The 1153433-nt window shown below is 40.4% G+C and overlaps 55 protein-coding genes and 13 long non-coding RNA genes across 86 annotated transcripts; 30 read left to right on the top strand and 38 right to left on the bottom strand.

Annotated features, from left to right (window-relative positions):
• Positions 1–15361: 15361 nt before the first annotated feature.
• LOC145453600 (uncharacterized) lies at positions 15362–18848 on the bottom strand. Its single transcript, XR_013919838.1, has 3 exons — positions 18684–18848; positions 17939–18049; positions 15362–16338 (listed from the first exon to the last, which is right to left on the bottom strand). It is a non-coding gene; the product is annotated as an uncharacterized LOC145453600 (long non-coding RNA).
• A 5631-nt stretch (positions 18849–24479) lies between these two features.
• Positions 24480–30842, bottom strand: LOC145453983 (uncharacterized). Its single transcript, XR_013919992.1, has 3 exons — positions 27030–30842; positions 26670–26780; positions 24480–25796 (listed from the first exon to the last, which is right to left on the bottom strand). It is a non-coding gene; the product is annotated as an uncharacterized LOC145453983 (long non-coding RNA).
• Positions 30843–47467: 16625 nt separating this feature from the next.
• LOC145453510 (uncharacterized) lies at positions 47468–63685 on the bottom strand. Of its 2 annotated transcripts, none has more exons than XM_080331484.1 (3): positions 62250–63685; positions 59928–60035; positions 47468–55848 (listed from the first exon to the last, which is right to left on the bottom strand). In XM_080331484.1, exons 1-3 carry the CDS (start codon positions 62300–62302, stop codon positions 55716–55718), a joined length of 294 nt encoding a protein of 97 aa, XP_080187610.1. In that variant the 5' UTR covers positions 62303–63685; the 3' UTR covers positions 47468–55715. The 2 variants fall into 2 exon arrangements, with proteins under 2 accessions (XP_080187610.1, XP_080187609.1); XM_080331483.1 differs by lacking the exon at positions 62250–63685 and adding an exon at positions 61354–62237.
• A 5147-nt stretch (positions 63686–68832) lies between these two features.
• Positions 68833–91757, bottom strand: LOC145453512 (uncharacterized). Of its 3 annotated transcripts, XM_080331486.1 has the most exons (4): positions 87085–91757; positions 86227–86334; positions 70286–70396; positions 68833–69130 (listed from the first exon to the last, which is right to left on the bottom strand). In XM_080331486.1, exons 1-4 carry the CDS (start codon positions 87179–87181, stop codon positions 69057–69059), a joined length of 390 nt encoding a protein of 129 aa, XP_080187612.1. In that variant the 5' UTR covers positions 87182–91757; the 3' UTR covers positions 68833–69056. The 3 variants fall into 3 exon arrangements, with proteins under 3 accessions (XP_080187612.1, XP_080187614.1, XP_080187613.1); XM_080331488.1 differs by lacking the exons at positions 86227–86334; positions 87085–91757 and adding an exon at positions 71138–73417 and having other exon boundaries at positions 68835–69130; XM_080331487.1 differs by lacking the exons at positions 68833–69130; positions 70286–70396 and adding an exon at positions 81349–83460 and having other exon boundaries at positions 87085–91739.
• Positions 91758–98116: 6359 nt separating this feature from the next.
• On the bottom strand, positions 98117–104273 carry LOC145454624 (uncharacterized). Its single transcript, XR_013920186.1, has 4 exons — positions 104055–104273; positions 103798–103999; positions 103117–103227; positions 98117–99210 (listed from the first exon to the last, which is right to left on the bottom strand). It is a non-coding gene; the product is annotated as an uncharacterized LOC145454624 (long non-coding RNA).
• An 11426-nt stretch (positions 104274–115699) lies between these two features.
• LOC145453534 (kynurenine formamidase-like) lies at positions 115700–126836 on the bottom strand. Its single transcript, XM_080331500.1, has 6 exons — positions 126676–126836; positions 125069–125206; positions 124421–124524; positions 122865–123000; positions 118133–118361; positions 115700–116251 (listed from the first exon to the last, which is right to left on the bottom strand). Exons 1-6 carry the CDS (start codon positions 126740–126742, stop codon positions 116080–116082), a joined length of 846 nt encoding a protein of 281 aa, XP_080187626.1. The 5' UTR covers positions 126743–126836; the 3' UTR covers positions 115700–116079.
• A 7704-nt stretch (positions 126837–134540) lies between these two features.
• On the bottom strand, positions 134541–152325 carry LOC145453536 (isatin hydrolase-like). Its single transcript, XM_080331501.1, has 7 exons — positions 152199–152325; positions 150337–150457; positions 144101–144238; positions 143790–143896; positions 142808–142943; positions 134892–135120; positions 134541–134823 (listed from the first exon to the last, which is right to left on the bottom strand). The coding sequence occupies exons 2-7, from the start codon at positions 150401–150403 to the stop codon at positions 134655–134657; spliced, it is 846 nt and encodes a 281-aa protein (XP_080187627.1). The 5' UTR covers positions 150404–150457; positions 152199–152325; the 3' UTR covers positions 134541–134654.
• Positions 152326–153512: 1187 nt separating this feature from the next.
• LOC145454256 (isatin hydrolase-like) lies at positions 153513–160754 on the bottom strand. Its single transcript, XM_080332256.1, has 4 exons — positions 160589–160754; positions 155602–155736; positions 154519–154786; positions 153513–154459 (listed from the first exon to the last, which is right to left on the bottom strand). Exons 1-4 carry the CDS (start codon positions 160752–160754, stop codon positions 154291–154293), a joined length of 738 nt encoding a protein of 245 aa, XP_080188382.1. The 3' UTR covers positions 153513–154290.
• On the bottom strand, positions 154874–164785 carry LOC145454106 (uncharacterized). Its single transcript, XM_080332126.1, has 3 exons — positions 160589–164785; positions 158687–158793; positions 154874–155736 (listed from the first exon to the last, which is right to left on the bottom strand). Exon 1 carries the CDS (start codon positions 164178–164180, stop codon positions 162549–162551), a length of 1632 nt encoding a protein of 543 aa, XP_080188252.1. The 5' UTR covers positions 164181–164785; the 3' UTR covers positions 154874–155736; positions 158687–158793; positions 160589–162548.
• Positions 164786–181118: 16333 nt separating this feature from the next.
• On the top strand, positions 181119–181998 carry LOC145453521 (uncharacterized). Its single transcript, XR_013919805.1, has 2 exons — positions 181119–181438; positions 181500–181998. It is a non-coding gene; the product is annotated as an uncharacterized LOC145453521 (long non-coding RNA).
• Positions 181999–188982: 6984 nt separating this feature from the next.
• On the bottom strand, positions 188983–196430 carry LOC145453520 (uncharacterized). Of its 2 annotated transcripts, none has more exons than XR_013919804.1 (3): positions 195745–196430; positions 194694–194761; positions 188983–189140 (listed from the first exon to the last, which is right to left on the bottom strand). It is a non-coding gene; the product is annotated as an uncharacterized LOC145453520 (long non-coding RNA). The 2 variants fall into 2 exon arrangements; XR_013919803.1 differs by lacking the exon at positions 188983–189140 and adding an exon at positions 194442–194622 and having other exon boundaries at positions 195745–195896.
• A 12448-nt stretch (positions 196431–208878) lies between these two features.
• On the bottom strand, positions 208879–210881 carry LOC145453517 (uncharacterized). Its single transcript, XR_013919802.1, has 3 exons — positions 210755–210881; positions 209107–209174; positions 208879–209040 (listed from the first exon to the last, which is right to left on the bottom strand). It is a non-coding gene; the product is annotated as an uncharacterized LOC145453517 (long non-coding RNA).
• Positions 210882–227049: 16168 nt separating this feature from the next.
• LOC145454553 (uncharacterized) lies at positions 227050–233830 on the top strand. Of its 2 annotated transcripts, XR_013920166.1 has the most exons (4): positions 227050–227244; positions 227811–228035; positions 233522–233589; positions 233656–233830. It is a non-coding gene; the product is annotated as an uncharacterized LOC145454553 (long non-coding RNA). The 2 variants fall into 2 exon arrangements; XR_013920167.1 differs by lacking the exons at positions 227050–227244; positions 227811–228035 and adding an exon at positions 231736–232315.
• Positions 233831–279417: 45587 nt separating this feature from the next.
• Positions 279418–280905, bottom strand: LOC145453516 (uncharacterized). Its single transcript, XR_013919801.1, has 3 exons — positions 280772–280905; positions 279629–279711; positions 279418–279564 (listed from the first exon to the last, which is right to left on the bottom strand). It is a non-coding gene; the product is annotated as an uncharacterized LOC145453516 (long non-coding RNA).
• Positions 280906–316854: 35949 nt separating this feature from the next.
• LOC145453574 (uncharacterized) lies at positions 316855–320108 on the bottom strand. Its single transcript, XR_013919829.1, has 3 exons — positions 319975–320108; positions 317066–317148; positions 316855–317001 (listed from the first exon to the last, which is right to left on the bottom strand). It is a non-coding gene; the product is annotated as an uncharacterized LOC145453574 (long non-coding RNA).
• A 14771-nt stretch (positions 320109–334879) lies between these two features.
• On the bottom strand, positions 334880–335676 carry LOC145454839 (uncharacterized). The gene is made up of 3 exons (XR_013920237.1): positions 335446–335676; positions 335121–335170; positions 334880–335057 (listed from the first exon to the last, which is right to left on the bottom strand). It is a non-coding gene; the product is annotated as an uncharacterized LOC145454839 (long non-coding RNA).
• A 6780-nt stretch (positions 335677–342456) lies between these two features.
• On the top strand, positions 342457–377347 carry LOC145453489 (uncharacterized). The gene is made up of 12 exons (XM_080331464.1): positions 342457–342653; positions 342716–342926; positions 342998–343104; positions 347319–347388; positions 347451–347583; positions 347641–347803; positions 352490–352658; positions 355000–355100; positions 355165–355236; positions 361784–361939; positions 376058–376220; positions 376286–377347. The coding sequence occupies exons 1-12, from the start codon at positions 342558–342560 to the stop codon at positions 376402–376404; spliced, it is 1560 nt and encodes a 519-aa protein (XP_080187590.1). The 5' UTR covers positions 342457–342557; the 3' UTR covers positions 376405–377347.
• On the bottom strand, positions 356697–357626 carry LOC145453522 (uncharacterized). Its single transcript, XR_013919806.1, has 2 exons — positions 357184–357626; positions 356697–357118 (listed from the first exon to the last, which is right to left on the bottom strand). It is a non-coding gene; the product is annotated as an uncharacterized LOC145453522 (long non-coding RNA).
• On the top strand, positions 364394–822000 carry LOC145453504 (B-cell receptor-associated protein 31-like). 2 transcript variants are annotated; one of them, XM_080331478.1, is made up of 7 exons: positions 364394–364404; positions 817505–817624; positions 817746–817846; positions 818796–818946; positions 819009–819111; positions 820269–820380; positions 821123–822000. In XM_080331478.1, the coding sequence occupies exons 2-7, from the start codon at positions 817533–817535 to the stop codon at positions 821260–821262; spliced, it is 699 nt and encodes a 232-aa protein (XP_080187604.1). In that variant the 5' UTR covers positions 364394–364404; positions 817505–817532; the 3' UTR covers positions 821263–822000. The 2 variants fall into 2 exon arrangements, with proteins under 2 accessions (XP_080187604.1, XP_080187603.1); XM_080331477.1 differs by lacking the exon at positions 364394–364404 and adding an exon at positions 701608–701617.
• Positions 379267–440464, top strand: LOC145453484 (sushi, von Willebrand factor type A, EGF and pentraxin domain-containing protein 1-like). 2 transcript variants are annotated; one of them, XM_080331459.1, is made up of 9 exons: positions 379546–380147; positions 380495–380566; positions 380622–380756; positions 380825–380895; positions 413214–413324; positions 424815–424899; positions 433432–434952; positions 438197–438360; positions 440201–440464. In XM_080331459.1, the coding sequence occupies exons 3-9, from the start codon at positions 380702–380704 to the stop codon at positions 440396–440398; spliced, it is 2205 nt and encodes a 734-aa protein (XP_080187585.1). In that variant the 5' UTR covers positions 379546–380147; positions 380495–380566; positions 380622–380701; the 3' UTR covers positions 440399–440464. The 2 variants fall into 2 exon arrangements, with proteins under 2 accessions (XP_080187584.1, XP_080187585.1); XM_080331458.1 differs by adding an exon at positions 379267–379406 and having other exon boundaries at positions 380010–380756.
• On the bottom strand, positions 385964–389007 carry LOC145453509 (uncharacterized). The gene is made up of 4 exons (XM_080331482.1): positions 388540–389007; positions 387963–388089; positions 387741–387903; positions 385964–387678 (listed from the first exon to the last, which is right to left on the bottom strand). The coding sequence occupies exons 1-4, from the start codon at positions 388584–388586 to the stop codon at positions 387527–387529; spliced, it is 489 nt and encodes a 162-aa protein (XP_080187608.1). The 5' UTR covers positions 388587–389007; the 3' UTR covers positions 385964–387526.
• Positions 447407–452063, bottom strand: LOC145453514 (uncharacterized). Of its 2 annotated transcripts, XM_080331489.1 has the most exons (4): positions 451826–452061; positions 449357–449455; positions 448589–448719; positions 447407–447688 (listed from the first exon to the last, which is right to left on the bottom strand). In XM_080331489.1, the coding sequence occupies exons 1-4, from the start codon at positions 451958–451960 to the stop codon at positions 447667–447669; spliced, it is 387 nt and encodes a 128-aa protein (XP_080187615.1). In that variant the 5' UTR covers positions 451961–452061; the 3' UTR covers positions 447407–447666. The 2 variants fall into 2 exon arrangements, with proteins under 2 accessions (XP_080187615.1, XP_080187616.1); XM_080331490.1 differs by lacking the exon at positions 448589–448719 and having other exon boundaries at positions 451826–452063.
• LOC145453507 (uncharacterized) lies at positions 463653–468810 on the bottom strand. Its single transcript, XM_080331480.1, has 3 exons — positions 467927–468810; positions 465009–465113; positions 463653–464370 (listed from the first exon to the last, which is right to left on the bottom strand). Exons 1-3 carry the CDS (start codon positions 468194–468196, stop codon positions 464224–464226), a joined length of 522 nt encoding a protein of 173 aa, XP_080187606.1. The 5' UTR covers positions 468197–468810; the 3' UTR covers positions 463653–464223.
• LOC145453508 (uncharacterized) lies at positions 470478–481706 on the bottom strand. The gene is made up of 3 exons (XM_080331481.1): positions 481374–481706; positions 474437–474538; positions 470478–470752 (listed from the first exon to the last, which is right to left on the bottom strand). Exons 1-3 carry the CDS (start codon positions 481629–481631, stop codon positions 470621–470623), a joined length of 492 nt encoding a protein of 163 aa, XP_080187607.1. The 5' UTR covers positions 481632–481706; the 3' UTR covers positions 470478–470620.
• LOC145454149 (complement component receptor 1-like protein) lies at positions 497899–518446 on the top strand. Its single transcript, XM_080332170.1, has 7 exons — positions 497899–498138; positions 498207–498280; positions 502772–502882; positions 509320–509404; positions 512721–514238; positions 517226–517389; positions 518138–518446. Exons 1-7 carry the CDS (start codon positions 498084–498086, stop codon positions 518333–518335), a joined length of 2205 nt encoding a protein of 734 aa, XP_080188296.1. The 5' UTR covers positions 497899–498083; the 3' UTR covers positions 518336–518446.
• On the bottom strand, positions 522449–578720 carry LOC145453482 (uncharacterized). Its single transcript, XM_080331456.1, has 26 exons — positions 578449–578720; positions 576255–578134; positions 567195–567360; positions 565107–565202; positions 559758–560074; positions 558627–558749; positions 558442–558564; positions 558258–558380; positions 553304–553423; positions 553101–553241; positions 552917–553039; positions 552739–552861; positions 551987–552109; positions 551296–551418; positions 551118–551240; positions 548715–548837; positions 543390–543512; positions 538195–538300; positions 537997–538123; positions 531298–531483; positions 529744–529951; positions 528997–529162; positions 528331–528423; positions 525790–525911; positions 524554–524763; positions 522449–522858 (listed from the first exon to the last, which is right to left on the bottom strand). Exons 2-26 carry the CDS (start codon positions 576322–576324, stop codon positions 522779–522781), a joined length of 3438 nt encoding a protein of 1145 aa, XP_080187582.1. The 5' UTR covers positions 576325–578134; positions 578449–578720; the 3' UTR covers positions 522449–522778.
• Positions 588588–591246, top strand: LOC145453515 (uncharacterized). The gene is made up of 2 exons (XM_080331491.1): positions 588588–588834; positions 591018–591246. Exons 1-2 carry the CDS (start codon positions 588608–588610, stop codon positions 591157–591159), a joined length of 369 nt encoding a protein of 122 aa, XP_080187617.1. The 5' UTR covers positions 588588–588607; the 3' UTR covers positions 591160–591246.
• LOC145453495 (sphingosine 1-phosphate receptor 2-like) lies at positions 635161–652104 on the top strand. The gene is made up of 6 exons (XM_080331469.1): positions 635161–636114; positions 639856–640078; positions 640357–640565; positions 644280–644409; positions 644841–644976; positions 651523–652104. The coding sequence occupies exons 1-6, from the start codon at positions 635782–635784 to the stop codon at positions 651689–651691; spliced, it is 1200 nt and encodes a 399-aa protein (XP_080187595.1). The 5' UTR covers positions 635161–635781; the 3' UTR covers positions 651692–652104.
• On the bottom strand, positions 698522–709030 carry LOC145453493 (uridine 5'-monophosphate synthase-like). Its single transcript, XM_080331467.1, has 10 exons — positions 708832–709030; positions 706514–706736; positions 705408–705536; positions 705228–705340; positions 704729–704803; positions 704050–704215; positions 702403–702564; positions 699779–699921; positions 699592–699721; positions 698522–699240 (listed from the first exon to the last, which is right to left on the bottom strand). Exons 1-10 carry the CDS (start codon positions 708940–708942, stop codon positions 699050–699052), a joined length of 1443 nt encoding a protein of 480 aa, XP_080187593.1. The 5' UTR covers positions 708943–709030; the 3' UTR covers positions 698522–699049.
• Positions 724151–743349, bottom strand: LOC145453537 (cullin-associated NEDD8-dissociated protein 1-like). Its single transcript, XM_080331502.1, has 25 exons — positions 743200–743349; positions 742989–743132; positions 741655–741762; positions 741423–741571; positions 741232–741362; positions 740197–740397; positions 740029–740138; positions 738016–738154; positions 737591–737698; positions 736855–737032; positions 735773–735996; positions 734496–734606; positions 733695–733843; positions 733385–733627; positions 732212–732429; positions 731200–731430; positions 729897–730075; positions 729713–729841; positions 729518–729647; positions 728622–728833; positions 728336–728478; positions 727451–727619; positions 726936–727043; positions 726304–726438; positions 724151–724431 (listed from the first exon to the last, which is right to left on the bottom strand). The coding sequence occupies exons 1-25, from the start codon at positions 743265–743267 to the stop codon at positions 724327–724329; spliced, it is 3822 nt and encodes a 1273-aa protein (XP_080187628.1). The 5' UTR covers positions 743268–743349; the 3' UTR covers positions 724151–724326.
• On the top strand, positions 756490–758550 carry LOC145453544 (bolA-like protein 2). Its single transcript, XM_080331511.1, has one exon. The coding sequence runs from the start codon at positions 757477–757479 to the stop codon at positions 757732–757734; it is 258 nt and encodes an 85-aa protein (XP_080187637.1). The 5' UTR covers positions 756490–757476; the 3' UTR covers positions 757735–758550.
• LOC145453543 (tRNA (guanine(27)-N(2))-dimethyltransferase-like) lies at positions 758595–760057 on the top strand. Its single transcript, XM_080331510.1, has one exon. The coding sequence runs from the start codon at positions 758595–758597 to the stop codon at positions 759966–759968; it is 1374 nt and encodes a 457-aa protein (XP_080187636.1). The 3' UTR covers positions 759969–760057.
• Positions 760013–778397, top strand: LOC145453542 (DNA repair protein complementing XP-C cells-like). Of its 3 annotated transcripts, none has more exons than XM_080331508.1 (14): positions 760013–760148; positions 763890–764021; positions 764715–764860; positions 765830–765980; positions 768893–768988; positions 769049–769387; positions 770094–770207; positions 771171–771318; positions 771438–771541; positions 773519–773992; positions 775165–775320; positions 776049–776218; positions 777029–777218; positions 778012–778397. In XM_080331508.1, the coding sequence occupies exons 1-14, from the start codon at positions 760047–760049 to the stop codon at positions 778168–778170; spliced, it is 2481 nt and encodes an 826-aa protein (XP_080187634.1). In that variant the 5' UTR covers positions 760013–760046; the 3' UTR covers positions 778171–778397. The 3 variants fall into 3 exon arrangements, with proteins under 3 accessions (XP_080187634.1, XP_080187633.1, XP_080187635.1); XM_080331507.1 differs by having other exon boundaries at positions 777029–777227; XM_080331509.1 differs by lacking the exon at positions 773519–773992 and having other exon boundaries at positions 777029–777227.
• Positions 779561–780456, bottom strand: LOC145453452 (uncharacterized). Its single transcript, XR_013919769.1, has 2 exons — positions 780260–780456; positions 779561–779667 (listed from the first exon to the last, which is right to left on the bottom strand). It is a non-coding gene; the product is annotated as an uncharacterized LOC145453452 (long non-coding RNA).
• On the bottom strand, positions 783151–806896 carry LOC145454060 (uncharacterized). 3 transcript variants are annotated; one of them, XM_080332047.1, is made up of 21 exons: positions 806688–806896; positions 805488–805622; positions 805042–805185; positions 799190–799336; positions 798544–798585; positions 797102–797242; positions 795615–795734; positions 794694–794738; positions 794263–794382; positions 793802–793846; positions 793467–793604; positions 792720–792773; positions 791637–791756; positions 791089–791143; positions 790950–791025; positions 789556–789690; positions 786778–786980; positions 786443–786468; positions 785282–785371; positions 785079–785219; positions 783151–783312 (listed from the first exon to the last, which is right to left on the bottom strand). In XM_080332047.1, exons 1-21 carry the CDS (start codon positions 806735–806737, stop codon positions 783207–783209), a joined length of 2133 nt encoding a protein of 710 aa, XP_080188173.1. In that variant the 5' UTR covers positions 806738–806896; the 3' UTR covers positions 783151–783206. The 3 variants fall into 3 exon arrangements, with proteins under 3 accessions (XP_080188173.1, XP_080188172.1, XP_080188171.1); XM_080332046.1 differs by having other exon boundaries at positions 789565–789690; positions 791637–791789; positions 806688–806895; XM_080332045.1 differs by having other exon boundaries at positions 791637–791789; positions 806688–806894.
• LOC145453502 (tRNA (guanine-N(7)-)-methyltransferase-like) lies at positions 814366–817093 on the top strand. Its single transcript, XM_080331475.1, has one exon. It carries the CDS (start codon positions 815482–815484, stop codon positions 816211–816213), a length of 732 nt encoding a protein of 243 aa, XP_080187601.1. The 5' UTR covers positions 814366–815481; the 3' UTR covers positions 816214–817093.
• Positions 822001–824484: 2484 nt separating the features above from the next.
• On the top strand, positions 824485–825745 carry LOC145453511 (uncharacterized). The gene is made up of 3 exons (XM_080331485.1): positions 824485–824725; positions 824800–824884; positions 825172–825745. The coding sequence occupies exons 1-3, from the start codon at positions 824570–824572 to the stop codon at positions 825339–825341; spliced, it is 411 nt and encodes a 136-aa protein (XP_080187611.1). The 5' UTR covers positions 824485–824569; the 3' UTR covers positions 825342–825745.
• Positions 825746–825979: 234 nt separating this feature from the next.
• Positions 825980–834770, bottom strand: LOC145453503 (ubiquitin domain-containing protein 1-like). The gene is made up of 6 exons (XM_080331476.1): positions 834631–834770; positions 834050–834172; positions 830022–830132; positions 828665–828812; positions 827384–827486; positions 825980–827320 (listed from the first exon to the last, which is right to left on the bottom strand). Exons 1-6 carry the CDS (start codon positions 834695–834697, stop codon positions 827171–827173), a joined length of 702 nt encoding a protein of 233 aa, XP_080187602.1. The 5' UTR covers positions 834698–834770; the 3' UTR covers positions 825980–827170.
• On the bottom strand, positions 834750–843545 carry LOC145453481 (uncharacterized). Of its 2 annotated transcripts, none has more exons than XM_080331455.1 (2): positions 840475–843545; positions 834750–840363 (listed from the first exon to the last, which is right to left on the bottom strand). In XM_080331455.1, the coding sequence occupies exons 1-2, from the start codon at positions 842001–842003 to the stop codon at positions 836022–836024; spliced, it is 5871 nt and encodes a 1956-aa protein (XP_080187581.1). In that variant the 5' UTR covers positions 842004–843545; the 3' UTR covers positions 834750–836021. The 2 variants fall into 2 exon arrangements, with proteins under 2 accessions (XP_080187581.1, XP_080187580.1); XM_080331454.1 differs by having other exon boundaries at positions 834750–842030; positions 842436–843545.
• Positions 843546–848539: 4994 nt separating this feature from the next.
• LOC145454255 (ATP-dependent RNA helicase TDRD9-like) lies at positions 848540–854784 on the bottom strand. The gene is made up of 2 exons (XM_080332255.1): positions 852359–854784; positions 848540–850982 (listed from the first exon to the last, which is right to left on the bottom strand). Exons 1-2 carry the CDS (start codon positions 854468–854470, stop codon positions 849021–849023), a joined length of 4074 nt encoding a protein of 1357 aa, XP_080188381.1. The 5' UTR covers positions 854471–854784; the 3' UTR covers positions 848540–849020.
• Positions 854785–892990: 38206 nt separating this feature from the next.
• LOC145453501 (proteasome activator complex subunit 3-like) lies at positions 892991–894085 on the bottom strand. Its single transcript, XM_080331474.1, has 3 exons — positions 893610–894085; positions 893396–893542; positions 892991–893225 (listed from the first exon to the last, which is right to left on the bottom strand). Exons 1-3 carry the CDS (start codon positions 894012–894014, stop codon positions 893025–893027), a joined length of 753 nt encoding a protein of 250 aa, XP_080187600.1. The 5' UTR covers positions 894015–894085; the 3' UTR covers positions 892991–893024.
• Positions 894086–894178: 93 nt separating this feature from the next.
• LOC145453488 (interleukin-1 receptor-associated kinase 4-like) lies at positions 894179–911829 on the top strand. Its single transcript, XM_080331463.1, has 10 exons — positions 894179–895009; positions 895793–895877; positions 896818–897193; positions 897895–898016; positions 898638–898750; positions 901317–901433; positions 902820–902930; positions 903130–903319; positions 910657–910881; positions 911509–911829. The coding sequence occupies exons 1-10, from the start codon at positions 894804–894806 to the stop codon at positions 911566–911568; spliced, it is 1605 nt and encodes a 534-aa protein (XP_080187589.1). The 5' UTR covers positions 894179–894803; the 3' UTR covers positions 911569–911829.
• A 3343-nt stretch (positions 911830–915172) lies between these two features.
• LOC145453490 (tetraspanin-12-like) lies at positions 915173–920666 on the bottom strand. Its single transcript, XM_080331465.1, has 5 exons — positions 920262–920666; positions 918646–918864; positions 917707–917886; positions 917449–917631; positions 915173–916700 (listed from the first exon to the last, which is right to left on the bottom strand). The coding sequence occupies exons 1-5, from the start codon at positions 920325–920327 to the stop codon at positions 915834–915836; spliced, it is 1515 nt and encodes a 504-aa protein (XP_080187591.1). The 5' UTR covers positions 920328–920666; the 3' UTR covers positions 915173–915833.
• Positions 920667–922285: 1619 nt separating this feature from the next.
• On the bottom strand, positions 922286–926720 carry LOC145453496 (retinol dehydrogenase 12-like). The gene is made up of 6 exons (XM_080331470.1): positions 925661–926720; positions 925403–925535; positions 923735–923844; positions 923476–923653; positions 922509–922722; positions 922286–922450 (listed from the first exon to the last, which is right to left on the bottom strand). The coding sequence occupies exons 1-6, from the start codon at positions 925880–925882 to the stop codon at positions 922333–922335; spliced, it is 975 nt and encodes a 324-aa protein (XP_080187596.1). The 5' UTR covers positions 925883–926720; the 3' UTR covers positions 922286–922332.
• A 2442-nt stretch (positions 926721–929162) lies between these two features.
• LOC145454791 (uncharacterized) lies at positions 929163–948390 on the top strand. The gene is made up of 5 exons (XM_080332776.1): positions 929163–931692; positions 936734–936982; positions 941329–941508; positions 944478–944586; positions 945828–948390. Exons 1-5 carry the CDS (start codon positions 929996–929998, stop codon positions 946032–946034), a joined length of 2442 nt encoding a protein of 813 aa, XP_080188902.1. The 5' UTR covers positions 929163–929995; the 3' UTR covers positions 946035–948390.
• A 325-nt stretch (positions 948391–948715) lies between these two features.
• LOC145454792 (COMM domain-containing protein 7-like) lies at positions 948716–956370 on the bottom strand. 2 transcript variants are annotated; one of them, XM_080332777.1, is made up of 5 exons: positions 952965–953529; positions 950857–952808; positions 950642–950798; positions 949528–949763; positions 948716–948917 (listed from the first exon to the last, which is right to left on the bottom strand). In XM_080332777.1, exons 2-5 carry the CDS (start codon positions 950938–950940, stop codon positions 948786–948788), a joined length of 609 nt encoding a protein of 202 aa, XP_080188903.1. In that variant the 5' UTR covers positions 950941–952808; positions 952965–953529; the 3' UTR covers positions 948716–948785. The 2 variants fall into 2 exon arrangements, 1 of the variants encoding a protein (XP_080188903.1); XR_013920229.1 differs by lacking the exons at positions 948716–948917; positions 949528–949763; positions 950642–950798 and having other exon boundaries at positions 950977–952808; positions 952965–956370.
• A 1857-nt stretch (positions 956371–958227) lies between these two features.
• Positions 958228–984304, top strand: LOC145453486 (rho guanine nucleotide exchange factor 7-like). 2 transcript variants are annotated; one of them, XM_080331461.1, is made up of 17 exons: positions 958228–958958; positions 959919–960030; positions 960274–960368; positions 962184–962389; positions 963904–964041; positions 965049–965166; positions 965231–965290; positions 965704–965847; positions 966053–966218; positions 968410–968570; positions 968842–968929; positions 969783–969950; positions 972379–972456; positions 978244–978334; positions 978400–978454; positions 979185–979258; positions 982960–984304. In XM_080331461.1, exons 1-17 carry the CDS (start codon positions 958857–958859, stop codon positions 983072–983074), a joined length of 1971 nt encoding a protein of 656 aa, XP_080187587.1. In that variant the 5' UTR covers positions 958228–958856; the 3' UTR covers positions 983075–984304. The 2 variants fall into 2 exon arrangements, with proteins under 2 accessions (XP_080187587.1, XP_080187586.1); XM_080331460.1 differs by having other exon boundaries at positions 969783–969992.
• On the bottom strand, positions 982878–984947 carry LOC145453505 (large ribosomal subunit protein mL48-like). Its single transcript, XM_080331479.1, has 4 exons — positions 984804–984947; positions 984315–984490; positions 983757–983961; positions 982878–983186 (listed from the first exon to the last, which is right to left on the bottom strand). The coding sequence occupies exons 1-4, from the start codon at positions 984945–984947 to the stop codon at positions 983094–983096; spliced, it is 618 nt and encodes a 205-aa protein (XP_080187605.1). The 3' UTR covers positions 982878–983093.
• A 10-nt stretch (positions 984948–984957) lies between these two features.
• LOC145453494 (DNA primase small subunit-like) lies at positions 984958–986446 on the bottom strand. Its single transcript, XM_080331468.1, has one exon. It carries the CDS (start codon positions 986444–986446, stop codon positions 985175–985177), a length of 1272 nt encoding a protein of 423 aa, XP_080187594.1. The 3' UTR covers positions 984958–985174.
• Positions 986447–986492: 46 nt separating this feature from the next.
• Positions 986493–988924, bottom strand: LOC145453497 (thymidylate synthase-like). The gene has a single exon (XM_080331471.1). The coding sequence runs from the start codon at positions 988860–988862 to the stop codon at positions 987888–987890; it is 975 nt and encodes a 324-aa protein (XP_080187597.1). The 5' UTR covers positions 988863–988924; the 3' UTR covers positions 986493–987887.
• Positions 988925–990578: 1654 nt separating this feature from the next.
• On the top strand, positions 990579–992974 carry LOC145453498 (malectin-A-like). Its single transcript, XM_080331472.1, has one exon. The coding sequence runs from the start codon at positions 990704–990706 to the stop codon at positions 991550–991552; it is 849 nt and encodes a 282-aa protein (XP_080187598.1). The 5' UTR covers positions 990579–990703; the 3' UTR covers positions 991553–992974.
• Positions 992975–993017: 43 nt separating this feature from the next.
• On the top strand, positions 993018–996208 carry LOC145453487 (protein FAM227A-like). The gene has a single exon (XM_080331462.1). It carries the CDS (start codon positions 993018–993020, stop codon positions 994719–994721), a length of 1704 nt encoding a protein of 567 aa, XP_080187588.1. The 3' UTR covers positions 994722–996208.
• A 37-nt stretch (positions 996209–996245) lies between these two features.
• LOC145453500 (cell cycle checkpoint protein RAD1-like) lies at positions 996246–997407 on the top strand. The gene has a single exon (XM_080331473.1). It carries the CDS (start codon positions 996246–996248, stop codon positions 997068–997070), a length of 825 nt encoding a protein of 274 aa, XP_080187599.1. The 3' UTR covers positions 997071–997407.
• On the top strand, positions 997357–1005357 carry LOC145453492 (tyrosine--tRNA ligase, mitochondrial-like). The gene is made up of 8 exons (XM_080331466.1): positions 997357–997699; positions 998393–998686; positions 999803–999983; positions 1001441–1001608; positions 1001944–1002099; positions 1002976–1003123; positions 1003988–1004207; positions 1005105–1005357. Exons 1-7 carry the CDS (start codon positions 997357–997359, stop codon positions 1004189–1004191), a joined length of 1494 nt encoding a protein of 497 aa, XP_080187592.1. The 3' UTR covers positions 1004192–1004207; positions 1005105–1005357.
• Positions 1004812–1017663, bottom strand: LOC145453483 (F-box and leucine-rich repeat protein 13-like). The gene is made up of 16 exons (XM_080331457.1): positions 1017512–1017663; positions 1017307–1017410; positions 1015819–1015912; positions 1014915–1015057; positions 1014401–1014480; positions 1013300–1013486; positions 1012482–1012643; positions 1011586–1011748; positions 1011240–1011397; positions 1010211–1010382; positions 1009486–1009673; positions 1008304–1008519; positions 1007718–1007844; positions 1007068–1007286; positions 1005320–1005483; positions 1004812–1005252 (listed from the first exon to the last, which is right to left on the bottom strand). The coding sequence occupies exons 1-16, from the start codon at positions 1017584–1017586 to the stop codon at positions 1005087–1005089; spliced, it is 2418 nt and encodes an 805-aa protein (XP_080187583.1). The 5' UTR covers positions 1017587–1017663; the 3' UTR covers positions 1004812–1005086.
• Positions 1017664–1021247: 3584 nt separating this feature from the next.
• On the top strand, positions 1021248–1022830 carry LOC145454188 (uncharacterized). The gene has a single exon (XM_080332206.1). It carries the CDS (start codon positions 1021321–1021323, stop codon positions 1021894–1021896), a length of 576 nt encoding a protein of 191 aa, XP_080188332.1. The 5' UTR covers positions 1021248–1021320; the 3' UTR covers positions 1021897–1022830.
• A 34-nt stretch (positions 1022831–1022864) lies between these two features.
• On the top strand, positions 1022865–1023988 carry LOC145454187 (uncharacterized). Its single transcript, XM_080332205.1, has one exon. It carries the CDS (start codon positions 1022866–1022868, stop codon positions 1023394–1023396), a length of 531 nt encoding a protein of 176 aa, XP_080188331.1. The 5' UTR covers position 1022865; the 3' UTR covers positions 1023397–1023988.
• A 43-nt stretch (positions 1023989–1024031) lies between these two features.
• LOC145454185 (18S rRNA aminocarboxypropyltransferase-like) lies at positions 1024032–1025445 on the top strand. Its single transcript, XM_080332203.1, has one exon. It carries the CDS (start codon positions 1024032–1024034, stop codon positions 1024845–1024847), a length of 816 nt encoding a protein of 271 aa, XP_080188329.1. The 3' UTR covers positions 1024848–1025445.
• LOC145454186 (guanosine-3',5'-bis(diphosphate) 3'-pyrophosphohydrolase MESH1-like) lies at positions 1025117–1028926 on the top strand. Its single transcript, XM_080332204.1, has 4 exons — positions 1025117–1025581; positions 1025648–1025783; positions 1027039–1027199; positions 1028627–1028926. The coding sequence occupies exons 1-4, from the start codon at positions 1025476–1025478 to the stop codon at positions 1028767–1028769; spliced, it is 546 nt and encodes a 181-aa protein (XP_080188330.1). The 5' UTR covers positions 1025117–1025475; the 3' UTR covers positions 1028770–1028926.
• A 241-nt stretch (positions 1028927–1029167) lies between these two features.
• LOC145454189 (uncharacterized) lies at positions 1029168–1030451 on the bottom strand. The gene is made up of 2 exons (XR_013920072.1): positions 1030061–1030451; positions 1029168–1029647 (listed from the first exon to the last, which is right to left on the bottom strand). It is a non-coding gene; the product is annotated as an uncharacterized LOC145454189 (long non-coding RNA).
• A 3587-nt stretch (positions 1030452–1034038) lies between these two features.
• On the bottom strand, positions 1034039–1052279 carry LOC145453188 (ribitol-5-phosphate xylosyltransferase 1-like). 2 transcript variants are annotated; one of them, XM_080331166.1, is made up of 5 exons: positions 1051893–1052279; positions 1050919–1051111; positions 1050559–1050861; positions 1048851–1049021; positions 1034039–1034587 (listed from the first exon to the last, which is right to left on the bottom strand). In XM_080331166.1, exons 1-5 carry the CDS (start codon positions 1052026–1052028, stop codon positions 1034377–1034379), a joined length of 1014 nt encoding a protein of 337 aa, XP_080187292.1. In that variant the 5' UTR covers positions 1052029–1052279; the 3' UTR covers positions 1034039–1034376. The 2 variants fall into 2 exon arrangements, with proteins under 2 accessions (XP_080187292.1, XP_080187291.1); XM_080331165.1 differs by lacking the exon at positions 1034039–1034587 and adding an exon at positions 1047224–1048185 and having other exon boundaries at positions 1051893–1052240.
• On the top strand, positions 1036145–1046495 carry LOC145453189 (orotate phosphoribosyltransferase-like). Its single transcript, XM_080331167.1, has 6 exons — positions 1036145–1036487; positions 1039184–1039400; positions 1040827–1040955; positions 1041016–1041107; positions 1041507–1041633; positions 1043028–1046495. The coding sequence occupies exons 1-6, from the start codon at positions 1036359–1036361 to the stop codon at positions 1043267–1043269; spliced, it is 936 nt and encodes a 311-aa protein (XP_080187293.1). The 5' UTR covers positions 1036145–1036358; the 3' UTR covers positions 1043270–1046495.
• A 260-nt stretch (positions 1052280–1052539) lies between the features above and the next one.
• On the top strand, positions 1052540–1069161 carry LOC145453187 (protein PAT1 homolog 1-like). The gene is made up of 18 exons (XM_080331164.1): positions 1052540–1052729; positions 1052819–1052882; positions 1053369–1053609; positions 1054233–1054335; positions 1055854–1055991; positions 1056060–1056220; positions 1059365–1059545; positions 1060267–1060434; positions 1061044–1061243; positions 1061649–1061898; positions 1063527–1063644; positions 1063702–1063805; positions 1064597–1064659; positions 1064851–1065069; positions 1065833–1065907; positions 1066386–1066502; positions 1066952–1067043; positions 1068772–1069161. Exons 1-18 carry the CDS (start codon positions 1052691–1052693, stop codon positions 1068965–1068967), a joined length of 2529 nt encoding a protein of 842 aa, XP_080187290.1. The 5' UTR covers positions 1052540–1052690; the 3' UTR covers positions 1068968–1069161.
• A 7443-nt stretch (positions 1069162–1076604) lies between these two features.
• Positions 1076605–1085262, top strand: LOC145454329 (uncharacterized). The gene is made up of 5 exons (XM_080332320.1): positions 1076605–1080525; positions 1080587–1081859; positions 1081959–1082105; positions 1083348–1083516; positions 1083629–1085262. The coding sequence occupies exons 1-5, from the start codon at positions 1080396–1080398 to the stop codon at positions 1084961–1084963; spliced, it is 3054 nt and encodes a 1017-aa protein (XP_080188446.1). The 5' UTR covers positions 1076605–1080395; the 3' UTR covers positions 1084964–1085262.
• A 594-nt stretch (positions 1085263–1085856) lies between these two features.
• Positions 1085857–1114276, top strand: LOC145454181 (uncharacterized). Of its 2 annotated transcripts, XM_080332198.1 has the most exons (7): positions 1085858–1086149; positions 1086269–1086394; positions 1088083–1088217; positions 1092779–1094054; positions 1100668–1100808; positions 1101869–1102037; positions 1112421–1114276. In XM_080332198.1, exons 1-7 carry the CDS (start codon positions 1086077–1086079, stop codon positions 1113774–1113776), a joined length of 3276 nt encoding a protein of 1091 aa, XP_080188324.1. In that variant the 5' UTR covers positions 1085858–1086076; the 3' UTR covers positions 1113777–1114276. The 2 variants fall into 2 exon arrangements, with proteins under 2 accessions (XP_080188325.1, XP_080188324.1); XM_080332199.1 differs by lacking the exon at positions 1100668–1100808 and having other exon boundaries at positions 1085857–1086149.
• Positions 1114156–1127401, bottom strand: LOC145454183 (acetyl-coenzyme A thioesterase-like). 2 transcript variants are annotated; one of them, XM_080332202.1, is made up of 13 exons: positions 1127243–1127401; positions 1126726–1126933; positions 1124859–1124989; positions 1121783–1121881; positions 1121028–1121215; positions 1120145–1120252; positions 1119461–1119580; positions 1119232–1119367; positions 1117129–1117332; positions 1116615–1116757; positions 1116267–1116407; positions 1115531–1115663; positions 1114156–1114592 (listed from the first exon to the last, which is right to left on the bottom strand). In XM_080332202.1, exons 2-13 carry the CDS (start codon positions 1126880–1126882, stop codon positions 1114467–1114469), a joined length of 1686 nt encoding a protein of 561 aa, XP_080188328.1. In that variant the 5' UTR covers positions 1126883–1126933; positions 1127243–1127401; the 3' UTR covers positions 1114156–1114466. The 2 variants fall into 2 exon arrangements, with proteins under 2 accessions (XP_080188328.1, XP_080188327.1); XM_080332201.1 differs by having other exon boundaries at positions 1126726–1126885; positions 1127243–1127399.
• Positions 1127402–1130627: 3226 nt separating this feature from the next.
• On the top strand, positions 1130628–1132242 carry LOC145454512 (uncharacterized). Its single transcript, XM_080332501.1, has 2 exons — positions 1130628–1131429; positions 1131489–1132242. Exons 1-2 carry the CDS (start codon positions 1130919–1130921, stop codon positions 1131962–1131964), a joined length of 987 nt encoding a protein of 328 aa, XP_080188627.1. The 5' UTR covers positions 1130628–1130918; the 3' UTR covers positions 1131965–1132242.
• Positions 1132243–1135021: 2779 nt separating this feature from the next.
• Positions 1135022–1152830, top strand: LOC145454182 (uncharacterized). Its single transcript, XM_080332200.1, has 11 exons — positions 1135022–1135259; positions 1135645–1135710; positions 1135774–1135878; positions 1136828–1137616; positions 1138215–1138331; positions 1141933–1142007; positions 1142919–1143138; positions 1144038–1144149; positions 1145529–1146176; positions 1149718–1149862; positions 1152050–1152830. The coding sequence occupies exons 1-11, from the start codon at positions 1135163–1135165 to the stop codon at positions 1152574–1152576; spliced, it is 2901 nt and encodes a 966-aa protein (XP_080188326.1). The 5' UTR covers positions 1135022–1135162; the 3' UTR covers positions 1152577–1152830.
• Positions 1152831–1153433: the final 603 nt, after the last annotated feature.

Here is a 1153433-nt window from a genome sequence, read left to right as displayed (position 1 = left end):
GTAGTTCGTCAATCGAATGTGGCCCTTTGGCTGAAAAGGTTGGCCACCCCTGACCTATACCAAGGTTCGTTTGTGAACGTGAACCTCTAAATTTCTGAGGTTCACCCACAGAACGCGAACTTGAACCTCACACGTTCGCACCATCCCCACTGTATAATACACTTATTCCTCGTTCAGTCAGCATTGCTACGCGAGCCGTGGGTTTGACACCCCTAATCCATAGAACGAAAACGCATCGACATAACACCATATCAGGATATTTGCTACAAATCTTATCCAGAGGGAATCATCAATTATACTGCGACTACAAACTGGACACTGTAAATTGAACTCTCATCTCCATCGTATGAGATGTCATGGCAGTGGTCTCTGCAAAACTTGCAGCGTACCAGAAACTGTCGGACATTTCCTACTGACGTGTCCTCGATACGATCACCAGAGACGATATTTAAAAAATGTGACTGAACATAGCAGTGTAAGCTTTAACTTGGATTGTCTGTTGACTGATCCACGTATGGTTATTCCGGTCGTAGAATTTGTTGTAGTGTATCTGATTTGAAGAGCTTCGTGGAGGTACAGAACTTCAATATACAATTAAATAGTATATTCATATTGAAATGAACCCGAATATTTTCGGCTGACACTCGTCAGGGGTAATCGTCAGCAACTAGTAGAGAATTGGAAAGAACATTGTATATCAACAATCGTATCACAAAATATGACGTCACCAGCAAGAAATTTCGAATGAGAGAGCGTTCAATGTACTATTTTTAGGTGATACACGAACTCCTTTTGTTGACAGAGTTTTGGTTGGTGTATTTTGATAAAAGTTGATTCCAAGGCACACAAATGGAATTGTGAACGGCCTCGACCTACGATTCGAAATCGGTCGTCTCGATAATTATTCGCACAAATCGGATTATCCAACAGATGTTTGCCGATGGCAGAATTAATTGCCTTTGATCGATCAGCATCAATCTTAAGTGGATGAGTTAAGGGTGAGCTTTTCACATCGCGTGACGCACGTGTTCTGATAAATCTGGGGACATGTTGGTTTATGCGGTCCTGCAGACGTCTTGACGTTCTTCCCACGTAGCCACAATCACAGTGGCACCTATATTCGTACACTACATTACTTTGTTGAAGTGCAGGAAGCACGTCTTTGCGTGTTGAAGGGAGCAGTTGTGTTGTTGTAAAAATCACATTGGTTTTGACTGTATCGTAACATTTACCGACAGCAGAAATCAATTGTTTTTCAAAGCGGGTGGAAATGGGGCCAATCCAAGGTAGATGGATATAAACATCTTTTATTGTTCGTGCGGTGGGCTCTGTTCGTTTTTCTGCGTTGAATTGCGTTAATTTCCTCTCCATGCCGCGGCTGATGACGTGTTCAGGGTAACCGTTATCAAGTAAGATTTTTCGGATGTGGTCAAGTTCTAAACTCAGTTTGTTACCCGAACATATCATCAACGCTCTATGCACGAGTGTGCCTATGAGGTTAATTTTTCTGCGCCGAGGACTAAATGAATTCCAGCGAAGGTATTGGCCTGTGAATGTCGGTTTTCTGAAAACAGACGTTTCAAATTTGTTGGTATTGCGCTTTTCAACTAATACGTCCAGAAATGATAATGAGTTATTGCGTTCTTTTTCTATTGTACAAGTGATTTGTGGTACAGAACTTCAGAATAACGCGAAACAATAACTTCATATTGTTAATTTATTCGCTAAAAGCTTTTCGACTAACTCTCATCAGTAGCGAACGTTAGTGATGGGGTGAATCAAATTCGAAATGTAAGAACTATTTTGTCTGTATGACGTAATAATAACAAAAACAAACAACTAGTAGACGGGCTAGATACGGTAGTAACGGTACAAAACAAACGTTAACGAGTACATATTCGGTTACAAATAACCGAAAACACAACACATAACATTAATGAAATATTCCAAGAGTGTAGAGGCGTTCCTTCTGGCGACAGAGAATCGGCTTTCGTAGCTTTATGATCGTAGATTCCAGGACCTTTAAATGAAAAAGAGAACGGCCACGAGCGAGTATAGAAAATTGACTGTCATTGTAATGATCAGCACATTCTGGATGGGATAAGAGATGCTGTCCAATAGCCGAATTACAAGCAGTAACTTGATCATAATCACGCAGTGTGTCAACAGACTGCGATGAAGGAGTTGGAGAAACATTATTTATTCTAATTTGCCGTGGGACATGCTGGCGAATTCTTTGCTGCAAGCGCTGAGACGTGCGACCTACATACCGACTGTCACATCGGCACGTGTATTCATATATTATGTTGCTTTGATTTGTCGCAGGTAGGACATCCTTTTGCGTTGCAGGCATCAGAGATTTCGTCATGAAGATTATCTGTGGTTCTACTTGTGAAAAACAATGGCTCACTGACGATTTAATTTGTTTTTCAAACCTGTTGGACACTTTCCCAATCCAAGGAAGATGCAAATAAACAGGACATTTTCTAGGTCCAAACGGTTTAACTTTTCTGAAATCTTTGAGTTTACGATCTATGGTCATTTTAATGATATGATCGGGATAACCATTTGACTGAAAGATTGACCGAATGTTCTCCAATTCAGAATCAAGTTTGACTTTACTACAAATCATCAGAGCCCTGTGTACCAGAGTTCTTATCAAATTTACTTTACGTTTTACTGGACAGAAAGAATCCCACGAAATGTATTGCCCACTGAATGTAGGCTTACGGTAAACTGATGTAACAAAATTAGCACCCGTCTTTTCCACTACAACATCAAGGAATGCTAATGAATTATTAACCTCTTTTTCCATGGTGAATTTCAGTGATGGGTGAAGACCATTCAATTTGCTCAGAAACAAATCACACTGGGATTCATTTTCAAATATGGCGAAGGTGTCATCAACATATCTTTGATACATTAATGGTCGATCAATATCTTCGAATAACCGTTTTTCGTGATACCCCACAAAAATGTTAGCCAGAATGGGACCAAGCGGCGATCCCATTGCAACACCATCGATCTGTGTATATATGGTGTTATTGAAACTAAATTCGACATCACAAGTGATCAATCGCATTAATTTAACAAAAGAAGACCTTGAGAATGGAGGAGATGGAAGGACACCACCATAGAGTTCATTGGCACAAATCTCTATAGTCTCTTGAACTGGCACGTTCGTGAATAAACTAGATATATCAAACGAACACATAGAGATTTCGGACTCATCGAGATCAACATTACGAATGGTATCAGCAAATGTGAACGAGTCACGAATGCAGTTACCACCATAGAACAAACTCACCGGCTCAAGATATCTTGCAATCCACTTCGCGACTTTGTGATACGCTGATCCAACCATCGATAGTATCGGACGTAAGGGTACATTCGATTTATGGGTCTTCGGAAGACCATACATACGTGGTCGAATAGAGCCAGTGGGTCTGATGTCGTCGTATTCAGCAGAAGAGATTTTTCCCGCCTTCTTGAGGGTCAATAGTAGACGCTGAATACGAGCTTCTATCTTGGAGGTGTTGTCATTGTCACACGCAGGGCCAAGGATTTCAAATTTAGACTTGTCGCCGAGAATTGAATCCATTTTAGAAATGTAGTCACACTTATTCAAAATGACTACACCAGATCCTTTATCAGGTTTGGTTATGTGAATTGACTTATTGGATTTCAGGGATCTGATGCTCCTGTAACAATCGGACGTCATCGTGAAATCACTTCTGTCGATTGGAGTTCCACAAAAACCATGCGCTAAGCTACTTAGTTTGGCTTTAAGGGCCACAATTTTCTCACTGTGTTCTTTTGCTCTGCTTTCATCATCAAATTTCTGGTGATGATGTGACAATTGTCCAAGTAATACCTCAAATTCAGCAAAGACTTCCTCACGCTTGATTTCTGTCGGTGGCACAGAAAAATCAAGACCAAGGGATAGTACCAACTCATCTGTGTCACTCAGCTCATAGTCCGATAAGTTGGTAATAACCTTACTACCAGCAACTGCCTTGGTACCGTATCGTGTCTTGAGAAGCAAGTTGATGTTACGCTCATTCTGCCGTACCTTCTCATCCTCTTTACGTGCATCAATTTTGGCCATATAACGACAAAACCGTATCAGGTCAAAATAAGATAAAAACTGCACTGCCTGCTGCTTAAGCTTGGCACAACGTTGAGTTACGGTACTCATCTCTTTTACGCTGTTCTCGATCTCATCATGTAAAAATGCACTCTCAATCCTGGAGTTGATGCGAGCACGCGATTTCTCTATCCTCGTCTTCAGAAACTTTGGTACAACTCTTTTCTTTATACAAGCCTTAAGAAAGGCTACATGATACCGTAGATTTCGAATTTTCCCCCGAGTTCTTACCAACTTATTAAGGATCTCCAATTGTTGGTCACTGTACCTTTTGCGAAAGTATTTGAACAAGTGATTTGTGGTACAGAACTTCAGAATAACGCGAAACAATAACTTCATATTGTTAATTTATTCGCTAAAAGCTTTTCGACTAACTCTCATCAGTAGCGAACGTTAGTGATGGGGTGAATCAAATTCGAAATGTAAGAACTATTTTGTCTGTATGACGTAATAATAACAAAAACAAACAACTAGTAGACGGGCTAGATACGGTAGTAACGGTACAAAACAAACGTTAACGAGTACATATTCGGTTACAAATAACCGAAAACACAACACATAACATTAATGAAATATTCCAAGAGTGTAGAGGCGTTCCTTCTGGCGACAGAGAATCGGCTTTCGTAGCTTTATGATCGTAGATTCCAGGACCTTTAAATGAAAAAGAGAACGGCCACGAGCGAGTATAGAAAATTGACTGTCATTGTAATGATCAGCACATTCTGGATGGGATAAGAGATGCTGTCCAATAGCCGAATTACAAGCAGTAACTTGATCATAATCACGCAGTGTGTCAACAGACTGCGATGAAGGAGTTGGAGAAACATTATTTATTCTAATTTGCCGTGGGACATGCTGGCGAATTCTTTGCTGCAAGCGCTGAGACGTGCGACCTACATACCGACTGTCACATCGGCACGTGTATTCATATATTATGTTGCTTTGATTTGTCGCAGGTAGGACATCCTTTTGCGTTGCAGGCATCAGAGATTTCGTCATGAAGATTATCTGTGGTTCTACTTGTGAAAAACAATGGCTCACTGACGATTTAATTTGTTTTTCAAACCTGTTGGACACTTTCCCAATCCAAGGAAGATGCAAATAAACAGGACATTTTCTAGGTCCAAACGGTTTAACTTTTCTGAAATCTTTGAGTTTACGATCTATGGTCATTTTAATGATATGATCGGGATAACCATTTGACTGAAAGATTGACCGAATGTTCTCCAATTCAGAATCAAGTTTGACTTTACTACAAATCATCAGAGCCCTGTGTACCAGAGTTCTTATCAAATTTACTTTACGTTTTACTGGACAGAAAGAATCCCACGAAATGTATTGCCCACTGAATGTAGGCTTACGGTAAACTGATGTAACAAAATTAGCACCCGTCTTTTCCACTACAACATCAAGGAATGCTAATGAATTATTAACCTCTTTTTCCATGGTGAATTTCAGTGATGGGTGAAGACCATTCAATTTGCTCAGAAACAAATCACACTGGGATTCATTTTCAAATATGGCGAAGGTGTCATCAACATATCTTTGATACATTAATGGTCGATCAATATCTTCGAATAACCGTTTTTCGTGATACCCCACAAAAATGTTAGCCAGAATGGGACCAAGCGGCGATCCCATTGCAACACCATCGATCTGTGTATATATGGTGTTATTGAAACTAAATTCGACATCACAAGTGATCAATCGCATTAATTTAACAAAAGAAGACCTTGAGAATGGAGGAGATGGAAGGACACCACCATAGAGTTCATTGGCACAAATCTCTATAGTCTCTTGAACTGGCACGTTCGTGAATAAACTAGATATATCAAACGAACACATAGAGATTTCGGACTCATCGAGATCAACATTACGAATGGTATCAGCAAATGTGAACGAGTCACGAATGCAGTTACCACCATAGAACAAACTCACCGGCTCAAGATATCTTGCAATCCACTTCGCGACTTTGTGATACGCTGATCCAACCATCGATAGTATCGGACGTAAGGGTACATTCGATTTATGGGTCTTCGGAAGACCATACATACGTGGTCGAATAGAGCCAGTGGGTCTGATGTCGTCGTATTCAGCAGAAGAGATTTTTCCCGCCTTCTTGAGGGTCAATAGTAGACGCTGAATACGAGCTTCTATCTTGGAGGTGTTGTCATTGTCACACGCAGGGCCAAGGATTTCAAATTTAGACTTGTCGCCGAGAATTGAATCCATTTTAGAAATGTAGTCACACTTATTCAAAATGACTACACCAGATCCTTTATCAGGTTTGGTTATGTGAATTGACTTATTGGATTTCAGGGATCTGATGCTCCTGTAACAATCGGACGTCATCGTGAAATCACTTCTGTCGATTGGAGTTCCACAAAAACCATGCGCTAAGCTACTTAGTTTGGCTTTAAGGGCCACAATTTTCTCACTGTGTTCTTTTGCTCTGCTTTCATCATCAAATTTCTGGTGATGATGTGACAATTGTCCAAGTAATACCTCAAATTCAGCAAAGACTTCCTCACGCTTGATTTCTGTCGGTGGCACAGAAAAATCAAGACCAAGGGATAGTACCAACTCATCTGTGTCACTCAGCTCATAGTCCGATAAGTTGGTAATAACCTTACTACCAGCAACTGCCTTGGTACCGTATCGTGTCTTGAGAAGCAAGTTGATGTTACGCTCATTCTGCCGTACCTTCTCATCCTCTTTACGTGCATCAATTTTGGCCATATAACGACAAAACCGTATCAGGTCAAAATAAGATAAAAACTGCACTGCCTGCTGCTTAAGCTTGGCACAACGTTGAGTTACGGTACTCATCTCTTTTACGCTGTTCTCGATCTCATCATGTAAAAATGCACTCTCAATCCTGGAGTTGATGCGAGCACGCGATTTCTCTATCCTCGTCTTCAGAAACTTTGGTACAACTCTTTTCTTTATACAAGCCTTAAGAAAGGCTACATGATACCGTAGATTTCGAATTTTCCCCCGAGTTCTTACCAACTTATTAAGGATCTCCAATTGTTGGTCACTGTACCTTTTGCGAAAGTATTTGAACAAGTGATTTGTGGTACAGAACTTCAGAATAACGCGAAACAATAACTTCATATTGTTAATTTATTCGCTAAAAGCTTTTCGACTAACTCTCATCAGTAGCGAACGTTAGTGATGGGGTGAATCAAATTCGAAATGTAAGAACTATTTTGTCTGTATGACGTAATAATAACAAAAACAAACAACTAGTAGACGGGCTAGATACGGTAGTAACGGTACAAAACAAACGTTAACGAGTACATATTCGGTTACAAATAACCGAAAACACAACACATAACATTAATGAAATATTCCAAGAGTGTAGAGGCGTTCCTTCTGGCGACAGAGAATCGGCTTTCGTAGCTTTATGATCGTAGATTCCAGGACCTTTAAATGAAAAAGAGAACGGCCACGAGCGAGTATAGAAAATTGACTGTCATTGTAATGATCAGCACATTCTGGATGGGATAAGAGATGCTGTCCAATAGCCGAATTACAAGCAGTAACTTGATCATAATCACGCAGTGTGTCAACAGACTGCGATGAAGGAGTTGGAGAAACATTATTTATTCTAATTTGCCGTGGGACATGCTGGCGAATTCTTTGCTGCAAGCGCTGAGACGTGCGACCTACATACCGACTGTCACATCGGCACGTGTATTCATATATTATGTTGCTTTGATTTGTCGCAGGTAGGACATCCTTTTGCGTTGCAGGCATCAGAGATTTCGTCATGAAGATTATCTGTGGTTCTACTTGTGAAAAACAATGGCTCACTGACGATTTAATTTGTTTTTCAAACCTGTTGGACACTTTCCCAATCCAAGGAAGATGCAAATAAACAGGACATTTTCTAGGTCCAAACGGTTTAACTTTTCTGAAATCTTTGAGTTTACGATCTATGGTCATTTTAATGATATGATCGGGATAACCATTTGACTGAAAGATTGACCGAATGTTCTCCAATTCAGAATCAAGTTTGACTTTACTACAAATCATCAGAGCCCTGTGTACCAGAGTTCTTATCAAATTTACTTTACGTTTTACTGGACAGAAAGAATCCCACGAAATGTATTGCCCACTGAATGTAGGCTTACGGTAAACTGATGTAACAAAATTAGCACCCGTCTTTTCCACTACAACATCAAGGAATGCTAATGAATTATTAACCTCTTTTTCCATGGTGAATTTCAGTGATGGGTGAAGACCATTCAATTTGCTCAGAAACAAATCACACTGGGATTCATTTTCAAATATGGCGAAGGTGTCATCAACATATCTTTGATACATTAATGGTCGATCAATATCTTCGAATAACCGTTTTTCGTGATACCCCACAAAAATGTTAGCCAGAATGGGACCAAGCGGCGATCCCATTGCAACACCATCGATCTGTGTATATATGGTGTTATTGAAACTAAATTCGACATCACAAGTGATCAATCGCATTAATTTAACAAAAGAAGACCTTGAGAATGGAGGAGATGGAAGGACACCACCATAGAGTTCATTGGCACAAATCTCTATAGTCTCTTGAACTGGCACGTTCGTGAATAAACTAGATATATCAAACGAACACATAGAGATTTCGGACTCATCGAGATCAACATTACGAATGGTGCTAATTTTGTTACATCAGTTTACCGTAAGCCTACATTCAGTGGGCAATACATTTCGTGGGATTCTTTCTGTCCAGTAAAACGTAAAGTAAATTTGATAAGAACTCTGGTACACAGGGCTCTGATGATTTGTAGTAAAGTCAAACTTGATTCTGAATTGGAGAACATTCGGTCAATCTTTCAGTCAAATGGTTATCCCGATCATATCATTAAAATGACCATAGATCGTAAACTCAAAGATTTCAGAAAAGTTAAACCGTTTGGACCTAGAAAATGTCCTGTTTATTTGCATCTTCCTTGGATTGGGAAAGTGTCCAACAGGTTTGAAAAACAAATTAAATCGTCAGTGAGCCATTGTTTTTCACAAGTAGAACCACAGATAATCTTCATGACGAAATCTCTGATGCCTGCAACGCAAAAGGATGTCCTACCTGCGACAAATCAAAGCAACATAATATATGAATACACGTGCCGATGTGACAGTCGGTATGTAGGTCGCACGTCTCAGCGCTTGCAGCAAAGAATTCGCCAGCATGTCCCACGGCAAATTAGAATAAATAATGTTTCTCCAACTCCTTCATCGCAGTCTGTTGACACACTGCGTGATTATGATCAAGTTACTGCTTGTAATTCGGCTATTGGACAGCATCTCTTATCCCATCCAGAATGTGCTGATCATTACAATGACAGTCAATTTTCTATACTCGCTCGTGGCCGTTCTCTTTTTCATTTAAAGGTCCTGGAATCTACGATCATAAAGCTACGAAAGCCGATTCTCTGTCGCCAGAAGGAACGCCTCTACACTCTTGGAATATTTCATTAATGTTATGTGTTGTGTTTTCGGTTATTTGTAACCGAATATGTACTCGTTAACGTTTGTTTTGTACCGTTACTACCGTATCTAGCCCGTCTACTAGTTGTTTGTTTTTGTTATTATTACGTCATACAGACAAAATAGTTCTTACATTTCGAATTTGATTCACCCCATCACTAACGTTCGCTACTGATGAGAGTTAGTCGAAAAGCTTTTAGCGAATAAATTAACAATATGAAGTTATTGTTTCGCGTTTTTCTATTGTGAATTGCAAGGCCGGGTGAAGCGAGTTTAAGCGAATGAGAAATTGGTCACACTCCGATTCATTCCTGAAAATAACAAATGTATCATCTACGTATCGGCGGTACAATAGTGGTTTGGCGGACTCACGCTGGGACAGAAGCTCGCCCTCGTAATACCCTACGAAAATGTTGGCCAAAATAGGTCCCAGGGGACTTCCCATGGCTAAGCCGTCTATTTGGCGAAACATGACCTCGTTAAAGCTAAATTCCACGCAGCAAGTTGCCGCTTGTAAAAGTTCAACAAAGACGTTACGCGGGATTGATGGTGGCGGTAACTTACCACCGTACAGCGCGTTGGCACAAATATCAATAGTCTCATGCAGCGGAACGTTCGTAAAAAGACTAGAGATATCAAATGAGCTCAGAAACACGTCTGGATTCGGCAAATCCAGGTTTCGTATTTCACCAGCGAACGTGAACGAATCGCGAACACATTCCGTGCCGTACAATTCCCGAACCGGTTCCAAAATGTCAATAAGCCATTTTGCCAGCTGATGGTGAGCAGACCCGATCATGGAAAGTATAGGTCTCACTGGGACATTTATGCTGCCAGCGCCATGCATAGAATGGTGCGAAGTTGAAATGCAAAGAATTTCAAAGAAAGATGTTATAATGACGTGAAAATGGCAATCTATCAAAAAGGTTCACTGCCCAGAACCTACCAAGGTTCGTTTGTGAACGTGAACCTCTAAATTTCTGAGGTTCACACACAGAACGCGAACGTGAACCTCACGTTCACACCATCCCTAATCAATATATCATTATTTTATGACACCACGAGATTGCGATAAAATGGCCTCTTAACTATTTATTGTCCGTGGCGCAAAAGCCTTTACTTTTGATTAAAGGCACTTTTGTCACTCGTTTTATCAATGATAACTATAGAACAAGTTTTTGCAACTTTTTCAACTTTTTTTACAGCTTCCGACAGCTTCCTAGAGATGCTCAGAATATATGAAGAATGATGTTTCAAGCTGTTTAAAGGGATTTTAAAGTGCAACTCGTTGCAACTTTTCTCTATTTTTCAAATCAATTTTTACTGCAACTGTTATCGAATATTGCGTCAAAATGTAAAGGAGTGATTTAAAAAATGCTATTAACGAGTTATAGTAGGGTTCTATCCTTTTAGATTTGCATAACGAAGAGTTATATGATAGGTTAGCTGCATATTCACTGTGTTATCTATGACTCAATGGCTTGCAAGCAAGAAGTTCAACTACCCCCACCAAAGCACGACCGTGTCCGAACAACATGTAAATAGATCGCTATAGTAATTCTGTCGTTTAAATTTGAGATTGTTTCCCATTTCACGGACGCCCAGGCGAGACCGTTGAAAATTTCAATTTCAGAGGGTCATGTTATTCAGGTTATTGATTTTGTTAAAGTCGCCAGGATTAATTTTTCCGTTACACTTTGGGTCAAGTTTGCAGACCTAGGGGATTTGGGGAGAGCTATGTGATTTGTTTTAGGGGGAGGGGGTTAGCGCTATGCTGTTTGGCTTTTTTGGGGGACATTATTCCTGCATCGCGTAATTTTCTTGCTGTTTACTGGGAAAAATACAATTTTTGGGGGTCTCGCTAGAATGTCCGTGAAATGGCAAAGTAAGAAGTTTGACAGTTCTGCAGGAACTAGGTCATACAACGGAACCTTTCGGCTACGTGGGAAGAACGTCAAAGCGCTTGCAGGAAAGCATAAATGAGCATGTATCCTAGATTCAATAGAACAGGCGCATCACGCTCGGTGAAAATTGATGCGGAACAATCAAGGGCCATGAATTCTGCAATTGGCAAACACTTGTTGGATAATCCCGCCTGTGCGAAAAATATCGAGACGACCGATTTCACGTACGCGAAAAGGGTCGTTCACACTTTCACTTGTGTGCCTTGGAGTCGACTTTTATCAAACTACACCAGCCAAGGTCGTGTCAACAAAAAGAGTTCGTCTATCATCTAAAAATAGTACATTTAACGCTCTCGTATTCGACATCTCATGCTGGTGACGTCATATTTTGTGATACGATTGTTGATGTACGATATTCTTTTGAATTCTCTACTAGTTGCTTACGATTACCCCTGACGAGTGTCAACCAAAAATGTCCGGGTTCATTTCGATATGAATATACTATTCAATAGAACCTTTCGAGCATCTCACATCCTACTAATCCAGCAAAAAATATGAATGCAACTTTTTACTACAAATTTTGTCAAAATTAAGTGCAACTTTGTCCCGATTTTAGTGCAACAAAAACTTGCCTTAAATCGATAACCTACCAATCTATAGAAACTGACCGGGTGCAAGCCGGGCGCAAGCCGAAATGAAGATCTAGACCAGGGGTTCTCAGCCCTTTCTTGCCCATGGCCCATTTTCCGGTTTGAAAATGTGCTGTGGCTCACCTTTTATTTAAGTGTCATGATCCTGTTCAATTCGTGATAATCGACGGCGCCAATATGCCTATTTATCTAAAATATTTGCATTTTTCATTTAATTTACTGATGATATTTCAATGTAGACCTCCCGGGACATGAAATCGCACGAAGCTCGACGAAAATTTTCGAGTTGAATAAATATCCCCCAACAAACGACCAATGAAATAATCTCGGGCCCCTTCGAGCTCCCTCAATAGGGGCTTGGGTGCGGCAGTTACGGCCCTGCTTGATCATTGGCTAAAACACCTGTGTATATTATGATTGTCCGCTGCTCCATTCGCATCGCGAAACACAATGATCAAATCTCCGCATCCACTGTGTGATTGGGGTTTTCGTTCCACTATTGTGGGAATAATATAATCGTTCTGGGCCAGCTTCAAACAATTCATTAATGAATGGGGTGCTAGTACTACAGAAATGTGGAGAAAGAGATTTTTAATATGCATGCTGTACAAGGTACATTGCATGTTTTGCACCAAACCAACTGAAGTTGCGATGTCAGAATATTCAATCCAATGATACAATCAATTCATGCGACTCTTACTTTATGTTGAATGATTTCCAGGCCAGACATTTTAAACCGACTCCAAAGATTAATCCCCCCCGCTAAATCCTCAATCCATTACGATTCGTTGCGGTGGTGCAGTATACCTTCACCAGAAGTTGCTAATAATTCTCAATTATGGCTATTTTTGTCTTACAATAACAGGACCTGCCGAAGTACAGTAAATCTATACATCAATTACACTTCATTCCGAGTTTATTTTACACCCTTTCAACTGCATACGACATATGACCCTGCCGGAATACTTGGTTACTTCAGCATTACCTTCCAGTTATCATATAGCCTACTCTAAATTACTTTAGTTGCTGATAGCCGTAGGTTGTCGTAGCCAGTTGAAAAGGCCGTTGTTTGTCCTTTCCGTTTTAGACTTGTACATGCTGACTCCATACGTGCCACTACGTCTCATCAGAGTGGGATGAAAAGTTTATGTATTTATTTCTAGCGTTTAACACAACAAATATAACTAAACTTACATTAATGCTAAAATTTTCTAAATAGCTTTGTGACCCACCTCAAAATGCTCTGTGGCCCACCCTCCGAGAACTTCTGATCTAGACTAAAGGTCGACCGATTATCGACCTTTCAATCCGTGTTCTCAACCCCAAGAAATCGACTACCCAAAGGGGCGATACCTGACAAATTTACCCGTGCAGGACGATTTTAACTGCGTGAGCATGGAGATAATCTACGCTTCCTGCATTACAATCTACCTCTACCGGACTGATCTGCAATACTGTACGTATCACGTTTTGCGTTTCAGGTTATCCCTAATTTCAATGCACGTGTACAATGCGGCAATAATTCTTTTTAATTTCAGCTTCTCGTTTGCTGTTCAGATTTCTGTGGCATGTACAAAAGTGCCATCTTCCCTAATATATGATATTTGGGCGAAATGATTCTCTGCTCCTCCCATATTAATATCGGTTATCGGCCTTGTGAGTGTGTCAATAATCGGTATCGGTATCGGCCTGCTAAAATCAATATCGGTCGACCTCTAATCTAGACATAAGATTGGAGGATATTCTAATCGCAGTGGCCATAAATCACTGAAATGTCGATCGACAATATTTTAGTCAATGTTTATTATATAAATCATGATATAAGAACTCAAGCATTGGGAGTAGTCGACATGTGAACTGTAGCTGCGGGACCTCTTTTATCCATTAGAATAGATATTTACGAACAGCGATATCGTTTGAAGTGCTATTGACTGGGCAAACATTCTTATCAGAAACACTTGATCCGTCAATATATGTGTTTTGTTATTTTGTAACTAACTTTCCGGCAAATCGCTTCCTATCATATCATTTCAGTCTATGGAGATCAATAGACTATAATCTCTATTTCAGGGGTGGCCAACCTTTTTGCTATTCACAGTCGCATTTCGATTACTCATGTAGCCTACGGCCGCATTCCATGGCATAGTCGTAATGAATTAACTGAACTCCAAATACCCATGTTAAACTGTCCAGTGTCCATATCCCTTTCCGATGAGCTCCGGACTAATCTATTTGCTCATATCGATTCACTATAAGCATGGAAATCGCGAGTAGTCATGTTTGGAATAGTATCTGGGATACGTCATGGTCGCACGAAGCGCGAAAATCTTTCAGAATTACGTCAATAATGTTAGCGGTTTCACATATTCCTATCAAGCATTTATCCTTTCTCAGGCCATATATGATCAGATTCACCGATAGAGTTAATAATGGGGGGATTTCCTAAAATATTGGGCTAGTTATAAATGATGATGGATCTTCGGGTTGGCCAATTGTCATTAGCCACTTCGTTGCTGTTATTTCCTGACCCCATCAAAATTGTCGATATATAGGAATGATATTGGAATAGTTCAAACGTACTAGAAATAAATTTCTTTCGTGAGGAACATACGATTACAAGTTGCTATTTATATATGGGAGAATCATTTTCCTCTGCCATTCAAATCTCTGTTGTGGGGCTCAGACTGCAGTGGGTGGTACTATATTAAAATCGAAAAAAGAAGTCACATCGAATCGCGCGCAGCACGATGAAAATTCTATGATTATTTAAAATCTTCCGACAATTCGGGAGTCAATACATAAATTCAATCTTCAATTTAACGGCCGCTAATACATACTAATTGGATAACGTGTCCACGGCCGCACAAATTTCATTTAACGGTCGCAGGTTGGCAAATTTCTAATGCACGATGAAAATTCTATGATTATTTAAAATCTTCCGACAATTCGGGAATCAATACATAAATTCAATCTTCAATTTAACGGCCGCCAATACATACTAATTGGATAACGTGTCCACGGCCGCACAAATTTCCTTCATCGGTCGCAGGTTGGCAAATTTCTAATTCAACATCACCCTGAATAAGTAGCTTTACGTTTCCTTAAACATGACATGCGAGCCATGATCGACACTCAGAATTTTCCTTTAGAATGAAATAATTAAACAATTAGAAGCGGTCACAACAGTTGTTGTTGTTGTTTATTAAAAGAAAAATTTGGCGCTTATCACCTATTGGTCTTTTGCACCACGGTCAATAATGGCGCAAGAAATAAAAAGCATTCAATGATGGCGAACGTATTAGATAGACATAATATTTTAAAAATAGCATTTCAGTGAAACGAAAGAATATCAAAGCCAGAAAAAGGAAATTTCAGAGCGGTGGGAATTAAAACATTCATGGTCATCCACAAATTACGGTTGCAGGATTACACATAGTCAATAGTGAAAGGGACAATTCGATCCTCGGTGAGGAGAGAATTTAACATTCAATTGAGCACATTTAGCAATGAGGTAAGTACGATGGAAATCATATGTTGAGCAGTGAATAAAAAAATGTTCAGTGGTTTCCGGATACCGACGAAGAGAGCAAAGTGGGAATTTCACTGAACCTATTCTAAACAAATGGCTATTCAGACGACAGTGGTGGGACTGAAGACGAAAAAGGATACTTTCTCCTACCCGGTTTCTACGTGCCGGCGGTTTGTTCGCAATGGGTGGATTAAAAATTTTATAATTATGTCCGTTGTCATAGCTCACAATAGTTATAGCCTATCAGTTCAAGCAGAGGCTGGTGAATGCTTATTAAATGTAAATAATGCCGAGCACAAGTAAAATAGCATGGATCTTCACAACCTGAAGACAATAACTGGCTGATCATAAGAAATTTCCCCAGTTTATATGTAGGAAGTTGAATGGTGATGACTCAAAGTGTGAGCGTTCCAATATCTTAGCGACGACGTTTGTCGGTTTGAAGAGATTCTTGTGGATGTAATCGGACGGATGGCGTAGTCGTCGTAATTGAGCGTGTTTTTCTTCGTGCTCTTATTTCATATAAAAGCAGACGTACGTCACATCAAACTATATACCCAAACGGGGAACTCGCATGCTTCCTCAGACAGAAATTGGCAACACAGGCTCGGCAGACTGAAAAAATAGATAATTTCAATTCGTGTGGTTCGAGTCTTTTAGTTGTTCGCAAAAATATACTTCTGGGCTTGTCTGAAGTAATACCCAGGGCCGTAACAGCACTTCGTCAGCCCCCCCAAAACGTTGGTCTTGGGCCCCTATATGATGATAAACTCAACTTCTGGGGGTCTTCGCCATCTTCGTGCGTATACCCGTTGGCAGGAACGAAACAGCCCTTCGTCAGGCCCCCCAAAATAAACTTGGGTCTTGGGCTTCCATAGGGTGATAAACCTACCCTCAATCACGTTGTTTGCTTTTGCCACAAAATTAGTCGTACTATCTAGCCAGGGCCGTAACAGCACTTCGACAGCCCCCCCCCAAAACGTTGGTCTTCGGCCCCCAACATGATGATGAACTCAACCTCTGGGGGGCTCCTCTCACGCTATCCGCTGTTTACCGAGATACTTGTCCTCTACATTGGGCGCCTTTCACTGTGTCAGCTTTTCTAGACTAGACGCGCGAAGCGCGAAAAATTTCTCTAATTCATGATTGAATCGGCCAATATCATCGGGAATTGCATATATATTGCAATCAATCATTATCCTCTCACTGCTCACGTAATCAGATTTACAGGGGAGGTGTGTTGAAAAGGTAGAACCCCTCAATAATAATAATTAAACACCTTTGGAAGTATACCCGTTGACAGGAAGAAAACAGTACTTCATCACGTCCCCCCAAAAAATTTGGGTCTTGGACTACCATAGGGTGATAAACTACACCCAATCACGTTGTTCGCTTTTGACACGAAATTAGCGGTACTGTGCAGCGAGGCAGCGCGGAAATTTTCGATAAATCATGATAAAATCGGTCAAAAAGATAGGGAATTGCATATCTATCGCTATCAATTTCATGTCCTCTCTGCTCACGTAATCAGATTTACCGGTAGACTTGAGTAAGGTGTCTTGGAAACTGTAGGGCCCTTGATATGACTCCGTAACATGATGTTATTTAGCGACCTCCTGTCTGTTATACCAAAATATATAGACTCGCCCAAACGTAGGCTACTGAAGTAAAAGACGCACACGATTTCAAATTGGTATTTCTTCACTGGCATATAATTTTTCCAATTAAACCTATTTGTATTTTGTATATATAACGAAGTTTTAGGTCAACATAAGGGCGGTCGTTTTCGGCCAAGGTTTTTTCGCTGCCGATCGTCCTGGCCCACTTCTTGGAGTCACATGCTACATGGCCTAAAACTTTATTCGTCTTGGTGCATCGTGGCGCGGTAATGGCCAACGCCGATATGCCCATTTCTATAAATCTATCGTATTTTTTCTTAGGGGAAGAGTACCCCGAAATCAAGATATTTGGCAATTTGAAATCGCGCATAGCGCGAAAAAGTTTTGAAAAGGTTGCATAAATTTTGAAAAAATACTCTTTAATTTATGCTAATTCGCGAAATAATTTGGGGCCTCCTTCGAGCTCGGGCCCCCCCAATTGGGGGGTTTGGGGTGCGACAGTTACGGTCCTGGTAATACCGAACGTAATAAATAAGATATTTGTAAGTATATATATCGAGCATTGCGTAATTGAAATGTGGTATTTTGAAACTCACACTTCCGTAGATGTCGCTCATTGTAGTGAAGTTTGCATTCCCGGATATTTCTCACTTGCGGGCAGTAAACCACTTTGCACGTTCTCCGAAGTAACCGATACGCTCTGAGTGCTGACGAGAAGAAAATGTTTTATGATATAAAATAATTAATAAAATTTATAAGTAAAAACAAATTACTCATACTAATCTAATCCGAATGTAAGCCTGCTTTTTTGTTACTAAACGTGATGCCCCCATCTGTATCCAATTATCTCTGTATTGGAATATTCAGTAATTTGCTCCAATGAAGAAATCATCAGTTGAAATACTTTTCGTTCGGTATGTTACTTATGAGATAGGAATAACAGGTGACATTACGATGCACAAGTAGGAGTTTCGGAGTGTGCAAAGGCGCCTTTCGCCACCGCCGGGTTGCAAAGACAGGATCTCAACACCATACACGTCGTAATCTACAGTTATTGCATGACCTGGCATGTCCTACGACGCATGCACCCGTACTATATGTAAAGTGAAACATTCAATGTTTCTAGATCCATCTTCCACAATATATAGTACTACTGTATGTTTCCTTTTGCCATTGTTTCGCATGAGCAACGAACCGATTTAAAAAATAGTAGCCCATATATTTCAACGTGTGCGAATGCGATTCGGCAAATTAATTTCTTGGTGATAGTGACAGTGTTTTGTTGTTTGCGCACCCTATTGCGACATGTTTGAGTCATGGTCTGTTCAGAATGATACTCACCCCTTCGGCGAAACTTGTTTCGTGGAATGGCTGCATCGGATGGCATCGCGCAGATTTGGACGACCAAAATCGTGAGCATCAAACTGGCATATAAGGTCTTCATGTTGTCGGTTACGAATTTATCGTAATATGTATAGTATACTGAATTATGCAAATGTAAGTTTAGTTGTATGAAGAGATGTATAGAACTTTATACATACCTTTTTATATTCTATAAAACTTTCTATATATCCTTGGTTGTGCGGTATTTTATCGTTATACGTAAGCCCCATAGACATTCAAAGCTTAGCTACTCTAGTAATTATAGTTGAAGTGACAAAGACAATGAGTGCATTTTTATAACATAGTGCTAATATGCAAATCAACATGGAACAAACTCAGCTGTGGCTTATTTCCACTGAAATGCAAAGCGATTACATTTAATGGAAACGTTGACCGTCAATAAAATTTGAAAATTGGGCTCTGGTGTAACAAGACCAAATTTGCGATAGTGGAAAAGTTCATGATTACTTATATAAACCGATTGGATATGATGGCTATACCGCCAGTGGACATCATAACAAATATTTGGCACCTGCTAATCTTTACGTAGTCAAATTACATCGTAAATTGAATCGTAAATTTGATGACTGATCGAACGACCATGTTCAACGGTTCATTCCTCATGCTCGTAATTGGAGAAACGCTTGGTGCATGCTGGAACGTATCGATAGTTACGGTCAGAATTTTAAATGAGCTATTGCTGACTTATGTCAGTAGTTTTATCCGATGTTTCAGTCGCTAACCATTACCATACAATACATGGTATCGAAATAAATAGAGCTATAACACTTTTCAACATGTATATATACTAGTGTATCCCCCATTGATCACAATTTATGGTATTATACAGTTGGTCGTTGTTAATGCCCATGTTCCCGACATCCTACTATCCTTGTTGGAGACGCTACAGAGGTGGGGAAAGTATGGCTCGCGAGCCGCATGCGGTCTTTGAGCCTTTGGTGGCGACCCTTTAATGATTGCACCTGCACATGCGTTTTGCCATTCTGCAAGAGGTTGAACCTGATTATAAATTGACGCATTCTATCACGTATTAACAATATTCGTATTGTTTCGTGTTTCCCTGCCTTGTGGTTTACGTAAACACTTGCAAAATTTAGGGGGGTGGCACTACAGGGTTACAACTTTGCAATGGAACTCTCGAATCGAGTTCACATAAACGTTCACACAAACCCGCAATAATGGAGCATGGTCAATGACCTTTGGTCATCAATCGATGATAAACAGTGCGTTCAACAATGAACCTGATAATTGATCACGAATGCGCAGGTCACGATTATTTCCGGGCTGGCAATGGTGAATACGGTCCTCACATTTGTATTATAAAGGCTAGCAATAACTGCAGAGTTTGGCCGAGAAAATATCGTTGTGCGATAATTGCAAGAAAAAAAGCATGGACACGAAAATAGAACTTTTGAAACATAATGTGTGGAAGAGTTTGCATTCAGTGATAATGGAGGTCAGTCATTATCCTTCCTTATATTTCGATGTCCGTTTAATAACTACAAAACTAGTAACCAGAAACGTCATGTAATATTACTGAGCTGAAATCTTCCTTCAATGCTCATCCACACTTGAAGCAACTGCTCTGCACTCCTTTGATGTGACGTCATACCAGGCTAATTTCAAACACATTTCAGCCCAGGTGGAGACGCACCGTGTCCCACACAATATTAAACTCCACTTGATACTCTACACTTCATTGTGACGGACTAAGTTCGCATTTTTAAATTTTTGTGCTGTGGCTTTTTACAATATTTGATATGCGGCTCACGCATGAAGCAGGTCTGCCCCCCTATAACATAATAAAAGCTGCAGGGACGATGGAAATAGATGAGACAACTGTAAACTGTAAGCCTAATCCTTTCGAGCGATCGTAATTTAGTAGCCTGTCAACTTTTGGAAATTGACTTCATTTCACCATATAGTGCAATGACGTAACCATAATTTACTGCATGCATATTACTCACGTCACATAACTCATTCATATTAATCTATTTTACTGCATACTTATTTCATTAAAACGTGGCCCAAATAAGATTCTCTATAATGTACATCTGCGACAAAACGGTGTTTATGTTGGTGTTTGGGCGTTATGGTCTACTCTCCACTGCACTACGGCTCTGGAACACAGAAGAGACAGTTCAGGGGCCGAGGGCGATGTGGACTTAGTTATCACACCGGGAAATGTATGATTTTATCAGATTGAAATTGGAATCGGCCAAGCCGAAAAATGTCCCATTCATAAAGTGAACAGGTCTGCAGCTTGCAACGGGCACCACGAATATCGCTACTCAGTCCTCGGTAGGAGAAAACGTTGTTAGTGCGGATATTATAAAAACCTATATTCTTTTACAATAGTACTTGATAACAGTCGTACGAAAATCAGCTCAAGCATCCACGATATTCCTCTCGCGTTTAACTATCCTCATATAAAGTGCAGATATACCATTATTCCGATCTCTGACGCTCAGCAAATCCGTAGCTCACATAAATCTTTGCGTGTCTTTGTCTGCCTATGCCTATCATATATCACATTAAAGGTCGCCATCACAATTTCGTAGAATATCTGATTAGAAAACTACTTCACCTGATTCCCTGATTATTAACAGTTGCATTTGATGTGATTGTGTTCAAACACATACGGAAAACTATACTAGGTATATGCACCCATTCGAATATATATATGGCTAATGGCCCAATGTATATAAGTATGTCGATTCAGCAAACAAACATTACATAACGGATGACATAGCAAACCACAAACTTAGCAAAGAGTGCGCAGCAGCGAACAGCACCCTCAGATTTCTAATTTGCAGGTAGGTATGTTAGGCTATTCCCTGTAGCTTTATTCCTATAGCTAGATCCAATACGCACATATTGACACCGTACGACTTTGCATACATCGGGTATCTTATAGTTTTACATTCCGTTTCAAAGAACCAAATTCGCAGTGATTAGTAGATCACTATCACAAGGATCATGTGATACCCCGTAAACTGCGAGAGCGTCATGAGCATTCTTTATTCAGCTCAGGCAGTAGAAACGAGTCAAATACCAAATAGAGATAACGGTGGTGAGTATGGCGCCATGGTACGTTTCACAACCCTAAGTCCAAAGGGTTGAGAGTTCAGGTACGACCAGGGTCGCCACCAGAACCCCTAAATTCCTGTTGGGAGTTGATCTATGGCTATAGGTCAGGAGTCTGCTACACTTAACATGCGTCGCGGGAAATGTCCCCTCTAATTTATCACGAGTCTGCGCAAACTCCACCAACTCACTGCGACGTCCCTTGGACAACAGTGCCTGACGACTAAGAAAAGGTCATCGTTTCGTTTTTTGTGCGCGGCACAGATTTTGCTGTAGGCGGCAACTTTTTCAGCAGTGTGCCGCCGCGCACGCGCGCAGCTGAGAGGGAAAATTGGTCGTGGGTCGGATTCAAACCTTCGGATAGCTCGCGAGCCGGGCCAGACTAGTGATTCTAAACTGTTACCTCAAAATCCATGCGCTTGTTTTACCTGACTAGACCTACTTCTTTGTCAAGCCTATTCATAGTAGTATATTAAATCATCTTGCGAATCACAGGGGTGCTATTCCAGCAGAACCTTATAAACCACTATAACAGTGGTTCTGATGACGATTTAAGTTGGCATGTTTCTACGCTCCCTTTGTTTTATTCGTATTCTGTCATTACCGCTGCGTAGGCGTTGTCAAAAATGCAAGAGATTTAATTGTGTAAACGCGGACGTTCGAATTCGGTACATTATTATTGTTATTATATCGTGATTCGGGTTTCTCTGGAGACCAGGAACCTACTGCACCACAAGTTATACAGCAGTATGACCACTGATATATGCATGCTATATTTTTGTGTAACTATTATAGTATCCGTGTATCCTATCCTGACTATAACGCGTTCGCAAAGGCGTTTTCACTTCTTTGAATAACTGTTTTTTGGTCCATTTTCCACATAACTCTGTACTAAGCGAGAACATTTTTGGCTTCTCGGAATTTGGTGCCAATGTCAGTGACTTATTCTTAATAGTGACTAGATTGAAATCACGACACCACTATCGGATGGTTACAATCCAGCATAAGAACATACTCGAGTTATGCTGGCTAGGAGGATATTTAATGGAAGTATTTCTTACTAAAAATCTCAACATTCGAAATATCATTATCATAAATGTGCCGGATAATACAAGAATATTTCAATCTACTCAGAGTTGCTTCGCGGGCCTGATGAAATCGTCTGACGGGCCGGATGCGGCCGGCGGGATGTATATATGCTTCACACTCCTGCTCTGGGCTCTTCGCCACCCGATCTGCTGCGTAAGCTGTGTCTTACGAAAGTCTAGCTAGATCAAATGCAGGTCGTGCTTAAAGACAGTAGTTTATGAGTAAAAAGATATCGAGCCAGTCTAAAAGGACCACATATGTCGAAACATCATGAATACTACAACAACCTGACATAAACAGCATACAAGGACAGAGGAATGAATGGCTATGTTTGAAGTTTTGGACTGGCCGTTGTCAGTTTCTTACTCCACTCTTCCATGATCCCTCATTGCACTCAATATCTGCTCAAACAGTCGTTCGCACAAAACACATGTAAGTAGTAGGAATTCCTAATTCACTGCCCAGTCTGCGAATATCGCGATTAGCAACTAAGGTCTTGGACGACTTACGACTTCGAGTGAGAACTATTATTTCAGAATATATCACCAGACAAAGAAGTTCAAAATATTCAAAACCCGACAGCGTCGTCATTATTGCAATCACGCCAATAAAATTTATATGTGTCGGACAAGACACCAATCTGTCACCGGCGTAGCCAAGTTCGGGATCACCGATGCCCTTTCTCGCAATTATTGCTTTGGCATTGTGACATCTGCGATCACTATACGCGGGGTTGTAACCAAGTCACAAGGTGGTGAGACACAAATCAATTTCAGTTTGATCGTTTTGAGTCAAGTCGAGTCATTTTCAATTCACCACGGAGTCAAGCCCAGGTGAATTCAGCTATAGTAGAGGGTCGAGTCCTAGTCGTAGTGTTCAAGTCGAATCCGAGTCCAAGTCATTATTTTCACTGTTCAGTTTTCAGTTCATCTGCAATCCAATTTTTCAACTCCGCTCGAGTGATATAGACTGGCTCGCATTCGTTATATCGTAATTTACCTCGGTCTTAGCAGTTTCTGGTCCTATTTCTCAAGTATCAGGGCTGATAGACGAAATATCAATAATGTGGTCACTTTACTGTTCTTCGAAGTTAGAGTCAAATCTATGTCCATGTTAGTCCAAGTCACATGACATGGTTCGAGTCATGCAAAGTGACTCGCGTACAAGTCGCGACTCGGGTCATTACAAAATTGCAAAATTTCGCTGCGCATCAAATGTTCAAATGTGCCTCCCGAATATTCATTTTGGCGATGCCTTTACGTGCGTGCACACAGTCCAGATGGTTGTTGCGATAGCAATTTAAATTGTTCACGATCTTCGTTGAACAAAAGCTTTACAGACATCTGTGATTTTACCCTCGTCCCCGCTAGTATCTCTAACATCACTTTATAAACTGCAGGTGTCGTGTCGTGTTGTTAGTTGCTACATTTCCAGTAGCGATACACAAGACGAGTGACGCATTTTCGAATCGCCAATTTCACGATTACGATAGTAGTACCGACAAGACCTTATATGTACCACCTAGCCCTAGTCCCTCCAAAAGACTTTACCAAACAGTTTACATTGTATTGCTTCATAGCACCAGTTTCCCACGCCGCCTTTCATAAATATGATCATGATCATTCCTGCAATCGAGTAAAATGAATAGAATATGCACATGTACATTCATATATCATTGCATAAATATTAGGGATGGTGTGAACCTCTGAAAGGTTCAGGTTCGTGTGAACGCGAACCTTTTTGAAAGGTTCTGTGTGAACGCGAACGTGAACCTCATGACGTCACGTGACGTCATATTGCTCATTCCAACCTTATCTTTCAATGAAGTGATAGCCTATATTAATGTGCACGATACCTAGCGACGACTCGAGCCACATAATGCCACAATGCTGAAGTACATATTGGCGTTTTAAACGTCGCTAAATGTATCGACCGAGGTAATCAAAGGATAAAATAATACCATAAAATCGATGTATTCCGTCGCTTTGCCAACAATTTCGACGAGGACTTATCAGGGAATATAGTCTTACGCCTTACCGGTATTGACCGGACCGGACTATGAATTCGGCGTTTGAGTATTTCTACATTGATATTGAGCAGAGTGTAAAACGGGTTTATGTACTCGCTACCGATATTACCCCATTAACAAGTTTACAGCAGTAGCCAACACCGTAATCGCACGGATTTGGTTTTAAAGATACAGTAAAGATATGAAGTCAAGATTGACCCCGTACCCCTGCTAGATTTTTTGCATCAGAAAACGATATCAATGTCATTCATTGGTTGAATAAGCATCATTCGCTGACTACGTATTTCGCTCGTGATGTTGTGTGATTGAGGGTCAAGCTCACAACAGAGAGTCACTAAATATTCACAAACGGAAAGCTGGATATTTCGAGAAAATCTTTGTAACACGGCAAGTAAAACTTTTGAGATTGTCAAGGTCCATGCTCGTTTAGTGTTGATTTTTTATGCTGCCAGCGCCATGCATAGAGTGACCCGCAGTTGAAATGCAATATATTTGAACCATAGATGTTATAATGAAGTGAAAATTGTAATTCATCAAAAAGGTTCACAGTGCAGAACCTACCAAAGTTCTGTTGTGAACGCGAACCTCTAAATTACCGAGGTTCACACACAGAACGCGAACGTGAACCTCACGTTCACACCATCCCTAATAAATATGGCGATGTAAACACATTATTGTTTCAAAAGTTTCCAGTGGACATTGCAATTCGTTGTTTTGATTTTAAAACCAGACTTTGGTGGCTGCGTTTTGTCGTGCATATAGTGAAGTTTCTGCCTACAATGCATACAGAAAAGGAGAGTTCCTGCTTCTCTTTGAGCAAAACCTCTTCAAGCACATTCTGCAAACTGAAAATAGACAATGCAATTTCAAAAATCAACTCCTGCCTAATGGTGCTCTATTCGCAACAAGGGCTTGGTAAAACCGAGTAATGGAGCGTGAAAAAAGCAAAGTATCATTGTGCTAAAGCAGGGGTGTCAAACTCAAATTGCGTTGCGGGCCGGATTCAAGCCTTCCAGTCGCTTGCGGGCCGGACCAGTCAACTGATTCCAAAATGTTACCTCGTGCTCTTGCTTTTCACTTGAATACCTCAAAAGTATATATAATAGATAATACACGGATCATTGGGTTTTTAGGATAGCACACCGCAACACTTTTATTCAAGAGAAATGGATTTGACAAAAATACGATGATTGACCAGTTGAACACAGTCCTGCAAAAAAATCTCAACATTTGTTACAAATGTGCTGGAAAATATAAGGATGTTTCAATCTATACTCATATTTGCGTCTGTCGGGCCGGATGCGGCCCGCGGGCAGTATGTTTGACACCACTGTGCTAGAGTATACTAAAATGCGGGCATATGGCCAGTTTCTGAGGTATACCCGATACCCCAATTCGTTTATAACAAAATTCATCGTGCGGTCATCTTTGTAATGCTCTTATGTATTTTCTCAAGTCGAAGATTCCGATTCAACCCATGTATTAGATATTTAGTTTATGGAATTCGCGTCTTCAATAGTCTGGGAACTTAGATCTTACCAGAAGGTTTTGTCACTAACAATCGTTAAACCATGAATTTTACGAGACTGAAACAAGATTGCCCAAGAGAAAGTAATAATAGAAAACACATATGATAGTGCTACGGCGTGTTACCCGCGGACTTTCGTCTGCACCTGTCCGCAATACATTGTCTGTAATATGTTAGATGTAAGACTCACACTTTCGCTGTCTTCTTTTCCGGAATCGCGTCTTGCAGTTATGCAGATTGTAAGCCTGAGTGCAGTAAAGTGTATCACACTGATTTTTGACCAACCGGAACGCCTTGACCACTGTTAAATTGCAGATGGTTCGAATATCCTTTTGATGACATTATCGTATCGCTAGGAAATCTGATGGCGCAATTTTTTGCCATGACTTCAGCACGTTACGGAATACTTCAGGAGTCGGGAATCATGCACTAAGGGTGCAGACATTATCTCCATTGCTTTTACGGCGAAATCTTACGATTACATCAAAACCACCCAGCAAATGGTTATTGATTACGGATAAAAAGCAGTCGTGATAATTCATAAACTTACTTTTCCGCGTGGAATCCACTGGATAATTGAGGTACTGCAAGAGCAGCAAAGAGGCCATGAGACCCACTAGTTGTTTGTTCATCGTTCTTGGTCACTCCAACTTTTAGTTATGGATACGAGAATAGCCTGTATGTCTCGCATACAAAATAGCGATTGCCAAAACAGTGAGTGTCGTAATAGCGGAGCATTTAAAATAGCAAGTGCTCGATCAGTGCGTATCATAACAGCGAGATATTCAAAGTGAGAGGCATATAAAATACAGGTAGGCTACATCCAACATCTCAAATCATCCGAATAATTTCGATTTGTCATAAAATATAGGAATTAGAGCAGGGGCGGGCAACTTCTCCAGTCGGCGGACCGGATATAGGAAATTAAGTATTCGGCGGGCCGGATTGCTGAATCGATACATTATTCACCCATTTATCCACATATACAAGGAATAAATCGTATTTAATGAATCTAATGATCGTATTTATTGAATCACTTCAAAGCCATTTCTCGCCGATAATGACGAAAACAATGTGGATTTGAGAACAGCATTGTCATACAGGCGCCACCATGTCTGCTTTCTCTGACCAATCAACACACGGTGCAATCCCTAATTAAGCTTTCAAGGCGTTCGATAAGCCCGGCACCCAAATTTACCAATATATCAATTCATTAGAGTTATGTAGGTGGCGAGATAGCGTAGTGCAGGGGTGGGCAAAATACGGCCCGCGGGTCGCATGCGGCCCGCAACACCGTTCTGTTCGGCCCGCGAGAGTCTAAAGAAAGTTAGGGCGATTTTTTTTGACATGTCAAAAAAAGTCAAAATAAGGTCAAAATTTTAGCGTTAGGTCAAAAAATGTCAAAATTGTTTGCAAAGACAAAATCTTTTGCAACCTGCATTTTATTGGTATCGTTTTGTGATATGACGGTAAGGTCTTAAACAGTCTTAAAAAGTTTGAGAACCACTGTTGAGGGTAAATACTTCCTATATTATTTTTTATGTTTAATTTCTTGCGCGACTGCCTGATCTCAAGGCCAACGCTGTTTGAAATGTTTTAACTGCTAAACATCACAGAAATCCTAAACGAGATTGACATAATTCGGATCACGGGTGTGATTTCAGATTGGAAATTCCAGTTTTAATTAATTCAGTGATGTGCTTATAAAAAAATGAATCGCGCATGTCTTAGGTAGGTTCTTTCTCTGTATGAGTAGAAATAGGGTATTTATATTTTATCTACACATAGTAAAAGCGTGTTTGAAGCATCCATGGTTATGATGCTGTCAGCATTGTATGTCTTGGAACTGAACCAAAAGTGGAATAAGTAAATCTATGAACAGATTGCTGCTCACAGATTTAAATTTCAATCTTGTTCTGAGAATCGGAACAACCGACTTTCATCGCTATAGTTTTGACAAATTGGTTATTGAGGTCGACCAGCCTATGAAATCTCGCCACTATTTCTGACGCTGTACGACATCATCAAAGCAATGTTTGGTTTGTTTTAAATAAGCATATATATCATCTCCATGTCCTCACTATATAATCAATGCGTTTAGGTATATAACCCCAATTTAAAAGAGCTTCATGGAGGTGAAAAACTTTAATATACAATTGAATAGTATATTAATATTGAAATGAACCCGAATATTTTCGGCTGACACTCGGCAGGGGTAATCGTCAGCAACTAGTGGAGAATTTCAGATAACATTGTACATCAACAATCTCTCACGAAATATGATGTCACCAGCGTTCAATGTACTATTTTAAGATGGCACACGAACTCCTTCCGTAGTCAAGACTTGGGCTGATGTATTTTGATAAAGGTCGACTCCAAGGCATGCTGGTGAAAGTGTGAGCGGCCTCCCGAAGACGCGAAATCTGTCGTTTTGATAATTTTTCGCACAAGATGGATTATCCAACAGGTATTTGCCAATCATAGAATTTATGGCCTCTGAACGCTCAACCGCCAGCTTAAACGGATGAGAAAAGGGTGGGCTTTTCACCGAGCGCGATGCACGTGTTCTGATAAATCAAGGGACAATTTTATATGGTGCGCGCCGCGAATGGATTCAGATGTTGAATGCAGCCCGCGCGAGATCAAAAGTTTGCCCACCCTTGGCGTAGTGGTATAATCCACAGTTACGACGCCAATGGGTCGTGAGTTCGAGTCCTCCCCAGGTCGAGTCCAGAATTCCTGCCTAATAGTTGGAGGTTTGTAGGCTCCTCCTCGCCATCTCCAAAGCCTAGACGTGTGCTGTGCTACAAGTCGGCAGTTACGGAATCAATATCGGTTTAGTGTAAATGATCATTGTAGTCGACAAACACCATGATCACCACAAACAACTTCAAGGTTGAGTACATCGTAAATGCCGACAATGCAAGTCTTCTCGCTTCGACGAACCTGAGCGTAAGCTCCACTCTCGCGCACGATAATCACACAGGTATATAATAACATACAGTCACTTAAATTTGACGTAATAAGCAATTAAGTATAGTTGGGAATCTCAGCAGAATAGGGCGGCGGGCCACATTATCATGTAAGACGGGAAACTGTCCTCGGGCCGGACAAAATCCCGTCGCGGGCCGTACGTTGGCCGCCCCTGAATTAGAGAATTGGAACTGTACTTGTACATGTTCAAGCCCCAGTCTGTGTTTGAGCGATGAAGGTATTGCATTGCAAGAATTCTCCGGGACGTGTTCAATATTAATTGATTATTCATTAACCAATGTGTATTACATAATATACAATTATGTTGCGGTGTTGATTTTATGTTCATGGGTTACTTTCAATCAAATTCATGTAGTACAACGTACTTCAATGAATTGAAGGACAATCCAAATATTGAGAATGCTAGATATACAAAATTTACAAGTTTTACATAACATAACAATCTGTCAAATTTCTCTGAACTTACATCATCTATGTGTAAAAATGAAGCTGCATCTTTATGCATGTATACATGTGCAATGTGTACCATTGCCAATTTAGATACATTTGGAAACGCAAAGCCATTGTCACCGATCAGTCAGCACGACACTGGCTGCTGAAACAAAATGTAAAATAATCACGTCTTGGTCTCGGTGGAGATAGCTATGGCGCATCGCTATTTTTAAGCTCCAATACGCTCTTAGTTTAATTTCTCGAAACGGTACGTAGTGGTAAGTTCCACAGTTACAATATCAATGGGTTACTGTTTCACGTCCGACCGAGGTCAAGTCCGGAATTCCATTAGAACTGTTAAAGGTGAATCTAAGAACCTCCTCGCTATGCCATCCGCACAAGCGCTTAACAATCATAACAAAGAATATAGGCCTGCTGTAAAATGACAAAAGTAATCGAAGCACCGTAAATACTTGAACAACAACTACAAAGCAATCCACATATGCGCTCTGTGACCGCATTAATGCTATATAGCTGCATTCTATCAACGTTCTAATATTTACCACGAAGGGCATCGCTGTTACGGTTTTATTGGTAGTTCATAACATACCCCATGACCATTAGTGGACCGGTGCTGAAACTGTATACAATACTTACAGCCAGGGCTGTGGAGTCGGTAAATTTTACCACCGACTCCGGCTCCGACTCCGACTCCACACATTTTCAATATACCGACTCCGACTCCGACTCCGACTCCTGAGTCTTTAAACGTACCGACTCCGACTCCGACTCCGACTCCTGGGTCTTTAAACGTACCGACTCCGACTCCCGACTCCGACTCCGACTCCAGCATTATTACCAATTTACCTCGAAAATTATATGCCACATTGTCGGTTGAATGAGCATCATACAACCATTAAATATATACAAACATGTGATTAACTGAGGCATGCTGAATTGTTTCGTTGTGGCACAGATTGAATTATCCACTATGCAATTAACATGAAATAAAGATTTGGTAAATATCCTTCCTTATTCAAGTTTTTATAACATGGACTCACTAATATCCTGAAATGTATGAATCATTCAAATATGGCAGATATCCAATCCTGTATAATAAAAATGTAGATAAAAAATCCAAGTGTAGCTCTTGTGTATGACTCAGCAACTAATAAAGAAATTGAACTTACTAATTTTGTCATTACACACTATCCTGATTACAAGCACAAACACTCTTACTACTAGTAATAGACATTGGTCATAAATGGAACTTAGTTGAGTAGTCAAAGACCATAGCCTACGTCTAGTGTACATGTACTTAATCAAGTATTCAAGGATTGGGACTTGCAGTCTTTCTTAATCATTTGTTCGGCGCAAACAGCTAAGCTAAACTAAAAATATTTTTAATTTTGTCAAATGGGAAGCATCGTTTGGTCATATTTACATATTTTTACAATTTTACAAAACCAGCCGATGCATTTTCTCTGTCACAGTATCATGGTATAATTCCAAAAATTGCATCAATTTTGACTGCATCGCGAAAACGCATCTTGCGATTTTCTTCCCCTCTGCAACTGAGTTGTAATTTACAAGTAATGTCTTTTATCTACATCAGGGGTGGGCAACTTTTTCGGCGAAAAGGACACCTGAGATTTACGAACCATTGCGGGGCAACGGGAATGTTGATAACCTTTTTTTAGTCGTCGATAGGAGCGAACCGAATTATGAAACATTGCAAACAAGACTTATATTACTACGCTCTGAAATTGATAACATTATGTCATCCAACTGTGCAGTGCGCAATCAGGCCCGGTCCCGCGAAGCGCGAAATTTTTTTGCAAGATAACGACTGAATTAGGCTATAGCTATATCAATAAATATGTCGCTAACATACATTGGGGGTCGCATCTGTATACCACTGGTCTCATTTGGCAAGGACAGGATTATTCGACGTTTAGACATAGCAAAATCGACGGTATCAGTGAACATGCCTCTATCATTTTGTACAAATGTTTTGTCGACGATCTCGCTGCGAGTGCACAAGCGAAGCCGTATCTCCTAATTGCGAATATAGTTAGACTCCATTCTGTGAAGAATATGTATCTATAATTTTGAAAATGAGGCTCAAATACTGAATGCAAGAAATCTAATAACAATGAATCATGCGAAGTACCGAGAAAAATTTCAAGTCAATTAAATCTGCTATGAAATATTCTACTTCATGGTCATATACGAAGATCTGGGATAAATGTGGCTGACCCCTGGATACGTCAATGCCTCAGAACTGTTGTTTTAGTCATCATCAAATTTCTCGGTCATGCTAATCAAATTTTGGTTGGCCTTGCACTTGTACCTGATGTCATAAATAATTTCGAGAATTACCTCGCAGGCCACACCTAACCTTCTCGTGTGCCAAATTTGGCCTGCGTGCCACGGGCTAGCCGCAGCTGATCTGTATGGTTAATATAATAACATTGATTGGTGGTAGTTTATTAGAGAATATAGACTAACAATATTTAGGTTTGGTGCAAAAGGCCATAGTTGCTAAGCACCATAACCCCCCATATACAATATACATACATACATACATTGATTGGTGGTAGGCTACATAAAAATTATATTGAAAATTCTTTGAAAGCAAATGTTTTCATGATAGAGAAGTTGGAGTCGGAGTCGGAGTCGAAATCATAGTCATTCTCACAAACTCCGACTCCGACTCCAGTCAGTATTTTCCTACCGACTCCGACTCCGACTCCGACTCCAGCTATTACAGTTTTCACGACTCCGACTCCGACTCCGACTCCATCAAGCGAAAATTACCCCGACTCCGACTCCGACTCCACCGACTCCGACTCCGACTCCACAGCCCTGCTTACAGCTTCTGATAACTTGGCCCTGAATGCAGTCGATAGAGTATGATGAAAAAATAGATCAATGATCAATTGATCATGTCTCAATGAATGTGGAATATGTTGCGGCAGCGTGGTAAACTCACCGAGTTCTTGATGGATATCCTTAACCGCCCGCTCACGACGCTTAGGTCTCATAACACTTATCAGCCAAGACTCTATCAGTACCAGTCGACATCTACTTCATTTTAAAACACGACATGATGTTACGTTTGTTCGGGTACCATACTGCCATGTGCGTGTTCCGATTCACAATAACTATAAGACACTTACTCAATTTCCGCTGGAGTAGGTGATGATTAGATCTAATATGATAATAATATAATAGACTACATCAGTGTGGTTGGCAAATTATTTTCAACGTGGCCCGAATTTGAATAAATAATCCTAGTGGTAAAATATAGCGACTCAAACAATACTGTTTCATGAAGAGTCGTGGTATGAAATTTTCCGATAACGATTGCGAAGTCTGTCCTCCTAAGTCGTCATTATGCTCTGCGTTACCTCGATTAATTTACACAGACATGAGTATGCATTATGCAAACTATAAAACAATCGGGTCAGGTATGACACGTCGGGGTAAATCATGGATCACACGCTTATTTAACCTATACAAATACAATTAATTGAATGAACAGAAATAGTCCCAGAGATGGTAATAAATAGACCCGAAGTCATTTGTAAATATAGCCTAGAAAACCATTTGATATTATTTCATTGTTGTTATAAAGCCTACATAGAACGGGCACACTGTACGACCCTGTTCTTACTAACGAGGTCCGTCAGTTATAGCAGAGAGGAGATATGATTCTTTCGTTTCGATATTCACGGGGCGACAGGCCGTCAAATACGAATAGGCCTGTGAGCTTGCAAGAATCACATTAAACGCATCGCAAAATGTAACAATCAATCTTCATGCTTCGGCGATACATATTCATCACTACACAGTACACACTACACACTGAACGGAACGATAGTACAGTCACGACCAGGCTAATGCACGCTTTCTCGACAGTATAGCGACACCTGAACCAGTTCTAGACTCGACTTGGCCGACGACTTCTAATCGCACTTTTATATTGCCCTATATACTTCATTTATGTAACGAATATTTTCATTCGTCACCCTATCGCCAAGTATTTGCCATTTGCCGGAACACTTATTGCAGATATGCTATGTTTCATCCGGCATAGTTATCTCAACTGGGATAAGGATCGCGACCTAAACACCACTGCAATCAAATTCGGGATTATGTAACGTGTGACGCTTTATTAGCACATGCTGTGAGTCTACTATTGCTAGAGAGTGCTAGATGATCATATAATATACTATACTACAGCGAACATTCCATGGATTGGATAATGGTTGATAGCGAAGAGTAAAAGGCTGCTGGTGCATGGCGTCAATCAATTATGTCCGCGTGGAACCTATAGACTGCTGGTCAGCATAAACAGACTGGTCTGCTCCTGTGGCATCCATAGCCCCTTTTCAAACTCGAGATCATAACATATGCAAACACAACATTCCCGTAAGATACAAGTGCAGTGGATGCAATACTTGAGGAACATTTTAGTATGCCAAAACGCAATGACATCGCACTTTTGTTGTGATGTTCATAAATATAATGACCTCGCAATGGAATATCCAAAGCCAAAGTCTTGAGCGTCGCTAAGATACTAATTCCCCTGTCTAAATTTATATATGTTTTGTACTAGGGTTAGTTCGGATATCAATAATTTTCACTATCCGGATAACGGATATATCCGTATATTTTATTATCTGACCGGTTATCCGTATAATAACTGTTAAGTGAGACCATCGAATTCACTAGGTTTGCATAAAAATGAATCGTGAATCATTACACAGAGTTATTGAGTTATTGTAGATCTGCATGGGGGGGGGGGTATTTTTTCGAATTAGGTATCAGCGGAAATTAATTACGGCCGCACACATATGTCACGATGTCATTCAGTTTCGCGATGTGAATCTTTAATTACAATCGCTAATCAGCATACACTTAACGGCATATTGTCTACAAGCCATCGAAGACCGAAGCCAAAGCATTCTAGGCTTCGCACCAAATGTGGTTCAATTCTAACAAGTTTAAGCCTCCGCAGAGTCAATTAAAATTTTAAATTTTGAGTAGAGTGAAAGAGTAAAAATGTAAGGCGTTACTTGTGCTACTTGAGTAGTAACGCCGATCACTTCGACCAAGTCTAGTTCATAGTCAAATATCACGGCAAATCAGAAACTGCCTAAAATGTAAAGCTTTTTGTATTCAGAACTGGCGTTTAATCATGCACTAACAAAAAGCCTCGAAACCGTTTAAAAACATCACTAGAAATTAACCAATGCTCATCTCTGGCTCTGTTCAAGCACAGAACACATGGTATTTGGCGTAGGCTACAGAATGTCCCATGTCGAGACGGATCGACTGTCATAGAACCGATGCAGATTTATTTATACTATTAAGTAACACGCACTTCAGGTTTCGTGTTGAGCTGTTAGTTAGGGTTACCATATTTTGGAATCGGGAAAGGAAGACGCTTTTACCAAATCAGAAAAGTTAGTTAATCCAAACTGAAATCAGCCGATTTCGCTATCTTTGCTGAAAATATTGGATGGTTGACTAAAAAAAATAAAAAAAAGGTCATCACTTTCGTTCAACTCCTGAATTACACACTTTTTTCGTTAAATTGATGGTGTTGATAAAAAGGTCGTCGCTTTCGATCGAACCACGAATTTCCTATTTAGCGTCATTTATGCCCATGTTCACTCGAATCTATCCGTTATCTTAGCTGTAAAAGCTGTAAAAGAGGACGAATTGTCAAAAAGGTGGACATTTAGGCGTCCTTGGAGGACATTTTCAAAAACCTGAAAAAGGAAGACAAATCCTCAATGAGGACGTATGGTAACCCTATCGTTATAGATAATTTCAATAACAATATTTGATCTGTTGCTGCGAAAGTCGAAATTTGATTAATTTCTGAAAATGAAAACAATTCATACGGAAAAAATCTGACGTGATAGAGAAATTCTGATCACAGGATCGGATTCAGCAACCTTCAATTAGCCTAAATCAATCAATAAATTTTTTGGCGCAAATTATTTTTTGAAATTTGTAGGCCAATGTTATCAAGCATTCCAATACATTGTGGTCGTAGCTTATGATGAATTAATGAGTTCATACCCAAATGGGCTTTGTCGTCATTTGCAGAGGAATCCTATGCCATATTGCCCGCTCTGCAATGACTTGAAACAAATTACGTGAACCAAGCTGCCGTTTCAGCGATTGTCTTGGTGCACTCAATTGTATAGCTAATCATCGAACGGGTGGACCTTTTATCGTAAATCAAGTCGTTGAAGCACTTAGTAGGTTGAAGGAAGGTCAATCACGCTCATATGGATTCCAGGTCACGCAGGGATTCCCGAAAATGAAGTTGCCGACCGCCTAGTCAAGGAGGCGACATGCTCACCGCATGCCATCACAATTCATGATATCCCTATAGACCAGGGGTCGGGAACCTTTTTCTACCGAAGAGTCCAATTGGCCCAAAATTTTCGATTGTAACAACTAAAGAGACATGCATGTCAATAAACTGTTACGTCACAATTGAAATCCGTGTCGTGTGCGTCAGATATCGTCAGGGATGAGTGAAGGAAAATTGTGAAAACGTCAATGATTATTGGTATTTTTTATCGATGTTTATGATTGACTAGATTTTGAACATTTTTATTCCCAAAATCACGGAATTTTTATATTTATTGTTCGAAAATAAAGCGCAGGAGAGGTATAAGGCACAGATGAGGCACATGCAGCCAAGCCTAACCTGTGATAGCGCAACACATCGTAAATAGTTTAGGATTTATGATCACTGATATTAAACAAATGTAATTGTCGCGTTGATTCCGGAAATCTAAGTAGTGATCGACTTCTAAAGTATTAGGCGTAAGTAACGCTGCACTACACACCTGCATGTTTACGGCGGTGCTAGAAAGCTTCTTACCAATCAGGAACAAGGATATCTATTGCGTTGTTTTTAATTTGAATTTGTAATTGTGGATATCACGTCAAAGTTCATTTCTAGGCGTTGATCAGGATTACAATGTGTATTTGAAAATTGCATTGTCCCACAAGCGTGACCATATCTGCTATTCTCTTTGATCAATCAAGGTATCGTGCAATCCAAGAGTTCGTGGCGTGTGATGTCGGGTAGATCGAAGTCGCGAATTGAGTTAGTCGCCGGGGCGACAGCAACTTAAATTCGGGGATTTTCAACAGACGGCGACACGAACCCCTAACCCTGCATAGTGGATATCCCAGTGTCTTGACACCTCAAAGACATGTTTATGTTGCCATGAGAATAATTATTCCGGCCGTCATGAAAATTTACTAACAAGTTGTTGCAATATTGATAAATTGAGCACAAAATAAAAAAATCTAAAGAGCCATATCTTACACGCAAAAGATCCATATATTGCTCGCGAGCCATAGGTTCCCGACCGTTACAATTGACGATGCAAAGAAAATCACTGCGCAAAAATGCAAAGCTATTTGAAACCAGGAATATCTCGATTCGGAAACTGGAAACCATTACAAAAACTTTTGATTAAATCTGCAGATGAAACAAACTACCCTCGGTCCCACCACGATGAAACGTAGCTAGGCTGTTACGTCTACGCACCGGTCACTGCGGACTCAATGCCAAACAAATTCAGAGACCTTCAAAATATATCTTATCTGAGCAATGCCATTCACCTGCGTGCTCTGGGCAATATGTCATTGTGTACAATGAATGGTCGGCCTGCAACGCGCACTGTATATGAAATAGGATCTCTTCTGATTATAGAATTCAGACGGCCGATGTAGACTATTGCACCAATTATTGAGTATGAACCATGCAAGAACGGGTTAATTGGACGTTTGCACGCTATAACAACATCCTGAACAATTGTAGCGATGTATAATTGTACAATGTACATCGACAATAGCTTTGTTTTATTAAATTCTTTCGGTCGTCTTTCTATATTTGGCCAATAGTGTTAGCATTACGTTCGCACGGTTTTTTACGTTCGCTTCTGCTGGTATCCTGATGAATCTCCTATATACTTAACATGCCGTCCTCTATGATTAGGCAACCTTGGTAATCAGCTACGACCACGGGTGGCGATAGAGAGATAACATTGTGCACAGTTGCAACACAACACCTATGAGTTGCTGGTTTGTTGAGTCTGGCCGCGGTCGACTCCAGAAATCATATATGGAAGGTTTGTCTAGGCTTCTGTTCGCTATCCGATCCAGGTTAAATTACTGCACAAAGTAACTTGTAGATTCAGTGTCACGTTGTAATCATTACGCTGGATTAATACCGCATTGTTTGGCTTATTTGCGCCTGCTTGGAATGACGCCGACTTCTTATTTGAGCGCGATTTGGGAGTGGTTGAGAGGTTGGTCTGCAGTTGAGATCGCGGGTCATACCTCAACAACGTTCGCAAATACATCAAGTCGCCATTTTTGTCCATTCATCGGCCATTTTGTAATCCAACTAAGACTCTCCAACTCCAATGTTGCAGTGGGGGTGACATTTCGCAAATACGTAATTCAAAATCTTTTCTCAACCACACATTGTAATGATATCGGGTTTCCATGCTGTTTGATTGAGGTTTTTTGGGAACTTATTGAATCCCGGAAAGTAATTGGTTGTGCCCTTCATGCAAGTACCAGTCGATTGTTAGATTGCAGTTTACATTATACATATCCGCTCCCATGACTCACATAGGCTATGAATAACATCAAAGTTACGGTATACAGCAATTTCCGCTACTGTTTCTTTTACGACATAACTGATTCATTTTGAATGATTCAATTTATCAGAAGATAAACATGTTAACGAGGCAATTGGGATGATGCCGGATGTTCGCACCTGGCACGAAGCTAGTCTCAGCAAACGGAAGTCAGGAAGTCAATCACATCATTAGGATCAAGGGGTTGCCAACATATATTGAGCTATGGGTCGATATAAGTAAGCAATTACGCATGTTACAGAGCCAACTGATATCCTTCAGTTATGTTTGATAAGATATAGTTCCCAAATCCCTGTTGAAAATATGGTAATCGTACGACCACAACACACGTGTGTTGCACTTGTGCATTTTCCAAAGTGAAGAAGTCCAAAGTGACGAAGTCCTTTAAATTTGACAGCTTTAATTTTCATTAAAACTAAAAGACTTACATTGGTATTCGTTCCTTATTCACTTTTACAACGACACCTGCCGTAATGGTCAACATAAGAGACATAAAAGGTCACTATACGAGCGATAAGTGCTATCGCGTGTTGGCAGAGGGGTCACAAACCTATTTTACGGCGGAGATGCATTATGAGTTATGAATCAGATGAAAGGCCACTACTACAATTCGAAATAGCGATCTTGCTTTGCTTGCTTTCAAGTATAACAATTCGGAGGATACATCGTCGAAATTAGTGAATCGTGATACCAGTGTTCTATTGTGTGATGTTCTTGCAGCCATTGCTAGCTTTGAGCCCTTGCTTTGCTTAGAATCATCACTACTGACAATGGCATAGCCAGGAGGTGGGATTTGGGCAGGAGGGGGTAGACACCCCCCGCATTTCAGACTCGAAACCCCATCCCTTTGAAATGCAGCGCCGATTCCAGCAATGAAAAAAATATGAGTTGCTTCGTAACTGAATCTAGTTAATTGCGTTTTAGGTATTTGTGGATTTTCAAAGGTCGTTACTCCTAGTTCTAGTTTTTACTATTGAAAAGTAGGTATAGTTCTAAATGTCCAGTTTGATAATCCAGTAGTTTGTACACAATGTACAAGTTTGCCAATGTTGCCTGTGGGCCAGGGGCTAGCAGGCCACATTCGAGGCTCACTATGATCCGATCCTCATCACTATATACTAGATGTGGAGTTGTGTATTTGTATTGCTAAAGACGTAAGGGAACATATGGTCAAGTTATGGTGATAATAGGAAATTCGACTTAGAACAGGCTTCTTGGCTTTTGGCTGCTACCCAAAACCGTTTCCACAGGAGATGTGGTGACCAAGCATTATAATGTAATATTGATAAAGGAACTTTCTGGGTTTCAAGTTATTTAGTTATCGTGCTTTTTCCGTTGTGATGCAAAACAGCTCAAACTCCAGATAAAATAGTTATTTTATTGTAAATTCGTGCGTATGATATTCCTCCAAATCAGCCTAGACTTCCGCAACATGATTCGATGTCTGGGTTATGTAAATGGAACTAGCCTGCGCCCTACAATCCACTGATAACTCGATTGCTATCATTACCGATGCAGCGTCACTTGGTCAAGTGCCAAAGTCGTTGGCAGTCTAGATCAAGTAGCCTACTTCACATTTCCTCAAATATTAGAACAAGCATGCGTCATTGCGACCTATGACCGATATCCTGAGTATTGCTATAATACAGTGGCTCTTAACCATTACTGACCCGCTGAACACTTACGCTTACCTGCAAGCCTTCGCGCAACCCTGAATTTTCTCTCAGTCATAGGAAGCAAAATCCACCACAATATGCATCTAGCTACACATCTAATGGCCTACACTACTATAATTTTCTCGCGCATAAAATTAACTGTGCATCCACAATGTTTAAAGAAAATTCATTGCATTCATCTTCACGACTGCAAGGCAAGGACAGGCAAATAATAATTAGTTCTCGTTGAAATATTGAAAATTGAACTGTTGGATTTGATGACGACTCGAACCGAAAGAGTCTCAATATCGATGTGGCAGCATTAGCACTTTTGTATCTTAGACTTGACGAAATTCCGATTGGCGTAATCAGGCGGGTGTATAGTAGTCTTCGTGGATCAACGTTATTTCCTCGTGCTCCTTACCCCATTTACAAGCGGATGTACGTCACATCATGCTATATATCCAAACGGGGAATGGGCGTGTCTTCTAAGGCAGAAATGGACAGCGCATGCTCGGCAGATTGAAAATAAAATCGGTTATTTAAATTCATGTGAATAGAAAGCATTTAGTGATCAGAGGAAAGGCTTTTAGCAAGCGCAATAAGTAAGAACGACGAAAAATGCTGAGTAAATGTAAAAATGCTTGTGTCGTTATCTGTCACAAATCCATCAAAAGTTGAGATTTGTAAGAAGAAGCACTTGAACCTAAATCATCCCACAAAATAGCAAATATCGATCTTGTTCATTTGTTATATCGCAGCCTTTCGACGGAAATGTTGCGCTTTTATTCTAGTCACTGAGAATCCGTGATATCGACACCAATCTACGAGAAAAATGTCATTGCTAAACCGTTGTTTTTAAGTTACATTGTTCAAAGAATATAATGCATGGAAGATTTCGATCACTACCGCTGTCACGACGAAGGAGCGAAACCTCACTTGCAGGAAAAAGCCTGACTTATATTTGATTTCCCCCTCACGGAGAGCATATTTTGTTCATCAAAGAACATCATTAGCCCGAAAAGAGAAATCACTTCATCTAAATTCGCAGTAACAATAATCTTCAATGCAGGTGTTACATCTACATCATACAGCTACACCGTAAATGAAATGCGCAAGTATCCGAAGCGTCAACTGCGGTCACGACGTTGTCAAAGCAATTGTCTCTCGACCAATCAGCGTGAAGTTTGGCGTAAAGATGTCTTCATATCCACCACTTTCTGACGTGTGGCGAGTAGGACTTAGAAAAATCGAGTACCTGAGTGATTCGATTCTGAATCGAGCAGTTTAGTTCGAGTCGAATCGAATATTCGAGTATCTCTCATTATAAAGTCATAACAGTATAAGAGATACAGAAAATTCAAATATGTACATTTTATGCTACATCAAATAATATATTGCCCGTTATACCCCTCAAAGGTCATTTTTAGGCTTTACGATCTACCATATTGGAAAGTACTATCGAAACTAAAATTTTTATTGATAAATTAACTGTTGGTAGCATGGGGCGTATCATTTCAGTACTCGAAAATATCTTATCTTACTACTCGACTCAAATCATTAGAATTGATACTCGAGTCAAATTCGATTACTCGAATCATATTGCCCAGCCCTATAGTGGCGAGTTGGTTCACTGTGGCGTTTAATAAATTATTTTTATGCAATGAGGCAATATCATATACGTGGAAACCTGAATCGAGCGTTAATAATAATGAAGCAAATTCGAAGAGACATGAGTTTCAGTCGAACCCCATCTATGCACGACAATTCTCAGGTAGGACATGCACCGCTCTTGTAAGACCGATGTTGAATTTCCTGTCTTAGTGCCATCGCGAAGCAATCAATGGTATGGAATTGAAATCTAAGAAAAAACTGATTATACATAATGAGATTAATGAACATGACTGCTACTTAATAAAACAGTTCATCGGATAGTATCAACTAATGTTCTTTTATGTCGACGAATCGTTAAATTATCAAGGTTAGCATATCGGTCCTTCGCACCAACCCAGTGAGATATTTGTCGACATTTTGAGCATTTCGAAATTTAAATTATTCTGACGAAAAAACTCACACTTTCGTTCGTGTCGTCCGTAATAGTGAAGCCTGCATCCTCGCAAATTCCGCACTTGCGGGCAGTAGACGACTTTGCATGTTCTCCGAAGTAAGCGGCAAGCTCTAAAGTGCTGTCGAAAATATTATTTTATTATTAATTACCGATTATGAAGTTTAGACTCTGAAGAAGTTAATGGGAACGTATTATCAGCCTGACATTTTGTTACTTGACTAGCACACGCCAGGTATACTTTTTCAGATAATTAAGTTATACTCACCAGTAACGGACACGCAAAATATGTTTATTAAAATTGGGAGCAATCGTTTTGGCCATTCACTGTTTATTTTGGAACACATTAATGCGACTTGACTGAAGTGCTGCTTATACTGAGACCTACCCCGACGCCCAAACATGGTTCGAGGAACGACAGAATCGGATGACATTGTGATGATTTGGACCACGACCAGCGTTAGCATCAAACTAGTGAATACATCCTTCATGTTGTCGGTTGGCGTATGCTCAATATTCTGTACGATATATACTGAAATATACAATAGTAGGGTTTAGTATCTGCTTGATGTTGCTGCATAAACCAACCAGACATTCATAGATCCTCCATTAATTACTAAGACGATACTAATCACTATTGATATAACAGAGAGAATATATGCTAATTTTGAAAATTGAGCTCTGATATAATAAGCTATATATATATGACCGAATAAATTGTGACTCTTTTCCAATAAAAACCACAGTTATTAAGACTGCCAACCTCGGCGTTAAAAAAATTGCAAATATAGATCTCTTTTGTAATAAGACCTATTTTGCGATCGTCAAAGATTTCATGATTACCTAAGTGAACTACTAGGTCATGGCAACCGTGTCGCCATGTGTGCATTGCAACATTTATTTGGCACCTGCTAATCTCCGACAATGAAATTAGATCGTAAATGTTATAAATGACGAATAGAGCCAAATTGTTCAATCGTTCATCATTGGTCATGCTCATATAATAGGGAAATTTTCGATGCGTTTTGAAACCTATATCCTTAGATTTAGTGATAAATTGAGGAAGACTCCTGGCCGTCTTCAGTAGTTATAATCCCTCTTTCAATCGCTTAAAATACATTTATTAGAATCGAAACGAATAGTTCTACAAGTGCTGTCAAATGTGCATACATAATACATATACGAGGTGACCAGTTGACTTGATGACCTGATGGTCATGTAGCTGGCCACCATTTCACCGCTATACTTTCTTGTCTGGAAATAAGCTTCTGTCTGTCTGTCTGTCGTCCAGCGATCGCTTTTGTTATACAATAGTTGTTGTAAAATGCTGTTATGTTGATTCATTGTAAATGGTCCTCCCATCCTCCCCGTCGTACTGGATATTATGCGAAGTGTGAGCCCATTGAAAAGGAAATAGGCACGAAAGTTGAAAGCTGTAAGTGTCTTATATGACACTCTCATTTTTGAGAATCTCTCCTAATATTTTTTTGCCGTTTCAACGTCACATTGTCGGTTTCATCTTTAAATATCAGATTTTAAAATCCGCATTTAGTGATGGCCTTGCCCAATGCAAGTAATTGATTGGTAAGCTGAGATTGAACAATTGTATTTGGGAGAGTGTAAGATATGAAGAAAAATTATTTGTACCACATCTGAATACTTTAAAGCCCAAATCTTGAGGATAGAATTATACTAAAATGATCTTGTGAGAATGGCCAGAAGTTATATAGTAGTGTCACTACATATATTTGTTGTATATTCCTTGAGTACTATAACTTGCATACAACGGTTTATCCTTGACCTTCCGCCTCTAAATAACAAGATTACTGCTCGTCTTCTTCAGGTCGATATTGATTTGTTGATATTTTAGCAGTCAAATTATAGCACGACCTGGTATCGTTCTAGTATAAGTTCTGATATGCATCCGAGGCCTATTTTTAATTGCAATACATGCGCTTAATGACTGACACACAATGCGAAGTCCGCACGCCGATCTCGTGAAGAAAATGCTACACTAAAAACTACGATAGTCAGCAGGATTGACAATTGCACCAAACAACTAGTAATTAGATGGTGTGAACCTCTGAAAGGTTCAGGTTCGTGTGAACGCGAACTTTTTTGAAAGGTTCTGTGTGAACGCGAACGTGAACCTCATGACGTCAGGTGACGTCATATTGCTAATTCCAACCCTATCTTTCACTGGAGTGACAGCCTATATTAATGTACACGATACGCAGCAACGACTCGGGCCCCATAATGCCGCAATGCTTAAGTACATATTGGCGTTTTAGGTCGCTAAATGTATCAACCTATAGGCAATCAGATTATACAATACTCCCATAAAATCAATATCATCCGTCGCTTTGCCAACAATTTCGACGAGGACTTATCCAGGGAATATTAGCTTACGCCTTAACGGTCTTGGCCATACCGGACAATGTATTCGGCGTCTGAGTGTCGCTGCATTGGTATTGAGCAGAGTGTAAAACAGGTTTCTATAGTTGCTACCGATATTAGACTACCCCACAAGTTATACAGCTGTAGCCAATACCTCAATCGCACGGATTTGGTTTCAATGATACGGTTAACATATGAAGTCATGATTGACCCCGTACGCCTGCTAGGTTTGTTACATCAAAAAACGATATCAATCTCATTGATTGGTTGAATAAGCATCATTCGCTGACTACATTTAGTGTATTTTGCTCGTGATGCTGTGTGATTGCGGGTTAAGTTCACAGCAGAGAGTCACTAAATATTCACAAACGGAAAGCTGGATATTTCGAGCAAACTTTTGTAACGAAGCAAGTAAATTTTTTTGGATTGTCAAGGTGCATGCTCGCTTTGTGTTGATTTTTCTATACATAGAGTGACCCGCAGTTAAAATGCAATAAATTCGAACCAAAGATGTCATAATGAAGTGAAAATTGTAATATATGAAAAAAGTTCACAGTCCAGAACCTACGAAGGTTCTGTTGTGAACGCGAACCTCCAAATTTCCGAGGTTCACACACACAACGCGAACGTGAACCTCACATTCACACCATCCCTAGAAGCAGCAAGTGCCCGTTCATCATATTGAGTTTAGCCTAGCTACAAAGGAAAACGCAGGTGTACTATTGACTATGGCGTATATCTTTCTGAAAGAGACTCTTGGAAACTAGGGCCTAGAAATATCTAGGCATCAAGGTTGGTTCAGGTAGGCTAACTCCTACTATCATAGGCCAGCAGTGGCGAGATAGCGCAGTGGTAATCCACGGCTACAACAGCACTGGGTTGCGGGTTCTAGATCGACCAAAGTCGACCAAAGTGTTGGAGGTATATCTAGGCTCCTCTTCGCCACCTAATCCGCTTAACCGGCGTCTTACGAAAAGCCTAGAAGTGGGCTGTGCTACAAATTGGCAGATATGGAATTAAAAATGCAGAATCGGACTGGTGTAAATGACCGTTGTAGTCGACAAAACACCATCAATACCCCAAACAAACAAACAAACAAATGTAGACAGTGTTGACAAGCCACAAAACCACTTAACACAAATGAAAACAGGAGTCTTCCATGTGTCCGAGGGATTGTATTCATTACAACGGAAATGTTTTGTTGTTGTTATTGTAGATGTTGTATGTGGGGTTAATGGTGCATAATTACTGTTGTCTTGTGCACCAGACCACCACTTCGAAAATAATATATCCGCTAAATTAGATTAATCTGTTGACTAATTCGAAGTCAAAAACAGGCTGCGTTGGATATTGAACATTGGATATTATAAATTCATGACTGAAAATCGTAACTTCGTGAGAATTGCGGTAATTGTCGATCTTTTGTAGATAGTGTTACTTTTGTTAGTACCGCCGAATACATTATAGTCATTATAGTATATTGCTGGTTTAATACAAAACTGCTGGACTTCACCTCAAGCTGATATTCGCAAACTTAGACAACTAGAAAATTTTCATCGTTTCCAAATTAGATTAGAATTAGAATTAGCGCTACACAGTTTTTCCAAATTAGATTCGAATTAGAATTAGAGCTCCACAGCTTTTTCCAAATCAGATTAGAATTAGAATTAGAGCTAGGCTACACAGTTTTTCCGAGTTAGAGCAATTAGTAAGCAATGCGATGACCGCTTGGCACTGGATTTCCCTGCGCGAGACGGATATTCTCGCTACAAAACGCCCGGACAAAGGGGCATTTTCAAGAGAACCGCAAATTAGATCAGAATTACAATTAGAGCATGGGAGCACGTCAGAAATTAGATAAGGATTAGAACTAGAGCATAAGTACATTTCACACCTTAGATTAGAATTAGAATTAGAGCATACAAACATTTCACGAATTAAACTAGAATTGGATTACTGTCATATCGCTTTAATTTAGCGGCCGCAGGCTCGGAAAGTTTGGGAATTACATTATGTACGTAATCTTTGACTCTTCAAATATTTTTAAATCTTTCGTTTGCTATTCGATTACCGACTGTCATGATACTGACCGATGATTCATGACACACCAACATAAATATTATAATGCCATAATCGCTAATACGACCCATTAATCCCCCCGTGTTCAATTTTACAACGACACCTGCTGCGATGGTCAGTATGCAAGATACATCAATAGGTCACCACGAGCGATAAGTAATAAGTACTATCGGGTGTGAGCAGAGGTCACAAACCTATTTTACTATGGAAATTGTTTATAAATTGGAATTCATACGAAGGCTCACTGCTCCTACTTCAAGAAGTTGAAATGCGGCATGATTGTATTCCGCATATGTAATATATTGTATCACCGTTCTTATTTCATGTTCATGTTATGATAATTACGAAAGCAGAATATAGAAAGTGTAGCACTCGGGCGATAAAACTGAAACATGATCAATATCACCCAAGAGCCAGGCCAGCCAACAATAAACTGATTTCTATTACGTAAATATATTATATATAGTTGCAATTCTAGTCCTTTCCGAATAGTTACGCAACTATTAAATGTGCAGTCATTTGCCATTAGCAGAGAAGATACATCTTGAAGTAGAAAAGGTTATCGCGGGTTATCAATATTACGATGTCTGGGAATTATTGAGGCAAACAACTTCGCCAACCTGAGCTTTCTCACTCACTACATTTCCTCGTACACTGGATTGGCATCAGTGTTTATTGATTGGCAGCATGTTCATCAACAAACGTAACATAACAACAACAAGCATAAGCAATCGTCTATCTGATCGATGAAACATTGGCAGAGCTAATCTTTAGTACTATCGCACCCAGCCTCTGACTATAGGTAATTACCCCACATATAGCTACGCACCCCCCCGCTCGTCACGCTTGCTTGCTCAGAGGTAATAACTGCTCAGCAATCTGAAAGCAACACAATTGCTAATTCCATAGCTGACGACCCGAGCGCTCAAATTAAACAAAGTTGATGTTATTTGTAAGCTACTGTCGCACTGATTCCGAAAATATACATTAAAATCTCATCAGGGCAATAGAACCCCCCCGGACTGCATCTCAAAGTCTGAAAATCGGCATTGTTCTGAACAATCGCGCCAACGCCGCAACGGTCATTGTTGTGGTCATTGTTCTGTGTCGGTGCGATTGTTTGAAAAAATGCCGATTTTCAGACTTTGAGGTGTATTGCAATGACGATGGAACGCCAACTCGGCAGGTATATTAGCATTTGGGAAGGTGATGATTAGGAAAATACCTCGGTCGGACGCGAACCCGCAATCCCTTTTGCGTGGCAGCAGTGTAACGTACCACTACACTACTCGCCACCCATGCAGGCTACTCGGAGTGCTAGGGTGCCGCGAATCATATTTCCCTTTGAGAGGGTGTCGCGAGGTGTAAATGTTGAGAAACACTGGCCTAGCGTAGCGGTCGATATATGTGGGAAGACGAAGGAACTATAAATAACAAAACCGATCATTACACAGATACCGTCTGATAACACAAACCCTGTTAACTTGATGGGTATACACGAAACATCACTGCATCGTTAGTGCCAAGAATAGTAGATGAGGCGAGCAGTCACACAGTTTTAACATTCAGATATCGCATAACATGTTACGCAATACCACAGTTGGAAAGTCTTTGACAAAGGTGCGCCCTCGCAAGTTTGTTTGTTAATTGCTAATTTTAGGTCACTTGCGAGATCGATTGAAGCAATGATGCGGTGTCAGCAAATCATGTCACGCTGTCAGCACAATATTAGTAACTCAAAGATGAAATGCGTATGGGTCACGTACTCGATCGCAAGAATATTGGGGTTGGTTACAAAATGGCGTTAACAACTGACATACTGTCGAATTAATACATAATTATCACTTTATCAGAAATGTTTCACAATATCTTGCTCTGATACCCTGTGCCAGTTTCACGGTAATTGAATCGTAGTTGGCTATTCTTGATGTGATGCTGTTGTGCTCCATTTCATACATCTTGGAACGGCTGGTCAGATTAAGATGATAATACGAAATATGGCATAGAATAGTGTATATTAACCTCTTTTCCACGACTCAAAATCGTGTCCATGGGTCTGTTGGATGACGGTGAGAGGAATTGTTTGCAGCAAATCGCTATCATTGAGTCACAAGTCATTTTGAGTCACCGAGAATATGAATTCGCGCCAGGTCAAGATGTTTCCAAATTTTTCGAAAGCCAACTCAGGTCAGCTTGGATTTTATGATTTAGAATAATTTTAGGCCACCAAATATTTTTAGCTTGAGTCACTGGCTTTAATGCGTGGACGATCGGATATGGGTGCAGATGTATAGGCTACATCCCGCCTGGGCAATACTTGGTACATGCCATTTCTAAACTACTATGACTACAGGAGTCACGGGTTGTGTAAGTTTCTGGAAATGCTCTTCACATGCTAAATATTGTGGAGGTATATCTCAATGTAAACGACGCATACTGAAACAAATACAACATGACGGGTTGAGGTAGTACCAAGCTCATACATGTGGAGGATAAATGAAGTTTCAGAGAAGGAGGAATTTGTTAGCCGCAGATTTCGTACAAATGGTTTTAAAAGTACCAAGAATAGTTTTTAGTACAACCATCTATTAATCAGCAAGTATTCATATAAATGATGGATATTTGGGCATCATTTGTGCACGGTTTGTGTGCATGAATTACGCCAAAATCAACGTAGACCATCGATGTGGATTAAAATGCAATGGAAGACTTCTGAAACAACGCGCAAAGTACATACTGATTACAAAACCAGCGCCCATCATTGGTGCTAGTAAATCCTACTTATTTACAATCCCGGACATCGCGCATGACGGATTTAAGCATGTGTGACATGTATGCTCACCTAATTGCACAAAAACGATATTTATCGAATAAATAACTGCACGGTGGCTGTAATGATATTATAATTCCATTTTGGCTGCAGCCGTGGGCATGCCTGAGGTTATTTTTCTGAAATCTCGTTGGTGATGGAATAATAACAAGGTCGAAAACGTATATGGTAATGGCACCCAGTAAATCAAGGATAGGTATTGATGACTTGGTCGTTCCTAGTGAGGCTGAGATATTCAGAATGTTTTGTGGTTTAGAGTAGTTGATGAGCTGTAAATTTATGTGGAAAATTGTCTCCGAGTCACGAGTCAATCCACACTTCTGATACGGCGAGTCTGAGTCAAGTCATTGCAGGGCAGTGATTCGAACCAAGTAAAATCATTAAAAAATGGCAACTCAAGACTGGAGTCAACAACACTTGTGAGGGGTGAGGGCACAAGGAAGTTGCTGAGTTTCACTTATAACGGCGTGGGTCATTATTACATGTTTCATGACACATGTTGTAGCAAATGGCTGCTGCTATTGTAGCCTTATCTCACATCATGGCAATTCAAAAGCCAACCAGACTATTTTAAAGGTTGCTAAATTATGCTCCAAATATAGGCTGCTATATAGCCTACCATCATGCGCTCTGACCTAAATAAATACTCGATTAAATATGTAGACAGACTTCTGCCCCGTATTTCTAGTTAAATCAAACGGCATCCTAACTTGCATGGATATACTGCTGCTACAGTCTTTTTTGCTCACAGTATTTGTTCACTTCATCTTAACATTTTGACCATAAAGTGTATTGGCTTTGTATACACTCCGATATGTTATGAATGTAACTTATCACTACCTACAAACACAATAATCCGCAAACATATTAGTGGCACCTCTTTCTCGCCTGATTTCGTTCGAGATCCATATACTAGCCGACGAGACGAGAATGAAAATAAATTTTAAAATTAATGCATGGTCACATTGGTCAGTGTCATGATAAAATATTGACTTTATTATCTTAACATCCTCGATCTAATTGCCGGTTCAATAGATTATAACATGACAATACAAAACTCAGCTACATGTTATGCGTGCGGGATTCAGCAAGGAAGCGAAGATTTAAGACCACGTTTTCATCGTTCAGAACAAAATTGAACCCGGTTCAACTGACTATACATTGGCTGCGCGCGTTTCGAAGCAACGCCGCCATTTTGACTAATATGCGTTCACTCAGTTAACGAAAGAGAAGGAGTGTCGGAACAGTCGAGGTCAAATTCGCTTTCGTATTTGTGTGTCCAGTGTCCATTTATCAGGTCTAAACATATGCATGTACAAGTGTACATTAATGGCGTTGCGTGGCGTGTACTTGTGGAAGCGTTGCTTGAGAGAAGCATCGATTGGGACCGACACTCAGTTACTGCTGGGTGTTTCGCTGTAAGGTCAACAGCAGGCGAGCTGAGTGCGTTTTGCGTGATTACAGGCAAGCACCACCCGCTGCGACTTTTCTTCACATCCCAATGTTCTTTGACAGACACGCGAAGAACAATTGGATATGGGTGCTGTGATTCGGATGCTCAGTTCAACACACCACAAAACTTGCGATACAATAAAAACATAGGAAGGTGTCGAAACGGCTTGCAGTAGTCTTTGAAATCAGACACCCACCTTGGCCTAGGCGATGTAAAGAGGAGGCATGCACATGCACACTGAATGAAAAGTAAAAGAAGATAGTATAGAAAAAGCAAGCGACAAAAATGGGGTGGCCTGTCACGGAAGGCAAGATCGATAGGTCAGGTCTTGGTCCGGTAATCTTGAGGGCGGACTAGTATTTTCACTTGAATGTGGTCATGCTCGTCGACTGTCGGATGGCCGGCGGGATACGGTTCCACACGTCAGGTCCTGCATATTTGATAGAGCGTTGATCTTTCCGGTCGATCATATGATATTTGGACAACGTTGACCCGCATGTGTTGTGGCGAGATAGCGCAGTGGTATAATCCGCGGCTGCAACACCAATGGGTGCGGGTTCGAGTCCGACCGAAGTCGACTTCCGAATTTCGATACCTAAGTGTTGGAGTTTTACCTAGGTTCCTCCTCGCCACCTCATCCGTGTCAGCGGTGTCTTACAAAAGCCTAGTGGTGGGCCGTGCTATAAGTCGGCAGTTACGGAAAATAAGAAGAATATCGGCCTGGTGTAAATGACCATAGTAGTCGACAAACACCATGAATACCCCAAAACAAACAAACAAACAAACCAGCATGTGTTGTACTTGTGGCTTTTTAATTCTGAGGTAAAGAAGTCAATGAAATATTCGGAGAAATGACCACTCGAATCCTAATCGAGTATAGTAATTGTAATGATTCGTCTCGAGTGGTGAGAGGCGATTGTCTGAGTACTGAAATTATACGCCTCTTTTCTTTCACTAACTTCACTTTTTGTATAAGTTCGGATTGTCAATGATACGCGTCGGTGACTTGCGTAAACAACCAATCACTCAGTGATTGTGCACATTCCGAGTCTCTATTGTGATATCACATAAATTAACCGCAAACGAAGCGATCGGAGCTTACAGCTTACGTTGTAAACTAGTAATACACTAATATAATGCATTGTATCTATGTGCTATAAACTGCTCACAGTACCCAGTGTGCACTCTTGTGTGATTTAAATCGAACGAATATTGTTTATACGTTGATATTACTCATCAACAACTGGATCAGGTATAAAATCCTCTTCCCCCGTGTCGTTGCTCTCACGTCGGCAAAACATCCCAGAAAAAAAGACCGTTTAATGAAAGAAAAAGAGCTAACAATAGCTTCTAAAAAGAAGCGACGAAAAATGAATAACATCGAAGATGACTGTGGCATCAGACACTATAGGTCGAGGTGGATGTCAGTTCAAGAGACCCCAACTGGTTGGTCGTTAGGCATCTCTCTACCTGCTCATTACATCACATTGTGTTGTTTGTGTGTCTTGAGCAGATGAAAATATAATCTGCCGATTGATTGATGGCATGATTTAGCAGTTCTACGTATGCGTGAGCGATATAATGCCATTTTTTCGTGTATTTGTATTTTCAACTCGATATTCGTTCCTCGCCTGAGAATAAATCAGTACTCTAGGCGTACTTAAAACAGCTTGACTTGACTAGTGACTTGACTCTTGAAGTGTCTTGACTTGACTTGACTCGAGTCACCTTTGAAAATCGAGTGACTTGACTTGAATCGAACAGAGATTTGCGACGACTCGAGATGACTTGTGACTCGGCGGTAGCGACTTGGTTCTAAAACTGGAATTACAGTTTAGATACTTTTCCCGCTCGTCTTGAAAGCTTGATTATCGGTATCATACCATCTAAAACAGCACATGCTACAAGCGTAATTGGGAACGATAATTCTGTGAAGTTGTGGTTAACTCACAGCATTGTCACAAAGTGCAATGAAATAGACATGGTCGAAAAACACTCTTTAATGCGATGTTCAAGGGGCATTATTTTCATTGCGGTCGCATAAAAGGATCGTAATTGGACTTTTCGTATGTTACAGACTGTTCTGATGTTATAATGCATGCTAATCGAACACTTAAATTCGACTCGAAGCTGAATACTCAATTCAGATTCGGATCACTCAATGCTGGTTTTGCTACTCTTAGGAGTCCTGTTTGACATATAGTAGCCTATATGTCTTCTTATCTAAGTGTTAGAGGTTTATCTTGGCTAGGGTTGCCATACGTCCGGAATTTCCCGGACATGTCCGGAATTTCACTGAAAAATCTGCGTCCAGGAGGAATTTCAAAAATATGCCGAAATGTCCGGAATTTTGAAAGCTTGAAGTAGGCTTAAAATTTTTCGTAAATAAACATAAACAATGTTATTTTTAAGCAGATTTATGCTATTCAAAATTCTTTCTTCGCGCATCGCACGAGTTAATGCAACGTATATTGATATTATTATGGACACCAGGCACCACCCTCGCCAAATTAGCAATGAAAATAAATATAAATAACCATCATATACTGAAATAAATCTGATTGTAATCGCAATTATAAGCTAACGGTATATTATTAGGGTTGGTTAAGGCCGTTCGGATGGTTCTGTCACAGACAGTGGTTCCGAATCTTGAGGTCGTTTTCCTTTATCTGGGGATCGCGATGATGTTGGACGTATATTCAGCTTCCTATGCCGTAAGTGTGGGCAAGCTGAATTTTTTTAGTAATCAGCTTATCAAGTTTGGATCGAGCTGGGCCACGAAACATTTTGAAGTTGGAAATGAGGTCGCGACCATAAAAAGTTGGAAATCACCGGATGTGCTACCTGCTGGTGCATTTTATAGTAGCCTAATATATGGAGGAATCAATAATATTGACAGAAGCCATTCAATAAATTTAACAGCCAAATGCATATTGTAAGTGCCCAAGAAGTTACATCGACTACCCTATGGTGGGCCCAAGATCAGTGTTTTTTTCGGCGGAAGGGGGCAGAAAAAATGTTGTTTCGGATCTGATTAAAACACATAACCATATAGCCGCACCGACCTAACAGTATAGCAGGGCTACACAATCCAGACAGGCCAGATACGGCCCGCAAGACGATGTCACCCGGACCGTGAAGAAATCTATTGCAAACCCTAGCAAGTAGCAATCAGCAGAGCGCACATAACAGATCGCCCAATTCATGACCTATGTTCCACTCCATTCTTGTATAGCAGTGGTTCGTGGTTCGCAACCTTTTTTCACCCAAGTACCATTTCAAGGTTTTATGCAGTGCTCGCGTACCACCGACATAAGATAAGCGCGCCGAACGCGGTCAAAATGTTTCCACCGTATTGAGGTGCATTTTAAGGCGTAGTATATGATTTCTGTAGTGGATCCATTTGAAATTATTGTGGTCAAATATATTAAGACGGAATTTGGTTAGGTAAGAATCCCAATGCTTTACGACTAGATCTCCTTCCCGTAGGCCGTCACTGGTGGGATAGCGCCTACCAACGACGACGACCTTACCACGACGACGGCGGTTTCAAAAACTCAAAATCAACCCCACCTGAACTAATAACTTCCTTCGGTCGAAGAAACAGAATCTACTCGCGTACCACCTGGAAGACCTTCACGTACCATTACCACTGCTGTATACAGTCGAAGGGCAATGCTGCTTTGCTAGTGTAACGTCATATTGACAGACAATGTGTCACCTCATTTTTAAATCCGCCAGTGGGCGCTAAAGAGTGTCCGGAATTTGCTTCACAAAAATATGGTAACCCTAATCTTGGCTCCCTCCCGCCATACCATCCCTGAAAGCGGTGTATTATGAAAGCCTATATAAGTGGGCCGTGCTACACTACAAGTCGGCAGCTACGGAATAAAAAATGGCCTGGAGTAAATGACCATAGTAGTCGACAAACACCATGGATACCACAAACAAAAACAGTGTGTGCATGTGCAATTGTGCAGTGCTTACAACAATTTACAGAATTAGGTTTGGAATTTGGAATTTATAGGGGTCAGAGCAGGGGTCTCAAACACGTGGTCAGAGAGAAATTTGAATTTCCAAGTACTTGCCAATATTTTCACGATGCTTGTGGAATGTCAGTCTGCTAGGGCGGCTCACTATCAATTGGACCATTTCATCCCATCAAAAAAGTGTATACTTTCAGAAATATCTTGATTATCAATATTGATGCTGCGGCCTGCGGGGTAATCAGAAACTAGGAAATTGGCCCGCGAGCACATTTGAGTTTGAGTTTGGGTTAAAGGGTGGTTCCACACCCTCTATCGCTAACGCCAATGTTTCAAGTCAGTTTTGAAATTATTATATAAGTTTTCATTGTTTTGGCCGTCAATCCCGTAACTTCCGTTTGAAAGTGCTGGAATTGTATTTTCGGAGGCTCTGCTGTGTAATAAGCAAATGTAACAAGCAAATGATTTTTGCACAATAGGGGGAAGGCTAAATGAGGTATTGCCTGATTGAGGTATCGGCTGTAAAGCAATCATATCCGTAACAGAATCAATATATCCGAAAAAGGTGTAGGTGTCCACGCGGCTATTCGGACCAAAATAGCATGCGATATTTCCCGCCGAATCCACGTCTCTATACACTGTTACTGTTCCTCGGAAATGTTGAAGAGGTACAATTGTACATCACATTCAAGGCAGACGCAATCCCACCAGTGGCGATTTCACTAGTTCCGTATTGCAAAGATGTTTCAAGCAAATGCGGCAAACTGGAAATAAAAATGAATTCCTTTAGGATTATGTATACTGTATGCGAAGAAGTAGGTTCCTTTCCGGATTAGCAAACCGACTGAATGCTCATCCAGAATCACTGAATGCTATATATTCATCTAATTCTAAGAGGCATAAAGTATCGGACTATGCCATGCTCCATAGAGCAGCCATTAAAATGTTACATAACTTGGGGTGGGGACATTCGGCCTGCTTCCTATTGTCATGGAACCCGTGACGTCATTTTGTAAACGTATTGTACATAGCATAAATATTTCTGTACGAATATCCCTAGGAAATACATTAAACTTGAATGTGTACCATCTATTTATATAAGTATATCAGGGTTAACCGATCTCTTCGCCCCCATTACTCGAAATTTCATGCCGGATACTGCATATATGATTATACGATTGTTGATATACAATGTTATTTCCAGCAATTCTCTAGTAGTTGCTGACGACCACCCATTGCCGAGTGACAGCCGTTTTTTTTTTATTTCGGTTCATTTCAATATGAATATACCATTTAATGGTATATTGGAATTTTGTACCTTCAAGACGTTCTTTAAATTAAACTTGTTAGTGATTGGCAATCAATTTATTCCCATTACACTTCATGACTCCAAAACCTCGGTAGATATTGTCACATCTTAGACCACTTTCCATATTTCTGACGTAATACAAATAATCGATTGCCTGTTGTTCACATTCACATACATCACGTGGATGATATTCATTTCAACGTGGTGTTAAAGGTACGATCGGTGGTGGTGGTAGGGGTCTGGAGTCGGAGTTTCGTTAAATTATTTCTTGATGAAGGATATTCGGAGTCACGGAAATTTTTCAGCACCCTTTGTAGCCAAGTCGCAGTTGAGGCAACACCTACTGACTGGAGTCGAAGTGGCGGTTTGTTAAAATGCTTGTAACTAAGGAATTTGTCACCGTAAATACTATTTGTCCAATCCAAAATTTTCCACGTCAATAACTTTGCTTCTACGGGTTGGGATTGAGCCAAATTTCAAATGGATCGTGGGTGGGTGATGGATCCTAAGGAGAAGATAAGTGGAAAACAACAGGATGTCTATTTGCAAGAAATAGAGAATATCGAAATAGACCAAGAAGAGCAAGAACTACTAAACATGCCAATAAGACAGGAAGAAATAAAACTCACATTGCACCAGATGAACACTGACAAAACTCCGGGAAGTGATGGTCTGCCCAAAGCTTTCTATGTTACTTACTGGGAGCAATTAAAACAAAGCATGGAAGAACTATATAATAACGCTTTGTTTTGGGTGATATTTGTAACTCGTGGCATAGGGGCATCGTAAAATTGATTTATAAGAAAGGTAATGCACAAGATCTAAAAAATTGGAGGCCAATAACACTTTTAAATCAAGACCATAAGATACTTACAGCAATAATTTCAAACAGACTAAAATTGATAACGGGAAAATTGATTATAAATACACAAAAATGTGGAATAAATAACAGGCAAATATCGGATGCCCTTCGTAATATTAAGGCGGCACTAGACTACGCATACTACAAGAAAACGGATCTAATAGTAGTATCATTTGATAAAGATAAGGCATTCGATAGGGTGCACCATGGATATCTCTTCAAAATTTTTGAATCCTACGGCATACCAGAGGCCATAAGAAGATTAATAGAAAATCTGTATGGAAATTCTTATAGTCAGATCCAGATGAATGGTACCTTAACTAGGAATATACAGATAACTAGGGGGCTCCGACAAGGATGTTCCCTTAGTATGTGTCTGTACGCAATGACGACGGACCCTTTAGCGAGGAAAATAATGAATAATAATAACATAAATGGATTAAAAATAGGGAAAAATGAATTACGATTACAGCAGTATGCAGACGACCTTACTGCGATAGTGAAAGACGAGAAATCACTAAAAATCGTCTTCGAAGAATTAGACTGCTTCGGTAGAGCTACAGGACGAATTCTAAATAAATCAAAAACAGAAATCCTCATAACTAAACCAGGTATAATCCAGGAAAAGGAATATAGAGGGTATACTACACCCACTACCAAAATATTAGGCCAAAATTTCGGAAAGAACTACATAAAATTGACTTATGACAAAAGAATAGAACAAAATCAATAGACTCATTCACATGCACAAGGAAAGAAAACTAACATGGTTTGGAAAAAAAAATAACACTCAAAAGTTTGGCAGCAACAAAAATAATATACAATGCTAGAATAATAGAAGCCCCGAAGAATACAATAGATAGAATGAACAGCATGTTCTTCAAATTTATCTGGTATCCGGAACAAATGGAACCGATAAAAAGATCACGCATGATATCCTCTGAAATCATGGGAAAATTGAAGATACCGTGCATCAAAAGTAAATTCGAAGCGTGTAAAATAGAAAAATTCAAGATCCCAAAACAATGGAAGAGCCAACTGAATTTTGGCATCATGAGGCAATTTACACGCTAGGATCAACTATACTAAACATAAACCGAAAATTATATAATAACTCTTCGCCACATAGAGAAACGGTCACAAAAGAATGGGAAAATATAATAGAGGTGGCGAATAAAATAAATGGACAGATGAATCATGGGCGGAAGCCGCCCATGGAGATATATATAAAGAAATTAAGAAGACGAAAGAGTCAACAGCAAGCACGACTTTATCCGCAGGAGACCCGATTGAATGGGAATTAGTGTGGATAAAGGTTGCAATAACGAGATCACGAATCAAGAGAGAGTCATCAACAAAAGAGTAGCTCTGAAAGGATACTTCCTAGGAGATGACAAAAGAAGACTGAATTTATTCAACATAGGGACACAAGGAAAAATGAATACAAACTGCAAATTTTGTCAACAAAAAGAAGATAATTTAGATCACATCTTACTAAAATGCCAATTCACTAGAAAGCTGTATCATAATTTCAGAAGACTACTGAGAACTAAATATCTCCGAAAAGACCACATCTTTTATAACGAAGGTTTAGAGGGATCTGAAGATTGGACGGTTCTTAGTATAATCAAAAAAGAAATAATGAAACAGAAACTTACGCTGGACAAAGCCAACAAAGTCATAGCCAATTCGGCCGAGACAATCGAACAAATGACGAGAAAAATTTTGAAAGGACTAGTTAAAAATATGAAATTCTTCAGAAATACACTTGAGGAACAAGCATTCCGAAATGAGCTAGCCTTTATCGAGGATTATTATTATTATTATTATTATTGGAATAGTGGCGCTTGTAACCGATTAGGTCTTTTGCGCCACGTACGAGATGCTTAGCGTAAACAATATTTCAAAGATATTTCGCACACGACAGACTTTATCGAGGATGAAAACAAACCAACGCAATGTCAAAATGCGTTGGACTAAAGAAACATGACGAAAAGAGCGATGAAACAACAACGATGACGACGAGGATCAAAACAAAGATGACCGAATTGACGGGAATGATGATAATGATGACGGAGCCAAGAGCGAAGATGTCGGACCAGAATGAAGAAAAATTGCGATACACGACTGTGTGTGGGTATGAATGTGAGAGTGATTTGAATATTTATTGTGTCTGTTCCCTTTCATGCGTGTGTATGCTGAGAAACTGTGAGTGTGATTTTTAAATATTATATATTCTATTCTACTTTTACCTTTGTATGTATTGCAATTCTTTCTGAAATAAACTTGGGATGACTGCGGTCACCGAAAAAAAATGGAACGTTCATTTAGTTAGACAACCTAACAATTTCATGGGGTTCAAAAATATTTTCGGACAGCTCCAATCTACAACCGTAGGTGTCGAGTACAGAGCAGTGGTACATTCTACTGCTTCCACGCTAACAGATAGCAGGTTCGATTGACACCTATGAGGACTATATAATTCCGCCCAGAAAGTCATTTTTACGATTTCGCCCCCGAAATACCTGTCGTGCGTGTTTTCGTCTATTTAACATATATAGTAACGATACAGTATTAGGTGTATGGTAACTATATATTATCGTTTTTGCCGATTGTCAGAAATACGATAGTGGAATCAGTGGAATGCAATTGCTTGCAAAACCAACACTCACATTTGCGTGATTTCCTGATCCTCGAAATGCGTGTACAGTCTGACGCAGTTGATAGGTGACAGTACGCAGCTTCGCATTGGTCGGATAACAGTCGGAATGCTTTCATCACTGGTAAAAAACGAGTTAGTGTGCACAGGTATGGGTTATAATTAGAGTTTCATTTAAACAAATGGTTGTTCAGAAGATTTCGTTTAAAACATGTTTTAAACGGTGTTTTAAACAATGGCCTTTTTAATTTTTTTTAAAAGTTGCATAATTACGCCATAATTGTGTAAATACTTTCATACAAAAACTATGTGGTATGAGCCTGCGGACGAGTTACTCCCGATACAGCCGACGTATGCGATATGGAATGGTGGGAACACTCGAAATAGTCGGCTCAACCGATATAGTTCGTAGATATATATCATTGGTACGGAATCAAATGTTCCGAGAATGATGACCGTATCTGACAGGGGTTAGAAGCCTGTTTCGTCAAAGGAGCTATATTTACCATGAGCGGATTCGAGATTTCTATGTCCTAATACAAACCAAATCCAAAACTTCAATTCTTAACTCTAATCCCAATCTAGAAATTTTGTATATTCCAATCCTAATCCTAATCATAATCACATTCAAACTTAGAAATTAGAAAGCCTATATCAGTGTTTCTTAATCTTGTCGGCGATTTGTCGGCGGCGAGAACACCTCGATCAAAAATGACTTCCGCAACCTTCGATATTTTACGTTTAAATGTTAATAATCCATAAGCGACTTTATTGCCAGCGTCGAATAGCCCTCTCCTTGCAATATGAACCGTATGCACAGGCATAAAGCCTCAGAACTAGATGTTCTTCCATTTTTCTAACCTGCCGAATCATTACCTCAATCTGCAAGGTTTCGCCGAGTCACGTAATTCGCGGAGTCACAAAATAATTGACCACATTTAATAGTCATGCATTAACGAATCAATGAGACATGTGTTGTTGTATTTCGGGCATTAATAGTGAGATTCGAGTCTTGGAAACAACAACCCTCATGTCATCTTAACAGCGAAACCGGTTTCGTTTTTTTCTTTAGCCTTCATTAAAATAGAAAGCGCATGCTCGTTTAAATTAGTAGTTGCGGAGAAAAACTTCAAGGGCAACGTTTGTAATAGGCACCTCGTTTACTGACAACTTTCTTATGTTCGTCAGTGAGAACCTTTTTGCAGAAAAACAATTCGTGATTACTAGGACAAGTTTTTGTTGCACCTAAATCGTCGAAAAGTTGCACTTAATTTTAGCAAAAGTGGCAGTAAAAGTTGCATTTATAATTTTTTAGGTATATTAGGGTATGAGATACTCGAAAAGTGTAAGATTTGCAGGGTCTCTGCTTGTTTCGTTTTTTTCTTCGCTATTCGATCGATCATGCATACATTTTTATGTTCTTTAGGTTCGAAACTTACATGACAGCATTTCGCTGTCTGCTCCTGCACAGCTGTCCAATTTCGTACTTTCCCTTTTCACGGACGGCTTGGTGAGACCGCTGAAAATTACATGTTTGCCGGTACGCAGCAAAAGGATAACACAGTGCGGTATGATTTTTCCGCAAAAACCCAAACAGTAAAGCGATAACCCATAAACCATAAACCAAGTCAAATACCACACAATAAGCCCCGTAGGTCTGCAAACTTGACAAAATGCATTGCAGCAAAACTGAGTGCTGGAGACTTTAACAAAATCCATAGGCTGAAAAGGTTACCCCGCAGTGACAATGTAATTAAGGGCGGCCTCGCTCGGGCGTCTGTCAAAAGGGAAAGGTCCTCAAATTTGAACGACAGTAAATCAATCCCGCGATGTATTTATATATAGTTAGGCACTATCGCGATTGGCCGTGGTTTGTGAACTTCTAGCTTGCGAGTCACTGTGTCATAGATAACATTGAGATGCAGCGAATACATCACATAGCTCTTTGTTCAGCAAATCAAAGAGAGAACGTTACTAGAAATAGTTTTATGGCATGTTTTCTTTTTTCATCACGCCTTTGCTTTTTGCGCGATACTTGTTAAAAGTTGCAGTAAAAAGTGGCATGAATAAATGACAAAAGTTGCAAAAAGTTGCAATATAAAACTTCTTCAAACAGCTTAAAACACCATACTGCAAATTCTGAGTAGGCCTATTTATGAAGTTCCCGGAAGCTGAAAAAATTGCAAAAGTTGCAAAAAACTTCCCTTACTGATTACAATAATAGTGTTTACTGATTACATTTCCACTTCGAAATACTCGCCGCATCGTCTCAACAGCATGAAGAAGACCAATCACACGATCAAAAGAATTGATAGTCGATACTTATCATACTTACTTCTTCGGGCTGCCTGAGCGTGGTCTTGTCTTGCTTTGCCTAAGCGCACACATTGCATAGATAGCAGAATCAATATCATCAAACTAGCTCGCATCCTGACGCTTTCCACTTACAACAGATTATTCCAAGACTACTACGCAAAACCAACGACTATGCTGTAGCCTACCCGAATATAATCTACCATATGCACTTCAAGAGAACAATTGTTGAGCGTACTTGAATAGCTTGGAAGCATATGCGCTCTCGTATATCTGTTTACAGCGAACTCTACTTCTATACTTGTTTGCAAACTACCTACACGTGTATCGGCAGTTGCCCGAGTAGCCTTCGGGGGAATTTATAATTAACTTCGGTCGCATAGTTATACAATTGAAGATTGACTGTAAACATTATTTACTAAATCAGAAAATATAGCCCTAAAACTGAAGACTTCATTTATGATCATAAACAGGATATATGGCATGAGTATATATCATGATGACAATCTCTATTCTATAGCCTACCAAGTGACCTGAAAGCAATTCGTCGTTTTCCTTGTGAGAGAGGACTGAATACTCGCAAGTCATAACCGAAACTTACGAGAAACGCAATCTATTCCTTATATTTACTTCCAATCACTCTGTTATGATACGATTGGAAATCACAGATGAAATATCTGAAATACGTAAGTCTTCCATACATGGTGTCATATTACTCTATCCATTATAATTATCGTTATATTTTCTATTCCAAACTATGTTTATTGTATAGTCGAGAAATCAGCCAACATACCAATGCAATCAATAATATTTTCACGATATATTCATTTCTGCTAATGGCTCAATATTGATCAAAGCAATACAAGGCATATATACCGGTCGGGTGCATCGCAAGTATATAGGCATCGTAACATAACTATAAAATGTCGAAAGCCGCATGCTTCGCCTCATAGATTAGCAGACGGAAGGTTCATATCACGTCAAAACAACGACCTTAGTCCAGCGATGTATACGAATGGAGAATCGGAGATTGCCGATGGCCACTTTCCGCCGAAGATCACGTTGAGATAAACCTTTACAAGGGTATTTCAAATCTCTTTGATTTGCGGTAAATGTACCAAGTAAAATAAACTACTACTTCCAATGGATTTTAACATACTCGGTGTTTACACAGAAGCGGCATTTTCCCTTTCGCAGATCGTAGCTTTGTCTACATTACTAAATTATGTCATCTTATAACCCTGAATTAACTGCGCGTAAAAAGTAAAAAAGAAGAACTATACCGCTGCTATCATCGGGAGAAGGACTTTGGAGTACAAGCCACCCAAGAGCGGAATTCTATACCTATTTCCAACATTGGATAGGTAATTGTTGCGTTTCCGTGCCAGGAAAATTAAGATCAAGTAACAGAAATCGACTGAGGCCTAACAAAAAACATAGGAAATGCCATTGCTCAATCGGATAGGTTTCAGCTGATAGTGGAAATAGATCTCGGCTGGTGACTGGGAATGTTAAATCCAGAGTTTTACAAGATAGACATCGCAAATTGAGTGACCGAAGTAGCCTTTTTGAAGTCTGCGACCGGAGTTACGCACAAATGATTCGGGCTATGTTTATAACACGGCAGCTGTATTTAGAGAAAAGTAAGCCGAGAAGCAGCGCCGTGCTGATTCCAAATGTTCCTCGCTTGTACGTACATAAACAAACTCCAGTTAAGTGTGAACCACTATCTAATCACCTGTTGACAGAGAAAATGCTAAGCAGTTCACGAAATGACAGAATCCAAAATCTTCATCGCTTCCACAAAGCTTGTTGTTTGCATAAAAAGATGGCGGTTAGTCAAAAAAGAATTTATGAAACTCATAGTATTCACTTGGTAGTAGATAGCCTATAGGAAAGGAGCTCGACATATTCTTTCAATCGATATTGCATGATTCTAGTGCCATCTTTCAAGGGTAACTGATTTGACATGAGGTATAAGTACAAAGTATCCGCCAGTATGGGATGAAACATCGTGAAATTTTCCAAACCCGAAGCCAGATTTCTTGATGAAAAGTAGTTTGGGCGAACAATTCCATTTTTTTACATTCTAATGATGTAATCTATGTTGAGTACCACATTATGTAGCTACTCAGACAATAATATTGATATAGATTAGTGATTCTTCACCTTTTACCCCAGTGCCTCTTTTCAGATATTTTCATGGTCCGGCGCACCCCCATATGGTTGTACTAAAGGTAAATCCAAGCGCTTGAATCGCGTCCGATGAGCAGTCGACTAATTAACGATCTAATAATTGAATCTTTTCGAAAAGAAGGTTGTTGACAACCGTAGTGTACAGGATCATACCTATATAGTAAGCGCCTAGTGGTACACACAGGGATGGTGTAAACGTGAGGTTCACGCTCGCGTTCTGTGTGTGAACCTCAGAAATTTAGAGGTTCACGTTCAGAAACAAACCTTGGTAGGTTCTGCGCTGTGAACCTTCTTCATATATTACAATTTTCATTTCATTATAACATCTTTGGTGGAAATTTATTGCATTTTGGGCCACTGTATGCATGACGCTGGCAGCATAAAAAATCAACACCAAACGAGCATGCACCTTGACAATCTCAAAAATTTTACTTGCTTTGCTACAAAAGTTATTTAGTGACTCTCTGCTCTGAGCTTTACCAGCAATCACTCAAAATCAAGAACAAAATAAACTACATGCAGGTAGTCAGCGAATGATGCTTATTCAACCAATCTACGAACTTGATATCGTTGCCTGATGTATGAAAAATCTAGCAGGCGTAAGAGGTCAATCTTGCTTTCATATGTATATTGTATCATAAAAACCAAAGTCGTGTGATTTGGGTGTTAGCTACTGCTGTATACTGGACCGTAACTGCCGCAGCCTAACCCCCTCCTAAATTTTTCGTGAATTTTTCGCGCTATGCGCGATTTAATACTGCCCGATGTCTTGATTATTGTGTACCCTTCCCCCAACAAAAAATTACGCATGATTTATAGTAATGGGCACTTTGACGTCGGCCATTACCACGACACAACGCACCAAAACATATAAAGTTATAGGCCATGTAACTATGCGACTCCGAGAAGTGTGCCAGAACGATCAGCAGCGAGAAGACTATGGTCGAAGAGGACTGCCCTTGTGGTGACAGAAACCTTTGATATATATATACATATATGTTTAATTGTTCACAGGCGCCTTAATGGCTGGCGCCGAATGTTCCTGTCCTTACGATCTAAAACACACAAGTCAAATGAAATCCCGCAAGGAATAGTTATTTGCTGGTTAGGTTTACCAATTTAAATCGTGTGGGTCTTTTAGTTTAGTATCTTTGGGCGAGTTCAATATCTTTTGACATAACAGATAAGCATCATGTGATGAAGTCATTATATCATCAGGTCTGTCTGAAGATGTTTAAATTATTATTTAGGTGTCATACCGTTTCCTACACACTTCACTCAGGTCTTCCGGTAAATCTGATTACGTGCACAAAGAGAGGATAAAAATTGATAGCACTGTATATGCAATTCCCGATCATATTGACCGATTCAATCATGAGTCATTGGAATTTTTCGCGCTTAGCGCGTTTAGGCGTTATCAGCTATTAACTCACCCAACAGTATACCCAATATAGCATTTAGGTATCGGCCAAAAGCGTATAGCCTGAGGGGCGTCTGAGGGGTTCAACTCCCCAGAAGTTCGATTTATCACTCTATGGGGGCTCGAAACCAAAGTTTTTTGGGCGTAGGGGGGGGGGGGGCAGACGAAGTGCTGTTACGGTTCTGGCTGTATAACCCGTTTCACACTCTGCTCAACATCAACGTATAGCAATACTCAGACTCCGAATACATTGTCTGGTCTGGCCTAGACTGTTGAGGCGTAAGCTTATATCCCCTTGCAAGTCCTCGTTGAAATTGTTGACAAAGTGACGAAAGATATTGATTTTATGAGATTATTATATCATCTGATTGCGCCAGTTGATACATTTGGCGACGTTTAAAACGTCAATATGCACTTTAGCATTGTGGCATTTTTTGACCCGAGTCGTCGCTAGGTATCGTGTAGAACAGGGGTGGGCAATTATTTTCCTTCGCGGGCCAAATGAGAAGTAGAAAATACGTTAGCGGGCCGAGTGAAATTTATTAGCTATATTCTCCGTATAGTATTTCACTTTTATTTCTAAATCACATTGTTAATAAATACTGTTGAGTAAGTGTGTTGATGTTAGGTAATGAGGAAGTGGCGGTAATTGATAAAATATCTATTTGCCGTCACGATTCGAAGCAATATTAAACCCCTATCCACGTTCTTCTATTAAGACACTAAAACAGTGGTTCTCAGACTTTTTTTAGACACGCCCCCCTGTATGATAGGGACAAATTTCGAGCCAACTCCCCTATCATGATATCACAACATATTAAAAGGAACAACCAGCATGCTAGCAATTCCGACGGATAGTTTGATAGCATGTAAGGTTATGGTTGTTGATGAGAGAATTCTGTAATATCAATGTCAGTCAATACACAGAGCAATAAGCTATAAGCTGGGGTTACTCATACTTTGCCACATTGCCTTCATTTTGAATCTGGATTACGCAAGCGAGGTACGTAGGCAGCGTAAACGTGGTTATTAATGAACAGGCTTCAAAGTAAACGAATTTACTGTTTGGTTGATACAGCCAATATGGTTTTAGTCCACGCATCAACATCCGAAATGCAGGTTTAATGTTATGAATTTTAAGCAACCATTCGCGGGCCGCACAGAATGGCTTCGCGGGCCGCACTTTGCCCAGGCCTGGTGTAGAAGGTACATTAAAATAGGCTAACACTACACTGAAATGTAGGGTTGAAATTAGCAATATTACGTCACGTGACGTAATGAGGTTCGCATTCGCGTTCACTCAGAACCTTTCAAAAAGGTTCGCGTTCACACGAACCTGAACCTTTCAGAGGTCCACACCATCCATAACCTACACATACCAATTCCATCTCTTCGTTTGGCGATATGTTAAAATTGTATTAGATTTTGTTTTATCGCTTTGTACGACTTTATAGCAAATCAACTGATAATGTGGTATAGAGCTAAACTCACATTGAATTTAGTTCGGTAAAATAGAGGTAATACTGCACCAAGTGTGTAACTTTACCCTGCATGTGTGCAAGAGCGTAGCCAGGAGAGCAAAAATTTGATGACGTAGAAGACCCATCCTTTAAAGACATGAAAAATCACAGTGGAAAATGATGGTCTTGCGCCCTTATTGTGCGATTAACGCAACTGCTCGGAGGATATATTTAACCCACGGATATAATGTTATGTTACGGTATTGAAGATATGGAAAATCACCGTGTCCTTACTTCCTCGAGAAGCGCGAAAAATAATCATATAAAATGAGTGAAACTAGTTAATGCTATTGTTAATTGCATACAGCCTACATTATTGTATCAGATTTACCGATTAATCTGGAAGAAATATACCGTCAAAGTGATTCGTAGCTCTCGAATACGAGGCTATTTAGCTCATCATTTGGCCAGAAAGTTTTGAAGCATCGTAAACTATTTAAGTGTCTCTTCGCACGATGTCGCTTCGACATGTCGTGTGCTGCAAAATACAATACCTATAGTTCGAAACAATATGTTGAAATAACTTCTATCGAGATGTGGTAGAATTGCGTTAAGGGAGACTTTGTGATCTAAAATTACAACCTACAATTAAGTCTCGTGGTCCACATGATGCCGGATGATGGTCTTATGCAAGAGAGATATTTTAGTATATTGACAACGATGTCGGTCCAGGATCGACATTTTAGGGGTACCGACATAGTCTTGATTAGCGATGGTGCGAACCCAGTGACAAGCGGTCAGGGGAGGTAAGTGCGGCGATTTCAGAGCACTAGAACCCACTCAATTTCGCCAAGGAATGTGATATTCTACTTTATTAGGTACAATGACAGCGCATAGAAACAATAGCCAGGTGAAGCACAGCGAATCTGCCTCGCTCACTACTCGCTACCAATTGGAAAATCGCAGCACAGTGAAACGGGCCATCAATTTCGGACACCGACAGTGTTGTATGTGTCGGGGAGTTGCTACTGCCCATTCGTTATGCTCGCAGAGTGATCTATCAGGCTATTTATCCATATCACAAATTCTTAACGGAAAAACATAACGTTCTAAAGCAGGTGTGGGCAATTATTCTTCTGTTTACGCGAGTCAAATGAGAAGTAGAAAATACGTTGGCTGGTTGAGTCAAAAATTTTAGCTATGTTCTCCAGCTTATTACTTTTATTTCTAAATTGAAAGCAATGAATAACATTGTTAAGAAATGCTGCTCAGTGAATGTGTTGATAGTAATGAGAAATGAGAAAAATTTCAAGCTACTTTTAGCGGGCCGCTCAGAATAGCTCTGCGGGCCGAACTTCGCCCAGGTCTGTTCTAGAGCCCCGGGAGTCCACACAATGTCGAAAAATTGGAACTCGCGACTATAGCGGAAGAAATTCTTCAAGTCGTCCAAAGAGCTTGAGCAATCATTGCAATAATAAGATCGATTGCGCTGAAATTAATTATTGAGGAGCACTGTCTCAGATAATATATTGGCTATAAGTAGGCTACGCCACAGTAAACTTGTAAGGTGTACAGCTAAATCATGCCTGTCACCGATACGCCTGCATTTGATCATCAGAATATTGTAGACAGGACCACATTCATTTATTTTTTCAAATCTGTTTCATGTCGATGAAGCAGTTCGTACTCAATATAGTTGCTGTGTTTTCAAATCCACAGTAACTCGTTTGTTGTGGTGTGGACCGATCTCTTCTTACTTCCCATGCAGAAGAGGTGAGTTAAATTTCTTGTTTGCGGGGCAGAAGCTTTTCAGGCACAATCTGCAAACTGAAGAGGGTGATCTTGATTTTAGAAATAGCCAACACTTTGCGGATGATAGTGCCGTCCTTTCTCATAACTTTCTGCTTTGGTTAAAATAAATCATATCCCATATCAGCAAAACGAAGATCGAATATATACTGACGACGCGACTACTAATGGATGAAAAATTCGTTACGAAGTCATTCGTAACGATATCGAATGATTTGAGTTTGATGTACTATTACAATGAGGTTATATTGTCAATATCATACATCGCGCGTATGATAATCGTCATTTGTAATCATAACTGTAGGGAAAGATGGAGTCCTTATCATGTAGGCCTACCCTGCTTATCCACTTCGTTAGCAGAATTCACATATAGTCGATTTACACTTTTTCGTCGACCTTTATGAAAGCATAAGGGGCTGACCAGAATCCAGCTCAATTTAAAGGATAGTCACTGTTCCGACAAAGCTTATGTGTTTGTGCGTTACTACTGCAACTATACTTGATAAAAATGTGGAGAGGGGTCGACCGTGGTCGTGGTAGACGAAGTAAATCAACGTTTTAATTTCGGAGTTGCCGTTCGTAGACGCTGGACACTGGAAAGCATCAACACTGCTACATTTACACGATAAGGATCCCACTGTGTGACCTTTCAAAATGGGTTGCTCCACTTGGATTATGGATAGCTGATTTGAACATGAGGCAATGCAGTGCTTCAGCACTAAGAAAAGTACGGCTCCGTCCAACGACTCATTTCCATTTAAAATTGCGACTCACACTACATTTCAAATAGTCTATGGCAGTAGTTCCCAAATTGGGGGTACGCGAGATCATCCCAAGTGGTAGGCCTACGCGTGTAATTTCAGCAACCTATGCATTATGACTGAAAAAAAGTGTTTTGTCAGATTCTATGCATTTCTGACTTGAAAAAAAGTTCTGTGATCATGAGCTCTAATTCTGAAGTACCTTTGTCGAATCGAGGCGGTAGGCTACTATTAACTTGTAATCCAGTTAAAACACAATGGCATTCAGCACTATTGATCTCGTAACCTCTATTGCGGTCGGTATAGCGATTCGATCATGGAATGTATTAAGCAGTGAACTGCTTAATTGTGAACTGAAGTATGACCCATGCCTGGTCAATTTGGAGAACATTTCATTGCGCACAAGACTCACACTTGCGCTTCCTTCTTTCTCGGAATTTAGTCTTGCAGTCACTGCGATTGTTAGCCAGCGTGCAGTAAACTGCAGTACACCGACGCTGTATCAGCCGATACGCTTTGATCACTGGAAAATAAAACATTATTGAGGTTTTATTCCTATGCTGAATGGATTTTCGACATCTGTGGTCATTTTACATCAGGCACATATTATTTATTATCATTCCTTCCAACACTTAGGAAGGGATTCAGAAATCAAACGCGGTCAGACTCGACCCTGCAATCTGTTTGTGTTTGAAACGTATCACTACGCTTGCTGGCTAAACATATCTGAGGAAAGCGCAATGGTTCTGATCACGTGGCATTTAAAAGAACTGCATTGTAGATTCTGCACTGATATCAAACATACCTCATATTTCCAAATTGCTAGTGCCCATTATTTTAGGTACCACAATCACGACCTTTTTGCGTCAAAATCATATGCAATGGAATTGCAGTAGAAGAGTGGCTCATCAGGATTGAATATCACTAAATGCGGCAAAAGCAATCCAAAATACCTGAATATTGCCGGACTTGTGAACGACTGGATATTAACAGCAGTGGGTATGAATAGCCCACGCGCATGAAATATTTGAAAGTCTACGTAACACTCGTGAAGTATTCTCTGGTTTCTTCATATGCAATGCCGTCCACGAGACTCTCTCCTATAGCGCATGACGTCACAAACTACATTTGGAGTAGATATGTTGTGTCTAGCTTGAAGAATCAATTCACCAGCTACAAATCTATTGGGAATTTGTTTGGGATGGCGCAATATAGAGATGCAACATGCAAGCTTCATAAATCGAAATTTCAGTTCTGTACTTACTGCTTCGAGTTGAGGCACTGGCGTGAATTGGACAACTGAAGTACTGAAGAAGTACCAGAAAGGCCACTAGTACCGCTATATCTCGCATCGCTGTAATTGGTGGAGTTGAAAAATTAAGTGTAGTTGGAGATTAGTTTCAATTACACAAATAACATAGCACATAATGTAATGTTAGTATTCCGACACCAACCACCAAATTACATTAGTAGATCGGATCATCAAAATAGCATAATACCTGTCTATTGTATTTATATTACGATGCAATAACGTATACTGGCAATCGGTAATATCTACAGCAACATCCTGTGTTATCCCTCGAACATAATAGGATATAAAATATCGAGTAGAGGTGGATGTTTGCAGTTTCACTGAAAGTGTGAGTTGTATCTCGAACTCGCATCACGCAGACATCGCAAATCGAGGATTGAGATATACTGTGTCAATGCGAATTGGTCATGTATTTTAACTTTTCAAGATAACTTGCCATATCTAAGAACTATCGCCTTTATACTCGGAATCATTTGATGATCACAAACATGCTATAACCTAGGGTCGTCAAATTTTGAGATCCGCGACGCAAGACACATTTCATAGAATGGTATCCAAATTAGATCACAAATTAAAATTCGAGGCGGATTTTAAGGGGTTCCAGGAGCATGAGCAAAATAAAATTTGTATTTTCGTAATCAGTAAAGCAGCAGCTGTCCATTGATACCCATTGTTTCGAATTTAGCGCTTGGCAAGTCGGTCAAAAATGACCGCAAAGTTGCCTTTGGTAAAATGGAAAATATGACGTGACCCATATGCAGTGAGTCGTTCAATCTCGCTGTGTCCACACCATATAGGACACTTTCGTTATATCCTCCTGGAAATGTCATGTTTGAAATTTTAATTGTGACGTTACATGAATCAGAGGTTCGCGTTCACGTTCGCGTTTACAGCGAGCCTTTTGTAATGGTTCGTGTTAACACGAACCAGAACTATTTCGGAGTTCTCATCACTTCGATCGATGAGTAAAACGAGTCCGCGGGAACAGTAGTTCCTGTCATGGTAAATAGTTCTCGTGTTCCAATGATTTCCCGTTATTTAGTACTCAATCCTCATTACATAATTACAAAATAGTGGTCTGGATGTATCATAAGGCGATTACTTTTCGTTGGCGGTTACTTTAAGTTCTTCGACAAAGGAACACTAACTCGTGCTGACTACCAATTCCGAGCATATATATGGCTTCACACCCATACTTATATTAATTAGTCACATTCACACAAAGGTTCCGACTAGACCTAGCAATATGGGGCGGCGTATCGGTCCTTGTAATTGGCACTCGTCTCCCCTCTCCATACCAGTTCCTGCTTTTCCTATCACTTCTGTGTATCGACTATTGCCGTAACCCATGACTGGGATACGCAACCGATGTTGGATTGCGCCACACTGTCGCTATACATTCAAACTATGCTTAGACCCTTCTCAGCCACTCGATGTTTCCTAAGGCGTCCTTATCCCAACTAATGGATCGTTGTCATAAATATAATCAACAATGTATTTTGGTATTACATAACGTGTGACGTTTTACCAGGATGTTCAGTCTCTATATCGATCGTTTGGGATTAACACTCATATGTTGGGTGAGTACAGGCTTTCGCGTCATGACCGAAAAAGAGTCTGGAATGCGTTTTATACGAATTGATGCAAACTCAGTCGCTAGACCTTGTCAGGTTTCGCCGACAATTGCAATACAATTTCAATACCAATAATAGTCTCTAACGAAGCCATCGCATTTTAACTCCTTAACGAACCGTTTACTGATTCGTGATAGCAGCTTATCGCAGGCACTACAGTGGTATAAAAGAAGATATACCGACGAATTTTGTCATGCTAATTACTTTACATTTGTCATGAAGTACAGAATGTGTAAGTAATAATATATAAAATAGATAGAGTGATGGTTTATTCGTCAATCCAAAGAAAAAGATACCAAATACCAAATAAAGAAGCAATGTTGAGTAGGAGTGAACGAGGGGCCGTAACGCTATGAAAGAGTTGCCGAAATTTAACCCATCGGTGGTTAAGCACTCCACAATTGAGCATGTTGTACTGTCCACACCACAGCTGACCCTAAAACTAACCGTAACCCCAACCGTAACGCTTACCTTAGAAGTATCTCTAATTCAACCCGCATGCTCAGTTGACACAAGGTGAAATGTCCACGCTGTTGTAAGCTCATGTTCACAGATCATCTGGATTCGTAGATTCGACTATGCCTCTCCTCTGTATAAGTTCGTGCATTCATTCCGGTACTTCTCACTTTTTGGCAGTGCTTATTTTGTGACATAACGACTAGTTTATAAGCACGTCATCAAACAAGCAACCCACCCAAGAGTTGGATTTACGTTTTACTGGGTTGAGAGAATATAGCAATACTTTGCTTACAGGATAAATACAAGGGAGAGACATGCTAGGGACGAACGTTGTACGCTACTTGTCGTCAGATAATATATTGTTGAAGGCAGCCCAATGAAATGGATTCACCTAAAATACTCGACGACAGTAGTGTCCATCGACACGCAACAGGTACTAGCAACAGAGCATCATTTGCAGAGAAATTACCTCGACCGGGCACCTCTTAAGGATACAAAGCACCAAAGAAGGGGATACGACAAGCGGTCTTTCCCAAACGTTTTTTGCTGACGCATCCTGGACGAATAAAGCATCAACACCTCCAACCCCCAGTTGCATTTATTACAATTATTGAGACGAAGGAAGCTGATGTATTGTCACAATCCTAATTATATTGACATTCGTTTTGGATTAGAAACCTATGATATCTCGATATCTCACTACTTCAAGTCAGTTATTGTTGTGAGTCAGAAACATTGTCACGGCACTGAAGCACGCTTCACTTAATTTGATCAGGCATCTTCACGAAATTTGATCTTGGGAAGGTATTGTTGACGAGAAATTCAACCCTATCTCGATTTTTGGGAGGGTGCTTCTCTTTGATTTATTCCTGTTTCCGGATAAGACATATTGAACTTTGGTTTGAGCTCAAAATTATTCTATGCAATTTAATCATCTCCTCTCTAATTCCATACTCGAAAATTTCACAGAAGTGATTCAACATCAAGTCAGGAATTTATAATTAGAAAATTTCCTGAAATCGAATAATCATGTCGTTGTGTACATATAGCTCTTCAAGATGATTGTCGCTCTCCTCTATGTCAGGATCAGATATACTAGCGGGGCCGGTATCAAACTGAAGAGCCACGCCTCGGTAAATTTGACTCATGCAACTCAAGTTCATTACTGAATCCAGACAATGCCATATTCATCGTTAACAAATGAATAAATATATCCACCTGACTAAATGGGAGATTATGTCCTCTTATTAGCGACCATAACATCATAACTAGGGTGATTTTTTGACATGTCAAAATGAGTCAAAGTTTTGTCAAAATTGTTTGCAAAGTCATATTTTTTTACCCCTGCATTTCGGTTGTATCGTAAATTTTGCACTGTCGGTGAACTTATCATTTGATATTTCACTGATTGTAGCCTACTTTACAGGTCTACCGTTGTAGACGGCCCATTGTCTGCTCATTGTGAATCATGATCGGTCAAATGAAACAAATAGGTTCACATGGTGCTCTGGTCAACGTACCGTAATATCCTAACTGAAGCGAGACTGCTCTAACTGACAAGTGCTCTTCAACCTTTTTCGCCGTGGTACACCCTTTTAACGTTTACTCAAAACTCGTACTACCTTGACACAGATTCCGTATGAAGCCTAATTCATGGGTGTTGGGTGTTCGATGTTCATCTGTTCAACCTGTGCAATTAACGGACACATTTCGATTACATATATAACATATATGGCCGCATCTCAGCGGAGAGTCGCCATGACCCATCTTGACAACAAATAGGCTACGCATGTTTAATTGGCTACTGGGAACCTCGCATCGCAAAGACCCCTTGTAGTGTGCTGTGCTATCGCTGATTACTTGAGATATACCTCGCGTATAAAACTTTCTAATTGTAGAAGCAGAACACCCCGCACGATTACTATTATGTACCAAATTCGCGAGTATAAAACGTTAGGAAAAGTAAATGAGTCCGTTTTGCGGTCGTGCAAAGCGCGGAAATTTTTCCATCTCGTTCATGAATTTCCTCTATAATATTAGTAGTTTCACATACATATTAATGTCAAATATTTATCCGTTCTCAGCCCATGTGATCAGATTAACCTGCAGAGCTGATAGAGGGGAAGTCTTTGAAAATATTGGGCACAGAATAAGTGATGATGCAATTACGGTTTTTATTAACCACTATGTTGCATGATGTTATTTTTTGAGCTCTACCATCGGGATCGCCGGTGCAGTCAAAGTTTATTGGAATCGTCCCAACGTAAGAGAAAAACCTTCATTCGTGAGACGCACACTATTCTAACTTGGTATTTCTTTCTGGGGCGCATTATTATGCTCTGCCATTCGTATTTGTGCGATGGGTTCAGACTGCAAGGACGCTTTTATTTTAAAAACGAAAAATCCAAGTCACCCTGAATCGTGATAAGCATAAAAAATATTTAAGTTGAATTAAAATCTTCCAAATATTAGGTAACCGCACGTCGTTGATTCAAATTGTATATTGACGGCCACTATAACTTGATTATGTGTGTACGGTCGCAGAATTATTGCTTTACAGCTGCATGCGTCCGTTTGTCCACACGTTGGCCACACTTGGTCTAATCCAGTGTTTCCCAACCTTTTTCCACCCACGTACCATTTCGAGGTTTTATTCAGTGCTCGCGTACCACCTAAGTTACGCGCGCCGAAGGCGGTCAAAAATGTTTCCGCCATTTATTACGTCATAAGCACGTATTTGGCCTATGCGAGATGCAATAACAAATTCTATTAAACTAGGCATTATCAGTCAGGGCTAATGGGATGCATGGAATTGTTTTTTCACCACCAGTCACAAGAAGAACAGCCTAATGAATTAACAACAAACAACAAAAGTCGATTTATTCAAAGCGATGGCTGCATTTGTTTATTTTCTAATAGCAAGGGGCGGCCTTATCGTCCAAAGGGCACATGAGATTTGCGAACCATTGCGCGGGCCACTTGAATGTTGATGACCTTTTTTTAGCCGCCCAATAGGAGCGAACCGGATTAGGTAATCATGAAAACAAGACTTATATTACTACGCATCAAAATCGATAACAATTATGTCATGAAAAGTAAGTGCGCATAGTGCACTCATGAAGTAACCGCGCGAAACGCGAAAGCTTTACAAAGTTAGTGAATGAGGCCAATACTAATGTCACTTGCATATATTGTGGGTCACATCTGTGCTGGGCTCACTTGGCAAACACGGGATTATTCGAACATATTAATATTGTCGATTTCGGTGTGAACATGCGTCTATCATTTTGTGCAAAAGTTTCATCGCCGATCATCTTCATCTCTGCGAGTGCAGTGCAGACGCGAAGTCGGATGTTATACGGCACGTTTTCTCATAATTGCCAGTATAGTCAATTAAGTAGATTGGGAGTAGTTTTATATTCAGGAAGGGTTACATAAAGCAACAAATTGAGTGACAATAAATCGCGCGAAGTGCTAAGAATAATATCAAGTCAAATAAATCTACCACAACATATTCTACTTTATGGTCATATAGGGAGATCTACGAAATATCTTGCTGGCCCCATGCTACCACAGTACGTCGGAACTGGTATATAAGTCATCATTCGGAGTCAGACTAATCAAGTTTTAGGTTGGCCTTGGAAGTTCACAGTAAATTACCTGAGTAATTTATTATTTGATAATATAACTAATTTCGAGAATTATCTTGTGGGCCACGGGTTGGCCGTCCCTACGCTAGCTGGTCGATGCGTGGCATACGTTTACTCAAAGCGCATCGAAAGTCATGGATGGGCGCAACAAGTCGGTTTCGTTTCTTCGACTTGATGGTCGTATAGGGATGGAAATCCTTGCTCGCACTCCCACGTAGAAGGGAAAATTTACAGCTGGGGAATAGCGTGACAAGCTAGCGTCGAATACGAGGAGGCGATACTACAAAATACCTCAAAATCAACCCCAACTGCACTAATAACTCCCTTCGGTCGAAAAGAAACAGAATCTACTCGCGTACCACCTGGAAGACCTTCGCGTACCACTAGTGGTACGCGTACCACAGGTTGGGAACCACTGGCCTAATCGAAATAAAGATGAGCAAGGCTGCAACAGTGAAACGTATAGGAAATGCTGAATACTAATCAGGGCTCGAGGTTACCGGACCACGATCTAACACAGTGATTCTCAAATTGACCCCGAACTCCCTGGCTGCGCCTACGCAATAATGAAGCCTACATTGCAGAGTGAGCTATTTATTAGGGATGATGTGAACCTCTGAAAGGTTCAGGTTCGTGTGAACGCGAACCTTTTTGAAAGGTTCTGTGTGAGCGCGAACGTTAACTTGATGACGTCACGTGACGTCATAATGCTAATTCCAACCCTACATTTCAGTGAAGTGCTAGCCTATATTATTGCACACGATAGCCTACGTAACGACGACACGGTCACATATTGTCACTATACTTAAGTACATATTGACATTTTAAACGTCGCCAAATGTATTAACTGGGGAAATCAAATGATACATTAATCCTATAAAGTCAATATCTTCCGTCGCTTTGCCTACAATTTCGACGGGGACTTGCAAGGGAATATTAGCTTACGCCTTAGCGGTCCAGGTCAGACCGGACAATGTATTCGGCCTCTGAGTATTGCTACGTTGACATTGAGCAGAGCGTCAAACGGGTTTCTATACTCGCTACTGATATTACCCCATTAACAAGTTACACAGAAGTAGCCAACACCCCAATCGCACGGATTTGGTTTCCATGATACAATGAACATATGAAGTCAAGATTGACCCCGTACACCTGCTAGATTTTTTACATCAGACAGCGATATCAATTCCATTGATTGGTTGAATAAGCATCATTCGCTGACTAGTGTATTTCGCTCTTGATGTTGTTTCATTGCGGGTCAAGCTCAGAGCAGAGAGTCACTAAATATTCACAAACGGACAGCTTGGTATTTCGAGCAAACTTTTGTAACAGAGCAATTAAAATTTTTTGAGACTGTCAAGTCAAGTCAAGTCGTTTAGTGTTGATTTATTTTATGCTGCAAGCGACATGCATAGAGTGGCTCGCTGTTGAAATGCAATAAATTTCAATCCAAGATGTTATAATGAAGTGAAAATTGTAATTATGAAAAAGGTTCGCAGTGCAGAACCTACCAAGGCTCGTTTGTGAACGTCAACCTCTAAATTTCCGAGGTTCACACACAGAACGCAAACGTGAACCTCACGGTTACATCATCCTTAGTAGGTAGTTGTTTCATGTTTTCAGAGAGTTTGTATTCACAAGTTAGTTAGTATTGCCAACCTAATCTCAGACTTGCTTTGTTTTCTGTCCACCAAGTGTCCTTTCACCGCACTCAGTACTGGACACTTGGTGGCAATAACAATTCTCACTGTAAACGTATCATCATTCATCAATCCTGACGAAAGCGTTGCCACACACTTACATATTTTATATCATTATACAACCATTTGTGAAATTGACTTTCGTTTGAATGCAGAGTGCATGTATGCTATTGCTATCGTGGCCTAACCTGATTTATATAATCATATCGACTACTATTTGGCAGCGCTGCTTCACCACAGTGCCGGTTTCGGTGAAAGGATATAACATGCCAAATTATGCCTCATTATTGCTGAGAATATCAAGAAAATCAACTAGTATTAGTGTAAGTTATATCGGTATCACGAAGTATATCCCACGGTATTTGTTGGAAAATACTGCAACTTTCTTATTGTAAGTGTAGAACTTCATCGTGACCTCTTGTCGGACGCTACGCCGCCCAAAGGATATGAAAGGCGGACGTAGAATGTGATCCTTCGTAATGCAATCAATTGTGCAGAGAAATAAATAGCTGCTCATTTGAAAGAATATCATGTAAAATATAAGATGAGGATTGCGACGGAAATGTGATGCATATTGCTTCCTGCTTACAGTCTTGATCGGATTATTTCCATCACAAAGAGGCGATATTTACGCTGACATATTCCTTCGAGACTGTGTCTGAATCGGTCAATATTGTATACGAATAAGAGCTTTCAACATACAACGAGGACATGGTAAGACTATACATTTAAAGTCGAAAAAAAACAGTGATCAAGTTAGCTAGTGACTACGATGCAACATGTGATCAAGTGTCAATGACGGGAGGATTTGATTGGAAATATGACATGAATCCCCCCAATAAGGTGATCAGTTTCTATTTAACCGGACCGATGAATTCATAGCAATTTGACTTTTACTAATGATTCTGGCCCCTTGCACTAGAATAGTGGCTCTCATCTTTTTTATGATCGTGGTTCACTATCGGGTGTGAAAATATTCCGCGACCCACCTCTATCTCCACTAAATGGTTGTATGTAATCTGCGACTACAGAGATCATGTAGGCGCGGAGTTGCTTTGTGGTTATTCTAGAACCGTGGCTACAGGGACAAATGGGCGGCATATGACATATGTCTATTAAGTTCTCCATTCTGTTTAACATAGCCATTATCACTTTGCATCGACAGAATTATTCCAGTGTTTCGAATTTAGTTTCAGCTAAACAGTGGTTCCTAGGGTTGCATTTAAAATAAACGGTGTTTAAAACACAAATTGTGTTTTTTTTTCAAGTTGTAAAGTTATTATGCCATGATTGTGTACATACTTTCCAAACAACATGTTGTATGAGCCTGCGGACAATTACCACTAGATGTAGCCAACGTATATCGACAGGGGATAGTTGAAACTCACAAAATAGTCGTTTCAACAATAATAGTACAGATATTTCGTTGTAGGAGTTATATTCATCCTACATTTTTAATTGTCAAGGTCAATCCACTATTACGTCACAATTGAATATTCGTGACGTCAGGGCTTTAAAAAACAATAAAAAACATGTTTACTCTAAATTGATTTTTGTTTTAAATGCAACCCCAGTGGTTCCTGAAGCGAGCGATTTTGAGACACGGGGCTAAAACACTGTAGACTGATAAGCATTATTCATGCAAAACTACTTGAGTGAGTGGATTAAACCCACTTGAATATTACCGAAAAGTGGAAAAATATGCTTTATGGCAATTAGGAATCGGCATAATGATTCTAGTACTCGAAACTGAATCGAATTGAGATGTTTTTTTTTCAAGTACTGCAATTATAGGGTTGTATTTCAAACAAAAATCAATTTAAAACGAGCATGTTTAAAACATGGCCCTTGTTTAAAACATGTTTTTTCAGGCATTACGTCCGGGATATGTAATTCGGATGTCACGCTGGATTGACAATGACCATTGAAAATATAGAGTAAATATGCCTCCTACAAAAAAAAGGGTTTCCGATCACCGTCATAAACAGACCAAAAATATCTTTAACCAGCAGCACTACATCGTTATACATCATTTTTACGGTTGGCGGTCATCATCATCAAAACACCAATTCCGTACCATATGATCTATATCTACATGCAAAACTGTTGAACCGACGACGATTTCGAGGGTCCCAGCCACCGCCCATCGTATACGTCGACTATTTTGGGTGCAAATCGGCCGTAGGCTCATACTACATGGTTTTGCGGACGCCTTTACACAATTATGGCATAATTACACAATGTTTGAAAATAAAACTTAATTTTGGTTCTTTCAGAAAGACATTTGTTTAAAACACTGTTTAAACAGAGTGTTTTAAAACACCGCTTGTTTTAAATGCAACCCTAACTGCAATGATAGGGTACTGATCACTGGAACTTAATTTATCAAATATGCTATTTTACACTGTCGGTGCCCTGAAACCTCGATTAGCCGTATTGTATTGTACGAAACATGCAGTCAACCTACACACCTCGTTGGGTGATGGAACCGGTTGTCAACACATTGACTGAGCTATAGCACAACTGAGAAAATGTCGGCATAGTTTTGTAGTAACGATAGAAAAGTGAATGGTAATGTTTTCACCCGAAAATGCAATTGATTGATGATCCAAATTAAGGTATGGCCAGGATAATTATTATTGGCTCTGACCTCTGATGCAACAAAAGGACGCGGCATATGTTTTGTACAATTCAAAGTTTTTTGTCGCATATCATACAGGTTACAAAGTGGAAATCGAAATTACTACACGTTAGAAAGGAAATACGATTTCATGGTGTGGTTACAAGTGCATAAATGATATTCACAAATTTGAAAGAAAGCTGAAAGAAGTTGATAGTTGAGGTGTCGGCTGAAGCATGTAACCCACTATTAGTAATAATATGCGGAAATGGATCGATATTCCGAACACTAAAGATGTAGAGTGAAGTCTACACTTCTTACGGTATAGTATTCCCCGATCGAGTAACCGGAACAAAAAGTTCTTACGATGTCCCTCGCATAATCGACGTCTATGTACATTAGGGTTGTCCAAAATTTGGAAAATCTTAAAAAGTCTCCGTGATTGTGTCTCATTCTATAGATTATTGATAAAAAACAACAATTAGCCTGAAAAAAGCTTACATAAAAGCCGATAAGATTTCGGGCAAAGCGTTTGAAAGTAGCTGCTCAAGAATGGGCGTGCCACCGACCATAGAATGGCGAGAAGACTAGTAATCAAATAACCACGGCTCTTGATTGGCTAATCGGCTATGCTTCAATGATCACGGCAGCAGCAGCTTGCTGATTAGGTGTTCAAGAAGTCTGCTACCGGCGGGGACTCTGAGTGCGCATTGTTAGTAGTTTGGCAGGTGATGATTTAAGATTAATTCACGACATGTTGAGTTACGAAATACATGATGAACAAACAACACCTGCTTCACAGAAGCTTTTACAGCATGACTGCTTTATTGTGAAGGAAACGGCTGAAGCCTACATGCCGTGTTTTCATCGAGAGAACGCAATGGCGCTTATGCAAGTGTTGAGCGAATTCACCGTTTCAGTACGGATCCATCATCAGTGAATACAGATATATAAAGCTTAACATTGACACTATACTTTGTGTGATCTTATTGGGCTGAAGCTGTAGTATATAGGTGACGTTTGCAATGCTCTAGGGATCGGCGGGATCAGCCGGTTATGCTTGGCACTTATCAGATGCTTACAGCAAATTGAATGCACTTGTAGGCGTTGTTAAAGTCCTTAATGATAACGTAGAAAAGAGGTGGTAATGTACGCACACTCGCACAGGCTATGCTGGATATGGTATGTCAAAGTCCTTATTGATCCCGCAGAAAAGAGGTGTAAAGAAAAGCACAGACTATGCTGCATATAGTATCCAGCATAGTTTGGATATCATATCCAGCATAGCCTGTGCTTACCTTACACCTCTTTTCTGCAGCATCAGTAAGGACTTTGACAACTCTTATAAGTGAATTCAATTTGCTGTAAGTATAACTGCCAAGCATAACCGGCCGATTCAGTCGATCCCTAGAACCTTCAAAACTTCAACTATAGGCCTACTACAACTTGGGTCCAATAAGATCACACAAAGTATATTGTCATAGTCAAGCTTTATATTTGTATTCACTGGTGATGGGTCGCTTCTTAAACGGGGAATTCGTTCAATACTTGCATAAGCGCCTTTGCTTTTCCTCGATGAAAACACGACATGTAGGCTACAGCCGCTTCCTTCACAGTAAAGCAGTCATGCTGCAAAAGGTTTTGTGAAGCAGCTGTTGTTTGTTCATCATGTATTTCGTACCTGAACATGTTCTGAATTAATCTTGAATCATCATCTGCGAACCTACCAACAATGTGCTTGCAGAACCCCCGCCGGTAGCAGACTCCTTGAACACCTAATCAGCAAGCTGCTGCTGCCGTGATCATTGAAGCATAGCCGATTAGCCAATCAAGAGCTATGGTTATTTGATTACTAGTCTTCTCGCCGTTCTATGGTCGGTGGCACGCCCATTCTTGAGCAGCTACTTTCAAACGCTTTGCCCGAAATCTTAACGGCTTTCCTGTAAGCTTCTTTCAGGCTAATTGTTGTTTTTTATCAATAATATATAGAATGAGACACAATCACAGAGACTTTTAAAGATTTTCCAAATTTTGGACAACCCTAATGTACATGTACATTGTACAATGTACAGTGTACACCCATTTTACAGTGTACATTGTTAATGGTATTCGGAAATTTTCACACCACACCACAGTCATGAAAGAGACAATCCAGATAGCGGGGATATCCCCAGCTCCGCATGGCAAAGATGTTTCAAGCAAACGCGGCAAACTGTAAATAAAATGAATCCCATCATGGTTATGCACAATTTACGGGTTGAATTTGAGTAAATGTTGAATAACATTTTCCATGGATGAAACAGAATACGGTTACATGAAGTCATGACTGAATATATATATATGGCAGTTTGGGGATCAAGGCACTACCTTCGAGTCACGAGTCATCGCACATTTTGACTCGAGTCAAGTCAATCGACTTTCGGAAGTGACTCGAGTCAAGTCAAGTCACTTGTTTTTTGAAGGTTACTCGAGTCAAGCCAAGTCACGAGTCAAGTCATAATTCAAGTCAAATTGAATTTTCGACGTATGCGTGAAAATTGAAAGTCATTACATGTTGCTAACTGTGTTAAGGGGACTAGCAAGTCGAAAACGTAACTTTCAGATGGCTACCCCCATCACCATGACATTCTCACAGTCACTAGATGTCGCTATGCTATATACAAAAAAAACAAAATAAATTGTTCTACCCTGCAAATTGTGGATTTGAAAGAGAAAAAATTTCAAATTTCAGGTCATTTTTTCAAAAAGTTTGCTGTGAAGCTCTGTAATTCAGAGCAAGGTAGACCTAGGACAAACGACTCTTAGCATAACATAGCTATCGATGATAGCTTTTCAAAAAACCCTGAGTGAATACTAAACGACATAGGTTTCATACAAATTTTTGATTTACCGTGATAAAAGATACTGAACCGGTGTCGATGAAAATCGAAATTATGCAGTTTTTAATCATGTTTTCGGGGAGATAAGGCGATGAGTGAAGTGTATAGGTATCAGAGATGAGCATGGATTAGGATTAGGTTTTGAAAAAACAGGATTTGTGAAATTTTCTCGGATTTGGATTGGATTTGGACTAGACATTTTTTTAGAACGGATTAGGATTTGGATTGGATTTACCTATTTTCTGGGAGATTGAAATGTCGTGTGGCGAATGGCGACAAACTTTATTCAGATCAGTTATAAATGTACTTGTGGTTACTAAGTTATCTTGGATCAAGTGAATCGTTGGTTGTGAAAGAAAATTTTCGATTCCCTCCATTGCATAAATTAGTATTTTTTCTGAATTTCCAGTTGGAATCAGATTAGGATTGGACATGGACTTGAATATGAAAAAGTTATGGATTAGGATTTGGATTTGGATTTGAAGGTTCGGATTTGGATTGGATTAGGACATAGAAATTTCAAATCCGCTCATCTCTGATAGGTATACTATGTTGTTATTTCAAGCAAAGAAAAAAAATTGAAAATTTCGATCTTTTTTCTAAATTTTGACTTGCTAGTCCCCTTAAAGACAGATTAATTGGTCATTAATTTCTTAATCAAATAACGAATATAAAGTTAAATATACAAGCAAAAATGCGTTGTACCACTCACGCACACGTAGAACTGCTAAATAAATACGTCTGTAACTCTATAGCTATATCAGGGGTGTCAAACACACGACCCGCTAAATGCTTTACATCCGGCCCTCGAAGCCATTCTGAGAATAAATGGAAAAATGCGTGTATTTTATCCAGCACATCTCTCAAATTTGTAGTACGAGATACTTCTAATCAATATTCCCTCAAGATAGCAAATGTCGAGTATTTGTTCATAGGTCGCATTATAACCACCTGACAGCGAAGTGGCAGAATATAAAGCTATTTTATCAACTTACACACATATCGACATGCTGCGACCAGGATAAGCTTTATTATGTCCCACAACATCCATAAACACCTTAATTGGGACAATATCGGATGTCGAATTTGTGAAAAAATTCTTGTTACATTCGTTTACACTAATATGCGCTGGGAATATATAAAATTTTAAAGTGTCCCGATGCTCAGGCGAACTGTTGCCAGAAGGATAGAAGAATCTAGTTAAAACATTTAGCTCGGCACGCCCAATAATTTCCGACTTCTCATTTGACACTTGTCAATATAATTGCCAACACCTGCCCCTATAGGAGTATTAGTGGGCAGTATAGCGGTCTGTCTGTGTTGTGGTTCTCAAACTTTTTGACCTCGCGGACCGATAAAACATTAAACCAAATGATACGGACCGGTGAACCAAAAAAGTTCAATATTAAACCCAAATTTCATTGCGACAAATGCATGCATGTCAAACGTAATATTGGAAGCTTGACTTACTGCCGACTTTTTAATGTTAGACATTTATACGTTCTATTGATGTTTATGCAATAGAAAGCTCGCGAACATTGCTGTTAAAGACGTGTATAACTTGATTGTTATTGTTCGGTATCCTTTGATAGAAATGCTACTCTGATGTTTGCTATAGCCTCTATTATGCTGCTATGTTTCGCTTAATTCAAAGAAGTCTGTTTAAAAGTCTCTGCAGCCTTCACATATAACTTGTCGAAAACAAGTTGCATAGGCTATTTATCAGCAGTTTCGTACAGCAGTTGCACCATTATGACGCAAGCCATGCACGTATGACCTATGTCTAATACGGCACCATGCAGAAGATACGTTCCGAACTTCGAAATAAATTTAAGATTTGTTCTTTTACTTCTCTGATTAATAGACAAGAGCCCCACTTCTCGCGTATTGGAATTGAGATATGGAATGCTAATACATTTAGCGAACCGACAATAAACTTACCACGGTCAGGCACCGGTCCGCGGACCGGCGGTTGAGAACCACTGGTGTAGATAGTAGATAATTCGAAATCATTGTGTAACAGGTTTAAAAGATTCATCAATGTATCTGCTTGCCAAAGACATATAGATATCCCTGTTGCTCGCAAAACCAATACCTACATTTCCGCACTTTCCTAGCCCTTGAGATGCGCATACATTCCGACAGAGTTGATAAGTGACAATAGGCTGCTTCGCACTTGCTGGATATAAGCTGGAATGCTTTAATCACTGGAAAAGAAACGAGGCACCTAAAATATGGGTTATAAAACCAATGAAACGGGACAATTTTGCGACTGCACGTTCTTCATGTACCAGTAACTCGTAGGAATTTTCACAGTGTACTTTGTTTTATTGCTTGAGGCCAATTAAACTAGATCGGTTATCAACAACGTGATTGCATATTTTAACATCGAGCTAAATTTATCAGTGTTACTTTACCACTTGTTTACTCTTTTTATCAGGATCAGTTATGTTACCTGATCGGACGCTAAATATTAGATAATTTAGATAACCTGGATACCAAACACACGTCAGAGGTGTATTCTTATGTACGACATTACTAGCTGGGGGGTTATGTCAGTATTCGATGTGAATATTCCGAAATTGAAGGATGATTTTCGCAACAAATTTTCGCAAGGTTCGTCAGTGTGAAGCGGTTTACAGAACAAGAATATCTAGTTACGTCATTACTGAATACGACTCACTGAATTTATACTTTCAAGTGTTAGTCTTACCGTATCAGCGGCACTGAGAAGACCAATTAAACGACTAAAATAATCGTCTTGTCATAGGCACAATCAGAATCTATGCCCTATTTAAAATCATACTATAGGGCCTTGTCATTTCACGTCTACGATATACAACGTACTTTTTGCGAAGGCTTCTTTGAGACGTCGTAATTTCAGTTCATCCAATTAATCCGAGTCTCTGTTCTTGGGCTAGTTAGTATATTCGTAATCAGGTAAATTTGATACTCACTTCGCCGGGTTGCCCAAGCGCGGTCTTGTCTCGCTATGCCGAAGTGCGCAAATTCAATAGTTAGCAAAATCGATACCATTAAAATTGCTCGTACCATGATGCTTTGTCCAGGACGGTAACGGATTACTCTTGGACTGAAACGCCAAACCGTTAACGATCTTGTTACAGAATATGTTTCGATATATAGGTACACTAAATGACAGATAACAACCGTCAGTTGATCATTGATTTAATTTAATTGAGTATTGAGATACCATACAATTTCAGATACTGGCAACTGTGCCTTTGCCCACCGTGATATTTACTAATTATTTATATATACTCCACACACGCGTTGCGGCAGTTGCCCTAGTTTTCAGTGGGTGAGTTTATAATTATTCTCAGTCACATAGATTGTAGATATTCAAAAACTATTGATTGTAACTATCCTTCCTGAGTCCGAAAATATAACATGACATGGGTAGGCTATATTTGTGAGGTTTCTATGCATTACACACATCGCTCTAATTTCTACCCTTCAACCGCGATCGAACACGTCCTGTAGCGACAATAAAGGGCATTACGGGCTGGTAAGAGCTACACAGACAACGTCCAGTCACGTGAACATCAGATGGCTACCAGATGTGAGAGTCACCATACCTCCATAACGCGGTCAACAAATCGCAATAACCCCCGCAACACAACGTAGCGTCCAGAAAACCGTGCGCGTTAATGTGATGTCTTTTCCTGTAATACGGCATACGAGCCCATATTAAGTCGCGTTACAATGGCAAGCGACACGGACCATGAAGACATTTGCTCATGTCGCCAATTGACCATGCGGCTTAGAGTATGCTGAATGTCTGGCATGAGCTGTAAGTTTGGCATTATTTTAATAACACTCGACCGTTTTAAATGTTAACGCATGATAATTATGATTAAGGCTACGGATGGGCAGATGTGGTTGGTGACGTTTTTCCTTTACTTGTTATGAGTGTTGGAGTAGGACTAGTCAACTTACACCATTTACTCAAGTTGTCACGTTTTTAAACTACTTCAATTTCTATATAATTAGCAGTTTTATTATGCCGAATTGCTTACAAGTTACCTATTTGATTTTGTAAAGTAGCGAGTAGTTTCGGAATACAGTTTGGTCATTTTTAAAAACACATCTCAACAGAATCGGATTGTTGAATTTCCCAAATTGCAAAGCGTGTAATAAGGTGGACGCGTACCACATATTATATTGGACTTTGGCAGCCACGATTGTATCAAAGACGTTACTACTGTGCGCCAACCATTTCATATTTCAGCGTCTGGATATATCACTATCGAAGGTTAGTCAGAGTGCGGTGTTGTTATCGGGCCCAGGTTTCATCGCTACCGACCGTTTCGAAAGGTTACTTCGTGAGGTAGCATGTTACTTTAAACTTCACGTATCTTAGTGTGGCCTGGAGCGAATATGGTGTATGGTCGGTGCATAGTCCTGAACCTGCAGCTGGTGAACCCATACACTAAAACGAAACTAGGAATGACATTTCCTCATAATTACGAACACAGTATTTCGAGAAGTAAAGAATATCAATAAATAAATTTAACGATACCAAATCAAGCGAAAAACGAAAGTCCAGTTAACTTAAAAATGTAAAAGAAACTGACCAGTTAAATAAGTCTTCCAACGAATATTCTACTTTGTGTTTATTCACGAACTGACTTTGGGCCTGTCTCGAGTGGAAGTTTGGGTTACTGCAGTTACCGCCTTGATTAACAACATAAATACATCACAATGCACCTATACTCATTATATCATTTCCGAATGGTTGTTGACACCTTGGGCTCACACTCACCGCGACCACTGCCTGACCATGAAGGGCTTAAATTTCAATGTATTGTGACAGAAATATGTGTAGGCCTATATATGTGTAAGTGCAGGAAAGTGACTAAGTCTGTCGGACTCATGTTGGTGACAGCAAGAGACTGACTTATCAATATGAAAAATTCAGATATTTGAGCTCGCATTCACTGATTCTCAGATAGGCTAATTACTCTTGAAAATCTTATGGCGTGAGGATCATATATTTCCTTTAATCGTTGGACTGATCGATCAACAGATTTTCGGTAAATTAAGGATTTATCAACATGATTTCAACCTATTCCCAAAGATTCTGATGCAAGGTCCCCGAAACTACACCGAGGAAATCCAAGTGGCCATCTCCTCAGATCTATAAAACCAAGCGACATGGAAGCAATCCATAGTTCTACTTGTGAAAGCTGACTAAATAGCTAGCGATTTTGACAGAAGCTATGTGTCTCTGTCCTAACCATTCGCCCCCCCCCCCCATCACCCTGTCGTGATGCAAGTGGGAATATAAAATCTAACCATTGATTCATGAAAGTCAACAATCTAGGAGGGCACATTACTCAATCCATTTTAGTTGGTATCCTATTCTTCATTATACAAACTATACTTGCGGTATAATTGAAAAATCAACGAATACAAATATGATATAAGTATTGATTTTACAACATGTCTATTTCTTCTAATCGCTCATTAAAACGCAACAGTATAGGGTACATATTAGGGTTGTCCGAAATTTGGGAATGTCAAAAATGATGCGTATCCAAGTCTCATTCTATAGATTAAAAACGTCAATGAGCCTGCAATAAGCTCGCAGGAAAGTCGTTACAATTTGTCTAAAAGCGTTTCAAAGTTACTGACGAATAGTGGGCGTGCCACCGACCATAGAACGGCTGGAAGACTAGTTATCACGAAAACACATCGCTTGATGGGCTAATCGGCTATGCTACAATGTTCACGCAGGTGGCGCCTTGTTGATTAGCTGTTCAGGTACAGTCTGCTAACGGCGGTAATTTTGTAAGCGCATTGTTGGTTGGTACGCAGATAATGATTTATTAATTCAGCACATGTTGAGTTACGAAACACATGATCAACAAAGAGCAGCTGCTTCACCAAGATGTTTGAAACATGACTGGCTTATTGCGAATAGGTAACCGTTGTAGCGTGCATGTTTTGTTATTGTCGAGGAAAAGCCCACAAACACGCGAAGAAATATTGCAAAGGCGCTCATGCAAGTGGCGAACGAATTTCTAGTTGTGGAATGGAATGGAATACAAATATGAAGCTTAACAGTGACACTACCTTTTCTGATCTTGTTAGGCCCTTGTCGTTGTATACAATTGAAGTCTAAAGGCTGAATCAGCCGTTTATGTTTGGCACTTGTCAGATTACTACAGCAAAATAAATCTACTCGTAAGTGCTGTGAAAGTCCTCAATGATGCCGCAGAAAGAGGTCTAAATGTCAGCTCAGACTATGCTGCTAGGACCAGTAAAAGATAGTTCTCCTGTATAGCTTGGCATGTCCCTAATGAATCTTACATCAGTAGCAACTGCATCACGACTAGTGCTTGAATCAAACCAGAAATGGAAAAAATAGATCTGAAAGATGCATTGAATCGGTGCTGTAGGTAAACACTTCTTCAGAATTCCGATTCCAATGTAAGTTATACCTGGCTGCCAACATATTATGTCCTGAGCTTACAGGATTGTGTCCAGCACCCATCTCACATTATTGTCCGCACCAGTTTGGGATTGACCGATGACTGATATACTTATCTACACCCAAAAAAGCAGGTACATTCGGCGTCATCGCAGCATATCAGACTAGGTCTTTCTCGGAATTAAACTAAATTCTATAAGTTTACAATCATTCACTGTTTCACCACTGCTATACTTGCAATATTGTTGCTCTGGCCTAAACCTATAATAACCTACTTTTAAAACTGAATTGTTGAATGACAAGGTGGCACATTTTATTATTAAATCACCAAGCTACAATGCGCTTAGAGAATCATTGCCGTTAGCAAACTTCTTCAACAAGTGAAAGCGCCTGATCAACAAGCCGGTGCGGTTGTGCAGGGATATCTAAAACTATATATCTAGTTTTATATATCCCTGCTACTTCCGAACGCTTTTAGACAAATCTTAACGACTTTCCTGTAAGCGTATATTGAAGGCTCAGTGATCTATTTCTTTCATCAATAATCTATTGAAAGAGACATACGGATTCGGATAATTTTTGACATTTTCCAAATTATGGACAGCCCAGGTGTATATATCGGTCGGCTCCATAGCAATTATATATGCATCGCAGTATAACTTTAGTACATTGGAAACTGCATGCAAATCGCCCGAAAGGGTATAGCAAACTGAAAGCTCATTTCACGCCGCAAAATGACTTTATCCAGCGTGGTATCCGAGTGAAATATCGTACATCGCCCTGGGCGTCTTCCTTATAAAGATCACAGTGAGATAAAACTTAAATGGGTTATTTCAAATCCTATCGATTTGCGGCAAATGTACCTAGTAAAATAGACTATCCCATCACCTTCGATGTTTACACAGCGGCAGCACTTCAACACTTTACAGATAGTAGCTTTATTTGTGTTGCAGAATTATGTCATCGTCTCATCCAGAGCAGCATAATCCGGGACATCGGTATTCAAATACAACGAACAACAGCTGCTATTATCATGACAAAGTCATCGAAGTAAAACCCACTCAAGAGTGAAAATGTAGACCTATTTTAAACATCAGGTAGGGAATTGTTGAGTTTTTTTAGGGAAATAAATGTCAGGTAACAGAAATCGACGTAGGCTCTGTGAACGACGACCAAAATACCATCGGCCATCAGAAAATTCCCACATTAATAGGCGGATTTCAGCTGACAGTGGCAATATAACACAGCCGGCGAATGGAAATATTAAATCTAGAATTGCACAAGATTGATATCACCCGGTGAGTGGACGAAGCACCTTATTTGAAGCCAGATACCGAATTTTCGTCCAAGTGAAGTGGGTTATCTTTAGGGCGCAACAGCTGCATTTAAGGAAAAGTAAGCCAAGAAGCAGCGCCGTGTAACTTTGAGTGTTTCTTCGCTTATACGTAAACAAACTTCAAGTGTGAACCTCTACTCTTTGCTAAGTTGATGACAGGTGCAGTGCTTACGGGTTCACACCGTGACACAAAGATCTCGAAAGCTTGAGCAAAGTTTTATGTTTGCAGAAAAAGATGGTCGCTGCCAGGATTTGTCAGTATTACGTCTGTGTGAGTAAAATTCGGTAAGCCAGTCACATCGCAATCGTAAGCCATTCTGAAAGTATAACTGTACCAGTACCAACTTATTTGAAGTACTTAAGACGGTTTTAGCTACATACTTCAATAGTTATGTTTTTAAACTTCTTCCAATTTTACTCACACCGTTTTAGGAAACATTACCCATTTTTACCCTTCGGATTTTACAAAGTACACAGTAAATTTGGGATAGGTTGTACTGCACTGATATGTGGGAAATCGTCATATGAACCGTGCTAAATAGACATCACTGTAACTGATGAATGATGATGTATTTTGATCTACTTTTTAATATTATGCGTATTTGTAGTATCATTGACGTCAAGCGTTTGGTACGACAAGGCACGGTTGGATTATGACGAAAAGTACGGTACTGTAGGAACTCGTATCCTACTGAGTAGTTAACTAACTACGTAACTCTCATTTAATTACTGAGAACGCTGGACAAGTACAGCAACACTTAATCTTTAAACGTAACAACAACAATAATCAACATGCTCTCTGACTGGCACCTTTAGAGCGTGCAAGTCAGAGCCGTACGAATGTATCAGAATGCTAATATTCGAACGGTAGCGCGCCAGGAATATACGCAATACGTTTACGAGTCGCGATCGCTTATCGTTTGTATAGGTGTATTATGTGCAGCTACAGTACGATAATTTCACCAAGTAGGCTGCGGAAGGGCAATAGGCCTACAATATTTTTATTTTAACTTAACGCACTCTTACGACCCCATATAAACGCGGTAAGGGCACCTGTACTCGAAGTTCTCTGTATCATTTAATGACTTGAAATTCAACGAGATCATCTCACACTTCGTGTTCACGTCGGTTCTTGGTGAAAGTTGCAACGAACGGCTTTGCTGGAGACATGGGGACCGAACAACGAACAGGTACGGGCTATAGGCGAACGGATGGGGCCCACGTCGGGTGGTTGGATCATTATCGAATGATCGCGACAGAATCTAGGACGTGCTCGCTGCAGACTTGGACAACTAGAAGATTTTCAGTTTTTCCAAATGAGATTAGAATTAGAATTAGAGCTACACAGTTTTTTCAAAATGAGATTAGAATTAGAATTATACCTACACAGCTTTTTTCCAAATTAGATTAGAATTAGACATACACAGCTTTTTCCAAATGAGATTAGAATTAGAATTAGACCTACACAGCTTTTTTCCAAATTAGATTAGAATTAGACCTACACAGCTTTTTCCAAATCAGATTAGAATTAGAATTAGAGCTACACAGTTGTTTCCAAATGAGATTAGAATTAGAATTAGACCTACACAGCTTTTTTCCAAATTAGATTAGAATTAGACCTACACAGCTTTTTCCAAATCAGATTAGAATCAGAATTAGAGCTACACAGTTGTTTCCAAATGAGATTAGAATTAGAATTAGACCTACACAGCTTTTTTCCAAATTAGATTAGAATTAGACCTACATAGCTTTTTTCCAAATTAGATTAGAATTAGACCTACACAGCTTTTTCCAAATTATATTAGAATTTCTGAATTCTCGAAAACTTGGAAATTGAATGAAATTGTTAATGAAAAATAAATAGAGCAAAAATCAAGCTCGGTTCATATCAATCCACAATGGATTCCTATAAGCATGAGAATAGTTAACGTCCTGTACATCACGCTTGTCTCGTTTTGCACAGGGATCACGAACGTGTAGTCACATGCGACCGACGATCTGGTTTGTGATTTTGGAAGAATTTGATAAAGCATTTTGAATTCTGAAATCGATTTCAGTATCAAATTAGTGTAATTGTTCAAGCTATTCGCCTGTACCCAACAACACTATTCCTCACTAGCTGAAAAGACTTCGGCCATGGAAACATGGATGATGAGTAAGCTGATATGGGCATGTTGCCTAGGCGCATGGCGAATTGGCGCATGGCGAGTCGCTTGTAAAACGGCTTAGGGTTATCCTACGAGACCAATCTTTAGGATGAGATAGTCTTTCAGTTGTAGTAACATGTCTGCCTATCCCTAATATCGATTCGTTAATCACTGAAAAGTCTGGTCATCGTGCGCAGCTCATAGTTCCAAATTTAAATGTAGTTTATGATCATGTTATTTCGTGTTTTATATGTTCTCCCTTAATAGAATATTACTCCTTTTGTGGTAACCATGCCAATCGCCCATGTTAGTGAGGACGGCGTTGCACTAACGTAAAGTTTTATTAGCATGGTTGCTCAATTGTGTAGGCTATTTTGTCTCAATATTGCATGATCGCGACCCGCGAGATTTTTCGAGTTGGCGACCCCTGCAGTTCTCCTGCATAGCTGAAAATTCGTTTCGGTGGAGCTAATGTTGCAGTAATGCCTACGAGCTCTTGTGCAGATGCCGAGGAAACGGTTTCCTCTTTTCCAGTTACTCAAAACATCGCAGTCCATGCTCACGCTCACGCTCTGCTTCAATCACTTTCCACTTCATTCTCTAATATATTTTCATTGGTTATATCTAAAGCAATCATCCTCTTTTTTCTTGATGTAGTTAAGGACATGTAAGTGAACAAGCCTGTGTTAACTATTTCTTTTTCTTCGCTGCTGTTCTGTTTGTGATCGAAACTAGAATGTTGCTCGCAGACTGCACGCTACTATGCCAGCATGGCTATTATTCGTCACAAAAACTACTTTGACTATACGGTGTATTTAAATGATGCGTTGGCTACTTGGCACTGGATTTTCCTGTGCGAGACTGATATTTTTGTTACCTCGCAGCTAAATGCCGCGGACAAAGAGAAATTTTCAGGAAAACAACAAATTAGATTAGAACTAAAATTTGAACATAGGAACATTTGACAAATTAGATTAGAATTAGAATTAGAGCATAGAAAAATCTCACAAATTAGATTAAAATTAGATTACTGGCATTTCGCTTTAATTTATTGAAATTAGACAATTAGAATTTTCTGGTTGTCCAAGTCTGGCTCGCTGCGGCATGCTCGGTCTCGGTGTTGTGAGCAAAACGAGAGAAATCTATCTGACCCCACCACTAGAAATTCTATCGGTATGATTGTATGAAAGAAATGTGTTCCAATACCGACATCTACCGGAAGTCATGGTAAATATTTCGGTACGCATTGCCCAACATATGAAATATGCTGGGAAGCGAGTGGCACAGTTGGTTGAGCGCCAGCATCACGACAGCAATTGCGGTGGTTCGAATCCCAGTTAGGACCAACTTCAATGTGTCGGAGGTTATCTGTGCTCTTCATCGCTGATACCGCTGTACTAACAGTGTATTCAAAAATCAAGAAAAAGAGTAGAAGGCACGTCGCTCTTAACAAAGGCGGCAGCCGAGACTCGAAGACGGACACATGCAAGAGGATATGTCTGGAGAGTGAATGAAAGAGCGTTTGAAAGTCGTCATATGATCAAGCTGAAGATTAAGATTAAGATTCCTAATTGTACAAAGTCAATGCATCTGAACTGTACAATATCTGTATTGTGACGCAATAGGCCTTGACGGCGATAAGCGTCACTGTATTACCGCTTCCTACAAAATACTATCGTGAAAGAATTCTGAAGCAAAACATGGACGGCAAATGCAGAATGTGTCACAACCAAAATGAATCAGTAGCACATCTCATGTCCGGCTGCGGTGCACTTGCAGTTATCGAATACACATGGAGACACAATAGGATTGGTCACTACAGTCATCTTGAATTATGCAAATATTTCAACATCACCGCTTCGACAAAAAATTGGTATGGTTACAGCCCAGCACCCACGACAGAAAACGACCAAGTAAAAATTCTGCGGGATGTACCAGTTATATAACTGACCCGTCAAATCAGGGGCAATCACCCGGATATGATCATCAAACTAAAAAAGAAACGAGAATGCTTATTTATTGAACTAGCCGTCCCAGCTGATCAAAACATACTACTAAAAGAATCATATTCATATTGAAAAGAAAGAATCAGAAAAACAATCGAAATACGCAGAGCTCAAAATGGAATGTAAGAAAATGTGGCGATGCAAAATAAACATTGTAGCGATATAGTCATTGGCGCCACAGGGGTCGTAAACAAAAAACTCATGAGACATATCCAACAGAATCCAGGAAACGTTCGATTCGACACGATCCAAACGATCACGTTATTGGGCACTGTGCATATTCTTCGGAAGGCCTTGAATGCACAGCTGGACTAAAATTACACTTACACGCGTGAATCACAGCATAATTGCTGTAATTTCGATTCTTCATTTTCAATCATCTCTACCTCTGCTCTGCAATCTTTGTCAATTCTTCATCTACCGCTATCCGGTTATCTGACCTATTCATATATTGCATAGGAATAACACTTTGAATGTATTACTCAATTTTGAAAATTTACTCCAATCTCGCCATTTTCCTTTTGGGGCAGGTTGCTCCCAGGATTATGTGTGTATCGACCAGTTTTTTACTGTGAATAAAGAATATAATAATAATAAGAAGAAATATGCTATTCTAACATAAGTTACTGATCGAGCAAAAAGTAGGGATGGCGTGAACATGAGGTTCACGTTCGCGTTCTGTGTGTGGAACGCGGAAATTTAGAGGCTCACGTTCACAAACGAACCTTGGCAGGTTCTGCACTGTGAACCTTTTTCATATATTACAATTTTTACTTCATTATAACATCTTTGGTTGATATTTATTGCATTACAACTGCGGGCCACACTATGCATGGCGCTGACAGCATAAAAATATCAACACTAAACGAGCATGCACTTTGAAAATCTCAAAAATTTTACTGGCTTTGTTACAGAAGTTTGCTCGAAATATCCAACTTTCCGTTTGTGTGTATTTAGTGACTCGCTGCTGTAATCCGCAATCACACAACATCAAGGGAGAAATACACTACATGTAGATAGTCAATTAATGATGCTTGTTCAACCAATCAATGAAATTTATATCGTTGTCTGAAGTAAAAAATGTAGCAGCCGTACGGGGTCAATCTTGACTTCTTATGTTTATTGTATCATAAAAACCAAATCCGTGCGATTGGGGTGTTGACTACTGAAGTATAAATTGTTAATGGGGTAATATCGGGAGCAAGTATAGAAACCCGTTTTACACTCAGCTCAATATCAACGTGGCAATACTCAGACGCCGAATACCTTGTCCGTTGAAGCGTAAGCTTATATTCCCTTGCAAGTAGGCTACTCGATGGAAGATAGTGATTTTGCTGGATTATTATATCATTTGATTACCCCAGTTCATACATTTGTCGACGTTTAAAACGTGAACATGTACTTTATCCTTGTGGTATTATGTGACCCGAGTCGTCGCTACGTATGTCTGTGGACATTATTAGGCTATCACTTCACTGAAATGTAGGGCTGGAATTAGCAAAATGACGTCCAGTGACGTAATGAGGTTCACGTTCGCGTTCACACAGAACCTTTCAAAAATGTTCGCATTCACACGAACCTGAACCTTTCAGAGGTTCACACCATCCCTAGCAAAAAGGTCTTCACGGCTGCATTTACGGCTAACGGTCAATTTTACGGCATCACTGAATATCACTGACTAGTGGACAATTTTCCCTCTAATTTTTGACGAGTCTGCTCACGCTCACCAACTCACTGCGCAGACTCTTGGGAAACAGTGTGTAACGACTAAAAAAAAGGTCATCACTTCGGATTTCTTGTGTGCAACTTCGATTTTCTGTGCGCAGAGACCGTGAAAGCACTGCGCAGCTTTGAAGGAACATTGCTAGTGGGGTGTATATAAGTTTCTGACGTTCCCTGTGAAAGTACCGAAATCAACAATTCCAAATCTGAAATCGCCTTCCCTCTGGGTTGAGTAGCATATGACTTATGTTGAAGTCATCACTCTCGACACCACGTGGTTCCCTGGATGCATCATTCCTCTACGCATACGTCAAACGTCAGGAATCAAGAAGAAATTTTATTATGGTGCATTTGACAATGACATGCGTAAGTAATTCACAGAGCAATGCTGATGGTGTAAAACATGGACATATTACATAATCTTCTATTATCAGGCGGCAAGGTCGTGTAATCAGTTAATAAAAATTAAAGATGAACAAAAGTGAACCCCACGGAACACTAGGGGCTCAGCGAGCCAGTTCAAGGGGTTCCGCGGAGGTCAATTGACACACTCAACCCATACATATGATTTGTGATGATGTGCCCGTCTTAGAAATCACGGGTTGCAGGTAATGGGGCTTGATCAGTATAGTCAAATTGTGATGGTCGTGGTTATACCTCGTGCGCAGTGGCGTACGCAGGGAAGGTTTGGTTTCGAAATTGGAAAGGCAATTTTATACGAAATATTTCAAACCTCATTTGTAATTTTGCAATTGGTATCGACCGAACGATACGATGACATTTTCCAAAGCGTAGCCTCTCATTTCTGAACTGCGGTATCCGATTTGCAGTAAACATTCATTGAAATGCTTTCGTTTCGCGTGAAAATTATAATTTACTGGTTTTGCTATATTAACGCTCTGCTCTTGATATGCAGGTAATTTTGTGCACTGGCAATCCATGGTTATGTATCAGATGTACAGTTATTGTGGTGGTCGATTTTTGTTTTTAAGACTCAGCGAAAATTTGGTATCTTCGCATCTTCAGTTGCAGAATTCTTTACCGTCAGCGCGCTCATTCAAGGCAGCATCGCAGATCTTCTTTAACTTCCAAGCTCATTGCGTCGATGTTCAGTAGATACGCTTGATAGGAGCATTGCGATTGACCAGCATGCAGTCGCGGTTAATATTTCGTAAATATTCAAGGCTATTTGAAGTGCTCCTTGTCATATGGTGGATCAATTAACGAACAAAGCGGAAGAGACAATTTTATACTATAATATTAGACGGCATGTACATGGCCTGAATTAATAAATTTAGAACTATAAATGTAGCTTAACGAAAGAAAGCCAACAAAGGTTCTTGGTTATGTTAGCCACCCGAACGGCGAATTGCTAATCTTCCGTCGTCGACATAATTTCTTCAGGCAGATCCAGCATACTGTAAAATGAGGAAACTGATATATGGAACATTGCCCCATGCGCAGGCCGTGTTATTTTGGAATTTCAGGAGCCAGATGCCAAAACTGCCAAAAATAAAAATTTGAAAATGCCAAAAATAAGCAATTTTTGGCATATGCCAAAAATAACACGGCCTGCCAAATTGTGAAATTTCGTTTATGGTGTTGTGTTAACAGGACCGCGTTACAAGCGAGAAAAGCGTTTGTGAAAGGCAGGTTTCTTAATCTGGGTCCAGCTCACCCATTAGGGGTTTTGTTTGTTTTTGGGGTATTCATGGTGTTTGTCGACTACTATGGTCATTTACACCAGGCCGATATTATTCTTATTTTCCGTAACTGCCGACTTATAGCACGGCCCACCTCTAGGCTTTTGTAAGACACCGCTGACGCGGATGAGGTGGCGAGGAGGACCCATTAGGGGTGAAAGCATGGTGTCCTAAATGGAGTGGGCACAGCGAGATTGAACGGCTGACTGCATTTGGTTTACGTCCTACTCTCCATTTGTCCAAAGGAAATTTTACGACCATTTTTGACCGACTTGTCGAGCACTAAATTTGATAAAACGGGTATCAATGAGAAGCTGCCGCAGTACTGATTATTAAAATATAAATTATATTCTGCTCATGGAACTGTAGCCCCCAAAATCAACCACGATTTTTGCATTGCGATCAAGTTGAACATTGTGACGCAACAAACGTCTGGCTATTTCTGAGCTGCATAGTCTCGTTTTGCCAGACAGTCTTGTTGCGTCAATGTTCTTAAACAAGCTAACCTTCCCAGGACTCTTCCATGCGAGTTGGTAATATTAAAGCCACCTGAAGTGACAAAAGTCCTCCGAAAATATATCGGTAGACTGAAGGAGAAATGATATTTGGGCTACTAAATAGAATGTGTTGAAAGACAACACAGGAAACTGCTGGAAAAGGATCGGGAAGAAAATTCTTTCCGCGATGAGATCGATGGCACTGTCGAAGTGATCTCTTTTCATGATGCATGGAAGCCGGTTCGGCCCTCCAGAGATTTTGAAGCTCTGAAAACCTTTTGTGGATGACTGGCAACATTCTTTCCCTCAACGGCTACTGTTGAAGCCGATATTTCCCAGATTCGCTGGGCGAGAAATGAATTTAGGAGAAACTTAGCTGACCTGAGTTTGGAAGCACTGTTACAGTGCAAACGATTTAAGTCTATTCAACAGCTGTAACAATCAGCTGTTGAGCGTGTTTGTTAGGCTTCTCTTCCTTTTTTGCTTATTGGCACCGATTCCGATGGATACTGCACATTTTGTGGTTTCGTTTGATATTATTAACCCATGAAATCGTTAGTTTTTTTTCTTCTTCTTATTGTTTGTTGGCACTGATTATACGTGGATGCTGCACATTTTGTGGTGGCTTTTGACAAACTAGCCCAAATAAAGTGTTTTTGTGACTAATTCGAGGCTGAAACTATCTATTTAGAGGACGATACCAAAACTGCCAAAAATAAAAATCAAAAAATGCCAAAAATAGGTTATTTTTGGCAGTTTTGGCATATGCCAAAAATAACACGGCCTGCCCATGCGTAACTTCTTCGTCAGGGTAAATTTATACATTTTAATGTCACGTTTTTGTTGTCACGAATTCGTAGATATCACAATATCACAACATATTAGAAAGAGCAACCAGCATGCTAGCAATCCCGACGGATAGTTTGATGACATTTAAGGTTATGGTTGTTGGTGAGATAATTCTGTAATATCAATGTCGGTCAATACACAGAGCAGTAAACTATAAGCTGGGGTTACTCATACTTTGCCACATTGCCTTCATTTTGAATCTGGATTACGCAAGCGAGGTACGTAGGCAGCGTAAACGTGGCATATTAATGAACACTGAGTTGGATCAATTACATTATTTCAGTTCAATTACAATTACAATTACAATTACTTTCATGCATGTTTCAATTACATTACAATTACAATTACTCCATGCTAAAAATATCAAATTACAATTACAATTACAATTACTCCTTGCACGCTTCAATTACATTACAATTGCAATTACAATTGCTGCTGTTGAACATGTAATTGAAAAATCATAAATTCAACCGTGCTCCTTGACAACCGTGGTGTCGTAATTAACAACAATTCAAGTATTCATGTTTCATTCATGATACGCAAATACCCGGTAATTAATAAAAGAAAAACGTTCTCGAACTATTCCAGTATGCAGTATGTCGTTGAAAAAAGTATTATAATCATGCACGGGTTGGATTTGCGTATATAGTATATAATTAACGAAATAATATTATTTTTATCGAGGGACGTAGGAATTAGGATGAGGGGTGAAAACAAAACCGTGCTTTGTCAGATAAGACGTTATATAATATCCAGTGGTCTGGTTAGTTAGCCAGAAGAAGTAACGATGCAGCATCGTGATCTGAAATCGTATTGTAGATTGCCAACCCACGGATAGATGCGCAAGATGTGAGTCACGGATGAATGCACCGACAAACGTACTGCAGAGCCGGCTAAAAGCAACAAACTTTGTAGTCCTAGAGCTGGCGATTCAAGCGTCCAAATTTGATGCATCTGGACTTTATCGTAAGCTATTGATGCACTAATTCCGAAAATACAAATTAAAATCTCGTCAGGGCAATGTAACTGCTCCACAATAGCCGTTTAAGGCCGACTGTTCTGAAAAGTGAGAGCGCCGCAGCAGCATGACCACAACAATGGCCAATTACTCCCAGCGATTGTTCAGAACAATGCCGATTCCCAGACTTTCACGACTATTTTGGGATGGTACCATTGCCTGGAAATATACTTTTATTGCGGAATCAGTGCGACACTAGCTTTCGATTAGGACCATACATATCAAATTTCGACGCTTGGATCGTTAGCTATGGGACTATCAATTCTGCTGCTTTTAGCCGGCTCAGCAGTTCGCTTCTCGGCGTATTCAATCGTGAGTCACGTGTTGCGAATCCATTTGTTGGTTAGTAATCTAATAATTGTATACAATGGCAGCCGAGGCCAGCATAGCGGTAAAAATAAAAAACTTCGCCCGCAAGGGCGCAGTCAAGGGCTTCCGCGAATGAATCCACCAAATTCCTTGTCGACATTTAAAGAGAATGCATTATAAGTCAATTATTTTATGTTGTGCTTGTCAGGTCTCAATAGCAATTTAATGTAATTGAAATTGTAATTGAGCAAAATTTTTGTCAAATTACAATTACAATTACAATTACATAAAATAAAAATGCTTCAATTACAATTACATTACAATTACATTGAAATATGTAATTAATTACATTAAAATACATTACAAATTACAATTGATCCAACTCTGATGAACAGGCTTCAAAGTAAACGAATTTACTGTTTAGTTGATACAGCCAATATGGTTTTAGTCTACGCATCAACATCCAAAATGCACGTTTAATGTTATGAATTTTAAGCAACCCCTCGCGGGCCGCACTTTGCCCAGGCCTGGTCTAAGCGCAAATGCCGCAAAATAGTCGGAAAATCTACGTAATCCAAGACGTGTGAGATGATATGGATGCTTTATAACATATGACGGCGTTGCGACCAACAGAAAGTCTTGGCCTTTATTATTTCAAATCCTAATAGGGTGGCTGTTGATATTTTTACACTCCATAAGGATTTTCGCGCCTATATCGCTGCGTCCGGGAAATTTGTCTGAAGTTTGATACTCAGTTATCCGTGGTAAATAAGGACATTTATGTTCGACACTTAAACTCGTTCTCGGTCTGAGTTTACAACAGCAAATAACCGCTGGTCTACTATGTTCAGTGTTCACTCATCCTATCCGTATGATTATCATCCATATATTCAATTTTTGGTACGCTAATCTGGTATTTACGCGGAATATCAAACATAATATACTTACATTTACGTTCGTTCCTGTCACTCGAAACACTCGAGCACTTTCCAGGATTGAATGCTAGCGGGCAATATTTGGTTCTGCATATGGTCCATACAAACCGGAATGATATAGTCCCTTTTAAAAAGAGCATTTTTGATAGATCAACAGAGTCGGTGCGTATAAATTTCTATTACGTCAATAAAGGCACAAGACTGTAACGATTTTATCGTATTTACGAGCTGTACCAATCGCGAAAATGATATTGACAAATAGCCTACAACGGGTGTATTATTGCATTCTTACTTTATTTCACTGTTAGCTGACTCTAATTACATTGCGGTTATTCATATCATATCCTAACTCCTTACTTGTAAAGCGAATCAGTTTTGTGATACATTAGAAAACGTCAGTAAACTCTATGGGACTATATTAAGAATTTGAACTATATGGTGACTTTAATAATTTCAAGCAGGGTGGTTCTAGAATCTAGACTTTATACATATATTACGTAACTAAAATCAGTTTTTCATTCAACAAATATTTACGTGTGAATTAATTTAATGTCTTCGATTAAGATGCAACTGCGGAGCACGTATTCAATGCATCACAGCTCTAACAATACTCTCACGCCAGTATACACTAACCAGTAACCATCTCTCGCATTCTATCATTGACACTCTATGTTTTGAGTGAAATTTTACTCACGTATCCTCTTGGATTGAGTGGCGCGTCCAGAATTTTCATAAGCCAGGCCCAGCATGGCAAACATTGTAAACCACAGTATTGATTTCATTGTGGAGTTGTTGTCCTGTAACGTCTGTAAAGAAGTTCTGCAATTCCTTAGGAAGATACCACTGGTGATATATCCGGTTCAGGTATGAAAAAAGCTCTCTTCCTTTCTATTATTCTGAAATGTTAGAGTTCTTATTTATCTTTATTAATAATTTTCGTGGAAAACTTACGGATCGTATTCTTACGTCACTGTGCTGTCTCAATATCCAGGGTCATTCAATAACGAGCTTTCAATGAAGACACTGAAATCGCGGTTCGCAATCTCTCTGCATGCGGAGCCAAGATAGTTCACAAATTCATAGACCCTGCGAATTTATAGCTGTCAGATAAATGAGAATCGTACTTTGATTTACCTGGAAATATGCGGTTGTAACTGTCACGAAATTACATTTCCATTTAATCAATATTAGCAATCGCCACAACAAACACTTCCTCTAAACAACCACTTCATTAAAATACAAAATAATAATCATAGCTCCACCTCAAAAAGATAACCACCCCGTCCGGTCAGCCATAATATGTATTCATCATTAACGCTCGTAATGTTAGCCACTCTGGTTCCGGTGCCAACTACGATGCGACTGATAAGGTCATCCAAGAGTGGTGATTGCGTGTATATCTCCATGCTTCATTGTGTTTGCATTTATATAGAACCGCATTGATCACCCACGGACCGCGATTAAACTTAATTTTTCGGCGACTAGTTTATGATCACTATTTAAGCAATACAACGCAATTTATAGTTCATGACAGAACATTATGGACTAATGAGACTTAAGATATGTAACCAAGTTGGAGGCTCCTTCGAATAGTATAGCCCACCGCATATAGAGCTCCTATAATTGCCGGCCATACAATCGGTAGAATCAATCACTATGCTATCTTATCTCTTTGACCATAAGTTGCGAAAATTACAATTTTCCGTACTTCACTTCGGGGAATATAATGCCATCAACTAAACCGCAGACGGCAATTTCACGCGAAACCACCAGGATCTCAATCAAATGTGAGATATGTCCAACAAAAACAAAATTGAAATGGTAATTTAAGCAATAATATAATTCCGAGAATATACCGCTTTTTATTCTTTCTCTGGGCTTCAAAGAGTGCATCTCCTTTGTATTCGGATGCGCTCCTAGAAAATGTCATTAATTGCTTATCCTTAGAAAACTTCTCTGTGGCATACATGGTTTTCAATAGCAGGCTTATAGTGTCAGTGACGGAATCCGGATGTTTGGACTGTTGGCGGGGAGCGAAGTGATGAAGCACATCTCGTTTTTAGAATGCCCAAATATATTTACTGTCTACTTCTACTATTTAGTGGTGACGACAGATCTTGTAAACTTGCAAACATTCACCAACAAATACTCGCCATGCCCCGTCCTAATTTACTTTATTAAAATAACCATTTCTTCATTTCCCAGACCTTACGTTTGATACGTACGTAAGTAATTTTGGCATGTGAAAAAGTCAGCCCTATACACTATATAATTGAACTCATGTCGCCGTTATACAAAATAAAGGTTGGTCGTAAATTCTTAGCGGCAAGATCAACTCTCTTCGGTATGGCACATCGAGTTGCATTTACACAAGTTGGATTTAGCCGGATTTTCATCATATGAAATTAGGTATGCACCGGTAATTTCCTGTGGCTTTCGTAAAAAGGAATTTCTAACACGAAGTCGGATAGGCATTTGTACGCAACCATAAGGAACGAGCTAGGACCTTGGATTTGGATTCTGTATCAGGCTCACATATCGCTACTGCAGCGTAAGTGTATAGTAGAGATTAGGAAGGATTGGGATTATAATTTGGAGTAGGATTATAGAATTTTTTCAGAACAGATTAGGATTTGGATTGGATTTTCCGATTTTCTGGGAGATTGGTATGTCGTGTAGCGAATGGTGACAAACTTTATTCTGATCAGTTATTATTGTACTTACGGTACACAGGTGTCAATGAGCATGAGAGGTTCAGCCCTATGCAAAGTTATCTTAAATTAAGAGAATTTTCGTTGTCAAAGAAAACTTTGCAATTCCCCCTTGCATAAATGAGCATTCGTTTTCTGAATTTCAAGTTGGAATCGGATTAGGATTGGACATGGACTTGAATAGACCAAAGTTCTGGAGTAGGATTAGGATTGGGATTTGAAGCTTCGTATCTGGATTGGATTAGGACATGGACATTCAATTCGATGGTTTCTTGGAAAAAATAGATCCATTTGTTATACAATTTATACTGGACAGTAGGCCTATATATATTTACGGAGCCACATGCGCAATTACTGCTACCAGTTACCTGTTCTAGAGCAGCGGTTCCCAACCTGGGTGGCGAGAAAGCATCTGAAGGTGGGGGCAAAGAAGCGGTCAACTGAAAAAAAATTTGCGCTCTGCGCGATTTACCTCCAACTCACGCGTGTTTCTCTAAATAGACCGAATTTCATCTTTTTTAATTCTCTCATCAACAGTCATAACTAGGGTTAGTTCGGATATCAATAATTTTCACTATCCGGATAACGGATATATCCGTATATTTGGAATTTATCTAGCCGGTTAACCGGATAATAACTGCTAACTGAGACAATGGATTTCACGAGGTCTGCATGAAAAATGTATCGCAAAATCATTACACAGTGTTATGATAGGGTTATACATACGCGTGCAGTACGAGCGAATACGAGAAAAATCACACAAATTTGTGTTCACGGCTTCTGCAACGCCATCCTTATAAAGCACAATGCATGCATTCTGATATCCTGTAGCAGGGACCGGAGTTTTGTAACAAAGAGTCCAGATGCATTTAATGCTCTTTCTGCTTCCACAGAAGTGTACTGAATAGTAGGCTAAGCAGCGCTTCGTAGAGAGTCTAAAGCAGTGGTTCCTAAACGGTGGGCAATTCAATGATTTCTACTGTTTCTAGTGGGGAATAGACGCATTTCTTCAAAATTATATAGAGGACAGTCTACATATTCACGGAGACACATGCGCAATTACCGTTACCAGTTAACTGCTCTGGAATGTATGCATCGAAAATTATATTTCGTGTTGTTCACAAAACCTCATATTTAACTCTGGATGGCCAGTAATGGCGTCACAAACGCATCCAGCGCGACTAGTTTGACGTGAGATAACGGTATCGCGAAATTTCGAGCGTTAATGGTATCGGTTCACAATTAGGGCTGGGCACAATGATTCGAGTACTCGAATCTGAATCGAGTATCAATTTCAATAATTTGAGTCGAGTAGTAAAATACGATTTTTTCGAGTACTGAAATTATACGCTCCTTGCCACTGAAAGTTAATTTATCAACGAGAATTATAGTTTCGATACTAATTTTCACTGTTGAAGCCTGGCAACCTTGATTGGCCATATCGTATCATACGAAACATATAGTACAAACCTGGGAACGTTACTGGAAATGGGACATTTCCGATGTCATGATCATCCACTATATTGTCACCAAGTGCAATGAAATCGGTATGGTCGAAAAAATACCTAAGTATCTTTAATGTGATGGATAACAGGGATTATATTCTTTGTGGTCGCATAAAAGGTACTAATTGAACTTTGACATATAACATTCTGTTATGACATCATAATGAGTGATGCTCGATTACTCGACTCGATTACTCGAAACATTTTACGTGATTCAGAATCGAATCACTCAGGTACTCGATTTTGTCCAACCCTATTCACAATACGTTTCATGTTGCAGTTATAGGCGATTGTCTTTGGTACTGGTGTGGTTGAGTGTCTTGTGTAGTAAAACCAGCAAATAGCTGCTTTGTGATGACAAAAGTGCTGGGTAGTGGGGTACAGGGTCGTAACTCCCGCACCCCAAACCTCCCGCGATTTAATATTGCCGAATATCTGATTATTGGGTACCCTTCCCTTACGAAAAAACGTAGAATTTATAGAAATGGAGACTTCGGCGTCGGCCATTACTGCGCCTCGACGCACCAAAATATTTAAGTAATAGGCCATGTCACATGCAACTCCGAGAAGTCTGCCCGACCGATCAGCAGCGAGAAGACCCTGGCCGAGTAGGGATGCTCTTTTGGTGACCCATAACTTCGATATAGTCGCCCATTCATATCAGCTAGCCTTCATGGAATGCTATTACCATCGCCGAATCCGTATCAGGCTATCAGTTAGTGAGGAATAGTGTTGGACAAAGGCGAATAGCTTGTTCGGAACAACGACAACAATATTTTTAAACTACGAATTGAATTTCAACATTTCAGAATGCCTTACCAAGCGTTCTTCCGAAATGTCAAATCAGGTCGCGGGCTGTGAAATATGACCTCGCAGACCGCGTGTTGGTGTTGGTGACCCCTGATTTCGTCCGTGTAACACAAGGTTCAGGAACCTTAGGAAGCAGGAAGATCCATATTGTCCCTGTATTTTCAGCCTTAATCCCAAGGAGCCATATAACGTGTGGCATCGCAATTGGATATCCGTGACGTCATGTGGAACACAATTACTTTATGGGATTCGTCGCCTGCAGGCGCCATATGTTTATGCGTTAAAAACTAGTGTGGTGTTATAAAACCAGGAGTGACCGAGCCATGTAGTCTGATTTCTGGTAGCGCGAATAGTATATTCCGCGACCTTATTATTACAAATCGAATTTGCACTAAATACCTTACAGTCTAAATTAGCTTCTTGTGCTCTCGTAACAATGATTTCGTTGGTAATTCGTGCTTTGACTTTGATGTAATAAATCTCAATATTGAAAATACTGATTACATTAATATCTTTCATAATGAAACATAACTGTTGGGCACTGTTGATGTCGTATGTGATGTTTTTAATTCGGTTCGAGCCTATGTATGTCTGTACTGTCACCAAGCAGCTTTCCCCACTATGTTACTATTATTTTGATTCAGTGAGATGCTCCATTCAAATATATAGTTTTTGCAAACGCGAGACGCATGAAGTTGATTTCCGACGAGCTCTTTCAATAGGCCATATAGGCCAACCTCATAGGACTCGGAGCCAATTTCACTTCAAACAGAAGAACACCAATGGCTTGTTAATAAATTAGGCTCATAAAATCTGTAGGCTGTACGGGCCTACGGTGAAAATATGCGATCAGCTGAGATATCGACGAAATCGCTGTTAGTCTGGAAATGTCATGTTCAATTAGAGACGGCATTTCTGCCAGTGAAAGTGTTTATCTTATTTTAACGTCAATATATGCCCGATCGCAAAAAAAAATCCAAATTTATCGATTTACCTCAGTGTCAATGCAAGCAAGCGTGATGATCAATTTTTTATCAGCGCAGCTACCAGATCGTGAAAGCAACTTGTCAAATTTAGCGCAAAGTTGACTCAACCTATTGCGACGACTATTTATTATCAAGACAAAAATATACCGCGTATTATAATATAGATAGAAGTGCATGGCCAGGGATGCCTTATCAACCAGTAATGCGGTTCACATTCGAAATAGTTTGAACATCTCTGTCCGAGAGCTTTGGAGTAGCAACAACTCACCTGATATTTTAGTCAACAGTTGTTTGAGTGGGTAAGATGGTCTGTATTAGCCAACACTGTGCTTTTTCTTTGAGGGGGAATTATGGCTCAAATACCTGCCAAAGGGGTCCTCGCTGTTAAAAAGGTCAGTAACCACTGGCGTATAGCATCATCGCCAATGTTCGACCTCCTATGAATCGAATAACTATATAAATAATATAATTATACTAAAAAACATTAATATTAAGTACTATAAAAAATTATTAATATTTCGATACTAAATACTATAAATAAGTGGTTTTAAACGTATATTAATCCGTGGTACATTTACGCTAACCTGCGAGCCTTCGCGAAACCCCAAATTTTTGCTGAGCCATTACAATAAAAATCGACCGCAATGCACATCGTCAAAATTTGGTCAAAATTGTAGCGTTAGGTCAATAAATGTCAAAATTGTTTACAAAGTCAAAATGTTCTTGAAACCTGCATTTCGTTTGTATCGTAGATGTTTGCACTGTGGGTGAACTTATCATTGATATTCTACAGCTTGTAGTCCAATTTATCGGCCTACCGTGTGAAGACGGCCCATTGTCAATGCTCATTGTGAATCATAAACAGCCAAATGAAATAAGTAGGTTGACATGGTGTTATGCTCAACGTACCGCAATATTCTAACTGAAGCAAATCTGCGTGTGCAAAGGGCATTGGTTTTTATATCAACAAGCGTATGATGAAAAATTGTGATGCAGACGAAATTGTCAGAATGAAGCAAAACGGTGTGTCACTAGCCGCGTACTGTACACACAACTTCGGCGTTGCCAGCCAACAACTGCGACTGTTGAACGTTCCTTCTCTATTCTCGACAAGCTACTTAATAAGGACAGACACTTAAATTGTACCCGAGAATGTAGGAAAGTATCGTTCGTTGTAATACAACAAATTCTAACTAGTTCGCCCATAATGTGTGATGTAACTATACTAGAATTCTTCATAGGCCCAGATTTAGTTGAAATAGAATCATGTAAAAATTTGTCAGTTTTTAAGTCGTAAAGGTTAGCTCAGGCCTAACTACTTCGGAATGACTAACAGTTCCAACCAGACGTGAAGATAAGTAGCACAATTCTAAGATTTTGTGGGAAAACACCCAAGGTAAAAATTTGGTCAAAATTAACTTTTTGATTGTCAAATAAAGTCAAAATGTTGATTTTTTTGGTCAAAATCCTTCGTTTTAAGGTCAAAAAAATCGCCTAACTAGTAACACATCTAGCAAGTCACTACATAATACTGTTGCACTAAACCCACTGTGCATCAGCAGCGTCTCTAAAGATTAAAGCTACAAATAAACTTTTCGCTCAAAACAGAAACATTAAAATAAATATTAATTGCAAATCTGCGCGATATCTGCACTTCACCTTCAGATACCAGTTCAGAAATACGACGGTTTAGCTTGGAAAGTATCAATGTACTGTTTGGTCGAAACAAAGCAGCTTGAAACTGATTGCTTAATTGCAAATTCGCTATAGCTAATGACATCCACGACGGGCCTCTCGTACGAGTTGGGTGAGTCTCTTGATCTCGGGAGAACCGCTGAGACTGACTCCAGGAACCCCTGCGGTTCGCGCGAACCCCGATTAAAAACCATTAGGATAGCCCATATCGTCAGTCTTTGTTATCCTATGGATGCCGCGTAACGCAGAGCAGTATTTGTGCTGGGCAATGAAACTATAGCTAATGTTGTTATGCGAGAGTCCAGACATGGGGTAATCGCGATTAGTAATCGTAATCGACTACGACGATTACAGCATTTTCAAGTAATCGTAATCGCAATCGATTACATTCGAAAAAATTCCGAAGTAATCGTAATCGTAATCGTAATCGACTACTTCCCATATCTAATCGATTTCTTTGTGAAAGAACGATTACTTTTTATTTGTACAAGGACTATGAAATGAACTGAATATTCGAGAACAAGGAAAAGATGTTATACCAGTTACCAGACTTGTACAAACTACTGAATTTTCAAAAAGCGCAACTAGAACTAGAACTAAAACTACTCAATTTTTAAGACTCGCAACTAGAACTAGAACTAGAACTACCCAATTTTCAAATCCTGCAACTAGAACTAGAACTAGAACTACTCAATTTTCAAAACTCGCAACTATAACTAGAACTAGAACTAACGAAATTTAAATATCGGCAACTAACTAACTAAAACACAACTGACTAAATTTAATTCTCAATCAACTCATTCAATTTTATTTTATTCGAATTCGGCGTTCCGGCCTTCCACATGAACGTCGGTACAGCGAAATTACTGAAAAATCAGACAGACAGAACTATTCTGTAATCAGTACAGGATAAACTAAACCATTTTCTGCAGCTGTTGCTGATTGCAGCGAATCAACATGAGTCGCGAAAATGTTTTTTCGTTGAGTTTTGCCCTCTTTGGGAATACAAAATCCCAGCATACGAGAAAGCCCTTTCACTGGGCGCAGATGTCGCAGTCATCCCAAGAAAATCTTTCGCCAAGTTTCGTAATTCTGGCAAGTCGGTCATATTCCGCCAACAGTTTAGCACATTCTGACCCAGTGGGTAGTCGCTGTTCCCTGGCATACTTTTTCACCTCAGACGGGCCTGATGTAACTTCAAGCGGACGACACTGACTTTGAGGTAGAAAGTTGAAGAGTGAGAGTCTCGGTTTCTTGTGCGTTGGAGAGCCAGTAGGAGACGACCCACGCAATTTATGCAATTTTCTTTGTAAAGATCTTGGGCGAATCCAGATTGTCTTCTCGCCTGGGAAGGCGTGGTCGGCATCATCATCACGAATCAAATCTCGTAAGTTTAACAGATGAGACAGCTTAGTTCCGAGATAATACCTTAGAACACTATGATAATATTCGCCAGCGCACAGCAGTAGATCACTAGTTCACATTCCAATTAGTAAACAACCTCAGCGGGAGATCGCGTGTCGCTGCGGACTGTCGATTGTTGTAAATTTGCCGAGTTATCAGTGAACTCGGCATAATCAATGTATTAAGTATGATCCAACAATGGGCATTTGATCCTTTGTCATGATCACATCAGTTAGCCGCAGTAACCTCACTTGTCACGCGAGGAGAGTTCTCATCACGCAGGACAAACGAGTGTTTTCTAGTTGTTCGGCAACTAATATTTTTTTGAAATGCGCAACTAAAACTAGAACTAGAACTACTGAATTTTCAAAATCTGCAACTACAACTAGAACTAGAACTACGCAATTTTCAAAATCCGCAACTACAACTAGAACTAGAACTACGCAATTTTCAAAATCCGCAACTAGAACTAGAACTAGAACTACTCAAAAAACTGTTAGTTAGTTGACCGTCAACTAACTAAATGTTTAGTTTGTACAAGTCTGCCAGTTACGTGATAGCACAAACGTCTGATTTTCAAATGTCATTGCCGATTATTACGTCAGAGGTAGCCTATTAGCTTTGCTAGTCATTGCGTACCACAGTAAATAGATATTCGATGTACGTACATTAGTGTGATTGTAAGAACAGCCGCTGTGCTGTTTATCAGCTGATCAACACGTCTCACACGCCATAGTACCCCGCAGCAGGATAATTAATCATCACTTTTCCTAGTTTAAAATAGTAACTTGTGCATTAATGTTTGGTTATGCTTAGTTAAACGCAGTTTGACCGTTGTTGATTGGCGAGCAGCAGGCCTATGTAGTACGTACGTTCACCGGAGAAAGATTTAAAATTTTGTACTCGTCAAATAAAACGAAGCATTAAACATCAACAGCTGCTGATACATATCATAACCGAACCGTTTTTGCCGATTCTCGTAACGGCAGCTTGCAGTACATTATCTGTATTAAGTTCAAGGCAGAGTTTTATGTTCTCCGCATCTTATTCTCGTATGACTCTACTGCCGTCATAGCCATGGACTTATATATCATGTTAGCGTGGGATATACCTAGAATCAGAACCAAAACAACAATTCGTCCCCCAGTCCAAACGTTGGTCTTTGGCCCCCATAGGGTGGTATTTTCAAGTTGAAGACTGAATGTCGTCAATAACATTGGTAATAGCATTATATTATTAATAATTTTTAATCCTCTCTCTGCCCCCGATGGTCATATTTACGTCTGGTATCTTGTTATAATTACTTTAGTGTATGTTGTTAATGCAAGGCCTCCGGTCAGTTATATAACCAAAAGATATTGTTGTATCCCAAACGTAGCAGACTAAAAGAAAAAAAACTTTTGTGAGACGCACACACAAATTGTCATGTCTTTAATGTTCTGTGGGTGCCCGGGAGTGGCATTTGCATTGTGGATACAGATTGGAAGGACCAGACCATTAGTCACGACCACCCAGCGCGGCTATTGACAATGGGCACATACCCTAAGTTTCGGCCAAGGTCTTTCTTTAGTAGCACACTTCGTGAAGTCGCGTGTTGGTCGAAACTGCATGTGTGTCGTGGCACGGTATTGACTGGAACCTAAATGCCCATTACTATAAATTAGGGGTGCTTTTAGAACCAAATCAATTTAAAGCAAACATGTTTAAAAGAAGGCCCTTGTTTAAAACATGTTTTTTATTGATTTATTTTTTAAGCAATGGCGTCACGAATGTGGATTGACATTGACAATTGAAAATACAGGGGAAATATAGCTCCTTTGACGAAATATCTTTAATATAATTGTCGAACCGACTATTTTGAGGGGTTCCAACCCTCCTATATCGATGTATGTCGGCTACATCGGGTGGCAATTGTCCGTAGGCTCATACAACATGTTTTTTCGAAAGCATTTACACAAATATGGCATAATTTTACAACTTGAAAAAACACAATTTTTAAGTTATTCAAATCTCTCAAAAATACTCTATGATTTATGTAGCTGTACGAAATACTTTTGAGTCCCCTTCTAGCTCGCTTCCCGCCCTATTGCGAAATTTGGGATGGGCACTGGGCAGTCATGAACCTGGCAAGAATGCAAATCGTTGGGTGCGATAAATCGTCCACTCTAAAAATGAGCAATATGTACATTATGACGTAACAAGCAAATGACGCATCTTTTTAAAGGAAGTTTGTTATCTCATTAGGCGTTTTCAGCGCAATCCATATATTGTCTTCCAATAAAAATTCTAACATGCAAAATAAATGTAATCGTGAGTAATCGTGATTACTTTTCCAATGTCATCGTAATCGTAATCGACTAATTCCCGATTTTGCTGTAATCGTAATCGCGTCATTCAGAAGTAATCGTAATCGCAATCGATTACATTCATGAAGTAATCACCCCATGTCTGTACGAGACCACTTGGAATTTTAGATATACAATTATTAACTCGACCCAAACTACGAAGTTCCATATTATATGACAGGAATCGGGAACCTATGACTGTCGAGCCATATATGGCTCTTTTGATGATACGATATAGCTCTATAAGTTTTCGATTTCGATGATGAATTCCCATGAATTCTTTGAGTCTCGGAACCCCTTTTCGAACTCCAAACATATTGTCAACTATTGCCTACCGGTAGTTAGAACTAGAATTATCTAGTTGTCCAAGTCTGTCTTCAAGTCATTAAGCGGTCGACATCGAGTAAATCCAATACGTCAAGTTCGATACAAAGTTGATTTGCGAAGTTGATGTCCCGATGGCAAGCAAATATTATCATCTACGTATTCGCAGTATACGCGATAGTGCATGCCTCGGAATACATGATAGTTTGATTGATCAGCGAAGCAATGCAATTTAAAAATCCAAATTGCCTTTCTGATTATCGGTGAGAAATGAAATTTAGTGGAAGTGACATTCCCGATTACAAATTCAAGTTCCAAACATAGCCTTGTAGGCTTGTAGCTGATATATATGGGCTACCGTATACGAACTTGTGAATTGAGTAGTAAAGTGAACCTAATGATATCAATGAACAATATATTCAGTCTCTGAAGTTAATCTCCGGTTTTGAGGAACTGACAGAATCATGCGTGACTGCCGGTGGAACAATTATAGGGCTGGGGTAGAAAACTCACGGCTGGCGCGGTAATTTTCGGTATAAGTTATATTACCAAAAATGAATTGAGCACGTAATTCAATGTGAACTTACAAGCTCAGCTGGAATCTGGGATGACCAATAAAACAGTTCCGAAATAATGAGGTTTAGAGCCAGAGAAGGATAAAGGGGCCATGTCCCACAGTTTTCGTAAGTCATTGTAGGTGATCAACACTCAAATGGACAAGGCGATGGTTCAGGAAACCGCATTTGGCCCTTTGACCAAAACGGTTGATTACCCCTAAAATATGGTACGGCTATATTCTCGCTGTTGCTGCACGAATTCTTTGGAAAACCAATTTATTGTAAAATTCGTGTTACTGAAAAACAGTAGATTCACACGTGGACTGTCGTCTACAATTGTTAGTTTTGCAATCCTAATTGATTTAAATTTCGAAAAATATCAGCTGACACTCACGGAATATAATTAGAAAATATAGAGCTTGGAGAGGGTTATTGAGGATGCAGGTGTTATAACAGCAATTGCTAAATCCCATGAGGTAAGCATCGTTGGTTTTTGCCAATTGCAATTGGAAGTATAGGACCAATATGGCTCTTTTGACCAAAAAGGTTCGTGACCCCTGGTATGTGAACATCGTGAAAGACATAAGTTCCATTGTAGATGCTTGAATATGCGCTCCACATGCAGCAAAGTTGAGGATTTCATTCTTTTCGATTCATCACAGCAATGATCCTTGTCGGGGCTCCACTGCCATCGGTGATTTTCTGCGGCAACGCAATCACCTTGAATTTTTTCCCATATTCAGCAACCTTGTCAGGATGCGCCACGTTTTCAAATATAGGCACGCCGGCTCGAGACAGGTATATGTGTGACCTGTATATCAAGTGATTTGTATTAGAAGTAGACCACGGTAGGGAGCTGTGAAATTCAAGAGAAGTCCCGAAGGGCTTTCCTAGTTGTCAGAAAAAACATATAAGTTAGTATGAAAGTAAGTGACATGATGCAACAGCTTCCAAAATTCCACAGCTAATCATTAATTTTTAGGCAACAGCATCGTGGGGAGGGGGGATACTACAAAGCTTATCCAGCAATTATGAATTAGAAAAGCTCAGTCCCATTCGTCACATGTTTCGTTATTCTTTTATTCGATCAAATATATATATATATATTCATTCCACCTGACTTTTACTACTTTCAGTTCTTCGGCCAGCTGATCAATCAATCAATCAATCAAGTTTATTTTGCTTTCATAATAAGATAAATTAGATAAAGAGAACGCTAGAAAAAGCCAGTGTACAATAGGAAAGTAAGTTATGCTTGAACTAAAAGCAGGATTATTTAATAATCTAATATAATAAGTAAAAGTCAAATAATACTACGAATGCATGATATCAATGATAAGCAGTATTTCACACATTCGTGAACGTGTCATGATCGCGTCAAATAAAAAAATTCGTCAATGGCATATGAAAAACCAGAGACCATAGTTAACAACACGTAGCACAAATGCAGTTGTGAAATAGCGTGGATCATCACTCCTGTAGTGCAATATATATATCTTGGGTCATATCGTTCATAACTCTAGCTGGCCTACTTGATCATTCGATCACACTTTTACGCTGCTCAAGTGACACATATAAAATGTTGACTTCGTCCTTGACATCTGGGACAGATATCAATCGCATTGGAGATAAAACATTGAAATAACAGTTGGCGTAGTGTGAAACAACTGTATTGAGCCAGCATTACCAAAAAGTTCTAAAATATTACAGAATTTTATCACATATACGGCTGCAAAACATCAAGGATAAAAATAAAAATGGTATATCCCTATTCCTACATGCTTGTGCTATGTTAGGGCTGGGCAAAATCGAGTATCTGAGTGATTCGATTCTGAATCACTTATTATTAGGGCAAGTTTTTGTTGCACTATAATCGCGAAAAAGTTGCACTTGATTTAAACAAAAGTTGCAGTAAAAAGTTGCATTTATAATTTTTGTTGAATTCTTAGGGTATACGACGCTCGAAAGGCTCCGTTGTATAAGCTAGCTCCTGCAGAGCTGTCACATTTGAATCTGTCCTTTACAATTTTACGGATTATTCGATAAAAGTTGCGGTAAAACTTGGCATGAAAAATAAAGAAAACTTGCACTATAAGATCGCTCCAAACACCTTAAAACATCATAGTACATAGATTCGGAGTATCTAGGAAGCTGTCGGAAGCTGTAAAAAAAGTTGCAAAAGATGCAGAAACTTGTCCTACTTCGAGTCGAGTCGAGTATTCGAATATCACTCATTATGACGTCAAACAGAATGTAATATGTCAAAGTTCAAATGTGTACTTTTTTATGCCATCACAAAGACTTTAGTGCCTGTTGTCCATCACATTAAAGATAATTTGGTATTTTTTCGACCATACAAATCTCATTGCACTTTGTGACAATGTTGTGGAATGGTCAGGACTGTAAATGTTTTATTTCCTATAACGTTCGTACTAAATGTCTCGTATGCTACTATACGGCCAATCAAGGTTTCAAGGCTCCCACGGGGGAAAATTGCATGGCAACTATAATTCTCGTTGATAAATTAACTTTCAGTGGTGAGGAGCGCATATTTTCAGTACCCGAAAAGAATCGTGTTTTACAACTTGACTCAAATCATGAAGAGTAACACTCGATTCAGATTAGAGTACCCGAATCATTGTGGTCAGCCCTATTCATTGCTCAATAGCTCATTGCTCGTTTCTGGACATACCCAGCATCCGTGGCCCTTGCGTAATCGATGCTAACGGTATCGATTCCAATCGCTCCGATGCAACGGTTTGTAATCAACCAATCAGCAGCTTTCGGATCCAATCCGGGGAAATGCAGAAACGGAATTGCTTCCAAACCCGTCATGTTCGTTCCCATGTACACCTCGCGATTATAGAATTGCTCACCGTACCCAGTGTAAATCAAAACGATGCCGCCGGTGCGTATTCTACCTGCAGACACAATAATGTCCGTTGTTTCTGCGTCGATACTAGTCAGAGTACAGGATTACTGGACCACGACCCAACATATCGATCTCGTCTTCCGCCAATTGGGACGGATCTCGACTACCGCCACATACCACCTAATTTTATTGCTTGCCTTTTATATTCTCTGTTTTAATTTCCGTTCAGTGTGCACTGTGCAGTGTGCATGCCTCTTCTCTACTTCGGCTAGGCCAAGGTGGGTGTCTGATCCCAAACACTACTCCAAGTCGTTTCGACACCTTCCTATCTTTTCATTGTATCGCAGTTTGTGGTGTTTTGAAATGATGAAAATGTTTTAAACTGATACTGATACTGGTGCTATATGTTTAGATATGTGTAGTTACTTAATCTCTGGTTAAAATCCAATATGGATTGAGTGCTACGTAATATTAGTGAACATGTTCTCCGGGCGGTTTCTTGAACCCCGTGCTCCATTACCTATGGTACTATGTTGAGGAGTGACTGAGTGACTGCATGACCGAGCTGTACGTTTTGTGCGGTTCTACTAATGGTGTTTATTTTTATATAACTCTGTAGCGCATATGCCGTTATATATATATATCAACGTTGGTATCATGACTTTAATATTCTGGCCTACCTCTATGGCAGGGGTGGGCAAACTACGGCCCGCGAGTCGCATGCGGCCCGCCACGCCGTTCTGTGCGGCCCGCGAGAGTCTAAAGAAACATTTCAAAAATTTTGATAAAATGCGTACAAAAAATCGAATTGATGCAGGGACTTGATAAACTTTTTCCTGGTATATTTCACCATGATAATTCTAAGACAGTGGTTTTCAAACTGGTGGGCGTACCCCCCTTGGGGGCGTGAAAGCATCTGAAGGGGACGCGAAGCTGAGCTGAACTGAAAAAAAATTTTCCGCTCCGCGCGATTTTCATTCAATCCATAGTTTTTGCTATGTATGTAGTATGAATTACATAGTAGAAGCGTGTTTGAAGCTAACATGGTTATAATGTTGTCAGCATAATTGTGTGTCCTGGAACTGAGCCCAAAGTGGAATTACTAAATCTATGAAGAGGTCGCTGCTCACATATTTATATTTCAATCCTGTTCTAAGAATCGGGCCAACCGACTTTCATCTCTATAGTTTCGACAAGTTGGTTATTGAGGTCCGCCAGCCTATGAAATCTCGCCACTGACGCGTATACGATATCATCAAAGCAATATTTGGCTTGTTTTAAATAAGCACATATATTGTCTCCATGTACTCACTTTATAATCAAATAGCAATATTGCGTTTTGGTTTATAATCCCAATTTTATATAGTGCGGCCCGCGAATGCATTCAGATGTTGAATGCGGCCCGCGAGCTCAAAAGTTTGCTCACCCCTGCTCTATGGTCATTGGTCAGAATATCACTCATATTTAGCGCATGTAATTCGATTAAGACTAGGACTTTGATATTTTGTGCTACATAAATCAGTATTGCGAAATCTTTGCGAATTGGTGCCGGAAAATGTCAAGATCCACTTATTCAAAGTGAGCCGGGCAACCCGCATTATGAGCAATATTTCTGAATACGATGTCCACATTTCCGTTGTCTAGCGATGCAAAATGCATTTTATCAACGACCGATTATCTTGGTCGCAACTCTCTAGGGCTAGTTGCTGTTTTATTATGTATATAATAAAGTCAGACACGTGCGAAATAAGATCATTCCGCGCACAATAAAGACCATATTCGTACTGCACCTATTGGCACGCACAATTATCACCTCTAACTCCTCGGACCACAATATCTACCTCCAACTTCAACCCCCAACGGTAATGACCTATTATTGACCCTAATCAGCCAGACTGTAATCCTCACCTTTACGACCTCCACCCTAGTTACTCTCACCTCAACCCTAATGACTTAACCCCCACCGTAGGAACCTTCACCCATGAAAATTCATTCAGTGAAATTTGAAATTTGAAAGTACTCTATAAAAATAATTTAAAAAGAAATAAAAGTTAGATTTGAAACTTGGATTTGAAGTACATATAACGTAGGAACTGCTTGTGGTAAAACATCTTCAGATTTAGGATCTACATCAGGGGTTCTAAGCCATTCTTTGACTGCGGCCCATTTTCCGGTTCGAACATGTTCTGTGGCACCCCTCTTTAGAGTCATAGTTCTGTTCAATGTATGGAAATTGCCACCGCCAATATGACTATTTCTTTAAAATATAAGCATTTTTCTCCTCGCTATACTTATTCAAATTTAGACCTGTTGGGACATGAAATCGCACCTTGCGCGACGAATATTTTCAAGTTGAAAAAACTCTAACAAACAACCAACGAAACAATTTTTGGCAACTTCGAACACACCCAAATTGGGGGTTGGGGTGCGAGATCGCATAGCTCATGTGTACATCCGCTGTTCCACTCACGTCGCGAAACCCAATGATCCAATCCCCGCATCCATTGCGTGATTGGGGTTTTAGTTCCATTATGGTGGGAAATAATATAACCATTCTGGGCCGCTTCAAACAATTCTTTAATGAATGGGATACTACATAGAAGTGCAGAAAATTTTTTTTAATATGCTAGCTGTACGTACAATGTACAATGCAAAAAAGTTTTAACATTGTAAACAATTTCGATATTTTTGGACCTAATTTTGACTTTTATTGACATGTCAAAAAATCGACCCAGTTATTACATAATCGAAATTATTTTCGCTGCTGTTGGCCGTAGGTTGTCATAGCCGGAATCGGACAACAGCCGCCATTTCCCCTCCCAATACGACTTGTACTTTGTGACTCCATACGTGCCATCAAGTCTCGTCAGAGCCGGATGAAAAGCTTTATGTACCATATACCTATAATTCGATAATATAAATATATTTTAGAATATATGAATGGATATATTACTAAACTTTTACTAGTCCTACAATTTTCTAAATAGCTCTGTGGCCCACCCTTAGAGAACCCCTGATCTAGAGCTACGGTTAATTATGAAATTTCAATGTTATGGTATGAAAAAGTAAGATTCGGCATGGAAGTTAGTAAAGGAAACATAGTTTTAATTTGATTTCATAAATTTGATTACGTACGAAATAAGTTGGCTTCGAAATTTGACTTCATGTTCATACTGACCCTCACCCTAAATACACTAACCCCAACCTTAAGGACCCGAAGATGAACCCTAAGAACTCTTACCCCTACCTGAAGTACGCTAATCCCAAGCTAATGACCCTGACGCGCAACCCTAAAATTATTGTGTCTGACCTTATGTAGAATGTGAATGTAAGGGTTACCATATTTCTATGAAGCAAATTCCGGACATTCTTTAGCGCCCACTAGTGGATTTTAAAATGAGCCGTAACACATTGACCGTCAATATGACGTCACACTAGCAAAGCATTGCCCATCGACTATATACACTATACTGGAATGGACTGGACATAGGTCATGAATTGGGCCATCTGTCATGTGAGCTCTGGTGATTGCTACTTGCTACAGCTAGGGTCTGCAATAGATTCCTTCACGGGCCGGAAGAAATCATCTGACGGGCCGTGTCTGGCCTGTCAGGATTGTGTTTGACAGCCCTGCTATACTGTTAGGTCGGTGCGGCTATCTGTTTGTTTGTGTTCATCAGGTTCGAAACAACATTTTTTCTGCCCCCTTCCGCCCAAAAGAGCACTGATCTTGGGCCCACCATAGGGTAGTCGATGAAACTTGTTGGGCACTTACTAATGCATTTGGCTGTTAAATTTTTTGTTTGATTTCTGCCAGTAATATTGATTCTTCCATATATTAGGCTCCTATAAAATGCACCAGTAGTTTTCTACGTCCGGTGATTTCCAACCTTTTATGGTCGTGACCTCATTTCCCACTTGAAAATGTTCCGTCGCAAAGCTCAAAACTTGATAGGCTGATTACTAAAAAAATTCAGCTTGCCCAAACTTACTCACGGTCTAGGAAGCTGATTATAAAAAAAGCCGAACGACCCCAAGATTTGGAACCGCTGTCTGTGACTGAAGCATGCAATCGGCCTTAACCAACTCTAGGAATATAGCGTTAGCTTATAATTGCGATTAGAATCAGACTTATTTCAGTAAATGATGGGTATTTATATTTATTTTGATTGCATTTTTGGCGAGGGTGGTGTCTGGTGAGCATACTAATATCATTATATGTTGCATTAACTCGCGCGCGGCACGGAAGGCAATTTTGAATAGCATAAATCTGCTTGAAAACAATATTGTGTATGTTGATTTACGAAAAACTTTTGAGCCTGCTTCAAGCCTTTAAAATTCCGGACATTTAGTCATATTATAGAAATTCCTCCCGGACGCAGATTTTTCAGTGAAATTCCGGACATGTCCGGGAAATTCCGGACGTATGGCAACCCTAATGTAATCACACCAACCTTGTAGGAATTCCCAGCTATCATTGCAATCAGTATATAGCCCATATACAGAATTAGCCTGTATGAGATTGATACGAGTTTGTACAATTGCGTCGTACCTCGGTATTCTTTTTCAAACTTCCGAATGTCTTCAATCGTAACAAGTGAGTCGGCTCCGAGTCGTTCGCCGTTTTTCTTCATGTTGATCAGATAGCCTTCGCCAATAAGATGACCCGTGATTCTTACTTTCTGGATCTATTTATGTTCAGACAAATTTGAAAATGGCACTCACTGTTTCGCATAATGTTCTGTTTTCTTCAACGTTTGGTTTGACGAGTACTGACTGCCGTTATTTTGGTACATTGTGACAACCGTACGAAAGACCACATAGCAGTTCTCATTTGGACGCAATAGTTTATACGAGCGATATCAACACCAATCTATTGTGATTGACTCAAAATAGGGGAGATGTGGTACCGATGGATCACTGGGACCGAAAATACTTGAAAAATTCTCCATGATAATGCCATGATTACACTCTGTGACTTTGTCTACAGTTGCATGCTGGAAGAATCTTTCCTCACATGCAAAAAAATTCGACTTGCGTGAGTTATGGGGTCTGTGACGAATGATTTACGTTTTAGGGGGTGTAAAGTAAATTTGGATCGACATTTGCATTTTTCTATATCACCTTTCAGACTAACAAACCCGCCATAATTTTTGATGTGAAGTTTAGGGCTTAAATCAGGCTGTATAATGGCAGATATTTTTTTAATCAATACCATCCTTGCGTTGTCTATTTTCAAGTCAATTACAATATTTATGGGGTGAGGGACCTATGGTACCATGGCCAAATCAAGCAAAATAGATGGACCAACTAATCACTTAGCAACAGAAACTCGCCTACATATATATAGGCTGTAAATCATAGTTACCTGTGGTGTTTTATCGCTATTACGAGGTATTTGAAAGCCAAAATGTCGTTTTGTGGGTAATATGTATGTGGCAATAATTTTAGAAATTTTAGCGTAAATCAAAACAAGATTTCATGCCAACATTTGAGTTGATATAATCAATTTTATTTTTAAAGGTTGCGACGAAACATTCTTCATTGACTTGCTGTAGCTTAGCTTATAGTACACAACAAAACAAATGAACAAATTTCAGTTTTTGAGCGTACGTCTCATAGGTCCCATGGTCGTGTGCCTTTGGACCCACCGGGTGGGGACCGATGACACGTTCGAGCAACAAATTTTAAACGTTTATAAATATTTTTTGAAAAGGCGGATATTCATGTAAATGTCTGCGATAAGTAGAGCTTGTATCGAAGTGTTGAGACAGCAAAAGATCTGCTATTCTCGGCTGAAGATTTGAGGACCAGAGGTCATTTTGCAATTTTTGATCCATCGGTACCACATCTCCCCTATATTTTAGGGCAATGAGGAATAAATCAAGCAGGAGACAATGCGAAAACCACCATGAATTCATCAGGCCCACAAATTGGAGATTTTCGCAATCCTATACATATCACAGATTGATGGGTAGTCCGGAGCGCATAGATCGCAACCTGCTAAAGTATAAGCATGGCTGGCTAGAATTTTGACAAATTAATCTCGAGAATTTCAAATTCCCTATGTATGATGACTCGACTATTTTCTATAGGGAATCTACCAACCGGTACTCCATCTTTGAAGAAGTGATTTGGAGCGTCGATGTGGGTGCCAAAATGCTCGGGTTGTCGATAGTAGTTGTTGCGGAAGAACAAATTTCCCAATTTACCTGAAAAAGTACAGCATCTCGAAACTTAAAATTATGGTCGATCTGATAATGTACAAGAATGTCACATTTTGGCTGAATCAAGTTGCCACAATACTGAGTAGACCAACAACCTTAAAAAGAATTAATAATATGGTAGTAATTCGCAAATCAATCCATTGGAACACCTCGTATGAATTCTGACAATCTCATTCCCACACTATGCAGAGACGTGATGTCGATGTCACCTAAGGACGGAAAGGGGCCTTTTTGCATCGGTAAATCGGGTGATACAATACTATCTCATTACTTAGGGAAGCGAAGCATATCTACCATTATCTAGAAACGTCGAAAAGGAGTTTGAAGGTCACGAAATGACAAAATGAATCCCTGCTGGTCGAGAAACATACCGCGGAGGTGCGAATGTGAAGAGGTACACTCGTGGACAAGCTGACATATCAAACGCAGTAAATCATTGGTATTATCCCGCCGGTGCGTGGTAAATTCATACAGAATGCCTGACACTAGAGTGGAACGCTCTTTATTTACATTAGGTTAGACCAGATACCTGCTAACTTTTCCGTAAATTGAAATGGATATGGGTGGCTAGGATAGTAAGAGTTGTTCTCGTTGAATTCGTGTGTTAAATCGATCACGTTGTCCTCACGCACCACCATCGGCAGACCTGGGGCAGCTGGGCGACATTCTGAATGTAAATAAAAATATATAGTTAGAGGTGCTTACAATACATCCATTTCTGCGCAAACGTATGCGAGTATTGGACAACCTCTTCTGCTGTGATGAGATGCATGAGGGACTTTGAAAGACCGGTAATCCTTTGTTTAAATGCGAGTAATTGCTAACTGAGAAAAGGCAGATGAAATGAATATATCAAACAGGATTTACTCAATATTAGGAGGATTTGTCCTCCTTTTTCAGGTTTATGAAAATGTCCTCCTTTGGGGAATTCTTCCTCCTTTACAGCTTTTAGAGGTAAGATGGTGGAGAGATTCGAGTTAAAATAGGCTAAATTGGAAATACGTGGTTCGAACGAAAGTGACGACCATTTTTTCAGTCAACCAACGTAAAGTCTGAATGAAAAACTGTATTTCCGGAGTTGAGCCGGAAAGTTGACCTTTCTTTTAGTCAACCAACCACAAGGTCGGGACAAAATTGCCATTTTCCGGATTTTACTCCAGTACTTTAAGTTTGAGAATTTTGAAAGATTGTCCTCCTTTTCCGATTCCAAAATATGGTAACCCTACTCAATATAAAACATAATTTGATAAAATGGCTTATGTTAACGACCAAATGGTGATCGAAATACTACTATGGACTAGAAACAAAATTACCGATGATAATTAAGAAAAATACCTTCAACTCCTTCAGAACAGGCCCTATATCATTTGCATAATCCTCGTAGCAGTACTCTGTTTTACTCATGCTCAATTTCTCATACTCTCATATACCTGCAGGCCAAGTTCAGTGGTGGTGTAGCCTAACTGAGAACCAGAATGATTTAGGAAAGAAAATCTCATGACGTCGCTTTAAAAAAAATTAATATCCACACCTAAGGGGAATTGTATTGGCATATGCTCTTATTGTGTACATTTTGGATTATCTGGACATTTATTGCTGCGTTAATGTGGGTTATGAATATAGTTTACTGCAAGTCTCGATGCCTGCCGCGGATAAATTGCCTTATCTCATTTTATATTCGTGCTATATTCGGGCTAAGTTCTGTGAAGCCACGGGCATAGCTGCCAAATAAACACATGAATGTTGACGAATACGATTGTTTCAAATATTCAGAAACTCATATAGTCACTAATTAATCATAATCATAATCATAGCCAAATTTTTCAAACAAAGTAAAACAGATTCACAAAGCATTCGGTGAAAGCTTGGAACAAAATTACAAGGCATGCACTCATAACGTGCCTGAAAGACCACAAATGCACAGATATATATATTAAGCTACATTGTAATAACATGCTTGGTAATCCTAATCGCAATGCTAGATTCTGTACACGTTATAATCGACGTATCGAAAGAACGCATTGCGTTGCCGTGATTTTAAGGGTATGATGACATAACCTGCCTGGTGCTTATTATTGATGCAGGTAAATTTCTTACACACGTAAACCACAAAAAGTAATTCAAATAGTCACCCACTTGTCTTCCGTGAAGGTGCAGCAAGGGCTACAGCCGCGTGTAGAAAAACAGCAATTGCGACTTTCATAATCTTTGAACATATGATTTCAAAATTATAGTGCGTATCCTAATCGGAATATCATTGCCACTGCTCACTGCCCATTGGCAACTCGTACTTATATTATGCAGGATGTGGCGCAAGGCAAGCTTAGCGGCTTATAGCCATATGGCTGACGCATATTTTGCCACGACGACAGATGCACTTTCATATCGATGGCGCAATTAACATTCGTTTCTGCACTAACTTGCGTAGAATTTTCGCAGCAAGCTTGGTCCGAGATAGTGTATACTCATCCCCGGTCAAACAGACTATAATTTTGGCTATGAATCAAATACCTGGAAACAAATGCAATTATGTATTAACTAGGGTTACCATATTTTGGAATCGGCAAAGGTGGACACCTTGTCAAAATTTTCAAACTTAGAATGCAGGTGGAAAATTCTGCAAAATTTGTCAATTTTTCCCACTTCGTAGTCGGTTGACTAAACAAAGTCAACTCTCTCGCTCAGTTCCCAAAATACTGTTTTTACCTTCAGTTTATTAGGTAATTGACTAAAAAAAGGTCAACTTTCGCTCAGCTCCCGAAATACCCGCCAGTCCCGCCTGAGCATCAGTCCAGTGCTATTTTATGGTATCTCGGTCGAATTTTGCCCTGTGTTTAACCCCGAATTCTAAAAATGAGGACAAAATCTCAAAAAGGAGGACATTTAGGCGTTCTCGGAGGACATTTTCAAGAACCCGAAAAGGTAGGAAAAATTCTCCTAAAGGAGGACGTATCATAACCCAAGTATTAGCAATATACTAATACCAAGATGGCCAACGCGTGGTGTGGTAAATTGAGATGATTCTGAGTGGCCCGTGCAAACATTTTCGAAAATAGGTAAATTATTAAATTTATCGCCTCCATGATTTATGGTGAACTTAGAATTCGACAGATACAGCTATCTTTCTCCGTCGATATCACCATCAAGGATGAAAATTGCAAATAAGATGTGTTTGAAAATAGTACCTGTTGACTTTTTTTAGTCATCCGCTAGCTTCTAGTTTTGTGGTAACAACCGAGGCGAGTGTGGATTGGGCGAAAGCAATGACCTTTTTGTAGTATTCATTTTCTCGGAGTCATATATCTCGCAATGCAATCATTCTTAAATAGGGTTGCATTTAAAAGAAACGATGATAATGACCGCCGACTGAACGTAAAAATACTGCATAACAATGTAGTCCTGGTTCTCGGGACCCCTTTTCGTCGAAGGAGGCATATCTACCCTATATTTTCAATTGTCGATAGCAATCCACTGTGACTTCACAATTAAAGATTCATGACTTCGTGGTTGAAAAAAACAAACAATAATAGACATTTTTAAACAAAGGCTATGATTTAGACATGTTTGTTTTAAATAGACTTTTGTTTTAAACACAATCCTATTCGTTAACCACATCTTACCATATGATCAAAAAGGTTGGCCGGCTCAACATTCTCCCCCCTCCTATAACATAACGGATACAAGCGGGTGATGACTCACTACCGATTCCATCTTGCTATACTCTCAGTCATCAGTGATTTTACATATCGAAGAAAACACAGTTGGACGGAATGAGAGAGAAAGAGAGAGAGAGAGAGAGAGAGAGAGAGAGAGAGAGAGGGACAGTGAGGTAGAGAAAGAGAGGTGGAGAGAGAGAGGCAGAGAGAGAGAGTGAGAGAGAGAGAATAGAGAGAGGGAGAGAGAGAGGAAGAGAGAGAGGGAGAGAGAGAGAGTCAGACCAGTATGGACTAGAAGCCTTTAAGGACTGAGAGCCCATGGTTATCACTGTGCTAATTTCTCTACTAGTTGGTGCTAGTATAGGAAAGGCCATTGCACAGTATAACAGAGTAAACTTGACATCATGATCATACAGGGAGTTGATAGCAGATATTCGCAAATTATTCGTATGTAAATTACTGCCAGGCAATGTATTACACGTTTTTATATTGCTATATTAATAGTTGGAGAAGGACAGGACATAGGGGAGATGTGGTACCGATGGATCACAGGGACCGAAAATACTTTGAAAATTCTCTATGATAATTCCATGATTGCACTCCGTGAACTTGTCTACAATTGCATGCTGGCAAAATCTTTCCTCACATACAAAGAAATTCGACGTGCGCGAGCTATGGGGTCTCTCACAGATGATTTTTGTTTTGGGGGGTCTAAACTAAATTTAGGTCGACATATACATTTTTCTTCGTAACCTTCAACACGAACAAACCAGCAATCATTTTTATTGTGAAGTGTAGGGCTTGTATCAGGCTATATAATGGCACCTATTATTTTTTTCAGTACTTTCCTTGAGTGGACTTTTTTTCGATTCATGTATAAAATTCGTAGGGTGGGGACCGATGATACAATAGCCAAATCAAGCAAAATAATCAAGCATACTAATCATGAAACAAATGAAACATGCCTACGTACAGAAAATCTTTATCTAATAATTGCATATGATGTTTTATCGCTATAACGAGGTATTTGGAAGTCACACTGTCGATTTTCGGGCAATATGTATGTACCCACGAATTTATAAGTTCGAGCCTAAATCGAAACGTGATTTTATGACATCATTTGAGTTAATATTTATTCTATTTTTTGACAGTTGCGACCAAACATTCTTCTTTGGCTTGCTGCAGCTTAGATTATAATACTGAGCAAGAAAAGTAGTCACATTTGAGTTTTTTAGGGTTTATGTGTCATAGGTCCCCGGGTCGTGTGTCATTGGACCCACCGCGTGGGGACCGATGACACGTTCGAGCAACAAATTTTGAACGTCCCTAAATATTTTTTGAAAAGACGGATATTCATGTATATGTGCGCGATAGGTAGACCTTGTATCAAAGTGCTGAGCCAGCAAAAGATCTGCTGTTTTCGGCTGAATATTTCGGGGCTAGCGATCATTTTCCAATTTTTGATCCATCGGTACCACATCTCCCCTACTATATCGTTGTCCCTGATGTTCTGGGGCGTATACACCGACTATGATTTACATACATTGGATACGTACGTCTGTGCATATGCATATCATGAGTGCATGATGTACATCTGTCGCTGGACAAGAAAAGATGCAGATAGAGTGTTGTAAGGATTTGTAAGTCATGCAATGATGTTACGTTCATCCATCAATCTTTCCCCTTCGACCACATCTGGCATATAGGAGGCTCTTGTGCATATTTTTCGTGTGTAGGCTACTGTACAATTGTAAATGGAGAAAGTTTGTGGATGAATGACTAGGCCGCCATAGCGACAGCTCACACTGTTTGTTTGGGAATCATTCCCTCCGGAAGTACTTCAAATTGCATGTTTTAATTAGAACAGAACGGTTCTTGGAGATTATATGTTATTCACGTATGACTGAATTCCACGAAAGCATAGGCCGTCGAGTGAGTGAATGCGCAATTGCGTTGCAAATAATTGCAGCTAGAGAATTAGCAGATTTCATTTTGCAGTATTTCGCCGTGGGCGATCACGTTCACACAATGTTATTGCATGACAACGCAGTTTAGTATCCAGTCCGTGACATGCGATGCTGCCGATATCTGTCCATTGTTATTGTAGATACATACTGCTGAGTTTCGTATGCGGTAGGTAATGGCACCGTGTCATTGATATGAATTTTTCACCCACTGGCACACTAACATATCCCGGTGATATACGAGAACGGTGGTAGGCGTACATTCCATCTGAAGGTACTGGACAGGAGTTGTATGTAGTCATTCAGATCAAAATTATATCTGTTGTCATTGTCATATCTCATTTCCCCACAATCAAATAAAGTATGAACTCAAAATGACCCAATAATAGAGAGGCGACAACGGATCTGAAAGCGCGTGGATTTTATTGGCGAATGTCACGATTAGACAAGCGAACGCCTGCGATGCAATTCCTTGTAAAATTTATCACACCGCGAATTTGTTTTCAGCAGTATCATTGCCAAGGGAACAATTAGGAAGCAAGCAAAAGCGGAATCTCGCCCACTCTCACGGAAATTGTTACTGTGGACCACCCACATATGTATCATTCGCTTTGCAGTGTACCTTAAATCCAGGGTTGTAATGACTCGAGTCATGACTCGACTCGAGTCAGAATCGAGTCACGATTTTCGGATGACTCGACTCGACTCGAGTCATTTTCACAATATACGGAAATGACTCGACTCGACTCGAGTCAATCTGTGTATTGACTCGACTTGGACTCGAGTCATTGCGCATGACTCGAAGCAAGTCATTGACTCGAGATTCAGACGGCGAAGACCGACATTTCATTGTAATTTCGAAGCCAACACACTATTGGGATTTCGTTTGTTGGTACTGGTGCTTGAAAATGCGACCAGAAACTGCTAAAAGTGGGGAAAATTGATATATTATAAATGCGAACCATTCAATATCACCAAACAGAGTTTAAAAAGTGGGTTTAGGAAGACTTTAACTGGAAACTGAGCAGTCAACACAATGACTTGGACTCGGACTCGAGTCATAATACCATGACTCGGACTCGATCCTCTGTTCGCTGACTTGGACTCGGACTTGACTCGGTGGGAATTGAAAATGACTTGACTTGACTCAAGTCGAAAATATAAAAGTGAGATTGACTTGTGACTCGGAGCAATGTGACTTGGTTACAACCCTGCTTAAATCAGTGATGTCCAATGGCTTGTGGCACGCTCGAAAAATTAAAAAATACTCGCGGCACACTATCAAGAAATTGGCTTTTTGAAAAATGATTTACGTGGTAGGTGGTAATGCGATGACTAGGTCTTTTTATTGGATTGTTTACAAACATACCTTTATTTTAGTCGTTAATTACAAGCAGTCTTTCTTGCTTACAGCTTTTAATTTCAATCAAAAAAAAAACTCTGTTCACATAGGCAAGGAGATTCTCAATGTAAAATGCATGGTACTTTGCATTGCACATGGCAAAGAAATTGAATTGAGACTACTTTTGCACCTAGCATTGTATAGGGTTTGGAAGAAGACCGCTTTCAAGTATACATTTTTTCCTCAAAATTGCCAAAAGATTTTCGACATATCTGAGAATCTATGACAACACACTAATGTGCCGCGTCGCACAGTTTGACAATCACTGCGTTAAATGGACGTTGAATGATCTATAATAACTTGTGCCGACTTGAGCCCATTACTACCCATTACTTCACGACAGATTTTGTCGATATCCATCCGTTAGCGCTGATGCGTCGTTGGCCCAATTACGACCGAAGTATTATCAAACGGAAGGCGTGTTATGGTTAACATCAGATATTTTGTTCCAAACGAAAATTATCGCAAACCTGTTTAGTGAAAATGTATGTGAGTTCAATCGCGAACATTGTCAAGTGTTTTTCATCATTAAGCCACCTTATTACATAGACATAACTAAAGGTATGCGCGATACAACATGTAGGTCTATCTTTTATGTACAGAGGTCAGCACAGCATGAGTAAAGAGTTACAATATTTTAAGCTGATTGATGAATATGTTTATAGATGATGATGGATATGTAACCAAACATATATTCGCATAATCCTTCACGGGTCAAAAAGACATTTGACTGCGCCTAAGGTGTAGCAGTCATGACCTTAATCATTATGATAGCACCTTTAGCCAGTTACAAACGCTGGTATAGACATGTATCAGTCTCTGGTGGGTATGCGGCTCTTAATCTGTTATATCATCAACATGTTTATGCGAACTCTTATTGTGTGCAATCGATAAAGTCTAGTTAGGTTTTGAATTCCGCTGATAATTCTATTAACTGTGAACTAAACTATGCGAGCAAATGAATACGATATCGTCAAATGCAAGTTATATGCCTGGCGTTGACTTTTATGAATATCAGCCATTCTCATAAATTGACATAAACGGAAAATTTGGAGCAGTTGAGAACATACGTAACTGATGCAGAAATTTTTAGAAAAAGGGCTCCATGTAGCCATGCTTACATCCAAGTATAGTCGATATATTATCATCCATGTCTCCTAATTAAACTTGTTGGTTAAATCGTGTGGAAAGATATCTATGTTAAAAACAAATTTCAATAGTGGCCGGTTACTGCTGCTACGTGGAAAACATAGTTAAGACAGATTTCGTAAAACTCATTCCATAGTCACGGTTTTTATCTATCTATGGCAGTGGTTCTCAACCGGAGGCCCGCGATGCCTCGAAATAGTTGATAACCTCATTTTTCTTTTTTTAATTCGGAAAATCGAGAGGCAGTTTCGCTTCATTACTAAAATCCATTTACATAACCATTTGTTTCATAACAACTTCATGATATGTTGCTAGATCAGTGGTTCTTAACCTTTTTTTGATATCGTTACCACCAAGAAGAAAATGACGGGATGCCATTATCTCTTTTCAAAAAATAAAAAATGACAGCTTGCACTTAATTCATTTTAAAACAGCACAAATATAACGTCATAATGTACACTGAAATGACTGTTAAAATATCAAGTCAATGGGAAGGCTGATGCTGTTTTCGTGTTATCCAGTGGTAAAATCTAGACAAGGGTGGGGGGTGGGGGTTAGTAGACAGTATCTCTCATGCAGTTGTCAATCGCAAACTTATTTCGTTTTGATAGATACCGTTACAGAAAATCCTACTTCACAGCAATAAGTTGAAGGAAATTAAATCAGTAAGTTCAATGCCATTATAACAAAAATTGGTCATTCATTTTGAAGGCGAAACCAAAAGGTTTCAAAATTTTCCCCTTGTTTCTTCGAAAGCATTTTGATAATTTCAAACTTAATTTTACTGACTAGACTAGAGCACTACAACAATTTTTAATACTAACAACTAGATTTCTACGATATTGTTACTGTAATATAGGTATAAAGCTAAGTTTCGACGCCTCTTGTTGTCTTTCAATATGTCAACATGCGCAACAACACGTGATCCGCACTATATTGCAAAATAAATATGACTTCTAGCACTATACTTAACTACATTCGGCCCTGTTATTCAAAATCACTAATGCTTACTATGATACCACAGCAAGCACGGTGTGGTAATTGAAACGAAATATATACAAACTCGCAAAAATATGTTAGCGTACATTCATATTTACATCTGAAAATACTTCAGTGCAGCGTTATAAGTATATAAAAAACGTCAATTTGAATTACCCCCCGAAAATTGGTAAATTACCCCTTTGGGGGTAATTACCTTCAGGTTAAGAACCACTGTGTTGGATAGAAATGACTCGGCTTGACGTTATAATTTCATTAAAAATAGTTTGGTGCCACATTTGTTGCGATCATACCCAAATGTGTCGTCGGAAGCGTTACGCGTTATTATTACGTTTGCAACCACCTATATTAGTGGAAATGGATTTTCGGCATTCGTTCATATCAAAGCGAAGGCGCGCATTTTCAAGACACGACCAGTCGACCACGTATTTTAAGAAATGCAGTTCAAGAATTCGCTTTGAAATAATAGAAGGCAACCCAACTGCTACATGAATATTAAATGATCTTATTTTTAAGAAAAGTCATTTTGTTGCTGTTTATCACTAAGCCTACAGGTATCATTTGCACAAGACAGATGACGATTGCACGATAATTGAGCTAAATTTGAACTAAAACTTCGTGGGGGTCCGCGGGGTCCGTGAAGGCCCGAAAGGAGTCCGCGATGACAAAAAGGTTGAGAACCACTGATCTATGGTTATAAACGATCTCATCTTAAAGCTCTCGTCAGCGGCTTACAGCAACGTATCGTGTCAGAACTGACTGACTGACGCCGATAATACTAGAAAAATGCGATGCTGATCCAGTTCATACCCTGTGAATTAATACACCGCATTTCACCAACAACGTTAAAGATTTTTATTAGTTATCAGCCAATTCCGGCCGCGAATAAACGCAGTTACCGCTATGCTATACATATGTCAAATGTCCAAATGTATCGAAGTCCACCTATTTCCCGCTCATCACAGCAAGGATACGCAGTGGGGCACCAGTGCCGTCCGTGATCTTTGGAGGTAGCGCTATCACCTTGAAGCGCCTTCCAGATGCCACCAATTTATCGAGATGACCCACGTTTTCTATTATGATCACACCGGCGTTGGATAAAACAATGTGCGACCTGTTCAACCGAAGACATCTCATTAGTAATTGAGAGGCGTATAAGAACTATCATGCTCGGATAATTACGAATATTTTGCATCCGGGCCGACGTCTATGCTCACTGCGTCGATTCCAACGGTTCCGATACAACGATTGCTCACCAACCATTTGGCAGCTTCTGGATGTAACCCGGGGAAGTGGAGAAACGGCACTGCTTCTGCACCGGTTTTATTCGTTCCCAAGTAGGCAGCGCTGTCGTAAAACTTCTCCCCGTATCCCGTGTAAAAAAACACGATTCCACCAGTACGTATTCTCGCTAAAGAATGACTGCGTGGATTAACAGGCTTCGGTAAGACATGCAATGGCGTATTAACGTAGAGGTAGAAGTAGTGATTCCGTAGATTTCTACTCATGCAATAACTACCTCAGCAGAAATAGAAGGATCAAGGATAATCTGAGACTTATCATCTAAAAACTCACATAACTCCGCTTCTACTGGTCGGAATTGACTTAAATTTGTTCTGAAGCGTCTTTGAAGACAGTTCAACAATTTCACGGGGTTGGCAGAAAAATTCGAATTTTTTTTTTAATTTTCCGTAATAAATTAAAAATTTAAATTGGATCTGCGGAGTCCTATACTTGTTAGAATTGAACCAAATTTGGTGTGCAGCGTTTTTTAGGGTAACCTGACAATTTAATCAGTAAATGGCTGGAATCCGGAAAAAAGTTATTTTTGAACAGCCCTAGTGTACAGTGTACATTGGTTGGAAACTGGGTTAAGCAGGTATATATAATCCAGGTATGTCATTGGTTCACTGATGCATATTTCAAATACCGGTACATCTCGGTACACGACGTATGAAAATCTTTTTGTTGACTAGGTAGCAGCAGTGTAATTCGTGATGTTAGATTTCGTCTATTCTACTCTTTATCAGACTTCGGTACGAAATGTAGTGGCTAATATTATAACAGTCAGAAATAGACTATGCATCATTATGGAGAATGAATCAACCTGACCCACGGATCAATTCCAATGCTTGATACCTGAGCGCGAATCGAAGATTGAAAAGGAAAGAATCCCTGAGTTATATTTGAATATTGTTAAGACTTAATTCATTTACAATACAATTATAATGCATTTGAATGTTGTTCTCTATCATATCGAGAAAATAATGTATGAGTGCTTGACAGTTGATGCAGTCACTGAGGCAATGGAATACAGAAAGGCTTGGTGTGTGTAGCATAGTAGGCTACAGCTATAACTCCAGAAATTTGGGTCGGCAACCAGAAATAGCGCATTTAACTGGGTCGCCCAGATTATGCGTTTTCAGCATTGAAATACGATATTGGTTCGTTAATGGAAAAGTGTGTGCATATAAGACGTCATCTTATTCATTGACAAACCCATGTATACCCATCGAAATATTCATTTTGCCATCGATCAGGAGCTGTGCAATGTGTATCCATTTCGAGACTTCGGACAGAAACGCGCAAGAGCTGTAGTTGGCGCTTGTGGGCACTGCCGGAACCAGTGTGCATTGCTTCGCGACTTACGACTCGCAACTCGCAACGCGCAACTCGTGATGTTGCGTCGCGAGGTCAGTGTGCAGCGGGCTTAAGACTTAGCATCGTTTTGCGCGATTCACCATGTAGAACAGGGCTGGCCAACCTTTTTGGCCAAAGGGCCACATTCGATTTACGAACTTTTGCGCGGGCCAGTATCCGCGCGAAGCGCGAAAAATTTTTGAATTTCATAGATCAATAATGTTGTCATTTGATTATATTGCGGGCCTGCTGTATATCGGTCGACTAAGTTTGCGAGGACTGGGATGTTCGGCGCATGGACATATCGATATCGAAAGCTGCGACCAAGATGGGTCAAGCATTTCGTGCCTAGGTTTCATAGTCTACGGTCTTACCGCGAGCGCAAACGCAAGGTGAGCGACACTTTGTCTCGTAATCGCGAATATTGTTAGACTCAATCTGATACATTAGGTGTTCTTCCATTTTCACAAAATGGCAACAATATTAAAAACAAGCAATCGAGTGACCACATAATGCGCTAGGCTTGTAGAAATTTTTTACCTTTGATACATCTATCGCAAATTATTCTGCTTTATTGTAGCGTACGAAGATATATACCAATATGTGAATGGCTGATGGATCTGTCAATGCGTTGGAACTGATATTTTAGCCATAAAATCTCAAGTGTTGCGGCCAGACTAATCAAATTTTTGGTTGGCCTTACAAGTTCAAAATCTGTGCAATCCATTTTTGATGATATTAGAAATTTCGGAAATTACCTCGCGGGCCACTCAAAACCTACTCGCGGGTCACATGTGGCCCGCGGGCCACGGGTTGGCCGGCCCTGATGTAGAAGAATACAACGTTAAATGCACCATCCAATTGCCCAGCGACATTGTAAATATCCTATTATTCAATGAAACGTAAGAACACAACGGGGAATTGGATAACGAAGCGAGACAACATAACAAAGAAATGTATTAATTTGACAAAACTCCAATACCAATCAGATTGATGGGTTGATTTTTCGAAATTATAAACTCTTTGCCAGGAAAGGACAGGACGCAGTTTAATTTTGTCCTTGATGTTTTTGCGGCATAAACACCGACCCATGCTATACATACCCACTATCTGTGCATATGCATACCATGAGCGCGTGATGTGCAAATGCCGCTGGACAAGGGAGGTGTCGATATAGCCTTTTAGGCTTTCTAAGTCATGCACCACCCCTCCATTATATCCCAGTAATGCATGAGCGGCGAGCATGGAAGTCATGGATTCCAGTGTCACTAATCAGGTCTTTGGTCTGACCCGGCCGGGGGATCGAACCCACGACCTATCTTTACGGCGGAGGTCTTCCAATGCTTGTTGTAAGAGACAGGGGTGCTGTTTTCTGTCGTCTGCTATGTAAATTGTACATAGCGTGGTCGGTATTTAATTTTATCATACATTCTGTTAAAAATTTAAGTAGCCTACTTGCCATTTATTCACGAATTCCCGAGCACTCCTGAAATGCGGATGCCTTACCTATGCCATTCTGGAACTGGAAGATTCGTTCAATGGTGTTTTACCGCCATACAATCAATGTGAACGAAGAAGCAGTCTCAAGCAAATCAACGAACCTGGCATGGATCTCTGCCGTTTATTTGGTTTGCAGTGATTTCAGAGTAGTAAATTCAGATGGATGATCGGAAAAACATTGTGCAACTTCAAAATCACTGCTGTGGGGAGAACCAGCTGCTTGTGCAGATATAGAAGAGTTCTCTGTATATTTACTTGACCACTTGCTGCTGCGGTGAACCTCAGGCAGTTCAGTAATTTTCTTGTTGCCCTAGTTTAACTAATAATTTTTCATCGTGGCACAAATCGTTCGTAATCTGGGATCTCCGATCATGGTAAAACGCTATGTCTTCAAATTTCTTTATCATCTGCAAAAAGTTTGTTTGCATCAACTGTCCCACACCAAGCATTGTGGCAAGATCGCAAAGTGACTTTGTAGCTGTACTGCGTATGCTATGGGATATAGGAAAGGAACCGCTGAAGCAACTTCGAAAATTGATCCAAAAATCCTCATTCGGGACGATTAAAGAACTATGACGTCGCAGTGGAATCAAAGTGACTTATGTACAGTTTTCAAACTATGAAGGCCCATGTTTAAAACTTGAAAAACAAAATCAAATTTTGGAAAAAATATAAATTTGTTTCGGCCATATCTTGGCCATGGTTATGTCTGTGTCATTAATTCGAAGTTCATAACGGCCAATATATGATTAAAAGAAGATGAGAACATTGCCTAAAGTCAATTTTCTCAAATTATGTATAATGGACATAAATCACTTTGATTCCACTGTGACGATGAGGCACCTATCATGACTAGGAAGGTCCCAGATTAGGAACGATTGGCGGCAAAGATAAAGTGCTGAAAGTTAAAATCTACAATTGAAAAGTATATTCATATTGAAATGAACCCGAATATTTTCGGCTGACACTCGTCAGGGGTAATCGTCAGCAACTAGTAGAGAATTGGAAAGAACGTTGTATATCAACAATGGTATCACAAAATATGACGTCACCATCATGAAATCTCGAATGAGAGAGCGTTCAATGTACTAATTTTAGGTGGTACATGAACTCTTTTTGTTGACAGAGTTTTGGTTAGTGCATTTTGATTAAAGTCGACTCCAAGACGCCATTCACAATTCCATTTGTGTGCCTTGGAGTCGACTTTTATCAAATTACACCAACCAAAACTCTGTAAACAAAAGGAGTTCGTGTACCACCTGAAAATAGTACATTGAACGCTCTCTCATTCGAGATTTCATGCTGGTGACGTCATATTTCGTGATATGATTGTTGATATACAATGTTCTTTCCAATTCTCTACTAGTTGCTGACGATTACCCCTGACGAGTTTCAGCCGAAAATATTCGGGTTCATTTCAATATGAATATACTTTTCAATTGTATATTGAAGTTCTGTACCTCCAAGAAGTTCTTCAAAGTTGAAATCAAACAACAAGAATAATACTGAACAGAACTAGAAGACAGCCTGCAGCAGCATGAGGTAACTAAGATGAACTTATAGCTAGAGCACATCTATATCTTATTTACAAGCAGCTGACACCCCCATAGCAGGGATCTCGAATTTGGACAATATTGATCTGTTCATTCATCTACATTTGTGACTCAAAAAGATTCTGTAAATCTATTCAATTACAGAGACCTTTGTCATGATTTGAATTGTGTATTTGATTGGGACAGATTCGTGGTTCATATTTATGCTGTAGCAGTGGAACCCAATCAGGTCGAGTCTTCCAGTGTCAGAATGGCATAGCGATCCGCGTTTCACGAGTGCTCGTGAATTCGTGAATAATGATCAAGAATTTAACGATACAGCAGCGCGTATGATGAAATTAAATACCGACAAAGCTATGTATATACCTGACGACAGAAAACACAAGCCAGCCTCTTACAAGCCGTGGAAGATCACCGGCAAAGATGGGTGGCTGGGTGGCGAGATAGCACAGGCATAATCCACGGCTGCAACATCAATGGGTTGCGGGTTCGAGTCCGATCGAGGTCGACTTCTGAATTCCAATACCTAAGTGTTGTAGGTTTATCTAGGCCCTTCCTCGCCACCTCATCCGCGTAAGCGGTGTCTTACAAAAAGCCTAGATGTGGGCCGTGAAGTTGTGGAATAAAAATGAAGAATATCGGCCTGGTGTAAATGACCACAATAGTCGATAAAAACCATGAATACCTCAAAACCATCTACCATCTGATTGGTAATGGATTTTTTTCAAATTAATCAATTTCTTTGTTCCGTTGTTACGTTTCGTTATTCATTTCTCCGCAATGTTCTTACGTTTCATTGAATAATAAGATATTTGCAATGTCGCTGTGCAATTGGATGGTGCATTTGCAGTTACATTTTTTACATGGTGAATCGTGCAAAATGATGCTAATATTTCGGTGAGTCTGAGGATTTCTAAGGCAGTGTGCAATAGGAAAATGGTGTCCTGAACTCAGAAAAATATATACAGTGCGGTTTTGCATCACCTCGACCCACAGCAGCTGCTTAAACCCTGACATATATGGCACTTTAGTAGGCTAGATAAAATCTCGGCACTCAAATTTTAGGGGAATCCCACATTTTCAGTTGATATTTTTGCTGCTCAGCATGTACTCTATAGGGTTATGACTTACAACAAAAAATTGCCTGTAGCAGAAATTTAATGAGAATTTTGGTATAAATTAATAAAATTATAGTTATTTTCTTCAAATAAAAAAAAATGTCCCTCACCAACTAACTTCAATTTTTGACACTGGTCCAAATATAGATAAAAAATACAATTCGAATGTACTCTTTGCTACAAATTTAATTTTCATATATATGTCCTTTTTCGCTTCTGGTAAAGTTCATCCATAAAGTTGACTTCCCTTTCTGTTACTATGTTAGTGGCAGGGACATCTACTACGGATATATCCGACTTCCAATGGTATTTTAAGGCCCGTTATCGCTGCAGGACATGCGAGCGCAAAGATAGCAGCAAATATTCTTTTTTATATTCTAGAGCCCGACCGATATTGGATTTTTGGATCGATACCTATAAAACCGATATCTCACACCTTGACCGAGAACCCCAATATATTCAGCCAATATTCAAAAGAAGTTGGATATACATAAGCACATTTTTAAAGCTTCAGAGCATTTATTTGAACATCTTTAAGGCCATTGTCATACTTGATTATGAAATAAACTAGAAAGGCTACATCTGGACATCTGTAAAGTGCAAGCTATATGAAATATATCAATATTTTTAGTCTAGCGGTCAAAGATTATAGTTTTCCGACTACCTGCCGCCAGGTTATGACGTCATGAGAATTGCCGATAATTTTTCAGCTTCAAAGGCCGATACCGATAATTCTTTCAAAGTGTGATATCGTCTCGATATTATCGGCGAACCGATAATTGGTCGGGCTTTAGTATATTCAATCCCTAGACATCTGGTTAGAATACCAGGCTTTCTGACACGCATTTGCGATGAATAAGCATGATATCTCCAGAGTTACTCTCCATCTGGAGACTTGGAATTACGGAATTATAGCGCTTGAGCTCCATCTTGCATCAAGTAGAGATGGAATTTTATGCCATTTGATTAGCGGTTATCTACTATTTTCTTTGAAATAGCAGCATGCTCTGCACAGCACATAGATAAACCTAAAATCATCCCTCCAACCTCGCTTTTCTAATATTTACATCTGAAATTCTGGCTTGGGGATTGTACCAAGTTTTCGTAGTGTTTTACCATACCATGTCCAAATTTGTAGCTGACAGTTGGATTTGTTGAGGACGTTGGATTGAAGAACTCTGATATATGCTTTAAGAATCGATAATGTTATGTTGGCAGCCAATATATTGGGGTTTATGAAAACCCTTGCTAATCATTGCATTTTGCAGTTTCACAACAAAGCCATTCAGCCGCCAAGTATCAACATATCACAGTATCACATATGATATGACATTTTCAAATTTTCATCATATTCCACTAATCGGTTTTCTAGACCGCTGAAAATATGTTAAGTTGTTCTACTTTCGCCTTGTCGAACACCCAGTTCGATTTGTGTCAGAAAAATTGAAATTATACGATATATATAGTCTACGTTTAAAAACGAAATTAATAATTATTAAATAATGATTTCATTTTGACTGTAAGCAAGAAAACGACAGGATTAACTCAATCTGGGCAATCGCAATTTACCAAAATACTATATTAAATCTTCGAAATCATATATTAAAACTGGGAAATTTTTGTGCGGGAGGTTTTTGTTTAACCATCAGTCTCAACTTTTGTTAATTTTGAAATCAGGACACAAAAGTTCATCGTTTGTGTCTACAGGACACACAAAATTTGAATTATTTTTTCAAGTTATAACCCTAATGCACACAGATGCAAAGAATGAGGTACATAAAAAAAGTGGGTAGAATGCGTTTTTAAGGCATAAGGCATGGGAAACGGACTGAAAATCACGACTTTTTGAAAGTCGACCAATTCTTAACAACCCTCACTAATATAGTAGCAGGTGTTATCGGTAATATATTCTGTTACCGTTGCAGGTGCAATATCGCCCTGTTATTATAGCGATATCGATCACACAGGTGATGGAGGTCAGTACAACTATACTGCTATATTCGACAGACTCTGAAATGTGAAAAATTGTAATATGAGAGAGAGAGAGAGAGAGAAGGGGGAGACTAGTGAGAGACTGGACCTAGGGCCTCTTGGGTACCCAAAAAGTAGACGCTGATGTCGATAATGTAAAGACTAGATGGCTTGGGTGTGTTGTGCGAAACGTAACTTATCGAAACTTTTCGCGTGATATTACAATCAATGCTAATGAGGAATGCAGTTGGAGAATTTTACGGAGTTGTCCGTTCGGGTAGCTCGGAGAAATATATATATCGTGACCGAAAATCACCTTTGTTCTTCCGCTCATACTTTAATATATCTTGAATGGTAATCAAGTAATCGGGTCCGAATCGTTCTACCTTTTCTTTGACATTGATCAAGTATCCGGGGCCTATAAGATGGTCCATGAGGCTCACTTTGTTGATCTGGAAGAATAATTGTTGGTAGAGATACTTTGTGATCGACTGCAAGCATCGATTTGCATTTAGCTCAGGTGGAGATGATGAAGGTGGTAGTCAATCGACTATAGCTGAAAAGCTAAAACTCGTTCACTACCAGCCGTGGTGTTGGTAACTCTGTCAAGTTTATTTTCCCTCCGTCCAGGGATTAACAGGTATCATGTATTTCGAAACAGAATCATGGGTATGCTATCTTAAGCTGAGCAAATGTATCGTTATTTTTTTTCCTCATTTCATATATTTACAATTATAAATTTCCAAACAAGCTCGATGAATTTGCGTTCCCCGTAAAACTTGCTTATTCTGATCTTTTCGCTATGCTATTGTAAATTTCGAGGAAATCTTTAGCTTCGATGGACTAACCTAATTTTCGTAATCAATTCAACTGCAACATTTGTTGCAGCGTTGCACTCGTTTTGCTTCGGCACGGTGGTTATTTCACACTTGGTCGATATTCATTTTCCATGTGTCCTTAGCTGCCGATATATGGCACGGCGCACTATAGTCTGTTGAGACACCGACTATATTTGTAACACAACCTCAACGAAAGTCGCATACCTTAATGAATCATAAGGTTACTTATAGTGATCGTCCAATTATATCAAATTTGAAATTATATCTACACCCCAGCGTGATTTATATGTATATGGTTCATCTAAATATCTGCAATCAAAGTATTACTGTTGGCGCTTCCGACCCGCCTCCCTAACCATGTTCATAAGGAGTGTAATATAATATCGCGTTATCTATCCACGCGAATTAATCATAATTGTCACAGTACGAAAATGACAAAGCCACAAAAAAATATCAAACCGGTGTGGCGCCGTCGGCGAAGTGGTTTGGAGAATCCATATGAGTTCCATAATGTTCCGGTTGTCTGAAATAGTTATTGTTGACGAAGACCTTGTCACCGATATAACCTTAAAATGTATTGTTCTCAGTTAGAGACAGATTTACCGCTAAATTTACATCAATTAAACCAACATTTCGCTCTGTGCCTAACTGCATACGAGCATATCTATGGCCAACGCCATCGATTTTAGGTTGGCATGAAATCAACCATGAAATGAAATCTCTAAACATCAGTATCTCAATGTGTCCAATAATTATATATATCTTGATACCTGAAAACTTTCTGGTAAATTCAAACGGATACGGGTGTGTCGGCCAATATGTGTTGTTTTCGTTCAATTCGTGGGTCAGATCAACGATCTTGTCTTCGCGCATAACCAGCACCGTGTTCCGTGCAGCCGGGCGACATTCTGCAACAGTCACATTCTTGAAATCACGCGCAACCACATGCGTTGTAGATGGGATGAATTTACGGTCTCAGAATATTTCATCTTGGATTCATCACGACATTCATTCAGTACAAATCGGGTGACTCTTATCAAATAATTCATCTCTCACTGACAACATAGGTGCTGACATATTTTGTGACATCAACTTTCAATCGTCTCCTATAGGTAGGGTTACCATACGTCCTCTTTTAAGAGGATTTGTCCTCTTTTTTGACTTTTTTGAAAGTGTCCTCGGAGGACGTCCTTTTGTCCTCTTTTTTGAGATTTTGTCCTCATTTTTGAAAATTCAGGTCACATTCAGTGCAAATTGCGAGTGATATGCCGTAAATTAGCACAGAAGTGACGCTCCGGCGGGTATTCCGGAGTGAAAAACGGTGATTTGAGCTCTGAGCAAAAAGTTGACCTTTCCTTTAGTCAACCGATCACAAAGTGGGAAAAATTCACCGATTTTTGAGAATTCTTCTCCGGTTTTGTAAGTCTCAATTTTCTGAAATATTGTCCTCTTTTTAGATTTCCAAAATATGGCAAGCCTACCTATAGGCCTATATCCAGGGTTGCCATTGACATGGACCCAAAAATAAGGACAGTCGAAAAATTGGATTAGCATTAAAAAGTGTTTTTTTCATACTTTGTATTTACACGAGCCGTGGCATATCACATTCAACACTTTTAGCAAAAAAACAACCTTCTCCAGCAACTTCTTGGTATTAGAAAGTGCTATACGGCTCTCACGACAGCTGAGGTCTTGGTTTACCTTTACTGTCAGCCGAAACAGCACTTCGTCGCCCCCCCTAAAAACACCGTTGGTCTGGGCCTCTCAAAGGGTAATAAACCAAGCTTCTTCACTTCGTTCTGATTAGACGCGTCAACCAAGATGGAAAAAGGCTGTACACCAAGTTTGGACAAATCAATTTTTGAGCGTATGAAGCATGAACTCTAGTAACAATGATTGCAGTCTTGGTCCATGTTGGAATCGGGAAATATTCCATTTGCAATCGTAGTAGAGGAATGATTGCTGGTGTTTGACGGTGTGGAATGCCCAGGTACCCTCAGCAGCAGCTGCCCTTTGTGGTCTGTGGTCGTTGGTGCTGATCGACTAGTGAGGAAATTATTCATCGACTGGTTCGAATCTATCATGACCCTCTTCTTGTGTTTTGGGGTATCAATGTGGGTTGAAATAGCGGTCTTTCCTATGGCAATGTGTGAAACATTCGCCCTTTAAGCTTCCTTTGATACCTTTGAATTCTCTCTCATAATCGTCACGAAAAAGTTTTTACGCCTGATCATTTTAACTAATCAGATTTATCCTTATTAGTAGCTAAAACTATATGTGCGATATAATTTAGATAAATTTATTAATGATTTATAGCTTTACTACTTTGTAACCCAAGTGTCGACTGCACTGCGCCCTTTTTCAGTACCTATAGATGCTGCCTTCCCCACAGCTTATATTCTCCTGTAGGCTAAACAACAGAAACCTGGTGTTGCTGTTTACGGTTAAAATGACATCCGCTGCGATAGCTTGGTACAGCAGAAACTTTTATACTACTCACTGCCCTAGCTATCTCACCACTATGAAGTGAAATCTTGTGGTGTGTACGCCACGGTAGTTCCTTTCATTCATGATGTCATAAAAGCACGACTCGAAGGCATAATTTTAAAATATTATGCAACACTGATACCAGAGGAAAACGATCGAAGTTCTGTAGTTGTTGAAAATAAGACAAAATAAGGACGCAAGTCGAAAAGAAGGACATTTATTAGAAATAAGGACATTCGAGTTTTCTAAGACGTGGCCCTTAAAAATAAGGACAAATCTTAGAAATAAGGACGGTATGGCAACCCTGCCTATATCATTTGTAGTCAAATGCGCTGCGAAGATGTAGAACTATGCAGCTTATAGCTGGGCATTTAGATTTAAATGATAGTGGATCTTCACCAGTTGTAAAGCAGTGTATACTACTATACTTTAATACTATGCACATTGCACATCCACAGTAAATATACAACATAAATTTTCACAATTGTTGTCATGGCGTGCATAAAACTCAAGATGTTTGTGACAATTGGATGTACATTGCACAACATTCATATTTTGCAGATATGGTGTATCGTGTAGAAATGAGCCAAATAAATCCCCACAAATGAAGCAATACGTAGGGGTTTGTTGGGTCCCGTTTACATCTACCACACGAAAAGGCCTAAGAAAGTGATAAGTAAACAGGATCAATTCCGGAAAGTGTGACGCACTTGTGTTGAAAATGCGCCTGTTTGACTGTTTCGTTGACACTATACGGTGTACGTAGGACATGCACGTTGCAATAGGCAGGGCAGTGTAAGCCAGAGGTTGGTGACCTTATTAAAGTCCAACTTTTCAAAATGTATTATATTTGGTATTCTCCCATCTTTATTTTTGGCAGTTTGGGCATCTGGTTCCTCGAATACTAAAAATGAACATGCGTGCCATTTAAGATTTCATGGCTTAATATTAAACATCAAATCAATAATTCGTGTTGATAATATACGTTTTACTGGAAAGGGTCGTATAGCTCCAGTAGCCTGCCGGAAAAATAGTATCGCAATATTCGACTCGACTCATTAAAAGGCAGATGTTTTTTGACATGTCAAAAAAAGTCAAAATTAGGTCAAAATTGTAGCGTTAGGTCAAAAAATATTTAAATTGCTTACAAAGTTAAAACTATTTTGCAACATGCATTTCGTTTGTATCATAGATTTTGCACTGCCGATGAACTTATCATTAGACATTTTACAGATTGTAACCTTCTTAATAGGCCTAACGATGACGGCCTATTGTCTGCTCATTGTGAATCATAAACATTCAAATGAAACAAATAGGTTGATATGATGTTCTGCTCAACGTACCGCAATATCTCAACCTGAAGCAAGACTGTGTGGGCATTGTATGGTTCTTATATCAAGAAGCGCAATTATGAAAAATTGTGATGTAGACACCATTGCCAGAATGAAGCAACACGGTTTGTCACCAGTAGTGTACGCACAACTTCACTGTTGTCAGCCAACAACTGCTGCTGTTATATGTTCTTTATCCATTCTTGGCAAGCTACTTAGTAAGGACAGACACTTTCTACCTGAGAATGTAGGAAAGTATCTTTCGTTGTACTACAATTTTTTTAAATTATTTCTACCGCAATGCGTAATGTAGCTACTGGTATTCTCCATGGGACCAGATTTCGATAAAATAAAGTTTTTTTCATGTAAAGATTTGTCAGTTTTTAAGGCAAAAGAGTTTTTTCCAGGCCAAACCAATTTGCAAGGACAGACAGTTCAACCAGAAATGAAGATAAGTAGTACAATTCTAACATTATGTGTAAAAACACCTAATCTGCATGTCTTAGGTCACATTTGGTAAAAATTAAGATTTTTAGGGAAAAAATGTCAAAATTTTGATTTTTTAGGTCAAAAACTTCCTTTTTAGGTAAAAAAAAATCGCCCTACTCATTACATTCTCTTATTGAGTCTGTGTACGTCGTCACGCGAGAGATTGTAGCAAAATTCCTTCAGACATCGATATCCGTGATAAATTTTGACTTTTCCACTTGATTGGTATCTTGTTCATCAATATTGTCGCAAATGTGATGTACGTTCTGATAACGGCCAGAATCATTATTCTCGTGGGAGCTGACACAAGCCAATGAGAGATCAAGACAATGGCGTATATCTATGGGGACTGGGGATTTTAGGGGCCGGGAATCACACCAATTCAAAATTTCCAAATTTATGTCAAATATTGCTTGCTGATAAATACTCATTTGTCAATCCAATAAAATAGGTATAAAATTGGACAGATGCGGTACCTCCAATATATTTAGGGGTTAGCATTGGACAAATCTACGATACGAAGTTTGTATGATTGCAAAACCTATGTATGGTACTGTCGCGTGGGCAACCAATATCATGCAGTCGCGATTTCGCCGCAGGCATGGTGCGTTGACTCATGCCGACGCCTGTATGACAATGCAATTTTCAAATACTAATTGGCTTCTTGATCATTGGCAAGAAGTGGACTTTCTTGCTAGTGACATTCGTAATTACCGTCTTATTTAACCAAGAACCCGATTGTGTGGTAACTGCTAGCACAGCCGTGAAATCTATATTCGTAACTGTAAAAAGGCGTATTATTGAAAATTAATCAGTAAATTCACACTTTTATTGTTGTCTACAATTGCTGGTATTGATTTAAATGTAAATGGTAATTGCCTTGAGTTACCGACCCTGATGGAATCCAATACAAACATATATAGAGAGTAATCTTTAATCTTTACATGGTGTTCTAAGTCGTTTTACAGTCTACTCCGACTTATGTTAAAATTCTAAACCTGGCCATATCAGACCAGGAGCGTGCGTAATCTAATTTCGTCATCGTCCGACATAACTATACTCATTTCCGTTCGATACCAATATCGATGCCGGGCGAACTTTCGCTACAAACTCTCTCGCGCGCGCGTTGTGTATACCCACGGTAACTCTCGTGTGACGAGGCGCACAGACACGAAAAGAGCATTATATTACAAGCGATCCCATAATTACCTTTACCACATGCGCGAGCGGCACTATCCGCATCTTGCCCCTGGGGCGTACCGTCACCGAGTGATAAGTTACAGTACATTCATCAGGGTGCATGTTACTATTATTATGGTCGAAAGAGGAACGTCCATGTAACATATGGTTCCCGCTACCACGAAGCATATGTCAGAAATATTTTGCCGAAATATCGACGTTGGTGTCCAACTAAATGTTACCAATAGCAACTACCTTACTAACGGCTGAGTGAATAATTCACTTGAAGCGGAATTATTCCCGACCAATTGCACGTGAATAAGATCCGTAAGCTACATGGCTACACGGCGGAAATGACGTACAGTAGAGGTGTAGGCTTATATAAAGACCGAAACATTATTTCCGTTTCCTCGTTTCGAATTGATATCATGCCCTAATTATGAACTTGATGACAACTCACGAACGTTGAAAACCGCAAAAACCCATAGCTCAAATCGAAATCCTATAAATCCGTGAAATACTTAAATATTCAAACCCAGTACGGTTTTAGACAGTATTTACTAATTCTTTTGTGGTATCCATGGTGTTTATCGACTACAATGGTCATTAATATGCCAGATCAATATACTTTATTTTGAGTCCGTGTCTGTAGACCTTAATTACGGCCCACTTCCGGGCTTTTTGAGACACCGCTTACGCGGATGAGATGGCTTGGAGGAGGGTACATAACCCTCTAACACTAAGGTTGGAATTTTGAAGTCGACCTCGGTCGAACTCAACTCGCAACCCATTGGCGTTTCAGCTGTGATCATATTCCACTGCATTTCAATCATCTCGTGACAAGGTCAAATTGGTCATTTTGTCTGAGATATATTTAGGTTAGTTACTGTCTCTTTTTCAACAATCTATTAGTCGCACAGAGCCTTACTTCAGCGACAGTATCCGTGTTTCAAAGCGTCGATTTTTTTAGCAGTGGACATTTTAGTCCATGTGTAATAAGATGGCACAGGCATGTCGTCATGATATCAAGGCCAATCCTCGAAAAACTCTCCCTCTGCGGTTAATGTAAACCGAATAGATTATCCGCATTGGTAGACAGTAGACACTCGTATGACTCAAATGTCGACTTGACAAAAAACTAAATTCGTACGGATAATAGAATTTACCACGAGGACATGGCAACTGATTATGGGATAAATGAGATTGACATGCTACGGAGTACTGAGATATTCAAACGCGGCTTAGTGTCTGACGTTAAACAGTGTTATTGCGACTTCATCGACGTGAATGTCGTCCTCACACCGCTACTCAGTTGATCCTTGCGCCGTCTACTCTATATTTATAATTAGGCCTACTGCGTTTTGGATGCGAGGTGTCTTGAGCGGCTGCAATGAGGAACCTAGATATACCTTCTGCTGCCGTCTTCCTTCAGGATCGAGCATCCAACCCAATTGGGATGTGTTATGCCTATGGCATCTATTATTACCTTCGCAGAATTCTTGATATAAAACATGTCTTACTTGAGTTGCGTCCCGGAACTGCCAAAGCCGTTCCCGCAAACAGCAGTAATATAGCGACAGTCTTCATTTTTGAGCCAGCAAAGAGTCCAATCCGTTGGTATATAGAGCAGTATTTCTACGCCTATATTGATGTAGGCATAATTTCATTAATCGGAAATTAGGACGAATGTAACGTACTAAATGGTTTCGTCATTTTATCATGCGGGTATATTATCACTTTCAGTATCTTAAGTTATAATATCAATAGTCAAGGAAGCGTCATTTATTGCATAATTTCCAATTGTAGCAATTCTGACATTAAAACGTGGAGATGCAAGAAAACTAATTCTATGAGATCGTACCAGCTTCTGGAATAACTGTACGTCATTGTGCCCGTGTCAGTGACTGGCTGATCAGCATCCCGAACAGTGACTAATTAAATGCACATGACGTCCTTAGTTCTATATAACGCTGACCAAGGGTTGAGCAAACCTGCAGTAATTGGCCCTAGAAATTTCAAACTGTTGGATTCTGACCTCAGCGAGACGCCGTGACCTGACGGGAACTGATTTAAATTTGCCAACAATATTATATTTCTTGCTGGTGCGCTAATAAACCAGATAAAGCCTCACCTTCTTCGTCCGCAATTTGTATTGGTCGGCTACCGACATCGATCATATTTTAATATATGATTTACATTATACAAGTAGAAATATCGGTTTGTCTTACTCATCTTTTCTTAAGCGATAACACAGAAGCGGATTTGCAGTCAGTGGTCATTGCTAATCTTTGCAATCAGCATGTACCATACTTGTACGCATCGTGGCTCGCGGCCTCGATAGATACATTGAAGTAAATGATTGAATCATGAAACCATCGACACGCCAACACTTCAAGAATTTGATCCAGCGGGTATAGCTTAAAGCGCCTTTCTCATAAGAGTGTGTGTGTGTGTGTTGGTGTGTGTATGTGTGTGTGTGTGTGTGTGTTTGTTTGTTTGTTTGTTTGTTTTGAGATATTTATGGTGTGTGTCGCCTACTATGGTCATTTACACTAGGCCAATTTTCTTCATTTTTATTCCGTATTTGCCGACTTGTAGCACGGCCCACTTCTATGCTTTTATAAGACACCGCTTACTTCCATGGCTGATATGGCGAGGAGGAGTCTAGATAAATCTTCAACACTTGAGTAGGAATTATGAAGTCGACCTCGGTTGGACTCGAACCTGTGGCTTATACTACTGTGCAATCTCCCAATGTGTTTGTTTGTGTGTGTGTCCGCGTACAGGGACAGACGATAACGCGTCCGTATTAATATAGTAAGCTCTGCTGGCATATAACGACTCCTTTGTCAGAATTATACCTTCGAAACGTTGATGAATTAATGCAACAATGAATGTACTGTACATCAGCCCTATATCTATGCACATTGGAGTGTTATTGACCATTCGAGCATACACAATCAGGTACTGCAGCGCCGAACATATCACCAAATTCAATGTGTATACATTTCAACAATATTCGCATGCATTAACCTCGGAACAGCGTCGGAAAGGCGCTTAATATCGGCGCTTGCATCAAAATAGGAATTTTTATATTTTATCGTACACATTCCTTATATTTTCCTACGGGAGACACACCCAGAACGCTACTATAAATTCAAAATGCGTTATATGGGCATATGGTTGAATCATGGAGCACATATACGATTGAACCAGGGGATTATACCAATACCACGCTTTGCGAAAATTATGTGCCGGTTGGTACGGGCTATCAATGCCGGATCAAATTTGTCAAATGTAGTATATAGCACTGGGACATCAATTGTAGAGAGTAAAATATCATACAGAGATATACGCTATATTCGACAGGAAGCAAACTTACTTAAAACCGATCCACGATGAACGACGGAAACGGATTAATATTTACTTATTTCATGAATCAAATCCCTACAATCTCACAGATCTAGTTCGCTTGTTGAGTAACTTCAATTCCCCGATCAGCTACGTCGCGCACCACAAAGGTGCTGGTGGTGTTTTGCTGACATAAATATGCTCAAATTATGGTATAGCCTGCAGCTGATTTATATAAGTTGAATCATCAAGGTATAGATTTCTTTTTAACGCCTGTCAAATTCAGATACCTGCAAAATTTAGCAAATCTTGCCCGTGCTACAATCCAATGCAGGCCCGTTCAGTTATACCTCGGTCATGATTGCTTTACGGAAACGATATATTGATTTGGAGTGACTTGATGGCGCCCCTGGACTTGGCAAGACTAGAGAAATATTCAAGCATTGCTATAGAGAATGGTGGTCGCATGGCATTTATCCTACAGTGTGTTGCAGACCTCACTTGTAATAGGTATGCGCGAAGTATAAGGAAGAGAAATGAAGATCCAATAATGGAGCAATCTCCAGTGGCTCGCCAACAAATTATGCCATTTCAAGATCACTAAACGTAAAACACTTACACTTGACTTAAACATTCTTGACGTCCAGGACTAGAATTGTCAGGCCGGTGAGTCGGTGACGTCATATTTGGTGATACGGTTGGTGATATACAATGTTCTTTTGAATAATTATCTCCTATTTGATGACCATTACCCATTACAAGTGTCAGCCTAAAATATTCGAGTTTATTTCTATTTTATTATATACTAAAGTTCTGTACCCCAAAGAGTCTCTTTGAGGGCTTATTTCTTGCTGTTAGAATCAGTATATGGTGAAACGGGGGCTGCGAATATCTTAGGCCGTGGGTGGAATTTATAGAAATTGGATGTAAATTGACGCCTGTTGGTAGAATCGTGATCATCTACCCGCTTCACCTTAGTAGCATTGGGAAAAATTCACATATTTTAAATTCACAAGTCACATCTAATCATTGAACATTTTCTACTGGAGTCAAGCCGAGTCGGTGAATTTTTTTGAAGGTGACTCAATTTAAGATATGTCACTCGACGTTTGAAGTTGACTGCTGTGAAGTCTGATCAATTTCTCGAAGTATGAAGTTGAATTCAAGGTATTGCATTTTCAAAGAGGATTCAAGCACGGATTGAGTTGCTATTTATTCTGAATGAAGTACACCAAATACAGAGGTAGTTATTCGTGAAATATCACGTTGATGATCGACTTATTGCACTCCGTATTTGCGAATTGAACTACATTGGATAAATCATTTCAACACACTTTTATGTCGAAACACTATGGTAACCTTGCGTGCAGTGGTGGCTTTACGAACGGGGGGGGGGCTGGGCGATACTTACCGGATGGCCCCCTATAAGTATCTAACCGTAACTTCTGGGGGGCTAAGCCCCCCAGATCCCCCTTTCCCGCGGTAAGGTTGAGCTGCTGGATTAGGCTATGTCTATTATTGTATGTGTCTAAGGATAGACTACATCAAGACTAAGTAATTCTATCGCATGCAGAGACGTGATGATCATCGGGATACGGGACTTTTCTGACAAATGCAGAGATTTGATGATGATTGACACATCCGTACGGAATCATATTCTTGCTTGGTACACGGATTTCCATGTTTATTCGTTATTATCCTTAAAAAGTGCATAATCCGATTAGGGGGGGCCCTTCGACCAGGGGGGACCGGGCGACCGCCCACCTCGCCCACCCCAAAAGCCACCAATGCTTGCGTGGTCACAATACTAGAGATAAATCTAGGAATATGCAATTTGTGGTCAATAAATAGATAAGGCTGTTGGGTGTTGTAGATGTTGGGTCACAATCCTGTTGTGTGTTTGACATAAATGTGCGACCTCTCAAACCTATAATAAAAGAGCTATGCGGTGCTGATCTATTTCGTACCCCGTGTAACAATTACTCAGAATTACACCAGTAACATCTACATAATTTTATTACTTATAGGCCGATCCCAAAAGTCAATAAGTTTAGTTGCTGGTTTCCAAAATTACTCAAGTATATGAATATCCGAACGCATCGAAAACAAATCTGTTTCGGATTCTATTTCCCGCCCATCACGGCAATGACGCGCAGCGGCGCACCGGTACCGTCCGTGATTTTCGGGGGGAGCGCTATCACCTTGAAGCGTCTTCCAGATTTCGCCAATTTATCGAGATGCGCCACGTTTTCGATGATGATCATGCCAGATTTGGACAATATAACATGTGACCTGTTCAACACAAGACACCGAATTAGTACTTGGCAAGCAGATAAGACATCGTGTATTACGGATAGCGTTGGTCCTGGCCAAGGTCTATGCTCACGACGTCGATTCCAACCGTTCCGATACAGCGATGGTTGACCAGCCATTTTGCTGCTACCGGGTCTAACCCAGGGAAGTGAAGAAACGGCACGGCTTGTTCACCAGTTTTATTCGTTCCCAAGTACGCAGTGCGATCGTAAAACTTATCTCCGTATCCGATGTAAAATAGCACGATGCCACCAGTGCGTATTCTCGCTAATGGAATATTGCGCTGGATGAAAACACTTGAGAAGGCTACTTATAACGACAATCTAAAGGTAGTTAGCCGAACTCTGATATCACAATCCCGCTAATTCAAAAACATGCACAATTGTACATATATACGTCGATCGATTTTGTATCGGAAATTGTAGCATTGATAGACGCAGATTGGCTATAGTGGTATGCATTGAAATAAACTGAAAATGCATACCATTACTACAACATAATATTATAAATTACATACATTCCAGCACTTAATGCACAAGTTTGTGAAAATTCTACGCTGAGTAATATTGGACTTATTGCGATTTATATTTAACTATGAGACGTTATTTTGATAATATTAAAATTGTGTCGAAGTTTACTTTGCACAGGGACAGTATATAAAGGTATATGACCAGCAGATCTCAAGACATATCCTTGTCTGACGGGTATTCATCCACGCGTTTGACGCTAGTCTGCAAGAATTCTCTTTTCCGGTTTCAGAAGCGGCCTTAGACGGCTCTAGGCATAACTAATATCCCTCATTTTAGCATTCATATACAGACATTGATTATAACTATTCATAGAAAGAAAAAAAAAACTGTTGTCTACTATATTTTGTGGCATCTTTAGGGGTCAATCAGAGCCGCAAGAATGCTACCTTGGAGCCGCGGTTGGGAATCACCGATGTGGAGGAACTTCGTTCCTGACCACCTCTGGGATTGACAAGATTATATCCTCGAAAGTTGTCGTGTAATATTAGAATTACTGCTAATAAGTAATGTAGGATACTTTGATTTTTTTTACAATGTTACCCTGTCAGTGCTGCTCGGACGAACATGCATTTTGCGACCACATGAAGTCACCTTTGTTCGTTCGTTCAAACTCCAATATATCTTCGATCGTAATCAAGTAATCAGCTCCGAATCGTTCTACCTTTCTCTCACATTGATAAGATATCCCGGGCCAATGAGGTGGCTTGTTAGGCTTACTTTGTTGATCTGAAAGAGATAGAGTTGGCTAGTGACAACACACACCCGATGTGCGAATAAGAGCCTTCAACTCTAATGAAGATATGCAGAAGGTTGGGGCCGATCCACTGGAATTCTGAGCATATTTCTGTATAAAGGTTGGCATGCTAAATCTCGAATCACACCAGCAGTGTTTGCTTGATGAATAAGTCAATTTCATGTTCTCTCCGTCTAGAGGGGTAGAAAACTTATATTTTGCTCCAATTATTCGTGATATGTTTTCTTGTGTACTTCAAATGTAACGATGAAGTTTTTTCCTACCCACTCACTTCAGGCTACTCATAATACTATAACCCTGTGATGAATTTGCGTTTCCTACAAAGTTGGTTTGTTTTGATCTTATCTACATGCCGTACAGGATTTGAAGAAAATATTTTGGGTTCATGCATTATTGCATTCTGCATTGTGTTTCGATATAGGAGATAATTTCACAGCGGGCTGCTGACATATTCCGTTTTCACGTGTGTTTTGTGCAGGGTTGTAACCAAGTCACATGGTTCCGAGTCACGAGTCAATCTTACTTTTGTGGTTTTGACTCGAGTCAAGTCGAGTCATTTTCAGTTCATCACCGAGTCGAGTCCGAGTCCAAGTCACCATTTAAAGGGTCAAGTCCGAGTCATAGTGTTATGACTCGAGTCGAGTCCAAGTCACAGTATTGAAGTCATGTTCAACTCATGTTTTCAACCCTACTTGGGTGATATCGAATTCCGATGCTACAGATAGACAAGACAGGCCGCCAAAATGATAAGTCTACTAATCTCAATACTTAAAATCAAATATCTGTCTTGTCAGTCCGATATACATCACAAATACAAGCATTCAGTTTTTATTACGAGCACATCGACTACAGCTCACAAATAGCTGATAGAGAACCAACGAATTCACGTCTACATGCTAGCTGATAAAGAACCAACGAATTCGCGTCAGAGCTATAATAGAGAATCAACAAATGCATGTTTAGGTATGGCTTGGTATTTTCACCAGGCCAGCATGCTGTAAAAGCGTGCATGCATAGCTACGTGCACTGTGCAGTGACAAAAGAACAGATACCTTTTGATATTACTAAAGGTTTTCCCAATTGCATTACAGACTACATCGCATTTACAGCATTGGAGAAATTATTGTACAACGGAGCTGTTCAAAATCCTTTTTTCAAATTTTCCGAATACTTCTTTAAATTGTACATAGTAATAGTACATTGTGGAGTCATGCTCATGTCACATCGATAGGATTATTTATCAGCCTTATGCCTGTGCGCAATGCATCACTGATCTATATAAACACCGCACACCTGCTTGTTTCCAACCGTTTATGGTCGCGACTCCATTTCCAATATGACAATGTTCCGTGGCCTAGCTCAAAATTTGATAGGCTGATTACTAATTAAAGGTCGACACAGTTGCCCAGACTTATCCACGGCATATTTGGAAACTGATTTGATTGCATTCAACATCTTCGCGAACCCCACAATAAAGGCAAACTACCCCCAGGTTTAGAACATCCATCTTTGAATAAAGCACCGAAACGGCGTAAACCGACTCTACGAATATACCGTTATCATGTAATTGTAATTGCGATTACAATTAGACTTATATTTCTGTAAATGAATGTTATTTTTATTTATCTTTGATCGCAGTTTTTGCGAGGGTGGTAGTCCCCATACTAAAGCCGACATATGTGATACTAAATCGCGCGTAGCGCGAACAAAAATTTCACGTAGCATAAATCTACCCAAAATATGATATTGTTTATGTTGATTTAGGAAAAAAATATGAGCTTGTTTCAAAATTCCAGACATTTCGGCATATTATCGAAATTCATCCGGGACGCAGTTTTAACAGTGAAATTCCGGACATGTCCGGGAAATTCCTGACGTCTGGCAACCCTACCTTAGAATAAACCCACCTCTACTGAATACACGTTCCACTGGTGCACCAGATGCAGGAATCGACAAGCATTTTTGACCCACACTGAAGAGCATTGGATACTCATTCTTTCTAGTCGCCGAAAAATGCAAAGAATCATGGCCTTCAAATCTGCACAAGAGCTTATCAGTCTAGCTCAGTGGTTCTCAACCGGGGGGTGCGCCCCCCTTGGGGGGCGCGAAGAAGCGGTCAATTGAATTTTTTTTCGCGCTCTGTGGAATTTACCTCTAATTCACGTGTGTTTCTTTGTATATAGACCGAATTTCATATTTTTTTATTCTCTGATCAACAGCCATAACCTTCCATGACATCAAACAATCTGTCGAGGTTACTAGCATCCCGGTTGGATTTTGTCATATGACGATAAGGGGACGTGAAATTTTTCACTATCATAAAGGGGGCAAAAAAAGGTTGAGAACCGCTGAGCTCTTCCAAGCACTTGAACATCTGAATTATTGCATTGACTCTAATTGAACTTTGCTTCGATTGTTTGCTTGTATAATTGAAAAGTCTTGTAAAATTGAAAAGTCTTGGTTACTTTGATTGCGGAGGATCTATTACACTTTCATTACTGGATCATTTTGTGGAATGCATTGCTAATATGTACCATTGTCTGTTGTTTTTACGGCGGCATATCTGATATCAGACGAGTGCATCGGAAGCAGTGGTGACAAATAACGATGGCGGCAGAATTCGTCAGATGCGTTGATCTAGCCATTACGATTTGCAAAATTCTACATCTTCAAGTCATATAAAATAAGCCGAGTCAATGACTTGGGCCGAGTCATGCGTAATGACTCGAGTACAAGTCGAGTCAATCCAAATATTGACTCGAGTCGAGTCGAGTCATTTTCCCATTTCAAGAAAATGACTCGAGTCAAGTCGAATCACAAAAAAATCGTGACTCGAGTCTGACTCGAGTCGAGTCATGACTCGAGTCATTACAACCCTGGTTTTGTGACGAATATTATAACTCTGCAGAAAAAATGTCAAACCGGTATGGCGCCTTCAGAGAAGTGGTTTGGCGAATCCATATGAGTTCCGAAATGTTCCGGTTGCCTGTAAAAGTGATGGATGACGAAGACTTGTTCACCGATATAACCTGAAAAGGAACTGTTGTCAGCAAGATACGAATATACGGTTACGTTACAATGTTACAACGTTACAACGGTTACATCAACTGAACTAACATTGAAATACTGCATTTGGCGCTATGAATAGCCTATACAAGGAAAACGTCATCGATTTTACATTGGAGATTTTACATCGACATAAACTCAAGATATGAGTCGAGGAGTTGATATATCTCTGTATCAGAGTTGGATCAATTACATTATTTCAGTTCAATTACAATTACAATTACAATTACAATTACTTTCATGCATGTTTCAATTACATTACAATTACAATTACTCCATGCCAAAAATATCGAATTACAATTACAATTACAATTACTCCTTGCATGCTTCAATTACATTACAATTACAATTACAATTGCTGCTGCTGAACATGTAATTGAATAATCATAAATTCAACCGTGCTCCTTGACAACCGTAGCGTCGTATTTAACAACAATTCAAGTCAAGTTCAGATTGTGTAGTAATAAATGCGTTTATAAGCGTACATAGTATGCTATGTAAGATGTCACTGTGACGTAATATAAGCGTGTTTTGTATGCTCGGTAATTATGGCTCACGTAATTGGAAATGTAAAATGTTATTTACCTAATTTCCTATGGGTTAGGATTAAGGATAGGGTGCAGTATGTCGTTAAAAAAGATTTATAATATATGCACGTGTTGGATTTGCGTATATAGTATATAATTAAAGAAATAATATTGTTTTTATCGAGGGACGTAGGAATTAGGATGAGGAGTAAAAACAAAACCGTGCTTTGTCAGATAAGACGTTATATAATATCCAGGGGTCTGGTTAGTTAGCCAGACGAAGTAACGATGCAGCATCGTGATCTGAAATCGTATTGTAGATTGCCAACCCACGGATAGATGCGCAAGATGTGAGTCACGGATGAATGTACCGACAAACGTACTGCAGAGCCGGCTAAAAGCAGCAAACTTCGTAGTCCTAGAACTGGCGCTCCATGCGTTCAAATTTGATGCACCTGGTCTTTATCGTAAGCTATTGATGTACTAATTCCGAAAATACAAAATAAAATCTCGTCAGGGCAATGTAACTGCTCCAAAATAGCCGTTTAAGGCCGACTGTTCTGAAAAGTGAGAGCGCTGCAGCAGCATGACCACAACAATTACCAATTACGCCCAGCGATTGTTCAGAACAATGCCGATTCCCAGACTTTCACGACTATTTTGGGATGGTACCATTGCCTGGAAATATACTTTTATTGCGGAATCAGTGCGACACTAGCTTTCGATTAGGACCATACATATCAAATTTCGACGCTTCGATCGCCAGCTATGGGACTATCAATTCTGCTGCTTTTAGCCGGCTCAGCAGTTCGCTTCTCGGCGTATTCAATCGTGAGTAACGTGTTGCGAATCCATCCGTTGGTTAGTAATCTAAAAATTGTATACAATGGCAGCCGAGGCCAGCGTAGCGGTAAAAATAAAAAACTTCGCCTATAAGGGCGCAGTCAAGGGCTTCCGCGAATGGATCCACCAAATTCCTTGTCGACATTTAAAGAGAATGCATTATAAGTCAATTATTTTATGTTGTGCTTGTCAGGTCTCAATAGCAATTTAATGTAATTGAAATTGTAATTGAGCAAAATTTTTGTCAAATTACAATTACAATTACAATTACACAAAATAAAAATGCTGCAATTACAATTAAATTACAATTACATTGAAAAATGTAATTATTACATTCAATTACAATTACAAATTACAATTGATCCAACTCTGCTCTGAATATACCTACCTGTAAACGTTCTTGTAAACTCGAACGGATACGGAGGTGTCGGCCAATATGTGTTGTTTTCGTTCAATTCGTGGGTGAGATCGACGATATTGTCTTCACGTATAACAAACACAGTGCTACGTTTAGCAGGACGACATTCTGCAAGAGTCAAATCCTGCAAAATCATTAAGGTAATACGCCGTTCCGGGATAATTTATCTGTCGGTAACGACGCAGTTGCTGTCATTGGAAGAATGGTATGGTATGGAATGGAATGAAAATTTTCCATCTCCCTACCAGTGTTGGGATCAAGTCACTACCTTCGAGTCACGAGTCATTTCGAGTCATTGCACATTTTGACTCGAGTCAAGTCAAGTCAATCGATTTTAAAAGGTGACTCGAGTCAAGTCAAGTCACTCGACTCTTGGAGGTGACTCGAGTCAAGTCAAGTCAAGTCAAGTCAAGTCACAAGTCAAGTCACAATTCAAGTCAAGTTGCCTTTTCGAAGTATGAGGCATGATAAGGTCATTGCATTTTGCTAGCTGTCTGAAATACAGATTGAGTGGTCATTGATTTTGAACCGATGAGAACGAATATAGAGTTAAATATATATGCAAAAGGCGCTGTATCGCTCACATATAAGTAGAACCGGAAAACCTCAGTTTATAGTTACCAACCAAGATAGAGAATAGATACGAATTGATAAGATGCAATACAATACACATTTACAAACCGATATGATACAATGCAAGCTTGCGCCAATGCTTGAGAACTATATAAACTATATTCGAATTCAGTTTCAATATAACAATAGCTTTGGCTAAGGTAAAAACAGAACAGAATTTACTTTACTATACCAGTTTACGACAACGTAAGCCGTAAGCTACCCGTGCTGTAAGCGGGAATCACGGGAATTTTCTTGTCCGGCGAGAAAATAGCTAAAAGCGGTTTGTGGTCCGTTACGAGCGTAAATTTTCTACCATACAAGAATTGACGAAATTTAGTGACTCCGTAAATGATTGACAAAGCTTCCTTCTCTATTTGAGAGTAGGATTTTTGCGAATCCGAAAGCGTTTTCGATGCGTGTGCGATCGGTCTCTCTTCGTCATTGTGATCGATTGAGAGGACAGCGCCGATTCCAAATTGAGAAGCATCCGTTGACAAAATGAGCTGCTTGTTTACATCATAATGAGCTAACTGCGTAGCGTCGATTACGTCGTTTTTGAGAATGCGAAAAGCTGCGTCACAGTCCGTATTCCAAATGAATTTCGCGTCTTTTTGAAGAAGACGGTACAAGGCAGCGGCTTTATTCGTGAAATTAGGAATAAACGCGCGATAATAATTGACTTTGCCCAGGAATGCCTGTAGCTGGCGAACATCCTGAGGTTTAGGCAACTGTTTGATTGCTTCAACGCATTTGTTAGACGGGCGTTTGCCGTCCTTGTCAATTATGTGACCAAGATACTCGATACTACTTTTGAAAAATTCACATTTAGCGAAGTTGACGGTGAAACCGTGTTCGGTGAGGCGCTCAAAGAGTAGCGATAAGTTGCGAAAATGGTCGCGTTCATCAATGCCAGTAACGATTATGTCATCGATAAAACTAGCAACACCGGGTAAGCCGGCGATCATGGCACCAATACAGCGTTGAAAATTTGCGGGACTAGATGCGACTCCGAAACACATGCGTCGATAACGGAATAGACCGAATTGCGTGTTGATGACACACAATTTCTTCGCATCATCATCTAATTCTAGCTGAAAATAAGCATCGGCAAGATCAATTTTCGTGAAAATACAACCACCCTGTAACTTGTGAAGGATTTCATCTAAGGAGGGCAGGGGATGTTGATCTATCTGAATCTGTTGATTCAATGCTTTGAAGTCACCACAAATGCGTACTGATCCATTTGATTTAGTGACGGCAACAATTGGTGCTGCCCAATCACTGTAATTGATTGGTTCGAGAATACCTTGATTGACTAATCTATCCAATTCGGTTTGAACAGCGATTTGCCTTGCGAAAGGCAAAGGACGTGGCTTGTTAAATACGGGCTTGGCATTGGTTTCAAGTGAATTGTCACCTTTGTCTTGGTGCATCGTCCTAATACATTAGAGAAAACGGTGGGAAATTTGGACTGAAAAGATACCAATTTGTCGTTCGAATCAGAAATGTCAATAGTATTACATGATTGCGATTTGACCATCTGCGAGGAAATTGCATCCAAAGAAAACGTTCCCTTAGCGGTCATGGAGAAAGCATTGCTCCAATCGAGACCAAAAATGTTTTGCCCACGGTGTTCGTCGAGAACCACCAATTTTAAGCCAACTCGAACTTCAGAACCCACCTGCACGCTTACAGTGCAAATACCTTTCACTTTCAGTGGCTTGTCGCCATACGCTACGAAAGAGCAATGGTAGGCTGAGAGTTTCGGAGAGCATAAAGTTTTGTACCCAGTCAATCCCACCATGGCGGAGGGTGCACCAGTGTCCCACTGTGTCGGCAACAGAATGCCGTTGATGCTGGAGTTGATCCAGAGCTGGTTTCCTACGCGTCGATATAGTTGATCGATGTCGAAGGAGAGGAGTGGCACTGAGCAGAAATTGACGGATGTGACCTGTTGCGTGATACTAGGTTTGGTAGACATGCACACAGGTTTGATATGACCTTTACGACCACATTTTTGACATACTGAATGTCGATATTGACAGTCTTTTCTCTGGTGATCGATGAAACAGCGGCTGCAGGATTTCAGTCTTTCTGGGAAGTTGCCTTGGTTGGATTTGGAAGGTTTTTTCCCCTTCTGATAACTTCCCGTCATTTTGTTGACGATGGAAGTATCTTTACAGTTACTCTCGCCGTGGATAACCCTATCAGTTTCCAGCGTTCTCACGTATGTTGCGGCTACTTTGAGAACGTCGTCGAGGGATGGATTGGTTTGTGTTAGACAATGCCGTCTCACATCCGCGTGCGGCGTTTCTTTAATGATGAGATCGCGCATTAGCTCATCAACGTAGCTCTGATCACAGCCTTCTCTTGAGCATGTGAAGTTGCAATCCTTGGAGATTCCGCGTAGAGTTGCGATCCAATCGGCGTACGATTGTCCCGGCTGCATTTTGCAATTGTAAAATTCGTACCTGGCTGCTTGCACATGAATGGAGTCTTTGAAGTGTGTAGACAGCTTCTCAGTCAACGCGTCGAAGGATTGCGCACTGACATCAGCAGCACCAAACAAATTACGTAGGAGCGAGTAGGTTTCAGGTCCGACCCATGAGAGTAAACACGCTCTTTTCTTCTCCATGTTGGAAATGCCGTAAATTGCAAGGTGATGGTTGAATCGTTGTAGATATTGGACCCATTTCTCCTTTGATTTTACGAACGAATCAAACTTGGGAGCGGTAGCTTCAGATGTTAACGTACCGGGACTCAACCTCTGCGCTAATTGCGATATCGCTTCCTCGTGCTGCAGCTTTTGCTGTGCCATATCTTCTTTGTGCTGCGCCATCTCCTCATTTGTGCTGTGCGCGTTGTTGGTCCAAATCTTCTCTGTGCCGAGCATTTTGCTGCTCCAGCTCTTCTTCACGCTGTGCTTTTTGATTTGCCATTGTTTCATGTAGGCTCGCCATCATTGCCTGCTGCTTCTCGAGCAGCTTCAATATACCTGAATCCATGCTTTATCTTCGTCGCAGAAATAACTATGAATCCGACTTCTGACACCAATTGTTATGTTCTTGATCTTGTTTGAACAATAACTCAATACGACGAGGTTGCAATATGAAATCAGTATATATTAACAGCAGAATAACTTTAAGACAGGCGACACGACCCAGAGTTCAGTTAAATGAAAGACCACGAGACAACAGAACACAGGGTATAAATACGAAGCACGACACACGAAGAAATAATGATTGGCGGTAATTACTAATCCTAGACAAATAAAAGGCAAACGATACCAACGTAAAATGCACGAACATAACAGTATCATATTTTGGTTTTTGGCACATCCCAAATTTCATCGAATGTGCACAATTAAGCAGTAATTCTTTTCAATTTCAGTTTTCTCGTTTGTTGTTCAGCTTTCTGTGGCATGTACAAGTGCCATCTTGCCTAATATATAATATTTTTGGTGAAATTGTTCTCTGCTCCTTCCATATTAATATCGGCATGTGATATCGATATCGGGCTTGTGAGTGAGCCGATATATCGGTATCGGTATCGGCCTGTAAAAATCAATATCGGTCGACCTCTAGCCAGAATGCCATGTATATTTGATCTTATTGTGCTATGGCCCCATCCATCGTATTCACGCAATTCTTTACCTAATATTTGAATCTGTCGCAAGCCACCCTTTTATAGTCCATGGTTATAGCTAGAATGAATATCGTCGGAGGCCAGATATTATCATGTATATATTGTGGCGTGACAAGCCAATGACGTCATAGTGTTTGAAGTTTCTTCTCTAATGAGGCAGTATCATCGCTACCGTTAAGCTATCTTCCAATGTGGGTTCAATACTCAAGTTCAGGAAGTAAAATAAATGGAATCGTGACTAGTCGTGAATCGTGACACTTCCAAATATTGATGTTGTTGTTTGTAGTATTCATGGTGTTTGTCGACTACTACGGTCATTGACACCACGCCAATTTTCATCATTTTTATTCCGTAGCTGCCGACTCGTGGCACGGCTCAATTCTAGGCTTTTATAAGACACCGCTGACACGAATGACATGGCGAGGAGGAGCCTAGATCTAGATCAACCTCCAACACGTAGGTAGCCTGTATGAATTTTTGAGTCGACCTCGGTCAGAATCGAACCCGTAACCAATTGGTGTTGCAGCTGTGAATTATACCACTACGCAGGATTACCATATTTTGGAATCGGGAATAGGGAATAAGAGGGCAGTTTTTCAAAATTTTAAAACTTGGAATACCGGAGAGAAATCTTCAAAAATGGTAAATTAACCCACTTCGTGGTCGGTTGACTAAAAAAGAGGTCAACATTCCGGCTCAGCACCCGAAATAGCCGCCAGAGCGTTACTTTCATCTGATTTGCTGTATCTCACTCCAATTTTGCCCTATATTTAACCACAGTTCTCAAAAAAGAGGACAAAATGTCAAAAAGGAGGACACTTAGGCGTCATCGGAGGACATTTTCAAAAACCTCAGAAAGGAGGACGTATGGTGACCAGAGGTGGTCAGTAACGAAGTACTTCTACTTTTTGAAAGTACTCAAGTAGTTTTCCTCTACTTCTGGTACTTACTCAAATAGATCTGATTTTCTCTACTTCTACTTCTACTTCGTAATATTTTGTGATCTACTTACTTACGTTTCGCTATTTTCAGTTTGTCAAGTAGAAGTAGTTTAATTCCTGGATACGAGAGAGAGCATGAGCAATTTCGGGGCTTTTTTCGCGGAGTACCAACATTTAATATTCATAAAAGTCAAGTATAGCCCAGAAATTTTGTTGCGCTTCGCGCAAATTATAGTTATGGAGTGACAGATATGTTTTCACGAAAGTATCACCGAATATAACTTATGTACCAGATTGCTTATGGTTCCGTTCACACCGCATTATCGCCCACTATTTCATCACAGTAAATATGGCCCACTATAATAACGTTCGCAATCTAGCAATTACATATCCTGTCGTTTTCTAGCAGCCCATGACGTGTCCTGCTAATCTGGAAAATCCAGCTTTTTGGAACGTTACACCTTTGGTCAACTTTGGTCACCTTTGAAGCTATATTCACAAAAGACATGAAATATATTTTCCGCATTTTAGAAGTGGTATTTGTATTTCACTTTCAATTCCGAGTATGATACTTGGAGTATCATACTTTGGGATCTAAATACTTTCAGTTCTTTTATCTACAGAACATACGTGTTGAAGCATAAAAGCAAGTGCATGTAGTAATGCCTCCATTCTCGGAAAATAAAGATACACTATATGAAATTTTACAATCCACAATATTTGTCATTAACGTATACTAATCGCGAAAAGTGTTGCAACCATATCCAATACAACTTCTCCGTATTGCTCTTCGCTTAAACTAGGGGCCTTAAAATATGGGGTAATAGGGTGCCATGCCACGATGTTCTCTAAAACGGGGTCTTCTTGTAAACAAAGAGTTAGTATCGCATTTTCATATCACTACTATAATTTGCATCCCATGATGTGAAAGAATGCTTATTCTTTCGAAAATTGATACTTCCTTCCTGGGATGCATCAATACGAATCAAGTTCTCTGCACCTTCCGCATAGCTCAATTTGCAGCTTTGACAGTCCATGCGAACGAATTAGGATTGTTTTCAAAACTACTTACTTACTTGAGTAATTTTAAAGTCGGTCAATTCTACTTCTACTTAAAGTAGTTTTAGGTGACTTATGGAAAAAGTACTTCTACTCGTACTTGAGTAGATTTTTTCGTCGCTACTTCTACTTCTACTTGAGTAGCTTTCTTGACTACTTTGACCACCTCTGATGGTGACCCACCACTACGCTATCTCGCCCCCTCAAATTTTGCTCGATTTTGAAATAATTACTTTGATGTTGATGAGTTACGTTGATAGACTACTTTCACCTCTACTTGAACACATTTTGGGGCAAACTGCTTTTACAATTTTGATTTAATAAAGTGGAAAGTGGTTTATAGACAAGTTTATTTCACTTTTATGAGAGAAAGAGATAGAGAGAGAGAGAGAGAGAGAGAGAGAGAGAGTGTGAGAGAGAGAGAGTGAGAGAGAGAGAGAGAGTGAGAGAGAGAGAGAGTGAGAGTGAGAGAGAGAGAGTGAGAGAGAGAGAGAGTGATGATATTCTTTTTTGCCTGCACCATCGAGATGCTTTGACGACGTAGATGCGATACGACGGTACGGTCACCTAGTCTGCAGCCCCGTTTTTATTTTCTCCTCCATGTTATCCAAGGATGCTGAACGCCTACCAGGATAGTTGCGGATACCAGTATTCGAGTCTTTGGTCTGACCCGGCCGGAAACCGAACCTGCAACCTACCTATCGAGAATCCGAACGCATCACCATAGCAGTATCTCGCTATGAGTGAAAGTGTTATTAAAGTCGTATGAAATACCCTCTGTATTAATATAACTGCACCGATATATAGTTAATGTCAGTCGTGAAGATTCGTCATGCAATTTCGAAAGTAGCCACATTAGACTAGCTGCTAAAACTATGCGTTCGTGCGGCCGAATGCACTTCTGGATACAATTTACTTGAATACAGTTTAGACTTTTTGTTTGCTGCTTATACTTGAAGCAGTTTGACAGGCCTTAGTAATCGCTACTTCTATACTTCTATACTTGTACCTGAGTAGAAATTTTAGATGTTACACCTCCTCCTCCCTGCGTAACAACACATTTTATCTCGATCGCCTCTAGTGATAACATAGTAAAGGAAGCATACCATTGATTACATAATTTCCCATTGTAGCAATTCAGCACATGCACGTACATTCTGATAGTGATACGTGTACGTCAGTCATCATTAGCCAAATAGTACAATCCGAAGTGGTCGCACGACATTGCTTACATTGCAGTCAAAGCAGTTGTCTTCCGCAAGCCAACGTTGCAGTCGGTTAAGACATGTATATTCGCACGAGAACAAAGTCTACTAATATGTGTCTTCCATTGCGCCAGTGTCAGTGACTATTAACAAATACCAACGTTCCTAATGTGAGTAATTGAATGCATACCACGACTAGTTTTATGAGCCATGACCAAAGATTGGGTATAGAATTGGCGACAAGTAATTACAAACTGTTCGATTCTGTTCTCAGCGAAACGCCGTGACCTGACGGTAACTGATTGAACATGGGCGGGAAGTTTATATTTCGTGAGATACTTCCCAAAATCTGATAACGACCTAATGCCTTCGTCATATGCATTCGGTATTTTAAGCCACCGATTTTCATCTTTTCCCTATAGCTGAAAGGGTTTATATTATTTAGATAGAAATATTGGCAGGCCTATCTTCTCTTAGGCAATAGCACTAGAGATTGCGAATCTACGGATAGATACGCAACTCCGTCGTCACTCTTGAATATGAAGTGAGGCCTATTGCTGAGCCGGCGAATAGCAGTATAATTGGTAGTCCGGTAGCTGGCGACGCGAGCGCTCAATTTTAACAATACTGGTCTTAATCGAAAGCTAGTGCATAGGGCTTTGCTCACGGTTCAGGCAAGTGTTTGTTCCCACAACATAACCCAAACCTGGTGTACACATCAACACATCGGAAGAGCGGCAGACAGTCCGATCGCCGAGGCCGTCCATCGTGAAAAAGCCAGAGTACGGTACAGGATGGGTTACAACTAGAGATGGTGTGAATGGTGTGAAGTGAGATTCATGTTCGAGTTCTGTGTGTGAGCCTCAGAAATTTAGAGGTTCACGTTCACAAACGAACCTTGGTAGGTTCTGCGTTGTGAAACTTTTCCATATGTTACAATTGTCACTTCATTATAACATCTTTGGTTGAAATTTATTGCTTTTCAACTGCGGGTCACTATATGCATGACGCAGCATAAAAAATCAACACTAAACGAGCATGCACCTAGACAATCGCAAAATTTTTACTTGCTTTGTTGCAAAAGTTCACTCGAAATATCCAGCTTTCCGTTTGTGAATATTTAGTGACTCTCTGCTGCGAGCTTGAACCACAATCACACAACATCAAGAGCGAAATACGAAACATGCAGTTAGCGAATGATACTTATCCAACCAATCAATGAGATTGATATCGTTGTCTGATGTAAATATCTTGCAGGCGTACGTGGTCAATCTTGACTTCACGTGTTTACTAGGTATCATAAAACCAAATCCGTGCGATTAGGGTGTTGACTACTTCTGTATAACTTGTTAATAGGGTGATATCGGTAGCAAGTACAGAAACCCGTTTTACGCTCTGCTCAATATTATCGTAACAATTCTATTACTCAGACGCCGAATACATTGTTCGGTCTGGCCTAAACCGTTCAGACATAATGCTTATATTCCCTTGCAAGTCCTCGTCCAAATTGTTGGCAAAGCGACGGAAGATATTGATTGTATGGGGTTATTATGTCATTTGATTGCCCAGTTGATACATTTAGCGACGTTTAAAACGTCAATATGTACTTCAGCATTGTGGTAATATGTGGTCCAAGTCGTCGCTAGATATCGTGTACATTTAATATAGGTTATCACTTCACTGAAATATAGAGTTGGAATTGGCAATATGACGTCGCGTGACGACATAGGTTCACGTTCGCGTTTATACAGAACCTTTCAAAAAGGTTCGCGTTCACACCATCCCTAGTTACAACGATAATATTGGACACCCGCGGCAGTAGCAAGCATGGCTGATGCACTAGTGCTCATCAGCTCATGTCGCCAACTACAGGACAGTCAATTATACTGCTATAGTTGCTGCTAGTTTACATTCAAATTAGCATGCACTAAACGTCTATACAATGTTAATCGTGTGTTGAAAGCATCGGGTAATGTATTGGTTCTGCATTACGAATTTACCGTCGCAACTCCACAATTCATATAACACTGTCGGTTTCCGAAATCAATAGCGCGTTCCACTTTGCTGCTTGGAATGTCCAATCGTTAGCGATATGGAGTTAGGCAGATTCATCTGTGCCTCACCTGGCCATTGTTTCTTGGAGCTGTCATTGTAGGTGTTATGTAGCCTATTTTCCATTCATACCTAGTCAAAATTGTGGTTTGTTGTTGTAGTTATTGGCATTTATGATGTTTTTCGACCGCAATGGTCCTTTATACGAGGCTGACATCTTACATTATGATTCCATATCGGACGACTTGTTATAAGGAAAGCTGCATCCACAATCTTGAATCTAATCCTGATTTTCTAGAGTCTGAATGATCTCTTCAATCATTTAGGCTTGATTTCAGTGAGTGAAATGTTTAGTTTTGCTGATACAGTGTCCATTTCAATCTTGTAAAAAATGAAATTGGACGAGTAATGGACAAAATAATATACAGAACTGAAATTAGGAGATGAAATATAATTTTGATTTGGTTTTCCCTTCATCCTTCTCGTTGGACGATCAGTATTAAATCGATTAAAATAACAGAATATTTACATAAAGAAATTAAATGATATATGAATTGAAGAATGTAAAATTGAAACTTCTAACCGGGGGGAGAGAAAATGTGCTCGTCGATCCGCCTTTTCTTGCCGATTTGTGTTATTCATATCTTTGAATTTATTTATCAGATAGCCTACCTTACGTGTGTGTTTAGGGGGCAGTACCAGTGCCAACATCCATGCACCCCGCTACTCATCATTGCCCCCACGTATAGTGTAATATTAAATTTACAAGGTTCATATTAGTTTAGCGCTGATTTTCCTTCTATTTTGCAAGCGCCATGTCGCGACCGTTGCGAATTTGGTATGGAAATAATTGCTACCAAAGATGTTGGGATTTCGGATAACTTAATGGCAATTTCTAGAAAAGGTTTGCAGTTAGAAAATATCAGGGTTTGTTTGCGAACGCTTACCGCCAAAATTCTGAGGTTCGCACAGGGAACCTGAATGTGACGAACATCGCCTTCGTACCATCCCAAGTCGTATCCCGAATCCCTAGCTAAAATTAGAGGTTTGTCTCGGTTCCTTATCGCCATGCGATCAACGGAAGCGGTGTCTAACAATAGTCTATAGCAGGAGTGTCAAACATACGGCCACTGGGCAGCATCCGGCCATTGACGTGACCATATGGCCATTGACGATATGATCATTGACATGGGTCATTTGTATTTTGATAGCTTCACATCAATTGACACTTCCGAGTTCCGAGAATTCATGGAGTGACATTCCCTCTATTTTTGCAAAATAACAATTCCGTATAGAGTAAATGCAGCCACGAAGAGTGTTGTATGGCATGGTATGTTCATTGTTAAATTTCATACGGATGCATGGCCCGTTGCGATCTTCGACTGTTTAATTCAAAAGAGTAAACTTGCAAGTTACTTATTGTAAGTACTTGCATATTGGAAGCATACTTTTCAAACGCCGGAGATATTATGGCTATATGGTTCGAGTCCGACAAGCACAGTTCAAGATCATTAAAAGTCAGTAAATACTGTTTGGCCAAGTAACCTACACAAGTATATTAATTACTCGAGTGGCTTTGGTGTGATATCATTGCTAATTTAGAAGTATTTTAGTTCAAGTTTTGTATAGCGAATAGGAGTACAATTAAAGACTGATTTTCATCTTTCATTATATAAGTCGCCTAATTTCGGAATTGAAACCATCTGCATAGCAACCCCATCAGCCATAGTTTACCCGCCGATATTAATGAAACAATTATGGTCTTCGTCGGGAGCTATTCACAGATAAAAGACTTGGCGTGCTAACAAATAAATAATAGCGTGGTTTCAATCTCGCTTTTGAACAACGAATCTATTCGAATCAATTCGAGGATGCGACAATTGTAGTTCACTGATCACTCAATGTTTTCATACATAAAGAATATCAATTTCTCGTTATCAAATATACATAGGATTGCATTCTGCTGATCCTATGGAATGTGCGTATGTATACGTCCATTCTCTTCATAGATTTCAAACAGTGTCTTCGATATGAATTTATAACTGGTTTCGCTCTGCGTATGCGTCTATGATAGAAAACATGAGAAGTATAGGCCTACATTTTATTGAAGCGCTATCTCACACAATAAGATAACCCTGCAATTCTACAGACCCATCCCATTATGTAATAGAATACGGTTGCTCTTATTCGGACTCAAATTTATGTGTTGTACAATGGCGGCAATGCACTTGTACAGCTTGTTTATACAATGGCCTTTGGGTTGTATGCAAAACAAAAAATCAATTTAAAACAAACATGTTTTAAACATGGTACTTTGTTCAAACACGTTTTTCATTGTTTTTATGCGTGTTCAGCTCTGACGTCACGAATATTTAAGTGTAACGTCATTGTGGATTGACATTGACAAAAAGTATCTTTAATGTGGACTACATCGTTATGCAGCAATTTTACGGTCGACGGTCATCATCATCGGAACATCTATTCCATGCAGATGATTTATATATACGTACTATATAGTTGTGTGTTTACACGACGACGATTTGTAGGGCTCCAGCCATTCCACATTCTATGCATTTACTATATCGGATGCAAACCGTCTGTGGGCTCATCCGACATGTTTTGTCGAGGTAGTTTCACAGTTATGGCATAATTATACAACTTCTCAGAAAAAAAGTTGTTTATTATAAAATGGCATTTTTTAAAACACTGTTTAAATCACCATTTGTTTTAAATGCAACCTTATATGCCCTCCTCCGAAATAGGGGTCTATTAAGGGCGGCTCTCCCTGGGCATATGCCCTGAAAATCTTCTGAAATTATCGCAAACGTGAGAGAAGTTTGTCCGCATGCGGTCATTGTGACGATATATATCAATGTACAATTGAATTCGAATTAAAGTTAGTCGAAAAACGTGCTCAATGGGGCCTTCTTCACAACAGAGATGGAAGTTGTGCCAGTCAAGTTTTGAATTTATTTTGCCTTGATTCAGGCCGAATCGCCACACGACCATTCAGCTCTACAGCAGCGTTATATTTTGGTAATTATTGGGATCGCATCAGGGAGCAACATTCCGATTTGGGCCTAACGTTCACAAATATAGAAGGCAGATATTTTGATGTCGCATCACGATGCGTTACCGTCATCGTGGAAGTTACCTATACCTGCCTGGCACCCATTCTGATAACGAAAAAAAAACTGTCCATATACCTGTATTCATTCGATATTCTGTACCGCGATATATGTAGAATTGCAAACTTATTAACATGACAATCTCGTGAATAAAAATTCGTATAATTCCTCGCTCTTTCAATACGACTTTGAGGCTATGAATATCGAGCCGGTGACATATAACACATGTCTACACATATATATAGGCTGACAAAGTGAAAGTGGTTTTGGGGGTTCTGAAGAGCACTGATTTCGAATATGGCCAAACTTTTTTTCCTCAAATTGGCTCTGCTTTTGGAGATAAGCCATGGGGATATTTCACCTAAAATCTCAAATTTTTGCTGTATGGGCGAGACAAAGTGTTCTAAAGTTTATAAATTCAATTTAATTGTTATTTTTACACACTGAAGACTCTTTCAAATCCAAATACAGCAACATCATAGCACATTTTGACTCGAATCAAGTCAAGTGAATCGATTTTCTCAGGTTACTCGAGTCGAGTCAAGTCACTCGTTTTTTGGGGGGTAAATCGAGTAAATTCAAGTCACAATTCAAGTCAAATTGAATTTTCGTAGTAGGAGTGATCATTCAAACTCATTGCATTTTGATAGCTGTGCGAAAGACTCATTAGTTGGCCATTTATCTTGATTGAAATAATCAATAAAAAGTTAAATATAGGCTACATGCCAAATGCGTTGTATCGCTCAGGCACACGAAGAACTCAGGGATATCACTGGTAGAACTGCTGAGAATCCATCTCAGTAACTGTATAGCTACTTGCTACATTCTGTTATTATCAAATATTATCAAAATAGAGAATCGAAAACGAAACCCCGAGAAGTTGAAACAAACTGATATGGCACAACACACAATACCCATCTACGCATCCGTGAGAATATAAACTCATAAACTGTATTCGCGCGATTTAAAATTTAAATCATACAGGAGGATTGGTAACGGTGAGCGCTGCGCAATGTAAGCACATAATCGCTTAAGAAGCAGAGATACGGTGCTATTAGAATAATCCACTACTACTACTACGACGACAACGTAAGCTGTGATCATTTCATATGCAGTCAATATATTTGTGATGCAACATTAGAGGATCGGTTAAACATACAATCAGTTAATGACTGCATGCGGTTGCTCTCACAAGTGACGATGGCGTATCGCGAACAATCCGAACATATGCAAGATATAGTGGCTTAATCGACACCGCTTATTTAATGACTTGAGATTGACTCGCAAGATTTTCTCTGAGGCACGAGTCAATCCACATTTCTGAAGCGCCGAGTCAAGTCTACTCAAGTCATTTTTGAATAGTGACTGGAGTCAAGTCAAGTCATACAAAAAGTTGACTAGAGTCTTTACTTGACTTGACTTGACTTGACTTGACTCGTGTGACCTCCAAAAATCGATTGACTTGACTTGACTCGAGTCAAAATGTGCAATGACTCGTGACTCGAAGACAGTGACTTGATCCCAACCCTATTCGAATCTGTCCGACAGGTTGAGTGTCTGCGAAACTCATCCAACTATCCGACTATATCCGAAAATCTCGTCCAAGAATCCAAAAAGTTCGTATCGAAAAACGTTGTAGCAGAGAGTAGGCTATCAATTCTACAACTTCCGAGATGAGCTACAGTCCTGCACTACAAGATCACTAATACTATCAATATAACGAGTAAAAGTAAAAATTTGACTTTTAATTATCGGAAGGTTAACACAAAAAGACGGTGCTACTGATTTGAAGCAGTGTACGGATGAAAGTTGTACCCCGAAGCGAATGAAAAAGGATATAAATTTGTAGGCAATGAACATAAAACAACCTAGAATTGAACCATATTACCCAATACCCAACAACAAGTAATAGAAGCTAATTCTTACCGAGGAATTTTACAATTATGAGAGGTCAACGTTGGATGCAGATAATCCGCATTTGCCAACAATTGCTGTAAGACGTGAAAGCTTGTTAACTAGCGACTTGCTGATGCTTGGTCAATCAGTTCAAACTTGGGACACAATGCTTATAGTCGAGACGCACAAAATGTCACTATACATAAATCTAGAGCAAATAGTTTAATTATATTTGCTTGGGCCATTGACAAACATATCAGAGTGCTATCAGGCCTATCACAAGGTATCATCTGTCTGTGTTTGGTTATCGAATTGATGACTTCTTTTCGTGGGCATGTAATCAAAAGTACCTTCTGTTTTTTTTACAACTATCCGGAAATATCCGTATGAAAAGTTACAACCATCCGACAATATCCGATGGAAACACGATGATATCCGAATCCTATCCGACTGCCACATAACTGACCAATATACGGTCCGAATGCGATCCGAGTCCGTCCGATGCTCATCACTGATCGGCTCTACCGCTCAGATCACATAGACTGGGAGAGGATGAATATTTGATAATAATTAGGGCCGGTCAAAATCGACTATACCTTAGTAATTCGATTCTGGATCGAATATTCGACTGCGAGTCAGGTGGAGTGTCACTCCTGGTGACGTCAATATAGTATAAATGGGCGGGCCGGATTCGGACCTTCAACCTGGTCGAGGGCCCGACCAGTCACATTATTCCAAAATGTTACCATGAAACCGTGCCGGTGTTGTCCACTGGAATACTCAATCATACATTCTATGGATCATAAGGTTCTAATCCAGTGGTTCCCAACGTGGGCGATTTGGTGGCCCAGGGGGGCGCAAATAGCGAAGGGGGAGATAGGGGGCGAAAACGGACGAAGGGGGCGATAGGGGGCGATGACGCGTTAAAACGGCTATATTGGAGTCTAGGATCGTAACTGTCGCGCCCCAAACCCCGATTGGAATGGGAGGCCCGAGCTCGAAGGGGGCCCAAAATTTTTGCACGAATTAACCTGAATTAGAGAGTATTATTTTGGAAATATATGCAACTTTTTCAAAAAGTTTTAATGCTGTAAAAATGTTCGCTTATCGGATAACCTTCCCCAAGAAATTTTACGCATGAGTTATAAAGATGAGCATCACGGCGTCAGCCATTACCACACCATGACGCAGCAAGACATGAAAATTCAGGCCATATAACATGCTGTTATGTTCGTGCATTTTACGTTGGTATCGTTTGTTTCTTTAATGTCTAGGATTAGTAATTACCGCCAATCATTACTTCCTCGTGTGTCGTGCTTTGTATTTATACCCTGTGTTCTGTTGTCTACGGGTCTTCCGTTTAACTGAACTCTTGATGGTGTCGCCTGTCTTAACGTTATTCCGCTGTAAATATACTGATTTCATATTGCAACCTCGTCGTATTGAGTTATCGTTCAAACAAGATCAAGAACATAACACATGCGACTCCGAGAAGTGTGCCAAAACGAGAAAACTTTGGCGGAAAAGGACTGCCTTTATGCTGACCGACTTCGATATATATACGATATACGTATGTGTTTAATTGTCCATAGGCGCATAAATGGCTGGCGCCAAATGTTCCTGTCCTGGCAATCTGAACCCCACAAGATAATGCCATCCCACAGAGAAAAATTAATTGCCAGTGCAAAAATAGTAATTTGAAATCATGTGCGTGTTTTAGTTTAGTGCGTATGGGCGATTTGAATATTTTTTGACATAGCAAACATGCCACGAAATGCCATCACGTAACGAAGTCATTATACCCAAGGGCCTGCCCGAATATATTTAATTATTATTTTGGGGCTCTACATTTTCCAAGACGCCTCATTCAACTCTACCGGTAAATCTGAATAAATGAGCAGAGGATAAAAAATTGAGAGCAATGTCTATGCATTTCCCGATCATATTGACCGATTCAATCATGAATGACAGACATTTTTCGCGCTTCACGCTAGCCGACTAACTAAAGAGTCCAACAATTTTTGCTTAGAAGTAGCGGTAAAGTGGTATCGGGGGAAAGGGTCTGAGGGACGAAGCCCCCCAGAAGTTTGGTTTATCACCATATGGGGGCCTAAGACCAACGTTTTGGGGGGAGAAATGACCTTTTTTCGTCGAATGGCCAGTGATTACAGTTTGTATGCCCATTTTTCGGTTCCCAAAATTTGGGGGGCGATGATCGGAGTGGAGCTTGAAAAGGGGGCGATGAGTCGAAAAAGGTTGGGAACCACTCTTCTAATCCATCAACACCTTTATTCGCAGGAGATGGAATTGACAAAATGACGATGATTGGTCGGTTGAAGTTATATAAATTACTAAAACAGTGACTTTAACAACGATACACGTCAGTATATTGTTGTGATGGCTATGAATGCAGTGCCACCCCAGATATTTTAAATATATTTTCATGTAACCATTATGTTTTCCATGTAACCTGCATATACTGGTTTAGTATTGGGATTTTCAATTCTGTGAATAACTCTGAGGTCAGTCGACAGTGTGTACGTTTTATTCTCGGAATTTTATGCAACCACATATAATATTATGCCAGTTATAAACAGGGCTTTGGAGCCGGAGCCATGCTATTATATATGCAACAACCATATCTGCTGATTTCACATCATTCAACAGCAGACCTTCGGGAATTAAAAATATTTTTCTCTTTGTTGCTACCTTTTCCGACTAAACATGTTCCTGGGGATTTAACAGCAGATCAGTCGCGGTATGCGAAATATGCCTGTGAATATTGAGGGTATTCGGCATACCCGCAATTTCATCATCAGCACTACCTTGTTCGCCAATTGTACGATTCGAAAATAATGATCACTATGTATTACGCGAAATGGGAGAGGATAAAAACGTGATTTCGTTGTACATGTCGATATGACGAGCACGAACCGAGAAATTCCATCTCATCGTTGCTATGAATCGGATGAGCAAATTCTCGCTCTTTCGTGTTAGTCCTTTAATCGGGCCGCGAAATTGGACAGTGTTATTGAGTATGCAATTATGCATGCTAATTGGAATTCATTGCTGCGCATGATCGTCATTCAATCCAGTAAGGATTTTCGAGCGTAAATAGGGGATGGCAGAAGAGTAGCTCAAAAACGACGTTACACTCTGCAAACAATTGTCGCGGTGCGAGCTAGTCAATGCGATGTCAGAAGTCAGGACCACATGGTATTTTATGTTGGAGACAAATTACTGATTTGATACGCGATTTCCAATTTGTAATCATCTGCTTCGGAAATTCATTCTTGATGTCTGCTTGATACTCTAGTATTCCAGGATTATCGCGCACTGTGACTTGTAAATGTGCAATGCGCATTGTGCATACCGCATAGTTTAATTCGTTATGGGCATGGCGCAATGTGCATGGCACAGTGTTTCATTCGATTATTCGACTCGTTTCAACGGGAAAATATTATATTCCGATAAACCTGATCGACACCGGATGGACTGGTAACGAGTGCACCAATATCGAACGTCAAACCATTGGCCATTTGGTACAAATCGAATTTCTATTGATCACGTCGTGATATTCGCCCATATTGCTCTTACTACAGTTACAGTTGTATAATAGTCACAATAGCACAGTATCAAATATGGTATGGAAGAATGTTGCTATGGTATGGAAAATTTCCATTCCTTTCCATACCATACCTTATGTTCTGGCTACCAGTACTAGTACAAGTACTATTACCAGCATAAGTGTTTAAGGATGGCTGCACCAATAGTAGTCAGTGACGTAACATTGAACTATATTATCCTCATTATCTATATAAACGCAAAAATACACGTGGAGTTCTTCTTTGACTTCGAAGTTACGATGGAGGCGAAATTGTACAATCTTTTACGCGATGAAACCCGTTTGCGGGATTTCTTGGTTGCCAAAGGACTGATTCGCTCGCCTGATTCATTCCAGAAATGCCCGAACAGGAGATGCAGGAGGAGGGGAAGATTGCGTTGGAGTGCAAGACCTCGAAATCTGAAAGCGCTATCTGCCCGAGATCGATGGGAGCAATGATATATATACAATGATTGGAAACTCCAGTGAGCTCTGCGTTTGAGCGCGTCGCGAGTCATGCTTCACTACAGGAATGAAATCGATGTAAACAAACGGTTCGCCAGCAATCTTTCTTCTGGAACTGGCGTTAATGTAGTGAAAAGTTTTTTAACGAGACCTATTTTGCACGTGAAATGTGTGCATACTGTACAGGTTTTGGCCAATACCAGTAGCATGGCTTAATATTCAGACGAAACTGATGTACCAGTGTGCCTACGTGATGAACACTATGATCGGAGGTGGTCTCGCAGTATCAAATAAAGGTGGATACTTCATAGTACGAGCTAGAGTTGGGATCAGGTCACTATCTTCAAGTCATTGCAAATTTTTAATCAAGTCACGAAGTCATTTCTAATTTTTTCAAGTCAATTCAGGCAGGTTCTAAAACTGACTCTGAAGTCAGGCCTTCTGAAGTTGTGAAAGTAGGCAAAACCTACTTGAGGATATCGCAAAAAGCATCACGTTTTTGAAGTAATAATAGTCATTATTCCTTTGTTACGGAGATTCATCTTGTGATCCGAATGCTCATATATACAATTGAATAAAAATAAACATATTTTTGTTTGATACATATCAGGAGTAATCGTCAGCAGCTTGTAGATACAGTATACAATTGACTAACAGATGTATACAAAGTAAAGTCTAACTCATTTCTTCATACTACTCGAGTACTTTTCAGACCGTTCATTTTCTGCTTCAACAAGTAGATTTCAATATCCAATTGACTAAGAAACGTCTGCAAAACCTGGTCTTAACCTACTTTTTCAAACTACGGTACAATTTACCATGATATGATGGTATATCTTATAAGTGTATGTGTGCGCAAGAGCGACCCACAATAGGTAGAAAGTTCCTGCCACTGTCCATGTCAGGTTTGATAGACTTGTGCACAGCCAATGATCTATAAATGATTGTTCACAGCATATACTTTGTATAGTCATTAAATTGTGATGTTGTCCATGTCCAGTCCAGTTTGTCAACTCTTACAGTCATAGTTGACTTGCAAGATGGTGACTTCGAAGAATGGGACGGGATAGAGACTATCCAACAATCCCCTTCACTCAACAAATCTCCATCTCCACATCACCATCTATGCCCTCAACGGTCGAGGTGATCATGGAAGAAGTTGATCGAATCCGAGCATCATAACAATGTGTCATCGCATGGGTATTACAGAAGCAGGATTTTGAACAGCTTAAATACCTCACCTCTTCATGGACTCCTAAATGCTCTGATACTAGTCGTGTCTAAATTTCAATGAGGATACCAACACCATAATATCATTGAAAATTTTATACAGGGTATGGATATTTCATTTACTATAACACTTAAAAACTGCATAAACAACTTTTGTTATCATGTCAGACTTGTTGTCATCTAAATTCAGAATAACAAGAACCAAAATCCTAGTCAACGGAAAGCATTTAAGTCAAGTGAATATGTAGCAAAAAGGGATTTTCTTGTTTATGCAAATTACAATATCAGATATACCTATGTTTAAGCCAGGGCCGGCCAACCCGTGGCCCGCGGGCCACATGTGGCCCGCGAGAAGGTTTTGAGTGGTCCGCGAGGTAATTTCCGAAATTTCTAATATAATGGATTGCACAGATTTTAAGCTTGCAAGGCCAACCAAAATTTGATTAGTCTGGCCGCAATACTTGAGATGTGATGACTAGAATATCAGTTCCGACGCATTGACAGATCCATCAGTCATTCACATATTGGTATATCTTCGTACACTACAATAAAGCAGAATAATTTGCGATAGATAGATTTATCAAAGTATGTTTCAAGCCTCTTTAGAAATCAATTATTCTTTGAAAATTACCATATCGCAGGTGCGGCCAGAAATCCTGATCAGGATAAAAATGATTCCAATAACGGATCAAGACTCAATCTCTTGGTGATAATGAGGTAGTCTGCTCGATGGTTGGCAAAAATGTCCGTATCAAATTTATCATTGTTGTTGTTTTCTTGTCTCTTTGATAAGCTTCCCTGCTCACGAATTTCGTTGCTGTTTCTGCGGCATAAGAATATCTCCAGTTTTGCAGTAGCGGCATATCTTTTTCCAGCTAGTACAAGTGAAGCAATATTATCTGGAATGCAATATGGCTTTAAATGGCAGCTGTAGCTGAACTTGGTTGTCATATTCACAAGGCACACGAAATTATCCACAGGTTGCATTGTAGTGTCCATCTCATCACCTCTCGTACTCGAATAATATGTATTTTCTTTCAGCAAGACTATTTTTCTCTGCATCAATCGATCCAATGAGTATCAATCCAATCCGGCACCATTCGTCAAAGTATTATTCATTTTGACTACAATCTTTGGAAATATCTCAATGTCTGAAGCAAAGTGGAACATGACATGGTTGCTTCTCATGGACAGCCTGGCGTGCCGAAATCCCACAAGATAATGATTTGCACTTTTATTAAGATCCCTGAATCCTTTTCAATTTCCTCGCGGCTTTGGGTTGCTTTGCGGCTGTTTCAATACACGAACAATCTTTTCTTGAAAGTTAGAATGGACTATAATTTATAAAAAAAATGTTAACGATCCTGTAAAAAATTTATGCATTAGACATTTACAGAATGGGAATTTGTTATGTCACAGTTTTGCCAGTCAACTACAATTGAAATCAAGTTATTTATTCAATCCGTCAAGTATTTTCCGTACTGCCGCATATGCAATATATATGAGCAATGTGCATATTCAAGAGAGATTTTGCATTGGATGATTGTGGAGTTACATTGCTGGAAAAATAACCTGGGTAGCAGCACATACAATGCAAGTTGATGCTCATGCTCAGGTCATAAAGCGTGATGCAAATGGCGAAAAGTTATGAAGGTTATACATAAAAAACCATAGACGTACAACACACTATACAATGACGAAGGTTACAAAATCATTTCCTAACCTTTCAATGAATAAGACACCATAGAATGTTGCTCGCAAATGCATAAATCATCTATTTTGTACAATCCTTCCAGCTATCAATCTTAACGAGTACTCCATGTTAATTTTCAAGGTTTACAGGCAATTCATGGGGAACACCTCACAACAGGTAGTTCATATCAAAGAAGTGCCAAAACGTTTACAAGGTATATTTTGAATAAATGGGCATTGGTAGATGTTTTCGGACACCCCGGTGTGAAAGATTCAACTATTGAGAGAAGTACGACATATCACGCCAGGTCGATGTGAACAATACTAACTATGGAGTGATTATCCTAAATGTCATTCTAGTGCAGTGGTTCCCAACCTTTTTCGACTCATCGCCCACTTTTCAAGCTCAACGCCGATCATCGCCCCCCAAATTTTGTGAACCGAAAAACCGGTATACAAACAGTAATCACCGGCGGGTTGACTAAAAAAAAAAAGGCCAACTTTTCCGTTCCATGTCGAATTTTCCACTTTTGCAACTGAATTTTCGTGGGATGACTAAAAATAAAAAAAAAAGGTTATTTCTCTGACTTGACTCCAACATAGCCGTTTTAACTCGTCATTGCCCCCCTATCGCCCCCTCCGCTATTTTCGCCCCCCCCCCATCGCCTCCTTTGTCCATTTTCGCCATTTTCGCCCCCCCTAGACCGCCAAATCGCCCACGTTGGGAACCACTGTTCTAGTGCATTGTTTTGCCGATGGTATATTCTTTGGAACAATGCCGATTCTCATCATTGATGTGGATTCAACGGCCTGATCAAGTAAAAAGTTTTATATGTTAGCATTTTAGCAATCAGTACAATGATAGTTTTCGGTTAGTTCCGATTTTATATTATGAAGGTACAATCGCTATATTGGTACAATAGTTGCCAGTTAACTCGGCCCTTGGTGAATTCGGCCTCACAATATTACAATATATACTATCTAAAACAACTTAGTTGCTCACACAATTATCGTAATCAACCCTTCTCTTTTAAAAAATCAGGTGACGTAAATGCTGCCAGAAAAATTTCAAATCCTCTTTCAACAATCCTTCCAGGTTCTGCACATCTGTATTGACGCTCACCCACAGTATCTATAAATTCTTTAGGCTGTGTCGTACATGCATGGTTGCAACTGATGCTAAAATGCCTCGCAGCTAGTCTGTACTTTGATAAATGTGCATCGTTAAAAGTTGTATTGCATCCTATTATGCAGCACTGCCTCACTATGCTCAAGTAACCAACAAAAACTAAACCGATTGGGGAAAATCAGTGAATTAGTATGCCAGCAAGGCCGATCGCAGCACCCCACCACAGTCGACATACGCAATCCCGTTTCTGTACTCAAGCATATCCCGCGACGGACTGATTTCGCCGGGAAACTATCTTATAGCGTTAAGGGGCGTGGCAGTTTCCAATCATTGTATATATATCATTGATGGGAGCAAGGCGAAGACCCCGACACGTGTATTGGGATTCGCTGCAACTCCTGCAAAACTCGCGTGTCCCCGAGGACCAGCACCTTTTTTGCATTTACTGACGGTTTGAGTCGGGCAAACGTCAAACTCAGTTATCAGAAGGTGATGCAGATCATTTATCTCTGGTCGATGGGTAGATTAGGCGCTGATACAACGATATCACTCGGAATAGCTGAGTCAACCATTGTCGACTGGCGAAATTTCTGCCGCGAAATTTGCATTGCAGCTTTTCAGCGACGCGCGAAGTTGGGGAGAGTCGGGATCCTCGTGGAGATTGACGAATCCCTGCTTCGTGGCAAAAGGAAGGCGAACCGCGGCCGCTTGTTGTGCGGGGATCAACGGCCAGTGAGTAGCGTCGAGGTTGCTGACGATGATGACGTTGGGCGGACTTCCGGGGTAAGCGATGTTGGTAATAGCGATAGTGATGGGGGCTCTGGAGTTGGTTCGGATCTCAATGATGGTCCAGGACCAAGCGGAAATCCCAACATAGATGTTGGTACTGCAAGTCCGTCAACTCGTGATCGTCGTGGTCCTTGGGTTGTTGGAATGCGTCAAGTTTCAATTTCTATTGATTCTCGAAATAAACAACATCGGAAAGCCGGCGAGCTGAGGCTCTTCCCAGTACAACGGCGAGACAAGCGAACTCTTCATGACTTGATTCTCGCCGAAGTAGAACTGGGCACAATCATTCATACCGATGAATGGCGCGGCTATTATGGTCTGAGCAGTATCGGATATCATCACGATACTGTTAACCACACCGGTAACTTTGTGGCGCCAGTTACTGGGGCTCATACTCAGTGTATCGAGACATCGTGGGGTCCGCTTAAAAATAATATTCTACGTATGATGCGAGGGACGTCCCCGGAGTTGTTTCCCTCGCATTTAGCAGAGGCTTGGTTTCGGTCCCTTACTTTGGATCGATGGGAAGTGTATAATCTGTTGATTGAGACGATCGCCCTGGAATACCCAACGCACAGTGTCTGATAATCCTTCCCGAAAGAGCAAGAGAGCTTAGGCAAGTGAGAACCACTGGCTATACTCATCCAGTCTAAGGCGAGATAAGCTGACACTTAATGGCTTATTCTTGCCCAGAGTGAACTGGGTACAATCAGTAGCCCTTCTTTGATGGGCTACCCCTAATTTTTGGTGGCAATGTTGCAGGCCTTCCCGTGGCGCCACTGTTACGCTCGTTTCGATGAGCTACCGATTGCAACGCACATGTAGAAGTATCAGTGGAAGTAGCAAGCAGTGTTGGGATGACTCGAGTCATGACTTGACTCGAGTCAGACTCGAGTCACCTTTTTCGTATGACTTGACTTGACTCGAGTCACTTTGCAAAAATGACTTGACTTGACTTGACTCGACGCCTCAGAAATGCGGATTGACTCGTGACTCGCAGCAAAATTCACGAGTCAATTTCAAGTCATTAAGTAAACGGTGTCGAGTAAATCACCCTATATTATGTATGTTTTGGTTGTTAGCGATACGCCGGTGTCACTTGCGAGAGCAACCAGTCTTCAATAGTTATAAGTTTCACTGATCATCCCTTGTTACATCACAAATAAATTGACCGCTTACGAAACCATCACACCTACTTTGTCGTAGTAGCAGTAGATTTATCTAATCGCATCGTATCTCTGTTTCTTAGGATACTTAGTGGTAACATTGCGCAGTGCGCACCTTTAACAACACTCTTGTATGATTTAAATCGAACGAATATAGTTTATGTCTTTATATTCTCACAGAGGTGAAGGTGGGTAGTGCCTATTGTACCATATCAATTTGTTCAACTTCTCGAGGCTTCGTATTCGATCCTTTATATTGGCTGATAAAATCAGACTGTAGCATGTAGCTATGCAGTTACTCACATATTTTATTATCAGTTCTACGTGCGCGTGAGCTATGCAACACCTTTTTGCATGAATATTTAACTTTATAATCGTCATTTGATTCAAGATAAATGGCCAATTATTCTATCCTTCACACAGTTAGCACACAGTCACACAGTTGGGTCATCACATATACTTCGAAAATTCAATTTGACTCGAATCGTGACTTGATTCGTGACTTGACTTGACTTGACTCGACTTGACTCGAGTCACCTCCAAAAAACGAGTGACTTGACTTGACTCGAGTCACCCTTGAAAATCGATCGACTTGACTTGACTCGAGTCAAAATGTGCAATGACTCGAGATGACTCGTGACTCGAAGGTAGTGACTTGATCCCAACACTGGTAGCAAGTGGAAGTAGAGATGGAAGTAGCACGTGGAAGTTCAAATGGAAGTAGCACGTGGAACTAGAGCCTCAAAGCTCACAAAAGCACTTGGAGTTTATAAAAGAAGAATTGGTTATTATCAGTTGATATGGTGTGGCTGCTTTCAGTGTTGCCTGATATACTGTTGAGCGGCGAAATATATTTGAGTGCAACAAAAAAGTATAAGTATAAGGCAACACGCTGTTCCTATATGTGCTCGACGACTGTCAGATTGCCGGCTAAATTCTGTTCCACTGTTCAGGTTCCTCCGGCGCTTGCTGAACGCACTGTAAGGAAACAGTGTCGATTACGTCAAGTATTACTGGGAACTGCGGTAGCTGGTCAGCGCATCACAGCATGTTCAGTCTTTGCAATGTCCTTTGAAATATCCTGTGTTCGCAAAATACAAATCTTCTATGAATTTCAATGTGTATACAAGTATTCATTTAAAGAGGTTTCCGGGTATGATAGTGATGGACGAGGATTAATATGACAGGGTCATAGGAGTCACGGCTAATGGTCGACTTGTGAGGGCTGATCAGATGCTAAGTTTAAACGCCGAGACGGCCTACTACTTGAATAGTTTTAAGAACGTAAAAGCAGTTTTCCCAGCTTCATAAAACCACGAATGCATCAGGTTCAATTCAGCAAGTTGCTGTTGCAAATTATCGGTTAAACTCATGACGTCGCAACCACTGTTGCCTACGCGATCGACAGCATGCGTAGCGGTTTGGATTATATGCCAAGTTTCACTGAATGGGCGAAATAACTTCAGTAAAATCGGCTTGTATTCTGACTTGAATTGCACCATTCACCTTCTCCGGCTGCGATGTCTTCGGGACATACTACATCAAAGAACGGAGGTCGACAGTGAAAAGGTATTGTGTCGTTTTCACTTGTATGTCTTGAATACTTTAACCACGGATTCGTTCATAAATGCTTCGAGAAGGTTCATCTGTCGGAGAGGAGTAATCAAGCAATTGCGCTGTGACTGTGGGACCAATTTCGTCGGCGCTAGTAACGAGCTTGAAAGAGAATTGAAGGCGATGAATCAGAAAAGAATAAGTGAATTTCTGTTGTCGAATAATTGTGATTATTTCGAGTTCAAGTTTACGATACCGCATGCCAGTCACATGTCTGGATATGTCGAACGTCAAATTAGAACGATAAAATCTCCCTTGACCCATTGCTGAATAACTTCGGTCACATGCTCTGTGACGAGTCCTTCAGAACTTTCCTTTGTGAAGTTGAATGTATCGTTAACTCGCGACCATTAGATGTTTCAAGCATTAATGACCCTTCAGCTCCGGAACCTTTGACTCCGAATCACATTAACTTTGAAATCGAAAATTGTTCTGCCTCCACCGGGTGTGTTTCAAAAAGAGATTTTTATTTGAGACGCAGATGGCGCCGAGCCCAGTACATGGCCAACGAATTTTGGAATCGGTGGAGAAAATAGTACGTCCAATCTCTGCAACGTCGAAAAAAGTGGACACGCGTCGTGCCGAATCTGAAAGTCGGTGATGTCGTCTTGCTGTCGGAAGAAAATCTGCCACGAAACTACTGGAAACTGGGAAGAATCGACTCCGTTTATCCTTCAGATGATGGATTGGCGAGGAAAGCAAGGATACTCGTTGGACGAAGAGACTCTAACGGAAAACCTACGTATCTCGAAAGGCCAATACACAAACTGATATTACTGGTTGAGTCAGCCTCTCGGTCGATAAAAACAGAACAGTAGCCGCTATTTTCACTCTTCATGGATCTGTCTCATCTTTAATTAATATGACGGCAATTGTTGAATATTTGTGAGTTCTGTATGCTTATCGTACGTACGTATACGTGTCTTTAGTTCTTATTGTGCCATGTATTTGTGGGTCGATCCCCGACGATGGGAACCTTTATTGAACTTATTTGTTTGCGAAACCACAATTGCATCAAATTGCAGTTTCGGAGGAGCCATGTTACTGCAGTAATCTGCAGGGTTAGTGTAGTGATTATTGTCATCAGTTGATTAGGTACCCCGTGCTTTGTTCTCTATATATGTTGATTGGGCGCCGCTTCTAGTTTCGTTGGTACTATTGTGTTAGCTACTTCAAGTTGGTACGCTGTCAGTTGTTCTTTGTGTTCTATGTGGTCTCTAGTTATTGACATATGTTTCTATTGTTTAGGCTTGTCTTCCATTACCGCAGGCGACCACTATTTTAAAACCTAATTCCACGACTAACCTTATTTGCTGCATCTGGGACATTCATTTGTTACGTCGTTTATTCGAATATATTATTTCAACCTTCGTCAACGAATCATCATTTGTCAGGATCGGTCGTGGGATTTGAGTTCAATTAAAAGTGGTTTCAATAAATCTCATTACGTTAGGAGCGGTTACATCTATCCTTGTAAGCTCATTTCATATGTCATGCATGATATGTATTTGCAATCCAGAATCAAGGATTTGAATCGGAGGGGCTTAGAACTTCAAAGTATACTGAATTACGTAACCTTTTGTACAATTCCACTCTTTAGAACACATCTTACGGCACCCTTTTTGTCGATCTACAACGACCCGCGTAGAAACTTGTGCTGTCCGCTCCATTGGTATTTGATCTTACCGCACCCTTTTTGTCGATCTACAACGACCCGCGTAGAAACTTGTCGTGCTGTCCGCTCCATTGGTATTTGATTTAGCATATGGTCAAGTACGTTTGAGCCAAGCCCAAGTCAGTACGAAAAAGCTGTATAAGTGCATTGTCGCCATTGTACAAATGTACAGTGTACATGTACACGTAAATATGCATCTGAACAAGAGCGACCGTATTCTACTAGAATCTAACATCAACTTAAGTCATATCGAAGCACACCAGACATATGCAGGAAGTCCCGTGACTTTTAAAGGCCTACAATGCGTTACCATGGTCGCGTTTATGCATTAGTAGATTTGAAAATAGGGACGATCCTCAAATGTTACGACTACCGCTGAAAAGCCGAGGCTGCACCAGAACAATTGATGTTCACCAAACAAAAAAACTCCACTTTAATATGCATCCAACGCGCTTGAAATATGACATTTATTAAACATCAATATCGCATGAAATCAACTTTAAAATATGTCGCGTTTATTCGTAAGGACAATGTATGCGGACAGTACCGTCACTTCCAATCCAAATCATTAGATTTCGCTTCGTCCTGACGTTCGTTTTCCATCACTTCACCAACCCCTAAAAGAAACACAATTCCACTAATCACATTAGGCTATATCCCATGTTTCACGTTAGTACTTTAATACCTTCCAGGGCATTTAACGCATCCTCACTCTGTGAAAGTGCCTTACGTATATCTGCCCCTTCTCTGTCACCGTGAAATGAGAGGTAATGGTAATTTATGTAGTCCAATAGGTACGATCGAAGCTTTGACCGCATCGAACATCATTCAAAAGAGTCCTTGCCATCTCATCCGCGTAAGCGGTGTCATACAAAAGCCCGGAGGTGGGCCGTGCTACAAGTCGGCAAGTACGGAATAAAAAGTAATACGGTGGCATTATACAGAGGCATACACGGGGGAAATGACCACTGTGGTCGACAAACACCATAAATACCACAAAAAACAACAACCTGACGGGTCAGTGCAAAACCTGCTAAGCAGTATTTCCTACGGTTCAAGATGGGATAAAATTCACCATTCAAAAAAAATGTGCTGATCACATTAGTTTTAAGGGAGTGAAAAGAAAAAAATTGTTCGGTACGAAGTCGCAATACGATTAGGGCCGAAGCATATTGTCTGCGAGGAAGTATCTGGATCGGCTAACTCCGCTCGTTCTTAGTGATGTCACCTCTAATACGAATTTCCCAGGTGACAGAGTCGTTAGTATTGCTGGATTGATTAATGGAGACAGTAACAGGATCTCACGTCCTTGTGAAAATGTTGAAATGTTGTTTTCTGAACCATGATATACAACAGTGATTCGCAACCGCGGCCCCGATGGGCCGCATGCGGCCCCCAGCTAGCCTTCTTGAGGCCCCAAAAAATCTTAAGAAATCGAGTTATGACAAAAAATAAAATTTATATTCACAAATTACACTTGCTTGGCTTGGAGTCTGGAGTTTTTAATTAGGATTAATTTGGAGTATTTGGTTGTTATAAGGACGCCTACAACGAAAGACAAGATAAAGCTGCAACGACGACAACAACGACGACGACCGCCGACCGCTGCCAACTGCCGCCGACCGCCGCCAGCTATTGCCTGCCGCCGACCGCTGACCGCCGCCAGCTACTGCCTGCCGCCGACCGCCGACCGCCGCCAGCTGCTGCCTGCCGCCGACCACTGCCGACCACTGCCGACCGGTGTCGTTAAAATAGTATAGATCAGTGGTTCTCAACCTTTTTCGAAGGACCGGACCGGCAAAATTTCGAAAAATACTTGACGGACCGGTGGACTTTCAGAAATTGAAATCAACCGACAATTTGAAGTATGCTGCTTTTTTTTGCAAGTATATGGTGCTATAGAGTGACATTTTGAGAAGTTTGACCGAAATTGATGATGTTCATGATGGCATCCATGTGATTTTACGGCAGTGAGTCGGCTGAGTCGAAGTAAAATTGCCTTGCCCAGATAGATACACTTGCTACCGCCGAGAGTCCTTTACAGTCTTTCGCGCCGTAGGCCATGGATGTAACCGACCACGCCAACTGGAATAATATTCTTCTCTTCGACAATATCGAGAGAAGTGTTTCGGAGTCGAACCAAGCACCTTGTCGTGCTACCTTGCTCAATGCTTAGTGCCAACAACACCAGTCGTAGGCAACTCTAGCTACTACAGATACAATGTGTCGCACGAAAACACCTGACCACAGCTATACCTGGCCATCCACAAAACCGGGGCCCAAAACCACTTCGTCACCCAACCCCCCAAAAATGTTGGTCTTATTCCTCCTACAGCTAGATGGATTTTTTTCACCAGTACTCGCGAACACATCCATTCTACTCCGTCTATGCAGACAGTATATGCAGCCTAATCGCGCGAAGCGCGGAAATTTTTTATGATTCATGACCAAATCGGTCAATAATATTATTAATTGCGTACATATAGCTCTAATTTTTTTAAATCCTTCCAGAATTATCAGATTTTCCGGCAGAGCTGAGTAAGGCGTTGTCTTGGAAAATTTAGGACATGTCATCAGTATTAAACATATTCGGCGGGCGTGTTGGAATAATTACTTTGTTGTATGTCATTATTTCATGACGTACTGTCTGTTATATATAGTGAATAGATATTGATATCGCCCAATCGCACTAAACTAGAATACGCACACAATTCCATATTAGTATTTCTTCACTGGAAAATAACTGTACTCTGTGAAATGGTATTTGTCTTGCTGGGTACAGATTGTTAGGACAGCGAAATTCTGCGCCAGCCATTTAGGTGCCTATATGGACAATGTGGCACATATATATCGAAGTTTCGGTCAACAAAGGGCAGTCCTTTTCGGCCAAGGTGTTCTCTCTGCCGAATCTTAATCACACTTTTCCGAGTCCTATGTTCGCCTAAATTTCATTATGTGTTGGTGCATCGCAGCGCGGCAATGGCTGACGCTGGAATGCCTATTCCTATACATCATGCGTGTTTCTTGTGGGAAGGGCACCCAATAATCAAGGCATTTAGTGAGACTAAATCGGAAGAAGCGCGGTATAGATACGGTTCTGCACGAATTGAATAAATCGAAAACGAATGATCGTGCAAACTGCGCGGTTTGGCGAGTCAGCTCGTACCTTTCGCATCTTGAAAGCAAGGTATAAAATTGTAAAATACCTGGCAGACTGGCAGGAAGGTCGTCGCGGACCGGCGGTTGAGAACCACTGGTATAGATAACACTCGTCTACACGAGTTTTGCGCCAGGACTTCTTCGGGACAATTAATCCTAATTTGAGGGTGCTGAATACGAATCTGGCGTTATTTTTTCTCTATCGCATAACAGTTTTGAGATATTATATATGTTGAATATTTCTACTTTTTCGAGGAACTCATGTAGATTTTGGCTATTGCAGTACTTACTGAAGTGGTATTGTTTTACAACTACTTCAACATCTACCTGAACAGTATTTAGGATGAGCTAATTTGGTTTTTGTAAAGTGGAAATTAGTATATAATATTATTTATAATATTATATAATAATATTTGCACCACTATCAAGAGTTAAATTGTCATACGAAACTCGTGAAATAGCCTCTGAATCACGGTAACTGAATATATTTTTTCGAAGAAACTGGAGAAAAAGAATTAACATGATGAGTACAGGCGGAGAAGAGTGATTGTAAATTCTTTCATGATAAGCACTTTTTTCTTTGGAAAAGCAGACATATTGTTTTTTTTTTACTGTTTCAAAACTAGCTTAAAAGGTCACATATTTGGGTCAAGGACCGTAGTGGACAATTCCCTTCTACATAATATGCCAACAGTACAAAGTTTATTGTTTGCAAACTCTTACGTTTTGCGAAAGAGCAGTGTGCAGTCACAAAATGCATTAACCAATTAAGTCTGCAGGACAGATAGTTAACCCTTCTAATGGGGGTGGGGGGATCAGTGGTGACCCAAGTTCAAGTTCATCTCTCAATTTCTCCAAAGGTATATGTCGTAGCGGGCTGCTTTTGGTTTCTATGGAAAGCCAGCTATCTTCTGATTTATAGGATACCTAATTTCAAGGTATTAGGTATGACAATTTTCTAGTACCGACTTTCATACATGAGGAGTTCGGTCGAATATACGCATGCAGGAAAGAGGTGTTATTTCCAGATATTTTCCGAGTGGGAAATATAGTCATAAATTCTGGCAGAACATCAGAAGTCGACTTGTACGGTATTCTGCGCAATTTTTTACCGTTTCGAACATCAAACCTTGTTCTGGGGAGTTTTCTGAAGAGGTTAGTAAATTATGGTCACGCTTCGGTGATTTTCAGGAACACAGTCAAGTTCAAGTCCAAGTTCGTGACGGAATATGAGTCATAAACTGGTTTAATATGCCTGCAAATGGTTGGATATGACAAGAGAAAGTATATCACGTTGTTTCATGCCATTAACTGGGCGGTAGAGGTTCGATTCGATATTGATCTTGAACTTGACCATTATGACCACTCACTGACCACGCCCATATGTAAAGTTTTCATGTATTTTTGATTTTTCGATATCTGGCGAGCCGCGCGGTTTACGGCTACGATTGACGGCTTGTTCGAAACCAGGCAACGATGGCTATGCACTGAGACATGATTGTTGACTCTCTGACGCTATCCTGAGGGTCAGTCTTGAAAAATGAGAGAGAGAAAGAGATTTTTCAGAAAAAAAGTTTGGTTATTTAGACTTATAAAAAACCCTAGACATGTCATGGGGTGTCGATCGAGGCCGGAAATGGTAGAAGGCTATACTCCGCCCACTTCTGAACTGGATCAGCTCCGATTCAAGTATCGGTGGCGCCACGGTATGAATTTGAAAAGTGATGGTCAGTTCTGCAAAAATTGACCCCCAATTAAAAGAGATAAAGATGGACAACGTCGGGAACTAAATTAGGTACGGAGCTACCAATCACAATCTTTAAACGAAGAGTGGTATATGAAGATGATAAGTGCCACCGACTAAGAATAGTTGCATCCACATGAGGAATAATCGTTGGGTTGTAATTTTCACCTGAACAAGTGACACACAATGTGCAATGCTATAAGACAAATTGCGATGTGATGAACAGACAGGAGGATATCGAACGACACGCAGTTACGATCCTCTTTAGACTGTCATCCACCTCGGCCTAGAGTGCCCGATGTTAATGAACAGTAGTGCTTTTCGATGTTGATCTTTCTTGAAGCCACGGCCCTTTCCAGTTCTTTCCGTTCGTTGTGAGTGCTTTCTGAGGTATTTTTCTGGGCTCTTTTTTGTCGCCGTAACAACGGAGACGGCGGGGGAAGAGGAGCCCAGATGAACCTCCGACGGGAATCGAACCAACGCCGCCCGATTCGAACGCGCTTATCGTTACCGCTACGCTATCTCCCCCCCCCCCCCGCTAATATAAATTTGTTGGTTGAAAAGAGGTACTGATTGAAAGAAGATAGGGAACCACTGGATTCAATTTCACCAAAGACTCAGTTATTCTGTTTTTCAACAACCCAGATTTCATCATGATAGATCAGGGGTGGTCATTCTGGTCAACCTGCGGCTTTAGGAACACTGGAGGAACAAGCTTTATAAGTGATTTGCTACCATTTTACAGTGTGCACAAGCACACATAAATTTGCATCTGAACAAAATCGACCGTATTCTACTAAAATCCAACACCTACTTAAGCCATATAAAAGCACAACAGACACATACTGGCAGTCTCATCGCTTTTACCGCAGGCCTAAAATGCGTTACCATTCTCCCGTAGATGTATCACCAAACTTGAAAATAGGGACTATCCTTAGATGATACGACTACTGCTAAAAAGCCCAGGCTGCACCAGAACAATTGATGATCACCAAATATAAAATTCCTACTGGAATATGCATCCAACGCGGTTGAATTTATGAGATTTATAAAACAGCGATATTGCAAGAAATCAGCTCTCAATTACGTTGCACTTAATCGAACGTATAAAGTATGCGGACAGCGCCGTCACTGCCAATCCATATTATTCGCTTTCGCTTCGACCTGGCGTTCATTTTCCAGCGATTCACCAATATCTAAAACAAACACAATTCCCATACTAATGAGATTAGGCTGTATCCCATGTTTCACGCCAGTACTATAATACCTTCCATGGCATTTAACGCATCCGCACTCTGCGAAAGTTCCTTGCGTATATCTGCCCCTTTACTGTCACTGTGAAATGAGATGTAATGTTATTTGTGTTCTCCAATAGGTGCTATTAGGGTTGCATTTAAAACAAAAATCAATTGAAAACAAACACGTTTAAAACAAGGCCAGGATTTACAACTTTTTTTTCTATAAGCTATGACGTCACGAATATTCAATTGTGACGTCATAGTGGATTGACATTGACAATTGAAAACATAGGGTAAATAAAGTCTCTTTGACGAAATATCTGTACTGTTAATGTCGAACCGACTATTTTGAGGGTTTTAACCACCCTATATCGATATACGCCGCCTATATCGGGTGGGAATTGTCCATAGGCTCATACAACATGTTTTTCGGAAAGTATTTACACAATAATGGCATGATTTTACAACTTGAAAAAATTTAAAAAGAGCCTATATATCTAAAGCACTGTTTAACCCTAATGAATTGATATCTTGGTAAATTTGGGGTACGGGGCTTATCGAACGCCTTTTAATCTTAAGGATTGTACGTGTAACGTGCGTTAATTGATCAGAGAGGAGCAGACATGGCGGCGCCTGCATGACAATGCTGTCCTCAAATCCATATTGTCTTCGTCGTTATCGGCGAGTAATGGCTATGAAGTGACATTGCTGTCGTTAAACTACATTCCTTAAATACGATTTATTCCATGTATATGTGGATAAATGGGCGAATGATGTATCGATTCAGCAACCCGGCCCGCCAAGTACCTAATTTTCCTATATCCGGCCCGCCGACTGGAGAAGTTGCTGTTCGCGTTCACGCGGATCATTTGGGGGGTTCGCACTTCCCACCATCCCTAGTTGTCAAGTCAATGGAAGGTATCTAGGTCTGGCATTTTAACACTCCTTCGAAAACATTTGAGCACCAGTTAAAAACATTATATACTCTATTAATATTGATATTTCTCTGATAATGTTCTTGGACTCGAACGTATCACGGATCGCATGGTGATGCGTAGAAAACCTCAGATCTAGCCTTACCAAAAATGGAAATGGAAAAGGAACGCTTGAGCTGGTTGGAAGACAAAGACAGTGAACACTCCAAATATCAGTGCTTTCATCACGTTTCACTGGCGAATGTTTCTGTACTCATACAGGAATTAACTTCTGAAATTTAATAGGAACTTTATAATAACATCGAAACATGATTACCGGTGACGGTACGCAGTTGTGCATCCGCTACCAAGCAGGATATTAATCATTGATTTCTTTCTATTCGATAGCAATGTTCATAGATCTTCACAGTTAATGACAGCCACTGCTGCACTGTACTTTGCAAAATGGTATAACATTTATAGCCGAATACATCCAAACGTCGAATATATGCTTTTAAAGCATGAATGTACATTTGTACAATGGTTATAAAGTTATTACAAGTAGGCCTATATTTATCAAAGTTGTGAAGTTCATAATTACATTGAACGACATTCCATTTCTTCATACTGCATAACATCTAGATTTGACAAACAAATATCTAAGCATTATATGCAACTGCAAAATTCATATCATGTCTTATATCGACACTTTCATAACACTTCCTCAATAGTAATGAAGCAGCTTCAACTGCCAATACAAATATCATTTACCAATTGGGGAACTGGGGATACAACGATGTAAGTCCGTCGGAACAGCACGCATGATTTTATATATTGCAAGACTATGGCATTTGAATATAGTATCACGCTAGGAAATTACATGGCGAGTAATGGAGATTTACAGTAACTTAATAAGTATTGAAACACAATGGCGTTTCCATAATTCAATTTATATACACCACTAACAAATGTCGGGTAATATGGTTATTCAACTACGACAGCTTTCACATTCAGACAATGGTTCGAACCGCTTCAAACAGCGATATCAATGAACTGTAAACTTTTCATAAATATAAAATCGTTGCCATTCGTCATTGAAACTATTCAAAACTCTCTTTGTATGCGTACTTCCGAGAGTTCATGTCGCAAGTGTCCTTATTTTTGCGCAGATTCCACATAGCATCCGTTGTGTGATACAGTAAATGACAATCTCGTATAGATTAGGGTTGTGATATACGCTTAAATATTCTCGGACACTGGGTTTTCGGAAATTCCATGAATTCCATTTTTTATCCGTTTTTTTCGTGGTTGTCTGCCGCTTGTTGCCAATTTCCCACAAATTTTCCTACTTACGTCCCCTAGGAGCTCCATCAGCTCTACCACAACATAAAATCACATGGACTGAGAAAGGATAAATATTCGATGGTAATTAACCTTGTCTGCAGCGCCGCCAATGAGGCGATTCGGATTTTGAAGGGGGCAGAAACGCTCATGTGGCGATATGGGGGCGTTTGGTTCAGGGGGCGGTATCGGGGGCGCTGAAGAAAAATGGCCTCGCAGTAGATAGCGTAGTGACGACATATGAGTATATAGTAGAACAATAGTCCTGTATAACATTGCAAACTAACATTCGACAAAATCTGTCAAATCACGTTTGTTGTTGTGCTGATCGCGTAATATCCACCGACCATGTTTCAATGAATAGATTGGTTTATTTTAATTCATGCAACATAAATTTGGCGTACTTTTGAATTGCTAATTCCCCGTTATAGCACCCCCGTCACGCTAGCTACTCCAGGTCGTTTCGACACCTTGCTATCTTTTCGTTGTATCGCAGTTTTGTGGTGTTTTGAAATGATGAAAATGTTATTAAACTGATACTTATACTGATAGCTTGGATTATTTTTCTGGGTATTGTATCCTGCAGCTCACTGCGCGTCAGAATCGAAAAGGCACTGCAGGCAATACTGTACAACTTTCAAGAGTTCTGCCCTTTGTACATTAAAAATGTTTTGAAGCTGCTTGGCCAAAATGAAAACTAAATATATTTGTATTTGAAGTGGACTTCGACCACTTACCAATGTTTTTTTTTGCTACAGTCCTTCAAATACGGCACCACACCCAGATAATTTTTGAAAGGCGGCGCTTGAGAAAAAAGGGTTAATAACCACTTGTATAGATAATGCGAGAATGATAGATAAGGGCATTTTATGCGACCACAAAGAATTGATGCCCGTTTTAAATCACAATAATATTTAGATGTATAGATGCGACTGTAAAAATCACATCATGCCCTATATTGAACTTATATCGACACTTTCATAACTCTTTCTCAATGGGAATAAAGCAGCCTCAACTGCCAACCAAATATTATTTATCAAGTGGGGATAGAACGATGTGCAGTCGGGATCGATTCACATAAACGCATAAACTGTATTCGTTCGATTTAAATCATACAAGAGAGTTGGTAAAGGTGAACGCGGTGCAATGTGATCGCAGAGATACGTTGCCAAACCATTACTTACGGGTTGGGTATATCATATATGTTACGGCACGTCTCCGTGGTCGTTTTTCCATGTTGACATGCCGTAGACATCGGGTACAACGTTTTTTTGAAAAGCTGGCACTTTTCCAATTCATTTGGTACCTTACTGAAAAATTTGGGTTTGCAAAAAAGAAGTTAAAATACGCAAACCTGAAAAAAATGGTTATCACCAAAAGTTTTCATATATTTTCCGAGTGGGAAATATTGTCGAAAATTCTGCCAGCATAACAACAAAAGTCGACTTATACGGTATTCCGTGTACTTCTTTACCATTTCGAACATCAACCCGTTTTCTGGAGGATTTTCTGTGGTTTTGTTATTTTGGTCACGCTTCAGTGATTTTTGAGATCCAGGTCAAGTTCAAGTCAAAGTTTGTGACGGCATATGAGTCGTAAACCGCTTTACTATGCATGTCAATGGTTGGATATGACCAAGAACAGCATACTGCGTTGTTTTATACCCCAAACCGGACAGTTGGGGTCCGATTGCCTCTTGATCATGAACTTACTCACTGACCACGCCAATTTGTAAATTGTCCATGTATTTTTGATTTTTCGATAACCGACGAAGCCCGCGGTTTACAGCCGATGTTGACGGCTTGTTCGAAACCGGGTAAAATGGCTACGCACTGAAGCATCATTTTCGTCTACCTGACGCCATCCTGGGGCTAAGCCTTGACGTGTCTTCGGTTGTCAATCACGGGCAGCATTGTTAGAGTGCTGTACTACGCCCACTTTTAAACAGGAACGGCCCAGATTCTAGTCTTGGTGGAGTCACAGTGTGAATTTGAAAAGTGATGGTCAGTTCTGCCAAAACTGACTCCACCTCGTAAGGGCTGAAATAACGTAAGCTGTGAATTCCATGATCACTTCGTTTGCGGTCAATTTATTTGTGATGTATCAATGGAGGCTCAGTAAAACGTGCAATCAGTGAATGGCTGGTTGCTCTCACAAGTGACACTGCCGTGTCGCGAACAATCCGAACACACATAAGTTACAGTGATTGATTCGACACCGTTTACTTGATGACTTGAAATTGACTCGTACATTTTGCTCCGAGGCAAGAGTCAATACGCATTTTTGAAGCGCTGAGTCAAGTCAAGTCATTTTTGCAAAGTGACTCGAGTTATCCCAATACCGTGAGGATGTGACGGTTAATTACCCTCCAAATAATGATATGTATACGCGGTCATATTTCTAAACAATGTTAAATATCATACATTATAAACTCTCTTCAAACCCCTATCCGCGTTTTTTCTATAAGGCCCTTAACATTTATTTGGGATACTACAATTAAAGCTTATTGTCTTGGTCTCTGCCTCCCGAGCAGTATCAAGCTTTGCGAAAAAGCATTTTTGTTTGAACAAGGTTGCAGTTCTTCGGAAATTCACCCTCCCTTGACCGAGTGCATGTCTTCGTGTTTTTATCACAGGGTAGGGTTAAATTATAGTCCTTATACATAGCGACCGGCTAGGCTCTAACTACTAAAACGACGGATTCACCCCAGACTCCAGTAAACATATACTAGGTGCTTCATACCTTCCTTTAATTCCAGCTTTCGGCTTTCATTTTTTTCATCATTTATGGGTGATGATGACACTTAGTAATCACGGGCACTGATTTACATGTTTAACGAATTCGGGATAGGGAAACGTATCACGTAACAATTTGAAGCACAGACCGAGTAATGCATAATGTGACAATGGCAACAAAGAAGGTTTGGTGACTTCTTATTGTGACTTTGATTATTACGCCATTATTTGCTGCATTTACTTAATTTTGAGTCTGGATCATGCGTGCGAGGTACGTTAATGAACAGGCTTGAAAGTAAACGAATTTTCGATGCAGTTAATACTCCCTATGATTTTAGTCCACGATTCAACATTAAAAAGTAGGTTTTATATTCTGAATTCCAAGCAACTGTTCACGGGCCGCACTTTGCCCCGGTCTGGGCAAGACTATGACACTTGGATATAGTATCACGCAGCCAATAATAGGGACTTGCAGATTTTGATAAGTATTGAAACACAGCGGCGTTTCCAGAATTCAATTCATATACACAACTAACAAATGTCGAGCAATATGGTTATTCAACAACGACAAGTTTTAGACAATGGTTCGAACAGCTTTTCACAGCGGTATCAATGAACTGTAGAGGTTTCATAATTATAGAATCGTTATCATCCGCCATTGTCATTATTCGAAACTCTATTTCTATGCGTACTTCCGCGAATTCTTGTCACAAGTGTCCTCATTTAAAATTAAAATTCCACATAGCCTCCGTTGCGCGATAAAGTAGATGGCAATCATGTGTAGATTAGTGTTGTGATATCTGCTTAAATATTCTCGGACACTGGGTTTTCGGAAATGTTCATGAATCTTATTTTTGTCCGTTTTTTTTCATGGTTGTCTGCCGCCTGTTGCCAATTCCCCACAAATTTTTCTATTTACGTCTCCTAAGAGCTTCAACAGCTCTACCTCAACATCAAATCCCATGGACTTATAAAGGATAAATATTTGATAGTAATCAGGACTTGACGAAATCGAGTACCTTAGTGAATCGATTCTCCATCGGATATTACACTTCGAGTCTAGTCGAGTATTGCTCCTGGTAATGTCAAAATATAGTATAGATTAGCGATTCCCAACGGCGGCTCCTATTGACGTGTGAAAATCCTACAAAAATATTGAAAATTAATTTATAACAAAAAATTAAATTCATGTTCAAAAATTACTCTTACTTGGCTTGGAGTCTTATAATTTAGGGTGGATACAACTTCCTCTCCTGCCGAAAAGCGATTGTATACTCAGCAACGAATCGTTGTCAACGATTTTGATATTCAACTCACGCCAAAAAGAATACTCACATTCAAATGCGCTCTGATCGGCACTCCAATTTAAGTCGGCTCACCACCGCCGTAAGTGCAGGTGCTGTAAGAACACATTTTCCAACGGTATCTGACCATCAAACCAATTGATTACTTGATGCATACAACAGGCTTATCAGCAACTTTATTGATGATTTCAACCGCCGCATTGACGGACTGAATTCTTTCTTGCACGTGATGAAAATATTTTCAAATCCTATTGCATATGATGTGGCCCTAGTAATTTTCAACTTGAGTTGCTACACATGCAGTCAGATATCGAGATCAAGCAATTATTAAAAAGTGAAGACTTTACTTGAATTTTAGAGTCAACTTCTTGAGGCAAAGTATTGAAATATGATAGCCAATGTCCAGAAAAACGATTCTCTATTGTGATCAACCAATGTTTGTCAAGCACTTTTTACCAAAATGGTCAGAATCAAAAATAAATATCGCAATCGATTGACCGATGACCTCCTCACGCAGCCACCGCGTACTGCATTTTTTGCAATTACACCTCGCTTTCACACAATTCTTGAAGCTCAAATGCCAGGTTTGACATTAAATTTTGATTTCTATTTTTTTTCTTGTTAGTGTTGCTATTCGTTGGTACGTGCTTTCATGCATTATAATTTTTGTTATACCTAGTGAGTGTATTCTTGCAGCTCCGAACGTACTCGGAAATTTGAAATGCGGCTCCAGCACCCAAAAAGGTTGCGAACCACTGGTGAAGAAGATATGAAAAGGATAAATATGTCCATTTTATGCGACCAGAAAGAATTAATGTGCAAACACCCACATTATTGACGTGTTGGCCAGGAACATCGAGAATCCAACCCAGGGCAAGGCTACTGAACAAAAATTCATCGACCGATTTATAACGTTCGACCACGGGCTAAATATAAACGAAAACTGCATGTTACACCAGCGCATGGTAGGATATGGTAAGGAACGAAATTTAGATGTGGAATATGGAAAAATGCAAGTATGGTATGGAATGTTCTTTCCATACTTCCATACTTCGACAATTTTGCCAGAATCATGACAACGATTCTACTTTTGGTTTGTCAAATTCATTGCATACCTCAGAAAATCGCTCGCTGTCTATGTTTATGTACTAAACTATCATTTGGAATTACGCGAAACAAGTTTCTAAATATTGGTCAAATCTGAACAACCCTAATGTTCGTACCTCAAATTGCGATTCATGACTCAGCCACCCCGGTTGACATCTATTTGAAAACAACAAAGTTGCCTAAACCGCATATGAAGGAAAATAATATTAATGATACTTATTCGAATCGAAATATCATAAAAGCGAATGATATTCGACAGCTGCCGCTTTACAACTTGCATTTCGCTTATCGTAACTTCCACTCCGTCAACTACGAGGGCAGTTTTAAAATTGTAGACTCTGAGAATGTAGAAGTTACATGACTATTTTTATCAATTTGTTGAACTTGGAAATATTTTTCTGCGTCTTGGTAGGATGATCATCACGCAATATCTATTTGACACAAGCATCATTGTGATTCAAAAATATGTAGCTTGTCTTAAAGCGACGTTACGATATGCCGGTCTCCAACAGGCATTAAACTAGGGTTGCCATACGTCCTCTTTTAAGAGGATTTGTCCTCTTTTTTTGACTTTTTTGAAAGTGTCCTTGGAGGACGCCCTCTTGTCCTCTTTTTTGAGATTGTGTCCTCTTTTTTGAAAATTGAGGTCATATTTAGAGCAAAATGCGAGTGATATGCCGTAAATTACCACAGAAGTGACGCTCCGGCTGGGCGAAAAGTTGACCTAAGCGGTATTTTGAGCTCTGAGCGAATAGTTGACCCTTTTTTTTAGTCAACCAATCACAAAGTGGGAAAAATTCACCGATTTTTGAGAATTCTTCTCCGGTTTTGCAAGTCCCGAATTTCTGAAAAAGTGTCCTCTTTTTAGATTTCCAAAATATGGTAACCCTACATTAAACTTCATTCTGGTGATCATCGATAAAAGAATAGACACCCTGATGTTGGCTAATGAATGTAATGCTTGGCTCACAGATTCGTGCGAAAGTGACATTGATCCGCTGTACCAAAATGATTGTAGTGATGCAAATTTATATTCTAATATCTATTCTAATGGAGCGGTTTCTAACTGGTGGGGATGGTCGGAAATAGATTCAATGAAAAAAATCTTTACATTATTAACCTCGTCTATTTAACGTCATTATGAAATACCTATCGTATCTCTAATATTTAGGTCTATTAGCTCATTTGCAATTCAGCAATTCGTATTATCAGTTAGTCGAATTAGCGAGGATCGGTGAACACCGGTGTGTCATCTCCCGCATGTATGTTGGTATTCAGCCGTATGCGAAATGGTGTGATTGAAATCACCTGATTCGTTATAATATGAGTTCATATGCATATGAATATATATCCAGGGGACTTGCTAATTTATAGCATAGCCGGACTCGTTAGAGATGAAATGACGTATTTCTTTTCGGGTTATCGGCTTATATCTACGATACGCATATAACCTCGTCAACAGCAGGAAGTTTATCTGACCCATGCGTTATTTTGCATTTACACATGTAAATTGATGCTACCTCGCTAAATTTGGCAATATTTCAAACCCTTCCTATTTTTCTGTGGGATCATACACATACATTTTACGGAGGCGCAACATTGCGTTCACGGTTACCAGTTGTTCACTGCTCATTAATTTCATTGCGTGCTGTTCAATTCTGGGGATATTAACTTTCGCCAATAGCAAGTCTTTACAAAAACAAAGTCTTATCAAATTTGATTGGAGGGAGCAATTTTAAAGAGTGGAAATACAGATTTCGGATTGTGCAGAATGAAAAAAATTAAAAGGTTGCCAACCAATCTTCTAATTTCATAATACCTTTGTTTTTTTGTAATTTTCTAGATGATATTAGCAGTGCGTTAACAGAGTAGATTTACATGTCATGAGATTCTGTTGTGATTTCCAAATATTCCCGTGTGATGATTAGGCAACATGCATTCCTGAGGACATATGATACAAGAAAATGCCAATATTATCGATGCATCGGGGCTGTTAAAATGGATGATTTCATCCAAATTTGCATTAAAAACGCCGCAACATTTCCATGAAGCAAAAATAGAATATCATTGGAAAGGTTGGGCAAGTTGCGAAAGTATGGAAGAGGTATCAAATATGGTATGGAAGAAGGTTGCTATGGGATGGAAAATTGTTCAGTATGGTATCGAACGATTGGGGTGGGTATGGAGTATGGAATATTCCCATTCCGTACCATACCATGTCCTGCCCCTAGGAGCTCCATCACCTCTGCCGCAACATTAAATCACATGCAGACATGGGGTAATCGCGATTAGTAATCGTAATCGATTACGACGATTACAGCATTTTCAAGTAATCGTAATCGCAATCGATTACATTTGAAAAAAATCCAAAGTAATCGTAATCGTAATCGACTACTTCACATATCTAATCGATTTCTTTGTGAAAGAACGATAACTTTTTATTTGTACAATGCATATGACATAACCGAACATTCGTGAACAAGGAAGAGATAGTCTACCACCAGGTTATTGATAGCGCAAACGGTTGATTTGCAAGCGACACTGCTCATTATTACGTCAGAAGTATTAGCTTTGCTCGTCTTTGCGTAAGAAGTATCCACACGTAGTAAATATATATTCGATGTACATTGTTGTGTGATTGTTAGAACAGTGTTAGCCATGACGTATATCAGGTTATCAATACGATCCAGACGCTACTACCTCGCAGCAAGATAATAATCATCACTCTGCCTAGTTTCTAATAGTAACTTATGTATTAATGTTTGGTTATGCTTAGTTAAACGCAGTTTGACCGTTGCTGCTAGGCAAGCAGTAGGCCTATCTATGTAGTATACGTATGTATTGCACGTAGGCTACACCGGACAAAGATTTGAAATTTTGTACTCGTCAAATAAAACATTACGATGCCTAAAATCAACAGCTGTTGATATATATCATACACGAGCCGTTCTTTGCCGTTTCTCGTAACGGCACCTTGCAGTATCTGTATTAAGTGAAAGGTAGAATTTTAATTAAGTTCACTTTACCTTATTCATACATGACTCTACTTGAAACGAGCGCCTATCGGTATTTCACAATTCTTCACTAGACATCTATACCTGTCGCCATAGCCATTCGCTTATACACCATGTTAGCGTGGGTTGTAGGTACAATCAGGACCAAAACAGCAATTCGTCCTCCACTCCAAACGTTGGTATTGGTAGGGTTGTAACCAAGTCACAATGTTACGAGTCACAAGTCAATATCACTTTTATGGTTTTGACTCGAGTCAGGTCGAGTCATTTTCAATTCACCCCCGAGTCAAGTCCGAGTCCAAGTCAGCTAGTATAGGGTCGAGTCCGAGTCATAGTGTTTGACTCGACTACGAGTCCAAGTCGTTATGTTCACAGATCAGTTTTCAGATCAATCCGGTTCAACCAACTTTTTTCAACTCTGCTCGAGTGATATAGAATGGATCGTATTCATAATATAGTAATTCTTATCAGTTTTCACAGTTTACAGCCCTATTTCCATGTACCAGGACTGCATGATGATAGAAGAAATACAAATAATGTGGTAACTTTACTATTCTTCGAAGTTACATGGAATATCTGTCTTGGCCGTTCTAGTCTCGAGTCATATGACTTGGTTCGAGTCATGCAAAATGACTCGAGTACAAGTCGAGTCAATACAAAAATTAACTCGAGTCGAGGCAATTTACGCATTTGAAAAAATGACTCAAGTCTAGTCATCAAAAAATCGCGACCCGAGTCATTACAACCCTGGGTATTGGGACCCCATGGTGGTCAGTTTTCAAGTTGATGACTGAATTTCGTCATAATATTGGTAATTGCATTATATTGGTATTCATTCAGCTTTACCGCTAGAGCTGGGGGCACGTAATTCATAATTATAGCATCCGGTATGTTGTTATAATTACTTTATTGCAGGGGTCACCAACTTTTTTGCAACCGAGGGCTACTTTTGCGTAATGATTGAGGCGGCGGGCTACTATTTACTCCCACCGTTTACCCGCACCACACTGAATTTCCGCTTTGATATTTATAGCACTGGGCAGGACTGGACATCATGTTATCTGTTTCTAAAGCAGTCAGTGGGAAGCCTGGCATTGTATGATATCAACTAGTGCGCTGTACTCTGGTATTTAACTTGACACTGTAATTCTGAGTGAGTGTTCCAGATGTGCAATAATTAAGCGTGTTTTGTGTTTGTTTTTGATGAAGTTCATGTCCGAAAAGGCTGATTCACAACGATAAGTTGAACCATAGACGCTTGCAACCTTCATAGTTGCTGCGCATACACCACTGTACCTTTCCGTATCAACAATGCACCAAACGTTTGCTGCACAGTGAGGTGGGGGTCATTTTTCAGTGTTACAATTTCAATCTCCTACTGTTCAGCATCCAAAAATGACAAGATTTCATTATACCGGACAGCAGCAACGATTACAGAAAGTTAGAAACATGGTATATTAAACTGCGTTGAGTGTAACAGAAACAAGCTGTGCCAAAAGATGCAATACGTAATGGGTATACAGATACTGAAAATCTGCTAGTACTTCACGGCTATCTGAGTCCGAATAGTAAATATTGTTTACTACTTTGGCATTGTCCTGGTCGTCGAGCTATCGTAACGGAACCCCCCACCATTTCAAGAAGACCGTGGACGGCATTCCGTCATGTCACCTGTATAGGCAATGCGCCGTATCTTGAGTTTCTGGTGATTCTATCACATACATCTGTATATTACTATTTGTAATGGAAGATATATTTAAGTGTTTATATGTGTAAGTTACATGTTAGTGTGTTTTAAACAAGAATTGCTGAATCAATCAATCTATATATTTAAAAGCTCAATGGTAATAATCTGACGAATATTGGTAAATGCTGCTATTCCACCTATTTTTAGAATGGGCTCGCGGGCTACTCATCTAGTCCTCGCGGGCTACCTGGTGCCCGCGGGCACCGGGTTGGTGACCTCTGCTTTATTGTATGTTGTTAATTCGTGACCTCCCGTCTTTTATATAATCATAAGATACTGTAGTCGGCCAAACATAGCAGACTAAAAGAAAATTTTCGTGAGACGCAGACACAAATTGTCATGTCTTCATTCTTCTGTGAGTGCCCCTGCTACCATTTGAAATGTTGGGGCTCAGATTGAAGGGACTGGATTATTCGTCACGCCCACAGAGCGCGGCTACTGACAATGGACACATACCCAAAGTTTTGGCCAAGGTCATTTTTTGGTAGCACGCTTTGTGGAGTTGCATGTTGGCCTAGATTGCAGACGTCTTTTGGTGTGTCGTGGCGGGGTAGTGACGGCCATCGAAATGCATATTCCTATAAATTATGCATGCTTTTTTTCTTGAGGGGGAGAGATATGCATTTCAAAATCAAGCTATTTAAAGACATTAAATCCCGAAGCTCGAAGAAAATTTTCAAGTTAACTAGCTCTCTGGAAAATACTCTATTATAATTTATGTTGATTTACGAAATACTTTTGAGTCCCCTTAGAGCTCGATCCTGGTCCTATTGAGGAGTTTGGGGTGTGGCAGTTACGGACCTGGCAAGAATGCAAATCGTTGGGTGCGACGAATAGTCCTGCATAGAGTTGGGCATTGGGTACATTATGACGTAACAAGCAAATGACGTATGATTTATAAAGAAAGTTGTTATCTCATTAGACCTTATTTTCATCGCAAGTCTTATATTGTCTTCCAATATGTTAGTTCTAAGAAGCAAAACAAATGTAATCGTGAGTAATCGTGATTACTTTTGAAATGTAATCGTAATCGTAATCGACTACTTCCTGATTTTGCTGTAATCGTAATCGTAATCGTAATCGCGGAATTCACAAGTAATCGTAATCGCAATCGATTACATTCGTGAAGTAATCACCCCATGTCTGATCACATGTACTGAGAAAGCATAAATATTTGACAGTAATTAGGGCTGGTCGAAATCGAGTACCTTAGTGAATCGATTCTGAGTCGAATATCAGACTTCGAGTCTAGTAGAGTATTGCTCCCCGTAATGCCAATATAGTATAGATAATGCGAGAAGGATAAATATGCGACTCGAGTCACGATTTTCTAATGACTCGACTTGACATAATATGAGGATAATTGTTTGATTTTCCAGATTTCAACAATGGCATACGGTGCAAGCAGCAAAGTCGTCGGAACTTCCTGGCAGGTCATTCTGCTAGGTTTCGACTTCGGAAAATATTTCGGGATTAGACCGTGAAGGATTTCCAGTGTCCACTTGACTAATCAAGTATAGCGAATTTTGCTAATAGTAGGGATACCTTTCTGCTCAATTTTGACTGCGACGTGCAGAAAGAAAATATCGTGCCGTCCGCACCAATGGTTTTTGATTTAGCTTATGTTCATAGCTACGTGTGATCCAAACTCATGTCAGGAAATATAATCTATTAGACTAATCGCTAATATATGTTTGTTTTAAATTGATTTTTTTAAGTGCAACCATTGTGCGAACAATCTGTATAAGTGCATTGCTACCATTGTACAGTGTACACATAAATTTGGATCGGAACAAGAGCGACCATATTCTATTAAAATCTAGCACTAACTAAACCATATAGAAGAACAGCAACAGCAAACATACTCACATACTCATGACTTATAACGCAGTCCTACAATGCATTACCATTCTCGCGTAGATGCATTTGCAAACTTGATAATATAGGGACGATGCTTAAATAATACGACTACCGCTGAAAAGCCGAGGCTGCACGAGAACAATTGCTGATCACCAAACATAAAATGCCTACTTAAATATGCACCCAAAGCGATTGAATTTATGCCATTTAATAAACATCAATATTGCAAGTTATCAGCTTTGAATTACGTTAGGCTTATTCGGACGTAAACATGCGGATTGCGGCATCACTTCCAATCCAATTCATTGGCCTTCGCTTCGTCTTGACGCTCATTTTCCAGTGCTTCACCAATTCCTAAAATAAACAAAATTCCCAAAGTAAGCACATTATATCCCGTGTTTCACGCTAGCACTTTAATACCTTCCACTGCATTTAGTGCATCCTCACTCTGAGAAAGTTCTTTGCGTATATCTGTTACTTCTCTGTCACTGTGAAATGAGATGTAATTTTAATTGGTGTACTCCAGTAGGTACGATCGAAGCTTTGACTCAATTGCACATCATTTAAAAGTACATTTTAATTCCGTTCTTCTGACGTTAGCAGATTTATGCATATACGTGACACTATCATGAGGAAGTGTTACAGGAAGTAAGATGACTTTCCTTCTGATCTGCGGATATGAAGAAATACCAATGTTCGCGAAAGCTTTATTCCGCATACAACATAATAGGCTTCCACTGATTGAAGCGTAAGGGTCGCCTCCATTACTTGCTGGGTCAGGGCAGAAGCTGCTATCTAGAAGTTACTACGGCTCCGAATGGGATGAAATTCAATAAGCACAATGAAGGTACCGATCACAGAAATTTGAGCGAGTGAAGAGAAAAAAATGTTCGAGGCGAAATACCAATAGGAATTAGGGCGGACCGAAACCCGTCCGTGAAGGCCAACTCCGGCCAACTCCGCTCGATACTTATCGTACTGTCCAATGACGTCGTCACTCGTACAAATGTTCAAGGTGACAGGGTCTCCAGTATGGTTGGAATGATTTATAAGGATAATAACAAAATCTCGTGTACTTCTTGGTAAAAATGCTGAAAAGTTGTGTTTTTTTAACTCCGATATACTTTTTACCCTGGCGCAGTTTGGTTGTAACAAACGTAGTGTATACGTAGTGTATGCTGTATGGGATAGATTTTTAAAACTATTGCCATTAATCTGAAGATCTCGTTGGAATAGTGACATTTTGATAACGAGGAAAACTATCGGCTCTATCGGAAAGAACATCTTTTTATCGGCAATAGCGGTATCGGCTAAAATTATAATATCGTTCGAGGGGCTTCTGCAGGAATCGGTAGGCCATTGTAATTTTAGTTGGGACGATAGCAAAAATTATTTTGGCATAATTCTCGTGCTATATATAGTGTTTTAATGTCATAACACACTTCAACGTGTTGATGCTAACAGATTAATAGCAGGCATTTAATCGCATGGAGCAGTGGCTCCCAACCTTTTTCGACCCATCGCCCCCTTTTCAAAGTCAACACCGATCATCGCCCCCCAAATTTTTTGTACCGAAAATTGGGCATACAAACTGTCGGTTGACTAAAAAGGTCAAATTTTCGGCTCGAGGTCTAATTTGACACACTTTTGTAACTAAATTTCCGTGGGTTAACTAAAAAAAAAAGGTCAGCCGTTTTGACGCGTCATCGCCCCCCTATCGCCTCCTTCCCTATTTTCGGCCCCCATCACCCCCTTTGTCCATTTTCGCCCCCTCTGTCACCCCCTTCGTCATTTTCGCCCCCCTAGACCGCCAAATCGCCCCCTGGGAGGCGATATCGCCCACGTTGGGAACCACTGTCATAGAGGTATCAATACCAATATAGAAAGTTGACTAGGCAATGGAAGGTCTGTAGGTCGGGTATTTTAGCACTCATTCGAAATAATTTGAGCACCAGTTAAAAGCAATTATATACTCCATTATTATTGATATTGTTCTAATATTGTTATGGGACTCAAACATATCAAGGAGCGCATGGTGATGCGCAGAAATAATCCGATACAGCCTTACCCAAAATGGAAATGGAAAATCCATGCATGAGCGGGTTGCGAGACGAAGACAATCAACACTACGAATATTACTCCTTTCATCACGTTTCGCGGGCGAATGTTTCTATACTGATATAGGAAATAATATCTGTAAAGCGAATAGGAATTTTACAATAAGATAGAAGCACGATTAACGGCGATGGTACGTAATTGTGCATCCGCTACCAGGCAGGATAATAAACATTGAATTGTTTCTGATCGGTATCGATTTCAGTAAATCTCCACGGTTGATGACAACCAATGCTGCACTGTACTGTACTACACACGTACAAGAATTAGCTATAGAGTAGCACTCTTTTCGACACTTTCATAACACTTCCTCAATAGGAATGAAGCAGCTTCAACTGCCAATCTCATCAAGTGGGGATACAACGATGTAAGGCAGTCGGAACAGCATGCAGGATTTTATATATGGCAAGACTAAGACATTTGAATATAGTATCACGCCAGGAAATTATTTAACCAGTAATAGAGATTTGCAGTAAATTATTAAGTATTGAAACACAATGGCGTTTACAGAATTCAAGTCATGTACACAACTAACAAATGTCGAGTTATATGGTTATTCAACAGCGACAAGTTTTTTCGTTGAGACAATGGCCCGAACCACATCAAACAGCGGTATCAATGAACTGTAAACGCTTCATAATCATAAAATTGCTATCATCCGTCATTGTCACTATTCAAAACTCTCTTTATATGGGTACTTCCGGGAACTCTTCTCACAAGTGTCCTCATTTATGCACAATGAAAATTCCGTTCCGCGATACGGTAAATGGCGATCTTGTGTTGATTAGGGTTTTGATATGCACCAAAGTATTCCCGGACACTAGGAGTTCAGTTTTAATACAGCTTAAATTTCGGAATATTTCCAAGTGGCATATTTTATCCATTTCTTTGGTTGCCTGCCGCCAGTTGCCAATTCTCCACAAATTTCTCTACTTGAGTCCCATAGGAACTCCATCAGCTCTACTGCAACATCAAATCACATGTACTGAGAAAGCATAATTATTTGATAGTAATCAGGGCTTGTCGAATTCGAGTACCTTGGTGAAGAGATTGTCTATCGAATATTATACTTCGAGCCTAGTTGAGTATTGTTCCTGGTAATGTCAAATTAGTATATATAATGCGAAAAGAATAAATATGTGCTTTTTATGTGACCACAAAGAATATAATGTGCTAATACCAACATTATTGACGTGTAGGCCGGGAACATCGAGAACCCAACTCATATATTTTGCGTTTTTTTTTTTCACTTTAACATCTGATGAAGGAGCGGCGCTCCGAGCGCTCGTGTATTAAAATAAATTATTACTTTGAAAGTAATGACGTTTAATATGGTATGAAAGCAACCACGATCTTATTATCGACATAATTGAGGAAATTCATGATATAATTTGGGAAACTTTTCGCGCTTCGCATAGCTAGACAACGAGTCACAATAACCTTCATAACATGAATATTCGTGATTTCTGTTCCCATTGTAAGCTGAAACAAATAAAGATCGATCCGAAGCTCACCGTTACCTGTTGTGGCGCCTGAAATATTGACGTAATCTATACCGGAATTGGTGGGCAACGTATATAGTAATTGTGAGTTTATTGACGTTTTGTCAATCACATTATGGAGCCCAATACCAACGTTTTTTCATGTTGGTCGCCCTCATTGGATTGGCAAAGCATTGCTACTGTAAAGCCATATTAACAGGCGTCATATCTCATTTTACACAACACCAGAGTGCACTAAACTGTACGGTTCCCATATTTTCATGGACCAAATTCCGGACTTTCCATAGCGCCTACTAGCGGGTTTCAAAAATAGGTATGAACTCATATGGCTTCACAATAGCAATGCTTTGCCTATCGAGTGGATTTTTAACATAGGTCGTCAATTTAGTACTAACTAGTCTACCCCAGCATGGGAACCGCTATCTTTGCCTCAAGCCTCCAAATTGCCTTACAGACACTAGGAAAATACCGTTCTCTTACACATGCGATTACAATTACTCTTACAGTAGATTTATGTTAGGATCTTGGTTGCTTTCACACCCTATTTAGCGTCCACTTGCAACGTAATAACTTCATTTATTACACGAGCTTTCGGAGCTCCGCTCCTTCTTCAGGTGTTAAAGTGAAAATAACGCAAAGCGATTCTCAATTCAAACATATACGCATATTGTGACATCACAGAAAAGATAACTTTCAGTCGAAAAAGTGTGTAGCTTTGTGACGTCATAAACAACAAATCGAAATTGTAATTTGAAAGGACTACAGCAGTGGTCGGGAACCTTTTTCGTCCGAAGAGCCATATTGGACCAATTCCCATTCCTCGATACACTAGTCAATATCGAAGAGAGTTCTATTACCACATCACTTTATCGTAAACCAACGGACACCGGTAAAATATTGAACTATCACAGCTTTCATCCGATGCACTGTAAAAAGGGCATAATATACAGCAAGGCTCTTCGAATACACCGTATTTGCTCAAAGAAAGACGGCAGTGATAATCATCTGAAACTTCTAAGAGATGAACTAGTAAATTCTGGATACGATCAAAATCTGATAAAGAACCAAATTAACACGGCTATTAAAGTTCCACGAGAAGATCTTCTCCTTGGCAGCACAAGTAGTGATGGCAAAAAAGAACACAGAGTGCCGATGGTTACCACATATTTTCCTGGGGCGGAAAAGATTCGTAAGATGCTACAGAAACACCATAGAATTTTGGAAAATTATCCAAAATGTGAAGAGGCATTCCCGAAGAGGCCATTTCTAGCCATCCGACAGCCCCGAAACTTGCGGAGCATTTTGGTAAACAGCAGATTACCTCATACAATACAAAAAACGTAGTTGAAAATTGCGGACAAACTTCGTGTAAGACGTGTCCGATTCTCGACGCCAGCACCGTGATTACTAGAGGACAAACTAATCACAGGATCAAAGGCCAGTACACATGCAAATCTGATAATGTGATTTATTTAATTCGTTGCAAAAAAGGATGTGATGATGGGTGGTACATTGGGGAAACTGGCCAACCACTCCACAGGAGAATAAATGGTCATCGACATGACATTTCTAAACGAAACAGATCGAAGCCTGTCGGTGAGCACTTTTCTTCGGTGGGACACTCGGAAAATGATATGATTGGTAACGTGTTGGCCGGGAACATCGATGACTCAACCCTGCGCGAGGCCATTGAACAAAAATACATCGACCAATTCAATACATTCCACCAAGGGCTTAATATAGATCGAGGGTGTATGTCACATTACACCAGGGCCGGCCAACCCGTGGCCCGCGAGAAGGTTTTGAGTGGCCCGCGAGGTCATTTCCGAAATTTCTAATATCATCATTCATCAAAAATGGATTGCACAGATTGTGAACTTGCAAGGCCAACCAAAAATTTGATTAGTCTGGCCGCAACACTTGAGATATGATGACTGAAATATCAGATTCGACGCATTGACAGATCCATCAACCATTCACATATTGGTATATCTTCGTACACTACAATAAAGCAGAATAATTTGCGGTAGATTTATCAAAGGTAAAAATTTTCTACAAGCTTGGCGCAACATATTGTCACTCGATTTCTTGTTTTTAATATTGTTGCCCTTTTGTGAAAATGGAAGAACACCTAATGAATCAGATCGAGTCTAACTATATTCGCGATTACGAGACAAAGTGTCGTTCAACATATGCGAAATTGCGTTTGCGCTCGCAGTAAGACCGTCGACTATGAAACCTAGGCACGAAATGACTGACGCATGTTGGTCGCATCTTTCGATATCGATATGTCCATGCGCCGAATAGCCCAGTCCTCGCAAACTTAGCCCAGCGATATACAACAGGCCCGCAATATAGTCAAATGACAATATTATTGACCTATGAACTTCAAAAATTTTTCGCGCTTCGCGCGGCTAGTGGCCCGCGCAATAATTCGTCAATCGAATGTGGCCCATTGGCTGAAAAGGTTGCCCAGCCCTGCATTACACCATGCGAAGCTGCAGTTGAGAAATTCGGTGCATATGCATTTAATCATTGTGTATACTCTATCAAACTTCATTTTCAGTCCCATAACTTGCTGTAGTCCTTTCAATTTAGAATTTCGATTTTGTTGTCTATGAAGTCACAAAGCTACACACTTTTTCGACCTGAAAGTTATCTTTTCTGTGATGTCACAACATGCGTATATGTTTGAATTGAGAATCGCTTTGCGTTATTTTCACTTTAACACCTGAAGAGGGAGCGGAGCTCCGAAAGCTCGTGTAATAAATGAAATTATTACGTTGCAAGTGGACGCTAAATAGGGTGTGAAAGCAACCAAGATCCTAATATTATCTATATCGTCTGCTATCGGTTCAAAGAATTATTCAAGTAGATTTATGGATATTTTGATTTACTTTTGATTGCAGTTTATGCAAGGAAAGGGGTAACCACTTGGGCTGTTCAAAATTTGGAAAATGTTTGGAAAACTGCGTATCCATGGCTTACTCTGTAAATTATTGTTGAAAAACAATAATGGGCCTGAAAGAAGCTCGCATGGAAGTCGGGAAGATTTGTCTAAATGAGTTTGAAAGTCGTTGAGTTTGAAAGAGTGGGTGGGCCATCTACAGCAGAGGCGGGAAATCACGAAAGCGCGGTTCTTGATTGGGTAATCGGCTAAGCTTCAATGATTGCTGCAACACCTGACTCGGATTCGGGTGCTTCGCTTTACTAATCTGAAACTCTGTTTTGCTGAGGTCGAGTCTGTTATAGCGGCTGCGGTTCTGTACACGCGCGTTGTGGGTTGATGAGTACTTGGAAGGGCCTGGCAAAATCGAATACCTATGTGATTCGATTCCGAATCACGTATTACACTTCGAGTAGAGTATTCGAGTATCACTCATTATGACGTCACAACAGAATATACTGTTTCAAAGTTCAAATATGTAGGCCTACCTTTTATGGCACCACAAAGTACACAATGCCTATTATAGGTCACATTGAAGATACTTAGGTATGTTTTCGACCGTACCGATTTTATTGCACTTCTTGACAATGTTGCCGGATGATCATGACTTCGGAAATGTGATATTTCCAGTAACGTTCGTAGCTTTGTTACTATGTCTGGCATGCTGTAACGCGGCCAATCTATTTGCAAAGGCTTCCTCGGTGAAAAATAGTATCAAAGCTATAGTTCTCGCTAGTAAATTAACATTGAGTTGCGACAGCATATAAGAGAGGTCTCAAACTCAAATGTGCTCGCGGACCAATTCCCTAGTTTTTCTATGACGCCGCGGGCCGCAGCATCTTTAATAGAGTTATTCAGTGTATATTTCCCAAGTAGGCTATGCCTTATTTGAAGGGACCTTGCAGACAGGCATTCCACAAACATTGTGGAAATGTAATTCACTATTCTACTATTCACACTGGATACGAAAAAAATCACACTTACAGATATTTGAATAAAATTGTTTTAATGTGCCGTGCATAATTTTTTTTTTAAATAATGAGTTATTGACATCATGCGAGAGGATGAATCATGATATCGTAAAACTGTCGGTTTATCATATTGCAGCTAGTCGACCTTTGACGTGCCACAATTTTATGTAGATTATTGTAAAATCTAATGAATATTGATCTGATATCAGAGCATTTGAGCGGTGTAGCCTAATCCTGGTTTTGATATAGTCGCGATAAGTAGGCCTATAGGCTATTTGTTACTGTCATTGCCTAAGTCAAATTAAATCAGCGTCAGATTTTGCCTTCGATTATTATTGAAACATATCAACAACTTAAATAGAATCATTATTGAGCCATGGTAATAGCATTGCTTCTTAACCTTTTTAGCGATCCTACCCCTTGTCCTTCCAATAAGATTTTTCGTAGCCCCTGTCCATTTTCAACACAATTTCTGACGGCACTAAAATCAGAAAGCCCATTCACATAAAATAGCGCGTAGCGCAAAGACTTTTCCCAGGTGACTAAATAGTACAAGAAAATAGTCCACGGCTTTATTCCACAATGCATCTCGTACACCCTGATGTGGTACTTTGTACCCTGATGGGGTCTACGGACCTTGGTTAAGAACCCCTGCAATAGAAAGGTCCAATCGGAGAAAAATTCATTGGTGTTAGCTGTAGAGCGTACTACTATCTTACTCGCCACTGATAATAATTAATAACATGAATGAAGAGAACAGACAACACGCAGCATGTAACCAATTATTATACGTCACGGGGGTCACAGAATACTAATGGTTGCTACTTGACTAGACAGCTATATACCCTACGCAACACAAGCCACTGGCGTAGCAGCATATGCTGCCGCCCCTGGCTCTGGCTTAAAATGCCGCCCCCCCCCCCCCCTATAAGTAGACCGCAGCAAATTTCGACATATATTCATGTTCAAGCAGTATTTTCAATTAAAATTATTACAAATAATATGCCGCGCCTCAGCCTCACCGTCTCAACCGTAATAAGGCCAAATATAATAGAGACAAGAAATCAGTGTTGGGATGACTCGAGTCAACTTTTTCGAATGACTTGACTTGACTCGAGTCACGTTGCAAAAATAACTTGACTTGACTTGACTCGGCGCTTGAAAGATGTGGATTGACTCGTGACTCGGAGCAAAATTTACGAGTCAATTTCAAGTCATCAAGTAAACGGTGTCGACTAAACCAGTGTATTTTGTGCATGTTCGCATTATTCACGATACACCGTTGTAACTTGTGAGAGCGACCAGTCATTCACTGGTGGTACGTTTTACTGATCCTACATTGTTACATCACAAACACACTGACCGCAAACGAAATGATCACACTTTGCGTTGTCGTAGTAGCAGTAATTTAATAGCAACGTATCGCTGTTTATTGGACGGCTCTGTCCTTACATTACACGGTGCTCACCTTTACCAACCCTCTTGTATGATTTAAATCGAACAAATATATTCTATGCATTTATATCCTCACGGATGTGTATAGATGGCTAGTGTATTTTACGATTTCAATTTCTTTCATCTTCTCGAGGCTTCGTATTCGATCCTCTATTTTGGCTGATAATAAGAAAATGTAGCATGTAGCTTAGGGTTGCCATACGTCCGGAATTTCCCGGACATGTCCGGAATTTCACTGTTCAAACTAGCGTCCGGGAGGAATTTCTAAAATATGCCAAACGTCCGGAATTTTGAAGACTTGACGTAGGCTCATAATTTTTTTTCGTAAATCAACATAAAACAATATTTTTTGGGAATATTTATGCTGATTCAGGATATTTTTGTTCGCGCTGCGCGCGATTTACTAACACATTTATTGATTTTAATATGGAGACTACAACCATCGCAAAACCTGCAATAAAATATAAATTTAAAATTACCTTCATTTGCTGGAATAGGCCTAATTGTAATCGCAATTATAGGAGAACGGTATATTCCTAGATCGTTAAGGCCGTTTAAATGCTTTATTCAAAGATAGTGGTTCGAAACGAGGGGGTCGTTTGCGTTTTCATTCTGATGTTCGCGAATATGTTGAACGTAATGAGCTTACAAAATAGGCCGTGAGTAAGTCCGGGCAAAGGCGCTGACTTTTTTTAGTAATCAGCTCGTCAAATTTTGATCTGGGCCACGGAACATTTTCAAATTGGAGATGGAGTCGCGACCATAAAAGGTTTGAAACCACTGGATATGGGGTGCTTATAAAGCCCCATGGTGCGCACCGGCATAAGGCTGATAAACAATCTTATCGGTAGGACATGAACATGACTTAACGATATGCAATTCCGCTCCCTGTTATTTCGAACTCATCATCCTCCACCAGCTCTACCGCTAACTCTGATCATGTGGGCGGAAAGTAGTATCTATGTAGTAATATATGGAACAACCAATGTTATCGACAGAATTCATTCAAACAATTTACCGACCAGATGCATATAGAAATCAGATTAATGCAACAAGCTACCCCCCACCCCGCGCGAAGTTGGATCTATCACCCTATAGTGCGGAAGGGGCTAAAAACATGTGCTTTCGGTCCCGGTTACACATCACACAGCCACATACTCCTGAACCGGCTCGTGACCACCTCTGATCTTTGAGCAAAGCTTTGCTAGTATGACGTCATAACTCTTTTTTTTTGAAATTCGCTAGTGGGCGCTAAAGAGTTTCCGGAATTTGTGTTGCAGAAATATGGTAACCCTAATGTAGCTCAGAGTTGTCAAACTCAACTGACGTCGACGGTCAAATTCAAAAATTCAGATCACTCGCGGGCCGCACCAGTCAAATGATTCCAAAACATTACTAACTCTTAACTCAATATATGCACTGATTCGCATTCTCGGAATTGGGTGTCAATGTCAGCGATTTTCTCCTGACGATGACTACAATCACAACTCCGCTGTCGGGTGGTTATAATGTGGCCTATGAACATGAACTGAGCATACTCGAAATTTTTAAACTCGGAATATTTAAATGTGTTGGATAAAATTACGCAATTTTCAACATATACTCCTAATTTCTTCGCGGGCCAAATGAAATCTTTTGGCGGGTCGTATGTTTGACACCCCTGATGTAGCTATACAGTTACTGAGATATTTTATTAGCAGTCTACGTGTGCGTGAGCGACACAACGCATTTTTGTATGTATATTTAACTTTTTATTCGTTATTTGATTCAAGATAAATGTCCAATTGATCTCTTTAACAAAGCTATAATAAAATATAATGAATTTGAATGATCACTCATACTTCGATTTGAGTGACTTGACTCGTGACTTAACTTGACTTGACTTGACTCGAGTCACCTCCGAAAAACGAGTGACTTGACTTGACTCGAGTCACCTTTGAAAATCGATTGACTTGACTTGACTCGAGTGAAAATGTGCAATGACTCGAGATGACTCGTGACTCGAAAGTAGTGACTTGATCCCAACACTGCAAGAAATAGCGAACGAATGCATTTCATTTTCGAGTCTGAATTAACACTTATATAAATTTACGCACAATCTGTCAATCTGACTATTATTACCAACTCAAACAGTTCTTAGGACCGGTTTACCTTCACAGCTATCTCAGTCTGCTGTACCAAATCGAAAGTCAGAGTATAGATCACTAACCTACAGATAGATGGGCAACTTATAGTTGTCACACTTGAATACCCAGACTACTGCTGAGACAGCGAAAAGCAGCATAATTGGTCATGTTCAATTGTTCATCCTATTGTTGGCCAGGCACTTCAAGAGGTCAAATTTAACAATGCTGCTCTTAATCGAAAGCTATCGTTGCCCTGATTCCGGAAATACAATTAAAATGCTGGTCTGAAAATCGGCATTTTTCCGAATAATCGCTCGATATAATTTACATTATCATGGTCAATTGGTCATTGTGTTTTGGTGCTCCCATTGTTAGGAACAAGCGGCCTTGACGGCTATTTAGGAGTGGTTCCATTTCCATCTCAACATATTCGGAATCAGTGAGACACTAGCTTTCGATTGGGACCAGTTTCATTGAATTTCAGCTTTTACGCTGCTTTTAGCCGGCTGTGTACACTGTGCAACCTCATTTTGCCGCCCCTTGGAGCCTGCCGCCCCTGGCGCAGAGCCAGAACCGCCAAGTGGCTGCTACGCCACTGACGCAAGCTACAACTTTTTTTATATATTACTATTCCCCACGACAGTTTCATAGACTGTTGCGTCCGTAGGATTACCAAGTCACCGTTCCGAGTCGCAAGTCCTTCTCTGATGTTAACGTGTGACCCGACAAAACTCGAGTCACTTATATGTAATCACCCAGTCAATCCAAAATCGAGTAATTTTACAAGAATGTCGCACCGAACCAAACCACAATTTTCAGTCACGAATTATCAACGGATCATCTTTTATCATCCTGAACTAGAAATATTAAGTAACAGCTGATCTTCTACCCACCGCATGGTAGCTGCTAAAAGTGATGTGATAGTGAAGTTTCGTAAGATTTCAGTGATTTTTATTGTAGTTTTTTCATGGACTTGAAGTTCTTATATCTAAAAAAGATATAAGGCACTTGAATATATTGTTGAATACTTGAATTTCCAAAATGCCGTCGCGGGCCGCACAAAATGCTCTCCCGGGCGGCCCGCGGGCCGCGTGTTTAAGACCTCTGGCATATAATTTTAGTACTTGAAAAAATCATCTTTTCAAATGCTCGACTCGAATCATTGAAATTATTACTCGATTCAGATTCGAGTACTCGAATCATTGTGCCCAGCCCCTGTCATTAGTAACACTGTAACACGGGTGCTTTGAATGCTTTAGAGCCGATAGCGGTAGTTTATGATTTGGAGCAACAATATTGCAGTCCTGGCAAAGGCGAAACGGCGAAAGACTGTACACATGCCGCAGCGAACAACAAGATATAAATCTGAGCAGTACTTTGTCGGATATAGGCTACTTGCGATTACATCAGCGGCTCGAGATTACCTACTATACGAGAAGTAATGAGATACTTGCTGCATCTGAAAGAGCATTGATGCAGTAGCAGTTGTGATTTGTGACACCGCAGCTAGCAACAGCGGCTGGAAAAGGGTGCAGCGAAGATCCTTTAGGACCTTCTAGGAAAGAAGTATTTTTACCATGCAGCTAGGCACCAGGTGTATGAGCTAGTAGTCAAAGACGTCTGGAAATGTTTACTTGGAAAAGCAACAACCGGACCAGGGAACACATGGTTTACCCACCTTGAGAAGAGTTGCAGCAGTCTTGACAGAAAACAACAATTCAAGACTCTGACTATTCCTATATGTTTTGAAGAACGAGCAGCGATGACAGTTGATAACTTGAAGCTACTACTGACCAGAAAAGATTTCTTCACACGAGATGACTACAGACAATGTGTGACTGATGCTCTTGCTCTTCTCGGTGCAGGTGAAGACATACATCATCACAAACCTGGTGCAACACACCATGCAAGATGGACAGGCACAATTCTGTTTGCTCAGAAGATGTTCATCTGGGCTGATCAGTTACATTACAAATCTGAAGAAGTGAAACTACTGCATCGCTTCAATCTCTTTTATATCATTGCCTGGGTTGCTTCCTGCATCCGTCGTAAGGCAGCCGGTAATGATTTGAGATTCATCCAGGACATGTTGAGTTTACAAGAACATGATGAACAAATTTCAAAATCTGCTTCAGAAAAGCTTTTCAAGCATGTGTTCACAAAGTTGATCTTTCAGCCAATCACTAGCTTATTATTGCCGGCTACAGCCAATCAAGATTATTGGCTTCTGTTTACCATATCGAGGAGGAAACCACTGTATATGCCTCGTTTTCGCCAAGTGAATGCAATGAAACCCGAAAAAATATGGCAAAGACGCCCCTGCAGGTAGAGCGAACTTCATGTTTAAAAAGGGGCCCGCCCTCATTGAATGCAACTGTACAGATCAAGAAGGACACTACTTTATCTGATTTTATTGGGCCACAGTCGTGGTAGCCTACATATTTGATGTTTTTGAATGCCCCGGGGCGTGGTTAGCTCAACCGGTAGATGTTTGGCACTTATCAGATTCCTACACCAGAATGAGCGCCTACGTCATTTCTGTCAAAGTCGTTAATGATGCCGCAGAACCAGGTGTAAAGCTAAGCACAGACTATGCTGCAATCTTGACTGACAATGAACAACAAAGAGACAGTCTGCTTCAAGCTGTGTAATAGCATAGGAAGACAGTTGGAGACAGCAGGAAGTCAATTCTAATCAAAACTGTGAAATTTGCAACTTGTGCCTGACAAGTGACAATGCAACAGTGATCCTGCGACGTACTTTTTTCTAATGTCTTTTGTAAATATAGTGCATTTTGCCTTTATTCAATCGCGAATAAAAAGTGTAATACGTGTTCGTTTATGGGTGAGACTTCGACTATAGTCCTACCAAGTACTACTGGGATGTTGACTACTGGTGGGAAATTTAAGAGTTTCACTCACTGTCAGTTAGTTGTCGGAAGGTCGAAGGTAGCAAGATGCATGCATCTATAGTTCATTCGTATCTCAACTAGCGGGAGCACATGTGCAATACATAGTAACACTGTTATACACATTCTGCAGGTAGATAATAACTTGGGCGGTTGCAATGTTGTACTATGGACTGTGACAACATTACCGAAGGCAATATATCATGTCTGCCATAGAGGTCGACCGATATTGATTTTTACAGGTCAATACCGATACCGATATATCGGCTCACACACAAGTCGATACCGATATATCGGCTCACACACAAGTCGATACCGATATCATAGGCCGATATTAATATGGAAGGAGCAGAGTACAATTTCACCAAAAATATTATATATTAGGCAAGATGGCACTTGTTCATGCCACAAAAAGCTGAACAACAAACGAGAAAACTGAAATTGAAAATAATTATTGCTTAATTGTGCACATTCGATGAAATTTGGGATAACCCAAAAACCAAAATATGATACAGAATTTCAGATCAGTCCAGAAAAGGTAGATTGTAATGCAGGAAGCATAGTTTCTCTGCATGCTCACCCAGTTAAACTCGTCCTGCAAGGGTAAATTTGTCATATATCGCCCTTTGCGTCGTCGAATTATTGAGATTGAGAACACGGAGCATTGAATTTCCGAAATTTTTGATTTTTTTAAAATTTAAAATATCGGCCACGATATTGGCCTTCATAGGCCGATATCGATCATCGGGAAAGCTCGAAATATCGGCCTCGATAATCGGCCATGTCGATAATCGGTCGACCTCTAGTCTGCAATGCCACCAACAGAAACGACTGCACAACAGCAGACAGAAATCGTTACCAGCAGTGTTCACAAAGTTGATTTTACAGCCAATCACTAACTTATTATTACCGGGTACAGCCAATCAAGATTATTGGCTTCTGTTTGCCCTCCCACTTCATCGATCCCCCCCCCTCGCCGACGGCTACTTTCAAACGCATCTAGACAAATCTTACCGGCTTTCCTGCGAGCTTCTTTCAGGCCCATTATTGTTTTTACCAATGATCTACAGAATAAGCTATGGATACGCAGTATTCCAACATTTTCCAAATTTTGAACAACCCTAGTACCCACCCATGTTAAATTCAATACATGCGACACTAAATCACGCACAGCGCGAAAAAAATTCAAGCAGCATAAATCTTGTTTATGTTCATTTAGGAAAACGTTTTATAGCTCTCATTAAGCCTTCAAAATTTTGAACATTTAAGCCTATTTTAGCATTTCCTCCCAGACGCAGTTTAAACAGTGAAATTCCGGACATGTCCTGGAAATTCCAGACGTATGGCAACCCTACACTAAACAGCGTCCAGACTTTGGGTTACTGAAATATAGTAACATTTTTATATATCTTATTGACAATAGCTGCAAGCACATAGCTTCTACATTTGCGATGTAAGCTGTAAACATAATACTTGAAGGATTGCTGGATTTTCCTGATTTCAACCATGGCATACAGTGCAAAGCGGCTAAGTCGGCGGAACTTCCAGGTAAGTCATTCGACTAGGCTTCGATGTTAAAAAAATATTTCGGGATTAAACCGGTAAGGATGTCCACGTGACTAATCGAATATAGCGAATTTTGATAATTGTAAGGATAAATTCCGTCACAATTTTGACTGCGATATCAATACCTTTGGGATCGGTCCGGAATCGACTCCATGACCTTCACGGTCGGGTTCCCCCGTTGGTTCCGGGTATAGTAATTTTACGGCTATCCGACAGTCGTCGAGCATGTCCGCATTCAAGTCGAAATACAAGCAATTTCTTTTAAATCAATACTAGACAGTCTTCAGGAGGACGTCTTATATTCTCTGTATACTTTTCATTCAGTGTGCATGCCTCTTATTTACTTCGCCTGGGGCTAAGGTGGGTGTCTGATCTTAATGACTACTCCAAGTTGTTTCGACACCTTCCTATCTTTTCATTGTATCGCAGTCTTGTGATGTTTTAAAACGCTGAAAATATTAATAAACCTGATTGATTGATTGATTGATTGATTGATTGAGTAAGTCATCTTGATGACCTTACCGCACTTCTATGGACTGTCTTTTGATGATCTGTGCCGAGTGTGTAGAAAGGCAGAAGGTTATGGAGAAATCATATATCTATCCCGATAAGGTCATGTCTCTACACATAAATTTGCATCTGAACAAGAGCGACCGTATTCTATTAGAATCTAACACAACTCAAACCATATAGAAGAAAAACAAACACATATTAGCAGTCTCGCGGCTTTTAACGCAGGCCTACAATTCATTACCATTCTCGCGCAGATGTATATGCAAACTTGAAACTACGGACGGCGCTTATAAATGATATGACTACCGATGATAAGCCGACGCTGCGCTAAAGTAATTGATGATAACCAAACATAAAATGCCTACTTAAATATGCATTCAATGCGGTTGAATTTATGACATTTCTTAAACATCAATTTTGCAAGAAATCAGCTTTGAATTACGTTGCGCTTAATCGAACGTACAACGTATGCGGACAGCACCGTCACTGCCAATCAAAATCATTAGCTCTCGCTTCGTCCTAACGTTCATTTTGCGGCGCTTTGCCAACACCTAAAAGAAACACACTTCCCATATTTATCAGATTAGGCTATATCCCATGTTGCTCGCTACTACTTCATTACCTTCCAAGGCATGTAACGCATCCTCACTCTGCGAAAGTTCCTTGCGTATATCTGTCAATGTGAAATTAGATGTAATGTTAATTCGTGTACTCCAATAGGTACGGCCGAAGCTTTGACCCAATCGAACATCATTTAAAAGTAAATTTAAATTCTGTTCCTCTGACGTAAGCAGATTTGTACGTATACGTGATAACGTAACACCATCATCAGGAAAGTGGTATACAGGAAATAAGATGACTGTCTCTCCGGTCTGCGCAGATATAGAAATACGTAGGGATGGTGTGAACCTCTGAAAGGTTCGGGTTCGTGTGAATGCGAACCTTTTTGAAAGGTTCTGTATGAACGGCAACGTGAACCTCATGACGTCACCTGACGTCATATTGCTAATTTCAACCTTACATTTCAGTGAAGTGATATATAGATAGTGTAATGGTTATGCGTCCGGCTTCTCGAGCGGTAGGTCGTGGGTTCGATCCCCGGCCGGGTCATACCAAAGACTCGAAAAATGGTATCCGCAGCTATCCTGCTAGGCGCTCAGCAATCACGGATAGCATGGAGGAGAAAAAAAAACGGGGGCGCAGACTAGGTGACCTCATGGGGCCGTATCGCAACTCCGTCGTTAAAGCATCTCGATGGTGCAGGCGAGAAAGAATATCATATCTCTCTCTCTCTCTATTATAGGACACTATGGATATAATAATGTACAGTACGACACCTAGCGACGACTCTGGCCACATTATGAAGTACGCCAACATACTGACTTTTTAAGCGTCCCAAATATATCAACTGGAGCCTCAAATGATATATTAATTCCATAAAATCAATATCTTCCGTCGCTTTGTCAACTATATCATTGCTTACCTATTATCGGTCTAGGCCAGACCGGAATATGTATTCGGATTCTGAGTATTGCTCCATCAGTATTGAGCATAGTATAAAAGGGTTTCAATACTTTTTATCGATATTATCCCATTAGCAGTTATGCAGGAGTAGCTAATACCCCAATCACACGGATTAGTTTTTTTATGATACAATAAACATATCAAATCAAGATATAGACCACTTACGCCTGCTAAATTCAATAAGCATCGTTAGCTGACTATAACTACACATAGCGTATTTCGCTATTGATATTGTGTGATTGCGGGTCAAGCTCACAGCAGAAAGTGATCAACTATTCACAAATGGTAAACTGGATATTTCAGGCAAGCTTTTGTAACAAAGCAAGTAAAACTTTTTGAGATTGTTAAAGGTGCATGCTTGTTTATTGTTTTTTTATGCTGCCTGGCCCGCAGTTGAAATGCAATGAATTGCAACCAAAGATGTTATAATGACGTGGAATATTGTGATACCTGAAAAAGGTTCACAGTGCAGAACGTACCAAGGTTTGTTTGTGAACGTGAACCTCTAACTCAGTGAAAGTGAACCTTTTAACTTTCTGAGCTTCACACACAGAACGCGAACGTGAACCTCATGCACGCTGACGGCATCCCTAGAAATAGCAATGTTCGCGAAAGCTTCATTTCCCGTGCAGCATTATGGGCTTTCAGTGCTTGCAGCGTAAGTGTCACTTCCATTAAATGCTGGGTCAGCGTGGAAGCTGCTGTATAAAATTTCCTGCGGCTCAGCATGCGATAGATTTCAATAAGCACAATGAAGGTGCTGATCACATCGATTTTAGGGAGGGAAATGAAAACAAAACGTTCGTTGCGAGATAGCAAAAGGAATTAGGGCCTAAAAACATCCGTATGCGAGGAAGTATCGGTATCGACCAACTCTGCTCGACACTATTCGGCCTATCCAATGACGTTATCTCTCCTACAAATTTTCCAGGTGACAGAGTTTTCAGTATTTTTGGACTGATTTACGAGCAGGGCTTTGGAGCAGCCGTAAATATAAACTGCTCCAGCTCCGGCTCCGGAGCTCTCTTCTATCATACATTAGCTCCGGCTCCAGCTCCGGAGCCGCATTATTACCACTGCTCCGGCTCCAGCTCCGGCTCCAGCTCTGAAATTATCGAATGGTCCTGTCTATCAGTGATGAGCGGATAGTGCTTTTCGAGACTCCGAATCCCTCCGACAACTTTAGTGTCTGAGGAAAACTCCCTCCGATTCCGAAGAGCTCAATCCCAGACTCCGAGATACTCCGATGACTCTCGTCAAGTATCCGAAACAGTGGCAAACATGGTACATGGTACACATGGTACAACATGGTACATGTGATAATATGGTTGGCCTCATAGTATTGTCTACTCTCCAGTCCCCAATTGCAGTGCAGATGGCTGATTTTTATGCACTTGGCAATCATTTTTGCATGTTACCCATCATATTACAACTTTACAAGGTGTCGACCGTCTGTGTTTTGGTTTGTAATCATAATCAATAGTGTATTCTTTTCAGAGCTATCCAAAGATATCGGAAACAAAAGTTACAATACTCCGAAATTCTCCGAAAAAATATCTGCAGTAAACTCCGACTCCGCTCCGACTGTCACAAAATCGGCAAATCTCCGCTCCGAATCCACTCCGACTCCGCTCCGATGCTTATCACTGCTGTCTATATATCAGGGGTGGCCAACCCGCGGGCCAAATGTGGCCCGCGAGAGGGTTTTACGTGGCCCCCGAGGTAATTTCCTATTATATTATCGAAAATGAATTGCTCAGATTGTGAACTTGCAATGACAACCAAAAATTACAATTCTGGCTGCGACACTTGGGATGTTGCTGACTAAAATATCTGTTCCGACGCATTGGCAGATCCAGGGTCCAGTCACATTTTCAGTAAATCGTCGTATGTTACAATAAACTAAAATGGTAGCGAAATTTTTCTTCCCGCTTCGCGTGTTTAATTGTCACACGATTTCTTGGTTGGTAGCCTACCCCCTACTGAAAATGAAAAAACGCCTAATTTACCCGATTGAGTCTAACTGTATTCGCAATTACGGGAGAAAGTCTTTTCGCGTTTGCGCTCGCATAAAAATCGTCGACGGTGAAATGTAGGCACAAAATGATTGTTGCGTAATATCGAAGACCTTCGATATCGATGTGTCCAGATGCCGAATAGTCGTGTCCTTGCAAACTGAGCCTAGCGGGTGGTATACAATAGACCCGCAATACTCACCTCTAGTTTATTTATAAACTTAGACAATCTTACGCGATTGGCGCGGCTAGTGGACCGCGCACTCGGTCGTCAATTGCATTTGCCCCTTTAGCCGAAGAGGTTGGCCATTCCTGGTCTATATAGATAGGTTAGTTATCTATAGTAATCTAGAGTCTCTCAGCCGTCAGTAACATACGATGTAGCAACGAAGACATATAGGTGCCGCCGTGCCGGCTTGTGACTTCATGCTGAATACTTGTCAATTGCCGACAACATCATAGTTGCAGTAGAACGCACTTTACTATATGCCATTGCTGTGCACAGCATTAAAATTCAGGCCTGCTGTTCAATTATGATAAATCAGCATATGTGGTTGTTGCATATATAATAGCATCTTATGAAATAGGTCGGAGCCGGAGCTACTCGTCAGACAGCGAGCTCCAGCTCCGGCTCCGGCTCCCGCTGAATTTTATGTAGAGCTCCGGCTCCGGCTCCAGCTCCGGTGAAAATGCACGGCTCCGGGGCTCCGACTCCGGGCTCCGGCTCCGGCTCCAAAGCCCTGTTCACGAGGATAATAATATGATCCCACTTCTTCGTGAAAATGCTGAAAATTGTATTTTCTGGACTCCGATATACTTTTTCACGGGCGCAGTTTAGTTGTTACAAACAAAGTTTATATGGGATATATTTTGCAAACTATTGCCATCTAAAGATCTGGTTCAAATAGTATCATTTTGATATGGGGGAGAACTTGTATCGGAGATAGTGGTATCGGCTCAAAATTATAATACATTTTCGAGAATTTTAACGGTAATCGGTATACACACTTCAACATGTTGGTGTTAACAGACTAATTGCTGGCATTTAGTCGCATGGGTAAAAATACAAAGATCGAAGGTTTCGAATCCATTTGCGCATCGGATAAAATCAACTATATACTGTACTATTATTATTGATATTCATATTACCATAATGATGATACGCTGAAATTCTCTGATCTAGCCTTACCTAAGGTTACCATATTTCAGTGGCCCGAAATCCGGGCGGTTTACAGGGCCCACTATCGTTGTGTAAACTGAGGTATAATTACATGGACTGTCAACATGACGTCACACTTGCTAATCCAATGGGCGCCTCCAACAACAAAAACGCTGGTCTTGGGTCCCAAAATGTGACCAACAAAGCGTCTAAGACGAGCCAACAAACTCATAACTATACTATATCTATTGCGCACCAAGTCCGGTATAGATCACGCCCTTCTTGTATGCACCAGAACAAGTGACGGCTAACTGTATTGTGATTCGTTGTTCAGCCGAGCGAACGACGGAAATTTTTCCAAATCAGGAATGAATTTCGTCAATAATGTTGGTAGTTGCACATATTACGATTATGCATGACACAATGATTTGAGTACTCAAATTATATTCTACTATTCATTCTAATGATGATGACTCGAGTAGTAGATCATTTTTTGTAACTATTTAAATTATATACGCTCCTGACCGTTAAGAATTATTATATAAACGTTATTATTGTATCAATACTATTTTCACATTGGAGGGTTGTGCACCTCGATTGGTCGTATCACAGCATATCAAACATGTAGTTTACAAGCTACACATGCTCGAAGAAATAACTGCTCTCGATGCTATTCACTGCTATCTCATTAACGGTATGCTACTTTGGAGACTTGCTGCGAAAAAATCATCTGTAGAAATTGCAAGTCTCGCAAAACCGATTCATACGAATCTCTGTCGGGAATCTTGATGTGAAAATTTTAGTAGGATGCATCGATCCATGCGTTGGAATACTCAAAGTGAAAAACATTTTCAAATTTGAGGTAATGAAATATATGCAAGCCTAATTAGTTGTCATTGGGATGAACAGTCAAATCTTTTCAACATACCTTCAGATACTCACCAAAATCATACCAGATTTTCTTCTAACTTGTCTCTGTCTGCGCAACACCACTCTACACTCTAGTGCAAAATTCAATCAGTTTTATTGGTGTCAATATTTGGAATAAGCTACCAAACCTAATCTCCGTAATTTAGAAACTTGTGCATTTACAAAGCAAGGTTTTCATTCTCTTATCTCAAACTACAGCTAAATTGCATTTGCACGGCATTTCGAATTGTTCCATGATACGTTGTCTCGTTTTTATATTCGTTCCTCATTTTTATCTTTTATATATCAGTTATCATCTGTGATAATTGCTCCTTGGTGGCCCGGCTCTGCAGACTTTGTCATATCAAGCCTTTCTTATACCTTGCATGTCGCATTTCAATGTGTTACATTTTTGTTGCGCAATGTTGATATGTAATGTAGAAGAATAAAGATTCTCTCTCTCCCTCTCTTATCCGTGAAGTCGTGATCGATGCATACAGCATTGTCACAAAGTATACACCGAAATAGGTACAGCCGAAAAATCCATCTAATCATTAATGTGATTTAAAACTGACATTGTATTATTTGCGGTCGCATATAAAATGTACATCTCCAAAATTTTCACATTAATTATACTATCAACTATTTACCATTATACTCAGTCCATGAGTTCTCATTGAGCTGTGGATGTGTTGGAGTGGGCGTAAGTAGAAAAATGGGGAGGGGGTTCGGCAACTGACAGGCAATCAATAAAAACTCCGACTAAAATGCAATTTCGGAAAATTCCAGATATATAAGCATACATTAGCATTTTACCCCGGATGAAGTTCCAATAGTAAAACTCATCATGTCCGGGAAAATTCAGACGGCAGATTCACATGGAAACCATATTCTATACAGTGTCGCCATTTACTGTGTCGCGCAACGTCAGGGTGTGTTGAATTGATATTGTGCAAAAATATTGGCACTGCTGTCAAGAATTCTCGGAAGTACCTATATAAAAAGAGTTTTGAATACTGACAATGACAGAGGATGGGGTTTATAGGTTTATGAAACGTTTACAGTTTATTGATACCGCTGTTTGATAGAAATTTAAGCGGTTGAAACCGCTGTCTGAATAAAAAACTGACGTTGTTGAATAATCATATAAGTCGACATTTCTTATTTGTGTATCCGAATTGAATTCTGAATTGTGTTTCAGCACTTATCCATTTACTACAAATCTGTTAAAACAATTGAGAGCGTGAGACTATAATAAAATGTCTCGTCTTGCCATATATAAAATCATGCCTGCCGTCCCGACTGCCTTATATCGTTGTAGCCCCACGCGATAAATGATATTTGAATTGGCAGTTAAAGCTGCTTCATTCCTATTGAGGAAGTGGTATGAAAATGTCGAAAAGAGTGTTACTCTGTAGCTTCTTAAATATGAGACATGGTATGATTTCTGAAGTTGCAACTTATTCTCATTCGATTGGATTGTCAAATCTACATGTTATGCAACATTGCGGAATGGATTAGCGTTTAACGGAATTACGACCATCACGATTTTGATGAATATCCTTCTAATAACTTCATTCATAGTAATGCTTTAATATATTCGATGTAAATGTGATAACAATTTGCAAAGTACAGTGCAGCATTGGTTGTCATTATCTGTGAAGATTTAATGACATCCATATCGACCAAAAACAATTTAATATTTATTATCTGTCTGGTAGCGGCTGTACAATTTCGTACTATCATCGTTAATCATGCTTCAATGTTATCGTAAAATTCCAATTCGCTTGCAGACACTATTTCCTGTATCAGTGTAGCAACATTCGCTCACGAAACGTGATGAAAGGAGTTATATTTGCAGTATTAATTGTCTTCGTCTTGCAACCCGCTCACGCATTTATGTTCCGTTGGCATTGGGGGTAAGGCTAGATCAGAGTATTTCTGCGCATCACCATCATGCGCTCTGTGATACGTTTGAGTCCAAAAACATTATTAGAACATTATCAGTATTTATAATAATTAAATTACATTATTGCTTTTAACCGCCGTCTGAACAGCAAATGCTTTCGAATGAGTGCTAAAAAGCCTGACCTAAAGAACTTCCATTGACTCCTAAACTTGCGATATTTGCATTTATACCAGCATATCACTAATTGCCTGTACCTAAGCTGTCAACACCAATATGTTGAAGTGTACTATGACATGAAAATATTTTATATAGCACGGGATTTATAACAGAACATTGCTTGCCAATAACGTACCAACTAAAATTACCCAATCATCTATATAATTTCGATATTATTCTATTATATCGATATTATAATTTTGAGCCGATGCAGCTTCGCCGATATAAGATATTCTTTTCGATAGAGCCGATAGTTCACCTCGATATGAAAATGTTACTATTTCAAACAAACGTATTCAAATTAATAGCAGTAAAGTTTGTAAAATATATCTCTTATAGCGTTATCTTTGTTTGTTGCAACCAAACCGCGCCAAAGTAAAAAGTAAACCGGAGTTCAGAAAACAACATTTCAGCATTTACACAAGGAACTGAGATCCTATTATTGTCTTCATTAATAAATCCAATATTATTGAAGACTCTTTCACCTGGAAAATTTGTATTACTGATGACATCAACAGACAGGCCGATAAGCAACGAGCGGAGTTGGCCGATCCGGATACTTCCTCGCATACGATATGTTTGGTCTTAATTCCTATTGCTATTTCGTACGAACATCTTTTTACTCCCTTAAATTGATGTGATCTGTTTTGAATATTGAATTCTATCAGCTGCTGAGCCCCAGGAATCTCTGTTGAGCAGCTTCCGCCCTGACCCAGCAGGTGACAGAAGCAACAATTGTGCTTTATGCGCCGAAAGCCCAACATGTTGTATGCGAAATACCGCGTACTATTTCACCATATCCGCAGCCCAGAAAGGCGTTGATCTTATTTCATGTAACACTTTCCTATCGACGTTGCGACGCAGACGTACAAATATCGTAGGCCCCGGCTGTCGTCAGAGGAACGGAATTGAAATGGGCCTTTGAATGATGTTCGATTGGGTCAAATCTATGATTATACCAATACCATTATACAACTTAACATTACATCAAATTTTACAGTGACAGAGAATTGGCAGATATGCGCAAAGAACTTTCGCAGAGCAAGGATGCGTTACATGCACTGGAAGGTATTAAAGTACTAGCATGAAACATGGGTTGCAATTTAATTGGTATGGTAATTGTGTCTGTTTTAGGGATGAGTGAAGCGCTGGAACATGAACGTCAGGACGAAGCGAAAGCTAATAAATTGGATTGGCAGTGACGGCGCTACCCGCTTACATTGTAGGCTACGTTCGATTAAGCGCAACGTAATTCAAAGCTGATTTCATGCAATATTTATGTTTAATAAATGTCATACATTCAACCGCATTGGATGCATATGTAAGTAGGCATTTTATGTTCGGGGATCGTCAATTGTTCTGTTGCAGCCTCGACTTTTCGGCGGTAGTCGTATTATCTGAGCATCGTCCCTATTTCTTCATATGCGGTAAGGCTAGTGTTACCATACGTCCTCTTGTAGGAGGATTTGTCGTCCTTTTTCGGGAAATTGGAAATCTCCTCAGAGGATGCCTAAATGCCCTCCCTTAAGCTTTTACAGGTAGGATGATGTACAGGTTCAACTGAAAATGGGCATAAATGACGTGAAATAGGTAATGCTGACGTTCGAGCGTATCATTAGGGGGTCGAATGAAAGTCACGACTTTTCTTTATTATTCAAGTCATCAAAATTTTCAGTAAATATTGTAAAATCGTCTGTTTTCATTCAACTGGTCAGCACATATTTTTAGGCAGACAAAGTAAGAGTGGTTTTTGGGGTTCTGAAGGGCACTGATTCGGAATATGACATTAGTTTTTTTTTTAATTGGCTCTATTTTTGAAGAAAATTCATTGGGCTATTTTGACTAAAATCTGATATTTTCGCTGTATATGGGCTGGATAAAATAAATTGGCTCAGCCGTACTATGAAGTTCAGAAATCCAATCTACTTGTTATTTTGACACGTTAAAGACTGTTTTAAATCAACACATATCAACAGAATTATAATTCGGGGTGTTAGATTTATCATAATTGGATAGTTTAACGGATATCATGTATTAGATGTAGTGGTGGAATCTTCCCCCTTTCCAATCCCTCTAATCGACAATAATATTAGAAAATATATCAAGATGGCTGAACAGGAGGTGGGATTTAATGGTGACGTTTGCTCCATGGTCTCCATATGCAGATTAGTGACGAACATCGGAGCGGAGTCGGAGTGGATTCGGAGCGGAGTTTTGCCAATTACGGGACAGTCGGAGCGGAGTCGGAGTTTACTACAGATATTTTTTTCGGAGAATTTCGGATTATTGTAACTAGGGATGGTGTGAACCTCTGAAAGGTTCAGGTTCGTGTGAACGCGAACCTTTTTGAAAGGTTCTGTGTGAACACGAACGGGAACCTCGTGACGTCACGTGACGTCATATTGCTAATTTCAACCCTTTCTTTCAATGAAGTGATAGCCTATGCCCTATATTAATGTACACGATACCTAGCGAAGATTCGGCCCACATAATGCCACAATGCTGAAGTATATATCGGCGTTTTAAACGTCGCTAAATGTATCAACCGCGGTAATCAAAGGATATAGGCCTAATAATTGCATAAAATCAGTACATTCCGTCGCTTTGCCAACAATTTCGACGAGGACTTACCAAGGAATATAAGCTTACGCCTTAACGGTCTTAGCCAGACCGGACAATGTGTCGGGAGTCTGAGTATTGCTACATTGATATTGAGCAGAGTGTACAACGGGTTTCTATACTCGCTACCGATACCACAAACAATAAGTTATGCAGCAGTAGCTAGCACTTTAATCGCACGGATTTGGTTTTAATGATACAGTAAAGATATGAAGTCAAGATTGACCCAGTACGACCGTTCGATTTTTTTTACATCAGAAGACGATATCAATGTCATTGATTGGTTGAATAAGCATAATTCGCTGACTACCTATATCGATTGCGGGTCAAGCTCACAGCAGAGAGTCACTAAATATTCACAAACGGAAAGCTGGATATTCCGATAAAATTTTGCAACAAATCAAGTAAAACTTTTAAGGTTGTTGAGGTGCACGCTCGTTTAGTGTTGATTTTTTATGCTGCCAGCACCATGCATGGAGTAGCCCGCGGTTGAAATGCAATAAATTTGAGCCAAAGATCTTATAATGGAGTGAAAATTACAATTTACCAAAAGGTTCACAGTGCAGAGCCTACCAAGGTTCTGTTGTGAACGCGAACCTCTAGATTTCCGAGGTTCATACACAGAACGCGAACGTGAACCTCACGTTCACACCATCCCTAATTGTAACTTTTGTCTCGGATATCTTCGAATAGCTCCGACCCGAATACACTCTTGATTATGATTACAAACCAAAAGACAGACAGTTGACACCTTGTAAAGTTGTAATATGACGGGTAACATGCAAAAATGATGACCACGTTCATAAAAATCAGCCATCTGCACTGCAATTGGGGACTGGAGAGTAGACAATACTATGATGCCAATCCTATTATCATATTAATTTAATAAAACACGTTACCAAGTGTACCATGCTTGCCACTGTTTTGGATACTTGACGAGATTCATCGGAGTATCTCGGAGTTTGGGATTGAACTCTTCGGAGTCGGAGGGAGTTTTCCTCAGACACTAAAGTTGTCGGAGGGATTCCGAGTCTCGAAAAGCACTATCCGCTCATCACCGATGCAGATACCAATTGTCGGACCTGCTGTTTGTGGTTGGGTGCTTTGTGATCTTCCAACAAGTTTCATTTACTACACCCTAGAACAGGGGTGGGCAATTATTTTTCTCCGCGGGCCAAATGAGAAGCAGAAATATGTTGGCGGGCCAAGTCAGAAATTTTAGAATATCCAGCGTATTGATTTTATTTCTAAATTGGGAGCAGTGAATTACACAAATTGGTGCTCAGTGGATGTGTTGATATTGGGGAATGACAAAGTGACGGTTAATTACCCCCAAAAAATATTTATTTGCCGTCATATTTTGAAAGAATGTTAAACATGATTCATTTTAAAGTCTCTTTAAGACCCTGTCCGCTTTTTTCTATCAATACATTAAAATGTATTTGGAATGGCCGAAACAACCCGTCGTCATTCCCCCCAAACGTTGGTCTTGGGTCCTCCATAGAGTTCTAAACCAAGCTCCTGGGGGTTTTGCCCCCAGATCAGCCCCCATCGAGATGTTCGATGCACGAAATGTCTTGTATACACTAATGGACAACGTTTATGCCCTAATCGCGCGAAGCGCAGAATTTTTTCATGATTTATGATTCAATCGGTCAATAATATTGGTAATTGCATATATATTCAGTTTTACCGCTAGAGCTGAGTGAGGTACTGTCTTGAAAATATTCGGGAGGGCCCGTTGGTATAAAATTACTTCGTTACATCTTGCTATTACGTGACCTCCCGTCTGCTATGTGAAAAGATATTGAAATCGCCAAAGCGTACCAAACTAAAAAGACGCACCCGATTCCCGATTGGTATTTCTTCACTGGCAATATTGCCCATGGACAATTGGACTTCGTGGTTTTCGGTCAACATTAGGGCAGTCCTTTTCGGCCAAGGTTTTCTCGCTGTCGAGCTTTTCCCCTTTAACTTGGTTAATTTGATCGGCAGTTGCAATTGCAGTGCCTTCTCGGAATCCCGTGTTGGCTTAAAGTTCATTTATCTTGGTGCGTCGTGGCGCGGTAATGGCTAACGCCAAAAGGAATTCTAAAAACCATTGATCTCTAAATCGCGCGAAGCGCGAGAAAAATTTGAATGAAGTTGCGTAAATTTTCAAAAAAATACCCTATAATTTATGTTCAATCACGAAATAATTTGGGGCGCCCGTCGAGCTCGCCACCCAATTGGGGGGTGCGGGGTGCGGGAGTTACGGTACTGAGGATAATATATAGCTTATTAACTTGGTAGCTGGTTTCCGAGACGTGTGCACTGTGCAGCTTGCCGAAATGGCCTCGTTGTTTAGCCAAGGTTGCAGTTATTAACCATATTTAAATTTCAACTTTCGGCTTTCTTTTTCTGATATCCTGTATGGGTGGTGATATATTCATAGAAATGATGAGCACTGACTCACTTGTTTTACGAATTATGGATTTGGAAACACATCACGTAACAAATTGAAACACAGACCTTGTAATGCGTAATGTGACAATGTCAACAAAGAAGGTTTGGTGATTTCTTGTGACTTTAATTGTAACGGCATAATATGCTACATTGAATTTTCTTTGAATCTGGATTAGGCATGTGTGGTAGGCCTACGTATAGGCTGCGTAATCACGGTATGTTAATGAGCAGGCTCGATAATAAACGAATTTCCGGCTCAGTTTATTCTTCCTATGGTTTTAGTCCACGCAGCAACATTAAAAGTAGGATTTATATTTTGAATTTCAAGCAACCTTTGGCGGGTCGCTCAGAATCGCTCCACGGGCCGCATTTGGCCCGCGGGCCGCACCCAGGCTTGCTCTAGAATATGAAATTGTAATCTTTTGTCCGTATCCGAATCTGAGATCCATCAAAGATTCCAGATTTAAGCTTCTCGATTGTGGGCTTTACGGAAAATTATCCATTTACAAGTGAAATGAGATGATATGCATATGAGTATTGTAGTTGAGCTTTCCAGGGATAAACTTGATAGCTTTATACTCCTCTTTAATCTTGGTAGAATGACCAATTGGTACAAGAAAAATACTTTTTCATTGTGCAAAAGTACAATTTTTAGGCTTGAGAAACTACTTTCTTAAGAAAAAAAAGTTCTCACATCAGGTCATGTTAATATTTATTGAATAACTGAGAACGACATGATTGTTTAGCGTAGTCCAGTGGTTCTCATCCGAGGGTCCGCGAAGCGTCCAAAATTACAAAATAGTTATAATAAACCTAATTTGTATAATCTTTAAATTAGAAAAATCACGAGGCAGTTTCGCTTCATTTCTTGCAGAACTCGATCACATAAACAGAATGGCCGTCGAAGATGGAAATAACATGCTGTTCAGACACATTTTAGTTGCTAAATTGCGAACGTATATGATCATTATTTTATGCGCACTATAGAGATAACGCGATAGAGAATGCTGAAGCTCAAACCTTATACTTTGAAAACGAGGACGATGCTGAGAAAGTTATGATAAGAATCGCGTGCCATCAGACAAATAGATATTAACGATATGTGTGATCCGATTTCAACACTGATTCACGCGCTGATAGACAATCACCGACGAGACGAAGAGGAGGAAAATGAATTCGACTCGAAATATAAATCTTGGATTCCAGTAGTGATCCTGACACGAGACTGTACCAATGTATTTCTGATATTAAATTCGCACGCTTACAATACAGGTTGTCTTCATGGAGGTATATCTACCGAGGTGGTCAAAGTAGTCAGCATTGTTAATCAAGTATAGCAGAAAAGTACGGCGTAAATTTCTAAAGACGTTAAATTTTACGGACATGTCAAAACTATTTCCAGTGAAAGTATAGCAATTGAAGAATTTGAAAGTATACTCAAGTAGATAGATTGAAAAACCAAGATCGATTGAGACGTCACCTACTTATAGCAGCTGGTGGAGTGTGGAGGCTTTCTAAATTTTGCCTCTTCGCGACCAACGCAAAATTTACAACTATACGCTAGAAATATAGATGTGATTTCCAAAAATATATTTATTTACCGTGATATAGGAGCTACTTATTCATCAGATCTTATCATTATTTCGTTGCTAAAAGCAATGTAAAATGAATATCAAGACTATATTCCTACACTTTTCAACACCGTAAGTTGTAAAGCGAGCTACCCCCCAACCAGGGGCTTGGGGTGCTGCAGTTACGGTCATGGACACAGGTTATGAAAAGTAATAACATCGACTTGCGTATCAAAGCATTTGACCCTTGATGAAGTATCCATAACGTAGGTAGCCTACCACTCGACTTTTTAACCTTTGCCGTCTCCAAGTAAAGACAGTTGTAGTAAGCTGACTCTGTACTGGTTCTTAACTGACACCAAACACAGTGCTTTTCAACCTTTTTGAGCTCCATTCGCACTTTTTGTTTTTGAAAATAAATTTCATTAGTGCCAGCCAGCCGGAATTTATTACACAAAAGAAAATGAAGAAACTTGTCACTTTCGTATTTGAAGAGCTACTTGGAGTTACAGAGCTTCATTATTTTATATTCAGCGTATATCGTATTATTGATTAATCAAGTACTAAAATCACTGCAGCAGGAAAATCATAGATATCGCACTCCCGTTGTTCTCAAAGTGTTCGTTGCCTTCTCCGGGGGTATCGTGCAGTCACTGCAGTGATGTCGTTCGAAGCTTAAAGCCCGAACCCAAGAACAATATTCACTCGCAACAATATTACTTTCCCACTCAATCGACATGTTAAGTCATCGCAATGTGAACGCATAAAAGAGAGAAACTGCACTGAAATCGTAGCATCAATGTTGCGACTAGCACATTAGGTTCATTTTCTGACAATATTCGCAAATATGCTTCACCGTGCTAAGGTATGTAAGTCGATAGGATGCTACGTTGAGCGTCAAACAGGAATGCATTGCTATTGCTATACAAACCCACACAATCCGAGTAATCGATGACGGTTATTTATAGATAGGGTTAGCCTCTAGGCTTCATTCACTTCTCATCTATGCAATACACAAATCCTCATATCTTTCAATAACAACGTGCGTCACCTTCTGGTTTCCGAATTCAACACTTACGCCATCTTGAATAATTATTACTTAAAAGATTCATGATTGACATACAATTATATCGGGCGGGGTTGCCAACTGCGTTATGGGCCTTCGACCAATCGCGCAATATTGGTAAACTGACTGAAATGATGCCAAATTACCTTTAATATTCGAAATATCCTCATACATAAAGAGGAATAAGATTCCACTGTCTAATTAGGCATAAATTAGGCTGCATCAGGAATATCGTCAGACATAGGGGAGATGTGGTACCGATGGATCAAAAATCGGAAAATGATCGCTGGCCCTGAAATGTTCAGCCGAAAACAGCAGATCTTTTGCTGGCTCAGCACTTTGATACAAGCTCTACCTATCGCACACATATACATGAATATCCGTCTTTTCAAAAAATATTTATGGACGTTCAAAAGTTGTTGCTCGAACGTGTCATCGGTCCTCACCCGGTGGGTCCAATGACACACGACCCAGGGACCTATGACACATATACCCTAAAAAACTCAAATGTGACTACTTTTCTTGCTCAGTATTATAATCTAAGCTACAGCATGCCAAAGAAGAATGTTTGGTCGCAACGGTCAAAAAATAGAATAAATATTAACTCAAATGTTGTCATAAAATCACGTTTCGATTCAGGCTCGGACTTATAAATTTGATGGGTACAAACATATTGCCCGAAAATCGACAGTGAGACTTCCAAATACCTCGTTATAGCGATAAAACATCATATGCAATTATTACATAAAGATTTTCTGTACGTGGGCATGTTTCATTTGTTTCATGATTAGTATGCTTGATTATTTTGCTTGATTTGGCTATTGTATCATCGGTCTCCACCCTACGAATTTTATACATGAATCGAAAAAAGTCCACTCAAGGAAAGTACTGAAAAAAATAATATGTGCCATTATATAGCCTGATACAAGCCCTACACTTCACAATAAAAATGATTGCTGGTTTGTTCGTGTTGAAGGTTACAAAGAAAAATGTATATGTCGATCTAAATTTAGTTTACACCCCCTAAAACAAAAATCATCTGTGAGAGACCCCATTGCTCGCGCACGTCGAATTTTTTTGTATGTGAGGAAAGATTTTGCCAGCATGCAATTGTAGACAAGTTCACGGAGTGTAATCATGGAATTATCATAGAGAATTTTCAAAGTATTTTCGGTCCCAGTGACCCATCGGTACCACATCTCCCCTACGTCTTGATGGATTTGATTTTGCTCTGCAAAGAGTTCGCAATGTCACAAAGTTTGTAGTAGCCTACAAACAAAGGCGGTACGAATACGAGCCAGGCAGATATTTCCTATGGATCAGCAACCTTAATGGCATCAGCAAATAGGCCTATGCCTTAGCGAACTAGACTCGGCCTGAGATCATCAGTCCAAAAGAACAGGAAACCATGTCTAAGCCCAAATGGTGTAGGCTATGGAAATGGTCAGTAGCCTACATAAACTGCCCACTGACATAATAATTCGATGTAATGCAAGATTAAGATTCATCGGACGTAAGACACTAATGTGCTTACTCTAATTTCATTTTTAACAGCCTATAATACTATAGGTTAGGTCAGGGCTGGCCAACCTTTTCAGCCAAAGGGCCACATTCGATTGACGAACTGTTGCGCGGGCCACTAGCCGCGCGAAGCGCGAAAAATTTTTGAAGTTCACAGGTCAATAATATTGTCACCTCACTATATTGCAGGCCTGCTGTATATCGCTGGGCTCAGTTTGCAAGGACTGGGCAATCGGCGTCTGGACATATCGATATCGAAAGTTTCGACCAATATGCGTCAATCATTTTGTGCATAGGTTTCATAGTTGACGGTCTTTCTGCGAGTGCAAACGCAATGTCGCATATGTTGAACGAGACTCTGTCTCGTAATCGCGAATATAGTTAGACTCAATCTGATACATTGGACGTTCTTTCATTTTCACAAAGGGGCAACAATATTAAAAGCAAGAAATCGACTGACAACATGTTGCGCGAAGCGTGTAGAAAATTTTAACTTTTGATAAATCTATCGCAAATCATTCTGCTCTTTTGTAGTGTACGAAGATCTACCAATATGTGACTGGCTCATGGGTCTGCCAATGCGTAAGAAATGATATTTTAGTCGTCACATCTCAAGTGTTGCGGCCAGAATAATCAAATTTTTGGTTGGCCTCACAAGTTCACAATCTGTGCAATCCATTTTTGATAACATTAGAAATTTCGGAAATTACCTCGCGGGCCACTCAAAACCTTCTCGCGGGCCACATGTGACCCGCGGGCCACGGGTTGGCCGGCCCTGGGTTAGGTAAAGGAATAAACGACACTCGTCACAGATCTAATGTGCTAATTCTTATAGCTGAAGAAATCGAAAGTGCCAATGTGATATACGGACAATTCTGGTGCCAACTGCCAACAAACAGGAATATGAATGTATGCCTAAATTTCAATACTTTGCATTCAAATATGCTCAATGTCAACACTGGCATCGGCTGCTATTACCTACGAGGTGGATGTTTCCGAGCAACTGATCAGGTTGCTAACTGCGGGAAGGCTCTGAGAGACAGATTTTTCGTGAAATAGTGTCAAAGTGATACCGATTCCACAACTTTATTTCTAGGCAGTTACGTAGTGCTTTCGCGCGAAAAAATTCTCGCAAACTTTGCAGCATGAACGCCTACATTTTAACAGCGACTACAAAGCTACGTTATCAATCAAAAACGTGGACAGCTATAGCGTTGTTTGTAATTTGAATTTATAATTGTGAATGTCACTTCCACGGCAGTATATTTCTCGCCAGAGATCATAACTGCAAACTGCGTTGTGATACAGGCGCCGCCATGTCTCCTAGTCTCTTTGATCAATGCATCGTGCAATTCAAGACTTCATACCGGCTACATCGAATTTGCGAGTGATATTGGTCGCCGGCGCGACGGCAACTTAAATTTGATGATTTTGAAAAGGGGGTCCGAGCCCCCAACCCTCAATACGTCACTGTATTAACCTCTCAACGACATGTTTATAATGCCACAATAATAATTATACTGCTCGTGCTGAAGATTTAATAACAAGTTGCTGCAATATTGATAAATTAGGTACAAAAGTAAACATTTCGCAAAGAGCCATATCATCTGCCCAAAAGCCATAGGCTCCCGACCACTGCTATACAGTCATCAAATCCACACTTCTTGATCATCGGCGAGAAATGATTTAGTTCGATGAACTACCTCGGAAGTGACATTCGCTATTATCAATTCAAAAAAGAAACGCAGCCCGCAATATTCCTGATTGTGATTACTCGTGATTTATTTTACGTTGCTTCTTATTACTTGAGCCTTGAGCACATATTGGAAATACTATAACAGTGGTTCTTAACCTTTAAAAATCCACGGAACACCGACTCCAGACCTGGAAGCCTTCGTGAACCACAAATTTTTGTTGAATCATAAAAACAGAAATCTACAGTACTAAACTGACAAAACATCTGATAAATTACTGTTGCACAACATGAACCGTGCATCAACAGAGTGTTAAAAGAACGCAACCACTCATATCTGATTTCCACACAAAACGAAAACATTATAATGAATATAGCCTACATTGTAAATCAGTGTGGTTCATGTTGTTCCAAGACACCAGAAATGCACCGCTACACCTTAGAAAGTGTCATCGTAATGCAACATCGTGATATCAATTCCTTAATTACAAATGAGTTTATAAATGTTGGATATAGATTTGGCGTTTCCGAAGGTCAGGGTTCGGATTTCGATCCCTAACCTCTCCTGCGTGCACCACTGTACACGATGTACCACAAATACAGGCACAATTCGACTGCTGATCGGGCCTAATTGCCTGCAGCTAATAATGGCCAAAACAGGCCCATCATCAGAACTCCCATGTATTCGTTTTAACCTATCGGGACCACTGAGTCCGGCTCATGGAACACCGGTTACAAACCTAGTTAATTTAGGCGGCATAACCAGACCTCAATAATTACGATATTATTTGGAAGTAGGCAGAGTGGTGAGTATTATCCTCCCAATGGGACGTAGTGCTGTCTAGTATGTATCAATAACCTGACATAAGGCATGACACTGGATCCTTCAATCGTACTACTTCATACTTCGTACTACTAATATTTTGTTGCCATATTTTACTGGCACAGAATCCTGACACTCTCTCGCGCCTGCAAGCGGGTTTTTGAATGGGTATCAGCACATTTACTGTCGATATAACGTCTCACTCGTAATGCTTTGAATATCGCCTGTACCTTGCAGCAGTAAATTTTTTAACATCGTGAATTAAATAGACTATTGGGCGATCTCTATTTTGAGTTCTGTTGATAGCTAGGGTTGGTATTCTCATTTGGTCTGCAACATACTTCTTCACGGTCTGGAGAAAGTCGTCTGACGGGCCGTATCTGTCCGCCGACCTTATGTTTAACACCTCTGCTTTAATTACTGTTAGTTCGATGCATTTCTGTGACTGGGTGTTGTAACCAGGGCCGAAACAAACTTTGTCACCTCTTCCAGTCCAAACAACCCTTGTCTGGGGCCCACCATATAGGGTGACCGACGCCACTCCTGGGGGCTCAATATGCATCTCGTGTCCAGTCGCGTCAGGCACGAAAAAATGCGACATTTCGTGAATAAATTCCGTCAATAGTATTGGTTCTTCCATACATTACTCCGCCCACGTGATCAAAGTTAGCGGTGGATCTGGTGGAGGTGATGACTTCGAAAATGTGGGGATCCTTAAGTGATATTCATGTCACAGGAATAAGACTATTTGGGAGTTAAAAAACCGGTCCGCACCAGTAGGTTTGACATCCAGTTGTTTCCATTCTTCTATGGTCGCAAATGCATTTCCAATATAAAATTTTCTGTAGCCCACTTCGACATTTGATGATCTGATTATTAAAAAAAGGTCACCACTTTTGCCTGGAATTACCCGAGGCCTATGTTGTGAGCTGATTACGTTCAACATATTTGCGACCCTCAAAATATGGCAGACCACTCCCTGGTTGAGAAAACTGTTTTTGACTAATGCAGTGGTTCTTAACCTTTTTTCCTTCGACGCCCCCTTTCAAAAATTCTTGGGCTTTAGCCCCCCCCCGATATTGTAAGGACTGTAATAAAGACAATGGGTAAGAGGGAGTGCCGTAACACCACTTTGTCAGCCCCCCCTAAAAACGATTGTCTTGCGCACCCATAGCGCGATAAACCTAACTTCTACTTCGCCCCCAACGACCCAGTCGCGTGATTTCGATGGCCTGCACAGTTTGTGTCGCCCGGTTACCCTAGGCGCCATAATTTTCTATAATGCATGAAAAAGAGGTTGTATTGGAATATATATATCGCTATAAACCTTTTAACCTCTCCGCCCACGTAATCAGATTCACCAGTAAAGCAGAGTGTGTTGTTTTCTTGAGAAATGAAGGCCACGTAATTAATAATCAAACATAATCAGGCGTGCCCGTTGGTACAATTACTTCGTTACATGTTGTTATTTTGTTTTACCTTGTTCGCTATATAGTCAAAAGATATTGAAACGCATAAACGTAGGCTATTAAACTAAGGTAAGCACGTGATTCAAAATTAGTATTTCTTCACTGGCAAATAATTTTTCTGTGATGGATGTTATTTGTCCTGTGGGGTGCAGATTGCGACGACATGATGATTCGGCTCGAGCGATTTAGGCACATATGGACAATTAGACTTATTTATATCGAAGTTTACGGTCAACATAAGGGCAATCCTCTTCGGCTAAGGTTTTATCGCAGACGATATTTTGGCACACTTCTCGGAGTCCCATATTGGCTGTAACTTCATATGTCTTCGTACATCGTGGCGTAGTAATGGCCGACGCCGAAATGCCTAGTTCTATTCTCTATAATTATGCGTATTTTTCCGTTGGGGGGTCGTCAAAACATGATGTGTAATATATGTTCATTCACTGAAATAGTTTAGGGCACCCTTCGATTCGTGTTGCAGCAGTTTCAGTCCTAGGACCAGCTGGTAAGAAATCAAAGTCCTGTCGGTCTTTTCGGGACTTCAGTATTGGAAATATTTCGCGCTTTAATCGCGCTCGAGGACCACTCGACTATAATAAACCAATGTTTTTATAGCAACAATCGGGTGCGGTCCCATACCCCGTGGTTCGAACAATCCCGAATTTACATCTGCGATCGGCAACACGGGAAATTAATGGTATTGGATTTTGTTTTAGTGCTTTTTGTGACCAAGTAAGTCAACTGAGAATGGGATGCATAGATCTGCTCACATGGAATTTAGTACCGGACCCAGTTATTAATTTTAACATGAATGTATTTCAAACAAAGCAACTCATATTATATAATGTTCATGTGAGGCTGTGGACCACAACACTAGATAGTATTATCTTTTATGATACGATAAAGAAATATTCTGACGATTTAATTTTGTAGCTCTCAAATACAAGTATATTTAGTTGCAAAGTTCATTTAGTGCACAAAGCTTCAAAACATATTTTATGTACAATAGGCTTACCATATTTTGGAAACGTAAAAAGAGGACACTTTTTCAGAAATTTCAGACATGCAAAACCGGAGAGGAATTTTCAAAACCGAAAAAAAGGTCATCTTTTCCGCTCAAAGCTCAAAATACCGTTTTTTTCTCCACTTTGTCAGATGGATGACTAAAAAAAAAAAAAAGATCATCTTTTCGCTCAGACCTAAAAGCACCGTTTTTCACTCCGAAATACCCGCCAGAGCTTCACTTCCGGGCTAATTTGCGGCATATCACTCGCAATTTCCTCTAAATCTGACCTAAATTTTCAAAAAAGAGGACAAAATCTCAAAAAAGAGGACAAAAGGGCGTCCTCCGAGGACACTTTCAAAAAAGTCAAAAAAGAGGACAAATCCTCTTAAAAGAGGACGTATGGTAAGCCTAATGTACAAGGAGCTCTCACTGTCAAAAGTCATACACAGTGCCTCCTTCTTCGATTTCCACCCGTTGTGCGCTGCAGGATATAATACCTAGTTCGAAACATTTTGTTGAAAATAACCCTAGCAATCGTGACGACGGTGTCCTAATGCGAAATTGGCGATCTAAAGTACGCGCAATTCATTTTACATAAATTATAATAACCCACTACATTTATGAAAACATATGTAGCGAACATCGTCGCGTAGCTCGACCAAACATTTCGGGATTTGACATGTTTTGTGGAATGTTAAATTGCTCTGAATACTCATTAAGGATATGTCTTACTACTACATCATCTACTGCTAAGCCATTTTTCTTCAGCGCCCTCGCATATCGTCCCCCTGATTCAAGCACCCCCCCATATCGCCTCATGAGCGTTTCCGCTCCCTTCAAAATCGCCAGCGCCCCGGGGGGGGCCATGGAGGTAAGGTCAAGAACCACTGGACAAAATCATCCAAACCGCCTTAACCGACACTAGGAATATACCGTCCTCTTATAATTATAATTACAATTCGATTTATTTCAGTAGATGATGGTAATTTTTATTTTTTTGGTTGTATTTTTGTGAGGGTGAGCGTACCCAAATTAAAGCCCATTTATATGACATCAAATTGCGCGCAGCGCGATGAAACGTTTAAAGCATCATAACTGTTCCCGATAATAGGTATTATTTATGCAAATTGACGAGAAAATTTTATCTCCCTTCAAAAAGCCGAAATATGCCTATTCGCGGGCTTAAGTAGCATCATTCTTTCATACGCCCGTTTCAATACCGGATTTTGCTAAGATCGATTTCTAAGCCTGCTATATGATGGGCTGAAGTCGTCCATCATGTTGGTTGTTTTTGGTATGTATTTGCTTAGTTTCGTGTACTGCAAGGCAGTTTATACCTTCAAGACTCATTCTAAGACACTCGATAAACGTATAATTAGTAGGTGCAAAGATAAGTTTCCAAGTTTCACATTTTCTCCTGTGGCTCTATCACAGTGGTTCTCGACCAAGGGTGAGCGGACCCCTGGAGGTCCGCGAAGCATTTTCAGGGGGCCCGCAAGACCTCAAAATTTGCAAAACAATTGATTGCCTAATATTTATATTTTAAATTAGGTAAATCACGAGCAGAGGTGGTCAGTAACGAAGTACTTCTACTTTTTCGAAGTACTCAAGTAGTTTTCATCTACTTCTGGTACTTACTCAAGTAGATCTTTTTTTCGCTACTTGTACTTCTACTTCGTAAGATTTTGTGAACTACTTACTTACTTTTCGCTATTTTCAGTTTGTCAAGTACAAGTAGTTAATCCCCTAATACAGTGGTTCCCAACCTGTGGTACGCGTACCACTAGTGGTACGCGAAGGTCTTCCAGGTGGTACGCGAGCAGATTCTGTTTTTTTTTTCGATCAAAGGGAGTTATTAGCTCAGGTGACGTTGATTTTGAGTTTTTCGAAGACATCGTCTCTCACTATTCCCCATAGCTGCTAATTTCCCTTATACGTGGGAATGCGAGCAAGGATTTTCATCCCTGATGATTATCAAGTCGAAGAAACGAAACCGACTTGTTGCACCCATACATGACTTTCGATGCACTGTAAGCAAACGTATGCCACGAATTGACAAGCTAGTTGAAAATGAACAAATGCAGCCATCGCATTAAATAAATTGACTTTTGTTGTGTGTTGTTATTTCATTACGCTGTTCTTCTTGTGACTTGTGGTAAAAAAAAAATTCCATACATCCCATCAACCCTGGCTGATAATGCATAGTTCAGGGGTGTCAAGCTCAAATTGCATCGCGGGCCGGATCGAAGTCATGAAATCGCTCGCGGGCCGGACCAGTCAACGGAATCGTAAATGTTGCCTCGTGCCATTGCTTTTCGCTGGCATACTTTATTATCAAGCATATATAGATTATACACGTATCGTATAAGGGGTTTCATTCTAGCGAGTCGCAACACCATTATCTGCGAGCAATGCGAAAATATGATGTTTGTCCGGTTGAATACAGTTAGGAGCCGCTAAAACAATGGCATTACCGGCGATACAAGTAGACATATTTAAGTGTTCCCTTTGCTTCAGTCCAGGGGTGGCCAACCTGCGGCCGTAAGAGGGAATTTGTGTGGGCGTAGGCACGCAATTCAATAAGTATGTGTTAGCGGCCGCCGACATGAAATTTGAATTTAGGAATTGACTCCAGATTTCTTGTAAGATTTTTATTATTTTTGAAATTTTCTTCGCGTTGCGCGTGATTCAATGCGATGACATTTTTCAATTTTACTATAGTAGCACCCTTTGCAATCACAGCCCCACAATACAGATGCGAACATCAGTGGGAAATGATGCGCCTCACATGGAAATATCCCCGCGAAGTCGTGTGCTCCTCACTATGCTAACAATCCTGATGGGAGGTCAAGAAATAACAGCATGCTACAAAGTGACTAATACCAATTGGCCCACCCGAAGATGCATCATAATTTATAACTTGCATTAAATTTTCGAGAACACCCCTGCATCAACTCTATACCGGTGAATCTGATCACACGGGCTGAGAAAGGATAAATGTTTGAGGGTAATATGTAAAACTACTAATATCTATGATGAAATTCATTGGTGAATCTGATTTATTTTCGCGCTTCGCGCGACTATGATGGCTTCCTTCGTTAACATTAGCAGTGACCACTCGCGATTTTGTGCGCAAAGTAAGCCTATCAGAGATTAGTCCGGATTTCACCCGAAATGGACGTAGACACTTTAACCTGGGTATTTGGCGTCCATCAGCTCGTTCATTTCGACTATGCCCTGGAATGCGGCCGTAGGCTACACGAGTAGTCGAAATGCGGTCGTGAATGGCAAAAAGGTTGCCCACCCTTGCTTTAGTCATAATCTGGCGTTAGCCCTGCATATGCGTTGTGATGAATACAAGATATTTAACTGTCAACGCGGACGTTGTAATTTGGTTCATTACTGTGGATGTGATTGATGATATAATCTTTTTTCAATGTACTCAGAATTGCTATGCGGGCTGGATAAAATCGTCTGGCGGGCCGAATCCGGCCCACGGGCCGTATATTTGACATCCCTGGCTTAGTTCATTAGAATTTGTTAATACACCTCGCATAAGTCAAATACGTGAGTATGACGTCATAAATTGTGGAAACGCGCGTAACTTATATAGGTGGTACGCGAGCACTGCATAAAACCTCAAAATGGTACGTGGGTGGAAAAAGGTTGGGAACCACTGCCCTGATAAGAAAGATAGCCGAAGGAATTTTTTGGCTGTTTTCACGTAGTACCAACATTTAATTTCCATAAAAGTCATGTAATACCCGGAATTTTCGCTGCGCTTCGCGCACAGTAGATATGATGTGGGAAATATGTTATACTGAAAGTATCGCTGAATATAATTTATATCGGGTTGCGTGGTTCCGTTCACACCGCATTGCCCCCTATACCAAATACTTCGTCACAGTAAGTATGGCCCCTATAACGATTGAAACTACCGTTTAGCAATCTAATAATTACCTATTATACCTATAGCGCAGCCCATGACGTGTCCTATTCTGGAAAAGTGGACTTTGACTTTTTGAACGTTAGACCTATTTTACCAGACCATCGTTGAAACTTTCTGGACAAAAGACATGAAATATATTTTCCGCTTTTAAGAAGTAGTAGGAGCATATTGGCAAAATCAGGTAACGATAACAACTTTACCCGCCAACAACTCTCATGACTTGTCGTTGGTACGCTTCCAATTTCGATGTGATGTGATGTACGCAAATCAGCTGTGATCAATCGAGCGTGACACAATCGATGTCAGTCATCAATCCGCCTGTTTGGAAAAACTCGCTTTTTCGGGGAGGGTTGACAGCAGCACAATGCGATGTATTTGATGTCACCATCGACCCCCCTATTTTAATAGGGTTACCACGTGGCCTCATTTAGGGGAGGATATGTCCCCCTTTTCCCAGATACACCCTCCCTTCGAACAAATGTACTTTGGCAATTTGCTCACTTGTTGGCTCAGAATCTCCAAAAAACACCGCGAATTACGCAAAATGCGCGCCTAGTTTACGAAAGTCGGGTATTTAGGTAGACAAGTCAAAAAATGACCCTATGATGACATTGCGCTTGCTATTGCGTGGATACGGGCCTGTGTAAACATGTATTGATGAATAGTTAAAGCGGCCCAAGCTAACATCACATGATAAAATCGAGCGCACTCGACCGTCCCTGTCGGGGTCTACCCACCTTAGTACAGCCAAATGACCCGATGTCGTGCCGAGTTTATACGGGGGGAGTTGTTACATCAGTCTCACAAGATGTACTTTGGAACGCGTGTGAAATCGACATCGCACGTTACTCGACTGAAGCAATGCCGCACTGCAATCCATCTCTGTGTATACACAACGTATACTAAAGCACTACAGATCCAGACGAAACTACGTATTCTGGCAACACCACCTCAGACGCGCGAGCAGTGTCTTATAAAAAGCCTCGAGGTGGCCCGTGCTATAAGTCGGTAGTTACGAAAAATATTGAAGAATATCGACCCGGTGTAAATGATCATAGTAGTCGAGAAACACCATGAATACTACAAAATCAAAAACGTGTTTTGGCGAGGTTATCGATATAGCGAAGAGCGATTTGCAACACATGCTAAATTTCCTTCAAATGGAGGTAAAAAATGTAGCTTTGAAGTACTCAAGTACAAGTAGTTTTAAAGAAATGTTGATATCGTGAAATTACTTCTCATCCCAATTAAAAAGAGTAGGTTCCCTTAGAACTGTCGAGTCCAAGTACTTCATTATCCTATGTCCGCCCCGCCGACCGAAGAAGTTGCCCAACCCTGGTATAACAGATACGTGAATTGTGCAATAGCGACAGCTAACGGTTGTCAATCATCCATAAAAATACAGCTAACCAGTAATCTATACAACCCTCAAGGATAAACTAAGATTATCTGTGTGAGTCGCCTCGCTTGACCCATGAGGCAAGTTTAGACACGAAAAGATTTTTGACGTGTGATATAATCCCAGTAATTGTACTGTATTTTTCCACGCACACGTACCACAATCGAAAACGGGGTTCGTCTGTCTGATTCCCAGCGATTACCTCGAGTAAAAGTATAGGGCAGGGGTTCTCAACCCGCGGCCCGCGGGCCGCATGCGGCCCGCAGACGTTAATTTTGCGGCCCGCGACATCTTTCATCATGAACGCAATTATTAGTGGCACGGTATTGTTACATATCAATTTAGCTACTTGGCTCTCTTATCGCACCGTCTCTGTTTCATTTGATTACTCATTCTTTGATGTGTTCTGGATTCTTGATATACGCTCGAGTTTACATTGTTATTGTTTTGAATCGCTATTCGGCTGGACTCTGGTTCAAGGGGACTCCGCTTCGTAGTACACTTTTAAAGAGTGTTCCACTCACCGCGAATGATATTAACAGAAATAAGAACAAGGAACGGGACATTAAACGTCGAAAACTGGGTTTGTAACTCTGCGCGCAACAATGAATTTGCTTTGGAAAACCAATGTGTCATATTTGTCGAAGAACACTTGTAGTAAAGAAGGGTTGAAGCTTACAATGGTACCACGACAGTTTCTTCTGGAGTTATACATATCACCCGATCTTAGAAAAAACGCTGCTACCTAGGTGTCAAACCAAGCAATCCAAATTTCGAGACATTGTTAAAATTGCCGACGACGTTACAGACGCATCGTTCAAAATTGATTGGAATAACGCTAACCTAAAGAAATCTGCTAGAGAAGGTGTATTTCAAGTAAACTTTAATATACTGTGGGAATATTCGCTGTTTCCTGCGCTCAGCACCAAGGACAACTACACCTGACAAATTTCGACGCTACAGTTGTCTGATTCAACCGTGACCAAATGAGTTACAGCAATGTCAGTCGATCTTTTACCGCATGTTCTGAAACACGTTGCTGCGAAGACTACTCTACCCTCGCATTAAACTAATCCACTGACTCCACATACATTGCAGAGCTAATTATCTGGGTACATTTATCAGAGGGGGCATATTTGCAGACGAAATGCTGGCTGGGCATAAGTGAGGAGGGGCCAGCGAAAAACATCAACTTGATACAGCTGACTTTTGTAACTATGGAATGAAACCAGAAGGGTTGATTGGCTTGCTCAGAAATGACCCCGAACGCCAGACTTCTCATATATTTGCGATAATTGCCTCAGTACCGAAAAAGTGACATTAATTTAATGCTTGCTCGCTCACGCATTGAAACAGAGAGTTCGGTTCTCTGGTGGAAGAGTTCGAAGGTGCATATAACGACTTCGTAACGAATGCAATGCACGATCCATGAAGGGAGTTACTTGCGCCGCTGGAAGATACTTATTCTCACAAAAATGCAGCAACTGCAGACTTAGGAACGCCGTCCATCAATGCTTTAGAATTCATAAAAATGTCCTAAATGCCCGTATACGATTGTTAGATAGGCTACAGAAGCCCAAATTTAATAGTAGCCCAAGAATACATGGTAATAATGTTCTGCGGCCCGCAGCGTCATTTACTGTTGAAATGCGGCCCGTTATACAACGGAAGTTGAGAAACCCTGGTATAGGGTATAAGTGACCATGAGTCTACGCGAAGTCTGTCCACCGCTTTTGAGTAGGTATTTGCAAAGACCGGCTCGTGATCACCTCCATACAAGGCATACTAGTTCTGCGTACAGCGAAACTTTGTAGCGACCTATTTGCGGGCTGTGCATTAGGGTGGAATGATAAATGAAAATTTTTGAATTTCCAAAAAGTGTCTTGATATGCGGTGCCAAATAGCAAATAAATAAATTCTGTCATATTTTTGGTTCGTACACCCTCTAGTGGTCGTACTCGTTCAACGAACGAGCCGGAAATAGCCAATTTCGCCATATCTTGATAACCGCTTACACTAGAAAGCTGGTTTTAGGCTTAAAAGATGCAGAAGCAAAATGTTTCTATCTCACTTCCATGGAACTTACTCTTAAAAATGAACAGAAAAAAAGTTACAAGCAAATTACTGATTTTATAGGTTAAATTAAGCACTGAAGCAGTGGGTAGGATGTCAAAAGCGTGTATTGATTGATCTTCTAACTGAGCATCAATTAAAACTACTTTTCAAAACTTTCTCAAACAAATGAAGCCCCCTCCAAGTATAAATAGGGCTCGGGCATCGAATAGTCACTGCTAAAGCTGCATTTACAACGGCGTTCATCGGTAGTGCGGCCTCGCGATATAGTGATAAGTTTAAAACAGTGACCGTCAAGAGATTTCTTACTAACATGCTGTTGTAGGGTTTGTATCACATGTATCACAAGGCTCCTGATTGAAAACAGTAAAATTGGTAATCCGCATTCAAAACACAAACATCAACTCTGTATTGGAAACAGAAAAATTTTGTACAGGCTGCACAAACATTAATATCATGTTTAGTATTGAAATATTTCATATGATTTTGAGACTTCAGTTTTTGTCTGATGAGGCCATCTCTACGTTTGAATCCCAAAACATGGGCAAATGCTTCAGTGACCACTGTCACATGTATGTCCACTGCCTGGCTGTGGCAAGGATGACATGTAGGATATATGAATGAAACCAAACCTAAAAACAGCAACATTGGCACCAGCATCAGATTCTTCCTAATTCCAATTATCAACATCGAGGCTACATCTGTCCACTAAAGTGTCAACTTAAGCTTCAAGATATTGCACAGCCGCCTGCAATCATGACCTTGTCAGATCTCGAGCTGGAAAACCTGAGATCATCACCAATATAGCTTAGTTATTCTGGCCACAACCAGGCAGTGGAAAGACATGTGACTGTGGTGACTAAAGCATCTGCCCATGTTTCAGGATTCAAAAACTGGTAGAGATGGCCTCATCAGACAAAAACTGAAGTCTCGCAAATATTTTGTTTCCAATATAGAATTGATATTTGTGTTTTGAATGTGGATCTCCAATTGCTTCCAAATGCTTTCTTTCAATCAGTAGCTTTGTAATGCATGTGATACAAACCCTATAACAGCATGTTGGTAAATATCTCTTTACAGTCACTGTTTTTGAGTTATCGAAATCGCGAGGCCGCACTACCGATGAACGCCGTTTTAGGTACAGTTTTAGAAGTCACTATTGATACCCCAGCGCTATTTATACTTGGAGGGGGCTTCATTTGTTGGAGCAAGTATCGAAAAGTAGTTGTAATTGATGGGGTATGTTGCTCAGTCATAAGATCAATCACTACACGCTTTTGACATCCCACCCACTGCTTTAGTGCTTAATTTTACCTATAAAATCAGTAATTTGCTTGTAACTTTTTTTCTGTTCATTTTTAAGAGTAAGTTCCATGGAAGTGAGATAGAAACATATGGCTTCTGCATCTTTTAAGACTAAAACCAGCTTTCTAGTGTAAGCAGTTATCAAGATATGGCGAAATTGGCTATTTCCAGCTTGTTGGGTGAAAGAGCACGACCACTAGAGGGCGTACGAACCCAAAATTATGACAGAATTTATTTATTTGCTATTTGGCACCACACAACAAGACACATTTTTGAAATTCGAAAATTTTGATTTTTCACGCCACCGTACTGTGCATGCGTTGTTAGCGCAATCGTGTTTAGCACCACAAGAACGTAGTAATTTGAGGATGAATAAAATCTTACCCCACAACGATATCAACTTTACGCCCTCAACGATTACAACGGTATGTATTTATGTAGATTTCATATTTTTATGATAAAGCTAATCGACCACAAGATACTGTTACGTACCATCTTTTTCAGTAGGGTTTGTTAGTATTGTAACATGATGATCGGGAGCTATGGCCTTTTACACTAGGTCTAAAAGTTTGTGATACACCCGTCTGACGGTTGGGTATTCGATAAAATCACTCTGTTTTTACTACGGAAACGATGATCACCCTGACGGGCTCTCATCACTGGTCGTACGAATACTTGTAATTTCTGTGTGATTTACTCAAATCAGCTAAGACCGTGAAGGTCATCTAGTCTGATCACACCAGCATCAAACAGGTACACTTGACTCTAAACCAGTGGTTCCCAAACTTTTTCGGTGTGAGGGCCAAATTTAGAATTTCAGAGTACGGTCGGGGCCGCACGAATACTACGGCTATGAAACGGACCCAAACAGTCATCATGGGTATTTCGGAGTAGCTTTATTGCCCTGGCGAGATTTCAAAACTGTACACTGTTTACCGCTACTTATCTGCTGTATTGGGTGTCCGTTGATTGAATCAGCTTTTCTCGTCTAAACGCGCGAATCTCGAGAAATTTCTTTAGTTTCATGACTGAATCGGTCAATATGATCGGGAATTGCATGTATTGCTATCAATTTTCATCTTGCCTCTGTTCACGTAATCTGATTTACCGGTAGAGCTGAGGAGGTGTGTTTGTAAAGGTATAGGCCCCCTCAATAGGAATTAAACATATCCGGGGGTATACCCGTTGGCAGGAACGTAACGGCACTTCGTCAGGACCCCGGGCCCCCATAGGGTGATAAACTGACCCAGCATGACGTTGTCCGCTTTTGCCACGAAATTAAAGTTGTACTGTTTATTGAGACATCGCGACGCCCGAATATTTCGATAATTCATGATGAAATCGGTGAATAAGATCGGGAATGGCCAACGCTGATATGCCCATTTCTATATATCTTGTGCGTTTTTTCTTGGGGAGAGTACCCAATAATCAAGATATGCGGTGAATTAAAATCGCGCCCAGCGCGAAAACTTTTTGAAGAAGTTGCATAAATTTTCAAAATATAGTCTATAATTTATGCCAATTCATGAAATAATTTTGGGCCTCTTTCGAACTCGGCCCCCTAAATTGGGGGGTTCGGGGTGCGGCAGTTACGGCCCTGAATATAGGACTACCAATTATGCTGCTTTTAGCCGACTAAGCAGTAAGCATCTCGGCGTATTCAACCGTGAGTCACGTGATGCACATCAATAGTTATCATAGGGTTACCATACGTCCTCTTTTAAGATGATTCGTCCTCTTTTTTGATTGTTTTTAAAGTGTCCTCGGAGGACGCCCAAATGTCTTATTTTTTGAGATTTTGTCTTCTTTTTTGAGGATTTTGGTTACATATAGAGCCAAGTTCGACTGATATACATTAAGTCAGCACGATACGGCGGCTATTTGGTAGCTGGACCGGGAAGGTTTTTTTTTCAATGTTAAAGAAAAACTGTATTTTCCGGGAGTTGAGCCTCTTTTTCTTTTTTACTCAAGCGACCACGAGGGAGAGATTTTCCTCCGGTTTTGTAAGTTATCAATACCTATTTATATCTATAGCTACCAGTGTTGGGATGACTCGAGTCATGACTTGACTCGAGTCAGACTCGAGTCCCCTTTTTCGTATGACTTGACTTGACTCGAGTCACTTCGCTAAAATGACTTGACTTGACTTGACTCGGCGTATCAGAAATGTGGATTGACTCGTGACTCGAACCAAAATTCACGAGTCAATTTCAAGTCATCAAGCAATCGATGTCGATAAAAATCACTGTATCTTGCAATCAGATTGTTCGCGAAACGCCGCGGTGTATCCCGTGAGAGCGAGCAATCATTCAATGCTCGTGGGTTTTACTGAGCCTCCATTGTTCTCTCACAAATAAATTGACCGCTAACGAAGTGATCGAAGCTTATGCTGTCGTTAACTAGTATAGTAAAGTAATTTATTAGAAAAATGTATATTACTGTTCTGTTATTACCTGAACCAAACCTCTTGTTTTATAGAAATTGAATTCGAAGATATTTTATATAGTCCTCAACCATTGACGCGGGCTCGAAATGTATCATATTAATTTGTAAATGGGTAGTGTATTGTATCTTATCAATTCGTTTCTCTATTCTCTATTTTGGCTGGTAACTACAAAGTGAGGCTATGCAATTACTTACGTAGTTTAGCATTTCTACGTATATGTAAGCGATACAGCACCTTCTTGCGTGTATATTTAACTTCATATTCGCTCATCGGTTCAGAATTAATGACCACTCAATCTGTATTTCAGACAGCTAGCAAGATGCAATGGTGTAGGCATGCCTCATACTTTGAAAAGGCAACTTGACATGAAATGTGACTTGACTCGTGACTTAACTTGACTTGACTCGACTTGACTCGACTTGACTCGACTTGACTCGACTTGACTCGACTTGACTCGACTTGACTCGACTTGACTCGACTTGACTCGACTTGACTCGACTTGACTCGACTTGACTCGAGTCACTTCCAAAAATCGAGTGACTTGACTTGACTCGAGTCACCTTCGAAAATCGATTGACTTGACTTGACTCGAGTTAAAATGTTCATTGACTCGAAATGACTCGTGACTCGAAGGTAGTGACTTCCCAACACTGATAGCTACTGCTCGTTCAACTATAAAGTTAGGGCACACTGCATTGAAACAGCAGTGACATAACGTTAGCAGTCTATACTCACAACTTTCCTGCAATTCTATAATTAAAAACCACAGAGGTCAAGTCAAGCAAGAGTATTTTATAAATATATATTTTATTTTTGTCAATAATCGATTTCCTAATATATTTTGGGGGCCGCAAGAAGGCTCTCTGGGGGCCGCATGCGGCCCTCAGGGCCGCACTTGGGAATCACTGCTCTAAACAGTCTGGCTGTAAGGGTTGACGGGAATGCGATATATTTGATGCCCCCCATCGATCCTCATACTAATGGGGTTGCCGTACGCCCTCCTTCTCCAGGAAAATATCGTCGCATAAATGTACTCCTTTTTGTGAATTTATCTTCCGTTTTAGCTTAAAATACCCAAAAAGACCATGAATAACGCGAAATAGGAACCTATACGAGAGGCGGGTAGGGTCTATCTTGCTGTTTTCGCATAATCCTGTTATTCAAATGTAGGATTTTGGTGTAGGTCTGATTGATAACTTTATAAGACTGAGGTAAACTCATTACAAAACTACTTTCTGCTTTTAAAGTGAAACGTATAAAGAGTAAGTAATTTCACCTGAAGCGGTTGAGGAGTAAGTTAAAACGACTTGGATATATAGCATAGCACAAGTACCGAGTACTCGAATCAGTAGCGTATTTATACACCATTACTTAACGCAAGTCCACAACATACTCAAAAACGTGGTATTGTTTTGTGTATTTCAGTGAAGCAGATTCAATTAAAATCTCAAACAACTTTATCCTGTGCCCGACCTCATTAAAAATCGATCAAAACCGGTTCACCACCTGCGTAATCAATCCGCTGTGTGTGAAATGGTATACCATGTTGGTGTCGATCGTATATTAATTTTGCGTGCGATTTGCGTCGATCTGATGTCGAACAGATATACTTTTGCCTACCCTTGTAAAAATATTATGTGATAAGCTCACCCGCAGCACACTTATTTTAGCACCGGTTGATTTAAATGCTTGACGTTTCCCGTGTTTTATCTGACGAGTGTAAAATCTCAAATAGGTGTACGCAGCGTTCAAAGTGCGTTTAACCCAACGAAACACCAATAATTACTTTACTATTTGAAACCATAGACAGAGTGAGGTGTATTAGAACATAACATCCATTCAAAAGTCACTAGTTAATGAAGAGTATGTGTATGGTGCTTGACAAAATTTCTCAATTCCCGTATATTAATTGATGTAATCAACTGGTTTGTGTTGTCTAATTTACTTTTTGCACCCACTTCACTACACCACACCAGATGTACACCCGAGTAAACATATTTATTCAGGCGTATAGCACGCAGTGCGGTCCTTTTGCATCACGTTCAACACTGTATTGATGGGCACCCCAAAGCCTACATAGGCGGTAATGTGACGTTGAAGAAATAACGAAATGACACGTTAGCGCCTGTGTTTTCACAGATCATCGGCTTACCAATGAGTAAAAGCGACGTTAATCGTAGAGAAGGTGCGGTAAACGATCGGTTACGGTCCGGAATGAGATTTGGTAAACGCATATTGTGTTGAACGCATCAAGGTTGTCCCCCTGTCTATTTATGACCACACTCGATGAAAACAAACATTTAAAGACATGAAAGCACGCACGAGCGAATATCGACGCTAACAAGAGAACGATCAGTCAATGTCCAAGTTGGCAGTGACTTTCCGCTTCAGTAAGTTTACCAAAAACTATGAGCTTGTGCAAATAGTCCAGGCGTCAATTTCTATATTCTACACCAGGGGTGGGCAAACTTTTGAGCTCGCGGGCCGCATTCAACATCTGAATTCATTCGCGGGCCGCACTATATAAAATTGGGATTATAAACCAAAACGCAATATTGATATTTGATTAAATAGTGAGGACATGGAGATAATATATGTGCATATTTATTACAAACCAAGCATTGCTTTGATGACATCGTACACGCGTCCGAAACATAGTGGCGAGATTTCATAGACTGGTGGACCTCAATAACCAATTTGTCAAAACTATAGAGATGAATGTCGGTTGGCCCGATTCTTAGAACAGGATTGAAATTTAAATCTATGAGCAGCGATCTATTCATAGATTTACTAATTCCACATTTGGTTCAGTTCCAGGACACGCAATGCTGACAGCATCATAGCCATGTTAGCTTGAAACACGCTTTACTATGTATAGATAAAATATAAATAGGCCTACCTAAGACACGCCCGAATAGTTTTTTATAAGCACATCACTGAAATAATTAAAAATGTAGTGACCAATCTAAAATCCGACTCCTGATCCAGATTATGTCTATCTCGTTGCAGCTATCTCGCTGTGATACTACGTATTTACCTTAGATCAGTGGTTCTCGAACTTTATAAGACCCCCCCTCTCATGATGGTGAAATATTTCGCGCCCCCTTATCGCCATATCACAAAACGCAATCAGGATGCTAGCAAACCTAATGAGTTGTTTGATGGCATGGAGGGTTACGACTGTGGATGAGAGATTTTTAAATATGTAATTCATACTAAATACAGAGCAATAACTATGAATTGTATGTAAATCGCGCAGAGCGCAAAAAATTTTTCAGTCGAGCTCAGCTTCGCGCCCCCTCTTCAGATGCTTTCACGCCCTCAAGGGGGGCGTGCCCACCAGTTTGAGAACCACTGTCTCAGAATTATAATGGTGAAATATACTAAGAAAAAGTTAATCAAGTCCCTGCATTAATTCCATTTTTAGTACGCATTTTATCAATATTTTTAAAAAGTTTCTTTAGACTCTCGCGGGCCGCACAGAACGGTGTAGCGGGCCGCATGCGGCCCGCTGGCCGTAGTTTGCCCACCCCTACACATCAGCGAGTGATCACTATTACGACGTTTGAAATTGGCACTCCAAACAGTGAGATAGACTGATGCTAAAAGATGTCTTGGAGGGTCAAGAACCACGACTGAGCAGATTGGAAGTATCCGACTATATTGATCAGTCCGGGGTGTCTCTAATCTGTATTGTCTAGCCACAGAGCCGTAATATAGTCAACGCGATAATACTATATACTTCAAGGGTAGGCAAAAGTATATCCGTTCGACAGCAGATTGACGCAAGTCGCACGCAAAATTATTATACGATCGACACCAACATGGTATACCATTTTACACACAGCGGATTGATTACGCAGGTGATGATCAGGTTTTGATCGATTTTTGATGAGGTCGGGCACAGGATAAAGTTGTTTGAGATTTAAATTGAATTTGCTTCACTGAAATACACAAAACAATACCACGTTTTTAGGTATGTTGTGGACTTGGGTTGAGTAATGGTGTAAAAATACGCTACTGATTCGAGTACTCGGTACTTGTGCTATATACCCAAGTCGTTTTAACTTACTCCTCAACCGTTTCAGGTGAAATTACTTACTCTTTACACGTTTCACTTTAAAAGCAGAAAGTAGTTTTGTAATGAGTTTACCTCAGTTTTATAAAGTTATCAATCAGACCTACACCAAAATCCTACATTTGAATAACAGGATTATGCGAAAACAGCAAGATAGACGCTACCCGCCTCTCGTGGGTTCCTATTTCGCGTTATTCGTGGTCTTTTTGGGTATTTTAAGCTAAAACGGAAGATAAATTCACAAAAAGGAGTACATTTATGCGAGGATATTTTCCTGGAGAAGGAGGACGTACGGCAACCCCCATTAGTATGAGGATCGATGGGAGGCATCAAATATATCGCATTTCCGTCATCCTTTACAGCCAGACTGTTTAGAGTGAAGTGTACCTGTTGGATGCTGGTGTGATCAGACTAGATGACCTTCACGGTCTTATCGATCATTCCTATCTAATACCGGATACTGTGCAAGCATATTTTCTGTACCACCATCACTGCCGTGTTATATGTATGTTGGTTGGATGAAAATAAAGACTCTCTCTCTCTCTCTCTCTCTCTCTCTCTTATTGAGTATACGAGTTTCCTCGAACAGCTGACAGGACTGACTTCGATCGCGTCACACTCGAGTGATCACAGCTGATTTGAGTAAATCGCACAGAAATTACAAGTATTCGTACGACCAGTGATGAGAGCCCGTCATTGTGATCATCGTTTCCGTAGTAAAAACAGAGTGATTTTGTCGAATACCCAACCGTCAGACGGGTGTATCACAAACTTTTAGACCTAGTGTAAAAGGCCATAGCTCCCGATCATCATGTTACAATACTAACAAACCCTACCGAAAAAAATGGTACGTAACAGTATCTTGTGGTCGAGTAGCTTTATCATAAAAATATGAAATCTACATAAATACATACCGTTGTAGTCGTTGAGGGGGTAAAGTTGGTATCGTTATGGAGTAAGATTTTATTCATCCTCAAATTTCTACGTTCTTGTGGTGCTAAACACGATTGAACTAACAACGCATGCACAGCTCGCAAATAGGTCGCTACAAAGTTTCGCTGTACGCAGAACTAGTATGCCTTGTATGGAGGTGATCACGAGCCGGTCTTTACAAATACCTACTCAAAAGCGGTGGACAGACTTGGCGTAGACTCATGGTCACTTATACCCTATACTTTTAATCGAGGTAATCGCTTGGAATCAGACAGACGAACCCCGTTTTCGATTGTGGTACGTGTGCGTGGAAAAATACAGTAAAATTACTGGGATTATATCACACCTCAAAACTATTTTCGTGTCTAAACTTGCCTCATGGGTCAAGCGAGGTGTCTCACACAGATAATCTTAGTTTATCCTTGAGGGTTGTATAGTAGGCTTACCATATTTTGTAAATCTAAAAAGAGGACACTTTTTCAGAAATTTGCAACTTGCAAAACCGGAGTAGAATTCTTAAAAACCAGTGAATTTTTCCCACTTTGCGATCGTTTGACTAAAAAAAAAAAAAAGGTCATCTTCTCCGCTCAGAGCTCAAAATACCGTTTTTCTCTCCACATTGCCAGGTGGATGACTGAAAAAAAAAGTCATCTTATCGCTCAGAGCCTAAATCACCGTTTTTCACTCCGAAATACCCGCCGGTGCGTCACTTCCGTGCTAATTTGCGGTATATTACTCGCAATTTGCTCTAAAGCTGACCTAAATTTTCAAAAAAGTGGACAAAATCTCAAAAAAGAATACAAAACGGCGTCCTCCGAGGACACTTTTAAAAAAGTCAAAAAAGAGGACAAATCCTCTTAAAAGAGGACGTATGGTAAGCCTATTGTACAGATCAGTGGTTCTCAACCCTTTTCACCTCGCGGACCGGTAAAATTTCTAAAGGTATCTGGCGGACCGGTGGACCTTCAAAAATTGAAATCAACCCCAAATGCATTGTATGCAGCCGTCTTTCTGCAAGTATGGTACTAGAGCAGGGGTGGCTAACCTTTTGCTATTTACGGCCGCATTTCGATTACTTATGCGGCCTACGGCCGCATTACAGGACATAGTCGCAATGAGCTAACTGGACACGAAATACCCATGTTAAACTGGCCATGTCCATTTCTGGTGAACTCCGGACTAATCTACTTTTTCATATCGTCTTACTGTATAGTGTATGCATCGAAATCGCTACAAAGTAGTCATGTTATGAATAATGACTGAGACCGGACATGGTCGTGCGAAGCGCGAAAGCTTTTTCAGATTCACGAATGAATTTCGTCATTTTATATTCGTAGTTTAACATATTACTATCAAATAGTTATCTTTTCTCAACGAAAATGATCAGATTCATCGGTAGAGTTGATGGAGGGAGTGTTTTCGAAAATTTAGAGGAGATGATGCATCTTCGGGTGGACCAATTGTTAGTATAGTCCCTTTGAGGTAGTGTTGTTATTTCTTGACGTCCCATCAGGATTGTCGGTATAGTGGAAATATATTGTAATCTTCCCTAGGCCTACGTACCAGGAAAAAATTTCTTTCGTGAGGAGCGCACGATTTCAAATTGGTTTTTCTGTATGGGGTGCGTCATTTCCCTGCGCTGTTCACATCTGTACTGTGCTGGGGCTCAGATTGGAAAGGGCGCTACGATTATATTAAAATCGTAAAATGAAGTCGCATTGAATCGTGCTTAGCGCGAAGAAAATCTCAAGATTAATTAAAATATCTCAAATATTCGGGAGTCAATTCTTAAGTTCTATTTTCATGTCGACGACCGTCAACCCATATTAATTGAGTTAGGTGTCCACGGCCGCCCAAATTTCCTTCTACGGCCGCAGGTTGACCACCCCTGTAAAAATTTCAAGGGTTTCGTTCGTAATTAAATATGTTTATGATAGTATTCATTTGATTTTGCGGTAGTGTCTGATGAGTGCTGAGTCGAGGTAAAATTGACCCAGATAAACATAGCTTAATGTCGCGCCGAAGGCCGTGGATTAACCGATCGCGCCAACTGGAATAAGATTCTTCTCTTCGACAATATCCAGAGATGAAGCGTTTCGGAGTAGGACCAAGCACCTTGTCGAGCAATCTTGCTCATTTCCCGCTACTACCAGACGTAGCCTACTATACGAGTACAATGCGCCGCACGAAAACACCTGATTACAGCGATACCTCGCCATCCAAAATATTAATGAACCGAGAACGAATGATCGTACGGATTGCGCGGTTTAGCGAGTCAGCTCGTACATAGTGAGTCGCTCACATGTCGTCACTGGAGACAGCTTGAACTTTTAAGTCAAATCGAACATGTCTCCGGGCCTAATCTTACCTCGCGAAGTTTTGCATCAATTTAAAATTTGACGTTTTATTTATTTTACCAATGGACAAGCCTTCAACATCTTGCATCTTGAAATTAAGGTATAAAATCTTCATTACCTCGCGGACCGGCAGAAAGGTCGTCGCGGACCGGCACCGGTCCGCGGACCGGCGGTTGAGAACCACTGGTATAGATTACTGGTTAGCTGTATTTTTATGGATGATTGACAACCGTTAGCTGTCGCTATTGCACAATTTACGTATCTGTTATACCAGGGTTGGGCAACTTCTTCGGTCGGCGGGGCGGACATAGGATAATGAAGTATACTTGGACTCGACAGTTCTATGGGAGCCTACTCTTTATAATTAGGATGAGAAGTAATTTCACGATATCAACATTTCTTTAAAACTACTTGTACTTGAGTACTTCAAAGCTACATTTTTTACCTCCATTTGAAGGAAATTTAGCATGTGTTGCAAATCGCTCTCCGCTATATCGATAACCTCGGCAGAACACGTTTATGATTTTGTAGTATTCATAGTGTTTCTCGACTACTATGATCATTGACACCGGGTCGATATTCTTCATTATTTTTCGTAACTACCGACTTATAGCACGGGCCACCTCTAGGCTTTTTGTAAGACACTGCTTGCGCGTATGAGGTGGCGTCGCCAGAATATGTAGTTTCGTCTGGATCTGTAGTGCTTTAGTATACGTTGTGTATACACAGAGATGGATTGCAGTGGCGACATTGCTTCAGTCGAGTAACGGGCGATGTCGATTTCACACGCGTTCCAAAGTACATCTTGTGAGAATGATGTACCACCTCCCACCGTATAAACTCGGCACGACATCGGGTCATTTGGCTGTACTAAGGTGGGTAGACCCCGACAGGGACGGTCGAGTGCGCTCGATTTTATCATGTGATGGTAGCTTGGGTCGCTTTAACTATTCATCAATACATGTTTACACAGGCTCGTATCCGCGCAATAGCCCGCGCAATGTCATCCTAGGGTCATTTTTCGACTTGACTACCTAAATACCCGACTTTCGTAAGCTAGGCGCGCATTTTGCGTAATTCGCGGTGTTTTTTGGAGATTTTGAGCCAACAAGGGAGCAAATTGACAAAGCACATTTGTTCGAAGGGAGGGTATATCTGGGAAAAAGGGGACATATCCTCCCCTAAAAGAGGCCGTGTTGTAACCCTGTGAAAATAGGGGGGGGGTCGATGGTGACATCAAATACATCGCATTGTGTTGCTGTAAACCCTCCCCGAAAAAGCGAGTTTTTCCAAACAGGCAGATTGATGACTGACATCGATTGTGTCACGCTCGATTGATCACAGCTGATTTGCGTACATCACACCACATCGAAATTGGAAGCGTACCAACGACAAGTCATGAGAGTTGTTGGCGGGTAAAGTTGTTATCGTTGTGTGATTTTGCCAATATGCTCCTTTTTGGTGCCAAATCTAATTACACTAATAACACCTGTACAGACAAACAGAACACCAATGAGTCGATACAAAGTTTCGCTGTACGCAAATTAATGTACAACGACACTCCCCTTACAGCAAACCTGTTTTTTCTGGACGGGGGTGGTCACGATTCGTTTCCGGACCCGGCGCACATTTCATCAGTTTTGGTTAAACCCGGACTGGATGCAGTCAAGTGTCTTTGAGAGTCGGATTTATGCTACATTTTACCAGCCTAATACATGGAAATACCAGGAATTTACGTGCAAGTCGTTTTTTTATTTATTTTGATTTTGCAACTCCATAGTCGCAGTGGATCCCGATTTCGAAATTTCCCACTCATCTTTACACCGCACCAACGGCAGGCTATAGATCGCATCGCGTATGATCTGTCACAATTCATTCCCAATGTTGCAACACCGAAACCGAGCGCGTTTCAGCCAAATAAGGTCAGTCCACTGATCCCCGAAGAAGCGAGCTACCCCGATTCGTCACTGTACAATTGAATCTGACATCGTACTAGTAGTTCCCGAGTTCAAACGGGATAATGCGAGGCTCGAGGGATGACGCAGCAAATCTCTGACGGTAGCACTCCGCCGAATCAATGTATCCTCAGTATGATATTGTAAATGTGTTTGGAGCTGTTTGTATAACAAGTGTTGGGGGTATGTTCCGGCGCATGTGAACACAACTGATTGTCTACAGCGAAATTAGTCGCCCTCGAGCGACAAGTGCGTGGTGAGGTCGCGATCGATATATATCGTACAGACGGGTAAAGCATTAGCTCGCCAACAGATCGATTCAGGTTGTACATCATGTAGGCCTACAGCACACAAAATTAAATACCCGCGGTAAATCGGATGTCTGCTGGATTTCACCCGGACAATATGTGGAAATAACAGGACTTTACGTGCGAGCCGGATTTTTGAGGAGGGTTGGTGCGATGACATGCAAAATAAGGTCAAAAACATGCAAAATAAGGTCAGTCGCGACATGCAAAATAAGGTCAGTCACATGCAAAATAAGGTCAGTCACGACATGCAAAATAAGGTCAGTCCGCACATAAATCCAAATCTATACTGCAATTACAAATCCAACTTTTTTCTTATGAAAAATAAATTCAAAACATCTTTCCTGTATAGTAGCCTACTTTCAACATTGAAATTCCTTATCTATATCCCAAATCTTAAGATTTTTCAATCAAAAGATAATCATGATTATCTTGATTACGAAGTCAGTCGCATGTAGAATATTATTATCGGTCCGCGCATAAATCCAAATCCACACTTCAATTACAAATCCAACTCTTTTTCTTATGAAAAATAAATTCAAAATATCTTTCCTATATAGTAATTTCACGATTTACATTCCCCATCTATATCCTAAATCTGAAGATGTTTCAACAAAATGTAATCAGACGATTATTACGATTACGAGAGGCGAGTCGCATGTAGAATATAAAGAGTCCACGTATAAATCCAAATGTTTACTTGAAATCCTACTGTTTTCTTATGCCACTGACCTTATTCTGCAATCTGCATGTGGCGACTGACCGTATTTCGCATGCGACTGACCTTATTTTGCATGCGACTGACCTTATTTTGCATGGGACTGACCTTATTTTGCATGTCGCGACTGACCTTATTTTGCATGTGACTGACCTTATTTTGCATGTCGCGACTGACCTTATATTGCATGTTTTTGACCTTATTTTGCATGTCATCGCACCAACCCTGTAGGGATTTTTGGCCTTCAATTTGGTGTCCCTAGTCGGGGTGGATTCAGACTTTAAAATCTCCCACTCTTCTTTACACCTCACCGAAGGCAGGCTAGATTGCGTCACGTATGATCTGTCATAATTCATCACCCAACTCAGCTGATTGTCTACAGCGAAATTAGTCGCCTTCGAAGTTCGAACGACAGTGCGTGGTGAGCTCGTGATCGATATGCATGTTACACACGGGCAAAGCATTATTTCACCAGAAATCGATTCAAGTTGTACATAAGGTACAGTATACAAAATTAATATGCCGCGGTAAATTACATATCATTACAGGCACCAGCATGATTGCACCTGACCAGACTTGAAGCAGTAAAAGAACCCATCATAAATACATCATTTGGTTGGGACTGTCTGTCCTATGAAGACGCTAGAACTCTGTAGAGGTGTGGAACAGCAACAGTTGTTAAAAGAACCCATCATAAATACATTATTTGGTTGGGACTGTCTGTCCTATGATGACGCTAGAACGCTGTAAAGGTCTGGAACAGCAACAGTTGTTGTTTGCAATAATTACTAGGTACGTAATACCGGAGGAACACGTTAATGCGCGGCCCGCGGGCCGTATGTTGCCCGCCCCTGATTTATATGCACCGTCGTGATTACGCTTGACCAGACGTGAAGCAGTAAAAAGAACCCATCATAAATACATTGTTTGGTCGGGACTGTCTGTCCTTATGAAGACGCTAGAACGCGGAATAGGTATGGAACAGAAGCAGTTGTTGCTTGCACCTACTATTAGATACGTATACCGGAAGTTAACACGGTGATGCGAGCCAAATTGACAATCTGCTAATTCTTCTATTTACTTATTATATTCATAATGTTACTTTATTCAAGTTAATCTATGTCGGGGTCGCCTAATACAGATTTCTAAAACACGACATTTTTTCTGGTTCTCGATATGACTCGAAATGAGAGCTTTCAAGGTATCCGTCGACGACGGGCTTCCAGTGATCGTCGACACGTGATCCGTGCTCTGTGACCCGTAACAATAGCGGGACAACTTTTGGCGATCTCAGAGAAGCGCGAAGTAGTGTCCGTATGAACACCGACCAAATTAATCCTATTTTATTCAAGCACCGCGGCACGCGAGATTTATTTGCTGGTACGTTCGCGATCGATTTATTGCCAGCAAAGCTACCGTAGCCGTACGCAGTCGTTATCAATTACGACCGTAACGCGAAGGGGGGCTCGCATTGCATCTGTATCTTCGCCGACCAAGATGGCACGCACTTTCACGACTCATTCGGGATTCCGCCTCTGAAGAAGGAGATCTATAGGTTATTGGGTGCGGACGATTATACCTTCACAAGTGTGCAATTACAGTCTTTACGTTCGTCTGTGTGCGGCGAGCATTGTATCGCTTTCCTGATGAGTAAGGGTTAAGGTGTAGGTACCCTCTAATATTTAGATGCTTTTGGATTTGATAAACGTGTGAATGATCGTCTCGTTTTTGATTTTATAAACAAAGAAAAATCTACTTTGTGAACGCTCGTGACCTATATTTTCAGATTGTGTATATTGTTCAATAAACTTTGTACAGCATACGTTCTACTCTTTTTTACGAGCGTTCGGGAGTCGTTGGCGCCGTAAAGATCATAGTCGTTACTATCCAGGTTCGGCAGCAAAAAGAGGTCAACTACGACAGTATGACACAGGCCAGAATCGTCACCTGGCATCGTTCCGTCTGGCCGAACGCGTTGACAATCCACCTAAAACACGAGCCGGCGATTGTCTTGCGTATACTGGTGTGGTTGTGTGTCTTGTGTAGTCAAACCAGCAAATAGCTGCCCTGCGATGACAAAAGTGCTGGGTAGTGGGGAACAGGACCGTAACTGCCGCACTCCAAACCCCCCGATTGGGGAGGCGAGCCCAAAGAGGTCCAAAATTATGTCGTGAATTAGCATAAATTAAAGTATTTTTTTTCAATTATGCCACTTTTTCAAATATTTTCGAGCGATTTAATATTACCGAATATCTGATTATTAGGTATACCCTTCACCCACAAAAATAGGCAGAATTCATAGAAATGGAGACTTCTGCGTTAGCCATTACTGCGCCACGACGCACCAAGGCATATGAAGGTATAGGCCATGAAACATGCAACTCCGAGAAGTGTACCAGAACGATCAGCAGCGAGAAGACCTTGGCCAAGAAGGAATACTCTTGTGGTGACCCAAAACTTCGATATATATACAATATACATATATGTTTAATTGGCTAAATGGCTAACGCAGAATGTTCCTGTCCTGGGGATCTGAACCCCACAGGACAAATGCCATCCCGCAGGGAAAACTTATTTGCCAGTAAAGCAATACCAATTTTAAATCGTGTGTGCCTTTTAGTTTTGGCGATTTCTATATCTTTTGACATAGAAGATATAGGAGGTCACGAAATAGCATAATGCAGTGCTTTTCAACCTTTTTGAGCTCCGTTCGCACTTTCTTTGTAAAATAAATTTCATTCGCCCTAACTAATAGAAAATTGTTATACAAAAACAAGACGAATATAGGCCTACTTAACAATATTTTGTTCAGATGTGCAACAAATTGGCTACTATGTAGCTTAAGCTATCCAGTGTCTTCTTAAAAAGGCAACTTTTTTCGCTCGTTTTGCATTCAATTATTTCACTAACACCCTTCTCGGCAAAAGAATGGATAGCCAGGCCTTAAAATCTGTTCTGCAATCCAATCCAAAATACAGCGTATTTTTCGTGAGTGAAAAATACTTGCTGGCAGAATTCGTTTTGAGAGCTGACACAAAGGTCCCGCGACGCTCTAGTTCAGGGCTGGCCAACCTTTTCAGCCAACCGGCCACATTCGATTGACGAATTATTGCGCGGGCCACTAGCCGCGCCAAGCGCGAAAATTTTTTGAAGTTCACAGGTCAATAATATTGTCACTTGACCATATTGCGGGCCTGTTGTATATCGCTGGGCTAAGTTTGCGAGGACTGGACTATTCGGCGCATCATTTCTTGGCTCGGTTTCATAGTCGACGGTCTTACTGCGAGCGCAAACGCAATGTCGCATATGTTGAACGACAATTTGTCTCGTAATCGCGAATATAGTTAGACTCAATCTCATACATTGGGTGTTCTTCCATTTTCACAAAAGGGCAACAATAGTAAAACAAGAAATCGAGTGACAACATGTTACGCCAAGCTTGTAGAAAAATTTCCCTTTGGTAAATCGATCGCAAATTATTCTGCTTTATTGTAGTGTTCGATGATATACCAATATGTGAATGGCTGATGGATCTGTCAATGCGTCGGGACTGATATTTTAGTCATCACATCTCAATTGTTGCGGCCGGACTAATCAAATTTTTGGTTGGCCTTGCAAGTTCACAATCTGTGCAATCCAATTTTGATGATATTAGAAATTTCGGAAATACCTCGCGGGCCACGGGTTGGCCGGCCCTGCTATAATTTGTCGACTGGATGAAAAACCCACATGTTTGTGTTGAGGCATTTGCCTTATGTCTTTGGAACATAAGGTGCAAAACGATCAAGGAGAGTAGGCACATTAGAACTCGATACCTGATGCTACATTTCTCCAACTTCTGTCTCGCAAGTTTATGAGAGGAGCAAATAGCTCACGATACTGCTGTGTTTTACTCTTTAGCTCAATCTAACTTGAGAATTACAGAACTAAAGAATGACAGTTTAATAACGGTAAAGCAGCTTTTGGACTATTTGAGTTTTTGTGGTATCTTGCGACCCGAGCCTCACCCATGAAAAGGAATTTATTTTTAATATTACAGATGTATGCTACGATTTTACGGGCATGAATGATATACAGGACCCGCACACCACAATTCTACAAAACATGTCTGACGCACGCGATTTCAAATTAGGGCGAATTAAATTCCCCTGCGTATCGCAGTTGTACTACTGTCTAGTCCACTCAGATTGCAATAACTGGACTATCTATTCCGTGCCGACAACGGAGCATATCCAAGCCATCTCGAAAGGTTTGGCCATCCAGCGTTGGTAATTTTTAGACCAAGCTTTTTTCGCGCTTATGTTTTTGGCACCGCATTTTGTCAGCGGTTTGTTCGCCAAAACGTTACGTCTTCATGTGCCCCGACGCAGAAGGGGTTGGCCTTGGAACAGTGACGTGCGGTGAGGTTCATGGCTGGTGAGGCACGGACCCCCCCCCCACACACACACAAAGTAGCCAAGCTGATAAAGAGATCAAAATGTGAATAACAACCAGGGCTTTGGAGCCGGAGCCGGAGCCCGGAGCCGGAGCCCTGGAGCCGTGCATTTTTACCGGAGCCGGAGCTCTATATAAAATTCAGTCGGAGCCGGAGCCGGAGCCGGAGCCGGAGCTGGAGCTAGTTATTTGAGGGGTAGCTCCGGCTCCGACGTATTTCATATGATGCTATTATATATGCAACAACCATATCTGCTGAGTTCACATAATTCAAGAGCAGGCCTTCGCGAAATTAAGAATCTTTTTCTCTTTGGCGATACCTTTTCCGACTAACCATGTTCCTGGGGATTTAACAGCAGAGCAGTCATATGTTCAATGTTCAATTTTCATACATGAATGCCGAACCTCGGTATGCTAGATATGCCTGCGAATATTGTGGGTATTCGGCATACCTGCAATTTCATCATCAGCACAACCTTGTTGGCCAATTGTACGGTTCGAAAATGATGATCACTATGTATTACGGGAAATGGGAGAGAGGATCAAAACGTGATTTCGTCGGACAATGCACATGTCGATATGACGAGCACGATCCTAGGAATTCCATTTCATTGTTGCTATGAATCGGATGAGCAAATTCTCGTTCTTTCGTGATAGCTTGTTAATCGGGCCGCGAAATTGGACACTGTTAGTGAGTATGCAATTATGCATGCGAATTGGAATTCCTTACTGCGCATGATCGTCATTCACTCCAGTAAGGATTTTCGAGCGTGAATAGGGGATGGCAGAAGAGTAACCCTAAACGCCGTTACACTCAGCGAACAATTGTCGCGGTGCGAGCGACTCAATGCGATGTCAGGACCCCAGGGTATTTATGTTGGAGACAAATTACTGATTTGATACGCGATTTCCAATTTGTAATCATCTGTTTCGTAAATTCATTCTTGGTGTCTGCTTGATACTCTAGTATTCACGGATTATCGCTCACTGTGACTTGTAAATGTGCAATGTGCATAATACTGCATAGTTTAATTCGTTATGGGCATGGCGCAATGCGCATGGTACAGTGTTTAATTCGACTATTCGATTCGTTTCAATGGAAAAATATTTTATTCCGATAAACTTGATCGATACCGGATGGACTGGTAACGACTGCACCAATATCGAACGTCAAACCGAACGTCAAACCATTGGCCATTTGGTACAAATCGAAGGTAATGATCTACGTCCATATTGCTCTTACTACAGTTACAGTTGAATAATAATCGCTTATTTAAGATTGAATTGAGCTGTATGGCTTAATGTTAACGAGTTTAGTGCCAGTGTTAAAACGCCGCATCAGAATTTTCATACCGTGCACAGCAATGGCATGAAGTAAGGTGCATTCTGGTGCAACTATGATGTTATCGACAATTGACAAGTATTCATAATGACGCCACAAGCCGACACGGCGGCACCTATGTCTTCGTTGCTGCATCCGATGTTACTGACGGCTGACAGACTCTAGATTACTGTAGATAACTAACCTACTGGTAAATCAGTAATCTATATAGACCAGGGGTGCCTAACCTTTTCGGCTAAAGGGCCACATGAAATTGACGAACAAGTGCGCTGCCCACTAGGCGCGCCAGGCGCGTAAAATTTTCAAAGTTAATATTACTATTACTTGGGTATATTGCGGGTCAGCTGTATACCGCCCGCTGGGCTCAGTTTGCAAGGACAGGACTATTCGGCATCTGGACATATCGATATCGAAGATTTCCGCTAATATACGACAATCATTTGTGCCTACATTTCATCGTCGACGATCTTTCTGCGAGCGCAAACGCGAAAAGACTTTCTCTCGTAATTGCGAATATAGTTAGACTCAATCGGCTAAATCAGGCGTTTTCTCATTTTAATGAGAGGGTAGGCTACAAAGCAAGAAATCGTGTGACAATTAAACACGTGAAGCGTGAAAAAAAATTTCACTACTCTCCTAGTTTATTGTAATGTACGACGATTTACTTGAAATATAACAGGAGCCTGGATCTGCCAATGCGTCAGAACTGATATGTTAGTCATCAACATCCTAAGTGTTGCGGCCAGACTAATCATATTTTTGGTTGGCCTTGCAAGTTCACAATCTGAGCAATTCAAATGCGAAATTAGCTCGCGGGCTACTCAAAACCTTCTTGCGGGTCACATATGGCCCGCAGGCCGCGGGTTGCCCACCCTAGATAACATAGGCACCTTCGATAGTTTACAGAGCCGGAGCCGGAGCTGAAGCCGGAGCAGTGGTAATAATGCGGCTCCGGAGCTGGAGCCGGAGCTATTGTATGATAGAAGAAGGCTCTGGACCCGGAGCTGGAGCAATGCAAATTTACGGCTGCTCCAAAGCCCTGGTTCTACTCAAGTCGATGTAGAAATACCGCCGTCAATTTATACTCCATTACAAGTAGATGCAACAGTTCCAAATACAAGTCAAAACTACGTCAAGTGGAAGTAAAATGCGAAATGTGGGAAAAATAGTCAAGTATGGTAAGCAGTTTTTCAGAGGTTTCTACTTTGAAAATTGCGATATGAATCTTCGCGACTAATATAAAAGTACTAATGGCATATGACACTACTAACAGAAATAATCTTCAAATATATATTCAGTTATTCCTGATGCAGGCGGTGTTGCCAGACTTGTACAACAATAGATATTCTAGTCGTCTAATTATACAAATTGAAGCTATTCTAATTTGTGAAATGTTTCTATGCTCCAACTCCAATTCTAATCGAATGTATGAAATCTTTCTATGGTGTAATTTTAATTCTAATTAATGTCTGGTTTTCCTGGAAATGCTACAGGAGAACTGTATAGTGAGAAACAAGCCAAGCTTGCTTTACAGTAGGGGTGTTAAAAAGACTTTTTATTCTCGAATTCTACTGGCTACTTGATAAAATTGTTAGATTACCGAATTGAAGCCTACACACCAAATTTGGTTCAATTCCAACCAGTAGCCACATTGCTACAGGAGAAGAAAGTTTTTTATTTATTATTTAAAGTGAGTAAAATAAATTCAAAATTTTCTGTTCACCCATGAAATTGTAAGGTTGTCTATAGAAACGATGCCCACCAAATTTGGCTCACTTCAAACCAGCCGAAGCGGAGTTATTGATGTCCAAAAATTTGGATTTGAATAAAATAGTATTTACGGTGGGCACAATTGTAATAAATGATTAAAGAATCGGTCACCGTAAATACTATTTTATTCAAATCCAAAACTTTGCGACGGCAATAACTCCGCTTCCACTGGTTGGAATTGAGCCAAATCGGTTGAGTATTGTTTCAATAGACAACCTAACAATTTAATGGCGTGAACAGAAAATTTTAAATCTTTTTTTGTTCATTTTCATATAATAAATAAAAAACTTTCTTCTCCTGTAGCAATGCGGCTACTGGTTGGAATCGAACCAAATTTGCTGTGCAGGCTGCTTCAATTAGGTAACCTAACAATTTATGACATAACCAGTAGAATTTGAAGGAAAAAGTCATTTTTGAATACCCCTACTGTACAGTGTACAGACATTTGCTATTCTCATGCTCATAAGATGAACTATGATTTGATATTAACCGAGTTTGATTCAACTTTTCGCGATTTCAGTAATTCTAATTCTAATCTAATTTGAAAAAAAAACTGTTAGCCAGAATTATAATTTTAATCTAATTTCGAACTGTGCAGCTATAATTTTAATTCTACTCTTATTCGAAATTTAAGACTTGTAGTTGTAATTTAATTCCAATCTAATTTGAAAAAGGGAACATTTTCTAGTTGTCCAAGTCTGCCTGTTACATGCGGTTTTCATGAAAACTATCCATAAATTTTCATCTTGTCGATGCCTAATTGCCCACACATACAGTGATTGTGTGTGAATATATTTCCTATCGCGGTAAGTTCACCCTATCAGGCCACAGTCTGTGCTGCAATGCCTTAGCAAGTGAAACATCTGATTTTTTGTAAGTACTTCGTGAAAATCAGAGGTGGTCAAAGTAGTCAAGAAATCTAATCAAGTAGAAGTAGGAGTAGCGACGAAAAAATCTACTCAAGCACGAATAGAAGTACTTCTTCCATAAGCAGCCTAAAACTACTCGAAGTATAAGTAGAATTGACTGACTCAAGTAAGTAAGTAATTCTGAAAAGAGTCTTAATTCGTTCGTATGAACTGTCAAAAGCTGCAAATTGAGCTATGCGGAAGGTGCAGAGAGCTTGATTCGTGTTGATGCATATCCCAGGAGGTATCAACTTTCGACAGAATATTCCCATCATGGGATGCAAATTATAGTATTGATATGAAAATACGATACTAACCCCTGTTTACTATAAAACCCCGTCTTAGAGAATATCATGACATGGCGCCCTACCCCATATTATAAGGTCGCAAGTTTAGGCGAAGAGCAATACGGAGAAGTTGTATCGGATACGGTTTCAACACTTCGCACGATTAGTATACATTAATTACAAATATTGTGGGTCGTAAAATTTATATTTAGTGTAGCTTTATTTTCGGAAAATAGATGCATTACTACACACTTGCTTTTATGCTTCAACATGTATGTTCTGCAGACACAAGAACTGAAATTAATTAGAACTCAAACTGTGATACTCGGAATTGAAAGTGAAATATAAATACCACTTCTAAAAAGCGGAAAATATATTTCATGTCTTTTGTCCATAAAGCTTCCAAAGTGATCTGCTAAAACAGGTGTAACGTTCAAATTTCCAGATTAGCAGGACACGTCATGGGCTGCTAGATTACGATATGATAGGTCATTGCTATAATGCAAAATGATAGTTTCAAATCTTATGGTGGGCCATATTTACTGTGATGAAATATTTGTGGTGTGAGCGGAATCAACCAATCCGGTACCTAAATAATATTCATTGATACTTTCATGAAAACATATTTCTCACTCCATATAACTACTGTTTGCAAAGCGCAACAAAATTTCTGGGCTTTGCTTGACTTTTATTAATATTCAATGTTGATACTATATATAAAGAGCCCCGAAATTCCTCAGGCTAATGTTCGTATTGAGAGATTAAACTACTTCTACTTGACCAACTGAAAATAGCGAAGAGTAAGTAAGTACATCACAAGATATTGTAAAATAGAAGTAGAGAAAATCAGATCTACTTGAGTAAGTACCAGAAGTAGAGTAAAACTACTTGAGTACTTCTAAAAAGTAGAAGTACTTCGTTACTGACCACCTCTGGTGAAAATATATATACTTCGTAACGGCTTCTATATTTGTGGTCTTCCGTTAAATTATCAATCTTCCAGTTTATGCATGTTAGCATATGTGCCTGTTAATTGGGTTGTGAATATGCATTTTTATTTCAGGATGATGCCACAAGTTCTTGCTGAAGATGGAGACTCAACCTTCGCCGTACAAGAGTGGTTTGCGAAAACTAGGAGGAGGCGCCTTCACAATAGTACATGGGCAACGTTCTTAGAGCAGCATTTTCAGTGGATTTCTTTTCTCCGTCGCTGGGATCTCTGTTTTGGTTATTTCACGAAATATGTTTCCATTTTATGTTATTATGGTTCAATTTATATCGAATATATGCAATCAAGACTGTTCATTTGCAATAGTCGGCCATTTGGAAGAAGATACAGGATTTGAAGTAGGGTGTCTATAGGCAAAATACACCCCTATCAATTCTAATGGGAGGGGGGGTGGAATATCCGATATATACACACCGAGGAATGGGCTGAGTTCTGGTCATATACATCGGCAGGGTTACGTAAGTTCTGTTTTCGTGTACCACCTTTTGGTGTGTGTCTACCCACTCTTTTCGCTAAGAGTGTAGCTTATCAACAAATCTATTGGAAGCACAAGGGGTACGATCGCTTAAAAGGTTAAGAAGCAATGTTATTACTATGGCTCAATAATGCTTAATTGAAGTTGTTATTGATATGTTCCAATAATAATCGAAGGTAAAATCTAACGCTGATTTAATTTGACTTCGGCAATGACAGTAACAATAGCGTTATACTTATTACGACTATATCAAAACCAGGATTAGGCTATACTGCCCAAATGATCTGATATCAGATCGATCCTGAGTAAGTTTTTGAAATATTCTACATGAAATTGTGACACGTCAAAGGTCCACTAGCTTATGTTATAACCCGACAATTTTACGATGTCATGATGCCCTTCTCGCATGATGTCTATAACTCATGAATTAAAAAATTATGCGCGACATAAAAACAATTCTATTCAAATGTTTAAAAATGTCATTTTTTTCCATGTCAAGCGTGACTAGCATATCACTAAATTACATTTCCACGATGTTTGTGGAATGCCGTCAAATAAGGCCTACTTAGAAATTATACATTAAATATTCTTATCATCGATGCCGGGACCCGCGGCGTCATAAACAAACTAGGAAATTGACCCGCGAGCACATTTGAGTTTGAGACCTCTGATGTAGCCCGAGTTGCCGCTAGGTATCGTGTACAATGTACATTGTTTAATAATATTTAATACATGCGCCCCCGTATTTTTCTCCTTTACGCTATCCGTAATTGCTGAGCGCCTAGCAGCGAATACCAATGTTCGAGAATGGTATGACCCTGCCGGGGATCGAATCCACGACCTGCCGATCGAGGAATCGGACGCATAACGAATACACTATCTCGCTCAGGTTCTTCGTTACCCCTCCATGCTTACAACTTGAACTTGGACATAATCAATGCATGAGAATTTAATATCAGAAATACATTTCTAAAGTCGTGCGTTATTATCGATGCTGAAATCCAAGATCTTTATTTCCAATCGAATTCATTTGCGTCCGCTTCGTCTCTTCGCTGACTGTTTATCAGCGCATGAATCAGCGCTGAAATTAAATATCACGTATCGTTAATGACTATTTGTCTGATGGAACACGCTTTGCATCATACATTTCCCAGCATCCTCCGCATTTCTGAAGTATAAGGTTTGGTCTTGTGCTTTCGCGCCAGCCTCCTCCATCGCGCTGTTGTCGCTATACAGCGCATGAAATATAGATTATATACATGCCCATTCCGTAAGATAGACTTTCGAGAAGTGCAATCCATTTTCCCAAACAAACCAAAATCCTATCACGTTATGAAAGTGGTATGGACAAAAAAGTCACCATTGTAATATAATGCCATGGGGCAGTGGTTCTCAGGCAGAGTGCCGCGAGAAAATGTGGTATACAAGATCGACATGTAACAAAAATTAAGGAATCCGAATTCAAAGGTGGCAAAATCGGTGGTTCTATTTATTTTTGCTCGTTCGAGACACACAATGTACAATGCTGTGCAACGAACAGATAGGAGCTTGTGGAAGCAACCAAGTAGGCTACGGTATTTTTATCTGGCACGCCACTAGGCCTTTAAGTGCCAGTGTTTGATCGTTATATTTCTTCCTATTAAGCTTTCTCTTTTCATTGTTTTTGTTGGATTGTTATTTGATCGGATATTTCTGTAGGCTTTTTATTGTTAAGGAACAATGAGCCCAATGACGTAAGAGAGGAGAGTCTCGGATGTTATTGAGAACTTGCTACTGCCAATAATCAAACTGGGGCCTCCACTGCCAATGTTGGTTTTACGGTAACTTGACCAAATATAGTAGCATTTGGTGAGGTCATAACTTAACAAAGATCATCACTCGGGCAATAGGGCCATGATGTTGAGGTTTGGTAGAAGGTGTTGGCCATTTATCTGGAACCGGGGGGCTGAGCAGTGACATGGCACAAGTTGATGACCCATTACTGCTTTTTTAGTCATCATCTTGCCAAATCTGCGAAATCTGATCTTTAAAATACCTTTTGAATTGCTGTTGAAGTACGACAGCGTTCTGAAAAGCATTCAATTTAACACCCCATCATAATTAGAGTGTTGTCGGTCTTCAAAATTTACCATATACGTAAACACATGCTGGAAAGGCTTTCTGGTAACACAAACGCCGAAACCTTACAATGTTTGAAAATCATCAAGACGGCCCCATTTGCTTGATGTAATTTGATCGTATCTATAAACCTTACTGTAGGTAAAGACTCGTATAGCACCATATCTTACCCCCAGTGGAAGCCTAAAGTAAGCCACGCGCGACTTGGTGCAGCTATTGCGAATAGCACCAAACTCATTACCAGTAGTCCTTTCATGTTGACCGGTGGTTGATTCCGACTCGTCGTGTGAAATTTTATGAATATCTGGAAATGTAATGTATTGTATCTTTAAATGCGGAATGGAATGGAACTAGACATGCCGTCGCGAATTATGTGATATCTTTCATCCGACTGGAAAAACACCCGTTGCACTTTCTAACTGAGGAATAAATAAGTAAATAGCTCCAACTTCGTGTTCAAAAATATTTTATGAAGAGCAGAATCGCAATAGAGTCAGGTGCCAATGTAGTCAGCGACAACTTATCTTACATTATTACAAGTTTCACACCCTTTCCAGCTGATAGATAAGAACCAAACACCTCATATACCCACAACGCAACATTACTGGAATGTGGTGAGTTTTGCCTATATGAGTAGCCTTTCCTCCCGGGCAATGTGTATGAGAATATTCAGCTCAGTTACACCATAGACTCGTTGAAACAACAGCAAATATCCGCGGGGCGTATTGAGAGTACTTTCATAATGACGGGTATGTACAATTCTGGACTTCGATTCCTTGCCTGAATTACCTGTCAAATCAAAAAATTAATAGCTTGTTATTATTATAGCGTTGAGACGTTTCAATGAAGATCGCATGTGCATCTAAATGGAGACGGTACATTAATATATTTCTTTTAACTGATAAAAGTAGTGGAAAAAGATCCGAACTTGATTGAAATATACTGCTTCAATATCTGCATGTGACGTGAAGCCTACGGATTCGCGTTATAGACTGATGCAGTTTAGACAGAAAGCTGTAACGCTGTCCTATTTATTCGATGCGAATTTCCTTTAGGATGCAGAGGCGGAGAGCGTGTAAATACTTCATATAGACTGCTGCTATATCGCTAGAATGCAAATTATATTTAAATAAGGCAGGCACGGGGAACATACGGCCCGCGGACAGCTTGGTTCCCTACTATTACCGAGAATGCTATTACCGAGATGGACATTACCGAGAATGCTATTACCGAGAATGGACATTACCGAGAACGGACAATACCGAGACGGGACAATACCGAGAATGGATAATATCGAGAATGGACATTACCGAGAATGGAAAATACCGAGAATGGACATTACAGAGAATGGACAATACCGAGAATGGACATTACTGAGAATGACATTACCGAGAGTGCTATTACCGAGAATGGACATTACCGAGAATGCTATTACCGAGAATGGACATTACCGAGAATGCTATTACCGAGAATGGACATTACCGAGAACGGACAATACCGAGACGGGACAATACCGAGAATGGATAATATCGAGAATGGACATTACCGAGAATGGAAAATACCGAGAATGGACATTACAGAGAATGGACAATACCGAGAATGGACATTACTGAGAATGACATTACCGAGAGTGCTATTACCGGGAATGGACATTACCGAGAATGCTATTACCGAGAATGGACATTACCGAGAACGGATATTACCGAGAATGGATATTACCGAGAATTGACAATACCGAGAATGGACATTAGCGAGAATGCTATTACCGAGAATGGACATTACCGAGAATGCTATTACCGAGAACGGGCATTACCGAGAATGGATATTACCGAGAATAGACAATGCCGAGAATGGACATTAGACATGGACAGAGCTAAAATCACCGTTTTTCACTCCGAAATACCCGCCGGAGCGTCACTTCTGTGCTAATTTGCGGCATATCACTCGCAATTTGCTCTAAATCTGACCTAAATTTTCAAAAAAGAGGACAAAATCGCAAAAAAAGAGGACAAAAGGGCGTCCTCCGAGGACACTTTCAAAAAAGTCAAAAAAGAGGACAAATCCTCTTGAAAGAGGACGTTTGGTAAGCCTACCATATTACGTACGTGTAATGCAGTAGCGACCAACTTTTTTACCCTTCGCTACCATTACTGTAAGAAGCACGGGGGTAACCGATGCCATTGTCAGCAGCAGATAGGCGGTTGGTGGGATTCCTGGGTTGAAACGATAAATATGACAAAATTGAAAAATGTTTGGCGCGCTGCAGCATATGAACAGTTGCCGAGCCCTGAGATAGATTATGAGCTTATATTCCACACTCATCACACTGCATGTCCTATCCCCAGCTTTGACTCCTCGTATGCAAAGGTGATATAGGATTCGTGCTATATTTTCTCGCCTCTCCTTGCCTACTCGTTACTTCTAGGGCTTGCAGACATTGGAGACTGAGGAATTTCGGATGTACACTATCCCCCAAAAAATCTAGTCTACACTTTGGAAAACAATCATTCGTTCGGTAGACCTGAAGTTTATTGATTATATGGCATGACTGACATATAAATACAACGAAACAAACGAAGTGAAAGACACTCTAATTGACTTTACACGAGAGATTCAGATTGTAAATATGTAATAGTGATCGCCATAGATTTAGCATCACTTAGGTCTATTGAAACCTAAAATTCGAAAGCTTGCAGAGCTCTGCTCCGTCCTCAGAAACCTCAGGTACGAGCAGGGCTCCGAAAGCTGGTGATTTCAATTTCAATAGACATGGCGTTACGCTAAATCTGTCTTGATCGCCATTATATATTTACTCAGTTAAGATTATGTGCCACTCTCTTCAGAAAAGTTTCTGGCATGGTGTCATTCGTCCATGTTTCCTCGCAGAGTCGCTTCAAATTTTCGCTCAGTGTAACGTATTTCTTCTTTCTTGTAGGCGAACCTTGTCCAGAGAAAGTTTGAATTAAGTCCACTTGCTTTTGTATGACATCCTTCCTTCAAAAATATGCCACGTTTGTATAGTATGCCATAAATAATATTGCTGAATCTTAGGGCGGAGATTATAAAATTAGCTGATCCGGGAGAATGCCAATCATTTGATTAAAACTGATTGCTCTTTTTAATATTTTTTCGGATATGACGATAAGGGGCGCGCGAAATTTTTTACTATCATCAAGGGGGCGTGTCTAAAAAAGTTTGAGGACCGCTGATCTACAGCATCATGCAATAAAAAACTTACTTAATACATTCTAAAAAACTCCAAATGTTCACGTGGCACCCCACAACCAGTATGCCGAAGCCACGATGCCATCCTTCAACGGAGTTGTTCGTTCGGTGCATCTCATCGATGGTACGTCGCAGCACGTTCCACACCCTGGGTGGGAATAGTGCCCGCCTGACACTTCCTTGTTGATGGTTTGTGCTACCTAACGCAGAAAAGATAATGATTGAGATATGCCTATATCGATAGAATTGTGCTACAGCCTACCTATATATGTATCTCGAAAATAATTAGCCAATTCGTCGGTAATACTTGGCCAGCCATTGCCAGAGGAAGTCAATATACCAAAGCAACGTTCTACGTTTGACTCCGGCACAAAAGCCAGGGCCGTCAAGGACTTTGCCTGTCACAAAACCTCTAGTTATTATCACTTAGCGATAACGTCATTGACTATACAAAGGCTTGCCTGAATGGAGAAGTCGCGATCAGATAGATATATTGAGTTTTCAATCCTAACTCCTGCACCTTTCTTTTTACACTTTGGCTGAGATGAAACAGGCACCCCGTAATTTTCACATTCGGAAATTCATCAGAGAATGCCCGAATGGCTGCCAATTCAAAGTCGTGCATAAGGGTTGTGGGCTGCAATGAAGGCCTTTTTTGTTTTAGCACCTGTTATTAAATGCATCATTATTTGTTATTAGCCTTATATAGTTGATTATGTAGAGATTGTAGAGTAGTGCAAACTTCTAAATGTAGGCCTACCACCACTATATAAGCTACGGATGGTATGAACGCGAGGTTCACGTTAGCGTTCTGTATGCGGCCTAGTGTAAATGACCATTGTGGTCAGAAAACATTGTATGAATACCAGAAAAAGCAACAATACCACATGTGCAAATTGTGATTATTCCACTAATCAATTTTTTAATTCAATGAAATTTAGGTAAAGAATGCATCGATGTGAAATGTAAAATCTAGCAGGCGTACGGGAGTTGCCTTGATTTGATATTGTATCATGAAAACCGAATCTGCCCGATTACGGTGTTGGCTACATCAATTTCAGCATTAGAGCAAGACTTCACCCGGTTTGATAGCTATACGGCTGTACGCAGTCGAGCGCACCAACATAGGAAAGTTGCTGTGATAAGCATGACTCGCGGCTGGCGTAATTTACGTCATTTCGGCAAAGGCATCGCGTAAGGCAGTGTGCATTGTAATTCGAGTATAGTTGGTATTTCCTGCGGACGTTTACTCTGCCTCATATGAGACCAAACTCCATGTTATTGGTAGGGCTAGGCAAAATCGAGTAACTGAGTGATTCGATTCTGAATCACGTATTATGCTTCGAGTCGAGTCGAGTAATCGAGTATCACTCATTATGACGTCATAGCGGAACGTGATATGTTAAAGTTCAAATATGTACTATTTATGCCACCACAAAGAATAAAATGCCTGTTATCCATCATATTAAAGATACTTTGGTATTTTTTCGACCATACCGATTTTATTCGACTTGGTGACAATGTTGTGGGACGATCATGACTTCGAAAATGTGCTAGTTCCAGTAACGTTCGTAGCTTTGTACTCTATGTTTCGTATGCTACGATACAGCCAATCAAGGTTTCAAGGCTTCAATAGTCAAATTACTGTCGAAACTATTATTATCGTTGAAAAATTAACTTCCAGTGCCGAGGAGCGTAAAATTTCAATACTAGAAAAAATCGTCTTTTACTACTCGACTCGAATCATTACAATTAATACTCGATTCAGATTCGAGTACTGAAATCATTGTGCCCAGCCCTAGTTATTGGTCTTATAGATCCTATTGATCGTACACAACCAACTATATGTGTAATTTCCTGCTGCATAGGACCATCGCAAGTAAATATATTATGTCTATTTGACACTGCTCAAGTGCTCTTACACGCGCTAGTTCTCTTACGTAATATAGTATTGCTGCATTTCATATCAATTTGAAACAACGCGCGACTTATAATCCATATAAGTGATACAGCTATTCATTGAAGTCAACAGTAACTTCGTATCACATCCAAAACTTATGATACAACTGTTTGTTATTACAAGCTGTTATTACAAGGTCGGGCGCAGTTATTACTTCCGTGACTCACATACCTATTTGTGCAGTGTTAGCACTAGTCCCTGGCACTTTACGCAAGACCAAACTCCGTAATAATGACTTTTGCTGAAGTGCTGGACCTCATCTCACTATGTGTGTAATTTGCAACTGCGTAAAGCAATCGTATGTGAATATATATGGCTTTATTTAACGCTCTTAGTACGCGCGCGAGTTTTGTGGCGTAATAGAATATTGCCCCATTGCACGTCACTTTTAGACATCTTCTACACGACTAGTTTTCAACTAAAAGGTTTCAATAGACTCTTACGATTAACAAGTTTTGCAATTTAGGTCAAATCTATTGCACAAACCATAAAATATGAGGGGATGCTTTTATTATAACACCAATGAATTTAGGAGAAGACTTAACAAATGACAAATTCAGCACGTTTTCTGAAATCATTTTCACTTCAGACAATATTGATAATAGTTATTTATTTCCAATAGCAATTTTTTTCGGCTCTATACTAAAACAGATTCTCGCGAGCATAATATCCATCACATTCGATCCAATCCGAGTGAAGGATATATAAAAAGTGGTGTAGCGTCATACACTCACATAACAAGGACTAATGGGTGGTTTTCTAGCTTTTCCATCGTCAAAGGATCAAATAAAGCTACACTGGAACATTTTATTAAATTAAAACCATTGAAGCCAAATCACTATGGGCAAGCAAGAATGTCCCATGCAAAATCAGACTTTAGCGTTATGACGTCAGGCCATTTTTCAATTCACTCTGCTACTGATAAAAATGATGGGCAGCAAGGCAATTTAACTATGGGGTTTGTTCTTTTACTAAATGACAAAGTGTAGACGGATACTAATAATTATTCCTTAAAGTAGATTATGTAAAGCACATCAAAATAACATCTTTATTTAAATGTATTTTTTCATGAAAAAACAGTAGATTTACAGAATTTTGATAAAATGAAACACACTAGAACAGTGGTTACCAACCTTTTTCGGTGTACGGGCCAAATTTAAAATTTCAGAGTTCGGTCGGGGCCGCACGAATACTAGGGCAATGAAACCAAAGTGTCCTATATGGTGTCGACACAAGCAAATCTCACGCCTCAGTGAAATTGTATCACGTCACAGTTTCCATTTGGCTACGGGCAATTTGACGGTCATTTTTGACCGGCTTGCCGAGCATTAAATTTGGTGAAACGGGTATCAATCGAAAGCTGACTCTGCACTGATTACGAAAATATAAATTATATTCCGCTCGTGGCCCTGGAACTCTCACAATCAGCCTAGAATTTTTCATTGTTATGGAGATTGGCATTGGGACGCAACAATGCTGTATGGCTCTTTTTCTCTAGAGCTACTCTCTCGTTTCGCCAGACAGCATTGTTGCGTCCCAATGTGTTTGAAACTGCAAACCCCGTAAAATTGAACATCTTCGGGCGCGCGGACCCCTTGGTATGACTTCTTTACATGATGTTATTTCGTGACTTCCTGTAGTCCTGTCTGGTATATATTCAAAAAAAGTAGAATTGCCCAAACCTACTAAACTGAAAGATCACACGATTTCAGATTGGTATTTCTTCACTGGCATATAATGTTTTTTTTCCTGCGGGATGGTATTTGTCTTGTGAGGTTCAGATTGCTAAGACAGGAACATTCGGCGCCAGTCATTTGGGCGCCTATATGGACAATTAAACCATCTATTCTGTATATATAACGAAGTTTTCGGTCAGCATAGGGCAGTCCTTTGCGGCCAAGGCTTTCTCGCTGTCGATCGTTCTGGCACACTTCTTGGAGTCGCATGTTACATGGCCTAAAACTTTACATGTCTTGGTGCGTCGTGGCACGGTAATGGCCAATGCCGATATGTTCATTTCAATAAATCTAGCGTATTTTTACTCGAGGAAAGAGTACCCAATAATGAAGATAATTGGCGACGTGAAATCGCGCCGAGCGCGAAATATTTTTGAAAAAATTGCATACATTTAAAAAAAATACTCTATAATTTATGCTAATTCACGAAGTAATTTTGGGCCCCCTTCGAGCTCGAGCCCTCCTAATTGGGGGTTCGGGGTGCGGCACTTACGGCCCTGCTTGTAGGGATTATATAGTATCGACGGCCAATACGTAATGCTGAGCAAATACATTCCCATTATTTATCTGGCTGTTATGTATTTTCCATCCATCGCTACGTTAATTTGTGGTATGTGATAGCTAGTTTCAAAGACTGCATAGTCGTTATTTGTGACCATTATGTTGTGTTCAACTGCAATACCTATAAAACTGAATTGTAATATGAGATAGCTATACTGACATAGCTTGCGTTGTCATTGTTTAAGGTGAGTGGTGCCACTCCTAGTGTTTTTACACTAGCTCTAGTGTATTTTGACTTGACCCAGTCATGTCCTAGTGTATTTTCTTTCGAAATTCGGCAAACCTGGTGTTTTTAATGAAAACATTTGTGTAAATGAGGATACTATTTTCATGCGCTTCGAATAATTTATGCCGGTACTTGAAGAGATTATAGTAATTATTATCCGTATAAACTTGCCCATTTAGCGCAATAGCGACCAGCCCTATATGTATTGCAGAATGTGGAATTGCAATCATCATCACTGTGCAAATAAAATGCTATCAATACCAACTGCTGTTGTTATTCACAATTTGGATCTCTTTATCAGGTACTTTACGTGCGTGCGTGTTTGTGTGTGTGTGGGGGTCCGTGCCTCACCAGCCATGAACCTCACAGCACGTCACTGAACAATACTATGATAATTTCCTATCTGAGGTGTCTGATATATAAACTGATACCTGAAAACAGCAGAAGTCACGCCAATTTGGAATGAATATTCATTTTAATGCAGTGTTTCCCGAAGTGGGCGCCAGCGCCCCCTGGGCGCGTTCGTGAGCATGAAGGGGGTGCTGGCCATGAAATGGGCGATTGGGGGGGGGGGGCGCTTGCTATAAATGTGGGCGGCAGGGGGCGTTTAGATCAAATGCAGGTGGTGTAGGTTTAGAAGGCAACTGTGTAGTGTTGAAACGATTGATAAATTGAGAAGCTAAATTCGCAGTAAAAATGTAAAATCGATTCAGTCAGGGCAATTTATGGTCGTCCGTCTATTGATTTAGCTGTATCGGAAAAACATTGTTACCTGACAATGTTAATTCTGCCTATCAATGACTAATTTAGCAGTCGGCAGTAACCCCGAAAAGCATGGTTCATTGTTCTGCTGTGAGAACTACGAAGTATTTGAGCAGTTATCGCTCACTGCAAGGTGTGATGACTTTTTAAGAGAAACTGCCTTGCGTGATTTTACTCTCTGTTTCAAAAGATCGTGGATTTTCCACAGTGCTGCGACCGTGGCCATTGACACGGCGTGTCTGTTTGCGAGAAACGATAGAACTCTGCTTGACTGCACATTTTCCAAAATTTTGGAGTATAATATATCCGCTCTTGGTAAGGACGAAGCCTAATGAAAGTATAAATGGCACCATCCGGATTCAGTGATAAGCCCGTGATATTTCACTGAAATTCTGCGACACGTGAACTGTTCCAATTCTCAAGCTTGCATGTGCTAACGGACCAGTTCGAATACCCAATTTTTATATAAAAAGATGTATCAATCATCTCAGAAAATTGCACGCGGATATGGTGATTTCATCCCAGGATATGTTCCAATTAGAAATTCCTCATCGGACATTGAATCCATTCTATGAAGTTGCTGAGCATGAAATGATTGAGAAGCCAATTACATGGTAGTGTAGAACAAGTTTGAGTTCAGTAGGCTATCTCCAATAATTCGTTCTGAATACGCAATTGAATGCCCTCACTAATTGAGTTTTTTTTTATCGTTGCCCTTCCCGCTCATATTTGATTGAACGTGTTTTCAGCACCGTGATAAAGTTTCTGACTCACAGCAGAAACCGACTTGACAGTACGGGACATGGACACGGGAGATTTTAGAATGAGTATGTTTTTATCAAAACTCAAACCCAATATGTAGAGGATGATAATATTAATACACCAGCTTCATCCGTGTCATTACTAACTGTAATAAATGCACAACAACTTTCGTTTTATCATTCAGGTGCGTGACGAGGGGGGTGGTGTCGGGGGGGGGGCGGGGCGCTGGCAGTTTTTTCGGTGTCCAGAGGGGCGGTAGCTCAGAAAAGTTTTGAAAACACTGCTTTATTGTATTCGTGTTGTGTGATAATCATATTTTAATGGTTTGTTCTTTCAACACCATGTTGGAGCACAGTTCATTTTGCGCGCCAGTGATCTATAGTAATTTATTAAATTTCTACTAGATATGGTTTATGAATATTGTTCCGATAGCTCACAGGTTGTTATTAAAAAAAAAAAAAAAACGGGAAATTAAAAACTAAAAGAATAAACACAAACCCAATCCGAAGTAATGATGTCAACTTGGCGTGTGTTTTATTTCGAAAGGTAGTCAGTAACGAAGTACTACTACTTTTTTCAGGTCGATTTTGCCTGCTGCACTACATATTAAGTAGTTTGGATTTTAGACTACTTCTGCTTCTACTTGACAGTTTTTAGTTTTTTAGGCTAAAATAGGCGTAGAATACCTACTTACTTACTTGTCAACCACCACTCCTACTTCTACTTGAGTAGAAATTTTGGCGTTACTTCTACTTCTACTTGAGTAGCGATAGCGACTACTTTGACCACCTCTGTTAATTTCAATGAACTGTTCGATGTAACCATTAATTCCGGGATGGAAGAGGACAAGGCCGGCCTTTTCTTTGTAATGGTATTGCCACACCTACTAAATACTCGCTCACTGGCAGCACTAGATGCTGGTATTGAAATTATGACAAGGTATAACTTCGAATCGCAGTTCCGTGATTTACAAACACGACTCATCTATTTTCGCACCGGATATGTGGCTACTGCCGTGTGTTTGGTGGTTACTATTTATGTAAAATAGTCATACTCATCAGTAACTCAAACAGTATCATAAAAAGTACTGATCCGACTCTGATCCGATTCCTGTCACATCAGAAAAAATGCGGATCCAGCTCCGACACGGCTCCGGTCAAAAATGGGAAAATCCAGCCGGATATGGAATCCGGCTCCGATTCATTCCAAATCTAAAGTCTAGTTAGATAAGATGTTTATTTTGACATCTTTTCGCTTTTATGATTCAACGAAAAATTCGGGGTTCCGTGAAGGTTTACAGATTAGCGTATGTGTTTCGAAAGTTGATAAAGGTTTATATTTCAGAACAACTAATGTATAGGTTGGTCTAAGACAGTGGTTCTCAAACGGTGGGGAATTCAATGGTTTCTGGTGGGGACTAGACGCATTTGTTCATAACTATATACAGGACAGTAGGCCTATATATATTCACGGAGACACATGCGCAATTACCGTTACCAGTTAACTGCTCTGGAATGTATGTATCCAAAATTATATTGCGTTTGTTGTTCACAAAACCTCATTTTTAACTCTGGATGGCCGATGATGGCGTCACGAACGCAGCCAGCACGACTAGTTTGAAGTGGAATAAAGCTTTCTCGAAATTTTGAGCTTTGCTGGTTCACAATACGTTTTATGTTGCAGTTATAGGCGATTGTCTTGCGTACTGGTGTGGTTTTGTGTCTTGTGTAGTCAAACCAGCAAACTGCTGCCCTGTGATGACAAAAACGCTGGGTAGTGGGGATGAGGACCGTAACTGCCGCACCCCAAACCCCCCGATTGGGAAGGAGAGCCTATAGAGGCCCAAAATTATTTCGTGGAATTGACATAAACTAAAGTATTTTTTTTAAATATGCCACTTTTTCAAAAATTTTCGCGCTGGGTGCGAATATCTGATTAATAAATACCCTTCACCCACGAAAATACGTAGAATTTATAGAAATGGAGACTTCGGCGTCAGCCATTACTGCGCCACGACGCACCAAGGCATATGAAGTTATAGGCCATGAAACATGCAACTCCGAGAAGTGTACCAGAACGATCAGCAGCGAGAAGACCTTGGCCGAGAAGGAACGCCCTTGTGGTGACCCAAAACGTCGATATATATACAATATACATATATGTTTAATTGGCTAAATGGCTAACGCAGAATGTTCCTGTCCAGGGGATCTGAACCCCACAGGACAAATGCCATCTCGCAGGGAAAACTTATTTGCAAGTAAAGCAATACCAATTTTAAATCATGTGTGCCTTTTCGTTTTGGCGATTTCTATATCTTTTGACATAGCAGATATAGGAGGTCACGAAACAGCATAATGTATCGAAGTCAGTATACCAACGGGTCCCCCCAAATATGTTCAATTCTTATTTTGGGGTCCTACCTTTTCCAACACACCTCACTCAGCTCTACCGGTAAATCTGATTACGTGAGCAGAAAGGAGATAAAAAATTGATAGCATAATATATGCAATTCCCGATCATATTGGCCGATTCAAACACGGATTATGTAGCTGATACGTTGTAGGGAAAAAGCGTACAGGCTCAGCGGGGTTAAGAGGGTTCTGGGGGCCCAAGATCTACGTTTTTTGACGGGGCTGACAAAGTCCTGTTACGGTCCTGGTGGGGAATGAAGGCTCGGAATAAATCTGAAGTGGGGAATGAAGACAAAAAGGTTGGGAACCACTGGTCTAAGAGGATAGGCCTATGCATGAAGAAAAATACCCAGAAACGTTACATACCTTAATATAAGTATATTAATATATGTACGAAGAATAACACCAGGAAACGTTACATATCTTATTATAATTATAATAATATATGTATGAAGAATAACACCATGAAACTTAACATGTCCCATTATACTACACGTCTTTCCTGTTGAAACTGTTGATAGAGCAGGTGATGTTATTGCCGTTATGTCAAAGATAATATATTTTGTTTCATAAAATAACGGTCAATTTATACTAAATGTTGTTGCAAAACAGATACCGTGGTACACCATGAATATTTTACATATTTACCACATATTATTTTAACAACGGGTCGATACAAACTTCCGTTAATGCAAATTACGATAATATGATATGTTATAATCTGCTGTGGCCAATTGTTGACACATTCAGTTCCGACCGTGGTCGCCATTTGAATGGCTTCCCGCATGTGTTGGATATTCATCTAGGCCGATTCGCAGTCATAGTGTTGTTTTTTTTGCAAAGACTTTAACGTAATTGACCCTTGTTATTAGTCAGCATGGAGCTCAGGAATATATAAGAGGAGTAGGCTATATGTCTGGTGCAAATTGACCATAGATGTCGATACTCAATAATTAGTAAAGCTTCAGCGTATAGTATGCAAAACTACGTGCAGAACACAATACGTTCATATTGCCAAATCTATTCCACTCGAAGCTTTTCGACTGACTCTCATCAAGAGCGAACGTCAGTAATTGTGGTTAATCCAATTCAAAATACAGAAATAATTTAGTCGCTGTGACGTAATACCGACAAGTACACAAGTCACGAACGGCACATAAAAACACACGGTACGGCATAACAGACACAAACTCGGCTGTAAAATAGCCGAATGACAACACAACACTAATGAAATATTCCCAGGGTATGGCAGATCCTCCTCTGACGGCACAACAACCTGCATTTCATAGGCTAGGAATCGATAATGACGTTGTTATTGTATTTAAGACTTCATAAGCTGCGAGGTTGGGTTCATGCAACGCTGGCTTCTTATCTTCCTTCATTTGCATTTATAATCTGTTTTAAATTAAGGCTTCCTATGTAATGTTGTTATCGATGCATTAGTTTTCATGCAGCCAATTCGTATCGACCCGTTGGCTAAATCTTGTGTACATATCTACACATATGTTCCATCCGTTCAATACATAAGAAACACGACCGTGGGCTTCTGCTCTACTGTCACAGGAAGTATACTATATATAATATTAGTTATACTGTTAAACAAAATATTATTTTTGACAAAACGATAATAACTTAAACTGCTATACCAACAACTCTAGAAGGATAAAAGTGGAATTTATTCCGATATCTAAATTTTATTTTCATTAATGTCAATGTATATGATCAACGACTACACGTTACACATCATGCACCACTGAATTATTCATTTAGTCCAATATTACCGCGTGCTAATAGACGAATTCCCACATTTGAAACCGCGAAACATCTTATTGTCATCTTTTGGATGATCCGGCCATATGTTCTGTTCATTCCAGAATGGCCTCTGCTTCATTGCTGCGTCGAACCGAAATTGCGGCCCAAAGCACCATTACAATACATTGCGGGAATTGGTTCGTTGAGTCATCTATTAATGTGTCCTAAGCATTGTCGTTGTTTATTAGGCTCAAAACGCCGTTAGCGAGTTGTTAATTGGCTATCGTGCGAACTTTTTTGCGTAAAAGCGACATCCGTCCCATTACCTTGGCGGGAATGGTAAGAAAACGTGATATTATCAGAAGATATCAATCACACACATAGCGAACATAGTCCTTAACGTCGTTCGTTGTTGATAGTTGATATGTTTGGTGGCGACTACAGACACCATGGGAATATTCCAACATCACATCATCGCTATTTTTTCATACACTGCTGGTGGTGGTCAACAGCCAATTTGCGTCTGAAAGGAATGTGGCCGATCCAGGCTAAGTGTAAGGTCGCTGATCACGAATATCAACCTGAAATTTGTCGATTGCCTCCAGTTAATTAGATCTTGCATCCATGACAAAATGTGCTGACTATGCACAGAGCACATACACCATAGAAGGGGTTCTTAAACTTTTTAGACCGCGACCAAAATCTGATTGATAATAAAACTGAGTTTGAGAATTACATTGAGGGTCACGGGTTGACCGCTCCTTTCATAGATGAGCATAAGTATGCCTATATCGTCCCTACAATCCACGTAATACAGATATTGCGACCTGCCGTTGCTAGTAACGGCAAAGAGCAGCTAGGTTATGATATATATGAGCAGCTGTTGAATTTTAAGCTTCAACGTTCAACGTTCAAATTTACGAGTAGCCTATTAAATATGAAACCTCTTTCCGATGTAAATACTCCTCGTCAAGCAGCAGCGTTCAAACTACAAAAGATGAGCATAACCAAGCAAAGCCCAAAAACTACATACGTTAGTATTTGGGAGTAGACAGGAGTAGTTATATAGATCGCTCGTGACCTGCCATTGTGGCTTATGGGCCCGCTGGTGAGGTGCCGCGAAACTCGTGTTGGTGATGGCACCCTTTTGACCCCCCCTTCCGCTGGTGAGGTGTCATGTGTTCTTATGGGATCTCTGGTGATGGTACCCTTTCGGGTATAGGCTGCGTCGGTGATGTGCCGTGAAAACTCGTATTGGTGATGGTACCCTTTCAGACCCCCTATCGCTCGCACGGTGCCATTGTGTCTTATGTATCCTCTCACACGGTAACCCTTTTCGGTATAGGGATCGCTCACACGGTGCCGTGAAAACTGGTGCTGACATGGTTACCTTTTCAGGTATAGGCATCTCTCACACGGTGCCTCGAAAACTCGTGTTGGTGAGTCGTACTTTCAGGTATAGGCATCTCTCACACGGTGACTCTTCCAGGAATAGGCATCTCTCACACGGTGCCTCGAAAACTCGTGTTGGTGAGTCGTACTTTCAGGTATAGGCATCTCTCACACGGTGACTCTTCCAGGAATAGGCATCTCTCACACGGTGCCTCGAAAACTCGTATCGGCAAGTCGTACTTGTGGGTATAGGCATCTCTCACACGGTGTTGAATATCTATCAAGTAAATAGTCACGTGATTGGTTCTTAGTTAATGTATATATTACAAAATATTATATATGACCGGTTCGAGTTGATCCTAACGTTTACGGTGAGTGCGACAATGATATATCGTTATTCTTATGGGTGCGGCGATGATTCGTACTTTCGTTTATAGAATGCGAGCGACATGTCGTACTTTCACCAAAAAGGGTGTGAAATAGTTGGATAAATCTAGGAATCAGCCGCATGATAATGTTTTGGTAATTAGTTTGCCATAGAACCGGCGTAGACGGCGATACGAATATCAACAATAGCCGCGTTCACAAACTAACACTTCAAATAGGTGTGAAATAGTTTGCAAAACCCCGCAATCGCTGACAAGATAATGTCTCGGACATAACCATCTTTCGCGGCTTCGTGTTACAGGCATATCGAGCGCTCACGCGGTGAAATTTTCGTAAGCAGTTTGTCACAGAACTTGATTTCACTCGTAAGATTTAATAAGTAACGAATAACAGACCGCCAGTGTCGGTAACTTGAATAGCGACAAATTGTCACTTATTTCTACTCTAACCCTAATCCTTTGTGAAGTGTACGCTTATTCCAAAAGGTGCGAAATAATTCTAAAATCCTACGATCGCGCACAAGATAACGCCTATAAGACATAACCAGCTCTCGTGACTTGTGGTTACATACATCCCAATCGCTACAATGTAATATGTTGGTAGTTTGGTACAGAACTGGATTTCACGAGTCTGATATAATAAGAATATTACCTATTAAGTAATAAGCACCGAATAACAGAACCGGCGCAGACGGTGACTTGAATATCCAAACTTTGATACTTTCCGCGATCGCTATGTCAGTGTTTTCACACTTTCGGAACAGTGGTTGACTTTAGTTGCATGATAAGATCCCAGAGAATATTCAATCAATGTGTCAATTTGTCAACTTGAAATGAAACTCACTACATAAATCAAGTTGATTCGTATTTGAATGTGTTGATCCGGTACAACTCTAATCCTTTGAGAAATCCATTTAACGCGATCTGTTGAATCGAACGTACCCTGAATATTACTGACACCAACTTTCAAACACGTCGGATTATTCGCACATTCCGCGCCGCTGCCTATAGAATCAATACCAACTAACTAAACAAGAATCAAGAATCACAAGTATGCACATACAATAATTGTATTTATTACTGAGAAATCAAACGCTTAACAAAAACACGCAACTTATCATTTGGCAACTCTAGCATTACCAAAAAATCAGGTAGGCCTATTGTTGATTGAAAATCATTGAGTCCTTATTATCAAAAATGTTATAGTGCGGCGTCGGAATCCATTCGCGGGATGTACTAAAGGTAAAGTCAGATAATCCAAAATGAAATATCTCGACTTTGACATAATCTGAATTGAAATAGATTGACAAACATGACTACCATCTTTCCAAGTACCATTTCGATATTATACGCACATTGATTTGAAACAAGTAATGAAACATTACAACTCTATTCACGATCTGGCTTTCCGTTTGTCAAAGAGAAATTTTAACATCTTACCATACTCAAAAGAATTATTCATAACATTAACCGGTGTTAAAAAATATAGTTTTCACTTACTTGATTATAACACTACAACTCGCAAACTTGAATTAATTCGTCCTGGTTGTATTCATATGACCGATAATTTTTATTCAACGGTAAAGGTCGTTACTATTCTGTAAGACAAAGTATTTACTAATCGACGCATATACGCGATTTGACATAAACCTATTATATTTTGAGTATACGAGATTTGAATGTCTGAACAATAACTGAGAATTAAATTATCACAATTGAATCCATATATGACAGCGTAAAAGATATTGGAATGTCAGCAACTCTGTACGGTCATAGTTACTACCGCTAATTTACCCGGCCAACTCGTCATGATCATTCCTGAAATCAACACAAACGCGACCACTGACTTGAGTTAACCACAAAACGGCATCAAGTTTTAATCAGCTTGCAGCTGACAGATTATTTGAATGCATCGATGGGGAATATTATTGAACTCGTCGATATTGTTACTTCAACAAATTATCGCTTACGTCGACTGCGAAAGTTAATATCGAATGGTAAGACTTGATCGCATATTTGTTGAACACAGACATGACAAAGAACATTACCGAGATTTTATAAACTAGTCATATTACTTTTCACATCTATCAATATCAGAATACAAGTCATAAAACTTTTTGTTAAATGTAACATAGCACTTTTGGAATCGGATTCGTTATAGTCATACAAATTGTATTAAACCCAACACCAAAACAAAAGGACTTTCAAGCTCATTGAAATCAAATCATTCGTCTTCGACTTGCGCTTTATTAGATTGCACGCAACAATTCGTTACGAATGAGCTGTAACCAAAGTTAAGAAATCTTTGTGCCCACAGATATGGAAGATGAATATAGCTAACACAATCACGAATCGACGTTTCAGAGTATTTCACGAATGTAATAAACTTGTTAGTGTCGCCTATCTAAAATTATGCATGCATTCGATTTCGTAATATCAAGGAAGTACTTGCTACACTGTAATTCACTAAACGCGTTTTGCATTGTCTGTCGTTTGTAGTATTGATTGAAATTGTTTTTCAACCCTCTAATAATAATTCCCGACATGAGACCAAGCCGCTGAAAGTCATTACCATCACAAAGAAACAATTTGTACGATGTTTGCCAAATGTGTCCTATAGTTAGGTGTACTAGAATTATTTGTGTAACCCACCGACAATGCAATCAAAAATTTTTCCGTTGTCATTCACTAAAGTAAATGTCATCACAATACTCTATCACTAAAAGACGTTACTTGTATGTGATTGAACCCCTAGCGATTAACTCACTAAACCGAACTCCAAAGAAATTTTACTCACTCGACGGATATGAAACAGCGTCGCTTAATCGGTCTACATCGTTTTTCTAAATGTAAATCATATCCACCAAGCAGAAAACAATTTTCACTCGCTTGGTAATGAAACCGAAGTCCCCATTTGATATTTTATTTTTGGTCAAATACTTTGCAATGAACACATTTGAGTGGCTGAGCTTTACATCATCAAGCTGTCATCTGTAAATCAAGATTACATCCAACTTGTAACTGTATCGTTTAACTACCGGGTTGCATCAGTTTGCTATTTTTGTCATTTAGTGACTGCTGAACATACCAAACGATACACATTCACTTACGAAATACTGTGTTGATCGTAATTTCCATCATCGTGACAATCGAAGTACATTTGTTTCGAGTTCATAACAACCGACTTTTCTATGACATGATGAATTTTTGAAAAGTTTAGAAGATTGGTGCACCTCGCGAAAAATAATATACTACTCATATTGATACTGTTACTCCATTGACCGGTATTTTCAAACGAGTCGATTTTCAACCGAGCAAAATTTATTACTTGAGTTGTCCCGCTTACTATATTTAAATGTAAACTCGCCCGTCTTTCAAAACCACAACAAACAATGATAAAAAGTACACAAGCAAACACAACAAGTTTCACTTTTGTAGGATACTAATTATTATTCTACGCATCTCATTTCATACTAAGTGTATATGAAAGATATTCATGGTACACGAAAATATTCGATATTCCATGCTACGAACATACGCAATGATTGGTGACGCTTTCACACTATTTCGATTTAGTGTAACAAAAACAACAACAACAATTTTCACTCTCTTGACTTATGAAAACAACAGACGAACCTTCATCCAATATTTTGTTTTTGTCAACTAGTTACTTTTTCATGAGACCCCCACAACTCTTACAAAAGTACGAAAGATATTTACATCACACAAAGTAATCAACTTTACTCGATATTTTCACATTACGAAACTAAAGAATGGTTGGTTTGACTCTACAAACTGTTTCGTTACCTCAAGACCTTTATTGTCTGAATGGTTGTTCATGTGTCTTTAAGAACCAAATAGTTCAACACAGCACTAGTACCAGCAGTAACATCAGAGTTGTTTACACAAAAGTTTGTATGTGCGCAGTATGCGAATACCACGTGTAAGTCTAGCACAATTGTAGTATCCAGCTGAGATTAGTTAACACCAATTTATTACAACGGAGCCACGTAAACTTTCGTGAATGTAAGGCATACTCACTTCTCGATATTCTGTCAATGTCATAGCAATAAACCAACTACTCCAAAAACAGAGTAAATATGTTTTCTAGTTACGGTGCTTACATCTTATACACAAATCAATCTACTTTGCTAACGAAAAGCGCTGTGTCATCACATGATTATCCTCACAACAACCAGTAGATGGAGCTGTATTAAAATGTTCCTAACCCCTTGCACACCAGTGACAAATTGTTGTTCAGCGTCAAGTCCCCATGTTGAAGCGTACATTAAAACAGCGCAATTCAATTAAAACCACGAATCTATTTTCATTTCCTCACAAACTGCCACATACAGAAAAGTAAATTTTATTTTCCCAACACATACTTGTAACCAATCGCTTTCATTAAACACACAACTCCATAAAAGTATTTACTTCCTACAACATAGACATTCCGATGTAGTCAAGAAATATTTTTATTAATCAAAATCATCGACTTCTGTTTACGGCGTTAGTGTGTGCATGTCATACATTAAAGTCCGTATTAAAATGCAAACGACACGACCGAATGTCAGGAGATAGAAGTCTATCGCATAGATTTACATGTGGTCTTCGCTACGGTTTAAAAAAACGAATCATCTCTTTTGCATTGATCGAGACCGAGCAAGTTAGTTAATGGCAATGATTGTGTTTGTCATATGTGAATAATAGGGTTACTGTCAAATCTACATACAACAACCTTCTGGCACTCATAATAGCAATTTCATTCTCTCCCTTCGTAATTGTATACTCACGACAAGTATATTGTACAACTCGACAGCTACGTTTAACAAGACCAACGACACTGAGCCCACGACGTTTACCTGTGTAAAATTACCACTTTCACTTGACAGTCCATCGTTTACCTGAGTAAACAAATCATTTTCCTTTGGAGATCTGACGTTTACCCAGAGTAACAAACCTTTTTCGCTTGGAAATATATTTTTTCCCTGGGTTACAAACCTTTTTCACTTGGAAATATATTTTTTCTCTGATCAACAAACCAATTTAACTCGGTAGTCCGTCGTTTACCTGAGTAAAAATATCATTTTCACTTGGAAAAATACTTTTACCTAGAGTAACTAATAATTTTCTTTTAGAAATATATTTTCTCCCTGGGTAACAAACTCTTTTCGTTTGGAAAACTATCATTTACCTGAGTACCAATACAGTTTTCACTTGGAAATCTATCTTTTACCTGGGTAACAATACCATTTTCATTTTGAAATCTGCCAAATACACCTGACAATTTGATATTTTTGTATATTGTTACAACGGATAGCGACAAAATATACAGCAACAACAACTCCAATACATTTGTGTAATCGCATATTCACTTGTGCTGATGCAACTCATCAAAATCATCGGTTACCCACATGCAATGTGCTGTTGTACATCGACGTTTATGTTTTTGGAAAATTGGACAATAGGCTTCGATAGTTCTGTGATGTCCGGGCTCGTGCTTTGGATTTTCCAGAGTCAAAATGTCTGAATAAAACACCTCCTTGACGATGGTTGGTATGTGGATAACGGTGTTCGGAAAATGGTTGGATTTATGTCACCCCTCGCGATAACAACTCCAGGTCGAGTTTTCCCCCGCGTGTTTACTATATTGTGTCTTTATTGGTCATGTATGTCTCGACAATCAGTTTGAAATCGGAAACCCTGATAAAGTATGTAACCGGATCCGGATATCAACTCTGAATCGATAAACCAATGAACAATATTCAAAGTAAACATGTTACACCCTGTGTTTCCACGAAAAAATACCATCCAGACGCTCTATTGGTATATGTTGTACAGTTCACTTTCACCGTCGTGCGAATAACCCATGTTACGGGTCCATGTTTGTGTGTCTGTAAGTCATGCTTCAGATTAACTCAGAGTCATTGCAATGTGGCTTATTGGTATGACATTGTTATCGGGTGTGATGACATTCGATCTGCATCAAAATTACCGGCTATGATAATGTCTGTGGATCGATGTTTGTATACCAACACATTGCATGCAATGTCACACACCTCCATTTACGCGTATACTGATGAGGGCAAACAAGCGCGACGTATGTCTGGATGGTATTTTTTCGTGGAAACACAGGGTGTAACATGTTTACTTTGAATATTGTTCATTGGTTTATCGATTCAGAGTTGATATCCGGATCCGGTTACATACTTTATCAGGGTTTCCGATTTCAAACTGAATGTCGAGACATACATGACCAATAAAGACACAATATAGTAAACACGCGGGGGAAAACTCGACCTGGAGTTGTTATCGCGAGGGGTGACATAAATCCAACCATTTTCCGAACACCGTTATCCACATACCAACCATCGTCAAGGAGGTGTTTTATTCAGACATTTTGACTCTGGAAAATCCAAATAACGAGCCCGGACATCACAGAACTATCGAAGCCTATTGTCCAATTTTCCAAAAACATAAACGTCGATGTACAACAGCACATTGCATGTGGGTAACCGATGATTTTGATGAGTTGCATCAGCACAAGTGAATATGCGATTACACAAATGTATTGGAGTTGTTGTTGGTGTATATTTTGTCGCTATCCGTTGTAACAATATACAAAAATATCAAATTGTCAGGTGTGTTTGTCAGATTTCAAAATAAAAATGGTATTGTTACCCAGGTAAAAGATAGATTTCCAAGTGAAAACTGTATTGGTACTCAGGTAAATGATAGTTTTCCAAACGAAAAGAGTTTGTTACCCAGGGAGAAAATATATTTCTAAAAGAAAATTATTAGTTACTCTAGGTAAAAGTATTTTTCCAAGTGAAAATGATATTTTTACTCAGGTAAACGACGGACTACCGAGTTAAAATGGTTTGTTGATCGTAGAAAAAATATATTTCCAAGTGAAAAAGGTTTGTAACCCAGGGAAAAAATATATTTCCAAGCGAAAAAGGTTTGTTACTCTGGGTAAACGTCAGATCTCCAAAGGAAAATGATATGTTTACTCAGGTAAACGATGGACTGTCAAGTGAAAGTGGTAATTTTACACAGGTAAACGTCGTGGGCTCAGTGTCGTTGGTCTTGTTAAACGTAGCTGTCGAGTTGTACAATATACTTGTCGTGAGTATACAATTACGAAGGGAGAGAATGAAATTGCTATTATGAGTGCCAGAAGGTTGTTGTATGTAGATTTGACAGTAACCCTATTATTCACATATGACAAACACAATCATTGCCATTAACTAACTTGCTCGGTCTCGATCAATGCAAAAGAGATGATTCGTTTTTTTAAACCGTAGCGAAGACCACATGTAAATCTATGCGATAGACTTCTATCTCCTGATTTCGGTCGTGTCGTTTGCATTTTAATACGGACTTTAATGTATGACATGCACACACTAACGCCGTAAACAGAAGTCGATGATTTTGATTAATAAAAATATTTCTTGACTACATCGGAATGTCTATGTTGTAGGAAGTAAATACTTTTATGGAGTTGTGTGTTTAATGAAAGCGATTGGTTACAAGTATGTGTTGGGAAAATAAAATTTACTTTTCTGTATGTGGCAGTTTGTGAGGAAATGAAAATAGATTCGTGGTTTTAATTGAATTGCGCTGTTTTAATGTACGCTTCAACATGGGGACTTGACGCTGAACAACAATTTGTCACTGGTGTGCAAGGGGTTAGGAACATTTTAATACAGCTCCATCTACTGGTTGTTGTGAGGATAATCATGTGATGACACAGCGCTTTTCGTTAGCAAAGTAGATTGATTTGTGTATAAGATGTAAGCACCGTAACTAGAAAACATATTTACTCTGTTTTTGGAGTAGTTGGTTTATTGCTATGACATTGACAGAATATCGAGAAGTGAGTATGCCTTACATTCACGAAAGTTTACGTGGCTCCGTTGTAATAAATTGGTGTTAACTAATCTCAGCTGGATACTACAATTGTGCTAGACTTACACGTGGTATTCGCATACTGCGCACATACAAACTTTTGTGTAAACAACTCTGATGTTACTGCTGGTACTAGTGCTGTGTTGAACTATTTGGTTCTTAAAGACACATGAACAACCATTCAGACAATAAAGGTCTTGAGGTAACGAAACAGTTTGTAGAGTCAAACCAACCATTCTTTAGTTTCGTAATGTGAAAATATCGAGTAAAGTTGATTACTTTGTGTGATGTAAATATCTTTCGTACTTTTGTAAGAGTTGTGGGGGTCTCATGAAAAAGTAACTAGTTGACAAAAACAAAATATTGGATGAAGGTTCGTCTGTTGTTTTCATAAGTCAAGAGAGTGAAAATTGTTGTTGTTGTTTTTGTTACACTAAATCGAAATAGTGTGAAAGCGTCACCAATCATTGCGTATGTTCGTAGCATGGAATATCGAATATTTTCGTGTACCATGAATATCTTTCATATACACTTAGTATGAAATGAGATGCGTGGAATAATAATTAGTATCCTACAAAAGTGAAACTTGTTGTGTTTGCTTGTGTACTTTTTATCATTGTTTGTTGTGGTTTTGAAAGACGGGCGAGTTTACATTTAAATATAGTAAGCGGGACAACTCAAGTAATAAATTTTGCTCGGTTGAAAATCGACTCGTTTGAAAATACCGGTCAATGGAGTAACAGTACCAATATGCGTGGTATATTATTTTTCGCGAGGTGCACCAATCTTCTAAACTTTTCAAAAATTCATCATGTCATAGAAAAGTCGGTTGTTATGAACTCGAAACAAATGTACTTCGATTGTCACGATGATGGAAATTACGATCAACACAGTATTTCGTAAGTGAATGTGTATCGTTTGGTATGTTCAGCAGTCACTAAATGACAAAAATAGCAAACTGATGCAACCCGGTAGTTAAACGATACAGTTACAAGTGGGATGTAATCTTGATTTACAGATGACAGCTTGATGATGTAAAGCTCAGCCACTCAAATGTGTTCATTGCGAAGTATTTGACCAAAAATAAAATATCAAATGGGGACTTCGGTTTCATTACCAAGCGAGTGAAAATTGTTTTCTGCTTGGTGGATATGATTTACATTTAGAAAAACGATGTAGACCGATTAAGCGACGCTGTTTCATATCCGTCGAGTGAGTAAAATTTCTTTGGAGTTCGGTTTAGTGAGTTAATCGCTAGGGGTTCAATCACATACAAGTAACGTCTTTTAGTGACAGAGTATTGTGATGACATTTACTTTAGTGAATGACAACGGAAAAATTTTTGATTGCATTGTCGGTGGGTTACACAAATAATTCTAGTACACCTAACTATAGGACACATTTGGCAAACATCGTACAAATTGTTTCTTTGTGATGGTAATGACTTTCAGCGGCTTGGTCTCATGTCGGGAATTATTATTTGAGGGTTGAAAAACAATTTCAATCAATACTACAAACGACAGACAATGCAAAACGCGTTTAGTGAATTACAGTGTAGCAAGTACTTCCTTGATATTACGATTGTTGTGCACCAGAAATTTCTAACTGAATTGGATGCGTCTAGCAAACATACCCCAATTTACTTTTGTGATGATCAAAGTCTCCTCGCGATATTTTACATTTACCACTTTCTATGGAAAGTGTGAACGGAGTTGAGTATTAATCGTGTACTTGGGATAGTGCTTTGATATCAAAGATATATTTTCACACTGTGTAATGTTTCGATTCTCTGTTGTGAATACCGACAGTAACGACATTGATGTTAAATCCTCACTCTTGGTCATTGTAAGCGAATCCTAAACATCGCAACAGTCGGTATGGAAATCGAATGCATGCATAATTTTAGATAGGCAACACTAACAAGTTTATTACATCCGTGAAATACTCTGAAACGTCGATTCGTGATTGTGTTAGCTATATTCATCTTCCATATCTGTGGGCACAAAGATTTCTTAACTTTGGTTACAGCTCATTCGTAACGAATTGTTGCGTGCAATCTAATAAAGCGCAAGTCGAAGACGAATGATTTGATTTCAATGAGCTTGAAAGTCCTTTTGTTTTGGTGTTGGGTTTAATACAATTTGTATGACTATAACGAATCCGATTCCAAAAGTGCTATGTTACATTTAACAAAAAGTTTTATGACTTGTATTCTGATATTGATAGATGTGAAAAGTAATATGACTAGTTTATAAAATCTCGGTAATGTTCTTTGTCATGTCTGTGTTCAACAAATATGCGATCAAGTCTTACCATTCGATATTAACTTTCGCAGTCGACGTAAGCGATAATTTGTTGAAGTAACAATATCGACGAGTTCAATAATATTCCCCATCGATGCATTCGAATAATCTGTCAGCTGCAAGCTGATTAAAACTTGATGCCGTTTTGTGGTTAACTCAAGTCAGTGGTCGCGTTTGTGTTGATTTCAGGAATGATCATGACGAGTTGGCCGGGTAAATTAGCGGTAGTAACTATGACCGTACAGAGTTGCTGACATTCCAATATCTTTTACGCTGTCATATATGGATTCAATTGTGATAATTTAATTCTCAGTTATTGTTCAGACATTCAAATCTCGTATACTCAAAATATAATAGGTTTTTGTCAAATCGCGTATATGCACCGATTAGTAAATACTTTGTCTTACAGAATAGTAACGAACTTTACCGTTGAATAAAAATTATCGGTCATATGAATACAACCAGGACGAATTAATTCAAGTTTGCGAGTTGTAGTGTTATAATCAAGTAAGTGAAAACTATATTTTTTAACACCGGTTAATGTTATGAATAATTCTTTTGAGTATGGTAAGATGTTAAAATTTCTCTTTGACAAACGGAAAGCCAGATCGTGAATAGAGTTGTAATGTTTCATTACTTGTTTCAAATCAATGTGCGTATAATATCGAAATGGTACTTGGAAAGATGGTAGTCATGTTTGTCAATCTATTTCAATTCAGATTATGTCAAAGTCGAGATATTTCATTTTGGATTATCTGAATTTACCTTTAGTACATCCCGCGAATGGATTCCGACGCCGCACTATAACATTTTTGATAATAAGGACTCAATGATTTTCAATCAACAATAGGCCTACCTGATTTTTTGGTAATGCTAGAGTTGCCAAATGATAAGTTGCGTGTTTTTGTTAAGCGTTTGATTTCTCAGTAATAAATACAATTATTGTATGTGCATACCTGTGATTCTTGATTCTTGTTTAGTTAGTTGGTATTGATTCTATAGGCAGCGGCGCGGAATGTGCGAATAATCCGACGTGTTTGAAAGTTGGTGTCAGTAATATTCAGGGTACGTTCGATTCAACAGATCGCGTTAAATGGATTTCTCAAAGGATTAGAGTTGTACCGGATCAACACATTCAAATACGAATCAACTTGATTTATGTAGTGAGTTTCATTTCAAGTTGACAAATTGACACATTGATTGAATATTCTCTGGGATCTTATCATGCAACTAAAGTCAACCACTGTTCCGAAAGTGTGAAAACACTGACATAGCGATCGCGGAAAGTATCAAAGTTTGGATATTCAAGTCACCGTCTGCGCCGGTTCTGTTATTCGGTGCTTATTACTTAATAGGTAATATTCTTATTATATCAGACTCGTGAAATCCAGTTCTGTACCAAACTACCAACATATTACATTGTAGCGATTGGGATGTATGTAACCACAAGTCACGAGAGCTGGTTATGTCTTATAGGCGTTATCTTGTGCGCGATCGTAGGATTTTAGAATTATTTCGCACCTTTTTGAATAAGCGTACACTTCACAAAGGATTAGGGTTAGAGTAGAAATAAGTGACAATTTGTCGCTATTCAAGTTACCGACACTGGCGGTCTGTTATTCGTTACTTATTAAATCTTACGAGTGAAATCAAGTTCTGTGACAAACTGCTTACGAAAATTTCACCGCGTGAGCGCTCGATATGCCTGTAACACGAAGCCGCGAAAGATGGTTATGTCCGAGACATTATCTTGTCAGCGATTGCGGGGTTTTGCAAACTATTTCACACCTATTTGAAGTGTTAGTTTGTGAACGCGGCTATTGTTGATATTCGTATCGCCGTCTACGCCGGTTCTATGGCAAACTAATTACCAAAACATTATCATGCGGCTGATTCCTAGATTTATCCAACTATTTCACACCCTTTTTGGTGAAAGTACGACATGTCGCTCGCATTCTATAAACGAAAGTACGAATCATCGCCGCACCCATAAGAATAACGATATATCATTGTCGCACTCACCGTAAACGTTAGGATTAACTCGAACCGGTCATATATAATATTTTGTAATATACACATTAACTAAGAACCAATCACGTGACTATTTACTTGATAGATATTCAACACCGTGTGAGAGATGCCTATACCAACAAGTACGACTTGCCGATACGAGTTTTCGAGGCACCGTGTGAGAGATGCCTATTCCTGGAAGAGTCACCGTGTGAGAGATGCCTATACCTGAAATTACGACTCACCAACACGAGTTTTCGAGGCACCGTGTGAGAGATGCCTATTCCTGGAAGAGTCACCGTGTGAGAGATGCCTGAAAGTACGACTCACCAACACGAGTTTTCGAGGCACCGTGTGAGAGATGCCTATTCCTGGAAGAGTCACCGTGTGAGAGATGCCTATACCTGAAAGTACGACTCACCAACACGAGTTTTCGAGGCACCGTGTGAGAGATGCCTATACCTGAAAAGGTAACCATGTCAGCACCAGTTCTGACGGCACCGTGTGAGCGATCCCTATACCGAAAAGGGTTACCGTGTGAGAGGATACATAAGACACAATGGCACCGTGCGAGCGATAGGGGGTCTGAAAGGGTACCATCACCAATACGAGTTTTCACCGCACATCACCGACGCAGCCTATACCTGATACGGTACCATCACCAGAGATCCCATAAGAACACATGGCACCTCACCAGCGGAAGGGGGGGTCAAAAGGGTGCCATCACCAACACGAGTTTCGCGGCACCTCACCAGCGGGCCCATAAGCCACAATGGCAGGTCACGAGCGATCTATATAACTACTGACAGGGCGGTGATTATTATCGTCCTCATAGAATTGAGTGCTGTCTATTGTGTATTAAACATAGCATACTACATGACATCAGTGGTTCTTTCAATCGCACCACTACCAATGGCGTAGCCAGGAGGGGGCAAAAGGGGGCCTTGTGCCCACAGAAACAATTTTCGAATTTTTCGTAAATTAATGTAAGGTTCTATATTTTTGTGCATATGCATTCAGCTAGAAACTTTTCTTCGCGCTTCGCACGATATATAGTATCAGTAGTTTTATTTAACTGTTGAGTGCCCGCCTCTTGATAAATCAAATAGAAAATAGGCCTAAATAAAAATATGCATGATGTACAGAATTGAATGCATTCGTGTCCTCTGGGACTATATTACGCATCAGCTTTTCGGAGAAAAAAGACGCACCGAGGCAGATATGTTTTAGCCAACATGAAATGCAATCCCAGAAAAATCGCCGGCGTTAGAGCCTTGGCCGAAGATTCAGCGGGATGGCGCAGTCATTTCAATTTGAGTCTTGCGGTATCAATGCATAAATATTGCACCCCACGAATAAATCCAAATTAGGAATCGTGCACATCTCACCAAATACCAAATGTCTCTATTAATTAGTTGTGGCACGTGTGGGCGATCCTTTGAGTGAAGGCAAATTTTTTCCGGGTCGCGAAAAAACCAAGTAGGTAATTACAAGTGGCCCACCCGACGCTCACCCTCCAGAAACTCCTCAATAGTCTTACCGGGTGGTATGAATGAACATGCTAGCTCAAGATAAATGATTGCGTGCCTTCTAAATCTTTGAAGTACTCACAGCGGCATCCCCAATTCGGGGTGAGCTCGAATTGGACCCAAAATTATTTCGTAAATTTTGTTAGAAGCAATAAACTTGAAATTTGTCTTCGCACCTCGAGCGATTTAATGTCGCGCGTTGATTTATTTTAACATGAGTACCCCATCTCCCAGAAAAAAAATGATTTAATTTAATATATGGAATGACAAATTTCCGTTTATATATATACGTCTAATCGCCCGTTGTTCAGTTAACGTGCCTAAATTATCGGCACCGAATAGTCATATCTTGGTAATCTGAGAAAATACCGCAACACGTGATGAAATGTCACCTTGGAATCGTATGTGTCTCACGAAAGAGGTTCTTTTTTTTGTTTAGTCTGGACTCTGGTGCATCTGTTTGATTCCAACATTTTCTAACCATATAGCAGCCGGATGATCACGAAATAATAACATGCAATAGTTTAATTATTATTAACAACGACTCCTCACCGTAGATGTATAATTAATTATTGTACATGATAAACGTTCCCTAAACTTTCGAATACCCCGCCTCCCTTAGCTCTAGCGGTAAATCTGATCACGTGGGCAATTGTATGACATTTAATTACTAATATTATTGACAAAATCCCGTCATGAATTTGAAAATTTATTCGCGCATCGCATAACAAGAAATACACCTCTTGCATACATGATGATGAAGTTGGGCTTTCGAGTAGCTGTCACAGGGGAGGTCATGGAGACGAGTACTGAGAAGTTTGGTTGATTTCCCTGCATGTGTGGTGCCCAAGACAATTGCGAGTACATTATGAATGTGGGTGAAATATCACCCTAGCAGTTGTGTCAATCACTCAATATGGGCCAAAGACCATTTTTTACTATAACTTTCCAAGTCTTTGGAATGGAATCCTCCTTGGAATCCCCCCCTATATTTTTTCTGGTTACGCACTTATACCCATTATATCTGATATATATTTACTGCGCGACAACACTCATATGGTTATAGCGTCTCAGTGCACTGTCACGACTTCAACGGGTTGCATATTCAATTCCGACGGGTGGTAAACGGAAAGACTCCTTCTGAAGTGTTGAACGTTTATCTATGCTAGTCATAACCGTCCATGGATTTGGGACGGGAGCAATAAAAATATATTCCTATTCCTACTATGATGAAAGTCATGGTAAAAGTGAAGATGAGCCACCGCTTTAGTAGGAGAGGAAGATGTGAATGAATGGAGCTTTACATATATTTATGTATATGAATATGAATATACTCAACTTATCAGATCATAAGCTAAGCCCGACTGAAGAATTTGTTTTATCCCATGGGCTCAATTTTTGCCTGCCGCCTACCACTGTCAAGAATGAGGAGGTATTTGCGGAATTTGAAGTTCTCCTCGGCCAATTAAAACACCACGAACCTAAATCAGACGAGGGTATACCTGCTCTCAAAGCTCGGTTATCAGATTTGGCGCATTCGTATTGTGGATGCCCGGTCGACAAGGCGGACTTCCTGATGAACAAAGAGTGTTTCCTAGCCATCAAAGCATTGCGATCCAACCCTGAAATTCACATCACCAAACCAGACAAAGGATCCGGTGTTGTCATTCTGAACAAAGCTGACTACATTTCGAAAATGGAATCAATATTGCATGACAAAACCAAATTTATCTCGCTTGGTTCGGTTTCGGAATTTGATAATACACCTAAAATTGAAAGACGACTGACCAACCGTTTGCTGACATTGAAGAAAAACGGTGTCCTAACGGCAGAAACATACAGCGCACTCAGACCGACGGGATCGCAAAGACCACGCATGTACGGACTGCCAAAAACTCACAAAGACAATGTCCCAGTGAGACCTATACTTTCCATGATCGGGTCTGCTCACCATCAGCTGGCAAAATGGCTTATTGACATTTTGGAACCGGTTCGGGAATTGTACGGCACGGAATGTGTTCGCGATTCGTTCACGTTCGCTGGTGAAATACGAAACCTGGATTTGCCGAATCCAGACGTGTTTCTGAGCTCATTTGATATCTCTAGTCTTTTTACGAACGTTCCGCTGCATGAGACTATTGATATTTGTGCCAACGCGCTGTACGGTGGTAAGTTACCGCCACCATCAATCCCGCGTAACGTCTTCGTTGAACTTTTACAAGCGGCAACTTGCTCAGTGGAATTTAGCTTTAACGAGGTCATGTTTCGCCAAATAGACGGCTTAGCCATGGGTAGTCCCCTGGGACCTATTTTGGCCAACATTTTCGTAGGGTATTACGAGGGCGAGCTTCTGTCCCAGCGTGAGTCCGCCAAACCACTATTGTACCGCCGATACGTAGATGATACATTTGTCATTTTCAGGAATGAATCGGAGTGTGACCAATTTCTCATTCGCTTAAACTCGCTTCACCCGGCCTTGCAATTCACAATAGAAAAAGAACGCAATAACTCATTATCATTTCTGGACGTACTAGTTGAAAAGCGCAATACCAACAAATTTGAAACGTCTGTTTTCAGAAAACCGACATTCACAGGCCAATACCTTCGCTGGAATTCATTTAGTCCTCGGCGCAGAAAAATTAACCTCATAGGCACACTCGTGCATAGAGCGTTGATGATATGTTCGGGTAACAAACTGAGTTTAGAACTTGACTACATCCGAAAAATCTTACTTGATAAACGGTTACCCTGAACACGTCATCAGCCGCGGCATGGAGAGGAAATTAACGCAATTCAACGCAGAAAAACGAACAGAGCCCACCGCACGAACAATAAAAGATGTTTATATCCATCTACCTTGGATTGGCCCCATTTCCACCCGCTTTGAAAAACAATTGATTTCTGCAGTCGGTAAATGTTACGATACAGTCAAAACCAATGTGATTTTTACAACAACACAACTGCTCCCTTCAACACGCAAAGACGTGCTTCCTGCACTTCAACAAAGTAATGTAGTGTACGAATTTAGGTGCCACTGTGATTGTGGCTACGTGGGAAGAACGTCAAGACGTCTGCAGGACCGCATAAACCAACATGTCCCCAGATTTATCAGAACACGTGCGTCACGCGATGTGAAAAGCTCACCCTTAACTCATCCACTTAAGATTGATGCTGATCGATCAAAGGCCATTAATTCTGCCATCGGCAAACATCTGTTGGATAATCCGATTTGTGCGAATAATTATCGAGACGACCGATTTCGAATCGTAGGTCGAGGCCGTTCACAATTCCATTTGTGTGCCTTGGAATCAACTTTTATCAAAATACACCAACCAAAGCTCTGTCAACAAAAGGAGTTCGTGTATCACCTAAAAATAGTACATTGAACGCTCTCTCATTCGAAATTTCATGCTGGTGACGTCATATTTTGTGATACGATTGTTGATATACAAAGTTCTTTCCAATTCTCTACTAGTTGCTGACGATTACCCCTGACGAGTGTCAGCCGAAAATATTCGGGTTCATTTCAATATGAATATACTATTTAATTGTATATTGAAGTTCTGTACCTCCAAGAAGCTCTTCATATATTTATGTATGACACATCTTTCCTGTTGAAGCTGTCGATATAACAGGAAACGTTATTATCGTTGTGTTAAAGATAATATTTCGTTTAACAAGAAAACTACTAGTTTATACTTCTTGTGGCTGCAAAACAGATACCGTGGTACTAATACCTTGCATGTTTACATATCGAAATACATCATTTTACCCACGAGTCGATACAAATTTCCGTTTATGCAAATTATAATAATTGGGCAGTGGCCTATAGGTTCACACTGACTCGGATCTGAACGTGGTCGCCATTTGAATCGCTTTCATTATGTGCTGGACATGGACATTCATCTGGGCTCGTCAAAACCATCAGATTCGCAGTATTAGTAGTGTTTGGCTAAGTCCATAACGTAAGTGACCCTTGCTATTAGTAGGTATGCTATTAGTAGGTATGGAGCTCAGGAAATATTCAAGAGCACCGGGACGGTGTAAGGACCATAGACGTCGAAACTCAATAAATAGTAAAGCTTCAGCGCTGTCTGCAAAGCTACCACCATCACATATAGGAAACGATCATAAACATATGATTACTCCCATTTAGTTAATATTGTAATGAAGACGTCATATTGGTTGGAGTAGCACGTTCCATGTCACCACAAACACACTAGAACAGTGGTTCCCAAACGGTGGGGAACTCCCCACTGGAGGGGAATTCAATGGTTTCTGGTGGGGAATAGACGCATTTGTTCAAAATTATATGCAGGACAGTCTGCATATTCACGGAGACACATGCACAATTACCGTTACCAGTTAACTGCTCTGGAATGTATGTATCGAAAATTATATTGCGTGCTGTTCAGAATAAGATGTTTCTTGTCATCGTCGATGTGCATTCGAAATATCCTTTCGTTAAAGTAATGAATGACGGATCTACCACAACCTTGTGTGTTGTCAACGCTTTGAGGGAAGTCTTTTCTATTGACGGCTTGCCCATAACAATTGTCACGGATGGCGGGCCGCAATTCACATCGAATGAATTCGATACGTTTTGTTCGAATTTGGCAATAAGTCATATCGTATCACCGTCTTTTCACCCTGCCTCCAACGGGGAAGCGGAGCGTTTCGTCTTTTCGTCCTGACTCTAAAAGCTGTATTGATCAAAAATTGCGACCTGGGAAAAGAAATAAAAGATTAACTTCGCGCTCCAAACACTTCTCGCTACGTCCCTATGTGCACCGCACCCGGGCATAGACTGGAAAACGCCTGCTGAGATTTTACATGGTCGGCAGCCGCGCAATTTGTCAAGTTTGTGCTTGCCCTTCGATAAATCGAAAACAATTGCGCGTCAGTCACTCATTTCGAGAATGGTACCTCGGTTTACTCTCGCAATTACCGACGCGGGCCAAAGTGGGTTGCTGGCGTGGTGACGGAAATACTGGGACGTGTTGTGTACATTGTTAAAACAGATCATGAGTATTGGAGAAGGCACAAAAACCAACTCCAACCACGCTTGATTCCAGCTGGCAATCATACAGCCACACAGGAAGTTGCTCGGCCTCAGCAACCACAAGTTGAGCAACATTGGTCAGGAAGGGCACAACGTCCTGCAAATAGTCCTGCTCGAACGTCTGGCAGACGTTATCCGCTTAGAATGAGAAAGCATACTGAATTCTATCGGTCAACGTAAACTACCTTGTACTCTTAACTTACAGGGGAGAACTGTTATGTTCTTGCATTTTACGTTGGTATCGTTTTCTTATTTGTGTAGGATTGGTAATTACCGCCAATCGTTATTTCCTCGTGTTTCGTGCTTTGTACGCTGTGTGCTGTTATCTACTCGTCTTTTGTTTAACTGAACTCTGGATCGTGTCGCCTGTCTTAAAGTTATTCTGCTGTTAATATACTGATTTCATATTGCAACCTCGTCGTATGAGTTATTGTTCATTGTTCAAACAAGATCAAGAATATAACAATGACAATCACACACTTCGCAAACAATATCCCTAAACGTCGTTTGTATGTTTGATGCCGACTATACAAACGCCAAGAGGGGAAATTTCACCATCGCATCATCTCTATTTTTAATTAGACTGGTCAACAGTCAATTTGCTTCCGAGAGGAAAGGGGCCGATCCAGGTTACGTGTGGGTCGCGCATCACGAATATCCACTTGAAATTTGTTGATTAGCTCTAGTTATTGAGATATGGCACCCATGACGAAATATGCTGACAATGCAGTATGCACACAGTAACACGTACTAGGAAGATGGTTTCTAATGATGGCTGTAGTTTGCGAGATATTGGCATATTTCGATATTTTTTGGGGTATGAAGATGCAAATTTGATTAGGATTTCTCTAAGTTCCCGAGGGCCTAGAGGTACAATTCTGCTATCAGATTGTATAACTCCAAGAGTTACATCGAATGCACGCACTGGCTTAAACTTTTTAGACCGGGACTCAAATCTGATTTTAGTGGCATCTCTCTTGATAAGATGATAGCATTACTACATAACATGACTAATTTCGAGAATTACCTCGGGCCCATAAGGGTTCACCGGTCCCGGCGTAGATGAAAATAAATATGCATATACCGCCTATGCAATCCACGTAATACAGATATTGCGACCCGCCGTTGCTAGTAACAGCAAAAAGCAGCTCGGTTATGATTTATATCAGCATTCGTTGATTTTTATGCTTCAATGTAAAAATCGTCACGTTGTAATTGTCGAGTATTAAATTTCAAATCTTTTACCGTCGTAAATACTACTTGCCAAGCACCAACGTTCAAACTACGTTCACTGAGCATAACCAAACATCGATAACTACGTTACTATATTTGGGAGTAGACAGAGGGGTGATTATTATCCTTCTCGTGAAGGGTAGGCTATATTGCTGTCTGGTGTACATTAATAACCGGGCATATGTACGGCAGTTGTTCCTTCAATCGCGCTACTACATCTAATATATATTTACTACACGACCAAGCTACTAGTGTATGGCGTCTCAGTGCACGGCTGCGACGTGATGCATATTCGATTCTGAACAGGGTGGACAAGGGAATCCCTCTTTCGGAAGTGTTTAGCGTGTATATACGCTACCCATGGCCATCCAAGGAATTGGTACGGTACGAAACAAAAAATATATATCACAATTCCTACTATTAAATTTAATTGGTACCGAACTAGCATATAGCCTTCACGAATTATTTTCAGTGCAGAGTTCGCCAGTATATAGTCAAAGTTAAGATGAGCCATCGCTATACAGTAGTTATGTTTTAGACTTCTTCCACTTCTAATTCTATAGTTTTATGGACCAAAATACTAACTCTTTAGCACTTTTGGTGTTGAAAAGTATAAGAAATAGTCTTGGTATTATGTTTACATCACTTTTAGCCCCGAAATAGTCACAAGAACATCGTTAAATAGCTCTTGCATCACTAACTGAATATATTTTCGGAGAACTCGCCTATTATAATAGTATTTTTCATTGGTAGCAAAGATGCGCAATTATGAAAGCTGCTAAAATTAGGCCAATCAAGTTAGGTTTTTAAACCTAATGACCTGAGTATAGGCTAATTTTCGAATATTCTCTTTCTACTTCTACTTAAAGTAGTTTTGACATGTCATGAAAATTACAACATCTATAGTTGCAATTCAGTGGGAATTTACGGCAGTACTTCAACTTCTGGTTGATTAGCAATGCTGACTACTTTAACCACCTCTATAGAATTGTTCATTATACATCCTTGTTAACAATCTGAACTTGGACGTAATCAAAGCATGCGAATTCATTATCAGAAGTACATTTCCACAGTCGTGCGTCAGGATCGATACTGAAATCCAAGATCTTTATTTCCAATCGAATTCATTTGCGTCCGCTTCGTCTCTTCACTGACTGTTTATCAACGCGTGAATCAGCGCTAAAATTAGATCACGCATATCGTTAATGAGTATTTGTCTGATTGATCACGCTTTGCATCATACATTTCCCAGCATCCTCCGCATTTCCAAAGTGTAAGGCTTGGTCTTGTGCTTCCACGCCAGCCCCCTCCATCGCCTTGTCCCCGCTATAAAGCACATAAATTAGAAATCACATACGTGCTTATCCATTAAGAAAGACGTTTCGAGAAGAGCGATGCATTTTTAGGAACACATAAAAATCCTACCACGTTAAGAAAGTGCTAATGGAAAAAAGTCATCATTGGAACATAGTGCCATCAGCGTGCACACAAAGGTGGTGTGGACACTCGAAAAATCAGGTGGCCGTCACGCCCTGATACCTTTTATGACTTTGTTATTGTCGATCCGACTGCAGCACTAATTAAAGGCAGAGTCGCTATTGGTCTTTGTTGATTTTGACTGTGTTCCATATCGAGTTGGGTGACAGGATTTCGTATGGTATATTTTGACGCTGTCATCTAGCACTGAAACAAGTTTCAAGGCTGTGACTCAATGATTAGCTTGGTAATTTCGTTGTCAAAATCGAGTGTCTGGTAGTTGAGCGCGCACCGATATTTTGCCGACTTTGATAACGCAATTGCCACCGTAATCATTGAGTTACAGCCTTATGACTTGATACAGTGTCAGATGTCTCCATCACGATACATAATACGAAATTTTGTTATCCATCGCGGAATAAAACACATTCAAAACCTACATAGAGCAATTCCGGCTTTTGTGAAAAATATGTCATGGGGTAGGCTGGATGCCAGATCAGCGCTCGATCTGATATACTCGACTATGATAACGAACTTACTATCCTAGTCATCGACTTCACACCCATAAAAATTGGTTCAGTGTAAGATGCAATCATCAGGCCTTCAGCCAACTGCACAACAGATTTTTCGCGAAAGACAGGATTAATATGTGTAAAGTTTGATTGTGTTTTATACGACGATCGATAACAAAATTTCGTATTATATATCTTGATGACGGTATCTAACACTGTACCAAGTTTCAAGGCTGTGACCTAATAATTACAGTAGCAACTACGTTATCAAAGTCGAGTATCCAGTGTCTGCGTGCCCGGATTTGGCTACCGCATAAAGGAATTTTCCCAAAATTTGATATTGGTATATGTGAATTTTGAAAGTGTTCCATACCGAGATGGATGACGAAATTCCGTATGGTATATCTTTATTGTGTTATCTAACTTCTCAGTAAGTTTCGGGATTGTCACTCAATGATTAGCATGGTAATTTCGTTATCAAAGTCAGCAATATATCGGTGCGAGATCAACTACCAGACACTCGACTTTGACAGCGAAATTACTACGCTAATCATTGAGTCGCCGCCTTGAAACTTGGTACAGTGCTAGATGACAGCGTCAAAATATACCATAAGAAATCCTGTCACCCAACTCGATAGGGAACACAGTCAAAATCAACAAATACCAATAGCGAATCTGCCTTTAATTGGTGCTGCAGACGGATCGACAATAACAAAGTCATAAAAGGTATCAGGGCGTGACGGTCACGTGATTTTTCGAGTGTCCACACCACCTTTGAGTACACGCTGGTGCCATAGAGCAGTGGTTCGCAAGCGGTGTGACGATTGGGCTGCTCAAGGGTGCCATGAGAAAATATGGTAAACAGGGTCAACATGAGACAAAAATTACTCAATCCCAATTGAAAGTGTGGCAGATTCAATGGTTCTATCATTTTTACCCGTTCAATTCACACAATCTAGAATGCACTGCAAACATAGATATAAGCTTGTCTAAACAAGTAGGTTATTCTGGGACCCTTCCAGACTTGTGCCGTAGTTCGATCGTCATTTTTATTATTATGCATCCTTATTCTTTTCATTCTGTTCATCGGATTGGTATTTCTCGGGGCTTTTTATTGTTAAGACGCGGCAAGGAGTACAGTGACTTAGGATAAGAAAATCTCGTATAAACCTAGGATATTATTCGGAAATTGCTACTGCCAAGAATCCAACTCAATGGAGGTGTTACGGCAACTTAATGAACACACATAGCATAGCTTTATGAAAGTGACAAGGTCATCACTCGGGCAATCGGGCCGTGATGTTGAGGTTTAGCCGAATGCGTTGATCTTTTATCTAGGCCCGGGGGTGAACACTGAACAGTGACGTTACTGTTCAATTTTTAGTCACCTTGTTGCGACATATGTGGTTATTTTACACCAGATATATATTGATTCTATTGGTTTCTAAAATGCCAACTTATAGCACGGCCCGCCTTCGCTTCAAACTTTTTGTGAGACACCGACAATGCAGATCGGATATCGAGGAGTGTATACAAACCCCCGATATGTACGAAGGGATTCTGAATCCGATCTCGGTCGTATTCGAACCCAAGAGCCATTAGTGTTGCCGCGGTGCAACTATGCTCCTCGGCACTCTGGGTATTCGCAGTGCTATAGGGTACCGCAAACTATTTTACCATTTGAGAGGGTGCCGCGAAGACAAAAAGGTCGGAGTACAGTACCATGTGGTATGGTTAAGAATAGGGATTATTAACGCAAACCACTCATTTTAATTATATTCTAATCATTTTCGACGCCGTCTGATTGTATTGTGATTAGGCATTACAGTCACGTCCACTTTTACGAACATAGGATCAGATCACTCGTTATGAATCAGCAGGAATATTCACGTGTGCTGCTTCATCGCGCTGGAGAAAGCGATTTCGATTGGCACATAGTACTTGACATACTCAATACCCAAATTCACTTTGAGACCCCATGATATGTAGAGTGTTGTCAGTGTTCAAAATCGATCCTAAACGTAAACACATGTTGGCAAGTCTTGTGGTAATACGAACGGCGAAACCTTACAGCGTTAGGAAATCATCAAGATGGCCATTTGACTGATGTAATTTTATCATAGAACCATTACCAGATAAATACTCAAGTAATACTCCATCTTACTGCCAGTGAAAACTCAACCAAGCGTGACTTGGCGTTGCCATTGCAAATAGCAGCAAACTCATATGACCAGTAGTCCTTTCATGATGACAGGTGGTTGATTCCGGCTTAGCGCGTAAATTTCTATAAATATATCTGGAAATGTAATGTATTGTTTCTATCAACACGGAATAAAATGGAACTAGGCATGTGTCGTCGTAAATTATACGATATCTTTCATCCAATTGAAACAACACTCGTTGCACTCTCTGACTGCGAATTAACTACATGTAAATAGCCCAACTGCACTATTTAAAACAAATGGTTGTTTAAAGCACTTTGCCGGTCCACCAAATATATTAGCATTCCATATTTTAAGTCGATTTCGAAGTTGGTAACGTATGTTCTGCTTAGTGACGTAATAGACATAGGTCGTAAGTCCGTGGTGTAATTTGGGCCTGTGTCACGATTGGAACTGCTGTGCGAAACTGTTTACAACAAGGCTTCGGAGACTTTTAAACAGACTTCTTTGAATTAGGCGAAACTTATCAGCATGATAGAGGCTATTGCAAACATCAAAGTAGCATTTCTATTAAAAGATACCGAACAATAACAATCAAGTTATTGGTCTGTAACAGCCAACTTCGCGAGTTTCCGCTTGTATAAACTTCAACAGAGCACTTATAAATATCTAATATCGAAGAGTCTGCATTGAATCAAGCTCCCAATATTGCATTAGATATGCATACATTCGTCGCAATGAAATTTAGGTTTAATTTTGAATTTTGAAGGTTCACCGGTCCGCAACATTTATTTTATTGTTTTACTTGTTTACTCGGTCAAAAAGCTTGAGAACTACTGTTCTGAACAGTGTTTTAAACAAAGGCATTTTAACATTGTCTTTTTTTTGAGTAATATAATTATGCCATAATTGTGTAAATACTTTCCAAAAACATGTTGTATGAGCCTGGACAACGATTACCACCGGATATAGGCGACGTATACGATATGGGATTGTTTTAACCCTCGAAATAGTCGGTTCAACAGCTATAGTACGTATATATAGATCATTGGTACAAATTGAATGTTCCGATAATGATGACAGCTGACCATAAAAATGCTGCAAGACGACGTACTCCTGGTTGGAATCATGTGGGTCTTTTAATTTATGACGCTTTGGCGATACAAAAAAAATCGCTCAAAAGTAGTGTTAAAAACGTGCATCACGATGGGGGTTTGGTCTGGGGCAACTTTGGTTTATAACTCGACAGGGGCGCAAAACCAACGTTTTTTTGAAGGGGGACTGACGAAGTGCTGTTCGACCATCCCACATACATTTCAACGTATTGGTAGAAAAACGTGGATAGGGGATTAAAGAGAGTTCGAAACGTATCCTGATTAACATTGTTTCGAAATATGACGGCAAATAAATATTTTATTGGTAATTACCGGTCACTTCTTCATTCCCCAATATCAACACATACACTGAGCACCATTTAGTATAATTCACTGCTTTCAATTTGGAAATAAAATCAATTCACTGGAGAATATAGCTAAAATTTATGATTTGGCCCGCGGAGAAAAATAATTGCCCACCCCTGATCTATATGACATAGGGACGGGGCAGGCAACTTCTCCACTCGGCGGGCCGGATATAGGAAAATGAAGTACTTGGCGATCGGATTCGCAAATCGATTCAGTGATCGTGTATTAATCCACCTATACAAGGAATAAATATGCTATATAATGTGAATTTAAAGTTGAAAGCATAGAAACTAAAAACAGTAAATAATACATTTATTACCGTAATATACTTCAATTGCTGTTGAAGTCAATGAGATTTGTGGTCGATCAAAGTTGACGACAAGTTATTTGATCTCTGGTTGTATTTGGGACGCATAGAAACCCTTGATATAAAGACTGCTCGTGAGCATCAGTTGGATTATAACGCAGCTTTGTCTGTTCAATTTCATGGCCGAAAATGTTTGCTCGCAAATGTATGTAGACATGAGCAGAACATATAGTTTCATGTCTACTTTTCACCGACGTCGGGCCACATTATCATGTGAGACGGTAAATTATCTGTAGGCCGATTAAAATCCTTTCGCGGGCCGTTTGTTTCCCGCTCTTGATCTATGGGCCCATCAAAACCGTCAGATGCACAGTATTAGTGGTGTTGCGCAAAGTCCATAACGTAAGTGCCCCTTGCTATTTGTTGGTATGGAGCTCAGGAAATCGAATCCACAGCCCTGGTTTCCAGTCACAAAGACATCCCCGACAGCGTGATTGCCGACCGCGACCCGAAATCAGCGGCCGCTTGTCTGTCCTCAATCGTCAGATCCCTGCGATGACCATCATAGGAGACTCGAAGTCACTTGTCTGCCAATATTAGCGGACTCTCTGGCACGAAATGCATGCATGTGAAGGTAAAGGGATGCATTAAAAGCGTTTACATCAGCGGTCGCCAACTCCAAATGGGTCGCGGGACACTTTTCAAAATTCGTGGAGGCCGCGGGCCGCATGAATTCAATATCGAGATTAAAATAGGCATTTCGATCACTCATGTAGCTTGCGGCCGCATTCCAGTGCATAGCAGTAATGAATTAACTGGGCCCAAATAGATTCACGTGAAACTGTCCATGTCCATTACCGGAACACTCCGGACTAATCTATTTACTCACATCGGCTTACTATGCGTACCGAAATCGTGAGTAGTCATGCTATGAACAGTCACAGGGATTCGTTCTTTAGTCACGCGAAGCGCGAAAATTTTTTCCTATTCATGAGTGAATTTCGTCATTAATATCAGCATAGTTTCACATAGTGCTATCAAGTATTTATCCTTTTTCATCTCATGTGATCAGATTCACCGGTATAGTGTTGATGCAGGTGGTGTCTTCGAAAATGTAGGGGCGTTAATTATGTGCTGCGTCTTTGGGTGAGCTAATTGTTATTAATTCCATTTGTTGCATGCTGTTATTTCTTGACCTCTCATCATGATTGTCGGCATAGTGGAATTATAGTGGATTCATAGCAGAAAAAGATTTCCTTGGTGATGGAGGAGAATATGATTAAAAATTGGTATTTCCATACGGGGTGCCTCATTTTCCTCTGATGCTCCCATCTGTACTGTGGGACTGAGATTACAAAGGACACTGCTATATTAAAATCCAAAATCAACCGGCATTGCACCGCGCCCAGCGCAAGAAATTTTAAGAATAATTCAAACCGCTCATTAATTAGGGAGTCAATTCGTAAATTCAATTTGTATATTGACGACCGCCAACACATCCTAATTTATTTAAGTGTCGACAACCGCATAATTTCCCTTCTACTGCCGCAGATTGGCCACCCCTGGATATTTATACAATCGATATTGGGGTTAGCTGGACACTGTACATGCTGAAAAACTATCTTCTAGTAAAGCATGGTCTTTTGAAGAGCCAAAAGTCGATTTTCAAGCGTCTCTGTCATGGCAGTGGTGGGCCATTGCATGTCAAGGCAATATGTCCATTCAACGCAGCGAATTCTACCTCAATGGAATGATATTACCATGCCGAAGTCGTATCAGCTAGTGAGAAATAGTGATATTGGGCACATGAGAATAGCTTACTTTGAACAACAACAATAATATGGTCGAAATGAAATCAATTTCGACATTTTAAAATGCTTTACTAAGCGTTCTTCCGAATATTCTTCAGATCAGGTCGAGAGCCGCAAAATATGACCGTGGCGCACCAGTCCCTTACGGGAGAGAAGCACGACTACTACTTTTTACAATACCAAAAATATTAATAATAATAATAATAATTTTTACTTTTATGACTCAACTAAGAATTTGGGGTTTGTACATGGAGGCTTTTAGATTAGCGTGAGTGTTCCGCAGGTGGAGAATATGTATGATAAATAGGGATGGTGTGAACCTCTGAAAGGTTCAGGTTCGTGTGAACGCGAACCTTTTTGAAAGGTTTTGTGTGAACGCGAACGTGAACCTCATGATGTCACGTGACGTCATATTGCTGATTCCAATCCTATCTTTCAATGATGTGATAGCCTATATCAGTGGTTCCCAACCTTTTTCGACCCATCGCCCCCTTTTCAAGGTCAACACCGATCATCGCCCCCCAAATTTTGTGTACCGAAAATTGAGCATACAAACTGTAATCACCTGCGGGTTGACTAAAAAAAAGGTCAAATTTTCGGCTCGATGTCTAATTTGACACACTTTTGTAACTAAATTTCCGTGGGTTAACCAAACAATAATAATAATAAAAAGGTCAGCCGTTTTAACGCGTCATTGCCCCCCTATCGCCCCCTTCGCTATTTTCGCCCCCCCCGTCGCCCCCTCTGTCCATTTTCGCCCCCTGTCGCCTCCTTCGTCATTTTCGCCCCCGTAGACCGCCAAATCGCCCCCCGGGGGGCGTTATCGCCCACGTTGGGAACCACTGGCCTATATTAATGTGACAGAGTGTGTACACTGTACACGATACCTAGCGGCGACGCGGACCACATAATGCCACAATGCTGAAGTACATATTGGCGTTTTAAACGTCGCTAAATGTATCAACTGAGGCAATCAAAGGATATAATAATCCCATAAAATCGATATCCTCCGTCGCTTAGCCAACAATTTCGACGAGGACTTATCAGGTAATATAAGCTTAATCCCTAAATGTCTAGGCCAGGCCGGACAATGTATTCAGCGTCTGAGTATTGATACATTGATATTGAGCAGAGAGTAAAACGGGTTTCTATACTTGCTGCCGATATTACCCCATTAACAAGTTATACAGCAGTAGCCAACACCTCAATGGCACGGATTTGGCTTTACTGATACAGTAAAATATGAAGTCAAGATTGACCCCGCACGCCTGCTATACTTTTTACATCAGAAAACGATATCAATATCATTGATTGGTTGGATAAGCATCATTCGCTGACTACGCATTTCGCTCGTTATGTTGTGTGATTGCTGGTCAGGCTCACAGCAGAGAGTCACTAAATATTTACAAACGGTAAGCTGGATATTTCCAGCAAACTTTGGTAACAACGCAAGTAAAACGTTTGAGATTGTCAAGGTGCATGCTCGTCTGGTGTTGATTTTGGCCCGCAGTTGAAATGCAATAAATTTTAACGAAAGATGTTGCAATGAAGTGAAAATTGTAATATATGAAAAAGGTTCACAGTGCAGAACCTATCAAGGTTCTGTTGTGAACGCGAACCTCTAAATTTCCGAGGTTCACATACAGAACGCGAGCGTGAGCCTCACGTTCACACCATCCCTAATGATAAATAAACCATGAAACTTTACATATATTTTTATATTGTACGTCTTTCCTGTTATGAAACTCTAGATACAACAGGTATAAAGTTATTATCGGTGTGTGAAAGATACTATTTTGTTTAACAAAGTAACTAATGTTTTGCATATGTGCAATACATGATTTTACTAACGGGTCGAAGCAAATTTCGGTGTATACAAATTATATTGAATGCGTGGTGACATACAGGTGACTGGTTCGAGTCCGAACGTGGTCGCTATTTGAATGGCTTTACCTGTGTGTTGGACATTCATCTATAGCAGTGTTTGCCAACTTTTACTCTCGACTTATCGCGCCCTAATAACAGGATTCTAATGTCTCGAGTCATCGTATAGCATGCAAAGCTATCAACATTACATGTAGGAAGCAATCATTTTTAGATGAATAATCCCATTATCTTGATATTGTTGCAGACTTCATACAGGTTAGCGTAGCGCATTCATGTCTCCACAAAACATTTGAAAACACTAAAAGCCGCGAGGTGGGGCCTATGCAACATTGACTTCTTACATTCCTTCTTTTACCACATACGTGATTGGCATTTACCATTTGTGTTATCTTTCAGTTGATTTAATCGATCTGTAGGCTAAATAGGCTAATTGGTACACCTACATATATGGCCCATCGGTTCAATACACAAATGAGCACGATATTAGTACAGTGGGCATCTGTTCTATACTGTCGCAGGAAGAATATTGTTAGTTATACTGTTAAACAAAATATTCTGTTTGACACAAAAATAATAACTTAAGCTGTTAAGCCAACAGCTTATGAAGGATATGATTGAAATTTATTCAAATATGCCAATTTTATTTGTGTCTCAATGTAGATGATCAGCGACCACACATTATTCGTCCTGCACCACTGAATTATTCATTCAGTCCTGTGTTACCACGTGCTGCTAGCAGCAGAATTGCCGCATTTGCAACCGCAAAACATCTTAGTGTCATCTTTTGGATAAATCCCGCCATATCTTATGTTCATTCCATGTTTGGTGTTTTTCGACCACTATGGTCATTTAGACCAGGTCAATTTTCTTCATCTTATTCCGTAGCTGCCGAATTGTAGTACGGCCCACTTCTAAGCTTTATATAAGACACCGCTTACACGGATGTGTAGGAGACTGGGGACAATTGTAACAGTTTTTGTATTTTCGAACATTACGTGTTTTTCTCGTGGATATTTCATTTCCAAACATTTATATAAAGAAGTCAATAACTCGATAGTTGATATAGAAACTAAAATGGAACTCAATCAATAATCAATCATGGAAATTTTGGGTCGCGAAGATCGTCGCTCAAATGGTACAATCGTCCAGTACTGCGGGGCAATTGTAACGCCCATGCGGGGCAATTGTACCAGTGTTATTTATAACTAAAAACAAACGACATGAACAACAATAATGGGAGCACAAACTGTACTATTGAATTAAACTAAAAAAGAGAAGTTTGAACGCTTCCAGGCTACGCCTTCGTGCCTTCTGCATGAGCTCAAAGTGCACAAGAAACACATTCATTCCATCATCTCCCTACACATATTCGGCCTCTTCTAACAAGGTGCTGTAGTTCAGCGTGCATAATGGGTTGGGCATTCGGTCATCTGCGAAACCGACCTGGCTAAAATATCTTTGTTGAATGGGCCGATGATAGTGTAGCAAAACGAGGGCACAACATTATGTGGCATCAAAGCTAATGGTGTTCTTCCGTTCCGTACAAAATTAAAATAAATTGTTCACACCAGATGACAAAATGTAAGTGGGCCATGCTCAAAGTCTGGGCATGAGGATTCAGTCATGGGCAAGTTCTTAAGTGACCATTGGAGGTCGACACAACAAAAGTCGATCAACACGATATCGGGTAGTAGAATCACGGAAATAAGCGGACCCTAAGATTCACATCACCACTTCTGTATGGCCGTTCCGACAGAGTATCATGGTAGAATTGGTATGACCAGGTAGAGTCTGTTCCGGTATTTAACGTCTGGCTGTTGCAAGATTCATCAGCAGTAGATAAATGGGTATACCAACCAGGGCATGGTATGATATGGTATGGTATGGAAGTATGGTATGGTATGGATCGATATTTTGGTATGGAATATGGAACAATGCAAGTATGGTATGGAATGGAAGATTTCAATCTATGGTATGGAACTACATTTCCATACTTCCATACTTTGGTGTTTTATACATTTTATCGTGATCTGTGCAAGCTTCATGAAGCGTGTAGGCTACGTTGATCGCTACTCACGGAATACGTGAACTATCGAACGCTGTGTAAGTACAAATACACGCTTGTGCAACGGTTTTAGGAGCACTTGGAATGACATGATTTTGTGATGTAATAATGACAACAGTGATGTTGATATGATATTCCATTGAGTCTAGACACGACGTCTCTGAGCATAGTCTATCATGTGACGCAATAAATAATTGGTAATGCAGGCAACTCCAACTGTACCACATTCCTTGAGTGACGACAGCTTACAAGCAATCATGATGCAACGTACTCATCGCTCAATGGGATTGATAATTATGTTTCTTCTGAAACATTGTCCGCACATTTATACTATTTACATACCGAGATATCTTATTGGTCATATTTCAAACGCTCTCGCATTAGGATTATAGATCAGGGAGTGGGGTAGACAAATTTTGTAATTCTCGCCACGATAACCCCAACCAAATACTGTACTAATAATCACGCAGATCGCTGCAGTATTGATCGCCTGTAGCTGAGATATTTTATGGGTGTGTCTATATATTATAGTATATACTTCAAACTTGCATGTGCCTCATGCCACTGTACCGGAAACACGATGGTATTCTTATGGAGCAGTGGCGGGCAACTTCGCCATTCGGTGGGCCGGATATAGTAAAATTAAGTACTTGGCGAGCCGGATTCCTGAATGGATACATTATTCGCGCACATATACAAGGAATAAATCGTATTTATTGAATGTATTTTATCGACAGCAATGTCACTTCAAAGCCATTTCTCGCCGATAATGACAATACAATCTGGATTGGAGAACAGCATTGTCATACAGGCGCCGCCATGTCTGCTTCTTTCTAATCAACTAACTCACGGTGCAATCTTTAATTAAGATTTCAAAGCGTTTGATAAGTCCGGTACCCAAAATTTACCAAGATATCAATTCATTAGGGGTGAGTACGTATATCATAAATGCCGATAATGTAAGTCTTTTCGCTTCGACGAACTTACGCGTAAGCTCCACTCTCGCACGCTGCGCATACAGTCACTAGAATTTTACGTTTAAGCAAGTATAGTGGGGAATCTCGGCAGACTGGGGCCGCGGGCCACATTATCATGTAAGACGGGAAACTGCGGGCAGTATGTTACCCGTCCCTTTTATGGACGGTCCTAGATAACAATCTGCTTACTATCTCATTTTGCTCGCGGAAGCTGTAGAGTAGACGTACACGGCACCTCACCAAAACAGACTCTGTAAAACTAATACCAGGAATTAGATTTGCATCATGGCTAGTTTAAGCAATAATGACATCCGAAATATCAATAATATAGGTGGTAGAAAAGGAAATATACATATGATATTGAAGTATTTGAAAGTATGGAATATGTATCAAGTATGGTATGGAGCAATGTTGCTATGGTATGGAAAATTGCAAGTATGGTATGGAGAGAGTAAGGCAAGTATGGAGTATGGAAAATTATCGTTCCATACCATACCATACCATGCCCTGATACCAACAGATGAACAAATATATTCAGCATTGAAAAGATATTGTAACAGGGCAAAAGTAACAGAGTGTTACAATTGCCGCTGACACGCTCGACCATGATTAATGTCTCAGGATGGTGTCTTTCCGGCGACGCGAGTCCTAGTTTCCCTGTCATCACGGTAGACTATGGTAACATTGTTCCAGCTACATAGGCTATATTGCATTGCAACCACTTGGGTTTTATTCCTCAGAACAAATTATTCCAGATCAGAAAATACTTACTCAAGGGTCCAAAATTTCGTTTTTTTGAAATTCTTCTGATGTTTCTCGTCGTAGCTCAACGTAACTTCAGGTATATTAGAAGACATAACTACCGCATGTGCACTTAAAATATGAAGGCGATTTCTTCATCCTAGTAGCGGTGAGGTCGATTGTTACATTTGCCCCGTGTTACATTTGTCCCCGGTCTCCCCTAGAGGAGGAGCCTAGATAAACCTCCAACACTTAGGTGGGAATTCTGAAGTCGACCTCGGTCGGACTCGAACCCATTCCATGTTGGCATTTGCTGCATCGTTACGTCGGTCTGTTAAGGCTAATAGCATCCCAGAGCACCACTACGATGAATTGAAAGAGCTGGTACGTCGAGTGTGAGCTAGGCATAGTCGTGATAGGCTGAAAACGCCTTTAACGAGTTGTTGATAAGCTATTGTGTTAACTTCGTCAGTAAAAGCGACATCGTTTCCATTTCCTTTGTAGGAAGGGTAGTAAAACATAATAATATCAGACCACTTCAATCACAAATACTGCGAACAATATTGGTCATTGTTCGCCATTATATCGTCGCTAATTTTTAATTACACTGGTCAACAGACAGTTTGCTTACGAGACGAATGCGGCCGATCCTGCTGGCTGCATGTGGTGTCGCGGATCACGAATATCGGTTTGAAATTTGTTGATCAGCTCTAGTTTTTGAGATATATGGCACCATGCTAAAATGTGCTGATCATGAACGATTGCACACATACTACGGCATATGACTCTTAAACTTTTGGACTCGCTTATTGGATGTATGGTATCCGACCTAGGAACTTCGGATATCCACATTGTACAGTGCAACCAAGCCATCGGTGATCGCGCGAATTACGAAATATTTTGTTCTTGCAAGTAAATCACCAAATATTATATACATATATCCGATGTGGTCGCAACCCAAATTTGTGCTAGCAGGGCAGCAACATACGGTCCGCGACGGAATTTTTTTGAGCAGCCCGCAGACAGTTTCCGGTCTCACATGATATTGTGACCCACAACCACAGTCCGCTGCAATCCCCCACTACTTGCTTACTACGTCAAAATATAGTGACTATATAGTTTTTTCCCCATGTTGTGCGTTTATGCGTCACTGAACGAATCCAAGTTTGACAACATGAGAAAGATAGTCATGAAAATACTTGTATTGTTACGGTCTACATACATTAGCGAGCAAACGTGTTCGACCATAACAAATAAAAATGAAAACTCTGCGTTCCAACGTAACTGATGTTCACGTGCACTGGTTTCTGCGTTCGAAATGCAGTCAGTGTTTAACTTTGACAAGTTTGATCGACCACAGATGTCTCATTTGCTTCCACAGCTGCATTTCGTTAAGTTCATATAATACTGTTTTGGTCTGTATGCTTTAAACTTAAGTTTCCATAGCTTGGAATCGGGAAAGTAGGATACCGCTACCAAATCAGAATAGCTAGTTGATCAGGACTGAAGTTGTAGTCGACAAACACCGTGAATACCATAAACAATAAGACTGAAGCCGATTTTGCTATTTTTTCGGGGAAATTTGTTGAGAACGTTCGAACGTCCGAATCACCTACTTAGCGTCATTCATGCCGAAACTGTCCATTATCCTAGATGTAAATCCCGTAAAGGAGGACGAATTGCCAAAAGGAAGGACATTTAGGAGTCCTCGGAGAAAATTTTCCAAATCCTGAGAAAGGAGGACAACTCCTCCTAAAGGAGCACGTATGGTAACCCTACACTAAATAGGATATATTCCTTACAGGGGTGGATTAATCCGCTTTTAATGTGTCGATTCAGGAATCCAGTCCGCCAAGTTTTTCGGTAATTTGTTGTTATGCAACAAATTCATGGAACGTCCTGGTGATACGGGGCAAGAAAAGGTTATGTTCCAATGCAAACATAACAACTGGACCATTCTAACCAACATTTACTCTGAATTAAAGTATTATTATCGATCAATGCAATTTTGCAAGACCTAGAGACGCAGTTTTAGTATAGTCGTGAAAGTTATCTCAATCTTAAATTTATTCTGATCCTAACCAGCAGATACAAGGAGCTTGACACCCTACTTCAAAGCTTGGAAGAAAGACTACACGGGAAGAAAGCTACGTGGAGATCGAACATTGGGATCGCGAGTCTAGTGTCCAATTTTAAGCCTGGGCTTATTTGTTAAAATTCTTGGATATGGCTGTGAAGATTATTATTATTATTATCATTATGATTCACATCAGTGGTGGTTATAGCCTGTTTAATGCTTTGTGCTCCACGGCATTACAAGTTATACAGTTCAATGAACACATTTCTTCGTCTCTTGGATGTTCTTGCACTCTCTCAGGCCGTCTCTGTCACGCTCGGTTCTTCGTCGTCTCTATTTGCTACCGACTTATAGCTCGGCCCACTTTTTGACTGGGCTTTTCAAGTCACTGCGACTGCAGTGAGGTCGGCGATGAGGAGCCCATATAACCTCCGACACGTAGAAGTTAGTTCGAACCGGGATTCGAACCACGGCGCTTAACCAACTGCGCCACTCGCTCCCAATGCTGTGAAGATGAAACAAAGTCAAAAGGGAGCCTACTCGGTCCGTTTTGAAATCAGAATATTTATTATAATTATTATGTATATGAAGGTCCACTAGAGCCGTTAAAAAAAACCTTTTCCAAATATTTCTTGCTAGGCGATTGCATCGTCAGGTCCGTGAAAAAAAAACGAAGTACACGAAATTTGAATCCATTCCAACGGGTAATCGCGAAGCTTTTACAGTTATGAAATTTGGAATTTGTGATAAAATATTGAAAACCTACGTTGTCTAACAAAAGCGAAGCGAAACAAATTTAAGTTAATAAATAATAATAAAACCGGTAGAAGCGAAGTTCTTTCGAACACCCCTAATGTACACGCAATCGAGGTTTGGAGTGTTGGATTTTTTTGTTATGAGGGCATTGCATCACCGAGTCTTACAGGATAGATTCAGTTGGACAACCTTCCTACCATATAGAAAAAGTCAGGATGAAAATATGTTAGGGTAGATATTATTTGAAGGCGTGAAATACTGTACTGCCGTGACGTCACGGAGTTATTGTGGCCAAATGAGTACATATGACGTCACAATAAACACCACAATATATGTAGAGTGCAAAAGCACCTTCCACTTCGCAAGTGCCTCCCCCGTGTTTCGCAGTTACATGATTTCCACTAGCTCCCGAATGACGGTAATGTTTCGCCGCGTATTTTACCCGTTTATGGGTGCTATAGACAGCATTGTAAAGGTTGGTGTAAAGAACTATCAAAATAACAAGGATGTGTGTTGTTCTGACAATTCTCAATTATATTCAATTTATTGCTAAAAATTTCATCCTTGCAATACACCACAAGACTGTGATACAATGAAAATTAGGAAGGTGTTGAAAAGACCTTGAGCAGTCTTCGAAATCAGACACATACCTGGCCTGGGCGATGTTTAAAACGGAAGCATTCATATTGAATGAAAAGTAAAAAAAGATAATGTAAGAGGCAGTTGACAAAAAGGTGGCATGTTTCGGAACGCGAGATCGATATATCAGGTCGTCGTTTGGTAAACTAGAGTGTTAACTAGTATTGATTCAGTAGAAACTGTTGCGTCTGTGCATTGCATCTTTGGATAGTCAGATATAGTTTGAGTGGCTATGCCGCAGAATTCAATGTTGGGTGATGCTGCACGTGTTTTGGGTGACCGGGCTGAAATTGGGTTCCAGTTTGAAATATATTCCGGTCGTAAAGCGGACCGAATGACCGTGTCATCGGTTCTACGTTAAAAAAATTGTACTGATATCCGGGCTTAATTCGGAAAAGAGCCTCCGGATCCAGTCCTGTGCGGATCTATGTCCTGCTGCGTATCACCTACGGTCCTACATGGAGCTGTAAATTCCGTCACGGCGTTTGGTGTCATAGTTATGCTTGAGACTCAATACGCTCCATATGCTCTGAAACGTAATGGTTTCGCGTCGCACATTGACCCGCGCTTGCGATCGATCAGCAATGCCAGACTGTCACGAGCAGTTAACCTCCTTGGCTTTAGAGCAGTTACTAACATCAACCGGTTTCGTTTCAAGGAAATTCATGCAGCTTTATTGACAGACCATGAACACATTAACATTGTCATTATCTTTGGATTATGATCTGGGGCGTTTTTTTTAGATTAGCCTTTGGATGAATCCCAAGGTATTTAGCTACAGGAATGTGATAGATAGCCTATGGATGAATGATACAGCACGGGGAAATAACCATAGCCATAACACATTGACAAACAATTGAGGAGTCACTTTATCTACGATAGAGGAGCCAGATATAGAGTTTGGATGTGGATGATCACGTTGTGTGATGTGTACGATTACGTTGATCATGTTATCGAGTTCAGTATGCCAACCTTGATAATTCAGAAAACTGCGTCTAAAATCTCAGTAGGTCTTATTGTAGCTATGATTGATTTTGAAGAAATATCAGCAATTTCCAGAATCTTCAACATTTTTGTCGTAATTTTATCAATCTCAACTTCCTCACTCGCATCACTAACTCGCTTAATCGCAGCGACAACAAGCAAGAAATTAGTACAGAAATCTTAGATAAACCATGTAACACTGAAAATACCATTTTAAATACACCGATTCTCCAGAGTTATCTTTCAAATACCACGATATTTCGGTTTTAAATAATACGTGCGCTCGCTTCCGCTAACAAGACGTGCTTTGGCCCGGAAACGCACTGGCAAACGAGCGGCGTGCTACGACAAATGAAATCAGTTTGTCTGGGCTCCAAAGATTCTAGGATTAGTCCATCAACCATACTAGGTGTATATTAGGGTTCCTTGGGTACCGAAGACTAATCCCACCATTTATATTAAAATTTCAACTACAAATTGGTAGAAAATCATGATACGACATCTTGTTCCAGTCCCTAACATCAAATCTAATTTCAATTATACTAATTCGACAACAGACAGGGGCGTAGACAGAAAGGCAAAAATCATTTGTGTTTGAATTAGCATTGACATCTCGTGACGCCATGTATTCGTGTTCACAAAGCCATTCCAAGATTTTAACATGAATACTCTATTCCGAATGAACTTGTATCCGATGTTTGTTTGTCTGTTTTATTGACGGAATTGGCGCTTGTAAACACTTGGGTCATTTGCGCCCGCACAGTAAATGTCATAAGGTATTTTTTCGCTTCTTTCTTTCGTCTTTTTTCTGGACTTCTGCTGCCTTCTTTCAAGAGTTCGGCTCTCTCTTTTTTCTGGGCTGTTCCAAGGCGCTGTGTATACAGCAAGATCGACGACGAGGAGCTCAGATAAACCTCCGACACATAGAAACATGGCAGAGCCGAGACTCGAACCAGCAACCATTGGTGTCGTGACGGCAGTGTTTCGCCCTTGTATCCGATGTGATGTCGTGACTAAGTAACTTACAGGCATATTTGCGTCCGTGAGCCGAATGGGAAAGTCAGTAATTTCAACAAAGTTTCAACGCAGTACAACAGATCCCTGCTAATTGTAGGGCCCTCATCTCACAACGGCTTTCCACATAGACCTAACGGAAGCGCCTATAACGTGCCCCATCGGTGGCATGACTCATTGACTTGGTTACCCATGGGATCAGTCTTTTAATATTTCATATGGAACCTTGTAATAGAAAGCTGCGATTTATTTATTTATAAGAAATCTCTCCATCATTCGAGCAGAAGGTCTCCCATTCAACTTTACACTTTCGATGGATCCTCGTCCATTAGCATCCTATTATCTCCTTCTTTACCTTCGTTTTCTGCAGGTAAAGTATTCTTTGATCAAATATACACTTTATAAAGGGGGAATAGCAGCAACTAACCTCCATCTTGGTCCACCTGTTCGTACATTATTTCTCCAGCGCTCCCATCTCTGTAGATAAAGAAGATTTACTATAATTTACCATTCACGGATTAATGCGTGGCCTTTCATGATCAATGGCTGACACGCTTCCAAGTGTGTTATCGGACAAATCTATTTTCTTAGGTGCATCTGCTTGTGAAAACCTATTGTCTGACTAAACTAGGTTGCAGCTTTCATATGGACTCTAGTCTTCGGTTGGGTTAAACGTGGGATGGTAGCTTTAATACCATTAGAGAGCATGGGTCAAATGTACAACTGAAATTGTCAGCATTGCTGATGCTCACCCGCAACGACAACGGGTGCGGTAATGGTGATGGTGGACTACCGGTGCCGGGGTGCGATAATAATAGCTTCGTCTTCTGCGTCTTCGGCGAGATGAGAACCAGGCATCACTTGGTCCGACAAGCAAGCAGACTACGCACAGAGCTACGATCAGTGACTTAACCATGCTTGATATACTTTGCAGTGGCCAGATCCTGTAATAAGTAAAGTCTTTTACATTTGTACGATAGATTTCTGCTATTTGTCGCTGTTACAGGTGTAGTAGAGTGCACTATTTTGGTAGGCACACTGGAAGAATCTTTGCGTTATTTCCCGCACAGCTATTGTATATCACGGTATCTCCGAAACATCCGCAAAACGTCATGTAGCTAATTTGATTTACATTGAATTAACAACAGTGGATCATGCAGACAGCCACATTTTGCAGCCATAGATGATGCCATCTCTCTATTTACGCAATTAAAACTTTGTTGACACATGGCAACACACTACAATACTCAGAGATTAGTTTTGTTCTGGCCGATAGTAAATTAACCCAGATTAATCGCGAACAGGGCTACCCGGCTATTTTGTCTAGTGCTCGAAGTGACAGGTGGAACCAGCGATGTACCTGACTATGTCATGCAGTGTTTTGTGAAACAGTAGGCTTGTACAGTACATCGTACCACTATTGTGTTAGATGGCGTGGACACAGCTAAATTGAACGGCTCACTGCATTTGGTTACGCCACACTTTGCATTTGGTCAAAGGCAATTTTGCGGCGATTTTTCACCTGATTGCCGAGCGTTATCAATAAAGAGCTGCTGGTGTACTGATTACAAAAATATACATGTAAATTTTATTCTGCTCATGGCCCTGGAACCCCCCAAAATGAGCCTCGAATTTTGGATTGTGATTGAGTTGCGCATTGTGACGCAACAATACTGTTTGGCTCTTGTTCTTGAGCTGCACTATCGTTTTGCCTATGGTACCACACCCATTACGAATGATACAACGAGTAAGACATATATCAGGAGCAACCGACACCGCTATAAAACTGGATCGCTTGAACTTCAATAAATAGCGTAACTTATGTCTAATTTCACCAATCCCCACTCAACGAAGGAGTGTTGAAGCTTATTGAAATGAAAGGGTCTTATATAGGTATGCATCTCCGGTGTTAGACAATAAACGGAGCCTATAATGTTTGTGGCGTTTGTTATGTAAACTTCAATCCCCAAAATACCCCGGAAAACAGGTATAAGTATCATGCACGAATTATGTCTGTTCGTACGTAATGATATTGAGTTAAGAGGAAGTAATTTTAACAATTCGTTGGTAAACAATATATCGCCCTGGGCGGGGATATCCGCTTGATGATGAAATTCAATTGACCGATTTGCCACAATTTTATTCGCGATGAAGTCACGTTCGTAGATCGTTGGCTGCGCTATTGTGCTTATACTGAGTATCATATATCATCTTCCCGTTGTGTTCCCTTATAGAAGTATACACTGTTGATATCGGAATCGGAAGTTAATTATATCAATCAGGCAATGACAGTATATACCGTGCTAGTCAGATACCGTAGAATGTGAATAATAGCGATTGTACTGTTCACCCGAACATTTTCAGTTTCCAACAAATGATTACAAGCGTGGATTTCTATAAAATGGCTCTTTCGTAACCGTCTATTAATATTATTATTATTAATGAGGAGTTTTAAGTGGCGCGTGTTGCCGTTTCCGGCCTTGTGCACCACGGACAAAATATGTTATCAAGGATCGAGTTTTCGTGCTCTGGGACATAGGATTATAATAAATTTCAAACTATATAAACTTTCAAACTATATATACAAGTTACATGAAATAATAAACTAGCGACCGGCGTAAATAATTGCGGCATAGTAAGTATATTGGTTAAAGTAAGCGGTAGATTGATCATGGTACATGCGTCGGCAATAAATGCTCGGTGGAAGTCATATTTTCTGCAATGCAAGAGTATGTGGTCAACCGTGTCGGGGACGTAACACACATTACAAAGGGGGGAGTCAGCGCAACCTATTTTGAATAGGTGTGCCGCCAGGCGACAGTGACCGGGTTGGAGGCGAAACAGGATTTTTTCAAATAGGCGATTTCGGCAGGAATCTGGCGCCTCTGTTGATATAGATGGTCGCAACATCAGGTAGTGGTGCCCTCTCTCCTCTGCAGTGAACTTGGCCTGCAATTGGTGTCTGCAGAGCTGACGGGTGACCGCTTTTGCCTCTGATAATGTTACGGTTAGGATATCGATACCGGGTTCCCGCGATTGACTTGATGCAGCCCGAGCTAGTTGGTCAGCCTTCTCGTTGCCGTCTATTCCGGCGTGACCTGGTATCCAGGCAAATGTTACCATGCCACCCGTGGTCTTTATCTGAGAAAGAATATCAAATGAGAGAGAGATTTCCTTATGCGGCTTACGGGTATGCGGGGATGACAAGGCCCTCAGGGCCGCCAGCCAGTCGGAAAAGATCACGTAGCGTCGATTCGTGGAACTGCTGTGTTGTAATATCCACATCAGCGCGAAGACTATAGCTTTCAGTTCGGCTGAGAATGAGGACGATAGAGTCGGACAAGCCCGATTTTAGCAATACGAAAATTCTGGGATGTAGACCCCAAGTCCAGCACCATATTCAGTCTTTGAACCATCAGTAAATATATGGATGTGTCCGCCGAATCTTTCAAAGATAAAGTCGAGACACCTACATTTGATGTACTAAGGTACATCTTGTTTCGAGACTAAGCTAGATAGGTCGATATCAACGCATGGAATCGGTAAATCCCACGGAGGGGAAGGGGAATCGAATCGCTCGATCACCATGTTTTCAAAACAAGCTGACTTCGTTAGCGTGTTAAAAGTATTGAATCTCGGATTAATAACACGATATATTTCATGCAACGAGTCTTCGATAATGTGCCGAGATGAGTGGCTGCTCGCTGGATGAGTAAGCAGAAGACATCGGTAGTTTAGGCTTAGGTACCTATGGCGAATGTGCGGGGGCATTTCGCAACAGGATGCTTGCAATGCGCAAATCGGTGTACTATGCATAGCTCCGCAAATAATTCGAAGGGCCTTGTTTTGGATTTTCTCCACCTTCCCCAGGTTGGATTTCGGGGCAAGGAAGTATGCTGGCATTCCATAATCGATAAGTGATCGTATCATTGTCCTATAGATTATCAGTAGCGAACTCTTGCCAGCGCCGCCCGACGAGGTTCGAGTCAGAAGACGCAAAACGTTCAATCTGTTGCTACATTTCTTTACGAGATACTCTATATGGCATTTATATGATAACAATTTATCGAAAACAGCCCCAAGAGACACGGATGGCAGTGATCGCCTTCTTGTGAATAGCATCGCCACCGATTTCGTGTGCGATACTTTGAAACCCCACTGTTTACACCACAGTTGAATCGATATTAGGGCTAACTGGACCGCATAGATGTTGGATTCCACGGATAATCCACTTTCCCATATGGCGCAATCGTCCGCGAATAATGCCTGCTCACACTGAATAACTGTAGGAAGGTCATTAATCATCACGGAGAAGAGTAATGGCGAAATAAAGCAACCTTGGGGTAAACCATTTTCTAGAATGTGCTATCGCGACAACGAGCTACCCACGCGGACTTGGAAGGTTCTGTTTTTTAGAAAATATGAGATCCACCTAAGCATGTTTCCTTTTACCCCCATTTGTGACAGCTTGTGGGTGAGGCCAGTTCGCCAAACCATGTCGTATGCTCGTTCTATATCAAGAAAAACTGCCGCCACCGACCTTTTATTATGTAACGCTTTATAAACACTATCATGGACTCTCAGAATATGGTCGAGCGTGCTGCGACCATGGCGAAAACCCGATTGGCATCTATATTTAGCAGATTCTTGGATTCCAAGTACCATCGCAATCTTTTCGTGACCATAGTTTCCATAATTTTACAGATGTGACTTGTGAGTGAGATGGGGCGATAGGACTCCGGTCTAGTTGACTCCTTGCCTGTTTTCAAGATTGGGATGACGATGGAGTGCTTCCAGCCCCCGGAACGCATCCTGTTCCCCAAGAGCTATTTATAAGGGCAAGAAGCTTGACAACCGCAGCGGATGATAGACGTTTGATCAATGCATAGCAAATGGAGTCATCTCCGGGTGCCGTGCTTTTGCGTGACCGTAAAGCAACATTAAATTCTTGTAGTGTAAATGGTCTAACGAGAGGACTATTTAGATTATTTTCATTAACCATGTCGCTGATGGGGTGTGATTTTTCGAAACCGGTTTTCGTGAGCAAAAAGTCAGGGTCGTATTTTTCGGAGCTGCTAACGGAATTCGTAACCGTCTGCTTCCGTGTTATGCAGAGCGCGCAGGTTATAACTTTGGTTCGCGACGGCACCAGAGCGACATTTTAATATGTATCTAATATTTGTTGAATTTCTTGCAACAAAAATAATTTGTAAGGATTCGCGCGATATCGTGTGTATATAGTTTCTACATATCCTAGGTCACTGCAGTATATCTGTAGCCAATATGCGAGACACGCAGTAAAGTCGTTTCCAAAATATGGCTTAATAATGAAAATGTGCCGACCTTTGTATTACACAAATTGGTTTGAATTCATGATAAGATTTGCCCAACATTGTTTCTCTGGAGTACACCATCAGAGACCGTTTGGATACTTCAGTGTGGGGTGTGCAACGAGCTGGTGCGGGACACTTTAAGAAAGGAAGTATTTGGCAACACGCGACTGAGCAAAGTGCGGCCCAAAAAATATCGGCAGCGATAAAACCTAAAGCAAAATTGATCGTCGCTGGCTGGCCAAAACATTCGATATTGATATGTACGATTGTACGGCTGTGGAAATGGTCCGCCCGCAATAGTACCGTCCTTGCAATCTGCATGAGTAGAATACAGTGCAAATGCGACCCCCCAGAAGAAAATTATCCACCCTAATTTGGAATCGCGTTCGTCAGACATGTTTCGTGGACCTGTGTTGCGTGCAACTGTTGTCTGCGCGTTATCTTATTCTTACATACCCGTAAACATGATATACCAATTGTATTCTCTGTGATGTGTGAGACTTTGGCCCCGGTCTGAAAAGTTATAGTAGTATAGAATTATCTCTACGCGATGTTGTTCTAAAATATATTTCATCTTTTAAGTTCCAAGGATAAATATTAGGGATGGCGCCAACCCCTGAAAGGTTATACGTGAGCACGAACACGAACATATGACGTCTGTGACGTCATATTGTTAATCCCAACCCTACATTTCAGTAAAATAATATATTAATGTACACGATACCTAGAGACGACTCAGACTACATTATGCTGCAATGCTGAAATACATCATGGCTTTTTAAACATCACCAAATGCCTAATAATCAAATGCCTAATAATCCTATAAAATAAAGATCTTCCGTCGCCGTGGCAACAATTTCGACGAGGACTTGCAAGAAATACGGAGAACCCGATGTTGTAGTTTTTGCAGTGTCAGTCGTATTCTTTCAGGCAGCACCCCAGCAAAGAATTCCGTTATTGTAACTTCGATTGGAATAAAGAGTTGAAGAGTATCAACAGAATCCGAATCGGGAGGGAGTGACTCAAACAGTGGAACAGGCCGCACACCTTCGGTTATTACGGTATTAGCGATTGCACGTGTCTCATCTTCCAAGACATGTCCGAATCCAGCAAAATGTCAAGGTATTTTGCATTTTCAGCGTTGGAAATTGGTTGGCCTGCGATGTCAATGGCTAGGTTGTCCCGGGAGCTCCCGACCAATAATTGGGATTTCGCGGTGTTGTTACGGAGACTATTCTGGGACGTTCGGTCATACGCTCTGGGCATTTGGTCACGAGTGACGGAATTCAAGTTTGCGGTAGTAGATGCGTGATATAGGAGGTGCGTATGGTCAGTGAACAGTGTAGTACTAAATGACGAGGTTTCAAAGATATCATTGGCATTTAACGTAAAAATGACCGGCTCAAGAACGGAACCTTGCGGAACACCAAAGGTTACGAAATGGGCTGAAGACAAGGTTTTGGATATCGAAACCATTTGTTGTCGTCCGGACAGGTATCTTTTTATGAGCTCTAGGTGTGGTCCCCGTAACACCGGAACCGGGTAATAAACAGTTAGCCAGACACGATGAGAATAAAGAGAGATGTCTAGGACCGTACAATATCTCTTATTACCCACCAGTAATATTTTAGAAGGTACTGAGAATAAGACTGATGTAAGTTCTTCCAAAAACGAGTTACAACCAAACATATTTCACTGGGGTTTATGAGGTTCACACATAGAACGAGAACCCGAACCTCACGTCCACACCATCCTTCCCCTACTAAGCAATGTCCTTTGAAATTGCATATGCTATACCGATCGATGTACGATTCGAGGTAGTGTGTTTACAACGCTTGGTTGCGAACCGATGGAGCATATCGAATTAGGTGCATTCGTTCAGAATTCGTACTTTGCGATTGGACTATGCTCACAGTCGCAGTAATGCTGATTATACTCTGCCTCTCCCAGTTCGTCATGACTACAATAGTGTATGCAGCATGCATTGGTTACCAAGATAACTTGCAGATTCAACTATATTAGAAGTACTTTTGGCAGTCCCATCGTGCGATGAGTCAGATTATTTGCAACAAGATGCGCAATGAACTGCGTAAAGTCTTTACCGATATAATGCAATGCATTGTAATGCAATGTACAATGCTCATCGGTGCATTACACCATTGCGCGGAGAAGCAAATATTAGCTTTACCGAGAATAGTTTGAATATCAAATCAATATGCTTTTGTCTGGAGCCGTGCAAGCACTTTGCTAGCGTGATGATTGCGTAGAGACGGTCCTTTTCCACGTAGCACCAACTTGGATTACAAACTTCGAAATGAATTATACCAAAATAGTAAAGTCTTGGAATTGAGATCAATAAAGCAAGTGATGGAGCAATTGAAATTACTCTGCTGGAAGACGTGGCATTATTTATAATTTCATATGGTACAGTGAACAGCAGCTGACGCGTGGTTATAACGGAACTCTTTTCCGACAATCATAGATTGATATCCATACCAGGATTATATGCGTTATCATACGCTCTGCACACAATGCCAGTTTATGGAGGAGATATAACCCTGTCTGACAAACCTTTGCATAAGCTTGCGTGGGAGAATTGGCTGAAATACGGTGACGAAACGGCGCTCGTAAGTATTGTGTAATCTCGCCCATGTTATTCACGTAGACGTCTTTTATGCTCATTTTAAAGATCGACGCCTCGCGTGAAGGCAAGTCCATCACGTATCGTCAATTGTACGATTGCTCGCGTAAGTGTGCGGCGTACCTACAAGGTCTCGGTATCAAGAAAGGCGATTCCGTATCAATATGTGCCTCTGGAAGCCAAGAATTTCTCTTCGTCATGATTGGAATTATGGGCGCTGGAGCTAGTGTTGCACCGTGTAATCCGTTCTACCGAAAGTGTAATGTTCTTTTATAACTCGGGCAGTCTATCCGAAGACTGATAATTATGGTTTCATTATCCCGGGTACAGATGAGATTTTGCAACAATTTGAGATCATTCGGCCGAAAGTGGTGTTTGTTGATGAAGATATCGTCGACACCATCAAATCCGTAAAGGGCGAAACATCCTTTATACAGGTATCAGCAAATATCTAGATAGAATCCTTTTTCGTCTAGATTTAACCGGAGATAGTATTCGGCCTACTGTCTATTCTACGTATAACGTTTATGAAAAACTTACTATCGAGTCATTACACTCGTATACAAAATTAAAAAATATTTCTGTGGCAGAGCTTTCATGATTGAGTTTACCAAAATTTTGATTGCCGAACCCAATTACCGAGCTCACAATATGCAGTCACGTCGGATTTTATCCCAGTTAATTTTTCCTAATTGCATGAATTATTCAAATTTCGACTTTCGGCAGTGACGTTATACTGAGCGTATAAAAGCGACATATCAAATATTGTTATTGTAATCAATCACCCATCATACATCTTTGAAGCCAGATTCAGATTCAGTGTCTTCAATTTAGGTAAGTAACGGAATGTACCGCAAAATCGTGTTGACCGGTGTTATCAATGCCACTTTACTGAGTGACAGACACTTGGGACGCTATTTGGCGCGATAGACAACAAAACTGATTATTATGCTATTTTTTCAACGAGTTTTTAAATTCCTTTTTCTGTACCACGCTTTTGAAGCAGGGCTGTGGAATCGGATTTTCGGTACATTTTCTCTTGTGGAGTCCGAATCACAGAAAATATGTAGCACTCCTTGGAGTCGGAGTTGGGGAAGCACATACTGTCTGAAGTCGGAGTCGGAGCTCGTTGCAATGCTCCATGTACCTTAAAATCGAGCCAAATGTTACCAAAAAGTGCCGGTGCTATTACAAAAGTCATCAAGTTTTTGCCTTTACGAACCATCACAAACTTAATTGCTTTCTGTGATTACAGTTTTCATAATTGCTGTGAACTATATACATGTTTAAAAATGTAATAGAGGTATCATTTTCCGAGTAGACTTACAGGTATGTCGGAGTTCTATGGGGAAAATATTAGGAGGCGCCGTCTGTATATTCAAAATTTCCGGGGTCACAGTCGGAGTCGGTATACTGAAAACGTCTGGAGTCGGAGTAGGAGTTGGAGTTGGAGTCGGTTGTAAAAGGAACCGACTCCACAGCCCTGGTGCGGCATTACAAAACAACTACCCCACTGCGGAATCGAATCAATATTTACCGTCACAATTCGAGAGAAGCTGACAATCGCGATTACAAAACCCTCAATAACCATGCCTTCGAGAGCATTTTTTTACCGGAGTAATTGATTTACCGCAAAACCTAGGAATCGAGAGAAAACGTGCACGGCCTGTGTCCCGAACGTCACTATCCGCGACGTTCGGTATTAGAAAACTGAAATTAGCGCAGACTTCTCGCGTTAACTTACCGCCTATAGCTTCTAGCTAGCGGGGTTGAATCCGCGCTGTAAATTGCAGCTTTTTGAACTGCCAATTCTCAAAATTCTACTTCAATATGGTAAAGAAGTGATGCGGTAATCGCTCTGGGATGGCATGTTCTGTAAGTTACCCAATTTGGTTATATTTCGTAGGCCTAACTGTTGGTAAAAATCAAGCGAAATAAGACAGTGGCGATATATACCGCCTATTAATTGAATTCACACACGGACTAGTAAGCGCGGGGACTGAGTAGCTTACCCCACCCCGTTTAAGGCCTGCATGAATATAACGGGGACTTGAGTTCCATGTCGGTAGCATGCCATTATAATGTTAAATTATAGATTACTAACCTCGGTAGGTTATAGTAATCTATAGTCAAATGGATTTAGTTATTATCCAGTTCTTATCTTTGGCTAGCATATCGTGTGGTCGCCTTGTCAATAAGTAATTCGCTGCCGAACGGTAGCATTCAGTCCGATTCGGTAGGCCTATAAAGTAGAGGTCGACCGATATTGATTTTTACAGGCCGATACCGATATATCGACTCACTCACAAGGCCGATACCGATATCATAGGCCGATATTAATATGGAAGGAGCAGGGAACAATTTCACCAAAAATATTATATATTAGGCAAGATGGCACTTGTACATGCCGCAGAAAGCTGTACAACCAACGAGAAAACTGAAATAGAAAAGAATTATTGCTTAATTGTGCACATTCAATGAAATTTGGGATAACCCAAAAAGCAAAATATGATACAGAATTGCAGATCAGTCCAGAAAAGGTAGATTGTAATGCAGAAAGCATAGTTTCTCTGCATGCTCACTCAGCTAAACTCGTCATGCAAGGTTAAATCTGTCATATATCTCCCTTTGCGTCGTCGATTTCTTGAGATTGAGAACACGGAGCATTGAATTTCCAAAATCTTTGAATTTTTTTTAAATATCAAATATCGGCTGCGATATCGACCTTCGTAGGCCGATATCGATTATCGGGAAAGCTCTAAATATCGGCCTCGATAATCGGCCATGTCGATAATCGGTCGACCTCTACTATAAAGTCGTTGCGAATTACGATCAGCGCCATGTTTCCCGAATGTTATACATGTATTACTCCAACTGTATCCTCATACGAATTTAAAACTTTATGTACGCGTGATACTAGACACAGCAGCCTTAAGCAGACACATTGTAATGTACCGTACGCCGGTAATATTGTTCTCTTCAGAGCAAAACCACAAACTATTAGGGTATTTCCATTTCCCTGTTTGTGAAAGATTGTCGCAGCTAAATTGTAACTCGTTGCTGACCAGACCAGTGACCACACAGCATTATAAGCACTCATTTGGTGTCATCTTTTACTGAGATTGCCAACTTGGCGAAATCACGAATTAGCACGTTGATTGCGGAAGTAGCGGAACGTTGTGTTGCGTATGGAATTACGAGAGTTCACGCGAGTTCAAAGCGCTCTTGCGTGAGCTGAACGCAAAATGTTTTGAAAAACCAATTTTGACACTATGCGGTAATCGCATTCGAGAGAGCTCGTTACCGCATTGTTTTGTAATGCCCTCCCTGTTCTGAAGTATCACAAATATATTATCTCGCGGTCCTACGTCGGTTCGATTTCTCTCCATTGACAAACGCAATAATATACTATTGAAATGCTACTTTAGAACCCGACATGGTCAATAACGAAGTACTCTACTTTGGAGAGTGATCATTAGGGTGGTTCAAAAATAACCTTTTTTCCTGAATCTTGCAGGTTACTTGATTAAATCGTTAGGTTGCCTTAAAAAACGACGCACACCAAATTTGAATTCATTCCAACCAATATTCGCGGATTTCGTGGAGTTTGAAAATTTTGAATTTGCCTAAAAATGCAAAAAAAAAAATTTTTCAAATTTTTCTGCCAACCCCATGAAATTGTTGCGCTGTCTTCGAAAACGATGCAAAACAAATTTGACTCAATTCGAAGCCGTAGAAGTGGAGTTATTTCAGTTTTTCTTTGATAATTCTGGGATTATCCTTGATTGGTGGATCATCTCAGAATTATCATCAAAAAACTTGAATAACTCCGCTTCTGCAGCTTGGAATTGAGTCAAATTTGTTTTCCATCGTTTTTGAAGACAGCGCAACAATTTCATAAGGTTGGAAGGAAAATTTGAAAAAATTTTTAGTTTGCATTTTTAGGCAAATTCAAAATTTTCAAACTCTACGAAATCCGCGAATATTGGTTGGAATGAATTCAAATTTGGTGTGCGTCGTTTTTTAAGGCAACCTAACGATTTAATCAAGTAACCTGTAAGTTTCAGGAAAAAAGGTTATTTTTGAACCACCCTAGTGATCATGTACATTTTGCCTACTTTAACCACTTACTCATGTGGCTATGTTTAGACTAATTTCACTTTTGAACCTATATTTGGTAAAAAAAAAACCTACACTTTGAATATCGTTAAGCAGAACTAGTTTTGGGATAAGATTGCGTCACTTTTATAATGGAAATCATGATAAGGACCTCGCGAAAGAGCCGTCACACTCACTGTTGAATATATTTCCGAAGATTGTACCACACGTATGCCAACCCCTGACCAAATATACTCCTCAAAACTACTTACCTGTTTACATTTCGGACCCTTCAGTTTATACTTCTATTGGATGTAGTCTTATAGAGAAAGCTACTTCTATACTTGTAATTTAGTAGCAACGCGGGCTTAAGACCAGTGATTACGTGAGTTTGTACAACTATCCGATTATATCTGAGATCGAGTCAAACTCAGAATACACTTGCTGTTACATTTTATGTTTTAGCTTCTCTTCTTGCATGTCATGCTGGCTTACTTGTCACCAAGACACTGCATTGTCAGTGAAATGCTGTGAGAATATCTATATTTACCAGAAAGTATTCGTCGTAGGCCGAAGTAAGGAATTCCCAACAGTGGACGAAATATTGGCGAGCTCCGATCCTGGTACAGCAAGACAAACCTGGATCCTCCGCATAACACATCTGATCTATGTATTTTACCGACAGGACGTCTGCAGCAAATCGATTACGATGCGGAAAATGACATAGCGTTTGTTCCCCACTCAAGTGGAACAACAGGCGTGCCGAAGTGTGCTGCAATGCGCCACAGAAGTTATGTAGCATTCATCGAAACCGGATAATAAGAGTGAGATGAAACCGGCGATGGCGCATAAGATAAGGCATTTTTCAATTATAGTTGCGTACCGAAAGACAACTCAGAGTTGGTTTACGTCGACCGACCAATATATCACTGCGGAGGGTATGTCCCGCTGTTGGCAAATGCTATAATTGGAGTTAAAACAATTCTGGAACGTAACACTGACATCACCAAACTGTTCTTGAATATTGAAAAACATAAAGTGAGTTTAACCTCGTTTGGATTATTGACGACGTCCGCAATTTCGTTTGAAATGTAGGATGTAAGTTGTTGTTTGTGGTATTCATGGTGTTTGTCGACTATACCAGCGGTTCTCAACCGGTGGTCTGCGAAGCATTTTCAGGGGGTCCGCGAAGCCTCTTAATTTACAAAATAGTCGATAACCTCATTTTTCTTTCTTTTTTCAAGGGGACTAGCAACCCAAAAACCTAAATTTCGGATGGTTACCCCCATCAGCATGAAATTTTCACAGTTGCTAGATGTCGCTATGCTATAAACCAGTGGTTCTTAACCTTGCCACCAGCGCCCCCCAGGGGGCGCTGGCGATTTTGAAGGGGGCGGAAACGCTCAAGGGGCGATATGGGGGGCGTTGGGCTCAGGGGGGCGGTATGGGGGGCGCTGGAAAAAAATCGATTTGGCAGCAGATGATGTGGTGATAGGACATATCCTAAATGAGTATTCAGAGCAAATTAACACCGAAAACTTCGTTACATATAGCCTTCAAAATACATATAGGTTTAATTGTCCATGGGCGCCTAAATGACTGACACCGAATGTTCCTGTCTTGGCAATCTGAACCCAAGAAGATTAATTCCATCTGGCAGGGAAAAAATTATATGTAAGTGAAGAAATACCAATCTGAAATCGTGTGTGTCTTTTAGTTTAGTACGATTTGGCGAAAGGGATATTCCTGTTGGGCGATATCCCCGTTGAGCGATTCTATATTTTTTGATATTGCAGACAGGGGGTCGCGAAATAACATCATGCAACGAAGTCATACCAACAGGTTCGCCCGCCCGAATATGTTTAATTATTAGTAACGGGCCCTACAGTTTCCAAGACACCTCACAATGTTCGCTTTAAGTTTTGATGAGTCTGCGCACACTCAACAACTCACTGCGCTGACCCTTGGACAACAGTGCGTAACGACTAAAAAAAGGTAATAACTCCGGATTTGTTGTCCGCAACGTAGATTTTCTGTGCGCAGAGACCGTGTCAGCACTGCGCACGTGCGCAGCTTAGAGGGAACATTGCACCTCACTCAGCTCTACCGGTAAATGTGTTTACGTGAGCTGAGAGAGGATAAAAATTGATCTCAATTTACATGCAATTCCCGATGATATTGACCAATTCAATCATTAATTAGTGAAATTTTTTGCACTTCGCGCGACTAGGCGAGAATAGCTGCATCAGTAAATGGACACCCAATGTAGATACCTAATAAGCTATCAGCAAATAGAGGCCAGCCTAATGGGGTCTGGGAGTGAAGTAGCCCGGAAGTTTGGTTTATCACCCGGTGGGGGCCCAGGACCAACGTTTTTTGTTTGGGGGGGGGGGGGGGGCTGACGAAGTGCTGTTACGGCCCTGATAACGAATAATTGTACCTGCGGGTACGCCCGAATATGTTTAATTATTAATTACGTGCCTTTATTTTCCTATACAACAGCTCACTCAGTGCTACTGGTAAATTTGATTACGTGGGCTGAGAGGATAAAAAGTATATAGCGACTTATATATGTAATCACCACCTATTCATTCATGCATTATAGAAAATTTTGGTACCTAGGGCGACCAGGCCACACAAACTTTGCTGACCATCAAAATCACGATATGGGGTTCGTGGAGGCGAAGCCCTCAGAAGTTCGGTTTATCACGCTATGGGTGCGCAAGGCTTTCTTTTTTAAGGGGTTGACGAAGTGCTGTTAAGACCCTCCCTCTTACTCATTGTCTTTATTACATTCCTTACAATATAAAGTTGGGGGGGCGCTGGAGCACGATAATTTTTGAAAGGGGGCGCTGGAAGAAAAAAGGTTAAGAACCACTGCTATAAACGAAAAACCAAAAATTTTCGTTCTACCCTGCAGATTGTGAATTGTTTTGTATTTCAAGGACAGAAAATGCACCGACACGGGGAATGCAAAATCTCGATATTGTGAAGCCCTTTTTCCGATCTAACGCCTTCTTTAGGAAGTACTAGGACAGTGCTGTGCTATGCTAAAATTTGAAGGATTACATGCAACCCACCTAGGAGAAATTCCATTTCGAAATTCAAAAAAATCCCAATTTTTGTTATAAATTTGCAGTAAGTTTACTGCGACGTTCTGTACCTCTTGACATGGTAGACCTATGACTAAAAACTTTTAGCATAGCACACGTCTGAATCTCAGCTTTTCAAAAAACCTTGAGTGACGCATCTACGACAAATATTTCAAACAAATTTTTGGTTTGCCGTGATGCAGCGTAACAAAATTTTACAATTGAGAAAACGACTATCAAACACTTGAAACGTAAAAATTCGATGAACAAGTGTTACCGATGTAATGATAAGAATGAGTGTCAGAATGCTAGAATGCCAACTGACAACAATCTAACAAATTTGTACCCGGAGATAATATAGATAGATATATTTTATAACTGTCAAACCATATATTTTATAGAGTCATCGGACGAAACATGCGATCTTTTGGTTGGAACTTGAAACCCCCCCCCCCCCAAATTATTAAAGGAAAATAAAATGGAAATTTTGCAGTTTTTAGGTATTGTTTGGGTGAAAAATGGCCGTAAGGTGACAGCAGAGATACAATGTTAATATTTCTTACCAGAAAAAAAAATCAAAAATTTTGATTTTTTTGGGTTGCTAGTCCCCTTAATTAGGAAAATCACGAGGCAGTTTCGCTTCATCACTAGTAGAACTCACATGAACAGAATGACCGTCAGAAATAAAATATCCTGCTGTGCGGACTCATTTCAGTTGCTAAATTGCCAATAATCTGCTGATACAAATATTTCGCTGTATGGAGGTGTTTTGTTGGGGATTGTGTGAAAATAAAAAGTTTGATTAGTCAATCACGGTGACTTCGCAATGTTTATAAAAATCCATTTCTTCTGTGATATACATAATCATTTTTTCATGATAACTTCAATGTGATCTGCTAGATAAAATGACAAGGCTTGACGTTTTATGTTTAATAAAAAATATAGTTTGTAATTTTAGTGTCATATTTGTTGCGATCATACCCAAATGTGTCGTCGGAAGCGTTACGCTATATTATTACATTGGCCACCACCCTCTTTGTGAAAACGGATTTTCAACACTCGTTTATATCAAATCGAAGGCGCGGATTTTCAAGACATACCCGTTTTACCAAATTTAATGCTCGGCAAGCCGGTCAAAAATGACCGTCAAATTGCCTGTATCCAAATGGAAATTGTGACGTGATACAATTTCACTGAGGCGTGAGATTTGCCTGTGTCGACACCATATAGGACACTATGGTTCATCACTAGCCTACAGTTATCATTTGCACAAGACAGATGACGACTGCACCGTAATTGAGCAAAATTTGAACTAAAACGTTTAGGGGTCCGCGGGGGGTCCGTGACGGTCCAAAAGGGGACCGCGAAGACAAAAAGGTTGAGAACCACTGGACTATACTATGATCATTTAGACCAGGTCAATTTTCTTCATTTTTATTCCGTAGATGCCGACTTGTAGCACAGCCACTTATAGACTTTTATAGACACCGATTTCACGGATGATGTGGCAAGGAGGAACGTAGATACACCTCCAACATTTATTGGAATTCTGTAGTCGACCTCGGTCGGACTCGAACCCACATCCCATTGGTGTTACAGCTGTGGATGATACTACTACGCTATATCTCCACCCAGATCGGGGGCGGGCAAACTATGGCCCGCGGGCCGTATGCGACCCGCAACACCGTTTTGTGCGGCCCCCGAAACCATCAAGGAAAATATTGATAAAATGCGTGCTAAAATTTAATTATTGCGGCGACTTTACCAAACCTTTTCTTGATACATTTTTAAAGGTTTCACTTGGTAAACATCACAGAAAGTCAAAGCAGAAATGTCGTAATTCGGTTCACGAGCGTGATTTTGAATTTGAAACTCCGGCAAGTTTTTCACTTTTAGTGCTGTGCTTGGTAAAACGAATTCGTGCGTATGTTAGGTAGATTAGTCTTCGATATGTGTAGAGGTATTTCAGATTTATATAGAAACGTAGAAACGTATTTTAAAGGTAACATGGTTATGATGCTGTCGGCATAGTGTGTCCTGGAGGTTCAGCAAAAATCAGCACATCCATAAAAAGATCGTTGCCCGCAGATTCAAATTCCCATCGCGTTGCAACAATCGCCACAAGCGACTTTGATCGCTAAGTTTGACAATTTGTTTATTCAGGACGACCAGCTTATAAGACGCGCATATTAAGTATGTTTTAAAAATAGAATACATTTACATTATCTTCATATTTACTCGGTAACTATATAATTGAATAGAAATATTGGGTGTTGGCTAAAAATCTCTATTTACTATAGTGCGGCCCGCGAATGGATTCAGATGTTGAATACGGCCCGCGAGTCAAAAAGTTCGACCACCCCTGACCCAGATTGTACCAGTATTTGTAGTGCAGTCATTTTGCGTTGGCTACCTCTACTTAGCTGCTGAAAGTAGTCCAACCTTCAACGAATATACTTTTTGAAACTGTAAAATTTAGTACTTCTCATACCTTGAATTTGCTACTTCCGCTCAAGGTTTATTTGGCATGTCCTGGAAATTGCTACTACATCTACTCGAGAAGCAAAGTTTATATCCATGCCATTGAACAAAACCCGGAATGTTGAGCGCTACGCTGCATTTGTTTTTTCAGGTAACATTTCTCACGTGCGTACCGGCAACACTTATTGGAATTATCAACGCGAAAGACGCGGAAAGTTACGATCTGTCGTCCGTAAAGAAGATAGTTAGCGGCGGTGCGGCGCAGGCTCCTGACATCATCCGTCGAATAATTCGCATATTCAACGCCACATTCTTTGCAGGTTTGTTAAAGGGCAATTTGGCGACATCCTCGTGTTGTTCATGAATCATTTCAATCACAATCATTCGCAATTCAGTCATATCTGCTCGATCTCGTTCCACTCTAAGAGAAAAAGTCGATTCACTACATTTTTACTGTAGTGTAGGACTGTAGGTGCTGTTGTTTATGATATGTTTCGATTGCAATTGTGCAGGTCAGAGCGTTAAATTACGTTGTCAAATATTGATGCAACACGAGATTCATGGTGGCGCAAATTCAGAATTTATTCGATTAGTTTGTTCTTTGTTCCAATAAACGTCATTGTTGGACCGACTCTATCGTGCGCATCCTTATCGCAGACCGAATTTCAAACCTTTGGGATATGTATTTCTATTGATAAGGTCGCGGCATGCGCCCATATTGCTCTTGCTGCAATAACACTTAGATAATTAAAAGCGCACCATTTTACGACCCAATTCGACTGGCTGATTGGGGCCTACGTAGGCCGTAGGCCTAGGCTGATATTAACCAGCGCCTTGTCGGGATCAAACCCCTGGTGGGTCCAGGAAGTTTCTCATTTATTACTAGAAATCCCGTTATTTTGAAATGCTAATTCACTAGTTCGTATTACCGATGCTGCGTACTGCAAATTAGCGAGAATCATTAGTAGGCGAAATGGGTCATCGATATCACAATGTCATGTGCACTCTCGTCGGTGGTTTGGTTTAGCGCGTCCGCATGCAGGCCTGCTGCCGTCCGCAGAAACACTTTCGCCAAACAGTAACAATCTTTGAGTGTAATATTGTTTGTGTTTATGTATCTTTTTGATTAAAACTCATCCCCGCGTCTGAACAAATTGTGCTCGTTTCCATTGCCGAATCTGGGTATTGGGGTATGACTAGCGCACCCTGTAATTGTAATTATTGCAGGTTTGCGGCATGTCTGCAATTTCGCAACTCGCAACCTTGCCGGTCGATTGTACAGTCCGATAAAATTGATCACTGCTATGTATTTCGCACAGCGTACTGATGCTGATTTCAGAAAACTAACGATCCTTATTAGATGTACAAATTCGACCTTATCGTTAGAAACATAGATTTCATCGCGCGCTCTGAGAAACACCATCTCCTATCGTGATTTGACGACCAAATATATGTTCACCTTCTACAAATTAAAGTGCATTATTTGCATCGATGAGGGCCGCAAGCCGCGTTTAAAATATTTTGTGAACCATTTCTGTGATCAATATTCTCGGAGCGCAAAGTTGAACGGTGTTTTATTGTGTGTGCCTGCTAGTTGGAATTTATTTCAGTGCCCATAATATTCATCAAATTATGCTTTGCGGACGTAAATCGGGAAATGCAGCAATGCAGTCAAAATAGAGGTTTTAATCAGTAACAAATTGTCGCGATGCGAGCTACTCAGTACTAAGTAAAAACCTATTGCGATGGAGGTACGCGATAATTACTGATTGGCCGTGCGCGTTTGTAATCATAATTGTTGTCGGTCTTCCGTGTTTCAGGATTGTCGCGCCGTATGACTGCTCAGTCCAGCGACGAATGCCGAGTGCGCGGCAATCAATGACCTAATTTCGCAATCATCTCAGTGGAAGATCGCGTCACGTTACGCTGTGCGATGCGATATGCGTGCACAGACCAATGTCGCTAATTGGACGAGGCCCCGCGTGACACTGAAAATACGACTTATGGAATTGCAACGGAATATTAGCGCCAGAATGGTCATTTCAAAAGGAAGAGGTTTGGCGTTTCAATAGGTGGGGGCTTCGACACCCTCTGGCTACGCGCCTGCCGCCACCCCATGCAAAAATAAACGTCGGCGCCTATGACTGCACTTATAGAGCCATTTTAGAGTATACATTATGCTACCATGAAACGCGGGGCTAATAAGTCCAGTTAATATGACAATATCACGCACAAAACTGATACAAACCAGTTCCAAAACTACTTTGCACTTCTCATAATCCAAAGTCCAAAATGTAAGTCAAATAACGTTAACTAGCAGTAGAAGTACTCTGAAAACATATTCTCGTGACAAAGCAGTGCAAGGAGGCAAAACCGACCTGAGTACTTCGAAAAGTTTACGTACTGACATTACTGACCACATCTGGATGCAAATCAGATCACATGGATTGAACCATATACACCCATTCTTATGAGAACATATACAAAGGTGCTGTTCACGCGTGCAACCTTTACAAGGCGTCAAAATAATGACATATACGTGTAAATAGCGCGCGTCAGAACAGCTAACGTCGTAAGAGCGGGTCATTCAAGATAGGCATAGCCGCGAACTCGCGATTGACATCTTAGGCTTAATACTTCTCAACGCCTTATCTGTTTCAGGGTATGGTATGACCGAAGGGGGTATGATATCCATGTGTGCCTTGACTGAAGACAATGTGTCTGCGACGTCGGGTAAAATTCGGCCGGGGGTGGCAGTCAAGGTGCAAAGTCGATAAACTCCTCCAAGGATTGTGACTAACTCTTTAAACGATGCATTCACGACAGATTGTTAATATTACCACGGAGGAGGAGTGCGATGCTCGGGTGGACGGAGAGATACGCATTCGTAGCGCTCAGGTAAATACTGCGTATAATATATGCATTTGTTCAAATATATGTGTCGTCTCCAAACACGACGCGTAAAGGTATTGATTGTTGTAATCGTAAACTGAATTTGAACCCTGTCCCAACTGGTACATCAAGACGACCAAATGGACGTAGGCTATATCCTGGTAGTTAACTACCTTTGAAGGGTCACCGGTAATATCTCACTAAAAATAAACCATGACGATGCAATAAGCAATAAACTAAATAAAGAAAGCTCAACATAATAAAGCTGGCGACTGTCACAGCGTCACTCAAAAAGAACCTGCACTCCGAATAGCTTAAAGTGGCGAATGATGAGCCATAAAGATCACAATCAAGTGCAGTCGCGCGCATTAGTGAAAACATTAGTCGCGAGGCTCCGGATCGAAGCGCTAAATCCAATACCTCCAACCCACCAAGTATATAACTATAGCGGTTAGCAGAATATATTTCTACTAGGCGTACTTATACTGACACTATACGTCAGTGGTTCCCAACCTTTTTCGGTGTCGGGGCCAAATTTAGAATTTCAGAGTACGGTCGGGGCCGCACGAATACCAGGACAATGAAACGGACCCAAAATAGTAATCAAAATGTGAAAATTGGCATTGTTCCGATCAATCGCTCTAAGCCATTGGCCATTGTTATGGTCATTGTGTTGCTGCGCTGCCATTGTTCAGTACGATCGATCTTTGGTGGCTATTTCGGAGCAGTTTTATTGCCCTGGCGAGATTTCAATTCGTATTTTTGGAATCAGTACGACAGTAGCTTTCAAATTACTCGGACGCTTGGGTGGTGAGCTGTAGGGCTACCAATTATGCTGCTTTCCGGGCCATTTAATGAGTCAGCTTTTATTGCCTAAACGCGCAAAGCGCGAAAATTTTCTGTAATTCATAGTTGAATCGGTCAATATGATCGGGAATCGCATATATATTGCTATCAATTTTTATCCTCTCTCTGCTCACGTAATCAGTTTTACAGGTAGACCCGAGGGAGGTGTGTTTGAAAAGGTAGGACCCCTCAATAAGAATTAAGCATCTCCGGGCGTATATCCGTTGGCAGGAACGAAAGAGCACTTCGTGAGCCCCCCTCCCCAAAAAATACTTTGGTCTTGGGCTCCCATAGGGTGAAAAACTTACCCCTATCACCTTGTTCGCTTTTACCGCGAAATTAACTGTACCGTTAAGTGAGCCAGCGCCAAGTGCGAAATTTTCGATAATTTGTGATAGAATCGGTCAATATTATTGGGAATTGCATATATATTGCTATCAATTTCTTGTCCTCGCTGCTCACGTAATCATATTTACCGGTAGAGCTAAGTGAGGTGTATTGGACATTGTAGAACCCGTTGGTATGACCCCGTAATATGATGTTATTTCGTGACCTCCTGTCTGCTATATCAAAAAATATAGAATAGCCCAAACGTAGGCTACTAAACTAAGAGACGCACACAATTTCAAATTGGTATTTCTTCACTGAAATATAATTTGTCCGTGCGATATGATATGTGTCTTGTGAGGTTCAGATTGCCAAGACAGTATTTTGTATATATAACGAAGCTTCGGTCAACATAAGGGCAGTCCTTTTCGGTCAAGGTTTTCTCGCTGCCAATCGTTCTGACGTACTTCTTGGAGTCGCATGTTACATGGCTTGAAACTTGAGATGTAGTGGTGCGTCGTGGCGCGGTAATGGCAAACGCCGATATGCCCATTTCGATAAATATTTTTTTTGGGGGGGATAAGTACCCAAAAGCCAAGATATTTGGCAGCATGAAATCACGCCCAGAGTAAAAAGATGCACAAATTAAAAAAAAAATACTCCATAATTTATGCTTATTCACGAAATAATTTTGAGCCCCCTTCGAGCTCGCCCCCTCCCCAATTGGAGGGTGTGGCGTGCCGCAGTTATGGTCTTGTCTATACCTATATCTATAGCTACTGCTCGTTCAACTGAAAAGTTAGGGCACATTGCATTGAAACAGCAGCGACGTAACGTTAGCAGTCTACTCACGACATTCCTGCAATCCTAATTAAAAACTCCAGACTCCAAGCGAAGTACGTGCATTTTATAAATATAAAATTTTATTTTTTGTCAATACTCGATTTCCTAATATTTTGTGGGGGCCGCAAGAAGGTTATCTGCGGGTCGCATGCGGCCCTCGGGGCCGCGGTTGGGAATCACTGCTATACGTAATCAAGTGGTAATCGTTTTAGATTACTTCCACTTCTACTTGACCAATTTGCAGGCAAGCTAATTACATTTTACAATTTGGATGTTAAAAAGTATATAATAGTTTTGTGATGATTTCGCATTTCTTTATGAGTCAAATTGGTGGTTCCTAAAGTGGGTGCGATATCGCCCCCTGGTGGCGATTTGAAACGAAACGATGTGCAAAAGTGGAAGTGGCATACAAGCAAAACTATATCTGAGAGAGTGGATAAACAAACTTGAGTACTACGGAAAGAATAAACTTGGCGATAACATCTAGCGCTAGCCTACAAGGGGCGATCAAGAAATGTTGAGTTTGATAAGGGACCCCGAGTTGAGTCTAAAAAGTTTGAGAACCACCAAGTTTAATTGACATAAGAACCTCATGGAATAGATCATGTATCACATTTGTGGAACATATTTTTGAAGATTCACTCTACTTGTACCGCAAGGAAGCATTTGTCAAGAGACTTGTGTGGGTTAAAGAACATAAATATACAGTTTATTAGCTTAGTCGTAATGTAAATGCATTAAACTCGAAGATTTCCGAACTTTCCCATCCCTACTACTCAGGGGTAATCCTCAGCAAATGAGAAATTTCATAAACTTGGGTATAGCTACATAGAATGCATCTAGTTATGAAAACACGGAAACAAATACAACTGAAATTACGCGCAATACGTGAGCACAGTTATATGAGTCAATTTTCAGATTGAGCAAAAATTCAGTCAGCTGACGCACGCATTGTGGATGAATCATAACTAGGGATGGTGTGAACGTGAGGTTCACGTTCGCGTTTTGTGTGTGAACCTCAGAAATTTAGAGTTTCACGTTCACAAACGAACCTTGGTAGGTTCTGCACTGTGAACCTTCTTCATAGATTACCATTTTTCACGTCATTATAACATCTTTGGTTGAAATTATTTGCATTTCAACTTCGCACCACTCTATGCATGACGTTGGCAGCATAAAAAATCATCACCGAACGGGCATGCACCTGCCAATCTCAAATATTTTACTTGCTTTCTTACAAAAGTTTGCTCGAAATATCCAGCTTTCCGTTTGCGACTATTCAGTGACTCCCTGCTGTGAGTTTGACCCGCAATCACTCAACATCAAGAGCGAAATACACTACATGTAGCATGCACTCCATGCAGGTAGTCAGCGAATGATACTTATTCAACCAATCAATGAAATTAATGTCGTTGTCTGATGTAAAAAATCTAGCAGGTGCACCTGGTCAATCTTGATTTCATATGTTTATTGTATCATAAAAAAAAATCCGTGTGATGGGGGTGTTGGCTACTGCTGTATACTTAAAATGGAGTAATATCGGTGGCAAGTATAGAAAACCATTTTACACTCTGCTCAATATCAAGCAATAGCAATACTCAGACGCCGAATACATTGCCGGTCTGGCCTAGACCGTTAAGGAGTAAGCTTATATTCCTTGCAAGTCGTCGTCGAAATTGTTGGCTAAGCGACGGAAGATATTGATTTTAGGGGATTACTATATCATTTGTTGCCCCAGTTGATACATTTGGCGACGTTTAAAACGTCAATATGTAGTTCAGCTTTGTGGCATTTTGTGGTCATTAATATAAGCTATCACTTCACTGAAATGTAGGGTTGAAACCAGGAATATGACGTCACGTTACGTCATGAGGTTCACGTTCGTGTTCATACAGAACCTTTGAAAAAGGTTCGCGTTCACACGAACTTGAACTTTTCGGAGGTTCACACCATCCGTAATCATAACAATATAGGTCTATTCGAGTGCAGGCGATTGGAAAATTGTGAGGCTTCTCAACAATATGGAAAATATCTCATGTGGACTTCTCAGCTAAATGCTTACCAATGTAAGAGTTCATAGCAAGCGCCTGGTTGTTGTTGCCAGGTAGGCTAGTCTTTATACCTACAATTACAGTGACACTATAATTTATCAATTATACTGCCCTGTTGGAAAGCACTAAAACATATTTCCGCATTGCATGAGGTAATTGCATGGTGGTGAGCACAGCATTGGTTTTGACTTTGTCATAACAACAGAAGGAAGTTTTGTTCGAGCTGAAAATCTGCCACCGTTTGCGGTTTCCCCGTAATTTATGTTGTGTTAGTTTCTGTAACGCCATAATTGGTTGTATGCCATGTAGTCATAGTCACGCTTTTGAAATTCTTCATTTGCTGACTATTGCATTTGAAAAGTGCCAGCTCCAAAAGATTCGGGTTTTACTATATTTACATTATAAATATAATATTAGAATGTATAAAGTCGTTTTCCTTCGTTACAAAGATACGTCTCACGATTTCCAAAGAAACTACATCAATCTTACTGATTCAACCTGAGGAAGTTTTGACACGTCACGAATTACTGCTTGTGCTTATACTTGAGTAGAAACTTACGCGATTACTTCTACTTCTGGTTGAGTAGTAACGGTATGTATTCGTTGACTACCTCTGTCTACATACTGTACAAACTACATTGCGGAGCTGTGTTGGGATCCCCAGCGAATGTTGCAGCCCAACTGAGTTTTAGTTGTGACTTCATTCCTGTAACATGTATAAGTGTCACAACGCTCATTTGACGTTTCCGAACGCATACACCTAACTATGAAATCGTGTGTCTAAGACAGGGGTCGCCAACTCAAATCGGGTCGCGGGCCACTTTTCAAATTTCGCAGCGGCCGCGGGCCGCATGAATTCAATATCGGTATAAACTAGGCAACCATCGTTTCGGAACTCTACGTCAGTACAACGCCGTGCTACCTAATTTAGGCAATGGGCGTAGTGACCACAAAAGAAGTAATATTTCATCAAAGGAATACAAATACAACAAAAAATCATATCATTCTTTTCATTTTATTTTGAAGTCTGAGCTGTGCACGATACTGGAAACGCTTTTCAGCGAATAAGGACTCGATATTGGGGCTAGCGAGATACGGTACTAGCTGAAATACCATCTCCACGTAAAGTTTGATCTTGTGGGGAAGCCCTAAGCCAGTGGTTCTCAAACATTTTTAGACACGCACCCCATAATGATACTGAAAACCAGGGTTGTAACCAAGTCACTAAGCTCCGAGTCACAAGTCAATTCCACTTTTATAGTTTTGACTCGAGTCAAGTCGAGTCATTTTCAACTCACCACCGAGTCAAGTCCGAGTCCAAGTCATCGAGCAGAGGTTCGAGTCCGAGTCATGGTATTATGACTCGAGTCCGAGTCCAAGTCATTTTGTCGACTGCTTAGTTTCCACTCAAAGTCTCGTTAAACTCACTTTTGTAACCATGTTTCGTGATATCGAATGTTTCGCATTTATATTATACTGGTTTTCATCACTTTTTGCAGTTTCTGGTAACAGTATACCAATAGACGAAATCCCATACGGTGGTTACTTTACTGTTCTTCGAAATTACAATGAAATGTCGGTGTTGACCGTCTGAGTCTCGAGTCATATGACTTGGTTCGAGTCATGCGCAATGACTCGAGTCCAAGTCGAGTCAATACACAGATTGAATCGAGTCGAGTCGAGTCATTTCCGTATTTTGAGAAAATGACTCGAGTCAAGTCGAGTCATCAGAAAATCGTCACTCGAGTCTGACTCGAGTCATTACAACCCTGCTGAAAACTTTCGCCCCCCCCCTTATCGTCATATCACAAAATGCAACCAGAATGCTAGCAATCCCAACGGATATAGTTTGATGGCATTGAAGGTTATGACTGTTGATATACACAAAATACACGGAACATCCACAAAATATAAAGTTGATGTTAATCGCGCGGAGCGCGAAAAAATTTTCAGTTGACCGCAGCCCCGCACCCTCTTCAGATGCTTTCACGCCCCCACAAGAGGGGCGCGCAGCCCAGTGAACCACTGCCGTATGCCGTTTTATAGGCGTCTCGATCTTGGCAGTGTTTTGGTCATTGCACGTCATGGCAATATGCCCAGCCCATTCGTTCCAGCAGATTATTCTCCCTCGATGGAATGCTGTTGCCATCTCCAAAGCCGTTTTAGCTAGTGACGAATAGTGATGTTGGGCACACGAGAATAGCTTATTTCGAAACAACAACAACAACAACAACAATACTTGAAACTGCATTTCAAAATCGCTTTCTCAGTTTTCTTCTGAAATCTCAAATCACGTCGCGGGCCGCAAAATATGACCTCGCGGGCCGCGTGTTGGTGACCCCTGGTCTAAGATATACTGACCTTTCCTATTATCGATATCTATATCATATACTTATATCACCGCTCATTTACTCATATCCTTATAACCCGCACTGAGCTTCCTAAAAGAATTAATTTAAAATCGATTTCATTGTTCAATGGCACAGGTGGCCAAGGAGTATTTGAAAAATCCCGCGGCGAACGCTTCCGCTTTTCACGAGGATGGATGGTTCAGAACAGGTGATCTCGGCCATTTTGACGAGGACGGGAATTTATACGTCGTGGACCGTTTGAAGGAGATAATCAAATACAAAGCTGTTCAGGTCACGTCAATTAATTTCAAGTGCACGCCATGTTTTCGAGATACTGTACTGTACAATGTGTACACTGTACATGCAGGACCGTAACACCACTTCGTCGTCGTCAGCCTTCCCAAACGTTGGTCTTGGACCCCCATATGGTTATAAACCGAACTTCCTGGGGGCCCTCAGCCTGTATGTCTTTGCCGTTACTTATAAGCTACATTTGATGCACTGTTTAGATATCTAAAACTAGATATCCGTGCGCGCGATGGTTAGTGGAGGTGTCCCGAGTTTCCAATCAAGTAGCGTTATCTGTTACGTCATAAAGCGAAAACGCATTATAGGCTGTCAGTAGTCAATTTGTTGAATGAAACAGCGGCGTGTTGATAACGATACTGCCACTGTAATGGGTAGAATTATCATCATCGCGAAATCAAAGTCGGGTCCAATTACTACGGGACAGGTAAGAAACGGATTATAGAATATTGATATCGCTCTGCAATGGTGGGTACATAATTCGTTGATTGGTTAGTGAAGCCATTACCTAGGAGACAATCGGAACGGTCATTTGTGTGTTATTTGTACGTAGGAATGGCACGCATTGTACGCAGTTTTATGGATAACTAGTTATCCATAGTTTGTTCCGGTTTGTTAAATCAAGAGATTAACACCAACTTTATGCGCTGCGATCAACCGGAATTCCTTAATCCTGGGTTGATAAATCCTGACGAACGCGATAATCGACTTGATTGCTAATCCCACTTTATTATCTCCGCCCTTAAATTAGGTGAGATTGTTCTTTTCGGAGCGAGAAAAGTCAGCTCTACAAAATATGTCGAGAAGCCAAAATACCAAACGAATTTTCGGATGGTAAAATGTGGACAGCATCCCAGTCAACAAAATCGTGTATATTTAATGCCGAACTAGGCGAAGATAGTGAAGGGGAGAAGAGATCCCAGCCGTTTTCTCACTATAGCGAGGCGGCACCTTTGATTTACAAAAACTGATCGCTCTCGAATTCAAAAGATCGATTGTTCTATTTCCCATCGTCGGCCAAAGAGATTGGTGGTAGCGTTATTAACCAATCAAACCGCGCATGATTATCACGTGACTTTACCGTGCCGTCTGGCTTTGACAGGTTTGTAGGCACTTGAGCGTGGAGTAATTGTGATGTCATGCAGTCTTCGGATGTTGTTTACCGCTACTGGCGAATTGAATTTCCGAGGGTATAACCATAGAGTCCTATATGGTGTCGACACAAGCAAATCGCACGGTTCAATGAAATTGTATCACGTCACAGTTTCCATTTGGCTACAGGCAATTTGACGGTGATTTTTGACCGGCTTGCCGAGCATTAAATTTAATGAATCGGGTATCAATCGAAAGCTGACTCTGCACTGATTACGAAAATATAAATTTTATTCCGCTCGCGGCCCTGGAACCCCCACAATCAGCCCCCAATTATTCATTGTCGAGTAGATTGGCAGTGTGACGCAACAATGCTGTCTGGCGAAACGAGAGACTAGCTCAAGAGCAAGGATGCGGCCGAGCGGCGAGAGTGGGATGAGCTGACGTCGCGGCAATAGCGATGTGCAAATGCGCCACAGAGAAACGCTGCGCTGTTGATACTTTTGCTTTGCGTTTCGGTACAAGCACACACCAGCCTTTCCTTGACTTGTAAGGGTAGGACTGGGTCCACAGAATGTATTCGGTCCCTACCAATTTTCGTGCAATATCCTTCAGCTGATAAAGATATGCAGGCTACGTCTAAGTAGTCTACATTGGATATGTCAGATTATTATGATATCGATTGCCTTAACCCGCTTGTTGCGTAGGGCTCCAGAGACACGTCGCGCTGTTGATGGCGGGTGTCGATACTTTCTATAGTCGCTTTTATGGTTAAGTGTGAGCAAGGAGCATTGAGCATGAGCATACATTACAAGCTTTTATTTGATCCGTAAGGGTAGGACTTGGCCCGCGCATGCAGCAGGTAAAATGTTGATTGTTGAATAAAGTTTAACAGCAGGAGTGTCGAATTAAACTGGTATCGCTGTCCGGATTCAATCCGTTACTAGAAAGCTTGCGGGCCATACCTGCCAAATGATTCCAAAATGTTACCACCAAATTCATACCTTTGTTTTTCACTGGAATATATCTGATATCACTATAAACGTTGACATTGGAACTTGGTTTAGCATTTTTCAATCACCAAATAGTTTTGTGTCGGGGACCTTTTGCGTCAAAAGTAATACAGTGGTATCACAGATATTTGAATTATATTCATTCTGTAGCCTGTATATATATTCCTAATGTAACTTACGTAAAACGGATTTGCAGTGTTTTTTTCGCATCTGTGAATAACTGAATGTCCATTGTCCATTCGGCCCAACAGAGTTTGCACTTTTTCGCCTTCTCGGAATTTGGCAAGGTCACCGACGTGGTGCTTATGGGGACTAGAGTGAAAACTCAACACTGTGGTTGTATTACTACAATATGATATATTTACATTATCTAAATTTGCTGTCTTGAGTGAATCTTATTACTGGAAAGTATATTTTTCTTACTAGAAATATCTCTAACAGCTGAAGGATTGCGCGAAAATTGGTAGGGACCAAATACATTCTGTGGACCCAGTTCTACCATTACAAGTCAAGGAAAGGCTGGTTTGTGCTCGCTTTTAGCGAAGCGCATAGAAAAAGTATCAACAGCGCCACGCATCTCTGGAGCCCTACGCATCAAGCGAGCTAAGGCAATCGATATCATAATAATCTGACATATCCAATGTAGACTACTTAGACGTAGCCTACATATCGCTATCAGCTGAAGGATATTGCGCGAAAATTTGTAGGGCCCTGATACATTCCGTGGACCCAGTTCTACCCTTACAAGTCAAGGAAAGGCTGGCGTGTGCTCGCTTGTACCGAAACGCATAGAAAAAGTATCAACAGCGCAGCGTTTCTCTGTGGCGCGTTTGCACATCGCTATTGCCGCGACGTCAGCTGATCCCACTCTCGCCGCTCGGCCGCATCCTTGCTCTTGAGCTAGTCTCTCGTTTCGCCAGACAGCATTGTTGCGTCACACTGCCAATCTACTCGACAATGAATAATTGGGGGCTGATTGTGGGGGTTCCAGGGCCGCGAGCGGAATAAAATTTATATTTTCGTAATCAGTGCAGAGTCAGCTTTCGATTGATACCCGATTCATTAAATTTAATGCTCGGCAAGCCGGTCAAAAATCACCGTCAAATTGCCTGTAGCCAAATGGAAACTGTGACGTGATACAATTTCATTGAACCGTGCGATTTGCTTGTGTCGACACCATATAGGACACTATGGTATAACGATGGAATGGAATAGGAGTGAAGTTATCGTTGACGATTTATGTGCTTGAGAATAGTAAAAGACCGGATTGGATTGGATTGGCTATTGATGAAATTATTTCCACACTTGGTTAGACGTGTCATGGTTATGACTGCGACATCATTTGGTACCGGTAGTGTAATTGTTAATGCATGAATCTGCCAAGAGACGTGCGATATGCTCAATCTATCTACTGTGTGTGTTTGTAATTGTCCGTGAAGTACCGATCATTGATTGCTTCAGAACAATCGTAATATTATAACCACAATGCTTCATAGATCCGATATCTGTCTGCTCACTTGTATCAACGTGAATTTTAATTTTCAGGAAAGAATAAAGTATTAGCCACTATTCCTATCATTAGTGATGTTTTACTGTGTGCAGTTTGATGATGGCACCAACGAGGTAGTTCCACAAAATTGGCTGGCATGCAACAACAGCTTGTGTTTTTGGCCTCCTGAAGGAAATGTGCAAGATCTTTCAAAGATTGCATCTCAACCTACAGACGAATGGAAAGTCCATGGATGTAAAGTCATTTGCTTTGCAGGTTGGTTATACTAATGTTCAGTTGTCTGTAACATTTTCCTATCAATGTTTCTCAGTAACTTACAGTCAGTGCCATGAATCTGCATACGGGCTCCCGGTACCAGGCTATTGGGCAAATTCTACCCCGACTCATCCGAAAATACTCAGCCGGTCAAGTGACAGCTATTATCAAGCTGATAGATATGCAACATTAAGTCAAAGAACTGTTCAGATGTAAGTTGATGAGATCTTTCACAGATAATTTTATATTCTGAGTTGTGTTGAAAGTCAATGAGCAATTATGGCATATTTTGGCTATTTTATTATTAGGTGGACAACTGCACATTCCTACCTCATGTGTGGAAGTAGTATATTTTAATAGAAGTGATAGCAACGTCGCCACCAGGGAATGCAGGTTTTTTAGCCTTTGCCAGTCAATCCTGAATCATGGTGTTGGTCATTAAGGGCATTGGTTTGGAGGCTAGAGATTGCCCAGTTGTGAATAAGTAGGCTGTGAAAGACTTATACTTCTTATATTTAAAACCGGCCCTATGAGTTTCTTACAAAGCTGTCGAATTTGCTTGACGAGATAAAAGATGAAATTAACCAGCTAAGGGAAGAGATGAAACATGCATGATAAAGTCAATGAAGACGACTCCATGGAAGATTTTGTTGGAGCAGACAGTGCAGAAGAGCTGGATATGCTGTTGAAGAATCAGGTCAGCATAACAATTTATTAGTCGGAACAAACCGCTATGAGCTAAGCATCTTTTTGATATATGTCAGATCCCATCTGCTGCCGCACTGAAAATAGTGAAACCAAATCTTCCGGCTACAGTGCGTGCATTTTTCAAGTATTTTATGACTCAAAGACTTGCCCAGAAGTATTCGTGGACAGGTGTTTCTCGTCAAGGTGGATTTAAGATAGCCGTGCAAGGCTCAAATCTTTGGCGTCATCTTTTATGTGAGTGGTATGACAGTTTCATTCCATTTAGTTGCTTGAACTTCAGTTTGTTTCAGCTGTCCTGCAGCATACCGGATTCAGGCTCGCTACCCATCATGAAATTTCAGCTCACATAAAAACTGTTCTACATGAAGTGCCGGATTGGGATGCCGGTCGCTGAAAATGAAATAGTGTTGCCTCAGGTATCCGATCCTAATTGCAAAATAGTATGAATTGTTGTATATTGTAATTCGTCATTTCCAAAATTTTGCCTTGAAATACTCATCAATGACCATCAAGTAAGTAACCACAAAACTGCTACTGGTGTTCTCAGATCCAGGATATAGTTGACGTGCCATCAGAAAAGGTGGTCTGTAGACATGTAAGTACTGGACAAAATAGCTCAGTATACTTGGCAATAACCATCTGTCTCATAGTTCAGGTTAGGTTGAGTTATGGTTTAGAGCTGTCATTTATCAAGTAACATACTTGGGTGTGAGATGATCAAATGACGCACAACCAGAAATGATATGATTAAGACAATTAGTGCTAATTCATAGCGAAAATATAATAATAATGTTTACATCTTATTTTCCAGATCCCTCAAGAGGTCAGCAACGTTGTTGAATTTACATATGATGGACTGGACGATGCTCCGCAAAGGTTTTATGTCGTGTGACCATTCAGATTCGCCGTGCGGTAGTTGATCATAGAGGTTAAAGTTGAAACTAGTTTGGGTCCTTGTTACATATTAGCCTATATTGCCAGACAATGTGTATACCATAAACCGGGTAACATTGGATACTAAGAAGTAAAACCTTTGAATATATATTGATGGAAAAGGGTTGCTGCTTGTCCAATTCTTTTTCATGAAGCAACAGTACCACAAGTAGTCTCAATAAAAGGTGGAATCATTTCACTACCCGATAGCCTTGACCAATGTTCCCTCTAATTTGTAACGAGTCTGCGCACACTTGTCAACTACCTCGCAGACCCTTGGACAGCAGTGCGTAACGACAAAAAAAAGGTCATCACTTCGGATTTTTTGTGCGCAACTTAAGATTTCTGTGCACAGAGACCTTGTCATCACTGCGCTTAGAGGGAACATTGACCTTGACCCAACATTGATAAGTTATTGGTAGGGGGGGTCAATTTCATCAAAATTTATGGTTAATAAATTTTTACAACGAAATATAGATAGCATGTGAGTCCTAGATTTAAAACTTGGCAGCCGTTACCTCTAAGTAGTCTTAATCAATGGCAGAAATCTCAACGGGCCCACCCTTGGTCAATATAAAAAAATGTGATGTCTTAAGTTACCCCCTCAAATTTTATCAGGACGGGGTAACTTTGGACACGGATAATTTACAAAAATACGGTACTTATTTATGACCATGAAGATTTTGAATTAGTTGATTCTAATCCCTGCTCAATAACCCCAGAAAAATACAAAACTTGCCTTCCCTGCACTCAGTCATTTCTAAGATATAAAGCAAATTTGTGAAAAATTGTCCAAAGTTACCCTGGTTTACGGTACTTTATTTAAGCGACTTTCCACGGGCCCAATGTATTGTATTTTAATCGATCTTAAACTGACAAATGATCATGCTAAACTCTCGCCTTTGATATGTCATATGTCAGTCAACTTGTATTTTCGTTGATTTTAATAAAACTAACACGATAATGAAAATGCTGAGTCAACTTGTGATGACTTGCAACACAGGGTTAGAAATCAACAGCGATTCGGGTGGCGAGACTAGCGGCAGGGTTACTAGCGGTCAAGGAGTCTGCGGCTGAAGTGCGAAAATTGTATCTTTTGAAGCATCATTTTGGCATTGAAAGCGTATTATACGCCGAGCGATCGCTTCCCATTTTGTTGACTGGGATGGAGGTCACGAAATAGCATCCTGTACCGAAGTCATTATACCCACGGGTACGCCCGAAGATGTTGGATTTTTATTTACGGGTCCTATCTTTTCCAACACACCTCACTCGATCAGCTGTACCGGGAAATCTGATTACGAGAGCACAGAGAACACAATAATTGATAGCAATATATCGATTCAATCATGAATTATAGAATTTTTTCGCGGTTCGCGCGTTTAGGCGATGCACCCACCAAACGGCCACCAAATGTAGATACCCAGTCAACAAAATGGGAAGCGATCGCTCGGCGTATAATACGCTTTCAATGTCAAAATGATGCTTCAAAAGATACAATTTTCGCACTTCAGCCGCAGACTCCTTGACCGCTAGTAACCCTGCCGCTAGTCTCGCCACCCGAATCGCTGTTGATTTCTAACCCTGCGTTGCAAGTCATCACAAGTTGACTCAGCATTTTCATTATCGTGTTAGTTTCATTAAAATCAACGAAAATACAAGTTGACCGACATATGACATATCAAAGGCGAGAGTTTAGCATGATCAATTGTCAGATTAAGATCGATTCAAATACAATACATTGGGCCCGTGGAAAGTCGCTTAAATAAAGTACCGTAAACCGAGGTAACTTTGGACAATTTTTCACAAATTTGCTTTATATCTTAGAAATGACTGAGTGCAGGAAAGGCAAGTTTTGTATTTTTCATCGGTTATTGAGCAGGGATTCGAATCAACTAATTCAAAATCTTCATGGTCATAAATAAGTGCCGTATTTTTGTAAATTATCCGTGTCCAAAGTTACCCCGTCCTGATAAAATTTGAGGGGGTAACTTTGGACATCACATTTTTTTATATTGACCTAAGGGTGGGCTCGTTGAGATTTCTGCCATTGATTAAGACTACTTAGAGGTAACGGCTGCCAAGTTTTAAATCTAGGACTCACATGCTATCTATATTTCGTTGTAAGAATTTAAATTTTGATGAAATTGACCCCCCCGACCAATAATTTATCAATGTTGGGTCAAGGTCAATGTTCCCTCTAAGCGCAGTGATGACAAGGTCTCTGAGCACAGAAATTTTAAGTTGCGCACAAAAAATCCGAAGTGATGACCTTTTTATCGTCGTTATGCACTGCTGTCCAAGGGTCTGCGCAGGTAGTTGACAAGTGCGCGCAGACTCGTTACAAATTAGAGGGAACATTGGTCAAGGCTATCGGGTAGTGAAATGATTCCACCTTTTATTGAGACTACTTGTGGTACTGTTGCCTCATGAAAAAGAATTGGACAAGCAACAACCCTTTTCCATCAATATATATTCAAAGGTTTACTTCTTAGTATCCAATGTTACCCGGTTTATGGTATACACATTGCCTGGCAATATAGGCTAATATGTAACAAGGACCCAAACTAGTTTCAACTTTAACCTCTGTGATCAACTACCGCACGGTGAATCTGAATGGTCACATGACATAAAATCTTAGCGGAGCATCGTCCAGTCCATCATATGTAAATTCAACAACATTGCTGACCTCTTGAGGGATCTGGAAAATAAGATGTAAACATTATTATTATATTTTCGCTATGAATTAGCACTAATTGTCTTAATCATATCATTTCTGGTTGTGCGTCATTTGATCATCTCACACCCAAGTATGTTACTTGATAAATGACAGCTCTAAACCATAACTCAACCTAACCTGAACTATGAGACAGATGGTTATTGATAAGTATACTGAGCTATTTTGTCCAGTACTTACATGTCTACAGACCACCTTTTCTGATGGCACGTCAACTATATTCTGGATCTGAGAACACTAGTAGCGGTTTTGTGGTTACTTACTTGATGGTCATTGATGAGTATTTCAAGGCAAAATTTTGGAAATGACGAATTACAATATACAATAATTCATACTATTTTGCAATTAGGATCGGATACCTGAGGCAACACTATTTCATTTTCGGCGACCGGCATCCCAATCCGGCACTCCATGTAGAACAGTTTTTATGTGCGCTGAAATTTCATGATGGGTAGCGAGCCTGAATCCGGTATGCTGCAGGACGGCTGGAACAAACTGAAGTTCAAGCAACGAAATGGAATGAAACTGTCATACCACTCACATAAACGATGACGCCAAAGATTTGAGCCTTGCACGGCTATCCTAAATCCACCTTGACGAGAAGCGCCTGTCCACGAATACTTCTGGGCAAGTCTTTGAGTCATAAAATACTTGAAAAATGCACGCACTGTTGCCCGAAGATTTGGTTTCACTATTTTCAGTGCGACAGCAGATGGGATCTGACATATATCAAAAAGATGCTTAGCTCATAGCAGTTTGTTCCGAATAATAAATTGTTATGCTGACCTGATTCTTCAACAGCATATCCAGCTCTTCTGCACTGTCTGCTTCAACAAAATCTTCCATAGAGTCGTCTTCATTGACTTTATCATGCATATGTTTCATCTCTTCTCTTAGCTGGTTAATTTCATCTTTTATCTCATCAAGCGAATTCGACAGCTTTGTAAGAAACTCATAGGGCCTGTTTTAAATATAAGAAGTATAAGTCTTTCGCAGCCTACTTATTCACAACTGCGCAATCTCTAGCCTCCAAACCAATGCCCTTAATGACCAACACCATGATTCAGGATTGACTGGCAAAAGCTAAAAAACCTGCATTCTCTGGTGGCGACGTTGATATCACTTGTATTAAAATATACTACTTCTACACATGAGGTAGGAATGTGCAGTTGTCCACCTAATAATAAAATAGCCAAAATATGCCATAATTGCTCATTGACTTTCAATACAACTCAGAATTTAAAATTATCTGTGAATGATCTCATCAACTTACATCTGAACAGTTCTTTGACTTAATGTTGCATATCTATCAGCTTGATAATAGCTGTCACTTGACCTGACTTGGCTGAGTATTTTCGGATGAGTCGGGGTAGAATTTGCCCAATAGCCTGGTACTGGTAGCCCGTATGCAGATTCAAGGCACTGACTGTAAGTTACTGAGAAATATTGATAGGAAAATGTTACAGACAACAACTGAACATTAGTATAACCAACCTGCAGAGCAAATGACTTTACATCCATGGGCTTTCCATTCGTCTGTAGGTCGAGATACAATCTTAGAAAGATCTTGCACATTTCCTTCAGGGGGCCAAAAACACAAACTGTTGTTGCATGCCAGCCAATTTTGTGGAACTACCTCGTTCATGTCATCATCAAACTGCACACAGTAAAACATCACTAATGATAGGAATAGTGGCTAATACTTTATTCTTTCCTGAAAATTAAAATTCACGTTGATACAAGTGAGCAGACAGATATCGGATCTATGAAGTATTGTGGTTATAATATTAAGATTGTTCTGAAGCAATGATCGGTACTTCACGGACAATTACAGACACAAACAGTAGATAGATTGAGCATATCGCACATCCCTTGGCATATTCATGCATTAACGATTACACTACCGGTACCAAATGATGTCGCAGTCATAACCATGACACGTCTAACCAAGTGTGGAAATAATTTCATCAATAGCCAATCCGGTCTTTTACTATTCTCAAGCACATAAATCGTCAACGATAACTTCGTTCCTATTCCATTCCATCGTTATAACCTCGGAAATTCAATTCGCCAGTAGCGGTAAACAACATCCGAAGACTGCATGACATCATAATTACTCCACGCTCAGGTGCTCACAAACCTGTCAAAGCCAGACGGCACGGTAAAGTCACGTGATAATCATGCGCGGTTTGATTGGTTAATAACGCTACCACCAATCTCTTTGGCCGACGATGGGAAATACAACAATCGATCTTTTGAATTCGAGAGCGATCAGTTTTTGTACATCAAAGGTGCCGCCTCGCTATAGTGAGAAAACGGCTGGGATCTCTTCTCCCCTTCACTATCTTCGCCTAGTTCGGCATTAAATATACACAATTTTGTTGACTGGGTAACTATCGGCAAAAAAGGTAGAGCCCTAGGGGAGTCTGGGGGGCTAAGCCCCTCCCCCCAGAAATTTGGTTTATCACCCTATATGGGGCCTGGTTGCGCACTGTTGTCCAAGGGCCTGCGCAGTGAGTTTGCGTATTTGCACAGACTCGTGAAAGGAAACATTGGTCATGACATTGTAATCTGCTGACACCGGACCACAGTGTCAGTTCTATAACAGAACTTCTATTAACAATTTCATCATTTCAAAAGACTACAACACTGCGATACAATAATAAAAAGATAGGAAGTTGTCGAATGGACTGGGAGAAGTTGTAATCAGTTTACACCAGAATACACAGATCAAAGGTACTTCATCTGATGTGCCCGTGGAAAAATTAAATCATTTTCTACTAAGAATGTGAGAACCATAAAAGAAGTTAACTACTGTAGTAGCCAGGTGACATCGATAATCTGACATACCTTCAAGCACTGATTTAATGAGCCGTTCACAGTTTCACTTTACGTTCAGTTATTCTACTTACACCTGCATGGCTTAGTCTTTGAGACAAGCAAATTCATCCTAGTCTGCTATTACATTATTCAGTCAGTCCACGATTTGCGTTTGTGTAATCTGTCGTCTGACCCGTCGTTTTCATTGAGAAATCCTTCTGGGATTTGTATAGGAAGTTTTCCCCTGCCAAATCATCGTGTTCGAGCAATAAAACTACTTTCTACATGACAGAAAGTAAACAGTTCGTATTTTACTTTCAAATTAATCGGTTGATTTGGATATAGTCCAGAAACGTAACCACTAGAAGAGTGAGCAGATGAAAACCTACTGGCATGTTCCAAAATAAAAAGTACTTTCCTTATTTAGCTAGATAGACCATAAGAGCACCATCACCGACGTGATGGAAACATCCGTAGAAAAGAGAGCATCAGAGTTAGCTATAGTTACTTTTCATTATAATTACCACTCTAGTAGAAACATACATATAAATTTCCCCTCGATCAGAGATAGTCGATATATGGGTGTGGTGTGTTAGTAGAGTACTGCATAGCAACCATGACATCATGTCTGGGGCATGTTTGGACAGTGTTGGTACTGTGTTGCAACCCGTACAACATGTCTGGGGTATGTTTGGGGTGTGTTGGTACTGTGTTGCAGCACGGACATCATGTATGAGGAATGTTTGTGGCGTGTTCGAACTGTGTTACAACCCGGACATCATGCATGAGGTATGTTTGAGGTGTGTTCGTACTGCATTACCACCTAGACATGAAATCTGGGGTATGTTTGGGGTGTGTAGGTACTACGTTGCCACACTTGAAGACACCCCCTAGTTACCCTAGACAAGATGTCCATGTTCGGTATGCTCCCTATTGCCAAAATGAAAGGCACACTTTGAGAAATTAGTAGTATTGTGATATTTGCGAGTTGCGCCTAATCCGCGGACCGCTGTTTGCATTGTCGTCTTTGCAGTAGTCCGCTCGGTCCGCAGTTACGCTCGGTCCGCCGTTTAGTATTGCAAGTTCCGCTAGTTCCGCCGTTTAGTATTAAGCTATTTTATTATTGTCCGCTCGGCCCGCCGTTTAGTATTACATGTTCCGCTGTTCTGCGGCCCGCAGTTTAGAGTTGCTCTATTGCAGCGGTTCTCAACCGGGGGTCCGCGGACCCCTAGGGGTCCGCGAAGCAATTTCAGGGGGTCCGCGAGACCTCTAAATTTTTAAAATGGTTGATAACCTAATTTTTATTTTATTTTTCAATTTGAGAAAGCATGAGGCAGTTTCGCACCACAACTGGTAAAACCCCATGACTCATATCACCATAATAATATCTGACATGAACTATCGTAGTGTGGAAATTCATTTTCATCGCCAATTTTCAATTAAGCTGCTGGTACAAACATATTGCTGTTTGGAGACGTTTAGTTGCGGTTTATGAAAAAAATGAAAATATGGAGATAGTAACGTCAATCAGGGCGACTTCGTAATGTCTGCGGAACCTTCTCGATTTGAAGTTGTCAGTCTCATCAAATTAGTGTACAGTCGTTTGAAATAAAAATTTCCGAAGTATTTCCCTAATTTGTCCAAATGCAGGAATTGAAACCACGCCAGGAAATCCATTTTATCCTGTGATATACATAACCACTATTTGAACAACTTCTTGGAGGTACAGAACTTCAATATACAATTGAATAGTATATTTATATTGAAATGAACCCGAATATTTTCGGCTCACACTCGTCATAAATCGGACAATGATATACCTGCTCTTAAAGCTCGGCTATCAGATTTGGCGCATTCTTATTGCATTGCGCCCTATATCGACCAGGCTGGTTTCTTGATGAACAAGGAGTGTTTCGTTGCTATCAAAGCATTACGCTCCGACCCTGAAAGTCATATCACCAGTTATATTGGTATGTAGCCTTGTCTTGTTAATGTTCATTTGTTCATGGTCGAAAATGTTTGCTCGTAAATGTATATGTAAACCAGAACAGATCAAGTCGTATCATGAGAGTCTTTCTCAGGTTGGAAAACTTGGATCCATTATTTGGCCCATAAAATTTGTCCAAACTTTTAGATTCGGATTTCACTTTGACGGTAGAAACTCTCAGCGGGCCGATCAAAATGCCGTCTCGGGCCCAATCTGGCCCGCGGTCCGTACGTTGCCCATCGCTGCGCTAGATGCTGGACGTGATATGTTCATAAAATATATGTTTCTCCATTTTGGCGCCATAAATGTTACGATCACACCGAAAGTATCGTCGGAAGCGTTATGCGTTAATATTGCATTAGCCTCCATCTATCTTTGCGGAAAAGGTTTTCGGCACTATTCGTTCATATCAAAACAAAGACGCGGATTTTAAAGACACGACCACGTACTTCAAGAATACAGCAGCAAAATTAGCTTTGAAAAAATAAATGTCTACCAATTTCTACATAAATAGTATGATGTTATTTTAAAGAAAAATCATTATTTTGCTATTGATCACAAGCCTACAGTTCATATTTGCACAAGACAGATATGAAGGTTGCACCAGAATAGAGCTAAAATTGAACTAAAACTTGAGGGGGTCCGCGAGGGCCCGTGACGATCAAAAGGGGTCCGCGAAGCCAAAAAGGTTGAGAACCACTGCTCTATTGACACTTGATACTATCGTGACACATTGGTCTATTTATACATCTGCTCCTTATTTGCTGCAATCAGTGTGAAATCAACTTGAGTATGAGTTATTTTGAAATCTCGAACCATAAACTTATTACTGGTGCCAGTCTTGTACACCACAATAACAATTACTGGTAAAATAACAACGTGTCCAAGGCGCGTTATGCTGTATTTTCTTATCTCATTAGGGCACCAATATACCAATGCTTTTACGCTACGGATTTATGTGTTTCTACAATGTTCAATCATGAATTCAAGAAATAACAAGGTCGGTCTATCTACCCCATACTAAATGCGATATTATCTTGTTAATTAGGTATCTCCAGTGGAGCTCGAGAGTGTGATTATTCGACATCCCAAAGTAGCCGATGTCGGTGTGGTTGGAATACCGGACGATACTTGCGGCGAGTTGCCGAAGGCTTTCGTTGTGCCGAACGATCCGAGTCTAACCGTTGATGAAATCAACCGAATAGTGAACGGTATGATCAGCCGATTCGCTTTTAAATGCATATGACATTTACATGTGACGGTTTTTATAATATAGAAAACCTGGTGGAATACAAACACTTGCGCGGGGGAGCTGAATTTGTGGATTCTATACCAAGATCGACTACTGGAAAAATTCAACGAAAGATGCTAAAGAAATTGGCTGGTTTTGATTGAAAATTTCGTGAAGCCGACGCAAAAAGATAGCTGTTCAATGCCAGTGACAAGCCAATTCATGATTTCATGGCAATAAGTAGCCTACTAACATATACTTTAAATAAGTATATGTTGTAGCAACTATTCTCAGAGGAAAGAGTACTATACATTATACACCTAGGGTGCTTTTTATAGTTCATAATCCCACTTTCATGCTAAAAACATTCCTTTCACACGTCCCAAAGTTCTATTGCCAAATAATTCCGTCTCAGTGAAGCAATACTAACAAGTAAATTGATCTGACCTACATACTACATTTTAACCAGAGAAATAATTATTAGTTAAGAGTGTGTTTCCGTCCGGTTATTATACATGCTCATCTAAATCATACCTATTGCTGTGATTATTATTATCTGCGGGTTGTCATGCGCCGTTCATGATTCGGTTTACATCTTCGCTTGTCGTCACAAATACAAACTTTTTTCGGTATTTCTACTGCATTCATCATTCGTCAGTCATCATGATAGTAGAATTGATTTGGCGTTATGAAATTCGGGTGGAATAAAATTGCTGAATGACACGGACAAAATTGAACGTGTCCCTAGCTTCACAAAAATGACCCAGCTCTGTAGTCTACTGGTTATGAACTGCGATAATAAAAAGAGATTACAAAATTTTGACGTGACTTCTTCCTGCAAACACCGCCGGACGTTGGCAATTTAGTTGTGCTTACTTCATGATCGCATGTAATATATACTATACTCGCTATATTTTGCATCTTCGCTGTATGAGCCGTAAAATAATAGCTAACTACATGATTTCATTCAATCACAGCAACCGCACGGGGTTATCATTCGTTCAATCGTCGAAATGTTTCCAATTTCATCGTTTGAACCCGATTATATGAGACTAATCGCTTTTACTGCTATCGCGAATACATACTTTTTCGCTCAGAATGCACGCAGTTCAGAGTTAGTTTTTTCCGGGTAAATGAACATAAGTCGCACAGAGTCGCATCTCCGACTTACATCTGTGGGATCGGTTGGTTCGTTGCGATGCTTCGAGTCTTGACCTCTGCTGATCTTCGGGGATTGGTTGAGTGAACCCGCAGGGTTTTGTGAACAGTACATCGGTTTAGAATTACTGATCTACAACATGTCACAAGAGAGAGATTTTATCCCAATTTACGGTAATTCCATGCCTTTTGAGACTATGAGTTTATTGTCATCACGCACTAATATGGTTCGTTATTTTCTATACTGGAGATGTGATAATGTCATATCAAAACAGCGCTGTGCCTACTTGAATTCTGCCTTGTGAAATATTACTCAGTAATGAGAATCCAGCTCGTTGCGCCAGCGAATTGTATTGTCTCAGAGTGCTTTGTGTCAACATGTAATTTAGGAAATGTAGTCATAACAATCTGACTGTAGTATACCTATTAGTATATACTTATTCCGAATATCGTTGAGAAGCTGAACTGCCGCGGGGCTTCGTTCCTAAAGACGCCTTGTTTTGTTTTCAACCACTCCCGTTAAATACCTTAATAGAGTTTCGAGCTGTAAGCTATACTTATCGCTCATTTTGCCTGCCGTGTGCGCTACGTATTAGTAACCCGGAAGTTTCAGGAATTAGAAATTGATTAGAATTCATGGTAACCTCCCTCTTACCAGTCGCACAAACAGTAATACACGCGCCGTTAGCAGACTTTTACAAACTACTGGATGTTCAAATCTCGCAAGTAAATCTAGTACTAGAACTAGAAATAACGACCTTTTAAAATCCGCAAATAACAAACTAAAACAGAATCGGATCGACTTTCTACATGGACATCAGTGCAAATTTGAAATGGGAGGGCTTCGACCCCATAATCTATCTACGGGCTACGCGACTGTTAATAGTAATGAATGACTCTCTTCTAGCAATGACTATGCAAGAGAATTAAACAACAGAACATATCGGTATCACGATTCAGGCCAGAGGACTACCCGTGTTTTCTAGTTCGCCGGTAGCTATTATTATAATTATTATTCAATGCATACAACAGTGGTGCTTATTGGCTGATTATGCATGTTATTTTCTATCCTCCCTCTGATGCCGTTTTTAGAGGAATCAGTTCGCAATTTAACTGTCCTTTATCTGTTTTCGGTTTTTCTAATCATTGTAATTGTACGATTTTAGTTATTTTGATTGTTTGATTCCCCGCCAGCCTGTATATTTTCATCGTTGCTGTTGTATCTTTCTCCATTCCACGGAGCATCGGACGAGCAAGCCCTATTGCGAAACTCACTTGCATTTGCATCTTATTATTCTCAAAGCAAAACCAAAGCCTCGCTCACAGTCGGTCGCAATCCACCACTACGTGCCTATAGCACGCCAAATTATAGTAACTGTTGGTAATTCTTTACTAGTTCGTTGTTATATCATGAAGATTAGCAAGCCAAATATGCGTTCTGAACAACTGATGTTCACGCACAGGCACAGTGTTTACTTAGGACTTCTACGTCCGACGTGCAGCCAAAGTTTAATGAACTCAGTGACAAATTTGATCGACCACAGATGTCTTATTGACTTCAAATGTTATTGAAGTATATTACGTCATAAAATTCAATAAATATTGTTTCTCGTGTCAATATTTGAACTTGAAGTCTAAATAAATACGATTTATTCCTTGTGTAGGTGAATAAATTCGCATTTACTGTATCAATTCAGGAATCCGGCCTGCCGAACAGGTCATTTACATCAGGCCCATATTCCTTATCATGATTCCGTAGCTACCAACTTGTAGCACGGACCACTTCTAGGCTTTTTAAGACGTCGCTTACGCGGATCAGATGACGAGAAGGAGCCTTGATAAACATCAAAAACCTTTGGCAGGGATTTCCAAGTCGGCCTCTGTCGTTGCAGCTGTGGATCATACAACTAATGCGTTATCTCGCCAACCCCAGTCACACAAATGTTATTGTGGTTCTGTTACTTTGCGAACATGTGTGAGTTCACAAGGGCTCACACACCTTTCGCTGGTATGCACGATTCTTATGTATATTTTGAATTGTAATCGGAGTACATAATATTATTTCACATCATCTCCATTGCCGTTGTTGTTTGTGACATTCATATGGTTTGTGGCAGTCATCGTGTTTTCTGCTACAATAGTCATTTATAACATGCCGATATATATTTTTTAATTTTGATGCCGTATAGCTTCCCACCTGTAGCACGGCCGACGTCTAGGCTTTTCAAAACAGTGCCCCCTCGTATCAGATGGCGAGGACGAGCCTAGATAAACCTCCAATACTTGGCAAGGGATTCTAGAGTCGAGCTCGGTCGGACTAGAACCCACAACCTATTGGTATTCCCCATTGTACTCCGGCATAAATTGTTCACCTATACGTTTTCTCATTGTGGCGTCACTGTGAGGTCATTTAATTTCCAAATGTTTTCTTCTCATAAATTAAAATACCAAAATTCCAGCCGCGGATTGTTAAAATTACATCACCCCAAGCATCACGTTAACTATTGGTTGAATTTAATGCAACGTACTGGCAGAATGACGTTAACCTCTCTTTGTCTCTTGCACTTAGCGTTCTTATTATGAGCCATGGAAACTTATTTCGTTTTTACAGAAATAATCAGACGCGTTCGAAGTTGCCTCTATTGACTACTTCGCTGCGATTCAGATACTTGCAACAGACATACAACTAAGCTCCTGAAATAAGGATAACAAGACCACAAAGTTTCAGGGGACGAATATCGACTCCACTGTAAATATTTTATTATCACTATGTTTACAGTTGATGTTATTCAACATTGTCAACTTAAAATTCCCGAAATCTCCGTTTCTCTTCGTCATTACTTTGTTGATCGACGAGACAGAATGATTCGGGTACTTGGGTGTTTTGAGTTTATTCAGGATTTTGAGAAGTTACTTTGTATACAACTTACTTACGACACGAGTTTCATAGTAACAGTAAAGTCAGTGCCATTGTCGAATGCAAAACAACCGACTTGTAAGCATGTACGAATGAACGCGGTGTAGCTTAGCTTAGACATTTTAATTCCAAATTTAGATTTTTACATCCTCAACAATCAACTATTTTGCTGATTTCAGTAAATTATGACGAGAGCACGAGAGAGACAGGGCGCAAGAACTGGAAACATGCGCAATTCGCCGCCGGTCAATGTGATATCGCATATAAAGAGCTCTCGTTTGTATTTAAATCAAGTTCGCAATTCAGCTGGCGCGGCTACATTCATTTCTGAAGTCAATAAACAGCCGAAGATAGGAGCACTACGTTAACTCGACACTGCGGTCAGCATGAAACTATCAACAGTGATTTTCCTCCTGGTCCTGACTTTTCACTTGAGCAGAGGTATACATCCAGAGAGATTGATTTCAACGAAAGACTTATACAATAACGATTCGATATATTCTTATTAGCTTTGAGGTGCACTGTATGTGAAGGTACGCCCGCAAAATGCAAAGGGACGGAAACGCAGACATGTGAAGAGGTACGAATTCTTTCATTACTGCTTGTGTGGACGGACAGTCGATTTATCAAATAAATCCTGTTAATACAGCCTCGATGCATGGATTTTACTTCCATACGTTACGAAAATGAAATCAGTGTGAAATTCAGTTTATCCAAGTTCATGATATTACAATGAAGTGAGAGAGGTTTTGTAAATTGGTTTCAATGTCATTTTTTTTTGTAAAACCTGGCCAAGGTTTTGACTCATCATTTATTCATCAAGAGTTTACATTCAAGCTGTAGCTCGGCCACTATACCGCGCTTCATGGAAAATCGTGTTTGCTCGTCTGGGTCGTACAAATGTATCCTAAGTTACTAACGATTCCCCTTCTTACCCTTTGACCCCGTATGGAGGCACAATTCTGTAGGGGCGTCACATACATTATGAACCATGCAACGTAAACGGACTATCATGAATCCATATACTGTATATAGGTAAACACGTGTCCGAACTGCATGCGAAGGTATATATGTTATAGATAGAGGAAGAATGTATGTACAGATTTTACAGCGGGGCCACATAAGACCCGAGATTCAGATCCGGCCAATGACGGGATTTTGAATGCCCCGCAGAAAGTTTCCGGTCTTACTTACCGCAATGCCGCATTATAATTACTTACTACGTCAAATTATAGTGACTGTTGGTTATTCATTAGTTACTTTTTCTTTGTGATATTTGCATGTTGTATTCTGTCACAAAGTTCCTTCCCATTTTTTTCCTCTTATCTTGCCTCAAGAAGGAAATTCATGCTCTCTATGCTTCAAACTTGCAGTTTACATTAAATGCGATATGTTCCTTGTTCATCTTTTCCGGCTTGAATCTCATGGTTTTAGGAAGATGGCAGGAGTAGTTATTATGATCGGTCGTGATTTGCCTGGGGCTCTTATGGGCCCGCTCGAACGGTGCCGCGAAACTCGTGTTGAACCGGTGACCCTTTTGACCCCTCCTTTCGCTCTACCGGTGCCTTGTAAGTATAGGGGTGAGGTGATGAGGTGACACCTGATGACTTTGGCGGTTGAAATCTGTGAGTTGGCGACACCCCCCTATCGCACAACCGGTGCCTGGGTTAGTATAGTCATCTCTCGCAAGGTAACCCTTTTCGGTATAGGATCGCTCAACCGGTGCCGCGAAACTCGTGGTGGTGATTCGTACTTTCAGGCTCCTCTATCGCTCAACCGGTGCCATTGTTTCTCATGGGCGCGCTCGTGACCTGCCTGTCATGTATTCTTACGGGACCTCTGGTGATTCACCATGTGTTCTTATGGGTGCGTTGACATGTCGTACTTTTGGGTATAGGCATGTCTCGAGCGATGTTTTGTATGTATCACTTGATTGGTCCTTAGTTAATGTGCATATTCCAAATTATTATATATGACCGATTCGTATCGTTTTCGTATTCGTAACGTTTACGGTGAGTGCGACAATATATCGTTATTCTTATGGGCGCGGCGATGATTCGTACTTTCGGGTATAGGCTGCGGCGATGAGTCGTACTTTCCGGTATAGGCTGCGGCGGCATGTTGTACTTTCAGCAAAAAAGGTGTGAAATAGTTTGCTAAATCTAGGAATCACTTGCAAGGTAATATTTCGGTAATTAGTTTGTCACAGAACCATCGCAGACGGTGATTCGAACACCAACAATTTCACACTATCCGGCGATCGCTATGTCAGTGTTTTCACACCTCTGGAATAGTGGTTGACTTTAGTTGCGTGAAACAAATCATGAGAATATTCAATCAATGTGTCAATGTGTCAATTTGTCAACTTGAAATGAAACTCACTCCATAAATCAAGTTGATTCGTATTTGAATGTGTTGATTCGGCACAACTCTAATCCTTTGAGAAATCCATTTAACACATCTGTTGATTCGAACGTAACCTGAATATTACTGACACCAACTTTAAAACAAATCGGATTATTCATACATTCCGCGCCGCTGTTTTCACACCTATAGAATCAATACCAACTAGCTCAATGAGAATCAAGAATCACAAGTATGCACATATAATCATTGTATTTATTACTGAGAAATCAAACGCTTAACAAAAACAGGCAACTTATCATTTGCCAACTCTAGCATTACCAGAAAAATTCAGGTATTGTTGATTGAAAATCCTTGAGTCCTTATTATCAAAAATGTTATAGTGCGGTGTCGGAATCCATTCGCGGGATGTAATAAAGGTATATTTAATCCAAAATGAAATATTTGGACTTTGACATAGTCTGAATTGAAATAGATTGACAAACATGACTACCAACTTTCAACCCAGTCATATTTAGAGAGTATACGCATATTGATTTGAAACAAGTAATGAAACCTTACAACTCTATTCACGACTGAGTTTTCCGTTTGTCAAATAGAGTTTCAGTAAATAATATCACTATGCTATCGCGATATTTTAATGTGTTACTACGCACAATCGAGTCAATCAATGAAATAGCACCTGTTGTAAATATTTCTAACTTGACAACCACTTGTGCATACCGCGATCGAGTTGCAACGCCATGAGTTAAATCGGAATAATTCAATCTATTTGTTGAAACCTTGAACAAGCTATCTGGTTATTTTTTGTTGCAATTGAGTTACGGAAATAGTATTACGTCTCGATATTTTAACATTTTACCATACTCCATTGAGTCAACAAGGAAAAACCTTGTCAAGTAAATCCGTTTGTAACTGACCCAATCGACTCTACAGTATCCGTATGGAAAGTAGACAAGATTACGCGAGTACATACAATCGCTGCAATCTAAAATTCATAGCAAGTTCAGTTGTAGTCATATACCGCCAACTCATCTTTTTTGTTCAACTGTAAAAGTAATTACTACTCGGTATACTCTATAACAGTGGTTCCCAACCTTTCTCGGTGGCAGGGCCAAATTTAGAATTTCAGAGTGCGGCCGGGGCCGCACGAATACCAGGGCAATGAAAGGAACCCAAAATAGTCACCAAAATATGAAAATTTGCATTGTTCCGATCATTCGCTTGACGCCATTGGCCATTGTGTTGCCGCGCTCCCGTTGTTCAGAACAATCAACCTTTGCTGGCTATTTGGGAGTAGTTTTATTGCCGTAGCGAGATTTCAATTCGTATTTTTGGAATCAGTGCGACACTTGCTTTCGATAAACCCCGACATATCAAATTATTCGGACGCTTGGGTCGCGAGCTATAGGACCACTAATTATGCTGCTTTTTGCCGGCTAAGCAGTATGCATCTCGGCGTATTCAATCGTGAGTCACTTGTTGCACAATGCACATCTATCCGTAAATTAGTTATCAATACCGAGGGCCGTAACAGCACTTCGTCAGCCCCCCCCCCAAAAAAAATTCTCTTGGCCCCCCCATAGGGTGATAAACCGAACTTCGAAGCCCCCAGACCCCTCAGGCTATGTGGCTGTTTACCGCTATTTATCGTCTAAATCGGGTGTCCGTTTTAGGCAGATTCTCTCGACAAATCTCGACAAAAATTTCTATAATTCATGATTGAATCGGTCAATATAATCGGGAATTGCATATATATTGGTATCAATTTTTATCCTCTCTCTGCACACGTAATCAGATTGACCAGCTGAGCCGAGTGAGTTGTGTTTGAAAAGGTAGGACCACTCAATAATAATTAAACATTTTCGGGCGTATACCCGTTGGCAGGAACGAAACAGCACTTCGTCAGGCCCCCAAAACACTTGGGTCTTGAGCTCCCATAGGGTGATAAACAGACCCCCGTGCCGTTGTTCGCTTCTGCCACGAAATCGGGATCCCCGTTTAGTGACCCAGCGTGGAGCGCGAAAATTTTCGATAATTCAAAATAAAATAGGTCAATAAGATCGGGAATTGCATATATATTGCTATCAATTAATTACTTGTCCTCTCTGCTCACGTAATCAGATTTACCGGTAGAGCTGAGTGAGGTGTCTTGGAAACTGTAGGCGGGCCCGTTAATAATAATGAAACATATTCGGACGGGCGGAACCGTTGGTACGACTTCGGTACATGGTGTTATTTGTTATTTCGTGACCTCCAGTCTGCTATATCAAAAAATATAGAATCGCCCAAACGTACTAATAGGGATTGTGTGAACCTCTGAAAGGTTCAGGTTCGTGTGAACGCGAACCTTATTGAAAGGTTCTGTGTGAACGCGAACGTGAACCTCATGACGTCACGTGACGTCATATTGCTAATTCCAACCCTATATTTCAATGAAGTGATAGCCTATATTAATGTACACGATACCCAGCGACGACTCGGGCCACATAATGGCACAATGCTGAAGTACATATTGCCGTTTTAAACGTCGCTAAATGTATAAACTGAGGCAATGAAATGATATAATAATCCAATAAATCAATATCTTTCGTCGCTTCGCCAACAATTTCGACGAGGACTTGCCAGGCAATATAAGCTTACGCCTTAACGGTCCAGGCCAGACCCGAAAATGTATTCGGCGTCTGAGTATTGCTACATGGATATTGCGCAGAGTGTAAAACGGGTTTCTATACTTGCTACCGTTATCACTCCATTAACAAGTTATACAACAATTGCCAACACCCTAATCGCACGGATTTGGTTTCTATGATACAGCAAACATGCGAAGACAAGATTGACCCCGTACGATACTAGATTTTTACATCAGAAAACGATATCGATTGAATAAGCATCATTCGCTATCTACATGTAGTGTATTTTGCTCTTGATATTGTGTGATTGCCGGTCAAGCTCACAGCAGAGAGTCACTAAATATTCACAAACGGAAAGCTGGATATTTCGAGCAAACTTTTCCCAGGTAACACGGTCACCTGGGGACAACAAGGGACCAACGTGGGTCGGAAGCAGGTGACCGCGAGGGAAACCACCTGGTAACCACAAAATTGTGGCGGCTATATCTGTCGGTATTAGGTGGGGTACCACCTGGGTGCCCCACGATGCCGGATAGGTGCCACAGCCCGCCGCCGCAATCCACCACTAGCCCTGTCTCCCACTTCTGTACTATCTCATCCACCGATATCATTCCCCGAAACCTAATACAACAATATCTATTCACACAGTCATCGGGCAAATCAGTATATTGCAAAATTTATACATGCAGAGAAACTGTTCAGTTTGGCGAAAGTGAGTAGTAACAATAATAAACGAAGATGTATGGGTCACGGCAGAACATTAAACCCTTGTCCCTGTGGTGTTGCACGTTTGCTTGAAAAATTTGAGTGACCCACAAGTAATTCGAGGCAGTAATTTGAGGCAGCGATGAAAAAATTATCAAAATTGGCAAGACTTGAAAAAGAAGCAATTACCGCAATCTACCAAAAGAATACTAAAAGACATGGCAAGAATATGTACAAGGGCAGTGTCACATGAAGCAAGGTAATGCATGATAAAGAAATTGGAAAAGCATGTGCAAAAAGGCATCACATACAGAAAGGAATAGAATGATAAAAAACATGGCAAGAATATGAACAGAAATCATCATTATTATATGAAGCAGTGATCAATTGAAATCGGTTACCGTAGTCACTCAATATGCAAGTCAAACTTGATTACGTCAAGGCATGACGTTAATTAAAATCTGAAGAGGCAGCAGGTACGAGATCAGTTTTGAAATGTGAAGAGTTTGCAATGGGTAGTGGGCAATTCCTCTTTACCCTCAACAGTGCCAAGATGTTGATTATCAATTTATGTTCTAGGCCTAAGGAATTTCTGGTTGCAAATAATTTTGAATGCAACACACACATTCCAAAATTTTCAACTTAACACGTGGACCATTCTAATAGAAGGAATATGTCGTTCTATGCCAGGCAGATATTAAAACTAACAAGACGAGCCAACTTCAAATTCCACAATTCAACATAACGATAGACGTATGTTATTAGTTTCACAGCAGATACGCGGAATTTCTCCGTGCAAATAAATAAGCATCAACATCGGCTACAGAAAACCATCCAATATATTCAATGTAACATTCGTACAACGTACATTTGGGAGGTTTCCATCAAGATATGACTAGACAAGGAAATTACACGACTGCACTTACCTACTCTTTCAGAATTCTTCAATAGGTTTTGCCTACTTGCACCACTTACTCAAGCAACTATGTGTAGACTACTCCAACTTCTACTTGAACACTGTGAACAGTTTACGAAAAACTGACAACTTATTCTTTACAATGAGGATTTTGAAAGGTGGCTAGTAGTTTCAGGATAAGTTTGTTTGAAAAACAGCATGAAAAAGCCTCTTTATCTATAGTGGACGCATAAATTAGTCATTTTAAATTAGCCCACAGAGATACATATTTCGAAATTAGCCTCCCCGATTAACTGCTCAAGTATGGAATCCATTGAAAAAAGTCTACTCTCCGATACTAGTTTTTACATGTCTTGGAAATTGCTCCTTCCACTTCAAATTTGGTAATGCATAACTACTACTTGAGCACCTCCGGCAATATTTCAATGTCTTGGTATATCCTGACACAGAAACGACCAGAGTGCAATAGCCACACAGGCGAAGTAGCTTGGATTATCATACAATCGGAACACTCTTTGCGTGCTCACAGTTAAATGAAACGATTGATATTATGAATACGCCGCGCTTTTCTGGTTGAAGGTAACCCCAATGCTTCAGATTGTGGCATTGTCGCGCTCTTGTCTCTTCTTTTGTCCGTACCTTGAACCGCCGGCACGATCTCTGGAGTTCTGAAGCCATTTTCGCATGGAGCTTTCAACGTCCTTTTCGGTGCATTCTTTTGTGGCAAAGTTCATCTTGACTGCAGCTGTTCAAGATAAATCAGTCCATAACTGAATAAACTACTTCAAATTCTATCGAGCAACATACCAAAAACACTATTAAAAATTACTGTATCTTTCAGACGGATTTTGTCGTCCTTTTTTCCGAAGACACTGCAGCACTTCGCAAATTCATTTTTCATTAGTCTTGGCATTGTCCGCCTTATGAATTCGTCAATAGTATTTCCACCAACACCGACAAGAGCCTTCACCTATAAGAAAGCGCAGATTAGTACGCGCCTGCACCTTAATTGGCAGGGGTATTTTTTACAATTTGTTCAAATACTCCAGAATCACTTTTTACAAGCTGATCCATCTCTTTGAGTTCCTCGCCATCTTTAATTGGAAACGCGGCAGGGAGCTCTGTACGCAGAGACACTTTGAAGTGTGGCAGAATCCTATTTTAATAATTGACGTGATCAGATGTAAATTTCTGCGCGGTTTCACACTGGCGTCATTGTGGTATCTGAGTGCTTACATTGGTATGCAATAATCCAAATAATTGATCAGCCGATCTCTACTTATTTCATTACTCACAAGCTCGTAGAAGTTACAATGATAACAGCAAGACAATTCGCCCACCGCCGCCGGTGGCATACAACGAATGCTGTGCAATGTACAAAAAATAAGCGGCAAAACGCATTGCTGCTGAAAAGCAAAACAAAACTGTGGCACTTGCGCATCTTAGATGGACGCTCCTAGCGTATTAATTCCACTATGACATTTAAAAAATAGATAATACCGTACACCCTAATCGTGCATCTTGAATCCGAAATTATCTAGTTGGTCGTGACGCAAAGATCCGATCGGTGATCGGACTAGGCCTACTTTGCAAATTGTAATATTACGTGTAGAGCAACCCGCTTCTCCGTCTTTTAGGGATACCCACAATCATACACTTAGACTGCCGTGGCCTATCATTGGTGCGAATCCCAATTTATCAATGAGCGCTAAAACAGAATATAAAATATTAAATTTTAGATTTTCGAAACCGATATGATCGTATATAGCATTAGGGTGAGATCAGTTTCACTAACTTTACCGATCGCATTGCGAGTAGGGCTGTTCAACAGCCGTAATGGCGCGCTACAGTATTACCTACTACAGATAAATCTACACACAAATCTGTTTTTGAGGCCAGAGACGAGTGGTGCCTAATATCCGTACGTTCCTGATGACTACACTAATTGCCACTTAATATCCCTTGACAAACTCAATCTTCATCATCCAAACGAACGATTGATATAATTATCCATACGCATCATCTGATCTGACATATCTCGCCGCACTGCAATAGTTGTCTTACGCAGACAGTCCACACGCGTGAAGCCGCCATTATTGATTTCTACACACGCCACTCGACTCGCCTAGAATCGCGGCGGTGTCTCTCACTTCTCACATGAGAACTCGCGAGCTTGCATATGATTGGCTCACTTGTCACGACTGGGTGATCCCTGGAGCGACTAGAAGAAGTTTTCTTTCATTGGGAGTCTGGGACTTCACAAACATACTCGCAAATGTAAAACATCGCAATTGTGTGAACAATTCGAGTCACTCCCGGCGTGCGTTTTAGTTCACTTTTGTGTCGCATACGGTAAATTTATGTACTATTCAATTCATGTAGAGAAAGGATAATGGTCTCCTTGAGTTTATTATTAAAAAATCTCATCACTTCAAATCACCACAAAACTGCGATACAGTGAAAAGATAGGAAGGTGTCTTTGTGACGGAGTTCAAGTCGTAATGTTCCACCGACTATCATTGCGAAATAATAAATGCAAGTGTGCCTTACAACGGACGAAAAAATCCTGCTGTGGGAAAAATATAGCTATCGACGGGAAACTTGTGGGTCCAATGTGGGAACGGTGTGAGATATCGACACGTCTTCATTGACGTAAATCCCAGGCATAAATTATTTATTCACATATATTTATGGCGTAAAAGACTTCATGAGTTAAAATTAGTACATATAAGCGAGTGCATTTAGTGACGGGATCTATGTGGGCTTGGTGTGGTATTTTCGGGCCTATCATTGACTCTAAATTCCTCTTGGGATCGATGTGGGTACCATGTTATGAAACCATTTAATTTTATCACCCCATCAAACCACCTAAATGCCACGTGGGCACCAAGTATGCGTGTTACCTGGGTTGTTAGAAAGTAAGTAAAATTTTTGAAATTGTCAAGGTGTTGATCGTTTATGCTGCCAGTGCCATGCATAGAGCGGTTCGCAGTTGAAATGCAATAAATGTGAACCAAATAAGTTATAATGAAGTGAAAATTGTAATATATATGAAAAAGGTTCACAGTGCAGAACCTATACCAAGGTTCTGTTGTGAACGCGAACCTCAAAATTTCCGAAGTTCACACACAGAACGCGAACGTGAACCTCACATTCACACCATCGCTACGGTACTAAACTAAAAGATGCACACGATTTCAAATTGGTAGTTCTTCACTGGCATATAATTCCTCCCTGCGGTATGGTAGCCTATTTGTCTCGTGACGTTCAGATTGCCAAGACAGGAACATTCGGCACCAGTCATTTAGGCGCCTATGGTCAATTATACCTATAAGTATTTTGAATATACATAACGAAGTGTTCGGTCAGCGGAAGGGCAGTCTTTTTCGGCCAAGGTTTTCTCGCTGTCGATCGTTCTGGCACACTTCTTGGAGTCGCATGTTACATGGCCTAAAACTGTATATGTCTTCGTGCGTCGTGGCGCGGTAATGGCCAACGCCGATATGCCCACTTCTATAAATCTTGCGTATTTTATCTTGGTCGAAGAGTACCCAATAATTAAGGTACTTGGAAACTTGAAATCGCGCGCAGCGCGAAAAATCTTTGAAAAAGTAGCATAAAATTTCATAAAATACTCTATAATTTATGCTAATTCACTAAATAGTTTTGGGCCCCCATCGAGCTCGCTCCCCCCAATTGGGGGGCTAGGGGTGCGGCAGTTACGGTCCTGTCAATACCTATATCTTAACCTATATCTATAGGTACTGCCCGTTCAACTTGAAAGCTAGGGCACATTGCATTGAAACAGCAGTGACGTAATCTTAGCAGTCTACTCACAACTTTCCTGCAATCCTAATTGAAAACTCCGGACTCCAAGCCAAGCAAGAGTATTTATAAATGTAATTTTTTTTCATAAATCGATTTCTCAAAATTTTTGTGGGGGCCGCAAGAAGGCTAGCTGGGGGCCGCATGCGGCCCTCAGGGCCGCGGTTGGGAATCACTGCTCTATAACATAAAGTAATTACTACTCGGTGCACGCAACTTGAGATTAACATATGTTGAGAATATACGAGATTTGAAAGTCTGACCGACGTAGTTAAAAATTCATTTCTTACGATCAAACGCCGATGTTACATTGAAATTTATCATACTGTAAACATAAGGATAGACACACATCGATTTGACGTATGTAATAGTTGATCAGGTCTAGATTACTAAATTATTCACGTTAATTAGACCCGGCGTTGTGGTAAAGGTTATTATGACACAACAAGCATTTCAGTACGTCGTTATTAACATATTGAGTTGTAAAACTATGCGTGTCTGAAATGTTCTTGATTGGAAAATTATCCCACCTAGGTACAAATCACTCTGCATATCGCGGATATCAGAAAATATTTTACAAATATAATTGTTTCCAGTAACCAAGACTAAAGATGAAACAACAATTTCGTTTGCTGATTAACAACTGGTGCAATACCTTATTGTCGGAATCTGCGACATCGAATTGAAACATACGAACATTACGCAGTGCGAAAATATCAGTTTGAACTCCGGGGCGGCGTCATTTAATCCGTGTTAAACTCTGTTCACACTCACTGTCGAAAATGCGTGAAATGTAAAAACATTACGAGGTCACACTCTAAGACTTTGATCAGCGCAGAAGCAATTGGAATATCTTTACTGGATGCAACCTATTCAACCGGTCTTGGGTAATACAAAACTCAAAACAATAGTAAAATTGAAGTATGGGCTACACTGAAATCTGCAAAAATCTGTTTGTATTGTCGTTCATAGTAGTGATACCGATTTGAACCGCCTAAAATAATCGTCATCATCTAACCAGACTACTGAAATTCGTTACCATCACAAAGAAACAATTTGTACGACGTTTGCCAAATGTGTCCTATAGTTAGGTGTACTAGAATTATTTGTGTATCACATAGGCCTACACCGACAAAGAAATCGGAAATTTTTCCGTTGTCATTCGCTAAGTAGTGGGGCGGTTTAGCCCAAATATTCAAAAGGATTGTGCATTTTGTGATACAAGCACCAAATTTGGCACACATGTATATTAACATGTTGCGAACATTTTCAGATATTGAGCCACTCAGAATTCTCTCTTTATGTCCGCCATATTGGATTTCAAAATGGCCGCCATTTGAAATCTACATTTGCGATTATCTCGGGGCCTAATGCTGCTATTGACTTTATTTTGGTATCTAAATGTATGTTGCTTGGGTCAAGGAATCCAATGGTAACAATCTGCAATGCGTATTTTTACCAATGTGCCGCCATATTGGATTTGAAAATGGCGGCTTCACATAACATGGCCACTTATCGACTACATTTGTCGATATTATAGTCTAATGACTCGATTCTGGTGGTGGTGGTGGTGGCCAGGAAATTCAGTGAAGGCCATTTCACAGTTCTGAAAACGCAGAGGGTGTTCTCTTCAATCCCGATTGACCAGGCACATGAGCAAAATAATGCCTGCATTAAAGGAGACGATGGCGCAGTTGGGCTCACTAACAACTCTTGCCCTTCGTCGCTGGATGGTTGCGGGACCAGAAGTTGCTAGGGTGATAGAAGAATTCCATGACGGGAACCAATACTGGAGACGGCAAACAGCAGATACACGTCATCACGATCAGACGCCAAGTGTACAGGCCTCATTTGTGAAAGATGTTCGCTCCCTCGTCGGTGTCATAGAGGAGATGGGCAACCCATTCGAGGAGGAGAGTCAGGATCTTGTCGTACTGGACACAAATGACATTGCAGGTCCTGCTACCGTGGAGACCGTGATGAATGCCAAGAGGATTGGCCAAGAGCAGTTCGAGGCTTTCACCAGAGAGTGTCTGTTGGACAGAACAAAGGCAGTGGACGACCCCATTCCCAGAGGTGGTTAGTAACGAAGTACTTCTACTTTTTCGAAGTACTCAAGTAGTTTTCCTCTACTTCTGGTACGTACTCAAGTAGATCTCATTTTCGCTACTTCTACTTCTACTTCATAATATTTTGTGATCTACTTACTTACTTTTCACTATTTTCAGTTTGTCAAGTAGAAGTAGTTCAATCCTCCAATCAGGAAGATAGCCTGATGACTTTAGGGGCTGTTTTCACGGAGTATTAACATTTAGTTTTCATAAAAGTTGAGTAGAGCCCAGAATTTTCGTCGCGCTTCGCGCGCAATGGATGTGGAGTAACCACTATGGTTTCACGAAAGTATCGGTGAATATAATTTAGGTAGCGGGCTGGCGTGGTTCCGTTCACACCACATTGTCGCCATTTGCCCATATGAAATAATTCATCACAGTATATATGGCTCATCACAACGTTTGAAACTGATGTTTCGCAATCTGACATATCATATCGTAATCTAGCATGTCCATGGCGTGTCCTAATCTGGAAAAGTGGACTCTGACTTTTCTTTTAGTTTTAGAGCTGTTTTAGTATACCACCTTTGAAACTTTCTGGACTAAAGACATGAAATACATGTTCTGCTTTTAGAAGTAGTATTTATATTTCACTTTCAATTCCCAGTATCATATACGTTGAGTTCTAATTAATATCAGTTCTCGGGATAACATACATGTTGAATTATAAAAGCAAGGGTAGAATGCCTTTATTTTCCGGAAATAAAGCTACACAATATGGCAATTTTACGGTCCACCATATTTTTATTACCGTTTACTAATCGCGCCAAGTGTTTACACCGGTTCCTATACAACTTCTCCGTATTGCTCTTCGACTAAACTACGGGCCTTATAATATGGCGGAGGGTGCCATACCATTATATTTTCTAAACGTTGCTGTTCGAGAAAACGGAGGATTAGTATCGCATTTCCATATCAATACTATCATTTTCATCCAATGATCGAGCTCGGCACCTTTCGCATAGTTCAATTTGCACCTTTTGACAATCCATGTGAACGAATTAGGGTCGTTTTCACAACTACTTACTTACTTGAGTAGATTTAAAGTCGGTCAATTCTACTTCTACTTCAAGTAGTTTTAGGTTGCTTATGGAAAAAGTACTTCTACTTGTACTTGAGTAGATTTTTTCGTCGCTACTTCTACTTCTACTTGAGTAGCTTTCTTGACTACTTTGACCACGGCCATTCCTCGTAACAAGCTGAAGGTGTTCAACACTTCAACTCCAAGAAACCAGAGCAAAGGTCAGCAACAGCTCACCTCTGTCAAGAATGACCGTGAACTCTTCGCACGCCTGTACATTAGCTGCCAGACGAGGGATGGAAACCTTGAGGAGTTCTTTCTTTCGTCACGAGAACCAGGTATGTCCTCCTGCACTGTCTGCTGGTGGAAACCTCTTCACTGGTACCAAAAATGATATCATCACATGCTTGGAAGAAGTCTCCTACCCCAAGACAGAGACTCCTGTCACTACCTGTATAGTGCTTGATGGAGGGGCCATAGTCCAGATGCTGAAGCCGGCTGCATTAAAGACCTTTGAAGACTATGCACATCAGATCTTCATCCCATATATGTCTACGAAGCTGCAAACAGTGTCACGCCTGGATCTGGTCTGGGATACTTACCTTGCTGATTCACTGAAAGGTAGTACACGTGTAAAGCGGGGACAAGGCGTGCGGAGACGTGTGGTGGCCTCCGCATCCATACCAGGAAACTGGCAAAATTTCCTACGAGTGGACAGCAACAAGACCGAGCTGTTCAAGTTCCTGTCAGCAGCTGTCATGGAATGGTTTGAACAGGAGGACAAGCAACTGGTCCACAACATAGGCTACTTGTACTTGTGGCAGTGCTGAACTTGTTAACATGACACTGTTTACGCGTATCCTCAGTACCGATATATACCTAGCCTCAGATACCTATCAATCATACCAGACCATTGTAGAATGTCAGTATACAGTATACACCTAGCGTCAGATTTTAGACCATGTAGACATTTACAGACATAAGACTTTTACACCCATTTAACATGCTTGCATAAAATCATTCTTTTCAAAGTATCGTGTTGAATCAAATATTTCCTAGATAAGTTGTAATTACAATTATACAACAGACTATGAAGGATAACATTAAGTTGGAATTCGTACCATTGGATTGTGCATTGGATTAGGTTTGTGCATGCATTTGATTTAGATTTGCATATTAGAATTTTAGATTTGTGCATTTGATTTAGATTTGTGTGTTAGAATCTTAGATTTGTGCATTTGATTTAGATTTGTGCGTTAAAATTTTAGATTTCTTCATTTGATTTAGATTAGTGCATTAGAACTGTGCATTGGGTTGAGCATTGCATTGTGAAATTGGTACTATTGGATTCCTTGACCCAAAAAACATACATTTTGACACCAAAATGAAGTCAATAGTAGCATTTGACCCAGACATAATCGCAAATGTAGATTCCAAATGGCGGCCATTTTGAAATTCAATGTGGCGGACATAAAGAGAGAATTCCGAGTGGCTCAATATCTGAAAATGTTCGCAACATGTTAATATACATGTGTGCCAAATTTGGTGCTTGTATCACAAAATGCACAATAGGTTTGCTATGCTGCCCCACTAAAGGTAAATGCCATCACAATACTCAGTCGCTAAAATACCTTACTTGTATGTGATTGAATCCCCAGCAATTAACTCACTAAACCGAACTCCATTTTACTCACTCGACGGATTATGATGTTAAACAGCGTCGCTTAATCGGTGTAGGTCGTTTTTCTAAATGCAAATCATATCCTCCAAACAGAAAACAATTTTCACTCGCTTGGTAACGAAACCGAGGTGTAGGTCTTCATTCAATATTTTGTTTGTGTCAAATACTTTGCAATAAGCACACTGGAGTGGTTGAGCTTTACATCACCAAGCTGTCATTAGTAAATCAAGATTTCAGCCAACTTGTAACTGTATCGTTTACCTAACCGAGTTGTATGCACAGTTTGATATTTTTGTCATTTAGTGATTGCTGAACATACCACTTCGAAATACTCCGTTGATCTTTATTCCCTTTGTCGTGATAATCGAAGTTCATTTGTTTCGAATTCGTACCAACCGACTTTTCTATGACATGACGAATTTTTTTAAAGTTTTCACTTGGAAATCTATCTTTTCTCTGAGTAACAATATCATTTTCGTTTTGAAAACTGACAACCACACCCGACAATTTGATATTTTTGTATTTTCTTACAACGGACAGCGACAAAATATACACCAACAACGACTCCGATACATTTCTGTAATCACATATTCACTTGTTCCGGTGCATCCCATCAAAATCATCGGTTACCCGCATGCAATGTGCTGTTGTACATCGACATGTACGTTGTCGGAATTGGACAATAGGTTGCGATATGTCTGTGATGTCCGGGTTCGTGCTTTGGGTTTTCCAGAGCCAAAATGTCTGAATAAAACACCTACTCGACTTTGGTAACTGGTTGTTACACGGGTAATGGTGTTCGGAAAACGGTTGAATTTATGTTCCCCATCGTGCTAACAGCCAATGTTCCCTCTAAGCTGCGCACGTGCGCAAATGCGCAGTGCTTCCACTGTCTCTGCGCACAAAAAATCTAAGTTGCGCACAAAAAATCCGAAGTGATGACCTTCTTTTTAGTCGTTACGCACTGTTTTCCAAGGGTCTGCGCTGTGAGTTGATGAGTGTGCGCAGACCCGTCAAAAATTAGAGGGAACATTGCTAACAACCCCGGGTTACTTGTGAGTTTCCTCGCACATGTTTACTATATTGTGTCGTTATTGGTCAATGTATGTCTCAACATTCAGTTTGAAATCGGAAACCCTGATAAAGTATGTAACCTGATCCGGATATCAACTCTGAATCGATAAACCAATGAACAATATTCAAGTAAACATGTCAGTGGGAAGCCTGGCATTGTACGATATCAACCTGTGCGCTGTACTCTGGTATGTAACTTGACAGGGCAATTCTGAATAAGTGTTCCAGATTTGCATTAATTAGGCGTGTTTTGTGTTTGTTATTGATGAAGTTCATGTCCGAAAAGGCTGATTCACAACGAGAAGTTGAACCATAGACACTTGCAACCTTCATAGCTGTTGCGCATACACCACTGTACTTTTCCGTATCAACAAGCCACCAAACGTTTGCTGCAGACTGAGGTGGGGGTCATTTTGCAGTGTTACAATTTCAATCCCCAACTGTTCAGCATCCAAAAATGACAAGATTTCATTATACCGGACAGCAGCAACGATTACATAAAGTTAGAAACATCGTATACTAAACTGCGTTGAGTGTAACAGAAACAAGCTGTGTCAAAAGATGCAATACGTAATGGGTATACAGATATTCAAAATCTGCTAGTACTTCACGGCAATCGAACTCCGAATAGTAATATTGTTTACTACCCTGGCATTGTCCTGGACGTCTAGCTATCATAACGGAACCGCCCGCCATTTCAAGAAGACCGTGAATGGCATTCCGTCATGTCGCCTGTATAGGCAATGCGCCGTATCTTCAATTTCTGGTGATTCCATCACATACATCTATATATTACCAGTGTTGGGATCAAGTCACTACCTTCGAGTCACGAGTCATTTCGAGTCATTGCACATTTTGACTGAGTCAAGTCAAGTCAATCGATTTTCGAAGGTGACTCGAGTCAAATCAAGTCACTCGATTTTTGGAGGTGACTCGAGTCAAGTCGAGTCAAGTCACAATTCAAGTCAATTTGCCTTTTCGAAGTATGAGGCATGATTACATCATTGTATTTTGCTAGCTGTGTGAAATACAGATTGAGTGGTCATTGATTTTAAACCGGTGAACGAATATAGAGTTAAATATACACACAACAAGGCGCTGTATAACTCACATAGACGTAGAGCTGCTAAACTACGCAAGTAATTGCATAGCCTCAGTTTATAGTTACCAGCCAAAATAGAGAACAGAGAAATGAATTGATAAGATGCAATACATTACCCATTTACAAATTGATATGATACCATTCGAACCTGCGCCAATGGTTGAGGACTACATAAACTATATTCGAATTCAATTTCAATAAAACAGGAGGTTTGGTTAAGTTAAGAACAGAGAACAGAAATAGACATTTTACTATTAAATTACTTTACTATACTAGTGTACGACAATAAGCTGTAAGCTTCGATCAGTTTGTTTGTGGTCAATTTATTTGTAAGAGAACAATGGAGGCTCAGTAAAACGTACGATCATTGAATACTTGGTCGCTCACACGGGTTACACCAGCGTTTCGCGAACAATCCGAACATATGCAAGATACAGTGATTTTTATCGACACCGATTACTTGATGACTTGAAATTGACTCGTCAATTTTGCTCCGAGTCACGAGTCAATCCACATTTCTGATACACCGAGTCAAGTCAAGTCAAGTCATTTTAGCAAAGTGACTCGAGTCAAGTCAAGTCGTACGAAAAAGGTGACTCGAGTCTGACTCGAGTCATCCCAACACTGTATATTACTAATTGTAATTGAGGATATTTTTAAAGTGTTTATATATGTAAGTTACATGTTAGTGTATTTTAAACAAAAATAGCTGAATCAAGCAATCTATATATTTAAAAGCTCACTGGTAATAATCTGACGAATATTGGTAAATACTGCTATTCCACCAATTTTTAGAACGGGCTCGCGGGCTACTCATCAAGTCCTCGCGGGCTACCTGGGGCCCGCGGGCACCGGGTTGGTGACCCCTGGTCTACAGACTTTGAATATTATTATCTTGTCACGACTGTGAACAGCAGACTATTTTGTAGGTGCGAAACAGCGGTTTGGAAGGTGCGAATAATCCAGACTGAAAGTTGGAATTATCCAGGTTGCGTAGGAATCAATAGACAACGAGAAAAGACTTGAGTTAGAACACGATCGGTCATTTGTCACGCTTGAACTATGACGTCCTCATGTAGAACCGTGTGAGCAATCCCTATACTGTAACGCTATCATGTCGCGTCTATACCAGCTACGTTACCATGTCACCGCGCCCATAAGAATAACGATATATTGAAGTCACAATCACTGTAAACGTTAGGATTAACTCGAATCGGTCATATATAATAATTTGGGACATACACATAAACAAAGGACCGATCACGTGATCACTATACTTGATATTCAAAGCCCCTTCACCACCACAGCCTATACCTGAAAGAGTCACCATGCCAGAGATGCCTATACCCAAAAGTACGACATGCCAACACGAGTTGTCGAGGCACCATGCGAGAGGGCCCATAAGAGCCCCCGGCACACCCAGAGCGATTATACTAACTGCTGCCCCCCCTCTTATAGTAAATATAAGCATTGAGGTAAGAGGTGGGCCACCGGACATTTCAAACCGGGAAATATGCCACGGCCAAAACAAGGTTGAGAACCCCTTGATCTATGTCTACATACTATAGCTGTTGAACCGGCTATATCGGGTGGCAACCGTCTGTAGGCTCATACAACATGTATTTTGGAAAGTATTTACACAATTATGGCATAATTATACAGCTTGAAGAAAAAAACATTTTCTAAAAGGCCTTTGTTTAAAACACCGTTTGAAAAATGTTTTGAACAAACATTTGTTTTAAATGCAAGCCTCGTCAGTAGTATAATTGCTCGGTCGTGATTCGCAAATATAAAAAATAAACAAAGATTTTGTGATTCGTAAAATATAATAAACAATTAAACACTTCCTGAATTGAAAATGCTGCATTTTGGAGTCACAAACACTGCATTTTGACACGCTAAAATCGGTCGATATCGTTTCGCGAAATATAATAAATAAGCAGAAACAGGAAATTCACTAAAGCGCGCTTGGTGCAGGTTGATTTTGAAAAACAGATGTTCGCGGCTGCATTTTGACATGTGTGACACAATAAAATCGTCCGTTTCGCGAAACAGGAAATTCACTAAAGCGCAGTGCGTTGTGCGATTTTGAAAAAAAAGATGTTCGCGGCTGTATTTTGACCTGTGTGACATACTAAATACGTCCGTTTCGGAAATTCAGAAACGCGGCCTGTTGTGCAAGACGATTTCGAGCGCGCGCGACCTATATTTCGAATGTCTCTGGCATCCTGCGCGCTGAATTGTTTCCCGTCCAGCTGCATGTTTTGTGCTACTATCGTATCGATTATTACACTAGTCCAGTCAGTGCGAAATAGTTTGCTAAATCTAGGAATCAGTCGCATGGTGTTACTTTAGTAATTAGTTTACCACAGAGCCAGCGTAGATGGTGATTCGAAAGCCAACAATAACCGCGCAGTCAGTGCTATTACATTCAGAAGTATTCAGTATTCAGCAGCGACACGAAAATATCACTTATTTCTGCTTTAACCCTAATCCTTTGCGAAGTTAACGCCTATTCAAAAAAGGTGTGAAATAATTGTAAAATCCTACGGTCGCTCACGGGATAATGCTTCAGACATAGCGATCTCTCACTCACTGCACAACCGAAGTTGAATCGTATCGGAACGCGTAAATTTGTCAGAGTTAATTCGTCACCTTGACATCGAAATAATCGTATCCAAAGTCTGTGAACATGGTACTGTGCTATATACGCTATTACGAATAGCGTTTCTCACTTGTAATGTTCACATATTGATTTGAAACATGTAAATTCATGAACTCCTACAACTATATTAGCTATCCGGTTATTTTTATCGTAGCTGGAAATGTAATCGCTAATACATCTTACCATGGTCAAGAGAGTTATTCACAGCAGCATTCACAAGTCCTAAATCCAATTTTCACTTACTCGATCATATCACTACAACTTGCAAACTTGAATAATTCATCCAGGTTGTATTCATGAGAATATTCAATCAATGTGTCAATTTGCCAACTTGAAATGAAACTCACTACACAAATCAAGTTGATTCGTATTTTAATTTGTTGATTCGGCACAATCCATTGAGAAATCCATTTAACGCGATCTGCCGATTCGAACGCAACCTGAACATTACTGACGCCAACTTTCAAAGACGTCGGATTATTCACACATCCCGCGCCGCTGTTTTCACACCTATAGAATCAATACCAACTAGCTCTACAAGAATCAAGAATCATAAGCATGCACATTATACAGTTATTGTATATATCAACTTGAAATCAAACTCTTAACAAAAACACGCATCTTATCACTTGCCAACTCTATATCATGAAAATCCTCGAAATGAAAAAATCCTCGAGAATGTTATGGTACGGCGTCGAAATCCACTCGCGAGATGTTCTATAGGAAAATTGAGATCAACTGAAATGAAATATTTTGACTTTGGTGTAGTGTGAATTGAAATAGCATCGACAGACATGACTAACAACTCTCACCTAGTCACATTTTGAGATTATACGCACATTGATTTGAAACAAGTAATGAAACATCGAAACTATCTTCGCGATCCAGCTTTACGTTTGTCAAAGATAGTTTCAGAAATACTATCACTATCACATCACAACATTTTAACATCTCGCCATACGCGAAAGAGTAAAATACAAAACCCTTTTCAAGTCAATCCGTTTGTAACTCACAAGACCAACTCTTTACCACATAGTTATTACCACATTAACTAAATTATCAGCTAACTCGTCATGATCATTCTTGAAATCAACGCAAACCTGGTTACTGACTTGAGTTAACCACAAAACAGCATCAATTTTTAAATCCTGCTTGTAGCTGTTGGATTATTCGCATTCGTCGATAGAGAATATTATTGAACTCGTAAGTATGCTATTTCAACGAAATTTCGTTTTATTCCAACCGCGAAAAATAACGTATAATCGTAAGACTTGAATCAAATCACCCATTTGTTTGATGATAACATACATTCACCAAAACATTATGGTGATTTTGTAAACTGGTCATACTAATTAATGCATTTGTCAATATTAAAATACAAGTCGTCAGACCCTTTTGTTTAAAGTATCATTTTTGTAAACTGGTCATGCTAATCAATGCATTTGTCAATATTAAAATACAAGTCGTCAGAACTGTTATGTTCTTGATCTTGTTTGAACAGTAACTCAATACGACGAGGTTGCAATAAGAAATCAGTATATTATCAGCAGTATGACTTTACGACAGGCGACACGATCCAGAGTGCAGTTAAATTAAAGACCACGAGACAACAGAACACAGGGTATAAATACAAGCATGACACACGAGGAAATAATGATTGGCTGAAATTACTAATCCTATAGAAAGAAAGAGTTCTACGACACCGAACGTAAATGCACGAACATAACAAGAACCTTTTGTTTAAAGTATCATTTTGTAAACTGATCATGCTAATCAACGCATTTGTCAATATTAAAAAAAAAAAATTATTGTTGTCGATGTCATTCATGCAAAATTACACAATCATTACAACTGAAAACCATATTAATCAAGCTCGACCGTATTCACATATCACAGACCTGTGTTATTATTCCATCGGTAAAATACGCTCGTATTAATTTGATGATAACGCGCACACATAAGAAACATTCCCGCGATTTTATAATTGATTACCCGACTTAAGGTACCAAAAAACATTACCGGGATTTTTAAAAACTGAGTATATTACTCAACACGTCTATCAAGATCAGAACCCACGTCCAATACCAAAACAAAAGTACTTTTTTAAGTTTAATAAAAATCAAATCATTCGTCTTCATCTTGTGTTTTAAGATTTTATTCAATAATTCTCCGATACAAAACAAAAGTACTTTTTTTAGTTTAATAAAAATCAAATCATTCGTCTTCATCTTGTGTTTTTAAGATTTGTATTCAACAATTCACCACGAATGGATTCTAACGAAGTTACGACAAATTTGTACAACAAAATTTTTGAAACAGTGTTCTTAGCATCTCCATTTGTGAGTCCACCTAACACAATCACTAATCGAGGTTTCCAAGTACACCACAGCGTATTAAACTCGCTAGAGTTGTCAATGTAAAATTGCGCATGTGTTCGAATTTTATAATGACATATTCTTGATTGGGAATTAATCCACTACGCACTTCTGTATGTATTACAGAATACTATAATGTGCTTACCAGTTCAGATTTTACAAATAGGTCAGTTGTAATTACCAAGGTCAAATGTAAAGCAACAATATCGTTAATGTTGAATTTACAGACCAACACAAAACATATTTTATTAATTTTCATTGGCAAGTCGGTATCGGTACATTTGAAAACCGGTTCAATACTTTATTATAGAGTGTGTAACGAGAATTGAAACACTTTTTCCCGGTTTCAAGATATCACACTATGTGAATTGACATACCGCTACTTGAATATTGCTTAATCCGTTCCCGCCATTTCACAAACACTTTGATCATCGCAAAATCAATTTCGAAAATGCTTGTTACGGTTATCTTAGTTGAATAGACTTGAGTTATTTGTACAACACTCACTATCAAAGAAATCAGAAACACAACCTACATGGAAATAAGGTAAATGTGTTTTTTTTAATAGTACTATTAATATAACTTTCTCCATTTCCTTTCACTAAAGTAATTTTCACCACAAAACTTAATCATTAAAAGATCTTACTTCGATGTGGTTGAATTCTAGACAACATTAGTTCTGACTTGGCAGTACAAAATACCGAGAGTATCACTGAGCTGTCAACATAGCGCACATATTTGAATAAATCGCTTAGTAGAGTGAAGCTAAACCATCGACAGTAACAACCGAAGTGATTATTATTATTATTTATTTATTAGAATTTTTAAAAACTTATGTTTAAAACAATAGTTGCATATCACGAAAAATTACATACCACCAATATTGCTACTGCTACTCCACCGATTAGTATTTTGTTGTCCGTCTCGATTTTCAAACGAGGAAAATTTATTACTTGAGCTACTACGCTTACTACATTTAGATGTAAACTCACTCGTCCTTCTAAACCGCCACGAACAATGATAAAAAGTATGCCATCAAACATGACACGCAACTCATTTCACACTAAATGTATATGAAAGATATTCATGACACACGGAAATATTCGCTCATGCTACGAACATGCGCAATGATTGGTGACGCTCAAACTGTTTCGATATCGCAAGAACTTTAATGTCTGAACGGATGTTCATATATCCTAATAATCAAATAGTTCAACACAGAACTAGAACTTACAGAAACATCAGATTTGTTTACACAAAAGTCAGTATGTGTACAGTATGTGAACACCATGTGTAAGTCCTGCACAATCGCGGTATCCACCCGGGTTTAGTTAACACAAATTTATTACAACGGAGCCACGTAAACGTTCATGAAAGAAAAGCATCGTCACTTCCCTAGGGTTCCGTCAATGTCATAGCAATAAATCAGCTACTCCAACAACAGAGTACATATGTTTTGTAGTCACGGCCTTACATCTTTCACCCAAATCCATCTACTTTGCTAACGAAAAGTACCGAGTCTTCACATGATTGACCTCGCAACAAAACACCCATTACATGGAGCTGTATTAAAAAATGTTCCCAACTCTTTGTACACCAGTGGCAAATCTTTCAATGGGTATGTTTTGTGAATCGAATTGTTGTTCAGCGTCAAGTCTCCATGTCGAAGCGTGCATTAAAACAGCGCAATTCAATTAAAACCACGAATCTATTTTTCATTTTACCCTAAACTGTCACACACATAAAAAATAAATTTGATTTCCCCAACACACTTGTACTACTTGTAACCAATCACCTTCATCAAACACACAGCTTAATAAAATTATTTACTTTCTACAACATCGTGATTCAGTTGAACATGTAGTTGAGAAAATCTGTTTAATAATGCGTATCGAAATCATCGTCTTCTGTTTACGGTGTTAGTGTGTGTTTCTTTCCTGTGAACCCGTATTAAAATGGACTCGACATGACTGAATGCGCGGAGGAAGAAATCGCATCGACTAACACGCGGTATCGGTTTTAAAACGAACCATCTATTTTGCATTGGTCGAGACAGAGCGAGCCAGTTACATGTATTCACGGTAATGATTTTGTTTGTCATATGCGAATGATAGGGTTACTGACCCGACAAATGAACATACAACAACGTTCTTACAGTGGAAATAACATTTTCATTTTCCTCCCCTTCGTAATTGTATACTCACGGCATATTGTACAACTCGACAACTACGTTTAACAAGACCAATCACACTAGCAACGTTAAACACACGATACCTACCCAAGTAAAAATATCATTTTTGTTTGGACAACTGTCAATTACCTGCGTAAAGTTACCATTTTCCCTTGGAGGTCCACCGTTACCTGAGTAAAAATACCATTTTCGTTTTGAAATCTGACAAACATACCCATCAATTCGTTATTTGTTGCATTAGCGACAGTTTGAAATTGATTACAACGAACAGTGACGAAAATATACACGACAACCGGTTTCATAGTCTACCCACGTCGGTCGCATCGCATCAGAATTATCGGTTACCAGCATGCAATAACAATGTGCTGTTGTACACCGACATGAATGTTTTAGAAATGTGGTGAAGAATACAGGTTTCGATACGTGGATATGTTCTTGTTCGGATTCGTGCTTTGCATTTATTTTCCAGTGTCAATATGTCTGAAGTAACAATTTTGTTACCTGGCTGATAATTGGGTAACGGTAACGATCTTCATTCGAGAATGAATTCATGCTCACCATCGTGCTAGCAACTCGGGTTGTATGCTTGTGGGTTTTCTTGGTAGCACTATACAGATGATAGGTACACGGATATGATGTGTTATTCGTTATTGTTCAATGCATATCATTCAAAATCGGATAACCAATATAAGAAAGTTTGTAAATATATTCACTCTGAATCGGTAAACCAGAACTAATGATCAATATTCGAAATAAACATGTTCATTCATAACCCGTGTTTGCTTCCATGAAAAATACCAATGCATATATACCTTCACACATATCAATTTCTTCACGTTTTTCAGTCATACCAAGTATTTGTGTAAATGAGGCGTATGACATTACATGCAATGTGTCGTTGTACAAATATTGAGAAATAATGCAGGTTTTGATCCACAGGTAACATTATCATAGCTGTTAATTTTGATACCAGTGATTTGGAACACTTTATTATATAACAAATTAATTTTGACGATCTCCAATCTTGCAACGAGAGATCAATAAAATCGACTTTGTTGAACGGAAGAGCTGGAGATCCAACGCGCGTGTATTCGTCTTACTACATGGTTATTCGATCAACTATATACCGTTGATGCTATTGATACAATGAACAACACAAAAGCGATATATTCAAAGTTAAATATGGGAACCATGAACAACAATGTAGCCTGATTTCCGTTGAATATTCACAACTCCGATGAATCTGTACATTTCTTTTCCCTCAACTTCAACAATAGAATTGTCACCCCAATGCACAGCTCGAATGGTAGGCTCATCGGGCGTGAAATCCAAATCAAATAACACCAAGGTGTGCTTTCTCGCTTTCAGGATCTGCACAGAGGCATCATGCCTGTGTTTCAGCACTATCGTGTGAGGCAAGAGAAATCTATAAACGCAACTACGTATTGCCATGGTTCCTGTCGATATAATCAACTGAAATCAACACCGCTCAATAGATATGTGGTGATGTTCTGTTTTGGAATGTGGCCCGGTGAGCTAGACCAAGACTTTTGATAACACATATTAATGTGTGAAATTACGAGACAGGGCTCTCTTGCGGGGGTTAACAAGAAACAAGAGAGCCCTGTCTCGTAATTTTACACATTAATATGTGTTGTCAAAAGTCTTGGTCAAGCTCACCGGGCCACATTGCATGTAATGTCATACGCCTCATTTACACAAATACTTGGTATGACTGAAAAACGTGAAGAAATTGATATGTGTGAAGGTATATATGCATTGGTATTTTTCATGGAAGCAAACACGGGTTATGAATGAACATGTTTATTTTGAATATTGATCATTAGTTCTGGTTTACCGATTCAGAGTGAATATATTTACAAACTTTCTTATATTGGTTATCCGATTTTGAATGATATGCATTGAACAATAACGAATAACACATCATATCCGTGTACCTATCATCTGTATAGTGCTACCAAGAAAACCCACAAGCATACAACCCGAGTTGCTAGCACGATGGTGAGCATGAATTCATTCTCGAATGAAGATCGTTACCGTTACCCAAGTATCAGCCAGGTAACAAAATTGTTACTTCAGACATATTGACACTGGAAAATAAATGCAAAGCACGAATCCGAACAAGAACATATCCACGTATCGAAACCTGTATTCTTCACCACATTTCTAAAACATTCATGTCGGTGTACAACAGCACATTGTTATTGCATGCTGGTAACCGATAATTCTGATGCGATGCGACCGACGTGGGTAGACTATGAAACCGGTTGTCGTGTATATTTTCGTCACTGTTCGTTGTAATCAATTTCAAACTGTCGCTAATGCAACAATTAACGAATTGATGGGTGTGTTTGTCAGATTTCAAAACGAAAATGGTATTTTTACTCAGGTAACGGTGGACCTCCAAGGGAAAATGGTAACTTTACGCAGGTAATTGACAGTTGTCCAAACAAAAATGATATTTTTACTTGGGTAGGTATCGTGTGTTTAACGTTGCTAGTGTGATTGGTCTTGTTAAACGTAGTTGTCGAGTTGTACAATATGCCGTGAGTATACAATTACGAAGGGGAGGAAAATGAAAATGTTATTTCCACTGTAAGAACGTTGTTGTATGTTCATTTGTCGGGTCAGTAACCCTATCATTCGCATATGACAAACAAAATCATTACCGTGAATACATGTAACTGGCTCGCTCTGTCTCGACCAATGCAAAATAGATGGTTCGTTTTAAAACCGATACCGCGTGTTAGTCGATGCGATTTCTTCCTCCGCGCATTCAGTCATGTCGAGTCCATTTTAATACGGGTTCACAGGAAAGAAACACACACTAACACCGTAAACAGAAGACGATGATTTTGATACGCATTATTAAACAGATTTTCTCAACTACATGTTCAACTGAATCACGATGTTGTAGAAAGTAAATAATTTTATTAAGCTGTGTGTTTGATGAAGGTGATTGGTTACAAGTAGTACAAGTGTGTTGGGGAAATCAAATGTATTTTTTCTGTGTGTGACAGTTTGGGGTAAAATAAAAAATAGATTCGTGGTTTTAATTGAATTGCGCTGTTTTAATGCACGCTTCGACATGGAGACTTGACGCTGAACAACAATTCGATTCACAAAACATACCCATTGAAAGATTTGCCACTGGTGTACAAAGAGTTGGGAACATTTTTTAAATACAGCTCCATGTACTGGGAGTTTTGTTGCGAGGTCAATCATGTGAAGACTCGGTACTTTTCGTTAGCAAAGTAGATTGATTTGGATGAAAGATGTAAGGCCGTGACTACAAAACATATGTACTCTGTTGTTGGAGTAGCTGATTTATTGCTATGACATTGACGGAACCCTAGGGAAGTGACGATGCTTTTCTTTCATGAACGTTTACGTGGCTCCGTTGTGATAAATTTGTGTTAACTAAACCCGGATGGATACCGCGATTGTGCAGGACTTACACATGGTGTTCACATACCGTACACATACTGACTTTTGTGTAAACAAATCTGATGTTTCTGTAAGTACTAGTTCTGTGTGGAACTATTTGATTATTAAGATACATGAACATCCGTTCAGACATTAAAGTTCTTGCGATATCGAAACAGTTTGAGCGTCACCAATCATTGCGCATGTTCGTAGCATGAGCGAATATTTCCGTGTGTCATGAATATCTTTCATATACATTTAGTGTGAAATGAGTTGCGTGTCATGTTTGATTGCATACTTTTTATCATTGTTCGTGGCGGTTTAGAAGGACGAGTGAGTTTACATCTAAATGTAGTAAGCCTAGTAGCTCAAGTAATAAATTTTCCTCGTTTGAAAATCGAGACGGACAACAAAATACTAATCGGTGGAGTAGCAGTAGCAATATTGGTGGTATGTAATTTTTCGTGATATGCAACTATTGTTCTAAACATAAGTTTTTAAAAATTCTAATAAATAAATAATAATAATAATCACTTCGGTTGTTACTGTCGATGCTTTAGCTTCAATCTACTAAGCGATATATTCAAATATGTGCGCTATGTTGACAGCTCAGTGATACTCTCGGTATTTTGTACTGCCAAGTCAGAACTAATGTTGTCTAGAATTCAACCACATCGAAGTAAGATCTTTTAATGATTAAGTTTTGTGGTGAAAATTACTTTAGTGAATGGAAATGGAGAAAGTTATACTAATAGTACTATTGAAAAAACACATTTACCATATTTCCATGTAGGTTGTGTTTCTGATTTCTATGATAGTGAGTGTTGTACAAAAAACTCAAGTCTATTCAACTAAGATAACCGTAACAAGCATTTTCGAAATTGATTTTGCGATGATCAAAGTGTTTGTGAAATGGCGGGAACGGATTAAGCAATATTCAAGTAGCGGTATGTCAATTCACATAGTGTGATATCTTGAAACCGGGAAAAAGTGTTTCAATTCTCGTTACACACTCTATAATAAAGTATTGAACCGATTTTCAAATGTACCGATACCGACTTGCCAATGAAAATTATTAAAATATGTTTTGTGTTGGTCTGTAAATTCAACATTAACGATATTGTTGCTTTACATTTGACCTTGGTAATTACAACCGACCTATTTGTATAATCGGAACTGGTAAGCACATTTTAGTATTCTGTAATACATACAGAAGTGCGTAATGGATTAATTCCCAATCAAGAATATGTCATTATAAAATTCGAACACATGCGCAATTTTACATTGACAACTCTAGCGAGTTTAATACGCTGTGGTGTACTTGGAAACCTCGATTCGTGATTGTGTTAGGTGGACTCACAAATGGAGATGCTAAGAACACTGTTTCAAAAATTTTGTTGTACAAATTTGTCGTAACTTCGTTAGAATCCATTCGTGGTGAATTGTTGAATACAAATCTTAAAAACACAAGATGAAGACGAATGATTTGATTTTTATTAAACTAAAAAAGTACTTTTGTTTTGTATCGGAGAATTATTGAATAAAATTTTAAAACACAAGATGAAGACGAATGATTTGATTTTTATTAAACTTGAAAAAGTACTTTTGTTTTGGTATTGGACGTGGGTTCTGATCTTGATAGACGTGTTGAGTAATATACTCAGTTTTTAAAAATCCCGGTAATGTTTTTTGGTACCTTAATGCGGGTGATCAATTATAAAATCGCGGGAATGTTTCTTATGTGTGCGCGTTATCATCAAATTAATACGAGCGTATTTTACCGTTGGAATAATAACACAGGTCTGTGATATGTGAATACGGTCGAGCTTGATTAATATGGTTTGCAGTTGTAATGATTGTGTAATTTTGCATGAATGACATAGACAACAATATTTTTTTTTTTTTTAATATTGACAAATGCGTTGATTAGCATGATCAGTTTACAAAATGATACTTTAAACAAAAGGTTCTGACGACTTGTATTTTAATATTGACAAATGCATTGATTAGCATGACCAGTTTACAAAAATGATACTTTAAACAAAAGGGTCTGACGACTTGTATTTTAATATTGACAAATGCATTGATTAGTATGACCAGTTTTCAAAATCACCATAATGTTTTGGTGAATGTATGTTATCATCAAACAAATGGGTGATTTGATTCAAGTCTTACGATTATACGTTATTTTTTGCGGTTGGAATAAAACGAAATTTCGTTGAAATAGCATACTTACGAGTTCAATAATATTCTCTATCGACGAATGCGAATAATCCAACAGCTACAAGCAGAATTAAAAAATTGATGCTGTTTTGTGGTTAACTCAAGTCAGTAACCAGGTTTGCGTTGATTTCAAGAATGATCATGACGAGTTAGCTGATAATTTAGGTAATGTGGTAATAACTATGTGGTAAAGAGTTGGTTTTGTGAGTTACAAACGGATTGACTTGAAAAGGGTTTTGTATTTTACTCTTTCGCGTATGGCGAGATGTTAAAATGTTGTGATGTGATAGTGATAGTATTTCTGAAACTATCTTTGACAAACGTAAAGCTGGATCGCGAAGATAGTTTCGATGTTTCATTACTTGTTTCAAATCAATGTGCGTATAAACTCAAAATGTGACTAGGTGAGAGTTGTTAGTCATGTTTGTCGATCGTATTTCAATTCACACTACACCGAAGTCAAAATATTTCATTTTAGTTGATCTCAATTTACCTATAGAACATCTCGCGAGTGGATTTCGACGCCGTACCATAACATTCTCGAGGATTTTTTCATTTCGAGGATTTTCATGATATAGAGTTGGCAAGTGATAAGATGCGTGTTTTTGTTAAGAGTTTGATTTCAAGTTGATATATACAATAACTGTATAATGTGCATGCTTATGATTCTTGATTCTTGTAGAGCTAGTTGGTATTGATTCTATAGGTGTGAAAACAGCGACGCGGGATGTGTGAATAATTCGACGTGTTTGAAAGTTGGCGTCAGTAATATTCAGGTTTCGTTCTAATCGACAGATCGCGTTAAATGGATTTCTCAATGGATTGTGCCGAATCAACGCATTAAAATACGAATCAACTTGATTTGTGTAGTGAGTTTCATTTCAAGTTGGCAAATTGACACATTGATTGAATATTCTCATGAATACAACCGGGATGAATTATTCAAGTTTGCAAGTTGTAGTGATATGATCGAGTAAGTGAAAATTGGATTTAAGACTTGTGAATGCTGCTGTGAATAACTCTCTTGACCATGGTAAGATGTACTAGCGATTACATTTCCAGCTACGATAAAAATAACCGGATAGCTGATAAAGTTGTAGGAGTTCATGAATTTACATGTTTCAAATCAATATGTGAACATTACAAGTGAGAAACGCAATTCGTAATTGCGTATATAGCACAATACCATGTTTACAGACTTTGGATACGATTATTTCGAAGTCAAGGTGACGAATTAACTCTGACAAATTTACGCGTTCCGATACGATTCAACTTCGGTTGTGCAGTGAGTGAGATCGCTATGTGCGAAGCATTATCCCGTGAGCGACCGTAGGATTTTACAATTATTTCACACCTTTTTTGAATAAGCGTAAACTTCGCAAAGGATTAGGGTTAGAGCAGAAATAAGTGATATTTTCGTGTCGCTGCTGAATACTGAATACTGCTGAATGTAATAGCACTGACTGCGCGGTTATTGTTGGCTTTCGAATCACCATCTACGCCGGCTCTGTGGTAAACTAATTACTAAAGTAACACCATGCGACTGATTCCTAGATTTAGCAAACTATTTCGCACTGACTGGACTAGTGTAATAATCGATACGATAGTAGCACAAAACATGCAGCTGGACGGGAAACAATTCAGCGCGCAGGATGCCAGAGTCATTCGAAATATAGGTCGCGCGCGCTTGAAATCCTCTTGCACAACATGCCGCGTTTCTGAATTTCCGAAACGGACGTATTTAGTGTGTCACACAGGTGAAAATACAGCCGCGAACATCTGTTTTTTCAAAATCGCACAACGCACTGCGCTTTAGTGAATTTCCTGTTTTGCGAAACGGACGATTTTGTTGTGTCACACATGTCAAAATGCAGCCGCGAACATCTGTTTTTTAAAATCAACCTGCACGAAGCACGCTTCAGTGAATTTACTGTTTCTGCTTATTTATTATATTTCGCGAAACGATATCGACCGCTTTTTGCGTGTCAAAATGCAGTGTTTGTGACTCCAAAATGCATCATTTTCAATTCAGGAAGTGTTTAATTGTTTAATATATTTTACGAATCACAAAATCTTTGTTTACCTTTTATATTTGCTAATCACGACCGAGCAATTATACTACTCGCCTCTCCATTATACTGCCAAGTGTAGTTTGATTGCAATGCCGAACTTTACCGAAGCTTGTTTAAAAGTCTCCGTATAGCTTTCACATAAACTTGGCGGAAACGAGTTCTAGGCTATACTCTTAAACAGTTTCGTACAACACCTGCACCATCGTGACGTCCTCTCAAAGTAGATCATGCGTCCATGCGACATGCAGAAATATACGTTGCGAACTTCTCAATCAATTTACAATTTATTGTTTTAGTTCTCTAATTATGGGACACGCGTCCATGTTTTTGCAATTCCGGTTTCAGATATGAAATTTTAATATATTTGACGGACTGGCAGAAAACTTAATATGGAGTGGCACCGGTCTGCGGACCGCTGGTGGAGAACATGGCATATCCATAGACTATCATTTCGATTCTCTTCGTGGAAATCACCATAGCATTTCTTTAATAGAATCAGGTGTGCAGGACGGACTACTTCTATCGACAAAATGGGTATCCACGCGTAAATAAGAGGTGCCAGCTAAGATCGACTTGTGAAAATGAAAAAAAGAAACATTACAAGGTAAGATGTAAAACATTTTGAAGTTGTCATAACCACCTGAATAAAATATGCAAACGTTTATATGTGACTACTGTAATTAGCATGCTTACGAAACTAGGAAGATATAAGCGGTTACCTGGTCTCGGACTCGCCGGTCTCGCCCTTCGATTTAAACTGTAGCGTTGTGACTCCATTAATGTTCTGTATGTCACACCGTAAGATTGACATCACGCTATTGTTAGAATTAATTTCCTCCCCCAATTCGCCACTGCCACTTATAGAGTTTCATTTGAACTAGTCAATGCCTGTTGTACATATTCTTATATCGTAGTGCGGAGCGGATCGATAAATTCGCTGGTCCTACTTCGATCCTGTTTTTCAAAGCTCTGGTCCGACTCCGGTCCGACTCCTAGGTCGTATTTTAGAAATGACCATGATCCGGTCCGCAAAACTTCGATAATAATTGAATATTGATTGAAACAATGCAAACGTTAAATTAAAAACTCAAAGTTCAAGCCCAACCCATAATTGAAGTAATTATGCCAACGTGGACTTAGCAAGCGATTTATATCCATGAATGTTTCACTTTAACTATTGATTCGAGGGCAGAAGAGGGTAAGGCTGCCCTATTCTTAGGAAAAGTACTGATCCAGCTTCGGATCGGATCCGGCCAAAAATGAGAAAATTCCGGCCGCATATCCAATCTTGCTGCGGTCCATGCCCCGCTGTACTACATAGTTCACCATTATCGTGACTATATGCACAATTACAGGAGTCACTCATTGGATCTACCAGTGTTTGTAGCTGATGGAATGGAAACTGCCCATAGATAGGCTAGTTTCGAAACGGTTATCCAACTGGACAACGACTGATACCAAGATTTCCTTTACTCGGTGCATTGCGTTCGTCAGTGAACGATGATATTATAGTCATTTGAATCCACGACGTTTCGAGGGTCATTTTATTTAATGCAATCATTTCACAGACTATATCTATCAGTATCGATCTGCTTCATCAAAATCGACTAGTCGAAATAAAATTCATTACAAAACTCGATGTTGGCATCGATCAATCAAAGTGGCGTATTCCTTGGTGCTGTGTGTATTTTGTGGGTATTTCCATATTCGACCATTCTCTGCCAAGTCAACTTGGTATGAAAATCGGGTTTACATAAAAATGAGTATTTCATCATCATAATTGTTGAAGTATAATTATATTAAATCAAAAATCATATAAATAAGTAATAAAAATAGATTAAATTTACAAGAGTACTCCAGAACAATAGAGGTTGCCCTTTTGGGGGGAGAGGGGGTGATAATGACATGTCGAGCTTAAGTAGGAACCGGTGAGGCAGAAAAGGGAAGACGGGAATAGCTAGAGCAGCGGTTCTCAACCGGGGGTCCGCGGACCCCTAGCGGTCCGCGAAGCTATTTCAGGGCGTCCGCGAGACCTCTAAATTTATTAAATGGTTGATAACCTAATTTTTATTTTATATTTCAATTTGAGGAAGCATGAGGCAGTTTCGCACCACAACTGCTAAAACCTCATGACTCATATCATCATAATAATCGTCTGACATGAGCTATCGTACTGTGGAAATTCATTTTCATTGCCAATTTTCCAATAACCTGCTGATACAAACGTATTGCTGTTTAGAGACGTTTTGTTGAGGTTTGTGGTAAAAATAAAAATATGGAGATAGTAATGCCAATCAGGGTGACTTCGTAATGTATGCGAAACCTTCTCGATTTAAAGTTGCCAGTCTCATCAAATTAGTGAGCAGTCGTTTGAAATAAAAATTTACGAAGTATTTCCCTAATTTTTCCCAATGCAGAGATTGAAACCTCACCACGAAATCCATTTGATCCTGTCATATACATAACCACTAATTGAAGAGCTTCTTGGAGGAACAGAAATTCAATATACAATTAAATAGTATATTCATATTGAAATGAACGCGAATATTTACGGCTGACACTCGTCATAAATCGGACAATGATATACCTACTCTTAAAGCTCGGCTATCAGATTTGGCGCATTCTTATTGCGGCTGCCCTATCGACAAGGCTGGATTTTTGATGAACAAAGAGTGTTTCGTTGCTGTCAAAGCATTGCGCTCCCACCCTGGAATTCATATCACCAGTTATATTGGTATGCAGCCTTGTCGTGTTAATGTTCAATTGTTCATGGTCGAAAATGTTTGCTCGAACAGAACAAATCGTTTCATGACAGTCATTCTCAGGTTGGAAAACTTGGATCCATTCTTTGGCACATAAAATTTGTCTATGTACTTTTAGATCAGGATTTCACTTTGACGGTAGAAACTCTCTGCGTGCCGATCAAAATGCCGTCGCGGGCCCAATCCGGCCTGCGGTGCGTATGTTGCCAGTCCCTGCGCTAGATGCTGAGCGTGATATCTTCATAAAATATATGTTTCTTCATTTTGGTGTCATAAATGTTGCGATCACACCAAAAGTATCGTCGGAAGCGTTATGTGTTAATATTGCATTAGCCTTCATCTATCTTTGCGGAAATGGTTTTCGGCACTCCTCGTTCATATCAAAACGAAGACGTGGATTTTAAAGACACGACCACGTACTTCAAGAAATACAGCTGCAAAACTAGCTTTGAAATATTCAAAGTCTACCAATTTATACATAAATAGTACATGATGTTATTTTCAAGAAAAATCAATATTTTGCTGTTTATAACAAGCCTACATTTCATATTCGCACAGAACAGATGAAGGTTGCACCATAATAGAGCTAAAATCGAACTAAGACTTGAGGGGTCCGCGAGGGTCCGTGACGGTCAAAAGTGGTCCGCGAAGCCAAAAAGGTTGAGAACCACTGAGCTAGAGTATAAGTTATATATTCTCAGACCCCCTCTTTAAGCATCAATTCTGACGCTGATTTCTGGATATGCCTGGTGTATTCCAGACATATTGCAAACGCTGAATAAACATCGAGCAATTGAAGGGCAATTTAGAGGTCAAACTGGATCGAGATCGAACCTGTTGTCCAATGATGTTGCGATTAAATATTTGGCCTCATTCCAAATTTTATATCACTACCTCGTAGAATAACACTGCTCATGCCAACTCTGATATTCATCTGACAAGTACACAGAGGTGGTCAGTAACGAAGTACTTCTACTTTTCGGAAGTACTCGAGTAGTTTTCCTCTACTTGTGGTACTTACTCAAGTAGATCTCATTTTATCTACTTCTACTACTACTTCGTAATATTTTGTGGTCTATGTCGTACCAGTAAACAGAAGACTCTTGTTTCGTTGGCTTTTACTAACTTAAATCTCGGCGTCAAATACAACAGTGACAGTAACAGTAGCGATTTAAGTAACAGAGGAATTGGAAACTAATGATTAGAAAAGCAATGATTACATGATGCACGATGGCTTGAATACAAAAGACTATACGAATCACCACAATCTCCCCCACCAAATAAAATTGAATACAAAATTGGCACATTAGCACATCAAAATCACTTTACACGGTCGCCGTACCATTCCGGACACTTTCTAACCCTATTAGATCGGCGCGGAATTGGCGTATGCGACGAATTGTCCCTCATTAACGAAGTCTCATTCTCGGGATCTTTATCATCCAACGCTTCGGCACGATCATTCGGTGTCGGAATGATTTCAGTCCTTGACGTATCGGCTCTCGCTTCCGGTTTCTCCACATCGATGGTGGTAGGGTTCGGAGCCAAGTCTCTCACGGACACGGTGGACTCTCTTCCATCTTCGTGGCGTATTAACGCATACTTAGGATTCACATCAAGCAGCTCGACCGGGTCACAAAGCGGTTCAGACTTCGAAGATCGATGGAAACGTCGCAACAGTACAGAGTCGGCGAAAAGTAACCAATCAGGAATCGAGGGTCCAATCATCGAGCGTCTAGGAAAACCAAAAAATCGTTCATGTGGTGTTGCGTTAGTAGCTGTACAAAGCAGCGATCGCACGCTATGTAGCGCATCATTCAACACCATTTCCCACGCAGATTCCGGCAGCCGCTCCGTAGCAAGAATCAATTTGATGGTTCTCCAAATCGTTTGGTTGACGCGTTCACACTGAGAATTACCCGTAGGATGATACGGAGTAGACCTGCTAGTAGCGACACCACGTTTGGTTAAAAACGTAATCAAATCTCTGAAGATAAAGGAGCTTCATCTATCGCTATGGATATATTCGGGAACTCCTACGAGCGAAAACAGCGTCTTCAAGTTGCGCATCACGGTTGGAGTAGACATATCACGACATGGAAACACAAAAGGAAATCGACTGTATTCATCCCCAGCAATCAATAAAAACCTGTTTCTCCCAGCCACGGGGCCTTTGACGTCCATACTAATGCGTTCCCATGGGCGAGTGGCTCTGACCAGTTTATGATGCTCGGTGTTGTTGAAAAACCTAGGCTTCAATTCTGAGCATTTTCTACAGTTACCACAAACCTTTTTGACGTCTTCCATTGAATAGGGTAGGTTTTGGGAATTAACAAAATGACTTAACCTGCGGATGCCCGGATGTCCCAAGATGTTGTGAAGTTCGCGTAAATCAGTGGACAAAGCCGTTAGACTGCAAAGCCGAGAGATAGTGTCAGGCGCAATATTTTCTACTCCTGGTCTGTGAACAATCTCGTAGTCGAAAACACTAAGTTCCAGCTTCCACAGTGTCAATTTAGTATTTTTTATTTTACTGCGATGCTTTTTTTGAAAAATGAACGACAGGGCTTTTTGGTCAGTTATCAATCGAAATTTACGACCATGTAAAAGGTAACCCCACTTTCTTATAGCATGCATGATTGCGGCTGCTTCTTTTTCGACAGCAGGATAATTTAGTTCACTTCTAGCAAATGTTTGCGATGCAAATGCTACAGGTCTACCTTGCTGACTGAGAATAGCAGCAATAGCGTTGTTGGACGAATCATATTCAATTTCAAACGGTTCAGATTCGTCAATATAACAAAGGGATGATTTTATCAAGTCTTCCTTCAGAACATTGAATGAGGTCAAGGCAGGCCCACTCAGTGGAAAAACTGAATTGCTAAGCATTGGTTTGATTTTATCAGAAAAGCTTGGAATCCACTTTGAATAATATGCGAACATACCCAATATCCTTTTCATCTCTTTATCCGATTTAGGGGGTGGCAACTCAATTAACGGTTTCAGATGATCTGGGTCGGGTTTAATGGATCCGTGCGACACCAGATGGCCCAATAGACGCAATTCACTCACGTTATAGACGGATTTGTTCTCGTTCAACGTTAGTCGACAATCAGATGCGGCTTCGAGGAAAGCTTGAAGTCTCTCGTCGTGTTCCGCGGCATCTTTACCGAATATAGTGATGTTGTTCAAGTAAGCCAGAGTCCCCTTCAAATTGTCGTCGTCGATGAACGAATCGATAAAATGTTGGAAAGCAGCCACTCCATTGGTGATACCGAAAGGCAATCTGCAAAACTGATAAAGGGAGCCGCAAGCTTCAAAGGCGGTAAACGGCTGGTCAGATGAAGATAGCGGGACTTGGTGATAAGCCGACTTCAAATCAATAGTCGAATATACTTTACCTTTCGACGCTTCATTTACGATAGTTTCAATTTTTGGCAAGGGATACGCGTCAAGCGGAGTATACCTGTTTACGGTTTGCGAATAATCAATGACAAGTCTTTTCTTGTGCCTGGAATCCTTCGTAACCAATAATTGAGCACGCCAAGGAGAACGAGAAGGCTCAATTATTCCTCCTTCGAGTAAGCGATTAACTTCGTCCTTGATGAACGATTGATCTTCGCGACTATAATTTCTTGATGGGGTGGCGATAGGCTTGCTATTGGAATCTAGGAACCGAAATAGCTGAAGAGGTTCTGCCTTAGCAGGGGACAAAGCGCACGATCGACTTTATTTTGTCAGTGGGTCTTCGTTTCCGTCAAACTCGAAGATGACTTTCTTGTGCTTCTTCATGAAATCATGACCAAGAATTACATCAGCGCACAAATCCTTAACCACCCCGAATGTGACACCCACATAGTTTCGAGATAGCATTTCGAAAGAAACAGTAAAGGTGCCGGAAACTTCGGCTGTCGCTGTCTTGGACGCGAGTGATATAGTTCTTTTGTTTGTAATATTTTATTTCTGCAAATTTCAACAAAATGAAAATGCATCATGAAATAAATACAATCGCGACTTCGGTCACCTTGCGATAAATGTAAAACATAAAAGCAGCACAATACCCGCCATTTACGGTGACGGGGAAATAATTTTTTTTTTTAACGAGAAATAAATGCGAAAAATCACAAAATGAATATGCGATAATAATATAAGGGCCAGAGAAGACATGGCCAGTTCGCCCGGGGACAGGGGACACCAACACAGACAAAGGCCTCCACCAAAAACACACAATATATGTGGTGGAGGCCGACAAACAGCACAAAAATACAGGGGCGAACTGGCGAGGTCCGACTGCAGGCATTATCATAATAGTTGTGGTGGTGGAATTCAAAAATAAAAATTATTGGTCGTAAGTGGGGGAACTCCTCCCCTTAGCATTTAGAACCACACAGGAATTCACAATCAAAAAACTAAAACCACACAGGGGTCCATTTATGTAAATTTGGGGAGGAGTTCCGTGAAACAATCCGGTGTCCAGTTGCCTGCAGTCGAACCCCGTGATGGCTAGCGGGTTGAGCTAATATCCGGTACACAAAACATAAAACAAATAAAGAACACATGAAGGGGGGGTCAAGTCCTCTCGTGGTCCCGTACACTACACCAAGCCTTCCAGACACGATGAGAGCCGCACTGAGAAGCGACCACGGCTCGCTCGGAGACCAGTCTGGACTCGAAGACCGAAACACCCATCGCACGTAAGGTGGTCAGGTTCCCGGGGTGGTAACTCCCCAGGGACCCGACCGCGAACGTATGCATCTCCACCACCTTGGCCGTGGCAACGCGGAGAGACTCACAGAGGTCCTTGTACTTCGAGTGTTTCAGTGCAACGGCAGCGTCCATACTGGCTACCCCATTCTCGAAGGGGCACACCACATCGATGACTAAGACCCGGCAACGATCCGCTAGGATGAGGTCGGGCCTCAGCCGCCTGTTGGCCAATGTGGCGTGCTCCTCGCAAACGCGGTCCAAATCGAATCTGGAAAAAGAAGAGGAGCTTGGTATACAGTCCAGGAGCACCCCAAGCACCGAATTATGCCTGTTCGTGATGCTATCCATCACTGGCAGGCTGTGGTTCAGTACGTGGGGCAGGGTCTCAGTATGCTGTCCGCACTTGCAGCAGACCACACTTGGCTCCACACGTTTTCTAAAGCGACCCAGGATCGACCGAAGTGGCAGAAGATTCAGTCGAGCTTTAAGCATCCAGCTACGCTCGACTGCCGTCAGGACGATGGAAGACCGGAGGAAGCGATTGGAGCTCCCGTACCGGCTGTGGCACTCCACAGTTTTGCCCTGGTCGGGAAGCTCCATCCACCGTGTCTTCCAACGTTGGTTCACCTTCAGGTGAAGGAATTTGGTAAGACGACCCAAATCCTGACAGCAGTCGGCGCCTAGAGCCAACTGGTAGAGCCCGTCTTCGGTCACGAACCAGCGAGCACCGAGACGCCTAGCAACGGGTCGGACCTCGGTCCAAAGCCCGTAGGCGTCTCCGTACGCCCTGGAATCGTGCCCTGTTAGACTCACGCTGTTCAAGAACTCGACTGTCAGGGTCTCCGACGCCTCTGGGACTCGGCAAGTCCTCCGGACGACCAGCGCCAACCTTCCACGCGCAACCGCCCGCACAGAGGGGTCAGTGGAATTGACCATTTTGACGGCCTGGGAAAGCCTCAACACATCTGCTTCGCAGCAGAGGTTGGGAATCCCCAGACCGCCTGTCGTCAGCCCAGCATGGAAGAAGGGCTGACACGCTCTGTTAGGGAGGCGGAATTCCGCCTTCACCAACGTGCGGATACGCGCATCCAGGCGACGCAGATCGCTTCGATAGAACTTGCGGATTCTCAACTGAAAAAGGATTCTTGGAATAACGAACCTCTTCAGTGCGAGCAGCTTCTGAAATGAGGTGAGATGTGACAGAAAAAGTCTATCACAATAGGCCTCGAAAGTTTTAAGGGCCTTCCCACCTTTCTCGGTTGACTGGTAACCCATGTTCTTGCCCAGGTATCGCCAGAAAGAGTCACGATCGAGGACCCGGACCTCGCCACCATTAAGGCAGAACGGGGCCGAGTCCACGACCGATCGGCTTCCCTTGAATCCCAATGCAAGAACACGACACTTGGCGGGCTTGAACTTCATACCAGACCACCGAGAAAATTCATCGCACAGATCTAATTGCGCTTGAAGCTGGACGCGAGACGAAGCACACAGACAGGTGTCATCTGCGTAACCCTGAACTCTGACAGTGACGCCATCCGCCGCAGAAAACCGATAACCGCTGCTTTGAAGCCCAGCAACGCCACGCAGGAGAACCTCCATGACCAGGTTGAAGGTGATGGCCGATAAAGGGCATCCTTGACGGACACTCTTCCCCGCTGGAATGGGGTCAGTCGGACCAGAGCTGGTCGCGACTGAAAACACGTTGGACGCGTAAATATCGGTCATCACCTCCACCAGATACTCCGGGGCGTTAAAGTGCTTCAGGACCTCGATCACGGATCCATGCCGAACGGTACCAAATGCATTGCGGATGTCAAGCCAGGCAAGATAAATATCCCGCCTTGACGACTTGGCATCCGCAAGCAAGGACTCAAGCATGAACACGTGCTCGAAGACCCCCTCTCGCGGAACAAACCCCTTTTGTTCCATGGAGATAACATCTCCATCGGATGCCCATCTCTGAAGACGACGAGCGATTACGGACACGTAGATCTTGTACAGCGTCACGGATAGCGCGATGGGTCTCCAGTTGCCGACGTCTTGCATGTCGCCGTCGCGGTCCTTTGGAATCAGGATTACCCGCGACGAGCGCCATACAAGTGGAATACGTCGGCAACGCCTACAGACTTCGAAAAGCTCAGAGAGGATTTCTCCCTTGTGGTCTAAGCGTTTCCAAAATCCATAGGTGAGACCATCGGAGACTGGCGAACTACTGGTGTTTAGGGTCGCTTGGACTCCTGCTACCTCTGATGGAGTAATCGACTCGTCGTCAACAGCAGAAGCCAGGTTGCCCTGGTAACTGTGCTGAGACATCCAGCGAGGAAAAGCAGCAATATTATCAGCGACGTCAGCGGCGGCGTCAGCACGAAATTTCCGCTCGATTATGTCGGCAGGAATTTCGCACCGTTTACTGCCAGAATCATCCTCGATGATCTGTCTGACCGTTTCCTTCTGATTACGCCAGAAAGCGGACCGAGGGCAAGAAGCCTAGTTTAATGGCTAGCAACGCGTCCATATAATTTTCGAAAGAGCTTGAAGTCTCTCGCCACAGTCTACTTACTTATTTTTCGTTATTTCCAGTTTGTCAAGTAGAATTAGTTTAATCCCCCAATACGAAAGATAGTCCGAGGAATTTCGGGGCTGTTCTCACGGCCTACCAACATTTAGTATTCATAAAAGTCAAGTAAAACCCAAAAATTTTGTTGCGCTTCGCACACATTAGTTATGGAGTGACTAATATGTTTTCACGAAATTATCAGTGAATATAATTTAGGTAGCGGATTGCTTATTTCCGCTCACACCACATTGTCGCCGATATCAAATATTTCATCACAGTAAATATGGCCCACCATAACGCTTGAAACTACCGTTTCGCAATCTAGCAATTACATATCATATCGTAATCTAGCAGCCCATGACGTGTCCTGCTAATCTGGAATATCCGGCTTTTTAAAAATGTTACACGTGTTTTAGCAGATCTCCTTTGAAGCTTTATTGACAAAAGATATGAAATATATTTTCTGCTTTTTAGAAGTGGTATTTGTACTTCACATTCAATTCCGAGTATCATACTTTTAGTTCTAATTACGTTCAGTTCTTTTGTCTGCAGGACATACATGTTGAAGCATAAAAGCAACTGTAGTGATGCCTCTATTTTCCGAAAATAAATCTACGCTACGCTACTTCTCAGTATTGCTCTTCGCCTAAACTTGGGGCCTTATAATATGCGGCAGGGCGTCATGCCATGATATTCTCTATAACGGGATCTTCTAGTAAACAAAGGATTAGTATCGCATTTTCATATCAACATTATAATTTGCATCCCATGATGCGTAATAATTCTTATTATGTCGAAACCTGATACCTCCTGAGATGCATCAATACGAATCAAGCTCTCTGCATCTTCCGCATAGCTCAATTTGCAGCTTTTGACAGTCCATGCGAAGGAATTAAGACTGTTTTCAGAACTACTTACTTACTTGAGTAGATTTAAAGTCAGTCAATTCTACTTCTACTCCAAGTAGTTGTAGGTGGCTTACGGAAGAAGTACTTCTAATCGTACTTGAGTAGATTTTATCGTCGCTACTTCTACTTCTACTTTGACCAACTCTGCAAGTGCATCACATTTGTTTGATGACATGTCAGTGTTTGCTGGTGTCACTAACCTAGTTCTATAACATTTATTAGTAAGCTATTCTCGCAGTCGTGAAATGGAAGGATTTCAGGTCAGTGCCTCCATAACCAAAACTCTCATCTTCCATGATCTACGTGCAAAAGAAAGCCGCTGTAGAATAGCAATTAAAAATAACCCTAGAAATACACGTAGAACAGTTAAATATCTTGGCATTATCTTCGATGAAATAGCCTACTCAGTAGGTCTGATCATATGAACCATATAACAACAAATATGTTGCGTGGTGTCGGGGCTCTTTACCGCTTTAAAAATTTATTCGCGAAAATCAGCCTATCACTCTCAAATCAATCAAACCAGTCTCCTGTGCTTTAACCCACTGTTATCACATTCATTGAATCTTGTTGAGTGCACCACGAGGTTGAGTTCGAGACGTTTCTGTAAATACGGTACCATAGCTTGCACAATCCAGGCATCCAAATATTTTGACGTCTATACCTGAAACTATCTTTGGAAAAGCATTATAGGAGGGCATATTTAAATTTGAGGTCATGAAATGTAAGCATAGTTACCAACTGGATGAACTACGACTACATTTTTCTAATCTGTACCACATAAGTTCGGATACTCACTCACATAAAACACGGCTTGTACAAACTACTGGATTTTCAAAAAGCGCAACTAGAACTAGAACTACTCAAAAAAACGTTAGTTAGTTGAGCGTCAACTAACTAAATGACTAGTTTGTGCAAGTCTGATGAAAAAAGATTTTCCGTGGCTTGTCCTTGCCTGTGCAACACCACTCAACAAGTCATATGCAAAATTCAATCACGTATATCTGTTTAATAATAAGAAAAACGGAACGTAGTCTATATAAATGTCCTATAACAAAACCATTTATTATTGCATTGCACTTCTTGGTGTCACAGACACCCTTTCGTATGCCTACAATAAACCAGTTTTTCATGCGTTGTTTTTTTATGTATTGCAGAAACCCTTTGACAGGAGGGATCAGGAGAAGCGCATATGTTGCTGTGGTACCTATAACTGCAATTCCGAAGAACACTACTGCCGAGGTGATACACATAGTATGAGTAGCATAGGTCATATACAATTAGAAGCCATCGTAATGCAACATTGGAATAAAGTACCAATTGATAGTGCTTATAGGTATACTATAGTACGATTCGGGTCGACCAATTCTCTGGTCAGACTCCGATCCTTTTTTATAATTATCTGGTCCGGATTCTTGAAATGACCGAGAACGGATCCGGTACACTCCGATAACTATCATCTACGGGTACTTTCTTCAAACAAAACTACAAAAACAGTAAATCATAAACTTTTAGCCAAAAGACTGTGTGTGTATTCACACCTAAAAGGAGATACAATAAAACAGGACCTAACTCAGAATTATACCGAGGTTAAAAATCCCACGTGCCTACCTTTCTACATCTCTACGTGCAAGCATAATTTTGATCAAAATCTTGCATTTGGTCTATACCAGTGGTTATGAGCCGGGGGTCCGCGAAGCATATCCAGGGGGTCCACGAAGCTACTAAATTTACAAAATAGTTGATAACCTAATGTGAATTTATTAAACTCAGTAAAATCACAAGGCAGTTTCGCTTCATTACTAGTAAAACTAAAGAACTCACGTCTACAGAATGGCCGTTCGAGATGAAATACCCTACTGTGCAGGCTCATTTTAATTGCTACATTTCCAATAACCTATACTGATAAAATCATTATTATTAAGGTCAATCATAGTGACTTCGAAATCCTTACAAAATCCATTTTTCCATGATAACTTCAAGATAAGCTGCTGGATAGAATTGACCAGGCTCGATGTTACAGTATATGTTCATTAAAAATTGGTTGTCAATTTTGGCGTCATATTTGTTGCAATCATACCCAAATGCGTCGTCGGAAGCGTTAAGCGTTATTATTAGGACTGGGCAAAATGATTCGAGTACTCGAATCTGAATCGAGTAGTAATTTTAATGATTCGAGTCGAGTAGTAAAAGACGATGTTTTCGAGTACTGAAATTATACGGTCCTCGCAACTGAAAGTTAATTTACTGACGAGAATTATAGTTTTGATACTATTTTCCACTGAGGAAGCCGTGAAACCTTGATTGGCCGTGTTTGAGCATACCAGGCACAGTTTAAAGCAGTGATTCCCAACCGCGGCCCCGAGGGCCGCATGCGGCCCCCAGCTAGCCTTCTTGCGGCCCCCACAAAAATATTGAGAAATCGACTTTTGCTTGGCTTGGAGTCTGGAGTTTTCAATTAGGATTGCAGGAAAGTTGTGAGTAGACTGCTAAGATTACGTCACTGCTGTTTCAATGTAATGTGCGCTAACTTTCCTGTTGAACGAGCAGTTCCTATAGGTATAGATATAGGTATTGACAGGACCGTAACTGCCGCACCCCAAGCCCCCCAATTGGAGGGAGCGAGCTCGAAGGGTGTCCGAAATTATTTAGTGAACTAGCATAAATTATAGACTATTTTATCAAGTTTTATGCAACTTTTCAAAATGTTTTCGAGCTGCGCGCGATTTCAAATCTCAAAATACCTTAATTATTGGGTACTCTTCCAGCAAGATAAAACACGCAAGATCTATAGAAGTGGGCATATCGGCGATGGCCGTTACCGCGCCACAACGCACTAAGACATATAAAGTTTTAGGCCATGTAACATGCGACTCCAAGAAGTGTGCCGGAACGATCGGCAGCGAGAAAACCTTGGCCGAAAATGACTGCCCTTACGCTGACCACAAACTTCGTTATGTATATACAAAATACATATTGGTGGCCTATAATTGACCATAGGCACCTAAATTTCTGGCGCCGAATGTTCCTGTCTTGGCAATCGGAACCTCACGAGAGAAATAGGCTACCATCCCACAGGGAAGAATTATATGCCAGTGAAGAACTACCAGTTTGAAATCGTGTGCATCCTTTAGTTTAGTACGTTTGGGCCATTCTATATTTTTTGAAATAGCAGACTGGAGGTCACGAAATAACATCATGTAAGGAAGTCGTACCAACGGGTCCGCCCGTCCGAATATGTTTAATTATTATTTACGGGCCCTACAGTTTCCAAGACACCTCACTCAGCTCTACCGGTAAATCTGATTACGTGAGCAGAGAGGACAAGTAATTGATAGCAATATATATATGCAGTTCCCGATCTTATTGACCTATTTCATTTTGAATCATCGAAAATTTTCGCAGTACACGCTGGCTCACTAAACGATAATCCTGATTCCGTGGCAGAAGCGAACAACGGGACGGAGGGTCGGTTTATCACCCTATGGGAGCTCAAGACCTAAGTGTTTCGGGGGGCCTGACGAAGTGCTGTTTCGTTCCTGCCAACGCGTATACGCCCGAAGATGTTTAATTATTATTGAGTGGTCTTACCTTTTCAAACACAACTCATTCGGCTCAACCGGTCAATCTGATTACGTGAGCAGAGAGAGGATAAAAATTGATAATAATATATATGCAATTGCCGATTATATTGACCGATTCAATCATGAATTATAAAAAAATTTCGCGCTTCGCGCGATCAGTCGAGGATAGCTGCCTCAAACGGACGCCCGATTTAGATGATAAATAGCGGTAAACAGCCATCTAGCCTGAGGGGGGCTTCGAAGTTCGGTTTATCACTCTATGGGGGGCCCAAGAGCAACGTTTGGAGGAGACTGACGAAGTGCTGTTACGGCTCTGGGTATTGATAACTAATTTACGGATAGATGTGCAACAAGTGACTCACGATTGAATACGCCGAGATGCGTACTGCATAGCCGGCAAAAAGCAGCATAATTGGTAGTCCTATAGCTCGCGACCCAAGCGTCCGAATAATTTGATAAGTCGGTGTTTATCGAAAGCAAGTGTCGCACTGATTGCAAAAATATGAATTGAAATCTCGCCAGGGCATTAAAACTACTCCAAAATAGCCAGCAAAAGTTGATTGCTCTGAGCAACGGGAGCGCGACAACACAATGGTCAATGGCGTCAAGCGAATGATCGTAACAATGCCAATTTTCATATTTTGATGACTATCTTGGGTTGCTTTCATTGCCCTGGTATTTGTGCCCGACCGTACTCTGAAATTCTAAATTTGGCCCTGCCACCGAAAAAGGTTGGGAACCACTGGTTTAAAGCTACGGACGTTACTGGAAATAACACATTTCTGAAGTCATTATCATCCAACAAAATTGTTAAGAAGTGCAATGACACCGGTATGGTCGAAAAAATACCAAAGTATCTTTAATGTGATGGATAACAGGCATTACGTTCTTTGTGGTGGCATAAAAGGTTCATATTTGGACTTCGACATAGTACATCCTGTTGTGACGTCATAATGAGTGATACTCGATTACTCGACTCGACTCGAAGCATATTACGTGATTCAGAATCGAATCACTCAGGTACTCGATTTTGCCCAGCCCTAGTTATTATGACATTCGCCACCACCTATCTTAGTAGACATCGATTTTCGGTGTCGGTCACGTCAAATCGGAGGCGCTGATTTTCAAGAAACGACCACGTATTTCAAGAAATCAAGTTGCAAAATTCGCTTTGAAATAATAAACGTCAACCCAATTTCTTCATAAATAGTATGATGCTATCTTCAAGAAAGGTCATTTTGTTGGTGATCCTCATTAGTCCGTGACGGTTCAGAAAGGGTCCGCGAAGACAAAAAGGTTGAGAACCACTGATCTATACCATGGGGTATGTCTGAGGGAGGTTCCGGTTTCGTGTAGCACCGGTTTATTTTGGCACCCTTACGGGTGGTACACTGGAGTTTGGTTTGGTTTATTTACCACATACAACAGTGGTGTTTATCGCCTATTAAGGTCATGTACACCACGACAATGATATTAGCAATGTTCAGGATCTTTGCTTTCGTATTCTTTTCGGATGACTTCCACACTCGCGCGCTCCCAACTTCAGTCTCTTTCTCTTTCATGCATCCGGACTCTTTCGTTACTGCCGACTTTTAACTGGCGTGGCTCACCATCAGACTGGGCTTTTCGAGACACTGCTGTGGCAATGAGGTCAGCGATGAGGAGCCCAGATAAACCTCCGACACAGAGAAGTTGGTCCAAACCGGGATTCGAACCACTGCCAGTGGTGTCGTGACACTGGAGTGAATACATATTCTTTTCGCTAGGACTGAATGGTACACGTTTAGATTGAATATTGGATATCGCATCAAACGAAATATGCAGAGGTGGTGGAATTAGTCAAGAAAGCTACTCAAGTAGATGTAGAAGTAGTAGTATTAAAACCAACCTAGAACTACTTCAAGTGGAAGTAGATTTGGTGGGATTTAAATCTGCGCAGGTGTGTAAGCAGAGGTGAAAACAGTTAGAACTAGGACAAGTTTTTGTTGCAGCCAAATCCGTGGAAAGTCGCAGTTATTTTCTGCAGAAGTTGTATCAAAAAGTTGCATTTATGGACAAGTTCCTGGAAATTATCAGGGTATGAGAGAATCGTTACGTATCCAAGGCACTGTAGCAAATTCCGACGTTGACGTTGACAAAAAATTCAAAAGCTTGAAAAAATTGACCCTGTGAAAACATAATTTTCCGCGGTCTAGCCTGAATGTACGTCAAATCAGAAAGGACCTCATATTTAAACGACAATTAAATAATCAAGCGATCTATTTACATACAGTGCCAAATTTTTCTAGTAAAAAGTTAGTTGCATAAAATAAAAAGTCGCAGAAAGTTGCATAAAAAAATGAAGATCATTGCAAAAAGTTTCAATATAATATTCCTTCAAACTGGTTAAAACACCATATTGCATAAGCTCTGAGTATTTAGGAAGCTGTCGGAAGTTGTAAAAAAAAAGTAGCAAAAGTTTCACAAACTTGCCCTATAATTATAATATATATTCGCATCGACTGTCAAAAACTGCAAATTGGGCTATGCGGAAGGTGCAGAGAGCTTCATTCATGTTGAGGCATCCCAGGTGGTGTGAACTTCCGAAAGCATAAGCATTTACTATCATCATTATCACCATCATCATCATCATAGAGCAGAGGTCTCAAACACGCGGCCCGCGAGACCATTTTGTGCGGCCCGCGACTGCATTTTGGATTTCGAAGTATTCGACAATATTTAACTACCAATTGTTTTTTAACTAGAGAACCTAAAATTCGCTCTAAAACTACTCCAAAAGCATGAAACTACTCATCAAATTTCACTATTACATCACTTTCAAAAGTTACGACGCATAGTAGAAGGTTACGTATTACGTGACATCACTTTATGATAGTTAAACATGATTTCTACTGAAAATGTTGATTCGGACTTGGGTGCAACCTTTTTTAGAATTACTCGGACTCGATGGGTGATAAAATAAAAATGACACTAGCCAAGTCGCGTCAAAAGATACAATCAGAGAAGGACTTTTGTGACGCGGAACGCCGCGACTTAGTACAATCACGGACGCAACCAAATATCAAACTAGTATGGAAAATAGTGAAATATTAAAAGGTCGTAGCTTACGTTTCATAGCTTATTTAGATATCTAAGGAGGTCGGTATGGCAACAATAGGCATTATGGTGCCCGCTTGATGTATAGTTGATTACATCCTGCGTCATCTTCGGTATCTTTATCCTTGTTATTATCGCCAATTAAATGTGACGAGTATATAAAGTAGTCGTAAACTACGATTCACAGCTGTAATACAAATGGATTCTTCGGCGATTGGGCATTTCTATTGCTATGGCACAGTAATCATTAGATTCAAGTTGTTATTGATCTGTTCAAATATTCGAAGGTAAATCTAACACTGATTTAATTGGACTTTGGTAACGATATGACCAATAGCCTAGTTATCAGGAGTAGGCCTATACCCGAGGGCCGGATTTGGCTGTACTGCTCCAATGCTCGGATATCAGATCAATCTTTGTAAAATTCTAAAACTCTACCTATGTTTGCGGCACGTCAAATGTCCGCTAGCTGCAAAATTATAACGCAAGCTTTTACCATGTCCCGATATTTGTTCTCTCGCATGCTGTCTACAACTAATTATTTTGACAAACTATGCCCAGTACTGCAACAATTCATTTCAAATATATAAAAATGTCATCTTTGTCGCGCCAGGCGTGAATTCACAATAGTAATTCACATGTTTTCGAGACGTGTGGAATGTCAGTCTGCAAGGTCCCCTCAAATACGGCCTACTTGGAAATACATTGAATTCCCCTATTATTGGTGCTGCGGCCCGCGACGCCATCAAAAAGTAGGAAATTGGCCCGCGAGCACATTTGAGTTTGAGACCTCTGTCATAGAGCCATGAAGCTTCAAGTTAAAACAGGTCTAACGCATAAAAAAGTCAGAGACCACGTTTCCAGATTAGGACACACCATGTGCTCCTAGACTACGATAGGATAAGTAGATCCTAGATGACGAAACGGTAGTTCCAAACGTTTGATGAGCCATATTTACGGTGATAAAACATGTCATATAGGCGACAATACGATGTGTACGGAACCTCGCAACACGCCATATTGACAGATACGCATGCCATCTTTTTACATCGCCTAGGCCAGGCTGATGTCTGATTCTAAAGACTACTACATCTCATTTCGACTCCTTCTTATCTTTTTATTGCATCGCAGTCTTGTGGTGTATTGAAATGGTGAAATTATTATTAATATATTTATTGATCGATTGATTGACTTTCGCGAAAACATATTTGTCACTCCGTATCTCCTAGGCGCGAATTGGTAAAAAAATTCTGGACTTTACTTTTGTGAAAATTAAATTATTGTTGGTACTCCGTGAAAACAACCGGGAAATTTTTCAGTCTCTCTCCAATTGAAGGCAAATAATAATAATACTTATATTCGACAAACTGAAAATGGCGACAAGTAAGTAAGTTAATCACATAATATTAAGCAGGGGAAAATTGGATATACAACAGTAACTCGAAAAAGTATATGTATGTCGTTATCAGAGGTGGTCAAAGTAGTCAAGAAGGCAACTCAAGTACGAGTAGACGTAGTAATTTTGAAAGCAACCTAAATCTACTTGAAGTAGAATTAAAATTTGATGACTTCAAATCTACTCAAGTAAATAAGTAGTTGTGAAAACGGTCGTAATTCGTTCGTATGGGACTGTAAAAAGCTGCAGAATGAGCTATGAGGAAGGTGCAGAGAGTTTGATTCACATTCATGCATCCCAGGAGATTTACAAAAATATCAATATCCGACAGAATAAGTATTTGTAAGCATCATGGGATGTAAATGATAGTGGTGATATGGAACTGCGCTTTGCTTACTCGAACACCCAGATTTTGAAAATATCATGACATGGCGCCCTCCCTCATATTATAAGGCCCGTACTTTAAACGAAGAGCGATCTATAGTTGTATCACATACGGTATTAACACTTTGCGCTATTAGTATACGTTATTAACATGCATGGCAGATCGTAAATGTCATTTGGTGTAGCTATATTTTCGGAAAATAGAGTTGGCAATATTATATTTGCTTTTATTCTTCAACATGTTGTTCTCCAGACATACGAATTGAAACTAATTAGAAATCAAAGTATGATAATGGGAATTGAAAGAGAAATATAAAAGTAATTCTAAAATGCGGAAAATATATTTCATATCGTTTGCCCAGAAAGATTTACTAAAACAGGACCAACGTTACAAATGCCAGATACCACTTTTCCATATTAGAACGCCACGGGCAGCTAGATAGATAGATAGATTCTGGGCTTTACTCAACTTTTATGAAAATTAAATATTGGCACTCCGAGAAAACAGCCCCGAAATTCATCAGGCTATATCTTTCTGATCAGAGCAGTGGTTCCCAACCGGTGGGGAATTCCCCACTGGTGGGAAATTCAATGGTTTTGAGTGGGGAATAGACGCATTTGTTAAATATCCTGTACAGGACAGTCTACATATTTACAGTGAAACAAGCGCGATTACCGCAGACTCGTGAAAAATTAAATGGAACGTTGCTTACGGCCCTTCACAAAATGAATGAATCGATAACGAATGATCGCGCAAACTGCGCCGTTTAGCGGGTCAGGTCATACTTGTCACTCGCATATCGTCAAATGGCACGATTTGAACTTCAAGTCAAATCGAACATGTTTCCAGACCTAATGTTACTTCACGATGTTCTGAATCTGTTGAAAATTTGATTTTTTATTTATTTCATCTATGACCAAGACTCTAACATTTTGCATGTTGAAATTACGGTATAAAATTGTAACATAGCTGGCGGACCGGCTGAGAAAGTCGTCGCAGACCGGCAACGGTCTGATGGACCGGCGGTTGAGAACCACTGGTGTATATCATGCTCATGACACTCCGATCCCAGTCAAGTAGTCATGAGTGACATCTTTCAAACCAGAGTCTGTCATGGTCTCGCACGATCCCAACTAATTGCATAACTCCTAATATTGGAGAAGTACCTAAATTAAGGTTATCTCTGCATATTTATATTACAAACTATCTGCCTTACCCCATGTACCTGACTGGCATCGAAGCTAAAATTCGTAGGGAGGGCAACGTTCTTGCTGTTTGAAAATTAAATGCCTGCTAATCGCTATTCCTTACAGGCACGCTTCCCACAAAGTGTACGAGACTGAAAATAATAAGAAATGCGACTGGAAAATTTGATTGTAAAGACACGAACAAACGACTTGCCGGAAATACATGTACGATGTTATGCAAAGACGGGTACGAATTGGAGAAAAACGTGTTTCAATGTATATCTGACGATAATCCCGACAGAATCAGAAAGCCTCGTTGGGAGCCGCCCCTGGCAAACTGTCAGTTGATTGTGAAATGCCCCTTTTTCAAGGCTCCAGCAAATGGGAATAAAACTTGCACGAACCCTTCCCCTTACCCGCAAAAGGTGCCTTTCAAACACACTGGAACGACCTGCAATATCACATGCGGAATAGGCTTTACGCGAGACGGTCCTGAAGTTGTCGAATGTACGCGGCAGGATGGCAAGGGAGTGTGGACGCAAATACCGAAGTGCGTTCCTGATCCCCGTTGCGCTGAATTTGCGACAGATCCTAATAGAATAGACCAGTGCACTAATGGCGAGGAGGTTGGCAGCGACTGTTCTTTTGCCTGTGAAGAATCTTATGAGCTCGACGGAGTGGAACAAATCCAGTGCGCCAGTAATGGCGGTAGCCCACGCTGGACCGATGACCCTCCAACATGCAAACTGAAAATCACCTGTAAACCTGAAAGATTTGATATAGAAAACGGCAGAGTATCATGCAATGACACAAATATGGAATACAGTGTGTGCGCGTTTACGTGCGATGAAAGTTACGATTTGTCTGGTACCAGAAGCAACACTGTAGAAACACAATGCATGGGTAACAGAAACCGTGTGGGTAGATGGACTCGTAGGGCGCCCACATGCGTGCAAATCCGTTGCAACCCCCCGCACACCGATCCCAGTAACGGTGAAGTGTCGTGCACGAACAGTAATATATTCAAAAGCCGATGTAACTTTCAGTGCAACGATGGATACGATCTTGTAGAAAGGAATCGCATTACTTCTGAATGCCAAGATGATGGGAATGGCGACGCAGTAGGACAATGGTCCCATTCTGCCCCTACTTGCGGAAAGAACACTTGCGAAGACATATTTGGCCCGGAACTCAACGGGGATATAAGCTACAGCGACGACTTCAATGTAGGAACAATCATGACTCTTACTTGTAACGGTGGCTACTCCACAAAGGATAACAAAGCCGCGGTATGCCTACCCATCGATAGGTCTATAGGGAGAGGTGAGCCGTATTGGAACGTTACAGAGGATGTTTGCTGCGTGGCCTGCGGAAAAAACCAAGAAGTCCTGGTCGTGTCGTTAATTGACAAGACGGCAGCACGAAACGAAGAGGATTGGGTCAACATATCGAATTGGCAGTCCGAGTTTATGACCTATATGTATCGGAACGGGTACAACATCAGATATTCTGTTGTGCTATACGACGATGACATTGATGAAACGAACTCTATTCCTGAAGTCTACATCGGCGGTATCGCTGGCCGCGATTTGCTGTTTCAGTTACTCCGCGATGACATTCAAAGTAAGCCGCATTTTGGAGGCACAAGTGAGTGACATGCTGATTAATAATATGATAAGATAATTTCCACGTTACCTGGTAGATAACTAGGAAATTGTAAATTGAAGTTAGCATGAATCATGTTAGCATCAAGAATGTCCCGACTTTCTTCATAACATTGTGTTTTTCAATCCAAAGTTTCCTCTGCCAAAACCTTTTTATTGTGGCAGACAGAAATATTGTATGGTGTTTGTCGCCGTGATTTCCTCCTACAGACGAAAAACTAACTCCTGGAATAACAACGCCATGGTTAGCGAGGTGTACTGCATGAATTTATCGGATTTGATTCTTGTATTCAATATTTTCACTCGACAAATTTACTGCAAGGCTTCCACGGCATACTGCGCTGCATAAAGCAACAAGTGCTTGACCTTGACCGTCAGTGTTCTCCAGGGTTGTAATTAGGGATGGTGTTAACCTCTGATAGGTTCAGGTTAGTGTAAACGCGAACCTTTTTGAAAGGTTCTGTGTGAACGCGAACGTGAACGTCGTGACGTCATCATGCTAATTCTAACCCTATATTTAAGTGAAGGGATAAATTAATGTACACGATACCTAGCGTCGACTCTGGCCGCAATGCTGAAGTAGGCAACATATTGACGTTTTAAACGTCGCCTAATGTATTAACTGGGGCAATGAAATGTTATATTAATCCCATAAAATCAATATTTTCCGTCGCTTTGCCAACAATTTCGACGAGGACTTGCAAGGGAATATAAGCTGTCGCCTTAACGGGCTAGGCCAGACCGGACAATGTATTCGGCGTATTGCGACGTTGATATTGAGCAGAGCGTAAAACGGGTTTCTATACTTGCTACCGATACTACCCCATTAACAAGTTATACAGCAATAGCCAACACCCTAATCGCACGGATTTTGTTTTGATCATACAATAAACATATGAAAGCAAGATTGACCCCGTTCACCTGCTAGATTTTTTACCTCAAACAACGATATCAATTCCATTGATTGGAAGAATAAGCATCATTCGCTGACTACATGTAGTGTATTTCGCTCTTGATGTTGTGTTGTGTTGTGTTGTGCTGTGACTCAGATGGCGAATTGAAAATGACCCGGCGTAATTCCAGTCAAAACTATAAAAGTGAGATTGCTACTCGGAACCTCGCGACATGGTTACAACCCAGATGAATGAATAACACTGGTCCACCCATATTTTTAGGCAGACAAAGTAAGGGTGGTTTTGGAGGCTCTGAAGGGCACTGATTCCGAGTATGAACTGTGTTATTTCAAATTGGCTCTTGTTTTGGAGATAACCCATGTAGCCATTTTGACCAAAATCTCCAATTTTCGCCGTAGTTGCTAGATAGAAAATCGGCTCAGTCGTACTATAAAGTTTAGAAATTCCATCTACTTGTTATGTTTACACACAGAAGACTCTTTTAAATCACAATACAGCAGCAGCACCATATTTAGGAATATTAGATTGACCATAGTTAAATACTTTCACGGATATCATGTACATCAATAAACTCCAGTGATGTATATAAGTAGTTACCTAGATACTTAAATAACTGGGCATTCATTCAGTCAGCTTTACGTCAACCCTCTATTGTAAATTTGAAATAATCAGCTGGAATATAATATAATCAATTTATTTTAAAGCACAATTGTTTTTTTGTACGATTCTCGCCTGGAAGCAGTTTAGTACAGTTTCTAGAAAGGTTCGAGTAGTGGTCTGCCATATTATGTTTATCGCATCTGCCCTGACATGTTTCCTATGTTGTTTTGATGTTTGGTGGAATCTCTCCCCTTGCTAATCAACAAGATGATCAGGAAATATATCAATATGACCAAACAGGAAGTGAACTTTTATGCTCATGTTTGTTCCAAGTTTTCCATATGCACGAATTTTCGGACCAACTGTTTGTAGTTGGATGCTTTGTGATCATACAAAAAGATCTATTACTATACATATTATGAGAAATTCCATGCAGTGAATTCCTTTCTAAATGAAATGGGAATCTTTCATCCGTATTCGAATCTGAACTCGATCAAAGATACCAGGTTTAAGTCTCCCGTTAGAAAGTAATACTATATACCCACTTTGTTGACGCAGCGGAAAATTATCCATTTACAAGTGAAAAGAAATGAGACGCATATGATTATTGTAGTTAAGCTTTTCAATGACAAATTTTATAGTGTTACACTCCTCTTCAATCTTTGTAGAATGACCAATTGATAGAGGAGAATATGTATTTCTGTTGTGGAAAAGTACAACTTTTTAGGCTTGACAAACTGCGTTTTTGACAAACAAATATTTCGCACCAGGTCATGTTAATATTGACAGAATGACTGAGAACGACATGAGGGCTCTTCCTAGTCAATTATGTACTTATGCCCCGTATAAAACTAGAAAGAAAGAATATACAATTCTATTTCTACCAAGTGAAATATTCAAGGGTAAATAGAGTTCTTTGAGGCTTTTTTTAGGGGTATAAGTATCTTCTTTACAAGAGCGAATTTGGCAAAACTAATTTGATATTCGTAATCAGCCACCTCGAAAACCCCAGAAACGGCTCTCGGATATTCTGCCAAAAATTTTTATTGTCATTTTGTTGACCAGTGTAATAAGTCATCTTGCGCAACAAAGCAATTTGCAAAATCCACTGACCATTGTCAAAACCGTGACTAACCAATGCAGAAAACATGGTGAACACGACGAATTCCATATAGCGAACTCATGCAATGCAACAAGTATCACTGCAATTTACTATTTCACGCAGTCGTTATGTCAATTTCACCGTGAACGTGGTGGGCATATCCGAAAACTACTTTCTACTTTAGAAGATCAGAAATCTAAAAACTAATGACTCATGAGTCTTGTCAATACTGGTTGCATGGAAGTTGGAATTGTCAAAACCATACCCCCTTTAGTAAGTAATTCAAGCAGGCAAAGTCTATTTGAGTACTCAGACCAATTAAAAATACTCCGTCCCTGACCACCTCAGTATTTCGAATATTGCGTTTGAGTTTCATGCGTTGCTGTTCAAATGGAAGTATACTTAGAATGATATATTTAAACTATCCGACGGTGTCCGGTGAAATACATTACTCGCAAAAAACAGACAGTGGTCAAGCTATTCACAATAATACCAGTCGATACCAAAAATACCAGGCATAATACCATACCTAGCTGTGATTAAGTTTTTCAATACTTTATTTCCATACTATCATTACGTGTCTTTATTATGAGATCCCAACCTATTTTCAGGTTCAGACACTGAAATGGCGCTCGCATACGTACGGGACAACATTTTCGAAAAGTATAACAGAAATTTAGAACCATATCTGTATGTCGTGAAACGAAACGGCCCGGTCACAGATGCTTCAGAAGCCATCGCCCGTGAAATTCACGATATCGGGGACGGAGTGAATGTAAGTAGAATATTTTCGTACTCCGTCGAATCCACTTAATGATAATTACACGTAAAATACGCCCGTCAAGTTAGTCAAATATCCGCTTAATTCAAACACAGGCTCGCAATTCCTTTCGTTAGGTTACGGCATGACTCAATAAACAGTACTTAGCTCGTTTGTTAAGTGATCATGGTGCAACAATGACGACTCATGCAGTTATAAGGCCGTTCCAGCTTTGTATTCGCACAATTCCGCGCAATTTCATCCATCTAGATCAGGAGTGGCTATTCTTTTTGCTATTCACGGCCGTATTTCGATTATTCACGTAGCCTACGGCCGCATTACGAGCTTAGATCGTAATGAACAAATGGACGCCAAATACCCATTTTAATCTGTCCATGTCCATTTGCGGTGAGCTCCCGACTAATCTATTTATAGATTATTGGATTCTTGAATTCGACATGGTGGCGCGAAGCGAGTAAATTTTTACAGATTCACGAATGAATTTCGTCAATAATATTAGTAGTTTCACATATTCCTATCAAAAATTTATCCTTTCTCAGCCCATGTGATCATATTCCCTGGTAGAATTAATGGAGGCTGTCTTTTCGAAAATTTGGAGCAATTAATAAATGATGATGTATCTTCGGATGGGCCAATAGTAATTAATTATAGTCACTTTGGTGCATGTTGTTATTTCTTGACCTCCCATCAGGATTGTCGGTATGGTGGAAAGATATTGAAATCCCCAAACCCTCCAGAAACAAATTTCTGTCATGATGAAGACGCGATTCTAAGTTGGTATTTCTATGTGGGGTGCATCATTTCAATCAGCTGTTCACATCTGTACTGGCATGGTGGCGAGATAGCGTCGTGGTATAATCCACAGCTGCAACACCTATGTCGAGTCGAGACTGACTGAGGTCGAAGATTTCCTACCCAAGTGTTGGAGGTTTGTCTAGGCTACTCTTCGCCATCTCATCCGTGCAAGCGGTGTCTTATAAAAGCCTAGTGGGCCGTGCTACAAGTCGACATCTACGGAATAAAATGACGAAAATTGGCCTGGTGTAAATGACCATAGTAGTCGACAGACACCATGAATACTACAAACAACAACAACATCTGTACTGCGTTGCTCGGATTGCAACGGGCGCTACTAAATTGAAATCGACAAACGAAGTTGCACGGAATCGCGCGCTCTCGGCGCGAAAAAAATTTAAGGTTGATTAAAATCTCTTAAAAATCCGGGAGTCAATTCGTAAATTCAACTTTCAAGTCGACGGCCACCAACGCATACTAATTGAATTACGTGTCCACGGCCGCAGGTTGTCCACCTCTGAACTAGATCCGCCTTGTTTCAATCGCAGGGCTGCAAAGCATTTTGTTCTTTATTCCTGGTGTTTTGTGGCGTGGTTTTATCAAGCAATAATCCAATTTCACGCTTGCGTTGCTTTCGTACTGTGTTTCGAGACTTACTGCAATGTAAGTAATACAGTATTCAGTGTATGTTGAATCGTTCGGTTTAGAAATAATGTGGAAAAGATTATCTAACTTGAAGGTATAACTCTTTTGCGTTTTATGTAATCATTAACAGACCTCTATTCATCAATTATAATAATATTGCAGCAGGTACAATTATTGATATGTAAAATGTTCGAAATATTATATATAAAATGAAATGCGAGTACATTGCCACAGTACGATCACGGTCATAGGTGCTGTTTATGCTATAATGACGAATCGCAACCTAATGACTTGCTGATCCACCGGTGACCGACTCATCTAAGTCGCGGGTAACGCTCGATTGGACGAGCGATGTGTCGATAGCAAGGAGTGTGAGCTACTGCTACATTTTCAGATACTTGCAGTTGGTGTCGGAGAGTACACAGCACGGCCAACAGCTTACGAGGAGCTTACCAAAATAACACGGAACGGTCAGAACGCTTTTATGATCGCTGACAATGACGCACGCGATCCTGCTCAAAGAGCCGACACCATCGCGATTAATTTCAGCTGTAACACAGCTGGTCCAGGCAAGAGCTGTCCACTGAGATAGACAAGAAGATTACTTCATTACTTCTTCAACATGCCAAACCTGTTCGCGTGTCAAAGATGGAACAAGTTACTCTCTTCACAAGAAAATTAAAGAGAAACGCTATTATGTTATATTTCCGAATCCCCAAAAGGAGTTTATTACGTCACCTTATTTTTCCGTCATACGACATCATCGACGAGTTATATTGCCATTTACAAGTATCCAAGCAATATCGAACACTGAAGATGCTAACATTGGCGTGGTTTTCTGGTGTTTAGGCTACACCTGAATATATTATGTCACTTTACAATCACAACTTCGGTGTGCGGTCAGGGGAGACAAGTGAGGCAGTGCCTCACCTGTAGTCAGGGTGACTAATAGATAATTGTGAAACCATCAATGTTTATAACTACTACGATTACTTTTGACTTGTAACAAAAGGTCAATAAAATTCAAAGTCAAAATAAAACATTTGTCAAATTCGTTTATGAAGTCAATTTTATTACAAACTGCACTGTCGTGTTGTGTTAGAACAGGCGTTTTCAAAGTATGCATCTTAAAGGGCATAATGTCGGATCACGATGGCACCAGAACAATCTTCCAATATGTAGACCCTGTGTGATATCTGTTGAATTTATCACAACAAAAAAATCCCCGCTCCGCGCGATTTCCTGTGCATGGTCACTGCTCGGTACATGCAGAAAAGTCGATACTACAGACTAATTTGTTCATGTGAATATGTCGACCTTTGTCTTCGACAAATTGGTTTGAATTCATGATAACATTTGTCAAGCCATGAGTTTCTCTGGAAAACGCCGTGGAAGATCGTTGGGATGCTTTACTGTAGTGGTCTTCAACGGGCGAGTGCGGGACTATGAGACACGGGTATTTCGAGGCCAACTTCCGCCGCACCGGGACACACGAAGACATGAAGTTCTGGCCCGCGCCTGGTTGGGCGAAGTGCGGTGCCAAAGAGATTGATAAACCATTTGATAAAACAGGCCGTCGTTGGTTGGCCGAGACCTACGATGTTGATGCGTCCTGTTGTCAAAATAGTCGGCACCGAATAGTCCGTCTTAGCAATCCGAGTAATACAAATGCAGTACAAATGCGACCCGCAGAGTAAAAAAAATGTACTGCAATTTGAAATGACGTGGGTCACACATATTTCAGAGCTTTGTTGCGTACAACTATTGTCGGCGCGTTGTCTATGCTATACATGCCCGTGAAACGCAACATATTAATATTAAACATGCATTCTTTTTGATGCGTGACGCTTGGGTCGCGCTTGGGTCCAAATTACCCACTGGTAACTTAGTATCAATTATAAACGATTATGTGTGGAATGTGGCTGTGAGTCATTTTGCAACGACGGTGTTTTGTTTGAACTAGCAAACGCGGCGGTTAGTGACTGCAAGTTATAGCGCCTTCGGCCAATATCTAGTACAGCTATCATGCACTGCATGAGCATATAACATACGTAGAGCTCCGACTACACTATTAAACTAGGGTTACCATATTTTTGTGAAGCAAATTCCGGACTATCTTTAGCGCCCACTAGCGGATTTCAAAATGAGGTATAACACATTGAGTGACAATATGAAGTCACACAAGCAAAGCATTGTCAAACGACTGTATACAGGAATAGAAGGTCATGAATTGGGCCCTCTGTAATGTGAGCTCTGGTGATTGCTACTTGCTATGGTGTGCAATAGATTTTTCCACTGGCCGGATAAAACCGTCTGGCAGGCCGTGTTTGGCCTGTAGGGATTGTGTTTGACAGCCCTGCTATACTGTTAGGTCGGTGCGGCTATCTCATTAAGCCCATTTCCATGGCCGTTTGGGTCAGCTTCGAAGCTGACTCGTCAATCCGACCCTCTCGTTTTTGAAAAAGAGAAAAAGGCAGACTTGCTTCAATCCGTCTTGAGCTCAATCCGTTCCGCAGAGTCGCTTGGAGACGGCTTGAACCCTTGAACATTACCGGTACTTGAAAACGAATCCACTGTACAGCAACATACCAACATTTCATGTTCATATTTCACGAAACCGGCACGTATTTCAACTGGGTGAATATGAAAGCTCTATCAGTACATGATACTGCTTTTCTAATATGCACGGGGTCTTATTTATTCAGCGTCACAACTTATGAAGCGAGTACAGCCGACAATATAACTTGCACAACTCACTATCAGAAAGAATATATACACGGTGTATTTGGTCATTCTAGAATTGTGTTGAAGTATTTCTGGATATCTCAACTGCCGTAGCATATTCCCGAGCTGAAGTGCTGTGTATCACTCGAGCTGCGATAAACATGACCATGTAAACTCGATCACTTTGGCAAGCCGTCTCATGACGTCACTCCAAGACGACTTGGCTTCAAGACGACTTGACTATGTAAATGGGCTTATTGTGTGTTTTTATTTTAATCAGGTCCGAAACAACATTTTTTCCGCCCCCTTCCGCCCAAAAAAAGCACTGATATCTAACCCACCATAGGGTTATCGATGTAACTTCTTGCGCAATTACTATATGCATTTGGCTGTGAAATTTTATGAATGAATTCTTCAATATTATTGATTATTCCATCAGGCCACTATAAAATGCACCAGCAGGTTGCACATCCGGTGATTTCCAACTTTTAATAGTCGCGACCTCATTTCAAACTTTAAAATGTTCCGTGGCCCAGCTAAAAACTTGATAAGCTGATTACTAAAATAATTCAACTTGCCCAAACTTACTCCCGGCTTAGGGCGGTGATTACGTCCAACATCATCGCGATCTACAGATAAAGGTAAACGACCCCAAGATTGGGAACCACTATCTGTGACTATAAGCATCCAATCGGCCTTGACCAACTCTAGTACTATACCGTTTGCTTATAATTGCGATTACCATTGGACTTATTTCAGTAAATGATGGTAATTTATATTATTTTGATTGCACTTTTTGGCGAATGTGGTGCCTGGTGCCCATACTAATATTAATATACGTTGCATTACCTCGCGCGCAGCGCGAAGAAGGATTTCGAATATCATAAATCTGCTTGAAAAAAATATTGTTTATGTTGATTTACGAAAATCTTTTGAGCCTACTTCAACCCTTCAAAATTCCGGACATTTAGGCATATTTTAGAAATTCCTCCCGGACGCAGATTTTTCAGTGAAATTCCGGACATGTCCGGGAAATTCCGGACGTATGGCAACCCTATATTAAACAAGCTCACGCCGCTATCTCATATCTTAATCTGAAACTTGACGGAGCGGTAAACATTGCTTCTCAGCGTAGGGGTGTATCCCCAGATTGTCCGATTAGCGCGAGGTTAACAAAACTCATATACGGAATGAGAGAGATAGATAGAGAGAATCTTTATTTTTTAATTCCACAAAATACCTAACAAACGGATGGCAATAATAATGGTATACAAAATATGCATGCACATTGCACGGTATTCGGTATCAAATAGGAATGATCGATATGACCGTGGAAGTCAACTAATCTGATCACACCAGCATCAAACAGGTAGGCTACACTTGTCTCTATACAGTCTGGCTGTAAAAATGATATTTAAATAAGGAGAATAAAAAGCAAAAAGTAAACGATGTTAGCAAATAAAAAAAATGATCAATGAAGCAATATCTGGGCGAGGTGGGACAACAGTGTTGAGATGACGACAAGGAGTGCTCAAGTATAGGTATTTTTTAATCTGTTTTAAGGCAATCCACGGATATGTTGTTGTTCCAAATGAAAGGTCCGAAGTAGTCGATTGATATCTTAGTTAGGTTGATATTGGGTGGGGGTTAAAAGATATTTCACTTTGACGAGGATCTCGTGTAATGGGGATGGACATTTTAGCAGGTATAATAGAGTCATCAAACACAGGGTCCAAAAAACGCAATGTAAACAACATATTCAGCCTGAAGTAACAGGTGTGTTAATAGGCCTCAAACGGTATGCTCTGAACATGAATGCCTGTGGCGAGATAGCATAGTGGCATGTTCCACATCTGCGACAGCAATAGGTTGCGGGTTCCAGTCCGACCGAAGTCAACTCCAGAATCCGTTCCCGAAAGTTGGGGGTTTAGCGATCCATATTACTGCAAATCATATGTATGTCGGTGTAAGAGAGATGGATGCAGCTTCCGGGTACTCAAGTGTTGTATTCCAACAGTAGGCACGCTACAGCTTTACCAGGTATAAGCTGGTTCATTGGTAATGCAGAAACATCGGCTTCTAACAGCAGCAGAAGCAAGGTATATAATATAGACAAGAGTGCAGAATACCTGTTGCACAAAAACGAAGAGGGGACAATACTATAGGTTAGGGTTGCCATATTTTTGTGAAGCAAATTCCGGACACTCTTTAGCGCCCACTAGCGGATTTTAAAATGAGGTGTGACACATTGACCGTCAATATGACGTCACACTAGCAAAGCATTGCCCATCGTCTGTATACACCAAGGGTCGGCAACCTACGGCCCGCGGGCCGGATCCGGCCCGCCAAGTGAAATCGTCCGGCCCGCGACGAAATAATTAGTTACCGCAAGAATACGGCCCGCCGTTTCGTGATGAGTTCCAATCTGCAGTGCAGCACTGCTTGGTAAGAATGCGGCGTTTCTACGATGTAAGTACGCCATAAAACTGATGCGAATATACTGTCGATTAGTAGCCTATCTCGTACTAAAAGTAGGAGATGGAGAATGTATGTAGAGTAGACTATAGACCAGTGCTTATAAAGCGTGTGTATCGCGAAACCATAGGTATACCGTACTTTTTAAGGGGTTGCCACTCTGATAGGGTGCGACATTAAAGGTGCAGTTCCTCTGCTTCAAAAACGCTTGGAACATCTCAGACGCAATGACAAGATCTCAAACTTTCCGTTTCATTTGAGATAACCAGCCCCGGTAGGTTAGTCGTCTGCAGTTTAATTCTCCAGAAGACATTGTACGCCAAGACAACAAACCTGAATAGTGTTTTGGAGACAGTGGGGAAAGCTGATTTTGTCTCACAAACTTGATCACCGACAGTTAGCCTACCCCATATATTACTAGAAGCAGAGAATCAATATGGCGATGTCCTGTATATCTGCCATGTTCGCACATTTAGTCGAGCCGCTATCCTTGCACGAGTGTATGAACTTAAAAACGAAATAGCAACTTTCCTTGAAAATACAAACATCGCCGGATCATAATCTTGTCATCGAAAATGGGTATCTAATCTTGCATTCGTAGTACATTTAACGTCACATCTAACAAATTGAATTTGAAACGTCAGGAGGAAATAACTGAATACATGAGATGTTGAGGCGCATTCGAAACAAAACTGCGACTCTGGGAATGTCAACAGTAAAATGAAAATTATGTTCACTTTCCTATACTGGTGGAGAGTAAACCTCTAGTACCAGCACTATACCTTTGTAACTATACCTTTGTAATTTAATTACTGAATTTCCACCCGCTTTTCCGACATTCGTTCTGTACAAAATAAATTCTGACTACTCAGTACTCGGTTTAATGTGAGCGCTAATACCGTTGCCTGAAAATTTCAAATGGGCCCTTTTAAAATGCGATGCAGTTGAATTGAAAGACAAATTTCATACAAAGAGCATATCGCTGCATGACTTTGACAAAGAGTACGTTCTTGAAATGGGTCTTTATCCCAGCTTGACCAACAATGCAAAAGAAATGGCATCGACTTTTGATAGCACGTACGCATGTGAAAAATAGTTTAAAACAATGGAATTCACAAAGAGCAAGCTAAGATCACGTCTTCTAATGCCCATTTAGATTGTGGTCTGATTGCTGCTTCATCTGACTTGCTATTAGAAGTTGAAATTCTTTCACAAAGCATGCTGCGCCAAGTGTCACATTTATGCTGCGTTGTTGAAGTGTAAATACATGTGTTTTGCCCTTTTTGTGATTTGTATGATTGAGATTGCAGCAATGTAGGGTACTAAACCGACGTGAGCGTTAAATATAGTATCAAGAAAAAATCCGGCCCGCCAAAAAGTTGTGCACTCGGAATTTGGCCCGCGACTAGCAAAAGGTTGCCGACCCCTGGTATACACTATACAGAAATGAAGTGGAACATAATTACATAAGTCATGAATTGGGCCATCTGTAATGTGAGCTCTGGTAATTGCTACTTGCTAGGGCTTGCAATAGATTCCTCCGCGGGCCGGATGATATCATATGGCGGGCCTGTCAGGATTGTGTTTGACAGCCCTGCTATACATTAAGGTCGGTGCGGCTATCTGTTTATGTGTTTTAATCAGGTCCGAAACAACATCTTTTTTCTCTCCCCCCCCTTCGATATATTAGGCTACTGTAAAATGCACCAGAGGTTGCACATCCGGTGATTTCCAACCTTTTACGCTCGCGACCTCATTTTTCACTTGAAAATGTTCCGTGGCAAAGCTCAAGACTTGATAAGCTGATTACTAAAGAAATTGAGCTTGCCCAAACTTACTCACGGCGTAGGAAGCTGATTACGTCCAACATCATCGCGATCTCCAGATAAAGGCGGACGACCCCAAGATTTGGAACCACTGTCTGTGATTGAAGCTTCGAATCGGCCTTAGCCAACTCTAGGAATATACTGTTAGCTTATAATTGCGATTACAATCAGACTTATTTCAGTAAATGATGGTTATTTATATTTATTTTGATTGCATTTTTTGGCGAGGGTGGTGCCTGGAGCCCTTACTAATATCATTATACGATGCATTAACTCGCGCGCGGCGCGAAGAACAATTTTGAATAGCATAAATCTGCTTGAAAATAATATTGTTTAAGTTGATTTACAGAAAATTTTGAGCCTGCTTCAAGCCTTCAAAATTCCGGACATTTAGGCATATTTTAGAAATTCCTCCCGGACGCAGAATTTTCACTGAAATTCCGGACATGTCCGGGAAATTCCGGACGTATGGCAACCCTACTATAGGTGGCTATCTGGCATAATCAATTAATCATTGATCACGTTACAACATAAAGACGTTTTCGCTGCTCGTTCTGCAATGAGACACAATAGAGCAAGATTCTGTAGGTATACGTGTTACCAACTTCCACGTGGCAGCCAGCAAAATAGTAGCATTGCCGAATTGAACAATTCCGCGTTTTCATGTGTCGTAACAATCACACATAAGCAACCTCCTGACCGACATATCACAACATACGGCAGATGACAGTAAAACAGACTAATTTACACATAGCCGTAAAATAGGATAACTTCAAACTCATGTTCCCACGGCAGCGAAACGTTCTTTCTGGTCGTAGAATAGGCGGCTGCAGCTTTAACGTCGATTGCCCAGAGCCCTTCGAATGAAAAATTAAAAGTGAGCGTGGACATTAGGAAAATACTGAAATTAAATATTGTTTGGTGCATCGCAGGTGTTCTGAAAGTTCTTATCCCGAGTTGAAGTTATAAGCAATAGGCTGATCATAATATCGATACGAGTTCTATTGAACCAGTACTTCCCATCGTCTCGTTTACCCCTTACCCACATGTTTCAGCCGAAATTGCACGATATCTAAACAAGATCATCTTCATCGAGCAAGCACCTGTTGACTATCGAATAAGGCGACCCCGCGATACGAAACTTTGGGGCGGATGTGCTCAAACTATTTCGAATGCGGTCAGGTACCGAGATACCGATTGTCTCAAATTTAATAGTCGGTCTACTGTTGTCTAAATAAATATATTGAAAGCAAATAAGTCCTCTCTTGCGTTGTGGCAAGAGGAAACATTGGGCCAATGCAGCATGTTTTTTGCAAAATCGGGTGGCTGCTATAACTAAAATCAATCATCCCATTTCGTTGAGATGCCTTCGAGTTAAATATGCGAACTTCGCATGTTTTTCAGTAAGCCATCGCAATAGCGACTAGAGGCAAAAGCGATTCGGCTGAGAGGCTGTCGCGGGACGCACAAAATTGCTGTTACAGGAATCGTGATATAAGGAAATCGACCTGGTGTGGTATAAACACAATCGTTACCATAAACAACAATAATTCCCATTATTAAGTGAATCTCGAAATTTTCGAAAACCGATAAATAGCTATATATATGTGTGTTATTTTCATATTAATATTATTGGACTCATGCAATATAAAATCAGAGAAGCAATTTGGATTCAATTTGTATAACATACTACCTATTGAACTTTGGGAAATAAAAAGAACTGTGAAAGTGCGAGAAGGTAAATCTAGATAGAGCACCCGATGGCAAAGGGTATCATGAAGGACGCAAACACCAACGCATCCATGATCAAACCAGCAATATTCAAATTCCTTGCAATGAGTCCATCGATTCGTGCCAGCTCTGGGTTGCTGTTTCTTTGGGCTTTGGACTGCCAAAAAATACGGAAGAAAGTCTATGCAATTTCTGTTAGTTAGGTTTGGAACAGACTATTGAAATATTCGAGACAAAATATATACCTGACTTTATTTCTAAAATATATTATCTACAATATTGATGGTAATCAACCATATGTGGCAGTGGCGAGATAGCGCAGTGGTATGATCCGCGGCTGCAACACCGATGGGTGCGGGTTCGAGTCCGTGCTATAAGTCGGCAGTTACGGAAAATACAAAGAATATCGGTCTGGTGTAAATGACCATAGTAGTCGACAAACACCATGAATACCCCATAACAAACAAAACATATGTGGTATGGGTAGAATAACGTATAGGTGGGTGTCCCATTGCTGCCACAATTATACGATTACAATTGGATTCCATATTTCCGGTTTCGAAGACCTTTGCGCCATCTCGCTCCTATTATTCTGATCAGGCGGTATTTCGTCAATCTCAACTCAAATTGACCATTACAACACATTATTCTAATCAATATTTACTCGGTTGAAATGTGCGTCAAACGGCCATTCTCTTGTAAAGCGAGAGTGATAGTTTCTAATACTGTCTGATATTAGTTCCCGTTGTCATTATTATACGACGGTCTTATAGCTCCAATTCAAAGTTACTTACCTTTATAGAATATATAAGAGCTGGAAACCCGTAAAATATATTGACGACCACCATGAAGATTGACCAACACATGTAGTCCCGAACATCAGGGCGTGACAGCTGCAAAAGTACGTGGTTAGGTCGATGCTTCTCAGAAAGCGGTAAACCACACATTGAAAACAGCTAAAGCAGCCGGACACCGAAAGGCATACGCAATTACAATAAAATGATGACAGTGGATGCACGGTAAAGCATCTTATAAAAACATTCCTTCCTTTTTTCCGTCCTTCCTTCCTTCCTTCCTTACAGGTGAGAAATATGCTTTGTCACAATTCAATCCGACTAGCATTCATTGGAATTTATCACACGCCGACATATGGGCTATACAATTCGAATGTCTGTCGAGACGCCGAGACGCCGAGACGCCGAGACGAGTATAATAGTTTCAAAAATTAGATTTGAATATATACCGTCGACTGCGCTTTATGACATGTCCAAGGTTGTGTTTGAAATCAAAGTAAATTTACAGCAGATAATTTGGAACAAGGCGTTTTTATAAAACAGTGGTTCTTATCCCTTGAGGAATAAAAGAAACCCAACAAGCTTCATCTGAGTATTCATTGAACCCTTCGCAGTTGCAGATATAAAACGTGTTTCCATGAATCCTACAAAATATCAGCAGTGTTAATTCTTTATTAAAAATCGGTTTTAATCGAAAGGGACTCTCACAATGAAAATCACAAACTGTTCAGAGCACTGCAGCACCACAAAATTGGTATGAATGATGAAAATTGGAATAATTATCACCTTGCAGTGATCGGAAGGTTTTGAATCCGGCCCGCGACGCATGGAGAGTTTGACACCTCTGATATACACCATAAAAGTACATGTTCAACTTAAGACATTTGAATTTTTGTCTTTGTTGTTTTCGTGGTACCTACTCGTGTATAGCCTAGCATCGACGTAATACATATAGGCCTACGCCAGTGGTTCTTGACCTAGTCTCCAGCGCCACCCAGGGGGCGATTGGGATTTTGAAGGGACGGAAACGCCCAGGGGGTGAAATGGGGGGCGCTGGGTTCAGAGGGCGGTATGGGGTGCGCTGAAGAAAAATAGCCTCGCAGTACATGGTGCAGTCTAGTAAGGACGTATGATTGTATAGTGGAACAATAGTTCCATATACCTGTGAGTTCTCATTTCAAGCTAACATTCGACGAAATCTGTCAAATCACATTTTTTAATACGCTCATCGCGAAATATCCACCGACCATGTTTCCTTGAAGTCAGTGGTTTATTTTAATAAAGATAAAAGGAATTTGACGTACTTTTGGATTGCCAATTCCACGTTATAACACTCCCGTCACGCTAGCTACTCAAAGTCGTTTCGACGCCTTCCTATCTTTTCATTGTACGGCAGTTTTGTGGTGCTTTGAAACGATGAAAATAATAATAAACTGATACTCCGATAGCTCGGGTTATTTTCCTCAAAATGTTTTGAACTAGGTATTGTATCCCGCAGCGCATTGCGTGAAGAAATCGAAAAAGCACGGTAGGCTACTGCACAACTTTTGAGAGTGATGTTTTGAAACTTTGTGGCCAAAATGATAAACTGAATGTACTTGTATTTGAGAGCTACAAAATTAAATCGTCAGAATATTTCTTCATAGTATCATGAAGGATGATACTGCTTAGTGTTCTTACCCCAATTCATGTCAAAGTTAATAGTTTGGTGCAGTAATAAATTTAATTTAAGCAAAATTTCTACCACATTCTCAGTTGATTTAGCATTCACACAAGTCATTAAAACAGAACCCAATACAATTAACTTTCGTGTATTGCCAATAGCAGAGGAGAATTAGGGATGTGTGCATCGATCTCGAACCAAATGCTATGAGCCCGTAGGCCTTACCCGATGTTTGTTATAACAACAGTCTGGATTTGATGCCCGAAAATAGCACAAGACCGTTAATTAGTCGAGTATTCTAATAGTGAATTCTCGAACCGAAAACGTACTTCGGTCACTTACCCATTGTTTTACTACAGTCCGTAAAATAGGGGGCGCCAGACCCAGGCAATCTTTGAAAGGGAGCGCTGGTGAAAACAGGTTAAGAACCACTGGCTTGCACGAAAGGCAGATGCCACTGGACAACCAGGGTGCAAAAATTGTAACGCTTTCTATAAGTCTTTCCCCAGCACGCCATGCTAGCCCGAAAATTGCTGAGCGCCAAGCGGGGAGAAGCCCTGATCTGGTTTTACTGAACGAGTATTGGGTCATCCTCAGCCAGTGATTGAACCCACGGCCTACCGATCAAGAAACTCCACCATCACACCACCTTGACTCGACAATTTTGTGAACACGGCCCAAGTATGGTAGATAATTGAATAGTCGCAACCACTCTTAAACAAATGGGATGTCGGTCAACAACATGCATTGAACGGTTTGCAGGCGGGTCAAGATGCTTTTTAGTTGATAAACTTTTTTCCTCTCACCATTACTGCGTTGACGCCACTATTGTGATATTCTGCTCGGGTAACTGTGACTGACTGCACTGCTGATGACGGGTTCTTGTATAATGTTGCTTGATCACATCCCGGGTCGACTTGAGATTCGTGGTGTGAGGCCATCTTCAATTATTTTATTCATAAAATTGAAATCAGTCGCGTCCACAATTTAACACATTGAGTATCTAAAGAAATAGATCATAGGTGTATCGATTAGGTAAACCTATGAAATAGGCCTATATTTCTCAACGTGAAATATGAGGAATTGTTTCGTAAAAAATAACTTAATTAACCAGTCTTATTGCGCCTCAGCGAATCAACCCTATGCCTACTGCACACCGACCATTTACGTGTCAAGTCAACTACCACTTACACCAATTTCTCGGGCGCTTAGAACATTGAGACTCGACTGGACCTGCTTTGTAAAAAAGCGAGTGAAAATGGAATGCAATTTCCGCCCGACCTATAAGCCATATAATAGTTTTACCCTGCAAATAACATATTCTTTTGCTTGACACGCCACTTTTCTAACATTATTGGTATTATTCACAACATCGACGCTTCGTCTATTGCAATTCAACGATCGTCACAGTTTCCTGTCACATGATCAGATGGAGGCCGTGTCTATAGAATTGTGCATATCCATCACTTCTTGTTTACCAAATAAGTTGCGGACGTATTGAGACGCTGTGCTTTCATTGTCGATATCAGGGCCTGGTATGGTATGGAATGGGATAAAATATGTCCATACTCTATACCAGGGGCGGGCAACTTCTCTATCCGACGGGCCGGATAGGGGAACATGAACATGAGGCGGGCCGGATTCCTGATTTTTTATGAGTTTAGGGGAACCCTACCCTGCACTATACCCTTTGTACATTCAATTCAGAGACGCACACATTCCTGCAGTTGCGAACTATATCTGGATTGGGCAATCGATTTACGGGCGACCCCAAATCGGTGATATGAATGTGATAAAAAGTCAGATGATATTCGGAGAAGAGTCGCGCGGAGCGCGAAAAATTTTTGCATAAATGAATGAATTTGATCAATGATATTTGTGTATGAGCAAGTGGTTTCTTCAAAAATTTACAGCACATAATTATAATTTTAAACATTGATCATGGCATAAGAATATAAATTCATGAGCTTATTGCAGATTATTGACTTCGGACAGGTTAATTATTTTTAATTACTCTGTTGAAAACTCCTGCAACCCCACGGCCTCGGGCTATTCTGGTGTATATATGATATTGTATTCTTATTATCAAGACCGGTACGTAGAGACACCAAATCGCGCAAAGCGCGCGAACATTTTTTAGTTTGAATCCATCTGCCAGACAATATTCCACTATTTATAGATATTACGAATATGCTCGAAAAATTTGGGAATGGCATGGCCCCATTCGCCCCTGGCTCTTCAATGCGGTGAACATCAGTTGTATTTGAACGTCGCTTTGTCTTGCTACTGTTCATGCTCGAAAAAATGTTTGCGCCAAAAGGCCTGTAGACGGCGACACGGGCCTGATCATCACGTAAGACCGCAAACTGTCGGCGGGCCGCACAAAATCCCGTCGCGGGCCGAATCTGGCCTGCGGGCCGTAAGTTGCCCGCCCCTGCTCTATACCCTACTCACTGTTCCATACCATACTTACTATTTTTCATAGCATAGCAACATTCTTCCATCTCATATTTGATACTTTCTCCACACTTTCGCAGCTCCCAAACCTCTCAGATATTATTATATTTTTGATGTGTGGAAACTTTCCGGCATTTATATTCTAATTATGTTGCATAAAATTTATCATTTAAACAGCCCTAATGCGCCAATTTTTTGCCGGATTTCTTTGCATCAGCGACGTTGGGGGAGGAAGTGGCGTGGTGTGCTAAGCGACACCGTTGCTGGTTTGAGTCTCGGTGCTGCCAGGCGTGTCGGAGGTTTATCTAGGCTCCTCATCGGCGAACCCGCTGTAAACACAGCATCCTATTTTTTTTTTTGAAGTTCAGAGAAAGAGTTAACCGAGCGCCGAAATCGACAGCAGAGACCCGAAACGGATCTTGAGAAAGCCGTCGCAATATTTTGATATGTGAATATAGACCTGCGAGAGAACGATTTGCTGAGGCTATCCAACGATTTGACAAATTGAAAGTTGAATCATTTGCATGGTTCTGGTGACTGTGGAAGTATTGAAAAAAACTACATACCCTACTTTGAAATTTTCATGCCATACCACACTTGGATGTATACATATTCCGTACCGAAATTTCGTTCCATACCCCGGTCGAGATACACAATTTTCTTTCGCTTTGATATATTCTTGGAAAATGGAATAATAAATATTCCGTCGCGTGATGCATGAAGTCGTCATCTATCTATTGAGTCTGGTTACGACATTATGGTAAAAAATTTCGTGACTGAAATTAGTTTTTAAATATTGTGGAGTGGCATGAAGAAACGGCCCACACTAGTCTAGGGGTCGTTGCTCAATGACAGCTTCACAATATATGCGTGACGCCATCGTAGAAATGGTTTGCTAAACAATGATTTTCCTGCCAATGATGCAGACAGTCTCATCACGTCTTCAGGTAAATTGCTTTTAATGGAGTCGAGACAAAAAACTTTGTAACAACCTCAGGAGTCGGAGTGCGAAACACATATACTGTCTGGATTCGGAGTGGGGGCTTCGGGAAATGCTCAGATTCCGAGTCCCACTCCAAAAACTTTCGAGTCGAATCATATTATCTCAAATCATCACGGGGATGTCCGATTTGAAGTAAAATATTTGACATTTTCAAGGTGCATGCTCTTATATTTAGTATTGATTTTGTATACTGCCAGCGCAATACATAGAGTGGCCCGCAATTGGAATGCAATATATTTCAACCAAAGATGTTATGATGAAAAAAATTGTAATAGGCTACATGAAAAAGGTTCACAGTGCCGAACCTACCAAGGTTCGTTTGTGAACGTGAACCTCTAAATTTCTAAGGTTCACACACAAAGCGCGAACGTGAATCTCACGTTCATACCATCCCTACTCTACAGCCATAATTTTGAGGCTGATGCAGATCGAGAAACCATAGCCCTTGCACTAGTATTTGTGATCTTAACTGTTACGATAGCCAAATTGTTCAAACAAAACAAAAAACAAAATGCATTGGCCCACAGTCCCTTTCAATGAGCGTGACTCTCGCATTAGACGCTGGTATACAGTGGATATGATTCTGAAGTCTGCAGATCAACTTCAGAAAATGATTTTGGAGTAGCTTTTGTTTAAATATTTTTACTTGAAATTAATTGCGTGAGAGAGAGAGACAGAGAAAGGGAGATGATATTCGTTTTCACCTGCACAATCGAGATACGATACGACCGTGGTCACTTAGTCCACACCTACATTTTTAATACTCCGTGCTATACGTCGATGCTGAGCGCCTGGCACAGTATTCTTCAAGCTTTTTTAATCTACCGACACCTGGAAAACTGAAAAAGTATCAGCGCACTCTGACTCGCGCTCCACACCTATCGTACGAACGTTTTTCTGCAGATATTACATTTATTATTAAGAAGGATGAAGCTGGCGTATTTGTCATCACCCTTATTATATTGGGCTTGAGATTTGATGTGTGGATTTGGTTTCTGCTGCGAGTGAGAAACGTTATCACAGCAGTGAAAGCACGTTCTATCAAATGTGAGCGAAAAAGGGCAATGAGGAAAAATTTAACCCAGCTGCAGGGAGATTACTTCTATTTGATTCAATTGTGTATCCACAACGAATGATAGGGGATATCGAGCTTTGGTGTGAACGCAACATTTTTCTACAATGTAATATTCAGCTCCTCAATAATTTCACTCTTGGAAACTGCACAGAATGGATTGATTACTCAGTAAGGCATCTTTGATTCAGTGGCTCGCAACCAGGGCGAATTCCCCCATAGAACGAATTTTGAATTTTTGAGGGGGGAGGGATCTGGCTATAGGGTTGTAGCGGAAAACACACGGGGTTCATAAGGTATTTCGATTTTTATAGTAGAACTGTTTACTGTGAAACTAGTTCTTTACAATGCTGGTATGTTTCTTTTGGCAGATCTTTAGCTAGATGTATGTTTAAATACTTTCCGTAGAAATGCCATGCCCTGATAAAATGAGGCTAGCGACACAATTACGTTGGGCCCGTGACAGCCGTTCGACCAGATTGCTACTAAATAGAGAAAAGTCATGCCCAATTCAGTACAAGGCCGCTGCTGAAAATGTTTACCTTTTTTAAGTCAACATCTGATCTAACGTGAAAAACATACCAAATTCATCAATTCAAATCAAGGACATCCCAATCAAACTTGGTGAATTATTTTTCATCAGCAGCTACCCGGTAAGAAAACGGTATAATTTAGGCAATTGTGGCCGCAAAGAAAAGTGACGAGCCAATTTGTTTTGATTTAGTTACGTTCTAAAAAACAATACACCTAACTCAGGGGAGGACAACCCGTAGCCCGCGGGCCAAACATGGCCGCGTGAGGATTTTTGAGTATCCCGCGAGATAATTCCCGAAATTAGTGATAATATCAAAGAATATATTGCCCAGGTCCATTTATTGTGAGCTTGCAAGGCCAACAAAAAACTCGATTAGCCTGACCGCGAAATTTGGGATGTTGATGACTAAAATATCAGCCAGAGGCCAGCCACATATTTTGTAAATCTTCGTATATGACCATGAAGTAGACTATTTAGTGGTAGATTTATATTTTTCTCAGCCCAATTCATTGTCATTCAATTTCTTGTTTTAGTACAACCCCTCCTGAAAATTGGGAAATAAAAATACGCACAATTTACTGAACTGAGTCTGACTATATTCGCAATTATGAGAGAACGTGTCGTCCAACATCCGACTTCGCGTCTGCACTGGCAGAAAGAGGGTCGGCGATGAAAGCTTTGCACAAAATGATACATGATGCAAGCATCGTCGCCGAAATTTTAGATTTTCGAATAATCCTGTTTTTGCCAAATGAGGCCATCCCTATACGGAGACGACCCGGAATATATGTAAGAGAAAGTAGTATTGACCAAATTAATTCAGTAACTTGGAAATACTTTCGCGCATCGCGCGGTTAATTCATGGTTGTGCTGCTCGCGCGGACTTTTCATGGCAAAATAGTTATCAATTTTGATGCGTTGTCTTGTTTTCATCGTTCTCTGATGCAGTTCGCTTCTATCGGACGGCTAAAAAAGGTCATCAACATTCAAGTGACCCACGCAATGGTTGGCAAATTTCATGTGACCTTCGGCCGGAAAGGTTGTCCGCCCCTGACCTAACTAGTGTTAATTAATTGATACGGAAGTAGCCCGCAGTACTTTACCGAAGTGTAATGCGGTCCGCATTCGACATACTTTGGGCATATCTAAATATTTTGGGCATGTATATATATATTGCTCAGTCAACAAATGACTGTGCGTTAAAAAGCGCATTTAATTAGTTACCGGGCTATTTTTTTAGGAGTAGTTTTTTCCCAAATATCGGCCAAAGGGGTCCAGGAGACGAACGAGATTGGGACCACTGCTCGAATTGAAATACATCCGGAAATCAAATAACCATATCATTGTGCAGTTTTTCGCGATGATGCTGTGTGCTCCTACGTTGTAATCATATATGCGATCGGGATCGGTATAAAGTTCAGGCAAGCATGAGAATTTAAAAAGTTCGCGTCTCGTTAATTCTCGCTGATCTATCACGGTCCCGGGCTTAGAACGGAATCCAGACAATGCCATTTTCACCTTGATCATATTTCATCATTACCAAAAGCGGATATATTATATTCACTAAATTTGGAGAATATGTCCGTCAAGTATAAGCGACGTCTTTTCTCCCAGCCAGAACGCCATGCCCAAGGTCAGGGTCGCAGAAATATGAAATTCCAAGATTGTTTGAAACTGAGTAAAAACGCGGAATGCATGTTTCCCTGAAAAAGCCATCAAACCTCGCTGAGCGGCAACATGCGTTCAAATGCATAGTAGTTCTTTGCTAACCACGGTTTCTGGGATGGGATGGGATTATGCCGACTGCTGGACAGGATCAAGATTGTCAAGTAACAATTGACTTTTCCGATACAGCTGCTTGAATAGACCGACGGTGGATCGACCATAAATGGCGTTGACTGAATCGATTATGCATTTTACTTCATATTTTGCTGTTTTATTGGTCTATCGTTTAAATTTAAACAGTACGCAGCAGTTGCCCTCTAAACCTACCATTTTGCCCAACGCCCCCTACCGCCTAATTTATTGCCAGCGCCCTCCAGTCGCCGACTTTGGGAATCGCTGGCCTAGCATGACATCCGTGGTTGCCAGTTTTCGGTTTTTTGGTCTGACCCGGCCGGGGCTCGAGCCCACGACCTTACCGATCAAGAAGCCGGACGCATCATATTTACGTCATCTCGACTATTTGCGACCTCAGCACTTCGCAGACTTGCTTTCGCTTTCAAAATTGTTGTTCCGTGCGTGGCGATGCTAAATTGCGCTTTCGTGCATGACATTATGGGAAGTCTACAGCCTGTGTTCAGTCAAGATATCTTCAAGGGTACGGTCGACAATTATTACAATGTCAATAAAACTCCAACTCTGTACTTCACAGCTTTGGCAATGTGTCCACCCACAGCATATAAATATGCTATGCCACCACAAGAACTGAATAAGGAATTTATTGATAACGGCGGAAGGTGAAAACCTTTTTGCTGTCACTAATGGTTGAATTAATATAGATAAAGATGCGAGATCTCAAAATAGATTTGATTCCATTCATAGCATATAACAGGAGTCGAGAAGCTATGGCTCTTTGAGTATATGGTATGACTCTTTTCCAAATGTTAATTTCCGTACTCAATTTATCAATATTGCTGCAACTTGAAAGTAAATATTCACCACGGCCATAATTATTATTCTTGTGACATCATAAACAAGAGGTATTTGAGAGGTCAATACAAAGGCTTAGTCAGTGATGGGGGCTCGGAACCCCCTTTTCAAAATCCTTAACTTTAAGTTGCTGTCGCGCCGGCGACCAATATCACTCGCGAATTCGGTGCATCCGTCCAGACATGGGGTGATTACTTTATGAATGTAATCGATTGCGATTACGATTACTTCTGAATGACGCGATTACGATTACGATTACGATTACAGCTAAATCAGGAAGTAGTCGATTACGATTACGATTACATTGGAAAAGTCATCACGATTACTCACGATTACATTTATTTTGCATCTTGGAAAAAGTTATATTGAGAGACACTATATGGATTGCGCTGAAAAGGCCTAATGAGATAACAAATTTCCTTTAAAAAATATGCGTCATTTGCTTGATAAGTCATAATGTACCCATTGGCAATTTTCATAGAGGAAGATTTATCGCACCCAACGATTTTCATTCTTGCCAGGTCCATGACTGACGCACTCCAAATTTCCAATAGGGTGGGGCGAGCTCGAAGGGGTCTCAAAAGTATTACGTAAACCAACATAAATTACAGAGTATTTTCGAGAGATTTAAATAACTTGAAAATTCTATCTAGATAAGCATGATTTTGAAATGCATACGTCTCCCCCTAAAAAAATGCATACTTACATAAATTATGTCTGCTTTTTTTGCTGAGGTATGGTATAGGGTTGCATTTAAAACAAATGATTGTTTAAAACACTTTGTTGAAAACATGTTTTAAACAGTGGCCTTTTAAAAAAGAATTATGTTTTTTCAAGTTGTAAAATTATGCCATAATTGTGTAAATGCTTTCCAAAAACATGTTTTATGAGCTTACGGACAATTACCACCCGATTTAGACGACGTACATTTGATATGGGATGGTTGGAACCGCTCAAAATAATCGGTTCAACAGTTATAGTACAGATATTTTGTCATAGGAGCTATATTCACCCTATATTTTCAATTGTCAATGTCAATCCACATTCGTGACGTCATGACTTTAAAAAAAAAAAAAAAAAAAAGCATGTTTTAAACAGGGGCTTTGTTTTAAACAAGTTTGCTTTAAATTGATTTTTGTGTTAAATGCAACCCTAATTTATAATAATAGGCATTTAGGTTCCAGTCAATACCGTGCCACGACACACCAAAAGACATATGAAGTTTCGACCAACACGCGACTTCACGAAGTGTGCTACTAAAAAAAAACATTGGCCGAAACTCATAGGACATGTGTCCATTGTCAATAGCAGCGCTAAGGCTGGCGTGACTAATAGTCTGGTCCTTACAACCTGACCTGACATGACAATTTGTGTGTGCGTCTCACGAAAATTTTTCTTTTAATCTACTACGTTGGGGATACAACAATATCTTTTGATTATATAACAGACCGGGGGTCACGAATTAACAACATGCACTTAAGTAATTATTACAAGATACCAGATGTTATAATTACGTTCCTCAGCTCTAAAGGTAAATCGGACCATCGGGGCAAAGAGAGGATTAGAAATTAATATTAATATAATGCAACTATCAATATTATTAACGAAATTCAGTCTTCAACTTGAAAATATCACCCTATGGGGGCCAAAGACTGGGGGAAGAAATACTATTTTGCTCCGGATTCTAGCTACAGCCCGCGCTACCATGATATATAAGGCTACGGCAGCAGGTCCCAATGATGAGTAAAGAATTGTGAAATAATGATTAGCGCCCGTTTCAAGTAGAGTCATATAAGAATAAGATGAAGAGAACATAAAATTCTTCCTTCAACTTAATACAGATAATGTACTGCAAGCTGTTACGAGAAACGGCAAAAACGGATCGGTTATTATATGTATCAGCAGCTGTTGATTTTTAAGGATAGGTTGTGGCAACCGCAATGCTTTATTTGACGAGTACAAAATTTCAAATCTTTGTCCAGTGTACGTAGTCCACGTACTATAAATAGACCAACTGCTCGTCAAGCAGCAGCGGTCAAACTGCGTTTAACTAAGCATAGGCAAACATCAATACCTGAAAACTATTTTAAACTGACCAGAGTGGTGATTAATTATCCTGCTGCGAGGTGCTGGCGTGTGAAACGTGTTGATAACCTGATATACAGCACGGCGGATGTTCTTACAATCACGTTAACGTACATCGAATATCTATTTACTGTGGTCTGTGGATACTACTTATGCAATGACTAGCAAAGCTAATAGGCTACTTCTAACGTAATAATGAGCAATGGCATTTGAAAATGAGACGTTTGTGCTATCACGAACCTGATATAATATGTCTTTCTCGTTCACGAATGTTCAGTTTATGTCAGTCCTTGTACGAATAAAAAGTAATCGTTCTTTCACAAGAAATCGATTAGATATGGGAAGTAGTCGATTACGATTACGATTACGATTACTTCGGATTTTTTTCGAATGTAATCGATTGCGATTACGATTACTTGAAAACGCTGTAATCGTCGTAATCGATTACGATTACTAATCGTGACCCCATGTCTGCACCCGTCTTGAAATCTCGGATTGTACGATCCGCTGATTGAGAGAATAGCAGACATGGCGACGCCATTATGACAAAAATACAGATTGTCTTCCTGATCTACGTCGAGAAATGAACAGCCATGGAAGTGACATTGACAATTACAAATTTAAATTGCAAACAATGCCATAGCTATCCACGTTCTTCAGCTTTGTAGTAATACTGTCAGAACGTAGGCTTGTAGCTTGTAGGTTTGGCACGTAGGTGCTTTTACCTGTGCATTTTTACATATCTTTTCGGGCTTTATTTTCGAACGATAAATACCCAGATTTCTTGATTTTGGGAGAAAAACCGTTCAAAATCTAGTCATTCTTGAACAATCGTAAAAAATACCAATAATAATCCTTGAAGGTTTTTTAATCTAAATTCACTCATCCTGACGACAAGTGAGGCATTGCCTCAGTTGCCTCTCCTGTAGGGTTGCCATGCGTCCGGAGTTTCCCGGACATGTCCGGAATTTCACTGAAGAATCTGCGTCCGGGAGGAATTTCAAAAATATTCCGAAATGTCCGGAATTTTGAAAGCTTGAAGTAGGCTTAAAATTTTTTCGTAAATAAACATAAACAATATTATTTTTAAGCAGATTTATGCTGTTCAAAATTCTTTCTTCGCGCATCGCCTGAGTTAATGCAACGTATATTGATATCAGTATGGACACCAGGTACCGCCCTCGCCAAATTAGCAATGAAAATAAATATAAATAACCATCATATACTGAAATAAGTCTGATTGTAATCGCAATTATAAGCTAACGGTATATTATTAGAGTTGGTTAAGGCCGATTGGATGCTTCTGTCACAGACAGTGGTTCCGAATCTCGAGGTCGTTTTCCTTTATCTGGGGATCGCGATGATGTTGGACGTATAATCAGTTTCCTATGCCGTCAGTGTGGGCAAGCTTTTTAGTAATCAGCTTATCCAGTTTGGAGCTGGGCCACGGAACATTTTGAAGTTGGAAATGAGGTCGCGACCATAAAAAGTTGGAAATCGCCGGATGTGCTAACTGCTGGTGCATTTTATAGTAGGCCTAGCCTGATATATGGAAAAATCAATAATATTGACAGAAGTCATTCAGCCAAATGCATTTTGTAAGTGCCCAAGAAGTTACATCGACTACCCTATGGTGGGCCCAAGATCAGTTTGTTTGTTTGTTTGTTTTATTACATCATTGGCGCTTATCGCACATATGGTTATTTGCGCCCAGCACATGAATTGCATTAACACAATGTCTTTAGCGTTCTTGCTTCGTCTTTCTGGTCATTAGCTGCCATCTTTCCAGAGTTCGGCTCTCTCTTCTTCTGGGCTTTTCAAGGCGCTGTATATACAGCGAGATCGGCGATGAGGAGCCCAGATAAACCTCCGACACATAGAAACATGGCAGAGCCGTGACTCGAACCACCAACCATTGGGGTCGTGACAGCAGTGTTTAACCAACTTCGCCACTCGCTTCCCCACCCAAGATCAGTGTTTTTTTCGGCGGAAGGGGGCAGAAAAAATGTTGTTTCGGACCTGATTAAAACACATAACCAGAGAGCGGCACCGACCTAACAGTATAGCAGGGCTGTCAAACACAATCCCGACAGGCCAGACACGGCCCGCCAGATGATTTCATCCGGACCGTGGAAAAATCTATTGCAAACCCTAGCAAGTAGCAATCACCAGAGCCCACATTACAGATCGCCCAATTCATGACCTATGTTCCACACTTCCACTCCATTCTTGTATAGCAGTGGTTCGTGGTTCTCAACCTTTATTCACCCAAGTACCATTTTGAGGTTTTATGCAGTGCTCGCGTACCACCGACATAAGATAAGCGCGCCGAACGCGGTCAAAATGTTTCCACCGTATTGAGGTGCATTTTAAGGCGCAGTATATGATTTCTGTAGTGGATCCATTTGAAATTATTGTGGTCAAATATATTAAGACGGAATTTGGTTAGGTAAGAATCCCAATGCTTTACGACTAGATTTCCTCCCCGTAGGCCGTCACTGGTGGGATAGCCCCTACTAACGACGACGACCTTACCACGACGACGGCGGTTTCAAAAACTCAAAATCAACCCCACCTGAATTCATAACTTCCTTCGGTCGAAAAAACAGAATCTACTCGCGTACCACCTGGAAGACCTTCGCGTACCATTACCACTGCTGTATGCAGTCGATGGGCAATGCTTTGCTAGTGTGACGTCATATTGACAGACAATATGTCACCTCATTTTTAAATCCGCTAGTGGGCGCTAAAAATGTCCGGAATTTGCTTCACAAAAATATGGTAACCCTACTCTCCTGGTCACACGTCACTGACGTATCACTCATTACATTGGGTATGTACTGTTTTAATGACCGGGTCTGGCTCCAGTTACGCATGTTGTCATGGCTCCTGGGTCATCGCATTTAAAAACAACATCAAGACTAACCTACGATCTAGTATACGTTATATGGCTCTCACTGTCGTACAATTAAAAAGATAATAATAGGATCTTGGTTGCTTTCACACCATATTTAACGTCCACTTACAAAGTATTAAATATATTTATTAGGCCTACACGAGCTTTTTGAGCGCCGCTCCTTCATCAGGTGTTAAATTAAAAAGATGTAACTTGAAACAGATGTAGGCTAACTCAAGTTTCACATGGTCAAATCAGGCTATCAGCTCGACTACCTGCGTGTATTTACAGATAAAATATGGCGCACAAGACGAACTCCATGAAGTGAGATCGAATTAGTGCTACCGTAACGTCACAAATTTTTCAGTTTTGATGTAACAATGGATTGACATGTAGGCTATGTCTTGTATGGGGTTAAAATGGAAAATATAGGGCCAATATAGCTCATCGGACGAAAAGGGTCCCCGAACACTATGCATCCAAGTTATGCACTATTCACTTGTTCTACGCGGAATTTCGTTGAGATAACATTAAGCAAGTAAAGCAGATAGCGCCTGCCACGGACATGATGCATGTTGCAAGAATCAAGTTTCTTGCGATGAGAGCATTTTTCCGCGCCAGGGCGGGGTTAGTGCTTCTTCGAGCGTTGGCCTGTCAATATAGAATATTTATTATAAATAATATTTCAATCAATAATCAATCAATACTTTTTATTTGTCAAGAATATATAGTGATATCATGCACTCATGTTGTTGTGTATAACGCAACGCACTTTATGTTGCGATGTAATTAACAATAAACCATGACGCCACGAATCCAAGGAACGAAAATGACGGGGGGGGGATGAGGAAGGTTCGTGTCGAAACACGAAGAAGTAAACCGGGAACAATGAGTGAATTAGGATATCATGCCTGTGGTGTATCAGTCCCTTTTGACCACTGGTGGGTGTTTATACTGATGGCTCCTGATTACCTTCACGTCGGGACTATTCATTTCATTCGTACTAGTTGGGTGTGGCGTCGCTTCTGTTAGTTGTACCTACGTTAACTCGGTATTATTGCCATGTTGTATTCAGATACACTAGCTTACTTTTATGTTAATAAAAGCGTAGGAACCGATCGTATTGAGTTCTATCGAAGGGTACAACAACGCCTACATTTGTTTCTTGTGTTGCCAGCTTACTCCGAGAAGAACCGTGTTTATTTAAGATACGCTGGAGCAATTTCGTCACACGTTTCCTCAGAAGAAGGGCCTAATATGCATATAAAAATCCGATAAAAACAAATTACCTTAGTGGCATATACAATTGCTGGAATTCCGATAAATGGATTGCCGGTAATGCCAGCGATGATAAAGGATAAGCATAGGTAGTTGGGAACATGATAGCGTGGCGGCTGTAAAAAATACGTTAAACATTAGGGTTGGGTACAATGAGTCAGGTAATTGCATTAGAATCGAGTTGCGAGATATGATTTTTTTTTCAAGTAATGAAATGATACGCTGGTCCTCACTGATATTAAATTGATCAGCAATAATTATAGTATCGACACTATTTTTCCACCGTGGAAGCCTAGAAACCTCGATTAATCGCATGACAAATATGAAAGATGTGGGAAACTGCAGCACTACGAACGTTTGTAGAAATGACATCTTTATGACTTCAGCATTGTTACAAATTGGAATGAAATAAGTATGATCGAGAAAAATACCAAAATATCTTTAATATGATGTGGGAGTATAGTAGAACTGACACTATTTTATATTTTAGGGGTTAACACTCCCATCAGAATCTATTTACCCTGGAACTTGATATTGTCCCGCCCTATAATAGCCACCTCAAACAGTGTTTGCGCCTCTATCTATGGGGGGACGTGGCGTGCTCTATAATTTATTATCCTATTTCATCATAGGCAGGCATCAGACTCTATCGAACTTTCGTAGAAAATTCACGTCATTTAGGGCTTTTCGATCATTGATTTTATTCATGTCATCATGTTGTTATTAATAATTGTCGGTGCCCGATGTATAATATGATTGAAACGAGGCGATTTTTTTATCACTATGCTTTAACATCTGTCAGACTCAGATTTAATTTTAGGAGAGGGGGAGGGTTGCAGCGTTTAATTTCTAAAGATCTCTCGCCTAACTTCGAAGGCATTGTGAGTAATTGTAAGCTAGGTGAGTCTCTAATATTATATTCACACGATGTAGATGAATCTTGAAAAACTTGTATATTTGAAAGTCACAATGATATCACTGACATCTTCCAATTATTACTCTTTTCTTCGTGTCTCACACTAGACTCCTTGGACCATAGCTTAACCAGGTTGTCGAACCGGCGTACGCGTACTAGCGCGGAGCATGGACCGGAGCCGGATTGGATATCCGGTCGGATTTTCTCATTTTTTGGCCAGAGTCGGATCAGTACTTTTTTCTGGCACGGCTAATAATATGACAGCCTCACCCTCTTCCAACCTGGAATCAATATTTAAAATGTAACGTTCATGGAAGTGAACCGCTTGCTTATACCAAGTTGGCATAATTACGTCAGATAAGGGTTGTGTTTGATCCTTGAGTTTTCAATTTACTGCTGTTTGCATTGTTTCAATGAATATTTGATATAACATCCTGTGAGTAGATGAGTATTATCGGAGTTTTTCGGACCCAATCACGTTCATTTCTAGAATCCGGCCTTACCGGAGTCTGACCAGAGCTTTAAAATTCATGATCGGAGTATAGGACCATATCATGTGTCGATCCACTCCGCCGTAACGCGTACCCCCATTGTTAGGCTAAATTACGTGAGAAACTTCCTTTGTAACGATTTCTTGTGACACTGATTTCAACTTTCATGTAAAAAGCGAAAAGATCCTAAAGCTTACCCAATAAAAGCGTTATTAAGGCTTAAAACCCAGTGCAATCGTGTACAATTTATGCAACATTATTTCACGGAATACGCAATACATGCGGATAATACGAAATGGTATGCAGTCAAAAAACGATTGAGAACCCTTGGCTGAAATCATATTCGCATTCTTTTGATTATGTTTCTGTTTAGCCTCGACAAAAAGCATTAAAAAACCGTGTAAGTCCAAATTTTCCAGTAGCTGGAATAGGACCCCAAATGTGAGGTTTGGTAGCAAGGATGCATTACCAACAATATCACAAAGTGTTATATGTTATTAATATATCCACTGGAGGCAAATTTTCCATTATTCTTCATGTTTTAAGAGAAACAGGGAGCAAAGTGTGGTTCATAGAAGCACTGCAAAGGAGAAACTGTCCATAATTGGTATAACTCAACTAAAAATCTTTAACATGCATTGTGGATTAGAGGTCTATGATCCGCTAGCGTCGACGTGAATCGAAGAAGGAAAAGTTTGCGACATGGGACAAGGATATAAAACTGATATATAAATCATAAATAAAAATATATAGGGTTATTCGTATATACCGGGAGTTCTTAACCTCGATTTGGATTTTGAAGTGGGTCGATATGAGGGGAGGCGTAGGGCGCGGAAGGCGGTATGGAGAGGGCGCCGAAAAATGGCGTCGCAGTAGATGACACAGTGGGGAAATATGATTAAATAGTATAACGATTGATCTATATATCCCTGAGATCTTTGCATATAAATATTCGACAAAATTTGTCAAATCTCTAACTATTTGGTCGCGCCTCGCGCGAAATATACACCTACGAAGTTTTCATGAATGCACTGGTTTAATATAATAGCCAAGCAATGTAACAAAACACAATACAATTAACCTCCCCGTATTGTCAATCGCAGAAGTGAATTAGGGCTGTGTGCATTGGGCTCACACCAGATGGCATGGTCTCGCACCCGTTGGATTTTATCTATACCTTGATTTGATCCCGACAATAGCACGTATATTATTATGTCGTTTCTTATTCGAGTGGTCGACTGGAGCGATTCAAGCGGGAACTATTTCCAATAAGGTTCCAATCAGAAAAGACCTACTGGACTTTGACATCTTACCCATTGTATGCTACTGCAGTCCTTAAAACTGGCGGGCGCCGTACCCAGGTCATTTGTGAAAAGGGGTGTTGGAGGGAAAAGGTTAAGAACCACTGGTATACCTTTCAATACAATTGACTCTATCAGCGGCAGGTGCTTGGAATTCTTTTAACGTTTCTAAATACAGTATTGATACCAGTGATTCAAGTTGATAACTCGTTTGTACTCACCGCTAAAGTCTGGACGCCTGTAGCGTGATGCTCTGCTTGCGTAACTGTCACATACTGCACTGTTGGTGGTGGATTCTTATCTGGATCATTTCCGCAGTCAACGTGAGATTTGTTGTCTGATGACATCTTTAGGTGTAACAGGGACCCAATCGCTTTTATGATATGATCCCTTGAGTGCCTGACTGAATATAGTCTCAGTATTATTCTTATTAGGGAGATTTTTTGACCCAACAGCGGAGGATTTTGATCTAAAAATGGAAATTTTGGCATTGTTGACCAAAACTTAATATTGACAAAGTTTTGACATCTAGTATGTAAATTAGGTGTTTTCGCACATAATCTTGGAATTATACTATTTATCTTTATTTCTGGTTGGAACTGTCTGTCCTGACGAATTAGCTTGGCCTGAGAACCTTTTTGACTTAAAAACTGACAAGTCTTTACATGAAAAAAATCATCTTAACGAAATCCAGACTTATGAAGAATTCCAATATATAGTTACATCACGCATCATGGCAGAAATGATTAAATTTTGTTGTAGTACGACGAAATATAGTTTTCTACATTCTCGGGTAGAAAGTGTCTATCCTTATCAAGTAGCTTGTCAAGAATTTAGAATGAACGTTCAACAGCAGCAGTTGTTGGCTGGCAACACCGTAGTTGTGCGTACACTGCTGGTGGCACACCGTGTTGCTTCATTCTGACAATGTTGTCTACATCACAATTTTTCAGCATGCGCTTCTCCATATAAGAACTAATGCTCACTCAGTCTTGCTTCTGTTAGGATTTTGCGGTAGGTTGAGTATAACACCATGTCAGCCTATTTATTTAATTTGACCTCATTATGATTGACAATGATCAGATGATGGAACTAGGCTTTTAAAGCTGTAAAACGTGAAATGATAAGTTCACAGACAGTGTGAACACCTACGATGCAAACGAAATGACGGTTGCAAAACAAATTATTATTATTATTATTATTATTAATAATTGCTGTAAGTAAAACGGTGCCGCTCTTATCACCATATTGGCTTTCCGAAGTTTACTATCACAAGTTGTTTGATAATAAATGGGTATAATCATCGTCTTAGTAGATAAACTAATGCTTAAACACGTGAAATATATTTATACCTCAAATAGGACATAGATTTAATATAATACAATTATTCAGATAACGGCATTCTAGCATTAAAAGGTTTCAACAACACCTATCATTAGGACATGGTACATTGAAGCCGTTCCATGCCTCCATCTGTATATGTACAATTGTACAAGGTTATCCAAATAATTCTACAGCAAGCTGCGTCGTAAACAATGCCACTCTTTCGAACGGATTGAGCCGTTTTCTTGTGAGTGATTGCACCTATATCTAAGTCGGAGTGATCATTATATAATATACTATGATTCGGTGACGCTGACTTTGTAACTTAAGTATATATCTTTGCTGTACCCCGTTATGTCTTATAAACTGAACAATGCCTGTCTTCTTGATTATATGTAGTGGACTTTACTATGCACGTATACAATAATCTTCCAAGTTCCGATAATCAACATGACACTGTATTGACATAAAGGGTCATGCAATGAGATGAACACCTTGCCAGACTATAGGTTTCACCAGCAAAGGGCATTCTCAGTTGCTTGCCGCACCAATTTTCCACCTTTCACAATGGAGCGTGTGTCACAATTTCCTGTCACGGGATCGAATGAAATACTTACGTATAGGGATTGTGGAGATCATTCAATTCGCAGTGGTCAAATAAGTTACAAACTTATGAAGACGTTGTCGTTTGATTTCAATATACGCGATCATATCAATTTTCAAGTACTTACATAGCACATATATTAATATAGGCTAAAGAGTAGTGTTCCTCGAGATCGGCGGCCATCAAGGTTCCTTGTGGCTCCAGAAATCATTGGTGCTGGCTTTGAGTTCGGTTATTTAGTGCAGGGGGGCGACCCTTTTGCTATTCACGGTCGCATTTCGACTACTCGTGTTGCCTACGGCCGCATTCCAGGGCATGGTCGTAATGAACTAGCTGGACGCCAAATACCTATGTCCATTTCTATGTCCATTTTCGGTGAACTCAGGACTGATTTCTTTATTCATATATAGGCATACCATACGCACCGAAATTGCGAGGGTCACAGGTCACGTTATGGGATTTGCTCATAGTCGCGCATACCGCGAAAAAAAAAATCAGATTGACTGATGAATTTCGTCATTATTAGTAGTAGTTTTACATATTACTATCAAATATTTATCCTTTCTCAGCCCATGTGATCAGATTCGCCGGTGGAGTTGACGGAAGGGGTGTTTTCGAAGATTTAGGGAAAGTTATATATGATGATGCATCTTCGGGTGGGCGAATTGGTATTAGTCAATTTGTTGAGAAGAAACTTCATGATTAATTGAAATCTCTCAAGAAATCGGTAGTCAATTCTTAAATTCAAATTGCATGTTGACGGCCGCCAACACATACTTATTGAATTACGAGTCCACGGCCACACAAATTCCCTTCCCATGTCCCATGTCAATATTAGACAAAAATACACATCTGACAAATACATGTTATTGCACCGATACAATATGAAATAGAAAAGAAATCTGTTTAGATTCAATGTACAATATGCAATTGTGCATCCGTCAAATCGAACTTAAGGAATTAGGAAAACAAGTGAACGGCATTTTTATCATGCATAGATGATTATTAGACACGTCATCAGTATTATCATAAATATGACGTAGGCAGCGAGATTCAAGTTCCTTGCGGTGGTAGCATATGATCGCGCCAGAGGAGGGTTGACAAATCTCACGCTGTTAGCCTGTCAAAAAAGACATCAAGATGAAAACATTTCGATTATGTTACAACTTGAAACATTCGCGCCTCGTTTATACTGAAAAATTTCATGTACTCGATGAGCAGTAACACTGGGCAAAATGAAGTCCATTAGAGAAACTATTTCGAGTGGAGTCTCCGCGCACGACTTTTTATGATGTCATAACAGTAGCGACTCACTCCAACAGTTCAAAGATGTACCTTGCCCTATATCAGTGGTCGGGAACCTGTGGCTCGAGAGCCATGTATGGCTCTTTTGGGTATAAGATTTGGCTCTTTGCCAAATATTTATTCTTGCACTGTATTAATCAATATTGCAGCGACTTGTTGGTCAATTTTCATCTCGGCCAAAATACTTATTCTGGTGGCAGTTTAATCATGTCTTTGAGAGGTAAAGACAATGCCGTCTTCCGGTTTTGGGGTTCGGACCCACTCTTCCAAAAATCATCAAATTTAAGTTACTGTCACGCCGGCGGCCAAAATCACTCACGTATTCCATGTACCCGACTCGAAATCTTGAATTGTGCGATACGTTGATTAATGAAAGAGTATAGCAGACATGGCGACGCCCATTTCAAAACTCAGTTTTCAAATACACATTGTCTTCCTGATCTACGGAGCGGGATGAACTGTTGTGGATGTGATATTCACAATTACAAACACGAATTACAAACAACGTCATAGCTATCCATGTTCTTGATTGGTAAGTATAGCTCTGAGTAGTACCGGCGATTAAATGTATGCGTATAGCACAACGTTATGTTACCGCCGAATACTTTGAGAATTGAGAAGTCGATAAGTCTTTAGATTTTCAGAATCAGTGTGACAGTCACATTTGAATAAAATCAGTAATAATAAATTCTGAGCTGCATACGAAGAATTGCGTTATCAATAGTGAGGCTTGGCCCGTATATGCCTTACCTCTCGTTTCGAGCTTTATTTTCGAACAATAAATACCAGTTTTTACAGAGAAAATATGGTGCACACGAGGAATCCCATGTAGTGAGTTCGAATTAGTGCTACCATGACGACACGAGTTTTCAATTGTGACGTAATAGTTGATTGGCATGTATGGTTCTTACGAAGTTGAGATGGAAAAAATAGGGCCAATATGGCTCTTCGGACAAAAAAGGTTCCCGACCACTGCCCTAGATAATGCCAGTAGAATTTGATGTTAAGTGATTTTCATTAAGTTATCTTAACATATGAGACACTACCACAGAATTGTCACTCATTAAAGTTATGAATGCAGCGATTACAGCATTTTTAGGTAATCGTAATTGCAATCGATTATTTCACATGTCCCATCCACTTCTTTGTGAAAGAATGATTACTTTTTATGTTTTACGAAGACTGACAAAAACTGAACAAAAAGAACATTCGTTAACAAGGAAGAGTGCGATAATATACCTGGTTATTTATAGCAGAAACTTCTGATTTTCGAACGCCGCTGTTCATTATTATGCCACAAGTATTAGCTTCGCTCGTCATTGCGTAATGAACTATCCATACTAAGTAAATATATATTCGATGTACATGTACAGTAGTGTGGTTGTAATAACCACCTGCATGTCGTGTATCATGTTCAGGGCCGAAAGAGCCACCTATAAAAAACGTTGGTCTTGCCCCAAACCCCCCAACCTCGCACCCTATAGAATTACCAACCAAAATTATTGTGGGATTCGCCCCTTCACACCCGTTTCGCGCCTGCTCTATAGCACCACTTAGTTGCTATAGTACGCTCCACTGTGGGTAGGTTGTAGTCGCGCAAGGCGCGAGGAAGTTTTCATATTCATGCCAAAATTTTGTCAATAAAATATAATTAATTGCATAAATTCGCGATCCTCTTTGAGCCCACGTGATCAGATTTGGCGGTACAGCGGAGTGCAGTATTGTCTTCCAAAATCTAAGGCACGTTAAGGATACATAATTAAGTAATTACTTAATTACTTATATATCAGTAGTTCTAAAACTTTTTGAGACACGCCCCCCTTGATGATAGTGAAAAATTTTCAGCCCCTCATCGTCATATCAATCAAACAGAAAGTTTGCAATTCCATCGCATAGTTTGAGGGCACGGAAGGTTACGAATTCTGAAAGACCTCTGAAAATGTCAGGACCATACACAGAGCTGTAAAAAGAGCTGGAGGTAAATCTCGTGGAGCACGAAAAAATTTTAGTTGAATAATTTCTCGAAAAATTAAAATTGTGAGAGTGGCATTATACAAAATGTGTCCTAATTGAGGATATACTCGAAGTGGGTAAATCCATGTTTCTTGGATCCAAAAGTCATATTTTACATGGCATATGAAACAACTTTATAGGGATATCTTCTTTCTCCATACCTTTGTGTCTTCCCACGCACACTGTACATATGCTTTGCATACAGACCATAAAAGCATCAGATAATACCTACACGAATTCAGCAGTTACTCCTAATTCAGAGACATTTCTGATCGGTATAAAGTTCATTATCAATTACAATCTAGCATCGGTGTTTGGATGGTACACACGCAACTATGTATTGAAAATCGTAATATTATTCTAATTATTGCCATTGTTGACACTTGGAAGTTTCAATACAAATTGAACTCATGCCGAGTCCAAGAAACTTCATTTCTCTCAGGCGGCTTCGTGTCCTCCTTCAGATGTTTTCACGCCTATCAAGGGAATCTCGCCGCCAATTTGAGAACCACTGGTCCACAGAGACCCGTTGTTACTAATTATTCTGGTGTATGTTGGGCTGGTATTATGTCATCTCACGGCTGCTATATAGTTAATAGATATTGGCATCGCGTAAACGTCCAGAGCAAACTAAATGGACAATCTCAGTCGTAAAACGGACAAGATCCCAAATTCACATTTCAAGGGGTGCATCATTTTCTGAGATTTCCAACACAGAACTATTCGGCGTCGGCTATGTAGGTGCCGCCTATATCAGTACATCCAAAACTGTTTCTATGCCCGTACCATTTTAAACATTATATTGAGCTCACGTAGCATCTCGTTATATCAACTGCAACAACTAACTCAAAAGTGCTGAAGGCCGCTGCTTTAGCTTGATCGCAAGTTATTTGTGCCGAGACCAGTTTGACACAAATGGTTTGCTGCGAAAGAAAAATCTGGTACGCTGTTATGGCAGAGAATGTTTTGAAATTGTGGTTGAGCTTTTGGCAGTATAGGAATGTGTGCTTGATCCACCGCGTTAGTGGTGTCTTACAAAAGCTTAGAAGTGGGCCATGCTACAAGCCGGCAGTTACGGAATCAAAAATAAGGAATATCGGCCTGGTGTAATTTACTATTGTAGTCGACAAACACCATGAATACCATAAACAACAACAACAGCATAAAGTATAGAGTATTTTGGGGCGAAATTTGTTAACTTGGAAGTTTGTCTTCAAGCGAATTAATTTCGATGCATGTCTTGATGTTACCATGCGACATGGGCCAGCAGCCTTTCTCGTAAAATGAACCATATTTACCCCACATTTTCAATTTTCACTGTGATGTCACAATTGAAGATGCGTGACGTCTAGGCTAATGGTAAATACAATAAAAACACGTTTAAAACAATATCCATGTTTCAAACATGTTTGTTTTAAACTGATTTTTGTTTTAAATGCAACCCAAGTTGTAGCTTCCATAAAACTATTGTTTCGAAATCAATTACCTTCGAAGAATAGATGATAGCAATGATTCCAAGAAATAAATTGATGAAGATAGTCGTGATAATGGATGAGCACATGTAATCCGGGATGTCGTGGCCTGCAACCTAGAATATAAAAATGTGGTTAGTCACTTGAAGTTATGTTATATATTCATTAACAATTAGGATTGTAGTACAAAATAACGAAGTCAAATAGAGGTAGGCATTAATATGACTTGTTTCGGATTCAGAAACATTATGTGTCGGAAATATGAAGATTCTAATGAAGTGTTGAGATCAATTTAGTACAGCTTCCTGGTACACTATATTCCCCAATAATAGGCTGGTTACAGCAGGCCCGTCACAGCATTATCTCTGCCTCTTCCAAAACGTGGGTCTTTGGCTTCATGGGGGGATGAACATAACTCCTGACCCCTTTCGTCCAAGGGTCATTTCAGTATTATCGTTTGTACGTACGTCGTATACATACCATTCTCAAACACAAAGACACTTTTCCGTACCAAACTAGGTCCCTTATGACGCGATTCACCTACGAGCAGAGATGGCCACAGTCCGGTACAGGAGCCATAGCCGGAGCAGGATTTCAATGATTTTTTTTACCTGGCCGAGCTGGATCCTGATTTTGAATTTGGGGTGACGGTCGGATTTTAGCCGGATTTTTTCGGACTCAGAATTTCCAATTGTCACCCGGATCCGGATAGATTCGGATCCCGAAATTTTGGAATCCGCCCATCTCTGCCTATACGAGCCGAGGTGTTATCTATTTATTTGTATCGGCGTATAAGCTACTACGCATTTGATGTTTAGTAACGCGAAGTTACAGCGGGTCCATTGTTAGCTACTATTTTGTTGAATAAGGTAGTTATTTCGTGACCCCGGAAAAATCGTCGCTACTAAAATTGATGTCGGCAAATTTTCAGGCTTGCACATGCACAGTGCACACGTACCAGACTAACCCCAAAGAAAAATTTATTTCGTGGAACGAGTCTGATTCCAAATTCGTATTCCTTCACGGCAGGGGTCGGGAACCTATTGCTCGCGAGCCATATATGGCTCTTTTTGGTATAAGATCTGGCTTGTTGCCAAACTTATGATTTTGTACTAAATTTATCAATATTGCACCATTTAATCATGGCTGGAATAATGTTTCTCGTGGCAGTACAACATGTCTTTGAGAGGTCAAAACAGTGGCGCATTCAGAGTTAGAGGCTCTGACCCCCTTTTTAAAGTCAAAACTTCCAAATTCAAGTTGCTGTCGCGCCGGCGACCAATATCACTCCGGAATTGGATGTAGCCGCCTCGAAATGTAGGATTGCACGATACACTGATCGATCAAAGAGAATAGCAAACATGGTGACGCCTGTATGACAATGCGTTTTTCAAATATTGATTGTATTCTTGATTTACCGCGAGAAATGAACTATACTGTGGAAGCAACATTCACAATTACAAATTCAAATTGCAAAGAACTTCAGAGTTATCCACTTTCTCGATTGGTAAGTAGCTTTGTAGTAGTGTCGCTAAAATGTAGGCGTGTCGCTCAACGCACACTTTTATGGAGTAATAGATTGGAAAGTAGTTATTCACTGAAGCAAAAACGCCATTGCGAAGCCGTCTTATGCAGGTTACATAGACAATATAATATCTACACGAAATATAATTTCAACATAGGCTATTTCAAAAAGGTCCCCAGCGTCCAGAGACACCCGTCTGGTGGAGGACTGGCGGTTTATTAATAATGCAACAAATTCCAAATTTCTCGTTTACCTGGTGTATACCTCCAATCTATACGCAGGGCTACCGCCAGGATAGAAATATGCCAACTTTTATCGTCGTAGGAGCCACTGTTTTAGCGGTTTACAATTGTATTCAACCAGCCAATCATCTTATTTCGCGAAATCCATTGTTAGCGAATAAAATTGTTGCTGGAAGAGAATCCCTATGATCCGTAATGTATAGAGCGGTTTTTTTTTGACATGTCAAAATTTGTCAAAATTTTGTCAAAATTGTAGCGTTAGGTCAAAATTTGTCAAATTTTTTCATAAAGTCAAAAAAATTTTGACGTCTGCATTTTGTTTGTATCGTAGATTTTGCACTATTGGTGAACTTATAATGTGATATTTTACCGCTTTTTGCCTATTTTATAGGCCTACCGTTGTAAACGGCTAATCGTCTGCTCATTGTGAATCATAAACGGTTGAATAAAACAAATAATAGGTAGGCATGGTGTTATGGTCAACGTACCGCAATATCCTAACTGAAGAAAGTTTTCTTGTGCGTTGCATCATTCTCATATTAAGAAGCGCATGATGAAAAATTGTGATGTAGGCAACATTGTCAGAATGAAGCAACACGGTGTGTCACCAGCACCAGCAGTGTACGCACAACTTGAGTGTTGTCAGCCAACAACTGCTGCTGTTGAACGTTCTTGGCAAGCTTCTTAGTAAGGACGTGCAGTCCGTGCACTTTCTACCCAAGAATGTAGGACAGTATCTCTCGTTGTACTACAAAGTATTTTAATTATTTCTACCATAATACATATTGTAACCACTGGAATTCTTCATAGGGCCAGATTTCGTTAAAATATTGTTTTTTTTTTCATGTAAAAAGTTGCCTGTTAATAAGCCAAAAACGTTTTTTCAGGCCAAACTACTTCGTTAGGACAGTCAGATCCAACCAGAAATGAAGATAAGTGGTACAATTTTACCATTATGTGGGAAAACACCTAATTTGCATATCTTAGGTCAAAATTTGGTCAAAATTAAGTTTTTTTAAGTAAAAAAAGTCAAAATTGTGATTTTTAGGTCAAAATTTACTTTTTTTTAGGTAAAATAAACCCGCCCTAGTAATGTAATATACTATTCTGTATAAAGCCTTGGTAATAACGGATTAAAATGGAAAACAAATGGCGTGATTTTGAGGTAGCATTTTGAAATTATTTAAATGGCCCGGCCTGCGAGCAATCTTAGGGTTTGAATTTGAGTTTATTGACACCCCTGCTGCAGGCTAAGTATTCAAATGAAAGAGAAGGACATTGCTTTTGATGTCATATTTTGGAATCGTTTGACTGGTGCGGCCCGCGGGCTATGTGAAGGTTTGAATCCGGCCCTTGACGTCATTTGAGTTTGACAACCGTGCTTTTGAGAATTGATAATTAGATCAATATTAATATTCTCGGAATCAGTGCGACAATGACATTCAAATAATATCAGTCATCATAAATTGTAAGGCAGTGGTTCTTAACCTTTTTTCCTCCAGCGCCCTCTTTCAAAAATTATCGTGCTCCAGCGCCCCCCACCCCCCAACCTCATATTGTAAGGAATGTAATAAAGACAATGAGTAAGAGGGAGGGCTAACAGCACTTCTTCAACCCCCTAAAAACGATTGCCTTGCGCACCCATAGCGTGATAAACCAAACTTCTGAGGGCTTCGCCCCCATGAACCCCATAGCGTGATTTCGGTGGTCAGGAAAGTTTGTGTGGTCTGGTCGCCCTAGGTACCAAAATTTTCTATAATGCATGAATGAATAGGTGATATTTACATATATAAGTCGCTAAAAACTTTTTATCCTCTCAGCCCATGTAATCAGATTTACCAGTAGCGCTGAGTGAGCTGTTGTATAGGAAAATAAAGGGCACGTAATTAATAATTAAACATATTCGAACGTGCCCGTAGGTACAACTAATTCGTTACCAGGGCCGTAACAGCACTTCGTCAGCCCTCCCAAAAAACAAAAAGCGTTGGTCTTGAGCCCCCCCCTCGTGTGATAAACCAAACTTCCGGGGGGCTTCGCCCCCAGACCCCCATTCGGCTGTCGGCTATTTGCTGATACTAGTCATCTACATTGGGCGTCCATTTACTGAGGCAGCTATTCTCGGCTAGACGCGCGAAGCGCGAGAAATTTCAATAATTAATGATTGAATTGGTCAATATGATCGAGAATTGCATGTATATTGAGATCAATTTTTATCCTCTCTCTGCTCACGTGAACAAATTTACCGGTAAAGCTGAGTGATGTGTGATTGAAAAAGTAGGACCCCTCAATAATAATTATACATCTTCGGGCGTATACCCGTTGGCAGGAACGAAACGGCACTTCGTCAGGCCCCCGAAAAAACTTGGGTCTTGGGCTCCCATAGGGTGATAAACCGACCGCCCCCCATCACGTTGTTCGCTATTGCCAAGGAATCAGCTGTACTGTTTAGCGAGCCATTGCGAAGCGCGAAAACTGTCGATAATTCATGCTGAAATCGGTCAGTAAGATTGGGGATTTCATATATATTGCTATCAATTTCTTGTCATCTCTGCCCACGTTACCAGATTTACCGGTAGAGCTGAGTGAGGTGCAATGTTCCCTCTAAGCTGCGCACGTGCGCAGTGCTGGCACGGTCTCTGCGCACAGAAAATCTACGTTGCGCACAACAAATCCGAAGTTATGACCTTTTTTTAGTCGTTACGCACTGTTGTCCAAGGATCATCGCAGTGAGTTGTTGAGTGTGCGCAGACTCATCAAAACTTAAAGCGAACATTGTGAGGTGTCTTGAAAACTGTAGGGCCCGTAACTAGTAATTAAACATATCCGGGCAGGCGAACCCGTTGGTATGACTTCGTTGCATGATGTTATTTCGTGACCTCCTGTCTGCTATATCAAAAAATATAGAATCGCCCAACAGGGATATCGCCCAACAAGAATATCCCTGTCGCCAAATCGTACTGAACTAAAAGACGCACACGATTTCAAATTGGTATTTATTCACTGGCATATAATTTTTCCCTGCCAGATGGAATTCGTCTTCTGGGATTCAGAGTGCCAAGACAGGAACATTCGGTGCCAGTCATTTAGGCGCCCATGGACAATTAAACCTGTATGTATATTGAAGGCTATATATAACGAAGTTTTCGGTGTTAATTTGCTCTGAATACTCATTAAGGATATGTCCTACCACCACATCATCTACTGCGAAGCCATTTTTCTCCAGCGCCCCCCATACCGCCCCCCTGAGCCCAGCGCCCCCCATATCGCCCCCTGAGCGTTTCCGCCCCCTTCACAATCGCCAGCGCCCCTTGGAGGGCGCTGGGGGCAAGGTTAAGAACCACTGTTTTAAGGTATTTACGATGAATTGCACTATCATAGCTAGGTGAGGCTTGTTCCGCCCGTACCATGCCTTCTGTGTGATATGTATATGTAATGCTGTAGATAACATGCTTGGCTTCACCTACGCATGTGATTGTGGGAATTCGCAGTTATATATAGCATCAAGACGTACCTACGTTCTCGTATAACTGACGTAAGTCTCAAGTTTTGTATGAAGCCAAACCTCACCAATTTTCAACCAGACTACAAAACCATCATTATTACCATGCAACACCAAAAGACGCTTCAACTGCAAAAAGCGTTTAAATACGAAATAGAAGATTCACACTTCTGCTGTTGCCTACGTCTGTTGGAAATAATAATGGTAATCATCTTAAGCTTCGAAATATATCGTATGGCTCTCCCCCTATAATACACCAATGAAAAGATGTAACTTACAAAAGATTCACGTTATTCATGTTGCGCATGCTCAAATATATCAACCAGCAGTGGCAATTTTTACAGAGAAAATATGGCGCACACGATGAATCCCATATAGGGAGGTCGAATTATACCATGGCGTCGCGGACTTTTCAATATGACGTAACAGTTTACTGACATACATGGCTTTTGGTAGTTAAAATGGAAAATATAGGGCCAATTTGGCTCTTCGGGCGAAAAAGGTTCCCGCCCCCTGCCTTACATGGTGCGTTGTTTTCTGCTGCGGGTCGCATTTGTAGTCTACCGCGGGGCTCATATTGCAGTAACACCACTATTCGGCGCCTGTCATTACAGCGCCCGAACATATCGATATCGAAGGTTTCGGTCAGCATGCTGCGGTCATTTTGGGCGAAGATTATATCGCCGTCGATCTATTCGGCGGTTGCCCGACATATGAGCATGCGACACAATGGGAAAAGACAGTTCAGCATGGGACACTTCAGCATGTGTCAATTCAACATGTGAATTTATAACCCAAAAACTTACCCTAACCCGAAACACAGCCCTGAAATTACCTCATATATATGTCCTCAACCCACGCCTAAACCTAACCCAACCATAAATCCAACCATAACCCACCCCTAACCTGTATCCTAACCCACATACTCATGTGTCGCATGCCGAAGTGTCGCATGCTCATATGTCCACGGACCGTATTCGGCATCATCCTTTACGGAGTCGCATATTGGCCGTAACTTTATGTTTTCTGGTGTTCTGGGGTGGAAATGACCGAAGGTTATGTACCTTCATGTTTTGAAGGGCTTCTTGGAGGTACAGAACTTCAATATACAATTGAATGGTATATTCATATTGAAATAAACCCGAATGTTTTCGGCTTACACTCGTCAGGGGTAATCGTCAGCAACTAGTAGATAATTGGAAAGAACATTGTATGTCAACAATCGTATCACAAAATATAACGTCACCAGCATGAAAGAGAGAGCGTTCAATGCACTATTTTTAGGTGGTACACCAACTCCTTTTGTTGACAGAGGACAAAAAGAGTCGTGTACCACCTAAAAATATTACATTGAACGCTCTCTCTTTCATGCTGGTGACGTCATATTTTGTGATACGATTGTACATATACAATGTTCTTTCCAATTCTCTACTATAGTTGCTGACGATTACCCCTGACGAGTGTCAGCCGAAAATATTCGGGTTCATTTCAATATGAATACACTTTATGTTTTGACATTCGGTGTTTTCACATTTGCTATTCTTCCCAAGTGCCCATATGCCAGCTGTCACACGTCGATGCGATTCATGCATCATAATAATTGGCAGGAAAAGACCACAGCCCAACCGTTGACACCGTTGATGTCAATCACAATCAGATTTTAGTTGATAACATTTAAAACTCACCACGACTGCTTGCACTTGTAGAGCGTTTGTCTGCGCTGGTTGCACTACCGTTACCGTCTGCATTGCTGATTGAGGGTACGCGTTGTATGCAGATGGTGTGTAGCCAGGGTTGACGTATGGTCCACCATTTCCACCATTAGGATATGTGGGAAACGTCGGTGGTGGTTGGTATCCGGGTGCGAAATTCTCATAATTTGAGTATGCGGGCAACTCAGGAGATTTTTCGTTGGTCTGGTTAGTCGGATAATTCTGTTCCATTGTCCTCCGTGATAATGTAGTAAAGGATATATCTAAAATCTGTTTTCAAAATGTGATGGATATATGATAGATATGAAGATGTTGAACAAACGGCAGAACGGTATACTCATGAGTACGTTTGGTACCGTGGGTGCAGCTGACAAAGTTCTCGTTGAAGCGTTGGTAGGCTATAACGATCTGGAGACCACGCGGTGCTGTACTCATACTTGGTCGAATAAGTCATTTGTGGATTAACACCGTATTGCCATATTGTGTGGATCTAGGTCGTTCATTTATAATATCCAACTTACATAAGCAGCTAATTTGCAGTCATAGTTTAGAGTGCTGAATCTCTACAAGGTTGTGCTCATACTTTGGCAGTTTGTGATGTACTTTACAAATGCTGATGATGATGTGAACTACATCGCGATATTCGTATAAGCAAATATTTTCACATAAATTAAATACTGTAATAAACGTTTTATTCAAGTGCAACATGCCTCTAAATCAAAGGCAATATTCATATACGATATCATACCCATGACCCAAGCAATATATCCTTTCGTGCTCAGTTATTTCTGTGGGGTCATAGAAAATAAATTCCTACCTGCCGGATCGCGCTCGTGGGCCAAAATATAAATCTACATTTTAATAATAATGGTGTCAAAACTTACGGCAATAATTATTCTTTTTCGCAAGAAAACCTAAGCCTACATGAAAAACATAACGTATCTAGGATACGAAGACTTTTCAGACGTAGGTCATGACGGTACTCTACATGAACTGCGTCCTTAAAACATGAAATCTCCTTCCTCAAAATCGTATGACACTATATGCCTTTCACCAAATTGCCACTGTACACTGCGCAAGTATACGAATAATATAGATTCGGATTCCTCAGACGCTTAATTAAAACAAATATTTGCTCACACCATGAACCATCAGCGTAAATGAGTCTAATATATAATCCAGCAAATACAGGTGCGGAAATACGCCATGCTTGCTGGTAGGGTCAGATTAGCCTAAGTATGAAAATTGACGCTTCTGACCCGGCACTCAACATTAACAAACAGTTTATTCCTAAGCTGCTGTTATTGTTGAAATGAAATGCGTTTGCGATGCATATTAAGTATGATTCTGCATACAGTAAGTAAAAGCATAACAACTTTTATACTGCGTATACGATTGGCATCATTTTTTTTTTGTATTGGGAATCTGACTTTTACGGTTAGTATTAGTCGCGAGAATGTGGAGTAAGACTTGGAGAGAAGAGCAGGTATCATGTTTCGGATTTCACCTCATTTCCAAACCCAAATTCAGAATACCCTTCGCATTCTGCCCAAATTAGAGATAGGATCATGCATTGCCTCGTATTTGTTCCAAAGTCACAGCAAAATTTAAAAATGAGAGTTCGTAGCAAAAAATGATTTTTTTTCACCTAGATCCAAATACTCACCAAGTTGACTTTACCGCCAACTCCGTGTTCCATTGATTAATTTACCATGATCCTATTGTGATCGCGTTGGTAATTAGTTTTATTCGCAGGATTAAGATTGTCTGGGAAGTGTGTAGTCGATCCAATTATTACTAGAGTAAACTCGAAGTAACAAGGTTTTTCGGTCGTAAACGCATACCACAACCACGCTTTCTATTTACTTCGAATACATTCATTGAACAACTATAGCCAAGGCATTTGAATCTTCTTACAGCAGTAGAATACCGAAGTGATACGATGAACTAAAACTCATACAAAACAGAAAAAGATCCGTGACTAGTGTCTACTATCTGATAATGCAAATCTTCTCACTTTATTCTGGAAAAAATCTTAAACTAACGTCATTGATACTAACTATATTTTCACTGGGTCACCTTTTCAGGGTATTGATTTTTGCCGCAATGCCTTAGGCCGAGTTGGCGGACCTGGGGTTTGGGGTATGGTGTTTGACTTGTTTTATGAGCTATCGCATTGTATGGCTTTTTTGCGTAAAATTAGATCTGCATTGTGACATTTTCTTCCTGCGTAACGGAAAAAATGTAATTTTCGGCGGTCTCGTGAGGCCGTCCTTGAAATGCGGAAGTAGCTCGGCAGGAGCTGACTGCGAAATGTTGTCATGTAGGTTTCAAAGAACATCAAAGTGTATGCATGATCGATTGAATAACGAAGAAAGAAACGAAATAGTCAGATATCCTGCAAATCTTAAACTGTTGGTTTTTACAACGGAACTTTTCGACTATCTCATACCATAATAAATCTAAAAATATTATAAATGCAATTTTAGTTAAAATTAAGTGCAACTTTCTCGGGATTTTAGTGCAACAAAAACTTGCCCTAATAATAACTAAATATACCAGTTCACCGAGAACAAAACAGACCAATAGTATATGACATCACAATAAAAATCATACGGGGTATGGACATAGAGGTATAGCTAACGCACATTTCCCCCTTTAAAAATATAAGATGTGATCGGTCATCGCGGCATCATATATGTTTACGATGCATCACAAACGATACATGGCCCTACGTCACTGGTAAAAACACGTTCACGATATTGTTGTTCAAACATCTATGTATAAGTATATTGTATACAGCAGTGCTCTTCAACCTTTTTCGTGGTGGTACACCCTTTTAACATTTTCTCAAAACTCGTACACCCCTGACCATATAAGACACCGATAACGCAGAACGCCGCATTTTGATTACATATGCAATACGTCCGGATTCCAGCGGGGAGTCGCCATGGCCCAGGGACGACAAATACTCATATTAAATTTGATACTGTGAACTTAACACCGCGGAGCACCCTTGTGGTATTCTGTGCCTTCAATTATTTCTTGAGATATGCCTTGCGTAAGTTTTCTTATCGTAGAAGCAAAACATCCCAGCAGGACAATACATAATTTATGTACCAAAATCGCGTGTATAAATGTCAAGAAAATATACTAGAATTATGTGTGCAGTCACGCGGACCGCGAAAATTCTGCCCCTTGACTGGATTTCCTCGAAAATGTTGGTGGTTTCACATATTATTGTCAAACGTTTATTCATTCTCAGCTCACGTGATCAGATTAACCCGTAGAGCTGATGGAGAGTATCTTCGAAAATATTGGGCACAATATTAATGTTGCATCTTCCGGTTTTTATTAATCCATTAGTTGCATATTGTTATTTCTTGGCCTCCCATCAGGATTGTTTGTATTGTTAATATTGGTATTTCTATTACACATCAATGACAGTGGCGATAATCGCATGTTTAGAATTTGTGCGCCACGACAGTGCATTTCTTAAACATTAGTGTCTTTGCTTTGGGTAATAAGGACGACTTTAGCTTGCACGCGCACTCCCACTCTTCATTCTCTCTCGCTAACATGCGTCCACTTTCAGGACTCTGCTGCTGACTTTGGAGCTCGGCTCACTCTTCGACGGGCTAGGCTTTTCAAAACGCTACGACAGCGACGAGGAGCCTAGATAAACCTCCGGCACATAGAAACATGGCTGAGCCGAGACTGGAACCAGAAACAATTGGTTGCATAATGACGGCCGCCAACACACGCTAATTTAAATATGTGTAGAAGGTCGAAAAATTATGGGGTTGCGGCTGAATGAGGCCGTACGTCCGCAGGTTGAGCACCCCTGGCCTAGCCGAAATTAGGATGAACATTTGAGCGAGGCTGCAACGTATAGTAAATGCTAAATACTAACCACGGCTCCAGGTTACTGGACCACCATCTAACGCAGTGGTTCGCAAACTTGACCCCCTGGCTGCGCAAGCATGTATTCTGCGCTATTCATAAGCTTGCCGCAGGAAGCACCAATTCAAAATGTCTCAGCTGTAGCGGTGGTTTCCTCGAGAATCATCAGACAGATATCGCAAGCTGAACACATGCTAATTCCACCCTGCTCTACTCGAAAAGGGTGCCCGGTCAATACCGAGAATGGACATTACCGAGAATGGACGATACCGAAAATGGACACCACCGAGAATCGGCATTACCGAGAATGCAATACAGGCATGTTATGCATATGAACAGGTCGAGTGTGTGCTTAACGGCGTTGCCACATTCGGTATCGATTCTCAGGTATAAATTTCTCGACAACGTCCGTTAGATTAAGCTAGATTCTTGACATTGGCCATTCTCGGTAATGTCCGTTCTCGGTAATATCAATTCTCGGTAATGTCCGTTCTCGGTAATGTCCATTCTCGGTAATAGCATTCTCGGTAATGTTCATCTCGGAAATAGTATGGAACCCTCGAAAAGGAAGTAGAAGTCCATTACCTAAGGTTAACTGATAAGAAATATTTGCTGATGGCATCACATTGTACGATATTACACATCCAGTCAATCTGTTTTGAAGCGTTAACTGGCGTATCTATTGTGATAGCTATGGTCATCGTATCATCGGTTCATCATAATGTGGATCTGGTACACCCCTGTCCCTTGTACACCCAATCCGAGTGGTACACACTTCAAAAATTATGGTACACCCTGGGGTGTAGGAAACACCCAGTTGAAGAGCACTGCCAAATTGCTCATTAACCTGTGCGTCAACCTGTACCGACGCACAAACCTGCCTTTGTGATAGCTGGCCATCGGCTCATTGTAATTCGAATCTGGTACACCCCTGTACAACCCATTCGAGTGGTACACCCTAGGGCCTAGGGTGTACGAAAACCCCGGTTGAAGAGCACTGGTATACAGCTACATGAGCGACCAGCCATTTTCTTTACACGACGGAAATATTATTGGAAAGATAATGAATACTGAATACTGAATACCATGCCGTTATGAAAGTCAAGTCATATGGATCGGTGGATTACGAATGATGAATCATTAGAAGTATCAGTATGGCATGTGTAGGTTGCATGGATTTCGTCGAATTCCTGTGAATTCCGGAACATAATATCGACATTATAAGCCTAAATGGCAGCGTGTAGGCTATATCGGCTATAGTTGTGATTGTGATGTGATGCCCGGCTCTAGTTACCACTAACAAAACTTGAATACTCAGCTCAGAGTCGAATCGGTCGGGCATATGCGTACTTGCTTTTGTCCGGTCGTGGCGGAGATAATAAAGTTAGCTGATAAGGGAAAATGCTAATCACGTGATTAAAAACTGCTAATCGGGACGCATTTTGGGCGGAGATAATAAAGTTAGCTGATCCGCAAGAATGGTAATCGTGTGATTAAATACTGCTAATCGCGACGCATAAAGTTGCTAAAGGTTACGCGCGATGGTTAGTCAAGATGCCCCGAGTTTTCAATCAAGTGGCGTTATCTGTTTCATCATAATGCGAAAACGCGTTATAGGCTGTCAGTTGTCAATTTGTTGGATGCAACCATAGTGTCCTATATGGTGTCGACACAAGCAAATCGCACGGTTCAATGAAATTGTATCACGTCACAGTTTCCATTTGGCTACAGGCAATTTGACGGTGATTTTTGACCGACTTGCCGAGCATCAAATTTGATAAAACGGGTATCAATCGAAAGCTGCCGCCGTACTGATTACGAAAATATAAATTTTATTCCGCTCGCGGCCCTGGAACCCCCACAATCAGCCTCTAATTTTTCATTGTTATGGAGATTGGCATTGGGACGCAACAATGCTGTCTAGCGAAACGAGACAGGTGCTCGAGAAAAAGGGAGCCAGACAGTATTGTTGCGTCTGTCGTTTCGCCAGACAGCATTGTTGCGTCCCAATGCCAATCTCCATAACAATGAAAAATTAGAGGCTGATTGTGGGGGTTCCAGGGCCGCGAGCGGAATAAAATTTATATTTTCGTAATCAGTACGGCGGCAGCTTTCGATTGATACCCGTTTTATCAAATTTGATGCTCGGCAAGTCGGTCAAAAATCACCGTCAAATTGCCTGTAGCCAAATGGAAACTGTGACGTGATACAATTTCATTGAACCGTGCGATTTGCTTGTGTCGACACCATATAGGACACTATGATGCAACAGCAGCTTGTTGATAACGATACTGCCACTGTGTATGTAGAATTATCATCATCGCGAAATAAAAGTCGTGTCCGATTAGTACGGTACAAATAAGAAACGGATTATACAATATTAATAGCGCTCTGCTACGCATTGTACGCAGTTTTAAAGATAAGTAGTTGTCGATAGTTTGTTGCAGTTTGTTAAATCATGAGATTAACACTAACTTTTAATATGCTGCGATCGACTGGTTTCCTTAATCCTGAGCTGATAAACCCTTACGAACGCGATAATCGACTTTATAGCCAATCCAACTTTATTATCTTCGTCCTCGAAGAAGTATTGTGCTTATAAGACATTGGTTGATTAAACAATACACATTAACTCCAGTGGCGGCTCGTGACAATATCGGGTGGTGGGGCAAGGGCTGCGAGCGACTTTTATCAAGATGACGTCACAATGGCGTTTTCCAACGTAAAAAAGTAACTTTATGATGGTCACATGAATTTCCCGACAACAGTGATTTTAACGTAGGTGCCGCGAGAGGTTTGCCGGTGAGCCGTGACTTGAAGTGTGGTAACAAATGTTTTATTCATTTATTTTTAATCAAAGGATTATTTTACAAAATGTACGTGAACTAAGAATCGTCCCTATGCCACGAATCAAGTATCAGGTCATCCTTAGTAGCATGCGTTTTGATTTCATGGTAGAGTTATAGATTACGCAAATCGATAGACCCTAAAATCCGACCGTCACCCCAAATTCGAAATCCGGATCCAGTCCGGCCAGGTAAAAAAACATTGAAATCCTGCTCCGGCTCCTGAACCGGACTGTGGCCATCTCTGGTTACGACCAGGTGATAATAGGCAACCAAAGCGGAGGCACCCGGCGTACGATTGGATCAATACACTGGACATGTGGACAACTTCTAGACCTCTCATTTTTGCTCTAAAGGCAACTGCGTAAACTACGTACGGAATAAAGATTCAATACGATTCATGTTCGCACTTGACTTGACCTGACTAATTCCAATGACTAGAACTCGAGAGATTGCGTAAGCCTAACTGGAAAGGTCAACGAGTTCGGACACATACGCAATTGTTATCTCATAGATTGGGCCTGTTATATTGAATCCAGAACATCAATTTGAATGGTCTTTGAAGAACTAAGGACAGCAGCCTCGGAACTTCGGTCTCGGAACAACGTAGGACGTAGGTCAAAATCAATGCAAACAGACGAACACCTAACTTTGAGTAAAATAGATCGAGGAATAGGCTGATCGAATGATCACTGATCAGCTGTTAGCCGACATCGAAAATGAAATAGCTATCGCAATTGACAGGGGATTGTAAGCAAATGGTTTGAAGGCCACAATTTCACAGTGAAATGGACATTGGCGAACATAAAATTATGTGAATATTTGAATGCAAACCGAGAATCTTGGTTAGCTGTTTCATGCGATCATCGAGATATACCATTGGAAATATCATCACCTATCTCGTTATGGAACGCAGACTATATAGATTAGCACAGACCGACACCGGCTTTTGCGTGAGATCCACAATGACGTAGGTAGGCTAAGTATCAGATCAGCGCGCATCTCTACCATACTCGACCTCGAAAACGAAATAACTGCCTCAATCATTGAGTGTCAACTTTAAGACTTGGCACCGTGTTCGATACTAAAATCAAGACATACCGTGTGAAAGCTCATGACAGATCTAGGTATGGAACATCGTTAAAATCAATAGAGACCAATAACGGCTTTTGCGTAAATTTGTTGGCGATAAATGAAGAGTCAGCTCTTACTCGACTTTGGAAACGAAATTACCACCCACATAGTTCAGTGACAAACTTAAAACTTGTTACAGCGGTCGATACTAACACTTACCGTGCCAAATGTCATGACCGATCTCGGTATAGAACATCGTCAAAATCAATGGAGACCAATACCGGCTTTTGAGTAAAATCTGTTTGCTGTACTATGTACATGATAGATCAGCACACACTGAACTTCGGAAACGGAATTACTACCATTATCTTTAAGTAGCAAGCCTGAAACTTGGAGCAGTGTTAAATACTACCTTCACGACATATCATACCAAGTTTCAAGAATTATCATGGTGCGAAACACCGTCAAAATCGACCTATTCCAGCAAAGGTCGACTCAACGCATATTACGGTAACCGAGTTCAGATATAGATACGATTGTTACATCACACCTTAAGGGCGAGTAGGCATATTTGCCCCGGTTGCTCGGCCATTTTACGAATAGGAGAGAGTAAATCACCGTTTCTTTATTGTGCGCGGCTTTGAGAGAATAGATAGTGAAAGCTTGTTATGAGCGCTACCGGGGCAAGCCCCGGCTAGGCATTCACAAAGCGAAAACACAGAAGAGAATTCGATTTTCGCAGAGACTTCGCTATGTATGGGCGTTTGCAAGCGAAAGCACAAGAAGAACGCGGGTTTCGCTGTGATCTCGGTATATATTGATTGCTGTGCGTCTATAAATGGTTAAATTGTTATTGAACAGAATTTTAGGTGGGGCAATGCCCCAGTTGCCCTATAGGACGAGCCGCCACTGATTAACTCGATGGTTCCCAAACATATAAATCCCTCGCGGCACAGTTATTTAAAATTCTATTCGAATAGCTATGCTTAAAAAAAACGTTTTTAGGAGCACGTATGGTGTCACTATATTATAAAGCATAGCTTTAGTGAACAGAGAGGACTTTCTCCGTTTCGGAATATGACCCACTTTGAAACTCCACGGCCTGAGCAAGCGAATATGTTTAACATGTTTACTGCGACAAGCATTCTGTTCCGTTTGTTTCGATAATACTGTGTAAACAGCATTGTACAGATATTGACATTTCAATCGACAACATGCAGCAATGTTTAAACATTAACCTGTGGTATTATTCACATTTATGCGAAAGGTCGGACAGAAACAGCTGGTATCCCCGGTGCTCCAAACTATACGTTCCTATATCGCCCATCGCTAGAACAAATAGATGTGGGTTGTTCTACATTTAGATAAGATTTAGATTTAGGATTTTCTTCACACTCTGCGATCGGCACCTAGATATTTGACTTATTAATGGCGCTGCAGCTGTATCTCAGTGGTTACACATCTGCCTCGCAAACCAAAGGTCGTGTAGGCCTATTCGATTCACGCTGATTTCCAACCTGGGATTCAGTCGCCGTAGAGCAGAGAGCGGGATGCGGCGAGAACCACATTCGGATTCGTTCAAGGTTCACTGCGTAATGAGCATATATCCGCTTGGGTAACGCTACATCTGGCTCTTCAATAAATCGTGATACTACAGAAATAATTAACCTACGAATAGATGCGAATCACGTGCCTGCGCAGTTTAGCAACCAGATAGAGCCCTCGTAGACAAATAAATAACCTACTTCAAGCTTCACCGCACCAGCAGCCTACACCAGAAGGATTCAAAATAGAAAATGGCGAAGGATAGTGCAAAAACGCTTATTCTCGCACAATTTCTATTTTATCGGAATCGGATCGCATTTTTACCAGAAAACCAGGAATATTTTTAAATGGAAGGGATTTCCACTCTCAAATCATATACCACTTGGCTACGTCACTGTTATTAGTGATGACTCAAAACTAGCAATGACTGTAAGAACATCACGAAACAGAACACCGTCAAGAGACGATGATAAATATTTTGTAAAGATAATAATCATGGGTAGGGCGATTTTTTTTTTGACAGGTCAAAAAAAGTCAAAAGTAGGTCAAAATTGTAGCGTAAGGTCAAACAATGTCAAAATTCTTTACATAGTTGAAACTTTTCTGCAACCTGCATTTCGTTTGTGTCGTGGATTTTGCACTGTCGGTGAACTTATCACTTGGCATTTTACAGCTTGTAGCGTACTTCGTAGGCCTACCGTTGTAGACGGCCGGTCCATTGTCTGCTCATCGTGAATCAGAAACATTCAAATACACAAATAGATGGACATGGTATTATGCTCATCGTACCGCAATATCCCAACTGAAGCAAGACTGGGTGGGCATTGCATGGTTCTTATATCAAGAAGCACATGATGAAAAATTGCGATGTGGACAAGACATTGCCAGAATGAAGCAACACGGTTTTTCACCAGCAGTATACACGCACAACTTCAGTGTTGTCAGCCAGCAACTGCTGCTGTTGAACGTTCTTTCCCATTTCTTCGGTCAAATAAATCGCCCTAATCATGAGAGTTGGTGGATAGCTAGAAAGATTGTTTTTACCTGTACTTTCATATTTTTAATGACTTGAAGAAGTTTTCGCGTGCCTCATATCAGAAGCAACCTGCACGATAAAAGATATTGAACGGAGTTAAATTCACAACGAAATGGCGGATTCATGACGTAATAATGAAAATACCTTACAAATAGCATGAATGGAAATTCAACTATAGCAACAATGCAGCGTATAGCCTATAGCAAACAGCAACTAGAAAAACTTATACTCGCGTGAAGAATAAGATATAAATATACTGATACAATATAGTAATACAGACGAGAAAAATTAGAATATAACACGGACGGAAAACAACTATGCAACGACAGCTAGCGGTGAAAGCTAGTACTGAAAGATTGTGAAATGAAATTAGCAATAGATCATCCCCTTCGCCGATGTGATATGGCAATATCGATAACATTCGGTTTTTCGACTTCAAACGTTCCACAGCCGAAACCGTGTCGATGTGGCAGTCAGAAAAATCGAATTAATCACGAGTTTGTTGCCTCAATGGCTTCACTGGTAGTAATCCAATGTTGGCAATCTCAAAATATCGGAAGTAACGTATTAGATTTAGTAAGGATCGCTAAATGGGAGTTATATTTTAATCCCTTTGCATTGCTGTGAATGTGTTGTTGATAATATTATTGTTAAAACAAGAGAAAACGATATCAACGCTGTTTACAAGTCTTTCGCATCACGAACATAAACGGAGCCAGTATGATTTTTTGTGGGAGGGGTGTATTGCGGTGGAGTAACGGCGCCTTTCGTCTCCTCCTGGTTAAGAAAAAACACACGTAATTAATAGTGCTTTGACAGAAGGACTAAAGAGCCGAGGGTTGTTCCAAAGATAATCAGATTCAAACGATTTTTATTTCAAACCCGTAATCAGAGATATATTTATTAGAAGGCAAAGTCGATTACGTATTCATATCAATATTCATACTCATTAAGGATGCGTCCCGTGGCAATTACGCATTGAATCGCATGCACTGCATGCATCCATTCAGTGATGTGCTATACAAAGACAGGAGAGTCATTGTTACTATATGTCGTTCGGGTTTGATGCTCTGCTGTGTATACCTCGACCGGTGTTTTATAAAAGTTGCCCTTTGGCATACATTGCTTTCACAAAACAGATTACGGCCTGGCTTCAAGCCACGCAAATCTTTTAATGACCTTTAATTTTCTATGGATTAAGTATTAATCCTTTCCGCAATCTCATTCATCATCATCATCATTATGATAAACATGTAGGATTTATTCATCTGCGGCGAGCGGTATTTAGATTGACAATGTATCAGTGGCGGCTCGTGACAATATCGGGTGGTGGGGCAAGGGCTGCGAGCGACTTTTATCAACATGACGTCACAATAGCGTTTTCCAACGTAAAAAAGTAACGTTATGATGCTCACATGAATTTCCCGACAACAGTGATTTTAACGTAGGTGCCGCGAGAGGTTTGCCGGTGAGCCGTGACTTGAAGTGTGGTAACAAATGTTTTATTCATTTATTTTTCAACAAAGGATTATTTTACAAAATGTACGTGAACTAAGAATCGTCCCTATGCCACGAATCAAGTATCAGGTCATCCTTAGTAGCATGCGTTATGATTTCATGGTATAGTTATAGATTACGCAAATCGATAGACCCTAATTTTTCTAAGCCCGTCCGAAAGTGTTTCGTACACGATCCTGGTGTGTTACGACCACTGAGCTGGTGGTTACGACCAGAGATGGGCGGATTCCAAAATTTCGGGATCCGAATCTATCCGGATCCGGCTGGCAATTGGAAATTCATAGTCCAAAGAAATCCGGCTGGTGAATGTCCAGTTCGGAATCCGAAAAAATCCTGCCAGAACAATGCTAATTAATCATATCACAGCAAAAAAATCCGGCTAAAATCCGACCGTCACCCCAAATTCAAAATCCGGATCCAGTCCGGCCTGGTAAAAAAACATTGAAATCCTGCTCCGGCTCCTGAACCGGACTGTGGCCATCTCTGGTTACGACCAGGTGATAATAGGCAACCAAAACGTAGGCACCCGGCGTACGATTGGATCAATAGACTGGACAACTTCTAGACCTCTCATTTTCGCTCTAAAGACAACTGCGTAAACTACGTACGGAGCAAAGATTCAATACGATTCATGTTCGCACTTGACTTGACCTGACTCATTCCAATGACTAGAACTCGAGAGATTGCGTAAGCCTAACTGGAAAGGTCAACGAGTTCGGACACATACGCAATTGTTATCTCATAGATTGGGCCTGTCATATTGAATCCAGAAGATCAATTTGAATGGTCTTTGAAGAACTAAGGACAGCAGCCTCGGAACTTCGGTCTCGGAACATCATAGGACATTTTGGCCTTGAAACTGGAGACTGTGACACAACACATACGGCTTACAGTCTATAAGTCTGCTGCGAAATCGCCGTTGGAAAATATACTAATCAATAAATACATGAATAAAAGCCGTAACTTAGTATACTGTTACAAGAAATCATCGAGAAGTAGCATACGCAATCTCATAACCCATTCCGGTATGGTACACTGTCAAAATCAATACAAACAGACGAACACCGAACTTTGAGTAAAATAGATCGAGGAATAGGCTGATCTTATGATCAGATGTTAGCCGACATCGAAAATGAAATAGCTATCGCATTTGACAGGGGATTGTAAGCAAATGGTTTGAAGGCCACAATTTCACAGTGAAATGGACATTGGCGAACATAAAATTATGTGAATATTTGAATGCAAACCGAGAATCTTGGTCAGCTGTTTCATGCGATCATCGAGATATACCATTGGAAATATCATCACCGATCTCGTTATGGAACGCAGACAATAGATTAGCACAGACCGACACCGGCTATTGCGTGAGATCCGCAATGACGTAGGTAGGCTAAGTATCAGAACAGCGCGCATCTCTACCATACTCGACCTCGAAAACGAAATAACTGCCTCAATCATTGAGTGTCAACTTTAAGACTTGGCACCGTGTTCGATACTAAAATCCAGACATACCGTGCGAAAGCTCATGACAGATCTAGGTATGGAACATCGTTGAAATCAATAGAGACCAATAACGGCTTTTGCGTAAATTTGTTGGCGATAAATGAAGAGTCAGCTCTTACTCGACTTTGGAAACGAAATTACCACCCACATAGTTCAGTGACAAACTTAAAACTTGTTACAGCGGTCGATACTAACACTTATCGTGCCAAATGTCATGACCGATCTCGGTATAGAACATCGTCAAAATCAATGGAGACCAATACCGGCTTTTGAGTAAAATCTGTTTGCTTTACTATGTACATGATAGATCAGCACACACTGAACTTCGGAAACGGAATTACTACCATTATCTTTAAGTAGCAAGCCTGAAACTTGGAGCAGTGTTAAATACTACCTTCACGGCATATCATACCAAGTTTCAAGAAATATCATGGTGCGAAACACCGTCAAAATCGACCTATTCCAGCAAAGGTCGACTCAACGCATATTACGGTAACCGAGTTCAGATATAGATACGATTGTTACATCACACCTTCGGGGCGAGCAAGCATATTTGCCCCGGTTGCTCGGCCATTTTACGAATAGGAGAGAGTAAATCACCGTTTCTTTATTGTGCGCGGCTTTGAGAGAATAGATAGTGAAAGCTTGTTATGAGCGCTACCGGGGCAAGCCCCGGCTAGGCATTCACAAAGCGAAAACACAGAAGAGAATTCGATTTTCGCAGAGACTTCGCTACGTATGGGCGTTTGCAAGCGAAAGCACAAGAAGAACGCGGGTTTCGCTGTGATCTCGGTATATATTGATTGCTGTGCGTCTATAAATGGTTAAATTGTTATTGAACAGAATTTTAGGTGGGGCAATGCCCCAGTTGCCCTATAGGACGAGCCGCCACTGCAATGTATGATGATTCCGCATGCGCATCATCGTCGTGCTCTTCCGAGACTTGTCAATGTAACCTTTTTAGTAGGACCCTATATCTAAATCTACGCGATCGACCATCCCAACATGTTGTTTCACCCTCTACTTCACGCAGTACAGCTTTTGTCCCACATCTGTTAGCGGTAATATCCATTTAGTACCCGATGTTTGGGATAGGTCTATATATGCGATCACGTTCACAAGGTTCTGTAAGTTAATAGAGCTCCGCAATTTAGCAATCTATACTGTGCCAATCAGAGATTTCGCAGTTGATGGGTCTACCCGCAGGATCCGTGAGTACGTTCCAATCATGTTCGGTATGGTATGCGAACCTATGGTTCGCGTTCGTAAACGAGCCTTTGAATATAGGCCTGCTGTATGGTTGATATAACCTTTACTATTCTGTTGAGCACCGAACTCTTACGCTAATCTGCGAGCCTTCCCGGAACCCCAAATTTTCGCTGAGCCATGAAAACAATTTACAACATTACAGATCCGTCTACATATTGATTATACTCGTGCACAAAATTGACAGTGTATCAATAGAATGTTAAAAGAATAAAACTATTAATATGCAATTGTGATACCACACCTCATATAATGGGTGTAAATGAGTCAAACAACCAATTCTTATGGAAATATATCCCACAGATGTTGTGAGTTATTTTTTCGTGTACCTCCCTAAGATACCGGCATACAAAATCCATTACACCCCTCGGATGTAACTCTAACGCAGGGGTTCTCAACCGGCATCCCGCAGACGGTTATTTTGCGGCCCGCGACGTCTTTCATTATGAGCGCAATTACTACTGACTCTGTATTATTGCATATTAATTGTATTTGTAATTGAAATTGACTACTCATTCTTAGTTGTGTTTTAGTTTCTTGATATATGCTCGAGTTGATTGATATTGTTTTGAATCGGTATCCGGCTGGACTCTTGTTCGAAGAGATTCCCGTTGTAGCGTAGTACACTTTTAAGAGTGTTTCACTCACCGCGAATGGTTTGAACAGAAACAAGATCATGGAACGGGAAATTAAACTGGGTTTGTAATGTAACTCTGCGTATAAAAATGAATTTGCTTTCCCAGATATAAATGGAAAACCGATGTGTCATATTTGTCGACGAACAGTTGTCGTAACGAAGCGCAGAAGCTTAAAATGATACCACGACAGTTTCTTCTGTATAGTTATACATATCGCGTGATCTTAGAAAACGTTACCAGCTAGGTGTCAAGCCGGAAATCCCTATTTAGAGGCGTTGTAAAAATTGCCGACGACGCTACACACGAATCGTTCAAATAGCTTAGTATATCGCGAATCCCAAGAAATATGCTAGAGAATGTGTTATTTCAGTAAAACTTTAACATACTGTGCGAATATTCGCTGCTTCAGAATCTTAACAGCAAGGACAACATCACCTGACAAATTTCGAAGCTACAGTTATCTGATTCAACCGTCATCAGAAGAGTAACAGCAATTTCAGTGTTCTGAAACACGTTGCCGCGTATAGACTCACTTTAGCCACCTATCATTGGACGAATCCTCCGACTCCACAGACATTGCATAGCTGATTATCTAGGTGCATTTTATCAGAGTGGACATATTTGCAGAGGAAATGCTGGCAGGGAAAACGTGGGGCAGGGGACCATAGCGTAAATCATCAACTTGACCAAGCTGACTTCTGACACAGAACGCGAACGTAAACCTCACGTTCACACCCTCCCTAGTATTGGGTATTTTAACACCAGTTTTCCCACAGCAGGAAGAAGGACAAACGAATGGCTGCAGCTGATGGTTCTTGTAAAACTGCCAAATTATAATGACTGAAATCGCCTTTATATTTCCTCTTTACTTTACCCATCGACACGATAACATGATTTGAGTGTCTGTAACGTGCTCATAAAGTTAAATTAGTCTTGAGAGAAGTTAATTCATATGACACTGACAAATGAAAAGAGTTGCATGTGGTATCAGACTGTGAAATTTATAAATAAATACCATGATCGAGAGCAAATCTTGTAGGCATGCACGAATCAACTCGGCATAGCTCAGACGAGACTAATTCCACTTATCACTTTTTATATCCGCTACAGTCAATCATTTTGCTTGTCGCAGTAAAGTATTATTGCGAACAGGCGCGACTATTGAAAACTGCGATTCGCCGCCGGTCAATGCGGTATCGTATACTAAAGAGCTCTTAGTTTTTATGGTATCAAGTTCGCAATTAAGCTGACGCGTTCGCATTCTATGCCTTTGGCATCGGCCTATAATAACATTTCCCAAGTTATTGAACAGACAGAGACAAGTGCAGTTTGTTAATGTGACACCGTGGTCAGGATGATACTAACGACTGTGATCTTCCACCTGGTTTTAACTTTCCACTTGAGCGAAGGTTTGCATCCATCCATCAGTTTGATGTCAATGAAAGACGTATACTATAAAGATTGCATATATTCATAGCTTTGAAGTGCCCTGTATGCCAAGGTACGCCCGAGAAATGCAAAAAGACGCCACCACAGACATGCGAAGGAGAGGTACGAATCCTTTTATTACTTCTGATGTGGACGAGCAACCGGTTTATCAAATGAAGCCTGATAATACATCCTTGAGGGACGGATTTTGTAGGGATGGTGTGAACGTGAGGTTCACGTTCGCGTTCTGTGTGTGAACCTCGGAAATTCAGAGGTTCGCGTTCACAACAGAACCTTGGTAGGTTCTGCACTGTGAACCTTTTTCATATACTACAATTTTCACTTCATTACAACACCGTTAGTTCAAATTTATTGCATTTCAACTGCAGGCCACTCTATATGCATGGCGCTATAGGCATAAAAAAATCATCACTAAACGAGCATGTACCTTGACAATCTCAAAAGTTTTACTTGCTTTGTTGCAAAAGTTTGCTCGAAATATCCAACTTTCCGTTTGTAAATATTTATTTACTCTCTACTGCGAGCTTGACCCACAATCACAAAACATCACGATCGAAATAAGCTACGTAGGCCTAGTCAGCGAATGATGCTTATTCCATTAATCAATCTAGCAGGCGTATGGGGTCAATCTTTACATCATATGTTTACTGGATCATTAAAACCAAATCGGTGCGATTGAGGCGTTGGCTACTGCTGTATAACTTGTTAACGGGGTAATATCGAGAGCAAGTATAGAAACCCGTTTCACACTCTGCTCAATATCAATGTAGCAATACTCAGACGCCGAATACATTTTCCGAACTGTCATACGAAAAAGGTGACTCGAGTCTGACTTGAGTTATATCATGACTCGACTCATTCCAACCCTGCTACAAGGCTATAATCTGCATCTTCCTTGCCCGACGGCATATGCACATCATGTAGCCTACTCATGGTATGGTATGCATATACGCAGATCGTGTGTGTGTATATCATGAGTCGGTGTATATGCCGCAAGAACATCAAAGACAAAAATAAACTACGTCCCTTCCTTCCCTTATATTCCCTGGTAAGTCCTCGTCAAAATTGTTGGCAAAGCGACGGAAGATATTGATTGTATGAGATTATTATATCATTTGATTGCCCCAGTTGATACATTTGGCGGCGTTTAAAACGTCAATATGTATTTCAGCTTTGTGACGTAATGCTGCCCGAATCGTCGCTAGGTATCGTGTACATTAATATAGGCTATCATTTCATTGAAGGATAGGTTGGAATTAGCAATATGACGTCCCGTGACGTCATGAGGTTCACGTTCGTGTTCAGACAGAACCTTTCAAAAAGGTTCGCGTTCACACGAACCAGAACCTTTTAGAGGTTCACACCATCCCTAGGATTTTGCTTCGTGTCGGTGAAATTGTGACCAAAATATAAAGATTGTGAGATTCAGTCCATTCAATGTGATGTTACATATTTAGCAGATTCGCTTCAAATTTGCTTGTAAAACCTTGCAAAGTTTATAACGAGCATATATTCTTAATAAGCGTAAATTCATGTTGTAGCTATGGGGCCGTTTAATGCAGGCGTCTGGGACATTTACGTCATATTTCCCTACATTTTTTAATTTTGATACCAAGGAGCCTTACAGCAATTTCAATCAAATATGATGCCATCATGGAAGATTCGTGACGTCATGGTGATACGAAACGGTAGTTCACTATACATGAGATTCGTCGTGTGCACCATATTTCTGTGTAAAGAGTTAAGTAATATTACGATTACAGCCGATTTTGAGCCGATACTGATAACCCTGATATATTCAGCCAATATTCAAAATATAGGACATCAATCCATCATTTATTTGTCACACCAGCGAAAATCCGGTACGGACCAGGATGACGACGAGGGGCCGCAAGGCCATAATACACAGTCGCCACCTGTTGGAGTATACTGTATACACATTCCAAGGTGAAGACGTATTTCCAAAACTCTCCAGCCTTTATTTGCTTTACAGTCATTCCTATGGTTGGACGACTGGACGTGGCATAAACTAGAAAAACTGCATCTGTTTGTGCACCTGAAAGCTGGAACCTATAAGAAATATGTCAGTCGCAAATGATAGTTTTGACTCGCTACTATAATGCTGTGACGTTAGGAAAATTGCTGATATTTTTTTTCTCTAATGGCCAATACCGATATTTCTTTCAAAGTTGGATATCAACTCGATGTTATCGGTGAACCGATACTTAATCTGTCGGTCCTTAATTATGACACCCTCTCCTACAAAGCCGGTTTGCCGACACTTGAGCATGTTACACAATAAAAAACGACAGTTGAGCACGCGACAGTTGCATGCGACTTAATAGCCCCAAAAGAAAACGTAATCCTTACACCCAAAATTCAACTCGTACCCAAACCCTAACTACAACCCTGAACGATCTAACATCAAATATAACCATAACCTAACTCACGGTGGATATTATTTTCTTTATGGCTCACTCGCCACTTGGACTGCTTTGGAGCGAACGTGTGTTTATTTTCGTAAGCGACGTCGTGACAGTAGCCAGCTTTGTCTGTTTTTGTTGATCTGTTCATTTATTGGTTATTTACTGGAGTAATTGGTCTTGCCAGGATATTACCAGCAATTTTTCAACAATATTTTATCAAGATATTTGTCCACTTGATCGTCCTGCTTCGTACCAGTAGAGAATGGAGATCTAGAGTCAGCCTACTCAAATCACTTTATTCATAAGTCTCTACTTTGAGACGACACTAACCTTAAACATTACATCAAACTGTATGCTCATGCCTAGGTGTCGCCTGCCCAAATGTCACATGCTTCTATGTCCTTTGTCTGCGGACCAATCAAGCCCAAACTGGTCTGACTTCGTGGGGTCGCGGTGCGATCAGTACAAGTCACTACCGATAAAAACACACAAATCCACTTTCCCAACAGTTCGAAATTCGATTGTTGTGCTCTGGTAACGGCGATCACTCGCTTTGACTATGAGTTATATCTAAAGTACTGATATAACCAAATGAACTCGAAATTTTTTGTCTGTGAGGGGCTGATGTTGTTGGCCTAATTCTACGCGGCGGATAGTTTACCACGATATCAGATCTTAGTTCTAATGAAATGTGAGCATAGGTATGGCCCTATTTTCCCTAACACGATGCATACACTCTGACCAATACTTACTAAGCCAGAAACTCGTGCATGAAGAGCCGTTGTCCATTAATCAAACCCTAGTGACAGCACTATCACACCACAAGTTATGGTCACGCCACTAATAAATGTATTGTATACGCTACTCTGCATAAATGTATTGCATACTCTGCAAATGGCGGCACGAATGTTTGTTTCTCTTTGAAAATCATACCGAATATTACAATAGATTTTAATTCGTGAGAATCGTACTGCTTGGATTCGTCAACTTCACCATCCCCGAGAGTCATAAGTAGGGCAAGGTTTTGTTGCAGTCGAATCCGTGGAAAGTTGCATTTATTTTTCCTAAAAGATACAGTAAAAAATTGCGTTTATTTTTCACAAAGTTGCGCTAAATAGCTACATTTATTGACAAGTTACCTAAGATTATCAGGGCATGTGACACTCCAATCGATCCGTATCCAAGGCACTGTAGCAAAACTCAATCTCAGTGTTGGCGATTTCAATAAAATCAATTGCCTGGACGATTTGACCCAGTGAAACTATAATTTTTGGCGGTCTAACCTGAAGTTAGTTCAAATCAGAAAGGACCTCGAATTTAAACGAAAATGAAATAATCAAGCGATCTATTTACATACAGTGCAAATTATTTGCAGTGAAAAGTCAGTTGCCATTGAAAATCGAAAATACTTGCTGAAATGCGCATGAAAAATCGAAAAAAGTTGCAAAATGCTTCATAAAAACTTGAAAAAGTTACAAAAAGTTGCATGAAAAGAGTGGAGAAAAGTTGCAAAAAGTTGCAATATAAGAATCTTTCAATCAGCTTAAAACACCGCACTATATAACTTCTGAGTATTTAGGAAGCTGCCGGAAGCTGTAAAAAAGTTGCCAATGTTGCAGAAACTTGCCCTAGTCATAAGACACAATCAAAAGAGCGTTATATAGGCTTCCGCCAGCTGATTTAATGAGTAGGTATTCTCAGTGTCTTGGAGAATCATACCACAATATATAAATGTATACTTACCGCTCCTCTGTTGACCCATCGACATTGAAACGAGCAATCCGCTCTGTGTGTAAACAAATGATCTGGAGGCACAATTCTAGATGTGCTTCCCGTGTATTATGAATCCTGGAACGCATATGGACGATCATAAATTCATATACTATATATTATGCAACATGTGTCCGAACTGCAAATGGTGGTGGCGGAGAGTAATTTTTGTTTTCTTCTCGGCAATGTATAGGTCAATTCCTTTGCCTAAGTGTTGGAGGATTAGCTGGGCCCCTCCTCGCAATGTGCTCCATGTAAGCGATTTCTTACAAAAGCCTACAACTTGACAGATACGAAACCATAACGATGAATATCGACCTGGTGTAAATGACCATTTTATAGTCGAAAAGCACCATGAATATCACAAACAACGACTACTGAATCATTTCATTAACAGAATCAGGTGTGCCAGACGACCTACTTCTATCGACCAGATGGGTATCCACGTGTGAATAAGAGGTGCCGGCTAAAATCGACCTGTGAAAAGGAAAATGCAACTATATATAGCGTAAGATGCATAAAATTGTTTAGTTGCTATTACGACTGGAATATATAATGTAGACGTTTATATTAGGGATGGTATGAACCTCTGAAAGGCTCAGGTTCGTGTGAACGCGAACCTTTTTGAAAGGTTCTGTGTGAACACGAACGTGAACCTATTACGTTATGTGACGTCATATTGCTAATTCCAACCTTACATTTCAGCGAAGTGATTTATTATTGTACACGATCTAGCGACGATTCAGGCCACATTTCGCCACAATGCTGAAGTACATCTTGACTTTTGAAACGTCGCCAAATGTATCAACTGGGGCAATCAAATGATATAATAATCCCAGAAAATCAATATCTTCAGCCGCTTTGAAAACAATTTCAACAAGGACTTACTATTGCTACATTGATATAGAGCAGAGTGTAAAACAGGTATATATACTTGCTAACGATATTACATCATTAACAAGCTATACAGTAGCCGGTAGCTATGCCACACTGGATCACCGACATCACGCCATCGTTGGAATTATTTCCCTCCCGCCACTTGCAACTGTCGCTTAAGAGTTCCATTTTGGCTGCGTCCATGGCTACTGTATATATACCTACGCAATCCACCGTAATTGTGTCTATATACGCACTCTAGGCGAAAAGAGTGTGTATGCTCGCGCACAACATGTAACACAAAAACTGGACTTACATCAGAATTATACCGCGGTCATATGATATGATGCTTGACAATTCAGATTCAGCACAAACGGAGTATGACGGAACACAGTAAATTTTTACTCAATTACAAATAGAAGTTATAGTCATTATTAACCTGTACATTAATATTACCAATTACCATAGTTGGGATCAAGTCACTACCTTCGAGTCACGAGTCATCTCAAGTCATTGCACATTTAGAGTCAAGTCAAGTCAAGTCAATCGATGTTCGAAGGTGACTCGAGTCAAGTCATTCAGTCAGTCGTTTTTTGGAGTTGGCTCGAGTCAAGTCAAGTCAAGTCACAATTCAAGCCAAATTGAATTTTTGAAGCATGAGTAAAGATTCAAAGTCATTACACTTTGTTAGCTGTGTGTGAAAGACAGACTAACAAGCCATTTATCTTGAATCAAATAACGAATATAAAGTTCAATATACAATTAAACATGCAAAAAGGCGCTGTATCGCGCACGCACAAGTAAACTGCTAATAAAATACGCGAGTAACTACAAAGCTACATGCTACAGTCTGTTATTATCAGCCAAAATAAAAGATCGAATACGATAGCCCGAGAAGTTGAAACAAATTCACGTGGTACAAATACCCATCCACACATCCGTGAGAATATAAACGCATTAACTATATTCGTTTGATTTACATCATACAAGAACGTTGGTAAAGGTCAGCACTGCGCAATGTAAGCACTGAGCAACTCGGACTTCTTTGAATGGCGGTCACGGCAAGGAACGCGTACGCGTACGACTCGCGAGGCTATCCACGAAGGTATTCTTGCCTACGCGGACGACCTCGCCTTGCTTGCCCCGAATACCGCGTCGGCACAGCGCCTCATCAACCAACTAGAGGCCGCCGCCGCTTTTATTGGCCTCCAGATCAATGCCAAGAAGACTGAGGTTCTGGCCATACCAGCTCTGCCGGAGAACGCGACACCAATTCAACTGGGAGAAGTCAGGCTCAAGAATGTCAAGAGTTTTATATACCTCGGTATTGACGTCGCGGACTCTGGAAAAGCACTGAAGGCGAGGCGAGCAAAGGCCTGGGGCGCGGCAAGACGGCTACATTGCCTCTTCCACTCAATTGCCTCACCCCAACTCAAGACCCGCATTTTCCGTGCCACTGTCGAGCAGGTTCTTCTTTCCGGAATAGAAGCACTCACGCTGACAGAAAAGCTGGCTAAGACACTCAACGCCAACTACGATGCACTCCTCCGCAACGCACTCGGCATCCACCACTCGGAGCACATATCCACCAATGCTCTGCGCAAACTCACAAAAACAGTCCCATGCCGTTTGCTGGCTGCTGAACGACGCTTACGCTTAATCGGTCATCTAGTGCGGCATCAAGACGATCAACCAGCCGCCGCCATCATCAACCATATTCCGACGGAGCCATGGCGAAGAGGTGGCTGGAATAGAACCACATGGCGCTCAACAATAGAGACCGAGCTAGCGCAACGCGGGCTATCGCTGGAAGACGCCCACGACCGCCCACGCTGGAGGCGCTTGATAAGGGCCCAAAACTGATATCTTGATGTTCCTTTGTTTCCTGTTTTCTTTTGCCCTTTTATTTAATTGAAAGCCGATATATATATATATAAGCACTGAGCAGTATACGAAACAGAGATCCTTTGCCATTAGATTAATCTGCTGCCGTGGTTCCAAACCTGTGGTGCGCATTTTTTGAAACCGTCGTCGTCGTGGGTACGGGCAATCCGACAAGTGAGGGCCTGCAGGGAAGAGATCTAGTCGTAAATATTTGGATTCCTACCTAACCCAATTCCGTTTTAATATGTTTGACCACGAGAATTCCAAATGGATCTACTGTAGAAATCATCTACTGCGCCTTAAAATGGACTGTTTATTTTCTGTTTCGCTGTCTTCGGCAGCTCAGCACTGTGGAAACATTTGACCGCCTTCGGCGCGCGTAACTTATGTCTGTGGTACGTGAGAAATGCATGAAACCTCGGTTGGGAACCACTGATCTACTACTGCTACTACGACAACGTAATCTGAGATCATTTCGTTTGCGGTCACTTTATTTGTGATATAAAAATGGAGGATCAGTGAAACATACAATCAGTGAATGACTGGTTGCTCTCACAAGTGACATCGCCAACAATCCGAAGATACAGTTATTTAATCGATCCCCGATTGTTTGACGACTTGAATTTGACTCGTAAGTTTTGCTCCGAGTCACGAGCCAATCTACATTTGTGAAGCGCCGAGTATGGTCAAGTCAAGTCAAGTCATTTTTGCAAAGTGACACGAGTCAAATCAAGTCATACGAAAAAGTTGAATTGAGTCATCCCAACACTGCACATTACAAATATATAAACCTAAAAGGGTAGCTTATTCAATTGGCTGCTTTTTATTTCATGTCCCATCGGCGTTTTAACGATTCGTAGGACTATTCTACGATAGGTATTCACAATTGAAGGAAGGCATGGAAAATACATGTACTTGTTCGGCTATTATTGATCGCGGTTACATTCATAATATCAAGGACATCAGAAAAAGAAGATATTTACCGACGCTACTTCGTACCACACTGTCAGTGCGCGAATTGGTTTATTGATAGAGCATTATTTCACTGTGCTACGACTGTCAAATTATTATGCCAACAATGGATGATGCAAATTAATTCGTGGCTCACTTCGTATTATTTCACTATACGATGTCAATGTACGAGGAACGTGTTCTGACATTATTATTATTTGGATTTTGGATTATCCGAATCAGTGTGATTATAGCATGCGATTCATACCAGTTGATATAAATTCTGAGCTGTTAATGATGAACTGTGCAAACGCAAGCGAGGTTTGGCTCATCTGCGCTATACACCTCTTCTTTAGTCCTATATTTTTAAACAATTAGTATCTAAATTACGTAACATCGGTAGAAAAATACCAATATTCATTGAAAGTTTTCATGACTTTTCTGGATTCTTCCTGACGGCCGATGTGTCACTTGCTTCGCCTGCTGACTGCACGGCACTGTCTACAGCTGAACCAGTGGCGGCTCTTCCTATAGGACATCTGGGGCATTGGCCCAGAGGTGATCAAAGTAGTCAAGAAAGCTACTCAAGTAGAAGTAGAAATACTTCTTACAAAAGCCATCTAAAACTAATTGAAGTAGAAGTAGAATTGAGTGACTTTAAAACTGCTCAAGTAAGTAACTAGACCCATATTATAAGGCCCCTAGCTCAGCCGAAGAGCAATACGGAGAAGTTGTGTCGGATACGGCACTTCGCGCGATTAGTATATAAGTTGATTAAAAATATGGCAGATCGTTAAAATGCCATATAGTGTATAGCTTTATTTTCGGAAAATATGAAGCATTACTACACTTGTTTTCATACTTCAACATGTATGTTCTCCAGATAAAAGAACTGAAACTAAAATTTTAACTCAACGTATAGTACTAGTAATTGAAAGAAAAATACAAATACTACTTCTAAAAAGCGTCTTTTGTCCAGAAATTTTCAACGGTGGTCTGCTAAAACAAGTCTAACGTTAAAAAAGTCAAAGTCCGCTTTTCCAGATTAGGACACGTCATGGGCTGCTAGGTAAAATATGTAATTGCTAGATTGCGAAACAACAGTTTCAAGCGTTATGGGGGCCAACTTACTGTGATGAAATTTTGATGTAGGCGACAATGCGGTGTGAATGGAACCATGCAACCCGGTATCTAAATTATATTTAGCGATACTTTCGTTTAAACATATTTGTCACTCCATATGTACTATGCGCCAGGCGCTACGAAAACTCTTGGTATTACATGACTTTTATGAAAACTAAATGTTGGTACTTCGTGAAAACAGTCCCGAAATTTCTTAGGCTATCATTCTTATTAGGGGATTAAACTACTTCTACTTTACAAACTTAAAATAGCGAAAAGTAAGTAAGTAGCTCAAAAATATTATGAAGTAGAAATAACGAAAAACAGATCTGCTTGAGTAAGTAACAGAAGTAGAGGAAAACTACTTGAGTTATTAAAGTCGAGTGTGGTAATGGTAATATTTATTTAATTTTATGTTTTCTTATGTCGATTTGTCGTGAACTTACAGCCTTTGAGCCATTTGCTAACAATCCGCATTGTCAAGTGCGATAGATAATTAGTTTCCGAAGTCGACTAACAGCTGATGACTTGATCAGGCATTACCTCAATATTTTAGGCATAATTCGCTGTAGGTCTGCATTGACTTTGACGTTGTTTCATACCGAAATTAGAGATGAGTTTGCGTGCATATCGATGATGTCATCTAACAGTGTTCTAAGTAGGTAGTTGTATCAGGTTATTATCATTTTCTTCAATTCAAAACACCACAAAAATGCGATACAATGAAAATATATGAAGGTGTCGAAACGGCTTGGAGTAGTCTTGGAAATCAGACACCCGCATTGGCCTAGGCGAAGTAGAGAAGAGGCATGCACATGCACACTACACACTACACATATTCGGTAATATGTTTTCCAGCATCGATTTCGCAGCAGAATTACTGAGACAGTAAGTGGTATGTGTTATGTCACAGTCTCCATTGCTAAGTACGAGAGTGTGCGCGCGTGTATTGTCCGCGAACTGAAGCGTCTGGTCTGTGACGCCGGAATAAACCATTGTGAGTTGAGATGTTATCAAGACAACAAACATAGCGCGCACCCATTGCCCCACCACCCGATATGGTCACGTGCCGCCACTGAGCTGAACTATTTTTCATTTTGTTAATTTTGATGCTCCCCGATATGTAGGGTCTCTACACCCATAATTTTCCACCTCGCCAAATTTGGCCTCCATATAGTGAGAGCTTCGAAATATAGAGCTGACATGGAGCTATGCTCATCTACTGATTCATTCTCCCATAACAGTGATGGAAATGCATCTGAAAACTGATTTACAAGTAGTAATTTCCATGCTCTATGCAAAAGAGAGCTGCAGAAGATTACAATTAAAACACAAATCTCGATACACATAGAACAGTTAAATATCTGGGCATTATATTTGTTGATAAGGTCAATTTCACATCTTATCAACCACACAGCAACTGCAATAGGGCGTGGTGTCGGGGCTGTTTATCGCCTTCACAATGTAATTCCACACCACGCTTTCAAATCAGTCTGACATACTTTGATTCACTGTTATCCTATTTAAGTGGTCTTAGTTTGGGATCCACTCCAATAAAACATCTGCAGGAACGGCGAGTCTTGCCAAATCGATCCATCCGAATCCTTTGTCACGAATCTAGATATGCAAATTGTAATAGGATGTGTAGTAGCGGTAACATATACAAAGTGGAGGTTATTTTCAAATTTGAGGTCTCGGAATGTATCAACTTGATGATCTATCACTATATTTTGATAATCTGTTTGACATACCTTCGAATCAATGTTCCCTGTAAGCTGCGCACTTGCGCGATTGTGCAGTGCTGACACGGTCTCTGCGCACAGAAAATGTAAGCTGGGCAGTGGTCACAGAAAATCCGAAATGATGACAAGGCACCGCGCAGTGAGTCGGTGAGTGCGCGCAAACTCGTGAAAAATTAGAGGGAACATTGCTTTGAATACTCCATACCAACATTAGGCAAGATTTTAGTAGCTTATCTTTGTTTGTACTGTCATTACCAGGCCTGTCTTCGATGACGTAAGTTGGTGTGAGATTATGGATTATGCACTATAGTCTATTAAACAGGCCTATAATAAACCAGCATTTCATGAATTGTATTTTATTGTATCACAGAAAAAATTCGACAGGAGGGACAGGGAGAGGCGCATATGTTGCTGTAATCGCTTTAATTGCAACTCCGGGAAACACTTTTGCCGAGGTAATACACATTGTATGGGTAGAAGTCTTATAGAATAGATCCTATATAAATTAGAAACAATAGTCCTCCGGAATTTGATTAAAAAACAATTGGTGATGGTCAGGTATAAGACGAAAGGACATTTTCGATATGTTTCAAAACTACTGGCCCCTAAACCAACTTCAGCCATCAAAATGAAGGCAACCCATCCAAACACTACGCCATCGTTCACAAAATAAAGGAGAAATGAAAGCAGAAATGAATATACCTTAGAAATAGGGATGCTGTGAACCTCTGCAAGGTTCAGGTGCATATGAACGTGAACCTTTTTTAACGGTTCTGTGGGAACCTATGACGTCGCTCGACGTCTTATTGCTAATTCCAACCCTACATTTCAGTGAAGTGACATATTTATGCACACGATGCCTAGCGACGACTCAAGACACATTTTGCCACAAGGCTGAAGTACAGACTGACTTTTTGAACGTCACCAAACGTATCAACTGCTGGTACAATCAGATAATATAATAATCCCATAAAGTCAATATCTTCCGTCACATTGCCATTTCAACGAGGACTGGAAAGGAAATATAAGCTGAACAAACAATGTATTCGACGTCTGGCTGACTATTGCTACATTGATACTGAGCAAAGTATAAAAGAGGTTTCTATACTTGCTTCTGAGATCTGATATTACCCCATTAACAAGTAGCCAACAGCTCAAATGCACGGATTTGGTTTTAATGATACAATAAACTTAAAAAAATAAGATCCCTCCTTACGCCTGTTCGATTTTTTTACATTGGACAGCTTATTCTTCATCACTTTCATTGATTGCTTGAATACACATCATTCGCTTACTACCTATCAGTGTTGGGATCAAGTCAATACCTTCGAGTTACGAGTCATCTCGAGTCATTGCAGATTTGGACTCGAGTCAAGTCAATTCAATCGATTTTCAAATGTGACTCGAGTCAAGTCAAGTCACTTGTTTTTGGAGGCGACTCGAGTCAAGTCGAGTCAAGTCAAGTCACGAGTTAAGTCACAATTCAAGACAAATTGAATTTTCGAAGTATGAGTGATGATTCAAAATCATTACATTTTGCTAGCTGTGTGAAAGACAGATTAATTATTCATTTATCTCAATTAAATAACGAATATGTAGTTAAATATACAGGCATAAAGACGGTGTATCCCTCACGCACACGTAGAACTGCTAATAAAGTACGTGAGTAACTGTACAGCTACATACTATAGTTCTTATCAGCCAAAATATAGGACCTACTACGAAGCTTCGGGAAGTTGAAACAAATTGTTAAGGTACAATAGCCTACACTACCCATCTACACATCCGCGAGAATATAAACGCACACAATATATTCGTTCGATTTAAATCATACAAGAGGATTGGTAAATGTGAGCACTGTGCAACGTAAGCATTGAGCCGTCTAAGAAACAGAGACACATTGCTATTTAGATAAATTTTCTACTTTGCGGTCAGTTTATTTGTGATCTAACAATGGAGGGCCCTTGCAACGTACAATCAGTGAATGACTGGTTGTTCTCACAAGTGACGCCGGCGTATCTCGAACAATCTGAGCATACACAAGATACAGTGATTTATTCGACACCACTTACTGAATGACTTGAAATTGACTCGTAAATTTTGATCCGAGCCACGATTCAATACACATTTTTGATGCTCCGAGTCTAGTCAAGTCAAGTCATTTTTTCAAAGTGTCTCGGGTCAAGTCAAGTCATACGAAAAAGTTGACTCGAGTCTGACTCGAGTCAAGTCATGACTCGAGTCATCCCAACACCGCTACCTATATGTAGCGTATTTCGCACTTGGTGTTGTGTGAACTGTGATTACGCTTCAAGCTCACAGAGAGTCACGAAATATTCACAAACGGAATGCTGGATATTTCGAGCAAACTTTTATAACAAACCAAGCTAAATTGTTAAAATTGACAAGGTGCATGCTCGTTTAATGTTGTTTTTTAGGCTGCCAGCGCCATGCACAAACTGGCCCGCAGTTGAAATGAAAAGACTTCCACAAAAAGATGCTGTAACGACGTGAAAAATTGTAATATAGGAAAAAAGGTTTACAGTGCAGAACCAACCAAGGTTCGTTTGTGTACATGCACTACTAAATTTACGAGGTTCACACAAAGAACGCGAAAGTGAACCTCAAGTTCACACCATCCCTACTTGACGGCATAGCTTCTCGAATAGTATTGCAAGTGGACAAGACCTAGTTGCTAGAGATGGTTCGAAAGTTCTGTTTATGTCCATGTTATGTATATGCAAATGTCAATATTTCAGAAGCTGGTGTTCGCAAACGAACCTTGAAAGGTTCTTCAGTCTACTGCACACCAGTGGTTCTCGACCGCCGGTCCGCGGGCCGGTGCATGTCCGTGGTAAGTTTCCTGTCGGTCCACCACATATTTTAGAATTTAAATGTCAATTTCAAAATTAAAAAAGATGGGCGCTTGTCCATTAGAAAGCTCATGGTCTACTTTGGTCATTCGTCACAATGATGCAAGAGTTATATGGAACTGTTTATAAGTAGGCTACGCCCTACAACTAGTTTTCGTTATATGTGAAACCTATGGAGACCATTAAGCAAACTTCGTTTAATTACGAAAGTGCAATTAAGCGACACTTTGCAGTATAATAGAAGCTATAGTAAATATAGTAAAGCAACATTTCTTTCAAAGAATACCGAAAAATCACAAGCACGTTAGTGATGGTCTTTACCATAGGACTTTGCGAGCTTCACCTTACAGAAACCTCAATAAAACCACAAATAAATATAGCATCAAAAAGGTATCAATAAGTTTTCAATATTTCATAGAAGTCGCAGGCATTTGTGTGATTAAATTTAGAGTGAATTTTGGATTTTGAAGGTTCACCGGTTCGCGACGTCAAAAAGGTCGAGAACCACTGCACCACTGCTCTACACTGTGAATGTTCTGATAACGAGGCAGAATTTGAACATACTATCTTTGATCAGTATTTCTTGGATGTCCATTTTCTATAACCCTCTGTATCAAAATGACAGGAAAAAAAGAAACATGAGCAAAAGACCGAGATGAACTTAGCATACTCGAAGTTTAACCGATTCTCGATATTTTTTGCTTGAGATATCACATTGCCGTTTGTGATTATTATATTGACTCTCCGCCATCATCGCTACATACCTGGCCATGATCCAATATTTCATCATTGTGGAAGCAGCCCATAATATCAAAGTACTCTACTGCCGCACAAACTATATGCTTCACCGCTAACAACTTGACTGAAGTTGACTGATACTGCACGCTATTCCTTTTAGGCACAGTTCCAACACTATGCCAGAGATTATCAACAATAAGAAATGTGAAAGGAACTTTCAATTGTTTTACCAACAAGAAGCTCAATGCGGGTAGTGTATGCACGTTGACATGCGCGAAAGGATACGAATTGGATAAAAACGTGTTTGAATGCATATCCGACGACGAGACCGAAAGAGACAGGAAGCCGCGATGGGAGCCGGGACTGGCAAACTGTCAGTTGATTGTGAAATGCCCCTTTTTTAGGGTTGCAAATGGGAAGAAAACTTGCACGAACCCTTCCCCTCACCCGCAAAGAGTGCCTTTCAGACATACGGGAACGAAGTGCAATATAACATGTGGAAAGGGCTTTACGCGAGACGGTCCAGAAGTTGTCGAATGTGCACGGCAGGATGACAAGGGAGTATGGACGCAAAAACCGAAGTGCGTTGTTGATCCAGACTGTACTGAATTTGCGACAGATCCTAATAGAATAGACGAGTGCACTAATGGCGAGAAGGTTGGAAGCGACTGTTCTTTTGCCTGTATAGAATCTTATGAGCTCGATGGAGTGGAAGCAATCCAGTGCGTCAGTAATGACGGTAGCCCACGCTGGACCGACGACCCTCCAACATGCAAGCTGAAAATCACCTGTCAACCAGAAAGATTCGATATAGAAAACGGCAGAGTATCATGCAACGACACAAATGCGGAATACAGTGTGTGCGAGTTTACGTGTGACGAAGGTTACGATTTGTCTGGTACCAGAAGCAACACTGTAGAAACACAATGCGTGGGTAACAGAAACCGTGTGGGTAGGTGGACTCGTAGGGCACCCATATGCGTGCAAATCCGTTGCAACCCCCCGCACGCCGACCCCAGTAACGGCGCAGTGTCGTGCACGAACAGTAATATATTCAAAAGCCGATGTGACTTTCAGTGTAACGATGGATACGCCCTGGTTGAAAGGAATCGCATTACTTCTGAATGCCGAGAAGATGGGAATGGTGACGAAGTAGGGGAGTGGTCCCATTCGGCTCCTACTTGCGGAAAAGACACTTGCGCAGACATATTCGGCTCGGAAGCCAATGGAGTGATAAGATACAGCGACGGACTCAATGTAGGAACCATCATGACTCTTACATGTAATGCCAGATACTCCACAAAGGATAACAAAGCTGCGGAATGCCTACCCATTAATAGGTCTATAGGGAGAGGCGAGCCGTATTGGAACGTTACCGAGGACGTATGCTGCGTGTCCTGCGGTAAAAACCAGGAAATCCTGGTCGTCTCGTTGATTGACAAGACGGCAGCGCGGAATGAAGAGCATTGGGTTACAATATCGCAGTGGCAGTCCGAGTTTATGACTTCTATGTATGAGGACGGGTACAACATCAGATATTCTGTTGTGCTATACGACGATGGCATTGATGAAACGAACTCTATTCCCGAAGTCTACATCGGTGGTGTCGACGGCCGTGATACGCTGTTTGAGTTACTCCGTGACAAAATTCAAGGCAACCCGCAAGTCGGAGGCACAAGTGAGTGGGCACACGCTGTTTCGTATGTTGTAAAGATAAGGTAGCAATCACTTCGGTTGGACAAATTGAAGTTAGCAATACACCTGTGAATGTCCGAACATTCCCGATGTGAAATCACAATTTCGATAACATGGCTTTTGAATTCAAACTTCTTGCAGCTATGCAATGTGGCAATCAGAAAAGCCGAATAAAATGGCCTGATCTACCATCACTCGTTTTTGTTGCCTAATGGCATCATCAAAGTACCATGTAGTCCAATGGTTACAAACTCATATATAATATTGATCGGTACTATATGAGTTATATTTTGATACTACCTTCCTTGAACGTAAGTGATAAGTATACTGTTGATAAACATAAGAATAGTATATTGACGCTTTTCACTATTCTTATACCATCACAAGCCACCTATTGGCTATGCCACTGGTTAGGACAGAGCATAGACATAGTTCAATGTACTCAACAATATTTTGCAATAAATATAGGTCGTCCCATGAATGAGAGACGCGCATTAGCAGAAAGACAAAAAGAGTCAACGGTTGTAGCCTACCATTGAATCATATTCAAACGATTGTAATTTCAACTCCGTAATCAGTGTCATACCAGCTATACAGCTAACACAATGATGTATGCATAGGAATATACATGCTAAATAATGCGCAATGAGGCAATTAAGTATTGAATAGCAAGCTCCAGCATCCGTAAATAACTTTTCTATACACAAACAGGAAATTCATTTTATAGTGTTTGAGTCTAATTCGTTACTGTTCAAAGGTTCGGATAAAACAGTGTATTAAAAATGTTTTCCTTTGATATAGGCCTACATTGTTGATACGTTATTACCTGCTCTATAAACAGATAAAAGTGCCATATTTATGATGGTCTTTCAGCTTCATGCGTTGCTGTTCAAATGTTTATACGCAGAACCGCGTATCAAAATGTTTACAGTACATTGCTGGCACCAAACATAATTTGACCTGGCCTCAAGCTATTCACAATAATCCGATCTCGTGGCACTCATGGCAAGTCGACGTGATTCATGTATTTCAAGATCTTGTTCTACCTTTCGGCATCAATTACCGTGCTAATCAGTAATCTAGTCAGGGCATGGTATATTAGTATGGTATGGAATGAAATTTCGGTATGGATTATGGAAATGTGCAAGTTGGTATGAAACGTTTTCTCCATACTTCCATACTTTTTCCATACTCTGACAGTTTTCTGACAGTTCTGCCAGAACCATGACAATGATTCTTTTTTCGATTTGTCAAATTGATTGCATACCTCAAAAATCGCTCACTGTCTGCTTATCTCTGATAAAAGAATGGGCACCATCAAGTTGGCTAGATAATCGAGAAAATTAGTGTGACCCACAGATTGGCGTGGGAAATGTACATTTGATCCGATGTCGCAAAATGATTGTAGTGATGTAGACTTATATCGTATGATATATTCTGATGCAATGGTTTCCAAACGGTGGGGAATCACCCATGCAATTGTGGGGAATTTAGAGGGCTCTGGTAGGGAATAGACTCACTTGTAAAACAATTCTTTATATGATTAATCTCGTTTATTAAACGTCTGTATGAAATGCCGATCGTATGTCTAATATTTCGTAACTCATTTGCAATTCAGCAATTCGTATTATTATCAGTGCCTTCAATTAGCAAGAATCAACTGGACAGCGGCACGCGATCTCCCGCATATAGGTTGCTATTCATTCTTCTGCGAAATGGTGTGGTTGAAATCATCTGATTCGTTTTAATGAGAGTTCATACATATGCATATGTATTTACGGGAGATCACGGACTCGCTAATTGATAGCATAGCCGGAATCGTTACAGATTAAATGATATTTTATTTCTTTTCGAGTTATAGTAGCGTTCGGAAGTGTAGCTTATGGCGGCTTATCTACCATACGCATAAGTTCGTCAACACCAGGAACTTTATCTGACCCATGCATTATTCGGCATTAACACATGTAAATTGATGCTACCTCGGTACATTTGGAGAAATTCCTAACCCTTCCCTTTTTTGGTCGGCTTACTTACATATACATTTTATGGATGCACAGCATTGCGTCTAATGTTATCAGTTCACTGCTCATCAATTTTATTGCGTGCTGCTCAATTCTGGGGGCCTCAACTTTCACCAAATAGCAAGTCTTTACCAAACAAAGTCTTAGCAAATTTTATTGGAAGAGCAATTTTAAAGGGTGCAAATATAGATTTCAGGTTGTGGGGAATAAGGAAAAATGGTTGGGACCCAATCTTATAATTTGACAATATCTTTATTTTATGTAATTTTTCAGATGATATTACTGCTAGAAGGGCGTTACCACACTAGATTTACATGTCATAAGATTCTGTTGCGATTTCCAAATAATCCCGTGTGTATATATTATACGTGCTGCGTCGATGATTAGGAAACGTACATTGCTGGCGACACATAATATAAAGAACCTGGGGATATTATTGATGTATCAGGGCTGTTTAAATGGATAATTTAATCCAAAATAATTAGAATATAAACGCCGGAATATTTCCACTTATCAAAAATAGAATATCACTTGAGAGGTAAGGCAAGTAGCGAAAGTATGGAAAAAGTATCAAATATGGTATGAAAGAATGTTGTTATGGTATTGAAAATTTTCAAGTATGGTATGGGACGATTGTGGCGGGTATGGAGTATGGGAAATTCCAATTCCATTCCATTCCATACCATACCGTACCACTCCCCGCATGGTACTCAGTAAGTCATTCCTGAATATGACTATTTCAAACTTGTACGTGTATGTATTCATTAATCTTTGTCGTGATAAGCTAGCGGCATTTAATCATTTCAACAGGCCGGCTCTTTGGTTTCTAGGACCTGTCCACATCACCCATATTGAAAGCGATTGACCATCCCAACATTTTGTACTACTACAATCTAGTTTCACTCTACCTTAACATCCCGTACACGTTAAATTCCATACTATTTTGCAGGTTCAGATACTGAAATGGCACTCGGGTACGTACGGGACAGATTTTTCAAAAACTATAACAGAGAGCTAGAGCCATATCTGTATGTCGTGAAGAGAAATGGCCCGGTAACAGATACCTCTGAAAGGATTGCCCGTGAAATTTCTAATATTGGAGACGGAGTGAATGTAAGTATAGAATATCTGCGTATATATTGTTGACCATGTCGAATAAATGATTAAAAATGCGTAGACGGTGTCAAACACACGAGTACGCATTATCATTAGAATAACTCCGCGCCCATTCGAGCTATGGGCTCGCATCTCGTTTCGGGGTGTACTGTACTATACTTTGGTGGACAGGCACCTCAGCGGCGTGATTTAGTTTACGAGTCAGGTTCCAAACTGATTTGGCTTGACCTCGGTCAACCGGGATACTTTGTATGTGCATGTGCACTCACATATACATCGAATCAAGCGAGACTGCACCATAAACTGAGTGCACAATTGTAGGTTTATGCTCTATTTATTCAAGTGGTTATGATTTGGGACTACTTCCACTCTTACCCCACAGTTTCAGTTTTTTTAGGCGACAGTAGGGCTGGGATACCCGGTTTTTTACTTATTATGTGAATTGATACATTCATTTGTACTTGTGTACTGACGATGACTACTTCTTCACCATCTCTGACCTACATACATTCTATAAAAATCGGGGCTATTAAATATATGAAAATTTAAAATATTAATAGTTATGTGAGTACGCTGCCACGTTTTCTGTTTCTCTTATTGTGATAGATCGCAACCTAAATGAGGTTAGCCTTTTGATCATCTGCTGACGGACTTACAAATCAAATGTTCTATTCAAAGAATAATGAGTCGGTAGCAATCATTGTAACCTTCCGACCATCCATCCGATTTACCGCTATATTTTCAGATACTCGCAGTGGGTGTCGGGCAGTACACATCCGAGCCAGCAGCTTACGCAGATCTCACCAAGATTTCGCAGAGCAGAGAAAACTCATTTTTGACCAGTGACGATGATGCACGTGATCCTTTTCAAAGAGCTGATACCATCTCCATTAATTTCAGTTGTAACATAGCGGATAGAGGCAAGAGTTGTCCACTACGGTAGATGAGAAGAGTTACTTTGCCTGTTGTGCATTTTTCGTGCGAATTGCGGGCTTGTTTGATATCTTCTTGTAGATATGCTACTGCAGTCCGTTAACACGATCGATTCATGTGACTCTTGTGTTTATTTATAATGGTTTCGAATTTATTTCAGATAGCCAGAGCAAAGGTTTGAAACTTAGAGATCGATTTTTTGGTAATTAAAGTGGGACCATGCTGCGTTATCTAACCATGCCACCATGGAGCATTGCGGTTATTCGCGGAGGTGTCGTATTCTGGCCGACCTGTTGTCATGTCGAGCTCGAGCATTTGCCTACTGACCGTACTCAGAATCATATCGCAGAGACAAATCCTACTTTCCCACTACGTACATACCCTCTAACGTCCCTACGAGCAAGTATCATTTGCCTTGAAATACTGTGTTTGATTTATAGCGTGGTGTAAGTCTGAGAGAGGTTCTGGCTAGGGATGGTATGAGCGCGGGGTTCACGTTCGCGTTCTGTACGTGAACCTTGGAAATTTAGAGGTTCACGTTCACAAACGAACCTTGGTAGGTTCTGCACAGTGAACCTTTTTCATACATTACAATTTTCACGTCATTATAACATCTTTGGTTGAAATTTATTGCATTTCAACAGCGAGGCACTCTATGCATGACGCTGGCAGCATAAAAAATCTACGCTAAACGAGCATACACCTTGACAATCTCAAAAAGGTCCATGCTTTGTTATAAAAGTCTGCTGGAAATATCCAAATGCTCTTTGTGAATATTTAGTGACTCTCTGTTATGAGCTTGACCCACAATCACACAACATCAAGAGCGAAATACGCTACATCTAGCAAGCGTATATGGGGTCCATGTCGATTTCATATGTTTATTATATCAGAAAAAACAAATCCGTGCGATTGGGTTGTTGGCTACTACTGTATAACTTGTTAATGGGGTAAAACTCGCTTTACACTCTGCCCAATATCAACGTAGCAACACTCAGATGCCGAATACATAGTCCGGCCTGGCCTAGATCGTTAATGCGTAAGCTTATATTCCCTTGCAAGTCCTCGTCGAAATTGTTGGCAAATCGATGGAAGATACTGATTTTATGAGATTATTATACATCATTTGATTGCTCCAGTTGATACATTTGGCGACGATTAAAAATTCAGAATGTACTTGAGCATTGTGGCATTATGTGGCCAGGTATCCTGTACATTATTATATATCACTTCACTGAAATGTAGGGTTAGAATTAGTAATATGACATCACGTGACATCATGAGGTTCACGTTCGCGTTCACACGAACCTGAACCTTTCAGAGGTTCACACCATCCCTAGATCTGGCTTCGTGTATCACGGGTGCATACTCCCATCCGTATGTCACGGGTGGTACACCGGTGTTAATATAAACTTCTTCGCTAAGACTGTGGGTTTTGTGGACGAACCATTTCGCTAATAGACAGAAGGAAAGATGACGCGTTATCATACTTTCAAGTGAGCCTGGCCCTTCACTTACTGACAGTGACATATTATTCCAATAATATAACTTTTCGATAAGAGTATATTGAGATAATTACGTTATCTATCTTTTGATGTTAACAAGCCATTTCAGAAACAGGTCACGCAATTTCTATCACACGGTCGCCAAAACCAGTATAGTTTTGATCTCTTACTGAGAAGCAATCGTATGCCAGCAAATGGATAGAGATCTCCCTCCGTAAATCTCGGAGTAGGAATAGTTAATTGAGAGTTAGTTTAAAGGTCACCAATATTTTTGACCTCGCGGCACCCATTGGAAATAAAAAATACTTTGCGGCACCATACCACTCGACTCCCGAATGACCCGCTGTAACGTCCGTATTACCTATTTTTCACGTCATTTATGCCGGTTTTCAGTTAACCCTGTTCATTACACTAGTTGTAAAAGCTGTCAAGGAGGACAAAATGTAAAAAAGGAGGACATTTAGGCGTCCTCGGATGTCATTTTCAATTACCGGAAAACTGAAAAAAGAGGACAAATTCTCCTAAAGGACTAGGGTAACCCTACTTAAAGGGGCACTAGAATCTAAATATCTCGTGCTTTCAAATTGAAAGTTCAAAGTCTAAAAATATCGGCATCTGCGTTTTTTTCACAGAAAGCCATCGTATTCAACCTGCAGCTATGTTATTTTCACGATGTGCACTTCAGCAGTTTCTGTGGTATTGGCGTCGCGCGTCATCGGTCATCGGGTAGTTTCAGACACGTATTACGTCACCGTTGCACAGTATCGACGCGAAAGAATCCGAATATTAGAGGCACGTCATTTTAAATAGGTCTAGATGTCAGCTGATATTACGAAAGAAATTTATTTTATGATCATCGGCGGTTTATACAGTAGGCTAAGTGACACACGGTACGCAAAGGGTAAAGAAGAGATAATGCGTGACCTCGATACCACAGAGAAAGATGGAGTGCAATAGGAACACTCGTAAAAATCTGTTGCTGCGGTTACAATGCACTGGATTTCTGAAAAATGGTTTCTGTTAAAGATTTATTACCACTTTCGACTTTAATTTGACACCAGATCATATTTAGAGCGCAGTGCGCCTTTAATATTACGGCCTAGTTGCTGGTCATGGTATTCTGTATACAGAAGTTTGAAAAAGTCATGAGCTTCGCAAACGTTACTCATATCCGTCCTTAGTTCTTATTTTATAGAAGTCTATTGCAACTATCTATAACTCATTTTCTTGCAGCGCCCATGAGAAGTCCAATCGGCACCACGATTGACAACCACTAGGTTACATGGTTTCCCAGAGATTACGGTAAACAACTCAAGATAGGTAGGGGAGATGTGGTACCGATGGATCAAAAATTGGAAAATGGTCGCTGGCCCCAAAATGTTCAGCCGAAAACAGCAGATCTTTTGCTGGCTCAGCACTTTGATACAAGCTCTACCTATCGCACACATATACATGAATATCCGTCTTTTCAAAAAATATTATTGTACGTTCAAAATTTGTTGCTCGAACGTGTCATCGGTCCCCACCCTGTGGGTCCAATGGCACACGACCCGGGGACCTATGACACATATACCCTAAAAAACTCAGATGGGACAAATTTTCTTGCTCAATATTATAATCTAAGCTACAGCAAGCCAACGAAGAATGTTTGATCGCAACCGTCAAAAAATAGAATAAATATTAACTGAAATGTTGTCATAAAATCACGTTTCGATTTAGGCTCGGACTTATAAGTTTGAGGGTACATACATATTGCCCGAAAATCGACAGTGTGACTTCCAAATACCTTTTTATAGCGATAAAACATCATATGCAATTATTATATAAAGATTTTCTGTACGTAGGCATGTTTCATTTGTTTCATGATTAGTATGCTTGATTATTTTGCTTGATTTGGCTATTGTATCATCGGTCCCCACCCTACGAATTTTGTACATGAATCGAAAAAAAGTCCACTCAAGGAAAGTACTGAAAAAAATAATAGGTGCCATTATATAGCCTGATATAAGCCCTACACTTCACAATAAAAATGATTGCTGGTTTGTTCGTGTTGAAGGTTACAAAGAAAAATGTATATGTCGTTATAAATTTAGTTTACACCCCCCAAAACAAAAAACATCTGTGAAAGACCCCATAGCTCGCGCACGTCGAATGTTTTTGTATGTGAGGAAAGATTTTGCGAGCATGCAATTGTAGACAAGTTTACAGAGTGTAGTCATGGTTTTATCATAGAGAATTTTCAAAGTATTTTCGGTCCCAGTGATCCATCGGTACCACATCTCCCCTACTTAATCCATTTCAAAGCAATGAATCGGGCAATCATTCTGCTGACGAAGAAGAAACTGATCATTGCTTTACGAAACGACCCGTTCTTGCAACGCTGTTTCTACAAAAGGGAGGAAGGCTATCTGCTTCTAAATCATATTCCATGATCGAGGCCAAAAGTAATATAAATTATATTGTCGCCCCCTCCATGTGGCCATGTGAACACGCTTTTTGGTCAGACAGAATTAGCTAACTCGACGAAGAAATGTGAGTATGTTTGTAAACAATACAACCTCGTTCACTCGTATTCGCTCGCATAAACAAAGACATCCATCACATAAAGCACGCGAAAATATTTTAAAGTAGAGTTTATTCCATGTACGATTGTACGTGTGCCGAAGCAGGTAGATAATTTTTTCTATTATGAACACAATCTGACGAAGTTTGGTACCACTTAGTATAGTAAATGCGATGTGCGTAAACTACTACAAAACTACTCTGCATTGACATCACGTCACAGTTCAATCGCAAACGTATTCGCCGGTCAACAAATGTACCAATCATAAATATATTTTGATTATATGGAAAACTTAAGATCACAGTCCTCAACCATGAACGAAGTATAATCGACTCATCCTTTCGCACTATGAAATTATGTGCTGTACACATCGCCATTTTTTCACTCAACGGTGTCGGTGTCCAATGACTTCATACTGTACATCTTCATCACCATACACCTCGTGGACAGTGGAATAGATGTTTTCTGAAATGCACCGTTTGCCTTAAAGAGCAAAACTAAATAACAAAAGAAACACAAGTCAAGTCAAAAAGATCTGAAGTACTTTTAATGATGCGATTTGAAATCTAAAACTGAACATATTAATTACACTTGTCAACAAAATGAAAAAACAATTTTCAAGCAGAACATCCGAGAGCCGTTTCTGGGATTATTGAGGTTGCTGATTACAAACATCACATTAGTTTTGTCAGATTGGCTCTTCGTCAGAAGATATACCCCTCAAAAAGCCCAAAATTAATGTATTTACCATTAAATATTTCACTTGGTAGGAAGAAAATCGTAGTTTTTTCCAATTTTATACTGCGCATAAATAACTAATTGACTATGAAGAACCCTCATGTCGTTCTCAGTCATTCTATCAATATTAACATGACATGATGCGAATTATTTGTTTGCAAAAAAGCAGTTTGTCAAGCCTGAAAATTGCACTTTTGCACAACGGAAATACATATTCTCCCGTATCAATTGGTCATTATACAAAGATTAAAGAGGAATATAAGAGTATAAAATTCGTCCACGAAAGGCTAACTACAATACTCATATGCGTCTCCTTTCTTTTGACTGGTAAATGGATAATTTTCCGCTGAGTTGACAAAGTGGGTATACCTAGCAACCCTATAAAACGAGAAGATTAAATCTGGTATCTGGTATATTCGAATACCGATGAAAGATTCCAATTTCACAATAGGGAGGAGTTCACTGCATGTAATTCCTCCTAAGATGTATTAAATTAAACTTTTCAGATGATCATAAAGCACCCATAACCACAAACAGTTGGTGCGGAAATTCATGTCTGCATATCGAACACTTGAGCACAAACATGAGCATAAAAGTTCACTTCCTGTTCAAAAATCTTGATGTATTTCCTGATCATCCTGTTGATTAGCAAGGGAAGGGGCTCTACAAAGACATCAGAACTACAAAAGAAAGATATCAGTGCAGATGAGATGAACATTAGACCATATTATATCAGACCATTGTCGAAACCTTTCAAGAAACTGCACTAAAAAGCTTACAGGCGAAAATCTTACAAAAAACAATTGTGATTTGAAATATATCAATAAAATTATTTTCCAACTGAATATTTCAAATTTACAATAAGTGGTTGACGCAAAACTGATTGAATTAATGCCACGTTATTTGAGTATCTAGGTAAATACTTATAAGTATATATAAGTTTATTTATGTACATGATATCTGTGAAAATCTGTAACTATGATAAATTTTGTACCCCTAAATATAATGCTGTTGCTGTATTTTGATTTAAAAGAGTCTTCTGTGTATAAAAATAACAAGGTGATTGATTTTCTATTTCTTCTTCCGATTTTATATCTAGTCATTACCGCGAAAATACGTAATTTTGGTCAAAATAGCCCCATGGGTTATCTCCACAACAAAAGCCAATTTGAAAAAAAACTTGGGTCATATTCGGAATCAGTGCCCTTCAGAACCCCCAAAACCAATCTTACTTTGTCTGCCTAAAAATATGTGTTGGCCAGTGTTATTATCCTGGTGAATATGCACTCAGTAAAATTTGTGACACTTCTTGAATACCTTCTAGAAACCACCAATTTAACTACCACTTCATAAGCTTGCCCATAGGTAAACTTTTATCCCGATAGTTAATTGGCTTTTCCTAATATATATAACAGTTCTTACCTTCCTTGTCTCCAGTAAATCCACAGTTTTGATACTCGGCATATCTATCCTCTTTCGCGTGAACTTGGTCTTCCGTTTTTTTCGTACAATCCGTCACTTCCCTCTGCAGGGCCGCCTTTCGTCGAAGGACATAGAGCGCCACGAGGCCGACAACTACTGCTGTGATAACTGCACTCACAACGCCGATAACCAACGAGTTGTTTTGGCCATCTGGAAAATGTTCGCAGGTTCTTGAGTACTATAGCGAGAATTTCTTACTATTGTCGGATACATGCGTGTGGGATTAATGCTGTACATAGAATCGGAATGATGATACACTTACACACTCCGAAGCCATGCTGGCGCGGATTGGCACAATCTTGGAGGTCGGATACCGACATTATACACATATAGACCTCAGTATGGAAATAATATTAATTGATGTCTTCACCGGCTAATGTATTCTATGTCCTAAGGTGTGCTGTAAGTAATTACTATTATGTCGGAGTTCTTAAGTATAAGTGTTGCTTTTACCTACTCCAGTAGTATTCTACTTCTACTTTTACTTGAGCAATTTTCAGCACAAAGACTCACTTTTGAGACTTTGGATTGTGAAAGTACAGACCCGTTTTTGAAATATTTGCATCACTTGTAGGTATGCAATCGTCATCAGTGCCGCGGTATCTATTTCCGAAGACTGCACCTATTTGTAGCGTCATTTATCATTTTACCCTAGTCGTGAAGATGCATCGAAAGTAACCGCCGCCGTTCCCTTTACATGTAGGCCTACCACACTCTTTTACGTCTTCTTAGTGTAGTACAGAAAAACAGAATACACTCTATTTCTTTAAGATATACCTTTATGAATCGGTATATCTAAGTCGTGTTCGCCCATCGGAATAGGTGTGACTGTGAAAGCAGAGTATTATAACAGAATGTGCGGTTATCTTATGTGCCTCATGTTGTTACGATGGAAATAGGTGATATGCACTATTTTAATTAACAGTGTGGATAAATTCAGTAGTTCGAGGACGGATCATCGGGCCATGATATCTATGAATGACAAGACGTGGCGCATTGACGCAGTGACCATGACCAGATTGACCACACGCGGCCATGCTTGTTCTAAATTCCTTTTATTTTAAACACAAACCTGTAGTAATAACAGTAAAATGTCTTTAAAAGGGACAGGATGTGATAGTTGATTTGCAATACTTTTACGAGTTGTTAAATCGCATATATCTTTGTAAAATATACCATTCACAGGTGCTGAATATTGACAAAGGAATATCCTTTCCTCTTCGCACTCGACGCTACTCCAGACCATTTCACTTCCATATACCATACAATCTCCATCATTGCCTGGCTCCCCAGTTTTCCTGAAGATATAGGCCACGCATGTAAGCACTTACTAAGAAAGATGGCGACCTACGAAATGGACGACTCAATCCATTCGCGACTGTGACTCGTGATTCGCATATTCATTACAACTAATATATTAAAGTTCATTCATCACACGGTTGTTGTTGTTGTTGATTATTATTTGATTGGCGATAATAACGCAAGTGGTTTTGTTCGCCATATCCAAAAAAGTCATTTATCATCTAGGGGTGGGTATTGCATTACAAAATATAAACTGAAATATATGGCTTTGTTGCGAGAACGAATTCCACAACGTATGGAAAATATGCGTGTCAGTCAAAAAGTTTGTTACGGTGGGAGCGATATTCTTCCTCCGAGTCCGACACATGTCCTCGAGAACTCTTCTCTGGTGTCTATAATTTCGACACGTCAATAAATAATGGGCGATACTCTCTTCTTGGCGACACGTTGAGCAATTGGCTGAATCTGCTATTCCCAATTTGAATAGATGTGCTTTTTGTCCACAATGTCCGGATTGTAGTCGGAACATAATCGCTTGATACCTTTTCAGTAGTCCATTCACGTCTGCTCTGTGGTAGACGGTTGGAAAACATTCCTTATATTGTTGTGACTTATCCGATTGTGAATAGCGGTTATTCCATAGTTCGATGCACGCCTTCCGACGCACACGGTTGAATGTGATAGTCGTATACACCGCTGCTATAGCGGCTTGTCCCATCGGGCAACCGGTGCATTGCCCCACCTTTAATTATACTGGGTGGACGAGCTGACGTGTCGCAAAATTTCGGTGAAATATCACGGGCTTATCACTGAATGCGGACAGTGCAATTTTCAACCTTATCAGGTTTCATCATTACTATGTACGGATATACTCTACTCATAACTTTAGAAAATACGCCCGCCAAGAAGAAGTGATGTTGTTCTCGCAGCCAAAACGCCGTGTCGAAGGCCACGGTCGCAATGCTAAAGAAAATCCACGATCTTTTGAGACAGACAATAAGATCACGCATGACAGTTTCTCTTAAAAAGCCATCACACCTTGCAGTGAGCAATAACTGTTCAAATGTACTTCGTAAATCTCACATCACACAATGAACCATGGTTTTCGGGGATGCTGCCGACTGCTAAATTACTGGTAGTCAATTTATGAGCAGGAATAACATTGTCAAGTTACAATGGACTTTTCGGCACATGCATTTTTAGTGTGAATGTAGCTTTTTTTCAATCAATCGTTTCAACACTATGCTTAGCAGTTGCCTTCTAACCCTATACCGCCCCTTTTGCTCTCAGTGCTCAATTTTATAGCCAGCACCCTCAATCGCCCATTTCATGGCCAGAACCCCCTTCATGATTGCGAACGCCCCCAGGGGGTGCTGGCGCCCACTTTGGATACCATTGATCTAAACCATTTCCGGCCCTAACCCCACATTTTATCCACATGTCCAATTGTCGCATGCTGGCGTGACGCATGCTCTGCTCATATGCCCACGGGCCATTTTAACCAGACTTTTTATAAACTGATATTTCTTTTGAACACAACCCTAGTTGCAGTTCACATTCAATGATGTCGGGGGCATGAATGTGCGGTTGTGCGCACATGGACAGGCAGTTACAAGCGTTTTGTTTTCGCGCATGGGCCCAAATGTAACGTAATCCAACAAATTGACTGGCAGGCTTCGTTTAACTCATTCATTTGTTTTATTTTATCCGCTGCCATCGCGCAAACCTCGTACGTATGATAGGGGTGTCCCAAAATTTGGATTTGAATAAAATAGTATTTACGGTGGGCCCACCCATAATAACTATTTAAAGTATTGGCCACTGTAAATACTATTTTATTGATAATCTAAATTTTTCGACGGCAATAACTCCACTTCGACTGGTTGGAATTGAACCAAATTTGGTGAACATCGTTTCTGTAGACAACCTAACACTCTCAGGAGGTGAACAGGAAATTTTAATTGTTTTTTATTCATTCGTTTGTATATAATAAATAGAAGCTTTCTTCTCCTGTAGGAATGCAGCTACTCACTGGAATTAAACCAAATTTGTTGTGTAGCCTTTAATTAGGTAACCTAACAATTTTATCAAGTAGCCAATACAATTTGAGAAAAAAAAGTCATTTATAACACCCCTAATATATATATATGTCAGTGAGATCAGTAGGCCTATTGATGAAGATCAATAAATATTTACGGATTTTCGTGCATGTCGAACTGTGGCTGAAATCTGACGTCCCAATTCTATCAGATTATTTCAAGTCAAAAAGTGAGGAAGCCGACTTATACAACTATGATACAGGAATCTTGTTATAAAGCCTAGAAGAGCTGAGATTCATTATGAATCTATGACATTTTCAATTGATGGGTACTGTACAGTGCACACGCTTTTACTCTGATCAGTTCCCATACTAACCAATTGTTCCATGATGATATATCATCTCCATCTTTCCACTTCCAAATTCCATTTTCATCTTTCTTCAGTCCACTATAATATTCGGCAGGCATTCTGAAAAGATATTTTATAATCGGAAACCTTTTTATATCACATACTATAGCATAAGCAAAAAACGAATTGGTTTACAAGTCAGCACGTATATTCATGGTCAACGTTCCATACCTATGAGGTGCAAAAGTTTCAATCAACAAATTTTCGTGGTCATAAGAAAATTATAATCCACACCTATCGATTACCGCGAATGCAACCGATATATACCAGGGACGGGCAACTCTGGGTGCATGACGGACGTACAAACCCTTAGTAAAGACGTTAACACACGTTAACATAAGCTGGATTGGAACGCCGCTTTGTCTATAGTTAATGATCCTGGTCGAAAGTATTTGCTCACAAATTTATGTACAACCGACATTATTATGTAAGACCAGAAACTGTCTGCGGGCGACACAAAATTCCGTTGGCAAGGGTTTAGAATCAGACATCTTGTATATGAAACGTGTAAAATTCACAGGTCGTATGTTGCCCGCCCCTGATATATATCTATGTCCGCCATCCACCACGGATCATTGAATAATATTTCTAGTGAACGTTTTACTTGAATATAAACATATTGAAAGTCAATACTCGTGCAAGAGCTTATAGATGCCATCGCTAAGGGTCTTGCTCTTCGGCTCTGCTAACCAGCCCTCCTTTTCCTCGCAGATTTCTCTTGCACGTGACCGCAGGGCCTTCTCCTGACTCTTCTCAAATTCATATCCACTATCTGATCCAACCAACACCATATCCATATCTGTCAAAACGATTTCGTATTGAATTTATGAGGTCGCCTCCGTCGTTCTGTGAACTACGTTGATAGCACTGACGTTGCAAATGACATGCCGCGCGATTCACCCTTTACTGATTACCCGCTCAATAACTTTTTCATCCATCTGTACATATCAGAATCATCACCATTTTCATTTCCCTTTTTATCAATTCACGTTACCACAACAAATATGATACATTAAAAGGAAAGGAACCTAGCAATATAAGTCCTACCGTTGCCCTCAAATATAGTAACGAAATCGGTGATAAACCTTTTTTGTTGATTTAGTTCTTTGCTTGAAACACCTCACCAACTCAATATTGAAGTTTTGAATTAAATCTTGGTCACATTATCCGTAGTCATACTTTTGAATATCTTTGGTGAGATTCTTTAGGTTCCCGCTCCCCAGCGGAGCGATTGCTGATTCATCACAATATAGTATGGTAGTGTGCAATATAGTACAGTATAGTAGTAGTATGTTATAAATATATAGTTCGTAATCTCAAGTTCTACATTTCCTTTTGCTGTGCCACAGTAGAATATGCACGCTGTGACCCGTATCTCACCTCCGTTTATTGCAAAACAGCTCCCTAACGCTTCGGCACTTTCACTGTCACCAGCACACGAGGCCGTCACAACGGAGAAATAATATTGTCGATTCGGCAGTGGCTGTGAGTTGTATTGCATAGAGACATTCGATATCGATACCACGGTCTTTTTTGCAATTGAGTCGATATCTTGGGGTGTGGTGATGAGTTCCTCCGTGATTGATACCTGTGGTACATTTTCATATAGATGAGCATTGAGCACGAACTGACTACAAATAGGCCCTACGTCACATTCCCTGTCTGTATGAAGTTGCAGGTAAGCTCGCATAACAAAATCATCGCCATTCAACGTACTTCGTGCAATATTTTTATCCATTATATATGTATTTTATGTCTTTTTGTGATAGCGGAATAGCTTAACATACATATTGGATAGGCCTACACGACAAAGTCAGTTAATCCACCATTTCTGTCATGCTATAGGGATCAGGTTCATTTTCTTAATGCACAGACTTGTCTGCATCCAACAGGCTTTATTTTACCACTAGTCCGAACCAAGTCCTTTGGAGTCACTTATTTGTAGGATATAGTCAAAACTCTAGTATTGTGCATAGCTGGCCAATGTGGCCATGGTACAACAATATAAATGAGATGTTGATACTATACTACAGTAGTTGTGTGTATGTAGGCATAGGGTTGTGTTTAAAACAAAAATCAATTTAAAACAGACATGTTTAAAACAACGCCCTTGTTTAAAACAAGTTTTTTTTATTATTATTTTTTCGAAGCCACGACGTCACACATATTCAACTGTGACGTCATGGTGGATTGACATTCACAATTGTAAATATAGGGTAAATACAGCTCCTTTGACGAAACAAGCTTCCAACCCCTGTCATATACGGACCAAAAATATCTTTAACCAGGACTACATCGTCTTGTACCATTTTCATGGACGGCGGTTATCATCATCAGAACATTCATTCCGTACCAATGATCTATATCTACGTTCTATAGCTTTTGAGACGACTATTTCGAGGGTTCCACCTTTCCCACATCGTATACGTCGGCTATATCGGGTGGTAATCGTCTTCCGTAGGATCATATTTTGGGTAAGTATTTACACAATATTGGCATAATTATACAACTTGAAAAAGCACAATTTTGTATTTCTTAAAAAAGCCTTTGTTTAAGACATTGTTTAAAACATGTTTCAAACCGAGTGTTTTAAACAACCATTTGTTTAAATGCAATCCTATATGTATGCCTACTATATAACCAGAAATTGTGAGCCATCATAGTCATTACAAAAGCGATCTCGTCTTCTCTTTTATCACTCATCGGACCGAGAGATAATTTGAAGTCGGGTTTCATTTGAAGGACATTATATATGCCATGTATAAGTAAGACCGGCATCCGCAATCAGCTATATGCTTAATCTAGCCGATCATCTCGATTGCGATAGCAGTCGTTACGTCTCCTCATCACTATACTTTTGATCATATGCTCGCTCTTCAATTTTCAAATGAATTGACTGCTTAGTGACTAGCCTCTTATGAAACTGAATCTTACCTTGAATCGTTCAATTACACCCATATAATTCCAATTTTCTGTGGACCAGACGACTATACATTCTCCGTCCGGCATTGATTGTTCGACCGTGGCGTCGTCAACTGGGGGCGGGAGCCCGGGTCCAGTCAAGGTTGTGTCTTGCACGCCGACTTGCACATCGCAATTCATCTTCGGACATGGAATTACCTGTCACAATTTGAATGGCTAATGTTCAAACTATAGGATATCAAAATAGACTGTCATCCAAGATCTATGGTGATTTCATTCAAAACAGTATCATGTATACACAACGATAGATGTACACAAAGGTGAAATTAAATTTACACAATTTCACAACACACATACATAAATTTATGCTGCAGTCTGATAGTTATTGACAAGTTCATTATGGCAATGCTTCTTTTGTTTTCTAACGCATGATTTCGATTTCTTCCTTCGTCTCATATTCATTCCTGGAGTCTAGGTTGATCTACCAGTTCCAGGTCGCTACCTTCAGGTGCATGTATTGCTTTAACATCGCGATGCTTTCGGGACTATTGTAGTCGTTGTATAGAATGTCCGTCACGAATCCAAGATGGCGAGTAACAAATCAGTAAGTGTCATTGTAGCGAGTCATGCAACATTGAGCGATATTCAAGATAGCCAGTATAAAATCAGTGAGTATCATAATAGCAAGTCATCAACAATGGCAAGTCGTTCGAAATCACTGATGCCATGATTGGAGTCCGAGTGCTATCGGATATTTTAGCCGATACCGGTGAAACCGAAAACTAGCACCTTCATCGTTAACCGAAATATATTCCGCCGATATTCAAAGATATGATATCAAGCTTAAGGCGAATTTCAAAAACTTCGGAGCATTTTTGAAAAGATTGACAACCATTGCTACGCTTGGACATGAAGTACACTAGTTAGGCTGCATATGGACACCGGTAGGCAGAGTTGGTCATCATCAAAGTACTTCTATACTTTCCAGAGCACTCAAGTAGGTTTTTGCCTGCTTGAACAAATTACTCCAGAGGTTATGATTTTAGTCTAAGTCCACTGCTACTAAGTCACTTCTAAGTCAATTCTACCGAGTACTTTCTAATTCACTTCTAAGTCCCTCGTACAAAGTCCCATTCTACTTAAACGTTTTAAGTTTTCTAGGCATAACTGGCCCTGGAATACTTACTTTTTACTTACTTGGAAATCACTACTACTTATACCTGAGTCGGAATTTACGTTACATCTTCTTCTAATTGAGCACCAACAATGACTACCTTGACAGCTTCTGCCTGGAAGCTAATATAAGAAATAGAAAAATATTCGCGCAGTCTAGCAGTCGAAATTATAGTACTCTAACTTCCTACTACACTGTGACGTCACCAAGACTGCTGATATGCAGTGTTGGGATGACTCGAGTCACCTTTTTGGTATGATTTGACTTGACTCGAGTCACTTTGCTAAAATGACTTGACTTGACTTCACTCGACGTATCAGAAATGTGGATTGACTCGTGACTCGGACCAAAATTCACGAGTCAATTTCAAGTCACAAGTAATCGGTGTCGATCAAAATCATTGTTTCTTGCATATGTTCGGATTGTTCGCGAAACGCTGGTGTAACCCGTGAGAGCGACCAATCATTTAATGATCGAGCGTTTTACTGAGCCTCTATTGTTCTCTCGCAAATTATTATTATTATTATTATTCACATCAGTGGTGCTTATAGCCTGATTAAGGCTTTGTGCTCCACGGCATTACAAGTTATACAGTTCAATGAATACATTTCTTCGTCTCTTGAATGTTCTTGCACTCTCCCAGGCACTCTCTTCGGGCAGTCTCAGTCACGTTCGGTTCTTCGTCGTCTCTATTTGCTGTCGACTTATAGCTCGGCCCACTTTTTGACTGGGCTTTTAAAGTCACTGCGACTGCAGTGAGGTCGGCGATGAGGAGCCCATATAACGCAAATAAATTGACCGCAAACGAAGTGGTCGAAGCTTACCGCTTACGTTGTCATAAACTAGTAGCCTATAGTAAAGTAATTTCTGTTCTCTGTTTTTACCTTAACCAAACCTCTTGTTTTATTGAAATTGAATTCGAATATAGTTTAAACAGTCCTCCACCATTGGCGCAGGCTCGAATTGTATCATATCGATTTGTAAATGCGTAATGTACTGCATCTTATCGATTCGTATCTATTCTCTATCTTGGCTGGTAACTATAAACTAAAATTTAGCAGTTCTACGTATATGTGAGCGATACAGCGCCTTCTTGCGTGTATATTTAACTCTATATTCGTTCATCGCTTCAAAATCAATGACCACTCAATGTGTATTTCAGACAGCTAGCAAAATGCCATGACGTTATCATGCCTCATACTTCGAAAATACAACTTGACTTGAATTGTGACTTGACTCGTGACTTGACTTGACTTAACTCGACTTGACTCGAGTCATCTCCAAAAATCGAGTGACTTGACTTGACTCGAGTCACCTTTGAAAATCAAATGACTTGACTTGACTCGCGTCAAAATGTGGAATGACTCGAAATGACTCGTGACTCGAAGGCAGTGACTTGATCCCAACACTGCTGATATGTTGTTATCTCCAATGGGCAATGGCTGATACCGATATTTTTTCAAAGTGTCATATCGACTCGACATCATCGGAGAACCGAATCAGTCGGGCTCTTGTCATGATAGTGAGTTAATAAATCAAGCTAACCTTAAACTTACACGAGCCCTAACCCAGTGTTGGGACGATTCGAGTCTATAAACTCTTCGGGTGACTTGACTTGACTCGGGTCTCTTTGCAAAACTGACTCGACTTGAACTTGACTCGACGTTTCAAAATGTGGATTGACTGGTGACCCGAAGCTAAATTTTCGAGTCAATTTCAAGTCAACAAATCATAGGTGTCGACTAATTCGCTGCACCAGTCTCTACGTACATGTTCTCGATACGTTGATATGACCTGTGTGGGTGACCAGTCATTCAACGATTGACTGCGCAGCCTGGTTTTACTGAGCCCCCGTAGATATTTCACGAATGAATTGACCGCAAACGAAGTGATCGTACCTTCCGTTGTTGTAGACTAGTGACAGTGTATTTCTGTTCTATAGATTGCTCACTGCCAATTTCGCGAACTTCTTGCATGATTTAAACCTGACTGACATAGTTTTTAAGTTTATATTACTCACAATTGGTGCGGGCGCACATTGTATCGTATGGATGTGGTGGTGGATTGTGTATTGCACAGAGGTGGTCAAAGTAGTCAAGAAAGCTACTCAAGTAAAAGTAGAAGTGGTGACGAAAAAAGTCTACTCAAGTACGAGTAGAAGTACTTCTTCCATAAGCCACCTAAAACTACTTGAAGTAGAAGTAGAATTGACTGACTTTAAATGTACTCAGGTAAGTAAGTAGTTTTGGATACAGTCTTAATTCGTTCGCATGGACTGCCAAAAGCTGCAAATTGAGCTATTCGTAAGGTGCAGAGAGCTTGATTCGTATTGATGCAAACCAGGATGTATCAGTTTTCGACAGAACAAGCATTTTCCACATCATGGGATGCAAATCATAGTATTGATATGAAAATGCGATACTAACCCTTTGTTTACTAGAACACATCGTTTTTCATAATATCATGGCATGGCGCCTTACTCCATATTATAAGGACCCAAGTTTAGGCGAAGAACCATGCGGAAAAGTTGTATCTTACACGGTTTCAACACTTTGCGCGATTAGTATACGTTAATAACAAATATTGTGGATCGTAAAAATTTATATTTAGTTTAGCTTTATTTTCGGGCAGGCATTACTGCACATGCGTTTATGCTTCAGCATGTATGTTCTGAAGACAAAAGAACTGATAGTAATTAGAACTCAGTGTATGATACTCGGAATTGAAAGTGAAATACAAACACCACTTCTAAAAATCGGAAATATATTCATGTCTTTTGTCCATAAAGCTTCAAAGGTGATCTGCTAAAACAGGTGTAACGTTAAAAAAGCCGGACTTTCCAGATTAGTAGGACACGTCATTGGCTGCTAGATTACGATATTAGAGGTAGGGGAGATGTGGTACCGATGGATCAAAAATTTCAAAATGATCTCTGGCCCTCAAATCTTCAGCCGAGAATATCAGATCTTTTGCTGTCTCAACACTTCGATACAAGCTCTAACTATCGCGGACATTTAGATGAATATCCGCCTTTTCGAAAAACATTTATAAACGTTTAAAATTTGTTGCACGAACGTGTCATCGGTCCTCACCCGGTGGGTCCAAAGGCACACGACCATGGGACCTATGAGACGTACGCTCAAAAACTCAAATTTGTTAACTTGTTTTGTTGTGTAATATAAGCTAAGCTACAGCAAGCCAATGAAGAATGTTTCGTCGCGACCTTCAAGAATAAAATATATTATATCAACTCAAATGTTGGCATAAAATCATGTTTTGATTTACGCCTAAACTTACAAAATTGATGCCACATACATATTACCCGCAAATCGACATTTTGACTTTCAAATACCTCGTAATAGCGATAAAACACCACAGGTAACTATGATTTATAGTCTATATATATGTAGGCGAGTTTCTGTTTTTAAGTGATTAGTTGGTTCATCTATTTTGCTTGATTTGGCTATGGTACCGTAGGGCCTCTATACCCCATAAATATTGTAATTTACTTGAAAATGGTCCACTCGGGGATGGTATTGATTCGATTCGAAAAATATGTGCCATTATATACCCTGATACAAGCCCTATACTTCACATCAAAAATTATGGCGGGTTTGTTAGTCTGAAAGGTGATATAGCAAAATGCAAATGTCGATCCAAATTTACTTTACACCCCCTAAAACGTAAATCATTCGTCACAGACCCCATAACTCACGCAGGTCGAATTTTTTTGCATGTGAGGAAAGATTATGTCAGCATGTAATTGTAGACCGATTCGCGGAGTGTAATCATGGAATTAGCATGGAGAATTTTTTCAAGTAATTTCGGTCCCAGTGATCCATCGGTACCACGTCTCCCCCAATTGCTAGATTACGAAACGGCTGTTTCAAACGTTATGGTGAGCCATATTTACTGTGATGAAATATTTGATATGGGCGACAATGCGGTGTGAGCGGAACCAAGCAATCCGGTACCTATATTCACTGATACTTTCGTCAAAACATATTTGTCACTCCATAACTACTTTGCGCTAAGCGCATTAAAATCTCTGGGCTTTACTTGACTTTTATGAATATCAAATGTTGGTTATCTGTGAAAATAGCCTCGAGATTCCTCAGGCTATCTTTCGTATTGGGGGATTAAACTACTTCTACTTGACATAGGGAAACTAGCTAAAAGTAAGTAAGTAGATCACAAAATATTACGAAGTAGAAGTAGAGAAAATCAGATCTACTTGAGTAAGTACCAGAAGCAGAGGAAAACTACTTGAGTACTTCCGAAGATGGGAAGTACTTCGTTACTGACCATCCTCTGGTATTGCATCACAATGATTTGTTTCAATTTTCTGAAGTTTCAAATTATGGCATCTATTTGGCTGAAATACCGACGTAGCATAGCAGCTCTCCGTGTATGAAAGCCATGCAGCTCCCCAGTGAAGTCATACTTAATTAGGGTTACCATATGCCCTCTTTTAAGAGGATTTGTCCTCTTTTTTGACTTTTTTGAAAGTGCCTCGGAGGACGCCTAAATGTTCTCTTTTTTGAGAATTTTGGTTATATATAGGGTAAAATTCCACTGAGATACAGTAAATCATCACTGAAGTAACGCTCCGGCGGCTATTTAGGGAGCTTAGCCTGAAAGTTGAACTTTTTTATTTCTTTTTAGTCAACCAACGGAGAATTCAAGAAAAGTGTCAATATTTTAGCGGATTCGGAAAATGACTTATTTTTAGACAACCAACCACGAAGTCGGGAAATATTTACCATTCATTCCGGATTTTACTCCAGTATTGTAATTTTGAAAATTTTGAAAAAGTATCCTCTTTTCAGATTTCCAAAATATGATTACTAGGGCAAGTTTTTGCCACTTTTGCAACTTTTTTTTACAGCTTCCGGCAGCTTCCTAAATACTCGTAAGATATGTAGAATGCTGTTTTAAGCTGTTCGAAGGAGTCTTATAATGCAACTCTTTGCAACATTTTACAACTTTTTCGATTTTTCATGAAAGTATTTTCGGTTTTGGTGAAATACACGGCCGAATTCGACTGAAACAACGTAAATCAGCACCGAAGTATGGGTATTTCGGGAGCTGAGCCGGTAAATCGACATTTTTTTTAGTCAACCGAGCAAAATGTGGTCTTTTAGTGCAACTTTTGCAACTTTTGTTAAAAATAAATAAATAAATAAATGCAACTTTCCGCGGATTTAACTGCAACAAAAACTTTCCCTAGTGATTACTCTAACTCGATATTCATTACTCAATTCAGAAATAATAGCGATTCAATCTGCATTGCAATCATGTCGAAAAATGCAATGACTTGAATGATGACCCTTAGTACAAATTCGACATGACTTTGTGACATGACTCGAATTGACTTGACTTGACTTGACTCGAGTCACCTTCAAAAATCGACTGACTTGAACCAATGCTTGTTCTTCTAATTATAATTTGACTAATCTGTCTGCCGTCCCAAGAATTAACATTCCCTGCGCCTAGACACGTTATTGTTGGTATTCCTGTATGTGAATGATACAAACCTCCACATCGTATTCTTCCGAGTTTGACAAGCCGTTAAAAGTGGTGGTGATGTTGATTGTCCCATCTGGCGGTGTATGCCAGAGCTCCATACTCAATATAGATGTGTCACTCTTACTCACGCGTAATCTGAACGAATCATTAGGGAACATTACCACCATAAAGAGAGTGTAATAACAAGAGATTGTTGTATCGTGCACCTGTGAGCTATTCCGTTAGCTGCTGGTGTCCAAACAGCTTTGATTATTCCATCGGCACTACAGGCATCGGATTCCAGCCGGTTGAAAATTGGTATGTCTAGGGAATCTGAATTTCGATGGTTTTGTATGTAATAACGTATCTTTGATGCTGTAGAGTCCATCATAGATGTTCGTAGAAACATCACAGTGTGATTGATAACACTGGTCTACAACTTTTGAAAATAAATTTCGCCAAACATTTTAATGATTGATTGATTCAGGCTAATTTAAGGTTGTTGAATCCAATACTGTGCTCTGAATTTCTCCATCATGTCAGATTTTTTCCGTAATAATTTTTCTCATTTCATAAATTCATCAAATTTCGGCCTTCGCTAGTGACATCACGGTAAACATACAACAGCAACAGATCAAGCATTGTTATTGAAATCATCTATCATGAAACCTGTGTTGTAGTACAGAATGAGTGGGTTTTCGGTTTACTTGAATCCAGTGATTCTCTATTTATGTGTAATTAGAAGCTCTTTTCGACACATAAAATTATACTGGTCCACATATTTAAAAAGAAATTTGCCCGGAAAATTTTAATGATGGATATAGGATAATTTAGGTTGCTGAATCCGATTCTGCGTTACAATTGTAACGGGGCGCCATCTGTGGCTAGTGATGACGTCATGCATATTGATGAAGCGTGTTGTTATTGATGCGTTCACTCTCTTGGATGTACGCCGTGCGAGGTGCACGTGCTATTTTTACTTGTCATGTTTCCATGTGCCTGTGCTGCGATCTGATAGCTTGAAGCAGTGCTTTTCAACCTTTTTGAGCTCCGTTCGCACTTTTTTTGTAAAATAAATTTCATTCGCACAAACTAATCGAAAAGTGTTATACAAAAAGAAGATGAAGATAGGCCTATTTAACAATAATTGTTCAGATGTGCAACAAATAAACGAACCAAAATTTTTGGCCGCGGCCATTTCTTTCAGAACGCAACCGTAATGGAGCTGCAATTTATTGGAATTTCTACAAGACCAGCTGCCGCGGCTGCTTAACCCGTTACATGGCACGATATCGTCACCGTCGCACTTGCTCGACGCGATTAGGCAGTCACGCAGAGAACGAATTTTAGATAGTTGTCAGCCGATGTTATGAACGAAATGGGTCTAAGTTTCGTTTTCTGCGTGACTGTCTTATCGCGTCGAGCAAGTGCGACGATGAAGACATCGTGCCATGTAACGGGTTAAGCAGCCGCGGCAGCTGGTCTTGTAGAAATTTCAATAAATTGCAGCTCCATTACGGTGGCGTTCTGAAGGAAATGGCTGCGGCCAAAAATTTTTGTTCGTTTTTACCTTCAATTTGAGACCACATCATTTTTAGAGCGCAGTGCCCCTTTAAAATCTGTTCTGCACTTCTATCCAAAATATAGCGTATTTTTCGCGAGTGAAAAATGCTTGCTGGCAGAAACCGTTTTTGGGAGCTGACACAAAGGTCCCTCGAGGCTCCAGTTTGTCGAAAGAAAGAAAAAAACCACGTGTTCGTGTTGAGGCTTTTGCCTTATGTCTTTTGAACATAAGGTGCAAAACAATCAAGGAGAGTAGGCACATTAGAGCTCGCTACCTGATGATACGTTGCTCCAACTTCTGTCTCGCAAGTTTATGAGAAGAGCAAATAACTCACGATACTTTGTGTTCTACTCTACTCTATCTACTCTATCTAACTTGAGAATTCATGACAGTTTAATAACGGTAAAGCAGCTTTTAGACTACCACCGAAATCTGAGTTTTTGTGGCATCTCGCGATCCGAGCCTTAGCTATGAAAAGGATTTTTTTAATATTACAGTTGTATGCTACGATTTTACTGGCATCTATGACATGCAGAACGAGCACACCACAATTCCACCCAACACAGCTCTACAAAACATGTCTGACGCACGCGATTCCAAATTAGGGCGAAATAAATTCCTCTGCATATTGCAGTTGTACTACTGTCTACTCAGATTGCAAGAACGGGACTATTCCGTGCCGACCACGGAGCATATCCAATCCATCTCGAAAGGTTTGGCCATCCAGCATCGGTCATTTTTAGACCGAGGGTTTGTCGCCGCTTATGTTTTTGGCGCCGCATTTTATCAGCGGTTTGTTCGCCAAAACTTTACGATTACGTCTTCATGTGCCCCAATGCAGAAGAGGTTGGCCTCGAAATGAATGAGTCTCATAGGCCTGGACTCTCTCGTTGCATACCCCTACACTAGTTGATCTCAACGGTCGGACAAATCTTATCATGAATTCTCACGATAAAGCAATATTTAATGCGTGTCTCGCTTATTGGCTACAGTACCCAACACAGTGATCTTGGATATGTAAAAACGATCGCAGGATTCTTTGCAATAGATTCAATAAATATTACATACATATTAACAGATAGCTCTGGCACCGTGTCGATCCAAAATTATAACCTTTGCGGTCCATACTTTAATAACCCTTGAAGGGGTACAAATTTGCGTTACAGTAACTTGCAAACGTGAGTCTGTAATGATGGTATTTACTACTATCCTCGTGCCTCGCGCTAATCGAACAGTTATTACGAAAATATGTTGATTGTTTAGCGAAAGAAAGCAGAAAGTCAATTTGATGTTATTTTTCCAGCCTGTCGCAGGCTCAGACGGGCTAATACACTGTATGTCTGCCACTATAGAGTTTATAGATATCTATATACTGTCACTACACCAGCTTCCAAATCCGGCTTTTGGTTACGTAATAATTATAGTGTATGAATATTTATTCAATACGGCTTATGAGAGCTACGATTAGTGGTGCGCCGTATTAAGCTTTTACAATTGCGTCGCAACTACAAATGTTACACTGATTTTAAATTTCCTATTAGGTTTATTTGAATTTACACGTTAGAAAAGTTAGGAATTAATCACGACTTTCATTCGCACTTGATCCGGATTTTCATTCGCACTATTCGCACCACCTTCGTCATTCGCACTGAATTTTTTTTCATTCGCACTAGTGCGAACCGTCACACAGGTTGAAAAGCACTGGCTTGAAGAATAAAGAACTTACAACAACACTGTTACACAATTTGTCTATCTCGTCAGATTTTTTCGGAACGTATTTTTCTCATTTTCATAAATTAATCACATTTCGGCTTTTGTTAGTGACATTACAGTCAGCGTACAACAGCAACATATGAAATATCGTTGTTGAGATCATCTATAATGATGAAGCCTGGGTTGTTGTAGAACAGAATAACTGAGTTTTCGATAAACTTGAATCCAATGGTTCTCTACTTTTTTTCGATTAGGACCTCTTCGACCCATAAATTTATATGTGGATGCAACTATTTTCAGTCGGTAGCAGTTATCATCTATATATACCACTCTTCGTTTAAAGATTGTGATTATTAGTTCCGTACCTAATTTAGTTCCATACGTTAGCTACCTTTATACAGCCGTCCTGCAGACTTAATCAGCCAATGCATTTTGTGACAGCACACTGCTCTTTCGTAAAACGTAAAATTTTGCAAAGAATAAACATTGTATTTTTGGTATATTATATGGAAGAAAATTGTTCACTCTGGTACAGGACCCGAATATATGGCCCTTCAAGCTTGTTTTGAAACATTAAAAGAAAAAGGATTTCTGATTTTCCAAAGAAAACAGTGATAATCATGATAACTTGAAAGAATTTATCAACAATAATCTCCACCTGTACTTATCATGCTAGTTCTTCTCTTCCAGTTTCCATATATTGTCACATTTTATCTAAATCGAGGAAAGCTGTTTCCGAACTGTTTTTCTGTTGTTTTATGGCCATGATATAAATGGCTTCTTTCGCATTATCTATTATAGACAACCAGATGAACGGAGACTGCTTACTAACAGCTCAACACAAAACGTGAAGTGCGTGTTACTTCACAATAGAAATAAATATGCATCGGTTCTAGGACAGTCGATCCCTGTCGACATGGACATTCTGTGGCCTACACCAAATACCACTTTTTCTATGCTGGAACAAAGCCAGAGGTTAGCATAGGTTAATTTCGAGGCTTTTTGTTCGTGTTTTGCATGATTAAACGCCAGTTCTAAATACGAAAACCTTTACATTTTTGGTGGTTTCTGATTTGCCGTAATATGTTACGATGAACCATAGTTGCTCGAAGTAATCGGCGTTGCTACTCAAGTAGCACAACAGACGTCTTACATTTCTACTCAATTACAAGTAGAAGTAGTCATTTCTAAGACATCTGAAAACCATTTCAAGTGGAAGACTAAATTAAAGGTCTGAGAATTATTAAAAGTCAGTAAATATCTAAGTATATTTGGTCGGGAGAGGGTGATCGCATACTTTCAACAGTTAGTCGGAGGTGGCTACATACGAAATCGCAAGATATATCGCCGCATATAACGCAAAATGACTATAATGACATTACGCATGTGTAGAATCTTAGAAAAAATATGTTCAGTTACCACGATTCAGAGGCTATTTTACGTGTTTTAAGACAATTTAACTCATGATAGTGGTGCAATATTATCCCTCTACTACTTTCGACTTTAGAAAAACCAAATTGTAAAAGTAATTAGATCATCCAGAATACTGTTCAGGTAGATTTTGAAGTAGTTTTAAAACATTACCACTTCATTAAGTACTGCAAGTAGCCAAAATCTACTTGAGTAGGCCTACCTCGAAAAAGTAAAAATATTCAGCATATGTAATATCTCAGAAACGTGACGCGATGGAGCAAAAATAAGGTCAGATTCGTATTCATCGCTCCCAAATTAGGTTAAATTGACCCAAACAAGTCCTGCCGCGAAAATCGTGTAGACCAGTGTAATGTCATGAACTTGAGGATTAGATCTCTGCCAACGACTGACCAACGAATCTCAACAAGAAATAGTATCCAAATATTTACCAACATGTGGTTTTTCCTTAGACATCCTATCCGGTCAGGACAGAATCACGAAAACTACATTCTGTTCGGTCTCATGAAAATAACCTCTTCACTTCGGCAGATTGTTAACCAAATATTTTCAAATGATATTATATAAAGAAATAGCAAATTCCTTGAAGGGAGTGAACACGAATCAGCGTAGCAATATTAACATCGTAAATGCAAACAAGCTACAAGCAAATCCAGGAATACTACTTTTTCGAGTCGAACTAGTAGTCAAAAAACTTTATGATCATTATTTCACCTGCACAATTCTCTCCGTAATACCCAACACTGCAATCACACTCATAGTACGGAGACACGTCGTGGTTAGGTAGACAGTTTCCTTCATTCATGCACGTTTTTGGATTCGCGTCACAATAATCATCTGAAAGATTTTGGTTCGTGAGACACATTGTTCACAAATTGAAGTATAGCTTACAACCTTACTTATTATTGCGACCCAATTGTTGATTTGAAAAAGTTTTTACAATTACGTCTCAACTACGAAAGTTACACTGCCCTTGAATTTCCTATCAGGTTTATTTGAAATATTCCACGTCAGAAAAATTACCAATTCTTCACGATTTTCATTCGCAGTTGTCCGTATTTTCCATTCGCACCATTCGCACCACCTTCGTCATTCGCACTGCCATTTTTTTTCATTCGCACAAGTGCGAACCATCACACAAGTTCAAAAGCACTGGTTTACTAACATAACTTCCCATAACATTTAAAACAAAAGCTTTTTAAGACACTTTGTTGGATGTTTATTTTTTCCATACTTGTGTATAAATAATATAAATGGGATCCACGAAGCATTTTCTGGGGTCCGTGAAATCTCGAAATTGACAATATCAATGATGTCCTGTTTCTTCTTAATTATTTTCTAACCTCGAAATAATCAGCACGTCATACATTTCAGGTAGAAACAGCGGTGTAGAAATATGTTTCCAGGATATGTTACAGCTACTTCAAGTAGAAGTAAAAAATGAAGTTTTGAGCAGCATTCAATTGTGTAGTTTCAAGAGTTAGATATGACATATTATTAACATGTCATCGAAGAACGATATACTTTCAAACTGGCAACATGCATTTTCGCAAAACGACTACATTGAAACTACAAATGCATGCGATTATCGATAATAATATATTGAAGTTCAAGTACCGTGATAAAGGGGCTGTTTTTCCCAGTTGTTATGACCATTTCACTCATCAAAGTGGCAGAAGCATATCCTTAAACTAATTTCTACTTTACAATAGTCAATCAAGGTACCTTAGCAATGTTTTGGAACTTTGCGGTTTTGAAACCGTCTGTCCCATTAAAGTCATGAATATTCACGGTAGCAAGGAATTCCTGAAATTCTCAAGGGTTGAAACCTCTATACCAGTGGTTCCCAACGTGGGCGATATCGCCCCCCAGGGGGTGATTTGGCGGTCTAGGGGGGCGAAAATAACGAAGGAGGCGACAGGGGGCGAAAATGGACAAAGGGGGCGACGGGGGCCAAAATAACGAAGGGGGAGATAGGGGGGCGATGACGCGTCAAAACGGCTGACCTTTTTTGTTAGTCAACCCACGGAAATTTAGTTACAAAAGTGAGTCAAATTGGACATCGAGCCGAAAATTTGACCTTTTTTTTAGTCAAGCCGCCGGTGATCACAGTTTGGTTTGTATGCCCAATTTTCGGTACACAAAATTTGGGGGGCGATGATCGGTTTTGACCTTGAAAAGGGGGCGATGGGTCGAAAAAGGTTCCGTGATTACCTTGATGGATTTGGGGGGGAACTAAAAGCGATATTTTTACTTATATTTTTCTCTTCAAATGCACATGTGTAAAGCTCAGGCACGCGAGAAACTTACCGGTATGCACTAAGATAAGGACTTGATATGTTCTGCATAGAAGAGTATGTTTCTCAATTTTGGTGCCTCATGTTGCGGTCATACCCAATGCCGTTGACGGTACGCGTTAATACTACCTCCGACTCCATCCACGTGAAAGTGAATTTTAGAAACTCATTCATATAAAATCGAAATAGCGGCTTTCTTCAAACCACCTATTATAATATTTCCTTTTGACAGGCAGGTACAGAAATCACATCTAGTGATTTCGCTTTGAAAAAATAATTGTCGAAAAATCTACATTTTGTGACGTCCTAACGAAAAGCTCAATTTTTACAGTCGCTAGCTTGCAGTTCATATTTGGACATATAATGGTTGCAGGAAAAAAAACAGAACTATAATTTGAGAGGTTCGCGGGGATCCTAGGCGGTGAAAACGGTGTCCGCGAAGACAAAAAGGTTGATGAGCCTTCGGACGACTTGCACTAGAAATAGTCGATGTATATTGTATAATGTATACGATATGGGATCAATGATTCGAACCGTCGACATCGTTGTCGGTTCAACAGGTTATTTATGTCACTTGGATAGAATGGATGCTGGGATCATGATGACGGTAGAGAGTAAATATGCTGCAAGATGGCGCAGTCCGAGAAGAGATATTCTTTGATCTGTTTAAGACAGGGATAGGGAGCCTTTTTCGTCAGAGGCCTTTTATTTTCAATTGTAATTCCCAAGGAACATCATAACAATGCTAATCCACTGTCACATCACAGTTGCTTGTTTGGACGCCATGGCAAATATTCGTGCCATATGTTCCAACGTGTTAGTTTTAAGTTGGATTTTGTTTTAAATGCAAACATAATCAAGACGCCCATATATGCACAAAATTTATAGATAATAATCTGGGGTTGAGTTGCACATCCCGTCGAACAAGCAATGGTTCCGGTTCAATTCGCACAATCCATCATTTAAGATGATGATCATAAAGTTACTTATTCGGAAGAATGTTAATCGTCTGATTAAAAACTGGAATAGGAATAGAACGATGTATATTTTTGTCCCTAATGCATATACACCGGATCATAATATGCATACACACTAGGGATGGTGTGAACCTCTAAAAGGTTCAGGTTCGTGTGAACGCGAACCTTTTTGAAAGGTTCTGTGTGAACGCGAACGTGAACCTCATGACGTCACGTGACGTCATATTGCTAGTTCCAACCCTACATTTCAGTGAAGTGATAGCCTATATCAACTGTTTCAACTGGGGCAATCATATGATATTAAAATCCCATAAAATCAATATCATCCATCGCTTTGCCAGAAATTTCGACAAGGACTTAGGGAATATAAGCCTACGCCTTAACGGTCTAGGCCAGGCCGGACATTGTATTCGGCGTCTGAGTATTGCTACGTTGACATTGAGCAGAGTGTAAAATGGGTTTCTGTTGCTACCGATATTACCCCGAAATTAAGATTGAACCCGTACGCTAGCCAGATTTTTTACATCAAACAGCGATATCAATTTCATTGATTGGTTGAATAAGCATCATTCGCTGACTACCTATATGCAGTACTACACTCTTGGTGTTGTGTGATTGCGGGTCAAGCTCACGGCAGACAGTCACTACATATTCACAAACGGAAAGCTGGATATTTCGAGCAAACTTTTGTAACAAAGCAAGTAATATTTTTTGAGATTGTCAAGGTGCATGTTCGTTTAGTGTTGATTTTTATGCTGCCAGCGCCATGCAAAGAGTGGCCCGCATTTGAAATGAAATAAATTTCAACCAAAGATGTTATAATGAAGCGAAAATTGTAATATATGAAAAAGGTTCACAGTGCAGAACCTACCAAGGTTCGTTTGTGAACGTGAACCTCTAAATTTCCGAGGTTCAACACACAGAACGCGAACGTGAACCTCACGTTCACACCATCCCTAATACACACGTTTTGTGCATATTCACACCATGAGTGCATGATTTTCATATATGCCCTGGATAAGGAAGGTGCAGAAATAGCCTCGTGAGCAATGTTCCCTCTAAGGTGCGCGCGTGCGCACACAGAATAACGTGTGGCGCGTACAAAAAGCCGAAGAGATGACTTTTTTTAGTAGTTACGCACTGTTGTCCAAGGGGCCGCGCAGTGAGTTGGTGAGTGCGCGCAGACTCGTGACAAATTAGAGAGGAGATTGCTTGTGAGGCTTTTCAAGTCTTGCACTGTCCCTCCATGCTAACCTGTTAATGCTGAGCGCAAGTCATGGATACCAGTGTTACTAATCAAGTCTTTAGTCTGATCCGGCCGGGAATTGAATCCACGACCTACCCGGTCGGAAAGCGAATTACAAGCGGGAGCTTCATCTCGAAACAACTGTATTCGCTTCCTATCGTGTACGTTGTTGTCGCATCACGTGCTTGGTAACGTTGAAGAGATGTTGGGAAGTAAAGGAGCGCAATAGCGCTCCGCTACTGAAGATTTAGAGGGCCCTTCCCCTCAGGAAAATTCTAATAGGGAGACTGGAGTTAATGGAAATATGTCAGTTGTGATAACAGGTGTGAAAAAACCAATTCAGCAATATAATCCTATCCGCGTGAACAAAAACTAGCTAGGTGTTATCGGAGGTCGATATCGCGATATTCGTGTCCTGCCATCTGGGGACTTGTGCGTTGAATGTACTAACAATAGTCAACTATCCAAATTATTGGCATGTGACAATCTGGGAGAGCCAGACAAACCGATAGAAATACGCGCAGAGATTTTCAAAGCAAGAACTCCAGAAGTGCGTTGAGTGATTAGCAATGTCCCACTCGACATGTCCGATGCCGATATGAAAGATACCGTAAGTAGTAAGCAGATTACTTTCGTGAAACGTCTGAGCTATCGCGCTAAGGAAGGAATAGTACCTAGTCGCCAGACGTTCCCCCGTTGAAATAGCCAGCGGGACGAAAGGGCCACGCCCCTCCAATTTTTCGTGTACATTCGTAAAATCAATAAACAGTAGAGTATTTTTTCGCAGATAAGTTGATGAAGCGATGAAGCGATTCAGTGCCAATTTTTTATTATATTATGGGTATTCCCACCTCCCGAAAAAATATAAAAGAATGATATCTTCTTAGTATCGCCAGCGGCCCTTAGAGGCTGTTGGGATGCTTTAGTCTCGGGTTATTAGTTTCGTATGTTGGTTGTGGAGTATTAGTTAACAGAAATTTCCGAGCCACGCCAGGACAACGACGACATATAAAGTACATGCGACTGCGCGAAGTGCGGTCGCAGTATGATTGACGACGATAAAACCAACGCGTGTTTTCAAAAGCCTTCGATATAGATGTCCAGGTACAGTTGCGTAAATGGCTGGTGCCGAATAGTCCTGTCCCTGAAGTAAGACCCCTCGGACATCAAACGACTGACACAGGCAAATATCGCCGCACCCAGCGAATAAACTTTTTAATCAGCTGATTATAATTCTCCTGGATATGTTAACTATATGATCTTCGCGCTAGGATGGTTAGCAATGTTCCCTCTAAGCTGCGCACGTCTGCAAATGCGCAATACAGACACGGTCTCCGCGTACAGAAAATCTAAATTGCGCACAAGAAATCAGAATTGATGACTGGTTTTAGTGGTTAAGCACTGTTGTCCAAGGGATTGCGCAGTGAGTTGGTGAGTGTGCGCAGACTTGTGAAAAATTAGAGGGAACAATGATGGTTAGTAGAAATTACCAATGACATTTACGATATCTTTTACTCACCTTCACAAGTATTACCGTAATACCCGTCCCTGCAGTCACACACATAATAAGGATCCGCATCGTGGGTTGAAATACACATCCCTTCATTTGAACATGCATTGGGGTTTATATTACAATATTCATCTGGTAAAAACGAAACGGTGAGGGACGTATACAGTGTACATAACATCTGCCCAATATAGCGGCGTTTTTACGCGAAATCATTGAAAATATCTTGTTTCAAACTGTGGTATATATCATTGCGTAGCAATGGTCTTGCATATGATCAACGCGATTTTAACTAGGATTCTATAAACGGATTTAAATGCAAACGGGAGAAATTTCGCAACACGTTAAAGACCTCGCAGTCATGCGAAATGGTCGAGCTGCTGTGGCTCAACAAAATCTACGCGTACAATATTGTTAACAAATAATTTCGATTTGATTTGTTTATGCGGAGAGAAAAAAGCAGTGGATCATATAATCAATAGAGCTTTTTCACGACGGCAGTATATTGTAATGCAGGCGTGGGCAAACTTTTGAGCTCGCGGGCCGCATTCAACATCTGAATCCATTGGCGGGCCGCACCATATCATTGGGATTATAAACCAAAACGCAATACTTAAATTTAATTATATAGTGAGGACATGGAGATAATATATGGGCTTATTTAGAACAAGCGAAACATTGCTTTGATGATATCGTACACGCGTCAGCAACATATAGTGGCGAGATTTCATAGGCTGGCGGGCCTCAAAAACCGATTTGTCAAAACTACAGAGATGGAAGTCGGTTGGCCCGATATTTAGAACAGGATTGAAATTTAAATCTGTGAGCAGCGATCTGTTCATAGATTTACTAATTCCACTTTTGGTTCAGTTCCAGGACACATAATGCTGACAGCATCATCACCATGTTAGCTTCAAACACGCTTCTACTATGTGTAGATAAAATATAAATATTCCATTTCTACGCATACAGTCAACGAATCTACCTAAGACACGCCCGAATTGTTTTTTATAAGCACATCACTGAAATAATTAAATATGGAGTGGCCAATCTGAAATCCCATTCGTGATCCAAATTATGTCAATCTTGTTGCAGCTATCTCGATGTGATATTACATATTTACCTTAGATCAGCGGTTCTCAATCTTTTCAAGACGCGCCCCTCCCCCCTTATGATGGTGAACGATTTCGCGCCCCCCTTATCGTTATATCACCAAACGCAACCAGGATGCTAGCGAACCTTACGTGTAGTTTGATGGCATGGAAGGTTACGACTGTGGATGAGAGATTTTGAAATATGTAATTCATACTAAATACAGAGCAATAACTATGAATCGGATGTAAATCGCGGGACGCGAAAAAGATTTTCAGTTGACACCAGCTTCGCGCCCCATTCAAATGCTTTCACTCCCCCAAGAGGGGCGCGCCCACCAGTTTGAGAACCACTGTCTTAGAATTATCATGGTGAAATATACTAAGAAAAAGTTAATCCAGTCCCTGCATAAATTCGATTTTTAGTACGCATTTGATCAATATTTATAAAAAGTTTCTTTAGACTCTCGTAGTTTCGCCACGTAGTTAGGCCCGTAGTTTCGCCACTCCTGTTGTAATCAGTGGGGACGTTTTTGCATCTTTTGCAACTTTTTTACGGCTTCCAGCAGCTTCCTAAATACTCAGAATTTATAGTACGATGTTTTCAGCTGTTTTTAGTAGTTTTATAATGCAACTTTTAGCAACTTTTTTCTATTTTTCATGCATTGCGCAAAATGTAAAGAATTAACTTATAAAACATACTATAAAGCTAATTCTAGTATGATTCTATTGTCTTTGATTTGCATAACAAAGAGCTTTGTGATGGATTATACCTGAATCTGAATGTCATCTATGACGAAACAGTGGGCTTGCAAGCCAGAAGTTCAACAATCCAGTCAAGCACGACAGTGCCCAAACTAAATTGTAAGTGGAAGTATGAATGGGCTTTTGGCCAAGCCCGCAAAAACGGAAGTAGTGTTGTTACTAGTCTTCCCAGGTCACGCTTAGTTGAGATAGATTAGTTAGTCGAACAGTCAGTTTATAAAAGGGCATTCGTTATTTTGCAAATAAGAATCGATAACCTTGGCATTTGTTACGACGATGGTCTTTAAGTTACAATCTGTCGCCCGCCTGAGATTTTGTGCGGCCCGCAAGTATTACCTGATCTTTGAATCTTAGCTAAATTAAAATGTACCAGTCAACTTTTAGGGTTGCAGTAATAGCATAGTATGGGAGCTGGGTTTATACGACGCGCATTTCGAGTATCTTTTAAAATTTTAAAAAACTTGTGCATAAATGCAACTTTTATTAAAATTAAAGGCAACTTTGTCACGATTCAAGTGCAACAAAACTTACCCTAGTAATCAGGTAATACAGGGCTCACCTTGACAGATATCTCCGTAATATCCCGGGGAGCATATACACTCAAAATACGGGAAAGAATCATGGAACGAGTTACACTGCCCTTCATGCCAGCAAGGGTTCGTGGTCGCTTCACAGTATCCATCTGATAACGTTGTAAGTAGTAATTACCTCTGATGTTTAGGAGACCTTTTACTCACCTTCACAAATATCCCCGTAGTATCCGTCCTTGCAGTCGCAGACGTAATAAGGGTAGGCATCGTGGGCTGAATTACACACCCCTTCATTTGAACATGGATTCGAATTTACGTCGCAATACTCATCTGGTGAAAAAAAGGAAGAAATTGTGTAGATAACTTGGGAAATGGTTCAACTATAACAGTCAATATGCTCAAATATAAGCTTTGGTGTACAAATCAGTTATATATAGGCTATATTCACACGCACTTCTTTGACGTATCTCTCTCAATTCCAATTGTGTGATTCACCAGCATGCGGCAACGCGTCTTTATAAAGATATGACTTCAAGACATTGATTGTCCGTGGTGCTCAGACATGACAGGCGTAAGTCGTGGCAGGAAGCCGTTTTTCAAAAGCGATCCAGAACTTCTTCATAATGCCAATTGACACGCGGCGTACACTCCTTGGTAAGTCTGACCGTATATCTCACATGCACTTACAGTTAAGTACACTTCCATATTTTGAGCAAAACGGAGCTCTGCAGTCTATAATTTGATGAGACTCGAGCCGGCAATACATGTTGATTTTAACGGATAATGCCGCTCCTCGTGCGCCTTCGCGCACCGTAGTTCGAATATTTTGGGAATTGGAAAAATCGACACTAACGTATCCCGCTTTAAAAGACTATTTGTTCGTGTTGTAATTATATACCTGTACAGTTTTGTCCGTAATACCCAGCTTTACAGTTGCATTCATAATACGGATACCGATCGGGGCTTAAAATGCACGTTCCTTCATTCCAACAAGTCTCTGGATATGCGTCGCAATAATTGTCTTAAATATAATATATATATCACTGAAACTGATTCGTGACTCGCATAATATACCACGGATGTATTTTGCATGTAGTGCATTTACACCCGTGTAAATGTACGGGTGTGGAAGACACTCGAAACCAAAATCTACCACAGACTTATACCGCGATATAAATCATGTACAACATTTTAATCAAAATTATGCATGCATGTAGGCAAGTATGATTTACGACCGCAATAAAATATTGAGTTAGATTCTGTTTTTGCCTCTTTTGATTTTTGAGTGCGAAAACAAACTCTGCTCGCTAAATAGTTTAGCGGCTTATGTGACCTCCTTTTTCTATCCGGAATATTCCTGATGTTGCTCTCAAGTCCATGATTGGCAAACTTTCTATCGCGGATCCTTATTTATTTGTGGGTACCGGGATACTGAACTAGGTGTACACAGACCAAAAAAAAAAATCGGAAATAGTGCTATCATCAGCTTCTTCATTCCGTGTTGCCCAAAGAAATAGGGGTTTTATATATTCTCAAAAATATATACAAATGCTTGTTATAGCACTGCATCCCACATGCATAGAAATATACGCATAACAAAATATAAAGATTCTAAATGCTAGGAATATGAAAAAACACACGGCTCTTTACCTTGACAAATGTTTCCGTAATAACCCGGCGTGCACATACACTCAAAATAGGGGTAAGTGCCGTTGATTGAATGGCACGTTCCATTATTAGAGCAAGTGTCCGGCTTTGCTTCGCAAAATCCATCTGATAGTGTTTTGCTTCAGTCATTATCATAGGATATAACAGGCAGTTTACCAACCTTCGCAAACATTTCCGTAATACCCTGATTGGCATTGACATTGGTAATAAGGATACGCGCCGTGGGCGGCATTGCACGTTCCTCCATTTTGGCAAGGATTCGGATGTGTATCGCAATAATCGTCTGTTGGAATACACTTAATCCTTCAAATCTCAATGCGACATTTGTGCTTTGATACCATTACCTGTACAGTTCTGTCCGTAATATCCTGCCGTGCCTGTGCAGTCGCATTCGTAATAGACTGAGATACCATCATCCGTCTGGTTTTTGGACGTGCAGTTACCTCCATTCCTACAAGCATTTAGATTTGCTTCGCAATAACTTTCTGACAAAAGCGTGGAAATGGATTGACCCAAACAGCGATAATCTATACTGGTAGAGGCTTACTAGTGCAGTCTTCTCCAAAATATCCCGCGGTGCAATTGCAGTCATAGTACGGAGGGTGGGTTGTTGATATACACTTTCCGTCGTTCATGCACGCATTTGGTGCTACCTCGCAGTAATCATCTTCGAAATATGTGGTGGGTTAGGTAGGTGGGAATGAGGGTTGCATTTAAAACAAACGGTGTTTTAAAACACTTTTTTTAAAACATGTTTTAAACAGTGTTTTAAACAAAGGCCTTTTTGTAAAAACAAAATAGTTTTTTTTAAGTTGTAAAATTATGCCATAATTGTGTAAATACTTTACAAAAAGCATGTTGTATGAGCCTACTGAAGATTACCACCCGATATAACCGACGTATATGGATATGGGATTGTTGGAACCCAAAAATAGTCGGTTAAACATTCCTAGTACAGATATTTCGTCAAAGGGGCTATATTTACCAAACATTTTCAATTATCAATATCAATTCACTATGACGTCACAATTGAATATTCGCGACGTCATGGCTACAACAAACAAACAAAAAACAATAAAAAACATGTTTTGAATTAGGGACTTGTTTTAAATATACTTGTTTTAAATTGATTTTTGTTTTAAATGCAACCCTAGTGTGAATGCTATATCGTTAAATCGATCCTGTTTCTAATCGATCGACATAACGATACTGTTTCGGTTTTTGGTAAATAACATACCCTACCTCACATAATGTTTGCATATCCTCGCTTATAAGCATAATAGCGTGGGGGAAGGTCATTAATCCGACGAAAAACAAAAGTAGTCTTGGCTTCTTCAATACACTCGATCTAGTCTAGTTAAATAACGCCCAATTATTAACTACACAAATGTCCAAAGTTACATTGATAGAGGGGGAAAATGTCCGGCACATGTGATGCAATTCGAGACATCATTGGAGCCGGTGAATTTAGTCCAGCATTTTTCCGAAAAAGAGCCGGGATTTTAAGCTCAATCAATCAAAGGGAGAGAGAATGCCGAAGTAAAATTGATCGCCAAGCATGCATTCCAGTATTTCATGGCAAAATATAATGCAATCTGCACACAGTGTTTCTTGTATTCCATATAGCCTTGCTGGACTCGTGTATCTTGGATATAGGCGATGGATTTTAAGTATAAATTTTTGACCTTTTGTGACTCCACGGCGAGCTATTTTCATTGACGTCTATACGTCGCCTTGCGTCTATTTTCACCGGCGTGTCAGTTTAACTATCATAGCGTCCTTTCATTTCCAATACCTTAATTTATATACCGCTGATTTCGGTAACGTAGACGTCGCAGCATTGCTGTGACCGAATTGCGAGGCAAAATTCTGCGCACAGACTGGGTTTCACAAGCACCATTTCGAAATTCAATACAAAATTCGGGTAGTTGATATACTGATTCCAACCCAAATATATTTGGTCAATAAGGCGTCTAGCAACAAAATCGCATCTATATTAGGGCTACCATATTTTGGAATCGGGAAAGATTGACACTTTTACCAAATCAGAAAAGTTAGTTGATCAAGACTGAAAACAGCCGATTTTGCTATTTTTGCTGTAAAATTTGTGGTGTTAACTAACAAAAGAGGCCATCACTTTCGCTCAGCCCCCTATTTCCGCACTTTTTACTTGAATTTGGTGGTGTTGACTAAAAAAATGGTGGTCACATTCAATCGACTCTCGAATGACCCGCTTGGATGTCCATATCACCAATTTAGCGTCATTTAGGCCGATCCCGAGCTGTAAAAGAGGACGAATGGCCGAAAATGAGGTCATTTAGGCGTCCTTGGAGGACATTTTCGAAATCCCGAAAAAGGAGGACATATGGTAACCCTAACCTATATCCCCGATATAGAATGTGTGGATTTCACCTTAAGAGGATCGATGTATATATGATCCCATCAACATATTCTGGATGCATCGCGACGAACACTGCATTTGAACGCCCCATAACGTATTGATCTCCCCATACGTCACCATCAAACAGTGTTGGGATCAAGTCACTACCTTCGAGTCACGAGTCATTTCGAGTCATTGCACATTTTGACTCGAGTTAAGTCAAGTCAATCGATTTTCAAAGGTGAGTCGAGTCAGGTCAAGTCAAGTCACTTGATTTTTGGGGTGACTCGAGTCGAGTCAAGTCACGTCAAGTCACGAGTCAAGACACAATTCAAGTCAAATTGGCTTTTCGAGGTATGAGGCATGATTACGTCATTGCATTTTGCTAGCTGTCTGAAATACAGAATGATGTGGTCATTGATTCTGAACCGATGAACGAATACATAGTTAAATATACACGCAAGAAGGCGCTGTAGCCATCACATATACGTAGAACTGTTAAACTACGAAAGTAATTGCATAGCCTCAGTTTAAAGTTACCAGCCAAAATAGAGAAACGAATTGATAAGATGCAATACATTACTCATTTACATATTGATATGATACAATTAATGATGGTTGAGGAGTATATAAACTATATTTGAATTCAATTTAACTAAAACAAGATATTTGGTTAAGGTATAAGAACAGAAAACAGAAATGAATATTATGCTATTAAATTACTTCACTACTAGTTTACCACACAGTAAGCTGTAAGCTGCAATCACTACCTTTTGTTTATGTGAGAACAATGGAGGCTCAGTGAAACACACGATCATTGAATGATTGCTCGCTCTCACGGGTTACACCAGCGTTTTGCGAACAATCCGAACATATGCAAGACACAGTGATTTTTGTCGACACCGATTACTTGGTGACTTGAAATTGACACGTGAATTTTGCTCCGAGTCACGAGTCAATCCACATTTCTGATGCGCCGAGTCAAGTCAAGTCAAGTCATTTTGGCAAAGTGACTCCAGTCAAGTCAAGTCATACGAAAAAAGTGACTCGAGTCATCCCAACACTGCCATCAATTGAAAATGACCATGTCGTATAAACAAATCTTGCTTTCCCAACAGTAATAGCGCTATGTCCTAACGTGGAAGTTATGGCCCCATTTTTCAAATTTTTTTATCTCACTAAATCTACTCCACTTTAAATGTAGTGTAGAGTCCAGTGGTTCTCAACCTTTTTCATCTCGCGGACCGGCAAAATTTCAAAAAATGTCTGGCGGACCGGTGAACTTTCAAAATTGAAATGAAGTCAAAATGTAAAGTATGCAACCGTTTTTTTGCTGTTATATGGTGCTAGAGAGCGACATTAAGAGGGTTTTGATCGTAATTAATTATCTTCATGATGACATTCATGTGATATTATGGTAGTCAGTCTGCTGAGTTGAGGTAAAATTGCCTCGTCCAGATAAACGTGCTACCGCCGTGAGTCGTTTACAGTCTTTCGCGCCAAAGGTCGTGGGTTTAACCGACCACATCAACTCGAATAATATTTTTTTTTTCTTTGACAATATCGAGTTAAGAAGCGTTTCGGAGTCAAACCAAGCACCTTCTCGTGCTACCTTTGCTCATTATCCACTGCGACCGAACGCATAGGCTACTCTGCCAACTACGAATACGATGCGCGCCGGAAGAAAATACCTCCCTATACATGCAATCCGCGTCGAAAAAGCACTTCGTCGGCCCACGCCCCTAAACGTTGGCCTTGGGCCCATAAGGCGCCAATGGCGAGAATTTTCGATCATTCATGACTGAATCGGTTTTCTCGTTGCCACATTTTCGGCACGCGTTTCAGGAGTCCCATGTAAGCCTAAACGTGATTATGTGTTGGTACGTCGTGGCGCGGTAATGGCTGACGCCGAAATGCCTATTTCTATTTATCATGCGTATTTTCCGGAAACGGACACCAAATAAGCAAGACATTTAGTGACAATAAATCGCGTTAAGCGCGAAAAGAAAATGGCAAATGTTGGGAAAAGTTGTTTTAAAAGTACGCTGTCATTTATGTTCATTTGAAAAATAATTTTGGGCTCTTCTCAAGCTCGGCCCCTCTCCAACTGGGCGGTTTGGGGTGCCCCAGTTACGGTCCTGCACAGAATGAATGAATTTAAAACAAATTATCGCGCAAACTGCGCTGTTTAGCGATGAGTCAGCTCGTATCTGTTCTGTACTTGTCGCTCGCATGTCGTCAAATGACACGTCTTGAACTTAATAAGTCCAATCGAACATGCTTTCAGCCATAATATTACCTCACGAAGTTCTGAATCAGTTTAAAATTTGATGTTTTAATCATTTTATCAATGGACAAGCCTTCAACATTGCATCTTGAACTTGAGGTGTAAAATTGTAATATCCCTGGCGGACCGGCAGGAACGACGTCGCGGACCGGCACCGGTCCGCGGACCGGCGGTTGAGAACCACTGGTGTAGACCTTTTTTCCAAGGGTTGTAAAAACAGTGAGCCACTGATATACTTTCTATTTTCAAAGAGGACTGCAGTGCAAAAAAGAGGTTGGAAAGCCCTACTGTAGAGAGCATAAGGGTTGTAGCCAAGTCACACAGTTCCGAGACGCTAGTTCATTTTACTTTTATAGTTGTGACTCGAGTCAAGTCGAGTCATTTTCAATTCACCCCCGAGTCAATGAGCAAGGGGGCGAGTCCGAGTCCAAGTCTTTATGTTCACTGTTCATTATCGAATTCAAGTCAGGCTAAACTCAATTCTGTAAAACTCTTTGGTGATAGCAAAGGGCTCACAGTCATAATATACTAATTTTTAGCCCTCTTTGCATGTTTATTCAAACAGATAAAAGACAGTTTCTGTGACTATTATTCAAGTATCGGTCCCGATACACTTGGATTTAATCATATAGAATTCATCTCAAGTCATATGACCAGGTCCAGTCGCACGCAATTACTCGCACAAGTCCAGTCAATACATAAATTGGATCAAGTCGAGTGGAGTCATTTTCCATTTTAAAGAAAATACTAGAGTCAAGTCAAGTCAATTACAAATTGCGACTCGAGTCGAGTCATGACTCGCGTCGCTACAACACTGGTGAGCATGCAACTAACCTGAACAATTATAGCCATAATATCCACTTGAGCAGTTACATGCGTAATATGGAAACTCGTCGTCGTAGGAATTGCATGTTCCTCCATTCATGCAGGCATATGGGTTCGCGTCACAGTAGTCCTCTATGCCAACCACGTTAATCGGAATAACAGACAGGGTTCAATGCTCCCAGAATATACTCACGCTCACACTGATTTCCGTAATACCCGTCCGTGCATCTGCATTCGTAATGAAGAGATCCGTGATGCAATGAGTTACACGTGCCATTGTTCATGCAAGGATTTGACATCACATCGCAAAATCCCTCTGGTAAATTGAGGATGATTAGGCCTATGTGAAATCACTTGACGATACTCTGGTGAGTATACTTTCGCATGTGTCTCCATAGTATCCGCTGCTGCATGTGCACTTGAAATAGGGAGTCGAGACATGATCTGAGTAGCACCTTCCTCCATTTTTGCAAGGATTCATAAACGTTTCACAGTAATCGTCTGTTGTGAACGCAAATTGAACCTAATAGGTATTTTGAAAGCAATAGCTCTTACGAGTCAAATGGCGAATAGGCAAGGGCCAATCCCCAAATGGGTCCTATATACTTAAGTCTTGAGGCAACCTCTATTTTTATCAAAGATGTTTGCACTGTCGGTGAGCTCAGTGTTTCTCAACCCCGAGTCCGCGGACTCAACTGAGTCCGTGGAAGGGCCTGGATGAGTCCGCGAGCACGAGGAATTTTAAGTAACCTAATCGGCACACACGTTGACAAATTGTCAACCTGGTATTTCCTCGTATTTTTCGATGGAATGACATCATGGCTAATTTGTTATTTTAAGTAATTTTATATTGATAAAACATTAGGAAACGACCATGGATCCTAATTTAGAGGTCTACCGACATATAGTTTTAGCTTAAGCAAGTCGAAAATCCACGACAATTTCAAATTTTTTAATTTGTTTCTTGTTTCTGATATGATTTGGGAACATCTAATTGACGGACCTGCTGGGCTCATGCATTTTCGGACCAAAATCACAGCAGCCTTATGGAGAAAATGGGTTTTGAGACTGAAAGTGCATGAGCTCCGTCCTGGAACAGGCTCGTCAAATTCAGATTTCAGACTTTTGAAATGTTAGTCACCTTAATAGCCGGCATGTAAAATGAGGCACAATAAGAAGGAGAAAGAGCTCCATGAGCTCTTGGAGGTACAGAACTTCAATATACAATTGAACAGTATATTCATATTCAAATGAACCCGAATATTTTCGGCTGACACTCGTCAGGGGTAATCATCAACAACTATAGTAGAGAATCGAAAAGGACATTATATATCAACAATCGATACGATGTACATTGAAATAGAACAGGCGTTTTGAAGGACTCCACTCCCACTATGTTACTTTTCACCCGAATTCATGAACTTATTACGCCAATTCCATGTGTAAAATGCAAGGCTGCGAACTATGTCAAATCGAGCTAAATAAGCCTGAATTGGGCCGATAACCTACCGCCGCAATCGTTTCCATAAAAGCCTGGTGCGCAATGGCAGCTGTACTCAAAGTCTCCTTCGCGAATGCATGTTCCGCTGTTCTCGCATTTTGGTTTACACGTTTCTGAAATTAAAGGAATATGCGGAAACTGAGAAAGACTGCGCCATATGTTTAGCGAGAGATCGCATTCGATGTATAAACAGGATTGCGTCTGAAACTTGCCATATTGACAAATGTATTGTCTTTTATCCCTTTTACAGTTGCCCACGGTGAACCACATCATGTTACTGCGGAGTGCCATACAATCCTTGCCATTCTTCGGTTCCCCACTCTCCCTGAAAAGGAATTGGCATGAAAACATAAGCAATAACAACTATTCACAGTCGCAAGCACAATATCTACAAGTTATGGTTTTGAAATTATCATCTTGATGTCCCCTTTCATGAATATGTAGATTTTGTATTTTCAGTCGACGTCCTAGTTATAACCCCTGGCGAATTGATACAATAAGCGCAATTGGGTTGACTTTTATCATTTCGAAGCGAATTATGCAACTGCATTTCATGAAATACGTGGTCTTGTCTTGAAAATCCGCGCCTTCGATTTGATATGAGCGAGTGCCGAAAATCCGTTTCCACAAAGATAGGTGGTTGCGAATGTAATAATAACGGGTAAAGCTTCCGACGGCACATTTAGGTATGACAGCAACAAATATGGCACCAAAATTGACCAACAATTTTTTAACGTCAAGCCTAGTCAATGGTCATTTTATAGCAGCTCGTATTGAAATACTATGAAGTTATTATAAAAAAGGTTATGCATATCACAGGAGAAAATGGATTTTCGTAAACATTTCGAAGTAACGGTGATTGACCTTGCTAATTCAACGTTTTATTTTTTACCACAATCCCCAGCAAAACATCTCTAATCAGCAACATATTTGTATCAGTAGGCTATTGGCAATTTTGCAATTAAAATGAGTCTGCACAGAAGGATATTTCATCCCAGACGGCCATTCTGTTGATGTGAGCAGGGCCGTAACAGCACTTCGTCAGCCCCCCCAAAAAAAACTTTGGTCTTGGGCCCCCCATAGTGTTATAGTGTTATAGACCCCCCTCCGGCGATACACTGTTTACCACTATTCATCATTTTCATTGGGAGTTTCTTTAGTGAATCAGCTTTAGCCGCCTAAGCGCGCGAAGCGCGCAAAATTTCTAGTATTCATGATTTCATCGGTCAGTATGATCGGGACTTGCATACATTGTTATCACTTTTTATCTTCTCTCTGCTCACGTAATCAGATTTGCCGGTAGAGCTGAGTGAGGTGTGTTTGAAAAGGTAGGACCACTCAATAATAATTAAACATCTTCGGGCGTATACCCGTTGACAGGAACAAAACAGCACCTCGTCAGGCCCCCAAAAACGTGGGTCTTGGGCTCCCATAGGGTGATAAAACGCCCCCCCCCCATCACGTTGTTCGCGTTTGTCACGAAATTACCCGTACTGTATTGTGAGCCAGCGCGAAGCGCGAAAATTTTCGATAATTTATGATAAAATCGGTCAATCAGATCGGCGACTACATATATAATATGCTATCAATATATTGTCCTCTCTACTCACGTAATCAGATTTGCCGGTAGAGCTGAGTGAGGTGTGTTTGAAATGGTAGGACCACTCAATAATAATTAAACATCTTCGGGCGTATACCCGTTGGCAGGAACGAAACAGCACCTCGTCATGCCCCCAAGAACGTGGGTCTTGGGCTCCCATAGGGTGATAAAACGACTCCCCATCACGTTGTTCACGTTTGTCACGAAATTACCCGTACTGTATTGAGAGCCAGCGCCAAGCGCGAAAATTTTCGATAATTTATGATAAAATCGGTAAATCAGATCGGCGACTGCATATATAATATGCTATCAATTTATTGTCTTCTCTACTCACGTAATTAGATTTACCGGTAGAGCTGAGTGAAGTGTCTTGAAAACGGGAGGGCCCGTAAATAATGATTAAACATCTTCGGGCGGGCGGAACCGTTGATATGACTTCGCTACATGATGTTATTTCGTGACTTCCAGTCTGCTATATCAGAAAATATAGAACCGCCCAAACGTAGGCTTCTAAACTAAGAGAAGCACACGATTTCAAATTGGTATTTCTTCACTGGCATAAAATTTTTCCCAGCGGGATGGTATTTGTCTTGTGAGGTTCAGATTGCAAAGACATGAACATTCGGCGCCAGTCATTTAGGCGCCTATGGACAATTAAACCTATATGTATTTTGTATATATAGCGAAGTCTTTGATCTGCATAAGGGCATAGACCTTTTCGGCCAAGCATTTCTCGCTGCCAATCGTTCTGGCACACTTCTTGGAGTCGCATGTTATATGGCCTAAAACTTGATTGTATGTCTTGGTGGGTCGTGGCGCGGTAATGGCCCAATACCCAATAAGAAAGATAAATGGCTACGTGAATTCGCGCCCAGCGCGCAAAATTTTTGAAAAAATTGCATAAATTTTCGAAAAATGCTCTATGATTTATGCTAATTCACGAAATAATTTTGGGCCCCCCATCGAGCTCGGCCCCCCCCCCCAATTGGGGGTTTGGGGTGCGGCAGTTACGGTGCTGTGTAACAGCATAGCTCGGACTTGACTACACCCGAGTCAAAACTACAAGAGTCGGATTAACCTGTGGCTCAAAACCTTGTGACTTGGTTGCAACCCAGCTAATGGTGACTAGATTAGTGGTTCCCAAACTTTTTCGGTGTCGGGGCCAAATTTAGAATTTCAGAGCACGGTCGGGCCGCACGAATACCAGGGCAATTAAACGGACCCAAAATGTCATCAAAATATGAAAATTGGCATTGTTCCGATCAATCACTTGACGTCATTGGTCATTGTTATGGTCATTGTGTTGCTGCGCTCCCATTGTTAAGAACAGTCGACCTTTGGAGGCTATTTCGGAGTAGTTTTATTGACCTGGCGAGATTTCGATTTGCATTTTTGGAATCAGTGCGAAACTAGCTTTCGATAAAGACCGGACCTATCAAATTATGTGGACGCTTCGGTCATGAGCTATAGGACTACCAATTATGCTGCTTTCGGGGCGATTTAGGGAGTCAGGTTCTATCGCCTAGACGCGCCTAGCGCGAAAAGTTTCTGTAATTCATGATTGAATCGGTCAATATGATCGGGAATTGCATATATATTGCCATCAATTTTTATCCTCTCTACTGACGTAATCAGTTTTACAGGTAGAGCCGAGTGAAGTGTGTTTGAAAAGGTAGGAGCCCTCAATAATGATTAAACAACTTGGGGCGTATATACCCGTTGGCAGGAACGAAACAGCACGTCGTCAGGCTCCCCCTTCCCAAAAACGAGTAAACTTGGGTCTTGGGATCTCATAGGGTGATAAACCTATCCCTATCACCTTGTTCGCTTTTATCACGAAACAAGCTGAACTGCTGAGTGAGCCAGCGCGAGGAGCGAAAATTTTCAATAATTCATGATAAAATCGGTCAATATGATCGGGAATTGCATATATATTGCTATCAATTTCTTGTCCTCGCTGCTCGCGTAATCAGATTTACCGGTAGAGCTGAGTGAGGTGTCTTAGAAACTGTAGGACCCATTAGTATGATTCCGTAACATGTTATTTCGTGACCTCCTGTCTGCTATATCAAAAAAATATAGAATCGCCCAAACGTAGGCTCTAAAGAGACGCACACGATTTCTAGTTGGTATTTCTTTACTGGAATAGCGACGTTTTCTGTCAGCATAAGGACAGTCCTGTTCGGCCAAGGTTTTCTCGCTTGGTGCGTCGTGGCGCGGAAAAGGCTAACGCCGATACGCCCAATGCCCATTTCTATAATTCTTGCGCATTTTTTCTTGGGGATGAGTACCCAAAAATCAAGATATTTGGCAGCATTAAATCACGCCTACAGCAATAAAATCGAAAAAGATGCATAAATTTTCCAAAAAATAAACTTTAATTTATGCTAATTCACGAAATAACTCTGAGCCCCGTTTGAGCTCACCCCCCAACCCCCCCCCCCCCCCCCCCCCCCGGGCGTGCAGCAGTTACAGTTCTGTCTTTACCTATATCTATATAGCTAATGCTTGTTCAACTTGACGTAACGATAGCAGTGTCTACTCACGACTTTCCTGCAATCTTAATTAAAACTCCAGACTCCAAGCCAAGCTAGTGTGTGTTTTATAAATATAAATTCAATTTTTGTCATAACTCGATTTCTTAATAATTTTGATGGCCGCGAGAAGGCTAGCTGGGGGCCGCGCTTGGGAATCACTAGACTAGATTAGCTATGCTCAACACTGTCATCGTGTGGTTATAGTGGCACAATAACATGTTCAACATTTGCTGTTTTGAGGGATTCTATTTACGTGTAAGTATGTCTTACTAAAACTCACCAAACTGGCTCTCTGTGCTAGCTCACTGAGCCGATTAACAGAGGTGGTCGAAGTAGACAAGGAAACTACTAAGGTAGAGCTAAAACTAGAGGTGAATAACTCTACTCAAGTGCGGCTAAAGCAACCGAACACCACTTACCGCAGAATTTGTTGACTCCGAAAATTACTTAATTAAGTAAGTAGTTTCTAAAAGCAGTAGTAGACACATGCCCATGGATGGTCAAATTAGAAATTGACTTAAGCGAGTGGTGCATAGAGCTGGGGTTGTGTTTCGATAGCATAAGTAGTCGGGTGCATCATGTGATACAACTTATAACTCTACCATAGAACAGTAGTTCTTAACACCCCTTTATAAAATCCTACGGCATGACGCCCTCACCTGTATCGCAAGTACCGCATTGCGGCAATGATTGATGCGGTTAAGTTGTAGCAGATTTAATAGTACCCTACATCTTTAACGCTTTGTGCCATTGGGTAGGTAATTGAACATACGGCCCATCGTATAATTTCAAACGTTTTGCTGAACCCTAATTATTGTGATAAAACTACCGTATGCGTAACCCTGCGGCTTGAAACCACGCACTTGAAACACGCAGCCGCAGTATAAACTATGTTGACCGATACTTTGTGGAAAAATATTAATCACTCCTAATATTTTGCGCTCGAAGTACGTCAATAATTCTGGACTCTCCGCGAAAACAGTCCCAGAACTGCTACGTCTTGGTCTCTCTCTCTTTCTCTCTCCCTTTCTCTCCCTCCCTCCCTTCCTCTCTCGCTCTCTCTCTGTCTCTCTCTCTCTTTCTCCCTCTCTCTCATGATAATTCTAATTTAAAAACTGTAAAGAGCGAAAGATAAGTAAGTCACGAAAATATGACGAAGTAGAAGTAGCCGAAAATCGGTTGTCGGTTGTTTGGCTTAAAGGAGAAAGACCGAGACTAACCAATTGCTCCATGAGAGTTCGGTATAATCTTCCCATCTCCATTTCCCGTCTGATTCTCGCTCCAATCCACTGTGGTATTCATATCCTGAACCTAAGCTGTGTGTAGAATTGAATAAACAAATGTAGTTGTGATATCATAAAGTACAAGATCAATATCAGACAAATATAGTTAGATTCGTTTTTATATTAAGCAGTGGATATAACTGAAAGAGCCATATTTAGCATCAGCGTTCTTCCCTCTACAAAAACTGTAATGTACCATTCGAACCGATTACAAGCGCCTTACTGGTTCGTAACAAGGCGATGAGAACCCATGGTGCCTGCCTACATAGTAGACATGTAGGCGTGAAGAATCAGGATTTTGGATTCCAACCGGACAGGAGTCCGGCAAGTTCTTCCAAAGCAGGATTGGGGCAGAATTCGCATTTTGACTGAGTGCCTAATATGGACAGGATTCTAAATGTCTAGTTCTCGTAAGTGACTTCCAAGTAGAATTCGGATATTTTGGTATCTGTAAGGGATGCTTATGTCCTAATCAACTCTGCTGTCTAGTAAAGTATCCTTGTTGAGTGAAAAGCGGAATGCCTAGCTTGCACCAGCCATATGCTTTTGGACGTATACCAGGCTTCTTTTGTCCCAAATTAGCCACGAACTATGCGGAATAAGTTTAATTCACATCATTTTCAAATGCTATACAGCAGTGATTCCCAACCTGTGGTACGCGTGCCACTATTCGTACGCGAAGGTCTTTCAGGTGATACGAGAGTACATTCTGTTCTTTTTTCGACCGAAGTGATTTTTTCAGGTGGGGTTGATTTTGAGCTTTTTGAAGCCGTCGTCGTCATCGTGGGTATGGGCAATTACACGAATGACGGCCTACGTTGAATAGACCTAGTCGTTTTTTTTTAATAGATTGGACCACAAAAATCCAAATCGACTCACTACAGAAATCATATACTGCGCCTTAAAATGGGCAGTTTATTTTCTGTTTCGCTCCCTCTGGCAGCTCAGCACGGGGGAGACGCTTTTGACCGCCTCCGGCGCGCGTAGCTTATGTAGGTGGTACGCGAGCACTGCATAAAACCTCGAAATGATGCGTTGGTGGGAAGAGGTTGGGAACCCCTGCTATACAGCATTTCTTTGAGTAAAAGGTATATAGTAACTAACAACCATTAGCCTACCTGTGATTAGGCTTATGTAGTGGAAGACAGGACTGTAAGATGTATAGATGACATTACCAACAGCACTAATGGGTATTTTGAAGTATACTACAAATTATGTATTACATTTTCATGGGCTTATTGTGGCATTATGTGATGTATACCGCCGCACATCATGTGATAATAATCGACCCAATTGCACCGTAGTATCTATAATCATAAAATACAAAATTTTAAACAGACATATGAACTCAACTGATTAGTACGTCAAAGCTCGCACGGTCGATACCGAACAATTGTGTTTACTGCCTTGCTACATCAATACATTTCCCAAAATATATCCAATACGTCGCGTCGTGTGGTCCCATAGTAGATACTGACTTCATTGTCATAACGCTGCCCGCCAATGTAACTTATGTATACCCTATCTAATTCAATTCAATTCTTGCTTTCGCTATAAAATCAATTGCGAATGAAATGAATAGGAGATATTCCGTGTATATGTACTGCTGCTTAAAACGGCAATATCAACTAGGCACACGGAAGTTATTATCACTCAGTTTTATATGTCTGAGCCTCCTGGAAAGAAGATTACTCATCCGTGATTGAGATGCTGGTGCAAACTTCGTCGCTGCTCTTTATTTATTAGTTTAGATAAGAGTTAGTTGTATAGTATCACACTTCGGAAAGTTATTTGCGGCACGCATCTTCACAACTTCAAAAGTATCTATAGATCTAACGATCACAAATAAACCGCCTCATAGGAAGTGTTCTCAGATATTAGCGCCCCAATAAAATGAAGTCCTAGGCTGCTAGGCAGACTACATAATATATGACTATTTCAGAAACGGTCTATAGACAATTTAACCAATATTTCACTTGAATCGTCATTAAGTGGATAACAGGCTTGAAGAAATTTTCGGTTCACCTTTCGACGATATCTCCGATTCCATCACTTAACGACTTGGTTCTCGGCTCGACCAACCAACCATCAGCATCGATACAAATTTGCTTGGCTCGCATATGATCTTCTTGGTTGTTGTACACTTCGAAATAATATCCATGGGTTTCTCCAGACTCCACCAGTATTCTTTCTGAACATAAGTCAGGTTATCACCAATTCAGATTTTAGACACTTGGTGTACCATGTGCAGATGCGAGACTACAGCTGGACATTTAAGTGGATGTGCAAAAGTCGGTGTATCTCTGAATGCGATTTTTCATTACCATGCCAAAAATGTTGTATATCATCATCTACTCCTTGTATCATACAACGGGCGGTCCAAGTCTGAGAGCAAGGCGAGCCACATTTAAGAATAAGAAGAGCTACTGAAGCGCAATTGGGAAAATCCAATATGATACTTCGGGGTGGATCATGGGTCACAGCACAATGGGTTTAGGATTGCACCACTCCCGACACACTGCCATATAGTATAATATAGTCGGCAGGCGTTCTTATGTTCATATCCGCACAATACGCACAACGTGACGTACACTGCTTTACACAAGACACAATTCGATTAACAGATAAGAACATGTTGAAACAGCCATGGGTTGTCTATCAATCCCCACATTTGTCTATAATGCTGTAGGGATATCCAGATATCTAGATATTTTTGGCCTGCTGGTACAGTATAAATGACCTACAGATCAGCGCCATACATACTCCTCATGATTGCTAGAGTTTTATTAACGATACGCTTTTTACACCGATGTCGGTCGTTGAATTCAAATCCACACTGCGCTCCTGAGTGGATTTTTAAAATAGGGCTTACACGAAACAATAATTTCATGACGTGCGGTCAGTGGAGCAGACTTGCACGAACGGCTGGATTTTTAAAACTCGCAACTAGAACTAGAACTGCTCACTTTTCAAAACCATCAACTAGAACTAGAACTTGAATTACCAACCTTTAAAAATCCGCAACTAACTAAAAGACAACTCAGTAGATCAGTAGTTCTTGACATGTGTTTCCGAGCACACAATGTATGTAATTTGTTATATGTGAAGTTAGAGATGTGTGATGTGGGAAATTTTTGTTTTTGTGACTCACTAAAAATTAGGGGTTCCCCGAAGGCTTGCAGATTAGCGTAGGGCGCAGCTGGGCATTTTAGGCCCGCGGGCCAAATCCGGACCCCGAAAAGTTGCTTGGAATTTTGAACAGTAAATTTGAATGCCTACTAAAACTATGGGCTGTATAAATTGAACGAGAAATGCGTTTACTTTGAAGGCTGTTTGTTGTTTATTTACGCACCGTGGATACGTAGCATACGTAATCTAGATTCAAAATGAAGTCGATTTATGTCGGAATTATGATATAACCACGCAGTCACTCGGCTGAGGCTGCGAGAAAGCGAATTTTTGAAAAACTGCCTGCGAAACTACCAACACAACAAGGCTATTTTACCAAGCTACACACCGCTCGGGATGGAGTGACCTAACTGTAATATCCCATACATTTGGGTGTCTTTTGAGAAGGATATATAATCATTAATCAATATGAATAAAAAGTAGGGTATTTAGTTGCAGATTCTATTTATCTTGAAAATTTTCTCCGCACTTGGCGGATATAATTTTAATGTGGATACCCCAAAATACATCGAAAAAATACAAAATATGCTTAATATACAGCAATGACTCCAAATGTATTAGCAATTATGAGTGAACGGCATGCTAATATGGTATGTGGCCTTTGCGATGCTTTAGTCAAGGGTTGCGCTCTGTGCAGCCTGCGGGAGAACGACTATTAGGAACTGGCATTTCGGGGCTCGGTATTAGGAGATACCAACATAACTTTTCGGGAATAATGCGACTCCGTTAACCGCGCTTGTAAAATGATTGGCGGCGATAAAACCTTGAGATTAGATACCCGCCGCATATTGACCAAAACGTTCGATATTGAAATGTCTAGACGTCGAAATGACCTGGGCCGCATAGTCATGTGCCCGCAGTATGAGTCGCACAGTGCAAATGAACCCCATGGATAGCATAATGAGCCATGCGATGAAATGTGAAACGCGCGTTGGTCTCACGAAAAGAGATTTTATTCCATATAGTTTCGTCTGATACGTGTAAGTGATGCCAATATATTTTGAATAGCGACAGTCTTTTCCACGACCTTCAGAGCTGTACAGACAAACCTATGTGTCAAGCCGACTTGTATTATACAGAGGTGCTGGGTACATTTTACATGATCAAACCATACCGTGGTAACAACGTTGATGCGGGTGTCGCTTATTGGCTACGGTACCTAACACAGAAACTACAAAGCAACCGCAGTAAATAGTCCTTAGCACGAATAAATATTTTTGCAGTAAATTAGTCTAATATTATGTACATTAAATGATAGCTGTTGTGCGGTAAGCGACCAGAATTTATACCTTTCGCCATCCATAATTTGAGAACCACTGGCGTAACCGATGCCGTTGCCAGCTTCAGATAAGCAGTAGGTGGATTTCCCTGCTTCAAACGATAAATAAATGTTTGGCACGCCAGTTCGCAATATTTTTGAAATTGACATATTTTCGATTGCTGCACGCGGAAGGTTGCCGGCCGTTGGACTATAAGTTCCTTACTGCCTAATAGTAACACATCCACTCAGAAGCTTGTGTTAGCAACGTAGTTCAGTGCTTTCAATTTAGAAATGATTATGAATTAAAGGGGCATTGCACTCTAAAAATGATGTGGTTTCAAATTGAAGGGCAAAACGAAAAAAATGTTTTGGTCGCAGCCATTTTCTTCAGAAAGTCACCATAATGGAGCTACAATTCACTGAAATTTGAACTTTGATGCAAATAAAATATTGATATTTTCGTGTTGACTGTACATCTGTGTCTTGAACAAGTAAACTGGATCGTATCAAGATAGTTGCTATGCCATGGGTAAATGACAGAGGTGGTCAAAGTAGTCAAGAAAGCTACTCAAGTAGAAGCAGAAGTAGCGACGAAAAAATCTGCCCAAGCACTAGTAGAAGTACTTCTTTCATAAGCAACCTAAAACTACTTGAAGTAGAAGTAGAATTGACTCACTTTAAATCTACTCAAGTTAGTAAGTAGCTGTGAAAATGATCGTATTTCGTTCGCATGGACTGTAAAAAGCTGCATATTGAGGTATGCGGAAGGTGTAGCGAGCTTGATTGATATTGATGCATCCCCGGAGGTGTCAATTTTTGACAGAATAAGCATTCGTCCACATCATGGGATGTAAATGATAGTATTGATATGGAAATGCGATACTAATTCTTTGTTTACTCGAACACCCCGTTTTAGACAATATCATGGCATGGCGCCCTCCCCCACATCATAAGGCCCCTAGTTCAGTCGAAGACCAGTACGGAGAAGTTGTGTCGGATACGGCTTACACTTTGCGCGATTAGTATACGTTAATTAAAAATATGGCAGATCGTAAAAATGCCATATAGTGTATTGCTTTATTTTCGGAAAATATAAGGCATTACTACACTTGCTTTTATATTTCAACATGTATGTTTTCCAGACAAAAGAACTGAAACTATAATTAGAACTCAACCTATAATGCGCGTAATGGAAAGAAAAATACAAATAGTACTTCTAAAAAGCGGAAAATAAATTTCATGTTTATTACTAGAAAGTTTCAACGGTGGTCTGCTAAAACAGGACTAACGTTTAAAATGTCAAAGTCCACTTTTCCTGATTAGGACACGTCATGGGCTGGGTATGATAGGTATAATAGGTTATTGCTAGATTGCGAAACGAAAGTTTCAAACGTTATGGGAGGCCATATACTTCATGTGACGAAATATTTGGCATAGGTGACAATGCGGTGTGAACGGAACCACACGACCCGGTATCTAAATATATTCAGCGATACTTTCGTTAAGACATATTTGTCACTCCATATCTACTGTGTACTTAGCGCAACGAAAATTCTGGGTATTATATGACTTTTATGAAAATTAATGTTGGTACGGCAACAGTATAGGGACTTGGCGGCATTCCTGTTGTAACAAAGTAGCTGACCGATGTATATTAGGTTAGCTTTGCTGGCTACATAACCTGGAAATCCTGTACTGAGGTTTGCGAGCTCTTCAATCCACACATGTTTACTCAAATACGAAGTATATTTGGAAAGAATAAGATGTTGTTAATGTAACGTACTTTTGGTCGTAGCCTAGTTACGATAGTACGTTATATTTGGCTCGGTAGAGACTTGGCTGTATCAACTTAGACTGATCGAGTAACTTGCTAACTCGATTCCAATCACATCCTAGTTTCTATGCGTCCTATTATCCGAGCCTACCCCTGAGACACGGTCAAAGTAATTCAAGCAATTACAGAAATAGGATCACCAATTTATCAAATGAAAGTCCACGTCAGGCAGCGGTTACAAATCGGTTAATAACAGTTAGCTCTCTAGGACAAACATATAATCTAAATGAATAATGACAATTATCTCAATGATGCACCAAACGTCCAAACAATACAACAATCGAATCCCTTATATCCCTAATCTTGACTACTTTGAATCACTGACAAAAACTTATCACCAGCACCAAGCCTCAAACTGATTAACAAATCACGCGGGTACGGATGACCTATTGAGCTCCAAGCCTCACGGACACTCAACATTTTTCGTGTTACAGTTGAGGTAGCGGTTGTAAATGAGTATGCGAGTATTTCTCAGTTCTCGCGTCAAGTACTCGACCAACGATGGAATTACGTCATGACATTTATTGCGTGAACGATAGCTGGACAATAATATGGCACGTGCTGTACGTTGTTGAGAGGGACCAATTCAAGGTGACACACTCAACTGTAGTACTACGTGAAAATAGCCCCGAAATTCCTCAGTCTATCTTTCTTATTGGAGGATTAAAATACTTCTACTTGACAAACTGAAAATAGCGAAAAGTAAGTAAGTATTTCCCAAAATATTACGAAGTAGAAGTAGCGAAAAAAAGATCCACTTGAGTAAATACCAGTAGTAGAGGAAAACTACTCGAGTACTTCGAAAAAGTAGAAGTACTTTGTTACTGACCACCTCTGGTAAATGATGCAAAATATCCCGTGTCTGTCTCTTCCCCAAGACCACTACTCTAAAGACTGTGCACTGTGCAGTCAGTAATATGCTGTACATCAGAGATGAGCATGGATTAGGATTAGGTTTTGAAAAAACAGGATTTGTGAAATTTTGTCGGATTTGGATTGGATTTGGATTAGACATTTTTTCAGAATGGATTAGGATTTGGATTGGATTTACCTATTTTCTAGGACAGGGGTTCTCAACTTCCCTTGTATAACGGGCCGCATTTTAACAGCAAAAGACGCTGCGGGCCGCAGAACTATGTTACCTGGTATTCATGGGCTACCATTAAATTTAGGCTATTGTAGCCGATTTACCAGTCGTATACCGGCATTTAGTACATTTCTATGCATTATAAAGTAATAATGAACAGCGTTCGTAAGTTTGCCGCTGCTGCTTGTGAGAATTCGTATCTTCTAGCGGCGCAAGTAAATCCCTTCATGGAGCGTGCATTACATTCGTTGTCAAGTCGGTATATGCAACTTCAAATCATTCCACCAGAGAGCCGAACTCTTTTATCCAATGCGTGGGCGAGCAAGTATAAAATTACTATAACTTTTGCGTAACAGAGACCATTATCACATTGAGCTCTGAGTGATATGAGAAGAAGTCTGGTGTTTGGGGGCATTTCTGAGCAAAACTATCAACATTTCTCCTTTCCGTTCATGCCTGAGGCACTGTACCAATAGTTACAGAAGTCAGCTTTGTCAAGTTGATATTTTTCGCTGGTCCCCTCCCCACGTTTGCCCAGCCAGTATTTCTCTGCATATATGTACACTCTGATGAAATTTAACCAGATAATTAGTTATACAATGTCGGTGGATTCATCCAAGGCTGCGTAAAAGTAGTCTACGCGGCAACGTGTTTCAGAACAGGCGATAAAAGATTGACTGATATTGATGTTACTCGTCTGGTCAGGATTGAATCAGACGATTGTATGTTCGAAATTTGTCAGGTGATGTTGTCCTTGCTGCTAAGTTCCGGAAACGGCAAATATTCGCAAAGTGTGTTACGATTTCATTGAAATCACACCTTCTATATCAGATTTCTGGGGTTTAGCGATATTCGAAGCAATTTTAAACGATGCGTCTGTATAACGTCGTCGGCAATCTCAACAACCGTTCGCAGTGAGTCAAACACTCTTTAAAAGTGTAGGCCTACTAAGTAGCGGGATTCTCTTGAACCAGAGTCCAGCCGAATAACGAGCCAGAGTCCAGCCGAATAACAACAACAATCTGAAGTCGAGCATATATCAAGAAACGAGAGCACATTGAAGCAGTGGTTCTCAAACATTTTTTAGTCACGCCCTCCCCCCCCCCCTTTTGATAGGGAAACATTTCGTGCCCCCTTATCTTCATATGACAAAATGCAACCAGAATGCTCGCAATACAAACGGCTAGTTTGATGGCATGGAAGGTTATAGTCGTTGATCAGAGAATTCTCAAATATGAAATTTGGACTATACACAGAGGAATAACTATGAATTGGGGATAAATTGCGCGCAGCGCAAAATTTTTTTTCAGTTGACCGCACCTTCGCGCCCCCTTCAGATGCTTCACGCACCAAAGAGGGCGCGTACCCCTAGTTTGAGAACCACTGTCTTCAATAATGAGTATTGAGCAATCGAACGAAGCAGAGACGGTGCGATAAAAGAGCTAAGTATCTAAACTAATTTGTAATAATACCGTGTCATTAGTAATTGCGTTTATAATGAAAGATGTCGCGAGCCACAAAATATACGTCTGCGGGCCGCATGCGGCCCGCGGGCCGCGGGTTGAGAACCCCTGTTCTAGGAGATTGAAATGTCATGTGGCGAATGGCGAGAAACTTTTTTCAGATCAGTTATTAATGTACTTATGGTTACTAAGTTATCTTGAATCAAGTGAATCGTTGGTTGTGAAAGACAATTTTCGAATCCCTCCATTGCATAAATTAGTATTTTTTCTGAATTTCCAGTTGGAATCGGAGTAGGATTGGACATGGACTTGGATGAGTAAAAGTTATGGATTAGGATTTGGATTTGGATTTAAAGGTTCGGATTTGGATTGGATTAGGACATGGAAATTTCAAATCCGCTCATCTCTGCTGTACATTACAGGTGTGTGATTAGTGATTAGCTTTGCATCAATATACAACTGTAATGGCATCTCAGTATCCGTCAGCTAGCAAATGTTATGGAGTCATGACAGGCTTCAGAAAAATATCCTCTTGACTTAGCATCGTACGTTGAGCGCCGGTACCGTACGCCTATACTTAACGTAACTAAACCGCCCTGGTGTGTAAAACATGATTCCTTCAAGCTATCTAAAGTTTTCTCTGTAAGTGATTGCCTAATCGCGTCGAGCAAGTGCGACATTGAAGACATCGCGCCATAAATTTTGTCAATGTGTTCAGAAACGATGTCGCGCAACCGCGACAGCTGGAACGTCATCTGAACATTTCAATGAATTGCACCTCAATTACGGTGGCGCAGTGTTGGGATCAAGTCACTACTTTCGAATCACGAGTCATCTCGAGTCATTGCAGATTTTCACTCGAGTCAAGTCAAGTCAATTGATTTTCAAAGGCGACTCGGATCAGGTCAAGTCACTCGTTTTTTGGAGGTGACTCGAGTCAAGTCGAGTCAAGTCAAGTCAAGTCACGAGTCAAGTCACAATTCAAGTCAAATTGAATTTTTGAAGTACGAGTGATTCAAAGTCATTTACATTTTGCTAGCTGTGTGAAAGACAGATTAATTGATCATTTATCTTAAATCACATAACGAATATCTAGTTAAATAAATATACATGCGAAAAGACGTTGTATCCCGTTGTATTTTACTCCGAGTCACGAGTCAATGCACATTTTTGAAGCTCCGAGTCAACTTAAGTCAAGTCATTCTTCCAAAGTGACTCGAGTCAAGTCAAGTCATACGAAAAAGTTTATTCGAGTCATCTCAACACTGCGGTGGCGTTCTGAAGAAAATGGAAGAAAATGGCTGTGGCCAATTTTTTTTTTTCGTTTTGAGCTTCAATTTGTGACCATATCATTTTTAGAGTGCAGTGCCCCTTTAATACACCGCAGAACATAGTGCAAACTTTTGACATAGCCCGTTAACGTATTTCCTGCTTCTCACTCTCAGAAAAATAATTGTCCACATATGGCGTAGGGGCTCCCAAGTCATTAAACGTTAAGAACCGTACTGAACCGGATTTCATTCTCATGGGCAATACATCAATATCATTTTACGAAAATATCAGACACATAATCGACATTTTAAAAGGACGGGGTTTCCATTTTGAAATGGGAGAGATTTCGACCCACAAACCCGCCTGCTGGCTAAGCCACTGTTAGGCTAGTAGTGATGGCTCTGCGCTAGCAATGACTGTGTACAGTGTACCAGTACCTGTACAAACATCATTCAATACAACACTGGTATCTCGATGCAGGCAAAATGAGGACACGTGCTTTTTAGTTGGACGGCTACTAATATTTTTTGCACTAGAACTAGAACTACTGAATTTTCAAAATCTGCAGCTAGAACTAGACCTAGAACTAGAACTACTCACTTTTAACACACACTAAGGAAGCTCACCATGTATGGTAGTGTTTGAGGGTCGCATGCGATTGGTGTACCTAGGTATGGGCCAATCAGTAGCGTCGGCAAACTCTGTATACAACACACAGTAACATGCTCGTTCAGACTCAATCGTACCTCAACCTCCATAGCTTTAAAATTCGGAACTACTTTTACATGCGAACGAAATACTACGAAATAATCATAGTAGCATATAGTAACGCTGTATGGTTTATGGTCACGATAGCAAAATTCCTTACAATTTCGGGATCCGATGGATATATTTCACCACGCAATAACAAATCGTATCACAAATCTTACGTATCATTTCCATACAAATTATTTAGGTCTATTAGTGAACAGCAACTCACCTGCTGCCCGAATTCGGGTAGTTAGTATTAGTAAATTATACAGCACGCATTGGATGATATGAGTCATCATGGTCACCGCAACCTTACTGCAATATGATTGCAATTGGGGAGTAGGCCTATCCTCTATGTCGCAGAATGTATAATGCAATAGGCCTTCAGCTGCATGCGTTTGATTATATTTCAGCTATAGCTCCTTGCTGATCACTATGTGTGCGAAGCCCCTTGCTGCAAACGCCACATCGAGTGGTACAGATAACATATCACTCCAATTCTCTGATTTATTTACTCAACTCGCATGCAAACACTCGCCAACTATGGTGTGTATCATATCCCACCTAAAATGACGCCGAAGTCCTTATCAGGTCGCAAATAGTTTCGTGTATACCTGATGTTTACTCCGCCTGTTCCTTCTGGATCACCGATTCTTATCCGGTGTTCCCGAGAACCCCAGGGTTTCGCTGAGGTTGTCTCGCGTTAAGTTAGTATAGTTTATGAACCAATATCGAATAGCAATGCTCCACAAGTATACGTCGCAATCCTATTACGATGGGTTATATTCGTTCTGTATATCTTACGCTCCTACGGCCTTCTACCGGGCTGGGAGAGTAAGTGAAAATTGTGAAAACCCAACATGAGTCAACGATTATTATTGATATTTTACATCGATGTTCATAAATAACTAAATTTGAACATTTTTTCACACAACATCATCAGTTTGCATTATTATTATTCAAAAATACAGCTAGAAAGGAGAGTTGAGGCACAGGTGAGGCACGACCCGCCCGTGCCTCGCCTGCGACAATGCAATTCACCATAAATAGCTCGGAATTCATAACAACTGATATCAATCAAAGGCTATCGTCACACTGAGTCCGAAAATCCAAATAATTACAGTGCCAGACGACAAGAACCCCTCAAAATCGCCAAGGAATGTGACATTCGGCTTTATTACAGACAATGTCATCGCAGAGAAACAATGGCCAAGTGAGGCAAAAACGAATTTGCCTCATGCACTATTCGCTAACAATTGGACAATCGCAGCGCAGTGAAATGCGCTATCAATTTCGGAATACAACAGTATTGTAGGAATTATATAGTAACGACCGCCAATACGCAATGCGGGGCAAATACATTCCCTTACTTATGTAGCTGTTATTTATTTTCCGTTAAATTTTGGTATTTGATAACTACTTGCATATAGGCTGCCTTGTTGTTGCTTTATGCTTCGAATAATTTATCCCGGTACTTGAAGAGATATGAATTATTATTCGTTTCAACTTTCCCATTTAGCACAATAGCGACCAGCCCTACATGTATTGTATAATGTGGAATTGCAACGGTGTGTGCAGTGTGCAAAGAAAATGCTTTCCATACCTGCTGCTGTTGTTATTCACATTTTGGATCTCATTATCAGGTAGGCTACTTTACATGCGTCCGTGTTTGTGTGTGTGTGTCTGTTGGGGGGTGTGCCTCACTAGCCATGATGAACCTCACCGCACGTCACTGGTTACTTCGTTGAGAGGGTTCTATTTTGATATCATTTTGATCTGAAATATAGCTTGCAATACAGCCTTGCAATCAAATTATTTTTTGTATTCTGTTCAGAAACAAGTATTTTCTACCCCACCCAGTACACAATAAAACCGTTGCTGGAGCTCCTGCAACCACTCATTTTATTAAACTTATTCTTTCTCAGTAGAATGATACATCGCGCAAGGGACGAGGCTACGTAACAGGACTAGAAAACTAGTACACCGAAAACAGGGGCGGCGCAAGGAGCGGGAATAATCGTATCGGTTACCACCTCGAATTGGCAAGTCGCCTTGTTCAAGACAGATTTGCAGCCTTTCCCCGGAATCACGAAGGTGGTCCCTGGTGGCCTGATAAAAACGGAAAATATAATGAAAGAGTCCTGCGGTATTACCATTATAGACAGGACCGTACTGCACGCTTGTACTATTTTGTAGAAAAGCAGCCATGACGTCAGATAGAATATACCGTTTCGTTTTCTTTCCCTTTTAGCCCACATTCCTTTAGTTTTACCATCATACTTAATAGTATCATTGGGATGACAAGCAGTCATACCGTTTTGTTTTTCCACCAATTTTGTAACAACCTATAGGCCTAATTGTCAAAGAATTTCGAATATGTGTTACTTCAGCTACCTAAACAAAATATCTGTGGCTATACTTACAATGAGCAATGCTCTTTGCCTAGTACTGTGCAGGTGCACTCGTTACATCCCTTCTTGTAGACTGATCCAACCGGCTTTACAACTCCTAAATCATCGACACACCCAGCTGGTTTCGCAACTGCCGGGGATGATGCAGCTGGTGTTTTCACTGCTGTACCGTGCGCCACAGAGAGACAGCACATCAAAGCGATGACTTTAATTTGATCCATATTGCGAAGTTTGGCCGTGAAAAGAATTTCAAATGAATCAGGCCATTGGCTATATAAGAACAGAGTGAATCACATGACTTCCTTAATAGCTGTCAATTGTTTGTGATCATCTTCATTGGCAATTGCACTTTTACCGCAAACCTCACCTATAGTCTTCTATGTCCGAAGGGCGACGGTGCTATCGGGAGAGAAACAACAGTAATCTAACAATTGGTCACAATGTTTAGAGGACGTAGGAGGACGTATGGTAACCCTATCATATATGATCGCGCCATATTGTGCATGGCAAGCAGATATAGGCCTCTACACCTTGCAGTACGCTGTATTTGTATTTTCTTATTTTGTAAACTCGCTATGCACAATGCACATTAGGGCTCTTCAAAAATGACTTTTTTTCTCAAATCGTACTGGCTACTTGATAAAATTGTTAGGTTACCTAATTTAAGCCTACACACAAAATTTGGTTCAATTCCAGCCAGTAACCGCTTTGCTACAGGAGAAGAAAGTTTCTATTTATTATATAAAAATAAATAATAAAAAATTTGAAAATTTTCTGTTCACCCCATGAAAGTGTTAGACTGTCTATAGAAACGATGCTGACCAAATTTGGTTCAATTCCAACCAGTGGAAGCGGAGTTATTGCCGTCGAAAAATTTGGATTTGAATAAAATAGTATTTACGGTGAGCACAACTATAATAAATAAACAAAGAATCGGTCACCATAAATACTATTTTATTCGAATCCAAATTTTTCAACGGCAATAACTCCGCTTCCACCGGTTGGAATTGAACCAAATTTGGTCAGCATCGTTTCTATAGACAGGCTAACACTTTCATGGGGTGAACAGAAAATTTTCCAATTTTTTAATATTTATTTTTATGTAATAAATAGAAACTTTGTTCTCCTGTAGCAAAGCGGTTACTGGCTGGAATTGAACCAAATTTTGTGTGTAGGCTTAAATTAGGTAACCTAACAATTTTATCAAGTAGCCAGTACGATTTGAGAAAAAAAGTCATTTTTGAAGAGCCCTAATGCACATGAATACTGGCGGTGTGATTGCGTTGACTTGGATGTCGGCCTGCATGTTATTATGCGCCAAAAGCTATCCTATTTGTTGAATGCCCCTCACTGGGAAATTTGCACGCGATAAATTAAGGAACAGCGGCAACATATTGGCTGATATTTATCATGTATTCATACCAACGCTTCCTATTCATGTATCGGCAGCTACCCTGTTCACCGTCTGCATAAATACAGGTCACCCTAGCCTCGTAGCCTGGCACACACTGTACACAAAATAGACGAAATTGTCCCTGTAGGGCAGGAAAAATCAAGGGTAGGAGCAGGCCGTGTTATTTTTGGCGTTTCAGGAGCCAGAACTGCCAAAAATAAAAATTTGAAAATGCCAAAAATAAGCATTTTTTGGCATATGCCAAAAATAACACGGCCTGCCAAATAGTGTATTTCGTTCATGGTGTTGTGTTCACAGGACCGCGTTACAAGCGAGAAGAGCGTTTGTGAAAGGCAGGTTTCGTAATCTGGGTCTAGGCCACCCATTAGGGGTGAAAGCATGGTGTCCTAAATGGTGTGGGCACAGCGAGATTGAACGGCTGACTGCATTTGGTTTATGTCATACTTTCCATTTGTCCAAATGCAATTTTACGACCAGTTTTGACCGGCTTGTGGAGCGCTAAATTTGATAAAACGAATATCAATGATAAGCTGCCGCAGTACTAATTATTAAAATATAAATTATATTCTGCTCATGGAACTGTAACCCCCAAAATCAACCACGATTTTCGCATTGTGATCGAGTTGAATATTGTGACGCAACAAACTGTCTGGCTATTTCTGAGCTGCATAGTCTCGTTTTGCCAGACAGTCTTGATGCGCCAATGTTCTTAAACAAGCTAACCTTCCCAGGACTCTTCCATGCGATTTGGTAATATTAAAGCCACCTGAAGTGACACAAGTCCTCCGAAAATGTATCGGTAGACTGAAGGAGAAATGATAGTCGGGCTACTAAAAAGAATGTGTTGAGAGACAACACGGGAAACTCCTGGAAAGGATCGGGAAGAAAATTCTTTCCGCGATGAGATCGATGGCACTGGCGAAGTGATCTCTTTTCATGATGCATGGAAGCCGGTTCGGCCCTCCAAAGATTTTGAAGCTCTGAAAACCTTTTGTGGCTGACTGGCAACATTCATTCCCTCAACGGCTACTGTTAAAGCCGATATTTCCCAGATTCGCTCGGCGAGAAATGAATTTAGGAGAAACTTAGCTGACCTGAATTTGGAAGCACTGTTACAGTGCAAACGATTCAACTCTATTCAACAGCTGTAACAATCAGATGTTGAGCGTGTTTATTAGGCTTTTCTTTCTTTCTTTTTTGCTCATTGGCACCGATTCCGATGGATACTGCACATTTTGTGGTTTCGTTTGATATTATTAACCTATGAAATCGCTAGGTATTTTCTTCTTCTTATTGTTTGTTGGCACTGATAATACGTGGATGCAGCACATATTGTGGTGTCTTTTGACAAACTAAAGCCCAAATAAAGCGTTTTTGTGACTAATTCGAGGCTGAAACTATTTATTTAGAGGACGATGCCAAAACTGCCAAAAATAAAAATTGAAAAATGCCAAAAATAAGTTATTTTTGGCAGTTTTGGCATATGCCAAAAAAACACGGCCTGTGTATGAGTGATTCGATTCTGATTGGAGTATCAGGTTTCGAGTCCTTATTATGACGCCATAGAACAGGGATGGGCAATTATTATTTTCCCCGCGGGTCAAGTAAGAAGCAGATAATTCGTTGGTGGGCCGATACAAAAGTTTATAACTTATCATGCGATGTATTAAATTTATTTCTCAATTGGAAGCAGTGAATTGCATTGCTAACACATGCTGCTAAGGGGATGTCTTAATATTAGGCAATGAGAAAGTGCGAGTTAATCTACAAAGAATAATATTTATTCAGTTTCGCTATTCAAAACCTTGAGAAAAATAAAACATTTGTAAGCCTTGTCAAACACATAAACCGACACATTTTTCTACTACGACACGGAAATGCAATGTGGATATTACATAGCTGATCTCTCGCTGAATCATGTTATGTGCGTGGCTTGGTAAATAGTCTCATTGTTTGCTAGCTTCGCTTGCAGTTCTTTCGCCTCGACCGGGTGTATGTATTTCACGGCATGTTTTTTCTCATAATATCGACTCAAAGTATATTCCAACACGGCTACCTGATAACCATTAACAAAGAAGACGGGCTCACCCGATGGCTTCAGTAAAAAAATATTTAGTGCTTCAAATTTTCTTGAAATGTCGGACTTCAGCCACTACCTCTCTTGGTATTACGTTGTCTACGGCAGTGGTCGGGAACCTATGGCTCGCTAGCCATATATGGCTCTTTTGAGTATAAGATATGGCTCTTTGCCAAATGTTTATTTTTATACTGAATTGATCAATATTGCAGCGACTTGTTAGTAAATTTTCATCACGTGGCAGTATAAACATGTTTGGAGAGGTAAAGGTGAAGCCGTCTTCAGGTTTATGGACTCGAAGTCTTCTCAAAATCCTCAAATTTAAGTTACTGTCGCGCTGGCGAACAATATCACTCGCGAATTTGATGTAGCCTATACCCCGCTACCCGACTCGAAATATTGGATTGCGCGATACGTTGATTGATCAAAGAGGATAGCAGACATGGCGACACCAATATGACAACGCAGTTTTCATATACACATTGCCTTCCTGATCTCCTGCGCGAAATGAACTGCCGTTACAAACGTTACAAACTCGAATTACCAACAACGCCATAGCTACCCACGTTCTTGATTGGCAAGTATAGCTCTACCGGCGATAAAATAGGCGTGTGGCGCAACGTTGATGTTGCCACCGAAGACTTTGAGAGTTGAGAAGTCGGTCAGTAGTTAGATTTTCGGAGTCAGTGCAACAGTTACATTGGATTAATATCAGTTATAATAAATTCTAAGCTATTTACGATGAATTGCATTATCAATGTAGAGGTCTGACCCGTCAGTGCCTCAACTCTCGTTTCGCGCTTCATTTTCGAACAATAACATACAAATTGTGTGAATTTGGGAGAAGAATGCTCAAAGTATAGTCATTCATGAACATCAATAGAAAATACCAATAATAGTTGAAGGTTTCAAAATTTTCGCTAACAGCTTAGAATGGGTAGGCCTATGTAGATGGCTGCAGTGACCATGTTTGGCTCCACCTACGCAAGTGATGATGGGTTCTCGCATTTAAAAGGAACATCACGACGAACCTATACGTTCTCGTAACTCAAGTTTCGCATGCTCGAGTAAGGCAACCAGCATAATTAGTACGAGTTTTTACAGAGAAAATGTGGCGACGAATCCCGTGTAGTGAGTTCGAATAAGTGTGACCATGACGTCAGTAATTTTCAATTGTGACGTAACAACTGATTGACATGTATGGCTCTTTGGGAGGTAAAGTGGAAAAAATAAGGCCAATATGGCTCTTCGGACAAAAAAGGTTCCCGATCACTGACCCATACCGTTCTTCTTCTTCAGCAATATCGCCAGATATTTAGGAATAATATTGCTGATACAGGAGCCTACAATACTTATCTTAAGCCCCGCCGATACCTAAAAAAATACTAAAGCTCTGGAAATAGTAAAACATTATTTACTGGCCGGAAACCGAGCCCAGGTCTGCGTACCTCTAGCAGTTACAATTGTGTGCAATTGTGCATACGGAATGGAAAGTCCAACATAACAGTCCCATTGTGGCGTGGCAATTCCCCTCTATTGACAATGCCGTCATTGGTTTCGTCGTCATGTGTGCCTATTGAAGGGCTATTGTTAGAGTAGAGGTATTTAAAATGCCATGAGCTTGTCTGCATGCCCCATTTTAAATTTAAAAAATAATCGCGGCGAACTGCGGCGGCACACAGTTTTGGAATCACTGGTCTAGTTTGAAGCTCAAGTTTTGATGTGATATTATGTAACGTAGCATATATCCTACCCCGTTTCAATTGAGATTTTTGGTTCGTGGCAGTTCAACGAATTGCTTCTATGGTCATGAGATAAATGATTGTAGTTTTACTTTTGGTGGTCCGACATTTTTACACGTACCATGCCATTATATTATAAATCATAGTACTGTGCTACTATCCATTATTATTATGGTCTTTTAAAGAAGTATATTGTTCACGCCATTTTAAGATTTGAGCAATAGGGAGTGTTGTGAACCTTACCCAATTCCCTGAAGTGAAAACCCGAAAGACCTTCGTGAGTCGTCTATTTGCCGTGTGAATTATAGAAATCAATCGTACGATGTTGGGTTCATTTCGAGATATACGTGTGTAATACCACGTAGAGACATTGATGCATGCATTGGTGATTATTAGCTGACTCGGAAGTCGATATACATTCATGATTATTGCGATGATTCGGAAGTCGAGAGACATTCATAAGTATTTCGCTGATTGGGTGGAAAAGATATGCATTTTTGGGCCGTACGTGATTGGCAATAAAATTACAAGTCGTGGAGACAGAAACAAAATATATTCGTCAGTGTGATCCATCGAATACGTGTGCAATAGACAGGTCGTGGTACGTCAGCCAACAAGGCCGTACGGCGTGGTTACGCCGGTCGTCGAACGGAAGAGGAAACACGCAGCGAATTGTAAACGCAACCTTCTTGGAGTCAATAATACATCTTGGAGTCAGATATACAATTATACAACTACAAACGTTCGCTCTGCGTTAAACTGGTCTAGTTTGAAGCTCAAGTTTTGATGTGATATTATGTAACGTAGCATATATCCTACCCCGTTTCAATTGAGATTTTTGGTTCGTGGCAGTTCAACGAATTGCTTCTATGGTCATGAGATAAATGATTGTAGTTCTACTTTTGGTGGTCCGACATTTTTACACGTACCATGCCATTATATTATAAATCATAGTACTGTGCTACTATCCATTATTCGTCAGTCCCCTTTGTTCGGTACAGTGTAGGTGTAGGGTTATGTGCTGAAATACAATACATAGGACTACCATATATCGCATGCCATGTTCATCATTGAAAGTGTCAATATTTATCAGACACCAATTCAACGTTGGTCGTCACGCAGATAACTTTCTGCAGCGCCTTTGTCGCAAATTGAATAATGCGTGTACGTGTCGTGCAAAATCGTTGCTTGTTTATTTCACAGGTTAATACGTCTACAAAGGGTCAGTGCCTCACTAACCATGAACCTCGCCGAACGTCACTGCTTCACTGTTCTTTTATATACACCGCAGTGAGCTCATAGATGAAGAGCCCAGAGAATCCCCAACACAAATAAGATATCACGTTGAAAACATAATAAAGCAGGCATTTTTGCTGGGCAAAATCGAGTACCTCAGTGAATCGATTTCGAACCGAGTATTAGGCTACTGGCGGACAGCGTAGTCGAATATTCGAGTATCACTCATTATGACGTGATGGGAGTGTATGAGACACACATCAAATACGCTCAATTGCATGTTTTGTGCTACAGCAGAGAAACTAATGCCAATTCTACACCAAATGAAGGAAATTTTTTGACCAGTCCTATTTTATTGCACTTTGTTACAATGCTGTGAAATGACCACGATTTTGCGGAAATGGCATTTCCACCAGTGTTGGGATCAAGTCACTCTTCGAGGCACAAGTCATGTCGATTCATTGCACATTATGACTCGAGTCAAGTCAAGACATTCGATTTTTAGAAGTGACTCGAGTGAAGTCAGATTAGGTCACGAGTCAAGTCACTAATCAAGTCGAATTCTCGAAATACGAGGCATGATTCAAAGTTAGTGAATTTTGACTACAGATGAAGTCCCCATATATTCTTAATCGGGGAACGAATAAAGAGCTGATTATACGGGCGCTGTATCGCTCACGCATACGCAGAACTGCTAAAGTACGCAAGTAAAACGGTATAGCCTCAATCTATCTGCCAAAACACAGAATAACATACGAAACCTCAAGAAAGTTCAACAGATAATATGGTACAATACACTTCCTACGTATTAACGATATTCGTTCGATTTAAATCATTCGAGAGGGTTTGTTAAGATGAGCAATTTTACGACAACGTAAGCTGTAAGCTCCGATCACTGGGTTTGCGATCAATTTATTTGTGATATAACAATCCAGGCTCGGTTAAACGCGCAATCATTGAGCGATTGGTTAGCAATCCGAACTTATACAAGATACAGGGATTAAGTCGACATCGACACTCTGTAATTACTAAGTGCTGTCTTGAAATTGACTAGTGAATTCTGCTTCGAGTCACGAGTCAATCTGCATTTCTGAAGCGCCGAGTCAAGTTAAGTCATTTTTGCAAAGTGACTCGAGTCCAGTCAAGTCATACGAAAAAAGGTGACTCGAGTCATCCCAACACTGATTCCCACTAACGAGCGTAACTTTGTACTATATGTCTTTGAAGCTGGAATACGACCGATTGAGGTTTCATGTGCCTAGTGGATCATTGTGCCCAGCTCAGCCCGATTATGCATACCTTATACTTGCACAAGGGTGCGCTTTCAAATTATGTATCCATTCGTTCGAACTCTTGTAAGTATAATGATCCATATGCAATAGGGAGCATGTCTAAACAGAAACAGAAACGGATAAGGCATGTTAGAGGCGTGAAACTTTCCTTTCAATTTATATGTGCATCCAGGACATTGAATAGCATAAGGCATCCCCACAACGACTTATTTTAAAATAAACGGCAACAAGTATCATTTCGTCGTATAGCCTTTCCCCCAATGCCGACAGATATGCTTGCATATGAATATCATGCTGCTGCGTGCAAAGAATTATTTATTACGCATAACTGCTAAAGTAGTGTGACATTTTCCAGAAACAAACAGGACGTAATTTATAATTAAGTGTACTAAGTCACAAAATAAGTCACGCGCCTCATTCAATCATTTAGCGCGATCATTAAGTGTCGCAATATCCCGGCCGACCATGAGTGTTCGGTATTGTCTTACAAGCCAGAATACCCCTAGGTTTATACGTTAAGAAGGTGTTTGGATATGGTTATTACTGGAATTCATGTATGCTATAAGTCTGCAGTCAAGGAATCATGATAAAGAATTTCTGGCCTGGTGTAAATGACCATAGTATAGTCGAAACACCATGAGTACTACAACAACAACAACAATTTGAATAACTGCTGATAACGCCAGGCCGTACGAATGCTTGGTATTTGATCCGCGTTGTTCATACCGCTAGGAACCAAATTGACAATTTGTATGGGACCATGAACAAGTTAAATAAAATCAGTCAGTACTACTATAGAGCTGGGCACAACAATTAATTTGAATATCTGAATCCCAATCGAGCATCAAATTTCGTGATTGAGTTGCGAACATAGAGTTGACACTTTCGAGTACCGAAATTTTACACCCTTCGCCAATACGAAATATTGTACAATTGTTTACAACTATTCCTATTTTGTGTACTGTATGCGCTTGAGTAGAGTAATCTATTCCATGCAATCAACGAACGTGCCAGCTGGTCCCCTGGTGGTACATGAGTAGGAATCGTTGTTATGGATAGAGGGTAATTGCAAGCCAATCGGTTGCTGCTAAATTCACACCTTGGCAATTTCACAACGAGGGTCAATATACAATCAAAATAGTTGTGGCGCCTAATAATACGCAGGCCGACACACAAGTCTCCTCAACCGAACGGACGGTAGGCATGAACGTGCAATGAGCATGTGAAAATACGCATATGCTACTAGTTAGAAGAGATGAGCGGATTTGAAATTTCTATGTCCTAATCCAATCCAAATCCGAACCTTCAAATCCAAATCCTAATCCTAATCCATAACTTTTTCAGATTCTAGTCCATGTCCAATCCTAATCCGATTCCAACTGGAAATTCAGAAAAAATACTAATTCATACAATGGAGGGATTCGAAAATTTTCTTTAACAACCAACGATTCCCTTAATTCAAGATAACTTAGTAACCATAATTACATTAGTAACTGATCTGAATAAAGTTTGTCGCGATTCACCGCACGACATTTCAATCTCCCAGAAAATATGTAAATCCAATCCAAATCCTAATCCGTTCTAGAAAAAATGTCTAATCCAAATCCAATCCAAATCCGACAAAATTTCACAAATCCTGTTTTTTCAAAACCTAATCCTAATCCATGCTCATCTCTGCTAGTTAGGCAATAACTCTTCGATGTTAAACTTCATCTGAACATTGTGGCCAACTGTTAAATTGCTCTGGTTTCCCTCCCGCCAGCACCGTAGGCTGTGGCGGCGATTACTACAGGTAGGGCTGAGCAAAATCGAATACCTAAGGGATTCGATTCTGAATCACGTATTACGCTTCGAGTCGAGTCGAGATTCGACCATCACTCATTATGACGTCACAACAGAATTTACCTTGTCAATATTAAAATATGTACCTTTTATGCCACCACTAAGAACATAATGCCTGTTATTCGCCAAATACTTTGGTACCGATTTCATAGCACTTCTTGACAATGTTGTGGGACGATCATGATTTCGGAAATATGTTATTTGCAGTAAATTTCGTAGCTTTGTACCATGTCTCTTATGCTGCAACACGGCCAGTCAAGATTTTAAGGGTTCCTCAGCGGACATATTATCAAAACTATAATATTCGTTAGCAAATTAACTTTCAGTTGCGAGGAGCTAATAATTTCAGTACTCGAAAAAATCGTCTTTTACTACTCGACTCGACTCATTAAAATTAATACTCGATTCAGATTCGAGTACTCGAATCAATGTGCCCAGCCCCAACTATAGGTGAGGTTTCGGTAAAATGCGATATGATAGCCATAAACAATTGACAGTTATTAAGGAAGTCATGTGATTGACTCTGTTCTTATAAAGCCCGTCGCCTGATTAATTTTGAATTCTTTTCATGGCTAAACCTCTCGATATGGATCAAATGAAGGTCATCGCTTTGATGTGCTGCCTCTCTGTGGCGCATGGTGCAGCAGTGGTAGCGCCAGCAGCATTAACCCCAGCAGTTGCGAAACCAGCGGGGTGTGTCGATGATTTAGGAGTTGTGATGCCGGTTGGATCCGTCTATAAGAAGGGATGTAACGAGTGCACCTGCACAGTACTAGGCAAAGAGCATTGCTCATTGTGAGTATGGCATATATGCATGATTCAAGCGACACATATCCGAAATACATTATTAGCAAATAGGTCAGTGATTCCCAAACTATGTGTGCCGCCAGTCTTTCTTGAATTTTGGAAAAACACTGTATAATGTTGAATATAAGGCATGTAGACAAGCAGATGCAAAAAGCGGTGTAGCTTCTTGAGCAGGCTGATAAAAAAAACACTTGAGACCATGTCCATGAAACCAATCATAGCATTACCGATGAATAAGGTAATGTCCACATCATAACTGGGTGGCTATATCTGGATAAAATTCTTCATTACGTTTCAAATTACCTCGTAAACTAGAAATCGAGCCGCAAATCATGGGCACATTGTCTGGAATTCAATCTACTCTTCAACAATACTTCTTGGGATTTGCTGTAAACAAATATAGGTGGGTAAAGTCAAAACATTTGAAAGACATAGGCGTACGTCAAGCAATCGTTTTGCAGAAGAAGAACAGCTCATTGATTTACGAAACGCCCCGTTTTTGGAAAAGCCGTTTTCACGATTTAATGATAAGTTCAAGCAACTTTTTATAGTCATCTGGACCTTAATGGGCATGTGTAGATGTTTTTTTTCGTTTGGACTGAAATGAAATGCCGTAACCTATCCAGAGACGCTGCTTGAAACTGGCCAAGAGCCCCATGTTACAGTTCTTTTCGATGCTACTCTGTATGCCGCAGTGTTGGGATCAAGTCACTACCTTCGAGTCACGAGTCATTTCGAGTCATTGCGCATTTTGACTGGAGTCAAGTCAAGTCAATCGATTTTCAAAGGTGACTCGAGTCAAGTCAATTTTTGGAGGTGACTCGAGTCAACTCGAGTCAAGTCAAGTCACAAGTCAAGTCAAGTTGCCTTTACGAGGTATGAGGCATGATTACGTCATTGCATTTTGCTAGCTGTCTGAAATACAGATTGACTGGTCGTTGATTTTGAACCAGTGAACGAACATAGAGGTAAATATACAGTACACGCATAAAGGCGCTGTATCGCTCACATATACGTAGAACTGCTAAACTACGTAAGTAATTGCATAGCCTCAAGTTATCTAGTTACCAGCCAAAATAGAGAATAGAGAAGCGAATTGATAAGATGCAATACATTAACCATTTACAAATTGATATGATACAATTCGAGCCTGCGCCAGTGGTTGAGGGCTATATAAACTATAGTCGAATTCAATTTCAATAAAACAAAGAGGTTTGGTTAAAGCAAGAACATAGAACAGAAATAGCCTATACATTTTGCTATTAAATTCCTATACTTTAATCGTTTACGACAACGTAAGCTTCGATCACTTCGTTTGGGGTCGATTTATTTGTGAGAGAACAATGGAGGCCCGATGGAGGCCCGATCATCGAATCTCACGAGTTACACCAGCGTTTCGCGAACAATCCGACCATTTGCAAGATATAGTGATTCTTATCGACACCGATTACTTTATGACTTGAAATTGACTCGTGAATTTTCCTCCGAGTCACGAGTCAATCCACATTTCTGATACGCCGAGTCAAGTCAAGTCAAGTCATTTTAGCAAAGTGACTCGAGTCGAGTCAAGTCATACGAAAAAGGTGACTCGAGTCTGACTCGAGTCATCCCAACACTGGTATGCCGTGGCTGTTTCTTGCTCCTCCATTCCTTGTGAGTACGTTCCTTCAACGGATCTTTTTCTCGTCTTTTTTGTCATAGCCATACCATTAGCACGTGAATGGATTTTTAAGCTACTTTTTTGTAAGTGTGCCGCGAGCAATATATCATTTTTCTTGTGTGCCACAAGCCGAAAAAGTTTGGGAACCACTGCAATAGGTTGATCTAAGTGTCATAGAAAACGAAACGATATGACTGATTGTCGTCCCAATGATGATATGATGGTCAAACTAAAACCTAAAGAGAACGATGCGGTATATTCCCTATAACTTTATAGCTGCTTCTACAAAATAGTACTTGGGTGACTTTGGATAATATAATAGAAGATAGGCTACTCTTTGAGGCACAGAACTTCAATATACAATTGAATAACATATACACATTCATATTGAAATGAACCTGAATATTCTCAGCTGACGCTCGTCAGGGGTAATCGTCAGCAACTAGTAAAGAATTGAAAAGTAGTACATATGACGCAGGACTCATTCAATCTATTTTCCATGTTTTTTCAGGCCGTCAGGAACCACATTCGTGATTCCATCGAAAGGCTGCAAATCTGTCTTCAACAAGGTGACTTGCCAATTCGAGGTAGTCACGGATACGATTATTCCCGCTCCTTGCGCTGCCCCGGTTTTGGGCGTACTAGTTTTCTAGTCACGGGACCTAGTCTTGTTCCTGGTGTGATATAATGAATCGTTCTGTTGCGAAACATTGAGTTCAATAAAATCAGTCGTTACAGCAGCTCCAGTGCCTGTTTTATTGTGGACTGTGTGTGCTAGAACAGGCTGGCTTCTGTGGCGGGATTCAAAAAGTGATCTGAATACAAAGCTATATTTCAGAATCTTGTGTATCAAAAACAGGCTGGCTTCTGTGTCGGAATTCAAAAAGTGATCTGAATACAACGCTATATTACCAGCTATATTCCAGAATCTTTTGTATCAAAAAACAGGCTGGCTTCTGTGTCGGAATTCAAATAGTGATCTGAATACAAGGCTATATTTCAGAATCTTTTGTATCAAAAACAGGCTGGCTTCTGTGTCGGAATTCAAATAGTGATCTGAATACAAGGCTATATTTCAGAATCTTTTGTATCAAAAACAGGCTGGCTTCTGTGGCGGAATTCACAATTTGATCTGAATACAGGGCTATATTTCAGAATCTTTTGTATCAAAAACAGGCTGGCTTCTGTGTCGGAATTCAAATAGTGATCTGAATACAAGGCTATATTTCAGAATCTTTTGTATCAAAAACAGGCTGGCTTCTGTGTCGGAATTCAAATAGTGATCTGAATACAAGGCTATATTTCAGAATCTTTTGTATCAAAAACAGGCTGGCTTCTGTGGCGGAATTCACAATTTGATCTGAATACAGGGCTATATTTCAGAATCTTTTGTATCAAAAACAGGCTGGCTTCTGTGTCGGAATTCAAATAGTGATCTGAATACAAGGCTATATTTCAGAATCTTTTGTATCAAAAACAGGCTGGCTTCTGTGGCGGAATTCACAATTTGATCTGAATACAGGGCTATATTTTAAGAATCTTTTGTATTAAAAACAGGCTGGCTTCTGTGTCGGAATTCAAAAAGCGATCTGAATACAAGGCTATATTTCAGAATCTTTTGTATCAAAAACAGGCTGGCTTCTGTGGCGGAATTCACAATTTGATCTGAATACAGGGCTATATTTTAAGAATCTTTTGTATCAAAAACAGGCTGGCTTCTGTGTCGGAATTCAAAAAGCGATCTGAATACAAGGCTATATTTCAGAATGTTATGTATCAAAGCACAACCCTTTCAGCCAACTAACGGAATAAATGTACGTCCAGCGGGGTATGAGGCCGTAGGGAGCTAGAACAGTTGTTCTCAGCCTTTTTGACCTTGCTGGCCGGCATATCTTCAAAACAAATGCTGCAGGCCGGGGAACCTTATCAGAGGTGGTCAAAGTAGTCAAGGAAGCTACTCAAGTAGAAGTAAAAGTAGCGACGGAAAAATCTACTCAAGTACACGTAGAAGTACTTCTTTCATAAACAACGTGAAACTACTTGAAGTAGAAGTAGAATTGACCGAATTTAAATCTACTCAAGTAAGTAAGCAGTTTTGAAAACAGTCTTAATTCGTTCGCATGGACTGTCAAAAGCTGCAAATTGAGCTATGCGGAACGTGCAGAGAGCTTGATTCGTATTGATGCATCCGATGAGATATCAATTTTCGACAGAATAAGCATTCTTTCGCATCATGGGATGCGAATTATAGTATTGATATGAAAATGCGATACTAAGCTCTTGTTTAGTAGAATACTACGTTTTAGAAAACATGTCATGGCGCCCGACCCCATATGATAAGGCCCCAAGTTCAGCCGAAGAGCAATACGGAGAAGTTGTATCGGATACGGTTTCAAAACTTTGCGCGATTAGTATACGTTAATAACAAATATTGTGGATCGTAAAATTTATACTTGGTGTAACTTTATTTTCGGGAAATAGAGGCATTACTACAGTTCCGATTATGCTTCAATATATGTTCTGCAGACAAAAGAACTGAACGTAATTAGAACTCAAAGTATGATACTCGGAATTGAATGTGAAATACAAATGCCACTTCGAAAAAGCGGAAAATATATTTCATGTCTTTTGTCCATAAAGCTTCAGAGGTGATCTGCTAAATCAAGTGTAGCGTTCAAAAATGCCGGATTTTCCAGATTAGCTGGACACGTCATGGGCTGCTAGATTAAGATATGATACGTAATTTCTATATTGAAAACGGTAGTTTCAAACGTTATGGTGGGCCTTATTTACTGTGATGAAATATTTGATATGGACGACAATGCGGTGTGAACGGAACCAAGCAATCCGGTACCTAAAAAATATTCACTGATACTTTCGTGACAACATATTTGTCACTCCATAACTACTGTGCGCGAAGCGCAACAAAATTCTGGGCTTTACTTAACTTTTATGAATATTAAATGTTGGTACTTCGTGAAAACCGCCCCGAAATTCCTCAGGCTATCTTCCGTATTGGGGTATTAAACTACTTCTACTTGACAAACTGAAAATAGCGAAAAGTAAGTAAGTAGATCACAAAATATTTCGAAGTAGAAGTAGAAGTAGAGAAAATCAGATCTACTTGAGTAAGTAGCAGAAGTAGAGGAAAACTACTTGATTACTTCCAAAAAGTAGAAGTACTTCGTTACTGACCACCTCTGAACCTTATATGTGGTTTTATTGAAGGTTATGTAAGGCGAAGGCATGTTGAACACCACTGACTGGATTTCGATTGCTCAGATTCTTTGCAAAATATGCGACTGGTATTTTCTACACGCTATGATATTGCCAAATGACGCTAAATTGTACTGTCGAAAATTATCCAAATTATTGTTTAAAAAGTCTTCTTAGCTTTCACGTATAGCTATCGTCTTGAACGGGACTTCTTCTTTTAGGCTAAGCAATTTCGTGCCACACTTGCAGTATTGTCACGTATGCCAAGTCCAAAGTAAACCAAGAATTCTATATTACGAAGCCATGCAGAAAAATAAATTCCGAATTTCTAAATCCATTTAAAATTTCTTTCCTCTAATTAATAGGAAAGCGTACAATTTCTTGAATTTCGAATTGAAGTAAAAAATTATAAAATATTTGGCGGACCGGCAGGAAAGTTGTCATGTACCGGCACAGGTCCGCAGGCCGGCGGTTGAGAACTACTGCATGTTCTAAAATGGTATATCAGGATTATGGTTGCATTTAAAACAGAAATCAATTTAAAACAAATATATTTAAAACATAAGCGTTTTCAAAACATGTTTTAGCCATGACGTCACGAGACTTTTGATTGTGACGTCACAGTGGAGCGACATTGACAATTGAAAATATAGGGTAAAGATGACTCTTTTGACGAAAAAGGCCTCCTCCAGACATGGGGGGATTACTTCCTGAATGTAATCGATTGCGATTACGATTACTTCTGAATCACGCGATTACGATTACGATTACGATTACAGCAAAATCGGGAAGTAGTCGATTACGATTACGATTCCATTGGAAAAGTAATCACGATTACTCACGATTACATTTATTTTGCATCGTAGTAGTTATATTGGAAGATAATACATGGATTGCGCTGGAAAGGCCCAATCATATAACAACTGTCTTTAAAAAAGATGGGACATTTCCTTGTTACGTCATAATGTACCCATTGCCCATTTTATAGAGGACGGTTTATCGCACCCATATATTTGCATTCTTGCCAGGTCCATAACTGCCGCACCCCCAATTCCCACTACGGTGGGGAGCGTGGTTGGAGGGGACTCAAAAGTATTTTGTAAACCAACATAAATTATAGAGTATTTTCGAGAGATTTCATTAACTTGGAATTTCTCTTTGAGCTTTGCGATTTACATGTCTCTAGATATCTTGATTTCGAAATGCATGCGGCTCCCCCTCAAGAAATAAAGCATACATAATTCATAGTAATAGGCATTTAGGTGCCAGTCAATACCGCTCCTCGACACATCAAAAGACATATGCAGTTTCGGCCAACATGAGACTCCACGAAGTGTGCTATTGAAGAAAGACATTGGCCAAAACTTAGGGTATGTGTCCATTAATAATAGCCGCGCTGGGTGGGCGTGACTAACAGTCCATTCCTTCCAATCTGAGCCCACGATGCAAATGCCACCCGGGCACTCACAGAGCATTAGACATGACACTTTGCGTGTGCGTCTCAAGCAAGTTTTTATTTTAGTCTGCTGTTTGGGCCATACTACAATCTTTATCTTTTGGCTATATAATATACCGGAGGTCACGAATTAACAACATACAATAAAGTAATTATTGCAAGATACCAGATGTTATAAGTATGAATTACGTGCCCCCCGCTCTTCATGTAAACATGACCATCGGGCGCTGAGATAGGATTAAAAATGCGATATAATGCAATCACCAATATTATTGACGAAATTAAATCTTCAACTTCAAAATTGACTACCCTATGGGGGCCCAAGACCAAAGTTTGGTTGGGGGACGCTTTTGCTGTTTTGATCCTGATTCTAGCTACTACTAACGCTAACATGGTATATAAGCCGATGGTTATGGCGGCAGGTCCAAATGTTCAGTAAAGAATTGTGAAATAGCGATTGGCGCCCGTTTTGAGTAGAATAATATGAGAATAACAGAAAGGGAACATAAAATTCTGCATTCAACTTAATGCAAATAATGTAATGCAAGCTGCCATTACTAGAAACGGCAAAACAACGGCCCAGTTATGATATATAGCAGCAGCTGTTGATTTTAATGCTTCGTTGTGGAAACCGTAATGTTTTATTTGACGAGTACAAAATTTTAAACCTTTGTCTGCTGTACGTTCGTACCATATAGGCCTACTGCTCGCCAAGCAGCAACGGTGAAACTGCATTTAACTATAGAATAAGAACTATTACATTCTATAGTTTAACTAGGCATAACCAAACATCAATACAAGAGTTGCTATTTTAACTTAGGCAGAGAGGTGATTATGATTACTTATCCTAATGCGAGGTAGTGGCGTCTGAAATGTATTGATAAACCGATATACAGCACGGTGGGTTTTCTTACAATAACACTTATGAACATCGAGTATATATTTACTATGTGTGGACACTTCCTTCGCAAAGACGAGCAAAGCTAATTGCCTACCTCTGACGTAATAATGAGCAGTGGCATTTGAAAATCAGACGTTTGTGCTCTCAATAACTGGTATAATAATATTTCTTCCTTGTTCACGAGTGTTCAGTTTATGTCACAGTCCTTGTACAAATAAAAAGTAATCGTTCTTTCACAAATAAATCGATTAAATGTGGGAAGTAGTCGATTACGATTACGATTACTTCGGGATTTTCTCGAATGTAATCGATTGCGATTACGATTACTTGAAAATGCTGTAATCGTCGTAATCGATTACGATTACTAATCACGATTGCCCCATGTCTGCCTCCTACTCATGTCTGAAACGGATCAAAAAATATATTTGAACCATTCCATATCGTATACGTCGACTATATAAGGAGCAAATCGTCAGTAGGCTCATACTGCATGTTTTTTCGAAAGCATTTACACAACTATGGGATGATTATATAACTTCAAAAAACACAATTACGTAATTTCAGCGGCATTTTTACAGGGTTAGAACGTTGCAATTGAGCCCTCGAATCGAGTTCACATAAAAGTTTCACACTCAACAATGGTTTATGGTCAATGCTCATCAATCAAGGATATATCATTGTGCTCGACATTGAAATTGATAATTATTCACGGAAGCGCAGTTCACGATCATTTTTGGGCTAACAATGATAAATACGGCGCTGTCATTCGTATTATAAGGGCTAGTAATAACTGCAGGATTTGGCTAAGAAAATATCGTTTAGCGATAATTGCAAGAAAAGATAGTATGAACTGGAACATAGAACTTTCAAAACAGTATGCGAGAAAGTATTTGCATTCAGAGATAATGGGGACGGGCCACTGTTCTTCATCAGTCAAGATTCCCTCGGTAATTGCAAATTTGTAGTAAGAAACGGCATTACGGAACCAAACAACAAAACTTTGCCACGAGTTACCCATCGAAGACAGATTTGCGGAGTATAATCACATCACCGAGCTAAAATCTTCCTTAAATTCTTCGCACTGCTTTGACGTCATATCAGCCTGATTTCAAACACCTTGCAGACCGGGTGTAGCCGCACCACATCACCACACCATAACAAACTTCAAACCATAGCCCACATATCATTGTGACGGAGTAAATTGGAGTTTTTGAATTTTTGTCTCGTGGCTCTATTAAAACTCGGATTTTGATATGCAGCTCGCGCATGAAGAGAGTCTGCCCTCCCTCTCCCTGGTATATAGAGTTGCATTTTGAACAAATGGTGCTTTAAAACACTTGGTGCAAAACATGTTTTGAACAGTCTTTTGAATTTTATTTTTTTCAAACGTATAGTTATGCCATAACTGTGTAAAGACTTTCAAAAAAACCATGCAGTATGAGCCTATACGGACGATTCGCAACCGATATGGTCCACGGATACGATGTGGAGTGGTTGGAACCCTCGAAATCGTCGTGGATTCAAACAGTTCTAGCACGTATAGATATAGATCATTAGTACGGAATGGGTCTCCTGATTATTATGATGACCACCGACCGTAAAAATGGCGCATAACGATGTAGTCCTGGTTAAAGATATTTTTGGTCCGTTTACGACAGGGGTCGGGAGCCTTTTTCGTCACGGAAACCATTTTTACCCTATGTTTTCAATTGACAATGCCAATCCAATGTGACGTCGCAACGCAATTTAACCCTATGTGTATACTATAGTAGAACAGTGATTTTATAACGCAAATTATGGTGCAATCAAGGTCTATGTTCACCCCGAAACTACATTCATCTCTATTGAGTTTTTGAGTAATTGAACAGATGTAAACTAAGCGTGCGGATTGCATGGTAGTAAAATTATCTTAGATTCGTTGTGGTATACCCACTATACGAAAGCGTACTTCGCAAAGTAGCAGGGGTTATTCAGTGCAGTATCGCCTACAACGTAGCAATACGAATTTTCGGCTCATGAATACCGATAAGTATGGATAAGGACCTGCCAAAATCACATATTCGGTGTGTATCGAATTTCTTCGACCTCCTTCGGTCTCCCGCAATAGTGTCGTAAGCTACTGGTGTCTTTCAGGTCTATCTAATTCGGTGACCTTATAAAGTAGAGGTATGATGTCAAATGAAGAACAATTCATTGCTACTCAGGAAGTCATATAGTTGACAGGATAGTAGGATATATTTGACGAGGTTATTTTCTTCGCTCAATAATTCCACGAGCTCTCCCTGGCACGCGCCAAATGATTTGTCCTTTGGCGGCAACTGAACACTCCTAGTCGAATGTGCAAAGTATGGGTGGGTGAAAGCATAGGCGCCGACTTTTATTTTTTACGAGGTGGCGAAGTCTTGTGACGTCATAATTGTTCCATATCGATGACGTCATCGTCGCACTAAAACGCACTTTACTACATGCCGCTGGTTTACGTGCAGGGTTAAACTATTCGTGTGGCGTTTTAATACCGGCCCTGTGATCATTTATATCAAACCATGCAGTCGAGTTGTTAAATGGAATCTTAAAACGGTACGAGTACGATCGTACGAAAATATAACTGCGCTACTAGTCTGTCCGACGGAATGCACCGAACAGAAATCAGAATTTACGTCACTGAGAATTTGGAGTTGTATCAATGTTATTCACGCGCAATGCGCTGTGGTGTGAGTAACTAAATACGCTACGCACTGGCCTGGCAAGTTCGCAATTAACACATGACAACTCTCGAACATGAGGTTTCAAGCAGACAATAATGATGATTACAAACGCGAAATCGCGCAGCCAATCAATAGTTGTCTCTTGCGATTGCTGGCTTCGCGTTGATTAGGTCGCATCGCGGCAATTGTTTGCAGATTAAAACAGCGATTTTGGCGGCATTGGTACATTTCCGCTTTACGTTCGTGAAGCATTTTGGGAGTACATCGGTCAATTCGTAAATTCAATTTGCATGTCGATGGCCGCCAACACATACTAATTGACTTACGTGTTGACAACTGCACAAATTTCCTTCTACGACAGCTGGTTGGCTACCCGTCAGCTAGAACTAATTCCACTTCAGTGCGCATGCCGCGATCTTATCAATGGAAATTCACCGGCTACCAAATGCCCAATAGTTTAATATTCGTTATTGTTGTTCTCAATACGAGTACATCCAGCAATCAAGTTGATCGGAATATAGAAGGTTGCCTGTTCAAACGAATCGAATAAAATCAGAATTTGTGCGACCCAGAATCTCGTTATGCATCAATATTTGACAATGGCATGGTATCGCCTACTGCACGTTAATAACGAAAGGAACACTGAAAAATGACTTCGTGCAACAATTTCGGAGTACGAATGTATTAGGTAGAAAACAAAAAATATGGATTGTTGCAAACGAGAAAGCGTGTATTCTAATCAGTATCGCTACGAATGGGTTTTGAGTTTGACATAGTATTGAGTAGTATTCGTCGCGTCAATTGTTTTCTCATTATATCGGTGTTGTATTGCTGCATTTTCCGATTAATCTAACTGGCAAAGCCTTCTTAGAGAAACGAATATGCGCAGAAATGAATTCCAATGTGGAGGCACACACCATCACACCCTCCAATTTCGCGCTACGATTACGAAGACTATCGCACGAAGCTAGCTAGCTTAAGAATGGTTTTGTAAACGAATGTGGGCGCACATCATTTAGATTTTAGAATAGCAGATCGTGTATTTGGGCGGATGGTCGGGAGAGGAGATCTAGGATGGTGTTCATGTTGACGATTTTACGCGTATGATAAGCTTGCCAAAGAGTCCGGAAGTGCTGTCAATTAGAGAGTCCCTGATCTCTGGTGAACAATAGGCCTTTTGCAGGACTTCGATCACGTGACTAGATACGCATAGCAACAACAAATTGGTTAGCAAGCTACTTTCTCGCGCACCTGCTTCAGTGCTAAATATCGCATAGTGTACTGTTCATTTCTGGTTGTAAACGTTTCGGAAATTTGTTGTAGAAGTCATCAGAGATTCACCTGTGTTAGATGTCAATCCTGTACAAAGCATTTAGAATGATATCGTCAGAATTACGCAGAAATCCATCGGTAACGTAGTCGTATTACGGTACTCAACTCTGATCATATGTACTTAAATTTATGCATTTGAAGTAAAGCGATTGGCTTATATTCTAGTAAGAGTATTTGTTAGTTCAAGCAGTACTATTTGTCTGTTGTGGCGCCTGATTTTGGATGGAAGATATGGCTGAAGCAACCGGGACCCGCAAGGATCAGGATATACTGTCTGCTGGTTTGGGTGCTGGCGTGCTGCTATAAAACAAATGTCGCTGAACACATCGGAAGTATCTTTTGGGAGAACCTGCCGTCAAGACTAAGCAAATCAGTGCACTTTATTGTTGCCTTATACAATGCCAATTTTATTACCACTACTTCGCAACTGCGATTGAAGTGGATTTGGCAAATCACACTTGATTTTGATAAATAGTTGATGTCACATATGTGCGATATTTAGCGAACTAAGGGAAGTAACTATCATATAACTCTTGGAGCAGCTCAAACGCAGTGACAAGATCGGTCATCCTATACCGAGAGGTGGTCAACGTGGTCATTGTTGGGAACCGAGTAGAAGTAATGCCTTAATTTATACTCCAGTACAAGTAGCACTAATTACTTCCAGGATATGTCCAAAGTACTTCAAGTGGAAGTAGAAATGAATTTCTGAAAAGCAGTCAAGAAATTCGTTACATGAAGTAGATTTGGTTGAGGGTCACTTAGTTTTAGAAATTGATGCCATGTGACAACTGTAAACATTGCATGTTGCATCTTCTTGATCAACGCAAAAGGGTGATGACACCACAAATAAGTGCAATTTTCGAAAATTAATTTAGTTACCGTGGTACTGGGGCTATTTTGCCCAGTTGCTATGACAACCTCACGCTTGAAGGGGATGCAATAATGCGCCAAAGCTACTTTCTAGTTGACAAAATCCCAAACCTGACAAAAAAGTACTACCTAAAAAGTAGAAGTGGAAGTAGCCTAAACTCATAATGACGCTTGTACTCAGGTAAAATAGTACTTCGTTGCTGACCCCCTCTGTGTATTGGCTCAACCAACTCAAAAACATCCTCTAAAGACGACTAACATTGTTTCTTTCGCATTGACTCCGTAATATTCTGAACTTATGATATTCTTTGATTCATTGAATTTACAAATAAACTTGCAAAGAAGATCGATTTATTAATTTTTGTGCAATCGATACCCAGAGCATAAGAAATAGTTGAAGAAAAATGGATGTTAACCTTATCAAGTTCAATAACTGCCGAGACTGTTATGCCTATGTATTTTCCTCTACCTCCATAGCCACTTGTCTAGACATATTCATAGCATCCACGGAAGAGTGCTTGTCTTGCTGTACACAAATGAAATATCATTTTCAAAGCAGACATCAACATCGGGAAAGAAGTTCAGGACAGTTAGTCAGTGGTCAGATCATCTGCTGACATTTTCTGTTGGCATGAAACCACGCTGCCTTCCACCGCATGACCAAATTTTATGTGGTGATAATAATTGGCTCCAGGCTGAATTCTTGAAGAGGGCATCATCAATTTCTTAGTTGCCTATGTTCGGCTCTCTTGGGATAATTCATCAGATCATTAATCCGAATGCATGTGGTATAGCCATGTCTTGAAACTCAAGATATTTGCACTGTGCCATACAGTGAAGTAATCCAATCCAGGCAATCAATCAAGTAATCCAGGCCCCGGGACAGTTTGTTTCACCCTCAATTGGAGCTGATGATCATTTTCCTTCGGTTAGTGGCACTTGGCAGCATGACAGAATGATCAATAACTTGTAATATAGGTGTAGAGGTCTAAATATTTTGAATTGTTTAACTGAGAAGTCATACAATAGCTTAGAATATTTAATATATATATGGTATGTAGCACATTGCATGAATTCATAACACATCAACGTACTGGCACTGGCAGTCATTGTCTCTTAGGCTTAAAACTAGCAGTATCCTATATATATTGCAATCGATATCAATCATCAAAATGTTGCAATGATTACCAACTACCGCTACAATACAACTATAGTATACTATCCACACCTAACTTAATGCTGCAATAAATATCACGCAGTCAATGTCCTGCAATGTCGAATTTTGTGTCATAAAATCATAGTTGACTACCAAATAACGGCTACAATGTCGATCATTTTGACGCAAGGAGTTTACATAGTTCATGAATCAAATACATCCAACATATTTGAATCCTTGCGCATCTCCATGACACTTGCGAACGTTTACAGCCCGAAAACGATAATATACTGTATCCGAAATACGGCTACGTTAACGACGGATTTCTGCGTAATTCTGACGAGATCATTCTATGTGCTTTGTACAGGATTGACATCTAGCATAGGTAAATCTCTGATGACTTCTACAACAAATTTCCGAAACGTTTACAACCAGAAATCAACAGTACACTATGCGATATTTAGCACTGAAGCAGGTGCGCGAGAAAGTAGCTTGCTAACCAATTTGTTGTTGCTATGCGTATCTAGTCACGTGATCGAAGTCCTGCAAAAGGCCTATTAAATACGCGCGCGTATTACGCAGCCTCAATGACAGTTTTGGCAAATCAAAATGTCCGAACTTGACGGCACTGATTTCAGGTGGTTCAGACCTGTGTAGTCTTTTAGAACTCAAGCCATGATACACATCTTCTGATCGCTTCGTTCAAGTATTAGCGGGAATCAATTACGCACGTTAAAGTCTCTTTGCAGCTATTCGATGTTATTCAGTTTTGCGATGTCGCTCTTTAATCAATGTAACATAAAACAATCAACAAGTAGCGTAAACTCGACCGCATTGTCTCCAAACCAGCTAGAGATAGAAGCCAAAGCATGCTAGGTCCGAGACGCGATAGGTAAGCCAGCAATGGTATCTTTCGCACCAGGCCTATCGTAGATGCTCATTGCTCAATGCTCAATTGCTCATGTACATATATATGCCAGCGATGATATCGTGTACGCCAGGCCGAAGCCGCCAATACAGATGCGATTGCGCAGGCAAGCGATGGTTTAGCGTGAACTGGGCCTATTGCAGATGCAGGCTTGTTCGAGACGCGATTAATCGGGCTAGCGACGATTGCCACGCGCACGGGAATGAATGACCTAATGACCTAACGCGTAAGTCGGCGCCTATGGGTGAAAGTATGGCCAGTATGCGGTTCCTGGTTGGTGAGGTACTGACCTGTTCAGATTTAGAAATATATATACCCAAAATCAGGAACGAAACAGCTCGTCGTCACTGCTGCCCTTCCTCAGTGCAAAGGCTACATTTAGACCATTCCTTGTGATCGTCACCGCTCACATTACCATCACTGTTGTCAACAGATAGCAAATCATGGGGTACATCCCCATTCTGCACCAATCAGTGATGAGTGACGATTTTTTTTCTTTTGTCTTGTAAATGACGCCACGTCCGGTCGCGTTTGTTCAGGACTATCCAGTAATATCCAAATCAGAAGTTACAACTGTCCGAAAATATCCGAAACAAAATCTGCAATAGAAGCCGAATCCGTTCCTCCTGTCTCAAAATCTGGTCCGAACATTATCCGAGTCCGTCCGATGCTCAACAATGGCACCAATGCGTCGTCGGTATTTGTATCAATTTTGAAGATACGCATGTCGTACGATTATCATTTAAATCAATTTTAACTTTGGATTTTCTAACGTGTAAGTACTAATTTCGTCTGTTTTACAGCTTTGTTCGACTTATCGGAAGGAAGTCGTCTGGTTGCGAGAAGCGAAGTCGTACGCGATCGTTGATGTCCAGGGTTGGGCAATTATTTTTATCCGCGGGCCAAATGAGGAGCAGAAATATATGTTGGCGGGCCGAGTCAGAAATTTTAGAATATCCAGCGTATTGATTTTATTTCTAAATTGGAAGCAGTGTATTACAGGAATTGGTGCTCAGTATGGATGTGTTGATATTGAGGAATGACAAAGTGACGGTTAATTACCCAAAAAAATATCTATTTGCTGTCATATTTTGAAACAATGCTAAACATGATACATTTTGAACTCTCTTTAAACCCCTGTCCGCGTTTTTCTATCAATACCAGCCCCCATCTAGATGCACGATGCACGAGATGTCTTGTATGCCCTAATCGCGCAAAGCACGGAATTTTTTCATGATGCATGATTCAATCGGACTATAATATTGGTAATTGCAAATATATTGCTATATTTTTAACCTCTCTCAGCCCACGTAGTGGCCTACTCAGTTTTACCGCTAGAGCTGAGTGAGGTACTGTCTTGGAAATATTCGAGAGGGCCCGTTGGTATAATTACTTCGTTACATGTTGTTATTTCGTGACCCCCCGTCTGCTATGTGAAAAGATATTGAAATCGCCGAAGCGTACCAAACTAAAAAGACGACCCCGATTCCCGATTGGTATTTCTTCACTGGCAAATATTGCCTTTGGACGATTGGACTTTGTGGTTTTCGGTCAACATAAGGGCAGTCCTTTACGGCCAAGGTTTTCTCGATGCCGAGGTATATTCCCTTTACTTAGTTAATTTGATCAGCAGCTGTAATTGCAGTGCCTTCTCGGAATCCCGTGTTGGCCTAAAGTTCATTTATCTCGGCGTGTCGTGTCGTGGCGCGGTAATGGCTAACGCCGAAATGCCCATTCTAAAAACCATTGAATGAAGTTGCATAAATTTTCAAAAAAATACCCTATAATTTATCTTCTCTCATGAAATAATTTTGGGCGCCCGTCGAGCTTGCCACGCAATTGGGGTGTTTGAGGTGCGGTAGTTCTAAAGATAATATATAGCAGGGCCGGCCAACCCGTGGCCCGCGGGCCACATGTGGCCCGCGAGAAGGTTTTGAGTGGCCCGCGAGGTAATTTCCGAAATTTTTAATATTATCAAAAATGGATGGCACAGATTTTGAGCTTGCAAGGCCAACCAAAAATTTGATTAGTCTGGCCGCAATACTTGAGATGTGAGTAGTTATTATGATCGCTCGTGACTTGGTGTTTTTTGCATGGGGTAGTATAGGGCCCTCTCGCACGGTGCCTCGAAACTCGTGTTGGCACGGTGACCCTTTTGACCCCCCTATCTCTCGCACGGTGCCATTGTGTCTTATGGACCCTCTCACACGGTAACCCTTTTCGGTATAGGGATCGCTCACACGGTGCCGTGAAAACTGGTGGTGACATGGTTACCTTTTCAGGTATAGGCATCTCTCACACGGTGACTCTTCTAGGTATAGCCATCTCTCTCACGGTGCCTCGAAAACTCGTGTTGGCGGGTCGTACGTGTGGGTGTGGGCATCTCTCACATGGTGACTCTTAAGGTGTAGGTTGTGTTGATGAAGTGGTGTTGAATATCAAGTATAGTAAACAGCGACGCCATCACTTAGTATGTATATCCCAAATTATTATATATGACAGATTCGAGTTAATCCCAACGTTTACGGCGAGCGCGACTTTAATATATCGTTATTCTTATGGTCGCGGCGACACGGTAGCTGATATAGACGCAACATGATAACGTTACAGGTATAGGGATCGCTCGCACGAAGACGTCGTAGTTTAGTCGTGACAAATGACCGATCGTGTTCTAAGTCTTTCCTCGCTATTGATTGCTAGCTGAATAATACTTCAGATCGGATTATTCGCACCTTCGTACCGCTGTTTCGCACCTACAGAATAGTCTGCTGTTCACAGTCGCAACAAGAATCACAAGTATACACATTATACATTCGTTGAATTTATTACTCTGAAATCAAACTCTTCACAAAAGCACGCACAATCGTATCATTCACTTTTTTATCATCCCCAAAATTATTCAAGTATTCCTTGGCTGAAAATCCTTGTGCTCTTTTTATCAAGAATGCAATAGCATGATCTCCACACACATCCGAAGTTTTACTCTGTAGCTGTTTCCCAGTCACGGAAAATTCATCCGGCTCCAGGAATTCGATTATCTGAGGTTTTAGCGGTCCGAACCTAACGAATCATGAAAATGAGTATCGTCATCTCTGTATATACACACCCAGTGAGACCCAGGCAAACTCGACTCGTCGTAATTAATGATGATAGCGAATTTTCCGCTAGTTGGTTTCTTTGGTAATTGGTCTACTGGATAAGTTCCTAGATATAGACTTCGCGTATCAGGATGGTTATAGAGAATATCATTAATCTCAGACAGAGCCGGCGTAGACGGTGATTCCAATACCAACAACATGCTAACACTCCAAATAGGTGTGAAATAGTTTGCAAAGCCCCGCAATCGCTGACAACATAATGTCTCGGTCATAGCCATCTTTTGCGACTTGGCGCTACAGACATCGATCGCTCAAGCGTTCAAATTTTCGTAAGCAGTTTGTCACAGAACCAGATTTTACTGGTAAAATTTAATAAGTAACGAATAACAGAACCGTCGCAGCGGGTGATTGGAATACCGACAAATTATCACTTATTTCTGATCCAACCCTAATCCTTTGGGAAGTTGACGCTTATTCAAAAGGGTGTGAAATAATTGTAAAACCCTACGTCACTGACATGACAATGCATCAGACATAGCGATCTAGTTATAGCACGGGTCGGAATCCATTCGCGAGATGTTCTATAGGCAAATTGAGATTATCCGAGACCGAATATTTTGACTTTTGCGTAGTGTGAATTGAAATAGGATTGACAAACATGACTACCATCTTTCCAAGTACCATTTCGATATTATACACACATTGATTTGAAACAAGTAATGGAACATTACAACTCTATTCACGATCCGACTTTCGGTTTGTCAAAGAGACATTTTAACATCTTACCATACTCAAAAGAATTATTCATAATATTACCCGATGTTAAAAATATAGTTTTCACTTACTTGATTATATTACTACAACTTGTAAACTTTATTAATTCATCCTGGTGAACACGAATAGTGTTGCTCGCTTGTAATATTCACATATTGATCTGAATAATAACAACTCATGAGAACCTACAACTTTATTAACGAACTAGTTATTTTTTACGAAACTGGAAATGCAAACTCTATTCGTCTCGACATCTCAACATCTTACAACACTCGAAAGAGTCAATTATGAAAACACTGCCAAGTAAATCCGTTGTACTGTAAAAGCGATTGATAGTTTTCACGACGCGACAACTACAAATCAATGCTTGCGACTTGCGACTAACACTGAGTGTACGAGATTTGAATATACGAAAAATAACCGAGAATTAATTTTTCACAGATGAATCCGTATACTTTAATGTAAGCTATCATAAGACAAGTAAGTCCTTTACGATGACATTGATTCACAATCCGATATTCTCATTATACACATTTTGAAATCCCATCATACCCATTTTCGAAATCAACTCTTAACGAAAATACGAATAGTCGTGGCAACTCGATTATAATCAAAGTAATTCATGATTATACAGATTGTATTACACCCAACACCAAAACAAAAGGACTTTTTAGTTGATTAAATTCATATCATTCGTCTTCAACTTGTGTCTTTTCTAGATTGCACGGACCAATTCGTTACGAGCGAGTTGCAACCAAAGTTAAGAAATCTTTGTGAAATCTTTGGATGAATATAGCTAACACAATCACTTATCGCTGTTTCAAGTATTTCACAGGTGTGTCGCCTATCTAAAAGTATGCATGAGTTCGATTCCCGTACCGACTGTCGCGGTATTTATGAATTAAGGTAAAGATGAAGCACCAGTGTCGTTGCTGTCGGAATTCGTGACGGCGAATTGAAACATACACGCATTACACAGTGTGAAAATATCACTTTGGATATCGAAGGGTGATTAATACTTAATCCGTCCACACTCTCTATAGAACGCGCTAAATGTAAAATATCGTGAGGTTACACTCTAACACTTTGATCATTACAAAAGCAAATTGGTATATGTTTGCTAGAAGCATCCTGTTCAACGAGAAGTGTCTAGTACACAACACTCGTAATATCAAAGAAATACTTGCTACACTGTAATTCACTTAACGTGTTTTGCATTGTTGTTCATTTGTAGTATTGATTGTTTTTGAAACCCCAAATAATAATTCCCGACATGAAACCAAACCGCTGAAAGTCGTTACCATCACAACGAAACAATTTGTACGATGTTTGTCAAATGCATCCTATAGTTAGGTGTACTAGAATTATTTGTGTAACACATACGCCGACAATGCAATCGAAAATTTTTCCGTTGTCATTCGCTAAAGTAAATGTCATCACAATACTCATCAAGCTGTCATCTGTAAATCAAGATTACATCCAACTTGTAACTGTATCGTTTAACTACCGGGTTGCATCAGTTTGCTATTTTTGTCATTTAGTGACTGCTGAACATACCAAACGATACACATTCACTTACGAAATACTGTGTTGGTCGTAATTTCCATCATCGTGATAATCGAAGTACATTTGTTTCGAATTCGTAACAGCCGACTATGACACGACGATCTTTGGAAAAGTTATGCTTGGAAGATTGGTTGTATATCACGAAAAATAATTACCACTCATATTGATACTGTTATCCCTTGTTCGGTATTTTCAAACGAGTAAAATTTATTACTTGAGTTACTCCGCTTACTATATTCAAATTTAAACACAGCTGTCTTTCAACATCACAAAGACATCGATATAAAGTATACAATCAAACGCAACAAGTTTTACTTTTGTAGGACACTAATTATTATTCCACGCATCTCATTTCATACTAAGTGTATATGAAAGATGTTCATGGTACACGAATATATTCGCTCATGCTACGAACATACGCAATGATTGGTGACGCTTTCACACTATTTCGATTTACTGTAACAAAAACAACAACAACAATTTTCACTCTCTTGACTTACGAAAACAACAGACGAACCTTCATTCAATATTTTGTTTTTGTCAACAAGTTACTTTTTCATGAGACCCCCACTACTCTTACAAAAGTACGAAAGATATTTACATCACACAAAGTAATCAACTTTACTCGATATTCTCACATTACGAAACTAAAGAATGGTTGGTTTGACTCTACAAACTGTTTCGTTACCTCAAGACCTTTATTGTCTGAATGGTTGTTCATGTGTCTTAAGAACCGAATAGTTCAACACAGCACTAGTACCAACAGAAACATCAGAGTTGTTTACACAAAAGTTTGTATGTGTACAGTATGCGAATACCATGTGTAAGTCCAGTACAATTGCGGTATCCATCCGAGTTTAGTTAACACAAATTTATTACAACGGAGCCACGTAAACTTTCGTGAAAGAAAAGCATACTCACTTCCAGAGGGTTATTTCAACGCCATAGCAGTACTCCAACAACAAAGTACATATGTTTTCTAGTCACCGTCCTTACATATTTCACATAGATCAATCTACTTTGCTAACGAAAAGTGCTGAGTCACCACATGATTACCCTCACAACAAAACAGCTAGAAGATATTATCATACAAAAATATTCCTAACCCTTTGCGCACCAGTGACAAATCATACAACAAACATTTTTTGTGAGGTGAATTGCTGTTCAGTGTCAAGTCTATCTGTTGAAACGTACATTAAAACAACACAGTCACAATTCAATTAAAACCACGAATCTATTTTCATTTCGTTGCATACAGAAAAATAAATTTTAATTTCCCAAAACATACTTGTAGTCAAGAAATATTTTTATTAATCAAAATCATCGACTTCTGTTTACGGTGTTAGTGTGCGCATGTCATACACGTGGGGACCGTATTAAAATGGACACGACACGACTGAATGTAAGGAGATAGAAGTCTATCGCATAGATTTACATGTGGTCTTCGCTATGGTTTCAAAAAACGAATCATCTCTTTTGCGTTGATCTAGACCGCGCAAGTTAGTTAATGGCCATGATTGTGTTTGTCATATGCGAATGATAGGGTTACTGTCAAATCTACATACAACAACCTTCTGGTACTCAAAATAACAATTTCATTCTCTCCCTTCGTAGTCATATACCGCCAACTCGGCTTTTTTGTTCATCGACAGCAGCGTTTAACAAGACCAACTACACTGAACCCACGACGTTTACCTATGTAAAATTACCACTTTCACTTGACAGTCCGTCGTTTACCTGGCTAAACATATCATTTTCCTTTGGAGATCTGATGTTTACCCAGAGTAAGAAACCTTTTTCACTTGGAAATCTATTTTTTCCCTGGGTAACAAACCTTTTTCACTTGGAAATATATTTTTTCTCTGGTTAACAAACCTTTTTTCACTTGGAAATATATTTTTTCTCTGGTTAACAAACCTTTTTCACTTGGAAATATATTTTTTCTCTGGTTAACAAACCTTTTTTCACTTGGAAATATATTTTTTCTCTGGTTAACAAACCTTTTTCACTTGGAAATATATTTTTTCTCTGGACAACAAACCTTTTCCCCCGGGTAACAAACCTTTTTCCCTGAGCAACAAGCCATTTTCACTTGGTGGTCCGTCGTTTACCTGAGTAAAAATATCATTTTCCTTTGGGGATCTGGCGTTTACCCATTGTAACAATACATTTTCTCTTGGTCATCTAGCTTTTCCTAGAGTAACAAAACCATTTTCATTTTGAAATCTGACAAACACACCTGCCAATTTGGTATTTGTTGTATTGACGATAGTTTGAAATAGATTACAACGAACAGTGACGGAAATATACACAGACTACCGGTTTCAGAGTATACCCCCATCAGTCGTATCACATCAATATCATCGGTTAACCACATACAATATGCTCTTGTACACCGAAATACATGTTTTGGAAAATTGGACAATAGGCTTCGATAGTTCTGTGATGTCCGGGTTCGTGCTTTGGATTTTCCAGAGTCAAAATGTCTGAATAAAACACCTCCTTGACGATGGTTGGTATGTGGATAACGGTGTTCGGAAAACGGTTGGATTTATGTCACCCATCGCGATAACAACTCCAGGTCGAGTTTTCCTCCCGCACGTTTACTATATTGTGTCTTTATTGGTCAATGTATGTCTCGACATTCAGTTTGAAATCGGAAACCCTGATAAAGTACGTAACCGGATCCGGATATCAACTGTGAATCGATAAACCAATGAACAATATTCAAAGTAAACATGTTACACCCTGTGTTTCCACGACAAAATACCATCCAGACATACGTCGCGCTTGTTTGCCCACACCAGTATACGCGCAAATGGAGGTGTGTGACATTGCATGCAATGTGTTGGTATACAAACATCGATCCACAGACATTATCATAGCCGGTAATTTTGATGTAGATCGAATGTCACTCGATAACAATACCAATAAGCCACATTGCAATGACTCTGAGTCAATCTGAAGCATGACATACAGACACACAAACATAGAAACCGTAACATGGGTATTCGCACGATGGTGAAAGTGAACTGTACAGTACATACCAATATTGTGATCACAGTCAAATATGCGAACCATACACAATCATATACCCTGGTTTTTGTTGGATATGTACGAAACCGATAAATCGATACATTTCTTTTCCCTGGACATCAATAATACAATCGCCATTCCAATACATCGCTCGAATGTGAGGTTCGTCTGGTGTAAAATCCATATCAAATAACACCAAAGTATGCCTTCCGTGTTTTATCATTTCCACCGACGCTTCTTGTTTGTGTCGTAACACTATAGTGTGGGGAGTTGAAAAACGGTACATTCTAAAACGGATTGACATGTTCTTCGATATGACCAACTGAAACCAACGTCATGATGTCGTTTCAAAATACTCCGATATGACGAGACCAACCCCGATCTCTTGTGGCGATGACCGTTTCGAAATGTCGCCGGACGAACTGGACCCTTACGAAAGTGTGTAATATGCTTGCGTGTGAAATCACGAGGTAGTGTTCTATTGTGGTGTACGATTGCAGTCTTCATTCCACAGAAACACACCTTATTGGATCACAGTATCAGTCCGAGATTTGCACGATATTTATCTGGAGTCGTTATGTGGGAGTATCGACATCCATGCATCGTGATTTAGTGAAAGACTGATCGCAATCATTTCGAGCACCGTACTTCGATAGTTCGCATTGGTCAAACGCTGCAGTCTCAGCAGAAAACTTCGGTGTCGACAACACGCTGGATATTGCCCGATGTATCCAATTGGCCTGGGTGACTGTCTGGAGATAGGGTCATGACTATCTTGTAATGTTACAACGGGATAAAACCATCGACTAAATCAGTGAACGGTGTCGAAATATCGATGTAATAGTGCGGACTCAGAGTCATTGCAATGTGGCTTATTGGTATTGTTATCGAGTGACATTCGATCTACATCAAAATTACCGGCTATGATAATGTCTGTGGATCGATGTTTGTATACCAACACATTGCATGCAATGTCACACACCTCCATTTGCGCGTATACTGGTGTGGGCAAACAAGCGCGACGTATGTCTGGATGGTATTTTGTCGTGGAAACACAGGGTGTAACATGTTTACTTTGAATATTGTTCATTGGTTTATCGATTCACAGTTGATATCCGGATCCGGTTACGTACTTTATCAGGGTTTCCGATTTCAAACTGAATGTCGAGACATACATTGACCAATAAAGACACAATATAGTAAACGTGCGGGAGGAAAACTCGACCTGGAGTTGTTATCGCGATGGGTGACATAAATCCAACCGTTTTCCGAACACCGTTATCCACATACCAACCATCGTCAAGGAGGTGTTTTATTCAGACATTTTGACTCTGGAAAATCCAAAGCACGAACCCGGACATCACAGAACTATCGAAGCCTATTGTCCAATTTTCCAAAACATGTATTTCGGTGTACAAGAGCATATTGTATGTGGTTAACCGATGATATTGATGTGATACGACTGATGGGGGTATACTCTGAAACCGGTAGTCTGTGTATATTTCCGTCACTGTTCGTTGTAATCTATTTCAAACTATCGTCAATACAACAAATACCAAATTGGCAGGTGTGTTTGTCAGATTTCAAAATGAAAATGGTTTTGTTACTCTAGGAAAAGCTAGATGACCAAGAGAAAATGTATTGTTACAATGGGTAAACGCCAGATCCCCAAAGGAAAATGATATTTTTACTCAGGTAAACGACGGACCACCAAGTGAAAATGGCTTGTTGCTCAGGGAAAAAGGTTTGTTACCCGGGGGAAAAGGTTTGTTGTCCAGAGAAAAAATATATTTCCAAGTGAAAAAGGTTTGTTAACCAGAGAAAAAATATATTTCCAAGTGAAAAAAGGTTTGTTAACCAGAGAAAAAATATATTTCCAAGTGAAAAAGGTTTGTTAACCAGAGAAAAAATATATTTCCAAGTGAAAAAAGGTTTGTTAACCAGAGAAAAAATATATTTCCAAGTGAAAAAGGTTTGTTACCCAGGGAAAAAATAGATTTCCAAGTGAAAAAGGTTTCTTACTCTGGGTAAACATCAGATCTCCAAAGGAAAATGATATGTTTAGCCAGGTAAACGACGGACTGTCAAGTGAAAGTGGTAATTTTACATAGGTAAACGTCGTGGGTTCAGTGTAGTTGGTCTTGTTAAACGCTGCTGTCGATGAACAAAAAAGCCGAGTTGGCGGTATATGACTACGAAGGGAGAGAATGAAATTGTTATTTTGAGTACCAGAAGGTTGTTGTATGTAGATTTGAAAGTAACCCTATCATTCGCATATGACAAACACAATCATGGCCATTAACTAACTTGCGCGGTCTAGATCAACGCAAAAGAGATGATTCGTTTTTTGAAACCATAGCGAAGACCACATGTAAATCTATGCGATAGACTTCTATCTCCTTACATTCAGTCGTGTCGTGTCCATTTTAATACGGTCCCCACGTGTATGACATGCGCACACTAACACCGTAAACAGAAGTCGATGATTTTGATTAATAAAAATATTTCTTGACTACAAGTATGTTTTGGGAAATTAAAATTTATTTTTCTGTATGCAACGAAATGAAAATAGATTCGTGGTTTTAATTGAATTGTGACTGTGTTGTTTTAATGTACGTTTCAACAGATAGACTTGACACTGAACAGCAATTCACCTCACAAAAAATGTTTGTTGTATGATTTGTCACTGGTGCGCAAAGGGTTAGGAATATTTTTGTATGATAATATCTTCTAGCTGTTTTGTTGTGAGGGTAATCATGTGGTGACTCAGCACTTTTCGTTAGCAAAGTAGATTGATCTATGTGAAATATGTAAGGACGGTGACTAGAAAACATATGTACTTTGTTGTTGGAGTACTGCTATGGCGTTGAAATAACCCTCTGGAAGTGAGTATGCTTTTCTTTCACGAAAGTTTACGTGGCTCCGTTGTAATAAATTTGTGTTAACTAAACTCGGATGGATACCGCAATTGTACTGGACTTACACATGGTATTCGCATACTGTACACATACAAACTTTTGTGTAAACAACTCTGATGTTTCTGTTGGTACTAGTGCTGTGTTGAACTATTCGGTTCTTAAGACACATGAACAACCATTCAGACAATAAAGGTCTTGAGGTAACGAAACAGTTTGTAGAGTCAAACCAACCATTCTTTAGTTTCGTAATGTGAGAATATCGAGTAAAGTTGATTACTTTGTGTGATGTAAATATCTTTCGTACTTTTGTAAGAGTAGTGGGGGTCTCATGAAAAAGTAACTTGTTGACAAAAACAAAATATTGAATGAAGGTTCGTCTGTTGTTTTCGTAAGTCAAGAGAGTGAAAATTGTTGTTGTTGTTTTTGTTACAGTAAATCGAAATAGTGTGAAAGCGTCACCAATCATTGCGTATGTTCGTAGCATGAGCGAATATATTCGTGTACCATGAACATCTTTCATATACACTTAGTATGAAATGAGATGCGTGGAATAATAATTAGTGTCCTACAAAAGTAAAACTTGTTGCGTTTGATTGTATACTTTATATCGATGTCTTTGTGATGTTGAAAGACAGCTGTGTTTAAATTTGAATATAGTAAGCGGAGTAACTCAAGTAATAAATTTTACTCGTTTGAAAATACCGAACAAGGGATAACAGTATCAATATGAGTGGTAATTATTTTTCGTGATATACAACCAATCTTCCAAGCATAACTTTTCCAAAGATCGTCGTGTCATAGTCGGCTGTTACGAATTCGAAACAAATGTACTTCGATTATCACGATGATGGAAATTACGACCAACACAGTATTTCGTAAGTGAATGTGTATCGTTTGGTATGTTCAGCAGTCACTAAATGACAAAAATAGCAAACTGATGCAACCCGGTAGTTAAACGATACAGTTACAAGTTGGATGTAATCTTGATTTACAGATGACAGCTTGATGAGTATTGTGATGACATTTACTTTAGCGAATGACAACGGAAAAATTTTCGATTGCATTGTCGGCGTATGTGTTACACAAATAATTCTAGTACACCTAACTATAGGATGCATTTGACAAACATCGTACAAATTGTTTCGTTGTGATGGTAACGACTTTCAGCGGTTTGGTTTCATGTCGGGAATTATTATTTGGGGGTTCAAAAACAATCAATACTACAAATGAACAACAATGCAAAACACGTTAAGTGAATTACAGTGTAGCAAGTATTTCTTTGATATTACGAGTGTTGTGTACTAGACACTTCTCGTTGAACAGGATGCTTCTAGCAAACATATACCAATTTGCTTTTGTAATGATCAAAGTGTTAGAGTGTAACCTCACGATATTTTACATTTAGCGCGTTCTATAGAGAGTGTGGACGGATTAAGTATTAATCACCCTTCGATATCCAAAGTGATATTTTCACACTGTGTAATGCGTGTATGTTTCAATTCGCCGTCACGAATTCCAACAGCAACGACACTGGTGCTTCATCTTTACCTTAATTCATAAATACCGCGACAGTCGGTACGGGAATCGAACTCATGCATACTTTTAGATAGGCGACACACCTGTGAAATACTTGAAACAGCGATAAGTGATTGTGTTAGCTATATTCATCCAAAGATTTCACAAAGATTTCTTAACTTTGGTTGCAACTCGCTCGTAACGAATTGGTCCGTGCAATCTAGAAAAGACACAAGTTGAAGACGAATGATATGAATTTAATCAACTAAAAAGTCCTTTTGTTTTGGTGTTGGGTGTAATACAATCTGTATAATCATGAATTACTTTGATTATAATCGAGTTGCCACGACTATTCGTATTTTCGTTAAGAGTTGATTTCGAAAATGGGTATGATGGGATTTCAAAATGTGTATAATGAGAATATCGGATTGTGAATCAATGTCATCGTAAAGGACTTACTTGTCTTATGATAGCTTACATTAAAGTATACGGATTCATCTGTGAAAAATTAATTCTCGGTTATTTTTCGTATATTCAAATCTCGTACACTCAGTGTTAGTCGCAAGTCGCAAGCATTGATTTGTAGTTGTCGCGTCGTGAAAACTATCAATCGCTTTTACAGTACAACGGATTTACTTGGCAGTGTTTTCATAATTGACTCTTTCGAGTGTTGTAAGATGTTGAGATGTCGAGACGAATAGAGTTTGCATTTCCAGTTTCGTAAAAAATAACTAGTTCGTTAATAAAGTTGTAGGTTCTCATGAGTTGTTATTATTCAGATCAATATGTGAATATTACAAGCGAGCAACACTATTCGTGTTCACCAGGATGAATTAATAAAGTTTACAAGTTGTAGTAATATAATCAAGTAAGTGAAAACTATATTTTTAACATCGGGTAATATTATGAATAATTCTTTTGAGTATGGTAAGATGTTAAAATGTCTCTTTGACAAACCGAAAGTCGGATCGTGAATAGAGTTGTAATGTTCCATTACTTGTTTCAAATCAATGTGTGTATAATATCGAAATGGTACTTGGAAAGATGGTAGTCATGTTTGTCAATCCTATTTCAATTCACACTACGCAAAAGTCAAAATATTCGGTCTCGGATAATCTCAATTTGCCTATAGAACATCTCGCGAATGGATTCCGACCCGTGCTATAACTAGATCGCTATGTCTGATGCATTGTCATGTCAGTGACGTAGGGTTTTACAATTATTTCACACCCTTTTGAATAAGCGTCAACTTCCCAAAGGATTAGGGTTGGATCAGAAATAAGTGATAATTTGTCGGTATTCCAATCACCCGCTGCGACGGTTCTGTTATTCGTTACTTATTAAATTTTACCAGTAAAATCTGGTTCTGTGACAAACTGCTTACGAAAATTTGAACGCTTGAGCGATCGATGTCTGTAGCGCCAAGTCGCAAAAGATGGCTATGACCGAGACATTATGTTGTCAGCGATTGCGGGGCTTTGCAAACTATTTCACACCTATTTGGAGTGTTAGCATGTTGTTGGTATTGGAATCACCGTCTACGCCGGCTCTGTCTGAGATTAATGATATTCTCTATAACCATCCTGATACGCGAAGTCTATATCTAGGAACTTATCCAGTAGACCAATTACCAAAGAAACCAACTAGCGGAAAATTCGCTATCATCATTAATTACGACGAGTCGAGTTTGCCTGGGTCTCACTGGGTGTGTATATACAGAGATGACGATACTCATTTTCATGATTCGTTAGGTTCGGACCGCTAAAACCTCAGATAATCGAATTCCTGGAGCCGGATGAATTTTCCGTGACTGGGAAACAGCTACAGAGTAAAACTTCGGATGTGTGTGGAGATCATGCTATTGCATTCTTGATAAAAAGAGCACAAGGATTTTCAGCCAAGGAATACTTGAATAATTTTGGGGATGATAAAAAAGTGAATGATACGATTGTGCGTGCTTTTGTGAAGAGTTTGATTTCAGAGTAATAAATTCAACGAATGTATAATGTGTATACTTGTGATTCTTGTTGCGACTGTGAACAGCAGACTATTCTGTAGGTGCGAAACAGCGGTACGAAGGTGCGAATAATCCGATCTGAAGTATTATTCAGCTAGCAATCAATAGCGAGGAAAGACTTAGAACACGATCGGTCATTTGTCACGACTAAACTACGACGTCTTCGTGCGAGCGATCCCTATACCTGTAACGTTATCATGTTGCGTCTATATCAGCTACCGTGTCGCCGCGACCATAAGAATAACGATATATTAAAGTCGCGCTCGCCGTAAACGTTGGGATTAACTCGAATCTGTCATATATAATAATTTGGGATATACATACTAAGTGATGGCGTCGCTGTTTACTATACTTGATATTCAACACCACTTCATCAACACAACCTACACCTTAAGAGTCACCATGTGAGAGATGCCCACACCCACACGTACGACCCGCCAACACGAGTTTTCGAGGCACCGTGAGAGAGATGGCTATACCTAGAAGAGTCACCGTGTGAGAGATGCCTATTAGGGATGGTGTGAACCTCTGAAAGGTTCAGGTTCGTGTGAACGCGAACCTTTTTGAAAGGTTCTGTGTGAACGCGAACGTGAACCTCATGACGTCACGTGACGTCATATTGCTAATTTTAACCATACATTTCAGTGAAGTGATAGCCTATGTTAATGTATACGATAGCTAGCGACGACTCAGGTAATATAATGCCACAATGCTGAAGTACATACCGACGTTCTAAACGTCGCCAAATGTATCAACTGGTGCCATCAAATGATATAATAATAATACCATAAAATCAATATCTTCTGTCGCATTGCCAACAATTTCGACGAGCTCTTGCAAGGGAATATAAACTTACACCTTAAGAGTCTAGGCCAGACGGGACAATGTATCCGGCGTCTCAGTATTGCAAGGTTGATATTGAGCAGAGTGTAAAACGGGTTTCCAATTTCTATACTCGCTACCGATAGTATAGACAGCACCCCAATCGCACGGATTTGGTTTTTATGATACAATAAATATATGAAGTCAAGAATAACCCCGTAAGCTTGCTAGATTTTTTACATCAGACAACGATATCAATTTCATTGATTGGTTGAATAAGCATCATTCGCTGACGACATGTATTGTATTTCGCTCTTGATCGTGTGTGATTGCGGGTCAAGCACACAGCAAAGAGTCACTAAATATTCACAAACGGAAAACTGGATTTTTCGAGCAAACTTTTGTAACAAAGCATGTAAATATTTTGAGATTGTCAAGGTGCATGCTCGTTTAGTGTTGATTTTTTTCATGCTGTCAACGCCATGCATAGAGTGGCCCGCAGTTGAAATGCAATAAATTTCAACCAAGATGTCATAATGAAGTAAAAATTGTAATATATATGAAAAAGGTTCACAGTGCAGAACCTACCAAGGTTCGTTTGTGAACGTGAACCTCTAAATTTCTGAGGTTCACACACAGAACGCGAACGTGAACCTCACGTTCACACCATCCCTAATGCCTATACCTGAAAAGGTAACCATGTCACCACCAGTTTTCACGGCACCGTGTGAGCGATCCCTATACCGAAAAGGGTTACCGTGTGAGAGGGTCCATAAGACACAATGGCACCGTGCGAGAGATAGGGGGGTCAAAAGGGTCACCGTGCCAACACGAGTTTCGAGGCACCGTGCGAGAGGGCCCTATACTACCCCATGCAAAAAACACCAAGTCACGAGCGATCATAATAACTACTGATGTGATGACTAGAATATCAGTTCCGACGCATGGACGGATCCATCAGCCATTCACATATTGGTATATCTTCGTTCACTACAATAAAGCAGAATAATTTGCGATAGATTTATCAAAGGTAAAAATTTCTACAAGCTTAGCGCAATATGTTGTCACTCGATTTCTTGTTTTTAATATTGTTGTCCTTTTGTGAAAATGGAAGAACACCTAATGTATCAGATTGAGTATAGCTATATTCGCGATTACGAGACAAAGTGTCGTTCAACATATGCGACCTTGCGTTTGCGCTCGCAGTAAGACCGTCAACCTTGTAACCTAGGCAGGAAATGATTGGCGCATGTTAGTCACAGCTTTCGATATCGATATGTCCATGCGCCGAATAGCCCAGTCCTTGCAAACTTAGCCCAGCGATATACAGCAGGCCCGCAATACAGTCAAGTGACAATATTATTGACCTATGAACTTCAAAAAATTTTAGCGCTTAGCGCGGTTAGTGGCCCGCGCAAAAGTTCGTCAATCAAATGTTGCCCTTAAGCCAAAAAGGTTGGCCAGCCCTGATATATAGCTTATTGTCTTGGTAGCTGGTTTCTGAGAAGTGTGCAGGTTGCCGAAATGGCTTTGTTGATTAGCGAAGGTTGCAGTTATTACCCATCTTTGAATTTCAACTTTCGGCTTTCTTTTTTTGACATATTTCATAGGTGGTGATATATTCATAGAAATCATGGGCATTGCTTCACTTGTTTCATGAATTATGGATTTGGAAACGTAACAATTTGAAACACAGACCGTGTAATGCGTAATGTGACAATGGCACCAAAGAAGGTTTGGTGACTTCTTGTGACTTTAATTCTAACGGCATAACTTGCTACATTGACTTTAGTTTTAATCTGGATTAGGCATGTGAGGTACGTATAGGCTGCATTGTGCGTAATCACGGTATGTTAATGAACAGGCTTGATAGTAAACGAATTTCCGGTCCAGTTTATACATCGTATGGTTTTATTCCACGCAGCAGCACTAAAAAGTAGGTTTGATGTTTTAAATTTCAAGCAGCCTTCCGCGGGCCGCACAGAATCGCACAGAATCGCTGTTAATTTGCTATACGCAAAAGTACATTTCATGCACGATCATTTCGTAACAGATACAATACCCATAGGTCGGTGCGGTTCAAATTACGATTTCAGCTTTAACCGAGCTCTGAAATACTGCGTTGATGGGGTCGGCGGCATATGGTCTTCAGTTATGGTTCGGTAGATGTCGCCCTGGTGCAATACGTAAAATCCCATATTTATCACAGCTCAGTGGTCCGTCAGTAAAATAACAATGATCGCGAATAGCTCGGAATTTCATATCCGCACTCCCTTATACAAGTATATGCGATTGTTTCTCGTTGTTCATTCGTCAAACGCATTTGATGCGCAATGTAATAAGCTGCGATGTAGTCAGGACCGTAACTTCCGCACCCCAAATCCCAAATTGGGGGGTCGAGCTCAAAGGGGGGCGAAAATTATTTCGCAAATCAACATAAATTATGGAGTATTTTGTGGGAGATTTCGCACAACTTCAAAATTCTCTTCGCGCTTGGCGCTATTTAGTATAAGCAAATATCTTCTTTTTTATATGGGTACCCGCAACGCCCCGAGAAAAAAATACGCATCATTTCTGAAAACAGTAAGCATTTCGGCGACGGCCGTTACTTCTCCACGACACACCAAGACTTTTGAAGTTTCGGCAAACATGCGACTTCTTGAAGTGTGTTACTGAATAACACTTGGGCGAAAATTATATCCTTATGTTGGCCGAAACCGTCACTATATATTTATAGACTATTAAAGGGTTCTTCTTTTGGGAGCCGGAAAGGACAATACTTTTTCCAAATCACAAAAGGTAGAATACGGGACTTGAAAATTGCTGATTCAAAAAATTGTACGGCAAATCCTGTTGTGAATACCCGCTCGAACTTCCACATTGCATATTTCGCTCCTGATGGGGGCCCAAAACCAACGTTTTGGGGGGCTGACGAAGTACTGTTACGGTCCTGGATGTAGTAATATGGACATGGTACTTCATTTGTTAGTGTTTCTGTGAAGAATTCCGCAGTTCTGGAACATTTGATAGTGAAATAAACCATACGAATGCATTTGTGGTAACCGCCCCTTTGTTGTTATTCCTGTGGACGATTCAACGTGTTTCGATCATAATGCTGCCAGGTTGTCCTGTCCAAAAACCTCGTGCGGTAGTGTTAGTAATATGGACGTTTCAAAATCATTGGGAGAAAGACTACTATAAATTGCATTCAATGGCAAAATATCCTCGGTGGACTGCATACCGTTTGTCGTGTACTAGCATTAGACTATATTTATAGTGATGACAGCTGTGCGTAGCGTGGATTTTCTAACTGCGCCAGGCGAGGACCAATGCACCTTATAATTTTCTGTTGGGCCCGATCTTCAATGATTATTATTATTATTAACCAGTAGGCGTACCTTTTCTGCTTTAATGCAGATCCCACCAAATTCGACGCATCGAAAGCTGTTTTGACAGTGGAAGTGTTTGATAATCACTGCTTCATTATAACTGGGGCGAATTCTTTACCAAAAAAGCAGAAGGTTTTGACCTAAAAAACCCTAATTTTGACATTTTTTTTACCTTAAAAACCCTAATTTGGACAAAATTTTGCCCTCGTGTATGTAAATTAGGTGTTTTCGCACATGCTGTTAGAATTGTACTACTTATCTTCATTTCTGGTTGGAACTGTCTGTCCTTACGAAGTGGTTTGGCCAGAAAAAACTTTTTTGACCTGAAAACTTACAAATTTTTCCATGAAAAAAATTATTATAACGGAATCTGGACCTATGAAGAATGTCAGTAGTTACATCATGCATTATGGTAGAAATAATTAAAATTTGTAGAACAACGAACGATACTTTCCTACATTCACAGGTAGAAAGTGTCTGTCCGTACCAAGTAGCTTGCCAAGATGGAGAAAAAACGTTCAACAGCAGCAATTGTTGATTGGCAGCACTGAAATTGGGCGTGCACTGCTGGTGATACATCGTTCTGTTTAGTTCTGACAATGTTATATACATCACAATTTTTCATCATGCGCTTTTTGATATAAGAACCAATGCCCACATAGTCTTGCTTCTGTTAGGATATTGCGGTACGTTGAACACAACGTCAACCTTTTTGTTTCATTTGATCGTTTGTGATTCAAAATGAGCATACAATGGGCCGTCTACAACGTTAGGCCTATAAAGTAAGCTACAAGCTGTAAAATGCCAAATGATTAGTTCCCGACAGTGCAAACATCTACGCAGGACCGTAACTGCCGCAACCCAAACCTGCCAATTGGGGAGCGGGCTCGAAAGGGGCCAAAAGTTATTTCGTGAATTTACAAAAATAATGGAGTTATGTTTTTGAAAATTCATGCAACTTTTTCAAACATTTTTGTGCTGGGCGCGATTTGATGTTTCCAGTTATGTTGATTATTGGGTACCCTTTCCCAAGCAAACATGAGCATGATTTATAGAAATGGGCATTTCGCCGTCAGCCATTACATTACCACGCCACGACGCATCTAGACACATGAAGTTATAGCCCATGTAACACGCGACTCCAAGAAACGTGCCAGAACGATCGGCAGCGAGAAAGCCTTGGCCGAAAAGGACTGCCCAGGTCGAAAACTTTGATATATATATACTTTAAATTATTTTTAATTGTCCAGAAGCGCTAATGGCTGTCGCCGAATGATCCTGGCCTGGCAATATGAACCCCACAAGACAAATGCCATCCCACAGGGAAAAAATATGTGACAGTGAAGAAATGCCAATTTGAAATCGTGTGCCTCTTTAAGTTTAGTACGTTTTGGTGATTTTAATATCTTTTGAATGAGCAGACAGGATGTCACAAAACACCATCATGAAACGAAGTCATTATACCAACGGGTCCTGCGGAAACTGTTTAATCATTATTTACGCCCCCTACATTTTCCAAGACACCTCACTCAGTTCTACCCTGACCGGTAAATTTGATTGCGTGAGCAGAGAGAAGATCAAAAATTTATAGCGTTATATATGCAATTTCCGATCATATTGACCGATTCAATCATGAACTATATAAAAGTTTCGCGCTTCGCGCGTCTAGGCGCAATTAGCAACCTCAATAAACAGTACAACAGAACTTACTGATAAGTAGCTGCAAAAAGCGACGAATCCTCCCAGTACTTGGCTTTATCACCCTATTGGGGGCCCAAGACCAATATTTTGGGGGGATGACGAAGTGCTGTTTCAGTCCTGCATCTGCGATACAAACGAAACGCTGGTTGTAAAAAAAATGACTTTGTAAACAATTTTGACAATTTATTGACCTAACGCTACAATTTTGATAAAATTTTGACTTTTTTGACATGTCAAAATGAATTGCCCTAATTATAACTTATTCGGCTGCTTTGAAATTGGTAATTGATTGAGTCTTGACAGTAATGTATCCTGATAAACTGATACCCCGAGAGGATTAACTGTGCTTTTCATTTGAGTGCTATCATGGAGTGTCAGTGTGTAACTTCGGTCATGCGTATTATTGATTTGCAGTTGACATAATTAGGACCGTGACCCTTTTGAACAATGTACAACCGGGAAAAACAAATGACAGTCAGAACGAAAGTCTGCACATGCACGCCAAGTTAATTTAGATGGCGCACAAGGCAAATACGTAGAGTCACTTCACCAAGTTGAAGTAGTAATACCCACAATGCAACTCGCCGACTGCACAACAAAACAATAGCCACCGCAATCGAGATATAAGCCGGACGGCTCTTATTACTGACCTATAAAACGTCGTCTTGGTACAGTAACCAATCAGCGCCAAATTATTTCAATAAGCTGCTTTGAACTCGGGATTAAGCTGGTATACATTCACGATGTGGTCAAAGAAGCATGGTAAAGCCGTTTCCTGCCTATAACTTAAGGTTATTCACGGCTTACTGATTGCCGCACCTAGGTGCTAATAATACTCTGAAATCCTGTATGAGAATGGCAAGACTGCATGCAAGTGGGTAAAGGGATATTTTTAATAATATTAATAATAGAGAAGTTAGCTTGGTACCTGTCGCCCTGTCCGGCCCTAAATGACACTACTTTCACTACTTTTGCCTCTGTACATTCGCACTTCACTCGTTCCTCGCCACCTCATCCGCGTCAGCGGTGTCTTACAAAAGCCTAGAGGTGGGCCGTGCTATAAGTCGGCAGTTACGGAAAACAAGAAGAATATCGGCCTGGTTTAAATGACCATAGTAGTCGACAAACACCATGAATACCAAAAAAACAAACAAACAAACTTCGCTCGTTATGCCACATCAGATGGGTTATCAGTTCCGCTTGAATCTAAATAGTCCTCCCAGAAATGTTTCCATTACATTGGTGCCGTTACCTGGAACTCTCTACCGGTAGACCTCGGAAATTTGCCAGATCATATCTTTAAAAAATGTTATCGTAAATATATTTTAGAAAAGTATTGATTAGATGCCGGTATTGCAGTTGCTGTCTTGTGCTGTGAAGTACCAATATGAGTGAACTGCACTCTATAGACTCAGTTTTGCACTGCAGTCCTAAATCTTTGTTGTATGTAGCTCGTTACTGTATACCGGTTGATTTTTTTCTGCATTTCTTGTATAGTTATGTTTATTTATTTTCATTGTAATGCGAATGTGTGTACTCCTACAGGTGGCGACTGTGTGCTAAGGCCTTACGGCACCTCGCTCTCTCTCTCTCTCTCTCTCTCTCTCTCTCTCTCTCTCTCTCTCTCTCTCTCTCTCTCTCTCTCTCTCTCTCTCTCTCTCTCTCTCTCTCTCTCTCTCTCTCAATAATAGCAGTGATAGGTTTTGTCGAAAACGATGCTCATATAATAATATTTGATTTCTGCGCTATGGACCAATGAGGATAATTTATTTAAAGCGATTTTGAAACCTTACATAATAGGCTTTCCACATGAGATAATGATCTCGACAACTAGGGAGATTAATTGCGGTCAAATGGTAAATAACATAATCTTATTCACTTCACAAGCGCGTCAAAAGTTTTTCAACGAATGCTGAGGTATCCTACATCCTGAACCCCATATGACTTGGTTCGAGTCATGCGCAATGACTCGAGTCCAAGTCGAGTCAATACACAAATTGACCCGAGTCGAGTCGAGTCATTTCCGTATTTTGAGAAAATGACTCGAGTCACGTTTTTCAGATGACTCGACTTGACTCGAATCATTTTCTTAAAATACGGAAATGACTCGACTCGACTCGGGTCAATTTGTGTATTGACTCGACTTGGACTCGAGTCATTGCGCATGACTCGAACCAAGTCATATGACTCGAGACTCAGAAGACCAAGACTGACGTTTCATTGTAATTTCGAGGAAAGTTAAGTAATCACACTATTGGGACTTCGTCTATTGGTGCTGGTACTTGAAAATGCGTCCAGAGACTGCTAAAAATGGCGAAAATTAGAATATTATAAATGCGAGCCATTCGATATCACCAAACAGAGTTATGTAAAGTGGATTTAACAAGCCTTTAACTGGAAACTGGGCAATCAACACAATGACTTGGACTCGACTCGAGTCATAATACCATGACTCGGACTCGACCCTCTGCTCGGTGACTTGGACTCGGACTTGACTCGGCGGTGAATTGAAAATGACTCGACTTGACTCGAGTCAAAACTATAAAACTGAGATTGACTTGTGACTCGGAGCCATCTGACTTGGTTACAACCCTGTTAACTCTCACTCCAGATTCAACTGCTGTATTACGATAAGCGGCGTACAGCCATCGCGACAAAATTCGTGTTATTATGTAACTTGAATGAATCAAATCACGACAGAACGTGTGACCGGTAAATACACTTTGGCGGGATATAGGTGTATTCAGCAGAGTTACACCATAGTGTAGGGTGGAAATCAAGCCACTTCGGGTACCACACTTTGCTCTCACAACCATTCTAATGCATGAACACGAGTCAAATACACAATTCCTCATGGATATATATCTCAGGGGAGCACTATGGGTTCTGTTAACGCATATCACCGTTCTGTGCCTTCTCGGAGTGGTACACGCCACACGGCCACAGAATGTATTCCACTCCTTGGGTATATCTCTGTGAGAACAGGTGTATTTGACTCGGTCCAATGTTATGGATGTGAAAGCATAATTTCGACCGGACAGTGCCGTTTACCTGATTCGTACCTTTCGCTGTGGTGGAAATCGGTTAAACAATTGATTTCGATTAAATGATTGCAGTGTACTCTACATAAATATTTTCATAAACGTTATTAAAAGTTATTTGTGCCCGTTAATCAGTGCGTCCGGTTACATGGAAAACAATCAAACAAACAAATCTATACTTCTAATTTATACTTATAACTTCTCGCAGAGCACCTATTGACAATCACTGTCCCAAGTAAGAACATGACCCGGTTTGAAACGAATTTATTTACTTATGACGCCAATGTATCCGATTGAAGATATATTAACTGCGTGGGATTTTTGTCTGGGCCTACTTCGCGAAGCTGTCGCCTCTATGACTCGCTGGCGCATGACTGTACCGAATTACAACAATCGAAACCTTGATTCATGTGGGTGACTGAGGTAAAGTCGTAATATCCCGTCTAGGTTTTACCAAGCCACACTGACTGTCACGACATGGTTTGCATGTTCACGCCGCTGCAAAGCCGACAAGGAAGTCAGTCATGCACACCGTCTGTGAGTTGGCTACAAGATAGTCTGGAAATAACATGGTTCGTTTGGTACCTCATTGGATAGGAAATGACTCTTTCCGGACTCATTTAACGTGTATCCTCCACGCATCTTCCGTCTGGTGACGTCATAATGTTACAAAACCCAAGTTGAGATGAGTTCTTCTGTTCCAAGTCATGTCTCTGATTCTCACAAGCTAACATATCACTATTTTGCGTAGTAATAGTCAGTACTAAGTAGATCTCTTTAGAAGTGTGTCTGGTAAAAATTTATCGGATGCAGTAAGCATGATTGATGTGACCCTAGTCTACTATATGAGGCCGTTGTGTTGTGTATATTTAATGATCATAAGAATAAGTATATTTCATCGTGAATTTGTTTAATCAGTAGCGCAATATTGGTTGCAAATTTTTACAACATCATGAAGTTAGCTTATGCGGGAGAATGCTAGTCGTCTGATTAAAAAATAGTAATCGCGACGACCTACTTAGCTGTGTCAAAAGTTTCACCAGACGATTCGGGATGGTTAGATGATCCAACTTTATGCTTCATTGTTAACAGTTTTAATCGGACGATTAGCACTGTCTCGGATAATCTAGCTGTATAATCTCAGCCCTAAAAGAGCACTGTGCTGTGCCTACACATGTCGAGGAAAGAGGACTATATATTAGATCGGGCAAGAGAGAAACCTGTGTTGAGTTCTTATAATGATATATATTAGATATAATTATAATTGCTTTGCTGGTATAGCACTCAATATGAAAAGATGTTCATAATGTGCTACTGGAAATACCTAGGATGATCCAAGTAAAGACATGTATGGCTGTATGCTGGTAAGCCACTATGTACTGATAGTAGCAAGATAGAACCAACCTCATCTTCTGTGACACAACAGCACCGGAGAATCACAAGATGCAAATCTGAGATCGACGCGTAGGACGCTAATATTCCTACAAGGATGTGCGATATTATCAGGATCTACCTAACTTAGACTAGTCATTCTATTTGTGTAACCGTTATTGATGAAATGATCAAAGTGCAGACTGTATATTCAGGGCCGTAACAGCACTTCGCCAGCCCCCCCCCCAAAAAAAAAAAAAAACTTTGGTCGTGGGCCCCCCATAGGGTTATAGACCTAACTTCTGGGTATTGGGCTCCCATAGGGTGATGAAACGACCCCCCCCCCCATCACGTTGTTCGCGTTTGTCACGAAATGATCTGGACTGTATTGTGAGCAAGCGCGAGGCACGAAAATTTTCGATAATTTATGATAAAATCGGTCAATCAGATCGGCGATTGCATATATATTATGCTATCAATTTATTGTCCTCTCTACTCGCGTAATTAGATTTACCGGTAGAGCTGAGTGAAGTGTCTTGAAAACGGGAGGGCCCGTAGATGATAATTAAACATCTTCGGGCGGGCGGACCCGTTGATATGACTTCGTTACATGATGTTATTTCGTGACTTCCAGTCTGCTATATCAAAAAATATAGAATCGCCCAAACCTAGGCTTCTAAACTAAGAGACGCACACAATTTCAAATTGGTATTTCTTCACTGGCATAAAATTTTTCCCAGCGGGATGGTATTTGTCTTGTGAGGTTCCGATTGCAAAGACAGGAACATTCGGCGCCAGTCATTTAGGCGCCTATGGACAATTAAACCTATATGTATTTTGTATATATAACGAAGTCTTTGGTCAGCATAAGGGCATAGATCCTTTCGGCCAAGGTTTTCTCGCTGCCGATCGTTCTGGCACACTTCTTGGAGTCGCATGTTATATGGCCTAAAACTTGATTGTATTTCTTGGTGGGTCGTGGCGCGGTAATGACCCAATACCCAATGATAAATATACATGGCTACTTAAATTCGCGCCCAGCGCGAAAAATTTTTGAAAAAATTGCATAAATTTTCAAAAAATACTCTATGATTTACGCTAATTCACGAAATAATTTTGGGCCCCCTTCGAGCTCGGCCATCCCCCCCCCCCAATTGGGGGGTTTGGGTGAGGCAGTTACGGTGCTGTGTATATTACATGGGTGTTTGCCTAGCTTATTTGCATAGAGAAGTGTTCAAAGTAGTCATTAAAGCTACGCAAGTAGAAGGAGAAGTAGGGGTGCAAAAATCTACTCAAGTACGAGTAGAAGAAGTGGTTTTAAAAGCAACCGAAAACTACTTAAAGTAGAAACATAATTGGATGACTTTTAATCTACTCCGGTAAGTAAGCAAGTATGTAGGTTAAGTTGCTGTGAAAAGCAGTCATAAATACCCTCTCATGGACGTTCAAAAGCTGGAAACTGAGCTGGGTTGAGGGTGCAAAGCGCTGGATTCGTGCTGCCTGATCCCTGGACGCATCAATTTTGCAATGCCCAAGAATTCGAACGCATCATGGGATGCAAATGATAGCTTTGGTGAACAGCGATTCTTACTTAACTTTTGTTTGCATCAGCGCCCTGTGTCGGAAAATGCTACGGAATGACGCAATCCCGTATTATAATGCTTGTAGTTAATACCAAGATCAATTTGGATAAGTAAGGATACTACATCAACTCTTTTAACGTTATCTAAATATAGAATAGATCGTCGAAATGTCATTCACATTCAACTTTACTTTGAAAAATATAGGCAATACAATTTATATATTATTAATTAGAAGAATTCGAAGTAATTGTACCGCGTAAAAAATAAATATAAATAAAAGCGGAAACTCTATTCCATGTCTTTTGTCCAGAGAATTTTTGATGTTGGTCAAACTGGGTATAATTCTAAAAGTCAAGGACCACCTTTTCCAGATTGGGACATGCCATCTGTGAAAGGATCCACGCAACCCATAACACAAAATATATTGCATGGTCCATACTTTTGTACAAATATACTGGGCACTACCCACTACCCAGCCATACCGCCATGTTGGAATGTGAGAATTTAACTGTTGGTAGACCGTGAAAACACCTAAATCCCTCTCAATCTCAATCTCACTCTCTCTATATTTCTCCTCTCTCTCATCTCTCTCTCTCTCTCTCTCTCTTTCTCTCTCATTGGAGGAACATAATACTTCTAATTGACAAACTGTAAATACAGCGATAAGTATGCAAATGGAGAAATATTACCAAGTAGAAGTAGAGGAAAATAGATTTATTTGAGTAAGTACTGCAAGTAGCGTAAAACCACTTGAATACTTCAAAAAAGTAGAAGTACTTCGTTGCTGTCCACTTCTGCCTGCGGATATACGTACGTACAAGTATAATTACAAGCATAAGTACACGTATATAACCACCTGAGCGTATGGAGTGCATAGGGAGCAGTGGCGTACCAGCCACTTGGCGCTTATGGCTCTGTGCCATGGGCGGCAGGCTGCTGGGGGCGACAAAATGTGAGGTAACCTTTTTTTAGTCAACACTACAAAAGTACTGTAAAAGGTGGGTAATGCAGGAGTCGAGGCGAAGAGCTGATCTTCTTTAGTCAACGCAACAAGATTTCCAGTAAATATAATTGAAAAGATTCAAACTATTTCGAGATTTGGAAGGCATTTTCAACGAAAGCCATGGGCGGCAGCATATGCTCCTACGCCACCGATAGGAAGCCTATTGCGTTGTGTTTAATTCAAGTATATGTGAAATGCTGACCACCTCTGAGACACTAAAGTCACGCGCCTGTGACGGTGTTTCACCATGCAATGTGTGTGCTGTGTCGTTTACCACGATCGTTGCACCACTCATTTGCAATATTTTGATTGTTTCGATGGGTTTTATCGGTGTCATGAGTCACGCTTGGCGATTTTTAGGCCCATGATTTGATTTTCGGCGACTACCGGTTGTTTCAAGAGGGGAATGGGGAGATAGTACAACACTCTCTGCATTTAATGCGATAAAATCTGTCTTGCATCCATTTCGTAAGTTACGACTGACGCAGCTCTAGACGCAAGTCGCGACGCCGTACAATCGACCATGGTTCATTCATTGGTTACCACGCGTTGCGCTCATTCGATGTAATATCATGCTTAGAATCATAAGATTAATTGCGCAATTGTCACACGGACTGGTCGGTATGGACAGTACGCTCTGCGACAAGTGTGCCGTAATTTAGGTTTGGCTCTATTCTATAGCGATAATACTTTTGGTCCTTTCAACACGTCGTGGATTAATGCGAGCTCTGTCCAAGTGTCCATTTGTCTTCTCTGGATGTATTTTCTCATTGTGCCGAAATGTTTTTCTTCTCGGGATGTGCATTTGTTTGTACGATATCAATGACCGTGGTTCAGAAGCCGAACAGGTGGTAAGCACCATATTTTACCTAATTAACAACATCAACAACGCATGTCCTTCTTTTATAACTCCTGCCTGCACACGATTCAGACGAAATACCCTACACCCGTTTATTGGTCGATGTTTATCCAATACGCTGCTTCACAAAGACAACGTAAATCGACCCTTATTCTAACACCTCGAATAGAAACTCCTACAGTAGGCACAAATTTGTACCTTGCACTCGCTATTGGCCGTGTACCTATCCGCAAGAAGGCTGGAGGTCGATTATTGCATATTCAGTGAAGTATTTAGCAGGGATCACTTGGTATAGTGCACATAATAATAGGCCCGACATTGAACGGGGTTATGTCATGGCATGATATCGTTGTATTAGTGAATCAGAAAGCCACTGCGTTGGCGGCAATCAATCAGTTTTCTATGCAGATATGATGAGAAGTATAGGACAATATGTTGGTTCAAGTCGATGATTCACATTATTTGTATATGTGCAGGGGGACTTTTCATTCTTTGGGATTGGGTATATTCAAATTATTACAAATGCGTCAGCTAAAACGATAAAAAAAACATATTCAAATTCAATGTAGTAGGCCCGTTGCATCTTTCATAACTTGTGTGGCCGCTTAGGCGTATAGTTTCGCTGATAAACCATTCCGGAAACGACGCATCGAATTAGAGGTGCCATGATAAATTTGCTTGGCTTGTCACCGCATCGATTATCATTGGGAACCACTCTTACTATAATCACAAGCACTGCATGCTCATAGTTAAGAAAGTTGTGTTTTTGAGAAGGCATATGTATGCTAAATAGCGTGATTTAACGGCTGTTACTGTTGAAATGTGAGGTTTAGGTAGATTTAAATTTGAAATCGAGCGATAGCATGTATAATGTATATCTGCGCCTGTATTTCCGATATTGGTAGATTTTTCGACGAATAACATTGCTAGTTACGACAGCAGCTTGCTGATTGCCGTTTGTATATGGATAAAAGATATTGCCATGCCTATATTCCCACAAAAGAAAGCATTTGTGACGGATGTAAAGACTTCATTTAGCCTTCATCTGCTCGTAAATCCAACTCCATAAATGTAACACAACACGCTTTTACGATAGTGAGGAAAGCATGAAGGATACCACATTGACAAACGGATTCCAGTCGATCCATTATGTCATATCGATTCCTTACTGCCTTTTCATTGTGACGCATTATTGTAGCGTTTTGAAATTAAAACATTATCAAAGTAATGATGGTGATAATGATGATGATGATGATGAGGAGGAGGATTTTGCCATGATATATAATGATGCCTTATAAATACTGTTTCTACCGCCATATAGCCTATACTCAGTGCAGCATGCTATATCTAGTGTTGTTTGTTTGTGGTATTCAAGATGCTTGTCGACAACTATGGTCATTTACACCAAGCCAATTATCTTCGTTTTGATTCCGTAGCTGCCGACTCGTAGCACACCCCACTTCCAGGCTATCACGGATGAGATGGCGAGGAGGGGCCTAGATTAATCTCCAACACTTAGGTGGGAATTTTGGAATGGACTTCGGTCGGACTTTAACCAGCAACCCATTTGTGTTGCAGCTGTGGATTATGCCACTACGCTATCTCGCCACCATTTTATGACTATAACAGACCTGTAATTCGGCCCTCTCCTTGTGGTAGTGATGGTATTTCACAATGACAGTTCGCCAAGAATTAAGTAAGGTCATTACCATTGTCACCGTGATTACCGTGGCTGCAACCTGCAGGAGGATGCTAAAAAATAATACGTGATAATCGCTGAGGTAGGCGTCAAGTGCGGGTCTTCGGTTTGTATCAGGATCAATAATCGTAACCCGTAAAGTCATAACCTTGCCACACAGTCAATCTTTGTCATTTACGTGTTAGTCAGAAGAACCTCTACTATTGCATTATGAAGTTTATACGTGACCGTATCCGCTAGCTGACAGCATCGAGTAATACAAGGTGTACTTTCAGCTCACTCGCCGAGCATAAGCAGCAGATATATGAGTAATAAACAGGATCCGAATTTTTAATAAGACTATCGGTCACACGCCCACATTGACCTGCAGATGACAATGAAATATAATCATAGGCGTGAAAATGAGGCGTGTATAGATTGTACAGTGCACACTGAATGAGAAATACAGAATACAATGGCATAGGAAAGGAAGAGCAATCAAAATGAAGAGGCAAGTTTCGGCACATAGCGGAATCGATACGTCGAAGCTCGGAAACGTGGTCCGGTAATACTAAGCACATGTTTAAATGCATCTGGCTGTGTTACGAATTTTGAGCAGCTGTGTTACGATTTGGATTATAATATGAAATTTAGAAATGTTAAATCACCATTCATATGTGTAACAAATTTGGGGCAGTACAGGATATCGACTGTTTGGACACGACGTAAAAGTAATTCACAATTTGGACATGGATTTCGAGCTCAATTACGGAACTGGGTTTGATTTTCCTGCCGGTCCATCAAATACGTTATAATTCTATATCTCAATTCCGAAACGCGAGAAGTTTGACGGTTGTTCATTAATTTCACAAACAAAACGTCTAATTATAACTTGAGGTAGAAATTTGAAACGTATTTTTCTGTATGGTCTCGGGACATAGGATTCGCTTTGGACGTCACAATGAGGCCAGTGTTGTAACAAGCTGTTTAAGCCTAGAAATTGTTTAAGATCAGTTATATGTGAGAGCTAAGAATACTTGAAGACCTACATTTCGACAGTACAATTGATCGACATATGGGAGTAGGAACTTACCTAGAGCATGTAGATTAGAGGCATTCAAATTGCACAATGAAATAAAAGTAATAGAAGATGACATAATATGATGCAAATGTGTCGGTTGGTGGGGTCAATGCGTCAGATTCTGGGCCGATAGTCTCGAGGACTGGCTAGTATTTATTCAGTAGGAACTGCTTTTATTCGACTTAATGCGGACGAGCTCGGCGACTAGCCGTCGAAACCAATGTTCCCTCTCTAGCTGCGCACGTGCGCAAATGCGAAGTGCTGACACGGTCTCTGCGCACAGAACATCTAAGTTGCGCACAAAAAATCCGAAGTGATGTCCTTTTTAATTAGTCATTACGCACTGTTATCCAAGGGTATGCGCAGTGAGTTGGTGAGTGTGCGCAGAGTCATCAAAAATTGGAGGGGGCATTGGTCGAAACTGTTCGATAGAGTCGGCCCGTTATACTTAGTAGAGCGATATATGTTCATGTTATTCGTGCTAATCTTATGGTAGTTGTGGGCGACCAGAGCGCGCGTGTGTTGTAGCCTACTTATGCGCTTTTGATTACGAGAAGTCGTTGAATTTTACAGGGCAGTGGCTGCAATGGAACTGATAGGACTACATAAACTTATCAATTTCTAGCCTTCTCCTATTTTCCATGTCCAGAATGCGCTAGTCCTCGAGAGATGCGATGTACAGAACTAGTTGCAAATATGTATGCGCTCGTAGCGCAATTTCGTACCAGGGGTGACCGATGATGCTCGAAATCGTTGCAGATTGCATTGATCACAGAAGTAGCTATAATAAAGCGCAGCAATTTCTCGCTATCGCCAAGCTTTTGTTCTCTCGGCGAGAGAGTCGCGTTGTAACGTTTCGGAAACTATTGAAAATACGTCACTGCTGCAAAAAAAGCCGAGAGAATTTATTGCAAAGAGTTCCATCCCAAGGCAGTTAGTTGATTAGCCAGGCACGTACGAGACTACTATAGTTAAAATAATTGTTGCAGCCGGCATTCCGGTGCTGTCACTTCGTGTGCACTATACACTGTACAGCCGCAGTCCGGATGAAACACGATAGCTGTTAGTCATTGCAATTCGACGCCGGCGTATCTAATTCGCATACTTCCACATTTCCAGCTCGATATAGGCTGTACCTAGCACCAGCCGGCGTAGCACCATCGAAAGTGGAAAAGATTGTGCATAGTTTCACTATACTACGAAGTCGCTTCGGTGAAAGCTTGATACGCAGCAGTAGAAATAAACCTTAAACTGATATGGATGATAGAACCGGTGATTCGGGGCTTAACACAACAGAGATATGGAACCAGACTCTACTTCTTCAAATGCACGAAACGGGAATATGCAATACTCCCAGCAGAAGGAATACAACAATCGCTGAATACGTCGCGTGTTTGATAGCGTCGGTGACGATTGTGGAGAACTGCGTTATTCTCGGAGCGATTTCCCGGGGCAACAGGAGTGTGAGGAAACCCCCGTATTGGTTTATCGCCAATTTGGCAGTCGCGGATGCGTTGACCGGGCTGGGAGTTATCTTAGCGGTGTTTCTACCTATCGGGTCCGGGCCCTCAAGTCGGATAGCGTTGAAGGTAATGTCATGTGTTGTGTACTTTGTACGGTAGGCACTGGGTAATGGATTCCCGGTGAGATGTAACATTCGGAATCACTGCACTGTGTAATCACTACCCGGTGTCGTCCCGATTGCAAGCCAGGAAAATTCCTGATGCCGGTTGCGTGTGATTAACTAGTTAATGGTAACGGGGAATGATGATTTGAATAACATATTTAAAGGGGGATTATCCGACCCTGACTACTGCGATGGACAGGTTGAGGTTGGCGAAAGTACTGACACTGTATGATATACCAACCGCTGGGGCGTGAAAAGAAAAATTTACCGAGATTCCAATTGCAAAATGCTGACAGTATCTCAATTGTTGAACTTCCATTACAATGAACAGATACCTCAACGCTCAACTATATTTTACTATTCCAAATCCCACCCGAGATAAATTACGCACCCTTTTTCCTGCTCTGGTAGCGTATATGAGAGAATTTGAGATTTACAGGACTCGGTTCTGAGAAAAAGACCAAATCCGATGGGTTGCCGCATTTTCTAATTCTAAGTCCCAAAATATGCTGTGTTCGAATTGGTGGGGTGCGGGGGTGCAGAAACGGCGCATAATTCTAAAACATAATACCAATAGACCCGATGCGGATACCTTGTAAATCCAAACCCGTTGTACATTGAACTAAATCTTTATCGAACAAATTTCAGAAGACAAGAGTGCAAACTGTGCAACTTATTATGTGCGATGTGCCTTTGAAATATGCTATTATAAATATTTGAACAATACCGGCTCGGTTTGATCGCGACATTACTTTGAGCTCAAACTCAACTGCCTTCCATATCCGCGAATTTGACTTCGAAATTATATTTATCATCTTCCAATCAGCGAAGCTTTTTTCTTGTTTTTAGCTGGTCAGAATCGCGACTTATAACATTTCACCCCCTAATTCAGAATTTTCCGTGAAACAATATCAGCCTGCACATTCGAATTCGATCGATTGCTAATATGTCTTTGCGAACCTGCACTATATTGGGGTGACTAATCCAAGGCCGGTGACCTCGGCTCATAGCGCTAGGCCGGCCGGCTCGGGAGCTGTAATTGAAACGCCGGTCAGTAATTACACTGAACAAAGGGAAATTTTCCGACCAACACGGAAGTAAACGTGAAGTCATGTAAACAGGAATATCACCGAGATTTGTACGCAGCGCGATCGCATACACAACACCCCTCGCATGAACCCCCATAAAGTATTCGGTTCTGGGAAGGGTATCGTGTTGCAAATATTAAAATATACGACATATTGGCGGTACCTAGGCCACGGGAAGTAGTCCGATGCGATAAATATGGACTTTTGTATTAACAATCTGAACAATCAGTTCATAGTCAGAGATGGTCATTAACGAAGTACTTCTACTATTTCGAAGTACTCAAGTAGTTTTCCTCTACTTCTGGTACTTACTCAAGTAGATAGAATTTTCGCTACTTCTACATCGTCATATTTTGTGATCTGCTTACTTACTTTTCGCTATTTTCAGTTTGTCAAGTAGAAGTAGTGAACATTTAGGTCAAACCCAGAATTTCCGTCGCGCTTCACATCATGTAGATGTAGAGTTACAAATATGTTTTCACGAAAGTGAATATTATTTAGGTTGGAGGCTGCATTGCGCCGCATTGTCGCCCATATGACATATTTCATTACGGTAAATATGGCCCATCATAACGTTTGAAACTACCGTTTTGCAATCTAGCATTTACCCATCATATCGTAATCTAGCAGCCCATGGCGTGTCCTAATCTGGAAAAGTGGGCTCTGACTTTTTGAGCGTTAGATCTGTTCTAGCAGACCACCGTTTAAACTGTCTCGACAAAAGACATAAATACATTTTCCGCTTTTCTGATGTAGTATTGGTATTTATCGTTTAATTCGCAGTATCATTACTTAGAGTTCTAATTAGTTTCTGTTCTTTTGTCGGGAGAACATACATTTTTAAGTTTAAAAGTAAGTGTAGCATCGCCGTCTATTTTCCTAAAATACAATTACACGATATGGCATTTTTACGTTACGCCATATTTTTTTATCATCATATACGAATCGCGCAAAGTGTTAACATCGTATCCATATAACTTCTCCGTATTATTATTATAATGCCATGACATTTTCTAAAACGGGATGTTCGAGTAAACAAACGATTAGTATCTCATTTCCATAGCGAAACTATCATTTGCATCTCATGATGCGGTCGAATGCTCATGCCGTCGGGAATTTATACTTTCTGGGATGCATCAATATGCATTGTACAATATACATGCTCTCTGCATCTTCCACATTGCTCAATTCGCACCTTTTGAAAGTCCATGTGAACGTAGTATGACCGTTTTCAAAACTAATTACTTACTTGAGTAGATTTAAAGCCAGCAAATTCTACTTTTACTTCAAGTAGTTTTAGGTTGATGATGGCAGAAGTACTTCTACTCGTACCTGAGTAGATTTTTGCGTCGCTACTTCTACTTGAGTAGCTTTCTTGATTACTTTGAACACCTCTGGTTCATACATGCTAGCTGCATACATCGTCACATCGGTGTAGTTTATCAAGCCTTCATATGCGCAATCAGCGCAACACCGGGTACTTGTACGCGTGAAAATGCGGCTCCGGTACAGTTAGTTTGCAGCGCTTGCAGCCGCGGCAGTTATGGACATTTCTGGCACGTAACAAGCAAGTACAAGCGCAAATTTCCTGGCCGCTTGTTCCTAATTAGGCGTGCTGTATCGTATTACTACGTTTTATTCGTAGTAACACAGGATTTAAATATCTGCCGGTAGCACTCAAGTTACACTCGCATAGTATACGATGCTTTTTATGTCATTCATTCGCCTCAGTTCAGTAATAGGTGCATTAATATAGTAGCACGCAATTCGCTTATGATATAAATTATAATATCACTGTAATACTTGCTTCGATTCATTGCATGTAGTAAGGATGGCCCATATGCAAAAATGCATTCACAATATCACTTGTTATTCAATGCAAGACTCGATGTAAAAAAAATGTACAATACCTCGTATGTAAAACCACTAATGCGTCTTAAATTGAAAACTCCTTTCCAAAGAATTCAACCATAACATAAAATGTCGTGATAATGTCTGTTAGTAATCTACTCTCTATGAATTCAATGATGGGCAGTTGACACGTACCAGGCACATTTCCAATCCTACATTCCGCTGTGAAATTCATTGAAACAGACCACCGCCATGCTACTCATCGCTTGGAATATATTATATGGAGAGCGGGAGTATGCCTATTGCCTACTGAATATGGGTGTTTCTGGATTCATCAATGATTAACAAACACGAGTTTGACGAATAACAGTGAAGTTCTCTCGGAGTATTTAATCCCAGAATCTGTTAAGTAGAACTGTCAAGTAGTATTAAAACATAACAGCACCGTACACTTAAGTAGGTGGGACAATCAGGCAAGACCTACTTGGATACTCAAAAAATAGAGTTCATCACTGGTTGCACATTACAAGCACACGACATTGTGAAGTTACTTTTGTTAGATCACAATGTTAAAATGCGAATGTATAGCCTAACACCAGCAGTACATGGAGTCAAGCAACTTGATAACCAATTTCCGCACCATCAATCTGTTTCAGTGTTACCAAGACATAATATTATTATTTAATATATATTCGTTATTCACTTATTATAAATCGTGAGGTATAGGGCAGGCTTACGTCATTTAAAAGCTATGTCTTTCGCAGGGTTTCGCCGTGGTCACGTTCATCGTCTCGATAAACAGCCTACTGTTTGTATCTTTTGACCGCTACATTCGCATCGTGCGCCATTCGGACTATAAGAAGTTTCTGAGCCGCAAGAAAATACTCGGCATGATCGTAGTCTGCTGGATCATCAGCCTTTTCGTATTTCTGGTTCTGCCGCTGGTCGGTTGGTCATGTGGACGATATCATTGCTGCGCTTACGACGGTAGGTACTTATTTCATTGTGATGTTACAATGGGAGTACAGGCAGTCGTCAGTGTGTAGCTTGGAGATTGTATGGATCAGATAACGAAATGGGAAGGCCAAGGCACACTCTACGCAGTGTTCAATACTTGATTACGATCTTTTGAAGTATGATGCAATTTCCTGTATGATATTGCACCGGAGTGATTTAGAACCGAGACATCGCAATACCGATGATCGGGAAATCATGCCGAAGATAACGTATCGTGAGATCAGTATTCAACGTGACACCTTTCACAGGATTGTGCGTGTGCATGCGAAGCCAACATGGCGATGCTATCTGCGGCACCTCATGCTCTCAGTCCTTCGTGCCCTTCACAAAGAAATATTTGCTGGTCGGAGTGCTCTATTTCACAATAGCGGTTGCCGCGATGACGGCTTTCTACACGATCATCTTCCGGGTCGTCAAGAAGAAGACGTTCTCGGAAAATAAATCGCAATTTAACAAGGTGCGAACGATTTGTTTATGGCGTGTCGCGACACGAAAACATGTTGGTCATTTCGAGGCGACGGTTTGTTGTTGTGGTGTGAATCACGGGAGAAATGGCTTTATGCTATTGTAATGCTGCATAACCCTGAGCCATATGAAGTAGATGCGGCTCCTGCTTTGCGAGCGACATGAGGAGAATTATGTTTCCCTCAAAATAACTGGAAACATAGACATGTCGACGCGATTGCCGACTGACACGCATTTAAACTTGAGTCTGAAACGTTACGATTTTTGGCGGATTTGCATGCGCCAAGTAGCCTATCTAAATGCTCAATTGCATTCTTATGAAGCTATTGTGAAATAGCATTTGAGACATGGTCCACGAATCGAAGTAATAGGAACATTTGCACTCTCTGCCATAGAGCCTGGCAAGTCAGTATTCAGTACCGCTAATAATTCGGACAAGGTTACCTTTAAACGAATATTGTGGCGTTCACAATGTCCCACCTATGAGCTACTAAACATTGTTGCCGAAGATAGTAGGGCGTGATGATATGGATTTGCTGTAAATCGTGGAAAGGTAAATAGGCTATGGCCCATGTAGAAAACGCAATCAAAATTATAATTCCTCGAAGTCGAGTGATAGTGACTTCTCTATCAGCTTTTTCTGATATTTCTACGAATGAAGCCCATTCCGCGCTATGTTCGAAGTTACGGGCATTTCTTTTTGATACACGGGTGTACGGTACACTACACATTGAGTAGCTGGACTATTGTCATAATAATAGGATATAAATCGCAACATCGCTACTTCGGATTGCCTTTTTGTGCATCTAGTCTAGTTGGGTGGTTTGTTCTACAAAGCGCATACCCTGATCGTTGCCCTGAGATTTAGTTAGTAGTTGTCACTGGTTGCGCACGAATTGAGTTCACCCCCCTTGGCCTTCACGGCTTTATGACTTGCTCAAAACAGGAAAACATGAAATGTACGTACCACGTACAGTGTATACTACTATACATTGTACATGCGATAATGAGCATATGGCAAGCGTTTTATTCTTTGTGGAAGGGCTTGTTTACGAACAATCGCCGAATCAACTACTTCGTTTCATGCACTGCCATGCGCTAACTGCCATGCACAGATTGGTGTCCGAATATATGGCATTGGATGTCTAAACAGTAGAGGTTGCTTTACTCACAGCATCATTTATGTCACATTTGTGTAGTAATCGCAATTGCATCGCAATATACTGCTACGCTATCTGGAAATACGGCTGGTCTCCTGATAGAATCTGTGCTGAATTTCAGCAGTAGGGGCGCCGGTTGGTGAGGTATAAATCATTAGCGTTATTATGACTGGCCGTTTTGCGTTCACCTTGAATTAGCTGTGTGTGATGCTATTTCCAGAATCAAATGAGTAACGCACCAGATTCTCACTAATATGAGTTACATAAATGCGACATGACAACAGCAGGCAAACTAATCCAATAGTGTAAGTTCCGATAATTGATAAATACCAGATATTAGAATCCTGAATGTAATCCGAGTCTGTTGGGAATTTACCTCCCATCTGTGGTTCAACAAGATTATATGAGCTGTAATGTTATTCTCTCGCCCGTGCGAATGTATACAAATCATTCTACAAATGTTGGCGGTTGTTAACATGTTTTATCTTGCCAATTCAATGACTATACAGCAAAGAGATTTGCGTTTTAGGATAACATGATAAGTGGGAACGGTGAACACGAAGTATTTCCCATTCACTAATTCTTCCGTGACTCGTAGACATAGCTCTCACTCGTACAGATAGCCGGTATGGAGTATCAATGTAAATGGGATCACTTGAAAACATACTGATAATACGGCATAGTTTTGGATTGGTTCATGATTTTAGTTTTTCAAAACCTTCAATTCTTCTACGCGCAGAATTGTTTACCAACATGTCACCGAAACACACGACTTTGTGAACCGTGATAGCTGCCACCTAAAATAATATTAAGCTGAAATATTTATATGGTGGTTGCGGACTTGACATAAACGTTGAAACGTCCATCAAGAAACAGGTCAATATCTTTGAGAAAAATTCAATCTACTATTTCTCGAATGAGGATTTTAGCTCGTAGCCCAAATATTATTATTGCTATCAGTCAATCTGGTAACGCGAGTTAGTAAGAATATTAATCGGTGCAATACAGTGCCAAATAATGCAAAACTAGGAGATGAGGTCGACGTTAGAACTGCAAAACCTTCAAGAAACAACTTCGACTTCAACTAACAAATCGAATTTCGTGGATAAGATAGTCAAATTCCTGCATACTATGTGCTATGCCGATACTACCCACGCATCCGTCATCAAGTATGTTATTCATTGACTTTATTTTCGATGCTAACATCGTCGGAATACCACTACTGTCCCAACGCATGTATGTAATTTGAACATTTACAGTAGCCAGAAACTCTTCACTTGACCAAGTCTCGCGATCTTCTTTTAATTTTCATTGAGTGTGCACTGTGCAATGTGCATGCCTGCTCTTTACATCGCCTAGGCCCTAGGCCAAGATGAGTGTCTGATTTAAAACTACTCCAAGTCGTTTCTACACCTTCCTATCTGTTCATAGTATCGCAATTTTTGTGATGTAATGGACTGATAAAATTGCTAATAAACCGAACCGAACCGATCTCAATGGAGTTCAAACTGTTCCGGAAAAATGAAGGGTTGAATTAAATTCGTCATTGACTGCCGTGCAATCTGGTTATTCCGCCGGCTTTCATTCCCCAATCCGTCACAGACGCAACAAGGAGCGCATCATCGCCGGTCATGAAATATACGAATCATTTTAATTCCGATTTCACGCTCAGCAAATCACGCCGGAACTAGACGCCTGTCATTTTATCTCGTAACGACGCGATGATACTGGATGAAATACGACGCTTTTATTCTTTGCATTACGTGTGAAAAGTGAAATCAGCAATTTGTCTTTTAATGAATAACTCTATATATTTAGTTCACGCAGATGTGGTCGCTGGTCACTGGTAGTCATTATTTCTACCGAAGTAGAAGTAGACGCAACGCTGGATATTTCTACTCATTTACAAGTAGAAGTATCCATCTACAAGACAGGTCAAAACTGTATATCTTCGCGACAATGCAAAACGACTAATGACCATAAAAGTAGTATCGATTTTCGGAAATATAATCAGATCGTCGACATTGGAGCTAGTTCACGCGGTTCTTGTTACAAATTCGCTCGAAAAAGTGAAGCAAACATATCCAAAAATTACTTTCCACTTTTTAAAATTTAAACCATAAAAAGTCATTAGTTTTGCCTAAAAACTGTTACGTAGAAGAAGAAAAATTATTCTAAAAACAAAATCACTTACAGGCGATCTCTGTTTCTATATTACCCATCGGCTATATCGGTGATGATATACGCGTTAGCGGAATCGTTTCGAACCCACAAGAGAATCCGATCGAGACACTTGTACAAATGTACACTTAACAGGTGCACCCATCAAGGCACATATCTCCTTTTCATTTATGCTCAGTACGCATCAATTACAAATAGTTCAATCTCACCCGTCAGCATCCAGCTGATTCTAATGGCTGCTCACACCCAATCGGGCCATGCCGATTGCTGACGCATCAAAGCGACTGTCTCTTTAACCCGCATTGCCGACTTCCTTGTGGAATTAAGCAGGGGCCAGTTTACTTATCGACGCCATTTCTTGACAGCGGCGCGAAATCAACCTCGCGAAGACTCTGGTGATAACCCTCGGAATCTTCGTGATATGCTGGCTGCCGGCGGTGGTACTTTTCATCGCTGATCTCGCAGTGCGTGAGCACTCCGCTCTCCTCGTAAAAGGTGTGTGTAGACCTGGTCGACTAGATAGTTCCAATTATCTAATTGGATTAATTATTGATAAATATCGGTAATCTAGTTCAAATCAACTTTGTGAAATGTTTCTAAGGTCAAATGATTATAATTCTAATCATATTTATGGTTTTTCTGAGCATGCTACAGGAGAACTGAATAGTACGAAACGAGGCAAGCTTGTGTACGAACATCTGCCAGCTTCGTGCTTATGGGAATGAACTCAAATTTGATATGAATTGTATTTCATTCTAATTTGGAACATAATTCAATTTCCAAAGTTTTTGCGAATTCAGTAACTCCGATTATAATAATTTTGAAAAATATGCGGCTATAATTCTAATTCGGACAGCCTGAAAATAATCTAGCTGACCAACCCTGGTTGTGTTGTCGTGAAGACTTAATTTACTGTGTCTCCGCAGCGTTCGACTTCGCCTTGGTGCCGACTGTGATCAACTCGCTCTTGAACCCGATTATTTACTCCATCAGGATGCCGCGCATGCGCGCTACGATCCGTCAGCTGTTCTTACCGTGCGCGCGTCACGGAGGCGCGAACCCGTAAGTTAATTGAAATTGCTTCCTTCGCCTATTAGAAGACGCTAATGTTCCGACATTCTTTTAACCTCAAATTATGACATTACCAACATAGCATCTTGTAATGCGCGTGATGTAATGTCTACTAGGTCGTTACGGCGGAGTAGATATCGGTATGTGGGGCGCATTTGAGATGCGTAAGTGCTTCGCATGTTAAATTCTCTCGATTGTGGTGTGTTGAATCCATGTATGATGCGTTTGGGTTGGTGCCATTCTGACTAATTCCTTAAAAGCCACTGCCAAACCAGATAATCTGTGCTGTTCGTGTTCGCAACTTCGATAAGCTCAGTTGACTACAGTTCACAGAGGTTCATCTCGCAGATAAGATGCAAGGCAAAAGTGTTATCTGCATTTGTTGACTCCTATAATATGCCGGATCTGCACCCAACGTCATGCTAACAAATTCTATCACTGTTCGTCCATCGTGTTACGTCAAGTCCGTTGAATACCTAGTTATTTATCCTGTTCATCAGAGCGGTACATCGGTTCGATAATGGAAATGTTGTACCATCTGAGTATGAACCGCAAAGCGTCAAAATTTGCTAATATCTAGTGATGGGCCAACTTTACTGTGCTACCGTACATGTTATGAATGATATGATGTCTCGAGATTTCAACGTTCCTGCAATAGGAAGGAATTTTCGTAACGACATTTCGCGTTCATAAAATGATACGTTTCTCGAACACATCGGCTCGGATTCGAACATTAAAAACACTCATTGGTAATCCGACTGATTTAGTGTCAATTGATCCCTCAACTCAGCTGGTGTCGGCACATTCAAACGAATGTAGTTCGGCCCCGTCATAAGACTTGAGAGTATAATAGAACGTGGTTTGCCCCACTGTAAACTGCACGATAGACAATATTTATATACACGAGCAATGATCATTGAAGCAATTGCGCGCAACTTATTGGCAGTCGTGGCACAGACGCTGTGTAAGCCAATCTCAGTTTTTAGTACATCGGAAACCGGTAAAATCCACATAAACGCCTACTCTTGGATTTAACTTTTACCGCGTACGTGTCCGTTATACTACCGTTTAGATTTGTACCGCAACATGAATGACCTTAAACTGTACTGCATTGGATAATAATTTATCTAGTTGGAGTGTCAATAAAGATTAAAACACTACCGCGTACTGGGTTGGCGTCTCAATGACGATGCGTTTACTTGTGACGTTATAACGCTCAAAATCACGTCGTTATGTGAAAGACGCGCTTGTGAATATCTGCGTTTCTAAATTAACGATCCTATACATCCTGTCTTTCTGATGTCCTAATATGATCACATCCTTCCGACTTCGATTTAAAAACATGATATTTCCTAACCCTACGTAAGTTATCCGTTTCACTTACGCATTAGGAATGCAACGGGCCAGGAGAGCGCTTTCGGCAACGTTGCAAAAGGTCATTGATCACGCGACTGCAATCATATCCGGAATTAATTGCGGTGCTGATTTCCAGCGCGGCACGCTAAACGCACGTGAATACGGCGTTGCTGAAGTAAGAGACCACGATGAGTAAGGTGGAAATTGTGGAGAGCTTATCCCCAGCGCGAGGCATGGGAAACCACACTCTTATTTAACCGATATAACCCACAAGCCATGATGCTACAGTGACCGCTAATATCTGTAAACCGCAGCCCGAATTGTGCAAACTATGACTAAATCCAATATCGAAATTTCCAAGTAATTCTGTAGACTGCTGCTGAAGATGATGCTAGCTAACGTGGGCGTCCTCATTGCCATTGTAATCAACCGCGTGTTGCTGGTAAATTGTGCTGTGAGTGAGGCTTTTTCTGAACCACGCTTGGAATATGCTCGCGAATGGGTGGGGTCTGTTGGGTTCCAGCAGGCAATTAGCATACGGCTTGGGCGAATCGCATTTGGAATCGACGACAAGTAAAATGGTTAATACGCAAATTCACCCACGGATTTGTTCTGCAATGTGTACTGTTTGATGAAAGGCGCTCGTAAGGACATTCGCTTAGTTACCATCCGCATGTTACTCAGACCACCCATTGTAATCCTTAACTCAATTGGCTACTGTACAGTGTACAGGATAGTCTTCCACTGACATCCATTCTATTGCTGCATGACATTGGCTGGTCGGATTCAAATTCAAGGCACCATAAACGGTTATCTCACAATATATTATGATGACATTCTGTAGTAGTAGTAGTAGTAGTAGTAGCAGTAACTATACTTTATTTTCTCGCCAACGTCCACGCGCGCATTACGAGGCGATTTAAAAAATGTATGAAATAGCGACAGGATATTTTTCATTGATTCCTGGTAATAAAAACGCGTTGGGTATCCGGCCGCTATATTCCCTATCAAAATTAGCAGTCAATAGGCGTGTTTGTATTGCTTTAAATGTCTGGAAACGACCGGTTACTCACCATTGACATTGGCTTGTTAGCGAATCAATTATATCTATTAGTTCGACTGGAAAACATGTCTGGTTTGAATGGGCTCTGGTCTCGAGGAAGCTGATTCTGCATTGCTGCAGCAGTTGCAGATCCGCTACATACCCATGCGCGCAGTATTACTCGCATAATAGTGAAGACGGCTTCGATCCGCGACCAGCAGAGTCGTTGTAGTCTTCCGCCGATTTGATGTACTATGCAATATGTGTCCGATGCTATATGCCGTGGATGATATGGCCCCAAGTCCACTTGGGTTTTGAGTAGATCCCTTGCACGGGCTTTAACCCGCAACCAGTTAGAGTCGGTATTATCACCACCCTATTCTCGTTACCTATATGATAGTGAGTTGAGAACTAGGCGATCGGAAATTTGCACCTGCGGCACGCGACCCGCAGTTTCAGTGTGATCGCGGGTTACATTGGCCAACTGCCTTAACCAACCCTACATCTCCAGATAGCTGATCAATACAGAGAATGTATAGCCAGCAGTTATATAGTTTCTCCAAATAATGAAATGACTCGACTCGACTCGAGTCAATCTGTGTATTGACTCGACTTGGACTCTAGTCATTGCGCATGACTCGAACCAAGTCATACGACTCGAGACTCAGACGGCCAAGACCCAGTGGCGTAGCAGCCACTTCGCGGTTCTGGCTCTGCGCCAGGGGCGGCAGGCTCCAAGGGGGCGGCAAAATGAGGCTGCACAGTGAGAGAGAGAGAGAGAGAGAGGGAGAGATACGGTATTTTTTTTCGCCTGTACCATCGAGATGCTTTGACGACGGATATGCGATACGGACTTTATAGTAAGTTCATCTAGTCCGCAACCCCGTTTTTTTCTCCTCCGTGATTGCTGAGCGCCTAGCGGGATAAACGCGGATACCAGTTCGAGTATTCGGTCTGACCGGCCGGGGATCGAACCCACGACCACGCTGATTCTGAAAACACGAATATATATGTTAACATGGCAATGGAACCACTCCGAAATAGCCGTCAAGGCTGATTGTTCGGAGAGCTCGCAGAAAAAGAAGAATGCCTGGTGAACAGGTGTTGCCTCAGTGTTGTTGAAGAAGTTAGACGATGCATGTTTCAAGCTTTGGACAGATTTAAACTTGAAGCTGAAACTAGGTTTACCGGCATACACCACTTAAATGATATGTTTGGATTTTTGAATTCCCACGCGCTGCTGCAAAGTGAAAGTCACAATTTATTCACCAGCGCTTATGACGACGAGGTGGACTTTTTTGGGGTTACCTGCGTTACCTGCCTTATACCAGTGGTTCTCAACCTTTTTTTTAGACACGCCCCCTTTATGATAGTGAAAAATTTTGCGCCCCCTTATCGTCATATCACAAATCCAACCGGGATAATGGCAACCCCAACAGATTGTTTGATGGCACGGAAGGTCATGACTGTTGATGAGAGAATTCAAAATAATGAAATTTGGTCTATATAGAGAGAAACACGCGTGAATCGGACGTAAATCGCGAGACTTGAAATTTAGATGACGTTTTCTTCGCGCCCCTTCATATGCTTTACCGCCCCCCCCCCCCCCCCCCCCAATGGGGGCGCGCCCCCAGGTTGAGAACCACTGCCTTATACCTTCGATTTAGGGATCATATAGATCAAAAGATTGCTAGCTTTTACAAACCAAGATGAGGCCTCTAGGACGAACACAAATTAAGATTTGATCATATGAAGTTGTTCAACTTGAGATTTTAGTAGGGTTAAGATGCTAGTGCGGAGCAGCGAAACCACGTTTGATCGTAGTGCAACAGCGTTTGATGTTTTACGGTTAGTTAATGCAAAGCTACTTGATTCGACACCATATTTATGCTCGTGTCTGAAACTTTAATTGACCATTGGGGTTTCAATTGCGATCTGTGTGAGGAGCTTCTCAAAGCTCAAACTGATTAAGACTTATTTACGTTCTACCATGAATGATGATCGGCTATCAGCTCTATCCATTCTGTCTTGGAAAGAGACTACGTTCAAAAACTTGAATTTGAGGATATTATCGCTGATTTTGCTTTAAAGCGGCTATTGATTTTCTATTTGCACAATACATTGGTCTTCAATATTTTTGGCCTTATCAACGTTGAGACGCGGCATATTATTTGTAATTATTTTCATTGACAATATTGCTTGAACATGAATCTATGTCGAAATTTGCTGCGGTCTACTTAGGGGGCGGCATTTTAAGCGAGAGCCAGGGGCGGCAGCACATGCTGCTACGCCAGTGCCAAGACCGACATTTCATTGTAATTTCGAAGAATAGTAAAGTAACTACACCATTGGGATTTCGTCCATCGGTACTGGTACATGCAAATGCCACCAGAAACTGGTAAAAGTGAGAAAAATTAGTATGTTATCAATGTGAACTATTCGATATCACCAAACAGAGTTATAAAAAAGTGGGTTTAACAAGATTTAAAACTGGAAACTGAGCAGTCAACACAATGACTTGCACTCGGACTCGAGTCATAATACCATGACGCAGACTCGAGCCTCTACTCGCTGACTTGGACTCGGACTTGACTCGGTGGTGAATTGAAAATGACTCGACTTGACTCATGTCAAAACTATAAAAGTGAGCTTGACTTGTGACTTGGAGCCTTGTGACTTGGTTACAACCCTGCCTCAAGCACGCTGCTCAGCGCCCAGAGCTCATGGCGAAAATTTCCAAGGACCAAGGTATAATAAATCATGCTGACTCAGCAGTACTCATCCTACACTGCGTTGCGGGGTGATTTCGGGCTGTAGAATCATCGCAGGAACGGCAGGAAGTGACGGTGCTTCCATAGGGTTTGGTAATCACCATGGGACAACATTCTTGCTCTCCTGCCTTGCGTAACCGGTGGTCGAACCTGGAATATCCCGCCATATCCATTAACCGAGCTTGTTTAAACACGAGCTCAGCCAGCTATTGTAAAGTGTGTCTCTTGAAACCCTTGTCAAACTACAGCTCAAGTTCAAAATACGTTTGCGCGCTTGGCCCGTAGGCGAAATTTGCATAGAGAACGAAGCATGCAGCACTTAACAAGGGTGGATAAGGATATACGGCAACTTAATTTTGTAATCATGCGACGTTTGGTGGACAGACTTGTACAAATACTGAATTTTCGCAATGCGCAACTACAGTTGTAACTAGAACTAATCTCTTTTTAAAACTCGCAACTAACTGAAAGATAACTAACTAGAGGCAATTCCGAAGCAAATCGCTAATTTTTATTTTTATTTGAATCGGTCGACTTTCCGCATGAACATCTGTAACATCAGTCTGGAATGGGAGGAGTTCCGACCTCCACAACCCACTCCCTGCCGGACCCCACTATTAGTCGTGATGACTCTTGATCTTGCATTGGCTACAAGAGCATCACACAACAGCACGCTGGTATTACGATGATTCACTCCAAACGACTAGTTGTTCCGCAACTTTATGTGTATCAAATGCGCAACTATAGAACTATAACAAGAATTACTCAAAAAAAACGCTATTTAGTTGACCGCCAACTGTATGTAGGTAGTTCGTGTAAGTATGATTGTGGGCCGCGCATCAAAATGGCAGAAAGTTATCGATTGAGTCTCAATCAAACCCCGCTGTCTTTAACCGGAATTGCAGCGACAGTTATGCTGGGGACAGGGTGCTGCGTTAATGACTAAAGTGATCGGTGACGCATAGGAAGCTGAGAACAATGTTTGTTTATCCCTGTCCGGATCCTTAACTTCCTAATGAGGAGCCGTTAATACCACGGGGCCTAAATGCGTTTGGTATCAAGCCGAATGACTGCGGATGGCTGTGACTGCGTGAATACCTACAGCGATTCCGAAAACGATATTGTTACGTCACTCGTGGTTTCCTGGATACGAATTGCACGCGACATAGTGAATCACCACCTGTGCCTCGCACTTGTTCGAAGTGCATTTTTTTATTTTCCATTCATACAAAGCGCTGATATCTCATTAGGTTATACCGCTCTATAATAGGCACAATAGCATATGTATTGTATATGCACTATGCAGTTCCTATTCTCATAGCATCATAGCAGCTAAACCAAACTGTTAACCCTGGCCTTGCTTTTCAGAACCAGTTGGGTATCGTCTACTTCAAACGAAAAACGGTCAACTCGAACCTTTTCGATAAGGCGGAAATCACGCAGAAAGGGGCACCCCACCTCCGCGTCTTCAAGCAGTGGGTTAAAAGATCAAATTATCTCAAAGCCCGGGCAACAGTGCGACAAATGTGTGACTTAGACGCGCTAACGGTCTCCGAACCAAATGCGGTGAGGCCCGCTGTCGACATCGCTCACGCGGTAGACAATATCAGAGTCGCCCTCAAAATCCTGACCCCGTGCTCAAAAGTCAGCAACACCAAAATAGCTGGCGAATTAGTGGTTCTGTGTTGGAAATATGATCGAGACATTGTAAGGTTAACAACTTACGCCGGCGTAAAGGTCAACGCCGTATGAGCTATAGCCATATCTGAAAACCGCGAACTTGCGAGAGCAACACGAGTTCTCTCGATGCTGGTTGGGAATTTTTGCACAAGTCTGTACCTACCCGGTGTTTATGTCAGTATTTTCGTGCTTGAAGGAGTTTATACCGTTCCTTGTGATACCAACTTTCTTTTAAGTTATTCCAATTAAAGTTCCTATGCCAAAACGACAGTTCCGTTGACAAATAATTGCAAATTCGCTCGCCAGGCAGCCGACTAGAAAAACAGAGTATAGCAAAGGTCGTATGCGTCATGTAATTTTTGCGTTAAAATATCCCATCATGCATCACGAGGACTCCGGAACCCGACCGGAAACAGTTGATGCGCGCTCTGAAATTCACCGAACTTTGGAGGTTGCGGAAAGCAAAAGAAATTTACACAGAATGCATTCTGAAAATCTTTGCATCCATTTGTTTGCAGTTGGGCATCTGCAAATGGATTGACACAGCAGATTAATCTCCTCCACAAGCTCTTTGTCGGAGTGTCTTACTCCGTAACTACCACATTTGTATCTACTATTGACGCGGAAATCTTGCACGGATATATCTAGGGTTGCATTTAACACAAACGGTGTTTTAAAACACTTTGTTTAAAACATGATTCAAACAGTGTTTTAAACAAAGGCATTTTTTTTTAAAATGTTATTTTTTTAAGTTGTAACATTATGCCATAATTGTATAAATACTTTCCGAAAAACATGTTGTATGAGCCTACGGACAATTACCACCCGAAATAGCCGACGTTTATCGATATGGGATGGTTGGAACCCTCGAAATAGTCGGTTCAACAGCAACAATACATATATTTCGTCAAAAGAGCTATATTTACCCTAGATATTCAATTGTCAATGACAATCCACTAAGACAGTGGTTCCCAACCTTTTTGTCTTCATTCCCCACTTCAGATTTATTCCGAGCCTTCATTCCCCACCAGGACCGTAACAGCACTTCGTCAGCCCCGACAAAAAAAAACGTTGATCTTGGGCCCCCACAGGATGATAAACCTAACTTCTGGGGCCTATTGTACGCACCGAAATCGCGAGTGTCAATGTTATGTTATTGTCGCGCGGAGCGCTTAACTTTTTCAGATTCACGAATGAATTCCGCAATTATTAGAAGCATCATCATATATTACTACCACGTATTACTACTATTATCCTTTCTCAGTCCATGCGATCAGATTCACCGGCAAGGTTCGTGGAGGAAGTGCTTTCAAAAATTTAGGGCAAGTTATAAATGATAATAATGCATCTTCGGGTGGGCCAATTGTTATTAGTCACTTTGTTGCATGCTGTTATTTCTTGACGCCCCCTTCAGGATTGTCGATTATACCGGTAGTGGAAATAGTGGAAATATGCTGAAATCGCCCAAATCTACCATAAACAAATTTCTTTCATTAGGAGCACACGATTCCGATTCCGGATCAGATTGAGAATGGGCGCTACTATATTAAAATCGAAAAATGAAGCTATGTTGAATTGCGCCTAGCGCAAAGAAAATATCAAGATTAATTAAAATATTCCAAAAATTTGGGAGCGAATTCATAATTTCAATTTGCCTGTCGACGGCCGCCAACACATACTAATTGAATTAGGTGTCGACGGTCGCCCAAATTCCCTTCTACGGCCGCTAGCAAAAATACATTGAACATGACATCAATTTCTTTCAAGGTAGGTTGCACTGAGACTAATCCTAATGCTGGTAGTGACCACAGGTTGCACTGAGACTAATCCTAATGCTGGTAGTGACCACAGAGAGCACAGTGTCCTTCTGTACTGCCATGCTAAATTTGATGCAATTTTTTATCCCCTCTCTGCTGGTCACGTAATCAGATTTACCGGAAGAGCTGAGTAAGGTGTGTGGGAAAAGGTAGGACCCCTACCCAGCACTTTTGTCATCACAGAGCAGTGATCTGCTGGTTTGACTACACAATACACACAACCACACCAGTACGCAAGAGCATCGCGTTTAACTGCAACATAAAACGTATTGTGAACCAATACCGGTAACGCTCAAAACTTCGCGAAAGAGGTATTTCACGTCAAACTATTCGTGCTGGATGCGTTTGTGACGCCATGATAGGCCATCCAGAGTTAAAATTGAAGTTTTGTGAACAACACGCAATATAATTTTCGATACATACATTCCAGAGCAGTTAACTGGTAACGGTAATTACTAGGGCAAGTTTTTGTTGCAGTTATATCCGTGGAAAGTTGCATTTATTTTTGAAAAAAGTTGTAAAGTTGCAAAAGTTGCATTTTGACCACATTTTGCTCGGTTGACTAAAAAAGAAAAAGGTCAATTTTCCGGCTCACATCCCGAAATACCTGTAAAAGCTTTACTTCGGTGCTGATTTACGGTGTTTCAGTCGAATTTGGCCGTGTATTTCACCAAAATCGAAAATACTTTCATGAAAGAGAAAGTTGCAAAAAGTTGCATGGAAAAAATGGACAAAAGTTGCAAAAAGTTGCAATATAAGATTCCTTCAAACAGCTTAAAACAGCATTCTACATATCTTACGAGTATTTAGGAAGCTGCCGGAAGCTGTAAAAAAAGTTGCAAAAGTTGCAAAAACGTGCCCTAGTAATTATGCATGTGTCATCGTGAATATGTAGACTGTCCTGTATATAATTTTGAACAAATGTGTCTATTCCCCACCAGTGCGGAATTCCCCACCGTTTGGGGACCACTGCACTAAGACGTCATAATAAAATATTCGTGACGTCGTGGCTTAAAAAAAACAAGGGCCTTGTAAATTTGTTTGTTTTAGATTGAATTTTGTTTTAAATGCAACCCTAGATATATTGGTTATGAAATACGGATTATCATTTGTCACAAAACCTTATTATCCCAATTGAATATGCGAACAGGAGTAGATGTATAAAGTATCGACTGTCGTTCGCTATCGCAGAAAAGGAGCGATGGGACGTTTAGTGCTGATTGGTCACTGCTCACGTGCCGTAGTTTGCCGGTCAATCCAAGAACACCCTTTCACGGCATTTTATTAAAATACTGATGACGTTGACTACTACGCGCACTGCGCGGTGGGCGAAGGTACCATTTTTGATAAAGGGACGCAAATTAACATTGCCACCTCTTCGAACGACCCCTTCTGCACTTCAGGAACCGTTGAGGCTGTTGAAACAATTCAATATCCGTACGCAACTCCAATATTAGTTGGATTTATCGGTCCTATATAGACTACTCGTGATAGAATTAAGCATTAGGATATGTTACTGAAATCTAAATTGAACTGTGGCTACTGGGAGGAATCAGTGCTAGTTTCCGCTTCCATATTGAATACGGAAGTGATGATGAGTATCAAGTGTCTGGCGCTTTTGAATAGCCTTCCTGTGTCCCAAATAAGCAATGCAAATTAGTAAATTTATGAGTGTGATGCATGCAGCAATGCAGCATGCAAATCGTTTTTGACACCTATACCACAAGCCATGGACGTCGCGGTATATGTTGTGATTTCAGAGTATCAGAAATAGATAAATTGATCAACATTCATTCACCAACCATTGAAGTAATGCAACACTACAGACAGCAAATCAAGAGCATATCGATATATGAGTATAGAGAAGTCACAATGCGTTTATCCGCTGAACTAGGAATTTTCAACTTCTGGTTTGTATATGGCAGTTACCCACTGTTGACTCCTTTTAATAGTTGTAGGCCTGCCCAATGGCTGTGAGTATGGACGCGAAACAGGCATCTGTCAAACAATACAAAAATAGCCATTAGCCGACCAACAGATCAACTACCAGGCATGGCGAGATAGCGTATAGTGATATAATCCACTGCTGCAACACCAATGGGTTGCAGGTTCGAGTCCGACAAAGGTCGACTCCAGAATTCCTACCTAAGTGTGGGAGGTTTATCTTGGCTCCTCCTCCTCGCCATCTCATCCGTGTGAGCGGTGTCTTATCAAAAGCCTGGAAGTGGGCCGTGCTACAAGTAGGCAGTTACGGAATAATAATGAAGAAAATTGGTCTGCTGTAAATGACCATAGTAGTCGACAAACGCCATGAATAACCCAAAACAAACAAACAAGCCACCTACCTGCAGCTTGATTGCGCCATGGCCAAACTCATTTGCGAAGTTTGGATTGCTAAAGCATGATTGTAAGAATATTTCCTTCGTGGCGTATGAAAAGGCTCGGGTAACGACAGGCACCAGTAATATTTCTTCAAAAAAACAAACTGCATGGGCGACGCTTCAAATTTGTGAACATTTAATTTTCAGTGGAACGCATAATCGAGATGAAAAAACCCAATGCCCCCATAAGTTGCCACAGAGCCAGTCATGCCATTAAATTTTCAGCTCCCTTCTTTGAGCTAGGTTACGACAATGCCATTACGAAGGAAACTTTCACTTCCTTTTCCACTGTCACTATAAATAAACCATAGAAATGCAACCAACTTTGCATCCAGTCTCAGTCGACTCTGTGGTTTCCATTTGAAGTATAGCTCTATTGAACGGGTTTGTGTGCAATGTGAAACTTTGTGCATTGTGCATGTGCATCTGCAGGAAGAATTTCCATTGACCAAAACACGTCGCATCCAGTCAGAGACTATTAATCTGTCTTGGTCACGCAAATTCGTCACAAGTGCTGATGTCGCAAAATGTTTTCCGGATGCAAGAGAAAAAAGACTATTGCAGTATTACAAGTAGGCCTAGATGTCTGCAATCTCGTCATTCTGTCTGGAAAACTTCAAGGTATTACAGATGAAATCAGAAATATAGAAGCGACCATAGCTTCCATTTCTGCTTGAACTGGTATTCGAGAATATCAGCTACGTTGCAAAATAACTTCGTCAAATATGGGTACGGTGTCAAATGCGAACGTATCCAATCTCCGCGAAATTGTAACTGAACTCTTCGCCGTATATGAATCATAAGGAGAATGGGTGTACTCATACACAAACAGGAAAGTATTTCAAGTCAATTCCGAACTAAATACCTTTCAAGCGGGTAATGAAATGTATAATAGCTCACCTTTGGTCGGAATAAACAGTCGATTCCAACCTTTTTCGTCTTTCTGTGATAGAAGCGTCTGACTAGAACAGAGGTCTCAAACACGCGGCCCGCGGGCCGCATGCCGCATGCGGCCCTCGAGACCATTTTCTGCGGCCCGCGACCGTATTTTCGATTTCGAAGTATTCGACAATATTTAACTGCCATATATCTTTTTTATTGGAAAACTTCACTATCACATCACTTTCAAACGTTACCACTGAGAGGAAGATCAATGAATACTTCGGCGATCGGACATTTCTATTGCTACGGCACAGTAATCATTATATTCAAGTTGTTTTAGATCTGTTCCAATATTCGAAGGTGAATCTAACGGTGATTTAGTTTGACATATCTAATGACATGATCAATAGCCTTTGTTATCAGGAGTATGCCCGAAACCCGGATCAGGCTGTATACTGCTCCGATGCTCTGATATCAGATCAATCTCAAATATATTCTACCTATAATAGTGACACGTCAAATTTCCGCTAGCTGCAAAATTATAACGCGGCAGCTTTTACGATGTCCTGATGCATATTTACTCTCGCATTATGGTGTCTACAGCAGCTATGCCAAGTACAGCAACAATTTTATTCAAATATTTTAAAATGTGATTTTTTTCGTGCCGATCGTGAATTCACAATAGTAAATAATATTTTCAAGAAGCGTGTGGTATGTCAGTCTGCAACGTCCCGTCAAATAAGGCCTACTCGGAAATACATTGAATTCCCCTATTATTGGTGCTGCAGCCCTCGGCGCCATCAAAAATTAGGAAATTGGCCCGCGAGCACATTTGAGTTTGAGACCTCTGGACTAGAACATGATTCGGCAATTGGGCATTTGACGTTCCGCGGGCCAAATCCGGCCTGCGAAACGATTCTGAGCGGCCCACGAAAAGTTACTTGGACTAAAATATAAAACCTACTTTTCAATACTAATGCATGAATGAAAATATAGGCTACATAAACGGAACCAGGAAATACGTTTACTTTGACATTTTTTTAGTAGTATATAGTATATTTATGTACCATAATTAGCCTACGTCGAATGCTTAATCCGTATTCCAAATAAAACCAATATTGCAAAGTATGCTGTGACAATTAAGGTCAAAATCACGATTTCCGCCAAGGACATCGAGATATCCCAGATTTCCACATAGTGCAAACCTTGTTTGTTTCTATTGTTACATTACGAATTACTGGAAATGTGCTTTAAATTGTTAGGTCATATGTTTACAAATATCAATGAATGTGCGTGAATAGCGGTCGCCGAAAAGCGACGTTGACTGAAAGCTGACATTTCAAGGTTTGGCGCTCTGACTATTTGTATACTGAAGTCATTTTAGTTTGTGGTGAGCATGTCTTCGTGTTTACAAATATAATTGGAGTCGGCATTGTGAGAAAAACGCAGTAAAATATGGACTCTCGGCCGAGAGAGCGTGTATTTCAGTACCCCTATCAGCGCAGCTCTCGAGACAAATAAGCTAACTATCAAGCTACACACCGCTCTCGACCAAGACCGGCCTTGTAGTTTCCCAAAGACATTTTGGCGTCTGGAAAAAGTGTCTGATGGAGGTTCATGTAATTGAAATGAGTTAAGAATGTTTCATGCTTCGCATTGTTTTGAATGATGACCTTGAATATGTATATATAAATAATATTTTAGTAAATTAATCCTCACTTTCTCATTACCTAATCCTAACACCTCCACGTAGCAGCCTATATTTTAACAATGTTATTGTTTGTTGTTTGTGTTATTCATGTTGTTGGCCGACTACTATGCTCGTTTAAACCAGGTCAATTTTCTTAATTTTTATCCCGCAGTTGCCGACTTGTAGCACGGCCCACTTCTAGCCGTTTTACAAGATACCGCCTACGTCAGTGGTTCCCAACCTGTGGTACGCGTACAACTAGTGGTACCCGAAGGTCTTCCAGGTGGTACGTGAGTAGATTCTGTTTGTTTTTTTCGAGTGAAGGGATATTATTAGTTAATGTGCAAGTTGTTTTTGAGTTTTTTGAAGCCGTCGTTGTACCTTGATGACCGATCCATTCCCTGTTGATCAATCCGACCTGCCTGTCGGGACTGGGGAGCGAGAAGAGCACACATATATCTAGGATGAACAGACAGCAAAGACGAAAGTAGTTATATAGATCGCTGGTGACCTGGCAGGGGTTCTTATGGGCCCGCTCGACCGGTGCCGCGAAACTCGTGTTGAACCGGTGACCCTTTTGACCCCCCCTTCCGCTCGACCGGTGCCTGGGTTGGTATAGGCATCTCTCGACCGGTAACCCTTTTCGGTATAGGGATCGCTCGACCGGTGCCTCGAAACTCGTGTTGAACCGGTGACCCTTTTCGGTATATGCATCGCTCGACCGGTGCCTCGAAACTCGTGTTGGTGAGTCGTACTTTCGAGTATAGGCATCTCTCGCGTGGTGTTGAATAGTCACCAACAATAACCGCACAAACGGAAACGTGGCTTGCAAGAGGATTAAGCAGTGCGACCTATATTTCGAATGACCTGCGCGCTGAATTGTTTCACGGCCAACCGCGGCGGTCGTGACTCGCCTTTTTTACTATAGGTGGTGACGGTGATTCGCCTGTCGTGTATTCTTACGGGATCTGTGGTGACTCGCCATGTGTTCTTATGGGTGCGGTCGCATGCGGCTATTGCGTCTTATGGCGGGGGTGGCGAGCGGCTATTGATGCTAACACGAAACCCGGCGTGGCGAGCGGCACTTATTTCTTACGGCGGGGGTCGCATGCGGCTATTGCGTCTTATGGGTGCGGTCGTGATTCGTACTTTCGGTATAGACTGCGGGCGGTATGTCGTACTTTCAGCAAAAAAGGTGTGAAATAGTTTGCTAAGTCTAGGAATCACTTGCAAGGTAATATTTTGGTATTTAGTTTACCACAGAGCCGGCGTAGACGGTGATTCGAATATCAACAATAACAACGGTCACAAATTACCACTTCAAATAGCTGTGAAATAGTTTGCAAAACCCCGCGATCGCTGACAAGATAATGTCTCGGTCATAACCATCTTTCACGACTTGGTGTTACAGGCATATTGATCGCTCACGCGGTGAAATTTTAGTAATCAGTTTGAAACAGAACTTGATATCGCTGGTAAGATTTAACAAGTAACGAATAACAGACCGCGGTAACTTGAATAGCGACAAATTGTCACTTATTTCCGCTCTAACCCTAATCCTCTGTGAAGTGAACGCTTATTCAAAAGGGTGTGATAATTTTAAAATCCGACGACCACTCACCGGATAATGCTTCATACATAACAATCCCTCATACCCACTCACAAGGTAATATTTCGGTAATTAGTTTGTCACAGAACCGTCGCAGGCGGTGATTCGAAAACCAACAATTTGTCACTTGCCCGCGATCGCTATATGTTTTACACACCTCTCGAATAGTCGCTGACTTTAGTTGCGTGATAAGATCCATGAAAATATTCAATCAATGTGTTAGTTTGTCAATTCGAAATGAAACTTACTACACAAACCAAGTTGATTCGTATCTGAATGTTTTAAATCGGTACAACTCTAATCCTTTGACAAATCCCTTAACACGTTTTTGTTGAATCGAACGTAACCCGAATATTACTGACGCCGACTTTCACCCGCATCGAATTATTCGCACATTCCGCGCCACTGTTTTCGCACTTATAGAATCAATACCAACTATAACTCTACAAGAATCAAGAATCACAAGTATGTGCATTACACAGTTATTGTCTTTATTAACTTGAAATCAAACACTTAACAAAAACACGCAACTAATCATTTGGCAACTCTAGCATTACCAAAAAATTCCAGTATTGTTGATTGAAAACCCTTGAGTCGTTATTATCAAAAATGTTAAGTACCGCATCGGAATCCATTCGCGGGAAGTACTAAAGGTAAATCCAGATAATCCAAAATGAAATATTTGGACTTTGACAAACATGACTACCAACTTTGATCCAGTCACCTTTCAAGATACTGTGAAACAATCCTTGAAACTTACAACTGTATTCACGACTGAGTTTTCCATTTGTCAAATAGAGTTTCAGTAAATACTATCACTATGACAACTCAACATTTTAACATCTCGCCATGCTCAAACGAGTAAAATACAAAAACCTTGGTAAGTCAATCCGTTTGTAGTAACTCACCAAACCAAAACAAAAAGTGTCCGTATGAAAAGTAGACAAGACTACGCGAGTAATCACTACAACCCACAAACATACCAACTCAGTTGTATCCATGTCCCATATTTTTTTTTTATTCAACTGCAAGATGAAGTAATTACTACTTGGCGCGCGGTTTGAGATTAACACATTACATTTGAGTATACGAGATTTGAATGTCCGACCAACGTAGTTGAGAATTCTTACAATCGAACGCAGGTGTTATATTGAAAATTTTCACGAATTGACACATTGATTTTGACATATGAGATTTTGTAATAGTCGATCATGACTTGATTATTAAATTATGACATTATTAGACCAGGTTGTGTTGAAGGTTATTACGATACCAACAAACTTTTCAGAAACATTGTTATTAACATATCGATTTGTAAAACTAGATTACCATGTCTGAAATGTTTTGATTGGGAAGATTAAGCCGTGTTCGTAAAAACCACACAGCGTATTGTGGAAATCAGGAAATAATTTACAAATGTAATTGTCTCCAGTAACCAAGACTAAAGATGAAACAACAATTTTCTTTGTTGAACAATAACCGGTACAATACTTTATCGTCGTAATCTGCGGTGGGAATTGAAACACTTTCGCACATTTCCCGGTGTCAAGATATCACACTAGGTGAATTGACATATCGCCGCTTGATTAATGCTTAATCCGTTCGCGCCATTTCACGCACTTTGATCATTACAAAAAACAAATTGGAATATGTTTGCTAGATGCATTCAATTCAGTTAGAAATGTCTGGTACACAACAATCGTAATATCAATGAAGTACTTGCTACACTGTAATTCACTTAACGTGTTTTGCATTGTTGTTCATTTGTAGTATTGATTGTTTTTGAACCCCCAAATAATAATTCCCCGACATGAAACCAAACCACTGAAAGTCGTTACCATCACAACGAAACAATTTGTACGATGTTTGCCAAATGTATCCTATAGTTAGGTTTACTAGAATTATTTGTCTAACACATACACCGACAATACAATCGAAAATTTTTCCGTTGTCATTCGCTAGAGTAAATGTCATCACAATACTCTGTCACTAAAAGACGTTACTTGTATGTGATTGAATCCCTAACAATTATCTCACTAAACCGAACTCCAAAGAAATTTTACTCACTCGACGGATATGAAACAGCGTCGCTTAATAGGTCTATATCGTTTTTTCTAAAGGTAAATCATATCCATCCAATAGAAAACAATTTTCACTAGCTTGGTAATGAAACCGAAGTCTTCATTCGATATTTTGTTTGTGTCAAATACTTTGTAATAAACACATTTGAGTGGTTGAGCTTTACATCGTCAAGCTGTCATCTATAAATCGAGATCACATCCGACTTGTAACTGTATCGTTTACCTAACCGAGTTGTATGCACATTGCACAGTTTCATATTTTTATCATTTAGTGATTGCTGAACATACCAAACGATACACATTCACTTCCGAAATACTGCGTTGATCTCAATTCCCTTTGTCGTGATAACCGAAGTACATTTGTTTCGAATTCGTAACAGCCGACTTTTCTATGACACGATAAATTTTGACAAGTTATGCTTAGAAGATTGGTTGCATATCGCGAAAAATAACATACTGCTCATATTGATACTGTTAATCGGTATTTTCACGCGAGTCGATTTTCAAATGAGTAAAATTTATTACATGAGTTTCTCCGCTTAATGTAAATGAAAACTCAGTCGTCTTTTAACATCACAAAGACATTGATAAAAAGTAAGCAATCAAACACAACACTTTGTACGACACTAATTATTGTTCCACACATCTCATTTCATACTAAGTGTATACGAAAGATATTCATGTTACACGAAAATATTCGCTCATGCTACAAACCTGTACAATGATTGGTGGTGTAAGTCCAGCACAATTGTGGTATCCATACGAGTTTAGTTAACACAATTTACGACACCGAGGTCGCCTCATCTTTCGTAAGACAACAAACCAAGGCTTCAGGATATGTCCATGTCATAACAATAAATCAGCTACTCCAACAACAGAGTACATATGTTTTCTAGCACGGTGCTTACATCTTACACACAAATCAACCTACTTTGCTAACGAAAAGTGTTGAGTCATCACAACAATACAACTAAAACATACTATCATACAAAATGGTCGTTATAGTTTGCACACCAACGATACATCGTACCAGTAGCAAGTCTCGAGAATCCAGTTATTCAAAAAACGCGAAAGTGTTTCTACGCCAAGTCGGTATGTTGACGAAAGCATATATTGTAATATCATGATCGATTTACATTCGTTGGTCACAAAATGTCACTACTCTAAATAATTATTTTTCACTCAAAGCCTACTTGTCGCCATTCGTTTCATCAAGCACGAGTTCAAGAAACCTGCTACGACATGAATTGTTATTTTTATGTTGTGTAAATAGGTAATAATTAATTTTAGTAACACTATATCAACATCATCGAGTTGTGCGAATAGATTTACATGTGGTCTTGTGGTTTTAGTCGAAGTATACAGCACGGTCTAATGTAGAGTCATCTCTACTGTACAGCAACTCGGTAATCGAAATGCATTAAAATTTAAACAACGATCTTGTTTCGTCGCACCAAAAATATGTTTACTATCGCGATACTCTGCACAGGCCGTGTAAATCCTTTTCACACTCGTAATAGTATACCAACAGCTACCGGCGACAACGTTTAACAATACCAACAACACTAAACATACGATACCTACCCAAGTAAAATTACCATTTTCACCTAGAGGTCGGTCGTTACCCGAGTAGAAATACCATTATCCTTTGGAGATTTGTCGTTTACCCAGTGTAACAAACCCCTTTTCCTTTGGTAATCTATTTTTTCTCTGGGTAACAAATCTTTTTCACTTGGAAATATATTTTTTCTCTGGTTAACAAACCTTTTTCACTTGGAAATATATTTTCTCTCTGGTTAACAAATCTTTTTTCACTTGGAAATATATTTTTTCTCTGGGTAACAATCCTTTTTCACTTGGAAATATATTTTTTCTCTGGTTAACAAACCTTTTTCACTTGGAAATATATTTTTTCTCTGGTTAACAAACCTTTTTCACTTGGAAATATATTTTTTCCCCGGGTAACAAACCTTTTTCACTTGGAAATATATTTTTTCTCTGGTTAACAAACCTTTTTCACTTGGAAATATATTTTTTCTCTGGTTAACAAACCTTTTTCACTTGGAAATATATTTTTTCCCCGGGTAACAAACCTTTTTCCCTGAGCAACAAACCATTTTCACTTGGTGGTCCGTCGTTTACCCGAGTAAAAATATCATTTTATTTTGGAGATCCGGCGTTTACCCAGTGTAACAATACATTTTCACTTGGAAAAATACTTTTACCTAGAGTAACTAATCATTTTCTCCTGCGTAACAAACCCTTTTCGTCTGGAAACATATCATTTACCTGAGTACCAATACCGTTTTCACTTGGAAATCTATCTTTTCCCCGGGCAACAATACCATTTTCGTTTTGAAAACTGACAACCACACCGGTCAATTTGATATTTTTTGTATATTGTTACAACAGACAGCGACAAAATATACACCAACAACGACTCCGATACATTTGTCTAATCAAATCTTCACTTGCTCTGATGCATCCCATCAAAATCATTGGTTACTCACATACAATAACAATGTGCTGTTGTACATCGACATGTATGTTTTCGGAATTGGTGAATAAAGGGGTTTCCGATATGTCCGTGATGTCCGGGTTCGTGCTTTGGATTTTCCAGAGTCAAAATGTCTGAATAAAACACCCCCTCGACTTTGGTAACTGGTTGATACACGGATAATGGTATTCGGAAAACGGATGAATTTATGTTCCCCATCGCGCCAACAACTCCGGGTTTCCTCAGGCCTGTTTACTATATTGTGTCTTTACTGATCAATACATGTCGCTCTAGTCAGCTGAAGCCGGATCACTAATATGAAAAAGTGTGTGGGGGTCGGATCCGGATATTCACTCATGACCCAACGACCGATATTCAAGTAAACATGTTACAGACCGTGTTTTGTCTCCATGAATAATACCTATGCATACACCATCACATCAAGTACGTCACGATTGGTCACAAGTATTTGCGTAAACGAAGTGTATGTACAATGTGTCGATGCACAAACATCATGGGACACAAATTCACGTTCTCAAGTCTTATCATGCGACGACTCTGTACATTCAATGTGGGCATAGATGACTTGGAGACAAGCAAGCAGCCATATTTGGACGTAACATGGTCTTAGTATGAACCAGCCTCCACCCAACTTACGAAAAATGAATCTCACACGAGTACAACCCTTTCACGGATTCACACCTTGATTTTACAAGATTGTTCGGATTCTTAGGTAGACTTGCATCGTGATCCAGACCTCGACATAATCGGGTTGCGTAACTCACTCAATCCCTGCGTATTGTTAGTCATAACCTGCGAACTTTTTCGCTGAGATCGCAGTGTTTCACTCGGTTTAATGTATTTGGCGATCACCGTCGTTATCAATCTTTCCCGCGATGAGTATGTCGGATATCGCTACTCCCACATAACGACTACAGATAAACATCGTGAGCAGTGAATCCTGATTGAAATCGTAAACAGGGACTCTGTGTGTGTGAATCTCGAGTTCGATTACGATTTTGATAATGCAATCCAGGGTGTGTCTCTGCGAGTTGAAGGTAGATTTCGTGTTAATCACACCACAAGAGGGTGCTATCTCATAACTCTACAGGTCAACATAAACCGGGACTGGAAACTTTTGGTCTATTTGATCCAGCTACCTGTTGAAACGGTGTACCCACACAGAGCATTGAGAAAACGTCGCTACCTGACCGTATCCACGAGTATGGATGGAGTACGCGTAACCGTTCATAGATTCCTCTGGCCCCACACCGTGGTTTTACGACACAGACAAGATGCAGCGGTGGAAATATTGAAAATGAAAAACGATACCTTGGTGACATTTGATTTGGATTTTACACCTGATGAACCATACACTCGATTGGTACATTGGGATGACAACTCTATCGTCAAGGTCGAGGGAAAAGAAATGTACAGATTTGTTGGTGTTGTGGATATTCAGCGAAAATCGGGGTATATGGTTGTGTATGGTTCGCATATTTGACTGAGAATATATCGGTGTGCATAATGCACTGTCCATTGTATCATACCGTGTGTCATCTATGCCCACATTGAATGTACAGAGTCGTCGCATGATAAGACTTGAGAACGTGAATTTGTGTCCCGTGATGTTTGTGCATCGACACATTGTACATACACTTCGTTTACGCAAATACTTGTGACCAATCGTGACGTACTTGATGTGATGGTGTATGCATAGGTATTATTCATGGAGACAAAACACGGTCTGTAACATGTTTACTTGAATATCGGTCGTTGGGTCATGAGTGAATATCCGGATCCGGCCCCCACACACTTTTTCATATTAGTGATCCGGCTTCAGCTGACTAGAGCGACATGTATTGATCAGTAAAGACACAATATAGTAAACAGGCCTGAGGAAACCCGGAGTTGTTGGCGCGATGGGGAACATAAATTCATCCGTTTTCCGAATACCATTATCCGTGTATCAACCAGTTACCAAAGTCGAGGGGGTGTTTTATTCAGACATTTTGACTCTGGAAAATCCAAAGCACGAACCCGGACATCACGGACATATCGGAAACCCCTTTATTCACCAATTCCGAAAACATACATGTCGATGTACAACAGCACATTGTTATTGTATGTGAGTAACCAATGATTTTGATGGGATGCATCAGAGCAAGTGAAGATTTGATTAGACAAATGTATCGGAGTCGTTGTTGGTGTATATTTTGTCGCTGTCTGTTGTAACAATATACAAAAAATATCAAATTGACCGGTGTGGTTGTCAGTTTTCAAAACGAAAATGGTATTGTTACCCGGGGAAAAGATAGATTTCCAAGTGAAAACGGTATTGGTACTCAGGTAAATGATATGTTTCCAGACGAAAAGGGTTTGTTACGCAGGAGAAAATGATTAGTTACTCTAGGTAAAAGTATTTTTCCAAGTGAAAATGTATTGTTACACTGGGTAAACGCCGGATCTCAAAAAGAAAATGATATTTTTACTCGGGTAAACGACGGACCACCAAGTGAAAATGGTTTGTTGCTCAGGGAAAAAGGTTTGTTACCCGGGGAAAAAATATATTTCCAAGTGAAAAAGGTTTGTTAACCAGAGAAAAAATATATTTCCAAGTGAAAAAGGTTTGTTACCCGGGGAAAAAATATATTTCCAAGTGAAAAAGGTTTGTTAACCAGAGAAAAAATATATTTCCAAGTGAAAAAGGTTTGTTAACCAGAGAAAAAATATATTTCCAAGTGAAAAAGGATTGTTACCCAGAGAAAAAATATATTTCCAAGTGAAAAAAGATTTGTTAACCAGAGAGAAAATATATTTCCAAGTGAAAAAGGTTTGTTAACCAGAGAAAAAATATATTTCCAAGTGAAAAAGATTTGTTACCCAGAGAAAAAATAGATTACCAAAGGAAAAGGGGTTTGTTACACTGGGTAAACGACAAATCTCCAAAGGATAATGGTATTTCTACTCGGGTAACGACCGACCTCTAGGTGAAAATGGTAATTTTACTTGGGTAGGTATCGTATGTTTAGTGTTGTTGGTATTGTTAAACGTTGTCGCCGGTAGCTGTTGGTATACTATTACGAGTGTGAAAAGGATTTACACGGCCTGTGCAGAGTATCGCGATAGTAAACATATTTTTGGTGCGACGAAACAAGATCGTTGTTTAAATTTTAATGCATTTCGATTACCGAGTTGCTGTACAGTAGAGATGACTCTACATTAGACCGTGCTGTATACTTCGACTAAAACCACAAGACCACATGTAAATCTATTCGCACAACTCGATGATGTTGATATAGTGTTACTAAAATTAATTATTACCTATTTACACAACATAAAAATAACAATTCATGTCGTAGCAGGTTTCTTGAACTCGTGCTTGATGAAACGAATGGCGACAAGTAGGCTTTGAGTGAAAAATAATTATTTAGAGTAGTGACATTTTGTGACCAACGAATGTAAATCGATCATGATATTACAATATATGCTTTCGTCAACATACCGACTTGGCGTAGAAACACTTTCGCGTTTTTTGAATAACTGGATTCTCGAGACTTGCTACTGGTACGATGTATCGTTGGTGTGCAAACTATAACGACCATTTTGTATGATAGTATGTTTTAGTTGTATTGTTGTGATGACTCAACACTTTTCGTTAGCAAAGTAGGTTGATTTGTGTGTAAGATGTAAGCACCGTGCTAGAAAACATATGTACTCTGTTGTTGGAGTAGCTGATTTATTGTTATGACATGGACATATCCTGAAGCCTTGGTTTGTTGTCTTACGAAAGATGAGGCGACCTCGGTGTCGTAAATTGTGTTAACTAAACTCGTATGGATACCACAATTGTGCTGGACTTACACCACCAATCATTGTACAGGTTTGTAGCATGAGCGAATATTTTCGTGTAACATGAATATCTTTCGTATACACTTAGTATGAAATGAGATGTGTGGAACAATAATTAGTGTCGTACAAAGTGTTGTGTTTGATTGCTTACTTTTTATCAATGTCTTTGTGATGTTAAAAGACGACTGAGTTTTCATTTACATTAAGCGGAGAAACTCATGTAATAAATTTTACTCATTTGAAAATCGACTCGCGTGAAAATATCGATTAACAGTATCAATATGAGCAGTATGTTATTTTTCGCGATATGCAACCAATCTTCTAAGCATAACTTGTCAAAATTTATCGTGTCATAGAAAAGTCGGCTGTTACGAATTCGAAACAAATGTACTTCGGTTATCACGACAAAGGGAATTGAGATCAACGCAGTATTTCGGAAGTGAATGTGTATCGTTTGGTATGTTCAGCAATCATTAAATGATAAAAATATGAAACTGTGCAATGTGCATACAACTCGGTTAGGTAAACGATACAGTTACAAGTCGGATGTGATCTCGATTTATAGATGACAGCTTGACGATGTAAAGCTCAACCACTCAAATGTGTTTATTACAAAGTATTTGACACAAACAAAATATCGAATGAAGACTTCGGTTTCATTACCAAGCTAGTGAAAATTGTTTTCTATTGGATGGATATGATTTACCTTTAGAAAAAACGATATAGACCTATTAAGCGACGCTGTTTCATATCCGTCGAGTGAGTAAAATTTCTTTGGAGTTCGGTTTAGTGAGATAATTGTTAGGGATTCAATCACATACAAGTAACGTCTTTTAGTGACAGAGTATTGTGATGACATTTACTCTAGCGAATGACAACGGAAAAATTTTCGATTGTATTGTCGGTGTATGTGTTAGACAAATAATTCTAGTAAACCTAACTATAGGATACATTTGGCAAACATCGTACAAATTGTTTCGTTGTGATGGTAACGACTTTCAGTGGTTTGGTTTCATGTCGGGGAATTATTATTTGGGGGTTCAAAAACAATCAATACTACAAATGAACAACAATGCAAAACACGTTAAGTGAATTACAGTGTAGCAAGTACTTCATTGATATTACGATTGTTGTGTACCAGACATTTCTAACTGAATTGAATGCATCTAGCAAACATATTCCAATTTGTTTTTTGTAATGATCAAAGTGCGTGAAATGGCGCGAACGGATTAAGCATTAATCAAGCGGCGATATGTCAATTCACCTAGTGTGATATCTTGACACCGGGAAATGTGCGAAAGTGTTTCAATTCCCACCGCAGATTACGACGATAAAGTATTGTACCGGTTATTGTTCAACAAAGAAAATTGTTGTTTCATCTTTAGTCTTGGTTACTGGAGACAATTACATTTGTAAATTATTTCCTGATTTCCACAATACGCTGTGTGGTTTTTACGAACACGGCTTAATCTTCCCAATCAAAACATTTCAGACATGGTAATCTAGTTTTACAAATCGATATGTTAATAACAATGTTTCTGAAAAGTTTGTTGGTATCGTAATAACCTTCAACACAACCTGGTCTAATAATGTCATAATTTAATAATCAAGTCATGATCGACTATTACAAAATCTCATATGTCAAAATCAATGTGTCAATTCGTGAAAATTTTCAATATAACACCTGCGTTCGATTGTAAGAATTCTCAACTACGTTGGTCGGACATTCAAATCTCGTATACTCAAATGTAATGTGTTAATCTCAAACCGCGCGCCAAGTAGTAATTACTTCATCTTGCAGTTGAATAAAAAAAAAATATGGGACATGGATACAACTGAGTTGGTATGTTTGTGGGTTGTAGTGATTACTCGCGTAGTCTTGTCTACTTTTCATACGGACACTTTTTGTTTTGGTTTGGTGAGTTACTACAAACGGATTGACTTACCAAGGTTTTTGTATTTTACTCGTTTGAGCATGGCGAGATGTTAAAATGTTGAGTTGTCATAGTGATAGTATTTACTGAAACTCTATTTGACAAATGGAAAACTCAGTCGTGAATACAGTTGTAAGTTTCAAGGATTGTTTCACAGTATCTTGAAAGGTGACTGGATCAAAGTTGGTAGTCATGTTTGTCAAAGTCCAAATATTTCATTTTGGATTATCTGGATTTACCTTTAGTACTTCCCGCGAATGGATTCCGATGCGGTACTTAACATTTTTGATAATAACGACTCAAGGGTTTTCAATCAACAATACTGGAATTTTTTGGTAATGCTAGAGTTGCCAAATGATTAGTTGCGTGTTTTTGTTAAGTGTTTGATTTCAAGTTAATAAAGACAATAACTGTGTAATGCACATACTTGTGATTCTTGATTCTTGTAGAGTTATAGTTGGTATTGATTCTATAAGTGCGAAAACAGTGGCGCGGAATGTGCGAATAATTCGATGCGGGTGAAAGTCGGCGTCAGTAATATTCGGGTTACGTTCGATTCAACAAAAACGTGTTAAGGGATTTGTCAAAGGATTAGAGTTGTACCGATTTAAAACATTCAGATACGAATCAACTTGGTTTGTGTAGTAAGTTTCATTTCGAATTGACAAACTAACACATTGATTGAATATTTTCATGGATCTTATCACGCAACTAAAGTCAGCGACTATTCGAGAGGTGTGTAAAACATATAGCGATCGCGGGCAAGTGACAAATTGTTGGTTTTCGAATCACCGCCTGCGACGGTTCTGTGACAAACTAATTACCGAAATATTACCTTGTGAGTGGGTATGAGGGATTGTTATGTATGAAGCATTATCCGGTGAGTGGTCGTCGGATTTTAAAATTATCACACCCTTTTGAATAAGCGTTCACTTCACAGAGGATTAGGGTTAGAGCGGAAATAAGTGACAATTTGTCGCTATTCAAGTTACCGCGGTCTGTTATTCGTTACTTGTTAAATCTTACCAGCGATATCAAGTTCTGTTTCAAACTGATTACTAAAATTTCACCGCGTGAGCGATCAATATGCCTGTAACACCAAGTCGTGAAAGATGGTTATGACCGAGACATTATCTTGTCAGCGATCGCGGGGTTTTGCAAACTATTTCACAGCTATTTGAAGTGGTAATTTGTGACCGTTGTTATTGTTGATATTCGAATCACCGTCTACGCCGGCTCTGTGGTAAACTAAATACCAAAATATTACCTTGCAAGTGATTCCTAGACTTAGCAAACTATTTCACACCTTTTTTGCTGAAAGTACGACATACCGCCCGCAGTCTATACCGAAAGTACGAATCACGACCGCACCCATAAGACGCAATAGCCGCATGCGACCCCCGCCGTAAGAAATAAGTGCCGCTCGCCACGCCGGGTTTCGTGTTAGCATCAATAGCCGCTCGCCACCCCCGCCATAAGACGCAATAGCCGCATGCGACCGCACCCATAAGAACACATGGCGAGTCACCACAGATCCCGTAAGAATACACGACAGGCGAATCACCGTCACCACCTATAGTAAAAAAGGCGAGTCACGACCGCCGCGGTTGGCCGTGAAACAATTCAGCGCGCAGGTCATTCGAAATATAGGTCGCACTGCTTAATCCTCTTGCAAGCCACGTTTCCGTTTGTGCGGTTATTGTTGGTGACTATTCAACACCACGCGAGAGATGCCTATACTCGAAAGTACGACTCACCAACACGAGTTTCGAGGCACCGGTCGAGCGATGCATATACCGAAAAGGGTCACCGGTTCAACACGAGTTTCGAGGCACCGGTCGAGCGATCCCTATACCGAAAAGGGTTACCGGTCGAGAGATGCCTATACCAACCCAGGCACCGGTCGAGCGGAAGGGGGGGTCAAAAGGGTCACCGGTTCAACACGAGTTTCGCGGCACCGGTCGAGCGGGCCCATAAGAACCCCTGCCAGGTCACCAGCGATCTATATAACTACTGACGAAACACAAAGATTGTTATCAAAAAAAACTTGTGACTGAGCATGGCCTCCTCGTACTCGACGCTAGCTTCTCACTCTATTCACCAGCTGCTATTTTTCCCTTCTAGGTGGGAGTGCGATCAAGGATTTTCATCCCTGATGACTATCAAGTCGAAGAGACGAAACTCACTTGTTGCGCTCATGCATGACTTTTGGTGCGCTGTGAGCAAACTTATGCCACGCATCGACCAGCTGGTGGAAAATTAACAAATGCAGCCATTGCTCTAAATAAATTGCCTTTCGTTGCTTGTTGTTATTTCATTATGTTGTTCTTCTTGTGACTCTTGGCGAACAAAACAATTCCATGCACCCCATCAACCTCTAGGGATTGTATGGGGATTGTGAGCGAGAACGGCATCAAGGTATCACTAACTATATATATCCAAGTGTAATATATCCAGAGGTGGTCAGTAACGAAGTACTTCTACTTTTTGAAGTACTCAATTAGTTTTCCGCTACTTGGGTACTTACTCAATTAGCTCTAATTCCCCGCTACTTCTACTTCTACTTGGTAATATTTTGTGATATACTTTCCTACTTTTCGCTATGTTCAGTTTGTCGAGTAGAAGTAGAGTAATCCTCCAATCAGAAAGATTGCCTGAGGAATTTCGGAGCTGTTTTCACGGAGTATCAACATTTCATTTTCATAAAAGTTGAGTGAAGCCCATAATTTTCGTCGCGCTTCGCGCACAATAGACTGATATGATTTCACGAACGTATCGGTGAATACCATAGCGGGTTGCGCGGTTCCGTTCACACCGCATTGTCGCCCATATGAAATATTTCATCACGGTAAATATGGCCCATCATATCGTTATAAACTACCATATCGCAATCTAGCATTTACCTATCATATCGTAATATAGCAGCCCATGGCGTGTACTAATCTGGGAGAGTGGACTCTGACTTTATCTTGTAGCTTTACACCGGTTTTAGCAGACTACTGTTGAAACTTTCTAGACAAAAGACATGAAATATATTTTCCGGTTTTTAGAAGTAGTATATATATTTCTCTTTCAATTCCCATTATCATACTTCGAGTTGTAATTAGTTTTAGTTCGTTTGTCTGGAGAACATACATATTGAGGTATAAAAGCAAGTGTAGTAATGCCTCTATATTACGAAAATAGAGCTACACTATATGGCATTTTTACGATCAGCCATATTTTTTATTAACGTTTACTAATCGCGCAAAGTGTTAACACCGTATCCGACACCACTTCTCCGTGTTGCTCTTCGACCGATTCACGAGCCTTATAATATGGGGGAGGGCGCCAATCGCGCCATACCATGATATTTTCTAAATCGGGATGTTCGAGTAAACAGGTGATTAGAATCGCATTGGCCTATCATTGCTATCAATTTCATTCCGTGATTCGGACGAATGCTTAGGCTGTCAAAAATGTATACCTCCTGGGATGCTTCAACGTGAATCAAGCTCAACATCTGCACCTTTCGCATAGCTCGATTCACAGCTTTTGACGGTCTATCAATGCGAGCAAATCACGATCTTTTTCAAAACTATACTTACTTACTTGAGTAGATGTAAAGTCAGTCAATTCTACTACTACTTCGAATAGTTTTAGGCTGCTTTTAAAAGGACAATTTCTATTACTACTTGAGTAGCTTTCTTGCCCACTTTGAAGATCTCTGGATATATCCGGTATAACAATGCTATAAAATGAATGAAATTGTCCCTGATTTAATATTGGTAGCAGCACATCAACCCTAGTTCGCACCGTTTCACGCTGCGTACAGCACCACACCTACACAAAACCGCAGTCACAAGAATAACTTTCGTCGAGATCTGTCGCCCAGAATACAATTAGAAATACAAATAACAGGTTCCACGAAAAAGTCCCTCGTTAAGGATAAATTACTGCCTAAATCCAGCAATTCCACTTCCTGCACATAGGTTACTGTAGCTTTTTGCCACCCGGTCCGATTGTAAACACATTAAGGATGGTGTGGACCCCTGAAAGGTTCAGGTTCGTGTGAACGCAACCTTTTTGAAAGGTTCTGTGTGAACGCGAACGTGAACCTTATGACGTCAGGTGACGTAATATTGTTAATTCCAATCCCACATTTCAGTGAAATGATATAATAATGTACACAATGCCTAGCGACGACTCAGGTCATATTAGGCCACAATGCTGAAGTACATGCTGACTTCGCCAAATGTATCAACTGGAGCAATCAAATGCTGTATTAATTCCATAAAATCAATATCTTCCGTCGCTTTGCCAACAATTTCGACGGAGACTTGCAAGGGAATAAAAGCTTACGCCGTAACGGTGTAGGCCAGACCGGACAATGTAATCGCCGTCTGATATTGCAGATATATGTTGAGCAGAGTGTAAAACTAGTTTCTATACTAGCTACCTATATTACCACATAAACAAGTTATACCGTAACCAACACCCCAATCGCACGGATTTGATTTTTATGATACAATAGACATATCAAATCAAGATTTTTCACGTTAGACAACACTGTATTATTTATATCAATTTCATTGATTGGCTGAAGAAACATCATTCGTTGACTATACCTATACATGAAGTGTATTTCGTTCTTGAAGATGCATGATTGCGGGTCAAGATCACAGGAGAGAGTCACTAAATATTGATAAAAGTAAAGCTGAATACTTCGAGTAAACTTTTGTAACAACGCGTGTAAATCTTTGAGATCGGCAAGGTACATGCACGTTCAGTGTTGATTTTGTATGCTGCCAGCGCCATGCATAGAGTGGCCTGAAGTTGAAATGCAAAGAATTACAGTCAATGATGTTATGATGACGTGAAAATTTGAATATATGAAAAGGTTCGCAGTGCAGAACCTACCAAGTTTCGTTTGTGAACGTGAACCTCAGAGGTTCACACACAGAACGCGAACGTGAAACTCACGTTCATACCATCCCTGGACCCTGAATCACATCGTGTCAGGGATCAGCCCTAGTGAAAAGAAAAATCCTTTCACTAGCAATGGGCCTACCTGCTTATTATATACGTCGTGCAACTATTTTCATACAAAATATATAATTTTTCGAACACTCAGGTAGAAATAATACTGAAATTTTACTCGTATACGAGCGAAAGCAGCTATACTTCAAGCGAAGACTAAAGCTATATTCTGGAAGAAAATGAAAAGTTTGAAGAATGCCCACGTGTGTCATTTTAAAAAGTAGTGTAAGACTATAAACCAGTGGTTCCCAACGTGGGCGATATCGCCCCCCAGGGGGCGATTTGGCGATCTAGGGGGGCGAAAATGACGAAGGGGGCGACAGGGGGGCGAAAATGGACAAAGGGGGCGACGGGGGGCGAAAATAGCGAAGGGGGCGATAGGGGGGCGATGACGCGTAAAAACGGCTGACCTTTTTTTTTTTTTTTTTTTTTTTTTTTTTTTAGTCATCCACCTAGCAATGCGGAGCGAAAAAACGTTATTTTCAGCTCTGAGCGGAGAAAGATGACCTTTTTTTTTTTTTTTTTCAGTTAACCCGCCGGTGGTTACAGTCTGTATGCCCAATTATCGGTGCACAAAATTTGGGGGGCGATGATCGGTGTTGACCTTGAAAAGGGGGCGATGGGTCGAAAAAGGTTGGGAACCACTGCTATAAACCATTTGTATATGAAGAGTGTGCAATGACTTTCAAAATATCAAGATGTATATCGTTACTATCATGGAATAAAAACTGGTGCCGGAAATATATCCGATTTCAAAACTAAATATTCCATGACCGAAATCCAGAAATTGATTTATGTTGCACTGAATGGGACAAAGCTGTTAAAAAGTAATTCCTGGTTTCCCAAATTTACAAAGTTCAGAATGTGCTAAATTAAAACTGACTTTTTGCATTTCCTATTTGCTAACCGATTCCCGTACAACTCCGTAAGCTGAGGAATTTGTATTACCGTGTAACCGCCATTTGTAACCTGAGTGATTTATTCTATTCTGATATTTGGTCGTCTTACCATACTCTGTTTAAATTATGTTGCTGTGGAACCGCGACTCGTGACCTCAGTGTCTTACCCCTTTCTGATATTTGATCGTTATTTCATATGACCTTTCTTTCGTAGTATATAATGTGAATTTCATTCACCGTCGTGCAAAAGGCCGCCAGGCGATAAACGACAAATTAACAACAACAACAACAACAAAGTTCAAGAATGGCATAGCAGGGAACATGGAAGCAGTCTAAAGCAAAGGTGGTCTATTATTTAGAAGTTAAAATAGAGCGGTATATTTCTGCTCAAGTATATGTGGAACGCTATCTATTTTCGATACACTTTAAAACTACTTCAAGTAGTAGTGGGAAATGTAATTGTTTTCAATTGGTAGATTTGGTCGGGGGTCGCATAATTCCAGAGGTTAATCGGAGATGGCTATTCTTTCGTAATCGCAGGGTGCGTGTATGTCTAATGGCCCTACAAATGTGTGCAATTATTGCGATTAGATCGAGAATAGATTAGATCTATTATAGATCAGTTAGTATCACAATATCATTCGTAAAAGAGATGCAAACATATTCTAAAACTATCCTCTACTTAAAAAAATCCAAATGGTAAAACGTAAGTAGTTTTGCTTATAAAATTGCTGATTATAAGTCGAAATGACAACTTGTTGTAAGAAGTACAATATCGAAAACCTATTCCGAAATAAAGATGAAGTACTACGTTACTGACCAGTGTTCGTATATGACCTTAAGTCGATACAACTGTGCTAACCAGTTCATAAGTGATGTGCAAAGGAAACTTAATCGCGTAAATGAAAAGTGTAATCGAAAAATTTGTAATCAATATTGAGAACTAGCTCAAAGAGTGTGTATTCATACCCAAAAGGAGATCCACGACATCCACTAACTCAGAATTATATCGCGGGTATAAATCCTACATGCCTGAGCGCATACTTTCCTGCATCCCTATTGAAATGTTGTGTTTGATTTATACCGGGGTGTAAGTCTGAGTTAGGTTCAGGTTTGGTGTACCACGAAAGTTTATTCACGCCCATATATCACGACTGGTATAGGGTTGTGAATACGCACTTTTTCCGCTATTGACCATAGACTTTCTGTATTACATAGTGTACCAAGTCAAAACATATCGAAAATTGTCGCGTTGAAAAACTCGCTTCACTAATATCTCTCGCCTATTCACTCGAATGTGTGATTCCGAACATGGAAAGGTGCGAATCGATTGAAGTACCTCGCATTGGCCGTTTTGAAGTCAATATGGCGTGAGAAATGACAGCGGGATTGGATGGGCACGCTCCCTACCATCGTTATCTTCCGTGCGATACCATCGACAATGTTGATAGGAAAACAAATTTCTCCAGTCGGTGACGTGTCAGGCAAAAATACGCGTTTGGTGTAGGCCCATAGGACAGTGGTTCTCAATCTTTTTGTCTTCGTTGATCTCTTTCGCACCATCACGGACCCCCGCTAACCACCATCAAGTTTTAGTTTATATTTATCTCAATTATCGTGCATCCATCATCTGCCTTGCCCAAATACTAACTGTATTGTAGTGATAAACGGAAATAAAATGATTTTTCTTGAAAATAATATCATACTATTTATGTAGAAATTGGTAAAACATTTGTTATTTCAAAGCGAATTCCGTAGCTGTATCTCTTGAAATATGCGGCCGAGTCTCGAAAAGCCTCGCCGTCGATTTGACGTGAACGAGTGCCGAAAATACATTTCCACAGATATGGTGTCGAGTGGGATATAACATGTAACGCTTCCGACGCCACCTTCGGGTATGGTCGCAAATCGCAACATATATGGCACCAAAATTGAGAAGCAGATTTTTAATGAACATATAATGTCCAGCCTATATGGTCATTTCTATCTAGCAACTCATCATGAAGCAGACAGAGGTGGTCAGTAACGAAGTACTTCTACTTTTTCGAAGTACTCAAGTAGTTTCCTCTACGTCTGGTACTTACTCAAGTATATCTGATTTTCGCTACTTCTACTTCGTAATATTTTGTGATCTACTTACTTACTTTTCGCTATTTTCAGTTTGTCAAGTAGAAGTAGGTCAATCTTCCAATTAGGAAGATAGCCTGAGGAATTTCGGGGCTGTTTTCACGGAGTATTAACATTTAATTTTCATAAAAGTTGAGTAAAGTCAAGAATTTTCGTCGCGCTTGGGGCGCAGTGGATACGGAGTGACCAGTGTGATTTCACAAAAGTATCAGTGACTATAATTTAGGTCACGGTTTGGCGTGGTTCCGTTTACACCACATTGTCGCCCTTCGCCCATATGAAATAATTCATCACGGTATATATGGCTCATCATCACGCTTGAAACTGATGTTTCGCAATCTAGCATTTACTTGTCATAGCGTAATCTAGCATGTCCATGTCCATGGCGTGTCCTAATCTGGAAAAGTGGACTTTGACTATTTTTTCTAGTTTTAGAGCTGTTTTAGCACACCACCTTTGAAACATTCTGGACGAACGGCATGAAATACATGTTTCACTTTTAGGAGTAGTATTTATATTTTACTTTTAATTCCCACTATCATATACTTTGAGTTATAATTAATATCAGTTCTTCTGTCTGGATAACATACATGTTGAAGTATAAAAGCAAGTGTAGTAATGCCTTTAATTTCCGGAAATAAGCTACACAATATGGCATTTTTACGGTCCACCATATTTTTTATTAACGTTTACTAATCGCGCCAAGTGCTTACACCGTATCCTTTACAACTTATCCATATTGCTCTTCGACTAAACTACGGGCTTTATAATATGGAGTATGGCGCCGTACCATGCTATTTTCTAAAACGCGCTGTTCGAGAAAACAGAGGATTAGTATTGCATTTCCATATCAATACTATCATGATGTGGATGAATGCTTATGCTATCGAAAATTGGATACATGTTGGTATGCAACAAGATGAATCAAGCTCGTCACCTTTCGCATAGCTCAATTTGCACCTTTTTACAATCCATGTGAACGAATTAGGACGTTCGCACAACTACTTACTTACTTGAGTACTTTTAAAGTCAGTCAATTCTACTTCTACTTCAAGTAGTTTTACGTTGCTTATAGAACAAGTACTTCTACTCGTACTTGAGTAGATTTTTGCGTCGCTACTTCTACTTCTACTTGAGTAGCTTTCGTGACTACTTTGACCACCTCTGTCATGAAGTTATTCTGGAATAGCGGTTATGTATATCACAGGAGAATACGGATTTTGCAATCAATTTTTTTCCAAAACCCAAACAAAACATTTCTAAACAGCAATATGTATATTAGGCTATTGGCAAGTAAAATGAGTTTGCACAGTGGCTGAGTAGAATATTTCGTCTTAGATGGCCATTATGTTTACGTAGGTGTCGAAGCTTTAGCAATTATGGAGCGAAACTGCCTCGTGATTTTTCTAATTGGAAAAAAATACAAATTAGGTTATCAACCATTTTGCAAATTTGGAGGTTTCGCGGACTCCCGGTTGATAACCACCGGTGTAGGAGAACTGCTTGGTGGCAATTATAGGAACGCGGCATGAGATCGATTGTTTCAAATGAGATCGGGAAGGAATCGATATGCTCTCAGTCAAGTTTAGATTTACAAATAACATAATCAGTCCTACCCTAAATTTACCAGAGTTGGTAAAAGTGGCCATAATTTGTACACAAGTAGAAGTATTGCTTTCAAGACTACATTCAATTTATTAACTCAACGACTTTTCGTGTGCTCGTTATCAAGAGTTGAAGGCACAAGAAGAAGTGCATACAAAGAGATTCAAACGAAAACAAAATATTCCTGTGGCGAATGGAGACAAAGTCTTCCGTCCCACCACGATTTTCTAAAATTTGCCAAGTTATCACTTCATGCACTCCGGCACTCATTGACGGTTTTATTTCTCTTTACAGAATTATATGGGCATAAAATGTAGCTTTTTAAGCTTCAATAGGATTAGGATTTGAATATACAAAAGTTTTGAATTATGCTATGGATTAGGATTTGATGCTTCGGATTTGGATTGAATTAGGACATAGAAATTTCAAATCCGCTCATCTCTGCTGACCGTATCTGAAATTTAAGCCAGCTGAGAGAATATTGTTGTGCTCATGATGCGAAGCGGCGTTAAATATACGAGGAAGTCTTCGACAAGCATTTCCCGTCCAGAGTGTGTGTAGGCTACCTGTGCTGTACAGTACTCAATGGAATATCCATAGTAATGCCTGTCAAACAATGCATATTGCGGCGTTGAGTTGCAATGCATACTCATTTCGACTTTCTCGATTCACTCCCAAAACGTATCGCGGAGGAGCTGGTGGTCGAGGGAATGGGAAAACGATATTTTCGTTTCTCGCAAAAGTTATGCGGCATGCATCACGCTGTGTCTGCAGTGATGTGGTACTGTGCACGTCACTGGTGCAGGAATGCTCGCCGCAGTCACAACTGCTAATAAACGTGACCGGAAGAACGAGTTAACGAAGTGACAGGCACTATTTTAAAAGTAAATGGGAATTTGATGAACACAAAATCTGACTAAGTCTATTTCGTTTCGAGGTCGTATGGAAATGATAAATTAACTATCTAAAGCCACGCTTTATGTGGTGACGTGATAATGATTACAGTGCCGGCTGTCGTGCACAAATCAGACTTCTCGCGCGGCCTGTTTCATGTTATAAGACTTTGCTACTCTACAGAATACAAAATTATCCATGCTTTACAAATTCATCACTTGTCAGGTATTAGGCCGTTAGCGTAGGAGCTCTATGCATGCGTCGTATTTATCGATGATAAATCGACGCCAACGCATTTGGATGAACTGAGTAGTTCAGTGTGACCTTATTCTTATTTGAGCAGTAACAGAGGAAGCATGGTATCAAATTCAGATGCTCGTATTAACTGTTCATCTAAATAACCAGCGCCCGCGTAACAACAAAGGTGGAAATATATTTATACCTGTCGCCCAAGTCGAGTCGGCGATTGCAGAATATTATCGGTTTCAAGTCGATGGAATATGTTTTGAAATCTATATCGTACCGTACAGCAATATCGTTCATTTGAAAAGTAGATTCAGGTTTGTTTTTGCCCTGCAGTAGAAGTGTGGAAGTGAAACAAAATTTGGCCGATGTTGTTGCCAGTCACGATGGCAACAAAACAACCGCAACTGCACTGCAGCCTGCGCCACTGTCACGACCAACAGGTGCCATATTCATTCATTGACACGTCTTTCGTTTTAGCGAGCACCTTGCATAATATGTAGCAGCTCATTATAAAAAGTGACTATTATTAAATTCTCATCATGATAGGAAACTCTGTTATTCCAGTTTGTATTTTCTGGTTTCTGATAACGATGTATAGGCATTCTCGGTGAGATTAACAGTGCCCCAATCATTAGGCTATCAGATCAAGTTTTTTGCCGTTGATAACGGGTAATATTTAATCATCGATACCCAACACTTTTTTGTTATCTTTGCCTCGATGATTCTGCTGTTTTGACATCAATGGTCATTTTACTCCAGGTCGACATTATTTTTTCGGATTTCTAAACTGCCGGCCATTTTTCTTCTAAGCTTTTATGAGAGACTGTTTACGCCAGAACTGGGAATTGTACGACCAGATATTGTTCAATTTAATTTGTGAACAAAAACTACTGTATAAACTGATCCGAGTTTACTTTGAAGTCTAGTGTACTTATGTACCGTGATTACGTTATCCTATACGTGTAGTACTTCGTATGAGTAATCCAGGTTCAAAATTATGCCGTAACAATCAGTTACAAGTAACTGGTTCCACATACAAGTTCAAATCTTGTTTGTTGCCAGGTCTCTGCTTTAAACTGTTATGTCGTACGTTTCCAAATCCTAATTCGTAAAATAATGCAAGCCGCGCATGTGATAAGCGGTCATCCTCAGAATCCTCACTCACAACAATGTTGTGTCAAGCAATGAAAGATGCTTCAACAAGATTTGGAGCACTAAATATCTCTTTAGTAAAGTCAGTCGCGAACCGATCTCTTTTGTTTACGGTGAATACCGAGAACGCATCCGTGTTTAAGGAATATATAATTTGACTCAACATTACGAAAAAATTCAAGCAGCGAACACACACACTCGGCTGATGCGGGCCTGCTAGCGTAGTCAGCAATGCAGCAAGGCCATTTTACAAAGACACACAAAGCTAGAGACGCAGCCTAATATCAAAGCATTCACTTATCAGCAATTCAGCATGTGTTAACAATGTAGCCTAATTCGCTGCTGTCCATTTATAAATACAACAGCACGCCGCAGAACATAATCCAAACTTTTGTCTCGGCCCGCCTACGTATTTTTCGCTTCACATTTGCCCAGCCTGGAAAATAATTGCCTACTCCTGGTTTACAAGGATCGTATGGTGATGAGGAACCTGGATGAACCTGATTATTTTGAAGAATAATAAGTAGTACAGTATGTACAAACAAGGGTGTAGCTGTTGATAGCTGACGAGATAAAGACTTACGAGACTTTAACGCTTCACTTCAACAGACCTACGGCAGGAAAGCGAATTTCATTTCCTAGTTAATACGTCACTGGATTATATAAGCTATGGCGTTATGTGTATACAAATTTCGCAATCCCTGCAGTCGGACATTGCGTCAAATTTCTATCGGGTCATCATTTATGACAACACCTCAAGGGTTAGGTCAGACCATTTTGAATGTTCATAAGTACATTCTCGGCGAGCGATGATGTCAGCATCGGCCGTAATATATTACCGAATTGAATTGCGATATGCAACCTATTGAATCGTCATATGTCATCAGGTCGCGTCCTTATATGTTGAGTGACAGAATGCAAGACGCTGGTTCTTGAGAGAATTATTTTCAAAAGTCAAAGGAAACCTACCGAATCCATAAACGTGAATGATGAATTGAAACAACTGGGTGAACATGAATCAAATGAAAAAGTATCACTACTTATTTCGAGAAAGAATCTTTATTTGACAACCGTGCAACTCAAAAGCATACATGACAAATATGCGATTTGGTGGAATGTGATATACAGATAAGCAAGATATAGACGAGAGGCTCAATATAACAAAGTCGTCAAAGCCGACCCATGTTCGATGTTCCATGTTCCATGCTAATGAAAGATGCCGATTAAGAACTGCTGTACTGGACCTCGGACCATCTTGTACCGTGAGAAATATCTTAACCAACGGTGATATATTACCTCTTCTATGTGATATTATAATGGCAAAGTGCGTACTAAATAGTATGACTGGGTAATTTAATATCTTTTCGAAAGTTGCACCTATATGTATTGTCATCATCAATTATTTTTTGTTAGTTGCTAAGATTAATTTGAGGGCCCAAGATCGAAGGGGCGCCAAAATTATTTCATAAATCAACATGACTTATATATATATATTTTTAACATGATTTATTCAACATTAAAATTTACTTCGCGTGATTTACTGTCATTGAATCTATTGATATTATTTTAAAAGAACTCCTGTGCCCAGAAAAATAATATTCGGAATAAAATATCCCGATAATTCACAGAAATAAGTCTATGTTGTACTCGCAATTATGAGCGAGCATATTATTTTAACATCGCTTTGAGGCTGTTAGAAACCGTAATGATGCTTTAGTCTAGGGATGTGGTTCTCAATCTTTTTGACCTTGCTATAGCACTTTGGCACCCTGAAAACAAAGGTCATCAACCCGGACCCACATAGCTATAGTGTAGGTCATCATACCACTGTTCAGATGATGATGATGGTGATTAAAAATGTCATCACATTCGGTGCATCCTGAATATCACGGTTTCATTGCCGGTAATGACCATTTTTTAGTCATCTGCTTCCCTACTGGTATTCAACCTTTCTTATGATCACGACCTATTTGCCGATTTGAAAAAGTTTTACCTCCCCTCTCTCTCAAGTACGAAAAGGTCAGCCCCCGTCGTCAAGACTCAAGACCTAATCACTGCTTTTGCTGTTAGCTTATTACTATTAAAGCGTCATGCCTATTTACGGCATATTTGGGCGGTTGAATACTAGCATCTTCGCGCCACGCAGAAAGTCGCCCGATCCACAGGTTGAAAACCATTGACCTTCGCAAATGCTACTCGGAATTTGTATTTCATTAATATTTTACTTTCAATTACGAGTATTAGGCTATACGTTGAGTTCTAATTATAGTTTCAGTTCTTTTTTCTGGAAAACATACATGTTGAATCATAAAAGCAAGTGTACTAATGCCTAATATTTTCCTAAAATAAAGCTATACACTATATGGCATTTTTACGATCAGCCAAATTCTTCATTAAAATATACTAATCGCGCAAAGTGTTAAGCCGTATCCGACACAACTTCTCCGTATTGCTCTTCGACTGAACTAGGTGCCTTATAATATGGGGGAGGGCGCGCCATGCCAGGATATTCTCTAAAACGGGGTGTTGGAGTAAACAAAGAATTAGTATCGCATTTCCATATCAATGGTATCATTTACATCCCATGATGTGAACAACTGCTTATTATGCAAAAATTGACACCTCCTGGGATGCATCAATATGAATCAAGCTCTCTGCATCTTTCGCGTAGCTCCATTTGCAGCTTTTGACAGTCGATGCGAAAGAACTACGATCGTTTTCACAACTACTTACTTACTTGAGTAGATTTAAAATCGGACAATTCTACTTCTAATTCAAGTAGTTTCAACTAGCTTATGAAAGAAGTACTTCTACTCTTACTTGGGTAGATTTTTCGTCGCTACTTCTACTTCTACTTGAGTAGCTTTCTTGACTACTTTGACCACCTCTGCATATGAAGCAAAACAGGTAATTGCATTTACTCAAAATAACTTTATAACATCACTAGGATAAGACACGGTCTTAGTAGTTGGATATGATGTGTTTAGAGTATTAGACTATAGTATCTAGTTTTAGAAAAAGAGGAGAGGGGACGAAGAAAAAGAAAGGTGATTTTCATTTAGTTTAGTCTGGTAGGTGTGAGCCTTACCAATATTATTTGTGTATAGAAACAATCTGTCCTGAAGGTCACGAAATGAAAACATACTTAAATAAAGTTTTAATAATTATGGCCGTGTTAGAAGGTAACCCCCTTGAAATTAATGAATCGTCTGTTCCTTGTGGAATTAACAACAATTGAACACAGCTTATGATGTACAAGTACAACTGTACCGACATTGTACAATTACTTGTCATAAGTTTTGGAATTCATATCCTCCGTTAGCCGTATCGCTACACAACCGCTTCGCGCGACTAGAGAACATAGACATTATTGGATCATCTAGCTTTATCTGACCGCGAAAAAAGTGAATGCGTACGTGTGGGTGGGTGGGTTTTATGTTTGTGAATGGCGTGTGAAGAGTGCAGTGATGAATGGCCAGGCATACGAAAGGGAGGTATGGGCGGTTTGTCCCCTTAGCAGTTTGGTTAAACACCCTACGGGGGCCAAGACCAGCGTTTGCTGGGCTGGGATGTATTGGTCCTGCATTTGAGTACCATACCAACCAGTGGTTCCCAAACTTTTTCGGTGTGAGGGCCAAATTTAGAATTTCAGAGTACGGTCGGGGCCGCACGAATACTACGGCTATGAAACGGAGCCAAACAGTCATCATGGGTATTTCGGAGTAGTTTTATTGCCCTGGCGTGATTTCAAAACTGTACACTGTTTACCGCTACTTATCTGCTGCATTGGGTGTCCGTTGAGTGAATCAGCTTTTCTCGTCTAAACGCGCGAAGCGCGAGAAATTTCTTCAATTTCATGACTGAATCGGTCAATATGATCGGGAATTGCATGTATTGCTATCAATTTTCATCTTGTCTCTGTTCACGTAATCTGATTTACCGGTAGAGCTGAGTGAGTTGTGTTTGTAAAGGTATAGGCCCCCCCAATAGGAATTAAACATATCCGGGGGTATACCCGTTGGCAGGAACGTAACGGCACTTCGTCAGGACCCCGGGCCCCCATAGGGTGATAAACTGACCCCGCATGACGTTGTTCGCTTTTGCCACGAAATTAAAGTTGTGCTGTTTATTGAGACAGCGCGACGCCCGAATATTTCGATAATTCATGATAAAATCGGTGAATAAGATCGGGAATCGCGTGGTTCTCGTCTTTATGCCCACGTAATCCGATTTACCGGTAGAGCTGAGTGAGAGGTGTCTTGAAACTGCAGACCCCGTAAAATTAAACATCTTCGGGCGGGCAGACCCCTAGGTATGACTTCTTCACATGATGTTATTTCGTGACATCCTGATGTCTGCTATATCAAAAAAATGTAGAATTGCCCAAACCTACTAAACTGGAAGATCACACGATTTCAGATTGATATTTCTTCACTGGCATATAATTTTCTTTCCTGCAGGATGGTATTTGTTTTGTGGGGTTCAGATTGCCAAGACAAGAACATTCGGGGCCAGTCATTTAGGCGCCTATATGGACAAATAAACCTATATGTATTTTGTATATATAACGAAGCTTTTGGTATTTCGAAGTTTTTGGTCAGCATAAAAGCAGTCCTTTACGGCCAAGGCTTTCTCGCTGGCGATCGTTCACACTTCTTGGAGTCACATGTTACATGGCCTAAAACTTTATATGTCTTGGTGTGTTGTGGTGCGGTCATGGCCAACGCTGATATGCCCATTTCTATAAATCTTGCGTGTTTTTTCTTGGGGAGAGCACCCTATAATCAAGATATGCGGTGAATTGAAATCGCGCCCAGCGCGAAAAATTTTTGAAGAAGTTGCATAAATTTTCAAAAAATAGTCTATAATTTATGCCAATTCACGAAATAATTTTGGGCCCCCTTCGAGCTCGGCCCCCTAAATTGGGAGGTTCGGGGTGCGGCAGTTACGGCCCTGAATATAGGACTACCAATTATGCTGCTTTTAGCCGACTAAGCAGTATGCATCTCGGCGTATTCAACCGTGAGTCACGTGATGCACATCAATAGTTATCATAGCGTTACCATACGTCCTCTTTTAAGATGATTTGTCCTCTTTTTTGATTGTTTTTAAAGTGTCCTCGGAGGACGCCCGAATGTCTTATTTTTTGAGATTTTGTCTTTCTTTGAGGATTTTGGTTACATATAGGGCCAAATTCGACTGATATACATTAAGTCAGCACTGTAGGAACGCTACGGCGGCTATTTCATAGCTGGACCGGGAAGTTTTTTTTTCAATGTTAAAGAAAAACTGTATTTTCCGGGAGTTGAGCCTCTTTTTCTTTTTTACTCAAGCGACCACGAGGGAGAGATTTTCCTCCGGTTTTGTAAGTTATCAATACCTATTTATATCTATAGCTACTGCTCGTTCAACTGGAAAGTTAGGGCACATTGCATTGAAACAGCAGTGACATAACGTTAGCAGTCTATACTCACAACTTTCCTGCAATTCTATAAATAAAAACCACAGAGGTCAAGTCAAGCAAGAGTATTTTATAAATATATATTTTATTTCTGTCAATAATCGATTTCCTAATATATTTTGGGGGCCGCACTTGGGAATCACTGATACCAACACTGACTACTTTGATCAACTCTGTTCCAAGTAGTTACGCAACTATTACATAAACCGCAATGGCGAATTCGCAACAACGAAACATGATGTGCGTTTGGAAAACGTGAGAGTTGAGTCCGGTACGTCAATTGTGATAGGAATGGATTGTTCCGTCACATGGGAAAACATTCACATTTCCCACGTTATAATGCATAAACGATGAGGGAAAAATGACCAGTGGTCGCCAAGTCCCAAGGGACGCCCTTGTGTAAGGTTACGCTCGTTTTGCGTGAACGGTATTTTTGCGATTTGTTTACGGTCAAACGATTGTTTCTATCTACACGTGAACAATGAACATTCAGCTCTTAATCGGTCGGTCTTAATCGGTTAATAGGTCAGATTCAACGAAATCGATACACCTCGGATGAAACGGCATGAAACGACAGCACCTTGCGGGAATATTTTGAAAGCATCGATATTATGATAAGCTTAGGCAAGCTTGGCAATCTGCAAGGTATTACGCCGAATATCACAATTCTAGAATTATGAAACATCAATTTGTCGGAGAAATTCGTAATATTTTTATGAAAAGTAGCGTATTGCAAGTTGCATGATTAACTTGCACTGTCGCAACTGCCAAAAAGCCGTCGAGTTCAGTATCCATTGTTTGCGAGCAAACGGATGTGGCATAATGTGCGTACTTGGAGAAGGCGGTGTTCAGCAATATGATACCAGTGGATCATTCAGACCAAAAGACAATACAGGTACCGAGAAATTTCACGTCTCGAAACGCAACTATCGACAAGTATCTTATTTCACGTTTCTGAAAAATGCAGCGAACAATGATGTCCAAATGTGAGGCAGCTGTATATTTTCTTAGCTCGACTGTCGGAGCATTGAGCGAATAGAATGTTTCAAGATGAATGTTGCCATTGCACCTGTAAGTCGTTCTGGTTATTTTAATGCGGAGCACGCGGGATAAAGTTAGGCTCTAATACGTTTACCGGCAGCCCTACTAATATCATAGCTGCTTTCTTCATACTTATCAGACAAAATGCATATTATACTCCTTCATTTTTCAAATATGTATGCATGCACGTACACGGGTTACGCATCCTGTATTTCTCCTCACCACCTGATCCGCGTAAGTGGTGTCTAATAAAAGGCTTGAACGAAATTAGGCCGCGCTACAAGTCGGCAGATACGGAATCGCAATAAGGAGTCGGCCTGGTGTAAATGCCCCATGTACGTAGACAAAACGCCATGAATACCAGACGCAACAGCTTCCTACGATTCATTATCCAAGTAATCCATCATTATTTTTTCGTATGCATTGCATCGGTACGATGCTGCCCTCTCGCGTAAAAACATTTTCCTAGTCAATTTTTGCCTCAAAGATACATTTCCTGTGTGATGAATGACGATTATCAGTGACGATCATGCATTCTTTGACCAGAAAGTCTCACAAAGTGGTGTGGAACCTGGAACCACATCTCCAGATTTCGATGTTGCAAGATCCAATACCTAGTTCGAATCATTTTGGACGGAACTATTATTTTGGGAGGAGATCTTTTTTCGTTACTTCTACTTCGTAATATTTTGTGAACTACTTACTTACTTTTCGCTATTTTCAGTTTGTCAAGTAGAAGTAGTTTGATCCCCCAATAATAAAGATAGCCTACAGAATTTCGGGGCTGTTTTCACGTGGTACCAACATTTAATTTCCATAAAAGTCATGTATTACATAGAATTTTCGTTGGGCTTCGCGCACAGTACATATTGTGTGACAAATAGGTTTTAAAGAAAGTATCGCTGACTATAATTTAGATATACCGGGTTGCGTGGATTCGTGCACACCGCATTGTCACCTAGACCAAATATTTCATCACAGTAAGTATGCCCCCCCATAACGTTTGAAACCATCGTTTTGCAATCTAGCAATAACCTATTATACCTACCAGCCCACGACGTGTCCAAATCTGGAAAAGTGCACTTTGACTTTTTTAACGTTGGACCTATTTTAGCAGACCATCGTTGAAACTTTCTGGACAAAAGACATGAAATATATTTTCCGCTTTTTGGATGTACTTGTATTTTTCTTTCAATCACTAGTATTATACGTTGAGTTCTAATCATAGTTTCAGTTCCTTTGTCTGGAAAACATACATGTACATACATTCAAGTATAAAAGCAAGTGTAGTAATGCCTTATATTTTCCGAATATAAAGCTACAGTATATGGAATTTTTACGATCTGCCGTATTTTCAATTAACGTATACTAATCGCGCAAAGTGTTAAGCCGTATTGGACACAATTTCTCCGTATTGCAATTCGACTGAACTAGGAGCCTTATAATATGGGGGAGGGCGCCATGCCATGATATTCTCTAAAACGGGGTGTTCGAGTAGACAAAGAATTAGTATCGCATTTCATATCAATGCTATCATTTACATCCCATGATATGGACGACTGCTTATTCTGTCAAAAATTGACACCTCCTCTCCTGTGATGCATCAATATGAATCAAGCTCTCTACACCTTCCGCATAGCTCAATTTGCAGCTTTTGACAATCCATGCGAACGAATTACGATCGTTTTCGAAAACTACTTACTTACTAGAGTAGATTTAAAATCAGTCAATTCTACTTCTACTTCAAGTAGTTTAGGTTGCTTATGAAACAAGTACTTCTACTCGTGCTTGAGTAGATTGTTTTCGTCGCTTCTTCTACTTCTACTTGAGTAGCTTTCTTGACTACTTTGACAACCTCTGTGTAGGCTATATTACTTCGTGTGTGTCTTGGGCAGATGAAAATATAATATGTCGATTGATTGATCGATCGATTGATTAGTGTGATGGAGCGCATTGGCTTATTCCCGGAGACTTCGCAATCAAAATAGTACGAGCATGAAGCATAAAAACCGACATTTTACATGAACTATATAGTAGCCACTGCACTCGTGACAACATTGCATACATCTGAGGTTCATTTCACCCCAAGCGAAACAAAACTTCAAGTATTTGATGAGATGTGTTAAAAGTAAATTTGAAACGAAATCTCAGGGATACTTGGAACTTAGTTCATCATCAATCATAAAAGTTCATAAATCAGTTTTATTAATATATTCATCATTTCAAAGCATCACAAGACTGCGATACAATGAAAAGATAGGAAGGTGTCGAAACAGTTATAGGCCTACTATAGAACATTGTATTAGGGGTACCATATGTCCTCTCATAATCATCATCATCATCATAATTGGTTTATTAGCAATTTTATCAGTTCAATACACCACAAAAAATGCGATACAATGAAAAGAAAGGAAGATGTCGAAGCGACTAGGAGTTGTCTATGGAATCAAACACCTACCTTGGCCTAGGCGATGTAAAGAGGAGGCATGCACAGTAGGGCTGTTCAAACATAACCTTTTTTCCTGAATCTTGCGGGTTACTTGATTAAATCGTTAGGTTGCCTTAAAAAATGACGCACACCAAATTTGAATTCATTCCAACCAATATTCGCGGATTTCGTAGAGTTTGAAAATTTTGAATTTCCCTGAAAATGCAAAAGAAAAAATTTTTCAAATTTTTCTGCCAACCCCATGAAATTGTTGCGCTGACTTCGAAAACGATGCCAAACAAATTTGACTCAATTCGAAGCCGTAGAAGTGGAGTGATTTCAGTTTTTCTTTAATAATTCTGGGATTATCCTTGATTGGTGGATCATCCCAGAATTATCATCAAAAAACTTGAATAACTCGGCTTCTGCAGCTTGGAATTGAGTCAAATTTGATTTGCATCGTTTTTGAAGACAGTGCAACAATTTCATAAGGTTGGAAGGAAAATTGGAAAAATTTTTTTTTTTGCATTTTCAGGCAAATTCAAAATTTTCAAACTCTACGAAATCCGCGAATATTGGTTGGAATGAATTCAAATTTGGTGTGCGTCATTTTTTAAGGCAACCTAACGATTTAATCAAGTAACCCGCAAGATTAGGGAAAAAAGGTTATTTTTGAACAGCCCTAATGCACAGTTGCACACTGAATGAAAGTAAGAAAGATAGTATAGAAAAAGGAAGCGACAAGAAATAGGGCGACATGTCATGGGAAGCGAGATCGATAGGTCAGTCGCCCTTCAGGAGGAGCTGTCCTCATTTTACAGGAAATCGAAAAAGCCCTCCGAGTATGCCCAAATTTCCTTCTTTTTGGGAATTCGTCCTTCTTTATAGCATTGGCAGCCAGGCTAATGGACAGGCACAACTAAATGACACAAAATCTGCAATGTGGATGTTCGAGCTGGTCATTCAGGAGTAGGACTGGATAAATGACCTTTATTTTGTTCTCTTAGTCAACACCACAGCAAGTCGAGTCGAAAAAATAGTTTTTTCTATAGTCAACACAACAGGATTTTCGTACAAATTTCACAATTATCAGTAATACGGGGAGGAATGAATCGTTTCAAAATGGGAAATGGGGAGAACGTAACAAAATAGGTTGTAAATAAACAGCGTTTATCGGGATATATTTTCCAAACTACTTCCACTGATTCGAAGGTTTTTTTCAAATATGTGACATTTTCTATCGGCAGAAAAACTTCGCAAACGTATGGAATCGGAATCGCCTAAATATTCCGATACCGCGCTATTGTATGCGCTCCAGTATTGTGAATGCAGCAAGCACTTTCTAGGACTCAAATTCACAACTACCTCTCGCCAAGACCACTTGAAATCCTAATCTTTGACAATGACTTCCCTTGGTTCACGTCATAATGATATTTTTGGATGATGGAAGTCGGGACCGTTATGAAATCACACATAGAGGAAGTATGAAGGAAACAGTTCATGTTCAAACTCCGAACACTTCTTATTCAATTGCATTTGAGGGAAAGCCGGGATGCACACCTGCTCTGTGTTATCTTCCGATCGACTGGTAGTTTCGATGACCGGCGATTGGACATATCACCCAACGACTTTGCAATTCAGTATGACTCACAATGCTTTTATGTACGGTCGAGTACACCGATTACATCCCTACGTTGCAATGTTTTATCATTGCCGTCTGTATTGAGATGAGATTCAGAACGCGTATAGACTTGACACGCCCCAAACACAAGCAGTGTGGTTAATCAATACTTGCGGCATTATACAGCAATACAAGATCATGCTGAGTATTCACTAATAATTCAACTACTATTATTTGCGATTGCGCATGTTATTTGTTATCCGTTATCTAATATTGTGGCGACTTTTGATTTTAAGGAATCAGTTCGCAGTTAAACTGTAGTCTATTTGTACTTCGTTTTTCTAATCATTCTAATTGTACGATTTTAGTCGAATTTATTGCTTAATTACTGTTTAATTTGCTTGTCGCTAGCCTGTATATTGTCCTTGTTGTTGTTCTTTTATTCTTCATCCCATCGAGCATCGGAAGAGCAAAGGCTGTTGAGAATCTCCCGCTTCAAGCATCGTGCTATTTATACAAGGAAATCCGCATTCTTATTCAATTTGTATAGATTGATTGTATTGCGTTAAATTGAAGACCGATATGCAGCGTGCCGAGTCCACATTAAAGCAGATCTAGCTGAGCAGACAGGATTCGACGCCTGAAAAATCGGCACTCATTGGGATTGTAGTGCCGCGTCGCAATTCGCAACAACTGTCCCATCCGAATTGCCACCCACTTGCGCTCAGCTTATGTGTTGGAATTTGGCGCCCTTTGAACAATTTTAACTCTGCATCCATCACGTAAATTTCAAATATTCCTCAACCACTTGTATTATGCCTACATTACTCCAGTACACACACACACACATACGGTAGAATCGTTAGTATTGTTGGCTCATTTGTATTAAAGAACAGGTTCTAGCTCAGTGGTTCTCAAACTTTTTTAAGACACGCTCCCCCTTTTGATAGTGAAGAAGTTCGCGCCCCCCTTATCTTGATATCACAATATATTAAAGAGAGAAATCACAATGCTAGCAATCCCAACGGATAGTTTGATGGCATTGGTGGTTATGGCTATTGATGAGAGAAATCTCGAATAAGAAATTCGGGCAATAGACAGAGTAAATACCATGAGCTGGAGGTATGTCGCGCGGAACGCGAAAAAAATTTCAGTTAACTGCAGCTTCGAGCCCCCCTGTTTGAGAACCACTGTTCTAGCTATTAAACAGACATATGTCTCGCGATAGACGTTCGCATTTGTGATATTCGAATATATTTTAACCACATAGCAGCCGGGAGAAACATGCAAAATATTAATTAATACCAACATGTGTAACTTAGACCCGACGAAGAAAGCAATCTCAAGGAATGGAAAGAACCAGTAGAAAGGGCCGCGGCTTCAAAAAAGATCAACACCGAAAAGAACTGTGAACCGGTGAATCTGATCGCATGGGCAATTATATCCATGATATACAATTACTAATATTATTGACAAATTTCTTTCAAATTTTTTACCATATCTATTCATATCTATAAATCTACCTGATCAATTTTTGCAATTCCGATTCCACATTAATTTCGTTGCTTACCGCGATTTATTGAGTTCATTGAACCAGCGTGTCCCTGTCAGTTCAATTGCGGTCTCTGCCCTGTTTGATTTCTATAGTTATTCCAACATCAGCTCAACAGTGCCATCTCACGATGCCATGTATTACATTTTCGGGAGAAAAAAGTTTGGGAAATCGAGTTGTATGCAAGCGTTTCGATTGAAGTTGGAGCATTTTAACAAACTCCGACCCAAACCAGTATGCGTTTCCTTGACTCCAACGGGTGTGAAACTCTGACTTCACAGCCCTGTCTGATAGCCACTGCTCCAAAGCAGGGCTTTTGAACTGATATGCAGCGACACAAGTTTAATTACCAACGAGATTTTGTATTTGAGTTATATGTTATTCAGATATTAATTTTACAAAATGTGCGGGGAGGAACAATCGTTTGGGGCGTTCATCCGTTCAGAATCTAATTAGACGGATGAAAACGAACCTGAATCAATCAGCACGGCACAGATAGCCTAAACCACTTGCCAGGGTTACCAACTGCGGGAAGGTTCTGAGTGCTACATTTTTCGTAAAATAGTGCCAAACTGATTGAAAAAGTGCCAAATAGGCTAATCCAGTGCTTTTCAACCTTTTTGAGCTTCATTCGCACTTTTTTTGGAAAATAAATTTCATTCGCACAAGCCAACCTAAAATTGCTAGACAAAAAGAAGATGAAGATACATAAGAACATTCTGTCCAGATGTGCAACAAATTGGCTACTATAGTTTTAGGCCAGGAAGTGTCTCAATAACAAGGCAACTCTTTTTCCTCGTTTTTGATTTCAACTATTTCACTAAAACGCTTCTCAGCCAAACAAGTTGTTGGATTTTGTACAATAACGCATACAATAGTGCTTGAATGGCCAGGTCTTGAACTGTTCTGCACGCATATTCAAAATACAGCGTATTTTCCGCGAGTGAAAAACGCTTTCTGGCAGGAATTTCTGGTAGAAATCGTTTTTCAGAGATGACACAAAGGTCCCGGAGGATCTAGTTTGTCGAAACGGTGAAAAATCCACATGCTTGTGTTGAAGCTTGTGCCTGATCTCTTGGAAAATAAGGTCCAATATCATCAAGCAGAGTAGACACATTAGAGCTCGCTACCTTATGATACGTTGCTCCAACCTTGAACTCTGTTTTTATTTTCGATTTCCCTTTTTCCGTCTCGAGAGTATATGAGAAGAGCAAATAAAGTCACGATACTGTTTGTTCGTCTCTTTAGCTCAATCTAACTTGAAAATTCATAACAGTTTAATAACCTCAAAACAGCATTTTAGACTACCACCAAAATCTGAATTTTTGTGGCATCTCGCGACGCGAGCCGCAAGCCTGAAAAGGAATTCATTTTTAGTATTACAGTATTATGCTACGATTTTACGGACATGTATGACATACAGAACACGCACACTACAATTCTACCAAACATAGGCTTACCATATTTTGGAAATCAATAAAGAGGACACTTTTTCAGAAATTTGCAACTTGTAGATCCGGAGTGAAATTCTCAAAAATCGGTTAATTTTTCCCACTTTGTGATCGGTTGACTAAAAAAAAAAAAAAAAGGTCATCTCTTCCGCACAGAACTCAAAATACCCCCACATTGCCAGGTGGATGACTAAAAAAAAAAAAAAAAAAAAAAAAAAATCATCTTTTCCGCTCAGATCTCAAAATAACGTTTTTTACTCCACGTCGCCAGATGGATGACTAAAAAAAAAAAAAAAAAAAAAAAAGGTCATCTTTTCGCTTACAGCTAAAATCACCGTTTTTCACCCGTCGGAGCTTCACGTCTGTGCTAATATGTGGCATATCACTCGCAATTTGCTCTAAATCTGCTCTAAATCCTAAAAAAGAGGACAAAATCTCAAAAAAGAGGACAAAAGGGCGTCCTCCGAGGACACTTTCAAAAAAGTCAAAAAAGAGGACAAATCCTCTTAAAAGAGGACGTATGGTAAGCCTAACCAAACACAGCTCTATAAAATATGTCTGATGCACGCGATTTCAAATTAGGGTGAAGTAAATTCCTCTGCGTGTCGCATTTGTGCTACTGTCTACTCAGATTGCAAGAACAGGACTATTCCGTGCCAACAACGGAGCATTATCCATATAGAAAGGTTTGGCCAAGGTTTTGTCGCTGCTACTGTTTTTGGCACCGTATTTTATCAGCGGCACCGCATTTTATCAGCGGAATGTCAGCCAAAACGCAGAAGGGGTTGGCGTCGAAATGAATGAGTCTTATATACGCCTGAACTAGCTCGTCGCACACCCCTACACTAGTTCATCCCAACGTTCCTCGTCCATGTTTTCCAGAAAAAACATTCGGGCAAATCTTATCGTGATTTCAAACCAAAGGTCGGCTGATTCTCATGATCAAGCCTTATTTTCTGCATGTCTCGCTTATTAACTAGGGCCTACACTACTCAACACAGTTACCTTGGATATGTAAAACTATCGCAGGATTTTTTGCAATCAATTCAACAAATATTACATACTAACAGATAGCTCTCGCACCGTGTCGACCCAAAATTATACCCATGCGGTCCATACTTAATAACCCTTGAAGGAGTAAAATTTGCGTTACACTTACAGTAACTTGCAAATCTAAGTGTAATATTGTAATGTAATGTGTAATGCTGGTGACGTCATATTTTGTGATACGATTGTTGATATACAATGTTATTTCCAATTCTCTACTATAGTTGCTGACGATTACCCCTGACGAGTGTCAGCCGAAAATATTCGGGTTTATTTCAATATGAATATACTATTCAAATGTTAGTCTGTAATCATGGTATTTACTACTATCCTCGTGCCTCGTGCTAATCGAACAGCTACTACGAAAAAATGATGATTGTTTCGCGAAAGAAAGCAGAAAATCAATATGAGTCATTTTCCACCCTGTCGCAGGCTCACACGGGCTGATATACTGTTTGTCTGCAAGTACACAAGCACCTTGGCTTTTGATTACGTAGAGTGCGAAAACATTAATTCACTACGGCTTGTCAGAGCTACGATTAGTGGTGCGTCAAGTTAAACAATTTTATTACAATTGCGTCTCAACTACAACAGTTACATTGCCCTTGAATTTCCTATTAGGTTTATTTGAATTATTCTACGTCCAAAAAATTAACAATTATTCACGATTTTCATTCGCACTCATCCGGATTTTTCATTCGCACTATTCGCACCACCTCCGCCATTCGCACTGCAATTTTTTTCATTCGCACCAGTGCGAACCGTCACACAGGTTGAAAAGCACTGGGCTAATCTTTAGTATTCGAAATGACCGTCCGTATATATAAGGTGAACATTCCAATTGCAGAAGGAAAGGAAGATCGTATACATCTAATTAATTTAGGTCTGCGTTGCGTCATCAAATTAAAGTCCACAATTCTACAACAAAATCGGCTCGAAAACGAACTAGGCAAATTTTCCAATGCATTAGCTCACTTGATGGCACCACGAATTATACATATATGCCTTAGCGATCTAGTCTAGAACTGGATTAATATGTCCAAGAAAGGGAGATCATATCTAGTAGCCTGACCGGTGAATGATAATAATTGGTACCACAAACCGCGTTTTGTCATGAATACCAGATAAAACTATATAATTTATATATACTATATTATATATACGCATGACACCTATTCACAAGATCCAAGACACCTATATGCCTTTTGTAATTCCAACTTTCTCTAATTTTGACATTAAATACGTCCATGAGTATAATCAGCACTTAATACTGATCTAATGTGTTGTTAACAAACTATCATCATGACAGTTGAAGTTGAAAGTGCCAAACTCAAAACGGGTTGGCCGCCCCCGCTCTACAGGATGAGACTCACTGACATAATACGTAACAGACTCCCCGAGGGCAACTGAACTTGACTTTATTGGAAAATGTGTCCAAGCAGAATTTCAGCTAACAGACTTTACTAAATCTTAATAGCAGCATCACGATCAACGAGCAGGCGGAAACATTGTGAACATTGGCAAAATGTACAATACACAACAGCATTATGAACATTGGCAAAACGGACGATATACGGCAGCATTGGCGAACGAAATATTAGCACCATTACTTAGTCGAGAATTGTGAAAAATAGCAGCATACGTGAGTTAATAATTGTGAATTTCAAAATGCAGCAGCACCTGATGAAAAGTAGGAAACCGCGTGAAAGGCATCATCGACTACATCCCTATTGCAACAAAACATACATCACCATATACAGCAGCATTGGTGAACAATATAATAGCACCATTCGTAAGTTGATGATTGTGAATTTCAAAAGGCGGCGGCATCCATCATGAACAGTACGAAACCATGTGAAAACCATCATTGTCTACATTGCTATTGCAACAAAAGATAGGCAGTGTACTCGCATTTTACAGCGACAGTCTTCAACGCTGCAGACTGCGCAGGTAAGCCTGCCAGGCGGCGTTTTTGTATTCGTTTGCCACCTCCAGCCGATTGGCGGCCGAGGTGATACCCCGGCCTACGATGATGATGTCAGATTTTCGGTTACGGATCACTTCGTCCGGGGTCAGGTACCGCTGGCCAAGTTCGTCGCCGCCTGCTTGCAATTTCACGCCTGCAAAATTTCAAAACCTTTTTTGATATGGGCTTTGGGCGATGCTCAAGTTTCAGCGATTTTGCACCAGGATGATCAACACAAGTGTGATGATTGTCGGTGATATCTAGGTTGTAATTGATTTTCCAATTTCTATTATCTGGTAATTAGGAATCAATTACGGCTGAGGGGGAGAGTGGTCCGTACAGAGGTGGTCAAGCTATTCAGTGTTGGTACTCAAGTAATTCAAACTTAAATCTGTTGAGCGAAAGTGGGAGTAGTGTAAACACATAACCGCGCGAGTCGGGCACTAGCTCATGGCTCTACTCCATACTCTGTCAGCGACTTGTCAGATTCAAACAGAACACTTACCGGGGGTCATGTGCAGAAACTTAGGATTCTCCGAGACTTTCTTAGTGCAGATGAAGCCAATAACAAAGTCGTCGTTTTCCTCGGCCATTTTCACCGTAGCACGCGTGTAGTCTTCGGTAGCCAAGTTACCCTAAAACAGCAAAAATGGTAGACTATGTCCACTATAAAAAGAATTAATTTCACCAACTTCCGAGCTCATTTGGGCAATTAGCAGACACGCCCTGTCGGCGTTTTCCTTCACAGCTGCACGTAGCCCTTTTATGACACCGGGTCCCGGCACGCTGTGCGCGTTGGTTAGCTCGGCCCATTGAGATATCGAGTATACCCCGGCTGTAAGAAATAACAAATGCAAAGACGTGATTGCCAATCAGACGTGGTCAAAGTTTAAACACCATCGACACTCGAGTATAAAAGTAGAAGTACCGTAAGCCGTAACGTTACAGCTTTCTACTCAATTACGAGTACAAGTACCGTAATTTTCCATGTATAATGCGCAAAATTTTACCGATTTTTGCCCTAAAATAGGGGGGTTCGTATTATACATGGGAACAACAAGCCTTGAAAAAAATCTCCCTTGACAAAAGCTTGAAATCACACCTTTCTTCATGTTAGTTTCCAATCGAGCATCACTTTCAGCCATAGCGCACAGTAATTCGTATTATCAGTGTAACGCGATGCCAATTAGCGAGACCAAGTTTCCAATTAACGAGCAGCACAGCACGCGGTATCCTGCTGAGTTAGTTAGCCGTTTATATGCGAGCGAAATTAGGTCATTGAGCACGAGCATTGCTGCAAGTGCGCGCGGCAATCCTCGCTAATTCATTCAAAGACAGGCCCTAACAATCGCACATACAACAGGCCATGTGCGCAAGATATAATCACTTGCGTAATCAGTCGCATCTCCAACAGACCTGGTGCGCACAATATAACCGTTGGCCTGAGCAATCGCATCTGTAATAGGCCTCGTGCGCAAGATGTCGTGTCTCTGGCCTAAACTATCGCGTCGCCGGCCTCGCAGGCTTTGGCTGCTATCTACTATCGTTTAGAGCAGGGGTTCTCAGCCCTTTCTTTGCCGTGGCCCATTTTCCGGTTTAAAAATGTGCTGTGGCCCACCTGATATCCTTACAGCTACAATCCTGTTTAATGAGTGGTCATGGACAGCGGCGATATGCCCATTTCTCTAAAATATGCATATTTTTCTCTAACTAGTGATATTTAAATCTCAATGTATTGGGAAATGATATCGCGCGAAGCGCGAAAAAAATTTTAAGTTCAATAAATATCCTCCGACAAACGACCAACGAAATAATCTTGGGCCCCTTCGAGCTCTTTCAATTGGGGGTGTGGGCGCGGCAGTTACGGCCCTGGTAGATCATAAGCTGAAACTCCTCTGGTAGATCATAAGCTGAAACTCCTAAGTAGAGTAGTTTCGTCCGCTGCTCCATTCGCGTCGCGAAACACAATCATCAGATCCCCGCACTGTGTGATTGGGACTTTAGTGATACTATTGTGGGGAATATTATAATCATTCTGTGCCAGCATCAAACAATTCATTGGTGAATCGGGTAATACAGAGAAGTGGAGAAAGATTTTTCAATATGCATGATGTACTTTGTATGTCTTGTACCAAAACAACTGAAGTTGCGATGTCAGAATATTCAATCCAATGATACAATCAATTCCTGTGACTCTTTCGTTATGTACAATGATTTCCGGGCCGGACATTTTAAACCGACTTCAAGGATCAATGCGCTCCGATAAATCCTCAATCCATTACGATTCGTTGCGGTGGTGCAGTATAGCCTACTTCAGAAGTTGTAAATAATTTGCAATTATGGCAATAATACGACCTGCCGAAGTACAGTAAATCTGCACATCAATTGCACTTCATTGCGAGTTCATTGCATACCCCTTTCAACGGCATACGACATATGACCCTGCCGGAATACTTGGTTACTTCAGCATTATCTTCCAGTTATTATACACTTGAAATTATTTTAGTTGCTGTTGGCCGTAGGTTGTTATAGCTAGTAGAAAAAGCCACCATTTCTCCTTAACGTTTTCGATTTGTACATGCTGATTTCATACGTGCCACCACGTCTAATAAGAGTCGGATGAAAGCTTTATATGTAGCCTACGTATAATTAGATAATACGAATATATTTTTAGCGAATAACATAAGAAATATCACTAAACTTACATTAATTCTGAAATTTTCTAAATAGCTCCGTGGCCCACCTCAAAATGCTGTGGCCCACCAGTGAGCCATGGTCCACCCTTTGAGAACCCCTGGTTTAGAGACAATGCCGTTAATTATATTATGATTAGCAATTGCATCTGTAATAGGCCTCGTGCGCAAAATGTCGTGTCACTGGGCAAAACTATCGCGTCGCCGGCCTTGCAGGCTTTGGCTGCTATCTACTATACTTCAGAGACAATGCCGTTAATTGTATAATGAATAGCGATCGTTTTGTCATGATTGTTGAACAGTGACATCGCAAAACAGAACGCCATCGTATGCTGAAACACAGCTATTCATGTACTGCGAATGCAGGGTGCGTACTATACATGGGCACAGGCTTTTTCCCAGAATTTACATGCCATTTTAAGGGTGCGTATTATACATGGGGGCGTACTATATTCGGAAAATTACGGTATTTTAGGCCCAGCTTTTCCTACAAAGCTCAAAACTGTCTAGAGAAGTGTAACTACTTGAGCAAGCAATAGACAAAACATGCTCGAGTACTCGAACGAAAAGACTGTAGAGCTTGGGACACCTCATATGTCAAAGCAAAGCCTGAGCAGCAGTACCGGAATACTGGTGCTTCACGGTGCTTCCGATGTCGGCAAATTTGCGATCTTCAAACAGCACGAAATCGTGTTTTTCCGCGAGTTCCTTCAGCTTGGCGCTGACGCTCGGCGTGGGAATGTCGAGTATGTCGACGTGGGTTTTCAAGATGCAGATGAGCGGCCCTGAACATTGCGAAAGTCTCAGAATAATGAACATTTGAACACAGATAACCAAATACAGCATGGCCATAACCCTAGGCAACAAAATCGAAATGTTACCTCATGGCCTATCTTAAATACTTTAATATCAAGTATATACAGATGACATCATATTGCATTGTACCACGGATCATAGGGGTTTTATTCTAGCACGTAGCACACCTTTATTCGCGGACAATGGAATTGGCATAAATACGATGATTAAATACGGACATGAACCGCTAAAACACTTGCGCTAACGACGATATAAGTTGGCATATTTCTATGCTCCCTCGTCTTTAGTCGAAATCTGCCTGCGTATGAGGACCCTTGCCCTGCGTATGAGGACTAAGGAATACAAGATATAAATCTGTAAACGCGGACGTTGAAATTTGGTTTATTATATATCTCAAGTTGCGATTCGTGTTTGTCTGGAGGGTGCTGGGCATCTTCCAAGTCGGAAGTGACACCGCAGTGCAACCACAGCTATTTGAACACTCCAGTCGTGTGGTAATAATGTGGCCTATGGACAATTGGACATGCTCAACATTTGCTGTTTTGAAGGATAATTTAATGGAACATTTCCTACAAAATTCTCAACATCTGTTACAAATGTGGTGGATAATGTAGGCATTTTCAATCTACTCAGAATTGCTCCGGGGGCCGGATGAAATGGCCCGGCGGGCCGTTATGTTTGACATCCCTGCCATAGGGGAAGCCATAACAAAAATTTGGCGATCAAGTTATTTCACGTAATGGCGCGGCGTCAGTAATAGTGAAAACCTCAGCATCACAAGGCACAAGTCGAAAATTTGGAAGGGCATGCACAAATTTGGCCCAGATTTGTAACCAAGTCGAAAGGTTGCGAGTCACATGTCAATCTCACTTTTATAGTTTCGAGTCAAGTCGAGTCATTTTCAATTCGCCACCAAGTCAAGTCTGAGTCCAAGTCAGTTAAAAGAGGGTCGAGTCCGAGTCATAAGTGTTGTGACTCAAGTTCGAGTCCAAGTCATTATGTCCACTGTTCAGTTTTCAGTTCAATCCAGTTCATCCCACTTCTTTCAATTCTGCTCGGGTGATATAGAATGGCTCGCATTCATAATATTGTGATTTTACTCAGTTTAACAGTTTCTGGCCATATTTTCCAAGTATCCGGACTGATAGACTAAATACCAATAATGTGGTAACTTTACTATTCTTCGAAATGTCCGACTGGGCCGTCGTAGTCTCGAGTCATATGACTTGGTTGCACATGCACAATGACTCGAGTACAAGTCGAACCAACACAAAAATTGACTCGAGTCGAGTCATTTTACGGATTTGAATTAAAAAATCGCGACTCGAGTTTTGCTTTGGCCCCTTGGCTATGCTATTAAGTGTGAGAAATTAAAAACTGAAAATTCATACCGCATCGATGTGGTATGTCCTAATGTACAAATCAGGCGTTGCCTGTAAAAGCATTCGACTCACCTAGTCTATCTGCCAATTCCACTAGCTCCACAGCGCTGACCACGTCGGCCGAGAGACACAAGTTTGTCTTTTTGCGGCTCATTATTTCTAGTATCTTTCTCGCTACCTTGTTGCTGCACAGTTTTGCTCTTTCTTCAAACGTCAATGTCGCGTCACTTACGAGGGCCTACGAAAGAACGGTATTTTCATGTGACAAAAACCAGCGTGAAACGAAGTTTAGTTGACCGCAAGCAGTAGTATCCAACCTTTGTTTAGTTGCAGTCGTTTCCATTATAGAATCTGCTACTAGTGAAAACTTATCCTGACCAACAAGTTTGATCAAACACAGTTTGAATTATAAATGCCAGTCCAGTTCAACACCATTATTGCAGTCGAGTTATTGTTGCAAATACAGATGTATTACATAAATCACAAGTGAAAAAATTCAAACCAGTTACAGGGAACAGTTTTTGAAACACAATTACATTATCTTTGTTCGTGAAATTCACAGCGGTAGAAACCCTTCTAGCATGCCAACATAAATTCATGAGAGACACCATTAAATACTCAAGGTGCACACGTAACATGCATCTTCCGCATCACAACCATGGAAAATGGTTGGAAAATTACCGTACAACTCGCTGCAGTACAAGCACGACAGCTGCATGCAAGCATCAATTTATTTGAATACGATACTCACCGAATTCCGGTATATCTTATCCCCGGTCCCATTGACCGGTTTGAAAGTGTTATTGCTAAAAATGAAATCTTTGACCTGAAATTTTAGAATGTAGCAGTTAGAGATGACGCACCAATACCAAACTGCACCCTATTGCGGGTGAGAAGCAACAATAACAAGATCATAAATCCAACCCATTCCACCATCTATCTGATCTGTCGCAGCATTTCACACCAGTCCCTTTTAAAACTGATTTGAAGGAAAATAAATTTGGCGAAGTGTGACGTAACAAGATAAATTTGTTGGATAGCGCCAGGCTAATTCAATTACTGGTAGCAATGAAAGCAGTTCAAACAAAGATGCAACATAACAAATATTAATATGCTTGCAATCATGACGTTAGCTCTCGCTGACAGTGAATGCAATAAGTCTTCGAATTTGACCAAGTATATAACAATGAAGGCAGATTTGATACCAAGATCCAGAATAACAAGAATTAATTCAAAAACCAGTAACGTACCTTTGTCACCATTTTCTCACTGATTTTTTCCCTCTTTTTCAAACATTCCAGTACCTCGGAAATAGTGAATATGGAATGTAAAGTAATATTTTCGGCTTGAAGCATCTGTTCCCCTGTAGGCAAACAGAATACCCAGTTTAGAGATGGTACAATCGAGCGATCAATTCCAAGCTTGCAGACCTCCTTGCTGCCGATTCAGCAAAACAACAGCATCGGTTACTGTGAGGTTAGCGGCTTTCAATGAGTTCGCAGTCTCGAAAACGCTGGAACCGCTAGTCACAACGTCTTCTATTATCAAGCAATTGCTCCCTGTCAATAGAACATGGTGATTAAGACGCATAAATTAGAATCGCTTGCGTGTCGTGTGAAAAATATAGAAATCAGTACAATGTTTCAAACAAGTGATCGAACCACAAATCTTGTTCCAGTTCAGCAATTTTCAAATTGACCTTGAGTAACTTGAGTTTACTTGGGTCGTGTATGGGATCACTCATCTCCACATTATAGCCTCATCACTCATCAAGAGGAAGAACAAAAGTAGGTTCAGCATGTCTTTCAACATCACTCCTGGGTAATATTACAGGCACCCTGGCCCCATATTTTTGAAAAAATCCAATTTCGCCATCAGGACTACATTCATTCTTTTTACTATAGTTTCTTGGAGACTTGGTGAGCCACTTATCAAGAGTTAACAGCACAACAAAAACATCCGGAAAGAAATTCAAAAAAAATCAATTTGGCGTAAATATGACGTCACTACTTACGCATGAATTAAATCGATTGTGCTGCAATGAATGTAGCTCTGAAATCAATATTAAGTTTACTGCCGCCAGTCACCTCTATTATACATATAAATATACATGACAAGATAGTCAACCCAGAATGAAATGGTACGGACAACATTCAATATAGATACCGCTTAAGACATTCCCCGCTAATTACTCGCACACTGACAAGACATAATTGTCTTAACCACAATAGGTGTTCATGTCAAGGAAGGAATTTAACATTTTGCCAAACAGACAATAAGATATTGGTAACAATCTGAATTTCATCAATTCAAGTAGCTTTCAGTTTGGTTGCAGTCCCTTTCAGTGATTATGATGATGGTTAATAGTTACTACTTTGTTCTTGTATTGAATTTAAACACATACTTGAGTGTCTGTGTTTATCTTACCAAGTTCTTACTACCAGTAGAGTCGGGCAGTCGGCAATAGCGACGAAGATAATCCTGATTTTTTTCAACTGCATATTTAAAAAAGCATGCTGGAGATATTCAACCTTACCTTCCTTATAATGTCCCTCTATGATTTTTTTGGTTCCATAATCTTTCGCCTCCTTGCGCCTGATCACCATCGGTACGTCATTTGCAGTACAGATGCAAGTGGCAATCGGTAGCGCGGTGTACGGGACACCACAGACAACATCAAATTTGCTTCTTTGTGATTCTATCTTGCTCCATATCAGCTTCGAGACTTCCACAAGCAGATCTGGGTATGATATGATGACCTACGAGAAAATGCAGGATCAATACATTGGAAACAAACCAAAAGTGCATTCTCGCACGCAAATTTCATTATAAAAACTGCACAACACAGACATATACAAGAAGATGGGCTATTCAAATGCGAACAGCATCAACAAGTCACTTTTGCCCAAGGTTTATCGGTACGACAAACTTTTGGGTCACTGCCAGATATGGAATTGTGCTCCTAGACCAGGCACGTCAAACTCATTCTAGGTCACGGGCCAGATTCAGCCATCCAATGCTCCGAGCAAAATTGTTGTCAACTCGATCCTAAGCTTTGTTTTTCAGTGCAATTCTTTAGCATGCAGCCTTAGCCTTATTATTGATCGTATGTCCGAATACTTCTAGTTTGTTATTGTTGCCATTGGCACAATGCGAATTTCATGGTCTGTGATTTTGACTGTTGCGTCATACTTTGCCTTTTTGGTTTTTGCTTTTAGATCTGTTCAAATCCCTTTAGTGTGCCGTAAACTCTTGAAAAGAGGCACCCGAAAAGTCTTTGAGTTAATAAATATTCTGTTACAATGGATGTTGTATTGAAAGCTATAGTTCTATACATCACACGAAAGATAATTTAGTATTTTTTCGACCATGCCAATGTGCTGTGGGTTGATCATGACTTTGCGGATATGGTATGCGGGACCTATGATATTCACGGCCTCATCTGGTACATGACACTTGCAAGAGCTAACAGGTCGACGCTCACAAAACAGTTATTCGGATTACTCTTTATGTAACAATGGGTGATTGTTTTGATTGAACGATTACCCACTACATAACTATGGGCGTTTGTTTTGATTTCGCTTCTGACACCAGACTCCTCGCAGTTCGAGTTCTCGAGTGGAAGATTGGCAGGGATGTTTTAACAGTCGATTAATGCTCCATTTATGGTTGCAAGTCTGGATATTTGACAACTTAACAAAAAGTTATAATTTCTATCAGATGATTTGGAGCTACAAAAATGGATACGTTTTGTGAATAGACGTGATTGGAGCCCAACGAAGTATTCTGTCCTGCTTCAGATCGAAGTACATCAAAGACTGTGGCTTGCGAAAAAAAAAACTACTTTTGGATAAAAAAGCAGTTGCTTCCATATGATCCGAGCAAGAGCTGCAGCAGCCTTCATTGATCCCGACTGTGAGTGTTATTCTAAGAAAATTCCAAAGTGTCCCAATTGAACGAAAGATCTCACAGAAAAGGCAAATGAGTATGGGGAGGGTTCTGGTGGTTAACAGAAGTTGCCAATTGTGAAAAGATAATACTGTTCCGCTCCAGCCTAAAAATTGACCTAAATTATTGGAAGCATGATATTTGTGTTTCAAGTTCAACTCATTTTTACCATTTCAAACAAGTCATTGATGATGTGGCGATTCAAATTACCGGATCAGTTCTATCTCCTGACAGTGAAGAGGTGTATCAACTTGTATGTTGTTTCAAGGAACATTGGTAAGAAGGTCCTCGAAAATTGGTTCGACAGATATGTTCTAAGTCATTTTTTTGATCAGTCCGGTGGTGCAAGTTCACACTATTTCAACTTTTTTTTCATGAGTTTTCATGAGCAAGTCAGTGTTTTCTCACTATTTAGCCTACTTCTGCGATCGGTGGATAACTGCATCTGCGACGACATCTCATGTCACTTTCTCGCGGTAAAGCAATGATTTGGCCTGTTATACAAATACAATCAGCTTATCTGAGGCGAGGGTCTGGTTTCGAGCAGCAAAATCGTGCATAAATGCGAATTTCAGTTTGGCGGCCATCGGGCTGTTAGCTCTTGCAAGCGCAATGTACCAGATAAGGTCGTGAATATCGTAGGTCCCGCGGCTTGTCATTTTCACTGACGTGCGATACTATGCTACTGCTATACGATACAACACGACAAATTAAGGCTTACACAGTGGTAAATAGTATCGAAACTAAACTTACGTTGACATATCAACTCTTAGTCTGACAAGGATCTCATACTACTCGACTTGAATCAATAAATATTACAATTAGGACTCGATTCAGATTTGAGGTACTCGCATCATTGTGCTCAGCCCTATATACTGTAGTGTATACAATGATTTTGACACTTACGCGGAGATCAAAATACACCGGAGAAAGCAATCCACTCTTCAACTTGAACTCCCCAAATTTAATGGCATCTACGGCATAAAGTCGCAGGATCACATCGTCAACACTGGCCATGTTGCAAAAGTTGGATAATAAGACGTCCAATTCCAATACTATTTTAGCTGCAACGGAATGATTGTAATACTAATGGCAAGGTAGCGCGTAAACATTACACAATAAGAACAACCGCTTGCACTATACAACAGTGTTGGGATCAAGTCACTGCCTTCGAGTCACGAGTCATCTCGAGTCATTGCACATTTTGACTCGAGTCGAGTCAAGTCAATCGATTTCCAAAGGTGACTCTAGTCAAGTCAAGTCACTCGTTTTTTGGAGGTGACTCGAGTCAAGTCAAGTCAAGAGTCAAGTCACAATTCAAGTCAAATTGAATTTTCGAAGTATGAGTGATCATTCAAATTCATTATATTTTACTGGCTACGTTAAAGAGATCAATTGGTAATTTCTCTTGAATCAAATAACGAATATAAAGTTCGATATACATGCAAAAATGCGTTGTATCGCTCACGCACACGTAGAACTGCTAATAAAATACGTAAGTAATTGTATAGCTACATCAGGGGTGTCAAACATACGACCCACCGAATGATTTCATTCGGCCCGCAAAGAAATTCTGAGTATATGGTGAAAATTGCGTGATTTTATCTAACACATTTCTCGAATTTGCAGTAAGAACGACTACTAATAAATATTCCTTCAAGATAGCAAATTTCGAGTATGCTCATAGGCCACATTATAACAACCCGACAGCGGAGTTGTGACTGTAGTTATCGTCAGGAGAAAATCGCTGACATTAACATCCAATTCCGAGAATGCGAAAAAGTGCATACCGTATATTGAGTTAAGAGTTAGTAATATTTTGGAATTTGACTGGTGCGGCCCGCGAGTGATCTGTATATTTGAATTCGACCCGCGAGCCTCGAGAAGATGAAAGAAATTGATATCGTACAATGCACTAGCCATCTATACACATCGGTGAGGATATAGATACATAACATATAATTGTTACATTTAAATCATACAAGAGGGTTGGTAAAGGTGAACGCCGTGCAGTATAAGGACAGAGCCGTCCAATAAACGACGATACGTAGCTATTAAATTAATCTGCTACTACGACAAGGCAACTGTGATCATTTCGTATGCGGTCAGTGTATATGTGATGTAACAATGTAGGATCAGCGAAACGTACAATCAGTGAATGACTGGTTGCTCTCACAAGTTACAATGGCGTATCCCGTATCGTGAATAATCCGAACATGCACAGAATACATTGATTTAGTCGACACCGTTTACTTGATGACTTGAAATTGACTCGTAAATTTTGCTCCGAGTCACGAGTCAATCCACATTTTTGAAGCGCCGAGTCAAGTCAAGTCAAGTCATTTTTGCAAAAATGATTTGAGTCAAGTCAAGTCATTCAAAAAAGTTGACTCGAGTCATCCCAACACTGCTATACAATAACAACATGTGTTGCGGTAGACGGGTTGATCTAATTGATAATCATAGCAATGTCGTCGATATCAGCGTGCCCACGTCAAGATAGCGCAAAATAAAGGTAAAATATTTTATCGTCCCGTCAGCATATTTGCAAACCGCTGATACCGTAGGATGTATAAGTATACCTCGCTGTTATGACACTCGCAATCTTGACTCGTACCGACAAGATAGTGTAATGGTGAAGCGTCCGGCTTCTTGATCGCAGGGCATGGTATGGTATGGTATGGAACGAGTATTTTCCATACTCCATACTTGCCTTATTATCTCCATACCATACTTGCAATTTTCCATACCATACCAACATTGTTCCATACCATACTTGATACATATTCCATACTTTCAAATACTTCAATATCATAAGTAAAGTACCTTTTCTAGCACCTGTATTGTTGATATTTCGGGTGTAATTATTGCTTAAACCAGTCATGATACGAATCTAATTCCTGGTAATAGTTTTACGGAGTCTGTTTTGGTGAGGTTTAGTTCACGGTGGTGAGGTGCCGTGTACGTCTACAGCTTCCACGAGCAAAATGAGATAGTCAGCGCCTCAGCGGATTGTTATCTAGCACCCTCCATAAGAATATCATCGCATCTCCGATACATTGGCAGGAGGCACATGAAAGTTTGAAGTAAATATTCGCACAAGAATTTATAATATAGGCGCACCCATAAAATATCCCAGCTGCAGGCGATCAATTCTGCAGCGATCTGCGTGATTATTAGTACAGTATTTGGTTGAGGTTATCGTGGCGATAATTTCAAACTATATCCACCTCACTCCCTGATCTATGATCCTAATAATGCGAGAGCGTTTGAAATATGACCAATAAGATATCTCGGTATGTAAATAGTAGGGATGGTGTGAACCTCTGAAAGGTTCAGGTTCGTGTGAACGCAAACCTTTTTGAAAGGTTCTGTGTGAACGCGAACGTGAACGTCATGACGTCACGTGACGTCATATTGCTAATTCCAACCCTACATGTCGGGGAAGTGATAGCCTATATTAATGTGCACGTTCATATGGACGTTCTAAACGTCAGCAAATGTATCAACTGATATAATAATCCCATAAAATCAATATCTTCCGTCGCTTTGCCAACAATTTCGACGAGGACATGCAAGGGAATACACGATTACGCCTTAACGGTCTAGGCCAGACCGGACAGTGTATTCGGCGTCTGAGTATTGCTACGTTGATATTGAGCAGAGTGTGAAACGGGTTTCTATACTTGCTACCGATATTACCCCATTAACAAGTTGTACGGCAGTAGCCAACACCCCAATCGCACGGATTTGGTTTTCATGATACAATAAACATATAAAGTCGAGATTAACCCAGTACGCCTGCTAGAATTTTTACATCATACAACGATATCAATTACATTGATTGGTTGAAAAAGCATCATTCGCCGATTACATGTAGTGTATTTCGCTCTTGATGCTGCTTGACTGGGGGTCAAGCTCATAGCAGAGAGTCACTAAATATTCACAAACGAAAAGCGGGATATTTTGAGCGGACTTTTGTAACAAAGCAAGTAAAATTTTTAAGATTGTCAAGGTGCATGCTCGCTTAGTGTTGATTTTTTATGCTGCCATCACCATGCCTGGAGTGGCCCGCCGTTGAAATCCAGTAAATATCAACCAAAGATGCTAAAATGACGCGAAAATTGTAATATGTGGAAAAGGTTCACAGTGCAGAACCTACCAAGGTTCGTTTGTGATCGTGAACCTCTAAATTTCTGAGGTTCACATACAGAACGGCGAACGTGAACCTCACGTTCACACCATCCCTAGTAAATAGTGTAAATGTGGCGGACAATGTTTCAGAAGTAATGAAATTATCAATCACATTGAGCTATTAGTACGTTGCAGCATGATTGCTTGTAAGGAATGAGGTAGATGGAGTAGCCTACATTACCAATTATTGCGTAACATGATAGACTATGCTCGGAGACGTCTTGTCTAGACTCGATCGAATCAACATTACTGTTGTCATTATGGGTGCCTTTATTTTGTGCTAGGAAACTTATGAAAATTATGGAAACTTATGAAACTTATGAAAACTTATGAAACTTATGAAACTTATGAAAACTTATGAAACTTATGAAACTTATGAAAACTTATGAAACTTATGAAACTTATGAAAACTTATGAAAACTTATGAAACTTATGAAAACTTATGAAAACTTATGAAACTTATGAAAACTTATAGAAACTTATGAATCTTATAGGAAATTATGAAACTTATAAAACATGAGGTAAATTAATTCAGATTCGAAGTTTATTGTGAGACCATTGCCTCGGTATTCGATACCAAATAGGGATTTTTAAATCATGATTGCAATAATGGCAATCAAGATTTACTTAGACCAGTGGTTGCCAAAATCTTCAACTTCGCGGCACCCTATGTAAATGGAAAATAGTCAGCGGCACCCTAGCATTATTGACCTTTTTTGGCTAGCAGCACACTGTAAACTACCGGAAGATTTTACAGCGCCGATTTTCGATAGACACACGGAGGTGATCTCTGACGAAGCTATTTTACCTATTCGGTGACCGCGAGTAGGCATTGCCTTCTTGTAATATACTTAAAACCATGCGGTAACTAAGTGCCAGCACGCCTAATAAGAGAATGCTGGGGACTGTTCTGATTGCAATATGAATTTATAAACTTGAACATTGACGACGCTTCATTTCTTGGTGGTAATTAGGAAGGCAATGAGGTTTTGAAAACCGCATTGTCTCACAGGCGCCAGTATGTCTGCGATCAATCAACGCATCGTACAAAACTGGATTAACCCTTCTAGGCACGCGATACGTCTGGTAAACCGAGTTCGCGTGGATATTGGTTGTCGGCATGACAGAAATAATATTTTTACAAATAAACTTCACATCAAGACCGACGGATTATAATTTAGATCAGTGGTTCCCAAAGTTTTTCGGTGTCAGGGCCAAATTTAGAATTGCAGAGCACGGTCGGGGCCGCACGAATACCAGGGCAATTAAACGGACCCAGAATGTCATCAAAATATGATGATTGGTCGATGTGCGGTGATTCGATCTACAATTCTACATATAATTTTTAAAATCATAATCATTGGGAACGATAAGTAGCAACATATTCATACGTCACATATGAGTGTATCACGACTAGGGGTGGGCAAAATCGAGTATCTGAGTGACTCGATTCTGAATCACGTAAAATGTTTCGAGTCGAGTCGAGTATTCGAGTATCACTCATTATGACGTCATAAAAAATGTAGTATGTCAAATATCAAATGAGTACCCTTTATACCACCACAAAGAATATATAATGCCTGCTATCCATCTCATTAAAGATAGTTTGGAATTTTTTCGACCATACGGGTTAATTGCACTTTGTGACAATGTTGTGGAATGATCATGACTTCGTAAATGTGTTATTTTCAGTAACGTTCGTATATAGCTTTGTACTGTCTGGGATGCTGCGATACGGCCATTCAAGGTTTCAAGGCTTCCACAGGCGAAAATGGTATCGAAACTATAATTGTCGTTGATAAATTAACTTGCAGTGGCGAGGACTGTAAAATTTTAGTACTCGAAAAAATCGACTTCTACTACTCGACTCGAATCATTGAAATTATTACTCGATTCAGATTCGAGAACTCGAATCATTATGCCCAGCCCTAATCACGACTTCGCGAGTATCTTCAATAATATCGCGAACCGAAAAGGTTGTCTTAAAGCAGAGGTCTCAAACACGCGGCCCGCGGGCCGCATGCGGCCCGCCAGAGCATTTTGTGCGGCCCGCGACGACATTTTAGATTTCTATTTAACTTGACAATAGGCCTATATAAGTGTCACATATATCTTTTCAGGTTATAAATTGATAATTTCCTTTTAAATTGCTCCGAAGGCCAGAAACTATTCATCAAACTTCACTATCACATCAATTGTAAACGCTACCATGCAATGGAAGATTCACTATTTCACCACATTTCCAATTCATGATGACAAAACCCGACCCTTAGACGATTCGTGACTGAAATTTGTGAGTTGGACTTGGACGCGACCTTTCTTAGAATTACTCAAACTCGGGCTAACTCGATGGAAAAATGAGAATGACTCGAGTGGACTCGGAGTGATTCGGAATGCCGTGAATATGTTAGTTAGAACAATGGACGCAACAAACTAATCGCCGCATATCAGGGGAATAGTAAAAAATCAGAAGGTCGCAGCTTGGTATTTTGCTAAGCAAGTAGCTATGGCAACCATTGTCAATCTGTTAGTTACATCCTTGGTCGCTAAACCATGTTATTAAGGCGATTTAAAGGTACCGAGTACCGTAGTAGTACGCTCCAGCGATGTAACAACAGTGGGCCGTTCGACGTTCCGACATTTCAATCACTGGGACACATTCATTAATATATTTATGTTATATTTATATCTTTTTGCTCCTATATTTGAAGATATTTGGCCATGAGATTGATAGCCTACTTATCAGGAGTATACCCGAATCATGGATTGGAATTACAATGCTCAACCTAAAATTGTTTTGATATCAGATCGGTCTCTATCATCAATCTGTTGAATTCAAAATATTCACAGTAGCTGCATAACTATAACCCCATAGCTTTTGTGATGGCATCATGCCTTGGTCCCCCCATATGGTGTCTATATCTTATAATTAATATATATCAAGAACAACAACAATTATATTGAAATAGTTATAAATATGATGATTCTTTCCGTGCCAGGCCTAAATTAATACACAGTAAATCACATTCCGACGATGTGTTTTTACTGTCAGTCTGCTGGATCGGCTTACTTTCAATAGGACAATTCATTCCCACCAAATAAGGCCTACTTGGAAGACATAGAATACCTCTATAAATGCTGCGGCCCACGGCGTCGCCAAAACTGGAAAACTGGCCCGCGAGCACATTTGAGTTTGAGACCTCTGTCTTAAAGCATAGTTTAAGTTTATCTAAATAGTTGAGTGGCATTGACGTCGACTATTATTTCCAAAGATACCAATTCAGCGTCAATCAGCAAACGCGACTGTGTCGCAATCTTCATATGCTAAATTGCTAACGAGTGACCAAATTCGATTGCCGCGCGGGGAAGGGAAAGTTCAAGATTGCGCAATGTGCACAATATCTCAGATGCGCTGGTAGACGTCTCATTGTTTTGATGTACTGTTCTTCACAACAGATTAAATAAAAATGCTAACTCTCTGGACGAAGCTTTAATTCTTCCACAATTACGAACAATGTTTATGTAAATTGCATCGTTAATTTAGGAGAATACCAGATACCCTGATTCCGACATAATTGTCTACTTAGAGCGAAATGCTGATAATCTCTAATTTATTTCTGATATTTTTCAATGCTTTACAATTTTGAATCTAATCTACTTCTGGTTTTCCGGAAAATAGTTCTGAACTGTATAGTCCGGAACGAACCGAGGTTGTTGTACAGACATTTGCCATTCTCGTGCTTATAACAAAGAGCTCTGACTTAATTGTTATGAACTGAATTTATCTCAATTTCCACAACTGGTCGTGAAAATTATCCGAGTTATCCAACTTCACACTGACAACGCCCACGGTTTTCACTTGGCATTCGAAACAAATTTAAGCAAAGTAAAGGTGAATGAGTCCAGTATAATTCACGGTAATAAATTTTTTCTTTCCAATCAGGTCTATAATATAGGATGAAGCGGGTGCGGACGGTTTCAACTAAAATTGATTGATTTTTTGGCTTGTATTCATTTTATCATTGCGATTGTTGCTTTACAATGTTTTTTTTTTCAATTCTCTACTAGGTACTGACGATTACCCCTAACGTGTTTCAGCCGAAAATAATCGGGTTCATTTCAATAGGAAGACATTCTTAAATTGTATATTGAACGGCTCTTCATCCAAGAGCTCTTTATCTTCATAAGTTTCCATAATTTTTCATAAGTTACATAAGTTTTCGTAAGTCTCATAAGTTTCCATAAGTTTCATAAGTTTTCATAAGTTTCATAAGTTTCATAAGTTTTTTTCATAAGTTTCATAAGTTTTCATAAGTTTCATAAGTTTCCATAATTTTCATAAGTTTCCTAGCACAAAATAAAGGCACCCGTCATTATTGCATCACAAAATCATGTCGTTCCAAGTACTCCTAAAACCGTTGCATAAGCGTGTATTTGTTCCTACACAGCGTTCAATTGTTCACACATAACAAAAGCGAACGTATTCCGTGAACAGCGAACAACGCAAGCTTCATGAAGCTTGCACAGATCACGATAAAATGTATAAAATACCAAAGTATGGAAGTATGGAAATGTCGTTCCATACCATAGATTAAAATCTTCCATTCCATACCATACTTGCATTGTTCCATATTCCATACCAAAATATCGATCCATACCATACCATACTTCCATACCATACCATACCATACCATGCCCTGCTTGATCGGTAGGTCGTGGGTTCGATCCCCGGCTGGGTCAGACCAAAGACCTGATTAGTAACACTGGCATACATGACTTCCCTGCTTGGCGCTCATGCATTACTGGGATAGCATGGAGGGGTGGTGCATGACTTAGAAAGCCGTAAAGGCTATATCTGCACTTCCTTGTCCAGCGGCATATGCACAATTGCACATCATGCGCTCGTGGTATGCATATGCAGTATGCACAGATCGTGTGTGTGTATCATGAGTCGGTGTATATGCCGCAAAAACATCAAGGACAAAAAAATAAACTACGTCCTTTCCTTTAATATGACACTTTTTTTTCGATCGCTATTCCGAATCTGGGGTGTTACCAATACCAATATAATTGTCGATGTCACGATATACTATTTGCTGGGGTTGGGAAAAGCTACAGAACAGCCTGGTTTAAGTCGGATTGCCTTGGAATCGAATATATATGTTGGACATGCGCTTTTGCACGCTCTTTGATGGGAGTGTCTCCTAAGTTGTCAGCAACTCCTCGGGAACTCCACCTCGTAATCAAAAGCGCACAAGTAGGCTACAACACACGCGCGTCCTCGAAGAACAACTGCCCTATGATCAGGATGAAATACAAGAATACGCATCGCTCTATCAAGAATGCCGGACCCGAACTGTGGAATAGCATCTCGGCGGCCATCCGACAGTCGTCGAGCATGTACACTTGTACAGTTGTCCACATTTAAATCGAAATAAAGGCAATTTCTACTGAATCAATACTTATCAGCCCTCAAAATTACGGGACCACATCCCAACACAGGCTATCAACCTCGCCTACCGACACATTTCCGTGGCTTCATTTCGTCCTATAGGGCAACTGGGGCATTGCCCACCTAAAATTCTGTTCAATAACAATTCTTTACGATTTATAGACACACAGCAATCTATATGTACCGAAATCACAGCGAAAATCGTATACTTCTTGTCCTTTCGCTTGTAAATGCCCATGTATAGCGAAGTCTCTGCGAAAATCGAATTCTCTTCGTTTTTTCGCTTTGCGAATGCCTAGCCGGGGCATGCCCCGGTAGCGCTCATAACAATCTTTCACTGCCTATTCTCTCACAGCCACGCACAATAAAGAAACAGTGATTTACTCTCTCCTATTCATAAAATTACCGAGCAGGTAGGGCAACATAGCATGGTTGCCCCTAAGGTGTGATGTAACAATCGTATCTATATCTGAACTCGGTTACCGTCATATGCGTTTAGTCGACCTTTGCTGGTATAGGTCGATTTTGATGGTGTTTCACACCATGATAATTCTTGAAACTTGGTATGTCATGTCGTGATGGTGGTATTTAACACTGTCCTAAGTTTCAGGGCTTCTACTCAAAGTTTAGGGTTGTAATTCCGTTTCCAAAGTTGAGTGTGTGCTGATCCGTCATGTATCGCAAACAGATTTTACTCAAAAGCCGGTATTGGTATCCATTGATTTTGACGATGTTCCATACCGAGATCGGTCATGACATTTGGTACGGTAAGTATCCAACGCTGTACCAAGTTTCAAGTTTGACACTGAACTATGTTAGTGGTAGGCTAATTTCGTTTCCTAAGTCGAGTGAGAGCTGACTCGTCATTTATCGCAAACATATTTTACGCAAAGCCGGTATTGGTCTCCATTGATTTTAGCGATGCTCCTTAGCTAGATCCGTCATGAGCTTTTACGTGGTATGTCTTGATTTTAGTATCGAACGCTGTGCCAAGTCTCAAGGTTGTTACTCATTAGTCATTACTCAATGATTAGGGCAGCAATTTCGTTATCAAGGTCGAGTATGGTAGAGATTTGCGCTGATCTGACACTTAGCCTACCTAACGCATTGCGGATTTCACGCAAAAGCCGGTGTATCTGTGTTAACGCTAACTGTGTTCCATACTGAGATAGGTGATGAGATGATGATATCATGAAACAGTTTACTAACATCCTCGGTTTGCATTCAAATATTTAGTTTTATTTTATATTCTCCAATGTCAATTTCACCGTGAAATTGTGGCCTTCAGGCCATTTGCTCACAATTACAACTCCTGTCAAGCAACAGCAGCTGATCGCTTGATCAGCCTATTCCTCAGTAAATTTTAGGCAAAATTCGGTGTTGGTCTGTTCGTATTAATTTTGACAGTGTGCCATACCGAAAACGGTCATGATGAGGCTGCTTCTCGATGATTTCATGTAACAGTGTACCTAGTTTTCGGCTTTCATCCACGTATTTATTCGGTAATATATTTTCCGAAGGCGATTTTGCAGCAGACATATAGACAGTGGACACTATAGACCAGTGGTTCTTAACCTTGCCCCCAGCGCCCCCCAGGGGGCGCTGGCAATCTTGAAGGGGGGCGGAAACGCTCAGGGGGCGATATGGGGGGCGCTGGGCTCAGGGGGGCGGTATGGGGGGCGCTGGAGAAAAATGGCTTCGCAGTAGATGATGTGGTGATAGGACATATCCTTAATTAGTATTCAGAGCAAATTAACACCGAAAACTTCGTTACATATAGCCTTCAAAATACATATAGGTTTAATTGTCCATGGGCGCCTGAATGACTGACACCGAATGTTCCTGTCTTGGCAATCTGAACCCAAGAAGACGAATTCCATCTGGCAGGGAAAAATTATACGTCAGTGAAGAAATACCAATCTGAAATCGTGTGCGTCTTTTAGTTTAGTACGATTGGGCGACACGGGATATTCCTGTTGGGCGATATCCCCGTTGAGCGATTCTATATTTTTTGATATTGCAGACAGGGTGTCACGAAATAACATCATGCAACGAAGTCATACCAACGGGTTCGCCCGCCCGAATATGTTTAATTATTAGTAACGGGTCCTACAGTTACCAAGAAACCTCACAATGTTCGCTTCAAGTTTTGATGAGTCTGCGCACACTCAAAGACTCACTGCACTGACCCTTGGACAACAGTGCGTAACGACTAAAAAAATGTAATGACTCCGGATTTGTTGTGCGCAACGTAGATTTTCTTTGTGCAGAGACCGTGTCAGCACTGCGCACGTGCGCAGCTTGGAGGGAACATTGCACCTCACTCAGCTCTACCAAATGTGTTTACGTGAGCAGAGAGGATAAAAATTGATCTCAATTTACATACAATTCCCGATGACATTGACCAATTCAATCATTAATTAGTGAAATTTTTCGCACTTCGCGCGAATAGGCGAGAATAGCTGCCTCAGTAAATGGACACCCATTGTAGATACCTAATAGGCTATCAGCAAATAGCGGACAGCCTAGTGGGTCTCTGGGAGTTAAGTCCCCCGGAAGTTTGGTTTATCACCCGATGGGGGCCCAGGACCAACGTTTTTTGTTTGGGGGGGGGGGCTGACGAAGTGCTGTTACGGCTCTGGTAACGAATAACGAATAATTGTACCTGCAGGCACGCCTGAATATGTTTAATTATTAATTACGTGCCCTTTATTTTCCTATGCAACAGTTCACTCAGTGCTACTGGTAAATCTGATTACGTGGGCTGAGAGGATAAAAGTTTATAGCGACTTATATATGTAATTACCACCTATTCATTCATGCATTATGGAAAATTTTGGTACCTAGGGCACCAGGCCACACAAACTTTGCTGACCATCAAAATCACGATATGGGGTTCGTGGGGGCGAAGCCCTCAGAAGTTCGGTTTATCACGCTATGGGTGCGCAAGGCAATCGTTTTAGGGAGGTTAACGAAGTGCTGTTACGGCCCTCCCTCTTACTCATTGTCTTTATTACATTCCTTACAATATGAAGTTGGGGGGGGGGGGGCGCTGGAGCACGATAATTTTTGAAAGGGGGCGCTGGAAGAAAAAAGGTTAAGAACCACTGCTATAGACCGTAAGCCGTATGTGTCGTGTGACAGTCTCCAGCCTCAAGGCCAAAATCTCCCAAGCTGTACCGGGGCCGAATTTCCGAGGCTGCTATCCGTAGTTCTTCAGAATGATGTTTTGGATTCAATATGACATTGTCCAACAGTGGCGGCTCGTCCTATAGGGCAACTGGGGCATTGCCCCACCTAAAATTCTCTTCAATAACAATTCTTTACCATTTATAGACGCACACCAATCTATATATACCGAAACCACAGCGAAAATCGTATTCTTCTTGTCCTTTCGCTTGTAAATGCCCATATATAGCGAAGTCTCTACGAAAATCGAATTCTCTTCTGTGTTTTTGCTTTGCGAATGCCTAGCCGGGGCATGCCCCGGTAGCGCTCATAACAAGCTTTCACTGTCTATTCTCTCAAAGCCGCGCACAATAAAGAAACGGTAATTTACTCTCTCCTATTCATAAAATGACCGAGCAACCGGGGCAAATTAGCTCTGTGCCCTTAAGGTGTGATGTAACAATCGTATCTATAGCTGAACTCGGTTACCGTCATATGCGTTTAGTCGACCTTTGGTGGTATAGGTCGATTTTGATGGTGTTTCACACCATGAAAACTCTTGAAACTTGGTATGTCATGTCGTGATGGTGGTATTTAACACTGCCCCAAGTTTCAGGGTTTTTACTTAAAGTTTAGGGTAGTAATTCCGTTTCCGAAGTTGAGTGTGTGCTGATCCTTCATGTATCGCAAACAGATTTTACTCAAAAGCTGGTATTGGTATCCAATCCATTGATTTTGACGATGTTCAATACTGAGATCGGTTATGACATTTGGCACGGTAAGTCTTAACGTTAGTATCGAACGCTCTACCAAGTGTAAAGTTTGTCACTGAACTGTGTTAGTGGTAATTTCGTTTCCTAATTCGAGTGAGAGCTGACTCTCATTTATCGCTAACAGATTATACGCAAAGCCGGTATTGGTCTCTATTGATTTTAACGATGCTCCTTACCTAGATCCGTCATAAGCTTTTGAACAGTATGTCTTGATTTTTATATCGAACGCTATGTCAAGTCTCAAGGTTGACACTCAATGATTAGGGCAGTAATTTCGTTATCAAGGTCGAGCATGGTAGAGATGCGCTCCGATCTGACACTTTAGCCTTCAACGCATTGCGGATATCACGCAAAAGCCGTTGTATCTGCGGTAACGTTAACTGAGATGATGATATCATTCTCAGATTCCATTCAAATATTTACTTTGATATTATATCCTCCAATGTCAATTTCACCGTGAAATTGTGGCCGTCAAGCCATTTGCTTACAACCCCCTCAAGCGCGATAGCTATTTAGTTTTCGATGGCGGCTAACAGCTAATCACTTGATCAGCCTATTCCTCAGTAAATTTTACGCAAAATTCGGTGTTGGTCTGTTCGCATTAATTTTGACAGTGTGCCATACCGAAAAGGGCCATGAGGACACTTCTCGATGATGTCATGTAACAGTGTACTAAGTTTAAGGCTTTCATCCACGTTTATTCGGTAATATATATATTCCAAAGGCGATTTCGCAGCAGACCTATAGAGTATAGACAGTAATAAAGCCGTATGTGTCGTGTTACAGTCTCCAGTTTCAAGGCCAAAATCTTCTATGCTGTACCGAGACCGAATTTCCGAGGCTGCTATTCTTAGTTCTTCAGAATGATGTTTTGGATTCAATATGACAGGCCCAATCTATGAGATAACAATTGCGTATCTGTCCGAACTCGTTGACCTTTCCAATTAGGCTTACGCTATCTCTCGAGTTATAGTCATTTCCATTTCTGCAGATAATTAGTCAGGCCTAGTGCGAACATGAACCGTGTTGAATCTTTTTTCCGTACGCCGTTTACGCAGTTCCCATACTTCAAGTCACAGCTCACCGGCGGACCTCTCGAGTCTCGTGGCACATACGTTAAAATCACTGTTGCCGGGAAATTCATGTTACCGTACCATCATTAAGTTACTTGTTTACGTTGGAAAACGCGATTGTGACGTCATCTTGATAAAAAGTCGCTTGCAGCCCTTGCCCCACCACCCGATATTGTCACGAGCCGCCACTGTTGTCCAATCTATGAGATAACAATTGCGTATGTGTCCGAACTCGATGACCTTTCCAGTTAGGCTTACGCAATCTCTCGAGTTATAGTCATTTCCATTTCTGCAGATAATTAGTCAGGTATAGTGCGAACATGAACCGTGTCGAATCTTTGTTCCGTACGCCGTTTACGCAGTTACCACACTTCAAGGGTTCCCTACTATTACCGAGAATGCTATTACCGAGATGGACATTACCGAGAATGCTATTACCGAGAATGGACATTACCGAGAACGGACAATACCGAGAATGGACATTACCGAGAATGGACAATACCGAGAATGGACATTACCGAGAATGGACAATACCGAGAATGGACATTACCGAGAATGACATTACCGAGAATGCTATTACCGAGAACGGACATTACCGAGAATGCTAATACCGAGAATGGACATTACCGAGAACGGACATTACCGAGAATGGATATTACCGAGAATGGACTTTAGCGAGAATGGTCATTCTCGGTAATAGCATTCTCGGTAATAGTATTCTCGGTAATAGACATTCTCGGTAATAGTAATCTCGGTAATAGCTATTCTCGGTAATAGTCATTCTCGGTATTAGTATTCTCGGTATTGTCCATTCTCGGTGACGTCCATTCTCGGTATTGTCCATTCTCGGTAATGTCCATTCTCGGTATTGTCCATTCTCGGTAATGTCCATTCTCGGTATTGTCCATTCTCGGTAATGTCCATTCTCGGTATTGTCCTTCTCGGTAATAGCATTCTCGGTAATAGTATTCTCGGTATTGTCCGGATACGCACTTCAAGTCACAGCTCACCGGCAGACCTCTCGCGGCACATACGTTAAAATCACTGTTGTCGGGAAGTTCGTGTTACCGTACCACCAAGTCACTTGTTTACGTTGGAAAACGCCATTGTGACGCCATGCTGATAAAAAGTCGCTTGCAGCCCTCGCCCCACCACCCGATATTGTCACGAGCCGCCACTGCATACTTATATCTAGTGCGCATGCCTCTTATTTACATTCTGTCGGCAAAGGTGTCTAATTAAAAGGCTACTCCAAATCGTGTCTTTTTATGGTGTATTGATTTGTAAAAATGATGCGAGAAGATTTGATGAATCTGACCGTTTTGATGCAATTTAGTAGCTCGAATTGCATTTTTGATCACTCCAGCTACCCATCAGAATTAATTCGAAATTGAATGTTTTGGCCTGCTTTTACATAATGATAAATTATTTTGAATCATCACCCGATCTGAAGCTGGAATTGAAAATTTGGACTTCAATTACAATTTTCATCCTGAAATTCAGATTTGATAATAATCAATCCGCTTATCTCCGCTATCCATCCAAATCAGGTGCATTGACCCTACTTTGTATTACGAGCATTTTTATTCATGAACAAATGCACTCAATAGCAACCAATCGGTTCGAAAACGAATAATACAAGATTCGTACAAAACATGTCTGAAATTGTTCGAGACGCAGCAGCGCCATCCAGCATAACAAAGAATAGGAGAGACACAAATCCAACATCACACGATCCGCTTCAAGAAGTGTCCATCGACTCGGAAGACATAGTAGCCGAGATACCGGTCGTCGAGTCCTTCTGGACATTATCAAACATAGCCGACAGCTCTGTACTGGAACGGACCTAGATGAGAACACAGTCTTGGGTGATTCACGTGGTATTTTGATTCGTAAAATCTACATATTGTGTGCAAGTTTTTACTATTATAGTATTATTAAATAGTATATTCATATTGAAATGAACCCGAATATTTTCGGCTGACACTCGTCAGGGGTAATCGTCAGCAACTAGTAGAGAATTGGAAAGAACATTGTATATCAACAATCGTATCACAAAATATGACGTCACCAGCATGAAAGAGAGAGCGTTCAATGTACTATTTTTAGGTGGTACACGAACTCCTTTTGTTGACAAAGTTTTGGTTGGTGTATTTTGATAAAAGTTGATTCCAAGGCACACAAATGGAATTGTGAGCGGCCTCGCCCTACGATTCGAAATCGGTCGTCTCGGTAATTATTCGCACAAATCGGATTATCCAACAGATGTTTGCCGATGGCAGAATTAATGGCCTTTGATTGATCAGCATCAATTTTAAGTGGATGAGTTAGGGGTGAGCTTTTCACTGAGCGTGTTCTGATAAATCTGGCGACATGTTGGTTTATGCGGTCCTGCAGACGTCTTGACGTTCTTCCCACGTAGCCACGTAGCCACAATCAAAATACACCAACCAAAACTCTGTCAACAAAAGGAGTTCGTGTACCACCTAAAAATAGTACATTGAACGCTCTCTCTTTCATGTTGGTGACGTCATATTTTGTGATACGATTGTTGATATACAATGTTCTTTCCAATTCTCTACTAGTTGCTGACGATTACCCCTGACGAGTGTCAGCAGAAAATATTCGGGTTCATTTCAATATGAATATACTATTTAATAGTATATTGAAGTTCTGTACCTCCAAGAAGCTCTTCTATTATAGTATTGGCCAGATTGGATAAAAGAGGTGGTCAAAGTGGTCATAGTTGGTACACAGAAGTATCATCATAAACTTTCTAAAAACAAATAGAAGTATGTGCATGTGCAGGTGGGGGACAACCTACTTCGGAGCAGGGTTGTAACCAAGTCACAAGGCTCCGAGTCACAAGTCAATCTCACTTTTATATTATTGACTCGAGTCGAGTCATTTTCAATTCACCATTGAGTCAAGTCCGAGCCCAAGTCAGCGAGCAGAGGGTCGAGTTCGAGTCCTGGTATTATGACTCGAGTCAGAGTCCAAGTCGTTGTGTTGACTGCTCAGTTTCCAGTTGCACCCACTTTTTATAACTCTGTTTGGTGATATCGAATGGTTCGCATTTATAATATACTAATCTTCCTCACTTTTAGCAGTTTCTGGCCGCATTTTCAAGTAACAATAGACGAAATCCCAATGGTGTGGTTACTTCACTATTCTTCGAAATTACAATGAAATGTCGGTCTTGGCCGTCTGAGTCTTCGAGTCTACGACTTGGTTCGAGTCATACGCAATGACTCGAGTCCAAGTCGAGTCAATACACAGATTGACTCGAGTAGAGTCATTTACGCATTTTGAGAAAATGACTCGCGCCAATTCAAGTCATCAGAAAATCGTGAATCGAGTCTACTTGAGTACTCTGTCCAAGCAAAAGTACTTTGTTACCATATATTATAAAAGTACTCATCGTAGTAATCGGTGATCACACTCAAGCAGTAAAAGTGACGCCATATTTTTATACTCAAGTCCAAGTAGGTATTCTAGGCCTAGTTTTGCCTAAAAAACTGAAAATTGTAAAGTCGAAGTAGTCTAAAAGGATAGCCGTTTGTGGTGCAAGTACTGAAAACTTATTTTAGTACTCCGAAAGAGCAAGAGTACTTCGTTATCGACCACCTTTGTTACAGCTTCGATCTCCACTTTCACCGGGTTCAATGGGGTAAGTACACTCGCGCTATTCAACCAGGAGACTTTATACGGCACTCACTTGCGTAAGAAACTCTCCCATGATCGGCGACTTCTCCGCGTCCGGTATCGCCAGCAGCGCGTTGACCGCTCTCAAAGCCGACCTTTTCAATTCGTCCTGCTTCTCAAACTCTTGTTTCACCGAGTCGGCTTTCACCTTACGAAAAGGACGATCGTCGTAACAAAGCTATTTCTATTCGAAAAGAACTGTAATTTGCGAACTCAAAACCAGGGTTGTAATGACTCGAATCATGATGTAATTTTTCGTTGGCTTGACTTGACTCGAGTCATTTACTTGTAAATGAAAATGACTCAGCTGAACTTGTACTCGAGTCATTGCTCACAGGTCGACCCCAAGTCATAGGACTTGAAACATTCCATATGACTTAAAATTACGGCAGAGAAACATTTCACAAATTAGATTAGAATTAGATTATTGGCTTTTCGCTAAAATTGATCTAATTAGCCAACTGGAAATATCTAGTTGTCCAAGTCTGGTTCTTCACTTCTAAAAGCCAATTTACCGACTTACTCATGACAGCAAAAAAAGAACACTCCCCACTGTAATCCGATTATGATAATGAAGTACACTTTTGTCAAGTCAATTTTACAATCGCGACAAGTAGCAACAAAGAACAAGAAAGCCAGTGGTACCTTTACTGTGCACGTGGCTCTGATCGGTTCGATAATCTTGTCGAGATGCTGCAGGACAATGTTGGGGCACAGGCCCGCGAGCCGGACCAGCATCAGGAAGGTCAGCATCTGAAACAACAAGGACCGGTCAACGTTTCCGATCTTAAACTACACTCAAACCGAAACCATATCGAGTTTTGAAGTTTCCATCCGCATTTTGAACAGCTAGAGCGGCCGTTCTCAAACCAGGTTACGCTTGGGACTTGTTGAGTCATAGCATTGGTATATAATACTGGTATGTATATACTGACTGTATAAGTTGCGTCTGCACAGTAGCTTCATACGACGGAAGATTAGGACACTGAATCATCACTAATTGTTGTACTGGTGATCTCTGAAATCGAACTTCTCAATTCCAAAGGATACCGCCCATTGCGACAACCATCAACTACAGATATTTGCGCCAGTTTGAGCTTCGCAGCCCGACTCGAGCGTATGCAGAAATCAAGCAACGCACACGGAAAGAATCTCCCGACCTTGATATCGTAGCTGTCTCTCAAGCCCAGTTCCATGTGACTGAGGAATTCAAAGACGTCGAGTTGTTGCACGCAGCTGTCCAAGAGCGTGTACATGCATTCGAACGCGGCCTTGCGCACGTCCAGCCCGTCGTCTACAGTGTGCTTGAAAGGACCCATCAAAACCTCCCTGTCGGAACGAATTGCAAATGTTGGCTCAAGTCAAACATAACAAGTGTAAAAGTAGTCTCAAGTAGACGACCATGCTGATCAGTGATCACACAGAAAAAACGGTTCAGTTACCTTTAAAAATACTGTGATTTCGCAAAAAAAATTTGAAGTTTGTCCAATAATTAGAGAAATGAAACATAAAAATGTAATAAGGTTAAAAATTTGGAACGTATATTTCAACATGGTGTCGTAATGTAGGCTTTATGGTCTATTTTGGATTTGGTATATACAACGCAATGCCGCATATGTTGTACGAAACCGGTTCTAATAGACTACAAGTCGTTCAAGATCAGTTACATGTGGAAGCTCTGAAACAAAATTTGTCATATTTCGACAGTCAAATTTGTGACATTTAGCAGTACAATAGAGACTAGCAAATTGCAAAGTCTTATTTATCTAAAAAGGAACCGGACAATAAAATGTAGTTGGTGGTTTTAACTGGACTTTGTTTTGTAGGAAATACAACAGAATCAAGTATAACACATCTAATATCAAAATGGGAACATAAATTAAGTTTCGATTTTGTGAGGTTCATCAAATTTTCTGTAAAATTTTACCAGTCCTGAGCACTAAAAGGTCAGTACTGGTAAGGTCAATCAGGCCCCGGTCTGTTCACAGATTCATAGACGAATTGTTCGTCACACAAAATGCGCTGGTCGGCCGCATAGAGCGTACCTGATCAAGTCCGGCCTGATTTTCGTCTCGTTGTACAAATGCGGTAGAATTTCCGGCAGCAGTTCGCGGATTAGCGACGGCTTGTTGTGGGCGGCCGAGTTTAACATCGTCAGAGTCACGCGCCTCACGTTCAGCTCCGGGTCCTGTTGAAAGAAAATCTTGTTTCCAGCAGGGTCCGCTGTTGTTTTAATTCGACCACTATATCTGAACGTATTTAATCCGCAACACATAAAGACAAGCAGCAACACCCCATCAAATGTCAACAAATCGGCGACGACCGTATTACCAGTAAAAGCGCGAGAAATTCCCCGATGCATCCTTTCAGCAACGCGTCGACGGAAGTGGGCTGATCTGTGATCGTGAACTTGAACGCGGTCACCACGGTCGAGCGTACGAGCGCCGACGGCGATGTCAGGTTCTGTCGAAGTTCCGGCAGAAGAACGGCCGGGTGGATCAGGGTCAGCTTCCCGAGGCATTCCGCCACCACGTTTCTCGTTCCTGTAACCGATTGAAAGTGGCCGTTATCAGAATAACGGAAGAAAGACTTGGACGACTGGACGATTCTAGTTCTCAAATTAGAATGATCCGCGCCAAAATCAAATGCAAAAGCAATTTTATTCCAATACTTGAAGATGTGAATTTTTTTCCTGAATCGCTACACTGTAAATCACATTTTCACGATTGGTGTGGGTTGTCATTCTGCAAGGTCCTGTGAAATAAGGCCTACCGTACTTGGAAAGCCAATGAATACCCATAGTATTGGTGTTGCGGCCCGCGGCGTCATCCAAATCTAGGAAATTGTCGCAGCGAACAAATTTAGGTTTAAGATCCCTGGATAAGAGCGAGATGCCAGAAATGTAATCCTAATTTAATAGGTGCAATGTTTCAAGGCTCTAATTTAAATTCTAATCGATTTTAGGGAGAATTATATAGAGCAGAATGAGTTGAGCTTGGTGGGCAATTCTCATGCTTAAGAAGAGCAATGACATTATTCAACAGATTCAGAGTGACGTAGTTGGTGAACACAGGTGACAATGAACAATTTGGAGAAAAAAAGGCGTCATTTGCCCCTCCCCCTACACCCTTTGGCTCCACCACTGGGCACATCCAGAATGATGCAAATAAACTTGACTTGTCAATTATGAAGGACACCACCCGTCGCGACACCCATAAACAACCCACCTTCCTCCTCGCACTCGGAATGCTGGAACAAAAGTTTCCAAACGTCCGCCACGTAATGTTCCAAATCGGTAAACTCGGCCAAACCGATCGTCTCCTTCAGGGCGTTGAGCAGAAGATACTGCCTTTTTGACTGTACGAAAAAACAAACATTATTACACCTGAGATAGCGTGCAAATCAAAATTCGACGATCTCACCTGGCTCCGTACTTCTCTCAATATGATCGGTAGATAGTGCGACAAGTTCCCGACACTGACTCGGCCCAAAGAGAATGACGCGGCGGATTTCACTTCCTCGCTTGATGACGTAAACGCTTTCATGATCACCTGTGCCAAGATTTTGATTTTTTACAACGCCGAAATCACGGCTACGTTATCCTACCTTTTCGATATCGGGAAATTGGCTCAAATCAAACTTCTGTCCGATCTCTCCGATGGAGAGAACGGCGAAAGTGCGAATAGCGTCGCTCGATTTCGGATTCGAAGTGTCCATCACGAATTGCTTGACGATGTTGTCCATTTCTTGCGGGCAGGCGCCGGTGAGCGCGGAGATACATTTGGCTGAAAGGATGACGTACTTGAGATGCGATCAAACCAGTTTAAAACAAACTCGAAAACATCACCCATGAAAACAACTCAAATATGAATTCTAGCGAAAACCTCTGACCATGTTTCATTGAAGAAGGCCTACGAAATACATTGAACATAAAGACCCTCGGAGGCACATAATTTCAATATACAATCGAATAAAATATTCATGTTGAAACAAATCGAATGTTTTCAGCTGACATTCGTCAGGGATAATTGTAAGCAGGGTTGTAATCACTCAAGTCGAGTCAGATTTGAGTCGCGATTTTTTGGTGACTCGACTTGTACTCGAGTCATTGCGCATGACTCGAGACTGGGTCTACCAAGACGGGCATTTCATTGTAATTTTGAAGAATAGTGAAGTTATCACACTATTATTTTTTCGTCTGTCAGTGCTGGTACTTGAAAATGCCGCCACAAACTGTTAGAAGTGAGGAAAATTAGTATATTATGAACGCGAAGCATTCGATATCACCGAGCAGAGTCGTAAAATTGGGTTTCATATGACATTGACTCGGAACTGACCGGTCAACACAATGACTTGGACTCGGACTCGAGTCAAAACACTACGACTCGGACTCGACACTCTACTCCGTGACTTGGACTCGGACTTGACTCGGTGGTGAATTGAAAATGACTCTCAGAACTTGACTCAAGTCAAAACTAAAAAAGTGAGATTGACTTGTGACTTGGTTACAACCCTGATTGTGAGCAACTAGTAGAGAATTGAAAATAATATTGAATAGCAACAATCGTATCGCCAGTATGATGATATATTGTGTACTTGGCTGCCGATTATTACCCGCGACGAGTGTCAGCCAAAAATATACGAGTTTATTTCAATATCAATACATTACATTGAACGTATTCAAAGTTGTTGGTGTCATTGTTTCAATGCGAATTTCGTGGTACCAAATTTTGACTGTTACGTCATTCTTTGCATATCGGTTTCACTTTCAAATTCCATTAGCATGCCGATAACTTTTGACGACAGGCAGGCACCCTAAAACTCTTTGCAGTAAAACACATGCAACGGACGTTGCGATGAGATCAATTTCCTTGTTCCATACCACAAACCAACGTTTCGATCACCCTACCTGTGGAATAGTAAGCTTGCTTGCTCAGAGCGCCGGGTTTTTGTTGGCCCGACGACGGCGGCGGGGACATCGACGACCTCTGACTCTGTTTCGCAGACTTGTCGGGGACGTAGATCGGTTCGATGAGCTTGCGCAGCACTTTGTGAAACGAAATCTGGCTGGCGTCGGACCGGGCCGCCTGGCACGTCACGAGGGTCTCGAAGAAGCAAAGCACCGAGCTCAGCGCGGCCCCTGTCGGTATGTAAACACGGCAATGAAAAAAAGGTAAAAATAATGCCGATATTCTACCAGACCAACATGCACGCAGATGCAAGGGATGAGTTACAGAAAAAAAGTAGCTCGAATACGTTTTCAAGTTAAAAGGCATGGGAAACGGACTGAAAACCATGACTTTTCGAATGTCGGTCGTACAACCTTAAGGGGCACTGCACTCTAAAAATGATGTGGTCTCAAATTGAAGGGCGAAACTAAATGAAAATTTTGGCTGCAGCCGTTTTCTTCAGAACGCCACCGTAATGGAACTGCAATTTATTGAAATTTCGATAGCAACTTCATGCTCCAGCAGTCACGCTGAGACCGAACTTTATATCGTTGTCAGCCGATGTTATGAAGGAAATATGTCGTACACGCCAAGGTGGTTTAGATACCACGTTCAACGGAAGATGTTCAGTCAGGAGATTTATGTCAAAATCATCAATCACCAATTTTTTAGGACATAGGGCGTGTACAACATATTTATTCATAGCACCGGCTGACAACGATATAAAGTTCGATCTCTGCGTGACTGCTGGAGCGTGAAGTTGCTATTGTAATTTCAATATCGCAGCTCCATTACGATTTGACAATGAGATTTGGAAATGGATTTTAGACAGTTGACAGGACACCCAATAATTATTGATTTATATTTGACAGAATACAAAACAGGAGTTACATTTGATAATATCATATAATCTCTGGGCAAAGATACAACGCCAAGACGGGATCTAACATGAAACAGAGAAACGACCCCAACCTTGCAATAACGACGACTGTATTATCACGTACACCGACGGCAAAATCGTCATCGGGGTGGCGTCGCCAGGCGCCGGCCATCCACCGGCACGGCCTGCGGGAGACTGCAGCATCAGTGTCAGAAGCTTGACGGCCAGTTGTGTGATGTGAAGATCGTTTTCGTTGATCAAGGGGGTGATCTCTTGTTCAACACCGCGGATCATATCAACTGTGACATCGCTGCGATAGAGAGTAAATAAAATCAGGTGTCGACACAGTTTCCACCATTGAAAACAGATGCTACATAGTGTTGACATTAAAAACTTTACATGTAAATCTAAATTCTTAGCATACAGTTAAGACACGAGACAATTGAGCATTATTTCACAAAAATGATTATAGTTACTTCAAAATCTACCGCGTCAGGCTACACTCCACCACAAAGCCATCACTATGTGCGCCTAGTGATGTGTTACAGCAATGCGAATGATAATGTCGGTAAAATCGTACAGTATTTTTCAAATTTACGAGATTTTTGAAGTCTTGCAAAATGGATTCAACATGATATGTTACTTTGCAATTTCATCTCGAACAGGGCTTTTTAACAGGGGACCCTTTGGGAGTGCGCAGCACCAAATCAGGGAGTGCGAGGACGCATTGCGGAATTGGGCTTCTACGTTGTCCATAGCCCAAAATCATTTTGCAAACCAACAAAAAGTGGAATATTTTCTGGGCAGATTGATTCAACTCAAAATATTCTTCGCGCTACACACGATTTCGCGGCAGTGGTCACTTTTCGAATTTAATGCGGTTATCATCGAAATTTGTGTTGAAAATGAACAGGTGGCGCGGGAAATTTTATTGAAAGCTCAAGGGGTACGAGCCCTAAAAAGGTTGCGAAACAGTGATCTCAAATCTATGGATTCCTCCCACAATACTCGAAAACTATCAAGAACAGAATTATAGAAAGACATATTAATTCAAGTGACATTTACCTAAAGACAAATTGAAACAGAACGTTGATCAAATATGCACCGAAAATCAAAATATGGAAAAAATATAAATACCCGGTAAAATTTTTTTTAGTATTATCACAGCGTTTACTTAGCTAGTTATAGACATATACAAATCGAAAATAATCATGACTACAAATGCAATAGTAGATCGTACAAACCCATTATCCAAGCACACTCACTTTGAATAGTTTGAGAAAATACTGTGCATGCAGCTCAACGTTGCTATTCGCAGCGATCTCTGATTTTTACGAAGAAAATTAGCCATTATCGGCATAGCCCTGGGCAAAATGCTCCCGAGTGATATCATCGGTGCGGCGGGCGACGCAATGGCGTGCAGGGCCCGCACCGTGGTCAGGCGCGTTATCTCGTTCTTCAGACGCAGCAGAAAGATTTCCAATGTTTCCGGCACGTGCGACGATAGTCTGATCGATGTAGAAGTAACACCGGTAAAGACACTATTCAGTAAGACGTCTACTGGAAGAGACTTACTGATTTCCGGCCAGGGCGAGCACCTGCCCCATACAGATGATCGCGCGTTCTTTAACCTCTTGGTCGATATCAGACGCCTGCAGCCTCGAAAATGTTGCGTCGTAGATTGTTCGAATGTGCGTCTTTGCGTCGCCGCCTTGGCAGACCACCTGAATCGAAATGCACGCCTCGAAATTGTGAAGAATTTCCGATTTCAATATACTTTTTTGGGCACAGAACTTTAATTTACACTTAAACGATATACTCATATCAGAACATCTGAAAACCTGAACATTCTCAAGCAATCGCAAGCAAGTGCAGAATTAGAAAAACTCAAACATACAATTAAACAATATGCTCATACTGAAATACACAGGCATATTTTTTTCAATACTTACACGACGATTACCCCCGACGAGTGTCAGCCGATAATTTCGGGTTCATTTCAATATGAATACACTATTCAATTCTATATTCTAGTTCCTTACCTCCAAGAACAACCTTTATAATTAGGACTTCAAGCGTAACAGGAAAACCGAGCACCTTTAAAGCCTCATAACTTCGGGTTCGTTCAGAGTTTTTCAGATAAAATTTGGATTCAGCATAATATATATTATATAGTATATACTATCGCATCAATCACTGTACCGAATTATATACACCTTCCCGAACCTTCTTGCTCATGAAATTACCCAAATGCTTGACGCGATACCGACGCCGCATGCGGCTGATTTTCAGATTTTCAATTTGAAAAGACAAAACAATAGATCCGATACTCTTTCGCACAAGGACAGGACAAGCAGACAAAAAAAGTTATCTCACCGACACCAAATCTTGCAGGACCAACAAGGAGTCGGACGTGATCTTGTAAAAATGGTCGCGACTGCTTTGCACCACGGCCGGCACCAGCACGGCGACGTACGGTTGAATCGTCTGAAAAAGCACACAAACGAAACCTTAAAACTCGCGACGGACAGAAACCACACTCAGAGAGGGGAAATCCAACTGTTTGCAGGGTAATTCTAAGGAAACAGGAAATGATATTATACCCGTATCAGAAAAATCACCCGCAATTCTGATGGCCGGTGAACAAAGGCTATAAGTGTCGACAAATTTACGACAAGAGAGTATCATGCCCCAGCAGGAGAGGCGGTAGAATTATCAGCATTAGTATTAAGTAGAAGTAGCATCATAAATTGTTTGCAGAAGTAGCGGTATCCAAGTAATTAAAAAGCACTTTTGCGTAAAACATAAAAAACAGTGAAGTAGAAGTAGTCTAAGATTATAAGCTCTGGAGTAGACAGTGTAGGTCGGCAAAACCTACTTGAGTACTCCAAAAAAGTAGGAGTACTAGAAGTTGTATGGTTGAAAAAACACTAGATATAATCTCATACCGTCATGACGATGATACTCGAATACTCGACCGATAAACCAAGCACTGAATTGGGAATCAAATTATCAGGTGCTCCTTCCCGTATTAGGCTCAAACTAGGAAGGTTTGTTCCTGATACAGAGTATTGCCATGGCAGCCAGATTTGAGCCCAAAAACCAGTGCAAATCTAATATCGTTGATTAATCGAGCATCCGTAAAGGACAGGACTGCCACCCATGCGGGAGTCCATCCTAAATATAAAGGCAACACTCGAAAAAGACATTTATAATCGGGATTACCATACTTCTTCAGAAGACCTGCCCTTATGTTGAAGGGTGGTGTCTTATAAAACCACTATGTCCTTATATATAATATTTGTCCATATTTTTGACACATGTCCTTAGTTTGCCTTATTTTAAGTGTTCCCCGCACACATTACAAGGGTTTTGAACTAGACCAGATGACAATGAGGCCAGCATTACCACTGGGTGAAAGTGATGACTCTTATGTAGGAAACAGCTGCCTAAATAGGCCGTGAACAGTATCAGTTAACAAATTTTGCAGTTATGCTACTCAAGAATATTTGGCTGTGTTTAGTTTTTGGTCCTGGTCGATGGCAACCCTGTTCTAACAGAGGCAGAGATGGAATTTATCGTTTCGGTACAGTTTACCGTAACGACATCGCAACAGACTACCAAGCTCTACCCGCGGAAACAAAAGCACCCACCTCGGCACTGTGATTGCGCAGGAGAATATGCACAAAGTTGAGAGCGTCGATCTTCAAATTCGAAGTGTTGTGTCGGTCGGCGCTCAGGCAGTGCCTGACGCCCGGTATCACGACGTCTAGGTGCCTCGATAGGCAGCCGGGCAGGGCCATCACGAGCTGGGTCAGCAGCGAGAAGCAGCACTGGCGGGTCTTGACGCTGCGGTCTCGTAGGTTCTTTTTGACGGCTGTCGCGTAAGAGTGGAACAGGTGAGATCGCAAAAACTGTCGCCAAGTTTTCATTAGATACTAAGCCGGTCCGCCATATATATATATGACAACTTCATATCTCAATTGCTAAATGGATGAAATTGGACACCAGCCCATCAGAGTAATAGCATATCAAATTGATTGAGAAATTAGGAATGTATTTTTCTGCTTCGTGTCGTTATCTAACAATCATAGTCTGCTGTGGACTTGCCCACCAGACTGTATAAAGGTAGCGTACAACATGTTTTAAGACTAGTAATATGTGAAACTGTGAAAGTTTAGATTTTTCACTTGTTGCGGTACGTTATAATTATAAAAAACTGACCTTTTGATGGATTGATAGTTGCAAGAAAACACCTTAGAAATGCCCGACACCAATGGATTTCCACAAACCAGCGCAGTCCGAGTAATATTACTGGCTACGAGATCGGAAACGTCTTAGGTTTCCTATATTAAATTACAATCGCGGAAATTCCTATCGATATTGCCTGTTCGCACCATGCTGCCATTTGATACACAAATTATCGAGTTCAGTTATTCTACAGGGAATACAACTAAGACCTTCTTTTTCGTCAAAATTATAAATCATAACAGCCTCCACAACTTGCTGGTGATTATGTCGCTGCGATTACATAGCTTTGCAATTTTGAAACTATCCAGCACGTATGCATTAGATAACTATAATCTGCACTATATTTTGAACATGAACCCAACAAAATATACACTGTATCTCAGAAATCTGTCACCATTGCCGGCTAATATGCATTCTACTTAGAACTGTGTTCCATTCACGAGGCAAAAATGATTTCATGAGAAGCAACACGCGGCAAGCTCACCTTTGATAATACTGGGAACCTGGCCCGCGAGTAAAGACAGCAAGCTATCTTCCGTTTCCATGTCAACATCGTCTTCGTTGGAGGATTTGTTCGAAGCCGTCGCTGTAATGTTTCTTGTGTGCTTCACGAGCGATATGTACGCGGCGAATATGTCGGCCTTCACATTCTCTTCCCTTTCCTAGACAGAAGATTGATATTAGGGCGGAACACAGCCAGGGGTGGTCAAAGTGGTCTGCGTGATTCTCTAGTAGAGAGATAGGTAAACCGTACACTGTTGCACAATTCCAAGTAGAGGTGGTCATGTTAGAGCTACTTCAAGTGGGAGAAGAAAATGAAGATCAAAAACTGCTCGAGCTAGTATTTTCAAGTAGATTCGGTCAAGGAGTCGCGTACTTTGAGCAGTTTTCAAAGTGCAGCGCACAAAATCCAAAAATCAAAATGACTTATGACACTGTAAACAGGTGCAAATTGCAAAAATATATTTAATTACGTGACACCAGGTTATTTTGCTGGGTTTTTATGTCAATTTCACTGGTAACACAGCAAGCACGCATATCTTAAAACTTAAGTCTACTTCACAAAATCCAAACGGTAGAAGTATGTTGTTTTTTCCCAAGAAAAAGATAGAAACGGTCTAACCACCCAAGTGGTAATCAAATTGAAACTTAGGAATGATTCAATCCAAGTCTCGCCCACTACCAAATTGAAATGGTCGGTGGTCGACATCAATGCTCACCTTAAACCTGGCTATCAGTCCTACGGACACGTTCTTGAACAGCTCCACTAAAAATTCGTGGCGCGTGGACACGATGGCTTCGATGCATTTGGCGGAAGCTCGTCGAACCTGGGATAACAAGCACACACAATCACAAACTCATCGCTATCTGTGCAGTTTGTCGCTACATGAGAAAACAGCTAATTTTGTTCACAGTCTACAGATGGCTCTTTCCTCATCGTATCGAATACACAAAATACATTGTAAATAGTGTAATATGGTCGAGGGAAAAATCTACATGGTAAAAGGTTATAATATGCACCAGTATGTCAAAAGAGAGTGGGGCGTCTATCACACCACACACATGATCTTTCAGCCATCGACAGTGAGATCAGTTGAGAATTGAGGTAAATTAAACTCAGTCCGGCCCTTCAGCAATTTATTACCTTCCAACTCATATCTTCATCATCGGAATAATCGTCCAATTCATCATCTTCGTCGTCTGCGTCATCATCATCCATACCGTCCTCGTCATCCTCCTCTTCGTCCGAGTCGTAATTATAATTCGGATCGTACGTGAGATATCTGTGTACGGAAATTCGCTGCACATTACACCAATTAAACTCGTTCACTTCATACACAATGTTCTTTCCAAATCTCTACTAGTTGCTGACCATTAACCGCGACGAGCGACGCGGTAGGTTTATTTCAATATGGGCATAGTATTTAACTGTATATTGAAGTTCTGTACCTCCAAGAAGCTCTCTCAACTTTGTACCAACGCGTTGTTCAAGTGCATCAAAAACTACTTTTCAATCCACAGTATTAAATAGTTGAAGAGCTTCTTCGAGGTACAGAACTTCAATGTACAATTGAATAGTATATTCATATTGAAATGAACCCGAATATTTTCGGCTGACACTCGTCAGGGGTGATCGTCAGCTACTAGTAGAGAACTGGAAAGAACATTATCTATCAACAATCGTATCACAAAATATGACGTCACCAGCATGAAAGCTTGGAGTCGACTTTTATCAAAATACACCAGCCAAAACTCTGTCAACAAAAGGAGTTCGTGTACCACCTAAAAATAGTACATTGAACGCTCTCTCTTTCATGCTGGTGACGTCATATTTTGTGATACGATTGTTGATATACAATGTTCTTTCCGATTCTCTACTAGTAGCTGACAATTACCCCTGACGAGTGTCAGCCAAAAATATTCGGGTTCATTTCAATATGAATATACTATTCAATAGTATTAAATAGACAAAAATCAGTACTTCACCATCAAAAAATACAAGTTGCATGTATACAAACAAAACTGCTTGAGTAAGTGAGATGAGTGGATGAAGTCTCCTTGAGTACTACAGAACTAGAAGTGCTTAGTTACTGATAGCTTCTAGATTTCAACTCAAGCGAAAGTTGCAATTTCCAAGTATTCTTTGAGGCCTAGCTTTGCCTAAAAACTGAAAACCATCAAGTAAAAGTAGTATAAAATTTTAAACGCTTGAGTAAGTAGCTGAAGTAGGCAACACCTAATCGAGTACTCAGTAAAAGAAGAACTGTAGAACTACCGTACCTCATTAATCTTCTAGTCAAAACTAGCGAAACTATGCCAGAAACAGACGGCTCGGAATAGCTATCGCGGCAACACTACGTTAGGGTGGAGTGAAAAATGGAAAATTTTGAATTTCAAAACGGACTTGCAGTTAACAAGATTACAACTATGAGCAGATCAAACAGAATACCAGACCCAATTGGCGACTTTGAAGGAGGATATGTTAATGAACCGAAACCTAAAAACAACGTTGACACTAGAATCCGATTGTTTAAATCCCAACTATAAACATCAAGGCCAAATCATACCGCCAAATTGTCAACTTGAATCTAATAGATGTGGAACAGTCACCAGCAATAAAAAGCTTGCCATATCTCGAGCTGGAAAATCTAAGGTCGTCACTATTAAGGCTCAATCATCCTTGGCACAACCAGGCAGTGAAAAGTGACGGTAAGGCGGTGACCGAAGCATATGCTTCTGTGTCAGGATATAAACGTTGCTAGAGATGACTTTTAATCAGGCAAAAACTGAAGTCTCGAAAGCAGATGAAATCCTTTAATATTAAATTTACCGAAAAATGGTTTAAAAATCAATAATTTGCTTGTAACTTTTTTTCTGGTCATTTTTAAGACAAAGTTCTGTGGAGGTGAGATAGAAACTTGTTGCTTCCGCATCTTTTAAGCCCAAAATCAGCTTTCTAGCGTAAGCGGTCATCAAAATATAGCGAAATTGGCTATTTTTGGCTCGTTCGGAGAAATTGCACGACCACTAGAGGGTGCACGAGCCCAAAATTATTATAGAAATTATTTTTTTGAAACTTGGCACCACATATCAAGTGTCCGTTTTGAAATTCAAAATTTTCCATTTTTCACTCCGCCCTAACACTACGTGCACTTACAACAAACACAGGCTCGCGATGCTGGGTATGTACGACGACACTTCGAGCGGGCACTTGCGAACAAACAGCTCGCACATCTGAATCGAATGCTCCTTCAGCTCGTCGCTCTCCTGCGAAACAAGGAACTCGTCATCGCGCCGCAAAAATCCCGTCGGAAACAGTAGACACCTGTTCGTTCTCGCAAAAGCTGCTGGCCAGCGGCATGATCTGCGGCAGGAAGGAGCCGATACGGTGTCCGGCCTGCCTCGTGATGGCGGTTAAGCATTGCACGCAGCTCTGATGCAGTTTCTTGTCCCGGTCCGTGGATTCCAGTTGGGATATCAAGTGTGTGACGAGGTCGTTGAAAATAGCAACACTGCAAGTGACGACCTGTCATCGACGGGGATATGCATGTGAAATACAGGTGCACCGATGCGGCAGCAGGAAAGAGTAAGGAAGTATGTGGCTGCTATCAGTAGAACCGGCCACAATGATTCGGTCGGGTATCCTTTTTCATGATTTGACTCGAGTACACTTGGTTTTTTCAAGCACCATAAATTAGACGCCGCCTGCGATTAATATTTCAATGATAGACGGTTTCGGCACTTTGTTCTCAAGGTTAGAGCCTCTGAACTTAGACGGACCGTATCGCAGAAATCTAGACATGTAGCACAGGGTATTATCATGAAAGTGACATTTCTTTAGATAAATGGTGTAAACTCAAGTTTTGTCATATTTATAGTTATTAAATACAAAAAATTATCAATACACGCAGGCATTAGCTTTAAATTTGAACGAGGTCAGTCTATATGACAAAATCTTTAAACACAGGCACAAAATGCAACCAATCACGTATGCTTGCTCCATCATGCTCAATAATTTATCAATTAGTCTTTTCATCATGTAATAAACTTCACTCATGGCCTAATAGAACAAATAGGGATTGGACCTGAGCATTATAATACCAGTAAAGTTGGCTTATAAATAGCTGACCATTGTTATAATATGGCAGAAATCTTGCGACATCACATCAGTGATTTGTTTGTAGAATTTAGGGAACATACTTTACAACACAGCTATAAACTTGTTACTACAAGATTGGTAGGCCTATCTATTCCGTCATCTCTTTTAACACAACTATAGGCCTAAGCCACATAAAACTTGATCAGGGTCGATGAATTTTCCAAGTGAAGTACTTCAAGGCATCAAGAGCAAGAGACTCACCAAATGTCCGATTGCGGTGATAGATCGTTTACGGACCGCCATACGAGGGCTTTTCAGTAAAGGCAGCAAGGCATCCTTAACTTGCGAATGAAAACTGGCAAGAAGTCCGCCGTGTTTACTGAGCAAATCACCTGTGACAAGGGACTATCGATAGGTAACATGGATCACAGCATCGCCAGTGGAGAACGCACCTAATATATCCAACGCTTCCAGCTGCACAGATTCGTCCGTTTGCTTGGAGATAGCGGAGGTAAGCCTGTGCGTTATTTTCTTGCAAATAGTTCCGATGGTCCCGTAATTTGAAGTGGGCAGTTCCGTGATAACTGTCTTCAAACCGATGCTGGAAATGGCACGATTTCATAACTACTGCTTTTCTTCTGGTTGGAACGAGGTGAAAAAAGGATAACAAATTCAATACATTACCTGGATATGTCCCGCAACTGTTCTTTGTCAGACAACATGTTGCTGCATAGCGTGTCCACGATAGACTCAATTTGGTACTCTTTCACTTTCCCCACAAGAGGACCAAGGCTGAAAAGATTGAACTTTGGTGCCACAATCTACATAACGGTTCTCAAAAGAAGGTGTAGAAAATGGAAAGGGAGTGTAGCAGGCATATTTTTTAAACATACTACATGGTTACCTTATGTGCAATCAATCAACTTTACATTGCGTTAAGCGTGAATCAGAATATCACAACTTAGTTGTCTTTATACAAGTCTATATCATCGAGACCGATAAACAGAATATTGCTGCCTACGGTCCAGAGTTATATGCTGACATCAATGAGTTCAACAATTTATATTCTAATAGTTAAGATATTGATTACTAAATGTGTTCAATAAATTGATCTTGATTTGTGTCAGATATGTTCATTAATGTGCTCACAATCTTTGATATTTCATTAGATAAATGATAGTAAATACTATAAATACATACCGCTTCCTCACACACTATATTGCATCAAGGCGCCACTTGCTCTGGATAAGAGCATATGCCAAACATCGACTGTTCAACATCCCATGTACATCCGGTGAATAATATCCAGAATCTACATTGCATTTATGGCTATTTGAACGACTTTTGATATACAGTAGCTATCTGACAAGATCACTGCAGCTGCCAAAAGGGAGCATCTTTCAAACCAACTAACAACTGGTACATAACTGAGAATCCCAATGGAAACAAATTTCCAAGCAGAGAGTAAATAGAAAAATGCAGGAGAAACTGAATTTCCTAGTACAGAAAATATTACAGTAACAGTATAATAGTTGTAAAAAATAACATGTACCGTACGCCTAAGATTGATGCACAGTATCTGGTCCACGCCTTGACTATTATGACTATTGTTGTAATAGTAATAACCAATGGAGACCATCAGCAATTTTTGGCCTGTTGTGAGATTCGGTTTTGGATAATTGAATTTAAATATGTGCCGTACTTCATTGAGAGTCGAGACATAGCTCAAGTGAAATGGACAAGAAAAAAAATAGAGCAATCAGAAATCATGTGACATGTGACTATGTGAACGTGTGTACAGTTCAACTAAATTCATGCAAACACTGAAACAGTACCTGACACGACAAAATAACAAGGCAACTTCCTCGTTATTACATAATCTTCAAAAAACATTTTCAACTAAACACAAGCACATAAAATATTACTATCTCATCTCCTGCAAAATTATATACAAACTATATCGCTCATCACTGTGATACTATACTAGAATAGCAGAAGAATGAAAAGAGTTTGCATACCATTTCACCGCCAGATTTTGAACTTCACCATTCTTGTCTTCTAGAAGCCTTAACAGCATTCTGATAACTTTTCGTTCACTTTCGTCGTCGAGTTTGATAGAATCTTTTTGTAGTTCCGTCATCAAGTCATTTGTAGCCATGAATCTAAAATTCAAATTATTCCAATGAGAGATTTTGTGTTGAGTAGGCCTGTATTTTGCTGAGAACCTACCGAAAATCTTTATCACTCGACGTCATCTTTTCCAAAAGGTTGGAGATGTGGTATAATACGTTCGCCATAGCTGATGCTGTGAGTCTCGGTATAATTTAATCAATGTTGGCAAAGCAAATATGCATTCGAAAGCAGCGATAAATTACACTCTCAGAACTGCTGTCATCTGGGCCGAATACTTGCATGAAATTTCCTACGCGGAGAAAATATATGACCTACCATTACCATTTTTAACGAATTGCCTTCGGAAGGATGAGTTATTACCTTTTCTGGATTCAATAGTGGTATAAATTACATACCAATATGAAATATCTTATTTCCAGCCGAAATTTGTGTGATGTGATCGCATTTCCACCAATACACCATTGCTTCGATCAATTTGACCCTGTCAATATATCTTATCGGTAGGGACACTTATACTTTGTTCCGAAAGATAAGTTATACCTTTTCTGAATCTAATAGTCGTCTATTTTACACCCAAACTGGAGAGAACTTATTTTGAGGTACACAAGTAACCCTAAAATCCAACTGAATACGTCGGATCTGATCGCTACAAAAGGCAATTCACAATCGCTTCACGCAATTTGACCATGCCAATATATGTTATCGGTAGGGTAACTTATACTTTGTTCCGAAAGATAAGTTATACCTTTTCTGAATCTAATAGTCATCTATTTCACACCCAGACTAGAGACAAGTTATTCCGAGGTACACAAGTAACCTTAAAATCCAACTGAATACGTCGGATCTGATCGCTACAAAAGGCAATTCACAATCGCTTCACGCAATTTGACCATGCCAATATATGTTATCGGTAGGGTAACTTATACTTTGTTCCGAAAGATAAGTTATACCTTTTCTGAATCTAATAGTCATCTATTTCACACCCAGACTAGAGACAAGTTATTCCGAGGTACACAAGTAACCTTAAAATCCAACTGAATACGTCGGATCTGATCGCTACAAAAGGCAATTCACAATCGCTTCACGCAATTTGACCATGCCAATATATGTTATCGGTAGGGTAACTTATACTTTGTTCCGAAAGATAAGTTATACCTTTTCTGAATCTAATAGTCATCTATTTCACACCCAGACTAGAGACAAGTTATTCCGAGGTACACAAGTAACCTTAAAATCCAACTGAATACGTCGGATCTGATCGCTACAAAAGGCAATTCACAATCGCTTCACGCAATTTGACCATGCCAATATATGTTATCGGTAGGGTAACTTATACTTTGTTCCGAAAGATAAGTTATACCTTTTCTGAATCTAATAGTCGTCTATTTTACACCCAAACTGGAGAGAACTTATTTTGAGGTACACAAGTAACCCTAAAATCCAACTGAATACGTCGGATCTGATCGCTACAAAAGGCAATTCACAATCGCTTCACGCAATTTGACCATGCCAATATATGTTATCGGTAGGGTAACTTATACTTTGTTCCGAAAGATAAGTTATACCTTTTCTGAATCTAATAGTCATCTATTTCACACCCAGACTAGAGACAAGTTATTCCGAGGTACACAAGTAACCTTAAAATCCAACTGAATACGTCGGATCTGATCGCTACAAAAGGCAATTCACAATCGCTTCACGCAATTTGACCATGCCAATATATGTTATCGGTAGGGTAACTTATACTTTGTTCCGAAAGATAAGTTATACCTTTTCTGAATCTAATAGTCGTCTATTTTACACCCAAACTGGAGAGAACTTATTTTGAGGTACACAAGTAACCCTAAAATCCAACTGAATACGTCGGATCTGATCGCTACAAAAGGCAATTCACAATCGCTTCACGCAATTTGACCATGCCAATATATGTTATCGGTAGGGTAACTTATACTTTGTTCCAAAAGATAAGTTATACCTTTTCTGAATCTAATAGTCGTCTATTTTACACCCAAACTGGAGAGAACTTATTTTGAGGTACACAAGTAACCCTAAAATCCAACTGAATACGTCGGATCTGATCGCTACAAAAGGCAATTCACAATCGCTTCACGCAATTTGACCATGCCAATATATGTTATCGGTAGGGTAACTTATACTTTGTTCCGGAAGATAAGTTATACCTTTTCTGAATCTAATAATCATCTATTTCACACCCAGACTAGAGACAACTTCTTTTGGGGTACACAAGTAACCTTAAAATCAACCAAAATATGTCGTATCTGATCGCCACAGATGGCAATTCACCATCGCTTCGATCAATTTGACCATGCCAATATATCTTGTCGGTAGGGTAACTTATACTTTGTTCCGGAAGATAAGTTATACCTTTTCTGAATCTAATAGTCATCTAATTCACACCCAGACTAGAGACAACTTCTTTTGAGGTACACAAGTAACCCTAAAATCAGCCTGGATATGTTGTATCTGATCGCCACAGATGGCAATTCACCATTGCTTCGATCAATTTGACCATGCCAATATATCTTGTCGGTAGGGTAACTTATACTTTGTTCCGGAAGATAAGTTATACCTTTTCTGAATCTAATAGTCATCTAATTCACACCCAGACTAGAGACAACTTCTTTTGAGGTACCGATTTTATCATGAATTATCGAAAGTTTTCGCACTTCTCACTGGCTCGCTAAACAGTACAGCTGATTTCGTGGCAAAACGAACAACGTGATGGGGGCGGTCGGTTTATCGCCCTATGGGAGCCCAAGACCCAAGTTTTTTCGGGGGGCCTTTAGAAGTGCCGTTTCGTTCCTGCCCACGGGTATAAGCCCGAAGATGTATAATTATTATTGAGGGGTCCTACCTTTTCAATCACACATCACTCAGCTCTACCGGTAAATTTGTTTACGTGAACAGAGAGAGGATAAAATTTGATATCAATATACATGCAATTCCCGATCATATTTACCAATTCAATCATTAATTATTGAAATTTTTCGCGCTTCGCGCGTCTAGGCGGAAATACCTGGCTCAGTAAATGGACACCCAATGTAGATGACTAGTATCAGCAAATAGTGGATTGCCGAAAGGGGGTCTGGGGGCGAAGCCCCCTGGAAGTTTGGTTTATCACCCGATGGGGGGAGGGCTAGGACCAACGTTTTTGGGGGGCTGACGAATTGCTGTTACGGCCCTGGTAACTAATTGATTGTACCTACGGGCACACCCGAATATGTTTAATTATTAATTACGTGCCCTCCATCTTCCCATACAACAGCTCAATCAGCGCTACTGGTAAATCTGATTAAGTGGCCTGAGAGGATAAAAAGTTTATAGCGACTTGTATATGTAATTACCACCTATTCATTCATGCATTATAGAAAATTTTGGTACCTGGGCGACCATGCCACACAAACTTTGCTGATCATCGAAATCACGCTACGGGGTTCTTGGGGGCGAAGCCCTCGGAAGTTTGGTTTATCACGCTATGGGTGCGCAAGGCAATCATTTTTAGGGGGGATGACGAAGTGCTGTTACGGCCCTCCCTCTTACTCATTGTCTTTATTACATTCCTTACAATATGCGGTTGGGGGGCGCTGGAGCACGATAATTTTTGAAAGGGGGCGCTGGAGGAAAAAAGGTTAAGAACCATTGCACTAAAGGGACACCCAATGTAGATGAAAAGTTGCGGCAAAAAACGTAGTCGCCAAGGGGGGTCTGGGGGGCGAAGCCCCCCAGTAGTTCGGTTTATCACCTTATGGGGGCCTGGTTGCGCACTGTTGTTCATGGGCCTGCGCAGTAAGTTGACGTGTTTGCGCAGACTCGTGAAAAATTAGAGGGAACATTGGTTATGAGTGATGACCGATGTTCAGGTGTAAAAACAATAATTTTTATTATCAGCGAAAATGAAAGAACGGGCGATTGATTTTTTTACAATAAAGCTGCGTAGAACAATATTTGCCTATTTGCTCTGATGAAATCGAAGGCTTCTTTGACGTCCACGAAATGTACCTGATAGTCGTTGAAACATATAGCCCCTCCAAGGCAATTGAACGAGTACGACATCCAGTGACCGCCAGCATCATTGCAACCTTTATGAGTTATTGCGGATTTCAAAGTATATGTACGGGTACTACCATCTTGAAGCAATACTTCAATCTTTTCGTCAATTTGAATTGGCGTAGCGGCTGTTGAGGTGCCAGTTGATTGTCTTGCCAACGAAATGATTAGAACATTAGAGATCGACGTCAAACTAATTCTGACCAAGTTATTGGCGGAGTTGCAAACGCTACAATGTCTGAAATCGATTTCGTTTTTGAAATGGTCCAAACAAGTTTGTACGCTTGTGGAAGAACTGGACACTGGGAGCATCAGATCTATTCTTCGATTATTCTGCTTATAAATTGAATTACCACAGCTGCAGCATTGGGATTCACGTTCGACGCTGACGAATGGTACGCAGTTGAAACAATCCAAGGCAGTTGATACGTAAGGAGATGATAGAAACTCTTCAGAATCCAACTGATCGCCATACACGAAATCGCAGAAATCGCATGCTTCTTTGACCGATAAGTCATAAAAATCATCAGCAATCTCCTGTCTTGTCGTTACCAGCTTCAATAATTCGGCATATTTATTGCCTGGTTTGAACGACATCAACGAATTCGTCTCCTTCAAAATGTGACATAGTGACTGTGTCACAGCATTAAACCAGCATGTATTTCGGGTGTTTTTCAATGCCGGATATGCTTTAGTGAGGACTCCATGCTTATCAGCCTTCATCAAAAGAAGCGGAGACTGTGTTGAATTAGCAAAGACGAAAAAGATGATTTCGATCCTACTACGCATCATATCTGGTAATGTCGGTGGCAATATCCCCTTGCACAGAGCGTTGGCAGCCAAGCAAACGCAAACGCCGCAGCTCATTCCGTCAGTCTGCTTTACCAAACATTTCATTTCGAATTGGAGTCCGTCAATTTTGAATTTCCGGAGAAAAAAAACCTTGAAAGTGCTTTTCAACTTTGATACCAAAAAACTTGATAATTTGTGATCAGCCAGGGAGTTTATAATCGCAATTTGGCTATTTGCCTTTGAAAATGAAATGAGTATAAAGTGATCTTCCCATATGAGTGGAAACAGCAACAGGTCGCACACTTCGCCGTCATCATTTTCCAGTCGACGATGAAATTTTTTAAAATCTCTTCCGTCAATAATACTCCTGGTGACATCACACGGGACTGCGCAATTTTTTTTTCGTCCAGCACACAAATTTGTGCTGTTGACCATGGCATTCAAATATGAATCGACTATACTTTTCGAAAGCCAGCCTTTCGGGACTCGCCTCGATGAAAGTTTTTGCATACACAGTAGGGTGTTGGGTAACGGGTCAGCACACACCGAGTTTATGTCTTGCCAATTGCCTCGATGCCCGTCCCCCAGGCGAAATGCAATTGTTCCCAACGATGCAACGGTGTGTGGTATTGAATACCATAATGACTCACAAAATAATTTAATATTTTGAAATCCATCGGGTTCTTCGTAAAGATTGGGTTTGTGTTCTTTCTTGGTAATTGCTACACAGCGATATTTGATCTTTTGCTTCATTCCGGGGCTGCCGTAAATCGATTTCTTATTTTGCGACCTCTTTTTGAATTTTCCGGTGATAAAAATTTGCGGACGGCGCTTGACATGTTTAGCATCAACTTTGTCATTGTCGCATCGTTTTGCTTTCTTTGATGAATATCCAAGGTGATATACGTGGTCGGCGAATATCTTTTCTGATCGACAAATTTCTTTTTCATAAATTTCCACAAATTTGTCCAGGCGATTGATCCTTCCTTTCAAAAAGTCATGTTTTAGGGTTTTAAAATGTTGTTCAATCACTCCTTGTGTATTGTTATCTGTGTACATTGTACGTTTCCCGTCACACAAGGTCTCAGTATATCGATCAGCGGCGCTTTTGTAAATATCAGATTGGCCGGCCTTATTTTGGTCATGTCGGCCCAAATCTCCGAGCATCAAATTTGAAGTTGCCGCGACACGCCCCAGTACAATATTCAACATCTTATCCGCAAATTTTTCTGAATAATAGGGATTACTTCCATCGCTTTGATTGCCTTCAACGGTGATCATGTTCTCAATTTTTTCCTTCATTTCCCTGTATCTCCTGTGAAATGGAGAAGATTCTTCTTGTTTGTAATCCGCTTTCTTTAGACCCTGACCAAACAATGTATCTTCTGTATCTGATCTATCCTTGATCGCACATATCTGCATATCAGCACTGTCGCAATTGCATGTTGTGATATGGTGTTCGTGAAGGATATTGAAATGGGTCTCAATAACGCTGTCGAGTTTGGGACTCAGTAGTATGACAAATATATTGTGTACAATATTGTCCAACTCCTTCAACGTATTGCAGAAAAAAATGCTATGTATCCAGCACATAGCTGTTGAGCACAATTTCACCCCGTAATGTTTGCGACACATGATTTTGGCTGCTCGCATTGAGTGACTCAGACAATTATGCACGATGGGTTTATTCAGATCCGCAGCCGTAGCATCACCCGTAACGACGCGAAAGCATCGGTTGTAGTACTGCAATCTTGTCTCAGCACAAAATTGCGACAAGGTCGCATTCCATAATACCATACTTCCGTCAGTAATAATAAGACCAGGTAATACCGGATACGTTCGCTTGCATGTTAGTTGAATAAACCGATTCAAGAATCTGGTCATAGTCCCAGTGTCATGTTTGCTTGTTACCAATGAAGAAACCGGTAGAGATATTCCTGCGGGGAAAGGATTCCTGATTAGCAGCGTGTATATTTGAAACTTTCCCCCATCAGAGTCGCTGATTGTCAAAATGCCGCCACTTCCGTCGATATAAAGGATATCTGTCGGCGCAATGTCTTGGTAAATTTTGATCTGGTTTTCGCTGCAAATTATTACTTGTGGCGGATATCCAGACCACGATCTTATAAAATTAGTTCCACAAGATTCGTAACGTACTCTCAAAGTCTCCATATTAACCATCCAGTTGGAGGTAAATGTGTCAGATATATTTGAGTTGTACTTGAGGTTACGTAATACTCCGGGCGCAGGCACAAAAGTATGGGAGCCAAAAATCCGTTCAGTATCGCTCAGAGTTTCGTGCAGTCTTCGATGCACATCGTAGGCCGAGCTGAATTGTAAATCGTTTTCCAACTTCTTGCGCAAGGACTTGTTGACGGGTCTGCTTTTCACACATAATTCGTGAATTCGTGTCTGAGAAATTGCTATCTCACATTTGATTTTACTGAGACCGGAGTATATTTTTATTGAGCCTTCTACTCGACAGCCGCAGCAAGATTTATGCTTACAATAAAATTTGATGTTGCCTTCGTAGTACCAATCTGATGAATCTATTATCTCCAAGACCTTCTCCGGGTGGCGAAGGTAATGATTTTGTATGCACGGCACGCAGCAGTCGTATACTTCCTTGATTCGTTGGGAGAAATATGAAGCGTAATCGGAATCGTCGGAAAATCCATGATTTTTTCTATTTATTGTAAGACTTTTCCATGCGTCTAATGAAATTTCGAAATTATCCTTTATATTCACCTCAGAGGAAAGACTTTCAATTTCCCCAATGGGGACTTTGAAATGTCCCAAAGCTTGTATCGTTTCGTGTTTGATGGGCAGCGTCCTTGGTGGTCCAGACTTGGAATCTTTAGATGCTTTCGTGGCATAGTCGTCGAGTACACCCAGCACCGCTTCACTGGAAGATTCTACTTTTATTCCTTTGCTGTCATGGCTAATGTCGGAAAAATTGTCTGGTTGTTCCGTAGTCGTCGCACTGTTATCAGCGTTAAACCCAGACTTAACAAAGCATGATGCTTTGAGTGTGGACGATTTCATAGGCTCTCGATCTTTAGACGCTTTTGTTGCTTCGTCGTCGAGTAAATCCAGCAATGCTTCATTAGAAGATTCTACTTCAGCTTTTGATCTTTTTCTCCCGTGGCGAATATCGGAAGAGGTGCATGGCTGTTCCGTATTCGCTGCACCGTTATCAGTGTCAAATACCGGCTCAATAAAGCCTTCTGATTTGATCGCAACCGTATTCGTTGACTCTGAAGCGTGTTGGTCAAACCTCGTAACATGATAAATGACAGGCAATCCGTCAGACAGATCAGGAATTGTCTTGGAACATGCAAGATGACATCGTTGCCATTGCTGCTGGGAATAGCAGCGAAATTCACTTTCAATTGGTAGGACACATTGTGGGTGAAGCCATTCGTGACACGATTCACACTCTACTATCAATTCGCCATGGTACGGTCTGTTACAAAAACAGTACGGGTAGGCTGCTTCTACCGAAAGACGAAAACCTTCATTTTCTGACCAAAATCGTTGCAATTTGTACCTCAAAATAAGTTCTCTCCAGTTTGGGTGTAAAATAGACGACTATTAGATTCAGAAAAGGTATAACTTATCTTTCGGAACAAAGTATAAGTTACCCTACCGATAACATATATTGGCATGGTCAAATTGCGTGAAGCGATTGTGAATTGCCTTTTGTAGCGATCAGATCCGACGTATTCAGTTGGATTTTAGGGTTACTTGTGTACCTCAAAATAAGTTCTCTCCAGTTTGGGTGTAAAATAGACGACTATTAGATTCAGAAAAGGTATAACTTATCTTTCGGAACAAAGTATAAGTTACCCTACCGATAACATATATTGGCATGGTCAAATTGCGTGAAGCGATTGTGAATTGCCTTTTGTAGCGATCAGATCCGACGTATTCAGTTGGATTTTAAGGTTACTTGTGTACCTCGGAATAACTTGTCTCTAGTCTGGGTGTGAAATAGATGACTATTAGATTCAGAAAAGGTATAACTTATCTTCCGGAACAAAGTATAAGTTACCCTACCGATAACATATATTGGCATGGACAAATTGCGTGAAATGAATGTGAATTGGCCTCTGTAGCGATAATACGACATATTCAGGTGGGTTTTAGAGTAACTCGTGTACCTCGAAATGAGTTGTCTCTGGTCTGGGTGTAAAATAGATGACTATTAGATTCAGAAAAGGTATAATTCATCTCCCGGAACAAAGTTTAAGTTACCCTACCGATAACATATATTGGCATGGTCAAATTGCGTGAAGCGATTGTGAATTGCCTTTTGTAGCGATCAGATCCGACGTATTCAGTTGGATTTTAAGGTTACTTGTGTACCTCGGAATAACTTGTCTCTAGTCTGGGTGTGAAATAGATGACTATTAGATTCAGAAAAGGTATAACTTATCTTTCGGAACAAAGTATAAGTTACCCTACCGATAACATATATTGGCATGGTCAAATTGCGTGAAGCGATTGTGAATTGCCTTTTGTAGCGATCAGATCCGACGTATTCAGTTGGATTTTAAGGTTACTTGTGTACCTCAAAAGAAGTTGTCTCTAGTCTGGGTGTGAATTAGATGACTATTAGATTCAGAAAAGGTATAACTTATCTTCCGGAACAAAGTATAAGTTACCCTACCGACAAGATATATTGGCATGGTCAAATTGATCGAAGCGATGGTGAATTGCCATCTGTGGCGATCAGATACGACATATTTTGGTTGATTTTAAGGTTACTTGTGTACCCCAAAAGAAGTTGTCTCTAGTCTGGGTGTGAAATATATGATTATTAGATTCAGAAAAGGTATAACTTATCTTTCGGAACAAAGTATAAGTTACCCTACCGATAACATATATTGGCATGGTCAAATTGCGTGAAGCGATTGTGAATTGCCTTTTGTAGCGATCAGATCCGACGTATTCAGTTGGATTTTAAGGTTACTTGTGTACCTCAAAAGAAGTTGTCTCTAGTCTGGGTGTGAATTAGATGACTATTAGATTCAGAAAAGGTATAACTTATCTTCCGGAACAAAGTATAAGTTACCCTACCGACAAGATATATTGGCATGGTCAAATTGATCGAAGCGATGGTGAATTGCCATCTGTGGCGATCAGATACGACGTATTCAGTTGGATTTTAAGGTTACTTGTGTACCTCGGAATAACTTGTCTCTAGTCTGGGTGTGAAATAGATGATTATTAGATTCAGAAAAGGTATAACTTATCTTCCGGAACAAAGTATAAGTTACCCTACCGATAACATATATTGGCATGGTCAAATTGCGTGAAGCGATTGTGAATTGCCTTTTGTAGCGATCAGATCCGACGTATTCAGTTGGATTTTAAGGTTACTTGTGTACCTCGGAATAACTTGTCTCTAGTCTGGGTGTGAAATAGATGACTATTAGATTCAGAAAAGGTATAACTTATCTTCCGGAACAAAGTATAAGTTACCCTACCGATAACATATATTGGCATGGACAAATTGCGTGAAATGAATGTGAATTGGCCTCTGTAGCGATAATACGACATATTCAGGTGGGTTTTAGAGTAACTCGTGTACCTCGAAATGAGTTGTCTCTGGTCTGGGTGTAAAATAGATGACTATTAGATTCAGAAAAGGTATAATTCATCTCCCGGAACAAAGTTTAAGTTACCCTACCGATAACATATATTGGCATGGTCAAATTGCGTGAAGCGATTGTGAATTGCCTTTTGTAGCGATCAGATCCGACGTATTCAGTTGGATTTTAAGGTTACTTGTGTACCTCGGAATAACTTGTCTCTAGTCTGGGTGTGAAATAGATGACTATTAGATTCAGAAAAGGTATAACTTATCTTTCGGAACAAAGTATAAGTTACCCTACCGATAACATATATTGGCATGGTCAAATTGCGTGAAGCGATTGTGAATTGCCTTTTGTAGCGATCAGATCCGACGTATTCAGTTGGATTTTAAGGTTACTTGTGTACCTCAAAAGAAGTTGTCTCTAGTCTGGGTGTGAATTAGATGACTATTAGATTCAGAAAAGGTATAACTTATCTTCCGGAACAAAGTATAAGTTACCCTACCGACAAGATATATTGGCATGGTCAAATTGATCGAAGCGATGGTGAATTGCCATCTGTGGCGATCAGATACGACATATTTTGGTTGATTTTAAGGTTACTTGTGTACCCCAAAAGAAGTTGTCTCTAGTCTGGGTGTGAAATATATGATTATTAGATTCAGAAAAGGTATAACTTATCTTTCGGAACAAAGTATAAGTTACCCTACCGATAACATATATTGGCATGGTCAAATTGCGTGAAGCGATTGTGAATTGCCTTTTGTAGCGATCAGATCCGACGTATTCAGTTGGATTTTAAGGTTACTTGTGTACCTCAAAAGAAGTTGTCTCTAGTCTGGGTGTGAATTAGATGACTATTAGATTCAGAAAAGGTATAACTTATCTTCCGGAACAAAGTATAAGTTACCCTACCGACAAGATATATTGGCATGGTCAAATTGATCGAAGCGATGGTGAATTGCCATCTGTGGCGATCAGATACGACGTATTCAGTTGGATTTTAAGGTTACTTGTGTACCTCGGAATAACTTGTCTCTAGTCTGGGTGTGAAATAGATGATTATTAGATTCAGAAAAGGTATAACTTATCTTCCGGAACAAAGTATAAGTTACCCTACCGATAACATATATTGGCATGGTCAAATTGCGTGAAGCGATTGTGAATTGCCTTTTGTAGCGATCAGATCCGACGTATTCAGTTGGATTTTAAGGTTACTTGTGTACCTCGGAATAACTTGTCTCTAGTCTGGGTGTGAAATAGATGACTATTAGATTCAGAAAAGGTATAACTTATCTTTCGGAACAAAGTATAAGTTACCCTACCGATAACATATATTGGCATGGTCAAATTGCGTGAAGCGATTGTGAATTGCCTTTTGTAGCGATCAGATCCGACGTATTCAGTTGGATTTTAAGGTTACTTGTGTACCTCAAAAGAAGTTGTCTCTAGTCTGGGTGTGAATTAGATGACTATTAGATTCAGAAAAGGTATAACTTATCTTCCGGAACAAAGTATAAGTTACCCTACCGACAAGATATATTGGCATGGTCAAATTGATCGAAGCGATGGTGAATTGCCATCTGTGGCGATCAGATACGACATATTTTGGTTGATTTTAAGGTTACTTGTGTACCCCAAAAGAAGTTGTCTCTAGTCTGGGTGTGAAATAGATGATTATTAGATTCAGAAAAGGTATAACTTATCTTCCGGAACAAAGTATAAGTTACCCTACCGATAACATATATTGGCATGGTCAAATTGCGTGAAGCGATTGTGAATTGCCTTTTGTAGCGATCAGATCCGACGTATTCAGTTGGATTTTAGGGTTACTTGTGTACCTCAAAATAAGTTCTCTCCAGTTTGGGTGTAAAATAGACGACTATTAGATTCAGAAAAGGTATAACTTATCTTTCGGAACAAAGTATAAGTTACCCTACCGATAACATATATTGGCATGGTCAAATTGCGTGAAGCGATTGTGAATTGCCTTTTGTAGCGATCAGATCCGACGTATTCAGTTGGATTTTAAGGTTACTTGTGTACCTCGGAATAACTTGTCTCTAGTCTGGGTGTGAAATAGATGACTATTAGATTCAGAAAAGGTATAACTTATCTTTCGGAACAAAGTATAAGTTACCCTACCGATAACATATATTGGCATGGTCAAATTGCGTGAAGCGATTGTGAATTGCCTTTTGTAGCGATCAGATCCTACGTATTCAGTTGGATTTTAAGGTTACTTGTGTACCTCAAAAGAAGTTGTCTCTAGTCTGGGTGTGAATTAGATGACTATTAGATTCAGAAAAGGTATAACTTATCTTCCGGAACAAAGTATAAGTTACCCTACCGATAACATATATTGGCATGGTCAAATTGCGTGAAGCGATTGTGAATTGCCTTTTGTAGCGATCAGATCCGACGTATTCAGTTGGATTTTAGGGTTACTTGTGTACCTCAAAATAAGTTCTCTCCAGTTTGGGTGTAAAATAGACGACTATTAGATTCAGAAAAGGTATAACTTATCTTTCGGAACAAAGTATAAGTGTCCCTACCGATAAGATATATTGACAGGGTCAAATTGATCGAAGCAATGGTGTATTGGTGGAAATGCGATCACATCACACAAATTTCGGCTGGAAATAAGATATTTCATATTGGTATGTAATTTATACCACTATTGAATCCAGAAAAGGTAATAACTCATCCTTCTGAAGGCAATTCGTTAAAAATGGTAATGGTAGGTCATATATTTTCTCCGCGTAGGAAATTTCATGCAAGTATTCGGCCCAGATGACAGCAGTTGTCCCAATTTTGTTTTGTCCGTAACTTTTTTTCTTCGAGTTTAGAGCGAAAATGTTGATTTTTTTCAATTGTTTGGCCTCAACATTGTATAACTAGACATTTTAATTGATTCTCCACCATCATTACAGCAAAAAATATGGATTTTAAAGATTTTTGCATGCAGCGCCACCTAGTGACATGAGAATTTTGAATCGTATTATCTTTCGAACCGCTGGAAATTTTTCAATCTAATTTTTTTTAATGTATCCAGAATTAAAAAAAGAACAACATTTGTAAATATAAGACAATTCTGAGGGTATGCATTACAAATGTCAGAAAATTTGCTAAATTATAATGGAATGAGTCGTTTGTGAGTTCAGTCGTGAAGAAAGTGGTATTCCTGTCCTGATTGTCTCTGATAGCAATGTCACTGTAGAATTGTTCTAAATATTCATACATTTCATGGATATTTGAAGCTATCGCATTCGGACTTTCTAATTTCCACGTGCAGTGAACATGTTTAAGGATAACTCTGATACTTATAACTTCTGTAATACTGCGGGCCTTGCTCGCTGCCCATGCAAGCTTTCACAATTTAGAATCACGCGATCCGGATGGTAGTTGGGCTCATGATTTTAAGAGCAGACTTTCGATGGTGCAATAGCAATCACTGCGTAACTATGTCCTATGCCAGTAATGCCCGATTCAATGTCTGAAATTTGAGTCGGAAGAATCTCAAATTTGTACAGTTCATTTTCTCTGCCGAATACTCTACTTCACTGTGAGCGGTCGTATGTTTTAGTACTTGTGTGCTCGATGCGAGGCAAGACATTTTATGTGTGATTCTTTCTCAACCGCGTAGGAAGCGTATTTCCGCAATGCCGATATTCTGAAGAGATTTCGCCTATTGTTGTTGGTGATGGCAGTAGCCAATTACAGCTTAATGGAATAAGACACTCATTGGCCCAAACCGAATTGGGTTCTAAATATTGATATTGCCCTATAGTTATTGTGATCAACCATATCTCTTAAAATATTTTGCATCCCTCATTTTTACGCATCTTTTCAGTACGTTCCTTACTTTTCCAGATTCTAGTTATACTGCAGACCTGATCGCTACTCTTCTATCATGGTCACTGGTGAGGAGATTGAGAAAAAGTTGCAAGCCGGATTGGATGCTAGTTACCTTCAGGTCGACGATATCTCCCCTAATATGTGCGGAACCAGTTTTAGCGTCGTCGTGGTGTCCAAAGCTTTCGCAGGAAAATCGCGTCTCGATCAGCAAAGAATGGTGAATGAACTTTTAGCAGAGGAGATGAAGGACATCCACGCGTTCACGCAGAAGACGTATACGCCGGAAGCTTGGGAGAAAAAGAATAAGACTTGACAATGTTGACGTTTTATGACCCTTTCAAAATCGTTCTAAAGACTGGGTCGATCTATCTAATGTTGATTCAGTGTACTCGTTAAGAACTGTTTCTGTAGTGTTGATTGGAAGTTCTTGAAAAGGCAATTCTATGCTTACGGGCGTTATCTTTTTTTTCTTCGCCTAGAGTCTTCGTGAGATGATTTCAGGGGTTCCTTAGATGCTGCTCTTTCAGTATCGAGCAGATATCGCGCTTAAAATTGTGATTTCATATTTAAGTCACGCTTTTTACAAGTCTACTTCAATCCTGTGGAATAGCCTACATATAATTGCTTAATTTCAATAATTTTGTACCTAGTACCACTAACTAAAAATGTTTTAATTAATTGACTCACACTCGTAAAACCTTTTCTCTGTCAAGTGTGGTGGTAATATTGGCCCGTGTTTCATCGTTTTACGCAAGTAAACGTGGCGGTGGTATCGTAATCATTTGGACGTCCAATGCTCGCAGATGCTTTCTCGTTAAATTTCTAAAACTAGTCGCTAGTTCACTGATATTTGCTGTGTCAAATTTGAAAAAAAATGTAACACATGCACCTCACGACTCACGTGCGCCAAGATTGTCCAATGCGTATAAACCATTCTGGGTTGGTAGTTATTAAATTTGAATTTTCGTTCATTTACGACGTATAATTATTCATTGGCATGAAAGCCAGTCATTCGATGCGATTTATTTAATTATTGTCTTTGTTACACCGGTATGAAAACCGTGATGTAGAGCAATTTTCCTTCGTTTTTGTATCGTTCCTCTGAGGTCTGACGCTCTGTTACAATAAGCAGGGGAAATTATCACCGGCCGTCTCTGTACTTAGCTTCCCAGTATGGCGTCGTGCGTTTTGAAAGAGCTGGGCACGGACTTTGAGTTCACACACAAATTTCAACAAAAACTAGGAAATCAATGGAACACGGCAAAAACGTTATCGACGCCTCGTGCGTTGTCAGTGTTTGCCTTATCTCAAGTGATCGAGGAGTATAACGGAATCGGGATGACCGCTTTATCATGTGTGGAAGCTGTTCCCGGGTTAGGTATCGCGGGTAAGCTGTGGAAACAAGAATTTCAAGATAAGATCAGTGTTGTCGTGAACACTATCGAAGAGACTCCAGAGAATGACGTAGGCCGTAATGGTGACGCTAAATCGTGTAGCGATATCAAGTATGCCTGCGAAGAACCGAATGCGCTATTGCATTCCGGCAAGATATTCAATTTCATCTACCTAGAAGCATATGGGAATTGTGTGAGATACCTCGAATCGGCGTGTCACGTTATCAGCCATCGTGGCGTTTTGTGTATTGTATCCACCGATCTGTCTACACTTTACAACAAAAGTCCGGACAGAGTACCGCGGATATATCATGGGCACACTATGAAGAACGAGTACATGAAAGAAACGGCCGTTCGACTTATACTGGCTAATCTGGCCCGTGCCGCAAGCCGCTGGGATCGTGGGTTTCATGTGATTTTGTGTCGCGCCGATGAAAACTGCGTGGTCATCGTGGCGAGGATCTTAAAAGGCGCCACCCATGCCAATCGCTCGTTGGATTTCGTCAAAAAGGTGGCGCACTGTAGACAATGTCATTTTCGATCCGTTCTTGACGAGACGTGGCATTTTGTGCCTAGCGCGGACAAGATAGTGTGCTTCTGTGAAGATCTCGATCCCGCATCATCAGGCTACATCTTATCGCCTATCGTGTGTTTAGGTCCGATGTACACCGGCCCGATTTTTGATCCTGGCTTTATATTCGACATGAGAGAACGTGCCATCAAAACAAGCCCGCGGCATAAGACCGTGTCGATATTGCAAAGTATGTTGATGGAGTGCTGCTGCTGTGAATCTGATGCCGATGAGGTTACTCTCACAAAATTGCTCACCGGTAATCTTGAAAACGCAGCCGACACTGGTAAGGACTCTGATGAGCCCGCGGCCAAGAAGTCGAAAACCGATCAAAGTTTTAAAGAGTTTGCTGTAAAGTACAGCAACTTGGACTTTCCTGTGTTGTTTCTACTCGCTCAAACGCACACAAAGCGCGGCAGTAACGTGCCAAAAATCACGAATGTTATCGGACGGCTGCGAGAATGCGGGTTTAGAGCCAGCAGAACAACCTTCGACCCCCGCGGAATACGCACTGCCGCGTCTGTCCGTGAATTTAGGCGTATAATCGACGAAATCTTGAAAGCGACGCCGAAATCGGGTTGAGTCGCTGTGCAATTTATATGATGTCTTTTAATTGTGGCGATTTTTTTAGAGTTGGGTGTCGTTAGATTTTGAATAAAAATGAAGCCGGACGAGGCTGAGAGTAGCGAGGAGGAGTGGGAGGAGGTGGAAGAGACCGGAGAGGGAGCGAACGGTGACAACGCGCCTTTGGAGTCTGTAGAAGTGAGATATATGAGATTGCTATATGCGTAGCTAGCAGAGAATGGCCAGAGACTACAGAGTTGGGATGTGGGAACAACGATTTGAGTGCTCGGATTAGGATCGAGTAGTTCAAGCGGAGCTTGGCGGTAGGGCTGGGCAAAATTGATTAACGGAGTTGAGTGATTCGAGTATCGCTCATTATGACGTTGTAACAGTGTGAAGGATGTGGAAAGGTCAAATGTGGAGCTTTTATGATACCACAACGAATGTAATGCCAGTCTTACATCACACTGAAGATAATTTGGTATTTTTCCAAGTGATTTTATTTGAGTTCTTCATTCATAATTCTGGGATTTTCCACCGTCTATGCTATTTTTGCAATTACAAAACTTTCAGTTGCAATAACTTTGCTTCTACGGGTTGGGATTCGTCAAATTTGTTTTGCATCGCTTTTGTAGACAGCTCAACAATTTCATGAGGTTGATAATAAAATTTGTAAAATTGATCTATTTTTTTGGGTAAATTCGAATTGGCTCTGTGTCGGCGCATGCTAGTTGGAATTGAGTCAGATTTGGTGTGCAGCCTTTTTTTAGTCAACCTAACAATTTAATCAGCGAATCCCCGGGATCTGGAAATTTTTTCTTCTTTTTGAACAACCCTAATGCGCAGCGTGATACTACATGTTCTATATGCTGCAATACGACCCATAGAGCTTTCAAAGCTTCCACAGAAGAAGATACTATCAGACCTATGATTTTCATTGATAAACTCTTGATAACTCTTGGCAAGGAGCGTATAATTTGTACTCGAAAAATATCTCTCACTACTTAATTGAAAGCATTACAATTAATACTCGATTCAGATTTTGAGTACTCGAATCATTGTTTCCAGCTATTGTTGACAGTAAAGGGGAGCTTTTGCTTTTTCAAAGTATATACAGGTATACGCAGTGTTTTCCAGAGGTGGTCAAAGTAGCCATCTTCGCTACTCAAGTAGAAGTAGAAGTAACCCCGGAATTTCTACTCAAGTAGAAGTAGGAGTGGTGGTTCACAAGTAAGTAAGTAAGTAGGCATTCTACGCTTATTTTTGCCTAAAAAACTGAAAACTGTCAAGTAGAAGTAGAAGTAGTCTAAAATCATAACTACTTAAAAAGTAGTTTGAGTAGGCAAAATCTACTTCAAAAAGTAGAAGTACTTCGTTACTGACCACCTCTGGTGTTTTCCGACTTGCACTACTTCCTCAAGTGGTTATGATTTTAGACTAAATCTACTTTACAGTTTTCAGTCTTTTTTGGCGAAGCTCGGCCCAGAATAATTACTTGTCGACTTACTTGGTAATTGCTACTTTCACTCGAGTAGAAATTAATGTCAATACTCGTACCTGAGTAACATCGATGAGTGCTTTAGCAACCTCTCAGAGTATGAGTCTGTTGTTTCGAGAATCAAAACTTGCGACCAATAACAATTTTATCAATAACAATATTTTCATATTTGTTCATGACCATAACCAAGACTATATTTAACTTCATCACGATGTCGCTACATTTCAATGAGCAAACGCGTATTACAGGGTTGTAACCAAGTCGCAATGCTCCGAGTCACAAGTCAATCTCAGTTTTATAGTTTTGACTCGAGTCAAGTCGAGTCATTTTCAATTCACCACCGAGTCCAAGTCACCAAGCAGAGCGTCGAGTCCGAGTCATGGTATTATGACTCGAGTCGAGTCAAAGTCATTGTGTTGACTGCCCAGTTTCCAGTTAAAGACTTGTTAAATCCACTTTTCGTAACTCTGTTTGGTGATATCGAATGGTTCGCATTTAGAATATACAAATTTTCGTCATTTTTAGAAGTTTCTGTGCGCATTTTCAAGTACCAGTACCAATAGACGAAATCCCAATATTGTGATTACTTAACTATTCCTCGAAATTACAATGAAACGTCGGTCTTGGCCGTCTGAGTCTCGAGTCATATGACTTGGTTCGAGTTATGCGCAATGACTCGAGTCCAAGTCGAGTCAATACACAAATTGACTCGAGTCGAGTCATTTCCGTAATTTGAGAAAATGACTCGAGTCAAGTCGAGTCATCTGAAAAACGTGACTCGAGTCGAGTCATGACTTGAGTCATTACAACCCTGGCGTATTATCATGCTGCATGTTTTTAATACTGTGATAAAAACATGCAACATGATAATACGTGTTTGTTCATTGAAATGTACTGATATTGTGATGAAGTTAAATATAGTCTTGGTTATGGTTATGAATAAATATGAAAATATTGATTTTGATTACTGTCAATATTTTGATTCTTATTTTGTGAAATGTACAAACGTTAACTCTGCCATTCATCCTTATTGTGAATGCGCAAAAATGAATACCGTACTTTTCTAGACTTAGGCTTGATACATTCGGAATGAAATCTGTCGGATTCTTGATTTTGCCCAGCCCTCTGGAGTAGTCAACGATACTACTCCAGTAAATGTTTCAAAATTATGCCAAAGTATAAGCAGCAGAAGACAATTCATGCGAATGCATACAATGAAGCGTAAAATTCAAGAAATATGTCTTGGACTAACGTTTTTTCAACTCAAACTTTGCAAATTATGTGTTTCATTGGGGGTGGAGCTGGCCGCCTAATCATGTTGCTAATTGTAGTGTTATGGCTATGGTGGTGATTTCTCAGATACAAATCTGTTCATACATTTAGTGAAATTTTGGACAGAGAGCCTGGAAATGAAATTTCTTGAATAAATGTTTGTTACTTGGCTACCACGCAATAATTTAGTTCTGTGGCAGTTGCGCTAGAAAATTACCAGGGCCCCAAGCATGATGACAAAACGTCTAATTAGTACGTAGACGCTTGAAATAGTCTATATGCAAAATAGAATTGCACGAAGCTGAACAGAACAAAAAGTGTGCTGTAAGCTTTGAACCCACCAAGAGGTAATAACAATAAAAGATCAATTAAATTATGTTGAAAATTAGTCCCACCAAAGGAAAATTTAAAATAATGAGAAAAATCAATATTTCGGCCAATTTTGTGTATTGGCATGATTGATGACTGTTTGCAACTTGCTGACATTCCTGCTATAATTCTTGGTATAGTAGTCTTGGGACAAAATATTGACCTGATAACTGATAAGACTGAGTGACACCTAAAATTTTTGCATTTGTAAAATTCAACTTCAAGAGGCGAGTTCTTACCAAGGCAAATTGTTTGAATAAAATAATATCACCCTAAGTGTAGTTGGTGCATGGCCTGGCCCTGATGATATCTTAATTCTCCATTTTTTAGTAATTGAATTGTAACATTAACAATAACTATTAGTGGATCTGCAATGGTGAATTAGAGATCCACACTTCTTGCCATCCTGGCAGATCATGATGCAATTCTGTAAACAATGGACGCTGTGTCGCCACTGACCTATAGGCATTTGAAATCAGCTGGAACTGCCTTTTATAATTATATTTCATTGATAAAAATTAAAACATTTGAGTTTGATGATGTGTACTGTAGGAGATACCTGTTACTGCCCGATTGTAATATTATTCTGTTTTTGTGTTCATATCTTTTGTGTTTGTATATGAAGCAGAGCAATGGGTGTGTATTACTTTGTTGTATCTTGTTACGCTCCAGTGCAGAGGCTTTGACTCACGCTAAGTCTTCATTGTTGCCCGTAACCCATTTGAATAGGCCGGCCATTACCAATCTATTTATAGGAGCTCCTCGGGTCAAAAATTTGAATCCTTTTCAATGCCATCCAGGTGACTTTGAAAGCGTCGGAAGTAGTGAAGAAAAAATGGAAGAAGAAAGACTGGGAGAGAGAAATGATTGAGACGGGAATACGGCGAGCTTTCAAGAAGTTCCACAAGGATACGCAGCTTGACACACACAAGGTCTGGGTGGCTGGCTGCTGTTAGCGCCGACATTGTTAAAGTGGTCATGTTTCAACACGAGTATTGCTCTGTGCTTGTAACTACCTCACCCATAAAACTCAGTGGCCTGTGTCTCATTATAAACGGAAAGTACTAAATATGTTGGTGTTAAAACATAGACTGGTGGAAATACAAATATAATTTACAAGCAACTAGCCCGTCTGGATGCGATCCAGCACAGTGCTGACTGGAGGTCAGTATCGAAGTACTTTTGGTGTACTCAAGTTGGTTTACGATACATCTGCTACTCACTCAATGTCCATGTTTATTAGACTTCAACTCCAACAGTTTCTGAAACCATTTATAGAATTGCACTTAATTATTGCCATTGGTCTTATTATTTTAAAGCTGTTGCCTGTGATTGATAACAACATTCTGTGACGCTGCATCCCAATCTTCTTCAAATCACCTGTGTACTTTTCGCAACTATGATTCAGGCCTTGAAAATCATTGCTCATACTGTTAATTCAAGTGGAAATTAACGGCATCACTGCAAGTATCAATAATTACTACCTTTCAACACCTCTAGTATCCAGTTACCTTCTTATATAACTTCAATTTTTTCCTTGAAGATGATGTCACTATATGTAAATATGTTGTTCTACAAGATACTGCTAGATAATCTGTCGGCTTTTTAACTCTCTCTGTTTACAGGTTCACCTCCTATCCCTGCTTGTACTCGGCATGCAACTAAACGGGGTCTGCAACGACCAAGAATTGCAAGCCACTGTGCTATCTTTATTACCACCACGATACCTCAGCGAAAAAGAAAATCATGTGTCTGCGATATTTTTAACGAGGTGAGATTTCGTGAGACTCACCTTGGTATTCCCAGTCGAGGCAGCTTGTGTATTGGACCCAGAAGGTAGTCGGTAACAAAAAGAAGTGTTCGAAGAGCTGCAAAATTCTGCTCAAGTAAATGTAGATGTAGTGATTGAAAAGGTATGCCACAAGAACGCGCGTAAGTAATTTTAAGAGCAGATAGCGACAAGCCATCGCAAACTGTTAGCAGTGGATTACTGGTGATGGCTTTCATACTGAACTACGCAGAATGACCACTGGTGCAACAAATGGGTGCAACATTTCTATAACGATTTTACGTGGAATGATGCTAATCGTCTCAAAATCAACTTTCAACTTGACAATATTTGATTGGTGGAAAGTTGAGCCATGGGCTTAGAAAGCTATTGTAATAAAGGAATTGAAAGTAGTCAATGACCAATGCTAATCAGGCAAGTGGGCTAAAGCAAGAAGACAAGGCTTAATCAAGTACTCTGTAAATTTAGAGGTAACCTAGCTCATTACCTTTAAATAAAGGACTGTTACTCGACCATTTGAAGACAAATTATGTTATTTCTTCCGGTCAAACTTTCTGAAGCAGTAATTATTTTCAAAGGATTCATGCTAAGTTTTTTGAGGAATTGTTCACATCCGCTGAAAATTGTAACAGCCCCAGTATGAAGGTACTCTTGCAGCTGGCTCTTTAAATCCCCGCCTGTGACTGAAGATCTTCGAAAATAGCACAATTTGTAGTGTCTTTGTCATTTTGCAATTTCAAAATGAAGCACCTCTTTAGTACTTCAAACCTTTATCCCTTCATTTTCGACATCTCAAGTTGCTTTGAAATGTGTTGGAATTCAATACTTTTTCTTGTTATTGAGTAGACATTTATGGGGTTACTACTGTTTCTACTTGAGTAGCAATGCTGATTGCTTTGTCCCCCTCTGGTTATATCTTTTCACTGTGGTACATTCACATTGTTTAATCAGGTTTCTGCAGGACTTCACAAAAGTCTTCGATTTCGAGAATGGTATCGAAAATTTAGTAAACTGCGGTCACGTCAGACAGCCCAAGATACGAAGCCTTCTTTTGAAAGTACTAGAAGAAAAAAGGATCAAATTCCGGATAGACATCGTTCTGGTCTGTACCGATTTGATGTTATATGCATGTTTGTTCATTTAGGGATTGTTTGTGTTTGTACTTTACTTTCATACTAATTCTTTGTCGATCAACAGTTTCTGAACCAAAATAGCTTCGTAGTGCTCAAATTTAGTCAAGTATTTTTTGTATATATGCAGTGGTAAATTTGTCAACCGTTGATTACAAAAATCACACAAATAGATTGATATGGAATGTCATCTTGTGCCTATCTCAAATATATTAATGAATTAGGCCCCAACTTTGTTATGAGCTCTATTTAAACAATTGTATGGTATTGGGTAAGACTCACCTGGATAACTTCGTAGTGTTCAAATCTAGTCGAGTACGTTTTGTATATATGTAGGAGAGAATATTATTTGTCAACAGTTGTTTACAAAAAATCGCACAAATAAATCGATAAAAAATGTCATCATGTGCCTATCTTAAATAGTTCCATGAACTAAGTTTGTTATGAGCTACATCTAAACAATTTTAAGGTATTGGGTATATACCGTAATTTTCCAAGTATAGTACGCCCCCATGTATAATACGCACCCCTAAAATAGCATGTAAATTCTGTGAAAAAGCCTGTACCCTTGTATAGTACGCACCCTGTATAGTACGCATCCTGCATTTCAGTACATGGATAGTTCCTATTTCGTATACGATGTCATTCTGTCTTGCGATGTCACTCTTGAACAATCATTACAGGACGATCGCTAATCATTACACAATTAGCGGGATTGTCTTTAAACAATAGTAGATAGCAGTCAAAGCCTACGAGGCGGGCGGCGCGATACTTCAGGCTAGCGACACGACATCTTGAGCACGAGGAGACCTTTTACAGATGCGATTGCTAATCATTATACAATTAACGGTATTGTCTCTAAACGATAGTAGATAGCAGCCAAAGCCTGCGAGGCCGGCGGCGAGTTAGTTTAGGCCAACGAACCGACATCTTGCGCACGATGCCTATTACAGATGCGATTGCGCCTAGGCTAACGGTTATGTCATGCGCAACAGGTCTGTTGGAGATGCGACTGATCACGCAAGCGATTATATCTTGCGCACATGGCCTCTTGTATATGCGACTGTTCGGGCCCGTCGTTGACGCGATGATTTGGCGAGAATTGCCGCGCGCGAGTGTCTATTACTGACCTCATTTCGCTCGCGTACAAACGGCAAACCAACTCAGCAGGAGATCGCATGATTGTGCACACTAGGGCTCTTCAAAAATGACTTTTTGCTCAAATCGTACTGGCTACTTGATAAAATTGTTAGGTTACCTAATTTATGCCTACACACAAAATTTGGTTCAATTCCAGCCAGTAACCGCTTTGCTACAGGATAAGAAAGTTTCTATTTAATATATAAAAATAAAAATAAAAAATTTGAAAATTTTCTGTTCACCCCATGAAAGTGTTAGGCTGTCTATAGAAACGATGCTTACCAAATTTGGTTCAATTCCAACCAGTGGAAGCGGAGTTATTGCCGTCGAAAAATTTGGATTTGAATAAAATAGTATTTACGGTGACCGATTCTTTGGTTATTTATTATAGTTGTGCTCACCGTAAATACTATTTTATTCAAATCAAAATTTTTCGACGGCAATAACTCCGCTTCCACTGGTTGGAATTGAACCAAATTTGGTGAGGATCGTTTCTATAGGCAGCCTAACACTTTCATGGGGTGAACGGAAAATTTTCAAAATTTTTATTATTTATTTTTATATAATAAATAGAAACTTTCTTCTCCTGTAGCAAAGCGGTTACTGGCTGGAATAGAACCAAATTTTGTATGTAGGCTTAAATTAGGTAACCTAACAATTTTATCAAGTAGCCAGTACGATTTGAGAAAAAAAGTCATTTTTGAAGAGCCCTAGTGCACACGCCTCTCGTTAATTAGCAACGCGCTTCCCTTAATTGGCAGCGCGTCACACTCTATAATACGAATTACTACCCGCGATGGCTGAAAGTGATGCGCGTTTGGAAACAAACATGAAGAAAGGTGTGATTTCAAGTTTTTTATCGAGGGTGGTTTTTTTCAAGCGTGTTGTTCCCATGTATAACACGCACCCCCTGATTTTAGGGCAAAAAATCGTGTAAATTTTGCGGATTATACATGGAAAATTACGGTACTCACCTGGATAACTTCATAGTGTTCATATCAAATTTTTTTGTATATATGTAGGAGAGAATTTTATATGTCAATCTTTGATTACAAATATCACGCAAATAGATCGATATGGAATGTCGTCACATGCCTTAAATAAATATATCAATGAATGAGTTTGTTATGAGCCCTATCTAAACAATAGTATTGTATTGGGTATCTACTCTCCTGGACAGTGAAGAATAGCCATGTATCAATTTTCAAGTATAATTGGATACCCAGTTACCAATATTGCGCAGATACGTGTAATATCAGATGACGCAATCCCTTGAAATAGTTTGGGTGATCAAGGTAGAGTTACCTCCAATGAAAGGCTTTGTGTAAAATTAAAACTATCTACTGACACCTACTGAAATGCTTTTGTTGATGTTGAAATTGGACTTTACCATTGATACGGTATTGAATGTAAGATATACTAATTTCCTATACATTTCGATTGATTTGGTCGCACACCCACACAGGTAGCTGTCTGAGTTGATTAGTAGCGCAGTACTTATACTGTCTCTGCGCTTCTAATTAGCAGGTTTTCTCTGTCATTTTTTTCACACGAATTATTGTATATTTAGATTGCTTGTTAGGCTACTTCTGTTTCAATGCATGAACAGTTTGCAAAGCCAAGCCACTTTTTAAAACTCATTATAGCAGATTTTTGTAGATTTTTCTTGTATTAGAATTAAAATAACATTAAAATGCTTGCATCCGGCGATAGCATCTGTGTAACTTACTTTGCGCATTTGTAGATTGTTGTCGTTGCCTTGCGGGCGATGGGTTTGGAAGCAAGACTAGTCCTATCTTTACAACCCATCCAGCTGAAAGTGCTCACTGAAAAGCAGAAGGTCGATCTCTTTGATGTTTCAGTCGGGCATTTTGTTGAACGAGAATTTCTTTGCGAATAGGAGAACGCAGCCAAAGCCGGTAAAACGCCCGGAAAAGTGGCGAAAATCACAAAAAAACGGAAGGACGATGACATCATTCCGCAAGTAGACGGACAGTACGATTCCCCCCCGAAACGAGCCACGCGATCCCGCTCCAGACGAATCGCTGATGTCGAAAATAAACCGCCGTTGAAAGCAGATACGGCCGCTGTAAGCTCGGCACCGGACACGTCTGTCAAAACAAAAAAGAACGCCAAAAGAAAAAGTGGAGCAAAAGTTTTGAAGGCAGAAACTGAGCAGGTTTCCGATGATGACAAGGCAAACTTGAAAAGTAAAAGAGCCGGAAAAGAGAGTGAAAAAGTAAAATTTCTCTCTCCAAATCTTAACATAGTATTATGGTCACTTTGGCAATCTCTTAGTGACGGGAATTGTATTTGGTTGGGCTTGAAATGCTTTCAAACGCCATCGATGGTGTGTCGGATGGATTTGATTTGAAAACAGTTCTATTTGTGTCGATTGGATACTGGCCGGTGCTAAAATCGCAGAAATTGACGAAGTAATATATATAGTCGGACTTTTATCTGAAGGGGGATAGCTTTTTCTCAATATAAACATTGAATAGAATGGAGATATTGAAATATACCCGAATATGCTGTGACTTGTCAGGGGTGATCGTAAGCAACTAATAAAAAATTGGAAAGAACATTGTATTTCGATTGTCTATTAGTTGCTTATGATTACCCCTGACGAGTGTCAGCCGAAAATATTCTGGTTTATTTCAATATGAATATATTTATCAATTATGTATTGAAGCTCTGTACCTCCAAGAAGCTCCTCAAATAAAGATCATTGCGGTTGCTTCTCTGTTTTTGAAAATACCTTGAAATATTTTTCGAGACGCCGTCTTTGGCCGTAAATACAGTTTGGTGCTGGCAGACAGGCAACTGAGATTAAACTTGGAATACCTTGAACGGAATTTGAAACAGTTTATCATGTTGATTCCGAGATTTGCCACGAGATGAGTCGGAGACTCGGATTTATTTTTATCGCAATTTATCTCGTCTAGACATCCCTCGATTTCAATGCCAATCCCGACTCGAAACCGCCGGCAAGCACTGAGAAAGTGGAGCCATCCAGGAAATTGAGGAAAAGGAAACTTATAAAAGTGGAGGAAGACGAGGTGTGTTGCTTTGTCGGTAGTTTTTGCTTGTAGTGGTCGAACGGTTTTGTAACATGCCATCTTTGGAATTTTTTCTGCTCCCTTCATTTGTGTATGCACTTAGAACATGAGGGAGCGGGCAGCATACAGGATTTGAGCGGCCCTCGGACAGTTTCCTGTCGTACATGATAATGTGGCCCGGGGCCACGGCCTCCACTACTTGCCTACTACATCAAAATATAGTGACTGTAGGTTATTCTTCAATTATTTGTTTTCTTTGTGTTGTGTGATTATGTGTCACTGAATATAAATCCATGTTTGGCAACCTGAGAAAGATGGCAATGGTCTCTATGCTTTAAACTGAAAGTTTACATTAGATACGGCATATTCCTTTTGTAGGTGGACTAATCCGCAATCAATGTGTCGATTCATGAATCTGGCCTGCCTAGTACTTAATCTTCCTATATTAGGCTCACCGATTGGAGAAGTTGCACGCCCCTAAATTGCAAAGTGGTTGATCAAGTAATCACTAGTCAGTATTGCTACTCAGATAGAAGTCGTAGTAATACTGTTAATTCCCGCTCAATTACAAATAGAAGTAGCAATTTCCAAGATATGTCCAAGATACTTCAAGTAGAGATGGAAAATGAGGGGTCTCAAAAGTACTCCTTTTGGAAGCAGTAAATCCTAAAGACCAATATAGGTTCCTCGAGTAACCATTGAATGGATATTATCTTCTACACGAGTGTTTACCGACCGATCTTCTATGTTTTCAAGTTTTGCGGTGATATTTGGTCTCGTAACCTTGACTTTCCGAAATGACTGAATTCCATCGCGCTAGTGATTCTAGATAACTAGAGATATATGCATAAGGATACAAACATAAAGATAGAAAAAAGTTGCACAGATGCTGTGTAAATCGACTCTTCGGCCTCACCATTTTTAGTAGCGTCAATGCTCCCTGATTATTCCAAATCTTCTCAGAAAAACTCTGATGAAGAATTCCGCCCTTCACCCCCCTCGGACAGCGAAGACAGCGATTTTGAGTCCAAATCCAAGAGTTCGGCAAAAAACAAAAAGACCAAAACCGCAACTGTAGCAAATCCCGCATCCAAGCAACATGCGATCAAGGGTAAGGACGCTGTTTAGCTCTTTTTCTGATGTGTTTTGGGCATTGACGTACGATTTACTGCTGTTGTTGTTTCACACCAAGCCGATATTACTTATTTTGATTCCTGATTTTACTGCTAGGTGCGGGCAAAGCCAAGAAAGCCGCCTCACGTAGAGTATCAAGCCAAGGCAAGAAACAGAATGATAACCCTGACGACACTTGGCTGGAAGTGTATTCACAGCAGGTATGCTGCAGATACTATTGAATCGGAGGTGGAGATATCTTGAAAAGCAAAGCAACTTGAGTAACAATAAATTACAAGTACCTGACTCTCACTATCATTGGCTGTTATGGGCGATGGTCCCATAGGTTTCTTATATGGACGTGGGTTTGAATATCAAATAGTAGGATATGAAAATTTTGACCAGATAACGATTCATGATTTTTTTCGAAGCTGGATTACTTCTTGGATTTGAATATATTAAATCCGCTCATTTCTGAAAATCAGTGACTAGGGTACGTGACCGAGTACGGGAGTTATTCGATTCTCAATTGAGTATTAGGCGTCGAGCCGAGTATCACTCCTGATGACATCATAACACTATGATGGATGTGAAATGTTCAAATGTGTACCTTTTATGCTATCGCAAAGAATATAATGCCAGTTTTACACTTTGTAGCTTTGTAATTCATGTTTCGTATGCTGTTATATAACCAATCGAGGTTTCAGGGCTTCTATGGTGGAAAATAGTATCGAAACAATAGATTTTGTTGATAAATTAACTCTTAAATGCATAATTTCAGTACTTGAAAATATCATCCCTAACCGCTCGACTCAAGTCATTAGAATTAGCACTCGATTTAGATTCGAGAACTCAAATCATTGCGCCCACCCCTAGTAGTGTTATATGTAGAGCCCGACCGATATTGGATTTCTGAGCCGATACCGATAAGACCGATATCCAGTACCTCCACCGATAACCCCGATATATTCAGCCGATATTCAAAAGATATGGAATCTAGCCCATATTTAACACCTCAGAGCATTTCTTTCAACAACTTTACAGCCATTGATATGCTTGAACATGAAATGAATGATCAAGGAACTATAAAAATATATCAAAAGCACCAATCCAGCAGTTGCAGATTACAGTTCACGAAGCACAATTTCTCGGCCCTTTCTCCAAGGAGTGAATTTCTGTGGTCTACCATAGATGATGTATAAAGTACTAAACACAGTGAGCAGTCTTTCACTTGTTACCATAGGTAGTGGCACAGCAAGAATTGGAAATCTTTCTTCATTTCGGTTCCACCGCTCCCTTGCAGGAGGTCTTTCCTTCAATGGTTTCACCAAATATTGATATTCTTCTGGCAATGCACCTGGAGCCTTCAGCACATCATTAACAAATAGCTGAAGAGAATGTGCAAAACAACTCAAATTGTCCACGTCTGCAACTGCTCCACCCATCCCCCTTGGGCCTTGACCATAACCAGCATTTCAACAATCAATTGATCAATATTTTACGCTGTTTTGTCAGAATTGGCCAATGTCATCATGGAATCAAAAATGTTCGTATCAATTATTGGCTTTACTCCACGTTTGCTTGATTTTCTTGCCCTCTATGCTCGCATATTTCCTATCATGGTGGCCTCGCAGCCGCAGGGGGCCAGGGATCAGGCTTCAGTCAGACGACTTCATACATCACTGGTATAATTAGCTCTGTTGGTACCGAACGAACCGAGAAATGTTTCGACGCGACGCTTTTCTCTATCATTATGAGGGTCAGTCCAGCATGATTGAAGTTCTCATTTCTCTTACTGATTGAAATCTTCTGCAGACAACTATCCATCCCGCTGCTCTCTGTTTTTGGTGATCGATTACTGCAGGGGGATTCCCACGAAGTCAGTGGGGCATAACGGTGGTTAGTTATCTATAATATTTTTCAGATAGGCACGCCTACTGCCTTGTATGCAGTATGCACTATATGTAGCTTGGCCATATATTTTTTATAATTTACCGTCCTCACGTCTTCCATCGACTTCTCTGACTCACTGCCCCCATGTTGTGACGTCACGAAAATGGCCGATATCTTTTTACCTTCAATGGCCGATACCGATATTTCTCTCCAAGCGTGATATCGACTCGATATTATCGGCGAGCCGATAATCGGTCGGGCTCTAGTTATATGGCATGTGCAAATCTACACTGATATCGCCACAGGAGAAAAGATGGCTGTGTGTCGACATATTCCGAAACGCTGTGAATCACCCGGACCAAATCGAGCAGTACGCCACGAAACCTCTACACTACGTGCTGGGTTTTGATAACGACGGCTGCATCAAAGACATAACTGCGCGATATTCGTCGAAATGGCTGACTGACACTCGAAAGTTACGTGTCGGCATCGCAGACAAGGACTGGTGGCGAAACACCCTCGCGCCCTACGTCACGGTAAACAAAGATCGAGATGACAAAGAAAACATTGAGCTGCGGCAAAAGCTGTTGTCGCAGCCTATGCCGACAAGCGTTTCGGCCTACAAAAATCACCCGCTGTTCGCTCTGAGAAGGCACCTGTTGAAGTACGAGGCTATTTTTCCTGACGACGTGCCGGCGGTGGGTTTGATCAGAGGGGAGGAAGTCTTGCCCAGGAGCGCGATACATACTTTGCACACGAGAGACAAATGGATGCAGGAGGTGAGATTAGCGCCCGAGCGATTTTTGCCTACCGTCATCGCTGGCGTGAGTTGACACGTTCAGAAGCTTCAAATTTGAAAAGCCGTGGAGGTCTAAACACAGAGGTTCACCTGATCAGTGGTTATGATTGTAGACATCTAGTCTTTATTTTAGTCAAAGATAGGCCTTAAATACTTCCTAAACTATGACTTGGCAATGGCTACTTTTAATGGCACTCAGTAGAAAGTCGCGACATTACGTCTACTTCCTCTTGAGTACCGATAATGGCTACTGTGACCTCTTCTTTTTTATAATTTGTATTAAGCCGAGTAGAAACTCGTGTTTGAATTGATTTGCATCACTTTTAAGAGAGAGAGAGAGAGAGCGGGGTTGTAATCAAGACGCCAGGTTTGCGTCGGAAGTCAATCTCCCTTTTCTAGTTTTGATTCACTCAAGTTGAGTACTCTTCAATTCACCACCGAGTCAAGTCCGAGTCCAAGTCAGTGAGTAGAGGGTCGAGTCACAGTGTTGTGACTCGAGTCCGAGTCCAAGCCATTGTGTCCACTGTTCAGTTTTGAGTTCAATCCTGTTCAACCCACTTGTTTCAACTGCTCGAGTGATATAGAATGGTTCACATTCAAGATGTCGTGATTTTCCTCAGTCCTAACAGTTTCTGGCCCTATTTTCCTAGTATCAGGACTGATAGACGAAAAATACCAATAATGTGGTGACTTTTCTGTTCTTGGAAGTTACAATGAGATGGCTGTCTTAGCCGTCCTAGTCACGAGCCATATGACTTGGTTCGAGTCATGCACATATTGACTCGAGTCGAGTCATTTTACGGATTTGAAAAAATACTTGAGTCAAGTCGAGTCACCAAAACATTGTGACTCGAGTCGAGTTATTACAACCCTGAGAGAGATACAATTTGTCTAGCCACCTGGCTCTGCGACGCTTTAACCATATCTACTGCAAACTCTTTTCAGTCTCTACTCGTTTGAATTTTTGCTCGTCTATTTGAGTGGAAATATAGATCGCAACTTCTACTTGCATGTGTGTCTTAAACAACTACTTAGACCAGCTCTTTATAGACGTAAAATGATACTGAATTCTCATATCTTTGCATTGAAATTCTGTAAACCGCTTGTCATGTCAAGATTGTCAAAGTCGTTAATGTGTTTGATTTTTGTTAGGCTAGGGTTGTCAGAGATGGGGAAGAGCCGTACAAAATGGTGGCTTCGATGTGGATCAATATGAAGCTAAAGCAGGATATGTCGACTCTTTCTATGCCGCTGTTCGGGTTATGGCAGACGGAACCGTACGTTCCGCCTGTAGCTGAAAACGGAAAAGTAAGTGTTTCTTGCTTATGCGTTTTGTGACTCTCAACAAATACAATTGAATAGTACAGTGGTTCCCCAATGTGGGCGATTTTGAGAAACAAGGGGGCGAAAATACCAATGCGGGCGATAGGGGGTGAAAGTGTATGCTTGCTAGAATTTCTACATTACACAATGATGTATTCTCTATATCAATTTCATTGATTGGCTGAATAAGCATCATTCGCTGACTACCTACATATAGTGTATTTCGTACTTGATTTTGTGTGATTGCTGGTCAATCTGACTATTTTGAGGATACTTTTGTAACAAAGCAATTAAAATTTTTGAGATTGGCAAGGTGCATGCTCGTTTACTGTTAATTTTTTTTATGCTACCAACGTCATGCATAGAGTGGTCCCAAGTTGATATGCAAATAAAATCAACTAAAGATTGTATAATCACATAAAAAATTGTAAATATGAAAAAAGTTCACAGTGCAGAACGTTTGTAAACGCGAACCTCACGTTCACACTATCCTTAGTGTGTATATATATATAGTTCTATCGTTGAATGTCTAGTCCCACCCCCTATAACTGCCGTAATCCACAGTATCAAGTTTTAATTGGTTAGAAAATATCATCAACATACGAAAAAATGCAGCATCATTTCTAATGAAGATCTTGACCATATGCACGATTGCGAACCGTTGAACAACTGCAGATGAATATGTAGCTCTTCAGCACCATTTATATTTTCAGGTGCCGAGGAATCAGTACGGAAACGTTGACTTGTTCAAAAAGGAAATGATGCCGATCGGATGCGTGCAAATCAATTTGCCGGGAATTCAGAAAATCGCTCGTAAACTCAATATCGACGTCGCCGCTGCTATCACTGGCTTTGATTCGCACAGCGGATATCCGCATCCCGTGTGAGTGCTAAGCTAGATGTAGTTACGTATTCGATCGGTGGCTCAGGATATGGAAGATATTGTAGGCCCATCCGTCTTGAAGAGGTGTTGGACACGATGCAACCGTCAAGGTACTAACTCTAACGTATATCATAACTCAGTGAGATGCCAAGCTGGAGATGTATGAACCACAGTTTTCCACACCCACATTAAGCTAGTACGCTGTTTCTGCATGAACTGGCTGTGGAAAATCGTAATCAAAATAAGGAATAGTAGTAATTCTACGTAAATTATAGCAGCAAGCATGTAAAAAAGATAGAGTTTAGGCTAAGTATGGCAGCACTGTGTATGTCACGATAAGAGGTAATCAAGTAAAGTGGGAGTAGTCTAAAAGCACAACCACTCGAATATTAATAGTTGTAGTGACTCGACTCGACAATATATACTCGAGTCATTGCATATGACTCGAGACTCAGAGCGCCAAGACAGGCGTTTCATTGTAGCTTCGAAGAATAGTGAAGTTACCTCATTATTGGTATTTCGTCTCTCAGTACTGGTACTTCTGAAATGGGGCCACAAACTTGTGGAAGTGAGAATTAGCATATTATGAATGTGAGGCATTGAATACCACTCAAGCATAGTTTTATAGGCTAAATGTGTGTTGAACACGACCTGAACCGATTCCAATTTATAAAGACGAATTTGACTTTTGACTCGGCTACAATCAATCCTATGAGTAAGTCTCGCAAATAGGCTGAAGCTACTTGGGTACCGTACTCTAAAATATTAGAAATACTTTGCTACTGCCCATGGTAAACTCCCGAATTTCAGGACTGAGGGTTTCATCGTCTGCAAGGAACACGAACGGATATTGCGAGACGCTTGGGAAGAAGACCAAGTCCACGTCGCTGAGAGAGAGAGGAAGAAGCGCGAAGAACGTATCTTCGGAAGGTGGAAGCTGCTAATCAAAGGCGCTCTGGCGAAGGAGCGTATCAAACGGAAATATGTGAAGAAAGACCTGGTCGGCGGAGTGAGAAACCGGAATTTTTGTACTTATACAATCGAAATGTATACTCGTTGGAATGAACCCGAATATTTTCGGCTGACACAAGCCGTCAGCAACTAGTAGAGAATTGGAAGGAACATAGTATATCAACAATCGTATCACCAAATATGACATAACCAGCATAAAATTTTGAATAACGGCGGTTTAGAGATCACAATGTACATCAGTCGACTCTAAGGCACACAAATGAAAGTGTGAACGGCCTCTCCCGACGACGCGAAATCTGTCGTCTTGATGATTTTTCGCACAAACAGGATTAGCCAAGAAATGTTTGCCAATGGCGGAGTTCATGGCTTTCGCCCCTTCACACTTTCATTTGTGTGTCTTGGAGACGAATTCTATCAAAATACTCCTATCAAGTATGTGCCAACAGAAGTTTGTGTATGATCTAAAAATAGTACATCAGGCTTAACCAATCTCTTTGCCCCGATTCTTCAAAATTTCATGCCGATGACATCATATTTTGTGATACGATTGTTGATATACAATGTTCTTTCCAATTCCCTACTAGTTGCTGACGAGTGTCAGTCGAAAATATTTGGGTTCATTTCAATATGAATATACTATTCAACCACCTGAGGAAGTAGTGCAAGTGGTGAAACCTACTTGAGAACTCTGTGAAAAAGTAGGAGTACGTTACTGACCACTCTAAAATTTCCCGAAAGCCTTTTCCATTTTTCCAAGTCTTCGGCTTCAGTCTCTGACCTCCCTTCCCCTCGCCTGCCATATTGATAATGTCTATTAACAGGGAGTTGACGATGCTACCAGCAGTTCCACTGTCAATACCGGGTCCGCTTGGCAATCGAAGCGTCTTCAACAAGCACGAGAGAAGTCCAAACCGAGGAGACGCGGGCTCAGATCCATGAAGGAAGAACAAAAACTTCCAGTCGAGCGGGAGACCATGTAACCGTGCAAAATCGTCACATTTTGTGCTTTTTTCAATCGCAAATGCTTCGCGTGTATATAGCTTGCACTTCCTTCCTATTAGGTTATGACTTAAGAACATGCTGGACATTTGTGAATCTTTGGATGTATCTTATGAATTGCGCTGTAGGTCTCCCTTGGAACCAGCTTATTTTCGAGTTGTCCTACATGTCTTTTTAACTGGAATTTCAAGAGTCTTGATGTGGTATGTTGAATGACGTGAACGTTGTTATGATCGTGATTCAAGGTTGTTAGCAGGAAGCTAATATTGTCAAACGTGCTGCATCATAGCTGTGCATCTTGCCATGTAGCTCACTTCAACGTCATGCTGCACCTCGCTGTTTTTTAGGATTACTAATTTCCTTCTGATACCTGACACACTGCCAAATTACTGTGAAGGACCTTTGAGCTTTCCATTGTGACCATATTCTTGCTGACAAATCATTACCTTGTTTATTTTTTCAATGCATATTTTGGTAAACAATAAATCATGTTCCTTAAAGATCTGGAGAAAATGGAAAGAAACGTCATGAAAGTTTCAGGATACAGTCATTCTCAGACACGCAAAATTTAAACAACACATAAGCATCAAAGCACTGAGAAACCAACTATGCATAAATTGCCAAATATGCTGATGTGTTACCTACTGGTGACAGGCCTACCGCAATGCTTGGGCACTGGTGTGTTTACTGGAAAACGATCAAGAACATGTGGAAATATACATTTCACAAGATTTATCAATGTTCAGAATGCCTCTGCACTGCAACAATTTGTTTCAAGATCCGAGTAGGTTACCCACTTCTTGAACTTCATAGGGGACAGATACTTGAATTTGACGGTCTCTAGGCACCACACATAGTAGCATTGTGCTATGTACGTACAGGGTTATCATACGTCCTCTTTTAAGAGGATTTGTCCTCTTTTTTGAGACTTTTGATTCGACTGAGGTACAACTTATCACCATGAAGTAACGTTTAGGCATTTATTTAGGGAGCTGAGCCGGAAAGTTGACACTATTTTAGTCAAACAACGGAGCATTCAAGAAAAGTGTCAATTTCTGGAGACTAGCCGGAAAAATAATCTTTTTTTAGTCAACCACCCACAAAGTCGGGAGAAATTTGCCGTATTTTCACTCCTGTATTGTAAGTCTGAAAATTATGAAAGTGTTCGCTTTTCAGACTCCCAAAATTTGGTAGCCCTAGCTATGTATCATTAGCGGACTTGTCAGAGTTAACAAACAATTTAGTATGAAGTTCTCCCTTTGCGACAGGATGGTCTGGTATTGACAAGTCTGGTCTGTAAATCAAGTGCACGGTTTGCGCTCCAGCAGCCATGCAGAAAAAACCAGTAACGGCGTACCGCAATAAATAAAATAATGATACTCTGTAAGGCATGGCTCAAGCTGTGGTGTCCTCCGATTTGGCTTGGTTCAATTTGTCTTGGTGTCGCTGATTTGCTTGATTCCTTCGCCAAACGTCATCTGGTTATGAAGCAAATACAGAAATTTGAAATTGGTGAAAAAAAACTAGTAAGTGGTATGAAAGTTTTTTGGGAAGTGACAGTGATATCGCAAGACCCAAATCTTATGGTTGTTGATCTGCAGTACAGTGCACAATGAATTAAATTGACACTTATTATTACAGATAAAGAGTCATCACCAACAGAAACTAACTGTCTTGCCTTTTAGTATGTGTATCAAAGTACTAAGTATCATTAACTTCACCTCTGATGTTGTTGCAAGACAAGAGTTGGTGCTATTGATCTTTCTTTTATCCAGATAGGCTTTAATTATAAATTTACAAGGATAGTACGATGTAAGAGGCCGAGATACCCACTAAGTCAATATTTAGGGCTTGACAGGGCGTTTCACATACAGGGATGAGTTGAGATACGATTGTTAAATATTGTCACTCGAGATCATTTGTACATGCCTCGCTTTAATCAACTGTGCATCATTTTGAGGCTAGAGGTGCGAAAACCGCTCTAGATTGCCATTTTAGATTAGCAAATGAAACAACAGAAACGTATTAGCCCGTGGGGCGTAGGTCATGTTTGAATGACAGCATACTTACAGAAGGTTTCGCCTTTTCCTGCAGCAGGCACGTTAATCATAAACCATTCTACAAATGCCCCTGTGAGGAAAAACAAAGGCATATACTTGTACGGCGACTTGACGCTGGGAAAATATAGCTCCCTTGCACGGACAAACACTCCAAGGACACGGCCAAACATTTTTGGGACATGAAATTTCCGTGAATGAATGAAAACGTCACGCATGAGCGGTGTTATTGCGACATTTTTGTTTTGTATTTATCATTGAGAACAACCCTGATACAATCAATCAATGGTATTCTTATCAATGCATGTATATTTGTGTATCATCGAGTCAATCAATCAAATTGCGATGTCCGATGTTCAAAATACCGAAACTTGTGATACAATAAGAGAAGAAACGATACGAAACAACTGGGTAAAGTTTCCGAACCAAGCACCCACCTATCCATTCAGATTACCGAGTATTTTGTATTCTGGTCGAAGTCTATGACGGGAAACAACATCGCTTAATGCAGGTATGACGGTATTATGAGGGATAGGATAATACGTCGAATGTAAAAGTTCGCCGTATCAGATTATAGATAACTAACCTACGGATAGATGCGCAACACGTGACTCACGGTCGAGTGATGCGACAACGGCAGAATTGTTGTCGCTTCATAGCATGAAACGGGAGCGTAATTGCTAATCCCGTAGATGACGACCCGAGCGCTCAAATTAAATAAAGTTGATCTTATTTGAAAGCTACAGTCGCGCTGATTCTGATGATATTCATTAAGCTTTCATCAAGGCAATGGAATCACCTCGAAATAGCCTTCAAAGTCTGAAAATCGTCATTGTTATAAACAATCGCAACGGTGCAGCACAATGACCATAACGGTCTGTACGAGGGTGCGATTGTTTAGAACAATGCCGATTTTCAGATTTTGAAGGCTTTTTCGGGGTGGTTCCATTGCCTTGCAGAAAATTTATTGTATATTATCAGAATCAGTGCGACTGTAGCTTTCAAATAAGATCCAATTTATTTAATTTGAGCCCTTGGGTCGTCATCTACGGGATTACCAATTACGCTCCCGTTTCATGCTATGAGGCGACAACAAATCTGCCGTTGTCGCATCACTCGACCGTGAGTCACGTGTTGCACATCTATCCGTAGGTTAGTTATCTATAATCAGATTTTCATCATTTCAAAGCACCACAAGAGTGCGATACAATGCAAAGATAGGAAGGTGTCGAAACGATTTGAAAATGTGAAGACGATGTGAAGAGGAGACATGCAGAGCATACTGAATGCAAAGTAAAAGAAGATTTACAAAAGGAAAACACGACAAAATAAGGTGGCATGTGACGGAAGGCGAAATCGATGTCAGGTCGTCGTCTGGCTCCAAATATATCTGATGATCGTATCCCCACCTCATACACTAATAGCCAATACTATTATACAACGAATTCCGTGCTATCAAAATTGACCGAAAAGTATACCGACCGCAATAAAGCATCTGATTCCGACACATCGGCAAAGGACAGAACATGCGAGGGCTGATACTCGAGCATTGCGAACAACATTGAGCAATGATTGTACTAGCATACCCCGATGCAAACCAATGCTCCTATCCTAATTTTTCACGATTCTTATCCAATACACTTACTCCATGAGTGGTCCTGGCCAACTGTGAGCAGCATCCAGGACCAAAACAGCCCTTTGTGGCGCTCCCCCACAACGCTGCTCTTGGGCTCATAAGGCTATCGGGATGTTCCACCGAACTCATGAGGAGCTTCGCCCCTGATAGGTCTACGAGTAATTTCATCGCTATCATTTAATATAGGCCCACCATTCACACTATCTGCCCTCGTCGGAGGTTATTTTGGGCTCCTCTTTCCTTGCGTCGCCAATACGCGGCGACAAATAAGACCCGATGCAAGAGCGCACTCATAAGGAATGGAAAAAGCAATTAGAGCCGCGGAATAGAGACTAACATCGATAAAAGAACTGTTTAAGAGACCGCAACTGATCGTTCGGCATCCTCCTATGTATATTGATAGTTCGCATTGTACATTGTGAGTGTCTTGTTCAGATGAAAATATAATCTGACGATCGTTGATAACTAAGTCCACGCATTTCGTTCACGAACAAGCTGGTTACGGCATACGCAGTCTTATTTATTTCTATCGGATTACTACGCAAGTTGGTTCTAGTCACGCCTAGCGCGAATATTTTTTGTCCGTTCACGCCCCAGGATTGATAATGACGACTCGTTAAGAAAACCAACGATAGTGGCAGTTTCTCATAATCGTTTTTCTGAACAGCAGTGCTTATATTAGTGCACCCAATATCTCTGGGACGTATGACAGTAGACATAAACAATCGCCATTTACTGCAACATACGTTACACATCTATAACTTCTGGTGTAACGGCTAAGCGATATTGCACAAGGCATATCAGATATCATGCTGCCCGCGCTAAACGTGTTTGTGACCCTAAAATGCCAATATTGGTTATCCAGAATTCTAAATTAGTTTTTTTGAACACAACATAAAATTATAGCGACGCATACAGCCCAGAGCAGTGAACTGGTAGCCGTAATCATGGTGTTATGCAACCGTACATATTTAGTATGTACTTATTTTGCAAGTGCGTCTGTTTATAGATTACCAAATTACGCAGGTTAGTAATCCATATTCTGTTCCCCACCAGTTGCGAACCAGTGATTCAGAGTCTTACCTAGACACTGTTGTTGTGCGCTACTCTTCTACTGTATTATACATTATATACAGGAATTCTCTTTATCATAAACAGAGGCACATAAATATTCTACAAGGTCATATAGCTTTCACACTATATCACAAAGAAACAAACAATCGCATCACATTGTCTTGCTCAAAATGTTAAGCAAATAATACCGATGATATTCTCCAAAAGGAACATATATTTGCCTAGAAAGCATACATCAATACAAGCATAATCAAGTGTCTGCGGCTGCAACAGGTATCAACGCATTTCTGTACTCCAGAGGAAAATTTTCTTCTATTAATACATTCAGAGGTTTCTGTTTGGTGATATATTTCCGCCTGAAATCACAAAACCAAATGCACTGTGTGAATTACACAAATATAACAGGATCCGTAAAAACGATAGCACTACAAGCGATTACAGACGTGCTCTGACCAGAAACAAGTACTGCAAGCAGACAAACATTACAATTTTCCAGAGAACTCAAGTATGTCTTGCCTACATGCAGCACCTACTCAATTGGTTACGTTTTTTGATTGTGCCCACCTCTGATTTACGGTCTTTTAGGAAAAAACTACATGCTTTCACGTTTAGAATTTTGCAAAGTAGAAAGTTGTTTAGGGATATGTTTGTGCCACTTTCACGGGTGAAATTACGATAACAGCTGTGCAAAACAGCTCCTCTATCACAGCAAGTGAATATATTTTCGAAATTTCATTGATTTGTAGCGCCTATTGAGATCTCATGAAGATGCACCCTGCAATTTTGAAATTAACCATCTTAGATCAATTGCTAAAATATGCAAAATCTCTGACAAACCTACCCTTTGAAACTTCTTACTCAGGTAGCAGTTTATTAAGATAAGGGAGCGGAATATGTGTGAATTCTGCATTATATGCAAAGATTTATCTTCCAATTTTGAAAGTTGCCACCGGCGATGGTAATAGAAGCCTGCAATCTACTTCAGTAATTTCAAGGTCTTTCGTTTCCTATTTCTACATGAAGTAGCTTTGGCGATTGCTACTTTTACTTGCATTTGGGTCAGCGTTGGGAGCAAGTCACAATGGTTTTGATTCCCTGCATCGTTTGACTCTAGTCCAGTCAAGCCTTGTAAATCCTAGAGTGTGCAGAAAAAGTCTAAGTACTTTGTTACTGACCAAGTGACCATATCTGTTGTTAATATGTCTTGAAAATCGCTACTTATACTTGTAATTGAGTAGAAGTTTACGGCGTTGCTTTTATTTCAACTCGAGTATTAATTGTAACGATTCGAGTAGTGTGAGTTAATTTTTCGAGTACTGAAATTATATGCCCCTTTTCACACTGAGTTACATTATCGACAAGAAATATAGTTTTGATGCTTTTTTTCCAAACATAAAAGTCTTGAAACCTCAATTGGTCTCAACATCCAAAATATGTCATACGTTAGCGGAAATCACATTTTTGTGAAGCCATGATGAGCCCACTTCATTGTCATAAAAAGTAGGTTACGCGGAGTAGAAATGACATCATTTCCTTTGTGTTCGCAGTAAAGATTAATGACTGCTTCCCATATCATCCATACTCTTGTCGTCACAATATGCGATGCTCGAATCGACGCCTAATCCTCAATTTTGTATTGAATAACTTAATGTGGAGTGAAGTTAGCTTATTTGGGAGATTGCAAATCGTCATAGTGTTTTGACTCGAGTGCGAGTCCAAGTCATTATGCTCATTGTTCAGTTTTCATCGCAAACCGGTTCAACCAACTTTTTTCAACTCAGCTCGAGTGATATAGAATGGGTCACGTTCATAATACAGTAATTTCCTCAGTCTCAACAGTTTCTGGCCCGATTTACCAAGTATCAGGACTGATAGACGAAATAAAATAATGCGCGGTGACTTTACTATTCTTCGAAGTCACAATGAAATGTATGTCTCGTCCGTCCTAGTGTCGAGTCAATACAAAAATTGACTCGAGTCGAGTCATTTTATGCATTTGAAAAATGACTCGAGTCATTACAAGCCTGTTTCCCGGAAAAGTTAACATTATGATCTCCGCCTTTGGGTACCGGTACTCAATTTTGCCCAGCTCTACGAACGGCACAGACGAAAAACCACTCACCTCGCCATCAATTCCTTGACGCGATTCATCCGCACATGGTGCGGCTCGCCCTTCCCTCCCGTCCGGCTATTAGCGGTTAACCACCGGGCCGTTTGTTCGAAATACATCCGAGACACGTCCGCGAATTCGTTGACCACCCCCCTGAATTCAGATTTGAAACACTGTAGATTACGCGGCCGTGCAAAAGTTATCCTCACAACTACCTCGACAGTCGCTTGGACCGCGTCATGTAGCACTTGGTCATCTGCTGTAACGCGGATACTGGAAACGGCAGGTCTGGTTTTTGACGATTGCTGAGAACAGATACGAAACGGCTTTACAAATGGATATGCAACTATCGCTTACGCATTACAGGATACCCAGAAGCGGTAATACAGGCCTAGTTTTGCACAGAAAACTGTAAGGGTAGGGGTAGATATAGTCAGAAACATAACAAATGGCTGAAATCTACAGAGTTACTGACCATCTCTGAGGATGCCAACAAGACAACAGTAAAGGAAGTACCCATTTCAACAGCTTGGGGGGCACTGCACACTAAATATGTGGTCTCAAATTCAAGTTGAAAGTATGAAAGCATTATTGGCAGCAGCCGTTTTCCTCAGAACGTCACCGTATTCAAAATGAGGCTAAAACAGTGGTTCCCAACCTTTTTGGATGTCGGAGGCTTATTTCAAACTTCAAAGTACGTGTGGAACCGCATAAAAACACTCGAGTAGGCTATATATAACGAAAATTTAAAGGTTGCTTATCAACCTCTGGATCTCGCCATACATCTAATTCAACAGCATGCACATAGACTTCTATAGATTCTATATCGGTTCATTTAGTATTGATAGACGAAGATTGGCTTGTGCTATACATAGAAATAAACTGAAAATGCATATCTTTACTACAACGTACTATTACGTTGCTATGTAATAGCTCTTGATACATCCCAGCACTTGATGCACAAAAAGATATATAAAGGTTTATGACCAGCAGAAATCAAGGTATATAATTGATGCATTTGACCTAGTCTGCAAGAATTCTCTTTTCCCGGTTTTCAGAAGTGGCCTTGGACGGCTTAAGCCGTAAGTCACATCGCTCATTTTAGCATTCATATACAGAAATTGACCATAACTATTCATAAAAACAAACAACAACTGTCGTCTATCATATTTTTGTGGCATATCAAGAGATCAATCAGAGCCGCGGTTGGGAATCACTGGGCTAAAGGACTTCGTTGCGTAGCAAACCAGTCAATGCAAGTAACGAGCAAGATTAGAATAATTAACGCGGCCGATTGACATCTATTTCATTGCGACACATAACCTGTCAATGCAGTGCTCAACTGTACGGATTGAAACTAAAAATAAAACACTCACCTGTTCCCTTCGAGTTCGTCGTTTTTCTGTAAGCAAAACACAGGCAAAGGTGGTCAAAGTCGTCATAGTTGGTACTCGAAGTAAAAAAAAAGTAACATTGTAAATATCTGTACAATTACAAGTATTGAATTCGATATAAGTAAAAAGTAACACTCTATTCTGAAAACTGTGACGTGAGACGTAATCTAAAATCACGACCACTTGATTACATTGTACAAGGTACAAGCAGGCAAACACACTAGGGTACGTTGAAAAAGTACCAGTACTCCGTTACTGACCACTTCTGAACACTGTTAACGGGACAAAACCCGATAATGATATGAAAGGGATCTCACTTTTGCGCGGCGTTGCTTTTTTCCTTTACGTATGTATGGCGCAGCGGGCGGACGAGTGTCTTGGGTGTCGACGTCCACATATTTTGACAACACATTTGTTGCAATGTCTGTCTTACGATGAGGAGAATTTCTTTCTACATTGCACGATATCGGCGCTTCTACCTCTGCGGTTTCTAAATCTGGCGAGCCGAGGCCGTCCATGTCTGTTTCGTGTCGAATTGCAACGGGTAAGTTTCATGTGGCCGTCACTTTTTTGGTGCATAAGCTCAGTCTTAAGCAACACTTTAATGTCTTTAGCAACACCTTTAATGTCTTGAGCAACACTTCAATGTCTTGAGCAACACTTTAATGTCTTGAGCAACACTTTAATGTCTTAAGCAACACGTTAATGTCTTGAGCAACACTTTAATGTCTTAAGCAACACTTTAATGTTTCAAAATCTAAATTCGACCCACAATATATGCTCCGACCTCCGAGTACAAATACAAAGCACGCATTCGATTGTAACCGGAGTACAGAAAGATTACACAGTCAAGTTTGATTAAAAATTCGATATTCTCCGTAAAAATCAAGTCTTACGTACATCCGATCAAACTTATTGTAAATCTATTTTATTTTATTCAGTAAATTGAAATTTACGCACAATGAACATATCTCAGAGTTAGATCACATCATTATACCGGTTAATCAAGTAGATTCAGTCCCGAAATGAAGTTCTGTTAACGGTCAACTACATCGTCAAGTGTAATATGAGTCTTTTCTCCATAAAAAATTTGGATAATTGACGACATCAGTCTGAAATTTGATGTGAGCAAAGTTTCGATTTTGGAGGGATCACAAATCCGCAAAACATCGTTTAAAATTTTACCGCTTCGTGAGCTCATAAAGATAAGAACCATTGGTCTATACTAGTGGTTCCCAACCTTTTTCGGTGGCAGGGCCAAATTTAGAATTTCAGAGTACGGCCGGGGCCGCACGAATACCAAGGCAATGCAAGAAACCCAAAATAGTCACCAAAATATGAAAATTGGCATTTTTCCGATCATTCGCTTGACGCCATTGGCCATTGTGTTGCCGCGCTCCCGTTGTTCAGAACAATCAACCTTTGCTGGCTATTTCGGTGTAGTTTTATTGCCGATTCGTATTTTTGGAATCAGTGCGACACTTGCTTTCGATGAACACCGACATATCAAATTATTCGGACGCTTGAGTCGCGAGCTATAGGACTACCAATTATGCTGCTTTTTGCCGGCTAAGCAGTACGCATCTCGGCGTATTCAATCGTGAGTCACTTGTTGCACCAGGGCCGTAACAGCACTTCGTCCCCCCCCCGAAAAAAAAACGTTTCTCTTGGGCCCCCCATAGGGTGATAAACAGAACTTCGAAGCCCCCAGACCCCCTCAGGCTAGATGGCTGTTTACCGCTATTTATCATCTAAATCGGGTGTCCGTTTTAGGCAGCTTCTCTCGACTAATCACGCGAAGCGCGAAAAATTTATATAATTCATGATTGAATCGGTCAATATAATCGGGAATTGCATATATATTGGTATCAGTTTTTATCCTGTCTCTGCTCACGTAATCAGATTGACCGGTTGAGCCGAGTGAGTTGTGTTTGATAAGGTAGGACCACTCAATAATAATTAAACATCTTCGGGCGTATACCCGTTGGCAGGAACGAAACAGCACTTCGTCAGGCCCCCCAGGTATTGAGCACCCATAGGGTGATAAACCGACCCCCGTGCCTTTGTTCGCTTCTGCCACGAAATCAGGATCCCCGTTTAGTGAGCCAGCGTGGAGCGCGAAAATTTTCGATAATTCAAAATAAAATAGGTCAATAAGATCGGGAATTGCATATATATTGCTATCAATTACTTGTCCTCTCTGCTCACGTAGTCAGATTTAGCGGTACAGCTGACTGAGGTGTCTTGGAAAGTGTAGGGCCCGTAAATAATAATTAAGCATAGCCTATTCCGACGGGTGGACCCGTTGGTACGACTTCGTTACATGATGTTATTTGTTATTTCGTGACCTCCAGTCTGCTATATCAAGAAATATAGAATCGCCCAAACATACTAAACTAAAAGATGCACATGATTTCAAATTGGTAGTTCTTCACTGGCATATAATTCTTCCCTGCGGGATGGTAGCCTATTTGTCTCGTGACGTTCAGATTGCCAAGACAGGAACATTCGGCGCCAGTCATTTAGGCGCCTATGGTCAATTAAACCTATATGTATTTTGAATATACATAACGAAGTTTTCGGTCAGCGTAAGGGCAGTCCTATTCGGTTAAGGTTTTCTCGCTGCCGATCGTTCTGGCACACTTCTTATGGAGTCGCATGTTACATGGCCTAAAACTTTATATGTCTTCGCGCGTCGTGGCGCGGTATTGGCCAACGCCGACATGCCCACTTCTATAAATCTTGCGTATTTTATCTTGGTCGAAGAGTACCCAATAATTAAGGTACTTGGAAACTTGAAATCGCGCGCAGCACGAAAAATCTTTGAAAAAGTTGCATAAAATACTCGATAATTTATGTTAATTAACTAAATAATTTTGGTGCCCCTTCGAGTTATAATTTTTTTTTCATAAATCGATTTCTCAATATTTTTTGGGGGGCCGCATGCGGCCCTCAGGGCCGCGGTTGGGAATCACTGGTCTATACCATATGTACAAGTCACAGTATACTTCATCAAGTCCCCACTTCCAAACAAATATATGCAAGTCCAGAATAACAACCGACGCAATCGTAAATCAGAGATGACAAAAATTTACCAGCCTCACGCGTCTGGTCCGTCGCATGTCTCCCATCCTTCAAACTTGTGCCAGATGACGCTTCAAGATCTTGGGAAGTGCGATGCGTTGAGATGATAGGAGTATTTACCAGGCTCTTGTTTCCATTGTGGTCAACTGGCAAATAACAAGCATACAACCACAAGAGTCAACCAGTAGTTAACTTGCTACTCTGGTAGAAAAAGATGGAGCTGTAAAGTAATAAAGTGAGCAGTTTCCAAAAGGGTTGTATCGACTCGACTTTGTGCCCGTGTCATTGTGCATGACTCTAACCCAAGTCATATGACTCGAGAATAGGACGGCCAATACAAACATTTCATTGCTAATAGGGCCGGAAACTGTTTAAGAAAATTAAGAGTGGAGATAATAAAGTTGGATTAGCAATAAAGTCGATTATCGCGTTCGTCAGGATTTATCGATCCAGGATTAAGGAAACCGATTGATGGCAGCGCATAAAGTTGGTTTTAATCTCATGATTTATAAAACTATAGATAACTAGTTATCTATAAAAACAGCGTAATGCGATAATGACCGTGCCCGTGTCCCCTAGGTAATGGGTAGACTAAACAATCAACGAATATCAATATTCTATAACCTGTTTGTTAGCTGTACCGTACTAATGACACACGACTTTCATATCGCGATAATGATAATTCAACATATCACAGTAGCAGTATTGTTATCAGCAAGCTGCTGTTTCATTCAACATATTGACAACTGACAGCCTATAACGCTTTTTTGCATTATGATGCAACAGATAACACTACTTGATGAAAACTCGGGAGACCTTGACTAATTATCGCGTAACCTTTCGAGTTTTATGTATTGCGATTAGCATTCTTCGGGATCAGTTAACTTTATAATCTCCGCCTGAAATGCGTCCCGATTAGCAGTTTTTAATCACATGATTAGCATTTTCCCGGATCAGCTAACCTTATTATCTCCGCCCTATGAATGCGAGCCATTGTATATCACTGGAGCAGGGTTAAAAAAAGTGGGTTGAACCGCACTGAACAGCGAACACAATGACTTGGGTCTCGAGTCACAACACTATGACTCGGACTCGACCCTCTACTCACCGACTTGGATTCGGACTTGACTCAAGACAAAACTATAAAAGTGAGATTGACTTGTGACTCGGAACCTTGTGACTTGGTCACAACCCTGGCTTCCAAAAGTCACCTACTTTTAGCGGTTAATCGGCGTTGACTACTTCGAAAATTAGAAGATGTGTCTTCGTGACTAACACGAAATGCTTGACGACACAACAAATCTCTACAATCTTCGATCTGTTCTATTAGTGAAAAGGCTCACCTGTTACTGACACTCTCTGTACACAACAAAATACTACGGCCAAAATTTCTTTCTCAAAGTACCTGGAATTATTTCGGACAAGTTCAGAGGACCAATCGGGCTGCTAATGTCTTCTTCGGAGCACGGTACTTCTTCGTTCTGTAGAAAACCACAGCTCGGAAGTCAAATATAATAATAACAAGACACGACAGAGCATCGTACCATCGTTTTGCTTTGGTAATCGATCGAAATGCTAGTCGCTGCATCACTTTTCGTTCTAAAACACATTGAAATCAATTAGCACGCATGCCAATCGTGCTATGACAGCCAGGACTGTGGAGTCGGAGTGCCGCTAAAGTTTTCGATGGAGTCGGCATTAACAAAGTTTGTAACATTCTTTGGGAAACATATAGTTTGTTTAACTGCTCCGACTCAGACTCAAACTACTTTGAAATCGAACCAAATGTTCTCAAATGTTTCTGAAATGCCTTTGCCGTTGCAGTAGTTCTTAAGATTTCACGTGGGCAGACTTTCACAAACTTAATTTCTAGCGCAGATTTACTTGGGAGTCAATAATTGTGGTAACAACAGAATAAATGTGTAATTTTCTGAGGCAGACATGTCATTGTAACTTCGAAAAATAGTAAAGTCCGCAAATTATTGGTATTTCGTCTATCAGTCCTGATACTTGGAAAATAGGGCCAGAAACTGTTAAGGACAGAGGAAAATTACGATATTATGAATGCGAGCCATCCTATATCAATCGATACCTGCGTTTGTAGACTGTCTTGACTTCGGACGGGGCGGCCGGTGATATTTCCTTATTCGTCTTTCCGATGTGAGCTATTTTCGCTATGACGTTGTCGGTGAACGAATCCAACTCGGGAGCACTGAAGATTTGCGAGACGTGTAATTCCGAAAGTCTGAAAACGAGTTGCTCAGACGGTTGTTGACCGGACCTGATAACTAGGGCATTTTTTTTTTACCCTAAAAAGGAAAATTTTGACCAAATTTTGACCTAACGTATGCAAATTAGGTGTTTTCCCACATAATGCTAAAATTATACCACTTATCTTCATTTCTGGTTGGAACTGGCTGTCCTAACGAAGTAGTTTGGCCTGAAAAACGTTTTTAGCTTTTTAGCCTTTTTAGCTTTATATGAAAAAAACAATTTTTTCAACGAAATCTGGCCCTATGGAGAATTCCAGTGGTTACAATACATATTATGGTAGAAATGATTAAGAATTTCTGTATTACAACGAGAGATACTTTCCTACATTCCTGGGTGGAAAGCGCGTGTCCTTACTAAGCAGCTTGCCAAGGACGTTCAACAGCAGCAGTTGTTGGCTGACAACACTCAAGTTGTGCGTACACTGCTGGTGACACACCGTGTTGCTTCATTCTGACTATGTTGTCTACATCACAATTTTTCATCATGCGCTTCTTAATGTAAGAACCATGCAACGCCCAAGAAGTCTTTCTTCAGTTAGGTTATTGCGGTACGTTGACCATAACACCATGTCTACCTATTTGTTTTATTTGACCGTTTGACAATTAGCCGTTTACAACGGTAGGCCTATAAAGTGGGCTACAAGCGGTAAAATATCAAATGATAAGTTCACCGACAGTGCAAAATCTACTTTATGACAAATTTTGACCAAATGCTACAATTTTGACCTAATTTTGACATGTCAAAAAAAACAACGCCCTACTGATAACCCTTTTAAATTGAGAGGCGTTTTTCAAGTACTCGTGTAAGTTTTTTGCCATTTGCAATACATGCTCGAATGGACATAATTTTAGACTGCTTCTGCTGAAAATTGAACTCGAAAACAAACACTAAAATTTTTTACCTCGTTCGTTTCGTTCTTGTCTTCTTTCTTTCCATTTTGCTGTTCTTGCTCGCGCTGAAACGATGATAAATTCTAGTACACTTTTTCTTCTTATTGGCGCGATATCGAAAATTGTCATATCTACTGCTGTTTATAAGACAGTAGTGAAAACAAGTCACGAGAATTCAAGTAGTCAACGTCGCTACTGTGTTACAAGTAGAAGTAGAATATGAATGGTCTGTAAAGTAGTCGAGTAAGTACCAGTAAAGTAGATTCAACCGAAGTCCAGTCGAATGTGACTAAAGTAAAAATTGCAAGATAGATCTTTGTGTGAATTGCAACATCGCGAAGCACACTACAATATTTGGTAGGTTGTTGTTGGCTAGTTGATAACATGTTCGGGTTGGCTCACAAAACGCTGCACACCATATTTGGCTCAATTTCAACCGGTAAAGTGTGTAGTTATTGGAGTGAAAAATTTTGGATTTGAAATAACAGTATTAACAGTGGATACTTCTATAATTGTAAATAACAATTTTGTCAACAGCTAGTAAAATTTGAAACAAAAAGTTACTTTTGAACAACCCTAATATTTAGTCATTGTGATACAGCTGCCATTTCAGTATTAGTCACTGCAAACATGCACGCTACCAGAAAAAAATGTAAAACAGCGCAACGACATCACAATGGAAAAAGTCAAAATTTACGCAGTCAGAGTGAAATGCACCATTTCTCGCTAACATTCAACAAAGATCCTTCACAACAAACCTGTCGTGCGTTTGAGGTTGCGCTGGCCGGGCACTTGGCTCTGTCGTTTTTGAATTCGCAAGTGCGCGCAGTTTGGATATCACGCTTTCCGTAAACGATTCCAACTCTGGGTCGTCCTCCAGACGCGGAATCTCAAACCTACGAAATACAAACTGTGATGAGCACAAACATCTACAGTACCTCACGGAATAATATAGCAAGCAATACACCGAGAAAGCTTTAATGCTGAATTAGACTAATCAACAAAACCCCATTGTGGACTCTCTTAAACGGCTGTGAGGACCCCAGTTTGGGGACCGCTGATATAGTAGAAAGCAATATAAAACAACACTCACCTTCGTTGTTTCCTGTGCTTGCAAAAGACGCTTCCACCGAGAGATCTGATGTAAAAAGTGACATGAGAAACATACATTCTGAGATTCAACTGCTAAGACCCATGGTGGGCTAGGCCCTACACTGTGGCAATTAGATTTTTGATAAATTATCAAGCAACAGTGAAGATTTTGGTAGCATTTTTGAAGTTGGAGATGTGTCAAGGCGTACAACAGGATTTTTTTGGAATCTTCGTGTTATATCATATAAAGACTGGACTTTGAGGGCATAACGAATGCAGCCCGCCTTTTAGTGATGCCAACAGAGTTGAGTACCGTTGAGCAATATTGCTGCCTGCAAGTAACCAACAAAATGTCCAGCGCAGAGCTCCTAAACTGCGCGGGTAAGCCAAAATACAACATTCTCATGAAAATATATCAACACAAACTACGTATGACAAAAGACAAATATAAATATAACACACCTCAGATGACCAGACCGAACTTCAGAAGACGTCGTCGCAATGTCCTGACTCCCAGCATCACGCAGTTCCGTTCCAGTGTTCCTTGGCTGAGTAGCATAACCACTTTTGGCTTGGGTTCCGCTAAAAATTTTTTACTATTGCACAATTTCGTTTTACCTCAATTTGTTTTCAGAATGTTCATGTGTTCGATCACAGTGTCTAAAGCTAACAACAGTAGACTTTCAGTCCTCAAAGACCCTTGATAAATTTAAAACCCCTCGCTTTTTACCCCGGTTGGGTAGCCTACGCCAAGTCATCACACACACACCTACATCAATGCATCTCAAGTCCAGTTATTTTTACTTATGCAAGTGAGTTGGTATGCCATACTACGAAAGGCCTACTACGCCGAGTCGCTACAGTTAAATGAGAAGCAAAAACCTCACACATACCTTAGTCGTTTTCTGTGCTTGTAAAAGATACCTGTGTCGAGGGGTCTGAAATAAAGTATACCATGAAAATTGATCAATCTCAGATGCAACAACTTGGACCGCAAGCCCATAGCTTGCTATATTCCACTTTTCCAAGTGTTATCAGCATTTTTCCAGTATTGATTTACTTGTGGATTTATAGAACAGCAAATATTTCTATGTAAAATTTGTTTTGCATCGTAGTTGTAGACAACTCACCAATTTTATGGGGTTGACGGTAAAATTTTCATTTTCATTTTTTTACAATAATTTAAAAATATTTAAACTCCTGTGCGTTCATCACATCAACCAGTTGGAATTAGCCAAATTTTGTGTAAAGCCAACATGACAATTTAATCAGTGAATCCCCAGAATCCAGAAAAAAAAGCTGCTTTGGAACAACCCTAAAGTCCAAGAACAGCTATGACTGCAGAGCTGTTCGAATAAACGCTCTGAAGTTTTGGAAATGCCCTTTAAGTCAGATGCTATCATCTTTGGAATATACGCTGAATATATCAGGGTTATTAACAAAGGGTTTTATCGGTATCCAATATTGGCTCGGCTCTTATGTCAATGTGTAGTGTACAGCAAGATCTCAGTAGAAATTTTGTAATCTTCGTTTTTCAAAGCTGAACTTTATCGGTACAGTTAACACCATTTTAAATTCATGCTGCTGACAAATTAGCGCACCGTCGGGAGTAACACACTGTTCGCTAAAATGGGACTGCAGAATGACAAGGGTGGATCAAGTGCTGAGTTACAAATTACGGGGACACACCCAAATAAAACATCCAATTATGATTTTATTGCACAATATTTTCAGAACATATTGATTTTAATCAATATTAGCTACATGTGAAATGATCAATATAAACGAAAGAAACATGGATTACAAAACCAGACCTCATACGACTGGACCGGTCTTGAGAAGACGATGACGCAATATTTTGGTTCACAGTATCGCAAACTGCGACCGTAGAGTTCTTTCGCGTGATAGCATCACCACTGCTGGTTTGCCTGTCACTAAAATGATGTCAATATTTTACTGCTCGCAATTGCCAGTAGAGATGGTCAAAGAAGTCATCGTTTAGTAACAGGGTTGTAAGCAAGTCACAAGGTTCCGAGTCACCGGTCAATCTCACTTTTGTAGTTTTGACTCGAGTCCGAGTCCAAGTCACTGTGTTCACTGTTCAGTTTCACGTTCAATCAGGACCGATAGACGAAATACCAATATTGTGGTGACTTACTATTCTACGATATTACAATGAAATGTTTGTCTTGGCCGTCCTAGTCTCGATTCATATGACTCGGTTCTAGTCATGCGCAATGACTCGAGTACAAGTCGAGTCAATACACTAATTGACTAGAAGGGAAGTCGAGTCACGTGAAAAATCGTAACTCCAGTCGATTCATGGCTTGAGTCATTACAACCCTGGTACTCCATTACAAGTATCATCGTGAATTTCTAGTCAAATAGAAGCAGAAATAGCAATTTCCAAGTAAGTATTTTAGGCCCATTTTTCGCGTAAAAACTATAACTGTCAAGCAGATGTAGAAGTAGTCTAAAATAGAGGTCGACCAATTATCGACACGGCCGATTATCGAGGCCGATATTAAAAGCTTTCCCGATTATCGATATTTTATATTTGAAAAAAATTCAAAAATTTCGGACATTCAATGCTCCGTGTTCTCAATCTCAAGAAATCGACGACGCAAAGGGCGATATATGACAGATTTACCCTTGCAGGATGAGTTTAACTGGGTGAGCATGCAGAGAAACTATGCTTCCTGCATTACAATCTACCTTTTCTGGACTGATCTGCAATTCTGTATCAATTTTGCTTTTTGGGTTATCCCAAATTTCATCGAATGTTCACAATTAAGCAATATTTTCAGTTTTCTCGTATGTTGTTCAGCTTTCCGTGGCATGAACAAGTGCCATCTTGCCTAATATATAATATTTTTGGTGAAATTGTTCTCTGCTCCTTTCATATTAATATCGGCCTATGATATCGATACCGGTATCGGCCTTGTGAGTGAGCCGATATATCGGTATCGATCTGTAAAAATCAATATCGGTTGACCTCTAGTCTAAAATTATATCCTCTCGAGTAAGTAGTGCAAGGCAAAGTCTACTTGAGTGCTCCAAAAACATAGAAGTACCCTGTTACTGACCAACTCTAATTACTTGAAATGGATATGGTGCGGTGTGTACAAGATAAGCGTGGATCACGATTTGAGCTTGAAGCAAAAATACAAAAAGGATTCGAATAACGCAACATTTTCCGTCTTAAAAAGCGGTTACCAATTCGAATAATATCAATCCAATCTTTGGTATACGAATTCAAAGTAAGTAACAAAAGCTCCAAATCCATTTCGCCATAGCCTACCTGGTGTCCTCCGGTACCGTTGCTAGACACGATTTTCGTCTTGTCTTCGACGAAGCATTGCGAAGGCTTCTTGTTCGCGTTGAAACGCTTTCGGCAGAAAAAGGCGGTTCTGACTTCCTTCGTGATTTGGGGATTTCTAGTCTGCAATCATGGAGTACATAGAATACGATTTACAATACGGGAAAACACAACAGATTCGTACACCGCTTTGGCGCCTAGTCATGTAATCAAAGTGCAGGCAGACCTACGAGTATAGGACCAAGGCTGAAGATACCCTGCGATCACTTATCGAATATTATGTATTATCAAAGCAATTTGAGGACATCCCAGTCATTAACCAGTGGCATCTATAACATTTACAAAATGCAGCTCTGTTGCTTACGTTGAAGGTGTGTCAGCTTTACTTAAAGGCAATATTGCAGTTTTTATGACCGATATACAGGGACTTCAATTGAAGACATACTTTCTGTCTACCCGTTATCACGAGTTTGTGAATTTCAAATATGAAAATGAAATACGGACGATACATCTGAGAAGTATAACAGGCTTGAAGTTGAAGCAGTCTAACCAGAAAACGTCTTGGGTTATAAGTTGGGCGGTTTTTTTTTACCTAAAAGAAGGAAAATTTTGACCTAACGTATGCAAATTAGCTGTTTTCCCACATAATGCTAAAATTGTAGGCTACCACTTATCTTCATTTCTGGTTGGAACGGACTGTCCTAACGAAGTAGTTTGGCCTGAAATATCGTTTTTGGCTTAGAAACAGGCAACTTTTTACACAAAAAAACACTATTTCAACGAAATCTGGCCCTATGAAGAATTCCAGTGGTTACAATATGTATTATGGTAGAAATAATTGAAAAAAATTGTAGTACAACGAAAGATACTTTCGTACATTCTTGGGTAGAACCGCATGTCCTTGCTAAGAAGCTTGCCAAGGACGTTGAACAGCAGCAGTTGTTAGCTGACAACACTCAAGTTGCGCGTACACTGCTGGTGACACACTGTGTTGCTTCATTCTGACAACGTTGTCTACATCACAATTTTTCATCATGCGCTTCTTCATATAAGAATGATGCAATGCGCAAGAAGTCTTTCTTCAGTTAGGATATTGCGGTACGTTGACCATAACACCATGTTTACCCACTTGTTTTATTTGACCGTTTATGATTCACAATGAGCAGACAATTAGCCGTTTATAACAGTAGGCCTATAAAATAGGCTACAAGCTGTAAAATATCAAATGATAAGTTCACCGACAGTGCAAAATCTAAGATGCAAACGAAATGCAGACGTCAAAAGTTTTTTGACTTAATGAAAAATTTTGACATGTGAAAAAAAAACGCCCTAGTTATAAGTTAACAACGAGGCGATTTATCAAGAAACTGTTGTAAAATCCAAAACCACTGGAAATAGCCATGGCACAAAAGTATGATACTCACCTTTGGGTAATCTTTGTTGCTACTGCTCCATTTTCCAATGATCTAAAACCGAGAAAATAAATTAACTCGAACACCTTCAACAGAAAACATTTCCAACGTTCATGCAGCTTTACATTCAGACTCGGATTTATTATTTGCCACAGCAGAACTGGAGCAGGAATCGGAGGAACAGCTATGTTGAAAACATAGCAATCAAGGCCCACTCAGAAACACGTAAGGCAATAAATATAAATCGGAAGAATATTCGTTACATCAAACCAGTAATACAGCCACACGATTACTATGGCCCAATCGCTCATGATAACAAATATAATGTTCAAGCAGGAGCGGAATATCAGTGTAAATATCAGAATTTCACTCACAACAGTGATGCAAGCATATACTAAAATTGCTTTCAACAACAAAGTCTCAAGTGTAGAAAGTAAAGATAAGGTAATTATTACAGGTAGAAAAAACACACTTGCGTACTTCGAAACAGTAGAAGTAATTCGCTTCGGCCCACCTCTGGTAGATATCTAACAATTTTAATACTGAACAAGAGCAAGTGTCGTTCCCTTGAAATTATTAACGGCAATGTTCGTCAAGATATGAAATCGCACGGGCTCAAAGATTCGAATACGGATGTAGACATCTCAAAATAACAAACTTGCGTGACTTTGAACGGGAATTCCGAACCGGACTCGTTGAAACCTTGTCGAGAACCTTTTCAATTGGGTTACCGGTAGATAAGCTTTTTCTTGTAATGGGTGAAGCCGTGGGGTGACTGCAATTTTCGGTTCTATAAGCTTTCCCGCTGCAAGTCAATAACATCAACATTCCATGGACGACAACATATACAAATCATGGCAACTGCCCATCACACATTGGATTTACCTCTACATGAGAGAGAGAGAGAAGTACATGTACTTTACCAGCTCGCACTGCTGAGTCACGTGGATAGGTTTCGAGTATTTCCACTTCCAATTCAGAGTTTTATAAGACAAGGCTACTTATTTTTGAAGACTTGAAATCACGTTTTCAAGCGGCTGGTTTAAATATCTTCCCCTGTATCACAGTAACCAAATACAATTTCAGAAAATTGCACGAATTTATAGTGACATCAGTGATTTTGCATTAATCACGAAGTTCTCAAACTTTTTTCAACACGCCCCCTTGATAATTGTCCTATCAAAAATGCTTGAAAATAGCAACCAGAATGTTCGAAATCCCAGCACATTGTTTGGTGGCATGGAAGGTGTTATTACTGTTGAGACACTTTTCAAACATGGAATTCGGACGATACACAGACTGAATGGCGCAAAGCGCGATTACATTTCATGGTTGAATATTTTGTTGAACATAATCATGAGCAAAAACCAATGGCACAGCTACACGCATTCACCAAATCACCATCACCAGTTACACATTCAGGTGCATCTTATGATTAGTGCAGGGTTTCAGTATCACTCAAAATCTAGCATCAGTGCATGGATGGTACGACGCAATTATGGCGTTTAAAATCAAAATATAATTAGGATTATTGCTATTGTTGAAACTTGAAAGTGTAAGCACAAATTAAACTCATTCCGAGTTCAAGAAACATCATTTCGCCTACGAGATTTCGCGACTCTGCTCAGATGCTTTCACGCCCACCAGTTTGAAATCCACATTGTTAGTCGCAAAAATGCAGGGTTGTAACCAAGTCACAAGGTTCCGAGTCACTAGTCATTTTCACTTTTATAGTTTTGACTCGAGTCAAGTCGAGTCATTTTCAATACACCACCGAGTCAAGTCAATGTGTTCACTGTTCAGTTTTAATTTCAACCTACTTGTTTCAACTCTGCTCGAGTGATATAGAATGGTTCACATTCATAATATCAGTGGCGGCTCGTCCTATAGGGCAACTGGGGCATTGCCCCACCTAAAATTCTGTTCAATAACAATTTAACCATTTATAGACGCACAGCGCTCAATATATATCGAGATCACAGCGAAACCCGCGTTCTTCTTGTGCTTTCGCTTGCAAATGCCCATACATAGCGAAGTCTCCGCGAAAATCGAATTCTCTTCTGTGTTTTCGCTTTGTGAATGCCTAGCCGGGGCTTGCCCCGGTAGCGCTCATAACAAGCTTTCACTATCTATTCTCTCAAAGCTGCGCACAATTAAGAAACGTTGCTTTACTCTCTCCTATTCGTAAAATGGCCGAGCAACCGGGGCAAATATGCTTGCTCGCCCCTAAGTTGTGATGTAACAATCGTATCTATATCTGAACTCGGATACCGTGATATGCGTTGAGTCGACCGTTGCTGGTACAGGTCGATTTTGATGGTGTTACACACCATGATAATTCTTGAAACTTGGTATGTCATGTCGTGATGGTGGTATTTAACATTGTCCTAAGTTTCAGGGTTTCTACTCAAAGTTTAGGGTAGTAATTCCGTTTCCAAAGTCGAGTGTGTGCTGATCGGTCATGTATCGCAAACATATTTCACGAAAAGCCGGTATTGGTCTCCATTGATTTTAACGATGCTCCTTAGCTAGATCCGTCATGAACTTTTACATGGTATGTCTTGATTTTAGTATCGAACGCTGTGCCAAGTCTCAAGGTTGACACTCAATGATTAGGGCAGCAATTTCGTTATTAAGTTCGAGTATGGTAGAGATGTGCGCTGATCTGACACTTAGCCTACCTAACGCATTGCGGATTTCACGCAAAAGCCGGTGTATCTGTGTTCCATACTGAGATAGGTGATGAGATGATGATATCATGAAACAGTTTACTAACATCCTCGGTTTGCATTCAAATATTTAGTTTTATTTTATATTCTCCAATGTCAATTTCACCGTGGAATGGTGGCCTTCGGGCCATTTGCTCACTATTACAACCCCTGTCAAGCGCGATAGCTGTTTCGTTTTCGATGGCGGCTAACAGCTGATCGCTTGATCAGCCGATTCCTCAGTAAATATTACGCAAAATTCGGCGTTGATCTGTTCGTATTAATTTTGACAGTGTACCATACCGAAAACGGTCATGAGGCTATACTTCTCGATGATTTCATGTAACAGTGTACCAAGTTTTCGGCTTTCATCCACGTATTTATTCGGTAATATATTTTCCGAAGGCGATTTTGCAGCAGACATATAGACACTATAGACCGTAAGCCGTATGCGTCGTGTGACAGTCTCCAGCCTCAAGGCCAGAATCTCCCAAGCTGTACCGGGACCGAATTTCCGAGGCTGCTATCCGTAGTTCTTCAGAATGATGTTTTGGATTCAATATGACATTTCCTTGTCCAATCTATGAGATAACAATTGCGTATGTGTCCGAACTCGTTGACCTTTCCAGTTAGGCATACGCAATCTCTCGATTTATAGTCATTTCCATTTCTGCAGATAAGTAGTCAGGTCAAGTGCGAACATGAATCGTGTTGAATCTTTGCTCCGTACGCCGTTTAGCCAGCTGCCTTTAGAGCAAAAATTAGAGGTAAAGCGACTAGGTCCGTATCAGCCTAGAAATTGCCCATTGATCCAATCGTACGCCGGAGGAAAACGCACTCGTGCCTTTTCTTCAGCGCATTTCGATAAAAATGAATGGCTTACTTATGGCGAGGATAAAAACGCCTTGTTTTGCTTTTACTGTCTTTTATTCGACAGTGCCGGTACCGGAAGCAGTGGCTCTTGTTGGAACAAAATTGGTTATCGCGATCTGAAGCATTTGTCAGAGCGTCTGAAAACGCACCAAAAATCCCAAGTGCACATGGCTAGTGCAGTTAAATATAAATTGTTTGGCAGAGTAAATGTAATGTCGCAGCTCAATGAAAGTTATCGCGTATCAGTCTGCAAGCACAATGAGCTTGTAGATAAGAATATAGGCATGTTCTCTCTCGGGTGATTGATGCCATTAAATTTATTGGAGTTCATGAATTGCCCCTTCGAGGCCACGATGAGAAGGAATGCTCTCTCAATAGGGGGGTATTTTTGGATCTAATTAAATACACGGCTTCCATTGATAGCATTTTGCGCGAACATCTCGACACCGCGACAGTAGCTAAGGGTACCTCAAAGACTATTCAAAATGATGTGCTTGATTCGATATATCACATCTATCTACAGCATTTGTTTACCGAGATTGTTGACGCTGAATTTCTATCTATTCAGTCTGACGAAACAATTGACATTACGTGTTTGTCACAACTAGTCGTGATTTTTCGGTTCACGAAATTTGGTATGCCAGTCGAACGATTCCACAGCTTTGTGGCTGTTGACGATCGCACTGCTGTCGGAATTTCTTACGTATTAAAAAAAACATTACAGCCCTATTCAGTTGAGTCGAAACTTATTGCGCAAACCTACGACGGCGCAGCAGTCATGAGCGGATCGCGACATAGCGTACAAGTTTTAATGAAAGAAGTTTACCCGCATGCGCATTTTTTGCATTGCTACGCGCATCAGTTCAATCTTGTAGTGAAAAAAATGTGCTTAGGAATATCTTCTGCAAAGATATTCTTTGCAAATCTTTCAGGGTTCTCCTCCTTTTTCTCTGTTTCGCCAAAGCGATCTGATCTATTGCGCTACATATGCAAGCACCGGTTACCTAGATGCGTATCAACACGGTGGAACTTCCAATCCAGAGTTGTGCAACGAGTGTCAGAGAGTAGGGTGAAGCTTCTGGAATGCTTCTCAGTGATTGAGAGCTCTCCTGTCTGGGATGATACTTCCATACGTGAAGCGGCGGGGCTTAAACGACTCCTGGAATACGAAGAATTTTTGTTCTTTTTGAAGCTTTTTTGTGACATCTTCATGCACGTCGATACACTGTACAGCACTTTTCAGTCGCGTATGGCCGATGGTACTACTGCGCAATTGTGTATTGCACATTTTTGTGAGGCAATTTCGCATATCCGGGCGAATGTACACTTCGCTGGTGACACAGCGCTTTTACGTCGTGGGATAAGTGTGCAAAACCTGCTTGTTGCGGCTTACGAATGTTGCGATATACTGATGTCCCAAATCCAACATCGTCTGAATAGTGACCAGTTGGTTACTTTCGCCCTGTTAAATCCGAGAAATTTCCCTGCCTACAAAATTCATTTTCCTTCTGGACTACTGCGCAGCGTGCCTCGTTATTACCCGATGATCGACATTGCTCGGTTGGAGAGCGAGTTGACTTGTTTGTATTCTAACACATCCTTTTCGGAAATTAAAACCACTAGTGAACTTTCAAAATTCCTAGTTGAAAATTCGCTTTCGATCAACTTTGCTACAGTAACTAGCTTTCTGAATATCATTTTGACCACCCCGATTTCATCCGCGGAATCCGAGCGCAGTTTCAGCACATTGAAACGTATCAAGACCTTTCTCAGAAACAGGATAGGCCAAGATAGGCTTAATGCGTTGGCTGTTCTCTCGATTCACAACGACGGGGTTCTGGGAATTCCAGATTTCAATAAACTCGTTATTGAACATTTTGCTAATAAGAAATCACGTCGCGCACAATACTTATACAAGACATAAATTAATGCTGGTGGGCGGACGACTGTACACATCATGTTCTTTCCGAATAATTTCAATCAAGTGAGCCCAGGTAACTCAACCATGTCTATGGCTAAGGAAAAGTGAGTGGTTTTCATCCTTATTACTCGAGGCACACTGACAGTTAATTTACCGATATATTTTGTTATGGCTATGGAAAAAAAGTGAAAAATTCATCAAGATGAAATAATTTATTCATGAAATTGTTTAATGCGATATGTGCTCGCATTTCAATTTAACACAATGCTTTGATTCCTGCTTGAATGATGGCAGGCAGACTCGTAATTAATCTTCCATGGATAACAGCTGGCTTTTTATAATGTTTTACGTTTATGGGTGCCACCGCTTTGATTGCCTATTCCCTGGTCGTAACGCATCAGGATCGTGTACCAAACACTTTCGGACGAGGGCAAATCGATTTGACTCGCTTTCGGGACGAGAATCCATATACAAATCGGGTCGGAGGCGCTGCAGCACTTTACAGAATTGCTGAGCATGGAACGATTAAAACACCACAAGGTGTCATGCGAATGCTCTTTGTAGGTAGTTGGTCTGTGTATTTTTGGTATAGTCTTACTCGGCGCTTGCGTAATCTCTACCACGAAATCATAACGCATGCTACTAAGGATAACCTGATGATTGATTCGTGGCATGGGAACGATTCTTAGTTCGCGTACATTTTGTAAAATAATCATTTGAATAAAAAACAATGAATAAGACATTTGTTACCGCACTTCAAGTCACGCCACCGGCAAACCTCTCGCGGCACCTACGTTAAAAATCAATGTTTACGGGAAATTCATGTGGCCATCATGAACGTTGAAAAACGCTACTGTGACGTCATATTGATAACAAGTCGCTTGCGGCCCTTGCCCCACCACCCGATATTGTCACGAGCCGCCACTGCATAATATTGTAATTTTCAGTTTCTGCCCTATTTTACGAGTATCAGGACTGATAGACGAAATACCAAGCACAAAGACTTACCGAAGAGGAGTTGATTGAAGCTTCGGTTTTTCCGCCGAAGCTGTCACGACTTTGCTATTATTTCTTTTGGTGCTGGTAATGATGGGGCTGGACGATATCTTTGCCCTCTTTTGGTCGATGGTGCTCGAGCCATCACTAGTTTTGCTGTAGTAACGTGAGAAAAGTGATGAATAAAATTTTCAATTTGGTTGAGTGATGCATTAATTGCATCTACTTAAGGAGAAATTGAACTTCACCGGATCTCCCACCTACTGAAGTAGTCTAATGAAGTCTACCTTGGAGCATACCAACGCTCTACATATATAGTGAGAATTTAACAGGATTTCAGATTACAAATAATAACTCCGAAAAAGTTCAAGTACTTTGTTACTGACCAGGTAGCTCCGCTTGTCACAGGCAATTATTTTGCGATATCGGCTATGCAACAACACCCCAGAGATACTTACGAATCATTCTTTGAATCCTTATTTCCGGTAAGATTTATATTTCGTTTTGGTGGCCTCACGGTATTGCAAACTTTGCTTCCACGGATAATGGAGCTGATGATATGTCGCGGTGTTGTGTGTATTGCAACGCCGTTCCTAAATTAATGCCAATAGAAAGATGAATGAAGATCAGTTGGCGGCAGGATTTGTTTGATAATAATCGATAATTGGATGTTGTGTAAACGAAACCTGATTGTAGATTGTACTATTCTGTCACATTCCAATACATCAAAATTTATAGAAAGCTCCCATTCTATTTGACTATTTCTAAGATTGGTGCATTGAGCTCCAGGATTGGTGCACAATAAGAACAAGGTCAATCCGTGCAAAAAAAAACAGATCTGTATTTCAATTCCATATTTTCAAGTTTAGCCCATCATCATTCAAAATTATTCCCAAATCTAAACTAAATTTTGACTGGAAACGGTGGTTGTGTTTGACAACAAGATGAGCGTGACAATATGATTTCACTTCTCCCAGTCTGTATCAAAACTGTAGATCAGGTAATACAATACAACAAGGTTAAAAAGTTTTCAAATTAAATCGGATCAATGAGCATATAGTTGCAGAATTACATTACGGTACTTGACAAGATTTCTAAAAAGTAGAAATGAAGTATTAAAAATTGAATTGAAAAAAAAAGTTGGTGAGCCACCAGAAATGCAAGTTTAGTATAATTAGTATGCAGTATATATGTAATGTTTTGACATTATTTTTTGACCATATATGGTATACTAAAGCCCTTGCACCTTATTGCCATTATAGTTGCTCTAGCATCTAATCTCTTGCCACAGACTTAGTATTGTCATTTGAATTCAGTAACCTCACTTGTCACGCCGCAGAATCGGCTCCATGTCACGCGAGAAAAGTTCCCATCACACAGGATTTATTTCGACACCACATCAATAATGAACTCAAATGAAGTGACATCACATCAATAATGAAGTGCAGTGCCAATATGGCAGTATATGCTCGTGTACAGGACAAACCGACTGTATGCATATTGCGTGCACGATAATCCTTATTGTGCACTCATTCACACGAACCCAGAGACCATTTGCGACCATATTCCGTTGTATACAAACTGAGTTTCGACTATTTTTCTAAAGCATTCAGTTAAATACCACATACCGGTAGCATCCGAATGAAAATTTGGCATACCTCGCATCTTTTAAAGGTGTGACGCGTGATTTATTGCTTCTCCGATTCATTGAGATCAAATATATTTCAATATACCGAAGCCGGTTATTGAAACATCCTCACTAATCATAAAATTGTTCATCAGTAATCGGGGATAACCCAAAAACGATAACGATATTTATATTCCCGCGCAAAACAACCGAAGGCAAAGTCCGGAGACAATCATCAATGCTATCTGAATGATGATGATGATGATAGGAGTGAATGAATGATATATATGAAATCAAATCAATTATAGCCTATATATAAATGCCAGGGATATCTAGAAGTTCTAGATATCTCTGATAAATACATATAGAGTATTTGGAACTGAGTGCATCCGCATTCAACAAAAGGCCTGGTTACATGCTTGCTCGACTCGACTTGGCGTTCAAGTCGTCTCCGGTGACGTCACGCCTCACCTCCGAGCTGACTCGTAAAAGGGCCCTGTTTACCAGTGATGAGCGGATAGTGCTTTTTGAGACTCCGAATCCCTCCGACAACTTTAGTGTCTGAGGAAAACTCCCTCCGACTCCGAAGAGCTCAATCCCAGACTCCGAGATACTCCGACGAATCTCGTCAAGTATCCGAAACAGTGGCAAGCATGGTACACTTGGTAATCTGTTTTACTAAATTAATGTGATAATATGGTCGGCCTTAAAGTATTGTCTACTGTCCAGTACCCAATTGCAGTGCAGATGGCTGATTTTTATGCACTTGGCAATCATTTTTGCATGTTACCCGTCATTTTACAAGTTAACAAGGTGTCAAATGTCTGTGCTTCGGTTTGTAATCATGATCAAGAGTGTATTCTGGTCAGAGCTATCCAAAGATATCGGAGACAAAAGTTACAATACTCCGAAATTCTCCGAAAAAATATCTGTAGTAAACTCCGACTCCGCTCCGACTGTCACAAAATCGGCAAAACTCCGCTCCGGATCCACTCCGACTCCGCTCCGATGCTCATCACTGCTGTTTACATGATTCTTCCGGAAGCTGTATCGTGGACTACCGGGTGTCGCTTTACCCCTTACAAATATATATTCGTTAAGTCTGGTGGGCAAAGGTACAACGACAATGTGTGTTTGGTCGTACTCTGAAACGTTTCTTATCCCCGAAATTAACGAGGATGATGAGATACTCATAATATCGATATTTGTAGAGGAAAATATTCTTGTTCGTATCATGATTGTAGAGGAATACAACAAGTAGCGTCAACGAAGATGGGCCGTGGAGTAGGCGGGAGTAACGACTGTTTTGATATTTCAGGCATCACTTGTCGATGCGATTAAAATAAGGTCATTACCACTCAAGTGACCCACTTGCAACCCCCATCATGTGACCTCTAGTTGTTCGGCCGCTCCTCTGTAACAGACTACCCCATGTATGCGGGTGACTCAAGAGTCATGATACATCAGCAACTACTGCAGCGACTTTATTGAAGCATCTTGTCGGCATGATATACCAAATAGGAAGTTAACAATACCAAGAATGTATATAAAAACTGTCAGCAGATCACTATAACCCAGAACTAAAAACAAAGCAATAATCCCAACACCGCTGCGCGTCATCATCACCAGGAGAGTCACAAATCTCCATATCATCCTCCCGGGAGAGACGCCAGCTCCATCCCATCACACGCGCGCTCACATCAGTTTAGCCAGTGGAACAGTATGTACGAAATGCAGCAATCGTTCATGTATTCCCGTATCGATGTAGCACACTGCACAGCCGTTTCTTCAATCGGTTCACTATGCATAGGCCATGCCAATGATATATATCATTGGGCCATGCATGTCGTAGTCGAATTGTATATAGGCTGCCGGTACAATCAACATATCTTCCGAACTGTAGTCTGAGAAGTTGAAATACAGATGTAACGTTTTATACCTTGTTTGCCATTTTATGTAACTATGATGACAGCAACTAGGCTACTACAGATCGAAGCGTCGCAGCCAAATATCAAAGAACACATAGGGAATCGCTAATAAAACGGTCATAACAGAGCACGGTTGCTACACCGGTACTGGTGCATTACATGCATTCCATCGTAAACAAGCGAGCACTTACAAAGTAACCCCACCTTTCCTTGCCATGTTTGCCCAATTTCTCAACAACAGATGAAAAACATGAATTACGATGCCAAGAGCCCGCGCGGCAAAAACCAGCGCCGTCGAACGAAAATCGCCGGACGCCGATAGCCGAATACTCAAGCCGATCGTAAACCACATTACACGACAGCTTGAGGCTCGAGTCGACTTGAAGCAGTTTGCCTTTCTCTCTTCATCGAATACGAGAGAGTCGGATCGACGAGTCAGCTTCGAAGCTGACTTAAACCGTCATGTAAATGGGCCTAAAGATACCGTATTCAGCTCATCGCACTAGGATTGGTTTGGTGCGGATGATGGTAATATCAGTGCCAGTATCGGTATTAGGATTCACTAGGCCCATTTACATGACGGTTTAAGTCAGCTTCGAAGCTGACTCGTCGATCCGACTCTCTCGTATTCGATGAAAAGAGAAAGGCAAACTGCTTCAAGTCGACTCGAGCCTCAAGCTGTTGTGTAATGTGGTTTACGATCGGCTTGAGTATTTGGTCATCGGCGTCCGGCGATTTTCGTTCGACGGCGCTGGTTTTTGCCGCGCGGGCTCTTGGCATCGTAATTCATGTTTTCCATCTGATGTTGAGAAATTGGACAAACATGGCAAGGAAAAGTGGGTTACTTTGTAAGTGCTCGCTTGTTTACGATGGAATATATGTAGTACACCAGTACCGGAGTAGCAACCGTGCTCTTTTAGGGCAGTTTTATATTTGATATTTGGCTGCGACGCTTCGATCTGTAGTAGCCTAGTTGCTGTCATCAGCTACATAAAATGGCTAACAAGGTAAAACGTTGCATCTGTATTTCAACTTCTCAGACTACAGTTCGGAAGAGATGTGGATTGTACCGGTACTACAATTCGACTACGACATGCATAGTGAACTGATGGAAGAAGCGGCCTTGCAGTGTGCTATATCGATACGGGAATACATGAACGATTGCTGCATTTCGTACATAGGCCTAGTGTTCCACTGGATAAACTGATGTGAGCGCACATGTGATGGGATGGAGCTGGTGTCTCCCGGGTGGATGATATGGAGATTTGTGACTCTCCTGGTGATGATGAAGCGCAGCGGTGTTATTGCTTTGTTTTCAGTTCTGGGTTCTGGGTTATAGTGTTCTGCTGATATGATGCGGTCGTGCGGGTGTTCACGATTTTCAGCTTGCCGTTTTGATATTGTATTCATGGTAGCCTATGTGTTTGTGATGGTGCTGAAATTGGCACTTCTCAAAAGTTTAATTGGTGGGTAGCAATTTAGTAGTAGTGCTCTATACTGCTCTTTATGACAGTTTTTAGACATTCTTGGTATTGTTAACTTCCTATTTGGTATATCATGCCGACAAGATGCTTCAATAAAATCTCTGCAGTAGTTCCTGTATCGTGACTGACTCTCAAGTCGCCGGCATACATGGGGTAGTCTGTTACAGAGGAACGGCTGAACAACTAGAGGCCACATGGGGTTTGCAAGCGGGTCACTTGAGTGCTAATGACCTTATTTTAATCGCATCGGCAAGTGATGCCTGACATATCAAAACAGTCGTTACTCCCGCCTATACTCCGCGGCCCATCTTCGTTGACGCCGAAAAAGCTAGCTGATAACTTATACTTGTTGTTTTCCTCTACAATCATGATATGAACAAGATTATTTTCCTCTACAAATATCGATATTATGAGTATCTCATCATCCTCGTTAATTTCGAGGATAAGAAACGTTTCAGAGTACGACCAAACACAGATTGTCGTTGTACCTTTGCCCACCAAACTTACTACGAATATATATTTGTAAGGGGTAAAGCGACACCGGGTCGTCCACGATACAGCTTCCTGAAGGATTATGTAAACAGGGCCCTTTAACGAGTCAGCTTGGAGATGAGACGTGACGTCACCGGAGACGACTTGAACGCCAAGTCGAGTCGAACATGTAACCAGGCCTACTGATACTCTTGATGGTCTCAAGCAAAGGATTCATTTTTTTGAAAATTCAGGAATTTACCTGGTACTACAACCCTCACGAAAACTGTGAATATAGGATAGCCTTCGCAAAAGGCATAATTTCACCATTTTTCTTAATCAAAGATTTCACCATAGCCTTTATAAAGGTTATTATTTCACTGCCAACATAATCAACTACTTCGTGAATGCCAACCTGACAGTATGTGTTTACTTGTTATTTGTCTATGTGTCAAATTACAGTTTTGCTACTTCTTCGAAAGTTGAATTTGAGTAATACTAATAATACTTTTCATTCGGTGTGCATAGGGTCCATCAAACCACTAGATGTCGCCAGACTTTAGGTGGTAACCGCCTTTGTTACGTATGCGGTTGCCGTATTCAGAAACCTGTAGGTTACTTTCTCGATTGTATAAGGGTATTTTATATGGAAAAAATTGCTACAACATATTCTACGGGGACCGTGAACTCGCTATAAAATGAACTAAAACTTCGGAAAGCTTCTACGGAAGGAAATAAGGCCGATTTGATAGCTAGGTGAGAATGTGAAATTGTCAACTAAATGTCGGCTACCAGCTCAGCACCAGAAGTTTTCGAAGTTTTAGTTCATATTATAGCGAGGTCACGGTCCACGTAGAATATGTTGTAGCCATTATTTCCATATAAAATACCCTTACACAATCGAGAAAGTAACCTAGAGGTTTCTGATAACGGCAACCGCGTGCGTAACAACGGCGGTTACCACCTAAAGTCTGGCGACACCTAGTGGTTTGATGGACCCTATTGTGCATGCCTCCTCTTTACATCGCCTGGGCCAAGGTGGGTGTCTGATTCCATAGACTACTCCAAGTCGCTTCGACACATTCCTATCTTTTCATTGTATCGCATTTTGCGGTATATTGAACTGATAAAAATTGCTAATATACATCATCACAATCTGTCTTCAAATATGAAGCCTAAAAAATATGGAAATCATCTTAAACACATGCGATCCGTGACGAACCATAGATTTCAGTAATTCTATTTTCATTTGCTCAGCAGCAGTTTGTCGTCCTTGTCGACGACGTGTCGCTTCTACGGCTCCGTAAGATTTCAACATGTCTCGTGACATGCAATCTCTATTTTGTGATTTACTGCTTGGCCGTGGGGACTTGTTAATGGATGGGTGTTGCAGGAACAGGTCATATTAAGCTTCGAGTAAAATGATCTCGCGTATGCTGTGTGCCTGCCAAGTTACGTTACATGTATATACGCACGATTACACGACCTTACCGACGCACTGTACTGTATGTTTTCAATTGACTCGCTATTCTAATAGCAATATGTTATTATCTCGCAGCATTGACCACTGCGCTAGCGCGTCCTATTGTTTTAATTACATGAAGTAAGTCTTGGTCGGTTCTATTCTATTACGCAGTCACGGATGAAAATTATGGTTATAATATCAATATCACTTTTCCACGAAATGTATATATTGTATATATATATAGTTTCAGTTCAGGCAAATTTATATCACTGTTGCGATCTAATTGTAACCCTTGTACTTTGTTGAGTTGCTATGGTCAGTGTTAGCTGTTTGTTGCCTCTGTTGATACTCTGTCCGAAGTGTCTTTGCCCAAGTTGAAATCCCGGTACATTTAGCATAACATATTTGGTGTGCCAAGACCGTTCTCAGCGTCACACCTGTGTTGGTATGGTGTGTAGTCAGTAGATTCTTTGATGCGCACGTGACACCGATTCCATATTGGTTCTTTGAAAATGAATCAGCGCATCATCCAGTAACAACCTTGAATGGTATAGTACTGTTCAAACTGACGAGTATGATTTTATACAGGCCCAACGGCAGGCTGATATTGTGTTGAGACCAATATATGTGATTGCTGACATGATTTTGAAATTCAAGGATGTTAGTGATTGTCCCGATGCAATTGTTATCGGTCATCTAATATCATTATCGTCACTTCCAATCAAATTTTATGTTCGACATATTCTCCAAAATCGCCTTGTGAATATACAGCTGTATCAGCTGTATCACTTGTCTCCGACTTGTGGCAGGCTTGACACAAATTGAAAACACCCTGATCACCAGAACTTAGGAAGTACTGCATACTTTACTGTGCTTGCGTTTGTATGTATTCATGTGTCGCCCTGCACTATGGAATCGGTGTTCTGTGCTCACACTATTCTTTATTTTTTATTAAATTACTTCAACTTGTAGAAGTAGAATCATCGCTGCTCGCCTGTTATATTATAGGCAAAACGTACCGAGAGTCCAGTAGTAGAGGACTGAATTTGGCAATGACCCATTCGAAAAGTAATAGCAGCACAGCCGGAAAAATTACTTATTTGAGTGATCTGACGGTGGTGCTACATTTCATCTGTCGCCTATGCAACGCTTAACATAAAAATACCTTTGCCTAACTTCCCAATTTTTTAAATTATAAACATTTTATATTATGTGTGTATCATTCTTTTGGAAACTTGATGATATGAAGGCTGTGTAACCAGGTGTTCTGTGTAATATCTCTTCCAATTCATTTGCGTTATAAACGGGCCTATGCAGACTTAGATATGTGAATTCTCTAGTATGAAAAGAAAGGACGTAGTTTATTTTTGTCCTTGATGTTTTTGCGGCATATACACAGACTCATGATACACATACCACATACTCACATAGGTCTACACGTTCTACGCATATGCATGCCATGAGTGCATGATGTGCATATGCCGCTGGACAAGGAAAGTGCTGATATAGCCTTGAATGGCTTTCTAAGTCTTGAACCACCCGTCCATGCTATCCCAGTAATGCATGAGCGCCAAGCGAGGAAGTCATGGATACCTGTGTTACTAATCAATCCTTTGGTCTGACCCGGCCGGGGATCGAACCCACGACCTACCGATCAAGAAGCCGGACGCTTCACCATTATGCTATCTTGTCGGTATAGTTTCATGAAATATTTTTGTCTTGAAATCAACAAACAGCCATGTGCCGAGGTCCTGATTTCAATTCTTGAAAACCACATGCTTTACAGGGATTAGTTACTGGTTCTGTTGGTCTAATCAATACTATGAATTCAACACGTTTTTTCTCGGCTGTGGTGGTGATCCTTCTTGTAGCGTCCGCTCACTGTGAAGATGATATCGATCCAGATGCAAGCTCCACTACTTCTACTACTACTACTGCTACTACCTCTACTACGACTGCTACTGCTGCTACCACAACAACCACAATAAACCCTACTTCTACCACCACCACGACTACACCACCAAAAACAGCGGCACCACCAAAAACAGCAGCACCAACAACAACAGCAGTAGCAGCAGATCCATCAACAGCAGCAGCAGATCCAACAACAGCAGCAGCAGATCCAACAACAGCAGCACCACCACCAACAACTTCAACAGAGGCGCCTGCAACCACCAGCACAACTACTACTGTCAAGCCCGGAAACAATTCTACCGTCCCTGCCTCCACAGTTAAGCCGTCAACCAGCAGTTTCGATGCCGGAAGCTTCGTCGGAGGTTTTGTGCTTTGCGGGGCCATCGTTCTGCTCATCTACATCTCTTGCAAGGTGTTCCGAAATAAGAAGCCGGATTACAACACAATTTAGAACGACGCGGCTGGACTACAGCGGACGACAGTCTTCGAAGTTAAATTAAATGATTGTGCTTGTCCTAATGTATTCATATGAAAAATTCTGTAGAAGTTAAACATGCTATTTTGTTGTCATCGTTGGTATGTAGTAGCTTTTCGTAGTCGTAGTTTCCTTCATTGTTTGTGTTCTTGTTTGTTGGCTTGTTTCTGGTAGGCAATATATATACTGCCTCCTGCAATTTTCGGGTAGATAGTTGATGTTTGCACAAGTGGCCAACTGTAACAGTTTGAGCAATTGACACAAAAACAACTACCTAGGAACTGGAAATAATTTTTAATTTGGCTATGTACATTTTGTCACGATTCCATCGAGTGATGGTGAATGTTCTTCAACGACGGTGACAATATAATATTGTTTTCATGCGTAAAATATTGACCTTGTCGTTATTTGTACTTGCTGACACTAGGTCGCTATTATCATCATACAAAGGCCTACTCTTTTCAGGTGCTCGGTGTGTCCGTGCTTAGATTGAATGATTTTCTTCCGTTTTGCCTGTCTTGATTTTGAATGATGTCTGTTCATCTCCACTGAAGTGGAAATTCAATTTGTCAATATCCATTGACCTCGAAATGTAATACTACAATAAATTCATTAGGAAGTGTACAGGCACCTGTAAATGATCAGTGATTCACGTCCATTACATTTATGTCGCATTTATTCTCTAAGATAGTAGTACATCCTCTCTGGATAGCGTTATCGTAAATCGTATTGTATAGAATGGAATCCTGTTGAAGGCGCCACACTGCTTCAATCTCCAGGGCTCGTGCAATATAATTATCAAATAATCAGTTGAACCTTATCTGTGGGCGAAATTCAGTCTTATATTACATTTTTCAACAACACGCAGTCACTGGTATGGTGTAGGATCATTTCTTAAAGGTCAGCTTCACACATTTACGATGTTTTTCATGTTCTCATGGGCGTCGGGAAAGTATTGTGTCTGGTTCAAGTTCACGAAAGTCTCGTAATGCTATTGAAATTATGTACGGTGTCTGTCGGCAATTATGTCACTGTTTAATCATTTTTTGTAGCAGATTCTGTATCTCTATTGCTGTTGAGTAAACTACATGGATGGGCAATTGCCGCGGAAGAAGTTCTACCGACAAAGAGCGCACTCCAACCCGCTCGGGGACCACAATTTTAATTATCCTGTGAAGCCCAGTGATATGAATTGGTCTGAATTCTATCCGGATTTCTTCGGTTCGGATAACGCCGACGATTGCGCGCGTAAAGTGGAAGTGCTCGACATCGGATGCGGATATGGCGGTCTGCTGATTAGGCTCTCTCCTATTTTATCGGATACACTACTTTTGGGAATGGAGATACGAGTGAAGGTATGCGATTACGTACAAGATCGCATCAAAGCGCTGAGAGAGACATCGAAAAACGACACGACTAAATACCGGAATATCGCGTGCCTGCGCACGAACGCGATGAAGCATCTGCCGAATTTTTTCGAGAAGGGACAGATTAAGAAAATGTTCTTTCTCTTCCCGGATCCGCATTTTAAGAGGCAGAAACACAAATGGCGTATTTTGAGCCCGACTCTCCTGGCCGAGTATGCGTACCTGTTGCGCGAAGGCGGTTTGATCTACACGATCACGGACGTTAAAGACGTTCACGAGTGGATGGTAAAACACTTGTCGGAACATCCGCTATTTGAAATTGTGCCGGAATCGGAATTGGCGGGCGATGATTGCTACAAAGCCATTTTTAATTCGACGGAAGAAGGTCAGAAGGTGCAACGAAACTCTGGCGATAAATATCCAGCTGTTTTTAGGAGATTGCCCGATATATAATGATGGCAGCGCATTATTGGTAGAAGCATACGTGATGTTGCTTGCTAGTTAGGTAATTTTCCTTGTGCAAGGGTTAAGTTTCGGTGAATTCACAGCACGCGGGCGGGATGATAACTTCTTCCGTTCAATGCAGATGCATTCAGTCACCCATCAGCATGAGGATTTGTGAACTTGGTTTCCAGCACAACGCAATTTACCATAGGAGTGAGTGGCCTTGACCTTGAAAAGAAAGTGATAGGTGTCAGGTCTTGTCTAATCTAATCTAGTGTCTGAACCCAGGCTCGATAAGTATTGGTAATTGGAGTAATTCAATTCAACTTAATGTGGTGCTGACATTCCACACTGCTGTGTTACATCACTTTACTGGTATTCTTGAGGTAAAAGTGATGAGTATGTGTGACACTAGATTGATGACGGTCGTTGTTTTGATGTGACCGTTTCCTTCCTTGTGATTGTATGTCTACTAGTGCTGGTTTACCCAACGCTACTCTGTGTGGTGTCGGAAATATTGCACAGATTGTGATTTTACGTAATGAACGTATCGCACACCTGTCTTCGGTCATGAAATTCACTTGTGATAGGTCAGGTGATTCGTATAAGCTGCTTAAAATTTGGATAGTCCGTGAAATATGCAGAAATGAGATAAATTGTCTTGTGTTATTGTGGTCTGCTTTGCATTGGATGGTAGTCTGGGTGTATTGTGCTGGACCTGGGCCTATGATACGTATCGTAGGCCCCGGCTGGACTGCTGAAGATTTGGATGTGTTGGGAAGATCTTTTTACTCAGAAGTCAATCATTATTTAATCCTGCCTAAAGTAATTTTATTTACATTATTGACATTTCAATGCAGGCGATTGTCTATAAAATGAATCAGCTGCATTGTGACAGTTGAACGGCAATGGAATTTGGGTGACATATTGGCAGTAGGTTTCCCTGAAATCGCAACTTTTTCAAGTTGCTGTATGCTGTTGTTCGCTAAACTCGAGCATTATTGAAACGGCACATCGGGTTAGTAAGCCATTGCAGGTCATATATTTCCATGCATACAAACATAGAAATGCGCTTGATTTATGAGATGGATCATTTACATTAAGCGTCACTGGGCGTTAAATTTATTCTTGTGAATGGTGCGCACTTACAGCTTTCTGATGGGCCTCGGTCGATCAAACTCAACTTACCCATACCTTTGCTCTGTTTATTTACTGGCTGACGTCGATCCCAATGTTTGCTTTGAAGGTGTTGGTACTAGTGCCATTGGAATGAATATCTACTATTTGATACACATTTTCCAGATTGTTACGGTAATCTAGGTAGAAAAATGAGCTTTCAATGGATGGTGGTATCCACCTTTCTCTACACGGAAATTGGTCTGTGCGTCTTATTATGTTTACCCTTCATTCAACCTAAAAGGTCGGTATAACCTACTCTCTGTTTGTACGTGATATATGTATTCAAACTCCTATTGTGTCGCCTTTAAGATTACTCTGAATATATATATAGGCTGCCTCCTAATCTGCACCTTTTTGTTCAGATGGCAATATATTTTCAAATCAAGATTGCTGGCGCTCTTCGTTTCATATGGCAACTTGTGCCTGTCCGTATTTGTGGTTATTCTTTGTCTATTTTTAGCGGGTAAGTTTCATTTTCAGTTTCTCTAGAATTCAAGGGATGCAGACTGCTGCATTACGTCATACTTGTTTGCGCAAATATGTTAACGCTGTAAGAATATTGAGACGGTTTGACTCAGCGCAGTTTCCAAATGATGAATAGGCTTACATCAAATTATCCATTGTACACATATTAACCAAGGAGAGGGATATCTAGACGTTTTAGATATCCCTGACCATGACCAAGGCTTGTCGTTTTTAATGTGTTGACTCTGCATTGTAAAGTGCATCGATCAACCATTGCAGAAGACTTTGATTTGAAAATTAATTATAAATGCTAGCTGTGACTAAAATACTCGCTGTCGCCAGAATTGCTGTGAGACGCGTGAGGATTCGTTCTTCACTTGAAATTTTCAATCAATGTATGGCATTCGTTTATTGGGAACACGGCAAATATTGATCAAAACTGTAATTTGGACTCGGTTCACATCTGTATGATTAATGTGTACGGAGATACTCTGGTTGATGACAAAATAGCAACCATTTCACAGAAACAAGTTTCGCAAACTAGGCTACACTGTGACTAGCACATTTTAGCCCAATAGTTTCCGATGATCCGTTGTGGATTCGGCAGGGAGACAGAAATTACAAGATGTACCTATAGTAGGCTACACTAAAGAATACATGTCTATCCTAAACACGGTTGACTGGTCCATTTTATGACAAAGTTCTAGGTATTTTCCACAATCTAAAGTGCTGACAGGGACATGGCATCATTTCACAGTGTCGACAACTATAACCAGACTTTGACCAAGCCGATTATTTGCAAAATATGTGTATCGGTGCCAATACAATCTGACAAAATTTCACTGAGGGTTCTCATGTAGATACATTACCAAACGATTTTTGTTAATGTTTATTGTCAAAATGTACCTGCTCCTGTTACGATACTGTTTTTTTTCAAACACCAACAGATGCGGTTCGCGAAGTGCGGAAATACTCGCTGCCCAACGCGCAACAAGTCGACTTGAAAAACAACCCCAACGCGCAAGACCACGTGCTCATGATGTTGTTCCGGTCTCAACGTAATTTGTACATCTCATTTTTCGCTCTCTTCCTGTTGCTGTGAGTGCCGAATGACGCGCGGGAGGGCTCCAACATTATTCTGCTATATACTTGGGATTTAGAATTATCTGGCGCTTGGCAAAATTGATCTCGAAGCAAGCGACACTGATCGCTACCAATGAAGCGATCAAAAAGCAAGCGGAGGGAGCCAGCAAGGCTGCTGAGGTAGGTGTGAGGATTAGCGTGAATTATGTTCTGTTCTCTTTGAGGCACTGCGTCTATAGATTATTTCTGTTAACAATGCATGTTAAGTATTGACATTCCTGATCTATCATGGTTATGGTGTGGTTTCAGGTTTCACTATGAGTTTTGGCGAACTGTTTTTCAGAGGTTGACAAAGCAGTCATTGTTGGTACTCTGTTGGTAACGGAAATTTTAACACACGTATAATTAAGTGTAATGATTTCCAAATATGTAATAGAGTTAGCATTGTAGGCCTAGTAAGACATTAAAGTAGATGTAATATTAACTATAATGTCGTGTGTAGAGAAAAGTGTACTCTGTTAACTGTACCTTGAAAGTTACCGTAGTAATTTGTTACTGACCACTTCTGCTGTTTATGGTGTCGTCTTGTAATTGCAAAATCTGCTAGTGAATGTGAAGCCAAACCACAGAAGTAGCCTGTTATATTATTTTGTTTCAACTACCCTGGCATAGAGCTACAGTTACCAGTGCAACCACGGTGTCTTTGACCGTTTTCTAATTGTATGCGCCACCCACCAGTGTTTCATTCGATTCAATCTCGGCATTTAGCTTCTCATGCATATTACGCAGAGATCTGCGACCAAGAACTCATCCATAAAATATTAGCTCAATCTGCTTAAATTACGAAAGCTCTCGTGATTGGGTTCACGGAAGGACATGATCATCAACGCTTGCATATTGCATGTGCCGTATGATGCCATGCAATCGAGTTTTTAATGTGTTTCAATCAATATATAAATAGCTTGTTGATCAGAAGTCATGAACTAAGTCATGTGAGCAGGCGGTCGATTGTTGGAATTGGCAGTAGGCTGCTTCATTTGTCAAAAGCAGAAGAACAGCTGCCTGTTTCCAACGTGAACGGAGTTTTCACATTCAAGGCAGTGACTGCTTCACCAATTAAGTGCTTACGGTCCGTAATATGGGCCTTCAAATTAGATCGGAATCTGCTTAAATATTCACACAAATGTATTGATTTAATCCTTTCCTCAAAAATCGCAAGTACTACTGCACGTACTTACACTACGGCTCGCTTGCCGTGTGAGAGGTCATGAAGCTTTCGAGACTCGATTGCTTTATGTGCGCTTGTGATCTAATGTCTGAATGTGGCGCTATTTTAGGCGATGCTGGACGCAAAAGGGGACACGGCTAAAAAGGATAGCAAGCAAGACGACGAAAAGTACGGAAAGGTGGTTGCAGAATTGAAAGAGGAGTTGGAATACGCCAAGAAAGGTGAATACTATAATAAATTTCAATTCTCACTGCTTCCAATGAATGCATTGGTATTTAAAGCATTTAGAAGCACAACAGTACGGTAATTTGATTCTGTTTTGAAAACCTGGTCGAATCAGTAACCTGAAACCGATAGGTTGTCTGATCATCCTTCTGAACTTCTGGGCAAAATCGGACCGGTCCTGTGTTTGGGACACCGTGATTTGTTGAAGTCGAATTATTGAATGTTTTTTAAATACCGGTATTGATCTGTCACTTCTACTTAGGCCCGACTTGAATTTCAGCAATTTATTATATTTGGTAACAAATGGGCTGCTGGCCGCTCCAAGGGCAGTCTAAGTTTGCCAATGATATGGCACACAATTGATTATTGCCTGCACAAGATACACTACCACCCAGTGCAGTTCTCTTATTTCAGGTACCATACGATAGGTGGATAATGGATATTAAGATGTGTGCCTTGTGGGATCATTTATTAAATCCCGTGGGGTTGCTATATCGTCCACTGTATGCGTGATTGAAAATTTCCTAACATCGCCAGTATTGAATGATCTTTCCCGACAAGTCTCATCCTTTCGTAAATATGTTTGCAATGTTCAATGTACTATGTTTGCTATTAACAAATTGATCTTGATCACAACTACCTTACTCGAATCTACCTATAGTGTCGCTTGTCTATCCCCATTACTAACACTTGACTGCTTGGAATTGACTTTGTTACCAATAGCGTGCCTGTATTCAGCCGAGGAAAGCGCCCAGAACGATCTCAACGCCATGAAGGCACAGGCCAAAGCGGTCACGGACGAATACGACCGTCTGCTGGACGAACACGCCCAATTGCAAAAGAAAGTTGAAGGAAGCGGCGACAAAAAAGACGACTGAAAACTCGTTGTTTGTAGGCCTATGCGTATTGTGTCGAAACAATCTGTTCAAATGCATTTTTCTCTGGCGGCTACGTCGATTGCTACATATGTAGAGCGGTACTTTTCTCGTCTCGCGCTTTCTTGTATTACTGAGTACCGCAGCTATATGTTGCCGATATAAATCACAGTAGCCATTGAATCGAAATGACATACAAGTATGTTGCAGTTGAATTCTAGTTGGAGTTAACTAATCAACGATTTGCTTGATGTATATTCTCATCCACGGAACAGTACGTGTCATGTCCCACTATCGATATGAAGGTATCATTGTACCAAGTCTTCAGAGGTGGACGCCTGTTGATGTTCGAAGAAATCATGTTTGGTACGTTCGAAGAAATCATGTTTGGTACTTTCGCGTGATGCCGCAATCGTACGTTAGTGATGGCGTGGAATTCTAAGGAAATTTGGGCGCCAATTACGTGTCCACACTCTACATATTCGTCTGTCGCGATTTTGTGAACAAATTCACTTTTCATACTACAGTATTATAAGATGATATTCAGCGATGTAGCTTTTGTGCATTAGAGTAGGGATTTGTTTTGAGCAGACGTTGAGAAACAATCATACCTGTAATGAAGCTGTCACCGTGGATCCTGTGTTTTGATTGGTTGGTGTTGAAGATGCTTAAATATCACGAAATAGGTGTTCAGCTTGAGATTTGTTCTTCACAATAAAGTTCCTGTTGTCGGGTTGTGTACTCAGTTTTCTATCTATTGCCAGCCTTCCCAGAAACCACATGCTCTTAGCGGTGTTGAGTATACGTTTTTCTGATGACTCGACGTATGGGAAATATTGGCGGAGTACGCTGAACTCTTGAGAATTTATCACGTCAATCAGTACCGAGTGTTGGCTTGCTGGATGCCGTTTACATAGACATGGTGGTTAGTTCCATCAGCAACATTTCCGGCAAAATGACTTTAGCGTGACTGTCATTATGGCCTTGATTAGCATTATAATGTCATTTATATTGATTCGTAATTTTATTCATTAAGTATGTGTGACATTCGTCATTAGCCAAGGCTTCGTATAGTCGAATATGTATCTGTAATGTCACAAGCAGGATTGCAATGTCTCGAGTCGCGATTTTTTGGTGACTCGGCTAAAGTGAGTTTTTTTCAAGTTGGGCCTTTTCGACAAAATTTGGTAATAAATTTCACCAACGGTACGCACTTGAACACTATTCATAGACGTCTGTTACGAATTACCCCCCTCCCGTATTATTTAGCATGAAGTAGCCTACACCTGGTTAGCTGCATTTTCGGAAACAAACAGCAGTAACCCTCGACTCATCGTCTTAGTAGTTAGACATGGCTTGGCACCAACTTCAATGCTGTCTAGCCTACCTGCTCGGCATATGCATCCGCAGATTACCTCAAACTGAAAAGACTTGACTCTTTTAGAAGACTTGAGGAACTTTGAATATTGCATGGCTTGACTCCCAGCTGGCCTCTTGACCTCCAACTGGTGTCTTTTATAGAAAGCCTAGAAGTGGACCGTGCTACAAGTCGGTAAATACGGACCAATGCAGTAGAAACACCATGAATATCAAAAACTCCCAGCTGAGCTTGAGTCAACTTGAATTGACTTGACCCAAACACTGTTTCTTAACTGATTATACAGAAATGTGAATATAATATTAACACGAATTGGTTTGTATAGCGGATGTCTGTCGTATATCGCCAATGACATAATCAGCCGGTTTTATAGGACAACAATACACAAAACAATTGTTTGATGATGCACTTTGTGATGTGGTTGTATAGTTCAATTATCACTAGCACACAGTTCATAAATTGAGCAAATATTAACCAACTGCACTCCACGGTAGATTGGTGTGCTTGCAAGTTACAAACTAGTTAAAGATGGGGTTAGGAACACCCAAATATGATAGCGCAGTGGAATGCAGCAGCTTATTATTTTCTATGCATAGAAATAATTCTTTGTCTTTTATACTGAGTCTACCAATTGTTAAGGCTGCGAGGTAATACTTTTTGATACTACTCTTAGTTGTATTGTATTGAATATGGAATCTAATATAGTGCTGAAATATTATGAAATTGCATTCCTATAGATCAGGGGTCGCCAACTCATGACGGGTCGGCCATTTTTCAAAATTCGTAGGGGCCGCGGGCCGCATGAATTCATGCAATATCGAGGTGAAATAGGCCATGCCGTTCAACAACCACGTTTTTAGAACCTTACCTCACTACAATCTTGTGCTCTCTAAGCTAACATGGGCGACGGGCATAGTTAACCACGAAAGAATCATCACTTTCATTCTATTTTCAACTATGAGCAACGCAAGATAGCCTACTGACAACTCTTTTCAGCCACTAAAGAAATGATATTGGGGTAGCTAGACACTGGAAAACGATCTCCCTTTAAAGCTTGATCTTGTTCGGAAGCCTCAAGTCGTCTTCTAGCGCCTCGATCGGTCTTGGCAGTGTCTGGCAATATGGAAATACGTCAAGGCCCATCCATCCATCAGCTCATCCATCAGCCCATCCATCAGCTAATTATTCCATTCCTCCGTTGAATGTTATATTACCACTGCCAAAGCCGTATCTGCTAGAGAGGAATAGTGATTTGGGCACATAAGATTAGCTTATATTATTTTAACTGAAATCAATTACAGCATTCCAAAATACGTTACTCGCGTTCTTCCGAAATCTCAAATCAGGTCACGGACCGCAAAATGCGACCTCGCGGGCCGCGTGTTGGTGACCCCTGCTATGATTTTGCGTATGATCATTTGATTTGGACAGAATTACTCAAATGTTCAAAATCACACCTGTCTAACCGAGTTGAATTTGTGTTCCGGTGGGAAAATCTATTTGGACTCGAAAAGTTGTTCAGTCAACGGCTTCACTGTTGAAGTACAGCGTTATCATAATCTCGTCTTCTTACCTAGTAATCATTTTATATGGTAACTACCGTACTTTTTTACTATATAACTACATTGATAGCATTTACAGATGCGCGTCTTTAGATTCCTTTAGAGAATCAAGAAACTCTCGGAATGCTTCATGGTATGTGGATGACAGTATAACACTTGCACTTACAACATGCGGATGAAGTCATTCCAAGCAGAGAGGAATATTTATATTTCATTGATGGCTTTGATCTTAATACCGTATGTATATTGTATATTTTGTTTTTGCATACCAGGCAATTTCTCATGCGGATATAGGATCATAATTAATTCTCAGAACCAAATCATCTTAAAATTGTAGAGTACATTCATATCGCTTAGCTCACGGCAATACATGAAAAGCTTAACCAGATTGCATATAAGACTTTTGACGAGAATTTATTGGAGACCATTATTTAGAGTTTTGTACCGCCTGATAGCTTCCGTGTCTGTAATCAATGCATCCGATCAGAAAAATGCTGGTATTAAAGTTGGATCAGAATCGTTGAAGGTAAGTGCTGAACTATAGTGTCTACTGTTATACTCAATAGCGGCGATAGTTCAGACTTCCCATGCAATCTTAAGAAATATCAATGGAAGGATGAAGTCATCAAAACTTTAATAGAAGAATTAAAGATTCTGAATAAAGGCCTGGAATATTCTAGAAAAGGTGAATTCAATATATGACCGAGAATGTCACAACTACAGTTAGCTCTACTAGCAAGCGGTCTTAGACTGTCTACGAATATTGTTAGGCGTCACCTAATTGCTGAATAGTGGAAGTGTGCATACTACATATCTTGTCATGTGGTTGACTGAGCAAGGTAAACTCTGATCATCTCAAAATTAGTAATAAAAGAACCTAAAGTAGGCTATGTTTTCAAGCTACTTATCCACTTTTCAAACCGATTAAAGCCTGCAAGAACTCACGATACAATTATGGACTCATATTTGCAGCTGATGCAGATGCTCGGATCCGATTGAACGCTATGAAAGCTCAGGCAGAATATGTCAGCAGAGAGTGTGACAGAATAACTCGGGAATATAAATCGTTGCTCACCAAATGTTTGGAAAATAAGAAGAATGTGAGATATTGTGGAAGATTAACCATGATGTATGACGATTGACGAAGAACAAGTTTGTCGCAATACAGATGTTGATCGGCAGTGATACGTGACAAACTTGAAACTTTTATCATCATTCATGACCTGCCGTTGCAGTTGTCATCGACTGCGCCTACTTGTAATGCCTTCAGTTCTGTGTCGAGTTTCAACCAATTTTCGAGCACACAATATATACTTTTGACGCAATGAAAAATTGTAGTTCAAAATCGGGGTATAGGCATCATCAAAAAGTTTGTCGCTTGCTTTTTTCTATATTATCTTCATTCAGTGTACGTACATGCCTCCTCTTTACATCGCCTTCCTATGACTACTTCAAGTCGTTTCGACACCTTCCTGTCTTTTCATGGTATCGCAATTTTGTGGTCTATTGAACTGATAAAAATTGCTAATAAACCGAACCAAAACTCCTACCACCTAACAAACTGGATGTTATTGACTGCAAGATACAATGAAGTGCACCAAAGCACTATTTAAGATGGTAGTCGCTTAGAAAGTACTTACTCTGCTTGCTGTAACTGCGCCCCTTCATGTCATGCGACAGTCATCAAAATATGAAAGCAATCAACTCGGCCTGGCACATCACATATTATTTGAAGTTGCTAATCTCTGTCATCTATGATGAAGTAGCCAAATTCAACCACTTGAAATTCATCAAATTTTAATCTAAATTCTTCATGAAAAGTATCTAAAAAAATTACTCAATACTGCCAAAAACAGACGAAATACCAGCACAAAATAGTCAAGATGAAACATGAATTCAACAAAACACACAAAGCCGAGCGACATGAACAAAACAATTTACGTACATACAACACATGAGATTGTGCATTACCAAGCATTACACACAGAACATACCGCTGGTTTTACCACAACTCAATTATTGGTACAGAGATGGTGGTCACTATATCAGTATATGATTAACGCTCATACTAAATATTTAGGAGTATAATATAGCTGAAAAGTGACGAATTATATATTCTGCAGTCGTCGATGTCACCCTGAAATCAGTGTGACTTGGGGGGGAGGGGGGTGATAATAAATGAATATAGGTAATTTTATCTACCCAACACGCTATACGTGAATAATGTATATCCTTGACAACAAAATCTTAAAAAATGGACAACGGTAGAAATTCGAGAATTCTATAAGGATTGCACGCAAAGCCTTCAGAAAAAGGACAGGTTTGAAGAAGGAATATTCTCTCTAGCAGAGGGAGCTCCCAGGCAAATACCCAACGGGAGTATATTACAGGGCACAAGGCTGAAAGTGACGAATATTGCTTGGCCGTATCACAGAAGTTCCAATATGCGCTTAAAACCAAAATGTTATGCTGTTTAACCTCTGTGCTGAGTCACGCAGCGAACATGGCGGAATAACGCAACTCAAAAGTCCGTCTGCATTAATGCACGTTCAAAACTACAGGTCAAAGAATCAGACAGTCAACATCGAGTACAGAAAATGGAGATATTGCCGATGTTGACGCCACGTGTCGCAGTCATCTTTATGGCTGCACGCCTTTTGGCAAATCGTAATTGGGTCCATATGAGAGCGCTCGTAAGTTGCTGCAAAGCAATAAAACATCAAAGATGCGTAGAGTGAACTGTGCTACGAGAAAATATGTGCCGTGGAGTGCACCATGAACTCCGCAGCACACACAAATTAGTTCGAAATAACCAGCAAGAAACCTTGAGCGGTCGTGAGTAGACACAGGAAAAAGGGGCACTCGAATAATTCCCATTGGGCTTGAAAATCAGTAAAACACAGCGAAAAATCATCAAAAATGCTACTTCGATCTTAAAATTCCGTAGTTGTCAAGTCGAATAGCGACGACGTCACGAGGACTTCTCGTCTTCGCTAGCAGGCTTCGCCGTTATGCACTGAATGACAAAGTTCCTTTGAATCTTGCTTTGCTCAAAGCGCAAGCCTTCCTGTAGAATTTTTCCAGCAAATATCCACTTTTGACTCGACGCGTCAATGCCCTCCTAAAGCAAGCGGGACGGTGTTCAGAAAACTTGTTTCCTGTCAATTCTACGAATGTAACCGACCTGCTTTTCGAGGCGCCTCTTGGCATCGTGCACTGTGTCTTTCGTCAGAACTTCGAGCTTAATATCCGCCCCAGTACCGACGCGTACCTTGATCTGTAAAGTCCTGGAAAATGTGCTAACATTAGTCCATGCGAAGCGTAGGCTGTATGGAACTGATATCATATAATATTACTAACACTCAGAGCAAACTATTACGGCTTCGGAGACCCGATGAAAGAACGCACTCGCAAGGAATGGTAAGTGCGAGAAGGAGCCGCGGAACAGAACTAACCATCGAAAAAAGAACTGGGACATCGGGCACTAAGTCTAGGCGGAAGCCAGTTTAAGAGACCGCAACTGGTCTTCCGGCATCCTCCTATCTGTTCAATTGTGTCTTATCGCATTGTACGTGTCTTGTTCAAATGAAAATGGAATCTGAAGATTATTGATTATTACACTATTATTGACTGGCTTGCAGTTGTAGCTCTGAGCAAGCAGGCTACGTGGCTAGGAAGTCGGATTGAGCAAAAACGATCTGGCGAGGGATTACATTGAAAAATTACGTCGCATTGTGTATCGTATTGCAAAATTTAAAAATATCAAATAAGGACTCGGGTACGCAGTTCGAAAAAGTAGATTTAGTCCATATATCACACACTATTAGCATTTGATCGGAGGTGGCCATTTTGAAAACAGCAAGATGCTAATTTGCGACTAATGCAAACTGATTGATGACACTATGAGTAGTTGCCTGCATTCAGTTACCATGATACAGGGCTATTTCACTCATCACAGTGATATACAAACATATGCAGAAACTACTTAATACAAAATCAAGTTTAATAAAAGTATGTAGTAAAATAAGTAGAGATTTACAAGTAACTATTCCTGTGTAACCGCTTGATTAAGTATGCAGAGCCTACTTGAGTAGCCCGGAAAATTGAACATATTGACAAGTCTGGCATCTCGTGATGTCAAGTTTTTCTCTGAACACTGTCGAATGAGCAGCACGAAGACCGTGAAACTGCAGGGAAGGAAATGAAACATAAAGCTAGGAAAAATATGTCCAGTCATTTCAGGGATGACAGAAATAACATACCCAGAAACACAGCTGGCATGTTTCATCCTGTTTTGGGCATGGTGATTTCACATTCAAACATTCTCTGTTTACATTGCATTATCAATCCATTTATCAACAGCTATCACATATTCATATTCGGTCAAATCTAGATATCTATTGGTAAGTCGCAGTAATTTAGACATGCAAATATATAACCAGATGCCAGAACACAACCGCATTACTTGTCAGCGCTTGTGATCTCGCCAAGTTCTTTGGTGTGCCTGACTTCGGTCGCAACAGGATCGATCAGCAGATTGACGGGCGGCGCCAAGCAATACGCAGGAAGCTGGTAGTGGGCGCCCAGTTCGTCGTAGCAATCCAGCAACGTGCCTGTCGGGGGTGGTAACAATGTGAAAAAGTCACAATCTCACCTAGTCACCAGTGGAGAGGATCATATAGAATGGGATGTGATTTCAAATGAATATGCTTTGCAATTGATCACACGGTCCGAATAAACGGGTGGAATGTACAGGCTACCAAATGAAATCCGCTCCACACAACAACCTGTTGGCTATAAACCAGGGGTGGCCAACCTTTTCAGCCAAAGAGCCGCATTCGATTGACGAACTATTACGCGGGCCACTAGCCGCGCCAAACGCAAAAATTTTTCGAATTCCATAGGTCAATAATATTGTCACATGACCATATTGCGGGCCTACTGTATATCGCTGGGCTCAGTTTGCAAGGACTGGACTATTCGGCGCCTGGACATATCGATATCGAAAGTTTTGACCAACATGTGTCAATCATTTTGTGCCTAGGTTTCATAGTCGACGGTCTTTCTGCGAGCTCAAACGCAAGGTCGCATATATTGAACGACAGTTTGTCTCGTAATCGCGAATATAGCTAGACTCAATCTGATACATTAGGCGTTCTTTGATTTTCACTAAGGAGTAACAACATTAAAAGCAAGAAATCGAGTGACAACATGTTGCACAAAGCGTGTAGAAAATTTTACTTTTGATAATTCTATCGCAAATTATTCTGCTTTATTGTAGTGTACGAAGATCTACCAAAATGTGACTGGCTCATGGATCTGTCAATACATCGAAATTGATATTTCAGTCTTCACATCTCAAGAGTTGTGGCCAGACTAATCAAATTTTTGGTTGGCCTTGCAAGTTCACAATCTGTGCAATCCATGTTCGATAGTATTAATAATTTCGGAAATTACCTCGCAGGCCACTCAAAACCTTCTCGCGGGCCACGGGTTGGCCGGCTCTGCTATAAACATTGAGTACGGTAGCTTATCATGTACTTCATAACATAATATTCCATAAGACATCCAACAAACATAAATTTTCCTGTAAACCGAAACAATGATGTAAACAGCATCACCATTATCTAGGTTCGAAGACCACAAAGAATAGAAGATAAAAAGACACAATTGCGTGTTCAGATAATGCGATTGCACTAAATAACGCGGCTGATGATCCATAAAAAACTCCTCAACGAGGCCAGGCCACCATTACCATGTAAAAAATACCAAGAACACAATGATACCGGCATGAAAAAAATGTGTCATTATATTATACCAACCGTGAGGTAAACAAATATTCGCTCCGTCGACTATTGCTTGCGCAAGAGCGTAATCTCTACTTTCCAATGCAGAAGCGGCGGCTTTTAGAGCATCCCAAATCTCTTGCCTTCCTGGAACACAAGAGCCAGTTCCAAGTTATTCATATATATAAAATAATATATAAGTTCCACTTGCCTCTGCAAAGCTGAGTCTACAGCGTAACTGCTCATACAGGGAGTGATGACTAGGGTAGATCTAAATTTTAAACAACGCCATCCCCTGCGAAGCGAACCGGGTCTCAAACAACCCACCGACAAAAACTCTTGTTTATTGTGCATACAAACTATGTGGGCGTTTATTGCCTTTACAGATTGATGCAATTCACAGTCTGAATCACATTATTTCAGCCGAATATATGAAAAGACACAATCCAGACACAAAAGAAATGAAAGACAATTTCCCTTTTAAAGTAATTGCACTTCATTGTGGTGCATTAAACACTTGAGACACCAGATGAGAGGGTTTAAAGTTGACAAGTTGACAACCAGAACCAAGACCCATACCCCCATACTAGGGTTGGATTATCCGGATAACGGTTAACCGCAGGTATTTTCACTATCTGATATCCGGATATTTTTCTGCCGGTTAACCGCATAAAAAAGAATCGTTGCTAATGCATTTTACACGTTTTAGTAAGCTTCAATAAGTCGAATTCAGTGTTGGCGCGGCTGATTAACGATAAGCGTGTTGCCAATTAGCGAGATGCGTCTGTACACATTGCACAATGTAATGTGTTCATCATCATCATTGGTTTATTAGCAATTTTATCAGTTCAATACACCACAAAAATGCGATACAATGAAAAGACAGGAAGATGTCGAAGCGACAAGGAGTAGTCTATAGAATCTGACACCCACCTTGGCCTAGGCGATGTAAAGAGGAGGCATGCCCACTGAATGAAAGTAAAGAAGATAGTATAGAAAAAGAATGCAACAAGAAATAGGGCGGCATGTCATGGGAAGCGAGATCGATAGGTCAGTCGTGGTCCTGTAATCTTGAGGATGGACTGTATTTATTTAGTAGTAATTGCTTGTATTTCGACTTGAATGTGGACATGCTCGTCGACTGTCGGATGGGCGGCGGGATACTGTTCCACACATCAGGTCCGGCATATTTGATGGAGCGATGATCTTTTCGGTCGATCATATGATATTTGGACGACGTGGACGCGCGTGTGTTGTACTTGTGCGCTTTTGATTCAGAGGTAAAGAAGTCATTGAAATATTCGGGGCAACGACCGCAGTGAAACTGATACATAAACTTGGCGATTTCTAGTTTCCTCATATCTTCTATGTTTAGGACGCCGAATCTCTTCAGCAGCGACTTATTGGATGGGCAGCCAGGCCCCTTTGGGGCCCTAGCTATGATTCGGAGCACTTTATGCTGTAGTTTCTGCAGTGGCTTGAGTGCAGTTTTACTGGCAGCCCCCCAACAGAGGATGCCATAATGTAACTTCGATTGGACGCGATCTCCTGCTGAGAAGATCGTTAAATTAGGTCATTGATTGCCGCGCGTTCGGCTATCGTCTCTGACCTGATTTATCGCGTCTTCAACAAGCCGATAGTTCCACTGGATTGAAGAATCGCATCTGCAATAGGCCATGTGCAGTGTACACACTATTCCATCGCTGGCCTGCACAATGGCATCTTCATTGGCTTGGTGCACACGATGTTATCGTTGACCTACACAATCGCATCTGCAATAGGCCTACGAACGATATAATCGCTGGCCTAACCATCTCGGACCCAGCATGCATTAGCTCCTATCTCTCGACGGCTTGTTGACGATATGCCGTTAAGTGTATTCTAATTAGTGATTCTGAGAGTGACACCGCGAAACTGAATGACATCGAATGTTCGTAAAAATGTGCGTGCGTGCAAGCGTAATTGATTTCCGCTGATGATTAATTCCAAGAAAAATCGAAACCCCCTGATTTTATTTCAATCCCCCTACATTTTCGGCTGGCTGCGTGCCTGATCACGTGAATTAGAGCGAGGTATCATGTCGGCATCAATTCCAGTATCAGCTAGTCGTCCTTCTAGTACTCCAAACCTAAACATAAGGATGGTCAAAAGGATGTAAAGCCGTTGCAGTTTCCGGCGTACGACCTGCCAACCTTTTGACTCTCTACGAAGCGCTGCTTTCTATTCAGCCCACTTCTGTGGAAGCTGAAAAAGCATTCAATGAACGTGGACTCTTTGTTACAAAATTCCGGTCCCGGCTACAGGATCCCACAATTGATGGATCTGTGCTTTATAAAGAGGGCATTGCAGAAGCAGTGAACATTAAATTTGCGTGGTTTTTCTCGTATTCGCTCATACCACGCGCGTAGGTACTCTACAATAACACTGTGTAATGATTTTGCGATCCGTTTTACATGCAGACCTAATGAAATCGATTGTCTCACTTAGCAGTTATTATCCGGTTAACCGGTTAGATAAATTCCAAAATATCCGGATATATCCGTTATCCGGGTAGTGAAAATTATTGATATCCGAACTAACCCTACCCCATACCCCTGTTTTAGCAGCATTTGAACGAAAACATAAATACGAAATTTTTCACAATATCTGGATTGACGTACGCAGTGTTTCAAGGTGAAAGAGGAAGAAATATTTTCTGTGATACAACCAGCAAGTGAATGTGTATCAGTCCAATACAAGCCACTAGTAGAAAATACTCGAATAACTAACTGGCTTACGCTATGCCAAGTGTGATCACTGATCCCTGACAATCGTACACAATAGCCTAAACATAATGGCACAAGTAAGCTCGATTCTCTGTGGAGTTGAAATCATGTAGCCTATAATCCAACAGGTATAGTGTGACATGCAGTGAAAAAAATACTCTTACAAGGCTATTCAAATTCTAGCCAAGGTACCAGAGACAACAATCGCAAGAAATATAGCCCGGCCACTAGATATATTATCATAGTTTTCAAGTAAGTGATTCATTATTCAAACAAAAACAGGGAAATACTACATAGAAGTAGCATTACAGAAATTTTGTAGAACTCTTTGGAGTCGACATGTCGTAGTTGTGGTAACACAAACCCGCTGGAGCTTGTTAAAATGCTGCCAAATGTTGATAAGAAGGCTCACATGGCTAATTATAATTAAATTTTCCACATAAATGAGCATGAATGCCCTTGTTGAAGTAGGTATTATGGAATCTATCTGGATTAGGGGCGAGAAAGAACTCCAGATCTGCCCCAGGCGTTCTAGTAGCTCATGCACACTAGGGCAGACGTTCTGAACCTGGGGTGCTCGCAACTGCAGGGCCAGCAAGATGTCTTTTTTGGGGGGGAGGGGCTGATTATTAATAAAGGTTACATAATTGAGTGCCCCGGCTGGCTTACCATGTATTTTCAACAATTGTTATCCATATTCATGAACAATGCTTCCTTGGTTTATAGCTGGTGGTTGAATCAGAATGTGTAACAATTTTCACGGAAGTTTGCCGTCATGAAGTCTAAGGGGAAAAATTGAGTCACCAGAAGTCTGACTGATTTTGTGTCGGAACAAACACACATTCAGTCAATATGATATGTTACAGCCCAGCGGAGAAACGCCTATTTTGAATGGTGTGTGTGGTCCTCTAAATGGGGATCTAATCCATCTCGTAGTCTGGTATTATTTTGAAGCTAAGCTTAAGTGAAATAAGAAGAGGGGCATAAATATATTTGACAGAATCGCACGCCATGTTTGCAGCCAACATCTCCACAGGCCTATTAGACATCTGCACAAGGCGTGCTATTTTCACCCATTAGTGGTGCATTCATAGGGTTACCCGTTAAAACAAGAGTGAAAAATATTTCCTAATTAAATTAGCTTGGCAATCACTCATCCAAGGAGACTTAATTCGCTGGACACCTCAAACTGTGCTTATTCATCAGATTTGCCTGATGGCTAGGGGACAGGACAGGCCTTTCTATAGCAATGACAGGCAATACTAACTGCCACCAATGCATCGAAAATTCGCCACACACCGTCAAACGCAGGAGCCGTGTCCCAGAATTCATCTCTCTTGCTCCTAAGCTGTCCTTCGGTGATGGGCACCTCGCTTCGCCACCTTGGGTGCTCTTTCTTCAGGGGTTGATTTTTACCCATTGCTGCAAAATCAGAGCAAATTAGTACTTTCGAATACAAGCCAACCAAAGCGGCGATCAGGTTTGAAGTATATCAGTGAAATAACATGAGAAACGCAATTTAGCTCAATATGATAAGAATAATCATCCCGCCCGCCTTGTAAATTGACTTTTCAAACCACAACTTCAGCCATAAAATTGTGTATAATTGGCCACTAGTTTCACACCTGCACTACTGACACCGTTTTCAGCCCTATCGAAATTGTCCATGGTGGAGTTCTACTCAGGCAGCCATGTTCTCACATTGTAAATAAGATAAGACGTGTATTGTGAAATCCATTCCATCCAATTCTTCAATAAATTCATTCAAAATCAATTTTGTAGCAAGTCACAATCAAATTCGCATTATAGTAACAGCACCGTTAAAAACTAAGACGTGTCTTGAAAATCTTTATACACGAGGCTAAAACCATGTCATTCACCTGGGTATCTTCCGTCTCCATACCTTGGGTTTCTTCGTGACCTATGGCTCCCAAGACAGGCACCCATGACTGCTTCTTGAAATCGAACTATCTTCAAGCTAATTCATAATACCGATCTATTACTGGAATGAACAGGCACATTAAGCATCAAAAAATATATCGCAGCATTATAACACACAAGTTTACAGTTACACGAAAGGGTGTGTAAAGTAAAAAATAGTCGACGCCACAGGAACGTTATTTTTTTGCAAGAAAAAATTCCTGCATTTAGAATCACGCAATCCTAAATGCCCTCTGTAACATTGGCATGGCAGAACAGATTTTACTTTGGAGCGTCGCTCACCACTGCAAGACAATAATTTCGCATTTCATTGGCAAAAATGTATCCACTTCGGCGAAATTAGCATTGGAGCAAAATCACAGTATTGCGCGAATTCACTGACGTGTACTGTCATGGAATAAAATTATGGAATCTCCCACTACGTAAGGGGTGACATCCGGTTATATTGGAGAGCATAAAACAAGTTACAACGTGTCATCGAAATGTTTATATATACTTCCAAGTTTCAGATATCAAGTCAAAGGATATCTGAAACAAACGAAACGGAAAATACATTGCAAGGAAACAAGTCATAGCAGAGGAGCAAGAAGAACATAGACCAGTGGTTCTCAAACTGGGGTGCGTGAAAGCATCTTTAGGGGGGCGCAAAGCAGCGGTCAACTGAAAATTTTTTTCGCGCTTTACCCACAATGCAACCTGTTTCTCTATACATAGCCCAAATTACATATTTTAGAATACTCTTATCACCAGTCATAACCTTCCATGCCATCAAACTATTTGTTGGGGTTGCTGGCCTCCCGGTTAGATTTTGTGATATGACGATAAGGGGACGCGAAATTTTTCACTATCATAGAGGGTGGCGTGTCTAAAAAAAGTTTGAAAACCACTGATCGTCTTTGCAACAAGTCCAATAAAAACCCGGTTTAGTCGATACGGTGTGTATTTTCGATAAGCAAACAGTAAAAACGGTCCAAACACATCAATATACCCAAACAAGTGTCACAAAACATGTCATCAATATGGGACGTTTTCGTTATTTAGCAGACACCTGCTAAAATGAGTACCAGAGGAAAAACAAAGGTCGCACTTCACGCAATAAAAGAGCAACGGAGTGAACAGTTCATAGGCTGCACTACATCAACGTACATCAGTGATTGAAGGTCTACCAAGGCAATAAACAGCGCGTCACACAGCAATCAGGCAGCATAATGAAATGATGAAATAATGAAAAAAGGGCAATAGAAATACGAAATGACGGTGACAATACAAAACACTCACAAAATGGGCACAAGACGCCTGCTGCGACAGTCGAGAAGTGTGGCGCAGATCGTCAACTCTTTTTTCCATACGGCGGAAAACGGGTAGGCGTAGGCACACGGTATGGAGGTCTGCGCGTGGGGTCTAAAAATCTCAAATCCTCCGGGCCCTGTTGACGCGGGCGAAACCCGCCTCTGGCACGATTTTGGTTCGGCGCGAAAGCGGGGCGAGGCACAGCACCGCGGGGTTGATTGATGCCAGGAGCGTATCCGCGGACATTAGTGCTCCTACGTCTTCCTCTTGGTCGATAATCAGTCCTAGGCGTACTGGCTCTGGGCTGATAGGCCCTAGGTCCTACGCCACTTTGCGGACGAAAGATCCCATTCGTACCGACTCCACGCCGGGAGGCCGTAGTCGGGTTGCTCTGACCGCGATAGTTACCTTGATACCTCGGAAACAGATTGGGTATGCTCGTTGTGGCCGCATGTGGGTTTCTCCGATCTTGTTGAGGATTACCGTTAGGGATAACACCGGCCAATGAACTGCCGCTAGCACCAGCGACAGTCACTTGCGGGTATCCAGAATTAGAGTGAAGAAATCGGTCACGAATCGCCATTTCGACAGAGTCCAGATAGGGTTTGACCGCTCTCTTCAGATTTTCCTGGCGCCTCCGCATAATATGACTGTTGAGCTTGTAATTAAGAGCGTATGTCGTAACGTCCTCGGTAGATACACCGCGACATTCCATTCTCCTTTGCGTGATTATCTTATCCAACGGCTTGTCCTGGATTTGCGACAGATTACCATCGATCGATTTCAACAGATTCAGGCCCAGCGATTTCAATCTCTCCATTGCCTTGCGAGGCATCGTCTCAAGATGAGTCTCGAACGTAGAAGGCTGGTCCCTCGCAAACTCTTCCCAAGCCGCTTTCCTGTCGGCGGCGGACAGTTCCTCGGCGACCTGGTGATCCAGCAATGTGTCGGGCTCGTGATACGAGACCACCAAGTCCGTGGAGTTGATTATCGACGCCAGAAGCGCGTCTCGCGGCGGCGCGCATTCCGGGACCGCGTCCTTTTTACGCTTGGTCATGTCGGGCTTGAAAGCGTACAGCTCGTTGATGTCGGCCGCTCTGAAATGCCTGTTTATCTGCTGTTCGTCGACGACGCGAAACGATAGCGACCGTTTGACGACTTGCCTCTCGTAAACCTTTTCCTCCATCGTGCCTTGCGCTACCAGGCGGTAAATAAAACAAGGTTTCGTCTGCCCGAAACGATAAATCCGAAATATCGACTGGATATCGTTCGACGGGTTCCACGAAGCGTCGAACACGATCGCGCGACTGGCCCCTACTAAATTCACCCCCATCGACCCGGAGCGCGTCGAAACCAACAGGAATCTTCCGCGGTTATTCTTTTTATCGTTAAAATCGTCGATGATTTTCGATCGTACGTTGCTCGGGATGGAACCATCGATGCGGTAATAGTCTTTGTTTTTCACCCACTTTGTGGAATTACCCCTCGTCTCGCGAGCGGCGTCCGGTTTCGAATCAGAATGGAGGACTTGCTCGATCAAATCGAGACTGAGCAGGGATTGCGAAAAAAGCACGACTTTTTCGTCGAGCCTGTTCGCTCCCTGCAAGATTTTCAGCATGAGAACGATTTTGGCTCCGTGATCGTTCGCGTAGTACAATTTCTCCTGCGACGGCATAATATTCTCAAACCACTCGGCGTCTGCGACAGTTTCCGTTATCATCAGACTCTTCAACAGATTAACGAGGTCTATCTTCTCGCTGCAGCCCACATAGCTACCTCCGTGCTGCGTGATCAGGGCTTTCAATTCGGGGACCGACTTGCCTTTCAACGACTCCTCGAATTCCCGCGTCTTACAGAAATTCTCATCCAAATACTTTTCGGCCATTCCGATCAATTTCTTCTTGCTTTTCACCGCCGTCTCCTTACCGCTTTTGCTTTTGATAAAAAGCCGTAATTTCCTACGCGACAAAGCGTGGATATCTTCGAGCGTTTCAGGATTCGGGATGACGGGCTCGGGTATCTCTTCATCATCATCGTACACTTGTATGATCGAATCATCGGAAGACCATCCTCCTCCTCCTCCGTCATCATCGTCTTCCTCGTCATCGTTTTCAACGAGTGTTTTTGTGTGCATCTCCTTATGCATCACCAGACACCGCGGGTGACACACGATCAACAGGAGCTTGTTAAAATCGCGAAAGAGGCAGGTTTTGTGAGCCTTCAAATCGCCTGTGTGTTTGAGCGAGAGGTACCTCTTGTAAAGGCGTATCTGCAAGTCCGACAACCTGACTTTTAACGTGTACTCGTACTTCGGCTTGAGGTGGTCCTTGAGATAGGTGTAATCCTTCCTCTGTACGCAGCCGGCCAGAAGCTCGTGCAGTACGTGCGCACGTTTCTTCATCAGACGCACGTCTCTGGCTGTCGAGTCGACGTGCTGCCCGTTTTCGATGGGGTTCACAAAACGGTTCTTAAACTCCTTCAAATCTCCGAGCAGACTCGGCTTCACCAGACTGACCATGCAGTGATACTCGACCATGTTGTTCTGAAGCGGCGTCCCCGTCAGTATCAGCTTCCTCCGGGTCTTCACTTGGCCCACGAATCCCGCGAGCGCTGTCGACGCGTTCTTCAAAATGTGACCTTCGTCACACACTAGTATGTCGGGCCCGAGCAAAAGTTCCTTCCAAATCGGATTGGTGACAGCGTCGGGTTTCTTTTTCACTCGAAGCAACGAACGGAACAGGCTGTACCCGACGATAAGCACACCGCCTGTCGTTTTCCATTCCTGAAGCCTGGCCATCCGTTCGTGCTCGGATTTCAGAGAATCGAGATCGCGAACATACAGATTTCGAACGCAGGCCGGAAGCCACTTATCGAACTCGGCCACCCAATTGTTGACAGTGATGAAAGGACACAGGACCAGAGCCGTGTTCAGATTTTTCAGATGCTCGCTCATGAGCACGGCGTGCAGAAAAGAGATTGTTTGTAGCGTCTTGCCAAGCCCCATACAGTGCGATAATATGCAGCCGTTGCCTTTTCCGGTCTCTGCAAACGCCACCTTTTCAATGAGATTATTCCATATGAATTTGATGCCCTCCTTCTGGTGGGGTTTTAAGAACTTCACCATTTCCGGATCTATTTCGATATGTGGGTCTTTCGATAATGTTAACGGCATCGTTACTTTTTTAACAATTTTCTCGCTGGTATCATCATCGATGGTGATAACATCCATTACCTCCTCTGCATCACTGAGACGCATCAAACGTTTTCTACGCTCAATTTCCTCTCTTTTAGCTTTCTGCGTCGACTGACTGATCTCCGCGTCGTCCAAGACTTTGCGTATGTTTTTCCGACCCATCTTGTTGGGCGACTTGGCGATCGTGGGCTGAGTTTTTGCCGACGTCGCTCGTTTCAAATGCGGGTTAGGGTTCCAGTTTTCTGCCTCGTCGCTGTCGAAAGGTTTTTCAATCTTCGGCTGAATCTCGACTGAACTGTCAGAATCAATTCTCCTTCTTTTAGCAGCGTCACCTTTGCGTGATAGATTCATAACCGCGGTAGAGTCGGAAGAAGAGTCGGAATCCGTGGAGCTATCGTCACTGCTCAAATCTCGTTTGACTTTCTTTGGGCGAGCACCGTCTTTATCGTGTGAAGTTTTACGCTTCTGCTTCGGTTTTGCAAGATCTCTATTCGTACGAGATTCATTTCCGTTCAAATTAAAAGCGAGTAACGGGTGCTGGAAACGTTTCTTCTTTTCGCGTCTCGCATTATCCGACGATTTCGCATTCCCCACTGTTTTCTTTACAGCGCTTCTCGCTTTCTCTTTATCGGCGTTATTCTTTTCGATGAGATCGTCAACGTCCGAATCGGACCCGTCGTTGCCTGTGTTTGCGATTCTTTGCAGCAGCAGGTTTTTAGCGATGGTGTTACTGTCGGCATTGTCGGTATCTTGACCAGAACTGGACTGCACCATATCCATGTCGTCGGAATCTAAGTCTACGGAGGAAGAGGAATACTCGCTATCCGACAAATCTAAAGATGAAGAAGAGGTGGAAGTGCTAGCATTTCTTTTAATGCGCGTCCGTGTTTTTTTAACGGACTTCGAAGTTTTAGACTTCGTATCTGTTTCAGAGTCTTCGTCGTTTAATATTTCCGGCGCGTCGGTCAAATCCATCTCCTCCCTCAATGGCCGTTTCGAACTGTCCGAGTCGAGAGATATCTCGGACAAATCAGTATCCAAACTAGACGACACGTCGCAATTCATCCACCACCTCAATTCTTCCTCGGTCAATCTCTTTAGCACCACTAACGGCTTCATGCTGACTAGTTTGATATCGTCTAGCAGTGTCAAAAACGGCTCAACGTTTCCGTTGCCATCAATCGGTGACCTCGACTTTTTAGGAGTGTCTTCGATCTCGGCACGCCTTGGCGATGCAATTTCCGTATCGTCTAACGGTGTCAAAAACGGCTCAACGTTCCCGTTGCCATCAATCGGTGACCTTGACTTTTTAGGAGTGTCTTCGATCTCGGCAAACCCTGGCGATGCAAGTTCTGTAGAATCTTCACTGGAAGAACGCGTTGACTTCGGCGCGTCGCGGTATGTGCCTAATTTGGCTTTGGTTGTGCGTAAATAGTGTTCCATTTTTACCAGTTGTTTCGAGGACCTTTTGACATGGTGAAAAATCGATTTGGCCGAACGGAATTTAGCGTACTGCGACGGAGACTGGCAAGTCGTGCTCGACGATGAGCATTCTTCGGAAATGAGGTCGCGAAGAAAATCAGTGTACTGAGCGAATAGCTTCTCGCCTTTCTCCAGCTTTTCGGACAGCCCGCGCATCCGCTGGCTTTTTATTTCCTTCCTGTCAACATCATAATCGTCATCGCTCTGGCAGTCAACAGCCCGATTGCTTTTTGTTCTACGGCCCACGTTTTTTGGACGTGGAAACAACTTTGAAACTGGCTGTGGACCGCGGTTTGGATCGTTTGGCGGAGACTCGGTGATGTCACCTTGAATGCCGTTAGGTGATACCAAATCAGTGTCAATAGCACCGTTAGTGTCGAGTGTCGCACTTTGCTTGATTTTGCATTCGGTCGACTTGGGTTGATCAAAATCAGATTGACTGCTGCCAGCAGCTCTCGAACTACCGACGTTCGAGTCCATATTCTCTACATTGTTTACATCCTCTTCGAGAGACGTATTGGAAAACATTTCAGCGCTATCGGTGCGGCCTCGCTTTGTGGCGACTTCCGGATCTGATTGAGTATTTGAAATATGCGACTGCGACACGGCCTCGTCGCAGGAAGCCGACTTCGTTTCGACGACATATTTCTTGTTGTCACGCCTAATGGTAATTGGAGATACTGTCCTCTTCGTGGTTGGCAAAAAATCCGCCAAGTTGTCACCTAACCCGTTGCTGGATGTTTCCAACGGAGCTAATAGACTATCGATTTGTTCATTTTTTGCTGTCATACTAATGGGGACATTCAACTGTGGTTCATTCAACTTATCCGGCTGTTTTAACGTGCTTTCCGTGAAATTAACAAATTTTTTGCACTGCTCGACGAGCCCCGTCAATTGGGAATCGTCGCATGAGAAACAGCACCAGCGGTCTGCCTCGAGAATCTCCTTCGTGCGACTAACGGTAAAATTCCGCTCTGTGCAATTTTTACAAAAGGAATAAGTGCAACCAGGCGAATCGCACATAAAGAGTTTGCCGCCCTGTCCACACCACCGGCATTGCTCGTCGTAGCCTTCGGCGTCCTGCGTGAAATCGCCCATGTGATAAAACACGTGACAACGGTTACACACCAAGACGACCAAAATGGGGTGGGCATACAGCTTGTCAAATGTAGGATCCTTTGTATCACCGCAGGCGGTGCAAACACATTTTGTTGCATTTTGTTGCAATTTGTTGCTGCTCCGGGTGACCACTGATTGCAAGCCAGCAAATTCAGGGCCCACAAAGGAGTCATCAGGGGCGGCTTCTGGAGCTACGACCGTAACGCTGTCTGGGATTGGTGACTCCATTTTGATTTTACAAATTATTCTACATTTCTAGAGTCAAGCAAAAAAGGACGATTAGTAATAATAGATTACCAGCCATCATAAGACTTAGATACATACACTCGAATTGAAATGGAGGCTTACAGGTAGCCTACATAATTTTTACAAACTAGGCTATCAGTCGGAACAAATTCAAATAAAAAAACATTATCCAGCAGACCAGCACAAACATTGAGACGAGAAAAAGGAAGCCTCTGTCCTACAAGTACGGTAAGCAAGCATTCTGTCGTTTGACGTGAAACACTTGACAAACCACAGACATCAATTCAGGTCTAGTTGAGATGAAAGTAATAGCGAATATCATATGTAATAGCAATATTAATAATATGGCTGTATAGAGGAAATGGCGCGTTTATAATATAGCCTACGCAAAAATACACATTAACTATCACTTACTTTCTGTTCAATGAACGTGGAAATGACCTGCTATAGCCAACCATATGCGGTGATGACTCTCCAACCAGACTTGGACAAGTAGATAATTCTAGTTGTCTAATTTTACTAAATTAGAGCAAATTGCCTATAATCTAATTCTAATCTAATTTGGAAAAGCTGAAAATTTTCTAGTTGTCTGAGTCTGGAGACTCGAACATACCAAAGGCCTCAGAATGAGGAAACAAACGGGAACACAACCCCTAGAACCGAATAGGATCACAACTCATTCAATTCATACCTGTGGCTCTAGTGTCATTATAGCTGTGTTTATATCGTATACTCGTATCCGCACCTTGGAATAGGTATTATTGGAATTCCATTAAAGAGGAAATAAAAACGAATTCCTATCCGAACTGGAAACAGTGGTTGCTTTCGGCAATGAATTGGGTGTGACAGAAGATTTTCTTGCATCATAGACTATAATGGGGTAATCAAACGGAAAATTGTGTGTGACGTTGCAATTGATTCCAGTCTGGATTCATATAGCCTACGATTATATAATTGTACGATTAGTAGGCCTGTATGAGTACGTTAAGTCGATTAACCAACATAACGTATCTCAGTCAAATCCTCGTATAACAGAACATTACATAATATGAGTGTAAGTGTACCCTGTACCATATGTGTTGGCGCGAGTTGCATTATGAGGCTGTGATGTCATTCAATTTTGGGGTTGCGATCCCACCTGCCTTTCCTGGTCTGCTGTGAGTTGATTGCTCTCTTAACCATGGTATGTAACTATTCTGTCGTTTATGTTCAAGATCGAACACAATAGACTGCTGCTCTTCCGCGTTTTCGACAAACAAAACGATTTTCTCTTCACTACCATCACTAATTAATAGTAACGTCCGGTGGTTGGACACCGATTCCATACAGTAGCGTTGCATTACACTTATACGGATTGTTGTCTTGTCGTAGTGAAATCACCCACGATAGATAAGATGCGACTTACAACGTACTTGGGGGCGCAGAGATAAGTTGAAAAACGTGAAACCATGGGAACTATCATCCAAACAATGTAATATTCGATAGTAACACACACACATTCGATGTACGCCACGGCCACAGGCTAGTTCTCCAAGTCCAATAAAAGATGTTACCATTTCATTGAATTTGGTCAAAAGATGGCGCTAGCGCATCCGTGTGCTATGATAGAACCACTGAGCTATTATAAACACAGCATATGGCTGATCATAACGTTTGAAAATGATGTTTCGTAGTCTAGCATTTACTGATCATATGGTAATCTAGCGGTCCATGGCGTGTCCTAATCTGGAAAAGTGAACCCTGACCTTTTTTTTAGTTTTAGCGCTGTTTTAGCATACCAACCTTCGAAACATTCCGGACTAAAGACATGAAATACATATTCCGCTTTTAGAAGTAGTATTTATATTTCACTTTTAATTTGCAGTAGCATGTACTTTGATTTAGAATTAATATCAGTTCTTTTGTCAGGATAACATACATGTTCAAGTATAAAAGCAAGTGTAGTGATACCTTTAATTTCCGGAAATAAAGCTATACACAATATGGCATTTTTACTGTCCAACATATTTTTTATTAGCGTTTACTAATCGCACAAAGTGCTTACACCGTATCCAATACAACTTCTCCGTATTACTCTTCGACCAAACTACAGGCCTTATAATGTGGGGGAGAGTGCCATACCATGATGTTTTCTAAAACGTGCTGTTCGAGTAATCATAGGATTAGTTTCGCATTTCCATATCAATACTATCATTTTCATCCCATGATGCGGACGAATGCTTATATGCTGTCGAAAATTTGAAACCTTCTGGTATGCATCAATATGAATCAAGCTCGGCACCTTCCACATAGCCTAGCTCAATTTGCACCTTTTGAAAATCCATGTGAACGAATTACCATCGTTTTCACAACTATACTTACTTACTATCTAGTATATGAACAATTAAACATAGCCATATTTGCAATCTATCATCAATTACCAACTACGTGAGAGTAGGCCGCTATACGGCACAACGGCATCACCGCAACGAATCGTAATGGGTTGAGGATTTAGCGCAGCGCAATAATTTTTGTCCGGCCTTGAAATCAGCATTCTACAATCAACATTTTGTAAGAGTCGCATGAATTGAATGAATGTGTGTTTCGCGACGTGCATGGAACAGAGGACGGCCATAATGATTACAGGTTACCATACGTCCTCCGTTAGGAGGATTTGTCCTCCTTTTTCAGGTTTTTGAAAATGTCCTCCGAGGATATGCCTATCCTTTTTTGGCAATTCGTCTTCCTTTGCACCTTTTGGAGCTAAAAAGATGATGGATAGATTCGAGTGAAAATGGTCATAAATGACGCTAAACAGGAAATTCGTGGTTCGAACGTAAGTGACGACCTTTTTTATAGTCACAACGGAAAATGTTAAAGAAACAATCCGTATTCTGGGAATCGAGCCGGAAAGTTGACCATTTTTTAGTCAACTAACCACAATTTCGTGGTAGATTTACCATTTTTCCGGATTTTACTCCAGCATTGTAAGTCTGAATATATTGAATAAGTGTAGCCTACACCTTCCCCGATTCCAAAATATGGTAAACCTAGGGTTTTGGAATCGGGAAAGGAGGACACTTTTACCAAATCAGAAAAGTTAGCTGATTAAGACTGAAAACAGTCGATTTCGCTATTTTGCCGTAAAATTTGCTGATTTGACTGAAAAATAAAATAAAACAAAACAAAGGTCGTCACTTTCATCCGACTCCCAGTCAGGGTCGTAACCAAGTCATAATAAAACTCCGAGTCACAAGTCAATCTCACTTTTATAGTTTTGACTCGAGTCATTTTCAATTCATCCCCGAGTCAAGTCCGAGTCCGATTCATACCGTTTTGACCCGAATCCAAGTCATTATATTCACTGTTCAGTTTTGAGTTCAATCCGGCTCAACCCACTTCTTTCAACTCTGCTCGAGTGATATAGAATGGCTTGCATTCATAATATAGTAATTTCAGAGGTGATGGACAGTAACGAAGTAGTTGTAAATCTGATTTCCGCTACTTCTACTTCGTAATATTTTGTGATCTACTCACTCACTTTTCGCTATTTTCAGTTTGTCAAGTAAAAGTAGTTTAATCCTCCAATCAGAAAAATAGTCAGAGGAATTTTGGAGCTGTTTTCAAGTAGTACTGGTACTTGCTGGTCAACATTTAATTTTCATAAAAGTTAAATAACGCCCTGAACTTTCGTCGCGTCGTGACAAATATGTTTTCACGAAAGTATTGGTGAATATAATTTAGGTAGCGGGTTGTGCGGTTCCGTTCACGCCACGTAGTCGCCCATTATGAAATATTTCATCATAGTAAAATACGGCACATCATAATGTCTGAAACTACCGTTTCGCAATCTAGCAATTACCCATCATATCGTTATCTATCAGCCCATGGCGTGTCTTAATCTGGATAAGTGGACTCTGAATTTTTTGTGCGTTAGACCTGTTGTAGCATAACACCGTTGAAACTTTCTGGACAAAAGACATGAAGTATATTTTCCGCTTTTTAGAAACGTAGTATTTGTATTTCTCTTTCAATTCCAAGTATCATACTTTAAGTTCTAATTAGTTATATTTTTCTTTCTGGAGAACATACATGTTGAAGTATAAAAGCAAGTGTAGTAACGCCTCTATTTCCCGAAAATACAGCTACACTCAGAGGTGGTCAAAGTAGTCAAGAGAGCTACTCAAGTAGAAGTAGTGACGAAAAAACCTACTCAAGTACGAGCAGAAGTACTTCTTCCATAAGCAACCGAAAACTACTTGAAGTAGAAGTAAAATTGACTGACTTTAAATCTACTCTAGTAAGTAAGTAGTGGTGAAAACGATGGTAATTCGTTCACATGGATTTTCAAAAGGTGCGAATTGAGCTATGTGAAAGGTGCCGAGCTTGATTCATATTGATGCATACCAGGAGGTATCAAATTTTCGACAGCATGTAAGCATTCGTCCGCATCATGGGATGAAAATGATAGTATATTGTTATGGAAATGCGATACTAATCCTATGTTTACTCGAACAGCACGTTTTAGAAAACATCATGGTATGGTACTCTAACCCATATTATAAGGCCTGTAGTTTGATCGAAGAGCAATACAGAGAAGTTGTATTGGATACGGTGTAAGCACTTTGTGCGATTAGTAAACGCTAATAAAAAATATGTTTGACCGTAAAAATCCCGTATTGCGTATAGCTTTATTTCCGGAAATTAAAGGCATCATAGGCATCATGCAGTACATGATACTGCAAATTAAAAGTGAAATATAAATACTACTTCTAAAAGCGGAATATGTAATTCATGTCTTTAGTCCGGAATGCTTCGAAGGTTGGTATGCTAAAACAGCGCTAAAACTAAAAAAAGTCAGAGTTCACTTTTCCAGATTAGTACACGCCTGGACAGCTAGATTACCATATGATAAGTAAATTCTAGATTGCGAAACATCAGTTTCAAACGTTATGATGAGCCATATATGCTGTGATGAAATAATTGATATGGCGACAGTGCGGTGTGGACGGAACGGTGTTTATATAGCTCAGTGACGGAACCACGCAACCCGCTACCTAAACTATATCCACCGATACTTTCGTGAAATTATACTGGTTACTCCGTATCCAGTGCGCACGAAGCGCGACGAAAATTCTGGGCTTCACTCAACTTTTATGAAAACTAAATGTTGGTACTCCACGAAAACAGCCCCGAAATTCCCCAGGCTATCTTCCTGTTTGGAGTATTAAACTACTTCTACTTGACAAACTGAAAATAGCGAAAAGTAAGTAAGTAGATCACAAAATATTACGAAGTAGAAAAAATCAGATCTACTTGAGTAAGTACCAGAAGTAGAGGAAAATTACTTGATTACTTCGAAAAAGTAGAAGTACTTCGTTACTGACCACCTCTGGCGACAATATATGATATTTTTAATAACGTATACTAATCGCGCAGTGTGTCGTTGTCCAATACAACTTCTCCGTATTATTCTTCGACTATACTACTGGCCTTATAATGTGGTAGGGCTACCATACGTCCTCCTTCTTCAGGTTTTTGAAAATGTCCTCCGAGGACGCCTACATGTTCACCTTTTTGGGAATTCGTCCTCCTATTTACAGCTTTTAGAGCTAATAAGATAGTGGATCGATTCAAGTGAAAATGGGCATAAATTGTAGGAAATCCGTGGTTCGAACGAAAGTGACCACCATTTTTTTTAGTCAACCAACCACAAAGTCGGGACAAATATACCATTTTTTCCGAATTTACTCCACAATTCTAAGTATGAAAATTTTGAAAAAGTGTCCTCTTCCTTTTCCAAAATATGGTAACCCTGTGATATGGGGGAGGGCGCCATGCCATTTTCTAAAACGGGGTGTTTGAGTAAACAAAGGATTAGCATCGCATTTCCATATCAATATTATCATTTGTATCACATGACGCGGACGAATGCTTATTCTGTCGAAAATTGATACCTCCTGGGATGTATCAATGTGAATCAAACTCTTATACATCTTCCGCATAGCTCAGTTTGCAGTTTTTGACAGTCCATGCGAACGAATGCTGACCGTTTTCACTACATAAGAATTATGGTCAGTAAATTCCACTTCAATTAGTTTTAGGTTGCTTCTAAAATGACTACTTCTGCTAAAGTAGAATTTTGCATCGCTACTTCTACTTCACGTAGACTGCTTTGACCACTAATTTTCCTCAGTCTTAAACTGATTCTGGCCCTATTTTCCAAGTAGCTGGCCTGACAGACGAGATACCGATAATGTGGTAACTTTACTATTCTTCGAAGTTACAATGAAATGTCTGTCTTGACCGTCATGGTCTCGAGTCCAGTCATTTTACGCATTTGAAAAAATGACTCTAGTCATTACAACCCTGAACACCAGCTCATGATTTCGGAGCTCAGCCAGTATCTGGGCTAGATAACCTTCGACCTGACAAGATTCGAAGCGCGTTCTCTCATGTTGATGGCGGTAGATTTGCCAACTACGCTAACCCTCTAGAATTTTCCATTTCCTAAACATGGCTAGTTAAAAGAACGGACATGCTCCAAAAACCATTCTTGGAAATTGCCTTCGGGCCATAAAAGAACCCAATTTTCACGTTTGATCAAGCTGAATTTACATCGACACAGTTTTGGCCTTTGCACATTGCAAAATGGAAACTCACAGTAAGGCACAGCATAAAAGAATTCCACAGTAACGAAATGAATGCGATATTCCGACAAAGAAAGCAGGATCTGAAAATATGATAACTAACGAATGCCTACCACCAGCCCACCAGCAAGTAATTGCATTGCTTATGTAATAATAATATCCTTGATGCGCTCAGACGTCAGGCAACCAGTCAGTACAGCTAGAGCGTTACGACATAGACTATAATATCGACCGCGCAATAACTCGTTGCACTAGCGTGATGTTGGATTGCAGCTGACATTACAGTCGCATACTCTCTTCCGCATCCCAAGCACAGACGCAGACCCAGCAAAGCTCTTTTCGTATCACATAGCAGACGAAAACACAACAGTCAAGTGTTGAGAAGCACACCATCATGCAGCCTGTAGAGGTCTTTCTTATCGGCGCTGCGATGGTCGATGCTGTGCGCGTTGACAAAACGCGGCTCGAGCTGATCCCACTTGAACGGACGCCGTATCGTCTCCGGCAGTGTCGACCCGCGCCTTTTCGTCACAATCTCCAGCAGCTTTTTCCTAGCCGACTTCTGAATGCTGTGTATCGCCGTCTGGCTCCACGTAGCCACTTCCTCATCAGTGCCGACACACATGTTGATTTTCATCCGCAGCGCATTGATTTGAACTAAATCCTCGTTCGTGACTTCCACATCAAAATCCAGCTCCATGTCATGCTCAGGCAGTATCGCGTACGTGCCGAGCTTCGTCTTGACAGCTCCTAACCCGCACAGCGCGCCAGTTAGTCTCGTGTGCGCCGAGTTAGTCCTCATTTCCAACACTGGTGTAAAAATCATCGCCACGATAAACGGAAGCCCGTGAATATTCGGCAGTAGAGTCGTGTTTCTAGCGATCATTGTAGTGCCGCTTTCATTCACGCCAACACTCGCCGCGACCACCAGTGTCCGATGCTGTTCAGTCGGATCCTGATTCAACAGGACCGAGTTGACGCTGTCTCTACCGACCGACACGCTCCTCAACATACCTATGTTGATCATGCTACGCACCGAGATTTTCAACGGGTTGCTCGGACCGAACAAGTCGACAGGCCGGCTTCTTTGAGGGTGAGGTATCAGATGTCCTCTCGCTTCGGCCGGGATAGAGTGCCAATCCAACGTCGCGCTTTCACGCGTGCTGCTGACGCTGTCCCCGTCGTAATTCCATTCCCTGTGACTTCTCTCGGACAGAGTTCCTTCTTCACATTTCTCGACGCATTCCTTCTCCACCAGAATATCATTAACGATCCTGTCGTCGACGGTGAACAGGTTCACGCGCACGCGATTCGACACCACCGAGTATATCTTCGCGTTGCATCGATTCTCGCAGGTCATCAGCTCTTTCTCCAGAACCTTCTTCCCGACGGCCGGCTCGACGCTGGCCAAACGCCGCACGTTGCACAGCTCAAATTCTACAGCTTGAAACGGCACGGCGGCCAAATTTTGTGGGATCTTCTTCAGCTTTTTGATGTGCGCGTCGCCAGAGTTTCCGTAGTCGACGAAAAACATTTTCGCCTTGTCCCCAACGCACCGCTGCACTACGGCGCGGTAAAACCAAACACCTGATCCGTCCTGGTAGGCAGCCAGCACGATTGCACCAATATCCACTGTGTCGGTAACGCTCGGTGCAGTCTTAGCGGCTTCCTGAATGTCACGAAACAGGTCCTGTTGGATTTTAAAATGTGCCTGGTCGGCTTTGCACGCCCAAAAGTGATCTACGGAAACGACGTTAGTGACCACGACCGAAATCCACAACGGATCGCCGGGCTTAGGCAGCTCCGTCCGAAACTTATCAGGCTGTATCACGTCGATTAAAAACGGCTTTTGCAGCATCCGCGCGCTGTCGCCGGTCTCCGAATGGCTCTGCACGACTCGAAACCTTCTCCTTATTTCGTTCATCTTACAAGCCACGTAAACAGACGGATTGATCTTGCCAGTGTGAAGATTTTCATCGGTTTCCTCGCAAAACTGCAGGAAAGCGCGCGATCCGTCAAAACCCAACGACTTCTGTTTGCCGCAGTCTTTCAACGCCGTTTGTAACGCTACCGAATACAAGGGGCCCTTGCCGGGCGGCAGGCCTTGTACCATCACGGTGTTCTTCGGGTCCAACTCGCGTATGTCCTTGATGGCGTCTTTCTCGTCGGTCAGGCCCGTGGCGAAATAATTCGGGTAAAACGCTCCGGCCATCACCACTTTCAAAATCAACTCGCTGTCGCCTGCGGAATCATGCTGCCAGTACTGGTGGTCCTGTGAGCGGATGTTAAACGTGTTCAAACGGTCGGTCAGCTCTTGCACCAGAACATGCACCTAGATAGATAGATCTATTTATTTTATGACACCAATGAATATACGGTAAGCACAGTCTCGACATAATACAGTGAAAAACAGATATACGAGATACAATAATCAGAGGTGGTTAAAGTTGATACTCAAGTAAAAGAAGCAACATCATCATATATTTCTACTCAAGTAGAACTAAAAGTAGCCATTTCCAAGTACCGTAGGTCAAAAGGTAAGTTTTCTAGGCCTGGTGTCTTAACAAACTGTAGTGGTTGTCTAATATCATAGTCACTTGAGTAAGTAATGCATGTAGGCAAAACCTACTTGAAGTACTTTCCAAAGACCATCTCTGACTACAATATAAATAAAATTGTACGGCTACAAGACGATATACACAAACATAGGTGCCGAATTGACATCTTGTGTGGGTATGTGGAATAATGTGACGCAACAATTACAACTCATGGAAATGTCATGGTTCCACTACAATGCGATTTACTGCATGCCGCTGATGCATGTAATTCACGGACGATGCACCAGCACCATGCGAGTAACAAAGTAAACTACGCATTGGCAAGTGGGGAGTGACCAGCGCGACAATTGTGGAATACGGATGTGCCAAGCAGACAAGAATGACGATTAAGAATGATGATTACAAACGAGAAAGCGCGCAGCTAATCAGTGAATGTTCTGACTTCGCATTGAGTAGGTCGCATTTGCTGGGAGTAACGATTACAGAAATGAATAAATTCCTATTCCAATCCAAGAATACACAGTAATACATTGTTCAATTTCGAACTCTGATGAAAATACTAATCACAAAATTGATGCAAATACAATTTGATTAGGAGAACGAGAGCTCATATTTAGTCGTCAAATTGCTATATGAGATGGTGTTTCTCAGTTTTCTCTTGTCGCTATGATGTCGCTTCGTTCGATTACTAAGTAAATAGTTGAAGTACAATCGGCCACGAAATTGCTTTATGACGAAATCCTAGGTATGCCGCATAACCACAATAATAAATTAATTGCGCTGCATATAAATACACATGGAACAGTTTTGATATTATCGAAACTATACTATCACTATACACTGTATTACAGTGGTTTTTAACCTGTGCATTCATTTCCGTTCAGTTTTCAGTTCCCAATCAATACACAGATACAATGAAAAGTTAGGGAGGTGTCGAAGGCCGCTTTCTCTGGGGGGTTGCGAAGGTACTGAATTTTTACTGGGCAAAGGTGCTACCTTTTTTGAGCGATCAGATCACCAAATTCAAACGTAGGTCATGGAGCATTGAGATGCAGAATTTAAAAACTACTGATGTACCACATACATATGGCCTACCGCCGAATATACCCGAGAAAGCAACAATGAGAACTAATACTAGTTTAGGACGTACCTCGCGGATGCGACGGGACTGTATGAAATTGCTCTTGCACCAATTGTACTCGTCTCGCTTTTTCCGAAACATCTGCGTGTTGACCGCGTTCTGCCACGCCCTGTACGCGTTCTTGTAAGCGATACAGTCGCTGAAAGACCCGGCGGCCCACCGCAAGCGGAACTTATACGCCGTCAGCACTTCCCGGTAAGGAGTGGCCAGAAACGAGCCCTTCGACAGAGCCGCCGCTATCACGATGCAATCCTCCAAACAGCCGAACACGTAACCCAAAAGCAACAGCTTTCCCAACCTCATGTCTAACGGTAAAGACGCCAGCACCCGGCCGAGAAAAGTCAAATCTCCATCGTGGCTCTGTTTCGAAAAGTGTCCCATAGTCGACAAGGCTCCGACTTCTTTCAACAGCAACACCGTCCGCTCTATCCCCTGTATCTGCGGCGGCGATAGCGCCGAAGCCAATACCGCTTTAGGCTCCCCCAAATCCAACAACTTCACTTGCAGCACGACATGCTCCAATGGGCAGCGCGTCATTTCCGGTTCGCCGTGCTCCTTGATAACGTTGTGCCAAAAATGCTTTGGCACCATCCGATACACGTGGCCGTCCGACACTCTCCCGGCACGTCCCTGACGCTGTTTACCGTTCGCTTTCGACGCCCAAATCAGCCTCAAACTCTGATAATTTGTGTCGATATCGCACATGAGACACTTCGTCAGGCAAAAGTCGATGACGTACTTGATGTCCGGCACCGTAATCGAGCTCTCGGCGATATTAGTGGCCAGGATCACTTTCCTGACTTGCCCTTTCGGGGCAGCGAAAACCTGGCACTGCTCTTCCAGAGTGATGGAGGAATGCAGCGGGATGATCATCAGTTTGCTGGCGCCGATCATGCGTTCCAAAAGCTGCTCGAGCTCGCGGATGTAAAACAAACCCGGCAGAAACACTAGCACCGCGCCTTTCTTCCTAGCTTCCGTAGTGTCTCCGCGTTCCCGATTCTTCCTGGCCTCGACCACGTCCAAATTCTGAATCAGTTTCACGGCCACATGAAAACCCTCGTCGGAAATGTTAGGATCGTCTTCCGTCGGCACAGGGACCGCTGTGTTACCGAGAAATTCGAGCTCTTCCAAAAAATGTTCTTGAACTTCGTAGCACCTGCCTTCCACAGATACGACTGGCGCAGGTGTGGACCGGCCATTGACGATGCTCGAAAAGTAGCCAGCAAATCTCTTCGCGTCTATAGTAGCCGACATGAGTATTACTTTGACACTTTTCGAATTCCACCGTAAAAAACGTCTCACCACCAGCAGAGCAAAATCAGTTTGCTGGTCACGTTCGTGCACTTCATCCAGTATAATGTGCGTGTATCTTTTCAAATTCTTCTCCTTTATCAACTGCTTCAGCAGGACGCCTACCGTCATGTAAGTGATCCTAGTGTCTTCCGAAGTGCACCTGTCCAACCCGACTTGGTAGCCGACTAACTGGCCCAGCTGCCAGTTTCTCTCGTGACAAACTCTTCTCGCGATACTGGTGGCCGCAATCTTTCTCGGTTGAGTAACGACGATGTTGCAGTACTGGTTTCTTTTCTTGTACTCGTCTAGAATGAACTGGGGGACTTGCGTAGTTTTGCCGCAACCGGTACTGCCTTCGATTACGGTGACATCGTTGGTTTCGATCGTGCTTACTATCTCCTCCCGATGATCGAGTGCTGAAAGCGGCGCGTACACATGATCAAAATTGTAATGCTCATACACTTCGAGGTAGGATGGGTTTTCGCGGTTGTCGCTGTCGTTAATATCGAGACACGTCAGATCAGGTAAAGTGTCTGTTTCAAGCTGCAGCATGTCGCCAGGTGCTATGGTCGACTCATCGGCTAGGGATGTGTAAGTCAAAGTGCTGGCACCTGCCAGAGGGTGGTCTGGACCTTGGCGGAATCGCGATTTTCGTTGCACTTCTAGTTTGGCTTCGTAAGGCTGTTTCGTTTCCGGATCGAATGGTCGCCCACTGTACGTAAGCCCGGGCGCCATATCGCTTTTGGGAACGTCTTCCAGATTGAAGAAGGCGTCTATTTGCTCCATAGTCAGAGCGCAGGGTAAGCCTGAGCTGTAGTAGTCTGCCATGACTACTTCTCCGTATAATTACAACCTGAAAGTTGGACGATGTAAAAATATCAAGCTAATTCTATTCCCTCTTCATATTATAATATCATGTGGGTTACAAACGGTATGCATTAATCAATGTGAAATTTTCACCATGACGGATCAAGGATGATCGCTGGTCACTGGTTATGGTCACTTATGTGAAACTCTTAGTGATGTCGAAGGCTTTGCATTCATAATATACCGTACTCATTTTGCTCATCTTAACAGTTTCTGGGCCTATTTTTCAAGAATCTGTCATGATACATATGAGACTTGAATCAAATCATATAGAATGTCTCGAGTCATGCACGACGACTACAGAGTACAAGTCGAGTCAAAAGACAAATCAAGTGAAGGCAAGTCATATTCCATTTTCAAGAATTGCGTGTCATTGCAACCCTGCGAATTAGTAATGAGGTCCAATAATTCATTTCTAATTTCTAATGATTGAACAATGAAAAGGTTCACTTTTTATCGATAGTGTCTATATATAAAAATCATGAACTTATTGCTAAGGCCCAAGGGGATGTACAGTGTAGTTGTATTTCATATTACAGAACAATAGCATTGTTATATTATATTTTGATATTCAAGGTTGCAAGGACCTGGTCAAAATTCAATAATGGGTTACGTGAGCATATTTCAAATCTTTACTGGTTCCCATTAAAAGCCACTATTATGGGCCGATATAAATACCATTGTAGTCGGGCAGTATGAAATCAGTGAGGAATTTTGTTGACTATTACACGGAGATACGTGGCAATAGCTCACTAAAATATGACATAAAAAGGTTATCTGGCTCACCACGAATGCTACCGTATACCGGTATAAAATGATAACCGCTCAAAAAAGAAGTCACCACAAATGTTATATATAGTATTGTCACTGCTGTATATCCCAGTAATCCCACTGTGTTACCCTCGAAAATATGTTACACTGAGCTACGCATTGGATAAGTACTATATCCACATTGGAAGACGACGTTTCTGGGAGTTACTGATCGACCCGTGGCATCATCATACGATTAGCAATATTAAAATGACCTCGACCTCGCTGTATCAATCGATTCTACCATGTCGTAGCTTCGAGTAACAACAATCGCACGCGGGCTCGCGATGCGAGATTCATAGCACCTCAATATAGGATATGAGCGCTAAGTGAGAATCGAGATTTTCACATCGCAGACCAGTTTCATGATCACTTGATCATGTCCAGATCAGAGTGCGAATATAGCCTTATTGGAATTTGTGCGCAATTCCTTTGTAAGGACTAGAAATTCGATATTCAAATCCAGCACCAAAAAACGCAAATCCTTTTCCATTCCAAATCGATCCCAAAGCCTAGCTAGAACATTGGCCAAGGGTTACCGCCAGGTCCACCACTAGGAGGATTTGTCTTCAGACAGACAGACATTTTATTGCTTCGTCAAACAAAAAAAGTTGACTGGAGGTGACGATATGGCCTATAAAGGCCTTGTTACTCGTCACCTCCATGGCAGTGAAATAATCAAGTGCACTCATCCCAATAAATATAACAGTGGACAGTCTGCAACATGAAAGAAAATAATAATCACAAATAGAAGACAATAATACACACAAATATATAAGGAAATCGAAAATGTCTACCGAAGACGCCCAAATGTCATCCTTTTTAGCTATTCACCCGCCTTTATAGCTTTGAAAGTCAGGTGATTATACCATAGCCCTTATAAAGGCTATGATTATACTATAAGTTCATGTACGGTAGGCTACTTCGTACAGGCACGCCATAAATTACGCAGCATCTGGATTTCGACGTCAAGGAAGACTAAAAATCCGTTAGAGCGGGTCTTTCGGGAGTAGAGTTGGGAAATTGGCCTTTTTTCAATCAACACAATAGTATTTCCAGTAAAAATGTTCAAATTACCCGTTTTCTCGTCGGATTTTGTAGGTTTATGGCTTGTAAAAAGTGTCCTTTTTCCGGCTCTCAAAATATGGTAACTCTACCAATGCCCCGAATCAGTTTTTAATAAATCTATGCTCCTCTTTGAATTCACTTATTAGTTAAGTGTGGGATAATCGATCGATGGTGGACCCACCTCACGTGCCATTTCGGCGTACATAGCAGGTAGCCTATTTAAATCTGGATTGCGTTGAAACACGGGGTGAAATCCCGCGCATGCCTACATAAAATCCAAATTCGAGATACGATCCAAATGAAGTGAGTAGGTAAGAATGTGTGTGTCGTCGTAAAATAATCGACAACTGGTTGTTCACGAACGCTTTATTGCGGTTTGAATTGAATAATCGATCCCAGAAGAAATTGTGTCAAATTGCGAACGCAAATAAAGATGAATACTGTAGTAGCGTGACTGACGGTCTGTCTAATATACGAGACGTGAGTCCTCAAGCAGCCATGTATTCAGTGACGACCAAGCACCGAAGCACCTGCGATGTCGTCACACCCTAGTGGCGCCATAGAGCTACCACTACATCTCCCTTCTCGGGACAAGCACAAATGCTTATAAGCAGCACAAACATATACAACGCAAGCACAGAATGAAGACAATAAACAATCCTAATTGAGGCAGTTAGCGGTACAAAGGTATGAAGCAATTGGCAGGCAAGAGGTGAATGAAGAACACAACATATTTACACACACTACTCCTATAACTACATCAGTACTCCTCGATGTATCTGCGAGGTGCGGTTCTGTTCCGATCCGACCGTCGGACTATCGCCGCCTCATGATGGTCATCATGATCGACACTAGTAGCGCTCGAACTGCTATCTCCTCCCTGATCGGGAATTTTGAAGAATTCAGCTGCCTCACTGGCGGTAATGTCATTTCGATGGCGTGGGTTCGAATCCCACCGCTGCCACCATGTAGTAGCGTGACTGACGGTCTGTCTAATATACGAGACGTGAGTCCTCAAGCAGCCATGTATTCAGTGACGACCAAGCACCGAAGCACCTGCGATGTCGTCACACCCTAGTGGCGCCATAGAGCTACCACTACAAATACCATGCGCATTGCGCTAGCGCCAACCGATTTATGGCCTCCCGCAAGGGGTGGTAACGGTGAGGATACTCTAGTGATGTCTTGATGGACCTGTGAAGATTTTCTGTGATATGGGGCAATTTTTTCATGTTCATTCGAAGAAAGAATGCCGACAACGGCGCAAGCGCGGTGTTTTAATTTTATAAATAAATTATGGGCTACTGCCTCGAACAGGCACAGTTCAGGTGAGGAGATTTTACAGGTTCGTGCTGGGTTCTCTACAACACTTTCATACAACTTAAATTCAATTTTGAACTGTGAGATTCGTCTTGGAAGTATGAGTATCAGTTATTAATATTTTCATCATTACCTACAAAATATCACAGAAATGCACTACAATGAAATGGTAAGAAGGTGGAATGGAACTGATACAGTTTGATTGAAAAGAGCCAAATTTCACTAGTGCGACGACTCACGAAGTAGGCTACCACTGTAGGCTAGAGTGTATCTTGACCAAAATCAATTTGGAAACTGCCGTTGCTTTCAAATTACGTACAACACGCAATGCAACTGTTGGCTTGGGCGTAACGAGGGCTGTGCCTAAACAAACATGCTTAAAACAAGGCCCTTGTTTAAACCATATTTTTTATTGTTTTTTTTTGCTTTGCTTTAAGCCATGACGTCACGTATGTTCAATTGTGACGCCATATTGGATTGAGATTCGCAATTGAAAATATAGGGTAAATATAGCTCCTTTGACGAAATAGGCTTCCAACCCCTGTCATATAGGCTACGGACCAAAAATATCTTTAACCAGGACTGCATCGTCATGCAGCATTTTTACGGTAGGCGGTCATCATCATCAGAACATTCATTCCGTACCAATGATCTATATCTACATACGATAGTTGTTGAACCGACTACTTCGAAGGTTCCAACCATCCCATATCGTATACGTCGGCTATATCCGGCGGTAATGGTCGTCCGTAGGCTCATAAAACATATTTTTGGAAAATATTTACACAATTAAGGCATAATTATACAACTTATAAAAAAACAATTTTGGATTTTTTAAAAAGGCATTTGTTTAAAACACTGTTTTTGTTTTAAATGCAATCACAGGCGCATCCAAGACATACTCAAATCACATATAGCGTACGTACGTAGCCTACACGTACGTCGTACACGTACCTCGTACACCTGTGGCCTCACATAACAAATAGGACCACTCGTGAAAATCGTTTACCTGCAGTAGCCTACTGTGACTTTTGAGGAAAGTGACTGCTGCCAATAACGTTTTCACGCTTGCAACGTTAATTTCACACCACATCATATAGAGCTCAAGCGCAGTGCCCGCAGTATATTTTCCGCTCATATAGCGGGGTTTGAAATATGTTCGGAGGAGTTGAAAAGTTGTGTTATCGCGATTGATTCAGTATAGAATACGAAGGAATCTTTCTAAACGGAATGGATAAGTAGCAGTAGGCAGTCATGTGAATCATGTGAGTTTCGTAACGTCGGCCCAAATCAGCTGATAACCGCACAATGGCACATGAACATTACACTACGCAGGTATCATACGATTACCCAGGGCGGAAATAGCTGAATTGGAGCACATCCTGTTGCAGATCTGAATAGAAAATTTATAGGGATAAGGAGGCAGATTTGGCCGCTATATTTGCCATCGCCAAGGTTGTCCTCATATGTCTCCTTTGTATAACGCAATAACAATTTGACCCATACTGCAGCTAGCGACGTTTTGGCGCCAAAAATCCGATGCACTGTACAAGTTGAACATCTAAAATAATAGACGAATGAATGAACAGTACGAAAGCAGAATGCTTTAATATAAATTTGTGGTCACACGTAAATCTACTTTATTGAACAGATATTCGACGATTTTTGATTGAAGCATGGATTAAACGGTTCATGTGTTGCGAATGAAGGCACGAATTGTATTGGCACAAATCTCAAATTGCATTTTATGCAACTAGTGCCAGAAGTGCGAAAAGCATTACCTCGCTTGTTGTGCCTATTCATTATGAAATTCTGTGACTCTACTTTCTCTATTTATATGAATTACCGTGAACGAAATGGTTTTGTTAACACATGTCAGGCTACGTTCAAAAGTGTAGCCTGATCACTATGGTGATTATTTTTGACTTGTCAAAAAAGTCAAAATGTTGTCAAAATTGCGTAGCGTTAGGTCGAAAAATAGTCATAATTGTTTACAATGTCAATATTTTTTGCAAACTGCATATTGTTGGCGTCGTAGAGGTTGAACCCTCGGTGAACTTCTCAGTTGGCATTTTATACCAGTGGTTCCCAAAGTGGCCACGAAATGGGCGATTGGGTGGCGCTATAGCTAAAAATTTGACGGTAGGGGGGTGCCGAGAGCAAATCGGGGGCGGTGGTTTAGATGGCATATTGTGTCTTTGTGTGGTGAGAACTACGACGTATTTGAACACTCATGTTGATGCACAGTTAGGTGCGATGACTTTAAGGAAAACTGCCTTCCGCGATTTTACTCTCTGTTTCAAACGGTCGTGAAATTTTCACAGTGATGCGACACTGTTCCACAATAGTTTTGGTTGCGAGAAAAGATATCGCTTAATAATTGACGGACATTGGTTATTCATCAACTTTTATGAGTCGAATTTATCCTTTTTTTGATAATGATGAAATCTGATCAAGATGGAAATGACGCTGTCTGGATTCAGTAAGGATCAGATTTAGTCCTACTCGCATAGGCCTATCAAATTTTGACGCAGTAGCATGCAGCTATATCATCTCGAAAAACTGCACACGGATATATGGTAATTTGATTTCAGGACATATTCCAATCAGAAGTTCGTTACTACATGTGAAATTTCCGAGCATGATATGATTTAAGAGCCGTCTACATTGCAGAACAATTTTGCACTCACACCTAAGTTCAACATCTCTTACTATCAATAGTTCTGGATACACAATCGAATCATATAGAAATACTATCCATTGACTCGGGTTAAATTGTTCCTCATTGCCCCCGACTTATATTTTTAGAACGTGCTTTCAGTGTCGTTACAATCTCTTCTGACTCACAGCAGAAACCTACTTCACATAGCCCGACGTGGAGATTTCATATCGTTTTTATGGAATCTGGAAATGAATGGAAACTTAATGAACCAATGATGATAATCTTAAACCCAACATGATGATGAAGATGATGACATATGTAACAGCTTCATATGTCTTATTGTTAATTGTAATATATGCAAAACACCTGCTGCTTTATCATTTAGATCTGGTGACGGGGGTCGGGGGCGCTGCTACTTTATTCGTTGTCCAGGGGAGCGGTAGCTCAAAAAAGTTGACAAACTGAATCCGAAACTTGACTTCTGCGTGTTAGATATAGGTTCTTATAGCACAGTGGTTCTCAATATATGGATGGGTCGCGGGATGTTAACAAAATTCAGATTTGGGCGGATGCGGTCTAAAAATTGCAAAGCAGACAACATTTTAGGTATGAAGCAACATGTGTAATACTAGCACTTCAGAGTATAGGCTACATTGAACTTCAATGCTATACCATCAAACAACTGCTGTCTTTATTCTTGCCAGGCTACTTCGTAAGGAGAGACACTTCCAGCCAGAAATGTAGAAAAGTACTAGGCTACAATTCTAATTTTATATACCACAATACCTGATATAAATACTTGAGGTTAGAGTTTTTTAGGTAAAAATATCCACACTGCTGATCACAGACTGCCCGTGTCTCCATGATGCGATCAAGTTCAGCAATCCGAACCACTAATTCTTAATTGACACCTTTACATGTGCGACTTGCAGTAGATATTTAAGTTTTAGTTCCTTTTATTAAAAGTCGTTGGCAGCTACAACTTTGTGTAAAGCATCCGAATTCGACAGTTGCGGCAGTGCAGTGATATCATGACTACGTAAGAGGAGTGTAAACTGATGACATGTCGGTTGTTTGATCGTTACCATATACTCGTTTCCCTTTTGATTGATAGCTAATTATCTATTGGAAAATCCGACCCGAAAACTAAAGAAAGTGATCGCCAAGTAGCGAAATGGGAAGAAATGAGCAATACACGTTTTTGACCTTTTTCTGATCAATAAAAGGCTGCACACAATGAACAGGCGCGATGGACTCTGGTAGGCTGCATGAAGAATGGCGATGGAGTTGTCGTTCATTAGGACTGGTGAGTCTGCTTTTACATATTTTTCTGATTTATGATGTAAATGTGCCGGTAATAACACATATTTTCAGTTGCAGGGACGCGTTTTGACAAATTTCGCACTGAACAATAACGTACGAGCAGGGCCGTAACAGCACTTCGTCAGCCCCCCCCAAAAAACTTTGGTCTTGGGCCCCCCATAGGGTTAAAGACCGAACGTCTGGGGGGCTTCGCCCCCCAGACCCCCCTCCGCTGATGCACTGTTTACCACTATTCATCATTTTCAATGGGAGTTTCTTTAGTGAGTCAGCTTTTGTCGCCTAAGCGCACGAAGCGCGGAAAATTTCTAGAATTCATGATTTCATCGGTCAGTATGATCGGGAATTGCATACATTGTTATCAATTTTTATCTTCTCTCTGCTCACGTAATCAGATTTGCCGGAAGAGCTGAGTGATGTGTGTCTGAAAAGGTAGGACCACTCAATAATAATTAAACATCTTCGGGCGTATACCCGTTGGCAGGAACGAAACAGCACCTCGTCAAGCCCCCAAAAACGTGGGTCTTGGACTCCCATAGGGTGATAAAACGACCCCCCCATCACGTTGTTCGCGTTTGTCACGAAATTACCTGTACTGTATTGTGAGCCAGCGCGAAGCGCGAAAATTTTCGATAATTTATGATAAAATCGGTCAATCAGATCGGCGATTGCATGCTATCAATTTATTGTCCTCTCTACTCACGTAATTAGATTTACCGGTAATAGAGCTGAGTGAAGTGTCTTGAAAACGTGAGGGCGGAACCGTTGATATGACTTCGTTACATGATGTTATTTCGTGACTTCCAGTCTGCTATATCAAAAAATATAGAACCACCCAAACGTAGGCTTCTAAAATAAGAGACGCACACGATTTCAAATTGGTATTTCTTCACTGGCATAAAATTTTTCCCAGCGGGATGGTATTTGTCTTGTGAGGTTCAGATTGCAAAGACAGGAACATTCGGCGCCAGTCATTTAGGCGCCTATGGACATGGACAATTAAACCTATATGTATTTTGTATATATAGCGAAGTCTTTGGTCTGCATAAGGGCATAGACCTTTTCGGCAAAACTTTTCTTGCTGCCAATCTTTCTGGCACACTTCTTGGAGTCGCATGTTATATGGCCTAAAACTTGATTGTATGTCTTGGTGGGTCGTGGCGCGGTAATGGCCCAATACCCAATAATAAAGATAAATGACTACTTGACTTCGCGCGCAGCGCGAAAAAATTTTGAAAAAATTGCATAAATTTTGAAAAAATACTCTATGATTTATGCTAATTCACGAAATAATTTTGGGCCTCCCATCGAGCTCGACCCCCCCCCCAATTGGGGGGTTTGGGGTGCGGCAGTTACGGTGCTGCGTACGAGCTTGCAACTACGTATACGTTCATCGACGTGTTCATTCATTCCAAGCATGTGCCGGAAGATGTTAAATACGGAGATTAGATGATCGTGGTACCGAATATGATGCGTTGGGTAAGGTTGCAAATTATTTGTGAAATGTGAAAGGAAAAGCCATCTATGTGAAAAAGTAACCATTGGATTTGGATGTGAAATGAAATCGGGAAACAAATTTTCGATTTGAATCTAACTTTCGCAATGACGATGGGCAATACATTTAATATTTGGATTTGATCGCTTTGGCTATACGGTAATGCCATATATGTCGATACCATCACAATGAATACATGATTTCGCATCCCAAAATGTTTCCTGGCTACGCTTCTCGCCTATAATGTGTTACTACACAATTATTCGAAGAAAATGCATGACCATTGACCACTGACTAGAATTAATTCGGTCTAATTAGGGCCGGGCGAAATCGCGTACCCGAGTTGTTCGATTCTGAATCGAGAACTGGGCGCCGAGTCGGGGTTTCAAGTATGACGTCATAACAGCATGAACAATACGGAAAGTTCAAATGTGTACTTGAACCTTCTCGTTAGCGCAAAGAATGTGGTGCCTGTTCTACATCATATTAAAGATAATTTGGTATATTTTTTCGACCACCCGCATTTCATTGCACGTTGTGACAATGCTTTGGATTGATCGCGACTTGGATGTGCAATTCCCACTAACGCAGCAGGCCGCATTGGCCTATAGCTTTGTACTACATGTTACACATGGAGCGATGCGACAAACCAAGGTTCAAAGCATCCACAGTACACGCACAGTCGCACACGCACAGTGGAAAATAGCATCGAAACGATACGTCACGTTTCGTGAATAGCGTAACTCATGACTCCAAGGATAGCAAAATTTCAGCATTTAAAATTTTAAATGAATCATTAGAATTGATATCCGATTCATATACGATTACTGGAATCACAACACTGTGAGTTGTGAGTATAGCCCCATGATCAACCACGTTGCCAACTCTCGCGCTCGATACATACTGCGATAGTAATATGCTAAATTGGGGCGATATATTGATAATATGTAAACTAAACATAGGCTATGATTGATATATACAGCGATAATTTCCGATTCCAATTGAGAATTAAGGATGACAAGCAGATGCCGAAATCGTTTACAATTTCACTCGTCATAGTCAAAACTTTATTAGTCACAGTGTGTTCCCACTGTTCCGTCATTCGCGCTAGACAGTCGGGTATTTATCAGTACTACACCATATTTATTGCAACATGTTGAAACGTTATGACATCAAAGGCGCCTCAATCTTCCAAATGGCAGATTTGAAGTCTGCACATCTAGATCAACGAAATATCTCGTTCTCAGCACTTGACGATCGTTTGTAAACAGAAGTTGCCTCACGGACGAGACGACGGGATTAGCACGGTAACGTCGCCCTATACGCTGTATACAACATAACCTACATATAATCACAAGCTCATCGAACTGGCCTCAATGATTCGATTTGGTGAACCCTAGGGCCAAGTCCATATTGACTCAAATGATTAAGCGAATGATGAAGTAATTTTTACGACCGTTGAAATGAGGCTTCTTATGAGTTATGACTACGAATTCTTTTCTCAACGAACATATTCGTTTTGGTTAGGAACACTCGTATCGCCGCGAGTATTTAAACCACGATGCGCGCTGTGAATATTAGATCATATTAAATATAAATATGACATGACGAGATATATATCGATGTCCATGAAAACGACGGTGTATCACTATGAGAAGTGGGTAACCTATACTTGACACCTCGTGTCACATGAATTGTACGGCATTTCTGGTGGGTCAAATAAATTTCAAGGTATCCAAAGCGCGCAAGTGGTTTTGCACTAATCAGCTGACGAATTATTGGTTAGAGTTGGCTGAAAGTTCTTCGCCTTGGCGAGGCATGCGATATTTCGTCAATGCTTTGCTCCTAATCACAATTCCGTTTAACGGTTTATATTATATGATTACGTAACCACGTTATTTTCTCGTAGTAATGCGTGCTCCCCAGGTGGGCGTACACGATATATACAGGTATAACCAATTTCAAATACAATTTTGCAGTTTCCGTCATATAAGAATATCAGCCACCATCGCAATATGTTATGAATATAGCCAGGGTTTGTCAAAGTATAGTTAGCGTCGGTACTCCATTTATAAGACATGTCAAAATTACTTTCAGTGACACTAGAAAATGAAGTTCTTAAAAGTTGTAAGTAATTTCGAAAATACTTTGCTAGAAAATATTTCTCGACTAACGCAAAATCACGAAAGAAAATACAAATAAGTGTCATGTTCGAAAATATATTCCGACCAGTTTATACGACGAATACACTCGTAAAAATAGTGATTCCAACATATTTCAAAACTGCGTTCCACTTTGCAAAATCCAAAGCGTCAAAAGTAAGCAGTTTTTTCGATAAGATATCCTGTGAAGTAGAAGTTGAAGTTGTGTAAAACATGATCACTTGAATGGTGCAAGAGGCTGAACCTAATTGAGTACTCCGAAAAAAGTAGAAGTGTTTCGATATCGTCCACCTATATATAACAATTTGTAGAGTAAAGGTAATTCGTCCTTCTAATGAATGTAAATGCCAAATGGATTCTTATCGCTATGGTAGTCAGTGAATATTACCATCATCAATGTGCAAGTGTTTGGATGATGTGCACCAATTCTCATGCATGGCGTAATACAGTTCGATGGGGATACATAATTGAAAATAGATCACCTATCTGTCGAAGCCTTTTCATATCGAGATTGTATTTTATCTGGTAGGATGTGGAGTGTGGAATGGTATAGTTTCACAAATTGTGCTGGGTCACACTAAAAATCAAGCCAATCGCAGTGTCTATACTTTGTATTACGTTGTATTACGTTTTAGATGATAGTTGTGTCACGCGCACTGGCCCGCGATTTTGTGAAAAGAAATATTTCGATTCGACGCGGTACACTCGACTCTGACTCAGTCAGATATTCGATTTTACGCAGGCCTGGTATAGACGCTTGAAGTGGAACAGGAATGATAGAAAGATATTATGTTATTTTCGCGAAAGGCCAAGCGCATAATCGTATATTCATGTTATTCAATAATTTACTTCGTTTGATTTGAATAATTTTAGCTATTGTCATGCTGACTACATGCTTCGATGTTGTCTAACGAGTTGTGCACAGCGACAATGAGGTGTTATTGTTCATGTCGGATGCACAACACCAAAGAACACACCGCTTCTCTGCATTGCTTTCATGAAAAAGCACTTATTGCGCAATATACTAAACAAATTGTTTTATAGAATATAGATCTTGGCAAGGTACGGGTGATATCTTGATTATAGGTAAACCCCATGATCTTGGTTGCTTTTAGTTGGACTCGCGCAACGACTGTGACAAATTGCAGCAGGTAGTTGGTGAGTCTAATTAAATGTCGCTGAGAACTCGCAACCGTAACGTTGTGGTTTCGTTGGTTTCGTGGCTTCTTCAAGTTCAAGCCGGGGCTAACCTTTTGAGTTGCACTAGTTGATGCGGACAAATATTAAAATTGCGCATCGATTTGGCAACTTCAAGGGCAGTACTCACTCACAGTGAACTAGTTAAGTTGAATGTAAGTGAATGTAACAATGCGACACATTCCGTTACACGCGAATGTTTCATAAGTAATGCCTTAATATACGTACATCATGTACCGGGTGAAATGGTCAGAGGTATCTATTCCATGCTGTCAGAGGTGCAATTTCCATTTTGTATCAGTTTAATCTGTAGTGTTTCAATTCAAGACGTATAGGGCAAGTTTAATGTTTAATCGTGATTAAACGAAAAAACGAGTCTACGACAGTTTTTAACCATATTATTTCCCTTTACCATTATCATTTGAGAAGGATTTGTCCTCATTTCTCAAGAAAAGTGAATGGTTCTCCGAGAACGCTCAAATATGCCCAAATGTCCTCTTCCGAATTTCGAGTTTGTTGCTTATGATACGTTCAACAGGACTTTTACGCGACACGTTGTATGTATGTATATCCCCCCCCCAAATTACTGCAGGCATGAAACATGCCTTCCAACAAATTTCCCTACGATCTCTATATCTTCTTATTGGTTGTTGTTACAAACATAGTTCGACGTTCTTCGTAACACGTGGGCCTTTTTACGTGCGAGGTTCTGTCGTAATTTTTTTGGCTCATGTGCAAACTTAAAAGACCTATTGGTTGGATCAGTTTCATGAACCTCGATGTTTGTATATCATTTCAAAGGTATTTCCTGTTGACAATTTCACGAACTCGTTAAAAATCATCATTCCTTACCGGCAAAACATAAGGGATCCGCAAAGTATTCATACGCAGAATCTGAGAAATAAATTTGAGGTGTTGTTTTTGTGTCTGTTCTTGTACGTCTGACTTGTGCTTTGCTTTGTTTGTGTAACTCTTGCCTGTAACTACCAAAAAAATGTAAAACACCATCAAATTCAAACGTTAGAATTCTACGTTCGGTTTATTCGCCAGCAAAAAATGCGCTCGTTTTGGGGGCTGAATGAAAAACGGTAAGCCTAGACGCAACGCTCAGAAATCGTTACGCAGTTCCTCCTTCTGTAACGTCTTGTCACAACTAACGTGCGTACTGCGTATCGTCTCGATCATTATCATTGCAAATTTTATTAGCCTGCAATTCTGGTGTGAGTGACCAATAGGCCTAGTCCAAAACACCAGGAATATAACAAACAACAACAGGTGTGTTATTTGGTGAATGAGCCTCATCTAAATTGTGAAGCATTTTACACCAATGCTATCAGATATGGTACACGCAATGATATTTATGAGCAATCCATAAATTTCCACGGTGATGCTATAGATTAGCAATGCTTGTCTGATGTTCGTATTCATTCCATACACTAGCATGTGATGTATAGGTTACTTTACATTGCACGCTGTACATTTGTTGAATGTTTTTATTGTTTCCGTCATGAATATCTAGAACTTCTAGATACCCCTAGATATCCCTGGTTTCCGTTAATCGACTGTACATGTACAGTGTACAGTGTACGTACTGTACAAAGTACATTGTAAATTATACTCCTATCGGCGCGTGGAACTGTCTTCAACTCAGTATTTACTAGGTCATGAAATTGGTTGCAATAAATCAAAATCGCAGTAATCTCCGATATTTTGATTAATCCCTGGCAGTTCGACACACATCGCACTTATTATGGTAATACTCATCGCGGCCTAAAACCGCAGCTTGCGGCAATAAACTACTCTTCCATGGAACATGTGAGACCTGGCAATCGACGAGAGAGATATTGCTGATGTAATCAACTTTGAGTTCTGCACTTCGTCTGACTCCCCTTCATAAACTAATTAGGAAACAAACAGCAAACAGCAGTCATTCCCATCAAAATGGCGACCTCTCAGATATAATTACAGCAGTAGCATTAGCATAGTGTTTGAAATTTTGTATCTATACATGTCGAATGTCGATGGCTTTAGGGATTGGGATAATTAGGCTACTTAGTAGTGAGGTAGGCCATAATTGGATCACAAATATATCTTCAAGGGTGCCAATAAGACTAACATAGCAATACAATACTAACAAATTATATTATCCGTTCCAATACAGTGAAAGACAACACAACACTTCGGCGAACGGTGAAGCCTATGTACTGAAGCCTGAACTGAGTGCTCGAGGCTGAATATCGGTATTAGTATTCATCCTCGTACTCAGCTCCTGTTTCTGATGCGAAATACCTGCTTGCCGTTTGTGGGCGATTTTGATATCGAATAATATAATAAGACAACATGATGGTCGCCTATGTGTTTTTTTCTGAGATCCGCTGCAGTTGTTGTTATTATTTGTTTGTGGTATTCATAGTGTTTTTCGACGACAATGGTCGTTTGCACCAGGTTAATTTTCATTACTTTGATTCCGTATATGCCGACATGTAGCACAGCCCCCTTTTAAAGATAATTCTCGTGCACTGATCAGATGACGAATCCGCTGTAGTTCTTCTGACTTATTGTGAGAGGCTAATTTACGATTGAGATGACCGAATCCCAATATATATTTCGAAAACATATGACTAATACCTAGTATATAATGAACTAGAAGCTTGTTATTTTATGTTCTTGTGTAAGTACTCATGATTATTAGCTCTAATTCAGGGGTCCCCAAATCAAAACGGGTCGCGGGCCACTTTTCAAAATTGGTAGAGGCCCCGGGCCGCATGTCTTCAATGTCGAGATAAAAGGAAACGCATAGTTTACCAGCAGCCACCTTTTGATAACTGTACGGTGTACGCCAGTACAACGCTGTTCTCTCTAACATGGGCAACGGGTATAGGCTACTTACCGCAAAAGAAATAATATTTTATTGAAGAAATACAAATAGCCCACAACAAAAATATCATGATCCTCACTTTCATTCTATTTTGAACTATGAGCTGCGCACGATATCTGGGAACACTCTTTAGCAACTAAAGCAGATGTGGCCAACATTTTTGCTACTCACGGCCGCATTTCGATTACGTATGTTGGCTACGGCCGCATTCTAGTGCATAGTCGTAATGAACAAACTGAAGGCCAAATGCCCACGTTAAATTGTCCATGTCCAAGTCCATTGCCAGTGAGCTACGCGCGCCAAAATCGTGAGTAGTCAACTAGTCCTGTTATGAATATAATAATAATAATACTAATATAATAATTTATAGAGCGCCGAATATAACAATATATCATTACTACACTAGGGCGCTGTACATAAAAGGCAATAAAATATAAAAGTAAACGATATGTATAAAAGACGAAGTGCATAGTTGTAGGGCGGAATGAACACTACTCTAGTTCGAACGCTCGTGTGAATAAAACGATCTTGATTTTGCGTTTGAAAACATATAGCGAGTCACATAGTCTGATAGAAATTGGAAGATTGTTCCACAGAATGACGGCCGAGGAAGAAAAGGTTCTCACACCGTAGTTCGATGTTCTGACTCTTGTAACTGACAAGAGCATTTGCGACTGAGAACGTAGCGCTTTCCCGGGATTATACATTGTCACTAGCTCACGAAGATACGCTGGTGCACTTCCCTCCATGCATTTGAAGACGTACAGAAGAAGCTTGTATTCAGACCTAAATTTCACGGGTAACCAATGAGGGGATCTAAGAATCGGCGTTACGGGATCACGCTTCCTTGACCGAGTTACCAAACGAGCAGCGATGTTTTGGATCTTTTGTAGCTTGTCGATGCAATTTTGGTTTACCCCGTAAAGCAAGCAATTTAAGCATAGGTAATCGTTATCTAGCTGCGCGAGGCGCGATTTTTTTTACATATTCGAGTAAATTTTTTCATTAATACCAGTATAGTTTCACATATCACTGTCAAATATTTATCTTTTGTCAGTCCATGTGATCAAATTCACCGGTAGAGTTGATGCAGGGGTTGTCTTCGAAAATTTAGGGAATTTATGAATGCTGTGCTGCATCTTTGGGTGGGCTAATTGTTATTAGTCCTCTTTGTTGCATGCTTTTATTTATTACCATCCCATCAGGATTGTCGGTAGAGTGGAAAGATAATGAATACACCCAACGTAGGCCTATCAGAAATATATTTCCTTCATGATGAGCAGAACACGATTACAAATTGGTATTTCTTTATGGGGCGCATCAATTTCCTTTGCTGTACGCTAATAGGGCTCTTCAAAAATGACTTTTTTCTCAAATCGTACTGGCATCTTGATAAAATTGTTAGGTTACCTAATTTAAGCGTACACACCAAATTTGGTTCAATTCCAACCAGTAGCCGCATTGCTACAGGAGAAGAAAGTTTCTATTTATTATATAAAAATAAATAACAAAAAATTTGAAAATTTTCTGTTCACCCCATGAAAGTGTTAGGTTGTCTATAGAAACAATGTTTACCAAATTTGGTTCAATTCCAAACAGTGGAAGCGGAGTTATTGCCGTCGAAAAATTTGGATTTGAATAAAATAGTATTTACGGTGGGCAGGTCACCGTAAATACTATTTTATTCATAATCCAAATTTTTCGACGGCAATAACTCCGATAAGATGCAATAATACATTACCCATTTACAAATAGATATGATACAATTCGAGCCTGCGCCAATGGTTGAGGACTAAACTAATTCGAATTCAACTTCAATAAAACAAGAGGATTGGTTAAGGTAAGAACAAAGAACAGAAACAGACATTTTGCTATTAAATTACTTTACTTAGTTACGACAACGTGAGCTGGAAGCTTCGTGATCACCTCGTTTGCGGTCAATTTATTTGTGAGAGAACAATGGAGGCTCGGTAAAACGCAGCATCATTGAATGATTGGTCGCTCTCACGGGTTACACCAGCGTTTGCGAACAATCCGACCATATGCCAGATACAGTGATTTTTATCAACATCGATTACTTGATGACTTGAAATTGACTCGTGAAATTTGCTCCGATTCACGAGTCAATCCACAGTTATGATACGCCGAGTCAAGTCAAGTCAAATCATACGAAAAAGTGACTCGAGTCAAGTCATGACTCGAGTCATCCCAACACTGCCCACAACTACATCAAAAAATCATCATCTCAAGGAGAGAACTCGTATGCATGAATGCAATATCAGCTCCATCGGAAATAGTTTTCAGCCATGCAGGAGAACGAAACGAGCAAAGCTCTGTGCGGCAGTGTTGCCAATTTAGCGATTTACGCGCTAGATCTAGCGATTTTTCATCCGGTTTAGCGCTAAAAAATATGGATCTAGCGCCTAGCGATAATTTTAGCGATTTTTGAAAAGTATTTAGCGATTATTTAGCGCTTTTTTACCGAAAATAACTAATAAAGATCAGTTCCGGCCGACGACTGCATTTGCTGTACCGGCCATCAGAGTGCGAACTCCGATGATATTTAATTATAGATTACTAACGTACAGATAGATACGCAACTCCCGGTGGTTACGCATGGGCAAACAGTGTCTCTTCTTGCTGAGTAATTTGTAGCATAATTGACAGTGCTATTTCTGGCGACCACAGCGCTGAAATTTAATATATGATTGGCTTTGATCGAAAGCTAGTGTCGCAGTGATTTCGAAAATACAAATTAAAATCTCGTCAGAACAATGGAACCATGCACCACCCCGAAACAGCCCTCAAAGTCTGAAAACCGGTATTGCTCCAACAATAGCATCGTCCCAACACAATGAACATAACAATGACCAATTTCGTCAGCGATTGTTCCGATCAATGCCGATTTTCAGACTTCGGGGACTTTTTTGAGGTCATTTCATTGTCTTAACAAGAATTAAATTCGTATTGCCGGAATCAGTGTGACACTAGCTTTCGTTTAAGACCATATTTATTAAATTTCATACCCCGGCTTGGTCCTCGGATTATTTTCTTAAGATCTCTACTTATAGTTGCTGGCAAACCCGGTTCAAGTCGTGTACAGTACATGTACAAGTGTGTCAAGTTGTATGTCCAGTTCAAGTACTCCAACACAGTTTAGAGAAGTCAAGCGCATTTCCACGGTACATCGCATCAATCCTTCACGGACGCATCGAGCAAGGCACGCTTATATAGTGAGCCTTGAGCCATTATGCCTGCTGCAAACCCGGTCAGTGATCAGGGGTCACGCAGAGCGATCATTGCGCAAAGCGATCTGCGTTATCGAAATGCACGGCACGTTTTTTCACGCTTAGAAATTACTATTACGTATTATGAACTAGAAATATGATAAGTGACTTTGGTCCCAGACGAGTACAATGTAGCTGAGAAGAATGTATTAATATTATGGTTCAATTTAACACCTTAAACAATTAATGAAGATTGAGCGCTATTTTTTAGCGCTTTTTTCTGAATATCTAGCGACATCTAGCGATTTTTGACACCAGTTTTAGCGATTTTCTGCCATTCGGAGTTGGCGACACTGCTGTGCGGACGTTAACCATTCTCTTGTACTGCCCTTTGTAGCCGTTCGGTCGTAGTTCTAGCTATCTAACTGAGTACGACAGTTACTTTCTGGTTCGATTGGACCCAGAGACACATTGCAGATTCGGCGGATAGGCTATATTACAACGAAGACAGGCTCCACAAAGACATCTATTCTTCAATTCAATCCAACGCAATCCCACACGGTAACAACCTAACACAAAGATAGCGTGGCACCATCTACACAGGCGGCCTGGGTCCGCTGTCGGAGCTTATTCTGGGCTCCTTATCCCCCGTGTCGCTGCCCTTTCGGCGACAAAAAAGCCCAGAAAAAAAAGACCCGATAAAGAAAAAAAAAGAGAAAGAAATAGCTTCTAAAAAGGACCGATGAAGAAAGATTAACATCGAAGAAGACAGTGAAATAGGGCACTAGGTCGAGGTGGATTGGCGGGCGACTTCGAGTAATCTCGACACCACAGAGATCTACCTTATTGTGTTATTGGTGAATATTAAAAAAAAATTCCAGATCGAATACAGTGGCTTTCCGGAGAAAATTGCTGATGCTAAAATATTTTGCCAATTTTATCTTCGATTTGAGACCACATTACTCCTTTTGTGGCAACTATTCCCGTCGCACATGTTATAGAGCACAGCGTTGTGCTGACGTAAAGTTTTAAAAACAGTTCGGTTTCAGCAATTTTCATCCGTTCAACACACCACAAAAATGCGATACAATGAAAAGATAGGATGGTGTCGAAACGACTTGGAGTAGTCTTTGGAATCAGACACCCACCTTGGCCTAGCCTAGGTGATGCAAAGAGGAGGCATGCACACTGAATGAAAAGTAAAAGAAGATAGCATAATAACAAGCAAGTGACAAAAATAAATAGCAAGCGACAAAAACGTGGTGGCTATAGATGTATATGTCTCGATATTGCATTATTGCGGCCCCCACTCTTCCACCTCTAATAAAGGGTGGCGCCGGCTTCGAAGATTTATGCCATATCAGGCCACGCTGTCTACTGTTGATCATATTATGTCCACGGATAGCACGGATGAGGAAAAACGGGGGTGCAGACAGTGACCCTACGGTCTTATCGCATCTCCGTCGTCTAAGCATCTCGATGATGCAGGCGAAAAATAATATCATCTCTTTCTCTCTCATATTATGTCATTCGCTGCTATATTGTTTTGTTTTGAGTTGATTGACGGTAGAGCAGGGGCGGGCAACATACGGCCCGCGGGCCGGATCCGGCCCGCGAAGGGATTTTGTCCGGCCCGCGGACAGTTTTCCGTCTTATATGATAATGTGGCCCGCGGCTACAGTCTGCCGAGATACCCCGCTACTTGCTTACTACGTCAAATTTTAGTGACTGTATGTTATTTGTATGCGCAGCGTGCGAGTGGATCTTGCATGTAAGTTCGTCGAGGAGCAGAGTAAACCGCATGGCTGTGTCACAATACCAAACTCCGTTACAATGCAACATTCAAGGCTGATTTTGGGGGTTCCAGAACCTCGAGCAGAATAGAATTTACATTTTCGCAGCCAGCACCGCGGTAGCTTTCGATTGATCCCCGTTTTGTCAAGTTTAATGCACGGCAAGTCGGTCAAAAACTACCGTCTAATTGCCTTTGACCAAATGGAAAGTGTGACGTAGACCAATTTCACTGAGCCGTGTGTCTTGCTTGTGTCCACACCATATAGGACACTATGATCAGAGAGAAGCAGACATGGCGGCGCCTGTCTGACAATGGTGTTCTCAAATCCACATTATATCCTCGTCATTATCGGCGAGAAATGGCTTTGAAGTGACATTACTGCCGTTAAAATCCATTCATTAAATACGATTTATTCCTTGTGTATGTGGATAAATGGGCGAATAATGTGTCGATTCAGCAATCCGGCCCGCCAAGTACTTAATTTTCCTGTATCCGGCCCGCCGACTGGAGAAGTTGCCCGCCCCTGCGGTAGAGGAATAAACTCATTCTCTCTCCATTCCGTCTCTCTCACTCTCTTTCTTTTCTCTGACAAATCGTTTGGAGCATAGTCAGTCATCCGTGTCAAGTGGATATCCATGTTTGCAATTTGGTGTGTGATGCCTCTGAGAGACTGCTGTCATCTGGGCCGAATACTTGCATGAAATTTCCTACGCGGAGAAAATATATGACCTACCATTACCATTTTTAACGAATTGCCTTCAGAAGGATGAGTTATTACCTTTTCTGGATTCAATAGTGGTATAAATTACATACCAATATGAAATATCTTATTTCCAGCCGAAATTTGTGTGATGTGATCGCATTTCCACCAATACACCATTGCTTCGATCAATTTGACCCTGTCAATATATCTTATCGGTAGGGACACTTATACTTTGTTCCGAAAGATAAGTTATACCTTTTCTGAATCTAATAGTCGTCTATTTTACACCCAAACTGGAGAGAACTTATTTTGAGGTACACAAGTAACCCTAAAATCCAACTGAATACGTCGGATCTGATCGCTACAAAAGGCAATTCACAATCGCTTCACGCAATTTGACCATGCCAATATATGTTATCGGTAGGGTAACTTATACTTTGTTCCGGAAGATAAGTTATACCTTTTCTGAATCTAATAGTCATCTAATTCACACCCAGACTAGAGACAACTTCTTTTGAGGTACACAAGTAACCTTAAAATCCAACTGAATACGTAGGATCTGATCGCTACAAAAGGCAATTCACAATCGCTTCACGCAATTTGACCATGCCAATATATGTTATCGGTAGGGTAACTTATACTTTGTTCCGAAAGATAAGTTATACCTTTTCTGAATCTAATAGTCATCTATTTCACACCCAGACTAGAGACAAGTTATTCCGAGGTACACAAGTAACCTTAAAATCCAACTGAATACGTCGGATCTGATCGCTACAAAAGGCAATTCACAATCGCTTCACGCAATTTGACCATGCCAATATATGTTATCGGTAGGGTAACTTATACTTTGTTCCGAAAGATAAGTTATACCTTTTCTGAATCTAATAGTCGTCTATTTTACACCCAAACTGGAGAGAACTTATTTTGAGGTACACAAGTAACCCTAAAATCCAACTGAATACGTCGGATCTGATCGCTACAAAAGGCAATTCACAATCGCTTCACGCAATTTGACCATGCCAATATATGTTATCGGTAGGGTAACTTATACTTTGTTCCGGAAGATAAGTTATACCTTTTCTGAATCTAATAATCATCTATTTCACACCCAGACTAGAGACAACTTCTTTTGGGGTACACAAGTAACCTTAAAATCAACCAAAATATGTCGTATCTGATCGCCACAGATGGCAATTCACCATCGCTTCGATCAATTTGACCATGCCAATATATCTTGTCGGTAGGGTAACTTATACTTTGTTCCGGAAGATAAGTTATACCTTTTCTGAATCTAATAGTCATCTAATTCACACCCAGACTAGAGACAACTTCTTTTGAGGTACACAAGTAACCTTAAAATCCAACTGAATACGTCGGATCTGATCGCTACAAAAGGCAATTCACAATCGCTTCACGCAATTTGACCATGCCAATATATGTTATCGGTAGGGTAACTTATACTTTGTTCCGAAAGATAAGTTATACCTTTTCTGAATCTAATAGTCATCTATTTCACACCCAGACTAGAGACAAGTTATTCCGAGGTACACAAGTAACCTTAAAATCCAACTGAATACGTCGGATCTGATCGCTACAAAAGGCAATTCACAATCGCTTCACGCAATTTGACCATGCCAATATATGTTATCGGTAGGGTAACTTATACTTTGTTCCGGAAGATAAGTTATACCTTTTCTGAATCTAATAATCATCTATTTCACACCCAGACTAGAGACAAGTTATTCCGAGGTACACAAGTAACCTTAAAATCCAACTGAATACGTCGTATCTGATCGCCACAGATGGCAATTCACCATCGCTTCGATCAATTTGACCATGCCAATATATCTTGTCGGTAGGGTAACTTATACTTTGTTCCGGAAGATAAGTTATACCTTTTCTGAATCTAATAGTCATCTAATTCACACCCAGACTAGAGACAACTTCTTTTGAGGTACACAAGTAACCTTAAAATCCAACTGAATACGTCGGATCTGATCGCTACAAAAGGCAATTCACAATCGCTTCACGCAATTTGACCATGCCAATATATGTTATCGGTAGGGTAACTTATACTTTGTTCCGAAAGATAAGTTATACCTTTTCTGAATCTAATAATCATATATTTCACACCCAGACTAGAGACAACTTCTTTTGGGGTACACAAGTAACCTTAAAATCAACCAAAATATGTCGTATCTGATCGCCACAGATGGCAATTCACCATCGCTTCGATCAATTTGACCATGCCAATATATCTTGTCGGTAGGGTAACTTATACTTTGTTCCGGAAGATAAGTTATACCTTTTCTGAATCTAATAGTCATCTAATTCACACCCAGACTAGAGACAACTTCTTTTGAGGTACACAAGTAACCTTAAAATCCAACTGAATACGTCGGATCTGATCGCTACAAAAGGCAATTCACAATCGCTTCACGCAATTTGACCATGCCAATATATGTTATCGGTAGGGTAACTTATACTTTGTTCCGAAAGATAAGTTATACCTTTTCTGAATCTAATAGTCATCTATTTCACACCCAGACTAGAGACAAGTTATTCCGAGGTACACAAGTAACCTTAAAATCCAACTGAATACGTCGGATCTGATCGCTACAAAAGGCAATTCACAATCGCTTCACGCAATTTGACCATGCCAATATATGTTATCGGTAGGGTAACTTAAACTTTGTTCCGGGAGATGAATTATACCTTTTCTGAATCTAATAGTCATCTATTTTACACCCAGACCAGAGACAACTCATTTCGAGGTACACGAGTTACTCTAAAACCCACCTGAATATGTCGTATTATCGCTACAGAGGCCAATTCACATTCATTTCACGCAATTTGTCCATGCCAATATATGTTATCGGTAGGGTAACTTATACTTTGTTCCGGAAGATAAGTTATACCTTTTCTGAATCTAATAGTCATCTATTTCACACCCAGACTAGAGACAAGTTATTCCGAGGTACACAAGTAACCTTAAAATCCAACTGAATACGTCGGATCTGATCGCTACAAAAGGCAATTCACAATCGCTTCACGCAATTTGACCATGCCAATATATGTTATCGGTAGGGTAACTTATACTTTGTTCCGGAAGATAAGTTATACCTTTTCTGAATCTAATAATCATCTATTTCACACCCAGACTAGAGACAAGTTATTCCGAGGTACACAAGTAACCTTAAAATCCAACTGAATACGTCGTATCTGATCGCCACAGATGGCAATTCACCATCGCTTCGATCAATTTGACCATGCCAATATATCTTGTCGGTAGGGTAACTTATACTTTGTTCCGGAAGATAAGTTATACCTTTTCTGAATCTAATAGTCATCTAATTCACACCCAGACTAGAGACAACTTCTTTTGAGGTACACAAGTAACCTTAAAATCCAACTGAATACGTCGGATCTGATCGCTACAAAAGGCAATTCACAATCGCTTCACGCAATTTGACCATGCCAATATATGTTATCGGTAGGGTAACTTATACTTTGTTCCGAAAGATAAGTTATACCTTTTCTGAATCTAATAATCATATATTTCACACCCAGACTAGAGACAACTTCTTTTGGGGTACACAAGTAACCTTAAAATCAACCAAAATATGTCGTATCTGATCGCCACAGATGGCAATTCACCATCGCTTCGATCAATTTGACCATGCCAATATATCTTGTCGGTAGGGTAACTTATACTTTGTTCCGGAAGATAAGTTATACCTTTTCTGAATCTAATAGTCATCTAATTCACACCCAGACTAGAGACAACTTCTTTTGAGGTACACAAGTAACCTTAAAATCCAACTGAATACGTCGGATCTGATCGCTACAAAAGGCAATTCACAATCGCTTCACGCAATTTGACCATGCCAATATATGTTATCGGTAGGGTAACTTATACTTTGTTCCGAAAGATAAGTTATACCTTTTCTGAATCTAATAGTCATCTATTTCACACCCAGACTAGAGACAAGTTATTCCGAGGTACACAAGTAACCTTAAAATCCAACTGAATACGTCGGATCTGATCGCTACAAAAGGCAATTCACAATCGCTTCACGCAATTTGACCATGCCAATATATGTTATCGGTAGGGTAACTTAAACTTTGTTCCGGGAGATGAATTATACCTTTTCTGAATCTAATAGTCATCTATTTTACACCCAGACCAGAGACAACTCATTTCGAGGTACACGAGTTACTCTAAAACCCACCTGAATATGTCGTATTATCGCTACAGAGGCCAATTCACATTCATTTCACGCAATTTGTCCATGCCAATATATGTTATCGGTAGGGTAACTTATACTTTGTTCCGGAAGATAAGTTATACCTTTTCTGAATCTAATAGTCATCTATTTCACACCCAGACTAGAGACAAGTTATTCCGAGGTACACAAGTAACCTTAAAATCCAACTGAATACGTCGGATCTGATCGCTACAAAAGGCAATTCACAATCGCTTCACGCAATTTGACCATGCCAATATATGTTATCGGTAGGGTAACTTATACTTTGTTCCGAAAGATAAGTTATACCTTTTCTGAATCTAATAGTCGTCTATTTTACACCCAAACTGGAGAGAACTTATTTTGAGGTACACAAGTAACCCTAAAATCCAACTGAATACGTCGGATCTGATCGCTACAAAAGGCAATTCACAATCGCTTCACGCAATTTGACCATGCCAATATATGTTATCGGTAGGGTAACTTATACTTTGTTCCGAAAGATAAGTTATACCTTTTCTGAATCTAATAGTCGTCTATTTTACACCCAAACTGGAGAGAACTTATTTTGAGGTACAAATTGCAACGATTTTGGTCAGAAAATGAAGGTTTTCGTCTTTCGGTAGAAGCAGCCTACCCGTACTGTTTTTGTAACAGACCGTACCATGGCGAATTGATAGTAGAGTGTGAATCGTGTCACGAATGGCTTCACCCACAATGTGTCCTACCAATTGAAAGTGAATTTCGCTGCTATTCCCAGCAGCAATGGCAACGATGTCATCTTGCATGTTCCAAGACAATTCCTGATCTGTCTGACGGATTGCCTGTCATTTATCATGTTACGAGGTTTGACCAACACGCTTCAGAGTCAACGAATACGGTTGCGATCAAATCAGAAGGCTTTATTGAGCCGGTATTTGACACTGATAACGGTGCAGCGAATACGGAACAGCCATGCACCTCTTCCGATATTCGCCACGGGAGAAAAAGATCAAAAGCTGAAGTAGAATCTTCTAATGAAGCATTGCTGGATTTACTCGACGACGAAGCAACAAAAGCGTCTAAAGATCGAGAGCCTATGAAATCGTCCACACTCAAAGCATCATGCTTTGTTAAGTCTGGGTTTAACGCTGATAACAGTGCGACGACTACGGAACAACCAGACAATTTTTCCGACATTAGCCATGACAGCAAAGGAATAAAAGTAGAATCTTCCAGTGAAGCGGTGCTGGGTGTACTCGACGACTATGCCACGAAAGCATCTAAAGATTCCAAGTCTGGACCACCAAGGACGCTGCCCATCAAACACGAAACGATACAAGCTTTGGGACATTTCAAAGTCCCCATTGGGGAAATTGAAAGTCTTTCCTCTGAGGTGAATATAAAGGATAATTTCGAAATTTCATTAGACGCATGGAAAAGTCTTACAATAAATAGAAAAAATCATGGATTTTCCGACGATTCCGATTACGCTTCATATTTCTCCCAACGAATCAAGGAAGTATACGACTGCTGCGTGCCGTGCATACAAAATCATTACCTTCGCCACCCGGAGAAGGTCTTGGAGATAATAGATTCATCAGATTGGTACTACGAAGGCAACATCAAATTTTATTGTAAGCATAAATCTTGCTGCGGCTGTCGAGTAGAAGGCTCAATAAAAATATACTCCGGTCTCAGTAAAATCAAATGTGAGATAGCAATTTCTCAGACACGAATTCACGAATTATGTGTGAAAAGCAGACCCGTCAACAAGTCCTTGCGCAAGAAGTTGGAAAACGATTTACAATTCAGCTCGGCCTACGATGTGCATCGAAGACTGCACGAAACTCTGAGCGATACTGAACGGATTTTTGGCTCCCATACTTTTGTGCCTGCGCCCGGAGTATTACGTAACCTCAAGTACAACTCAAATATATCTGACACATTTACCTCCAACTGGATGGTTAATATGGAGACTTTGAGAGTACGTTACGAATCTTGTGGAACTAATTTTATAAGATCGTGGTCTGGATATCCGCCACAAGTAATAATTTGCAGCGAAAACCAGATCAAAATTTACCAAGACATTGCGCCGACAGATATCCTTTATATCGACGGAAGTGGCGGCATTTTGACAATCAGCGACTCTGATGGGGGAAAGTTTCAAATATACACGCTGCTAATCAGGAATCCTTTCCCCGCAGGAATATCTCTACCGGTTTCTTCATTGGTAACAAGCAAACATGACACTGGGACTATGACCAGATTCTTGAATCGGTTTATTCAACTAACATGCAAGCGAACGTATCCGGTATTACCTGGTCTTATTATTACTGACGGAAGTATGGTATTATGGAATGCGACCTTGTCGCAATTTTGTGCTGAGACAAGATTGCAGTACTACAACCGATGCTTTCGCGTCGTTACGGGTGATGCTACGGCTGCGGATCTGAATAAACCCATCGTGCATAATTGTCTGAGTCACTCAATGCGAGCAGCCAAAATCATGTGTCGCAAACATTACGGGGTGAAATTGTGCTCAACAGCTATGTGCTGGATACATAGCATTTTTTTCTGCAATACGTTGAAGGAGTTGGACAATATTGTACACAATATATTTGTCATACTACTGAGTCCCAAACTCGACAGCGTTATTGAGACCCATTTCAATATCCTTCACGAACACCATATCACAACATGCAATTGCGACAGTGCTGATATGCAGATATGTGCGATCAAGGATAGATCAGATACAGAAGATACATTGTTTGGTCAGGGTCTAAAGAAAGCGGATTACAAACAAGAAGAATCTTCTCCATTTCACAGGAGATACAGGGAAATGAAGGAAAAAATTGAGAACATGATCACCGTTGAAGGCAATCAAAGCGATGGAAGTAATCCCTATTATTCAGAAAAATTTGCGGATAAGATGTTGAATATTGTACTGGGGCGTGTCGCGGCAACTTCAAATTTGATGCTCGGAGATTTGGGCCGACATGACCAAAATAAGGCCGGCCAATCTGATATTTACAAAAGCGCCGCTGATCGATATACTGAGACCTTGTGTGACGGGAAACGTACAATGTACACAGATAACAATACACAAGGAGTGATTGAACAACATTTTAAAACCCTAAAACATGACTTTTTGAAAGGAAGGATCAATCGCCTGGACAAATTTGTGGAAATTTATGAAAAAGAAATTTGTCGATCAGAAAAGATATTCGCCGACCACGTATATCACCTTGGATATTCATCAAAGAAAGCAAAACGATGCGACAATGACAAAGTTGATGCTAAACATGTCAAGCGCCGTCCGCAAATTTTTATCACCGGAAAATTCAAAAAGAGGTCGCAAAATAAGAAATCGATTTACGGCAGCCCCGGAATGAAGCAAAAGATCAAATATCGCTGTGTAGCAATTACCAAGAAAGAACACAAACCCAATCTTTACGAAGAACCCGATGGATTTCAAAATATTAAATTATTTTGTGAGTCATTATGGTATTCAATACCACACACCGTTGCATCGTTGGGAACAATTGCATTTCGCCTGGGGGACGGGCATCGAGGCAATTGGCAAGACATAAACTCGGTGTGTGCTGACCCGTTACCCAACACCCTACTGTGTATGCAAAAACTTTCATCGAGGCGAGTCCCGAAAGGCTGGCTTTCGAAAAGTATAGTCGATTCATATTTGAATGCCATGGTCAACAGCACAAATTTGTGTGCTGGACGAAAAAAAAATTGCGCAGTCCCGTGTGATGTCACCAGGAGTATTATTGACGGAAGAGATTTTAAAAAATTTCATCGTCGACTGGAAAATGATGACGGCGAAGTGTGCGACCTGTTGCTGTTTCCACTCATATGGGAAGATCACTTTATACTCATTTCATTTTCAAAGGCAAATAGCCAAATTGCGATTATAAACTCCCTGGCTGATCACAAATTATCAAGTTTTTTGGTATCAAAGTTGAAAAGCACTTTCAAGGTTTTTTTTCTCCGGAAATTCAAAATTGACGGACTCCAATTCGAAATGAAATGTTTGGTAAAGCAGACTGACGGAATGAGCTGCGGCGTTTGCGTTTGCTTGGCTGCCAACGCTCTGTGCAAGGGGATATTGCCACCGACATTACCAGATATGATGCGTAGTAGGATCGAAATCATCTTTTTCGTCTTTGCTAATTCAACACAGTCTCCGCTTCTTTTGATGAAGGCTGATAAGCATGGAGTCCTCACTAAAGCATATCCGGCATTGAAAAACACCCGAAATACATGCTGGTTTAATGCTGTGACACAGTCACTATGTCACATTTTGAAGGAGACGAATTCGTTGATGTCGTTCAAACCAGGCAATAAATATGCCGAATTATTGAAGCTGGTAACGACAAGACAGGAGATTGCTGATGATTTTTATGACTTATCGGTCAAAGAAGCATGCGATTTCTGCGATTTCGTGTATGGCGATCAGTTGGATTCTGAAGAGTTTCTATCATCTCCTTACGTATCAACTGCCTTGGATTGTTTCAACTGCGTACCATTCGTCAGCGTCGAACGTGAATCCCAATGCTGCAGCTGTGGTAATTCAATTTATAAGCAGAATAATCGAAGAATAGATCTGATGCTCCCAGTGTCCAGTTCTTCCACAAGCGTACAAACTTGTTTGGACCATTTCAAAAACGAAATCGATTTCAGACATTGTAGCGTTTGCAACTCCGCCAATAACTTGGTCAGAATTAGTTTGACGTCGATCTCTAATGTTCTAATCATTTCGTTGGCAAGACAATCAACTGGCACCTCAACAGCCGCTACGCCAATTCAAATTGACGAAAAGATTGAAGTATTGCTTCAAGATGGTAGTACCCGTACATATACTTTGAAATCCGCAATAACTCATAAAGGTTGCAATGATGCTGGCGGTCACTGGATGTCGTACTCGTTCAATTGCCTTGGAGGGGCTATATGTTTCAACGACTATCAGGTACATTTCGTGGACGTCAAAGAAGCCTTCGATTTCATCAGAGCAAATAGGCAAATATTGTTCTACGCAGCTTTATTGTAAAAAAATCAATCGCCCGTTCTTTCATTTTCGCTGATAATAAAAATTATTGTTTTTACACCTGAACATCGGTCATCACTCATAACCAATGTTCCCTCTAATTTTTCACGAGTCTGCGCAAACACGTCAACTTACTGCGCAGGCCCATGAACAACAGTGCGCAACCAGGCCCCCATAAGGTGATAAACCGAACTACTGGGGGGCTTCGCCCCCCAGACCCCCCTTGGCGACTACGTTTTTTGCCGCAACTTTTCATCTACATTGGGTGTCCCTTTAGTGCAATGGTTCTTAACCTTTTTTCCTCCAGCGCCCCCTTTCAAAAATTATCGTGCTCCAGCGCCCCCCAACCGCATATTGTAAGGAATGTAATAAAGACAATGAGTAAGAGGGAGGGCCGTAACAGCACTTCGTCATCCCCCCTAAAAATGATTGCCTTGCGCACCCATAGCGTGATAAACCAAACTTCCGAGGGCTTCGCCCCCAAGAACCCCGTAGCGTGATTTCGATGATCAGCAAAGTTTGTGTGGCATGGTCGCCCAGGTACCAAAATTTTCTATAATGCATGAATGAATAGGTGGTAATTACATATACAAGTCGCTATAAACTTTTTATCCTCTCAGGCCACTTAATCAGATTTACCAGTAGCGCTGATTGAGCTGTTGTATGGGAAGATGGAGGGCACGTAATTAATAATTAAACATATTCGGGTGTGCCCGTAGGTACAATCAATTAGTTACCAGGGCCGTAACAGCAATTCGTCAGCCCCCCAAAAACGTTGGTCCTAGCCCTCCCCCCATCGGGTGATAAACCAAACTTCCAGGGGGCTTCGCCCCCAGACCCCCTTTCGGCAATCCACTATTTGCTGATACTAGTCATCTACATTGGGTGTCCATTTACTGAGCCAGGTATTTCCGCCTAGACGCGCGAAGCGCGAAAAATTTCAATAATTAATGATTGAATTGGTAAATATGATCGGGAATTGCATGTATATTGATATCAAATTTTATCCTCTCTCTGTTCACGTAAACAAATTTACCGGTAGAGCTGAGTGATGTGTGATTGAAAAGGTAGGACCCCTCAATAATAATTATACATCTTCGGGCTTATACCCGTGGGCAGGAACGAAACGGCACTTCTAAAGGCCCCCCGAAAAAACTTGGGTCTTGGGCTCCCATAGGGCGATAAACCGACCGCCCCCATCACGTTGTTCGTTTTGCCACGAAATCAGCTGTACTGTTTAGCGAGCCAGTGAGAAGTGCGAAAACTTTCGATAATTCATGATAAAATCGGTACCTCAAAAGAAGTTGTCTCTAGTCTGGGTGTGAATTAGATGACTATTAGATTCAGAAAAGGTATAACTTATCTTCCGGAACAAAGTATAAGTTACCCTACCGACAAGATATATTGGCATGGTCAAATTGATCGAAGCAATGGTGAATTGCCATCTGTGGCGATCAGATACAACATATCCAGGCTGATTTTAGGGTTACTTGTGTACCTCAAAAGAAGTTGTCTCTAGTCTGGGTGTGAATTAGATGACTATTAGATTCAGAAAAGGTATAACTTATCTTCCGGAACAAAGTATAAGTTACCCTACCGACAAGATATATTGGCATGGTCAAATTGATCGAAGCGATGGTGAATTGCCATCTGTGGCGATCAGATACGACATATTTTGGTTGATTTTAAGGTTACTTGTGTACCCCAAAAGAAGTTGTCTCTAGTCTGGGTGTGAAATAGATGATTATTAGATTCAGAAAAGGTATAACTTATCTTCCGGAACAAAGTATAAGTTACCCTACCGATAACATATATTGGCATGGTCAAATTGCGTGAAGCGATTGTGAATTGCCTTTTGTAGCGATCAGATCCGACGTATTCAGTTGGATTTTAGGGTTACTTGTGTACCTCAAAATAAGTTCTCTCCAGTTTGGGTGTAAAATAGACGACTATTAGATTCAGAAAAGGTATAACTTATCTTTTGGAACAAAGTATAAGTTACCCTACCGATAACATATATTGGCATGGTCAAATTGCGTGAAGCGATTGTGAATTGCCTTTTGTAGCGATCAGATCCGACGTATTCAGTTGGATTTTAGGGTTACTTGTGTACCTCAAAATAAGTTCTCTCCAGTTTGGGTGTAAAATAGACGACTATTAGATTCAGAAAAGGTATAACTTATCTTTCGGAACAAAGTATAAGTTACCCTACCGATAACATATATTGGCATGGTCAAATTGCGTGAAGCGATTGTGAATTGCCTTTTGTAGCGATCAGATCCGACGTATTCAGTTGGATTTTAAGGTTACTTGTGTACCTCGGAATAACTTGTCTCTAGTCTGGGTGTGAAATAGATGACTATTAGATTCAGAAAAGGTATAACTTATCTTTCGGAACAAAGTATAAGTTACCCTACCGATAACATATATTGGCATGGTCAAATTGCGTGAAGCGATTGTGAATTGCCTTTTGTAGCGATCAGATCCGACGTATTCAGTTGGATTTTAGGGTTACTTGTGTACCTCAAAATAAGTTCTCTCCAGTTTGGGTGTAAAATAGACGACTATTAGATTCAGAAAAGGTATAACTTATCTTTCGGAACAAAGTATAAGTTACCCTACCGATAACATATATTGGCATGGTCAAATTGCGTGAAGCGATTGTGAATTGCCTTTTGTAGCGATCAGATCCGACGTATTCAGTTGGATTTTAAGGTTACTTGTGTACCTCGGAATAACTTGTCTCTAGTCTGGGTGTGAAATAGATGACTATTAGATTCAGAAAAGGTATAACTTATCTTTCGGAACAAAGTATAAGTTACCCTACCGATAACATATATTGGCATGGTCAAATTGCGTGAAGCGATTGTGAATTGCCTTTTGTAGCGATCAGATCCGACGTATTCAGTTGGATTTTAAGGTTACTTGTGTACCTCGGAATAACTTGTCTCTAGTCTGGGTGTGAAATAGATGACTATTAGATTCAGAAAAGGTATAACTTATCTTTCGGAACAAAGTATAAGTTACCCTACCGATAACATATATTGGCATGGTCAAATTGCGTGAAGCGATTGTGAATTGCCTTTTGTAGCGATCAGATCCGACGTATTCAGTTGGATTTTAAGGTTACTTGTGTACCTCGGAATAACTTGTCTCTAGTCTGGGTGTGAAATAGATGACTATTAGATTCAGAAAAGGTATAACTTATCTTTCGGAACAAAGTATAAGTTACCCTACCGATAACATATATTGGCATGGTCAAATTGCGTGAAGCGATTGTGAATTGCCTTTTGTAGCGATCAGATCCGACGTATTCAGTTGGATTTTAGGGTTACTTGTGTACCTCAAAATAAGTTCTCTCCAGTTTGGGTGTAAAATAGACGACTATTAGATTCAGAAAAGGTATAACTTATCTTTCGGAACAAAGTATAAGTGTCCCTACCGATAAGATATATTGACAGGGTCAAATTGATCGAAGCAATGGTGTATTGGTGGAAATGCGATCACATCACACAAATTTCGGCTGGAAATAAGATATTTCATATTGGTATGTAATTTATACCACTATTGAATCCAGAAAAGGTAATAACTCATCCTTCCGAAGGCAATTCGTTAAAAATGGTAATGGTAGGTCATATATTTTCTCCGCGTAGGAAATTTCATGCAAGTATTCGGCCCAGATGACAGCAGTCAAAAACAGGCCCCGTGGATATACTCAGATATCGCAGATATCGCAGGTATCGCAGATATCGCAGATATCACTACTGTGGATATACTCAGATATCGCAGATATCGCAGATATCATTGTGGATATACTCAGATATCGCAGATATCTCCAAAATCCGCAGACATCGAGGTCATATAAAGGTCACGCTTCGTTTAGAGCCAGATATCACGTCTTAAGCATGTCTAGGTCAATTCAGTGCGCAGATATCAGGTCTGGACCATGCCTGGGGGAATTTTGTGCGCAGATATCATGTCTTAAGCATGTCTAGGTCGATTCAGCTCGCAGATATCAGGTCCGGGCCATACCTGGGCTCTTTTGGTGCGCAGATATCAGCTCCGGAGCATGTCCGAATACAAATAGTGCGCAGATATCAGGTCTGGACCATACCTGGATTCTTTTGGTGCGCAGATATCAGCTCCGGAGCATGTCCGAATACGAATAGTGCGCAGATATCAGATCTGGATCATACTTGGATTCTTTTGGTACGCAGATATCAGGTCCGGGCCATGCCTGGGGGAATTTTTGGCGCAGATATCAGCTCCGGAGCATGTCCTAATACAAGTAGTGCGCAGATATCAGGTCTGGACCATACCTGGATTCTTTTGGTGCGAAGATATCAGGTCTGGACCATACTTGGATTCTTTTGGTGCACAGATATCAGCTCCGGAGCATGTCCGAATACAAATAGTGCGCAGATATCAGGTCTAGACCATACCTGGTGCTGTTTCCTGCATAGATATCAGGTCCGCAGCATGTCTGACGCCAAGCGATACGAAGATATCAGACCCGGAGTATGTCTGGATACAAATATTGCGCAGATGTCAGGTTTGGACCATGCCTGAGCGTATTTCTTTGGTCGATATCAACTCCACATCATGTCTGGATGGAAATGGTCAGGCCTGGTCACTGGTCAAAGCTGACCAGTAACAGACCACTTACAGTTTTTTTGGAGTCCTCAGGCAGATTTTGCCTGCTTGCATCACTTAGGCTACTCTAGTGCAGGGGTGTCAAACTCAAGTTGTTTCGCGGGCCGCATTCAAACCTTCAGAACATAGGGGATTAGGGGTTCTATTCAAGCGACACGTTCATTCGCAAACAATGGAATTTGCAAAAATACAAATATTGACTGGTTGAATATAGTTACAAATCGCTAAAACATGGGCTCTTACGACGTTATAAGCATATTTCTATGATCCCCTTGTTTCAGTCGTAATCTGGCGTTAACTCTGCGTATGCGTTGGAAGGAATACAAGAGATTTAACTGTAGATGTGGCCGTTGGAATTCGGTTCATTCAAATCGCGATTCGTTTTCCTCTGGTAGTCGGGAACCTTTTCAGTCAGAAGTGATACAGTATAGTGCGAACGCAGATATTTGAATTACATTTTTGTAACTACTATAGTCTCCATATATTCATGCATGCAACGATTTCACATTGGCCTTTTCGCTTCTGTGAATAACTAATTCTAGGTTAATTTTTTCCATAAAACTCTGAACTCAGTGTTCTCCATTTTAGCTTTCCGGAATTGCGTGTCAATGTCACCGAATTTTTGCTAATACTGCTAGAGCGAAACCACAAAATAATAGTTAAAATGTGGCCTATGCACATATTTGACCTTTGTTGCATTGAGGGATTATTTAATAGAAGTTTCACGGACTAAAAATCGGAACATTTGTTAGAAATATGCAGGACAAGCATTTCTCCATCAACTCGAAATTTTTTCTCGGGCCGGATAAAATCGTCTGGTCGTATGTTTCACACCCCTGCTCTAGTGGTTATATATCTTTGTACTACATCCAATTCTACTTGAAAAAAATTTAGGGAAATAATAATATTTTTTACTCTTTGGATTTTGTAAAGTAGAGAGTAGTATTGGCACATGTTTCTATCACGCTTATAAGAATAATTGTCATGATAAATGTTCAAATAGCCCCACACATAAATCCTACGTGCCTATACGTGCATACCATTCTACGTTACTACGAGCATGCAGAATTTGGATTAAAATGTTGTAGGCTAGGCTACTGCATTTATACCGCGGTTTAAATCTGAGGTACTTTCAGGTTTTGTGTATCATGAGTACAGTGTCGTTCAAAAATAACTTTTTCTCCAGATTCCAGCCATTCACTGATTAAATTGTCAGGTTACCCTAAAAAACGCTGCACGCCAAATTTGGTTAAATTCTAACAAGTATATAAGCCACCGCAGAGCCAATTTAAATTTTTAATTTATTAGAAAAAATGTTTAAAAAAATTTCAAATTTTCCTGTCAACCCCCCGAAATTGTTGAATTTTCTTCAAAGACGATGCAAAACAAATTTGAATCAATTCCAACTAGAAGAAGCGGAGTTATTTGAGTTTTTCGTTGATAATTCTCGGATTGTCTACCAATTATTCCCGAAGAATTCGACACGGCTCGGATTTCGTGCTAATGCGTGAGCCGAACAAAGCGCAGATGGTCGGAGTTTCTCATTTAGCTGTTTAAACAGTATTTACCATGTTTGTCGACTAGGCCTACCTGCGTATTCGATTAAGTTGACCGTCGCAACGCTCTATTTGTATCCGGACATGCTCCGAAGCTAACATCTGCGCATGAAAAAGACGCCAAACCTGATATCTGCGCACTGCTTAGGGCATTATATGTTCAATGCTCATATAGGTGCTGATATCTGCGCACCATTCGTATCCGGACATGCTCCGGAGCTGATATCTGCACACCAAAAGAGCCTAGGTATGGTCCAGACCTGATATCTGCCCACTATTTGTATTCGGACATGCTCCGGAGCTGATATCTGCGCACCAAAAGAATCCAGGTATTGTCCAGACCTGATATCTGCGCACCAAAAGAGCCCAGGTATGGTCCAGACCTGATATCTGCACACTATTTGTATTCGGACATGCTCAGGAGCTGATATCTGCGCACCAAAAGAGCCCAGGTATGGTCCAGACCTGATATCTGCGCACTATTTGTATTCGGACATGCTCCGGAGCTGATATCTGCGCACCAAAAGAGCCCAGGCATGGTCCGGACCTGATATCTGCGCACTGAATCGACCTAGACATGCTTAAGACGTGATATCTGCGCTCTAAACGAAGCGTGACCTTTATATGACCTCGATGTCTGCGATATCTGAGTATATCCACAGTAGTGATATCTGCGATATCTGAGTATATCCACGGGCCGCAAAAACATGCGTCAGGTGACGCTAGTGCGGCGTGTACGTTTATCAATTTTCACCAAGCTTTGGATTTTGTAGAGCTTTTCATTAACATGCAGAGATTCAATTTTCAATTCAATTTACTGCTAAAATTTTCACCATTTCAATACGCGACAACACTGCGATACAATGAAAGATAGGAAGGAGAACCATCGCAATAACTAGCATATAAAAAATTTCAAAGATAGGACGCAAATTAGACAATTAGACAATTAGACAACCTGACGAGTGTCAGCCGAAAATATTCGGGTTCATGTCAATATGAATATACTATTCAATTAGACAATTGCACGCAGGATTGTAACCAAGTCACGAGTACGAAGTCAATCTCATTTTTATAGTTTTCAATTCACCGCCGAGTCAAGTCCGAGTGCAAGTCAGCTAGTAGAGGGACGAGTCCCAGTCATAGTGTTTTGACTAGAGTCCGAGTCCAAGTTATTATATGTTCATTGTTCACTGTTCAACTTTCAACCAACATTTTTGAACTGTGATCGAGTGATATAGATTTATAGAATGGCTCGCATTCATGATATATTAATTTTCGTCTGTCTTGATTTATTATTCTTCGAATTATTCTTGCTGTGAAATGACTGTCTTGGCCGTCCTAGTCTCGGGTAATGTGACTTCATTCGATGCATGCACAATGACTCGAGTACAAGTCGAGTCAATATATAAATTGACTCGAGTCAAGTCGATTCACCAAAAAAAAATCGCGACTCGAGCCATTACAACCCTGCACAGCTGGACACACACAATGTACAATGCTATAAGACACAATGCAATGTGATGAACACTGAACACATATGAGGATGCAGAACGACACCAGTTGCGCTTGCAGTTGCGGTCTCTTAAATTGGCTTCCACCTCGGCCTAGTACCCGATGTCGCAGTTCTTTCTTCGGTGTTTGTCTATATTCCGCGGCTCTCTGTCGCTCTTTCTATTCCTTGGAAGGGCGCTCTTTCATCTGGTATTTTTCTGGGCTTTGTTGTCCGCCGTAAGAAGAGCGACGCGAGGAAATAGGAACCCATATTAACCTCCGCTGCGGAATCGCTCGAAACCGATGCAGGCGCTTATTAACATTTCAATATCGAAGGTTTCGACCGACATCCGCGGTCATTTTGTGCCAATGTTTTATCTGGCTATGGTTGTATCGTCGTCATGCAGTCTTTCTGAGAACGCATATGTGGCGGAGTCGCATCTTGACCGAAACTTTATATTTTTTGGCATAGTGCAGACATCGCCGGCGCCAAAAATCGGGTGCCTAATAACCCCCCACAGTGCACACACTGCACATGCACATTGCACACTCCCTAGCTAGAATAATGATTGCATAACGGCCTCCGGCCTGCAAAGACCAAAAGCAATAATATAGCAACATATTACTGATCTTTCATAATTGCGAATATACGAAATCTTACAAACTTATTATTTTTACAAACTATTATATCTGTAAATTAGAGACGGGATGTTGTCAATCAGACAATATAGTAGCCTAATAAAGATGTAGTGTATATATAGATATGGTGAATGTTTCACGTCCATTATTAACTTTGACGTTTGCATGGTTCCTCCCTTTCACCTTCGTGTCCCCTATACGCCGTTCGGCTCCAAACTCATATGTGCAATGTTTATTGAAAAAGAATTGTTTCAGTACATTGACGAAATGTTATTACTACGTGGACGCTTTATTTTTTCTATATTTTTAGCTATCAAGTCGTGCAATGACGAATAGAAGTTTCGAAGTTCTGCTACAGCATGCCGCAAACCGACAAATTGCTTCTCATCCTCCTCGGCTATAAATCTCGCATAGTCTGTGATATTTGGATGCTTTTTAAATTTTGAGCAAACCTGTAAAAGTAAAAGAGAATAATGTTACATCAGCGAAGCGATTTTCCCACAAATCATCTATCGTCTGATTGCAATAACAAGGCATGAAAATGGGACTTCTATATATCCGGATGGTGTCATAAGAGGTTCTTACGAAATCGACAAATGTAAGCCTGTCAAGTAAAATTAACCTTCGCGCGAGAAAAGAAGTACGATGAAATGCTTTCAAGAAACGCCGCACTTTCGGCTTCAACCCCCTTCAGTTCTGCCATTGTTTCTTCTTGTACTGAGACCCCAAAGTTATTCCCATCTTCCATCCTTGGCAATAATAACAACACCTGTTACAGAACGTAGAATGTAAAAACTCTACCCGATCGGTCAACTCCACGGGAAACTGCAACCTACCCAAGTTCGAACTGTGTTGCAATGCTCCATGATCGATATTATTTCTGGTCGAACGGTATTCGCCAAATGGGCAATTAGAGCGTTGGATTTCACTTCATCTTGTTCTGTGCTGTTTGTTTGAATTGCTTGATCACCTTTTGATGTCATCGAATATTTAATTTTTTTTGCTGGTCGTTTTCCAAGATCCTTGTCAGCTGTTGATCCCTTATTCCAAGTTTCCCTTTGCAGGTTAACTCCAGAGAGGCTGTCATTGCTCTTTGTCGCAACGCTCTTTAGGTTTTCCAACTGGAAGTCTTCGCTATTCAACAGAGCATCTAGCTGAGCCGTTTTTCGGGGAAATACGGTGTTCACCAGCTCTTCTGCGTCCTCAGATATTTTGCGTTTGACCTCATGAACGAAATCCATTTCAAATTGTTGCGAAATTGCCAGCGGTAGTTTTGCAATGTTAATGCACGTCTGCAATGACTTCGTGAATGTTTACAACTGTCTAATCATCTAATCTTTGTTACGTCATAGATCACATTGTACGGCTGCGGGAAAGCCCGAACGTGTCAACACTCGGTCAGATGTCGACGGGGATTTCCGGAATATATCTTATCGAAAGTGAGCTGTGGGCGGTACTTGGCTTTTAACAACGATATTCCTTGCGTTCGCCGTGAGATGAACAATGCAGATCGCTACTTGTTTGTGATAAGTCATTCCGCAAATTTGTATTTTACCTAATTATTAAGGATGTGGATTGTCAGTGTTGGAATGGAAATAACCACGCAGGTTAAAAGGAGCAAGTTCTTTTTATCTTTATATGCACCGGGTTCGAGCAGGAATTTATGAATGAGATAGTTCTTATGTAAATATGTAGTAAGGCTTCAAGTCAACGTATCGTAGGAATTAACAACGGGCTTTATTTGCCGCGCGGAAGCTAAATAAAGGACGTAGTTAATTTTTTTGTCCTTGGTGAAAGGCTGTCAAGTGACATTCTGAAAGTTCGCCGTCGTTTACCAGTAGTTAAATTCTGGCATTTTATATTGCGAGGTGTGGTTTGATAAATTATGGAAAGTCTTAACCTGTATAATTTTTTTACTTTTTTATTTCTGTGACAGACCTGAGTATATATCATTAGTGTTACAAAAAATGGCAATAATATGCCAATTCTAAAAACTCTGTTCACCGCAACTGAAATCAACAGACTGTAAGATGTCAATGTACAGGCAACAATTTACACCATATAGACGTGCAGTCAACCCCGGAACATTTGTTCGAGATTTGCCTTACTCGATTTTGCAAAATATTGCCCGTCACTTGGATCCTGATGGAACCTCTACAACGTGGCGTGACCTGGCGCTGAAGATACCTCTTGGGCCAACGAACCCGACACCGCGGTTTACGAATAATGATATTCAGTAAGAGGAAAATTGGAATTTATTTTATTTCAATCTGAATGTCTATGCATGAGGATGGCCTGTTTGTACCAATACTGGTTGTTTGATTATTGTATATTTAAGATTACTGTCGAAACCTTCCTGCAGTACTGCCATCAAGACGCTGATGTTCCATATTGATTATATCATTCAGGCGTTGTCAAGCTTCTACAGAGTAGAAGTAATAATAATGGAGAGAGTAATCTGCTTATCACTTATTCAGAATGCATTCGCAATTTGTTCTTATTATTGTCGTACACTGTCTTAACGATCTTTGTAATTAACCAGTTTTCGTACTAGACAATGGCTGCACACTGCACAGTCAGCCATCAATAGAACACCAAAATTTATCTGCTATTCACTTAACTGCTCTGTAAGTCATTTATTATTCACATATCGGTACTGAATTGAACAAAATATATCGAAATCTATATTTTGATATACCGCAACTGGCATATGTTATGCGTATAGAGACGTTAACATGAGCAAGATTATCCAATTCTTGTTGCATTGGCATTTGTACATAGATTTACCCGATTAATCTATCGTAATTTAGAACATTGTCTGTTTTCCAAATATTCCTCCTCTCCCCCCTTTTGTTTTACCTCTTCCTCCTTTTCTCTGGGCTCGCTGCATACCTTGCTGGGACCAATCCCAAGACAAAGCAAATGGGCTATTCTGAAAAATTTTGCCGGTTAACTTACTTCCCCTCCCCAGAAATATTGTATTACAGATTTTTATAATGTGAGACATTTTTTATTATAGAAACTTCGAACTGAAAGCCCGACACGGCAGAAGTGCTACGTTGATGCTGTTGGCATCGTGGTCAACATCAAACCCTACGGCAAAGGCAAGTAACCCGGACTTGTTTCCTGTCAGTAGTAGGCTACCACCGAAACTTGCTATAAGATGTCATGTTTATGTTCTAAGTTCATGAATTTATGCCTGAATACAATCCCTGTAGGCTATAGGCCCTGTCACTCGAGAAAATTTACAAGAAATTGAGAAGTTTGTGGATTACTGAACCATGTAATGGGCGCTATTGTTGACTGCAATGAAACTGTTAATTTTGATGTATAATGCCTACATACAAAATAGAAATATATTGGGTAAGAAAACTATTCTTCAATACTGATATTCCTAGAGGCGTGGGTGGGTTTTACGAAATTATTGTATCGTCAAATTGCATTATTTCAATGCTCTAAATCAGGAGTTCACAACCTGGCCTTGAGCCTACTTCAGAGGGCCGTTAAAAATTTGTCACCCCAGTCCACCCTACTATAACAAAAGAAATAAATTAAAATTTAATAAAAACTCTGTTACAGCAATAGGCTACTTCTTGATATTGAGTTTACAAAGGAATGGGCTGCCGATAATGTGTTTTATATTCAACAGTTCTGACTAGGCCTTCTGAGTTGATGAAACCAGGGAAGCTGAAAGTCTAAAAAATAGGGAGGCCATTGATCTTTCAAAAGGGGGGCTCTTTGTAAAAAAAAAGGTCGGGAACCCCTGCTCTAAATGAATTCATTTTCTGATCGTATAGAATCAAGTCAAGGTGTAAAAATTTGATCCTTGCATAAGCCGTCAAGGTCATTATTTCCCACTACGGTACTTACAAGGAATTGATATCTGCACTCAGACTGCAGTTGACTTGATGGTTTCATATCCCTAAACTGCAACCCTGTTATAACCCTATGATAAAAAATATAAATTTATTAGCCAATTAATATTGCCTTGCAATTATTGATGACATGTCCTTCACGGCTGAATCCTTGCGTTCTCGCAAACAGGATCTTGTACAAGTGCTCCACAGGATGAATCTGCCGAGACTTGCAAATATGGTACTACCGGTCGAAATGGGATTGGATTATCTGCCTCAAGCAACCGGCCAAGTGCGATGGCATTCGCCGCCGTCTTATCAAGAAACCGTGGGACTTGAGAAGGGCCCAGCAGTCGCGCTCGCGCTGGGAGCTGGTGCTAGTACCTTCTCGAATAAGCCAATGAATAGTTATAGGCCTACCCCACAATCAGAGACAGTCCATTCGGGTGGCTGCAAACGAACACCTATTGAGCACGAGTCTTTGCCTTATCCGTCCCATGATATGTCGGAAATGACGAATATCTCGGAATGCCTGTCTCTGGAGCATCTGAGCCTCGAAAGGAATTGTGAGTAACAACATTTGCTGAACATTACCTTGCAGTGTAGTTTTAATTGATTTTGGAAGATGAATTGCCATAGGTAAAGTAGTATAGGTGGCTAGGGACCTCATATTTTTAACACCACTTGGTGTTTTAGCATTATCAAGCTCCAGTTTTTCCCGAAAGGAGTGGTTAGGCCTATTTTTTATTTGGTAAATAGATTACAGATAGATACACTATCATAATGTTAGTTGTTTCGTATAGGCATATTCATTTTGTTATTTCTTGCTCACTACAGATCCTGCTCATACTCATACACAGGAACAGTAAATTTCACTCATAATTTTTTTGCTATATCTCCAGAGGTATTTAGAAATGTTATAGATATCAGATTCATGACTAAATGCGCTTTCAGTTAAGATTTGTGCCGTAATTGAATTCGTGTAGTTGTGTGTATCCAGCGACTCTTTTAAATATGGCCATATTGATCGGTGATATCGTCGTGTGTGACCACTGTGACCAGCTGTTTCTTAGCAGAACGTATTTACGTTTTTATTGCGATAATTTTATTATTACTCGACTGCGCAAATGATCTTCAATAGCGTGTAATTTATTGATAGCCATCAAAAACTAATCAAACAGTCTGATGTGTTACGGGAAGTACTGTTTGTGAAATATTTACAGTAAAATTAATCGTGATCTCATTTTTTCACCGTTTTTGTTTTCAGTGCCATCATTTAATTATTTGGATCTTAGTGAATTGACGTCAAATTTTGACGAATCCCGTAAGCTTGGAGAAGGCGCATTCGGTTCAGTGTTCAGCGGACATCTAGATTTACAATCACAAAAGGTATTCAAAATTATAATTATGATTAGGGCCATTTTTGGTTTGACACGCTCATTATTGCTTGTAAAGCAATTACCCGTCTCTTAGACTTGCATCATTCCAGGGTATCATGTTGTTATTATGAAATGGAGTATTGACTTTATAAATATTAACTTCATACGAGTGATGCTAAGCCAGATGTGTTTCGAGGAATTGGAGATAAGGCAGCTTACACACAAATCATTACTTCAATATTGAGTTGTGCAACCTGACGTTATCGCTCCATTCTATCATTTCGGTGGTATTACTATTTTATTCCAAATGTTAATTCTTAGGAATAAGCAATGAGGTCATATCGAGTTACACCATTTCACGCCATAATTGATTATTATTTGCGCGTGTGCCCAACTTTGAGGTTATTTCCGCTGATGATATCGATCCAGCTTGCTCAACGTTGCTATGGAAACGCCATAGGTGTTCACTGTTCACTCATTTACATTCTACCGTTTTACGGAGTCCAGGATTTCCAGAATGAATCATCATATTTCTGGAATCCCAGGTGTTTTGCCGAGTCAACTTGTACTCTGGGACGTTGGTTAACTAGACACTAGACAGGGATAGATAATGATATTGAATTCTTTGCAGTACAACGAATCCGATAAAAGAAAGATTGCAATAAAACGATTGAAACTGGACGCGCCAGAGCTGGCGATTGCAGTAGCCGAGCAGTTCAAGAAGGAAATTCATATTATATCGGAGTAAGTTGTTGAAATCTGGTGATGGCGTAATGATTTGAAATATAGCCTCGAGGCTGCTAGGCGAAACACAATTATTGTGTCGACTAGGATCCGTTCCCATTAAACAATCGACTATAACTCCCCGCCACATTGAAAATTTTCCTTATCATCACTGCTTCAAAGCACAATTTCATCAGCTAAGAATTAGTGTGTTCCAGATCCATTATGCGTTAGCTGTTGGAAACCCCCATTTTGGGAGCCATGGCGATATCCGTCTTTACGCTACCAGTCGTTGTTTGAAATTGTTTCAAGATTTTTGCGGAAGCCTGACTTTGTCAAAGTTGTTTGCACATTTCGATGTGACGCGATTCCCTCAGCTAAGAATAAGCGTGTGCGATGATGTAGCGCGCGACTGGAAACTCCCATCTTGGGCACCCCGACAATATCGGTCTTTTCATTGCCGTTCGCCGTTTGAAAGCGCTTCGAGACTTTTGCGGAAATTTTGAAATTCGTCGCGAGCTATTCACGCTCCATTGTGTGGTGGAAATACCCTCGTTTTGTTGCAAAGGTTGTTTTTATTGTATGGACATGTTTTTTTCCGGTTCACAGCTAGTTTAAGTCGACATTGAACTTCTTATTTTGAGCGGTATATTAATAGCGCGTTTTCCCCCCTAGCATTAGCTAGGATGTGCCGCGGATTTTTCAACAGTCCTCGATGCATTGGGAATCTGCTGGTATCTTTTTTCCAAAATGTATTACTAGCATTGAACGATTGGTTTGAATTGCTTCTCAGTCATCCACTTATGAACTGTTAGTAGAAGCAGAATCAAACCTACGTGTGATGGTTGTGCCTTCCGATACTCCTCATAAATTCATATGGCTCTCAAAATGAATCGTGTGTAATATTTTCTATGGAATTAGCCAGTGCAATACTTCACTGACATGAGAAATGTACTGTAATAGGGTCTATATCAATGATATTGCCAGTCTTCACCTAAATCCCCCCCCCCCGACTATTTCCAAACGTTGCCAAGGCAATCAGAGAATGACCCAGACCATATTATCGTAGTTTACACGATATGACATGAAGCTAGGAAGAGAAAAGGTAATATATAAGAATTTTTTGTACAATTTACATATTTGGTCAAAACTTTCGGGCTTTCAGCTACGCATGTGCCTTAAACGGCATTTCTGAAGTTGGTGATCGAGCCGCTGTATTGTCACAAATTGCTATGAAATAGTCATGGTCGATAAAGACAGAATTTATTTTTAACAACATGTAACTGGCAGTAGTTCTGCAAAAAGGATATATATTTGCACTTTCTGGCTCAACAAAAATGCTGTGACTTCAAAATATGTGGTAATCGTATACTCAACTCGAAGCTTAACACTTGGCTCATAATCAAATCATTGAGGTACTCTATTTTGCCTATCCCAACTTCCAACCTACATAATGCTACATCTGTATCGCGTTGTGTGATGATGGATTCATAGATTTAGTATATCGCCATTGTTTCAATCATATATATCTGTATGTTGACTTACGCCCCTATTTGTGACTTGGACAGAGCATGTAAATCGCCTTTCGTCTTCGTTGTATATATTTTATTAAAGATTACCCGGTGTGTCAATCTGAAATTGACTTATCTGGATTTTAGTCTTAATTGACTTGAATTTGATGCTAATTGCATGTGGATTTGACTTTTGTGCAGATTAGCACCTTCCAGACATTACAGACTACCTCTTATCTTAATAATTATCAAACAGAATCCGTCACATCTGAAACAGATTATTTCGGTTATCACATGATCTGAGAGAGATACATTGGCTTTGTCACCGAGGTGAATCAACTTGATCAGAGCTGAAACCTATACTTGGATTTCCTGTTTATTTGGAATATTCGGATTAACGGAAGTTTTGGTGCGTTTTCCTGAAATTAATAGGTTTTGGGTATTTACCTTCATAGAATAGGAACTCGTGACCTGTGTGATGACATTCTTTTTACAAGTGCTTACATTGGACCAAGATTGCAAGATTATCCCCAGCGTCATTATTTTCACGACCCAGTATATGGATGTGTAGGACGAGGTGGTCAGTAGGCTAATGAAGTATTTCTACTTTTTCATAGCACTCAAGTAGTCTTGACTAATTGCATTACTTACTGGAATGGGTATATTTTTTGATGTCACTGCGACGATTTACTTCTTCGGAAATCTTAACTCTACTTATACATTAGTAGAAATTTGCACCGTTACTTCTGCGCGAGTGCCAACAATGAGCACTTGGACCACCTCACCATATCGATACAATTCATACATGAATGGATATGCTAATATAATTGAGTGGAAAATGCGGGATGTGCAAATGCAGGTCAGAGGGCTCTTTGGCGAGACCTTTATCTAACATTTGAAAATACCGGGACAGCAAGTTAGAATACTTCATTGCGTTGGCTACATGTGATTTCATCTCTCTATCTTTGTCAGAATGTTGCGCGTTGGTCCTAGCGGCTGTATTCTTCTCTGAAGGATAAATTGAGTCTGCCGTGCGAACCACAGACTCGCGCCACCATCCATTTTGTTATTCGCAGACTCGAACACGAAAACATCCTACCTCTCATCGGGTATTCTTGCGACGGCCCGGAGCTGTGTCTCGTCTACGATTTCATGTTCAACGGATCGCTCAGCTCGAAGTTGGAGTGCTGCAGGTGGGCTGTGATGCGACATTGTCGCGTAAAAATAAAATCCCAGATTTGTACGTCACTTCTCCTCACGCTGTGTGCACTTGCTTGCGCGATTTCCGGTAGGATGTGACGAGGAGATGTATAGCTGTGTTTTTGTTTTCTGTGGGCGGTGAATTGTTGTTAGTATTATGGTTTCTAGGACCGGCAATCGATATTGTTAGTCATCGCACGCCTGATTCCAGTTGTAGCAAAACCAGGCCTAGAATACTTTGTCACTACGTTAGAAGCCGCTACTTCTAGTTCTACTTGAGTGCCAGCGATGTCTAGTTTGACCACGTTTGGTGAATTGTTATGAACATTTGAGTATGGCCTATGTAGGACCGGGAATTGTGGCCGTGATTACCGTTACACGCTAAATTACATGTAATCTTTAAATAGCAATGGTTTCCGCGAAATTTTTCGCCCGCGGACGACGGCGTAGCTACTACCGGCTAAGACTAGGCCGGTTAAGTCATGGCGATTATCAAGATTTGTTCGCGACGTTGCGGCCTCTCGGGAAAAGATGGTTATTTCCTGATACCGTCACGGTAGTGTTGCGTCACAGGCTTGCCAAAGTAGGAAGTGACCAATACCGTGTTTGTGAGATTACGCGTTAATCTTTCCCGAGTCGCGACATTGTTTGACCTTGACTGCGTGATTCATACTGTTTCGAAATGCCCTGGTTTTCGTCACGGGTCACGGGTAAACCCCGATCGGGAGAGAGGTAGTCAATTTTATTTTGGAGTAAGATTCATTCGTTCCTTCCGTTTATTAGTATTTTTATAAATTCAATTCGAATTTGGAAATATATAATCCATCTCCAACTTAATATAGCACGTGCGTGTCGTTATTACACCGAAAAAAAACATCCATTCAAGTCCGCAGCATAACAATCGAGGAAACACATCTTCTGCACAGCGTACAGCCTGCTCAGTGCTCAGTTTCGTTCAGTTTATTACCGATTTCATCAATTTAAAACGCCACAAGATTGCGATAAAATCACACACCCATCCTGGCCTAGAACTTGTAAATAAGACTGCTGCACACGAGCACATCGAATGAAAAGTAGCAAGTAGCACTTTACGATCACTGGACTTGTTTTTCCTAAATCATAGCTCGGATAGGCTTTGTTTTGCTATAGTCGGATTTAATCTGTGTCGGTGCCCACGTAATACCGCGCTCGCTCTCACCCCGTGTACTTATTTGGTATAGTTGACATTGAAGCTGTCCAAACGGATAATATATCCGTCAGATCGGCCGCTGTAACGTTCTTGATTGTTTTGGGTTGCGACAGCGCAAATAAGCCTGCTGCTCTGCGCGAATTAGAGAGACTCAGTCGCGAATTCGCGTTATAACGACATCTCTTACCAGGCAAGGATCGTGCCGACTATCCATTATGCAAAGACTGAAAATATCCGAAGGCAGCGCGGCCGGTATCGAATATCTGCACAAGAAAAATCTCGTACACAGAGACATCAAAAGGTACCGTTCCGTTGCATATAGAGTAGGGCCAGCCAAAATGATTCGAATGCGCGAACCCGTATAGAGTAACAATTGTAATGAGTCCAGTCTAGCGCTAACAGATGATTTTTATGGAGCATTGAAATTATGCGCTTGCCCAACCCTATGTAAAGATACCTTCCTCTCTTTTGACATAACCCGCCGGCTTTTACCTGCACAGTTCCAACATACTGCTCGACACCGAGACCCGGCCGCGTATCAGCGATTTCGGGCTGATCAGATCGGTGTCCACGGCGAGGGACAAGACCTGCACGGTGACGACGAAGCCTATCGGCACTCCGATGTATATGGCTCCCGAGGCGCACCGCGGCGAGGTGTCGGCCGCCATGGACGTGTTCGGATTTGGCATAGTAAGTGTTTTTGTAGTAGTATGCTGTTAGTTTTTGGTATTGATGGCGTTTCGGCTACTGTGGTCAGTAGGGCTCTTCAAAAATGACTTTTTTTATCAAATCGTACTGGCTACTTGATAAAATTGTCAGGTTACCTAATTTAAGCCTACACACAAAATTTGGTTCAATTCCAGCCAGTAACCGCTTTGCTACAGGAGAAGAAAGTTTCTATTAATTATATAAAAATAAATAATAAAAAATTTGAAAATTTTCTGTACACCCCATGAAAGTGTTAGGCTGTCTATAGAAACGATCCTCACCAAATTTGGTTCAATTCCAACCAATCGAAGCGGAGTTATTGCCGTCGAAAAATTTTGATTTGAGTAAAATAGTATTTACGATGAGCACAACTATTATAAATAAACAAAGAATCGGTCACCGTAAATACTATTTTATTAAAATCCAAATTTTGCGACGGCAATAACTCCGCTTCCACTGGTTGAAATTGAACCAAATTTGGTGAGGATCGTTTCTATAGACAGCCTAACACTTTCATGGAGTGAACAGAAAATTTTCAAATTTTTCATTATTTATTTTTATATAATAAATAGAAACGTTCTTCTCCTGTAGCAATGCGGCTACTGGCTGGAATGAACCAAATTTTGTGTGTAGGCTTAAATCAGGTAACCTAACAATTTTATCAAGTAGCCAGTACGATTTGAGAAAAAAAGTCATTTTTGAAGAGCCCTAGTGGTCAGTTACACCAGGCCAATTTTTATTACGTAGCTGACGACTTGTAGCACGGCCCACTTCTAGGCATTATAAGACACTGCTGACACAGATGAGATGACGAGGATGAGCCTAGATAAACCTTCAACGCTTACATAGCAATTCTGGAGTCGACCTCGGTCGGACGCGAACCCACAACCCAATGGTGTTGCAGCTGTGGATTGTACCACTACGCTTTCTCGTCACCGTTAGTGTCATTGTGATCTGCGTTAGTCAGGAAGCTGCAGCCTGCTATTTTGGATGTGTCTAGCAGATCCTTACTTGAATAGTTTTCAGATCTTCCATTTTCTACTTTGCCTTTGAAACCGATCCGAAAGTCTCTTGAAATTCGCATTTTTTCAAAAATAATGATACGTGATTCTTATCCCGCGATTCCCCAATCAGTGTTTTGTCGCCGGCTTTTGACTTCCGTGCTCAGCATCACCGAAACTCGGGCAGATGTCGGAATGTAACGATTGATGACTCCAAACTTGCTAGCCTGTGTCACCTAACCGATTAGGCCGCGCAGATCAAAAAGGCGACCTTGCGCCGCGTTATTTTTGACTCGTCAGCGTACGGTGAAAGCGGTAAATTACCGTCGCCCGCGGCTCGGTCCATTCATTCGCTTGCTATGTTAGGCGTTAACGTATAATATATTGGAAATAGCACCGACATTTGGCGTTACAACTCCACTGCCCGAAGACGAAAGTTTCGTGGTAAGCAGTGAGGCACGTGCAATGTCACGGTTATATATAGTAACATCTCGACTTCTCTGTTGCCTAATCCTTAAGTAGGGGGCGTAAATCCGTTGACATACGAGTTTGGAAAGGAAAGGACGTAGTATATTTTGTCCTTCGATGTTTTTCGCGACATATACACCGACTCGTGGTCATGATATATACGCACGTCCTGTGCATGCATAACATGAGTGCATGATGTGCATATACCGCTTGACAAGGAAGGTGCAGATATAGCCTTGTACGGCTTTCAAAGTCTTGCACCACCCTTCCAGCATGCTATCCCAGTGATGCAGGAGCGCCAAACGGGTAAGTCATGGATACAAGTGTTACTAATCAGGTCTTTGATCTGACCCGGCCGGGGATCGAACCCACGACCTACCGATCAAGAAGCCGAACACTTCACCATTACGCGATATTGTCCGGCATTAAATTAGAGGCCACTCTCATAAGCACGAGAATTACAAATGTCTGTACACGAAGCTTTGTTCGTTTGGCACGATACAGTTCTGTAGCGTTTTCAGGAAAGCTAGAAATTGATTAAAATTGGAGCGCAGAAACATTTCACATATCGGATTAGAATTAGACTACACCAGCATCTCGCGCTAATTAGTCGAATTTGACAACTAGGTTTATCTATAGGTGGCCGAGTCGGATTATTGAGTGCCCGCATACAAGACATACATACAATGCCTTCCGTTGCCGCGCAGTCGCGATATAAGATCGTCATTTGCAGCCGATTGCAGCGTTTTGCGGGCTCGCGTGCAAACTTCAGATTTCATCGAACGTAAACACTAAACAGCGATGATCTCTCGGCGTTGTCGCGACGGGGAACTTCCAGTTCTATTTTTGACCGGCCTAGTTACGATTTCACACTGACGGAAGGCGGTTCTTACCCGGCAGCTTTTCGACGCAGAAGCTGGCGCTTGTCTCTAGCGGCGAGTGATTTTTTCCGACATTTTGATTGAACGAGGTTAGGTTGCTAATGTGTGAACCATTGGGCGCTTTGTGGTTATACTGGCAGCTGTTGACTTGTCTCGAGTATTTCGTGCTTCCTTATTTGGGTGTAAGAGACGATTTGATGCTTCAAAATTTTAGACCTGGTGCGGGCATGACCATGAAGTCGGTGTCGAAAAATAACGATAGTTGTGAATAGGGAATAGGAACAATGATTCGAGTACCGAGGGTACAGGCTCCTTTCAACTAAAAGTTATGTTATCGACTAGAAATATTAGGGAAATGACATGTCTGAGAAGTCGACGGCATGGTCACAAAGTGCAATGCAATAGTTTTAGTCGAAAAAGTACCTAATTTTCTTTATGTGTTGTAGAACTGACATTATATTCTTTGTGATCGCATAAAAGATGCATACAGTCGACTCGGCTTGATTCAAACACTTTGGTTACCCTCAATTTTGATCGAATTGAGCGAAAAATCTTAATGGTCATGGCGTAAAGGTAGACGACGCATTCAAATACTGCACTGTTGCGTAATAAATGAAGTACAGCAGCTCTACACTGCAGTAATTGCCACTGATTGCGTAAAATGCTCAAGTTTTGTATTGTATTGTACAGTATTTCGATACCGAACGATTCAAGAAATACTGTATTATACTGTGTAGCACACACATATACCGTTAAACTATAGCACACCAATTCATAAATGCAGTAGGCAGCCATGGTTGAAACCGCATTTTCTGTGTCATTCTGTTCTACAAGATGGACGCAAGTCCGCAACTGTACCGAAAATGAAAGCGACTTTGAAGCTGGCTCGGCTTTGTATCAGTTCATTGTCGATTGCCGATTTTTTACGTACGAATTCCGCTTCTGTTCCGTTTCCGGGCTTTTTGGCGGAATCAATCGATGCTCCAGGTTATCCGGTGTCCGAATTGTGCGATTCGACTGTATCTGAAATTTCTCGGTTTTGTCCAGCCCTCTGCAGCTGAAAGCCAGCGATTTTCGTCGTTATGAAGAAAACATATTTCAGCCCGTGCTATTGAAATTGAAATGGTTTCCAGGTTTGCGCTACATCTGTCGTCTTGACGCAGCCAATCCTACGGATATTGTTGTCACGAAACGATTGGTACGCGGCGTCAATGCTACATTGTATCGCGCAGCGGTGGTTTGTAACAATGCCCGATAAGCAGGCCTGTTTATTTTTGGATATTGGATTTTATTTTTGGAGATTCTCCAAAAATAAGATTTGAAAACATCCAAAAATAAGATTTTTTTGGATGATGTTTTTCAGTGAAATAAACAAGTCAGAGCGATGTAAACGACCAGAAAACTCATAAAAACACACAAAACAGCATCTATGTGAGGGAAGGGGTCACCGAAACACTAAAACCACTTCCACTCAATCCACTTCACGTTTCTGCTGACCTTGCGCGCCCGCCCCATCCGCCTTTGTACTCCTATAAGTTTCACAGTGCGACATGTAGAGAAGACGGGAAGGCAGCTTGAGTGAGGCAAAGGGAACGGCGAAATCATATACAGCCACCTCTGTCACAATCACTTCGTCCACGCGATGACGGGACTCATCTGCTGATGCTTCAGACGGCAACACAACTTAATCCAGAGTAGATGGAAAGCGTGCGCCCCAAGTTTGTTGACGCTCGTTTATTGTCAATGAAGAGGGTGGCCTCTTGGTTGACTGGAAACCGTACCAAACTCCTTGATGTTATGGACGAAAACAGTCGGGCGTGTGCAACTTCGCTGCTGTGGTCCATCTGATCGTTCTCGATCGCATGGTCACGCTCGCACATAGCTGAGCACCACCGTCACGAAGCTTCATGGTCTTGACGTTCTGATCATGGAGCAGCAGGAGCTCATGCGCCTGGTCGAACGCCTGTGTCCAGGTGAGGACTGGGACGAGGACCGGAACAAGGAAGGTCAGAGGGTGTTGGGCTGTCAAGTTCAATGAGGCACGCATGGGATGAGGTTTCAAGCGCATTACTGACGAGCGCTTTTCAGGAGCAAAGGCTTGGAAGATTGGAAAGTTTGAAGAGTTAGACATTCCTCCATTTTTGGACCCCTAACCTCGATGTTTCCCACAATTGCGACGCTCGAGGCCGATATCTCGAAAATCAAGGGGGGGAAGGCGTCTCGCAGTGATTAATATTCTTTAGAAGGCATCCTCCAGGCCAAATACTAAATTTGTGAAGAATGTATTGGAAAGTTAGATCAAGATCACTGATGATATCTATGTGTTGGAGGACTTGAATACATGATAATAACATACTTTTGGTGGATTTTTTCAGTAGTAATAGGGCTCAAAACACCTTCAATTCTTATTTTTGGAGATCCTCCAAAAACAAAATTTGAAAACATCCAAAAATAAGCTATTTTGTTATTTTTGGAGAAATCCAAAAATAAACAGGCCTGCCGATAAGGGTTGTTCAAAAACAATTTTAATTTCCGGATTCCGGGAATTCACTGATTAAATTGTTAGGCTGCCAATATACGTTGCTCACCAAATTTGGTTCAATTCCAACCAGTATACGCCGACGCGGAGCCAATTGGAATTAAATATAAAAATTGAAAATAGAATAAATTGAAATTTTACCGTCAACCCCATAAAATTGTTTGGCTGTCTACAAAAACGATGCAAAACAAATTTAACGCAATTCCAACCCGTAGAAGCGAAGTTATTTGAGTTCTTTATTCATAATTCTGGGATTTTCTATGCACCGTCTATGTCTGGGAGAAAGCCCGGAAGCCTGTATAGAAAAAAAACAGGAGTAGCATCTCGGAAATATACCACAGACTCGTGTTCCGCAGTTTTAGCCCGGCGGTCACGCAATATTTTATCTGGCCTGCGCGTTTGCATACAAGTAATCGACCGCTTTGATGGGAACCTCATTCAAATTGCTTGTGGCGAAGATATGCGATGCAAGTGAAACATTCGGTCCATTGATAAAGTAATCGCTCGAGTATGACGCGTTGAAGGCTTGCGACATGCGACTTCAAGGCTTGGGATTGTATAGTAGTTGGAGATTTGCTCTTAAACATATTCTCTAACTAGCGGTAATGCGTGGGTGTCGCCATTTTTGACACCGGAGAGAACACCCTGCGAACTACGTAGCATAATATCAATGAAAATATATCATTCGCATAGCGTGCAGCGTACTCAGATTAGCTCAGTTTAAAAAATTATTTCATCAATTCAAATTGCGATAAAATGAAAAGATATGATGGTGTCTTTCAATCAAACAGAAGACATCGAGGCAAGGATCTCGATTCTTTTTTTCTGTGCGTTTCGAATCAAGGTGTCGTTTCAATAGGCTGGGCATCGTGGCCGCGTTTCAATGGGTTTTCACACAACGCACACTGTGGCAAACATTCACTTTCTTATTAAATTGCAATGGACCATCATCAGTGCTTTGTGTATTCTGGATTATACTCTCTTAGACATGGTTAAATCCATACTCCGTAACTGATGAGTTAGTCTGTTATCCCTAGTTAACCGATCTCACCAGTTGCTTGGTTTTGCTTTGAATCTACTGTGACGCAATAACACCGAGACATTGTTTTACTACTGCAGCAGTTGTTACTATGGTTTTATATACTGCAAGGAAAGCGAATTACAAACTAAATACGATAAACAGAACGTCGAACCTTTCGCGTGCCACGTGAAAGGTCTGGCGTACCACGGTTTGAGAACCACTAACCTAGAACATGAATGAAAAGTAACAGAAGAATAGTAAAGCTAAATAGATTGGCATGTGTCAGCAGGCGAAATAGATCTGTCAGATCGTGTTCGGGAAATCAACGACATTTGATTTTGAAATCATAACGAGTTAATGTCACGCGTACGTAGGATCATTCACAGTTAACTTCCCGGTATAATCCCAACGCGTAGATATAATCTTTATAATGCGCCCGTCGCAGCCCGATAACTCTCACCAGATTGGGTTCGTTACCGCGGGTATTTTCCACGGTTGTGTATGCTGACATTCCTTTACGTTCTGCAATTTGCATACTGCGCGTGCTGACGCGTGCGCCACACAATACGAATGTATTAATCCGTGCTGGCGACTATAGTCAAGTCGCCGTCCCCTTGGGTGCACGGCGGTTTTATGTCAAGCTTTATCTTTCCTGTGGGCTACTGGGGATCTTGTAATATGATTCGTCACTGCTCTTCAAGTGGTCATGTGACGAGAAATTTGCACCAGAATGGCCTTCGTTTTGAAATTTCTTGACCGATCCGCACACGAGCGCTTTCAAATATGGCGTCGAATATTGCGGTGCTGGGGACGCATTTGGAAGATTGCTCGTCCTGTAATTTGCGTTGTGGTTTGATGGTAGCTCTCGGTCGTTATCATACCTCAAGCGGTGTGTAGATTGCCGCTGTGCCAGGAATTCCACGGCAGCAGGTGATGTAGTGGAAATAACCTAAAAAAGCGATAAAACTGCCGATGTTATGCGCGGTATGATAATTGTCGAGATACTGTGCCTCCCGACTGAGCCTATGCGGAAGCCTCCCGACCGTGACGTTATGCGATTATCGCCCGAAAAGTGTCGGGGTGGACTATCCCAGATCTGTGTAATTTTCTGATTCGATCGAATCAGACCGTGATTATTCGAGTTCGGCTTTACCCCCTTGCACTAATTACTCGAATGGTTATTATTTTAACTAATTTAGGTAAAACTAGGCCCAGAATACTTACTTTTCTGAAAATCGCTGCTTCTGGCTCTACTCGAATGCCAACATTGACTACTTTGATCACAGCTGGTCGCAAAACAATAATACAAATGCACAATTTGAAAATGTATGACTCTACGACCTACGCGTACCATTGTACGTACATCGTATCGGCCCCGTACACACCCCTCAACCGCCTCTTTTCCGCAGGTCTTGCTGGAGTTGCTAACCGGCCTGCCCGTTTTCGACGCGGACCGGGACCCGCGCGACCTCGACACATTCATCGTCGAAAAGTGCGAGGACGACCCGGATGAGATTTTCAACCACGTGGACAAAACGGCGGGTGCCTGGCGTCAGGACGTGGTGTGCGCCTACTACGACCTGGCCGAGAACGCGCTGAATTATAACAAGCGGAAGCGGCCCACTATGTCGAAGGTAGGTGTCGTTTTAATGGCTGGTGTTCTACTTCCGCCGGTAAGATAGCGGCCTATCTCGTTTCTAAAATCAGTGGTATAACGACATTCAACGCTTCTATTATATTCGGGCGCTCAAGACTCAGATAAAATCAAGAGTTGGAAAACCAGGGAATTATAGCTACACATTTTTTCCAAATTAGATTAGAAGTAGAATTACGGAATTCGCAAAAACCTGGAAAGTGAATTAAATTCCTAATTCGAAACCAGATAATTCAAAGACTGGATAGCATATTTAGTATTGGAGTATTTGGCTGTATTAAGGATTCGCCATCGCTGGAATTTTGTATCGTCGAAAAACTTGCGCAACCGCAAGATATCGAAGCTTGTCATGTCTATGCGTCGTTGTAAATCAAACACATAATCCGTGGTTTTTTACGCCCCACCCAACGCTTTGCTGTGTTGGTAGAAGGGATCCGTCAAGTCATACCTAACATAGTGCGGGAAATATAGGTTTCGGTTCAAACGTTTTACAGCGCCTCGAATTATGTGTTCCTGTTCAATTTAGCGGGCGATCCCGCCATATTTCACATTCTCTGAAACTAGTTTCTCACTTGCCTTATCGTTAAAGCGCCGTACTTGATTGCAGGTCTTGGAGAAACTGAAAGACCTTGGGCACATGCAACTCCGCGACGAGCTTCCGGAGTAGAGCGCCGCAACAAGCCCGTTTTCAGTTAATTTATAACTCGTGTCCGATTCGCTTCTTTGTACGAGAGAGAGAGATACAGTATTTTTATTCTTAAAATTTTCCTGCAACGCCTCACTTTATATAGCTTTTTGATTGACGCAGTATTTCATGTTCTTTTTTCGCGGTGCAATAGCCTGTCGCGGTTGGATATATGATTATGATATATAGATATGCCGTTTGCATGATCGTGTCATTCACACCAATAAAATGTGTACTTTTCGAGCCCTGGTTCGCTTGCTGATGAGTTATCCGATGGCCATGCGTGTGTGGAATTACTGTTCTTTAGCATCCATAATGTTTTTGACTACACCAGGCCGATATTCTCGAATAAGATTCCGTATATGCCGACTTCTAGCACAGTCCACATCTATATGCTTTGATGCGCGAAGTATTGCTGTAGGGTCGGAGGTGGTCATTACCAGTAACGATGCGAGTCTGCTTTTACTGAGTACTCAAATAGGCTTTGCCAGCTTACGCTGAAGTAGCTATGTTTTTAGACTCCCTCCACTTCTAATTAACAGTATGTTAGGCAAATATATCTACCTTTTAAAATTCGGATTGTAGAAAGCAGTGGTTCCCAACCTTTTTGGATGTCGGGGCCGCATTTCAAACTTCAGAGTACGTTTGGAGTCGCATGAAAACACTCAAGTGGCTGCTTATAACGAAAATTTGAAAGTAGCAAGCCTACCTCAGGATCTCACCATCCAGCTAATTCAAAAGCATGCACTGCACAGTGCGCATAGACTTTTGTAGATTCTAAATATGTTATTTTTGCATTGATATACGCAAATTGGCGAGTGCTATACATTGAAATAAACTGAAAATGCATATCATCGCTACAGCATACTATTATGTCGTTATATGATAGCTCTTCAGTCTTCTTCATACATTCCAGCACTCGATGCATAACTCTGCGGGGAATATACGCTGAGTAATATTGGTCTTATTCCAAATTATACTAGACTATGAGCCGTTATTTTGATGTTAGTGAAATTGTGTTGAAATTTTCTCCACACAAAGACGATATATAAAGAGGCCTATTGACCAGCAGAACTCTCAAGATTGGAGACTGGTATTCATCCATGCGTTTGACGCTAGTCTGTAATAATTCTCTCCCGGTTTTCAGAAGCGGCCTTGGCAGGCAGACTCTAGACCAGTGGTTCCCAACGTGGGCGATATCGCCCTCCAGTGGGCGTTTTGGCGGCCTAGGGGGGGCAAATATGACGAGGGGGACGATGCAGGGTTGTAACCAAGTCACTAGGCTCCGAGTCACAAGTCAAGTCATTTTCAATTCCCACCGAGTCAAGTCCAAGTCAGTGAACAGAGGATCGAGTCCGAGTCATGGTATTATGACTCGAGTCCGAGTCCAAGTCATTGTGTTGACTGCTCAGTTTCCAGTTAAAGTCTTCCTAAACCCACTTTTTTAACTCTGTTTGGTGATATTGAATGGTTCGCATTTATAATATATCAATTTTCCTCACTTTTAGCAGTTTCTGGTCGCATTTTCAAGCACCAGTACCAACAAACGAAATCCCAATAGTGTTTTGGCTTCGAAATTACAATGAAATGTCGGTCTTGGCCGTCTGAATCTCGAGTCATGCGCAATGACTCGAGTCCAAGTCGAGTCAAAACACAGATTGACTCGAGTCAAGTCATTTCCGTATTTTGAGAAAATGACTCGAGTCGAATCGAGTCATCTGAAAATCGTGACTCGAGTCGAGTCATTACAACCCTGGGGCGATGACGCGTTAAAACGGCTATATTGGAGTCAAGTCGGAAAAATGACCTTTTTTTTAGTCAACCCACGGACATTTAGTTGCAAAAGTGTAAAATTCGACAACGAGCCGAAAAGTTGACCTTTGTAGCAGTCATATACAGAAATTGACTGTCTATAACTATTCATAGAAGCAAACAACAATGGTCGTCTATTATATTTTTGTGGTATATTTAGAGGTCTATCAGTGCCGCAGGAAGGCTATCTCGGAGCCGCAGTTGGGATTCACTGCTGTAAAGCATGAGTTATAGTTTCGGAATGTCTTTACAACACGTTAATAAGTTAGATTGAAACTACTGGGTGAGATAGCCCCTATATGACGGTAGCTGAATATATATATTTTCGAAAATTGCTCGAATACATCAGTAGTGCCGTTAGTCAACATGGCTTGGTTAGTCGAGAAGATGCGCCCTGCAATTTCAGAAGTAGGTTACCTATTTACTGCTAAAGGAGAAAATTTTGTAAAGCGAGGGAGCCTATACCCTCGAGTACTGGGAAGAAATACAGGGTTGTTCGTACTGACGAATGACATAAGTGCGGATGACACTGTAACGTCTATAAGTTTATGTCGAGTCAGGAATGGAGACTGTCAGTGGGAAGAAATCGGGTTCTTAGGGACGACTCTTGGGGAGGTTGCCTCTTATTTACTTCGCCTGGGCTAAGGTGGGTGTCTGATCTTAAAGGCTACTCCAAGTTGTTTCGACACCTTCCTATCTTTTCATGGTATCGTAGTCTTGTGATGTTTTGAAACAATGAAAATATCAATAAACCTGATTGATTAAGTTAGGTGACGTCATAGATCGTATGTTATGAAAATTTATCAAGTTTGAAGCCGTTTTTCGATGAAATAAGATTATAAGATTAATGAAAGTGATGTCATAGAGCTCGGTGAGTGAACTGACTTCCGGCTTGATAACGTGGAATAACCCTTCTACTAAATGAATACCAGTCAGCCTTCAGGATTACCGGACCACGACCTAACATCGACCTCGCCCTCCGCCACATGCCACCTCATTTTGTCGCTTGCGTCTTATATTCCCTGCATTACTTTTTATTCAGTGTGCAATGTGCATTGTGCATGCCTCTTCTTTACTTCGCCTAGGCTAAGGTGGATGTCTGATCTTGAAGGCTACTCCAAGTTGTTTCGACACCTTCCAACTTTTCGTTGTATCGCAAGTCTTGCGATGTTTTGAAATGATGAAAATATTAATAAAACTGATTAATTGATTGATAACACCGGTCGCGCTTTTTCCATATCTTCGTTTTTCTTGAAGAGGTAGAACACGATACCCAGTTACTGGTCTGTCGAATCGGTCGGTAGAAGTGGATTGCTATCTGATTTGATTTATTCTTTGTCGCTCATGAACATGAACAGTTAACACGCATGCCGTTGACGGAGCATCCCAAATCCACGTTCTATAGAGAAAGCGAACGTCTCGAGTGCTATTTTGTCCTGTTTGAAGCATCTGATATAAACTGCCTTCTAAAAGCGTATTACAGATAATTGGGATCAACTGCACTCATATCTTACTTAGCCTACGTCACGCGGAGATCCTTATCAGCCTCGTACGCACAGCGTCGTCATAAGTAGATAAAGTTGTGATGATAATTATCTACGTGGCGATATTCGTACGGCGTCGTATAGCCAATTTCGAACTATAAATCATATCGCTTCGTCACTGAAGTTCCTTCAAAATGTAATAGTCTACTCTAGGAGAGATGTTTATCGACGCAGTCTGGTCTGAGCTGTCGACAAAACGTCCCTGCGTTTTCAAATCGCATTCTACAATCTGCGTGATGAAGTTAATTTATCCCGATATCAAAATCTCAATTAAATGCTGACTCATCATCGTTATATCCAGTTGTCAGATTCGAATGCTTTTGTCAGACGGTTCTATCCCAAAAATCAAATTATTCGACCGGTTCTGTTACAAAGTGTTGTTGAAAGTAACCAGTAATACCAATCGGTTCTCTCCAATCGCATTAAATTTCGTGAGGTTTATAGAACCGGTGACAACCGGCTGAATCCGCCCATGATTATAACTTGTGAAGTTGCAATTCATTGTCAAATCGATACATAAATCGAAATGACGAACGTTGCAATGGACGGGGAACGGCAATCAAATCATGTACGCTCTTCAATATTGTCTCTGTATTGTATATAGTTCCAGAGTGGGAATATTTCTATTAAGACGAAATGTTAGCTCGTTCGGTAATACAAAGTCACCAAAAAAATCACAATCCAGGATTCCAGAGTATAACTTGGTTAGATCATGCCATGGCAGTGGAGCGAATTTCGCCTTCAGTTGAGCTGTCCCGAACGTCTTACATTCACATAGGCCTACTTGACGGAATCCCATCAAGAGTTCTCATTTGTTCCAATAACTCTGTACTTGTCTCTGTGCGAATGACGTTGCAGCAGTGGAACGGTTTATTTTTTGATGTTCCGTTGTCATAAAGTTGTGTAGTCGGACGCTTTTTGTTTCCGAACTTCGAATACGTACCCGACTGCATTTCCAGGCTCGCTTATATGCCGATCTCTCACATAGTGAAAATAAGGCTCTCTGTCGCCGGAAGAGGAAGATCCAGCTTCTGTGTTGTAACAACGGCTATCGCCCAATTCTTCCCGGGGAGATTCGTCGAGCTCTGATGAGCTATCGCTCTCCACAGCCACCCCGGACGCTCGGATGGTCGATAGCCGCTGAATAAAGTTTCGGGAGTAATCGAAGCGACGATGCTGCCGCACGTAAGGATGTTTTCTTCTAGGCAAAGAAGCGCTGTGACATTCTCGCGAGCTTTTTGAAACCGAACGAAGGCTAGGTGTTCTCCAGTCTGTTGGGCTCCCGTAACTCGCGCTTTTAACCATGTGTTGACTGCTATATTTAGGTCTCTGCTGTCTTTGTATCTCTCTTGACGATCTACTATGCAGCAGTTCGTCACTACGACGCGTCCTATCTCGCCGTAACCGGCTATGTTGCGCTTGATATTGCCTATACTCGGCTTCAAGTCTGGAAGACGTCATCAGTTTGGTCTCTTCGTACCATTTCATGATGCATTGTGGGCAACTTTCGTTGTAAAGTTTGCTCTTTTGTGGAAAATTTAAAGATTTCAACTTCAATTCCTCTCTGGATGAATGCGCTGTTAGCGTGGAATGTCGCGACGTTGGCGCCGAAACGGTCTTCAGCAATGGTTCGAGTTGTATTGCTGTTTGCGAGTTAGGCTGTTCAGCAGTCGTGACGTAGGTTGTGTTAGGTAACTTCATGCGCTCGTCTACACTTGCTAATGTCCACAATTTCGCAGTGACGATCAAGGCAGTAACCTGGAAATAGTAATTTATTACTTAGAGGTGAGTGATTGAGTGGATTTTGTAGTCTTTGAAAAATGGATTTTTCAGCAGGCTACGGAGCGCTTCGATGCAAACGTAACAAATCGAAATCCAATGATGTTTGGATTTGTAATATGTACACAATGTACATTGTACATTGTAAAATGTACCGGTTCAATGAAACCACAAATAGGCTAATCGAAATGCATCGATTTAATATGGTAATTTTTCAACCAATGGGCGCGTATAGAGATAGTTTAAGTTAGCGTGGACAAACATATATTTCATCAATTACTTGTGATGAACGCATGATAGCCGCTGGAAACCGTTATCTAAACAAGACACCGATGATACGCAAGGCGTCAAGTAAGCAATCCGTGGTCGGAGATTTCCAGAGGTTGTCAGTAACAAAGTACTTCTACTTTTGTGGAGTACTCAAGTACGGTTCTGCCTACTTGCTCTACATATTCAAATGGCTATGATTTTAGTATATTCTTCCACTTCTACTTAACATTTTTTAGTGTTTAGGCAAAACTAGGCCTAAAATATACTTCCTTCTTGCTTACGCTACTTCTACTTGCGCTTCAGTAGAAATTAAGATGTTACGACAACTTGACCACTTCTGAATAATTCTATGTGAAAACTGAGCCCGTGAGGTCATCACGGCTCCGCCCGATGCGTGTATTTAGTATGTGCATCGTGCAATGTACATAAATATATTCAAGCTACGTAGCATACGTACTTGTAGAAGTCCCAATATCGACGCTAGAAACGGTACAACACGTAGAATGGTTGTCTTCGTAAGGAAAATGATCAGCGCTTCGCCACATTGCAAAATTTCGTTTTGCTCGCCGTCCGAGCATCCACTCGAGAGTTTTCCGTAACTTTTCCAATCATCCGACCACTTTATGCCGCAACAGTTGAACTGTATAAGAGCCGTATAGTTGATTTTAGCTTGAAATGTGTAAGAGAGGAATCTCCAGTAATCGAATTAGTCTACCTTCGTTTGTATCTCTTTCCACGCTTGATTCAACCAGTCTCTTTGCTGCCATTCCATCGATTTCATTTTCTCATTCATCATGTCCACATCGCGCCTGTTCGAGTTGTTACTCCAATCCCACTTCCCCGCTATTCCAGCGCTTATTTCAATGCAGAAGGTCACCAGCAGTGATACGAAAAACTAAAATTTTATTCAGTGTTTGCGTCATTCTCAAGTGAGTCATTATAGGGTCTGGGCCGCATGGTAAATTTCAGAAAAGTAGGGCCTACTGTTACGGATATGGCTCTGGTATGGTCATGGCTAGGGCTGGGCATAATGATTCGAGTACTCGATTCTGAATCGAGTAATAGCCTAATTTCAATGATTCGAGTCGAGTAGTAAAAGATGATTTGGTCGAGTACTGAAATTATACGCTCCTCGCCACTGAAAGTTATTTATCGACGAGAATTATAGTTTCGGCGCTATTTTCCAATGTGCAAGCCTTGAAACCGCAATTGGCCGCATGACAGCATACGGAACATATAGTACAAAGCTACTAGCGTTACTTGAGATAACCCATTTCCGAAATCCTGACCATCTCACAATGTCGCAAAGCGCATTGAAATCGGTATGGTCGAAAAAAGTACCAAAGTATCTTTAATGTGATGGATAATACAGGCATTAAATTCTTTCGGGTGGTAAGAAAGGAACATATTTGAAATTTGACTTCTTCCATTCTCTTTTGACGTCATAATGAGTGATACTCGAATACTCGACTCGACTCGAAGCATAATACGGAATAATGATTCAGATAATGATGATTAAGAATCGAATCACTCAGGTACTCGATTTTGCACAGCCCTAGTCATAACACTATCGGCACAGGATCGTTGACTCGCACAGACACTATGAAGGTCGGGGATCCTCGTAAACCATGTCATTGTAGAGTAGCCTACATACCCATCCCAGTAGCGTTCTGTTGTCAGAGCAAGTTCCACAGCATCCCACACATCCGATAACAAGCATGAGGCAAGACGCTGTTATCAGTACTGGGAACACAATCGGAAAGAAGGACTGAATGTAAAAGTTTCCAACGTCTGTTCCGTCCGCTACGACGATTATGGAGCTCAGGTTGTCTCGGATCCAGCAAGCGATCCCAATCATTGTTAATGAAGTTACCTGGAATGTAAAATATTGTCAAGCGCATACGGAAGGCTATATAACTAAGTGGCGTTGATTTCCTAGCTATACGAATTATATTCTCTGCTTCGGACCAGTGGACTAAAAAAGTCTAAACCTGAGTATAACGCGGGCTAGTTTGACCAGTGACGTATGCCAATTAGCCATCTGAAATTTCAACAACAGGAGTCCAGCATAACGCAGGCAAATATGACAGCAAGACGTGTATGTTCGCAACAATAACAAGCGATTAGACAGGAAGAAGAAGTTGAAAGCAAATTCTTTCGTGATGACTTGTGTGCCTTATATCGAAATCCGAAAAATTCTCGACCAGTAAGATGCATATCTTACAATTAATGATCAGCAAAAGGTCATTGAACGTGAGTGAATTTAGATAACAGTGTTTGCTTATCGGCATGTAAGTGTATTTGCATTTCAAAATAATTTGGTCGGAGATAACCTGCGTTACCGATAATGACTCCCCACAGTGAGTATGGTGCGATGTTTGTCGATTTGAGTTGTGTTGATACAGGCGACCGATAAGCCGATTAGTATTGAATGACTACATGCAGGTGCTTCCATTTATACTTAATACCTGTGTTTTCCCGTACCGTGTACCGTGTAGGCAAAAGTTGACCGACCACAAACCTAAAATGTCTATCCTGGTTCTCACACGCCTCGCCTATACGGGCTACGGATGGAATCACAACGATATCAGCAGTCAGCACCCCCAGAGTTTATTCCCCATGCTATCCCGGAGCGCCTGTCACGGACGCCGTGGCTACTTTACTAAACCATTGATGGGAACAACGGTAGGGTTACCATGTTTTGGAAATCTGAAAAGAGGACACGTTTTCAAAATTTTCAGACTTGCAAAACCGGAGGAAAATCCTGAAAAAATGGTAAATTTTTCCCGCATCGTGGTCGGTTGACTAAAAAAAGGTCAACTTTCCGGCCCAGCTACCGAAATACCCGGCGGAGCGTTACTTCGGTGCTGATTTGCTGTATCTAAGTCGATTTTGCCAGATATTTAACCAAAATTCTCAAAAAATAGGACATTTGGGCGTCCTCCGAGGACACTTTAAAAAAGTCAAAAAAGAGGCTAATCCTCTTGAAAAAAGGACGTACGGTAACCATATTACAACGGATATATAGGCCTACATTCATATTTATTATTGTCAAAATCAACAATCACATTCATCAGCAGTTCCAAATAACCAAACCTTGCCGCAGACATCCTGCTTACAGATATTATATATCACATCAACTTGTCCATCGAAAACTATTATTCTTTAGGCCAAAATTATTAACTTGTTGATTGTTGAAGGCATTTGGCTCCATCTAGACGCCTACTCATTTCAATCAATTCAGCATGATTCGACAAAAAATATACTCACCCACATGGAAATTATGGTGACCAACAATAAACTTTTAAACCATCTAACTTTGTTGTCGTCTTGCATCGCTAATCTTGCTTTCACACACCACCGAATTCTAACTATATGGAATCGATCATTTGTATCTGATTCAGAGCCTAGCTTCTGCACTGAGCTGTCCAGGCTCGTTTAAACTCCTCAATGTTGTATAACAGTCTCATGTCGACATGCCACTTCGTGAGCAATATGCCAGATAAGATTTACGGACTCCTCACTCATTGCAGCTTTTGTGTTGTCCGTCACAGTACATTTATTGGCACCCGTCAAACAATTCATATTTATATAGTCCTTATCTCATATTAGATATACTTAGCTTGTTACTAAATAACCTGGAAAATCTAGACGACCTCGCCGTTAATTAAGAAAACTGTACTGTGAGGTATATTAGCTAATTTGCTATAGTATTAATGCAAACATTTTACAGTATATTCACTGTGTCCACGTTATCACGACAGCACCTCCACATCGCCACTTCCAAAACAGTGTTTTATTTCATCTCATATGTGTCATGCCTGAGGTTGAGCTTTGAACAAAAATGCAAAAAACCGATGTTTCAAACTAGGGCTCGGGAAATTCGAATAGGATATACCTGAGTTATTCGATTCTGAACCTCGTATTACGCTTCGAGTCGAGTCGAGTCGAGTATCACTCATGATGACGTCACAACATGTTGTGGTCAAGGTTCAAATATGTACCTTTTATGCCACCACAAAGAACTGCCTGCAGGTTGGCCACCCCTGATATCCATGAAAAGGTAGTTTTGCGTCACGACCGTATTTATAAAATTGAGCAATATGCATATGCAAAATAGTTTATAATGATCATTTTTCTGAGATGGCAGGTGCATCTGAAATGCGTTGAGATCACGATCTGGTTTTGTAATTCGATGTGTTTCGTTCCTTTGAGTTATACGAGCCAAATTATGTAATGTGACTATGTTGGTTGCCTTCGTTTTATGTATTTTTTTCGGCTCCATTGATAGCAATACAGGTTATGCGCCTTTCCGAGTTTCTCAATTTTATTGCTGACGATTGAGAGCGGATTCTAAAGAGTACGTGTCGTCGTTTCAAGTTAACCACCTGACTTGGCTGGAAACGATGTTCTGGTATTTGTATAATTGTGATCACAAAAGAAACGCTCTCAACATTCTCTGCTCGACATTAAAGGGGCACTGCGCTCTAAAAATGATGTGGTCTCAAATTGAAGGACAAAACGAAAAAATAATTTTGGCCGCATCCGTTTTCTTCAGAACGCCACCGTAATGGAGCTGTAATGTATTGAAATAAAGTTCGATCTCTGCGTGACTGCTGGAGCGTGCTGCAACTCTGGAAATTTCAATACATTACAGCTCCATTACGGTGGCGTTCTGAAGAGAACGGCTGCGGCCAAAATTTTTCTTTCGTTTTGCCTTTCAATTTGAGACCTCATCATTTTTAGAGCGCAGTGCCCCTTTAATATCGACCACGCATACGATTTATATTTTCGAGCCCGGTTAGAGCTGTCTATATAACTTAGTTCCAATACTCCTGATCATTCAATCAAATGCAGTTTCGACGTTTTTCAAAAATATATTAGAATTCAAATATCTATCCTACGTTCGATATACCAGAAGCTGTGAAATTAGGCAACAGTTCAAATAATTACAGGCCTATTTCTGATGATACGTTATCGTCATTTGCTACTTCCGCTTTCCATTTGTTGCGTCATCAAGCGTAATTTTCATACAATAAATTGACATCGCCTGAGCAATATACATATCTTGATATTATACACGCGATGCATGGCAAAATAGGTTTCAATGGGCGATCTGCTACACGGACCGCATCCATCGGAAGGAGAAAGTGAAATTGCATCAATGTCGATAGTTTTAGTAATGCACAATAACTATCTATCCACCAAAGCAGCGATTTCAATGTTTCGGAAGAACTGTAGACGCCATCACACCTCTTTTCGACTGAAGTTTCAAGTCCGGGTTTTACAACCCCATATACCTCAGTTCTCGCCATTCTGTTTAGGTGAGCAGTAACAGACGTCAATTTTCATCGATGGCGATATTGTCAGTACCGGTAATGTCGCAACTTATTTTCCATAATCTTTCCGCGGCGGCATCATCTCTTCCGCGCGGAGCTTCTCTTTTCTTCTTGCAGTCACTGTGACCGGAACGGATATTTTCAAGTGAGACTAACCCGATTTCTCGACGATACGTACCAATAGTATAACCCTGTTTCGTCTTCGAGTTCCGGTGCAATGGCGCAGTAGATAGATGTTTGCGCTCCGTGCTCGGGCGTTTTCCAAAAGTACTTGGTTAATTTTGACACGCAACAAAATAGTGAGTCCCAGCATGATGTGTTTTCCCCGACGTGTTGCAGGATGTTGGTCCTAACCAGACCCGGATGGACGCAGTATGTAGTGACGCCAGTACCTATAGCATAGCGAGTCAGTGGGATTAAGAACACTGCAAATGCAGCTGATCAAAGTAGTCATCGCTGCTAATAAAGTGGAAGTAGCAAGCAATGTCGTAAATTTGTACTCAACTAGAAGTAGATGAGGTATAGTGATTTACAAGTGAGCAAAAAGTAACTAATATTCTCTGCCAGGTTTTTCTTAAAAACTGAAAACTGTTAAGTGGAAGTATAGTCTAGAAATAAAAGCACTTGAATACGAATAGGCAACGCCAACTTGAGTACTCGAAAAAGAAGATGTACTTCGTTACTGACCACTTCTGGTTGCAAATAGTGTAATATCTAATATAAACCCGTAGCCTGGCTGATGGAAATGGTCGCAGAAGTTGCAGGCTATAGGCATATTTATCTCGAAGTGATTCATAAGTAATATCTATGGTTTAGAATATGATACGCCATACGGCTGTCACTAGTGCATATAGTACGTCCACATTCTGCATACAAGTCATAATTTTTCGGTGAGGTCATGTTAATGTCTCTATTCAGCTTCATAGATATACGTCGCATCAGGCCCGTAAAGATGTATTGCGACTAAGATCTTCATTGGGCGATCGGTAGCACCATATATATTTTCGACATTTCCCCGTGGCCCGATACAACTGAAGTAAATTCCCAGTTCTGGCGCCTTAATGCGGTGAACCATTTTATTGCCTGTGTCCGATATGTCAACCCTTGTCCTTGGGTTTATTGTATGCATTCCCGAGCGTTTTTACCTTTCAATCGCTTCGAGAGCTCTCTTGAAAAAAGCACATTCATAAGTTTGCTCTGGCTATAGGCATCCCGTGCGACGTAGCCTCTATCCAGATTCAGGTCATCCCAGTGGATGTAAGCGTTGTACATCTCTGTATGCATGACTGACGAAAGAGTGATGATCCGGCTTGGAGCGCTCCTCTGAATTATATTTCGGGAAATCAATCAATTAATATGTAATAGTAGCCTAACTATAGGATGCTGAAGTAACATTAACCAGACCTTGATTAAATCGAGTAACAAGAGAGTGAGCAGAAAATGACCCAAATGATTCACTCCGAAATGCATCTCATGCCCGTCCTTGGTGGCCGATTTCGGACACATCATGACACCTGGAAAAATAGGTCACCGTTCCGCTACAATTCGTCGTTAATGACGCGTCTCTTTCATTCGGCGACAAGTCGATAAGGTCAAAATGAGTTCGATAGCTACTCAGTAGCAATACCACACAGGCCTACTACATAAATATGGCACATGTCAATTCTCTGCGATTCATCGTTAACAAGGTATACATATAATTTGCGCACGGAGCCGAATTTGCGACATCTGCACAGTGCACAGTGCACAAGAATAAATTCGGTGACGCATCGATCCAATATCTAGCCATATAGCCTAAAATCAATCGAAAGTTGGCATTTCAATAAAGAATCTATACTGATCATGATTTAGTATTGTATTCCTTGATATCCTTCATTCAGACCACCTCGCATGACAGATAGTAATATTTGGGTTACAGAGGACCGCATTTAAACACGGCCAGGCTCATATATGATGTTGCAATAACTTGAAATAGGACATCCGAGTGCAGAAACCGCAGTTTCTGCCTGCATCTATAGGTTTCCGAGTGTTGTTAGTGTTATGTCATTGTATTTTCTATCCGGGGCCTACGTATCGTATAGGTCCCGTGCTACCATCTCATCGTTAATTAATGTTGACTAATATTTCTATTTGAACAGGTTCTTGGAGATACAGAACTTCAATATAGGCCTACAATCGAATAGTATAGGCTATTCATATTGAAATGAACCCGAATATTTTCGGCTGACAATCGTCAGCAGTAATCCACAGCAACTGTTAGAAAATTCAAAAGAACATCGTATATCAACAATCGTATCACAAAATATGACGTCACCAGCATGAAATGTCGAATATGAGAGGGTTCAATGTACTATTTTTAAATGGTACACAAACTCTTTTTGTTGAGACAGCCTTGGCTGGTGTATTTTGATAAAATTTTGATAATATTTCTATGCAATAAAAGTATGACAACATTATGATACTAAGTTTGTTGTCCATACGACTCGGTGAAATTTATCAAACACCCAACGTCTGGGTCTCCACATAGTAATAAACTGTCAAATTCATAATAATGACACATAGTCTACAATCTACATAGAAATATCCGCATAAGATGAGGAACATATTCCTGGTGCGTTGATTCAGGAGATACTCGAGAAATCGATGTCGTAAACGGGTTCGTTCGTTCGTACAATTATCAGCAGGCTATGATATTATTTTATCGCTGATGAGTGATGGCAAAACATGTAAAATGTAAATATGTAATGCTTGTCATCCATAGACATTACTTTTCAGAATCACTTTAATTCGCAAAGCAGAAGTAATCGCAGATATCAATGGCTACGGCCAGCGGGAATTTATTTCGTACTAAAACAAAACATTAACATGCAATGATGCTGATATCGGGAAATTTCAAAGTGTCAGCACATCTCGTGATAGGGTGCTGAAGGGTTCAACTATCAAAGATTGAGATTATTCTCATCACATAAGCTAAGGAAAACACCGCATTCTACGATCGTGGATGACCGATGCGATTTACGTTGTGCGTGATTGCAAAATTGTAATTTAGCTGTATCGTGCTAAAAACCTGACCTGCATTGTTGATTAGTATATCCAACCTCGCTTCTTCGCGTAGTAATTTATCAACACAGGTACGTATTGATTCAAACGAAGCCAGATCTAGGACACAAGCTGTGGCATCGCGAGAATTTGAGCATCGATTGATCTAAATTCAATCGATATATGGAAATTATTGAACACACCAAAATTGTCTGAACAAAATCATGATGTTTCCCGAGGAAGTACATAAATGCATGATCAGTAAATATATAAAATACTCAAGGTTCATACCGTCTCTGCTGCATCATTTCCTCTTTTGGGATCCCTGCATGCGATGATGACTTTTGCTTTTCGGCGTGCCAAGTCAATCGCAGTTTCAAGCCCAATTCCAGAGTTAGCCCCAGTTATCAGCACTGTTTTGCCAGCCAGCATACGATCGCATCGCACCCAACCGCGTTTCGACGATTTCGCGGGAATGCGAATATTGCCACTGCTATCACTAATTTTAGGCATTCTATATCTTCCAAATTCACATCGAAATTACAGTCTCTATCCTTTATCGACTAGCTCTGTATTTCCATTCGGCATTGATCGACTTGATGCATCTGCACGCGAATAAATCCGGAACGCCCTATTATAATACACTAACTCACGGTAAGACTTGAAGATTTTCATTGCGAATCATGAAGTTTTGGCACCTGTTAGAACGATCGGTCTATTTCTCAAGAGCAATATCTTCACAACGAAGTAGAAATCACTATACGGTAGTGCCTAAAACACTGTAAAGGGTAAGCTAATGCTCATCTATTACGTCACTGATGCTTGTCCCATACATGCGGACTCATAGAAAGACTTCACCCCTTATTGGTGAAATGCCTTTATGAAATATTTCCATTTGAATCGCTATAGCAACATATGGAGGCAGCAATCGACTGCGTTCCCCGACTGATCTGTAAAACCGAGCTAAGTCATCGCGACTAGTAGCAATAATGCGCTTAAGTGGAATTATATACTCGTTCCGTTATATTCCCCGAATACGTAGTCATCGGTAACGTACAAGGTTTGGAATTCTGTGCTAATACCTGTGAGTTTAATTGCCACTTTACCCAAACAGCGCAATACGCATATTACAAATATTTCCATTGAGCTGCCTTCGTGGGGCATTCCATTGACAGCTGGATTTACAATTGCAGCCATCGTCATCATGTCGCATGGGACGTCAAATAACGACTAACTCTGCTACAAAAGTTTTACTATGATTATGATGCGAAAAAATGAAGTACAGAGGACAAGGGACGGGAGCGCTTGTCGCCATGGTTTTACAGTGTCCCCGTAAGTTTGCAACAACTTTTCCGGCTGTATAAATCAATGTAGGCTATTCATCTATTAGTTTTGCATCTATTGTGACGGGATTAGGAATTCACGAAGTTATACATTTTCTATCTGTCGGGTCAACCCGCATTATTGTTTAATGCGCAAGACCGAATAGATACTTGCTACGAACAGCAACTTCCATGCCCTTTACAGGATAAATTTTGCTATGATTTAAGGAGGGATTCGATACAATATACTATATCTATACGTATGATCATTATTGTATTCCATTAATTATAGGAACAGAAAATATGAAATGTGCAGTATATGCATTTACAGCGAAGTCATACGATTAGACGAAGACAATTCTATTGAGTCTCGGACGCAGTAGTAACGGTATTTCTTTTGGCTTGATTTCATCTGTAGGGCATATAGCCGTTTCACGCCGTACTTGCTTTGGGATACATCCGAACCACGGAAGCGGTAATTAGGTTTCACCATTGAGCAATTACCTACCATATAACCATACCGATAGTCAATTACCAGAAAAGGCATTTCTATTGAATCTTGTCACTATATAAATTAGACATCGTTATTCAGTTGACGAAGAAGCTCTTCATGATGATGCGGTCAATGAATTTGATCTATCGGAATTTCCTCCCATCACGATGACGCAAATTTCCGGGATTTCAAGTCTACGATCAAATTGCTGATGGAAGTTATGCACCTGTCGCCACACCTCTGAGACGCGTGTCAACAACACCGCCTCGTGGATCGCAAGCCCTGGATGATTACAAACTTGATAAAATGCACCTGGAAGCGGAACCGACGGCATAAAAGATTATAGCCTCCAAGAAGATATCATAAGATAAACATCAAGAATTTTGACCAGTGGTTCTTGACCTTTTTGCAGTTCCCCCTTTCGAAAACTGCCTAGGTCTGCCCCCCGCCCCCATATCTTAAGGACGGCAGTAAAAACAAGGGGTAAGAGTTCGAAGTCCTGTCGGTCTTTTCGGGTTGGGACGTTACTATTGGAAATAGCTTATGATTCGCGCTCGTGGACCACTCGACTAATTTACGATATAATAATTGTATGTTGCGTATTAGGAATCACATCAAGGTTGTTAAAACAACCATCGGGTACGGACTCGTACCACCTGGTTAGAGCCCGGTGTACAGTAGCCTACACATTCCGAATTCACCTCTGGTCATACGGAGAGAGAGAGAGAAAAAGAGAGAGAGGGAGAGAGAAAAAGAGAGAGAAAGAAAGAAAGAGAGAGAAATAGAAAGAGAGAGAGGGAGAGAGAGAGAGAGATGATATTCTTATTCGCCTGCACCATCTATTATGTGTTAGTTATAAATAGCATTCATTAAAATTCATGCAAAATTAATCGCGCTAGCTCGGGTCTGTCACAAAATGTTTCGAATTAGGTATTTTATTCCGCAGCGGACAGCGTCTCGATACCGAAGAAAGAGACATATGTGCCTGTGCCATATTTTTAAGAGTGAGAGTCCTTGTACATTAAAGATGCTTTGAAGATTTTAGGTCAAATTACAAAACTGACTATATAATTGTTTTTGACAGCTACAAAATTACATATTCACAATATTTCTTCATCGTATCATAAAGGTTGATATTGTGGCCCGCAACCTCACATGAACGTTATAAAATATGGGTTGCTTTGTTTGGAATACATTCATATTAAAGTTAATACCTAGGAGCAGTACTAAATTCAATGTGAGCAAAGTTCTTTAGCACTATCTCAGTTGATTTACTAGCCATATATCCCCGATCCCCGGCCGGGTCAAACCAAAGACTTGAAAACTCGTATCAGCTGCTATCCTGCTAGGCGCATAGCAACGACGGATAGCATGGAGGAGAAACAAAAAACGGGGGTGCAGACTAGGTGACATTACGGTCGTATCGCATCTCCGTCGTCAAAGCATCTCGATGGTGCAGGCGAAATATAATATCATATCTATCTCTCTCTCTCTCTCTCATGTCATGTTCATTTCACACATTTTGAGAAAATTATCTTTACATGAAGTTTTCGTCTTCTTTCAATCATATATTGTTCCCCATTAAATTTGAAACACTGAGATAGACATAACCATGGGCAAGACATGGCCGAAAAATATTCAAAAACGTTCGAAAAATTGTGATTTTTTTTAAAGTTTTAAAAATGAAACTTCAAAATTTGAAAATTTGACATAACCTACTTTGATACAACTGCGACGAAGTGCGTACCATTATAGATAACTAACGTAGGTTAGTTTATTCAATAGTACCATCATAGCAATTTACAGCATAGCTGGCTTGCTATGGTACCATTCCACAGGTTGAAAAGCACTGGCTCAGTGAATTTTACTTGCTCAAATGGGACACCCAGTGATCACTATGAGATAGCGTTTCTGTTGTCGATGTGCGATTGGATGTTGTAATTGTAGGTTTATGTAGTAAAATGGCGGCGTGTTGGTGTTGCTCGCGAATTTTGTTAAATTATCGAGATTATTTTTGTATTGTGAGTCGATAAGATACACGCGGATAGTACGGTTTTATTATTACTGTAAGTGTGAAACCTCAGACACTTCTGTCGACACTATGATACACTGACTCAGCCATAACACACAGTCTCAACATTGAATCAGCCAATCAGGGATGACATATACACAATTATACTCGTAGATGTGTTTTGACTAAAAAACTAAATTCACGATCAGAACAGAAAGATGTATGACAGTCATCTAGTTCCTTGAGTACTGTACTGGTAATATAACTATACGGCTATACCAACTTGATTCTAAATTGGAAACAGGAAGTTAATTCGTAAACGATTTACTCATAATCGAACCAGCTCTATCTCTACCATTCACTTTAAAATAGGGGCTCCACAGACAATGAGAGAAATTAGCATGGTATTTGATAACTCGATTAGCTTCAACTCCTATAACCGACCATCATTAAACAAATTAAAGTATTATCCGCAAAAATTAATCCTGCCCATGTTATGTAATTGCTCATTGACTTGAATATGAACCTAGATACACAATACCAGATGAAGTGGCTGTATTAGCTTGTTCTAAAATCTAAAAACGAAAGTCATGTGCCGAAAAATCCATCTCGGCACTTCACCGCACTTGCAGCGTTACGTTAGACATATTTTCAGAAAAGGAAATTCTGTCGCAGGACCCTTGTCACAAGTGATTAAAAAATGCGACACATTTTTGTTGTCAGATCGTTACTTCATTGAAAACTTATCAACCTTTCAACAGATCTATTTTCAATAAAATCATAAGCTGCAAAATGATGAAATGAGCTCTCCTTTGAAAACCGACAAACTACATTCGTTGCACAAACCCAAAGCTCGCATACTGACGACATGCGACCTACCAGGGCTGTTCTCCGACCCCATCAATCTGGTACAGTTCAAACGGAAGAAGCCACAGTTACCAAGTCCCGTCAAATCGAAGCCCGGCAATCACGTTCGAAAGCCAGCACTTCCCACGCCAAAGTCCCACCAAAACGGCAGTAACGGAGATTCAAAACATTGGAAACCGTCGACAAAACCTGTTAACGCAACCGCATCGCAACCTGTTGCGGAGTCGGCAAAGAATAATGGCATCAAAACACATGGTGCAAATGACGCGAAGCCCAACAAGCAGAAGAGATTGAAGCACGTCAAAGAAAGGAATCGTCAGAATGCCGGGAATATTAAAATCACAGAAATGGCAGATGCTGTCCTGCGGGAAGTACCGTCGCCATCTCAGCAAGAACTAGAATCCACGCATCCGCGTAAAAGAACTCACAGTGACCTCGGTGACAATGTGTTCGACAATATTCTGAACAGTGACACCACAGAGTCGGCTCAATGTCGGGAAAAAGTAATCGAAAACACTGCTAACCCACACTCGTTATCTAAATCAAACTCTGTCAATGTCTTACCCGATAAAAAAGAGCACGAAAAAAGCGTGATCAAATCGCAAATTCAGTCTAACGTCAAACACGAAGGCGGTGTTCGAAATCGCGAACAATCGCAGAAAAAAGGTAAGACCGATAGTCCGCTCAAAAGTAAAACCGATATGTTTGATAGGAACATAAATTTTCCGCACCCCACTAGTCAAATAAAACGCGAACGCAGTCCGGACTCTGTAAAATATTCTAAAGAGCCGAAGAGGAAAAAATATAGAAAAAATTCAGATCACGATAGCGGTGAGAAAACAAGTACCAACGGAACCGGTATTACACCGATAATAAAAACGGAACGACCCGCAACACCAGAAGTCAATGAGACGGTAATTGAAAGTCCACACCGTAAAGACGAAGACTCTGGCAGCGACTCTGATGCCTCTTCTTCATCGTTATCATCATCTTCTTCGTCTTCAAGTAGTTCATCAAATTCTTCATCAGACTCTGAATTATCCTCCCCGGAACACACGGCGTTAGTACAAAAATCTGATTCTGAAAAATCTGAACCGGAAAAACCCGTTAAAGAGGAGATATTTGTCGGTACTCCTGTGAAAACGGAGCCTTCCGATGAAAAATCAGAGATAGAAAATGGCGATAAGACAAGGTTACCGTACGTACCGTCTGTTTCGTATTTCCAAGCTCTGCCTGAAGATTTGGAGATTGTTGACAAGTTCCCGTTCTCAAATCAAAAATTTCGGAAATATGTACACGTCGAGACGTGCCCGAACGGGGAAGCGCCCGTCCTGCACGCCTACAAGCACGAGTTGATGGAAATGTCGGAAGCGGATCGAGATTTATTCGCAGACGATTTTTGTCGCCTGTCCTTCTTGGAAACGAAGCCGAATTCTGCCGACTTTGTGATGGGCATCGTGCACGATGCGCTTTCCGACCAGCCGGACTATTTGGAGTATTTCGCAGAGAAGCACGGAGATATCACGGTGAAAGCCGAGGTGCTCGGGCAGAGAGATATTCTGACGATGTCTATCAACGAATTCAAGACGAAAGTTCACGACACGTACTCGAAAACGAGTGGCATGTACAGGTAAGTTCTTGATTATTGTTGTTTCGCCCATTTATTCGTACCTATTTCATTAGTGATTTGTGGTTACTTAAAATTTACTATTTGTAGGCCTACCGGATAATGATATCTTTGATTAGGTTTGGTTTGCTAGCAGTCAATTGATAAATCGGAATTTTTAATTTCCAGTGCAGGGGTCAGAAACCTTTTTTATGCAGCGGACAAAATCTTGAAGTATTACCAACTCGCATGCCGAACGTTTTCATTTTAATTTTTTAATGTTTTTATATCAAATGCGGTTCCTTTAGTCAAGTACCCACAGGTTGAACACCCTAGACCAGTGGTTCCCAACCTTTTTCGATGGCAGGGCCAAATTCAGAATTTCAGAGTACGGCCGGGGCCGCACAAATACCAGGGCAATGAAAGGAACCCAAAATAGTCACCAAAATATGAAAATTGGCATTGTTCCGATCATTCGCTTGACGCCATTGGCCATTGTGTTGCCGCGCTCCCGTTGCTCAGAACAATCAACCTTTGCTGGCTATTTCGGAGTAATTTTATTGCCCTGGCGAGATTTCAATTCGTATTTTTGGAATCAGTGCGACCCTTGCTTTCGATAAACACTGACATATCAAATTATTCGGATGCTTGGGTCGCGAGCTATAGGACTACCAATTATGCTGCATTTTGCCGGCTAAGCAGTACGCATCTCGGCGTATTCAATCGTGAGTCACTTGTTACACATCTATCCGTAAATTAGTTATCATTACCCAGGGCCGTAACAGCACTTCGTCAGCCCCTCCCCCCAAAAAAACGTTTCTCTTGGGCTCCCCATAGGGTGATAGACCGAACTTCGAAGCCCCCAGACCCTCTCAGGATAGATGGCTGTTTACCGCTATTTATCATCTAAATCAGGTGTTCGTTTCAGGGAGCTTGTCTCGAGAAATCGCGCGAAGCGCGAAAAATTTCTATAATTCATGATTGAATCGGTCAATATTATCGGAATTGCTAATATATTGGTATCAATTTTTATCCTCTCTCTGCTCACGTACTCAGACTGACCGGTTGAGCCGAGTGAGTTGTGTTTGAAAAAGTAGGACCACTCAATAATAAATAAACATCTTCGTGCGGTGGCAGGAACGAAACAGCACTTCGTCAGGCCCCCCAGAACACTTAGGTCTTGAGCTCCAATAGGGTGATAAACCGACCCCTCATGCCGTTGTTCGCTTCTGCCAAGAAATCAGGATCCCCGTTTAGTGAGCCAGCGTGGTGCGCGAAAATTTTCGATAATTCAAAATGAAATGGGTCAATAAGATCGGGAATTGCATATATATTGCAATCAGTTACTTGTCCTCTCTGCTCACCTAATCAGATTTACCGGTAGAGCTGAGTGATGTGTCTTGGAAACTGTAGGGCCCGTAAATAACAATTAAACATATTCGGACGGGCGGACCCGTTGGTACCACTTCGTTACATGATGTTATTTGTTATTTCGTGACCTCCAGTCTGCTATATCAAAAAAGATAAAATCGCCCAAACGTATTAAACTAAAAGATGCACACGATTTCTAATTGGTAGTTCTTCACTGGCATATAATTCTTCCCTGCGGGATGGTAGCCTATTTGTCTCGTGACGTTCAGATTGCCAAGACAGGAACATTCGCCGCCAGTCATTTAGGCGCCTATGGTCAATTATACCTATATGTATATTGAATATACATAACGAAGTTTTCGGTCAGCGTGGGCAGTCCTTTTCGGCCAAGGTTTTCTCGCTGCCGACCGTTCTGGCACACTTCTTGGAGTCGCATGTTACATGGCCTAAAACTTTAAATGTCTACGTGTGGCGTGGGCGCGGCATTGGCTAACGCCGATATGCCCACTTCTATAAATCTTGCGTATTTTATCTTGGTCGAAGAGTACCCAATAATTAAGGTACTTGATAACTTGATATCGCGCGCAGCGCGAAAAATCTTTGAAAAAGATGCATAAATTTTCATAAATTACTCTATAATTTATGCTGATTCACTAAATAATTTTGGGCCCCCTTCGAGCTCGCTCCCCCCAATTGGGGGGCTTGAGGTGCGACGGTTACGGTCCTGTCAATTCCTCTAACTATACCTATATCTATAGGTACTGCCCGTTCAACTGGAAAGTTAGGGCACATTGCATTGAAACAGCAGTGACGTAATCTTAGCAGTCTACTCACAACTTGCCTGCAATCCTAATTGAAAACTCCAGACTCCAAGCCAAGCAAAAGTATTTTTTAAATATATTTTGTTTTCATAGATCGATATCTCAATGTTTTTGTGGGGGCCGCAATTAGGCTAGTTGGGGGCCGCATGCGGCCCTCAGGGCCGCGGTTGGGAATCACTGCCCTAGACTAAAGCATCCCAATGGCTTCATGCCGTTCTCTCATAATTTTGTATATGACAGTACTCTTCTGTACATTATGAATATTTTATTTATATATATTTTGGTGGGGGGCACCCATATTAAGATATATCGATCCGATTACAATGAATCGTGTGAAGCGTGGAGATAGTTTTTAATATAAAGAAATATACGCAAAAATACTTTACGTGTGCATATTTACATCTCGTGCCACTGTTCTAGTTTATATGTTTATGATTTCAAAGTAAATTATTGCTGAGATGACTTAGTTTTATAGGTATGGTATTGGGGATATTTTGAAATTTTGATCAATACCGATGTTTCTTGAAACTTGGTTTCTTCTTTATTTGGTTCCGCAAGCAGCCTGTTCGTTTAATTACGGTATATATGGACGATTTATGCATCATTCTTAACTGTTACAAACTTCTTTTTGGGTTTGTTTAGCCAAGCTTCATTTGCCTATCTTGAATGTAATGTCTTACTATTGTACACAGTCGTAGGCTACTCTATAATTGGATGTACGCTTGTGTAAATATGAAGGAGTTTGCACATAAAGGCATAGTCTTGAGTAGTGACAACTCTCGTGCTTGGACAAATAGTGAATAGACCGGCTGGCGGGCTCTTGTTTTGTTTTTTAAGTAAATTAGCTCTACAGGTGTGCCACTTCCATGCATTCAGAGTCATTAATATATCTAGGGGGGATGGGGGAATTTGAGTATATTTTCAAGTTTGAGCAGCTGTCATTTTCATAATCAGTCAAATAAAAAGGTGGCTGGTTGATATTTGTTACATTGTATGGTTGAATTTTCGGTTGCAAATTAATTAAAGATTCAATTTGCTCGCAATGGAAAAATATTGTGATTTTTTTTTTACAAATTCGTATACTCAATTTACCCCAATTTTGTGGGAAAATTGAGTATACTGTCTAAAGTGTACTTGAAGCAAGCCTTATCCCCACGTTATACCCAAATGACCCATTGTATGGGAAAACTGAGTATATTTACATGTTTTTAAAAAATAAACTGGAACAAGATCTCTTATTGTTGCTTGAACAGAAACTTTTTTAGGAGGAACAGCAGAACGAAATAATCAGATGTCAAAGTTTCACTAAATGTTTGGATTCAAATCAAATTTGACAACCCCTCTTCTTTCTGAAATTGGTGCTTTCACTTTGAAAATTACTTCATTGAATGAAATGGAAAATATTCTCCACATGAAATTGATGTCATCAATGTTTCAGGGATAGGAAAATATGCAACCCGTTGGTTGATGCTATGTTCATACCAAACAAAAAAAGTATGTTCGAATGTTTCACCACCACCCATCATATTTTCCACCTGCCCCAGAAACTTTGTCTGTCTGTATTGTATAACAAGCCAATCCAACTCGTTGATATCCATCTCTTTCTAAACTGTTTCAAATTCCCCAAGTCCATCTCAGAACTGTACTTAAAGTGGCTACTTCCTCCTCATAATCGTCACTGACCACAACTTCATTGCTCTTGTGTTTTAGCTTTCATACATTCTCCTCATCTTAAAGTCTGGTCATGCTTTCTTCTGATGTCAGCACCTCACCAGTTATGGCCTGATCAAGTGAACATGCCTTCTTTTGGCATTATGACTAGCTAAATAATTTCTTGATTCTCTTTTCATTATTTGTGAGACTACTGTGTAGTAATTGCCCGAGTCAAACTTTTCATCTAGTCACTTTCCTCGACTGATTCTTGCTCTTGTGGCTACAATTTTCTGTGTTGCTCTAATTAACTTTGTTATGAGTGCTTCATAGGGAATCCCAGACTCTATTATAACAGCTCTTTCCTGTCTTACTTTCTTTGATGGCATGATCGAATTCATGTGGTGCATATTTAGCGGTTCGCTTCTTCTTATAATACCTAAGCATGTCTGTTACTGTTTTAAATCTCTAATTGTGTAACAAAATCAGAATAACAAGATTCAAAAGAGTATCTACAACCTCTCTGATGACAGTGCAACAAAAAAAGTTCTCATTTAGTAGTATACTCAATTTAACCCACTCCTAATTTATACTATACCCGAATCACCCCAAAAAAATATTCTTCAAATTAAAACTTACTCTTACCACCATTGACAAAATGCATTGCCATACCTTGTAGTATGATCAACTATCACAAACTTAAGCAATATTTGGATATGCAACAACCATTTTTATGCTGTCTGCAAAGAAGTTGAAAAGTGGCGTCAAAAATGAAAAAAAAAATTCACAAACTTTCAATTCCACGTTGAGGCTAAAATCGGCCTTTGATAAAAATGGTTATTAGTCTTATCTAGAGCTTACATAGTGAGCTAATGAATAAATGCAGAACTGCCGAATTTAAAGCAGATATGTTGAGAAAGCAAAAGTTTTTGTCAAATGTACTCAAATTCCCCTACCTACTCAAGTTCCCCCACCCCCCCTATTTGCCATTATGGATCATTTGTGAGGTATATGAGAAGGATGTAATGTATTTTATTTGATATTTTCCAACATCATTGGTTGTGGCACAACCAAGTAATTGTGCTGACTGTATTTTCCTTGAACCTAGACCTCAAATTAGGGACTAAATCACATACGGTAGACTACTTGATGTACATGGAATTTCCTTTACTTGAACGGTAAACAATTCTTGGCCGCATTTGAAGTCCTCTTCTTGTGCTCAGGTATGGCCCGATGAGACAGATAAGTCTCGTGGGTGCCGTCCACGAAGAGTCCGGGGGATATTACCCGGATGTCCTGGACATGCTCGAGCGGGATCCGTTTCTGCGAAAAACTGCTCCTTGGGGCGACTTGTCGTGCACGCCGATGGAGTGCAGGTCGCTGAGCAACGACGGGCCAATTTTGTGGATAAGACCCGGGGAGCAAATGGTACCGACGGCCGACTTGAAGGGGTCTCCGGTGAAAAGACGGAGGTAATTTGCATATATGCTATGCGTTGTATAGTTTATTCTATGATTTTGTCACTGTCATTCTCCTTCTATAAGACTTGTACCTCGCACGGCATAATATGCACTTGCTGCTTGCTTTCTTCAAAAGGATTTGGATGTCAGATTTAAGCAGCCTGTTCCAATTTCGCAAATTTCCTTTATTGCTTATAGTGCATTTATACTTGAAATTTGCGGTCTGTAGAGAACAATTGATAGCTGAAAAAATATAGGTATTGAAATCCCGTAATTTCAATGCAAAAAAACTGTGTTTTGTAGAAGTCCAATTGACATGAAAAGGTGTCGTTTACAAATAATAAATTGTGGTATTTGAAATGAATTGCCGTACTTGTATTCAACAATTCATATTTTCAGTAGGGATGAAAGTCAGTGTCGGCAATAACCAATTTTATAGAATATATAATTCTAATGTGACCATGGTTCACACTTTGCTAACAATTTTTGGCGTCAAACGTTTACGGAGGAAAATCCCACTTTCTCATCTTTGTGATGTATCGGAATTGTACGTAACCTAGGACAGTTGTGATAGAACATGTCATGGTTCTTGAAAATGATTGGGAAATAATTGTTAGTTTCAGTCTTTCAGGGCATTGAATAAAAGTAAAATAGCAATGGACACTCTATGAAGCTATGTTCCAAGGTGATTGTTACATTCAACTTCAGGATATTACGTGGCATAACACTACTGTGCAAGAATACAATGTAATTGCTTGAGATTGGATCAATCGATTTATTTTGAGAACTTTCTTCGATTTGTGCAACATAACCCTGTTCAAGTCTTTATTGGTATCAATATTGATGGTATTAAATCATGTTACGGTGTTTTATTTTAAGTCCTACTAATATATAGTTGGCTACACTGAAATACGGCAAAGATGTGCTGCTGCTATGTGAGATCGAAAGGACTTAGTTTCGAATTATTGGAAGATTGATTTTGTTAAATCACTTATGCCTGTTTGCAATTGATATGCTATTATGCTTGAGGACCATGAAAATTTGTTGATGCTGTCTGTAAATGGCGTATAGGCAGACGTATGGTATATGTGGTAATTGGTTTGTTTGAAGTTCTAAGGGTGACCATATTATCTGACAAATATGGTGAGTGGTGACTGTTTATGCATTGAAATGGAAATTTCTAAGCCGGGATAGATATAGCCTATTGCTTTGAATTTTGCGTGGCATTTAAATAATATGAATCTCTACAATTTAATTCAGTAATATACATTACGTCTCATGTATGTAACAAAACATGTAACTGACAAACTGGACACACATATATTACACATTCACCATTTCGTAAAGATGAAGATTCTAGCATGGTTTTTGGAATTAAATAACATCGTCCTGTCAGCAAATGTGTGTATCGTTGTGTTACCGCTTACCGGTATGCCAATTCTATCTTCAATGAGCTGTAGAATATGAATTGATCTCATTGACTGATGATAGTTTTACTTAGTATGATTATTATTTGGATCTCGATTTAACTTACTACATGAGTGTATGTTCGGGTTAGCACTGAGTTAATATTTCAAGTGTTTTTTATAATTCACTACTCTTGACGTTTTTAACAGCCATTTTGTGTCATGGCTACTTCTAGATGACATTCTGTAAAGATCAGAACTTTGTTCATCATGTGGAGTTTAACTGTATCATTTACCCCTGAAATATGATCTTCTATCTATAAATCCAATGCAATAACAACCTCTGGACACACGACTTGTTAGAACTCTTCAAGTGTGACTGAACCGTAGTAACCTTTGTGGTAGAACGTTCCTGATGACTTTTGAATAAGATAGCTTGCCGTAGTAGTCCAAATAGTTTGGTTGAATCTTGAATGTTCAAGTGTCATTGATTTTGAAATTATGAAATTCGGCTAGTTATGTGCTGTATAGATTCTATACGAGTAATTGACTATGTATTCAATAACTTGGGTAGAATCATGATTGAAATTGACGAGATACACTGAGCGGGGGAGGTTATTGGCTGGTAATGATATTTCATAACACCTTGATATTGACTCTATTATATCAGTACAGCCAAATATCTTCTGGTCGAAACTACACACAGCAAAAATACTGAAATCTATTTCTTGTAGTGTATGAGAGATGCAAGTGTAGTTTAGGATCTTTTGAGTTCACGAATAATGAGACATTGCATGCTGAGAGACAAGTTTTGCAGCGCTATGCAGCTACACTTTGCTGTAATGGTCTCTTGAGTGGAAGTAGATAATTTGTTATTGTAACTTAACTCTTCAATGTTCTGATATTGACACAAAATTTGACCATAATTTACTACAAGGACGACTGTAAACTTCTGCATCAGAAATAGAAGTCCTATGAAATTAGAGTCCTGTTCGAGGACTGTTGATATCAAGTTACTAACATCAGACATTATTCTAATTTTGCTTTAATTGTGTAAGCTATGAGTTAATTTTACAATATTTGTTGAATTTTTGATTTCATATAACTAGATACATTGTGAAATACGACATCAGTTAACTATGAAATGTAAGCAACAGCTTGGTTAGCGACAGTGCTCCGTGATGCACATCTTCTCTTCAACAATATGTAGCTTAAAGACCTTTTCCATCGGAAATACAATGGTAATAAAATCACTCAACGGTAGCTCAACAAGGTGGTAATTATCCGGAACGCCATTTAAGATCATGTACATCTGGAATGTACCTTTGCCTCTAGAATTATATATCTTCACAATGAAATTATGGCATGCCAGTTGCACTATAAAGGAACTTTCAACACTGCCTTGTACCAGGAAGGCTATTAATGTGAGGTCTGGTGACATACTGACATTCGTTGAATATTTATGACAAAAAATGTTTTCACTTAGCAACTGCCAAATGTCAACGTTGCAAAATTATGTGACATTTGTCGGCAAATTTTACAAACAAGGATTTTAGCATTGAATAAGATTGTGAGACACAATACCGAAATATATGATGAGCCGAATCAAAATTGACAAAAATATCTATTGCATTTTCCTGCTGCCGTGCGTCAGACTCGTTTATTCTATAATCGAGAATTGAAATTAACCGGAAAACTGTGTGTCGTTTAAAGTTCTAGTGATTCTGAAATATGGATGACTGATTTTAACTACATCGTATGATATAGAATCTTATAGGGAAGTGTTGCTTGTGCCATTTAAAGCTAACTCAAATTTGCAGTCAGTCGTAGGGCAATAAAAATGAAAGAAGAGTTTTGTTTGAAAGGGTGTTTTATCCACAGGACCACAGCAATGATTTGATTTTGATCTTCCCCTACTTTTGATGTCGTATGGTTCAATAGCATCATGTTTAATTTAACTGGTTGCCATTGCCCATTGGGCTATTCCCTGAACACAAAGTCTGACTCAACATCAAGAGTAGACAGATCTGATATTTCTATCCCATAATACCATGCGGCCTTGTAAATATTTCGAATTCCTTACATGTTGTCAAAACCTTCACAGAGAATTACGTCACTTATTTTTGTTGAATTCCCAATTCTCTGTCCCAATCAGACCGAGGTAGAATACAATATCTCAAAATCTTCAATACATACCAGCACCAGGAAATATTCAGGCTCAGTTATATGTCATTGGTACATTGATATAGCACCTGTGATTGTGTGTGTTTTTATGGAGAGTTGGTCCTAACATCTAAAACATAACGCTTTGAATGTTTATGTCTGCATTGTTTGAGCTATCAAATTTGTGGATATATCCATACTGATAATATGCACCTAGCACCCAGGTGCAAGACATCAGTTGTTTTCTTTTGGCGTTGAGCTTGATAGAAAATTGTCTCCCATTTCCATTTCGGTTAAATAGCTCAGCTACTCAGTATTCCAGTATATGCGTTGAATGATGAAAATGAAACAAATTGAGAGTTATCGAATTAAGCTGCATTGATGTCATTTAGGCTCTTTCGTTAATTCAAGTCCAAAGTTTACTTGATAAAAGTAACACTTGTATATATTATCTGGATTCCGTATTCATTGTGATCAATGTTCTCGCTTGTGGTTATGCACAACACACGCCTATGAATGGTTATGCGAAGACCTCCATTATCAAGGATCGAAATGTGATTGGCGTGTCACATTTTATGGTTGTCTCTTGTCTGCATTGTGTGCCCCGTGTGAATTCCTATTTCACCACTGTCGGCATTGTGAGAATTCGGAAGGCAAATATTTACATGCCTCGGTGCAATGTACATGGTTTTGCATACATCAGGTTATGATTATAATCATGGTACCTTTTCGGCCATTGAAGTAATACCGCATATAGGTAATGTTCACTTCTGTCTATTGTTTGCACAGGTCGAATCAGGTCAACGAGCTGCGACGGCTGTCCTTTCAATACACCCCGCGGGCCAGCGATAGTCGAGAGGTTTTGGTTGAAGATAGGACGCGGGCGCATGCTGACCATGTCGGACATTTCACCGATAGGCAAACCACATGGGCTGTCGGGGCTCTGAAGGCTGTGACGGCTGGACAAAAGTAAGTCACCGCATGTACCGATCTGTCCCGATTTTTTAATGTTGGATATGGTGAATGCTTCAGGGAGTTCAGCCCCACACATATGCGATACAATTGGTGATTATCATGTGTTACAATGCCAACGTCACATTTTTAACGTGGTCGACTACATGCTTGAATTTAATGTATGACTAAATGAACTGAGTAGAACTTTGAAAGTGGGGAAAAGTTGCTGTCATGACTACGATGTCAACAGGAATCTATTTGAAATTTCACCGACATAGTATCTCTTGTGTTATGTATCCCATAGCGACGAACTTTGCTTACTGAAAATACGGATAAAGTATGGCCTGGCTTGGATAATGTGAGACGCTGATTGTGATTTTAGGTTATATGAGTGATAACACATATCTAAAATACCAGCTAATGTGATGAAATGATTTCATTTTGGAGGAAAAGTTTGCGAACTGTGACAATGTGTTTGTTGAAATGTAAATAATCTGTGATACATATATGTGATACGTTTTTCTCTCTTCGAATTCATCTGTAACCCACATTAGTTCTGTCAAAATGCTGGGTTATTTACTATCCAAGCTACACAATATATGAGTCGTTGGGAACGGTTTGGCCCCATCTGTCAATTTCCACTAATCCACTCCATACCTCTTCGTAAAAATGCATCCGTGATGAATAAGGACGTTGCAGTGGGGCGACTTTGATAGTAAAACTACACACATCGCAAATATACTTTGATGTTACTTGAGTCTCCGATTACCTTGCCTGTGGTTCACTGTCGACATCAATATTGATTGGACAGTTGTGATAACAAGCTCCTGTTTTGACTCTGTATACCTTTACGGTAATCCAGCAAAATGTTGCCTCTGTGCTTTTTCTGAATATGAAGGTGGAAAAAAGTCAATTTTTAATCTCAACCTTCTGCCGATCTCATGATCAACTTTTAAACTCCTTTCAAGTGTGATTATACTCTTGATACAAGCCAATCAGACCTTTTCATACAAGTAGGCATGGCCAGATAGAATAGGGTACTTCAACTAATTGTAGCATTAATTGAAGACAATTTTGAGTCAGGTAGAAGTGGAGTTTGGTCGTTGTCCGTGTCCCTTGTTACTTGTTATTTGCTGTAGCACGAGGCGCATTTAAAATGTTCCGCGCCTCGACATAGATAGTCATAAGCAGACTTTAACAATTTGATAATTCTAACCGTCTAATTGGAGCAAAATGCCTGTGATCTGATTAGTGAAATGTTTCAATGCTTTGATTTAAATTTAAGACAAAATTCTGCTTTTCCTGAAAATGCTACAGGAGAACTGTATAGTACGAAGCGAGCCAAGTTTGGTGTACAGACATGGGAATGAACTCTGACCTGACATGAAATACATCTAATTTTCGGAAGATAATTCAATTTCCAAGTTTTTCTGAATTTAGCAATTCCAATTCTAGTCTAATTTGGAAAATAATGATTAGCTGTAATACTAATTCTAATACAGTGGTTCCCAACCTTTAAGTCTTCATTCCCCACTTCAGATTTAGTCCGAGACTTCATTGCCCACCAGGACCGTAACGGCACTTTGTCAGCCCCGCCAAAAAACGGTCTTGGGCCCCCAGAACCACCTCATCCCCGCTGAGCTTGTACACTTTTTCCTTTCAACTTGTAAGCTATGTTGGGTCTACTGTTTAGTGCGTCGCCTTATTTCTACTAAACGTGCGAAGCGCGAAAATTGTAGCCTATGTATTTCGTGGCCAATATGATCGGGAATTGCATGTATTTTGCTATCAATTTTTTATCCCCGCTATGCTCGAGTAATCAGATTTACCGGTAGAGCTGAGTGAAGTGTGTTGGAAAAGGTAGGACCCCTAAAGAAAGAATTGAACATCTTCGGGCGGACCCGTTGGTATATTGACTTCGTTACATTATGCTATTTCGTGACCTCCTATATCTGCTATGTCAAAAAATATGGAAATCGTCAAAACTAAAAGGCACACACGATTTCAAATTGATATTACGTTACTGGAAAATCATTTTTCCCTGCGGGATTGCATTTGTCCCGTGGGGTTCAGATCGCCAGGACAGGAACATTCGGCGCCAGCCATTTAGCCAATTAAACATATATTTATATTGTATATACCGGTATATCAAAGTTTTGGGTCACCACAAGGGCATTCCTTCTCGGCCATGGTCTTCTCGCTGCTGCTCGTTCTGGCACACTTCTCGAAGTTGAATGTTATCGCGCAAGCAGCGCAGATTTTTTGTTTAAATTGGCATTGGGGGGTTTGGGGTGAGACAGTTACGGTCCTGTTCCCCACTACCCAGCACTTTTGTCATCACATAGCAACTATCTGCTGGTTTGACTACACAAGACACACAACCACACCAGTACGGCGTACGCAAGACAATCGCCTATAACTGCAACATAAAACGTATTGTGAACCGATACCAGTAACGCTCAAAATTTCACGAAAGTGTTATTACACGTCAAACTAGTCGTGCTGGATGCGTTTGTGACGCCATCATTGGCCATCCAGAGTTAAAATGAGGTCTTGTGAACAACACACAATATAATTTTCGATACATACATTCCAGAGCAGTTAACTGGTAATGGTAATTGCGCAAGTGTCTCCGTGAATATGTAGACTGTCCTGTATATAATTTTGAACAAATGCGTCTATTCCCCACCAGAAACCATTGAATTCCCCCACCAGTGGGGAATTCCCCACCATTTGGGAACCACTGCTAATATAATTTGGAAAATCTGAAAATTTTCCAATTGTTCAACTGTGGTTGTGAGAACCACTGGGCACTGTATTTTATTCCCCGGGTTTCCACAGTGAATTTAAGCGAAGCCTGTTTACATTTGGGCAACGGTTTAAAAGTGAGATCCTTTGCATTCATCTCACTTGCGAGATGATAATTATATTTGGTCGTCACTTGTGTAATTCACATGACCGATGCTTGAATATTTTTGTTCCAGGTCCCACATCAACCGTGTGGTGAAAGACGTCATCTGCTTTCACCCGTCTTCGTTCGATTTGGTCGCCCAAATTCTTCATCTCGATCTCTTCGAGCCGCCCATGTCTCAGGTGCGATTTACCGCGACAATTCGCCAGGTTTTATGTACTAGCATGCCAAGCGCAGGCCCGGCTTTTGCGGATGAACTACTAACTTACCATGGTTGATTGAATCTGGATACAATGCTATTTGATACTAGAAATAGAATGTGATGTCACACCATGAAAGAGTCTATGTCCATAACTTCGAGCAGGTTTTACACTGGAAAATTCTATGATCTTATTTGATTTGAAAGGTTATAAAATTGAGTCTCGCGAAGCTATGTAGTATTTACAGTGGAGTTGGGAGTGTTATTTAAAATTTGTGTTGCTTTGAAATCAATCATGCGCAACAGTGCAACATAGTGTTAGATACAGACCCGAGTTCTGCAAGTGGTATTATAAATTGATTTGTCTCTTCCGCCTATAGGCCCAACTCGTGATTTGCAAGGTCGAATACCAGCTGCATAATTCATTGTCAGGATATGCAACAGTGGCATTCTGTCGACTTCCTTTTTGCGTGATGTGCAGACTACAGTTGCTCGTGACTAGCATAGCGGTATGCGGCTTAAGTAGACTTGATATTGCAATGCGATTATTCATTGAAATATAACATTGCTAATCTCGATACAAGACCCATTATATTTAGAGGACATAATGTTGGTAGAATCGATAATTTCTTGAGCTAGTCCCGTTGGTCTGCACTCTGCAGTCCTGCGATTCAATAAACACAGAATTTTTGGATGTTATATAAGATATCAATGGATGGTTTGGAAAATATTTAAGAATTCATTATGACTTTGTCAAAGGCATTGTGACCTCGTGGTCCTTAACGGAAATGTGCTGTGTATTGTTTTTTATTCCTTGGCGTGAGAAATGTAAAATAAACATTTTAACTATTATTATGAAAATACTTCTGCCATTGAGAAGGTTGTCTCTCAATCAAATTTGGGATATTGTCGTGTATAGATTTGGGTATCCTATTCAATGCCAGCTATTGCGATACGAAGCACTGAAAGCACCATACTGCAATCGCTTGCTTTGAGCTATCCACTGGAATAATATATATGTGACAAAACATGTAATATATGTGGGAATTGATCAATTGGTTATCAGTAAAATTTGGGAATTCACAGTCCCAGTTCAAGCAGATGTGCTTAGACCTCGGAGACGGACTAGGTTTTCTAATTTAACAATTTGAATGTTGTTGATTGGAGACTACTCCCGCTTTTACTTGAAAAGAAATTGCCTGTAAATAAACGTTTGCTTTTCAGTGCGTGAAATGGGTGGACGAAGCCAAACTGAATCAAATGCGGAGGGAAGGCGTCCGCTACGCGAGAATACGTCTCTACGACAATGATATCTACTTCATACCGAGGAACGTGGTACATCAGTTTCGCACCGTGGCCTCGGCCATCAGCATCGCTTGGCACCTGCGGCTGAAAGGACTGCACGGCGCGCCGACCTATATCAAATCATAGTCAGTCAACCCCCCCCCCCCGATTCGCAGAGATGAGGCGTTTTGTATCTCAAATAATTAATTTTGTTCCGGATTTTAGAATCTGATTGAAGTCCAAATTCAAATCTCTAAATAATTTGCTATCATGTCCAAATCCAGGTCCAAATCTTGGTGATGGTGGCAATTTGTTCGATAGATACATGAAAATTGAAAATGATCCGAAATTTCGTATCTGAATCTAAGTCCAAATCCAGCTGAGAATCCGGCCAAAATCTTCGAATCCGTTTTTTTTTTCAAACCAAAACTGTGCTCGTCTCTGCTGACTCGACGGTGAATAGTGGAGAGAAAAAGTTCTTTATTTTCTAGCTGCCCTTATTTTTGATATCGCGACTGCCGTTGAAAATCGGCGCCTGACTCTCGCCCTTCCGTGTCGGTTTTCAGAGTAGCAAGTCGGCGGAGACAATTATTTTAAACCCGGTCTCGTTTTATGCCGTTGTCGTGCGCATGCGGTTTTGCACTTGAATTGAATAGGACTAGTACTTTTATTTTTCGCGACCGGCAAACACGCCTGCACCGTTTTACTGTGCGATTTTATCTCGTCGAAATTTTATATATGTGGTTGCCTCTGTGGCCTTTGCGCATCGTCAACGATGCGCGAATTGTTTCGGAAACGAGACTCGCGAGCAATTGATTGTGCGTGCGCGCGCCTCGACGGCGGGCTGCAGCTTGTGCGAGTCTGGTTGGCTTGTCTTTGTCTCCCTTTTCGATTTAAATTTTGTTCTTCATGCGCTGTCGTATGTTTGTGACTGCACATGTTCATGTGTCGTGTTAGGATGGCTGATCGTGAACGGGCCTTGCGAGATTGTCAGGACATTTCGTCGCTGTGGAATCACAAGTGGCTGTCCATTTTTTACATTTTGAGGAAATCAAGTTTTATAGAATTTATATATTATCGCAGCGACCTGTTGGCCGTGGTTATGTTTGGATCAATGCGACACAAATAACTTTGCTGAAATATGTCAAAAGGCAAATGTAAATGTTTCAAAAACTTTGTTTTCTGAAATTGTGATAAATGGACGTAAGCCGCTCTGATTCCACGATGTTATACTCGTGAATTCATTATTCCAATTTTCATGGCGGTATTTTGAAGTGATTTTGATGTGTCTCTCCTGGTTACAATGCTAGATGCCAGTATTTCATTGCTGTTATAGTAACAGCGTAAGGATGGATCCGCGTATTAGATCGCTTTGACTTTATGTTGTTTGATTTTGCAACCAGGATGAATTGTTTGAATACGATTTGTGGTGTACAGCAACGAAGGCCTGTAACTTTGTGGGAGAAACCGAGATTCTCGACCTTTTGCCGATGACTTGAATCTATAAATTTCACTCAAAATTAGTTTTTGTCGGGAGACAGCTGGGCTTTGTAAATAGACATCGATGATATAAGCTCAAATGCCGTTTTCTACATATTTAACGTTAGATTGTTGCAATTTTTCATGATTTGCCGTCACAGGTATGGTGGCAGCGGCTTGTTGTGGTTTTTCGTTGTTCTCAGTTGGCACCAGCCTTGCACTTTGTGATTGCGTTATGGTATCAGTCCATCTTGATCTGATTGTAGGCCTACTAATCTGGCAGTACTAATATAGGTTACGTTAGACTTGATTCCAAAACAGTTCACTTTCAACTGTGGTATTGCCCCACTGTATATTTAACACCGACGCTTTCAAGGATGTGACCTGACATTGATGTTAGTGTAGTCTGTGCGGTTTACCCATCATGAGCCCGATGCTATGTCTGATGGCCTCTTTACATTATATTTGAAACATTATGACAGCATGGTGTTATCGATGATATTTTTCTGACAATATGCCAAAGCATGCTCCCATGTTGTTTGATGTAATGTTGGTATTATTTACAGGGTGATAATTGCTTAATTCGGATTTATCTGGGCTCGGTTTTACCTGAGTGAGATGTTATCCTGGAGGTATGTCGTAAAATCATCAACAATTGAAAGTATGCCAGCTACTATCGTTTTGTTTTAAAAATCTCTGGCTATGCCTAAGATCGTGTCTGTTACAGACTAGCTATATTTTGTCCCGTCTATTCTTTGCAATCCTCAACACCTTCAGTTTCCGATAAAGTCAATTGAGTTTATTGATTGAGTCAACCGCATGCTTGCAAACCCCGTTATTTAAATCATCGTTAAGTAGCAGTCTTGTGAAATGACCCGCACGAGCTTTGTACAGTATTCATGCCGCGCATGTCTTTATCCCGAGAACGTTATATTCTAGAGCTAGGGTGTAAGGTGCTGATACATTGTATAGAGTCTTATTTCATTTGTTGTTTCAGAATAAAATCTCATCCAAAATACACAAAGCAGAGTGGGTTACTAATATTACCTTCCGGGATAGGGTCAGTGCACATTTTCCGATTGTGTCATATTTGTGTGAATGTAGGTGTATGCCACTAGGCCTATTTAATTCTTTGCCTCAGAGCTGGGAGTTAGCTGTAGGAGAACCTCACTCAAAGTGGCCAAAGTTTTCAGATATGCCCTGTTGGTATCACAGAAGTACAATTGACGATTTCCCGGTAAGTAAAATGTATTCTTGGAGAACTATTGAACTAATAAAGTAGTTACTTGTTTAATCTCCCCCCTGCACACAACTTGTTTTGTGGTGCCATAGACTGTTAAGACACACAATTGATTTCAAGAGATAGGAAAATATGTGTTTATTGCACGGGTATTAAAAATGTTCATCGCGACACCACGTTCACTGTCCTAACGATTCCAGGCTGATTTTCGCTTTCTCAACGTCGTGCATCAGGTCGTAAAATTGCGGCAACGTCATTTCGACGACACAGTCCTGACGTTTCCGGTCCGCTCCTTCGACACAGAATTTGGCCTGCGAAACACATTTGTCACAAACAGGAATTCAATATACAGTGCACCAAACGTGGAGCAATTACGATTACCGCAAAATTTCTCAATATTCAATTACAATTACATGGAAAAGTAAACATAATTACACAGAGGCGGCCAAAATTATCAACATTGCTTCTCAAGTAAAAGCCGTACTAATACCATTGTATATTTCTGCTCAGGAACAAGTATTTGTAGAAAGGCACAAAACTTCAGTATGCATTTGAATAATATGTTCATATTGAAATGAACACAAATATTTTCAGCCGACACTCGTCAGGGGTAATTGTCAGCAACTAGTAGAGAATTGGAAAAAACATTGTATATCAACAATCGTATCACAAAATATTGTTATATATTGTTGACACATAATGTTCTTTCCAATTCTCTACTAGTTAGTGATGATTACCAGGGACAAGTGTGTGCCGAAAATGTTCGGTTCATTTCAATATGAATATACAGTTTTGCATAAAAACCTGTTTACGTGTAAGTGGAATTAGTCTGAAGACATAGCGAATTGCGTAAGTAGAACAAGCAAAACTTGCTCGAGCACTGCAAAATAGTGGAAGTACCGGCCAGTGACTACTACTTACTTGAATGAAACACCGTCCCACTTTACGAAGCTCGCTACTCGATGCCGTCACCCCAAACTTCCAGTCAAAACCAACTAGTTTTCTTCCTTTCGCCGACGACACAAGCAATTTGGTGTGCATTTTCGATATCGACGCTTTATACGCTGCGCAAAACGTCTTTGCGTTCTCCTCGCTGACGCCCAATCTTTGAAGGTCGGATTCTACTTGCAATACACTCAGATTCTTCTGCACCATTGCTGAAACACAATGACCGCCATGATTGCTTGAGTGGTTTTCAGGTAAATTTGGCTTCTATGGAATCATATGGTAGTGGCCGCGCATAAAAGACACATCTACTATTTGTGCCAGAGACGCAATTTTGGTAGCTCCATTGTCCATGGGTTCTCAAATAATAAAATTAATCCAAATTTGGATAGCGAAACCTGCCAATTTGAGGTGCAAAACATCAACATCTGTCAAAGAACGACCTTCTTCAAACCTGTAGTTGAAAACGTATTAGTGTTAAAGTCTGTTATGAAATTCCAAGCATCATTTAGTTTCTATAACAGAAAACTTTTGTGTTAACCCAGCAGAGAAATTTGACCTTTAGGCCGAATGTTCTGTAGAATGCGTAAGAACCACTATATCTCACCAAGGTTTGGCGTATGTTGCATTGCAATGCCTATACTGAACACAATAACATGACCATTCTAATTTAAGAATGTGGGCCCATTTTGAAGATGGGCTACTATTGAATTTGTCAAGACTGAGGCATTACCAATCAACTATTAAATTTAGAGAGTTAAAGATTTTCAAAGTAGATTTATTTGCAGATAATGTTGAAAACTGGCAACTAGGCTATCTTGCGCAAAAAAGGCAGGTGGCAAGACTAGATTATTACATGTAGACTAATATTGATAAGTGTATTTTCCACAAAATGACATGCTAGAGAATACTCCGGCTGCAAGACTTGGAGAAAAATTTATGTTGGTTCGAAAAGCAATAAGCACACCTGGCCTAGTCTAAACCACCATCATCACTCTCTATAGAACTCCTGGCCATCTTGTGTTACAGACTAAGGTTGATAACCGCCTATTTTATTCCACCCAATCTAGGCAATAGTCACCAATCTCACCGTTAGTAACAACTATTAAAATCTTGGCCATCTGCTTCAAAGGCGCGACTTTGATACCGTTTGACGACGCAAATTCCTGCAGTTTCGATTCCATTTCGTTCGCATTTGGAGCATTGCTCAGCAATGAGAAGACAATATCCAGTAAGTTCTGATATTGCTACGTAAAGAGCCGTGTTCAAAAATGTTACCTACGATTTCAAAAGAGGTCTACTCACCTCGGTGTTGAGTTTATTGGTTTTTTGCATCACAGAAATGACCTCATCCGGCGGTTGTGCTTTTGAGAAATTAAACGAATCCATTTTATATCTACGTATGATATTTAACTGCACTTAATCCTGAAATAACATACACTCGAAGCATTATAAATAGACGCAATTGGAGTCAAATAATAAAGCGCAATCTGGTAAAAAATCTTAAAATCGTGACAGGCACTCTGTGATAGTAAAATATCGGTTGATCATAGAGAGTGAACTTAGTTATGACGGGATGTGTAGTAGTTTTACAAACACATGATAGTAACATTTGGGACATGATTATAATTTGCACGTCTTCAATAGAGACACAGCTTTATAATGCCAAGAATAGTTATGTGTATCAGAAATAGTTATTAATCCCATATAAAGGAACCATGTGCACCAAACTCAACAAGATGGCTCAAATTCAAAGCATGAGCTGTACCGCTGAGATAATTTTGAGTTGCCAGAGCTTTATTTTTGGTATTCGTGATTGGCAAGAGGGCTGTCCCTGATCAATCATTTGTTTTTTGTAATTGAAAGAAGATTTGACCAAGTACAAGAAAGGTTCTTCAAGCCAAAATCACTAAAAGTATAAAAATGAAAGAAAGCTTTGATTGCTACTCAATTTTGAAGTAGCATGGGTGTAGAATAGTTTCTTGTGATACGGCATTGGCTTGGGACTTGTACAGTCAGTGGGTTAATCACTGTATATAACGCGAAACACTGGTGATACACGAACAATTTTGCTAAGAGATCTTGACAATGACATCGAAAAACACAATGCAAAACAATAGACAAAGTATACGCTTCATGGTAAATTTTCAAAGTGTGGACTTTGACTAAAATATTGAAGTTGAATGCATCCAACTTGGATTTGCGATCACCTAATCATTCAGGTTCAATAGTCACATAAAAAGTTCCAAGCATACCGAGTCTTCATAAGCCTACAATTTGTATACGCAAGCATCGTGAACTTTAATTCACATGAAATATGCATAGCTAAAGTTTGACATATTGCATCTTCCATTTCATTGGAACCTACAGAACGGACTCCTATCGCGACACAACATGGTAAGAGAGTTCAAGTTCATATCCTAGTAGTGTTACAAATGAATGATCAATTTTTGCAACATTAGTGTACGAACGTGGCAAAAATACTGTCCAACATTTCCTAGTTATATCAAAAGTACGCGTTACATGACACATAATTTCAACACTACTTCTGAGATCCCGCTAACTTAAGCAAAGCATTGATAGGACCTTGTCAGCTAATAATCATTGTAATTACTTAACAGTTAACACACAGACATATTCTAAAATATTTTGATCAGGGATTTGACCAATTCAACATGAATATCAGACTTTGGTGCCACCATAATAACCGCTACAACACACGGTTCAATGAGCGTTTTACTCAGAATATCATAATGCTTGGTATAAATATAACAACTAATGAGTAGGGTAGTACGTTCCACTTTGCCACATGTCGTATATGTTACGAGCACCAGCTACCAGCCGACATGTGGGCTTCTTGGAGGAAAGAGCAGTAAATGAGGTCATTCATTAGTATATAACTGATACAAGGACAGAGGTGGTCAGTAACGAAGTACTTCTACTTTTTGAAGTACTTGAAGTAGAATTTTCCTACTCACACTACTTTTTAAGTAGATATCATTTTAGACTACTTCTACTTGACAGTTTTCAGTTTTGTAGGCAAAAATAAGCTTAGAATACCTACTTTCTTACTTGTGAACCACCACTCCTACTTCTACTTGAGTAGAATTCGCGGAGTTACTTCTACTTCTACTTGAGTAGCGACGGTGACTACTTTGACCACCTCTGTACAAGGATTAATAAAATGAACAACACACCAGTGTAAGCAGTACATGGTTGACTTTACGTATACTTCCCAAGTGTTATACAGGTGCTTCCTTAGTAATTTAGACAGCTTCTTTGAGGTACAGAACTTCAATATACAATTGAATAGTATATTCATATTAAAATGAACCCGAATATTTTCGGCTGACACTCGTCAGGGGTTATCGTCAGCAACTAGTAGAGAATTCGAAAGAACAGCGTATATCAACAATCGTAATTTAGGTAAAGCAACAAGAGCTACCTTCTCATTACAAGTTAATACCGTCAAATCAAATAACTTGAAATATAATGCCAAGTCAATTAGTTACTGAACCAAGCATCTCTTATCTTGGAAAATTTGGACATATCTCAAAACCACTGAAAGGTTTGAATTTGAGTAAGATCTAATTCAAAGAATTTTTTACAATTATTCATTCCAATCCCTAATTTAAAAACACACTATTGAGATGATCTCATAACTTAATGGCAAATTAAGCAAATGCTCCTAGACTTCAAAATTGATCATAAAATATAACACAAGAAATATACGAAGACTATGGCTAAATTATATACCATTGTTACATACCAATGCTTGAGAAGATAAGATCAATATAAAATGTGAAAGATGCAATGAAATGAACGGAAAAATCGCACATCATAAATAGATTGTATATTGTATTATCACAACAAATATACACTCATGCAAACAACACTAATATCAATCATGGAAAGGCAAGGTAAGAACACGTGGAGAAGTAAGCACCTCATGATATGAATGGGCAAATAAAATGCAATTCATTGGTATCAAGTAAAAGTATACACCTTTCATTAGGTATCACTACGATAATAGGGTTCGTCAGAGGCATTACTTTTCCAACCCCGTGCATAATATTCTAATGATTGCAAAAGATTTCTACGCGCTTCAAGGGACATGTTACTGGAAACCACGCAAGTGTCTCGTAAAAGAGATATGAGCTGCGTCATTCTTTGTGGATTGGCTTCGTCTAAGAAAGCCCCGGCTATTTTCAAATTATCGAAAAGACACTCGGACAATTTACGGTTCAGCTGCTTCTGGTCTAGTGTAAGGTGAAAGCAATCAAATACGGGGTTGACTAATGCCTTCAATCTCTCGTTTGATGAAGTGCGCAGATTCAGATACAGTTCTGTGAGGAACGTCACAAAACCACACCATTCGTTATCATTGCTTTCGATGGCTTTTAGAATCATTCGCTGGCGATTTTTAAAATGACTTTGAACTACATTCAAAAGGACAGTACGGAAACTAGTACCATTAACCATTCGATGCGACATCTCACTGGACAACACAGCGCCGCTTTGGGCGGAGGCTGGATTTTTCATTGCTTTTTTGCAAATCATTTCCGCGACCTCCTTCATTTTCTCCTCGGTAATCATGAACGCATGTGCAGATTTTAGTAATTTGGAAAGGTCCGATTTTTTTGACACTTTCATATTTTGGAATTGACGTTCTAGCGGCTGTTTGCCGGCTTTGGCATCCCGATGCAGCCAAGAGTGCACTTCCGATTTACTGCGGTCGGATACGATACTGTTTTTTGCCGAGCTCGAGCTCTCGCTGGAACTTGACTGTGAGCTGTGTCGACTGTGCGGCTTAATAGCAGTGGGTTTTGATTTTCCACTGTTCGCACGGTCACTGGAGTAATTATCGCTATTTTGAATAAGTGGGTTGGTAGTAACAGATTTGCTATCTGCACGTTTATCTGTTGATTGCCCTTTATTTATTCTGCGATTGTTATTGGCATGGCCCGCCGTTTGGCCGGGTAGATCTTTTCTTTGGCTATTTATCCGCTTTTTACCGTTTAACCGGTGCCTCAGATCGTTGTTTGAAATATTTCTGTGTTGTTCAGCATTTAGTGACGATGCACCACTGTCGGGTATATGAAAATTTGGCATGCCAACGTCATCAAGATACGGCTGTGAAGGCGGATGGCTATCAACCATTGGATTGAAATGGTAGTCATTGGGATAAGGTGCATACGGCAAACCCGCTTCGGCGATAGAAGTGTAAAAAGAATGGGGTGCTTCTTGCAAATATTCAGCTGTGTAGAAATCTGAAGACAATCCGATAGGATCTGCGGCTCCATTGGCGTGGCGCTGGGATGACATGGCACGGATCATGGAGTCTTGGCGACTTTGACGTTCTTTTAGCTCTTCTTCAAATTCTTTATCATTGTATTCATATTCATTGTTAGCAGCGGAACTATTAGTGAATGTTGTGGAAGCGATACAATCGTCCTCGGCAACATAACTGTCGATGAAACTCTCCAAGTCGGCAATCTCGGTATCCATGTCAAATACAGATTAGATGATTTTATATTTGCCCAATCAATTACTTATTCCAAAACATAGCAATATCAACGACCCCACTGAAATAAGAAATTATTTACTGATTGAATCAATTCTGATTAACACCTAATGTCATTTCTGCTAGAATAACACTGGGACAAAAACTAATAAAATGGCCCTCCAAAACGTGATTACAGGGGTGAACATGAACATACCCAACACAGCCTAATAGTGACAGCCAGATGACAATTAGCGAGTCTGATATCCATTATGAATGGTGGGGCCTATGACTCAATATTTACCCAAGTCGGCATAATCAGAACCCAGAAGTATAAGACTAATCATGAAGCCCTTGGCCCGACAGCATCACTCATGCGGGAATGCCTCTTTGAAATATATTTTATATAGAGATGAATGTGTATGAATATCAAATCAACTGAGACAAGAGATACGCATGTGTGTGAAGAGAGAAGAGAGAAAAGTACTGCAATGCATGATGACTAAGTTATATAGGCCCTAGTATAGAGTTCCGGGTCTAGTGCACTTATGTGTAATCACTCTGGGAACATTGCATTTGTAACAGCATGTAGTTCTTTCAGGATGACATCAAAGTATATACTGAGTACTTTCATATCATAATGGGTATAGAAAGTCTCTTTCAACGTATAGTGCTGGCAGTTGAGGTGGGTCTGATCAAAAGACTACACCAAGTCGTTTCGGCACCCTCCTATATCTTTTCATTATATCGCAATCTTGTGGTGTAGGCCTATTGATTTGATGAAAATTTCAATAAAGTTATGATGGTTGGAGGATCTGTTGCACCTAATAATATGTACCATTCAGATCTATGTGTTATTTGTAGTATGAATGGTCTCTAATTTATGCCTACAAGCTGCAACATTTTAATCTCTATTTATCGTCCACTGATATAAATCTCTTCAATTTTAATCCTGATTCCCTGAAAACGATAAAGCGCATGCACATATATTTAGGCAAAACGGATCCAAGTCGACATCTTCCTGTCTATTCATTGTATCGCATTTTTTGTGGTGTATTGAACTGATAAAATTGCTAATAAACCAATGATGATGATGATGAAGTCTGGCTACATGTAAATCAATCACAACCTGCCAAAAACTGTAAAACTTTCCTGGCGATTTACCTTATTGTGCGCGCACTGAGTATCATTATTTTGCGCCTAAAGAATCACGCAAACGCTCCCCTACGGCTCCTACGCCCTCCGTTCTTGGAGCAGACTGATCTTGAGCTTTCTCAGAGCTTGAGCTAATTAGCTGAGCTTTCTCAGAGCTTTCGGCACAGGAGCACGATGACGTAACAACAAGCCAAACAGCTGGGATGCTCATGCTCATCCCACTGTGACATATTCGTGGATTTGGATTAGATATGGATTCACGATTATTTCGAAGCTGGATTTGGATCTGAAATTTTAATTGAAATTTTTGTTTTGAATTTTGTGCAATACCTGAACTAATTAAAGTGATTACCGGTTTTGAACTAGGATCTACCCTCAATCTACAGTCTGCAAAATATTTCTCGACTTGGATCTGGACGTAAATTCGAATCTGAAATAGGAACTGGATATAAAGCGCTAATCTCAAATGTATCAAACAGTTAGGTTCAAAGATAGGTTAGGACGTTAGGTTCATCATCGTTTTATTAAAATTTTCATCAATTCAAAGCACCAAAAGGTTGCGATACAATGGAAAGATGCATTGGTTCTGAACCTTTTTGTATTCGCGGACCCTATTTGGATCGTCACGGACCCCCGTGGAGCCCCAAGTTTTAGTTCAAATTTAGGTCTATTATTGCGCAGCCGCCATATCTGTATTGTGCAAATATTAAGTGTAGGCTAGTCATAAACAGCAATAGAATGACCTTTATTGAAAAAAAACATCATACTATTGGGAAGAATTTTATTATTTCAAAGCGAATTCTGTAGCTGTTTTTCTAGAAATACATGGCCGTGTCATGAAAATCCGCGCCGTCGATTTGACCTGAACGAATGCCAAAAATCATTTAATTTCCACATAGATAGGTGGTGGCGAATGTAATATAATAACACGTAACGATTCCGGCGACGCATTATTGGGTATGATCGCAACATATGGCACCACATAACGTCCCGACTAGTCATTTCTCTCTAGCAGCTCAAGTTGAAGTTATTCTGGGATAGCGGTTATGTATATCACAGGAGAAAATGGATTTTTGCAAACAAATTTATTCCAAAACTCCCAACAAAACACCTCAAAACAGCAATATTTTTTATCAGTAAGGGATTTGGATTAACGACCTGTTGGATTTGAGCTGCCGCTTGCACTTTTCCTGCGGTCTTTGCTTTACTACACGGTTCACACGCTTTGAGATATATGAATCGTTTCTCATTATTTCCTGATTTGATTCACGCGGAGAAGTCATTTTGCCAACTGCTAGTTAGCGCTTGAGATTACCGGACCTAGTCTTAATCAATAATAATAATAATCGTCAGATTATATTTTCATTTGCCTAAGACACTCACAAAACGTAGAATGCGATATACAAGACACAGTGCGATGTCAAATGAACAGACAGGAGGATGCCGAAACCTCGGTACTTACTGCAAATCGGATATCATTATCGTTATCAAGTTCTTTTGCCCCTTAAACTTTGGATGTCTAGACTTTCAATGCATTCACATTGTGGTCAAAACCCGCAATCCACAGCTGACGAAAATATTAGGCTGGCAGGCGGGCCCCAATCCTATTTTCGCTATAACAAAACTGACGTCATAAGTCTCGTAGTTCCCTGCGCTATTCAGTTTGTTGTTTGCTTGCGGGGTGTTTCTTCGTCAGTTTCCGTTCCGAAATCTCTGTCCGTCGTCAATTCCTGCGCCTGTCAAGCTCAAGGTCAGATATGGCCGACAAAGAGTATAAACGTATGGAGAGGGTGAAAGTATGGGAAGACAATCTCACCGAAGCACAAAAGAAATACATCGCGGATCAGACCAGGAGTCGTTACCAGAAATTCGCACACCTGAGATCTCGTAGAAAGAATATCTTTGCTCTCGGACTAACTGGAATGGTACTATCGATATATGCTTACACCTGGAGGCAAATGTCGAAGGACCGTCTGTGTGATGAAATAGACAGAGAAGTCCAGTCGAAGTTGCAGCGGTGAAAATTACTTGCATTGTTTTTGTAATTATCTTCGGTATTTTAAGTATAGTTGTTGCACTGTGTGTGTTAGCATGGCGCCCCTATACTTAAAATCCCCATTTCTTGAACAATGTTGTGCTCATGATCATTGTGTGACTAGCATTGCAGTGCACATATGGTTTTTGCCTTGATACCATACTGTCGAATTGATGGTGCCAATTGACGCTTTAAAATCACACTCTGTGTATATTTCATGATGTCACTTGTGTTTTCCTTGTCTATAAGATATGATGTTGTTAGCATCGACCGGTTTTTCTCATTAAGACTTAATTGCATCATGAAAACTATCTTACGAAGGATATTTAATTTGCTTGACAGGTGTTTAATGTTGGTTATGGTGATTGATGATACTCGCGTTTCATGAAAAGTTTGAGGTGACTTCTTTTGGAAAAGGCTGTTTTGAACTTGTGCCACAAATGTCAATTACTTTTCAGACTAGGATATTGTCAGTGATATCTATACAGATCGTAGCATGGTGTTTCTGTATCCATTGAATTTCTGATTGAAGAAGACTACGTCCTGAGAGTTTCTTCCAACTTTGGATCGTGTTCCTATCATTATTAACGAGCCTCACATTAACATTTGATCATGAGTGCCGGCACCAAAAAGCTTATGAAAGTACGAGCTAAGCATTCGTACCAGAGACAGAATGAGGATGAATTAGCCTTCAAAAAGGGAGACATAATCACGGTAAGAAGTTCTATAGATGCGCCTATCAGTTTTACCTTCAGATTTTATGAAGGAATTACTATATTTGTACGAATAATAATTCATAGTAGGCCGACCTGGTTTCAAGAGATTCTCTCATATTTTGACAACCAGTGAATTAGAAAACAACAAATTTTCCAGAGTTCAAGTTTCTGACATTTTACCAGTGAGATTAATGAAACTGTTGACTAAACGTTATGAGTGCTTCTTATACTTGAAAGTCACCTGTGAGTAATCGTAGCAAGTAAGCAATTCAAAATCAATTAGATTTCTGGGCCTCGACCGTGCAAGTAGCTTTATTTGCTAAGCCCATGCACCATCGTTTTTGCATGCATCTTTCAATAATCTTCACAAATTTCCGTGTAATTGCAATGAAATTTCGATAGTCTCCACATAACTTGATCAGAGGCGCTTTTATTCTTGTGAACATCGTGGAAGAAGCGTTAATTTTGTTCCAATATGCATAGACAATCATTTTTCATGGTAATGCTTTTTTCAAAAATCAGATTGTATTTAGTTTAGTTCTATTTAGCTTGATGCCTAGCATGCCCAATTGTCCATGCTGAAGTTTTTGCCAATAGTTATCCCAAGAACATTCAATAAATCTCTTTATTTCTCTCTCATCCTTGACATTGAAGCAGATCTTAAATACTATCAATTTATAAATTATAATTTATAAATATTTTTTAGCAATAGATATTTTCAATATATTTGAAGCTCCATTGAATCTTGTTGCAGTTATCGCAAATTTTTAAGTACAAGGCAGATCTACGTGTTGCCGTAGTTCTAGGTATTTTTCCAGTCTACTCATCTGTTCTAATGCTGAGCTGTTTGGAGCAGTTCCTTCGGTATTATTCAAATCTTCTCTTTTCCCATTCATGAAATTGGAAAATATTGGAGCTATTGTCTATTGTTTTCTATGTAATTGAAATTGGGTACCAGGTTACCAAAAAAGAAGATGGTGGCTGGTGGGAAGGGACTCTGAACAGCAACATGGGATGGTTCCCAAGCAACTTTGTTAGAGAAATAAGAACCACCAAGAAAATAGAACCGGGTACGTTTGCTGTGGTAGCTTAATAAGCTTAGCTCTACCATTCATTCCGCATTTGGTGTAATGTATTGTAAGTCCAAGAGCTATAATTAGGATAATTTATGTGTACGCGGTTTGTGTGGACAATGATTTAGAATCTTGGAATTTCAATTAAAGTAAAATATTCACGCCTTTCTCAATACACTATCGTTCGTTATTCCTTACATAGGCAAAAGAATCATGATTAAATACATCAACTCTTGACAGATGCCATACCATCTCAAGCTGGTCCACAAAAATCTTCCTTACAAGATCAAGTAGATTCCAAGACACAAGAGACAAAAGTTGCATACTATCAACAGGTGAATTCTTGATGATAATTTCTTGTCATTTCAGTCACAAATTGAATTTACGATGAAATTGTTATGCCGATCATGTTCCTCCACATTACCATGATGATATAGGCCTATAGTACATTTCAAGATACTCATTTACGGACTTTTTGCAGTGTTTTGGATAGATCCTGTGATTATGGTTGATGTTGTTATTATTATGAATTACAATGTTCAATTTTTCTACAAGTGATCTTTAGGTTATTAAGCTTATGCATATTAATATGGATGTAAATCCCTTGCTTCAAAATTCCCATCTTGTTTTCTCTAATTCCTTTTTGAGTGACCTAATTATACAAAGCTGTCTAGTAATCTATCGGTTGTGAACTTGTGGTCATGAATTTGTCGCTTGATTTGTATTCTAAAGGGGCCAAGATTATTGTGCTGGCTGATTGACAGTAATTGGTTCTGCACCTGTTTCTCTGTTTAGGGTTAGATTAAATATAATGTGCATATGATGTACCGGTAAATTGATTTCACAATATGCTCATTGCCAACCCTGCTGGTGTGAGTATTGACTTTGAATCCTACGTAGTAGTACTCACAAAAGGCTTCAAGGGATGGTCATCTTTTTCAATTTACATTCAATTCAAACTGGGAATGCCTAATACACTAGCAATGCCCAGCATGACATTACTGATTGATAGCTATCTAACCTATCTTCGTCTCTGTATAGTTGGAATCATGGAATGGATTCATGTTGTATAATCTTGTCTTATCTCAGTATGTGCCTATGTTCAAATAATGACTCTGTGTTGGAAAAAAATCGTGACTTGGTTTAAATTCATGAGCAGATAACCTCGCCTATTGTTCCGAGTTGGCTGTATTGAGTTTGGCTGATTTATTGGTACATAGATGGTTTTAGAATGACCCTGTGTTTGTTCAATGGAAATGAGTTGGGACGTCATTATTCTATAAATGTGTTTACAGTAAGGTACTATATTTACTGATTGATATTCTGCACTGAGAACAGAAGTCTAGTGTAGTGTGGTGTTTTGCGATATTTGCTTCATTTTGCCATTCTAGAATTTGATACTTGTTTACGAGACTGGGGGTACGGCATACGTGAGTGTGTTTGACATACGGTAAGCCCTACTTTCCAAAATTGATTCCATCGTGTATACATTTTGAAATGTCATTGACTTTGGGTAGGGCCTCCGACTTCCACTAAACACTGGGACCTTAACACTCATCCTACCCCATAATCATGGGGTCTGATCACGAGACTATTAGAAGCCTGTTGATTGATTGAAATCTTTTCGATTTTCTCAGAGTTATCAGGGCTTAGTCATGCTTTCAATATATCTGGACTTTTGATGTTAATTTGTATACTTGTCGTTTGCTTGTATCTTCTAAAACTTGAGTTCTTAATCTTAATTAGCGTGGCCTCCAATTTTTTTTGGTGGATGTGTCCCGGGGGCTCCCCTAACCGTGGCATTTGGAAAGCTGATGACTTCATTACTATTTTATCTAGTTAATGCCTGAAAAGCTTCCTGATGACTAAAAAAAGGCAATCACTTCCACCCAACCCTGTCGCCGACTGATCAGGCCTACCGGTTAAAGTGCAATTATTAATATTGTTAGTGTTTGTACTGTCCGTGTGGCTCTTGTGACCTGTGGAAAGCAATTAAATTACGACAAAATAAGGACATACAGTAGAGAATAAGGACAGATCCTTTAGTTTAGGGCAATGTAGTTTATAGTTATAGTTTCAACATTGGCCTTTCATGAACCCCGTGTTAAGAAGCAACCCTTTTTCTAAATCGCCGTTTGTTATTCTTGCAGGTCTTACAGAATTTGCTGGAAACCGAGAGAAATTATGTGAAGGAACTGCAAAACCTCGTGGGAGTTTATATAAGTCCTCTGCAACCTCAGACTGTCCCGGGCGGGGACGGTATTCCGGCGTCAGACATCGTGGTGCTGTCCGGAAACATTCAGTCCATTGTTGATTTCCAGATCAAATTCGTCAAGGAATTGGAAGATTGTTCAAAGTACGTTGTTTTGTAATTTCGTTTAATAAGCATGTGGCTTACAGCAACTTATTCAGCTTGTCCAGAGCACTCGGGATTTGGAGTTGAGACTAACTCCTTGTCCAGGCCGGCTTGTATCGAACGCATATGCATTCGGTGATTGCAGCTGCTCATCTGGCAGCGCGTGTCTTGAAAACAGGACAATGATGTCAGAATCACCAAATTATTAACAGTAGGCCTATTTTTCTCACCACAATTTGTCACCCGGCGTTTATTGTCATTGTATGACACTTCTGACTGCTGAATTTTAAGGTATAATATTTAGTAATATAAAACCGTCAGATACAGGATTCGTTATGCTATTGCCTTTTAAAGCAATGTAGTTGTTCCAGGCATAGGAGCTAATTCACATTTCTTTATATTGAAGGGACAATCCACTCTAAAAATGATGTGGTCTCAAATTGAAGGGCAAAACGAAAAAAAAATTCGCCGCAGCCATTTTATTCAGAACGCCACCGTAATGGAGCTGCAATTTATTGAAATTTCCACAAACACATCACGCTCCAGCAGTCACACAGAGATCAAACTCTATATAGTTGTCAGCCGATGTTATGAAGGAAATATGTCGTACACGCCAAGGTGGTTTAGATACCACGTTCAACGGAAGATGTCCAGTCAGGATTTTTATGTCAAAATCGGGCCTAGTGTATTCTATTTCTTTAGGACAGAAATGGATCATGTCCTATTCTTATGTATAAAACATTTTTTATTGTATAAAACATTATTAGACATGATCTATTTCTTTCCTAAAGAAATAGAATACACTAGGCCCGATTTTGACATGAAAATCCTGACTGGACATCTTCCGTTGAACGCGGTATCTAAACCATCTTGGCATGTACGACATATCTCCTTCATAACATCGGCTGACAACAATATAAAGTTTGATCTCTACGTGACTGCTGAAGCTTGAAACCCTTGTGGAAATTTCACTGAATTGCAGCTCCAATTACGGTGGCGTTCTGAAGAAAATGGCTGTGGCCAAAATTTTTTTTTTTCGTTTTGCCCTTCAATTTAAGAACACATCATTTTTAGAGTGCAGTGTCCCTTTAATGTGCAATTCCTTGAAGCATTGTTTCAAATTGAATGTATTAAAACTGCTTCATTGATTTATAGCATGACTGTAGAAGAATTCACTGCTTCTGGACCTAGAGGGCTTTAATATTTTTATAAGTGTATATTCTTCTATCATTTCTTCTTCCTTGCTTTGAACCCATCCCAAAATACCTCTTTCATTTTTGAATAGATCAAATACAGCAACGGCGTGTGGTAATAGCAGGCAAATCACTGTTGACATGTTATAGGCGACATTAGAATGGTGTATTTCAATTTCTTATTTTGTGTTTATAAAATATTAGGGATATTCATTGTGCTTTTACGGTAAATTAATTATATGACGGTTTAATACTACCGTTGGCCATTTTCGAAGTGAAGTGTGCCCCCTGGTATTATTTAACCCTTTTCCGTTTGTATAGGTTGAACTATCCGCAACAAAACCCTGGCCACTGCTTCCAGAAGAACAGCGAAACGTTTCGTAAGCTGTACGAAGAATACTGCAGCAACCACCCCTCCGCCGTGTCGGTCATACAAACGCACAAAGATCAAATAACGAGGTTTGTACCGCAGATGTTCGCCCGCTTGTGATGTTCTGGGATTGCTTAGTCTGCTGTAATTTAGAGTTCGTGACGTATCAACCACAATTTGATGTCCGGCTTGGATTACATGCTTTGATATGAATGTATATAGATATTTGTACTGCCTCCCCACAGTTTTTATGCTGTCCGAATACTTGCCCGTGTTGAAGGAGTAGAAACAGGACAAGGCATGTTAAAAAATACAAAGTCAAGTAATTCTCAAGTGAAATTTAGTTACGGGTTAAGAATCGTGATATTCTTTCCTGTGGATTGCCACCTTACTAATAAACGCGGACAGGCAAATAATGGGGGAAATAGAAGTTATTTTTGGAATTTTTCTGTAACGAAGTGATATAAAAATCGACTTTGATTTTGATGTTTAATAATGTAAAATCAAATTGTCTACAGCTCTATCATTAAAGTCAATCTGCTTCATGTAGAGGTGATTTTGGATGTAAAATCCATTTGCTAATTGCAATGGAATGGTTAACTTACGCAATCATTTTTGTGTGTTGTGGTTTTCAGTAGCTGGGAGCTAGGCCTTCATATTACCAACATGTCCAGGCACCCTTTCTAATGCTCATCCATATCAATTTTTGGCTCGATAATGAAAACATGATGAAATTTTTCAATTTAATATGTCAGTATAAGGCAGGGTTGCTGATCTTAGGCTCACCTGTGCTTTTGACCTCTTATGACACAAATGTGATCGTCATGTTCGGGCCCTGTATACTTTTTTAAATAGATCTGTGATTAAAAAAGGGTAGAAATCACAAGGTTATTGAAAATCAGTTATTTTCTCCTAAACAGTGGCCACTAATGACTATCTCTGTCTATCTATAGTGTGAACCAAATTTAATGAAATTTATAATTTAAATCTGCCGCTAATTTCGGATTGCATTGCATCGATTGCCCATGAAAAGACATCTGGTAGTTGTCTATTTGATGAAGCGTGTTATGCCAATGCGTTTCCTCCCGTATTCCAGGCAGCTGGAAAGCAACCCCAACGCTAACTTCATACAATTCACCGCCGCCCTGAGCAATCCTTTTCGTCATCTCGAAGAGTACTCGAATCTACTGCGGGAGCTGGAAAGGCATTTAGAAGTGCGATCGATGCCGTTGTTCTCGGTCTGTTAGGTGGCGAAACTTGCTTTGTTCTCTCTTCCAGGACAGCCACAGTGATAAAATCAACGTTCTTCAAGCAATATCGGAGTACGAGCGAATTTCGGTAAGTGTGTACTGTGTAGGCCTACTTTATTTGTGCATGCTTCAATAACAAGCCTAGTATCTTGGCGGTACCGGGCTGTGTCAGATGATGCATGGCAACATCATCCTGTAATTAGAAGTTTAGTTTAGGTTGCCTAGTTTTTTTTGCCTTAAAATCCTAGTGAAGTTAATTTTGTTTTGTTACAGACAGAGTTGGTCTAAATCGTCATATAGTTATTTATTATAGTCATCTCCATTTAGGAGATATTGTTATTATACCATAAGTATTGTGCCAAGTGTTGTTTTGTGTATAATATCTCGTGTTGCATCCAAAACAAGCAATTTCTTTACATAGTCTTTTGTAGCGTTGTCTGATTTTCACCTATGCAACGAGATGACTGATTCTATCATGACGTCTCGGCTGTGCCCTTTCAGCTCGTGTGCCAGGAAACTCGCAAACGCAAAGAGACAATCCTCCACATTCTCTCCAGCCCGATTCAAGGCCTGGACGCCGACTCCATCTCCAGCTATGGCACGGTGTTGTACATGTCGTCGGTGATCATACTCAGCGGTCCAGACGTAAGCGCTACCAGATTTTGATTTTCAATTATTTCAATATGCTATATTATGCAATTGAACATTATTTTCACGAGCTGAAGGATATTAAGTCACATTTTTTAATTACTTCAAATTCATTTATGTGTTGATTTATTTCCACAGGCAGGCGGAACTTAAATTGATAGAATTCGATTTTTTTATGATATTTTTTTCGATTTTTTCTCAGGAGCGGAAGGAACGGTATTTGCTACTGTTTCCAAATTGTCTGATCATGCTGTCGGTGTCGCCGCGCATGACCGGGTTCCGATACGAGTGCCTTCTCTCGTTGAGTGCAATACAGGCGAAGCATCTGGACGACACTGCCACGTATCAGCACGCGTTCGAAATCACGGGTGACCGGCTTTTTTCGAAGTTGAACTTTGACCTTCCGCAGTCCGTGTTACACTTGGACTCTTTTGGGCCTGGAATCTGTCATTGTTGCTTGAAATGTCAGACCCCGGTAATGCGGAAGTGATGTCGTATGTTTCTACTCGAGTATAAGTAGAATTAGCGATTTCCATGCATGTGAAAAGTAAATATTGTAGGCCATGTAAGAGTGGAAGTTTTGCAGGAGGTCTTTGGTCTGAGTACTTGAGTACTCCGAAAAGCGCTTCCCCAGAAAAGGATTCCTGCTTGCACCATTTTTAGGCAAATCTATTTTTTTACACTTTGGAATTCAAAGGGAAATAGTTTTTGCATATATTTTTGTATCGTTGAGTAGCATATTCATTTTGAAATGAACCCGAAAATCTTCGGCTGTCACTAGTCAAGGGTAATCGTCAGCAACTAGTAGAGAATTGGAATGAATATTTTTTATTACTTTCAAGATATTGTCGTAAGAACCACGCGAAATAGCCCTTGTGTCACGGCAACTGAATACATATTCTCTAAATATCATTTTTTCAAATAATATTTTTTAGAAGATTCTACACGTTTGTAGTGTCATTAGTTATTTTGTGTTAGTCGAAGATATTCGTCTGTAATTTTGAAAGCGGCCACCTTCGATTAGATCAGAGGTCTCAAACACGCGGCCCACCAGATCATTTTGTGCGACCCGCGACGACATTTTAGATTTTCAATAATTTCACAACATAAGTGCCACACATATATATTCGCTCTTAAATTGCTCGAAAGCCTGAGACTATTCATCAAACTTCAATCCGCTCCCATGCAGCAGAATATTTACTATTTCGCCACATTTCCAATTCATGATGATACACCTTGACCCTTAGACGATAGTCGTTTACAGCACTATGCTTATAGACGATTCGTGACTGAAATAATTTGTGAGTTAGACTTGGACGTGACCTTTATTAGAATTACTCGGACTCAGGCTGACTCGATGACCAAATGAAAATGACCCGAGTGGACACGGAGTCCCGAAAATGACCCGAGTGGACACGGAGTCATGGGAATAGTAATAGATCAGAAGGTCGCAGCTTGGTATTTCGCTTACTAAGCAAGTATTTATGGCAACCATTCGCAATCTATTAGTTACATCTTGGGTCGCTAAACCATGTTATTGAGGCCACTTAAAAGTACTGAGTGCCGTAGCGGTACGCTCCAAACGATGTATCAACATGGGTTGTTCGGCGTTAAGGAATTTCTATAACTATGACATTCATTATTGTATTTATGTTATTTTTCCGCTCTGATATTCGAAGGTAATTGACCATGAGCTTAATAACCACTTATCAGGGGTATACCCGGATCCTGGACTGGGTTACACTCCTAAACCCCAAATGCTGTGATATCAGATCAGTCTCTATTATCAGTCGGTTAAATTCACAATATTCGTAGTAGCTGCAATATAACGTGATAGCTTTTATGATAGCAATATATATTTTTCCGCTCACGTTATGTCTATATCTTATAATTGATATATCAAGTACAACAACACTTCTATTCATATACTTATAAATGTGATGATTTTTTTCATGCCAGGCCTAAATTGATACAAGAGTAAACAACATTTTTATGATGTGTGTTGAATGTCAGTCTGCTGTATCGGCTCACTTCCAATAGGACAATTTCATCCCGTCAACTAAGGCCTACTTGGAAAGACATGGAATACCCTTATTGATGCTGCGGCCCGCGGCGTCGTAAAAACTGGAAAATTGGCCCGCGAGCACATTTGAGTTTGAGACCTCTGGATTAGATGGGAAAATATGTGAACTCTTGACCGAATACACTTTATGAAACTACTTACGCGAGGACTTTTTAGGCGTCTCATACGTCCACTTGAAGAAGTTTGGACATGTCTTAGAAATTGCTACTTCTGTTTTTGCAAAGTGTAGAAATTGATGACATTCTGTTTCTAATTCAGTAGAGACGCTGACTAAGACGACTTCAGCTAAATACTATGAATGGTAATTGTGTTCAACAGTATTTTGGGTCTATTCTGGGGCGTTATCACTGAGGTTTTAGTTTTTAAAGATTCCCCGTATTGCATATTTTAGCGGTCCTAAAAGCTATCAAAAAATCAGCTTGCTGCGGTTAGTTTCTCTCTCTCTCTCTGTAAAACCTAGCCTTGTATTGTTCCAGGCTCGCTCATCGACAGCAAGATAGTGGTGACGCGGTCCACGGAAGAGCAAAGGCGCTGGCTACAAGTGCTCAAGTCGCAATGCGAGCAGTGCAGGCAGCCCCGGCAGTCGCCAATCGCCACGTGTCAAGTGCCCGTGGTGCAGATTCCTCAAACTACCGGGGTAAGGAGTACGCCGGTGGTTGGCAGAAGAGTGTTTCTTTTATTTAGCGACACTTCCGTTGGTTGTCTTGTTTACTTGGCGGTATTTTTTACACAATAACTACCTCTGCGATGTTTTTTGTCCCCCTCAGACGGAATGGTTTCTGAAATGTCCGTTATTAAAAGATGTGAGCTGATTCAGAGTTTGATTTCAACGTATTAAATTCTCGTCTCTGTCTTCCAGCAGTATACGTAAAGTTTACTACGTCATTAACGGGCTTGTCATCTTTCAGCCAATCGCCAGACAAGAGCGGACCACGCCTGAGCTGTCGTCTCCGCCAGCTATTTCTCCGCCATTGATCTCCAAACCAGGCATGCACGGTAAGCAACACTTTCTTATCTACATCGATTAGTGTTCCCATCCTCAATCTGTGTTCCCGGGGACATTTTGTGCTGGTTGCTAAGTCACGTCTTGCAATTTCTGAAGTAGCCGTCCCCGATCAACTGTAAAACTATGTGACCCCTTCACCCCTCGATGAAATCTACAATGGAATGACATCTGATATTCATATTGAAATAAACCTGAATATTTTCGGCTGAAACTCGTCAGGGGTGATCGTCAGCAACTAGTAGAGAATTGAAAAGTACATCGTATATTTGTTGATTTGGAATGTTCTTTCCAATTTTTTACTAGTTGCTCACGGTTTTACCCCTGACCCCGGGTATTTCGTCTGTCAGTCCTGCAACTTGGAAAATCGGGCCAGAAACTGTCGGGACTGAGCAAAACTACGGTATTATGAATGCGAGCCATTCTATATCACTCGAGCAGATTTAAAAATGGGTTGAACTGAAAAGCGAACACAATGACTCGTACTCGACCCTTTACTCGCTGATTTGGACTCGTACTCAAGTCAAAACTATAAAAGTGAGATTGACTTGTGACTCGGGACCTCGTGACTTGGTTGAATCATTGGAAATTGTCAGGTTGCCTGAAAAAAATAGTATTTGCGTAGGCGAATTCTTCAATTATTTATTACAGGTCTGCCCACCGTAAATACTATGATTTGAAATCCTAAATTTTGAACATCAATAGCTTAGCTTCTACTGGTTTGAATTGGGGCAAAATTGATGTACAGCCAGTAAAATTTGGGAAAAAAAGCAATTTTTGAACAACCCTATTGTACAAGGCATGTGAAGGAAATATGCAGTCTTTTGAATTTCCATTTTTTGTCAGTTACGACGAACTACTGTTACCCGCCGGGGGCGAAGTCAGACAAGAATCATCGCATACTGTCGTTACGGCCGGCCGCGCCCCTGCGACACCTCTTCGGCGGCCGTGACAACCCCAAAAGCCCGAAATCGACGAGACGGGGAAAAGGCAAAAGCAAAAAGCCAGACTACCGTAAGACTATCGACGAAGACAGTGATCGATTTACAGAGTCAGGTGATAGCGCGCATTTGGCCTGTGGCGGTTTGATTTGTGTTGTTTTGCCTGCGGTGTTGCACGTTTTTTTGAAATCGGTTGATAAATCTCAGTTCCTCCTCTGCGTAATGCGTACCCTCGGAATTCTCCAACATCTGCACATATTTTTTTTTGATTCCGAGTAAATAAAAAAAACTTTAAATAATTTTCAGAGGTTCCAAAGATCATGCGATTTGAAATTTTCTTGTCACTAGGTGGCGCCGCATGGGGAAAGGCCTTGATAATCAATATTCCGTGCTACAGCGATGGTAGAGAACCAATGAAAATGTCTAATTGTTCTGTCGCCGAGAAATTGAAAAAATTCTAAACTAAATGTAAAAAAGCTACAGACGAGAAAATAATTTTTGGGGGCGGATTTAAAAATGACAAAAATCCATTAGCATTCTGCTTTATAGAAAAAAAATAGTGAAAAGGGTACTTTGAAGGTGTATGGTTTAATGTAAAAAGGGATTTTCAGATTGGACTTCAATGCTCTCGCGAATGCTTGTTTTTTTATTATAATGCTAATCATCAACTCTAATGGCTTCATTTTCCACATTTATTTTTTGGTATTGTAGTATTTTTGAAATTTTTGGTTTTTAAATTGTATTGGAATTAGCCGATCGCGATTTTCAAAGTATGCCGTAGCTACAGGAGAAGAAGTAGTTCCAAAAAGTACTACTTTTTAAATGCGATATGCATATTCCTGACTAATGCAAAATGGCTAAATACACTATGAATACCTGCAAGTCTTCGAAAATCTCTTTTGATGCCGTGATATAGGAGCCGTTTCGTGCAGTTCTTCTGACAATTTCGCTCGTAAAATCGATGTAAACTTGTTCTAAAACTATTTTAGTCTGTGAGAATCCGAGTAGGTAAAAGTGAGTAGTCTTGACTAAAAAAAACTGTTTGAGTAGGCTGTATAAGTGCAAGTAGTCTTCAGTAAGCAGTGCAAGCTCAAAATTTGAGTACTCTGAAAGAGTAAAAGTATTTCATTGCTGACCACCTGTGGTCTTTTAAGCAAGTTGACAGGCTGCTTCGTGTGCTCTATTCATTGTAAACCAATCACTAACGTATAATTTTGAGTATGTGCTGGCGCACGTTGTTTCTATGCTGGAATGAACGCAATTTTTTTTATTTTCATTCATTTTAGACTGACACTTGTGCATGCTAGTTCGTGAATCTGTAAAGAAAACGGGTGATGCAAAAATTTAATGGCCGAGTTCCTAAAAAAAACTTGTGTTCTCCGGCAGAAATCAAGTCCCAATATGGGCATTGTGGATGGTCTCGTAGGTTCATGCGATCGCTGGCACGGCTATTTTCAGTAGTTTATTGACGCTGAACTGACTTTCGCCTACGGTTTTTCTGAAAAATTTTGCTTCACTTTTCAAAACTGTGAAACACAACCTCAATGGGATGCGAATCCAACAAGTAATATATCGTGGAATTCAGAATTTCAACGCCTAACCAATTACGCCACAAAGCTATACGAGAGCAGGGCAATCGTGCGTGTATATATCACCATATTTTAGAGCGTTTCACCGTAAACATGCAGTCTGAAACGCTCTACCATGTGTTGATAGTATCGATCGAACTATTTGAGCAAAAGCGGTCACTCGTGGCTTGTTTGAAAGAAGTAATCTCTGTCGCAGTGAATAGCACGTATTTATTCGCACTAGGCATACGTTGTGGACTCTATGAGGAAGTAACCAAAACTTGTCCGTTTTCACAACAAGGTTCGTATTCTTGATTATATACACGCTCGGTCGCCCTGCTCTCGTCTAGCTTCATTGTGTAGTTGGCTGGGCGTTAAAATTGTGAATCCAACGATATATTACTTCTTGGTTTCGCATCCCATTGAGGTCGTGTTTTACAGTTTTGAAACGTGAAGCAAAATTTTTCGGATAAGCCTGCCGGTGAAAGCTCGACTAAACACCTTTGTGCATAGGAATGTCCAGCTTTCAGCAGATATAAACATGGTTTGGGATTTGATAAATCCGGATTTGCAGATTTTGGCCCGATTTGTATGAGATATAATGTTAGGGCCATCTTTAAACCGGATTTGGACTTTAAGACGTCTCATAATTTCAGACTCGGATATTGACACAATACGAAATCAATTTTCGATTTCGACTTGGTGTTGAATCTTAATTTCGACTCGAAAATGCTAAGTTTGCTCGTTTCTGCCGATTTCATTGCGTGTTCATTATTACAGCAAATGTTTTTGACCCAAAACAAACGCTAAAATTTCATTAATACCAATTTTTCTTCAGACCTTACTATCAGCGCTGACAATCATTCGATCACTGTTTTGCATCTTGAGTTTGTTATTTCTGCAGCTCTTTCAAACTGTTGTCTTGTATAACAGCTGCCCGCGTTCCGGACGAGCAAGAAGTCCTGGAAGTGCTCAAGTACTACTGTCACCCCGTCAACTCGAGAGGCCCCGGTAAGTGTGTCAGCGGGTCTTTGCGTGTCTTGACTGTCGGGCATGCGTGGCGTAACATGAATTCTCACACTTGTGATAACTCTTCATATTCGTGTGGCTGATGCTCGGTTTTTATGCGGACTGCCCATATCGAATGGTGTTTTCAATTGGCACTGCGCACTTCAACTTTCAATGCAATATTACTTCTCTGTATTTGTTTTTCACAACTTTAGATGGGTGGTTAGCCCATTTGGAAGCATTGAATCAGGAAATCGTTCTGTAGTAAAACAGCTCGTTGATTTAGGAAATGCCTCATTTTTGAAACACTGTTCTCACAAAAACGGATGCATTACGGCTGTCTCCTTTGCTTTTGCACCCATGGTAGAGGATTTCAATCAGAATTTTATTGTCATGTGCATCTCCACGACTATGTGAACGTAGCTGTCTTTGTTTTGCCTGGAATTGAAAGCTGTGCACGATAGAGACTGCTTGCAATTGGTATGTAAACTTGTCAACAATGCAGCATTGTTTTAGAAGTATGTTCACATAAATAAGTGTGTTTTTTTTAGTGTGCCACAAGCCAAAAAAGTTTGGGAACCATTGATCTTAACTCGAAATTCCGGTCCAAAAATTTGCACCCGTGGCAATTTAGTATCCTGATTTTTGTGGATAGGGTAAAGTTTATCGGTTTCTGTTAAACATTGCAAATAATCCTCCTTTGCTATCTTGGAGATTTTGTTAGTGAACGTTCATTCCGTCATACACGGTAGAAGGGCTTTAATATAGCAATTTTCGAATGATGCCTCTTTGTGGCATTTTGCCCTTCAAGCATAATGAGATGTGTGAAGGTTTTCTTGAACTCCAGACAGAGACAGATGTATAAAGTGGCTTGCCTTCTATTTCTGTGTGCATTTTCATAACTGATTATTCTCAAGCTGGTATTGGGTAGTGGTGGTTGGTAGTCGAAATACTTTTTTGCTGATAAACGCCTTTGGTATGGTATGAAATTCGGGTATAGCCTGGACTTGATTGTTGAATGATGCTTTATCTTGTGAGTATTCTTGGATGTTTCAGTCTTCTGAAATCCTTATCCAAACTGAATTTCTTTGTTTCATGCGTCCAATGTTTGGAATCCTACTGAACTTGTTTCATTAGACTTATGATTGACAAATCCTTAATGACTCGGAAACTTGAAATCGAGAATGTATACCGACTACGGTTTGGAGAACTGGTCAGGTATTAGTTTAAACTTTTGTAAAGAATGAATCACATACTGCTCCGGATCCATAAATTACAGAATATTGACTATTTAATCCTGTACAATGACTATCAATTCTTCGACGCATGAGCCTTAATCAATATTTTAAATAAGCACTAAATGACGTGATCTTAGTCACTGGAAAGTTTTGTTGTGAATTGGGCCTATGAGATGTCTGATATTTTCTAATTGATTGAAAATTCCGAGTCTATTTTGTGTTGAAAGCCAGGCAGGTTAGCTTCTTTGTTCGTATTTCAATATGCTACTGAAATTTAAGTCATACTTAGATTTTTGGCAGCATAGTCCAGTGTTTGGAATAGCCCACGAGATATTATTGCTGATAAATTTCGATTTGTTACTTTCGTTATTATGATGTAGCTTTGGCAGTGTAATCTTCTTTGTACACTGGGAAGCAATCTATCACACTGTATGCATGAATTCTTTGATGGTGACAGGTATTTCTTGCTGCTGGTGGCAAATTTAACCAACGTATGATTCATGCTAATTATGTTGTGCATATATGTCAGATTTTGCCTGTTATTCACTGTTTTCGGCTATTGATGGCTGTAGAATTTGCTGGTCGCTGTCTGGTTTTCTAGTGACTAATATAGAGCTGCAGTTCACTAATGATTAGTTTAGTTTTGTGTTGCCAAAAAGCGAGGTCGAGAGGATACATAAGTTAGCCTGTTGCTGATCCTGATTGTATTATGGGAGTTTATTGTTTGCTGATCCCTAATACTTGAAATTTGTAAACTCAAGATGATGTAACATTTCCAGATATGCATATCTAGACAAGTATGGAAATGGCTTGTTTAGGAGATAGCACAGTGGTCTGGAAACCTTCAATCGACGACATGTTTAATTGGCTAAAAGTTGTAAAGTGAAATTAGTAAGTCTGTAGCAGAGATATCTAGATATCTGGTGTATCGGTGCTTCTAGGTTGTTTACAATGATTTCTAGCTGCCCAATGGTTATGGATGCGTTAGATTTAGCTTGCGAAAGGGTCAGGGTTTTCTTGAGTTAACGTTAGGGTTAATTTAGCTTTGGTTGAGATTAGGGTTAGAGCTGGGTTAGCTTGGGTTATGATTAGGCTTGAAGTGAAGTCAGCTTGGGTTGGGGTTATGCTTAGGTTAGCTTGGTTAGCAGACACCAAAATGTCTGGGAACAATCAACAAGCGCCAGTCTGTATGGATTGATAATAATCTTTTTGCAGTGTTATTGATTAGTGGGCAGTCTGATATACTTGGGCATCCTATAATATACAGCGCCTTGCATTGTTAGGGGTTTGGTGTTTTTGTTTTTGAACTTTCATATGATTGATGGGGAAACTATTAAACAATTTTATGAATACCAATTGGTGATCTCAACAGTTGGTTCTTTTGTTTATTCATTCCTATGTGAATAGAATACTCAGTAACTGGGCAATAACGACTGTGGAACCAGTAATCCCAAGCAGTTAGAATTTCGTTTTTGTGCTATATACAAACCCACCGTACAGCTTCTGTAACCCAATTATATGGTTTACTGAAGGTTATGGTTTTACCCCGCTATCCAAGTATTACTCTGTAGTAGTGATTTGTGTTGTGTTTCTTGAAAAGGCATAACTTCTTAAGACACTTTGTATCTGAAGTTAGTCTTTGTGGGGATACAGTAAAGCAGAAAATGGTTACTAGAAAACGTTATTGGATTAGTGTTGCACTTTATCTAGTTTTGGATTCCCTGACTTGTTAGTGCAGTGTTTATAGTAGCGGTGTAGATGTAGCGTAGGTATTGTTGAGCTTTTTTCTGGAAGGCTATAGTTACCGTCATTTGCATGATCAAGTGGGATGATTCCGATCTCAAGTGCCATGTTGATTTCTAACTAAGATAAGCCTCTTTGGGTATAGTGGTTTGGAGTGGGATTTGGCAGGGTCCGCTGTGCTGTGAGGCAATTATAGATATCCGATTACCTCTTACGCTATGCTTGTGCCTAGAACTAATTTATAGTCAGAAACCAATGTTTTGTGGAATGATGCCTTAAGGGCATTGTAATGGTGTATTTATTGCCCCACCGGTGCCAATTAGCTTATTAAGCATATGCGGTGTTCAGCTAATCATGTGGCACACACCAGATGTATCTGCAGAGTCATATGACTGCTGTTAAGGAGACAGGACATGAATAATGCATCACTGGTGCGCGGATTTTCCTGCAACACGACCACTTTTCCACAATTTGATGACTCTAAACGGTAACACTGACGTGTCACGACTTCAGGTGTTTGATTTGCTGTCGTAAATCTGAGCTGGCAAATTTGCAGACTTTGTAGTATCAGATTTCGAATATTCAAGCACGCCGTCGGGACGTCGGCTATTGCAAATGTTTGATTAGTAGTCGGCGGTGCCTGTGGATGTATAGTAGCCAGAGTCAGCAACTAGGACATTTTCAGATTTTCAAAGTTAATTAAGAATTAGAATTACTGAAATTGCACAAAGAAATGCAACTAACATCAAGGAATTAAATCAGTTTTTATTCTCATACGTATAAGAATGGTAACAAAGCTTTACGCCATACGTCAAGCTTGGTTCTTTTCGCTATACAGTTCAGGATAACAAGAAATTAGATTAGAATTAAAATTAGAGCATAGAAACATTTGACCAATTGGATTAAGAGTTAGATTGACGTCATTTCGTAGTAATTAGACAATTAGAATTATCTAGGTGTAAGTATGGTAGTTGATTGTGTCTTCAGTTGGTACATTAAACCTCGTGACTCACTGTGCGGCATCTTATGCAGTTTTATAAAATCATGCAGATCAAGCTCATGATCATTTTGTTTCACGACATGATGCTACGCGTTACTTCATGTTACTAGGAATCTAATGCGGACCGATGAAGTTCTGATATTTTGTTCGATTGGCTGCTGTCACCAGGGTTCTGACCTTTATGCAATGTCACGTCATGCGGTATCGCTTCCTGTAGTCGAAAGCAATGCATCTCATTTTTGCACGCTGATCCGATCTTCATTGAACTGCTATTGTGTGATTGTGTACAGGAAGGAAGGTTTTGTTTGAGAGCTCTTTGGTCATATTGATATGCTACCGTGTTTTGTGTGAACGTCGTGTTCAAACTGCTATATTGCGGGGATTATTGGAAATGAGTTATCATCGGGATGTACATGGTGCCAGTTCTAACGCAGCGAGAGGTAACTGTTTTTGTTATAGTGTCGTGTGTTTTGGACTTGAGATTGCTAGTATCGCCGTACAATGTTGGTGATTATAACCATACTAGCAATATTCGGAGGTCAGCTTTGTATAATGTCGTTCCTGGTATTTTTATTCAATTGAATATATGTACATCTGTGTTGTGTGGCATGGATTGCTTACACCAGGAAAATGGTCGAGATCATTTTGCTACTTTGGTGTCTGTTTTGGAATACTAAACTGGTAGTCATTTGTGATGTCATTATTATTGGTAATGTGTTTTGATATATTTGAGGTAAGGTCATCAGTAATAACAAGATGTAGTGAGTAATACTCTCGAGGATGCAATAGGTGCGCCAATTTGGTGTTGGTGTGTATTCTTTCGTATCTTTATTGAAGATATGCACTTGACTTGAATGCTTTTTATTCTACTCGGTGGCCGAACTCGTCTTTGTTAGTAATTGGTGATTTGTTACCATTGTAAAGCTTGATTTGAGCAGATACTTGTCCTGTCAAGCCCTGAAAGGCTTGCAGTATATATATTGACCCTTACTGCAATGAATTTCGTAAGACCTTGACGATCTATCAAATGATCTGTTTTGTTCGACTGTTCTGAGAAAATGTAGTTGTAGAAAAACTGCACTGTTGAACTGCATTTTCAAGTCACTAGACATTGGAGACTGACTGAAGACAATGATTTCATGAGAACCATCGATTTTGAACAATATTACTAGATACTTTAGGAAGTAAAAGTGTCTTAGTTCAAGTACATGCCGATTGGCTATTAATTTCATCTCCACGCCTCCCATTATGCTCCAAAAATGCCATTCTGCCTTTTATTTAGTAAAAGAATAGTGTGAAAATATCGGAATGCGACGAAATCCCCATTCGGATATCTATCTAACTTTGATCTGAATTTAACTCGTATCTGACAATGAAATGCCATGATAGTTTCCAACACTACCACTGATACGTAACTGTCCTAAAGTCCATGATCGCAATTTCCTCGAGCTTTCTGGCTGCGAGTAACCTTTCACACCCGAACAAAATGATGCGTCTGTCCCGTAAATTCTGGTTTGAAGGATAGACTGGCTCCTCTTTTAGCCATACACTTGCAGTTGTAGGAAGAAACGAAAGATACCTGCCTTGTGACGTACAGGCTTGTTGGTATATCACTCAAATTTCACATTATAATACTGCTTACATTACTGGGCCTGGTTTTCGGGAGTATTTGGTTGTATCAAGGTGCTAGTCATCAACAAGCATCTACATTTATCTTGATTCATTAAACATCTTAAAGGATGACTAGTATGTGTAGAGAGAGAATAGGATGGTGATCGAGTAACGAGCACTGCCATATTCCTTCTTTAGTGCATTTGCCTGGAACGAAGCCGAGACAGACCTCAATTTTGGAAGAGAAAATAATCGTGGAAGACGCGGCTGACGGAGGTCTCGAGGAAAAGTAAGATCGAGCGACTGGGTCCCGGTGATTATTCGTGTAACGATTGTATTTTGTCTCGCAAATAGGAGCCTTGTCGACACTGTATATGACCTCAAAGACCAAGTCACCATGCTTGTCAAGGTAGGCACTTTCTTCACGCATGCGCAATGCGTAATCATTGCTCGCTACAGTAATAATCGCATGCTGGTTTTTTCGGTGACGTCGGTGTTGTAATTTATCATGGTATGGTTGTGATCGGTTTTGCGTGATTAGACAGGAAATTGTGAATTTATTGCTGTAAGTTATTTTAGTGACGATGTGTGTTTCTTGTTGAATTCATGAAGACATCGATATTATATTTTGTTCCGCACACTCTTTATTCGTAGTTACTCATGTTTTGCAAGGTAGACACGGAAAAGGACCTGCTATCGCAGATCTTATGGTAGACCTGAGTCGGTCGCCGCTGTAATGCGGAACGTGCAACTAGCGTAAGAACTAAGAACCTGGTGAAGTAGACCTTATGTATCACAGAAACTGAATATGCTTGCGAAAATGGCGCCAGTTTGCAGTGTCATTCGTCATACGGTTGGCGTTGGTCACAAAGAAGCATCTCGCCATTTTGAAACTACCCACCTCCGATTAACTGCTAACAAAGTTCTCGTCCTCTCGACCAAATCTTCTTTTTGAAATTACTTTCTTCAGTCCCTTTTGTGCCTTTTCATTATGTTTAACGAGTCACTTGTACTAGTAATAGAGTATAAATTTATGGCATAACTTCTACTCTGCTTACCCTGTCACTAGTATTACTAGTAATAGAGTAGAAATTTACGGCCCACTTCTACTCAGCTAACCATTCGCTTCACGTTTTCAGGAGCAAAGAAAATTCCATGAGAAGCTGGAAGAAGAGATCAACTCTCGCAAGTATTTAGAGCGGATCATCAAAAGGTCTGTGGCCGACGCGAATCAGGCGCCCGACGCAGCGTCGCCTACGAGTGATTCGAGACAGTCGCCGTCGGAATGCTAGCATGGCTGTTTTCTTTTTCTTTGTATGCTTTGTGCGCTTGGCATCTCGCGCGATGGGTTTCGTTGTTATGCAAAGCGGCGGATTGATGCTTGAGAACCACCGCTGCTTAAAATACGCCTGAAAGGTGTGGAGGAGTCAGGTAGTAAACGGTACAAAAAGCCCAACTTTGTGATATCAGTCTCCTCTACGATACTAACGCGTGTCCAGTTGTCCACTTTTCAGAGCTCGTGCATTCTGTGAGATTAATCGATCGGTCATTTTCAAGTCTCGACCCTCAACGGTCACTTTGTTTACTCCTGAAATTTCATTTTCAATATCAGAATTGGTCTTGACCAAAATTTATATAATATACTGCTTTCGTATAGTTTATTTCTCGACCTAGAGTGATCTCACGTTTGTGTGCGATCTACACGGTAGCCAGTTAATCCCCTGTGCTATTGCTGGACTTGCGTCTAACGCGAGTAATCACAAACACTGCTTCAAAATCTAGGGCGTAAACTTCAAACGGAATTGTATAGGTCCATTTCATTTGCCCTGATTGATGTGAATATAGTAATTAAATATATGTCGCGGGCTGAATATGTTTACCTCAAACTGCAGATGTGAGAAGTCACGGCAACTCTGATATACCGCCTGCGTTGTGACGATTCTTTTTCGCTTTACGCCTTGTTTTTTCGCATGCTCCTCTCCAGCTTCTGTTACGATTCATTTTCGCACGTTTGACCTTCCTATGTGTCGATTCCTATTAGCGTTTCAATGATTTGCGATTCCTGTATACACGCTGATAGTGAAATCGAGATGACACTTTCGCTTACTGATTCCTGGTGTTGGAGGCGTCACAGCATACTGCGTTATGGCTGTGATGACCCGGACCCCAGTATTTTTCGATCATCGATGCGTGGATTTGTCAATGATATTCAAGGTCATAGGATTGTTTTTGACAATAACGAAAATCACTTAAATTCCAATGTTGCTAAATGTAATTAGACGGTGAGAGATAGTGTTTATTCAGCGATTTTGTGTTTGATGCCCATTGAGTACTTTCAGGCTTTTTTTTTTATCCGAATCGGAAATTGATTCCAGTCTGAATTGACGTCCAGGCAGATCCAGCCCCATTCCAGCTCAAACCACCCTTTCAGTAAATATCACTCTGACTCTAATATCTGCATCATGCTAATGTCCAAGAACACATCAATACCAATTTCAAGCCTATTTGAATCCATCTTTGACTTGTGTATTTCCACTTCTCCAATGAGCGGCCGTGGAACTTGTGTTTCGTTGGTCATGACCTGTGTGTATTAGCGGGCGATGCTTGTCTTGGCAATGCATCACCGAGCTTCGAATGTATCAATACCTCCCTCTGGAATTATGTTTTAATCGACGCGTTTTCCACGATTCTATTTTCACTGTCAGCGCCGATGTAATTGAAATTATACATTTTTTGACTTGTCTGCCAGCCGATATTCATATCGACGCATCGGTTCTGCAGAATTCGTGTCCTGGAAAGGCGCCGTGGATAATTTTCCTATTGATCTAACTCCTTCGCCATATATATAGTTTCTTTGCGTTCACCGTTTTAATCATGCAGTATAAACGAATACTGCAGTGCTTTCCTTGTGTACCATCATTACTACTGTATCTTTATTGCATTTAGCAGCTTTTGATTCTTTCGTCGTTCTTCTGTCGCTTGTATCGTCCGGCGATGATTGGACGGCATTCTAATGTTGTTTTGTTGACGTTATTAAATTTGGTATAATACGGAATGCATGGTTTTTTTGTCGTCTTATTTTGCCTGTTCATTCTTGTGTTCTGCTATAAGACCTTTTTGCTGCGGTAGTCATCAATCAATCTTGAGAATAGCTGATGCATGTTCTCCATAGAAACTAGCGGTCTACGCAACCAGAGTCATAGTGGAAAGTATTGAGGCAGTACGATCGAATGATGGAAAACGATTAGTCGCAACTGCATAACATAATTTCACAACTATCACTAAAAGGTAGTTAAGTGAGGAATTGAAGATTTCTGCAATTGTAAGATGCAAGCAATTTGAAAAACATGACATGCACTTGATTGCTGATACACTGTTTCACTAACCGCCGCATATTCAAACGGAAGTTGTGTTTCTGATACAAGCGAGTTTCAGTCGTTTGACATTTACAAATTTGGTCATCAAATTCCTACCCTATCCTTATCCATTCTTATATCCATATTTGAATCCAGCATCGCAGTAACCTAGTCAAATTCGGGCAAGATGATCATAATTAATGCCAGCTATGAAATGATTGAGATGCTTGAGCGATAAATTTTTGTCTGAAGCATTGCTATACTAATGGGAATAGCTTTGGTCACTGCTAGCAGTCGAGGTTCGTTATTAAGGCTGCCCAACGCGAATTCACGTAGAAATAGAAAGTTTGCATAGTCTTGAGTAGAATGGGTAAAAGAGTGGCTACCCACAACATTAAAAATTATATTGTAATCATATGATAGAGCTGCATCACTTGACTTCCATGTCAGAAGGTCTACTTAGATTGTGGAACAACATTTTGCCGGCAACCGTCTCGAGCATCTCCACCTTCACGGCAAAATACAAGCCTGATTCTTTCTAATGAGTAGTACCCTGCTATTGAGATTATCTGACTGATTACCTGACATATCCGCTAATAACTAATAAATATCACTGTGATTGGGCTCTACAGCTGGCACATGACATATTGTAATTTTGTTAAATATCAAAACCAACAACCAGAATATCAGAGGTGGTCAGTAACAAATTCTCTAGTAGATGTTAGCTACTCCTACTTCTCATTCAAGTCGTTCTACTTCATTTCAATTCCAAAGTAAACTAGGCTTACCATATTTTGGAAATCTAAAAAGAGGAGATTTTTTCAGAAATTTGAGACTTGCAAAACCAGTCCGCTCAGAGCTCAAAATACCATTTTTCTCTCCACATTTCTAGGTGGATGACTTAAAAAAAAGGTCATCTTTTCGCTCAGAGCTAAATTCACCGTTTTTCACTCCGAAATACCCGCTGGACCGTCACTTGTGTGCTAATTTACGGCTATTACTCGCAATTTGCTCTAAATCTGACCTAATCTAAAAGTGAGGACAAAAGGGCGTCCTTCGAGGACACTTTCAAAAAAGTCAAAAAAGAGGACAAATCCTCTTAAAAGAGGACGTATGGTAACCCTAAAAGTAAACTACTTTGTAGGCGTGGGTTTTCGCTTATTCGGAAGCCGTTTCCATTGACGTCATCAGTGAAATTGCCGTAACAGGAAAAATATCCCTGCCTCACAACAATTGAATGTAAATATAAATATCGCGTGCACCTATCTTATGTGTCGTTACTTTCGAAGAACCACACACTTTCCCCCTTTCGTTTTGCATGTCTTAGAAATCGCTTCTACTAGCAATTGAGTAGAAATACAGCTTCACTTTCACACGCGTGGTAATGAAAACACCACATTTTCCGGCTACACAACGATCTTACTGTCCTGTTGCTGTCAACCAGCGTTCGACCGACGCGTACTCGGGAACACAGAATTCAATTTCACACACATAATATTTGCATTCAACACTGTTACGGTATATCAAAAACAAATCATTATTCATTCATTGATTGCAGGGCTGCGAAGGCCACCGCCGATCCTTCGTCAAAACCTGGGACGTCACACTCCTCCCTACGAAGGTCCTCCTCATCTTCGGCAAAATACGAAGGCGACAAAAAGACAAACACGTGACCGGGCCCGTCCTTCGGTCTCATTTTCCGAAACGCAATTTACGATAATCCTTCTGCGCCTCTTTGAGTTCCTCGTTTTCGTTGTGCCGCCGCATAAAGTCTTCTTCCTTGTACTGCGTCGGTAACGGAAAATCGGTGCATTATAGTAAAAGTCAAGCTAGAAGACCATCGTTGACTCATGCACTTATTACATGCGATGCTATATTGTAGATGGGTCTTGTCGGACATCAGCATGTTTGCAAATAAGATTACAGACAGCCGGACATTCAGCGCTGCTTAACCTACTCATGTTCCATTGATCAGTTACCAAATTTAGCTACTGTAAACAGCTCAAGACGCATGTCTGGAATTTTGATACGGAACCCCCAAGGCCCGGTAGTAAAGATAAATTTGATCTTATTCGGCAAAATTACATTTTAAAAATACTCGTATTTTGTCTACTTGCAATCAAGTGGTTTTAATTTTAGACTTGTACTTCAGTTTTCGTTTTCTAGACAAAGCTAGGCGTACGATACTAACTATTTTACTTAGGCTACTTGGAAATTGCTACTTCTACTCGCAGGCTACTGCTGAAGTAGAAATTGACATCGTTACTGCTATTTGTATTTCGGTACCAACGATGAATACGTGGATCACCTCTGGGTATGTTCAACGGTATGATGCTAGCGATTAAGCACCCCCACCTCGTGTATTGACAGCTTGACTCCGGGCGGTACTTGCTTCGCTAAAGTTTGCGTTAGTATCGGCGCCGTTAACGCCTCCATGTCGTAAACCTGCACCACCCGCCCGTGCCATGGAAGGTCCGCAATGTTTTGCATTTCGTTCACGTTGCTGGTGAATTCGTTGAGAACGTGTTTCACGGAAACGAACGCCGTCGGCAACGCATATCTAGAATAGAAATTGATGCTATACGGGTGCTACCTCACAAAATTTTATGAGATCGCAGAAGAGGTTAGCATTACCTTTTGTAATAGGATCGGCTAACATCATGTCTAAATGGGCTCGACAAGACAGCAATGTTAATTTATACATCGCAGGAGTATTCTTTAACAATTTGCGTCCCGTCGAATGCAATTTTGATTGCCGATGTTGATGTCAAAATGCATGTGAAGTTTTTTATACAAACGTAATGCCAAACTCACGAAGACTGACGACATTACCGATTTATTATTCTTTCCGTGACTGTTTTTATCCAAGAATTCGCAACGCAATAAAAACTATACCAAACGAAGAGCGCTTACACTTCCGGCACCTTGATCTTGTGTTTCAGCACCAGCCTGTGGATGTGTTGCGTGAATTTTTCTACGACCACCATGTCGAATCCTTCCACCATGATGTTCACGGTTCCATAGCGATGAGGATTCGTAGCCACGTGGTCTTCCTCGTTAAACATGTTTTTCTTGGCCCTCGTCAGGACCTGCGGATTTATGATAAAATCAGTCAGTGAAACAGTGATATCCATTCAGCGCTAGTTACGTAGCAAAGTTCTATTTGAGTTCAAGGGCCGGTTTGCAGCACAAGCTGAAATGTTTTGATCTTGAAGACCATTAAGTGAAGTCAAGTTTCAGCTAGGTTGCCTTTGCAGTATAAAATTTGCCTTACGCTGGCCCTCAGTAGTAACCACACGGTAAATTAGCACAATCATAGTTTCATCATGGTCAGAAGCTTTCTAAATAGTATCACATCACGTACATTTAACACAATTGACCCTTAACTCACGGGTTTAGTACCTTTTCCCGAACAAGTCCTTCTTCACTGACGAGATCGGAACGGAGTATTACGTTCGGATAGAATCTTTCGTTTCTCGATTGAGTTGCGGTCGATATCAAACGAGCCGACACTAGCGGTATAACATTTTTAGTGCGGGATAACATGGTAGACTAGTTGCTAAACATAAACAGATAAAAAATAGAGGCGGCAGTTTTAAGCAAATGTAAAAACTTTCAAGGCTGCGACCGGCATATGCGATCGATCAATTCAAAATATGTTGCGTATTCTCAGAGATTAAGAGTTACTGGCTCTGGCGATGATTGTTCAACTATGTGCGTTACAGTCAAGGCTGTGTAGTAGTTTCGTTACAGTAAAGCTAGTAATAAAATCCTCAGAAATCCACACTCTCGCCTTCAGCTCTACCTTTCCTAGCGGTGGAAAGTAAGCTATGAACAAAATCTTCAAAAACTTTCATATAAGGCGCTAAACTGGTAGTTTTATACATCTGGCTTTTACGAGTTTGGGCGTCAACAGTCTCGTCAGCCTTGTGCGAGTCCAGTTCCGAACAGAGTTGCGCCACGGTCGGAACCGCGAACGGATCGAATTCATCGACTTTGTCCAAATCGATAGGAACGCAAACTCGCCCCGTCTTGGGGTGGACGCAAAACGGACTTTTGAGCAAGTGATTAATGCCAGTCGTGACGTTTGCATCCAGCCTGGGATAACAAAACTCCAACATGATCTCCTGCGGCACATAGCGCAGTTTTTTGTATCTTTTCGGGTCCGTCTGAAAGCGTTCTGCTGTCGCCACACGTATCTTCTCATATCTCGTTTTGGAAGACTCGCCGGTCTCGTTCATAGATTTCGTCAAAGCGTCACGAACTTCATCATCCGGAACCATCTTCATTACTTTATCGACATCCGTCGCCGTTTCTAAAATGTCCTGCGTCTCAAGGTACTCTTCCCAATACTTTTTCGATATGGTCGTGATGCAATGCCGCAAAAACGGATGCACCGGATCTTTCAAAGTCACGCGTTTGTCAGTGTTACCTCCTTGTATCACCGTGAGATACTCCACGATAGCAGACCTCGCCTTGTTCGGTAACTTTCTGGCGTGTGGGTCGCACACCCAACAATGGACCCCACGACGGCCGGAGTACACCCACAATCTGTGCTCGAATCCGAAATCATCTCGCAAGGCGCGATCGATCAACCGTATCGCCATCGTCATCAACGGCCAACACCTTTTGCATATATCGGCACCCTTACAACACTTCCTTACATCGTCGTAATCCGTCATGTCAATGTCAAAAACCAACTCTTTTTCAACCGGTTTGAATTGGCTTCCGCTCACTTTGTTGTGATCTTTCGGAGGGTGGGTGTACACAGCTCCCAGATCGATTTTGTACGGCGTTACCTTCTGTATTTCTCTCTCCAATTCTTGTTGATTTGTGAAAGACTGATAGCGTATGTAAATATCGTCCTTCAGCGTAAAAGAAAATTCCCGGTTGGCCATCTGCGACTTTTCGAATCCGCCGTAACTGAGCCATGAATAATATGTTCCGAACGGAAATAAAAGTTTGTAATAGATTGGAAGTATACTCGGCAAGCTCGCAGGATCGTATTCAAAAGTTTCAGGACTTTTTTCAGTAGCTTCAGGCATAGTGCTGTAATGAACGTATGTATATCCAAAAATTTTAACCAGAAAATTCTAAAAACCATGGAAATTGAATATTTAACAAAATGGATACTACTCTGTGATGGTCATTGTAGTCGGTTATTCCAGAATCATAAAGCACAAGTAGGAATAGCGATAACCAATGCACATCAGAATCCATCCCATAGAAAATGAGCATTAACTGGTTAGTATCTATGTTTGACAGAATAGCCTGGTATAATTGTAGATATAAGTAGCCAATCAACTGTGCGAATATCCATATAAGCAAGAATAATACATTCACGAAACAGAAATAAGTATCTGATAGTACAATAGGATCAGTTTGGATCAGAGGTCGACCGATTATCGCGGCCGATATTTGGAACTTTCCCGATTATCGATATCGCGGCCGATATTTAATATCTAAAAAACAATTCAAAAATATTGGAAATTCAATGCTCCGTGTGCTCAGTCTCAAAAAATCGACAACGCAAAGGACGATACGTGACCGATTTACCCATGCAGGACGAGTTCAACTGGGTGAACATACAGAGAAACTATGCTTCCTGCATTATAATCTACATCTACTGGACTGATCTGTGATTCTGTATCATGTTTATCTTTTTGGGTTGTCCCAAATTTCAATGAATGTGCACAATTGAGCAATAATTCTTTTTTTTTTCAGTTTTCTCGTTTGTTGTTCAGTTTTCCGTGGCATAAACAAGTGTCATCTTGCCTAATATATAATATTTTTAGTAAAATGGTTCTCTGCTCCTTCCATATTAATATCAGCCTATGATATCGGTTATCGGCCTGCCCAAATCAACATCAGTCAACATCTAGTTTGGATACTACTAAGAACCGACCATGAACCATCTACTGCGCAACAGCGCAAGTGATGTAAGTAACGAATATCGAATTGAATATGTGTGGCAAACATCTTCGGCAGAACAACGAAATTTAGTGTACACTACAAGTCGAATATGATTGAATATTTGAAATTTTGGTGCAAAACAACAAAACCTTATGATTTTATGAAAAAGAAATATGATTACTACCGTGCTTCATAAGTTTTAACAGAAATACCACCAGTCCATTTTTGTAGATACCACTCATGCGATGAAAGTCACGATAAAATGAACCTCAAATTGATAAGTTTTTAGTAGACCTACATCACATTGGGGCAGCGTAAAACCGTCTAGAGCTTATGCCACAAGTTTATTTCAATTAAGCAATCCACAAAACCCAGCATAAAAGATTGTAACGTATTGCTCCACAGAAACTCATCATAGTCTGGAGCCATTGTTTTTGAAATAGTTTGCAGAACTTTAATAAACGTGGCATTATAATGGCCTCCATAGAGAGAGCCAAAATGGATATGTTTTCATAGGCTTTGAACTTGATTTTACAATGACCCCCCGCCCCTATATTTTTGAAATTTATGCAATCACACCGCCATTTTCATAGCAATCTTTTTGTGGGGATTGTAATTGCTTATATCGAAATCACTAGCCTTGAAATCATCGATTGAAGACACATTCCTCGTTATGTTCAATGTCGGGAATGGTCTCGGCTCACGCTTGAGTTGTTCTTCGATTGCTTCAACGTGATTAGTGTAAACATGAGCATCACCAATAGTATGTACGAAGTCACCGGGTTTCAAATTCGTAACATGAGCAATCATGTACGTGAGTAAAGAATAGCTGGCGATATTGAACGGAATGCCTAAGCCCATGTCCGCAGATCGTTGATAAAGCTGACAAGACAGCTCTCCATCAGAAACATAAAATTGGCATAGAGCATGACACGGGGGTAATGCCATTTGAGGGATATCCTTGGCATTCCACGCGCACATTATAATCCGCCTGCTATTCGGATTGGATTTTATCGTATTGATAACATCGGCAAGCTGGTCAACACCTTTTCCAGTGTAATCGGCATGCATATCTTGGTAGTCAGCTCCGAAATGGCGCCATTGAAATCCGTAAACGGGACCAAGGTCACCCTCTTCGCGATCTGAAAACCCAGACTTGCTCAGAAATTCTTTAGAGCCGTTTGCGTCCCAAATGTGTACTTTCTTATCCGAAAGTTCCTTTGCGTTAGTACTTCCCTTTATGAACCACAACAGTTCCTCCAGTACGCCTCTCCAAAACACGCGCTTTGTCGTGAGCAAAGGAAATGATTCCCTGATATTGAATCGCATTTGGGCACCAAACAACGAATAGGTTCCAGTGCCTGTACGATCTCCTTTTAACTTTCCCTGGCTTAGAATTTTCCTGCATAAATTCAAGTACTCGTACTCGTCATGGGCCATTTTGTTCTCGAGCAAGCAATCTTGCGGACAATTTTTACCGATTTCCACCAGCGGTTTTCTCTTCTCGCCGGCAGCATCGGGCAAATTCAAACGCCTTGGTGACTCCATTGTACTCTGTAGCTTAGAAAACACAGTGTGTACGTAATAAGTCTTCTAATAACGTATAGGTCAACTCTTACCGCGTTAACCAGCTATGCGTGAAATTTCGGCATTGTTACCATTGAGTTTATAGACAGCTGATGAAAATAGGATCAATGATTGCTAATTCTTTCAATACGCCAATGAAATATAATGAAAGATAGGAAGGTGTCGAAACGACTTAGAGTAAACTAAAGATGATCTAATAGATTTGAACCACCGCTTGAATATTCCTCGGGACCATTTTGCTCCACTTCATGATTTGAGATGCATAGGAATCCCCTGTCATAATAATTTCCTAATTTGATTCCGACGGAGAAGCGAAGGATTGCCATCTGCTGAAAGAGGTGTTTTGAAATGATGAACTGAACTGAAGGACACTTTTTACAGGCTACAATAGCGAACAGAAATGGTTAATTTGCACATTTCACGGCCAATATTATTGGATTGACTAAAAATAAAAAAGGTAATTTCACCGACTCGACTCCCGTACGACCTGTCGTCAAGTATGATCTGTTGGACGCTTGGACCAATATCATTGGTTGGACTTGACCCTTTTTGTCGACCTACCTGTGATAAAGAAGCCGGACTCATCACCATTACGTCACCTGGCTCGGAATAAGCTTCAACAGCGATAGGAAGCTCGTGCGTCTTGGCGGAATTCATTTTTCTCCGTATAGTCAATGTATATAGATATGTCATTGGTATAGCTTGTATCGTATTTGTATCGTATCCTTATAAAGGCTATGGTTTGTATAGTTAAATCTGTAGAAGTCCGCAACGAAAGCCGCACCAAGTCGGGAGCAGTGATGAGCGGATAGTGCTTTTCGAGACTCCGAATCCCTCCGACAACTTTAGTGTCTGAGGAAAACTCCCTCCGACTCCGAAGAGCTCAAGCCCATGACTCCGAGATACTCCGAAGAATTTCGTCAAGTATCCGAAGTTACATAATTAACTACAGACAATGCTCAACGAAAATGCCGTGCTAGATCACTAGGTTAAGATATAGCTCGTGGCCAATCATACCATTTTAACCATATCATTAGAGTGGCAAGCATGGTACATGCACTTGGTAATGTGTCTTACTAAATAAATGTGATAATATGGTTGGCCTCATCTCATAGTATTGTCTATATTCTCCAGTCCCCAATTGCAGTGCAGGTGGCTGGTTTTCATGTACTTGCCAATCATTTTTGCATGTTACCAGTAATATTAGTTATTACAACTTTACAAGGTGTCAACTGTTGGTGTTTTGATTTGTAATCATAATCATTAGTGTATTCTGGTCAGATTTATGCAAAGATATCGGAGACAAAAGTTACAATACTCCGAAATTCCCCGAAAAAATATTTGTAGTAAACTCCGACTCCGCTCCTATGCTGTCACAAAATCGGCAAAACTCCGCTCCGAATCCACTCCGACTCCGCTCCGATGCTCATCACTGGTCGGGAGTGCATGCCAACCACTGAGCTATATAAACAACGTGCCAACGTGCCAAATCCGACGTTCTGGTTCCAAATTTTAAATCCTGGTGCCAACCATTATGGAAATGTGCCCAAATTACGTCATTTGCCACCCAAATGAGTCAGGTCAGCGTCTCAGCGACTGCCGAAAACCCTGTGATCAATGACGTCATGATTGTATGCGTAAGCTTTAGCTTGGCGACTCACTCCCGCAACCGTGCGGTTGCTGTGTCGCCGGCTTGGTTCAGTTCTCAACAGACACGTCACAGCGAGCTTGCGAATTTCTGCAGTCTACGACGTTGCGGAGTAAAGTGAATGCAATATTGTTCTGCAGCGTGATAATCAGAGATGGCTGTAATTCAATTCATTCTCGCGTTATTTCTTTCACTATCGGATTTAACTGCGGGAGCGAACGTAATATACGCGGTAAATGCAGGCGGCGGAAACCATGTAGATAAAAACGGAATTCGTTATATAGCTGATCCTATATCGGTCGGAGTTGCGAGCGACTATGGTCAAAGATTCAACATCCGCAGATCGCCTCCAGAAGACCAAATCCTTTACCAAACCGAGAGGTGGCACCACGAATCCTTCAGTTACGACATACCGGTCAAATCTGACGGGGATTATGTTCTTGTGATGAAATTCTCGGAAGTTTACTTCAACAGTCCCGAGCAGAAGGTTTTTGATATCGTCCTCAATGGTCAGCATTCGGTTATCACGAATTTGGACATATATGAAAAAGTCGGACATGCTACTGCTCATGACGAAATGGTCCCGTTCACCGTGAAGAAAGGCAAGTTGAAGATAGGCGGAGAGACGTCGAGCTTTAACGGAGTGTTATCGATGGAGCTTCAGAAAGGGGCGGCTGACAATCCAAAAGTCTGTGCATTTTACGTCTTGCAAGGTTCAGTCGATGATGTAACTCCCTTACCTCCGTTAGACCTATTAAATAAAGTGGATGATGATGAGGAGGAAGTGGACGAGGAGGAGCAAGAGGAAGAGGAAGATAGCCTTGACGATGATGACAATTCAGCGAAAAAGTCATCAGGCAGTGACGACCGTAAAGATAGAAAAATTAAATCAGGTCCCCCAGCCATCAACCCATACGCGGAAGATAACAGTAGCTTGATACTTCCAATCGTAATAGCTTTTTCCGCATTCATACCAACCCTCGTATGTCTTTGCAGGCTCTAATTGTGTGCTGACATCACGCAACTAGCAGTCTGAGGCGTGATGTTAACACAATTGGGTCCGTGCTAAAGCAGGTTCTGAAATAAGGGCAATTATTGTGCTTAATTGGCGTGACATTGTGATGCAAAAGTTTGTGCATTTTCCAGTTTGTTTGCGTGCTGAAAGTTGGCTGTGTTTTGGTCTCTCACGATTTTTATATTGCGATAGGCAATCGTTGTCTGAAATTTCCAGCACAGATCAACTTCTACATGCTAATCTGGTTACACTGTATACAGCAAATTTGTAATATCTTCCACTATGCTAATTTTAAGCCTAATTTTTTAACTTTGGTATAGAGTCAATAGTCAATACTATAGACAAATGAGGACTGAGGAGGAATGCTTTCACTTTGCCATGCGCTAATTTATAATACAGTAAATCATAGTTTTGTTGCTTTATATTTGGCACTAGGCATGGGTCTGCATTATGTCAACTAGAAATGTTATTTATTCCGTGGTTTGTAAACTATCCAAACATGGGAACTGCAACCAGTGTAGGTTTTGTCTTGATACAAATTGCAATTTAATGCAATAGTACTAGGTGGATTTAGTGCTAAAACACTGGTTTGAATACTCGATAGTCGATAGCTATCAATTGGTCTGCATAAGTACAGGATTCAGCTCCTAAAACAGCCATCAAATCTTAATATGTTTGAACATATTATTGCACATTAAATCTGCCGTGCTTATTGTGTCTGGTGAAAGGTCCGTCACGTAATTGTATGTGCTTGTGTTGTGTCTGTATCTTGTTGTTGAAAATCATGAGGAAAAAACAGCTCGCATTATAAAATGTGTGTTCTTGAAACTTTCAACCCAAATTTCTCAAATTCTTTTGCAGTCTACATTATATTCCGAATTCCAGCCCTAATGTCCTAAACTTTTCAAATCGAAAATTTGGCATCTCCCATTCTGTTTTGTGATTCACGTGAAATCATGTACAGTTTTCAGCCTGCACAAGTCGGTTTTGCTATTCGCAATTTCATTTCATAGTTTTAATCGCGGTCTAGTAATTCTATCTGTAGTTAGCAGTTCTATATCTATTTATATTTTGCAGTACTTAAAGTTTTGATGCGTTTGATCTGGTTTTTGTATTTCCGCTAACATACTCGCAAATGCAACTGAAACTGGCTTAGACATGATATGTTTTTTTGTGGAGTTACGATGCTGTTTAGAGTTCTAAAATTCTCGGCTGTTCAGTCTTTTTACGTCTCAATCATTCCAACTATTCAACTAATTATTATCGGGTGTACCGATAGGCTGTAGCTTATCTTTTGTGCAATTTCTCGGTGTTGGATTGAGTCTAAATTGTTGACGATTTAAGTCTTCGTTTTTGTTTAGAGTAAAATTACTCTTCGACGTTATAAGCAGATTTTCTTGTTATTTCAGATGGTGACATAGTTAGTTTAGTTGGGTCAGGATTGTGATAGATCATGGCGCATATCAACCGTATCGCGTCCCCGATGAGCATTTGCGAAGAGGATTTGTTCGACGTCGATAAAAAGGTCAAAAGTCAGATTCGCTTTTTGGAACAGCAACAGAAAGAGTCTCCTGCTTCGTTTCTGGTCGGAACTATTGGTGAAGTTAATCGAAGAATCACAAATCTTGACGAGGAACTATCAAAGTACGACAGCCAAGTCGCGTTCGAGGGAGAGACGCCGCAACCCGTTTTACGGCCTGAATCAAGTCCTGAAAGTTTGATATCTGCATTTAGCCTCCGGCAGGCTACACCTTCCGAAAAAAGATACGACTTGAAACAGAAAAAGAAGCCTGTCGGCTCCACAGCGAAGGCCAGCGATTCCCCGCGGCTGGTGGAGTTACAACAATACCCTGGTTGGAATCCGAGAGCTTGCAATGCATTACCGCACGGTCTGGAAGCGGAAAGAGTGCTGGATCACGTGGTGTCGGCGCAGGTCGATTTACCGCGAAAACCAGCTTACCGGCGTGAGTTTTGTCGTCTCCTGTATTCCGATATCCAGGAATTCATTTTGCGGGACGCTTTCTGGTGGTTTTTCTTGGAAAAATTCCATCCTAACGCCGTAAATCAAGCGAGGCTCTTCAAAAGGATCTCGGTGAATTTTGTGAGCTTGCTGCTAGTCGCGGAGTCGCCTAAGTTTCGCGATCTGTTCTTTATGTCGTACGGTGACATCTTAGCACAGTCGACGTATTCTGCATTCTGTTTGGCGTTCCCGCAGTCTTGGAGGCAATTTGACGAGACCGGGTTTAAAGAGTTGCTCGCTAGGGTGTGTGGGGAGTGGATTGCGGGGATTCCGCCGCCACCTCGGTCGTACGCTAGTTGGAATTATGCTGCTCTCGAAGTGAAGGGTATGCGTAAAGAAGAGGTGATAAAGAAGAAGAAAAAATCGGATTCAGGCCCTCGAGGTGTTCCCGGGGCACGGTTGGGGAGCTCCTACAGCTCCACGGGGTCAAACAAAACAGTTAGATCACCGACGGGGTCTCATAAAGCGCCCGCAGCGAGACAAACGGCTGGGAAATCGGAATTACCGTCGAACGGTCCTTCCCCGAAACTTAACAACCCTCGTGTGGCTGAGCTGATGTCGGAGCACAACGGTACTCTGTCGACTATCACAGAAGAACCTGGCTCTACTGTAACTGGTGGTACTGGAAATACGAAGGTTTTGAAAACGCACGCCAACGCGGCGAAAGATAATTCTTCGTGTGTTGCAGGGCGTTCTTTGGAATTCTCAAAAAACGTTTTTAACATCTACGGGCGTTCTCCGTTGCTGTCGCAGTTTACCGAGTTATATGGATTCGAACGAAAGTCATTTTTTAATGTCCTCGTCAATTTGACGCTGGTGCAGAGTGTGCCTTCCAAAGATGGTACCACGTACCGGGATATTATCGCAGAGAGTAAGCAGACGGCCGCGTCGGCCGCCGCTAACTTTCAGCGACTGTACCGCGACAACAGCGAAGCTCACAGGCGGTTTTGTTACAAGCAGAAGCAGGAAAAGCGCGCGTTCGATAGCAAGCTTAAGAAATTGCTGGCCAAGCCGAAGCAGGTGCATTTTCTCAGCGACTTGATTTTGATGGAGTTGAAGAACGCGGAGGAGGACACGAACCCGGTGGGCGCGACAGCTGCGGCCCAGGCAGCGTTGGTCGCGGAGGCGGAATCGTAAAGTCTGCTTTGACGTTGGTCGTAGTAACTTGTGTGTTGAAGATCGATTCAGGCGCTTGATTTCATGAATACCCTTCGTCATTTATCAAATTTTAGAATCCCAAGTTAGGCCTATACCGAGGGTTTTCAACCTCTATTATTCATGGCCTAGTAGCTTAGTAAAAACATGTCTTCGGCCCAGTAACGTTCACAGAAAAGCCTAGCCGCGAAATTTAGGAAGCTGATCACTATCTTGCAAGCAGATGACTAAATGATACGAAATGTCGTCACTTTCGCCTGGTCTGGTGTTGAAGCCCGCATCACGGCTTCATCCACAGTTGGAGTGTAATTCTGTATATTACTCTGTTCCCTTTATAATATGGACCTAATAAATAAGGACGGTATGGCTACAATGTATATAAACTATGCAAGCTCTGTGGCCTTATGAAAAGTGAGTCGTGCCCCACTAGGTTGAAAACCTCTGGCTTTTACAAAATCTGTGAATCTATTGTTCCTAATTACTACATCCACATCCCGTCGAGGATATTGAATAGAACCGCATCTTCTAGCCTACACAGTTAAGTTTGTTCCGGGACAGGGTAGTAGGAATTATAATCTTTATAACTGTGATCTTTAGACTATTTAGCATTTACGTGGTCTCGAAGTTTTCTCGCACTCCATATTTGATACTTGTATATGAATAGGATTAATCTTTGCCCATGGATTACAAGTGACCTTATAATGTGCTCTGTATGACAATTGTTGTTGAAATGTTTGTTATATTTCGGTGTGTTGTGATGACTCGGTGTAACAAAATTAAATGAGCTCACATGTTGTATCTTCACCATAAGATTAGATTCTAGCTTCGGATATTGTTGTCTGGGTATTGTAACTACCGTAATTCACTGATCTCCATACACACTTCTACACTATTTTGTCAGCCTGATTACATTGTTATGAATTCAGTCTTATCTATTACATAGATATGTATAATATGCCTTTGTACATTAAATCCATTTCGTTTTGCCTATGTAGAAATTTATCTAGTAGTGCCACTGACTGCTGTTACCTGAAATTTAAATTCTAGCAAAAAGGACATTGTACCTTCGTTCCACTCGTGATATTTTTGTAGCTAATATTTTGTGTGCTTCACTGTATTATTTCAGAAACTTCGGTAAATAGTTTTTATTACTGTGCTCTTATATTTACGAACTGTTTTTACCTGATGGAATGTGACTAGCTAATATTCTGCCAGTCTCTGACTTAGTTCGACATCGATAGCCGTGTAGATGATTGCGTAGTGCGTTTGATGAAACCGTACGTAGACTCACAAAGAGAAGTATTGGTGATACCTACAATTAGGAATTGTTTCGGAGTTTTGTATGTACAAGTTAATTTCTTGTGTTTTATGTAATTTTCTGATTCTAAGCAAAGATCAGATGATATTTGAACTGTGATTGGCTTTTATTCTGTATGACAATAAAATTTGAGTTTTGCCATAATTTCAGAGTTTGTTAGACCAGATACCGTTCACGACTTGGCAAAAATGGACGGTGACTCGCAAATTCAGGAAGGCTACTCTTTCAAAGCCACGTTAGCCAACGCCAGGAATCTGTCGCAAATTTTGAAAGCGATACACTTCAAAAACGCAGCCACCGTCTTCGCCACCGAGAACGGCTTAAAAGTCACGGTGGAAGACGCGAAATGCTTACAGGCCAACGCTTTCATACAGGCTTCTGTCTTCGACGAATACGAGGTCAATGAAGAGTCCACGTTTTGTATCAACCTCAACGTACTGCAAGAATGCCTGACTATATTTGGCAGCAATTCCGTTTCTGCGACTTCCGTGCGTATGGTGTACGGTGGCTATGGGCATCCTTTGATCTTAACCTTGTCGGAAGACAATATAACAACAGACTGTTGCATTAAAACGCAGGAGTTTGACGAGACGCTAGATTTTGAGTTTTGCGCAGCCAATGTCGTTAATAAAATCATACTGAAAGCAGACTGTCTCAGAGACGCTTTCAATGAACTAGACGCTACTGCTGAGGTGATAGAAATTACAATGTCTCCCGAAAAGCCTTTTTTCCGCCTGTCAAGCTCGGGGTATTGCGGTCGTACCGATAATGACATACACAAGGACTCGGACATGGTGGAAAGCTTCCAATGCTCCGAAACGCAGGTTAATCAATATCGATTGTCCCTGCTGAAGCCGTCAGAAAAAGCTATTAGTCTGGCAAGCAAGATCTGTGTCAGGACCGACCACAGGGGCTTTCTGTCGTTTCAGTATATGATTAAAAACGAAAGTGGGCACATATGCTTTGTCGACTATTACTGCTGTCCGTCCAAAGAATTGGATGATAATGGATGAAAATGTGTTGATACCGGCGACAGTTTTGACGAGTCGTACCCCGCCTCTACATTGTGAAGCTGCCATTCAATCGAATTGTAATTGTTGACTGTATCACAATTTGGCCTGCTGCTATCGAGTGTCTGCCGTAACAGGAGTTGTCGTGTAATCTGATATCGTGCACGGTTTTCTGTAGTGACCCGATAGGGTATGTTGATTTGATTAACATTCCTGTGTCATATTTATACCCCTTTACGGTATATATCCCTTTTAACATGACATCTTGCCATTGCTAGCTCATTTTGAAATGTTCCCTACACTACTTGATTTTTCTTTGAATTTCCATTCATTTTTACAGCCGTCCATGATGGTGCACTCGATGATACGGTTAAGGCGCTTGTTGCGTTTTATACGTTGCGATATGAGAATAGCCTCCAACCGCAATAGTTCATCTACAATTAAACCGCAAAATATCCTTCATCTACACAAACGCGGACTTTTAGAAGACATCTTTCCGGCCGCCGCAACGACGTTGCCTGACGAATTACTAACGCGGCAATGTTTTTATTGCGGATTCGATCCAACTTCAGACAGTCTGCATGTCGGAAATTTAATGTCTCTCATGCTGCTTTTGCATTGCCAACGGGCAGGTGAGTGAAATCGGCGGCGAATTGATGTGGCACGAAAGGTTTCAACTATCTGTTACGTTTCAAGCTAAATAAGTGTTGTAGTGTTATTGTGAAATCAGCGAGAATTGATGACAAATTCATGTGGATAAAGGTCTTACGCCGTGTGTATCGCTTAATGATACAGCGTACAGCTTCCTGATTGGTACGACGTGGGTTCAGTCCCAGGTCTGGTCAGACTAAAGACTTGATACTGACTCGATAACCTTTGCATCTCCTTCCTCTAAATACCTTGGTAGTGCACACGATAATAAACTTCCATGTCGGAAGCCGTATTTTGCAGTATTTGGAAACAATAATGTGTAAATTCGTTTGCAGTGTAGACCGTTATATGATGGAACGCTCACCTGTTGGTGTGTTGATCACTGACATACATAACCTCAGTTTTATCACGATCTAACACGATTTGTAAGGTTACCACGCTGTTACATTGTTCGCCATTTCACTTTAATAATTGTAATTTTGTAAGGTGTAGATTATCGGCCGGAATAAATCTGACCTTTCGTCTTACACTTCGACCTGAAGTTCTCATTTATCGGAGACTATTGAGTCATCTGTCTCCTGGTGTAAACATCAATAACGAAATTTTGCTTCATTTAAACTTTTCCCCTGTCCAGGAATATGATGTAATATTTTATAAGACTATCTCTTGTTCAGGTCACGATGCAATTGCTGTGATCGGCGACGCAACCGCTCGAATCGGCGATCCCAGTGATCAAACGAAAGACCGCAAAAGACTCTCGGATGAAACCATAGACAGGAATTCCACTGGCATCGAAAACTGTATCACGAAACTGTTTGAAACCCACGACCGAGAAATCTATGTTAACCGTGGTGTCAAGCGACTTCCCAAACTGAAAATTTTGCGCAACTACGACTGGTATCGCACTTTCAATGTTATTGACTTCATGTCGAAAGAGGGAAGAACATTCAGAATGGGAGCAATGTTAGGTAGTATCGTGATTATTTTCGTGTAAGGTGCATGTTTTCGTGCAATTTGCCAAATTTGGCTGCCGAGCCCGCATTTGCAAATATCATTGCCTTTAAGAAGGTTCAAGCAAGATGTATTCTTATGATATCAAATTTTTGGCATAGGCATATGGGAAATATTCTATTTTATTTTGATTACCAATAGATATTTCATCTCTTGAATCAAGTATGCATGGTACTGTGATTCGACACATCATATGCCATCTGTTCCACGATGGCAGATAATATTGATGGATGTGTGTTGTGGCCCTGTTTTTACTGTTCCTGCTTCAACAATCGGATTTGCAATGGCATGGTCATTTCCTGGTTTCATTTCGAATCCTTCAAATAATATGCTAATATTATATATATAATCTGTAACCCCCTTCTTGCCTACCACTATCATGAATGATGAGGAATTAAGTCTTTACTCATAACTCAACATAACAGTAGCAGCCAACTTGAGCATGAGCATGCTGTCACTACTAGTTCAAGGGGCTTTGCTTTTAGACTGTTGTAAAACCAGGCATTTATTCTCAACTTATGAACTACTGCATGTACTAGAGTAGAGAGTAGTGTGCGGATAAACTTTCTTCCCTTTTCCAAGTGAGATTATCATGATCACTGGTGTTGATTCACTGCAGTAAGCACAGGAAATTACAGCGCTTTGCAGCGTCTGTAGTCATCCTGTGTTAATTGCTAAGAAGATTTCCTGCGCAGTGGCCAAGTATGCACAAGATTCATATCTCTGGCTACTTTTTATAATATCTTGCTCACTTTTCAAACCACTCATCCAGGCTGAGATGGAACACAGCTGTTAAAAAGTTGAATGAGTTTTAGATTATTTTTTCTTAGGCTGGTGGTTGTTTAAGTCTTGTGGCATCCTAGAATCTGCCGGCATTGCCTGTAAACATGCTTATAAATACCAAATTGACATGGAACGGTTGAAATGAATAGAATCGCGCCCCTAATCAAGAGAATGGAAACTGTGAAACTTCCCTAAATGTGCAGTTCAATGGTCAGGAAACACCAAACTAGACTGTTATTTTCATTTTGTCGGGACCTTTTCTTTGAATATATTGTTGGTTTCTATTTTAGATAAAAGATTTGTGAGAGACCGACTCGATAGTGAAGAGGGTCTGCTATTGCCCGAATTTCTTTACCAAGTATTTCAAGCATACGACTGGTACCATTTATACAAAAAGTACAATTGTAGATTTCAATTTGGCGGCGGCGATCAGTTGGGTAACATTACTTCTGGCAGACGTCTGATCGACAGGTAGGGTTTCAATAGAGGCTAAGTTTTATAACAGGGGCGGCCAACCTTTTTGCTGTTCACGGCCGCATTTCGATTACTTATGTAGCCTACGACCGCATTCCAGGACATAGTCGTGATGAACTAACTGAAGTAACTGTCATTAATATTAGTAGTTTCAAATATTACTATCAAATATCTATCCTTTCTCAGCCCATGTGATCAGATTCACGAGTTGATGGAGGGAATGTTTTTGAAAATTTAGGGCAAGTTATAAATGATGATGCATATTCGGGTGGGCCAATTCTTATTAGTCACTTTGTTGCATGCTGTTATTTCTTGACCTCTCATCAGGATTGTCGGTATTGTGGTAAGATATTGTAATCTCCCAAACGTATCGGACACAAATTTCTTTCGTGAGGAGCACACGGCGATTCCTAGTTGCTATTTCTATTTTCCTCCACTGTTCACGTCTTTACTTTGGGGCTCAGATTGCAAAGGGCGCTACTATATTAAAATCGAAAAATTATGTTGTAGTTAATCTCGCGTAGCGCGAAGAGAATTTCAAAATCAATTAAATCTCTCAAAAATTCTGGGGTCATTTCGGAAATTCAATTTTCATGTCCACAGCCGCACAAATGTCCTTCTACGGCCGCAGGTTGCCCACCACTGTTTTAAAATTATTATCAGTTGGTTATACTGCCGGTGAAATGTACTAGGGTCTAATACCTGTAGCACTTTTTCAGTCACCTTCTCAAAAAAAGATCCAACTTGAACAGACCCCCGGACCTGAACCAACCCTGACCATAATTTTTCATAACTATGCGCATGTTTTCAAATGCTTACGAACGTTGATAGGAATATTACAGTAAAGATGTGTATCATGTATGTAAAATTTGATTCAAGAGATCTGAGAAACGAATTCACCTACATTTTAAAAGATATGGCCCGGCAGATGTGCTAATCATTTCCAAACCGGACGAGATGGTTCATGCCCAGCGATCTGGCTTACTGTCGGTATTGGCGTTGCATGAATTTTATCGAGATGATGGTTGTCGGTGAATTTCACCTCCTACTTGAGACTCAATCGCAGTCACTGCCTTAACCTGGCAAATATTGGCTCCCCTGTAAATATTCACATTCACAGTTTGAAATTTGACAAGTCTCAGCCATTAACCGAATCCAAAATTGGTCCATCATCGGATGCAATTAGTTTTCTACGAAATAGGATCGAATGATCATGTGAGTTATTGCTCAAAATCCTAGGTCGTAAGTAACTGGAACGGTTTTTCAACACATTTTGTGATACAAATCGCAATGTAATTCCCTAGCAATATACTTTCATTTACAGCGAGTCGTGTGCAATCTGTGCATTGGCCAATTATGATGCGACATAAATGTCAATCTTTGAGCATCATTATATTTGTGCATATGTAACCTGTATCTTATTGAAAGGGTTGCAAGTACTTGGTTTCTTTTAGGTTGACTGGCGGAGAAGTGTATGGTCTGATGACCCCTATCGTGACGACACCGTCTGGACAGAAGATCGGTAAATCGGCAGGCAACGCGGTGTGGCTGGACGCGGATAAAACATCGCCGTTTGAACTATATCAGTATTTCCTGCGTCAACGAGATTCAGATGTAGAACGGTGAGAATTGAGCGTATCTTTTTATCAGCACGTCACCAGAGGTGGTCGGTAATGAAGTGTTTGTACTTTTTTGGAGTCCTCGGTTTGGCCCAACTGCACTACTAAGTCAAGTGGTTTTGTTTTTTGATTACTACCACTTCGACCTATCAGTTCTTTAGGCATAACTACCGGCATTTTAGACATTGGATTTTGTTAAGTAAAAAGTGATATGGTAAAATCATGGTTATGCCCACTGCTGCACGGTGCTCATTAACTCCTACACTGTGTAAAGTTGGTGGCCCATGTGCGTATCTCATATCGCATTCTGATATCTTATATCGCGTATCTTTTTTCAGATTCTTGAAATTTTTCACCTTCATCGAACTTGGCGCGATCCACGAAATAATGGAAGAGCATCGAAAACATCCGGAAAAGCGTAACGCGCAAAAAGTTCTTGCCAGAAACGTGTGCAAGCTGCTGCACAGGGAACACGGTCTCAAATCTGCCGAAAGGTAATTGGCGCTTCGTAATTATTGATAGGGTTGGGTAGATAAATTCTTTGTGTTCTCAGGGACACTAGGCTTACTAGAAGCGAAATATTTTTGTAACATAATAGTCATTCGTTACAATATTTTGTAGTAACCGTAATCTGATAAAATAATAATTTTCTATATACAAGATATATTTTGCGGCGTATGCCCATTTGCTCTTCAAGACAGTGCAATTTTTTCCTACATATCTTTTAACTGAATTTCCGCCCTTCTTCGATCTGAGACTCTGTGACTGTTGAAAGATCGTAATCACCTTGAAGTCGCTCGAATTTGAACTGTTCTGCCATTTGAAGCGGAAGCAAATGTAATTGGAAATAATCGTTCTTCTGCTGTTATAATGTAATCACAATTGCGATATAAGGAAGTAATCATAATAATCGATTGCAATGTTGCCTTCGTCAACCAGAACTATACATCAGTATTAGCCAACTATGATCGATGTTTATGGACCTGTCCAATGTTGCCATCATTCCCAGAATTAAGAGATTCTTTGGTACCGTTGAAATGATTTAGAAGGACCTTACAAGTTTAGTTCTGGGTGAAAATGTGGACTTGTCCTTCATGAAAAGCAAGTACGCCTGTTGAACTGGAAGTACTAGTTTTGTATTCACTGGAGTATTATTGCAAATAGATGACGTTTATGTGGAATATACTTTAAAATTACTGCCACTAATTGGAAGTTCCACTTTTAATATGTTGCATTTTGATATAGGCAGCAAATATTGGCACAAATCTATTATATCGGTATTGTAACAAAATTCAGGCGCAGTCGTGTGTGTGACACACTGTCCATTTGCTGATAGGACGACTTTGAACAATGCGTCATTCCTAATGTAGATGCACAGATGTTTTGTATCGCGGGTCGTTGGAGCATTTGGAAGCGCTAACGGATGAAGAAGTGGACGCCACCTTCAAAGGGATGAAAATACATCATGCGATACTGGAACCCGACACGACCATTTATGACATTGCACTCAAGATCAAGGTGTGGATTTATTATTATTATCCACGAGTGGATGACAATTGACAAGAGTTCAAAAGTGTCCAACTAAATGGGTGATAACCAGAGCGTTTTTTTTTACATGTCAAAATTTTGTCAAAATTGTAGCGTTAGGTCGAAATTTGTCAAAATTTTTCTTAAACTCAAAATTTTTTTGACGTCTGCATTTTGTTTGTATCGTAGATTTTGCACTGTCGGTGAACTTATTAGATATTTTACAGCTTGTAGCTTGTTGAACATCCTTGGCAAGCTTCTTAGTAAGGACATGCACTTTCTACCCAAGAATGTAGGAAAGTATTTGTCGTTGTACTACAAATTTTTTTAATTATTTCTACCATAATACATATTGTAACCACCTGAATTTTTCATAGGGCCAGATTTCGTTAAAATGTTGGTTTTTTCGTGTAAAAAGTTGCCTGTTTCTAAGCCAAAAACGTTTTTTCAGGCCAATCTACTTCTTTAGGACAGTCAGTTCCAACCAGAAATGAAGATAAGTAGTACAATTTTAACATTACGCGGGAAAACACCTAATTTGCATAGGTTAGGTCAAAATTCAGTTTGTTTAGGTCAAAAAAAGTCATAAGGTTTAGCAACCACTGGTCTACACCAAGCTGAAATGTGCTTCTGTATGACTGCTGACGTGCCCACATAGCTTGTTCATAATAATGCTGATTTCTGACTATGAGCAAGATTTTGCTGAGGTTCCACTGAACTGAGCAGATTGAATTTTTTGATTTTCAGATTGAATTTGAATTTTTATTTAGCTTTTAATTGACACCAGTTTTATTAACTTTAAAGCGCGGGTTGCCAGCTATGCAATTACTAAAAATGGCAGTCTTGATTCGACAGGCTATACCGGAAGGCTCAATCGGCATGGAGACCATTCGAAACGGCGGCGTCACCGTGAACGGAATCCGTATGAAAGCGGCCGAGCAGATAATGCTGAGTGATTTTCACGTTTTGAAGAACGACATGAGCCTCATCACAGTCGGGAAGAAGAGTCATTATCTAGTACGATGGAGAATCCCAGACAGGCGTTGCGAATCAAGATGACCATTCTACTGCCACGGTATGCGACGGTGCATTTCTCAGTTCACACCAGTGTTGGGATGGCTCGAGTCTATTTTGTAAATTACTTGACATGACTCTTGACTCGGAGACAATTTTTCTAGTCAATTTTAATGTCATCAAAGTAACCTGATGATTTAACCTGATCAATACTAATCCTTTATTTACCGGATTCCCTTTCCGCGTTGAATATGGTTAGTTCCATCAGTATCTATTGTATATCATGGACAAAACAGCTTTGCCATGCCCACAACTGCCATGTTAATTGCCTCAATTGGCAGTATAATATGAAAATCAGTCAGGCGGATAAAAACTTTAGTGAGTCCTTTTTCGGGAAATTCGACAAAATTTGGTAACAAATTTCTCTTACATACCAACACTTGTCGATTCTATCCGATTGGCTAGTCGTGTAGTCATACCGTGAAAAGAGAGGAGCCTTACCGGTAAACTTGTACATGTGTGAAAGCAAACGTCAGATCATTATTTGAATGTGGAATTCTGCTCAATATAGCTCGTTCACACTGTACGTTGAATTTACTACGACTTCGAACAGCTAGTTCACCTAGCACCGGCATCCCTCATGTTGAACTGCAACAGACCAAAAGTAACAGACAAAATGTAAAACGCTTTTCGCATCACAGGAAATAATGTTGGCACTTGTCGTAAAGCTATGTAGGGTTAAGAAAATCGAAACGATGCATAAAACACCCAGTCAGTTTCTGGAGTAGTTGTCGATTAATCGGAAATCTTTGTACATCAAAGCGAATGCATATATATTCATATATGTTAAAAATAGAATGTGCAATGTCACACGGAATTTCTGGAATTCCGTTGGCCTGGCTCGATGTTTTTGACTATTCTCTGATGTTTTTGAGCAAAATCAATCCTGTTCTTCCAGTTCGATCCATTTTGGAGCTTCGTTGGATTTGGGCGTCCGTTTCTTGCCGTGTAAAGACGGGGCAGCCGCGTAGTTGAACCAGGCGGGCACTTCGTCGCTGTTGTATTCCAACCGGTCGACCTTGGAACGGAACTTGTGCGCCATGGCTCTGAGAAACAGCATCCCGTCAATACTATCGATCGATACCTTTCTACGGCTCCTTTTTCCGTACTCACTTTGTGATACTTTTGCAATAGAGCATCGTTAAAACGTGCAGCTGTGTGCATCCTTTGCGTAAATAACGCAGCGCGCGGTCGCTGACGTGGATGCAGCCGGATATGTTTAGCACGTGGATGTAGTGGCAGACGCCAGACAGGTATTGAATACTGAGGTCAGTGAACTGGAAGAAAGTTTCACCAAATTGAGTGGGTGCAATCGTGCAATGGTAACACACTATACTGTCTATAGGAGTAGAGCCCAGCTGATATCAGTCCAGTTGTAATGACAATTTCACTAACTAACGTGGTTATGATGACAATTTCGAAAGTGATGAAGACATATCTCAAGACTACGAGAAGCAATGTTGTCAATATCCACTCAATTGCAAGTAGAAGTCCCGATTTCCAAAGTTACTTTCAGTGAAAGTATGTGAGTCGGTGGTTCCAAAAGGTAGACTTCATCATCAACACCATTATATTTAAATTTTTATCAAATTGTTGCACCGCAATATTGGGGTGCCGAAACAACTTGGAGAAGTCTTATAATCGGACACCCACCTTGGCCTACAGCATGTAAATAACAGGAATACACATTGGATTTAAGAAAGGATCACACGAAAGGAAAATGAATGCTGCCTGTGTCAATAGGGGAGGTCGATATGTCAGATTATAGCCCGATAATTTTGAGGGCTGACTTGTTCCAGGGTTTGTATACTTTTAGCAGTTAATCGCAGAGCTGTGGAGTCAGAGTTTGTAAAATTGATGTAAATATAACCAAACGATGCTTATCACTTGACAAATTTGAAAATATTTGTAATGTAGCTTAGCTGCTTGGGTCAAACAAATGATTAAGAAAGACTGCAAGTCCTAGTCCTTGAATACTGAGTAAGTGCATGTAGACTAGACATATACTATTTCACTACTTCCTGAATTTCGTTTTTGACCAATGTTAGTAGTGAGAGCATGTGTGCTTGTACTCAGTATAGTGCATAATGAGAAAATTAGTAAGCTACATCTCTGTACTAGTTGCTGACTCATGCACAAGAGCTACACTTCGAATATTTTATCTACATTTTAATTATACAGGATTGGATATATGTCGTGTTCGAAGGTTTCATACATATTAGGATATTAGAGAGTCCATGTTATAAAATATAAAAAAGGAATGATATTTGCAAAGGCATTCTTCCATGTTAATTGCACAGTGAATAACTCGAGCTGTGCCACAATGAAACAATTTTGCATGCCATCGTTAATCATATGTTTGCGTAAGTTTAATAGTTAAATGATAGTCGTTTAAACGTCACTGTGGTATTTAATTTTCGAAGTAAATTGGTAATACTGTCAGAGTCTGTAATTTAAAGACTCAGGAGTCGGTGGTAAAATTTACCGACTCCACAGCCCTGGCAAATCGAAGGGCAGCTTTGCGATTAACGCAAAACGAATAATACCATTACAAAAGGGTTCAGTCTTAGGAAATATAATGACTTATCCTGGTTATGAGAATTTCGCTCAGAGTGATGTAAATATATTCCCAAACTACTTTCTATTTACTTAAGAATCAGTCAAGTAGAAGTGGAAGTAGTCTAACAACCACTTGAGACAGTAGTACACACTAAACGAAATCATGTTATCTACTAATTCCCACTTTACAGTAGCGTGTAAATAATGTCTCCAGCACTTTAGCTAGAAGCATTGACAAGTGTGTAAACACTAAATAGTCAGATTAAGTAGACTCAAAGTGCACATATGACCAGTTGACTTACAAGCGGGCATCCGGAGATGTTCAAACTGGTCAACATTCGGCAGCAAAAGGCCAGGTTTTTCATCGCGGTATCGGTCAGTGTCATACAATGGGAAACGTCTAATTCTTCCAACTCTTTCACTTGCTGACAGAACTTTTGTAAACCCAAATCTGTGATCGATGAACATTCCGAAATTGTTAACGATTTCAACTTGCTGTTCGTTCCAAGTGCGGCGAGACCCTGAAGATGAACGGATATTTGATTTGTAAAATTACATACTATCGTTGATGTGAAAAGCATTAGGATACAAGCAATTTTCTGAGCTTCTGGTTAGTTTGGGTAAAAGTAACCTATATAGGCAAAACAATTTCTTATCTGTGAAGCCAAACTTGTCTAAGCTGTAGTGAGAACTTGATTGAATATTCTAGTAGAGGCTTGTTTACCGGTTATCAGCCATTAATTACCCCAACAATCTTGGTGTAACAGTGACACTAGGTTAAATACCACATCCTAATCCTTCTGACCCGGTCTCTTTATCAAAATTTGCAATCATTTATGTCTCATGAGACCTTAGCTATGGCGAATTATCACCAGAAACAGTTATGAAGTGATAGTGATCTGCTATGCGCTACAAGTCATAAAGTTTGCAAAAACCTTAAAACATTGGTTACCTGATCCTGGATGTTGGTTCCAGAGAGGTCAAGATTCGTTAACGCGTTCATGCTGCCAAGTAATTCAATGCCGGCGTCAGTCACATGTTCACAAAAGCAGAGGCTTAAATGGGTGAGCCCGTGACATCTGTAATGGGAAAAATTAAACTAATGAGAACCCAGCTCCATGTAAAGATATTTTCATCGTAAGGCACAGTAATTCACAAAATTTGAGTTTCTACGTTCTAAAGGCTGCGTCTGACTTAATGACTAACCGTAACCAGTCCCTTTGGCATAACCTTGTCCATTGCTACAGATATTATTATACACAATTTCATGTTTCGCTTTATTATTCAGTGCCATGGCTTTATTGAGAAAATAAATCTGACTGACTTACTTAGATATGAATCACCATGTCCAGCAATAAGCAGTTTGTGTACTAGGCCTATGCTGTTTTCCCTAATTCATTCTACTATTCGCTACTTGCAGACAGATCTCGTTTCTTAAATTGATGATGCCAAGTCAATTTTAGTCATTCCGACCCATCAGAAAAGCGTGAATCCCGTAGTTGAAGAGAAATGCGCATACGATAATTCAAAGAGCTTACTTTTGTGCAATGCGAAGTAATGACACGTCACTGACTCTGACGCAATTTGTTAAATTCATTTCGCGTATCTTCTGTCCGGAAGGACCTTCCACCATTTGACGCACTCCCGAATCGCTGATGCGGACGCAATCCGCCACATTAATCACAACGATATTTCTCAATATCGCGAGTGCCTTCAGCATCATGTCGGTAACACGCTGGCAGTCAACAACATAGCTGAAACAATCGACGTATTACCATCGGACTAAGTTATGATTATTTCGCACCAATCCAATTTCTATGCAGGGTTGTAATCATCGATATCAGCATGTACTGAAGTCTTTCAGAATGTAACCTAGCAACGGAACATATCCGATTTTGGTGACCATATGGTAACTTGATGAACTAGAAGTGTAACTACAATTAGCACATTGTTATAACTTGCAATGGCAAGAAAAGAATGTGTTCCGAATTTCATAAGTGTAGTTTTTTGATCTAAATGAAATGATACTCATGTCTGCAACTGAATTGGCTTGACAATGTGCGGATGAATTACAACTTTAAAATACCAATTATGTCAATAACAAGAGAAATTAAAAGTCGCAGCAAAAAAGGAATACTGTATGTTACGTAAAAACTACAATTTGTTAAAATGTAAACAAGATTAAAATATAATTCTCCACCGGAATAGAGAACAGCACGACAATTAAATGGGATAAAAATTACGTCTAACGGATCGAAGAGCAATAATTCCATGTAATATAAATATGTCTCGTAAATTAATGATGGCAACTGCAGGGATATCTATATACCAGCGAGATAGTGTAATGGTTATGCGTCCGGCTTCTCGAGCGGTAGGTCGTGGGTTCGATCCCCGGCCGGGTCATACCAAAGACTCGAAAAATGGTATCCGCAGCTATCCTGCTAGGCGCTCAGCAATCACGGATAGCATGGAGGAGAAAAAAAACGGGGGCGCAGACTAGATGACCTCATGGGGCCGTATCGCAACTCCGTCGCCAAAGCATCTCGATGGTGCAGGCGAGAAAGAATATCATATCTCTCTCTCTCTCTCTCTATATCCCTGAGTAAATGTAGAAGAACAAAACTTAGTATATTGCTATAAAAATTCAATATGATTTAAAATATTGCAATGTTATACAAAAGGAAACGAATAAAAGTGATCTGCGTGAAAAAAACACTTACATATGGTTGAGCTGTGAGCAACACTTTCCGAGCATTTTAAATGTGTTGTCGGTGATTTTCGGATTGCCCTCGATACGTATTTTTTGCAGCTTCTTCGACTGGGCGAGTGTTTTGAACGGAGCGTCTGATAAGTTTGGAGAACCGAGCAGCACCAGCGTCTTGATTGCGGAGCATTTTTCTGCAATATGCTGAAAAAAAAATCATTTCATGAGAGCCTGATGTGTTTGATTCCGTGATTAGATCATTATCCATCGTAATGAGAAAAGACATTCCAGCTTATATCAATTAAAATATGGAAACCTGTCACTAGCAGGAGCAATGATGGTGCAGTAAGACTTTCAGAGACGGCATGGAAGATAATTGAAGGCTATTTCTCATTGAGTGTACAGTACATCGCTCTTTGTAACACAGCATTCGACTTTTAGTAGCTATAATTTTATACCAAGGTGGCTGTGTGCGTGATTCATTGGTTGACCTAACCAAATCATTTCGACTTCCTCCTAATGAAATGATACTGGAGAATTTCTGAGAATTTCGTTTAACTGATTAACGACTTTTCAAACAAAGGAAGTGAGAGCTGATTGCATTGTGTGAACTGCTGACTAAAAATACAGAGAATATGAAACAAGTCACTTTGAAAGCATTCTGACATGTCCAGATCTTCATAAGAAAAGATACACTTGGAATTAATTGGTTGGTTGGTTGGAATTAATATTGTCACTCACATTCAAGCAGCTATCGTCCAGCGAAAGCATGTCGTTCAGATGCAACGACTGTAGAGCGGGGAACCCATGCGCGACGTGTTTATAACCTTGACAGCTAATTTGGACGCATCCCGACATGTCAAGATACGTCAGTTTCTTGCATCCTTTACCGGACGAGAGGTAATGCAATCCCCTAAAAGAAGCACACATTATAATATCATAATCAAGTTTTTATTATTGACAAATTATCGAAGATTTGAGATAGAAAAATAGAGACCAAACTGACTGAAGTACTCAGCGTTGCTACTCAAGTAGAAGTAAAGTCACAAATTTCTGCTCAATTGCAAGTAGAAGTAGCACTTTACAAGATCATTCATGACATGTCAGAAGTACTTCATGTTACAAGTAGGGCTGGGCACAATGATTCGAGTACTCGAATCTGAATCGAGTATTAATTTTAATGATTCGAGTCGAGTAGTAAAATACGATTTTTTCGAGTACTGAAATTATGCGCTCCTCGCAACTGAAAGTTAATTTGCTGACGAGAATTATTGGTCTGATACTATTTTCCACTGATGCAGCCTTGAAACCTTGATTTGCCGTGTCGCAGCATAAGAGACATAGTACAAAGCTACGAACGTTACTGGAAATAACACATTTCTGAAGTCATGATCATCCCACAACATTGTCAAGAAGCGCAATGAAATCGGTATGGACGAAAAAATACCGACGTATCGTTAATGTGACGAATAACAGGCATTATGGTCTTCGTGGTGGCATAAAAGGTTCATATTTGGACTTTGACATACTACATTCTGTTGTGACGTCATAATGAGTGATACTCGAATACTCGACTCGACTCGAAGCATTTTACGTGATTCAGAATCGAATCACTCAGGTACTCGATTTTGCCCAGCCCTAGTTACAAGCCCAGTTGAAAAACATGAAAGACTCTCTCCAAGAAGTGAAATTTGCAGGCTGCCATCATTATCAGACACAAATGGAAATGAGTCCTCCTTCAGGCATGCTGCGAATTGATATTTTTGATACCTGTCTGTGAACCGGACACAGTGTGCCAGGCTTAGGTACTGCATGTTCAGACAACTTCTTGCCAATACTCTCAACGATCCGTCCGTTATTTCTGTTCTTGAGATATTCAAGTAGAGCAAAACAGGGCATCCTTCGGCAATCGCTCGGATATTTTCATCCTGCAAACATGATGCTTTCACTGTATTTCTGAACTAGCCAGTATTCCAATACATTTCAAACAGATAAGACATGTAAACTAGACTTTTCTATTAGATTAGAAGTAGCCTATACAATAGGTTTTGAGACATAAAATGTCCCTGCGCTTGTAACATCGCAAATTTGAGCGCAGTGTCTACGTTCCACTCACATTGACTCCTTTGCACTCGGAAAGATTCAAGTCCTGAAGATTCCTGCATTCTGAAATGGCTTTAAATGCCGGCCAGTGAATCGAATAGCACTGCCTTAAATTAAGGTGCACCAAATACGGTCTGCTCTTTGACACACACTGTATAATGGCCCGATCGTTGACCCTGTGACAAATGAATTGGATTCATTAGTAAAGGCCGCTATAGAAATCAGAGGTTCGACTCAAAAGGAAGTAATGGCATGAATTTCTACACAATTACAAATAGAAGCAGTTATTTCCAAGACATCAGAGGTGGCTACTTTCAATGTTGCAAGAATTCCCCTCAAGGACTAACGCAAAATAACTGTTGACACTACGAATAGGTGCAATCTTCTACATTTAAGCAGTTGTGGTGATACATAGGAATAGGATGTTATATATTTTTGTCCTTGGTGTTTTTGTGGCATATACACTGACTCATGATATACATACACACGATCTGTGCATACTGCATATGCATACCATCGAGTGCATGATGTACATATGCCCCTGGATAAGGAATTTCAACCCTATTGTAGGACCCAAATAATGTCATCAGCAGATTTTGCTTTCACACCCCTTTTAGCAGATCTAAATGAGCCAAACGCACCATTTAATATGGAGATATTTGTCAGGTGTGCAATAGGTTCTGTTATCCTATACCACCTAAAGAAAACGCAAAAAGGGAATCTCCACATGAAACGATCCATCTGGAATGGGTGTGACGGTTGAACTACGTACCAGAACCCATTTTACAGTGTACTTTTACAATTTGTAGCCAACCTTACTGGAATACTCTGTAAAAGTACTATTTCACTGACGACCTCTGATTATTCCCGACACAAAGCCACCAAATTCCGCCAGCAGAAAATACCCACTTGTTTTTAATCCTGTTAAAATTCAGATGACTCCACAACGACGGAGCTCCTGTGATGACTTTCCACGCCCGACATACTTTCGCGCAGTTGCTCAAGTCAAACAGATTCAAGTTGCTGAAGATTTGAATCGCAGATTTCCTTGGAAGCAGCGACACTTCATCCCTGAAAGAGAAATTCAACATGTGGCCATCGCTATTACACAACCATTATCATATCTATACTTTGGGAATATTTTATTTCTGTTGTGTTGTTACACGGCTATTTTATTGCCGTTCGCGACTCTGTATATTTGTCATTATTACATCACAATGACAAAATTCTTTCTATATTTTGAATTAGGTTCAGCTGATTTACTGACGTTCGCTCCTGATGAGAGTCAGTCGAAAAGCTTGGAGTGGAATATATTTGGCAATATGAATATATTTTTTCGCTGCTATAGTGAAGTTCTGTACTTACAAAAGCCTATCTCCTTGATTAGTTCTGCACAACATTTACTTACAGCACCGAAGCGCAAACTCTGGTTCCGACTCTCCGCTTATTGGAAATACACTTACCATATTTTTCCTGCTTTCATGTGTTAGATTTGTTTATATTCGATAGTGTGGATCTTTGCTATTGTGAGCCGCCGCATACCGCTAGCGCTGTGCACTGTAGCTAGTCAGCTGAACTCAATCGGGCTGCAGACGACTATAATGATTGCAAAATTTTTTTTTTCTACTGGCTATTTTTGACCGAAAAAATAAAAATATAAACATAATAGTACCATCGATTGATTGATTACAAACAACAAATTTGTAGAAAAAATAAAATTTTGATACCGGAATGTTTCAGATGGAAGGTCTGGGTCCCCGTAGTCTCCCCCGAATTCTTCATCCAATTCTCCTCTCTCCAATCGTTCGAAATATTCTCTTGTCTTTCGCGCGTCGACAGCGACTGACCTCCACGCTTTAAACACAGTCCGAGACACGCTTTCGTTCCAGACTTTTGATATGATATCGAAGCCCTCTGGAAAGCGAAATTGAAATCTCATAAAATAATATAGACATTAGTCAAGCCACAGCAATAAATCTGCTATTCCTCTAATTATTTTGGGATTGGTAAAGGCTGCACACACCTAGTAAGCCAGTTGTAACAGTAGAGGTGGTGAGTAACAAAGTAATACTACTTTTTCCGAGTAATCATGTAGGTTTAGCCTTCTTGCACTACTTACCCAAGTGATTATGTTTTAGACTAAATCCATTTCTACTCAACGGTTTTTAGATTTTTAGGCAAAACTAGGTCTAGAACACGGGGTTGTAATGACTCGAGTCACGATTTTTTGGTGACTCAACTTGACTCGAGTCATTTTTTCTAATGCGTAAAATGACTCGAGTACTGGACGGCCAAGAGGCATTTCTTTAACATCGAAGAATGGTAAAGTCACCGCATTTCGTCTATCAGTCCTGATACTAGGAAAATAGGGCCGGAAACTGTTAGAACTGAGGAAAATGACGATATTTTAAATGCGAGCCATTCCATAGGGTTGAACCGGATTGAACTCAAAACTGAACAGTGAACACAATGACTTGGACTCGACCCTCTACTCACTGACTTGGCTTGACTCAGGTCAAAACCATAAAAGTGAGATTGACTTGTGACTCGGAACCTTGTGACTTGGTTACAACCCTGCTAGAACACTAACTTTGTTATTTACATGAAATATCTCCAGTACTACTGGTATTTGAGTAGAAATCTAAGACGTTACTTCTACTTCTTGAGTAACCACGATGACTTATCTGACCACCTCTGGTCTTGGACGGATGATAATGATAGAACCGCTGACTATATTTATGTCGGTTGACTGTGCCGTGATATAGGAATCAAATATTGGATTTTAGTGTTCACCACAAGGAGCAAAATACAATGTTAAAGAGACCTACTTGTTTGGCGATTCTTCACGTAACATTTCCATCCATTCCACTTTTGAAATGATATTCTCATCATTCTTTTACGGTGATAGCTACAACGAAAAAAATAACATGAATAAGATGCCCTGATTACAGAACTTCAAAATGAAAACACACAATATCTTAATAGCACTTGATCAGGAAACAAAATATTTAAAATACAAAACTTAGAAGTAATATGGTTAATGGTCAGTGACCATTGGTCACTTTCTTTTTCATTTATAATTGTATCTTAAAGCAGTGATCATAAAGCTGCCGATGCAGACAAATAAAGCATATATACGATGGCAATAAATCATGATTTTTGTACTCGTAACCGTGCGTGGCGTGCATATTGAGTGTTGCAGTATAATATTAATGACCATGTATATGATACAAATATTATCTCTATCCTAGATTGCGTATTAATCAGTATTTAATGCTACAATATACATAGCATATCAGTGATTATGGTCACTAAATATTATGACAGCAATCACCATCTTACTCGCGTGCTTCTTTTACTTTGTTCCGAATCGTATTACGGTAATTCTTTTTATCAAGATAAAACTTTAACCATCCCTTGAAACAGACTTTTCGCAACGTCCTGTAGTAGTGGATGTATGCCTTTTTCAACATATCTGGCGTCGGCTGTAAAATGAAGTCGTGAAACACGTTTCTCATTTGTTTGGATTCTCACCCGTAACCAATTATAGCGGTAGGTAAAATCGAGAACTAGCGCAATCTAAGTCATGTTTACAGAAAGGAGAAATTATAATCACAAATTTGGGAATGCATAGCTCACATTTACAAAACACACTATTCCTACCAAACCCACGAACAGGAATGCAAACTCATTTTTAATTCACCACAGTGTCAAGTCCGAGTCCAAGTGAGGTAGCAAAGGGTCGAGTACGAGTCATATTGTAGACGCTTGAGTCCATTATCGAGTTCAAGTCAGGTTCAACTGACTTTTTTGAAACTGGGTAATATCAAAAGATTCATATTCATAACATAGCCTACTCAATTTTCTCACTCGTAACATGTTTATTCAAACGGATAAAGAAAGTTTATGGGCCTTATTTTTATGTATATCGGTTCTGATACAAAAGACTCGAATCAAGTCATAAGGAATGTCATGAGTCACATGAATGAATTGGGTTTAGTCACGCGCAATGATGTGAGTAGGCCTAGATGTCGAGTCCATTTCAATTTTTAAGAAAATGACTCGAGTCAACGAAAATTTGTGACTCAAGTCATTAGAGCCCTGATGATAAATAGGTATTATGTTAATGGGGCCTGTGCTAGTGTTGACTCCCGTGGGCCTCTCCTAAATAGGATATGGGTAAGGATCATATGTGTTCAGTCGACGAGGTAAAATACTAGACTAGAGCATTAGACGATTTACTCACATTCAGCTGATCATAAAATTTGAAAATATCATCCAAATAGCTCTCGGCCATCTGCTTCAACTTCGGCTTACAGTCCATGGGAACAAACATATCCCTGCGGAATATACATGAATTCTGAAACTCACACAATAATGTCATGCTACTATATGTAAATGCTTCATATATAACATAAGAATAAACTATTGTGCTTTTGTAACCTAACCCAACTAGTCCCTGCAACAGGCAAGGATGTTTTTCCATTTCAACAAAGTATAAATGTAGTCGTCCTTGATTCATCCTCTGAAGATTAAATATCAACAAAGCATACCTCTATATTTAATGCAACAAATTTTAAACCTCTATTTTCAATCGGTGATATGACTGTTGATATACTATGCAAAGTTCTCTTGAATTCCCCATGCACTAGTAGACTGACAAGTGTCAGCCAACAATATTCGGGTTTATTTCAATATCAATATTTTATTCGACGATATATTGCAGCTGTACAGCCAAGAGTCTCTTTAAACTATTATTTCCTAAACCTATTTTTGGTACATAGGTCATATCAACACGCTCCGGATTTGCGAGTAAGCATGCATGTTAAAACATCTGAATAAAAGTCAAAGGGAACGGGTGGTTACAGTGCCCCGACCATAACATAACTCATTGTATTGTTAATATATAGATTGAATAGTATATTCATATTAAAATGAACCCGAATATTTTCGGCTGACACTCGTCAGGGGTAATCGTCAGCAACTAGTAGAGAATTCGAAAGAACAGCGTATATCAACAATCGTAACACAAAATATGACGTCACCAGCACGAAATGTCGAATACGAGGACGTTCAATGTACTATTTTTAGATGATACACGAACTCTTTTTGTTGACTCCAAGGCGCACAAATGAAAGTGTGAGCGAAAATATTCGGGTTCATTTTAATATGAATATACTATTCAATTGTATATTGAAGTTCTGTACCTCAAAGAAGCTGTTCTAATATATAGATTGAATTGATTGAATTTTGCGCTAAGGTCGCCAGCTATCAGATTTCTGATACCGGTATCACAATACCGTATGTATTACCCCAGACTAGAATCGGTGGTTGTTTTCGACAACATGTTGTGCGTGACAGACGGATTTCTCGCGTGATTGGAAAATTTCATCCGCGTGACGGAAATATTTTTCGCTCTGATTTAATACTGAATTGCTTATAAAACGACACAATGTGCTAAAATAGACCTGGTATACGCCGGATTAGGGCTACGCCGTATATTCGCTGTTACGCAAATGACACGCTTGTTTGATTTCATTGTAAAGCGCAAGCGCCTTATTCTGGATCTGGTACCGCTTTGTGACGTCAACATAATTCAATAATCGGCGTGATCAGATATAAATGCTCGCGTGACGTTGCGCGTGCCACTGCCACCGATTCCACTCTGGGTATTACCGGGTACATATTGATTGATAATCTATACAGCAGCAATTTAAAGTTACCATGTGCATACCATGATATACCGTCCAATCCCTTGTCTTTTATTCTTTTGATGTTTTCCACTACCCATCTGTATGGGTCATCAGGGCATGTGATCATTAGGCCAGTCAGAAGACACTGGAACAACACAGCATTAGGTGTTGACGTTGTTATACTCTCAGTCTCAGTATTAGATATTCGAGTATATTACAGTTGGAGTTTTGTCACGTATACCGTACCTCGTACACTTCTGGAAGTTGATGAACTTTTAAATATTCTTTCAAAGCTGGATCGATGCCTTGAAGTGATGCCATTCTGTTCTCCTCCACGGAATGTGCTATGCGATTGTAACAGTAGTATTGGTACTCTCAAGAAAAGCAGCAGCGACCAGTTAGCATTCTGCGGAACTCGTTGTCACGACAACAGCTTTGCATGCATGATCACCACTGATCACAGATAAGTTTGATTTTACACATCACTAAACTTCAACGAAAAAGAAAATAACTTCCATCCAATTTTCTCCCCGTATTGCAACTCCATCTCAAATTAAAAGATGTGTAAATACGTAATGATATCTCTCGTGATAACTGTATGATTGTATATAATCTGACGATTATCAATCAATCAATCAATCAGGTTTATTATTATTTTCATCGCTTCAAAACATCACAAGACTGCGATACAATGAAAAGATAGGAAGGTGTCGAAACAACTTGGAGTAGCCATTAACATCAGACACCCACCTTAGCCTAGGCGAAGTAAATATGAGGCATGCACACTGAATGAAAAGTAATGCAGAGACTATAAGACGCAAGCGACATGGGGTGGCATGTGGCGGAGGGCGAGGTCGATGTTAGGTCGTGGACCGGTAATCCTGAAGACTGGCTAGTATTGATTATGATGGTTTACTGTTTAATTCATAAAGTGTCCCTGGCTCATGTAAAGAAGAAAAATGATCATAATTTTATTAATATTTTGAAGATTGCAATATAAGGAAAAGAAATGAATCGAAACTACTTAGTGAAGGCTCCGTCCGTATAAACTGATCATAATATTATTACTCTCTGCTCCTATATGTAGACCACGGTGGGTGTTTGATTTTTCCCTATTCCAATTCGTCGAGGCTCCTTTCTTTTCATTGTATCAATCTTGTTTGACCAAATCTCATCATGGTTTTTTAAAATGATAAGCCTGCATATCGGTCAATACATGGCCCATTTTTTCAACTTCATGATAGAAAATGGAGTCTACCCAAGCTATCTAAAAAAAAGCCAGAGTAGTCCCTGTACACAAAGCTGGGGATAGAACTAATGTCACCAACTACCGTCCGATATCCATTCTCCCATGCATCGGGATTGTATTCGAAAAGTTGCTCCTCTCCCGCCTGTCCTCATTCCTCGCCAAAATGTCTATCATTTCCCCTCAACAATTTGGCTTCCGAAACAAACACCAAACCGCTCATGCCCTCCTAACAGTGGCCGAACAGTACTATGATATCTCAGAGAGGCGAAATGTGGGATGTAGCATTTTTCTCGACCTAAAAAAAGCGTTTGACTGCGTAGATCATAAAATTCTCATCTCGAAATTGGCGCGTTACGGACTTCGGGGCCCACAACTTGAGCTCATGAAAAGTTACCTCACTGGACGCCAACAAATGGTTGCGATCTCAGATACCTTGTCCTCTCCTCACCCGGTGACGTGTGGTGTGCCCCAGGGCTCAGTACTTGGACCGGTCCTTTTCACCTTATATGTCAACGACATTTTTGAAACCTCCTCATTGAACACCACACTGTTCGCTGATGATACTCACCTCCTCTCTTCCGCATCTTCGACGGCAGAGCTGGATGCCCTGACTGGTGACCAAATGCCCAAAGTCCATGAGTGGACGGCCCAGAACAACCTTTGCATAAACGCCTCGAAATCGCAATTGCTGACAGTTAATTCAAAAAATAACCTGACCGTTAATATCGCTGGTCAGCCCGCATTCCAACACAGATAATGCCAAATATCTCGGAGTTTTACTGGACTCGAACATGTCCTGGAAGAGTCATATTCAGTCCCTAGAGAGAGAGAGAGAGAGAGATATGATATTCTTTCTCGCCTGCAGCATCGAGATGCTTTGGCGACGGAGTTGCGATACGGCCCCATGAGGTCATCTAGTCTGCGCCCCCGTTTTTTTTTCTCCTCCATGCTATCCGTGATTGCTGAGCGCCTAGCAGGATAGCTGCGGATACCATTTTTCGAGTCTCTGGTATGACCCGGCCGGGAATCGAACCCACGACCTACCGCTCGAGAAGCCGGACGCATAACCATTACACTATCTCGCTCACCGAAGTGCGGCCTGTTCTACAGCCTTGGGCGCTTCATGCCAGCATGGGTTCTTCTGATACTCTTTAAATCCTTAATCCAATCGAAGTTACATTATGGCATCCTCTGATGGGGGGCTGCCAGTAAAACTGCACTCAAGCCACTGCAGAAACTACAGCATAAAGTGCTCCGAATCATAGCTAGGGCCCCAAAGGGGCCTGGCTGCCCATCCAATAAGTCGCTGCTGAAGAGATTCGGCGTCCTAAACATAGAAGATATGCGGAAACTAGAAATCGCCAAGTTTATGTATCAGTTTCACTGCGGTCGTTGCCCCGAATATTTCAATGACTTCTTTACCTCTGAATCAAAAGCGCACAAGTACAACACACGCGCGTCCACGTCGTCCAAATATCATATGATCGACCGAAAAGATCATCGCTCCATCAAATATGCCGGACCTGATGTGTGGAACAGTATCCCGCCGGCCATCCGACAGTCGACGAGCATGTCCACATTCAAGTCGAAATACAAGCAATTACTACTAAATAAATACAGTCCATCCTCAAGATTACCGGACCACGACTGACCTATCGATATCGCTTCCCATGACATGCCGCCCTATTTCTTGTCGCATTCTTCTTCTATACTATCTTCTCTACTTTCATTCAGTGTGCATGCCTCCTCTTTACATCGCCTAGGCCAAGGTGGGTGTCAGATTCCATAGACTACTCCTTGTCGCTTCGACATCATCCTGTCTTTTCATTGTATCGCATTTTTGTGGTGTATTGAACTCATAAAATTGCTAATAAACCAATGATGATGATGATGATTGTTTCATTATTCCCGGTTTATACAGCCCAGTGATTCGGACTCTGTGGCGAGATCCGGATAATGAAATATCCGGACTCCTTTGACGCTGGCTTGTAAATCAGGAAGAAACAGAAAGAGGAAGTCACATCGATGCTGACTATCGATGTTCCGTCTTCCTATTATTTTCAATAGGATTGCAGACACTAGCACTTAGATGAAGAAAAATCGTCCTACGTGTATACCATGTTATTCAAGAAATGTAATGTTTGTGTCGTGTAGCAGTGGCAGTGGCACATGCCAATTGTGTATTGAGGTTATCTGGTTATGTATAACGGAAGTATGTGTGTACGAATGTGCGTATGGTATGTATCATCGGTATCGCGTATCGGGATATTCGCTATTTAGGAATATTGGCTAAACAGAATAAGGTATAGTTTGGTGTATCATGATGTCGGATTTGCCTCGTGACAGCAGTGTTGGGATTATATAGATACCTTTGAATCACGATTCATCTCGATCTCGAGTCATTGCACATTTTGAGACGAGTCAACTCACTCGTAATTGTAATCAACTACCGCGAGATTTTCCTCGATCAATCAATCAATCAGGTTTATTAATATTTTCATCGTTTCAAAACATCACAAAACTGCGATACAGTGAAAAGATAGGAAGGTGTTTGGAATAGCCATTAAGATCAGACACCCACCTTAGCCTAGGCAAAGTAAATAAGAGGCATGCACACTGAATGAAAAGTAATGCAGAGACTATAAGACTGTAATCGTAATCGTAATCTAATTGCGACCGTAATCGATTACATTGACGGGGTAATCGCCCCATATCTGGTATCTGATAATGCACCCAATTTAACGATGCATTATTTTCTTGTAGATATTGTCATCAATATTTGATTCATGCACGCCGAATACTGACCATGCCACGGAGTTATGGACTTAGTGCGGCAGAGCAAAAGAAGATAGATGATCGGGTTGCGAACGCAAATAGAATGGTGGCCAACGCTCAAAAAATATTAGAAAAACAACGTCAACTTGGAAATTTACCACCGCTCTCCACCAAAGCATCGCCGGCAGCTATTCCTAAAACCAAGACCGGATATATACCCCAGAATGGAGATATAAATATGTCTGAGAGCCGAATCGGAGTTGCTATAATTGGAAGCAAGGGGCCTGTTACTTTGAATCAGAGTAGCCGTGTTTATGGCGAAGGCGCACACAAGACCGCTATCAAAGTTACAGGGGGTGATTTTCCGCAAGCGAATATTGGTGGGGAGGCGACAGTGAATAACGACAACTGTGTCATCGGAGCGGGTAACGCTGGAATCGGCATATCACCTGAGCAATTATTGCTTGACATACTGTGCAAAGGAATGGAACTTCCTGATGTGACTCAACTACTTCAAAAAGGATACTCGCTAGCAAACATTGCCTTTGCAATTCCGGATGATAGAGAAAGAATGAATCGGATGGTGACTGTGCTTCTGTGCGGATAAACTACAGAGTACCAGGACATTACTTTAATAGGCCTATCCAACTTCCCATCCTGATGCTCTATTGTGAATCAATTTCAGCCTATCTTAAAGCCAAGCTGAATCGACCTGGTTAATTATGTAACAGCGGTGAGCTATAGAGGGCTGCCATATTTTGGAAATCTGATAAAAGGACACTTTTTCAAAATCTTCAGACTTGCAATATCGGAGGAAAATCCTGAAAATATGGTAACTTTATCCCACTTCGCGGTCGGTTGACTGAAAAAAACAACGCCGGAGCGTTACTTCAATGCTGATATACTGTATCTCAGTCGAATTTTGCCCTCTATTTAACCAAAATTCTCAAAATAGAGGACAAAATCTCAAAAAAGAGGACAAATGAGGACGTATGATAACCTTAAGCTATGATGCGAGTCATAGGCTACATTGCTTCCACAACCATCGCTACATATTATCCTTGAAAGAGTCTAGGTTACTTTTATTATTATTATATCCACTGTTAATGTGTTGATAGACGAACAGTCTGCTTGGCATACTATTATTTATATGTACACTTTGTGAACAATTTCATTTTATGCCGATTATAGGATTAGCTCTATGTTCAATTCAATGAATATTATGAATAGTCACAGATTTATGGAAGAAATTCTATTATATACATTAAGTTCCATGATTTAGGCTATTGAATGGATCGTCAATATAATTATAACATTGAAAATTTTATGAACTATTCTCAGCATTATGCTGGAAACCCTATCAAGAACTGTCAACAGCTGAGTCGTTTGTTTGTGATTGAAGTCAAGTATATATGAAATGTATCGCACTCATAATCTACTTCATTAAAGGGTCTAGTTTTGGGTTTTAGCTCGACATGGAGCCTGCCTATGCTACTTACCCTTCCAAATTCTATTAATTTCTCTGAATTTTTATTTTTTTCCGTTTAGAGAGTTGTCATAATTAACATTCATAGTCATGTCTAACACCCTCGAGAATGATACGTCTGGATTTGTCACGAAACACACGGAAACGAAAGAAGAGATGGAAGTAGTCATTGACAACGAAGCGAGTGCAGAAACCGGACCAATTACCCTGCCCGAGGAGTACGCAAAGATAACACAGGGCTCTTCTGAATTCAATATCCAGGGAAATTACATCGCCCAAGCAGCTCTCGGTAATGACGGCGATGTCACATTCAACGAGAGAATGAAAATCTACGACAAAGGCGCTCATCATGATAGCACTACGATTACTGGAGGAAACTTTACACAGGCAACTATCGGAGGAACATCAACTTATAACAACAGGGGCACCACCATCGCTGGCGGTGGTGGGGCGATGCTGAAACCCGAAGAACTAATGGTCTATATATTAGAGAAGGGAGTTGCGTGTAGAGAGCTGAAGGAACTGTTGGAAAGGAAATATACTCTTGCGCAGATTGCCTTTTCTATACCGACAAATGCGCGCTTGCGGGAACACATGATCAAGGCTATGATGCTGAATTGATGCTTTTTAGTTAACCTGCTCTGTGTGGATATTTTTGTATATGGCTGTAGATGTTGATTTTGTGTGGCGGGAGGGACTTGAAAAAAACTATTGTTTTCAAGATGCCACAAAAGTCTTCAAAATACCGATAACAGTTTACTTCACTGTACAGTGGCCACATATCTATGTTCCATCAATGATATATTGACTCGTATATGTAAATGTTGAATTTTGTAAACCTTGATTTTGATTATCTCAAATTTTGTGAGATTTTGGTAAGAGACCTGTCACATTATATTTTACGCTTACAGCCTTCATCACTTAGCAGTGTGTGAATGCCTCATTCTGTACACTTGAGCAGTTGAGCAGTTAATGAAATTGTCTTCTAGCAATTATGTGGCGATTGATATAAACAATTCTTTTGTGTACAAAATTGGCACGGTGGAATTGTAACGCCGTGAGCATGTAATTTACTCTACCATTGATGTCCATGAACGTAACGTTAATCAAACATGTGATTTTGATGAGTTCCAAATTAGTGTTTTCTTTGTATCTTCTACAAACTATATAATTATGCATCCGCTCTTTCAACAGAAACTAAGTTTACTCGAAACTGTCTTCTCGTAATAGATTTTCATAGCAAGGGCGCCTTAACTATGCCGCGTCACAAAGGTAGCCAGGGCAAGTCCGGACGTAGGAACCGAGCCGTTACGAAAGATCTAGCACGCGAAGCAGCGGAACTACATGACGCCGCACCGGCCGACGCAAATAATTTTACGATATCTTGCCCGCTAGCGATGTGGGACTTGGGCCATTGCGATCCAAAGAGGTGTTCAGGTCGTAAACTCGTACGCAAAGGGGCCGTTAGGATACTGCGACTTCAGCAGCGATTCCCCGGCATTATATTAAGCCCCATGGCCGTGGAATACGTAAGCGCGGGAGACAGGGATATTATTTCTCAACACGGCGCAGCCGTGATAGATTGCTCGTGGGCCCGTCTTGAAGATACGCCGTTCTCAAAAATGAGAGGCGGTTTTCCAAGACTCTTGCCTTATTTGGTCGCGTGCAACCCTGTCAACTACGGCAAGCCTTGTAAATTATCCTGCGCCGAAGCATTTGCGGCGGCCTTGTACATCGCCGGCTTGAAAGAAAGCGCTGACTCGGTACTGAAGCCGTTCAAATGGGGAGAGAATTTCTATCCTTTGAACGAGGCTTTGTTTACGGTTTACGAAAATTGCAATACCTCGGAAGAGATCGTGCGTGTGGAACAGAAATGGCTGCAGACTGAGAGAGACAATATTGATAGTGCTGTGGAAGACAGAGATCCTTTTGACATTGATTTTAGTCTCGAACACGGTAATCCTAATCATGCGTTACCGTCGTCCGGTGACATCTCTGAGGCGGAGAGTACTGATACTGATGATGATTTAGCTGAACAATTGGTTGAAGTAACGATAGAGAGTGGTGACTAACATGTTAACGTTAACATGGAGGTAGGTGTTGAGCATACTCGTGTAGTCTGAATTTTAGTTGTCTTGATTCCGGAATCTTAAGACAACTTATGTCGCTGCAAATACAAACTTTGGTAGATACTGACACTGAGTTGTTGACAATTTCTGTCGGAAATTACCGGAGGCAAAGTAATTTTAAATCGGTTTATAGAGATGATGATTTAAGAACATTCTGAGTTGGGCGCTTTTTGAATTGGTCTGGTCAGTATAATTATTATCCCGAGTACGAGCACTGACTTGCATGTAATATAGGTATATCGTATCGCTTGGTCTATTCTATTTCAGTAATCTAGTGACCAAGTTTTGTTTGAACAAAATAATTCGTGGTGTCAAACCATTTTTGCAAGTGTGCTCCAGTCATTATTTCATAGAAATCCTATGTAAATCATGCTGGGGCCTTGATCTTACCTCTGTCATGTAAGAATGACCTGCAGCCTGCAAGTCATGAATTTATGGTCAATGCATAGAAATACCAATCATTTTATTTGAAACAAGTTGCGGCAAGTACTGTTGATGAAGCATTGCAGTCGTGAATGTTTGGTGCTATTTCTTAACTCAGGATTACCCATAACCAATATATTCTGTCATCATGGATTTATCAATTCTCATAAAGACGGCCGATTTTGCGGCCAAGAAGCATAAGGATCAAAGACGCAAGGATTCCTTGCAGACGCCTTACATCAACCACCCAGTAGGTCCGTTTCATTTCTTTCTTTAATTCAACTGGTCGAATAAAATATGGTGTGACACATTTGCTGAAGGTGTTGCAAACATAATATCGGAAGAAGGTAATGTGTGTGAACTTGAAGTTTTGCAAGCGGCGATTCTCCACGATACAGTCGAGGACACGGACACGACGTTAGATGAAATAGAAGAATGTTTTGGAAAAAATGTAAGGTGTGTTCCTTCCTTTATTGGGCACGTTGATTCGTGGTGTTTAAAAGGTAAACATTGAGGTAATTTCATCATGTAAAGGTGCTATACACTATGTGGTCGAATACAATTATGCTGATTGCCTCTTACATTCTTTGCTTTACTTTTCACTGTACATGCCTAGTCTCTACATCGCCTCCCTAGGCCAAGGTGGGTGTCTGATTTAAAAGACAACTCCAAGTCGTTTCGACACATATCTTTTCATTGTATCGCAGTTTTGTGGTGTTTTGAAATGATAAACTGATACTGAAAATCATATTGCTGACTGTGCCCTTTGAATGTGCTTCTTGCATGGGTGTTGGCAGACCCTAATGGCTGTGTCATAAATATATTTAGTGTTAAAATATCTCTGTCGATTGAAGCAGATATGGTAAAAATAGGCCGAATTAACGATTAAATTGAACTGCTGAACATGAAATATAAATTGATGTCGTAATTCTATTTAATTACAAGGTCAAGTAATGATTTTTAAAACTTTTCGAAACTACTCAAAAGCATTGAAAAGAGCTAATTTGTACGAGGCATTGCACTAGTTGTTTGTTTTTGTTATTATTACGTCAAGCAGACTAAATAGTTACTACTTTTTGAATTTGATTCACCCTATCAATGCCGTTCGCTACTGATGAGAGTCAGTCGAAAAGCTTTTAGCAAATAAATTACCAATATTAAGTTATTGTTTCGCGTTATTCTGAAGTTCTGTACTCCAAATGTCTTGTTCAAATACTTTCAATAGTGCAATTGCTGGTAACACAAGATGCACCGTTGCCTCCAACAGAACCAACCTATAGAGCTGTAAATACGTGTGATTTTCTGGATTATATTTTGACACCATGCTACACTGGCTGCATGTCATGTTGTCATGAAGATTTAATAAATGTTATGCAGATTTTCCAGACTCTGCATTCTACTTGGCAATGTTCTTTCCAATTCACTACTAGTTGCTGACGATTACCCCTGACGAGTGTCAGCCGAAAATATCCGGGTTTATTTCAATATGAATATACTATTCAATTGTACTTGGCAAATGTAAAATGTGATTAGTTAGACCTCAAAAATGGTTGAATTAGAAGTGGTCTAATGCCATAATTACACTGCTGAACTGAACTCGACCACATCTACCTGAGTATTTCGAAAAACTAGGACTTTGTTACTCATCTACATTGTAATTGAGTTGCATGAAGATATTGGAATATCAACAACTGGCATATTTTCATGTCAGGGACATAGTTTCTGAAGTGACGGACGATAAATCTCTTCCCAAGATGGAAAGGAAACGCTTGCAAATTGTGAACGCTCCGCATAAGTCCCGTCAGGCCAAACTCGTGAAACTTGCGGATAAACTTTACAATCTCAGAGATCTGTGTAGGGAGGCCCCTCAAGGTGAGTACCGTAAACCGGGGTAACTTTGGACTTAAGGGTAACTTTGGACACTAAGCAGTAAAAGATTTAAATGGTTATCGATGAAAAAGAGTTGCCGCTGGATGTCCAATTCTTTTTCATGAGGCAACAGTACTACAAGTAGTCTCTATAAAAGGTGGATTCATTTCACTACCAGATAAACTTGACCCAACATCGATAAATTAATGGAGGGGGTCAATTTCGTCAAAATTGATGGCCAATAAACTTCTTACAGCCAAACATAGATAGCATGTGATTCATAGATTCAAAACTTGGCAGCAGATACCTCTAAGTAGTCTTAATCCATGGCCAAAATCTCAGTGGGCTCACCCTTAGATCAATACAAGAAAATGTGATGTCCAAAGTTACCCCGTCAAATTTTATCAGAACGGGGCAACTTTGGACAGTGAAAAATGTGATATTTAGAGCTCTGGAAAGTGGCTGCTTCATCTGTGTCAAAGGGTATCGTCAACTATATTCCTTATGACCGGCCGGATGGCTTCTTAAAATGGAATGAGAAGGTTAATAAATTAAGAGTTTGCCAAAATATGAAAAAATGGGTAGGCAATGAGCTGAGAGATTGTAATCGGGTGTAAGCTACTTGAAAAACTTATCACATAGGCTACTCCTAAAGATGCGCCTGCTGAATATGGGATATCGTAAATTACGACAAATATATCCATCAGAGGACATAGGAAAGGGAAAATATATCTTTTCTAGAACAGTAATATATTCGAAATTGGCAATAAATCACGCTAACATACTTAATGTTTGCTGTCGATTGCTGACACTGCCAGTGGGATACCGCATTGTCACCATACGTTATTATAAGTCCCAATTGGTGAAGGCATGAGGGAAAATTGAGTAAAGGGATGAATAAGGGGGCATTAGCCTTCAAAAACTACCTATTTTTTTTTGGGGGGGGGGGATTAGGTAAAAATCATGCAATAGGCCAGACATATACTATTTTGTTTCAGTTTTAGTCACTGCTCTCATCAACTCTTACCAAATAAGCCTCATTTACGAGGTTTCATAAACAATAGAGGGTAAAGGCATACAAAAAACTACATTGTCCAAAGTTACCCCACATGCACAGGTAACTTTGGACACGGATAATTTACAAAAATAAGGTACTTATTTATGACCATGAAGATTTTGGATTAGTTAATTCTAATCTTTGCTCCATGACTCCAAAAAAACACAAAACTTGCCTCCCCTACACCCTAGCAATTCCAAGATACAAAGCGGAATTGTTGAGAATTGTCCAATGTTACCCCGGTTTAAGGTAATTCAAAATGTGGTTCCCCAATTAAGTGGTAGGATTAAAATATTTGTGGCCCATTCGAAAATTTATTCATATTACTACAAACGTGACCACTTGTAATCCTACATGTACATGTCTGTTAAAGGTTGGACGGCAGAACGTGTGCAAGAGTACTTCCTTTGGGCTTATGATGTCATAGAAGGACTCCGTGGCACCAATGAGGCACTGGAAGGCGAATTGGATTTGATATTCAAAGCAAAGGGCATAAACAAGGGGAAGAAGTTATAATGCAGTTCGAATATTAGGTCACAGTACAGTGAATTTTGTTTTTATAGCGTCTGTAACCGGTACGAGCGACTACTAGTGGATATTTGTTTAGTCTCTATGCACAGTTGACACATCTTTGTTTAAAATACACAATACACATCAACATATATGGAGAGGATGATTTCGTCAAACTCATGTCTGCATTAAGTGGGTTCATTTTGCTCAATCAGGTACAATAGAGTTGCTGCAAGCTAGCAGTGGAAGAGCCGATAGATGAATCTGGTGTGATTTACTTTTGTAGTTCTGGGCACAGTTAGAATCACTAGAAGTGGTCTAATTTGCCTTAGCGCGACTAATTTGGATATGCTTCTAGACTACTTCAATTATATGCATAGCAGTTTTTGAAGGACGTCTACGTGTGAGAGAGAGATTCTTTATTTTCATCCAACTTAAATACATAAAAAATAACAGACGGCAATGATGGTGGTACAGAAAATATGCATGCACAGTATTCGGTATAAGATAGGAGTGATCGATACGACAGTGAAGGTTAACTAGTCTGATCACACCAGCATCAAACAGGTACACTTGACTCTATACAGAGTTTACATACTGGCTGTAAAAAATGTTGGTTTAAAAAGGAAAATAAAAAAGTAAACAATGGCAGCAAAATTGTCATCACGATGCTTCCAATTTTGGTAAATCCGGTAATCTTGAGGGATGACTACTGACTAGTCTTTATTCAGCAGAAATTGCTTGTATCTTGACTTGAATGTGGACAAATGCTCGATGACTGTCGGATAGCTGGCGAGGTGCTGTTCTACACTTGAGGTCTGGCATACTTGATAGGGTTAGGCGTCCTGTCTGGCTAGGCCTTTAAACGTTTTCTGTATTCCGTGCTGAACATATGGCAGGTGATAGTTGAGGACGAGCGTGTGATGTAACTTACTTTTGATTTCGGGGTGAAATATAGCTGACATTCGTGGGACGGTGACCGCAATGGAACGATACATAAATTTGACAATTTCTAGCTTAAATCATTTATGTCCAGAACACCAAATCTTAGTAGCGATTCAACAGTTTCCCATAGGCCCCCTTATCATTGAGTAACAACCGTGAAACTTCGCACAGTGTTGGATGACATCATCATTACGGTTCAGTTTCTGAACGGAATCGTGACAGCGGCTGGTGTGTTTATAGACAGGTAGACACTGTACGAGAGTAAATAGTGACGTTGACGTCCAATTTATATGGATATGTCTAAAGTCTATGCTCTGACATTAATATAGTATCACTTTCGAAATGATATTACCGGCATTAACACCACAAGTTTACTGCGGACTCCGCGGTACTACACGAACAAAACATGCGGAATCCGCATTGCGGATGCATATATTTAGCAATTTAAATCTGACGTCACACTGCGTATAGGCGTGCAATCCGTGCATGAACAATTGCACATGCACTGTCTACAACTTTGAATTTGTGCGGTGAAGGGGAATCCCGAGGTGCGTATGGCTTGTTTGTCTTCCGGTGTTTGGCAGACAGCTGTTGTTCTGACATTTCCAAAGATCGGCAAAGTACTAATATTGAATACGATTCATTTCTTTTCTTATGATCAACTTAAACTTGAAGATAGTACAGAGAAGATGAGAAAGGGTTGTTAAACTGGAGGCAGTATTAGTTTTATTAATAATTTTTTCAGATCAATAAGTCGCTGCTGAAGAGATTCGGCGTCCTAAACATAGAAGATATGCGGAAACTAGAAATCGCCAAGTTTATGTATCAGTTTCACTGCGGTCGTTGCCCCGAATATTTCAATGACTTCTTTACCTCCGAATCCAAAGCGCACAAGTACAACACACGCGCGTCCACGTCGTCCAAATATCATATGATCGACCGAAAAGATCATCGCTCCATCAAATATGCCGGACCTGATGTGTGGAACAGTATCCCGCCGGCCATCCGACAGTCGACGAGCATGTCCACATTCAAGTCGAAATACAAGCAATTACTACTAAATAAATACAGTCCATCCTCAAGATTACCGGACCACGACTGACCTATCGATCTCGCTTCCCATGACATGCCGCCCTATTTCTTGTCGCATTCTTCTTCTATACTATCTTCTTTACTTTCATTCAGTGTGCATGCCTCCTCTTTACATCGCCTAGGCCAAGGTGGGTGTCAGATTCCATAGACTACTCCTTGTCGCTTCGACATCTTCCTGTCTTTTCATTGTATCGCAAATTTGTGGTGTATTGAACTGATAAAATTGCTAATAAACCAATGATGATGATGATGATGATCACAGAACATCAGAATATTGCGATACAATGGAAAGATTGGCTGTACGAGAGTAAATAGTGACGTTCGATTCATGGATATGTCGGTATGCTCTAACAATAATATAATATAACTTTCTAAATGATTTTACCGCCATTAATACTACAAATCTCCATTTTACTGGATGGTTACTGAAGTAAAACGCAAACAAAACATGCGCATGCTATTCAATATGTGGGAAGAACGTCAAAGCGCTTGCAGGAACGCATAAATCAGCATGTCCCTAGATTCATTAGAACACGCTCGGTGAAAAGCTCACCCTTAACTCATCCGCTCAAGATTGATGCGGAACAATCAAAGGCCATAAATTCTGCAATTGGCAAACACTTGTTGGATAATCCCGCCTGTGCGAAAAATTATCGAGACGACAGATTTCGCATACTCGGAAAGAGTCGCTCACACTTTCATTTGTGTGCCTTGGAGTCGACTTTTATCAAAATACACCAGCCAAGGCTGTGTCAACAAAAAGAGTTCGTGTATCATCCAAAAATAGTACATTGAACGCTCTCTCTAAATAAATACAGTCCATCCTCAAGATTACCGGACCACGACTGACCTATCGATCTCGCTTCCCATGACATGCCGCCCTATTTCTTGTCGCATTCTTCTTCTATACTATCTTCTCTACTTTCATTCAGTGTGCATGCCTCCTCTTTACATCGCCTAGGCCAAGGTGGGTGTCAGATTCCATAGACTACTCCTTGTCGCTTCGACATCTTCCTGTCTTTTCATTGTATCGCATTTTTGTGGTGTATTGAACTGATAAAATTGCTAATAAACCAATGATGATGATGATCGTGTTGGACATTTCATGCTGGTGACGTCATATTTTGTGTTACGATTGTTGATATACGTTGTTCTTTCGAATTCTCTACTAGTTGCTGACGATTACCCCTGACGAGTGTCAGCCGAAAATATTCGGGTTCATTTCAATATGAATATACTATTCCAGTGCTCTTCAACCTTTTTCGACGTGGTACACCCTTTTAACGTTTGCTCAAAACTCGTACACCCCTGTTCATTAGGGGTCTGCAAAAATGACTTTTTTTCTCAAATCGTACTGGCTACTTGATAAAATTGTTAGGTTACCTAACTTAAGCCTACACACCAAATTTGGTTCAATTGCAACCAGTAGCCGCCTTGCTACGGGATAAGAAAGTTTCTATTTATTATATAAAAATAAATAACGAAAAATTTGAAATATTTCTGTTCACCCCATGAAAGTATTAGGTTGTCTATAAAAACGATGTTCTTCAAATATGGTTCAATTTCGACCAGTAGAAGCGGAGTTATTGCCGTCAAAATATTTGGATTTGAATAAAATAGTATTTGGTCACAGAGTCTATTCGCAGCCAGTTATGCCCCCCGCCACGCAAATTGGAATTTACTTCGTGTCAGAGCAAAAACAGCATGACACTACGAACGATAATCAACCTAAATATAACAGTATTGGGGAGAGAGTAGGTAAAGCTACTGCTGCAGAAGCGGTAATTCAGATCAGCGATGATAGCAGGCGCACCAGCCTACTGCGTATCAGGCCTGCCCCACACCACGCACAGTCGATAGTAGAACATGGGCTGCAAGAGATGTCAGTAACCTCAGATCGTATACCGCTATACACAGTCTGTTGTCGCTGATTTACATCACTAATAACAAAATACTAAATTGCAAATGTACGGCGTAATATTGGACATACAATCGGCATTTTAAAACAAAAGGGTTTCGATTTCAACATGGAAGCTGTTTCGACCCTGGGTGGCTACGTCACTTCATTTATGTGCATTGCGGTATTTATTACCGTCGGCTAGGAAGTGCAGATTCAAAAAGTCTGAGCTATCGCGGCGGTTTCCTCAAAAATCACTAAAAGACAAATGACTAGCTAAACCAGAGGTCTCAAACACGCGGCCCGCGAGAGCATTTTTTGCGGCCCGCGATGGCATTTTGGAATTTCAAGTATATGACAGTATCTTTAAGTGACATATATCTTTTTTAGATATAACAACTTGAAGTTAACCCAAAAACTACTATAAAAATCACTGAAATCTCAACAAACTTCACTATCACATCACTACCATGCGGTAGAAGATCACCTATTACGTCACATTTCTAGTTCATGATGATAAAACATGACCCGTTGATGATTTGTGACTAAAATTGTGGTTTGGTTTGGTCCGCCCTTTCGCACAATTACTCGATTTCGGATTGACGAGAGGATTAAATATAAATCACTCGAGTTGAGTTAGATCAAACGTTAAAATCAGAGGACTTGCGACTCGGAACGGTTACTTGGAATATTGTATTGAAAATGGACAGAAGCTAGAAATCTTATTAGAAGCGCAAGAGGTGCGATCTCTAAAAACGTTAAGAAAGAATGCTATTACTATGGTCAATAATGACTATATTTAGATTTGTTATTGATATGTTCCATTATTAAGCGAAGGCAAAATCCAACGCTGATATAATTTGACTTTGGCAAGGACAGTAACAATAGCCTACTTATCACGACTATATCAAAACCCGGATTAGGCTACACTGCTCAAATGCCATGATATCAGATACATCTTCAGTAGATTTCAAAATATTCTACATCAAATTTGTAGCACGTAAAAGGTCCACTAGCTGAAATATTATAACCCGACAGTTTTACGACTCATGATGCACCCTCTTGCATGATGTCTATAACTCATTATTCTAAAAAATTATGCCCGCAACAAAACCAATTTATTCAAACATTGGAAATTATGTGATTTTTTCGTGTCGAGCGTGAATAGTACAATAGTAAATTACATTTTCACGATGTTTGTGGAATGCCTATCGGCAAGGTCCCGTCAAATAAGGCCTATTTTCAAATTCTGCATTGAATTTTCCAATCCTTTATGCTGCGGCCCGCGGCGTCTTCAAAAACAAGGAAATTGGCCCGCGAGTACATTTGAGTTTGAGATCTCTGAGCTAAACACATGTTTGTTAACTGCATACTTGCCAACACCAAACGGAACCATTGGTCTATTGCCGACGGCTAATATTTGCTTATGACATCACAGTGGTGTACAGCATTACACTTGAGATAACATCGTACCATATTGCTCATCAACCTGTGCGTCAACCTGTACTGACCCGTAAACCTGCCTTTGTGATAGCAAGCCATCGAGTCATTGTAATTCGGATCTGGTACACCCCTGTACACCCCATCCGAGTGGTACACCCTTTGCAAATTTTGGTACACCCTAGGGTGTACGACCACCCCGGTTGAAGAGCACTGTACTATTCAATTGTATTCAATATTCATACATATATTTGGACATTTAAATCTGACGTCACACTGCGTAGGTAGTGCGGTTTTGTTTTTTTGCGATGAAGGGGAGTCCCCAGGTGCGGATGCCTTGTTTGTCTTCCGGTTCTTGGCAGACAGTTGTTTTTCTGACATTTGCAAAGATCGGCGAAGTTGTATTGAATTCGATTTATTTCTCTTCTTGTGATCCAAGATCTCCTCAACCTTAAAGACAGTGAGGAGCAGCTGAGAAAGGGTTGGTAAACTAGCGAGTCGTCAGTATCAGTTTTAGTAATAATTTTATCAGATCACAGAACATCAGAAGATTGTGATACAATAAGATAGGAAGGTTTCGATCAGTCAGTCAATCAATCAATCAGTTTTAATAATACTTTCATCATTTCTTAGAGTAGTCTTTGAAATCAGACACCCACTTAGACCAGACCTGGGCAGAGTGCGGCCTGCGAAAAGTTCGCTGGAATTTAGAACATAAAATTCTATGTTAACCTATTTTTGAATGTTAATCTGTGGACTACACTGAACCGGACATTCGGTAATTAAGAGGCCCGTTTATATATTTTCCGAGATTACGTACCAGTAGCCTTCGTACGTCATACGAGTAATACCTATTCAAAATGAAGTCAATGTAGCAACGTGTGCCGTAACAATTAAAATCCCAAAAAGTCACTGTTTCCACATAGTTTTGTTTAAAGCTTCTTTGTTGCCATTATAACATTTACACACCCTGTGCTTCAAATTGTTACGTGATACGTTTCCAAACCCTAATTCGTAAAGAAGTCAATCGGTGCGCCCGATGAAACGATGAACGGACGGGCATGTCATAAAAAAATGAAACGTGAGTGCTGACGGCCAAAATTCCAAGAAGATTCAGAGCGCCAAATATTTGTTTACTGGAGTCAGGGTTAGACCCGTACTGTTAGTTTGCGGCGAGCAAGTTGCCGTGGACTATAAATTAAGCTGGTATTGTGGCAAAAGACACGAGACTGACACTCGTATAAGGGAGGGCGAATTTCTGAAGCACTGCTAGATTCCATCACCAACAAAGCCTATTTGAACAAGCTGTACACTGCTTGGGGGGCAGCGACCAAGACGAGCTTTGCAGTACTGGCATCCTAAATATATTTTTATTGTCTTAATCAAAAACGTGTCTGCACTGCGGGTTAAAAAAAGTTTAAAATGTATCGTTTTACCATAGTTATGAATTATGACGGCGAATAAATATTATTTTTGGTAATTAACCATCACTTTCCCATTGCCTAATATCAATAAATGTACTGAGCACCATGTAGGCTACTAAGAATGTAATTCACTGCTTTCAATTTAGAAATACAATTATTACGCCGCAGAATATAGCTCAAATTTTTGACTCAGCTCGCCAACGTATTCTTCGTTTTTATTTGCCCACAGGGAAAAATAATTGCCCACCCCTAGCCTAGACGATGTAAAGAAGCGTCTTGCACGCTGAATGACGATGACATAAAAGGATAAGCGTTAAAAATGAGGTGGCATGTGTCAGAAGGCGAGGTCGATATATTGTGGTCCGGTAATCTCGATCGCAAACTAGTATTCGCTGAGTAGAGTCTGGTAGAATTTGATTTGAATGTGAATATGCTCGGCGACCCCTTGGAGGTCCGCAGACTAGTTTTAAGAGGTATCCGTGGGTGGACAATATTAAAACTACAACTATTCACTCTTATTTTTATGCCCACGATGAACATAAATACATGAATATTCGCAATCCAACTGATAATGCGGCTATTGCGAATACCATTAGTTGAAAGTGATTACAGACCTCTTGTAGCCATCAGCTTCCCAAACTTTTAGGTTAGGATGCAAAAGAAGTTTATTTAATGTAGCGAGTCGTACTGCTTTTCTTTATTTAAACTTAAGTAATCTTTTTTCTGTTTCCAGTGTAGCGTAGCGATGTTGTGAATAAATAGAGAAGCCTGGCAGTTTTACTATTCATCCGCCACTGATGATATGTAACATGTCTTCAGAGGAGATAGAGAAGTTGATTTTACGACTTATTGACGTGGGTGCATTGCGCTTTGGCGAATTCACACTAAAACACAAAACGAAGTCAGATGTGTTTTTGGAGATAAAGGTCAGTGGTTCTTGTCCTTTTTTCTTGCAGCGCCCTTTTTCGATAATTGCCTAGGTCTGGCACCCCCCTTATTTTTAAGATGGCAGTAAAAACAAGAGGTTGGAGTTCGAAGTCTAGTCGGTCTTTTCGGGTTTGGACTTTACTATTGGAGGACCCATCGACTAATTAACGCTGTAATACTTGTATGTGCTATATTCTGGTTGTTATAACAACCGTCGGGTACGGGCTCATACCATCTGGTTTGAGCCCAGTGTACACATCCCGAATTCACCTCTGCGACTGGCAAGACGGGGACATTAATTTTATTGGATTTTGTTTCATTGCTTTCTGTGACGAGTAAATCAACTGAGATAGTGGTAGAGATCTTTGCTCACAATAAATCTAGTAATGCACCCATGAGTTATCAACTTTACCATGGATGTATTCCAGAGAAAGAAACCAATGTTATATAACGTTCATGTGAGGTTGCGGGTCACAACACTGTTTATCACAAACATCCTATATAACAGGGGTCTCAAACTCAAATGTGCTCGCGGGCCAATTTCCTAGTTTTTGGTGACGCTGCGGGCCCCAGCAGCAATAATAGGTAGGGTTGCATTGACAATTGAAAATATAGGGTAAATATAGCTGTTGAACCGACTATTTTGAGTGTTTCAACCATCCCATATCGTATACATCGGCTATATTGGGTGGTAATCGTTTGTAGGCTCATACAACATGTTTTTGGGAAAGTATTAACACCATTATATCATAATTATACAGCCTAAAAAACACAATTGTTTTTAAAAGGCCTTTGTCTAAAACCTAGGGGCAGGTCTGCACAATGTATTACCAAGGCTTTATTTGACGGGGCCTCGTAGACTGGAATTTCACACACATCGTGACAATGTTATGTACTATCGTAATATTCACGCCTGGCACGAAAAGAAACACATTTTTTAAATATTTGAATAGAATTGTTGTTTTACTTGGCATAACTTGTCAAAATAATGAGATACAGACACAAAGCAAGAGGACAAATGCATCATGACATCATAAAAGCTGTCGCGTTACAATTTTTCAGCTAGCAGACGATTGATGCGCCACAATTATAGGTAGAATATTTTAGAATTTAACAAGGATTGATCTGATATCTGAGCATTTGAGTAGTGTAACCCATCCAGGTTTTGGGCATAGGTCTACTCCTGATAAGTAGGCTATTGATCATGTCATTATAAAAGTCAAATTAAATCAGCGTTAGATTTACCTGTGACCATTGGAACAGATAAATAACAACATAAATATGAAATTAATGTGTCATAGTATAGAAATGTCCAATTGCCTAACATTCCATTGGTGTTACAACTGTCCTTTGTTAATCGTCACCATTAATCGACAATAATAACATGAATAGAGAGACCCAAGTTGTAACTAACTATATACATCAAGTAGGTGAACAGAATACCAATGGTTGCCATACCGACCTGCTTAGATAGCAAAATCCGCTACTCTATGCAATGACCTTTTGATATATTACTATTGCTCCTGACTGTTTGTTGTGTCCAAGGCTTTACCAACACACGGCGTTCCAAGTCACAAGTCCTTCTCTGATTGTAACTTTTGAACCGACTCAACTCGAGTCATTTTCATTATATCACCTAACCCTAACCGAGTCGAGTAATTCTACGAAAGATCCCGCAAAAGTCGAAATCACAATTTTTCAGTCAGTTTTCTGTCGAATCAATTTTATTGTAATGAACAAGTAATGTGACGTAATAGCAGATCTTCCACCGCTATGTTAGCTTCTGGAAGTGTTTCGATATTGAAGTTTGATGAGTAGTTTAAGGTTTTTGGAGCAGTTTTGGAGAGATTTTTAAGTTCTCAAATCTAAAAACGATATGTGGCAGTTGAATGTTGTTGAATGCTTAAAAATCCAAAATGCCATTGCAGTCCGCATGTTTGAGACCCCTGCTATATGATATTCTGAAGATTTAATTTTGTAGCTCTCAATTAGAAATATCTTTAGTTAAGCATTTTAACCGAAAAGCTTCAAAGCATCTTTATTCTGCAATGGATTCTCAGTCCTAAAAGTGGTACAATGCTTCTTTCTTCTATTTCGACATGCTGTTCGCTGCGGGATAAAATACCTAGTTCGAAACATTTCGTGGAATATATCCCGAGCTAATGTGACGGGAGTATTTAAACGGGGAATTGACGATCTCAAAGTATGCGCAATTAATTTTGTATGAATTACAATAAACCACTGCACACATGGAAACGTGTAGCAAACATCGTCGGCGTATATTTCGTGTGTAGTGCGACAAAAAATTTTGAGATTTGACAGATTTTGTTGAATGTTAATTTGCAACCAGAACTCAGGGATATATAGAACTGTTGTTCTACTACATAATGATATGTCCCTACTGCGACGCCATTCATCTTCAGTGCCCCCATATCACCCCTGGGCATTTCTGTCCATTTCAAAATCCAAATCGCACTTTGGGGGGTGCTGGCGACCAGGTTAAGAAACACTCGTCTAGATACATCTAAACCTGGCTCACTGAGTTGACTTAGTCATCAATATAAGGCAGTGGCTATTCTTCGGAACTGTGTGCCGTAGCTACAGATTCTATTCCACTAATATGCACCCTTTACTGGTGTTTAACCGCTCATATTATATATGCTGGTAAAGTGGTTATGAAATTTATTATTCTTAGGACGCGCTTTCTCCGGACTTGATGAAAGTCATTCAAGAATTGATTTATGAGAGATTCAAAGAAATCACACCTGTCACTCTCCTTTGTGGATCACCACCGAAAGCAGAGTATGTTACAGTGTGTATAAGCTTTGCAAACGGAATTCCAATGGTGTTGCAACCCGAAGACACGAAGGATGAGAAATCGAAAAAAGCAATCACGGATCGTTACAAGGCTGGTAGGTTGTCTGTTGTAACTTATGTTCAGAAGTCGGTAAAAGAGCTATCAAGTTGAAGTGTTACCGAAACTTTCTTCCAAGTAGAGATTCCTAAAACCACTTGATATAGCAGTAGTAAAAATGTAAGGTCTGAAAATTGCCTGAGTAAATAGTTTAAAAGATAAAATTGGTACGAGACATCGCAGACTTATGATGGAATAGTGGTTGCTTTCAAAACCACGAAAAGCATCTTTCTGATCAGCGTAGATGGAATAATGATGCCAAAAGTTGGTACCCCTGATCTGAAATGCATTGTTGATATCAAGTCACTACCTTCGAGTCACGAGTCATTGGACATTTTGACTCGAGTCAACTCAAGTCAATCGATTTTCAAAGGTGTCTCGAGTCAAGTCAAGTGACTTGATTTTTGGAGGTGACTCGAGTCAAGTTCAGTCAAGTCGAGTCAAGTCAAGTCACGAGTCAAGTCTTTAGTCGAGTCAAGTTGAAAGTACGAGACATGATTAAGTCATTGCATTAATCTGTTTTAAATGCAGATGGAGTCCCCATTTATTCGGAATCGAAAGAGTTGAGTACTACAGTACTACTATACACGCAAAAGGCGCTGTATCGCTCACGCATACGTAGAGCTGCTAAACCATGCATGTAGCGGTAGCCCCAGGTCCCCAGTCTAGAATTATCGGCCACAACACAGGATATAGTACGAAACCTCAGAATATTGAAAAAAGAATATGGTGCGACCGTGCAAGTACAATACCCTTCTACTTATCTACTTACCTACTTATCCGTGATATACAATTATAAACGTATAAATAAGATTCCATAGACTACTCCTTGTCGCTTCGACATCTTCCTGTCTTTTCATTGTATCGCATTTTTTGTGGTGTATTGAACTGATAAAATTGCTAATAAACCAATGATGATGATGATGATAAACGATATTCGTTCGATTTATATCATGCAAGAGGGTTGGATAAGGTGAGCACATGGGCACTGTGAGCAGTTTCTAGAACAGAGATACATTGCTAGTACCAGTAGTACGGTATATTATTTTACTACTAGTTCACGACAACGTAAGCTGCAAGCTCCGATCACTGTGGTTGCGATCACCTCATTTGTGATATAACAATCGAGGGGCGGTACAACGCATAATCATTGAGTGATAGATTGCTCTCACATGTCACACCAGCGGACCATCGTATCGTTAACAATTTGAACGTATACAAGATACAGAGATTTACTCGACATCGATTCCTTGATGACTTGAAATTGACTCGTAAATTTTGCTTCGAGTCACGAGTCCGCATTTTCTGAACATCAAGTCAAGTCATATGAAAAAGGTGACTCGCGTCCTTATTTGTTTTATTTGGAAAACTGGCTTCACTAGTATACTATTTCTCATCCATCTCCAATTTGTTCTGTGTCAAAGGAACGAATTGCATGATAATCGGGGATGTAGTGACAAGCGGTTCGACCATTCTCGCAACTGCCCAGATTCTACGAGACACCGGGCTAGTGGTGTCCGACGCTGTTGTTTTGTTGGATCAGGAACAAGGAGGTTGGGTCCTGGTTGACTCGTGCACTCCATTCACGTGTGTTACTTGTTGGTATTTTGCAGGCGTGCAGAGGCTGGAATCGCAACGTATCACAGTGCATAGTCTATTCACTGCCGGTGATGCTCGCAAAACACGTGAAAGGATGATGTGCACGGTGAATTGAAATTTATTTAGGTTATAAATCTCTCTGATAATTCACAATTTTCAAAATTGCGAGTACATCTGTATGACAGTTTCCGGTGTTTCAAACGTACATTCTTGTTATATTTCTAACTTGTTAATCTTATATAATGATGAATAACTATTCTGAGGCTATTTTATCGACGATGAAGTTGGTAAAGTGAAAAATGAGTAATATTTCTTTTAAAGCCCTTGAAGTAAAAGTGTAAATGGTCTGAAAACATAGACATGTGAGTGAATAGTCATAGCTCGGAGTTGAATCAGAAAAAGCCACACTATGCTAGTATTTTATGCCTGACTCTCTCTGATGATATGGGCCGTACTAGGATATACCCAGACATGTCAATGATATTTAATAATCACTAATTGATAGGTCCCCAGTGATTTAAGAAGAGAGCAAAGGCCTACCTTGAACGAACGGGACGACACTGGGTCGAATATTGAACGTGGAGACGCGGCTATCCATGCTACGCCAGAAAGTGATAGTGTGGAAGAGTTGGGTATGAATTGACTTTAATCAAATCTCCTAACTTGGTATATGTAGCCTGGTTATCCATAATATTTTAACCAACCAATGTCATACACATTATAAGTGTGGGTATGTTTAGGGCGTATCCAGAATTGCAATATCTGTCTCGCAGACTGACTAATGATGTCACAAATGGGTACAATAATCTAAAATTTATATTATATGCCTGTCATTTATTTAGAGACTTGAATCATTGCAGGGTTGTAACCAAGTCACAAGGCTCCGAGTCACAAGTCAATCTCACTTTTATATTTTTGACTCGAGTCAAGTCAAGTCATTTTCAATTCCCATTGAGTCAAGTCCGAGTCCAAGTCAGCAAACAGAGGATCGAGTCCGAGTCATGGTATTATGGCTCGAGTCCGACTCCAAGTCATTGGTGTGATAGCTCAGTTTCCAGTTAAAGTCTTCCTAAACCCACTTTTTTAACTCTGTTTGGTGATATTGAATGGTTCGCATTTATAATATATCAATTTTCCTCACTTTTAGCAGTTTCTGGTCGCATTCTCAAGCACCAGTACCAACAAACGAAATCCCAATAATGTGTTGGCTTCGAGATTACAATGAAATGTCGGTCTTGGCCATCTCAATCTCGAGTCAAGGACTTGCTTCGAGTCATGCACAATGACTCGAGTCCAAGTCGAGTCAATACACAGATTGAGTCGAGTCGAGTCATTTCTGTATTTTGAGAAAATGACTCGAGTCGAGTCGAGTCATCCGAAAATCGTGACTCGAGTCTGACTCGAGTCGAGTCATGACTCGAGTCATTACAACCCTGAATCATTGGGTCACGATTTCACTCACAAAACGATGCTAATCGGTCAAAAATTGAATTTAAGTATTTTTGTTTCAAAAACTGGTAAGGAACATCTAGTCTGAAAAACAGCTGAATAGATATCGCAGGTGGATAACACCAACTCACATCATTTCACACTGCTCGATTTGAATCATTAGAAATAATACCAGATTCCGATTCAAGTACTCGAATCATTGGGCCCAGCCCTAGTTACAGCCCACCACTATTTTATAAAAATGACTAAAATAAAGTCCGCATTTGTCTGTCTTGTTCTGTTGAATATCTGAGTGATCCATATATTGGCTTCCAACGAAAAATTCCAAGGTCCGAAATTTTTTGAACTTAGTTATAAAAGGACACATTAGATGTGGAAATATTCTAAAATAATTATTTCAACCAGATTGGAATTATTCACAGCAGGGGACTAACTTTTTGATACAAAGCATGTCATGTGGTTGTGTGAGTGTTCACAGCAGGCCCTGAATGGTTGATAGCAATCAGAATTTGCTGTCAATCGAATCCAAAAGGCCTTCTAATACTGTAATTTGGTAGTTTTTGCGTTTTCTCTGTAGGATGCGCCTGCAACAGAACAGTGGCTAATGATGATCACGTGAGCAATGGCCGGGTGACGTGCCAAGCTTCTGCCGCATGCAACGCGATACCAATACCTGAAGCAACAGACAATCGGAGAATTCCTGAAGAAATGCCATTCCAGTTTCCCGGATTACAAACTGGTCAAATTGTGGTCGGTGACAATGCGCCCGTAACATATACTAATTGTTACTTCATGAAAAACGGATGCACAATACTTTGATTCCGTGCTCTGTAGCACCTGATGCAATCGGTCGCTGGTTCAATGATAACAGTTCCATCATATAATCAAGAATTGGTAATGGCGAAGGGTCACGACCAGTGACGTGCGGTTAGGGAGGCAAGTGAGGTATTGCCTCACCCGTCATCAGGATGTGTAAAAGAAAAATTTGAAAACCTTCAATGCTTGTAACACCAATAATTATGGGTATTTTCTAACGACGAATGGCTAAGGTGCTAATAATTTACATCCAAAATCACGGAATTGAGATATTCTTTGTTCAAAATGATATCGCGAAAGAAGAGGTGAGGCACAGTTGGGCCAAGCCTCAACTGTAACAGCGCAATTCATCATAACCAGCTCAGAATTTATAATAACTGGCATAAATCAAATTTTATTGTCGCACTGATTCCGAAAATCAAAATATTTCTTATGTCAGAGCACCAGAACCCGTCAAAATCGTCAGGGAATGTGAAATTTGGCATTGTGAAGTACAATGGCAGCGCAGAGTGTATTTGCAAACTGCCGATGTGTAGTGCAGAGCAAATTCATTCCCTCAGTGATATAATTGTTATATATTTTCCATCCACATCTACCTTCAATTGTGAATATGCGTAGTATCTTATTACTTGGCCTGCGTGAGTGCGCGTGAAGTGTGCTAACACGAAAAGTAATCGGTCACGGAGTGAATCAGCTACCATTTTGGGTCTATACATTTGTAAATATGATTCTCGAGAGGTTAGTGCCTTACCAACCAGGAACCTTACCACACCTCACTGGTCATGACCCATATTTTAACCACTGCCATACATTTTATGTACACTATACGAGGGGTGTCAAACGTACGGCCCGCCAGATGGCCAGGATGCGGCCTGCCAGACGATTTCATCCGGCCCTCAAAGCAATTCCAAGTAGATTGATTCATGCTAATATTATCCAGCACATTTGTAACAAATGTTGAGATTTTTGTAGGCTTTATTTTCCACCCGACTGCAGTGTGTGGTTTTACTCCAGTTACCATCAAGAACAAGTTGGTGACATTACACCCAGTTTATAGAAGGCAAAAAGTGGACACCGAGTTCACAGTTATATGGAAAAATGGACCATAACGTAGTCACAGAAGCAAAAAGTCAAATGGGGAAGTGTTATATGCAATTTACATGGAGAATTTATTAGATATACGAAAAAATGTATTTCAAATATCTGTGGCCGCCCTGCGGTGTCACTTCCAATTCAGAAGGTCCCCAGACTCCAGGCAAACCCGGTTGCTGTTGAATACTAATATACAAATTCCACGGTCTGCGTCTACAGTTAAATCGCTTGTATTCCTTGCTCCTCATACGCATGGCTAACGCCAGATTACAACTGAAGCGAAAGTAGCATAGAAAATAAAAATATGCAAACTTATATATTGACGTTAATGCCACTGTTTTAGTGCTTCACCAATCTGTATGCAACCGGTCAATCATCGTATTTTTGCCAATTCCATTGTTGGCAAATAAATGTGTTGCTACTTGCTAGAATAAACCGCTATGATCCGTGGCACAATGTAACATAGTTTTATCTATATATAGGCCTATTTGATAATAAAGTATTCAAATGAAAAGATAGGTCATGAGGTAACATTTGGACTCAGTTGACTGGTGCTGCCCGCGCGTGATTTATAGGTTCGAATCCGGCCCGCGACGCAATTTGAGTTTGACACCCCTACTCTATATAATAAATATATTTTTATATTCGAGCATTGTATTTTTCGTATTCAAATCATCAGATTGTAGACTTATTGTCTATTTGGTGTCTATTTCCCTATATGAATTTGTGTGATCTTGGAAAAATATGTTAAAGAGACGTTCAAGTGTACTATTAGTACTGGTATGAAGCAGCATTAATTCCATCGCGGTGTATTCATCAGCTTAACCATCAAGAGGCAGGCCTATCAGGCTGTAACAAACTAATTTAAGACTGCTCAACGGGGTGGCAACATGCGAACAGTGCAGTAAAAAGGTACTCCTACTCAGGGTTGTAACCAAGTCATAAGGTTCCGAGTCACAAGTCAATCTCACTTTTATAGTTTTGACTTGAGTCAAGTCCGAGTTCAATCCATTGTGTTGACTGTTCAGTTTCGAGTTAATGTCATGTGAAAACCACTTTTTACAACTCTGCTAGGTGATATCGAATGCTTTGCATTCATAATATACTATTTTTTCTCGGTTTTAACAGTTTGTGGTAGCATTTTCAAATAGACGAAATAATAATAGTGTGATACCTTGATTAATCTTCAAAATTACAATGAAATGTTTGACTTAGTAGACCCAATTTCGAGTGATATGACTTGGTCCAAGTCATACGCAATTACTCGAGTCAAGTCGAGTCACCAAAGAAGCATTACAACCCCTCTCCTATTGCACAGATTGTTGTCTGGTTCGAGTCAGGACATTGTCGATGGTGGGTGACCACTCTAGGATGCCAGAGCGAAAGATGCAGTACTACAACTCAACAGAAACGTAGATTTCGGCATCCCATGTTGGGGAATGATGTAATTACAATAGCGAGTTGAATGTAGCAAAATTAGAATGTATAAAAGAGTTGTAATGTTATACAATGTAAGATAGATTAAATAATCCAACGCAGGTAATAGTAATCCATTAGGGCACTAACAGCTTTTTCATGAAATCATAATTTATTACATTTGAGTAAAATGCCGACCAATCGTAATCGGCTTTTTGAATAATTGGTTAAATGTGACTAAGCTGTTACACAAGCAAGCATGACTGGCAAATCACAGGTTTTGCATCCTTTGTACTATACATACCGCTGAATGGAATATTTTGCAGAGCAAGCACGGCTACGATTCGATTTCAACTTATCCGAGAATCATGGGTGTTTTTACTATTGTAATTTGCAAAGTGATGTCTCGGTGGACCTCATGACTGTATCGCTACTAGACTACATCTAACATAGCGTGGAACTAATCTTATTAGCAATTAAGTAGGAAAATTTACCACTCAGTCGATCGAGATTGACATAATTAGTACCCCTGATGTACGGCGAAATTCCTGTTCACTAAGTATAATCCATGGCGATTACAACAGGGGTGGGCAACCTGCGACCGTAGACGGAAATTTGAGAGGGCCGTGACACGTGATTTAATTAGTATGTGTTGGCGGCCGTCGACAAGCAAATTGAATCTACAAATTGACTCTTGAAATTTTGAGAGATTTAATTAATGCTTAAAACTTTCTTCGCGCTACTCGCGATTCAATACAATTCGTTTTTCGGTTTTAATATAGTAGTACCCTTTGCAATGTGAGCCTCACAGTACAGATGCGAACAGCAGAGGAAGATGATGCACCCCATGTAGACTGTAGAAATACCAACTTGGAATCGTGTGCTTATCACGAAAGAAATTTGTTTCTGGTACGTTTTAGGCGATTCCAATATATTTCCACTATAGCCTACCGAAAATCTTGACGGGAGGTCAAGAAATAACAGCATGCAACAAAGTAACAATTGGTCCACTCGAAGATGCATCATCATGTGTAACTTGCCCTAAATTTCCAAAGACACTACCTCCATCAACTCCACAAATGAATCTGATCACATGGGCTGAGAAAGGTTAAATATTTAATGGTAATATGTGAATCTACTAATATTAATGATGAAATTCATCTGTGAATCCGAAAAAAGTTGCACGGTTCACGCGACCATACCGTATCCTGGTAATTACTCGAACCATAGGCACTCGCGATTTCGGTGCGTATGGTAAGCTGATGAGGGAAAGTAGATTAGTCCGGAATTGGTCATGGACAGTTTAACATGGATATTTGGCGCCCAGTTACGGCTTATGCAACGGAATACGGCCATAGGCTATATAACTAATCGAAATGTGGCCGTGAATAACAAAAAGAATACCCACCCCTGGATTACGAAGACCAGATAAAGCTTACAGACAGGTGAGGCGTTGAATCAGAAAATATATTTAAGTTGTGATTCTAACGACTAAGCAGATATGATGTCAAAAGAAATGAAAGCATTTCGCAAAATATGCACACTGTTATACTCGCAGTTCAATAGTCATGGTACAGAATCATCGCGTAATTGAAATCATGGATTTTTGACAGTGACAGTGGTGATTCGGAGTAATGATCAACAATATAAATAGAACAAACGGTTAGTTTTAGGCAATTGAAGATGGTTTAATGAAAAATCTGGTGATCACAACAACAGAGGACGCAATGCCAGGTAGAATTCATCGGTAGGTAGGTATTTCAAGATGTTACAAATGCTGGTAGGAATATTGGACTAATCGTCAAGTAAAGACCAACGATAGCCTACATTTTCATATGAAACAAATATAAATACCAAGACTCACTGAAAGGGCTTTGTGAAGATTGATTAAATTGTTGGTAGACACAAGAAAGAGAATAACGTTAAATAACAAGCAAATAAATAAGGAAATGAAGATGACATCGCACGTCGTCAGACCCCTTCAATTCATATCAAACTTAACCCGAATTACAGACAGAAATCTATTTTTCATAATCATCTTGAAGTCGACATACCAGCGAATCAAGTCGAGTCGAAGACGAAATTTCTTCCTGTGCGACATTTCACCAAATTTCTTAACTGTTCTGGGAAGTTCGCGTCGCCAGTTACGAACAAACACTACAGGCGCGTTGTGGCGCTTCAGTAATCTATGCGGAGGAGTGGCGGAGACGTTCGCCGGGTCTTCACCTTCGAAGTTACCGCACGTTCCTTCAGTAAGGACATCTTCGATAATCGGGATGGAGCCCATCTCCAAGGCCTCGTAAATTCTAGAGCACTCGGAATTCCGACCCACCGGCGAAAGGGTGATGTCACTCTCTAGTAATGAATGTTGGTAAACGGTCATATCCTCACTTGACTCCTCCTCCGTCCAACTAAATGATTGATTTCGAATATAAACCGAGGGTTTAAGATAAGCTATGCTGCAAGCAATGCCCTCGGAAAAGACAAATGAAGTGTGATGACATTCTATTAACAAACTCACTAACAAGGTTGCACCAACTGAACTTGGGTCACGTTAAATAACTTACATTTGATGATAACCATTTACGTTCACACGGGCGAAATGTGTTCGAAGTTTTTCACAATGACCACAATACAAGAAATTTTCTACTGAATAAATACTAGTCAGCCCTCAAGATTACAGACCTCCATCTGACACATCAACCTCGCCTATCGACACATGAGCCATTCATTTTCATCACTAGGCGTTTTATGTAATCCATTATTTCTTTCCGTGTGCGTGGTTCTTCCATATATCGCCTAGGCTCAGTGGGCCGAGGTGGGTGTCTTATTTCAAAGACTACTCCAAGTCGTTTTGTACGTTGCCAAATACCTCGTTACCTTTATTCCTGAGACTAGCCGAAGTATTAAATGCCGGTCACTATTTGCAGTAATTCCTGGTTACTACAGAAAGCATGGTGAAAGTTGAGCCACATTTAACTGTATTCACAGTTAAAACTAACTATTGGTTTGTGATTGTAGAATATAGCTACATCAATCTCACGGATTGCCCAGTGCCGATTCTACTTGCACTCACTTGCTCCTCGTCTTGATGAAATACTTCGTATCACTTCCCAGAGATGTTATAGCCTCCATCATATCAACACGCGAGCTACTATCAAACACAGTACCGACAAAGTTGAAGACGTACTTTCTAGGAGCGGTGAGGTCGAGAAATTCGTCTCCGTAATTGCCGAAGTTTCGGTATCTAAATGGCAAAGGTCGAATTCGGTAGGTGATAACTGAGGTGCTCTTTTTCTATTGTCTTCCTAGTACACTATAGTGGGTCGCTCATATCCTATGTTGAAGTTAACTCATATTTCTATTTGCTAGTACTGTGGTAAAACCCTAGGCCTACCCCTACCCCACGATTGCATTAATTTGGCTTCATTGAACTTGAGCCTTGAAAATATATTCTGAGACACTAAAAAGATTGATATGAGACTAAATCATAAAGAAGCAAACTTTTAAAAATTGTGATGACATTTCATTTTCAATCATATTAGTACATCTAATGTCTACCGATTACGAGGGAAAATTCGTTAAAACACAATGGGTGGGCATAGGTATTATTTGTGAGGTAATGATGAGCAGTGAGGTTTACAAATCTGCGATTTCAATAACAAAACATATATAACACAGAATTATTCCTAGTTCAATTTATGCCGTAGTCTTCGTAAAACGATAAAGTCAAGTACAGAGCAATTGACTACGATTACTTGAAAATATTATTATAGTAGAAAATTTTGGATTTATTAAATATAAATTAATGGAATACAAAATTTTGGACGTGAAAAAAATAGTATTTAAGGTTGCAAATTCTTTGATTATTTATTATAGATCCACCCACCGTAACTACTTTGATTTGAAATCCTAAATTTTTACCATCTATAACTTCGCTTCAAAGGGTTGGAATTGAGCCAAATTTGTTGCACATCATTTGTTCAGACAACCTAACAATTTCATGGTAAGCCAGTAAAATTTGAAACATTTTTTCATTTATTTTTATTAAATAAATCCAAAATTTTCTACTATTAACTTTGCTTCCATTGGTTGGAATTGAGCCAAAATTGGTGTGCAGCGATTTTTTAGATAACCTAGTAGCCAGTAAAATTTGAAAAAAAGTAATTTTTGAACAGCCCTAATATTAGGCTTACCATATTTTGGAAATCTGAAAAGAGGACACTTTTTCAGAAACTTCAGACTTGCAAAACCGGAGAAGAATTCTCAAAAACCGGTGAATTTTTCCGACATTGCTAGGTGGAAGACTAAAAAAAAAGGTCTTCTTTTCGCTCAGAGGTAAAATCACCGTTTTTCACTCCGAAATACCCGCCGGAGCGTCACTTCTGTGCTAATTTGTGGCATATGGCTCACAATTTGCTCTAAATCATACGTAAATTTTCAAAAAAGAGGACAAAATCTCAAAAAAGAGGACAAAAGGGCGTCCTCCGAGGACACTTTCAAAAAAGTCAAAAAAGAGGACAAATCCTCTCAAAAGAGGACGTATGGTAAGCCTACCTAATATGCAGTGCATGCATGTCTCTCTAAATTTCAGATTTGTGTGTGTGGTCTTATCAATACTACCATTTTGAATCGTGGGCTATAGAATATATGGAGAGTCAGGAAATCATATTCTAGTATCGTAACCAGGAGCTTATTTGTGACACATTTCTGAAGGCTCTGTGACATGCATAAAAATTCAGAGTACTGTGGTTGTGCTTTATATTCAAGTAACGTCTACTTACGATGCAACACCAAGCGGCCATTGATACACCAAGTCGTCATCGACTAGAGGAGAATCGTAAACCAGGAAAAGGCATTTGATTCTAGACTGGTGCAAGTACGGCAGAATCCAGTCATTGTCGCAGGATTCCCTACCCACCATCATGATAGCGATTTGGTGTATGTATGCACTTTTCAATACGTGGTCCAGCCAAGCCCTTGACTTCTCGACTAGAACAGTGGATCTTGCGTTGATAATGAGAACAACATGTGGAGAAGAAACTGGCAATGCTTTATCAGGTGACACACCGTATCCCAGATGGTACCTTTGCATAAAACGTTATTACAGGAATGCTTCTAAAATTTGTTTACAGTTACTCAACTGTAATGTAAGTCCATCTATCTCAAGATTGTCATGCGTCCACCCGTTGAACAAATTGTACCGCGTGATTTTTCCATGCAAAATGTTACGCCAGAGATATACGCCAAGACCACAAGTGTCCCATATCACGACATTCTGATGTTCAGGCTGTTTTGAGGAGCGCATAAGCCCAGAATTATGGGGAATCCTTCGATCTGGAAAAATAGGTACCGTACTCAAACTCAGATATAACATAACTGGGCATAATCAAGTAAAATCTTCGCAGCAATATTCAGAAGTTTTGTCAATATTACCTACAGCTCATTCGCCTTTATCAGTTTTGTGAATCTTTTAAATACTCATGATCATATTGTCAGTGTTCTTGAGTGTCATCTTACTATATTTTGAAATGTTTGATACATAATTGAAACAAGATAGGAATCGTTTAGTCATTATATCTCATAATCACAATTAGTTTTGGGCAACTTTGCATGAAAAATTCAATTGCATGTATATCTTTCAACTGAATAGGGCCAGAGGCAGATAAGAAATTTACTGAATCTCCTGTCACAAAAAATGACGTTGGACCTGAGCAGAGCTAGCAACAATGGTACGGGGGATATAGAACTATAGAAGTCATAAGAGGGGAGAGATGCTTCAGTAGTAAACATGATTTTATATCCAACGCTACCCGATAGTATAGGAATAGACTACAGTGAATGATTGTTGTTACTCGAAAAGAATCAAATAAATTGACCAAAAACGGAAAATCAACGGAATTGGGGACGTAAAGAATGAAAAACATGGTCTGCAATCATTGGATGTGAAATATTAGGCAAGACTGCAAGAGTATCGACTCTCATTCTCTCAATTGCAGGACAATTTCGGAAAACATGTTGACATTTCGCAACAGAAATGCTAGTATTTTTATTATAAACAGTAGACGAAACACATCGATGCAGTATATCACTGAAATCGGAAATCACGAAAACGCACCAATAAGCTCGCTGCCAGGCAAATCCTTGTCCTTTGATTTCTTCGGGTCAGTGTTTGCAATGTACGCAGTGTACATGGATACCACTCCATAACCCAAGCAAACAAACAGAAGAATTGCACCCTTCCTCAGCCTCATTTTATATTACGGTACTCATTACTCATCAGATTCCTCTCAAGTTGTTGTCATCGTAAATTCTCATAAATCACAAAAACAAGCGCGAACGAATGTTTACATGTTTCTTCTAAATGGTTATGTTGCACAGCATCGAGTAGAGAGTAAAATTTTGTTAGCAAATTCCTAATGAGTAACTGATATCGTATTCCTGACGCCTAACCGAGGTGTATAATTTATAAAATAAAATATGTAATAAAGTTACAGTGATTTTCGGACATCGTGTTACAGACAGACAGTTTTATTGAACAAAATTGCAAAAAAAATATAATACATGCTGTTGCGTATGTTGTTGAAAACTGGATGCTTGTTATCTCAATGAATATATATTATATTTAGGATATTGAAAAATGTGTATATTTCCTATACTCAAGCAGTATTCGTCAACATAAACCATATTTGGGCTAAAACATACACGACTGATCAGGTGATAATCACTCGTCCGCATCTCGCACCAGTGGGTGGCGGCAATAAAATTGTCGATGTTTTTAGCTACGAATTTCTGCATGTGAACGTCGAAGAGGAATTTCGGTGGCTAAGTGCAGCAGGAACGATTTCGTATGATATTCCAGATTTGTTCTGTGGATTAGCAGATTCGTCATACGGATTTGAAGTAACATGACGTGATGGATCCAATTCACGATCGAATGTTCCTGTCGCAATCGGTTCGTCAATGTCTTTTTCGATTTCTTGAGATGCTACCATACCAGCAATTGATTTCGTGTCTTTATAATGCTGATAACTTACCTTTTAGCTTCCTGAAGATGGCCCAGACATTGATTCGCTGAATGACGAAACGTTCGGGTCTGGCGCGGTTGGTGAGTACATACGAGTAAACATTGTGCCTGTTTCATTTTCAAATTTTCCTACAGACTCATGTCCACATTGTTGATTTGTCCCTGTTAATTCAATGTATTACAAATCCTTATATTCAATTAAACCCAATTTTAAGTTAAAATAAACTTGGAGTTGAGTTTAATTAAATTGGGTGATTTGTAATAGAAATAAATTTGTCTCTCCGATTTTGTGTAAAGAGCAATGTAATGCAACTGATCAACATTTGACTGATAGGCCTATCAAATTTTCTCTAACACTCTAATGTGGCATTTAAGGTGGTTTATACAGCAGATTTCTCAAGTATAATGAATTGTCCGCGATCTACCTTTTAGATAAAATATTTATTTTATTTGATGTCTCAATCCAAGTTGAATACAATATTGTTTTCTTAACCACTCTGCTGCAAAGTATAAGTCGTTTGCAAAACTGATTTGTTCCAGTTTGGATAATGAAACATTTTACCTTAGATGAAGATTGGGAAGGCTGCCATGACAATTATGTCGAAAAACAATCTCGAAATGGAAGCATCGGGAATTACAGCATGCCCATGAACGAAGACGAATTGGAACGTTCGAATCAACAACTGGCTGCCGCCGTGGAAGAACTCGTGTTGAATAGCGACCAGGATCAAGATGCCATAGACCCGGCGATCGTGAGTCTACGCAAGGAGACCAGGGGCGGTTCGTACAGCCCGAGATTTACCGAGAAGTAAGTTATTGTGAGTCATTCATCAGTGTCAGTGTGAAATCCATTACCGGTATCAGGTATTGATAGGTCTACGCCTCTGTTTGAAATCTTTTCAGAGGCTATTAGATGAATTGATTTGGGACAGTTCCAAGTGATTCATGCCCAACTATCTAGGACGGAATTGGTAAAATTAATGGTACTACGTTGTAATCAATATATCCAGTTTTGTGTTGTTATCCTAATAATTATTATCACCTGTCTAAATTTTTCTCCAAGCTAAACAGCTTCAACATGGAGCTGACAATCCTAGATAAACCTCCAACTCTTGAAGGATTTCTAGAGTTTCTTGCAATGGCAACCCAGCAGTGTTGCGGCTGTAGAACTTACTACTACATTATCACGCCATTTCTAGATGATAGTCACAGCCTCGAGCCTCTGTTGATTCAATCAATCCAAATTTTTATATGTATTATGTAGAGCTATTTTACGTGGGAGGGTAATTGGACTTCTCCATTTTTTTACTATTGATGTCACCATGGCCAGGTTGCAAGTGTGCGCGTCGTGTTTGCATTTTCCCGATTCCAAGGATATTTGTATTGGCTAATGTGTGACGAACTCTGAATCACGTCCTTGACTTTTGTCAGTCTGATGTCACCATACATGAACGAAAATGGGTCTTTTGGAAGATCGGACTCGCCATACTCGTTCTCGAATTCTACTTCGTCCGTTTTTCAGAGCGACGGAATGGTGAGTCTCTGTCTCTATACCTGGCGGTAATGACCGTTCATTCCATGTTTCTTCCCTATGCCAAACATATACACATTGTAATCTCGTACGATAACGTGATGGTCTTTGTTTCATCTTATGTGAATTTTCCAGATCGTGTATGAAAAATGTGATGTCAATATTTGAATCTTGAAATTTTATCAACTCCCCTCTGTTAACTACTGTAATGTGTCTTTGGTTATGAGAATTCAAAGCGCATCGTGGTGCGGAGTGCCTTCACTAAATTCATTGCAGCCAACTTGCAAAATTTCTTGGACAAGTATCAAAATTTTTATAGAACCAATCCCGATTTCCGCAATATATATTCCATCATATGCCTCTCATTGAAATAACTGTGGTCGGTCTTTTGATACTGCCCTCCCTCGCACAATTGATAGGAATTTACTCGGATATATGTAGGCTACATAAAGCATCGCTTGCAAGCACTGTATGCAATGTTCCTTCTAAGCTGCGCACGTGCGCAAATGCACAGTGCTGACACGGTCTCTGCGCACAGAAAATATAAGTTGTGCACAAAAATTCCGAAGTGATGACCTTTTTTTAGTCGTTGCGCACTGTTGTCCAAGGGTCTGCGCAGTGAGTTGGTGAGTGTGCGCAGACTGGTCAAAAATTAGGGGGAACATTGACTGTATGGTAGATGATAAGCTACTTCAATTGCTGAAATAAAATATCTGGCTTTTTTGTCGTTTTTAATCCGTTATCATAGAGCCAAGTCTTGTGCTAGAATTTACTTTCAGATTTATTCCAAGTTCCAATCTATTTTGTGTTGTGGTTACTCGAATATATGCATTTCTATCACTAGTAGGGATTGTACAATTGCTCATTCGTAATCAATTCAAATCTTATATTTGTTCTGATATTGCTATTCATACCTTTCGAATTGAATCGAGTGTTGGGAATACTGAATCGGACTCCACCAAGTAGTCAGAATGATCATCGTATTTAACTATAGTCAGAGTTAACTATAGTTAGCTTTTGGATCAGCAAAGACATGTGCAAGACAGCATTGTGCATCTAGCCCGAAATTTGATTGAAACACCCGGTTTACAATTGCATAGTATATTCATATTGAAATAAACCCGGATATTTTCAGAGAGCGCTCGCCGGGGGTAATTGTCATCAACATTGAGCTTATGCTATCTCTTTGTCCGGATTATTTGAAATTTCATGCCGGTAACGTCCTATTTGGTGAAACCATTGTTGATATACAATGTTCTTTCCAATTCTTTACTAGTTGATGACGATTACCCCTGACGTGTGCCATCCGAAAGTATTCAGGCTCATTTCGATATGGGTATACATTTCAATTGTATATTGAAGTTCTGCACCGCATAGACGCTCTTAAAATACTGAGTTGGATATGCGAATTCTTTTCGTTTTTTTTTTCGCTTCCTTCGAATGGACTTTGTTTCAAGCTTACCCAACTGCAATCGCGACACAATTCTGTTTTTTTGTAATTGACCCGTCCCCGATTTGCAGAGGGACATCTGGAACAATCCGGACTCCGACATGCACGAATCGTACTCTAAATCTCCCTCTATGATAATGGAACGGCAATTGTTGAACGAGAAACTGCGCAACATGATGAAAAAGTCCACTCTCAACTCTGGATACGAGGTTGCATTTGCTGTTTTCTTGAGGCTGTCAGTTAGGAGCCCTTATGCTTATTTTTTGTCATTTTTAAGGATGCCGCTATTTTGACCGCTGTGAGAGCCTCGCCTACGCCTACGAAAAGTAATTGGCAGTCGGACCCGCTCCGCGATGCCTACCAGTCCATGTTTGGTCAAAAATCGGCTGTTACGAAAGTTGAAGACTTGGAAAAAGAGTATTCGAAAAGCGATATGAGGTTCGGTTTATGTCTTGCGCGTGAAATTTGCGAGGTTGCTTTGCAGTGTCTGATGGTACTTTCGAATGAAAAATTCTTCACGTGTACAACAGGAGTGTTCAAAAATGACTTTTTTTTCAATTTGTACAGGGTACTTGATAAAAATTGTAAGGTTACCTAAAAATCGCTGCACACCAAATTTGGCGCAATTCCAACCTATAGCAGTGGCGTTGCTATTAGAGAAAAAGTTTTGAACATATTTAATAACAATGAATATGATTTTTTTCAAATTTTACTGTCTACTGCATAAAATTGTTAGATTGTCTGATTGTCTGAATTTTTATTAAATAAATCCAAAACTTGTTTCTCTTATAGCAATGCCGAACCTCTATAGGTTGGAATTGAACCAAAATTGGTGTGCAACCTTTAATTAGGTAACCTGACACTGTTATCAAGTAGCCAGTAGAATTTGGGAAAAAAAGTCATTTATGAACAGTTCAAAAATAACTTTTTTTCTCAAATTGTGCTGGCTACTTGATAAAATTGTCAGGTTACCTAATTTGAACATGCACAGCAAATTTGGTTCAATTCCAACCAGTGGAAGCGGAGTTATTGCCATCAAAAAATTTGGATTATCGATAAAATAGTATTTACGGTGGCCAACTCTTTAATTATTGACTATAGGTGTGCCCAACGTAAATACTATTTTATTCAAATCCAAATTTTTCGAGGGCAATAACTCCACTTCCACTGGCTGGAATTGAGCCAAATTTGGCGAACATCATTTCTATATACATATACAACCTAACACTTTCATGGGGTGAACAGAAAATTGAAAAATAATTTTTTTATTCATTTTTATATAAATAGAAATATTCTTCTGTAGCAATGCGGCTACTCGCTGGAATTGAACCAAATTTGGTGTATAGGCTTAAATTAGGTAACCTAACAATTTTATCACGTAGCCAGTGCAATTTGTGAAAAAACTCATTTTTGAATATCCCTAACGAACAGCGAACACCCCTAGCCTAGTGTACAATTACAATTCAAGCCAAATTTCCAAATTTTGCATACAAGAAATGCATGAAAAGTTTGATGGTGTCAATTACTGTAATTAACCAATACTCGAGACTTGAACTCACATTTTCCTATAAACAGCAATTGCTAGGCAGGGCAACGGCCATAGCATGTTTATAGAATATGAAACTGTGCCAATATTGTATGGGGAAAACCATTTCCATACTTTCCATTCTTGACCGCGTTTGTCCGTATTAAGGTGAATATCCTACTGAAACTTACTACTTTGCCTCTCTTATGAAGCCTCATCGATCAATATTCATACACCTACCTTTACATCAGTCTCATGACATTTTCTTGTAAATGGTGAATTTTTTTCTTTGGCTTGTATTTGAAAGCTGAATCGAGATCAATGTCGACAGGTGGGTTGATTCATTGGATACTGTTGTAACTAATGGCGAGATTGAGGACAATGTGATTTGAAAGTTGTGGCTTTGCTTTCGTGTTCTGTACTGTTTTGAACTCTCTACCATTACGATTAGAGCTCAACTTGTGGGACAGGCATAGATTAGCCTATCCGTTTACAAAATGATTATCTTGATCTTCTATGAGGCGAAAACTCATTGTGGTGTGGATAGTATTATGTGGGCATTTTTGATGGGCCATTTTCAATTGTGCAACCAGCGAATTGACATTCTATGCAAATGACTGATTTAGTAAGAAAATGCTACAGTGAATGTGTGGAAGGATCATTGTAATCAGGTCATGAAATAGACTCTTTGAGACTAGGACTTGGAATTATCGTCTTACAGATCTGGGCTGGTTCAATTGATATTACGTCCGAAGCGTTAACACCAGAGGCCTTCCGCGTTTCAGAAGTACGGCTTGGCAAAATGAATGATTCTTGTAATCTAGTGCCACTCATTATAATGACAACGTCACAACTAATAACAGCACAACAGACTAGTTTTGGTTTTGTTATGCATAGTCTACACCGGGGGTATCAAACATACTGGCCGCATCTGGCCTGCCAGACGATTTCATCCGGCCCGCGAAGCAATTCTGAGTAGATTGAATTTTCTTTTATATATTTTCAAGCATATTTGTAACAAATGTTGAGATATTTTGCAGGAAATACTTCCATATTTATAATGCCCATTACCCGACAACAGCGCTGTGGTTTCACTCTAGTTACCGCTATAGCAACAAGTCGGTGAAATCAACATCCAATTTCAAGAAGGCAAAAAGTGCACATCAAGTTCGCAGTTTTATACAAATATGGACCAAAAAGGTAGTTCTTCACAGAAGCGAAAACGCCAATGCGGAACCGTTATAGACAGAGAAAATATATTAGTGGCACAAATATATAATTGAAAGATTTATGGTCGCACTGCTGTGTCAATTTCGACCCAATATATCCCCAGACATCAGAGAAACCGGACTCGCGGTTTAATAATAATAAACCAAACTCTAACGTCCGCGTTTCCAATTAAATATCTTGTATTCCTCGCAACCCATATGCAGGGCTAACGCCAGATTACGACTAAATCAAAGGAAGCATAGAATATGGCTTATGGCTACTTATATCTTCATTAACGCCACTGTTTCAGCAGTTCTCAACTGTATTCAACTGACAATCATCGTATTTTAGCCAATTCCATTGTTCGCGAATAGAGGTTATATGCGACTTGCTACTCCTACTTTGAAAACCGATCCGCGTATTATCTATATATGCTTTTAAGGTATTCAAGTTAAAATCAAGATTACGAGGTAACATTTTGGAATCAGTTGACTGATCCGGCCCGCAAGCGATTTGAAGGCTTGAATCCGGCCTGCGACGCAATTTGAGTTTGACACCCCTGGTCTACACTTTTAGTAACTAAAATTGTTGTGATCCGTCTAGGAAGACTTACTTACAGTCACAAGGTTTTCTTGGCATTTAGTCACTAAAAATGTAGAGTATGCGACAAATAATATGAACGGTTGAACATAAGTAAACCCGGAAGGTACATGAAGCTCTCGGAATGCCTTAGTCGAGAATGCTAAAGAAACTAAAGGGCAAACAGACGAGCTTGAATGAAGCAGTGTTCAAGTAATTGGGTGATAACAAGACCCATTTTTTTAAATGACCCGTCACTTTTTTTGCAGAAGTCCGTCGCCCACCTTTGGCATCAGTATTCCGAAGAAGGAAAGCGCCGACAGTGAGCGGGATCGATCTCTACCGGCCCGGTCCATCTCGCCAGTGATCGGCAGCCCCACGTCCCACGCCTTGCCTATCGGCACGCCCCCGAAGCATATCGCGGACATGATGCAGCAAGCCCAAAAGCAGGTTAGCGCAGAGTAGAGGAATGAATTAACCTTACTTTTTGTCTACTCGATGAGTTATTTTTCCCTACTTCGGTTTCTACCTAACAGTTTTTTAGGCAAACTTACTATTTTATAGAAAGTAGTCTGCATCACGGTTATGAGTAAAATGTCCTTCTATTGCGGTAACTGCATATATATTCTAAGATTGAAGCGATTGATAGTGGCAATAATGGTTAGGTGGTGATAGTGAAAATGCACACAATGCTATTTCGAGAGTCCTAACCAAGTCTACGTTTTGAAACCACTTGTAGTTGCGACATGTCTACGCTTTGGCAAAACTACTGATTTTTTCACTTCAGATATCGAAAAGTAGAAACTAGTCTGGGGTAAGTATACATCATTTCTAGGTATGTGTGAAATAGCCGTCACAGTAGCTATTTGCGGAGGTTGCACGTTATTGTAGGGTTAACGGCGCATCTGGCAATTTCGAAAATAGCCACAGCCCATTACCTGCCAATTTAGCATGCAAACCCTCAACCAATCTACTTGGTACTTGTCTTTTCGTTTCTGCTTCCTGTTAATTTGACGTCGACTCGTCTTGGAAATCATTACTTGTACTTGTAGTTAAGTAGAAATATACAATGTTGTTTCTGCTGAAGTAGCAACACTGACTAGTTTAGGCTCGTTTAGCGATGCTTGGGCTCACTGGTAACGGTATTTCAACCCGCTACATTCGACAACAGGGCTACGGGACGATACCACGGCCTGGTGGGCCAAACGTGCCTGGCATGCCGCAGCAAAGGCCGCGCTACGGGTTTCCAGTGCCGATGATGCGTGGCATGCCGCCGAGAGGCATGAACGTGTGGCCGCCGGGAATGGTCAGGGCACCTATGAACCCGGTGCTGGCCCAGGTAGGATTGAGTCAATTGTCGTTTGATCGGTTGCGCCAAATACACATTCTAGATTGTTTAATAACTGGATCTCAGTCTTCTAGCTTACAGACCGGTAAAACTTGAGAATATATATATTTAGCTGTTGTTACAACATAAGTAGGGTACGCTCAATTTTGGCTGCTCATTTTCTTTCAGAAGAAATACGACTTGGCTTTAAACTAGATACTATTGTACTGCCGAATGTCGCTGAAATTTCATTTAAACATTATTAGCTTTCTGTAGCTTTTACACAATTTGGTTAAACACCTTGCAGTGTCACGACGTGTGATAAGTAAAATGTGGACCATGAACTCTCTGTCGTGTTAGAAAGCGTTCTAAATTACATTCTCTATTTTTGAATCGGTTTAAAATGTGTTTTTTTATTCTCTTATTAACGGTTTTGATTTTATTGAGTTTAGACGACTTGTACTTGAGAGTTTTCAGTTTTTTAGCGTAACCAGGCTTCGATTATGAATCTTTTCACTTATTTCGAAATCACTACTTTTCCTTGTACTTGAGTTGAAATTTATGACTTTATTTCTACTGGAATTGTCCAACCCTGGACTGGAAGTCTCTTTCCTATTTCAGGACCTGATGAACAAGTTGAGCATGAACAAGAACATTTCGATGATGATGATGAGGCCGCCCCCGCCGAACATGAGCCCCATCGGGTCCCCGCGTGTCATGCACTCTCCCCGGATGGGTATGGGGCCGATGATGATGCGACCCGGGATTCCTATGGGCATGAGGGCCCCGATGGGTATGCCGCCGCCTTTCCCGAATCAAAGGTAATCGTTCGTGCAATACAGAGTTATTTGATTCCAATTTAATTCTAATTCCGAGTACTTGTTGAGTATCACCGATCACTAATGACATTTTTAGTCATCATCAGCTCAAGAAAAAGGCCGTAAACAGGTGATATTCGGACTGGGCGAGATTTGAAAATTTCATGGCTAGGCCACTCAGTGTTTGTGGTTGTCCTGAGTTTTTGATACAAATACATTTCGATGGCAACCCTGCTTATATTTCGGTTGCGGTTATCCTGAAAAAGGCGAGTACAATTTCAGTACTCGGAAAAATCATCTCTTACGACTCTACTCAAATCGTCGCTGACTTTGAAAAAATCACTGTCCTGTCGTAGTTTCCATTTTTTATGATACAACACCAACTTTGAATACTCCTCCATTGTTCAGAATGCAGGGCCCGCCGTTTCCCAGAATGCATTTCGGACCGGGTCACCTCCACCCCGAGCACAGCCGTTTTGTGCGAATGCGTCGCCAGCGGCGGCCCCACGATGGCCGTAGTCGCCGCGACGACCGCAACCACTTTCCGCGGGACCCGTACTCGAACTTGATGACCAATCGGGAAAAGGAATGGGTCGTGAAGATCCAGATGATGGCTCTGCAGAGCGACCGTCCCGAGATTGACGATTACTATTACCAGGTATTGTGACATGTCACGAATTGTCTTGGGAAATTGGATAATTTTAATTATAGCGAAATGCTGGTATCTAATTCTAATCTAATTGTGAATAGTTTCTATGCTTTAATCTAATTTCTGGTGCTTCTGAAAGTGCTACAAGAAAACCGTACAGGTGAAACTTGCCATGCTTGCTGTCGGACATTCGCCATTTTGCTTATAAAAATCAACTATGATGTAATATGAACTGAATTTGATTTTGATTTTCTTTCTTTCAAATATGAAATTTAATTCAATTACAATTTTACGAATTTGGTACCGTAAACCGGGGTAACTTTGGACGATTTTCAACAATTCCGCTATATATCTTGGAAATGCTAGGGTGTAGGGGAGACAAGTTTTGTCTTTTTCAGGGGTCATGGAGCAAAGATTAGAATTAACTCTAAAATCTAAAATCTTCATGTGGGGTAACTTTGGACAATGTAGTTTTTTGGATGTCTTTACACTCAATTATTTATGAAACCTCGTGAATGAGGCTTATTTGGTAAGAGTTGATGAGAGCAGTGGCTAAAACTAAAACAAAATAGTACACGTCTGGCCTATTGTATGATTTTTATTTAATTCACCCCCCCTAAAAAATTATAGTTTATGAAGGATAATGCCCCCTTATTCATCCCTTATCTCAATTTTCCCTCCTGTCATAACCAATTGGACCTTATTAATAACTTATGGTTATAAGGGGTATCTTACTGGCGGTGTCAGCAATCAACAGCAAACATTAGGCATGTTACCGTGATCTATTGCTGATTGCTATTGCTGATATTACTGTTCTTTAAAAGATACACTTTCCCTTTCCTATGTCCTCTGATGGATATATTTATCGTAACTTACGATATCCCACATTCAGCAGGCGCATCTTCAAGAGTATGTGATAAGGTTTTGGAGTAGCTTACACCCTATTACAATCTCTCGGCTTATTGCCTACCCATTTTTTCATATTTTGACAAACTCTTAATTTATTAACCTTCTCATTCCATTTTAAAAAGCCGTAAGGCCGGTCATAACGAATATAGTTGACGATATACTTTGACACAGAGTAAGCAGCCACTTTCCAGAGCTCTAAATATCACAATTTCCACTGTCCAAAGTTACCCGTTCTGATACTTAAAGGTATCTGCTGCAAAGTTTTGAATCTATGAATCACATGCTAACTATGTTTGGTTGTAAGAAGCTTAACGGCCATAAATTTTGATGAAATTGGCCCCTGCCATTAACTTATCAATGTTGCGTCAAGTTTATCTGGTAGTAAAATGAATCCACCTTTTATTGAGACTACTTGTGGCACTGTTGCCTCATGAAAAAGAATTGGACATCCAGCAGCAACCCTTTTCCGTCAATAACCATTTAAATTTTTTACTGCTTAGTGTCCAAAGTTACCCTTAAGTCCAAAGTTACCCCGGTTTACGGTAATTATAATTCTGATCTAATATGGAAAAAAATGTGAAGCTATAATTCTTGCTGCCTTCGACGATATATTTGAGATGCGCCTGTTGCTGTTGTATGTGTTATTGCTTATGGAATCTAGCATATTTCCCCCTTTGCATGCAACTGATGCAAGCAATGTCACTGAAGCCAGATCCGTCATATTTTAGCATTACATCGAGAAGAAGTTAAAAGAAGGCGACTTAAATCCAGACAAAGAGACTTCCGATCAAAAAAGGCTAATCACGCCGACCAAAGCCAATCCGGACCATAAGAAATACGTTCCGGGTGCGTCCCACGCGGTGCTCACGGTTGGACACGCGAGTAATGTGTTTTGTTTTCCAGTTCAATACGACAATTCTTTAGGGAAGTTAACCGTTTCGAGCGTCTATAATCCGCGTCAGATTATCGACGTTATCCACGCGGAGAAAGACGAGGACCAATCGACGGTGAGATGAGTGTAGCGGAGCATGCGACTTTGTATCCCCAAACCAGCTCCAACAATGACGCTAACTTTGACCCACGTGTTAAAGTGCCGTTCGCTCGTATGTATGCGGACATTGATAGATATTTTTAATTTAGAAATCATTTCCAACAAACGTGGGCTTGATTATATAGCAGTACTGGTCCCTATTCTATTGTATTTTTTGTACGGGCTTGAAATAGGGTTTTAGTGTGAGATTGCATATGCACGTTGTTACCTGCCTACTGCCAGAGGACATCCAAGTATTCACTGATACTGCTGGAGTCGAAAGTTGTTGATTATGTGTGTGCATTGGCGATTACAACACGAATCTTTTGTGTGCCATATCTGAGAGTTCTTTTGCACCCGTGAACCGCAAATGCAAGGGGAGGGCTGACGATATATATCTATACACTTAATTGTATGGTTTGCAACATTTAGGTAAATCTGCTTGTTGGTTAGCACTGGGCGTACTAGAACTACTAGATGCTTTGGACACTATTTCATTATCGTGGATTGGTGGATGATAAAACGTAATGGGAGTCCGTTCTGATACTTCTTTTATTCTACGGCGTAAAACGTGGTAAATTACTCAGCATTAAATACTGGGGTGCGAGTCTAAATAGTTGCAAAAGCGTGATTTCGGTTTTAGGTGATACACATTCTTCATTATTCGGAAAAAAGTATTTTCATTACCAACTGCCTCTTATAACGATTTTAGTCTACTAGCATTAACGCTGGGTTTGAAGAATGTCAAAGCATACATATTTTATTCAGGAATCAGTCGATGTGAGCATGAGCATGAGCAAAAGACTTGAAATCTACTGTGTGATTGAGAAAGTAAGGATTGATTTTGTTTCATAGACGCACACGATTTATTGCCATTGGAATTGTGCTGCATTTGACATTGTCAGATTTGCGGAGCGGTAAGCTTTGTAGGAAACAGTATAGCGGTATGATGTGATCCCGTCTTGGAGCCATGCGGAGCAGAGCTCTTCAAAGTGTGACGCTTGATTTTTCGATATTCCCAGTCTTACTCTGTACTGCTTCGAGTGGAAGAGAACCAAATCCCACCTTCGGAAAGCGTCTTGGACCCACATTGCGAAGATAAGAGAGCGCGGTGCGCAGAAGACGTGCGAAAGCTGGAAAAGCTCTTGTTACCTAAAGACTCGACAGACACCCTCGTCCAGTGCTTGCGTTTACGTAAAGGAAAACGTTTGTTATGCAGAGTGTTACCGTTCGTTTCCAGGGTAAGTCAGATGTCGTTCCGTTTAAGGCAGGTTTTCTTAAACGGGTTTTAAGGGGTCCGGGAAATGGCAGGAATAAAACTACAAACAACCTTGTTTTTAAGTCTTATTGGTTAAAATAGCTACACAGGCGAGATAAAGCACTTATAATGACACAAGAGGCCGTAATCAAGACTGGACGAAAGTGATGACTTGTTTTTTTAGTCATCAGCCTACCGAATTTCACAGTTATACTACTGAGATCGTAATTTTTGTAGTTCCACATTGACAGCTACTCTGGTTATGCAGTTCAAAAAATGTTCTCGGACTAGATCACGATAAGGGGTACACTAAACTACCAAAAATTATTTAAGGGTTTGTCGCTTGAAAAAGTTTGAGAATCCCTGGCTTGGGTGCACTTTTACTTTTGTTAGACTATTTTTAGATTCCTGGGCGTGTGGGATTAAATAGTTTAGTGTAAAACCCTGGATATTAGCATCCGACTGCCACTCTGGCGATAGCGTCTTTCGTTATTGACCAGTCGTAAACTACTCCCGTGCAACATTTGAAGAATATATTCTGTTCTGGGAAATTCCATGTTCACCGCAGGGTAGCGTTTTTACTGCATGGCGAATATTTGTCCGTGGTTGACATCGACATAACCCGAATGCCCCATCCTCTCTTCCGTATGTTAAAGAGCCACACCCCATCATAAAAGCCGTGTTCAACGATCTACTTTACGATTTGCCGTTCTATTCATAACCATTGTTTGTTTTGTTTTGTGCAGAACGTTTCCTTCCAGATTGTTTCGGTTTTGATCAAGCAATTGCCTTTTCTAATAAAGAAAGATTTAAAAGAACAAGTAAGTGTCGCGTCGGTTCGCAGATGGGTCGGCTCGGTGTGACATCGTAGAAATTGTCTTAAAATCCTGTGTCATGTAATGAGTACCGTAACTGTTTACGTATGATGTATCAACACATGCTTTGTGGAGGTGAATTTTCGTGCGATTCTTTTGATGCCGTATGGTCAAATTTGACAGGCTTTCGGTTTTGTGTTTACCCACGGGGGCTCAGTGGTGCGATACTTCTTCTTTTTCGGAGTACTCTGCTCTACTTAATTGGTTAGGTTTGTAGACTACTTACACTTCCACTCAACAGGGAAAACTACTTACTTTTTTCACTGTTGATTTGGTAATAGCAATTAGTTTAGCGATATGTCGGCGTCATTTTCCCGGGTGAATGTAATATCAACTGAGCAAAATGGCCCTCGTATGACGATAACTGAATGTATTTTCGAATATAGCACCTTTTGTAGTGTCTTTTGTTTTATTGCTGTTGCAGCTGCTTCCAGAATTCTACTCGCCTGTTTGTGAAGCCATGTGTCAATTTGATACCGATGCCATGGTCAGTGTTGTGTCAACTCTCATTCCGTTATCGAACACCGTCTACCGTGACAAGGTTAGTATTTCTTCCTGTGTGCGTTTCCTGATACTTTATCGTGTCTAAAATGAAGGCCATTGTTGCATAGTTAGCTATGCTGTATACCAGGGTGTTGGCATGTACTTGTTTTCCACGACTCAGGTATTTAACCTGCTTGTAATTATTGGGAAATACTACAGCCTACAACTGACTATTTTCTTGTGTAAAACAGTACGAAAGTGAGCATGAAGCTGTACATGAATAATAGTTTGAACACTGGTCCGATTGTTGCGATAGGGTTTTGCCGATAGTGCTTTGTTTTGCGATGCTGTGATTGTCCGCAACAATGTCTGCCACCCATAGCTCTACCGTCCTGATTAGTAAACTTATGTTAACTGTGGATGTATATATTAAATTTTGCTTTTTGTAATAATGTGATGATAAGACTCGATCAGTCCATTTAGCAAATTTCTATTCATATTTTTCAGTTCGTTTTGTCTCTCGTGTGCAAAGTTTTGACGACTACCAGCAAATTGTTCGACCTCTGTGAAGAGTTGGTTTCAGAAACAAAGAAAATATGGTGAGACACTGTCGTCTGTTTATATTGCTGTACAAACGATGACTTCATCAAAAGCGTATGAATTTTCCAGTACGCAGGAGTTGTTCATGTAGTCAACATTGGTGTTCTAGTAGAAAGTAGAAGTAGGGGTTTTCAAGACAACTCGAAACTACTAGGAAATGAAGGTCAGAAAAGCAGTCGTGTAGTTTCAAAAAGTAGGCCTGATAGAGCAATGGCAGTTAATTGGTGTCTTGTCTCTAATTGTGGAGTCCAAATTGACTAATTGACTCTACAAAGAGGTACAGTTTTTGAAAATGAATTCAGTTACCGTGATACATGTACAAAGAGTTATTATGACAATTTCACACAAAAGACAAACTAGGGTGAAGTGAAAAATTTTGAATTCCAAAACGGACACTTGATATGTGGTGCCAAATATCAAAAAAATAATGTCTATAATAATTTTGGGCTCGTGAACCCTCTAGGGGTCGTGCAATTTCACCGAACGAGCCAAAATTGGCCAATTTCGCTATGAATTGATAACCGCGTACGCTAGAAAGCTGGTTTTGGGCTTGAAAGATGCAGAAGCAACAAGTTTCTATCTCACTTCCACAGAACGTTGTCTTAAAAATGAACAGAAAAAAAGTTTCAGGCAAATTATTGATTTTTAGACTGTTTTAAGGTCAAATTGTGCAATGTGCACTGAAACAGTGGGTACGATGCTAAAACTGTGATTGATCTTGTGACTGACAACTCCATATTGAAAGCACAAAAACATCAATTCTATATTGATAAAAGAAATATTACGAAGATGGTTTCACTACCAGAGTATTAGTCTGCACAAACCTAAAAATCTTGTTTCGTAATAAAGGATTTCATCTGCTTTCGAGACTTCAGTTTTTGTCTGATGAGACCATCTCTACGTTTAAATCCCGACACATCGGCAGATGCTTCAGTCGCCAGTTTCACGTGTCTTTCCGGAAAATGTTTTGCTGGGAATGCTCGGTGATGATGATGAAGGCCTCAGAAGACTTGTAGTTAGCAGGATTACAACTATCCGCTGATCAAACAGGGAATACCAGATTCCAATTGGCGATTTTGAAGGAGGATATATTAACGAACCGAAACCTGAAAACAACATTGACACCAGCATCAGATTGTTCAAAAGACCAATTATAAATATCAAGGCCAGATCAATCACTACACGCTTTATGCATCGTACCCACTGCTTCAGTGCCTAATTTTACCTAAAAATGGCCTAAAAATCAATAATTTGCTTGTAACTTTTTTCAGTTCATTTTTAAGACAAAGTTTCCTGGGAGTGAGGTGGAAACTTGGTTGCTTCTGCATCTTTTAAGCGCAAAATCAGCTTGCTAGTGTAAGCGGTTATCAATATATAACAAAATCGGCTATTTTTGGCTGGTTCGGTGAAATTGCACGACCACTAGAGGGTGCACGAGCCCAAAATTATTACAGAAAATTTAGAAGTGTGAGAATCCAGTAGTTTTGCCAAAATAATTGTTAACTAGCAATATTCCGAAAACATAACCTTCTTGAGTACTCCAAAACCAGTGACCACCTCTGCCGAAATCTCCGACGCTTCTGTGTCACTGATACTGACCTTAGGTAAATTCCTTCAAAGTTTCCAAAAGTTCTGATTTATGGCACTTGTGATGGCGCGTTTGGTTAACTAAGAAAATCCTATAATCCAAAGTAAATTGAAAAATCATATTTCGAATTGCTTTGCAGGTCGAATTTTCTCTCTATTTGCGCAAAGTTATTTTTGTCTCTACTGGAAAAAAGCAAGACGTCTGTTCCCGCCCAATTGGAAGAATCCGTTATCGATGTCTTGGAAGAACACGCCGCCAAATATCTTGCCGACGACGCTAAAATCAGCGCGCAGCTAAAGGCGATACGGGACTTATATTTAGAAAAGCACTCATGACAGTCTGTAATCGGGCGTCCGTGAGGGGGAAAAAGGCAATCAAGCTTCTGGGTTATCAAAATTCGTTGTCGCGATCCGATATCTGCCTAGCAATCCTAACGCTGTCACTTCCGATGAGAGTTTGTGCTATTTTTACATCGTACGTGAGCCGACGCTCATTATTGTGCACTCGGAACATGAATATGCCCTTCGTAGCTTTGCGTTTGTGTGCGATTGGATATATGGGCGGGGTGAATGGCTAGGACCAGATGTTAGATCATAATCAGCAGTTCTATTCACGACACGCAATGTACAATGCGATGTAATGAACATAAGATGATGTCGAAACAACCAAGCGCGGGCTAACGTCTACGTCGGCGTATATCGGTTCGATCGTGATCTTTCGTCCTTCATCTTTTCTTCTGTATGCTATTCATTCGCTTTCCTTGCATTCGTCCTTCGCAGGGTCCGTTTTGTAATGACGCCACAAGATCCGCAACGGTTTAGAAACAACCTTTGTTGGCAACTCCGGCGCCATCGTCTATTCACAATAACGCGAATACTAGGGATGGTGTGAACGAGTCGACGTCACAAATTTAGAGGTCCACGTTCACAAGCGAACCTGGGTAGGTTCTGCGCTATGAACTTTTATATGTTTTACAATTTTCACGCCATTATAAATCCTTCGGTTAAAATTCTTTACATTTCAACTTGTGACCTCTGTAGCCTATATATGGCGCTGGCAGCATGAAAAAAACACTAAACAAGAATGCCAATGCACATTGTCAATCTAAAAAACTTCACTTGCTTTATTATAAAAATTTTCTCGTAGTAATCAAATTCCCGTTGATGAATATTTACTGATTCTCTGCCGTGAGCTTGACATCCAATCAAATCCATCTTGATTTGATATGTTTATTGTGTTATAAAATTCAGATCCATGCGATTGAGGTGTTGGCTACTGTATAACCGGTTTTAGGGTGTAATGTCGGTAGCGAGTAGAGAAACCCGTTTTACACGCTGCTTAATATCAATGTAGCTATAATCCAGTCCGTGCAATCGGAATTCATTGTCCGGTCTGGCCTAGACCATTAAGGCGTAAGCTTATATTGCCGAAGCAAGTCGTCGTCGAAATTGTTGCCAAAGTCACGGAAGATGATAATTGCGTTGATGTTGATTTTGTGGGATTATCATAGCATTTGATTGCTCCTGTTGATACGTTTGGTGGCGTTTAAGTAAACATTGTGGCATGATATGGCCTGAGTCGTCGCTGTATGTATCTTGTATATCACTTAAATCAATAAGTTTTATTAATATTTTTCATCATTTCAAAACACCACAAAACTGAAATGTAGGGCTGGAATCAGCAATATGACGTCACGTGACGTCATAGGTTCGCGTTCACACGAACCTGAACCTTTCAGGCCAATCAGGGGCCCACTTGCACCATCCCTGCCGATACATTAAAAATGGCGGTACAACATTTCGATTGTTTGAAATGCACAATATGCAAACCGTGGCCGATGTGCTTGTTGAGCATGGCGCATTTTATCACACTACGACACGGTACAATTATAGTGACACTGCGGTGCTTCGACTGGATAAGCCTAAACAATTCAGGATTGGATGGTTAACATGGCTTGTCCAAGTAAGATCAGAGGTAGGAGCGTTATGCACTAACCGATTTTTTATTCAAGTCTTCGGATAAGTTTTAACAAATAGGTGGTGGAGTTTAATCTTTTCCGTGAGATGAGATGTGTAATTGTTTCTATGTAGGCCTAGGTGTTTCAAAATTCTTTCATTCTTCTATTTTCTACAAGCATATGGTTTGTATCTGCATAGCCCGACTAGGCCATCCGACGAACTATCTTTTCATTATATCGCAAGCTTGTGGTGTATTGATTGAAAAAAAAAAATTAAATGACGATGCTATATTCGGGTCGTCGGTCCGTGCATACTGGACAGATGGATATATGAACAGACCACGCGACACTTGGGCATTAAAACGTGAGCATATGGGTCGCAAGCTCAACTGCCGATTTTCACTGTGTCGCATGAATTCGCAGGTGGCCACGATCCGGTGAAAATTTAGCATAAAATTCGCCGGATTTTCTTTTTTTACTCTGAATTGGAAATTCACCAGTCGGAATTTTTCGGACTCTGAATTAAAAATTGCCGAAAGGATTCGGATTCTGAAAATTGGGAATCCGATCATGTTTGTGTATGATCCGATGTCGGTCAGCCCGCATAGGCCTACTATAGTCGGTATTCACTTATCCTTGGACAAATGGACATAGCCTGCCGTTCGTTACATATTTTCTGGTCTCGGTGTTATACACTTGTCGGTGTTGTCAATTTCTTACAATCTTACTTTAACCTCCTCTGATAATAAATCGATCAACTTGAATCCTGTGATTTAACATCGTCTTCTTTTCACCGAACCGACGAAATAAATGTTTGCTTTTTCTGTTTTATTGTCTACTTGCAATATTTATAGAACATAATAAAAAAATCCCCACACATTACCCAATAATTCGCATTGCGAGGGTGTATATAGCCTATATATATCCATTTGAAGCCCAATTCACATTAGTACATCAGTTTAACGTAAGATAGCACAATCAGTATGCCTCATATGGCATACTGGCTATGTAGAACGTGGTTTGCGTTATACGTGTGCGGTGCAGATGCTTCGCGTTGATATTTCAGAATTTTTAGCAAGAGACATAACTTCCATTATACTTTTAGTAACAGCTGTTCTCAAGCTCAAGCCTCAGAGGGTGGCCTTCGTAGCAATAACTGGTCGGCGCAGAAGAGAGAGAGAGAAAGATGATATTCTCTTTCGGCTTCATAATCGAGACACTTTGACGATGGAGATGCGATAACGATACGGCCTTTATAGCATAAGGTCATCTAGTCTGCACTCTGCACCCTCATATTTTCTCCTTCAATAGCAGCATAGCCGCGGATACCAGCATCACTATCAGTTTCTTAATATTTTCATCATTTCAAAACACCACAAAACTGCGATACAATGAAAAAATAGGAAGGTGTCGAAACGACTTGAAGTAGTCTTTCAGATTAGACACCCACCTTGGCCTAGGCGAAGCAGAGAAGACGCATGTACAGTGTACACTGAATGAAAAGTAAAGCAGATAACATGAAAGGCAAGCGAAAAAATGAGGTGGCATGTGGCATCAGGCGAGATCGATATGTTAGGTCCTGGTCCGGTAATCCTGAAGGCTGACTATAGTATTCATTCAGAATAAATTGCTTGTATTTCGACTACGACCAGGACCTACCGATCAAGAAGCCGGACGCATCACCATTACACTATCTCGCTCGGTTCAAGCCAGGGTCGTAATGACTCGAGTATGTTTTGGTGACTCGACTGGACTCGAGTCATTTTTCAAATGCGTAAAATGACTCGACTTGACTCGAGCCAATTTTTATATTGACGTGAACCAAGTCATGACTCGACACTAGGGCGGCCAAGACAGACATTTCATAGTAACTTCGAAGAATAGTAAAGTTACCACATTATCGGTATTTCCTCTAGCAGTCCTGATATTGGAAAATAGGGCCAAAAACTGCTAAAACTGAGAAAAATTACTATATTTTGAATGGGAGCAATTCTATATCATTCGAGCAGAGTTGAAAAAGTGGTTTGAATCCGATTGAACTGAAAACTGAACAGTGAACATAATGACTTGGACTCGGACTCGAGTCAAAACACTATGACTCGGACTCGGCCCTCTAGAGTCTAGATGACTAGACTAGATGACCTCACGACCGTATCGCAACTCCGTCGTCAAAGCATCTCGATGGTGCAGGCGAAAAAGAATATGATATTTCTCTCTCTCTCTCTCTCTCTCTCTCTCGCTCTCTCTCTCTCTCTCTCTCTCTCTCTCTCTCTCGCTCTCTCTCTCTCTCTCTCTCTCTCTCTCTCTCTCTCTCTCTCTCTCTCTCTCTCTCTCTCTCTCTCTCTCTCTCTCTCTCTCTCTCTCTCTCATGTAAATGTCCGCGATAGATAGAGCTTGGATCAAAGTGTTGAGACAGCAAAAGATCTGCTATTCTCGGCTGAAGATTTGAGGGCCAGAGATAATTTTGCAATTTTTGATCCATCGGTACCACATCTCCCTATGTCTGGGATGGGATGAACATTTTTAATTCTTCGATACTGATGGGCAAATATTACAGTTAGTCAAAAACAATTGTCTGATCAAAGTCAACAAAATTGTGTTGACCAGTGTAATGTTACGAATAGTTTCACTTGCTACTGCCCTGTAAGCATTTGCGACTATCGATAAATGTAAGAGAGGTAATTGAGTAACAAGCGGAAAACAGTAATGTAAGGTGTTAATGCTTTTTCAAGCTTTTGGGCGCTGAATTCAAAATTGCCTTAGCTCCCATCTACTCTGGTATCTTACCTCATACATCTTCATGTATCGTTGGACACTATCTCCTTAGCCATCGCTGACTATGCCAAGGTTTTCCAGGAAATTATTTCAATATTTTAGCTTTTTTTTAACGTCTTCTGTCCGATATAAACATATGAAAGTGGCACATGTGTATCAGGGTTACATTGCATTGTGCATCCTGCAGGTCACTAAGAAACACAATACTTCTAACCTGACAGATATGATCCAATCGTCCTTGACATATTGCAACCATTCAACGTTTCTGTATTATTCAAGAAGACTGAGTGTGAAATTGTTACTGCACCTAAGACGTTGCCATTTTGCAGAATGCCACACTTTACGATCCTTTTTGAGCTGCCAATAGATATTTGCCATTCACCTGAGTTGTAAATCAGGACTCCTAACTCCTCTAGCAACCCATGGTGACAGTATCATATGCCAATGACAGTATCACGGCAATACACAAAGCTACAGAAAGTAGCCCTATGATGAAAACGCCGTTTCTCGTGATCGAAAGAGAGATATCTTCTCTTTCTTGCCAAGTAATCTTTTTTCAATTAGCAAGAGGATGCTAAAAATTTCGAATATTTCTGTTCCAAGTCTCGAAGCCTATGTAAGATCATTTAATTTAGTATTTATGGACTACTCTTAGTTCTGAATCATATGCGATTTCAAAATAAATCTTCATCATTAGGCCTGTTATTATCCCTAAGATCTTCATCTTCATTCAAATTATCGAGCGTAGAGCAGTTTCAAGTTACTCTGGATAAGCTGAATGGGGAATTCGACCAATAGCTGATAGTAAATGTAGAGCTTATTTTTCTTGCTATATCCTGCAGTTTGCATCAAATATGTGTCTGAAATATCCTCGGATGATTGCATCCTCTAACCAAAAATGGATAAAAGCATCGGCCCAGATCGATACCAGTACCCTTTTTCTTGATAATTCAATTGAGCCCAAGGCTATATAGCTTATTATATGATAAAAGTGTGGATTTCTACATGGTATGGAAAAGTAATATAGGTAGATCCGTGAAAATTTGCATATTTTGGGCATATGTCGTAGCGGAAAAACTTGACGCGGTGGAAGAAAACGAGCGGCATTTTCGGAATCAGCACGCCAAAATTAGTCTAAATCAGGTGCAAAATCAAAGTCAACATATTTTCGTTGAAAATTGTTGCCCAGTGTTATCCTATAGCTAGGCTATATCGCCGATGCGATCAGCAACGAAGTATTTCTACTTTTTCAGTGTGTTCGAGTAGGTTTTATTTACTTGCACTACTCACTCAATGCAATGCTTCAACTTTAACCTGATATGATAACTTCGGAATATTTTTGCATCGGGAAATTAGGACACTTTCATCAAATTTATCGATTTCCTGAAAAAGAAGGACATATGGTAGAGTTACCATATTTTGTAGTCTGGAAAGGAGGACACTTTTCCAAAATTTTCAAACTTAGAATACTGGAGGAAAATCTTAAAAAATACTAAATTTTTCCCACTTCGTTCGATAGTCGGATTAATTAATGCCCACAGCAGCAGTTGGATGGAACGAACATTTTTAGCTATTTTGACAGCAAAAGCGAAAGCCTGATGTGAATGTCCCAATTTTCTTCTTGAAATCTCATATATTTGAGCATTTTTCGTACCTTGATTTTATACTTCAAGTGACATCTCTTAAAAATCGCTTCTCTATTTGCACTTGATTGTCATCGATGACTACTTTGACCATTTTCGCGTAGGCTAGACTCTGGAAGCTGGACTGAACTCTAGAATGCGGATAATCTTCGACGCTGTAATGTGTATTACAGCAATTGCTGTTTGCGGATGCATCATTGGATCAGGTAATGAATTCGCGTTCAGGGGAGAATCAAGATGAAGCTATATACATGAATTAGCACCCATGCCCCTTGATCGAAAATTGCATCTGTTTGTTGTTTCCTTTCATTATACTGATTATAGCCATGCGTTAGTCGCGAAGAGATGCATGCTGCAATTTCCAAAGCCGCCACCTACGATTAACTGTTAAAAGCATGTGACTCCTCGACCAAATCTACTTTTGAAACTATTACTCGTGTACTTTCAAAGTTTCTTTTCCTATTTTCACTTTGTAGTTTTGACGTCTCTTGAAAATCGCTATACTTCTACTAACAGTAATTGATTCAAAATTTACATCGTTACTTCTTGTTCTAATTGAGTTCCAAACGCTCATCTCTGTATATGACCACATATATCTATATTAAGTTGCATTTAATTCCAAGGCGCATTAAATCGAGAACAGCTGGAAAAGCACTGTCGCATTGAGGATGGTTATATGCGATGTCAAAACGGAAGCTGCCAATCTAGAAGTGCACAAGTGCTTGATGCTTGTCAGCCGAGTATGTGAATTTTCTCAATATGCATAAAATCGTGCTAGCTTAAGCGAAATACAAAATGATGTGCATTATCCCACACATTTTTGATATCGTCAATAATTATAAGCCTATATCACATGATGAATACGCCGTATGGAAACCACTACTTCAATGTGTGATTAGTAGGGATGCTGTGAACCTTTGAAAGGTTCAGGTTCGTGTAAACGCGTACCTTTTTGAAAGGTTCTGTGTGAACGCGAACGTGAACCTCATTCTAGCTAATTCAAACCCTACATTTCAGTGAAGTGATAGCCTCTATTAATGTACACGATACCTCAGTGGCGGCTCGTCCTATAGGGCAACTGGGGCACCGCCCCACCTAAAATTCTGTTCAATAACAATTTAACCATTTATAGACGCACAGCAATCAATATATACCGAGATCACAGCGAAACCCGCGTTCTTCTTGTGCTTTCGCTTGCAAATGCCCAATTGCCCATACATAGCGAAGTCTCTGCGAAAATCGAATTCTCTTATGTGTTTTCGCCTTGTGAATGCCTAGCCGGGGCTTGCCCCGGTAGCGCTCATAACAAGCTTTCACTATCTATTCTCTCAAAGCCGCGCACAATAAAGAAACGGTGATTTACTCTCTCCTATTCGTAAAATGGCCGAGCAAGTGGGGCAAATATGCCTGGTTGCCCCTAAGGTGTGATGTAACAATCGTATCTATATCTGAACTCGGTTACCGTAATATGCGTTGAGTCGACCTTTGCTGGTATTGGTCGATTTTGACGGTGTTTCGCACCATGATAATTCTTGAAACTTGGTATGATATGTCGTGAAGGTAGTATTTAGCACTGCTCCAAGTTTCAGGCTTGCTACTTTCCTTCATAACATCGGCTGACAACTATCTAAAATTCGTTCTCTGCGTGACTGCCTAATCGCGTCAAGCAAGTGCGACGGTGAAGATATCGTGCCATGTAACGGGTTAAGCAGCCGCGGCAGCTGGTCTTGTAGAAATTTCAATAAATTGCAGCTCCATTACGGTGGCGTTCTGAAGGAAATGGATGCGGCCAAAAATTTTTGTTCGTTTTTACCTTCAATCTGAGACCACATCATTTTTAGAGCGCAGTGCCCCTTTAAAGATAAGGGTAGTAATTTCGTTTCCGAAGTTCAGTGTGTGCTGATCTATCATGTACATTGTACATTGTACAGCAAACAGATTTTACTCAAAAGCCGTTATTGGCCTCTATTGATTTTAACGATGTTCCATACCTAGATCTGTCATGAGCTTTTGCACGGTATGTCTTGATTTTAGTATCGAACGCGGTGCCAAGTCTTAAAGTTGACACTCAATGATTGAGGCAGTTATTTCGTTTTCGAGGTCGAGTATGGCAGAGATGCGCGCTGATCTGATACTTAGCCTACCTACATCGTTGCGGATCTAACGCAAAAGCCGGTGTCGGTCTGTGCTAATCTAGTCCGCGTTCCATAACGAGATCGGTGATGATATTTCCAATGGTATATCTCGATGATCGCATGAAACAGCTAACTAAGATTCTCGGTTTGCATTCAAATATTCACATAATTTTATGTTCGCCAATGTTCATTTCACTGTGAAATTGTGGCCTTCAAACCATTTGCTTACAATCTTCTGTCAAATGCGATAGCTATTTCATTTTCGATGTCGGCTAACAGCTGATCATTCGATCAGCCTATTCTACGATCTATTTTAGTCAAAGTTCGGTGTTCGTCTGTTTGTATTGATTTTGACAGTGTACCATACCGGAATGGGTTATGAGATTGCGTATGCTACTTCTCGATGATTTCTTGTAACAGTATACTAAGTTTACGGCTTTCATTCATGTATTTATTGATTAATATATTTTCCAACGGCGATTTCGCAGCAGACTCATAGACAATAAGCCGTATGTGTTGTGTCACAGTCTCCAGTTTCAAGGCCAAAATTAGACCGAGAGCCGACGGCCAAAGTGCATGCTCATAGGGTCTTAAAAGGATTGTAGGTCAGAATCGAAAATATGCACTCCAGTGATTATTAATCTGAGCGTCAGCCGTTACCGCTTCGGGGGGGTTCAGTTGTGAGGAGGCAAGTAACATGTCTAAAATTGCATAAAAATAAAGTCATAGGCACAGTCCGAAAACTAATTGGAATTGCATCTTCGTTGATTACAGATCGTATAATTCGAAGAGCTGACGTCATAGACCGGTGGAAACTCGCGGTTAATTAAATGTCCTATGTTGTTCCGAGACTGAAGTTCCGAGGTTGCTGTCCTTAGTTCTTCAAAGACCATTCAAATTGATGTTCTGGATTCAATACGACAGGCCCAATCTATGAGATAACAATTGCGTATGTGTGCGAACTCGTTGACCTTTCTAGTTGGGCTTACGCAATCTCCCGAGTTCTAGTCATTGGAATTAGTCCGGTCAAGTCAAGTGCGAACATGAATCGTATTGAATCTTTGCTCCGTACGTAGTTTACGCAGTTGCCTTTAGAGCGAAAATTAGAGGTCTAGAAATTGTCCAGTCCATTGATCCAATCGTACGCCGGGTGCCTCCGCTTTGGTTGCCTATCACCTGGTCGTAACAAGGGCTGGGCAAAATCGAGTACCTGAGTAATTCGATTCTGAATCACGTAAAATGCTTCGAGTCGAGTCGAGTAATCGAGTATGACTCATTATGACGTCATAGCAGAATATTATTTGTCAAAGTTTAAATATGTACCTTTTAAGCGACCACAAAGAATATAATGCCTGTTACCCATCATATTAAGGATATTTTGTTATTTTTTCGACCATACCGATTTCATTGCACTTGGTGACAATATTGCGGGATGATCATGACTTCGGAAATGTGCTATATCCAGTAACATTCGTAGCTTTGTACTTCATGTTTCGTATGCTACGATACGGCCAATCAAGGTTTCAAGGCTTCAACAGTGAAAATTAGTTTCGAAACTATAATTCTCGTTGATAAATAACTTTCAGTTTAGCGAGGAACGTATAATTTCAGTACTCGAAAGAATCGTCTTTTACTACTCGACTCGAATCATTAAAATGAATACTCGATTCAGATTCGAGTACTCGAATCATTGTGCCCAGCCCTAATTGTCACGAGCCGCCACTGCGATACCTAGCGACGACTCAGGTAACATAATGCCGCAATGTTGAAGTGCATATTGACGTTTTGAACGCCGCCAGATGTATCAACTGGGGCAATCAATTGATATAATGATCCCATAAAATCAATATATTCCGTCGCTTTGCCAACAATTTCGACGATGAATTGCAAGGGAATATAAGCTTACGCAGTAACGGTCTAGGCCAGACCGGACAATGTATTCGGCGTTTGAGTATTGCTACTTTGATATTGAGCAGAGTATTTCTATACTTGCTACCGATATTACCCTGTTAACAAGTTAAACAGCAGTAGCCAACACCCCAATCGCACGGATTTGGTTGTTATGATACAATAAACATGAGATCAAGGTTGACCCCGTACGCCCGCTAGATTTTTTTTTTTACATCAGACAACAAAATCAATTTCGTTGATTGGTAAGCATCATTCGCTGACTATCTACATGTAGTGCAGTTCGCTCTTGATGTAGTGTGATTGCGGGTCAAGCTCACAGCAGAGAGTCACTGAATATTCCCAAACAGAAAGCTGTATGCTCGGCAAGCCGGTCAAAAATTACCGTCAAATTGCCTTCAGCTAAATGGAAAGTGTAAAGTAGACCAATTTCACTAAGCCGTGAGATTTGCTTGTGTCACCACCAGTGGTGGCTTTTTGGGTGGTCGAGGTGGGCAATCGCCCGGGGCCCCCCTGGTCGAAGGCCCCCCTCCATGGTCAATCAATAAATCTCTGCATTTGTTATAAAAGTCCCATATCCCGATAATCAATAAGTCTCTGCATGCGGTAAAGGTACTTAGTTTTGATGTAGTCTATCCTTGCAACCATGCAATAATTGATATGACCTAATCCAGCGCCAAGCTCAAACATTGACGCGTGTGCTGGCACATTACTAAATGTCAGCCGATAGCTTTCCAGATTAGTGTCATATACACACCACTTAATACCGTATTATATGACACACTAATATAAGTCGGTAACAAGATACCGGAAAGGGGGGTCCCTCAGAAGGTACGATTACATACTTATAGGGGGCGGTAGGTAGGTAGGGCCACCACTAGTCCTCTCCATATAGGACACTATGGTGCAACAGTGAAGAAATGCTGCCTGAAATTTAGGGTTATGAAGCGGTGACGCGTGATCTCGATACGACAGATAGCCTATCGATGGCGTGGATTGATACCACTCGCGGAAATTTGTTAGCTGCAGTTTGAAACGTTGTGGTGCGGTTTCCGAGGGAAATGGTTGCCCCGTAGAAGTTTTTTTCGCATCGTTGAACTTTAATTTATGACCGCATAATATGTAGAGCGCAGTGTCGCTTCAAATATCGCCAGAGTAAGATAATAAAAAAGATCACTCGACCATTTTTACAATGTCTTGGCCTCAGATTCATACTTAACCGCTTGTATATTGACCTGAACTCGATGACAAAAATGAAAATGAATGGACTTGTGACTCGGAACTTCGTGACTTGGTTTTAGCCAGAGAATCTCTGCCAATAACTGAAGTATTTGCTATTGAAGGTATGATGTGCACAAATGATGAATTCCCTTGTCGAAGTTTTGATCGTTGTGTTCCGCGATACTTCGTAGGGACGGAAGAGAGTTGCATCATTGGAAAGAAAGGATCGACGAGGCTGCCTTGCAACCCAGACGGTACGATATCTAATTGATGTGGATATGCATGTCGCAGTATAATCATTCAAGACCCTTGCAGAATTCAATTGTCCGCTGTCCGGATTGTGCTTGATGCGTCACCAAGTGAGAAACGGCTGGCACGACTGTAACACAACGGACGTTCATGACATCAGCGATGAATTTACGGTTCTGCATTGTTCCTACGAGGAATTCCAATGTCAAGACGCCAGTCAGCGATGTATACCAAGAGAATGGGTTTGCGATGGTGCTGACGACTGCAAGAATAGAAGTGACGAGTCTCAATGTCTGCTTCAGTGCACAGAATATGAGTTTCGGTGCGAGACTGGACAGTGTATTCCTAGATATCGAGTACTTGATAGTTACAACGACTGTCCTGGCGAGAATGATGAAGGAGTCTTCTTAGAATGTACTCCTCAAGAATTTAGATGCAACGAAAGTGGAAGATGCATCCCACGATCTTGGGTGGGCGACAAAATTCATGATTGCCATGACGAAAGCGATGAAACTGTCTCGCTCACTTGCTTAGAAACTGAATTTACTTGTCACAACCAGCGACGTTGCTTACCATATAAGTATGTATGTGATGGGGTGGACCACTGTGGCGACTGCAGCGACGAAGTGGAAGGTTGCGACGAACCGCGTATGTGGAGATGTCCGGAAAATGCCTCAGTTTGCATCCATCAATCATACGCGTGCGATGGCTTTCATGATTGCCCGGGAATGGGAGATAACCCGGAATACCTACCCGGATTCAAATGTACCAAATCTGTGCTCAGGTCAATGAAAACACAGTGCCTAATACCGCAGTGGACTTTGAGTGACAATTTCCCAATCTGTGAAGACCGGTCGGATATTTGTTTTGACGCCAACGGGACTTTCACTTGTGCAAGGTGTTTGTCTGATAACACCATAATTTCACCCACACAAATATGCGATGGGTATATCGACTGTCAAGACTTAACTGATGAATGTGTATGCAATTACGAGAACACGTCAAACCGAAATGAAATATCGAAAGTGTGCAACGCTGTCTGCTATGCTGATTTGTCTTCAGAAGCTTGTCGAAAATGTACAGATGGACAGTTCTTATGCTGGCTTGACGAAAAATGTGTTACACAAGATAAAGTATGCAACGGCATCGTCGACTGTCCTTTATCAAGGGCTGATGAATACAGCTGTGTCAACACCCCAGTAGCTACACAAGCGACGCCTTCTTCAACACCTGCCTTGGATTTTAGATGTTTGGAATTAGATCCGTTGTTGTTGAATTTGGCAAAAGAACTCGGTTTTTACGACCCTTTCAGTGATTTGGTTAATAACAATGCTACAAGGTATAATGAAACTGTCGTACTTCATTTTGATCTGTGTTACGTTCAAAATATGATCGCTATTCATGTGATTGGTCACCGAGAAGTAATCTGTATTTCCAGATGTAATGGGATAATAGAATGCGCAAGATTCGAGGATGAATGTGATGAGACAGAGTGTGATATCATCCCAGAAGCATGCTATAATATACCACTAATCCATATAAAATTATTTTGGGAACCAGACCTACCTATTCTTGCAATTCGAGCGTAAGTATCGCATAACGATATCGAAATTATTTATATTACGGAACTGCAACTTTAATCCCCCGCAACTATCTTCCATGGTCTGGTCACACTGTAAGTTTGTAATCGAAACCATGCAGAGTAGAGTAGACCGTGTCGGACATACTTTCAAAATTCGATCAAATGCTGTTTACGGGACTTCAAATCTGACTATATACTACGTAAGGAATGATCGTATGAGTATTTTTATATATTTCGTTGTTTTACTTAGAAGGATTATATGCTTAGAAATTAGGAATATAGTAAACATTAAAATATGTGCTACATGGATGGTAAATGTTGGACAATATCGATCCAGCGACATATGGTAAACACGGCATCGAACGAGTCGCGAACAGACATGTACAAACTGCTGGATTTTCAAAGCTCGCAACTAGTCTAGAACTAACACTACTCATTTTTCAAAGGTTGCAACTAGAACTATAACTAGAACTGCTCACTTTTCAAAATCCGCAACTAGAACTACTCGAAAGCCGGTAGTTTGTTGATCGTCAACTATACCTAGATCTGTAGTTTGTACAGGTCTTGTCGCGAACAGTTTCGTAAGCAACTCTCCGATAGTTTATAAGGGTATAAGTCAAATGCAACAGGATGTTATCCCATGATGCTTTAATTTTGATGCATTTTAATACAACCTACTTGCCAGATTTGCGATAACGTTCCTCATATCTGCATTTCTATAGGGATACATATCGGGTCTCCCAGTCTATACCGTGTAAAATATAGTTTGGAAAATATGTACTATTGGACGTGGATGCTTCTGGACATTGCCTATATACTATATATTTCATGGTTGACGAATAAAGAATTTCTCTCTCTCCTATAGAGATGGATTTTGTCGCGACTCGCGCGACATTTTATCGAATGATATCAATCTGAAATCCGGTATTTTCGAGCTTTTGAAACAATGATTCATAGGTTTAAAGTCGCCACTAGAGTAGGCCTACGTGCTTCCTAAATATAATTTGTGCTCATGAAAGATCGGGGATTCACTGTTTATTGAGAGGACATTACCGTCCAATCATAGGCCCAAGAATTGACGAAAAATGATTTACCTCGGATCGGAGATATGATAAACAGGGATATCTAGACAATCCTGAGATACCTAGGTTTGAAAGTATGATTAGTCACGTGACCATTGGGTCAGTCAGTCATCCTCATTATGTAAAAACCCGCGTATATATAGTATCTCATCGTTATTTACAGATGTCAGAACGCCTTTGTTGGCTTTGAATACGACTTCACTGATTTTATATGGCCTGAGACTTTGTGTAACGGGATTGCCGATTGCCCAGGTGGCGAAGACGAAGCGTCCTGTGAAGGTAGATTTCACTGTGACGGGGGATTTGAGGAGCTAGCAACTGGAGATAGGAAGGTAATAATGGGCCACCAGTACACTGTTATGTTATACTTACTATTTAGATGTTCCGGTTGAACGCGATTGCTCATATAAGTAATAAACATGCCCGTAATCTTTTTCCGTTCAGAAACGAGTAAGCATCAATTTGAATCAAACGTGCGACGGTCACATTGACTGCCTTGACGGGGAAGACGAGAAAAACTGCAGTTCCCAAACCCATTTCTATTGCGAAAAAGGAGTTCCGCTGTTTGTTCTACCAAACCATGTCATGGACGGAGTACAAGACTGCAATGACAACTCAGATGAATGCCCTCCTGATGTGCTTGCCGAGAGTGCCTTATCATCTCGCGAAAACTTGATTGCCGAACCTGCCCTTCAAATATTAGTTTGGTTAATGGCAGTCGTGTCTACGTTGGGTAATCTTTTCGTTTGGGTCGAAAATGTATTCTTATCCGAGAGAAAACACGATACACCAATTGGCGAATGCAATCGCACTATAATAACAAACCTCGCCGTGGCTGATTTCCTTATGGGCATTGCTTTGTTCATGATAGGAAGCGAAGCCGTGGCGACCTCTGGAAGCTACTGCGAAAACGACAAACATTGGCGTATAAGCCTACATTGCAATGCTATTGGGGTTCTTACTGTATTATCCAGCGAGACATCCGTGTTTTGCTTGGTAGCCTTGACATGTTACCGAGTTTACAGCGTACTCCGGCCCTTTGGCGGCAGGCATTTAAAACCTCAAAAAGCTTCATTGCTCTTAATCATTTTATGGCTCCTATCCGCGATATTGGCTGTATTTCCTCTGATCCCGATCGCAAATCAAACACTGGTGCCGTACGCCTTGATTTTACCGTCGCCGTATTTTGACAATACCGAAGTTTCGTGGGAGGAGTATCGTACATTCGCAGGCAGAATGCACACTTTGGTGCCTAAAGATGAAAACGACACGACGTACGATATTTCAACATGGAAGGGAGCTGTCGAGAGCACAAATCTCCTGTATCAGGAAGCTACACCAGAAGTTGTCGGATACTTCGGATATTATAGCACGGACGGAGTGTGTATACCACGCTTATTCAGATTAAATGGCACTGAACCATTGCATCAGCTCACCCTTGTTGTGATAACCATTAATTTCATCTGTTTAATATTCATCATTGTCGCTTACGCTATGATCTATTGTAAATCTACTCAGCGCGTGGAGAATCTAGCGGGTCCCAGAAGAGCAAACCGTGCTGCTGTAATGCAAAAAAAGATCAGCGTCCTTATCGCTACGGACCTTTGCTGTTGGTTGCCTATTTGTATTATGACTTTCATTTCGCAAAGTGGGATATACATTTCGAAAACAGCTTATGCAATCGCGGCTATAGTTCTTCTGCCGATCAACAGCTCTCTAAATCCAGTGATATATTCTGGTGGCTTTTCCCAACTGAGAAATAGCATCATGGTGAGATAGCGACGAGTGATATGCTCTTTCGGTGCACTCGCATGGTATTCATATTTTGGTCAATGCAAAGCCTAAGAGGAGGCATACCTATACAGACAAGAAATGAATGCATATTTTTGCCGAGACAATATAGCCTACTATTTTTATACATGTATAATTATCACAGTACTATAATGTAATATTTTGTATATATACGAGTAATATCATGCATTCAGGTTTATTGTAGGCCAACATGCTATATTTCTTTACGTGATTTATGCCGCTGCTCGCTAGAGGAAATGTATGAGAATATATCAAAAGCCATTTTGTTGTTGTTTATCACAAGCCTAAATTTATTATTTGCACAAGACAGGAATGACGGTTATACGATAATTGAGCTTAATTGGAACTAAAAGTTGAGGAGATCCGCAGGGGTCCGTGACCAATGACCATATGACCATCCAAAAGGGGTCCGCGAAGACAAAAAGGTTGAGAACCACTGCTAAAGATGCTCCATTCAATACAGATCACTTCTGCAAACTTCAACGACACGTGGTACAACGAGAAAATAGACTAACCGTATAGTCAAATTAATAGAGTACAACTTGACTACAAATTATAAATGACAATAGCAAGTTATGGGATGGAAATCAGTGTATATCTACAATCTTTGAGTAATAAAACGACAGGAAATGTAGTCTCTGCATGATATCAAGGTTTCGGGCTTGAGCCTTTTGATTGGGCTGTAATAGAGACCTACATAAAATCCCAATTATACGATGACGTTCGTCGTTCATGAACTGTATCATTCTTTGGCGCATCCGAAGACTTCCTAATCGTGAGCACAGAATGGAACGATACTAGAATTTCAATAAACTGATCATTATTATTGTCATTGCTGCCGGGTAGCATATAGTCTAATCCAGTCATTAAAGATGAGCTCATTTAGGGTGGTATTGAAAACAAATCTGATCGCTTTGCACGGTGCCTCGGACCGTTGGTAGTTGCTATAATTGACAGCAGACAACAGCAAATCAGGTCTGTAACAAAAATCTACTCGGATATAGTGTGATATTTTAGCAATATATATTTTTAGGCTGTATATGTAGTTAAGTAATCAATATATAAAACCACAAGCTTTAAATGGCAATAATTAATGTCACGCTCAAGATGTCTGCCGTCACGCTCATCTCCATTTTATTTTCATCACAATCCGGTAAGTGAACCTTAATTATCGTCATCAATTTTCCAGTCGTTTTTCATTATTTTCTTCGATTCAGAATACAACAAGACACAATTAGTTTCGAATAGTAAGAATTCTACCTGAATTTTTAGTCACGTCCTATAACGAAAAAAAGCTCCTTGAAGCATGTCGCGCAGAAGATGGATATTTCAAGTGCTCAGACGGGACTTGTCAATCCCGAAATGCGATTCTCACCGATAATTGCCTAACGGGAGAAGGTGAGCTGACATATGCCTTACACCCTCGCGAACGGGCGCAGCCAGCAGGAAAACAGGAGGGTTGAAATAACCATATATTATTTGGCATTATGTGGTATGGCGATATAAGCGGTAAGAAAGGTTAAATCTGTAGTTATAGGCCTATAAAATAGATAGTGCTATAGCTACAAAATGCCCTGGCCTGAATAGGTAAACGCATTCGCACTAAATATCGGGATTTTGTCAAAATCTTGTTATCAGATTAGATCATATAGCCTCAACGCCCACCATTTGCATTAGAACAATAACGTGAATTAGACTTCAAAATCCCGCTTATTCGATTCGATTGATGCTCTACGACCTACGTAGTCATCAAAGATGAGGTCGAGGGTTCAATTTCTAAATCCTAAACTAATAAATCGGACAATAGAGTATGAGAGTATGTTTCCAATCCTCATAAGATAATTACTGACAAGTTGAAACTGATGATATCCATATTCGACCGACGTTAGAAAGCACGGTATCTATGGAGCCAAACGTAGATATCCCCATATCTAATGGAAATAAATAGTTAAGATGAAACTCATCAGGCATATACAATTGTCGGCGATGCTATTTATGATCGAAGCCACATGCCAAATCAAAAGATTAAGACAGCAATCGTGATTGTCGTGTACTGTCGTGTACCGCCTTAATGATGCGACAGTACAATCAAACAAATTAGACCGAAATAATTTGAGTTGTAATCATATAGTGTCCTAACACTACGGTTAATGCGGGTTATATCTAGGGCAAGTTTTTACAACTTTTGCAACATATTTTACAGCTTCCGACAGCTTCCCAAATACTGCGAATCTATGTACTATGATGTTTCAAGATGTTTGGAGGGATTCTATAGTGCAACTTTCTGCAACTTTTCTCTATTTTTCACACCAACGTTTACTGCAACTTTTATCAAATATTGCGTAAAAATGCGAAGTAGTAATTTAAAAACATGATATAAACTATTTCTTGTATGGTTCTATTCTCTGTGATTTGTATAATAAAACGCTATACGATGGGTTAGCTTCATCTCACTGTTATATATGACACAATGGCTTGCAAGCAAGAAGTACAACTATACCTCTGTCAAGCACGACCGTGTCCGAATTATATGTAAATTGATCACTTAAATAATTTAGTTCTTTAAATTTGAGATAGTTTCCCATTTCAAAAACGCTAAGGCGCAGACCGCCGAAAATTGCATTTTCACTGGGTCGCCTTATTCATGCTATTGATTTTGTTAAAGTCGCCAAGAGTGAGTTTGTCTACAACGCCCTGGCCAAGTTTGCAGACCTATGGGGTTTGGGGTGTGTTATTTGACTTGTTTTAGGGGGAGGGGTTATCGCTATGCTGTTTGGCTTTTTTTTAGTAAATTATTCCCGCGTTGCATAATTTTCTTGTTGTTTTACCGGGGAAAATATAATTTTTTGCGGTATCGCCGGAATGTCCGTAAAATGGCACAATAACAAATTGGACAGCTCTGCAGGAACTAGGTTGTACAACGGAACATTACGAGTATCTCATACCCTACTAATTCAACAACAATTATAAATGCATCTTTTTACTGCAACTTTTGCCAAGATTAAGTGCAACTTTCTCGCGATTTTAGTGCAACAAAAACTTGCCGAGTTATATCGTATGTTTGACCTCTGACCTATTTTCCATAGGTCGCGTCGTCTGTACGAGTGAAGAAATTACGTGTCGTGGGCTTGGCCGATGCGTAACTCGAGCTCAATTCGGAACTGAGAATGGCTGCTTGTTAGGAAAGAAAGGCAAACCCCGTGTTCCATGCAGAGAAGACGGTAAGCTTCACATTTCACACACATATAACAATTTCAATGAACGGGACGTCACAATTGAGGATTCATGACGTCCGCATATTAGCAGTACACTACAATAATGTATTCGTCATGTACGCCATATGTGCTGAATACTAATGTGATGCAATAACACCTCCACCAAACTCCTTGTTATATCAATCAATGTCTAAATATTCAGATTTCGTGGTGCGATGAGTACATGCCGCTGATATCGTTGGTAATTCGTGCATTTGACGAGCGAGTTAAATTGAAATATCGGACGTACTCACTATCACTAAATATATACTGAGAATCTATAGCCTCTTAAGAGTTATTGGCTCAGTCCTACAAATTATGTCACCGAAATATGACCAACAGATATTTCGATAAAGCTGTGTGTATGAGCCAATACCTCGTGCATCTTTTTCTTATAATCCCATATTGCAACGCAACATTCAATCTATGAAATGTCATTATACCAAAAGGATGGAATCTTCATCAATAACTCTGAATGTTTGTTTGCTGCGATACCAATACTTTGTTCGAACGAAATATTAAACATATATATGATTTCGCGAAATCGTCCAAATTTACAGAATTACATCAGTCGATCATTATGAGTTCAGTCAGTCAGTCAGTCAGGTTTATTAATATTTTCATCGTTTCAAAACATCACAAGATTGCGATACAATGAAAAGATAGGAAGGTGTCGAAACAACTTGGAGTAGCCATTAAGATCAGACACCCACCTTAGCCTAGGCGAAGTAAATAAGAGGCATGCACACTGAATGAAAAGTAATGCAGAGAATATAAGACGCAAGCGACAAAATGGGGTGGCATGTGGCGGAGGGCGAGGTCGATGTTAGGTCGTGGTCCGGTAAACCTGAAGACTGGCTAGTATTGATTTAGAAGAAATTGCTTGTATTTCGACTTGAATGCGGACATGCTCGACGACTGTCGGATAGCCGGCGAGATGCTGTTCCACAATTGAGGTCCGGCATACTTGATAGAGCAATGCGTTTTCTTGTATTCAGTCCTGGTCATATGGTAGTTGTTCTTCGTTGACGCGCGTGTGCTGTACTTGTGCGCTTTTGTCTCCGAGGTGAAGTAGTCCTTGAAATTTGAGGGGCATTGACCGCAATGGAACTGATACATAAACTTGGCAATTTCTAGCTTCCTCATATCTTCTAAGTTTAGAACACCAAATCTTTTGAGAAGCGATTTATCAGTTGCACATCCAGGCCCCCGTGGGGCTTTGGCAATGATACGGATGATCCGATGTTGAAGTTTTTGCAGTGGGTCAATTGTATTCTTGCAGGCAGCACCCCAACAAAGAATTCCGTATTGTAACTTTGATAGGAATAGAGAGTTGAAGAGTATCAACAGCACGCTGACTGGCAGAATGTAGCTAAGGCGGCGAAATAGACCACATATACCTTCGATAGTCGTGGTTTGAGTGATTGTATGTGACTCTTCCAGGACATGTCCGAATCCAGTAAAACACCAAGGTATTTGGCATTTCTAGTGTTGGAAATTGGTTGGCCAGCGATGTCAACGGTTAGGTTATCGCAGGAGTTCACGACCAATAATTGGGATTTCGCAGCGTTAACCCGAAGGCTATTATGGGACGTCCACTCATGCACTTTGGGCATTTGATCACTGGTGACAGCATTCAAGCTTGCGGTAGTAGGTGCGTGAGATAGGAGGTGAGTATCGTCAGCGAAGAGTGTGGTATTCAATGATGAGGTTTCAAAGATATCATTGACATATAAAGTAAAAAGGACAGGTCCAAGAACAGAGCCTTGCGGAACACCACAGGTAACAAGGTGGGGGGAGGACAAAGTGTTGGATATCGAAACCATTTGATATCTCCCAGTCAGGTAGCTTTTCATGAGCTCTAGTTGTGGACCCCGGAACCCGTAGCGCGCCAATTTTGAGAGAAGAATACTGCGATCGACGCAGTCAAATGCTTTTTTTAGATCAAGAAAAATGCTACATCCCACACTTCGTTTCTCCAAGATGTCATAGTACTGTTCAGCCACTGTTAGTAGGGCATGCGAGGTTTGATGTTTTCTGCGGAAGGCGAATTGTTGTGGAGAAATGATATACATCTTGGCGAGGAACGAAGACAGGCGGGAGAGAAGCAATTTTTCGAAAACAATTCCAATACACGGCAGGACAGATATAGGTCGGTAGTTGGTGACATTAGTTCTATCTCCGGCTTTGTAAGCCGGGACAACTCTGGCAGTTTTCAGATAATTCGGGTAGACACCATTTTCTATCATGAAATTGAAAAAATGGGCAATGAGATGACCGATGTGTAGGCTAATCAGTTTTAAAAACCAGGCTGGAATTAGATCATATCCAACTGCCTTGTTAGATTTAAGTTCATGTATGGCAAGTACCACTTCCGTGGAAGTTGCTGGCTCGAGCATGATGGATTGGGATACTGATTTAACCTCAGGCCTGGCCGACGCAAGTTTAGAAATATATGAGGCGATATTAGGCCCTACATTGCAAAAATATTCATTGAAGTAATTTGAGATGGCCGCAGGATCTGTCAGATTGTCCCCGGTAGTCGAGTTCGTGATTTGCGAGACAGGCATGGGGCGTTTTTTCTGGTGCAAGAGCAATTTAATTCTTGACCAGGTTTTTCGAGTGTCCTTCTTATGTTTGTTGAAGAATTTCGCGTTAGCTTTCGCTTTTGCCTTGGAGATATGATGGGAGATGAGATTTCTGAAGCGTCGAAATCTTTCTCGTTCGTCTTGTGAGGTGTCCTTGGTATCGAGTCTGTGATGCCACCGGTTACGTTTTCGGATCAGTTGCACCAACTTTGAAGACATCCACGGTACCCTGTTCAATTTTCGACGACTTCTTGAGATGCGTTGAAGAGGTGCAAATTTATCTATCAGCTCTTTGATGGTGAACATGAACTCCCCAAATTGATCGTCAAAGTTGCTTTTGGTGATGTGTGGGAGAGTAGACGGATGAAAGAGATTGAACGAGGCCTCGTTGAGGGCATCTTCGTCAACGGAAGGAGGGTGTCTGCTGAAGTGATGAGATTCAGCAGGTATGCGTTGTTGAGATAATATGCAGCCGATATAATAGTGGTCACTTATTTTAGCAGATATAACAAACGGGAACATTTCTGTGTCAAGCACGTTCGAATACAAGTGGTCAATTAAAGTGCTTGATTTCTCGGTGATTCTCGTGGGCTGCGTGATCATCTGGCAGAGACCAACGGCTTTAACGGTGTTGGCGTATGAGTTCGATCTCCTGTTGAGAAGATCTATATTAATATCACCCATAATGAAACAGATCTTTTTTGCACTGTTGATTTTATCCATGCTGTTTTCCATTGCCTCGGTGAATTCAGCGATTTTGTTCTTACTATTAGGATGGCGGGATAATACTGCAACGAGAAATGATTTGTGTTTGCCGATTGGGTGTCAATTTCTAGCCACAATTCTTCGCATTGATCAATATTCAGGTTGTACTCCATGTTCATGTATCATCCGATCAACCCGTATGTGTGACTAAGGCCGAAAAGGTCGAATAAAATCACATTGCTCACTGTTCACTCTTCAGTCTTCAGGAATCAGCAGGGAAGGGAAAAATCGAGTAGTTGGGTGATTCGTTTGTTCAAGAAACAACTAAAAGGACGTCATGATAGCATCAAGGAAAAAATGCCAGTTATAGGCTATATGTCATCCAAAATAGTATGCGTATTTCTGGACGGCGGCTACTTCGTAGCGCTTTGAGATCATTATGAGGCTCGATCACTATACTTAAAAGAAATGTAATTCCATGAATATTCGTAGCCTTGTGCAACATGTTTTATGATGCTGACGATGAGAAGTGGCCATTGGCCAACCGTGTTTCGAGGCTCCAACGATGGTAATAAAATATTGAAACTATAGTTTTCCTCGATGAATACGAGTGACGAGAAGCGAGTTAAAGTAGTGGTATAATCCACAGCTGCAAGACCAATGGGTCACGGGTTCGAGTCCGGCCGAGGTCGACTCCAGAATTCCTATCTGAGTATTGGAGGTTTATCAAGGCTACTGCTTGCCAGCTCACCCATTTAATCGGTGTCTTATAAAAGCTCAGAAATGGGCCGTGCTACAAGTCGGAAGCTACGGAATAAGAATGAAGAAAATTGGCCTAGTGTAAATGACCATATACCTTACACCGGTCCATGAGTTATATACATTACTAAGCAATACATTGTAGCCTACACCGTGCGAACACCACCAGGAATGTATGTCTCTTTTGACGAATCTTACAGAAAATTGGAATGAGTTCTATTCGAGGTAATCGTCTGACTTGGAAATTGTTAATTTCAAATTCTTTGCGATCCATATATGACTCGCGAGCCTTAAAGGGTGGATTGCACAGATGTCGATTAATTGGTGATCGCCGATTAAACGTCAGTAATCGGCTGCCTTCCGTTGCACAGATAACGATCAGCCACTAATCGGTGAATTCTAGTTTCCCTACTGCTTGACTATTCCAGGATAACAAATTTGGCGACCTTGCGCAGCGAACGTCTTTTTCAATTCAGAATTTGTATGCTCGGAGAGCAGAATATGCCTTCCGAGGCATTCCGTCAAGAATGGCGTCAGCAATTGTATTTCGTACAACATCACTGACTACAGCGACGAAAGCAAACCATTACCCCATTGCACTGATGGTGTTGAATTTCAATGTCTCGATGTCAGTGAGCGATGTATACCTCGAGAATGGGTCATGGATGGAGTTAATGACTGTAGTAACGGTAGCGATGAAACTATCCCGTTACCAAACTGCACCAATGCCGAATACCGCTGTAATGACGGTCGCTGCGTCCTTAGACACCGGGTATTAGATGGATTCGCAGACTGCTCTAATGCAGAAGATGAGGCGAGGGTTGAAAACAACACCTGCATCGAAGGGGAGTTCCGTTGTCAAGACAACGGTCGCTGCATCCCAAATCTTTGGCTGCTTGACGGAATCCTGAACTGCAGGGACCAAAGCGACGAGTTAATGGACGTACTTCACTGCGCAGATACGGAATATACTTGCTTCAATCAACGTCGATGTCTTCCTTGGAAGTATGTCTGCGATGGGGTGGATCATTGTGGCGATTGTAGTGACGAAATTGAAGCGTGTGACGAAGCACGGATGTGGAGATGCCAAGATGACCCGTCTGTGTGCATACCGCAGTCGTACGGTTGCGACGGTTTCATCGACTGTCCTGGTGGCAACGATAATCCCCAGTATCTACCAGGGTTCAAATGCCCGAAAACAATATTAGCTACCTCGCAAACGCAATGCTTAGTGCCTCAGTGGACACTGACTGATAGTTTTCCCATTTGCGAGGATAAATCAGACATTTGCTTTGAGAACAGCACTTTCAAATGTGCGACGTGTCTGCATGACGCCGCCATTATCAGCGCCAGCCAGATTTGCGATGGCTACATCGACTGCGCCGATGCTTCTGATGAATGTTTGTGTTCCAAATTTCGAAATGCATCCGACATAAATTCATTTTGCTCCTCAATATGTTACTCTGGTTTGGCATCGCGACCCTGCGATAAATGTTCCGCCAGGCAGCTTTACTGTCCTCTCGATGAAAAATGTATTCCCCTTGAAGACGTCTGTAATGGTGTACAAGATTGCACACTATCGCAAATGGATGAAAAAATGTGCGTGCGTGAGTCGAGAGTTTCGGAGATGGAAACGAACGATACCGTTAAGAATTTCGATTGTTGGAAATTGGACGACATAGTGCTCGACCTCATAAAGGAACAGAATTTTGAAGAAATCTATAAAGCCGTATTTCGACACAACGCAACTAGGTGAGTAAACGCATTTGATATAATCATAATCATAATGTCCTAACAGCAGAGTTGATCACGATCATGTGCAGGAGTAGAGCATGAGCAGGAGCACGGTTTCATCGATTTTCAACGTAGCCGAACTGGATCCGAATGTTGAATTTGCTTTGAAAGTCGGGTTTTTCCATTGAAATATAAAAATTAATATGATTAAAGCGACGTTCTAATTTAAAATTGACCAGCCGGATTTTTCCGACTACGAATTTCAAATTGCGGACCCGGACGGGTTCGGATTCTAAAATTTAAGAATCCGCTCATTTCTCCCTATGATAGACTGGTGCATGCAGGAGTGTATCGAGACTAAAACAAGAGGGTTCACATTTTGTCTTCATGCCGTGACACACAGTGACTTCATCGTATGTGCGTTAATACCATTTAGTATGATTTGTTATGTCACTAAACATGCCCACTGCCCCATCGTCGATAAAATCAAGCGAAAAGAGAGTGTATTCCAGAGGTGGTCAGTAACGAAGTACTTCTACTTTTTCAAGTACTCAAGTAGTTTTCCGCTACTTGGGTACTTACTCAAGTAGATCGAATTTCCCGCCATCTCTACTTCTACTTCGTAATATCTTGTGATCTACTTACTTTTTGCTATTTTCAGCTTGTCAAGTAGAAGTAGTATAATTATCCAATCAGAAAAAAGCCTGAGGAATTTCGGGGCTGTTTTCACGGAGTATCAACATTTAATTTTCATAAAAGTTGAGTAAAGCTCGGAATTTTCGTCGCGCTCCGCGCACATCAGACCAATGATTTCACGAACGTGTCGGCGATTATAATTTAGGTAGCGGATTGCGTGGCTCCGTTCACACCGCATTGTCGCTCACGAATATGAGATATTTCATCACAGTAAATATGGCCTATCATAGCGTTTGAAACTGCCGTTTCGCAATCTAGCATTTACCTATCATATTGTAATCTAACAGCCCATGGCATGTCCTAGTCTGGAAAAGTGGACTCTGGCTTTTTTTTAGCTTTACACCTGTTTTAGCAGACCATTTTTGAAACTTTCTGGACAAAAGATATGAAATATATTTTCTGCTTTAGAGGTAGTATTTATCTTTATATTTCAATTCCGAGTATCATACTCTGAGTTTCAATCAGTTTCCGTTCTTTTGTCTGGAGAACATACATGTTGCAGTATAAATGCAAGTGTAGTAATGCCTCTATTCTCCGAAAATAATGCTACACAATATGAAATTTTTACGATCAGCCATATTTTTTATTAACGTTTACTAATCGCGCACCGTGTTAACACCGTATCCGACACAACTTTTCCGCATTGCTTTTCGACAAAACTACGTGCCTTATAATATACGGGAGGGCACCATACCATGATAGTTTCTAAATCGGGGTGTTCGAGTAAACAGAGGATTAGTATCGCATTCCCATATCAATGCTATCATTTTCATCCAATGATGCGGACGAATGCTTATGCTATCGATAATTTATACCTCCTGGGATACATCAATATGAATCAAGCTCTCTACACATTCCGCATAGCTCAATTTGTAGCTTTTGACAGTCCATGCGAACGAATTACGATCGTTTTCACAATTACTTACTTACTTGAGTACATTTAAAGTCAGTCAATTCTACTTCGACTTCAAGTCGTTTTAGGCTACTTTTAAAGGGACTACTTCTACTCGTACTTGAGTAGATTTTTGCGTCCCTACTTCTACTACTTGAGTACCTTTCTCGACTACAGTACTTTGACACCCTCTGGTATTCCTACCCAAAAGGTGGTACCCGACATCAGAACCGAGCCCAGAATAAGATCGCGGTTATAAATCCTAGGAGCCTCAGTGCGCTGCATACCTTCCTATTCCTACGTCCCTAGGTGCAAGCATCATTTGGATTAAAGTATTGTATTTGATTTATGATTTACTCGTGGTGTAAGTCTCAGGTAGGTTCTGGCTTGGCGTACCACGGGTGTATAATGTATATTCACAACCATATATCACTGGTGGTGTAGCGAAAAGGGTGTGAAGTGAACACACATACACACTCCTTCGCTGCTATTACCACGATTGCCCCCAACGAATACAGGGCGTGCACTGGCAGGCACGGTTCAATCAACTCCAACAGACCGGTATAATAACTTCAGTGGCGGATTCATTTGGTCAATTCTCAAATTCCTCGGCGCCAACATAACGCTGTGCTTCAAGCCTACATATGTTAACGGCAGCGACGGCAATCTGCCAAAATATCGCGGCTGTGGATGGCTAATGGGCATGGCTATGTTTCTAATTTCAGTTTGTAAATATGAATGTTGTTTCCACTTCCAAGGGCGTACATTTCTCGCCAATGATTCGGTAGACAATGCGGATCAGAATATTGTATTGTCATACAGGCGCCGCCATGTCTGCTTTTCTCTTTGATTAATCACCGTATCGTGCTAAAGATCGGGAACGCCATTGAAATCATCAATGAATATGGTTCAATTTTTCACATGTACACGGGAGTTTCTACAAACAGTCGCAGTATTGGAAAATTATGATAAATGAGTCGCGAACCGAACTGTTACGAGAACCAATGCGGTCTAGCGAGACTAGGGTTGCATTTAAAGCAAACGGTGTTTTAAACAGTGTTTTAAACAAAGGCCTTTAACACAATTGTGTTTTTTTAATTGTAAAATTATGCCATAATTGTATAACTACTTTCCAAAAAACATGTTGTATGAGCCTACGCGTGTGTGTGTGTTAGTGTTTTGAATGCAACCCAAAGCGAGAGTATAGATAAAACCAAACAATATTCATTCATATGGCGCAGTGCAATGTTAAATCGCTCATTCTTGTCTACGGGGCTTCGAAATTGTCACACAGCTAGGCACAGCCATATGTAACAATTAAAGGAAGATATTTCTGATAAGAATTTATATGAAGGATCGAAAAAATATATTTGATCGTCGGGTGTGTCTGCATAAATGAGATCGAAAGTTGCAGACCTACATTTTTGATTTCTAACACTGTATAGCCCTATACTTCGCCCAGACATAGCTTCATTGATCATTTGCTACCATCGTTCAACTTTTCTTCTATTTTCGTTTTTTAACTAAACATTTTTACAGCCTTTTACAGTTCAGAGTCAAGTGTACCTTTTTGATGCTGGTGTGATCAGACCAGCAGTGCTTCTCAACCTTTTTCAGTTCGCGTCCCACTTTTCATCCAAATTTCATTGCGCGGCCCACCAGACACCCTTTCGCGACATACGTTCAAACCATTGCTCCTGGGCGCCAGTTTTTATGTTTTCAGTGCGGTACAGTGATCTCGTCGCGCCTAGTAGTACAAAAACACCATGAATATCAAAGACAAAAACAAACAATAAAGCTAATATCTAATCAGCAATTCGTCCAATACGGCGAATTAACGGGTTATGAGGAGCTTGAATTGCTGCATTTCCCGATCAACGTTCGCAGAGCCTTTGAAGAAAGAATGAATTTCAATCTCACGCATACGCGATAACGCACTGTCGGATTTCACGCTCCAATAAATATTATTGCGACGAAATTCTGATTCCCTAATTGTGAGCACGGCGACGCAGCCTGTGGCGCAAAACAATTTAATTTGGAGCAGGAGAATGTGAAATTAGTTTCCTAATCTTGAGAATATAAAGTGTTTGGAATATTTGGAAATTTGATAAGGGGCCCACGAAAATTATTTGAGGTAACAAATTCAACTGCAATCTATGTAGTTCTGAAAGCACTATTCAAGTTCAGTACCGCCAGTCACATATTTGAGATATCCCTGCATTTCTCTGAGAGCTATAAAGGTGACTAACATTTCAAAACTGGTATTTTGGGAATCACGCAGCCTAATTCCTAAATCTGAATTTGACGAAACCGGACTAGTACGGGACTCATGCACTTTCGGACCCAAAACACATTTTCTCCGTAAGGCTGTAGTGAGTTTGGTCCGAAAGTGCACGAGCCCCGCAAGTCCGTCAATTACATGTTCCGGAATCATCATCCGAACATGGAAGAAAACGTTGAAAATTTTGACATTTTTCGTTGATTTTCGACTTGCGTGGTAGAGAACAGACATACAAATTGGGATCTATGATCGTTTCTTAAAATGTCTTCGCGGCCCACCTGAAATAGCTTCGCGGCCCACCGGTTGTGAAGCACTGGACTAGATGACCTTCACGGTCTTATCCAGAGCTCCCGAACACGCGGCCCGCGGGCGCATGCGGCCCGCGAGTCCATTTTGTGCGGCCCACGTCGGCATTTTGGATTTTCATGTAGTCGACATTATTTAACCGCTACATATCACTTGAAATTCACTCCAAAACTTCCCAAAAATCCTAAACTACTCGTGAAACTTCAATATTGCAACACTTTCAAATGCTACCGTGCAAGTGACAGACCAGCTATTATCTCACATTACCTGTTCATGGTGATAAAACATGACCCGTTGATGATTTGTGTCTGAAAATTGTGATTTCGACATATCCGCAATCTTCCGTTTGTATTCGGGCTGACTATGGGGTATATACAGGGTTGCCATACCGTCCTTATTTCTAAGATTTGTCCTTATTTTGAAGGGCCAGGTCTTAGAAAACTCGAATGTACTTATTTCTAAGAAATGTCCTTCTTTTCGACTTGCGTCCTTATTTTGTCTTATTTTTAACAACTACAGAACTTCGATCGTTTTCCTCTGGTTTCTGTGTTGCATAATATTCTAAAATTATGCCTTCGCGTCGAGCTTTTATGACATCATGAATGAAAGGAACTCTCGTGGCGTACACACCACAAAATTTGACTCCCTAGTGATGAGATAGCTAGGGCAGTGAGTAGTATAGAAGTTTCGGCTGTACCAAGCTATCGCCGCGGACGTCATTTTAGCCGTAAACAGCAACACCAGGTTTCTGCTGTTTAGCCTACAGCAGGATATAAGCTGTGGGGAAAGCAGCATTTTTAGGTACTGAAAAAGGGCTCAGTGCAGTCGACACTTGGGTTTAAAAGTAGTAAAGCTATAAATCATTGATAAATGTATCTAAATTATATCGCACATATAGTTTTAGCTACTAATAAGGATAAATCTGATTAGTTAAAATGATAAGGCGTAAAAACTTTTTCGTGACGATTATGAGAGATAATTCAAAGGTATCGAAGGAAGCTTAAAGGGCGAGTGTTTCGCACATTGCAATATCTGCAATTGTGACATTAACCTGGGGGCCATAGGAATGCCCGCTATTTCAACCCACATTGATACCCCAAAACACAAGAAGAGTGTCATCATGATAGATTCGAACCAGTCGATGAATAATTTTCTCACAAGTCAATCAGCACCAACGACCACCGACCACAAGGGGCAGCTGCTGCTGAGGGTACCTGGGCATTCCACACCGTCAAACACCAGCAATCATTCCTCTACGGTTGACGCGTCTAATCAGAGCGAAGTGGAGAAGTTCGGTTTTACACCCTATGAGAGGCCCCAGACCAACGTTTTTTTTTGGCTGACGAAGTGCTGTTTCGGCCGGGAGTAAAGGTAAACCAAGACCTCAGCTGTCTGAGATCCATGAAGCACTTCTAGTAAGAAGAAGTTGCTGGAGAAGGTTGTTTTTTGCTAAAAGTATGGACGGTGATATGCCACGGCTCGTGTAAATACAAAGTATGCACAAAAACACTTTTTAAGGCTAATCTAATTTTTCGACTGTCCTTATTTTTGGGTCCATGTCAATGGCAACCCTGGGTATATATGATGAAAATGACTCGAGTTGAGTCGGTTCAAACGTTAAAATTAGAGAAGGCTTGGAACGCTGTGGGTTGGTCAAGCCATGGAAGTAACGAACTATCAAACTATCATGATGGAATACTAATATTTAATAAGGTTGTAACCGGCGTTGCGTAGCGTAGCGGATTTCGCAATCTAAGCAAGTCGGTATGGCAGCCATTGGCATTATGTTGCCTCCTTGATAGTTAGTTACATCTTGGCTAAATCTTGGATCTCTATCCATGTTATTAAAGTCAATTAAATGTGGCGATTAACAAAGTAGTTCGTTCGACAGCTGGAACACCAATCGATTTTTGGGCGATTGGACAGTTCTTTACTATGACAATAATTTTATGTAGTTATTTATCTGTTTATCTTATCTATCTTCAAAATTGTAACGCGACAGCTTTCACGATGTCATGATGCATTTGGCTCCTCGCATTGTGTCTGTATCTCAATATTTTGACAAGTTATGCCAAGTACAACAACAACTTTATTCAAATATTTAAAAATGTGATTTGTTTTCGTGTCAGGCGTGAATATTACGATAGTAAATCACATTTTCGCAATGTGTGTGGAACGCCAGTAGTCTACTAGGTTCCGTCAGATAAGGCATACTTGAAAATATATTGAATCCCCCTATAAATGAGGCTGCGGCGCGCGGCGTCATCAAAAACTATGAAATTGGCCAGCGAGCGCATTTCAGTTTGAGACTTCTGGTCTTATCGATCATTCCTATCTAATACCGAATACTGTGCAGTGTGCACTGTGCATGTGCATGCATATTTTCTGTACCACTATCACTGCCGTATGTTTTGTATTTTGGTTGGGTGAAAATAAAGACTCTCGCTCTCTCTCAGATGTAACGGAATTGTCGAATGCTCTCGCTTTGAGGATGAATGCGATTCAAATTGTGAATTCCCGCCCAAGGAATGCAGTCAGTTCGAACTAACGACCCCGATGTTCATGTTCGTCCTCGGTACTGAATTGAAGATTAGAAAGTAAGTAGCCTACATGCCCACAAGAGCTCCCATGTCTATGTCTACGAAAAGGTGTGCATTTCTCATGTCCGAAAAATCTCTGCTAGCAATACTGGCGGCATGTCTTTCCTCGAAAGCTTATGTTTTTACTGCTCACTTGTTTTAGGCAAAACGACTGAATTTTTGCATTTGGAATTTTGTAAAGTCGAAATTAGTTTGAGGTTAGGCTTGCATCACTTTTATGGGTGAAATTGTGATTGTGTTTGGGCGAAAGGCCCCTGCATCACTGCAACTATTTTCCAAAATGGCACCTAGTCGTAGTATTATTGGTCAGTTTGCGTTAATCACGAAGATCCATCCTTCAATGTAGAAATTGACCATGTCGGATTACCTGACAAAAGTATGTGACCTATCGACAGAATCTATCTATGCTTTTTGAAACTTTTTGAATGGGTACTTCGCAGTTCTTCATTTTGTATACTTCAATTTGAAGTAGTTTTGGCATGTGTTATTAATTACCAGTTCTACTTCTACTTGAGTATCAACTCTGACTACTTGACCCCATTTGGCCTAACTACGGATGGTTGGATGTGGCCAGGGCCGTAACTGCCGCACCCCAAACCCTTCAATTGGGGGGAGCGAGCTCGAAGGAGGCCCAAAATTATTTCGTAAATTAGCATAAATTAGAGTTTTTTAGAAAATTTATTCAACTTTTACAAAAAATGTTCGCGCTCCACGCGATTTAGTGTTGCCAAATGTCTGGATTATTGCGTACTCCCCCCCCCCCCCAAAAAAAAAGAAAAATACCCGTGATTTTTACAAATGGGCGTTTCGGCGTCGGCCATTACCACGCCACGACGCACCAAGACATACACAATTTCAGGCCATGCAACATACAGGCCAACTTCTTAATGTCTCTGTCAGGCTATATGTAAGCTGTTACATAGGATTGGTTTACAGAGTTCTAAATGCCTCGCGGAAACTGCTACCTTTTATAAGAGGCCTATAATCTCCATAGCAGTTGTTCACTTGAAGATGTCGTCTAACAGAACTCCTTACATCAGTGCATTATATTTATAAGGTGCAACCGCGAAGATGACAATTGGGACATAAACTTCTCGAATTACGTCGTGCCACTGTCACTTTGCAACGGAGTGCTGGAGTGCCCGGGCGGGGAAGACGAAGAGAACTGCACCAATAGATTTCACTGCAATGGTGGAAAGCAGGAGCTCCCGACTGGAAGTGTGAAGGTGAAGTACATATAATAAGATGAGGTGGCCTACATATAGATGCATTTTATATCGGTATACTATAAAATGAGGTATATTCAATTATTCATTCATTCAACCAATCAATCAATCAATCGATCGATCGATCGATCGTCAGATTATATTTTCATCTGCCCAAGACACAAAATGTACGATGCGGTATACCAGACACACAGTGCGATGTAATGAACAGATAGGGGGATCCACCTCGACCTAGTGCGCGAGTCTTCTTCGATGTTACTCTTCTTCGTCGGTCCTTTTTTTAGGAGCTATTTATTGCTATTTTTCTTTCTTTTTCGGTTAATTTCTGGGCTTTTGTCACCGTATTCCTATGTTAGCTTAGCGAAAACTGAGATATTTGTATCAACATTCAGCATATGTAAAATTGAGAACTAATACCTCGCAAAAGCGACGTCGCTTACTTCTAAGTCGATATTAGATTTTGGGCAGAGGTGAGTTTAAGTCGTAGAAGTAGAAGTTAGATATTAGGCCTATTTTGTTAAGTAGCAGTTGAAGTAGCCTAGTTCAAAATCATAACTTCTAGGGCAAGTAGACTGACCAACTTGAGTAGCCTACTCCGAAAATGTGTAGGAATTTCCGTACTTGACCACCTCTGATGTTGGGTAATTAAGATTCTGTATGTTTCCCATAGGGTGACTCTCTACACTATGTATATTCCATAAAAAGTAGTAGACTTTTACGAACCACTGCTTTAAAGGGCGGATATCATAAAGTTGGATCATCGATAAAGTCGAATATTGTGTTCATCACGATTTAACAACCCAGGATTAGGGAAACCGGTTGATCGCAGCACATAAAGTTAGTTTTATTCTCATGATTTAACAAGCCGTAACAACCTATAGATCAGTGGTTCTCAACGTGGGCGATTTGGCGGTCTAGGGGGGCGAAAATAACGAAGGGGGCGATAGGGGGCAATGGTGCGTAAAAACGGCTATATTGGAGTCGGGACCGTAACTACCGCACCCTGAACCCCCCAATTGGGGGTGGGGGGCACGAAATCGAAGGAAGCCCAAAATTATTTCGTGAATTAACATGAATGATCGAGCAATTTTTTAGAAATTCATGCCACTTTTTCAAAAAATTTTCGCGCGGCACGCAATTTAATATTTTCATGTATCTTGATGTTGGGGTCCCCGTCACCCAACAAAAATACGCATGATTTATGGAAATGGGAGACTTCGGCGTCGGCCATTACTGCGCTACGATGCACCTAGACATATGAAGTTAGAGGCCATGTAACATGCGCCTCCGGGAAGTGTGCCAGAACGATCAGAAGCGAGAAGACCTTGGCCGAAAAGGAATGCCCTTGTTCTGACCGAAAACTTCGATATATATCCATGTCCATAGGCGCCTGGATGGCTGGCGTCGAATGTTCCTGTCATGGCGACCTTAACCCTACAGGACAAATGCCATCCCGCAAGGAAAAATTATTTGCCAGTTAAGAAATACCAATATGAAATCATGTGCATCATTTTCTTTTGGTACGTTTTGACGATTTCCATATCTTCTGACACAGCAGATATAGGAGGTCACGAAATAGCATCATGTAAAGAAGTCAATATAACAATGATTCCGCCAGAAGATGTTTAATTATTATTTAGGGGTCCTACCTTTTCCAACATACCACATCGACCATATTGACCAATTCAAACATAAATTATATGAATTTGTCGCGCTTCGCGCGTTTAGTCGAAATACGGTGACTCACCAAACAGTACATGAAATAGTGTATAGCTGATATGCAGCGACAAAAAGCCCACTGGCTGAGGGGGGGTCTGGGGTTTGGTTTATCACCCTATGGGGCCAACGACCAACATTTTTTTTCGAGGGGGCCGACGAAGTGCTGTTTTTCGGTTCCCAATATTTGGGGGGGCGATGATCGGTGTGGAGCTTCAAAAGGGGGCGATGAGTCGAAAAAGGTTGGGAACCACTGCTATAGATTATAGTTATCTATGAAAACCGCGAACACTGCGTAAAATTCCTACGCGCAAATATTTCCGATAATGACCCTGGCTTCGCTGAACAATCAGACAATCAACGGACTATTTACCCACCATTGCAGAGCGATATATCCACCAATATTCTATAATCCGTTTCTTTGCTGTATATTACTGATTACGCACAACTTTCATTCCCCTACAATAGCCGCGGTATCTTTATTAGCATTCGGCCGTTTCATTCACCAAATTGACAACCAGCAGTCAAAACCGTGTTGACACATTATGATGCAATAGATAACACTTAATTGAAAACTCGGGACACCACAAGTAACTGCTGTCATCTGGGCCGAATATTTGTATGAAATTTCCAAAGCGGAAAAAAGATATGACCTACCATTACCGTTTTTAACGAACTACCTCCGGGAGGATGAGTTAATACCTTGTCTGGATTCAATAGTGGTATAAATTACATACCAATATGAGATAGCTTATTTCCAGATGCATAAGTACCAATAAATGTCCACCAAAATTTCTGTGATGTGATCGCATTCGCAACAATACACCATTGCTTCGATCAATTTGACCCTGTCAATATATGTTATCGGTAGGGTAACTTAAACTTTGTTCCGGGAGATGACTTATACCTTTTCTGAATCCAATAGTCATCTATGTTACACCCAAACTAGAGACAGCTTATTTCGAGGTACACAAGTTACTCCAAAATCCACCTAAATATGTCGTATTATCGCTACAAAGGCCAATTAACATTCGTTTCACGCAACTCGACCATACCAATATATGTTATCGGTAGGGTAACTTAAACTTTGTTCCGGGAGATGAATTATACCTTTTCTGAATCTAATAGTCATCTATTTTACACCCAGACTATAGACAACTCATTTCGAGGTACACAAGTTACTCTAAAATCCACCTAAATATGTCGTATTATCGCTACAGAGGCAAATTCACATTCATTTCACGCAATTTGTCCATGCCAATATATGTTATCGGTAGGGTAACTTAAACTTTGTTCCGGGAGATGAATTATACCTTTTCTGAATCTAATAGTTATCTATTTTACACCCAGACTATAGACAACTCATTTCGAGGTACACAAGTTACTCAAAAATCCACCTAAATATGTCGTATTATCGCTACAGAGGCCAATTCACATTCGTTTCACGCAATTTGTCCATGCCAATATATGTTATCGGTAGGGTAACTTAAACTTTGTTCCGGGAGATGAATTATACCTTTTCTGAATCTAATAGTCATCTATTTTACACCCAGACTAGAGACAACTCTTTTCGAGGTACACAAGTTACTCTAAAATTCACCTAAATATGTCGTATTATCGCCACAGAGAACAATTCACATTCATTTCACGCAATTTGTCCATGCCAATATATGTTATCGGTAGGGTAACTTAAACTTTGTTCCGGGAGATGAATTATACCTTTTCTGAATCTAATAGTTATCTATTTTACACCCAGACTATAGACAACTCATTTCGAGGTACACAAGTTACTCTAAAATCCACCTAAATATGTCGTATTATCGCTACAGAGGCAAATTCACATTCATTTCACGCAATTTCTCCGTGCCAATATATGTTATCGGTAGGGTAACTTAAACTTTGTTCCGGGAGCTAAGTTATACCTTTTCTGAATCTAATAGTCATCTATTTTACACCCAGACTAGAGACAACTCATTTCGAGGTACACAAGTTACTCTAAAATCCACCTAAATATGTCGTATTATCGCTACAGAGGCCAATTCACATTCGTTTCACGCAATTTGTCCATGCCAATATATGTTATCGGTAGGGTAACTTAAACTTTGTTCCGGGAGATGAATTATACCTTTTCTGAATCTAATAGTCATCTATTTTACACCCAGACTAGAGACAACTCATTTCGAGGTACACAAGTTACTCTAAAATCCACCTAAATATGTCGTATTATCGCTACAGAGGCCAATTCACATTCGTTTCACGCAATTTGTCCATGCCAATATATGTTATCGGTAGGGTAACTTAAACTTTGTTCCGGGAGATGAATTATACCTTTTCTGAATCTGATAGTTATCTATTTTACACCCAGACTAGAGACAACTCATTTCGAGGTACACAAGTTACTCTAAAATCCACCTAAATATGTCGTATTATCGCTACAGAGGCCAATTCACATTCGTTTCACGCAATTTGTCCATGCCAATATATGTTATCGGTAGGGTAACTTAAACTTTGTTCCGAGAGATGAATTATACCTTTTCTGAATTTAATAGTCATCTATTTTACACCCAGACTAGAGACAAGTTATTTCGAGGTACACAAGTAACCCTAAAACCCTGTTAAATATGTCGGATCGGATCGCCACAGAGGGCAATTCACAGCATTTCATGCAATTTGACCATATCTACATATCTTATCGGTAGGGTAAGTTTAACTTTGTTCCGGAATATGATTTATAAAAAAATTGCGCAGTACCGTGTGATGTCACCAGGAGTATTATTGACGGATGAGATTTTAAAAAATTTCATCGTCGACTCGAAAACGATGACGTTGAAGTGTGCGACCTGTTGCTGTTTCCACTGATATGGGAAGATCATTTTATACTCATTTCATTTTCAAAGGCAAATAGCCAAATTGCGATTATAAACTCCCTGGCTGATCACAAATTATCAGGTTGTTTGGTATCGAAGTTGAAAAGCAATTTTAAGGGTTTTTTTCTCCGGAAATTCAAAATTGACGGACTCTAATTCGAAATGAAATGTTTGGTAAAGGCTGATAAAGCATGGAGTCCTCACTAAAGCATATCCGGCATTGAAAAACACCCGAAATACATGCTGGTTTAATGCTGTGACACAGTCACTATGTCATATTTTGAAGGAGACGAATTCGTTGATGTCGTTCAAACCAGGCAATAAATATGCCGAATTATTGAAGCTGGTAATGACAAGACAGGAGATTGCTGATGATTTTTATGACTTATCGGTTAAAGAAGCATGCGATTTCTGCGATTTCGTGTATGGCGATCAGTTGGATTCTGAAGAGTTTCTATCATCTCCTTACGTATCAACTGCCTTGGAATGTTTCAACTGCGTACCATTCATGAGCGTCGAACGTGAATCTCAATGCTGCAGCTGTGGTAATTCAATTAATAAGCAGAATAATCGAAGAATAGATCTATGATGCTCCCAGTACCCAGTTCTTGCACAAGCATAAAAACTTTTTTGGACCATTTCAAAAACGAAATCGATTTCAGACATTGCAGCGTTTGCAACTCCGCCAATAACTTGGCCAGAATTAGTTTGACGTCGATCTCTAATGTTCTAATCATTTCGTTGGCAAAACAATCAACTGGCACCTCAACAGCCGCTACGCCAATTCAAATTGACGAAAAGATCAAAGTATTGCTTCAAGCTGGTAGTACCCGTACGGCGTACATATACTTTGAAATCCGCAATAACTCATAAACGTTGCAATGATGCTGGTGGTCACTGGATTTCGTACTCGTTCAATTGCCTTGGGGGGGGGGGGGGGCTATATGTTTCAACGACTATCAGGTACATTTCGTGGACGTCAAAGAAGCCTTCGATTTCATCAGAGCAAATGGGCAACTATTGTTCTACGCAGCTTTATTGTAAAAAAATCAATCATTCTTTCATTTTCGTTGATAATAAAAATTATTGTTTTCACACCTGAACATCGGTCATCACTCGTAACTATTGTTTTTATTGAAAGTATATGACGATTGCAATCAGAAAAGGTATAACTCATCTTCCGGAACAAAGTTAAACTTTTCCTACCGATAAGATATGTTGATATGGTCAAATTGCATGAAACGCTGTGAATTGCCCTCTGTAGCGATCAGATCCGACATATTTAGGTAGCTTTTAGGGTTACTTGTGTACCTCAAAATAAGTTCTCTCCCGTTTGGGTGTAAAGTAGACGACTATGAGATTCACAAAAGGTATAACTCATCTTCCGGAACAAAGTATAAGTTACCCTACCGATAGGATATATTGACATGGTCAAATTGCGTTAAGCGATTCTGAATTGCCCTTTGTAGCGATCAGACCCGACGTATTTAGGTGGATTTTACAGTTATTTGTGTACCTCGATATAAGTTATCTCCAGTCTGGTTGTAACATAGATGACTATTAAATTCAGAAAAGGTATAAATCATATTCCGGAACAAAGTTAAACTTACCCTACCGATAAGATATGTAGATATGGTCAAATTGCATGAAACGCTGTGAATGGCCCTCTGGGGCGATCAGATCCGACATATTTAGGTGGGTTTTAGGGTTACTTGTGTACCTCAAAATAAGTTGCCTCCAGTTTGGGTGTAAAGTAGACGACTATGAGATTCAGAAAAGGTATAAATCATATTCCGGAACAAAGTTAAATTTACCCTACCGATAAGATATGTAGATATGGTCAAATTGCATGAAACGCTGTGAATTGCCCTCTGTGGCGATCAGATCCGACATATTTAGGTGGGTTTTAGGGTTACTTGTGTACCTCGAAATACCTTGTCTCTAGTCTGGGTGTAAAATAGACGACTATTAGATTCAGTAAAGGTATAACTTATCTTCCGGAACAAGGCATAAGTTACCCTACCGATAAGATATATTGACATGGTCAAATGAGGGAAGCAATTGTGGTTTGTGTGTCGCGAAATGCGATCATATCACACTTATTTAGTTGAATTTTGCAGCAAAGGGTTGTGTACCTCGAAATGACTTGTCCGCAGTCCGGGCGTAAAATATATGGGTACTAGATTTAGAATAGGTATAACTTATCTTTCGGAATAAAGTATAAGTCACCCTACCGATAGGATATATTCACATAGTAAAATTGCGTGAAGCGATTGTGCATTGCCCTTTGTAGCGATCAGATCCGACGTATTCAGTTGGATTTTAGGGTGACTTGTGTACCTTAAAACACGTTCTGTCCAGTTTGGGTGTAAAGTAGACGACTTTGAGATTCAGAAAAGGTATAACTCATCTTCCGGAACAACGTATAAGTCACCCTACCGATGAGATATATTGATATCGTCAAATCGTGTGAAGCGATTGTGCGTTGTCGCAAAATGCGATCAGATCCGACGTATTCAGTTGGATTTTATGGTTACCTGTGTACCTTGATATAAGTTCGATCTAGTTTGGGTGTAAAATAGATGACTATCAGATTCAGAAAAGGTATAATTAATCTCCCGGAACAAAGTTTAAGTTACCCTACCGATAACATATATTGGCATGGTCAAGTTGCGTGAAACGAATGTGAATTGGCGTCTGTAGCGATAATACGACATATTTAGGTGGATTTTAGAGTAACTTGTGTACCTCGAAATGAGTTGTCTATAGTCTGGGTGTAAAATAGATGACTATTAGATTCAGAAAAGGTATAATTCATCTCCCGGAACAAAGTTTAAGTTACCCTACCGATAACATGTATTGGCATGGACAAATTGCGTGAAACGAATGTGAATTGGCGTCTGTAGCGATTATACGACATATTTAGGTGGATTTTAGAGTAACTTGTGTACCTCGAAATGAGTTGTCTCTAGTCTGGGTGTAACATAGATGACTATTAGATTCAGAAAAGGCATAATTCATCTCCCGGAACAAAGTTTAAGTCACCCTACCGATAACATATATTGGCATGGTCGAGTTGCGTGAAACGAATGTTAATTGGCCTTTGTATCGATAATACGACATATTTAGGTGGATTTTAGAGTAACTTGTGTACCTCAAAATGAGTTGTCTCTAGTCTGGGTGTAACATAGATGACTATTAAATTCAGAAAAGGTGTAATTAATCTCCCGGAACAAAGTTTAAGTTACCCTACTGATAACATATATTGGCATGGACAAATTGCGTAAAATGAATGTTAATTGGCCTTTGTAGCGATATTACGACATATTTGGGTGGATTTTAGAGTAACTTGTGTATCTCGAAATGAGTTGTCTCTAGTCTGGGTGTAAAATAGATGACTATTAGATTCAGAAAAGGTATAACTTATCTTCCGGAACAAAGTATAAGTTACCCTACCGATAATATATATTGGCATGGTCGAGTTGTGTGAAACGAATGTTAATTGACCTTTGTAGCGATAATACGACATATTTAGGTGGATTTTAGAGTAACTTGTGTACCTCAAAATGAGTTGTCTCTAGTCTGGGTGTAACATAGATAACTATTAAATTCAGAAAAGGCATAATTCATCTCCCGGAACAAAGTTTAAGTCACCCTACCGATAACATATATTGGCATGGTCGAGTTGCGTGAAACGAATGTTAATTGGCCTTTGTATCGATAATACGACATATTTAGGTGGATTTTAGAGTAACTTGTGTACCTCAAAATGAGTTGTCTCTAGTCTGGGTGTAACATAGATGACTATTAAATTCAGAAAAGGTGTAATTAATCTCCCGGAACAAAGTTTAAGTTACCCTACTGATAACATATATTGGCATGGACAAATTGCGTAAAATGAATGTTAATTGGCCTTTGTAGCGATATTACGACATATTTGGGTGGATTTTAGAGTAACTTGTGTATCTCGAAATGAGTTGTCTCTAGTCTGGGTGTAAAATAGATGACTATTAGATTCAGAAAAGGTATAACTTATCTTCCGGAACAAAGTATAAGTTACCCTACCGATAATATATATTGGCATGGTCGAGTTGTGTGAAACGAATGTTAATTGACCTTTGTAGCGATAATACGACATATTTAGGTGGATTTTAGAGTAACTTGTGTACCTGGAAATGAGTTGTCTCTAGTCTGGGTGTAACATAGATGACTATTAGATTCAGAAAAGGCATAATTCATCTCCCGGAACAATGTTTATGTCACCTTAATGATAACATATATTGGCATGGTCGAGTTGCGTGAAACGAATGTTAATTGACCTTTGTATCGATAATACGACATATTTAGGTGGATTTTAGAGTAACTTGTGTACCTCAAAATGAGTTGTCTCTAGTCTGGGTGTAACATAGATAACTATTAAATTCAGAAAAGGTGTAATTAATCTCCCGGAACAAAGTTTAAGTTACCCTACTGATAACATATATTGGCATGGACCAATTGCGTAAAATGAATGTTAAATGGCCTTTGTAGCGATATTACGACATATTTGGGTGGATTTTAGAGTAACTTATGTGTATCTCGAAATTAGTTGTCTCTAGTCTGGGTGTAAAATAGATGACTATTAGATTCAGAAAAGGTATAACTTATCTTCCGGAACAAAGTATAAGTTACCCTACCGATAATATATATTGGCATGGTCGAGTTGTGTGAAACGAATGTTAATTGACCTTTGTAGCGATTATACGACATATTTAGGTGGATTTTAGAGTAACTTGTGTACCTCGAAATGAGTTGTCTCTAGTCTGGATGTAAAATAGATGACTATTAGATTCAGAAAAGGTATAATTCATCTCCCGGAACAAAGTTTAAGTTACCCTACCGATAACATATATTGGCATGGACAAATTGCGTGAAATGAATGTGAATTGGCCTCTGTAGCGATAATACGACATATTTAGGTGGATTTTAGAGTAACTTGTGTACCTTGAAATGAGTTGTCTCTAGTGTGGGTGTAAGATGGATGACTATTAGATTCAGAAAAGGTATAACTTATCTTCCGGAACAAAGTATAAGTTACCCTACTGATAAGATATATTGACAGGGTCGAATTGATCGAAGCAATGGTGTATTGTTGCGAATGCGATCACATCACAGAAATTTTGGTGGACATTTATCGGTACTTATGCATCTGGAAATAAGTTATCTCATATTCGTATGTAATTTATACCACTATTGAATCCAGAAAAGGTATTAACTCATCCTCCCGGAGGTAGTTCGTTAAAAATGGTAATGGTAGGTCATATCTTTTTTCCGCTTTGGAAATTTCATACAAGTATTCGGCCCAGATGACAGCAGTCACAAGTAGGCTATGCTAATCATCGCGGGCAACCTTATCCAACTTTATGCGTCGCGGTTAGCAGTTTTTAATCACACGATTAGCATTCTTCCAGATCAGGTAACTTTGTGATCTCCGCCTAAAATGCGTCCTGATTAGCACTTTTAGTCACATGAGTAGCATTCTCCCGGATCAGCTAACGAGTAACTTATGATCTCCGCCCTAAATGTTTTTGCTTGAGCCACCGCTGCTCTGACCTCACAGGTGAGCTAATGATGGCATCGCAGTGACCACTAATGGGCACTAATGTTACATCTTGCAATGGTTTTATATTAGAAATAAATATCTATCGGTCTGTCAGGCAGGTCCACTGCTATCACCAGTTCAAGAAACTGTGACGTAATAAACCTGTATCAAGCAGAACGATTTGACTGTACAGTGTACAGTGTACATTTCACATTTCAGGACAGAATAAGCATAGATGTCAAGAAAAGATGTGACCTCACACCTGACTGTGTCGATTACAAGGACGAAATGGGTTGCAGTCCCTCGACTCACTTTTACTGTGAGGGAGGCGTCCCTCTATTCGTTCCGACGTCGAGGGTTTTGGACGGAAGGCAAGATTGTGAGGACAATTCGGATGAGTGTCCTCCGACAATGTTCCTCGAAAATCCCTTGTCTTCCCGCGAGCACTTGGTTGCAAACGCTTTTCTACGGGTGATGATTTGGATAATGGCGTTTGTCGCGATCATTGGGAATTGTCTGGCAATCATCGAGATGTACAGTTGTGCAAGAAACTCAAAAGACGACAATCCTCTCAGCATTTCGAATCGATTGCTCGTAAGAAATTTGGCAGCGTCTGATTCGCTGATGGGGATAGCTCTATTGCTTATTGCAGTCGAATCTGCTATAACATCGGGCAGCTATTGTAACTATGACAAAATGTGGAGAATTAGTCCGACTTGTACAGCTATAGGGGTGATGACTGTGTTGTCCAGTGAGGCATCTGTGCTAAGCCTTGTCGTGTTGACTAGCTTTCGTCTGCATGGGGTATTTCAGCCGTTTAAAAGTCGACACATCAGTCTCAAATGGGCTATCATTATGATCATTGGTATTTGGATTATTGCCTTGATCGTTTCCGTTATTCCCGTGTTACCTAACTTGAATCATTCAATGATATCCGGAATACTGACCAGTCCATCCAGATATTTTGCAAATACTGTAGTTACGTGGGAAGATTTCCGGGTGTTCGCTTCTAGAATAGGTACTTTAGTCCGTTACAATGATAACTCAAGTGTGATATCGCCGCGGTCGTGGAATGACGCTGTTGCATACTTGCGCGCAAATTATCCCAAAGAAGCGCCAGAAATCTACGGATTCTTCGGGTACTATAGTACGCACGGAGTCTGTTTGCCTCGTTTATTTAGACTACCCGGGACTCCGCCCTTGCATCCATTATCTCTTATTATTGTGTCTTTCAACTTTGCGTGTTTGCTATTCATAATAATTTCTTACGTTCTGATATACCGGAAATCAACAAAGAAGGCGGTCGTAAGTGATAAAAGCGAGCGCCGTGCGATATCCATGCAGAAAAAGATAACCGCTCTCGTCCTGACGGACTCATTCTGCTGGCTACCGGTCTGCCTTATGACGTTTATCGCACACAGTGGGGTTCCTCTGACCAGATCGGCCTACGCATTTGCAGCAATTATCCTCTTGCCTGTCAACAGTTCTTTGAATCCAGTGATTTATTCTCGAGGTTTCGCAGCAACGCGAAAGCGCTTCAAAAGTGCCGTCACGAAACGGCTTTCCTCGAATTGACATAAAATATGGATTACACTGGCCAACAAAATTTTTGTTGACTTCGACCCGACAGTTGTTTTTGACCAACTTTGGGGCGCTGCTATAAAAAAAGAATTCGGTTTTTCTCTATCACGTCAAGATTTTGGGTTCGGCACCCATCACATTGTCTCGTAATCCACATAAAAGTACCACTTTACATATAGTAACCCTCAACAACGCACAACGCGCTGTAGCTTTTTTGAATGAAGGGGAACCAGATTGACTTTTTATTATTGTAAAATTGAACCGCAGCAGTGTATGAGATTTTAGAAACCATTACCAGACTCCCTACTTGACTGCTATAATCGCTACCTGTTTTTGCCATGAGCAAAATCTTTATTTCATGCAGATACAACTGTGTAGTCAGAGTGTTTATTCTATTTACTTTGCCATACCACACTTTTTCTTGCTTTAGTTGGTTAATTTGACTTCAAGATGTTATTTTCACAAGAATACATTCATCAGTAGTCCGTACCAAATTGCGTGGAACGTGGAAGTATAAGGATAGAGTAAAAAGCTTTAAAGATTAAGGTGCATAAAATGGAATGAAAAATAGAAAATGCAAATTATACTTCAGTACAGATATCGGCATCGAAACCAGCAAAATTAGCACGTGACCAGGACAGATATTGCACAGAGAAAGCAGAAAATTTCACGAGATCTGCAATTTCATATCGAATCAATAAGATATTTTTCCATCTTCGAATATACCACGGAATAGAGTTTGCTGAAGCCAGCCACGTCAGAGGTCACATAGCGTACCATCTTCGGATTTGTTTCGTTGTAGTAAGATATCTGAAGAGTTTGGAATGCATTCACTGGTAAAATTAAAGGTGGGATTTCCATTGCTGCACGACATGCAAACAATAACACTAGGTGACGGCCTGCAATCCCATCTATAACCAAGCACAAGCTACTACCTACCCTACATTTACAAGTGTCGACAACGTTTGTAGATTACCATGATTTCAAAAGTGATTTTTAAATAAATAACACAGACATTACTTGCTCAAAATCGCTCCAAAATGCAATAGGAAGATCATAACCAGAAATCGGGATGAAACAAGGTCATCAAAAATACAGTAACTGGACAATAATAGAAGTAAAACAATTCCCAGAAAAATGGATGGGGTGAGTCTGAAATAGTGAATGCATATAGGCCAAGGTTCTCGGTAATGAGTACTGAAATGGCCAGCATCTACTCTCATTGATCACTTCTCAACAGTGGATAGTGAGATAGAAAGTACCAATACTTTTCAAAGTAATGAAGTAGTTCAGGACTACTTCCGGTCTTCCGTTTATACGGTTCCCAAGACAAACCATTAAGTTTTCATATTTTCGGTCTTGTCAAGTAGAAATTAGTATTTGGAAGGATTCGCATGACGTTCAACATTGTCACGGCAACGTGGCAATGTACGCCCCACACATGGCAATGTACGCCCCACACAAACAGATATAACTTCATTGATGAACAAAAAGTCTGTGACGCCCACCTCAATCTATTTCTTCAAACCAATCACTTGAGCACTTCTCAGACCTTTTGTTTACTACATCCTCGAGGTTTTAGACATGTCCTGAAAATTACCACTTCTACTTGTCATCGAGTAGAGATTTCTGGCCTTACTTCTGTTTGTACTTGAGTACCAACTACCAACAATGTACGAACAATAACTGCTATGACCACCTCCGCGTTTGCAAAGCTGTTTTTGAGAGCTTGTCAAACTGAACGTTACCTCGGTGTTTTGGCCAGGATCTTGATGGATGATGAAACCAGCACACGCAACTTCCATACGATTGTAGTTGTCGCCATCTTTGTTGTGATCATCTTCAGACACAACGGATCTCATTGCGATGATATAAGAGTCCCTGTATGTAATGAGAAAGCATGAAAAAATCCCACCCAAAAGTCATTAATTTCTACCATGCCACGCGTCGCTAGCTTTACAAAAACACAGAAAAAGATTCGATGAAGGACAAATATAAGAGAATGAAAAGATACCAGCAATACCACTAGGCCAAAGTGGTTGTTGGATGTATAGGTCCATACTTGACCATTTCGACACTGTCATATCTTTGTCATTACATTACAATGAGTCTTGTACGCTGTTGTGTTTCGAGCGGATGAATACATTAGAACCACTGATTGTGATTCCGCTTCCATCAGGATCCTTATGTGGCAAATAATAGTTTTATTTCAAAGCAAAATCATAAAGTTGATTGCAATAAGTATATTAATGAATAGACTGATGACAATACCTACACAAACTAATCGAGTAAAAGTAGCATAAGATAACACCTGCAAGTGTGATTGGCATATGGACACATCTTTTCATCATTATAACAACGAATATAAAATACACATAATGCTTGATAAATGTAGCAGCATTACTAGGATTAGGTATAAGACAGAACTGGATGCTTAAAATTGAGAATTTGGCGGACATAACTTCGAACGCATGACCACATTACCCTTTCCTAGTTGGTTTTCGGTGGGAATACAAAAGTATGAATTCGTTCTTCTTGTCATCATCATCATTCATTCCTGATCTCATCATCGTTCGAAAAACGCAATCGTCCTCGCCTATATCTTTAGAAAGCTTTTCGCAACTTCTGAAAATACAAAAAGCAGACATACTCGGTTAAAATGTCATGCACACACAGTAGCGGAAACAAATTTCCAAATCAACAGGAGGGCAGCCAGTAGCCTGCGTCACCGACCGTGTCTGTACCCTATGCTGAAACACGCCTCTTCATCATTTGCTCACTATTCTGTTGGCTATTTCAATTTCAAATATAACGATTGCAATTATGACATACATCATGAGAGGATCCCAATTTTTTCGCACAAGAGGATTGCTCAAAATGTTGAAGGCGTGGAAGTCGGTCACCCTGGAACTTGAGAGTTTCTTGCTGACTTTGAAAAACAAAACGCCGTTCTGCTCCCGCGTGCTTAATGTCAGCTGCGAAAAATTGAAACGTTGCCAGATTAAGTTTATAAATAAAGAAGTTTGATGTAATTCAGCAATCATCGCCCGTAGCTACCCTCAAAGACAGATGGTAATTGTGTTTTGGATGCTCTGCGTTCTCAGGAAAACATGGGCCTGGCAACAAAACTACCTGATCGTGATCCTAATTTACAAAGAGATTGAAACAATAATATATGAAGCTGCCATACGCCTAACGTTTCTTTTTCATTCAACAAATCACATAGAGGCTAAATAGTGAGAGTAAATTGTGAAAAAACAATCCAAATCAGTCACTTTTGCGCATAAAGGTGACAATAGGTTCGCAATTAACGCCATCAATCGGACCCAAATCCAAGTTTACTCACATTTTCGTCGTTGGAGACATTCTTCCAATCCGATTTGGATGCGAGATCGCTCAAGCAGCTGAGATTGTTAAGCCTCAGATACATGACGTTGCTTCTGTTCAACTTCACCGATAGCTTCTCGACCCTCTGGCTAGAGAGTATATACCTCCGGTCTAACCGAATTTTAGCTCTGGCGATTGCTTCGCGATGTCGTCGGGTACCGTCCTACAGCGAGAGTGTTGTTTATCAGACCAACATTCTATTACAGACACATCGACAGCAAACACATTTGTACACTAGGTCAGGCTACGTACATTTGAACATCGGTGCGACACATATACTTGAATCCATCATGGTCTATATGCGAGTTACGAATCAACAGGATTTACTAGCATCAACAACAGACAAAGTAAGAAATGTAGGTTTTCATGACAGAGCACATGGAACTATATACGGGCTACTTAACAGAAAGGAGATTATAACGCAAGGCGAATGTTATAGAGATCTCAAATCAGAAGACTGGTTTTAGAGTAACGATGCAGGCAGCTGTGCGGACTGTTTCGAAAGTCGGTAGTTGAATTTGAATCCACAATACAGTTACATTGATTTTGGAGAAAGACGTGCAGTGCACAACAGAGTCGGATCAATTAGGCCTACATTAATTCAGTTCAATTACAATTACTTCCTTGCATGTTTCAATTACATTAAAATTACTCAATGCTAAAAATATCAAATTACAATTACTCTTAAACATGTATTTAATTACAATTACTGTTAAACATGTAATTGGGTTGGTAGAGAGGTGGTCCTAGGCAACCGTAAGGGCGTAATTAACAACAATCTCAAGCTATTCATGGTTCATTCATGAAACCTAGAATACCATTTTATAAAAAAAAAACTCGAACGTATTCGAACTATTCCTAATCATGAGTAGGGGAGAGTAAGTAGGTATAGGCCACCATATCTTGTCAAGCTGTAACTTGCCCCAACTTGGTCCAATATTCTAATATTTCGGGACGGACAATCATTAGTTATATGCCTAACTATTACTAAAATACGCATGCATTTGGAGGTGACATCGAATTTTGTGATAATGCATCATTTTTGTAGATAAAAAAGTAGGGTATGAGGTATGGGCTGTTATCTGTATTGAATCAATAAATGCTATTCATTATCCTATAATCCCCAACTTTGTCACAGTTACCAACCATTTCGATATACTGATATAAAGCTAGTCTGGAAGTAGACAATTCATTCATTTCAATTTCTGTATTGATCATAACGCATAGCGAAGCCAGAAAACTGAAAATATGTAGCATCAAATCAATATCAATTTATGCTTCTTACGCCTCAACTGTCCCATCAATTTCAGATGTCACAGCTCTATCTCTTGTTAGAGTGGGAGTGCCAAACCATAAAACATTTTGGAGCATTTGATGATGTACTGCGCTAATAAACTTTTCACTTCATTAAAGACAGTGTTCGCAATCTATTTTGTAATCTTTTTCGTATGAGATTCATCCCCTGCTTTTTCCGGATACCTGTTTAATGTAGCTCTACCAATTTTTAACGGCCTACACACTCAAACATTATTTCTTTACACATTTCATGAGCTAAATACTGTCTGCATTGGTCCTGCAACATTTCAGTCAATCATCGCCAAGCAGCATTGTCAGCAACTTACATAAATAACCAGCAACTCCCGTTAGATGCAAGTTTGGTCAATATACGTAGGCATCTGCATCAGCACATGAAATCTCACCACACAAAGTGAAAATATTTGGCGACTAGTCAATTGACTTTAAAAATTCTAAAACGACTCGACTCGAGTCAAAATTTACATTGGCTAGAAGTGACTTGTGGCTGGGAGGTATTGACTTGATCCTGAAACGGACCGACGCCGAACTGAAAAAATGATGCAGTGCAGATTTGTACAAAGTACCAAACTAGTCACTTGACGATCAACTAAGTACCGGTGTTCTGAGTAGTTATAGTTGTGAATTTTGAAAAGTGACTAGTTCTGGTTAGGGTTCTAGTTGCGAGTTTTGCAAATCCTGTAGTTAATACAAACCTGTTGAATCAATAAGCTGGTGTCAAGTGTCAGTAAAGGTATTCGGTATCTACCTCGGTACCAGTAGGGTCAAGCAGTGGCAGAGTTAAGGTAGATTCAAATATGAAGAAGGCGCTGTTGATGTGTCTGATTTCGCCCATGTTTCCGTTTTCGCAGTTGTACGCTTCGACCCGGACGCCGACTTCTATACTGGAAGACAAAATATCTCAGTCCGCGTCAGGAGATTGGTAATGAATTTGATAGCCGACACCATGGCATACTAGGCACATGTAAAGTACCCACCTGTTTCGCGTGGCATGGTTTACAAGTGCTCTGAGTACTATTCTGTCACCGACTTGACTTGGACCGCGAAAATGTATCATGTCAACGGAACGTAATGCAATGGCGCCTTTTGCGAATCGACTGAAATTTGAAAAATTATAAATTCATTCTTATAATGCATAATGGCTGCGTCCACACACCGAACAAATCCCATGATGCAGTGTCACGAGTGTAAAAGTTGTGTTAGACTTTTCAACAAGTCCAATTAGAGGCCAGATATTTCATAAAGTCAAGGTGTGTCACTCTGATCAGCAAGGAAAGCGAAAAGGATGCAATTATGGAAACATATGCCATTATCCACATAAATTAGCAGTTCTGCTGAACAATGATTACAGTGATATCCCAATGCATGTGACTCATAATCGTATTGTCTTTTTAAATATTGAAAGTAAAAGCAGGGGGGAATTGAGTACCAGTGTCAAAGTAAAACCAATTCAGTGTGTAGCATATGCAGTTAGAAGTTGGAATATGAAGTATCTCGTAACTGATGACATCTACTAGACAAGGCAATCTACTGGGATGAAATTTCATTACGTTGCCAATGCCACAACTGTGTCGACCACAGGAAAAAATAACATACTGTCGTTCCATGTTCTAGCCCGTTTACGATGTTGACATGCTAAATAAAGATGACCAATTGCTTACACAGCGCTGATAGAGCTTATGCCTTCCATCCATTCCATGATCTGGCCACCGAATGTATTACCGTGGTGGTTGGCATGTTGCGGTAGCACAAGCTCAACGCTTTCCACCCTGCAAAATCAGCAAATATTATAAAGGAGGATTACTTGCACAACTGCGTACTCTACGGCTGGTCTCTTCACAATCGAATAACCTTGTTACGACAAGCGATTATTCATTCCGTCTTAGCTACCACGGATATCACACACCTATAGTGACAGGCTGCAACTATTCTGCGGACACGTGACTAAATCAGATTTGAGATATTTGCATCATAAGTTGGTAATATAGCATCGATAATATCTCAAAATATTTCCGATAAAATGAGAAAATAGGAAGCTGATAAAACGACTTGGAAAACAGTAATCCTTCAAATCAGACACCAAACTGGGTATAGGCTAAACTATGTAATGAAGAGGCATGCACAGTGGCACACTGAATATATAAATAGATAACAGAAATAGGACAAGCGGTGATGATGAAGTGACATGTATCGGCAGACAAAGTCAAATGTCAGGTCACGATTCTGTGATTTCGAACACAGTCTGGAGTCGTCATGATGAATTTGATTATTTTAATAATCCTGTCGAAGACTATACAATTTCCAGCCCAAGTGATATGTAACAAATACGGTTGTTGGCAGGGAATTGAAATAATAGTCCCCTATTATTAGTCCCTAATATCTAACCGGACTTATAATACTTCATCACAAGACTGCAACGCCTTAAGAATTATAGTCATCTTTCTCTTCTTACTGCCTTCACGAAATCCGTGATATCATGTTTGAGAAGGATCAATAAAGAATAAAAAATTGCAACTAAACACGCACGCGGGCAATCGAATTCACCTTGTGCAAAGGCCCTTCACTACTTTTCTGCGGATGTCGGACGCGCACGGATGATTTGAGTCTTCGTAACTATCAAGCAAAACTTTCATTGTTTTCGAGTGCGCTATTCTGACTCTCCTCCGTTCTTCGGCCAGCGTGAAGCACGCCTTTTCTGACGACGATTTAAATTGAAAAGGAGGCAGTTTGACCTGTAAATTATATATATACAATACTTAGAAATGACACAATGTACAATATGAAAATAACGTAATGCGTGTTTATATAGATTGATTATTCTGCAGTAAAGAAATAACATATTAACCGTGCTTACTCACACATAAAAATTTGACTTAAAACATTAAAGAGCGTCTCTTACGAAAGATGGTGGATTTCAATCATTTTTTATTGATATTGGAATCCTCTGTCATCACCGCAAATGAAACAAGACACATTGACATAGACAGATACTGTCAGCGTCTGTGCGGTTTGAGCTCAGCATAGCAGTGGATTCTCTTCGCTACTGTGGTTGCATGCGATAACCATTTAATGTTTCATGATTATGTCATTAAAAGTGTGTTTTGCATAACACACCTTATAATATTCCCAATTACAATGAATTCAATATCATTGACACTTTCTTTGCCTACAAAAATGTTTCCGACAAGCAAAACCGGCCCGCTTCTTACACAATATATTTTCACTGGAGTTGAATTTTTGAAAGAATTTATTCATACAGGTGTGGCGTAATAGCACGGAACGGAATATCTGTTGCTCACCTTTTTCCCTGCACCGTTTATAGCAACGAATGTCAAGAAAGCGCAGCAGATCAATTTACGGGTGCCGTCATCGTTTTCCTTTTTGACTTCCACTCCAACCTTTCAATAAACAGCACATGCTTCCATAGATTGCTTCTGAATATGTAGCCTACTAAACCACATCGTGCCAAAGTAATTGCAGGGGTAAGCGGTGCATTTTAGAGCGTAGGCCAAAATCAATACAAACACTAGTGAATATAGTAACGCGAGAAGCATCAAAAAGAAACAACAGGACGACGCATCCCGAATTTGCCCATGAAAAGTTTCAATGTGAGGATACGTCAGTCACAAGTAGGCCTACTCCTACTTTGCGTACTTGCACTACTTACTCAAGTGACTACTCCCACCCCAACTCAAACAGTTCTTGAAGCAAAGCAGCTTACTTTTTACAATATGGAATTAGTAAAGCAGGAAGCAGTTACTGGATAGGCTGGCATCACGATTATCAGTGAAATTGTCAGAATGAACAACGCAAAATACGCCCTGTATCACGATCTTCCATATTTTCAAATGCAGCCCAGTGAGCCCACCAATATCGACTACTCAAAGCTTGCACTGCTTTAACCAAATTAACTATTTAAAAGTACCAACGTCTCAGTGGTTTTCGGAAAATTCATTTTCTGCTTCTACTTGATGTAGTTTTGTCATGAGTTGGGAACTGACACTTCTACTTGTAATAAAGTAGGAATTTACGATATTACTTCAACACTTCTACAGGGATCAGTATTGTGCCAATGTGTCTTTGAGGTTGTATGCAATCCTGCCTCATGCGAACCTTTCGTGTGGATTAGAATTCACAGATAGACGTACAAAATGCGACCAAAGTACATTGTAATTCCAAAACTATAGCTGATTGCAGATGCCAGTGAATCCTACTTTTTAACAGTCTCAAATTTAGTCCAGGGTTCAAGCATGTGTGACATGAGTGCTCAGCTAGCTTCACGCAAACGATATTCAATGAATAAATAAACGGATGCTGACCATAATGACATTACAATGCCAGGCAAAGTCATTATGATGGCAGTTACGGGCATGCGCAAGCTGTTTCATCTACCATCTTACTGCTGATGGAGTTATAACCGTATCAAAAACATGGAAATGGAATCCAGAAAATGTACGATTGGTATTGATCAGGCGCGTAGCCAGCCGAAAAATAAGGAAGGGGTTTTAAAATAGAAGGGCGGGGTTTCGATGTTTTGCGAATTTATTTAATATAGCGTCAATTCATTAGGGTTAAGTACATGCGTAAATGACGATTATACATTATACAATCTCCTCGTGTTCGCGATTATACGCGTTTGATAAGCTTGTCGACGAGTCCGGAAGTACTGTTAATTAGCGACATCCTGATCTGTCGTCAACAATTAAATACCTGCGCTTATCAAAGCGTCGAACAATTAAATACGCGCGCTCATCAACGCAGCCTCGTCGACTATTTGCGCAAGTCGAAATGTCCGAGATTTTTGGGAATATGTGCCATAATGACGCCGATTTCAGGTGCTCCAAACCTGTCCTATTTTATAACTCAAGTCGATACACATATTCTGATGGTTATGTTTAAGTATTAGCGGAGATATATTACGCACGCGTCGCACATGTTTACGGACATTCGATGTCTTTCAGTTTCGCGATGTCACTCTTTAATCACAATCGCTAATCAGCATACAATCAACGGCATGGTCTCCAAGCCATCGAAAGATAGGAGCCAAACCATGCTAGGCCCGAGACGCGATAGTTAGGCTAGCGATGGAGTTAGGCAAGCGATGATCTATTGATATATCTTTCGTATCAGGCCTATTGCAGATGCGATTGTGTAGGCCAACCAATGATATCGTGCGCTTATCAAAGCGTCGAACAATTAAATACGCGCGCTCATCAACGCAGCCTCTGCGACGATTTGCGCAATTCAAAATGTACAAGTTTTTTTATGGAATACGGGCTATAATGACGCCGATTTCAGGTGGTTCAAACCTTACCTCTTTTTAGCCTTGACACACAGCTTTTGATGGTTATGTTCAAGTATTAACGGAAATCAATTACGCATACGTCGCATATGTTTGCGCACATTCGATGTAATTCAGTTTCGAGATGTCACTCTTTTATCACAATCGCTAATCAGCATATACTTAACGACCATTTTATCCGAGCCATCGGGAAATATGAGCCAAAGCATGGTAGGCCCGAGACGCGGTAGTTAGGCTAACGATATCTTTCGTATACTAGGCCGCTTGCAGATGCGGTTGTGTAGGTCAGCGATGATATCGTGCACACCGGGCCTATAGCAGATGAGATTATTCAAGCCAGCGGAACTAGGCTTGTTGGAGACGCGACAAATCAGGCTAGCAACTATTGCCGAGCACGCGGCAATGAATGACCTAATTTCGCAATCATCTCAGCGGATGATCGTGTCGCGTTACATTGTGCAGTGCATCGCGCACGGACGCTAATTGGCTACACGGCTTTCGCTAATTGGCCGCACTCAACACTGATAATACGACTTATTGAATTGCAACCGACCATTAGCGTCAGAACGATCATTTCAAAAGAAAGGGGTTTCGCGTTTGAGAAGGGGGTTTCACGCTTCTAAAGGAGGGGGTACCGACCCCCGAAACCCCCCCTCTGGCTACGCGCCTGGTATTGATGACGTGATAATTTCTAGTGCGGCTGAGAGGTTCAGAATGCTTTGCGTAGAATATCTGATAACTTGAAAAATGTCTCCATGTCACAACTCATTCCAAATTTCTCATACGTTGAGTCCGAGTGCAAGCAAGGCAGGCTGGTAGGAATTTCGTAACTACTCTCAGTAGTGAAAGCAGTATTGATTTAACTTATAAAAATAATATATATCTATTTGAAAGTATGTTGGCTTTAAAACACTTTACAATTCCAAATAACAAAGGTAGTGGTCGTGGGATTAGTTCATGGATATAGTAGTTCTCCACCGACCCCCTCTCACATTCGACAATTTAGATACAGTCATCATGTCGGCTTACGTTGAGAAATTTCCATGAATAGAATTGCATTTCCAAATCCCTACCTCCATGCTCGTATTAAAAGCTCTGTTCACTCCGCTAACCAGAGAGATTATTTCTCCCACGTGAACTTTATCTTCAAAATATAGATCGTCGACTGAAAGAGTGACGCAAGGGCGGCCGGCAAGTTTCTCGGCTGCGAAAGAAAATTTCAATATTAGCTCATCCCGCAATTATTCATTTCAATTTCTTCGGAATTTTATTATTAAATTTCTAACATATATTGATTCTATATTTACTAGGAATTCTGTGAAGAGCAAGAAAACACAGGTCTAATTTATTCTTCTCGTGTACCGATTACGCATTGAGATTTTGCTACAGTAGCTAGGCCCTACATCAGATCCCGCCTCTTACTTATTGATTTTGCCTGAACTTACCCTGGCATATGCATTCTGCTATCAGTTTTTGCTTCCCTATTTCCACAAATAGTCGGTTATCACTTAATTTTCAATTCTGTGTGCAAATGGAATTCAATGCAAGCCGGTGATAATGAGTAAATATATTATTAACATCTATAAAAATTACTATCTAAATACATACACTGTGGATGTAATTCAACTTGGCGGACACAAAACATTCTGTACTATATTCTTGTTGTCACACTGTTCATATATATTTACTTAGTAGGCTACTGGATGTTGACAGTAGCCTACTATGTGTTGTTAGCTATCATATAAATAACAAAATGAATACAAAGATATCTTATAGATCCACTACAGTACATAAGTTTCAACTTGATATTCACTGCATGAATATTTTGGATGCCTAGGGTATCAATCCAATAGGCCAGTGGTTCCCAACCTTTTTGGTTTCGTGGCCCCCTTGGCCGATATTTGAGCTAAAATTCCCCCCTATGAAAAAGTTGCCTGTGACTAAAAAAAGGTGCATTTTAACGCACAACCATTTGTTGACTGAGCAATTAATGGCTAAATATATTCAGATATGTACAAACTTTGTCGAATGCGGACCGCACTACACTTTGGTAAAGTACAGTTAAATTTGACCTGTTTATTTTTACCGGTCGCCGCTGAAAAATAATTCACCAAGTCCGCTTGCTATAGCCTTGAGTTGAATCGATGAACTTGGTATGTTTTTCACGTTAGCTCAGATGTTGGCTTAAAAAGTTAAACAATTACACCAGCGGCCTTGTGCTGAATTCAGCTTGAATTTTTCCTCCTTAGTTAGCAATTTGGTTGAGAGGCTGGCGCGGGCCCAACGAAATCATCTCGAGAGCCTCACTTTATCAGGGGGTGTAAACGTGTAATATCTATAAAAGGCATTTAAACATACACCTAGCTTAAAATATGCCAAAGAAACAGACCATTGTAAAGAACTAATTTCTACAACCCCAAAGCCAGATTCCCGCCAAAAAATTTCAAATTTCTCCCCAAGGGCTAAGGGGGAATTCCCCCCCCCCCCCCCGGTTGGGAACCACTGCAATAGGCCTACTAAGTGAATCACTTAGTTGATCACACTAGTAAACAAGTACCAGTCACAGATGACAAAACACGTTATCTACAGGCAACAACCAAACTTAGAGCTGCTGTGAAGAGCATACACACATAGTTAGTCAGTAACGAACTACTTCTACTTTTCAGATTGAGCCTACTTCAAGTATACTTTCCTACTTTCGCTTATGCGCTAATTCCTCCTCAAGTAGTTATGATTTTAGGCTACTTTTACTTCAGTGGACAGCTTTCAATTTTTTGGCAAAACTAGGCCTGGTGCCTGGAATACGAACCTACTTCACTTACTTGTAAATCGCTACTTCTTTCTACAGAAGTTGACGGCAATACTTCTACTTCTACTTGAGTACCGACGATGACTACTTTGACCAATTCTGCATACACAAATAGAGGTGCAAAAGATTACCTGCTAAACATGCAGATATGTCAACCCATTTCAACAATTGTCCAGAGCTTAGATGGCCATACTTGTTCAAATGTGTGGATTGAATGATTTTGCACATTTCAACCTTTGTATCTTCCGGAGTCTTGAAGTCCACATTGTAATTGGTGAAGTCCGTCATTTCATTTCAAAAAATATGAGTGTGCAGGTGTCACAGAGAATAATTCAACATCTAAATTGGGTAAATAAGGAATGCAGCAAATTCGAACCATAAAAAATATATTGTGCAGATAAACAGCCTGTTTAAAACAGGTGGTGTTAACATTACAAATCAAATAACCTCATCGACATTTGCAATAGAATATGTACCGTATGGGTACGGTCTATGCTCCCAGCCTGAAGTAGGTTATGATGTAGCTTCAATTGCAGTAATTGATTGCAGCAATCAGCAGCGTAGTCATTGTATTAGCCTGTAGGTAGGCCTATACAGCATACAGAACACGCGGGTAGCAGAATTCGATCGTTAAGGCAAATTACCTACCCTTCGTTTGACTTGATTCGGCGCAGTCTCCTTCTTCACTGTTGTGCATCGAATCATGCTAACGACGTAATATGCGATTGCAAACATTATCTATGCAAACTTTGTCAGCTGCACGATATCAAAGCTCGCCCGCGTACTTGGGTTACTTTGAAGTGCCGACGGCGACAACGGGAAAGGCGTCAACGACTTGAACTACGCAGCCGACGATGACGAAGAAACGAGATTTGCAGGTTGTCAGAGCATAGCAATTTACAGCGTAGCTACGCTGTAAATTGCTATGGTCAGAGATTAGTGGTTGACTCGACCCCTAGAGACACTCCTTTCTTCTTTACTTTAGAATTCATGTGCTCTCTCTGTATGTTGTAATGTGTGAAATGGTACATTCGTATATCGACCGTCAAAGCCCTAGAACCCGCTGGTCCAGTGGTTCCCAACCTTTTTCCACCCACGTACCATTTCGAGGTTTTCTGCAGTGCTCGCGTACCACTATAGATAACTAAGGTAAACCTTAGTTATCTATAGTACAGTGGTGGCTTTTGGGGTGGGCGAGGTGGGCGGTCGCACGCCCCCCCCCCTGGTCGAAGGGCTCCCCCTATTTGGATTTTGCGGTTTTTTTTTTCAAGGATAATGACAAATAAACATGGAAATCCGTGTACCAAGCAAGAACATGATTCCGTACAGATGTGTCAATCATCATCAAATCACTGCATTTGTTAGAAAAGTCCCGTATCCCGATGATCATCACGTCTCTGCATGCGGTAGAATTACTTATTTTTGACGTAGTCTAGCCTCGCACACATGCAAAATAGACGTGGCCGAATCCAGCACCTTGGCAACCCTTTGTGGTGGTGAAAGATAGAGAATAATAACCGCTGCAAAAGGGGGGTCGTACCCAGAAGTTACGGATAGATACTTATAGGGGGCCCCCATTTAGTTTCGCCCAGCCCCCCCCCCCCCCCGTTCGTAGGGCCACCACTGCTATAGTACCACGTTCATAATTTACGCACGCCAGAGGCGGTCAAAATGTTTCCACTGTGTTGAGCTGCCGAGTGCCGAAGGCAGCGAAACAAAAAAAAAACTGCCCCATTTTAAGGCGAATGAGATTTATGTAGTGGATCCATTTGGAATTCTTGTGGTCAAACATATTAAAACGGAATTTGGTTAGGTAAGAATCCCAATGCTTTACGACTATAGATCTCTTCCCCGTAGGCCGTCATTGGTGGGATTGCCCTACCCACGACGACGACCTTGCCACCACGACTACGACGGCTTCAAAAAACTCAAAATCAACCCCACCTGAACTAATACCTCCCTTTGGTCGAAGAAAACAACAACAGAATCTACTCGCGTACGACCTGGAACCACTGCGCCAGTCCCAAACCCATATTAGCGTGCAACACATGTCCAACATTTTTTCATCGCAATGCAAAGAACGGCACCGTCAACAAATTAAAGAGCGATTTTAACAATTCGTAGACTTTTCGACTCGATTTGTAGTTAGTGTACCGACATCTTCCTATCTTCTGATTGTAGCGCAGTTTTGTGATGTTTTTGTGGTATCGCAACCACGCAAGGACCATTGTTATGGTCATTGTGCTGCGTCCGTTGCGATTGTTTAGGACAGTGGTTCGCAACCTTTTTCGACTCATCGCCCCCTTTTCAAACTCCACACCGATCATCGCCCCCCCCCCCCCCCAAATATCGGGAACACAAAATTGGGCATACATACTGAAATCACCGGCGAGTTGACTAAGAAGAAAGATCAACTTTTCGGCTCGACCTCGAAATTACACCTTTCCAGCTAAATTTTGGTGAGTTGCCTAACAAAAAAGGTGATTTCTCCGACTTGATTCCAAAAGGACCGTAACAGCACTTCTTCACCCCCCCAAAAATACGTTGGTCTTGACCCCCTCCATAGAGCGGTAAACCCAACTTCTGCACCCCTCAGACCTAACTCCCCCGATATTTCTTTACTGCTACTTCTCAGCACAAATGGTTGGACTCTTTAGTAAAAGTTAGTCGGCTAAATTCGCGCGAAGCGCGAAAAATTTCTATCATTCATGATTGAATCGGTCAGTATGATCGGGAATTGAATATATATTACTGTTAATTTTTTATCCTCTCTCTGCTCATGTATTCAGATATACCGGTAAAGCTGAGTGAGGTGTCTTGGAAAATGTAGGGCCCGTAAATAATAATTGAACATATTCAGGCGGCCCCGTGGCTATATTGACTTCGTTACGTAATGACATTTCGTGGCCTGTCTGCTATGTCAAAAGATATTCAAATCGCCCATACGTACTAAACTAAATGACGCATACGATTTCAAATTGGTATTTTTGCACTGGCAATTAATTTTTCTCTGCGAGATGGCATTTTTCATGGGGTTCTGATTGGACAGGACAGGAACATTTGGCGCCAGCCATTTAGGCGCCTGTGAACAATTAGATATATATGTATATCGTATATATATCGAAGTCGGTCAGCATAAAGGTAGTCCTTTTCTGCAAAGGTTTTCTCGTTCTTGCACACTTCTCGGAGTCGCATGTTACTTGGCCTGAAACTTCATATGTCTTGGTGCGTCATGGTGTGATAATGGCTGACGCCGAGATGCCCATTTCTATACCTCATTCGTATTATTTTTTGGAGGAAGGGTATCCAATAAGTAATAAACATGTGACCACTAAATGGCGCGCAGCGCGAAATGTTTTTGAAAAAGTTGCCTAGATTTCCAAAATAATACTCTATAATTATTGTTAATTCAGGAAAAAATGTGGGCCCTCTTCGAGCTCGGGCCCCCCCCATCTCAATTGGGGGGCTTGGGTGTGGCAGTTACGGTCATGGACGCCAATATAGCCATTTCAACGCGCAATCGCCCCCCTATCGCCCCCTTCGTCCGTTTTCGCCCCCTATCGCCCCTTGGCTATTTTCGCCCCCCTGGACCGACAAATCGCCCCTGGGGGCGGTATCGCCCACGTTGGGAACCACTGGTTTAGAACAATGCCGATTTTCAGACTTTGAAGGCTATTTCGGGGTGGTTCCATTGCCTTGATGAAAATTTAATGCATATTATCAGAATGTAGCTTTCTAATAATATCAACGTTAATGAATTTGAGCGCTCGGGTCGTCATCTATGGGATTAGCAATTACGTTGCTATGAAGCGACGACAAATCTCCGGTGTAGCATCACTCGACCGTGAATCACGTGATGTGCATCTACCCGTAAGTTAGTTAGTTATCTATAGTTATCAATAGTCGTAGAGAGGTAATGTATAATTATAGATAACTAACCTACGTAGGTTAGTTATCTATAGTAAAATAAATCATCACAACCTTTTGCGACATCTCGCGGTTTCGAATTAGAAATAGTGACTGTCATGCATCCTCCTACTATAGAGTATGACTGGAGTGACGACTCGATTGTTCTCCCATTGTTAGCCGGCAGAATGGTCACGGTCAGATGGATGCACCCAAAACAGGATAGCTCAGTGCTTGTTTCAATGGCGTTCAAGGCGATTCTTCGTCTATTTCTTGAAGTTGCGTCGGTATTAGTTAGACAGTTCAACATTTAGGTAGCGGTGGCGAGTCGTTATGACTAGTGAATAATACCGTGTAGCCTCTGTTATATTTTTCGCCAGATTTAGATCATATTTCGTCACGGATAAAAATCGGTATCATGACTGATTCAGCTGCATCACTTTGGGATGACTGGGAGGGACTAACTGAAATGGAAATTGAAGAATGTTTCGAAGGACTCGATAACTGGAAAGGTGTGATTTGTGAGGAATGCGAAGCATCCTTTCCGACTGTGAAAGCTCTGAAAAAACATTACAAAAATCATAAAGTTCCCACCAGTACTTGGGATATATCTGAGGATGCTGTAATTGCTGTTTTGAAGAGGGCTTGTGTAAATAGCAAAAAATACTTTGAATGCGCCCCATCATTCGAGGAACTAGACGTGACCAAAGCTGTTGCATTGGTGAAACAACTCCATTCTGAATATTGCAAACTTGGTGTTGACGGATTTTATCAACATTATTCTAATATCTGTCACCAAGCTAACAAGTTGCTGGGTTTGCCGCAATTACCAGCTTCAGTATTACTTTTGAAGATGTTTGATTCTCTCGTGTGCGGTAAAGAACAGGATCCAATCGCAGAGATTGGAGGAGTCAACAGCAAGGAATCTGGTAAGTAAATAGCCTTTGCTACTTTGCCTTTCCATGGAAAAACTTTGACATGTTTTTAGACATACTTGAATATATTGGTGGAGTGCTTTTGGGAGCCATTTCTAAGCAAGCTAACGAAGCAATGGCCACATGCCTAACATCTGCAGCGCCATCGGGAAACCTCATTAAAGTGATGCAGAAGAAAGTCGGTGGATTGAAGAGCCCGTCTGAACAGTTTCATTGCATGGTTCTCCGCTTTTATGTTATCCACAGTAAAGAAATGGCAAAACCCCTGAAAAAGATCAATTTTTTCAGGGTACTTGACGCAATTCACTGTGATCCATTCTATAACAAATTAATTCATACTGAGTCACTTCAATCTGGCTCAGACCTAAATGAGGTTGAGGATGTCATGGGCAAGGCAATGAGACACTTGAATAACATCTTGTCTAACAATTTTGCAAAGTTTGCATTGCATGAGAAGCTAAAAAAGTCCTCCAAATTTTCCAAAAGTTTGCGAGATGGCTTGAAAAAAATGAACAATATGCTCTTTTAGTATGGTAGTTTTTTCTCTCTGTGGCAAATGCTGCCTATCCACATTGAGGTTCTCTACCTAAAAAAGGAAACCAATGCGTTGGTCGAAACCTTGACGTGGTGCATTGACTTACTACTAATGTCGACCGGCAGACGTCTTCCTGTGTTCTTGGCAATGACAACGTGTTCTCTTCAAGTGCGATTTTGCACACTTTCAAGGAGTAAGCTCTGGCTATTGTGAGTCGAGCTCAAGCAGAACATTACCATTACACAAGGCTCTTGTGCTAGTCATCAGGGCCGTAACAGCACTTCGTCAGCCCCCCCAAAAAAACGTTGGTCATGGCCCCCCCCCATAGGGTGATAAACCGCCCTCCCCCCATCACGTTGTTCGCTTTTGTCACGAAATAAGGGCCACAGTTTGGTGAGTCTACGCGAAGCGCGAAAATATTCGATAATTCATGATAAAATCGGTCAATAATATTGGGAATTGCATATAGGCCTATATTTCTACGGTATCAATTTCTTGTTCCCTCTGTTCACGTTGTCAGATTTACCGGTAGAGCTGAATGAGGTGGCTTGGAAACTGTAGGGCCCGTAAATAATAATTAAACATATTCGGGCGGGCGGCCCCGTTGGTATGACTTCGTTTCATGATGTCATTTCGTGATCTCCTGTCTGTTACATCAAAAAATACAGAATCGCCCAAATGTACTAGACTAACGACGCACACGATTTCGAATTGGTATTTCTTTACGGGCATACAATTTTTCCCTGCGGAATGGTATTTGTCTTCTGAGGTTCAGATTGTCAAGACAGGAACATTCGGCGCCAGTCATTTAGGCGCCAATGGACAATTAAACCTACATGCATTTTGCATATATAACGAAGTTTTCGGCCAGCGTAAGCGGGCAGTCCTTTTTGGCCGAGGTGTTCTCGCTGCCGATCGTTCTGGCACACTTCTTGGAGTCGCATGTTACATGTTCTAAAACTTTAAATGTCTCGCCGATATGTCCATTTCGATAAATCCTGCGTATTTTGTCTTGGGGAAGAGTAGGCTACCAAATACCTAAGAAAGTTGGCAACTTGAAATCGCACGCAGCGCGAAAATTTTTTGAAAAATACTCCATAATTTATGCTAATTCGCGAAATAATTTTGGGCCACCTTCGAGCTCGGGCCCTGCGCAATTGGGGGGTTTGGGGTGCGGCAGTTACGGTCCTGCTAGTCATACTCAAGTTTCTGCGGTTATCGGACAGGCATTATATAAGACTACAAGACAGTTGCAATATTATTTGTTATATTCATACTCGAGTTTCTGCAGTTAATATAGGACATATTTTCAATCAACGATATTGTGAATTGCATATCGGTTCCACTTGTTCACTTTGTAGTATTCTTCAGTCTTTCTTTCCATGAATTCATCTCATAATAGCCAATGCACACGAACCAGATATTCTATATCTTCCGTCATTATATTCATATACGTAGCAAACTCTACAAAGGATCGAAGCCACAATATCACATCAATCTCGTGAGAAATGTAACATAGGATACACAGTATTATTCACTAGTCATAACGACTCGCCACCGCTACCTAAATGTTGAACTGTCTAACTAATTCCGACGCAATTTCAAGATATACACGAAGAATCGCCTTGAACGCCATTGAAACAAGCACTGAGCGATCTTGTTTTGGGTGCATCCATCTGACCGTGACCATTCTGCCGGCTAACAATGGGAGAACAATCGAGTCGTCACTCCAGTCATACTCTATACTCCTACCAGCGAGCTGATGCAATCACTGTAGTTTCGGTTGATTTGGTAATATCGCCGGCACATAACTCATGCTATCCATCCAGTAAATTCTGTGTGTATTTGAATTGAGATGGTCATCCGACAGTGTTCCAATAAACCAATGATGATGGTGATGATGTTCCGACGAGATCCGCATGCTAAGTCGAAATAAAAATAATTTTTACTGATTTTAGCACTAGTTTACCGGATGACCACCTGACATATCGATCTCGCCTTCCGACACATCCCACCTTTTTGTCACCTGGCCTTTTATATTATCTTCTTTTACTTTTCATTTGGTATACAATGTACAAGCCTCCTTTTAGACATCGCCTAGGCCAGAGGTGGGTGTCTGATTATAGCTTACTAACCTAGGTTAGCAACCTATAGTCTGACTTCGACATCTTCCAATCTCTCATTGTATCGCAGTCTTGTGGTATGGTTAAATTATGAATTGAATAAAGAATTGGACATCGGATTTCACGACTTATTATAAACTTCCGAATCTAACTTGAATAAGTGCGGCCCTCGTCGTCGCCAAATTTCCATGCACTACGCAAGAATAAAACAAAACCTTCCATCAAGGCGGAGGGGCTCCAATGTGTGAATCCGTCTGACTAGTACGACGGGTACGACAAGTCTTAATGCAATGGGTCTCATTGGGTAGGCTAAGCAACTATGCTTTGATTGAATGACTTCAGCAAGTTCTTTATGCCGCCCGCAACTCTGTTTTGGGGACAAGGATGAGTAGACTAAATCTCAAATTCATATTCTTGTCACGTACTCTGCGGTTGATAAATAATGAATAATGTTTATAGGCAAATTATAGCTTCATCGTCTCTATTTCATCACTTCTAATACGATGGAGATGAATAAGTGTACTGTCCCGTGTAGTGGCACGAGTTCAATCCAAACCTATTTTCCACCCCCGGGCAGTTACTTTGTTTGGCGTTCTCATTCCACGAGGTGGAGTTGCCGGTCTCACTCTTGTTGAGCTTGATGTTGATAACTTGATATCCAACTCAAACCAAAGAGTTTATGGGTCATTGCTCGCCGGCCTTGACTAGATACTTTTCTCGAAACAAGATTTGGCTGCATCTGCAATGAATTATCCTAAACGAGAATAACTATGAAATATATTTCATATGATTCGTTCGCATCACAACTTTTAATCCAGATGTAGTCGTCAGGACGCCCGTTGCTACTTGCCAGTGCCTTCACTGCGTGCATTGGGCGCATCTAGATGTCACCAGAGCGTAAAGGTGCGCTGCCAATCAAAACAACAGAACCAACGGGGGTTCATCGGAGCTGTAGGAGTAACGAAAGTATAAGTACATGTTTACCATTAACAGACGCATAGTTAAATTCATAGCAAGGTGTACAATGTAATAATACATTTGCAAGGCTATTTCCTACCAAGGTTGCAGAATGGCAGCCTTTAAAGACGTCAGCAGCCCAGACTTGGAGCACTTTAAAGGGGGAAAGTGGACTGATTGGTTAGAGGCTGTCCAGCCGTCTGAAGCAAGTGAGTTACTTATGTATTCACAGGTTATTCTTAATATATATTACATGAAAAATCCCGCTGCAAAATATTGCCGAGACCTACCATCCACACTGTGTAACAAGCTCGAAAATCTCACTTCCTTACGTGAAATCATTATAAAAGAATATGTTGGACCCTGCATTTCCTTATAATCGATGCAAATATTGTTGTGGCAATTGATTGAAAAAATATGCTTTTGAATGAACTATTTTATCTTCAGTGTCAGGTTGTAGGGTGACTGAAGGTAATGAGTAAAGTTTTGTAGGCGGACAGTATCACATAGCCTACCTATAGTCTTGCAGCCCGCTTGCAGGGGGCGATAGAGTTGTACACATATGTCTTTATCATTTTTATTCATCTGTTTCAGGCCAAATATCGATCCCTGACCATGCATCAAAACGTGATGTTGAAGTTGCTCGATTGCATAGAAATGGTACTTGATCAGTTGACCCAATGGCAGAAGTTGATAACTCTCATTTTTGCACCTTTTTCACAGATATGTCACTGTTCGGATATCGCCCGGCTAATGACAACTTTTACCTTGTTACATGTGAACACTGTGGGCATCTTGTAAAGCCACAATCATTAAGTATTCATTATGGTATGTATCGTTGAGTAATGCATAATCTAGATATTGTTTATAAAATATTGTAGTTTTCCCATTGGAATGTTATTCATTACTATGATATGTTGTAGTCAACTTAGAGATACGATTCCTTCGAATTGTTAGCTACACACCATATTGACCTAATGTCCCTGACATATAAGAACTGTAAAATATTATAAGACATGCATGTATAAAAGCGCCTATTCCGCCGTATTGAACTAGGTGTTATACAAAAGTATCCAAGACTTTTCAGTTGGAGTCAATTTTTCATCAGATTTTTGGTACATTTGGATTCATGAATAGCATTTAAAAAGCTAACTTACTAGAAAAGGCCGTTACTGGGTTGTGTGGCCAACCCAGAACCATCAGACACCTGATGACAGGTAGATCGCCGAGGTACCATAATCAAAATATTTTCTTACCAAGATCAGGTAAGTAGCATCAAGATGTCATTAGGATGTAGCGTCATCAACTACTATTTACTGGCTACTTGAAAATCGAAAAGCGCAGAATTCTTCATATTTGATTACGATTGCCTCTGACGAGTGTCAGCCGAAAATATTCAGGTTCATTTCAATATGAATATACTATTCAATTGAATATTGAAGTTCTATACCACCATGAAGCTCTTCAAAAGTAGAAGTATTGGCATCGTATCAAGTGTGTCACCTTTTCGTCGATGCTGGGAACAATCAGAGGTGTTCAGAGTAGCCATTGTTGGTAGCCTACTTGACCAGAAGCAGAAGTGATGTCCTATATTTCTCCTCGAGCACGAGGTAGAGTAGCGATTTCTAAGTAAGTATTCTAAGCGTAGTCTTACTGAAGAAATGAAAACAGAAGTAGTTTATAACCATACGCACTCGAGTAACTATGCAAATCTTGCGCGTGTACTTCAAGAAAGTAGAAATACTTCGTTACTGACCACCTCTTGAACGTGTTGCAGAGCGGAGACACGCCGATTTGAAAATCTCAAAACTGTCAATTCGCGGGAAATCTCAAGCGGAACCGACGAACCACAAATTATCTCACTCTCCACACCCTCGGCACTCGAAGACAACGAGCGACCGCGTCGCGGGCAAAACGCTACCCGTCATTGTAGACACAAAGAAGAAGAAACCAGATGATATCGCGCAGAAAGGCTCTCAAAGTAATGCCGGGGCAGTGAAAACCGTCGCGAATAGCCCAGCGCGCACTGTGAAGCCGCCTAGGACTGTTACTGATGAGCCAGACAGCTTGGAACGGACCAGGAAGCACCACGGCAAGCCGAGCGGTACGATACGTCCGCGGGACATTGTGGCGCCGCACGTAGCGAAGCACTTACAAAAGACACATCGGTCCTCAGAGCGTGACAGCGACTCAAAAACACGCAAGTCCGACCGGGACACCTCGTCCGGTAGTAAACTGCGCAAAAATCACGACGGTTATAACCATCACTTGCACAACACCGCGCGGCGCCCCTCAAAGCCGGACCCTGGCCAGTTATTGCCTGAAATTTTGAAAGCGGCAGTCTCGCCAAGCAAAGGGCACAAATTACCTCCAACTGTCCCGATCGTGGTGCTGAAAAAAGCGTCGTTGCCTCCTAGCATCGGGGTCAAAGCGGCGCATAAGCGGACACGGCCGCTCAGCGGCGGGTCGGACTCGTCGACAGCGTCGTCACGCGAAGGCGCCGCAGATAAAGTGGCGACGCCTCCTGCCAAAGTGAGGAAGAAGGAAAAGATATTGCCTTTGAAAGGTTGGGTGGTTTTTTTTATCCTTGTGGTGGCCTATTGACAGAGGTTTTCAAAGTGGTCAGCACTGCTACTGAAGTAAAAGTAATTTGTTGATTATCAATTATTTAGAAGTGTAGCCGTTTCCAAAATGTGTCAAAACTTCTTTCAGTAGAACTGGAAAAAAGTGTATGTAGGTCTCTGTAACTCATTACAGCAATCCTGTATTTAAGCTTATGTAGCCTATTAGGTATTGGATTTGCGTGCCTTGTAGCGTCTAATACAAAATCGCTGATGGCAATAGGGGAAATTTTTGAAAATATATTCAGTCATCGTGCTACCGGGGTTATGCAGGAACATGTCCCACAAGTACTTTCTTCTTCACAAAATCTAAAGTACAAAATTTGAGTTCGTTTGTCAAAAACAATTTAAGTAGAAGTGGAAGTAGGCAAAACCTACTTGGGTACTCTAAAGAACCTGAAGTTGAATGCCCCCTCCCTCTGGAGAGTACACTGATCGATCAATCAGCGCGGGTTCGGTCACCACAATATCTTCTGTGTGTGGGTCTATGGACTGTTGCATCATTTTCTATCATTGCGACGTAATTTCCATTCCGAATTTTAGATCGCGAGTACGATCCCAACAAGCATTGCGGAGTTTGGGTGAAGGACGATAACGCCCACTGCCGAAGGTCGCTGACCTGTAAAGTTCATCCGTTAAGCGCTAAAAGAACCGTCGCTGGTGAGTTAATTTTCTTTTCTAAAAAATATATTATATTTTCAATAATAGTCTATTACATTTTATAATAAAACCATGGGGCTTGCGGTGGGCAATTTCCCAGTACATATGTATTGTGAGACCTCACACCTGCATGAATAGTAGGGTTGTTCAGATTTGAAAAATTGTCAGGAAACTTCGATGCTTGTGACCCAAATGAAGGTTTAGTACATAAAAACACTTTTATGAGCAATTTTGGTCATCTTCGTCGTGATCTTCTATCCCCGAAAAACCCCCAAAGATCCACGGGGCAATTCTCCTTACTACTGGATATGCAATGTTGACCAAGTCACCGGTTTATAGCTTTTGTGACGTTATCAGTTGAAAACGGCTGTGTAGAGATTATATATTGAAATAAAATAGCCATGATTTCAAAATTGTACTTAAATGCAGTCCATAAAGGCCACATGCATAACGATTTCACTCTGCACAAACTGTCTATCATGCTCATGGGAATCATGCATCGGTTGCACCATTGATATCGGCTTGTTTTGGATCGTACATTGAAGAAGCGCCGTTGGGTTGCAATTCGTGAACAAATACTGATATTCTCAGCTAATTTTCAGCCATAAGTTATTATTCAAAGGTATGTAATGTCAGTAATAACTTTTCTCACCTTCAAATCATCTGTAAAATACCGAGTTATCTTATTTTATGGTAGACTGCAATTTAGTTGCAGAAGAAAGTCTGAAACCAGGCGGATATGGGTTTTGCGGACCAACCATGAACAAGATTCAGGTCTGTCCACTATTTGGTCTGATATTCTGGTCACTATTCGGAAGGATATTTATCTGAGTGTATTAGTCACTCCAAATCACCGACTCTAGATGAGGTTCTACTACACCCGCCATATCTGAAAGAAAATTGCCTCGAAACTACCACAACGCAGGACTGTGTCCTTCTAACTGTTGAAGAGGTTGACAACGTATGGAATATGACAAGAATATCTATAAGGCAAGCGCTGAACATTGTGTTGATGTATTGTTTCAGGCATTCTTCTTCAACTAAATTGCAGTCTACCATAAAATAAGATAACTCGGTATTTTACAGATGGTTTGAAGTTGAGAAAAGTATTACTGACATTACATACCTTTGAATAATACCTTATGGCTGAAAACTAGCTGAGAATATCAGTATTTGTTCACGAATTGCAACCCAACGGCGCTTCTTCAATGTACGATCCAAAACAAGACGATGTCAATGGTGCAACTGATACATGATTCCCATGAGCATGATAGACAGGTTGTGCAGAGTGAAATCGTTACGCATGTGGCCTTTATGGGACTGCAGTTAAGTACAATTTTGAAATCATGCCTATTTTATTTCAATATATAATCTCTACACAGCCGTTTTCAACTGATAACGTCACAAAAGCTATAAACCGGTGACGTGGTCAACATTGCATATCCAGTAGTAAGGAGAATTGCCCCGTGGATCTTTGGGGGGTTTTCGGGGATAGAAGATCACGACGAAGATGACCAAAATTGCTCATAAAAGTGTTTTTATGTACCAAACCGTCATTTGGGACACAAGCATCGAAGTTTCCTGACAATTTTTCAAATCTGAACAACCCTAATGAATAGTTCAGAAAGTAATCATAATCTGATTCATCACAAGCTCTCAAGCCCTAATCCGTTTTCATGCGATAAAGGCTGAAACTGTGTGTGAGTGAAACTGTGTAAAAATAGCAAGTTATCGAAGGAGTGTCATGATTTCATAAGTTAATAATCAAGTGAAGCAAATCAAATCTGTCGGAGAGATCAATCAGTCAGTTGAAAGCAAGTAACTTACCAACATTTGAAAAGTTGAAGGTGAAATGCTCTTAGGTCTACGGTAGCTTGAAAATCTGGTCGAGAAGTATTTAAAAGCTAGATCACTCAAGTAATCAACTAATGGTTAAAGGCGACCTACGTGGGTAGTCTTGCAAAGTAAAAGTACGTTGCCATTGGCGTCCCTATGGTGAGTACTAGTAAATATGGTCAGATCAGATGTCCCATTATTGTACTAGACAACAGACTGTCATATAATTTCTGATATATCTTGAAGGATTTTAAACTTACCTAATCTTCGTTTAATGTTGCTTATTAAGTGCAGTTAGTAAAGCTCTGTTCATGTAATGGTTGCCTTCCAATTATATAGTCGATATTGGAACCATCCAACAGACAGAATCATTACATATGTATCCTTATACTATTTTACGTTGAAAAATATCAATATTGTATCTTAAGAAAAGTGTTATGCAAATTGAAATCTCCAAGTCACATCGAAAGGCTGAAACCTGCTTGAACTCTTACTCCAATCTCTAATATTGATATTTGACATTTAACAAGAGATCAAAAACTCCTAAAATGCCAGTAATGAAGTAGGTGTTATCTAGTTATATGGCCAATATACAATATTACTTGAACGTGCGTACTATGTCACCTCTATTATGCAGACTGAATATCAAATATTTGAATCATTGTTTACAATAAAAGTCCAGTCACACCTTCATGATTTGAATGGTGCCTCGTATTGACAATTAGGCCGATGTCTAATTCATACATAATGTAAGGTTCAAGGTAATGGGATAATTATGAATTTATTTATTACTAAATGCTGTGGCGCTAGTGAAGTCAATTCTTTCATATTTGGAAGAACGACATCATGCCAAAGTTTTCATAAACACTTTAGACGGTATGCTGTGGTTTCGATATGGTAATGTGAGCTACCTGACTAGAGATCTCTTGATATGTTGTCAAATTCGAAATCAGATACGGCTATACGTTCATGGGAGTGTCACTACCCTACTAATCCAAACCAAACAGATCAATCAAGAAAGAAACGCTCGATAGTGTCAAATTTGTGTGAAGGGAAAGTGTTTCAACTGTTGCCACCCTTTAATTTTGGGTTTATGTACATTTGTTACGACACGCCAAGAAGCACATCTGCTTACATAACTTTTCATGTCACAAATTGTCTTTCTTTAGTTGCGGTAAATATGTGACTTGGAGCTATATTACTTTTCTGCTGGAAGTGTTTCAGAATTGACCGCAGTCAGTAGTTTCTGAGTCATAACACTTAATGCATGGTATTTTCGATGTGACCCCTCTTTGCAAGACTAGCATTTGATGGCGAAGACGCATCGTATAATGCGCTAGTGTCTCAAGCTTTTGTTGAAGACAACTCTTCACGCTTGGTCCCTGTTGCATTTCAAAGCGTCTTATGGATTTTTCAGACCTATTATTTTGAAACTGTTACTAGTACTTGGGCGGAATTTCTATGGGATCGTTTCAATTTGGCTTCAGTAATGCTATCAATTGCCTACACTTATTGTGATCGTACAAGTGAGATGAGATATGCAAATTGTATATGCAGTTCAAGTTGTTGTACCAACAATTAGTCAAACGATGACTCATCCATATGCATACCGGTGTGGAACATCGATTGGCCTTTGCTCTTCTAATATTATTAGTACCAAGATTTGGTAATTTGAATGTAGTGACCAAGAGTTTTGTCGACAGGGAGTTGTTCTCATTGACGGATGGTGTCAATTCTTTGTAGTTATTTTAATTCTTCTTTCCAGGCCGTATAAAAAGTTATGACGAGCTTGTCCAGGAGCACGGTCGCGAAAAACAACAAAGGTTAAAAGAGAAAGCATGTGAGTGGTTCGTGTGTTTCGGCCTTTCACAGATACACGAGAAGTATGTAATATAATACGCTACGTAGTATTAATTGTGATGATATCTGCACTTCTGCAGCGTAGGAAAATTAACGTTAAAATTGTCAAGGAATTAATTGACGAGTGTGTGTTTAGTAAGAATTCAACTGGTAATCAGCGTTGTGACTCGCGTAGAATTAGAAGTAAGACTGAATTTTTACTCAATTACAAGTCGAAGTAACAATTTTAATATCAAAAATACTTCAAGTTGTAAGTATGAAATGAATGTCTGAAAGCACTCAGGTAGTTGCAAAATCTAGGAACAGCATTTGTCATTACATGCCCAGCCTCGTAAAATGGAATATTTTTGTCATCTTTTCAAATCGGAATCTTAGGTCACACGTCGTCGCTGTGGAATCAAAGTAGCCTGCCTTCTGTCCTATTATATTTTTTTTCTATTTTAAATATTAGTAAATCGAGTTCTGTAAAATTTTCAGTTTTTTTTCAGTCAAATCTTGGCCATGGTTATGTTTGTCAGACTGTTTCAAAGTTAACCTTGGCCAAGAATTGGTCGAAAGAAAATGAGAACTTTACAAAACTAGATTTTCTTTAAATGTACAAAATGACGTAAGCTACTCTGATTCCTCTGACTATGCGAATGCATCAAGAATATGGGTAAGTAGATTACTCTCTATGTGAGAAAAATATGGGATTAGGGATTTTCAAAGGGGTGGAGGGTTATGTACCACTGACCACCTCTATTTACCTAATTTGGTCATGATAGGAATAGGCATTTGATCTGAACTTAGATTTGGATATATTGAATCCGCTTGTTACTTATTCTCGGGCAGCCCGTCATTATTGCACCATCATTACACGGCGTATCTTGATGATCCTATATTTTACTTCAGTATCAAAAGCTGCTTCGTCGCCAATGCCGCCGCCGCCGAGTCCATCCGTGCAATCAATTACATCACCCATGGTGCTATCGCCTGGCGAGTTTGCCGTGCCTTCGCCGGCCACCAAAGCAACGCCGCTCAGTCCACCTTGTACGCCTACAACGCTTCCAACCACACAACCTCACATTTCTAACGCTACGAAAGCCAAACCTTCCGTCAGTCTTTTTCCGAGGTAAGGTTATTGGATTATTGTTATGTAACCTGGAAATTTGTACAATTACGGATATTCGTCTTAGTAGGCTACTATTCTTACTGATAGAATTTTTGCTACCTTTTCCATTACTAGAGCAAATTTCATGAGAAATTTTACAGCTTTGGGTAAAGATTGTGGTTTTTGTATCGGATCTTATGGGACATTCTGTGTCGTGTACCATTCTATCGGTTAGCAAAGTAAACGTCTCTGACGTGGATATTTATAGTAGAAAAATATTGTCAATACTATTCATGAAGTATAATTGTGAAGTGAAGCATAATTGCTTGCTGCGTACAAAGTATTTTGCGCGTATACTATGCAATTTAAATGTTTGGAATTGATGATTTGTGAGGGGCACTATATAGTAAGCGTTTGACATAATGCAATTGCAATTCTAAATGAGGCAAAAACTGAATTTCAACATTGAAACATTTCGATCAAACGGAGTTTTGAGGAAGGCAATAACTAAGCAGTTTGCGGGATAGATATAATCACAGCATGTTTCGAGTCATAATTAGCTATCCACCTACAACCATGCTTGCCGTTTTTGAGATAGCAATGCCAATACCGTTTCCCTCCTCCGTACAATTCATATTTTGTGTAAATATTGTTGTAAAGATACAAATACAGACATTGTCATGACAATAGCCGAGACGTTGTGTTGCAATGTCATAGCAATTTTGCAACTTATGTACTCAGATGTCATTAAAGCTGACTTACAAAATGAACGTCTTTGTGATTCATTGAATACTTTGTCACATTCATCAATGCGTCGTGAATATTTCTTGTTGTAGCTCTGGAACAGATGACTCATGTCTTGCAACGAATGGAATTGGCTAGTTTTATAATTGCTTTATGTATTTCCTCTTTCTGTCTAGAATATTCGCGGCATGGCACGTGGATTGCTGGGACAGCGACGAGGTGGAAGACACCGCCGCCAGGACGCACGACTCTTGCCATTTCGTGCCAAGGCACCCGCAACCTTTAGTGGTAAATTATTTACATTCCGGCCGCGGTATTTTGTCTGGCAGTACGCTTCTATTTATCAATACGGTATCGAGCTTATCGTTAATCTTTTATCTGGTTTGCACCTATGTTAATTCGTGAACGCTGGCTCGGTACGCCTTGTGGTGTATCGTGGGAATTGTGTGAAATCTGAATACATTGTTAATTTGCATGTTGTTTTCCTATGTCGAGTTCTTTTTTATGAGTAATGCAGTCATTGACGCCGCTTGCGCGATCGTAGATGTCTTGTTGTTAGAGTCTAGTTGGGTACAAGTCGAAGTAGTACCTCTCTAGACAGGTCGGAATTGCTGTAGACAGGACTATAAAATGATCAGTTTATAGAGTACTGGAGAAGTAGTTTGAAATGATAGGTGATAGGTGACGGCAACTGCAGACATATCTTCGAAACAACTCATTTCAAAGACCAACTCACACCGACTGATCTTATCATGGATAGATGCAATTTGAAGCCACTGTTCCCCTGTAATGATCTCAAGTCCAAATCTGGTGATGGCCGAAATTTGTTGAAAAGTCGCATGAAAATTTGAAAATGATTACAAACTTCATGTCAAGTCCAAGTCTGACTTTGCAATATTCATAAATCCCAAAACGATATAAATTCATTCAAAATCATCAAATCAGCATTTTTTCCATGTTGAAATTGAAATCCGTGCTCATCTATGCTGCAAGTTGGTCATCAGTTATGTCGCAAAATATATTCGACTGTCATTTCTAAACTTGTCATCGACAAGACTGCCAAGTCTCTCTTTTTTCGTTTCCAAATCTGCTCCGGTATGAGATGATGCTGTTTGGGTAGCACTAGTGTTAATGAATTGCTTCACAATAAGTGGAATTGTTTCGTCACTAGAGGCCTGTGATTATTATATTGTATAATAGTATGACATTGTGACTTGAATAGAAATTTATATTTATATAGATAGATTCATCCAATGTTTTACTATCATCTCCTACATAGCTGTGACTCAAGACGATGTCATTTGAGTAGCACTAGTGGAAATTACCAGTGCAATCAAAATAAGCTGAATTACGTTGTTATTGGAAGCATGTGATTAGTGTTAATAATCAAGTATTAATAACAGTATGATATAGTGTTGTGACTTGAATGAAACCCTGATTGTTAACAGACCGAGTAAATCTTTTAAACTTGTATTTTACTAATATATGCTACAAAGCTCTGCTGAATCGCATTTTTAATTGTTGGCAACCTTATTTGGAATTCACCACGTAATTATGGCGCCACTAGTAATAGTTCTGTCATTTTCGTATGCAATTTTGTACATCCCGTTTTCACGTGGCAATAAAACCGGGGCAGTCATCTTACAATATTTTTTTGAAATTCACAGGTTTTAAACACGGAAGCCCGCAGGTCTGGTAATTGCCACGTGTCCTACAGCCGCAATCTGGAGCGGCAATTGGAAGCGATATCCACCAACCTTGACAAAATCTCCGTCAAACAGTCCAAGAAAAGCAAGCCCTTCTCGTTTACCCCCATCCCTGCCGGGACGCTTGTCACGAGTCGGGGCAGCGGTGACTCGAAGCAGAAATTACGCGGAAAACTTTCCAACCCGAACTCGAGAATAGCGGCTGCAAAAACGTACGACGACCATTCTCGGCCGGGGCAGAATTGTCAGAACCGCGCTGCACGCGGCCCGGGTAGCGACACCGGTAGGAATGTATCCGCGGTGCATATTAAACTACCGAAAACGGGTATCGCGCTGTCTCGCAAGCTATCAAACGCTGTGCCCGGTGTTAAGCACAATTTACCCACGAGCTTAGGCTTGAAACCCGGCGTTCGAACAGTGACGACTCATGTCGCTGGCCTGTTGAGGACTAATTCTGTCGGTGACTCGGCAGTTTTCGCCGCCCAAAACCCAAATTGCTCATCGCCTCTTGTGCTGATGAACAGCGACGCGGCGGCGTCTCCGGTGAACACGGTGTCCGCGCAAAATCTTTATCCCGGTACTGGGAATTCTGCTCAAGACGGAGTCAAGGTGAGTTTTTTTCACAGAAAAAAGCGCCGGTAGCTGTTTTACGTTAGTTGAGTATAAAACCTAGACAATTCTTCTTTTTAGGGGGTCCGCAAAACCTCTAAAGTTGTAGAATGATTGATAACTTAATTTGTATTTTTTTGTAATTAGAGAAAGCATAAGACACTTTCGCTTCATAATTGCTAAAACCGTACGACTCACATCATCAAAATGGTGGTCTGAGATGAAATATCCGACTGTGCAAAATCATTTTAATTGTCAAATTGCCGATAGCCGGCCAATGTAAACATATTCCAGCTTAGAGTTGTTTTGTTGGGGTTTGTGGAAAAATTAAATGTTGGAGACAACAAGGTCAAACAGGGTGACTTAGAAATGTTTGCAAAACATTTTGGATTTGGAGTTGTCAGTCTCAGCAAATTAGTAAACAATCGTTTGAAATAGACATTCCTGAATTTATTTTCTAATCTGTCCCAATGATGGAATTGAAAAATCACCACAAAATCCATTTTCTTCTGTGACATGCCCACTAAATGAATTCATGATGAGATGCTAGATAGAAATGACTATGCTGGACGTGATATGTTCATTAAAAACTCACAGCAAAAGCTGCCCTCGGAAGCATTTCCCGTTAATATTACACTCGCCACCACCAATCTTTGAGAAAATGGATTTTCGGCACTCGTTCATATCAAATCGAAGACGCGTATTTCCACGACAATAAATACAGCTGTAAAATTTGCTTCGAAATAACATAAGTCTACCAAATTTCTACATATAGTGTGGTGTTATTTGCAAGAAAAGTCATTTTGTGGCTGTTTATCACTAGCCTAAATTGATATTTGCAATTGACAAATGACGGTTGCACGATAATTGAGCTGATTTTGAACGAAAAGGGGTCCGTGTGGTCCAGAAGGGGTCCGCGAAGACAAAAAGGTTGAGAACCACTGATCTAGGATGTGTCATGTGTGCGTTCCTAAAATGCTTCGTAAAGCTACTTTCACTCTCCCAAGTGCTTTTCAAGCTTCAAAGTGCCCAGAAAATCAAAATTTCCACATGTAGCCTACTCAAGAAAAGAAGCGGATGAATTGATGCCTATTTCACTTATGTTTGTGTGGTTGTGTGGTTGTTCACAAATAAATTACTTGGATGCGTCTACCCAAACTGCTTTTGAAGCTACTTCGCCCCTCCCAAATAGTTTTGATGCGTGCCTAGAAAATCAGTATTTCCACATGTACTCAAGAAAAGAAGAGCGTCTTGGAGGTACAAAACTTAAATACACAATTGAATAGTATATTCGTATCGAAATGAACCCGCTTGTGCGAAAAATTATCGAGACGACAGGGGCCGTTCACACTTTCATTTGGACGCCTTGGAGTCGACTTTTATGAAAATGCACCAGCCAAGGCTGTGTCAACAGAAGGAGTTCGTGTACCATCTAAAAATAGTACATTGAACGCTCTCGTATTCGAAATTTCATGCTGGTGACGTCATATCTTGTGATACGATTGTTTCTATACCGGAGGTCTCAAACTCAAATGTGCTCGCGGGCCAGTTTTCCCGTTTTGACGACGCCGCGGGCCGCATCATTTGTAGGGGTATTCTATGTCTTTCCAAGTAGGCCTTATTTGGCGGGAATGAATTGTCCTATTGAAATTAAACCGATCCAGCAGACTATCAGTAAACACACATCGTCAAAATGTGATTTACTCTTGTATAAATTTAGGCCTGGCAAGAAAAGAATCATCACATTCATAACTATCTCAATAGAATTGTTGTTGTACTTGATATATATTAATTATAACATATAGACACCATATGGGCAGAAAAATGTATGATGCCATCATAAAAGCTATCGGGTTATAATTTTGGGGCTACTATGAATATTTTTAATTTAACAGATTGGTAATAGAGACTGATCTGATATCAAAACATTTTTAGGTTGAGCATTGTAATTCCAATCCCGGGTTCGGGTATACTTCTGATAAGTAGGCTATTAATCTCATGGCCAAATATGTTCAAATATAGGAGCAGAAACAAATATAAATATAATATAAATATATTGATGAATGTGTCCTAGTGATTGAAATGTCGGAACGCCGAACGGCCCATTGTTTTTACATCGTTGGAGCGTACCACTACGGTACTCGGTACCTGTAAGTGGCCTTAATAACATGGTTTAGCGACCATAGATGTAACTGACAGATTGCCAATGGTAATGGCAATAACTACATACTTGCTTAGTTATCGAAATACCAAGCAGCGACCTTCTGATCTATTACTATTCCCCTCATATGCGATTATAGTTTGTTGCATCTGTGGTTCTAACAAATTCACGGCATTTTGAGTCACCCCGAGTCCACTCGAGTCATTTTCATTTTGCCATCGAGTTAGCCCGAGTCTGAGTAATTCTAAGAAAGGTCGCGTCCAAGTCCAACTCGAAAATTTCAGTCACGAATCTTCTAAGGGTCAGGTTTCGTCATCATGAATTGGAAATGTGGCGAAATAGTGAATCTTCCACTGCATGGTAGCGTTTGCAATTGATGTGATAGTGAAGTTCGATGAATAGTTTCAGGCTTTCGGGGCAATTTAAGAGGGGATTTTGACCTTATAACCAGAAAAGATATATGTGACACTACAATATTTTCAAATTATTAAAAATCTAAAATGTCGTCGCGGGCCGCACAAAATGATCTGGCGGGCCGCATGCGGCCCGCGGGCCGCGTGTTTGAGACCTCTGTTCTATACGATGTTCTATCCAATTCTCTACTAGTTGCTGACGATTACCCCTGATGAGTGTCAGTCGAAAATATTCGGGTTCGTTTCAATATGAATATACTATTCAATTGTAGTCAACAAGAGAAGCAAGCCAATTGCTGTTTCTTGCACCATTGATCGTGTGGTTGTCGACAGATAAATCTCCTGAACTCATCTTACCAAACTACTTTTTAAACTATTTCCCCAATCCGAATACTTTTCAAACTTCCTCGTAGTTTTGCTGTGCTTAGGAAATCACTCGTTAAAAGAAGTACTTTATCAAGTAAATGCTCTATGTTTGGAGATATTGGCTCTTACTGATTTATAGAAAATATTGATTACCATGTATTCTTCACGTTTTGTTTGAAAATCGTCTTTTAATTGTGTTCTTCTTTTTCATTGTTTTTGATTCATCGTTAATTTATTGCTCTTGTATTCTATAGTTATGTTTTAGATGTGTAATATGGTAGATATTTGTTTTGTAACTATGTGAAAATTTGGGGTTCACCGCAGACTTACAGATTACCGTAAGGGTTCGATAAATTCCTGAAGGTTATGAGCCACTGATCTAGAAGGAGTTAGTTTCTTTAAGAATGTTTTATATGATTCATTGCATACACATCCTTGTAGATTGATGCATATTATCTGCGGACATAAAGCAGTCACTGATGTATGATAAAAACAACATGCGGGCTTATTTTTCGTTCTTTGTCACATCTCGAGTTTATTCTTGATGATGCGTTGTACATGTCGTCACGCCTCACTAACTATATTTGTAACTTGTTTACAGGATCAAAACCAACTGGTGGTGCAGTTACCTAACGGCTTGAAATCCCTGCCAGGGAACTTCCTTTTAAAGCAAGGCTCTCACAGTGTCACGCTTTCTGGAAATATTGGCGCGCTCACTGTCCCAAATGACGACGTAAACTTTATGGGTGAGAATTTTTCCAGAGCTATTTTTCTCGGCTGGCTGGTAAATTGGGCTGATCTTTCACAGATGTTCATTTCAATGCAGTTCGATACTCATGTCAATGTTCGAAATTTGTAACAGTTAACAATTTGAATCATATGACAGAGATAGAATGCTGTAGAAGCGACTCCTGTGTCGCAGGTGGTCGATAACGAAGCACTCTTTGAAACTTGAAAAACTTATTTTTAACATTTTTGATGTTGTCAAAGGTAAAGTAGTTAATCGGATAGATTTGTCAGGCTTTCATACGCGAAATCGGCATTACAACTGGACGATGTGAAGTAGAAATCAGTTCTAGGACCTGCTTACGAGTGGAATTGTAACAAGGGCGATTTTTTTCGACATGTGAAAAAGTCAAAGCTTTGTCAAAATTGTTAACAAAGTCAAATTTTTACCATTCTAGACGGCCCATTGTCTGCTCATTGTGAATCATAAACGCCTATTAATCATAAGCGAATTGGTTGTTATGATCAACGAACCGCAGTATCCTAACTGAAGCAAGACATTGGGCATTGGTTCTTATATCAAGAAGAGCATGATGAAAAATTGTGATGTAGAATAAAAACATTGTCAGAATGAAGCATCACAGTTTGTCACCAGCAGCGTACGCAAAACTTCAGTGTTGCCAGCCAACAACTGCTGCTGTTGAACATTCTTCTCCATTATTGGCAAGCTACTTAGTAAGAACAGACACTTTCTACCCGAGAATGTAGGAAAGTATCTTTCGTTGTAGGTTGTACTACAACAAATTTTAATTATTTCTACCATAATGCGTGACATAACCACTGGATTTGTTCATAGGGGCAGATTTCGCTAGTTTTTCATGTAGAAATTTGTCAGTTTTCAAGTCAAAAAAGTTTTTTCAAGCCAAACTATGTCGTAAGGACAGACGGTTCCTACCAGAAATGATGATCAGTAGTACAATTCTAACATTATGTGCAAAAACACCTAATTTACATATATGAGTGCAAAATTTTGTCAAAATTGAGTTTTTAAGGCCAAAAAAGTAAAAATTTTGGATTTTTTAGATCAAAATCTTTTTTTTTTCAATAAAAAAAATCGCCCTAGTCATGACGAATGAACAAAATAGCACTGTTTCTTGTTAGACGATTATATTTTCGAAGTTAATTAACTTCAGAAGTAGCCCAGACTAGCCCACGTCCGATTGGTTGAAGTTTGGTTAGTTTTTATTTCCAGGAAATTTCTGCTCCTACTTATAATTCAGTAGAAATTTTGGGCGTTATTTGTACTTGCATTGGGGTGCCTACGTCAACTATTTTGATCACCGGGTTTGGGCCCAGACTTGCAGTTCAGATACATTTGTTCAGTTCGGGCTCATACATATGCTCGGGTGCCGATGCTTGTTTCAATATAGCAACAAATAAGGCATTCATGTTGCCAAATTTATAACGCTCAAGCTTTTCGGGTGGAATGAATTTGGCAGTATGAAGATATTGTTTGTTGCTATGGAACATCTGTAGTGCCGTAAACCGGGACAACTTCGGACTTACGGGTAACTTTGAACACTGAGCAGTAAAACATTCGAATGGGTATTGATGGAAAAGGGTTGCCACTGGATTTCCAATTCTTTTTCACGAGGCAACAGTACCACAAGTAGTCTCAATAAAAGATGGATTCATTTTGTTACCAGATAAACTTGACTCAACATTGATAAATTAATAATTGAAAGTCCCAATTGGGGTAGAAATGAGTGGAAATTGAGATAAGGGATGAATCCGGGGGGTTAGGTAATAATCATGCGATAGGCCAGACGTATACTATTTTGTTTCATTTTCAGCCGCTGCTCTCGTCAACTCTTACCAAATAGGCATCATTTAAGAGGTTTCATCAACAATAGAGTGCAAAGACATACAAAAAAAACTACATCGTCCGAAGTTATCCCACATGCTGCGGTAGCTTCAGACACAGATAATTCAAAAAATATGGTACTTATTCATGACCGTGAAGATTTTGGACTAGTTAATTGTAATCTTTGCTACATAACCCCAGAAAAACACAAAACTTGCCTCCTTGCACTCTAGCAGTAAAGCGAAATTGTGAAGAATTGTCCAAAGTTACCCCTGTTTACGGTACTTCAAAAACCGTATTCGATGCTTTTTTCTAATTTTGATTATCGAATCGACTTTTTCAGGGAGCCAAGTTGCGAAAACGGCGAAAACTCTCCGCGGGAACAACAATTTTGTTGTGCAAAACGATACCAACAACAACACGCCGACCATTTGCAAACAGTCGAACGGGCCGACAATCTTACCGCAAGCATCCCAGTTAAATACGGGAACTGTGTTAACGCAAAATGACGTAAACTCACTTCACAACCAGCACGGCCAGCAGCAATTTATAAACGACCATTTAGCGGAAGCGCTAGCCAGTTTGGACTCGCAAAATCAGGATATTCTGGAAAGCAGCGTCGCCACCAACGATCTCATGAAGTTTCTGTCGACCGACGATTGCGATCAGTACTCGGGCAAAATCGATAAATGCGGCGCCGCGCAATTGCCGAGCTTACACGACATCGACCCTTCCATATTCGAACAAGTACTGGCTACCTCAAATCACCAGCCCATTTTGCAAAGCACGATGACCGTGGTCAACGTGTCTCACGCGACAGTCAACACGAATTTAACTGCGGACTCGGGTCGAAACTTTGCGAATAGATAACGCACGCTTGGGCGCGGGCGTGTTTTACCGGTGTTTTTATCGGAAGCTCTCTTCGGCGTTGCCGACTGCACTATTCTTTGTTCTCGTCGGTTATAGCTACTGAGTAACATGACCGCCCTTCTCTCACGGTGTCCTTAAAAGGGCCACTTTGCTCTACATAAGATGCGGTATCAAATGACTGTCGAAAATGTGTAAAAATTCTAGCGGTACCCACTATCTTCTGAAAACCTCTGCATTCAAACTGTGGCTTAAAAATTTCACGAGTGGTCCTAGTGCACTTGATCAATCTTTGTGGCATTGAGGTGATGCGCCATCGCTTCGTTAAACTTCACTAAACTTACGACACGCATTTCTTCACTGTTGCACGTTTTTAACGCAGTCGCAAGATGGCTAATTTCTGATAGCTGTCTTCCGATATTATTTGTCGTTAAGAAGCGTGTGTGATGCATGAGAGATTGATGAAGTGCGATAGGACCTTTCATGAAAATATTTTAGCTGTGGTTCGAATGCAGTAGCTTTCATATGAAAATGTCTGTGACACTTTCGACTTTGATTTGAGACGGCATTCTATTTAGAGCGCGGTGTCCCATTAACGCGTTCGCAGGCTGTTGTATAGCCTGTTTTTTCGGGTTTTATTCGTCTTTTAAGAAAAGTCGCGACTACGTGACTTGGCCTATTAGTAGTTTATTGCTATCCTCCGTTGACCAGCCAAAATTGTACACCTGCGGCGTAGTCAAGTTTAGTGTGTGCTGTTTTGTATGCGCGGGCCGCCAGACACTAAGATAGCTCTGTGGAATATCCCAACTGTTTTGATCTATTCTAATGGTTGAAAGGCATTTCCTTGTATTTTGTTGTGA

This window comes from Botryllus schlosseri, chromosome 13 (assembly GCF_051294905.1).
Source record: "Botryllus schlosseri isolate E-star chromosome 13, Bs_hap1, whole genome shotgun sequence".
Taxonomy (NCBI): Eukaryota; Metazoa; Chordata; class Ascidiacea; order Stolidobranchia; family Styelidae; genus Botryllus; species Botryllus schlosseri.
Note: the sequence above shows the minus strand (reverse complement) of the source record. Positions and strands in the feature narration are given on the sequence as shown.

Bases quoted from the DNA above. Each gene is read 5' to 3' on its own strand.
- LOC145453510 (XM_080331483.1), bottom strand. From the start codon at position 61,633: ATGGATTTTGTTAAAGTCTCCAGCACTCAGTTTTGCTGCAATGCATTT. The intron at 60,036-61,353 runs GTAAGTTTCGAA...GTTTTTTACCAG, and splicing joins AGACAGCGAAATGCTGTCAT to TGATGAAAGCATTCCGACTG. The intron at 55,849-59,927 runs GTGAGTGTTGGT...TTTTATTTCCAG, and splicing joins GATCAGGAAATCACGCAAAT to TTTGCCGCATTTGCTTGAAA.
- LOC145453512 (XM_080331486.1), bottom strand. From the start codon at position 87,181: ATGGTACGAGCAATTTTAATGGTATCGATTTTGCTAACTATTGAATTT. The intron at 86,335-87,084 runs GTGAGTATCAAA...TTTCTTTTCCAG, and splicing joins CGCTTGGGCAACCCGGCGAA to TGATTAAAGCATTCCAGCTT. The intron at 69,131-70,285 runs GTGAGTCTTGTG...CACCCTCTTCAG, and splicing joins AGAAAGAAGGAAGCGCAAGT to TTTGCAGATTGTGCCTGAAA.
- LOC145453534 (XM_080331500.1), bottom strand. From the start codon at position 126,742: ATGAAAGTCGCAATTGCTGTTTTTCTACACGCGGCTGTAGCCCTTGCT. The intron at 123,001-124,420 runs GTTGGTAGATTC...GAACATAAATAG, and splicing joins TCTTCAAAGATGGAGTACCG to ATCCAGAAAGTAAGAATCAC. The intron at 116,252-118,132 runs GTATGTCCAGAA...CTTGATATACAG, and splicing joins GCAAGGGCCACGGATGCTGG to GTCACACATATACCTGTCTC.
- LOC145453536 (XM_080331501.1), bottom strand. From the start codon at position 150,403: ATGAAGACTGTCGCTATATTACTGCTGTTTGCGGGAACGGCTTTGGCA. The intron at 143,897-144,100 runs GTATCAAGATAT...ATACATTTTAAG, and splicing joins ATTTACCAGAAAGTTTTCAG to GTTATATCGGTGACAAGGTC. The intron at 134,824-134,891 runs GTAATTATCCGA...TCGGTTGAACAG, and splicing joins GGCCCGGATGCAAAATATTC to GTCGCACATTGTTTTATCCA.
- LOC145454256 (XM_080332256.1), bottom strand. From the start codon at position 160,754: ATGATTTTGCAGGATTTGACTCTTGCAGAATGTCGTCCTGCTAAACGT. The intron at 154,787-155,601 runs GTGACTTCATGT...CGTTATAAGTAG, and splicing joins GTTTGAACGAACGAACAAAG to CCTTCTCAAGTGTTTTCATC. The intron at 154,460-154,518 runs GTAATACACGAT...TGTGTTGAACAG, and splicing joins GGCCAGGACCAACGCTATCC to GTCACATGTTATATTGTCCA.
- LOC145454106 (XM_080332126.1), bottom strand. From the start codon at position 164,180: ATGAAACAATGGCAAATCAAAAAGCACAGCGTGAAGAAGAGCTGGAGC.
- LOC145453489 (XM_080331464.1), top strand. From the start codon at position 342,558: ATGCCAGTTTATGGAGGAGATATAACCCTGTCTGACAAACCTTTGCAT. The intron at 347,389-347,450 runs GTACAGCAAGAC...TTTTACCGACAG, and splicing joins ATTGGCGAGCTCCGATCCTG to GACGTCTGCAGCAAATCGAT. The intron at 361,940-376,057 runs GTCACGTCAATT...CTTGTTAATTAG, and splicing joins TCAAATACAAAGCTGTTCAG to GTATCTCCAGTGGAGCTCGA.
- LOC145453484 (XM_080331458.1), top strand. From the start codon at position 380,702: ATGAAACTATCAACAGTGATTTTCCTCCTGGTCCTGACTTTTCACTTG. The intron at 380,757-380,824 runs GTATACATCCAG...TATTCTTATTAG, and splicing joins GACTTTTCACTTGAGCAGAG to CTTTGAGGTGCACTGTATGT. The intron at 434,953-438,196 runs GTGAGTGACATG...ACCTATTTTCAG, and splicing joins GCCGCATTTTGGAGGCACAA to GTTCAGACACTGAAATGGCG.
- LOC145453509 (XM_080331482.1), bottom strand. From the start codon at position 388,586: ATGATTGTGGGTATCCCTAAAAGACGGAGAAGCGGGTTGCTCTACAC. The intron at 387,904-387,962 runs GTAAAAAATACC...GCTTTCTTATAG, and splicing joins CTGGAGTATTTGAACAAATT to GTGAAGGCTCTTGTCGGTGT. The intron at 387,679-387,740 runs GTATGTTGCTCG...TATCTTGAACAG, and splicing joins AATTTTTAATAGTGTTTTTG to CTGCAGTCAAGATGAACTTT.
- LOC145453514 (XM_080331489.1), bottom strand. From the start codon at position 451,960: ATGGCCTCACACCACGAATCTCAAGTCGACCCGGGATGTGATCAAGCA. The intron at 448,720-449,356 runs GTAAGTAACTTT...ATTTTTTGGCAG, and splicing joins CTCTTATATATTCTATAAAG to TCCAAAGCCCAAAGAAACAG. The intron at 447,689-448,588 runs GTGCTCTATCTA...TTTCATTCGAAG, and splicing joins ATGATACCCTTTGCCATCGG to GGCTCTGGGCAATCGACGTT.
- LOC145453507 (XM_080331480.1), bottom strand. From the start codon at position 468,196: ATGCCAAAATTTCCATTTTTAGATCAAAATCCTCCGCTGTTGGGTCAA. The intron at 465,114-467,926 runs GTGAGTACAAAC...TATTTTTTACAG, and splicing joins CAGGCGTCCAGACTTTAGCG to CCGCCACGCTATCATGTTCC. The intron at 464,371-465,008 runs GTAATTTGTTTT...CTATATTGACAG, and splicing joins CAATTGTATATGCCACTAAG to GCCAACGCTCGAAGAAGCAC.
- LOC145453508 (XM_080331481.1), bottom strand. From the start codon at position 481,631: ATGGAACAGAATTATCCGACTAACCAGACCAACGAAAAATCTCCTGAG. The intron at 474,539-481,373 runs GTGAGTTTTAAA...TTTATATTCTAG, and splicing joins TACAAGTGCAAGCAGTCGTG to GTTGCAGGCCACGACATCCC. The intron at 470,753-474,436 runs GTAATTGATTTC...CTTTTTTGACAG, and splicing joins CTATCATCTATTCTTCGAAG to GCTAACAGCGTGAGATTTGT.
- LOC145454149 (XM_080332170.1), top strand. From the start codon at position 498,084: ATGATACTAACGACTGTGATCTTCCACCTGGTTTTAACTTTCCACTTG. The intron at 498,281-502,771 runs GTACGAATCCTT...TTTCATTAACAG, and splicing joins CACAGACATGCGAAGGAGAG to AATCAGGTGTGCCAGACGAC. The intron at 502,883-509,319 runs GTAAGATGCATA...ATTGTATCACAG, and splicing joins AAAATGCAACTATATATAGC to AAAAAATTCGACAGGAGGGA.
- LOC145453482 (XM_080331456.1), bottom strand. From the start codon at position 576,324: ATGATGACTCATATCATCCAATGCGTGCTGTATAATTTACTAATACTA. The intron at 551,419-551,986 runs GTATATAATTAC...TTTTTTCACCAG, and splicing joins TTACGGACAAAACTGTACAG to ATGAGTATTGCGACGTAAAT. The intron at 538,301-543,389 runs GTGAAATAATGA...ATCGAAATTCAG, and splicing joins TTACGGAGAGAATTGTGCAG to ATTCCCTAGACATACCAATT.
- LOC145453515 (XM_080331491.1), top strand. From the start codon at position 588,608: ATGGCTAAACCTCTCGATATGGATCAAATGAAGGTCATCGCTTTGATG. The intron at 588,835-591,017 runs GTGAGTATGGCA...ATGTTTTTTCAG, and splicing joins GGCAAAGAGCATTGCTCATT to GCCGTCAGGAACCACATTCG.
- LOC145453495 (XM_080331469.1), top strand. From the start codon at position 635,782: ATGGATGATAGAACCGGTGATTCGGGGCTTAACACAACAGAGATATGG. The intron at 640,079-640,356 runs GTAGGTACTTAT...CACCTTTCACAG, and splicing joins TCATTGCTGCGCTTACGACG to GATTGTGCGTGTGCATGCGA. The intron at 644,410-644,840 runs GTGTGTGTAGAC...GTGTCTCCGCAG, and splicing joins CTCCGCTCTCCTCGTAAAAG to CGTTCGACTTCGCCTTGGTG.
- LOC145453493 (XM_080331467.1), bottom strand. From the start codon at position 708,942: ATGGCCAGTGTTGACGATGTGATCCTGCGACTTTATGCCGTAGATGCC. The intron at 704,216-704,728 runs GTGAGTATCGTA...GTTCTTTCGTAG, and splicing joins ATAAGATATACCGGAATTCG to GCCCTCGTAAGTGACGCGAC. The intron at 699,241-699,591 runs GTAAGTGTTCTG...GAAATTTTGCAG, and splicing joins GTTTCTGCACATGACCCCCG to GCGTGAAATTGCAAGCAGGC.
- LOC145453537 (XM_080331502.1), bottom strand. From the start codon at position 743,267: ATGGCGAACGTATTATACCACATCTCCAACCTTTTGGAAAAGATGACG. The intron at 729,648-729,712 runs GTGAGATCGTCG...TTTTTCGTACAG, and splicing joins TGAGAGAAGTACGGAGCCAG to TCAAAAAGGCAGTATCTTCT. The intron at 727,044-727,450 runs GTCGGGAGATTC...TTGTTGTTTCAG, and splicing joins GAGACAGCTACGATATCAAG to ATGCTGACCTTCCTGATGCT.
- LOC145453544 (XM_080331511.1), top strand. From the start codon at position 757,477: ATGGTCACTGGTGAGGAGATTGAGAAAAAGTTGCAAGCCGGATTGGAT.
- LOC145453543 (XM_080331510.1), top strand. From the start codon at position 758,595: ATGGCGTCGTGCGTTTTGAAAGAGCTGGGCACGGACTTTGAGTTCACA.
- LOC145453542 (XM_080331507.1), top strand. From the start codon at position 760,047: ATGAAGCCGGACGAGGCTGAGAGTAGCGAGGAGGAGTGGGAGGAGGTG. The intron at 764,022-764,714 runs GTCTGGGTGGCT...CTCTGTTTACAG, and splicing joins CGCAGCTTGACACACACAAG to GTTCACCTCCTATCCCTGCT. The intron at 775,321-776,048 runs GTAAGTGTTTCT...TTATATTTTCAG, and splicing joins CTGTAGCTGAAAACGGAAAA to GTGCCGAGGAATCAGTACGG.
- LOC145454060 (XM_080332045.1), bottom strand. From the start codon at position 806,737: ATGAATCGGAGAAGCAATAAATCACGCGTCACACCTTTAAAAGATGCG. The intron at 799,337-805,041 runs GTAAGTCTTTGT...ATTGACTTGCAG, and splicing joins CTTCAATCAACTCCTCTTCG to CGGGAAAGCTTATAGAACCG. The intron at 791,026-791,088 runs GTACGATGCTCT...GGTTTTCTACAG, and splicing joins ATTACCAAAGCAAAACGATG to AACGAAGAAGTACCGTGCTC.
- LOC145453502 (XM_080331475.1), top strand. From the start codon at position 815,482: ATGGATGGGCAATTGCCGCGGAAGAAGTTCTACCGACAAAGAGCGCAC.
- LOC145453504 (XM_080331478.1), top strand. From the start codon at position 817,533: ATGAGCTTTCAATGGATGGTGGTATCCACCTTTCTCTACACGGAAATT. The intron at 817,625-817,745 runs GTCGGTATAACC...CTTTTTGTTCAG, and splicing joins CCCTTCATTCAACCTAAAAG to ATGGCAATATATTTTCAAAT. The intron at 817,847-818,795 runs GTAAGTTTCATT...AAACACCAACAG, and splicing joins TCTTTGTCTATTTTTAGCGG to ATGCGGTTCGCGAAGTGCGG.
- LOC145453511 (XM_080331485.1), top strand. From the start codon at position 824,570: ATGAAAAGCTTAACCAGATTGCATATAAGACTTTTGACGAGAATTTAT. The intron at 824,726-824,799 runs GTAAGTGCTGAA...TGCAATCTTAAG, and splicing joins TTGGATCAGAATCGTTGAAG to AAATATCAATGGAAGGATGA. The intron at 824,885-825,171 runs GTGAATTCAATA...TCATATTTGCAG, and splicing joins CCTGGAATATTCTAGAAAAG to CTGATGCAGATGCTCGGATC.
- LOC145453503 (XM_080331476.1), bottom strand. From the start codon at position 834,697: ATGGGTGCCTGTCTTGGGAGCCATAGGTCACGAAGAAACCCAAGGTAT. The intron at 830,133-834,049 runs GTGTGTGGCGAA...CTTGTGTTCCAG, and splicing joins CACGGCTCCTGCGTTTGACG to GAAGGCAAGAGATTTGGGAT. The intron at 827,487-828,664 runs GTAATGCGGTTG...CACATTTTCCAG, and splicing joins GAGATCACAAGCGCTGACAA to GACTTTACAGATCAAGGTAC.
- LOC145453481 (XM_080331454.1), bottom strand. From the start codon at position 842,003: ATGGAGTCACCAATCCCAGACAGCGTTACGGTCGTAGCTCCAGAAGCC.
- LOC145454255 (XM_080332255.1), bottom strand. From the start codon at position 854,470: ATGGCAGACTACTACAGCTCAGGCTTACCCTGCGCTCTGACTATGGAG. The intron at 850,983-852,358 runs GTACGTCCTAAA...CTATCTATCTAG, and splicing joins AGTCCCGTCGCATCCGCGAG to GTGCATGTTCTGGTGCAAGA.
- LOC145453501 (XM_080331474.1), bottom strand. From the start codon at position 894,014: ATGGATTTCGTTCATGAGGTCAAACGCAAAATATCTGAGGACGCAGAA. The intron at 893,543-893,609 runs GTAGGTTGCAGT...GTTCTGTAACAG, and splicing joins GCAACACAGTTCGAACTTGG to GTGTTGTTATTATTGCCAAG. The intron at 893,226-893,395 runs GTTAATTTTACT...TTACTTTTACAG, and splicing joins ACTTCTTTTCTCGCGCGAAG to GTTTGCTCAAAATTTAAAAA.
- LOC145453488 (XM_080331463.1), top strand. From the start codon at position 894,804: ATGTCAATGTACAGGCAACAATTTACACCATATAGACGTGCAGTCAAC. The intron at 898,017-898,637 runs GTATTCAAAATT...AATTCTTTGCAG, and splicing joins TAGATTTACAATCACAAAAG to TACAACGAATCCGATAAAAG. The intron at 902,931-903,129 runs GTACCGTTCCGT...TTACCTGCACAG, and splicing joins GTACACAGAGACATCAAAAG to TTCCAACATACTGCTCGACA.
- LOC145453490 (XM_080331465.1), bottom strand. From the start codon at position 920,327: ATGCAAGACGACAACAAAGTTAGATGGTTTAAAAGTTTATTGTTGGTC. The intron at 917,887-918,645 runs GTATGTAGGCTA...ATAAAATTTTAG, and splicing joins ACAGAACGCTACTGGGATGG to TTTTTCGTATCACTGCTGGT. The intron at 916,701-917,448 runs GTACGTATGCTA...TACTATTTCCAG, and splicing joins CGATATTGGGACTTCTACAA to GTTACTGCCTTGATCGTCAC.
- LOC145453496 (XM_080331470.1), bottom strand. From the start codon at position 925,882: ATGCCTAAAATTAGTGATAGCAGTGGCAATATTCGCATTCCCGCGAAA. The intron at 923,845-925,402 runs GTCAGGTTTTTA...CTATTTTTCCAG, and splicing joins TATACTAATCAACAATGCAG to GTGTCATGATGTGTCCGAAA. The intron at 923,654-923,734 runs GTCTGGTTAATG...AATATAATTCAG, and splicing joins TGTTACTCGATTTAATCAAG to AGGAGCGCTCCAAGCCGGAT.
- LOC145454791 (XM_080332776.1), top strand. From the start codon at position 929,996: ATGAGCTCTCCTTTGAAAACCGACAAACTACATTCGTTGCACAAACCC. The intron at 936,983-941,328 runs GTAATTTGCATA...TTGTTTGCACAG, and splicing joins TCTCCGGTGAAAAGACGGAG to GTCGAATCAGGTCAACGAGC. The intron at 944,587-945,827 runs GTGCGATTTACC...TTTGCTTTTCAG, and splicing joins TCGAGCCGCCCATGTCTCAG to TGCGTGAAATGGGTGGACGA.
- LOC145454792 (XM_080332777.1), bottom strand. From the start codon at position 950,940: ATGGATTCGTTTAATTTCTCAAAAGCACAACCGCCGGATGAGGTCATT. The intron at 950,799-950,856 runs GTGAGTAGACCT...CTCTTTACGTAG, and splicing joins CCAATAAACTCAACACCGAG to CAATATCAGAACTTACTGGA. The intron at 948,918-949,527 runs GTAAGTAGTAGT...TGTGTTTCGCAG, and splicing joins TGGGACGGTGTTTCATTCAA to GCCAAATTCTGTGTCGAAGG.
- LOC145453486 (XM_080331460.1), top strand. From the start codon at position 958,857: ATGAGTGCCGGCACCAAAAAGCTTATGAAAGTACGAGCTAAGCATTCG. The intron at 964,042-965,048 runs GTTTGTACCGCA...CCCGTATTCCAG, and splicing joins CACAAAGATCAAATAACGAG to GCAGCTGGAAAGCAACCCCA. The intron at 965,291-965,703 runs GTAAGTGTGTAC...GTGCCCTTTCAG, and splicing joins CGGAGTACGAGCGAATTTCG to CTCGTGTGCCAGGAAACTCG.
- LOC145453505 (XM_080331479.1), bottom strand. From the start codon at position 984,947: ATGTTATCCCGCACTAAAAATGTTATACCGCTAGTGTCGGCTCGTTTG. The intron at 984,491-984,803 runs GTACTAAACCCG...ATAAATCCGCAG, and splicing joins AAGGACTTGTTCGGGAAAAG to GTCCTGACGAGGGCCAAGAA. The intron at 983,187-983,756 runs GTGGGGGTGCTT...TTACCGACGCAG, and splicing joins TCAAGCTGTCAATACACGAG to TACAAGGAAGAAGACTTTAT.
- LOC145453494 (XM_080331468.1), bottom strand. From the start codon at position 986,446: ATGCCTGAAGCTACTGAAAAAAGTCCTGAAACTTTTGAATACGATCCT.
- LOC145453497 (XM_080331471.1), bottom strand. From the start codon at position 988,862: ATGGAGTCACCAAGGCGTTTGAATTTGCCCGATGCTGCCGGCGAGAAG.
- LOC145453498 (XM_080331472.1), top strand. From the start codon at position 990,704: ATGGCTGTAATTCAATTCATTCTCGCGTTATTTCTTTCACTATCGGAT.
- LOC145453487 (XM_080331462.1), top strand. From the start codon at position 993,018: ATGGCGCATATCAACCGTATCGCGTCCCCGATGAGCATTTGCGAAGAG.
- LOC145453500 (XM_080331473.1), top strand. From the start codon at position 996,246: ATGGACGGTGACTCGCAAATTCAGGAAGGCTACTCTTTCAAAGCCACG.
- LOC145453492 (XM_080331466.1), top strand. From the start codon at position 997,357: ATGTTCCCTACACTACTTGATTTTTCTTTGAATTTCCATTCATTTTTA. The intron at 999,984-1,001,440 runs GTAGGGTTTCAA...GGTTTCTTTTAG, and splicing joins GGCAGACGTCTGATCGACAG to GTTGACTGGCGGAGAAGTGT. The intron at 1,001,609-1,001,943 runs GTGAGAATTGAG...ATCTTTTTTCAG, and splicing joins CGAGATTCAGATGTAGAACG to ATTCTTGAAATTTTTCACCT.
- LOC145453483 (XM_080331457.1), bottom strand. From the start codon at position 1,017,586: ATGGCATCACTTCAAGGCATCGATCCAGCTTTGAAAGAATATTTAAAA. The intron at 1,009,674-1,010,210 runs GTGAGTGACAAT...TTTTTTTTTCAG, and splicing joins TGGACGATAGCTGCTTGAAT to CATATTGCAGAAAAATGCTC. The intron at 1,005,484-1,007,067 runs GTAAGTCAACTG...ACTTTCTTCCAG, and splicing joins ACATCTCCGGATGCCCGCTT to TTCACTGACCTCAGTATTCA.
- LOC145454188 (XM_080332206.1), top strand. From the start codon at position 1,021,321: ATGCCACGGAGTTATGGACTTAGTGCGGCAGAGCAAAAGAAGATAGAT.
- LOC145454187 (XM_080332205.1), top strand. From the start codon at position 1,022,866: ATGTCTAACACCCTCGAGAATGATACGTCTGGATTTGTCACGAAACAC.
- LOC145454185 (XM_080332203.1), top strand. From the start codon at position 1,024,032: ATGCCGCGTCACAAAGGTAGCCAGGGCAAGTCCGGACGTAGGAACCGA.
- LOC145454186 (XM_080332204.1), top strand. From the start codon at position 1,025,476: ATGGATTTATCAATTCTCATAAAGACGGCCGATTTTGCGGCCAAGAAG. The intron at 1,025,784-1,027,038 runs GTGTGTTCCTTC...TTTTCATGTCAG, and splicing joins TGTTTTGGAAAAAATGTAAG to GGACATAGTTTCTGAAGTGA. The intron at 1,027,200-1,028,626 runs GTGAGTACCGTA...TGTCTGTTAAAG, and splicing joins GTGTAGGGAGGCCCCTCAAG to GTTGGACGGCAGAACGTGTG.
- LOC145453189 (XM_080331167.1), top strand. From the start codon at position 1,036,359: ATGATATGTAACATGTCTTCAGAGGAGATAGAGAAGTTGATTTTACGA. The intron at 1,040,956-1,041,015 runs GTTGGGTCCTGG...GGTATTTTGCAG, and splicing joins GTTGGATCAGGAACAAGGAG to GCGTGCAGAGGCTGGAATCG. The intron at 1,041,108-1,041,506 runs GTGAATTGAAAT...ACTAATTGATAG, and splicing joins GTGAAAGGATGATGTGCACG to GTCCCCAGTGATTTAAGAAG.
- LOC145453188 (XM_080331165.1), bottom strand. From the start codon at position 1,052,028: ATGAGGCTGAGGAAGGGTGCAATTCTTCTGTTTGTTTGCTTGGGTTAT. The intron at 1,049,022-1,050,558 runs GTAAGTAGACGT...TTTGCCATTTAG, and splicing joins TGGCCGCTTGGTGTTGCATC to ATACCGAAACTTCGGCAATT. The intron at 1,048,186-1,048,850 runs GTGAGTGCAAGT...TCAATCATTTAG, and splicing joins TTCATCAAGACGAGGAGCAA to TTGGACGGAGGAGGAGTCAA.
- LOC145453187 (XM_080331164.1), top strand. From the start codon at position 1,052,691: ATGGATCCAATTCACGATCGAATGTTCCTGTCGCAATCG. The intron at 1,052,730-1,052,818 runs GTTCGTCAATGT...CTTACCTTTTAG, and splicing joins GAATGTTCCTGTCGCAATCG to CTTCCTGAAGATGGCCCAGA. The intron at 1,063,806-1,064,596 runs GTGAGATGAGTG...TATTTTATTCAG, and splicing joins AAGACGAGGACCAATCGACG to GAATCAGTCGATGTGAGCAT.
- LOC145454329 (XM_080332320.1), top strand. From the start codon at position 1,080,396: ATGATGTGCACAAATGATGAATTCCCTTGTCGAAGTTTTGATCGTTGT. The intron at 1,080,526-1,080,586 runs GTACGATATCTA...AGACCCTTGCAG, and splicing joins GCTGCCTTGCAACCCAGACG to AATTCAATTGTCCGCTGTCC. The intron at 1,083,517-1,083,628 runs GTAATAATGGGC...TTTTCCGTTCAG, and splicing joins TAGCAACTGGAGATAGGAAG to AAACGAGTAAGCATCAATTT.
- LOC145454181 (XM_080332198.1), top strand. From the start codon at position 1,086,077: ATGGCAATAATTAATGTCACGCTCAAGATGTCTGCCGTCACGCTCATC. The intron at 1,088,218-1,092,778 runs GTAAGCTTCACA...TTTTCAATTCAG, and splicing joins TGTTCCATGCAGAGAAGACG to AATTTGTATGCTCGGAGAGC. The intron at 1,102,038-1,112,420 runs GTGAAGTACATA...TTCACATTTCAG, and splicing joins TCCCGACTGGAAGTGTGAAG to GACAGAATAAGCATAGATGT.
- LOC145454183 (XM_080332201.1), bottom strand. From the start codon at position 1,127,329: ATGTTTGCAATCGCATATTACGTCGTTAGCATGATTCGATGCACAACA. The intron at 1,126,886-1,127,242 runs GTAGGTAATTTG...ATTTTTTGAAAT, and splicing joins CGAATCAAGTCAAACGAAGG to GAAATGACGGACTTCACCAA. The intron at 1,114,593-1,115,530 runs GTAACGTTCAGT...CAAACTCTTCAG, and splicing joins ATCCTGGCCAAAACACCGAG to ATATCTTACTACAACGAAAC.
- LOC145454512 (XM_080332501.1), top strand. From the start codon at position 1,130,919: ATGACTGATTCAGCTGCATCACTTTGGGATGACTGGGAGGGACTAACT. The intron at 1,131,430-1,131,488 runs GTAAGTAAATAG...ACATGTTTTTAG, and splicing joins AGTCAACAGCAAGGAATCTG to ACATACTTGAATATATTGGT.
- LOC145454182 (XM_080332200.1), top strand. From the start codon at position 1,135,163: ATGGCAGCCTTTAAAGACGTCAGCAGCCCAGACTTGGAGCACTTTAAA. The intron at 1,138,332-1,141,932 runs GTGAGTTAATTT...TCTTCTTTCCAG, and splicing joins CGCTAAAAGAACCGTCGCTG to GCCGTATAAAAAGTTATGAC. The intron at 1,143,139-1,144,037 runs GTAAGGTTATTG...CTTTCTGTCTAG, and splicing joins TCCGTCAGTCTTTTTCCGAG to AATATTCGCGGCATGGCACG.